Source organism: Zalophus californianus, chromosome X (assembly GCF_009762305.2).
Source record: "Zalophus californianus isolate mZalCal1 chromosome X, mZalCal1.pri.v2, whole genome shotgun sequence".
NCBI lineage: Eukaryota > Metazoa > Chordata > Mammalia > Carnivora > Otariidae > Zalophus > Zalophus californianus.
This window is the reverse complement of record NC_045612.1, coordinates 119,776,885-120,930,317: the sequence shown is the minus strand read 5'-3', so window position 1 is coordinate 120,930,317 and position 1,153,433 is coordinate 119,776,885. Positions and strand designations below refer to the sequence as shown.

At 43.5% G+C, this 1,153,433-nt stretch overlaps 8 protein-coding genes, 2 long non-coding RNA genes, 1 other non-coding gene and 2 pseudogenes across 18 annotated transcripts; 7 read left to right on the top strand and 6 right to left on the bottom strand.

The window, feature by feature from the left end:
• Window positions 1–275,797: 275,797 nt before the first annotated feature.
• On the top strand, window positions 275,798–827,391 carry FRMPD4 (FERM and PDZ domain containing 4). Of its 4 annotated transcripts, none has more exons than XM_027609161.1 (17): window positions 275,798–276,026; window positions 632,431–632,547; window positions 734,883–735,043; window positions 739,533–739,635; window positions 778,644–778,689; window positions 787,264–787,368; window positions 790,036–790,143; window positions 794,859–794,990; window positions 799,109–799,228; window positions 805,245–805,381; window positions 808,334–808,460; window positions 810,690–810,779; window positions 811,304–811,486; window positions 813,838–813,976; window positions 818,735–819,799; window positions 820,197–821,468; window positions 823,341–823,474. In XM_027609161.1, the coding sequence occupies exons 1-17, from the start codon at window positions 275,995–275,997 to the stop codon at window positions 823,343–823,345; spliced, it is 3,942 nt and encodes a 1,313-aa protein (XP_027464962.1). In that variant the 5' UTR covers window positions 275,798–275,994; the 3' UTR covers window positions 823,346–823,474. The 4 variants fall into 4 exon arrangements, with proteins under 4 accessions (XP_027464962.1, XP_027464963.1, XP_027464961.1 ...); XM_027609162.2 differs by lacking the exon at window positions 275,798–276,026 and adding an exon at window positions 277,110–277,295 and having other exon boundaries at window positions 823,346–827,391; XM_027609160.1 differs by lacking the exon at window positions 275,798–276,026 and adding an exon at window positions 277,110–277,295.
• On the bottom strand, window positions 327,447–327,771 carry LOC113931319 (NADH dehydrogenase [ubiquinone] 1 alpha subcomplex subunit 3-like). The gene has a single exon (XM_035725756.1). It carries the CDS (start codon window positions 327,762–327,764, stop codon window positions 327,510–327,512), a length of 255 nt encoding a protein of 84 aa, XP_035581649.1. The 5' UTR covers window positions 327,765–327,771; the 3' UTR covers window positions 327,447–327,509.
• LOC113931318 (E3 ubiquitin-protein ligase SIAH1-like) lies at window positions 367,525–368,657 on the bottom strand. Its single transcript, XM_027609163.2, has one exon. It carries the CDS (start codon window positions 368,511–368,513, stop codon window positions 367,665–367,667), a length of 849 nt encoding a protein of 282 aa, XP_027464964.1. The 5' UTR covers window positions 368,514–368,657; the 3' UTR covers window positions 367,525–367,664.
• On the bottom strand, window positions 373,358–373,530 carry LOC113931320 (annotated as a pseudogene).
• Window positions 827,392–876,124: 48,733 nt separating the features above from the next.
• Window positions 876,125–914,226, top strand: PRPS2 (phosphoribosyl pyrophosphate synthetase 2). The gene is made up of 7 exons (XM_027608091.1): window positions 876,125–876,323; window positions 884,813–884,996; window positions 902,281–902,379; window positions 903,024–903,148; window positions 908,568–908,741; window positions 909,666–909,825; window positions 911,508–914,226. The coding sequence occupies exons 1-7, from the start codon at window positions 876,202–876,204 to the stop codon at window positions 911,598–911,600; spliced, it is 957 nt and encodes a 318-aa protein (XP_027463892.1). The 5' UTR covers window positions 876,125–876,201; the 3' UTR covers window positions 911,601–914,226.
• A 1,830-nt stretch (window positions 914,227–916,056) lies between these two features.
• Window positions 916,057–917,227, bottom strand: LOC113931227 (annotated as a pseudogene).
• Window positions 917,228–931,328: 14,101 nt separating this feature from the next.
• On the top strand, window positions 931,329–954,713 carry TLR7 (toll like receptor 7). Of its 3 annotated transcripts, none has more exons than XM_027609662.2 (3): window positions 931,329–931,438; window positions 932,049–932,149; window positions 949,817–954,418. In XM_027609662.2, the coding sequence occupies exons 2-3, from the start codon at window positions 932,147–932,149 to the stop codon at window positions 952,964–952,966; spliced, it is 3,153 nt and encodes a 1,050-aa protein (XP_027465463.1). In that variant the 5' UTR covers window positions 931,329–931,438; window positions 932,049–932,146; the 3' UTR covers window positions 952,967–954,418. The 3 variants fall into 3 exon arrangements, with proteins under 3 accessions (XP_027465463.1, XP_027465464.1, XP_027465465.1); XM_027609663.2 differs by lacking the exon at window positions 931,329–931,438 and adding an exon at window positions 931,885–931,930; XM_027609664.2 differs by lacking the exon at window positions 931,329–931,438 and having other exon boundaries at window positions 932,019–932,149; window positions 949,817–952,313; window positions 954,289–954,713.
• Window positions 932,044–937,841, bottom strand: LOC113931555. 2 transcript variants are annotated; one of them, XR_003522749.1, is made up of 3 exons: window positions 937,612–937,841; window positions 937,136–937,453; window positions 932,044–932,127 (listed from the first exon to the last, which is right to left on the bottom strand). It is a non-coding gene; the product is annotated as an uncharacterized LOC113931555 (long non-coding RNA). The 2 variants fall into 2 exon arrangements; XR_003522750.1 differs by lacking the exon at window positions 932,044–932,127 and adding an exon at window positions 936,738–936,893.
• A 4,320-nt stretch (window positions 954,714–959,033) lies between the features above and the next one.
• LOC113931265 (MIT domain-containing protein 1-like) lies at window positions 959,034–959,783 on the top strand. Of its 2 annotated transcripts, XM_027609057.1 has the most exons (2): window positions 959,034–959,422; window positions 959,516–959,783. In XM_027609057.1, exons 1-2 carry the CDS (start codon window positions 959,034–959,036, stop codon window positions 959,781–959,783), a joined length of 657 nt encoding a protein of 218 aa, XP_027464858.1. The 2 variants fall into 2 exon arrangements, with proteins under 2 accessions (XP_027464858.1, XP_027464857.1); XM_027609056.1 differs by having other exon boundaries at window positions 959,034–959,783.
• A 14,552-nt stretch (window positions 959,784–974,335) lies between these two features.
• TLR8 (toll like receptor 8) lies at window positions 974,336–991,007 on the top strand. Its single transcript, XM_027609550.2, has 2 exons — window positions 974,336–974,459; window positions 987,833–991,007. Exon 2 carries the CDS (start codon window positions 987,839–987,841, stop codon window positions 990,956–990,958), a length of 3,120 nt encoding a protein of 1,039 aa, XP_027465351.2. The 5' UTR covers window positions 974,336–974,459; window positions 987,833–987,838; the 3' UTR covers window positions 990,959–991,007.
• LOC113931500 lies at window positions 980,974–1,012,660 on the bottom strand. Its single transcript, XR_003522732.2, has 3 exons — window positions 1,012,401–1,012,660; window positions 982,091–982,223; window positions 980,974–981,457 (listed from the first exon to the last, which is right to left on the bottom strand). It is a non-coding gene; the product is annotated as an uncharacterized LOC113931500 (long non-coding RNA).
• Window positions 1,012,661–1,019,215: 6,555 nt separating this feature from the next.
• TMSB4X (thymosin beta 4 X-linked) lies at window positions 1,019,216–1,021,444 on the top strand. The gene is made up of 3 exons (XM_035725770.1): window positions 1,019,216–1,019,362; window positions 1,020,465–1,020,578; window positions 1,021,004–1,021,444. The coding sequence occupies exons 2-3, from the start codon at window positions 1,020,479–1,020,481 to the stop codon at window positions 1,021,036–1,021,038; spliced, it is 135 nt and encodes a 44-aa protein (XP_035581663.1). The 5' UTR covers window positions 1,019,216–1,019,362; window positions 1,020,465–1,020,478; the 3' UTR covers window positions 1,021,039–1,021,444.
• Window positions 1,021,445–1,121,983: 100,539 nt separating this feature from the next.
• Window positions 1,121,984–1,122,090, top strand: LOC113931642. The gene has a single exon (XR_003522803.1). It is a non-coding gene; the product is annotated as a U6 spliceosomal RNA (small nuclear RNA).
• The last annotated feature ends 31,343 nt before the right edge of the window (window positions 1,122,091–1,153,433 follow it).

Below are 1,153,433 nucleotides of genomic sequence, written 5' to 3'. Positions count from 1 at the left end.
GAGTGGAGACTACCACATACCAGGCACTGTGCTAAGTGCTTCTATATATTGTGTCATTTAATTAACATCCCTGTGAGGTGGTTCTATTATTCCGATTTTGAAGGTAGGAAGCTGACTCGCTAAAGATCTCAAAGATGGGTGTCGGAGGGCAAAACTTCAGTGGTTTAGTTTTGCTTAATGAACATTTATTGAACAATGAATAGCAATGTGTTAGGCATAAGAGAGAAAGTAATCAATGAGACAGAACCAATTATAGAGTTGCTCACTATTTAGGCAGACGCTTAAACAACTGAGCCACCCAGGTGCCCCACCCCCCTTAAAAGATTTTATTTATTTGAGAGAGAGAGTTGCTCACTATTTAGGGAGGACACAGAGAAACCTAACCATTATGCTCTGGTGAAACCTTAAGACAAATATATACCTGGAGTGCTATGGAATTTGAAATTAGGCTTTTTTTAAAGTTCATTATTGCTATGGCCCTCCTTTCTTTCAAGAGACATACATACGAGAAAATGAAAAGCTGTGTGTTGTTCTTGAATAATTTTTATTAGGTCTTGAAATGTAAAAGAAGTATATGTTCATGACAAAAATGTCTGACAGTTCAAAAAAGCAAAGTGAAAAATCAAAATCCACATCCAGTTTTCAATAATAGCCCCCATTCTATTCCCCAGAGACAGCCATTTTTCCATTTTTCCATTGTCCTACTCACTCCTTAGTGCTAGGAAATATCAAATAAAAGGATATGAGCCTAACAATTCCTAAATTTAATCCTTAAAATAATAAATCACTTTTCTTACAGCCTTTCTGGGCAGAGTTTAAGCATCCTGCCTGCCCATGGCCATGTTGGACTGAATATATGTTTCTGATGATAAATTATATTTCTGACTATGAATTATATTTTAGTTTATCTTTGAATTCATTTTTTAAAAAAAGATTTTATTTATTAGAGAGAGAGTGGGGGGGGGCTGGTGGGGGGGGTAGAGGCAGAAGGAGAAGCAGGCTTCTCACTGAGCAGGGAGCCTGAGGACTGGGGGCTCCATCCCAGGACCCTGGGATCATGCCCTGAGCCGAAGGCAGGCGCTTAACCGACTGAGCCACCCACGCGCCCCTCTTTGAGTTCATTTTTAAACTGGGGGGAAAAAAAGAGTTGTATTTCAATACATTTCTTTTTCATTTAAAAAAAAAAATCCTACCAGTTAATGCTTTACGTTAGGAATCTCAAACCTTTATGTCGATGTTGGATTTTGAGAAAGCTATTTTGAAATGTTCCTGGATTCAGTTTTTAAAAAGCTGAGATTTTGTTTCTTCTATTCTGGATTTGAAAAAAAAAAAATCTAACTTTCCCAAGGATTTATTCTTGGTAAAAGAATAGTGTGACAAAAATAGATTTATGCTCCCCTACTACAGAAATAGGTGATAATGGGTAGAAATGATAAATAATAGGAATAACAGGGGGTCATGATTTATGTTAGAACTGGAAGGGCTCGTAGAGCTCATCTGGCATGTCCCTCATTTTACATGTAGAACTCTCCATACTGCTAATGATGAGAAGGAGGAAGGACTATTAATCCACAATGACACAACAGTTTGTGGTTTGTTTTTTGTTTCTTGTTTTTATCCTAGAGGCTACTTTTTGTTTGTCCCTGGATATGAGGATTCCTGTGTATGTTTGGGGAATTTTGAACAGTACAAGCTGAGTAATTAAGGAATGGAAAAGCCACTATGTTCGATCTGATTCAGGAGAATGGCTCAGTCTCACCATGCTTATTCCTACAAATTTAAGCCAAGTAAGTTCAGTCCAAATTAACTCATCAAGAATTTAACACAAATTCCTGCCCTATATTTACTTTATCTCATGGGAATAGGACCCTCAACATGAAGACACTTAGAAAGCAATATCAGAGTTCAAATATGAGATACAAACCACAGGTACTAGAAGGATATTCAGACGTTTTTATGGGCTTAAAAGGCAATTTTCTTATTTGTAAAATAAAGATTTTAGATTAAGTCAACCCAGTGGTTTTTCTTTTTTAATTTTTAGTAAATTTATGGAGTTATATAACCATTATCACAATCTTGTTTTAGGATTTTCCCACTACCCTCAGAATTTTCCTTGAGCCCATTCGTAGACAATTCCCAGCCCTATGCCCCTACCCCCATCCCTACCAGGCCCAGGCAAACACTGATCTGCTTTCTATCCCGAGAATAGAGTTGCCTTCCTGAAATTTCATATACATGGAATCATATAATAGTCTTTTGCATCTCGCTTCTTATATTTAGCATAGTTTTTTGAGCTTCATCCATGTTGTAGCCTGTATCAGTAGTTTGTTTTTATTGTTGAGCAGCATTCTATTGTATGGATGTATCATACTGTGTTTAGAGTTACCAGTCGATGGACATTTAGGTTATTTTTACTTTTTGACTATTACAAAGAATGCTGCTATGAACATTCACATAGAAGTGTTGTGTGGACATATGCTTTCATTTCTCTTGGGTAGATTCCTGGGAGTAGACATGCTGGTTTGTATGATAAATTTAATTTTTAAAGAAACTGCCAAACTGTTTTACAAAGTGGCTGTACCATTTTATATCCTTACCAGTAGTACCTAAGTGTTCTAGTTTCTCCAAATCACTAATGATGTACATCCTTTCATGTGCCTATTATTTATTTGTGTGCCTTTCTTGGTGAAATGACTTTTTATGGCTTTTACTCATTTTTTAAAATTGGCTTGTGTTTTTATTGAGTTAAAAGAGTTCTTTATGTATTCTGGATACAAAGAACTAAAAAAATAAATGTTTAAATCTTGAACTCTTCTTATGGATTTTGTTAACAAAGGATTTTTGGGAAGTACTTGGCTTTAGCTTTGGTATGATGACAATAGAAATTTTTGAAAATGGCCAAACTCACACCTTGGAATGCAAATTATATATAGTTTACCTATAGTGACAGGTATAAATATATATTTAAAAAAAACAATTCTAACAGATATACAGTAAGGTTCTGTTCTCGACTTCTAATTCTTTATCACAAGGAAGCTAATGAAATCCTTTCATCTGGTATGACTAAGAAAAGAGTTGTTTTGGTCCCAGTGGCAAGATTCCCTTCTTTACTGCATATTCGCTGACGATAAGAGACCAGCCCACTGGTCTGAAAAATGGATGATGGGTGAGGTGGGGATTGGGATATTCCTGTTTGGCCCTTTCATGTCATCTGGGCCACATAGTCATACCTTCTACTTGGGAATTAATTATGTATGAGCAGGAAGGAAGAAAGCACCAGGCTTCATCAGTAAAATGGACCACACTCCACTTTCTCGGAGTCTATGGTGACAACACAGTTTGTATGACTTTAGACTTTTCAAATTTATCGTGACTTTTTTTGTGGCCAGTCTATAGTCTATCCTGTGGAATGTTTCATGTGTACTTTAAAAGAATGCTTACTATGAAAACTCTTACAGAAGACATTGATGCTGACTATAAAGTATCCTGTGAAATGTACTTTGAATCAGTTTACAACACCGTTGTGTAAATGAGGCTTCTTCCTATTCTCCTAAGGTAAACTTAACAAGGAGATGCATATTTATGATGCAAATTATTAAGAAAGCAAATATTATACTTGCAGAAATCCTTAAAAATGTAGCTGTCAAAATAATTTATTTTTTCCTGTCCCTGGTTTTAATAAACAAGTGAAGGTGTGAAGATATTATTTTTTTCCTTACCATGTTCTTCAACATTTGTGTCCATAATGGAGGCTTGGTAAGGCCATTCCCATGCTTGAACTGAGCTATTTGACATGTATTTAATTAAAAAATCATTTACTGCACATGGGAAGAACTATACTTGCAGACAAGAACATAATTATCCAGGATATCAATTTTTATTCTCTGCAGTATGAAGTTGATAATAACTAAAAGTAGGAAGCACAAAGAGGCAAAGCATAGCATTATGCAATGTTTTGAGGCTTTGTCATGCAGTGTTAAAAAGAAATTTCAAGGGGTGCCTGGATGGCTCAGTCAGTTAAGTGTCTGCCTTTGGCTCAGGTCATGATCCCAGGGGCCTGGGATTGAGCCCTGCATCAGGCTCCCTGCTCAGTGGGGAGCCTGCTTCTCCCTCTGCCTCTTCCCCCCACCCATGTGCTCTCTCATGCTCTCTCTCAAATAAATAAATAAAATCTTTAAAAAAAAAGAAATTTCAGGTTTTCACGTGATAAAAGTTTTGCAAAATATACTTGCTTTTGTTCTTTCAAACTTAGAATTGATCATCTTGAGATAGAATCTTGAGATGAGGTGGACATTTTCTAGGGTAATTAAAAAAAATAAAGTCCATGTTAGGACAACAGAATTCCTCCATTTTGCATAAAGTAAAGAAGGCCTCTTTCTAAGACTTTGAGTTCTTGCCTTTTTGTGTTTTAGAAGCTAAATAGTTAAGATTGCTTTGTTATTCAATTTATCACTACTTTAGAAATAATGTTGAGGTTGAAGGTCAGTAAAGAATTAGTGAAATTGTTTTCTCCACGTATTTTAAGAGTTTTGCTTTTGGAGTTATTTACCACCCTACATCTGTTCCTTGTTACTTTAACTGGTTTCCCCTGGAGTTTAGGCTAGCTTCTGCTGCCATTTCACATGAAAGGCTCCTTGCTCTTTCCTGATGTTTTCGCTCTGCCCATGTCCTTCTCCTTCTTGGGGGATATATTCCTATTGTTGGGTGTGATTTTTCTGGTCTTTATATTTGAGGATTTGGACTGTCAGTTCTATTAACTCTGCTTAACTTTTGCCTTGTGTGTTGCAAACTTCCAAGAATTATTGTTGACCTAAATGAGTCAAATGAGCAATTAAATGCAGCAAGGATGCTTCTCGGGACAATATAAAATTAAGAACACATTTGCCAGAGCACTTGAAATCTATGACAATAGGCATATATTTTGGAAATAATAGTTTCTCAATTTACTGTTTTCAGGAATGCATTGCTATAGTCCTTGGCTGGCTATTCTATGCAAACTTATTGTATGTGGTTACTATTCCTCAGGAATTTCATACCCTTTTTGAGACTGAGAGGTAAGAAGAACTTTTTATTGAGGATTTTCTATGGGATGTTGGCCTGAAGTTCAGCTTCTTCCAAGGTGTATCTGGACTCTGTGCTTGAACCACTCCATGACTCGGGTGGCATTTGGAATCCTGATTCATCCCTTGCCGAGCAGCATATTGATGCCAGAGGATGTCTCCTGATAATCATCAATGTTCCCTTTGCTCAGATATACTTGGTTTTTCCAGGAAAGGGAGTTGGCAACTTAGAGCCAGTTGGTACTTGGCTAGCTATTAGTGATGTGTTCTTTTCCCTCTGGGTGTCAGCTCCCCAGGGGCTCTGTGACAATCATACTTTAATGATATTTAGAAGACACGAATTGTCTTGGAGAAAATGTTTCTGCCTTGGAAGCATCTTTCGAGGTTCTTGAAACCTGATTATAAATGAACTTATGAAAGAGATAAAAATGTTATAAGTCAGTTGGATTTTCACTAAACCAAGTTAGGAATACATGGTTTGTTGCTTCAGGTAACATGGGCTGAGTTTTAAAGGGCTTTCTGTAAAGCTCAAATTCCAGGTTATCCTTGGAGATAAAGATTGATTGATCAATCTTCATTTGCTACTGATTTTTGTTTTATTGAAAAATTTACAGGGTTCTCTATTTACATAAGAGTAGTTAATTTGGAGATTTTCTTTTTAGTCTAAGACTCTTGAATTCAACTGAAATACTTTCTCAGAGGATTTAATTTTAAAAAAATAAAATAGCAGGTAAATCTTTGCTCTGAGACTCTTAAGCAACTTCAAGGCATTTATTGATTTTATTTCTTTGTATTAATTGTGGATGTATTTGGCACAAAGGTGAACAAGAGCCAAAAGCTCCAATAGAAGATCGACACTGAGATCTAACATAAGTGATATAGTCATAAAAAGGACATAGATAGCTGAAGAGGTTTTATTAAAGCTGTTAAAAGAGAAACTGAAGCACATTTTAAGACTTTGAACAAACACCAGTTGGAATTAGGCAGTACCAAACCTTAAGTGGTTAGGAGCCTTTCACCAACAGGAGCTTGGGGAGAGACTTCTATAGAGCAAAAGAGGAAGCAAAGTAAGGAAATTATTGAATGGCTGTACCTCAAAGCCTAGTTGGCTGTTTGGGATTGGTGGTCCATAGCGTTTTGATTTCATACCCTTGAGGCATTTACAGGCTTAGATTTGGGTTTGCTTATATAGGCTGCACTACAGCCACCTCAGTGTAATGACCTCTTTATCTTATTACTTCAACAGTTCCCCCTTTCGTCATCCTCTCATACATGACAGATAGAACACATCTTGGTGTTAGTGGCATTCTTTTTTTCTTTACTTTTTTTTTTTTTTAAGTAAACTCTATCCAACATGGGGCTTGAACCCACAAGATCAAGAGCTGCATGCTCCACTGACTGAGCCGGCCAGGCATCTTGGTATTTGTGCCACTCTCCGTCACCATCAGTTGCTCTTGTCTCATTGTGAAGCTCATAGGTTATGATGTCAGATCCATGGAAGGAATGTTTTTGCTGTTCATCTTGTTTCTGTTTCTCCAAGTCTCTGCAGTGAGACCATCTGAGGTGCTGCTGATGGCTGTGAACATGCACTTAAGACCTTTAAGAGAAAATAGCATACCAGAGGACTAAAATGATGACTTAGTATAAGGATAATACCAAGAGACGGAAGTATACTCCTCAGCCAGGGTCCCCACGAGCCAAACCAGTTGGTATCAAATGCATTTGCTGCGAGACCAGACGTGTTGGTCCAGGTACTGCAGGAGGTGTCTGCTATGGCACAGGCTCCTCCTTGTTCAGCCAGTAAGTAATCTGAAGCAGTTCTATGATCTGAGACCATCTTAGCAAGAACGTCTAGAGACTTTGCTGTGTGGCTATGGCCTTAGCAGTAGATTCAGCAATAGTTGCCCGAGTGAAGGAGCATTATTTTCCTGTGCGTTACCAGCGAGAAGAGGCAAGTAGCAGAAAGGCAAAAGGAATAAAGGTTCGGATTGGAGATGAAGATCTTGATCCGTGATCTTGGGGGAGCTGTCCACCTCAAGATGCCATCTGCTTCTGAGGAGGAACCTCCCTAGTCAAATTGAATTTTAGATCTCCAGCTGGTGTGCAGTTCCAAGAGTCTGGAGGAGCCCTTTTTAACTGGGAGAAGTGGCCCCAAGTTCAGGTACCTGAAGTTGGACTGTGGTCTTGGCAGGCAGTGAGAAGGACCGGGTATGGTTTCTTCCAGGGGCGTTCAAGGGCAGCCTTTGTTCTTAGTGACTCCAAGTCAGAAGGGTGGGAGAAGATTGGAACCGTTGGCCTGGAGAGTTGTAGCCAGACATTTGAGGAAACTGGGAGAATTCAGGATCCAGTTCAGGTTATAGATACACAGTAGTTTCCTTTCTTTCTTTTTTTGTATCGATTTTTTATTTACATTGTAGTTCGTTAACATATAGTGTAATATTGGTTTCAGGAGTATACAGTAGTTTCCTTTCACCCTTATTCTTTCTTTCTTTCTTTCTTTCTTTTTTAAAGATTTTATTTATTTATTTGACAGAGAGAGACATAGAGAGAGAGGGAACACAAGCAGGGGGAGTAGGAGAGGGAGAAGCAGGCTTCCTGCAGAGCAGGGAGCCTGATGTGAGGCTTGATCCCAGGACCCTGGGATCGCGACCTGAGCTGAAGGCAGACGCTTAACGACTGAGCCACCCAGGCGCCCTGTCACCCTTATTATTTCTAAGTAGGTTTTTTTGAAGTTTTATTTATTCAAGGAATCTCTACACCCCATGTGGGGCTTGAACTCACCACCCCCAAGATCAAGAGTCACATGCTTCTCTGAGGCAGTCAGGCGCCCCTCCTAGGTAGTTTTAATTATATATGTTGATTAGAATTCTTAACCCTTAGAATCCTTTGTTCCTAGTGAAAACTAAGAAGTAAGCAATGTGGACTGTCGGTTACACTAGCGTTCTGTGGATTGGGAAATTTATAAATACATTTCACAATTTCTAGAAGTATATTCTTCCTCATAGTAAAATTTTCAGTGTGGCACAAAAGATGTTTATGAATAGATCCAAATATCTTTAGTTCCTCTGTAAAAGAAAGCCAAAAATGGATAAACCTGTGTTCAGTAATTAATGTTTTAGTATTTTATCATATTTGGAATGATTGAGATATTCAATGAATAGCCATCATTTAACTTATCTCAGTATAACTTTCAGGTTTCCAGTTACTAAAAAGATTTTGAAGGGTACCTGGGTGGCTTAGTCGGTTAAGGATCCTCTTGATTTTACTCAGGTCAGGATCTCAGATGAGCCCTGCCTAAGGCTCTCTGCTCAGTGGGAAGAGTCCGCTTCCTCCTTCTCCCTCTCCCTCTGCCCCTGCACCCTCTGCCCCGCTCGCACTCTCTCTCCCTGTCTCTTTTTTTAAAGATTTATTTATTTCAGAGAGAGTGAAAGTGAGATCACAGAGGGAGAGGGAGAGGCAGACTTGCCACCGAGCGGACAGCCCGACATGGGGCTGGATCCCAGGACCCCGAGATCATGACCTGAGCCGAAGGGAGACGCTTAACTGACTGAGCCACCCAAGTGTCCCACACTCTCGCTCTCAAATAAATAAATAAATGAGTAAATCTTTAAAAGAAAGATTTTGAAAACTATCTTTTCTGACCCCCCAAAATGTGTAACTCATTGATAATCATAATATTAACAAAGTCTATATAGTGTTTTTTATGTTCCAAGCACTTTATATTTAATCTTCATATTGACCCTATGAAATATGTACTATTAGGGGTAGCTGTCTGGCTCTGTGGGTAGAGCATCCAAGTCTTGATCTCAGAGTCATGAGTTCGAGCCCCATGTTGGGTGTAGAGATTACTGAAAAAAATAAAGAGAAAGAAATATGTACTATTATATGGACACACACAGATACATATATATACGAACATACATATACAATTGCCAAGAATACACATATTGTTAATATATATATAGTTTTATATTTGGTTCATATTAAAAATATTTCTTTTTCATCATGTAAATAATAGAAGAGATGATTTTTGGCAAATGAAAATATATACATAAAACACATAACAGGATTCGGTGCCACAATTCATAGTATAAAAATGGCTTGAGTTCTTCATTTTATTTTTTAGGTTTTCTTAATATACTGTATAGATGTGTTATTTACATTATCTTTTTCATTTTTATTTTTAATTATAGTATAGTTGGCATATAATATTAGTTTCAGGGGCCCCTGGGTGGCTCAGTCATTTAAGCATCTGCCTTCGGCTCAGGTCATAATCTCGGGGTCCTGGGATCGAGCCTCCCATCGGGCTCCCTGCTCCGCGGAGATCCTGCTGCTTCTCTCTCTGCCCTTCCACCCCACTTGTGCACGTGCACATCTGTGTATGCACGTGCGGTCTCTCAAATAAATAAGTTAGTTTCGGGTGTATAACAGTGCTTCAACAATTAAAAACATTATGAAATGATCACCACAAGTGTAGTTACCATCTGTTGCCATATGAAGTTATTACAGTACTATTGGCTATATTTCCTATGCTGTACTTTTCATCCCTGTGACTTATTTTATAATTGGATATTTACACCTTTTAATCCCCTTCAACTATTTTGCCTATCCTCCCACCCCCTGGGTTTTGGAAACCATCTTTAAGTAGATATACCATTAGGCATAATTATTGTTGAAAGTGCATTTATAAACCTCTATCTTCCTTACATATATTTAATTTACTTGTTCTTAACAATTATGTTTAAATTACTTATGAAAATTTTATAAGGCATTAAGCAGCTTAGCATTATTCTTGTTGACATATTCTGTAACAGAGATAACATGAGCTTATTTCACTTTTAGTAAACCTAGGTAGAATAAAAGTATTATATTTAATGCTGGTAACTCTAAAGACATGCCTATTTTAATTAAACCAACACACTTAAACTAGCTTTTATTTACCGAAAATTCTAGATCATATGAACTTGAAAACCATTTGGGTTAGTTCCTATATTTCTGAGAGTATACTGATTTATGCAAATACTTTTTTGTCTTTAAGCTCATTAAATAGAGGTCTTTACAAGTTAATTTTGATGATATTATCTGGAGGTAGAAAAATATCACATACCTATAATATACATACATAGACATACGGACACAAAAATCTTATCGCTTTCATTTTTAGAGGCACCTGGGTGGCTCAGTTGGTTAAGCGTCCGACTCTTAATTTTGGCTCAGATCATAATCGTAGGGTCATGAGCTCAAGCCCTGATCTGGGCTCTGCACTTAGCGGGGAGTCTGCTTGAGATTCTCTCTCTCCCTCTCCCTTTGCCCCTCCCCACCACAGCGCTCTCTCTCTTTCTAAAATAAATAAATAAATCTTAAGCAAAAATTTAGGCGTGAGACCATCAGACACATGAAAAGATGCTCAACTTCACTAGTCATCAGGGAAATGCAAATCAAAACCACAATGAGATATCACCTAACACCAGTCAGAATGGCTAGTATCAAAAAGGCAAGAAATAACAAATGTTGGCAAGGATGTGGAGAATAGAGAACCCTTATCCTCTGTTGCTGGGAATGTAAATTGGTGCAGCCAGTCTGGAAAACAGTATGAAGTTTCCACAAAAAACTGAAAATAGAAATACCATATGGTCCAGTAATTCCACTTCTGGGTATTTACCCAAAGAAAATTAAAACACTAATTTGAAGAGATACATACATCTCTATGTTTTTTGCAGCATTAATTATAATAGCCAAGGTATGGAAGCAACCTATGTGTCCATCAAAAGATGAATAGGGGTGCCTGGCTGGCTTAGTCAGTAGAGCATGTGACTCTTGGTCTTGAGGATGTAAGTTTGAGCCCCACATTGGGTGTAGAGGTTACTTTAAAAAAAAAATCTTAAAAAAAAGATGGATAAAGAAGATGTGGTAATGACGTGGATGGAACTGGAGGGTGTTATGCTGAGTGAAATAAGTCAATCAGAGAAAAACATGTATCGTATGACCTCACTGATATGAGGAATTCTTAATCTCAGGAACAAACTGAGGGTTGCTGAGTGGTGGGGGGTGGGAGGGATGGGGTGGCTGGGTGATGGACATTGGGGAGGGTATGTGCTATGGTGAGCGCTGTGAATTGTGCAAGACTGTTGAATCACAGATCTGTACCTCTGAAACAAATAACGCAACATATGTTAAAAAAAAAAAGAAGATAGCAGGAAGGGAAGAATGAAGGGGAGTAAATCGGAGGGGGAGACGAACCATGAGAGACGATGGACTCTGAAAAACAAACTGAGGGTTCTAGAGGGGAGGGGGGTGGGGGAATGGGTTAGCCTGGTGATGGGTATTAAAGAGGGCACGTTCTGCATGGAGCACTGGGTGTTATGCACAAACAATGAATCATGGAACACTACATCAAAAACTAATGATGTAATATATGGTGATTAACATAACAATAAAAAATTTAAAGAAAAAAAAATCCACCTAAAAAAAAAAAGAAGATGTGGTATATATACACAATGGAACATTAGTCAGCCATAAAAAAGAATAAAATCTTGCCATTTGTGGGCACCTGGGTGGCTCAGTTGGTTGGGCGGCTGCCTTCGGCTCAGGTCATGATCCTGGAGTCCTGGGATCGAGTCCCACATCGGGCTCCCTGCTCAGCAGGGAGTCTGCTTCTCCCTCTGACCCTCTTCCCTCTTGTGCTCTCTATCTCTCATTCTCAAATAAATAAATAAAATCTTAAAAAAAAATCTTGCCATTTGTGACAACATGGATAGACCTATGAGGTATTATGCTATGTGAAACGTCAGAGAAAGACAAATACCATATGACATCCCTTATGTGTGGAATCTAAAAAAAAACAAAACAAAGAAATAATAGTGAATCAAAAATAGAAACAGATTCATAAATATAGAGAACAAACTGGTGGTTGGCAAGGGGCAGGGAAGGGAATAGGCAGAATAGGTGAATGGGATTAGGAGCTTCCAAATTATGAAGCTTCCAGTTATAAAATAAATAAGTCATAGGGAATATAGTCAACAATACTGTAATACTTTTGTATAGTAACAGATGGTAACTACACTTCTTGTGGTGAGCATTTCATACTGTTAGTAATTGTCAAATCACTATGTTGTATACCTGAAACTAATATTATGTATCAACTATGCTTCAATTAAAAATACAGATAGATTTTGGGGTGCCTGGCTGACTCGTTTGGTAGAGCATGGGACTCTTAATCTCGGGGTTGTAAGTTCAAGCCCCATCTTGGGTGTAGAGATTACTTTAAAAAAATCTATGGGGTGCCTCAGTGGCTCAGTCAGTTAAATGTCTGACTCTTGGTTTCGGCTCAGGACATGACCTCAGGGTCGTGAGATGGAGTCCCCGTATTGGGATCCACACCTTAAGATTGCTTAAAAATGCTTAAGATTCTCTCTCTCTCTCTCCCCCTCCCTCCCTCTGCCCCTCCGCCAGTCACACATGTGTCCTCTCTCTCCCTCTCTCTCCCTCTCTTAAAAAAAAAACCAAGTTCCTATCAGATTTTGTGTATCAGCTGCCAGTTTGGCCAATTTATGACCTTGGAACTACTTGAAAGAAAATATCCTTTTGAGTATCTTGTCAGATTTCAGCTGAGGCAAACAGTAAATATTCCTGGTAGTATTGAACAACCCCATGGAGCCAAGAGGGGTTCTGAAAGAGGTGCAAAAGATACTGTCTTCCCAAAATCCAGAGCCACTCCCAAAGATAACCAATAGAAAGAAGACTTGGACAATTCCCCTGAGAGCCGGAATTACTGGGTAATTTTAACAGTTGGGAGGACCCTCGCCGCAAATGGAATGCAATCCACATTTCTGCCCAGGCTTATCTAGCCACGAATAGGACGCAACACACGTTTCTGTTCAGCTATCTTTTTGGGGCCCCCAGTCTGACGGTTTCCAAGCCAAATTCTCAGGATGCAAAATGAGACAAAAAAGAAGGCTATCGCTCTCCTTAGGAGAGAAAGGTTGGATAACCAATGTTTTTTTTTGCCAATCTGAATTTGGAAAGGAAGGAAAAATGTGAAATTTACCTTCTCTCCACCAGGCAACAGACAGAGGTCTGGGAGAGCTGACTTTGGTAAGAATTGTTACCCTTGGCTGGCCTCTGCCAGTTTTCCCAGGATGCCTTCCTTCTGTATGCTCCAGAGTGAGCGGGAGTGTCCCAGCTCTTATCCTGGCCTCCAGAGACTGTAGAGGCGGAAAAATAACTTTCTCTCTACCCTTTGTAGTCAGTGTCTGGCTGAGACCCCTTTTTCTCTAGGGCACCTAGTAAATTGATAAGATTATCTAAAAGATTTAAAAGTTCCCCACTGAAGCCACTGTGATTGAAGATTATCTTTGGTAAGATTAACCTACTTGCTCAGTCTTAAAACAAAAGTTTATTCACCTGAGGCCTCACATTGGCACTAGTTCAGTTTAAGTCAGACCTAGTCTGACCCCAGACCCAGTCCAGTTTTTAAGTCAGACCCAGTCCATTTCCAGCAGTTTTGGAACCAGTCTGGAATAAGAAATGTTCAAATAAAGTCCGAAAGCTCATAATGCAAAAGCTGCAGAACTAGGATCCAGGAAGCAAGTAGGACTTGCCTACCATCTCCACAGGCAGCAAAAAAGCACCAAGCTCAAGGGGCTCAGCAGGTACCTAAGTTTGGTTTCTCATTGCTCTGGAACTGTTAAAAGACTGAGGCATATGAAATTTTTTTTTAAAGATTTTATTTATTTATTTATTTGACAGAGAGAGACACAGCAAGAGAGGGAACACAAGCAGGGGGAGTGGGAGAGGGAGAAGCAGGCTTCCCGCTGAGCAGGGAGCTGGACGTGGGGCTCGATCCCAGGACCCTGGGATCATGACCTGAGCCGAAGGCAGACGCTTAATGACTGAGCCACCCAGGCGCCCCTAGATTTTTTATTTTTATTTTATTTTATTTTTTATAAAGATTTTATTAATTTTGTCAGAGAGAGAGAGAGCACAAGCAGGGGGAGCAGCAGGCAAAGGGAAAAGCAGGCTCCCTGCTGAGCAGGGAGCCCGATGCAGGGCTCAATCCCAGGACTCTAGAATCGTGACCCGAACCAAAGGCAGATGCCTAACTGACTGAGCCACCCAGGCATCCCATATTAAAAATTTTTGGAGTTTATTTGAACAAAAATCAATTTAAATTGGGCAGTGCCAAACTGGAAGTGGTTAAGAGCACTCCCCTCACAGGAACTGGGGGAGAGAGTTTCATAGAGAAAACATGGAAGCAAAGTAGGGAACTTAGCGACTGGCGATCACTCCAAGCCTAGCTGGCTGTTTGTGATTGGTTGTCCTTAGCATTTTTGATTTTGTAACTTTGAGGCATTTAGAGGCTTAGATTTTGGTTTGCTTTTGTAGGCCTCCACAGCATTAGAGCCTTCTCAGTTTAATGGCCTCCTAGATTAATTTAATAGGATTTTATATTTAAATCTCTTGCAGAATATTCATTTATTGGGTCAGTTTACTATGTCAGCTAATTATACTGAGTGGATTCTCTACGACTGCAGTAGAGATGATGTTCTTTCCCAGGTCAATGGGGGTTTTTGCATTGCATTTGAGAATCAATATTTGGATTTTTTTTTAATTTGTTATTGTTATGTTAATCACCATACATTACATCATTAGTTCTTGATGTAGTGTTCCATGATTCATTGTTTGTGCCTAACACCCAGTGCTCCACGCAGAATGTGCCCTCTTTAATACCCATCACCACACTAACCCATCCCCCCACCCCCCTCCCCTCTAGAACCCTCAGTTTGTTTTTCAGAGTCCATCGTCTCTCATGGTTCGTCTCCCCCTCTGACTTACTCCCCTTCATTCTTCCCCTCCTGCTATCTTCTTCTTTTTCTTTTTTTTTAACATATGTTGCATTATTTGTTTCAGAAGTACAGATCTGTGATTCAACAGTCTTGCACAATTCACAGCGCTCACCATAGCACATACCCTCCCCAATGTCTATCACCCAGCCACCCCATCCCTCCCACCCCCCACCACTCCAGCAACCCTCAGTTTGTTTCCTGAGATTAAGAATTCCTCATATCAGTGAGGTCATATGATACATGTCTTTCTCTGATTGACTTATTTCACTTAGCATAACACCCTCCAGTTCCATCCACGTCGTTGCAAATGGCAAGATCTCATTTCTTTTGATGGCTGCATAATATTCCATTGTGTATATATACCACATCTTCTTTATCCATTCATCTGTCGATGGACATCTTGGCTCTTTCCACAGTTTGTCTATTGTGGACATTGCTGCTATAAACATTGGGATGCACGTACCCCTTCGTATCCCTACATTTGTATCTATGGGGTAAATACCCAGTAGTGCAATTGCTGGATCATATGGTAGCTCTATTTTCAACTGTTTGAGGAACCTCCATACTGTTTTCCAGAGTGGCTGCACCAGCTTGCATTCCCACCAACAGTGTAGGAGGGTTCCCCTTTCTCCACATCCCCGCCAACATCTGTCGTTTCCTGACTTGTTAATTCTAGCCATTCTGACGGGTGTGAGGTGGTATCTCATTGAGGTTTTGATTTGGATTTCCCTGATGCCGAGCGACGTTGAGCACTTTTTCATGTGTCTGTTGGCCATTTGGATATCTTCTTTGGAAAAATGTCTGTTCATGTCTTCTGCCCATTTCTTGACTGGATTATTTGTTCTTTGGGTGTTGAGTTTGATAAGTTCTTTATAGATTTTGGATACGAGCCCTTTATCTGATATGTCATTTGCAAATATTTTCTCCCATTCTGTCGGTTGTCTTTTGGTTTTGTGGACTGTTTCTTTTGCTGTGCAAAAGCTTTTCATCTTGATGAAATCCCAATAGTTAGTTCATTTTTGCCCTTGCTTCCCTTGCCTTTGGCGATGTTTCTAGGAAGAAGTTGCTGTGGCTGAGGTCGAAGAGGTTGCTGCCTGTGTTCTCCTTTAGGATTTTGATGGACTCCTGTCTCACGTGTAGGTCTTTCAACCATTTGGAGTCTATTTTTGTGAGGGGTGTAAGGAAATGGTCCAGTTTCATTCTTCTGCATGTGGCTGTCCAATTTTCCCAACACCATTTGTTGAAGAGACTGTCTTTTCTCCATTGGACATTCTTGCCTGCTTTGTCAAAGATGAGTTGACCATAGAGTTGAGGGTCCATTTCTGGGCTCTTGATTCTGTTCCATTGATCTATGTGTCTCTTTTTGTGCCAGTACCATACTGTCTTGATGATGACAGCTTTGTAATAGAGCTGGAAGTCCGGAATTGTGATGCCGCCAGCTTTGCTTTTCTTTTTCAGTATTCCTCTGGCTATTCGGGGTCTCTTCTGGTTCCATACAAATTTTAGGATTATTTGTTCCATTTCTTTGAAAAAAGTGGATGGTATTTTGATGGGGATTGCATTGAATGTGTAGATTGCTCTAGGTAGCATTGACATCTTCACAATGTTTGTTCTTCCAATCCATGAGCATGGAACGTTTTTCCATTTCTTTGTGTCTTCTTCAATTTCTTTCATGAGTATTTTATAGTTTTCTGAGTACAGATCCTTTGCCTCTTTGGTTAAATTTATTCCTAGGTATCTTATGGTTTTGGGTGCAATTGTAAATGGGATCGACTCCTTGATTTGTCTCTCTTCTGTCTTGTTGTTGGTGTATAGGAATGCCACTGATTTCTGTGCATTGATTTTATATCCTGCTACTTGACTGAATTCCTGTATGAGTTCTAGCAGTTTTGGGGTGGAGTCTTTTGGGTTTTCCACATACAGTATCATATCATCTGCAAAGAGTGAGAGTTTGACTTCCTCTTTGCCGATTTGGATGCCTTTGATTTCTTTTTGTTGTCTGATTGCTGTGGCTAGGACTTCTAATACTATGTTGAATAGCAGTGATGAGAGTGGACATCCCTGCCGCGTTCCCGACCTCAGGGGAAAAGCTCTCAGCTTTTCCCCATTGAGAATGATATTCGCTGTAGGTTTTTCATAGATGGCTTTTATGATATTGAGGTATGTACCCTCTATCCCTATACTCTGAAGAGTTTTGATCAAGAAAGGATGGTGTACTTTGTCAAATGCTTTTTCTGCATCTATTGAGAGGATCATATGATTCTTGTTCTTTCTTTTGTTAACGTATCACGTTGATTGATTTGCGGATGTTGAACCAGCCTTGCAGCCCAGGGATAAATCCCACTTGGTCATGGTGAATAATCCTTTTAATGTACTGTTGGACCCTATTGGCTAGTATTTTGGTGAGAATTTTTGCATCCATGTTCATCAAGGATATTAGTCTGTAATTCTCCTTTTTGATGGGGTCTTTGTCTGGTTTGGGGATCAAGGTAATGGTGGCCTCATAAAATGAGTTTGGAAGTTTTCCTTCCATTTCTATTTTTTGGAACAGTTTCAGGAAAAAAGGTATTAATCTTCTTTAAATGTCTGATAGAATTCCCCTGGGAAGCCATCTGGCCCTGGGCTTTTGTTTGTTGGGAGATTTTTGATGACTGCTTCAATTTCCTTAGTGGTTATAGGTCTGTTCAGGTTTTCTATTTCTTCCTGGTTCAATTTTGGTAGTTGATACATCTCTAGGAATGCACCCATTTCTTCCAGGTTATCTAATTTGCTGGCATAGAGTTGCTCATAATATGTTCTTATAATTGTTTGTATTTCTTTGGTGTTGGTTGTGATCTCTCCTCTTTCATTCATGATTTTGTTGATTTGGGTCATTTCTCTTTTCTTTTTGATCAGTCTGGCCAGGGGTTTATCAATCTTGTTAATTCTTTCAAAGAACCAGCTCCTAGTTTCGTTATCTGTTCTACTGTTCTTTTGGTTTCTATTTCATTGATTTCTGCTCTGATCTTTATTATTTCTCTTCTCCTGCTGGGTTTAGGCTTTATTTGCTGTTCTTCCTCCAGCTCCTTTAGGTGTAGGGTTAGGTTGTGTATTTGAGACCTTTCTTGTTTCTTGAGAAGGCTTGTATTGCTATATACTTTCCTCTCAGGACTGTCTTTGCTGTATCCCAAAGATTTTGAACAGTTGTGTTTTCATTTTCATTGGTTTCCATGAATTTTTTTAATTCTTCTTTAATTTCCTGGTTGACCCATTCATTCTTTAGTAGGATGCTCTTTAGCCTCCATGTATTTGAGTTCTTTCCGACTTTCCTCTTGTGATTGAGTTCTAGTTTCAAAGCATTGTGGTCTGAAAACATGCAGGGAATAATCCCAATCTTTTGGTACCAATTGAGACCTGATTTGTGACCTAAGATGTGATCAATTCTGGAGAATGTTCCATGGGCACTCGAGAAGAATGTGTATTCCGTTGCTTTGGGATGGAATGTTCTGAATATGTCTGTGAAGTCCATTTGGTCCAGTGTGTCATTTAAAGTCTTTATTTCCTTGTTGATCTTTTGCTTAGATGATCTGTCCATTTCGGTCAGGGGGGTGTTAAAGTCCCCCACTATTATTGTATTGTTGTCAATGTGTTTCTTCGCTTTTGTTATTAATTGCCTTATATAATTGGCCGCTCCCATGTTAGGGGCATAGATATTTACAACTGTTAGATCTTCTTGTTGGATAGACCCTTTAAGTAGGATATAGTGTCCTTCCTCATCACTTATTACAGTCTTTGTTTTAAAATCTAATTTGTCTGATATAAGGATTGCCACCCCAGCTTTCTTTTGGTGTCCATTAGCATGGTAAATGGTTTTCCACCCCCTCACTTTCAATCTGGAGGTGTCTTTGGGTCTCAAATGAGTCTCTTGCAGACACCATATTGATGGGTCTTATTTTTTAATCCAATCTGATAGCCTGTGTCTTTTGATTGGGGCATTTAGCCCATTTACATTCAGGGTAACTATTGAAAGGTATGAATTTAGTGCCATTGTATTGCCTGTAAGGTGACTGTTACTATATATTGTCTCTGTTCCTTTCTGATCTATGCTGCTTTTAGGCTCTCTCTTTGCTTAGAGGACCCCTTTCAATATTTCTTGGAGGGCTGGTTTCGTGTTTGCAAATTCCTTTAGTTTTTGTTTGTCCTGGAAGCTTTTTATCTCTCCTTCAATTTTCAGTGAGAGCCTAGCTGGATATAATATTCTTGGCTGCATATTTTTCTCGTTTAGTGCTCTTAAGATATCATGCCAGTCCTTTCTGGCCTGCCAGGTCTCTGTGGATAGGTCTGTTGCCAATCTAATATTTCTGCCATTGTAGGTTACATATCTCTTCTCCCAAGCTGCTTTCAGGATTTTCTCTTTGTCTCTGAGACTCGTAAGTTTTACTATTAGATGTCGGGGTGTTGACCTATTTTTATTGATTTTGAGAGGGGTTCTCTGTGCCTCCTGGATTTTGATGCCTGTTTCCTTCCTCACATTAGGGAAGTTCTCTGCTGTTATTTGCTCCAATATACCTTCTGCCCCCCTCTCTCTTTCTTCTTCTTCTGGGATCCCAATTATTCTAATGTTGTTTCATCTTATCGTATTGGTTATCTCTCCAATTCTGCCCTCGTGATCCTGTAGTTGTTTCTCTCTTTTTCTCAGCCCCTTTATTTTCCATCATTTGGTCTTCTATATTGCTGATTCTCTCTTCTGCCTCATTTATCCTAGCAGTTAGTGCCCCCATTTTTTATTGCACCTCATTAGTAGCCTTTTTGATTTCGACTTGGTTAGATTTTAGTTCTTTTATTTCTCCTGAAAGGGTTTCTCTAATAACTTCCATGCTTTTTTCAAGCCCAGCTAGTATCTTTAAAGTCATGATTCTGAACTCTAGGTCCGACATCGTACTAATGTCCGTATTGAGTAGGTCCCTGGCTGACGGTACTACCTCTTGTTCTTTTTGCTGAGGTGATTTTTTTCGTCTTGTCATTTTGTCCAGAGGAGAACAGATGAATGAGAGAACAAAATGCTAACAGGTTAACAATGTCCCCAGCAAATATACTCTATACAAATCAGAAAAGACCTGAAATCAGGGGAAAAGAAAGGGAAAGAAAGAATAAAGAGAAAAGAAAGAAAAAAAAAACAAAAAGAAAAAGATAAAACAAAAACAGAACAATACAAAAAAAACAGAATATGATCAAATATGATCAGGCTAGTGCATAGATCAGTGCCACACACTAGATTTTGGGCCTATTTTGGTCTGTTAGAAAAAAGTGCCTCCTAAAATTTTAAATGAAGAAAGACTTATATATGTACAAAATAAGGGTTGATACAGTGAAGGGATGGAAGATGACTGTAAAGATGAAAATTATAAAAGATTTTATAAAAGGAATTGATAAGATAAGAAGTTGTTTGAAAACAGAAAGAAGATTTAAAAAAAAAGAAAAAAAAAGGGAGAGAATGTGATCAGGTAGGAGACTAGAACAAAGCCATACACTAGTGATTTAGGGTATATTTTGATCTGTTAGAAGAAACTGTATCTCAAATTTTAAAGAGAGAACAACTTATGTATATATATGCCAAAAATAAGGGTAACTACTATGAAGGGATAAAATATGACTCTAAAAAGAAAAATAAAAAATGTTTTTTTTTAAAAAGGGGATTGATAAGATGTTGGCTGAAAAAGGGAAAAAGAAAAATTAAAAAAAAACAGTTAAAAAATAACTTTGAAAAACTAATGAATCATGCTAAAAAAAGCCATGAATTCTATGTGCAGTATTCCCCTAGCGCTGGAGTTCTCCCGTTCTCCTTGATCGGTAAACTTGGTCTTGGCTTACTGGCTGTTCGTGCTGATCTTCTGGGGGAGGGGCCTGTTGCCGTGGTTCCCAAATGTCTTTGCTGGAGGCGGAATTGCCCCGCCCTTGTTGGTCCGGGCTAAGCAAAGCTGCTGGGGTTTGCTCTCAGGAGCTTTTGTTCCCTGCAAGCTCTCGGTACAGCTTTGGAGGACGACAGTGAAAATGGTGGCCTCCCAATCTCCGCCCGGAGGAGCCCAGAACTGGGGCCCTGCTCCTCAGTGCGCCCCCAGAGAAAAGCAGTCACTCCCGTGTCCCCGGTCTCCGGCCGCACTCCGTGCTCACCCGGCCTGTGACCGAGCGTTTCTATGTCTGGCACCCGACCCCGTGTGGAGTCTCCAAACCCAGCAGATCCCTGCGGTGCGCTCCCGTGCCGCTCCTCCCGGGGGAGGAAGGGGAGTCTCCCCGGATCTGCCGCTTGTTGGGTCCCTGCTGGAGGAGCAGTGGCCGGACTGGGCCGCGGATCACAGTTTATGGCAACCCCGAGCTGAGAGCCCGCGCCTCAGCTCCGTCTCTGCAGCCGGCTTCCTCGCTCCGATCCCTGGGAGCTCTGCCGCACTCAGGCACCCCCAGTCTTTCTGTGCCCCCGAGGGTCCTGAGACCACACTGTCCCACGAGGGTTCCACCCCCCGCTTAGCCGCTGGAGCGACGTCCCTCAGCGGAGCTGACTTCTCAAAGTTCCGATTTTGTGCTCCGCGGCTCTAGCACTTGCCAGAAGCGGCCGACGGAGGCCCCCTCCCCCGCTGTCTATCCTCCCGAATATCGCCTCGGATTCACTTCTCCGCACGTCCTACCTTCCAGTCAGTGGTCGCTTCTCTGTTCAGAGAGTTGTTGCTACTCTCTTCTTCGGTCTCCTGTTGAGTTCCTAGGTGTTCAGAATGGTTTGATCCCTATTCAGCTGAATTCCTGAGACCAGACAAAATCCAGGTCTCCTACTCCTCCACCATCTTGCTCCGCCCTCCCTAGTTTGGATTTGATAGTTCCTGTTTATCTTTTTTTTTTTAAGATTTTATTCATTTATTTGACAGAGAGAGAGAGAGAGAGCACAAACAGGGGAAGCTGGAGGGAGAGGCAGAAGCAGGCTCCCCGCCGAGCAGGAAGCCCCATGTGGGACTCGATCCCAGGACCCCGGGATCATGACGTGAGCTGAAGGCAGACGCTTAACTGACTGAGCCACCCAGGCACCCCTCCTGTTTATCTTATAAATGTTTTTTTTTTTAAGACAACACAAACATGAAAATAAGGAAATAAGAAATAAAGAAGTTCTTTCAGCTTTATTTTTAGTCCTGGGTCAGTAGATATGCACCAGGCCAGAATCTGTCTTTCATTAGTTCGTTTGTTGTTTTCAATGCACTGTTTGCACATTAGTACAGGAATACACACTTGAAATGTTTGCATTCCTTCCTGGGGTTGGCTATGGAGATAAAACTTATAAGAACTAAAGCAAGTAGAAATTGCTTAATAGAATTCTCTGGATGTTCTAAGGCAAGAAGGAAGCTTTCTACAAGGGTAGGGGTTGAGCAGATGGGGGTGGGCAAGAGTTTTGAATTTGGTCTTAATGTTGGATTGGCGTTTCAGAATGACCTTACAGCAGAGTAGGTAGGAGCTTGAAAAGAGGGTTTGAGCTGAGGAAAGTAAGGAGGGAATAGTATGAGGGAAAGCATTTTGGTCACCCTTTGGGGCTCCTATGGGGACCAGAGGGTTACTCAGACTAATGTAAAAGTGTCAAAAGAGGAAGTGCCGGAAACTAAGGTTACACATGGGTTAGGTGGAGATCAGGGAAAATTTGGATGCCAAGCTCAAGATTTATTGCAGATATAAACTTTTGACTTTCTATGTAGTAGTGGTGTGTTGTCCCTGAGAATTCACCTCATAGGCCTCCTATACCAGGGCAGCAGTTGTCCCAGGGCCTCAGCCTCTGCCCTCTGGAATCCACTGTGGCTCTTGCCTCCCATGGGCTGCTCCCCAGCAGTGACCGAGTGGGGATACTAAAACGTGCTGTTTCAGGAGGCAAACTCTTTTTTGGTGGACGTTGGCTCAAGAACTCTCAGACAGGTTTGCCGAACCTTCCTTAGATGTTGAGGGGGTCTAGGATGCTTCCACCGAGTAATCAGGGGTCTGTCATCTCTCTTAACCTTGCCTCACCCCATCTGTTATTTCCCTTTGCCTAGGCATTTCTATTAACACAATGCTCATTTATTTAATCTTGTCTTCTGCTTAGATAAAGGACAAGGACTAACTTGAAGTGGTTAGGGTAGCAACCTGATTGGAGGTGTATGACTTGGGAGACTGTCTCAAAGATGTGTTTATATGGCAGGCACACTGCTTTTTTAGATCACGTGGATATTTGAAGAGACTTTGGTGGAACTGGTGGCGATTATAGAGATCTATGGGATGCCCCTAGGTTCCCCTGGGTGTTGGTAGTGGGGAGTCACTTAATATTTTTGACTTATTATACAAAAATAGTGACACAGATTCTTTCATAGTTCAGCCATAAACTATATATTATTACATAAGAACACTCATTTTTGCCTCTAGTTCAGTGCTTCTGACTTAGAACTGATGTGTTAAGTGTTTGACAAAGCTTAGAAATTCTTTTCTCCATTATTTTCTTCCCTCAGTATCCTTTTAATACATTTTATCAGGAATTATGGCATGGCCATACAATGTCTTAATTTACAGTGCCCCTTCTTTGTGTAATTTGTGAAAGAACTTTTATGACAGTCAGAAATTACTTTGAGTCAATTTAGCACTAATAAAGACATGCGCCTTGTTCACCTGTTACTCAGCTTTGGGTTCTGCTTGGTCTTGCATTGAAATAATTTTATGTTTAGGACCTTGCCGTTGGTTGCCTTGGATCTCCCGGTGCTGTCACAACTTTGGGCTGTGACTTTGCTGCAGGTGCTAACAGGAGGAGACAATAGGCTGCCAGGCAGAGGCAGAGGGAGGGAAAACTGGATTCCCACACATCCTGCGGCCTTGGCAAGTGGCACACGTCGCATGAGTATGTGAAAATAACTTCTACTGGGAGTATGTGCCATGAATAAACAAAGACTGCTCAGAAAGTTAACAGGAATGAAGGAATGTGGGAGGGAAAAGAGAGGAGCCTGGGTAAGGACTGAAGGCCCTTGAAGGGCACTGGATTGGCACCACTAACTGGGTGGTCAGACACAGCAGAGGGTGGAGGACAGAGGAAGCCAACTAGGGGACGCGAGAGCCTACAGGAATCAGCCAAGACTGTGAACAGGGTAACTCGAAGGGAAGGGGAAAGTGGCCCGTGGTTTTTGATTTGCATGCACAACTGGACAATGAGGAGCTCTTGGTATCCTTTAGGGAAAGCATGCATTTCTTCCTGAGTGACTGAGGGGTTATTTAACAAATGCAAAAGCAACCAGGCCTATTGTCTTTATATGCAAAACCATCCTATCATTCTTTTGATGGTCTGGGAATATTCTAGAGAATTGATGCCACATTTACCCCTGAAGACTTCCACTCATCTGCTGATCCCCTAAGAACAAAGACACATTCCAAAATCGAAGAGCTTAATGGACATTTTCCATTGACCATCCCATGCTTTGATTTTCTTGGCATTCTTAATTTCTGTTTATAGTAAAATGTGAGTGTTTCCCTGGGTAGTAAAATGGATTTGTCTCTAGTAAATGTTTGTTCCTGTGCAGAAAAATGTGAATGAGGCTTTATAATTCATTGTTACGAGTAGTTTCATAAAGTTAATCATTATTTAAATTGAGGGTGGTAGAGAGAGAAAAGTCGGAAGAACAGCTATTTGTGACACTTTCAGGAGACGAATTCTCGTAATGAGTAAGACTGAGTGGATTTTACTGTTCTTTAAAAACGTAGAACACATTTTGTACAAAGAAGGTAGTCAAAACCAGGTATCATTTATCTTCTAGGTGGATGGAAAAGAGACCAAGAGAAAAAAATAAGTGGCTTAATGACCCAGCTTTACCCAGAGAATGGAAAATAAAATGCAAGATTCCAAACCCCGCCCTTCCATTTCGTCTTCATTTTTGAAAAATACAGGTGAGCATCATCATTTTGAAAATTGATCTAGTGACTATGAAAGCAAAGTGGCCAAGGCAGCAGCGCAGATCTGATTCAAAGATTGGTTTGGTTTTCTTGCAAATACAATTAGAATGGTATTGTTTTCTTATTCATGAATGTGGAAATGTGTGACTTGATTTTTTTTTTAAAGCACATCTCTCTGCGGGGCGCCTGGGTGGCTCAGTCGTTAAGTTAAGCGTCTGCCTTCGGCTCAGGTCGTGGTCCCAGGGTCCTGGGATTGAGCCCCGCATCGGGCTCCCTGCTCGGCGGGAAGCCTGCTTCTCCCTCCCCCACTCCCCCTGCTTGTGTTCCCTCTCTCGCTGTGTCTTTGTCAAATAAATAAATAAAATCTTAAAAAAAACAAACCCACCTCTGTGAGTTGTATACTATAACATGTGCGCTACAGGTTTGCCAGTGGGTCCTTATCATAAGATTCATTAGGTAAGTATTTTCAGCATTTTATGACTATGGAAACGGAGGCATAGAGAGGTTAAGACATTGGCTGAGATTCATGTATCTAATATGACTAGTCCAGGTTTGCTATCTCTCTCCAAAGGTAATTCTCTTAACCAGGGCAGATTACATAAGTGGTAAACTGAGTGGTGATAGGAACACACCAGCTCCTTCCACACATTTGATTCTCCTAAAAGGATATCCAGACTGTAGAGTAAGCCGGATCAAAACACTCTGATTCGTACAAGGCTTTGGCATAGGAATAACTACTATGTGGCCTGGTCTTATGATGTCTTCTGTCCATCAGCTACTTGCTTTCAGAAGGACTTCACCGAGTAGGTAGTAGCCAGGCAGGTAGTTCAGGTAATGAAGGACCGCAGACATTGAGTTTAGGCCGGAGCAGGACAAACAGGGCAAAAAAGCACAGCTCTCAGTTCTGGTGTCTTAGAAATCCCCAGACAGCTACTGGGGGTCCAGGGTAGACAGGTTCTGTGAGCTGTAGTGGTGGTCTCCAGACTTACTTGTTCACACATCACCTCCGCAAAACATGCTTCTGTGTACGTGCATATATGTGTATAGATTACATACAGCGGTCCTCTCACAGCCGGGGCTTTGCTTTCCGCAGTTTCAGTTACCCTCGGTCAACTGCGGTCCAGGAGTAGATGATCCTCCTTCTGCCATATCATCAGAAGGTCAGTAGGTGCCCAGGGGTCCATCATAGTGCCCACGTCATTAGTCTCATGTCATCTCATCACGCAGGCATTGTGTCATCCCGTCTTCACAAGAAAGGTGAGGACTGCATGGTATGATATTTTGAGGAGAGAGACCACATTCACATAGCCTTTATTATAGTATATTGTTATAATTGTTCTGTTTTATTATTAGTCATTGTTGTTCATCTCTTACTGTGCCTAATTTATAAACTCTGTCGTAGGTACGTGTGTGTAGGACAAAACATAGCATAGATATGTTTCATTACTACCCGCGGTTTCAGGCATCCACTGGGGGCCTTGGAATGCATTTCCCTCGGATAAGGGAGGATGACTGTACTACTGAATTAATATATTAAGGGATCTTCAATGAGAGTTTTATTTATTTTTTTTAAAGATTTATTTATTTGAGAGAGAGAGTGCACAAGCAGGGGGAGGGGCAGAAGGAGAGAGAATCTTCAAGCAGACGCCCCACTGAGCATGGAGCCCAACATGGGGCTTGATCCTGCGACCCATGAGATCACAACCTGAGCTGAAACCAAGAGTCAGACACTCAACCGACTGAGCCACCCAGACGCCCCTCAACGAGACCTGAGACTTTTAAATATACATCAGGTGTAGTAGAATTTTGCAAAGTAACGGACTAAATGTTGTCTCATGGTTTCTTAAAAAATTTTAATTCCAGTATACTTAACATACAACATTATATTAGTTTCAAGTGTACAATATAGTGATCTAACACTTCCATACATCACCCTGTGCTCATCACGACAAGGGCACACCTTAATCGCCATCACCTGTTTCACCCGTCCCCCCAACCACCTCCGCTCTGATAACCATCAGTTGGTTCTCTGTAGTTAAGAGTCTGTTTCTTGGTTTCTCTCTCTCTCTCCTTTTCCCTCTCTCTCTCTGCCCCCCTCTTTTTTCTTGGCTCGTTTTGTTTTGTTTCTTTAATTCCACGTATGAGTGAATTCATATGGTATTTGTCTTTCTCTGACTGACTTATTTCACTTAGCATAATACTCTCTAGTACTAGTCATATCATTGTAAATGGCAAGACTTCATTCTTTTATTATGGCTGAATAATACTCTGTTATACACACACACACACACACACACACACCCTACATCTTCTTTATCAATTCATCAGTTAAGGGACACTTGGTCTGCTTCCTCATAAAACTGTGAGGTTCATAATATTACTGAAAAATATGGCAGTGGTTTGTTTTCATAGTCTGGATGTTTAGTTTTAAAATATTTTGCGAATTTTGATAACTTCGTGCTACCATTAGCCAATTTCTAAGATGGAAATATACTTTTGTACTGAGAGTGATGCCTAACAGTACCGTATGTAGGGAGTCTTCTTAATTTCAGTGTTGTGTGGCTGATTTCTCCTTGGATCCGATTGTATCAGTATTTTTCAAGTACTGCATATCATAACTTATTGGTAGATTATAATATTAATATCAAAACCTATTGGTGGGTTATAATATTAATAGTAACTAATACCACTTTTTAATAAAATAAAAGACAAAATGTTAGAGTATGTTATTAATAAGTATTGTTTTGAGAAACTCTTCTTCCGGTTATATACCCATATCTCTGTCTTTGTATATACTTACACATCTATATATACATATCTAAATACTGAATTATGACATGAAATGTGCCAGTCAGACGCTTTTGAAAGTATTGAATTACATCATTATTGTTTTTACTCAGGACTTGTCATTGTTCAAGAGGTCATAATAGGAGAAGGAGAAACGTCAACTCTATTTTCTTGCTTTTCTCTTGTGCTTGCATTATTTGCATTAGTGTCAGTCCTTGATTCCTTTACACAGAACTTTTTAAGCCATTCATGTGTTGTGTGAGGGTTCATTTACTTACAAGTAGAGAGTATAATCTGTAAATTCAGTTAGCCAGGTACATATCAACTGCAACAGAACAAAAGTATTCCAGGTGCCCGACAAACTCTGATAACTCTTTTCCCTCAGGAGATTTCCAGTAACATACTTGGCTCATGACCTTCAGCTATCCCGACTGAGAGAGAGTACCACTGACAATCTTTATATGACCTATTGGCGAAGCTTAATTTCTTTCTTGCTATTTTAGACAAAAAATACATTTAAATTAAAGTGCTGATATTATCATCTTGCACCCCAGGGGACTGTTTTGGGTCATGCCCTGTGGGGCATGGGCCCTGCTTTGTAGACACATTCTCTAGTTGCAGCCACCCCTGCCTTCTGTTTTGACATCCTGTCACACCACTGTACCTGCTCTAGCCTGAACACACTGAATATACCAAACAAGTTCCTGTTTCACGCCACTTGAACAAGTGCTTCTCACTATGCCACATGATCCCTATGAGTCTAGATTTTGTCATCATGCACCATTTGGCTCAAAAATACCTTCTTGAAGAGGACCTTCCTAATTATTGTATTTCATATAGCCCCCTCCTCTTTCCACAGCCCCAATTACTCTCTGTTCCATTATTCTCTTTTATTTATTTTCACAAAAGTTATCACTCTCTGTTTAATCCCACCCCCACACTCTAAACCCCTCTAGAATGAAATCTTGTCTCTGCACTATACCCCAATATCCCCAGGATGTTTTGGCAGCTGGTAAATATTTCTGGAGAGATTCAACAAATGACTTAACATTTCTCCTGTCCCTCTGCCTCACTTAAGCCAGTGCCTTTGGGCCTAGTTTTCTCATTTTTCTCTGAAACCAGTTCCTCCTCATGGTATCAATTGGCAGAGACACTGTATTTAAGAAGGATGGGTGGTTGTAAGGTAAGCCAAATGCTGTGAGAACTCCCTGGAAGAAATGCTCATGACCAGGGGTTGGGTAGGGATGCTAGTCCTGAAAGTCCTGATGGTTTATTTTTTGGTAATAAAATGATTATTCCACTTATGCATTTGAGAACAGAGACCTTCAACTGCTGATGAATTATGCTATTAGCTCTAAAGGACATCAAATTTTTGTGTCCATAGACAATTTCCATGATCAGAAATTTAATCTCCAATTGGAGATGTTTTCTTGAAACACAGTTAGTAGAAACTGCTAAATTTTATCCCTGTAGACAAAATATTACACTCTGAATTTGGAGTTAATCAGCTGTACCTAAATGCCCTACCATCCTGCCTTATGTTTGGTACTCAGTAGACTCTATTGGTATTAGATGAATAAATAAATAAACATAGTCACTCATGGGAGTTGGGTCTGGCCTGGCTCTGACATTATTCAGTTGTGCAACCTGGATCGGGGTCTGACAAACTATGGCTCATAGACCCAGTCCAGGCCACCACCAGTTTTTATAAATAAAGTTTTATTGGAACACAGACATGCTCATTTTTTGAAATATTGCCTTTCACATGACAGCGGCAGATGAGACCATATAGTCCACAAAGCCTAAAATATTTACTGGGAAATTTTGCTAACCCCTGGGCTGGAGAATGTCACTTAACTTCTCCAGGCATTGATTTTGTCATTCATAAAATGAGTTGAATGGACTCAGTGGTGTCTGAGGTCCTTCTCAGAGCTCACATCTGCATTTCCTGGAATCCAAGAGACTATGTTTGGAAACTCAGAGTGATATGGATGTAAGGTTACCCTCACTGTCTTCTTAGAAAACATGATTTCAAGAAGCTATGTTTTCATTAAATGGACATAAATATTTTACCACATGTGTCTTAAAGACATATGGAGCGTTCCAGGTTGAGTTAATTTCTATGGTTTGCTGTTTAAGTGCTTGGAGCAGCAGACTCACTATGCTGCTTATTAGTTCCTTCCCACTGCTTTTACCAAGGGCTTTGCTAAAGTGAAAGTCAAGAGTTTGTAAAGAAATTCTGAAAGGTGAGTTTGCTTATTATTTATAATGCTTTAGGTGTGGGTCTAGTATATTGAGTTAAGAAGTGAAAAATAGGGGCACCTGGGTGGCTCAGTCATTAAGTGTCTGCCTTCGGCTCAGGTCATGATCCCAGCGTCCTGGGATCTAGTCCTGGGATCTAGCCCCCACTGGGCTCTCTGCTCAGCAGGGAGCCTGCTTCTCCCTCTCCTGCTCCCTGTGCTTGTGTTCCCTCCCTTGCTATCTCTGTCAAATAAATAAATAAAAATCTTCAAAAAAAAGAAGTGAAAAATAATGTTAAATATAACATTAAAATCTCAGCTGAATTTCTTTGACTTACTGTGAGGTCATTTATGGCCAAATAAGAAAATTATTAGTTGCTACATGCTGCAGAAGAAAAATTCTGGTTTGGGAAGAAAAAATTGTCTATTAAGTTAGGATCAATTACTTTATCTTGATTGGTTTTCTTGTTTCGATTTAAATTATGAATGCTTAAGTAAATAAAAGCCTCGTGGATACCTTTCAAAGATCATTAGATCTGGGGCGCCTGGGTGGCTCAGTTGTTGGGCATCTGCCTTCGGCTCAGGTCACGGTCCCAGGGTCCTGGGATCGAGCCCCGTATCGGGCTCCCTGCTCCGCGGGAAGCCTGCTTCTCTCTCTCCCACTCCCCCTGCTTGTGTTCCCTGTCTCGCTGTCTCTCTCTCTCTCTCTCTGTCGGGTAAATAAATAAAATCTTTAAAAAAAAATCATTAGATCTGCAAAAATTTTGTTCAGGTCACAAAATTTGCATTGGATGTTTCTTCTTACCATCTTCGTCCTTAGCTCCTCCTATTCCTATTGCCTGCACCCTGTATCAGAGCTCACAGATGAACAACATAATCAAATCATGTAGTCAGGAGTTTCTAACAAACTGAACAAAAAGAAGTGGAATACATTGAATTTTTATGTGAGGATAAGCAATGAATTACCATTCAGGGACTCTGTCCCTTATTCATTCAACATTTACTGAGCATCTACTATGTGGCAGTTCTACACCAGGAGCTGGAATATTTCAGTTATATGTTATCTTTTATAGATCGCAAATCTATAGAAATTTAGAGATGTCACACCATGATCCCACTTGATTTTCACACAAAACTTTGGGAGCGAATCAGAACAAGGATTCTGTCCACCCCTAAGGTTTGGGTGGGACTCCTCTGGAGGAATACTGGAGTGATAGAGTGGAGAGGTGAGCCCAGCTTGCTGTGGCCTCCTCCAGGTAAGTTTTTTAAGATGGGATCTTGGTGTGAACTGGGGAACACTGGGCACCTCAATAACCTGAGGATGGGGAACAGAAAAAGGTCAGTGACATGGTACTGGTACAGGGCAACCTCTGCATGCAGGAGGTGTGATTCCTAACTCACATCCTACTCTGTCTCCCAGACCCAAGCAGGAGGCTGAATTTTCAGCTCACAGTGAGAGCATCCCTTCTGGGTCTACATAATTGCCAGATAACTCTGGTGTTTGCCCAACACCCCACTCCTAACCAAACTCAGAGATCTACTTCTCTCTCGGGTGTAGAATGCTCACACCGGTGTCCATGAGATGTGAACATTCTTTGCACATCACCCATCAGTGTTTGATGGTGACCTCATAATAATAGAAATAGCATCTTAGACATGTCAATAAGTAACTCTTTGCCTTTGGGTAAGTAATTCCCTGAGCCATAACACCCTGATCTGTGAAATAAGGGAGTTGCACTCGATTATCTTTGAGGTCTTTCCCAATTCTTACTTCCCATGATTTTTGGACTTAAACTTGATTCCCAAATTAACTCAGTTTATACAGGGCTCATGATCCAGAGATATCACTGTAGCAGATGCTGTCACGGTAGTGCCGGTTCATCTCCCCTTGGCACTCCCCATTTCTGCAAGCTTTCACTATCACTCTGCCAGAGGCTTTCATCTGGCTGCCGAGACATGCTTGGCTGGAAATGCAGGGGAATTCAGATCCTCCACAGTGGTCCTCAATTAATGCCAAAAGTGAGCCGAAGAAAGATATTGCTGCATTCTTGTTCCTTGGGGGAGACAGCTCTGAAGCAGGTTCTTGCTTATCCACAGCAGTAACTTGTTGGTTAATGCACACCGCATTGACTTCCTTCTCTTCCCTCTCTTATGTCACCTCCCAGATAAACCCCACTTGCACTCAGGTCTTTCCCTCAGGGCCTGCTTCTGGGGCGGGGGGTGGGGGGACAGACCCAACTTAAGACTAGTTCCAAGCAAATCCTACTATAATTCATCTAGTAGCACATGCATTAATTCGCGCTGGTCAGTTCCTTGAGGAATGTATCTTGTTTACCCTGACTAGGGTTACCAGATTTAGCAAATAAAAATACAGGACTCCCAGTTATATCTGAATTTCAGATAATGTCAAATAATTGTTTAGTATAAGTATATCCCATCTCAAATATTACATGGGATATACTTACACTAAAAAAAAAAATCATTGTTTTTCCAAAATTCAAATATAATGGGAGTCCTGTATATTACCTGTCATCCTTAATCCCAACTCTCATTGGGGGCAGTGGGCATTGCACCAAACCAATTCCAGAGCTGAGGAAAGGAAGGTGATTGGGACTGGCTTAGAAGATGTAGAAGGTGGAGGGAGTGAAGCAGACCTGAATAGCAGTGCTTTAGAGATAAAGACATGTTGAGTATCAAATAGGAGATGGGTATGAAGTGGTGGATGATGAATGATCAAAGAGCTTGGGCAAGGAGACACAAACTGGGTACAACAAAACTGCAACCAGCAGTCTCAAACATTGTGCGGAAGGAGATGCCGAAGTCAGTGAACTTGCCCAGACATTATTCATTTCTCTAGCCCTGCTGCCTAGCACAGTACCTGGCTCACTCTGGGTACTCAGTAAACATTGAATGAATGATAGGGAAGGAAGATTGGTGGAAATAGGAAATTCTGCCTTTGTGAGTTTTATGGAAAATGGTGCCCACTAAAAACTGCACCCAGGCGGGTGCCTGGGTGGCTCAGTTGTTAAGCGTCTGCCTTCGGCTCAGGTCATGATCCCAGGGTCCTGGGATCGAGCCCCGCATCGGGCTCCCTGCTCAGCGGGAAGCCTGCTTCTCCCTCTCCCACTCCCCCTGCTTGTGTTCCTGCTCTCGCTATCTCTCTCTCTGTCAAATAAATAAAATCTTAAAAAAAAAAAAAAAATAAAAACTGCATAGGGCCTTTTAGAGCAATGACTTGCATCTGATTATAGAAGCATAGAAAATATGAATTGCTGTGCAAATTCTAAGTAATGAGCTTTTCTAATCCTTTTCTCATTTTTCATTGCACGGACAATTCAACTTAAATATTTCATAGCTAGCCAGGTTTTTGAAGGCCTCTTGTATGTTCAAAGCTAATTTATTTAATAGCCAACTTCTCTGAACCTTGAACAATATTACTGGAGCATTTAGATTGACAGAGGGAATTTGGGATGAAAGTTCCCCATTCAATTTCAGGAGATTGTAATCAATTTATGTTTTTAATGACATTTCCTTTTCTTTCTACAGGAAGGATAAAATCTCACCCTATGTTTATTATTTCTAACTATAAGTTCAAAGTTGAAAAAGATTGGTTTTATCCTCAGCAAGCTATGTGAAATTTCCTAACTCTTTTACAGAGAAAATAAAAGGAAATACAAAAATAAACAATAGCATGTAGATAACAGAAGAGTAGCACTAACATGTCCTCAATTTTCATTAAAGTCAGCTTTTATTGTTACTAGAGAAAAAATTTTGTATGAAACACAAAGCAGGCCGGTCTCCAAAGGGTGGTTTCAACTTAAAATCATTCATTCTGTGGATGATGTATCTTTAGAGTTAACATGTTCATTCTGAGTTAACAGTGTGCCAACCACATGAGAAGGGCAGAAATCTGTATAGGGAGAAATACCAGAAATGCACCTAGGAATTCAAAATAATATATATCTTAATGTAAAGTTAAAGATGTATTCGTTCTCACTTTTCTATCAGAAGTAAAAGTTTTCTCTGATGCTATAGAGCTGTTAAAAAGAAAACCATAGGCCCCAAATGGAGTCACTTGTACCAGGCCCACCTCACCAAACCAGGGCTTAATACCTAACCTAATCGCAGTTTCAGACCTCCCTGGGAATATAGTCTTAATGGGTCAGTCTGGAATTTTCTGGTTAGCACCAATGAGGTAATCTGCCACATAGAGTCTCTTCTATCCCCCAAAGGGAGATGATGTAATCTGCTCTTTCTTTATCCCTGCTCCCTTCTGTCTGTAAAAGCCTTCCATTTTGTACAGCTCCTTGGGTTCCTTTCTACTTGCTAGATGGGATGCGGCCCAATTCATGAATCATTCAACATAGCCAATTAAATCTTGAAGTTTTACTCTGTTGAATTTTTGTTATTTAATAGAGCCAATGATATTACTTTGAGGTTTATTACCAAATCTGTGTGGTACTGTCATAGAAGTCTGTAGAAGAAATAAAGGGAGGTCTCCTGTTTCTGAGAGTGGCAGCGTCAGTTATTCAGACCAATTCTCTGGATAAAATATTTTTTATGAAGCTTAAAATTACCAAAGAGCTGACAAAAGCACAAAAGTGAAGGAAAATGTAAAATAACACGCGTTGGCGAGGATGCGGCGAATCGAAACCCTTGTGCATTGCTGTGGGCATGCAAAATGGTGTAGCTGTTCTGGAAAACAGTTTGGCAGTTTCTCAAAAAGTTAAACATAGAAATACCATATGATCCAGTAATTTCACTGCTAGGTGTATATTCAAAAGAATCGAAAGCAGGAACTCAAACATACTTGTATGCCAATATTCATAGCAACATTTGTCACCATAGGCAAAAGGTGGAAACAACCCAAGTGTCCGTCAGCAGATGAATGGATAAAAACGTGATCTATCCATTACCATGGAATATTACTCATCTATTAAAAAGGAATGAAATTCTCATACATGTAACAACACGGATAAACTTTGAAGGCATCATGTTAAGTAAAATAAGCCAAACACTAAAGAACAAATACTGTGTGGTTTCACTTATATGAGGAGGTACCTAGAGTAGGCAAATTCATGGAGACGGAAAGTTGAATAGAGATTACCAGGGACTGTGGGAAGGGGTTATGGGGAATTACTGCTTCAGGGGTACAGAGTTTCTTTTGGGGATGATGAAAAATTTCTAGAAATGGATAGAGGTGACGGTTGCATGGCACTGTGAGTGTACTTAATGTCAGTGAACTGTACGTTTAAAAATGGTTAGAATGGCAAATTTAATGTTACGTATATTTAATCACAGGGGGGAAAAAAAGGGGAAAAAAATGAAGGAGAAACCCGACAGGTAAACGAGCACAGAAGCTGCTTTTGACCCAAAGGCATTTACCAATTTTCAGAAAATTAAGACCTATTCTTTACAGCTTCCTGCAACAAGAGAGACAGAGAAAGCAAAGCATAGAGTCTTTTTGTTGGGTTTTAATACTCATCTCATTAATTTTATCCTGATTGTGTTCATGAGGTTTCTAAATCAGAGACAGACTATCATTAGTGTTATTTACATAATAATCATTGCATTGGCCCCCTTGCCCCAGACCTTACCGCCTGGGGCCTCACAATTAAAGTCAGATGGAAAAAAATCTCTCCTGTGAGGGACCAGATGATGCATAGGTGAGGGATGGAGAAGAATGGATTTTCTCTGCTTATATACAGGAGGAAAAGGCACTTGTCTCCCCCTCTTCTCTCAAAAAAGAGGGAGTAAAACTTTTGCTTCTTGGGGATGGGGTGAAAGGATCCTGGGTTCTCACTCTAACCTTTTGGAATGTATCTTTTTAATGACTTGATAAGCCTGAATGGCTGGCTCCCTAAGGCCCTGGAGCCTCATTTTCCCTTGAAATGTTAACACAAACCTCCAGAGTTAAGGGAATCTCTCTGGAGTTCTCTCAGTATCTATACTGTTCTAAATTACCTTCCCAAGGCTTGCTCTTCGCTCTGGATCCCAAGTTTTCAGCAAAATTTATTCAGAAATCCCCACCTCTGCAGAAACACAAAAATATTTTCTCTGCACTCACCCTGTTGAACACCACGCTTTAAAAATTTTTGATAAAAAAAATTTTTTTAATAAAGTTCAGTTTATCAGCTCTTGCCACTATTTGAGAATGATTTCCCCATAAGATCAGGAAGAGGGCAAGGATTTCCCTTCTATTCAGTATTGTCCTGGGGGTTCTAATCGGTACATTAAGGCAGGGGGGAGAAGTGAGGAGAGAAGGGTAGAAAAGGAAGAAGCAAAACTGATTTCATTTGTAGATCACACGATCATCTATGTAGAAAATGCTAACGTAGCTACAAGAAGCCTACTAGCAACAATAAGTGAGCTTAGCAAAATTGTACACAAGTACCTGTCATGTACGGCAGAATGTGATAGCTGCTTTATGGAGGTACTGTGTCCTTTCCAAGTACTGAGGTGGCGAGATTAATTCTCTTAGAGAAAGTGGAAGGCATCATGGGAGTAAGCTGTGAATCAGGTGTTTGAGGAAAGATTGATTTTGGTCAGGAAGAAGGCAATTGGTGTTCTAATGGGAGGACAGAGAAAAAACAAATGTTTGGAGGTTGGAAAATCATGGCACTGAAATGTCAGACCTTGAATGTCAGACCCAGAATTAAGGACTTTATCTGAATAATTGGAAATAATTCTCAACACCTTCCTTAGATTGTTGTAAAATTATCTTCTCAACTATAAAATAGTAGTCATATTTTTCTCTTGGCTAGTCAAAAAAGAGTGTTATGTTCATAGGTGATTTAAAATCACTCAATGGGACTGGGTGGCTCAGTTGGTTAAACGTCTGCCTTCGGCTCAGGTCATGATCCTGGGGTCCTGGGATCGAGCCCCACGTCGGGCTCCCTGCTCAGTGGGGCGCCTGCTTCTTCCTCTCCCTCTGCCCCTCTCCCCGCTTGTGCTCTCTCTCTCTGTCAAATAAATAAAATCTTAAAAAATAATAAATAAAATCACTCAGTGTACGTTAGTATTTTGAAGTAGGCAAAATAATCCAGTTTGATGTAAAAACAAATGAGACCATGACATGAAATGTTCCAAATCTGCAGCTCTTGGATATTTACCATCTCTCCATAGAATCCTAGAATATAAGCTTTTTGAGGGTAGCAACACGTGATCTAAGTCTTTCATATTTGCCACTGTGCAGACCATTTGGTTGGTTTTTAATAAATCCTTGCTATCCAGCAATGATGTAAAGCTGCAGCAATCCAGTTGGTAGCTCTTGACATTATTAAGAAATGAGTGTTGCCAAATTAAGAAAAGAAAAGAAAAATCCATAGCACACAGCCAAGGAATAAAGATGGGAAATAGGCTGGAAATAGATTTATTTCTTGAAGCTCCTGCTTTGAGGACCCAGCGCTTAACTGGAGGGTCCTTCCCCCCATCCAGGCTACACTGGGTATCCTGGACATTTCCCAAGGCAGACCGCTTCCTTCTCCTCCAATCCAGTCGATAGAGGAGGATGTGGGTTACCCATTTCAGGACACCAGTGTGCTCAATTAAATACTCTGTTTCTCTTTCCTATCCCAAAGCAAAAGGGGGCATGCATCTCTCTTCCCCTGCCTGTTCAGTACCCTTTTTTTCAGAGGATCCTGAAAGCACAAACCTCAGCACTTCAGAGACTGACCCTCCACGCTAATTTCCAAAATAAGCCCTGGAGTGGACAGACAGCCGTACTGACACAGTTTACCATGTGTGGAACTTGCCTTCCTTTGGGTCACACCCACTGCTACTCAGAAAGCAAATTCTGAGGCTCCGAAGGCTGTTCTCCTCCCAAGACAACTTCCTGTCTGCAAGATTGCTCCCTTAGGCCTACCATTCTTCTTAATGACTAGATGTCCACCATCACCTGTGGACTCGAACTGCACTTTTGCTTTTGAAACCATCTGCCTAATTTTCTCAGTGTTGAATTTAAATAGACTGCTGTTATTGTGTTTAATTGAAAAGGCTTTTCTTGTGTGTGTGCTAATCTGAGGCTCATAAGGAAGCATCTCAACTGGGGTTGGTTAAGGTTACACGAATAGGCAGGGAATCTATGTCCTCATTATCTCTGCCTTGATTTGTTTGGCTGTCAAAGATCAGCTCAGAATAGTTTGCCAGAGCAAACCTTACTTGCAATGCGATGACAGAAACCAAGGTAAAATGAAGGATATGTAACTAAGGAGAAATTAACATATTTTAAATGGCAGGTTTGGGAGACTTGCAAACTATAGTAGTGTATTAGGACTCTCCAAGAAACAGAACCAGTAGAATACACACACGCACACACACGCACGTATTTGGACAAGGGTTCATAGAGAACCCAAACTCAAGAGTTTGAGAATTCCCATGATCTGCCATCTGTAAGCTGGAGACCCAGGAGAGCGAATGGTATAAGTTCCAGTCGGAGTGCCTGAGAAGACCCATGGCCCAGCTCAAGACTAGGCAGAGAGAACAAATTCTTCCATACTCCACCATTTGTTCTATTCAGACCTCCAGTGGACTGTATGAGGCCCATTCACATTGGGGAGGGCAGTCTTCTTTGTTCAGTTTACTGATTCAAATGTTAATCCATTTGGAAGCACCCTGACAGATATACCCCAAATAATGTTTAACGAAAAATCTGGGCACCCCATAGTCCAGTCAAGGTGACACAGAATTAATCATCACAGGTAGTGAGCAGTTTAGCAGATGTCCATGGAGCGTTGGTATTCCCCACCTCAGCTACGTCTCCATTTTGACAAATCAAATTGGCCACCTGCATATGAGTTGTATGGTTCACCCACAACCTTGACTTTACCTACCACCTGTCTTTGGCAGGAGCCTATCTCAAACGTAAATAACATTCCTCCTCTTTTGAACAACTTCACCCAACAAATGAGTCTAGCCCAGTGGTTTCAGCCGGGAGTGATTCTAACTCCTAGGGGGTATTTGGCAAGGTCTGGAAACATTTTGGTTGTCCCAGCTGGGGAGATGCTGCTGGCATCTAGTGGTTAGAGGCCAGGGGTGCTGCTCAGCAATTTCCAATGTACAGGGCAGCCCCACAACAAAGAAATATCCGGCCCAAAATGTCAATAATGCTGAGGTTGAGAAATCCCGGTCTAGAGACAAAGAGACATTCCAAACTGCTCAACACAGTGTGCCCCCGATGTCCCCTGTCTTGGCTGTGAGAAACCAACGCTTTCTGAAAGCTTCCCGAATTGGCGTTTTTCCACTGGGTTTAAATTACTGGGTAGGATCTAGCATTAAAATTGGCAACTTTTGAATAGCTTTAAGGTAGACATGCTACATATCAAATTTGGATGAAACACAAGAAAGCCATGAGAGCAGTTAGCAGCACTTTGAAATCTAAGAGAGCTGTCTGAGTTGTGTGCAGGTGGCTTTATTCCAGCTCACAGCGCAAAATATGCCGTAGTGAGTTCTCAGATGAGGAAGAGCAAATACTCATTTTCATCAGAGGCAAATGCGGAAACTGCAGTTGTGACCTCTTCAGACCTTCAGAAGGTGCCAGTTCATTCCCAGTATACTATCACTTTGATTCTAACTGCACTGGGTTGTCTTGATTCAGAGTGGTCGGGGGCAGAACTTCGATCAGAAGAAATCTTGTTTCTTGACTTGTCGATTTATATGCTCTAGTCCCAGCCTGATTGCTTTTTTCTTTTTTTTTTTTTTTTAAGATTTTATTTATTTATTCATAAGAGACAGAGAGAGAGAGGCAGAGGGAGAAGCAGGCTCCCTACTGAGCAGGGAGCCCGATGCGGGACTCGATCCCAGGACCCTGGGATCATGACCTGAGCCGAAGGCAGACGCTTAACCATCTGAGCCACCCAGGCACCCTGACTGTTTTTTTCTTAAATGGGTAACCTGTGCTGCTTTGGTCATGGTCAGGAAAAAAAAGTCCGTTAATAATTTACAAAAGACAGAGCGACTCCTCTTTTGCATCCTCAAATCTCTCAAAGCACGTGATTGTCTAAGCATATCTGGTTTCCAAGTAGCTGAGGGATGAAATAGGATTGGCCTCAGCATCGATTCCTCCTCTCCTTCCTCTCTCACTCTTATTCTTGCCTAGCAGTTGTTTGCTATGATACAATCATTCTCCTTTTAGAAGAATAAAGAACGGAGTTCTTTCTTTCCCTCCTTAGGAAAAGGTGGGCTGTTTTCCCTTCCTACCATGGACGAGGATCTTGAAGGAGAAACTTGGCAGACTTTTTCCATTCCCTGGGGCTTCGGCCACGCAGTAGAGGATGAAGGAGAACATATATGCCAGTGAGTACTAGTCCTCAAGTACAAATATCCGGGGTCTTATCCTTGTTTTCTGAGATTAGCTTATGTTTTTCGGTAGGATAAATTTATTTGCACATGGGTTGAAGACCATGTCTCAGAATTCTACAAAAATGATGCCTTTGATAGAAAAGTGATGGGATCCTTCTGAGTTTTGTCTCAGTAATTTTAATTTTTAAAAAAGAATATCGGAGGTGAGGCAGGACTATCCTGTCCAAGAAAAGTATAACAACCATTATACTACTTTGGCTCTTTATTTCCTTAAGACTAACTGTCCAGAGGCACTTTTGGGAAGAGAGAAACTGATTTTTAGCTGCTTGTTCTTATATATGATATTATAATAGGCTATCATTCACAGTAAACTTTTGACGGTGCTTTTTGCAAGGGAAATTGGATTGCGCTGTGCTTATTTTCTTTTTAAAAGCGGTATCTTCTCAGTGAGAAATGTATCTGTCAGGATGAAAAGTTTTGATTTTCAAACAGAAAATGCTATGTTGGCTATACAAAGTGGTTTGTATTTAATTGCTTCTTTATCTTCAGTGGTCTTGATAAATAAGTTTTTTCCTCCTTTGGAAAAAAACTACTTTTTACAGAAATTTCAGATCCTTGATGAGTGGCTTATGGTTTATATAAATATGTAAGTCTTTCTTGAGGTTGTTGAAGTTTCAAGTATGAGAAATTTGTCAGTAATGCATACACTTTGGAATGCTAATTGGAAAGTTTCCACTCATTCTGCTATTTAATGCTTTCTCATTAATCACTGGCACTTAGGAATTTGTTTAAATGATATTCTTTCAGCAGATTCTGTGATTATTGAGGGTTTAAGCATTGCAATAAGAACATTGTGGGGAGGCCCACGTATAAAGGAACTGCCACAGGTTAAGAGAAGCTCTCCAAATGGGCAAAATTCATTACCCTTGACTTTTATCACTTGACACTTTGAGCCAAATGTATTTAGAGTTGCCATAATTTTCCATAGTAGTAATCACTTGGTACACTGTTTTAAAATGGTTTTGACGGTTTGCATGGGTGCAAATGAAACCTCTTTCTGTTATGTAGTTTATTGTAAGGAAAATTTAGAAACTGATGTTGTCATTCTATGGGATTAAAACACACAAAACTGTGACATTTTGGAACTAGCAACTATGATCTCCCAAAACTACTGTTTGCTTGTGATGTCCTTTCATTGGATAACTTTTCTTTTTAGTGCACACATTTTCTTCCCGATTTCATACCGGAAGGATGAAATGATTGAATATATTTGGATTAAGGAGAATGACTGCTTAAGACCTAGGATCCTGAGATTTGTGTCTCTTGCTTGCCTGATCAGTAACAGGAAAAGAAATAGATTCAGCTCCCAGCTCATTGAAGCATATTGTTTACAGGTTGGGGAGAAAGTAGGTAATGAAAGAGATAAGAAATATTGTAAATCAAAATGCTACAGCCAAACCACTGAATTCCAGTTTGATAGTTTGTTGGCCATAGTTTTAACGCCATGTTTCTGGTGAAAAGTCTAGTGTGTCTTGTTTTATTAGAATTAGTGCTAGATAAGTCTCTACAGACTGAAGTTCCATGTTATCCCTGGGTGTACTTAGTCATTAGATGATCCAAGTTAGTATATTATTTGTTTTCTTTTTATACATAAAATATGATTTTATTTTTATGACTCAACACAAAAAGCAAACCATTATTATAACTGCAGCTCATGTCTGCAGTGGAGGATGCTATCAGGTATAGAACACAGAACTATGTAATCGTGGTTCAGGATTCAACGGGCAGGGACAATCTTCACAGAGCAAGTGATGCTGGTCCAGTTCGCTCAACTGAGCCTCACTCGTGCTGCTGACTTTTCACAGGAATAAGATCTAAAATCCTTAGTGTGTCCTCCAGTCAGGCAGTGCAGGCTTTCTAGACTGGGGGGGTCCCTGAGAAGGGTTCACTTTCCTGAAGTTTTATAACCTTCAAAATTAAAGGGACTTGAGGTTGTTTTTGTTTTTGATTAAAGAGCACCTGGTTCCTTTGCCCAGTAGAGCCGCCGCACAGAATGTAGTTTCTGGAACTAGTCTGACCTGGGTGTGCGCCCTGGTGCTTCATTTACTGGCTGTATGGCTGTGGGCAACTTTGTCAGTTTCATTAAGTCTCAGTCCTCATGTCTGTAAAACGAGGATCATAGCTACCTCGTGGGGATGGGGGGTAAGTTAGTTATTACAGGAACATCTCCTTTCACAGTGCCTGGCTCATCCAATTGTCTACCTACTGATGATGATTCTTACTGTTCGCTGGTAGGCTAGCAGTGATAGCAGAGCCTTTCAGAAATGATCTGGATCGCAAGCCTTCAGGTTCAGTGTAAGTTTGAGAGAAAGTTATAGGTTGTGTTGCTGTATCTTCAGGTACGAAAATTCTAATCTTCTAGTAGGAAGAAAGATTCATTGAGAACTTGGTAGAAGGAGTGAGTACAGGCAGGTGGGAAGGAATGTAATACTTCTCTGCAGTTTCTTTGGTTTTTAAACACAAAGCTTGGTAGAAAGTATAGTGAAAACATTAGTGAGATTAAAAACAGAAGTAAAAAATGGGATGAGTTGATTTCAGTTTAATGAATATTTATGGATAACCTACCAATGTGCTAAGCACTGGGGTGCAAAGATAAAAGTCAAGGCTACAGTGGGATGCTGCACCACACCTACTAGAATGGCAAAAAGGAAAAATGCTGGCGATGCCAAGTGCTAGACAGGATGTGGGACAACCGGAACTCTCACTGATTGCCAGGACAGTGGACCAGCAAAATGGTATCGCCACTGTGGAGACGGTTTGGTAGCTTCTCATAAAGCTAAATATATGTTTGCTCTAAAACCCATACAGTCCCACTCCTGGGTTTTTACCCTAGAGAAATGAAAACTCATGTTCACAGAAAAAACTTGCACAAAAGTTTATAGCGGCTGTATTCACAATTGCCCCAAGCTGGAAACAACCCAAACATCCTTCAAGGGATGCATGGATAAACAAGCTGTGTTAAATCCTCACGATGAAATATGACTCAGCAATAAACAGGAACAAACTCTTGATACACACAATTTTGGATAAGTGTCAAAGGCATTATGCTGAGTGAAAGAAGCCAGTTTCAAAAGGTTATGTACTGTATGATTCCATTTATATGACATTCTCCAAAAGACAAAACTATAGTGACGGAGAACAGATCCATGGGTGCCAGGGGTGAGGGGTTAGGGAAGGGTGTGATAGCACCTTATGTGATGGAGCTATTCTGTACCCTAATAGTGGTCATGGTTACAGGAATCTATACATGTGATAACATTTATAGAACTGTACATCAAAAAGTCAGCTTTCCTGTGTGATAATTTAAAACATGAAAAATGAGATTACAGGGTTCTTGCCCTTGAGGAGTTCACAGGTGCAATGAAGGGCAAACAATAATCATAATACAGTGGGGTGAATGCAGTGATTGTGACATGCTGAGAGCAGAGCTACCAACTAGTGTAACATGTCATGCTGGTATGCCATGACTGGGTTACAAGTGCACCCAGACGTTGGTGGACAAGGACTGTGGTGTCCTGAGACCCAGGCCAATTGCTTATGGCCATGCACAGCCTTGCCCCTTTACCCTTAACCTTCTTCTGTGTGTACCAAAATGTGAAAAAGTTTCGGAAGTCCTGGATTAAGGTATTATGAGAGCACAGAGGATGACCACTTTGCTTGCCTGGGAGGAGGAGGGTACTGGGAAAGGCTCCATAGGGGAGGTAATGCCTGCAGCAGGTATTAAAGGATAAGCAAGAGATAGCCAGGCATTGCAAGCAAGCCAGACCTTGCCTGAGAAAGGCACAGAAGAGACAAAGTGGGATGCGAGTCGGGAGCTCTAGGGTTTTCAAGATTACAAGAGTATGAAGGGTGAGGTGGGGCTGGAGAACTGAGATTGGGAACAGATTTCTGGGTAGCCTTGTATAATAAAGGAACATTGGGTTTTTTGATAGCAGATTCTGAGCATATTTAGAGATGGATAGGGATGAGGCAGCTGAGAGGGCGATCTGATGGAAGAAGAGGAGACTGGAGGGATGAGATAAAGGGAAGAAGTATAGGGTTCAATCTTAACTGTCAAGTGCTGGAGAACACTCTTGCGATGTGTAACATTAATGGAAAACTCGGCCTCCTGGGAAGGTCTTTTCACTCATTCATTCATCAGTTCGTTCAACAAGTCTTTACTGAGCACCCACCTGCATGATAGGCATTATTTTAGGTCCTAGGGATCCAACAGTGAACAAAACCAAGTCCCAGCTCTTGTGGACCTGATATTTTAGGGGCTAAATGAGCTCAGCTTTGGACAATTTTGAAGTGCAAAGGGACTCTGAAGTAATAATACCTAGTAGACAGGCCCTATAAAGACGAATCTGGGTTGAAAATACAAATTGGTAGTCACTGGTACAAAGAGAAATCAGAGCCTTGGAAATTGGCTGAATAATCTATTTTTTATACCTCAATAAAGCTGGAAAAAAAATCTATCTTTTTCACCAAAATTCTCAATGAGTTGTCATTAGGATTTGTTCTTATGTGAGAGAAGGAGAGATGCATCTAGCTTACGCTGTAATCTCAGGGTGCTCATCCACCCAGGTTCCTTTTTTCTGACATCCTGGTAAAGGGTTCGCTAATCTTTCCGGAAGAGACTGTCTTAAAATTAACAAATGTTTCTGACATGCAGAGCATTATACTAAGCTCTAGGGTGGGGAGGGGATGGAAAAGAAAGAGTAGACCTGGTCCCTGTTCTGAAAACACTTAAGAGTCTAACAAAGAAAGCTAGCTCCTTTACCCTTTGTGTTTGTGGTGCTTGAGAACAACCATAAGCAAGTAAGTAGAAATTCTAGGTTGCTAAGGGTATGAATCTTGCAGTACACATGCACGGGCAGAGTTGCAAAGCAATCATCAAGGGCACTTCCAAAAAGAGTTATGTTCTGAAGCCAATTTTTGATGACCTGACAACATAGGCCAAGTTCTTGGGTTTGACTTTGGGCAGCGTAAATGGGCACCTGATATTTTGGAGAGATTCTTTTAATGAAATAGTTTTAACCCGGCTGTGTTGTTAGAGCTATTGTGACTCAGGTTCCTGTTGATGCTACCATGCTGATGTGATGCCCCCCCGCCCCACCACCGACCAAAACATTAGAATTCTGTTCTGACAACCAGGAAATAAACAAATGGATGTCCTTTCTCCATCCTCATCTCCCTGTGGTAGGTTTGGGACAAGATGTGAGTCAAAAGTGGGAAGGTAAAAGGTTCAGGCACCATCTGGTAGGCAAACTACCCATGACAGGGAATCATGTGCTAACCATTGTCCTCACCTCATAAAGGACTTTTGGTCATTCTAAGCTGAGTGACCCCTCATTTTTGGAGCTGCCATGATGTCTTGAATGGTCTATATCTCATGTTACTTAATTTCACTTTTTTTTTTTAAAGATTTTATTTAGTTTTTGACAGAGGGAGACACAGTGAGAGAAGGAACACAAGCAGGGGGAGTGGGAGAGGGTGAAGCAGGCTTCCCGCGGAGCAGGGAGCCTGACGCGGGGCTCGATTCCAGGACCCTGGGATCATGACCCGAGCGGAAGGCAGCTGCTTAACGACTGAGCCACCCAGGTGCCCCTAATTTCACTTTTAAAATGACAATGGCTCTACTTGTTTACATGTAACAAAGAATTATACTTACTCAACTAAAAATTTAACTTATTTTCTTTTCTGTCTGATAATTCAGGGATAGACACCTCTGTTAATTTGAAGTCTTCTTGAAAATATACTCAGTTTTACTCATCAGTGTTATGTTGGACACTAAGGGTAAAGAGGAGGAAGAATTTATGTGTCTTTATTCTTGGCTCCATTTTGGACAGAAAGTCTTCAAATAAATTTCTAACAGATCTAATGTATATTATATTAGAATATATACATTCTCTCTATATAGAATTCATTTACTAATACTCATATTATAAATTTCCTTTTAATGTCTTAAGAGATAGTCGGTACCCTTAAATACTTAGTTTTAACAGATTTTAAAAGATCTTTATTGCCTTTATTATAAATTTAATGCATACTTGTAAAAATTCAAAAAAACTGAAAGGAATAAAGTTGAAAGTAAAATTCACATAGTTGAGGAGGGGTAAGTATAGCTTAAGGATCAGGAAGTCTGTCACGTGCATGACTTGGTAATGAAACACCAATTTCACATTTTGGAGGGACCCTTTTGACAAGGGACCTGACTCCAAATTGCTGAGTCATAGTGTTCCTTGCATAAAAAGGGCCCATCAGAATGGGGGAATCAAAACCGTCGTGTCATTCCACTTCTGGGTATATATCATTGAAAGCAGGATCTCGAAGAGGTAATATCCGTTCATGCATGTTTATGGCAAAATTATTCATTATAGTCAAGAGGTGGAAGCAACCCACATGTCTACTGACGTATGAATAGGTTAGCAAAATGTGGTATATACATACAAAGGAATATTATTTAGCCTTTAAATGGAAAGGAAATTCTGACAAATACTACAACATAGGCGAAGAACCTTCAAGACATTATGCAAAGTGGGGTAATAAGACAGATAAAAAACCCCAAATATTCTCTTATATACCACTTATATCAGGCACCTAGAGTAGTCAAATTCATAGAAACAAAGTAAAATGGTAGTTGCCACGGGGGACAGGGAGAGGGAAATAGGGACTTGTTGTTTAATGGGTAGAGCTTCAGTTTCCCAAGATGAAAAGAGTTCTGGAAACTGGTTGTACAACAGTGTGAATACACTTAACACAACTGAACTGTACACTAAAAAATGGTTAAGATGGTAAACTTTATTGTCATGTGTATTTTATCACAATTAGGAGATTTTTTAAATATTAAAAAAAAAACACAGCTGTATGTCAACACAACCTGCCTGGCTGTACACATCACCTACAAAATGAAAATTCTTCTTACAGTGCCACGCAGACCTGAGGTATTTCCGTTGTCTTCCAGTGTCTCTAAGGCAGGGGGCTTCCACAGTAGACCCGGGGGACCCATGAATTCCTCCATACTTGATGCACATTCTTACCTGTTGGCTTATTCTTCTGGCTTAAAGGGCCCATCACTTCCTTCAGTTCCTCAAAGAGGCACGTGACTCCCTCCTCACCCAAAAAGGCTTAGAAGTGCTGTTCAACAAACTATCTCTATTCAGGAAACTTAATTAACTATGCACAAAAACTATTATTTCAATGCTTTGAGTTGAATATATACTCAAAGCAAAATCTTATTGAGGGTGCCTGGCTGGCTCAGTTGATAGAGCATGGGATGCTTAATCTCATGGTTGTGAGTTCGAGCCCCATGTTGGGCATGGAGCCTACTTAAAAAAACAAAACAAAAAAAACACCTTACTGAGGCTCATTTATGTAATTGATCATTCCATCTGTACTTTCCGTGGCTGGGATGAATTTATGGCCGCATACTTATAAAACCAAAGTGCCCTTGTGAGATGCCCACCTTAGAGGGCACCTTATTCTGCCGGACGCACATGTCCCCAAGGAATCATATTTGTTAGTTTCTCAGGTTTTCTCTCACACATCAAGAAGGTGTGTCCAATAGTAATCAATGATTCAAACCCCGCCAATTTGTACTCCCCATTCATAATTTTCCTCCAGTATGCACTTCTATTTTCTGAAGTTTTTTAAGACAATAATTAGGGAGTCTTCTGTTTCAGTACAGTGGATTTCTAGAAAGAAACAGCTGGGAAACATGTTGGAATTACAGAAAGGAGATCGATTTAGACATCGCCTGCCCCCCCCCCCTGCCTCCCCTCCCCCCTTCCCGGTTACAAAGCACAGACAAACTCAGTGCTTTGAAAAGCAAACAGAGAAGTCAGGTCTTTCCCTAGGCCATTCAACATGAACTTGAAGGGCCCTCCTCTGACAAGGACTGTGCTTTGCCCTTTCAAAGCCTACTCTCAGGTAAAGATGGTTATCCTGCGTTACAGATAATTGCTGATGGAGTTGAACACAATCCTCCCAGGGGCCTGGGGCTAATGGGTTGGAAGTTCTATGTCTTGAATATATTTGCTGGGGGAATACCATGTCCCCTTTCCAATACAAAACTCAAATCCCGAAGTGGGGGAATATGCACACACACTCACATACAAACCAGCTCCACTAATTACATCTTTCATTTTTTTGTTTATACTTTTTCTGTTTTACTTATTCTGTTTCTCTGTTTTTAACTATTATTGTTGTTATCTGATAATCATTTCTTAATATCAACCCTCCCTTCTGACTCATGATTTTGTGCAAATTGCCCCCTTCGTCTGGAATGTTTTTATCACTCCTCTCTCTGCTCAAATGTCTTCCCCTTGGAGAAAGCTTGCACACATTGACATCCATTCATTTAATGACTCTATTTACTCACAGTGTACCTGGCACTGAGCTATATGCTAGTAGAAGGGTAACATTATACCATTACTAAGCCAGTCTTTTGTCTCCTTGTGAGTATACAAACACTTGACTATGATTTTTTTTTTGTCGACTATGATTTTTGGTTGAAACTTTCATCTAAAATGGGTACTATTCTGAGGCCTCACATTACCAGTATATCAGGATTGTGTTTTTTCTCCCTGCGTTTTCATGAGGAAAGAGGTAGCAAAATGATAACATAGATAAATGGAGTTTTGAGAAGGTGCCTACAAGATTAATTTCCTGTTCTAACAAAGTGGATTGATTTATTATCTAGTACAGTTAAAACATGATTTGTAAGGACGTAATTTCCCTACAGAAAATGCTTATGACGATGAGAAAAATAAGTACATTTTTAGATTTTCTTGCATCTTAAATATGAAACTCATTTTATTGGAATATTATTGGAAAATCTTAATTCTGATATTTCACATGGCTAGTAGCAACCATTTAATCCAACATATTTTCCAAAAAGTACATTATGACTGAGATGTGGATGAGAGGCCTAAAGATGATTACTGCAAGCATCAAATCCTTTATGTTTATTTTCCAATGCTAGTTTGTGTACACCTTTCGCCTTCAAAGTTCTACATAGTCATCTTTTGGCTTTAACACTACACCTTCACAATGTTTACCTCCATGACATCTCTGAAATTCTATTTCTATTTCTGGAGCATATAGTCTATGATATTCTTGTATCCTCACAATTTACTAGTTTAATGAAATTGTGTGTGCCATGTGCCATAGCAAATAAAATTTTTTTTTTAAAGATTTTATTTATTTATTTGAGAGAGAGAGAATGAGATAGAGCATGAGAGGGGAGAGGGTCAGAGGGAGAAGCAGACTCCCCGCTGAGCGGGGAGCCCGACGCGGGACTCGATCCCAGGACTCCAGGATCATGACCTGAGCTGAAGGCAGTCGCCCAACCAACTGAGCCACCCAGGCGCCCAGCAAATAAAATTTTAAGAGTCTATTTAAAAGTGTCATTCTCAGGGCACCTGGGTGGCTCAGTCAGTTAAGTGTCCAACTCTTGATCTTAGCTCAGGTCTTGATCTCAGGGTCGTGAGTTCAAGTCCCACGTTGGGCTCCATGCTGGGCGTGAATCCTACTTTAAAAAAAAATTGTCATTCTCTGTATAGAGGACTTTGAGAACTTTCTAGAATGTATTTGTCAGTAGGGCTGACTTTTTCAGTTTTCTGTACCATATTTGAACACCATTGCTCAATTATTACATACTTGTTTTTACTCCTCATTTATCCAGATTCAAGTTGTACTTCCTCTATTGGTATTCTCTGATAACTCTAGAATACACTAACTGAACTTTTTCTAGGTGTCCATAGAATTTTGTTTTTGATGTTAAAATATTCTGATTCTCAGATAGATGCTTAGTGTGCTGTTATTGATTGAGGCATATTTTCTAATTGTTTTCTTTGTAAAATACTAGTATTTCCAAATATATTACAAATTTCTTAGAATTATGTTTCCAACTTTTCTCACATTACGCAGCAGCCCTGAATAAATACTTATGAAATTGAATTGAATACAGAAAAGAGGTCTTTATGAAGAAGATCTAGTCTAAATGTGTAAGTCAGATCTTGGCATATATTCTGCCCTCCAGTTGGTAGGCATGTTTTTATATAGTTCTTCCAAGTGTTTTGGTTTTTAAAATTTCTTTTTTTTTTTTAAGATTTTATTTATTTGAGAGAGAGAGACAGAGAGAGAGAGAGAGAGAACATAAGCAGGGTGAGGGGCGGAGGGAGAAGCAGACTCCCCGCTGAGCAGGGAGCCTGACACGGGGCTCGATCTCGGGACTCCAGGATCATGACCTGAGCCGAAGGCAGACAACCAACCAACTAAGTCACCCAGGCGCCCCGGCTTTTAAAATTTCTTTCATCTCCTATGTAAGCAGAACATGTGTTATCACTGGCTATGTAATGAACTACCCAAAACCTAATAGCTTAAAACAGACTTATTATTTTTCATAATTTCTGTGGATTGGGATCAGCAGGGTGGTTCATCTGCTGCATGTATTCTCAGCTGGGGTCACTTGTGAAAGCTAGGAGGTCAGCTGGGGCTGGAATGTCCAACTTGGCTGTGCTCACACGTCTGGCCCCTCAGCTGCAGTGCCTAGAGCTGAGGGCTAGCGAGCCCTCTCCCCCCCTTTCTCATTCAGCAGTCTGGCTCAAGCTTGTTTTTACATGGCAGCTGGGTTCTAAGCAGGCAAAGAGTGGAAGCTGCCAGGCTTCCACAGGCCTAGACCTAGAAATCACAGAGCTTTACTTTTGCCACATTCTCCTGGTCCAGACAGGTCACAGGACAAGGGAGATTTAAGGGGAGGGACTCCATCTCTCAGTGGGAGGAGCAGTAAAGTCGCACTGCAGAAGGACAGGTAGGGTGGGAGGAACCCTTGGCAGCCATTTTTGTGGATAACCTATCACATGAGAGTGTTGTAGGAATGTGAAATGATCTAGATAAACTTTAAAAATTTTGCATCTTAGAAAGCCGAAGCCTGGAGAAATGAGATGGCTTGTCCAAGGTCCCACAGCTGGTTTCCCAGCACTTTGTTACACCAAGTGTGGCCCCTGGACCAGCAGCATCAATACTGGGGAGCTCGCCAGAAATGCAGACTCTTAGGCTCCACCCCAATTTGCTGAACCAGAATCTGCCTTTTCCCAAGATCTGCAGGGGCTCTGAATGCCCATCAAAGTGTGCTGAAAAGCTCCATTGCTCCTTTTACTTCCAAAACCGAGACAGAAGACCTACCACCTATGAAATAAGAATGTTTTACCATCAGAGACTTGTCTCAGCATGAAAAAGGTTTTGTTTTTCTTTCTTTTTTTTTTTTTAAATATGGTTTTTTTTTTAAAGATTTTATATATTTATTTATTTATTTATTTGAGAGAGAGAGAGAGAGAGAGAGAGAGAGAGAGAGCATGAGAGGGGGTAAGGTCAGAGGGAGAAGCAGACTCCCCGCTGAGCAGGGAGCCCGATGCGGGACTCGATCCCGGGACTCCGGGATCATGACCTGAGCCGAAGGCAGTCGCTGAACCAACTGAGCCATCCAGGCGCCCAGGTTTTGTTTTTCTTAATACCTACTACGTATTTTTTGAAGCACTGCCCTTAGCTCTTTAAAATTATTACTGTATTTAATCCTTACAACAACTTTCATTATTATATTATTAATAATTATAATTTACATTTTACAAACGAGCAGACTGATGCTTGGAGACCCACACTTGTACATGATGGGGCTGAATTCAAACCTAGGGTTTTCTGACTCTAAACTGCATGCCCTTAATTACGGGACCATATACACTGGCAACTGCCACATAGCAGCTGTGAAGGAGTCTAAATGTTTAGAGGAAGAGATTGAGGGGAGCTGTGGCATGTGGCTCAGCCTGGTGAGCGGTCTCTTCTCTGCTGATGCCTTCCAACTCCCACCTTGCCTAAAATGCAGAGACTGGCACAGACCTGTGACAGATGGCAAGGCCACTCGGCCGTATGTGCCCTACTCCCTGTTCCTGGGCACACAGCTGCCTGATATAGGCCTTGCCAGTTGGGCAGCTGCCTCTTGAAGTGTCTCCAAGGGCTATTGCTCAGAGAGTGCAGTCCAGTGTTTTCCCTTTTAGGTATGTCTTCCCTCTGCTTCTAGGTCTCCACCTGGAACAGAAAACACTGTTGGGCTCTGACCGGGAGCCCGGGCCAGACCTTGAGTGGCACATAACAGGTGGTATGTGGACAAAGCTCATCCCAAAGTGGGTGAGCCAAGGCAAGGAGTAGGGAACAGGGAATGGCTTCTCCTGGATTCCCGCTTCTGGGAGAGCGTGGCACCTGCCAGAGCTTCTTTCCAACAGCTGTGCGTGGGATGGAAAGGCAATTTCCTCCTTGCTGTTCCCTTTCCAGGAATGAGAGAAGAAGGAATGAGGAATGAGGAGCAAGTGCAAGCAAGGGCACTCCTCTTCCTAGACCCGGGAGCTGAGGGAAGAGGGCCAAGAAAGAAAGCTCCAGAATCTTTCCATCTTGGAGTAAACAGCAATATTTATGTTTGCTTTGGTCCTGTCAGCACTTTCTGCCACCACTAGATAGGTTAACACTTGCCATCTGACACTCAACGTGCAGTAGGAGCTAGCTTAGGTACTGTGATTACCCTCTCTTGATAAAAATCTATGTGCTGGGATGCCTGGGTGGCTCAGCCCATTAAGCATCTGCCTTCGGCTCAGGTCATGATCCCAGGGTCCTGGGATCGAGCCCCGCATCGGGCTCCCTGCTCAGCGGGAAGCCTGCTTCTCCCTCTCCCTCTGCCCCTCCCCCTGCTTGTGCTCTCTCTCTCTCTCAGATAAATAAATAAAATCTTAAGAAAAAATAAAAAATAAAGTCTACGTGCTATCACTTTCTTTGGATAAGTTCGTTGATCTTGATAAGCTTCAAGGTTCTCATCTGGAAATTGCGAGCAATAATTTTATCTCCTTATATGATCGCTGTGAGGAATAAATGGGAAAATAAATGTAAAAGGATTACATAGCCCAATAACTGGCATTTAATGCATATTTGATAAATGTTATTGAGTAATGTTAAAATTTTTGTGAGGGTAGAAACTGTCTTGTTCACTGTCTTGTTCACTGTCTTGTCATATCCCCAGCTCCCAGAACAGTTTCTGGCACGTAGTAGGTACTTGTTAATTATTTGATGAATGAATTAATATATAAACTCTCTAATAGTCTAGCAGTTCTTTTTGTGCTTTATCAGAGGACTTGATGGGTTTAGGTTTAGAGGGTCGAGTGTGTGATTGTGTTTGCGTGTATGTATACATAGGAGGTGTATATATGCATATAGACAGGGATAGACAGAGATTTTTCAGATGCTGCTCAGTTGGTCAGAGATGACACTGCCTTTTTTTTCCTGGAGCTAGTTGTCTTCCTGTCTCCCTCTCTCCTTCCTTCGTGTGCCTGCGCACTCTTGCATACTCCTGTTCTCACATGCGCTCTTTCTTTCTTCCTTTCCATTCCATTCCATACTGTTCCGTTCCATTCCATTCCATTTTGGCTTTGGTGTTAAAATCCTGCCTCAGAGCCTATGGAGACAGCTTTCATACTCACAGTAGACCCAGGGTCTTTGCCAGGGGAAACAGTACAGCCTTTCTGCTCTAATGATGGTCTTGCAACAGTTGCGCTCACTTGCTTTTGTCATGTTAAAGTTCAAAGAAGTAAATTTGAAGATTTAATTGCTTTCTTGAATGATTTATGAATTGGTCAGCATCCCATTTAGCAAGTAGAGGGGTGTTCCACTGAGCCAAACAAAAGAAAGATTTCTTTTTTTTTTTTTTTTTAAAGATTTTTGTTTATTTGACTGAGAGAGACACAGTGAGAGAGGGAATACAAGCAGGGGTAGTGGGAGAGGGAGAAGCAGGCTTCCCGCGGAGTAGGGAGCCTGATGTGGGGCTCGATCCCAGGACCCTGGGACCATGACCTAAGCCAAAGGCAGATGCTTAACGACTGAGCCACCCAGGTGCCCCCAAAAGAAAGGTTTCTAAAGGCAGAGAGAGGCCATTAAAAAAAGAAGAAAGAAATGTATTAGCAAGGAATGCGTTGTTTAGGTAAGTTTTCCCTCCTAAGGGGAATGGATGGGGTCTATCAGTAAATTTCCTAGTATTGATCAGGATATTCTGTGTTGACTGGTTAAAGGTTACGATCCCAGGGGGTTAAAACTATAGTTAGGTTAGGTATTAAGTCTTGGTTTACTGACTCGGGGTCTTAACCTAAGCCATACCATTTTGGACCTGTGGTTTTCTTTTTAACAGTTGTAATTCAACTGCCAGAGCATTCATTTTGCAGTCCTCCTTGGGGGTGTGAGTGGTTTCCCAATCTTGGCCTGTGAAGGCCATGAGGCTCTGACTACCACCGGCTCCTTACTCCCACATGTACAGGAAGGAAGACAGGATAAGCAAAGAGCCACACGTGCAGTAGGATACAACCAAAGGCATAAGAATGAGTACATAAAAATCTGCTGTGCAGAGAATGGATTTACTCTGTTCAATAATGAAGTTCTGAGATGGTGAAACTGAGGGGACTTTTCACAGTGAAAGAAAGGGCAAAGAATGAAAGAAGGCTGACCTTGCATTTCCCCAGGCTCTGCAACGTTTGGTCAGAGATCAGGAAAGTGCAACAAGGATCCTGGGCCTGGCTTGCTCTTGTATTCCTCAGGTATCGGGTGTTTCCTGGAGGGATGATTTTATAATAAGAATTTGGAATAGAATATGTTCTTTTAGAAATGAAGCTTGGGATGGGTCTCAACCCCGCAGTTTGCTTCAGAATCAATGAATATTTGTTATTTTATTAAATAACCCTTTTTATTTTAGAATAATTTCAGATCTACAAAAGAGTTTTGAAGCTATCCCAGGTAGTTCGCATGCAGCCCTCACCCAATTCCTCCCATCATTAACACCTTAGACTTCCATGGTGCTGCATGGGTACATTACTATTAACTAAACTTCAGACTTTATTTATATTTCATCAGTCTTTCTGCTATTCCTTTTTGTGTTCAAGGATCCCATCCAGAACACTACATTGCGTTTAGTTGTCACATCTCCACAGTCTTTGGTCTGTAACAGCTTCTCTGTGTTTCCTTGTTCTCCATGACCTTGATCATCTTGAGGAATCCTGGCCAGAGGTGTATTTACTTTTTTCAAGTTTCAAGTTCATTCTGATTCTGAAGGGCACCACTGTTAGTCTCTCCTTCCTTTATAGTGCTTGGGCTTGCATTTCTTTTATATATATATATATATATATATATATTTTTTTTCCCCCGAGTTCTTAAAGGTTTTATTAAGATTTCTTACTGCCTGTCAAGTATCTATGACATTTTGGTGCCAAATAACCTATTTTTGGTTACGGATGAAAACATATTTTGGCTATAATAGAAGCCAGTGTAAAGCTGAAATTGAGATTTAGCCATGTCAAAACACATTATGTGCCCAAGCACTTTGGTATAAGAATCTTTGGCTAAAAAAAACTTTTGTGGTGGTGATAAAGACAATAATCACTTACTGAGTGCTGACTGTGAATGAGGTGGTGTCTTCAGTGAGTTAGATATGGTAAGGCCTTTAACTCTGTGATAGCTTTAGATGTGTCAACTTGGCTAGGCTCAATGACAGTCCAATGGTTCCCTTCTAGGGATTTCTGTTTCTGGTTAGGGCGGGCAACAAGGGATATTCTCAAGAGTATCAGAGGAAGAAAGGGACACAGTGACTATTTTGTAGCACATACATCTTATCCCAGTTATTCAGACACTAGTCTAGATGCTGCCATGAAAAGATTTTCCAGGTGTGATTAAGACACATAATCAGTTGATTTTAAGTTAATCAAAAGGCAGTCATCCTGAGTGGGCCTGACCTAGTCAACTAGAAGTTCTTTAAAAGAGAACTTATGCTTCCCTGAGTTAAGAGATGTTTATGGGGGGCATTTGAGGGGCTCAGTTGGTTAAGCATCTGCCTTTGGCTTGGGTCATGATCCCAGGGTCCTGGGATAGTGCCCAGCATCAGGTTCCCTGCTCAGCGGGAAGCCTGCTTCTCCCTCTCCCACTCCCCCTTGCTCATGATCTCTCTTTTTCTCTCTCTCTCTCTCAAATGAATAAATAAAAAATCTTAAAAAAAAAAAAGGAGATGCTTATGGACAAGCTGATGCTTATGCCTGTGGGCCTGCAGCGTGCTTATGACCCTGCCTTCCTGACTGCCTGCACTAAAGACGTCAGGCTTCATAAGCAGCCTTCACAATTACATAAGCCAGTTCCTTGTAAAATACACACACACACACACACACACACACACACACACACACACACACACACACACACACACGCTCTCTCCTACTGGCTCTGCTTCTCAGGTTGAACCCTGATTGATGGAAGCCCTTATCATATGAAGTAGTTATTCCCATTTACATCTGGAGAAGCCGAAGCACAGAGAGATTAAATAACTTGTCCAGGATCACATAATCGTAAATGACAGTTGGAATTTAAACCCAGGGAGTTTAATCCCAAAGCCAGGCTCTTGACTGCTCTATTATACTGACTCCTCTGTAGGTTATGGAATGTATACATGAAAGAAGCCGGTATCAACCGTAACAAGAATTATTAATCCAGAGGAGTGGTTCTCAGCCTTGGCCACAGGTTAGAATCTTATGGGAAGCTGTAGAATCCCCAATGCCTGAGGTGAACCCCAGACCAGTTACATCAGGCTCTGTGGAGGTGAATCCCACACATCAGTGTTTTTAAAGTTCTCCCCCACGATTCCAGTGCACAGCCAAATTCTAGAATCACTGTTCTAGACTAGAGCAGTATGTCTCAAACTATGATATGTGTGAGACTCATCTGGTCATGGTGTTAAAATGTAGGTTCTAACTCAGTACGCCTGCGTAGGGACATGGATTCTGCATCTGTTAGAGCCTCCTCCTGGGCGATTATGATATTGTTGGTGCAGGGACCACATTTGGGGAGCAAGGCTCTTAAGTGTGCCTCAAAGTGAAGGATATTTGAGAGGAGGTGAGAGACTAGAAAAGAGGAGGGTATTCTTGGCTGTGAATTACAGGATATGGAGCAGTCTACATGGAGCATGTGAGAGAGGCCCTGGGGACAGACCAAGCAAGCAGAGTCACCTGCCTGATGGGTGCACCTAGGCTGAATGTGGGCGCTGGGGGCTCAGGGAGGTTCATTGGGAAAAGATCTTAGAGCTTCCTCCCAGAAATATGTACTCAAAGGACTGGAAAGATTCCCGAACGGTTGATTTGGACAAATGCTTCTTGCTCTTGCTTGTATAACAGATTATAGTAGAGCATGGTTTCCGAACAGTGGCACTGACTGATATTTAGGGCCAGATGATTCTTTATCGTGGGGCTGTTCTGTGCATTGTAGGGTATTGAGCGGCAGCCCTGGCTTCTGCCCTCTACGTTCCAGTGCCGTCCCCTGCCCCACCCTGAGTTGTAACCACCAAAAATGTCTCCAGGCATTGCCAAATGTGCTCTGCGGGACAAAATTGCCTCTGGTTGGTTGAGATCCACTGGAATAGACTGAAAATTAGCACAGGGTGTTGCACTAGGTTCCAAGATCACGTATTTAGAGCAGTAGTGAAAACTTTTAGGAAGAAAGAATGAATGGCAGATCCCGTCACTACCCTGGAGAACAGGGAGCACTTGGTTAAGGCGGAGAAGGAAATAAGAACAAAGGGACTTGGGTTCATCCAGTGTAACAAGCATGAACTTATTAAAATCAACAAAAATTTTTTCTGCACTTCAAATGTAGGCAGTTTAAGGATAGCAAACAGGGCATATCCTGCCGCCCGTGGTAACCCTGTAGAGACCAGTGGATGGGAAGCTAGACTGTTGTAATATGCAGGTTCGTTGTATGTCATGTTAAGATGGGGAACATCTTCTGCCTCTTAGTCTTCCATTAGTGCCTACCCAGGGCCTGTTTGCCTTGTAGTTCTAGAAACCTCTCCGCCATATAATAAGGAGAGCTCCCCTCACATGCGTTGTTTCCTTCCTGCAGCTGGGTCAATTTATGGTTCTGACAGAGTTGTGTAAGCATCCTGAGATGTGATAGCCCTTCTGAAAGTTCCTATTTATATTTGCACCTGAATCCCTTTTCCCAGTATTTTGTAATCCCCTATCATCAAGCTACCCTTCTGCTTTCCATGAATACATAAGAGCTGAAGGAGTCTCTCTTTGAGAGGAACTGTTCCTTAATTGATGCTCTTGGATGGGATTTCTCAATTTCGGACTTCCAGCCATTGCGTTCTGAATGATTTCCCCTGTGTAATTACACAGACATCCTCCCTGAGCTCTATAGGCTATCGGAGTTTAGACAATCCAATTAGCTTTCCCAAACCTCAAAGGCATATGTATTTTTAAGAAGAGCATTCAAACTTGACTACATTAGTTGCTTTGTCCTGCAGTATTCCTTCCTTATCTTTCCACCCCCCAGTGCCAAGCTGGTGTTTGTAAAGAGGCCAAGATGATATTAAGAGTCCTTGCTAAGGACAGAAGAGTCCTTCTGTCAAGTGAGCAGTAGCAGTGAATTGTGTTCCAGTTGAGTCCTGGCCCACTAGCCACATGTTAGAGTGGGGCATGGCAACTGCGTTACCGAGCCTCTCCACTGAGTATTTATTTATTTATCTATCTATTTATCTATTTATTTTTTAAAAGATTTTATTTATTTATTTGACAGACAGAGACACAGCAAGAGAGGGAACACAAGCGGAGGCAGAGGGAGAGGGAGAAGCAGGCTTCCCACCAAGCAGGCAGCCTGATGCGGGGCTCGATCCCAGGACCCTGGGATCATGACCCGAGCCGAAGGCAGACGCTTAACGACTGAGCCACCCAGGCACCCCTCCCCTAAGAGTATTTAAACAGGTGCTTCACAAACCGGGAAGTGCTCCCTAATTGCCTGGGCATTTTGTTAAAATGCAGATGCCAATTCAGTAAGTCTGGGACAGGACCTGGGATTCTGCATTTCTAGCAAGTTCCCCGGGGATCCTGATGTTGCTGGTCCCTGGGGCAGAGCAGGGTAGTGAGGATTTAAACCTTTGAGTAGTGAGAATTTAAACCAGTCTTGTGGTCGGAGATTTGGAAACTGCTAAATTCAGTGTTTGAATTCATCTGGGTATAAGTTATTTAACATTCACCTCACCTTGCTTTTCTCAAAAACCTTGCTAATTATTGTTCCAGTTTTTTACTTTAAGTTACGGTATGAAGTGTGGATGACCTGCAAAAACATGATGCTGAGCAAAAGAAGCTAGACACAAAAGAGTACATATGGTATGATTTTATTTACATGAAATTGTGAGACAGGGGAAACTAACCTGGTGTGACATCAACTAGATCAGTGGTTTCCTGGGGCTGGGGTTGGTGGCGATGGTGGGCTTGTCTACATTTGTTGGAGGTGATAATGGTTCTTATATTTTAGAGGTAATACTGATATATTTCCAAATAAAAGATATGATTCCTGGGACCAGCTTTAAAATAATCTGCTGGGGGAAATGGGTGGAGGTATATAGAAAATAAGAACGGTCATGTGTTGATAATTGTTGAAGCTGGGTGTTGGGTCTGCGGCCCTCACTGTATTTTTCTCTACTTCTGTGTGTGTGTGTGTGTGTGTGTGTGTGTGTGTGTGTGTGTGTGTGTGTGTGTGTATGACCAGAATGCTTTTTTTTTTTTTTAAGTGATTTTTCTGTTGAGATGTATCCTCTCATGAGGAATGCCTTTTACAAATGTAAGAGATGTTATCTCCGAGGACTACTTCCGTTCATTCAACATAAATTCCTTGCGCACCTGCTGTGGTCCATGTGCCGTGCTAGGTAATGGGACTCTATCAATGAATGAGGCTGAAAAAAATTGCTGCGTCCACGTTGCTTGCCTTCTGGCGCAGGAGACAGGCAGGAACTGGTTGCGGTGATAAAGAAGTAAGTACATCGTATAGGATGTTAGATGTAAGCGCTCTGGAAAACTAGACCGGAGTAAGGGGATCACAGTGGCAGAAGGGTGAGAGGATGAGAGGGACAGGTGAGGGCTCATTGAGGAGTTGGGTGCTCAGGGTCGACCTTCCTGAGCGGGTTTCATTTGCATCAAGTCCTGAAGGAAGTGAGGGATTTAGCCCATGCAGATAATGGGAGAGAACATTCTAGGCCAAGAACTACCAGGGAGAAGGCCTCAGGCAGGAGCAGCCTGAGGCTCAAGAAGAGAGGAACAGGCCCTTGTGACTGAGTGGTGTGTGTGGGAGGGGAGGGTGCAGCAAGAAAGGTGATCAGGGTGGTGATAGGTCCAGACGAGCCATTGTGATGACTGCCTGTTACTCTGAAATGGTGGCCTCCTGAGGGTTTTGAGCTGAGAGTGGCAGGACGTGACTGCTGTTTGCAGACCAGACTCTAGAGGCGCAAGGGTGCAAGTAAGGGAGGGTTGCAGGCAGGAGACTTCACTTGCTTGGTCTGTCCCGGTGCCTTTTCTCTATGCTGCATGTACATGCTTCCGTACCCTAGCACTCACGGCCAAGGCTGTTCTCCTCTCTTCTAGTCTCTCCACTCCTCTCATTTTTCCTTCAGTTTGAAACACACTCCAGAGCCTCACTACCCAAGTTTGGTCCCGGGACCATCAGCCACACGTGGGAGGAGCCTCAGAGGTACTTCACCACTAATCCAAGTGAGAGACAATGGGAGAGTCAGACAAGATGGAAGCTCCCAAGGTAGAGAGAAGTAGTTGGATTCTGGAAACAATTTGAAAGTAGAGCCGACAGGATTTCCTGACCAATTGTATGTGGATTTTGAGAGTACCAGTGAGTGAAAGATGTCTCCAAGGTTGGAGCCTGAGTAAATAGAAAGATGGAGCTGCCTTTGAGATGGGAAGAATGCTTTGGGTGTCTAAGCAAGGGTTTAAAGGTTGCTTGACAGAACCCTCCACTCTGTCGTGAACATACCATCTAACTTCCTTAAAGACTTATGTTTGTGCAATAGCTTCATAAAAACTACAAAATGGCTTTTCCATCAAAGCAAATTGAAGAGGTTATTGAGGAACGCAGGAAGTCTGATCATGTGATGCTAGCAGCTAATGGCAATATGCTCTATATTCCTCTCTGTAGCACCCTAATTTTTCATGCCTAGAATGTACTCGGGTGATTGAGAATGAATTTACTTCTTTTCAGGATGTGGCTGGTGACTGTAGCAAGGGGAATGTTGCAGAATAATTTGTTAGTACAGAAGAAAATGGCTGAAGGGTTTATCGTAGACTAAAACCTGACATCAATCCTAATCTCATTTTCAATTGCTGTGTCTCAGGGGTGATGTTGACTTTGCAGCTGACACTTAGTGCTGCCAACTTCCCTTTCTCTTTCTTTGTTTTTGCTTCTTTTTTTGTCACCCCACCAACATCGTTCTCTTTCTCTTCATGAGAGTTAAGGATTAAGGTTTAAAGGAGATTATACAATATATTGATTATTTAGCCATGGTCATTGAGTTGCTCAATAATACTTTCATTTTTATAAGGAGTTTTGAATATAAGTACACATTCACTTAAATGGACTATTATGTGAAAGAATTTTTATGCCTGCTACTGGGTCAATTAGTACTAACAATAGAGCGCACAATTCTAAATGGACAGGATTCAGGACACCTGGGTGACTCAGTCGGTTAAGCGTCTGCCTTTGGCTCAGGTCATGATCCCAGGGTCCTGCGATTGAGTCCTGTGTTGGGCTCCCTGCTCTGCGGGAAGCCTGCTTCTCCCTCTGTCCCTCCCCCCAACTCATGTGCGCGCACTTGTGCTCTCCCTCAAATAAATAAAATCTTAAAAATATATAAATAAATGGACAGTATTCTTTCCTTTCCATAAATTTGTTATTCACTATATCAGTATAGCATCATATTTCCCTGAATCATTTTCTGCTATTACCACAATCCCCCAATAATACAAAAGTATTGGGTATTAAAGAATTATCCAAATGCATGGTCTTTGGGGCGCCAGGGTGCTTCAGTTGGTTGAGCATCTGCCTTCGGCTCAGATCATGATCTCAGGGTCCTGGGATCGAGCCCTGCATCGGTCTCCCTGCTCAGCAGGGAGCCTGCTTCTCCCTCTGTCCCTCCACCCAACTCAGGTGCACGCACGTGTGTGCTCCCTCAAATAAATAAATAAAATCTTAAAAAAAACAACAACAAATGCGTGGTCTTTGGAAAAATACTCGTTGATTCAGGAGTCCAGGTTTCTGAACGATTTTCTTTAGGTCAGTTTCTTTCAGGTCTGTCATGAGCTGAGCTCCCCATCTCTCTTTTGCTTTTTCATCCAGTTGTAAGCAATACTATATGAAGATGTAATAATTTGACAGATTATTAAATTGCCTTTCAGTGAGATTTGTTATTTAACTCTCACCTTAGAAAAATGCAACTGCTAGGAATCTGCTCTGTGGCTGCTCACACTTGGCATGGGAAATTATCTCCTAGAATGGAATTGGTATGGAAATGGCAGTGGCCTCTTACATCCCTCTCACTCTCACTGTGAGGGAGAATTCCCAGAAGGAAAATGAATGGCTGAGCAAAGGGCAAAGGTGGGGGCCAGGAGACCTGTTGGGAGGTTCATGCAGTCACCCAGGAGAGGGACGAGGGAGGTTGGCACCACTGGGCTAGCTGTGGAGTTCTTGGGAGATGGATGGATTCTGGATATGTTTTAAATACAAGGCTAATGGGATTTGCTGATGGGATAAAGATATGGTGTGGGTCAAGGATATCTCTGAGGTTTGTGGCCTGAATTACTGGAATAATGAAGTCGATAGGCAGGGTGTTCTTGAAGGCCTATGGAAAGGAAACTGAGGAAGGCAGGATGTGGAAGCACGAAGTGGCATTGAGCAGGAAATGCTGCCAGGTTTCATGGTGTCGACAGTCTTTGAGTGTGATTACAAGTCTGATCTACCACTGGACATTTTCCAAAGCATTTGAGTAAATGAAACATGCTGGGCAAGTTAAGTGGTGTATGTTTATATGTCAGTATTGAGCATAGACTTCAACCCCAAAATGGAATCTATTGCCCTAGTTTTTTAAGCTATAATATTTTTAACTTTAATATTTATGCTAATATAATACTTTTATTGAAGACAAATTGAATCCAACTTTGGTTGAAGAACAAACTAAAGCAAAGCACACTTATATATAGTCTAAATTCCTTGAGCTGGAACATCAGAACATTTAGTGTAGCTAGCAAATAATGAGGCTGATTAATAAACCACATGGAAACCCACTCTTGATTCTTTAAGGCCCTACTTCCTCTTCTCTGATTTAAATCCAAATCACAATTCCATTTTGTTCAAGTTCCACCTTTTAAATTCCATGCTTTCTTGTTTGAAGTCAAGAAATTTTGAAGTTACAAAATTATTATTATTATTATTTTTTTTTTTTTAGATTTTATTTATTTGACAGAGAGAGACACAGCGAGAGAGGGAACACAAGCAGGGGGAGTGGGAGAGGGAGAAGCAGGCTTCCCGCCGAGCAGGGAGCCCGATGCGGGGCTTGATCCCAGGACCCTGGGATCATGACCTGAGCCGAAGGCAGAGGCTTAACGACTGAGCCACCCAGGCGCCCCTGAAGTTACAAATTTAAAAGTCGTTAAATTATATTAGAAACCCAATACTTGAATCATAGTTGTGAATTTAGAGTTTATGTTCTCCAGCCAAAATTCCATAGAAATTTCTCTTTGTAGCCCTACATGTTGTCTTTTTAACAATTACTGTTATTTTAAATCCTGTGCTATTTCAGTTTTAATATATCCTGTTTTCAGTCTAATTTTGAGACTACTAAGTGAAACATCTGGATATTGCAGAAGCATTGTTAACTTATTTTGAAATGGTCGCATTTATCCCCTCTGTCTTTCTTTTTCATGTAGGTGGCTATAAATAGTCATCATCTGGTTTAAAGCAGTGTCATTTTTATTTTTTGCAGTGTCTTTCAAGAAAAAACAGAGCTCGGGCGCCTGGGTGGCTCAGTTGGTTGAGCGACTGCCTTCAGCTCATGTCATGATCCTGGAGTCCCGGGATCGAGTCCCACATCGGGCTCCTTGCTCAGCAGGGAGTCTGCTTCTCCCTCTGACCCTCTTCCCTCTCGTGCTCTCTATCTCTCATTCTCTCTCTCTCTCAAATAAATAAATAAAATCTTTAAAAAAAAAAGAAAGAAAAAACAGAGCTCTCCATCCTGAAAGGTAGTCTTCATAAAGTGCTGCTTTACTCACTGAACTCAAATAACTAAGGAGAGACTTTGCCACTAAGCTTGAGATGAAGGAAGGGTATTTGTCACTTTCATCAAATCCTGTTGATCCTTGGCCTTTTTAGTTGAAGGGCAAGGGGCACTGTTAAACTGTTGGCTGCAAGGAAAACAGGAGCTTGATTTGGGTTTTAAATTTAGCATTCAATTTTATCCAACCAACATTGAGTCAAGTGGTTTTACACGATTAGGTGAAGTCAATATTGAGTTTCCTGTCTTGGTCCTCACTTTCACCCCTCTCAGGAAGCAACTTGGAATTGACTCTGCAGCGGCCTTGATTTCCAAGGCCCATGGGAGGTCAATACTCATCAGCCACCTTTTAGGAATATCAACAATGACCATACTAGGACAGTCATTATTGATCCTTTGATTGCTGTTCTCACTTAAATGTTAGGACTCTGAAGTCTTGACCTTGTCCCCATAAGCTCTGGAGCTTTTATAACACGATGATTTTTAAAGATACAAAAGTAATATTGACATGTAGAGAATAAATCTATTTTTGGTGATAATGGAAGTAGCTCCTCAAATAGCAAGACTGTGTTTTTTTCTATTACTTTCTGTGGCAAAGTTAGTTATATCCATAATAACACTTCCCCTTTCTCCTTGCCACCAAGAACATGATTTTATTTAGGTGGCAGTATACACCCCCACCCCCCGCAGAGATGAATCTAAACCAGTGGTCTAAACTGGTGGTCTAAATAAGTACACTGTCATTCCATTTTCCTTGATACTCCCTTTCCCATGCCCTCTTGCAAACTAGCTGGTTATGTGACTTTTGGTCAAGGAGACATAAGGGTAGACTGCTGAAGGATATCCAGGGGAGATTTTACTGCCTGTGAAAAGCAAGTTTAGAAGGACACCTCCTCAGCAGTTCGCTTTCTTCCTTCTTCTTGCCTTGAATGTGGTTATGTGATGCTTGGATTTCCAACATCCATCTTGAAACCATGGGGTTACAAACTAAAGGCAAAATGCTAAAGATTACAAAGTGGAAAAATAAAAATGATCCTGAAACCTTGGTGATTTTGTTGATCTGAGACATTGAACCAGGAACTCCCTACCTTCTTTTGTTTTGAGATAATAAAATATATTTATTTTTTACATTGTTAATAATTCTATTCCTCAGTAAGAAACATTCCTTATTGGGGTGCTTGGGTGGCTCAGTCAGTTAAGCGCCCAACTCTTGATTTCGGCTCAGGTTGTGATCTCAGGGTTGTGAGATGGAGCACTGAGTTAGGGCTCCGTGCTCAGCAAGGAGTCTGCTTCTCTCCCTCTACCCCTCTCCCCGCTCATGTGTGCATGTGCACTCTCTCTCTCTCTCTCTCAAATAAATACATAAATCCTTAAAAAAGAAACATTCATTATTGGTTCAGCTTCTATTATATTCTTCAGGCAAATCATCCACACACTCCACTTTGTAGAAGTAAGTTTTGCCTACTAAAAAGAGCCTTGAATTAGCCCAGACTTGGGTTCTAGTCTCAGAACACTTATATTTGAATGCCTACTATTCATCAGATTCTGTGCTACATATTGGGGATATTAAGATTGATAATATGTGCTCTTAACCCCAAAAGATCTTAGAAACAAGTAGGAGATATTGGGGCACCTGGGTGCTCAGTCGTAACTGTCTGCCTTTGGTTCAGATCATGATATCAGGGTCCTGGGATCAAGCCCCGCATCTGGCTCCCTGCTCAGTGGGGAGTCTGCTTCTCCTTCTCACTCTCCTTCTGTGTGCACTCTCTCTCTTTCAAGTAAATAAAAGCTTAAAAAAAAAAACAAGTAGGAGATTTTGGCTTTAAATAGATAATTTTGATACACTGAGACAAGTGTAATAACAGAAGTATTAACTAAGAGTTATTAAAGCAAAACCTGGGGTTATGGACTCCATTTTGTAAGGCACGGAGAAAGCTTCTGAGTAGATTATTTTTCTTTTTAAATAAGTTTTATTGAGGTATAATTTACAAACAATAAAATTCACCAATTTTAAATTTTATTTTATTTTATTTTTTTAATAATTTATTTATTTGACAGAGAGAGACACAGTGAGAGAGGGAACACAAGCAGGGGGAGTGGGAGAGGGAGAAGCAGGCTTCCTGCTGAGCAGGGAGCCCGATGCAGGGCTTGATCCCAGGATCCTGGGATCATGACCTGAGCCGAAGGCAGACGCTTAACGACTGAGCCACCCAGGTGCCCCCAATTTAAAATTTTATGTACACTCATGAAACAGCCATCAAAATCAAGATACAGAGTATTTACATCCCTCCAAAAATTTCCTTTTCAGTTAATACCCTCCCCAAATCCTCTACTCCTGGCAAACATTGGCTTTCATTTTTGTCCCCATAGTCTTGCCTTTTCTGGAATGTGAAATCAATGTGTTTAGCTCCCTCTCATTTTGAAGGTTAATTTTGCTGAATTTGAATTCTTAGTTGACAGTTTTCTTTTCCTTTTTGTACTTTAAATATATCATCTTACTGCCTTCTAGTCTTTGTTATTTGTAAGAAGTCAGCTTTTAATTACTTTTTTCTACTGTCTATAGTGAGTTGTTTTTCTCTTCCTGTTTGCAAGATTTTTCTTCTTTATGGCCTTTAACAGTTTGACTATGGTGTGTCTAAGTACAGATCTCTTTGTGTGTATCCTATTTGGGATTTGTTCAGCTTCTTGGGTCTATAGATTAATATGTATTATCAAATTTGGGAAGGTTGCAACAATTATTTCTTCAAATATTCTTTCTATTTCTCTCTTCTCCTTCTGGTACTCCCATTACATGTACATTGGTAGACTTGATATTGTCCCACAAGTCTCTGCTTCTCTGTTATTTTTTTCTTCTATTTTTTTCTCTCTCTATTGTTCAGATTAGATAATTCTATTGATTTATTTTAAGCATACTAATGCTTTCTTCTGCCATTTCAAGTCTGCTGCTAAGGCCATCTAGCGAATTTATCATTCCCGTTATTGTACTTTTCAACTCCAGAGTTTCCATTTGGTTATTTTTAATATCGTTTCTATTGATATATTGATATTTCACATTTCTTGAGTCATCATCCTTATGTTTTTGTTTAATTTTTTTAAATAAACATGGTTTCCCTTAATTGACTGAAACATTTATAATAACTGCTTTGAAGTCTTTGCCGAACCCAGCATCTGGACCCACTCCAAGCCCCCCTTCCTTTTCTTTTTTTTTTTACCCCTTTTGTTTTTTGTTTTTGTTTTTAAAGATTATTTATTTATTTATTTGACAGAGAGAGACACAGCAAGAAAGGGAACACAAGCAGGGGGAGTGGGAGAGGGAGAAGCAGGCTTCCCGCCGAGCTCGGAGCCCAATGCGGGGCTCGATCCCAGGACCCTGGGACCATGGGCCGAGCCGAAGGCAGACACTTGACGACTGAGCCACCCAGGTGCCCCTCCTTTTGTTTTTCTGTGTATGGGTTATACTTTCCTATTTCTTTGTATGTCTCATTGTGTTGTTGAAACCTGGGATTAAAACTAGATGTTTTAGATAATATATTGTTGAAACTGTGAGTTCTGCATTTTTTTCTCTTAGGATCATTGTTTTTGCTGATTTTTCTTTTTTCCGTTTTATTTTGTTTAGTAACTTGCTTTGCTTTGATCTGTGGAATCTTTTCCATCCCTCCCTCATTCCCCATGTTTGTGGCTGCGATGGTTCTGTTGTTTTGTTTTTTTCACTTCTAAAGTTTTATTTTTATTGTTATTTTACTTTACATTTTAAAAATCTTAATTCCAGTATCATTAACATATAGTGTTATATGAGGCACCTGGGTGGCTCAGTCGGTTAAGCGTCTGCCTTTGGCTCAGGTCATGATCTCAGGGTCCTGGGATCAAGCCCCACATCAGCCTCCTTGCTCAGGGGAGAGCCTGCTGCTCCCTCCCCTGGTGCTCCCCCTGCTTGTGTGTGCTCTCTCTCTGTCAAATATATAAATAAAATCTTTTAAAAATAATATAGTGTTATATTAGTTTCAGATGTACAATATAGTGATTCAACAATCCCATACATCACCCAGTGCTCATCACCACGATTGTGCTCCTTCATCCCTATCACCTATTTCATCCATTCCCCCCACCCACACTTCCTCTCTGGTAACCATCAGTTTGTTCTCTGTAGGTAAGAGTCTGTTTCTTGGCTTCTCTCTCCCTTTTTCCTTTGCTCATTTGTTTTCTTTCTTAAATTCTACACGAGTGAAATCATATGATTGTATGGAATTTGTTTTTCTCTGACTGACTTACTTTGCTTAGCATTATATTCTCTGGCTCCATCCATATCATTGCAAATGGCAAGATTTCATTCTTTCTGTGGCTGAATAATATTCCATTGTATATACCACCTTTTTATCCATTCATCTATTGATGGATACTTGGGGTGCTTCCCGAATTTGGCCATTGTAAATAATGCTGCTATAAACAGGGGTGTATGTATCTCTTTGAATTGGTGTTTTTGTATTTTTTTGGCAAATACCCAGTAGCATGATTACTGGATTGTAGGGTAGTTCTATTTTTAATTTTTTGAGGAGCCTCCATACTGTCTTCCACAGTGGCTGCCCCAGTTTGCTGTCCCACCAATAGTACAGGAGGATTCCTTTTTGTCCACATCCTCACTAACACTTGTCTTAGTTTGATTGATTGACTGATGTGATTTGATTTGATTTTTTGAAAGTAAGCTCTATGCTCAGTGGGAGGCTTGAACTCACAACCCAGAGATCGAGAGTCACAAGCTCCACTGACACCTCAGGCACCCATTTGTTCTTAACCTGGCTTCCTAGGGGTCACTCTTTTGTCTCTGTAGCTTCATTTTCAGTCAGTGATTAGAGAGAATTTGTGCAAGAACAACTTATGTCAGTAAGGATTGTACTTTCTGCTGATGGATGTGTGTGTGCATATGCAAGTACTTTCAGAATCTAGGCAGTTTTCAATCTTCTTTAATTTTTTGCTGGGTCCTCTTGGGTCTTCTCTGCATGTGCAAGCAGCCTCCCAGTTATCTAGGAATGTGAGGAAAGCTTAGACCTACTCAGATTGGCCTGTGCCTGCACACAGCCTCCCAATTAGCCAGGGATGTATATAGAGAATTTCTAGCCCCCCTATGCATCTTAATTTTTAGGATTTCCCTGTTAAATTTCTCACTTTCTAGCTGGTCTGCCACTCGCCCCCAGTGGGATTATACCTTAGGCTAATACAGCTGTGGACTTTCTTTTTCTGTTTCCTACCAAACTTGGAATTTTTACTGACAATACCACTGGTGATGGGTTTTCCACCTTCTGCCTCAAATCGGGGCAGCACCATCTAGCAGTAAATGTTTTGTTTTACACAACTAGCCCCACCTGACACTACTACAAAGTATTACTATTTTGCTTAATAATCTGAGTGAGTATGATGTAGGAAAGACTTTAGGGTTCAAAGCCAATGGCCAAGAAAGAATTCTTGAGACATCTTTGGTGCAAAAGGTGATTTTATTAAAGCCCGGGGACGGGACCCGTGGGCAGACAGAGCTGCAATGGGGTCATGAGCAGTGGCCCATTATATACTTTCAGGTTGGGAGGGGGTTAGGGAGAGCGAAAGACTCTAAGGAATTTTGGAAACAAGGTTTCAAGGATCTTGAGGGTCTAGCTATTGTTGGGAAAAGGTCATTTATTACCATTTAATAAAACCTTAGTCATGAGACCCTTCAGATGTATATCAGTGGGCCATATACTTGGGGGATGCTTGCCAACATGTATCTTGGGGGGTTTAGAGATAAAGGAACTTTCCAAAGGAATTTTTATACATGAAAGTAGACTTATAGGATCTGGGGGTGGGAGGTCAGGTTAGGATTGCCTTTTGCCCTTAGCAAAGTATCAACATCGAGGCAGTTGAGTCCCTAGAAGAATGTCACTCTGCCTGTTTCAAGGGCTTGTCAATGGGCTGTAGGTAGTAAGGAAATTTAATAATTTTTCATCTGCCTTTGTTTCCCACATCAAGTAGGCTGGGGTGTGTGTGATCCGTTCCAGGCAAGAGTGCCATAGAGTCCCATTATTTTACTCAAAGTTTACCAGTTTTTCATTAATAAATATGTCTCAAAATTTTTTTCCTGCCTTTGGTTGATTTGGAGAGCTTTGAAATGATTGTTTTTGGCAATTGTCCAGGTTTTTTTTTAATTTAAAGATTTTTATTTATTTATTTGACAGAGAGAGACACACCAAGAGAGGGAACACAACCAGGGAGAGTGGGGGAGGGAAAAGCAGGCCTCCCGCTGAGCAGGGAGCCCGATGCGGGGCTCGATCCCAATACCCGGGGATCATGACCTGAGCCGAAGGCAGATGCTCAACGACTGAGCCACCCAGGCGCCCCCAGAGTAATGTGAGCCTCAACAAATTAGTTGGAAATATTCCCCTACTTCAATTTCTGGAAGAGTCTGTGTGTAATTAGTCTTATTTCTTCTTTAAGTATTAGGTAAAATTCACCATTGAAGCTATCTGGGTCTAGAGTTTATTTTTAGGAAAGTTTTTTGGGGGGGGGATTGTTTGGGTTTTAAAATTTTTTTTAAATTTATTTTTATTTACTTTTGAGGATTTTATTTACTTATTTGACAGAGAGAGACACAGCGAGAGAGGGAACACAAGCAGGGGGAGTGGGAGAGGGAGAAGCAGGCTTCTGGCTGAGCAGGGAGCCTGATGCGGGGCTTGATCCTAGGACCCCGGGATCATGACCTGAGCCGAAGGCAGACGCTTAACGGCTGAGCCACCCAGGTGGCTCTCTCTCAGTCAAAAAATAAATAAATAAGTAAATGAAAACAAAAACAAGAGAAAGTAGAATTGGAAATAGGTATATGTGCAGGGAATCACACAGACATGAAATTCCAAAGAAAATGAGGCAACATGAGGCTTATATGAGCTAAGGATGGCTGTAGGGTCTGAGGATACAAAGGGGAGAAGGAAATTGGCGGGAAGGTGAGAGATGTTTTGAAAAACAAAGGTCGCCGTATTATGCAGATAAGTCCCTTAGGTAAAGGGGAGAGTCTGTTAATAACTCTCTTCCTGGTATAGGCTCTCCTTTCCAATGTAAATGTAGGCTGTTGACAAGGAGGCAGAGAGCTTTTTCTGCATCTTCTGGGTTTTGATTACTTTTAACTTGAAATAATCTTTATGCCAAAATGCTCAGCCTGCCCTGACCCCATACAGTTCCCTCCTCTGAAGCTTTCTTTTTGGGAAAGGTTTTTAAACAACAAATTGTTATTCTGTTTCTTCTTAAATGAGCTTTGGTAGTTTGGGTCTTTCAAGGAATTTTTCCATTTTACTCAGGTTTTAAAATGTATTGCCATAACATTGGTCATGATATCCCTGTAATAACTTTTAATATCCATAGGATCTATGGTGATATCCCCTTTTTCATTCCTGATATGGTTAATATTTGTATTCCCTTGTTATTTTGATCAGTCTGGCTAAATTTTTTTCAATTTTATTTTCTCAAAAATGGTTTCATTAAATTTATTTATTGTCTTTCTGTTTTCTGTTTAATTGATTTCTGCTGTTTTTAAATTTATTATTTCCTTTTGCTTGCTTTGGGTTTTATTTGCTTTTTCCCCCCAGGTTTCCTTGAGTGAAAGCTTAGAATACTGATTTGAGATTTCTTCTTTTATAATGTATTCACTCAATGCTGTAATTCACTGCTTTAGCTTTATCCTACAAATTTTGATATGTTGTGTCTTCACTTTCAAAATTCTATTAAAAAATATATATATTTTAAAGATTTTATTTATTTGTTAGAGAGGGAGAGAGAGAGAGCACAAGCAGGGGGAACGGCAGGCAAAGGGAGAAGCAGACTCCCCACTGAGCAGGGAGCCCGATGCGGGGCTCAATACCAGGACCCTGGGATCATAACCTGAACCAAAGGCAGACGCTTAACCGACTGAGCCACCCAGGCGTCCCTAAAATTATTTTCTAATATCCCTTGTGATTTTTCTTCAATCTATGACTTATTTGGGACTGTGTTACCTAACTAAATATGTGAGAAATTTTCTCAGTGTCTTTCTCTTACTGATTTCTAGTTTAATTTTGTCATAGAGAACATCCTTGTAATCAGTCATCTGAAATGTATTGAGACTTGTGTCCCAGAATATGGTCTGTTTTGGTGAATATTCTTTACATAATTTAAAAGTATGTGTATTCTTTTGTTGTTGGATGGATATTCTATAAATGACCATGCTATCAAGTTGGTTGATAATGTTTGTCAAGTCTTTTACATCACTACTGATTTTCTGCTTACCTGTTCAACTCCTGAGAAAAAAATTTTGAAACTTTAAACTGTAATCTTCCATATGTCCGTTTCAAGAAATCTTCACTCATTACATCGTTGTAAACAAACCCCTTAAGTCCAGGGGACTCAGTTTCTTCATGGTTAAAATGCTAATACTCTCTTCCCACCTCAGAGGGTTGTTGTATTTCACAGAAATGGACAATTTAGGAAGAAGCATTGTAAACCATGTACTACTATGTAAATATACTATCTCATTAAAACCCACCTTGCGGGGCACCTGGGTGGCTCAGTTGGTTAAGCGACTGCCTTTGGCTCAGGTCATGATCCCGGAGTCCCAGGATCGAGTCCCGTATCGGAGTCTGCTTCTCCCTCTGACCCTTCCCCCTCTCATGTGCTCTCTCTCTCTTTCATTCTCACTCTCCCAAATAAATAAATAAATAAATAAAATCTTTAAAAAAAAAAAACCCACCTTGGAACATTGCATAAACATAAACATAAAAATTTAATAATATAGTAATAGAACACATGACTTTGCATTTGTAATATGATATTCCTACCAAAGCATCAAGCCTTCTTTAAAGGTATGCATCATGTCAAGGCACAGGGTGATGACTGGTAGGACTTAAGCATTTGTCTTTTGTGAATTAATATTAAATATCCATAATAGACTTTCAGAGTCAACTGTTTTCATCATTATTTTTAAAGGAAGTAGTTATTTTTGCTGTTACAAAGAAGTAAAAATGTAGCCCTCAAATAAAATCTGCCAAGAATCCCTGTAGAGGGACTGTCTATTCTGCTAAGTGCTGTAACAGCATGTTTTTGGCTTTGGTTTGTTGTTAGTCTAGCACAAGGGTCAGCAGACATTTTCTGTGAAGGGACAACTAGTAAATAGGCTTTGTGGTCTTTCTCCACTAGTCCACTCTGCGGTTGTCGTGAAAAAGCAACCATAGACATTACGTGGAGGAATAAGCGTAGCTGTGTTTCAGTAAAATTTTGTTTACAGAAACAGGTGGTGGGCCTGATTTGGCCTGTTGGGCCATAGTTTGCCAACCCCTGCTAGCGATAATAACCTCTGCTTTCTTCTCCCTCAATTCAAACCCTGCATTTGTTTATTTGTGTACATATATTTGGTAACTGGGAGAGGTAAGAAGATACCCTGTTCAGGGAGGGTGACTGGTAGAAAGGATAGAAGGATGAAAGAGGTTGGGATGGCAATTTGGGCTGGTTTTCCAGTTTCCCTACAGTGAAAGCGATGTAGATGCCAAGGTTAACAAAATCATCCAAGTACTTTAGGAGACCTTGACCACAGTTACAGAAGCATTGCGGTGCTCACCGTCAAAAGACTGGCAAAGAATTCTGTCCTTCTGAGTGGACTCCGATTCCATTCTGGCACCTTGGAGAGCATCTGTAGGGAGACTCTGGTATAATTTTGGTGGGGCCTGACACGCGCTGGCAACAGGGAGGCTGCTTCTGGAGGCTCAGTGGACAGGGGATGGAGGTCAGGTTAGCAAGAGTAAGAAAGGAGGACAGGGTAGATATCTGGGATGGATTCTAGCTGGCAGACATTTTTGTGGACACATGGGAAGCATCCTCCTGAGAACTGAGAGCTCCTGTCACCATGAGGGTAGGAGAGAGAGCTGGGGCTTCAGTTGAGTTGCTTTACAAGTGAGTGTTATTGAACCAGAAGATATTTAAGCAAGAAGAGGAAATAGCTGAGATGAGGCAAAGTGGTGCCACAGTCAGATTTGGCCAGAGAATAACAGATGGGCCGGCAAGACCTATATACTTTCCCTCGGGGTCCTTTGTTGGAAGAATGGAGGTGGCATTCTAACTCCGTTTGTGGGTTTAACTGACTGGCTGGTTATCAGGAATAGATTAACAGTACAGAGAGGGAAAGACTTTCACAGGCTACTAAAACTGCAGAGGCTGGTTCTTCCTACTCAGAAACCATCAAAGAAGAAGAAGAACATGCCCCTTGATCCTCTCAATTGAAGCTGGTAGTTAGGGAGAAAGTGAATTTCTGTGAGTTGCACCCAGATTCTTGTCTTACTCTTTGCCTCTTAGTTTGAAAGTTTTAATATTACCAGGTTGGCCTTCCATCTTTTTATGTAGTTCAGTCTTAGAATGTTACCCTTGGAAATGGAAACTCATGCTTAACACAGGACAAATTGTATTCTCCTTTTCTCAGAGATCAAAAAGGAGATCACTTACCAGAAATATATTTTCCTGCATGTCTTCCGTCTAAATGATTGACATAATGAACAGATAGTTTTAGTTTACTACTTCTCTTGGAGGTTAGATAGCAAATGGCTTGTTGGGATAATAACACATAAAAGAAATATAAAGGCTCGGATTCCTCTGAGGACAAAAATGCCACTTGACATGAGTCCATTGGCCTGACAAGCTAGTGAACTTATTTTGACCTGTGGAGAAAAAAAAAATCTTATGTATACATGATGAGAAAACAAGATTTGGGACTCTACCTGAGGATTTCCTTTTGGACAAACAGACTACTGTAAAATGCTCCATCAGGGCGCCTGCGTGGCTCAGTCGGTTAAGCATCCAGCTCTTGGTTTCGGCTCAGGTCATGATAACATGGGTCATGAGATCGAGCCCCATATTGGGCTCTGTGCTCAGCCAAGAGTCTGCTTGAAGATTCTCTCTCCCTCTCCCTCTGCCCCTCCCCTGACTCACACATGCGATCTCTCTCTCTCTCTCTCTCTCTCTCTCTCTCTCTCTCTCTCTCCAAAATAAATAAATAAATAAATCTTTTAAAAACATATGTTCCATCAATTCTTATAACATTTTAGTATGTGGAAGCACTCTGTTATCCAATCATAATTGTAGGACATGACAACAAATTATTTATTTTCTGATATAGCAAAATAAATGAGATTACAAAAAAGAAGAAGCTTCTGGGGCACCTGGCTGGCTCAGTTGGTAGAGCATGTGACTTGTGATCTTGGGGTCGTGAATTTCAGCCCCATGTTGAGGGTAGAGTTTACTTAAAAAAAGAGGCTTCTTCTAGACAATAGCAAAATGGGGAAGGGAATTTATGGACCACCAACTCTGCCCCAGACATGGGTCTGGGTGCTATACTTTTATTACTTCATATTATTTATTTTTGAGGTCATTACCATTATCCCATTTTAGAGATAATGAAACTAATGCTAAAGGATAAGAAACTGACCCTTATGAAAAAGAAAAAAAGAAAAGAAAAGAAACTGACCCTTATAGGGGGATAGCTTTTAAGTGGCCGAGTTGGTCTTAATATCCATATCTGCCTCCAAAGCCAGTGGTCCTTGTAGTTCTATATTTCTGTCTAGCCTGGGGCTCACGGTCTTTATTGGGCCTACATATTTCAGAGAGAGCTGGGAATATGTAGATTCCTGAACTCTGGCCCCAGAGATCCTCATTCTGTTGCTTTTTGTGGGGTAGAGTCAGAAATTTTCATTTTCCAGGCATTCCCTATGTTTGTAATGCTGACTGACACAATACTTGAAGGAGTGCTGGTCTGGACCTGAGGTTCTCCATGCTGCCTGCACATTGATCAGCTGGGAAGTTTACAAAGTACCCATGCTTGCTGCCTCACCCCAGACTCTCTGGAGCGTGGGCCCAGGCACCAGTATGTAAAAGTAAAGTTCTACCCTCTCTGGATAATGGTCATTCTGATGGACAGCGAGGGTTATAAATCTCTGGTCTAGCTGTTTCTAGTCTCACTTTCATCCCTGAGTAATTTCAGGATCACTGACAGTCCTTCCTCCTCCACAAGGCATTAGACTATGATGGTTAATTTTATGTGTCAACTTAACTAAGCTAAGGGATGCTCAGGTAGCTGATGAAACATTATTTTGGATTGTGTCCGTGAGGGTGTTTCTGGAAGAGATCTTCATTGAGTCAGTAGAGTGAGTAAAGAATATCTGCATTCATCAATGTAGGTGAGCAGCATCTAATCCACTGGAGGTCCAAATGGAACAAAAAGGCAGAAGAGGGGCAAATTCTTGACCTCTATAACTACATGAGCCAATTCCTATTATAAGTCTCCTCATAGATAGATAGAGAGATAGAGAGATAGAGAGATAGAGAGATATCCATCCTATTGGTTCTGTTTCTCTGTAGAACCCTAATACATGAACTCTACCTTCGAGATCTCTTCCCGATAACTGGGTCTTAGAGGAAAACTAATTGATATTGGATGCATTGTTCATTGTTCAGTAAAACTTCCAAGTATCTTATATTTATGGTTGCTTTCTGGAATTAAAATTTTAAATATCATTTTCCCTTTGGCAAATAAGGAGAAATACAATATTTGCAAGTAAAATCTGATTTCTTTCAACACTTCCTGTAGAATGAAGATCAAGAATGTTCTCAAAGCTATGAAATAGAATGGGAGAAGAAGGACAAAAACTGAAGGTGGTAGATAGAATTAAGTGAGCAGAGGCAGGATGTGAACCCAGGTCAAGTTTCCTGTTTCATTGGAATGCTCAGCAAACTCTGGAGGAAACAGATATGGAGGAAAGAGAATGACAGCATTTTTAGATGCAGTAATTATAATCATTTTAACTGCAGTAGATAGTGAGAGCTGCCAATACATCAAGAATTCTAGTTCTGCTAGAATTCTGTGTTTTGAAGAACACAGGTCTACAATTCTGTATCCCATAAATACAACCCTGTATTCCATAAATATTTCCTGGATGAATTAATTCCTCCAGGTTTATAGGAGGTTCATAGATGGAGAAAGGGAATTTGTCCTTTTTGTTGAAAGGATTAATCCATCTACCATGGTAAACTGATAGTGTACTGCATCTGAACAGCATACTGCACAGTGCCCTTCAATTATGATGCCACTTGAATAATAACTAGGTAAGAATATGACTTTTATGGAAAGCACTTGAGTGCTCTGAGTTCCTGTAGTGGAATACTGCCTAACCAGGGGTTGCAAACTCCAGTGTCTACAGGGGGCCAGGCAGGTACAGTAGATAGGAGGACCGAGCAGATGTAAAACAGGAAGGGATGATGGGAACAAGGAAATATTTGAGCATGCAAGTCCTATCTGAAAGCATTCAAATATACATTTCTAAAAAAACATTCTGTAAGTGGAATAAAACACATTCAAGGGCCACCACTTTGCAACCCCTGACCCAAACAATACCAATTAGTATCCTGTTGCAGGCTTATATTGTATAGATTTAAGACTGTAATCCCTCGAATCATTTGAAAATTCTTTACAACTTTTAATATATCATTTTGTTGCCAGGCTCTCTTCTCTCCCTGGGAAAGAAAACAAAACTCAAAACACAGAAACAACCCTGTGTGTTCTTTAAATTGTAGCAGCTGGTGGCTGAACATATGGGAAAAATTATTTCTGCGGTTATTATTATTCTCTACACACTGTGCCAAATGGGGGAGAAAAATAAACTTTTTTGTATGTATACGTTAAATAACACGGTGTAGACAAAACATATATTGCCTTTGTCACTTAGATATTTTCACATTGAGTTGTGAATAGTGTTCAGAAATTTATATTAAGGTAACTTCTTGGTGCAGATACCTGCTAAAGTTTCTAAGCATAAATCTCCATAGGATGTATGTATTTTTAGGGATAAAAGAAAAAAAGAGCTTTGTAGCAACACAACACAAATAGCTTTGAGGATTTGCTTCTCTTTACTGTAGTTGACTTTTATTTCCTATTCCTTGGCACAATGTGCTGACCTCATAAATGTTATTAGGTGTTGACCTGTAAATATAACGAGGAATTGTCAATAAGTGGAATTGCATTTCTGAACACAGAGGTCAGATTCTTCTCTAAGCTGCATGAGGTTACTTTGGAGTTTATAATATCAAAAGTAATAAAACAGTTTTTTGAGAAGCACTTTCAATTAGAGTGGTTAACCAAATTTTATAATTATAGGGATTGTTGAGCGTATGCTGCAAAATGGGAACTCAGGAAAATAGTCTTGTCTCTCAGCTGTAGGGGTAGAAAAGCTGCCCTACATTTTTATGGCTGAAAAGGAGGCAGGCTTATTTCAATCTAACAAACACTGAAAGTGGATTCTGGGGGCATCTGATAATGAATAAGCTATAGTCCCTGCCCTCATTTGGAGACGAATATGGTACAAAACTGTGTTGTCCAGTATGGTAGCCAAGAGTCACATGTGGCTGTTTACATTTCAATGAAATTAATTAAAATGAAATGAAATTAAGAATCCAGTTTTTTAGTCACAATGGCCACATTACAAGTGCTTAATAGCCACATGTGTTTAGTGGCTCCCATATTGGAGAGCAGAGCTATACAACATGTCCATTATCACAAGTTCCATTGGACAGCACTGGTATAGAAATCATGAACTCATCTCCAGACTCAGACTAACTGGGTTTGAATGCAAGAAGAGTTCCTTGAGATCCCTGTGCCTCAGCTTCCCTGTCTGTAAAATGGGGATGATACTTATAAGAGGGCTGCTGTGAGGATTAAAAGAGCTTATCATATTTAAATCTTTTATAAATATCTGGCCCATAGGAAATATACAGTAGGAACAGGGGTGTAATTCCTCAATAGAGGTTCAATAAAACATTCTGAACTCCCAGAAGAGGCAGCAAATTAATTCTGACACAGAGATTGAGAAAGTTTTGTGGAAATGGTGACATTTAAGTTGGACCGAGAGTGATAAATTGTAACAAGAAGGGAAGTGTATGGGGAGGTAGGATATTCAGGCTGTGCAAAGGCATGGAGGCATGAAATTATGTGCCACATTTGGGTGATGGCAAGTTGCCCAACTTGTCTGTTGAAAAAGGGAAGGCAGAAGGTGAAGCCAGGAAGGCAGGTGAAGAAAGACTGTGTAGTGTGCCTTGCATGCCACACTAAGGAGGCCAGATTTTATTTTATAAAAAAAAATAAGGGGGCGCCTAGGTGGCTCAGTCAGTTAAGTGTCTGCCTTCGGCTCAGGTCGTGATCTCAGGGTCCTGGGATCGAGCCCCGCATCGGGCTCCCTGCTCGGCAGGAAGCCTGCTTCTCCCTCTCCCACTCCCCCTGCTTGTGTTCCTGCTCTCGCTGTGTCTCCCTCTCTCTGTCAAATGAATAAATAAAATCTTAAAAATAAATAAATAAATAAAAATAAAAATGTTAAAAAAAAAGGAGCCAGCAAAAGATTTTGACATGATCATACCTAAGTTTTGGAAAGATAACTATGGTGATATTGTGGAAGATGGATTAAGGTGAGGGTCCAGCAATCAGAAAGGGAAAAGGGGGATGAGATTATGAACTACGGCTGAAAGTCTGGAAGTAAAGGAGAGAGGGATGGTGATAAATCTTGTGGGTGAATCACATGTGGGGAGATGGAAAAGGGGGATTTGTAGACAATTCCTTGGGCTTCTGATGTGGGTGGAGATGTTCTTACTAAAGCAGGATTTCAGGAGAAGGGTCAGGCATGCATGTTCAGAGAAGCCTTCCTTGACCTCTCCAGACAGTGGGGACAGCTCCTGTTTAGTGTCTTACATTCTAGCTTTATTTATTCATTTTTTATTTGAGTATAGTGGACACACAATGTTATATTAGTTTCAGGTGTACAGCTTAGCGATTTGACAAGTTTATACATCATGCTATATTCACCAGAAGTGTAGCTACCATCTGTCCTGATACATTTCGATTACAATATCAACTATATTTCTTATGCTATGCTTTTTATTCCCATGATTTATTTATTCCATAGCTGGAAGCCTGTATCTCCCTCTCCCCTTCACCCGTTTTGTCCAACCTCACTTCCCTGCCCAGCAACCGTCAGTTTGTTTTCTGTATTTATTGGTCTGATTCTGCTTTCTGTTTATTCATTTTTTAAGATTCTACTTATAAGTAGAATCATACAGTATTTGTCTTTCTCAGTCTGACTTATTTTACTTAGCATAATACCCTCTTGTTCCATCCATGTCATCTCAAATGGCATGATCTCATCCTTTTAATGGCTATGTAATATTCCATTATGTATGTATAAAGGTATGTGTATACACACACACACACACACACACACACACACACACACCCCACATCTTCCTTATCCATTCATCTATTGATGGACATTTAGGTTACTTTCATATGTTGACTATTGTAAATAACAGTGCAATAAACATAGAGGTACATATATCTTTTTGAATTAGCATTTTTGTTTTGTAGGGTGGGTAAGTACCCACTAGTGGAATTACTGGATTATATGGTATTTCTATTTTTATTTTTTTGAGGACCCTCCATGCTGTTTTCCACAGTGGCTGTACCAACTTACATTCCCTCCAACAGTACACGAGGGTTCCTTTTTCTCCACATCTTTGCCAACACATGTTATTTCTTGTCTTTTTTATTGTAGCTATTCTAATAGGTTTAAGGTGGTATCTCATTGTGGTTTTGATTTGCATTGCCTGATGATTAATGAGACTGAGCATCTTTGCATGTGTCTGTTGACCATCTGGATGTCTTCTTTGGAGAAATGTCTGTTCGGGTCCTCTGCCCATTTTTTACTCAGGTGTTTTTTTTTTTTTTTTTTTTTGGTGTTGGACTGTAGAAGTACTTTATATATTCTGGATATTAACCCCTTGTCACAAATATCACTTGAAAATATCTTCTCCCAGGGGCACCTGGGTGGCTCAGTCAGTGAAGCATCTGCCTTCAGCTCAAGTCTTGATCCCAAGGTCCTGGGATTGAGCCCTGCATCGGGCTCCCTGCTCAGCGGGGAGCCTGCATCTCCCTCTGCGTGCTGCTCCCCCTGCTTGTGCTCTCTCTCTCACTATCTCTCTCTCTGTGTGTCAAATAAGTAAATAAAATCTATTAAAAAAAATAAAATATCTTCTCCCATTTAGTAGGTTGTCTTTGTTTTATTGATGGTTTCCTTTGCTGGGCAAACACTTTTTATTTTGATGTAGTCTTAATGCTTTATGTTTGCTTTTATTTCCCTTGCCTTAGCAGACATATCTAGAAAAATATTGCCATAGCCAATATCAGAGAAATTACTGCTTGTGTTCTAGGATTTTTATGATTTGGGGTCTTATGTTTAGGTTATTAATCCATTTTGAGTTTATTTTTGGGTAGTGTTAGAAACTGGTCCAGTTTCATTCTTTTGCATGTAGCTGTCCAGTTTTCCCAGCACCATTTATTGAAGAGACTGTCTTTTCCCCATTGTATATCCTTGACTCCTTCATCATAGATTAATTGACCATGTAAGCAGGGGTTTCTTTCTGGGCTTTCTATTCTGTTCCATTGATCTATATGTCTATTTTTATGCCAGCACCATACTGTTTTGATTACTATAGCTTTGTAGTATATCTTTTAAAAATATTTACTTATTTGGGGCGCCTGGGTGGCTCAGTTGGTTGAACGACTGCCTTTGGCTTGGGTCATGATCCTGGAGTCCCGGATTGAGTCCTGCATCGGGCTCCCTGCTCAGTGGGGAGTCTGCTTCTCCCTCTTCCCTCCCCCCTCTCATGGGCTCTCTCTCTCTCTCTCATTCTCTCTCTCTCAAATAAGTAAAATCTTTTAAAAAAATAAAATATTTACTTATTTATTTTTTATATTTATTTACTTAGAGCAGGAATAGGAAGGACAGAGAGAGAGGGAGAGAGAATCTCAAGCAGACTCCGAGCTGAGTGCGGAGCCCGAGGTGGGGCTTGATCTCACCACTCTGAGATCATGACCTGAGCCAAAATCAAGAGTCAGACGCTCAACTGACTGAGCCACCCAGGTGCCCCTATTTATTTATTTTAGAGAGAGGAAGAGAGAGAGAGAGAGAGAGAGAGAGAGAGAGAGAAAGCATGAGCAGGGGGAGGGGCAGAAGGAAAGGGAGAGAATCTCAAGCAGACTCCCCACTGAGCATGGAGCCCCATGTGGAACTTGATCCCACAACCCCGAGATCATGACCTGAGCCAAAATCAAGAATTGGTTGCTTAACAGACTGAGCCACCCAGGTGCCCTATGTAGTATATATTGAAATCTGGAATTGTGATACCTTCAGCTTAGTTGTTCTTTCTTAAGATTGCTTTGGCTATTTGGGATCTTCTGTGGTTCCATACAAATGTTAGTATTATTTGTTCCAGTTCTTTAAAAAATGCTGTTGGTATTTTGATAGGGATTGCATTGAATATGTAGATTGCTTTGGGTAATATGCACATTCTAACAATATAAATTCTTCCAATCCATGAGCATGGAATATCTTTCTATCTGTTTGTGTCATCTTCCATTTCTTTCATCATGTCTTATAGTTTTTGGAGTACAGGTCTTTCATCTCTTTGGTTTTTATTCCTCGGTACTTTATTCTTTTCAGTGCAGTTGTAGATGGACTTGTTTTTCTTTCTTTCTTTCTCTTTCTTTCTTTCTTTCTTTCTTTCTCTTTTTTAAGCTTATTTATTTATTTATTTTTAGTAATCTCTACTATGTGGGGCTCAAACACCCAAGATCAAGAGCTGCATGCTCCTCCAACTGAGCCAGCCAGGCATCCCTGGAATTGTTTTCTTAATTTCTCTTTCTGCTACTTTGTTATTAGTTTGTAGAAATGCTACCAATTTCTGAGTATTGATTTTGTATCCTACAACTTTACCAAATTAATTTATTAGTTCTAGTAGTTTTTTTGGTGGAGTCTAGGATTTTCTATGTAGAGTATCACATCATCTGCAAATAGTGGCAGTTTAACTTCTTCTTTACAATTACAGATGCCTCTTATTTCTTTTTCTTGTCTGATTGCTGTGGGTAAGACTTCCAGTACTTTGTTGAATAAAGGTCGCAAGAGTGAACATCTTTGTCTTGCTTCTGAGCTTAAAGAGAAAGCTCTCAGTTTTGTTTTTTGTTTTTTGTTTTTACCATGGAGTATGATGTTAGCTGTGGGTTTTTCATATATAGCCTTTATTATGTTGAGGTATGTTCCCTCCAACTCTACTTTGTTGAAAGTTTTTATCATGAATAGATGTTGAATTTTGTCAAATGCCTTTTCTGCATCTATTGAGATGATCATATGATTTTTATCCTTTCTTTTGTTGATGTGATGTATCATGTTGATTAATTTGTGAATATTGAACCATTTTTGCATCCCCAGAATAAATCCCACCTGATCATGGTGAATGATCTTTCTAATGTATTGTGTATGCAGTTTGCTGATATTCTGCTGAGGATTTTGCATCTATGTTCATCAGGGATATTGGTCTATAGTTTTGTTTTGGTTTTTTTTGTGGTGTCTTTGGTTTTGGTATCAGGGTTATGCTGGCCTTGTAGAATGTACTTAGAAGCTTTCGTTTTCTATTTTTCGGAATAGTTTAAAGAGAATAGGTATTAACTCTTCTTTAAATATTTGGTAGAATTCACCTGTGAATCCATCTGGTCCCATACATTTATTTTTTGGTAGTTTTTTGATTACCAATTCAGTTTCATTAGTTGCAATCAGTCTTTCAGATTTTCTGTTTCTTTCTGATTCACTTTTAGAGGATTGTATGTTTCGGGGTGCCTGGGTGGCTCAGTCATTAAACGTCTGCCTTCGGCTCAGGTCATGATCCCAGGGTCCTGGGATCGAGCCCCACATCGGGCTTCCTGCTCCACGGGAAGCCTGCTCCTCCCTCTCCCACTCCCCCTGCTTGTGTTCCCTCTCTCGCTATGTCTCTCTCTGTCAAATAAATAAATAAAATCTTAAAAAAAAAAAAAGAAGATTGTATGTTTCTAGGAATTTATTTCTTCTGGGTTGTCCAATTTTTTGGTATATAATTTTTCATACTATTCTCTTATAATTCTTTGTATTTCTGTGATGTCAGTTGTTACTTCCTCTCTCATTTCTGATTTTATTTATTAGGGTCTTTTCTCTTTTTTTTCTTGATAAGTCTTGTTAAGGGTTTGTCAGTTTTGTTTATCCTTTCAACCAAGGTTTCATTAATTTTTAATTTTTATTTATTTATTTATTTATTTTAAAGATTTTATTTATTTGGCAGAGAGAGACCCAGCGAGAGAGGGAACACCAGCAAGGGGAGTGAGAGAGGGAGAAGCAGGCTCCCGGGGAGCAGGAAGTCAGATACGGGGCTTGATCCCAGGACCCTGCGATCACGACCTGAGCCAAAGGCAAATGCTTAATGACTGAGCCACCCAGGCGCCCCTAATTTTTGTTTTAGTGTCGGTGTCATTTGTTTGTTTGTTTTTTCTTTTTCTTTTTAAGTAGGCTCTGCACCCAGTGTGGAGCCCAGTGCAGGGCTTGCACTCACAACCCTGAGATCAAGACCTGGATGCTTAACCAACTGAGCCACTCAGGCACCCCTTCAATGTCATTTATTTCTGCTCTGATCTTTATTATTTCCTTTCTTCTACTCATCTTGGGCCTTGTTTGCCCTTTTTTTAGTTTATGTATGTGTAAAGTTAGATTATTTATTTGAGCTTTTTCTTGTTTTTTGAGGGAGGCCTGTATCACTATATACTTCCTTCTCAGAACTGCTTTTATTGTGTCCCAAAGATTTTGGACCATTGTGTTTCCATTTTCATTTGTGTGTATTTTTTAATTTCTTCTTTGATTGCTTCATTGACCCTTTGGTTGTTTAGTGTCATGCTGCTGAGTCTCCATGTGTTTGTATTTTTTTCCACTTTTTTCTTGTGATTTATCTGTGGTTTCATACCATTGTGATTGGAAAAGATGTATGATATGATTTCAGTCTTCTTAAATTTATCAAGGCTTGTCTTGTGGCCTAATATGTGATCTCTTCTGGAGGATGTTCCATGTACACTTGAAAAGAATGTGTATTCTGTTGTTTTCAGATGAAATGTTCTGTATATATCTGTTATGTCCGTCTGGTCCAAAGTGTCATTCAAAAGATCTGATTTCCTTGTTGATTTTCTGTCTGGATGATCTATCCATTGATATAAGTGGTATCTTAAAGTCCTGTACTATTATTGTATTACTGTCAATTTCTCTCTTTATGTCTGTTAATATTTTTTTTATGCATTTAGGTGTCCCAGTGTTGGGTGAATAGATATTCACAATTGTAAATTGTACAGTATTTATAATTTACAATGTTCTGTTATTGAATTGAATCCCTTTATCATTATGTAATGTCCTTTTTTTGTCTCTTGTTATAGTCTTTGTTTTAAAGTCTGTTTTGTCTGATATAAGTATTGTCACCTTTTTTTTTTTTTTTGGCTTCCATTTGCATGGTGAATGTTTTTGCATTCACCTCCACTTTCATTCTGTATGTGCCATTAGGTCTGAGGTGAGTCTCCTGTAGGCAGCATATGGATGGGTCTTGTTTTTTAATGCATTCTGCCACCCTATGTCTTTTGATTGGAGCATTTAGGCCATTTACATTTAAAGTAATTATTGATAACTACATACTTATTGCCATTTTGTTATTTGTTTTCTGGTTGTTTTTATAGTTCTTTGTTCCTTTTTTCTTTTCTTGCTCTCTTTCTTTGTGATTGATGAGTTTCTATAATGTTATGTTTGGCTTTCTTTCTCTTTATTTTTTGTGAACCTGTTACAGGTTTTTGGTTTTTTTTTTAAGATTTTATTTATTTATTTGACAGAGAGATATAGTGAGAGAGGGACCACAAGCAGGGGGAGTGGGAGAGGGAGGAGCAGGCTTCCCGCCGAGCAGGGAGCCTGATGCGGGGCTCAATCTCAGGACCCTGGGACCATGACCTGAGCTGAAGGCAGATGCTTAACGACTGAGCCACCCAGGCTCCCATAGGTTTTGGATTTATGGTTACCATGAGGTTCATATACAACATCCTAAGTCAGTAGCAGTCGATATTAATTTGATGGTCATTTAGGTTCAAAGACATTCTAAAAAAGGAAATTAATAAACATGAAAACAGAAAAAAGAAAAAAAGTCTTTTTGTTTTTCTCCTTTTCCCTTTTTGCTTTCTACTCCACATCTTGTGTATATGTTGTCGTATTTTACATCTTTTTGTTCATAGTTTTCTTATGTCTAATTATGGCCATTTCTTTTCCACTTAAGAAGTCCCTTTAACCTTTCTTGTAAGGCTGGTTTAGTGGTTTGTTTGTCTGGGAAACTCTATTTTATCTTTGGTGGTTCAGAAGCTGTTCATTCGGAACTTCGTTCTTCAGGAGGAATTGTTCTGTATATAGGTATAATTTGGTGTGTTCCAGGGAGGAGGTGAGCTCAGGGCCTTCCTGTGTCTCACTGTCAGCCACCGGCACTGCCTTGTCCTAATCTGATTCTCCTTGCAGTAGGCTGTGAGTTCCACGAAGAGAGAACCAGGCAGTGTGTGCACTGTCATGTGCCTTCTTGTGGAAATGACCACATTCTCTTTTTTGCTAGCAGGCACACCCTCCTGCTAAAATGCCAGATACCTGTGTTTCCAGCCTCCCTTGCCACTAAGGCATGGGCATAGGCATGGGCAAGTGATGCAGTCCTCTCCAGTGTGAACTGAGGGAACTAGTAGAGCTGAGTCTGGGTAGAAAATTTCTTCCTTGACAGAGGAGCAAGGTAAGATGGGAGGCTTCCCTCCCCTTCCTACTTTAAGACGGTGTTCTGTGAAAATGTAACAGAGCTGTGGCCACCATATTGTTACAACGAGGCAAATCTGAATAGATCAAAGAAGCTGACTCTGAACCCTGATATTGTTGAGGCCCTGGACCAGACATGGAACTGCCCTTCTCCTCATACTTCCTCCTACTTTTTACATCCCCTTTGAATAGGTGTTCTCTTACTTATGTTCCCTCAGAGACAAACTCTCCCCCAGTTGAGGACCACTGTTCTAGGCAAATGCTTTAGTTACGTGTCAAAATCTAAAGAGCAAATAATAAGGTCTACACAAATATCTGTTATAAATTACTGATGAGTCCACGAGAATCCATCAGTCTAATAGATTGGTTGGTGGAGAGACTAGGGCCCATGGAGGGTGGGAGGCTGTGCACAGGGGTCAGGGGAGCTAGGTGAAATAATGGGTGCTGTGGGAAGGAGGGTTGGTCTGGCTGGAATGTTTCACACAATTCCTAGGGAGTCAGGGTCAACAGTGGACACCAAGAAATCATGCTTGGCAGTTATCATTGCAGGAATCCGATGACAATTCCTGCCTACTTCAAGAGTTGAATTTGGGGATGACTATTAGGTTGACATAGGTTGAATAACAATTCAACCTATGAATTGTTTAGAGAAAATGCTGTCCAAATCAGGAATTCTACCATGAAAACAGGTTCATGTTTCTAATTCAAGGATATTAATCGAAGCTGCATCCCTATAGTTAATTCTCGAACAGAGAGAGCATCTTTTTAGAAAGGCTTTCCCCCCTCCTCCTTGCTCCTCTTCAGAGATTATCTGTTTATACAGTGGTACAGAGCTCAGGAGCTGTGACAGCACTGCATGCTATCTGCTGGGTAAATATTAAACTGTTCTGGAATGAGTACTGAATCTCTTTTTAGTCCTATAATTCCTGAATTAAAAACAATACAGCTGGCATCATTTTATGAACCTTTACACAAACACACCAAACTCTTCTCCCTCCCACCATCTATATTCGTATAATTTCCAGAGCCTCCCCCCGCCAACCCATTTTGTTTCTAATAAAAATAGAGAATTTTTCTTCTGGACCATTGAGATTCTGCATTGCTGAGACCAGCAGGAAAATAAAGGACGAAAAAAAACCAAGCATGTTTTCAGCTTTTGCCATAGCTGTGGGCTTTAGTCACAATTGATGATTAATGCTAACATCTTTATTTAAATGCCAGTGTTGTTATGACAAATAAACTCCAGTCAGCTGCATCGTGGCCTATTAAATAAATGCAACGAACCTTTCTTCTTGCCTGCAGGTTGCCTCCAACAGCCTCCATTCTTCCTTTCCCATCTCCACTCTCTCCAGTCCCCAAACAATTAATCACAGTATCTTCTGTACGGTAATTAGTCCTGCAAGATGGCTCTGATTTGAAATAATGATTTATGGAACAAAGGAAATGTCTCTTTTGATAAGACTGATACCTGCTAAGCTTTAAATTCCCCTCAGGATGAATTTCTTCAGTTCCTAACAAGAATGTAGGAGGAGAACAAAATAACATTTGATGAAAGCCTACTGTGTGGCAAGGTTTTTCTCTCATTTACGTTCCACAGCAACCCTGGGAAGCAGTTAGCTGTATTCTTATTCACCAAACACAGTAGAACTCAGGTTCCCAGGACAAAGTGCTGTAGCTACTTCACCTGTCTCTTCTGCTGGGACCAGCAGCTCATTCTGTGAGATCTGGGGGCAGAGTCAGCCCTGGACAAATGGAGAAGAGGACAGTGTTTTACTATTCGTGCCCCCCAAACTACCTTTCTCCATGTGTCTGTTTAGACACTCCTGATGCATCTGAAAAGTCAGGGTAACACTAGCTCAGTGCTTTAACAGACATCCTCTGGCTTGAGTGGCATAATGTAGTAGATGGTTTAATTGTCCCCGATTGTTTAGTCTCCTTGGAAAGGAGACCGTCACTCTCATCCATTGCCGTATAACTTGCAGTGCCCCTTATGGGGGTGTATTAGTCTGCTAGGACTGCCACAACAAAATGCCACAGACTGGGGGACTTAAACAGCAGAAATTTATTTTTTTTGTACTTTTGGAGGTTGGAAGTCCAAGATCAAGGTGCCAGCAGGTTTGATTTCTCCTGAAGCCTCTCTCCTTGGCTTGCAGATGGCCACCTTCTCATTGTGTCCTCACATGGCTTACTCCTGGTGACTCTTCCTTGTATAAGGACAGCAGTCTTCACATTAGGGCCCCCTCCCTTATGACTTCATTTATCCTTAATTACCTCTTTAAAGGCCCTATTTCCAAATATAGTCACATTGGTGGTTAGGATTTCAACCTATGAATTTTGGAGGACATAATTCAGCCCATAACAGGGGGTTAAGTAGAGCTTCTACCCTGGGCTTGGCCATATGACAGGCTTTGGCCAGTGGAATGTAAGCAAATGTGATAGATGCCACATCTGAGCAGAAGGTTTAAGAGCCTTGCATAGCAGCTCTGCTGGTGGCTCGTTTTCTCCTGTGCCATGAGAACAGCATGTCCCAAATAGGGAGTGATCATAGTCACCGCCAAAAAACAGTTATCATGTAATATGAATTATAAATAAACATTTCTTGTCATAAGCTATTGAGACTTTTGGAGTGGTTACCACAGCATAACCTAACAAAAATTGGCTGATACATGTAACAACATAAAAATGTATTTCTTGTTCAGCTATAGTCTAATGCAGGTTGGATATCTCTCCTTTATGTTTCTCTTTCCAAATAGTGACTCAGGAGTCTGAACTCCTTGCATGGTAGGGTTCTGTGAACTTGAAGTCCTCATTTCCAGCCGTACAGATGAAAACAAGAGAAAGCCAATGATCTCTTGGGAGATTTTAGTGGACAGACCTAGAAATGGAGTATATCACTCTGTCTTCATTTCTTTTCTTTTTTTTAAATAATTTTTATTATTATGTTAATCACCATACATTACATCATTAGTTCTTGATGTAGTGTTCCATGATTCATTGTTTGTGCATAACACCCAGTGCTCCACGCAGAATGTGCCCTCTTTAATACCCATCACCAGGCTAACCCATCCCCCCACCCCCCCTCCCCTCTAGAACCCTCAGTTTGTTTTTCAGAGTCCATCGTCTCTAATGGTTCGTCTCCCCCTCCGACTTACTCCCCTTCATTCTTCCCCTCCTGCTATCTTCTTCTTTTTTTTTTCTTAACATATATTGCATTATTTGTTTTAGAAGTACAGATCCATGATTCATCAGTCTTGTACTCTGTCTTCATTTCTTTTCTTTTTTTTTTTAAAGATTTTATTTACCTAATTATTTGACAGAGATTGAGAGAGAGAGCACATGCACAAGCAGGGGCAGCAGGAGAGGGAGAAGCAGGCTCCCCACTGAGCAGGGAGCCTGACGCAGGGCTCAATTCCAGGATCCCAAGACCATGACCTGAGCCGAAGGCAGACACTTAACCAACTGAGCCACCTAGGTGCCCCACCCTGTCTGTCTGTCTGTCTTTCTTTCTTTTTCTTTCTTCCTTCCTTCCTTTCTTCCTTTCTTCCTTTCCTTTCCTTCCTTTCCTTTCCTTTCCTTTCCTTTTCTTTTCTTTCTTTTCTTTTCTTTTCTTTTTTTTCTTTTTCTTTTCTTTTCTTTTTCTTTTTCTCTTTCTCTTTCTCTTTTTCTTTTTTTTTCTTTCTTTTCAACAGAGAGGTAGAGAGAGCCAGAGAGCACAAGTACGGGGAATGGCAAAGGGAGAAGGAGAAGCAGGCTCCCTGGGGAGCAGTGAGCCCAATGTGGAGCTGGATCCCAGGACCCTGGGATTATGACCTAAGCTGAAGGCAGACGCTTAACCAACTGAGACACCTAGGCACCACATTTCTTTGATGAGAATTAGTCTCATGTTCCAAACTTAAATGTAAGGAAGGCTTGGAAATATAGATTTTCCAGAATGCCCAAAAAAGGGAAATATTGGTGAGCATTTTGTCACCCTCTATTTGACCATCTATCCCCAGTGTTTAATTCCTGAGAGGGGTCCTCTCTTCCAGCTGTTAATAATACCCCAAGTGTATTAACTGACAGTGGCATAGAGTGTTAGATACATATCTGTTTTCTTTTTCTTTTTTTTTTTTTAGTAAGCTCTACACCCAACGTGGGGCTTGAACTCATGACTCTGAGATCAAGAGTCCCATGCTCTAGATACATATGTTTTATTTAATGAAGGACTTTTAAAGATCAGAAAGCCTTGTGAACCCCAAAGGAATAAAATGCCAGCAATCTACCTGATAGATGGGGATAGAACCTATATGCATCTACTCATAAGCCAAACTTGACCCAGCTAGTTCAGCGAGTATCTATTAAGCACTTAGCCATGCCCATGTAAGACCCTGGACAATGTGCTGTGGGAAGTGAGAAGTAACTAATTTTCCCTGTGAGGTATGAAGAAGGTTGTATGGAAGAGTGACATCTGAACTGGCCCCAAAGACTTTGTTCCACCAGGGCATATAGCGAATGGCAGAAGGGTGCTCATGTGATTGCCCTCATACAGACACACAAAGGAGCACATTGTGTCATGGGAAGTGTAAGTGGCAAAGAGTGCCCAGATCACAGCATCACTGGGCCAGGGACAATGGGGAGAAAGAGATGACATGGAGGAGTGAGGTACAGTGGATTAAATGGTGCCTCCCCAAAAGTTCCACCAGGAACATGTAGATACGATCTTATTTGGAAAAGGGGTCTTTGCAGATGCAGATAGATTAGGGATTTCTAAATGAGATTATCTTGAATTACCCAGGTGGGTCCTACATCCCGTGGTAAGTGTCCTTATAAGAAGAAAACACAGACACGGAGAAGGCCATGGGAAGACAGAGGTACACATTGGAGTGACATAGCACAAACTGAGGGATACCTGGAGCCACCAGAGACTGGAAGAAGCAAGGAAAGATTCTCTCCTAGAGCCTTTGGAGAGAGCACAGCCCTGTAGACAACTTTATTTCAGACTTCTGGCCTCTAAAGCTGAGAGAATACATTTCTGTTGTTTCAAGCCATAAAGTTTATGGTAATTTGTTATGATAAGCACAAGAAACTAATACCTGAAGATATGAAGAGTCTGTTCTATGTCTTGCTGAGGAGTTTGGAGCAGGGGGTGGGCAGAGGAGGCAATATTGATAATCTTTAAGATGAAACTGATACGGGGCACCTGGGTGGCAGAGTCGGTTAAGCAGCTGACTCTTGATTTCAGCTCAGGTCATGATCTCAGGGTCGTGGGATCCAGCCCTGTGTCAGGCTCCATGCTGGGTGTGGAGCCTGCTTGATATTCTCTCTCCTTCTCCCTCTGCCCCTCCACTTGTGCTCTCTCTAAAAAAACGTAAAAGATGCAACAGTCTGATGTGTCCATCAGAACGAAAGGCAACTCTGGTGGCTCTGCAGGGTCTTGGGCGATTATGATCAGTCCAGTTGTGTTGTGGAAGTAGGATGATGATGAGCTATGGGTGAGCCCTGAGGGGCAGTGGACCTGAAACAGAAACATCTGCCTGTAGAGACACCAGCTGTGCCTTGGCCACGAGGTTCTATAGCCTCTTCCCACCCAGTGAGTTACTCCAGCACCCTCTCAGGTGATATTTAATGGACTGCCTCTGTCTAGCTCTCAGAATGGCCAGTTCACTACCGGAGGGAGGGGAATGAATTCTTTTTAGTGACTCCCTTCTGAAAAAAGCAGAACTGTTGTAATCATCTGGCTATATATTTCCTCTTCTGGAAAACTGACCTCCGAAATATTCTGAGTGCAGTGCGTGTATGGGAGTGCCCCATCGGTGAGCCCCCAAATTCCACCGAGGCTTATTTAGTTCTTTATCACTATATAACAACCCATCCCCAAATACCATGGCTTAAAACAACCATCCTTTCATCCTCTCACATAGGTCTGTGGGTTGACTGGGCTTAGCTATGCAGCTCTTCTGTGGGCCTTCCTTGGGGTTTCTAATGGTTGTATTTGGATAGTGCTGGGTCTAGAGTCATCAGGAGGCTCCCCTGGGATGCTGGGATGGCTGGGCCTCTCTCCTTCTCCACATGGTCTCAGTACCTCTCCTCTCCACAGGTCTTCCCACGGTCTCTCCAAAAAGGGAGAGGGGCTTTGTACATGATGGTTTTGGGGTCCTGAATATGAGAGTTCCAAGAGGGAGGAAATGGTAACTGTTAGTACTCTGAAAAGCCGGGTCTGAAATTGGGAAGGCCTGGCTTCTGCTGCATTCTGTTGGTTAAAGCAGTTGCAGTGAAGTAGACTCAAGGAAGGAGAAATAACCTCCATCTTTTGATGGGAGAAGACCGAGAATGGGCACCCATCTTTAAGGCCATCTCAGGGCTATTTGCAAAAAGTTGCACTTTTGTCATTTTCCCTCAGCAGAACACTGTGCTCAGAGGCACAGTGTAGGTATTTGATGAATATTTGATGAATGGACTGAATGAATACACACATGCCATCAGTCAGCTATGTTTCAGAATGTCTATGTTACATTAAAAAGAGAATTTGGTAATTGCGAGGGCCTGGTACTGATGTTGCCCAGAAATACTGTTTAAGGGTTAGATTGGGGAAAAGAGAAAAGCTTCTTGTCTGGTTAAAAGCATAATGTCAGCATAGAGTGGTATTATTAATGAATCGTGTTGTTAATTACAGGGTGTATATATGCCACAATGCTAAGCCCCAGGAAGACTTTGTTGTCTGCCCCTAGCCATTTAGTCAAGATACTCATTACAAAGAACTATTAATGACATTTAGTTTCTTTTTTTTTTAATGAATTGTAATCTAGCAGATAAAACTGCTACAGACATGAATTAAGAAAGATGAGCCATTCACTTAAAAAATTCAAAAAATTAAAAAGCTTTTAAATCAATATATGCATTTCATCTTTACCAAATAATTCCGCGTTCATAAGTCATTATTTCCTTTGCTTACCTTTTCCTAATCTTTATCCATCTCTCTTTCCTATGACAGGAATCCTGAAAGTCATACATTTTCTAACTTAAAATACTATGATTGCTTTAATGTTATAAATTAAATACTGCTGGTTACATTAATGATTCAGGCATCTCACAAAAAGTATATCAAAATGCTGGGGGAAAATACCGATACGTTCTTGGGAGAATGTTATTCAAATTAAGAGATTGGTCAACTGTCCAAATGGCCGTGCCATCTTAAAGGAGGGATCTCCAGCTACATAATGTGTAATGAAATTCTTCAACATTTACTGCTTTGAGTTGGTTGTCTCAAATCATGTACTAGGTATTAAATACCCAAAGCAAGTACTATTCTGTTTGAACAAAGGGAGGTCTTCAAGAGGACCAAAGAATAAAATAAGAAACATTAGGGCGCCTGGGTGGCTCAGTTGGTTAAGCGACTGCCTTCGGCTCAGGTCATGATCCTGGAGTCCCGGGATCGAGTCCCATGTCAGGCTCCTTGCTCAGCAGGGAGTCTGCTTCTCTCTCTGACCCTCTTCCCTCTCGTGCTCTCTATCTCTCATCCTCTCTCTCAAATAAATAAATAAAATCTTTAAAAAAAAAAAAAAGAAACATTAAAAAATGCTTTGAACCCAACAAGCAGGTTCCTGGATGCCTTTGCCCAGCCTCCTCTCCCCATATCCTCCTTTGCCGGCAACTCAACTATTGGGCAGGACTTGCCCCTGATTCCTCTCAAAGGCCTGCTCAAATTCCACCTCACTCACCAGGGTTGCCTTTCCTGACCACCCTTATTAAAGTAGCATCTCCATTATTCTCAGTTTCTTCATGGCGCACACATCGAGTTGTTGGTTTCTTGTTTATAATTTGTCTCTCTCCACTGAGAGCAGAGGCCCAGCTTTCCCACTGCCACCCTACAGTGCCTGGCACATAGCAGCTGCTCGGTAAATACCTGAGTATTATTCATAAGGTCAAGTCCCAGAATGTCAGCTTAATGTAATGTACAGGAGTCGAGGGCTCACACACTCCCGAAACAGGTACGCGTTTCCACAAAAGGGAAAGATAAACACTGCCGATAAGAGTGCCAACCCTAGAGTCTAACATGGAGACACCTGCACCAGTTGTGGAAAAGGCTGCCAGTTCCAGATGGGCCTTGTTATTCATGGGGTGTAAAAAAAGAATTGTTTCTTCCTCTTGGAAGATGGCTCATTGTCAGTATTTGTCATTTCGTACTAACCATACCCTTACAATGCTCTTCCTGAAGAGGGGTTTCCTGTCTTTCATGGCCCTCTCCACCTTCCCCCACCAGCTGCCCTCCTTTTTTGTATTTAAGCTATGAGCTACCTCAGCAACCTCAAATGGTTCTTTGGAAATATCTTTCATTTAGATCAGTGGAAGTTTTCCAGATGTGAGGAGTCACAGTAAACTAGGAAAAAGTCAGCAGAAATTCAAACATTTTATTTTCTTGTTGCAAAATAATTTTCAGTTCTTCCTACACCGAAAGCAGTGCCCAGGAATTCCAAAGGATTAAAAACTTCACTGTTTCTCAGTGCCTCCACCATCATTTTTTTTTTTTTTTTTCCAGTAAGCTCGACGCCCAGCATGGAGCCCAACACAGGGCTTGAACTCATGACTGGGAGATCAAGACCTGACCTGAGATCAAGGGTCAGATGCTTAACTGACTGAGCCACCCGGACACTCCACCACCATCAATTCTAATTCACCAATTGTACCCATCCACTCTCAACTGGGGAAAATGATTGTATCCATTTGTAGGATTGAAACTGAGTTTCCAAAATATTTGGTGATGGTATTGAGGTTCACTTTGTTTCTTTAGGGATGATCAATATCTCACAAGAATAAATGTAGCATCAAATTGTATTATTTCAGTGGCAGGGCTTCTAATTATGATTCCGTTGATAAATCTGGTGCTAAAAGCATGCAATAACCTTGCTTCTTCGTTTATGTTTGCCTCTGTGCTAATTTTCTTTTTAAATTAAACTCTTCAGAAGAGAGTTTAAGGTGTGGAATTTTTATTTCAGTTAAGTAGTCCTGGCTCATTCAGGGCATATACCCAGCTTTCCTGGCCCATTGCTAGTCTTACTTAAAGGGTGGATGAGCTTATCGAGGTGGTTTGATAATGCCAGGCAACAAGTCTACTATCTGATCATCTCAGTTTCAAAGAATGTCAAGCAAGAGGTGTGGACTTCGTTTACTGTGCTGGCTAGATGGGAGGACCACTGCGTGCTTATTGATTTACTACACTGGGTGCTGGGACTTGATGTTGGGCTTTTGTCCATTTGTTTGCCTCACTTGGGTCTCTCTAACTTTTAAAATAAGAAAGTATGCTCGAGTTCTTACATAAGCAAGGTTTCTGCCAACCTGCATGGCACTTGGTCTATATAGAAACAGGGAGTTTAGGGCCCGGAAGGAACATCCTGACTTCCAATTCTCCAAGCACAACACCAATACAAAAGTTTTTGAGAAATGGAGAGCATCTCTCTGGCTGCTTGGGTTTCTAGTTATAGTGGTTTCTAGACTGTAGCCACTCCCAGGAAAGTCTCCATGGTAAAGGTGGTTTATTTAATTCACAAGAGAGACGACCCTTGTTATAAATGTAAAGGGTGGATTTAGGGGAACATTTTTTGTCCCTACACGAAGAAGTAATGTGTTCTTGCCAAATGTAACTGGTAGTACTTAGCATTTTGATAACTTGATGAAGGAAGCATTTGTCTTTCCTAAAATGATTCTTATTTCTAATTACTTGTATATCTGTGTTCCTGTGAGATTATAAATTCTTCGAAGTTACGGACAATGTCTCTCTCTCACTGCTGTATCCCTAACCTGGGACAGGGTCTGATACTTGGCAGAGTGTCCATAAATATTTATAGATTGAGTGAGGAAGAGATGAATGATATCCTTGAAGTTACTAACAATTTACTGCCCAAGTTTGTTTTTGTTGTTGAACTTAATTTGTTTATAGAGGAAGAGGAACTTACACCATATTTTGTGAACAAGACACATTACATGCAATTGGTCTTGTGAATGTTGAAGGTCATATTTGTATATACCAGTTTGTCAGTAATCTTTTGGCCTTTTGTGATACTGGATTTCTATTGGTGAATTTTTTTTACAGTATTGTTGGGAGGTTTTAAGAGATGATTATTACGAGAAATGCCATATGTTTTACCTGTAGGCCATTCTGGTGTTTGCTGGTAACTGCATTCCCCATGGCCCTCCACACTTAGTGAAATATAGAAGCATTCTGTGCTTGCTCCCCCACAGTTAGCCATATGCCACTTCATATCTATAGGTAATTCTTCCACATCACTCCCTCTTGGGAAAGAAAAACAGCTCCCATATATGAAGGCTCATTCGAAAATGACAAGCATGTACAATGTTTAATTTAAGAAATACTTCAACCTCGAGTATTTAAAAGCTTAAAGAGAGCAGTGCCTTTGTGGGAACAAATCCAGTGTTCAAAGTTTGAAGAAATCCAGTCGGTTTCAAGCAAGCTTCTAGATTTATCTCCTACTTTAAAAGACTTAGGGAAGGGAGATGAAGGCATGGAAGTTATTTTTAGCACTATTGAAATCGTGGAGGGACACATTTACTGCTCTGCAAGTTGAGAAAGTTTTTCTGCTATGCTGAAAACAGGTCTTTTTCCTCCTTCCTAAGGCAATGCTGGCTTCTAATCCAGTGTGCGTGAAGCTAATAGGGGCCCTTGTTAATTATCAGTCCTCAATTGTCAGTGGTGGTGACCAGGAGCTTTGGAAAGGACTTGTGCAGTGGAGAAGTCAAGAAAACACACTACCCAGATGCATACGAATGCTAAAGCTTTGAAATGGATAAAGGCTAAACATTATTGCAAATTGGCTTCTGATTTTAATGCATATAAAATAGCAAGTAAAGGCCTCTACTGATCCCTCCCAGTAAACCTATCTTTGAAAAAGTTGTGCTTTCTTAGAAATTTATGCTAGATTTTGCATTTTTAATAGTAAGTTTCCTTCAAACTCTGACCCTGTGGAAGGGTTCTGGGCAGTTATGTTGATTATTGATTTAATTTAAGATGCATTTTAAAATCTATCATTACTTTGGGACACCTGGCTGGCTCAGTCAGTGGACATGAGACTCGATCTCGGGGTTGTAAGTTTGAGCCCCATGTTGGGTGTAGAAATTACTTAAAAATAAAATCCTTAAAAAGTAAACAGATAAAATAAAATCTATCATTACTTAAGTAAAAGCATCAAATAAAAATTAGGCACAGAGGAAGCACATGTAAAATTCTGGCTATGGTAGAATTAAGGGAGAAGCAGTAACCTCCCACCTCATTATCAACTGGAAAAAAGAGAGTGGAAGTTTCACCAAAACAAATATAACACTGTACGTTAACTCTACTGGACTTCAAATTAAAAAAAAAAAAAAAAACTATACTAGAATTAAAATAAAAAAAAAAGAAAGTGGAAGTTTCCCCCAGTATAGTAATATTTATTATAAATTTAGGACCAGCAGGGCGCCTGGGTGGCTCAGTCGTTAAGCGTCTGCCTTCAGCTTAGGTCATGATCCCAGGGTCCTGGGATCGAGCCCCACATCGGGCTCCCTGCTCCGCAGGAAGCCTGCTTCTCCCTCTCCCACTCCCCCTGCTTGTGTTCTCTCTCTCGCTGTGTCTCTCTCTGTCAAATAAATAAAATCTTTAAATAAATAAATAAATTTAGGACCAGGGACACCTGGGTGGCTCAGTCGGTTAAGCGTCTGCCTTCAGCTCAGGTCTTGGGATTGAGTCCCGCATTCGGCTCCTTGCTTGGCGGGGACTCAGCTTTTCCCTCCGCCATTCACCACATTCCTGTGCTCTCTCACTGTCTCTCTCTCTCAAAAAAATAAATAAATAAAATCTTTAAAAAATTAAAAAAAATAAATTTAGGACCAGATTTTGTGTCTGACAAAGGGGTGTTAGGGATTAGGTTGTCTTCCATAATAATGGTCTCTTATTTTTAGAATAAGTAAAAGGAAAGCACATGGGATCGTTGTTTTTTTTTTTTAATTGTGGTAAAATACACGTAAAATTCACCATTTTAACCATTTTAAAGTGTACAATTCAGAGGCATTTAGTATATTCACAGTGCTATGCAGCCATCAGCACTAGCTAGTTCCCGAACATTTTCATCACCCCAAAAGAAAGCCCAGTACCCATTAAACAGTCCCTTCCTATTTCTCCCTCCTCCCAGTCCCTGTAACTAAGTACAGACTTAGGCAATCAGAAAATATGCTTTCTGTCTCTTTGTACTTACCTATTCTAAGTATTTCACATACATGGGATCAATTTTTTTTAAGATTTTATTTTTAAGTAATCTCTATACCCAACGTGGGGCTCAAACTCACAACCCCAAGACCAAGAGTCCACACACTCTACCAATGGAGCCAGCCAGGCGCCCCTGGGGGATCAATTTTTTAACAGGGGAAAATCCAAGCCAGCAGTAGCTATCATTTGGTAAGTGGGATATGAGCAAATGGTTGGATTTCACAATCTGGAAGCCTTCCTTCTGCCAGCTGGCTACACCAGAAGTGAAGGACAAGCTGGAGAATCTTGATAATTGAGCAAAAACCAATCCTGGAATACCTAGGTACTATAGATGAAAGTGTAGAATTTCAGGTGAATTCCTATGTTCCCAAACTGGAAATTTGGGCAGAATTCCATAGTAGAATCTCAAATTGTTACAGTGACCTATGTCTGGTGCGTAAAATTACTAAACTGAGAACTCCACTCTCTCCAACTCTCCTACCCTTCCTTCCTTCCTTGTTTTCTTTTTTTTTTTAGGATTTTATTTATTTATTTATTTATTTGAGAGAGAGAGAGAGAGAGCACATGAGACGGGGGAGGGTCAGAGGGCAAAGCAGACTCCCTGCCGAGCAGGGAGCCTGATGTGGGACTCGATCCAGGGACTCCAGGATCATGACCTGAGCTGAAGGCAGACGCTTAACTGACTGAGCCACCCAGGCACCCTCCTTCCTTCTTTTCTTTCTTCTTCTTCTTCTTCATCTTTTTTTTTTTGAGATTTTATTTATTTGTTTGACAGAGAGAGAGCACAAGCAGGGGGAGCAGAAGAGGGAGAAGTAGGTTCCCTGCCGAGCAGGGATCCTGATGCGGGGCTGTATCCCAGGACCCTGGGATCATGACCTGAACCGAAGGCAAACGCTTAACTGACTGAGCCACCCAGGCATCCCTCTTTTTTTTTCAAGTAAGCTCTGTGCCCAACGTGGGTCTCGAACTCATGACTCTGATACCAAGAGTTATAGGCTCCACCAACTGAGCCAGCCAGGTGCCCCTTTTTTTAAAACAAAACTTATGGAGCATATAGTAGGGTCAACACTATGGAAATGATAATGTACAAAGCAGGCATTATCTCTACATTCACAGAACCCACACTCATGTAAAGACAGACAGTAAAATGAGTAGCTGCTCTGCACTGTAAGTATTGAAGGAAAAGAATTTATTATGAAGGAGAATAATGGAAGTGGGAAGCACCTTTAGACCAAGTGTTCAGGAGTGGCCTCTCTGAGGATGTCATATTCAAGCTGGGAGCTGAAGGTCGCAAAGGAGGCAGCCATGTGAAAAGTGGTATGCAAGAGTTCCAGGTAGAAGAAAGGCCATGTGAATGGCACGGTGGCAAGAAGGTACATAGCACATTCTATGAAGAAAAGATCAGAAACCTAGTGAGTGGGGTGGGACTGGAGAAGTACCCAAGGGCCCAGTCATGCAGGACTTTCTAGTCCGTGGTACAGAACTTATTATAAAAGGAATGGCCAGTCATTAGTATCAAGTAGGGGATCGACTTGAGCCAATGTTTTTTGTTTTTGTTTTTTTTCTCTTGCTGCTGTGAGGAGATAGGATTGAGGGGATAAGAGCAGACTCAGGGAGAACAGTTAGGAGGGTAATGGAAAGGTCCAAGTGAAAGATAATGGTGGCCTGGATATAGTGAAGATACATCTATTCATACAGTGCTCATTTGTGGAATCCTATGACTGTGCTAGGCAGAATGGAATAAACGTGGGTGTTCGCAATGCTGTTCTGTCCATGTAACATTCCTCTAAGGGAGTTGGAAACAAATAAAATACAGATTAGGAATCAAGTTGGTAATTTGTTGCTGTTTAATAAACATTTATTAATACTTCTCTGTGCCAAGCAGACGGCACCATTTTTCTTTAGAATTTTGAAGGCATTGCTCCCATGTTTATCTTCTTGGTCCCAGGACTGCTGTTGAGAAGACCAAAGCTGTTTTGGTTCTTGATCCCTTGCTTTGACCTGGTTTTTCTCTGCAGAAGCTGGAGGGATCTTCTCTGTTCTGCTCTTTCATGATGACAGGCTTTAGTTTGGGTGTCTGAGCATCCATTTTGCTGAGCATTCCCTGAGCCAATTCAGTGTCAACATGCATGCTTTTCAGTACCTGAAATTAAAAAAATAATTGTATCAATGATTTCGTGTCTCCCATTTTCTCCTTACTTTCTCCATATCTTATTATATCCAGATATTGAACCACTAGACTGGTCCTTTCTCTCTTTTTTTTTCCACTTTTGGAACATTTACTCAATTTTATCTTCTAACCCATCCATTGAGCTATTTATTTTTAATTTCTATGAACCCTCCTTTTCTATTTACTCTCTGGATGTTCCTTTTGTACAGGATCTGGTAACCTGGAAATCGAACTGCTTCTTAAACGTACTTTTAATCAACCCCCTCTTTCTTTTATAATTCCATCCTCTCCCCAACTCCCTGACGTACTTGACATTGCCAGTTCCCGAGCCTTTGGAGTAACCTAGGCAGGGATCAGCAAACTTTTTCTCTGAAGGACCAGATAGTAACTATTTGAGGCTTTGTGGACCATGCAGCTGCCTATCAAATCACAACTCCTCTCACCTGCTCAGCTCTGCTGCTGTATCAGGAAAGGAGCCACAGACGATACCAAAGCGAATGGATGTGCAACCTTTATTTACTCGTCCCCGGTGTGTGATCTAAATTGAGCTGCGTTGTGGCTCTCCCCGCTGCTGGTTCAGGCTTTCAGCTTCTTTTGGTCTGCTAACTCATCAGCTACCCATCTAGCTGCTTTCCAGCTTCCCAAGTTTTGTTGCTGTTCTTTGTTTCCCCTCCAATTCTTATTTTGAGATTGTATGTTTTTAATCCTTTCACAGTCCTTTTCCTGGAGTTTCAGGAATGAAAGTAAATAAATATCTTGTTTCTTCTGTCATCTTTCCCTGGACACTGCATTTAAGCAGTAACTAGTCAAGGGTAGCGTGAGGTGTTTACATTCCTTATTTCTGTAATTTTACCCAGACTCTGTAGGCCATTTAAATGATTTTACTTGTTTACCCTTTCGCAGGGCCCACTTATTCGGGCTCTTCAATCTTTGTTTTCCCTTCTTGTGACACAAATATTACTTTTATCTTAGCCTTTATCGAGAAATCTATTTCCAGCAGTTGGTAGGATCTTAGCATTTATAATTTCAAATTAATAGACCATAGATTTTAGGCAGCACGGTCAATGTATCAGGCTAACTTGCAAATGGTAGGTCAGAAAAACAGCTCTCCCAAGGAGAGGCCGGCACCAGCCAAGTATGCTCAGAGAATCTAGAGCCAGCTGCTTCTATTTCCACCTTCCAGAAGTAGAGTCGAGGCCAGCCGGAGCAGTGGCTAGTCCTTGCACCCTGGGCCCTTGAGCCATGGTAGCAAATAGGACCAGAAGCCACTCCCAGAACCAACACCTCCCAAGTAGCAGGGGTAGCAGCACATATACCTTTAAACCATGATTATGCTACACAGTTCTTCCCTTCCTCTGCTAGAACAAAATACAAAAACCTCGGTGTGCTATTGGCCGAGGAAAGAGGGCTGAAAGAGAAATCCACTGTTTTTTCCAACTAGAGAATGCTCATTCAATATTGCAGGAAGTGCCATAGGAGCAGTGGCTTTCTACCATCACTGCACAATGGTGTCACCTAGGGAACTTTGAAAATCCCAATACCCAGGCTGCACCCTAGATTATTGATATCAGACTCTCAGGGGGCAAGACCTGGGCATTAGCATTTTAAAGCTCCTGTGTGGGTTCCTTACATATTTTGGATATTAAATCTTTATCAGAGATAGGATGTGCAAATATTTTCTCCCATTCTGTAAATTGTCTTTTCATTTTGTGGATTGTTCCCTTTGTTGTGCAGAAACTTTTTTGTTTGGTGTAGTCCTACTTGTCTATTTTGCTTTTGTTGTGTGTGCTTTTGATGTCATGTCCAAGAAATCATTTCTACATCTAATGTCATGAAGTTTTCCCCTATGTTTTCTTCTAGGAGTTTTATAGTTTCAGGTCTTTTCTTTTAAAGAGAGAGATTGAATGAGAGTGTATGCGACTGGGGGCAGGCAGAGGGAGAGGAAGAATCTTAAGCAGGCTCCTCATCCAGCGCAGAACCCGTTGTAGGGCTCGATCTCATGACCCTGAGATCATAACCTGAGCCAAAACCAAGGGTCCAATGCCTAACTGAGCCACTCAGGTGCCCCTATAGTTTCAGGTCTTACATTTAAGTCTTTAACTCTTTTTGAGTGGATTTTTGTGTATGGTGTAAGATAAGGGTCCAATTTCATTCTTTTGCATTTGTATATTCAGTTTTCCCAACACCATTTGTTGAAGAGGCCATCCCTTCCCCATTGTGTATTTCTGGCTCCCTTGTCAAAAATCAATCGACTGTGTATGCATGGGTTTATTTCTGAACTCTGTTCTGTTCCATTGGTTTATATTTCTGCCTTCACTATACTGGTGGGCAAAGGATTTGAATAGACATTTCTACAAAGAGGACATACAAATGGCCACCAAAGCAGTATATGAAATGGTGCTCAACATCACTCATCAGGGAAATGCAAATTAAAACTACAGTGAGATATCACCTCACACTTGTTAAGATGACTATTATCAAAATAATAAAAGATAACAAGTGTTGGAGAGGATGTTGAGGAAGCAGAACCCTTGTGTACTATTGGTGGGAATGTAAACTGGTGCAGCCACTATGGAAAACAGTATGGAGGTTCCTTAAAAAATTAAAAGTAGAACTTATCCTATGGTTCAGCAATCCCACTTCTGGGTATATATCTAAAAGAATTGAAATCAAGATCCCAAAGAAATATTTGTACTCCCTTGTTAATTTTAGCATTATTCGTAATAGCGAAGATATAGAAACAAGCTAAATATCCATCGATGAAGGAATGCATAAAGAAAATGTAGCATATACGTACATAATAGGATATTATACAGCCCTAAAAGAGGAAGAAAACCCTGCCAGAGGCAACAACATGGATGAACCTGGAGGACATTATGCTAAGTGAAATCTGCTAGGCACAGAAGGACAGATACTGCATGATTCCACTTATATGGGGATTCTAAAATAGTTAAACTCATAGAAGCAGAGAGTAAGGGACACCTGGGTCACTCAGTCGGTTAAGCGTCTGCCTTTGGCTCAGGTCATGATCCCAGGGTGCTGGGATCTAATCCCGCGTTGGGCTCCTTGCTCAGCAGGGAGCCTGCTTCTCCTTCTGTCTGCCGCTCCCCCTGCTCGTGTGCGCACTCTCTCTCTCTCTCTGACAAATAAATAAATAAAATTAAAAAAAAAAGCAGAGAGTACAATGGTGGTTGCCAAAGGTCGGGGGAAGGGGAGATGGGGAGTTGTTGTTCAATGGGTATAAAATTTCAGTTATGCAAGGTGAATGAGTTCTAGAGATCTGCTGTCGATCTCTAGGCAACAATACTGTGCTGTACACTTAAACATTTGTGAAGAGGGTAGATCTCAGTTAAGAGTTCTTACCACAATAAGACAAAATAATCAAAAGGAAAAAAGGAAAAAAAAATTTTCTTAAAGTTCCTTGGTGATTTCACTGCAGAGCCAAGTTGACACCTCTTGTTTTAAAGCACACCCTTTTAAGGAAATGTTTCTGCTGGAGTTTGTCTCCCCAGGTGACTGCCATTTTTCCTGTAATCCCAAGCATTCCTTTAGAGCAGTGGTTCTCAAAGTGTGGCCACCTGGAAACTTGTTGGATATGCAGAATCTTAGGCCCCATCCAGGCCAGCTGAATCAGAAACTGGAATGGGGCCCAGCTCTTTGACTTTGAACAAGCCCTCCAGGTGATTCAGATACAGAGGCTTTTGAGAACCACTGCATCGTATTTAAAGTGGAAATGTCCCAGGGTGGGGGTGGGGGAGTATTGCATTTGCTTGCCCGCTTCCTTTCCTCAGCAATAGTAAATTGACACCAGGATGTGACACAGAGCAAAAGAGTGTTTTGACTTGGGAGAGGCAGTGAAGAAACTGTTGAGCGTAATTTTGGTTTTAGAACATAAGATTTTTAAAATGTAAGAATATGAGAATTATGTCATATTTAATTAATAGTGAATAATAGCTCAAACTTAGGCACTATTTTAAGCACTTTCCATATACTATCTCACTTCATCCTCATAGCAACCCTCTGAGGGAAGCATTATCATTTTCGTATTTTTACCAATAAGGAAACTGAGGCACAGGGAGGTTAAGTTACTTGTTTAAGGTTACACACAGGACTTAGTGGCAGAGCTGGGACTCCATCTCCGGGGTTCAAAGTCATGGCTGCACTGCTTCTACATTTAGTTTTGTAAATGGATGATGTCTTTGTGAAAAATAATCAAATTATAACAAAACAAATATAAAACTGAGCAGAAATATAAATCCTTGAGCAGAGCACAACTCCATAATTTTTTTAATCTTAATTTTAAAATACCCATGGCTTGAAAAACAAAGTTTTGAAGTTTGGTCCCCAATTTCATTTGCCTATAAGACCCGAACTGAACAAATGTAAGGTGATACATAATCTCTTCTTCTCATAGTATAAATATTCACATTTTTGGTGGCATAGTTATCGGGTTTTACTACTCCTTGCTGTGGCAGACTCTGCTGGGGCTGTTACACAATATATGGCTGTGGAAATCCAGCATGCTGTGTACCAAATATTTCCAGCTCTCCACTCTCTGGGCACATTGTAGGGTTGCAATTCCCTTTGCCTTGGAAGTTAGGTGTGACCCCGTGACTTGATTTGGCCAGTGAATCGTGACCAGGTGTGATACATGTAACTTCCGAGCAGAAGTTTGAGGAGGCCGTTTGCAATCAGCTTTAACCGTCTTTCCCTTGGGAACTCTGACTGGCTGTGCTTTTGGTAATGTTTGCTCTGACAGCCTGAGACCTGGAGAGGTTGCAAAGCAGAGCCCCACCACCCTGGATCTTGCAGGTCTTTATTACTAGAGCATAATCTAACCTATTCTGACAGTTAAAATGATATGAGTGCCACCTTATCTTTCTAAAATCTGAAAGATTCTGACTTCCAGAACAGATCCAGTGCCAAGGATTTCAGACAAGAGATTGTGGATCTTTATTTGAATATACGAAATTGGCATTTTCTTCCCCAAGAAAGTCCAAGCTGTGTCCATGCTTTGAGCATAGCCATTTCCTGAAGAGTAAACTAGCACCTGAGCAGTGTCCTCTGCACTGAACTCTTGGAAGTCAGGGCTTGTCTCATTTATCTGGGTAGTCTCCATGCCTGATGGGAGGGGCGGTGAACACTTAGTACACAGGCACTGAAAACCTCTGTGGCACAAAGACAGTGCCGAGGCTCCAGGGGAAAGAACAGAGAATGTATAAGAGGTGAAGGTGAAAGTTATCTATTTCATCTACTCCACAATTGGGCCTTGTTCAAATAATGAACTGGAGGCCTAGCAAATCCTGTGTGAAAGGACAATATAATGGCAGTAAGTAAATGTTCATGTGTTGATATCAAGATTAACTCAGGTAATTAGAACAAATAAGGCTCTTAAGTGGTTTATAGTGAACTTGTAGTCATTTTGGCTATTAATGAAACAAAATAGGTAGCAATCCTTATGAAACTCTGTGTAAGAGGGAGAAAACTAGTTAACACTATGGTTTTTAAACTGTGATTTACTGTGTTTCATGGATTCTGAAGCACCTCTTAAAAATAGCCCTGTGGTGGGAAATCTCAGAGCCCCGGGGAGGCCAAGGGCAGGTAGGGCCTGAACCATCACTGCTCCAAGCTCAGCAGCTGTGCTTTACAGCCATCATGGATTAGTTTCCCCCTAGGACTTTTTGTTTGAAGAAAGGATCCTATGGATAAAAACAACGTTGAAAGCCATTAGAGTGATGCATATATTTTTGTTAGTTTATTTGACAGAGAAGAGAGAGCGCACAAGCAGGGGGAGTGGCAGGCAGAGGGAGAGGGAGAAGCACACCCCCCCTCCGCCGCTGAGCTGGGAGCCCCATGTGGGGCTCGATCCCAGGACCCCAGGATCATGACCTGAGCCGAAGGCAGATGCTTAACTGACTGAGCCACCCAGGCGCCCCGAGTGATGCATTTTAGAGAGACCTTCGGCAGCAAGTGGTGAAAACCAAGGCTTTTTGATAAATTTCATTTTAAAATAAATGAATTAGTTATTCATAGTATTCTGGTATTCTGACTAATTAAGGTTTTAATGTCGCATGTTGACATAACATTTAAAAAAATACTAAATGCTCTAGCAGTCATGAGCTTATGGATCCTTACAACATTTTCCCTGCCTCCTCAAAAACCAAGTAATAGATTTGGAAATTTGTAGGTTAATCACATGAGAGTTCTCCTATGTTAGAATTTAATGAGATGTTACTTGAAGCTCCTAGAATCTCCTCCTTGGCTCATGATTAAGGGTCTTGAAGGGCACACTATTAGTATTCTGATTTAAGGTAAAATGAGAGACTTTGAGAAAAGGCTATTGGGTGGATTCCATTTTCAAGGTGCCATTTATGTGATAAATGGGAAGTCACTGAGTGACATTAGCTCAGTCTGGCTTATGAATTGTGTAGAGTGTTGGGGGGGTGTATAAGGGGAATATATAAAGAAGCTGTCCCCTCATGAACTGACTGACCCATGAGGTCTCACAATAAGATGCTGTTCCTACTCACTCTTCCTCACTGTGGGTACTTCAAGGAGTCCTTTTCTGGGAGCCCTTGTGGGGAAAACAAAAGAGACTTGAAACTCTCAGAGAGTATTTGTTCAGAAGTGGAAGAGGAAGGAGGGCGGCTCACAACACCTAATCTAAGTTTGAGACTTCCGGAAGGTGGCATGTTTCCAAAGACAAATCTGATTGTTTTGAAGTTTTGTCTGGGGAGAGCCCTGAAAAAGTGTTTATGTATGTGTTGGTGAGGTGCATCTAGCTTTTTCACCCATCCAGAATGTCACTGATTTCCAGGATTCTCAAATGAGACCAATATCATTAGAAGTCTACTTGAGGTCACGTAGAGGCTCAGCGAGGGCTGCAGTTAGCCTAGGACCATGATCACCCTGAACAACGTTATCAGAGGGTGGGGAAAAGTGTAACCCGAGCCCCAACTGGCTCAAATGGTCTTTTGAACAAGCACTCAGTTCTATGTAGGAAAAAAAATCAGTGACAGGAATTTTCACATCCCATCCAATAGAAGTCTCTTTGGTGGTCATTATTATTATTTTTAAAGATTAAAAAAAAGTAATCTCTACACCCACCGTAGGGCTCAAACCTACAACCCTGAGATCAAGGGTCAGAAGCTCCACCGACTGAGCCAGCCAGCCAGCCAGCCAGGTGCCCCATTTGGAGAGATTCTATCTCTCCCTCTCCCCTCTCCCCCTTTCCCCACCTTCTCTCCCTCTCTAAAAAGGAAGAAAGAAAGTACTTCGAGGATAGAACTGACTGAACTATTTAAAGCTGGATGCAGGAGTTGCAACTGAAAAAGATACTACATATTTTTTGCCCATGTCAGTAAATCTGGTATACACAATATGTGACTTTGGTGAACAAAGAGATGCTGGGACGTCATTAATTACAGTAATAAGAGAACAATGTGGCTAAGAGAGTGTTCACAAGTTGTCCCATTAGCACCTCCTAAAAATAATCATCATGGCTGAAGTGCTTTTTTCATGTGGAAAGCTTAATAATTAAAACAAAACAACCAAGAGCAGGAGAATCTTTAAGTAAAGGTGAGGGAGGAAGAAAGGTGAATTTTTTACCACCACATTTTTCAGTGCTGTGGTCCACTATTACCACCAAGCTGGCTGCAAACTTCTATAAATAATGCAAATCCTTTCTACTATCATCCTGGGGTCTTGCCCTTAGTGTTCTACAGTTTGCATTGTTGTTCTCTGTCATTCTATCTTTCATTATAGGATCATAAACTGATTGTAGGAGCTGCTGATTTCTCATTGAGGATTTGTTCTTGACCTTGTTGGTGTCCTTGGAGGCATTTTAGCAGAGTAGAAAACTCTTATCACTAGGGACTAGCCTAAAACTCCTCCAAAACATCCACAATGACAAGAACCAGAAAACTATTTATTAGGAATAAGCCAGACACTGTCTTAGGCGGTGATAAAGTGAATTCTTATATTGGGCCCGCAAAACAGAGGCCGCCCCAGCGGCTCAGCCCACATAGCAAATCTAAACCTAGGTCACCCTGCACTTACAGGAAGCACCTCATTGGCAAGGAAACCTAATATGAATCACAGTCTTCTAACTCAGCTTCAGCTAGCTTCCCTTACCCTAGAAAATAGAAGTTTATACATTTTATTTCATTTAAACCTCACAACTTACTAAGTGGGTATCACTTCACAGATGGCAAAATTGAATTTCCAGACTATTAGTCTCAGGCTTTTTACTACACTACAGGAAATTTCTAAAATGTATGACAAAGAAAGGGGTCTTTTGAGCCCACATTTCGGAAGGACAAGTAAGGGGCCACGGAGGGGGCTGGCAGAGGTAGGCTGCTCTTTCCAGCTTCTCCCAGCTGTGAGCCTCGGTGACTTCACATTTTAGGCTCATCTTTGCCAAGCTACAGAATCAGTTCAGACACCTGTGGGCGGCATGTTAATGGTTATGGGGCTCAGGATATGCTACCCCCAAATCTGGCACCTCAGCATTTGAATATTTTAAGCTGAAGGAATTTGAGAAAAGGTAGGCATAGGAAAGACTGTCTGATCGTTCCTTGAAGCAGGTCAGAGAACCCTGTGAGAGGTACCCTCCTTCTACGTGGAGGAAAGGAGCATCCTTATCTCTGAAGGTAGAGAGGTACTGAGAAGAACTGAAGGAATGGGCCCAGCTAGGCTTCCCCGGGTTTACTGCCCTCCGCTTTTATATATCCTTCTGTCCTATCACACATTTTTCTATGACTTTCAGTTCTTAAACTGAGCATAAAAATACTCAGGTGTAATGGTTCCTTCAGGTCTTCATTTCATTATGGAGGCTGCCATATCACATAAAACTTGTATTACATAAATTTAGATGCTTTCCTTTTGATAATCTGCCTTTTGTTATAGGGGTCCCAGCTGAAAACCTTGAAGGACAGAAGGAAGAGAATATATATTTCCTCCTCTGTGATGGCTCACACCCTCTGGAAGATGAGCTCTAGTGTTCTCAACTGCCTGCCATATGCTTGATCGCGGGTGTGACGTCAGAGCCAGAGCCTTCCTGACGCCCTAGCCCCTGGCCTCCCCCTATCTGTAACTCATTGGCCAGTTCCATTCAGTTTCCTTGTTAGCATGCTGTTTTCCTCCCTGGGACTGTAGGCCACTCTGTTCTCTGTTTCTTGCTTTCCAAAAGGTGGGATTATAATACATTCAATTCAAGATGTATGTGAGGCTTAGAGAGGGGAGGACTGCTTTAGAGAACATTAGCTACTCAAATAGAATGTAGAGCCATTCCCTTAGAAAATGCTGACTATTGGGGTGTCTGGGTGGCTCAGTCAGTTAAGTGTCCAATTCTTTTTTTTTTTTTTTAAGATTTTTGTTTATTTGAGAGAGAGTGGGTGAGAGAGAGAACACAAGCAGGGGTGGGGGGTGGAGAGGCAGAGGGAGAGGGAGAAACAGACTCCCCGTTGAGCAGGGATCCTGGTGCGAGCCTTGATCCCAGGACCCTGGGACCGTGACCTGAGCTGAAGTCAGACGTTTAACCCACTGAGCCACCCAGGTGCCCCAGTGTCCAATTCTTGATTTTGGCTCAAGTCATGATCTCAGAGTTGTGAGATGGAGCCCCGCATCGGGATCCACGTTAGGTGTGGAGCCTGTTTAAGATTCTCTCTCCCTCTCCCTCTGCTCCAACCCCCACTACCTCTCTCTCTCTAAAAACAAAACAAAACAAAACAACAGTAAAAAAAAGAAAACAACAACAACACCGAATATAGTAACAAGAGGAGGTCACTTCACTATTAGTACATAAATAAACCCTTAGTGGGATTCACTGGTGCTATGGTCCCATGATAACTGGATGCACTTTTTTAAATGACCCTCTAGTGTAACCAAATTCTTTATTCTGTGTAGAAAATTCTCTGAAACCTTCTTTTATATCTGTTTTAAATAGCGTCTTTATTCTTTTCCTTTTTCATTTTTGGCCTTTCAGAAAATAAACTCAATGTTTCAAGAGCATTAGAATTTTTCCCCCCATGTTAAAGTTAGAGAACTGAGAGAGAATTGTCACTGAATAGAGGCAGGCAGGCTACTAACTTATGTTCCAGAATTTGGCCCTCAGGTTTGAAGTTTCAGAAATGGGAATTGTGTGGTACTCGGAGTCAGTTAGCCTTAAATGTAGCCTAAGCATACTCATAAGAGGCTGAATTTGTGCACTGTGAGGGACAGGAAGACTAGAATATCTGTTGTATCTGATGTTGCATTTTCTCCTTTATAGAAAAGCTGTGGTTTTGTGGAAAAGCCAGAGAAATAAGTAAGAAAAAGCTAGATGAACTCACCGGCTGGCCTCCTTTCCCTCTACATCCCTTGAATATTAACTTCCTTGATAGAACCTGTTAAAGGATAATTTTTAACAACGGTAAACTCATGACTCTCATACAAATGGAAAATGAACACATGAAATATTTGATGTAGCTCATTAATTAAATGAGGGCCCCAGGAAGATGCTATGACCAGTTCAAAGTACAGTTTATATGAAGTAAAGAAGTGTTGAAATGAACTTACAAATGGACACAAATCTGGGTTTTCCCAAGGGGTGTGGTTGAGGGAGTTGATTGAACTGCCACCAGACAGTTTATTTGCACGTCTCGGGCAAGAGTTATTTTACATTGCTATTACCTACAATTTATAGAGTCGTAAAACACCTCAAAGGAAATGAAAGGCTAGAATCAGCCCAGAAGATTGTGCTCTACACAATCCATAGTTTTTACTTTGGAGATACCGAGTAACCTTTTTTGCTTATTTCAGATTTTCTTATAAACTCGTCTGACCTCTTCTTCTTGCAGACAGTCATTATCTTGAAGATCAATTGTAGAACCGATTTCTCCTGGCCTTGAGACACTTTTCTTCCCTCCCTTCTCCACCGGCCAATTAAGAGTCCTTAGCAATATACCCTAAGGAAGTAGCTTTTAGTATTTAAAGCACCCCTCAATTGGCCTTTTGTGCCATTAAAAATCAGCACTTAATGCATTTGATTCCCAAACCTGGTTGATCAAAATCATCTTGGATTTTCAGCCATATAGACATCCAGGTCCATCTCTGGATTTTCTGATCCAGGTTCTTGAGGGACATACATGTCTTTAACAAAAGCTCACGTTAGGAGTCTGTGGATATGCTCTGGCTTAGAGACCAAGGGGCCTGAAAGGAAAAAATGCCAGCCTTGATTTGGGGAGCAGGGGATTGGGCCAGAGGAATATTTGAAGTGAAAGTGGCAGGACCTAGTGACCAAGGACTATTGTAGTGGATGGTGGGGAAGGAGGAGGAATTTTCATGAGTTGAGGATAGCTTCCAGTCACTGAGCAACTTGGATGGTGGTAAGGCTCATTATCATCTTTATAATATTTAAATCATTAGACACTCACATTAGTATAGCTTTTCTCTCTACTACCAATATAGAATTCCAGCATTTACCATTACTTTAGAAAGTTGCATTTTGTGATAGAATGTAATTCTCTATATTGCCTATATACTATTTTATACCAAAAACCAATGAAAATAAAAGTTATGGTTGGTAGTGATGAGGTTTTGGAATATAGGTGAGGTTCAGTGAGGTGAGGTCTAGAGCCGACAACCAAGAAAGAATTCTTGAGATGTCTTTGGTGCAAAATGGTGGTTTTATTAAAACACGGGGACGGGACCTGTGGGCAGACAGAGCCGCTGCCCCGGGGTCGCGAGCGGTGGCTTATTATATACTTGGGAGTTGGGGGAGGTAAGGAAAAGGGAGGTTTTCAAAAGGATTTTCACATGTTAAAGAAGACTCCCAGGATACCAGAGGCCTTGCCATTGTCAAGGTTGTTTTCCCTTCTAGCAAGTCATTAACATGAAGATAGTTGGGAGCTTCCTGGAGGAACATTACACTCTGCCCGCTTCAAGGATCTGTCAATGGGCTGCAGGTTATGAGGACATTTAATTGTATCTACATTTCCTTCCGGAAGCTAGGTTATTGATAGAAATGCTTTGTTCTTATAAATTGCTAAGACATTTGTAAACTGAGGGAGACTCATGTTTTGCAGGATTGTGATCTCTATAAGTTAACTATTTGTTTTTCCTTACCTTAGCTTTAGGGCATCCAGGAGTGCCTGAGGAATGTCACGTATATCCCATCTTGGACTTGTGGGGTGTTGGCTTCTGCTTTGTCCTCAGCTTGCCTTCTGTTCCCTCATCAGTAGGTTTTTTGTTTGTTTGTTTGTTTGAAGCAGGCTCCATGCCCAGCATAGAGCCCAATGCAGGGCTTGAACTCACAACCCTGAGTTCAAGACCTGACCTGAGATCAAGACCTGAGCTGAGATCAAGAGTCAAGACACTTAACTGACTGAGCTATCCAGGCACCCCTGGTTGGTAGTTTCAAACTCCATTAAATTTAATTTAATGGGCATTAAAAACATGCAAAAAAGGGTGCCTGGCTGGCTTAGCCAGTGGAGCATGTGACTCTTGATCTCAGGGTTGAGCGTTCAGGCCCCATGTTGGGCCTAGAGCTTACTTAAAAAAAAAAAAAAAAAAAAAAAAAAAGATTATGAAAAAATCATGCAAAAAAAAAAAAAATCAAAATGTAGTTTGTGTCCTGAAAAGAAATCTTAAATGGAAAGCCCAAACTATTATTTCAGGTTGTATTTGTGCTATTGTGATGTTGGGGAGGAAAAAGTTTTCCTCGACCCTCTGGGGTCCCTGGCTGGGTCTGAAAATTAAACTGACAAAGAGATTAACAGGAGGAAAGCATAGCCAAATGTATTTAATGTAAGCTATATGTGATTCGGGAGCTCTCAGAAGGAAGCGAAGACCCAAAGAAATTAGACCTGAGTGTTAAACGAGGGGCACCGAGGAGTTAGCAAGACCTGTTTGTTCACATTCTTCTCCCTTTGTCTTCAGAGATAAGGATACTCCTTTCTTCTGGGTATAGGGAGGCCCCCACTCACTTGAGGGTTTTATGACCTGGTTTAGAGCAGAATGGGGTGGGGAGGGCCAAGAGTGACCCTCTTGTTTCTGTTGTCTTCTCAAACTCCTTCATCTTCAATATGCCAAGATACCATGTTTTAGGGTAGCATGTTCTGATCCCATCAGTAATTTATGGTAAGAGATATACATTTGGTCTTTGTTCGGTTCCTGGCACAGAGCTCCTAAAGTCCTAGTAATTTCCTAAGCCACAGAATGATAAATACCTTTTGTTATTCATAACAAGTCCCTTTCAAGCATGCCTGAGTTTGCTAATGAGGTTAACTTTTGAAAAGCCCCAGGTGTTCTAAGGATGGGCGCTGGCAGTCTGGGGAACCTATCTTGATTTGAGGTTTCAATTTTCAGCCCCTTCCCTCCGGGGAGGGAAAAAGGGGCTGGAGGTTGAATCAATCACAAACAGCCATTGATTTAACCAGTCGTGCTGTGTAATGAAGCCCCCAATAAGCCATTGATTTAACCAGTCGTGCCGTGTAATGAAGCCCCCATAAAACCCCAAAGGACGGGGTTCAGAGAGCATCCATGATGAACCAGAAGCATCCGTATGTCAAAGGGTGACACACCCCAAACTCCATGAGAACAGAAGCTCTTGTGCTTGGGACCCTTCTGGACTGACCCCTATGTGTCTCTTCATCTGGCTGTTACTTGTGTCCTTGAATATCCTCTGTAACAAACCAGTAATCTAGAAAAACTGAATTCTGTTCTGTGAGCTCCTGTAGCAAATTAATGGAAACCAAGGAGTCATGGAGACCTCCAATCAGTCAGAACTGAACTGTAGGACATTCAGCCAGTGTCACAGAATTGCTCGCTGTGTGGAAAACCCACACATTTGGTGTCAGAAGTGAAGTGGTGGTGTTGCAGAGTAGTGAGTAAAGGAGACACGGGAGTGTTTTTCTTTACAGTATTTCTTTAAACAATTTCTTTACAGTATTTCTTTAAACAATTTCCGTAAGTGAAGTAGACACGCTTTGTTCTCAACACAAGTACTTTCTTTTTTTTTTTTTTTAAGATTTTATTTATTTATTTGAGAGAGAGAGTGAGAGAGCAGGAGCTGGGGGAGGGGCAGAGAGAGAGGGAGCCGCAGACTCCCCGGTGAGCAGGGAGCCCCGATGGGGCTCAATCCCAGGACCCCGGGGTCATGACCTGAGCAGAAGGCAGATGCTTAACCAACTGAGCCACCCAGGCACCCTCAACACAAGTACTTTCTATAAAGGATATAAAAGGCCTTAATTGACATATGCTCTGTCTCAGGGGAAAAAAATCACCTCAGCAAACAGTAATCCATGATGCCACAGGCAGCGCTGTTGGAGGTTCAAGTGTCTCAAATGATGGGGCATCATTCAACAAATTCAAGAAACCCTAATCCATCAGTGTTGAAAAGGAACAACATGCACAGAAAATAGCAGGTGTGTTAGCCTTTTCAGCAGATGGGGTGTGCATCCCAGAACGGGCCCAGCATATTACACATATTACAGCACTGATTATTATACTGTTGGGGAATAATATGTCAATATGGAGATGCTTCCTTGTGGAGCATTTAGGATTTCCTGTCATTCCCCTTTCCTTTCCTTCCTCCAGTTTTCCTTTCCAGCTGGTGTGTGTGTGTGTGTGTGTGTGTGTGTGTGTGTGTGTGTGTGTGTGTTGCCAGGGACCATTTGGATTTTAAAGGCTGAAAAGTAAGTCAAGTTCTTTTTTCCCAGGGGTTGACCAGTTACCATCCACTTCCTTCTTCGGGCTGTCATTGCATTCAGTCTGTCATTGGCGAGGCCACACATTGCCACCAAAGAGGACCTGAGAAGCAGTCTGAAACTGAGATGCACTGATCCATATCAAGGAATTGTTAAAGACCATGGCCAGTTATCAGTTTTCTGGCACAATTTTCTAGGCATTTTTATGGCTTTAAGCATGGTTAAAAATTTTGATGTCCACATAGATACTTGAGGATTTAAATCTCCTATAATACAAAGATGGATGTGCCCTTTTTTTTCAGATGTATTTTGCCTTTATTCTGTAGTCTAATCCTGCAATTTACCGTTGCTAAAGCTCTGCCTTGTGCGTGTCATCCGCTCAGCACCGGGTGCACGACGTGATCATGGCATTCATCACAGAGTAGTGAAGCATATTACATTCATGTGTGTGTATATATCTGCTCCCTCTTTGGAGGTACTTCCTATGCTATTCATTTTCATATCTGCACATCTAGCACAATGCTCAATACATATTTGAGTTAAATTTAATTTATTCCCTATTGCCTGAAGGGATGAAGTCCAAACTCTTTAGCCTGATAATCAAAACCTTACTTAGCTTCTCACCTTACTGTCCTTTGATTACCTACTTCTAACCAGTATGCGGAACAAGAAGGACTTAGGGGGTGGAATCTTAAAGCAACGTTTGTTTTGCTTCCTTTATCCCTCTAAAGCCACTCTGTAGAGTTGTGTTTTACTGTTATCTAGAGACTCTTTGATAATACAAATCCCTATGGTCACTTCAGGTTGCACAATACAATCTGAATCCAGTAATTCAAATGTCTGGTGCCATCAGACTTGTGCCTGAGCTTAAACCTCCCGCGGCCAGAGGCTGTGCTTGACTGGCTTCTCCTCTCTTTTCTCCTCTGAAGTTTCTCTTCCCCTCTCAGATTGTGAGCCATGGTTTCTGATTCCTCCAGAGTGGAAAGGGAGACAGAAGAGGGGTAAGCATGAAAACGTTGTGTGTGTGCAAGCAACTTACTTATTCAGAGTGTAATACTGTCTACTTTGTAAGACTTGAAAAAGACCCAAATGGGATAAATATATAGTTAATACTAGAGATGATTCAGATACTTAGGCAGAATTTCCCTCTTAACCCTTTCACAAGTATTTTAAAAAGTCAAAATTGATGAGTAAATACAAAAGGAAGAATTTTGTCTACTGAAAAGAAGACTGTCCACCTCGCACCAATGATGGTTCAGCCTATAGCAAGGCGCTTCTGGTCTTCTTGTAGACCTGGGTGGGGGGGGGGGGTTGGTTTAGAGTCATTAATGTCCCCAAGTTACAATTACCTTGCTCTTTCCAGGCTTTTCAGCACATCTGTGTGTTTCCCCAGTAAGTCCTATAGTTGTTCCATGTTGCAACTAAAACTCATCTCTGGATCAGGAATCTGTTCGCTACATTTAAGGTCACCAAATATGCAAGTCTGTACATCTTATGAAGTTGACTGGTCTTTATCCGCTCTTCTAGATGCCAAGAACTGTCAGCTAGGAGGGAGAATTCAGCCTGTGCTGAAAGACACAATGACATATTTGTACGTAACATCTACAGAACAGCTTTCAGTGTTTCAGGGAACGTCCTATTTGACTGGTACTGCCAGACAGGTCTAGCCTTGGTGTCCTCACTAGGCTGAGATATAAAGTTGATGTTTTTTTCTTTTTCTTTTTTCCTTTCTCTCCATCTCTCTCTCTTTCTCTCTCTCTCTCTTTTTTTTTTTTTTTGTATCTTGAACATTTTCATCTGTCCTTGTTATTCATTTCTTAGCCCTGACAAATCTGGAAATACCTCCAGCTTCTCCCTGCTAAGTCTGTTTGCCCCTCCCAGTGGTCCTCTTACACAGGATTAAAGCCCCGCCATGCCTGCTGACCCTCATACAGTCAGTCGCTGACATCTAGTCCCTGGGAAGCACTTCTGCATTTTCCTTCGTGACAGACACTAAGAGTTCAGATCCACCCCAGTGACCCCCTCCAGCACGCAGCACTTTCAGAGAAGCTAGCCAGCTCACCTTTCACACTTCAGAGTTTTCAAGTGTGAGTCAAACACTCAAACTGGAGGGCACTCATCTTAATTCCCCCGAGGACTCCTTTGGATGATCTTTTCCCCCAGGCCTCCCTCCCCATTTCACTCCTGATTTGCCTGGTCCAGGCAGGAGAAAGAAAGCACACGGGCAATATGAACAAAGTATCAGCGTGAAACATTTCACAGAAGTTAGCTAGATAAACAGGTGTTAATGACTGAAGAGATAAGAGGTGGACACTGGGAGGTAGCAGAGGTAGCCATTTGCTCAAAGCTACCATCATCTCTATGGCTGAGGGATCAGAGGGAAGAGGTTGCTGTTATTAGAATTTAGAAACTAAGAGAGGGAGCCTCACAAAGCTGGTGTCTCTGCCTCCCATACTTCTGGGGAGGGCCAGTGTTCAGCCACAGGATCAAACTGCTGCTGCAGTGAGGGGGCATTCCTGAGGCGCCCCTAGGGAACCGCATGCCCATGGCCGACCCTTAGGAGAGCAAACCCCTCCTCATCTTCCGCCTCCAGGCTTCTGGGTGCTCTCTAGTGCCCCTATGGAAAGAGCCTATCAGGAGCAGGCTGGCAAAGCAGAAACAGACCCAGAGATCCAGCATCACAGAGCAGAGGATGGAAGAGTGGGTTTTCAGCTGGATGACAGAGACTTTCCTGGTGCAGCAACTCTTGGGGTGGGGCTGGACTCATAGCATGTCAACAGCACATTGTCTTCAACAATCCTTGAAACCCCTCTCATGAGGCTTGTGGTCCCCCCACCATTCCCCCTGGAGGGGCCAGGGTTCCCAGTAGAATTTCTGCCCCCCACCAACCATAGTCTGGGTGGGTGGCTGGGTTAAGGGTCAGGTAGCTGGTTTTTGGACACCTCTTTTAAAAATTTCTCTTATGCTCACTTTCATTTTAAATATGATCTCTACTGTTTCTTATTACCCTGTTCTATAGCTTTAACTGCCTCCAGCTGCCTGGGTTTCTTCATTATCTCCCCCTCCTTGCCCCTCCCGCCTCCTCCATTATCACCACTAATAAGCAAAATGTGTGCCAGTGTTTTTTCTTGCCTTATCTTCCTTATTTTTTATTTATCTAATTTCTTTCAATACCCGTACTGGGGTTGGTGAGATAACAGAAAGGATAGAATTATTAAGCTGGACATGAATCAGAGATTTCAATAATTTCTTTTCTTTTTCTTTTGTTTTTCTTTCTTTCTTTTTTTTTTTAGATCTCATTAATTTCTAAGATACAAATTGTGAGGCTTGGAGAGGGCTGGAGCCACTCAACTCACTGCATGTCTTCTTGTGTAGGATGCACTGTGTGAGAGGCTGAACATGTGGGGCTCCAGAGCATATATGCTGCTACATTGATTGTACAGTAGGAAGCCGTCTTGGACACAGAACATTTATACTTAGTTACATGGCTTAGATGACATTTCCATGCCCTCTAAGTCCATAGAGTCCAGGCCTGTTTGCCATAAAGCATCCTAGACAGATCAGGTCTATCTTGCTAAAAGAATTCTATAATAAGAAATCTCTAACCAGCCATTAATTTGCCAGGAAGTCTGTCAGTAACATGTTTTCACAAGGATTTATCCAGGTAAACTTTCTTTCAAGAAAGACAATGGGTTGCGGGACTGCAACCATTTCCTTTCCAAGGACCATTTCCTGTCCAGCAAGTAAGATGGAACTGAATGCTAAATATGTTGATTGAAGACAAGTGGAACAGAAAGAGCAGAGATGCATGGACAAGCTCATTTGTGTTGGATCTGACCGGTGTTTTCCTTAAGAAGGTAGGGAGAGTCTAGGCCAAAACTGGTAAGCCTCAAGCAAGGAACTGGAGGGAAACTGGTGACTCCTTTTTTTTTTTTTTTAAGATTTTATTTATTTATTTGTCAGAGAGAGAGAGAGCATGAGAATCAGGCAGAGGGAGGAGCAGGCTCCCTGCTGAGCAGGGAGCCCGATGCAGGGCTCGATCCCAGGACCCTGGGATCGTGACCTGAACCAAAGGCAGACACTTAACTGGCTGAGCCACCCAGGCATCCTGAAGCTGGTGACTTTTTTTTCTTTTTTTAAGATTTTATTTATTAGAGAGTGAGCGAAAGAGAGAGTGAGAGAGAGAGAGAACTATTGGTGGGAGGAGCAGAGGCAGAGGGAGGAGCAGGCTCCCCGCTGAGCAGGGAGCCTGACATGAGCCTAGATCCCGGGACTCCGGGATCATGACCTGAACCAAAGGCAGACACTTAACCTACTGAGCCACCCAGGCGCCCCTCAAAGCTGGTGACTCTTAACAGAAGTCAGCAGATACATTGTGAGGGAGGTTTGGGGGTAGGGAATCGTAGGAGGCAGAACCAGCTTTAAGCTCCAGACTGCAGAGAGGAAATAAGTCCCTAGGGATCATGTAGTCCAACCCTTCTTTTTAAAGACAAATAGACTACACTGATTTGCTCCCAGGTTTTTCCGAGTTTGTTAGATGTGCTACGGGAGATCTCCTACAAGGTGTTTCCCAGATTTGGCTAGTCTTAAGATTCGCCTAGGAGATGGGGGAGACTTTTAAAAAATGTGAAATCCTGGCTCCCACCTCAGACCTACTTGGATCAGAATTTTGGGGGTGGGGCTGGAATTCAGGATTTTTAATATGCTCCCGAAGAATGCTCTAATGATCTTGGTGGTTTGAGGACCACTTCCCTGTACTACAGATCAAACACAGTAGGACTGGGATCTAGTCCCGCGTCCCGCTCCCTGCTCAGTGGGGACCCTGCTTCTCTCTCTTCCTCTGTCCCTTCCCCCCGTTTATGCTCTGTCTCAAGTAAATAAAATATTTTAAAAAAACACAGTAGGACTTCCCTTGTTGTCCTGTCTGGGAACTATAACACCTAGTCAGTTAAGACTCTAGACCCTTTGGGAGAACCAGCCTTTCCCTCAGAGTCCTGATATCCTGTGAAATGTGTGGTCCATACCGTTTGGCACTAGGCAATTACTACTGCAGATAGTTATTTTTCTATTTATAATTACACTTGTACTAGTCTTCCATTGCTGCTGTGACAAATTACCATGAACCTAGTGATTTTGAGAATGCAAATTTATCATCTTACAATTCTGGAGGTCAGAAATCGGAAATGGTTCTCACAAGGCTAAAAATCAAAGTGTTGGTAGGGCTTTATTCCATTCTGGAGGCTTGAGGAGAGAATTTATCTCCTCGTCCTTTTGGGCTTCTAATGGGCAACCCATATTCCTTGGTTGGGTCTGCCTCCCTCCATCCTCAAAGCTAGCAACAGCAGGCTAAGTCCGTGTCACCCTACCATTTCTTTAGTTCTTTTCTGCCTCCCCATTCCACATGGAGGGACTACAACTACAGTAGTCCCTCCTTACCAGTGGTTTCACTTTCTACAGTTTCAGTTACCTGTGGTCAACAGCAGTCTGGAAGCAGATGCTCCTCCTCCTAACACATCATCAGCAGGTCGGTAGTAGCCTAAGGCTGTGTCTCGCAATGCCCACGTCATTCACCTCACTTCATCTTATCACATCGGCATTTTGATCATCTTATGTCACAAGAAGATTGAGTACTGTACGAGAAGGTATTTTGAGAGACCACATTCATGTAACTTTTATTACAGTATATTGTAATTTTATTGTATTATTAGTTGTTAATCTTTTAGTGTGCCTAATTTATAAGCTAAACTACTATAGGTATATATGTATAGGAAAAAAACATAGTATATACAGATCTTCCTTAGCTTGTGATGGCATTATGTCCTGATAAATCCATCGTATGTTGAAGATATCAAAAGTTGAAACTCATTTTTTAAAAGATTTATTTACTTATTTGAGAGAGAGAGTGCTTATGAGTGGGGTGAGGGGCAGAGGGAGAGAAACTCAAGCAGACTCCCCACTCAGTGTGGAGCCAGAGCCCGATGTGGGGCTCAGTCCCGTGACCCATGAGAGCATGACCTGGCCCAAAATCACAAGTTGGATGCTTAACCTACTGAGCCACCCAGGTGCCCCTTGAAATGCATTTAGTACACTGAACCTACCAGACATCATAGCCTAGCTTAGTCTACCTTAAATATGCTCAGAACATGTACATTAGCTTGTAGTTGGGCAAAGTCTTCTGACACAAAGCCTATTTTATAATAGTATTGCCTATCTTGTGTAATTTACTGAATACTGTGCCAAAAGTGACAAACAGATGGTTGTCTGGAGACAGAACGGTTGTCAGTGTATGGGTTGTTGACCCTTGTGATCGCGTGGTTGACAGAGCTGCGGCTCACTGCTGCTGCCCAGCATCCTGAGAGAGGATCATACTGCATATTGCTACCCCAGGAAAAGATCCAAATTCAAAATTCCAAGTACTGTTTCTACCAAATGAATATTGCTTTCGCACCATCATAAAGTCGAAAAATTGTAAAATTGGAAGCTGGGAACCATCTGTACAGGGTGTGCAGTCCTATCATGGTTTCAGGCACCCACCAGTGGTCAGAGTGCATCCTCCATGGATAACGGGTGCTACTGTGTTGTGACTATATGGGGCTCACCTGGAAAACCCAGGCCACTCTCTCGTTGTAAAGTAAGCTGATAAGTGCCCTTCAACCTTAATTCCCTTTGCCATGTAATATAACATCTTCGCAGCTTCTGGGGATTAGGGTGTGCACATCGTTGGGGAGGGGGCATTATTCTGCCTACGTCATGTCCTCTTTTCCAAATTAGATTCCTAAGAGGACAGGACCACATGTTATTTTAACTAGAAGGGTGTTTTGTCAAAGTAATCATTCAATAATTAATGGTTGAATGGTTGGATGAATTTGTGCTAAATGAATGAAAGTGACTCCATTTCCAAGTTATAGTTCTCTGAAGAGGATTCCTTCACGTTACTTAGTTCATACATCAGAATAATTTCATGAAGTACATTGTAATCAGGAATAGAACTCATTGGGGCACCTGGGTGGCTCAGTCGTTAAGCATCTGCCTTCGGCTCAGGTCATGATCCCAGGGTCCTGGGATCGAGCCCCGCATCGGGCTCCCCGTTCGGCGGGAGGCCTGCTTCTCCCTCTCCCACTCCCCCTGCTTGTGTTCCCTCTCTCGCTGTGTCTCTCTCTGTCAAATAAATAAATAAAATCTTTAAAAAAAAAAGGAATAGAACTCATCGATTTGCTGTAACTCATCTCAGTGTCCAAAAAGATATTCTTTCTGCTTATTTAGATCAATATACATGCTCCCGGAGCGATTGCCGTTTCTCCAGGATCACATGCTCCTCTCACTGTTGGTTGTAAATGTTGCACTCCTTCAAAAGTCCCTGGAGTGTCTGGCAGGATGAGTCCAGTAAGATCATCTTCCTGTTTAGTCACTGTTGTTGGAAGCAGAAATCAGCATTCTTTTGTCAGTAGTACATCGTTCCTGTCTGTTGCTTTCCACCCTCTCAGCGTCTTAAATTAAAAAAAAAAAAAAAATCAAACAATACATGAATACAAAAGAAAATGGTATTGGCTGTTTTCACCCCAGTATGGAACCTGAATAGTGTCTTGATTTAATTGTTATTTAGAAGCAACCTTCTTATGTTCCAAGTCAAAAAGTTCTTTCCTTTCTAAAAAGGGGGAAATAATAGTTTTCTGATATCTCTCACAATATTGTCACACTTCCTGAACTTCATATTTTAAAAATTTAATGAATCAGGGAGCATTTTTTTTAAGCATTGTGCTTGATAAAAAGACCTCTAAGACACAAACCTCACCTGAAAGCGGCTTAAAATCTAGTGGAAATATATACAAAGTTGGAAGAAAAGAAGTTTCTGTACAAAGAGTAGAATTAACTGGACCTTTTCTGTGCCATGGAAATACTTGCATCTGATAATCATAATGCTATTTTAGCTGTAATAGCCTCAATTTGCCATGCAGGGAGTTGAAAAGAGAGCATGGATGTGTAACAATGATCTATGATTTCAAAATATTTTCACCAAGACTTAATTTTCTTACCAATCTAGTAATTTTCTAAAGCAAAATCAGTACGTAAAACCAACTAAGTTGAATTTCACTTTCTCCTGTTTAACCTTTTCCGTAATGCCAAGTGACAATTCCTTTGATTCACACAGACTCTCACTTCGATCCAAAATCCTCCTGAATGCTTCATCTCTTAAATCTCCAGTTTCATTTAGTTTTAAGTGTCCAACTTGTATGAATGCAGCTGATTTCTTTTCAAGTACGCTAGATTAAACATTCTAAGTGGCCACACTTACTTGGATTACACTGGAGGATCCTCTTCTAATGATCCTCATTTCAACCCCTGTTTCCCCAGCCATCAGCAAGTAAATGGCTTTGGTGGATTTTTCTTTTTTAAAGATTTTATTTATTTTTAAGTAACCTCTGTACCCAACGTGGGGCTCGAACTCATAACCCCAAGATCCAGAGTCACATGTTTCACTGACTGACCCAGCCAGGTGCCCCTTGGGTCTGAGTTTTAATCCCTTATCTGGGTTTCTCTCTCTCCTTTTTTTTTTTTTTTAAAGATTTTATTTATTTGAGAGAGAGTGAGAGAGCGTGAGCAGGGGGAGAGGCAGAGGGAGAGGGAGAAGCAGACTCCCCGCTAAGCTGGGAGCCCGATGTGGGACTCCATCCCAGGACCCTGGGATCATGACCTGAGCTGAAGTCAGACGCTTAACCGACTGAGCCACCCAGGCGCCCCTACCTGGGTTTCTTTTATGCTTTTCATGGCAAGAGGTAACAGCAATACAAAATATTTTAAAAATTTAAAAAGAACGTTATTGCCCTCCTGGAGTTGAAACTGCAAAGACTTTAGATGTAAAGATATCTTATCCATGTTGGGGCTTCTCCCCATTCCATTGCCTCCAGAAATTGGAGACATTGCCTCTCCTGCCCATTACTACTGAAAATGTACAAAGTAATGAACTATATTGCCTGGACAGCGCTGTTACACGTTGGTGTGCTGTGAGACCCTGACAGAGGCATTTTTGGTAAGTTTAACTTGAGAGTCACAATTTACTTCCTCAGTTAGAACTGTGCCTTCCAGGTTCCTGCTTGAAAAGCAATAAGCTTTTGAATTTGTAAATTTTCAATGCCTTGAGCTCTTACCCTAGGCCCCGATCATTTGCATTTTTACGATGAACACCTGTTCTAACAGACTTAGGAGTGGAGGGCAAGCTCACCAGCTTCCTTCAGTTTAGACCCAGGCTGTCAGAGCCCGGGATACACTGAGAAGTGGATGTCACCTCACCAATTGTGGTGGCAGCTGGAGTAGGCTTGTTCCTTGCAGGCGTTCCTGTCACTGACTTCCTGGGTTTTCTCCGAGAGGCAGAAATGGAAGATCTGGGGGGACGTGGCTACCATCTAGAGTTCTAGATCCCCTTTTTTCTCTGTTTGACCACGTAGGTCCACCAATTCTTTCCATTTCCATCTTCTCTTGCTCTTCCATTCCTTTTTCTTGTGACCAACTGGGGACCCCGTTACCCCCAACCCCCTTTATTTGAGCCTTGGGTTTAGTTCATGGTAAAAGCTACTGTTTTATGCCAGGCACTGTGCTAATATTTCCAACAGCCCAACAAGGAGATGCTAGTATTTTCTTTTTCTAAGATAAGGCAACTGAAGCACAGAGAGGGTGAGTAACTTGCCCAGAGTTACACGTAGGTAATGGGTGGCAGAGAGGATTCACATCCAGGCAACCTGGCTCCAGCACCCGTGTTCTCAACCAACAAACTACACTGTTACTCAATTGCTCCACACATTTCTGCCCCATCCTTCCCAGTCACAGGAGGCAATAAAACCATTTCCTTCTGCCACTTACAACTGCATGAGACCTGACCAGTAGGCCAACCAAAATCCCATTTGCTTTCATTTCAACTTCTTATTCTCTGGTCAGAGAAAATAAGGAACTGGTGGAAGGTTTGCTTTCAAATATTTAGACTGAGTAAGGTGTTAGTCTCCTCTCCTGTCTATATCACATTCATTCCAATCCAGATATTCTTTGAACTGATGTATACTACCCTCATGCATATAACTATACATGAGAGTTTCATGGAGGTGCTGTTAGCTCTTGTTTAGTCGTTACTGGGAAGTATTTTTAAAAGGTAATAGGTGGTCTCGAGGAAGACAAGACAACCATGAGTTTGCTGGCAGGGAGAGAAGGATGCCTGTTGGACGATAGGGAGCATCTGTTGTCCCACGACGAAGTTTAGGATTGTTGAAATGTTTTTTCCCTGAAAATTTTGATGATTACCTAAAGCACTTGTTAGTTTCAAACTCACTGTGTTTTGGTCAAAAATGCCTATCATTTATCTCATACTACAATAATCGAAGCAGAGAACTATATCCCAACCAAGAGTCTCCTAGAAGCTGGATCCCATTTTAGGGCAGTTTTAGTGGCCTTGGGATTGTAAAGAAACTTCTAACAGGATGCTGGGCTGGGAAGACAGTGTACGAGACAATTTCAGGCAAGGCTATCATTAAAGCAAAGCTCACAGCCAGGCAGGCCATGACTGGGTGTGAATTTTGGCCTGAACGATCTGGCTCATTGGATCTTATCTCCGATTGTACTGTGCCAGCGAGGACTAGACCAAAAACAGAGGCTATTTCTCATCAATGTTTCTTCTCTGCAACACGACTGCTAAGAGGGGCCTCTTGTCAGCCCTCTCTGGATGGCAGAGTGCCTTGAAAGTCTTCTTGGGTGACACCTCTAGCACAGCCCCAATCCATTTACTGACATGACACCAGGCCAAGTTGCTGAACTTTCTCGTCAATATTGATGAATTCTGCTGTGGAGGCACATTGTGAAGAATGCTGCCGATGGGGCAGTGCCATCCCAGGGGGGAAATCACCGGTGGATTTCCATGGGGTTAGGCCTTAGATCTGAAAATAGGGAGCCTTTCATCAATGACTTGGATAATAGACGAAAAGACTCCTAGGTATTAAGATTCCAAATGGCCTTAAAGTAATTGTAGGGGGTTGTCCTGCAGCTTGGAATTGGGTCCAAGTTTAAAGTCGCCTTGATGGCATTGATCATCAGGATCAAATAGTTAGGAGCCCAAGGCCATCTTGATATAAACCCACTGATTAATTTAAGTGTGAAATGTTGTGGTCCGTGAAAGTCTGGCTGAATTTGAGATTAGGGAGATGCAGAAAACCTGGAATCTATATGATTTAACAAAACATTGTCTTTGCTATGGAAGAATATGTAACAAACATGTCAATTCATTCTTACATCTCTCGAGGTCATTAGTTTAATAGATTAAAAGGGTTGGTTTAACTGCTCCCTGCCTTTATTCCTGCCTCTCTAGTCCCACAAATCTTCATTGGACTATCCAAAGCACAGGTAGTCTCGTTAGGAGTTAAGTTACAGTCAGAAACTGTTGCTACCCCATTCCTCCTCTATCCTCAGATCCAGGAGCTGTTGGTATTTGGGGGTTTTCTAAGATATTGTAGCAAAATCAGGGACAGATAGAATTTGTTGTATTTTGGGAAACTTTACTAATTTTGTGATGCCTCCTGGCACCCAAGAGGCTGGGCAACTTGGGTCTCTTGCCCAGATAAAGAGAGATACTTTTCCAAAGATGTATCTTATTAAGGCACCCTTTCAACTCAGTAACCTTTGCCCCCTCCTGTCACCATGACAAGCTTCATCCCATAATAAGCAGTGATTATCAAGAGAGGCTAAGGAGGAAAGCTTCTTGTGGTGTCTTCTGCTTCTCTTCCTGGGTCCATCTGGTGACGTTACTTCTCATAGGCCCTTTGCACTTCGTAGCAGATGATCTCAGCCCTTAGACTTGCATTCCCAAATGGAGCCTGATGCTGCCACACTGAGTGCAACCTTCTTGATCACTGTTTTGTCTCTCCATTGCCCGCACCTCTTGGTCTGGATAAATGCCTAATCCCGCTGACTCTGTCTAGAAAACAGAAGAGAAGGACTTCATCCTAGTGCTAACTGGCTCTGTCCCAATCACAAAAATTAACTAAGAATGCTCTACGCAAATGAGCTGGATCACCGCTCTTCATAGATATGAGCTACCCAAGAACCACCAGGGGAGCAGGAAGAGTAGGTGTTTAAGCCAAGTCAGGAATAAAATTTCTGCTGACTGCAAATCTCTGCCACTTTGGCTGGGTGAAATGATTTTTTTCCCCCCCGGAAGGTTTCAGTGATTGCCTAAAGCACTTGATAGTTTTGCTAATGTGGTTTGACCTCACTGGGGCTCTCATCACAAATGCCTGTCATTTATCTCATACTACACATAGCTGAGGCAGAGAATTTATTCCCAGCACCAAGAATCTCATAGAAATTGGATGATCACCCTTTGGTTCAATCCAATTTCATTTGATTGTCCCCTGGTTTAAGCCTCCCCTACAAATAAATATAGTATTGATCTGGTGGTTAGTATGTGTAATTGGCAATCGTTCTTCCCTCTTGCAGATCATTTGTGTGTCTCCCATGGTTTACGATGGCTGAATTTGTCAGAGGTTTTCCCACTGGGCTTTCTCGTTTTCTACAGGCTGTGATTTGATCCCCAGGGTTTCTTTATTTCCTGCCTTCTGCAGTCTCTGAGTCACTGATGTGTCTTAGCTGTGGGCTGGCCTGCCATCCATATTCCCAAACCAGAATCTGAGTTGCTGCCTTACCTGCACCAGATTTTGTGAGGGTCAGGGAAACATGTTTCCCTTCACTGGCAGCAAAGTTTTTTGAGTGTAACATTCCGTGTAACACATTATCTATGGCCTTGCTATTTTGTGTATTTGATTATTGTTTGGTTATTTGTAGAATATGACTCAGGAGTTATCACCATATTATAATTTTATTACTTATGTAGAGAGGCGTGTGTGTGTGTGTGTGTGTGTGTGTATGTGTAATTTAACACTGTAAATATCAGCGTAGAGAGTGAGCTGTTCAATGGCACAGTCTGTATCTCATTAATCATTTATATCTTAGCACCTTGAAGAGTACCAGCTCATAGTTGGAATTCAATAAATGCTTTCATTTTAATGAATAAATAAGTGAATGGATAAAAGAATGAATGACTTTGTACTGTTAGATTTTTCCCCTTGGTTTGTGGCTAGTAACTTAACATTTCGATTGTCTTCCCAACATTCCTTCCAACCTCCCTGATAGGAAACATCAGTAATGCATTTGGTGCAGATTGGGGCCAATCCAGCTCTAGGGATCATTCTTGACTGCTCTAGGCCTATCGTCCCAGTGTTAGATACCAGAAAGGGCACACTCTTTGAGGTACCACTGAGAACAAAATGAGGAAAAACGCTGACATAACTAAATATCGACATGTAACAGAACATGTAATGTGTATGTGTAACAAAATACATCAAGATATATTTTACATCAGAGCTCTTACAATATGAAAAATATTTATCTCAGAATGGGTGGAATATGGTGAGTTGGTTCAGAGTGAAGCTCAGAACTTTTGTTTGATAGTTTGGGGAAGAGATGCCCCCTTTTCAAGTACAAATGAGGAAGTAGGTGGGTCTCAGTGTCCCTGGCCACCAACGTGTTATGACTCTGAGGAGGGTGGGCCCCAGATGTGGCCTGCGATTGCAATGGCCATGTGGAATGCTGAAAAGAAACTGGGTTCTTGATACTGTCATGTCTTGGGAGTTCTGCAGTTATGTGTATTAGGACATTTGCTTTATCATTTAAGCCAGTCCCAGTTTTTTTTTTTTTTTTTAATTTGGAACCTAAAGCATCCTGAGTCAAGTATGACATACATTTATTTATTTATTTATTTATTTGTTAAAGATTTTATTTATTTGACAGAGAAAGACCAGCAAGAGAGGGAACACGAGCAGGGGGAGTGGGAGAGGGAGAAGCAGGCTTCCCGTCGAGCAGGGAGCCCGATGCAGGACTCGATCCCAGGACCCTGGGACCACGACCTGAGCTGAAGGCAGATGTTTAACGACTGAGCCACCCAGGCGCCCCAAGTATGACTTTTAATAAAGGATACTGAGCTCAAGACGAAAGACCATACACTGTGCAGCAGTTAGAATCATAGGGAAAGAAATCCCAACTGTCACACAGTATAGGATGCGAAAGAAAGAACGGCATGTACGTGGTGTAAAATGTCCCGTCTGTGTCCTCACTTTTGCTCGATTCTCAGATCACAACTGGCTCCTGCTCTTGAGTCCATTTGCAGGCCTTTTCATGAGAATTCCAGAGAAGTCTTCCAGAGGGAAGGTACATGAGAAAATAAATTGGAATTGTCCAGCTTGGGGGGGAAAAAAGAACAAACCAAAAGAAGTAGCAGAGAAGCAGGATAGCAAGTGGTTGAAAGCTTAAGGCTAGAGACCGGTCCTGAGTTCAAATCCTGACTCTTTCACTCACTCCTAAGACCTCAGGCACCTTGCTGGCTTCTCCTTGTCTTCTCTCCTCTTCTGCCAAATGGGTCTAACCCTTTGCATTGTCAAGAGAATTAAATGAGGTTGACACATGTAAAGACATAATGAGTGCCTTGCGGATGGTAATTTTTAATATTGGGAAAACTTAGAAATTGTTTTCAATTATATGCCATAACAGAAGAGATCGTGGTCTGGCGGCCTTAGCCTCATGAGTATGTCAGAATAAATAAAGACAATTTTCAGCCAGCAAAAGCTGCTAGGCCTCAAGATAGATAATAGACAAGTAAGATTCTTAATTGTCTAGATGCAGTCAAATCTTCTCTGGAGTTGTCCCAGCGCAATGTTCTGAAACAGGAGGCTTGATTTTGTCTCCCTCTCACATGGGTTCGTGTCTTTGGGGGGCTTCTCTTCTTTCAGCTGCAGACTTCAGTAGCTTTATTTTTGTCTGGTTGTCCAGTAACCTCCACATCAGCGCCTCCTTTCTAATTCCTACTTCCTCTGTCCTTTTTCCTCCCTTTGTTGAAAGAGACTGCCTCAGAGTCTGTTAATCAAGCTCCTTCCCATAGCTCTGAATAAAGAAATCATTGTTTGAAAACACTTGGTTTTGCTTAAATGTATTATAAAATGTGATGTTTCAAAGAAAAGGGCTGTGGTCTGAATCCAAGACGAGGGCTCTCTAATTTTGTGGGTACCACTTAAGGAGGAGGCCAGGTTTGAATTCCTCCCCACTGTATCGGCAGATCTGGGCTTTGCTGCAGAAAATGTCGACCTTGATGTACCCAGGACATCACATGGGAGTCTGTTAGAAATACAAACATCTCAGCACCAGAATCTGCATGTTAACAGGTACCTCGAATGACCATGATGCTGGAGGAGCCCTGCTTTCAGAAACCGAAGTGGACCAGGGTGGGGAAGAGACTGTGAGGCAGGCTCCTCCTCCGATTGGAAGAAGGGCTTTGTGTGACTTTATGCTAAGTGTTCATTCTTCGTTTTTTTGTCTTTTGTATTATGCTCCTTTGTCATGAAGAGAGAAAGCTGATCATTTAGGAAGAAAGAAACCACACTGATAGAGACCAGCCCGTGATAACACTAGGGAATGTGCAGTGAAACATGTCCTCTGTCAGAGAAAGCTCAAAAGCTGTGAGGATGGCAGTTAATTAATTCTACTCAAGTCTTGAGGAGAATCAGGATTAGATCCAGCAGCAGTTGCAATGATAGAAGGTGCCTCTGCACCCTGAGATGAAAGGGGATCGGGGGCAACAGGCCCTCGCCACAGCTCAAGGGCGTGGGCACAGAGTCAGGTCCCAGGAGGGGCTGGAAGCTGGGAGTCAGGCTTCAACTAGAGATCTGGAGTGAGTGGTTTCCAGCGAACTCTGCTCAGCCCAGAGTGGGAGAATTTGCAGAGAGAAGAGGTCAGAGTCAAGAGACAGAGCCATGCAAGTGGTGTAGGAAAGAGCAAAGAGAAAGATCGGAAGTTCAAAGCAATAATCAGAAACCAGAAGCGCCTGGGAGTTGAAGAGGTAGGAAAAAAGAAAAGTAGGAGATGTGGGATGTCAGCCCTACGGACAGTTTGCTGTTGGTGAGTGCAGGACATTGAGTCTTGGATGTGCTTCGCCAGGAATCTGAGGTTGTTGTGAAGTGGGAGCTCCTGGCTGAGTGAGGAGAGGGGATCATAAAGAGAGGCAGCTCCTGAGCAGGAGCGGTTGACCCAGGCAGACCTCTGTGCCGTGGGTGGCAGCAGGGCAAGCCTGGGCAGGAAAGATCAAGTCCACGGGGTCCAAGAGTGAGAAAAGTTAATGGAGGAGCCCCGGTTTCTCCGCCCTGCCAGACGGAGGAGCAGAGAGTTCCTGCAGGATCATTTGGGGCAGGAAAACAACGGAAGGTCAGCCCGGGTCTAAAAGGCGAGGAGAGTCAGGCAGACAAGGCTTGTTGGCCCCGGACGCTGAGGTTTGCTTGTTGGTTCTCTATTCCTCGGCACGGATGACCCGGAGCATAAATCCCATCACAGAGGACGGCAGAGCCTTGCAGAAAATGAGAGCAAGGTATCTGAGGCCAGTGAAGCTTGTACTTCGGTTTAGTGTTTTCAGTTGCCTACATCTTAATCCAAGAAAATGATAACATTTTGAATAGAGGACAAAGCATGCTCTCAAGAAAATTTGCAGGCATTGCCATCAGACACAGTGGGGCTGTAGAAAATTATCTTTGAGCTTTAGTTTCCGTATCTATAAAGTTGAGAAAATGTGACCTTCTCTGCAGGGTTGTTGGAAAGGCTTAAAGATGTAGAACATTTAACACAGGAACGCCAGACACATCACAGGGGCTCGATAAGATGCAGCTAAATAACTAAATAAGGAGGAGGAAGACTTCATACCTGCTGTCCGAGCCTTCTACCTACTGGTGCTCATCATGGACCTTTCACTATTCTTTTTGTATTTGACAGATACTAATTGTTTTTGTTGTTGTTTGTTTTTGTCTTTGTTTTTGTATTCCCTGTATGAAGAAGATGATAGCTCTATTTCCGGTAGGCAATGGAAGAGGACAAACGTAATTCTTGGTTTCAAATAGAAGTGACAGAGGGAAAGTTGAATTCTACCTAGAAGCTGCCACAGCAGAGCCCTAGGAGCAACTACCACTTATGGCCGGCTTCCTGCTGGCGGGCAGCCCACCTCAAGGAAAGTCAGGAGTCTCTTAAGTGCTAACCCTGAAAGTCTCTGTCAGGTGAGGGCCAACATCTCAGCTTTTATCAATCCAAGAGCTGCTCTTTACTTGGTGAATTATTAAATTACGTCCACGACGAGCTGCTTTTGAAGCGAGTGGGTGGGTGGGTATAGTTAGGCCACTCCCCTTTCCAGACATGACATTTGCATTTTAACAGGGATCTTCAGAGAAAAAATGCCACCATTCAAAGCAGTGACTCTCACGCTAAGAATTTTTTTTTAAAAGATTTTATTTATTTATTTATTTGACAGAGAGAGAGAGAGACAGCGAGAGAGGGAACACAAGCAGGGGGAGTGGGAGAGGGAGAAGCAGGCTTCCCGCAGAGCAGGGAGCTCGATGCGGGGCTCGATGCGGGGCTCAGTCCCAGGACCCTGGGATCCTGACCTGAGCCGAAGGCAGACGCTTAACGACTGAGCCACCCAGGCGCCCCTCACGCTAAGAATTTTTGGTGCTGTGGCAGATCCATTGGAGAACACTTTGGAGACAGGGAGCCTTTATCATACTTCTGTCCTTGGCACTCTGGACCATTTTCTTTCCGTGTGAGCCTCTCTTCTTCCACATGAACCCTACACTTCCCTGATGCTGAGGTGGGGAGTGGATTCTTCTCAAGCTGTTTTCTAGCCCTAGAGTTCAGATTCTGCCACAGAGGTATCTGAATAATGTGTAGCTTATCACGCACACACAAAAAAATAAAGATAAATTCTCCATGAAAAAGTCAGCAAAAGAAAAAGAAGGCCCTACTTGCCTTTTGATAGTGAATACCATGGAAGATAAAAGTATTTCCTCTAATACTATTGTTTCTTTCAAGAAAAATCATGCCACTTTGATGTTCTGGTGCTGTCTTTTCAAAACAAAACAAAACCCTTTAAAACACAAACACTCTTGATTACACATCCATTTTCAGGTAAGCTGTGGCCTTGATCAATAAATTGATTTTTATTTAAATGGAAAGGAAAACCTACTTTTTTGGCAGGGGCATCAATCTGGTTGACCCTTTGAATGTGTTAATTACAATCGTCAAAGCAATTGGGAAGACACAGTTTTAAATATTAGATCAATCGATCAATTATAATGTGATTCCTCAGCTTGCACACTGTTTTCTAACAAACAAGCCCTTCCCTATTCAGGTTGTTGCCTTATGAGAATTCATGCCAAAAAATTGCCAATGACTAGCCAATTTAAGAGATTAACCTTGCTTAAAAAGGGCCCCTGAATGGCTGTGATTCAGCGGTCTCCATTAGACTCAGTTCTTTCCTCCTTATTTGCCGTGACTCATCAGCTTTGATGGGACCAATTCTGTGATCATTTTTACTTTGTTTTGTCCTTTCTTGTAAATTGCATCAGACTTTTATCTTAATTTTCCATCGCACAGGATCATATTTATTGTAGAAGGGCTTTTTCTTGTAAAACAAATAAAAGTATTAATTCTGGTTCATGGAAACATTTGCAAACTGTACTCCACTACCGAGCAGGTAGTGTTTTTCTCATGTATAGTGAGTAAAAAATCTTAAGGCATTCAGACTGATAGATTTTGCTGCTGCTTCTTATTTAAAAAGTAGCTAAATGGTGGAAAACAAACTGAGCAAGTGGCCGCATTTCTGTAAATTTGCTTTTCAGAATTATTCCCGTATGGTCCTGGGTCTCAGAAATGGAGTTTGTGTACAAAGTGCAGTCAAGGGCATTGGTCAGCCCATGTGTTTTTATTTTCTAGTGTTCTGATGGGTACTCAAAACGATCTGATGTCATGGGGGCTTCACAGTGGTCCTTCCTCCTAAAAAAAATCCTCTCCAATGCTGACATCCCCTGCGATTCAAAAGGGGTTGGTTACCTCTTTCAAAAGTCTAGAATATGTTAAATGGTGTTAACTGGAGGTGTGAGAACTAGATCTAAGAATCCTGCAGCTTATCTACTTTAGCAGGATTGACATATCTAGGGCATTTTGCCTGTTTAAAAAATAAAGACAAAACAAAATACATTTGGAATTGAAAACCAATTCAAAGAATATATGTTACCCATCTTTGAGGGGAAGGAAAAGAAATCCTTCTAGTAATTACTGCATGAGAAATCTAAACTGAATCACTGTATTAATGAAATGGTTATTATGAGCACTATAATTCAGTGCTGGTGGGAAAATTGGAATCTTAATGAGTAGAGTGTGCTTGTAGAGACTAAATCATGCCCTGCAAATACAAAAATTTATTTTGAAACAATTAGAAAATTAGGGAACAAAAGAAAAGAACATCTTTATGATTTTTGTTTTTTCCCCCAGCTTCATTGAGATGTAATTGGCAAAATTGTATATATTTAATGTGTACATGTTTTGATATATGTATACATTATGAAATTATTACAACAATCCAGCCAATTAGTATATCCATCACCTCATATACTTGTGTGTGTGTGTGTGGGGGGGTGAGGGCACTTGAAATTTGCTACAAGAGTAGATCTTAAATGTACAATACAGTGTTGTTAGCTCTAGTCAGCATGAACTTATTCATCCTAACTGAAACTTTATACCCTTTGACCAACATCTCCCCATTTCCCCCAGCCCCTGGTAGTTCCCATTCTACTTTCTGCTTTTATAAGTTCAACCTTTTAAGGTTCTACATATAATTGAGATCACACAGGATTTGCCTTTCTGTGTCTGACTTATTTCACTTAGCATAGTGTCCTGAATAATATTCCTCTGTGTGTGTGTGTGTGCATGGTACATTTCCTTCAGCCATTCATCCATTGACAAGCACTTAAGTTGTCTCCAGATTTTGGCATTCTAAAGATCTCAATTCACATTAGAATCAGTGCTTTTTCTTGAAACCCAGCATATGTAGAATGGTAGTGTTCCTGGTCTCTCCTCTCTCTGTACCACCGCTCTCCACTCTTAACAACTTACTCTAGAAATAGGTCCCTCTTTATTCCCATAATACCTATTCTTTGTAGCACTAAGCACTTTTTTAATTATTACTATCTTCGAAAATTGGTTATGGTGAAATATATCAGCATGAGGAAGTGGGACTCATTGGGGGCCATCTTAGGGTCTGTTTGCTACAGGTTCTAATCCTTGAAAACATTGTATTTATTTATTTTTAAAAGATTATTAGAGAGAGAGTGCACATGTGCATGAGTGGGGGAGGGGCAGAGGGCGCGGGAGAGAGAGAATCTCAAGTAGACTCCCCACTGAGTGGGGAGCCTGATGTGGGACTTGATCGCAGGACCCTGAGATCATGACCTGAGCTGAAATCAAGAGTTGGACACTTAACCGACTGAGCCACCCAGGTGACCCTTAATAACATTTTAAAATAAGGTCCAATGTTTCAGACATAAACCCTCACAAGTTATGATTCCATGAACTAATTATGCTATAAAACAAGGAGCCAGCCTTTTACTGTTGCCTGTAAAGATCCCATGCCTTTGAATCTATTTGATCTTTTTCTGGAAACAGACATATATAAGATGTCTCAATAAAAGACGTAGGTGTACACTGGAGCAGAATTTCTAACTTTGTACCTCTATTCCAACAACAGACAGGGATTTAAATTTAGACACTAATTGTAGTTGAATAGACTTTTAAAGTCAAGCTTAAGGATAGTGATTACTTCTAAAACTCCCACCCTTCTTACATCTACTTGAATCTGAAGTATTTCTGCTGTGCTTTGAGCAATAAGAAAAATGATTTCCTTTGAATTTTAGTCATTTGCCTTGGAGTCACCTGAAAACATTTGGCCATTTGCTCTTCTAAACCAAAGAGGAGACAACACTATCTTTGACACTGATAAAGCATGTATTTCAGTTGAGATGCGCTCTAAGAGCACGAAAGAGTTGATTTTAGGTTCGCTTGCCCTAATTGCAAAGAGTGGCAATTGAAATCACATTGAAGTTTCACTGCAAGTGCACTCACATCCAGATCACAGGGAACTGTTGTATTTTTATATCTAGACTACTATCCAGTGATTTAGAAGATAGATATACTCTAATTTTATTCAGTGTGTTCTTTCTCAGTGCTATAATGGGCTTTTGTTTGCATGCAGGCACCTAATTAAGAGAGCGGGAGAAAAAAATCCCTTGTTAAAATCAGCTGGGAATAATCAGAATGATCATTCTGTGGCTCATAAATATTACATGAGCAATATGGGTGCATCAGTAATATTTAACTGTTTTCCAATTCCACTTAAAACTTTTTGTTCTGAAAGTCTCCAAGCCCAGGAGAAGATTGGTGCTTTAAATTCTTAATCTCAAGAAGAGCTCGTGGGACTTCTATTTGCAGCAATTTGGTTTATTTATACACTTTCGAGGATTACAAAAAAACAACATGGTATTGCTGTGGCCACATGTTGTCTCTCAGGATAGGACTCTAGTGTGGCTTACCCAGAGTCCCAAGAGTGAGATGTCTGCATTTCTCGAGCTATTTCTCCACCCATGTTTTGTGCCTTACCACTCAGACTGCCCTTTGTTGTTGTTTGAATTCCTCTGCCTTTGGAGAACTTGGAGTAATGGCTTACTATCATATAAATCTTCCCCCCAAATTAAGTCAGATCAGAGTTCTGATCTAAAATTCAACAATTTTAGCTGTAATTCCAGCAAAGAGATGCGAAGAGAGAAATAGATGAAGATATTTACTTAAAGCTCCCTCCCCAGTTCTCTATATTGTCCATTCACTGCCTCCCCCTGCCCCCCCAGCATGATGGTGGCCTCCTTGGGCCCTTGGAAGGCCCCTTCAATATTATTACCCATCAGGGAGCTGCCTCCTTTTGGTGGAGGACAAGGGGGTAGAGGTAGCTGTCTAGCGTGAGGAAGAGTCTTGAGCACCCCTTGGAGATTCAAATGAACAACCAACCAACAGATTTGTGACTTTTATTGTCCTTGTTTTCTTGGTTTTTGGTTTTTTTGCAAATGTTACAATTCTTTCATTTAAAAATAGGATTTTATTCCAACTGTACCTACTTTAAGTTTTTGGTTTACCAAGAATGTTTTAACCAAAAGGAATAATATTATTTCTTTCTCTTCTCCTTCCAAAATATTGGATTTTTCATGTAACAGTTACATTGGGTACCTGTGGTGGATATAGCATTGTGGTCAGTAAGCAAATGGAGAAGATGTGAGTACCATTCCTTTCCCACAGATTGTAACCAAATCAGGGGCTATGAGTGGGAGTTCTAATTATGTGTCTAGACAGGGATTTCTCAGCCTTGGCACTATGGATAATTCTTCGTTGTGGTGCTTCGCTATGCATTGTAGGATGTTTAGCAGCATCTCTGGTCTCCACCCGCTAGCTGTCAGTCATAACCCCTCCCCAACCCTGTGCCTCTGAGCTGTGATAACCAAAAAATGTCTATAAACATTGACAGGCGCCCCCAGTTGAGAACCACTGGTCTCAGGAAACTATAGGGAATGGAGATGGGGAGTACAAAAAATTAAGTGAAAATAAAGATTTTAAAATCAGTATGTTTTATATATTACTGTGTGGAACTTGAGCTAGAGACACGTATTGTACAAGTCAGGGATCTAATACTAGAATTTCTGTAAAAACAAAGCTTTGCCTCTTCACATGTTCTTAAAAGTTATTTTTCATTTTAACAGTTTTTGTGGTATAATAATTTCAAGGGCTACAGTAAGTTTGAAGGAATATAGTCAGTTTTTTGCCCTTTAGTACATTTTCAAGTAGATATTTTGTAAATCAGGCTGAGGGCAAAGAATGATGATGTATTCAGTCCTTCCTTGAGAATATTATTCATGTGTAAATTTTTCTCCAGCAAAACGAGAATAAAAGCTCTTGACTGGAGTCCAATTCTGCTAATTATTTTGTGGTGAACAGGTTTCCTGTTTTGTTTTGTTTTGTTTTGTTTTGTTTTTTTCCCAAAGAGTGATTTATGTGCTAATAGCAACTGCACAAGAATAAGAAACAGGATCTGAGGCAATGAATTTAAGATTATTGGTGTTTGCAAGTGAGGCCTGTCTTAAGGTAGACCAGCAGTTCTCAACTGGGTGATTTTCCCCCCCGCCCACCACCTTCCAGGAGACATTTGACAATGTCTGAGGATTTTTGATTTTCATAACGGAGTGAAACAATGCTATTGACATCTAGTGGGTGGGAGCCAGGGATACTGCTCACCTTGTTACAGTGCACAGGACAGCCCTCCATGACAAAGAATTCTCCAGCCCTGAACTTCAGTAGCACCAGGGTTGAGAAACCCTGGCATATACATATGAGAAAGGAGGGCTTCAGCACGCAAGGTGACTTGAGGGTCAGAGAAAAGTTATTTTGCTGCAAAAATTCCTTCTCTTTTGGCCTAGGGAAGTTCATTCCTTTGAGTCTAGCATAGACTTCTCATTCTCTTCTTTTAAAAAGGCAGATAGTCCTGGGAGAGATAAGCTATCGAGTTACTAAAATACAGTCAGAACCCTCCAGACGGTTTGCTCTTATGGTAAGAAGATTGCAGGATAAAGCAAGTACAACTTTATTTGGGAGTGGGAGAAATCTCTGAAATGAGGGAGAAGCTGCTGAAGGCGGCTATGGGGTCTGTAAGGATGAACTTTAGTATTGCTTCATTTCCTTATGGTGGGTTGTTTTCAGGAGTATCATTAATGTTTATGAACACACAAAATGGTAAGTTATATGTTCAGGGTCATGTGCATAGGAGTTGTATTTTACATTAAATCTAAAAGATGATTCCTATAAAATGAACTTTTCATATCTTCCATGCTTTCTAATTCTTCAGCTAATGAGTGATAATGGAGCCTACTCATCCCAATAACTCAGGTACTCCAGAGTTTACATTTTGCTCAGAGACTTCTAGAAGACATCAATTCTGTCCAAAGCTCTCGGCTTAGTCCTTCATTCTAGCTCTGTTTCTGTGTTCTTTCTTTTCAGTGTTGCATATTTAATGCCACATATGTGCTCTGAAGTAGGCCTAGAATAATTTGAAATACTGGTATCACTTAAAGAAAGTCCTTTTTTCCCTAGTCCCTTTTCCACTGAAGACTCCAAAATACTTGCAACAGCTCTCCTTTTTCTCTCAGAACAGCTTGAATCTGTGGTCCTTGAACCATTTCTGTTCCTCCCAGATTATGTGTTTTGTCTGTGTACTGAAATGTTTCTCATTTTTAAATTGTGGTTCTTTACAATGAAAGGTGGGTTTAATTAAGACTTTGGCAGAAACTTTCAAAAGTGATCTGAAGATCAGAGACAGTCACACCAGAGGGTCATACTTTGAGGCACCGCTTCCCCTACGGTCTGGGTTTCCTGACATCTGGTTTTTCACAGTGGCATCCTGTAGCACTTCAAATTTTTTTTAGTCACAGATCGGCTGGCGGAGGTCCCAGAGAAATTTAATTTTGTCATTCCATCTTTCCCACTCTTGCTTGGGTCCCGCTATCTTTATTTTCCCAGGTTTCCCATTTTAGTTGCCAGTGAGCTCTAAATAAATTTAAATCTTCCATATTTCAGACTTCTTTCCCCCACCAACAGGCGCAAGGGAAGACTCTACTTTCCTTGGAAAACACTCCTTAAAATTGAAAGATTGAGACTTAAAGATAATGAATTTTTTGATGCTCTTTCATCAGTTAGATTTTTAGGCACCGTTATTTAAAGTATTAAGAGAACTGGATTTAAATTGTTAAGATCTCATTGTTAATGTCACCATAATTATTAATGCTGTCCTTCTTGGTCGCTTGAAGACTTTCACCCAGTCAGAATATCAGTCCCCCTCTTTATTCGGTGTCTCTCGTGGCTGGGGACCGTTACGGACTTGGACCAAAAGTGTGGGCAAAGTCATCCACTTCCATAGTTAATATCAGATTGTGTTAGAAATATCTAAGACTCCAACTTTTATGTTCATTAAGTGTGACTGAGATATTAGAGGCTGGAAATGGTCTTCAGTTAAATTGCACCTTCATAAACGTGGCAAGGCTAATTTTCAGAATCTTTGGGCAATGTTAATTTAAAATTCTGTTGTTGAGTTCTATTTCATAATCAACAATAGGACTTTAAAATTTCCCCCAGATGTGCCAGGTATAAAGTTTCAGTCATTTAGATCAGTTCTCCATTTATAAAAAGAAAAAAAAGAGCGAGAGAGAAGACCGTCTATAGAAAATGCAGTTCCATTATTTAGTGCATTGATTTTATAACATAATATGCTGCCTCTTTGATAAATTATGGAAGTTGCTATCTTTCTGTCAGATGACAAAGGGGAAAATTAAGAAAATACATTTAAATATTTGTTTCTGGTAAATTGAAAAACTATAAATAGTGTGCTTTAGCAGAAGATTCCATCCCCATATGCCCTTTTGGCCCTTCCTCACTGCCTTTGCAAAGATAATAAATAAGAATTGACAATCATGTTCCCAGAGTGGTGGCAGTTAGGTTAAGAAAATTCTCTGGGTAAGACATGATTGCATCTTCAGGAAATGCATCCATAGTGCTCTGCTTCCATCTTTTTAGTCTGGCAATGGATAGAAACATTTAAAATATATGCAGCAGATAGAATGAAATTCCTTCAGAGGAAAATAACAGTGCTCCCTTTTATGTATTTAGTTGTTGTTGTTGTAAATTGTGAAGCTCTCAAGGCCATAGGGGGTAGCTTATTTGTCTTTTTTTCAGCCATTACATATCAGTGCCTGGCACATAGTAGGTGATTAATCGGTATGTATTGAACAAATGAAAGCCTATTTTAGGGTATCAAACAAATATCCATTCCCTCTTGTGTCCGGCCATTCTGCAAAGAACTTTGAGGGGAGAGCTAGAGAATGTAGTAAACTTTGATGTAGTTCTGGCTTTCAAGATTTCAAGGTAGTTGGGAAGATGAGATATACACACATACATATATGCAAAGTCGCTGTGTAACTAGATGCTCCTGTGATAGAGACTGAAAAAGTCATAGGAATGGTACAGTTCTTACAGCTCTAAGAAGTCTGGGAAGGGTGATTACTACATGAAAGAAAGGTGGCTTAAAGTGAAGCTTTGTAGATGGGCTGAAAAGAAGAAAAAATATTCTAAATGGGGTTCAGGGAAGGTGGTTCTTCTGTCTGAACAAAGATATGGCATAAAGAATTAGTCTGGGATGCAAACAGTGAAGAGATTAAAGTACTTGGTGGTTTTTGGAAACAAGGCAGAATTTGAATCTGAAATGCTGTGCCATGCGAAGCCCTGCAGATGGTGAGATGAGATGTGACATCAAGGTGGTGTTGAAGAATAGTCAAGACATAGACTTCAGGATGGATGAGCACTGAGCAAACAGACTCAGGAATATTGGTTAGGAGGCTGTTCTAGTAATCTAATTCTAAGGAAGGATTACAAGAATATCTCCTTGGTATTTTGGATTTGGAAGAAGAGGTATAAGGTTAAATGGGAGTTAAAAACTGTTCTCATAGGGTGCCTGGGTGGTTCAGGCGGTTAAGCGTCTGCCGTCGGCTCAGGTCGTGATCTCAGGGTCCTGGGATGGAGCCCCGCGTTGGGCTTCCTGCTCAGCAGGGAATCTGCTTCTTCCTCTGCCTCTCCCCCTGGCTTGTACTCCCTCCCTCCCTCCCTCCCTCCCTCTCTCTCTCTCTGTCAAATAAATAAATAAATAATCTTTGAAAAATTGTTGTCATATTTCCTAACATGCATGTATTAGTCAGCTCTTGCTACAGTAATGCTGTGTAACAAATCACTCCCAAACTTAGTGGTTTCTAACTGCGCATTTTCTGTTCTTGCTCATAAGTCTTTGGGTTGGCGAAAGTGGTTCTTTTTCAGGCTACAACTTGGTGGGGCTTGGTTTGGGGTTTTGGAATCCATGAATCAGGCTTTGAACTCCAGGCTTCATATCTGCAGCCTGGGTCTCATTATGGGGCTCAGGCTGAAGGGACAGAGGCTATCTAGAATATGCTTTTCTTGTGGTCATCATTGGAGGGCAAAGTATACTTAAATTATATTGTTAGAATTATATTCCTTTGGTCAAAGTCAATCATATGACAAAGTCCATGTCCGTGGGGCAAAAATGTATATACCCCACCTAAGTAGAAGGGAAGTTAAGTGAATATTTTCTGAGCAACAGCCCAAACTTTTAAAACTGGTATAATTTTTTTTTAAATGCATCTGGAAAAATCATTTGCGTGGCTCCTTACTTATGTAAAGATCAAACTTCTTAGCGAATAGAGTTCTTCATGATCTACTCATATTCTCATCCCTGTGCTGCTATGTTCCCACCTCTGTCTTTCACTCTGATTACACTGACCTATTTGCAGTTCACCATGAAATTTCATGCCCTCTTTTCACACATTGTTCCTTTCTGCCTGGAATGTTCCCCTTCTCCTTGGAATCCTTTAATTCTCAACCTAAGTGTTGTCTTCTCTCAAAGGATTTTCTGACCCCCTTGAAAGGCTGTTGTTGATGCCACTGATCTGTATTCCCTGATACTTTATGCATACTCGTCACAGCACCTTCCACAGTTTTTTTTTTTTTAAAGATTTTTATTTATTTGAGAGAGAGAGAATGAGAGCGAGCGAGCGAGCACGAGAGGGAAGAGGGTCAGAGGGAGAAGCAGACTCCCCGCCGAGCAGGGAGCCCGATGCGGGACTCGATCCCGGGACTCCAGGATCATGACCTGAGCCGAAGGCAGTCGCTCAACCAACTGAGCCACCCAGGCACCCACACCTTCCACAGTTTAATGCTATGCCCTGGATGTTGGGCATGTGGCTTGTTTATCTATATTTCCCCTATGTGTGTTGATTGAATAAGGCTAGGATAATGCGGGTACCTTTAGAAGGAACTGAGAACTTGGGAAGCAGAACCAAAGGTTTTCTTTGATTCATTTTTTTGTTTTGGTTTTTGTTGGGTGGGTGGATGGAGGGATAAGAAAATGAAGTTTTCCCTTTGGGCCTTTTTAGGTTTGAGGTGAGGGCAGGACATTCAAGTGGCTCTCCATAGCTGAAAGTCTGGGACGGGAGCAAAGGTGGATGGTCTGGAACAGAAAATCCAATTTGGCCACCATCTGCAGTAAAAACTATACTGAAATCTTGACTGTGGTGGTACAGTCTTTTCTGCCTAATTGTCATCTAAAATCCTGATTTTGGAAGTTCTCCTATTAAAGGGGATTTTTTTAAAAGACTTTTTTCTTTTTGGCAGTCAACCCATAAATCATGTCTAAATCATACGAAATGTGTGACTGTTCATACTCAGAGGAAAAATTATTGTTTCAACTTGACATATCCTACCTCTAAAACTTTTATTTCTAAACAGCTTACATCAGGGACAGCTGCATAGTCACTTAAAAGAACTAGTTGACTAAGTGCTTTTCAGTTCGTACGGGATAATGTTTTTCCTTTGCTTAGTAAAAAAAAAAAAATCTTCTTTGGTTTTTTAAAGCAGGGGTAGCTCAGGATTGCTATCTAAATGGGCTATCAGTCTTTGCATAATTTTATAGGTCTATGGGACACACAGTAAATAACAGTTGATCATCTGACTGCTGATGTATATGGATCTCATCTAGGAAACCCTTCCATGTGCTACTTCCCCGAAAGGCCTTGGGGGATGGTTACCAATGGGACTGCCCCCACCTGCCTCATCACTTTATCCTGGGTGCCCATATCCTGCCTATACTCACGTCCACGAGGCTCTCTTGACAGTTGCCATATTTGCCCATGACCCTGCCACTCAATCCAGAAGCAATAAAGACATTGCTAACTATACCAGACCAAAATGGAATAGTTGAACTTGCAACTTCTCAATGATTAATGTTCTAAAGAAACTTGAGGAGAAAAGAGATCCAAGAAATGGCTGAACCCCATAAATTAACATCAAGTTTTAATAATGAAACACTAACATTAACAAATCAGAAAACTTTCAAGTGGAATAAATTTTTTTCAGCAACTCTGACAAAAGATTGTACAATTAAGACAAATAACATGGGGTATATTGCAGTGATTCCCTCAAGATGTCATTAAAACATGTTTGAAACTTGGTGGGGGAAGTTACTGACAAATTCACCACAACAAGATGCATTGGCTCATGCAAAGTGACACGTGCACCTGTAACAATCACACGGGAATTAGGTCTGTATCTCCCACTGCTCATCACATCAGAGACTCTCCAAAGACAGAAAGCAACTCTGAATGGGAGATTACAGAAAAACAGGCAGAGGAAGCAATTAGCAAATGGAGCGCATCAGCTCCCCCAACTGAAAACCTCTTCTTAAAATGATTATGAGCATCTGTGTATGCCACTGATGGCTGTGTCTGTCTTTGGAGCCCATCAGTGATATTCAAAAAGTGGTAACGATGAGCCTTTCCTCGTCAACACACCAAACACATCCTGAAAAGATGTTCTACGCTTTGAATTCTCATCTACTCTTTGAGGAAAAGAACTCAACTTACAAATATTTTAAAGGCCCATGTTTGAGAATTAAGCTTGAAGTGGAAAAATGATAGACCTTCTTGGATTCATTATTTTTTAATTGCACAAAATCACGTGTTTCAGTGGTAGTTTTAAAAAGCCGCTTTACTGGATCTTACCTACTTGAGTTGTTTTGCCACCTCTGCTCCACCCTCTCTCTGCTCTTACCACATTAAATCTTTTCTGTAGGTTTTGATACCAGATTGGATTATTTTTCCCCAATTAATTTGGCATAGAGTAGAGCTGTGAAAATATCTGTGAAGATTTTGAGTTACATGGAGGTAAGGTGGTACATGAGCCAAAGAAGCATATATGGATTTCAACTCTCATTTTAAAATATCCGCAGCGGTGTCTGACTGGCTCAGTTGGTGGAGTGTGCAACTCATGGTCTTGGGGTGGTGAGTTTGAGCCCCACATTGGCAGTAGAGTTTACTTTAAAAAAAAGAAAAAATAAAATACCCCAGAACAGTGATTATAATTATGCAAGAGAAACAAAGATAAAGTCCAGTAAAAGTCTAATAAAAAGCAACTTTGACATAAATATGCAGCAATGTTTAATAGGAGCAAAGAAGTTCAATATCATAAGAGACCGAAAGTAGATGATTTGCTTGTGGAGAAATTGTCAGACGTGATGCTGAGTTCGGCTTATTCTGAGTGTCCTCTGCTCATTCCTTCCTGATCCCAGTAGCTGCCTTAGAGTGTATTTTCCTTGCCCAGAACATTCTTCCCTCTCTGTTCCCTTCCTCAGATTACATTCATACTTCTCAAGATGAGCTTGGGCATCGTTCTCCCACGGAAAGTCTTCCCAAACCCCCAAACTAGATTTGGTGTCCTTTCTCTCTGTGACCCTAGCATCCTCTGGCTAGCTCTTCCATCACACTCAATGACTGTACTTTATGCATCTGTGAGCTCTTTCCCTATAAAACTGTGTCTTTCATTTCTCAAACCCCTGGCACCACAGAAGTTTGTTGAATGAATGGTTCTTTTATCTGTAGATCTTACTTTTCTACTTGATACAACTTGTAACTCATTGGATGCATTTTAAAAACTGATATGTGTGGTGCCTGGATGGCTCAGTCGGTTTAGCGTCTGCCTTCGGCTCAGGTCATGATACTGGGGTCCTGGGATTGAGCCCCGCATCTGGTTCCCTGCTCAGTGGAGAGCCTGCATCTCCCTCTCCCTCTGCCCCTCCCTCCCGCTCGTGCTCGTTCTCTCTTGCTCACTCTCACTCTATCTCAAATCAATAAATAAAACTTTTAGAAAAACAAACAAACAAACAAACAAAACTGACATGAATCTATTTGAAATCTTTATTTGTCATGCCCAGTGTGAATATTCATGCATTTAGCTGCAGAAATCTAAATGTGCTTGAATATTTGGTGCTATTCTGGACCCGACTGGTGGGTTATGTATTAAATGGTATATGCATTGCTCACTCTCTAAAATCAGAAGAAAAAAGATGACTTGGGGTATGGATATGACCCTAAGAGTTTCAGACAGAGGCTGGTGGATCTCTCCACGTACACACTGTTCCCTGGCACAGTACCCATACTTAGCGGGCATTTGCATTAGTTAAGGTTGGCTGTGCTAGTTGCTGTAATAAAGACTGAGAGACAACCACATCCATTATATGATCCCTAAAATTCTTTTAAGGTGGACCACATGGAATTGAACTGAGTCGAAAGTGCGAGAGTTTCAGCAAGTTGCCTTTTCTGATGATTTACATGACAATCACATGAGTGTAATTGAAAGTAGAAGAAGGTGATAGGTGATAGATAGTTTACATTAAGAAAGAAGGGACCAAATGAATGACCATCTATTTCTCAGATATTTTATGAGTGTGGACAAATAGTGATTTAAGAGAACAATGTTGCCATCTCCTCCAGCCCAGAGTGCCAGAAACCCCGAGAAACTGACATCAAAAAAACAAAGCAATCAAGCTATTGAAGGGGAGAGGGAAGTCATTCTATCTAGTACACTCACAACACCGATTTTCATTTTTGATTTTTTCCTCTGAGAGGCTTGCTGGAATGACTTGACCTGCAAAACTGATGCATTTTTATCTTTGTAATTAAACGAGACTTTTGGAAGTTTTCCCTGTAAATGAATTCTTCAGAATCGCCATAGAATTAATCCTCTCCCCATCATTTCTTTCCCAAAGACTACTGGTCTTGAGTAAAGATTGACTTCCCATAATTAACAGACTAGGACCAATGCCTAGGCTTTTAGAAAATATGATCTAGAGTGGGCCATGAAGGTGTTGTCTGTGTGTAACCAGAATCTAGGAAGTAAATAATAATAATCGTGGTTCTCACTCTTCCCAGGGACCAGCAAAGCATCCATTGGCACACAAAGCTCTGCGTTAAACACAGGATTAGGAGCCTCCTCAGAGGCTTGTTCTCATAATGCTGGAAAGGAAGATGCAAAATGTGACCACAGAGCATTGCACTTCCTTCTCAGTGCATTCTGTAGAGCATTTACTACCTAAATTCTGGACAATGAAGGATGTGTTTTAATTAACTTCCTGTCTCTCTAGTGAGTTTTTGGACCCCTCACTCCCCTTTATGTGGCTGGAATGATATACAGGAATAATAGCCTGGCCGCTTCTGCTCATGTGGGTAGAAATCCGTTATTTTCCTAGGCTTATTCGTAGGCAGGTGGCTTTGATTGTGTGTCAAGTCAGCAATTTGAAGAAACTCGATAGCATTACTCCTAGAATTGCATTTCTAATCACAGGGCAATGCCACAGACTGATTTAAAGCAAGTATGTAACAGGAAAGTCAAGTAAAGTAATGTTAGAAGTCAAAAGCAGTCATACTATATTCTTGTTCCTCTCTACCTTATGCCCAATTTTTAAGGCCTTAATTTGAGTGTGATAGTGTTGACAACTGAGAGCCTTTGTGTTTATTACTATATCTCTACTTCCTGGAATTGTGCACGGTATATAGTAGATGCTCAATGTTTGTTGCAAGAATGGAAAAAAAATCCCTTAGAAACTGGAGAAGGAATCCCCTGTGGAGTCATGTCTGTATTCATTTACTCATTCATTCAATAGACCATTATTAAGAAGTTACTATGTATCTCCTAGTATTAGGTACTGGGGGTGTAATGCTCAAGTTTCTTAAGCCTAGAGAGGTAGGATTTCGAACATGTAGACACATTGACATAATATATTTACCAAAGTTGCCATGGTAGACATACATTTCAGTAGTCCCACTAATAGAGGAAGGGATGGGAATTTCTCTCTCAAATACTCAGGCTCTGAGATATTATTAGGTGGAGTTTTAATAAAAGAAGCAGGGGCTGAGTAGGTGTCTACCATCTATTCCAGAAGCTGTTCTTACATTAAGCTACTCTTATCAAGTCCCCACCATTTAAGGAACTCAGACTCCGGGTCACCCCCTGCCATTCCTACCTGTTCTAGTCCAAGATAGTGCAACAAGATCTGAGATCTCAGGGGACTGATTTGGAAAGCTAGCTCTGCAAGTTGCTTTGTGTAAGCCTTGATTTATTTATCTGTAAAATAGGGACGTTATAATAGGGTAATAGAGATAGTCACGGCACTGAGGGAAGTGATCTATTACACCTTACTAGAGCCTTGAACTTTACACCCATATTGAGGTTTTGCTGAGGAACCGTTAGTTCTCTTCCCCATTTGTCACCTGGTTCCTTTTGTTCCTCTCACTGTGCCTTTTTTATCTACCCATCATCACCCAAACATACATCATTAACATTATGAAATGCACAGCTTTTTTTTTTTTTTCATTACACTTGCTCTCAGGTTGTAGACAACCGGTTGAGTGTGGGTATTTCAGGCACATGGGCTCCTAACATAATTAGCTCAACTGAGGTTCGTTACAAATCTGTCCCCTCCCTCCCTCTACCTCCCCAAAGATAGGCTGGGCCAAGATTGGCGTTTCCTCTCCCACTCTCCTCTCCCCTTGGTTCTCAGTGCTGGCTGCCTAATAGAATGATTTGACGAGCTTTCTAAAAATGCGTCTGGGTCCCGCCTTAAGCTACATAATTGATCTGAGCCTGGACAACATTATGTATTAAAAGCGCCAGAGGTTGAGAACCACTGCTCCAAAGCAGAGCTCCATTTAGGTCTTGGTAGGATGGAGGACATTTGCTTGGGCCAAGGTCTGCCAGTCTGATTCAGGTGAATACTGCTTCCAACTTAAAGCAGTAGGATCCTGATTCAGCTGGCTCTTGGTGCTTACTCAGTTGTGGGAGAATACCTGAGTAGAGTTTCCTTGCTTTGGACATATCAACAGGATACTTAATTATGAACATGGCCTCTGATTTGCATTATCGCATTTAATTGCCATGCAGCTCACCTACCTCTTGTTTGGTTGTGTTCACCAGGAAGCCTGGCCTGGCCCACACCATGCTATGAGCCAGTACCTAATAAAGTTAGGCCCCTAAATCCTTATATTGTTTATCATCTTGGTAAAAATGGAAACAAATTGGAACAAGCTAGATTTTAAGCTTGTGGTTTAGTGTCTGTGCTTGCTGTCCACGATCTACAATTGTGCTCTTCTATTTATGTGAACTGTCGGGCTCTGCTTCCTCTCACTGCCAGGAGGCCATGTTCTGTCCAGCCCAACCCAGCCACTTGGCCTCTGTACTGGGGCTAGGTGCTCCTCTGTCCCAGGATCAGGAACCATGTTCAGCTGGCCAGCACTCTGCCTGGCTTCTTTCCCGTTGTTTAGATCCTTACACCCCACATATAACCTTCATCATCATTTTCTGAAATGTGAAATACACCATCAATAATTTGGGGACACATTCTTCTAGTAACTGATCTGTGAACTTGTCAAGTTTCATCGATGAGCATTTATTCAGATTCTGTCAAACTCTAGGCAATTTTTGAAATGCCTAAATGACACCTGAATTATGCCTCATTTTATTATGCATTCTTCAGAATGAAGTCTGAGTAAACCAGTTGTCTTATTATTTTTCCTCTAGCCACAGTCTGAATTGGGGCTTCTCACACTATAGCATGCTTAAGAATCATCTGGAGAGCTAGTAACACACAGATGGCTGGACCCCCACCCCCACCCCAGAGATTCTGATTGAGTTGCTCTGGGATGGGGCCCAAGAATTTGCACTTTCAACATGCCAGGTGATGCTGCTCCTGCTGGTCCATGGACCATACTTTGAGTAGCACTGGCCTAAGTCACCAACATCCCATCCCAGGTTGACAGTTTATATTTGAACTCAGCTTGACCATTACTGAGGCTCCCCAGCACGAAGAACTTGTGACAAGATCATCATTTGCTTGGTTCCCTTTATTTGGCCATTACATATTTTTTGTAGTCTAGACAGAGTCCATTTCACCTCCAGTGTTTCCTTTAATCCCTAAGTACCTGGAGATACAGAACCATTGTGTAGAATTTTATTGTCCTACTTTTTTACCCTGATGAATCATCTTTTAACAGACATGTGAGCCTTCACTAGATGCATTATGTCATTCTCCTGAGCTCTGCAGGGAGAATTGATATATGCATTTGGGTCTGATGTGAAATGATGGCTTCGGTGTGCCTATCATGCAGCAACTCTGATTTGAGCAGGTGGCCCAGAAGCGTGACAGAAAACCCTGTAGCCAGCGCTAAGTGGGAAAGGGGTGGCTTGCGACCCTGTTACTCAAGCCTCCTACCTCCATGCTTGTGTGAGCAGGTCTGTCTCCTCCCAGGCTGCTACATTCAAAAGTGGGATTTATTTTTAGAGAAGAAATCATTAGTCATTAGACTCTCTCCTGCTTCTTTTTTCCCTTTGGGTAAATTTTAAGAACCTGATCTTTTAAGAAAATTTTCAGGCTGTTAGAAGAAATGGTAAAATGATTATAGCCTTGGTACAATGAACCTATTTGCCTCTCTTCCAGACAAAGGCAGTCTTCCCACAGGAGTCACTGCTCCCGGTCCCTACATCTAAACCAGCTTTATCTTTTAGCTTTATTTGAGAATCCTCCGGCTCTTCTGATTTCCTGGCCCCCTCAAACCTAGGATTTGAGAAACTAATTCTATCATACACTTAACATTTGCTCTTTAAGCCCATTATAAAATCCATAATGGAAGCTGATTCTTAGCAAAATAGCCCTCTGGCATAGGTATTTACAAATTTTCACTTAAGAACAGAAGGGTTTAATAGATACCTATATTGAAGCAGAAATAACTGAAAACAAGATTTCTCTAATATCTTTAAATTTGGGGTTTTATTACAAGAACTTTTTGCATGTTTCCATTGCCTCAGGCTAAATAAATGCTGTGTTAATGGATTTACTACCAGAAGGCTGCCAAAATAGCCAGTTTTTGTTTTTTTAAGTGTCGTGTTAATGGTTTTACTAGCAGAAAACCACCAAAATAGCCAATTTTTGTTTTTAATTAACCTGTATCTGTAAGTATGGAGTTGGGAATGTCATTTTGAAGCATATCAAAAATTCATAATCACCTGGTGGCTGATAAGGCTAAGGATCCCCAGAGAGGAACACAGCACATTTCATTGTATCCTTCCCTCCCTCCCCATGGCTGTAACATTTTGTTTCTACACTTTAATCTTACTCAGTGAGACGGAGACCATCAATTTTAGGAAAGCGGGAGGTAGATTTTGCTAAGGGATACCAGGAACCCAAAGAGAAGGGATTCTGAAATATGGTAACCCAAAGATCAAGGAGTTTCTGTGGTCTTGAGTCTAGAGGAAGGGCCACACCACTCCTGTGCTTTGCTGAGGTGATAGAGAAGGAGGAGAGAGAGGTTATTTGAGTCTCAGTCTTCTCTTCTACTTTAAGGCAATTAAGTATGGCAAGTTATGGGGCGCCTGGCTGGCTCAGTCAGAAAGACATGCAACTCTTGATCTCGGTTGTGAATTCGAGCCCCATGTTGGGTGTAGAGATTACTTAAAAATAAAATCTTAAAAAAACAGTGTGCAAGTTAAGATGGCTGCAAATTCCTTGACATGCCTCTCATTGGAAGATTCTGTGACCCCTCAATGGCGCTCCTGGGTGCCCAGGTGGTTAAGCATCTGACTCTTGGTTTCAGCTCAAGTCATGATCTCAGGGTCATGGGATCGAACCAAGCATCAGGCTCCATGCTCAGCATGGAGTCTGCTTGGGATTCTCTCTCTCCCTCTTTCTCTGCCCCTCCCACTCATGCTCTCTCTCTCTCAAATGAATAAATAAATCTTAAAAAAAAAAAAAAGATTCTATGACCCCACCCCTTGAATCTGGGTGGGCTTTGTGATGGCTTGAGCAACAGAATACAGTAGGATGTTGCTGTGCCGGTTTCCGGGCCCAAACCTTCCTGTCTTTTGGAACACCCATTCTTGAAACCTAGCCTCCATATTGTGAGGAAGCCTAAGCAGCTTTGTGGAAAGGCCCACATGGAGAGGGACTGAGGCCAGATCACAGCTGATCAAGTTGCTAGGCACATGAATAAGCCATGTTGGAATTGTATCCTCCAGCTTCAGTAGAACTGCCCCAGCTGCTATTGTGTGGTACAGAGATAAGCCTCCCTGCTAAGCCCTGTTCACCTTGCAGATTCAGGAGCAACATAAATGATTGTCATCATCTTAAACTGCTGAGTTTTGAAGTCATTCTGTGTATAGCAATAGACATCCAGGACAAAGAGCATCTCCTTTTTCTACTCTTTTCCATGCTGAGACAATGCCAAGACTATGCAATAGCAGGGTCCTGCTGGAATTTCCAAAACCATGATGCACTTGGAACTGGTGTCCTGGTGTCCTCCCAGTTCTTTTCCCTGGCAAATGCTGTAGTCTCAAATGCTCTCTGTACCTTCCCCCAGATCCATCATCCATGTAATATTGCTTTCTATCATTCAGAGCCCACTGATTAACCAAGTAATGTGTTTGAGGTCAAAAGCAAGAAGTAGACTGAGATTTCCAACCTACTGCTAATTATACCAACAGAACGCTTTTTTTCCCCAAAGACTGTATTTTTTAAAAAGATTTTATTTATTTATTTGACACAGAGAGATAGCGAGAGCAGGAACACAAGCAAGGGGAGTGGGAGAGGGAGAAGGAGGCTTCCTGCCGAGCAGGGAGCCCGATGTGGGGCTCGATCCCAGCACCCTGGGATCATGACCTGAGCCGAAGGCAGACGCTTAATGACTGAGCCACCCAGGTGCCCCAGAATGCTTTTATCAAGGTGAAAAGCTTCTCAGTCTTCTATATCTCCCCCCCCACCGTAACATAAATATGCCTTTAAGGGTGTAGCTAAAATCTGTGATATTAAATTCTGAGCTGGGGTTGGTGACAATCAGCCAAGAACAAAGATTGGCCTATTGGTGGCCACAGGATGGGACCTGCCCCCTTAAGAGTGCTAAGACGGTGAGGGCACTCGCCTACCACTGAGAAGAGGAAGCAGAGATATACTGAAAAAGAGACAGAAAACGGGGAGTACATAAAAAATGCACTTAGGTGGTTTACCCTGCCCAAGGGAGACTATACTCCTGAGTCACTGCATGTCAGGCTGATGATGAAACATCACTGTGATTAATACTAATACTCCTTCCATGTGATGACATAGTGGGGCTTTCTTTGTGCCGGGTGATGTTCCGACATCCTGTATGAATTAAGGTGGGTGTTATTAGTATCCCTGACTTATGCCTGAGGAAACTGAGGCATTGGAGGAGGGGCCATTTGGCCAGGGTCACACGGCATGACAGTGCATAACCAAATTCAGAACCAGGATTCAATCCCAGGGGGCCTGGCTCCATCATCTGTCACCCCTGATGTCAGGACTCTAGGCACAAAGACTGCAGGGAGCCCAGTTTGAGTTCCCAGTACACCTGTAGTTTTGGTTTCATGTTGTACATCACGTCACACTCATGTCACACGGGGTAAGAGATACTTCATTTTTCTTATTTTAAACACATTTTAGGGGCGCCTGGTTGGTTTAGTTGGTTAAGCATCTGCCTTTGGCTCAGGTCATGATCCCAGGGTCCTGGGATTGAGCCCCACGTTGGGCTCCCTGCTCAGCAGGGAATCTGCTTCTCCTTCTCCCTCTGCCCCTCTCCACTACTTGTGCTCTCTCTCACTATCTCTCTCTCAAATAAATAAATAAAATATTTTTAAAAACCACATTTTAATGTCAGATATATCATATGTCCTTTTGTAGGCTGTTTAAAGTTATTCTCAGAAGAAGGTAGAGTGAAAATAAACAAATACACAAATGTAGCTTACAAAAACTAATGTAAAAGACAACAGAGTAGTTTTGTGCAATAAAAATGAAGATTTGGGGGCCCAGCCCATCATCCAGTTAGCCCACTGGCCTTTACTGTGATCAACCAGAAAACTAGGTCACATTTGTATTAGGCATGTGTTCCTGAATTTACAGGCGTTCTAATAACCCTTATTACAGTGACTTTTAAAAATATCAATTCTTGCTTTAAAAAAATAGATGTAGGTTTATTTTAGTCTACAAACATTTATTGGTTGCCCACAGAGAACAGAATGCATACTTCATGAAATGTATTTTGCCATTAGGGTAGCCTCCAGCTTAGAGAACCACCTGCTTATACTGAAACCTTTCATTTGCATTAAATTGCATGCATAATTTAACACGTCAAAGAGGCTCAAAACCAAATCCCTTCTTTGTCACTGGGCAGAAATAAGTAGATTCTCCATAATTGCAAAGAATGCGACCCATTTCAGAGAAAGGGGTATATATTTTTTTTAAATCCTGTTTGTGTATCAAAACACAATGTAGTTATCTAATATAAATGTGAAGACATTACAAATATTTTTTAAAAATTCATGAGTTTAGTGTTTAATACATTCAGAATAAAGTCAGAATGTTTTTACTGGGAGACATAAAACAATTGTCCTGTGTTCTCCCCACTCTGCTTTTTTCCAATGTTTCATATCAGCTGTGTAAACAGTCGATACTGAATAGTAAAGAGGTGTTGCTGAGCAGATAATGGACTTGAATTAGATAAACTTGGCTTGGACAGACTGAACATACCATTGGGACATATTATTCTTACTTATAGTTTAATCTGATAGTTACTAACTTGAAGTCAGTAACTTTAAGATGTTGAATGAAAAAGGCAACTGCCTTTGTGAGGAGGAAAACAGACCAGGGAGAATCACTGTGACCAGAGTGGGAAATGTACATTTTCTGTATCTTTTGAAGTTTTGAAAAAAAGTTCCTTCATATTTTTGGGGGGGAGGGAGGGTTATTATTATTATTATTATTTTTGTAAATCTTGTTACATCTTAATTCACTTTTAAATTTAATTTTAATTATTTTTTGAACTTAGAAACATAAAAGTGTTTTAAACTCACTAGTTCTCACAAAAATAGTTCCATTTCTATTAAAAATAACCATGGTTTACCTGAGCCATGATTATTAATATACTAAGTAGATATAGATGCATCATTTTGTTATTTTGGGTTCTATCCACATCTTAGTTCAATTTAAGGGAAAGCAGGTAAGCACAGAGAGGCAGAATGAGGTAGCTCGAAGCCAGAAATGGGAAGATTTGGGTTTATGACCCAGTTTTGCAACTCCTTACTAGCTGTGTGACCATGTGCCTTAATTTTTCACAGTGTAAAATGTAGATAATGAGACCCACTTTCTCCATGTCAGGAAGTTGTCTTGACAAGGAAATGGCAAATTGGGTGGGATAATGTTTGCAAATAGAAAATTGATATACATAAGCAGATACTACTATTCCTTAAAACAAAAAAATTCATGTAAAATATTTATGATATTACTGCTATATGTAGGGCAATATTCTCGGTTTTGTGAAGATAAAAAAAAAGGTAAATCAGATAGTTCCTGTAGTTCACTCCAGAAGTTTATAGTAATAGAGGACCAGCCAACTTTCTGTGAAGAGCCAGATTAGGAAATACATTAGGACTTGCAGGCCAGATCGTCTCTGTTACAGTTACTCAGCTCTGCCGTTGTAGGGCAAAAGCAGCCATAGACAATATGTAACATAATGAACATGGCTGTATTCCAATAAAACTTTATTTACAAAAACATACAGTGGGCCACATTTTGTCCACAGACTATAGTTTGCTGACTCTGGATCTAATCAGAGATGATGTACACATATAACTGTAATATGCAGTCAGAGTACTAAATATTACAAATGAAATAAATGAAGAGTACAGGACATCCAACTGAGGCAATACGGCCTTCCAGGAGATTACAGATTTGAATTAGGACTTGAAGAATGTGGGCATGTTTGAATTGTAAGGTGAAGGAAGACATTCCCAGCAGAAAAGATAGTCCAAGGAAAGGTGGAAAGATGGAGACAAGAAGGAAGTATTTAAAGAAGAGCAAGTAGGGGTACCTGGGTGGCTCAGTCAGTAGAGTGTCTGACTCTTGATTTCAGCTCAGGTCATGATCTCAGGGTTGTGAGATCGAGCCCTGCATTGGGCTCCATGCTGGGCATGAAGCCTGCTTGGGATTCTCTCTCTCCCTCTCCCTCTGCCCCTCCCCGCTCATGCACACACTCGCATGCGCTCTCTCTCTCTCTCTCTCTCTCTCTAAAAAAATAAAATAAGTAAAGAAGAGCAAGCAATTTGTTTGGCCAAACTATAGGGGTAAAGTTAGAAGCAAGAATTCACTGGAGTGGGTGTAAGAGAAGAAAAGCATATATAGTCACTTAAATGTAAGCTATATTGTTTCTGACCTCATGCCGCCTCCATAATGAATACTAAGCTATTGTTGTTAGGAAGGTATTTCTTATATTTTTGCTTGGTTAGAACTCTTACATGTTTCTATGTTGCAGATTCATTTTAGGTGCTTCTTTTTTTTAAGATTTTATTTATTTGTCGGAGAGAGAGAGAGAGAGAGACGGAGAGAACACAAGCATGGGGAGTGGCAGGCAGAGGGAGAAGCAGGCTCTCCACTGAGCAGGGAGCCCGATGTGGGACTCGATCCCAGAACCCTGGGATCATGACCTGAGCCGAAGGCAGATGCTTAACCGACTGAGCCACCCAGGCATCCCCATTTTAGGTACTTCTAAGGATGTGCTGCAACTTATAATTATTCCCAAGGGTGGTTTGTCTATATCATGGTGCTATCCCTCATCAAACAATGAGGAATTGCCCAGAGGTTGGCTGCTCCAAGGACAGAACTGTGAGAAGGAATGTCTGATTCAGAGCAGGGTCTAGCTCTCTAGGGTTACATTGTCCAACATGGTGGCCACTAGGTTCATGTGGTTATTTAAATTTAAATTTAAAAATTTAGTTGTTCAGTCATACTAGCCACATTTAAAGTGTCCAATCCCCACTTGTGTCTGGTGGCCACTATACTGAATAATGCAGAAATGGAACATTTTCACCATTGCAGAAAGTTTTATTGGACCTTGCTGCTCTTAAGAGATAAGAAACCAAGCAACCATTATGCATTGACTTAGAGTCCTAGGGCTGGAGATTTGGATGACAGTTAGGACGTTTAGTGACTGGCACCATTAACAGTACCGGTTTCCCTGGCTATCCAAAAGTAGAACGTTTCTATGAAACCTTTTGTAAGTTGAAATTGTGTAAAGCAAAGAGCTTCCCCTGCTTTCTGGAAGTTCGCATTAGGCTACTGTGCTTTTGTGATAGACCTATATTAGCACAGGAATGGCTTTTTTTTTTTTTTTTTTTGGTGAAAGTTAAAATTCTCTTTGGATTTCTTTTGGTTAGCAAAACCAGGTACCAACGGGGGTCTTTCATAAAAGTGAAGTGGCCTAACATGAACTTTTGGAAAGCAGGTGATACCTGTACATCACTTTCTAAGTAGAGTTGACCCGGGAATAATGTGGGGATTGGGGTCACCAACCCTCTGCGCAAATATCCATTTTTAACTCTTGATTCCCCAAAAACTTAACTACTAATAGCTTATTGTTGACTGGAAGCCTTATAGATAACATAAACAGTTGATTAACACATATTTTGTATAGATACAGTATTCTTACAATGAAATAAGCTAGGCAAAAGAATGTTATTAAGAAAATCATAAGGAAGAGATAATGCATTTATAGTACTGTAATGTATATATAGAGAAAACAAAAATTTACATATAAGTAGACCTGCACAGTTCAAACCTGTGTTGTTCAAGGGTCAGTTGTATTAGTTTTGTCATCCATGATATGGGCAGTAATAGTACTTATCTTACAAGTGGTTATGAAGACAAAATGATGCACAGCTCTTTGGAAGCTATGAAATACTTCATAAATATAAGACACTGTTATCATGTCAGTGATACCATATCTGTATCTTCAGGCAATTTCCATTTTTTTCTGTGTTTGCTTCTGTGTACAAAATTATGTCACTTGTAAATAGGGATAGTTTTGCTTTTTCCTTTCCCATAGTATGAGTTTTATTTCATTTTCTTTTTTTTTTTAAAGATTTTATTTATTTATTTGACAGAGAGAGAGGGAACACAAGCAGGGGCAGAGGAAGAGGGAGAAGCAGGCTTCCCGCTGAGCAGGGAGCCCAATGCGGGGGGATCCTGACCTGAGCCGAAGGCAGATGCTTAACCCACTGAGCCACCCAGGTGCCATTTTTATTTCATTTTCTTGCCTAATTGTTCTGGCTAAAATAGAAGTAGTTAGAGCAGACATTCATGTCTTATTTCTGATCTTAACATGGAAAGTTTTCAGTCTTCCACCATTAAGTATGATATTATTTGTGGGTTATTTATAGATGCCCTTTATCAGATTGAGGGAGTTCCCTTCTTTTCTTAGTCTGTTGAGTTTGTTTCATTTCTTATCGTGGAGATGTGTTGGTCCTTGCTCCCTTCTGCTCATTCAACTTATTTATCACCTTCTATTAGTGCTTTTACTTATTTTTTTTCTCTCTTACCTCCTTATGGGAGTGGAAACTGGCTGGGTGACTAGTTATACCTAGCATTCCCTAAAGAATTTTCTTTCTAGGAAGGCCAGACAAGGGTATATGGATGAGTTAGACAAATCCATGGCACCTATGTTAAGGCTACTGCTAATGAATCAATGCAGAACTCATGTCCTACCACAGTGGGAAGCATATCTCTTGGCAGAAGAACCATATACTATTAGTGTTTGAAATTATTTATTATTATTATTATTAAAGATTTTATTTATTTGAGAGAAAGAGCACAAGCTGGGGGGAGGGGCAGAGAGAGAGGGAGAAGCAGAGTCCCTGCTGAGCAGGGAGCCCGATGTGGGCCTTAATCCCAGGACTCTGAGATCATGAGCCAAAGGCAGCCGCTTAACCGACTGAGCCACCCAGGTGTCCCTGAAATTTATTATTTTGACATGGAAAACAATGGAATTTGTTTATTGATGTGGTAGTGTGGTAGTAGAGGGGAGAAGAAGATAGAAGAGGGAGATTTGCAAAGGATAAGATAAAGCATGGGAAAGGGAGGGAAAATTGGGGAAACTGCATGAGCAAAGACAAGGAAGTAGAATGATCATGGAATATTCAGGTACTAGTGAGGGATGAGACAGATTTAATGTATATGAGTCAGGTGTTTTTGCTGCATAAATAGGTAGCATGTGAGTCTTTCCACAGAGGCCCTCCTATAAAACTTTAATCTAATGAACTCAGATCTGGAATCCCATTGTTCATAGTGGTCTCATAGTTATGTCTCCCCAGAGTGCAAACATTTTAAAACACCAGGACAGCAGGGAGTGGTGTGGGAAGCAGCTTCTAACATGGCCCCCATTGAACTCTTTCTCCTGATATTCACTCACTTGTGTGGTTCCCATCCCTTGAGTGTGGAATTGGTTTAGTGACTTGTTTCTAATGAATAGAATTCAACAAAATGATGGGATGATGTGATCTTTGATTACAAGTGATTGTACCTTCTGTCTAGCTGGAGACTCTATTGCTTTCTTTTCTTTTCTTTTTTTAATTTAAACTCAAGTTGGTTAACATATAGTGTATTATTTGTTTTAGGGGTAGAATTTAGTGATTTATCAGTTGCATGTAACACCCAGTGCTCATTACGTTAAGTGCCCTCCTTAATGCCCATCCCCCATTCCCTGTAGTTAACAATCTCTGATGGTTTGCCCCCTCTCACTTTTTATCTTATTTTTCCTTCCCTTCCCCTATGTTCATCTGTTTGTTTCTTTTTTTAATTTTTTATTTTTATGTTAATCACCATACATTACATCATTAGTTCTTGACGTAGTGTTCCATGATTCATTGTTTGTGCATAACACCCAGTGCTCCACGCAGAACGTGCCCTCTTTAATACCCATCACCAGGCCAACCCATCCCCCCACCCCCCTCCCCTCTAGAACCCTCAGTTTGTCTTTCAGAGTCCATTGTCTCTCATGGTTCGTCTCCCCCTCCGACTTACTCCCCTTCATTCTTCCCCTCCTGCTATCTTCGTCTTCTTTTTTTTTCTTAACGTATATTGCATTATTTGTTTCATCTGTTTGTTTCTTAAATCCCACATATGAGTGAAATCATATGGTATTCATCTTTCTCTGACTGACTTCTTTAGCTTGGCACAATACACTCTAGTTCCACCCATGTTGTTGCAAATGGCAAGATTTCATTCTTTTTTTTAAAAAGATTTATTTATTTATTATTTTAGAGAGAGAGGGAGTGTGTGAGCAGGGAGAGGGGTGGAGGGAGTGGGAGAGAGAGGCAGAGAAGCAGACCCCCCTGCTGAGCATGGAGCCCAACACAGGGCTCAATCCCGGGATCCTGAGATCATGACCTGGGCCGAAACCAAGAGTTAGAGGCTTAACTGACTGAGCCACCCAGGTGCCACAAGATTTTGTTCTTTTTGATGGCTGAGTAATATTCCATTGTTCTATTGCTTTCTTGACTGAATGCTTTGGTGAAGCAGGCTGCAGTGCTGGGGAGACCCACATGGCAAGGAACTGATGGCTACCTCTGGCCAAGAGCCAGTCAGTAACTGAGGCTCTCAATTTAACTGCATGCAAGGAACTGAATCCTGTCAACAACCACATGAGCTTGGAAGTGGATCCTTCTCTAGTTGAACCTTCAGATGAATCCCCAGAGCCTGGGCTGACACCTTGGTTTCAGCCTCCTTAGAGAACAGGAAGCAGAGGACTCAGCCAGGTCACATCAAGATCCCTGACTCAGAGAAACTACGAGATAATAAATGTATGTTGTTTTAAGTCATTAAATTTGGGAGTAATTTGTTATGTAGCAATCAGCCATTCATACACGTGGACAGCACCTAATCCCAGGTAGTGACTTCCAAATGGCGAACATCTAGATATATAGAAGCAGGAAGGGCAGTATTTTGGAGTAAGGGCTGCCTCTTCTTAAATGTAAGGTCATCTTTACTGGTAACAACCTTACAATCCCTGGTAATGAACTCTTTAGGACTTGTTTTGCTCGATTTACAATTACCGTGAGTATGTGACCGTGACATAGGCCGATTTCTGAGGTTATTCGTTTTTTCTTCTTTTATGGTCTGACCCAGTTATGTTGTCATTGACCTGCAGCTGGTGTATACTCCCGCAGTTCTCCAACTTGTCAGAATTATTTCAACTGCTTCCCTGTAGCTGTCAGCCACATCCCCCAACTTACCATTATTAGGAAAATATTGTGTGAGTTTACTTTTTAAGCCTATTACCTAAATCACAAAGAAACCATCAGGGTATGCTAAGCACTAACCCTTATGAAACTGACTTAATACAAATCACATATTAATACTTCTTTGAAAATGATCCTCAAATCACGTCCATTATTTAAACAGAATATAGAGGCGCCTGGGTGGCTCAGTCATTAAGCGTCTGCCTTCGGCTCAGGTCATGATCCCAGGGTCCTGGGATCCAGCCCCCGCATCGGGCTCCCTGCTCCACGGGAAGCCTGCTTCTCCCTCTCCCGCTCCCCCTGCTTGTGTTCCCTCTCTCTCTGTGTCTCTCTCTGTCAAATAAATTAATATTTTTAAAAATAAAATAAAAAAATAGAATATAAACTATTTCCTAAATTTTTTGAGACACAAGGAATGTGCTTATCAAAAGCCCAACTAGACTCAGATCTCATTTTTCTCCTACATGTCCCCCAAGAACAGAAAGGTGTCTGCTGAGCCTTCCACCGCTCCTTCATCCGGATGACACCAGACAGGTTTGGCGATGCAAGTCATAGCTGTCAACAGTGCCCCGTTGTATACCTGGTAGGAAGCAACAAGAAAAAAAATGGGACAGGAGCTTCTTAAGGTCTGTCACTCTGCTCAACTAGAAAGAGGACAGCTGCTGCCCATGGAGCCTCAACCCAGTGTCCCTCTGATGCATGGCATTTATCATTCTGTTCCTTGAGTAGTAATTCATCTGTTTTTGTACCATTTAGATTTTACAATGTCTAGTGAATGCTTCCTGACTTACTAGTTACAAGTTATTATTTTTAATGCTATATTTCAGTTATTTGGTGAGTCCGGAAGCTTATTTCTACCAGCTCAAACGTTTGACTGGTTCTGACTTGCGTGGTAGGATATGGGCATCCCTGTGTGCTCAGTGCCTGTTTTGCAGAATATTAAGCCAGGTATTGTGGAAAGTCAGAAAGAAAGCCAAAGATAGTAACCTTCCATCAGGGTTTCCAGTGCTTTGAGAGGAAAGAAGAGAACAAAAAACGTCTGTCGATACAAAACTAGAAATCTATACATACTTGATTGTGTGTGTGTGTGTAGTGTGGGTGGAGGTGTGTGTTTAAGGAATTCTAGAGAGAGAGCTGCACCTGAAGAGGTGCTGAAAATATACAGCATCAAGGGCTTCCTGACGCCACAGAGCGGACGCTTCCGTGGAGGCAGTAACCCTACGAGTACCGCAGGCTGCAGCGGAGAAGTGGGACCGAAGGGGGTGCAGGTGCGGCTGTGATGATTGAATTGCAAATCTCCCTCCATTCCCCAACAGATCACACTATAAAATAACATTCTAGGCAGTAGAGGACAAATACGTTAGCTTGATGAGGACTCTGTGGTTGGACACAAGGATATATAAGGAAGGGCAAGAGTGGCTGAGTTTCTGTGCCGCATTCTGTCATTGGCAGCACTGTGCTGGGTTTCTGAAAAAAGGAAAAACAAATCTTGGCTTTTTTCTCCCCCCCAAATCCGAGAGTGCGGTCAAAGGGATTGATCTTCGTGTAGCCTAGCTTTGGCAAGATTGTTTTCTCCAAGTTTAGGAATTTTAAAAATACACACCCACCATGTTATAGAGTTCATTTCATAGTACATTTTTTAAAAGCTTGTTTCCCGTTCTGGCTGTTTGGCCAGCTCCCCAGTGTGAAGGTAGCGAGGAGAAAACACATTGCCCCTAACCTAGTTAATTTCTATTTATTTCTCCACTTCCACTTAAGTTTTTTTGTGATCAGGACCCCTGGGTGCCTCAGTCAATTAAGCCTCTGACTCTAGATTTCGGCTCAGGTCATGATGTCAGGGTCGTGAGATCGAGCCCCACGTTACCAGGCTCCATGCTCAGCGGGGAGTCTGCTGGAGATTCTCCCCTCTCCCTCTGCCCTTCTCCCTGCTCGTGCTCTCTCTCGCAAATAAATAAATAAATCTTAAAAAAAAAATAAGGTTTTTGTGATCATCTCATCTTCACCGCGTTAGATCATGTTGCCCCATTGTATACTCTCACACCAGTCTGTACTTTTTCATCTTACAATTTATCAAAGCTTGTTTCTGTGTATTTTTATAATAACTGCCTTACGCCTGTCACCAGATAGCTGATATTTATTGCCCTCCCCCATTTTTTTTTGAGATACAAATGACATATAACATTATGTAAGTTTAAGGTATACAGTGTGTGGCTTTAATACATTTGTATATTGCAGTATGATTTCCTCCCCCCTCCTTAGCCTTAGGTAACATCTTCATCATGTCTCGTAATTACCATTTCTTTTTTTGTGGTGAGAACATTTAAAATCTAGTCTCATAGCAACTTTGAAATACATTATACAGTACTGTTAACTATACTCACAATGCTGTGCATTAGATCCCCAGAACTTAATCTTCTAACCATAGGTTTGTACCCTTTGACCAACATCTACCCAATTCCCCCTCTTCTCGGCCCCTGGCAACCACAATTCTAGTCTCTCTACAAGTTCAGCTTTTTTAGACTCCACATATAAGTGAGATCATACAGTATTTGTCTTTCTCTGATTTACCTCACTTAGCATGATGCTGTCAGGGTCCATCCATGTTGTTGCAAATGGCAGGATTTCCTTCTTTCTCACGGCTGAATAATATTCCATTGTGTCTGTTAACACATCTTTTCATCCATTTATCCATTGACAGTTTGTTTCTGTATCTTGGCTATTGGGAATAATGTGGCAGTGTGGCAGTGCAAATATCTCTTCACTATCCTATTTTTATTTCCTTTGGAGAAATACCCTGAAGTGGGATCGCTGGATCATATGGTATTTTTAATTTTTTGAGAAACCTCCATACTGTTTTCCACAGTGGCTGCACCAATTTACATTCCCACTAATGGTGCACAGTGTTCCCTTTTCTCCACGTCCCTGCCAACACTTGTTATCTTTTGGCTTTTTGATGGTAGCCATCCTACCAGGTGTGAGGTGATATCTCATGGCGGTTTTACATTTGCATTTCCCTGATGATGAGTGATGTAGAGCATCTTTTCTTGTGCCTGTTGGCCATCTGGATGTCTTTTTTGGAAAAATGTCTATTCCAATCCTCTGCCCATTTTTTAATCAGATTGTTTGTTGTTTTGCTATTGAGTTGTATGTGTTCCTTATATATTTTGGATATTAATCCCTTACCAGATATATGCTTTGCAAATATTTTCTTCCATTCTGTAGGTCTCCTTCTCTTCTCTTTTTATTTATTTATTTATTTATTTGAGAGACAGTGCACACACGTGCACATGAGCTGGGGAGGGGCAGAGGGAGAGGGAGAAGCAGACTCCTAGCTGAGCAGGGATCATGACATGGGGCTCGATCCCAGGACCCTGAGATCACGACCTGAGCTGAAGACAGACGCTTAACTGACTGAGCCATCCAGGCGCCCCTATAGGTCACCTTTTCAATTTGTTGATTGCTTCTTTTTTTTTTTTAAGGGTTATTTATTTATTTTAGAGAGAGTGGGGTGAGGGGCAGAGGGAGGGAGAGAATCTCCAGCAGACTCCCCACTGAGCATGGAGCCCAACACTGGGCTCCATCTCATGACCCTGAGGTCATGACCCCAGCCAAAATCAAGAGCTGGACGCTTAAGCCACTGAGCCACCCAGGTGCCCCATTGATTGCTTCTTTTGCTGTACAGCAGCTTTTTGGTGGTTTAATGTAGTCCCCAACTTAACTTTTGCTTTTGTTGCTTGTGTTATTGCCATTGAATTTTATCTAAAATAACTCTATTTTGTTTGAGGTGGAAATTTTTCTACCTAAAATCTACATTTCCTAGGCTCCTGTGCATTCATAGGTGGTCATGTGACATAATTCAGACCATTAAGATGTTCGTAAAATTATACAGTAAGACTTCGGGGAATGTTCTTTCTTTCTTTCTTTCTTTATTTATTTTTTTAAAGACCTTATTTATTTATATGACAGAGAGAGACATAGCGAGAGAGGGAACACAAACAGGGGGAGTGGGAGAGGGAGAAGCAGGCTTCCCGCAGAGCAGGGAGCCCGATGCAGGGCTCGATCCCGGGACCCTGGGATCATGACCTGAGCCGAAGGCAGACGCTTAACAACTGAGCCACCCAGGTGCTCCCTTTATTTTTTTTTTAAAGATTTTATTTGAGAGAGAGAGAGTACATAAGCAGGGTGAGGGGCAGAGAGAGAAGCAGACTCCCCCACTGAGCAGGGAGGCCGATGTGGGGCTTGATCCCGGGACTCCAGGATCCTGACCTGAGCCGAGGACAGATGCTTCACCGACTGAGCCACCCACGCACCCCACAGGGAATGCTCTTTTTTTTTTTTTTTTTTAAGATTTTTTTATTTATTTGACAGAGACACAGCGAGAGAGGGAACACAAACAGGGGGAGTGGGAGAGGGAGAAGCAGGCTTCCCGCCGAGCAGGGAGCCCGATGTGGAGCTCCATCCCAGGACCCTGGGATCATGACCTGAGCCGAAGGCAGACGCTTAACGACTGAGCCACCCAGGCGCCCCGGGGAACGCTCTTTAAAATGACAACAGACACAGCTGACTTGGGTGGCTTTTGCCTGTCATGCTCCCTGTTTTCCTGCTTAGGGCACAGTCACAATATTGGAAGAGAAGCTGCCACTTTGCAACTGTAAGGCAACAAGCATCAGGTGAAAGCCACACACTATGCTGAGGCTGAGTGAAGAGAGAGATGCGACACAGATGTGCCCCAGGCCATCCCAGAGCCACCGTATTCCTTGGGACTTCATTTTAACACCAGAAAAATAACCACCTTGTGGATTTTCATGTTTTTTTTTTTTTTTCTGGTTTTATTTGTTTGTTTGTTTGTTTAGTGGTACAGAAGGATAAGCAAGGAAGGAATGATATGGACTATTTTGCCTAGAGAAGAGGGCTGGGTTTTCTTAGACTGAGGAGTGATGTGAGGGAGTCATAACCCTTCCTGGGAACTCATGCTTAGAGAAGTCAGTGGAGAAGAAAGCACCCCACTCGAGAAGGGAAAAGCACTCACTGAACGAGTTATGTCAAAGGAAGTGGAGGGGAAGCTTTGAGGGTCTGTGGTATATCTAATGTTCCTGTTATTAAGTGTGGTTGAGTTGGAGGAGAAAGGCTCTGTGCGGTTAATGTAGTTATTATGTGCATTAAGCAGACCAGAGTGCATTAAATGTAGAGTGAATTGATTTTGTACAACTATCCTCTGCCATCTTTTTAGAAAAATAATGACTAATGCAACTCTGCAAATGTGTTTCTCCGGAAGAGCTTTTGGGGAAGGGAGGTTTATTTTATCTAATCCCTTTCATCTACGTTATAGATTACTTAGTGTGCTTATTTGACCTTGGGAACTATACTTCTGGTCATTAGGCAAAGGAAGGCTAGCCTAAAAAGAAAAATTACATTGAACACTATCCATACAAAGTCAGCCATTTAGGTCAACTTCTTCCCCCGTACTTAAATATAGAGAGTACCCTGCCGATCAATGGAAAACTGCTTGTGGAGGCTGAAGTCTGCAGGCCGAAGCACAGTCCATATTAGGGAGTACAAAACATGGCTTTCTCTCTACTTCATTCCACCCACCCCTGCCCCCCATTCCTTCCTCCAGACAGATTTTCCCAAATGACTCCAAGCATGGGCATCAGATTGTCCACACCAGGGAAAGGCCTGGGCTTCCCAGGAAGCAGGCCAAAGCCTCTCATTAGAGACAAACTCTGGTCTCACCGCTCCAGAGCTGGCGTCTGACCTCCTGAGTTTTACACCGATTCTATACTTCCTCCCTTCACTGGGCTATTGTTTGCCTTAGAATCGTGCTTGCTCCATATACCAGTACTATTTACATCCTCCTACTTCTTGCTGATTGACCTACCTTTGGAATCCTTACTTGCCCTGATCATGGATAGTTGTGTACGCTTCCTTCCTGGCTCATCTTGTGGCTTCGGATCCATTTCCTGCTCTGACTTCCTGTATTTGCTCAGTCACTGACGCCCTATATCTGCCTCCCTGGCTCCTGGGCTGGGCCCTTGCAACTCATGGAGTTCTTTTATAGGGTCGAATGCAGAGAAGCAGAAAGAGATGAACTGCTTGGCAGGAAATTCATATGAGCATATAACCTGTACATGTCCCATACAGTAGAAGCCAGACTTCGTGCCTGTGACCGTGTTTATTGAATCCCTTTCTCAGCCAGTCGGGAGCTTGCTAATTGCTGGAATCTGATTTTATGAACAGGCTTATTTTCAGATGTCTACCTTTCAAGCACTTAGCTATTAATTCCTTTTCTTTTTTGTTTTTTTCTTTTCAAATTTTTATTTAAATTCTAGTTAGTTAACATATAGTGTAATATTGGTTCCAGGAGTAGACTTTAGTGATTCATCACTTACGTGTAACACCCAGTGCTCATCCCAGCCAGTGCCCTCCTTAATGCCCATCCCCCATTTAGCCCATCTCCCACCCACCTCCCTCCATCAACCCCCAGTTTGTTTTCTGTGGTTGAGTCCTTTATGGTTTGCTTCCCTCTCTCTCTTCTTTTCCCTTTCCCCTGTGTTCATCTGTTTTGTTTCTTAAATTCCACATATGCGCGATTTTTTTTTAAACACTTTTATCTCAAGGGAACATCAAACTCAGCTCTTCAGAGAAGAGCTTGTTCAGGCCAAATAGGTGGTCAGTGAGGAGTCAAGGGTCTATTGTCCAAAAATAAGAGAGAAGTTTATGGTACAAAACTATTATTATTATTATTATTTTACACTTTTAAAATTAAGAGTTTGGTTTGTTTTAGAGCAATATTAAGTTCACAGCAAAATTGAGGAGAAAGTATAGAGATTTCCCATTTACTCCCTGCCCCCACACATGTACAGCCTCCTCCACTATCAACCCCCCCCCACCAGAGTAGGACATTTGTTACAACTGATGAGCCTACACTGACACATCATTGTCACCCCAAAGTCAAAGTTTACATTACGGTTCACGCTTGGTGTTGTATATCCTGTGGGTTTAGAACAATGTGTAATGATATGTATCCATCATTGTAATATCATACAGAGTATTTTCATTGCCCTGAAAATCCTCTGTGCTCCATTTATTCATTTCTCCCCTCGTAACCCCTGGAAACCACTGATCATTTTACTGTCTCCACAGTTTTGCCTTTTCCAGGGTGTTGTATAGTTAAAATCATATAGTACATAGCCTTTTACATTGGCTTCTTTCACTTAGTAATATGCATATAAGGTTCCTTGATGTTTTTCTTGGCTCTTGATATTTCCATTCCCTTTTAGGGCTGAATAATATTCCGTTGTCTGACTGTTTATTTTATGCATTTTCCTACTGAAGGACATCTTGGTTGCTTCCAGGTTTGGCAGTTATGAATAAAGCTGCTATAAATGTCTGTGTGCAGTTTTTGTGTGGACGTAAGTTTTCAACTCCTTTGGGTAAATACTAACAAGCATGAATATTGGATCAGATGGTTAAGAGTATGTTTAGTTTGATAGGAAACTGCCAAACTGTCTTCCAAAGTGGCTATACTGTTTTTTTGCATTTTTACCATCAGTGAAGGAGAGTTCCTGTTACTCCACATCCTTGTCAGGATTTGGTGTTGTCACTCTTCCCGATTTTGGCTATTCTAATAGGTGCACAGGATTCTATATATTGTTTTGTTTTGCAATTTAGCCTATTGACAATGCTTTTGTTGTTCCCAGGGAACAGAAACTATGAATTATGGGATTCTCTGTTCCTAGTTCAAATTCAAATCTGCCGGTCTTAATCCTTTCTCCGACATTTAAATGAAAAAAAGTCAGCAAAGCAATACATGCAAAGCACTTTGGAAAGTGGTACGCCGTGAACACTGTACAATTGTTTGATATTATTTTAGCTAACAGTCCATCTGTATTCATGAGAACCACTGGCAGCATTCACGCCATGAGCCCATTTGCTAGCACAGGAAAGTTGCCGAGTTGAACCTTTATTGGTAGCTAGGCCCACTCATTCCTTGCTGAAAAGACACACATCAAAGATTTTCATTCCCGGGGGCACCTGGCCGACCTAGTTGGTAGAGCATATGACTCTTGATCTTGGGGTTGTAGGTTCGAGCCCCATGTTGACTGTAGAGATTACTTAAAAGTAATATCTTTTTTTCCTCCTTTCCCCCACCCACTAAAAATAAAATCTTAAAAAAGAAAAGATTTTCAATACCAGAATTTCTGTGAGAAATGGATCTGAGGATGAAATACTTATGGATTCACTCAGCACCTTTTCTTCTCCCTTACCAGGGGAAGCTCCCTCCTGGGTCATTCTGGGTTGTGAAATCAGTGTGGAGCTGGGCTGGGACACAGGGCACCAGGCCTTCTCAATCATGCGCAAGACATCATTGGCATCATTATGTCTCTGAACGCCTGGATCTAGATGTCTCTTTGGTCATCTCCCTTAGGACTCAGGCTCTCTCCTATACTGATGCCTTGAATCACAGCATTCTTTATAGTTTCTTCCAACCCAAGCAAGAGTCGAGCACCAACAATGTATTTCTTCTTCTATCAGTTCAGTCTTTCAGTAGGTGATTTGGTGCAAACTACTTAGAAGACCAAATGGGAGTTGAGAAAAGCCCCTGGGCTCTAGCCAATGTGCAGCTGGCTGGATCACTCTGCTTCCCTCCCTTCTTCCCTCCCTCCCCACCCACACTCATGGCTTTGATGCAACTAATGGTGCACCTTGAAGCCATCAGATCAAATCTTTGCTTATCCTTGTTTGAACTGGGAGTCACAAGAAGTTCAGACTCCCCCAAGTCACCCCTCATCTCCTGGACTCTCATCCTTACACGTGTCACATGTCACCTTATCAGTGGCTGTGTTCCTGCTCACTGGATTTTTAATTTTCTACCTTTTCCCCTGGTGCTCACCTGCATTATTTTTCTAAATTAACATTGCCAATAATTTTTTTCATTGTTTATTGTCTGTGACCTGCTAGAATATAACTATCATGAAAGCATCGACTTTGCCTTGTTCGCCACGTCTTCCTAGTGGCAAAAACGGTGACTGGCACGTGGTAGAAACTTGAAAGACAAGCGCCAACTGGCTCTTTACCGGTAATGGGCACGTGGCCCTTGGGAGAAGAAGCTTCTACTTCCTTATCCACCTCTAGGAATCCTGCTCCATCTCTTCTTTTCCGCATGAACTCCCTTTAAATTTCTGTTCTGAGTCTCTGAGCTTCGCTTGCCTTTCCCATCTGAAGTCATAACGACAACGGCCATACTCTTTAGGCTCCAGCCTCAGCCTATCTTTTCTTGGTTAAGCAGTTGCTGAAGAGATGCCCGCTCCCTTTTTAACTGTATGCTTTTTGGAGAGGGCAGTGGTGGAAGGGGTAGGGCTAGAAGACTGCTTTCTTTGGAAAGTCACGTAACTACAGTTCAGCCACAAAGTCTGGCCAGCTTCTGAAGATCTTTTTTCTTCTCATTTCTTTGTACTATTACAGACAGATCTGAACACCCCTTGGCAGTATTCCCTGCCATTTTCTTTCCCCTGCCATTTCTTTCGTCAGTAATCTGTGTTTTAGTTAAGCTCTGGAAGATTGTCCTTTTTTCAGCCCTCACTGTGAAGGTTGAATTATAGCTATCATTTATTTATTGCCTGCAATACATTTATCTATGTGTGCATTTGTATGTGTGTGTATATTTGCATGTGTGAATATGTGCATATGTACACACACATACATATATATGTACACACACGCACATACACACCGCTTTATACATGAGAAAACTAAGGTTCAGAGATATTAAATAACTTCTTCAAGATCACTCAGAAGGCGGGGGCACCTGGGTGGCTCAGTCAGTTGAGCATCCGGCTCTTGGTTTCAGCTCCAGTCTTGATCTCAGGGTCAAGATCTCAGGGTTGTGAGATCAAGCCCTGTGTCAGGCTCCATGCTCAGCAGGGAGTCTGCTTGAAGTTTTGCTCCCTCTGCCCCTCTCCTCACTCGCACACGCACATGTGCATGTGCTCTCTCTCAAATCAATCAATCAATCAATCTTAAAAAAGATCACTCAGAAGGTAAACTTCTTAAAAGAAGTATCCATCCTTCCTCACCTCTCATTCTTTTTTTTTAACTCCAGTGTAGGTAACATATAGTGTTACGTTAGTTTCAGGTGTACAATACAGTGATTCAACAGTTCTGTACATTATTTGGTGCTCATCATGGTAAGTGTGTTCTTAATCCCATTCACCTATTTCACCCATCCCCCTACCCACCTCCCCTCTGGTGACCATCCATTTGTTCTATATAGTTAGGATAAAATCTCTCTTAGAAGATTACCAAATCTTGTCAATCTCTGTTAATTTCATATTTTCACTATGAAACATTTCAAACATATAGACAAAAAAGAGAAAATAATATCAGGAATACTCCTGTATTATCCTATATTGTCTTCAAACTTTTAAAAGGAATAATACATTACAGATAAGGTGATGCCTATTGTATGCTTTTCCCTGATCACATTGCCCCACTCCCTCCCCAGATGTAACTGCTTTCATGAATTTTAAAAAATAATTCCTATGCTTGCTTTTACATTATTCCTATATACAAATGGATCTATTAAAAAATACTTAGATTTAGATTTTTTAACTTTTAAACAGTATCTGTTTTTGTGACAGTTGCTTTGGCTTAGCTCAACATTATGTTTTTGGAATTTTTCCATGTTGATGGGAGGGTCTCTTTCTTTCATTCATTTTCATTGCTCATAGTATTCTATTGCATGAGTATGCCACAATTTGTTTACCTGGCCTTCTATTGATATATAATTAGGTTGTTTCCATATTTTGATTTTAAAAATGATAATGTCATGGGAGCCTGGGTGGCTCAGTTTGTTAAGTGACTGCCTTCGGCTCAGGTCATGATCCTGGAGTCCTGGGATCGAGTCCCGCATCAGGCTCCCTGCTCAGCGGGGAGTCTGCTCCTCCCTCTGACTCCCCCCTCTCGTGCTCTCTCTTTATCTCATTCTCTCTCTCAAATAAATAAATAAAATCTTTAAAAAAACCGATAATGTCACTTTTCAGTCTTCATCATATTCTGCCTCTCAGCAACATGTTCCACAGTTAGCCATCTTTATTCTTCTATATTTTTCTCTTTTGGTTGTGCGACACCAAGAGTTGTTGTTTTTCTCCATGTCCTCTGGTGACTCCTCAGCTTTCCTTACCTTCCTACCCTCTTCCACTTAACCTGAAACTTGGGGGGTTCCCCAAAACTTGGTATTGGACCCTTTAGCCTTCTTTCTCCCTCCCATTTTTTTCTTAGATGGTGTCATCTACTTCTGTGATATTAAATACTCACAGTGCTGTCTCCTGCCCACATCTCCCCTCTGAGCTCCAGGCATGAATCATGATGATTGTCTACTTGACACCTCTTCTTGGATATCTCAGAGGCCACTCAAGTTCAAACTTGAGAAATCTAAAAAAAAACAAAAAGGGAGAGAAACTCTTTATCCTTCCATCTAAACCCATGGTGGAGCATTTCTAATGTGGTGCTCAGTGATCCACCTCCTGGTAGGATGTGACCTGGTAAGTCGCATCTTTGTGTAATCTCCTCCCCTGAGTGTGGGCTGGACCTAGTGACTGCTTCTAAGGAATAGAGTAGAGTAGAACAAAAGCCATGAGATGTCACTTCCAGGATTAGATTATAAAAGACAGCTTGCGTTATTTCTAGCTCTCCTTACTTTCTCACTCTGATAAAAACATTTGTCAGGTTGTGAGCTGCTCATTGGGGAGGCCTACATGACAAGAAACTGAGAGCTGTCTCTGCCTGACACCAATGGAGAATTTCATTCTATCAACAACTCCGTGAGTGTGGACTTGGAAGATGTCCTTGCTGTAGTTGAGCCTTGTGATGGCTGCAGCCACTGTTGACAGACACATTGACTGCCCTCTGGTGAGACTCTGAGACAGAGGATCCAGCCAAGCTGCACCGGGGTGCCTGACCCACAGAAAGTATGACATAATAAACGTGTGTTGCTCTAAGCTGTTAAGCATTAGAGTAATTTGTTAAACGGTGTTAGATAACTAACACAAATCGTGTTCACCTTCCAGCAGTCCCCATATCAATAAACCATCTACTTGGTAACTCAGGTTGTAAACTAGATTCTTCTGTGACTCATTCCTCTTCCTCATCCTCTATAGTAATCCATTTGTTAGTCCTGTAGCTTCTATCTTCAAAATATAACGTATATATCTCAACTTTTTTCTCCACTGATATACACTAGGCCAAGCCAACATCATTTCTTATTTTGAGGGAGAAAGAAGAGATCTTTGAACAGGCCCCTTAGGGGATGTTAAGGTCATTTTATCCTCCTGCCCTTTTTCCTTATTAATTTATATTTGCCTATTTAATAGATTTTATTACTGAGCTCCTTCTTTTAAGTACTAGGGATGGTGATCAAAACCTAACATGGTCCCAAGAGTCATGGAGTTTGCAAGGGAGACACCATCTTATAAGATTACCTGAGAATTGTGAAAATTCTCTGAAGAAGGGATGTCTGGTTCTATGAGAATAAGAACCCAATATGCTTATGATTTCCCAAGAAATTGATATTGAGGATCATTCTTGATCAGAGGGGCTTCCAGACTTGTTTGAGGCAGAATTTTCTAGAATGGTGCAGAAAGTGATGGCTGATAAAGCTATGCATTATGTTCCATCATCTGTCTAGTTATTCTCATTTCTTCCTTTATTACCCTCCCCCTATATGAATCTCCAGGGATGGGGACTTAAGTACCAGAAACTATGGTTGGGTGTTCTTCCCCACCTTCCCCATCAAAGAGTCAGGGCAAATTATCAAGTTTGCATTATACCTAAGGAAAAAAAGGCATAAAGTTGTTCCTATAATATACAATGAATGAGTGTTCTAATGCAAGTATATAATGGTGTAGGATATCTCTTTAAATTATTACATCTATTTTTCTTTAGGATCATAAAAACTCTTAGAGTTGAAATGGGTACTTTATTGGTCATTGGATTCACTCCCCAGTGTAGGGTGGAAATTTCCCTACAGTCTTCATAACCAGTGATCTTCCAACTGCTGCATAATCATTTCTAGTAATTGACAACTCATTATCACACAAAGCACCTCGTTTAATTGTTACAAAGATGAAATTGTTGTGACCTTTTATATTAATTAGAATTTACTTTCCTTTTTTAAAATTTTTAATTTATTTATTTAAGTAGGCTTCATGCCCAACATGAGGGCTTGAACTCATGACCCTGAGACCAAGGGTCATGTGCTCCACCAGCTAAGCCAGCCAGGCACCTCAGAATTTTCTTTACTTTGATTTATGTCTGTGGGGCCTGTTTACTTCTAGCAAAGCTGAGTAATTCTAATCTAGGGTCCATTGCTACTCTGTAAATTTATATCAAAAGCTTCCGCCCTTCATGACTAAGGCTTTTTAGATGGCTTATTACTTCTTGGTCTTCAAAGGTAATTTCGTAGGTCCTCACGTCAGTTCAGTGGATTCTTTATAGCAAGAGACAGTCTTAGAACTTGAATTGTATCAAACTATAATTTCCTCAATCAAATGGATATTTGATGCAGTCACCTGATGTGAGCAAGCAATCTATGTGAGGAAAACTAGAATCAGCTTGCAACAATTCCTTCCTGTTACACGGAGAGTGACAGAGTGATCAGCAAAAACTGTTTATGGAAGTCAACACTCGTTCCTCAGTCCTTGCTTTCTGAAAACAAATTTGCCTGGGGCATAAATAAGATGTAAATAAGTATGAAAGATAGTCCTAATTTAAAAAAAATATCTCAGCCCTTGCTTCTTGTAAATTGGACTTTGTGATGCATTTATAAATATCTAATGCAATATTTTAAACTAAATTGTACCTTCTTTTTCTAGTCAAAAGTAAAGCCAACATCTGGGATATGTTACCTATGCAGATAAAATGTTTGCTGATAAATGGTCAGTGTAGTCTTTTTTTTTTTTTTTAAGGTTTTTTTATTCATTTGAGAGACAAGAGTGAGTGCACAAGCGAGAACATGAGCAGGGGGAGGGAGAAGCAGACTCCCTGCTGAGCAGGGAGCCTGCTACAGGGCTCAGTCCCTGGACCCTGGGATCATGACCTGAGCTGAAGACAGATGCTTAACCGACTGAGCCACCCAGGCACCCCATTGGTCAGTGTAGTCTTAAATGCATGGGAATCATTTGCTTATAAACTATAATGTCTTTTTCTATTACTGGTGTTTAAATATTGCCCATGTCTTTGAGGCTTCCATAAGATGGAAGAAGCAAGTTTATTAAATATGTCGCTGGTCTTCAGTTGCCAACCGTTGGATTTCATGTTTTAACATTAAGGATGCATTAGTTTTCTTCTTTTTTTAAAAGTTTTATTTATTGGGGCGCCTGGGTGGCTCAGCTGTTAAGCGTCTGCCTTCGGCTCAGGTCATGATCCCAGGGTCCTGGGATCGAGCCCCGCGTTGGGCTCCCTGCTCTGTGGGAAGCCTGCTTCTCCCTCCCCCACTCCCCTTGCTTGTGTTCCCTCTCTCACTGTGTCTCTCTCTGTCAAATAAATAAATAAAATCTTTAAAAAAATTAAAGACTTATTTAAGTAATCTGTATACCCAGTGTGGGCCTGAACTCACGACCCCAAGATCAAAAGTCACATGCTCTCCCAACTGAGCCAGCCAGGCCCCCAGGTTGCATTAGTTTTCATTTGCTGCATAACAAATCACCAGAAACTTAGCGGCTTAAAAAAACGTACGGTTTCTATGAGTCAGGAGTCCATGCACAGCTTAACTGGGTTCTGTGCTCAGTGTCTCGCAAATTTGAAAGCAAAATGTTGCGTGGGCTGTGTTCCTTTCTAGAGCTCAGGGTCCACTTCCAAGTTCATGTGGTTGTTGACAGAATTCGGTTTCTTGCAGTTGTATGACTGACATCCCCACTTCCTCTTGGCTGTCAGCCAAGGGCTGCTACAGCTTCTAGAGACCCCTGCCGTTCCTTGCCACTTGACTTTCTCACAATATGTCAGCTTACATCTTCAGAGCCAGCAGGAGAATCTCTGTGATCTCTAAAGCCTCTTTTAAAGGGCTCACCTCTTTAGGTCAGAACCACCCAGGACAATCTCTCTTTTGATTAATTTAATGTCAAATGATCAGGGACTTGAATTATATCTGCAGAATCCCTCTACCCTTGACATATAATGTAACCTAATCATGGGAGTGACTGTCCCATGATATTCACAGGTCATGTCCGCATCTAAAGGGAGGGGGGTACACAGGGCATGTGCACTAGGTCAGCGGGCATCTTGGGTACCGTGTTAAAATTCAGCGTACTACATTCCATTTGCTCATTTCTGATCCTAATACCCCTGAGCTTCACGTGTCTCATCCATCAAATGAGCATTGCTATAGATATTAAGACCCTACTCCTAGCAGCAAATCTGTGTTTCTCTTTATGCTATTATGATAAAGACAGAAACTAGTCTGGTTTACAGAATCATAAGAAACTTCCCAGACTTCATGAGGCACACTGGCATTTTGGAAGGAAAATATTATGTCTTCTAGATCATCTCAAAGGAACAGGCTTCCCAGAAAAGTTAGGATCTACATTGTCACATCTTTCACAGTCCTCTTCCTGGTCAGTGCCACTGCCATTAGCACAGTATCCTGTGGTAAGTAGAAGGGACACCCACAAACAGGGTGGTGGAGGAAACCTCCAAATGAGACCTTCTCCCCCAGTGAGATCCGTTAGTGTTTGGGTTCCATTCTAGTTGTTTGAGGTCTCTTGGTTATGGTCATCATCATGGAAAATATCATCTTGAGCTACTTAGTGAGGCCTTATTTCTTGGCAATTGAAATCTCTGCAAATCCAGCATCAGTTGGTAAGACAGACAACAAAAATGGCATATATTCTCTCTGGCAGAGCTGGGAAGAGCAATGAACCACAACCATCTGACCGTGGCTTAGTTATGCAGGGAATCTGGACCATTCTAAGACAAATGGACATGGAAGTTGTTAGAGAAGGCACTATCCTTTAGCACTAGTAAGGAGAAAAAAGAAAAGGAAGCCAAAAATCAAATTAGAGCTAGCCATTGACTTACTAGAGATAAGGAGAGACAGAATGTTAGTTGAAACAAAGCAAAAAGGTAAGAAATGCCGGCTATGTTTTGACAGCAGACATTTTTCTCTTAAGCTGAGAGTATTACCCCAAATCTAACTGAGCATTTCCTTTTCGAAGATTCCCTAACAGATGCCAGGAATATCTCTATAAAAGAGTTTAGGTGAGGGACACCAGGAATGCTTTCGAATAGCTCCCATAATGCCTGGCAGATAATGAATGCACATGGCCAACGCTAACCTGTAGAAGCTGTGGAGACACAGTAGGAGGAGTCTACCGCACTATCTCCCTAGAGGAGACAACTATAAGGAATCAACACTATAAGGAATCAACACCAGTGTTCACAGTAATTCATGGGAGGACTGGAGAGAGGAGGAGTGAATACGGAAAAGCATGTTTCAACGTGCCTGGTCAATTTTCAGTAACGGGAATGGCTATGCTTTCTCTCAGGAGGTCAGTCTTCCGAAACTGTAGTGAATAGAAGCCCGTATCATCTGTGTCCATATAATACATGCCATGCAGAGCAAGGAATTTCTTTTTAAGATTTTATTTATTTATTCATGAGAGACAGAGAGAGCGAAAGAGAGGCAGAGGCAGAGGAAAAAGCAGGCTCCCTGCTCAGCAGGGAACGTGACGCAGGACTCGATCCCAGGACCCTGGGATCATGACCTGAGCCAAAGGCAGACACTTAACCTACTGAGCCACCCAGGCACCCAGAGCAAAGAATTCTTTATTAAAATCTTTTGAAATTATGTCTGCAAGAGATATTTGACAGGTTAAGAGGAAACTTGGAGGAATAGAGGAGTGTCAAGAACGAAAGCTCAGAATGTTGAAGGAGAGAATGTCCCAAGGGGGTGGTGAATTTCCCATGAGGCCAGTGGCAAGGTGGAAATGATGGGTGTACATGAGGAACCAGAAGGGTAAAAGCTGAGGAGTCATTTGCTTTCTATCGCTCTAGGCCACTAGCCTCAGGCAACATTCAGCCATGTTTCGAGACCTTTTCCATTGTCACACCTGTGGGAAGGCCAGGCGGTACCGCTGGCGTCTGGTGGGTAGCAGTCAGGCATGCTGCTCAACATCCCACAGTGCACAGCCGCCTATAGCAAAGAACTTTCTGGTCCCGAAGGTCAATTGTGCCAACATGCGAAACGCTGTCCCAGGGACTTTCATTCTGTTACTGGATAAAGTTGAACTGGCAAATGCTACCTCCTTGGATGGTGTTAGCTAGAATCATGCAGTTGAATGCTTTGCCTTTTACCTTTGTCAAAAGCCTCCACTAAAAATAAACCTACAAAATTTAACATGACACTCATGATTTTATTTTATTTTAAAGATTTATTTATTTTAGAGAGGAAGAGAGGGAGAGAGAGAGAGCGCGTGCGCGCCCATGAGCGGTATATTTCCTTGTATTTCCTATTATACAGAATATAATATCTGTAAATATACAGATATTATATTCTGTAGGGAAAGGGAGAGAGATTCCCCAGCGGACTACGCACTGAGGGTGGAGCTGGAGGCGGGGCTCTACCTCACAACCCTCAGATCACGACCTGAGACAAAACCAAGAGTCCGATGCTTAACTGACTGAGCCACCCAGGCACCCCATGACATTTATGATTTTAAAAAAAGGCATTGTTCAGGCCCTACATGAGACATTTAATGTTAATTTTGTTGCTGGTAAAAAAGAATACCCTTTGCTGAAGAATGTTCACACATTTCCTATTTAATAAGATCCATGTAATAGCTCTTCTTTCCCTTTTTGCCTTAGTAGCCAGGAGGTTCAGGGCCAAACTTGAAGTTCATTTGTGATTTTTGAGCATTTGAACATGATAGCTAGAATAGTTTGTATCTTTCTTTTCTTCAGTTATGATTTTCTTCTTACATTTCCATTGAATTACTATTCATATAATATTCATATATATGAATATACAGATATTATATATTCACATGTAATATCCATGTATATGATTTTTTCATAATCAGAAAGAAACTTTCTTGCTTTATTGAGTTTCTAATCATTCTTTTTTTTTAAGAAAGAAAGTGTGCGCCTGAGTGGAGGGGAAAGGGGCAGAGGGAGAGGGAGAATCTTAAGCAGGGTCCATGCCCAGCACAGAGCCCAACACGGGGCTCGATCTCACGACCCTGAGATCATGACCTGAGCTGAAGTCAGAGCCACCCTGCCACCTCTCTAATCTTTCTTAACGTGAACTACCTGGATTACTTATCTGTAGGTTGTTATTTTAAGTCCCTTCTAAGCAATGTACGTTCATGCAATTTTGTGCATTAAATACATTCTTGGAACATCAGACAGAGCACTTGCATGTGGCAAGTGCTGCTGTGGGAATTAGAAAAGAGGTATGACCAGAGAAACACAAAGGATCTCTAATCAAAGGAATTCTGAGGCCCAGTTAAGTCTGGCTTCCTTCAATGTGTGCCACCAATCCATTCTGTTTTAGATCCTCTATAGCAGTTGTCAGCATCTTGGTGAAGGCAGTGTGAATGTAGAGAGTTTTGTTTATTAGGGATAAGGTTTGGCCAACTGGATCTGAGGGAAGAAGAGCAAAGAAAGGGTATTGTGGAATAAATGTCTATAAAACTAAGTGAAGTGGAGAAGGAAGTGTAGACAGGATGGGGAGTGGCAGATAAGGAGAAAACAGTAGAATGACCAAGGAAATCGAGGACCCCTCTAGGTGAAAGAATAGCTCTGTGAGAAAAACTGGAGGCAGAGGAAGTTAGGGTTAGGGTTACAGGGGGAGCTCTCCGAGTCTGAGATTTCAGACAGGGAGGTGTTCTGGATGAAGACAGTATAAAAATGTGGCTATGGGAGAAGGCAGAAGTGAAGCAAAGGTGAAGGCAGTTGCACGTGAGGAAGTCAAGGACTTGAGAGACAAGGTTATTGAATGCAGTATCCAAATTAACATGGACTAGAGAGGTGTAGTCATTGTGGTTAACCGTCAGTGAAGCGTCTGCCTTCGGCTCGGGTCGTGATCTCAGGGTCCTGGTATGGAGCCCCACATCGGGCTCCCTGCACAGCAGGGAGTCTGCTTCTCCCTCTCACTCTCCCCCTGTGCTCTCTCTCTCTCTCTCAAATAAAATAAAATCTTTAAAAATAAGTAAATAAATAAAGTGTACAACTAAAAGAAAAGAAGAAGGAGGAAGGAAGGAAGGAAGGAAGGAAGGAAGGAAGAAAGAAAGAAAGAAAGAAAGAAAAAAGAAAGAAAGAAAGAAAAAAGAAAGAAAGAAAGAAAGAAAGAAAGAGAAAGAAGAAAGAAAGAAAGAAAGAAAAGAAAGAAAGAGAAGAAAGAAAGAAAGAGAAGAAAGAAAGAAAGAAAGAAAGAAAGAAAGAAGAAAGAAAGAAGAAAAGAAAGAAAGAAAGAAAGAAAGAAAGAAAGAAAGAAAAAAAGAAAGAAGAAAGAAAGAAAGAAAGAAGAAAAAGAAAGAAAAAAAGAAAAAAAAAAAGAAAGAAAGAAAGAAAGAAAGAAAAAGGTAATGGCAAAGAGGATGCGAGAGGAAGGTGGTGCTGGGTGTCATCCACAGATGAAGTACTTTATTTTTTTTAAAATGTTTTATTTATTTGAGAGAGAGAGAGCATGAGTGGGGGGAGTAGCAGAGGGAGAGGGGGGGAATCTCAAGCAGACTCCTCACTAAGCACAGAGCCTGATGCAGGGCTTGATCTCATGAACCTGAGATCATGACCTGAGCTGAAACCAAGAGTCAGATGCTTATCTGACTGAGTCACCCAGGCGCCCTGACAGATGAGGTACTTTAAACCCAGGATTTAGGACTGATGGTCTATAGAAGTAGCCTTCCAGTGTGAAGAGGTCCTAGGTCTCTTTCTCTACCACACTATGAGATGTGGATACTATGCAGATTTTGCTTAATGGACTTGGAAGGAATACATGGGAGAGAAGAAGAAAAAAAATCAGCCATTATTTCACTGTCCTGAGCCATCCCTGTGAACATATCTAAGGAGATTACACTAGAGCAGATGTAAGAATCGGTCAGAGTGGTTTGGGGCGCCCGGCTGGCTCAGTGGATAGAGCGTGACTCTTGATCTCAGGGTTGTGAGTTCAAGGTACATGTTGGGCATAGAGATTACTTAAAAATAAAATCTTAAAAAAAAAAGGATTGGCTAGAGTGGGGAGACACAACTCAGACAAAAAGGCAGTGAGGTCTTTGATCTAGGACTGTGGTTGTCGAAACGGAGACGAAGATGGAGAGAAGCAGGATCAGCGTTTGGATGATCAGTTAATTTTCCTGCCCTTCAATGCTAATTTCTAAACATTATCTGTGTTCACACGGCCTACAAGTTCTTTCAGTATTCCGCTTTGCTTATCCTTCGTTCTGAGCTCCAATCCATCTAGCTCTTGCCTCCTGCTGCTTCTTTCCATTGATAATTTATTTCACTGACAACATTTTCATCTGGTCCATCATCCTGTTTTACATGGAGCTTCAGGGGAAGTCGGTATCTTTCCTGATGCTTACTGCAGTGCTTGCTAATAGAGCGCCAGCTACAATATAGCTGGGCCATTTGCCTCCACCCTTTCTGGTTCTTTCACTGGGAAGGTCCACTCAGCCACCAGCCCTGAAGTTTAACTACTCAAGAATTGGATTCGATGAACTCATAAACCAGCATGCAGGCATCACTTGAAGGGAATTACGCTGGTTAACTGATTTGTCTTTGCCAGAACCACGGCGCGTATGCACACATGTGTGGATGCACACGTGGCTGGTGAGAAGCAGCCTGCGTTTGAGCGTTTGCTGGGACCGAGGGTTTAGGGAGCTGTAGCATCACTGTAAGAGGTGGGCAGCAGGCTGTCACCAGCCCAGCGGCTGTTCCTGTACTTTACTCCGTGAAGTGAGCGTGGAGAGTAGTCTCCTGAGCAGTTTATGCCCGGTTCTTGGCATCGTTAAAATTCTGTTCTATTCAGTGTTCCTTCATTTGTACAATCAAAATGCTTCCTTTTCAGACATTCGGAGCATTGAAAATTCTTTAATAAATAGATTTTTATTTGTCATCAAGTCGAAGTTGAAGGATTTTTCATGTGGGAAATAACAATATAATGGTATTTTGGAGAGCATTTTCCCCTCTTTGGCTAGCGTTTGTAAGTGGCTTTATGGCTTCCAAAGCTCTTTAATGCACAAGATGTTTTATTTCTTACACTGCCCCACAGAGTCAGTACTGTGAGCCCCCAATTTAAAGATGAGTAACTGGATTTTCAGAAAGGAAAAGTGGATTACCAAAAGCTAGGTTTGAGTGATGGATTTAAGGTAAAAACGCTGGTTGTTGTAAACTCTAGGGATCTTTCTGTTATAAGGTGCTAACCTTGAACAAGTGGAGTTTCTAGTGTGCTACCAGTTTGTATTGTAGTAAAGTGTCTTCAACTTGATCTCAAACTATATTTCAAGGTTAACACTTTATAAATGGGACTAAATCATTGGAGCTTAGGCCAGGGGCTGAAGGTTTATTTATTGATCCAGTCTGGCCTCTTGGGTTTCTTGATATTTGGTGAGATGGTACACTTGTCAGTACATTGGAAAAGCATTCTGTTTCCTCCAGAATGAAGAGCACTGCTCTTGAATTTTAAACAGAAGAAATGACTATCCAACAGGCCTCATGGGCACAAAGCATAAACAACAAGCTTCACGTTAGAAGAAAATAGGCAACTTCTATCAACATCTACTTAAATCTATGCCTTAAAAATAATGGAAATGTGTGATAGTAAGTAAACATATTTTTCTTTTTTTTTTTTTAAAGATTTTATTTATTTATTTGAGAGAGAGAGAGAGAGAGAGAGAAACAGCATGAGAGGGGAGAAGGTCAGAGGGAGAAGCAGGCTCCCCGCTGAGCCGGGAGCCCAATGCGGGACTCGATCCCGGGACTCCAGGATCATGACCTGAGCCGAAGGCAGTCGCTTAACCAACTGAGCCACCCAGGCGCCCCAGTAAACATATTTTTCTATCCTAACACTGTTTCAAATGAGGTTATTAGTGGTCAAATGTGTTTATTTTCAAAGATACACTATATAATGTCATAATACTTTAATATTCCGGTATATATAATACAACTAAATTATGAGCTATCAAAGTATTTCCACATGGATTACCTATCAGTTAGAAAGGGTGAAAGATCCCTTTACCATAGAGAAATCTGGCAAATACCACCTACACCAAGTGATCCATGTAAACACTCCCGATACCGGCCAGGACAAATGAACGTTATGTGGGTCCTGATGTGATGCAACATGAAGGGCACGATATCACGTCTTTGAGCACCTGCCTAAAATGCTTAACCACAATCTATGGGAATGAGAAGCATCAGACAAACCCAGCCTGAGGGGCATTTTACAAAAAAATTGGCCTCTACTCTTCAAAATGGAAATATCATGAAAGACGAAAGGCAGAAGAACTCCAGATTGAAGGAGTCTGAAGAGGTATGATAACTAAATGCAATGAGTTTCACCTGGATCAAAAAAACAAAATTGCCATAAAGGATGTTATTAGGAAAATTTGCAAAATAAAAAGTTGAGCAAGAAAAGATAGCAATATCTTTACAAATAATTGAGAACGTTTTGACATTTCTTTAGAAATAATATGAATTGATTTGAATGTTACTTTGAAAGCAATGTAGAGCTAAGAGATGAACAGCTTGCAGAGAAGCCTTTGAGTTTGCTTCATGATTTCAAAATGCAATAAAATAGAAATTCTGCCTGTTTGAAGGGAAACAAATTTATTACAGAACCTTGTTTCAGCTCAGGTATTATCTAACCTAGATCAATTGTACTTGAAGAAAATTTTAGGATTTGGGTAGAGTTTCTTTATTTTTATATGTTTATCTGTTATATTCTTCAAGTGAGTCATTTGAGAGGCATTTTGTTCTTTATATACGATCCCTTTTAAAAACCGTTTTATCTGCTTACTGGTTTGGCAGTACAGTTATGTGCAGAGATTCTAGAAGAGCCACCCAGGTACCATTGACATGGGAGTGTGGGGAATTAGATTAATTTATAGAATCTTCTGTTTTCATATTTCACCATTTAATATTCCACCTTCACACCTGGAAGAGTATCTGATTTTGGCTCAGTATCTTAGAAACCATCTGTCCATTTATTATACAAATACTTACTAAGCAGCTATGAGATTATGGCCCTTTGCTGGGAACTGGGACTATACAGACAAATTAGACCATGTCTTTCCCCTCATACAGGCAATGCACTGACTTGTGGAACTTCTTTTTTTTTTTTTTTTAAGATTTATTTATTTATTTTAGAGAGAGGGAGCATGAGCAGGAGGGGCAGAGAGAGAGGGAGAGAGAATCTCAAGCAGACTCTGCCCTGAGCACAGAGCCCGACTTAGGGCTCAATCCCATCACCATAAGATCATGACCCGAGCCCAAACCAAGAGACGGACACTTAACCAACTGCGCCACCCAGGTGCCCCGAACTGTGGAACTTCTAAGTAGTTCTCTAATGTCCTCAGCTGGATTATAGATAAATATTTAGTTTTTAGCGTGAGAGGATGAGGAGACCTACCTCTACATCTGTATTTTCGCATGAGGATTATATTTACCAGTAATCTTTTTTCCCCTTTTGTACTTATTTACTTAAGATGCATTTCAGCAAAGGTATACAGTCACGTAACCACCATCTCAGTGAAGACGTAGAACATTTCCATCATGCCAAGAAGTTCTCTCGTGTTCCTTTACACCTGTTTCCTCTCCCCTCACCCTGACCCCTGATTTGATTTCTGTCCTTATTGTTTTGCATGTTCCAAGGTGTGATATAAATGGAATCATTCAGTGTGTAACCTTCTGGGGTTGGCTTGTTCAACTTAGCATAGGACTTTTGAAATTCATCCATAGTTGTGTGTGTATCAGTAGGTTGTTCCTTTTTATTACTGAATAGTGTCTCATTGCATGGATGTACTATTTGTTTATCCATTCATAAATTGGTGGTATATACACATTTCCGGTTCTTGACTGATTATAAATAAACTTATTATGAACATTTGTATGCCAGTCTTTTTTGACATATGATTTCTTTTTTTTTTTAAGATTTTATTTATTTATTTGAGAGAGAGAGAGAGAGAGCACATGAGAGGGGGGAGGGTCAGAGGGAGAAGCAGACTCCCTGCCGAGCAGGGACCCCGATGTGGGACTCGATCCAGGGACTCCAGGATCATAACCTGAGCTGAAGGCAGTCGCTTAACCAACTGAGCCACCCAGGTGCCCGACATATGATTTCATCTCTCTTGGTAATTATCTAGGGGTGGGATTTCTGGGATATATATTAGATCTATCTTTAAGTCTTTAGTACATGTGAAATTGTTTTCCAAGGGGGCTGCACCACCTTGCATTCCCACTGACAATGCGTGAGATTTCCAATTATTCCATATCCACATTAACACTTCATATTTTTGGTCTTTTTCATTTTAGCCATTCTAGGAGATGTGTGGTAGTATAACATTGTCATCTTAATTTTCTGTCCAAATGTCCTTTTGTCAGCTCATTGATTTGAGTTGTTAATAGTTCTTTATGTATTCTACATACAAACCCTTTAAGAGATACGTGTCTTGAAAGATATTTTCTCCTAGCTCTGTGGAGTGCCTATTCATTTTATTAAGAGTGTCTTTCATAGAGCACCTGGGTGGCTCAGTCTGTTAAGCGTCTGCCTTTGGCTCAGGTCATGATCCCAGGGTCCTGGGATTGAGCCCCACATCAGGTTCTCTCCTCAATGGGGAGTCTGCTTCTCCTTCTCCCTTTGCTCCTGCTTGTGCTCTCTCTCTCTCTCTCTCAAATAAATAAGATCTTTTTAGATTTTTTTTTTAATTTCTTTATTTTTGTGTGTGAGAGAGAGAGCACAAGCATGAGCAGGGATCTCAAGACCTTGGGATTTACTTAACTTCCTGAGTTTGGTCATTTATTTCTTCTTTTTGGGGACAGGTTGACTAGAAATTTATCAATTTTATTGATTCATCTTCTTTATTGTTTTTCTGTTTTCCATTTGATTGGTTTCACATAATCTTTATGGTTTCCTGCCTGCTAGCTTTGGATCTAATGTCTCCTTTTTTCTAATTTCTCGGGGTGAAAACATTATTGGTTTGAAACCTTTTTTTTTTTTAATATAGGTTTTTAGAACTATAAATTATCCCTAAGAACTACATTAACTACACCTAATGAATTTTAATATATGTGATTTTGTCTTAATTCACTTCAAAGACTTAATAATTTCCTTTCTGATTTCTTCTTTACCTATATGTATAGTATTTTTTAAAGTATTGTTTAATTTCCAAATAATTAGGGCTTTCCTAAATTCTATTCTGTTGTTTTCTAACTTAATTCCACTGTGGTTGGAAAACATACTTTAAATAATTTGATATATCTAAATTTACTGAGGGTTTTTTCTTTTTTCCTGTGGTCTAGGATAAGGTCTATTCTAAGGAATGTTTCATGCGTACTTGAAAAATGCTTTTGAGCGGAGTGTTCTATAAATGTTAACTAGGTGCGTGTGGTCCTGGTCACTGCTCTTTCTGCTCATTTTTTTTCTCTGATTGTAATTTTTATCCTGGATATACTGATGCCCCAGCTCTGTCTGCATAACTTAACAGTCAGGCAATGATTGGGCAGGGCTTGTGTTCAAACATTTCAAGCTGCCATTGAATTCGTATGTGGATTGGGAGCGCCTTCAAAGTTCAGGCAATTTGGAAGTCGGCCTTGGCTTTTACTTTCCAATGGACCCTTTTGGCTCTTGCTGCGCAGACATGTAATTTTCCCGGTCAGTCAGAGAGGTGTGGAGAGCTTTTCTTGCACTTCTAAGGTGATCTCATTTCCAGGACTACCTCCATGTTACAGTTCTGCCTGGCTTCCCATTCGCCCTGGAAGCCAACGCTAGTGGGGCTTACGGGTTTTCTCCTTGTGTTTCCTACTGAGCCTGCTACTTTTCCTGACAACACTGCTGGGAATAGATTTTCAGCTCTGCTCCAAATCCTGTCAGGGCTCTCAGGCAGTGAGTGAGGCTGCTGCTTTGCCATCAGGCTCCACACCTGGACAACTACCACTCCTGTCTGCTGAAGCAGGCGGCCCCGGGCAGCCAGGCCCCAGACTCCCACAGTTCTTGCTGAAGTTCTGGGAGCTCCTCAGGAGTCAATGCTTCTCTATTTATCATCCACCTTTGGTCAGTTGTTGCAGCTCTGCGGTGGTCATTTGTGACCATGTTATAGAGCTTTAGATGTGTCTGTGGTGGAGAGGGTTTGCCAGAGTCTCCACTCTGTCAGAGAAGGAAGTTCTGCCAGTTATACGGGTTCTAAATGAAAAATGTATGACCTTTTTTTGTGTGTGTGGTGAAAGTAATGATATATGGCTAATTTAGTGAGGTAATGATAAAAGCCTGTAAATCAGACAAGAAGATAATTGAAATTGATAAAAATGTAAATTAGAGACTAAATTCAATATCCAGTTTAAGAAAAGTGAAAAGCTTCTGCAAGAACTGTCTGTGGTGATCTGTGGTGAGGCTTGTGAGAAGGAGGAGAGGCATTTAATAAAGATGCAGGAAAAGAATTTAATGACGTTAAAAAATTCCCATTAGAAGAGACCTTGGATACTTTCTAACACAGTAGCCCCCAAACAGTGGGCCATGGATTCTTAGGGCCTTTGGGGACCCATGAAATTCTTTTCTCTAATCCGTAGCACAATTTAAAGTACCCTAACAATTTAACGTCCTTTTCATAAAGCCAAATTGATTCAACTTAAAGGACTACATTTTACACAAAGTAACATTGTTTTCCTACATTTGGTATAAAACATCCTTTCTCTCCTATGAAATGGTGGTAATAGACGGATGGACATATCATGTTCGTCTTTGGCAATGTTAATATTTGTCTACTGCCTGTTATTCCCTCGCATTTTGAAATTTTACTGTAAATTCTTTTCTCAATTTCACTCAGTTAGACAGTTTTTTAAGAGGAGAAAATATTATCTTATGATATTAGAATGTGGTTTGTTCTTCAGAAGAATGGCTTTTATATACCTGACAGGAAAAATGAATGACTGCTTTGCCTTCTGTGTAATTTAGCTATTTGAGTTAATTTTTACCAATTTTCCGAATGATAAAATCTTATTTGGGCTTGGGACAAAATTCACCCACAGTTCTTAAATCTTTCTTTGCTAAATCAATTTAGCAATGATTAGATGACTTTATAATCAGCAATCCAGAATCCTCCTCATAGAATTTCGTTATGCTCACATCACAACATTGTATTCTGAAGATACTGAGCTTTGTATGGGGACGCAAGGGATTTATATATCACATCGTTCTTCTTGTATTGTATCATAAGCGACTTGTTCGTTCTTACTCTTTTTTTTTCTTTAAAGACTTTATTTATTTATTTGACACACAGAGAGAGCGAGAGAGCGAGAGAGAGCGAGGGAGAGAGCACAAGCAGGGGGAGCGGCAGGCAGAGGGAGAAGCAGGCTTCCTGCATGAGCAGGGAGCCCGATGTGGGGCTCGATCCCAGGACCCTGGGATCATGACCTGAGCTGAAGGCAGCGGTTTTACCAACCGAGCCACCCAGGCGCCCCGTTCATTCTTACTCTTGTCAATTGGTCCTGTCTATTGGAAATACTTGAGGTGTGCTCTGTGGAGACCACATTCATTTATTTAATAATCTTTAAATGAGCCATTCCCAGCTGTCAGCTTCATGGGTCTAGATAGGAGAGATGGGAAGGTCAACAAGGAACACTCAAGCGAGAGAGAAAAGCAAGTTTGCACTGCACTAAGTGTATGTACAAAGGCTAAAGTGCATGCAGATGACAGAAACATTACCATTGGACAGTCCAGAGGAAGCGGGCAGGGGGCGGGGTGACCAATTTGAGCTGGATTTTGAATGATGAGTAGGGTTCTCTGTGCCACTCAACCCTGAGATCAAGAGTCATATGCTCTAGCGACTGAGCCAGCCAGGTGCCCCCATTCTAAACTTCTGTGATAAAGTCGGAACATAATCTTAAATGTATAAAAAGCAACTATTTACAGAATTACAAGGAGAAACTAATAAATCCCTAGTGGGAGGTTTTCTCAGCACGTGGAACATTTACAAAAATTGACTAAGAAATAGGTCTCAGCAAATTTCCAAATATTGGTATCATACAGACCCAGTTCTTCAACTGTGATGCAATGAAGTTAAAAGATCAATAACAAAAATACAACCAAAAAGTACCTGTATACTCGGAAATTTAAAAGCACATTTTAAATTAACCCATGGACCAAAGAAAAAATTATAATGAAATTAGAAAACATTTGTAAGTAAGCCATGATAAAACAATACTATATTTCATAACTTGAGGGCTGTAGCTAAAGCAGACATTGAAAATTAATAATCCTAAATTCTTATGTTAATAAAAAGAAGGAAACTAAAAATTAAAAAGCTGAGTATTTCAGTTACGATATTAGAATAACCCCCCAAATTAGAAAGAACTAATGAAGAGTAGGAATAGGGGACAAAGATACAATAGAAAAACAATTCAACTTAAGCCAAAATTTCATTCTTTGAAGACTATACACATACACGCACAAGTATATACACATAGATGTGTGTGCGCATGTATATATACATTATATAGTCCTGCAAGTTTGGTCAAGTGTGAGCAAACATTATTTAGAATTAAATAATTTTTATAATGCAAAAAGCAAAACTTTAAAATTTATAACTTCTGTATTTTAAAGAAAATACAGGAGCATAATTTGGGACTTTAGTGTAGGGAAAGACTTCTTAAATAAGACACAAAAAGCACAAACCATAAAGGAATAGACAGATACATTAGCTACATTAAATGTTAAAAGCTTCTATGCATCATGGGGCTTCTGGCTGGCTCGGTTGGTGGAGCATGTGACTCTTGATCTCAGGGTTCTTAAATTCAAGCCCCACACTGGGTGTAGAGATTACTTTAAAAAAAAGCTTCTATACATCAAAATACAGTGTAAAAAAGAGAAAAGCCACAAATTTGGAGAAGGTGTTTATTATACATAAAACTGACAACAAATTATTGAGAATATATTAATTATTATCAATAGGAAAAAAACACAAATAATGTAATTCAATATAACGAAAGAGTAGAAGCAGGCAGTTCACAAAAGAGGAAGCCTAAATAGAAAACAGACATGCTTATCTGTATTAATGATCAGATAATTGCAAATTAAAATAACATACCAGTACATATCATTAGGATTAAGAAAAATTAAAAGTTGATGATATTAAGTATTGGTGAGGATTTGGAATGATCAGAACTTTCCCATATTGTTGGTGGGCATATAAATTGGTACAGTCACCTTGGAGAACAGTGTGGCAATATCTAGTAAAGTCAGAGACATTCACATCCTATGACCCAGTCATTGCAATACTACCTGAACGTGATTCACATTTGGGCACAAGTACAAGAAAACTGGTACAAGATGTTCATATCAACATTGTTAGAGCCAAATACTGTAAGCAACGTAAATACCCATCAAGAGGAGAATGGATAGGGGCGCCTGGGTGGCTCAGTCGTTAAGCGTCTGCCTTCAGCTCAGGGTCATGGTCCCAGGGTCCTGGGATTGAGTCCTGCATGAGGCTCCCTGCTCAGCGGGAAGCCTGCTTCTCCCTCTGCCTGCTGCTCCCCCTGCTTGTGCTCGCTCTCAAATAAATAAATACATAAGTAAAATCCTTAAAAAAAAGAGGAGAATGGATAAATAAATTGTGGCATATTACTATAATGGAACACTACACGGCAGGAAATATAAATGAGATAGAGCTATATGTATTAACATGGATAAATCTCATGTTGAAGGACAAAAAGCACATGGCATAATGATACATATAGTGTAATGCCATTTATATGAAGTTTAAAATCATGTAAAACAATACTATTTATAGTTTCAGGATACATGCCATGTAGTAAAAAGTATAATGGTGGGCATGGAAATGGATGAACAAGAAATTCAGAATAATGCAAACCTTCAAGGGTATAGGGAGAAGTGTACACAAAGAACTTTCAATTTATTTGTAATATTTTATTTAGATGGGTACAAAAGTATTTTTTATAATATCATACTTTTTGGTTAGACTGGGTAACAAAGGAAAGCTTACTAAAGAAGGTGTCTGCTAATTGAGAAGGAAAACTTGGAGAAAACGTTATATTGTGGTGGTGCTGGTTACGTGTTACGGATATCATGACCATACAACCATCTATCCATCCACTGATCCATGAACTGAATAAATGCCCAATATTGTACTAATCACTGGGATGGTTAAAGTAATGAAAAAGAAATAAACTGTAGTCCCTTTTCTCCAAGTCTAGCAGAAGGCAACATAAGAAAGTAAATTAGTTACATCACTGTGTGAGTAGAGATGTATTTCAAATGCTCCAGAAGCTCAGAAGAGAGAAGTAATAACTTGGTCAGTGGAGGTGGTTTTCTGCTGTGTTGAGTGTAGAGAATATAAAACAATTCTTTTCATTAAATGGAGCCAGCGATTTTGTTCATTAATCATTTAGACATATTTTATGATGTGCCTCCAAGATATTGGTCCAATGGTACTCTACCATTTCAATGTCTTTTGCTAAATAAGGATATCAAGATTTTACCAGGCTCCACATTCTGGAGGTTATTTCTACTAGTTGGAGGTAGATTCAGATGAGTCTTTTATAAATCATTGTGTCAGATTTATAGAGAAGGGAAGCTTGTAAAAGTGTTTCTTGTGGTCATTAAATGCCCTTTGTCTTCTGCCTAGCTTGCTATGTTGATGGTTTAACCAACACATCAAAGAAATTTATGGGGTTGTATCTTTGATCTCACTCAGTGAGAGAATCAGTAGGGAGTTGGGGAGGAAAGAGCATCTGAGTACTCAAACAATGTCTTTACAATATTTCCACAAATACACTGCTTTGTGTTTGTTTGGGTGGGCAAAGGAATATATACTTTGACTTCCATCCAAAATGGGTGGAGTTAGAAAAGCCCTGAATTGAAAAGCAAGGAACATGAATTCTGTCCTTTTGTCAGTTCTGTCACTTTGTGACATTGGGCAAATCAATCAGCCATTCCAGAGCCATCATAGAGTGTCCTACGTCTCTTTATCTGCTTTGTCCACAGCCTCCCAATAACCATGTAGGCAGGATATCCCCCAGCATTTGGAGTCCTTTCCAAATCTCTCACTTTAGACATTCTCTCAGTTACTTTATTGTAAACAAGTAACAACAAAACAGCACCTATAATAAATTGACAATGATTCCCTAATATTAACATTAATAAAACCCTAATGTGGCAGTGTGTAGGGCCAAGAACCAAGGTATCAGGGAAGGGAGAGGGGGGTTTCAGGGAAATGAAAAGATTAGTCTACGAGGGTAGTCATCATAAAGTATTCTAAACTTGGACCACATTTTCTCTGGTTAAATCTATGACACATTGCAAGATTCAGGATTACTGTTAAACATTCTGAAGAATTGAACTTATGGGACAGACTCAGGTGGGAAACATTCGAGGCATACACATCCCCAGTGAAAAAGGTGAGTAGAAGATATTTCAGGGGCGCCTGGGTGGCTCAGTCGTTAAGCGTCTGCCTTCGGCTCAGGTCATGGTCCCAGGGTCCTGGGATCAAGCCCCACACCAGGCTCCCTGCTCCGCGGGAAGCCTGCCTCTCCCTCTCCCACTCCCCCTGCTTGTGTTCCCTCTCTCGCTGTGTCTCTCTCTGTCAAATAAATAAATAAAATCTTAAAAAAAAAAAAAGAAAATATTTCAGTAAACAACCGAACCATGGCCAGTTCTTAATTGCAAGCGTCTGCAAACTCTCTGGATGATGACATTTGGGAAACAAAGAGGAATCGGCCCTCAATTGCAATCATGGGCTCTGGGGTGAGAGGCCTGACTGTACTTGCAGAGCCATAGACAGTAGATTAAAGGACAAGCAGGTGGACATGGATGACAGGCAGACATCTCCCTTCCGACAGGCCAGTACCCTCCCTCTGCAGTTTGGACTTGTGATCAGGATTTCAGTTAGCCTTCAATTCATCCTGGTTCCTCATAAGTTTGTTTCGTTTCTTAAAAGCCTAATTGACACGTGCACAGCCCCCCACCTGCCATTCTCATTATCCTCTTTTTCTCTTCCTATTCCCCCTCCATACAATTTACTGATTTATTATGCCTGTTGTTTAAGCATTCACCTCATCTCCCTAGAATGTAATCTTTATGAGAACATCAACCTTCATCTGGTCACCATCTTCATTTTTGTCACCAACTGGTCAAGAGATATTTGTTGAAGTAAACTTAATTAAATCTGATCAGATGAAAAGGGAACAGTTGTAACTGGAACAGATCTTATTCCCAAGAAGCAAATGGAGAAAAAAAGTACCTATCAAAAAAAAAAAGTTAACCTGAATAAAACATGCTGATATTTTAAAAAATTATAAAAGTATGATGTGACAAGTCATAATTTATTAATGTATAGATGTTTCCAATCTTCCTGCCTGAGTTTCCTCAAAGAAGAGAGGAATTTGTATTCTTTGGCAAAGAGTTTCTTGGGGGCTTGGGGTTTAACCAGAGAATACTTAGAGGAAGATGAGGCCTCCATGCTTGAGGCATGGGGGCTGGGAGAGATGTTGTAAAATAAGCTGTATCTGTCTCAACCCGGTTGCTGTTGGTTCATAAAAGACCACAGAGCAGGAAGAAGACTAGGACAAAATGGGATGGAACTATCATTCATGTCTCTGGGGGTTCAGACTTGAATCTGATGTGATGCTTATAAGATGTGCAATTAGACATTTTAGAAATTAGATGGATTGGAAATGAGGCATTTTCAACAGTGATCGTTCTGTTTGTATGGACTCCATGGGTTGAGGACTCAGAGGGGATAGAGTAAACAAAAGAAAAGAAAAATTCCCCAAGTCCCTCCTCCTCATTCCTTCTCCCCAAACGTTATCTTCTCTTACCGATTTGGTTTTTTAAAATCTTTGTTGTTGTTGTTGTTTTTTAATTTTTTTAAAGATTTTATTTATTTATTTGAGAGAGAGAGAATGAGAGATAGAGAGCACGAGAGGAGGGAGGGTCAGAGGGAGAAGCAGACTCCCCGCTGAGCAGGGAGCCCGATGCGGGACTCGATCCCAGGACCCTGGGATCATGACCTGAGCCAAAGGCAGTCGCTTAACCGACTGAGCCACCCAGGCACCCTGTTGTTGTTGTTTAAATATTTTATTTATTTAGAGAGAGAGAGTGCACACACACGAGCAGGGGGAGGGGCAGAGGGAGAGAGAGTCTCAAACGGACTCCATGCTGAACACAGAGCCCTATGTGGGGCTCGATCCCATGACCCTGAGATCACGACCTGAGCTGAAATCAAGAGTTGGTCACTTAACCAACTGAGCCACCCAGGCACTCCTTTGTTGTTTTATTTTTACAAATCTTATATTTTAAATTTTTTCTATGCACAGAATATAAATATGTACAGAATATTTTTAAAATAAAGGTGTCATAAAAAATAAAAGTGTCATCAAGCTATATATATTGTATTACACATTTTTTCATTCAGTGAAATATTATGGATATCCAGGACAGTACATTCTGACAAGCTTATTCTTTTTAATGGCCACATAACATTTTATGACATGAATATACCAAAATTTATTTAATAATCCTTGTATTGATGAGTATGTGGCATGTTTCTGTGTTTTATTAAAACAAATAATGTGGGGCGCCTGGGTGGCTCAGTCGGTTGGGCGGCTGCCTTCGGCTCGGGTCATGAACCCGGCGTCCTGGGATCGAGTCCCGCATCGGGCTCCCTGCTCAGCTGGGAGTCTGCTTCTCCTGCTCCCTCTACTGTTTCCCCGTTTGTGCTCTCTGTCTCTCTCTCTCTCAGTCAAATAAATAAAATCTTAAAAAAAAAAACAAATAATGTTGAAATGATCATCCTTATATATTTTAGGAATTATGCAATTATGTCTATTCAGATGACTCCTAAAATAGTAAAAAACTTATTTGGGAGTAAATTAGTTCTCTTACTTGTCTTTTTTTTTTTTTTTGCCACAGTGTAAGCTTAATTTCTAGTACTTATTTTTATGTTTATTTTTAAAGTTTATTTATTTAAGCATTCTCTACACCAGCGTGGGGCTTGGACTCACGACCCAAAGATCAAGAGCTGCATGCTCTACCAACCGAGCCAGCCAGGTGCCCCTCTAGTACCTATTTTTAGAAAAAAATTTTGATACTATAAAATTCTTTGAAGCAAAGAATATAAGCACCATACACTAATTGTATGATAAATTTAATGTGTACATAATGAAGACAGGCATTTATTTTAATTACCCAAATTTTGGCAGATGTCCCTTCTGCTTTCATTTGTCAATTAGTTACATTACTGGTGATGGTGATTTTGAACAGAGCATAATTCAGTTTCATCAGCAACCCTGAAAAGAATCAAATTCAGAATTTACTATTTTAGTTATTTCTCATGTTGCTTCTTTTCTTTGTCATAAATGGACTATATTTAAATATTTAGATCAGGAATTTAGATGTGGGTATGCTGTCCTGTGTTATGTATTAATGATATATTTTAAGAGGTGGTGAAATACAGCAAACTACCCCCTTCTCACTGAGCCTTGTTGGGGCCTGAGGTATCCAAAGAGAATGAACTTCTGGATAAAATAATCAAAGTTTACTTTTTCTTTTTTTTTTTTTTAAAGATTTTATTTATTTATTTGAGAGACAGAGAGAATGAGAGAGAAAGCACATGAGATGGGGGGAGGGTCAGAGGGAGAAGCAGACTCCCTGCTGAGCAGGGAGCCCGATGCGGGACTCGATCCAGGGACTCCAGGATCATGACCTGAGCCGAAGGCAGTCGCTTAACCAACTGAGCCACCCAGGCGCCCTCAAAGTTTACTTTTTCAAGAGCTCAAATAATCTAGCCATTTTCACAGAAGTTATCCTAAATCAATATTAGTTACCTCCTACGGTATTAATTTTCCATTCTGAGTAACCACAAACAATGGCTTAAACGAGGCACATTTATTATCTCTCAGTTTCTGTGGGTACGGAGTCCAGGTGCAGGTTTGCTTGGGGCCCCTTCGGGCTGCCATCAAGAGGGTAGAGAGTACAGAGGCCATCTTAGAATTCTAGCTTCTCAAACAGACCATATTATACTTCATTTGATGCTTCTGAAAATGCACAAATACTATCATGAATATCCATTCGTGTACCTTGTTGTTACACATGTGTTAGAATCGTCCTAGAGCACAATTAGGTAGCAGCTTTTGAGTTATAGTTACAATCAGTTCTTCTGCCTCTGCCTTTTTATCTTTGCTTTAGGGTTGGTTTCCAGAGACCTGAGTTTATACTAGGCTATCCATTAGTAGGTAAGTAAGGAATTCTTGTTCTGGGCTGGTAGGAAAGAATGCCTGCTTCCTCTCACAGTGTATCTATAAACCCTTTACGTTGTTTTCCTCACACCATTTCAAATCTTTCCAAGCAATGGGGTCAGGGCTAGTAAATTAAAATTACACAGGAAACACAGAAGGTATCATCTGTCATTCAAAATTAGAAATTACTTCAAGAAATATTGTCATAAAACAGAAGGATTATATTTCATACAAGACTCAATCATCAAATAAAATGACTTCAAGTTCATTGGGGGTAAGTAGGAAAAGAAATGCTAATAAATAAAAATAGTACACCATGATGTGTTACATCTTTTTTCATGCACTGGTTTCATACATGATTTTTATCCAGTATAATACATAGGGTTGCTTAGTATTGGTGGTATAAAAACACATTTCCCTGAAAAACAGCATGTCTTTTTTTTAAAAAGATTTCATTTATTTTAAGTGAATTTATTCACTTATTATTTCATTTATTTTAACTAGTTTTTTTAAGATTTTATTTTTTCACGTAAACTCCACTGCCAACATGGGGCTCAAACTCACGACCCCAAGATCAAGAGTTGCATGCCCTACCAATTGAGCCAGCCAGGCGCCTCCAGTAAACTGTTTTTTAATAGATATTTTAGTGCAAATATCCCTATCATTCATTACAGTTATTGTTACTATAAAAATGTGAAATCTTCATTTTCAATTTCAAAAAAATACACTTGCTTTTGGTGATCATAAATTAAGCATAATTTAATTTTCTTCTGTTTTTGTTTGCTACTTTGTGTCTTTTCTCCTAATTGTAGGACCCCATTTGGCCATTCCAGTTCCATTATTTCATAGTTGGTGAACTTGATTTCTATTTCTTACTTTCCTCATCTCTAATATGGGTATAATGATCTTCCCCATCACACAGGAAGATTAAGTGAGGCACATGGCAAATATTATGCACTAAAATATGGGAATCATTATCATTCCCAAATAGCAAGGAGTCAGGAAAATGTGTAGCAGCCAATTGGGATATACAGCACATTACATTACAAATATCATCATGACTCATTGCATGTAAATACAAAACCAAAACTACGTATGATAGTCATGCCTACAAAATACATTATTTTTAAATAGATTTTAGATGAACAGAGAAAGGGGAGGAGGGAATACACATAGCAGGTGAAAAGGGGTGGGAAAAAAAGAAGTTAGAGACTTCACAGATTTACTTTCATTCCAGGCCAATGATCCATTTAGCACCAACTGTTATGTAAAATATGTTCTTTGTTTAAACTTATAAATAAGGGGGAAACAGTTTCATTCTTTAAAGATATAGACATGGCCTAGAACATACATCGGTAGACTTATTTCACTCTACTAGAATAATAATTTAACATAGTTAACTACTTTCACTTAGTGCAAAATTTCTCAACCCCAGAACTACTGACGGGCACTATCAACTATTGGGTTGGGTAATTATTTGTTACGGGGGGGCTGTCCTGTGCACTGTGGGATATTTAGCAGTATCCCTCGTCTCTACCCATTACGTGCCAGGAGCACCCCTGTCTCCAGAAATGTCTCCAGACATGGCTAAATACCTCCTGGTAGTAGCGGGAGTGTAGGCAAAGTGGCCCCAGCTTGAAAAATCACTGACTGAGTGAACTGATGAACATTCTCCTTTGTCATGAAATATTCTCTAAATGCATCTTTTAATGATTTTAAAATATTACCACATATATTAATTTAATTCAATCATTATAATTAGACATTTTAGGGTTTTTTTTTTAAAGGATTTTATTTATTTGACAGAGAGAGTGTGACCAAGCACAAGCAGGGGGAGCATCAGAGGGAGAGGGAGAAGCGGGCTCCCTGCCGAGCAGGGAGCCTGATGCGGGACTCGATCCCAAGACCCCGGGATCATGACTTGAGCCAAAGGCAGACGCTTAACTGACTGAGCCACCCAGGCGCCCCTAGACATTTTAGTTTTATCACCATTTAATTTGTTTCATGATAATAACAAAATTCTTTGGTTGGATAACTGATGGTTTTCTTAGGATAAACTCCCTAGGTTGAATAATTCAAAGGGTCTAAACACTTTTTAAAATGAATCTGTGGTCCATTCTCCAGAAATGTTGAATCAAAAGACATGCTCTTGGGGCGCCTGGGTGGCTCAGTCGTTAAGCGTCTGCCTTCAGCTCAGGCATGATCCCAGGGTCCTGGGATCGAGCCCCGCATCGGGCTCCCCGCTCGGCGGGAAGCCTGCTTCTCCCTCTCCCACTCCCCTGCTTGTGTTCCCTCTCTCGCTGTGTCTCTCTCTGTCAAATAAATAAATAAAAACTTAACAAAAAAAAGTTTACTTGTTTTTATGCACTTCTCTGTTCCATTGTATTGAGGAACATTTTTGATCCCCAAAAGGCTAAAAGTCTAACATATATTTATTATAAATCAAGGGGTGTTGAACTGACAGATTAGGGAGATTTTTTTAAAGATTTTATTTATTTATTTATTTATTTTGAGAGAGAGAGCATGAATGAGGGGAGGGGCAGGGGAGACACAAAAGCAGACTCAGGGAGCCAACTTGGGGCTCTATCCCAGACCCTGGGATCATGAAGATTAGGGAGATTTTAGTAAAATCTATTTTGAGCTAAGTTTAGGACACTAATGTTCTTATACTCAGATGAGAAACACACAATTTATATCTGAAAGCATCTAGAAGAAGCTAATAAATCTCTAATAAGTCTTTAATACCCCTAAAGTTTCTTAAATTTAAAAAAAATTTTTAATGAATTAAATTTTTTAGAGATTTGGAGGAGGGGCAGAGGTAGAGAGAGAGAGAATCTTAAGCAGGCTCACGTCCAGTATGGAGCCCAATACTGGGCTCAGTCTCATTACCCTGGTATCATGACCTGAGCTGAAATCAAAAGTTGGACGCTCAACGGATTGAGCCACCCAGGCACCCTTAATACCCCTAAAGTTTTTATTTTTATTTTTATTTGATTGATTGATTGATTGATTGATTTTAATACCCCTAAAGTTTTTATTTAAAAAAAATAATAAAGCTTGTTGTAAAAACCCAGAGGGTACAGTCATAGGGACAAAATATAATTCTACTTTCCTGCCCTTACTCTACCCCTTTAACTCCCCATGTCATTACTGTTTATGTACAACCTCTGGGTCTATGCACAAATACTCATACACCATTAAAAAATGTTTTTGCCATTAATGGAATCATTGTGGGAAACTTAACTTTATTTCACTTGACATTTGTAGGGGCCAAAGGCAGAGTCCCCAGAATGTGCCACTTTGGCAAATTGATTATTTTGAATTAAAAAAGAATTAACAGCCAGCTCAAGAACATTCTGACCCCCTGCCCTTTGTCTCCAGAAAGCAGATATAAATCTCCCATGTGAAAGATACTCTCCCTGCACCAGAAGGTAAAGAAACATTCTTATCACCGGAGATAGACAATTCAGAGCTGAGAAGGCTATATAGACAAACCTTGCACTTTCACTAACTTACTACCCACCCCACCCAAATTCTCTTTAGAATTCCTTACTAATTGAAGCTCTTGAACACAAAGTTTTCTTTGTTCTGTCAGATCCTCACAGGTTTATCATCTCGTCTAAAAAGTATAAAAACTGCCTGCCTTGGTCATTTCTTTGGATCCCAATTTTATTATTGAGCCTCTGTGCCCATGTAATTAAACTTTGTTTTTTTTCCCATGTTGATCTGTCTCATGTCAATTCAATTCTTAGACCAACTAGAAAAATTTTGAAAGGTAGACAAAAATTTTTCCTCCTACACAACATATTATGGTTATTTGTCAGTACACATTAATCTGTTTCACTTTGTTGTAGCTTTATGGTATTCCAAAATATGTATAAAATTTAACTGTTAATATAGCCTATTTTGATGAGAAATAACTCTTTTCAGTATTGAATGTTCTCTTCCAGGAATATGATCAGTCTTTCCTTTAACTACAAGTGTTTTAAAAACACTTCAGTGATATTTTATGATTTCTTTCATCTAGATCTTCCACATTTTTTAAGTTTATTCCTAGTTTTCTAGTATTTGTTTCCTCTTTTTCTTCATGTAGGTAGATGAGTATGTGAGTGGGTGAGTGGATGGATAGATGTGTGGAGCAGAGGTTATTTGTGTTATTGTGAAAAGGCCATGCCAATTTTTTTAAAATTATATTTTCTAACTGGTTACAGGTGGTATACAGGAGCACTTTGATTTTATAAAGTTTTCTATCTCATCTCACCATATTACTGATTTTTGTTGCTTTAGTTTTACTGTTTTTGCTATTGAGCCTAGAATTTTCTAGGTAGAAAATTATACATATATATTAAAAAAAGAAAATTGTGTCAGAAGGTTATAACAAAAATAAGCATGATGGATTTTTCTGTCATTTCACAATATTTTTGCTTCTTATATTCTTTTACACTAGATAGGACTGCCAGTCCAATGTTGATTAGTCAAGATGAAGAAGCAAGAGTATTGCCTTATTCATGGCTTTATGGGAATGCTTCTTATATTTTACCACTGAGAATGAAGTTTACTGTAATTTTCTGGTGGAGATCTTTATTCAAATTAAGAAGATTTCCCACCATTCTGATATTATTGAGTTTTATAAGAACAGATATTGAAATTTATCAAATACTTTTTATTATGTATTGAAAAGATAATATGCTTTTCTGCTATACCAGAATAATGTAGTGAAATTCATTATACATTTCCTAATATTGATTGCATGGTTATGGGAAAACCAAATCTACAGAGTGAAATTTACTAATATGTAGTTTATAACTTTGTATATTAAGTATATAAGTGGGAAGGATGTATAGTACTCCTTATTTTGTGCAGTTTTCAGAGATGTTTGGCCTAGTAAAAAGAGAACAGCAATTTTCATTTTTGCCTATGTGCTGGACTACCTTAATAGAAATATATGATCTTTGCATGTTGGTTAGAATTTTTCGATAAAGCCATCCACGCCTTTGTGGGAATTGATTTTGACTAACTTCAAATTCTTCTGTGGTTATTAGGCAATTCCTATTATCTGTATCTCCTTGACTTAATTTAAAAATTTTACATTTTCATGGAAAACTATTCAGTTCACCTAGATTTTCAAATTTACCAGTGACATATCTATTGAAAAACTAAACGGAATACTTTTGTTGTAAAAGATATATCTAAATTGCCCCTAGACTGTTAGCGATGGTGTTTTTGTTGTAGATGATGATGACTGTTTATATCATAGCCCCATTTTAGTAAGCACAACAAGCAAGTGAATCCCATCTGTTTAAGTAGGGAATGATTAAAGATCAGGATGAATGATGAGCTTAGCTTTCCCCCTATTTTTTACCTATATGGCAGACCATATTATTATTTGATCATCCACTTATTTCAGGCATTGTTTGAGAAAGATGCTTTGTATATATAATCTCATTTAATTTTCTAAACAACTCTGTAAAATAGATATTAACACTGACATTGTACAAATGATTAAAAGCAGATTTAAGAGGGTATTGTATTTGTTCAACATTTTGAACAAGTTTATAGCAGAGTTGGGGTTTTAACCAAATTCTGTGGCAGCAGGAGAAAATTCATGAGACAGTACAGTATGAGAGGAAAAATCTCTCCCTCTACCTATCTTTGGTTCTCCAGCTGTAAATCAGACTGGCCAAAGTCAGATTAGCAGGACAAAGACAAATAGAAGTTTATTAACATACACATCATGGTGTACACATGGGAGCACTTAGCGATGAGTAACCCAAAGGGTGGTTAGAATTTGGGTTCAACTCAATACCAACAAAGAAAAAGGGGTTTGGAGGCTACTGTACAGGAGAGAGAAGTTAAGGGAAGATGACCTGGAAAAGTATGGTAAACAAGGGTTGTCAAAAACGGTTTGTTAATGCAGATTTAAGTCGGAGCCTTCTCACTGGATAGGAGTTGTTAAGAGTCCTTTTCCTGGTAAAAGAGAGGGAGACATGTCTACAAATGGAAAGTTCTCTTACAAAAGGAAAACATGTGCTCTGTTTTTAGTGCTCTGGCTGGTTCTCAATGGCTCTTAGCTCAAAATAATCCATATGTCAATGAAGCATATTTTGGGTTGGCATAATCTGGTACCCCTAAGAACCATGTCTTTGGCACAAACTTGAATTGTGATGGACCTTTTCAGGGGTGTAGCTAAATCATTGTATTCCCAGAATATACCTCCCTGGGTCTATTTCAAGCCTAATAGGTACCTGGCCAAAAAATGTGTCTGACGTTTGAGTTACTGGTCAGACGTCTTTTTCTAGAATTGAATCAAAGCTTGCTTTAAGTCTACCACTGAAAATACTTACATGTGTGGGTTTGGAATTGTTGCTCATACAAGTGAGGTACAGGAGAATGAAAAGTGAGGAACACTGAGGTTAATCTATGCAGGAATAAGAAATCCATCATCTACCTTATTAGGTGATTTTTCCAGTGCTTTAAAAATAATGTAAAAAGGGGCACCTGTCTGGCTCAATCAGTAGAGCATGTGACTGTTGATCTCAGAGTCGAGTTCAAGCCCCACGTTGGGTGTAGAGCTTATTTAAAAAAAAAAAGGAAATAGATCATAGGAATCCCTGACAATATATACTGGGAGAAAATTTATTCTAGGGCTAGATGTAGTAATCAGTTGAGCCCTAAAAATAATTGAAAAAATGTTCATTTCAGTGGATTAATGTAACATTTTAATAAAGATTACTAAAAATTCTCTATCTGGTTTAACAAAAATGAACTAATTTGTGGAAGAAGTTATATGATTTGCATCCTTCAAGCTAGTAATAAGTACACAGAATTCATATGGTTTTTAAATGCCAGTGTGCATAATTAATAACCTGCATTTACTAAATGAAGAGGAGGCAGTTAACATGAAAATAGAGTAATTAGGCTTCTGTAGTTTGTAAAAGGACGGAAAGATTCCTATTTGCAAATACTATTGAATTAAATCATTCTCAATTGGCAAATTGAGTGGGTGTTGTGACTTTTAAGAAGCCGGTGAATACTAGAGGGAAATAAATTATCAAACCTTTAAACAGATTACTGTGTGAGCTCCAGGTATTCTGCTGTATCCCTTTCTGAGTAGTTGTCCCTGGCCAGTCTCAGGTACTGATACTTGTGAGAAGCAGGTAGCTGGAAATGCAATGACTCTCAGTGTCAGAAGGCATGAAAAGGAGAGTATGTCTTCAACCAATGCCAAACAGTGGTGACAATTTCACGTTTATATCAGGGGAGCCGAGGATTATTCAAGGGCCCATTTCAGCACATAGGACAGTTCCATTCAAAAGGAGAAAGCAGCTGGGTTGGCTGTTTAGAGGGACAGAGCCTGTTTGCCTGAGAGCTATATTACTCCTTCCTCCCTCTGCACTTCCATACCAACTCTTGAGGCTGCATATTGAATGTGAGTATCTCTTCTCACTTTATACATGTATTCCTGCAGCAGTCTACCTACTCTGGCTGCTCTCATTTCTGCTTTTGGCTTTGTGGTTCAAGGCTACCTTTGATGATTATTTTAAACAAGATAGTCCCTGAATATGAATATTAGAGCAGGAGTTGGGGACTTAGACACACCTTATGGTTTGCCCTTGGTTCTTATACCTTGAGGGATGGCTCTCCTTGTATCAAAGTAATTGTAATGTTTATATGTTTAGTAATCCAAATTGGTACCTTGAGACTATGTGGGAGATCATTTGCTTTTTTCAGTCTGTATAAATCTTATTTATGCTATGTTTCTAGTCATACTCATTGTTAAGGTTCAGAAATCAACCACAATTGCTTAAACATATAAATCTGACTGTATTCCTCCCCTGGGAGCTCTATTATGTCACAGCCATTGAGTTAAACTATGAGATATTTCATGTGTTTCAGAAACTTAAATCATTTGTTTGGGGCCCAAGATTAACCTGCTAGATAACAGTATCCTGCAGTGAATTAAGTTTCAGCAAGTTTCCGATTTTGTTTCTTTCTCCTGCTATTTTTATTAACTTAAATAAATTAAATTTCTTTCTGGAGAATAACATCCACCCAGATCCTTCTTTTAGGATGTCTGCTCATGTCATCTTCTGTACCTGAAATGTAGACTAGGCAGTTTCAGGATCTTTATCCATGTGTAGGAGCAAAATGATGAGGCACGGATACCAGATTTGAAGAGGTGTTACCTAGGAAACAAATCAAATTCTAAGACTGTGTTTTCTATAATTGTCCATGATTGGAGATGAACCCTTGAAATTTAACTTCCCAGGGATGCGCCTTTTTGTGAGCATGGTGTGCACAGAAACCACTGAAAGGGTCAATTAAGCAAATATATTTGATGAGATATTCAGCATTTCTTTTCTGCCTTTTGCCTTTTAAACAACTTAAGTTCTGTTTATGCTTTAACAAATAGAACTACTTTGGGCTTGCTCATGGGGAAAGAAAAATTTAATTATGGAGCATTTAGGTTTTTGAATATTTGGATGGCTTAAAGAGTAATAAAACATATGGGATTCATATATTGTAGACCACCTAAGTTCTTGAAATAATGCTTTATTATAACTTTTTTTAAAAAGATTTTATTTGTTTGACAGAGAGAGACACAGCAAGAGAGGGAACACAAGCAAGGGGAGTGGGAGAGGGAGAAGCAGGCTTCCCGCCGAGCAGGGAGCCCGACGCTGGGACTCGATCCCAGGACCCTGGGATCATGACCTGAGCCGAAGGCAGATGCTTAACTGACTGAGCCACCCAGGCGCCCCTATAACTTTTTAAAACATCTGGATAATTTTGTTTGTACAGAAGCTGTATAAAGCAGCCATTATTTGGAACGGGGGGGAACACTATTATAAAACTCAAACCCTAGTTCCTATAGTTTATAACTCCAGAGTCCATAAAAACTACAAGACAAACTAAAGCACAAACATAGCAGCAGCTCCAAGATTTTAAAGAAGCACCGACCTCCATGACAAGTTTCTTGCACAGTGAACTTCTTCCACACAAGGAGATAAGAAGATGGCCTGATCTCCCCTCTTCCCCTGGCTTGCAGACAGTGTCCAGGTCCCAGAAATTCCCATGGCCAATCAGGGCCATCAGTGCTCACCCCTTCTGGTCTTGGTCACTCAAAGCCAAGAACTAAATGGAGCATATTTTATGTAAATAATCTGTATATTTTTGAGTTCTGCTACAGTTTTGGCAGGCCTAAGTTAGTGATCTGATGACTCAAAATAGTACATCTTTTCCTTTTGGTCTCACAGTGAATGACTACTGTAGGCAGTATAATGGCCTCCCTCCAAAGATGTCCATGTCCTAATCCTGAATGTTATCTCATGCTGCAGAGCAAGAATTCCTGTCCCCTCAAAGGTTCTTCTGGCTGGACTAAGAATCAAATTGACATGAGACAGGGTGCCTGGGTGGCTCAGTTGGTTAAGCGACTGCCTTCGGCTCAGGTCATGATCCTGGAGTCCCGGGATCGAGTCCCGCATCGGGCTTCCTGCTCAGCAGGGAGTCTGCTTCTCCCTCTGACCCTCTTCCCTCTCATGCTTTCTATCTCTCATTCTCTCTCTCTCTCAAATAAATAAATAAAATCTTTAAAAAAAAAAAACAAATTGACATGAGACAGATTAATAGGAGAAAATCAAATTTAATAGGCATACGTACAGGGAATCCACATGGACGTGGAAATTCCAAAGACAGGCAAGCAAAATGAGGTCTATATATCCTTCTGAACTAAGAAGAAGGGGGGAGGGGCCTGGGATTTTAGAGGAAAGAGATGATGTTTGCCCTACCATACAGATGGGTCACTCAGATAAAATTTATCTCTGCTAATAACCCTTATTCTTATGAAGACCGCCCAATTTAGATTCTTCTATGTAGTTAAGGGAGCGGCAAATGTTCCTTTTGAGCCCACAGGGTCTCAAGTGCCTTCAGCTCAACATAATCCATACTCCAAAGTGACACATTTGGGGGTGGGGTGGGGGCATCTGTCCTGAACCTCTTCACTCATATACCAAAGGGACTCTGCAGATGAGATTAAATTAAGGATTTTGAGATGGGAAGATTATCTTGCATTATCCGGATAGTTCCAGTGTAATCACAAGGGTCCTTACAAGAGGAAGGCAGGAGGATCAGAGGCAGAGAGAGTGACAGAAGCAGGAGTTGGGGATGGAGAGAGAAAGAGAGAGAAAGAACAAGAGAGATTTGATGATGTGATTCTGCTGGCTTTGAAGATGGATGAAGGGACCATAAGGTAAGGGATGCAGGCAGCCTGCAGAAGCTGGAAGAGGCAAGGAAACAAAATCTCCTTCCCCTAGAACCCCCAGAAGAAACATGGTGCTGCTGACCTTTGATTTTAGCCATGTGAGACCTGTTTTGGACTTGTGGCCTCCAGAAATGTAAGAGAATAAATTTGCATTGCTTTAAGCCACTGAGTTTGTTACAGCAGCAATAGGAAAATAATACAAAGACAACTTTGTGTTTTTCAAAATTGACCACTTTTTTTTCTGATGGTAATAACAAAATTTCAATTTTTAAAAAATATTTACTCTTCAGAGAAGTATAAAGGGAGGAAGGAAACCATCACTCAGAGAACACAGCGGTCCTGTTGAAGATTGATCTGTGTGGGGACCTTCTGACCTTCCACCCCTCCTTCCTTACCATCAAAGTCTGATGAACACGTTATGCCATGAACTATGGAACTGGACTGCTTATTTTTCTAACTTCCCCCTTAAGTATGAGATCTGAGGGGTGCCTGTGTGGCTCAGTTGATTGGGTGTCTGTGTTCAGCTCAAGTCGTGATCTCCAGGTCCTGGGATCGAGCCCCGAGTCTGGCTCCCAGCTCAGTGGGCAGTTCACTTCTCCCTCTCCCCCTGCCTCTCCCCTGCTCTCTCTCTCTCTCCTCTCAAATGAATAAATAAAATCTTCGGGGGGAAAAAAGCATGAGATCTGAGGTCTCCCAGCTCAGCGGGGAGTCTGCTTCGCCCTCTCCCTCTGCCTCTCCCCCTGCTTGTGCTCTCTCTCTCAAATGAATAAATAAAATCTTTGGGGAATAAAAAAGTATGAGGTCTGAGAGCTCCATTTTCTTTCATTTCATTCCTGGCTTTTAGCAAAATTGTTAACACACAGTAGGTAGGTCTACACGGTCAACGATTGCTGAACTCATTGTTTCGTTGATTAATTGATGAAATGCTGTTCAAACATAGTCGTTTATAAATATTCATTAAGTATCAAATGAAATATTTAACATTTGTTGAGTATCTATGGCGTGTGAGGCTCAATCCTAGGCACTGTATAAAGAAGAAGTTCCTGCCCCTGAGGTGCTTATATTTGGAGGGGATACGCAGACAACAAAGAAACAAGAAAAACATAAATATACAGGTTCCCCAGCAGTGATCAGTGCTTTGAAGGAAAATAAATGGCTTCTGGAGTGGAGGGTGTTGGGTTGCTGCTCTTATACAGGGGGGCAGGGAAGACCACTCCAAGAAGGTAACATTTGAGTAGAACCTGAAATAAAGGAGGAAGTGAGCAATGTTATTAACCCAACTAAGAGCAAGGGCCCAGAGCCAGGCAGGTGCTTGGCATATTCAATGAGCTAGGAAGAGATGCCTGTGGAGAGAGCCCAGCAAATGAATGGAACACTGCTGGCAGGGAGTTTGGAGAGGTAAACTGGGCCGCTCATGAGGGCCATGCTTAGGACTTTCACTTTCATTCTGAATAGGATGGGAAGCTTCCAGAGGCATAGTGATCTGACAGTCTGTAAATATCACTCTGGCTGCTGTATGGAGAGTAAGCTGTAGGCAGAGAGAATAGGAATCCAGGCAAGAGGTGAGGCTGGTTTAGAGCCCAGTTGCTATGGCAAAGGTGGTGTGAAGTCACTGTATTTTGGATATATTTCTAAGGAAGTGCTAATAGGATTTGTTCATGAATTGGATGTGAGATATGAGATATGAATCTGGAGTTCTGAGAAGAGGTCCAGGCTGAAGACCTAAATTTTGGAAGCGTCAGTGGGCAGATGGTGTTTCAATCCAGGAGTCTTGCTGAATGGACCGAAGGAGTGAGTTTGCAGCTTGCAGAGGGCTGGGCCCAGAGCACTGAGATGTTTGGCAGTAGAGGAAATGAGACTCAGAGGGATTTGCCTGTCAGCGGGGAAGAGAACAGAGGGTGGAGTCCCCAAAGTGTTGTGAGGAGCACGGAAGGAATTGCATCTCGCACCCTTGACATGCGGATAAAATGACGAAGATGGGAGCGGAGCACGGATTATGGGAATTGACCTCTGGGAAGTCATTGGTGACCTTGAATGAGCAGTTCAGATAGAATAATGGAGAAAAAAACCTGATGGCTGTAGGTCCAGGGAGAATAGGTAGACGGGAAGTGGAGAAAGTGCGTGTAGGCAAAACTTCCTAGAAATTTAGCTACAAATGCAAAGTTAGGCAGTAGCTGGAGGAGAATGTGGGACCACGGAAGGCCTTTTACTTTTAATATTGGAGATATTACAGGATGTTTGAATGCGGATAGTGATGATCAAATAGAGAGTGGGGAATTGAAGATGCGGGAGAGGTGGGCCTCTGGTTGCTTGAGTGACCCAAAAGTGGGGGTGGGGCCCAAGGGTCCCGTGAAAAGCTTGGCCTTAAAAGTGATGAAGGGACAAGTCACATATTTTCTGAACAATTGATAGGGGCCGTATATTTTAACAAAGGATTTTTTATGCCACTTTTTAGTGTGAGAGGCATTTCAAAATAGGTAGCTCTAATGCAAAAAAGAAAAATAGAAATTTCTGGAAATTGTCCTGATTTCGAGGGGACCACAGGATGTAACATTTTTGAAAAGCCTGGGCTTTCAGAGGAAACCAATATATACAGACAACTATCTAACCGAGTGGCAGTTATCTCTGGTTTAACTCATTTTGTTAGAATCTTAAGTCGAGGCCATGGTTCAAGGCTCCAACCCAATGTCGTCCTGCCGGCTTTAAGCAGATAAACAATTGTTCAGTAGCTGTGGATTGCACCACTAAAGCGAGCCAGATAAATAAAGGTTGGGGGAGCTTGAGCACATCGGGCTGATTCACCTCAGGATCCTCCAAACTACTGGAAAAAAACCCAGCTCCAATGACAGTGCGTCAGCATCATTTCTCATAAAAGATGGCCCTTTGGGCCAAAAAATAGATATATATTGTGGAACTGATATTGTCAAATGTAATGAAACAGCATTTTCAAAGATGAGATACAATTGAACTAAATCTTTTAAAGTGTGAGCCTTAGAGCTTCTTGGACATTTGCATTGCAAACCACTCTGTTTCCTCATAGCACTAGGCAGTTTCGGTCATTAAGACCTTTCAGGGGAGTGTGTGCTCTGGGTTTATTTTGAGGAGTAAATTTTTTGTCTAAGAAAATTACTTTGCAGTATTTTTGAGAGATTGGTTAAATTATCTACACACTGCAGGTGACAATAAAAAGATGGTTGAGTTACCTGCCCAGAGCCCATAAATAGTGCTGATAAGAATGGGTCTCTGAGTAATGATGAGACCTTGTCAAGATTTTCCTTTGGGGGCGGGAGACAGGCTTCACTTTTCCGTTCCTTCTGTCTCCTTCCCTCCCGGCCTTTTCCTTCCCTCCCTCCACCTCTCCCCACTCCTTCCCTTCCTGCTTTTCTCCCTCCCTCATCTTTCTCTCCCCTCCCCCCTTTCTCTCCCTCCCTCCTGCCTTCCTCCCTCCTGCCTTCCTCCCCTTTGTAAATCCCCAGGACCATGACATATACCACACAGATCAGTGGAAATATTCTCACTAAGTTGCACACTGCACAAAACAGCTGGCAGAACAGCTAATATCTTTACAGAACTTAACCCTTTATAAAGCATTTTGGCAGAAATTTTCCTTTAAGACCTTCCACAATCCTGCGGGATAGATCTTTACCCTTATTAGCTTACAGTTTCATTCATTTGGCCTTGGAGAATGCAAGATGCTCACCCAGGGTTGCACAGACAGCAAGTGGCAACGCTGATAACAAAATCCCGGTTTCCTGGCTCCAAGATCCTTGCCTTAATGCTGCATAATCTCTGCTCCTCCTCGCCTCCTCCTTAGTGAAGGCAAACAGGCACAATCGCGAGGCTGATAGAGCCTGCCGCTTTCCCTTTCTCCATAACATTTTGCTTAGAGTCGTGAAAACTTTTCCAGTGCTCCACCTCCACCCTTACCAGCAGAAGGAAGGACCCCACCGGGCAGGCGTTTGACCCAGCAGTGAGTGATTATACAGGAACGTGAGTTTCCATGAACACTCTCAGGCACCAGCAAGCCTCAAACTGCCCAGCGTTAAAATAGATGGTATACGTTTCCCACCACGTCTGACATCATTCTCATTAGTATTTAATCATGCTTCACAGCAATATCCTTCTCGACTTATAGCCGGGAAGAGCACATTTCTCTTCCTTTTCCTGATACTGCTGTTGGAAACGAAGCTATTTTTCATTCACCGCGTCTGGGAAATGTACACTCTTTATTAACAGAAGGGTGATTGGGAAATGCGCACTCCTCGTGAAATATATCGCTCCTGAATTCTTTTCCATTTCCATCTCTGTTCCAATATTCATAAAACATTTGTCTGGGGTTACAGCAACTATTTTGTCACCCATACCCTATGGTGTCACAGTAATTAGGTGGATAGTGGGAGAACACAGCTTTATGGACTATGTAATTAATCATGCCCGCGGGTGCGCATTTCCTAGCATCCAACAATGCAGGGCTGACACTAACCAAACCTTCCACCTGACTGCCTTCCCCAAGTGTTATGTAATTCAAAGGGTATTCACAGAAAGGGTTGTAGTCAGCTGAAAATGTGGGCAATAGAAATAATAGCTAAGTGGGGTAATTTTCTAATTCCGAGATCATATTTTAAATTGTGAAAATAGTTTATACATTTCACAGATATAGAGCACATTGCAGTAAACACACATACACCCATAGTAAACATATTGTTTCTTTCTTATTGGCTACCAGTACTTCTTTTTTTTTCTTTTTAAAGCAATAGAACAGTATAGATGCAGATGAAGGTCTCCGTCCCATTCCCTCCTCCTCCTCTGCAGAAACAACTGGCATCCTGAGAGTATATATTATTCCTATCCATATTTTTATACTTTAATTCTCTCTATGTATAATCCATATACCATATTTTGTATCATTTAAGGTTTTCCAGACTGTATATAAAAATTTAATACTGTATTCTTTTGCAACATTTTTTTGTTCATTCAACATTGCGTATTTGAGGTTTATCCAAGTTGATACGTGTAGGTCTATTATTTAAAAACTATTAGATTTCATTGTATAAATATGCTAAGATTGATTTATGCAGTCCTTCTTAATGAACATTCACATTGCTTCCAGTTTCTTTCTAATAAAAACAACACCCCAGTGAACACTCTTGCACATCCTCCTTGCATACATGTATGAGAGCCTCTCTAGGGCCAGGCTCTGCAATTTTTTTTTCTGTAAAGAGCCAGATAGTAAATATTTTCAGCTTTGCAATTCTATCTGGCCTCTGTCATGACTACTGAACTCTGCCCTGGTAGCATGAAGCAGCCAAAGACAATATGTAAACAAATGGGCATGGCTGTGCGCCAATGAATCTGTATTTATGGATACTGACATGTGAATTTCATATCATTTTCATGTGTCATTATTATTTATTTGATTTTTTTCCTCAGCCACTTATACATGTTAAGAGATGTTTTGAGCTCACGGATGGGCGATACAAAAATGGGCATTGGGCCTGATTTGGCCCAAACTATGATTTGCTGACCCTTGCTCTAAGGGCTATACCTCGAAGTGGCATTACTGTACCAAATGGTAAGTGTAATTCTTTCTTTACTAGATAGTACCAGATTACTCTCCAAAATGGGTGTATTAATTCCTCTTTATATTCCTACCCACATTTTCTGATAGCCTCATCTACATTTGTTGTTATCAGACTTTTTCTGTATTGCCAATCTGATGTGTGGGAAATGGTGTTTCATTTTTGTTTTAATAGTTTTCTACAAGCTGGCCTTTTCATCTCTTTATTCAATCAGGATTTCTATATAATATTTCACATGTTCATTAATCACTTAATTTCTTTTTTCTATTGATTGGCCTATCCGTTTCCTTTTCAGGTTTTTTATTGGGTTGTTTGCCTTTTTTTCAAACTAATTTGCAGGACTCTCTATATTCTGCATACTAATTCTTTGACAGAAATAGACACTGTATTGAAAATGTCTCAAGTTTGTGGCATGTCTTTGTTGTACCAGCACAGTTAACACAGAATTCGTGATTATTTTATTCGTAGGTTGTGTTTTTGTTTTTTTTTTTTTTTTGGTAAAAGAAACTTCCAGATTAATTTACTTGTTTTAAAATCATTGCTGTCTGTTTGGGGCGCCTGAGTGGCTCAGTCAGGTTAAGCACCTGCCTTCAGCTCAGGTCATGATCCTAGGGTCCTGGGATTGAACCCCGCATCGGGCTCCCTGCTCCGCGGGGAGTCTGCCTCTCCCTCTCCCACTCCCCCTGCTTGTGTTCCCTCTCTCGCTGTGTCTCTCTCTGTCAAATAAATAAATAAAATCTTTGTTTAAAAAAATCATTGCTGTCTGTTTAAAAGACCAGCACCACTGCTGCAGCTCACACGGAGACGGAGATGACACTTATCTTAGATGAGCCCATCCTCCTGACTTTTCTTTGTTTCCTGCGTCTTCCCTCCAGCCCCCATCTCCAGAACTGCCCCTTCCGTGTCCAATTCAATCCTGCTCTCGGGTCCCCATGTAGATACAAATCTCTCATACCTGCTCAGAGATTTTTTCCAAAGAGACCGATGTCTTCACCCAAAGGGATAATTGACTGATGTAAAATTTCAAGCATCAGTCAGCTTTTAAAAAAAGAAGATTTTCTTGACTCCCTGAAATCAAGCCAGTTAGACTGCAGTAGACCTGCCTTACCACTGCAAGATAAGTGAGATTATTCCTCCGACGTAGCATGTTATTGATTTGACGTATGGTTCTTATGGTCTATTAATGAAATTTGAGATAATAAAAATGTAAGTGTTTCAAAAATGTATTACATGTTTTGCTAGCTTTTCTCCAGTGACAAGAGACTGAAAGTACATTTGCTCTGCATGGGTTTCACTATGTCGAGTGACATAATTAAGATAATCTCTCTTATCCTATAATTCTTACAGCAGTGTTCAGAAACATTCTTCCCCAAATGGTCTTTCTCAAGAGAAGTGCAGTGTTTGTGAAGGGAAGAAGGATCTTGTAGCCTGTGTGGTTAGAGGATTGTAACCGATGATAAAGAAGTTGAGGGGTCTTAAGCTTGCAGGTGGAAGAAGACAGTTTACTTGGCCAGGTCATGTCAGATATAGAGGAGTGAGTGGATCTGATGCCTATGAATCCACTATAATTTGAATCCACCCTTGAGCCCGGTGACTGAGAATGTCTACTACCTGGACACATTCAGTGGCTTTGCCTGGACATAGAACAAACCAGGTAATGCTTGACTTTGCTCGTTCTTTCTTTCTTTCTTTCTTTCTTTCTTTCTTTCTTTCTTTCTCTCTTTCTCTCTTTCTCTTTCTCTTTCTCTCTTTCTTTCTCTTCTCTCTTTCTCTCTCCTTCTCTCTTTCTCTCTTTTCTCTGTCTCTCTCTTTCTCTCTCTCTCTCTCTTTCTCTCTTTCTCTCTCTCTCTTTCTCTCTTTCTCTCTCTCTCTCTCTCTCTCTCTCTCTCTCTCTCTCTCTCTCTCTCTCTCTTTTCTTTCTTTCTTTCTTTCTTTCTTTCTTTCTTTCTCTCTTTCTTTCGAGAGGGAGAAGAGAATCTCAAGCAGGCTCCATGCCCAGTGTGGAGCCCAATGCGGGGCTCAATCCCACGACCCCGAGATCATGACCTGAGCTGAAATCAAGAGTCAGACGCTCAACTGACTGAGCCACTCAAGTGCCCCTGCTCTTTCATTTTTTAGATTGGAAATTATTATTTGTATATGCCTGTGTTCATTGAGCATGTGAGAGGTGGCCAGAGATCAGAAACATTGGGCCAACTGTACAGTCAATTCTTTTCAAGTTTGGGAAGGCATGGACTATGGTGCAGCATCTCAGATGCTGCTTCCTGGAGGTTTCTGAAAAGACTACAGGAATGGTGATGGTGAGATTTGGGAAGAAACCAAAGGCACCTTTCAGAGAACTCTGGAAGTAATTTTCTTCCTGCCTACAAGGAAAGAATAATGATACAACTCAGAACCACAGAGTGGAGGGAAGAAAAAATGGAAGTCTGAAAAAAAACCCAGATCTGAACAGATCTTCTCCTGGGTCAAGGATGTTCTAGATGCCACCAGGCAACCTCAGGGAATGAGTGTACCAAGACTCTCCAGCCTGAGTCCTAGAAGGAAAGGAGGGAAGCACAGTCAGCTCAGCAGCCCGGATTGAGGGATCTGATCAAGATAGAAATATTCATGATAAAAACTCTGTATGAGGACCCAGGGAGGAAGGAGATGCTTCCTTGCCATGGATGTTACAAGACAGAAAGATGGAAATGGAAGCTTTTAGCCTTCTCTAGATTTAATGTCTATGTCCATTTCATAGTGGTGGTGGTGCTGGTAGGGTTGTTGATGGTAATGATGATGGTAAATGATGACTCCCAGGGGAGGATGGACAAGATGTTACTGCTACACAGAAAATATAGTACTGGGAGTGTTGAGAGTTGAATAAAGAGTGCCTGTGTCTCGAAAGATAAGACCTGTATTAGTGACTTGGGCATTTCAGAAAAGGAATGGTCAACACAAGTGTTATTATTAGATACGACTTTGAAATCGAGATTTGACAGTTCTTCACCAAAATTATGCTTTCTTCCCATTCAGTCCCTCTAACTAGCCTTGTTGAGAAACCAGGAGAGGTGGGGCGCCTGGGTGGCTCAGTCGGTTAAGCGTCTGCCTTCGGCTCAGGTCATGATCCCAGGGTCCTGGGATGGAGCCCCGCATCAGGCTCTGTGCTCCACGGGGAGCCTGCTTCTCCCTCTCTTCCCTGCTTGTGCTCTCCATCGCTATCCCTGTCTCTGTCTTTCTCTCAAATAAATAAATAAAATCTTAAAAAAAAAAAAAGAAAGAAACCAAGAGGGGAAGACAAGCACCTGCTCTCTGTGAACTCACGATCTAGAAGAGAAAAAAGATAAACACATAGTGGCAGTCCGGTGGATAGGTGCTGTGAGAGGAGCTTGTGGGTGGGCCCTAATGCCTAAAATTTCCCCCACCCCTCTGTTCCAAACCACTCCCTACCTTCACCCTGCACACCCACATAATCAAGTGGCTCTTTCTTCACAGACCCTGCCAGTGACCAAAATAGCCAGGTCAGGAAGATAGATTGAAAGCTCCGGTGGTCTTCTTTTTAAAAAGTCAATCTTGGGGGCGCCTGGGTGGCTCAGTCGTTAAGCGTCTGCCTTCAGCTCAGGTCATGGTCCCAGGGTCCTGGGATCGAGCCCCACATCGGGCTCCCTGCTTGACGGGAAGCCTGTTTCTCCCTCTCCCACTCCCCCGCTTGTGTTCCATTTCTTGCTGTGCTCTCTCTGTCAAATAAATAAATAAAATCTTTAAAAATAAATAAATAAAAAGTCAATCTTGGGGGGCCTGGCTGGCTCGGTGGGTGGAGCATGCGACTCTTGATCTTGGCATCGTGAGTTCAAGCCCCACATTGGGTATAGACATTATTGAAATAAATAAATAAACAAACTTAAAAAAAAGTCAATCTTGTTACCAACATAAGCAATGAAATCTATAATGAAATAACAATAACTTATATAAAAGGGTACTTACAATGCCATACACTCTGTTAAGCACCGTACTTAAACTCTGTCATTTATTCCTGACAGCGTTTTAAAGCAGATGCGGTCGTGCCTCATCACCTTATCCCTTGTTCATTTGACTCTCTTTGTTTTGGAAAGGCAAGGAAAAAGAGCCTTAGTCAGTTTAAGCGACTTGCTGAAGGAAGCACAGCTAGTGGTGGTCAGAGCCTTGCATCGATCCAGCTCCGTCTCTGAGAGCTAAGCTCTTACCTGTCTGCACTGAAATGCTCTGGTGCCTGTAGCTCGGTGAGCAGCAGGGCCATGCCTCAGGTGCCCTGGCCCTCCCCACTGCCCAGCCAACCAGCATCGTGGGAAAGTTACCTTGCTTGGCCAGAGCTAATGATAACTGCAGAGCAGCGAGTGTCTCTCCAGAGTTTATTTAAAATAACAAATAAGCAAAGCAGCTAATGACCACAGTGGTTGCTGATTTTGGTTTGCCTGGACTGAACTGAGTTTTCCATGAGTCTTGACTCAAAGAGCACTGGGACAGTGAGTCTGGAAATGCAAAATAAGACATTCCTTACGGGGCAAGTCCTTTTCTTTCCCTACCCTGTTGTTAGTAATGCCTTAACCCCAAATTCTGGCCTCTGCTTCATAATAAATATCTCAGAAAGTTATCCTATGAGTTCTTTCTGAAATTGTTGCTTGCCTTTTGTTTTGTTCTTTTGAAACAGCTGTAAGGAATGATTTTCATTGCTTTCTTCCCTGTACCGTATTATGAGTAGATACTTGGAGTAGACAGTGAAGAACATTTGTCCATTCTAGAGGAGGTTGACTAAAGCATATCAAATGCATGAATAAAGCATTTGGCCCCTCTCGCTGACTCTTAACCTCTACAAAGTAGCACCAACTAGTATTTTCCATTGGCAAGTTAGTAGTCCTTAGATGGCATGATACTGGGGAAAGCATCAGCTGCAGCTTCAACCCTTTCCTGAGAGAGAGGGAAAGTGGGTGGCGTGGGGAAGGAGTATCCTGACCTATTGCTGGGATTCAGAAGAGCGCCTACAGTCTTGAGGCAGAAATCTTACCTAAAAGACTAAAAATTACCTTCAAATTGAAGTCCATTTGTTAGAAGTAAGGGTGGTTGGTAAAGAACTCTCTTGGCAGCTTGAGAGTCCTGGTTGAAAACTACAGGTGATCAAACAGACATCTGCTATTCCCACTTTGATCTGGAAAGTTCAGATTTCCCCTTAGCAGCCCAGCGAGATCAAAGTCCCTGAGAGCAGCACAACTGAAGGCCCTCCAATTTTCCTTCCTCTGCAGAGAGAAAGTTTTCCCCCACTTTGTCTACTCATCCATGACCTTCCCTTAGCACTTAACCCTGGCTGTTCATGTTTCTGGGAACTCCTTGCTCAAATTGCACAAAATGGCTCGATAGTCATTCTCCCCCCACTTCTCTGAATAGACCTTTCGTCCTGCATCCTCTTCTCTTTCCCCTAAATCTGCGCCCCTCTTCCACCCTCTCTGCCAGCTGCCTTATAAGTTCATCTCACCTCAAGTTCTGTTCCCTCAGTAAACTGGCTTCTCTCTTAGTCACACGGTGCATCGGTTTTTTTTTCATTTATTTCCTCCACTCCACCAGCACCCTTTCCTTCTCATTCCGTTCTGTGTTTTTTGTTTTGTTTTGTTTTTTTACTACTAATTTTCCTAGGGTTTTATAGAGCCTATGTTTTCTTTCATTCCTATCAGAGTCTGAGTCACTGAAAATGTTCTGTGGTTTGCTTGAATAAATCTTCCCCTGATTATTCACATCATCTGCCTTCTCTATCCAAAATGCATTCATTCTGTTACAAGCACTTTTGTTTAGACCCCACATTTGCTTCTTCTTGTGTTGTGTGCTTTGGCTTGTGACAGTTCTGCTTGCATCCACCCCTTTTTCCTCAGTAAGCAGCACCAAGGGTTCCCTTGATTCACTTCTACTGTTACCTGAACTCTATTTGAATCTTCCTCTTGGAACCCCACATGGAGGACTGGGCACTGCTGTTTGTTCATCTGTGTTCATCCATCTGTTTCCTACAAGAACAGGGAGAGGGGGTGGGGCTTTTCAGCTGGAAATGGAGAATTCCATCTCCTTGAAATTTTCCTCCCTCCCTGGTGAAACTCCTCTGCCAGGGGGTTCCTGTGTCAGGCCACAGCAATGCTTCTACCCACTTAGGGGTGATCTGGTCACGTTGGAGAGAAAATGGGCCAGAGTGAAACATGGAGGTTTTCCATAATTGTGTTTGGTGAAACAGTGGAATTTTCTATATGCAGCTTCCTTTGATCCACTGCTGCCACTTGGCCTCCCGATGCCGTTTTGCTGGGTTTTTAAAAAAATTTTTATTATGTTATGTTAATCACCATACATTACATCATTAGTTTTTGATGTAGTGTTCCATGATTCATTGTTTGCGTACAACACCTGCTCCACGCAGAATGTGCCCTCCTTAATACCCATCACCAGGCTAACCCGTCCCCCCAGCCCCCTCCCCTCTAGAACCCTCAGTTTATTTTTCAGAGTCCATAGTCTCCCATGGTTCGTCTCCCCTCCAATTCCCCCCCTTCATTCTTCCCCTCCTGCTATCTTCTTCTTTTTCTTTTTTTTTTTTTCATGTAAGATATTGTTTGTTTCAGAGGTACAGGTCTGTGATTCATCAGTCTTACACAATTCACAGTGCTCACCATAGCACATACCCTCCCCAGCGCTGTGAATTGTCCAATGCCGTTTTCTAGTGATGCTCTAAGCCCAAGCAACACCCCCAGACCTTCTTTCTCTCAGTCAGGAAGTCGGATCAGTCAAGAAGAGTGGCCATGGCTCTACACTTTTTCCTCAGCACCACAGACACTGCTCTTCCGTGGTGAGTTCATCCTCTAGCTGCATAACCAATTACCATGATTTTAGCAGCTTAAAACAACACAATATCTTGCAATTCCTGTGGGCCATGTTCGAGCACAGCTTAACTAGGTCTTTTGCCCGGGGCCTCACAGCTGGCGACTCTGGAGTCAGCCAGGGCTGCGATGTCATCTATGGCTTGACTGGGGAAGGACCCTGTCAGAAATTTCCTCAGCTTTTCCGCAGGTCATCTCCTGAGGTGTTATGCCTGAGGTGTCTGGCTTTTTATTGGCCATTAGCTGAAGGCTGCCCTCAGGCCCTAGAAGTCTCCCGTAGTTTCTAGATACATGGCCCACTTCACAGGCAATTCACAACATGGCAGCTTACTTCTTCAAGGCCAGCAGGAGAATTTCTCCAGCAGGAGAATTCCAGTCTTCTGGGACTGAGTCTTCTATAACGAGATATAATCATGAGAGTAACATCCCATCAGCTTTTCTGAGAAGCAAGTCACAGGTCCCAGCCATCCATAAGTGGATGGGACTCTACAGGGCTGTGGCTCACTGGAGGTCACCTTAGGGTATAAAGAATAAGAGGCTGGCCATTTCTTCTTAGCAGAGTCCCTCAGAATTTCCTCCCCACCTTCCTGTGCCACAAACACCTTCTAAAGATCCTGCAACACTTTGAACGGGGAACGTCAAGCTTCAGATGCAGTACATTCCCACAATCTGGAAACTAATTATAAAGGTGTCTGATTTTACAGCCCATAGGCATCAACATCAACTGCACTGGATGAGTTATCAAATGGGTGGGTTCTATCCCAACAAAATCACTTGGAAATAACTGTGCTGATGTCTAGGACAGAATTTCTCAACTGCAACACTATTGACCTTTGAGGCTGGATAATTCTTCGTTGTTGGAGACTCTTCTGTGTATTGTAGGATCTTTAACAACATGCCTGGCCCCTCCTCCCTCTTCCAGGGATGTATCAACTAAAAATGTCTCCAGACATCACCAAGTGTCCCTCGTAGGGAGGAGAGCATAACCAACCCCAGCTGAGATCCATTAAGCCAGGGTCGTTCCCAGGTTTCCTTTAAGGAGACAGTGGGCATCTCCTGATTGCAGTAAAATCCATGCAGTGTCATTTCATGGCACCATAATTAGAATGGAATTGGTATGAATACAGCTGTGAGTCTACCCAACTGCATTACAACTGATGATACAAGGCAGTGGGAAATTTCGAGCCATGCTTCAGGCAGCCTAGTAGGGTCTGAAGGGTTCCATTTCTAGTTTGGACTGTAACTTCTCTCTGCCCAGGTCCCTTACCCTGTAAAATAAGGTAGATTTTGTACACTTCTGTGAAATAAGGGTATTGTCATCACAGAAATGATACTTTGGTTTGAAAGGTACTGCCGCATCTATTGAGATCCCCCTGCCCCAGCAATGGGCCTGGCAGTTGGAATATCTGAATTTGCCATTTACAATCTCAGGACGTTTCTTTTAATTGAGAAAAGAATGAAATTTCACAACTTACATAATTAAACAATAATAAAAAGTCTTGTGAAACATAGTTTGCTTATTGAATCTCTACACACGATCCATTTCCCAAACATTTGTTTATGTCCCCATTTTTGCACTTTAATTTAAGACTCCAATTTTCTAGCCCTTCAAATGATAATAAAATGTACAAAACAGGAAATGAAAGTCCTCAGACACATGTTTGGCAATCCATTAGGAATTGCAATTTGTAGGGATGACCCCATAAATCTAAACTATTGGCACCCGTGAAAGATTATTTCCATTTATTTTGTTTTATTATGCAATTTTTTCATTCAAGCTGAGGTTAGTATTAAGTCCTGCCAGTTCTGTAGTCATAACCTGATGATTTCATTTATTTTGTAAATATCTGCAGTCTTGACCCATCTCTTCAGGTCATTCTGCTATTGGCAGCATTAATTGAAATATATTCTACAACCAAGGTCTTAAAATAGAGAAGGCCTGTTAATAACCTATAATATAAATTGGCTGGAAATGTGAATATCTCTTTATATTCCAGAGCTTAAATAAGAAGTAAAACCAAGGATATATTATGGCTTAATGTGCCATTTGGATCATTTACACATTTGTGTGGAAATGAAGTTCTTGCATTTTGAAAATTATTGCTGAACCTATTACTTTTGGAAACTTGTGGAAATCAGGTACCATATCCTTTCAATCAGTAATGTGCTTTTTTCTCTGAGTGCAAGGAGACTGAGGACATCCTCCCCAATGAGGAGAGAATGATAGTATTATTTGCCAACGCTATGACTTTCTCTGGTCTCCTCTCCACAAGTTAACAAATTCTAATTCTTGCTTCACTTCAGTTACCCAGGGACAAAGTCACGATTTCTAACTTTAATACTTAGAATGGCCATACATCCCTGTTTGCCCGGATCAGTCCTGGTTTACATCTGTTTTCTGGGTGTCCATATTTTCAAAACTTCCACTTGTTCTCACAAGCATTCGGTTTGGACCATGACATATATGGTCCTCCTCTTAACCATGACTTCTTGAGGGAGTCTGGAGAGAAAGCGGTCCACGTTTCCGTGTAGGAGGTATTGCCGTGGATGTCCACCAGGGAGTGCTCTTGTTTCTGGCTTACATCCCTCAGCTAGAGAAGGTTTTTTTCTCCTGGCAGATTTTTAAGAAAGAGAAAAGCTAAAGGTGCCTGGGTGGCTCAGTGGGTTGAGCCTCTGACTCTTGATTTCGGCTTGGGTGATGGTTGAAGCGTCATGAGATCAAGGCCCATGTCGGGCTCCACTCGGAGCATGGAGCCTGCTTAGGATTCTTTCTCTCCCTCTCCCTCTGCCCCTCCCCCGCTCCGTGTGTGCACACTCTCTCTCTGTCTAAAAAAAATAAAATAAAGTCTATTAAAAAAGAGAGAGAGAGAGAAGCTAACTCAATAGATATCTGTGAGAAGACATTAGCTGGGCACAAAGCTCCCAGTAGAACTTCTAAAAGTTGGAAGCAGAAAACAAAAGTGAAGGCTACTCTAAAAACACCAGAAAGCATCAGAGTCTGAAAAAGGAATAGAAGACCATAGTTGAGAAAAAAAATAAGTGGAAGCATCTAGAATTCTAGAAATTATTTATGTTGTGATTATTTGGGAAGTATAATTCAAAGAGAATTTATGAGCATGTCCCTTTCAGTAGTGCTTACAGCTGCTTTTCTAGATAACTATAGAAGGTCGATACAATAGCATTATAGATTTTTTTTTTGAGCCACCCAGCTGAACAATGCAAAGCTAAATTATTTCTTTATAAAGGCATCAATATTGCATTTTATTATCTTCTGAAAATGTATCAGACTCAACTCCTGTGAATTATTTACCTACTTGTTTGCCTTTCCTCCCATGTAAATGGCTGCATATTCAAAGCTACCCACAGGAAACTTGATCATGGCAAGTCTTTCCTGACTTTCTCACTTTGGTTCTTTTCATGAGCTAAGTCACCTTGGACAGAGTGGTTTTTACATGACCGAAAATTAAGTTGTCCTGTTCTGTGGCTTATTGCCCAGCACAAACCTCTGGTCCTCCCGTGGGCTAAGACCACAGAGAATGAAAATAAGCTTTCCTTTGTTGCCTTTATTTTTATTTTGCTTGTAGATACAACAACTTATGTGTTATGACTTGGTTGAGGTTAATGGCAACAACAATTTCTTTCCCTCTAGGATAATGGTATCTTTCTTTTTTTCAGCTAAGATTTTCCCAGAACCTACACTGTAAGAGGACTGCATGTGTTTTTGCTTCCAGTTTATTTTTATTTTTTTTTTTAAGATTTTTATTTATCTGACAGAGACACAGCGAGAGAGGAAACACAAGCAGGGGAGTGGGAGAGGGAGAAGCAGGCTTCCCGCGGAGCAGGGAGCCTGACACGGGGCTCAATCCCAGGACCCCGAAGATCATGACACTTAACGACTGAGCCCCCCAGGTGCTCCTGCTTACGGTTAAATATGAGCAGAGTAGTTTTTGTTTCAGGCGGTCTTCAGTCATGGTTTTATGAGTAGTGAGCTTGTCATTACTTATGGTTTCTCTTTTGCTAGGCTGCTTTCTCAGCTGTGAATCTGAACGTTGTCTTATACTGGGAGGAAGGAAGCTCATAGATCTAGTAACGGGATGAAAAGGAACAACAAAGCTGCCCAACCTTTCCCACGCCTGATGACGCTTGGGTTGCTGTTTTTAGAATGCCAGTTTCTCCTATTTAATTCTTTCAGTATAATTTTAGATTCTAATGGAGGAGAAATATATGAGCACGGACTCTTGTAGGAGTGGTGCTTTTCATTTTTTACTACATTTGAAATCCCCTAATGTCACCAAAATTGACAGCTCCTACCTTTGAAAATTTCATCAGTATTCTCTGCTGTGTATGCAACAAATTTGCTCGTTCCTATGAAATTCATGATGCAAGGAAGGAGCCACCATAAATAGTCTTCCCTCTCACAGTGACATTATTCAGACAGTTGGTGAGTTATGCTTTTGAAATTACCCAGTGTAGCCCGACTCATGATATTTTTAGTTTGTTTCTTCCAGGAATCAAGCACAAGTCATGTTCTTTAGGAGACTAATTAATTTTTAAAGAAAATAAGATTTTAACCAAATGGGATGATAATATAAGATGCGGTTAATTCCTTATTATTTCTTGTTTCTTTGAGAATATCTAATCACATTTATATGTGCTTTTGTGTGTGTGCATTTGTGTGCATTCGAAAGCACCCTTCTTGGGGCACCTGGATGACTCAGTCGGTTGAGCAGCCTACTCTTGATTTGGGCTCAGATCATGATCCCAGGGTCCTGGGATCAAGCCCCGTGTTGGGACTCCATGCTCAGCGGGCAGTCTGCTAGAGGATTCTCTCTCTCTCCCTCTCCCTTTGCCTCTCTCCCCACTCACACCCTGTCTCTGTCTCTCTCTCTCAAATGAATAAATAAATAAATAAATCTTTAAAAAAATGAAGCACTCTTCTTTTTGCAAAAAGCTTACATTTCACAATGAGTAATATATGAAATATCTAGATAATTTCCCTCTCAGAGAGTGATGAGGAATCTCTGATGTTAATATTGAGTCTTGTTTGTTGTCCTCAAAAGAGAGTTAGACATTCTGATGGCTTCATTATCTAAAATAATGACTAATGTCCAACATATCAAGAAAACCAATAAGCAATGGATTTTAAAATTTCTTGCCTCTCCACCGTGAATGAAAGCAGAATGGTCTAATAGCTACTTAAAAGAATCTTCTTCTGGCGTAGGAAACTGCCAGAAGAGAGAAGCCACACTGGGTGGAAGCTTTGGGAAGGCCAGTGTCTTGGGTGTGAGATCCCCTTGAATGGGCGGGTGACTCAATGGCACACAGATTTGGATACGAGAATAAGCGGATTGGCGGCAGAAAAGCCTTAAGGCAAACTCACATGGAAAGTGTTGAGGAAAATGCTGATGTTTGGATATCATCAGGGGATCACAAATAATGGAAGAATAAATAGAAAATGAAAAACATCATGGATAAAATGCTTTTAGTCTGAATGTAGCCTATTTACAACTCAGTGCTGGGGATAAAAGAAATCATGAAACACTAATCTCAAATAATGAACTCTGTTAATGGTATTTGCTAATGCCCCATAATAGCAGATATACCACCAGATGGTAAATTTTACCCAGTAAACGTGGCTTCAAAGAGTTCAATTAAATGAAGTCTTTTTGTGAATCTACCATAGGGCAATTATTGCACTAAACGTGTATTTCAATTTTTAAAAATTGAAACATCATTTGAATGTATGAAGAGAGGTTCATCTTTTATAGAAACCTGTAGACATCTTTTGAATACTGATAAAAATCAATTGATCTGATTGCATTAGGAATAATCACCTTTAATTAATTTTTAAGAAACAATTTCTGGTTGGGGCGCCTGGGTGGCTCGGTCGTTTAAGTGTCTGCCTTCGGCTCAGGTCGTGATCCCGGGGTCCTGGGATTGAGTCCTGCTTGGGCTCCCTGCTCAGTGGGGAGCCTACTTCTCCCTCTGCCTCTGCTCCCCCCACCCCGCCCCCCTTGTCCTCTCTCTTTCTCACTTGTGGGCTCTATCTCTCTCAAATAAATAAATGAAATCTTTAAAAAAAATAATAATTTCTGGCTCAATGGATACATGCTAGTTACTTTTTCTAAATTTTTTTATCTTTAAAATTTTTTTTTATCTTTGAAAAATTATTTGCAAACAAAAAATGTAGAGGAGACAAGTAAACACCCTTAAACTCATTATTATATAATAACTACTGATATAACTATTATTTATAGACATTCAATTTTAATATCTTCTAGTTCTTTTCATATGTGTGTCTGTCTGTCTGTCTGCCTGCCTGCCTGCTGTCTGGGTTGCTGTCCTGTAAGATTCCACACACATATGCACACAAAAGCACACACATTAAAAGGGGAGGAGGAAATGGGTCTGTAGTCAAATACGTTATACAAATGCTGTGTGCTTATCTCCTTTTCTGGATCCTCACACTCCTTTAGGATGATACAAGCTCTAAAACTCCTGCAGTTAAAAAAAGAAAAAAAAAACTTGCTTAACTTTGCTTTGCTCAGCATTTCCCAAACACTTGGCCACAGAACTGGTTTTTTGTTTTATTTTGCGTTTTTCTGAGCACATCTGGAAAAATACTGAGGTTTTCTTTTTTCTTTTTTTTTTATTTAAGTAGGCTTCACGCCCACCGTGGAGTCCAACGAGGGGCTTGAACTCATAACCCTGAGATCAAGACCTGAGCTGAGATCAAGAGTCAGTTGCTTAACTGGCTGAGCCACCCAGGCATGCCGATACTGATGTTTTCTATTAAAAAGTTTATATTCCTGGAATGGATAGATGACAGAATCACTAATGTTTAATTATTAATTAATAACCGACTGGGGCTCTGTCCCGGAACCCTGAGATCATGACCTGAGCTGAAGTCAGACACTTAACCAACTCAGCCACCCAGACGGCCCAATTTGATGCTATATATTCTGAATGGGATTGATTTTTTTATTATTTTCTAAGATTTTTAATTTATGAGAGAGAGAGAGAACATGGGGAGGAGCAGAGGGAGAGGGACAAGCAGACACCGTGCTGAGCGCGGAGTCCAACACAGGCTTGATTCCATGACCCTGAGGTCATGACCTGAGCCGAAACCAAGAGTCAGATGCTTAACTGACTGAGCCACCCAGGCTGGATTTTTTAAATTTCTTTTACAGATGTTTTGTTGTTAGAATATAATAATGCAACTATTTTCTGTATGTTGATTTTGTATCCTGCAACTTTACTGAATTTGTTGATTAGTTCTAGCAGTGATTTGGTGGAATCTTTAGAAATTTCTCATATGTAAAATCATATCATCTGCAAACAAAAACAATTTTACTTCTTCCTTTCCTATTTGGATACCTTTTATTTCTTTTTCTTACCAGATAACTCTGGCTAGGACTTCTGGTACTATGTTGAATAGTAGTGGTGAGAGTGGCTACCCTCGTCTTGTTTCTGGTCACAGAAAGAAAGTTTTCAACCTTTCACCACTGAATATGCTGTTAGCTGTGGGCTTGTCATTAATGGCCTTTATTATGTGCCTTCTATACCCAGTTTGTTGAGAGTTTTTATCATGAAAGATGTTGAATTTTATCAAATTTCTTTTCTGCTTCTATTGAGATGATAATGTGATTTTTATCTTTCATTCTAATGTGACCTATCACATTTATTGATTTGTATATGTAGAAGCATCCTTGCCTCCCAGGGGGGAAAATCCCACTTGATCATGGTGTATGATCCTTTTAATGTGCTGTTGAATTCAGTTTGCTAATATTTTATTGAGAATTTTTGCATCTATATTCATCAGGGATATTTGTCTGTAATTTTCTTTTCTTATAGTGTCCTTATTTGGCTTTCTTATCAAGGTAAATGTTGGCCTCATAAAATTAGTTTTGGAGTATTCCCTCTCTATTTTTTTTTTTTTTTTACAAGTTTCAGAAGGATTGGCCTTAATTCTTTAAACGTTTGGTAGAATTCATCTATGAAACCATCTTGTCCTAGGCTTTTTTATATTGGGAGGTTTTTGATTACTGATTCAGTTTACTTACTCAGTATTGGTTTGTGCAGATTTTCTATCTCTTCTATCTACTATGATTCAGTCTTGGTGGGTTGTATGTTTCTAGGAGTTTATTCATTTCTTCTGGGTGATCCAGTTTCTTGGCATAGCATTGTTCAGGGTAGTCTCTCATGATCCTTTGTATTTCTGTTGTATCAGTTGTAATGTCTTTTTCACTTCTGATCTTATTTGAGTTCTTTTTTCTGAGTTGGTCTAGCTAAAGGTTTGTCAATTTTGTTTATCTTTTCAAACAATTAGATCTTAATTTCATTGCTCTCCTGTGTTTCTGGTCACCATTTCATTTATTTCTGCTCTGAACTTTGTTATTTCATTCCCTCTGTTACCTTTGGGCTTAGTTTGTTTTTTCTAGTTCCTTGAGGTATAAAGTTAAGTTGTTTATTTGAGATTTCTTTCTTTCTTTTTTAAATTTATTTTTATTTTTTTTAATTTTTATTTATTTACTTGACAGAGAGAGAGAGAGAGCTCAGGCAGGGGGAGGGCAGGCAGAGAGAGAGGGAGAAGCAGACTCTCCACTGAGCAGGGAGCCTGACCTTGATCCCAGTACCCTGAGATCACGACCTGAGCTGAAGGCAGATGCTTAACTGACTGAGCCACCCAGGTGCCCCTCTTTCTTTCTTCTTTCTTCTTTCTTTCTTTTTTCTTTCTTTCTTTCTTTCTCTCTCTCTCTCTTTCTTCCTTCCTTCCTTCCTTCCTTCCTTCTTCCTTCCTTCCTTCTTTCTTTCTTTCTTTCTTTCTCTCTTTCTTTCTTCTCTTTCTTTCTTTCTTTCTTTCTTTCTTTCTCTTTTCTCTTCTTTCTTTCTTTCTCTCTCTCTCTCTCTCTCTTTCTTTCTTTCTTTCTCTTTCTTTTCTTCTTTCTTTCTTTCTTTCTTTCTTCTTCTTTCTTTCTTTCTTTTCTTTCTTTCTTTCTTTCTTTCTTCTTTCTTTCTTTCTTTTTTCTTTCTTCTTCTTTCTCTCTCCTGATTAGGTTTGCTTTATTTTTTATTCTATCCTATCACTACTCCCTCTCTCCAGTGGAGATATATTTCTTTTTTTTAAAGAATATTTCTTAATGTAGGTATTTACCACTATAAACTTCTCTTTTAGAATAGCTTTGGCAGCATCCCATAGGTTTTAATATGTTGTGCTTCCATTTTTATTTGTTTCAAGATATTCTTGATTTCCCTTTGATTTCTTCTTTGACCCATTGGTTGTTCAGGAGCATGTTGTTTAATCTCCAGATATTTGAAACTTCTAGCTTTTCTCCTGTTAGTGTGTATTTGTTTTCTGTTGTTGTGTGACGTTACCACAAACTTAGTAGCTTAAAACAAGACACATTTATTATCTTAGAGTTTCTGTGGATTGGGATCCCAGGCATGGCTGAGCTGGGTCCTCTGCTCATTGTCTCACAAGGCTGTCATCAGGGTCAGCTGGGCTTCTTACTTTCCTGGATCCCCTTCCAAACTCACCTAGTTGTTGGCAGAATTGTTGCTTGGCATTGTGGAAACGAGGTCCCCAAACTTCTTGCTGGCTGTCAGCTGCTGCCACTCTCACTCCTACAGGATGGCTGCATTCCTTGCTGTGAGGCCCTCTCACAACATGGCTGATTACTTCTTCAGGTCGGTCAGGAGAGTCTCTCACTCCAACCTGCTAAGATGGAGTCTTATGTAACATCCCATCACCTTTGCCGTTAATATTATTTAGTCAGTGGAGTGACATCCCACCATCTTTGCTATATTCTCTTGTTAGAAGCCGATTATAAATCCTCTTTGCACTCAAAAGGAAGCGATTATACAGGTGTGACTCTTTGGAGGGTCACCTTAGGGTGTGTCCATTGAAAGCACCAAGGGCCTAAGGACAGGAGGTAGGGAGGAGGAGTGGGGCTGAGAGGTGAGGGGAAATCAAGAAGAAGAAGAGAAGAGAGAAGTTCCGAATATGGCAGCAACAGGCTTTCTAAGCCAATCTCCCCTCTTTTCATAACTGGATTCAGTTCCATCTGCTCTGCAGCCTCTATTTGATGTACAAGTTGATTCACTCATGCTCTCCTCTTAGAATTCCTTGCTCATTGTTGATATCACCCAGGGTCAGCATCGAGATTCAGGAAGCCTCCCAGGTAGACGGGTTTGTTTACCCAGGCTGGGTTATGTAATACGTTGGCCTCTTTTGTAGCTTCACCTCCTTCTGGCATCAGTATGTTTAAGTAGAGAAGAGATAAAAAAGCCTTGTTCCCAGAGAAACAAAAAAATACTACATCACATCGTTAATTTAAACATGTTTTCCTTGAATACAAAATATAGATTTTTTTTTTTGCTTTCAAAATGACAAGGCAAAGAACTGCTACTTGTAAGCTTTTTCTCTTTCTTCCCCCCAAAGCATGAAACAGCTCTACAATACAATGTACCATATAATTATTAACCAAGTACTAGGTTATGAGTCTGCTGTTTAGCTACAGAAATTAGCACATACATGTAGTGTGCAAGAAACAATTGGCCCCAGAGAAAATTAATAAATATATCCTCTCCTATTAAATTCCTGTCAAGTCTTCAGAGAAAAGTGTGGTGATGGAGAGCTCTTCGTACCTTTGCAGCAGACAGAATATTTGTTGTGTGTACTCCAGGGTGATCGGTTTCCCCAGTAGGCTGTAAGCTGTGGACCTTTCCTATGGAGCTTTAGTAATTCCTGGCGAACAGGAGGCATGAGTGTTGCTGGAGGCAGGCTTCTGGACCTCAGTCCTATCTCAACTGTGCGTTGACCGTTTGGTCTCAGACCAACAACTTGACTCTTAACAGAGTCCATTTTCTGGCCTGTCAAATGAAGTCCTTTCCAGTTCTCAGTGCTGAATTCTGTGTAAAGAATGACATGTTCCCGTGTATTTAGCAAAAGACAGGAGGTGGTGAACTGGTGCTGGTGAATGGAAGGGTTTTTGTGACCACATGAGAGAACATTATAGTTTTTCTCCCCAGGGAATGGTGACTTTGTTACCTACATACTATGTACAAAACAAAGCAGTAACTGGAAGTGAAGATGAATATTGCTAATTTACTCCTCACTGAATCAACTGAAATCATTTAACTTTATTTTGAAGAATAGTCTGCATATAGAAGAGGTACGTATTTTAATTGTACAGCTCAGTAAATTTTCACAAATTGAACATGCCCATATAATCAACACTCGATAAAAAAAATAGAACATTAGCACTCATCTCTGAGGAGACCCCTCATACCCCCTCTGCAAGAATAACCATTTTCTTCTTCTTTTTTTTAAGATTTTATTTATTATTTATTTGACAGAGGGAGCACAAGCAGTGGGAGTTGCAGACTCCCCACTGAGCAGGGAGCCTGACGCAGGGCTCAATTCCAGGACCCTGGGATCATGACATGAGCCGAAGGCAGACGCTTAACCAACTGAGCCACCCAGCCACCCCCATTTTCTTAATTTCTAACAGCATAGGTTTGTTCACTAGGTTTTGTTCTGTATACAAATCGGATCATACACTATGTACCCTTTTCTGTCTAGCTTCTTTCACTCAGTATCATGTTTGTGAAATTCATCCATATTGATGGGAATATTGTATATTGTTCCTTTTCTTGGCTGTATCATATTCCATTAGAAGAATATGGATGTTTCTTTTTTCATTCTAGTACTAATCAGCATTTAGGTGGTTTTTACCTTTTGGCTATTATGAATAGTATTACTATGAATGTTTTGGTATTTAACTTTTAATGAACATACATATACATTTCTGTGGAGAATAAACCAAGGAGTGGAATTGCTCATTAACAGAATGTGCTTATGTTGAGATTTTGAAGATACTGCTAAACAGTTTTCCAAAATAGTTGTATCATTCTGTGGTCCCATTGGTTGTATGAGAGTTCCAGTTGCTCTAGTCTATGTTCTACTTCTTTTCATTTTAGACATGGTGAGGTATGTAATGATAGCAACACAAGGCTTTAATTTTCAGTTACCTGATAACTAATATAGTTGAGTATCTTTTCATTATGTATGTTGGCCATTTGGATAAACTCTTTTGTGGAGTGTCTGTCCAATTCTTTCACCCATGTAACTATTATATTGTTTCCTTTTTCATTGATTTGTAGGACTATACATATCTATATTTATACATTTGAGTCCTTTATTGAATATGAGTGTGTGTCAACCAATATGACTTTTAATTAATTTACGTGTGCCTACTAAGAGCTCTGTACCTAAGCATAGTGCAACAGGAGATTCACATGAGAAACACAAGTTAGGTCCTTGCCATGAGTCATCTAAAATTTGATTGTGAGGGGTGCCTGGGTGGCTCAGTTGGTTGAACATCTGACTCTTGATTTCGGCTCAGGGCAGGATCACAGGATCGAGGGATCCAGCCCCACATCAGGTTCTGCGCTGAGCGTGGAGTCTGCTTGTCCTTCTCGCTCTGCTCCTCCTCCTCTCTCTCTTTGTCTCTCTCTAAAATAAATAAATGAAATCTTTAAAAAAAAGATTGGAAAAAAATTTGGTTGGAAACAAGGAAGCCACACAAGCTGCAGATGAATAACAGCTGTAGTGAGTGTGGGACTCGGTGTCTTGTTGAGAGCTGAAGTCCTCTGAGTACTTCCGGAATTTAAAGAAATAGTCTGGAGAGCATGCCAAGGGCCACAGGGAGAAAAGTACCCATGCTGAGACTTGGAGAATAGATAGGAATTAGAGAAGCAGAAACAACTCAAGCAACGGGCGCCTGGGTGGCTCAGATGGTTGAGCGTCTGCCTTCGGCTCAGGTCGTGATCCCAGGGTCCTGGGATCGAGTCCCGCATCGGGCTCCCTGCTCCTTGGGAACCTGCTTCTCCCTCTGCTTCTCTCTCTCTCCCTCTCTCTCTGTCTCTCATGAATAAATAAATAAAATCTTTAAAAAAAAAAAAGAACTCAAGCAAAGGAGACAGGCAAGAATCTAACTTGATCCTCTATGGTGAGGCTCCAAGTCTAGTTGGGGTGCGGGACTTGTATACGGTTGACCTTTGAACAATGTGGGGTTTGGGGCACCAACCCCTCCACACAGTCATAAATCCACCATATCACTTTTGCCTCTCCAAAAACTTAACTACTAATAGTCTGCTGTTGACCAGAAGCCTTACTGATAGCATAAACAATTGATGAACACATATTTTGTATGGTATGTGTATTATGTACTGTGTTATTACTTTAAAGTAAGCTAGAGAAAAGAAAATGTGATTCATAAGCAGAAAATACATTTATAGTACTGTATTTTATTTATCCAAACAAACAAACAAAAATCCACCTATAAGTGGACCCACACAGCTCAAACCTATGTTGTTCAAGGGTCAACTGTATACACATCTAGGCCTACCTAAACATAAGTTATTACCTGAAAGCCTTTCCTTTATAAGAGTTTTCAAATGAGACAGTAAATAACGAAAGCACAGCCTTTCTTAATAGAAACAGTCAGAATTCATTTCACTATCAATTTGTATTTCTCCTCCTGGGTTTTCCATCAGATACTTTATAAACTCATATTTTTCAAAGGGTTTTGATCCTCTCCTTTCTTTGAAATGAGCACATCAAAAATTAGAGACGATAAAAGGAGAGAGACCAATAAGTTGATTGGATGTGAGAGATTTTATTCTTTTCTGGGCAGATTTTATAGTTATAGAAATCAGTCCCTTAGGGCACCTGGGTGGCTCAGTTGGTTAAGCGACTGCCTTCGGCTCAGGTCATGATGCTGGAGTCCCGGGATCGAGTCCCACATCGGGCTCCCTGCTCAGCAGGGAGTCTGCTTCTCCCTCTGACCTTCCCCCTCTTGGGCTCTCTCCTCTCTCTCTCAAATAAAAATGAAATCTTAAAAAAAAAAAAAAAAGAAATCAGTCCCTTAAAAAGTAATATCACCATGTTTTTTTGTTTCCCCTGAAAAGGGGTCATAAATGCAAACATGTATTGAGTGCCCATGACTCCTTGTGACTTTGGCACCATTATCATCAGCCCCAGTGACAGATTAGGAAGCTAAAGCACCAGGAGGTTTAAGGACCTTGCAGCAGAATGTATTGGTGATAAGCAGCTGACCTAGGATTTAAAAACAAGCAGCCTACCTCCAGATCCTATCTGTGCTATAAACCAAGGATCAACACTTTTGGCTGAAAACAGCCAGATCGTAAATATTTAAGGCTTGGTGGGCTATGCTAACTCTGTCTCAGCGATTCAACTCTGCCTTTGTAGTCTGAAAGCAGCCATAGACAATAATGTAAACAATGAGCCTAGGTTTCAGTAAAACTTTATTTACAAAAACAAGTGATGAGATGGATTTGACCGGTGCGCCATGGTTTGCCGGCCTCAGCTGTAAACCATAAAGGCATATTGCCCTTATGTATGCAAAAGATTTAAGTCGAGTGGGTTTTTTACTGCCTTCTATTTCTTGTTTCCTGGTCAGACATCAGTGGTTCCCAACCTGGAGTGATGGAACCTCTCAGGGGACATTTGACAATGTCTAGAGACATTTCTGTTTATCACAACTGGGGGGGGGTTGCTACTGCATCTGGTGTGTATAGGCCATGGATAATATTAAACATTTTACAGTGTGCAGGGTAGGACCCCTTCAGCAAAGAGTTATATGGACCTGGATGTCAGCTGTGCCACTTTTGAGTAACCCTCGACTAGTGGAACCAGATTCATCTTTCAACCTGTACAATGTCCCCTCTTCTCTGTTTCTCTCAGTGTGATGGTACTCCTCTTTCTGCCTCTGAGGCAGATCAACCCTTCCAAGTGATAAAGATTATGATGACGGTGGTGGTGATGGCTGACATCTGTTGAGCACCCATTATAGACTGGGTAATTGTACAGAATAACATCCCAGTCTTAAAAATATCCTGTTTCATCCTAAAATGAATTCATAAAGCAGGTATTAGGATTTTGTTTCTTTGTATGAAGAAGTGCAAGTGCCTATATCCAAAGCCTGGATCTTTCCATTCTACACTGCTGCCTCTTTCTTAGTATTATGATGAATTATATCATTGGACATAAGGACTTCAAAGTTTGGACAACCTCCTTGAACACCGGCTATGCCTAGGAAAGAGTGCCAGATTTGTGTATTTGAGTTTTATTTGTAAAGTTGCATCCTTAGCCATCATTGGCTCAAAAATAGCTTTTGTGAGAGTCTGGGATTGAAAGTTTGATGTTTGCCTCTTTTTTCCACATCAAGAAATAAGGTCAATGGTCAACCCCATGCATTCCCTGTTGATAATAGCTTTTGCCTTCTATTAGTACATGCAGGCATTTTCCCTTTCGGTTACTTTACCTCCTGCTTCATTTACCTTGGGATGGAGCTCCCACGGTCCCGAAAGAGAGAACAGAGCTGACAAAAGGAAAATTCACAGGAAGAACAGAGCAAATGTGGACATGAACATGAGATTAGAGCCACAGCCCAAAGGCCAACCCGGAAAAGCAGTGGGGCTTGAGGTTCATGAGCTGAGCCTCACTCCTACCTCACTGTGCTGCCTTCGTTGTGTTCATTCATCCAACAACATCCATTGAGCCCCGTGCTGCATGCCTGGCAGTCTTCTAGGCGAGGCCACACAGCAGTGAGTGGAACTGGACAAAAGCACCGGCTGCAGGAGCCTATAAAGTAAAAGTAACCTTTATCGTATAATGGAAGGTAACAAGCATTATGGAGAAAAATAAATCAGCAAAGAGTACGGGGCGCGCCAGAAGGGAGACTGCAGACTGTCACTGGGGTGGTTAGGATTGGTCTGCCTGTGAAGGTGACTTTTGGCTGATTTGAAGGGGTGAAGAAGCAAGCCCGGAGTAGCTAGGGGAGATGTTCCCGGAGGGGGAAACCAGAGGGTATAGATCTCCAGGTGGAAGGTATGTGGTAGATTGGAGGAGGAGTAAGGAGCCTGGTGTGGCGGGGATGCAGTGAGCCTCGGACAGAGGCCAGGGGGGTGAGTGGGCAAAAGGCCAGACTGTACTGTAGGTCTGTAGGTCACGGGGAGGTTGGTGGCTGTTGCTCGGGGCAAGGTGAGGAGTCGTCAGGAGGGTTCTGAGCCGGGGGGGGGGGGGGGGGGGGGGGGGGGGGGGGGGGGGGGGGGGGGGGGGTGGGGGGAGGGGGGAAGCGATAAGAGCTTCACTGTTTGAAAATGGATCTCTCTGGATGCGAGTTGAGAAGAGAATGTCCATTCTATGGGAAGAGGGATCCAGTCATGTAAATGGATTGTGTCACTTTTTCCCCTAAACTAAAGCTCAGCCACCTGTGTAAGAGTCTGCTTGGGAATTAGAACAGTGGTCTTTATCTAAATCTCAAGGCCAGAAGACACGTCCGTGACCATCTCTTCCTATTCCCTGGCGATCCTGGGAAGCCGAGCAAGGGCAGTTTATTGTTTATTGTTATTGCCCAGTTATTGGGAGCCACACTCTGCCCAGCTTTGCAGTAGTTACAGATAAGACCATGACAAAAAAGTCTTGCCCTCAAGGAACGTTCTGTTTGCCAGATGAGCAAATCAACGATTTCAAAAGGGCATACGGAGTATGATCGAGGTGCACGTGGTACTACTGAGGCACAGAGGGGAGACATCCAACTCTGCCTGCAAATCAGGGAAGGCCTCATAGATGAGGTGACCGAGAATCAGGGTCCCGCTTAAATACCGGGCTGGGCCTCAGCCCAACCAGCTCTCCTGCCTTATCCGTCCAGTTCCCGTCTTTCTACAACCTGCTGCCTTCTAGAAGGCAGAAGACTGCCTTCATGCAAAAGAACTCCTAAACGCAGGGAGTTTCTGCTCTGGTGACTTAGAAAAAAGGCAGCACGAGGGCCAAACGGGTCCTGGCCCTGCCGCGGCAGAGCTGTAGCTTGACGGAAATAGGAAAGGGATTTCAAAAGATGGCAATTTGGGGCCTCTCCGAATCTTCCCGTGGCAGTGGCCTTCTTCCCTTGCCATTTAGACTTGATTTTCTCAGGGTGATAGGAAGAGTTCTGAGAATAATGAATACACGGGTGTTTATTCGTAAACCCTCCCGAAGACCAGGAAGTGGACAACTTAATAAAGGGACAATAAATAACAAATCAACTGCCCTGTTGCACTTCTTGACTTTTTTGGTTCCATCTAAAGGCCTCAAGCAGTTTTATGGGCAGGAACTCATTCATGCTGCGCCCTCGGGGGTGGGTTTAGCCTGTGGCCCGTGGGGCAGATGGGAGTCTGCTCCCAGCATTTCCCTCTTGTGAGTGTGGCTGGGGGATGTAACGGTTCTGTGCCTTGATTTTCACACTAGAGTGCCTGCCTTCTAGGTTGTTGCATCGATTCACTGAAAGGATATACAGAAGAATGATTCTGGAGCCTGGCTGCCTGTGTTCAAATCCCCATTCACCACTTCATTGCTGTGAAACATTCCCTATGCTTTGGTCTCAGTGGATGTTACCATAGTTAGAATTATTGGCAAAAGGCTGACAAGTTTAAAAGGATGCTCCTTGGGGCACCTGGCTGGTTCAGTTGGTAGAGCATGCAACTCTTGATCTTGGGGTTGTGAGTTTGAGCCCCACACTGGGTGTGGAGATTACTTAAAAATTAAAAAACAAACAAAAGAACAAAGAAGCCCACAAACCTTTAAAAGGCCTCTCCTTGGGTGCCTGGGTGGCTCAATCGGTGAAGTGTCTGCCTTCAGCTCAGGTCGTGATCTCAGGGTCCTGGGATCGAGCCCCGTGTCAGGCTCCCTGCTCGGCAGGGAGCCTGTTTCAGATTTTCTCCCTCTGCCCCTCCCCGCCCCCTGCTCATGCTCCCTCACGCTCTCTCTCTCTCTCTCTCTCAAATAAATAAATAAAATATTTGAAAAAAAAATTAAAAGGCCTCTCCTTGTCTGTCAGGTTTTCCTCAAACCCAGAGTTCCAGAACTAGAAGCAGTCTCCAACATCATCTCATCCAGGCATTGGCAAACTACGACCTGTTGGCCAAATCTGGCCCACTGCCTGTATGTTCCCAGTCCACAAGTTAGGGATTGTTGGGGAAAAAAAATCAAAAGAAGAATATTTCATGACATGTGAAGATTATATTAAATTCCAGTTTCAGGGTCAATAAGCGCAGTTTTATTGGAACACAGTCATGTTCATTAATGTCTGTATTATCTGTAGCTCTTTCTGGATACAGTGGTAGAGTTGGGTTGTTGCAACAGAGACTGCGTACACTGACGAGCCTACTATGTTTACTCGTTGGCCCTTTACAGAAATGTTTCTTACCCCTGATCTAGGCTAACACAGAGGTCACCAGCTTGAATACTTTTTGTGTTGGCCAGTTTACTACTTTATGAAGCCACCTCTATGGTCCAAGGAAGTTCTCACAAATATTCACACAGAAAGCCTGCCTCCTTAGAATGTCTCCTTCTTGGGGCGCCTGGGTGGCTCAGTTGGTTAAGCGACTGCCTTCGGCTCAGGTCATGATCCTGGAGTCCCGGGATCGAGTCCCGCATCGGGCTCCCTGCTCAGCAGGGAATCTGCTTCTCCCTCTGACCCTCTTCCCTCTCGTGCTCTCTATCTCTCATCCTCTCTCTCTCTCAAATAAATAAATAAAATCTTTAAAAAAAAAAAAAGAATGTCTCCTTCTTGGTCCTAATTCTTTTCTTCGAAACAACAAATATAAGGGTAGTTCTTTATGCACATAACAACACTTTGGCCACACCCCATCAATCCTCTCTTGTCTAAATTACCCATCCCTAGATCTCTCAACTGTGCCCTACTGTTTCCAGACCGCTCACCATCGAGGTCACCTTCCTCCAAAGGAACACCGAGGCTAGGTCCACCCTTGTCTGCTCACATCAGCTCTGCCCTCTTTCCTTGAAAGACTCACCGTGCTGGTAATGACTGACTCAAGACCTGCCTTCACCAGGACGAGGACTCTGTTTCCTTATGTTGTCCTAGATTCCCAGTGCCCAGCATGGTGTCCAACACTGATGCCTGCATTATTCGTTGAAGGTTGTTAGATGGCTACTCTGTAGCGCACCTCTTAAAATATTACATTCAGAAATGGGCGTAATGTTCCGAATGTCATCTGAATTTTGTACTTCTGTTACTGCTGCCTATGAGCATAATACTATTTAAAATAAGTGATGTAGGCAATATATATGGAAATTGTTGGCATGTATACCCCACCGACTTCTTTTAAGTGAGTGATTGTGAAGCTGGTTCTCCTTCATTCTGTTCATGTGAAATGGATTTGTTGAACTTTTATATCTATTTTTAATTTTATTTTGTTTATTTCAGCATTCTGTTTCAGCTTACTGAGATACTCTTTAACCTTAGGTCTGTTAGCTAATGCATTTTCTGCTCCTCCTGTTTTTGAGTAACTAACAAATTGAATGAGGACCCTCTCTTCAATGATGCTGATAACAAACAGCGTCCCGTGGCAAGCCACTGGAATCTTCCCTCCAGCTTGATCAAAATCCATTAATCAAAACACTTTGTTTAGTATACATTTGACAGGAACTGTTGGAATCATTGTCTAAGCCAAAAAGAAGGGAGTTGGGGACAGAATGGAAAGGGGAATGTTGGGGTATGAGGACTTCAAATGCTCCTGAATCCCCAGAGAGTAGCTACCACCTACTCTACCAAAATGAAGGACGGCCTTCCAATTGATATACTTACATACGTGTAAGTAAATTGATCCGTGATTCCATTATAATGTCACCACAGCAATGGAATCAGAACCTGTAAAACTTGGTACCTTATCTGTCTCATTAATTTTAAGGATGCAGACAATGTTAGAATGGGAGGTGACATAGAGACATGGACAAATCTCTTCTTGTTGAGACCTATAGTTAGGCCTGATGAATGGAAGGACAGTGGAAGCTTACAGACCGAGTTGATAGCCTGGGAGGTGAACCAGTTTTCATTCAGGAGAGGTTTCATCTAGACCTGTGCAACAAATACTTTTAACAGCTTCACTGAGATATAAATTAGATATCACAAAATTCCCCATTTAAAGTATACAATTTACTAATTTCTAGTTTATTTACAGAATTGTGCAACCACTGCCATGATCTAATTTTAGAACATTTTCATCACCTGAAAAAGAAGCTTAATACATATTAGCAGTTACTCCACAGCCCCCCCCCCCCCCCCCCCCCGGTGTATACCCAGCTCTGGCTAATCTAGTTTCTGTCTCTAGGGATTTGCCTGTTCTGGACATTTCATATAAATGGAATCATGCAGTATGTGGCCTTCCATGTCTGGCTTCCTTCACTCAGCGTTAGGTTTTCCAGGTTCATCCATGGTTAGCCAGTGTCAGCACTTCATTCCTTTTTATTGCTGAAGAATATTCCATTATATGAATAGACCACATTTTGTTTATCCATTCAGCAGTTAGTGAACATTCGGGTTGTGTTCACTTTTTGGCTATGATGAATAATGCTGTTATTTGGGTATAAGTCTTTGTGTGAACGTATATCTTCATTCTTAAGTAGATACCTAAGGGTAGAATTGCTTGGTCTTATGAGAAATTATGTTTTACCTTTTTAAGAAACTGCCAACCTATTTTCAAAGTAGCTGCACCATTTTACTATCCCACCAGCAATACGTGACAGTTCCGATTTTTCTACATCTTGGCCAATGCTTGCTCTTGTCTAGACCTGGGTGCTATTTTCAGTGACACCAGAATGACATTTATCTGAGGACCGGTTACTTTTTATTACGTATTTCAGGTAACTTATTTCAGTTAGGGAAGGCTGGAGGTGACGTAAGTTTTGAAAGATCCTTATTATTGAATTCCAAGATCGTTTAAAATGTGTAAAAAACAGAATGAAAAAGGAAAAAAATCAGGGAAAAGCTGTTGATCCACAGAGCATTAATATTGACATAAAACCTATTATAGTGACGCACAAATGATAATTAATACTATAAAAAATATCACGAAAGCGTGTTAGTGCATATGTAAGATTTGCAATGAGTTCCAAGCGACAACATGGCTACACCTCAGTAAAAAGGTGGGGCCATGAGTGGGCTCACGGTCCTTAAATAAAGCAGAAGAGAAGTGCTCTAACTAGAGCTTACAGGGACTGTTCTTCTCCCTTTTTTGGATTGAGTGTTGAGGTAAAGCCAATAGCAGATGAGTTAGATCCTGACCCAGGCAACTTTGCCGCCCAAGGGACATCTGGCCATGTCTGAAGACAATGTTTATTGTCATGACTGGGGGCAGGGTATTACTGACATCTAGTGGGTAGAGGCCTGGGGTGCTGCTCTGTGTCCTGCAAAGCACAGGGCAACTCCCACAGCGGAGATTCACCCAGCTTCAGAGCGGCAGTCGTGTTGAACAGGAGAATCTCTGCTTTAACCAGGGCTTCTGAAGGAGGATTAATTAGAATCACTTCTTATGTGATTTTTTTCCCCCTGACTTGGCTTCCTAAGTGCGGATGCCCAGTCATTTCCTGACCCGACCCGGGGTGGGGTGGGGGTGGGAATCTTGAGCTGGTGGGGGTGAAGACTGGACTGTGTATTTGTGGTAGAGATTTCCAGTTAATTCTGCCAAGTGTTTCTTTCTCCATTTCTTCTCTTTGCAACCCAATTGAAAACTCCCCATTCTAAGTATTTTGTAAATGTCTGTGGCCCATCTTTAAAGGAAATTAATGTTTAGCATTAATAATTGGAAGAATGGATATTTTCTTATTCCTGTTTTTTATTCTGTGAAGAACCAATCATTTAGTGCCTTTCTCTGTGACAATGCATTGGATGTTTGGGACAAATCTCTGAGTTACTGAAACCCAAATAAGAAAACGATTACTTGTATTTTCCAGGAAATTCGGGTTAAAATTATTTTTTGACATTCATGTAATAACTCTTCACTGGATCTTGGCAAGACCAACTTCTCACTAATACCCGCAAACCCTTTTGAGACTATAAATTTTACAGTGAGCATGGGCCCTAGTGGAATCTTGATATGTTCTACTTGAATTATTTGGGCACCATTTGTGTTATGCAGCACTTGTGTATTTAGGCGAGTGGAATTTCTCCTCTGAACCATAAATCCTGCACTTAAATGACTACAAAAGGTATAATGCCAATTAACACAACTCAGCGTGGAAGAAAGAACATGAGCTCTGGCACATGTGGTCCTCAAATCCCAGGCCTGCCACTTAGGAGCCGAGTGACTTTGAGCAATAGTTGCTTGCAATATTTGCTCGAGCAGTTTGAGCAATAGTTTTCTTCATTTGTAATTGGGGAATAGTATCTAGCTCAGAGGTCAACAAATTACTGCTCACATGCCAAATCTGGACTGCTTTTATAAATCAAGTTTTATTGGGACACAGCCATGCCCTTTCATTTCCATATTGTCTCCAGCTGCTTTTCCACTACTGAGGCAGAATGAAGTAGTTTTGGTAGAGACTGTACATCTGCAAAGCCTAAAATATTTGTTATTTGGCTCTTTACAGAAAAATTGCGTCAACTGCCGCTCCAGCTCAAAGATTTGATGGACTTACGTAGAGTTAGCATATGTAAATCTCATCTCAGACAGGATCTCAGAGAAATATTAGTACCTATTCCTTTCTAGACCCAATAAATGATTTTTAACAACGACCATAAATAACACTAAAGCTAGGGTTTATTCAACACCTGTGAGTATGTAACTACATGTAGGAAATAGTGAATTCTTACAACAGCCTAGGTAAGTATAATCCTCATTTTGTATATGAAAAAGTGGAGTTTCAGAGAGATGAAGTAACTTCTTCCAGGTCATACAGCTAGTTAGGAGAATTGGTGATAAAAATGTAAATATCACAGCTGTTTTGGTTTTTCTTTGTCTCCTATTTAAACAACGCATTTATACCATGTAAGACCTTTTGCAGGGCAGTTTTTGAAGCATCTAAACAAAAAAGCTGACTGTTTAGGCAAGTGACTAAACCTCCGAGGCCAGAGTGTACATTTATTTTGAATGTTTGCCATCAGATGTTTTCTAAAAGCTTTTACATTTGTATTAATTTGTTGCTGTGCTCCTTGTTCTCCATACTTTATCATCCTGTGTTTCTCCTCTTTTCCTTGATTTTGTGTTTTCTTCCTTCTTGAAGCTCTCCCCTTTCTTTCTTAATTGAGAGCCTTTTTGAAAGGGAGGGTAATGTGTATCTCCTGCAGCATCTGCGAAGCCATAAAGCAGGTGGTTAAAAGGAACAGCTGAGCATTTACCATGCAGCTCTTCTGAAGCTAATTGTCACCAGTGCTTCGGTTCCAAGGCGTTCTTCATATTCATGAAACACTGCGGCCCCCAAAGACAGGCTATTGGCTTCGTGGCTTATTGTTTTAGGACCTATCTCACAGCTCTGACGAAGATCTTTAAGGATGGGAAAACCAACTTCATGGTCATTTCTTAGGCTGGCTTGTGGCCAGGAAGGACTTTCAGCCGCAGCGGTGCGGGGGCAGGTCTGCCTCTTCATATGGCCATTGGCATCCGGATGTATGTTTCCACTTACAGTCATCCAGCATCTGGATATGTACATCCATAGATGGTCATCCAGCATCCGGAGGCGTGTTTCCACCAACGCTCATCTAAAACCTGGGGGTGTGTTTCTGTAGATGGTCATCCGGGAGTGTGCCTCCACAGAGAAGGGAGCACACTTCCATCTTGGGAAAGTATTTTTCTCTAGTGAGCTTCAGTGAACCTCCCTTTACTTTTCTACCTGCTGGTCCTCGTTGGACTCTCTGAAGCTACCCAGACTAAAGTTTCATCCCTCCCTTATGTGGTCATGGTTGTTCTTTAGAGTATTTGATGAATCTTTTCTCATTCTCCGGAGCCTGTGGTTTTTCCATGATCAAAATTGCACCATCCTTCCGATGTTTCTCATAAGACAAAATTCTGACCTTTTGTTTTCTGAGGGAGGCTTATATTGATCCATTCTAGTACATCAATGGTTTTCTTTTCCAAATGTAGCTTTTTGTGTGATTTCAAAGATCATGAATATTCATTCTAAAAAACCTGGACAATATATAACTCCAAAAGAAAGGAAGGAAGAAAAGGAAAGAAAGGAGAAAGGAAGGAGGGGAGAAAGGAAGAAAGCCGCCCAGTATCCCACAACCAGACAAACACTTCACAAGTTTTAGTTCTTTTTTTCCAGTCTGTGTGGGCATGAGTGGATAGTACGTGTTTACCATATTATTTACGAGCGTTGTTCTCCAGTCAAGCTTCTCTTTAGCATCTGAGCATGTTTAACCTATCAATCTACAGGGGAGAGGCACATTTGCAAATGTGATGGCTTATATGTATATAAAAGCTGTAAAACATACCAGAGACAGAATGAGATCATTTAAAATGAAAGCTATCGCTATGTTTGATTCAAGTTGTCTCATGATGTGTGTGTGTGTGTGTGTGCCTGTGTGTGTGTCTTTGTACAAATAATAAAAAGGAATTTCAACAGGTCTTAGCACCTCCTTTTCATTTTGTTCTCTGTTCTTCCTCAAGGTGAGAAACTATATATTTAGATGTTGGCTTTTTCTGTCTGGTACCCATAAATGTGAGCTTTTTAGAAAATTTAGTAGCACAGTTTCTCTGCTGTGTTATAACACGTTTCAGATTCCCGGTTATTCTGTGTGCTCAAAAGAAGTAGGAAATACAGTATGTGTGTCTTAATGCTCTACAGCAAGAGTTCTTAACCAAGGGTTTATAGCTGACTTAGAATCAATGGGTACTTTGGGAGTCAGTGATTCATGAATCCCTGGAGTTTTTACCCAAATTTTTGTGTGACCATTTTTTCCCTTGAAATAGGGCCCTTGCCAGATTTTCTTATGGTGCGTGATGATTGCTCCAAAGAGCAAATTAGTGAAACCTTCCTGAAAGGCTTAGTTGGTATTCTCCGAGTGATGCTGTCCTCACAGTGGAACAATGGCCGGGATGAGGGTGTAATTTGAGAATGCATTAAATTTTCAAGGTGATGGCCTTTTTGTTTATATGATTTGTCTCATGGCGTATCAGGTAGCAATGTGTACATGAGAATGTGCTTCCAGCATCCAGCAAAGTTTTTTCTCCAATGATTTCTGAGATTTTCCAGGAGGTATCTTGAAAGTGTTGAGATAACCCCCGTCCCTTACCCCACTGCATGGCACTTGTCACGGGGTCCTCTACCTTCCGTTTTTCCTTTTTCTCTCTCACAGGAGTCTCTGAGTTTGCCCAGAGGACCAACCTTTCAGACAAACATGTGCTCTTCTTCAACCTGCACCCCCTCCAAACCCCTCTTCCTGTTCAGAGAGGGATCTCGGCTTTGCTCGAGACAGGACTCCTGCCATGATAACAGCATATAACACAAGCACTCGTCAACAGGTCTTCCTCTACCAAAGTCTTGGGGGGGGGTCCCATATGCCTTCCTGGGCCTAGCAGAGAGGTGAAGGTGAGTGGCGGCTGGATGTGATAGGATAGGAAGGAGCCATCTGCCCTGGGGTGGGGAGGGCATGCCCGCTCCCAGGAATTTAAATTCTAGTTTTTTGTTTGCAAGCACTATGCCTAGCTATGGGAAGACATTGCAAGTGGGCCAGGAAAACCAAGCCTTGACATATTTTTCAAGACAAAAATGCACAACATAAAATCCTAAATTGTAGAAGACGAAGGTGTCTGAGAGGTCATGCAATAGGGATACCTTTTGGTTCAAGAGTTGAACTGCTTGGTTAAGGGCACAGGTTTGGAGCTTAGATTTCCTGGGTCTATTCTTGTCAATTCAACAAATGACATTGGACAAGTCACACTGCCTCCCTATCTATAATATGGCAGTAATAATAGAATCTATGCTGCAGGGCTGTCATGACAAGTAAATTATTTAATATATGTAAGGCCCTTAGAAGAGTGGCTGGTACATAGTAAACACTCAGTAAAGGGGCACCTGAGTGGCTCAGTGGGTTAAGTGTCTGCCTTCGGCTCAGGTCATGATCTCAAGGTTCTGGGATCAAGCCCTGCATCCGGGCTCCCTGCTCAGTGGGGAGTCTGCTTCTCCCCCCCTCTGCTGCTCCCCCTGCTTGCGCTCTCTCTCTCACACTCTCTCTCTCAAATAAATAAGATCTATTAAAAAAAATGAATAGTAAAGACAAACCAAACTTCCTTCTCTCTCTCTTTTTAAAAAATATTTTATTTATATATATATATAAACATATAATGTATATGTTAGATACATAAATTAAAATTTATAAATTAGCTAAAAAAATGTTGAGGGGCGCCTGGGTGGCTCAATCGGCTAAGCGTCCAACTCTTGATTTTGGCACAGGTCATGATCTCAGGGTCGTGAGATCAAGTGTTCTGTGCTCAGCAAGGAGTCTGCTTCTCTCCCTCTCCCTCTGCCCCTCCCCCATTCTTTCTACCATCCGGAGATAACAAGAGTTTACGTTTTGGTGAATGTTCAATGAATATTCCTCTAGTAGAAAGATGCTCTCAATCTCTTCCCTCTGTAGGTCTCTGGGAGCTTGGTTCATTTGTGATTGGCTTAACCTTAAGGTTTAGTTATGATAGTTAGTGGGCAGAGCTACTGTCTGGGTCCAGTACCTGTGGCACTAAAGGCCAGGGGAGAGGCAGAGAACTAAAAGATGATAGATTTACTCTTCCCAGAGTTGTCTTCTCTCTTCACTGAATAGCAGACTTCTTTAGGTGATTGTCACGCTAGTTGCTTCTGAACTGCTTAACATCTGTGGGGCCTGGACTTGTGTCACTAGGTTACATATCTGCCCAAATCTTTTAATCCATATCCCGTAAGTTTTGTACAGGCACACAACAAATTCTTAGTGATTTTAAAAGTTAAGGTGGGGGCACATACGTGTACTTATCTTCGTTTTTATCATACTTACATTTCTGAGAATTAATTAGTTACTGAGCACTTGCCATATACTAGACACCATGCTGAATACATGTGTCATTTCACTGGATCCTTCCCCAAGCTTTATGATATAGACATACTGTTCTCATTTTACAGACCAGTAGACTAAGGCTTCTAGAGGTTGAATTACTTGTCCAGGTCAACACCGAGAGTAAGTGGCGACCCGGGATTTGAACTTGAGTCTATGGACCCCTCTTTAGTCTGCATACTTGCGGTAGCTCTTTGTCTGGTGCTAATGATCCCCTTCACTTTTGTTTCAGGTGGTTGTCTTCTTTTAGAGTAGGGGAAGTTAAAATTCCAGCTGTGAATTACCTTTGTCACTTGACAAGCAGAGATGCACTTATAAGACCGAGTTCAGTTATTTGCATAGTTATTAGTATGCTGGTGAAGTCCCCTCCTTACACTTGTGATTCCTTCCATCGCATTTGTCATTCAGTTTTGCACACGAGAAAAGCTGTCCCTGTCTTCTGGAGGATGCTGACTTTTTGTCTCTGCTTCTGTTGATTGAGACATCCCAGCCCTGCTTTCCTTGGTACTTCGTTCTTCCAGTTATGGTGTCGGCACAAACCGTACCTGCAGCATCATGTTACTTGCCTGTGCTAAAAATAACTGAGATCCTGGGTGAGACTTCATATATAATTCATGGTTTTGATTTATTAATCTCTCCATTAAGTCAGAAAATGACATTTTTGCTGGCTGCATTCCAATCTGCATTATCTTAGACATTTAGAATTTGCATTAACTTGTGTGTATGTATATGCCTGTGTGTGTGTTTGCGGTTTTAGTAACACCAGAATCATCGCTTGTATAACTCCTTTAATCTGTCACTTAACCCCTGACTTCAGACTCATAACATGAATGTAGTATCAGAAAGAAGCGAGCGTCCAAATGAATGTTGATGTTAATAAAAATGCAGAACCAGGATGAAAAAGGATAGTTATGCCTTTTTGTATCGCCTTAAAGATACATTTATATTCAGCAAGCGAGGAAGGGCGACACTTTGAAGCCCATTGATTCATTCAGTATGTGTTTATTGAGCCCTCCTAAGTGGTAGGACCTGTGGTAGGCTGATCAAGATGATGAAGGCACTGTAGATAATAGATCAACTTGTATGCTACCCCCTAAGTCTTTAAAGTAAATTAAAATCTTTTCCTACTCCTCCTGATGCATCAGAGTTGGTTCCATTCACCTGAGATTTGAAGACACCTCGAAAAAAGTGAACACATCTGAATTGCTTTATAAGACATTTCTCTGAGAGCTAGACCCTGAGGGTCACTCCACCTCTCTGGGCTCCACCACCTTCCATGACACCTTCACCACCACCACCACTTTGTGGGCACGACCAGGCTTTTCAAAGCAGGAAGGGAGGACGCGGTGATAACAGATCAATACATGAAGGCAGAGTCCCGATACTCTCCCATCTGATTCCACCAAGCGTCACCTCTTCGGAATTCTGACACCCTGGTATCCCAACGGCCCTTGGAACAGTGACCATGTCCCACCTTGGATCAAAAACAGTGCCACTTAGGGGTGCCTCAGTTCGTTAAGCAGCTTACTCTTGATTTCAGCTTAGGTCATGATCTCAGGGTGGTGAGATCGAGCCCCCAGTTGGGCTCTGCACTGGGTGTAGACCTGCCTAAGATTCTCTCTCTCCCTCTGCCCCTCTCTGCCACCGCCCCCCTCGCCCATGTGTGTTCTCTCTCAAACAAAAAAGAAAGAAAAAGAAAACAATGCCACTTAGATATTGTATTTTACTTTGGTTTTACCTGTTGCCTACGTAATAATTGTCTTTTTTACTGCTGAGCTACCAAATTCATTTATTAACAGAGAATAGGCCAAATTTTTAGGAGCTGTATCCATAATGGGGATGATGGGTGGTGGTGGATCAAGGGCATTAATGAAACCACACATGTAATCAAAATCTGGCATATGGTTTTCATATTACAATAATTTTTTAAAAATTTATAATCAGGGCACTTGGTTGGCACAGTCGGTAGACCATGCGACTCTTGATTTTGGAGTCATGATGAGTTCGAGCCCCATGTTGGAAGTAGAGGTTACTTAAAAAATAATAATAATTATATGCTACATATATATAACCAGTAGCCAAGGGAAGTTCATTAATTTTGAATTTTTCAATCAGATATTGAATATGTACTTTTGAAATAGTACGTTTGTTTCTCAGTGGTAGCTATGATTCTTATTTACTCAATATCCTTTCCTTTCCCCTCTTCTGGTCACAGCACCTTTCTTTCTTGTGGGGACCCAAGTCTATGTGGTTCCTATGGGGCTGACCCCTCCCCATCCCTCTTGCTCCAAACACAAGGGTGAGAGGACCAAGACCTGGCAAATTAAAATACTGCATGCCCCTAGCTAGATAATTGGTTCAAGGAAAAGGTGTGACCTCTTCTAAGCCAGTCAGATTCCCCCTGGGCTTTTCTGGAGTATGGTGGGGGGAAAGCTCTTGATTTTCTTCTGGGGTTCCCAGGTTTAAGAAGGGCCACCACTCAGTATAGCTCAAGGGATCTCCATTCATTAAGGACAAGGCAAGCCATGAACTACCTGTGTTTATCTTTTCTATGACATGGGGAGGAACTGCCTGAAAACGAGACTGGCACAGAGGAAAGCATTGTTTAGAGATTATTGTAACGGACAGGTTCACAGCATCAGCTGAACCACTGGATTAAAATGGGCTGGAAGTTAGTTAGACTCCTTGAACGTCCTGGTTACACGAGTGTATGAGTTTCCCATTGCTGCTATAACGAATAATCATACACTTAGTGGCTTCAGACAACACATATTCATTATCTTGTAGGTTAGAGGTCAGAAGTCTCAAATGGGTCTGCAGGGCTCTGTTCCTTCTGGAGGTTTTAGAGGAGAATCCATTTCCTTGCCTTTTCCACCTTCTAGGGGCTGCCCGCATTCCTTGGCTCCTCATCGCTCTGACCGCTGCTTCTTCCATAACATCTTTCTCTTTCTCTGTCTCTGACTTTCCTGCTCACCTCTTTCCTTTCCCTTATAAGGCCCCTAGTGATTACATTGGACCTGCCCAGATAATCCAAGAGAATCATCTCATCTCAAAAACCCTTAACTTAATCACATCAGCAAAAGTCCCTTTTGCATATAAGGAAGCATATTTTCAGAGTCTGGGGATTCGGACATGGACATCTTTGAGGACTTAGCACAATAAACAAATTCATTCCTTTTTAGTTAAAGCTGGTCTGAATTGGAACACTGTCATTGGCAATCAAGAGTCTTAAAAAATACTATATTAAAGAAAATGAGGGGCGCCCATTTGGCTCAGTTGGTTAAGTGTCTGACTCTTGATTTCAGCCCACTTGTTATGATCTCAGGGTTGTGAGATCCGAGCCCTGTGTCGGGCTCCCGCTGGGCATGGAGCCTGCTTAAAATTCTCTCTCCCTCTCCCTCTGCCCTCCTTCCTTCTCTCTCTCTCTCTCTCAAAAAGAAAAAAAAATGAGATACTGGGGCAATTTAAGGACATTTATATAGATATTTGGAGTTATGAAGCATTTTTTTCCCCCGGAAAGATGAAAGAATTGCACAGAGCACATTAAATTATACATATAACTTTAAATGGCTCCAGTATTTTCCTGTCCTTTAATCTCTTTATATCTTTTTTAACCATCTTTTTCAGTTCTTTTATGCTACCAGCTGGGAATTTTTTTCACATGCTCTTGTTCTCACTCAAGTTCACCTTTAAAATATCTTGCTTCCTATGGCCTGTTATATGCTACAGAGCCTTTCTGAAATATTTTTCCTCTTGTTATCCATTTTTCTTTTTCCTTCTCAACTGTCGCTTCTCTCATTTTTCAGAGTATTCGTTTTTTTTTTTTTTTCTTAGATTTAAACTGTTTTCCCTTGTTTGCTCTTTCTGTGGATTTTTTTTTATTTTTATTTTTTTCTATATGTCTTTGAGGGTGGGAAATAGGCTCAAAGCTTTTTTTTTTTTTTTTTTTTTTAAAGAAAATTATGTGCTTCTGTTGTTCCAAAGAATTTTTTGTGATAATTCTCCTGGCCGGTATCCAATAAACATGAATTCCCGTTTGACAATAAATGAATAAATAAATCTTTCTCTTCCAAAATTGTTCTTACTCTTTGCTGTTTCTATGTAAATAATATAGCCCTATATTACTTTCATGAAAAGTGTATAAAATCATATTTTTAGTCTTTACTCATGCATATGGCAACTGCATCTATTTTTAATTGAAATATTATTTTACCGGGCCATTTTGACTTTTTGCTCATAAGAAATATGTAAGGGAGGAAGAATTTTTCCTTGAACCTTTTGGGGTCCCTGACTGGGTCTGAAGAGTCAACTGACAAAGACAGATTATTGGGAGAAAAAGCATACAAATTGATTTAATGTAAGTTTTACATGACATGGGAGACTTTATAAGGAAATGAAACCTCAAAGAAAGTTAGATCTTTGAATTTTTCTGCTGGGTTTGACAAAGAGTGGGTAGCTGTGGAAGAATGGGCTAGGAGAGTATGAGGGAAGTGTAGTAAACTGGGGGCAACAGCGAGGCCCTATTTGTTGAGATCTTCTCAGTGTTCCTTTGTCTTTGGAGATCGGGATGCTCCTTTCCTCCAGATATAGGGAGGGACCCTCTTACCCCAGGGTCTCAGGGTCTGTTGTAGGGGAGAAGTGTGAGGAGGGGAGGAGGTCAGAATGAGCTTCCTGCTTCTGCTGTTTACTTAAATCCTTCAGCTTGAAACTTGCAATATGCCAAAGGTGCCATATTTTGAGGTAGTGTGTCCTGACCCCATAAAATACATTGCGTAGGCTCCTTATTTACACAATGGAATTTAACTATATTATCTATGGCAATTTAATCCAACGAATGGAATTTCTTTTCTCATTGTGCTATCATGTGAGAAATAACTGTTGTATATTTTATTTTTATTCACCATTTAACCATCTGTATTTTTTTTTAAAGATTTTATTTATTTGAGAGAGAGAGAATGAGAGAGAGAGAGCACGAGAGGAAAGAGGGTCAGAGGGAGAAGCAGACCCCCCCGCTGAGCAGGGAACCCGATGTGGGACTCGATCCCGGGACTCCAGGATCATGACCTGAGCCGAAGGCAGTCGCTTAACCAACTGAGCCACCCAGGCGCCCCACCATTTAACCATCTTTAAAATAAACGTATAAATAACTATGTCATAGACAACAAAAATATAAAACAAGTTTTTTTTTATGATTTTATTACTTTGTTTACTTGAGAGACAGAGAGTGAGAGAGAGCATGAGTGGGGAGGAGAGGGAGAAGCAGGCTCCCCACTGAGCAGGGAGCCCGACGCAGGACTTGGTCCCGGGACCCTGGGATCATGCCCTAAGCCAAAGGCAGGTGCTTAACTGACTGAGCTACCCAGGCGCCCCCAAAACAAGTTTTAAATGTGACCTTATTTATCTGTAGGATTCTATGACTGCTTTCCAGTTTTCGTTCTGGTACATTCATGGTTTTATTTTTTTTCCTTTTTCCTTAAGCCATGTAAATTTTTTTGTGTATCTACTGATGCGCAATGCAATATATTGTCATACGTACTACATGTAATCATATCCCAGCTTTGCTCACTTGTTGGGTATCTTTTCTGGTTTTTGTTTTTTTCTTCTGCTTTATTTGTTTATACAATGAAGAATACAGCTATAACCAGTCTTAAATCTATTTTTAAGTAATTCCTTTGAATATATTCCTAAAGGTAGTAGACCAGACCAAGACATATGGTCATAACTAATTATCTCTGGTAGACTTCTGGTGCTGTCAGAATAGATACCCCAGAGAGTATATGAGATTTTGATGGAAGGAAGCCTACACAAAGAAGCAGGGAGATGAGGTTATTCTTTGTCATATGGACAATATTAGAAGAAGTGTTTGTTCTTTCTTTTTAAATGAGACTAGGATCTGAGGAATTTGAGGGAAAAGAAATAAGATGTATCTCCTTGGGAGGATGTTTCTGGTCTTTGTGATTACTCTCTCTCTCTTTTTAAAGTAAGCGCCACACTCCTGTGGAGCCTACTGTGGGGCTTGAACTCACAACCCTGAGATCAAGACCTGAGCTGATATCAAGAGTCGGATGCTTAACCAACTGAACCACCTAGGCGGGCCTCTCTCTCTCTCTCTTTTTTTAAGATTTTATTTTTAAGTAATCTGTACACCCAACGTGGGGCTCGAACTTACAACTCCAAGGTCAAGAGCCACATGCTCTACTGACTGAGTCAGCCAGGCGCCCCTATGGTCTCTTTTTCAAGTGTCCCTCTTCTCCGGTGTGGTATGCCCCCTCTCCCCCATGGTGTTGCATCTTTGATACTCTCTTCCTGCTCCTCTGTCTCCTCTGTTGGCTCCTTTCCTCACTCCATCCCCTAACTCCGAGCACCCCCCAGTGCTGGCCTCTCCATTCTCTTCCTCATTTACTTCAGGCTGTGCCTTTATGTCACACGTATTGAGATAATTCTATAGGAGCTGAGATTGACTCACAACTCTTTCCTCAGCTTGTTAGCATTCCCCCAATGTCTCCTCCTCCCCACTGCTACCACCATTCCCTTTTTTCAAAACCTTAGCTTTTATCACCTGGGTGATTTAAATTCATTCCTGGATGGTTTCCTTGCTTCCTGGTGGTTTCAATCTTCCCTCTTCCCTTGCAAGCTGTGCTTGTCTACACTAGTCACTTAACATTTTTGAGTCTTGATTTACGTACGGAGAGTCATGGATGAATAGCTCATTGCCCCCGGCATATCATAGATAAACTGTTGTTTCCTTCCTCTTCCAGCCTTTCCTCCTTATAACTCATCCCCCATCAGTATTACTGCTGTGACGAACAAGTCTGATCATGTCACTCTCAAACTTTACTAACTTCAGCGACTCTCCCAGATCTAGAGGGTAAGGTGTAAACTCGGAGAACACATCAAGGCCTTCATGGCCTGTTCACATTTCCCACCTCATCTTCTGCCCTCGGCTCTCAGACTCACTATCCCCAGCCCTAACACTCTTCTCACCATTTCCCAAACAGGCCAAGCCCCTCCAACCTCTGTTTTTGCACATGATGATCTCTCACTTTTTGTAAGTAAGCTCTACCCCCGACATGGGGCTCAAACTCATGACCCCGAGATCAAGAGTTTCATGCTCTACCGACTGAGCCAGCCGGGTGCACCCATGATGATCTCTTTTTTGCTGAACTTGCAATATTCTCTGATTTTTTTTTCAAGATCCATTTTGAAACATCTCTGTTTAAAGCCTTCCCAGATACTTGAACTCTTCCCATGCTCCTGGGACTTTAAATCTTGAGCAAGTGAAGCAGTAATTTCAGAACAAAGGCAGTGAGTGGTGGGTGGCCGAGACCATCTTGTTCTGGTGCCTTCTGCTCAGCCCCCAGACAGCCTCTTTCATTTGGGGTGCCTCATCTAAGCCACAGAAACAGAAAATGATTTGAGTGACAATTTTCTCAATCCTGCCAGGGATGGTACATAACTAGTACCATTGTATTCTTTTTATTTTTTTTAAGATTTTATTTTTAAAAAAGTAATATCTTCACCCAACGTGGGATGCAAACTTACAACCCTGAGATCAAGAGTCACATGCTCTACTGACTGAGCCAGCCAAGCACCCCAAGCAGTACCATTTTAGATGCATAGGAGAGGAGTGAGGTCGTTGTATGTAATGTGTGCTCTAGGGTGGCGGAGCTTAATTTTCTCATGGAACTCAGGTTAGAAATAGGGCATTTTTGGATCTGTCATCCTTCTAAGCCTCACCCTCCAAGCTCTCACTGATGGTGTGAGCACCTGGTATTAGGATCAATTCCCTTTATGCCTCAGATAACTAGATTCACTTTTGGTTGCTAACAAATCTGACGCTTTTCTGATATAGCAGCATCAAAGAATATGTATTTGTGGCTATATGTGTTTATTGAATAATTAGATAAATAACCTTTGGAATTCCTTTATTTTCATTTTTCCCTATACCAAATCAGTCACCACACACATTAATTTTTATTTACTGTCACTCACAGTCTACTTTTTCTTTTTCTTTTTACTACCACCATCCTTGTCGAGGTGTTTCTCATGTTGGCCTGCATTCCTGAGGTCATCTCCTGATGCCACCGTTTACCTCTTTCGCTCCCTCCCCTTCAGTGATACCGAACCCATGTCAATTTTTCCCCCAAATAAAAGGACATAATATCATTTCTCTTCCAAATATACCAACTGGCTTTCACATCACGTTGAAACTCATAGGGCTGGCACTCAGGGTGTCCTATGACTCGGCCCCGTGTTGTCAGTGCAGCTTGCTTCCTTCACTCCACTCTGAGCTGTTTCTCTTCTGTGAACACTCTTTTCCTTATGCTGCACATACCATTCCTTCCTTTCTGCAACCTATATTATTGCCTTTTAAAAAACTTATCAGATTTGGGGCACCTGGCTGGCTCAGTCAGTGGAGTGTGTGACTCTTGGTCTCGGGGTTGTGAATTCTGGACCCCGTGTTGGATGTGGAGATTACTTAAAAATAAAATCTTAATTTAAGGTGTGCCTGGGTGGCTTAGTCGGTTAAGCATCTGACTCTTTTTTTGTCTTATTTTTTAAAAGATTTATTTATTTATTCATTCATTCATTCATTCATTTATGTGAGAGAGAGAGAGAGAGAGAGAGAGAGAGAGCGTGCATGGTGAGGAGGGGCAGAGGGAGAGGGAGAAGCAGACTCCCCACGGAGCAAGGAGCCCAGCACAGGGCTTGATCCCAGGACCCTGAGATCACGACCTGAGCCGAAGGCCGATGCTTAACTGACTGACCCACCCAGGTGTCTCTTTTTCTTATTTTTTTAAGATTTTATTTTTATTTATTTTAGAGAGAGTGTGCGAGTGGGGGAGGGGCAAAGGGAGAGGGAGAGGGGAAGCAGACTCCCTTATGAATACAGAGCCCGAAGCAGGGCTCAACACAGGGCTCCATGTCGTGACCCTGAGATCATGACCTGGGCCAAAACCAAGAGCCGGACACTTAACTGACTGAGCCACCCAGGTGCCCCAAGTGTCCAACTCTTGGTCTCAGCTCAGGTCTCGATCTCAGGGTTGTGAGTTATAGCCCCATATTGGGCTCCACACTGGGCATGGAGCCTACTTAAAAAATAAAATTAGTAAAATAAAATAAAATAAAATAAAATAAAATAAAATAAAATAAAATAAAATCTTTAAAAAAAATTTATCAGCTTTTCCCAAATGTTCCTCCCAATGTCCATGTTCCAACCATTTTGTCTCCTGAGCATATTAACCTGTATTCATTGCTTCTTTTTCTGCCTGATTTGCTTTTTATTTTTCTATTTTCCATACCTCATTTCATCTGGATAATTGTTTTTTTATGTTTAAAATTCTTTTACTCTTTTCTTTTACTGTTAATATAACACACATTTCATGATTAGGAAAATGATTAGGAAAAATAAGCAAAGCAAAGGGTGAATTACAGAGTGTTCAAATTCTTTTTTTTTAATCATTAATTGCCTTCTAAAACGCCTTACTACCACATCAAAATCTATCTCCTTCCAAAAGCCTACTTGATTCTCTTCAATCTAAATACTGTTAGGGCACCTGGGTGACTCAGTCAGTTGAGCGTCAGACTCTTTGATTTCGGCTAAGGTCATGATCTCAGGGTCATGATATCAAGCCCCACATGGGGCTCTCTGCTGGGTATGGAGCCTGCTTAAGATTCTCTCTCTCCCTCTCCCTCTGCCCCTGCCCCCCACCACCACCCCGCTCATGCGTGCTCTCTCTCTCTCTCTCTCTCTCTCAAAAATAAATAAATAAATAAATATATATAAAATAAATATTAACTTTATTTCTTACACTCTATTATTGCCTTGTCTACATACTAGTAAGTGGAATTATCCACTGGAACTCTCTTCATCAAGAACAGTTAATTAACCTGTTAAGTATGTACTTAAGTGGATGGTGAAGAAGAGACTTTTTATAAAATGTTTAGAAGTATTCTTACCCCAGTTTCTTTTCTTTTTTATACCAAATTGCTAAATATAGTAGTTCACCCTTATCAGTGGTTTTGCTTTCTGCTGTTTCACTTACCCGTGGTGAACAATGGTCTGGAAACAGATGATCCTCCTTCTAATGAATTATCAGAAGGTCAGCAGGAGCCCAGTGCTTTGTCACATGCCTGTGTCATTCCTCTCACTTCATCTCACCACACAGACGTTTTATCTCATATCATCACAGAAAAAAGGGTTGAGTATAGGGTAGTAAGATATTTTGAAAGAGAGAGACCACACTCACATATCCTTTTTTTTTTTTTTACAGTCTATTGTTATAATTGTTCCACTTAATTATTGTTGTTGGGGCGCCTGGGTGGCTCAGTCGTTAAGCGTCTGCCTTCGGCTCAGGTCATGGTCCCAGGGTGCTGGGATCGAGCCCCGCATCGGGCTCCCTGCTCGGCGGGAAGCCTGCTTCTCCCTCCCCCACTCCCCCTGCTTGTGTTCCCTCTTTCGCTGTGTCTCTCTCTGTCAAATAGATAAATAAAATCTTTAAAAAAAATAATTGTTGTTGTTGCTAATCTCTTATTGTGCCTAATTGATAAACTCTATCAGAGGTATGTATGGATAGGAAGAAAAGCATAGTGTTTTATAGGGTTCGGTACTATCTATGGTTTCAGGCACCTACTGGGGGTCTTGGAATGTATCCCCATAGACAAGTGGGGCTTACTATACTTTTTAAAAAGATTTTATTTATTATTCATTTGAGAGAGAGAGAGAGAGCAGGGGGAGGAGCAGAGGGAGAGGGAGAAGCAGACTCTGCTCTGAGCGTGGAGCCTAACATGGGGCTTGATCCTATGATCCTGATATCACGACCTGAGCTAAAACCAAGAGTTGGATGCTTAACTGACCGAGCCACCCAGGTGCCCCGGGATTACTATACTTTTTCAAAATAAATAAATTCATTAATTAATTAAAGTCCATCGCAGATCACTGCTGACTATTAAGAAACCTAGTAACAGGCAAAACCATTTTCAAGTCACCGTTGGGTCATTGGCATTGTCAATGGAAGCAGAAAGGCCTTCTATGTGTGTCTAGGAGACTCAATATGAACATCTGCCACTGAAGAGTGGAGGCTGGGGCAGGGTTGTGCTGGATGTCCAGGGCTCTGTCAGACTTGGCGCATCATGCATCTCATACCTAAGTTGTCTGGTGGTGAAGATGGTCTTGGCTGGGAATCATTTGGTTGCAAGAGTAGGAAATCTGCTCCAACTAGATCATGGAAAGAAGGGAGTTGTAGTATATTTATGTTATGCAATCATTCAGACATGGGAATCAAAAGGTGGCCAAGCTTCCTGAGAATGGGAGAAGGGAACGTGCTGGGACTGACTTTCCTTGTCCCTCTTGAACTCTGTTAGCAATCACAGGATCTCTTCCATTTTTGCTTCTCTTGGTCTCTGCTCTCCGACAATGTCGACCATTTGTAAAGGGCTCAAAAGGGCCCAAATTACATGACCTTACAGCTTCATCACCATTGGCTGACTGCATTTTGGTGACTCTGGGCTCAAATTCTCAAGTGAAAGAATTTGGCTAACCTTTGGTTTGACAGTGGTGGTTGACCTTAGGTCAAGTGGTCATCATTGGTCCACAGCACTACGTTTGGGATCGGGGCCACATATTATAAAAATAAACACTTGGTCTTGTCCTTTCAAGGGGGATTTGAATGGAGTCACACATAGTTTCCAAAGCTTCCACTATAAAAAGTTCAGTGTGGTATATGTTTTTGAGATTTCTCGTTGAGTAATATAAAAGAAGAATAATTTCTTTAACACCCTATGGCTACTTCTTTGCTTTCTTCCAATTTTAGTAGCTGGTTCACTATGATATAGGAGAGGAATTGTCAATTTAATCTTAAAATTAACATGTTACTGATGACTGATGTCATCAGTATGAAATGAAAAAATTATGAATTCTTAATAATCACATATGCTGTATGTTACATGGTTAAAAATCAAACTTATTAGAGGCCGGGTACAATTTGGGCCTGCAAATTTAAAAGAACAGATGGAAGACTTGGAGGGGGCCTATGGAAAGCTAAGGAAAAATGAAAGAAAATAAAATGTGAGTTTCAAATTAAGGAAGATGATAGGCTTATTTAGCCTGGAGAAGAGAAGACAGAGTAATGATGTGAGAATTTCCCCAAACATATGAAGGTGAAGCAGGAATATATTGAGCTCATCTCTATTGCCTTGATATAATATACAACAGAATATAGATTCTTAATGACAGCATAAACTCAACCTTTCAGACTGCAATGCTATGTGTAGAGGAATTCACCGACTGTCTTTATATATGAGACATATAAATGTATCTGTTGGAGCAGAATGTGGTATCATAGTCACAGGAGTGTAAATCAGACAACTTCGTTGAGATTGCCTCAAGCTCTATGAGGCTGAGGTCACTTCTATGATACTTTAGTAGAAATGAAAGACAGAAGTAAAGAGTTTTTGTAATCACATTTTTCTTAATCCGTTATTCTAGGCATGGCCAAATGAATTGTGCTCTCTGAGGGGCATTCAAAGGAGCAGCAATAGTTACCAATCTCTGAATTTTCTTTGGCAGATTGGGAGTTATAAACTAAAAGTGAAAGCTATATTTTCCTCCATAATAAAGTGGGATTCTAAGGGACTCTGTGAGAAGAGAGAAGGGAGAGATGGAGTGACCAGAAATGGGGAAAAGATGGTGGAAATTTCAGTTAAAGAAATGACCATACTTTCTTGTAAGGAGTGTGTGGTGTGAGTCATCTTTCTGCACCCCTGTCATAAAATCATAAAATATTTGTCTTTGGTTACTGAGTTGTGGAGTTGAATCTGTGTTAAGATGCATAGAAAATGCCGAATATAGCCTCAAGGTGGGATTGGACGAGGGCTGAGGTCACTTGTGGAACATGATGTACTATGTTCACATTATCTGTATTTATTAACTTAATAGTGGATTGTGTAGGTATTTCAGTATAGTATCTGGGCCAAGTAAGAAGTTTGATTGGGTAGAAAAAAACCCAAGATTGGGATTCCAGAGAGATGTATTATATGACCTTGGGTGAAACCAATAAACTCTTGGTGCCTGATTTCTTCTTCAGGTTAAAATAATGCATATAGTGCATCTACCTCAGGATACAATAAGGTATGATCACTCAGAATAAAACACAGGCCGTTAGTATCACAAGTCCTGCCCAATAGGGAGAACCGTTCAGGAGTGAGCAAGCACTGGGCCCCGTGGCGTGCTCTACCACTTCTATTTGAAGTGTGGTCCGGGATCCTGGGGTCCCTAAAACTCATTCGGGGGAGGGTGCCACAAGGTCAAAATTACTTTTATAATAATATTAAGCCTTTGTTTGCTCTTTTCAATTGCATTCTCTCATGAATGCCTGGTGGAATTTTCTGGAGGCTGAAGAATGATGGTGAATGATATCTCAACAGATTGAATGCAGAAGCAGATATGAGAATCCAGCTGTCTTCTTTAAGCTAGATCTTAAAGAGATTTTCAAAAATATAAAGTAATGCCAGTCTACTTATTCATTTTTTTCATTAAAAACACTATTTTTTTATTTTTTCATTAAAAACATTTTTCATTAAAAACATTAACTTACTTATAACCTGTAAGGGTTTATTATTTTTAAATAACTCATAAACATTTAAACATTTTCAGTTTAACTTCTAATATAGTAAATATCAATAGATACGCCTCATACAAAAACGTTTGTTTTTTTTTTTTTTTTTTGAGGTCTTCTATTATTTTTAAGAGTGTGATAAGGATCTTGAAGTGAAATTGTTGGCGAACCACTGTTCCACTACTTCACCTTGGCAAAGTGACCTTGCATGGGGTGATCTGTGCACATTCTAACTTTCTCTCCTCCTCCCGTAGTCCTCTGATGGCTGGTGGGACCCTCAGGAGAATCCCTCAGAGAGTGCATATATTCGGGATCCTTCTTCAACGGACACAAAATGAAGCGAACTGTGTGCTTGGTTCCCTAGGCAACCCCATCCTATCCAAACCTCACAACATACCCCATTCCTGTGCTATAGGGGTTCTGCAAGGTTACTCTTCTCTGGATGACAGAGATTGATGGCATTTTAGAGTGAAGGAAAGGTTCTGGGGAAGATCCGGACTTGGTGACAGGCCCGGTCTTGGAACATTAGCAGTCTTATTCTGTGCCTCTCTGAGCGTATGCATCATCAGAATGTTCGAGTATCAGCCTCGGAATAGCTGTTATGGACACTCATGCCATTTGAGACATTGGTTTAGGCAATTCACACGTATTAAATCTTACAACACACTTAGGAATTAAGTATAGTTATTACGCCAGTTTTATGTATGAAGAAGCTGAGGCAAACATCTAAGTAAGTTTGCCCAAAGTCTCACAGCTAGAAAATAGCAGGAGTCAGATTCAAATACAGGTATTCTGGCTCCGGGTTTTATGGCATTAGATACTATATTTTATTATCCTCCCTATAGATTTGATGGCTATATAAGACTCCCTTAGCAATGAACTAGGAAGGGTAGGCTAACTGCTATAACAACCAACCTAAACTTTACAGAAAGTTAATATAAGAGTTGTTCCTTTGCGTTCCAATGCAAAGTGGGTTGGTGAGGCCTCAGTATGGTCACTTAGAGACCCAGGATCTTTCTGTCTTGTGGCTCCGTTTTTCTGCAGGCCGTTGGAGTTTTCTCTCTTTGGTCAGTTGATGGGAAAAGAGAGGATGGAAAACTTCCCATAGGAGATTTTTATAGGCCAACCCAGCACCTCCACTAATATTTCATGGCCTTAAATCACTCAAATGGCTACACCCCATGGTGAGGGATGCTGGGAAATATAGTCTAGCTGCCCACAAGGAAAAGGGAAGAGTTGAGCACACAATCACATGAGCATTCTGAAGAATTTTATGCTAAGTAATAATGTGGAGACGCCAGGAATATTGCCAGGGTCTGAACTCACCGGTCAACTGATACTTTAGAAGGTCTACCAATAATTCTATATCCCCAACATGGAAGATATTTTTCTTTAGGACCTCCAGGGCCTAGATCCTCAAATATAGATATGTACGGGCCTGGAATTAGCTATCAAAAAATTTTAGGGGCACCTGGGTGGCTCAGTCGGTTAAGCAGCTGCCTTTGGCTCAGGTCATGATCCCAGGGTCCTGGGATCAAGCCCCACATTGGGCTCCCTGCTCAGTGGGGAGTCTGCTTCTCCCTCTCCTTCTGCCCTCTCCCTGCTCTTGCTCTCTCTCAAATAAATAAATAAAATCTTTAAAAAAAAACGTTAATATGACAGCTAATGATAAGCGCCCATATACCATCTTAGTGAAAGTTAGAAAAATACTTATTTTCGTAAGACACCTCAGTCCTATGTTCCAGAAAATTCTCGGGGCAAATATACAAATCTATAATTAATATAATGTGCTGTGCACATCCTGCACAACTGTACAAGAATGGCCTGGCTTTATGCTTTATTTATTTATTTATTTTCTTTTTAAATTTTTATTTATTTGACAGAGAGAGAGAGACGGCGAGAGAGGGAACACAAGCAGGGGGAGTGGGAGAGGGAGAAGCAGGCTTCCCGCGGAGCAGGGAGCCCGATGCGGGGCTCGATCCCAGGACCCTGGGATCATGACCTGAGCCGAAGGCAGACGCTCAACGACTGAGCCGCCCAGGGGCCCCGCCTTTACGCTTTAGTCCTTACAAGTCACCCCAGCTATGTAGGTATATGCATAGAGTCTTTATGTATATAAAGTATTATATATATATAAACAAAATTTAAAGCACAGTAACAAATTTAATGTTTTACTCTGAATAAAAATCAATACAAGTATTTTGAAAATGCTTCCAAAAATTGTGTAGCGACATCTATTTAATGCGTGATGAGGGTGCATTTTAATATTCTTGATATGCTGCGGGGTGACGGTGGTGGCAGTGGTGGGGCTCCAAAGCGGAGCATCTCCTAGAGCGTGAAAGTGCTAGAAGCTGCATCTGTTTCTTACACAGTGTCTTACACAATGCCTTCAGCGTAGTACCACTGTGGTACTACGCAGGCGCCCCGAGAATACAAATGTTATTAAGCTTCAAGAGACACAAAGTTTTCTCCGGGTGAGAAGGGCAAGGATTGAACAGGGCAAGGGGCACAGAAAACTGCCATGCCACACTGAACAGCCCTGAAGAATCCAGCTTAGTGGCCCATCTCCATTCCCCATGCTCCTGTTCTCTCAACTCTCCCCTCTTACCTAGTCTTTTCCTCTGGCCCTCTCAGCGGATCCCTCCCCGGAATTCAAGGGCATTCCCAGGACCAAGCATGCGCGGGAGAATTTACATCATTCCTTATACCAGTTCCCCAACCATTGTGATGACATTTTGCTGGATTACGTCTGGGTGTTGACAGACAAGGCCTCAGTAATAATACCTTGCAAGTGTAACACGTCTGTAATTAGACTGCCCTGTAATTAGGGAGCTGACAACTCCACCACTGCTTGTTACTAGCCAGTGACACAGTAGGACATAGGAGGGACCGTAGAGAAGGACGATGGATGATGAGGATCCCGAGGAAAGCCACGAGGAATAACATAGTAACAACTATAACAAAAAGCCGTAGAGACGAGCCGATCACATTTCTGGATCAGAGACAAAGCTCACGCCTTGGGAAGAATGGGGTCACGGGTCTCCCTCTGTCCTCCTGCTCTAAAGGATAAGGTGTGAGAGGTAGATGTTAGCGTCTCACAAAGCCGGGCACACAGCTAAGGATGGATCCACAATTTTGCTGGTGACTTTGGGCAGCGTGCGAGGCCGGGAGGGAGGTTCCACATCGCATGCAAACGGGATCATTGAGCCAGCGGGCTACTATCTCTGGCATTTCCCTAAACCTGCCTCTGTTGCATTTTTCTGAAGTCTCATTTGGTTCCTCTGTTCCACACCATCTCCCACACCCAGCAGGCAAGTCGGGCCACCAGCCCAACTCCATCCTGTCTCTTCCACTGTGGATGCCCTAGCCCTAGTTTGGACCGTCACACACTCTCCTCTCTGGTCTCCCCACCACAGCCCGCCCTTCCTGGCTTCTGCCCTCTGGGCTCGCTTCTCTGCATCCTCTGCCTCGAGCTGGACTGGAAGAACCCAGTTTCCTATTGTGACTGTCCCCACAGCCTCTCTTCTAGCGTTGCTGACGGAGCCCCATTGCCTACTAAAATAGAGTCCTTGGCATGACATTGAAGACCCGGTTTCAGAATGCTTATGTCCCTTATATCTTTTGTTTCTCTCTAACTCAGTGCTTGTACTCCAATTGAAGTACTTCCTCAGTATATTCCGCATCTTCCTATTTTCATCTTTGTGATATTCTCTTTCTCTGGACTAGTCTTTCCCCTGACCTTTTCCTGAGTTCCCAGCCATCCTTTAAGGCCCAGCCCACAAGGCATCCCTTTTTAGGAGGCTTCTCTTGTTTCATCAGCTGATGTGTTTCCCTCCTCTCAACATTGTTCGCCCCTCACCACCCTCCGACCACCCCGCCCCGCAAGGGCGCCTCAGGCCCCGGAGCCACTGTGCTGACTGAGGTAGGCTCCCCTACGGCTGGAAGCTCAGGCCACTAGAAATGAGGATCCATCTGCTTGAGGGCGCTGCTTCTAGTTTGCTTGCCATGCAATCTCTGGCAAATGGCTCCACCACCTAGAACCTCAGTATTATCATTTACGGACGGGAGGTAAGAATCCCTGCCTCACAGGATTGTTGTAAAGCCTGCCATGATGTGTACGGAAACCTTTTCTAGATTGGAAAGCATTCTACCAATGTGGAATATCACCATGATTTATCTTATAGTTATTTATATAGTTGCCTTATTATATCTTTTATACTATAGTTATCTGAGAAATTTTTTTTAAAAGATTTTATTTATTGGGCGCCTGGGTGGCTCAGTTGGTTAAGCATCTGCCTTCGGGTCTGGTCGTGATCCCAGGGTCCCAGGATGGAGTCCCACATCGGGCTTCCTGCTCGGTGGGGGGTCTGCTTCTCCCTCTGCCCTTCCCCCCCACGCCCGTGCTCGCTCGCTCTCTCGCAAAAATAAATAAATAAAATCTTAAAAAAAATATTTTATTTATTTATTTGTCGGGGGGGGAGAGCACAAGCAGGGGGAGCCGCAGGTTCCCCGCTGAGCAGGGAGCCCTATGTGGGGACTCCATCCCAGGACCCTGGGATGACAACCCGATCTGAGGGCAGACGCTTAACCGACTGAGCCACCCAGGCGTCCCTATTTGCGAAATTTTACCTCATTCTCCCACAGCCAGTGTTAACTCCTGTATGGATTAGGCATGCATTCAGCTCAAGGCTTGATGACCTCATTTGGAAACAGGAAGCAGGGCGGGGATCAGGGGAGTACTGGGTTGGAGGTGGGCCCTCCTGTGGCCTGCAAGATGGACTTCATTTCCATATGAAAAGAGAGCCGGCCTGTTGAGTAGGCAACTTGTCTACTGACAGCCCTTGAAGACAGGAATCAACTCTTGTTCATCTGAATTCCTCTCTACAGTGCCTAGGATATGGTAGATGGCATAGGGTAGGTGTTCAATAAATATTAATTGAACGAATTAATAAATAATCAATACATGAATGAGAATTCAGAAAACCTGAAATAACTGGTCTCAACTCAGCCATTTTTGTACATACATCTTCCTTAAAGTTCACCCTCCTAATAGCCTTCAGGATTAGAGCAATTTATCCTTCAAGCAGAAGTGCTGTTATTCAAAGTGATTTGATTAGTTTTTGTCTAGTCAGGGGCTAAGACGTAGGAACATTATGTTAGAAAGATGGCATAAAAGTGAGTCTGGATCTGAGAGGTTTAAAATGAGTCTGAAATATTAAAATATGTCTCAGACAATATGAACCTTTATGGTTTTCTTTTTATACATTGTTGCATAGGAATTCAAAATATTGTTGCAGGGTATGTCACAGTAAGAGTTTATATTCTGAAAATTACACACCAGCAGAATCTTTTAAATGACCTCCCCTTTTCCTTTCAATACCTCATCAGACAAGAGGAGATTCAGTGGGAAAGCAGTAATTACAATCCTTCCCACATTGACAGACTTTTAGTATATGCCCGAGCAAAATGGTGAGAGAGAATGGGGATAAAGATATAAAGGAAATTAGGTGACCTAATATGGCCTAGTGGAAGGTACTAGCAAATGTGGTTCTTATCCTGAATCAAGTTCAGCTAAAAGGAGGATAGACTAATAATTTTCTACTTTATTGATACACAACGGACTAGTAAAGTCTCTGATCTTGAATTTGTTCCTGTAGAACCTAACCTTCTTTTTTTATTTATTTAAAAAATTTTTATCTTAAAAAATTGAGATATAATTGACATAGGACATTGTTTTAGTTTTAAATGTACGACATAATGATTTGATATATGTATATACTGTGAAATAATCACCACAATAAGTTTAGTTAACGTCTGTCACCATGTATACTTGCAATTTTTTGTGTGATAAGAACTTCTAGGACCTATTCTTTCAGTGACTTTCAAATATACATTACAGTATTGTTAACTATAGCCATCATGCTGTGCATTATATTCCCAGGACTTAGTTATCTTGTGACTGAAAGTTTGTACCTTCTGGTGCCCTTCACCCACTTCCCCCACCCCCGACACCAGCCCAAACTGCCAATCTGTTCTCTGCACCTATGACTTAGTATAGTTTTGGGGTTTGGGGGAGTGGTTTTTTTTTTTAAGATTTATTTATTTATTTGGGAGAGAGAGAGAGAGCACACATGAGTGGGAGGGGCAGAGGGAGAGAGACTCTGAAGCAGACTCCACACTGAGCACGGAGCCTGTTGTGGGGCTTGATCTCACGACCCCGAAATCACGACCTGAGCCGAAACCAAGAGTTGGACACTCCACTTAACCGACTGTGCCACCCAGGTGCCCCTGGGTTTTCTTTTGTTTTTTTTAAGATTCCACATATAAGTGAGATCATAGGGTACTTGTTTTTCTCTGTTTGAATTATTTCACTTACCCTAATGCCTTCAAGGTCCATCCATGTTCTAGCAAATGGCAGGATTTCCTTCTTTTTTATGACTGAATAATATTCCATTCCATATATATGTACGCCACATTTTCTTTATCCACTCATCCATCAGTGGACACTTAGGTTGTTTCCACATCTTGGCTACTATAAATAATGCTGCAGTGAACATAGGGCTGCACTATCTTTTCTTGATTACACAATTAGCAAAATACATGGGATCTCAAAATATCATCCATCTCTTGGCCTTTAGGAAGACTCTCTTGTATATCTGCATTGCATGAGAGGGGGTAGGAAATGGGAAATACAAACTTATTCTAACCCACAAAACTTACAAATGAGGAAGTTAACAGCAAGAAAAGTTAAGTGATAACTCAAGGGTCACTTCTCTTTACAGACTTGGGAATAGAACCAAGAAGTCCCAGCGCCTTGTCTGTTGTCTTTTCTAATGCCCCATACAGCATCTTTAACGTTTGAGTCTCGTGTAAGATGATCAAATATGAGAGGGAAAGAAATCAATTATATTGATAGAACTTGAGCAGTTTTTATTTATTTATATTAAAGATTTGATTTATTTATTTGAGAGAGAGACAGAGAGAGCAAGAACAGGGGGAGGGGGAGAGGCAGGTTCCCTGCTGAGCAGAGAGCCTGACATAGGACTCAATCCCAGGACTCCTGGGCTCATGACCTGAGCTGAAGTCAGACTCTAACCAACTGAGTCACCCAGGCGCCATGAATTTGAGTGATTTTTATTCTACAAATCTTTTTTAAAAAAACTACCTACTGGTGCTAGACTTAGGTCGAACATCCTCAGGAACCCATGCTTCTTATACTAATCCTCATAGTTTATCGAAATTGTTGTCATCACTAAGCTTTTCTGGTCTCACCTTTTGTCATCACCAAAATGGGTTAATAATATCTTTCTTGTGTAACTTGTAGAGCTATTTCAAGGACTGATGGAATGAAAGCCTTTAGAAAAATGAAAACTTACGAATGTACAGCATGATTCATTTCCCTATTTAATACTATTAAGCATAATAATCTTTTTTAAAGTTTTTTTTTTTAATTAAGTAATCTCTACAACCAACATGGGGCTTGAACTTACAACCCCAAGATCAAGAGTCACACGCTCCACCGACGGAGTCAGCCAGGCGCCCCAAGCGTAGTAATGTTTAAAACCAGTTTGTCTTGGCTTCCAACCTCTAGTCCCACTCCCGCCCCTGTAGGATACTGAGATAAGCAAGCAAGGTATAAAGTAAAAAACGAAAAGAAAGAAAAGAAAGAAAATTAAAATAATCCTTCTTTTACTATTTTTATTATTTCTTTTTACCTCACTTCTCAAGAATCCCATTGTCTTCATGTTTCTGCATTTTATTTATTTTTTATTATTCTCGAAGTATAGTTGACATATATTAGTTTTAGGTATACAACACAGTGATTCAACAATTCTATACATTACTCAGTGCTTACTACAGTAAGTGTAGTCACCATCTGTCACCATACAGTGTTATTACAATATTATTCACCATATTCCCTATGCGGTATTTTCATCTCCATGACTTATTTATTTTATAATGGAAGTGTGTATCTCTTAATCTCCTTCACACATTTCATCATTCCCCCACCCTGCCCCAAGTATCCCACTGTCTTTAGATGCTTAGTCCATCTCTGAGAATATTGCTCCGTTATTCACACCCAATGTGAAAACGTTTGGTGGCTCACTGACATATCACAACCGGTCTTTAGGTTCAGGCATGTACATATAACATCCTACGGACATCACTCAGGTTCCACAGGTCACAAAGTGAACTCCTCATCTTTCCCTTCAAAACTGTTTCTGAGACACCCCTATCTTAGGGGCATCTCCAATGGCAGAGACATCCAAGTTAGACACCTGGAGAGTTCCTTGACCCTCCCTGACTTCCTACTCCCATGTCATCAAAAATGTATTCCTGGGTTTTTTCCCCAACACAATTCTCCATCCTTTCACCTTCTGCCATAGACTCCTTGTATATTCTCTTAACTGGCCTTCTTATGTCCATTCTTCCCCTCGGAGCCTTAAGAAGGATCCAATTAAAATAACCATCTGATCAGATCATCTGCTTCATGCCAGTCAGTGACTCCCATCACTGGCACCATGGTTCTCAAATTGAGTTCATATGGAGCCCATGGGAATGCCTTAGTTGGAAAGAAGGAAGAAAGCAGAGGGGATGCTCTTTGGGCTGGGGTCCGTGTTCCCACTTCAAGCAGGGAGACCCCACTCTGTATTTGCTTTCTGCACTGAGGTTCTTGGAAGTAATTGCTTTGGGATAAAACATTTTGCTGTGAAGTTGGAAACCCACTGACCATAAGATACAGTCTATGACCTGCCCCTTGCCTGCTTCTCCCACATCGCTACCTTTAGGGTAACTAAATTTCACATACTTTTTTTTAAAGATATATTATTTTTAATTTTATTGAGAGAGAGGGTGCTCATGTGGGGGTGAGGGAGGGTGTGGAGCAGAGGGAGAGGGAAAGAAGTAGATTCCCCGCTGCACACAGAGCCCAACACAGGGCTTGATCTCACAACCCTGAGATCATGACCTGAGCCAAAATGAAGAGTCAGACGCTTAACTGACCAAGCCATCCAGGCGCCCCTCACGTACCCTTTAAGGCACAGTATTACCACCTTCAAGAAGCATTCCCTCTTTACCCCCAGTTGCCCTTTCCCTCCCTGACAGTCTGCTATCCATTATGGGTTAGTTGAGATATGAGAGATGTTAGATGGTGCAGTGCAAAGCACCCTGGGTTCTTCTGATCCTCACTCTGCTACCAACTCTAAATAATTTCACCTATATGAAACATAGTCGATTCAATCAATCATTCATTCATTCCTTCATCCAACAATGTTTGTTGATCCCCTTTCTTACCTTTATAGAGCTTACATTCTGATAGGGGAAATAGGAAATTAAAAACAAATTAAAATTATCCCGGGGTATGAAGCACTACGGAGAAAAATGAAGTGAAGAAAGAGGAGTAAGGAGTCTGAAGGGTAGGGTATTTCTATTTGAAATGGAATGTTATAGAAGAAAGGCCTTCCTGCTATCTGGATGAAGCACTTTCCTGGCAAAGAGAACAAGTGCACAGGCCTCATGGCCGACTAGTGGAGCAATCAAGTGGTTGATGTGAGCAAGGGAGAGAGGGGCAGTTTACGAAGTCAGAAAGGAGCAAGGAACCATATCACCTATGCCCTTGTGGGTGAGAAGGGGAAACTGTTGGAGGTTTTGAGCAGAGAAATGGCATGATCTGCCTATTTTAAGAGAAGCCTGCTCGATCGTTGTTGAGTGTAGGGGCTCTGGGGGCGGAACAAGGAGACCAGTTGGTAGGCCATTGCGATTATCCAGGAGAGCGATGATGGCTTGGATTTAGGTGGTCGTGGTGGAATTGGTGAGATGTGTAAATAGTGTGCATCTTTTTCTTTTTAAAGATTTATTTTTCATTTGAGAGAATGAGCAGAGGGGCAGAGAAACCCTTCTGGTTTTTCCATAGTCAATACCTGGTAAAGTGAAGCAGAATTTTTAAAATAATCTTCATCATGGAGTCGTCCTTGATTCCTCGCTGTCCTCGCCTCCCGCATCCAACCCATCAGCAGATCCGGTTCAAAACATATTCTGAACCTGGCTCCTTTTCACCGTATCCTCGTCGTGTTCCTTTCTGAGCCACTGCCGTCTCTTGCCTGGATTATCACGGTCAGCTTCTAAGTTGTCTTTCTGTCCCCACACTCACTTCCCAGAAGAATGGCTATTCAAGGGGCGCCTGTGCTGCTCAGTCGGCGAAGCGTCTGCCTTCGGCTCAGGTCGTGATCCCGGGGTCCTGGGATGGAGCCGCACAGCGGGCTCCCTGCTCGGCGGGGAACCTGCTTCTCCCTCTGCCTCTGCCTGGCGCTCCCCCTGCTTGTGCTCTCTTTCTCTTTCTCTCTCTGTCAAATAAATAAAATCTTTAAAAAAAAGAATGATTATTCAAAATATAAATCCGATTTTGCCACTTCATGCTCTTACGGATCCCCATTCCACAATAAAAGGTAGATGGCTTACTATGGCGTTCTGTGCCCCACGTGATCACGCCCCTGCCTGCCCCCGCAAATTCTCCCACTCTCACTCCGTTTGACAGAATACCCTTCAGGCACACCGGCTGCCGTCAACAACAGTTGTTCCTGGCTCAGCGACTCTTGTTAGTGTTTTGTCCTTGCTGATCCTTCTGTGTGGAATGCTTTTCCAGATGAATGTGGAGTGGCAGTCTCTTTCCTGTTCATCTTATCTCATTTTAAATGTCACCCACATAGAGGGGCGCCTGGCTCACTCAGTCGGTGGAGCGTGCCAGTCTTGATCTCGGGGTTGTGAGTTCGAGTCCAATGTTGGGTGTAGAGAGTACTTAAACATAAAATCTTTTAAAAAAAAAGTCACCTATGTACAGAGGTGTTCCTTGACCATTGGGCCATAAATAGTCACCTAGTCATTACCTTTCAATAGAAATGACTTTAATTCTCTGCATATCACCACCTGCTATTTTTCTTATTTATGGTATTCCCTTATTTTGCTGTTTGTCATCTATCTTTCCTCTTAAAATGTGAAGTCTATGAGAGCAGAAACTTGTCTTGTTGCCTGATGTATTCTCCAGTGCTTATAGCAGTGCCTGGCTCATAGGAGAAATTTCTCCTTAGGTGGAGCCCAACATGGGGTTGAACTCACGACCCTGAGATCAAGACCTGAGCTGAGATCAAGAGTCTGATGCTTAACCGACTGAGCCACCCAGGTGCCCCTCGTAGGAGAAATTTCTTAAATACTCGTTGAATTGATAGATACCTTCCTTTTGTTTAGTCACTTCTCTTTTCAAGACTGCAGTCAGATGGTCAAGATGCTATAGTCCATCTGCGAAATGCCTGGGGCTCTATCTACTGCAATTTGCTGCAAAAGAACTCCAAGCTGCCATCCTGTACAGAACATCTGGCCCAGTAGCAAATTCCTGACACCAGTTTGAGATAAGGCCTTACCAGTGAGGAAGAAATTCCTCCCTCTTGCCCCTGAGCCCACAGAGCATGAAGGGTACTCCTGCTTAAGGCAACAATGAGGTTGATTTTTAGGTAGAATACCCGACCTCTGATCAACCAAAGCAAATGTTTTCACATTCAAAGGAGTGTTCTTAGCAGCTGAAACTTCTCCTAACAGTACAGATGGTCCCTGACTTACGGTGGCTTGACTTGAGATTTTTCAACTTTACAATGGTGCAGAAGTGATACGCATTTAGTACAAACTGTACTTTGAATTTTGAATTTGGAATTTGGATCTTTTCCAAAGATCCATAGCTAGCGCTATGTGCTACAGTCCTCTCTCGTGATGCTGGGCAGGGGCAGCAAGCCACAGCTCCCAGTCAGCCATGCAATCACGAGGGTCAATAAGCCATATACTGACAACCATTCTGCCCCCAGACATCCAGGCTCTTGGTCACTTTCAGTACAGTATTCAATAAATCACATGAGATACTCCACACTTTATTATAAAATAGACCTTGTGTGAGATGATTTTGTCCAGCCGTAGGCTAATGTAAATATTCTGAGCATGTTTAAGGGAGGCTAAGTTAGGATGTTTGGTAGGTTACGTATACCCTATACATCATAAGTTGAGGAGGATGTGTGTGCCAAGGCTCAAGACAGCTGTGGAAATCCTTCTGGAGTTAGTATCCATGTGACTCAATTCACTTGTGTACAGCTCTAAATTGTTGTTCAACTTCAAGGGCTCATTTTATGTAAGGTAGGAGTGGATTACCATTTCTATTTTGTAAGTGGGGAAACTGAGTCTCAGAAAAATTAATAACTTGCTCTGAATGTGTTGCCCTTAAGTCTCTTATTCATGAATACATCCAACAGTGTTTGAAACTATGTTTGGTTTTCAGAAATGACCAAATGTCACTTGGATCCAAGTGAAGCAAATTAAACAGATTCTCAAGGCTAGATAATACAGTTTCCAATGAGTAAATCTCTACAAGCTCTGGAAGGGGCCCTAGAGATTATCCAGGCTGAAAATAAAACTTTAGAAGATCACATATGTACTCAAATGCCGCTCTGTTTTTTGTTTGTTTTAGGCGGATCCATTTCATGCTAGATAAAGAAACATATCCCAACCTTGGCCACGCACACCTGGCACAGAGAGGGAACAGAGCTGGGAGACCAGCTACTCAAATCTTTGCTTCTCTGCCAAGAGAGCTTAAAGGTATAAGGGTTTAGAGGCTGTGTTAGCTTGTTTCAAGGGAGCAGTCTTCTATTTGTATGTTAATGAGAAACAGAGGAGAAGGGAGGATCTCTTTGCCTTAAAAAAGAGACATCGGTCCATTAGAAAACCTAAGAGGTAATTAATATATCAGAGGAGTATAAAGACCTGGAGGAACCAGTTATTTCTCCTGGTAGCTATTAGGCTGTGGAGAGTCGGCATCCGCACCATTCATAACTGTAGTGCGCAGATTGGCACAGATTGAAGCCCCAACAGCAAGCTGTTCCAGGTAGACCAGATGTCTTAAAGGGAGGCTGTCTGTCTCTTTCTCTCTCTCTCTACAAGTAAACACAATGCCTGTTTCCTGTCATTTTCACTGTTGAATAACTAGCTATTTGATAACTGGACTAATTCTTGATTGATAGTGTTATCTTTTTTTTTTTTTAGATTTTTATTTATTTGAGAGAGAGAGAGAGAGAGAGAGAGAGCATGAGCAGGGGGGACGAGACAGTGAGAGAGGGAACACCAGCAGGGGGAGTGGGAGAGGGAGAAGCAGACTCCCAGCTGAGCAGGGAGCCCCATGCGGCGCTTGATCCCAGGACCCCGAGATCATGACCCGAACCAAAGGCAGACACTTAACTTGACTGAGCCACCCACGCGCCCCAATAACGTTATCTTTTTAAGAAGGGTATTCGAACTGTTCTCAGAAGGAAGCACTTTTTGAACACCTGTTTTCCAAAGGCATTGCTTTATCTCCCTTTCCCCATCAAGAGCTGGTCTTGTGCTGCCAGATGTGGACACAGTGACGAGGGACGGTGTTGGTGCCCCCCCTTCCCCCGGGAAAGGTAGAAAGTGCGAAGGGGCAAAATAGCTGGCGAATGTGAGGCCTTCACTGTCCTCATGAGCAATCTAAAGGAGGAAGAAAGATTTTGGGGGATGGAGGAGTGGTGCGGAGATGGACAAATATCAGGGAGGAGGCCAGAGATGGAGCAGTATCCACTGGGGATGCTTGGCCAGCGTTGGTTTGACTGTGAATCTCATGAGCATAACATGCAATCATTCAACAGATATTTAGTAAGGTCTTTCTACTTCAAAGGAACTTTTCTAGGCATGTGGGACCCATCCATGAAAACAACAAGCAAACAAACAAAACCCACAACCCCTGCCCTTGTGGAGCTTTTATTTCAGCAAGAGCATCAGACAGGAAGTAAGAGACAGTAGACATAAAAATAAATTATATAAAGCATTAGTGGGTGATAAGTGCTAGGGAAACAAGAAAAACCCCCACAAAAACCAGTTAATGGGCCCTGGAATCCAGGACAGGGGGGCCTCGCAATTTTAAATAGGCTTTTCAGAGGTGGCCCTTTGGAAGTGGTATTTGTGCAAACGCTCGATGTGGTGAAGGGGCCGTGCATGCCAGCCTCGGAGGGAAGAACGTTCCAGGGTGAGGCAACAGCTACTGCAAAGAGCCCGAGGTGGGAGGGCCTGCAGAGTTTGAGGAGCAGCAAGGAGGCCAGTATTGCTGGGGCTCAGTTAGCGTTGAGGGGGAGTGGAAGTGGGAGAGAGTGAGGTGGGGAGGAAGAGATAGGTCAGAGAGCTCAAGGGCTAGGCACCTAGGGCCTTCTCAGTCACGTAGGAGCGCCAACTACCGCTCAAAGGGGAATGGAGCGCTTTTGCGGAGTTTCGATTGCACAAGTAACCTTATCTGACCCACATTTAAAACGCATCTCTCCGTCGAGTACTTGGAGTGGAGATGGTGGCATAAAAAGAAAAGATTTCTGTTTTTTAAACCCGTTGCCTTACTTATAGGACAGGGTTGCTATGAGACTCAAATGCAAAAATGCTTTAAAACAGGTACAGGACAGTGCAGACCCAAGCTAGGGAGTTCTTTTACACAGACAGTAGGGGGTTCAAAAGCCCAGGTCCCTCTTGCCTCCTCCGATGATACGTGGTAACCCTGTTCACGAGATGAAACTAGTCTGTCTGCAAGAAGCTAAAGGAAAATTGATTCTATTTATTTCTTAAACCATGTAATTTTATGCCCGAGTTTCACATCATTTAGATTTTTTTCCGATTGCTACCGATTTTATGTTTCCTTTTTGAAAGAAACGACTTTAAAAAAACAAAGTGCAAGTACTAGGCTCCCTCCAATACCGAAGACTTGAAATACAGCAACAGACCCGGAGAGGAGCAGAAGTCTGGGAACTTTAAACCTATTTCCTTTTCCCTAATCCCCTCCGAGAGCTAGAAGCACACTGGCCAGATCCTCCAACATTTCGGGGGTGGCATCTTTTTCCTTGCAGTGGCCCTGCCATCAGGTGAACGCTTCTGGGTGGGAGAACACACACTTTGTGCAGCCATCTGACCTTCAGAGAGTCTGGGGAGAGATTTTAAAGGATTTGGGAGAAGAGGCCTTGAGATTCCAAGAGAAAGAACAAGAAAAAGAGGCCCGGAGAAGCCTGAGGCTCCAGGCAGAGAGAACTGAGTTAATGAAGAGGGCTGATTATCCAAGATAATTATGTAAAAGAGAAGGCTAGGAGTTCTACATGGCTGCAACTTGGAGTTTACTCTGCCTGAGGTGAGTGTTTATGTTTCCGCGGTTTCGTTTTTATGAGTAAGGTGTTTTTTTGTTTTGGTTTGGTTTGGTTTGGTTTTTGGTTTTTTCCTTTTGTACCCGCTGCTCAATTTGAGAAAGCATCTCAGCTCTGCCTTCCGACCCCCGTTCTCGTCCCTTCTCTTCCTTTAGATTCTGCAGCCCATTCATAACCGTCTCCCCCCTCCCCGCCCTCCCCCGCTACTGGCTTCTGGGACCCTCATCTCCGGACCCCTGTAGTGAGAAGCAGCCGTGTGTGTGCCCTCGCCCCTCCGAATACCTCCCGTTCTTATTTTCTTCTTTCTCCAACGCTCCCCGGGTGCTGCTGTCCAAAGACACACCTTCCCAGCCAGCCCAGCTGTCGCGTCTAGCTCCAGTGGTTGGGGGAAGCGGTGGGACCTCTGTGCTCTCCAAACCGAGCCCGCCGTGCTGGGCATCTTCCTCCCCTTCCCCTTGACAAACCACCCAGCCGGGATCATCCCTGCTCCTTCCCAATCGCTAGTTTTGTTTATGGAACATACCAAGGCTTTGGGCAACCTGCGGTTGCACGGCTCTCCTTTGGTTTGGGGAGGGAGGGGGTAGCGTTCACCGTCCCCGGTGTGCCCGAGACTGTTAGATCGATCTTTCAGATCTGGAGGCACACGCAGCTGGTGACAGGAGAGCTCCCCCCCTTCCCCGCGGGTGGGGGTGGGGAGAGGAGAAGGGACTCGGCTTGGGGAAGGAGGCAGGGAGGCAGCTGCAGTGCCGCGAGGGGTGCGTGCGCGTGTGCCAGGCTCGCCCGCCACCTCCCGGCTCAGTCTGCGCTCCTCCGCACGCGGGGCAGCCGGGCCGGCGGGCTGGGGAGCAGGAGCAGCGCCCCTCGCCCGGGCCTCGCCTCCCCGGGGCGCCCGGCAGTCCCGCAGGCCAGGGCGCACCGCCCGGGCCACGCTCCCCACCCCCGCCCCTCGCACCCTCCCTGGCCCCCTCTCCATTGAGTTTTCCAACACGGGCGCCCGTCAATGGTCCTGCTCGGGGATGCACACGCAGCTCACGGCCGGAGGGGGGTAGCAGCCACCGCCTCCAGGTGCGGGCTCTCCAGGTCCGCCGCCGCCACCCGCTGTCGCCGCCACTCGAGCCCCGGGGCGCGCTGAGGTCCCGGCCGGCCATGGGGCTGCCGTTGCTGGCGTGAGAAGGGGCGCCGCAGCCTCCGAGCTCGGGGTGCCCGGCTGCCTGCATGGATGTCTTCAGCTTTGTGAAGATTGCAAAGCTCTCGAGGTAGGGGCTGCGCCGGTTCATTTGCACCCAGGGCCGCCGCAGCCGGCAACTTGGTGCTTTATTTTGCGGGAGGCTCGGGGAGAAGCAAAAGCTGGAGAGAGCAGCGGGGCTTAAGAAAGGACTGAAACGAGGTGGCCAGGGGCTGCTGCGTTCAACTTATCTCCCACTGCCTGGTGGGGCTTGTGTATCCTTGGCTGTAGACCACACACACACACACACACACACACACACACACACAAGCACACACAGACGCACACCCTCAGGCACACACCAATATTCACGACAGTTTGTTTTCCCTTAGGAAAAGCCCCACTGGTGCTTGGGGTCACATGTATAAGTCAGGGCCAAGAGAAGGTGGTTGTAATTGCTACTGCTAGGGAAAGCCAGAAGTGCTTAGAGTTTGGGGCCCTGCTTCCCCAGCAGCAGTGACCAAAAGTGGCCCCCTGGCCCCCACCCCCTAAATTATACCTCCACACCCTGAAAACTCAGCTTGTAGGTTGACCTGGGAAGTTGTCCCGTGTTCCCAGCCGTGACCTAGATGCCGAAGACAGGGAGCCGGGAGAGAAAGACCTTTAGCCTTTCTTTGGGTAACTATGTAGTCCCCAAGCCGTGAAAGATTTAGAAATTTGCTTCCAAGTGGCCATGTTGTTGAAACAGAAGAAAAATCATCGATTCAGGCAGACTTCTCTGGCAGTGCTGATAGAGGAGGCATATTTCCACTTTGTGGCTGCCTAGGTAGTACCTGGTCAGAGCATTCGCCTTAGGTTTTCTGCCCTGCTTATGCTTCCAAAGTCTTCATCGAACCCAGGAAGTAGGTCTGTGCTTCTGCCGGTGTGGCATTAACCGGGAAGTGCCTGCTATGAGAAGTCTTAGAAGACCACGCTCCACCTTCTTCACCCACGTCTTTGGAAGGATGAGCCTTCTGGCCCTTGAGCTTGGCTCTTCGTAGCAGTTACCACCACAGCCTTAGGAGGTAGACAGTAAGAGTTTTCCAGGATGTTTAGACTTCCTTGTAATTGCAAGAGAATAATTCTAGGATTTCCTCTATTCCTTAGTGTCAGGGTGGTCTGTGTTGATTGCACCAGACAAGGCTGAGCAGCTTCAGATAGCCACAATCAGAAATGCGTGTGGACGTCGACTGGCTACATGACATTCGGGCCATTTCAGAAACATTCAGTCAGCATGTTGCCTTTCAGATGTGCCTTTCACCGGCATCCACAGGTCTTTATTTGTTCTTCTTGCCCATCTCTACCTTCCCTCCCTTCTCACGTGAGTCAGTCTTAATGTCACAGCAGATTTTCCAGGGAAAGGGCCCCAGTGTAACTTAGTCTGGGTAGACATGAGGTATACAGCTGATGGGCAAATATGTCTTTCTTGGAGTAGCCCACGAAGAGGGGTTGCCCTGCACATCAGAAGACGGATATGTCAAACGGTGGATGATTGTAGGGTGGCAAATGGCTTGGTTTCACGTCAGTGTCATAGAGGGCCATGGCTTCACACCTCTGTTCTGTTAACTTCCTGCATGCTTCCGCCTATGGCTGGTTTATAAACAGCTGTCGAATCACAAACCATGGATGGCAAACGGCTGTGAGCAACAGTTTAATGATTGCCTGGTCCCATCTGTGTGATGGACAGAGATTGCCGAGGGGAAAGACAAGTTCACCGGTGTTGTTTAAAGTAACCAAGATAGATTTTGGTGGCCTCAACAGCTAAGAGTGATAAATGTTAAACAAACAAACAAACAAACAAAAAACCATCGAGAGCCTAGATTTAGTCCTTAAACTTTGGAGTTTGGGAGAAGACAGTGCTGTATGTCAGTAAAAAGATGATTTATATTCATTTTACTAAATTCCAGCATGCCTTCGTGATATTCACAAATCTGAGTTTTTGCAAAACCCAAGCCAGGCTGTGGGGGATTAGTATCTTATTTTAAAGAGAGGTTAAAATTTAGTAAATGAGTGTGAATTTCACTTTCTGTCCTTAACGTGATCCAAATAGAGTGTTTATTCTAAAGAGAGAAGCTGCACATGTTCTGAGCTTATGTGCCCATTAAGAAATCTTTCATCCATAGGCATTCTTCTTGTGGCTCAGTGTGAGCTCGGCGATGGTCCCCAAGCTGAAATAGCGGTACGTGTAGAGGGTCATCAGCACGTAGAAACACATGTTGTGTGTGTTTTAAACACTGTTACAGAAATCAAGTTCTTTTCTCAAAGGTGAAGTATAAAAGTGCTTACACTGCAGGATTTTCCTGATTTTTGAGTGGATAATCTTCCTAAAGGATTTAGCTTTGATCAGCGTGGTTACTTGAGTGCTTAAAATTCTCGTGGTTTAGAGGTGAACACACACAGTTACCTCCGGGCCTTCGCCTTGTCTTTGGTTCCCAAGAACTTGAGTTTCTAAAATGCCAATTCGGAAAGCATTTGCTGTAGAAAGCATACCTGCTACTTGCTGAATGTCCTGTCTGTGAGTAAAGACACTGGTAATTACAGAGAATTATTGAGAGAATATGCGTCCACACTGGAATTGACAGAGTATTTTGACTTCTCAAAGTACCCACTTTTAACCACTTGTTCCCAGGATCTCTGCCCTTTCAATCATGTGAAAAAAAAAAAAAGCAGAATTCAAATTCCCCCTCAGGAATTCAATACCACCTTATGGTCATCATTTTAAACCGATAATACTGAGTGCCAGAATAGCTGGTGAGTTGTGACCCTCTCCCTCTTTTTGAGTTGTGACCCTTGATGGCACCCATCGTGAGTGGCACGATGTATCGTGGTTCTATCTGGAGATGTTTTATCTTGTTCTTCTAATTTTCTGGTTATTAAACTGTTTCATAGTTTATATGCAATTTTACTTCACTGTTTCCTTGGTAACAGTTATATATCATTTTTCATCCTTGTAGATGAGAGCATTACAGATGATTGCCTTATAAACCAGTAATAGTATAAAAATAGGCATATATTTTTATTGTTACTGCTCTTTGTATCGACTATTTCATTTGTAAAGCAGATGTACTCTTTGAAATGTTTATAGGAGAATGCAGTTCAGTAGAAAAACATATGATTATGCCCCCTTCGCCTGAGGGAAGTGATGTGAAAACCCAAAACTCATAGGGGTGTTATTAAACTGAGGGATGCTTTCAGGGATTGAATAGCTTAACTTCATGTCTCTTCTTGACGCAAAATGGCACACTTTGAGATAATGATTGGGTCCCAACTGTTAATATGAAGATTATTCCTTATGGTGGTAGGTAGATTTGGAAGCTGCTTTATTTCATATTATCATGGGGTTGCATGGGCTATTTTGTGGCATATAGCGGTGACTGATATCTGTAATAATGATTTTGTTACAAGTATCGTACGTTTGAGGAAGAATAAAACTATATATTTAGAGCTTCCTCAGATTCTTCTGTAAAACCTATTTAGAGACTACTAAACTTCTGTTTTTTACCTTTACCTTATTCAGAATTAAATATTTCCTAGGGGAAAAGGGAAGTTAAGGAAGCAATGCAAAAGGTCATATTTTTCACATCTCCTCTCTTTTTACCTGAATAATTGCATCAATATTGCTGATAATAGTGAGCTCTTGAGGCTAGCAACCAAAAACCCCCAAAGACTCTGGATTTGAATTTTATTAAAAATGCTACTTGCTCATCATCCGAGTCCTTTCTGAGTTCTGCTGATTTTTGTGGCTGTCAGGAGGTGAAATGATGAACAGTTTCATAACAGAACTAGATTCCTGTTTTAGGAATACTTAACTCTAGTTTCCCAGGGGTTGCTAGTTTGCAGCTGTGAAAGTCTAGTTGGTAGCGGTTCTGGGGGGAAGATGTCTAGTCCAGGCGATATGCCATTTCAAGCATCTCTCTGTCTCTCCTCCTCCCTCCTCTCCCCTCTCCTTCTCTCTCTCTTTCTCCCTTTCTCTCTCTCTTTGAGGCAAGTGAATTTCACCTGCTTGCTATCAGAATTTGATATAGATAAATTTCACCTGCAGTGAAATTTACTTGTACTTTAAATGCATGACGTCAAAATTTTCACTTTCTGCTTCTGGACCTTACAGCTATTCATTCTCTCTTTACACACACACACACACACACACACACACACACACACACACACACACACACACACACACACACACACACACACACACACACACACACACACACACACACACACACACACACACAGATGCACTGTTCAACTTTATTACTTTATTATTCCATTTGGAGTTTGCCATGGAAGTTTAGCTGTGAGAGAATGTACATTATTGATGAGCTAGGAATTTATCTTTAAGAATTGACAACAGGGGCACCTGGGTGGCTTAGTTGGTTAAGCGTCTGCGTTTGGCTCAGCTCATGGTCCTGGGGTCCTGGGATCGAGCGCCGCATCGGGCTCCCCGCTCAGCAGGGAGGCTGCTTCTCCCTCTCCCTCTGCTCCTCTCCTGCTCATGCTCGTTCTCTCGCACGCGCAAATAAATAAATAAAGTATTTTTTAAAAAAAGAATTGACTTAAAATCACTGATTTCATAGTTGTCTCAATGAAGAAAATTGAGAGCATTTTTGAGTTTTTGAGAATATGGCCCCCAAATCTACTAACCTTACCATCAAAATGATCTTGAACTTTGCGAGCTAATCATAGCAAGGAAAGAAAAGCATGTAAATAGGTTAAACCAGGGGTTGGCGAACGGTGGCCTGTGGGCCAAATCTGGCTTGCTGACTGTTTTGGTATAGAATGTGAGCTAAGAATGGTTTTTAAAATTAAAAATTGTTGTAGTGGTTAAGAAAAAATCAAAAGAAGAATAGTATGGAATTAAAGTGTCAGTATTCATAAAGTTTTATTAAAACACAGCTCGGCTGGGTGCCTGGGTGGCTCAGTCGGTTAAGCATCTGCCTTCGGCTCAGGTCGTGATCCCGGGGTCCTGGGATCGAGTCCCGCATCGGGCTCCCTGCTCGGCGGGGAGCCTGCTTCTCCCTCTGCCTCTGCCTCTCTCTCTCTCTCTGTCTCTCATGAATGAATAAGTAAAATCTTTGAAAAAGAAAACACAGCTAAGTTCATGCATTACATATTGTCTGGGGCTGCATTTACTCTGCAACAGCAAAGTTTAATAGATACTAACAAGACCTTGTGGCCCACAAAGCCTAAAAGATTTACTATCTGGTCTTTCATAGAAAGTTTACCAACCCCGGGGTTAAACAATACCTTTTCCTATTTTTTTCTTCTTTACATTACCGGCGCATGTGTGTGGGCACAGGTATAACCAATTACACACTGTCAAAGGACCGTGAAGCCACATACTACTTAAAGCAGTAAGGACAGATTTTGGTCTGTACTACAGTATTTTAATAGGGAAAAGAGTCCAGTGTAAACTCAACACAACTTCAATTTGTACGGAGGGGACTGGGGCATTTTGGGATGAGCTGGAGCTCGGTAGAGGCAGGGAAGTGAAAGAAGTACCAAAACCAAGGGGGAGGTTGGTCCATGTGAAACTCATCCGAGTTTGCTAACTGGCATTTATCCAAGGTAGGCTTCTACCCTCCCTCTGAAGCTGGGAGACAGGGGCCCTCTCTTCAGGTGTTGGCTGGAACAAACAGTAAATTCTTTTGGCAGCCTTGAATTTTCTCAGGCAGGCACTTTAAGGAGGGGTGGGCGGTTGGAGTCATCCTAGGAATGTGTGGCCTTGAGCTGTTAAGAAACCGAGTTAGTATTTGTTCAGGTCTTGGTAGACAAGGTGGAGGCCTAGTCGAGAAAGGGCTCAAAGGAGCCTGGCTAGAGTTCGGTGAAGGAGAGAAACTTTGCCAATACAAAATTTAGCATATTGAGTACATGAATTCACTAATGTACATTCACAATTAATGTAGACCGTATCTTTATTTAAACTTCTGATCTCAAATTACTTATTTAACTGTTGGACGTCAACCGTGAGAAGTGAACCTAATTGCCCTACTGGTGGTTGTTGCACGGGGGACAGTTTTGCATACCTCTTCTTTGGTCACTAGGTTGGCCCCCTTTCTTTGTGTTGGGGAGTTACTTGTGAGAGTGATGCTTGCTTTCTGTAGGCCTTTAAACTTCTAGTTTCACATGGATGGAAAAAGAATGGGCAATAATATTTGTACAGCCTCAACCAACATGTGCCCGTGAGCTGATAAACAAGTCCATGGGAGAATGCCTGGTATTTCCTTACAGTACACTTGAGCCATCTGGTCCTAATGGCTGATGACCTTCATTAATCTTTTTCCAAATGGAAAGAAAACTAGATAAGTGGGTTTAGTTGTAGGCAGAGGACTGGAAGTAGGCTGTATTAATTTGGAGTTGAGTTTAACCCAACTTTTTTATGATTTGATTGAGAGCATTGTAATGAAAAACCAGAGGCTACCTTTAGTTGGGCACAGCAAAAACATCTCAAAAGTATGCTGCCTTGCTTCTGAGCAATTTAGGTCATTATATACTAAAGCTGCGAAAACTATCTAGAAGAAATCTAAGCCTTAGTTTTAGATAACAAAGTTAACATTCCCATTTTTTTTTTCCTGGCAAAGAGATGAGAAGGTTTTCCTGCCTGAATTCTTCTTTTAGAAATATATTTTCAAGTATGGTTTACAGGATTTCGCATACAATAAATACTCTGTACTAAATAATGAGTGAGTGAAGTTATACACAACCCATTCTTACACCTCTTGCCAATAAATTCTCATCATTTGTTTAGCTGAACAATTATCATGATCAGTAACTCAGAGATGAAAAGGAGTACCTACATTAAAAATAAATGGCCTGCTTTGGGACTAGGTCTTGGAGAATAAACTTTTATTTCTGTTTTGACCTTTGGAGCATTTATTTTTTCTGTGAGATGGTTAAAAAGTCACCAATGTGGACTTCTAAGAAATCTGTGTGTTACTGCTGTCAGCTCCACAAGCAAACTTAGGATTGTGCTAAATGGGTTTTTATAGATGTCAGGAAGTTTTTATTTTAGGAACTCCTTTTTGAATTATAGGAAAATACTGTTGTTTCGATGAAAGAGATGTTTCCCAAGTTTGAGAAGGAAAAGTGATTTTCCTACAGTTACAGTTTACTATAGGGTTTTGATTTTTTATTGTGGTCGTTTTCCTATGTTCCATAAATCGTGTGAGGTTTGCTTAATGGAAAATGAGGACTTGCTAATCTTCTGACAAAGATGAGCTTTAAAGAAAACAATAGGCCAAAGTTCGTAGAATTGGTAAACTTGGCGCAGCGCGTGCAGGAAGGAATGTATTTCCAGACGTAGCTGGCGCGACCTTGCGCTGGCAGAGGACGGACTGCTACGATGGAGAACATGAGGCCATCTGGCTGGTTTGGGGCCGGTGTGTTGGTTCTGCATGGTATCGGACCGCTCACCGGGGTGACTTTACAACGGCCCTTCTACCCTTGGACAACCAAGTCCAAGGTGCTTGTCTCTTAGGAAATTCACAGTCCTCGTTGCAAGCCCTTCAGCTGTCCAACTGAATTGTGGCTCAGGGCAGTGTTCCCCTCTGTGGCCTGGGCCACCTGACTTGTTTACCTTGCTTTTATTTTTATGTGCTTATTTTATCAGAGCTTTACTACTGATTTTTGTAAATAAAGTTTTTATTGGAACACAGTCATGCACATTTGTATATTGTCCATGGTGGCTTTTGGCAGAGTTGAGTGGCTATGACAGAGACCACATGGCTTGCAAGGCCTACAGTGTTTACTCTCTGCCCTTAACAGGAGTATTTTACTGGCCTTCCTTGAGCTCAGTACTCAAATTCCCCTTTGGGGCTAGAGCTGTGCCCTGGGTGTCTGCCCGTTTTGCTGGGATGGGCAAAGGTGGATATGGCTGGGGGGCCGCCTCACACCCAGGCAGCCTAGCCGTCTTCTCTCTGGGGGTCTTTACCTCTTAGCTCTCATCATACCACTTGAGGGTGAATTTAGAAGTTTTCTTTTCTTTTAAAGATTTTATTTATTTACTTGGGAGAGAGAGAGAGAGAGAGAGAGAGAGAGCACTAGCAGGGGGAGGGGCAGAGGGAGAGGGGCAAGCAGACTCCCCGCTGAGTGGGAAGCCCACTCTGTCCCCAGGGCCCCAAGATCATGACCTGAGCTGAAGGCAGACACTTAACCGACTGAGCCACCCAGGCGCCCCTAGTTTTCTAAAGTGCGAAGCTGATCCTCTATCTCTGTATTCCTTAATGTCCTTAGGACAAAATCCCCATTCTTTATCTCCACCCTATTGGGGTTGGCCCTGTCTTCTTTGGCCACCTTATTTCTGGACATTTGTGATTTTTCTTTCCCAGTCTTAACTTCCTACTCAACCTCCAAACACACATGTGCACACATTTTTACACACAAGCCCACACACACGCACATGCTCACACAGCCCTACCTCTAGCTGTGTTGAACTTTTATTTTTTTTAATCTATTTGTTTTTTATGTTGAACTTTTTAGATATCGAGGGGTGCCCTAATGATGTCACATCTCTGTGCCTTTGCATATGTTCTTCATTTTGCCTGGAACGGTCTTTACCTTGCCTCCTTTGCCCCTGAAAAAGTACTATTGTCTTTTATGTTGTAGGGGTTTTTTTAGTTTGTTTTGGTATGTTTGAGTTTTCAATCTGAGATTGTTCCATGTCCCCTTCTCCAACTTTCCAATCCTGGGTTAAATGGCTGACTAGCATCTTTGGTTAGGTTAGATAGTCTAACTGCTTTAATGGATCCATCCCTCAGTTGTCAGTGGCTTATCTCTGCTGACTTGGAGCCCCAAACAGGTGTTCCTGATGGAGGGAGGGCTTCTGTGAGACACACTCAGTTAGAGAACCTTCGAGATGGAAGCTCTCTCTCTCCTCTTCAGCTTGAGATTCACGGGGGCCCAGCCCATGAACATTCAGCTGACAGATGAGGGGGGAAAATTGGGGAAGACTGGCTGAGAGGTTTTGGAAGGCCCTGCCTGGAATTGAGTCTGTCATTCTGCCCACCCTCCATTTACCAGGACCCTGGTTACACCTAACTGCAAAGATCGCTGAGAAATTTACTCCAGCTGTGCACCCAGTCTCTACTGCACATCTTGCGTCCTGACTTCACCGTAACAGTTATTCACCGTGTGGTAGAGTGCTCTTGGTTCCCAATTCTTAAACCCTTCCTAAATCCAGGCCTCTTCTATGTGGTATAACCGTTCCTCCTGCTGGAGGTGGAGTGACCTTCCCTGCCTCATTGCTGTTGGGCTAGTGACTGGCTTTGGCCAACAGAAGGTGGACTGGGGTCAGAGAGTTATCAATTTTGGCAGAAGGCCTTAAGAGGCAGTGTGCATTTCTTTTTGGCTTCTAGCATTGCTATAGCAAGAACTGCCTGGGGTGGTGTGTTGGTCCCAGAAGCTAGATCTCACACGGTGTAGCAACATCCTGCAGACCCGTGAGCAGGAAAACCGGGTGGCTCAGTCGGTTAAGCATCTGCCTTCGGCTCAGGTCATGATCTCAGGGTCCTGGGATCGAGCCCCGTGTTGGGCTCTCTGCTCAGCGGGGAGTCTGCTTCTCCCTCTTCCTCTGCCCGTCCCCCCCCCACTTGTGCTCTCTCTCTCTCTCTCTCTCTCTCTCTCTCTAGCTCTCCCAAATAAATAAAATCTTTAAAAATATTCTTTATAAATATAAAATACATAGCTACACATGCTACAGTTTAGTGAATGACTTCTTATTTAATTAACATTTAGATCATTTCTAGTGTTTTGCCTTGGATGAACACTGTGATGCAATAAATATCTTTACAGCTAAGTCTTTGGATTATGGACATTTTTTATGACATTAATAATAGCATACTGAATATTTCAAAACTCATAAAAGTCAGAAGGTAGTTTGAGATGCCATTAAGTGATACTCAAATTTTATGCTAAAATTGTGGGTATTCTAAGTTCCTCATAGGTATTAAAATTGACAAGCAGAATTTGTCCTGGACGTGAGCCTCATGACAAGACATGAAGCAGTTGGTGATGGGGAAAGCTTGAGTAATGGTGGTTGGAACTTCAGGTTGATTTTGAACAAGTCAAGCCTTTGTTTCCTCAAATTGTACCATGGAGAATTTGTGCGATACTCTCTCTCAATTTAATTCTATTTCTAAAGTTCCATCATTTTTCCATAGAATAAGCGAATTCTAAGAACTATATCTGTGAGAACTTAGATTAAAATAGCATGAAACACTACGCAGTTGTAAAAAGTAAAGAAAAAAAGAACATTCTATGCTGTGATTTAAAACGATCTCCAGAATATATTAAGTGAAAATAATAAATTATACAACAGTAAGCATGCTTGTATTCATATAAAAAATACCGAAAGGAAACATAAGAAAATAATAAAAATATTCTTGGATGAGGGGGAGGTTAAGGGGCACCTGGCTGACTCAGTTGGTAGAGAGTGGGACTCTTGATCTCAGGGTCCTGAGTTTAAACCTCATGTTGAGCATAGAGTTTACTTTAAAAGAAAGAATGGGGAGATAGGGAGAAAAGAAAGTTTACTTAGACAAAAAGAAAATAAATTGGGTAAATATGATCCCCTCATATATGTTAAAATGTTGACAAATTTGCTTTAGATGAAAATATAAATTGCTGGGGCCCCTGGCTGGCTCAGATGGTTGGGCGTCTGCCTTCGGCTCAGGTCATAATCCCAGGGTCCTGGGATCGAGCCCCGCATCGAGCTCCTTGCTCAGCAGGGAGCCTGCTTCTCCCTGTCCTTCTACTGCTCCCTCTGCTTGTGCTCTCTCTGTCAAAAAATAAATAAATAAAATCTTCAAAAAAAAAAAAGAAAACATAAATTGCTAAGTCAAGCCATTCTAACTTTTAAGTTCCTCGTTTTCTCTATTTTGAACTGATGAAATAAGAGGTAATTCAATATATTAAGGATATATATCTGAAAAGTATAATAGAAATTTCAGATCTATAAAATTTTCAGGGTAATTTTTATTAACAAATGCAGATAAAGCTGGAAGATGGTATCATTTAAAAAGTGGTATCTTTTTGTATAGAATTGAGTACTCTGAAGCAAAATTTCTTCAGTTTCTCTATCTAGATCAGCTTTTCTCTGATAGGAATATAAACAGAAAAATATTTTTCTTTTGTTACCTACCTCCCAACAAGGAATGCTTATTTTATATGTTTTTAAACTTAAATTCTATTAGTTTTTGACAGCAATACTAAAAATCCTATCTTCAGATAATCTTCCACTCATCAAAGGGGACAACCTCGTGTGTTTTGGAGAACCACATTCTGGGGATGTATTGATGGATGTTTCCTTTAGGACTGTAATTTGATTATGATGCCATTAGTTCATAATTTGGCTTTCCGGTTGAGATCATGTTGACAGGCTGAAGAATAGAATGCTATTTAACTAAGTTGATGGAACACACGTAGGAGGCAATAAAGTGCCTAATCCTTCTCTACTGGTTAATTCTTTAGTTGACCTCACTTTAGTACTATTGTGGTCATGTATAATTCCCTAAACTTCCATTTATCTAGAATATAGTGATGTGTTCAATCAGATCGTCTATTATAGGTATATGTGTTAACATTTGTTGAAGACCATCAGAACACAAGAAGATACATGCATAAAATGATACCGGGGTATAATTCATAATTTTATTTTTTTTTTAAGATTTTATTTATTTATCTGTCAAAGAGAGAGAGACTGAGCAAGCAGGGCGAGCGACAGGCCGAGGGAGAAGCAGGCTCCCCGCTGAGCAAGGAGCCCGATGCGGAACTCGATCCCAGGACCCTGGCATCAGGACCTGAGCCGAAGGCAGATGCTTAACCAACTAAGCCACCCACGAGTCCCCATAGTTTTATTTCTGACCTTGAAGTCATTTCCGATTTTTTTCCTGTGTCCTAGTTAGGGATCAAGGGCTGGAAAACTATGGCCTATGGACCAAATCCAACCTGTTGCCTGTGTTTGTATAAAGCTAAGAATGGTTATTACAGTTTTAAATGGTTCCCCTAAATCAAAAGAAGAATAATATTTCACAACGTGAAAATTATATGAGAATGAAATGTAAGTATCCATAAATAAAGTTTTATTGGCACATAGCCATGCCCATTATGTATTGTCCGTGGCTGCTTCCATGATACAGTGGGAGAGCTGAATGGTTGCTATGGAAAATAGATGATCCACAAAGCCTAAAATATCTCCCCCATACACAAAGTTTGCTGAGCTTTGTCCTATGTCATCAAGTATCAAGTGGTGCTTGGTGAGAAGGGAAATAAAAATAAATATGTAGATACAGATTTCGATATATAAATATTTTTATTGTTTTGGGTTTTTGGAAATTCTGCATAAATGGGATGCTAGACAGTATCACTTTGCACTTATAGATGATTCTCTGTATAACTGTTCTTACCGTGAAAAATCCTGTCTCTTCTCCAGTAGATTTTAAACAACTTGAATAGAAATCATCTAGTAGGGGCACCGGCTGGCTCAGCTGCAAGAGCATGCAACTCTTGATCTTGGGGTCCTGAGTTCGAGTCCCACGTTGGGTGTAGAGATTACTTTAAAAAATATTTTATTTATTTTATTTTTTAAAAGATTTTATTTATTTATTTGACAGAGAGACACAGCGAGAGAGGGAACACAAGCAGGGGGAGTGGGAGAGGGAGAAGCAGGCTTCCCGTGGAGCAGGGAGCCCGACGCAGGGCTCGATCCCAGGACCCTGGGATCATGACCTGAGCCGAAGGCAGACGCTTAACGACTGAGCCACCCAGGTGCCCCTAAAAATATTTTAAAATTAAAAATAAAGAAAAGGGGGAAAAACGAGAGGAATCATCTTGTAAATGGTTAAATCCTCCTGCTCTGCTTGCTTTCTTTCCCACAAGGAAGATGTAATAACCCACACATGCTATGTAGTAAAGGATTCGAAGCAAAAAGCTAATAAACTGTTCCCCTTTGTCCACTGGTTGTTTTACTATAACACGTGGATGCTTTGAAGGAAAGTATAGAAACTACACTGGAAAAGTAGGTGTGGGAAGAAAGAAGAAATAGAAGAGGATGTGGACCCCCCCCCAGCCCCCATCCCATCTCCCTGACCAGCCCTACTTGACCATGTCTACTTCCAAGGAAGTGTACATCCAAACTCCAGGACAACATAGATAGTTTATTTGGGGACACCGATACTTAGTAGTTCTTGTATAACCTAAACAGCATCTATGTTTTAAGGTTAAAAATGTCATCTTTATTATGCTTTCTTATTATGTGTATCAGGATATTTTAGCTGCAAGTAAAGGAATGCTTTCCTAAAAGTGGCTTACACAATATATTTCTAGAAGTAGGTGGTTCCTGGATTGGGCTCCATTGACCCATGCTCTTTCCTTCTTTCTCCTCCACCGGCTTTGTGCTTGTTACCTTACGCATGTAAAGTGGTTGCCACAGCTCCAGGCATCATATCATCATATGACTGGGTTCAGAGGCAGGAAACAGGGTGGCTGGAGCATGGTGAGCATTTTCCTTGTCTCTCTCTTTTATCGTGGAAGAACATCTTTTGCAGAAGCTGATGTTCTTCCCTTATTGTATCCTTGACCAGAATGAGTCCCATGGCCACACCTAGCAAAGGGCAATCAGCTGTTCATTTCTGACTCACCTCTCCAGAGATCCTAACACTCAGAATCAGAGTTCCAATAACATAGAAGAAGAAAAGAAGAGAAGATGAGAAAGCAGTCAACATGCTCTTCCTCTTCAATATTTTCTCTTTTATTCAGAGCTGCACTTTTGCAAAACAGCAACAAGGCTATTGTTTGCAGAAGAAACACTTGAATTTAGGAGGTAGCTATCAAGTACCCATCCAGACACAGTATATACTAATATTCTGGTAGAATTATGTGAACTTTATTGCTCTGTGATCAAATGGTAAGTGTATTATTTAGGATGCTGTCAGCAGCAAGTAGTAGAAAACATAACTACGGGGGCGCCTGGGGGCTCAGTCGGTTAAGCGTCTGCCTTCGGCTCAAGTCATGATCCCGGGGTTCTGGGATCGAGCCCTGCATCGGGCTCCCTGCTCAGCGGGGAGTCTCCTTCTCCCTCTGCTTCTCCTCCTGATCATGCAAGTGCATGCTCTCTTTCTCTCTCAAATAAATAAAATTTTGAAAAAAACAAAGGAAAAGAAAAAATCCAGAGGTAGAGACATTTTCGAGTCGGTTAACTGGATTCAAGGGTTTTGTCATCTTTTTCATACACCATCCCAGCATGTGGCCTGAACCTCTTGTGGTCACAGAGTGACTGTCTGTGGTCACCAGCTATCATATCTTCACACACACACACACAAAGCTGATGAGGCACCTGCCTGGCTCAGTTGGTGGAGCATGCAACTCTTGATCTTGGGGTTGTGAGTTCGAGCCCCACACTGGGTGTAGAGATTACTTAAAAATAAAATCTTAAAAAAAAATGAGAGGGGAGCAGAGTATGTTATTTCTATGCCTGTTTTTGAGAGTGTGAAAAAATTTGCCAGAAACCTCATAGCAGAGTCCCTTGATATTGCATTGTCTAGGACTATCATTGTGTCTCATGTCTTTCTTAAATCTCCCTGATGAAGGGAATCACCATGGCTGGTTTAGGCTTACAGACATTGGCAAACTGTGATCTGTGGAGCAAATACAGCCTATCACCTGTTTTTGTAAATAGGGTTTTATTAGAATACAGCCATGCCCATTTGTATACTTAAAATTTATGGCTACTTTTGCGCTACAACGATTAAGTTGAGTAGTTGCCACAGAGACCATAGAGCCCATAAAGCTCAAAAGATTTACTATCTGGCCCTTTATAGAAAAAGGTTCCTGACCCCTTGTTTAGAGAATCAATGGTTCTCAAATGGAGAACAGGTATTGGGCAATGCCCCTGAGTGTTCGAGTTGTTTATGATGTTGGGGCCGGGAGTCCTGTGGGTATATAGTGAGAAGGGACCAGGAACCAAGCATCCTAACATGAGCAAAATAGTTCTGTATAATGAAGGGTTGTCCCGATCAAAATAGCAGTAGTACCTTCATTTTGACAAACACTGACTTAATAATAATTAAGAGTCACTTTCTAACATGGGAGAGGGCCTTAGCTCCTGCTACCCCCATCTTATACCCAAACCAGTAGATGGCCATCTGATACCTCTGCAAAATTGACACTGGGAGGAAAGAAGGAGAGGAAATTGTTGGTTACGCAACCAAAAGTGCTGGCTGGGGAGAGCAGAGAGGATTTGCTAAATTGATATCCAGAAAGGGATGGTTGCATGGGTACCTGATAATTATGGACTGACTCATCGGTTGAGGACAGTGGTAGCCCTGGTGGGGAGCCGCTCATGGTGCTGGAGTTTTATATCCATGGGAAACGTGCTTTCCTGTGTTCCAGCTACTATAGGATTGGAGTTTACGTGAACTGCAGAGGCCTTTTTTTTCATGCTGTTCCATAATGAACAAATTATTTCCAACAAGAATGTGTGAACCATATGATTGAAAGTAAGGTTTAAAAGACAATTATAAACAAGTAATTTAAAATAATTTTTCTTGGCATTTATGATAAAACCAATGAACGTATTAGGCACTTTTCATTGAAAAGAAATTTATAATGGTGCATTTCTTTCTTTCTTTTTTTTTTAAAGATTTTATTTATTTATTTGACAGAGAGAGACACAGCGAGAGAGGGAACCCAAGCAGGGGGAGTGGGAGAGGGAGAAGCAGGCTTCCCACGGAGCAGGGAGCCTGACACGGGGCTCGATCCCAGGACCCTGGGACCATGACCTGAGCTGAAGGCAGACGCTTAACGACTGAGCCACTCAGGCGCCCCTAATGGTGCATTTCTTAATCCTCACCGTTTTCTCATTGATTGAATAAGGTGTAAGATTGCATAATAAAACTGTCTCTGCTATACTTTTTTGTGTATCTATAGCCATAATCACATTAAATGAAGGCATGGAGATAGAGATGAGACAAAATGGAGCATTCCCATGAATGGATAGGTGTAGATGCTTACATGTTAAACAAATCTGATGTTTGATGATTGCCTAGGATATTGTAGTAGTCTGAGTTTTTTTAACCGAAACTCACAGTAAGAAATTTGTTTTGCATTGTTACCCAGTACACACAAATATCACACATGTGCACACGAATACACACACACACACACACACACACACACAACTAAAGCAAGTTTCACAAAATAGTGATTTGGACACAATCTTTTTTTTTTTTTAAAGATTGTATTTATTGAGAGAGAGAGACACAGTGAGAGAGGGAACACAAGCGGGGGGGGGAGGGAGAGGGAGAAGCAGACTCTCCACTGAGCAGGGAGCCCGATGTGGGACTTGATCCCAGAACTCTGGGATCATGACCCAAGCCGAAGGCAGACGCTTAATGACTGAGCCACCCGGGCACCCCTGATTTGGACACGATCTGATTCTGTTTTATCATTTTTTATTTTTTTATTCTGCTGATTGCAGCTCACTAAAGTACAAGTGACCTTTGAACAAGGCAGGGGTTAGCGGTGCTGCCTCCCCATGCAGTTGAAAATATGCCTATAGCTTTTGACTCCCCTGAAACTTAGCTACTAATAACTACTGTTGACCAGAGGCCTTACTGATAACATAAACAGTTAATTAACACATATTTTGTATGTTATGTGTATTATATACTGTATTCTTATAATAAAGTAAGCTAGAGTAAAAATGTTATTGGGGCACCTGGGTGGCTCAGTCGGTTAAGGGTCTGACTCAGGTCATGATCTCAGTGTCGTGAGTTTGAGCCCCACATCGGGCTCTGCACTCAGCAGGGAGTCGGCTTGACATTCTCTCTCTCTCCCTCTGCCCCTACCCCACTCGTACTCGCTCGCTCTCTTTCTCTCTCTCTCTCCCTCAAAATAAATAAATCTTTATTTTTTATTATTTTTAAATTATTTTTTTATTATTTATTTTTACATCTTTTTAAAAAATATTTTATTTATTTATTTGACAGAGAGAGAGAGACACAGCGAGAGAGGGAACACCAGCAGGGGGAGTGGGAGAGGGAGAAGCAGGCTTCCCGCCGAGCAGGGAGCCCCATGCGGGGCTCGATCCCAGGACCCTGGGACCATGACCTGAGCCGAAGGCAGACGCTTAACGGCTGAGCCACCCAGGTGCCCCTATTTTTACATCTTAAAAAAAAAAGAAAAATATTATGAAGAAAATTATAAGGGGGGGTGCGCCCAGGTGGCTATCAGCTAAGTGCCCCACTCTTGGTCTCAGCTCAGGTCTTGATCTCAGGGTCATGAGTCAGGCTGCATGTTGGGCTCCACGAAGAAAGAAAGAAAGAGAGAAAGAAAGAGAGAGAGAGAGAAAGAGAGGAAGGAACGAAGGAAGGAAGGAAGGAAAAGAAAAAGAAAGAAGGAAGGAAGAAAATCATGAGGAAAATACATTTGTAGTACTATAGTGTATTTACTAAAAAAAAATCTGCATATAATTGGACCCATGCAGTTCAAACCCATGTTGTTCAAGGGTCAACTGTATTTCTCCTGTGCATATTCCTAGGAGTAGAACCGCTGGCTCTGTACCTGTCCTTTGCAGTCCCTCATGTTTCTCTTGCTCGGCTGTAAATCCCATTAACGGAGAGGGGTCTGATTCGCCGTCGTCTGACCGCTCCACATAGCCGAGGAGCTGTTGCCCAGAAAGCGGGCAGACTTCTTGAACACTCCCGAGAGGCTCCTGCATTAACTCTTTCGCATTTCGGCTGGGTAAGACACAGGTGCTCAGGCCAATGCTGTCAGCCAGCCCATCTGGATTTACTACGTTGAGGTAAAGCCACTATCACAAAATAAGTCCAAATGTGTAGTGTCCAATACCAGAATCACTTGTCTTGCTCTCATAAGGGCTCCTCCAAGTGGTGATACAGGGACCTAAATTCCTTCTGTCTGTGGCTCCGTCGTCTTCGGTAGGCAGCTTCCAAGACATTGTGCTTGCCTTTGAAATACTCTGTCCTCTGGGGGGTGAGAAAAGTCTTGGTCTTGAGGACTATTACAGTTTCCCTCTGACCGTTGCTCCGGGCCACCATAATCAGTCTCCAGGCTCTATATTCCTGCACGGAAGTTTGGCAGTAACATCTCAGTCTTATGCTGGGGAAGATTTGGAAGATAGATCCAGTCAGTTCTGTTACGATGCGACATAGGCATTCTGAAATTACAGCATGATTGCAAAGTCCTGTAATAAAACCACCATGCTCGTAGGGAAAATGGGTGAAGGGCATGGCACTGAAAATACTAAAAAACGTTGTTAGTGACACAATTTTTTTGTTAAGATTTTATTTATTTATTTGAGACAGAGAGAGAGAGAGAGAGAGAGAGAGTACACACAAGCCGGGGGAGGGGCAGAGGGAGAGGGAGAAGCAGGCTCCCCGCTGAGCAGGGAGCCCAATGTGGGGCTCGATCCCAGGACCCTGAGATCTTGACCTGAGCCGAAGGCAGATGCTTACCCGACTGAGCCACACAGGCGCCCCTAGTGACACAATTAAAACAAAAGATGAGAACCTAATAAAAATGATAGCACCGTTCTACACAAGTTAAGTGGTTAAGAGATACAGAAATATTATGATACACAGGTCACTTTCCCCTGAAAAGTCCTGAAGTTGGCTCATGGAAGTGGGAGTCGGGAGGGTTGCAGCTTGCATGCTACTGGGAAGGGGTGGAGGAGGGTGATTGATCTCAAGTCAGGGGAAGGTTGTAACAGTAGGTGTGAACTGAAGGAGTCTTAGATAGCGGGGGGAGGGGGTGTGCACGCACACACTTGGTGTCTTCCGGTGCAGCACTGTTGGGCTGGATGCAATTTTCTGAGTTTAAAGTGCTTCTTCTAGATGAAATTGTTCTTCCACAAACGGGAAATTTGTACTGTACCCAAATCCCTCCCTGATGTATCAATCCCACTGAAACAAATTCACACTTAGGAAATAAGAGCTGTACCAGAGCTGACTATACTGGGATAGTACAGGTGGTTACAAGTAGACATAAAGTGACCTCTATTGGTTGCAATACAGTTCCTGTTAGTGCACATCTTCCTGTACGGGCATATTTTTGCAGATTTTTTTTTTTTAAAGATTGATTTATTTATTTGGCGGGGGGGTGGGGTGAGCAGAAGGAGACAGTCTCCAAGCAGAATCCGCACTGAGCGCAGAGCCAGACCCGAGGTTCGATCCCACGACCCTGAGATCATGGCCTGAGCTGAAGTTAAGGGTCGGACGCTTCACTGACTGAGCCACCCAGGCTCCCCCTGCGGAGTGTTTTTGACTGCCATCATCCTCAAACCAGGTGGCTTGTTTCTAAGTAATCAAGAATTGTCTGTAGTTTGGAAACCTGTTGCTAGAGGAATATGTTAATTTCTTCCTTTCAGGTGTGTTCCTCCGCATTCTTTTCAGAGCAGTGTTTTCTCCTCATTGGTAATCAACACAACTCATAAATAACCCTTACTTTGATGGTTCCTCTGTGGCTTTCACTCCCTTTTACCTACACGAAGATTGCTCTCTGTTTTCCTAATACTGCTCCAAGATACAATTATCTTCTTTGAAGGGAAGGCAGAAGGTACTCTTTAGAATACCCCTGTGTTCAAAATAAATGATAATCTTTGGTTCAAAATAGGTCAGTTTCATATTGCATTATTTTTATTGACTCTGCAATGATTTCAGGGCCTAGAATATTAGTATAATTATGAGTAGTGGTAGTTCTAGTGCTCTTTGTGTTACTAATCACCAGTGATATTATTAGAAATGTTACTATTAGCATTAATAAGAGTATTACTAATATTGTTACTAATATTAATATTAGCATTAATATTGTTAACTTACTTCTGCAGTTTTACTTATTACTTATGGTACTTTTTACTATTCATATTAATTAAAACCTATGGGCGATACTACTCCTAACTGCTACCTACTACTACTAAGGGTCAATTACGTCCCAGGCACTTTGATAAGCATTTTATCAACAATAGCTCAAGTATTTAATCTTCACAACAACTCAGTGAGATAGGTTCTATTATTATTCCCGTTTTGCAGAGGAGGACACTGACGGACAGAGAAGGTAAGTAACTAACTTGGCCAAGGAAGAACCGTCAGTGTTGCAGGCTCATCACAGGATGGTCAAGAAAGAATTCTTGAGATGTTTTATGGGGCAACTTAGTCAGTGTATTTATGTAGCATGGGGACAGGACCCGTAGGCACAGAGAGCTGCGCTTTTGCTGTATGAAGCTGGTGGTCATATGCTTAGTACTTGAGGGGACGTGCAGGGAGAATTGACCAGAAATGTGTTCGAATTTCTACTGGTAAACTACTTTTGCAAGATTTCTCTGGTGCTCATCATTCAGTTCAGTATTAACTATAGTTAATATCTATCTATCTATATAGATATTAACTATTTACAGGCAGTCATGAGATCCTTTAAGAATGTAGCAACTGGGGTGCCTGGCTGGCTCAGTCGGAAGAGCATGTGGCTCTTGATCGCCTGGTCGTGAGTTTGAGCCCCACTTTGGGTGTAGGAAAAAAAAAAAAGTAGCGAGCAGTCTGTGTTCGATCCTTATTGGAGCTATGCAGGCCATAGGTCAGCCTTCTGGGCTAAGAGGGGGCATTTTTCTGCTTCTATCCCTCATCATCAGGATCTGACCATTGCTGCAGAGTCCCTACTTGAAATCACTGTGCATAGTGAGTAAATTAATGCCACTTTGATGTGTTTCTCATTTGCCTCATGTGATCACATGGAGCTGCCTTTTTAGATAATACCACATTATGGCAAAGGGAATATTTATATTCTTTGTTGTATTTTATATCTTTTCAGAGCTACGAATCAAACACTAATAGTCTCATTTCCAACAATGTGGGCATTAATGAAAACGGTTTCTTCCCTCTCTTTTAAAGCAGAATGGTTATCATTACCACCAAAGGACATAGCACAGTTAGGCATTTCACAAATCCCGAGTAACCCTCTTTATAGATAAGCATCTCCTTGCATATTCCCTACTTTCTTTTGAACCCATACTGCCTTTGTACATTTTGTTTCTGAATTAGATGAATGCAATCTACTCAAAAGAACCATAGCTGTCATGAGATGTCAGAGAATGTAAAGAAGTCTGCACCGTGGAGGTAATCTGAAATTGTAGGTAAAACTAGTTATTTTCCTCCTGGAACTATTGTTGGAGGGTCTGATTAAGAATTCCTAGTGGTGGGGCGCCTGGGTGGCTCAGTCATTGGGCGTCTGCCTTCGGCTCAGGTCACGATCCCAGGGTCCTGGGACTGAGCCCCGAGTCGGGCTCCCTGCTCAGCGGGGAGTCTGCTTCTCCCTCTCCCACTCCCCCTGCTGGTTTTCCTGCTCTTGCTATCTCTCTCTCTCTGTCAAATAAATAAATAAAATCTTAAAAAAAAAAAAAAAGAATTCCTAGTGGCATGTATATTAACTCCAGGTTCCTCAAACTTAGCAGTGTTTATCCAGTTGGGAACAATGTAGAAGTCAGAATTAATTAGGAGCAGTTGTGTGGTCCATTTTGGGCAGTACCATATCAAGTTGCTGGTGGTTTTTAAGAACAAGATAAAGAGCCTTGAAGGAACAGAGGCTTTGAAATTACTGCAGCAACTTCTTTGGAACAGATGTGGTTCCATGAGGTGCGTTAGTTGGAAGATCAGATTCCCCACTCAGAATGCAGTAGTAAATTGAATCCAGACTGTTCTATAAGGAGATGAGGGGTTGTTTGGTTTTTTGTTTTTTTTTTTTTTGGTGACTTGCTTCCTGTTTATCATTTTCAATGACATTTACAATTAGTGCCCTTGAAACTGAGGACCACGAGTGCCAGGAAAAGTTAGTGCGTGTAGCAGTGAGTCACAGTGGTGAGAGCATATGCTTTGGGATTCACTGCCCTCCACAGACATCCCGACAGCAGCATCTGGGATTGAGTCCCAGGCAAACCTGGGAAGACTCTTCCGCTTCTACCCCTAGCGGGTGGCACATCCCCTTCCCTGGGGTGAACATGGCATTTTCGGGTCAGGGAGATTCCTTCTTGACCCAGCACACGAGCTGATACTTATGTTACAAAAATGATGAAATTTGATAGATTTCTTTTCCCTCTAATTTCAAATGTTACTATTAGCATACTATTACTACGAGCCATAGACCTTATTCAACTACATTCTTCAACTTTTGTGAATTTCTCTACTATTAAAACGTCCAGATTGATTGAAAAGTGAGAATTCTCCTTCCTCTTACTGTGAATAGCTCACTCATAACATATTTTGGTGCCTCTCCTTAGGTCACATCCTGAAAGGAGGAGGAAGGAGGGAAGAGAGGGCACATCTGTGCGTGTGTGCGTGTGTGTGCGTGTGTGTGTGCGCGCGCGCGCGCGCGTGTGTGTGTGTGTGTGCGCGCACGGGTAAAAATGAAATACATCATGGTCAGAAGATGGTTTCCAAATGATAGATGGAGCTACTATGTTCCAATTAGGGACTCTCACCTCCCCAGTGCATGGGTAAATCCACCACAGAGATACCCAAGATCTAAGGATATTTGTTAGTGACATTTTCCCAGGACTTTGAGCAAGATAAACTATTACAATTATTCCTGCTCCTTCTCTGGAGCGGTGTTTATCCCTGTGTTTCCCACTCTTTGGGCCTAGCATTACTATTATTATTTTCATTTATATGGTCACTATTATTTGAGCATTCTTGATTGTCACAATTGGATGTGTTGGTTCCAATGACCTTTGTGGGAAAAAAAAAAGTGACGCTTGAGACCTTGGGATTTCAAAGTTTGGTTTTCTTGGCAGCCTTTGTTCTAAGTCCCCTGGGCGAGTGAATTGTAGCCGGTAGGGTTTCAGTGCCAGCCAGGCAGTGTTTACACGTACCAGTGCACTAAGCCTTTTGCCTCTGAGATTTCCAGTGAATGACTTCATGGGCTCCAGCATGTGACCCTTGTAGGCAGAACATTAGCAGCTTAATTATACTACTCTTTCCTAAGCAACCACTGAATGTTGATGGGAACATGCGAAAGACACAGGCCTGTCTTTGATTGCTTTTAGCAGCTTTGTATCAGCAAGAGTGAGAGGTAGGACCGTTTCAAGGGAATTAGGATCATATAAGTAGTTATTAGGGGTTCCAGTGTTTGGCTTCTAAGAGCCATTTTGACATGCTTGTGGGATTTGGTCTCACAGAAGTGGTTTTGGGCATGGATTATGGCCTTCCATTGGAGAGAAGCTGGTAGGATGGTGGATTTTTAAAGGGAAGAGGAATGAATATCAAGTGGTACTCACTTAGGTCTGGAAAAACAATCACGGGAACCCATTTTACTCAGACTTTGAGAGACCTTCTGTGGGATTCATGGACAGAAGTTGTTCCTGAAATGCTTGGGAAGTAATTTGAGGCAGGAAGAAAAGACCCTTGCCTTTTTTTTTTTTAAGATTATTTATTTATTTGAGAGAGAGAGAGAGAGAGAGAGAGAGAGAAGCAGATTCCCCATTGAGGAGGGAGCCCGACGCAGGGCTCGATCCCAGGACCCTGAGATCATGACCTGAGCCAAAGGCAAACGCTCAACTGACTGAGCCACCCAGGTGCCCCAGAAGGACCCTTGCTTTTTATGGGAAGATAATATAATGGGCTTTCCAGCTGAGCACCTTGTGCCCAACAGCTTTTGGAATCATGTGTCACGTGTACTACATGACCAAAGATAACCTGATTTAATATGAAAAAACCTAAAATTAACAGATTACTAGTCTGGAAATCAATGGAACACATAATCCCTGATGAGTGATAGTAGTGTTTTTGAGTAAATCAGGGGTTCTCACTGTTAGGTTGGGGCTGGGGAAGACTGTAGTGCCCCCAGGGGATATTTACCAATATCTGGAGATACCATTTTTGTTTGTCACACTCTGTGGAGGGTTGCTATTGGTATCCAGTGGGTAGAGGCCAGGGATGCTGCTAAACATCTCACAATGCCAGGGACCATGGACACTCTGGGATTGTTTTGTGGTGGCAAGTAGCCTCTCCTGCAGCAAAGAATGACCTGGTCCCAAAAGTCTGCACTGCCAATATTAAGAAATCCTGGTCTAAAGGTTTGGAGGAGGCAGAGACCACAGATGGAAGATGCCTGGGACCCTGAACAACTGTGTAGAGCAAAACACGCCCACATGCCTTGCCTACCTCTCCATACTTTCACTGGACTGGGATAGTGAAAACTAACTTTGACCGAGTTCAACCATGGACACTCTGGGATTGTTCTGTGGTGGCAAGTAGCCTCTCCTGCTAATGGAAATTCAAAGCTAGGATGAAAAAAAAAACATTCTCTCTAACGTGTAGTGTAATCAGAATGCCATTTGCATGCAACTTAAATGAACAGTGCACGACCTTGTTGTCATGCCATCAGAAACAAAAGAGTAAAAGAATGCTCATGTGTGAAGCAGGGAAAATCGATTTTATTACAGAATAAGGAAATGTAAGTTTCTGAAAGTTATTTTGCACCCTTTTGAGAATCTCAGAAGGAAGTCATTGACTCTTTATTACCTTATTTCACTTCGGAGTGTTTCTTTCATCTTGTTTGACAAAACACATCCTAATACAGCTATTAAAGTTATTATTCATGATGACACCCACTTTTTGACTCATGCGGAGGTAGCTTTCTAATGCCACTAGACAAGAAGTTTAGAAGAGAGAGTAATAAGGAAAGAGGCTAGGAATACGTATATGTGCAAAGATGATTGCTGAAGTAGTGATTAGTGAAATCCAGAAGAAAAGAGGAAACACTTTATATGTATGATTCCCCCTAAATAGGAAGGAAAGAGGTGGTGGGAAACAAAGATGTAGGTTTTTTTTCCTTGACCAGCCACAGTTGGTGACATTGGCATATATATCAAATTTTATGGAATCTAAGAGATCGTCATTTGCTAGGCATCTTTTGGTGTGTACCACTAGGAAATTAAGATATGATGCTTTATGACTTTGATTTGTAGGCTGGCAAATGGGCCTGTAGGCCAAATCTGGCCCACTGCCTGGTTTTATAAATAAAGTTTTTGGGCACACGGCCACACCCATTCATTTACGTATTGTCTAGGGCTGCTTTTCGGCAACAATGGCAGAATTAAGTAGCAGCAAAAGAGATTGTATGGCCTACAGAGCCCACACTATTTACTATATGGCCATTTACAGAAAAGCTTTGGCAACCCCTTATACTTTTATTTTATATTTCTTGAGCTAACTTTTAGACTTAGGCATCGATTTTAATCAAATAATGCTCTTGAGCATACAAAAAATGAAATATAAGCAAACGACTTAGTTAAGGTGTTCCTCAACCTTTTGTAGATGTAACATACGGAGCTCAGCCCATTTGGATCCCTTTTCAATGCAGTAAGTGGTATCCACGATTTTCCGCAAAAGAGTTTCCCCGGTGCCATGGAAAGCATCAGTTGTGCAGCATTTCTTTTGAATGGGTACTTCATTATTGCCTCTAAGATTTTCTTCCAAGATGCTGAAACCCATTCTACATGCTTCGATGCAGACACTTTCTTGATCTTCCTAGAAGTTTTCAAAAGGATTTTTTTTTTCAGGGACACCCAGGTCTCCTCTTCCTTCCTCAAATGGTCTTTAGTCTGTTGGCTGAATCAGGGAGGAGTTGCGATTGTCCAGTCATGACTCCAGAAATAACCAACCGATTGTGCATGCTCCGGAAAGCCAGGCTTCAAAAAGGCCGTTCGTTGTAAGATGAGCCTGGAGACTGTAAAATGTGAAAGGCATGCGCTTCTTAGAATTCAGGAAATATCTTAGCATGTTTGTTTCCCAGCAGGAGGCCAGTGGTTTAGCTTCTGGTTAATGGAGAGGAGGGAAGGAAAAAGGATCTAGTTTCAGGTTTCTGCTGGTCTTTTGTAGGCCAGGCGCTACTTGTATGCTTGAGATTTTCGGTTCATTCTTTGCTTGATTTTATCAAGCTAAATAGACTTCCTACCAAGGCTCAAAGTGAAAAACCTCATGGAAATGGACGTTCTTCCTGAGTCTCTAGATTGGCAGCTGCCCCGCTCCCCCGGGGCCCGCAGTCATTCAGACTGATGGCAGTGGTGCTTGGCGCTGCTAGGGGGGCTCAGGTCCCTCCACTCAGGAGGCTTGGTGGCTTCTGCCTGGGCCACTGCAGGATCCGATGTAAACACTTGACAATTTAAGCCCTCTCCGCTTTCCTGTGTTGAACATCGGTGTCTTGTAGAAGTCTAGAAATCCCTTGTTGGGTTAACGGGATGAGGTCATTCTTTGAGTGGCTTTCCATTCCCTGGTGTGTTTAAAAAGAGTTGTGTCTAATGCACAGGTGTTCCCATTCCTCCCACTTTCTAGCTGCTGGTGCCACACTTCAGAGAAGTTGCTCACAGTGAACGTTAGAAAGCATCTGAGGGTCTGTTAAGTAGAGCTGTTTTTCTCAGTCTTGGGACACCCCAGCATTTGGAGTCTAGAAACTTTTTTTTTTAATTTCCCTGACAGTTGGGGTCATAACATGAGGTAGCCCCGAGTACAGTGGAGGGAGGGCTACTAATTTCCAGAACTCTCCCCTGTAGATGAGACCCTACACCCTGAAAAGGCAAAGGATTCAAGCCAACAGGGGGCCTAGCGGGAGGAGCCAGCCTTCGGATGTGCCAGGTGAGAGCCAGGGCTTGACGCTAGGGCCTTTCTACTGATTGTACAGCCCAGTGTAGGCTGTAAGTTCTATTTTTTTCTTTATGCCAGATATGGTTATATGAGCAGCTTTCAAATTAAAAATAAAGCCTTCGCTTTTCCTATACTTTGCTTCTGTAGGATCCTCAAGGCCTTTCAAAGACCCGAGGCCGTTTCCCACAGCAAAAGAACAACAGATAAATCAGTTGTACTTTAGAGCTTGGTATGTGTGTTTCTAACTTGTTCAGGTTGAAGAGCTCCCTTACAACTTGGCAAGATACCGGAGATAAAAGGCGGTGTCGGAGGACCGCAGTGGTTGCAGATTCATTTTTCTAGAGCCCAACAAAATGAAGCAAAAGCCGTCACAGACTGGGAGACCAAAACCTGGTTGAGCTGTTCTCCCTGCAGGCCGATGCCCATGGGCCTTCACGCCTCCCAGTCACACATGACTCTGGTAAGCCAGAGATTTCTTTTCTTTCTTTTTTTTTTTTTTTAAGATTTTATTTATTTATTTGACAGAGACAGAGATAGCAAGAGCAGAAACATAAGCAGCGGGAGTGGGAGAGGGAGAGCAGGCTTCCCTCAGAGCAGGGAGCCTGATGTGGGACTCGACCCCAGGACCCTGGGATCATGACCTGAGCTGAAGGCAGACGCTTAACCATCTGAGCCACCCAGGCGCCCCGTAAGCCAGAGATTTCATGGGTTCTTTGACTTGTGGAAGCAAAGAAGGTCATTATCAACAGTTAATGAGAGACTTGGGGATGAAAGAAGGGACTAACGGTAGTGAAGCCCAACCTGGCTCTTGGTTAGGGCCATTCTCAGAGCCCAAGAGGCTGGCCCCACAGCTTCCCTCCCTGCTTGGCTCAGAGCACAAGTCCTGATTGCCTCCAGAAGTGGAATCTAAAAGCTGTGGACACAGGGCAGCCAAATCTATCATAGATAAGAAACCTTTCTTTAAGACACACATTATCTGGGGCGCCTGGGTGGCTCAGTTGGTTTAGCGACTGCCTTCGGCTCAGGTCATGATCCTGGAGTCCCGGGATCGAGTCCCGCATCGGGCTCCCTGCTCGGCAGGGAGTCTGCTTCTCCCTCTGACCCTCCCCCCTCTCATGCTCTCTCTCTCTCATTCTCTCTCTCTAATAAATAAATAAAATCTTAAAAAAAAAAAAAGACACACATTATCTGCAGGGATGCACTCTGCCTACAACCATTACCTCGGTCACCACTAATGCAGTTTTAGCATTTCAAACCTCTCTTGTACTAATTATAGTCTCCACTTTCCATTTGCTTAACTAAGTGGTCCATTCAAGCAGCTTTTGCCAAATAACACAATCGTGTCTCCAAAGCGTATATCCGCTCTCTACCCAGAAGAACCCCAAAGTGCCATAGCTTTTGGTTCCAAAGATATATAAAATGCAAACTTTGGGCCAAGCCCAAGCTCAAGGTCTCTGACCTTTTTTTCTGACCAGAAGTTTCTGGAAATGAGAAGGTTTTCTATGATGAGGAAGCCTTAAGTGACTTCTGCTTAAAATAGCTATGGTTGTATGAGGCAGGTAATTGGAAGATATTAACAGATCCTGAACCCAGAGTGTAGTAGTAAATTAAATCTGGGCTGTTCTCCAGCAGATATATTTGGAGCAAGGCATAGCCTCCTTGCAACCAACCATGGTGGGGTGCGGTGCTGAGGCAAAGTATAACCACAGGTGTGCTTATACTTCTTGCTCCAGGGATCGCCAGCTTTTCCTTCTGGCTGTGTGTCAGTAAGGCCAGAAAGAAAAATGGCTTTTAATACTCAGATTCAAGGAGAGCCAACTGAAGAGAAGGTCATCTGAAATTTGAGCAGAGTGTTGGAAAACTAGGGTGTATCAGGAAATGCCACATTTCTCTTTTCCTAAATCAAGCTCAGAGTGGCTTAGCCACCACCTGCCTGAGCAGAGGAGTGTACGGGGGACGGAGTCCCTGTTCCCACACTTGGGCTAATTAGGACCGTGCAAGTGGCGCCTCAGGTCTGTATTCATCATGGCCGCTGTTGCGATGCTCAGGGTCCAAGATGGTGCTGGAAGGTGGGTGCCTTGGCCGATGGCCTGCTCTCCCTCCTGATAAGGTTGGCCTCTGCACCTTCCCTGCAGCACACAAGGCTGCACATTCTGGTGGTCTTTCTCTAAGCCCTTGACCAGATGGTCCCAGAAAATATCTATTGCCTCTGGGGCCCAGACTGGGGCTGAGACCAGGTATCTGGGTCTCCAAGGACTCCATTGTGCATGGAAGCCACCAGCTGGCTGGCCCAGGCTGGGGAACTCTTAACTCTTCCTGGGGCTGGGCCACTCCCTTCTCCCTCACCCTTTAGAGTCTTCTCCAGCTCCAGACCTTCACAGGCTTAGCCTTTCGAGTGAGGATCAGCCAACTGTTCTGTAAAGGACCATCTTTGCTGGCTGTAGCCTCTGGCTCAACTATTCAGCTCTGCCATTGTCACGTGATAGCAGCCACAGACAATTGGTAAATGAATGAGTTTGGGTGTTCCAATAAACCTTTTTTATGGACACTGAAATTTGAAACTTTCATGTGTCACAAAATACTAGTTTTTCATTTTTTCCAAGCATTTAAAAATTTAAAACCATTTAAAAACCATTTCCAAGGGCACCTGGGTGGCTCAGTCGTTGAGCATCTGCCTTCGGCTCAGGTCATGGTCCCAGGATCCTGGGATCGAGCCCCGCATTGGGCTCCCTGCTCGGCGGGAAGCCTGCTTCTCCCTCTCCCACTCCCCCTGCTTGTGTTCCCTCTCTCGCTGTCTCTCTCTGTCAAATAAATAAATACAATCTTCAAAAAAAAAAAAACAAAACCCATTTCCAACCGTTTAAAAACCATTCTTAGCTTCTGTGTGGTACAAGAGCAGGTGGTAGGCCCCATCTGGCTGGTAGACTGCAGTTTGCTGACCCCTGCTTTAGAAAACCAAAGCTTTTTGTCTTTCCTCAGGGGCAGTGGATGCCCAGATAGCCAGGAGAAGATATAAACAATTCCTCAGTTTTTGGTTTGGTTTGTTTTTGTCTTGTTTTGTTTTTTAAGATTTTATTTTTTCTTAAAGGGTTTATTTATTTGAGAGAGAGAGAGAGAGCACGTGTGCATGTGCACAATTGGGCAAACGCACACGAGAGTGGGGGGAGGAGCAGAGGGAGAGGGAGAGAAGCCGACTCCCCACTGATCGCAGAGCCCGACGTGGGGCTCGATCCCATGACCTTGAGGTCATGACCTGAGCTGAAATCAAGAGTCAGATGCTCAACCGACTGAGCCACCCAGGCGCCCCTAAGATTTTATTTTTAAGTAATCTCTACACCCAATGTGGGACTTGAACCCACAACCCCGAGATCAAGAGTTGCACATTCTACCAACTGAGCCAGGCAGCCCCCCAGTTTTTGCTTTCGAACATAATTTCAAATCACACTTTGCATGCTGGTCCCGGCCTCCTCTCTACTTCAGCTCCTCCTTCCTTCAGGGACCCTTGGTGCTGCTCTAGCATATCATGTCTGGTCAGGACGCTGAGTCAGTGGTCCTCCAACTCTGGTGTATAGCAGAATCACCTGGAGAACCAGTAAAGAATACAGAGCATTTGATCAATTTCCCCAAGTAATTCTGATGCTCTCCCGATTTTGAGACGCCCCCTGGCATCAGTATGTGGGTTCATACCGTCCTGCTCTTAAACCAGCTATTTGCTTTACCAGGAATGGTTTATCTCCATCCTTCCTCTGGTCTACGTTACCTACTCTTACCTTGTAAAAACATGTCAGCTGGTAGTGCCTCAGACTCCCTGACCCCTACCTTATTTTGAGCTCTAAAAGCAAGCTGCATATAACTTTTTGATGGCACAATTACCAGACCTTACTTTGATTGAATGTGTAGTTGCTTATCTTCCCAACCAGTATGTAAGTTTCTAGACCGGACCTGGTCTCCGTTGATCTTTTCTTTCTTTTTTTTTTTTTTTTATCTTTTATTTCTAACCTTGTATCATACCAATCATAACATAGATTCAATAACAGATGGTGGGATGAATGAATGAATGAATGAGTACACCGAGAGAATGGAGGGCAAGTGATAAGGAATGGGCAGGAGATGAAAGGCGTGAATAAATAGAGATTTCCAGTATTTGGGTCTTTTGCCCCAGCTTTTACTGTGAGCAGGGATCTATCTGGGTTTATTTTGCTTCCTCTCAGTGTCTGGGGTCCTCTTGTCAGTTCACACTCATTGAATGACCTGGACCAGTGGTTCTCAAAATGCGGTCCCTGAATGAGTTTCTTCAGCCTCACCTGTTAAAAATGTACCTTTGGCAGCTGCACCCCAGTTTCCCTGAGTCAGAAACTCCATCAGTGTTTATAGCAAGTCCTCCAAGTGATTCTGATGAGGCCCCACGTTTAAGGACTATTATGTTTGGATCACTGGTTCTCAAACTTGGCTGCCCATTGAAACCGTCCAGAGAGCTTTAAAAAATACTGATGCCTGTGTCCCTGTCCCCAGTCCAGTGTTGTGCTGATAAGTGTTTAACAACCGACTCCCTGGAAAATGAAGAGCCCTGATTTATAGCGTGTGCCCATTTCTGTGGTATAAATACTCCCACCGTGGCCACTTTCAGGCTACTGACATTAATATCGCTGAGCACGGAGTTGGGAAGACATGTGCATATTGGCTCTTGGGAGCTACTAGGAGCAAGCTGGCTTCAGCACACATTGGTTCCATCCTCAGAGCTCCAGCTTAATCAATCCAGGTTGTGACCTGGGCATCAGGATGTTTTTAGAAATGCCCCAGGTGATTCCAATGTGAAGCACAGTTTGTGCTCCACAGCAGTAGAGTACCCGTGAAATAAATTAGTGAATCAAATTCTTATCACCCAGTCATGGGGAAAATACTTCGTGCTTTTTTGATTTCATCCTTTCCATACCATGACAGAAGCAAGTTCTGTAGGGAAGCCACTGATTTTCAAACCAAGAACAAAAACTGTGTAAAAATGTTATGTATTTCTCCAAAATTTCTCCAAATTTTCTTCTCAAAAAATGTTTGTGTAAATATAAGACTAAGTGTGATGTTAAAAATCTGTATAATTACAATCAAATTTAGTTTACATTCAGTAATTTAAATCAAAATTTTTTGGTCATCAAATATTCTATTTTAGACAAGGGAACTTTTTCCTCACTATACAAGTGTATTTTAAGACCATGATTGATGTTATGTCTGCTTTAAAATCGGTTTCAGAGGCCCCTGGGTGGTGCAGTCGGTTAAGCGTCGACTCTTGGTTTTGGCTCAGGTCATGTTCTCAGGGTGGTGAGAGTGAGCCCCGAGTTGGGCTCCGTGAGGAGTCTTCTTGAGTTTCTCTCTCCCTTTCCCTCTGCTCTTCCTCCCCCACGCTCGCACGTGTGCACTCTCTCTCTCATAAATAAATAAATCTTGAAAAAATAAATAAAGTCAGTTTCAAATATTCTAAACTTAAGGAAAACAGCAATGTTTTGTATACTAAACATTAGAATAAACTACAATATACAGTTTGACTAAAAGGCACAGGGAAGATAAAGACATGTGGCATTTTGAAAAATCTAATACTAGTAAAAAAGATAAACCGTAAGGTGATTTTCTTTTATGTGGCTTGTCATAGTCATGTTTGAAAAATGCAATATCTCAGATCCTCCGGAAGAAAAATGGCTTAATAAGAGCAACAAATATATAATTGATTAAAATAAAGATGAATAATTTATTCTAGTGTGACATTTGGTTTTCTGTGGATGAATAAAAATAAAAAGCCACGATGCATGGGTTATTCTTCATATACCTAGATGAAATCACCACTAATGGAAAGATGCTATTAATTAATGTCCATTAAATACAAATAAATCTGGAAACCTCACCTACCGGATTATAGGCGATAGTGATTAACTGGATCTTAAACCAATTATTCATTCCAAAATACTCATATAGTATGGGAGCAGGGAAGGTGGATGTGGTTTTCATGAAACAAGGTTGACCAAGAGTGGATGATTATTGAATCAGAGTGATAGTCACATGGAGATTCATTAAATTATTCTCCACTTTTATGTATGTTTGAAATTTTCCATGATAAAAGTTTTAAAATATTCATTTCAGTTTTATTGTTTATTCCTGGTGTGCTAGGCAGAGTGGAAAATATAGAAGGAGCAAGAGACAATAAAGATACATTCTAACTCACTGGCCTGGCGGTCCATATTCATACATTTTTCAGATGATTGAAGGTTACCGCTTATGTATGCAAACTTTGAAAGGCAATTTTAGTAGAATTTTTTCCAAAATGTTCCCGCCTGCCCTGTGTCCTTAAACTTGGAATACTGAATATATTTTTACCTTGTCTTGATAATCCAGGTCCATTCTCACTCAGACAGTGTGTCCGGTGCTATCTGTGGTGATTGCCTTGACGGTCAAACACCAAACATTTACTGAGCGCTAAAGATGGGTTAGGAACTGGGGCTGTACCATTGAATAAAGGAGACAAGAATCCCGCCCTCGTGGCACTTTTATTCTACCGGCTGTTGGGATGTTTAGGTGGGGTTAGGTGAGAACTTTGAGTAAGAAGATACACCAAATAGCTCAGAGTCCTGTATTTTTTCGGGCTCTTTTGTCTGTTACTTGTAGTTAATTTCATTCATCTCATTTCTCTTTCTGAGTTGTTGCTTTTGTTACCGCTCAGCCTACCACGATTTTTTTTTCTTTTAGTTGATTTAGACTTTTTTTCTTTCTTTCTTTCTTTTTAAGATTTTATTTATTTATTTGACAGAGAGAGACACAGCGAGAGCAGGAACACAAGCGGGGGGGTGGGGGGGGTGGAGTGGGAGAGGGAGAAACAGGCTTCCCGCCGAGCAGGAAGCCTGATGCGGGGCAGATTTAGACTTTCTTGCCTAGTATTTGGGTCCTTGCTATTGTAATCTGCATGATATGATCACTAGATTTGTTATAAATGTGAAAGAAAAATAAGACACACTAGGCTTTGAGTGAATTCCTGAGTTGTGGGTGAGTGGCTCTTGCTGTCTTCTCCACCCCCGTCCCCCAATTATTTTTGTATTTCTAGATAGCTGAGGTCCTTAGATGTGTGAGTCATTCATTGGCATTTAATAAATAGTTACTAAGCACATACTATGTGCCAAATACTATTCCAGGAGCTAGAGGATATAGGATATAAGACGTGCATTATGATGTATGCTCTGACAGCTAGGAGAAAGTACAAGAGTTTGTAATACTCTGTGCTAGACAGAGAAGCATTTGCAAAGGCACCTCACCAGGTGGGGGGTGGGGGGTTTAGGGAAGGGTGTGGAATCTGGAAGGTGATGAGGCGCGTTTCATCGTGAACTCGTAACATTTGACATGCTTCTGAGATGTACAAGTGGAAACATCCTGGAGATAGCTGGCATTCCTCTTGTCTCTCATTGCCTAACAAACCACTCCAAAACTTAATGGCTTAAAATAACAACAGTGTATTATTTCTCACAATTCATTAGGTTTTCGGGACAGTTCCACTGCTGGTTTTGCTTGAGTTCACTCATATGGCTGCATTCATCTGGGACGACAGCTAGGCTGGAAGGTCCAATAGAGCCTCACACGCTTGTTTGGCAGTGGCTCTCTGCTTGGCTGGGGTAGCTCGGTTCTTGTCCATGTGGTCTCTGATCCTGCAGGACACCAGATTGGCTTTCTTCCTTTCATGGTCTCTGAGCAGCATTCCAAGGCTTTGGAAGCAAAAGTGACAAGGCTTCGTTAGGCCCAGCTTTGGGAGGCACATAAGTGATTTCAGCTACAAGCAATTTTCAAGACCAGCCCAGCTTTGAGGGATTGGGAAACAGACTCATTTTCTTATAGGGAGGAGCACAAAGGCACCTTGCAAAGGGTCTTTGCACACAGGACGGGAAGACGTCATGGCCACATTTTATAATATATTGCAGTCGGAGAGATGCTTCTGAAGCTCAAGTGATTCGGGTGGAAGATAGAGATTTGGAAGTTATTGATGTACAAATTAAAGGCTTCTAAATCCTGGTTGCACATCCGATTCCCCTGTGGAACAGGGCGGTTTTCCATATGCTCCACATGCAATAATGGTGATTCTTTTTTTTAAGCAGACTCCCGTTTTGCATGGAGCCCAACACGGGGCTTGAACTCCTGACCCTGAGATTAAGACCTGAGCTGAAATCAAGAGGCAAAGGCTTCACCAGCTGAGCCACCCAGGAGCCCCAGTAATGGCGATTGTTATGCAAGAAAGAGATATCCCCCTGGGGACTCAGTGGTAGAGCATGCGGCTTTTGATTTCAGGTCAGTCCTGAGTTCAAGCCTCACATTGGGCATAGAGCTTACTTTAAAAAAAAGAGAGAGGGACGCCTGGGTGGCTCAGTCATTAGGCGGCTGCCTTCAGCTCAGGTCATGAGCCCAGGGTCCTGGGATCGAGCCCCGCATCGGGCTCCCCGCTCGGCGGGAAGCCTGCTTCTCCCTCTCCCGCTCCCCCTGCTTGTGTTCCCTCTCTCACTGTGTCTCTCTCTGTCAAATAAATAAATGAAATCTTAAAAAAGAAAGAGAGAGAGAGAGAGATGCCCCAAAATGTTGGGTGGGAGAACACAGGACTTCACAGCAAAAGAAAACTTACTAGATACCAACAAGTAAAGAATCCAGTCTTACTTCCTGCGGTGATTCTATGGAAACTAGGTTAACAAATTGGCTTTCATCCCTAGTCTTAACCACAATGCTCATTGCCCACATGAAGATTTATTGTGTTCAATAAAGAATTTGTAATAAGATTAAAACTTCATGAATTCCTAAATAGCTTCTTTAGTGTTCTAAAACAAAAAGTGGTGTATTTGTTTCTTTCCCAGAATTCATTCAGACATGAGCTGGGTTCAGAGCCCTCACTTGCCATTAACTATCGTGGACAAGATGGACTTCACCCTGCTAGTCATCTGTTGGTATTGGATACCAGAGAAATGAGGGAAGTCTCCTGAGGTAGTTAGAGGACAGTCCGGAAGAGCCCTGAACACGAAAATGTTGCTTAGAGGAAAGGGAACTTTACTATATCTTAGTTAGTGTTCTTAACTCCCTAGTGCTGTCCTGTCCAACAGTAGCCACTAGGCACATGTGTGTATTCATATTAATTTTAAATTCATTACATTACATAAAATGAAAAATTGAGTTCCTCATTTGCACCAGCCATATTTCTTTTTCTTTTTTTTATTATGTTAATCACCATACATTACATCATTAGTTCTTGATGTGGTGTTCCACGATTCATTGTTTGTGCATAACACCCAGTGCTCCACGCAGAACGTGCCCTCCTTAATACCCATCACCAGGGTAACCCATCCCCCCACCCCCCTCCCCTCTAGAACCCTCAGTTTGTTTTTCAGAGTCCATCGTCTCTCACGGTTCATCTCCCCCTCCGATTCCCCCCCCTTCATTTTTCCCCTCTTTTTTTTTTTTTTTTTACGTAGGCTCCACACCCAGTATGGGGTTTGAACTCACAACCCTGAGATTGAGTCACATGCTCCAGGGGTGCCTGGGGGGCGCAGTCAGTTAAGGTGCCTGACTCTTGGTTTCAGCTCAGGTCGTGGTCTCTGGGTCATGAGATTGATCTCTGCGGGGCCCTGCGTTCAGCACAGAGTCTGCTTAGAACTTTCTCTCCCTCTACCTCTGACCTCCCCCCGCCACCGCTTTCTCTCTCTCTAAAATAAATAAATAAATCTTTAAAAAAAAAAAAAGGTCACATGCTCCACTGACTGAGCCAGTCATGTTTCAAGTGCTCGATAGCTACATGTGACCAGTAGGTACCATTTTGGACAGTGCAGATGTACATTTTCCATCAATGTGGAAAGTTCTATTGGAAAGCACCTTTCTGACATGTCTTGTCCAATTAAGAATAAAACAGGTGGGGCATCTGGGTGGCTCAGTTAAGTGTCTGCCTTCAGCTCGGGTCATGATCTTGGGGTCCTGGAATCGAGCCCCACATCGGGCTCCCTGCTCAGCAGAGAGTCTTCTTCTCCCTTTCTCTCTCCCTCTGCCTCTCCCCCTGCTCGTGCTCACTCTCTTTCTCTCTCTCAAATAAATAAATAAAATCTTTAAAAAAAAAAGGAATAACACAGGTAATGCCAGTGTTAGATCTCCATGATGTGGATTAAAATTAAGGGTAAAGGGTAATTTCCTATGTGATCTAAAATACCCATTGCGATGCATTGTGGATCAATTAAAATAGATTTTAGGTGGAGACTGGGGATCGAGAATAAAATATGATTATATTCAAGACCATTTGTGAATAAAAAGAGTTTAGATATAGGTTACATACCGATGGACTTAAGAGAAAACCTAACCAAGCGGGAATGAAGGGCCCAAACTAACAAAATAAAATCTAACAAGGCTAAATGTAAATGCTTATATTGTTAACTTAAATCAGGGCTTGACAAACTTTGTAAAGAGCCAGTTAATAAATATTTTTGACTTTGCAGGCCAGCCAGTTTCTGTTGTAACTACTCCACTCTGACACTGTAGCATGAATGCAGCCATAGACAGTATGTAAAAAATTGTACGGGGCTATGTTCCCATAAAACTTTATTTACCAAGAACGGTGGTGGGCTGGACTTGGTGTGCTGGCTATAGTTTATTGACCCTTGCGCTCGGTCAGTTGTTCATGTGCAAAATGAGGAAGTTCGGCCTAACAGCTATTCACCTGACAGTGTCCTGGGGGTCTTTGGTTGGCTGGGGGCTTGACTTGAGCCAGTTGCCTTAGGGAATGCCATTTATGTCTATGTTAAGAGACATGTTCCATCCAAAGCCAGAGAATGAAGAATTCTATTATAGTTTACAATAGGAGTTTACGGTCAGTTTGGATATTGACAATCTGTATGTTGCATGGGATGTTCAAGGATTTGGAAAGTGAGTAAGAGGAGAATGGAAGGAACTGGGGTCTAACTTAATGATGGCGAATTATTGCCAGATGTGAGTATAGCTGTCCTCAAGTACCTGAAGTCCTGCCACATGGCAGGAGGTGTGATTTATCTGAATAATTCTAGAGATTAAAAATAGAACCAATAGGTACAAGTTTATAAAAGGAGAACTTTAAGAATATTATAGTTGTTTCGGGGGCACCTGGCTGGCTTAGTCAGTAGGGTTGTGAGTTCAAGCCCCACGTTGGGTGTGGAGCCTACTTAAAATGAATAAATGAATGAATAAATGAATGACCATTATAGTTGTTTCCAAAATGGGCTACCTTACAAAGTAGTTTTCCACAACCGAAGGGTTTTAGAAAAAGGATGTATAGTTATCTATGAGTTGATTGAAGAATTTGTACTAAAAATGGGTGGAAGGTTATAAAGACAGTCATCTAAGTTGTTGTTCTACTTTCAGATTAGAACTAAATGGCATGTAGAGACATCTCAACCCTAAGTAGCTTAAAGAAAAAAGAAAATCTAGGGGCGCCTGGGGGGCTCAGTCTGTTAAGTGTCCCACTCTTGGTTTCAGCTCTGGTCATGATCTCGGGGGTGTGGGATCAGGCTCCGTGCTCAGCGTGAAGTTTGCTTGTCCCTCTCCCTCTGCTCTTCCCCCTGCTCGCGTGCTCTCTCTCTCTCAAATAAATAAGTAAAATCTTTAAAAAAAGAAAGAAAGAAAGAAAGAAAGAAAGAAAGAAAGAAAGAAAGAAAGAAAGAAAGAAAGAAAGAAAGAAAGAAAGAAAGAAGAAAGAAGGAAGGAAGGAAGGAAGGAAGGAAGGAAGGAAGAAAGAAAGAAAGAAAGAAAAGAAAAGAAAGAAAGAAAGAAAGAAAAAGAAAGAAAGAAAAGAAAGAAAGAAAATCTATCGGCTTACACAACTAAAAGGACCCAGGATAGGTCTGACTTCCGACGTGGCTGGGTCCAGAGGTCTTACCGAAGTCTTTAGGTCAGGCTGGCTACATAATTTGTGGGGCTGAGGACAAAATAAAAATGCAGGGTCCCTTGGTCAAAAAACAAGAATATCGAAATGGTGACAGCATAGCATTAAGTCAAGGGAGGGGCCCTTCCAAACAGAAGGCTCTATGCAACTTCACTGGCCGCGGGCCCATGAGGCCGGCCCTGTCTCTCCATCTTTGCCTCTCGCCTGTAGTTTTCTCTAGGTTAGTCCCATTTTTCAGCAGCCTTTGTTCACTGGCAGCTCAAGGCTTGTATTTTTTTTAGCTGCAGAAGAGTGTCCCTCTCTCCTGGTAATAGCAGCAGATACCAGATAATTTCAAATAAACTTTTCTTGTCTCTGATTTCGAACACACGGTGGTGCTCCCTTTGGCCAGGACTGGTGACCTTGGTTACCCCCAAATCCGAGAGCAGAGTCAGCACTACTCAACCCATAAGGACCACGAGAGAGAGGGATAGTTCCAAAATGAAAAACACGGAGGAGTTACTTGAAGAAGGGGTAATGCATGCAGAGTAGTCCAATAAGAAATGTCTACTCTGTTTAGCAAACAACTGTGAGTGATAATGAGGTGACCACTCAGAGTAAGAGAAAAGTCTTAATTTGGAAATCTTGCCAATAACTGAACAGATTCCCTTCACTCTAAAGAGTTGGCTCAATTTTAAAATTCAGTTTTCTCAGGTATGCAAGCAAGATTTTTCCTGTCTCATGTATATTCAGTATAACATTTGTATTCTTAGCCTTATTCTTACTTAAAAAAACTATCTGTCAAGATTCTGAGATCCAACACCTATTGCCCTGCCCTGAAATTATTTTAATCAAAGAAGAATATTCCCTGGAACCCTATTATATTTTCCAGGCCCATCTTTCATTTAAGACTGTTCAGTTTCTTAGGAGAGGAAATACATATCTATGTTAGTCATTATTTTCTGTACTGGTCAGTCCTGCTGCTGAGTCAGTACATTGTTTAATAAGTACTGCTCAAAACTTGACAGTTTTGGTGAAATCACGAGTCTGATGCCTGAAAAGGTGAAGAGAACCAGGTAGCACGAGGAGCATGGAGCCTTGTCATTGTAATGGAATCACCCACCCCACGTGCAAATCAGCTCAGCCAGGACATCCCTTCTAATCCAGTGGTATCTGACCTTATTTTTCTTGTCAAATTTGACACCTTGGGGCATCTGACTTAACTAACAATTATATTTCGGTCAGTTTATCAGGGGAGGCGGGGGATAGTTGGTTACACTCTGCCCCGGCTACAGTTCCATGCAGTTCATGGAGAACCCTTTTCTGAAGTAAGCTGCACAGAGGCAGAAGTTAAACACAGGGTCTCTGCTGCTGGACTTCTGGGGTTTGACGCCTGGTCCTGCCATTCACAAGCTGTGTTTCCTTGGGTCAGTTTACCTCTCTGAGCTTGCTTTCTCTTATTTGTAGAAATGTCATTGTTGCGATCTATGTATGTTTATATACATAGATAAATATTATATACTTATAGTATATAAACCCACAGCGTGAACACATTACAAAGTACTCCCTTCCGGGGCGCCTGGGTGGCTCAGTCGGTTAAGCGTCTGTCTTTGCCTCGGGTCATGATCCCGGCGTCCTGGGATCCAGCCCTGCACAGGCTCCCTGCTCGGGGAGCCTGCTTCTCCCTCTGCCTCTGCCCCTCCCGCTGCCCCTGCTTGTGCTCGCTATCTCACTCTCTCAAATAAATAAATAAAATCCTTAAAAAAAAAAAAAAGGAGAGACCCACCACACCTGCTGAGACTCATAGGATACATTTTTCTGGGTCATTCAACTAGGATGCTAGCATAGAAAATGAAATGGGGGGCGCCTGGGTGGCTCAGATGGTTAAGCGTCTGCCTTCGGCTCGGGTCATGATCCCAGGGTCCTGGGATCGAGTCCCACATTGGGATCCCTGCTAGGCAGGGAGCCTGCCTCTCCATCTTCCTCTGCCCCTCTCTGTCTCTCTCTCTGTGACTCTCATGAATAAATAAATAAAAAACATTAAAAAAAAAAAAGAAAATGAAATGGGAATGCCTTGACCTGCTCTTAATATAAACAAGTTATCAATTACTAATATGCTTGCCTAAGCTGACACATGCCTTCACATTGGCTGACTTCTGCCCAACATCTGTCCTTAACCAGCATGGCTCATCCTCCCCAAATCTACGAGGCATAAATCTACATTAATTGAAAGTTCAAGATGATAGTTTTTTTTGCCTCCTTTTTCCTATTTCAAAGATCCTCACTAGAATAGAGAAGTCCTAAAGCTTTTGGGAAAAGAAGAGCTATTTCGAGGAAGACTTAATTTTCTGTTCTTTAACCTAGACATTGAAATCTGGCCTAATAATTACATGAAATAATTTTCTCCCCAAATATTCAGATTTTTTTTCCCCACTGTACAGGCTTGTGCTTAGCTTTGGTTGGTCTTAAAGATTTTTAATATAAATTGTAGAGTATAAGGGCTTAATCCCTTCCTTCTATCTTCCAAGGAGGTAACTTTAACATTTCTCCCCACGGATAGGCACTTTAGAGTCCGTGGCTTTTTAAGACAAGCACACCAGTCTAGGGCTCTTCAGAATATAAATAGAAGCACTGAAAACACACTTGGAGTTTTCTAAATTGACTTCCCTGAACTAAGTTAGAAATTAAAGTTGGATTGAGGTGCCTGTTTGGGGCTCATTAAGTCTTGTAGTGTTTTCTCCGAAATGGCAGGTCTCCCGGGACAAATCAAGGAAATGTTATCTGTAAATTCCTTGAAAATCAGAAGGGCACAATTTTCTGATAATCTTTAATTATTCTTCACTAGGACTGCATATTGAAAATGGAGCACATCACCTGGGTAGGAGGTGACGCATGAAAGGAAAAAAAGATGGAAAGAAACGTTCATGTGTGAATTCACTCACAAAGCAGTCTGTGGCCCAGTTGGGTTTTTTTTTAAAGTCCCAGGCTACTTTCGTCTCTTTGCTAACAGAACTACACCGATTTAAAACATACCACAGCTTTAGGAAACAGGAATAAAAATCCTGAACATCAAACAAATGCACATTTGGAAGCAGCCTTTTGAAAAATAGTTGCCTGACTAGACCTACAGAGATGGCCCTGAGTGTCCTGCGCATTCCTACACTGCGTAGGACACTATCACTGAGTTTGATTTCAAAGTTCAAGTCATTGTCTCCAGGGGCCGCTCACATACTGAAAGGGATAAATACCCCCACTACATGCTCGGCCTTGAAACAAATTGTAATGAAAACCGTCACCCGTAGCTACAAAAAAATTAAAGTAAGAGTTCTGCCAATCCATTTTCCCTCCGTAAGCCATCAAGGGCACCACCATCGCACATTTCCCCCAGTCAATGCTCATGTAAAAACTAAGGTTTCTGTTATATAAGGATGTCTCATGGCAAATGGGTGAGGCAACACGCAATTCCTCAGCTCCTACTTCAAAGGACTCATTCAAGTTTTAGGTAAAGGATGGGTGTAGTCCCCATGGAAGCTGTTATTGACCATGGATGAGCAAAAGACTCCTGTGTGGAGATTTTTTTTTAAGATTTTATTTATTTATTTGACACAGAGAGAGATAGTGAGAGAGAGAGCACAAGCAGGGGGAGTGGCAGGCAGAGGGAGAGGGAGAAGCAGACTCCCCGCTGAAGAAGGAGCCCGATGCGGGGCTCGATCCCAGGACCCTGGGATCATGACCCGAGCTAAAGGCAGACACCTAACCAACTGAGCCACCCAGGCTCAGTGTGGAGATTTTATAGAGTATAGGTGCCCAGGCGTCACCTGACACCCACCAAATGAGAATTCTGGGGATGGTGTTCTGACATGGGTACAAAATTAACCCCCAACAAGTGAATCTCATTAAGAATTAGTGGAGCAAGATGAAACCAAGAACCTTCTCTTGCTCCGTTAGACCTCATGCCAGGGCCGACTCTTGGAACAGTCCTTCCACACCTGTAATCACCCATCCTCCTCGCCCGCATCTTTTCTTCCCCCTCGGCTCACTCCCTCTCACAATTGCTGGAATGGAAAATACCTCAAAGGGGCAACCTGTTCACTGATTCATTTTTAAAATGTCATTGCAGGGGCGCCTGGGTGGCTCAGCTGGTTGAGTGTCCCACTCTTGATTTCGGCTCAGGTCGTGATCTCAGGATCATCAGATCCAGCCCTGCTTCAGGCGCCACACTCAGCGGGGAGTCTGCTTCCCTCCCTCTCCCTCTGCCCTCCCTGCTCCCAACTCCTGTGTGTGTGTGCTCTCTCTCTCTCAAAGAAACAAATCTTTTTTAAATTATTTTTTTAAGATTTTTTTTATTTATTCATTCGAGACACAGAGATACAGAGAGAGAGAGAGAGAGAGAGAGAGCACGAGCAGGGGAAGAGGCAGGGGGAGAAGCAGACTCCCCGCTGAGCCAGGAGCCGGATATGGGGCTCGATCCCAGGACCCTGGGATCATGACTCGAGCCAAAGGCAGATGCTTAACCATCTGAGCCACCCAGGCGCCCCAAACAAATCTTTTTTAAAAAAATTTAAAAAAAATATGGGGCGCCTGGGTGGCTCAGTTGGTTAAGCGACTGCCTTCGGCTCAGGTCATGATCCTGGAGTCCCGGGATCGAGTCCCGCATCGGGCTCCCTGCTGCTCAGTGGGGAGTCTGCTTCTCCCTCTGACCCTCCTCCCTCTCATGTGCTCTCTCTCTCTCTCTCATTCTCTCTCTCTCAAATAAATAAGTAAAATCTTTAAAAAATAAAAATAAAAAAAAATAAAATGTCATTGCAAATGTAAGCAATTCTGGCCTCCATAAGTAACAAAGGGGAAAAATGGAGTGCTAATGCTGGTGATAGTTTAAGGAACTCAAGTTTATTCCCAGGGGCTCCATTTATCAAATCCCACTATAACTTTATTGCATATTCACCAGAAATCATTACATTTTGGTAGTTTTTGAATTACATTACCCCTGGTCATAAAATTCCCTCTAATAAGAAATCACGGCTGTCAAGTCCAATCTGATTAAGGGGAATGACAGATGATCTGCAGAGTTGCAGATGATGTTTTTGGCTACCCATTACTTCACATTTGAAAGATGATTAATTGATTATAAAAGGAAACCCATAGGTACAATTACAGGGCCCCACACCATAAATAATTTTAAAGGCGAGTAATCTGTATTTTTTGTGTCTTTTATTGTTTGCATACAGTTCCTTGCATTGCCTCTACCCCAAGGCATTTCAACTCTGTACTTCATGTAAAACACCTGTTAAAAATCTCACCAGCGGGGCGCCTGGGTGGCTCAGTCGTTAAGCCTCTGCCTTTGGCTCAGGTCATGATCCCAGGGTCCTGGGATCGAGTCCCACATCCAGCTCCCTGCTCAGCGGAGAGCCTGCTTCTCCCTCTCCCTCTGCACCTCCCCCTGCTCATGCTCTCTCTATCTCTCTGTCTCAAATGAATAAATAAAAAAAAAATCTTAAAAAAAAAATCTCACCAGCAATGCACACCATGATCATAAGACTAGAATTAGAGTCCTCCCTGCTAATATCTAGAATGCCTGTGTCTCGTGAAGCATGGCATTCTCTTCAAACAAGAAAGCAGGGGTAGTCTGTTCTTCCTTCCTACTGTCATACTTTTATAGTACTTGCGAGTGGCTGGGATCTTTGGTTTTAAAAAATGGCTCCATATAATAATTATTAATTTTTAAATGGAATCTCCCAGGGCCTCCTGGCTGGCTTAGTCGGTAGAGCATGTGACTCTTGATCTTGGGGTTGTGAATTTGAACCCCACGTTGGGTGTAGAGATTACTTAAAAATAGCAATCTTTAAATGGAATCTCCCAAAGTGCTTGTTGGTGCTGTTTTCTATTTTACTTACTATATGTCATATGACAATACGACAGTATCCCAAAGAAAGGACTTAAATAATTTTTGGTGATGACAGCCATAGTATATTTTGATACCTTGGCTATTCAAAATTGGCAACAGTGACTTCCTAACAACAAAATACTAAAGAAAGCCGAGGCTCAAATGTGTCTTTGGTATGTGACATGATGATAGAAAGAGAATTTCATTAAGAGGAAAATAAATAATGATGTTTCTGTTCATAGAATGAAAACTGGGCTGTGAATTCTCTCTTTTTTTAAGATTTTTTATTTATTTATTAGAGAGAGAGCGAGCACAAGGGGGGACAGGGGAAAGGGAGAAGCAGACTCCCCACTGAGCCAGGAGCCTGACGTGGGGCTTGATGCCAGGGCCTGAGCCGAAGGCAGACGTTTAACTGACTGAGCCACCCAAGCGCCCCTGGGCCATGAATTCTGCGAAGGAAATAAAACTATGTTATAACTGTCTTTTTATATGGAATTTTCCCACTCTCTCTACCTGCACCATTGCACAGTATCTTTTTTCTCCAACAGTATCTTTTTCTCCACCTACTTTTTGGGAGAAAACTATATCCACAAGCGCGTCAATACATCTTCATATTTTCCCTGTAATCTTTCATGTGTATCTCCTCAAAGACCGTGCACAGCAGTGAGTATAGGGAGCTAAAGTAAGGAGTTTCTATGAGGGGCATCTAGAAAATCTGAGTACATCTTACCTGTATATGAAAATGCAGCATAATTTTCTCTCCTCTGATTATTGAAAGAAGATAATAGAGCGGAAAAGGTGGCAGTTATGTAAGTAAATAGGCTTTTTGGAGGAACTATTTTGGAAGACACTGGCCGCCTGATAATAAACAAGTGGTATACCCAGGTCCTTATGCCTTGAATGCACTTGCCCATGTGCCACCATTCCTATTTGTCCTTCTCAACCAGATTCCATTGTTTTTGATGAGGCCTTCCCTACTCCTCCCTGTCCCTTCATAAAGTTTTTACATTATCGACTGTATCATACTGTATTTTAGTTGTCTCCAAGTCAGTCTTCTCTAAACAAGTGGATGAAATTTACTTTTTCTTCCACAGAAAAACTAAAAACCAAAAGTTGGTTCTTTGAAAACATTGATAAAATCAATAAGCCTCTAGCTAGGCTAACTAAGGAAAAAAGAGAGAAGACGCAAATTACCAATGTCAGAATTGAAAGAGGGCACATCACTACAGATCCCGTGGACATTTAAAAAATAATAAAAAAATATTATGAAAACCTCGGTGCTTACAGATATGAAATGGACCAATTCCTTGAAGGATACAATCCGCCAAATCTCACACAAGAAGAAATAATCTGAATAGGCCTATAACTATTTTTTAAATTTTTATTTATTTATTTATTTGAGAGAGAGAGAACGAGAGAGCATGAGCACGCATGCTTGAGTCGGGGAGGGGCAGAGGGAGAGAGAAAATTTCAAGCGGACTCTGTACTGAGCATGGAGCCAGACGTGGGGCTTGATCTCATGACCTTGAGATCATGACCTGAGCCAAAATCAAGAGTCGGGTGCTTAACCGACTGAGCCACCCTGTGCCCCTGAATAGGCCTATAACTATTAAAGACATTGAATCAATAATTAATAACCTTCCTAAATAGGGAGCACCAGGTCCAGATGAATGGTGAGTTCTACTACCAAACATTTAAGGAAGAAATGATACCAATTCTCTACAATCTCTTCCCGAAGATAGAAGCAGAGGGAATACTTCCTGTTTCTGAGGCCAACATTACCCTAATATAAAAATCAGAACAGAAAAAGAAAACACAAAAACAAACAAAAAAACAGACAAAGACATTATAAGAAAACTACAGGCCAATAACTCTCATGAACACAGATGCAAAAATCCTCAACAAAATATCAGCAAATTGAAACTAACAATGTATAAAAAGAATTATATACCATGACCAAGTGGGATTTACCCCAGGTAAGCAAGGCTGCGTCAGTGTTTGAAAATTAGTGTAATCAATCACATCAATAGGCTAAAAAAGAAAAATCACATGATTGTTTCAATAGATTGAGAAGAAGCATTTAACAAAAACCAATACCCATTTATATGGGAACTCTCCGTACCTTCCGTTCAATTTTGCTGTGAACTGAAAACTACTCTAAAAACTAAAGGTTATTGGGGTGCCTGGGTGGCTCAGTGGGATTGAGAATCGCATCTCAGTGGGGAGTCTGCTTGGAGATTCTTTCCCTCTGTCCCTCCTGTGAGTCAGGCACGCGTGGGCAGTGCTTGCTCTCTCTTCCTCTCTCTCTCAAATAAATAAATAAATGTTAAAAAAAAATAAAGCCATGTCTTATTTAAAAAGTAAAAAAATTAAAAATAAAGGCTATTAAAAATCAATTAAATCACCAATTGCTTATGAATCAACTCTTTCTTTATGAGAGAGCTTTCCCTTCAAGGCATTATGCGTCTTCTTTGGGTTTGGTTTGAATGAGCTGTCTCTTCTCTGCTGGTTGAATCGACTTTATCACATTTTGAAACACAACCAAAATTTCTGGGCACATTCTTCCAACTGGAGCTCAGAGCCCTGTGGTGGCACTGCAGTGACTGGCCTCCACGCCCCTGGATACCATGTGACCTGGACATCCACGATGATTTAATTAAGTTGCCTTTGTTATTTCTGTGCTGGTATAGAGGAGAGGCAGTATTCTTTAGGTACCAACAGGCGTTTTGCAGCTCTGCACGTAGCAAGCTGTTGGTGTGGGTGGCTGATAAGTGGGGAGTGTGTGCAAAGTTGGCAGCAGCACTGCACACTAAAGCAGGGTCTGATGTGGTGGGAGGAAGGGAATTGTGAATTTTGCACGATCGCTTCTCCTTCACTTGTCAGTCAGGCATGACAGAGGATGATCCGCCTTGTCATCTGTTTCCCCTACCTCTAAAGAGGACCATTTGGGTGCATCTGCAGTAAGTGTTTCCAAGTTGAACCAGGCGTGTGCCAAATGTTGAACGGTGATCCCCCAACTTTAGCGTCCATCCGAATCACCTGGAGTGCTTCTTATAATTGGATCCTGGGCCCATCCCCAGAGCGTCTGATTCATTAGTTTTGGGTTAGGCCTGAGAATTTGCATTTTTAACAAGTTTCCACACCATGCCGATGCTGCTAGTCTAGGGACTACAGCTTAAGAACTTCTTCTCCATGGGGCACCCGGCTGGCTCAGTCAGAGGAGCGTGCGCCTCTTGATCTTGGGGTTGTGGGTTCGAGCCCCATGTTGGGTGTAGAGATTACTTAAAAGAGTAAAATCTAAAAAAAAAAAAAAAAAGAACTGCTCTAGAAAAGGGTTCACCTTCTTCTGAGGAAGAACTCAGTAGAAGGTGTTAAGACACCATAAAGTAGCATATATGTTTATCTGACTTTTTATTAGTGGATACATAGCTGAGAACATTTTGTCTTGAAAGAAAATATAATGAGTGTTCCAGATTTAAAAAAGAGTGTGTGTCTGTCAAATAAATTAAAAAAAAATCTTAAAAAAAAAAGTGTGCATCTTCCTTTTAAGGCATTGGCAAAAATGGTACAAAATGAGAACAAAGAGCCAGCAGAAGGTGGAGAGCAATGTCAAATATGACAAATGGGAACTTTTGGTGCCTGGTTCCCAAATCAGTTCTTATGTTTTTCACCTATTCGTTTGTCTCTGGATTGCTAGATGGTTTTCTCAGTTGTGCTATGGACTCTATGCAACACATAATAAGCTTCTAGAATAAATCTATTAACTTCAAAAACTTTGTCATTTTCTTTCTTTTTTCTTTTTTAAGATTTCATTTTTAAGTAATCGCTACACCCAATGTAGGGCTCAAACCTGCAACCCCGAGATCAAGAATTGCATGCTCTACCGGCTGAGCCAGCCAGGCGCCCCTGTCATTTTCTGACTATGGCTTGATGACCCTCTTGAATTGTTGGTAACTAATCCCTTTTTTTCCTGCAGAATATTATCAAACATTCCTTTAATGTCAAAAATATCTAGGTGCTGTACATTCAGTTATTGCAACGAACATCCCTGCCTTTAGGGCCCCGGGCCAGTGTGAAATAGCAGGGGAAAGAGTAATTGCCAGGGGATTTATGCTAATTGGATAATTTGAAAAGTGTTTGTGTCTTTGGTAAAAGGCTAACCAATAGAGGCAGGTGAGATCTATATTTCTTTTTTCCATAACCCGGCATGTGGGTGGTATGTTATAGTGAAAGCAAGTCTCAGATCAGGGTTCGTATAGATGTTAATTAGTGAGCTGGCAAAAAAAGAAAGGAAAAGAAAAAAAGAACAGATTTGCTACCTCTTCCTTGTGAGGTTAGCGACATCCCTGCACAGTACCTGCCTGAAGAGTCCGCTTGGAAACAGACCTGGTGTCAGGTGTGTGGCCAACCGGGCACCGAGTCCTCTGTCCAGTGGGTAGTGGGTGAGGGTGAGGGGTGGGCGCAGGACCAGATGGTCTGGCAGAAATGAGAGTATCGCTCCCACACGGCTGTTCGGCTGCTGGTTTTGCCCACTTCCGGTTCTTGTCTCATGCAGGGGCAGTAGGGTCTGCTATCGTATTTCTGCAGTACCACTTCTTCGAGAACGAGGTCTGACACCCCTTATGCTGATGAACGAGGCCCTGGTGTGGATTTAGATAACACAGCTGAAGTGTGGATTCCTGATTAGGGGCTCTTAATTCTGACCTAATTAGCTTTAGGATATGGGTTAAAATTAACTTAGGTACCCATATACATACCACCTTTGTGTTCCAGTTATAAAAGAAAGCTAGCATAGGTGAGGCATACAGTTCTACGGGGGAACCGCAGAGAGATTTAAAACAATTTGGGGATGGCTGCCCCAGTATCAAGCGTACATGTTATAGGTGTTGGAGGTAAAGAAGTCTGGGGACTATTCGTGGTTACTGAAGTATCATTATATAAAATCTGGATGTTCTGTGTATGATTTAAGTTAGTATTTAAGAAAATGTTATAAAAGCCATCTTTTTAAAAAAGATTTTATTTATTTATTGGAGAGAGAGAGAGTGAATGGGAGGGAGAAGGAGAGAGAATCTGAAGCAGACTCCTCACTGAGCACAGAGCTCAACGTGGGGTTCGATCCCACGACCACGAGACCATGACCTGAGCAGAAACCAAGAGTCGGACACTCAACTGACTGAGCCACTCAGGCGCCCTAAGAAGTAGTCTTAGTGTTTTCTATTTTTTTTTTAACTAAATGCTGCCCCCAGCATGGGGCTCAAACTCACGACCCTGAGTTCAAGAGTCATATGCTCTACTGACTGAGCCAGCCAGGTGCCCCAATTTTAGTGTTTTTTAATTCCATCTTGAAGACCCAGGATTTTAGATTCTTTAAGGAAAAAAAAAAGAGCTAACGAGAGCAAAGCCATGCTGAAGAAGCCGGATGGATCTTTTTCAGAGGGAATACTGTTTCTTTTCACACTTTCCTGTTCTGAGCATAGCACTTGGATAGTGCTGATAGCAAGCCCTGCATTTAATCCTTGAAAACAATGACAACATCAAATGAAGTTCCCAATGCTGGCTTTCCCCTTTATCCGAGATCATTTAATTTGCCAAATAACTTGCATGAAAGACTGAGGCTGAAAGGTTAATAGAAGTCATGTTGCCTTTGGCTTAATTCTGTCCTTTCTCTTCATGCCATTTGATGGGCAGCTCCAACTTTTAAATTCAATGTCATGACCACATATATGTGTCTGTGTGTCTATATACATACCTGTGTGTTTGTGAAATACTGTATAGATTTTCTGTTTTTTTGGGGGGGGTCACTTTTCGCATTTTATTGGCTCAGGGGAGGGGCCTCCTCCATGTCACCGGGGGTGCTCACAAGTTCTTCAGCCACTCCAAGCTTGGGCCCTGGGGGTCCTGGGGGTGGCTGGGCACGTCGGGCATGTTCCCATCATCTCGGAGGGGCACTGGATAGTTGTAGGGCGTGGCCTGGTTGATCATGGTGGCGTATCTGGTGAAGGGGCTGAGGGTGGGCAGAATTAGAGCGAGGCCCCCGATGGTGAAGGACGCGACCAGCACCGGCTCCTTGGCCCAGGCATCCTTGAGGAAGGTGGCGAGTCTCCCGGCCATCCTGGTCGCAGCCGATTTTCTGGTTTTTAAAAAACACTGACTATACAGGCAGGTGAGTCAAAATTAAAATGAACTTGGAGAAGTGATTTATTTATTTCACCTAATTTTAAATTTTATTTTATCTCAAACTCTCAAATTTACTGGCTGGTTGTCTGGGAGTGCACTAATGTATAAATATCAATCCAAATAGTAGGCTATTGGGACAGTGGGATTGTTTTGGGGTCCAAAAGACTACCTGCATGGAGGCACCCAGCTAGCTCAGTCAGTAGAACATGCGACTCTTGATCCCAGAGTTGTGAGTTCAAGTCCACTCTGAGCATGGAGCCTACTTTAAAAAAAAAAAAAAAGGGCAAAAGACCACCCACGTGTTTGGTAATTTTCTAGAAGGACTCCTGGGGACTCAGCATAGAGTCGTGTGTATAGTTTTATTTATTTACTTATTACTGCTCCACAGCAAGGATGCGCATTGGAACCAGGGAGGGGAAAAGGCACAGGCAGGGTCTGGAAAAATCCATGCTGTCCCTGAATGAGGCCACACAGAGTGCTCTCTCCCCCAGCAGGACAATGCTCACATCCTGATGGTATTTCTGCCTTTTGGGAAAGGCCATCTGAGACTCAGTGCCTAGGGGTTTTATTGGTGTTTGGTCACACCATCACAAGGTCTGGCCACTATTACTGAAATTCAGGATTCCCCCAAGGAAAGCAGGTGTTTCGAGCCCCAGGTGGGCAAAACAACCTGTTAGCATAGGGAACTTTTCTGAAACTGAGATCCCAGAAGCCAGCCAGGGGCCACTCCTGCAAGCTGACCTGCCTTAAGATAACAAACAGCTCAGGCCAACTAGGTTAACCCTTTCCTGCAGAGATGTATACTTGTTAAAAATGCTATGTTGGGGCGCCTGGGTGGCTCAGTCGTTAAGCGTCTGCCTTCGGCTCAGGTCATGGTCCCAGGGTCCTGGGATCGAGCCCCGCATCGGGCGCCCTGCTCAGTGAGAAGCCTGCTTCTCCCTCTCCCACTCCCCCTGCTTGCGTTCCCTCTCTCACTGTGTCTCTCTGTCAAATAAATAAATACAATCTTTAAAAAAATAAAAAATAAAAATGCTATATTATCTTTTGTGTAACAATCTATAAATCTATCTATAGATTTATAGATCTATAATCTATAATGTATATTTCAATCTATAAATGTATATTTATCTATATTTTAGATAAAAACAATCTATAAATAATCTATAAATACATTTATAGATTATTATATATAATATATATTATATATAATATATATAATAATATGGATTATATATATATATAAATGTATCAGACCATCAGCATCTTGAGGGCAGATGTCACAGCTTATTTATCCGTATTTCTCTGGCACCCGGCATGACAGATAGACCTGAAGAGAAACATAAAGATTGTTTCTGGAAACATTCTGGAAATGTTCTGGAAACATGAATGAATGCATCAGTGGAAAGTGGGGTTTTAGTCCTGTGTGTAAACTAAAAGTTGGATATTTGTTAGATTATAATTTAACTGTGAGTATAATTTAGAGCCGATAAAATTCGTATTTTCTGCACAGGATTCTGGCAGTCTGGCCACAGTAATCTGAATGTGACCTCGTTTCTAGATTCTCCAAGCTAACTGCTAAATACTTAGCATGTTGTGTATTTTCTGACTTCCGAGCAGGTTGTGTAGCGCTGGTCACAGACATCACTGAGGGCGAGGATGGGGGTGGTGCTTTTGTGGGTCACAGGGCTGCCTGCTTTGGCCTGGGCCCTGTCGCCCTCACATTCATCCTCCGGTTTTGGTTTTGGACGGAGCAAACGCTTATCACAGGATGAGCTTCCATCTAGGGCACAATATCACAGTAATCACATCAGTGATGAGAAAAGGAAATAGAAGAGGATATGGCCGTTTACCCGCCGCGTCTGGACCAGTGGATGCTCTGGATTGTTTGCAGGAGCCTGAATCAGATTTAGTACAGACTTCTCATCCAGAACCTCTGTTGCTGCAGAAAGAAGCTATGTGCATGTGTGCGCGTGCACGCACACGTCTGTGTACACAAACATAGATAAAAAGGAGCATGGAAGTGTGTGGCCACTTAAGGATAGAGTACAGGGGCACCTGGGTGGCTCAGTCGTTAAACGTCTGCCTTCAGCTCGGGTCATGGTCCCAGGGTCCTGGGATCGAGCCCCGCATCGGGCTCCCTGCTCGGCGGGAAGCCTGCTTCTCCCTCTCCCACTCCCCCTGCTTGTGTTCCCTCTCTCGCTGTGTCTCTCTCTGTCAAATAAATAAATAAAATCTTTAAAAAAAAAAAAGGATAGAGTACAAATTGTTTATGAAACAGAGCCTCTGAATAGAAAATAAGCAGACATTTGAATCTGTGTTTCTTTCTTTCCCTTTTTAAATTTAACTATCTAGGGGCGCCTGGGTGGCTCAGTTGGTTAAGCATCTGCCTTCCGCCCAGGTCATGATCTCGGCATCCTGGGATCGAGCCAGCCCTGCCGGGCTCCCTGCTCAGCGGGGAGTCTGCTTCTTCCTCTCCCTCTGCCCCTCCCCTTCATTTGTGCTCACTCTCTCTCTTAAGTAAATAAATAAAATCTTTAAAAAAATAAATTTAACTGTCTAGAATGCAAAGAGAAACACACTTAAAATTGAATTGAATTGTTACAAAAGTAGGAGCCTCTTTAACTTTCTACGAACTGTCCTTACAGATATGTAAGAAACACTATTATCGAGCCCCATCATGAAATGGAATATTCTAGTGTTAAAAGGTAAACCGAGGCACAATAAAAATCAGTTCAAATTGGGTAGTACCAAACTGGAAGTGATTAGGAACAGTCCTTGACAGAAGCCAGGGGAAGGAATTATATAGAGAAAGTGTGGAAGCAAAGAGAGGAAATTACTATTTTTTTTTTTTTTTAAGAAAGGAGATTATCGATTGGCTATCGCTTCAAGCCTAGTTGGCTGTTTGTGATCGGTTGTCCTTAGGTACTGATTTCATGACGCAGAGGCTTAGAGTTTGGTTTGTTGACATTAGAGCCACCTCACCTTAATGGCCTCCTTGTTTCATTAATTTTTTAAAAAGATTTTATTTATTTATTTGACAGCGAGAGAGGGAACACAAGCAGGGGGAGTGGGAGAGGGAGAAGCAGGCTTCCCGCCAAGCAGGGAGCCTGATGCGGGGCTTGATCCCAGGACCCTGCGATCACGACCTGAGCCGAAGGCAGACGCCCAGCGACTGAGCCACCCAGGTGCCCCCTTGTTTCATTAATTTAACATTAGTTTATCACACATTACAGTTTAACAAAAGTTAGCATGTATGTCTCACATGTATCAGTTCTTTTCAAATACATATATTTATGTATTTCTTACAGATTACTCTTGGGGTTTTCTCTGAATGTGAGGAGCATTCTGTACTCCTTTGCTGAAATGGGTCTTGGGAAACAGCAAAATGACCATGAGTGGACTCTGGGTCTTCAGGGGTAACCCCAAGAGAGCTTACTCATGATGCTTTAAGCTTTCATTTCCTCATCCATGAAATGGGGTTATTTAGACCAAACAAAGCGGAGATTCTTTTACCAACTGCGAAATGCTAACGCAAGAGATTACTGCTGTTGGCATAGCACTAGCAATTAGACGTTTGGCACCCCAGAAATGTGTTCGCTCTTGGTCTTCCTCTGGGTTTCCATTGATCGCTTGCTGTGGAGGACCAGGGAAGCTGGGAGAAGGTGGAAAAGAGAAACGGGCACATGTGTTGGGTGGAAGCTGAAGTTAGGCGCCAAAGAAGGTAAGCTTGCTGATGGTGCTTCTGGGTACTCAAAGACCCTGCTGCACCATCTGGCTGTAAATGTGATTTTCTTGTGCGTGGGTTGAGGGTGATTTTAGTGCATAGAAAAGATTATTTGAGGGCAAGGTTTTGGACTAACTTGGTAAGCTGTATATTCAAGTTATGTATTCAAAATCCGGTGTCTTCCTTTTAAAAAAAAATTTAAATCTAGCAAAATTTCATAGTCACTTTTAGGAAGACTTAAAATTAAATTCCTTCATACATTTAAAATGGCATTTCTGTATTTCTTTGACATTCCCTCAGGTGTCTAAGAAATCCTTCCAAGTATTTAAATTACTCTTATAATGCTAATGTTTTAAACTTACAGATACAAGTGTTTGGTTCTCTTAAATGTTCCAGCCCCATTTACAGACTATCTTTTAGCATATAAATCCAAATCTAAACGAGTTACTCAAGGACACATTTTATTTTTAAAGTTTATTTATATATTTATTGAAGTCGTCTCTACACCCAACGTGAGGCTCAAGATCAAGAGTCGCACACTCTTTCGATGAGCCAGTCAGGCGCCCCTCAAGTACACATTTTAAATTAGAATTCTAAGACCAGATTAGCTAATCTCTATGCCAAATTCTCTTAAGTAATAAAACGTGCTTATAATGGTAAATATATACAGATTAACTCTAAACCTAATACAAGAATATTAATGCTGTGGGATTGATTTATTCCATCGTTTCTACACTTGATTCTCAACCTTCCTGGGGTTAAAAGACATCCAATAAGGAAAAAAATCATTCTCACCAAGGCAAATTGGGCCTCCCATCTCCCTTCACCCCGTTTTTCCTTCAGCCAGGGAGGCACAGGGCCTGGTCTTTATTCATTCTCGTGCCACTGATGAGAAATACCGATCGCTAGTAATAGCCCTAGTTCCTGACCAGTGTTTCTCCATCTTTCACGTACACACGCATCACCTGGGCGTCTTGTTAAACTGAAGCTTTTCGATTCTGAAGGTCTGGGAGGGCCCGTGATTCTGCATTTCTCACCAGCTCCCGGGTGATGCCTACAGGGCTGGTTCCAGTGGCATTTTCCATGCTTCTTCCAGCTGTGCACAGAGGACTTCCTCCCCCACAGAGATATCTAACTGCCCTCCCAGTGTGATTGGTTTTCCATTTCTTTGACTCTCTTAAGACATTCAAATGTCATCCCCATTAGACCTGCAGACTTCTCCCGGCTTTGTGTTACCTTTGGCATAAAATTAAAAGAAACCTGAAGATGAAAATTACTCTGACTCACTTAGAGCGGAAAAAATAATTGTTTTGAAATCAATGCATAGAAATAAGTCACTAGGAAAAAACAGATTAGAAAGAATGGGGATAATGTTGCCAGAGTAATAACTTGAACTCTCTTGAGTTTTAGAAATATACACTAAAGCATTTTTTGAAGTTGGTTCCTGTATCTAAGTGATTTTTTTTAGATTGTTTTTAGATACTTTGTACTGATTGAAGATCTTCATACAGATGCAGGGTTTGGGGGGTTTGTTTTGTTTTAACACAATGGCTGCGTCTTCTCTCCCCTCCCCACTGAGTCCTTATTTGATTGTCAGGCAATGCAGCTTTGCTGGGTGACTTTTTCTGTCTGTTATATCAGAAGCGAGCCATCTCATAGAGCCAGCTTTATTTAAACTAACTAGCGCCAGGCCCAATTTCTCACTAACATTTCTTTACTCAATAAATTAGGCAATTTAAATTTTCGGAAAACGTGTGTGTGTGTGTGTGTGTGTGTGTGTGTGTGTGTGTGTTGAGAGCTTGGGAGCAGGCAGTGAGCTGTGAGCACACTTCAGTTCCCATCAGAGATCATAGCTCTATGGTCTTACAGAGGCCTGGGTAATGTAGCTCTGGTACCCGCCTCGCCTGCTGGGCGGTTAAGTTTGCTAGTCTACTAGAAATAGATCCTCACTGGGTGTTCACAGGCGTGTATTTGTGTCTAGCTTGCCCACGCTAGGTAACAGTGTTTAGATTTGCAGGTATCTTCACCCAGCCATTCCACTTCTAGAAATGCACCCAAAGAATTTACTGGACAGGTGTGCAATTTTGTTCAAGGATGCTCAGTGTGGTATTGTTCACTACAGCAAAATATTAGAAACTACCTAAATAACCATCAGCGTGGAACATTCATGTGGTTGGAATAGTACGCATTCATTACAGATCCATATCATCATCATGGAAAAGAGCTATGACGCATTGTTGAAAGAATAAAGTGGGCTACGGCAAAGTTGTTACGGTGGGATCACATTGTTGCCCCCCCAAATAATGTGTGTATTACATTTTCACAAAGTAAAATGACTCTTGTGCAGTTATAAAATGGACACATGTTAAACATTTTATTCAACTCATTATGAGTGAGGGAATCAATAAGATGTTAGAACAGTTCAAAGGAGCATTCAGGGAATGCGAAGAACAAACATGTTTATGGATCAGGAATAGTGAAGTGAATTTGCCAAGGGTTGTCAAACTGGCTTCTTCAGCAGGGAGAAAGGGAGTTGGTTGCACCTGCACCTTCCGGACTTCATTTGCTTGTCTGTAGCAAAGTATTATTTTGCATTGCTTCCAGTTATGTACGCTTCCAGCCTTGCAAAATAGTTGCAAACAAAAGGTGCAGAGCCGCCCGTACTATCAGAATCAGCTTAGAAAGGTGTTCTAAAGTTTAGTGCCTAAACAATGTGTAAGTTTTTCTTAAAAGACAGCTTTTCCCCGTGTGCATATATATATGTTAAAGTCTGAAATGAGAACAGAAACATTTTAAGTTGTCGTCTATGGATGGTAAGGTTTCGTGTTACTACTTTTGAATTTATGGATTTCAGTGTTTCTGTAGTTTCACAGTATTTCTAAAAGAGCATGTGATATTTCTTATCATTAGAAAAAATGAACCCCTACTTCCATGTGGCACAACAACTGGAAACCCTCGTCTCCTGTTTCTGCTAAATCCTTCAACAGCAACAACAAAAGCGATGACTGAGCCACAGACGTGCTGCCTGTAGGGTGATGTGATTAATAGCCTGAGAGTAGGGGCAGAAAATGTGGGGTGGTCCACAATCCCCTTGCTAACCTGCTATTTCTGGTGGGTCCTCCGATCGATTGCTTTGTGTTCAAGTCCTAGAATAGTCCCACTTGCGAGAGATGGTGATGCAACCAAGGTGCGTTGGCGTGCCAGAGGTGCTTTGAGCTCTAACGCTCAGTGAATGAAGTGCCAAGAAGCTAACGTTTCTTTCGAGTCCGGAAGAACCCCGTTGGCTAATGAGCAACTTCCGGGCGGGAGAGGGGAGAAGGACGGTGGCTCCGCAGGGTGTGTCGGAAGGGAAGCTGCTTCCCATAGCTGTGTGATGACATTTATTAACGAAGAGATGTTTCTGAGTTCAGGCAACCTCCTTCGCGTTAATGTGCTTATTTATAGAACTCATCTGAAAATTAAACAGAGCTGTTTCTTTCCCCAGTTGTTGCAAAGAGCTAATAAACATGCTGATGGCTTATATGATTTCGTAAGTATTTGCCTAGGTATCGATTATTGCCCAGAGATTTGTTGTCCTTCACTGCTCGAGGCGTTGTTTTCTTTCTTTCTTTCTTTTTTTTTTCCCTCCCTCTCAGGCCATTGTGCTTCTGGCTGTAACCCTCCTGTCCTAAAGCCTGCCAGACTGCAGCGCCTCCCGGGTGTGCCAGGTTTTCTTTATAATCCTCATCCTGACTGACGAGAGATTTGCGGAGAAGTTGGCCCACACGTACAATACAGTGTGTATCTCATGGGCAGTGCACATGGAACATTTTGGATAACTCTAGAAGGTTATATTCATCGCTCATTGTATGAGAATGATTGAGATCACGTCAATAATTAAACAACAGTCTCTTGCCCTTCTTTGGTTTAGCTCAGAGCTGTGTGTGTGTTGGTGCCAAAATATTTTTGTTGAATGGATGAACTGAATAATGTTGACATATATCAAGCTATGTGTCAGCTTTCTGGAGTAGGCCTGTGTGTGGCTATGTAAGCATCCTGCGCTTTGAAGGAATAACTTCGCCTGTAGGAAACACTTGGGGGACCGGTGTTCACATTTGATTTGGAGGTTTCCTTGTAAAAACACTACATCTGCTCCGGTGCTGGGCCTACTTCCCAACATGCTCAGGGCACCAGCCCTTGGGGTGGGACTGGCCTTGGGAGAGAAGGAGCAAGAAGGTCTTGGATGCCTCTGCGGGGTGGAATAGTGTTCCCCCCCCCCTCCCATCAGGATTCATGTGACCTTATTTGGAAACAGGTTCTTCGCAGATGGAATAGAGGTAAAATGAGGGCGTATGGCTTTAACCGCGGGCTCTGACGTAATGACAGCGAAAGAGAGCCTGTGAAGACAGGGACACAGAGACACCACGAGAAGGAGACAGAGATGGAGACCAGAAGTAATGCAGCTGCAAACCAGGGATTGCCCGCAGCTACTAGAAAATGGGAGGAGACAAGGAAGGATTATTAATCTAGGATTTTTCCCTGGAGCCTTCAGAGGGAGCATGGCCCTGCTGACACCTTGAGCTCAGACTTCTGGCTTCCAGCCTGTGAGACAACAAATGTCTGTTGTCCGAAGCCCCCTGATTTGGGGTTATTTATTATGGCAGCCCTGGGAAACTAATACAGTGTCCCCTACTTCCTGGCGATGTCCCCCTTTCTTCCTTAGTGTCTGGCACTGCCCGGGTCTCCCACGCCCTTATCTTATAGCTTCGCCCGTGTATGAGTCAAGGTTGAATAAGGTAAGCAGAAACCACTCTGCAGGAAGGGATTGAATATAGAGAATTACTGGCTTGTGCACTGTGGGAAGAATAGTGATCGAAAGTCAGGGAAACCTTTCTAGTGTCCAGAACTAGGCAGGGGAAGTACAGGGTAGGCAGGGGACCACTACCTGGGATTTCAGCAGCCTTCAGCACTTACTGGGGTGACTTGCAGGAAGCCGCTTGGAAGATCCCAGCAAAACTCTGCTTTTATCAGCCGTCCTTGCGCACACGTCTGTTCCTGCTGCAGTCAGTGAACAGTCTTCTCTCTCTGCCCCTACCACGTCTCTGGGAATGACTTTCTTTGGGAGAATGTAAATGGAGCCTTGCTGCTAAGGGGGTGCTGGGAAATGTAGTTTCCAGGCTTCCAGCCCCGTGACACTATAGAAAGGGTTGAAGGGCAGGGACAGCACTCACTATGGGAGAGGATAACCTGCTTACCCATCTTAATTTTGTTCCCCTCAAAACTGGAACAAAAGTACTTGCTTCTCTGAAGGACTCTGGTGACCTATTAATTTACACCAAGGCATTAAGGACCAATGATACTTTAAAATGCTTGTTCTCCCACAACTATTTGCGCGTTAGTAAGCCCAAAGATTTAATTCAAGGAAGTGAATCAATTTATTTGACACCTAGTTGGGACGGGGCCACACCAACAGCAGTGTTTTCTGAGGAGTCCTCAGAGATAGAAAGAAATCATGGGTGGAAATCTGTGCTCTTCAGGCTTTTAATCCAGTTTGGCTTTCTCTTTGTGCACGTACTGACATTTGGTTCCGTTGCTCTCCTTTTGTTTTTATTCAAATCCATAGGTGAGAGACACATTCATTCTATTCTGGGTAAATGGTGAAGTTCCTCTAAATAGTCTATTAGTAGCGGATATCAGTGGGGCAGTTTTACTCCCCACCCACCCCCCACCCCCGACTCCCACCTGCCGTCTTTCCAGGGCACATCGCGTGCGGTGTCTAGAGACATTCTGGTGTTCACAACTGGAGTAGAGGGGATGCTGCTCACCTTGAGTGGGCAGAGCTCAGGGATGCTGCTAAACATCCTACAGTGCATATAGGACAGCCCAATAACGCAGAATGATCCAGCCCCAAATGTCGTTGGAGGGAAAAGGTGAGGTAGATCTTGATTATTGTGACCCTTTTCCAACCTCGGTCATCTTTAATGCCGCTGCCCCCGGTGTTGTCCGACGGTCCCCTGCCTTAACCCCTTCACTGTCCTCTGATGTAGGTGGCCTGCCGAAAGGTGAGGCCAGCAGTCTGCCCCTGGCCGCCCAGTGCAGAACCGATGTGCCGGCAGCGTGTCCCCCTCCCTCTGAACCCCTCTTTGGGTTGGTTCCATTCTGAGATCCCCACTCCTTCAAAGCCTCCTTCCTCCCACAGTCTGGAAACAGCCTGTCTGTCACTTTGCCTGAGTTTTCTGAAGGGTCTCAGGGTCTCATCACGTGGCTGAGAGGCTTATTCTCTTCTCTTCCCTTCTCGCTCTCCCCTTCACCCCTGCCCTTTGCCAAATGATCTGTGTCTTGACATTTTAAACGCTCTCATCCTCACTGCCTCCGCCGGAGAAAAGCTGATGCTGTAGAAATCTGCTCTTCTCCCCAAATCCCACCCTGCTCATTCACACACACTTGGTCCCCGATGCCCAGGGTGTTCTCCTGAATTTGCACAGGTTGTAAATTGCCCCATTTGTGAATTGGGCTAATTGTCTTCATTTGTTCATTTGCTTCATGCTGGAGGAGTCCCTTCTCCGGGTTACTAAAGACTCATTTCTTAGAGGGCAAACACAAGGTCCCCGTAGTGCTCTGCCACCAAGCCGGACACCAAATCGGGGCTAATTCGATGCTAAAGGAAGACGATCTGATAGTGAAGGTGATGATCATCCAGGCTGGGAGGGACCTTGGAAAGCCCTGAAGCCTGTTCCCAGTGCTCGCAGGCGGACTGCATCACATCATCCAAGACAGATGACGATCTGTCCGCTTTCAGAGAGTTCCAGAGAGGAAAATTTCACAACCCGTTCCAGCTATTAACTGCCGGCTCTGAGATGTTTCCCTCTATCTAACCTACATCTCCGGCCTCTTAAGGAATCAACATTGTGGAAAAATATAGAGGAATACACTTTGAAATATGAGTTAAGATTTTCTTTATACATGAGAAATTTATACAGTACCGTGGCCCTTCAAGTTAAGAGGATTTTTATTTTTATCCGAAAAAATTGCTAAGCGAGGGCTTTTGGCAAAGGGGATTGGAATTCAGAACACATGAGTAGCTTGAAAAGATGATAGATTGGGTGAGGTAAGAAAAAGAGTTTAATTCTTTCTCTTTACTCTCAGGGTGTTCCCGCACAGCTGACTTCGAATGCCCAGAGCTCTTGGAGGATGACTCACATATTGGGGTGTTTATTCCTCTAAAGACGTCATCTCCTTCTGTATTAAAATGGTGCATTGTACTGTTTCCTTCATAACTTCCTACAGGGCAGCTGTTAAATTATGCGACTTCACAGGGCACTTCTGTCTACCTCAGCATTTCCCCTTTCAGCGTAGAAATGAATTTTCAAGATTTGTGCAGTTTATTCAGCAAACAAGGATTGAGCTTCTCTCGTGTGCTCTGGCACCATGTGGGCTAATTATAGAATCAGAGAAGAAGACGCTGTCTTGACCTGGAAGGGGCTTTAGAGAGTCGAGCAGGGAATTTAGACCTGTAAATAAGGAAGTTCGGGAAAGGCCTGGGGGCTCCTGGTAGCAGGGTGCACAAGATAAAATGGGAAACATTTGGTATATAACTTTCTAGTAAGTATGCTTTTCTTCATTCTTCAAGAACATATGCCTTTAACCCAAGACAAACCTGGTGGCAAATTTGGTCGTCGTGGTTGTGTGGTCTTTCTGAGCCTCAGAATCTACCCTTGCAAATGGAAAGAAATCGTATGTGCCTTAAAGATCGTTGTGATGATTAAATTAGATCAAATTAAGTTAAGTTAAATTAAATTAAATGAGATAACCGGCTTTAAAAGTGCTAAGCAAAGGGCCTAATACTGGGTAGGTTCCTTATAAATGTCGTTTCTGTCTTCTCTGTCTGATGATTCAAAGATATCAGAAAGGACTTTTACTCTTTTTGGGGGGGGAGCAGGTCACCTCCTGGTTTCAAAACTGCCTTCCTGCATGTGGGGACTCTCCCAAGTCATGAGGCAGAGCCCCACCCTACCATAAAATCTGAAGATGCCACAGACTCACCTTTCCAGCTTCCTTCAGGGCAGCCAGGGGTGGGGCATGTGGCCAGCCAGGCACACCCACGCCTGTCCTTGAATTAGTGGCTCTAGGTCTGGAGAAGCAGGGGCCCCAAGAATCCATTCTGATGCTAAGTCACGTTGGTTGTAGCCAGTGTCCCTGGTCGTTAGAGGTCTCAATGGCTGTAGTTCTAGCAAAGGCAGCTCAAGTCCACACTGGTGGTGTCCACTGTGCAAGTTTCAGTGTTTGTCCTCAGTGGTGGAAGTAGCGGTGTCTTTAGTATTTCGATCTATGATGTGACTATTTCTTTTAAAGATTTTTTAATTTATTTGTTTGAGAGCAAGCAAGTGAGACAGAGCAGGAGCAGGGGCGGAGGGAGAGGGAGAAGCAGGCTTCCCGCTGAGCAGGGAGCCCGACGTGGGGCTCGATCCCAGGACCCCGGGATCATGACCTGAGCGGAAGGCAGATGCTTCACCGACTGAGCCACCCAGGCGCCCCTGTGATGTGACTTTTAATGTTGACCCTGGGAGCATTTCCTCCAACCATGGGTCTCAAGACCTTCGTGAACAGCCTTCATGAACAACCATATTTCCTTTCATTAATTCCTTTGAGTTTATTTTTTTTAAGTTTATTCATTTACTTAAGTAATCTCTACACCCAACGTAGGGCTTGAACTCACAACCCCAACATCAAGAATTGCACACTCTTCCGACTGAGCCAGCCAGGTGCTTTGAGCTTATGTTATCCACGTCTTGTTTCTGATGCTCACAACTCGAACTGGACTGATAAAAATATTGTTATAATTGTCATAATAAGATTTTGGGTTATGTAGTGATCTCTTATATGCTATCAAAGAAGGAAAGACTGTTCCAGTCTATATTAAATTGACCCTTTCGGCCATCCTTTCTGACTTAGTTTGCATTTTCTGTTTATCAACCCTTCCTACGTCTTTCTTTATTGTTACGTGTCATTTCTTATTAGAAAACTAACAGTGTCCCAGGTTCTCTATTCTTTTAATGCCAGATCTTTTAATGCCAGATCAACAAGGGAGATATACCTTGTAGAATTGCCAAAACCTACAATGCCGTATGCAGAGAGAAAACAGTTGTGACTTTCTGTTTTTGGCATGAAAAGCAATGCCTCACTACTCTTCATCAATATTCTACTTTAAAACCTGACTATTAAGCCCCAAAGCTCTTTGCTGTAGATAGAAATTTTTCAATATTTTAACCAAAGCTGTGAATTAGAAAAAAGAGTACCTCTTTAGTTAAAAAAAACAATAACAGGGGTGCCTGCTGCTGGCTCAGTCAGTAGAGCACTCGACTCTTGATCTCGCAAGACCTACAGTGGGCATAGAGCTTACTTAAAAAAAAAAAAAATTTAAACAACAACACACAGTTAATCAAAAAGAAATTTCTGAGGTTTTGTTTTATAATGCACTGGCAGTGTAGTATACTATCATTGGACTAACCTTTTTGCTAATAACAATTATAAATTCAGAATCATAAACTGTAAAAACAATGATTTGAAAGCTGTCTGGAGAACAACAGAAGCAAGCAGGAACTGCAGGACATATGACCCTTCACAGATGAGGATCACATTAGGTGAGATGCACACTTAACTCTTTTCAGTGGACGATGCTTCCCCGTTCCTGTAGCACACAGGAATAGACCTCAAGCAGAAAGTGACATTGTAATTAAGTGGAGGACTCAGGGGGTGAGAGTTCAGGGCTGCTGAAACACCTGGAAATTGAGAAGGAATCCTGGAAAGGGGGAACTCCAAAATCTACATACAAATCTCTGGTTGGTTCCTAAACTGTGCACGTGCAGGTGTGGCTGCAAGAAACACAACAGAAAAGAGTAGTTGGGAAGTTAAAGACCCAAGCAGAGATTTTACCAGCTGCCTGGTGCTGGGAAAACAGAGATCGGAGGACAAGTCCTGCCAAGTGATAGGAGTTTGGTGAACACTTACAGGTTTTCATTGGAGGCCTAGAGTAGCTGCCTAGGAGTAGGGACTGTGTTCAGGAATGAGGACCATGCTCTTGAAATAAGGACAAAACTGAAATAGAACCATCCTAAGAGACCTAAAAACCAGTCCTCTATAGAATTAAAGTGATCCTCTAGTAATATAATTGCCTGCTACAACAAAAATTAACATTCTTCAGAGGAAGATAACAGAATCCAGACTGTATACACATATCATCAGTAATGTCAGTATGTAATTACAAATTACTAGGCATGTAAGAGCCAGGAAAGTGTAACCCATGATCAAGAAAAAAAAATCAATAGCTGAAGATCCACATGTCACCCAGATGTTGGAATTAGCCAACGGGGGCTTTAAAATAATTACTATAATGTGTTTAAAACATTTTTAAAAAAGATTTTATTTATTTATGTATTTGAAAGAGAAAGGGAGAGGGAGAAGCAGGCTCCCCACTGAGCAGAGAGCCCAACGTAGGGCTTGATCCCAGGACCCTGAGATCATGACCTGAGCCGAAGGCAGACGCTTAACTGACTGAGCCACCCAGGCACCCCATTGTGTTTAAAAAATCATAGGAAGGGGCGCCTGGGTGGTTCAGTCGTTAAGCGTCTGCCTTCGGCTCAGGTCATGGTCCCAGGGTCCTGGGATCGAGCCCCTCATCGGGTTCCCTGCTCAGCGGGAAGCCTGCTTCTCCCTCTCCTGCTCCCCCTGCTTGTGTTCCCTCTCTCGCTGTCTCTCTCTCTCTTTCTCTGTCAAATAAATAAAAATCTTAAAAAAAAATACATAAAAAATTATAGGAAAAGATGGGCATAATGGGTAAAAAGATGGGGAATTTCAGTAGAATGAAGGAAACTTTAAAAAAAAAGAACCGAATAGAAATCCTAGAAGAGGGAAGTAATATTATATATTTGTTATCCTATTCATTTTGCCATCCTTTCCAGAGCCTTTATGCCAAATAGAATTGTTTATGCATAGCTGATTATTAATTATATTTAAGATAAATTTCTTTAAATCCACAAATTTGGGTTTCTTTCTTTAACTCATATAAAAATTGGCAGATAATACCTTAGTATACCATCACATAAGTTTACCGTAAGTTAATGTTATGATGTATCTAAGTAATTTTTGAATACAGTTGAAGAAATTAAGTCAATTAAGCCACTCTACCCAATTTATTACAATCATCTATTGCATTTACTGTATGTATGTACTTATTTATTTTTAAAAAATTTTTAATTTATCTTAGAGAGAGAGAGACAGCCTGCGAGTAGGGGGAGGGACAGAGTGAGAGAGAGAGAGGCGGACTCCTCACTGAGCATGGAGACCATGTGGAATATCCATGACCCACAACCCCGAGATCATGACCTCAGCCAAAATTAAGAGTGGGATGCCCAACCGACTGAGCCACCCAGGGGCCCCTTTACCACCTGTATTTAAAATGTGAAGAGTAAAATTATGGAAAAATTCTATTTGGGAAATCTTTGGCAAAATTATGAAATAATTGGAAGAAACTACAACAATGATTATGAATCATTTTGGTAAGGTAGTTTTGCCTATTTAGAATTAGCTAACTGAAGTAAGTTAACTTTCAATAGGTGTTTAATTGGTTGATTTTAATCATCAAATATAAAACTATTTGTGACTTTAAGGATCTTAAAACCCAACACAACTAAACTCTAATGGACTTTTGTCATTTTAGAGATTTATTTATTTGTTTGAGAGAGAGAGAGTGTGTGCAGCACGTGAGCAAGCGGAGGGAGGGGCAGAAGGGGAGGGAGAGGGAAAGAAGCTCAAGCAGACACTGTCCTAAGTGTGGAGCCTGATGTGGGGCTCGATCTCATGACCCTGAGATCATGACCTGAGCCCAAACAAAGAGCTGGTCCCATAACTGATTGAGCCACCCAGGTGCCCCAGACTTTTGTCATTTTAAATTGGTGTAGTTGCTACAGTATCTTGTTTTTTTAGCCCTCCTGTGAATTGGTCCAGTGTATCTTACATCAGTATATAAATTATTTCCAATCATAAAATATTTCCTTAATTATCTATAATGTAGTACGGGGGTTTTAATCTGGAATTATAAAACTAAGAGCAGACATCACCATATCTTTTAAATTTTACAGGGTAATATATGTAAAAGTTTATTTTTCAAGATTAACTCTAAATGTTTTTTGTCAGTTTCATGTTGGACATTTGAAAGAGCAAACCAAAAACCAATCCCATGTACTATCTTCATTTCATAAAAGAAATAACTCTACAGAACCAAAAATTAATTGAGGAAACCATAATAACAAGAGAAACTGAAATCTTCCATAAGGAAGAACTATAGACATTTTACAGTCACATCTATTTCCATATATACCACATAGCCCTCATTTTTTTTTTTCTACTGCAGAATATTGGACACCTCCTCACTTAACCCAAATCTACAGGTTACCATTTGCAACCCCCTGCTTTGGTGTGAAGGGCTTCCATGTAGTGGGTGGGTGTGGTGGGTGGGAGTGGGTAAGTCTGCGAGTCCCTTGAATGTGTTTGCAAAAATTTATCTATCTATACACGTTGGTCCTTTTCTGGGAAGAGGATTTGTAACTTTCAGATGATTATCAATTGCGTCCTTGATTCCAAAAAGAGTAAGAATCCCTACGAATAGTCTTCTTTCAGTATTGACGGTGGTGAATCTCTTTCATATCCTCGTTGCTCCTAACTTTTAATAATTGACAAAAAGAACTCAGTTTAAAGGGATATTCATTTGGTCACGTCTTAGAATCATTTCACATATAAAAAAATGAGATGATACATGAGTATCAAATGTTGCTGTTGTAAAATATGACAGCTGTTGCCATATTCTCATAGGTTCCACTTAAGTGACAGTTGCTTGGTTTTCTTTCTGCGGTAGTGCCTTTGGGAAGAATGATGGGCCCTGTGACTTTGAGCACATCAATGTATTTATGCCCCACCTTATTCAAGAAAAGATTTAAAGCTGTTCCTAAATCCATGCGCAAAGCAATAAGACATGTAAAGTATGTGATAAAAGCGAGTATATGAGAAACTTCGAAAAAAAAAAAAGATGATTTGAAGCCAAATGTTAGTACATAAAACATGTGCCTCTGGTGTCCTCACTTTTGCTCGACGCACAATTAAAAATTGGACCGATCTTCCCAGGGATCAGCGCGAAGGGGACAGGGAGTGGGGTTAGAGGGGGAAAGAATGCAGGTCAGCAAAACTAGCTTGAACCTGCAGAGTCTGGCTTGAACGAGCACAAGGCAGCGCGGGCCAGCACAAGCCAGGGAGACCTGGTTAGAAGCACGGGAGTGAGGCCTCCTTCCCCCAGATGGTGGAGTGCTTCTGGCTTCTGTTCCCAGGGAGAGCTCCTGGGACAGAGAACAAGGGCGCTTCCATACCTTCTCCTTCTGCAGCCCCGGGCGTCTCTCCTACCCGACTTCTGCCACTTCGCTGCACAGGCTCATCGGTGGCCTGCTCCTTCCCTCCTTCCCATTCTCTCTTCTGTAAGTATTTACTGAACCCTGGGGAGCCAGCTGCTCTGCGGGGCACAGGGGACGCAGCATCCTGAGGAAGTTGGCCCCTGAGGAAGCCGATGGTCTTCTAGAAACGTCAGCCATGACCCGCGGTGTGAGAAGTGCTCTGCTAAGGGAGGCAAAGCGTACCCAGGGACCCTGCCTTCACGCTGTCATGTGTCAGTCTGTAAATGATTGGAATATTTGGCAAAGAGAAGTCCACATATGTGAAGGGACTTTAGATTTGCACTGACTGATTCTGCCGGAGCCCGAAATCACCCCCAGTGTAAATATGGGCCGGCAATCTGATAGGGAGTGTGGACTTGCAGGGGAGACTTTCTGAAGGGGCTGGCGGGGCAACAAGGGTGGACAAGGATGTCCGCGTCTTTCCTAAAAGACAAGGGGGTGTAGCTTCTTAACACACATTTACAAAGAGCTTGGCAGTGCTCCCAATGAGCACAGTCTGATGTTCTAGAAACTCGGCAGGCAGTCATCGTGTGTCACTGTTGGAACCCTTCCCTCTCACACACCAACACACACACACTCAAACAAGGGGGAAATAAAAGCAGACAACCTGCAGTTTGAATTTAGATGTACGAGAGAAAGTGACAGCCTTAACATTCGCCAAATTTAAAGAGACAACATTAAATGGTAAGTTGTATTTTAAAATATCAAACGCCGGAATGTTAGACTTTCAGAAATATGAAGGTTTTAAAATGTCAAAACTAGGAAATAAAAAAAGAAATTCCACGGATGTAATTTCCAAGGGACAAAATGAAATAGCATATCTTTCCGAAAGGTACTTTTGTTAAAATCAAAGTGTCTGATTTGAGTGGGTGATTGTTTTCTCGTCGCTTTGGCATTTATTTTACGTTCTCAGCAAGGATCTGGGAGAAAGAGCTTCGCGGACTCTGGCCGAGTTGGAGTGACTGGCATTTTTGTAGTTCTCATTAACAGGATTGAATCCACCAAGACGAATGGTGCGGGTTGCTTGAGCCTCTGGCTCTACTCACATTTTCTTTGATAAAGCAACTACAGGAGGAGCTCTGGCAAGAAATGGTGGACCGTAGGATTGGCTAAAGAGGCGGCATCTTCTCTAGACTTGGACTGTGTCTCCTGCTTCCTCCCGCTCTAGTTGCCAATCCCCCCTCCCCCTTTTGCTCCACTTGGCTTATAGATCTGCTTACCAGCCCATGAGCTCTTTGAAGTCAGAGGGAAGCCGGTGTGTATGGAAAGGATTATTTACAGTAACTGCTTTTAACTTCATATTTACTTTACTACGGTTACACTTGCAAAAATCCTAGTTTTTCTTGTGTTTTGAACCTCAGTGAATAAATCTTATTAATTTGTTTTTAAATCTAGTAGAAGAAAATCACCTTCGTATTTTCTTTGCCTAATATTTAATTAATTCACGTCAAACGAATGATACTTATTTAAATAATCATAGCCAGGGGCGCCTGGGTGGCTCAGTCGTTAAGCGTCTGCCTTTGGCTCAGGTCATGATCCCAGGGTCCTGGGATCGAGCCCCGCATTGGGCTCCCTGCTTGGTGGGGAGTCTGCTTCTCCCTCTCCCACTCCCCCTGCTTGTGTTCCCTCTCTCGCTGTGTCTCTCTCTGTCCAAATAAATAAAAAAATCTTTAAAAAAAATAATCAAAGCCATTTTCGAAGGTAGTTCGTTGATTTCTTTTGACTATTTCACACTGCTATTATGCATTTAATATGTTATATTTTCCTTTGAAGTGTTTCCAGTGACTGACAGGACAACTTGATGTGCAAACAATCAAAAGCTTTCCAAGCACTTAAAAGCGCTCTTATAATAAATTAAACTTACAAAGCAAACAACCTCTGTGAAATGTTTGAATTCTGTTTAAAAATATCAATTTTCTTACTCATTTCACCTTAAAATGGGAAGGCAAATATGTTGGAGTTTCTTAAATCGCTTATATAACAAATATAGATTGTTCATAAAATTTACTAAAAAATACGAGTTGTATGACTTCGTGTGACTTCAATTGTTTACTTAATTCTAAATATTCCCAAAACTGAAAAGACACTTGCCACTGTGGCAGAAACTTCCAGTTTCTCTCCTGTATCTTATCTTCCTTCCCTCTCTAACAGGCATTGGCAAACTTTTTCTGTGAAAGGCCAGATAGTAAATTTTTTTAGGCTTTGTGGACCACACACAGGCTCTGTCACAATTACCTTTTTTCTTTCTTTTTCTTTTCAACAACCATTTAAAAATGTAAAAACCATTCTTGGGGCACCTGGGTGGCTCAGTCGGTTAAGCATCTGCCTTCAGCTCAGGTCATGATCTGAGGGGTCCTGGGATCAAGTCCCTGCATCAGGCTCCTTGCTCAGCGGGGAGTCGGCTTCTCCCTCTCCCTCTGCCCCTCCCCGCTGCTCATGCTCTCACTCTCTCTCTCAAATAAATTAAAAAAAAAATCTTTAAAAGAAAATGTAAAAACCATTCTTAACCCTTTGCCCATAAAAACACAGTGGGCAGAATTTGGTCTATGAGTTGGAGTTTGTTGACCCCCGTTTGATAATTTAAAAATTATTTTTTATTTATTTGTTTATTTATTTTTATGTAAACTCTATGCCCAAGGTGGGGCTTGAACTCATGACCCTGAGTTCAAGAGTCACATGCTCCACCTACTAGACCAGGCAGGTGCCCCTAAGCAAAGAAATTTTCAGGGTGCTTTGCTGGCTCAGTCCATGGAGCATGCAACCCTTGATCTCGGGGTTGTAAGTTTGAGCTCCACGTTGGGTGTAGAGAGATTTTTTTTTTCCTTAGGGGTACACATTTCCCAGACTCCGTGTAGCTAGGCAAGATTAATTTCTGTCCTCTTTCCTTCGGAATGGAATGCAGACCTAGTGGTGCACCATCTTGGCCCTGTAGTCAAGGACAGCATGGTGGGAATGGCAGAGCATCTAGAGGAAAGGGGGCAGGGCTCCGTGGCACCATGGGACGCTGTAACACTCCCACAACCTCACAGAACAGTGTTGACATACCAGCGTAGACTTTGATGTGAGAGAAAAGTACATTTCTTTTTTTTTCTTTTTTTTTTTAAAGATTTTATTTATTTATTTGAGACAGAATGAGAGAGAGAGAGAGAGAGCGAGAGCACATGAGAGGGGGGAGGGTCAGAGGGAGAAGCAGACTCCCCGCCGAGCAGGGAGCCCAATGCGGGACTCGATCCCAGGACTCCAGGATCATGACCTGAGCCGAAGGCAGTCGCTTAACCAACTGAGCCACACAGGCGCCCGAAAAGTAGATTTCTATCCAGTTGATGGCACTATAACCTGAAGCCAAATCTATTTTTGAACTCATCCACTTTCAAGGGGACAGATTTCATAACCCAAGGGATCTCAAGTTAGGGAGTCAAAAGTTCATAATCACGTTATGGTTGTCATTAAAATTAACTAGTTCTTTAGTAATTGCTAATCGCTTTCATCTTTTTCTCATTTTCATGATAAAATCCTGTATCCCTCACCCAGATGTACAGAAATTTTAATGCTATTTCATTGGATTTTAATTATTTTATTTTATTTTTTTAAAGATTTTATTTATTTGAGAGAGAGAGAGAGAGAGAGCATGGGTGGGGGACAGGGAGAGGGAGAAGCAGGCTCCCCACTCAGCAGGGAGCCCAATACGGGGCTCCATCCCAGGACCCTGAGATCATGACCTGAGCTGAAGGCAGGTCCTTAACCAACTGAGCCACCCTGGTGCCCCTCATTGGATTTTTAAATTCTCTTCATAGTTTATTAGAAATTCCAATGACATTGGGGTGCCCGGCTGGCTCGGTCGGTAGAGCATGCGAGCCTTGATTTTTGGGTCCTGAGTTCAAGCCCCATTTGGACAAGGGGCCTACTTGGGGAAAAAAGTCCCAATGACGTTGTTTCAGTGTCTTGTTTTGGGTGTTTGGTTTTTTGGCTGGTTTCTCTTAAGAAGGCAAGGCTGTTTGTGTGTGAGGACATAAGGATCCTTGAACCTTCTGTTGTAAATTGTGCCCTGAGGTGTGGGGTGCTCCGATCGGATGGGGGGCCACCAAATGTGGGGTGACACAATCCGGTGGAGTCTGGCGGTTTGGGCAGTGAAAGAATTCGCCCAGGACCGAACAAAAGAGATAGAAGTTTATTAAATACACTCATGGGAGCGGCGGGCAGGACAGCAGAGGAGAGACTGTCTGCCAGGAGGTGGTGGTAAGGGGCCACAGTTATAGGGGGGAGTGGGGGAGTATGGGAACATACGGAATTTCCCCTTTTTTGGTAATCTTAGGAACTGTGCCTGGTTGCAATTGGTCAGTTAGGACCTATGGTTATTTCGAGGTGGATCGCTTAATAAGCCTCTATGCATTCAGCTTGGTGGTCGCTATGGGCCCTTTTGCTTTGATCACAATTTCATTGCTCAGTCCTGCTGCCTAAAAACAGCCTCTATATGAGGCACAAAGGACATTGGGACTCTACTCTTAAGGCCCTCAATCAAGTCTCCCTCATTGCCTTCTTGCTGAGACCCAGTGTCTGACTGGTAGAGGCCATGGGCATAGCTGCCTTTCTTCCTGGCTCCTGTGATTCTGACCTTCAGTTTTGATAATCTGCTCTGACTTGTCAGTTGTAGAGCCCTGGCTTCTGTTTGCCAGGTTCCTTCCAAAATGGAAACTACCTTCAAGTCTTCATTCGGTGGTATGGCCCGTGTTGGGATGAAGTACCTGGTACACGGCAGAGACTTCATGAATGTTAACTCTCTTGCTCCTAATGCTTTTGAAAATTAGAATGAAGGCATAATTTTTGGTGACACTTCTCATTGCTGGACTTAAATAAAATCATACAATGTAAATGCATTTTGCTGGAATTAATTGGTCTCTTCACACGTAAAAGTTGAAGGATGGGTAGAAAGCATCTAGAATTTATGGAAAATGTTTTGTCACGAAGCTGGGACCTATTTTCTTCAAAAGAGGAATTGACCCCCTGAGAGTACTTTCCTTGAGTGGCCCGATTTTTGCTGTAAGTTCTAAATGTTGGATGGGGATTTAGTCATTTTTGTGTGATAGCTGTTTTCCAGTTGAGGTTCTTGTTGGATGCATGCCGACTTACTGAGTACCTTCAAAATGGCTTGCATCTCAATTTTCAGAGTGTGCACTGTACCTATTTAGAGAAGATTTCATGTGTTCCTTTTTACCTGCAATCTCAGGATGCTTTACTTTCTTTGTGGAAAATTGGAAAGGGTAAAAAGGTATGGCTTACCCAAATTCTGCTAAGGGGACTTCTCGTATTATTTATGAAACTGGAAATGGCTTAAGTGTTGGTCCTCAGTTATTTGGTTCATGCAGTGTCCTTAAAACCTTTGTCTTACTCAGGTAGGCATATAGTGAAGAGTGCATATCTCTTGGTATGTTTATTTGACTTGCCTTTGGGATACATGTTTTTAAAATCTAGTCAAAAGTGGAGTTAGATGAGCACCTGGCCGGCTCAGTTGGTAGAGTGTGTGACTCCTTGATCTCGGGGTCTGAGTTTGAGCCCCACCTTGGGAGTAGAGCCTACTTAAAAAAATTAATCAAATCAAATCAAATCAATACTTAAAATGGAGTTAGAAATGTTTATTGAGAAGCTGTAGCTATTTCATTTTGGAATATTGAAATTTAAGGGAATATTATAACACATTTCAAATATTTTCCTAGGTTGTCATATTAACTTAATGATAATGATTTACTAAGTTCTTCGTCAAGTTTGAAGTTAATTAAAAATAAAAGCGTTTTAGCAGTATGAACGGTTGAAGTTTTTCTTTGTATATGTTTTTTTTCTTATCAAGTGGAATTTTTGAAGTAGCTTGTTCCTGATTACTGACCTTTGAAAATACCAAATAAACTTGCTTAAGAAGTACAAGCTTTATGCAGTAAGATATTCTCTTGTCATCAGATACATAATATTTTCCTTTTTTTAAAAAGATTTTATTTATTTATTTGACAGAGAGAGAGAGCACACGCAGGGGGAGGGCCAGAGGCAGAGGGAGAAGCAGACTCCCCACTGAGCAGGGAGCCTGTTGCAGGGCTTGATCCCAGGACCTTGAGATCATGACCTGAGCCAAAGGCAGATGCTTAACTGACTGAACCACCCAGGCGCCCCTATTGTTTTCCTTTTAAAGTCTGGTGTCACTTAGCTTGACAGGATCCCACGTTCCAGACGAGGAATAAGTTGGAACTTTGTACTGAAACTCAATTTATACATATATTTTTATCTGCGATGATTTATACCCTGTTGTAGATCAGCTTACTAATGACCAGTGAATCACAGCTAAAGGCAGAATATAAAATGTATTGCTTGTTTGTAAGAAATCTAAGAGTTAAAAGAAACCTCAGGGCAAAGAGTGATTTTGGACAAATAGGGCTCTAGAGCACAGATGTCACAGAATTCTTTTGTCCCCTTTTAAGTAGAGCGTTATGTCATAGTAGTTATCCCCGCTGAACTCTTGATGTTTCTTAGCAACTAATCGCCACATCTTCATGTGAATGCTATTGGGCTGCATATGGCAATGTATGTCTCCTATAGTCATGAGTAGATGGATTAGTAAGCGTCCTTTGAAAATCTTTCTTATAGGCACACTTGGGTGGCTCAGTCAGTTAAGTGTCTGCCTTCGGTTCAGGTCATAATTCTAGAGTCCTGGGATCAAGCCCCGCATCGGGCTCCCTGCTCAGTGGGGAGTCTGCCTCTCCCTCTGCCTCTGGCCCTCACCTGGCTCGTGCTGTCTCTCTCTCAAATAAATAAATAAAATCCTAAAAAAAATCTTTCTTATAAAACTCACCTTAATTTTATGTGAAGATGCTCAAGAGATCATGTTTAAGTAAAAAACTGATACACAGATAAATACATAACATATAATTTTGGTATATATATTTATATCATTCCTTTATATAGAGTAATTATCAAATGTAAAACAATGTTAGGAATATTTAATTTGTAATTATACATAAGTTAACATTTATAGGTAGAATATTATTTTCCCTCTTAGTCTGAGTCACCCAGTCACCCCTCTTCTGCCATATTTCTCATGTTTTTTGTCCTCTCTCTTCCTGTAGCTTCTTCCGTAGTTAACCACAATAGAAATAGCAGCAGGAACTTTAAGTAGTGCTTGTTATGTGCCAGGCACTGCTGTAGGGCCCATACATGTCATCCGAGGTCACGTATAATTACCTAAGAAGTAGATAGTATCATCATCTCCCATTTTAAGATGAGGTGACAAAACCTAGGGTAAGTGGCTTGCCAAGAGGTAATCTGGATCTATAGGCCATGTCCTGAAGTACCAAGCTGTCCTGATCTCTAAGTACCTTATTTTGCCTCCAGGGTAGTTTCTGTAATTTCTAGAATAAACAGCCACATTTCTGCCTCTGGGCCTAACATCAGATTTCTTCCTTTGCCTAGAATAGGGGTCAGCAAGCTATGTACTGTAGACCAGATCTGTCCTTGTCTGCTCCCCATTGATGTAGGAGAGACTTTAGGGTTCGAAGCCGACGGCCAAGAAAGAATTCTTGAGGTGTCTTTGGTACGAAAAGGTGGTTTTATTAAAGCCCGGGGACGGGACCCGTGGGCAGACAGAGCCGCACCGGGGTCATGAGCAGTGAGTGGCCCATTATATACTTTCAGGTTGGGAGGGGGTTAGGGAGAGCGTAAATCTCTAAGGAATTTTGGGAGCAAGGTGTCCAGGACTTCGAGGGGGCTAGCTGTTGTTGGGAAAGGGTCATTTATTACTGTCTAATAAAACCTGTGTCATGAGACCCTTCGGATGCACATTGGTGGGTCATATGCTTGGGGGATGCTTGCCAACATGTATCTTGGGGGTAGAGATAAAGGATTTTATTTTTATTTTATTTTGTTTTAATTTTTTATTATTTTACTTAAAAAATTCCAAAGGAATTTTTATTTTATTTTATTTTATTTTTTAAAGATTTTATTTATTTGTCAGAGACAGCATGAGCAGAGGGAGGGGCAGAGGGAGAGGGAGAAGCAGGCTTGCTGCTGAACAAGGAGCCTGATGGAAAGGGGAAGCGGAGACCCTGGGATCATGACCTGAGCTAAAGGTAGACACTTAACCAACTGAGCCACCCAGGTGTCCCTCCAAAGGAATTTTTATATGTTAAAGTAGACTTACAGGATCCTGGGGGTTGGGCTAAGATTGCCTTTTGTCCTTAGCAAAATATTAACATTGAGGCAGTTGAGTCCTTAGAGGAATGTCACTCTGCCTGTTTCAAGGACTTGTCAGTGGGCTGTAGGTAGTAAGGAAATTTAATAATTTTTCTTCTGCCTTCGTTTCCCACATCACGCACCAGGCTTGCTTTTGTAAATAAAGTTTTATTGGAACCCAGGCCTGCCTGTTCATTTACATATTGCCTGGCTGCTTTCTCACTACAACAGCAGAGTTGAGTAGTTGTGACCGAGACCACAGGGCCTGTGTAGCCTTGAATGTTTTTTCCTTTTTGTTCTTTAAAGAAAAAGTTTGCTGACCCCTGGTCTAAAATACAGTTTCTAGAGCCAACCATTCCAGTGACTATGGCTGTGACCTGGGGACTGGAGCAGGAAGGGCTCCACAGGCCACACTCCATAGCCCTGCGTGCTCTCCCCCCACGGTCTCTCCAGTATGGCAGCTTCAGGCCTCCAGACCTCCTACACGGCAGCTCGAGCTTCCCAGTGTGTGCATCCCAAGAGAGAGAGCGGGATGGAAGCTGTCCCACCTTTTCTGACTAGTCTGGGAAGTCGCATGGTGCCACTTCTCCTGTGTCCTGTGGGTCAAGGTCACCACAAAGAGCCACCCTGGTTCAAACGGATAGAACACAAGTGTCGCCTCTCAATGGAAGGGTGTTGATGTCAAATTGTGAGAAGTGTATGAGGTAGAATATATATTGCTGTGACTATGTCTGGAGTATAAAAGTACCACCGCCACCCACCTGCCTGTCTTTAACTCTAGACATCATAGTACCCCCGTGGACGTTAACAGCGACATCATTTAGGGGCCCTAGGCTAACAAATCTTCGGCCACGTGCTACCTCCTCTCTAAAAACCTTCATTCATTGTAGCTGGCAGTCATGTTCATTGTTTCCCTATCCCCTGTCAGCAGAAAACACCTGCAAATGTTGTGATTTATAAAAACATATTTTGGTAATGCATATGACCAATATTTATTTTTCATATATATTTGGTCTTCATCCATGGTTCCTGGCTCACAGCCCCCAAAACCCCAGGCATTTCCTGAGCAATAGGAGCATCTTTTGTTAGGATATTGGCTCTGCTGTCCTCAGTTCCTGAAATCCCTTCAGAGCCAGAAAGGTGTAATGGGTATCTTGTTATTCATAACAAGCTCCTTTCCACCACAATGGGGTTTATGTTAATGAGGTGAGTTTTGGAAAACACCTAAGGAAGGGGGCTGGTTGCTAGGGGAACCAACCTTGAATAAAGGGTTGGAAATTTTGGTCCCATCCCTTGATTTCCGGGGCGGGGCGGGGGGAGGTGCTAGAGGTTGAACCAATTACCAATGGTCGATGATTTAATCAATCATGTGTATATAATGAGGCCTCCATAAAACCCAAAAAAAGGATGGCACTCAGAGAGCTTCCGGGATGGAGAACATGTAGTGGTGTGGGGACAGTGGCCGGCCTGGAGAGCCATGGGGACTACACACCCTTCCCCTAGCCACACCTTGCCCTATGCAGTTCTTCTCTTTGGCGGTTTCTGACTTATATCCGGTGATCTAGTAAGTCAAATGTTTCTCTGGTTTCTGAGTTCTGTGAGCCAATCTAGCAGATTAATAGAACCAAGGAGAGGGTTGTGGGAATCTGATTTATAGCCGGTTACCAGAAGTACAGGTGAAAATTTGGATTTGCACTTGGCCTCAGAAGTCTGGGCGGGGGGTGGGGGGGGGCGGAAGTTTTATAGCATTGAGCCTTTAACCTGTGGGATCTGATTCTGCCTCTGGGTAGATAGTGTCAGAATTGAATTGAATTGTAAGGAGACACAGCTGGTGTCCAAGGATTGCTTGTTGGTGTGGGAAACCTACACCCCTCCCCCCTCCATTGAAATTGGGTCCCAGAACCCAAATAGCTTCAAAATCTTAATCTAAACCCTGAGGATTATTCCCAGCCTCTAGGTCTGTTCTTTTTATGTGTTAATAATCAGTATGTTTGTTTTTCTGAGTCAGAATCAAATCTTAAAATCTGGAAGTGACTGCTTTTCCTCCCTGTGCCTAAGCAAGGCCTCTGCTCTGCCCTACATTTAAGATTTTCATTACACCTTTCAGGGGTCTGCAGAAATTCTATGTAAAAGGGATGCAACTGACCGTCTCAGACGATGTGAAATGTGTATGTGATAGGAGGGGACCAGGACACTTGTCTTGAAGATGAATGTATATCTCACACACAACTAAGAAAAGTCAATGGACATTATTAAAAAGACATTGTGGGTGGTGGGATCGATGTCTCTATGTCATCCCTTGGTTCTGCTACTGACTTCCTCATGTTTGGACTAACCTCTGCCAGGTATAATTTTTCGTGGTCTTTGGAGAGTAAGGTTCTGCAGGGTTCCTTTGAGATTTACCAAAAGAAAGGGAAAGGTAAAAAGAAAGTTAGAAAGTAGATCATGAACTTTTGTTGGTCTTCTAGGGAAGCCTTCAATCGGTAGTAGAAAAAAGAAACTTTCCTTTGATATTGAAATGATTTTTTTTTTTTTTAAAGAAAGGTATAAAAGCAGGAAATAACATTTCGATGTTCAACCACATACGTTCTTAGGGTAATAAGCTTGAACGAGACTTTTAGTTGGCAAACTGGATAGTCATTACAGTTCACCTCAGGAAATAATACTTTGGCTTATGTCTTTCCACCCCTTATAAAATTTTCCACCCAAGTCGGGGGTCAGCAGACTGGCCTACTGGCCACATCTAGCCCTCCACATGTTTTTGCAAAGTTTTAGTGGAACTCAGTCCAATCCATTCATTGACACGCTGTCTTTGGCTGCTTTCGCACTGGTGACAGGACTGAGCACTCGTGAGAGAGATCATATGGTCTGCAAGGCGAAATACTTACTCTCCGGACAGTTACGGAAAACGTTTGCTGACCCAAAACATATGTTGCCACTTGAACTAATTTTGTACTTTTATTTTTCCATTTAGTTGTTAGCTAATACAGTGAATCAATCACACGGCAAATTTTAGTAAGGTTATATTTAACCTGACACTGAATTATGTATTTAGACAGTTTAAAAGGTATCCGAAGAAATCAAGATACCTCTTCATTTTGGTACTTGTCTGATTGGACCTGAGAAATAAGCTCTCTAAAAAAGGAATGTAGTCTTAAGTGTTCATTCACATCCTTAATTTTTAAAAAACATTTCAAGAGATTTAATGAGACCAAAATAAGAGGTCAAGACAAGAAGCCATGAGGGCGCCTGGGTGGCTCAGATGGTTAAGCGTCTGCCTTCGGCTCAGGTCATGATCCCAGGGTCCTGGGATCGAGCCCCGCATCGGGCTCCCTGCTCAGCGGGAAGCCTGCTTCTCCCTCTCCCACTCCCCCTGCTTGTGTTCCTGCTCTCGCTGTCTCTCTTTGTGAAATAAATAAATAAAATCTTAAAAAAAAATTAAAGACTTTTTAGGGTCATAATCATGACTGTCAGAATTTCAAGAAATAAGGAGCCTAAGAGATGAGCTAGACCAGTGAGATTTTTTTAAAGATTTTATTTATTTGAGACACACACACACACACACACACACACACACACACACACACACACACGAACACATGAACACGAGTGGGGGTGGGGGTGGGAGGGGGCAGAGGGACAAGCAGACTCCCCACCGAGCCGAGAGCCAGATCCGGGGCTCCATCCCAGGACCCGAGACCATGACCTGAGCCTTAGTTGGATGCTTAACCAACTAAGCCACCCAGGTGCCCCCTAGACCAGAGATTTTGAACTCTGCTCCTGGGTCTATGGTTCTGTGGCTTCTCTGGGGCACCCACAGGGGCCCTTGCCGTCGGAGGCCCCCGGAGATGGTTCAGTTTTGCTCCCTCTCCTTCCAACCGAACCAGCTATTGCTTCTGTTTTCCGTGTCCTGCCTTGCACATAAGATTTACTATATGAATAGTTTTTAGTGAAGTCTTTGGAAACCATAGATCCTAGGGCAGCTCTTCAAATTTTGCAGATGAAGAACCTGCATCGGCCACAATGTGGGTGAGTTCACCTGGCTCATACCGAGAATTAGAGTAGAGCTGCATTTAGCATCTAGCTCTTTTGTGCTCAATCAAGGGTTTTTATCTATGATTCTATAACGTGGAGGAGCTGACTCCCATGCCTTAATCCACTGAGACAAAGGGTAAGCCTTTGTATTTTTAATACCCTTACTTAAGGGTATTAAAACAATAGTTTAGTATTTGTCAGCTATTGTGACTTTTGTCATCACACTATAATAATAGTTCTCAAGTTTTTGTATGCATAATAATCACCTGGGGAACTCAGTATTAAGAAAATCGGCTTCCCATTGATCCTTCTTACAAATTCTGCTGTGGAATATCTGAATTTTAATCAAACAGCCCGAATGCTTCTGATACAATGGTCCACGCACCATTGTTTTAGAAATACTGTCATAAAGCTTTATGGTTGCATCTTAAAGGCCACTAGTACTAGTGTTCCTTGGTACCACACCCTCTGTGGAGGCGGACTGTGACCAAGTAGATGACGTTAGCCTAGGCACTCTACTGGGACTGCGTCTGTCATGCAACTCGCTGATCAAAAACGTGTGGTGTCCGATGTGGCCATGGAAGGGGAAGAGGCATGGAAAATCATGTTCCATGAGTTCGTTATTGAACTAAGACAAACATACAGAGAGAAGCACCATCATGAGTGTGCAACTAAATGGATTTTTACGACTGAGCACACCTTTTAACTAACCAGATTAAGGAACAAAGCTTAAAACACACCTTTTGTTTCCTTTTCCAGTCTTTTGTCCACCCCCATCCCCAGTTAAGTGTAGCTAACACATAGGATTTTTATTTTTTTAACATTTTCTTTTGTTTTTTAAGTAATCTCTACACCCAGTGTGGGGTTCGATCCACAACCCCGAGATCAAGAGTCTCCACTGACTGAACCAGCCAGGCACCCCTAACATATAGGATTTTTCAGAGTTCAGGTTTAGAAGTAGCTTTTTTTTTTTAAAGATTCCATTTATTTGATCGAGAGCGTGAGAGAAAGTACAAACAGGGGGAGCAGCAGAGGGAGAGGGAGAAGCAGGCTCCCCACTGAGCAGGGAGCCAAACGTGGGGCTTGATCCTAGGAACCCAGGATCATGACCCAGGCTGAAGGCAGATGCCCAACTGACTGAGCCACCCAGGTGCCCAGGGTTTAGAAGTAGCTTAAATCTCTTTCTACCACATTTCATTGGTCAGAACGATGACATGTGGACCTCAGACCTAACTGCAAAGGGTACTGGGAAATGTGTCCTTTGTTTCCAGGAAGTGAATCAGTGTGGTTAAGGTTATAGTTAAGTTTATAATCTAGAATGGAATCTCATGGTCCAAATAATGATACTTTCTATGCTTATCTATGGGTGTGGCAGATTAAAAAAAAACCTTGCTTGCTTCCTTGCTTCCTTGCTTTGCTTCTTTCTTACTTAAAGATTTTATTTTTAAGTAATCTCTGTCCCCAGGATCAAGAGTCGCATGCTCCACTGACCGAGCCAGCCAGGCGCCCCAAACGCTTACATACTTTATAACTTAATTCTTCTTTTTTTCTTTATCTTTTTTTTAAAGATTTTATTTATTTATTTGAGAGAGAGAATGAGATAGAGAGAGCACGAGAGGGAAGAGGGTCAGAGGGAGAAGCAGACTCCCCGCCGAGCAGGGAGCCCGATGCGGGACTCGATCCCGGGACTCCAGGATCATGACCTGATCCGAAGGCAGTTGCTTAACCAACTGAGCCACCCAGGCGCCCCTTTTTCTTTATCTTTTATTTAATTTTCTTTAGAAATTAAATTCATTCCCAAGTAGATATATATTTATGTTAATGATTACTTGAATACTATTAGATGGGGTTGTGGATGGCTGGCAATTTAGAAAAGGTAAAATACTGTGAATTTCTAGGGACAACTCGTTTGTCAAACATGTCCCGAATACCATATTAATTTCATGGGAATGAACATTAATCCTGACAGGTTCTGGTCTCCTGAAGAATGTCCAGGTATGCACTAGTTGTGTCTTTAGATCACAAGATAAATTTCTCCACTTTGCTTTCTTTCTTAACCACAGCTCTTTGACATTTGAAATTGGTAGTTGTCTTTCTTTGTGAAACCCTTAAGCTTACTCATTAAACACTTGGTGGTCAACTATGTTGTTTCACATATAAGTGTTTTGTTCCTTTTTATTGCTTAGTAGTATTCTATTGTAGGAATGTACTACATTTTGCTGATTCACCAGATATTGGACAACTGAATTGTTTTCAGTAATTGCCTATTACGAAAAGTGACTATGTACACGGGCATAGAATAGAAATCTTTGTATGGACTAGAACTCACAACCCTGAGATCAAGAGTCGCATACTCCACCGACTAAGCCATTCAGGCGCCCTTGTCTACAACTGTGGACTGCCCCCCAAAATTTAATAGCTTACTGTTGACGAGAAGACTTACCAATGAGCAGACAGCCAATTAACACTATTTTGTATGTGATATATATTATATACTGTATTCTTAAAATAAGCTAGAGAGAAGAAAACGTTGTTAAAATCATAAGGAAGAGAAAATATATTCACAGTACTGTATTTACTAAAAAAAAAAAAAAACCAAAAAAACCACAAAAACCCATGTGTAAGTGGACCCATGCAGTTCAGACCCGTGTCGTGTGAGGGTCATCTGTGTATCCTGTTTCTTTACCATCCTGACAGTGACATAACTTCCTTTCTTGTGTTTCCTTCTGATCTTTATCCAAAAGTCTCTCTTGGCAAGTGGGGGACTGCAAATGCCTTTTGTGATTTAGGTTGCTCCTCTGTTGAGATAGTTCTTATTTTTCTTACTTAGAATTACTCTCCTAGGATGAATATCTATGAATAGTATTACTGGCATAAAGGATATAAGTTTTTAAATTCATTTTAATATGTATTACCTCTTTGTTTTCTAAATTTGTACCAGTTAGGAAATGTCCATTTTCAATCTGTATAGGCCCTGCTGTAGCAAAGATAGTCTTTGAATGAACCATCCTTTCTGTACAACTTGAGAAAGCAGCTGTGCCAGTTTGCAAGCCTCTAACAGTAACAGTAATAACTTCTCCTTTCCTAAAGATCCTATATATGAAACAAACAATATGCTAAGTTAGAATTCTATTGCTAAATAAAATCCCCACAACAATTTTAAGATTTGAAGTATGGAAAGAAAGGAAATGAGTTTAGAAAGATAAATCTGTTTGTGCACTGAGTAAGGATAGTATTTTATGCAATAAAGCCTCCTTAAGTAAACATTTGATGGGAGGAATAAAATCTTACTTGGCACATAAATCATTTTTATTAACAGCAAGGTTGTGTGTATAAGTGAGCACTAATGTACCCAAGGGAAGAGGAAATAGAAGGAGCGATTATGGCAAATAAGATGAGGGCAGAACTGCCTCACTGTTTGTCATAAATTGGCCCAAAATTGTTTAACCAAAACTAAGGAAGGATAGATGGCCATCCTGATGGCGCTTTACATAATGGTGAAGCTAATATTTAATCAATAGCAACTTTCTCTAAGGGCTTTGCATGCTCTAAAATCCTGATGTAATTCAGGTCTGAATGGAAAGCCTTTCCTGCGCCCTCCTGCCTTTTGATTTCCATAGCTTAACTGAGAATGGAACAACAACAAAAATAACTCAGATGTAGCTTTGTGACAGCTGGGCTTTTATGCAGAGCTAGCTAGCAACATTTCAATGGGTGGAATTCTCTGGAGTAGTGTTACCTGAAGACATGGGGACAAGGAAGAGCCTCGCTCTCTGGCCCGGAATGAGTTGGAGAATCCTGTAGCATTTCACAAGCAAGCTCCCTTTTACAGGTGTGGACAGTGAAGGGGATAGTATAATGATGTAAGCGAGAGGAATGGCAAATGAAGATGAAACCTGGCTGGGCCGAAGTGGTGTGCTGTCCTCGGGTTCAGTGCATGTGGGGTGGTGGGCCCGTTCATTACCTATGGCATCAGCCAGCCTGGGTTGGAATGGTACTTACTACCTCCTAGGGATGTTGTCAGCATGAAATGAAAAGGTCGGTGTCTGGGGGGTGCCTGGGTGGCTCAGATGGTTAAGTGTCTGTCTTTGGCTCAGGTCATGATATCCCGGTCCTGGAATCCCGGTCCTGGAATCGAGCCCCACGTCGAGCTCCCGGCACAGCGGGGAGTCTGCTTCTCCCTCTCCCTCTGCTTCTCCCTCTGCTTGTGCGCTCTCTGTCTCTGTCTCTGTCTCTCTCTCAAAATGAATAAATAAAATCTTTAAAAAAAAAAAAGATCGGTGTCTGGCCCAAGAACTCAGCAAGTTTCAAGTATCTGTTACTGTTGCTTTTTCTTGTTTTGTTTTGTCTCGTTTAGTTTTGTTTTAATCATAGGAAACTTAGGACCCCCAGTGGGTTGGAGGGCGATTCATCGCAAAGACAAATGGCTCAATGTCAAAGTCTCAGTCATCCCGAGGCAGGGCACTTGAGTAAAGTGGTGAATTTCACTTGGATTTTTTCCTAGTTTAGTTCCCAAATCTGCATTTTTTTTTTTTTTAAGATTTATTTATTTATTTGAGAGAGAGAGAGAGCGTGCACGAGCTGAAGGAGGGGCAAAGGGAGCCGGAAAGAAGCAGATTCCCCATTGAGCGTGGAGCCCCACGCGGGGCTCCATCCCACGACCTAAGCCGAAACTAAGAGTCAGGTGCTCAACCAATTGAGACACCCGGGTGACCCCAAATCTGCTTTTGGATCTTAATTCCAGACAAAAGATTCCTAAATATAAATGTTGAGATCTGTGAAGGGTCGGAGATTTTCTTTTTTAAGGATGTGAGCATTTTTTTTAAGTGTATATATTTTTTAGTAATCGCTACACCCAGCGTGGGGCTCGAACTCAAGACCCTGAGATCAAGAGTCACATGCTCTTCGACTGAGCCAGCCAAGTGCCGCCCGCCCCCCACCCCCCATCGTGTCCCTGGTCAGAGATCTTCTTTCCTTACTTGCAAGCTAGGAAGGTAGTCTACTACAGTTTCATGGACGCTGACAGAAGGAAGACAAAACACCCGTGTCAGAGACAAAAGACAGCTTATTGCTCACAGCCGAGCAGTAGACAGAGTATCAGCATTTGTGTCTGGTCTGAGTGCCAGTTCCTATAGGGCAACACAAAGAGGAGGAGATGGGTGCAGGTCATGCAGTGGTTTCCATTGCAGGAAAGGAGCCCTGAGCTTAGAGAATCCAAATCTCTTAGAGTGGGCAATAATTGCGTGTACCCTTTGCTCCAAAGGCGGGAACGATCTCTATCTTCCCAGGCTGCAAGCATACCTGCCCTCTGCTTGGGAGGGAAGGGGGGGGCGCAGAGCACTAGATCTCAGAAGTCTGTTCTCTATACAGACATCTTTGAAAAATTAGTCCCGAACAGAAGGCAGTCAGGGCCTCCGCTGGAAGGATGTGTAGAAATGGGAGCGGTCCATGGAACGTTGCTTTCTGACAGTAAAATCTGAGAGCTGTGTTTATACTGGAAGATAGGGAAGGGTGCAAAGAAACATTGCTTTGATGTCCTGTGTGACAAAATGTGACAAAAAGGGAGAGCATAGCTATGGCACATTAAAGACTCCAAAGCACACATGGCATCTCAAGGACTGTGTTATTGGTGTTTGATGGCAGCAGTCCCTTGGTGATTCTGGAGGTGGTGGTACTTGGTGGTGGCATCTGGGGTGCCTGGTGGTTCATCAGTGGAACCCCATGGGAAGCAGCTCCTTCATGGCCTTGGAGGACCCTGAGGAGGGATCTCCACACAGATGTGCAGCCAAAAGAAGACTACATGGTGGAAACTCATAAGGGCAAACAGCAATTACTCAAGAGCCTTTAGGCACTTGTTGAGGGGTCCTAGAAGCAATGGGAGGCAGTTCTATAAGGAACTGTGGGCTCTCCAACAGTTGGGGGGAGTGAGAGTGAGCAGAACACAGGTTAGATGGAGAAGGGCTTCTGCTACTCCCGATTTAAAAAAGACTATTTCTATGGTGTGTTGATGTGTGTGTAGAAATATTAATTTGGTAAGAAAAAAATCGACAGTAATGATGAAGTGATATAGACAAATTGATTTACCCGGGTCCGCTGGTTTTCTGGTCCAGATTTTATCAATGATGTGTAACTATCAATCGTCTGTTTCAGTGCTCCCAAAGTATATTTTGGGGTACCCCAGGATATTCCTCCAGTTACACTACAGAAGGAAACCTTTGGCCAAATAAATTGTGAAAATGCTGAATATCCTACCCTTCCCTCTTGGGGATTGATACCTCACAAAAACGTATTAGAGACTTTTAGTTATCCCGCCTTTAAGGATGCTCTTGAACTTTGTTGAAACCGACTTTTGCTAAATTCACCTGATCACAGAATCCTCTTTTTGCATAACATTCACGAAAATCTTATGGCACCCATGTTTGGGAGAGCATATCGCAGAAACTGCTTTATAGTAACATGATAGCACTGTCACAGCTGAAGTAGTAAAAAATAATAAAGGAAACTTTCAGGTTATTTAAGAGCTTTTCAGCAATACCTGTTGTGATACTTGTTGCTTGTATCTAACTAAGGTCAGTTATACACTTAACTCTTTCAATCCTGGCACTGCATTGTAGTCCTCACTAGTGAGAAGCTCTAGTCCACCAGACATGATCTAGAATTTCTGATAGTGACATGAGAAGTTCATCTGGGCTTTTAAGAAACCAGTTACCACATGGAGTTGATAGGATTCTGGTGAAGGGCAAACATGCTTGGCCTATCACAGAGCTTGAGCGGCCTTATTGGGGTACATTCCCATTCTTACGACAGGTTTATGGAATATTAAAACTTGTTGACAGTCATTTGTGAATTCCTTGACTTTGTGGGACACAGGGTTGGTCACCTTTGGATAAGACTGTCTTTTTTTCTTGGGTCGGTATGGGGTTTTTATGATGTTGTCTTTGTTGGCAGGTAAAATATTAAGAATGTAGTTAAGACTTGGAGAGTAGCCTTGGTTTTCATGTTTAGAAAGCTGGATCAATTGGTGGATTTATTGGGTGTTTTTCATTAATTTTAGTGGAAGATAAATTAGTTTTTTTATCTCTTGTTTGCATAAATTATCTATCAAATTTTATGCATGACCGCTGCTCATTTTGAAGTTCTCTCTTGAACAGGAAGTGAGATAAGACCAAGCTGGTGGAATTGGTAGGAGGTATTCTGTCAGGCGCTATCACATAATCACATGGGATATTGTGATTAATGTCACAGTGGCTACAATTGTGATGTGGGTAAGTTTTTTTCCCCCAGTAACATATTTCCCTTTTCTGTTTTATCATGCATTCAAGTCAGGGAGATAGGGAAGTTTCTGTTTCAATCTTGAGGCCACCGTAGAAACTTACTTAATATTTATGAGCTCCAGTTTCTGGAAGACTCATTCGGGTGAACTTTAAAAAAAATAGAGATTTCTTTTTTTTTTAAGATTTTGTTTATTTATTTGAGAGAGAGAGAAAGCACATGGCGGGGCAGGGGGGTGCTCAGAGGGAGAAGCAGACTCCCTGCCGAGCAGGGAGCCCGATGCGGGACTCGATCCAGGCACTCCAGGATCATGACCTGAGCCGAAGGCAGTCGCTTAAGCAACTGAGCCACACAGGTGCCCAAAAATAGAGATTTCTTAGCCCTACCCAGATTTGCTAGATAAGAGCCTCCTAGTGTAGGGGGAGGAATGTGATTCTGTATGCTTTGAAAGCTCCTGGAGCCTAAGTGATTATTCTGTGCCGCTAGGCTTTTCACCAGCATCTGGAGCCAACAGATGAGATTAAAAACCCCAGTACTTCCCACCTTAGGAGTCTGTTAATTCTGGTTTCTCGTTCTTGAGTAGAGCACTGATTAGCCAGTGTGAATGTCTTTGTCATGGCCATTCTGAGGACAAACATTTGTGTGCTCTCTTGGTTATTTCTATAGCACCTCCTACTTAACATGAGTTCTTGAGTGCTCTGAGTGGGATGACCATGTAATCCAGGGCATTTCTGAGAGTAAAAGGAGGGCCATTAATAAATACCGTGGGACAACAGACATAAAGCAGAGTTATTCCAAGCAAACAGAGATGTATGGTCACCCATAAGGACCCAGCCTAAGTCGAAGGAGAGAGAATCACGAGAGGAAAACCCATTGAAGAAGGTCACAGGGGAGCAGATCTGCCTTTTTTTTTTCCCCCCTGCTTCTCTCTCCTTTCTGATACTTTGGTACCCAAGGGAACATAGGGAGATTAGATTGGCAAACGCCCCTGTTGGGTGGGATTGGGGCAGGGAGGGAACAATGTTGGAATCATCTGTGAACTAGATTATGTTGAGCTGTGCAGCCTTTGAATTAAATCCAGACCTAAAACTCAGTCAACCACAAGAGGGAGTAAATATTTATGCTCACCCACCATAGAATCAGGGCTGAGCTGGGCTCTGGGACACCACAATAAAAGATTCCTTGCCTTCATGGAGCTTATGGTATAGTAGGAAGTATAAGTGAGTGCACAGGCCATTCAAATACTGTGTGAAGTTAAGTCCAGGTTTCCTGCAGAAAGAAGAATGCAATTTCACAAGTTGCAGGGAGTCCATGTAAACCCAGAAATAATATTCAGCAGGACCCCAGCCACTACCAGGACCCTCACCAAAATTCTCCATTGTTTCCCACTCTCTCCTATTTTACTTTCAGTGGCCCCATTTTTACTTTCTGAATGTGGGTGTTTTTTTTTTTAATTTGCCAGATATTCTTTCAACGAGAATTATAAAAGGACAAAAACATTTTTTTGCAAATTGCCTTTTTTTAAACAAATGATTTGCTTTTGATTACAAATACTGTGTAAGACGATGCCTTCTTCTGCAAAACCAATAAATACAAAAACAAATTTTATTTCTTAAAAGATTTTATTTCTAGAGAGAGAGGGAGGGAGAAAGAGAGTGAGAGTACAAGCAGGGGGAGCAGCAGGCAGAGGGAGAAGCAGGCTCCCCGCTGAGCAAGGAGCCTGATGCAGGACTGGATCCCGATGCAGGACTGGATCCCGATGCAGGACTGGACCCTGATGCAAGACTGGATCCCGATGTAGGACTTGATCCCAGGACGCTGGGATCATGACCTGAGCCGAATGCTTAACCTACTGAGCCAACCAGGCATCCCCAAAACAAATTTTAAACATGTGATTTGTCCAAGATATTTGGAAGAAAAAAAAAAACCCACCAGATTTTTTTTCTGGTATTAAAAAAAAAAAATCAGTATTCCTTTACCTTTCAAAGAATAAATTCAAAGGTATGACTCAACTGGAGAAAAAGAGAGACAGACAGACAGAGACCATCTTACAGCTACTTTAAATAGCTTCTGATAATTGTTACCTTTCCTTTCTGGAACTCCTATCTTCTCAAAAGAGTTGAATGTAAAATATTTTTTTTTTCCTTTTTTACTCTTTTCTGTTTCTTTTTTGTTTTTTCTCGTTTTTTTCCTGTTTTTTGTTTTTTTTTTGTTTTTTGTGTTTTTGTTTTTCTGGTTTTTGGGTTTTTTTTGGGGGGGTTGTTTTTCCTTTTTTTTTTCTTTTTGTTTTTTTTCTGTTTTTTTTGGTTTCTTTGTTTTGTTTTTTGTTTCTGTTTTTCTGCTTTTTTGTTTTGTTTCTTGGGGGGGTTGTTTTTTCTTTTTTGGTACAAAATTGTGGTTTTATTAAAACACAGGGACAGGACCCATGGGCAGAGAGAGCTGCTGCCTAAAATATTTCTAATGAACTGATTAATGGGGGAAAAGGAAATATGTATTGAACACGTATGTATAAGCTCTACCATAAACAACTATGCGTATCAGAAAGACACTAACTTTAAAAAGTCACCAAAGTGAGGAAAAACCTGAACTACAGAGAAGAAAGTCAAATTTAATGAACAACTAGAATTAATAAAAGTTAGCAAACACACACACACAGCAGCACTATGTATTGACGCACAAAGGGGAAAAGCAGTGGTCCAAGACCACTCAACATGGCTTGTTGGTTAAAGGAAAAAAAACAAACCACATGCACACACACCAACTGTCGGGCATAAACACCAAAACGCAGTATTTTTCAACAGTACAGTCAATCTGCAACATAAATTCAGAATTATTTAACAAAGCTTACTTTCTTAATACAAGAGATGCCCGTGTTGGGTGTGTGTGTACACACACACACACACACACATATTTTAAAAGGTTTAGTGTCGACTTATTTTTAAAGATATTAGTGATACTACACGCAACTGTTTCTGTTTTTAACAGCCTTTGCTTTTATTTACGTCATGTGTCCAGAACTATGAAAAGTGTCAGGTTGACAGACAAAAATGGGTGCCTTATGCTCTGTGAAATGGACTGCGATGGTTTTAAACAGTGGCCAGAAAACGCTGGCTTGCCATTTCAACACATGGAGATAGTTACATTGATGCTCAGGTTGCCGTCTTCTGCAAAAAACTCTGCAACGTTGGTATCGAAGACTAGGCAGTCGCTCTTCCTAATGGCTGTGGCAATGCCGTCGTGAATGGAGCGTGGAGTTGCTTCCCAAGTCAGCCGCCGCCTGTGGCCGTTCAGCTCAAGACGGTAGGCGAAGTCTTCAGCTTGCTTGTGTGATCCTATCAGCTGGACAATGGCGAAGAACTGCTGGTGACCGTCGTACTTTTCTTGCTTCTCCAAGACTAGCATGAAATGAACACCAAAACAGGACTGCGTCATCACCCAGTCCACGGCCCCAGGGAGGTTAATGTCGGTAGCCAGGAAAACGATGTCTTCTCCCTGGAGGGTCGTAATGGAGTCGTGCTCATGCATCAGATGGGGCATCACAGCATCCAGAGAGCCTTGCCACTTACAGAAGTCACCAGGACACGGGCACAGGTAAGGCCTAAACTCACACAGCTCTTCGTGGTCGGCTTTCTTAGCGTGTGGCAAAGTTATCTCACATCCACAAGAGGCGTATTTACATGGGAAAAGCACGGAATTGGCCACTTTCTCCATAGCCAAGTTGCGAATGGATTCCAGAGGGCCCCGGCAGGTCGGACAAGACGTGAGCTTCGGGCGGCAGGCGGTACACACAAGATGGCCGCTGTGACACTGAAGGATGGGTGGTAACACATAGTCAAAGCAGACCGGACACTCAAAAAGACTCGCCAGCTCACTGTTGGATGCAGTTGTGCCCGCCGGGGCGGGCGCCGTCTGGGACGACGTACCCGTCGAAGTTCCTGGAACTAATGCTGGCGAAGTCTGGCAGCTCATTTCTGTAGGTGGACACTCCGCCTCGGACTCCGGTTGTGGCTCAATCGTGGCTGAAGCGCGCTGCGTGGTCCTCGCCGCCAACCCCTGCCACCACCGGCAGCGCGTCTTCCCCGAACCGCCTCCGCCGCCGCCTCGGCCGCCGCCGCCGCCGCCGCCTCCGCCTCCGCCTCCGCCTCCTCTCGAGAGTGTGCCCCTCAACGGCCGCCTACGGCGCCTTTCAACAATCGCCTCAGACGCCCTGGAGCGCGCCTCTGAACGGTCGCCTCAGGCTCGAGGGCGCGCCTTTCAGCAGTCGCCTCCGACGTTCGAGAGCGCGCCCCACAATGGCCGGCCCTGACGTCAGAGAGCGCACCTTTCAACGGTCGCCTCCGACGTTCGAGAGCGCGCCCCGCAATGGCCGGCCCTGACGTCAGAGAGCGCACCTTTCAACGGTCGCCTCCGACGTTCGAGAGCGCGCCCCGCAATGGCCGCCCCTGACGTTAGCGCGCCTTTCAACGGTCGGCTCAGACGTTCGAGAGCGCGCCCCGCAATGGCCGCCCCTGACGTTAGAGAGCGCGCCTTTCAACGGTCGGCTCAGACGCTCGGGAGCGCGCCCCGCAATGGCCGCCCCCGACGATCGAGAGCGCGCCCCGCAATGGCCGCGCCCGACGATCGAGAGCGCGCTCCGCAGCGCACTGCTGCCGCCGCCGTCGTCTCGCCCGGTTCTCACGCCCCTCTCGCGCCCCGTATAAATGCCACACACTACAGCAGCAGCCGAGAGGGTAGGGCCCTGCGAGCCGGCAGCCCCGGGGGGGGGGCGGGGCTCTGAATGTGGGTTTTTTTTCCTTTTAAGATTTCATTTATTTATTTGACAGACAGAGACACAGCGAGAGAGGGAACACAAGCAGGGGGAGTGCGAGAGGGAGAAGCAGGCTTCCCGCCTAGCGGGGAGCCCGATGCGGGGCTCGATCCCAGGACCCTGGGATCTCGACCCAAGCAAGGCAGACGCCGAACGACTGAGCCACCCAGGCGCCCCTGAATGTGTTTTGTAATCCTCAATTCTACGTAGCCAAGGAGTACTAAAGGTATAAATGCTTCAGGCTCTAAATTCTCCTACGCTATCTCTTGTTCCTGCTCACAAATCCAGCTTTTTTTCTTAAAAAAAATATTTAATATTTAGGTAATCTCTACACCCAACGTGGGGCTTGAACTTACAACCCCAAGATCAAGAGTCGCATGCTCCACTGACTGAGCCAGCCTGGCAACCACAAATCCAGTTTTCTGAGGCCCTTAATGCATGGTAAGGACTGTTTAAAATAATTGATATGTCCATTGACAGATGAATGGATAAAGAAGATGTGGTATATGTACACAATGGAATATTATGCAGCCATCCAAAGGAATGAGATCTTGCCATTTGCAATGGCGTGGATGGACCTGGAGGGTGTTATGCTGAGTGAAATAAGTCACTCAGAGAAAGGCATGTATCATAGTACCTCACTGATATGAGGAATTCTTAATCTCAGGAAACAAACTGAGGGTTGCTGGAGTGGTGGGGGGGGTGGGAGGGAGGGGGTGGCTGGGTGATAGACACTGGGGAGGGTATGTGCTATGGTGAGCGCTGTGAATTGTGCAAGACTTGAATCACTGAACTGCACCTGTGAAACAAATAATGCAACATATGTTAAGAAAAAAGAAAAAGAAGAAGATAGCAGGAGGGGAAGAATGAAGGGGAGTAAGTCGGAGGGGGAGATGAACCATGAGAGAGGATGAACTCTGAAAAACAAACTGAGGGTTCTAGAGGGGAGGGGGGTGGGGGGATGGGTTAGCCTGGTGGTGGGTATTAAAGAGGGCACGTTCTGTGTGGAGCACTGGGTGTTATGCACAAACGATGAATCATGGAACACTACATCCAAAACTAATGATGTAATGTATGGTGATTAACATAACAATAAAATTTAAAAAATAAATAAATAAAATAATTGATATGAGGGGGGGGCCCTGGCTGGCTCAGTTGGAAGGGCATGTCACTCTTAACCTCGGGGTGAGTTGGAGCCCCACCTTGTGGGTAGAGCTTACTTATATAAAACTTTAAAAATAAAATAAAATAAAATAATTGATGAGGGTGTGACCCTCCTAGGGACTACTTTTAATTCAAAACTGAGATACCTTAACCCAACTGATTCTCAAAATGGTATATTTGTAAGATTGTCATATTTAACAAGTAAAAATACGAACGATGCTCAGTTAAATTTGAATTTCAGGTAAACAACAGCTCTTTTTAGTAGGAATATGTCTCATGCAGTATTTGCGATATACTAAAATATATTCATTGGTTATCTGAGATTCAAATTTAACTGGGTATCCTCTATTTTATCTGGCAACCCTACCTATTTGGAGAGCTATGTTTGAAGCTTCCGAAACTCTGATTTGGTCTTTTTTTTTTTTATAACCATAGCCCTAACCATGTCCCACCATGGGATTCTTTTCTTTCATTTTTTTCAAAAGCCATTATTTATTCCTACTGTAGTTCAGGACTGAGACACAGAGGTCACTGTGATGAGTGGGAGTGAACAGTGAAGTTACTGAATGGGAAGTCCAGGTTCAAGTGTGTGCAGTTGGTTTGCACCTGTAAGCAGTGTGGTTTTACTGAAACTTCCAGGGAAGGCAGTCAGTGGTTGGAGCCAGGTAGAGTAGGACCAGGATCAGGGGTAGATTTGGAAATGGAGAGAGCCAACTGTGGGCCACGTAGACAAGGCAGGGAAACTTCTTGAAGGCAAGACTTGTGCTGTATTCATTTTGCATTGCTACATAGCTTACACAGTTCTTGAACTGTAGCAACTATTCAAATATTTGGTGGATTAAATTGCCTCTTCCAAGGGACTATCTTCTGATTTTTCTCCTTCTGCATAATCCAGTGGGAAATGAAATACTTGGCTAATTTATTTCTTAGCTGTCTCCTGCACATATGTGCTTCCCTTATTTAAGTTTGTAAATGGCCCCATGGGGTTCAGCAAAAGGATCAGTTATGAGCAAGAATGGACTGGTAGATTTCATAGCTAGCTGAGCTAGGCAGAGAATACTTTTAACATTAGGGCTGAATGTGAGGGTGTATGTGTGCATGTAAAGAGACAGAGTGTGAGCACCATGCTAAAAATAGATTGCTGTGTTGGCATTTTACAATATAAAACTTACATTAGAACCTTCGAAGTACAGATTAATTACAAAATGAGCCAAAGTCAGTTCTGAAGGTGAGAAATGACCCAGTGTTCGAGACAAGTTATATAGTAGGTTGTTATGCATTTGCTCTGGCTTGAGCAGACAGGTGCATAAATACCACTGAGAGATGACTCTACTCAACACAATTGGTTTTACTCCTACTGCACTTTTTGGTGACTCTGATTTGCAGCCTCCTGGAATGTTGCCAGCCATCTCCAGGGGTGTTAAGAAATATCCAAAACAAAATTAAAATAATTCACTTTAATTTAAAATGCAATTATATATATATAAAACACTTTTAGGAGCAGTGGGATTGGGTGTTAGAAAACCAGACCAAGCAATGGAGTAGCAATTACAAAGTTGGGAAGAGAAGAAAAAAACAAACACAAAACATGTTAACAACTTGCTAATGGATTGGACACTGCTTGGGGAAGATCTAGAAACCAGCAATAAAACCAACCTCTCCATTTAGTTTTAATCAAATTCCTGGGAATTCATCCCTATTGTTTGAAATGTCATCTGCAGAGTAACTTGCCCTGGTTTTATCTGATTTTGATTATTTCCTTGTGATTCACACATTCATTCTTCCTTTGTGTGCTCTGTGCTAAACACCAGGCTTAATAACACATAGGATGAGTTTGAATGGGTTCTTTTAACATCCCCATATTACCATTCCATCTGCAAACACTGTCCTCCCCTACAATGGAAGCTGGGAAGGGGGTGCAGCATCAGAGTGTGGAATTTAGTGAGCTCATCAAATGGTGACCATTGAGAGACCAAATGTGCTCGGTGCTACACATCCCTTTGGGACGATAAGGATGGTAATGGCTTTGAGAATGAAATAATATGTTCTGACTTAAAGGACAAATTCGGGTAAAGCAAGGAGAAAAGAGAGGATGAAATTTTCTCTCCTTTTACAGACTAAATTTAATTGTAGTTAATAGCAGCTGACTTTCCCCATGCCTTTGCTGTGGGAAGAGAGACCTTCCACCAAAAGAGGGGCCAGGGTTACTGAAGATTTTAGGTAATCTGGTTTTTGACCATCAGGTAACTAAACTTCTTTATTTTTATTTAAATTTTTTTTAATTGAGCAAAAGCGTTTCCTTTATATAAACTATTAATAGATGCTAAATACAAGATGGATTTTAAAATGAAATCATGGGTGTGTAGTTGTAATCATAAAGATAAGCACACAAATCAGAAGCTGTACAATAGGGGTGCCTGGGTAGCTCAGTCCGTTAGGTGTCCGACTCTTGATTTCCACCTAGGTCATGATCTCGGGGTCGGGAGATCAAGCCCTGCATCAGGCTGCAGGCTCATCGTGGAATCTGCTTGAGGTTCTCTCTCTCCCGCTGTCCCTCCCCTCTCTCCCTAAAATAAATAAATAAAATCTTAAAGAAAAAAAAAAGCTATACAATATTGGGTGCCTGGGTGGCTCAGTCAGTTAAGCATCTGCCTTCCGCTCCGGGTCCTGGGATAGAGCCCTGCATCTGGATCCCTGCTCACTGGGGGTCTGCTTCTCCCTCTCCCTCTGTGCTCTCTCTCTCTTACAGGTAAATAAATAAAATCTTTATTTTTTTTAAAAGCTATACAACATTAACAGCAAATCCAAATACAAGCGAAGATAATCCTCTGAATTCTATATTTCATCGAGCATCGAAAACCACCAATCTTTTAGTCCTTAAAAGTACATAATTCTGCATACACACCTCTGCATATGATTGGATCCCTGGATTTTATTTCATTTCTCGTGTGACATTCTCTGCACCTGTATCATTGGCTGTTGCTTTGGAGGTTGAACATCCTTCCAGGTGTCCATTGGTAGTATCTCCAAATCCCCACCAGCCAATTCCCTACCCATGTGGCCCGGAGAAACTTCTCACCCTGGGTTTCTAAACAGATTCTGACTCTCGCTCTCTAAGACTTTTTTTAGATATTAAGATTCATGCTTTCTCTATACCAGAAAAAAGGGAAAAAATTTTTGGCATGCATAGCTAATGACTTAACTAGTACTGTTAAGCTGCTTTAGAAGATTAAACCATCAGTAATTATGAAAGTAAGTATAAATTAAAGGACAGTGTTTAGATTTCAGTGTAGTATTTTATATCCAGTATTCAGTATTGTTCTTTTTATCCAGTATTGTATTTCATCTAGAGCCATTACTGAACACATAATATTTGAAAGTCAGAGTAGGGTCATAGAAGGACCATGGCTTTTTATCAGATATAGACAAACAAGAAAAACTATGCCATCAGTAAGTGCCAAAAACTATGGCACTAAGAGTAGATGTGTACATATTTTTTTTAAATTCTTTTATTTAAATAACTCAGTAAAGATATTTTTAAAATGTGGTTCAAGTCTGAAGAATGATACAACATACAAGCATGTATCCACAACTCATGTATGTATACTTTTATAATCCTACTATAAAAATGATACAGTGAGGTTAAGAAAACAATGAAAAATTTGCAAAGAAGAAATTATTTCATTGGAATTGTTACTTTATATATTTGTGTATAATTTACATATTATATATAATAATTTATATATTATTTGAAATAACATATATTATTTGAAATAATTTCATTGGAAAAGTGCTTTAAATATAAATCATGAATCCTGGGGTACCTGGCTGGCTGAGGTGGAGTGTGGGACTCGATCTTGGTTGTAGGTTTGAGCTGCACATTGGGTGTAGAGATTACTTAAAAATAAAATCTTAAAAAAATATCCTGAATCCTAAGCAAATATATATATTTTTTACAGATTTATTCATTTTTATTTTAGAGAGAGAGCCGCATGAGCCCTTGTGGGGGGAGGGGCAGAGGGAGAGTGCGTCTCAAGCCGACCTCCCCCTGAGTGTGGAGCCCTGACACGGGGCTTGAGATCATAACCTGAGCCAAGATTAAGAGTCAGACACTTAACTGGCTGAGCCACCCAGACACCCCTGAGCAAATAGTTTTTAAGAAATGAGAAAAAGTAAAATAAAGGAAAAGGAGCATTTCCAGTCATCTTCTTGGGTACTTTATGAGTTTTTTTTTTTTTTCCTGAAATGCATTTGAGACGCTGCCCTTGTCTTGCCGATATGTTTTTCTGTAAATGAAATGAAATCCACATTTTTGAGGAAGTTTTGGTTTTTACTGACTGGTACTGCTGGAGCCTGAAATAACTCCCAAATTAAATATGTACCAATCTGATCGGAAAGAATGCTTGGCAACGAGCTTAGATGATATATACGTTAGAAATCTGAAGACCAGGGGCGCCTGGGTGGCTCAGTTGTTAAGCGTCTGGCCTTCGGCTCAGGTCATGATCCCAGGGTCCTGGGATCGGGCCGGCGTCGAGCCTGCGTCGGGCTCGCTGCTCGACGGGAAGCCTGCTTCTCCCTCTCCCTCTGCTGCCCCCGCTGCTGTGTTCCCTCTCTCGCTGTGTGTCTCTCTCTGTCAAATAAATAAATGAAATCTTTGAAAAAAAAAAAAAAAGAAATCTGAAGACCATTACCTTGTCATGGTCATGGCTTAGGAAATCTCATCTGTTTCTGTAAGTCTGTAGGTCCTAGCTTATTGCCGTGTTAACGGATATTTACTTCTCTTGGTTGTTAGAATGGCCACACTTGGCCATTCCTGGAGACCTTTTGGGTTGTGACAATGGGCACAAGGGTATTGCTCCTGGCATCTAGAAAGTAAAGGCCAGGGATGCTAGTACACATCCCACGATACACAGGGCAGGGCAGCCCCACAACAAAGAATTACCTGGCCCCAAATGTGAATAGTGCTGAGGCTGAGAAATCTCGATCTACACAAAAGAAGAACAAGGGTTTAAATTTATTTCCTAAAATGAATATATATGTGGACATTTCTTAGGTAGAGTTTTTCTTCTAATAATAGTAGACTGATAGAATAAAAATTATTTTTAGAAGTTTGTCTTTACATCTAAGAAATATATTTTTGCATCATTTTCCCAATGTATAGATCGGAGTTTTTTAGCATATGTTCTGTTTTTCGTATTTGCTTTGCAGCTGTGTCAAAAAATAGATGAAGCGGTGTGTTCAGACATGCTCCATTCATCCTGATCATAAATGAAATGTCTGCCAGAAAAGGATCATTTCATGCCATATTTGATTTTGGCAATCAGTCTTGCTCTGTTTTAGGAGTGCTGTTAGCATTTGAACAAATATCTTCCATATTTATGGGGAGGGAGGTTTATGAAGACATTGCCAATTAAATTCTATTTCAATTCTTGGTGCCAACATATTTTATGTACTTTTTGTATTATGAGTTTCATACTTGATAAATTCCAAAAGAGGCTACATTTAGATACTAACCTTGAGGATTTCTGGAAAATTTTCCATAAAATATTTTCTACTACTGCTTTCTCCTTGATGTTTTTTACTTACCCTGATCTAGTAGTTCTCAACAGTCCTCTTGGTTTTTGTTTGTTTGTTTCTAAATAGAATTGTTTCAAATATTTTTTTGTAACTTTTTCATTTGAATGAGAATCCAAATAAGGTATACCCATTATAGGTGATTGATATGCCTCTGAAGTTTCTTTTAATCTATAGGTTTCCCCATCTCTCTCTTTTTTCCTTATAATGTGTGCTTTTTGTTTTTAAGAAACTGGGTCATTTATCCTGTAGAATTTCTACTCATTCTGGAGTTTGCTGATGCAATTCCATGGCAGGGCTTACCAAGTTTATTTGTTCTTTGTATTTCCTGTAAATTGATAGTTGAATCAAGACATCATTTACTCTTAAAATTAAAATCAAGAGGGAAAAACCATTCTCCTGGTTTTTTGTTTGTTTGTTTTTTAATTTTTTTTTATTCATGTGACAGAGAGAGAGAGAGAGAGAGAGAGCGAGAGAGAGAATATGAGCAGGGGAGAGAGGCAGAGGGAGAGGGAGAAGCAGACTCCTTGCTGAGCCAGGAGCCTGATACGGGGCTTGATCCCCGGACCCTGACATCATGCCCTGACCTGAAGGCAGACGCTTAACCATCTGAGCCACCCAGGCGCCCCACCATTCTCCTGTTTTTGAAAAATCTTTTTGAAAGTCTGTTTTTGCAGAGGAGTAATGACTTGACCAAAATTTCCAGAAACTGGTGAGACAGTGAAAGTATATCATTATGTATTTCCTAATATTTATGGTCCGTAGGATTTTCTTCTGAAATACCAATGGTATGAGAGGTGGGGCAACTACTCTTTTAATATAGTCTTTGAGGTTACCACTGGGAATCAGTACAAGAGTTGACAAACGATAGCAAGGGCAGGAGCCCGTTTTTGTAAAGCAAGTTCTACTGGGTCACAGCCATAGGCACACATTATATACTGCCTGTGCTTGCTTTTGCCTAGTAACAGCAGAGTCCCGTAGCTGCCACAGAGATACAGTGGCCCACAAGGCTAAAAGTATTTACCCTATAGCCTTTAAAAACAAACAAACAAACAAAAAAAACCCAACTTGCCAACCCTAGCAATACAAGGTTAGGCCTTTTTTTAAGCAGGCTCTGTGCCCAATGTGGGGTTCAAACTCACGACCTGGAATTCAAGAGTGGCTGTGCTCCATTGACTGAGCCAGCCAGGCCCCCCCCAAGTTTAGCCCTTTAATTTAATTTAATTTAATTTAATTTTTTAAAGATTTTATTTATTCTAGAAAGAGAGAGAGAGAGAGAGAGAGAGAGAGAGAGAGAGAGAGAGTCCGAGCAGGGGGAGGGGCAGAGAGAGAGAGGGAGAATCTCAAGCAGACTCCAGGCTGAGCACGAAGCCCTTGTGGGGCTTGATCCCAGAACCCTGAGATCATGACCTGAGCTGAAATCAAGAGTTGGATGCTTAACTAACTGAGCCACCCAGACACCCCAAGTTTAGGCCTTAGAAAAAAAGTGATCTGTAGTCTGCTCTAAACTGTGGATAAAATTTTTCCAAAAAGGTTAAGTGTCCTTTATTATCTGTCACAGTACATAATTTAAAAGTATGATCACTATTTGGCCATGATATATTTGTACTTTATCATCCTAAAGTTACTTTTATATCTCTTTACCTCTCAAATAGAGAAAGTTTACATATTAAAAAAATCAGTATAATAGAATCATTCACATTTCCATAAAAGAATTCCTCTTAGGAAAACCATGTGTATGCTCTCAGATGATATAGTCTGTAGCCTTCAGACTCACCATAAATATTTTTATTAATCTTTTCTGTCCACCTTTACTGTCCTTAAATATTCCTTTAACGAGCTGCGCAGTTATAGACTGTAAAATCAGGAATGTTAGAGGACTTAATTACAGTGTCTTTTTTGAGTAGTTTTTGGGTGGTGGAATAATGCTTTTAGGAAGAGGATTTTCCAAATTGCATGAAACGGTCTCTTTTGCAGAAAAGAAATTGACTTATTTGTATGTCATTGTAACTGAATTATGTGCCATCCGTATATCATGGTAGGTCAGAATTGACACCATTGCCAAGAATGCAATTGTACCTTCTCTGTTCTCAGGTATCTATTGTTTAGAAATTGGTCACTGGTAGGAATTGTCTCAAAAACACTTGGGGGAGGTGTCCTATCAGATTATCCTTGCCACATGTTAAAAAGGGGAGGGGAAAGAGGCAGGAGACAAATAAAAAAAGCAACTGCCTGCGTAAAAATTGTGAACAGGCTTTATCTTCAGGAAAATCTGGATGTTGAAGTTTGGCACAAGGACCCGGATGGGGACATGCGTGTTACTCCAAGGGAAGCCTTTATTCTCTTCTGAAACAGCTTGTATGGTATCTGTTCTTTTCACCATGGTCAAGATTCTGCAATTACTTACGAATTAGGCAGGGTATTCCAACAGGCTCAGAGACCTCCCACAAGAAAACCTGTTTCTTATTCCTGTCATTGTCCAATGGCGGGGCTGTGGGGTTGGCAGAGAAGTCTCCGCCCGGTCTTACAGGGACTCCTGCCTGATCTTCGAGTCTAGCAGGGCCAACTATGGCCTCTGGGCTAAGCACAGTTTTTACATTTTTCTGATGTTTAAATGGTTTAAAAATAGCAAAAGAATAATATCTTCTGACACATGAAGATTTTTTTTTTAAGATTTTATTTATTTATTTGAGAGAGACAGCACAAGCCGGGGGAGCTGCAGGTAGAGGGAGAAGCAGGCTCCCCACTGAGCAAGGAGCCTTATTGCGGGGCTCAATCCCAGGACCCCGGGATCATGACCTGAGCCGAAGGCAGACGCTTAAACGACTGAGCCACCCCCAGGCATGCTGTGACACATGAAAATTATATGCAACTCAAGTTTCTGTGTCCATCATTCATGGTTTGGTGGGCACATAGCCATGCCCATTTGTTTACCTATGGTCTGTGGCTGCTTTCATTCTATGATGGCAGGTTGAGTATTTATGACGGAGACCATGTGGCCTGCAACGTCTAAATATGTTCTGTCTGCCCTTTATAGAAAAAGCTTGGCCACTCTTGGTGTAAAGACTTGATCATCTTCTGGGGTCTCATAGTATCCCCACTGGGGAGAGAAGAGAGAGTGAACCTGGTGGATCTTGCTAGAGGTTTCAGGGCGAATATAGCACGTGACTCTGCCAACGCGATTGGCCCCAACACAAATGTGTCCCCTGTCCGTGCAAGGGAGGCTGGTAAATGAGGTCTAGCAAAGTGCTGTAGAAGAGAGAACACAGATATTACTGGACAACAGTCAATGTCTGCCATTTTATATGAAAAAAAAAATTTTTTTTTAGACTGATTATCGAACCCTGGCCTCAACTCTGACTTCACCTGATTTTAAGTTTTTATAAATGCTTGAGCTCTTTCCTTTCCCCTGTCTACACTGTCATTATTTCAGCTCGTCACACTTCGTTTCCTCAATGCACATACTCACAAAATGAAAGACAGATTGTTTGGTTTTTGTTTTTAGATTTTTTTTTCTTTTTTTCTTCTTTTTTTTTTTAGATCAAGATGAGCAATGTGATGAAAACAGCAGGGGTGTCCAATAATTGAGTTGGGTTTGACAGGCTCATTTGTGTATTTACTGAACTAGTCATGCAGTAGGTGTTTGAAATATCGATCAAAGCAAAGTTTTATTTTTCTGGATCCTGTCGTCTTTCGTTTTGGTCTGATTGCGCCTGCTGATGTTTGTGAATTATTGTCAAATGGGCACCTTCCCAAAGGGTAATGTTTCACTGGAGTATAAATTTCATGTGAGAGTAGAAGGTCCTATAAATTCAAAGACTGTGATCAGCCAGATTTTTCTTTTAAGACAGAAGAAAGAGACAACACGAATACAGCCATCAGAGTTTTATATTTCTAAAGGGAGAACTTTCATAATAAAACCCAAGAGGATACTTAATTTTTTGGGGTTCCTGGGAATTTTCTGAGATCAGAAATAACTTTTAAAAAGCTGGCAACAAGAGAAATTACAATGATTTATCAGTTACACCAACGGTGGTGTACGGACTTGGTCTTTAATTTATTATATTCTGGAGATTTATCTGTTTTCGATTCAAATTGGAGCAGGACTGACTCAGATCTTGTCCAGGTGGGTCACTTTTGTGCGGTCAACGTTGGGTCTGTAAGAGTTCTTGGAGGGTTTTGAAAAAAATCACAGTTGCATGAAGGGTGGGAGGCGGAGGCGTGTGTGGGTTAGCAACTCAGTATTGCCCAGCTACAGACCTTTGGGCATGTCCATTACTTTTTTTTTTTTTAATGGCAGTTTTGGGTTTTTTTAAAGATTTTATTTATTTATTTGACAGAGAGAGACACAGCAAGTGAGGGAACACAAGCAGGGGGAGTGGGAGAGGGAGAAGCAGGCTTCCCATGGAGCGGAGAGCCCGATGTTGGGCTCGATCCCAGGACCCTGGGATCATGACCTGAGCCGAAGGCAGACGCTTAACGACTGAGCCTTACTTTTTGAAATCTTGTGAGTATTTTGCACGTGGAGTCCATCTCAATTTGGCCAGCCACCACATTTTAAGTGTTCCATTGCCACGTGTGGCTCGTGGCTCCAGTGTTGGACAGTTCTAGAGGGCCCACTCTGGTTCTCCTCTAGGTGCTCCGCTTTGCGTGCTTCAGGGAATATGCAGGTCCAAGGGGCTGTGTCTTCCTTAGCCCATACCCTACTGACTCCTACACAGGCACCAGCAAACTGGCACATAGCCTATGTTTATAGATAAAAGTTTTCTGGGGAACACAGCCACAGTCATTCATTTATATATTCCCTATGACTGCATTCGATGCAGAGTTCAGTAGCTGTGGCAGAGAATATGGCCTGTAAAGCCTAAAGTATTGGCTCAAAAAATAGGCTCTTTACAGAACAAATTGACCAGCTTCTGTTTTAGACCATGTTATGGATATCTGGGACCTTAGAATTCCTTGCCCCAACAGTCCTGAGCCTGCTTCCAGGCTCTGAAGGGTAAGGCCCCACCGAGGAATGGTCAGATGTGGCTGATGGCAAAGATAAGGACAGAGGTGAGGTGTGTGGCTCAAGTGTGAGCCTGAGCATGAGTGGGGAAGAGACATGGAATGCAGCCCCTGTGAGTGCTGTCTCCTTGACACCACACTGTGGGATGGCACTCTGAGGAGTCTGCAAGTTATAAATTTGAAACTGTCTTGCATGTTGTTATCAGAGTACATTTGTCAAATTAGGAGCATAAAACACGTACTTGATTTAACAGATTATTAGCTCAGTTTGGAACTTTTACATCCGTAGACGTGTAGTATGGGGAGCTCCATTCCTGCTCGTGCCCACACTGGCCCATGTTGAGGATGAGCCTGCACAGAATAGGGAAGGCACTCCTGTGCATGGGGAGGTGGTTCGTGGCTGAACCACCCTTTAATCTGACCCTGCCTGCCTTTTAATGTAACCGTGTCCCGAGATAATGAAGCAGGGAAAACAGTGGGTTGGGATTCTTCCCTCACTAAAGGACTGTGTCTGTGACCTGCCCTGAGGTTCATTAAGCCCGTAAGTTTCTTGTCAAGGGGGAAGAGAACCCAAGGGTTGAGAAGTGCCAGTAGGTCTTTTGTTAACTGCCAGATGTTTATTACATCTTCACCCTGAGCAGTAGTAATTGACATGGCCTACTCAGTTTCTCTTCCCAATCTTGTCTCCTTGCTCACACACCAATCTTTCCTATCCCCGGGTTCTCAGCTCCATCCCATAGAGTATGTCCAGATACAGTCACCATGGCTGGATTGCTACGGAGTTGCCTGGACAGAAATACAGTTCCAGTACCTTCTGATCCAGCCAGAGACGCCATCATTGTTCTTTTCCCCTTGGGCTTTGCAAACAAATGTTTTGACAGCTCTCGATTGTGGCTTGTGATTCATTTCCTTGGAATCACTGAAACCTGGACCCCACGGGGGTACTGAAAAGAAGGCTTCACAGTCTGATTGCTGCTCTGTTAAAAGAGAAGTCTTGTTCACATTGCATCAAAATGAGGTGACCAGTCCTCCTTTTTCTAAAAGCCGACTCTGCATTCACTTGACTGAAATGAAGAGTTTCAATCCCCCACCATCTTTGGATCTGTGAAGGTTACGTTTCTCTACCTCTTAGCAGACAAAATGCCTAGGCAGTAGAAAAACACTTGTAGGATTATTCAGCTCCTAGCATCATTTCTTCACCAATGGTCCAGGGTACAGTGACCTGCTACGGAGCCACTGTGAAGTCCAAGGTGAGCCCTTTATTTTCCCCGGGCTTTTTGGTGTTCACTTCCTTCAAATTGGAGGAAGACTGGCTATGAGGTTATTTTTAAGGGTATATTTTTCACATTCTCTAATAATGCTGCTAAACCACTTAGAGTCATTGGAAAAAGCCATATTTTTCTTTGCATGATTCTTGATTTCTGTTCTTTTTTTTCCTATTGATAAGAAATAGTGCAGACAAAAGGCGATGCATATTGCATGAGATTCCTGAGTCAGTTTAGAATTTTTTTCTTCTGATCACATTTTAGTACAATCTTTCCTGGACACCTTAAAATTACGGTCTCACTTTCCATTAATGTGATGGCCATAGAGTACCATTACATCTGCCAACAGATGGGGTTCTTATAATTTTAAAAGGAGGAGATAAAAAATTGAGATACCAGATTTCTATCACCCTAAGTCTGTGATTTAAAACTAGAAGTGTTGGCAACTCATAAGTCTAGGAGAAAAGTTTTTGGTCTAAAGGACCAGCAGTTAGTGCCAACTGGACTCTTAAGGGGATTTGCAGAGGAGGTAAAATTTGATTTTTCCTGCCTCACTCTTTCTTTCCCAACTTCCTTATCTCCAAAGCAGGGGTTTTCAACCTCAGCACTAGTGACATTTAGGGCAGGCTTGCTCTTTGTCGTAGCGGCTCTCCTGTGTATGGCAGGCTGTTTAGCAGCATCCCTGGCTTCTACCTACCAGATGTCAGTAGGATCCTCTCCCAGTTGATGACAACCAAAAATGTCTCCAGACCTTGTTAGATGTTCCCTGGGGAAGAGGAGTAAAATCCTTCCTGGTTGAGAACTTCTTCTCTAATGGCTTCCAGTCACCGGGGTACTCCACGCTACCTTCTGGAGTTCTGAACTCATCACACTGGCGACCCATCCCCCAGTGCCCTCCTATGGAACACCCATGCTCCAAAATCCTTGCTCTTTCCCTGCTAAGCCGCGACCCACATGGAAAATGGTGTGATTTGTCACCTGTTTAAAGTGGTTCACACTGTTACATGAATGTGTCATGGGCTGAACTCAGACCAACATACTGCATTTTATTTTTTTAAAGATTTTATTTATTTATTTGAGAGATAGCAACAGAGATCATGAGAGAGGAGCACAAGCTGGGAGGAGAGGGAGAAGCAGGCTCCCCGCTGAGCAGGGAGCCTGATGCGGGGCTCGATCCCAGGACCCCGGGATCATGCCCTGAGCCGAAGGCAGACGTTTAACCAACTGAGCCACCCAGGTGCCCCTATTGTATTTTTAAAAAGATTTGTTTGTTTGTTTATTTATTTTTAAAGATTGTATTTATTTATTTGACAGAGAGAGACACAGCGAGAGAGGGAACACAAGCAGGGGGAGTGGGAGAGGGAGAAGCAGGCCTCCCGCCGAGCAGGGAGCCCAATGCAGGGCTCGATCCCAGGACGCTGGGATCATGACCCCAGCCGAAGGCAGACGTTTAACGACCGAGCCACCCAGGTGCCCCAGAAAGATTTATTTATTTGAGAGAGAGCAAGCGAGCGTGAACTGGGGGAGGAGCAGAGGGAGAGAACTCAAGCAGATAATCCCCCCCGCCAAGCCTGGAGCCCACCCTGGGGCTGGAGATCACCCAGGAGATCATGACCTGAGCTGAAATTACGAGCCAGAGGCTCAACTGACTGAGCCCCGCAGGCACCCCTGAACATACTGCATTTTAGAAGAGGAGCTTGTTAAATGAAATGCCTGATCAGTAAAAAAATAAGAGATCATTTATAGCGTTACTATTTGTCACTTAGTCTTTTTTTGAGACTTAACAGGAATTTTCTCCAATAGGTAAGGTTATGGAAGAGGAAATTGAGACATCAGGGAGATTATGTAACTTGAACAAGATCACACAGCTTGCTATAACCAAACAGGAATGCCATTCTGGTCTCTTGGATTGTAGCCTGGTATTCAAGGTATTGTGAAATGTCAAGAGAGTCCTTTTAGTTGCTCCCCAACCGCCCCAAGTGATCACTAATACTCATCCTTCTCTACCTCCCACCTGGCACAGAAAGACATCGTCTTTTATACCATGTATTCTTTTGCGTGCCTCACAAAAACAGTGAAATTCTAAGAAACTGAGATGTGTCAGTTTCAGGTTTATTACAGTTCGGTGGTGGTAATACAAAGTATAATCATTCCAGCCGCTGACACTCAGTAATTTTCATTATAGGCCTCTCTTTCCAGTTTCAAGCTTCACATTCTGCAAACAAGAGCAAGAACAAGCTCCTCGTACTCTTCTTATAGGAGATCATGACATTCACCGTCAGATATGCTCTTGTCATAGCACTTTTCACAAGAGCTACTCTGATGTTAGTCCTTGTAGAGTCCAGTTTTGACTAACCTAGTAACAGATTTCTTGGATTGTGAGGGAAATTTGAATGGATTCTGTTATACATTAGCCACCTTCCAAAATCTAGGCGAAGTTGTTAAGGGTCATGTCTGTTTTCTGTTTAACAGCTATAAAATTACTATTAAAAATTTACTCAGTTTATAATTACACTGTAGCAAATTTGGAAACAATATAAACCAACAAATAATAGAGCACATTACCCATAATTCCACTGCTCAGTCATAATCATTGGTGACATTTTGGTGTCTGTCCTCTTAGTCTTTTTTTTTTTAAGTCATGTGCATATATTAAGAAAACAAACACTTTGGAATCATAGTGGTCATAGCATGTTCATGCATACAAGATATAAGCATTTTCTAGAATCTTTATGTGTTTGACTTTGATGACTGCATGTGCAGTTTTATGTCCCATCACATGATGCTCTAGGTATTTGAATATATTCTTCTGTTCAAAATTTTGAACATAACAGACATGAATGGCATAAAGGGCATTTCGAGGGGCATAGTGTAGGTCCCTTGCGGTGTTAAATTTTGTCAGGAAAATATGGAGAAGGTAGAGGGAAGCATGGGTACCTGGATTTTGGTTTTTGTGAAAGGCACAGGTCCAACAAGGTCCCATAGAGAAAAGGTGGTGGTAACTTCACCACTTGTATTTAGTAGGGCAGCAGAGCCTGACTGGGGAAGCGTGGAAAGGGTTGGCTGACAGTTAAATAGGAGGAAGGATAACCCAAAAAGATGAGCGCCTGTTTCCTGGGGTCATTGCTGGGCATCTGTGCTTTGGAGCAGCAGCTGGATGGAGAAGTGAGGGGAAAAGCGATGTGATGCTTTCTGGGGCCAGAAGCACCACCCCAACACACATTTACTGACTATTTTCTCTGTTTGGTGGACCTCCAGGGAAAGTGGGATGCATTTGAAAGTGCCTGCTTAGTAACGGGAAATGTACTGAGAGAGAAAGACCATTGGGCAGTTTTTACAGAGACTTAAGACATCCAAATCATTCCCTTGAAAACTTTCCTAGATTATCAGAATACAAAAAAAGGTACTACTGAGTTATTTAATGGTGGTTAAAATGGATATGTTAATTTTAGGACCCAAAAACCCACACACTAGTCAAGTTGCATTTTGCAGTTCTATGTATAATGAATATCAATATGCTGATCCCCTTGTGTAATCTGCTCATTTTGTAGGACTTAGTTTAGAAAATAATTTTTACTGGGCAGAGTATGCATATTTAAGCTTATTTTGTGTTAGTCTTTTTATTATTATATATATGAATTCTATCCTTCTGCTCAAAATTTTAAATATAGTAGGTACAAAAGGCGTAAAAGGATTTTTTTTTTTTTTTTTTTTTTTTTTTTTTTTGGTGTGCTAAAGGTCCCTTGTGATATTATTCTGGGAGGGAGGTTTGCTTAGTGACTTAATTTTCAGGAACACACTGTGATACCAACTGGAAGCTGTTTGTCCATGGAGCGAATTATAATTGGGCATTTACCCATGTCCTCTGCCATCCCTAAATGAGATTTGAGAGTTGTTTTTCTTAACATTTTCATTTGGCAATGATTATTTTCACAGCAAAATAGACTAATGTGATCACCAAACATATCTCAAATTCTGATGAGTAGTTTATAACATCTTAGGGATTCTTAAGGTACTTTTCTTGAGAATACCATACGTGAGTACTTCACTATAAAATCAGATTTCCAGGTTTGACCAGATGTTTCTTTGGCAGGATTCACTGCTGATGCACACTGGAAAGGGAATATATCTTTGGGGAGATTGTGGGGGCATACTATAGAATTAATTTCATAGAAGAAAGCATAATATATGGGGTGCCTGGGTGGCTCATTTCGTGAAGTGTCTGCCTTCGGCTCAGTCATAATCTCAGGGTCCTGGGATCGAGCCCTGCATAGGGTTCCCTGCTCAACCAGGAGCCTGCTTCTCCCTCTCTCCCTCCCCCTGCTTGTGCTCTCTCTCTCTGTCAAATAAATAAATAAAATCTTTTTTAAAAAGTTAAAAAAAAAAGAAACATAATATAGAAATTGAGTACCCTGGAGAAAGAAAATTAAGATTTCACTAAAGTGTAGTGAAAATTAAAATTCACTGAAATTAATTTAGTGTCCTTATGCTGTCAAAGTTTTACTTTGGCATAGAACTGCTATTAAAAAGAGGGATCAGTACTAAAAAAACACAAATACAAACTTTTGCTCCCCAGTTTCTCACGGAAATGGTCCTAAGTGCCAGTTCATCCACAGGCCAAAGTGCTTTTTGCCTTAATTAAAAAAAATAATAATAAATCTAGGGGCTCCTGGGTGGCTCAGTCGGTTTAGCGTCTGACTCTTGATCTCAGCCTAGGTCTTGATCTCAGGGTCATCAGTTCAAGCCCCACGTTGGACTCCATGTTGGGAGTGGAGCCTACTTAAAAAAGAAAGCAAGATATTAAAAAAAATTTAAAGTAGCAGGGTTGGATGAAACAGCACACCTCGTGTGAGGGTTGTGGAATTGCCGATGGAGAATCCGGAAAGTATATGCTGTATCTAGTTCTTCATGCTTCAGGTACGATATCCCCACTTAGACCTGTGTTGGCCAAGAGCCCCTTGACCTTCACCCTTCTGTTCTCTTGCTCTTGGAGAGTCCAGCTAGGCTCCAGGCCTACCCTCCCACTGTCTTCTGCTGGACACCAAATCACCCAGCTACAGTTTTGCTGTTCCCGTTTAAAACTGGCCTCACTGTGAGTGCTGATCTGCCATGAAAAGAATAACAATGCCAAACATTGCTAATGGCATTTAAGATGGGGTAAAATCGCCTGATGTTCAGAAATGTCATTGAATGAGTCACAGTTTCTGCTAGTTACCTTGAAGACCTAGGAGACCCGATTGATGAAAGAGCATGGAGCAGGTGTCATCCACAGGGAAGCTGGGAAAATGGTCTGTGGTTCCAGGTAGGACAGACAATGTCAGGGTCTGCCTGGTCCCTTATTCATAGGCTGTTAACTATGTTTGTGCCCTCCTTTAACTCTTTCTTTCTTTCTTTCTTCTTCCTTCCTTTCTTCCTTCCTTCCTTTCTTCCTTTCCTTCCTTCCTTTTTTTAAAAAAAAGATTTATTTATTTATTTATCAGAGAGAGAGAGCACAAGCAGGGGGAACGGCAAGTAGAGGGAGAAGCAGGCTCCCCGCGGAGCAAGGAGCCCAATATGGGACACCATCCCAGGACCCTGGGATCATGACCTGAGCCAAAGGCAGACTCTTAACTGACTGAGCCACCCAGGCATCCATCCATCCATCCATCCATCCATCCATCCATCTATCTGTATCTATCTATATTTCTTTCTTTCTTTCCTCTCTTTCTTTCTTATTTTTAATCTTTTTTTGAAGTACTCTATGCCCAACGTGGGGCTTGAACTCACAACCCTGAGATTGAGTCACAGGCTGCACCAGCTGAGCCAGCCAGGTGCCCCTCCTTTAACCCTTCCTTGGTGATTTTCTCTTGAGCCCTAGAGCCCACTTTGAACCCACCTGGCTTGATTGAATAGAAAGCTGGGAGTACCTGGGAGTTTATGCCCCTCCCTCCATGACCTACACACAAACATGTAGCTCTTGACCAATGACTGGCTGGTGGGTATAGCTCGCACTCCGGAGGCCCCTGTGGGAATCAGGCTGAGGTTACCTGTGATAACGCAGGGAAGCTCTCCTGGGGGCTGTCCTTCTCGGCTTCCTGCCCTTCCCCGTGCTGGTCCTCCTCCCTCCTCCCCAACTGTTCTTAGGGAGTACTGCCTATACGGTCACTTGCATGCAAGCCCTCCTTTCAGGGCTTGCTTCTGGAGAACGTGGGTTAAGATAGCCAGTCGGCACATGTATTTGGGGAAGAAAAGAGAGGTAACAAGCACTGACACCAACAACGCCAAGTTCGTGTGGCTGTGTGGCTAATGGTTAAGAGCAGAAGCTGTAGACAAGAATCCTTGATTGCATTCTCATCTTTTCCTTTGTTAGCTGTGGAACGTCAGGCAAAGTGGCCAACCTCTCTGAGCTTCACTTTCTTTGCAAAGCGGAGGAAAAATAGAAGCAAACTAATAAGGTTGGTGTGAAGCTTAAAAGAAATCATGCTCAAAAACATTTGTTCGGGGCACATACTAAACCCTCAGTAAATGTGAGCTCTGTAGAAAACCCTGTTTTTAAGAGTCAGAGGAGTCCAGAAGTTTAGATAATTCTCTATAGCGTGAGTCAGAAGCTTCCTGAGACAGAGCAACACAGCAGTACGTCTGCCCATTTTGTAGGTAAGCACGCGGGCTCAGAAAAATTAGTGACTGTGTGTGAAGTATGGTTTGCTGGGGTCTGTGACTACGACCCCCGGATCTGGACTAGCAGGGCACCGTTTTATCCGGGGTACAGACAACCTAGGCATCCAGTGGCCTGACATTTTGGAAATGTGTTTGCTTGAACCATTGAGTGAGTACACTGGCTCCCACGTATGAAAATGGACATGAGATTTTGAGCAATGAGAAATAGTCTGTTACTAAGGAAGGAGGTATAAGATAAAGGAAGAAGAACACAGTAAGAATATGTCCCCTAAGCATTCTTTGAATGCCAGAAGCAATAATAATATTTCAATAAATGAGACTCTTTCTTCATTTCAAATGATTCCAATCTCTGGTATTGATTCTTCTACCTTAGCGAGAGGAAATGAAAGAGATTTTAGATGATGGTGTTCGCAGAAGCTCTTGAATCTGTGAATTCGAAAATGTCACATGGAAAATGTGAAGGTCATGTGCATAAATTTACATATGATTGAATTTATGTATGTGTTAATTACTCCCAAAGAAATTGAGATCAGACATATGGAAAACCATATGTACTAGGAGGAAAAAAACTCAGGTGTGTTCAGTATATCAAAGCACAGAAATCTTACCTGGTCAAACTGATGTTGGAGGGCATGTGTGAGTCAAGTCTTTAATGCGTGACAGAAGGAAAGTGACTGCATCTCACTAGTTTAGATAGGGTGTTCAAGGGTAGGGAATCTTTATAAATAGGACTTTGAATAATATATAAAGGACTTCAAATTATATTTTAGATTCCTGGAGGGCTTAAGGCTGCCAAATCTGGGAGACTTCAGCTATCTATGAGAGAGAGCATCCAGAGGACAGAACAGTTGGAGTGGGAAAGACACAGAATAATGTCCTATTAAGTAAGGGGTCTCCATTCTTGGTTTGTTTGTTTGAGGCGAGGTGCAGATACAAACAAGACATTTGGCAATATGGGAATGTTCTTCCAGGATTGGGGGGTTATGATCTGGATGCAGGTGAAGGTGTAGGCTTCTAGCTGGGACTCTGGAAGGTAGAACAGAAATCAGAGGGGGAGCTACAGTGAGTTAACCAGAGGATGCGCCTTCTTACAGCTCAGCTGTAAACAGCAAGAGGGTTATCCATCACTAGAGGTGTTTCCCACTTAGCTAAGATATTGTAGAAAGCTTTGGGTAAGGTCTGCTTCTCCCTGACTTCTATGAATATTTCATTTTAATTTTCATAATCATTTGTGGTCCTTATAATTAAAACATAGTCAATGTTCTTAATAAGATATTTTTAAAGTGTCATGAATTTTATACCCTTGTGATTTCTATGAGCCTGGTTAAGAAGCTGTGTCTTCAAGTCAAATATACCACATGTGTCATTACCCTCTACTAAAAGCAATGGATATTAATTATTGATGCTACTTCTGCTATAAAAATGAAGATGATCTTTTTTCAAATGGACAGAATTATTCCAAGCATATTTTTAGTTAAAGTAATTGGAACATGTGTGTATAGTGTAATAATATCCTCTGAGTGCTTGGGGGGGGAGAGACAGATGGAGGCAGAGAGGCACTCCATACCAATAATTAGGTCCAGAAACACTTTCTCAAGGATGGGTTGAAGTAAAAGATCTTTTCCAGCAAACAAAACACAAGAGATTTTCTACTAGGAGATAACAACTAGAGAGTGTACTACGGGAACGAGGTAATATTATCAGGAGAGCACGTGAATAAGCTTTTTCCCCCCCTTTCTCCAGACAGGGAGGTTCACCATGAAGGAGTAAGTTCGAATTCCCTATCAGTTCAGTGTTAATGAGTGCAGAGTCAGAATATATATGTATGTGTTCTATATTATATATAATATTTTCTATATTGTACCTATATGTGTGTGTTCTATATTGTATAGAATATTTTCTATATTGTATCTATATATGTACTATATTGTATACTGTATTGTATCTATGTTCTATGTATAGATATAATATATGCATGTATATATAGGTACAATCTATATAATTATATATAATATATAGTACATATATAGATACAATCTAGAAAATATGCTGGTGAAGTTTTTCTTGGAAAAGATTAGATTGGGCCAAAGCAGGAGTGGCTGGTAGAGAGCCAGGTTGTAGGCTCATAGAAATGATTTCGGTTTTGGAGGAAGAGAAGTACAGAAAGTAGAAAAAAGAAAAAAAAGTACAGAAAGTAGAGAAACAAAATGTTAGAATCGACAGAACTCTTCTGACTTACAAGGTGTGAGGAGGAAGATTCTAGCCAGGAGGCCACGATGAGCACCTAGGCAGATGTTGGTGCCTTTTAGCAAGAGAGAGAACAGACAGGCTTGGGGCCAAGACCATTAGTTTAGTTCTGAGACTGATGACAAGATGCGTGTCTGTGAGACATTGGATGACGATGTCCAGTGGGCAGTGGAACATACTGGTATAACATGGAAGGCCCCCAAGGCAACTCGCTTTTGGGATCCAGATGAAATTAACACCCAGTTGGAGGCCACCGCCCTCCCAGTGTCTGGGATTCTTGATGGCAGGACTGGCGGTGGAGAGGCAGGCGTGCCAATTGTGTTCTGCTCACCTCGGTCTGAATTTCTGCTTCTGCTGAATTCGTTCAAGAGAGTGTCTCCTTGCCTTCGTGTGCTGTGTTGCTCCTCTTCTGCGTGTTCTCAAGTGTGGAAGAGAGCCCCGCTTTATTGATAACATCAACAATAATTACTTACACAAGGCATTTATTTAGCAAACTTGAAGGTAGATCTTGAAGATCTAACATTAGATCAATCGTTTTCTAACCCCCTTGTTTTTCTGCCTTCCTACCAGATTGGTCAGCCATGTCTTTCTTCCTCAAGACAACTTTGTGCCACTGTTTTCTGGATCCTTCCTGCAGACTCCTCTGGGAGTCGGTTCCCTGCACTCCATACATCACAGTGCTTTCATTTTAAAAATTTATTTATTTTAAATTTTATTATTTTTAAGTGACCTCTACACCCAACGTGGACAACCCCGAGATCAGGACTCGCCCACTCCACTGACTGAGCCACCCCATCACGGTACTTTTAGCTCCGTCCTTACTCTTACTCTTCCCAGGACTCTTCGGTACCTTCCCGTGCACTGAGATCCAGGCCCTGTCCTGCTCTAGCTCTGGGCTGCCACAAGCATGCAGTTTTCAGCATTGTCCTTCCTGGGATGAGCCAAAAGCACTTCATTATCTTCTTTAAGTAAAATAAGGCAGAAGTAAGCCACAATGTTGATGTTTGGTAACTTGTTTTCCATCCAACATTGGGTCTTGAGATCAGAAAAGAAAGCAGAACTTGGGGATAAGATTTGGGATGACCAATGTACAGGTCATGAAAAGGGGCATGGCCGGGCCAGGGGATGGCATCTAGGCACAAGATAGAGGGACAAAGGAGAATTGTCAGAGTGTTCTGCTCAACTTGCAGCAAAAGGGGAAAGATGGAGCTATTTTTAGGCCCAAGTCATATTTGCCAAGAGAACATTTATGTGGGGATGGCACGAGAAAGGGGGGCATAGGACAACTGCATGGTTAGAGTCTTGAGAAAGAAATATTGTCTGACTATAGGCCGTGATTTATCAACTGCCGTATCATCTCTGTTATTAGATTGTGGGAAATATTTTAATGGAGCACTGTGTTTTCTGGAATATCAATTCAATTCAGTTGGATTTCTGTGATAATGCAGGCTTTTCTTTGAAGAATTCAGAAATTCGATGGATATATAATTATCCTGTCTCTTTATTTTTAAGTACTTTGTAAGTTAAAAAATTAAATTCCAATATTTAGGTATGCAAAGTGAAATGTTATTCAACAGTCTAGTTAAAAGGGAGAATTTGGCCATGCAATTGACTGCCTGTTCATCAAGGTAACTGGTTTGCAGATAGAGGAAAAACGTCTCTTTCTTGCTTTGGTGTCCATCAGAGTGGCCAAGCTGCACATGGGTGTTTATCCTGTTGACTTTATTGTGTGAGATGGATGCAGAGGGCTGGACACAGGGCAAAACCATGGGCAGCGGTACTGGTCCAGGCATTGCCCATGTTGTGGGGACTTGCTTCTCGAAGCTGAAAGCCGAGTCCTGTCCTCACGGGCCGGGTCAGCAACCTGACATCGCCAGGTGCACAAGCTAGATCTAGAGGTCAGATGCCAATACCAAGGCCAGGTGGCCAGTTATCATCACATGTGCTTGACCATCACGCTGCGGGGTGGCCCCCTAGGGTGAAATGTGGGCGAATAATCAATGTGAGATTTCCGAGGTGGTTGGCTTTTGTGGATTTCTAACCCAAACCCGTGCGGTGCTCCTGACAAGCTCCACGGGGATGTTGGCAGCACAAATCTCAGATGCTATCCATGTTTTATCTAGAGATGTTGCTGCCCCAGCCAGGCCCCTTCCCCAGAAATAGGAGAGGAAGGAAGAACCTAAGACGATAGGACCAGGCCCACATATCACCAGCTACACACAGCCGGAACCTATGCCCCAAGAATCCAGCCAGGATTTCCTGTATACTAGTTAGGTCCATGGGCAGGTGATTCATCACTGCCTGGGGTGGGGGTGAGGCCAAGGATTGCAGTGAATCAAGTGTGACTGAGTGACTGTAAGCCTTGGGCCCTCTGGCAGGTGTTCCTTTGATTAACCTTGTCGTTGGGATGATCTCAAAGGCCTATGACCAGGAAACAGCCATAGCAGGTCCTGTAAAGGTGGCCTGTTCATAAAGTCAACACCTCTATTTGTGTATATGTCAGTACTTCGAGCCTTTTTGTGTCATGACCAATGCAGAATCCAGTAATGGGGTGAGGTTATTTGTGGCAGAAGGTGCAGACCCAGAGGTTCCGACTGTCCTAGGCCACTTCTTCTGGTTAAAAATCTGGTTAAAAATCTCCAGTTAAGGGGCACGGGGGTGGCTCGGTCAGTTAAGGGTCTGCCTTCAGTTCAGGTCGTGATCTCAGGGTCCCAGGATTAAGCCCCACATCAGGCTCCCTGCTCAGCAGGGAGTCTGCTTCTCCCTCTCCCTCTGTGCTCTCTCCCTTGCTCTCGCTCTCTCTTAAGTAAATAAATAAAATCTTTAAAAAAAAAGGAACCTCCAGTTAAATATCTCTGCACACTTATAACCCTTTCATGGCCTGTTAGTGTCCTTTGATATTATAGGTTATCCCACAATTCTTCTTAATTCTCTGAGTCTTTGTTCCACTACTGTTGATGAAATCAAATTGTTATCTCAGTGTTCTCATTTATTTAATGACTGAGGTGTGGTAACTCTGTAAAAATATTTCCCAGAAAAGATGTTCACTGCCAAGTGTTAGAAATACCATCCGGTTTCCCATTTAAATTTTAATTATCATACTACTTGAAATGACTCTTCATCGTAGATGTTTCTTACTTGGTTTTACTGCTGAATTGTCTCTTGCCAACATTTTCATTTTCTTTATGCTGTAATTGTTTGGTGCTTACAAGTCATTTTGTTTCACCAACATTTGGCTTTATGACCTTTCTTTGCAAATCCTCAAGATCTGCGTGCCTAGATGAGGGCAGTCTCTTGGTTGAAAATGTTATTTTAGGTTTTATCACATTTGTGGGTTCTGTTTTTTTTTTTCCCTTTTCTACCATCTTACAAATTCTAGATATGTGATTTACTTGTTCCTGTGCCTCCTAACACCAAAAAAAAAAAAAAAAAGGTCATGCTTTGATTCTTGAATCATTTTCAGTGTATTGATGCTTGAGGCCAAAGACTTTTCTTGTTATTTCATTATCTTGCTATTTCCAGCTTCATGGAAGTCAGAATAAATCTTTCATTTGCTTTGATACATTTCTTTTCTTCTTGTGGTTTTTGCCCATTGAAGCATGAGAAGTGTTAAGGTAAAACAAAATCAGGTGAGAAGGTGCCTCTAATCTGCCAGGTGTGTTAGAAAGAACATGAGATTTTGTTCTTGTTTTTTGGTTAGATGAACCTGGGTTCTGGTCTTGACTCTATTATTTATTAACTTTATGACCTTGGAAAAGAACTTAGGCTCTGAGTCATTTCTTCACCTGAAACAAAGGAAATCCTAATGCTTGCTTCACGTACCTTGAAGAACTATTTTAAGGAGTACATGAGAAAACGTATCTTTGCACTGTGCTGGCAGCCATAAAAGTCAGTGATTGTTGCTTATACTCTTGTGGTCTTTTCTGCTTAGAAAAACCTCCATACATGCTTCCCTCTAGTTTCAGAGAAGGTGTCCCTTCCATTTTTTGAAGTTACCCCTCCTTCTGTATTCCTGATTCCATGCCCTCTCACCTTCTCCAGGGTCTTGATGTTGATGAGGAAGTGGAGGGTGGTGGCTACCAGGTATGGAGTCCCTTCCCAGGCAACGTGCTTCGTGCCTGTTACCTCGGACTCTTACAACAGTCCCGCAAAGGAAGAATTATTGTCTCGGATCACATGACAGCCTCCTTGCAGCTCAGTTCATTTTATTTCTGTGCCCCCACCTCACTCTCTTGGGTTTCTGTGAAATAATACATAATATATACATTGACGTCTGTCCCTGCTTCCGGCACCGAGCCCTAAATCCCTTGGAATTTCCTGGGTGACTGGAATGTCTTTTGTTCTAATGAGGTGACTCTTGGTGGGCTACTGGATGGGGACTGTTCACCAGAAACACCAAGGCATGATTAGAAGCTTGGAATTGTCAACCCTACTCCGCATTCTCCATATAGAGGCTGCGCATTGAGTGAATGATTGCTATAACTACGTGCTGAAGCCTCCAGAAAAGCCTCAACACTGAGAGGTTGGGGAACTTTCAGGTCAGTGGACACTCAGAGATGCAGGGAGAGTGGCGCACGTGGAAGAAGTGTGGCCCCCCACCCTTCCCATAGACCTTGTTCTCTTCATCCCTTCCATTTGGCCATCTCTGAGTTGTATCCTTTTACTAAAAAACTGGTAATGTAGGAAGTAAACTGTTTGCCTGAGTTCTGTGAGGCACTCTAGTCAATTCATTAAACCTGAGGGAGGAGTTCACCGGAACCTCTGATCTGTAGCTGGATGGTCAGGGGGCAGTCTTTGAGTCTTAACCTGTGCGATCTGATGCCATCTCTAGATAGATAGTGTCGGATTTGAGTGAAATTGTAGGACGCACAGTTGGCATTGAATCGCTCGATGAGGCAAAGGCCCCACACGTCTGGTGTCAGAAGTGTTGTAAGCATGGTAATAGCGTGAGACCTAAGGGGAGACACAAAGGAGAAATGAGTTTTTGCCACTCAGTTTTCATCTCTGAGTATTGCTTTTTTTTTTTTTAAAGATTTTATTTATTTATTTGAGAGAGAGAAAGAGAGAGAGAGAGAGTACATGAGCGGGCGGAAGGTCAGAGGGAGAAGCAGACTCCCCGCTGAGCAGGGAGCCCGATGCGGGACTCGATCCCGGGACTCCAGGATCATGACCTGAGCCGAAGGCAGTCGCTTAACCAACTGAGCCACCCGGGCGCCCTTGCTTCTTGGTTACTCTTTTTAAAAAACGTTTTTGTTATTGAAGTGTCATTGACATATAGTGTTTTATTAGTTTCAGGTGTACAACATTGTGATTTGGCAATTCTATACATTACACAGCACTTACTGCCCTTAGTGTAGTCACCATCTATCACCATACAGTGTTATTACAATGTCACTGACTATATTCCCTATGCTGTGTTTTCATCCCTGTGACTTTATTTTGTAATTAGGAGTTTATACTTCTTAATCTCTTTCTCCTGTTTTGCCCATTTCCACCCCACCTCCCCCCCCCACCCCCGCAACCACTGGGTATTTACCCAAAGAAAATGAAAACACTAATTCTAAAAGATTTATGCACCCCTGTGTTTATTGCAGCATTATTTACAATAGCCAAGATATGGAAACAGCCTAAGTGTCCACTGATAGAGGAATGGGTAAAGAAGATGTGGTGTGTATATACAATAGAATACTCCTCAGCCATTCAAAAAAAGAATGAGACCTTGCCATTTACAACAACATGAGCAGACCTAGAGGGCAATATGCTGAGTAAATCTGGTCAGACAGAGAAAGGTAAATGCCATAGAATTACACTGATATGTGGAATCTTTGTACTCGTGGGATTCTTCTCATATATGTGTCTGGGATATGGGTGTTTCCTGGCTGTGACCTTGGCTTTTTATCCTCAGTCAACATGCATTCCCTCAGCGACCTCATCCTTCTGTGGTTTAGCTGCACCTGTATGTTGATGACCCCAGAATCTAAGTCTCTATACCTAAGCTGCCGAATGATAAGTTCAGGTGCCAAGTGCATATATCCCAGATGCCTAAAACTCAGCCTCTCCCAAAAGGTGCGTCTCCAGTTTCATCCTAAGAATGTCCTTCCTTCTGTATTCTCATAGTAGGTGACACCACCCAGTCACCCAACACAGAAAACTAGTGGTAACCATCAATTCTTGTGGTTCCTTGACCATTGTTACCTCATCGATATAGCTTGAAAATTTTTTAAGACTTTATTTATTTATTTGACAGAGAGAGAGAGAGCACAAGCAGGAAGAGTGGCAGGCAGAGGGAGAAGCAGACTCCCCACCGAGTGGGGAGCCCGATGTGGGGCTCGATCCCAGGAGCCTGGGATCATGGCCTGAGCCAAAGGCAGACCCTTAATCAACTGAGCCACCCAGGCGCCCCTCATCTATATAACTTAAAATGAGCTCTCTTGACTTCTGACCATCCACTGGCCAGTTCTGTCTCATTATTCCTCACTGGATTTGATTTCAGGAGCTCTTGATGTTCTCACTGTTAATCTTGCCTCCTTCAAATCCATTATCCATACCGGTAGCAGAATGTTCTAGCTGAAATGCTAGCTGTGTGCACTTGTTCCCTGTTCACTCGTCATTGACCCCTTACTGTACTGATGCGGGCTCCCTAGCATGGCCTGGAAGGCTGTGAATGACCTCTCTCTCTCCACGCCTCTCCTTCAGCCCCCTGTTGTACACTTAGCACTGCCCTTTACGCTCTCGTGCTAACAAACTGCTCTCCTCCCAATATGCTGTGCTGTTTCATTCCTCTATGCCTTTGCTGAAGCTGGTGCTTCTACTCACACCCTGGGCTTCTCCCTCTCTTTTTACTTACACTGGTACACAGAATCCGGATTTATGTGCCTCCTGCCAAGAGTTGGTTACCTGAGGGCAGGGAAGCACGTCCTGAGATCTGACGTGGTAGTTTTTGGAACATAATAGATGCTGAGTAAATATTTGCTGATCGGACCTGAGCTTCTTGCAGACGACCTGGGTAGAGATTTTGAGCCTGGACAGGACCACAGATGATGGTTCATCACCCTCATACCCCAAAGGAGAATAAAGATGCTTTACTTCGTAAAAATCCATGAAAGTTGCATTTCAGAATCATTAAAGATGACATGCATAGAATACAAAATATACAAAGCTGTAAATTCGGTCTGATTCCTTGGGTTTTATTGATTTAAGGGAAAAGAAAAGCAACATTGTTTTGATGCTTTATAGAACCTCTGACTTCAAAAGCTGGCGATATGCATCCTCTTAAAATGCCACCAGTGCATCTTTCCTGCCCATGTGCCTACCAGCAGGACCTGACATTTAGGAAAGAGGCTATCAGAACCCAAGGAATGGCAGATTCTTTTGGTGATACAAAATCTGAATAGCTTATTCCAACAAGAGGTCAGGAGAAAGAGCGCCCCCAAGGAACTTTGGGTACTATGCACATTGTATTCAACAGTAAGTAAGGTTTTCATGATTTTAACTCTTTGCTGAGAACATTTTGAACATGCCTAAAGTAAACAGAGGAGCAGAACAACACTTCCCAAGCCATTATCCACATTCTGCCTTTTCTGAATCATCTATATACCCAGACCTTTGCCATTCCCCAATTTTTTTCTTCTGCGGTAAAGTTGTGGCTTTCATTTTATATATTCAGAAGTGGCAAGGCCAATATACCTATGTGAAAAAGATTTCCATCATGAAATTAATTTTATAAATACCAAATAGTAGATTTTTATCCCTTTAAATTGTAGCAGTATAACTTACTTGTTTTTTTGTCTAGTTTACTTAATAAAACGTGGCCAAAAAAACCCTCAGAGAAATAATCATTGCTCATGTGAATGATATTATATCCACTTCTAAATTGTTTCAGGAAGCACTTTAATATAGTGGTTTAGGGTAAGAGCCAAGTCCACTCCAACCCGTGGACCAAATCTGGCCCCTGCCTGTGTTTGAAAATAAAGTGTTATTGGAATACGGCCATGCCCTTGTGTTTTGTGTAATGTCTGTGGCTGCTCTTGGACGACAGTGGCAGGGTGGGCTATCTGCCACAGACTCTATGACCCACAAAGCCTAAGACGTTTTCTGTCGGTCTCTTTACAGATAAAGTTTGACAACCTCTGGCTTAGCGTAGAAGCTTCCTCTTATCACCTGTGTGCCTTAGATGTGTCACTTAATCTCTTTGAGATAATTTAATATTCTGTAAGTAGAAATGAAAAGTCTCTAACTTCTGGGGTTGTTTTGAGGAGCACAAGAGTTTAAACACATGGGAATCCTTGGGAGGCTCTTTGGCCCGCAATAAGCACTGTCAGCTTTGTCGTCGTTACCGTTATCAATATTAATGGCAACGTGGTGGTCCTGTTGGAGGCCTACAAACCCATGGGCTTCGAGATGCAGCTGTGCTACTTAGGAATTGAGGAAGCAGCTTATTTTGGCCAAGCCTGTTTCTGTATCCGCAAAAGGGCCATAATTAGTTCCCACCCTGTGTGACTGTTTGAAGGAATGAAGTCAACAAAGGCTCAGGAACTGGGGCTGTTGTTGTTAGCGTGTTTCTGTAGATATTCTCTATTCAGACGGAAGTACCGGACACCTGGATCCTTGTAGAGATTTGGCCAACAGGCACTCGAGACCTCCTGGAGTAATATTTTAAATCTTGATTAATTCGCTATAGTCCAGAAGGTCTAGGATCCATATTTTGTTATTTCTCCAAGAGTAAACTTCTCCCTCTTGAATAGACTTCAGATCATGAGACTAATGTATAAACCTGGGTAGTCAGTTTGTACATTTGCTTTTTTTTTTTTCTTTTAAGATTTATTCCTTTATTTTAGAGAGAGAGCGAACGCAAGTGGGAGGGGCAGAGGGAGAGGGAGAGAGAACCTCAAGTAGACTCCTCACTGAGTGGGGAGCCCGACGTTGGGGCTCGATCCCAAGACCCTGAGATCATGACCTGAGCTGAAACCAAGAGTTGGATGCTTAACTGACGAGCCTCCCAGGTGCCCCTGTACATTTGCTTTTAAAACGAGAACTGCTAAAGAGATTGGGTGCTGCACCTCCAGACTGCTCGGGTAGGTACGTACCCGTCCGTGGAAGTTTACAAATAGATTCAGAACAGAGATTTAGACAATGCTGGCATGGGAAGTGCTAGCTTTGGATTGTTTGAGTCTCTGTTCCAAGCAGAATGGGGGCTCGATTGCCAGTCTTTCTTTGGTTATATAGATGTAGTGAATTAGATTATGGTCTAAGCTGCAGAAGTGTGGGCTCGTCCAGGGAGCCCCGGGGTGCAGAAGACGGTGGCTTGGATAGCAATTACACGTGCACTATTGTGGAAGGAGCTTGAGATTGTACACTGCGAGGTGGTGTGCTGGTTGATGAGCAGCATGTGCCCTGAATTTTGTAAGTCTCCAAATGCTTGATGGAAAAATATATCCAGAAAGTGAAATCAAAGCCAATATTCATAACAGGGAGAAAAAAGAAAGCTGTTAGGAATGTTCCCATTTATCTTCATGAAGTAAACATTTGCCTCTTAAAATGATATTTATTTGGGAGGAAAACAGACTCTGTCAGTATATCCTCGCAATAAAATAAATTTGCTTATGAAACCAGTTGTGGGTGAAATGAGGTGATTGTGGCTTCTCATATGCGTTGTACCTGATATTCTACCAGTCTTTAACGACAATAAAATGTATTATACATCTTCCTCCCGCTTGGGTGAGTTGTTTACGTAATTAGGATGTTGGTGGTGGAGAGATTATAATAATTAACATATATTATGCTTGGACAAAAATCTCCATGTGCTTTTCAGAAATGGATTTTAATGCGTATAAACGCAAGAACAAATAGCAAAATGCACTTAATGTCACACTAAATGCCTACATTTCAGTCAGTTCTTTCTATGTAGACTTTGGCTCAAATTTCAAGTCTATTTTCTCCCACGATCATTAAATTTCATATGTGCCCTGGATATTTCTAATCTTACCGATTATAGTTCTTAGTAATATCATTAAGGAATAGCATTGATCCGGTATTGTCATCTAGAAACAATGTTGTCATCTTGGATTGTAACTATTCCCTGGAATGTTATTCTATAGTATAAACAAATATTTCGTTCAGCGAATAATTACTGAGCATCTACTGTGTGCCAGGCACTGGTCTAGGTTCTGGGAATACAGCAGCAAGTAAAAACAGCCCTCATGGGCTTATCTTCCATTGGCGGAAGTCAGAAATGAAACTAAATAACTAAATGTAGAGCATGGTAGATGATGATAGGGCTCTGACAAAAAGGAAGCAAGAAGATGGGAGAGGGATAGATGGGCGGGGGGGGGGGGGGCGGGGAGTCCGTTTTAGATCCAGGTAGTGTGCTAAGACCTAACAGGAGGGCAGAAGCATGCCAGCGACGGTGTCTGGGAGTGGGAGAGGTAGGGTGACCTGGTTTGGCCAGCCCTTCCTGGTATTTAGCACCTCAGGTCCTGCATCCTAGGAAGCATCTCGGCCCCTGGTAGACCCGGATGTTGGTGGTTTTGCCGGCGAGAGTGCGCCTGGCATAGATCAGCGAGCAGACAAGTGCGGCCGGAGTTAGTGTGGGGGGGGGTGACAAGCAGTGGGATCCGAGGTGAGATTGGGCATCAGAAGCCGCAGGCCCTTGTCCGCATTTTGAGGACTGGCTTCTTTGACTTTGAGTGAAATGCAGTCAGTGGAGGGTTGGCATTGGAGTGACATGGCTTGAGGTCTCTTACTGAGGGCCCACGCTGGCTTCTGTTTTGAGAGTCACAGAGGGCGGCAGGACAGAAGCAGGGAAGCAATTTGGGAAGTGCCAGTGACCCAGGCTTGGGAAGATGGCAGCTCGGGCCAAAGCTTAAAGTAGCTGGTGTTACAGGACCGCAGGGCTCTCATCTCACAGGGTCGAAGAGTGAATCTCGCAGACACAAAAGGGTGAAGTGAGAGTTTATTAAGTGAAGGTGAGAGCAGAAAGGAAAGAAAAGAGCTCTCTAGAGTGAGAGGGGTCCCGAATGGGTTGCCATGGGGGGCTGTCACTGGCGGTCTTTTTGTTGTTTGTTTTTTTCTTTTTAATATTTTATTTATTTATTTATTCGAGAGAGAGAAAGAGAGAGAGAGAGAGCATGAGAGGGGGTTGGGTCCGAGGGAGAAGCAGACTCCCCGCCGAGCGGGGAGCCCGATGCGGGACTCGATCCCGGGACTCCGGGATCATGACTCGAGCCGAAGGCAGTCGCTTCACCGACTGAGCCACCCAGGCGCCCTCACTGGCGGTCTTTTATTGAGAACTGACCAGAGAGCTTGTGGCCTTGAGATGGTTGTGCCATCTTGGTCTGAGCAGGGACTATTGACAACACCCTTAGGGACTGACTTTTTCTTTGAGGTCTGGCCATTTTCTGTAGTTACAGCGTAGCTGCCAAAAAAAAAAAAAAAAAAAATACTCCCTAACATCTAGGGCCAGGTGGTCCCGTCTGTTCCCTCATCTCCGGTTTTGTGTACCTCAGTATTTCTCCACAGCTGGGATTTCTGTGAGCCTCCCCAGGGGAGTCAGGGGCCTCCTATCTCTCCCTGCCTGCACCTTGACCCTTTCCTTACTCACCGGGAGAAGCTACCGTCTTGATTCAGGAGCCAAGACAGTGTTGGTGTTGCAGGATTTCTCTGCCTTTAGTGCCCACAGTTCTTGGTCATGCTGCTTCAAAGAATGAAGAGGGAGACCCGATGAAGAGTGGTAGGCAGCAAAGCAAAGTTTATTGAGCAAGAGTACTAAGCTCCCGGAGAGGGAGGGGACTCCAGAGGGTTGCCATTGGAGTTTCTACGTTTAGGGGTTTTTATGAGCTCTTTTGCGGAACTATCTTAAGCAAACAGGGTGTGCTGAGTCGTGCCAATCAGGGCTTTGGTCACGCATCTGTCTACCTATTAGGTTCATGTCCACGTGTGGATGGTCTTTTTTTTTTTTTTTTTTCTGACATCTGGGGGTTTAGGTCTTAACTGCCCCTTGCTTGTGATGATGACAAATGCTTTGTGGTTCATTGTTTTATTTTAGGACGTTTTACAGAAGTCATTTCTGCAAAGCAGAATGTTAGTGCAGTCTTCAGCTGCAAAACAGGATGTCAGTGCTGTTTGATCTTAGCTGTCCTGACTCCAGATTTTCTTGTTGGGGACCCTGGCCCTGACTCCCTAACTGTCCAACTCACTGCTAACATTGGCTCAGGCCAAAGGCAGGGTCGCCACGGCAGTGAGAAGTGGTGGGATTCTGGGTGACTTTTGAGCTTTTGTCCTGAGTTACGGAAAGGAGAAAAAGACCATTTACCGAGACTGAGAAAAACAGCTTTCGAAAGGGAAGGATCAGGAGCCAAGATGGAGGTGCCTGTTCGAAATGCAAGTGGGAACGCTACGTAGGCAGCTGGATTTAGAAGCTGGGGGTTCAGAAGAGAGGACTGGCCTCGGTGTTGCCACGGGGACTCAAGACATTCCCCACGCTCTCAGTTCATGATGGGGGTGGCTGTTTCACACCGCAGCTGCTTCCCGCAAACATTTTATTCCAATTCTGTCCTATATTAATGGGTCTAAAAATGCAGTGTGATAATAAATCCATCTCCCCACAACAGGTGTTGATTGGAATTAAGTGAGGTGTAAGTGTGGGCTACCGTATGTTTGTTTTCCCACAAGACTTTAATGAGTTTGTCTATTAGTTTAACATAACAAATTTTTGAATCTCAGGAGATGGTTCATTATGCCATAGTTCTTGAAGAATGCCTAAAGCTACTGTTTGGTTGATTTAAAAGCATTCTTTTACTAATCTTTCAGAGACAACTATTTTAAATTGTTCTGAATTGGGGAAATGTAGATGGGAAAATACGCAGTTGGGTTGTATTAAGCCTAGTTTCTACTGTGAGATCTACGAGGGAAATTAGCTGTTCTCCTCCCTCAGTCTCCTAAATAAGCTCGGGCTGAGTTGCTGTGATGCAAAGCAAGGCAGTTTTCAGTAGAGGAGAATTAAGGCCCGATGCTTCATGTTACCAGCCTAAATATTTCAGGAGAAGAAAAGGTTGCCTTGTTGACCTTGTCTGAGTGGAAAAGCCAGGGTCACCCATGTTTTGGTTTCTGCCTGTACGAGTAATCAGAGACGAAGTAGTTCTCCACCTTGGCTGCACGTTGCCATCATCTGGGGAGCTTGAGAAATAGCTGGGTCTGCTCCCGATGACTGTGGTATAATTAGTCTGGGGTGTGACCTGAGTGGCAGGAGATTTTCAATCTCCCGAGGTGATTATAATGTGCAGCCAAATCTGAGAACCTCTGGTACAGAACAGGTTCTCATCCTGTGTTTTACTGGCCCATCAACATTGAAGTTTTTTTTTTTTTTTTCCTTAAGATTTTATTTATTTGAGAGCGAGCAAGCCGGGGAGCGGGGGAGCGCACGCATGTGCGGGGGCGGGGCAGGCAGGGAGGGAGACAGAGAAACTCAAGCAGAACCCTTGCTGAGCCCTGAGCCCAAGGCAGAGGCTCAATCCCAGGACCCTGAGATCACGACCTGAGCCGAAACCAAGAGTCCGACACTTAACCGAGTGAGCCACCCAGGCGCCGCAACAGTGAAGATTTTTATAGTCACCAAATCACGTTGTTAGAAGAAAAAAGCAGCCCAGGAAGTGTAACAAGAGTCTTCTGCGTTCGCATGGGTTCTGCTTAATTAGAAGACTTCTGTGGGTGTATTTAAAACTTTAGAATAAAGTAGGCATGGTTGTCCATGCATGCTTTCATGTTTTATCCTTTCCTCTGGAAATAACATGGGAGATGCATTTCCTGTGATTATATGTTCCGAGTGGCCTACAGCAGATTTGCGAGACTGCATTAGATGGCTATATAATTAACCACTTGCCCTCTTTCTGCACACCATAGGTCTTATCTATTTAGACGAAAAAAATATTTCAAGCATGACTTTAAAAGCACATTTTCCCACATTTCCTCCAGAATACTAAGTACTGGTAATTTTACTAAGCTTGGTTATTATGACAGCTTATTTTCCCCCCTTTACAATATAAAAAAATGTGTAGTGCTCCAAATAGCTTCTTCTTTTTTCTAAGACAGATGGGATGATTGGAAGTGAAATCTTGAAGCATGGTTATTAGTGTGAGTTACTGGTAAATTCAGCAACAAATTATTGGTTCACTTTTGGGTTACTGCTGTTGGCAGAGTGATGATAAGGTGTTACTTGTCTTGTTGGTTTACACATATTCTTCTGTACAGAAAATGTTTGGGAATAGGCGTTCACTTGGATATTTATGGGGTCTCCCGTAGTTTTGTGAGGCGAAGCTGGTGTTTATTGCCTCAGTGTCCGCTCTCACTAGGAGTGTCGCCGAAGGGGAACCTAGCAGGAAAGCCCTTGGCCAGTGAACTCTTGGAGCAGAGGTAGAAAGGGCTTTCCGATCCTGCATTCCAGCCTGCTGGATTTCCCCACACAAGCCAGAGACCGTACTTGGGAATCTACGGAGAATGTCTATATCGCCCTTCTATGGGCTGAACCCCCAGAAGCGGTTCATACAATAAAAGTTTATTTCCTGCTCACATCCCTAGCCAGCACATTTTGGATGGGGATGACCCAGCTCTACGTGGTCATTCAGGAATCCAGCCTCCTTCTGTCCGCTGGATCCGCCTTTCTCTAGATCTGTAGAGTCTCCATTAAGCTAGCAGAGTCGGCAAAAGGAGTGAGGCCCCTAAGTGGGAGAGTTGCAGTTGATCAGGCTTGGAACTAGCACATTCACTTTCATTGCAGTGGCCAGAGTTCATCACACAGCCATGGCCAACTACAAAGAGGGCTGAAAAACTTAGCCCTCCAGAAGGAAGAGGAGAACGGGAATCCCAGGAGCCGAAGCAGCCTCCGCCATAGCCTCGGACAGGAGAGTTTTGGGAGTACAAATATAGTCTACCTCTAGAGGCAGTTGAGATGTAGAGCCAAGAGCAGCAGACTTCCCAGCGGGGAATCTGGGTTCCGGTCCCAGCTCTGCACCCATGCATGGTGAGGGCCTCATTCCTTGTTTCTTCCCCTATGAAGGCAAGGGTCAAAGGATGACCCAACAGTTGGGAAATTACTTGGGAGGTACCATCTTGCTGTTGTATTCTACAGTCCCTTGCACAGGGCTAGGCATAGCCTCAAATTGCCTTTCTGTGACTCGTTTTTCCAAATAGAAGTTTTCCATTTCATTGACGAGAGTAGCACAATAGCTCCGTAGGATGTACAGCCTTTGCAAGGAGTTATGTCCGAAATTCGGGGGCCCTAACTGCACTACTGATGGAGTTGTGATACAAACGCCAGTTTGAGTGTTACCTTCTTATTGAGAATAGTCTTAAAAGAGTCCTCACAATTCCTCCCTTTTCTTCTAAAAACAATCGGCAGTTCCTTCCACTGCCAGTGGGGCCCCGACCTGCCCTGGGGTGAAATTTGACTGTTAGCTTTGTTTTTTTTTTTGCCATTTTTGTGTCTTAGTATTGTTACTACAATTTTGCACTATAGCTTACCAGTATGGAAGACTGGGGTTGTGACTTCATGGCCCATAAATAGGGAATCTCCGGCCTATTGAAAAAGTGGTTACCTATTAAATATGTGAATAAGAGTGTGGAAGAAGCCAAGGATACCCTCCACGGTAACTGGACTAGAAAGCACACGGCTTGGCTGGTTGGGTGATTGTGGAAAAATGCTTACCTTTTCAGAGGACCTCAGTGTGTTAATTAATAAAATAAAAAGAGTCTTCTCCGAAGCTCTTAAGCCTTCCAGCTATAGGCTCTATTATATATATCGGTTGACTGGCAAGATAGGGAAACAGTTTTTTAATGCTGGAATGGAAAACTTAGGATGTATTTGGGGTCCATTCACATCAGTGATAGATACTATTTCTAGTCACTTCACACTATTTCTAGTTTATTGTTAAAAGGACTGAGTTTTTCTTTGAAGGTACATCGAGGTATACCATGTTAGCAGTGGTAGGTTTGCCCCCCCCCCCCCAACAGACACTTCCGGTGTCTGGAGACATTTTTGGTTGTCACAACTGAGTGGGGTGTTACTGGCGTCTGGTGGGCAGAGGCCAGGGAGGCTGTTCCCCCCCCCACCACGGTGCACAGGATGCCCCCACCCCACCCCCTAGAAAAGAGTTCTTGCCTCCAAATGTCAATACTGCTGGGTCTGAGGAACTTGGAATTTGAGACCGAAGATGGAGACTCTTAATTCTCTAGCTTTGTGCCTTTGGGATAAGGGGATGCATGTTGAGGAGGAAGTGGATATTTTTTTGAACCATGTGTAACTTAGAATTTGGCATACATAGATGAGGGGAGGGAGGAATACGGGGAACAGTGAGAAGGTGTCCCTCAAAATCATGTACTTGGATTTGGTAACATTTATTTAGATTTATTTATCTGAGAGAGCGAGAGCGCCCGTGTGAGCAGGGGGGGAGGGGCAGAGGGAGAGAATCTCCAGGGCTCTGAGATTGTGAAATGAGCCAAAATCAAGAGTCGCCCGCTTAACCGACTGAGCCATCCAGGCACCCTTGGATTTGGTAACATTTAATTCCCAAAGTGGTAATGGACTTGTAGGAAGTTCTCGCTGGTGAAATTGCAGATCCCTGGATCCTTCAGAGAGAACTTCCAGATGCAAAAATACCCATGTGCTTCTAGCAATTCTTTATAATATCATTTTGATGAGGAGTAGCAGTTAGTATGCCAAATGCCATTGTGTTTTTTCCAAAAAAAAAAAAAAATGCTTTAAAAAATACCTTTCTTGATTTGTTTTGGATGAACTGTGTACCTGAGCCATGTGTCCAATAATTTTCTATTCTCTTAAAATTCTGCGACCATCTGGTGATTCCTAACTCCTGATAACTAAAATCTGTTTAGTAATTTCATGTGGGGAACTGCAAGAGGGGAGAAGATACAGAGCAATCCCAGTATTGCAGTTGGGTAAGTGGTAGGACCAAGTGATTACAATCAAGTTACGCGACAGTGTCATGTACAGGAAAAGTTACTTTGCAAGTTCACCTGATGAACGTTTTGCTCTTCAATATCAGATATACCTTTAGAGGTACAGATAGGTACACCTATGTATGTGTATATATAGATTCTTATGTATACATGATAAATCCATATATATATATATAAAATGTCTAAAAACAGTCAAAACTTCAGCAACATGTTTTTATCGTATTCATTTCTGCATCATTGTTTCTTTTGTAACTCTATGAGGGGGCCACAAGGTATGACTTTGGTAGCCAAGGCAAAAATTCATATTGTTGAAATCTCAATAGAGTCTATATATAGTAAGTAGTACTGTGCCATTGTCAATTTCTGGGTTTTGACGATACGGTGTGGTTATGAAAGATTAAGTTCCCATTCAGAGAAGCTGGGTGAAGGGTACATGGTAGCTGTCTATTGTTTTTTGCGGTTTCTTGTGAGACTAAAATAAAATGTTAAAATCAACACAACTCGGATGGTCTTCCTGCTTCCAACAGTAAAAACATATAAACAGTTTTCCTAAAAAGAGAGCACACCTTGCTTTTTTTTTGGAAAGTGCAATAATACTTCCACATGTACTGTGTGATTCCTAACACTAAGTTATAAATGTCAATGTTTGAAGGTTGAACCTTGACCTATGCGAAATCTGTAACAATTCTTAGCTGGTAACTAGTAGCTAGCTTGTAGAGGAATAAGTCAAGGTGGAAAATAAACATCACACTCAAGATATTTTTAAAAGAAAACACAATCCTTGCATGAAACCACAACCTAACAGAATAAAAATGCCTGTCATTTTAGTTACCAGTGCTACTGACATACCCACTTAGTCTTTAAATAAAACCCAGCTCGTGGCCCCTGCCAATTGTGGTCTTCGTCTAGATAAAGATGACTTTATGGAATAGTAGGTATATTTTGTTTGTTTTTGTTTTACAAAATGAACTTGGGTCAAAAGCATTCAGAAAATGCCAAGAACATGACGTTTTGAAAGTATTAGGTAAATGCCTGAAATTTTTAAAGAAGGTTGCTGTCCGTTTTACTCAATTTGTTTGTAATTTATACTTTCTGCCAAAGTACAGTATGACATATTTTTTGCACTTAGGGTAATTTGGCTTTCAAATCCAACACATTCAGAGACACCACAAATTTTTCAAGCTTAAAAGGTGATATAGATTTGTTTTCCAAATACAGATAGTATCATGAATTAGAAAAATTGAAACGGATATAAATAATGGTTTGTGTCAGGGCACCTGGGTGGCTCAGTTGTTAAGCGTCTGCCTTCGGCTCAGGTCATGATCCCAGGGTCCTGGGATCGAGCCCCACATCGGGCTCCCTGCCCGGCGGGAAGCCTGCTTCTCCCTCTCCCACTCCCCCTGCTTGTGTTCCTTCTCTCGCTGTCCCTCTCTCTCTCTGTCAAAATAAATAAAATCTTTAAAAAAAAATAATGGCTTGTGTCGATGCAGGGTTTAATCATATGATATGCTAAGATGGTAGCATGCTCTTAGCTTATAGAAGCTTCTGGTTCCTTGCAGTGCCAGTCTCATTCGAGGGCGGGGGGAAGGTGTTTTAGTAGGAGCATACTAGAGTATATGGTGCCAGAGATTAAGGACAGTCTTCATGTTTTGCTCTTGCCGTGTCTATGCCCTGCTGAGAGGATGAAAGTCTATTGGCTTTTTTCTGCTTTGTGTACAGGGAATTCGTTGGGGAAACTTTTGTTTTCGTACTACATTGGCATTTCTGGGTATCAAAAATATGCCTGTGATTTATTTTGCCTCCTTAACTGAAATATTTTTTTACTGGGTTGTCCCCTGCACTTTGTTTCTCTCCACAGAGGTGAAAATATTTCCATGCTGACATGCTGTTTCTGAAAAATTGCCTCTTTACCCATTATGGGAGTTTATGATATCACAACATTTCATCCATATATTAATTCATGCAGTTATTTATCGGTCGATTCACCGATTCAGTAAGTCATGAGTCTTTCACGTGCGGAAGGGGGGAACCCTACTAAGAGAATGGAATGTGGGGTCAACGTATTCCCATGGGTCTGGAGACCCCTCAATGGCCATTAGGATATATATATATATGAATATATATATATTTAAGATTGAAAAAAAATAAGCTTGGTATCTGCTCTTTCCAGTTAAAAATTAAAAGAGAACTAAAATCAGGCACAGATCCAATTTTTGTGGAGCCAGAAGCTCTTATATTATGAAAAGCCCTCTTTGGGAAGAATAATCCAAAATTATGAATACAAATTGGCAGAACCGCGCCCGGAGCTTCTGAAGGAGCCGCGCAATTAGGGCCTTTAAACGGAGACGTCATTAGCCTCTCAGTTGATCCGCTTTGGAATGAAAACGGGCCACTCTACTCTGAACAAGTGCATGTTCATTCTTAAACTTCTGTAAAAAAGAGATACCACCGAGAGAACAATAAAGCAAAGGAACGACATGATTGAGTTTTATAGCTTATGTCAGCAGCCAAGGAACCCACTGAGTGCAGCCTTCATTTGTTGCATATATTCCTTCTGTAGGATTTGTTTCTGGAGGGGTGGTAGGAGCAGGAAGCCAGCAGGGGGCCAGCCTGTGGCACTTCTGCCTTCAGTGTCTCTGCTTTTCCCCTGGGATACAAAGATGGCCCCTACTTTTCAGCTGCGAGTTCTGGAGAGGAGACGTGCACATAAATAACCATTGCCCAAGATAGGGTGCATTTCCTTTTCAGAAGGCAGCAGGGAGACATGGTGTTACAGGAACCCAGAAGAGCTAAGATTACTGCCAGCTGAGGAAATACAAGCTCTCACAGGAAAGGTAACATTTCAGCATGACTTTGATTGACGGGTGCCATTTGAAGGTGTGGGGATGCAGCAAAACAGGGTTTCAGCGGGATTCCAGAGGACTTGATACAAGTCTCAGAGGAGGGAAAGGCACGAGGCCGGCTCCTTGAGACAGAAGCGCAGGGAACATTGAGGTTCTGATTTGGATTTCCCCGATGCCGAGCGATGTTGAGCACTTTTTCATGTGTCTGTTGGCCATTTGGATGTCTTCTTTGGAAAAATGTCTGTTCATGTCTTCTGCCCATTTCTTGATTGGATCATTTGTTTTTTGGGTGTTGAGTTTAAGAAGTTCTTTACAGAGTTTGGATACGAGCCCTTTATCTGATAGGTCATTTGCAAATATCTTCTCCCATTCTGTGGCTTGTCTTTTGGTTTTGTGGACTGATTCTTTTGCTGTGCAAAAGCTTTTTATCTTGATGAAGTCGCAATAGTTCATGTTTGCCCTTGCTTCCCTTGCCTTTGGCGATGTTTCTAGGAAGAAGTTGCTGCAGCTGAGGTCGAAGAGGTTGCTGCCTGTGTTCTCCTTTAGGATTTTGATGGACTCCTTTCTCACATTTAGGTCTTTCAACCATTTGGAGTCTATTTTTGTGTGTGGTGTAAGGAAATGGTCCAGTTCCATTCTTCTGCATGTGGCTGTCCAATTTTCCCAACACCATTTGTTGAAGAGACTGTCTTTTTTCCATTGGACATTCTTTCCTGCCTTGTCAAAGATGAGTTGACCATAGAGTTGAGGGTCCATTTCTGGGCTCTCTATTCTGTTCCATTGATCTATGTGTCTGTTTTTGTGCCAGTACCATTCTTAATCTCAGGAAACAAACTGAGGGTTGCTGGAGTTGTGGGAGGTGGGAGGGATGGGGTGGCTGGGTGATAGACATTGGGGAGGGTATGTGCCATGGTGAGCGCTGTGAATTGTGTAAGACTGTTGAATCACAGACCTGTACCTCTGAAACAAATAGTATATTATATGTTAAAAAAAAAAGAAGAAGAAGAAGAAGATAGCAGGAGGGGAGAAATGAAGGGGGGGATATCGGAGGGGGAGACGAAACATGAGAGACCATGGACTCTGAAAAACAAACTGAGGGTTCTAGGGGGGGTTGGGGGATGGGTTAGCCCCGTGATGGGTATTAAGGAGGGCACGTTCTGCATGGAGCAGTGGGTGTTATACGCAAACAATGAATCATGGAACACTACATCAAAAACTAACGATGTAATGTATGGTGGTTAACATAACATAATTAAATAAATAAATAAATAAATGGGTGGGGGGGGGGGAAAGAAGTGCAGGGAACAGAGAGCAGAAGCGGGAAAGGAGTTCCCCTCCCTAGACAGCCCGCAGGGCTGGGTGGAATTGTCCTTTGGTTGAATGGTTGATGGGAAGCTCATGAAGAAGATGGAATTGGAAATGACTAGGACCTTTGAAGAAGATTAATTGATGGTATTCAGGTGATTTGGAGGTGAGTTTAGTTCAACCTGTTGACTTAACTGATGAATAAACTTGGGCCCAGGAGGGGCAGCGACTTGTCAAGACCACAGAGTAAACTGGGAAGTCAGTCTTGGTCTCTAGATGGACAATTTTTCCTTCTTGCCACCAAGACGTTATGGGTCAAGATCTCTAGCTGTATAACTGTTTTTCCTTTTAAAAGTTAGTTCTATGCCCTATGTGGGGCTTGAGCTCAGGACCCTGAGATCAAGGGTCACATACTCTACTGACTGAGCCAGCCAGGTGCCCCTCCAGCCCTATAACTTGATTCACAAAAACTTTTCCCCTCCCTATACCATGGTATAGGTAGAGGTAGAGGTAGAAAGGAATAAGATCAAACTGATGGTTAGCTAAAATATCAGTTATTTGTTTGATCATTTTTTGGGTTTTTTTGACACAAACTAACACTATCCGATAGAAATGAGACACAGAAGAAATTAAAAATTTCCCAGTAGTCATATTAAAAAAAGTTAAAAATGGCAAAGTTAATTTTAATAACATATTTGACTTAACCCACTAGATCTAGAGCATGATCATTTCAATGTGTAATCAATATAAAAAGTATCATTAAGACATTTTACTGTTTTTTAAAATTTTTTATTATTTTTTAAAGTATACTTTTTTATTTTTTTATTTTTTAATCAGAGAGACAGAGAGAGTGAGCACAAGCAGGCGAAGTGGCAGAGGGAGAAGCAGGCTCCTTGCTGAGCAGGGAGCGCAATGCGGGACTTGATCCCAGGGCCTTAGGAACATGACCTGAGCCGAAGGCAGTCGCTTAACCAGCAGAGCCACCCAGGCGCCCCTGTTTTGTTTGTTTGTTTGTTTGTTTTTAAGTTTTTGTAATTGTACAATTACGGCACATCTCTGATCAGACTCTCCACCTTTATAAGAGCTCAATAGCCATCTGGGGCTGTTGCTACCATATTGAACAACACAGATAGAAAGCTTTAGACTAAGGTTTAAAAGAAGGTGATTTCTGAGTTTTTAGTACAGCATGTCACATTCTAATTGGTCTAACTTTGGGCTGATATAGCTAGTATTAGGAATTGCAAGAAATAACTGAATAAATGTCCCCAAAGTTAGCCCTCTGTGTGAAACATAGAATCTCACTGTTTATTCTCCAGTTATAAATCTCGAGGGGGGCTCTGCTTAGGTCTCAAGTCTCATAAGGGTCCTTTTTTTTTCCAGGAAGGTAGTGCCTTTCCTTAATAAAAATGACCCCACCTAAAATTTAGGGTTTAATGGTAACAGAAAACAGCCCTCCCCCACCTCCCAAGTCCAAAGAAGTACCAAGTTTATTTTCTGACAGGAAACACCCGGGAATGATTGTATGATTGTTTTTTTCCAGCTCTTGCTGGATTTTTACCCATTTCAGCTGCTACTTCTGGTCACAAATGCTTCTAGCCACCTGTTCTCTGAATATATTCTTTTCCCAACTGGCTTCCCATTTGTTTTGATACTGGCAAAGCAGATTCCAGCCATCACTCATTTATTAAGCCCATTCAGTCTGAAAAGCTTTGTCCACATGCAGCCAGGAAGAAAAAGTCACAAGCATCATTTCCAAATCTAATTCTAAAAGCGAAAAAATAGCCCATCAATTCATCCAGCCTGCAGCTTAACTCCTAAGGGGAAAATAAGGAGATAGGGAAGATACCTCTGATTGGAGCGCAAGTGGGAAGGCAAAGCTACAAGGGGGCTTTACGGTGCCTTGAGTTTTCATATTACTTCTATGACGTGGTATAGCAAATGCTTTCAGGGCCCTGCAAGAAAACCCTGCATGTTCCCTGTCCCTGCACGTGCTGAGAGCTCCCTGTTGGCAGCACCTGGGATTCACTGTGTGAAAACTCTTGTTTTGCTCTTCCTTGGGGCAAGTCAAAAGTGCGATAGGGGGTTGACATTTCTGGGAGCAGCCCTCAGCTAATGACCTTTGGGACTTGGAGGGTAAATACCCCAGCTCCTCCCTCCTCCGGTGGAACCACTCTGAAGCATGTTCTAAAGTGTCTCCCAGGGGTGCCCATCAGGACTGAGCTCCAGTCACCCATAGCACTCACTTGTGATCAACACTCCTCTCCCTTTCACGTCCCTGCTCTTTATGTCAGAGCTTCCTGGAACCATCTCACAGGTCAAGTGTTTTTTCACCAGTCTTTGCCGTCGCATACACATTGGTCTTGGGTTCCGAGTGCCTCCAGTATACTATTGAGAGTTCCAAGACCTGTCTACCCCACCCCTTGTCTTCCCAGCAGTACCCAGGGATGGATCCAGTATTCTTGGTGGACCTCACCTTCCCCTCGCCATCACTTGTGCGGCCCCTGCTCTGCCGCCATCTTGGCCTCCTCTGGTTCATGGCAGTGCAGCATCTGCCACCTCCCTGCTGGCCTGGGTGCTCATGGGCTGCTCGAGCTGTTCTTTTCCAAACATAGAAGACTATTTGCTTTCAGCTAGTACAGTGGTTTTTCTAGTCTTTCAAAGAGTGTGATCTGGGTCTCTGTTTCTTTAAGAGCATCTCGTGTGGGCTCATGCATGTTAGCCATTCCTCACAGGTTCCTCTCAAGCCACTCCTCTGAAAAAAAGGGTTCCATTTCTCAATCCTTTTAGCTTCCATGTGAGGTCCTGGCTCTCCCCAGGCCTGGTTCAACATACCGGGGGATTTCATCACTCCACACCTCGACATCCTGGGGAATGCACCATCCTCATTCCCCTTTGCTCCAAGAGGTTCCCGGGTGCAGAGATGGCATGCTTCTCCGTGCAGGCCGGCAGGTCCAGCTGAAGAGCACAAGGACCGAGACACAGACTCTGAATGGAACCAGATTGCCTGGGCTCAAATCCCTACTCCATCTCTTGCTGGCAGGGGACCCAGGACCCCTCTGTGCCTCGGTTCCCTTTTTATGAAATGAGGATAATCGCATGACTCACCTTTTGGTTTGTAAGGAAGATTAACAGAGGTTACAAATGTAAAATATCCTGTGCACGGGGCACACCATTGGCTTGTTATTTAGTACACACATTCATACACACCCGCCCTTGAATCTCAGACACACTAGCACACAACCTTGAGGTAAAAAATAGCTTTAAATGGGGCGCCTGGGTGACTCAGTTGGTGAAGCATCCGACTTTGGCTCAGGTCTTCATGTCAGGTCTTGGAATCCAGCTCCGTGCTCAGCGGGGAGTCTGCCTCTCCCTCTCCCTCTGCCCCTCCCCTGCTCGTGCTCACTTGCTGTCTCTCTCAAAGAGATAAAATCTTTTTTAAAAAATGGCCTTAATTGGTTCAGGTTTCTAGCGTAAGCTTTTGCTGCCAGTGCTTCATATTTAGTAAAGCTGCTATAAAAAAAAGATAATAAAACCAAGCGTATGAGAGAAAAAGAGCTGTCCGAAGGAACACCTCTCTAGTATAAATGTTGAATCAGAGGTGGCTCTGTTGTGAAGACCCGGGTTATTTGCTGGCAACACTGGTCAGGGAAGGTGCGGCGGGGGGGGGGGGGGGGGGGGGGGGGGGAGGGGGATGGATTTCAGGTTCAGTTCCTTGGACTTGAGCTGCCATCTGGAACCTGAAAGAACACCTATGCCATCCCTGGGAGCCAGACCTCCCCCTCCTTTTTTTTTTTTTTTAAAGATTTTATTTATTTATTTGACAGAGAGAGACACAGCCAAAGAGGGAACACAAGCAGGGGGAGCGGGAGAGGGAGAAGCAGGCTTCCCTCGGAGCAGGGAGCCCGATGCGGGGCTCGATCCCAGGACCCTGGAACCATGACCTGAGCCGAAGGCAGACGCCTAATGAGTGAGCCACCCAGGCGCCCCAGACCTCCCCCTCCTGGTAAACATTTGTTTAAATGTTTAACAAAGAGTGTTACTGTTTAACAAAGAGTGTTAATCCACAGAAAAAGTCAATTTACTTCGTATGAGCCATAATAAGCGTAAAGATGTTAACTGTTCACATACCTTGAAGCCCCAGTACCTTCGGGGGAGCAGCACCGCCAGGCTACTGAGAGGGCCTCCATGCTGAGCACCTACGGAGTTTGGTGCCCTCTGACAGTCTTCCCTTCCCAGGTGCTGGCCTTCCCACTCACTACCCATGACTTAAGCCCAGCTAACCTTTCTCTACCATTCAGTCTGGTCACCTGCAAATTGGAGACCCAGATGGCCGACCTGCAGGGCTGCCGACCCCCACCATCAGCAGAGTCCCGCTGTGTGTCAGCGCTGTCTGCCCCCCTGATTCTTGGGGGCCCGACTAGCTCCTTTCTGGAGGCACCCGAGGCCTGCCCTCATACTGCTTCCTGAGGATCCTGTCTCAGCTTATACCAATGTTCTTCCTTTGCTTCTGTCTTCCATTTCCTGGAGGAGAGTAAAAGAAGCCCCAAGGATGATAAGGGAAGAAGTAAAGAACCAAGGAAAACAAAAAGCAAGCCTCTGCTTTGTTTCCAGTGGTGAGTGCTGACCACCCACCCCAGGTGGCAGGGAGGTTCCAGAGACAGGAGAACAACTTTCCCTTTTCGCATTCTCTGTAGCAAGTCCCGCAGTGGGTGGGTGGACGGGTGAGGTAGGTGATGGCTGTGAAGGAGTGCATTTATCATGAGGAGCGCAGGGGATGAATGGATGTGTTGAATCACTGTATTGTACACCTGAAGCTGATATTTCACTCCATGTTAATCATAATGGAATTAAAGTAAGACAAAATAAAATAAGAAAGTTCCACAGAATGTTAAGGCTGAAGTACGATTTCTTTTCTTAGGGAATTTCATCTCCCAAAGAACTAGATTAAAAAAAAAAAATAGGGATCTGCCACGATCAACATGAATTAAGTTTTCAAAGCTAAGAATTCCAAACCCTTTGAATCTTTATTTAGGAAAAAAAAAAAAAATCCCTCCAGTCCAGCAAACTTTTTGTCATTTTTGATAATTTTAATATTAGTAATGGGATTTATTTCATGAAAGAAATTGTGCTTTGCAGATGGTTATCTTATTTAATTGTCACCACAATCTGGTCAGGTAGATATTACTTTATTTCAGTGAGTCATTTGAAAATTGGGATTCAAAGATATTAATTAACATTCCCAAGGTCAGTGTTAGCAGTAGACCCAGGATTTAAATCTAAGTTAATGAGATTCCAAAGCCTATATGATGTTGATCTGAGATTTTCTCCCTACTCACCCTGTATGTACCAGCAAGTTCTGTAGTTTGATTAGTAGACATCCTGTTACCTAGGAAGCAGTTGTTAATGGACTGTTGATACAGATGCCATCACAAATGAAGAAGCCTGAGGGAATCTCTCTAGGCTGTCCTTTCATTGTTCGTACAAGAATTTTGAAAGCAAATGAACTCAGATATTACCAGTATGGAATTTATGCCCAGGCTAACTGTGTGTGATGGTTCCTGCATTGCGAGGCCCTCACCCTTTCCCTGACCCACAACACAGACTTTTCACCTGCCAAAGGCCCACAGGAAGTCACAGATACTCGAAAACTGGAGGCCCAGGCCCTGGCAAGGGATCACGACAGGAAGGCAGGGCCAGCTTCCCCATCAGGCACAGGGCTAAAGGACCATTGTATTTTGAATTCTTTTAAACAGTAAAGAAAAAATTGAACTTTTAGGTCAAAGAAAATATTTGAATATATGATATTAATATATTTGAAATCTTTCTACCAATACAGTTGTACAATGTAGTTTTTAATATTTTTTATGGATTAAGGGGTGCACAAAGGCAAAAGGAAAAGTGCCTTGGGCCCCTGGAAAGTATCATGTGGCATATGGCAACTGAAACCAAAGCCTGAAGCAAAAACTAGCTTCATGCAAATCCAGCTGTACTATTTTGAAGGCTTTATGGGCATTTGAACTATCCTGAGGCCGGCCTTGGAGAAGCTCACAAGAACTCTGATAAAGTGATAGAATAACAGCAGCAATTTGTCATCTGCAAAACTAAAGGAAGTTAGAACCGTCTATGAGGGGAGGGGCTTAATCATGCTGGAGCTACCGCTAGGGCTTACATCAGCTTATTCTTGGCTTGACCAGTTAGCCACACAAACTGTGCTGAAGTACTACAGGGCAAATGGGTGCCCATTGTCAGGACAAGTGTCTAGTGGGGAAGCCCAGAAATCTTCAAATTGTTCAGTGTCTATACCTGCACTGTCCAATACAGAGCCAATAGCCACACGTGGCTATTGAAATTTTGAATTTAGTGAAAATTGAATATAATTAAAGACTCGGATCCTCAGCTACACTGTCACTTTATTTACTTGTTTGTTTGTTTGTTTATTTAAGAGAGAGGGAGAGAGAAACCCAAGCAGACTCAGCACTGAGCGTGGAGCCTGACATGGGGCTCGATCTCATGACCCTGAGATCATGACCTGAGCAGAAACCAAGAGTTGGAGGATTAATCACCTGACACCCAGCCGCCGCCCTACACTGGCACATTTTAACTGTGGCCGGGGGCTACCTATGGGACAGTGCAGATATAGAGCATTCCCATCAGAGTAGAAAGGTGTATTGGACAGTACTGATCTACAGATTATATTAAAAACTTGTTTAAGATGATTGGCGTTGTGGTTTTCTAGGAGCAAACTCTTAAGTCCCAGACCCTGCAGAGAAGAAACTTCGGGCTACCCAATCTTGTTTCTGCTAGTGTCTACATCGTTCTTGCAAAGTTCCATCTGTTGCTGTGAGGAGTCAGCGTCTCAGGGAGGAGGCCAAGTAGAAAAACCAAGTAGGCATGCCTGTTTAATGAAAAGATAGGAATGATTTGCAGTCAATTCTGTCGTTATTTCTAAGTGAGTGCTTTTCAAGTCCTTGAGATCATTTTGTTCTCATGGGCAAATTAAGCCCGTCTTTGGAAATCTCATTTGTGCCCTCGGACTGATGAACACAAGCTTCATAGTGCAGAGATGCATTTCAGCTGAGGCAGGGTCAAACGGTGATGGATGCTAAATGGATGGGCCCTTAATTAATGAGGTTTTAGTGGGACTGTCATTTTCTCTAGTAAACATTTTATTTCAATTGAGTTTTCAGAGTTTCAGTTGCCTAAGTAACTAATTAACATATAAGGTACACTGGATTCCTCTGTAAGTATGTGAATGATTTCTTTTTTCATTGCTAGTATTTGTTCTCACATCCGTTTACCAGCCTGGCACAAAGAAACAACGAATAACACCCCAGGCAGGCCCATAAGCTCACATAGAATATTTGTGTGTTTTTAGGACTCTGGTTCCTGATATTCCTAGAGCATAAATTTAAGAAATTCTGAAAAATCTGTTTGAATGGAAACACTTTTTTTTTTAAGATTTTATTTATTTATTGGAGAGAGAGAGAGAGAGACGCAGGCTCCCCGATGAGCAGGGAGCCTGACACGGGGCTCGATTCCACGACCCCAAGATCATGACCTGAGCCGAAGTCAAGAGTTGGAGGCTTAACCGACTTAGCCACCCAGGTGCCCTTAGAAACAGATTATTACTGGCCTTTGATGTATACATAGCTCAGGAACTGGATCTTGTAGTTCATTATACCAGCACACATTTTCCCAGCCTCTGCTTTGAGGTACCCAGCTGTGTCGTGGGCTATGATGATGGGTTTTCAGAAAAAGTGAACAAAACCCATTGACAGGTAGTGTGACAAACATTGCACATGAATCGAATAGTTGGTAATAAATAAGTTTATTGAAGATGTTCTTATTCAGCTCTTCTTACATTTCTTTGGTTACAAATCACCCCATCTTAAAGTCCTTGAACAGAATGTTAGTGTTATTTCCTGAAACCTTGGAAACCGAATATGGGCCTTTAGACAAGCTAATGAACTGCTACTTCTGTTCACTAACTCCCTCTGCAGTGGGCACCCCCAGTTTGGAATCTTCGTTTATATAAAACGTTCCTTCTCTAAGGAACCCCGGAGGCTAGACAGATTACCTTACTGCACCCCTGCTCCCCTTCTTGTCCCCTCAGACTCTCTCTGTTTCCTGGAGAGTGACTGGTTCGGTTGCCCCTAGTGATAAGAAGCACTCCTTTTGTAACTTAAACCAGAGCAGGGGAGAGGTGTTTGCAGCAGGTAAGACCTGGATTACAGACAAAAATATCCTTTCCCAAAGATTTGGAGGCGGGGCTTAGGAAAGCGGAAATAGCTGCATACTCTGCCAGGGAGGAGCCTGGATTTACAGCACTCTTAGCCCGTGAGGATTCATGTTCCCCTTAGGGTCCCTGTCCCGCACCTGCCTGTGAAGATGTATCCCACGCACATGTGCAGGACCTTGCATCTCTCCACGTAGCATTTTCTCTTGGTAGATTTGGCCTGTCCTTTCCAGCTGTCAAAATCCTTAAAGGTAGCTTAGTGAAGAGGTTAAGAACATGGACCTCTCTAGACAGCCTGTTTTCTCATTTTGTCTCTGCTTCCTCCCGAGCTTTGTGAACTCAGTAACCTTTAAAATTTCTCTTGGCCTCAGTGTTCCCATCTGTAAGATGGCGAAAATCAGACGACCTATATATATCCTAGGACTGTAGAAGTGAATTTATGGAAAGTATTTAAAAATCTTCCCGGCATACAGTAGGTGGTAAATAAGGTGCTTACTATTATTATTTCAAGCTTGACCTTTGACAAATGTATTATTATGCTCTCCTACCTTTTCACCCACTCTAAGTTTGATCAGGTTTCTATTTACATCCACATTCAAGCTGGTAGTAGAAGTATTGAATTGGGGTGGGGATAGTATTTGACTTTCCACTCCAGGGTTCTGCCTAGGTAGGTGAAGGAAGGCCTAATCATTGTTCAGTGCCCTTTGAGCTTGGCCGTTCATTCAGATAGAAATCTTCAGTACTTCTTTTAACACACATGGCTCCATCTTGTTCCCAAGGAACAGGGAGGATTTCATCAAATGTAACGATTGTTAACAATGGATTGTTTTAGATCAGTGCTTCTTATGGTGAGGCAGGAATGAGTATCAGAATCATCTGGGAAAATCTGGGCCTGGTATTTGCCATTTTGTGTTCTGAGATGTAGTGGACGAGCTTAAGAGCAAAAACAATGAGATGAGCAAACACGTAGTGGTGTGTATGATATGTTTGAGGAAACTGAGGCAAGGAGTTTGATGTGTGTCTGTGTGTGCAGCTGAGGGTGGCTCATATAGGTGAGGACAGGAGAGAAGGGGTGGGCGAGTTGGAGATTATAGAGTGAAGTAAGCCGGGACAGAAAGGGCCCGTCTGGAGTTCTAAATGTTAAGTGGGTTCTTCAGGCTGTTGTTGACCCAAATATTTTAAGCAAGGAATCCTTTAATCAAACTCTGGAGAAGGATTATGGAGGAACATTTAATACTCTCTTGCTTTTTTTTTCTCTTCTCAGAAGAATTTTCTTCTGATACATTTCTTCTAGAAGTCCAGCACTCAGCGGCAGAGATGCCAGGTGTATCTCAGGACTAAATGCACATGGGCTACACTTACCAAATGATAAATCTCCTGTAAGCCACTACATATACTCAAATTTAGGGAAATTCTGTGGACAGATGGGTCTGACAGAGGAAATTTCCTGGTTTGGGTGTTAAACCCCATAGTTGGGTAAATAGATCAGCATGCATGAAATTTCCCTGCTAGTCGAGTGTGCCGTGACACATCCCATTTTCACTACATCCAGTGTCAGCATGGAGTAATAGCCCACTTCTTCACTGATGGATCTTTCCGTTTAAATGAGCAAAATACCTTCTGTATACACGCCAGTGCCTCCTAGAGAAGACAAAGTAGATGAAGGTAACAGGCACAGATATGCAGACACTTAACTAGACTTGACAGATGAATTTTGGGGTGATGATTTGCGTTCTGGAAGGATTTTGGTTTCGGTGAAAAGATCTTGCTGTCCTTTTCCTCTAATTCTGAACCCTCCCAGTGTATATAAAATTATGCGCTGTAAGTGCAGCCCGATGTTGTCATATATAATGGGAGCAGGACCCCTGCTATGATGTGAATGGTATTGGCAGTGCAATATGCCCTGAATTTGTGGCACTGAATTAGGCGATCTGGACGATCACCTTGAACTCTATGATTTCTTTGGCTCGTTAATGAAATTTATGAAACATGCACTTAGGCTTTGAGAAAGTTTCACATACTATATTGCAATTTGGGGATTGCCCGAATGTGGGAATGTGCACACGGAACTCTCTGCTTTTTGTGCCTTATGGGGATGTCAGTATTGTTATTAGCCTTGAAAAATTGGTCATAGACTGAGTGGAGAATTATATCTTGTGATAGACTTTAGGGGCCTCATTTGTCATTGTGTAGACAATAGTGAGCTGTTCAGAAAGCTAAAGAATGTGGAGATTTAAGAGAGTCAAGTGCATGACATTTTGATACCCTCTAAAGAATGAAAAAAAATGGTCCATTGATTTTTTTTTTTTCTTCATTATAGCAAATGCAGAAATGAAAGTAATAGGGCCATTTGCCACATTTCACAGCTGGAGTATACTTGGTCTTCAGGAACTTTGAGCCTGCATAAGTCATGAACGCTTGGGAGGATGGGTCAGTCCCATATGGTATCTTTATTGATTCACAGTTGAGGCAGGATGTGAAAGAGCATCCGTCCATTCATACACTCATTCAATATCGTTCCTGGAAAGAATTTCAGTTATGTTCTTGGCTCTGTGTAGGTGCTGGAGATAGAGTGATGAACAAAGCAAGGCTAAATGTTTGCGCTTCGGGAAATAATTGTGTTGTGGGTGGAGGGGTTGGGAAAAGAAAAGTAAATACACAATTGTAAAGTTAAAGGAAGAATAGTATGAAGTAGGAGCCCTTGGGAGGGACAGCTAAACCAGGTCCCAGTTAGTCTAGAAGACTTTAGTGGGACTAGTCGCAAAGGTGAGTCCCAAAGCCCAGGAAGGGGTTATGCTCAGTGGGGGTTGGAGGTAGAGTCAGACTGCCAGGTGACCACTTCATGCCAAGAATTGGAAACAGAAGTGACCGTGGCACATTTAGGAGCCTTGTCAGAATGACTGCAGCAAGAGGCTTGGCTGGAGGCCCTCAATGGCCTGATCATGGAGGACTTTCAGTGCCTGACAAGGAGTTTGGATTTCACCTGGATGGCAGTTGGGAGACACTGGAAGAAGATTTTAAGACAGAAAAATGCCATTTTTCAATTTGGATCAAGGTTTAGAAGCACTGAGCCATGTGCTAAGTTTGTTGGATTGATACAAGTCTTCTAGGACAGATGTGGGGATGACTTAAGTTTTGTTAAAGATTGTATAGAAGGATCGATTCAAGAGCCACTGAAGGCTTAGATCAAGGTATAGACTGAAAGATAATATTTTACTGCTAAGTAGTAAGTATTGCATCGTTGGGGATAGTTTGGCTGCTAGTGAAGAGTGCCTGATTGACAGTGACCTGGCTCTGGTTAGGCAATCCAACATAGTATTCCAAAGCTATTAATGATCCTCAGCCAGAGAGGTAGAGTGGCTTAAAGTAGTTTGCACTAAAAACCAAGAAAGAAAATCTCACCTATTCCTCTCTAAAGTAACAAATATGTCCACCCAGACTGTTTTTTTAATAAATGCTAGTTTTCAGGCATAATGATTGGGGTTTTGTTGTGCTGATCTTAGCTGAGCGACATTATAGAGAGCGATATTATAATTTGAGTTTTCAGTGGTACCCGATGGAAGAAAGGTGAAAGCTTCAATGCCCTGGAGAAATTACACTTCCTACTCTCTAAATTTATTGTATCATTTTAATTTTGTACCGAATCTTATGGCCCTATTCTTCTAGAATTTTTCTCTGCCGAGACATTGCATCTCCAGTTCATGCCAGACCAGCCTTCTCTTGGTGATCAATGAGCTGTGATCTTAGGGTGAACATGTTACACTTTATCATTTGGCTTGGAAAAGCGCTATTCTCTAACTGAATTGAGTAGTAAACAGTATTTATTTCTCCTTTTGGAAAACGTGCTTTGATAATTTGTTTTGTTATTTATTACAAATTTTTATTCACACATACTCAGATTTGGCTGTGAATCTTGAGGAAGGCATGGGTGCATGGACGTTAACCAATATGATGCATAATTCCCTACTCAGATGGCAAGAGAACAGTGTCTCGCTGGCTGTGTTTGAAATCAGGCTAATAATAGGTCCCGCCCCGCAGGTGTGTTGGGAGACGAGTTGACAGAGCACAGTGCTAGGATGAGCTCAAAAGATGATGATTTCCATATTGTATTCATTTATTTACCCAGTTTTCTGAGTAAATGAGTTGTGTGGGAGAGAGGCAGTGGTTTATACCTTACTATCTTTCTTCTTCCTTTTTTTCTCCGTCTTTATTCCCCCATGTCTCACACCCATGAAGTTTCTGTTCCTTGGATTTGTCTTCACTTCACCTCACTTCCTATTTCTTCTTCTTCAGTTTTGTTTTAGTTTATTTTTTTACTTTTTTTTTTAAGATTTTATTCTTTTATTTGACAGAGAAAGACACAGCAAGCTAGGGAACACAAGCAGGGGGAGTGGGAGAGGGAGGAGAAGCAGGCTTCCCGCCGAGCAGGGAGCCCGATGTGGGGCTCAATCCCAGGACCCCGGGATCATGACCTGAGCCGAAGGCAGACGCTTAACCGACTGAACCACCCAGGTCCCATTTTAATTTTTTTAAAGATCTTTTTATTTTCATTTTATTTTTTTTAAAGATTTTATTTATTTGACAGAGAGAGATAGAGATAGCAAGAAAGAGAGCACAAGCAGGGGGAGCAGCAGAGGGAGAGGGAGAAACAGGCTCCCCATTGAGCAAGGAGCCCGATGTGGGGCTCGATGTGGGGCTCGATCCCAGGACCCCGGGATCACAACCTGAGTGAAAGGCAGCCGCTTAACCGACTGAGCCACCCAGGTGCCCCAAGATCTTTTTATTTTTAAGTAATCTCTGTATACAATATGGGCCTCAAACCCACAACCCCGAGCATGTTCCGAGTGAGCCAGCCAGGCGCCCTCAGTCTGGGTTTTTATTTATTTATTTATTTATTTATTTATTTATTTATTTATTTATTTATAAAGATTTTATTTATTTGACAGAGACACAGCGAGAGAGGGAACACAAGCAGGGGGAGGGGGAGAGGGAGAAGCAGGCTTCCCCGCGGAGCAGGGAGCCCGATGTGCGGCTCGATCCCAGGACCCTGGGATCATGACCTGAGCCGAAAGTAGACGCTTAATGACTGAGCCACCCAGGCGCCCCAAGATCTTTTTATTTTTAAGTAACCTCTGTATACAATATGGGCCTTGAACCCACAACCCCAAGCATGTTCCAAGTGAGCCAGCCAGGTGCCCTCAGTCCGGTTTTTAAATGCCAGCCTCGGAGCGCCTGGCTGGCCCAGTCGGTGGAGCGTGCAACCCTTGATCCTCAGGGTTGTAAGTTTGAGCCCCATGTTGGGTATAGAGATTAGTTAGAAAATAAAGTCTTTAAAAAATAAATAAACACCAGCCTCACCAGAAAGGGTTTAAAATATGTTAGTGTTGTTATTTACTCTCTGACTTTTTTCAGAGTATCTGAAACAAGCTTTTTTATTTTTTCCCCCATTTGCCTTGCATTTTTTCTATTTATTATTGGAATCGAGTCATTTTGTGTTTTCATTATATTCTGATCTCAAATATAAAAGTTACTAGCCCATGTGCAGCTACTGAAATGATATGATAATAAACACAAAATAAAATTTGAAAATTATGCTCCTGGGGTACCTGGCTGGCTCGGTCAGGAGACCATGCAACTCTTGGTCTCATGGTCTTTTTTTTTTTTTTTTTTTTTTTAGATTTTATTTATTTATTTGTTAGAGAGAGGCATGCAGAGGGAGAAGCAGGCTCCCTGCTGAGCAGGGAGCCCAATGCAGGACTCGATCCCAGGACTCTGGGATCATGACCTGAGCCGAAGGCAGACGCTTAACCGACTGAGCCACCCAGGCGTCCTGGTCTCATGGTCTTGAGATCAAGCCCCACGCTGGGTGTAGAGATTACTAAAAAAATTAAAATAAACAAACTTAAAAAAATAAAATAAAAATTGTGTTCCTCTGTTGGCACTAGCTACAACTCCATACTTAAGATGAACATTTAGCTAGTGGTCATCTTGCTGAACAATTTGGTGATAATGTCTTCATCGTTGCTGAAAATTCTGTTGGAATGTGCCACTCTAGATGCTTGTTTGTCTTGCCTTTTTTATTCTTTTTTTTTTTAAGATTTTATTTACTGATTTGATGGAGAGAGACACAGTGAGAGCGGGAACACAAGCAGGGGGAGTGGGGGAGGGAGAAACAGGCTGGCTGCCACCGAGCGGGGAGCCCAATGCGGGGCTCGATCCCAGGACCCTGGGATCATGACCTGAGCCCAAGGCAGACACCTAACGACTGAGCCACCCAGGCGCCCCTCTTTTTTTTTTTTTTTTTAAGATTTTATTGATTTATTTGACAGAGAGAGAGAGCAAGAACAGGGGGAGGAGCAAGGGGAGAGGGACAAACTGGTTCCCCGCTGAGCAGGGAGCCCGACGCGGGGCTCGATCCCAGGACCCTGGGATCGTGACCTGAGCTGAAGGCAGACGCTTAACTGACTGAGCCACCCGGGTGCCCTTGCCTTTTTTAGTCTTTTGGCATATTTGGGGCATACAGGGTGCAAGACAGTGAGATAAGTGGCTTTACATGAGGACTTAGGGACATGAGGCACTGTTTCTGACATGACTCACAATAGCTTTTAAGCCTACCGTTCATGGGACTGAATGTTGGTGTAAATGCAAAACAGAAGAAAATCCTCAGCACATGAGAGGGCTCAAATCAATACTGTGCAAGCCCATTGACTTCTTGCTGGCATAGGAACACCAGAGCCTTCGGCCAAAACTACTCATGACATCCTGATCAATACAGTGTTTCCAGAGAGGGCTCTAAAAGCCATCTGCATGCTGGGTTCTTTGTCCTGGGCCCCTTCTTAGTTCTACCTTGGACATGTGTTACAAGTGTGGTCTCCTTTCCTCCTAACGGCACTCATTGACTTTGTCTTGTCCTCATCATCTCTGCTAGGGATCATTGTTCCCTACTCGGTCTTAATTCCACCAGCTTCTTCCCAGTTCAGTTCATGGCCACATTACTGTAAGAGTGACTTTCCTAAACAACACATTTTATTTCACTTCTCTGCCTGGAAACCTCTTCTTTGCTCTCTGTTGCCTAGGGATTAAAAATGCAGAGGTCTGTGCATGGCAAAAAGATGCTTTCCAGATGTTGACCACCAGGAACACACCGGCAGTTGAACAAGTTGGATTTATTGCCCACTGCATCGAGGGATAATGCACACTGTGGGGAACTGTGTGGCATCTCAGTAAGAGTATGAGGAAGGACGCACTGTAGGATTGCAGCTAGTGTTAGGGGATTTGGGGGAGTGTTCAAAGAAAGAGGACTTTGCTCTGGATTGGATGCTTCAGAAGTAGGGGCAATTCTAAAAGTCTAGGTAGGAGTAACAAACTGGATCTAGAAATCAGAGGTCTGAGGAGAAAGAATAGTGGAGGCTTACATTAATCGGTGAAGAAGCAGCAGTCACTCTTACTAGACAAGCTAGTGATGTTTGACCATCTTTATGGTTTGGACAGTGTTCTTGTTTTGTCTGCTTACAGACATAATTCCAGAGAGCCCTGTTTCTGTCTTGATTCACTGTGGTCACAGAGCGCCTTTGTGTAATGTCAATGGTCTGAAAGTGCTCATGTGAAATTCTCCTGGTGCCCAGATGTCTCTTCTTGAGCTTAGCTCACTGGTTGCAGTGGGGCTCTCTAGACTTCTCCATCCTTGACACACACTCTCCCACTCGCTCCTACTGTTCTCAGTGTTTTGCCTCCTGTATTTTTGCCACACTGAATGTCTCATAGTTTTCTCAACCTTGCCAAGAGGCTTCTTGCCATTCAGCCGTTGGCCTTTTCTGGACACGGACCTCATTACACTCCTATATTTCTGGCTGGAAAATGGAAAATCATCAAGCGTCTCCTCCGCAGAGCTCCGTTATGGCCCTCCCTGACTTGCAGTGTAGTATGTTGGAGTCTCTTGCTGTGTTATGACCTTCCCCAGTGAATAATCTGCCAGCTATACACCTTTGAGCCAGTTACTTAACCTTTAACTTTGTCAGTTTGCTTCTTTGTTAAATAAAAATAGTAGTAGTTGCCGCCCGGAAGTGTTGTGGGGGCATATGTACTAAGCGCTTAGAGCATTGCCTGGGCCATAGTAAATGACAAGTAAGTGTTATCAGTTACTATTTTTGGGTGGTGGTGGTGGCTTAGGGCAGTGTCACTGTATAGGGAAGAAAAAATTCTCTGTATTTCTGGGGTCTTTCAGCGGATCTCAACATTAAATTTACATGAGACAGGAGGGGAAAAAAATACATTTATTACACATGTATCGAGGCCCAACATTGAAATTAAGACCTAAAGAAATGACCGAGGCAGGCAGTTTTTCTACTTTATCAGACAAAGAGACAAGTTATTTGTGAGGAATTGACAGGATAAAGGCAACAGATATTTGGGAGTTTTAATTAGTGAGGAATTTTAAGCAGAATTTGTTTTGTGGTAGTAGATCAGTCATAAAGGTACAAGGATCCTTTCTCCAGATTTCTTGGCTATTTCTGGTGATGAGGATATCTTTCTCCTTGTTGGTATAGGGTGGGTATCTTTCATATGGGAAGGTTTCTTTCCTGATTTCAGGGGGGTGGAAGAGGGTCTGAGTGTCCTTGCACCTAGTTGTTTTCTTCTGTAACTTTTATTTGAAAGAATCAGCATCCCACCTTGGCACATTTTGGGGGTGGCCTGCCCTTAGCCCCTACATTTCCTATTTTGATTATTCCCTTAACGGCGTTTTAGCAATGAATCCAGTGCCTGGCCCACAAAATGGTAGACTAAATGTTCTGTGTTTATATATTTCTTTTCAGCGTGAAGCACTTATGGGTTCATTATGTGACTTGGGTTTAAGACAATAGGAGCTAATTCTTTTCAATCCCCGTTTGTAGTTGAGGATAAAAGTGTGAGGTCATTAGCTGGTCTGCTCATGATCACACTCAAAAAAATTGAGGTATGAGACTTGAACCAGGGTCTAATCATACATGATTCAGTGTTTTTCAAACTGACAATGTCAGTTTAAATGACAACTTTTCCATCTGCATTATTCTGTTCAAACCGTGCTTCCCAGGTTGTGAAGTCTCCTGACCAACATTAGGGAAAAGAGTGTATGATCTCAGTCATTTTAGTACATTGGAGCCTAACTGAGAAAACTGAGCCAAATGTTGGATCTCTTCAATGAAACTAATCCCAAGTATAAAGGCTTTTGAAGTACGGGTACATTTACCCAGGCACATGTGCACATTTTAATATTCTTCTATGAATATAGAATATGGATTTTTAAAATAGACTTTTGATTGTAATTGTGGCTGCATTTTTGTTCTGTCCATCACTCCGCAGATTGTTAATGTTTAGTGACTGGTCTGTTGTTAGGAAAATTTCAGCTGTATTGGTGGCTGATTCATATATGTACTTCCAGAACTTTGCAGCTAGAAGGATAAGTTAGCAGCTAACAATAAGAGTATAGAGTTGTGGGAAGCAGGGCTTGGGAAGAGAATACTAAGAATTATGTTGCAGAAATAGATCCGATCTGGCAAATAGATTTATCTCAGGGGAGTCCATTTGCAGTGTTAAAATTGCTATGCAATGTCCATCATTGCCTGGAGAGAGGGAACAATTTGAAACCCAACAGCAGAGAATAAATATGCAAATTGTTCCATTCTTTGAAATAGCCAGAAAGACTTATACTTTAATTCACTTGCGGTGTCACTGTCCATTTTAATTCTTACAGAAACACTGGATTCTTTCTACATTTAATTTGTTCGTTGCCTTTCCTTAAGTTATTCTTGTGGCAGTGGTTGCCCACTGTTGTACAACGAGAGAGACTAATAAATTAAGATTGACAGACTCGTACTGCATAAGACAAGCCACTGACTTTGGAATGAATATTAGGTAATTTTGCTCGAATTTAGTCCAAGTCAGCTGTTGTGATTTTTAAGTATTAATCAGCTGTAGAATTCAGGTGGCAATGTTTTTAAAATTTTACTTAGCATTTTAGTATCAACTGTGCTGTGAATTAAACATTTCTACTTTTGTCCTTCAGTTGAATACTATCATATATTACTCAACATAGGAATGATTTTACAAACCCCGCTCTTTTTCAACACATAAAGCTGATTAAATATTTTATTGATGTCAATAAATTTCATTTTCATTAATGGTATCTTTGACCAAGAATAATAGAAGAGCCCTTAGAGCAGTGTATTACACGTATAGAAAGAATAGATGCCTCAGTCAGGAAATCTTTCCTGGGTACTCACTGGTCTAAGGTAGTGATTAGGTGCTGAAAACAGAGTTTGAGACGGAGGTCTTTGGACTCTAGTTTATAGTCTACATCAGTGTTTGGTAAATCCCTTTCTTCTTTCTTCTCGTGTCAGAATCTGCTTTTGAAACAGGGTATAGTACCGATGTGCTTTTGCAAGGAAGGCTGTTAGTGGGGTTCAGGAAGGCCCCTGGCCCGCCCGCATGGCTCTGATGGGTGTTCTTAGAACTCTGAAGGCACTTAGAATAAGGTGTCAAGACTGTTGCTCCACATGATGAAGTAAGACGCCCGTTTGTAAAGCTAACGTTTGTTCCTGGCAGCAAGAGATGTACACCAACGAGGGACACAGGAATTAGAAAATGAGCCATGAGATCGAAGTAATTAATTTTGCTCATCAAAGGAAGTATTTGAAACATTATATGAATGTTCAACACTTTAGAAAACAGGACCATAAACCCATAGCTGTAAACATACACATACTTGTGTGCGCATGCACACCCCCCCACACACACACCCACACATACCCCTTTGTAATGCGTCTTTCTTCTGTTTGGTATGTAGCAGTTAAAGTGTATTTAACGAAGGTGCTACCTCACATGTCATGTATATATGTCATGGGGATTTCAATATATGGTGTATGATCTTTTCAGAGACGGCTTTGGTCTAGTTTCTAAAAGGTCACTGATAGGTTGGGGCCTCTCCCACTAGAGGAGGGCTCTCCACCTAGTTATCCCTATTAAATGAATAACTACATTCAGAAGGCCAGGTGATAGCCCTGATGGACGAACTGGTTCTTCAGATGTATAGTTTGGGAATCAGAGTTTGTTCTCATACTGAGTATAAATTAGCCTCTGAAGGATAATCGGATGGAATCCTATTAGTCAATTTTATAGACTTAATGTATAAATTTACATATTTCATTTATTTATGTAAATATATATATATACACACACACACACACACATATATATCTATTTAAAATATATGTTTCTTCTGTTGAAATGTTAACGTATGAATCATTCATGAGAAGGAAATACAGTTCTCAAACAGACCGGAATATTCATCTTTCTCATGTCAGTACCGTCCTTCCATAGGAGAGCTTGTGATAAATTAACTTATAATCAGACTTCCAGATTTATCAAAGTGTAATGAGAACTTTTGAGTCAAATGGAGGTTCATGTCAGCTTGACCTGCTCACTGTTTCCTTACGGAGAATCTACAGGAGAAACCAAATTATCAAAAGGCCACTTTGGTGAGATTGGAATCCGAATAGGGGTTGTGAGGGACGTCAGTGGATTGTGTAATTGCATTAAGTTCTTCCAGTTCTAGTCAAGCAATCAGGAAAGGGGTATTTGGTTTGTGTGGAGGGAGCCTGTCACTTCTATTTTTTTTTTTTTTTTTTTTTTTTATGGGAGCCTGTCTCTTCTAGCCACTGTGTGTATGGTCTGCCTTTGAGAAAAAGCTGTTTCTTACAACAGTAATAACCTCATAAAATTTTTGTGAGGATCACATGACACAAGCTTTGTAAGGTACTTATTGGGTATTTAATAAATATTTATTGTTTAAATAGGTTGAATTAATTGCAGCCTTTAAAAAATCTCCTTTCCTTTAGAGCCAGCCTTAATGATATTTGGGTTAGAATTTGGGGATGGATCATTCTTCGTTGTGGTGACTATCCTGTATATTATTTGAGCAGCATCCCGGGCTTCTACCCACTTGATGCCAGTAATATGCACCTCTCCCAGTTATGACAGCCAAAGATATTTCTGGACATTGCTAAATGTCCCCTGGCAGTCATGATTATCCCTTGTTGAAAATCTCTATTTTAGAGGAAATATTGCCCGTTAATTGTGTTCGTGTCTTCATTATCCCTCTGTATTTCTCAAATTTTCCCAGGAAAAATACATGAGCGGGAAGGGCACTAGCATTAATACTAATAACTTTCCACTAACCTGGCAGTAGCATTTAATGCTTCATTGCAGAGAAAATCAGAGCCACCAACAATATCTCTATTTTTGAGGTACAGTGTGATGATGAGCTGGCCCAACAAAGGAAAACAACACATTCTTTTCCCAAGAAAGTTTTGCTATGGAAAAAAAAAGTCATCTGAATTAAACACCGTGCTTAGTGATATACTAGTTTTGCATTCTAGTACAAGCTGCCTGTCTCAGGTTGGACCAGTGGCACAATCTCTGTCACTTCATTCTTGGTGTACAAAAAGATGGTCACTGAGGCAGCCAATAAGCATGTATGGAAGGCATAAGGGAATCAATGAATTGTCCAGGGATGAGCGATGAGGTTTGCACTTAGGGAAAAAGCTCAGGTAAGCGTGACCACCTGGTGGGGCATAGTGTGTGAAGGGAACACTGCTGGTATTTAACATATATACAGGATAAACACTCAAGAAATACTTAGACTTCAGAAACCTCATAGGCAGGCAAGACAAATATACACTGAAGGACATAATTGTAGGAGAAAGTGGGGAGCTGAGGGAGAGAATAGAATTGTGGGAGAAACAAGGAATTGTGGGAAAGAATGGAGACTTGTGGGAGAGGGAATAGCGAGAGAGAACAAAGGATTGTGGGATCAATGGAGGATCTTGGGATTGAATGGGGAATTGGAGGAAGGAACTTGAGGATTGTGGGAGAGAAGGGAGGATTATGGGAAGGAATAGGGAACTTTGAGAGTAAACAGACCTTTGCAGGTGACAAGAAAACATAGTGGGAGATACAACATACTGTGGAAGAGATATGACATACTGTGGCCCTCTGGGCTCCATCTCTCTAGTAGGGCCATGCTCTTGAGTTTTGGCCTTGCCATGTGGGCTTCCTCCTGACCGGTCACCTAACCAAACCCCTTCTGTGCTCCCCCCACCCCTTTCAGGTCCTCTCCTACCAGGGCCGTTCCCCTGCCAGTCCGCAGAAGCCTATATGGCCACCCACCTGCCCAGCCTGTTCCTGTTCGATCTGGGAAGTTGTCGTTTTTGTTTTCTGGCTAGGAATGACAAAAAATGCAATCTTAATTCAAAACACCTTGCTATCCCAACACTCAACCTTTTTAGTACTCCCAGTATATGATTAGGATTGGTCATGGCCCTGAGAAATGGGAAAACGAACAAAATATAGTCCCTGCCCTACACTAACTTTCAAGGTCGTAGGACACAAAAGTAAATCATGTTGGCAATAGATGCCTGTAAGAATGTGAATAAAATGCTATCGGAACACAGGCCAAGGCAAGAATCTAAGGTAATTAAATTTGACAAGTCAATTATGAGACGCTACAGCAAAAGCAAAATGAAGGAAAGGTTTCTCAAAGGAGGTAATTGAGATAGACCTGGGACAATAGCACAGATATTTAAAGGTGAAAAAAAAAAAATGAAGGGGCACCTGGCTGGCTCAGTTGGTGGAGCATGTGACTCTTGATCTTGGGGTTATAAGTTCGAGGCCCATGTTGGGTGCAGAGATTACTAAGAAAGTTTTTTTTGGAAAATTAAAAAAGAAATGAAAGCTCATGGTATCGAATTCAAGGAAGCAGTGAGAAAACAAACACAGACAACAAAGGGCAGAGGTGAGACAGGGCCCAGGTGCAGGGACTGGTAGGTAGGATGGCTCAGGAGGATGGGGGAGGGGGCATCGGGGTAGATGCATCTGAAAAGCCAAGTGGGCTTCAGATCCTAAGAGGCCAGGGAGTTTGGATTCCCTGACATGGGCCCCGGGGTGCTGACGAAGATTTCAGTGTGGTGATGACTCCACTATAAATGCCAAGGAGTACAGGACGGAAGGAAGGCACAGCATTCCGGGACCAAGACCTGGCAGCCACAGTGCCCCGAACAACCATGGCAGCACCTGGGAGGCTCTGGAGGCAGGAAGGAAAGGGGACAAGGTTTGGCTTGGAGCACGTGAGTGGGTTCCAGGGCCACAAGGAAAATGTGAGCATTTCCACTGCCTTGTGCCTCGCTGTCCTGCAGGGTGCTCCACCTTTTTGTGTCTCCAATGGGCCTCCTTGCATTCCTTTTCCTCCTGCCCCTTCTTCTGTACCCCATGGACAGATTAGGAGTGTTTCGTCCACTCAGTTTTCCCAACTAGAAGTCTCTGTGGTCCTTGACTGCTTTATCTTCCTCACCTGCCATAATCAATGGCTAGGAAGCTCTGTCAATTCTGACTCCTAAAGGTCTCTCGAATGTGTCCCCACTTCTCCACACCAACTGTCATCATCATCTCTGAGACACTACCATGTCCTCCCTGACTGATTAGAACTGGCTCATGGCTGGTGTCTTGGCGACAGTCTCTCCCACACCCATGTGCTGTGTTGGTCCTACAAACACGTTTGAGTGTGTCTCTCTTTGCTTGAAAGCCTTAACTGGCCTGTCATTGGCCACCAAATGAAAACCAAACTCCTTGGCAGAGTCTGTAAAAGCATTTATCATGTGGTGCAACTTGCTTTTCCCTCTCCCTGCCACCCCTCCACACCATCCCATGCTTCAGCTATCCTCAAACCATAGATCTTCTGCTCTATGGCTTTTTTTTTAACTTTTATTTAAAAAGACTTTATCTTTTTATTTACTTGAGGGAGAGAGAGTGCGCTCCTTGCGCACAAGGGAGAGCAGGAATCCTAAGCAGGCTTCGCACTGAGCATGGATCCCGATGCGGGGCTTGGTCCTTCGACCCAGAATTCACGACTCGAGCTGAAACCAAGAGTCGACACTCAACCGACTGAGCCACCCAAGCACCCCCATTCTGCTCTATGCCTTATCACAAGGTCTTCTTTGGGTTTTCTTTCTTCTCCTTCTCCCACTGTGGTCTGTCGTGCAAGACTCAACCTGAACATCAACTTCTCCAGAAACACTCACCAGTGCTCCCCAAAGGCGATATAGTACCTGCAATTTCTTTGTTCCTTTAACACATGGATCTGATAAAAATCAAAAACAGTATTGCACTTCCTTATCTGTTAGTTTCATATATTATACTTGTCAAGGAAACTTGCGTCTGGCTAAAATGGTACTTACCATACAGTAGATGTTCAGTGAGTATTTATTCAAGATAAAAATCAGCTAACTTTTGGAATACCCTTGGTAAGTGCCAGAGACCACTTCGTAGTTTATAATGGAAGCTCAATGTGAGCCTTTTGGCCTTGGAGTAAAACCTAGAGAAGTAGACATTTAAGGATATGATAAACAAAGTCAAGCTTCATCATGACAATTTATATAACAAGAAACATCTCTGTATTTACTGTGTGGAGTTTGTATCTCTGGGCTTTCCCTCCGCATGTAGCAAAGTAGTTTTGGCATTCTGGATGGCTCCCTGCCTTTACTAAAGCGAGCAAAATCAAAGCAGCTGGAAAGAAAACGTGAGGACAGCCCTGGAGGCCCCCATATCTGAGTCTCAGGATTACCACTTTAGAAGAGGAGGCTGCCTGTTCCTCTGGGTTCGGGCAGCAGCACATTGCCTTGGGGGTAAACTAAGCAGAGTCTGCGGGGGATCAGTCTGCCCTGGGCTGTTTCCCTCCTTGTACCATCTCTTTAGCCCCCAGTGAACTGCCTTGATATTTTAGATGCAGCTTAGACATTTTCATTCCATTCTTTCACTTGTGAATTCCACTCCTCAAGAACATTTGTTTCATTTTTTCCCTGAAACAACATGACTTACCAGATAATTATTAGATATTAGATAATTTATTATTATAGTTATTTATTGACTGTCTATGATGTGTCAGGTACTATTTAAGCACATAGCATGCAGTACCCTATTTAATACTCCTAATACTCGTCATAATTTTCTGAGGAATTACTGTCATTAGGATGCTATTAGAGGCAAAGAAATACTAAGTGAGATTTCTCTAGAAGATCCCATCCCATCCTCAGCTCACTTGACCTGAGACTGAGATGAGCAGTCCTGTGCTCAGATGCCATTAACGCTTCCTTGGGGTTATCGTGACCTCTTGAATAGAAACCCAATTTCTAATGCTTAGGTCATTTGTTGCCTAGCTCCTATTAAGCTTAGCAATTGTTGAAGAACTTGAAGAACTTTCTTAATATAAAATCTTAATTTAACAAAAAATGTTTAATAAATTAAAAAAAAAACTTATAATCAGAGGCGTCCAGGTGGCTTAGCCAGTTAAGCGTCTGCTTTCGGCTCAGGTCATAATCTCAGGGTCCTGGGGTAGAGCCCCACACAGGGCTCCCTACTCAGCGGGCAGTCAGCTTCTGCCCCACCCCCCCTGCTCGTGCTCTCCCTCTTTTGCGCTCTCTCTCCCAAATAACTAAATAAAATCTTAAAAAAAAAAAAACCACAAACTTTGATTCTTATTTTTCCGCTAGGTGTTTTAGAAGCAAGCAGTACATCCAAATCTATACAAACTCAAAATTTCTAGCAAAATGTATAATTTAATATGATTATTAGGTATAGCTGTTGGATACACCCTGTGCAAGGGCCAACCAAGCATTAGGTTATGACTGCAAGCTGGTGAATGGAATGCATAGTGTAGATGCCTTTTAGTCGAAACTTTCAAACAGCCCCAGTGGAATAAACTGGTGGATGTTCAAGAAGGGAAGGAGCTACAGGGCCCCAGTAGGGTCATTAGGAGGGGAGAGGCATGTGTCTCCTCAACTGCATTTGTTGGAATCAACTCATTGATTCCCAAGAGTATGGGAATGCCAACATGTAGGCTCTTCTAATGAATTTAAATCTTGTTGCTCAATGTTAAACAGTGAAATGTTAATTCAAGAAGAATCTTTAGGGGCACCTGGGTGGCAGAAGCGTCTGCCTTCTGCTCAGGTCATGGTCCCAGGGTCCTGGGATCAAGCATTGGGCTTTGGGCTCCCTGCTCCGCGGGAAGCCTGTTTCTCCCTCTCCCACTCCCCCTGCTTGCGTTCCCTCTCTCGCTGTGTATCTCTCTGTCAAATAAATAAAATCTTTAAAAAAAAAAAAAAGAAGAATCTTTAAAGGGAATAAAATGAGTATATAATTTACATTAAAAATGAAAGTAAGGTCCTTTCCCATAAGCTTTAAATAAAGAAATAAAATGAAAGTTTGGTTTTCAGCAGGTCAGATAAAGTAGATGGAGGAGGGTACAATTAATCGGTTATAATAACAATGACATATTGAGATTTAATTGGAAAGAAAAAGCATAGGTTTGCTTTATTTCTCATTAACCATCTCAATTAGAAGATAAGCGAACTTGTAACAGTAAATTCAGAATATAGGACATAGATTATAATGTTATAGAATGTTTGACTATGAATATATATATGCATATATATGCTTATATATGTAAGATCGATTTGTCATTTTAACCAGTATCCGTAGATGTTTCCCGAAACATCAGAATGTTTCGGGAAATGTTATTTAGTCCTTTATTATTTGGATTAATGGAAATTGCCCAAATAAGGGAAACAAGAGTTAAAAAGGAAAATAGAGTGCGGAATTTGTCAGTTGATAAGGTGATGATGGCAATATGGGGGGACCCCTCATAAAAATGGAGCTTTGAAAGGCCAAAATGCCATGGTAACCATGAAGGAAAAGCAGATTTTAGACACAGAGCAGACTAAAGTCAAAGGAAAACTTCCTTTGCACCAGCAGTCTAAAAGGTTAAGAGCAAAGTCTGCATTCATTTCAATGTCAATCTAACGTGTCCAACTTGAGGACTTTCCAAGGTAGACTGTGTACTCGTAAGAAGAAGCTTCTGTGCAGCAGTCAGGACTGATCCTGATTGTGGTACCTAAGCTGGTACAGAGAAATTCACTACACATACAAACAACTAAGAGGTTTTATTATCTTAGGACCTTTATAAAGGAAGATATAGATTGTATTGGCATAGGCTTACAATAACACAGTGGTTTTCAACCACAGGTGATTTTTCTCCCCTCCAGACATTAGGCAATAAGATAATAAAGGTAATAAAAAGTATGAAAATAAGTTGGTGATGAGCCCGTGGAGGTATAGAGTTCCCATCAGTGTTCCTTACAAGTGGAGACAGAGCAGCTTCACTGGCTGCCTCTGCCCGGTGCAGCTGTTGGCAGGTAGCCCCTCCCATCCCTCATTCACTCTCTGGAGGTGGAAGGCACCCTGGGAAAATTTTTATTTTACAATCAATTATTTCTTTTAAAGATTTTATTTATTTATTTGACAAAGAGGGAGACACAGCGAGAGAGGGAACACAAGCCGGGGGAGCGGGAGAGGGAGAAGCAGGCTTCCCGCCGAGCGGGGAGCCCGATGCGGGGCTCGATCTCAGGACCCCGGGATCATGACCTGAGCCGAAGGCAGACGCTTAACGACTGAGCCACCCAGGCGCCCCTATTTTACAGTCAATTATAAAACATAGATTCCTTGTGCATGAGTTTGAATTTTGAGTTGATGTGTGTCATGTGGCATGAATTATTTATGACGAAGACATGATACAATCTATTGTAGAACAATATGCCACAGAGAACCTTATTAATTGGGTGACTATCAATAAAATATGAACATTGTAGGTCAGATCTGACTCTGCCATTTTACCAATTAGTTACAGCCCGATGAAAAATTGTGGGTAAAGATGATTAGAACCTAGAAATTATAAAGCATGACTGATGAGGAAAAGTTCTATGCGTACCCTGTCTTAAAGATAACTCCTCAGTAGGAAGCTGGTGTCATAAGGATTTTTCACCGCCTTTATGCACCAAGGGAGCATCATATGTACTTTTAACTTCCTGAGACTCAGCTGTATTTAGTGAGGAGTCGGGTGGGTGGAGGAGGGGAGGACAGATGTGGGTGACGTCGTCCCAGCGATCCTGCTGGCCGGCGGTCCACCAGTTAGCCCACGCCCACTGTCAGGCAGGGAAGTGGAACATTCCGTGAGTTGGCGAAGCCTCTAGAAAGACTATGTGAATGGTCTTCAAGGTTCTTCCACCATTGACAGAGAACTAAGCGAGTTCTCTTGAGGCAGACAAGTGGCCCCAGGGACACACTGACCAGGGAAGAGTTAGAATCCTGAAATTGTCCTCGGGGGCCAATGGTAGTGGCAGACCGCCAAAAGTCTGATGTGGAGACCTTCATAAAGGTGCTGAAGTGTCTTAGGCAGCAAAACATTTAAAGGATTTAATGATTGACATCTCTCCGTAGTTCTTTATAGAGTCATCTTTGCAATTCCTGCACAGGGTTACTAGACAAAGCCATAATGACTGTATCTTCTGGGCTGTTCTAAGAAGTTCCAAGAGTGACTAGATGCAAAATTGAGTCCCTAGTAGCCACCTGAGTTGGGTTTCCATTTTAGAGTTTTGCAGGAAATTTGGTCATTCATTTTACAAACTTAGTCTGTGCTTCAAAAAATCCCCCAAAAGCCTGACCCAAGAGAAGTTCCACTGATAATGTGTCAGCGTGGGTTCTAAATTGACATTGGCTCTTTTTACAGAAATTCTTGGCACAACCAGAAATGCTGATTGTATTTCTTGTTGGTCTCAAAAAGCTTTCCTTATGTGCTTTCTATTTCGTCTGAAGATTTTCCAAACCCAGTGTTTCTACTGATTATTCTCTTCTTATCCTTTTATTTTCCTCTGTGAAATGTGAGATTCTTGGGCAAGGTTTGCAGTCTCCAGTCCCCACACCCCACCCAGCTCCCAGCGCAGGGCTTTGCTGTGTGTGGTCAGTATGTAGGAAAAGAGGAAGGAATGCATATTCATTACAAGGTCGCAGACTGAATATAACCAATGATCCTTTTCTGTTTTTTTTTCTTTCTTTTATTATGCCCACAAAAATCAATGCCTTTTAAAGCCTTATTTTATTAAAATTAACCAAAAACAGAATACCATCTGACCAATTGACTTCTTCACTTGCTCAAATCGCCCACTGCCTAATTGAGTAAACAATTAATCTGAATATTTACTTGCTGGATGGAATTCCAGTAACCCCAAAAGGCTGTCCATAGGAGTATGGTACAAGTAGCAACAGAAGTTTGAAAATAGGAGCTGACCCTCCGTTCTATTCTGTTCACGTAATTATTATGAGGAAGTCACTCTAATTATAACTACTATGGCACACACATAGTTGCAGAATGTTCAAATGTTACGGTCTTCCAAGCAGGAAAATACAGTGTTTTCTCAAGACTTCTTGGATGAGCTGTCCTTTTTTTATGGGCCTAGAAAGCTGTGGATGGTTCCTATAGGCATAAATGAGTATAGTAGGGAGGGAGCACCCATTGCCCAAGCCACTGCAAAAACAAAGGCCCCCGAGTGGGAAAGTGAGCAGGGTATGCTTTTGCAATGGTGAGAATTTGTCCGAAAGAACACAAACGTGGATGGCAGAGATGGGCCACAAAAGCTGGACAGTAAATGAAATGCAGTAGTAGAAGCTTTTGAGTGTTAGAATGAGAAGACAATTTTTATTTAGAAAGCCAATGAGAAGCCATTGGTAATTGATGTGCTGTGGAGTCCTATAATGGAAACCTGGCTATGAGGATAGTAAATTTGGCTGTTTGTGCAAGAACCAATGATGGGCAAGAGCCTGGGAGTCAGAGACCAATAAAAGGCCACTGCAGGCTTTATCCATCATAGCCCTGAACTGTAAACAACTTCGATGTCCATCAGCGGTAAAATAAATACATTGTCATATAGTGGCCTGTGGTATAAACATACCACGATGAAAAAAGAACGCGTCACCGCTACACGCCATAACTTGGATGAATCTCGTAGACCAGTGTTGAGCAAAGAAGTCATCACAAATCATTCCATTTGTATGAAATTTAAAAATAGGCCAAACTACTCTCTAGTGTGAGCCATCAGAATAGTGTTTACCTTTGAGAGGGGTATTGACAGAGAAAACATGTGAGGAGGTCTTCTCAGGTACCGGAAGTAGTCTGTGTACATGAGTGCATCCATATGTAAAAATGCATCACACGGCACAGTCAGGATCTGTGCACTTTGCTACGTGTGTGCTGTCTGGCAATGAAATGATCAAACCTAGAATAAAAGAAAGATAAGAGAAATGATGAAGAAAACCAGTTTAACAGTTTTGTGGAAGGGCAAAGGGCCTGAAGTTGAGGCCAATGGGCATGAGAGCTAAACGATACAGCACTTAGGAGGCAGACAGAGCCCTGGGCTTGCCAAACCCTTGGAATGAGGACTCAGGGAAGGGCGAGGAGTTAAAGCAGGCTCTGAAGTTTTCAGGGGCAGGTCAGTAAGGCTGTGTGTGTCTGTCTGTGTCTCCGTGTGTGTGTGCACATGTGCACTTGTGCATGCACGCCTACCTGCATGTTACCATAGTAACTAAAAATGCGGGATGACCAAGGTGTTAGGTACCATATAGTCAGGGTGACCTTTTGATTTTCAATGCCTCCACAAGCCTTGGCAGAGTTTACCTTGGCTCAGAGGTCCTAGCATATCCTGGCATGCTTTTGTTCCCTTTGTTCATACCTATAGAAATACAAGGACTCCCTGGTGGTCCTTCACATTCTATGATCCTCTGCATCTCATTACCATTCACCTTGTGTTCTGTATGGAGCCACCCTTCACTCTGGGTAAGTTAAAAGTAGTCTCACTAAGGTTACCGTAAGGCTACACAGAGACCACGCTAGATCCAGAAGATTTTGCAGCCTGCAGTTATAGGAAGCTTTGACTTTTCAGGGTCCTTATGACCGAGAAATTTTGATGCTCCAGTTTGCAAAGGATACTAGGATTCTGTTTGGGCAACCACAGAAAGAGGTCATGAATATGCGCCGCTTGTTCCTGTCTGTTCATTTCTATGTGTACAGCTGGGCCCCAGAGAAATGGGTATTGGGCTTCACACATGGCCAATTAGCTGTGTTTGGGGCCTGTGAGTGTGAATTGAACAGTAAGTTTTTGAAGAAGCGACTGCCCTGGCAGGAGTTGGGGGCTCTCTGATGAACCAGCAGAGTGCCATGCCAGACGCCAGAGGATGGATGACAAAGACACCAGGCTTTCACAGGAAGGCAGTCACATTCAGAAACAATTGGGAACGACTTGTGTGTGCTCTTTAGAGAAATGCTCTGATTCTGGCTCACCAATGCAGTCGAGGTGGCCCGGCTGCCCTGTTCGCATTTGATAAGGAAGCGAGATGGAATAGGTTTAATCACATGAAGATAAGTGTTTTGTTTTAATAGAAGTCTTTATTCAGTAACTGCCTAGCTAAGTCTACAAAGCCAGCTTTGTTGGTGTCTACTAGCTGCTCAATGGGCTTTTTACCCCCGGCTGTCCAACATCCCTCCCTGGATTCTGTCTAGAGCCACCTTTTCCTGTTAAGACCACATAGTCAATATGTTTGGCTTTGAGGTCTATATGATTGCTGTTGTACCTGCTCAACTCTGCTCTTCCAACATGGCGTATGCCGTAGTCGATACATAAATGAATGAGCAAGGCTGTATTCCAGTCAGACGTCATTTATAAAAATCAGTGCCTGTGAGATTTTGCTCGCGGGCTGTAGTTTGCCAACCCTTGCTCTAGGAGCATGCTCGGAGAGTCAAGTTCTGTGAGTCACTGTATTAAGTTCTGCGTCTTCGTGCTGCTACTGAAATGTGGGAAGTTGGTCTCCATCAAGTTATCTCTGAGAGATGCTTAGAAAGTTACCTCTCATTTTTAGAGGTTAGACTTTAAACCGCCGATGGAAAATGATCCCAAAATACAGTGTGGGAATTCCTGAGGCCAACTGTGTTTTTGCCTGGTAGAAGAGGAGCACCAGAAGATTTTAAAGTTTTTGAACCTTTGTCTGTACTGCTTTTTTTTTTTTTTTAAGATTATTTATTTATTTATTTATTTGACAGAGAGAGAGACACAGCGAGAGAAGCAGGGGGAGTGGGAGAGGGAGAAGCAGGTTGCCTGCTCAGCAGGGAGCCCGATGCGGGGCCGGATCTCAGGACTCCGGGATCATGACCTGAGCTGAGGGCAGATGCTTAACGACTCAGCCACCCAGGCGCCCCTGTCTGCACTACTTAATAGTAATTAAATTTGTTTTGTGAAGTGAGAAATTGTTATATCAGAACAAAATAATGTGATCATTACCTAAGCTGTGCACACCGTGATGATAGAGACCATCTTCTTCGCTAAGCCTTGTATACCTAGCTCCTTCCTAGTCATAGGTGCACAGTAAATGAATTAAGGAATGGATATGGAATGAATTAAGGAATGGGACTTGCAGACACAATTGTCTGATGTTTTGGAATACTTATTTTGGAAGCAAATGGCTGTAATACAATTCCAGTGCACAAAACAGGCTGTCCTTGGATGATGCCTGGGAGCAGCCTTCAGGCAGGGCATCCTTACATTGTGTTGTGGTGTTCCAGATTTGCTCTGCTCTGTTGACATAGTCTTGCTGATTCCCCCTGGTGTAAGAGTTGCTGATTGGATTAGAAAGGACATCTGTGCTTGTGCAGGAGCAAAACTAACTGGTCCCTGCAGATTGGATTCTGCTCATTTGCGTTCTGAGCACTGTCCTTCCGGCCTAATGAGCTGAACAGCAACATAACTCTTTACTGGTCTTAGTCCTAGTCAATCCCCACAGTAAAAGGGAAGGCAGAATGCTAAAATAAAATTCAGAAACCGCCAACAGTCCAGTTTCTTACCTTCTCTCCGATGAATAGATATCATTGTCGTTAAATGAAATCAAATAGATATCATTGTCATTAAATGAAGGTGTACCCGCATAAAATAGTATTCATAGGGAGCAAAGGAGGGACTGCTTATAAAGCTATATTATCCCCAAGCCAGTGCAGCTAGGTTTATTTAATTTGAGAAGTTGGTCATAATGGGTAACTATTTTCAACTTGAGTAGTAGCATACCCTAATATAACCAGAAATCCTTATCTGCCCAGCAGGGAAGAAGATCAATAATTAGTTTAAATTTTCTACTCTATTTCTGCTAGTAGGTAGATGTTCCTCTCTAGATTTCCTCATGCCCTATTTATCCTTTAACGTTTTTTTTGTAGTCTTAAATTTTACGTCCTTATGAGTGGCATAAAGTGGAAATTTTAAAATATTCAATTTGATTTTTATCTTTTAACTTGAGCATTTATTTCATTTACATGTAATGTAATTATAGATATTTATATGCAAAGATTTAAACCCACCACCTTCTTCTGTACTTTGTATTTGTCAAGATGATTCCGTGTTCTTTGATTATTTTTTCTTGTCTTATTTTTTTTGAAGGAGGGGTGGGATCTGAGCTTACCAATGTAGGAAATTGGTTATCAATGTACGGCTGGGAAGGCTGGGCAGGGGTGTGACGGTCCACTGCCATCCATTTCCAGGGCTAGGTGATTCGGCAGGTTCTGATCCTTTTAGTGGTTACCATAGGGGGGAAAACGTGAATTGTTAGCTATCAAAGTCTGAAGTTAGTATTTTCTTTTTTTTTTAAGATTTTATTTATTTATTTGACAGAGAGAGAGAGAGAGCACAAGCGGGGGTAGCAGCAGGCAGAGGGAGAGGGAGAAGCAGGCTCCCCAAGGAGCAGGAAGCCCGATGCAGGGCTCGATCCCAGGACCCTGGGATCATGACCTGAGGTGAAGGCAGTTGCTTAACCAACTGAGCCACCCAGGTGGTCCTGAAGTTAATATTTTCATTCTTCCTGTGGACTAACAAGAATATTTAACCTCCATTTGCTCACTCTTTTCCTTATAAACATATATACCATTATTGTAACTATGTATTTTAACTTATCCCACAAAATAAGATGAATTTTGCTTGAAATACTCAGTGTTTGTTTAGAGTTACCCAAATATTTACTACTTTCTGTGTTCTTCTTTTCTTTCTGTATCTTATAAATTTCTTCTGGCATCTGCTTTCTTTTCATTTATTTGATGGTACATGCTTTAGAATTTCATTTTGAGTGGCTCTGTTGGTGCTTAACTATTTTCATCTGGCTAAATATGTATTTATTTTGCTTTTATTCTTGAAAGGTATTTCTGTTGTTTATATTAGTCTAGGATGGGAATTATTTTCTTTCATTGCATTAAGGGTATAATTCTACTTTCTGGGAACTTCCATTGTTCTTGATAATTCTTATGTAATTCTTCTGAAGACAGTCTCTCTTTTACTCAGGTTACTTTTTATATTCCATGCATTTCTTGGTGTGCATTTTTAAAATTTTATCTTCTGTGATAATTTTTGGGGGATTTCTTGGAAATATGGACTGTTGTCTTTTTTTTTTTTTTTTAAGATTTATTTATTCATTAGAGAGAGAGCAAGCACAAGGGAGAGTGCACACTAGTTGGCAGGCTCCCCGGGAAGCCCTATGGGGGTGGCGCTCAATCCTAGAACCTGGAGATCTGGAAGGAGATCATGACCTGAGCCAAACCAAGAGACTCTCAGTGGATCCAGCCACCCAGGCACCCCTGGACTGTTGCCTTTTATTTCAATAAAAGATTCTCAGTTACGATTTCTTCAAATATTGCCTCTGTGCAGTACTCATTTGTAAATGTAGGTCAGGTCCTCTAAGGGGATGCTGTAGATCTTTTACCAGCATGTTGCCTCTCTCTGCTACATTCTGAATAATTACATCTAATTTATATTCCAGTTCACTAATTCTTTTTTCAGCTTTGTCTGGTTTTCTGTTAGACCTGTCCACTGAGCTTTTATATTCTTATTTGTATAATTTCTAGTTGTTTCTTTTTTAAATCTGCTTCATTGCTCTGTATAGTTTACTGTTCCTTGTAGATTTCACATGATGTTTTTATTTATATGTGTGCACTTTTTTTCAGTTGCTCTCATCTAGATAGACTGACACAAACAATTAAACTTCTCATTACTGGAAGGAACCTGGATGCCCTTGCTTCAGGCATTCTTTCCCCTGTTTTGGGAGATAGCATCCTGAAATACTCGATTTCATCATCTGAATCACAGACTCAGTGCAAGTATAAATTACCTTTTAAGAGACCACGTATTTTCATAAGGTGGGCTTCCTCTACAAACTGACAATTCCCTGCCCGCATTAGACCGTGGGCCAAGAAACCATCAGCAATAATTCAATATAATTCAATAGGCACCCCGGGTACAGGGGGAGAACAAAGTGAGGAAGCCCGAGCCTTGGCAGGGATGATTCTCTGGGGGAGTGATCGATGACAGATGGATTTGATCACATGTCCCTAAAGAAAAGGGAAAGACCAAGTCTGGAAAATCTTTATAGTTTATGGGTGAGGTGGAGGAAAGAGGGACCGAAAAGAAGACTGAGAAGTACAATTTAAAAATAAGAAGGATAGCGGAGCTGCACATCCTAGGAAGTAGGGGCTGGTTTTAAACTTGAGAAAGTTAATACTGAAACAGGGAAACAGGGAATGTGATCAGGCAGTTTGGTGGTCATTGATGACCTTTGTGAGAACAATTTCAAAATTGGTAGGTGGACTTCAAAACTGCTGTGGTCAGGACTAGTAACATAATGGAGGCTTTATAGTTTAAAAACTGGAGCCACGAAAAGTACTTTTGTCACTGGATCCCGGTCTGTCTGCCCGATGCGCAGCAAAGCCAATCACCGAGGCATCAGGTATGCAGCGAGGAAAAGGGTTATTTCAGAGGCAGTCAAGGGAGGAGGCAGGAGGGCCAGCTTCAAATCTGTCTCCCTGAAAGGGAAGAGAACAATTTTTTTTTTTTTTTTTATAATCACAGGGGTTGAGATTACATACATATGGATGAAAAGGGCAGGGAAGTTTATGACTATTCATGAGGAACGATGGAACATGCAGAGCGAGCAAATAAATATATGTAACTTACATCCCATGTTCACTTTGGGGTGGAGACTTACCATCAGACAAAAGCAAATTTCAGCCCCTGATGTCAGGAGGGGTTACCTTAAGGACAAGGAGAGGAGGGGCTGGGGCCAATGACAGAGAACCTTGGTAAACTGGATGGGGTCTTGGGCTCCTTACCTCAAGTGAGAAATGCAAGGCTTTGCTTGTATCATAGGCTGGAACCATTTCAGTTGACTTTGAGTGCTGGCTTCTATGGCAACAGCCAGTGGATTTATTAGTGGGGTCTGCAAAGAAACAATAGCTGATAAGGGAGAAGCAGTTCTCTCAAAAACCAGTTTTAAATTTTCTGCCAATTTCAACCTCATTAACCCTATGGGGCCTGGTTTCACATGCGGAGATTGCATGGAGCTTTGGGGAACTATGGCCCGCAGGCCAAATCTAGCTGGTTGTCTGTTTTGTAAATAAAGCTTTATTGGAATGTAGCTTTGCCCATTTTTTTAACCTACTGTCTACAGAAAGGTTGAGTAGCTGGAACAGATTGTCTGACACAGAAAGCTAAAAATACTTACTATCTGGCTCTTCACAGGTGTTTTGGACCCCTAAATTACACAAAAGGAGTCAAGTTCTGCTAGTTTTCTTTTTAGTAGTACAGAGAAGCATGTTTCAGGCAAATTCCAAGGGAAAATTGGAGGGGAAAGGCTGAAGGTCATAGTAGGAGAGTTAGCTAAATGCAGACTATGGTTCTCAAGGAATGGGATGTGAACGCTGGGGAAAAGTTCAGCCTTGAAGGAGTTAGGATTTGCTCTAAGTCACTAAACACACAAGAGAGAAGAGAGATTTATGGATGGACCAAAACTTGAAATTGAAAAGTAGGAATGTTGAGAGGGCTCTTAACCGGTGTTCAGAGATCCTCATCTCCTTGTAATGTAAAATAGCCAGGCAGTTGAAAAATTCCATCCTTTTGAAGGAGTAAGGCTTTGTGAATTCTTTCCCCCATTTCTTTTATCTTTATAACTAGCTCCTGTTAATAATCCTGAAGAACGGATAGTTGCATTTTTTGTGTGTAAATCTATTTCCTGACTTGAGCTTTCTACTATTTTTTACTTCCGTGTTTTCCCTCTCATTGTATCCATACTCATTCCCCCAAATTTTTCAGAATTCCTCTGGCTTCAGAGGTTTAAATGGAGCTTCTCCAAAATCGATTGTAATGTGCGTGGTGAATGGAAATGAATGTAATGTCTGTAGTGTAATGTTAAGTGCAGTAAATTACAAAATGGAAATCAAGACCAAAGAATGAAACATGGCTATAAATATTGTATCGGGAAGCTATATTAAAGCTGCTGTAGGGTTCAAAGTGGGTGAATACTTCTGGAATTCACACCAACACCCGAGACATTAAAACATAACTCTCAGGATCAGAAAGCTGAAAGTGTTTAGTCAGTCAAGCAATTATTAATTGCCTCCCATCCATTGGGCATGCAGAAGCGAGTAAGTCTAAGACACTCTCTTCAATTATTTGAGAGGGAAGAAATGAAGGAAGCCATTCCACTAAAGATAGTAAGAGCTGCGACAATAAGAGCACTCAGGGCTCCTTGGAAATACAAAAGATGGGCATTTGTACACCAGCTTCTAGAATTATCAAGCAGGTTTCCCGGAGAAGTTGGACCTGAATTGTTTTGAAGCTGTGCTTTGCAAATTTTAGTGCACCGAAGAATCACCTGGAGATCGGCGGGGCGGGGCGGGGGGGGGGGTGGGTGGGCGGGGAAGCATATCCAGACTCCTCCCAGATCTCCAAGATCAGCTTTAGGAGTAAGTCTGAGGATTCCGTGTGGTTTGGGTCCGGTGGTCTGTGGCCCCTACGCAGAAGCAGATGGGCTATTAAAGGATGCGTGGAGGTTATCTGGCGTTACTTGAGCTAATATCCTATTGAGCTGCTCAGAACATAAAAATCTCAATTTCAAATGGTCCTATAGTTGCTTTGGGAAAATCTGAGGTTATGAACATTCAGTGCTTATGGTTTATGTATGTTTTTATGAGTTTTTTTTTAAACTTGGCAGTAGACTTTTTGTACCTCTGTGCGTCTCTCTCTCCTCAATGTGGTGGTGGTCCACGGAAGAGACAAGTGATGGGGGGACAGCAGGATTAGAGAGGGGCTGTAATTAGTGACACAGCGAACACTGCGAAAGCGGTGGCATCTGCTACAGTTGCTAAATATAATTGCCAGAGAAAAGTTTATAAATATTCATTTAAATGTATTTCTCAAAGGCTCATGTTTGGAACCACAGCTGCTGGGTTGCCTAAAGAAACACAAATGCACCACAATTAGTGCATTCTTAAAGGAAGGAAAAAAGCTTTATCTTTAATGTGCAGGCATTTCAGTAAATACCGTGGATCAGCGATTTCTATAGCTAACATTTTGCGTGTCATATTTATTAGTCCGTGTTACTACTTATACTTTAGATATTCAGTACTTTCTCTGATTATGGCTTTCTCAATTTAACAGTTATAAATTTAACTTGTGTCGAGTGACTAATATACTATTTAATGTCTTGTGTGATTAAGTTTTGAGTTTGCTTGCCAGAAAATTTGGCTAAAGACGGTTAAAATGAATTTCATTTTCTTTTCAAACAGCAAGCTGGAAAACTCATTTTAATATTGCAAACAACGGGATTTTTTTTTTCTTGTATAAATGTTTGGGGTTAATCTTCCCTTTTGTTGTCTTGAAATGAGTGCAGTAATATTTATTCATTGACCACTTACACCAATATGTTTCCAAATATGAATTAAATAACAACATTCCCCTGACAAATTCATAGGGTAGGGGAGGAAAAAATTCTTTTTTTCTTCTCTTTCCTAGGTTCTCTAGCTGGGCCCATGTGAATGGGACTGACAAAAGGCAGATTTACAAGAGAACAACATACGAATGTATTTAATAAAAGTTTCATGCGGTACGAGAGCCTTCATAAGGAAATGAGGACTCAGAGAAAGAGTTCAATCTAAGCATTTTTTCAAAAAATGTTTATTTATTTATTAGAGAGAGAGAGAGAGAGAGAGAGAGAGGGTACAAGCAGAGGGAGCAGCAGAGGGAGAGGGAGAACCAGGCTCCCTGCTAATAAGCATGGAGCCTGACAAAGGACTTGATCCCAAGACCCCCCCCCCTTTCTTAAGATTTTGTTTATTTGAGAGAGAGAGAGACAGGAGATAACGAGAGAGAGCACGAGTGGTGAGGAGAGGCAGAAGCAGGCTTCCCCCTGAGCAGAGATCCTGATGTGGGGCTCGATCCCAGGACCCCGGGATCAGGACCTGAGCCGAAGCCAGACGCTTAAGTGACGGAGCCACCCAGGCGCATTTTAACCCTAGGTTTGTTGAGGTGTGCAACACCACTGGAAAATGTGATAGGACAGAGTCTATGAGGTAAGAGTAGTAAAGTAGAGTAAACATGGCAAGGCTTATTCCCTCATTCCTCTCAGCATCTCTCCATTTTCAGTCATAAAGATGCTCCTTTCTTCTGGTTATTGGAACAGCATGTTTTATTTGAGGGCATTCTGACCTACCTCGGGGGCAAAGTAGGATGTCAGAGAGTCCTTCCTGAATCTGGTGTTTCTCAAATTCCTTCGACTTAGAATATGCAATATGCCAGGGCACCGTATTTTGAGTAGTGTGTCCTGAACCCTACCAATATCATCTCCTAATTAGAATTTGGTGGTTTTTGGCAGAGGGAACAGAGGGAAGACCAAGAGGCAGTGACTCTGTGAAAACCAGCTGGTGATCCTTAGGGGGTATGCAGGTGGCTGAGAATAAGGAGGGCAAGGCATGGATTAACACTCGGGAGATCTCAAGGGTGAAGTGGGTAAGACATATCAAAGGCTTCCTTTGCAGAGCCCAGAGCAAGGGAAAGGGCAGAATTCCTGATGGATGGATGGATGAGAATCAGAGCTAGGCACCAAAAAACAAATCTTGTCAGCTAAGCTTGACAGGAGTACAGGATTAGGCCAAAGAAGATTTGAGCCTGTGGATTGGTTCTCAACCAGGGGACTTCTGTCATTCAGGGAATATTTGGTAATGTCTTCAGACATTTTGGGTTCTCAAAATCGGGAGGGAAGAGGAGGTGCTATTGGATTGTAGTGGGTAGACTCCAGGGAGGCTGCTAACCATCCCACAGTGCACAGGACGACCGCCACATTAGAGAATTATCTGGCCCAAAATATCAACTATGTGGACAGTGAGAATCCACTCTCCATAGCTATTGGGATGGCAGAACACAAGGTGGTATTGAAGGTAAGCACAGGTCTCAAATGCCAGATTTGGTTTAGGAAGCTTGTGAACTATTAGAGTTCTTCAAGGGCAATATCTTCAGGGGTAATTGCATGATCTCAATTCAGGAGAGAAACACAAAATTAAAAAGATTCTCAACCATTGAGTGTTGGAGGATTATATAACCGTAAGAGTGTTAGGAAGGGAAAAAATTCCACTGCCCTTAAGGTTCTTCTAGCTGCTCTGGGAATCAAATTGACATGAGACAGATTAGCAAGAGAAAATCAAACAAAAGTTTAATAATATGTATACCTCCAGTATACCTGAGAGACCCAAGAAAACTGAGTAATGCCCCCTTAGGGAATGACCAGAATACCTTCTGGAACTAAAGAGAAAAGATGTTGGAGGCGAGAAGTCAATTTTGGCACCTTATCAGGAAAAGCACAATGAATAAGGGTCCTTGGTCGTGATGCAGATTTTAGGAATTGGCTTCTTCGCTGGTAACAGCTTCTAGAGATTTAGAGTCATCCCCCTCTTCCTGGTACAGCCCAGGGGGACACCCAGAGGGAGATTTTCCTTATATTTGGAAATTCTAAGAGGAGTAACTTCTACTCGGGTTTTAGAGCTTCTCTTGTGTTTGCAGTTTCTTGAAAATAATCAGCTTAAGTAATCAGTATGCCAAAGAAGCCTAACTTGGGGTTGGAAAATTTGCTCCCCTACAGTAGCTTTTATTAAGCTCAGCTGAATACTTATGTATAATAATAGTTCCCCCTTAGCCGTGGGTGATACATTCTAAGACCCCCCTTTGGGTGCTTTCAAACATGGATAGTATTGAACCCTATATGTGCTATGTTTTTTTCCTATACATACATACCTATGATGAAGATTAATTTATAAATTAATCATACTAGGAAAAGAACAACAATAACTAATAATAAAATAGAACAATTATCACAGTATACTGTAATAAAAATTATGTGAATATGATCTCTCTCGACATATCTTCGTTTCCTTTACTCACCCTTCTTGTGATGCTGGGGGATGATAAAATGACTGGGTGATGAGATGAAGTGAGGTGAATAATGTAGGCATTGTGGCTGAGCAGAAGGCTACATTGACCTTCTGATTATTCATCAGAAAGAGGATAATCCGCCATTGATCATGGCTAACTTAAACAGGAAAACAAAATCGTGGATAAAGGGGGGACTGCTTATTTATTAATAAAGATAATCAGTTTTGTGGATGGTTCTCACATTTCCCTTTTCTTATTGTTTTAGATCCACTTATGAAATGTATTCCTTCACAAGGGTATCCAGGTAAATCCACTGCATGGTGTGCTTGCTTTTAGCATTACAAAGAGTGTCATAAAAATCCTCCAGGGTTCTCTGGCATTTCTTTTACATTACAAAGCTTGCTTTAAAGACAGGCATATAACTGCCAGGATGTACTGATCACACTGTCTGGCTTGGAAGGAAAAAAAAAATCTTTTATAGTTACGGGAATTATGATTGAAAATGGCATGTACAATTTTGTATTTTTTAATGTTGCTAAAATTGTTAAAATTCATATTCACTGAAGAATGTGTAGTTCTCATTTAAGGAACTTCCTTTATTGGCTTTTTAAAGATCTCAGTACAGCGGTCATTTGAATTTTAAGGTCTTTGATGTCTGTGGTGGAGGAAAAAAGTTTACCCTCCACACTCTGTGGTTCTTTGCTGAGACCACCTTGTAATAAAAGAAAGATTAACAGGAGATAAAAAGAGAAGCGTAATCACATGTATACGTCTTGTGTATGTGGGAGAGACCCTGGAAAACTTGAGTTAACACCCTGATATGGCCACTGCCATTACCCTAAATAACCATATTCAGCCAAAGACAAGACTTTGGGGGTACAGAGTCAGTTCTGGGAGGATATCAGGCAAAGCACTATAAACAAGGGTCAAATTGTTATGCAGATTTGAAGAGATTTGGTCCTCCTCCATTTTCCTGGTACACTGTTGGAGACACCCTTACAAATGGAGATTTTCCTTATATATGTAAGTGTATCTTAAACAAAAGGGTAACTTCTCCTGGTTTTTAGAGCTTCTCAACTGTCTCCAGTTTCTTAAAAATAACCATTTTACAGTAATTCTTGTGCCAAAGAGCCGTATTTTGGGGTCACATATTCTGCTCACTTTCAGCTGCATAAAGTGGATTTCAAGTAAATGGAAACGACTTATATGTTTTCTTGCCACTAATAAACATTTCTTTTATTCTGTTTTGTTTTTATTAGAATGTAGGGGGAAATGATAAGAATATGTAGGTGAAATGACAAGTTGAAAATTGTAATTTTGGGGAGTGTCTTGGCTGTTATGTTCCTATAGTCTAAGTTGCTTAGGATGAGAATGCAATGTCTCTGTAAGTTTCCCTAAATCATAAACTGTGCCTCCTTAATGCACACGCAAAATGAGAGATGGATTTTATTTCACTGCCCTGACTATTTGGTACTGGTATTTGGTGCCTTGGAGTCCTAGAGGCTTAGAAGCATGGTGATTGATTTGCAATGCCTGCTGCTGGCATCAGAAAGGAGGGTGTGCATGCTCATACCATGCAGTGACTGTCCTTACTAAGCCCTTCATGGTGCCTTCTTCAGCACTGGACTACCAAGCTAAGGGTGCAATATGTTGTTCCAGTATAGGGAATTGTATTTGCTTTTTCTTATTAAAAACTTCTGTAATGGGGCACGTGGGTGGCTCAGTCGGTTAAGCGGCTGCCTTCGGCTCAGGTCATGGTCCTGGAGTCCCGGGATCCAGTCCTGCATCAGGCTCCCTGCTCAGCGGGGAGTCTGCTTCTTCCTCTGACCCTCCCCCCTCTCATGTGCTCTCTCTCTCTCTCTCTCTCTCTCTCTCAAAAAAAAAAAAAAACCAAAATCTTAAAAAAAAACAAAAACAAAAACGTCTGTAACATGCATGGTTTCATGTTAGTCAATGTAATTGTGGATAAGAAAGGCAAAAGGAAAAAAATTTAATTTCCTACTACTTGAGCTGTAAGTCCTTGACAAGTCCTTGAAACAGGCTGGGAGCTTAGCTGCCTCAATGTTGATACTTTGTGAAGGGCAAAAGGCAATGTTAGCATGAACCCCCAGGTTCCTGTGAGTCTACTTTCACATATAGAAACTCCTTTGGAAACTTCCTTTATCTCTACCCCCCCAATATATATGTTAGCATCCTCCAAGCTTATGGCCCCCTGATACACATTTGAAGGTTCTCATGAGTAAGGTTTCGTTAGACAGTAATAAATGACCTTTTTCTAAAAATAGCTAGTCCCCTCAAGGTCCTGGATACCTTGCTTCCAAAATTCCTTAGAGATTTAATGCTATCCATAACCCCCTCCCAACTTGATCATGTATAATCAGTCACCCCTCATAACCCCAATGTAGCACTTTCTGCCCACGGGTCCTTTCCCCGCGCTTTAATAAAACCACCTTTTTGCACTGAAGACCTGTCAAGAATTAATTCTTTCTTGACCGTTCGCTCTGAACCCCAATATCGCCACATCATTTTGTGTTCGTGTTTCATGAGTGATCATGTGTCAGGTCATAAATGTAGCAGTTTTCTAATCTAAGGAGCCATTAACTATAGTGTCGTACCCTATTGGCCGGTGGCGATGCGGGATGTTGGTGTTTTATAACATGTTGCTACAGACATCCTCTGGGATGACATTAGTGTGTCTAGTTTAATTAAACATAGTGTTAGGGGAGCCTGGCTGGGTGAGTTGGTAGAGCATGTGCGTTTTGATCCTGTGGTCGTAAGTTCAAGACCCTTGTTGGGTGTAGAGCTTACATAGAAACTAAACAAATAAAAACATATCTTTACATAGTTGATGCTTTACTGTTCTTAGTAATGAGATGGGACATGGCCATGAAAATCTTTTGATTTCTGTAGAGGCTTGCTTCTTATCTCATGGCAAAATACTTCTTAATAGTGTTCTCAAATTTATTTATTTATTTATTTATTTATTTATTTATTTATTTATTTATTTATATTTATTTTAAAGGTTTCTGCAGCGCCTGGGTGGCTCAATTGTGAAGCGTCTGCCCTGGGCTCAGGTCTCCCTCTCTAAAAAAATAAAGATTTTATTTATTTATTTATTTATTTATTTATTTATTTATTTATTTGACACAGAGAGAGAGAGAGAGAGCGAGAGAGAGAACACAAGCAGGGTGAGTGGGAGAGGGAGAAGCAGGCTTCCTGCTGAGCAGGGAGCCCGAGGTGGGGCTCAATCCCAGGACCCTGCGATCATGACCTGAGCTGAAGGCAGACGCTTAACTGACTGAGCCACCCAGGTGCCCCTATAAGAAAGAGTTTTACAGGATGCTTACTGATCCATCTACTCAGGACTGTAGGAGACATATTGCCTAATGCAGCCCAATAGCATTTATACGAAGATGTGGCTTAAGGTCTGAGCCACTCAGGTGCCCCTAGTGTTCTCAAATTTAAAGTCTCACTTTTTGTTTTACAAAATTTCTTTTTCCAGTATGTCAGGAGAGTATATTATCTAGTAGATTTTTTGGAGATATTTTGTCTATTATTTTCAGAAAAATAATTACGCAATGAACAAGCAATTAACTTTTTTGAGTGAAATACAGTTGAAATTCTGGACCATTTTGCAAATGGATATTTGTGAACGTTTCCATTGTTATATATTCGGAAATGAGTATATATTGTGTATGAAAATAAGTATTACCTATCTACACTCATAGCCGCTTGCTGAAAATTCTTGGGGGACATACTTCTCTTTTTCTTTTTTTTAAGATTTATTTATTTATTTGAGAGAGAGAGAGAGTACAGGAGAGCGGGGTGAGGGGCAGAAGGAGAAGGGGAGGGAGAGAATCTCAAAGCAAACTCCCTGCTGAGTTTGGAGCCTGACTTGGGGCTCCATCCCAGGACCCTGAGATCCTGACCTGAGCTGAAACCAAGAATCAAGATGTCCAACTGATGGAATCACCCAGGCACCCTGGGGACAGACTTTTCCAACCCAGTTTAAACAAAGCTTCTTTCTAGATTGAAGGTTTCATTGGGTTCTGATGTCGTATTAAAAATACGGAAATTAACACGTTCCAATTAGCTTCTAGGGCAGGTTGCCGGGGAAGATGGATATTTACTGTCAGAGGTTCAATAGAAACAACGGCCCGGTTGATGGGCATGGGTTGAAAACTGAACGTCATGAGCTGGAAAATTCAGGTAGGCAGCGTTTAGGTCAGCGTTTAGGTCAGCATTAGGTTAGCAAATCAGACAACTCCGGCAAGGTTGTCTTCCAGTTTGAGAGCCAGCGATGCAAGTTTGACAGTGGAGTTCATGCCAGACCTTCAGACTGCTGCATCATAGAGTATGAAATGAAATTTTTCGAAATTAATTAAGCATTTATAATGAATTGCTCTCCATAAAAACTGTTAGCAGGAATAATTCCAGAGCAGCACATTCTGTACTATTAATAAAAAAACACATACTCAACGATACATCTATTATGTCCGTTGAAAATTGTCATTTGAGCGGGTTTTCTAATGTAAATAGCAGTGAGATGGGTAAATAGTTTAGCCTAGACTAGGTCAGGGGGCAGCAAAACAGGACTCCCTTGCTCAAAGTAGCCTGGTGCCTCCTAATTTACATATTGCCCATGGCTGCTTTTTGTATTAGAAACCGGGTTGAGTGGTTGCCACAGAGACTGTGTTGCCTGCAAAGCTGAACGTGTTCAGAATCTGGCCTTTTACAGACATTTGTCAGACCCTTGGTCTAGGTTAATTAGGCGACAATGGGGAAGAGGCGTTCTGTCCTGTCTTTTGTTTCGCTAATGCCATTTTGAATGCCTGGTTGTACTGCTTCTCATATCTGGCAGCACATTGTGGTCATTTTAAACAATAGTGATGCCTGGGGGCACCTGGGTGGCCGAGTGGGTTGAGCCTCTGAGTCTTCGTTTCGGCTTAGGTCATGATCTCAGGTTCCTGGGATCCAGCCCTGCCTCCTGCTCTGCACTCAGTAGGGGAGTCTGCTTGAGATTCTCTCTCTCCTTTTCCCTCTGCTCTTCCCCCTTCTCATGCGCTCTCTCTCTCTGTCTCTCAAATAGATAAATACATCTTAAAAAAAAAAAAATACTGCTGGCTGCTCCCCCGCCCCCCAGGGATTCTGTTGTAACTGGTACGGGGTAGGACCTGGACACCAGGATGTTTAAAAGCCCCTCATCGGAACCACATGTGCAGGCAAGCTTGGGAACCACTGGCTTTTGGTGCTGGACATTCCTGATGGGGGGGACCTGTCTCTCTGCAGGCTCGAGCTGCCCCCAAGTAGCATTACAGGAACCATTCTTCCTACTTTACTACAGCTAACTGATGCCCGAGGTGAGCTGTCCCCACATTTAGTGGGAACAGGACAGGTTTGGGACCTGTGGTCGATCTTCAAACAAACTCCTGAAGGCTATGGCAAGAAGAAGGGAAATTGAGATTCTCCAGACTTCGTTAAAACATAAAACCCAAGGACTTCTATTTTCTCTCTCTCTCTCTCTCTTTTTTTTTTTTTTTTTTTTTTTTGGTGTTTCCTTTGCCCTCTGGTGCCTATTTTTACCACTGAACAGAGAAATTCTGTTGGCAATACTCCTGGTAGTTATCTTCCATTCAAATGTCAATGGAAGATGATCTGAAGGTCTAGAAGTTTGGACACGGTCGGTGTCTTTTCCTGCATGGTTTAGAAACTAGGGATTATTTCGGAAGTAATCCTATTTTTGAATGCCTGCCACATAATGTTATTTTGTAGCTCTGTGTATGGCTGTCCTTGTAAACACTGTTTCTAGAACCTTTATCAGCAGTTGCCTCTGGAATTTATAAAGCACTTAATATAATTTGCTGGGAAAACACTGTTTTGTTGTTTGTTTTCTTTAGCTTAATAGAGTGGCACATATGGAGTATTGGGGAGTAGATTACATCCTATAAAATGGCTTTTAAGTCTAAAGCACTTTTATCTTAGCCATTTAAAATGATTGGTTAGTTAATTCACCCTGCCAGGTACTGTTCTTATTTTAAAAATGTTGAGGGGTGGGGGATGAGGACAGGGGACTTCCTCAAGGAGGGGCCTCTGGAGACCCAGAGCTCAAGGTCCCCCCCCCCCCCATCCACTGGTTTCCTCCACTGCTGGGCTGTGATCAGGCCCTCTTGGTCTACATCCTCCCTGAATCCCCAGCAGATGCTTTTGCAGTAAAACACAGGACCAAATCTCCATTCTTGCCTTAAAGAAAACTTCTTCAAATTTGGAAAGGCATAAATGCAGATAGATCCATCGAGAAACCGACATTTTGCTTTTTAAAATTAAGCCAGGGACTCCAGATAGGTAGCATATTCTCCCTAGCAGTAGTGAATTAATGCCACCAATGTTCTATAGGAGAAGGTGATAACCAGTGGTATGTCCTCTCAATGGTATGATTTAGCATTTGCTTGTGCTGTTTATTTCATTTAGAATGCTTTTAAAAAGGTACTGTAGAAACTTGATTAGCCAGAACAGAAGATAAATAGAAATATTCCCAACTTTATGGTATCTGGAAAGAATAAAACATTGAAAAAAAGGCCTTGTTAGTTTATTAAAATTTTTAATTTCTAGACTAAGTTCCAACGGAGAACCTCTTTCTGTACCATGGACTCATGTTTAATATTCATGACAATGACCCCGAGGAAAAATAGTACACTCAATTATCAAACGAGATTCACTTGTCTCTCTGTACTTTCTAAGGCAGCAGAATACATTTTTTAAATTGTCAAAACTATTCTGTAACCATGGCTAAGCCGTGTTTATTCACCAAGAACTCTCGTAGATCGAGTTTACTTTTTTGATGCTTTATCTGTAAGTATCTCCAGCTGTAAATATTTATTATCTCAAGCGAAGTCTTGCTTGAGATAATAATGAGACATTTTTGCCCACTAATAGGATGTCGAAGAGTTTCTATAGCTGAGGCTTATCTGGATAAAGAAGTACATTGTAGCAGTTATAAATTATTAACTTAGTGGATAGAGGTATACATTTATATTAGTGATTTTACTATTACCTGATCTTCGTCCACGTGAGGGTTTCAGTCTAGTCGGGAGTGGGCGGTGGGAGAGTTTGACAATAGGCCAAGAATAAAAGCAGTAAGTCAAGCTGGAGATAATGCTGTAAAGCAGCATTGAGCAGCCCCCAAGAAGCAGTGAACTGCTAGGCTGGGTTTCACACTTGCATAAATTAAATTTGTAAGGAAACAATGAACCCAAATGGTTTTAGACAGTTACTAGTCTTGGCACAGCAGGTTCTCCTTGGTTACCTTGCCTCTTGAGTTCCACAGGGTGATGTGGATGGAGGGTTCTGGGTAGATGCTGGGCACGCTGTAAGTTTGTGTCTCAGTTGAGAAACCACAGAGCTTAGAAAACTCCCAAATTATAACCAGTTTAGAAGACAACCTGCCCATCCTCCCTTCTAAGAGAGATTCCCTTTATCAGCCTGGAAGCTGAGCAGATAGATCTTCTCTGGCGAGAGAGGGAGACTTTCCAATCCTTTAATGCCTCAGAGTACACGGAGGATCAGCATGGGGAGGTCGGGCTTCTCTCTCTTGTTCAGGAAACAAATCTGAGCCAGGGCTACCCTATCTGCAGCTTCCAGCCTGTTTGCTTTCCAAGCTTCCTTGGACAGAGCTCTCGGTGCCCTTGACTGAGAAGACGTACAGATACACCTGAATTACCTCCCAGCCTGGAAGTGAGGTGCTGTGATAGAAGCAGCTTCAAAGGTGTCAGAGAGAAGGGAGCCAACCTTAGAGCTGACACAGAAGAGAGCAAATGATAGCAGTAACTTCGGAACAGCCCTTTGAGAGAGGACACCATGAGGTGGGCAAAGTGCCTGCTATGTTCAGGGGACCTCAAGAAGGGCAGCATGGCTGGAGCCTCATGGGCGAGCCGGGAGGTGGGGCAGGTTTGGGAGGTGCAGGGATCTGGTCGTTCGGGGCCTGAGTTGGGCTTGCTCCAGAAGTGAAATGGGAAGCGCACTGGGGACCTGCGTTTTCAGAGTCTGCCTCCTAGCCAAGCAGTGGGTAAATAAATCAATTCAGCTGGTCACAGTACAATTTTTAAATCTGAAATTAGAAACTATGAGAGCCCCTTATATATAATATTGTTTCATAAAACTTTTTTTAAGGTTTTATTTATTTTTTGTTTGTGAGAGAGAGGAAGAGCACCAGTGGGGAGAGGGGCAGAGGGAGAGGGACGAGCAGACTGCACCGAACATGGAGCCCGATGCGGGACTCGATCCCAGGACCCCAAGATCATGACCTGAGCCGAAGTCAGTCGCTTAACCAACTGAGCCACCCAGGCGCCCCTGTTTCGTGAAACTTTTGTTTTAATATTTCCTTTATATTGAGTGCACATTTTTCCAATTTGGACCTTTCTTCTAAAATCATGGTGGGTCTCATGACCAATGACGTGACTGGTTGATGAAATAGGGTATACGTGTTTTATATATGCATGTGAAGTAGGTTGCTATGCAATATTTCTTTCTTTCTATTTTTTTTTTTTCAGTATTTCTAACTGTGAGTCACAGTCAGAATTTTACTTCTGGGGCTCCAGTTAATGGTAGCAGGTTTGCAGCAGCCCAAGGGAGGTCAAAAACCAGGTGGAATTGGATGCTCCCATTCTCTGTAGGGTTATTCAGAGGAGATAAAAGCAAATACAGTTGTTTCTCAGTCTAACTATATCAGATGAGTGTGTTCAAACCAGCAGACTTAAGCATTGACAACTAAATGTAACAAGAGGGGAGGTTGCCCATTGGACAAAGGGAGCTCAAGAGCTCAGAGGGCTTGGGGGTGTTCATAGCACCATGCACTGGTTGGGAAATCCGCAGGAATAAAGACTGACTTTGGCTTTTACCAAGACGAGGCCTGTGGTAGAAGAGCAACGTGCAAGCCCCCTTAACAACACATGGGGCAGACAGGCTGTCACACTGGAGAGCCAACCTCAGGAGGAGGAGGGCGAGGTTGCAATTCACTGGGGTCACTTTTTGACCACTTCTCATCCAGACCCAGCCCGTGGCTTGCTCACTGCTTCTTCTTTGCACTGATGTGTCAGTGACCTCTTCTAAGGGGTTACCTATGTAGAGCATGCTCAGGGAGAGATCCTGCCTCACTGTGTTTCGGGAGTCTAAGGTTTGGGGACTGGGTTCCTGGGACTCCATGGAAGCCAGGCCCAGACCGTTCTTGAAGCAAGGGTGACAGGAATCCCACACTGTTGGATTGGGCTTAGGTAAATACCATCTGTATATATCTGACGTCAGTTCCTTCAAAGGCACGCTTGGAGCCTCTGTGGTAGATCATTTGATTTAAGGAGGAGGAGGAATGCCTTGGCTGGAATCATGGCATAGTGTACCTCAACTCCTCTCATGAGAGGTTGCAAATAACTGGAAGGTATGCAAATGACCACAGGTGGGTCGAACCAAGCAGTAGAAGGATGACATCAGTATTCAGTATGTTTTGTCTTGCTTTGCAAGTAAAGCCTTGTGCTTTTTTTTCACTCTCCAAGCTCTGTCTGGTGAAAGCCTGTCTTCATTTCTCTGATGTAGACAGCAAGAGGGAACAAAGAACTATCTTTTCAGCATTCTGATAATGCGTAGTTCAAGTTGTGTAACCTTTTCCCAAGGAACTGAATTTAGTCATCGCATACCATCTTCGAACACGTACTACAAACTAGGCCCTTTATTAATTGTCAGCAGATGATGACTAAAATTAATCAAAGTGCTGAAGGCTACCCAGGATGGGTAAATTAGCATGTGATAATTTGTTCTTAGATGAATTTTTCCTTCAGACCACAGCTTCTGCCCTTAGAGCTGGGCTTTACAACATGAAAAGGTATTTCTTGAGCGTGACAAAGTGACACATTTTCTTTGTGTTTGTTAATTGTTCTCCAGGATAAATGTTAGCGTTTGTATAATTTTAATGCATCATGAAGAGAAACTGCCATTTCAATGTATTACGAGACAGAAGCTGCCAGTTAACTAAATGGCAGTTTAAAAATAAGCAATGTGACAATGAAATATTCCTAATTTACTTGTATTTTGGCTTATCTATAACAAATGGACTGTTTTATGTCCTTAAATATTAAGTTCTTAAATTATTTCACTTTTCTTTTTACTGACAGACTATATATTCGTAAGTAGATATGTTGATGCATACAAATTGATTACCTTCTCCTTGGTCAGTATATTTAGAAAGTAATTGGTATTGCTAATACGTTTTCTAATTAAGTAAGATAATGGATGTGGATTTTTTTTTTTCCACAATAGACTTTTACCCAGCATACGCTGGTATTTTATTGTCTTTTAATATTTGGACGACAAGAAAGTTTCTACAGATTCAATAAAATTCTGTGAGGACAGAAAATAATTTTGTTTGATGCTTTGTCAAAGCTCTTAGGTTATTTAATGTAATCTCAATTGGGTTTGTTTTTATTTTTATGATGCTTCCCATACCCAAAACACAATTAAGATATGCCAGAAGAGGAACATATTTTAAATTAACCTAATTTGTTCTCAATTTTCCACTCTGGAAATGTAGTATTTGTTGTAAAATATGTCACCATTTCATATAATATTTTGAATTAAAAAAAACTGGACTCCTGTGTAGTATACTTTTTAAGGAAATGTTGTTGAATGTACTCTCAAGACATACAGTCTAATTCTAGGTGATTGAGACCTGTCTAAGCTGATTAATTCCACTCCACTTTGATGCAGTTTTACTTTGAAGGGAGTGCATAACAGAGACCGTGACACACAAAGTCAAAACTATTTGCTGTCCTTTTACAGAACTTGTAATTCAGATGCAATATTAGAATTTATTTTTTAAAAAAGAAGGATTAATTTATTTTAGAGAGAGAAAGCGCGTGCACTCTCAAGGGACAGAGTGGGAGGGAAAGGGACAAGCCAACTGTGCACTGAGCGTGGAGCCCAACGTGGGGCTCCAAGTGGGGCTGGGAATCCCAGGACCCTGAGATCATGACCTGAGGCTGAAGTCAGATGCTTAATCCATGGAGCCACCCACGCGCCCCCAGATGCACTATTAGAATTATTTAGGTACTTACTGCATTTCCGGAAAGTAGTCTTACTGTTGAATGTTTTGCATTCCTGCCCGGTAATTCTAGCATTTAGAATGATTGCACGTGCAGTCTGTGTGGTCTCTGTGGCAACTACTAACCTCTGCCCTGTAGTGCAAAAACAACCGCAGATAATACGTAAACAAATGGATGTGGCTATGTTCCAACAAAACTTTATTTACAAAAACCGGCTTCAGGCTACATTTGGCCCACCTGTAGTTTACCAGCTTCTTCAATCCCTTGTCATTCAATGAAGAGTCCACCTGCTTGGAATGTCATTATTGCCGGAGACTCCTTAGAAATTCAGATCATCACCCACCTCAGTCCTGATTCAGAATCTACATTTTAATAAGATCTGAAGGAAACTCATTTTCTCCTTAAAGTTGGAAGAGCCACTGGCCTAATGGCTCTTCAAAGAGAAGCAAAAGTAGCTCCTGAGGAAGCTCTGTGAAGTGAATCAGTGTTGTGACTGGCTTCCTACTAGGCCAAGTGCGTAGGGAGCAAGATGTTTCACTGTGGACTTCTAAAGCTAGAATATGGAGATCTTTGTATGTGGCACGAGTAGCCCCCACTTTCTGCCCTAGATAGCAGCACGTGGTTTACCCCATTTCCTCAGGAAGAACCACATAATTTCTTGCCCTGGAAAATATTGGCTTTGGGCACTTCTGCATGAGAGAGATTCAGTGTGGTGATTGATTTTACGTGCAGATGTTGACGTTTCCTTCTCTTTTCTGTTCAGGCCTCATGTCACCCAATTCTGTACCTGGCATTTGTAAGTCCCAACCTTTCTGTCATCTTTCCAGTCAGATCAACTTTCCCATTTGTTGATCCCTCTGAGTTTATCGAAGCTTCCCACCCTCTGGGACTGGGCCACAGATGGGCCACTTACCATGGGTGTCCTCAGCCTTCGCTTTAGTGCCATTTGGGGCCAGATTTTTCGTTGTTGTGGGGGGCCGCCCTGTGGATTATAAGGTGTTCAGCAGCATCCCTGCTTCTTCTCATTAGGTGCCAGTAGTCCCCCTCCCTAGCGCCTCCGATTGTGGTGTCCCAGAATGACGCCAGTCAATGCTAAATGTGCTTGGGGGGGGCGGGGGGGGGGACAAAATTGCCCCAGGTGGAGAACCACTGAGTCACGGGGATGCTGAGAAATAACTGCCTTCCTGCGTGACCTCAGTGCAGCCAGAGGCCCCGGACATTAGCCTCCATGCTCCAATATTCTCTGTGTGCATGCAGTGAGGAATGATAATGGTATGTTCCATGTGAGTCATGAAAGGAAGAGTTAGGGAGGCATCCCAGCCCTGCCCCTCCAGGCCCTGCTCCTCCCATCAGCTCCTCACCCTCCCCATGCTTGGCCTCTCTCAGCCGCCCGTCCTCCTCTTGTTCTCTCTCTTCGTACCAGGTCTTGACCCTGTCGCATCATTATATTCACTTGAAAGAAATCTCAAGCGGGAAAAGAGATAAACATCTGTTGTCTCTCTGGCATTTGGAACTGGAGTCTCTCATCATAATCTGTAAAATAATATACGGGGGACTGGGAAACAACTTGATTTTCATGGTTTAGGAATTTTCATTCAAATTAGAAATTTGCTATTGCTTAGTGTTTATTATGTACTCCATTCATCTGTATAGGGTGTTTTAGAAAATCATCATCAAACGTCTTAAATCGTGTAGCTGATTTCCCTGACAGGCTCATCGCGCGTTCGGCTGGTAATAGGGTTATTTGTGAGGAAGAAAGCTGGCGTTTGCTCAGTTCTGTGTGAGTAATGATGGCCCTTAGAAAATCTTCCCAATCTGATCAAGCATAATTCATTTACTCCTGTAAAAAAAAGTCCCTTTCTATTATGCAGTGATTAAAATATTAAGTTTCCAAATATTGAACTTTATTTTCTATTGGGTTACTTCCTGAAGTTGTGCTGTGCCAATTTGTAGTTGATTCAATTGGCGGCAATAACGATTTCCAGAAGGAGTAAGTCTGAGTCAGCCAGAGGACTGACTCTCATGTCCTGCCCGAGACGAAAGTCCTGCGTGGCAGATCAGATGGACCGTTTCCTCTGGGTATTTAGCCATTTCCCAAAGAGAAAGGGATGATTACATCCAGACCACTACTGCTAGCGCATACCGCGCCTTTGTGAACATCCTGGATTGATCACAACATTCGTTCCATCCGTGGTCCTTGCACAGTGACTTTTCAGATGTTCCTGTCAATTAGTTGGAGTCTTACTTATTCTCCCATTGAGTGAGGGATGTTCTTGTGCTCTGCTTGGAATGCGGGTGCAGCTATGATGCGCCTGTTCTCAGCCAAGTCCCCAAGAGTCCCTGCACATCTCTGCTGTCTTTGTTTTGGGACCCTGCCCAGCTCTCAGGAGAATAGACCCCAGGGGACAGACAGGAGACATCCCAACTGAAGACCCCAATCCTAGCCATCTCAGTAATTGGCTGCAGGTGCTTCGGTGAGCCCGGCTGAAGCCAGATGTGCCTAGTTGAACCCAGTTCAGTTGCCAACTTGAAGAGTTGTGATATGTAGTTGTTTTAAGCCTTCAAGTTTGGGATGATGAGGGGCACCTGGGTGGCTCCGTTGGTTAAGCGTTTACCTTCGGCTCAGGTCCTGAACGGGCTCCCTGCTCCCCGAGCAGTTTTCTTCTCCCTCTGCTCCTCCCCTTTGTTTGTGCACTCTCTCTATCTCTGTCTCAAATAAATAAATAAAATCTTTAAGAACATAACTTTGGGATGATGTGCTCTCTAGGGAAAAATCACTGAAAGTGGAACTTGGGGAAGGGTATCCCTAGGGGTGCGCGAGTTAGATAATGGCACCCTTATTGTGGCACAGATCTTTCCAGAGTGGACACCATTACTTCCTCCCTTGGGTTTCCTTATGCACAGCCACAGCATTCACAATTGGAAGGAGTAGCCATGAACTCTAGAGTCAGCTGGAGCCTAGACCCCACTCTAGGCTCACATACAGAGAAGCCTTGTGGTCTCAGGAGGGAACATGGTCTCTATCTTCCTCTGTATTGCTTTCCCATGTTTGGATACACGCAAGTCCTCAGTGGTACCAGAAATAACTCGCATGAGGCTCTTGTTTAGAGGTGACAGATAAGGTTCGGCAAGTTAGAGAAAGCAAATGAGGGCACACACTGGAGTTTGAGACCTAGTCCAACAATCCAGGGCCCTTCTCTTGGAGCACCCGGGGCTATATTCAATCACTGGCTTGAGTACCAAGATCTGTGTGACTGATCTTAACCTGGGAACAGCTCAGAGTCACTCACTCTCAGTGCACAGCACTTCTAAATCCTCTTGGTCATAATCCAGCAAGGTTCTTCAAAAGTAGTTAGGATAGTTGCAAATGTTCAATAAAGAAGCTGACCACGGGAATTTCTACCCATAAAAAAATAAGCTTTTAATCCCCTTGCCCTTATCTTGTGCAGGCGTCTTAAGTCAGCCATTCCCCATCCTCAGAGGTTAGACCGAGCTTTCCTTTCCAGATGCAAATCTCCTCCATCCGCACTGCCTCTGTTTGCTCATTTGGAAAATGGAATTACTTAGAAACCTTTTGATAGGATTGCTCTGAGATTTGTAGGACATGATTCATGTAGAATCCTATTCTACAAGTGTCTGCAACTTGATAAACACTCAAAAATATGGATACTAATTAAATGAAGAACACTCAACTGGGCATCGGGAATTGAATTCCAGCAGTGTGATCTTCAACACAGCACCTCGGCCACCCGGGCCTCAGTTTCCTCGTATGATCAGGTTAGTCCCATTCTCTGATGATGTTATTTATGTACACTGTCAGTTGAACTGGTGTCTGAAAACCCAAGTAAGAGAGCCCTTATATTATCAATTGTTTATGCAAGTTAGCATCTAGTAGGTGCAAAAGCTAGATAAATCACGTATTTATTCCTAATGCTGAAGGGGTAGTGCATAATTATGTGAATAACCTAGTAAGCAAACTTCAGAGAGCCAGTGAATCAAAGAAGGCTTGAGGTGTAGGGAGAGCTTTTGAAAAGAGGGAAGAGGGTTGAGAACCTTGGGATTGAAAATTTGGGCATCACAGAGCAAAATCTTTTTTGGTTCCCCTTGGTGTTGGGGCTTCGTCGTAGTCCATGAACCACTGGTCATGAATGAATTTTCACTACTAGAGACTTTTAAGTTGGGATGTCACTTTTTTTTTTTTTAAGATTTATTTATTTATTTTAGAGTGAGATGTGGGGGAGGGGAGCAGGGGCGGAGGGAGAAGGATTCAGAGACTCTCCAGCAGACTCCCCGCTGATGGTGGAGGGTTCCATCCCAGGACCCTGAGATCCTGACCTGAGCTGAAACTAAAAGGTGGATGCTTAATCTCCTGAGCCACTCAGGCTCTGGACGTCACCTTTCAAACACCTACGAGTATACGTAAGGAGAATAAAGGAGTGAGCGAAAAATTTGGGTTGCCCAGTGCCATTCTTAACTAACATTTGATTTCACCTTTGAAACAATATTATATTTATACATACACACACACACACACACACACACATAATGGAATTTTATATATGGACAGACCTTGAAAGGTTGGCATTTTGTTATTTAAAGTAAAACTTTTATTGGGCAAAGAGTTTAATTGCTTTATGCTAACAGCTTTATTTTCCTTGTTTTCAAAACAGCCAATATGTAGAAACAGTAGTCTCATTAAATCTAAATCTAAGGAAACAAGTGAGTTGATCAACTGTGGTCTTTGGATACACAATAAGTCATTGAAATGGACATAGTTACACAAAAGTCTGATTAAGTGCATAGTGTTTTCTAGATTACTTCAATATTTATATTGGAATTTATTTTCTTTTAGGAAACAGATAAATTGTCATATACTTATTTTCACCCAAACTTGAATTGGAACTAATATTAATATTTAAGATACTAGTTTCATGGGTTACTTATTAATCCTGAAATTAGGTACCTCCCCTGGCATTTTTAAAAAGTAGAATTTTCAAATTGCCTAGCAACATAATTTAACATTTATGAAGTGTAAAATGAAATCAACTAATAAACCCACTATATTGTTTATTCTTTCCTCTTGAAGAGTTCACACTAAAAATACTGCATCAGTAAGCAAGGTGCCCTTGCATTCTAAAAACAACATATGGCCAGAGTAAATATAATCCCGATTAAACTCGCTATTTTATATGGAGTAGCATTATAGCCAGACATTTTAAATACCTGCAACTTGTCAACCCCTAATTTGTGGTTTCCCACAGGACTAGCACAGTATACTATATTTTTCCTAACTGCAGATGTTTGCCATTTTTTACCATAATAAATGTACCAGAAGTTTTTAAAGCATTGTATTTTCCTACCCCATTTAAATATAAACATCTGCCTTAAAATTGGAATAAAGTCTATGAGTCATAGAAAAAGTGACACATTTTGTGTGCCATATGCAGTCACTCTAGAAATGGGCTAATTTTCAAAAATTATTATGGACAGGCAATTATGTGCTTGAAATTTTGCAAGCACATATGATTCATTACCTAATGCACACTGAGTATTTTTTGCATTTAGAATGTTTTTTGTACAAAGACAGCCACTAGGGAATGTTCTTTTATTTATTTGTTTGTTTGTTTGTTGTGTTATTGAATGCATAGTTACAGAGATTGGACATGATAAAAGGTAACTGAAATTAGCTTATGTTTATTAAAAAAGAATTATGGTGGCCAGCAATGGTAGCTTCAGACGTAATGTTGCTTAGAAAATGAATACTTATTCTTAGTAGTTAACCAGGAAAGGAAGAATGTCAGAGGATGCTATACGACCTGGGCTGTGTTCTCACTTGTTAAAATTAAAATCTGGGCTACAGATTGATACAGTTGTACTTTATAATTTCTGAGAAATTTGGGTTTACCTTTCATGACCCTGTGTTGTCTATGATGTCAAGCCCAGTAAACTTGTAAACACAACTTTTTCAACAAATGATTAGAAACAAGATCACCCCCTTTGTATGCTTTAACTAGAGCCAAGCAACCAATATTTGTGTATGGGTAAGATTTAATAGAAACTGGGCAGTCTTTCCAATGTTCCACATAATTTATATAGAAATCATGTATGCACTTCGCTGGAAGAAACATTCAGGTACGTAACTTTTTATTGTTGTGATCGTCTACAAATTGCTTTCTTTTGGGTCAAAAAAACCACAGTAATGTCCACTTGCTAGGACATATGTGGGTGAGGTATAGGTAATGAACAGGCTTCCCCAGGTCCTTAGAGAATTTGTAGACTTTTCTGATGTGTGGACGATACAACCAACATCTGTAGTTCTTCTTTATCCTTTCTCTGGAAAACATCCCTGTTTTATACTGAGCAATGCTATCCCTTTATCAGGTGATCACTGAAAGGGCCTTTACTTCTCTTGCCTATGAAATTGCAAAATGTCATCATTTTGTATCATTAGTGTCTGCCTTACCCTGGAAAGTAAGTTTTTGTCTTATGTTCTAGCTCAGAGAACAAGTCCTGCCTACAGTTGTTTTAAACGAATGAGTTAAGTAATGTCAACCTCCTTACTCAACTTGCATGCAAATCAAATAGTCTCAGACCCTTGGTTTCTTCTTTCTTCCTTTTTTTCGTTTTCCCATTCTTCTCTGTTTCTTACTTTTATTTATCTTTCTCAGATTTATGTTAGGTCCAGACCACCTATCTGTCTGGTGCTGGAAACCTTCTCTCGCTCAAGGATCTTCCTCAGTAGCTATATAGTGATCCCTTCACTGAGAAATCAGTGGATCTGACAAGTCAAGGCCAATGACAAGAGCTGAATGCTATGCAAACTCACTGTAAATGTGAACTTCATATAAAGGCATATGTCCTTGGGAAATGAGGAAGCTTCCATAAGCCTCTTCTCCGTTCCTCCCTATAAATAAGTATGGCGTTTATGGAACTGTATTCATTGATAAATAAGAGAATTTATGTAATAGGTAGCTAGAAGAAGTATTGTGGCCCTTGTGGATACTTAGTGACAGTTCTAATTCTTTCAGTTCAATTCGGCACACGCTGATTGTGCACCTGTGTGTGCCACCTGTAGCGTGAGGATGGATGGTACATAACACCTGCGCCCAAGGAGCTCTTAAGTTGAAAAAGGAAAGAGACCCAAACATGGCCTAATATACCAAGTCCAGTTACTATGACTTACTTGCTAACATGAATCCTTTCATGATTGTCAGGTATTTATTCTGAGCCCTGGACGTATCATATGCCAGTTAACCCTCAGAGTAACACTGAGGTTTATTGTCCCATTGTCGGATGATACAATTGAGGTTAAATAACACCTTGAAAGTCATACACTGCCATGCTTACTTCACTTAAGACTTTGACTCAGGAGATGTTGGTTTTCCATTTTCCTGGGGAAGGAGGTGCTTTGAGATTCAGTGCTGTGCTAGTTTGTACCACCTCCTTAACTTCTTGACTCTTCATAAAGTTGTTTGGGTTTTATCTAATAATGTTGTTTGAAATGATACCATCACCCCTTCCCCAAGACAAGGGATCCGGTATGGGCCTCTCTCTTCTTGGACTCTGTGCGCATTATCCTCTCATTTTCTGGGGCCATTTCTCTCCCCACTGAGACTCTTTTACCATCAACTCTCTTCTCCTTACTCCAAGACCCTCAAACTTCAGTTCCTGCCAGATGGATAATGGGTGATCTCCTTTCCTGTTCCTGCAGAGCACATTTCCTGTCCTTTCTCTCAGCCTCTCCACCACTTCAAAGGGAAGCTGAGCTTCCCATCAAGCCATTCCATTAAGGGATTTCCCCAAACAAAGTCCTTGCTCTCTCTCAAGGAGGAATGGGCCTTCCTTTAGAGTAATTAGCTTCCACTGCCATCAGCTGGGACAGGATCATGGTTTTGTTTTGTTTTTTTTTCCCTCTGTCACCTCACTTGTAACTCGAATTTACACAAAGGCATTCACTGAGTTGCTTGGAAAGGACTCACTTTAATGTTCATTCTTGGTGACTGAGTCAGCCTGGTTGGGGTTCTGAATGCAAACCCTTATATCTCAGTGTATAATATTATTTCTCTGTGTGTGACCTACTTTAAGGAAATGAATTTCCTCAATTTCAAAATTTATTTTTTTGCTGTTATAAAGGAGAGAGAGCTGGCTGAACGTAAGCTTGGTGGCCTTTTTAATTGCAGTCAGGCTGAAGGCATCACCAGGTTTGAGGATTGATAGAGTAAGGACCTGCTTTCTCTGCATCTTCTTTTAGCTACCTCTGAGACATCCGTGACAAAGATTACAGTTTAGAGGCCACTCACGAACATGTGCACAAACTGTTTCACGGCTTAGTAGGAAATGGATCATTATTAGAGCTTCATCAATTCTTTGTGTCCAGTAGCTTGCATAGGTTCTCATCGAGATCTGAATGTCAGCATTAGTCATGGCCTTGCCAGCGCTCAACATGGTAGCCTTGGGCTGGGAGGATTCCTTCTCCTTGGGCAACTGATCGAGGCCCACCTAATAAGGTGTGGGACCCAGAGAGATGAATGTTGCCACTGTTGTCCCAGGCGTGCCCTCTTAGGAGGTGCAGGGGAGGGCGAGACAGGGAAATCTTGTGTTTGGTTGGGGTCTTTTTGTTTGTTTGTTTCAAATTTTTAGTTAAATTGTAGTTAGTTAAAATATAGTGTAATATTGGCTTCAGGAGTCAGATACATCTTTCCTTAAATTGGGGAGTTAGAGTGGTGCCTGGCACGTGGCTGGTTCCTGACTGAAGCTGGACCAGCGGGCATCTCAGATATTGTTTACGGAACTCTCACATCTCACCCAGGAAAGCTTATCTTGGCAGAAAGGCCAAAGGATTCTTTCCCTGGAAAAGTCCCTTATGGACTTTTAAAAATGGGTTTGGATTTTGCTGAACAAACTAGGCCCATGCTGGGCCTGAAACGTCATGCAGTTGGTCCAGGAAAAATGTCCAACTTCAAAATCAGGCCTTTCCTTTCGACTTCAAGCATAGGAAAGGAGGTTCGGGAAGGTGAGCAGTGTGCTGGATAGCTGTGAGGTTTTGATGGCAAGTAGCAGTGGACTGAACCAAGAGGAGAAACTGGGGGAGCAGCAGGTCTGCGTTGTGGGGTAGTCAGCACTATGCTGACAGCGCTCCGAATGCTGAAAATTGGGGCAGGCTTGTGTGTGATAGGACAGGCAAGTGGGAAACGGAGAGAAGGTCACGTTTTAAGGGGTTGGGGTTGCAGAACATACTGAAGGGATGAAAATCTGGTGACATTGACCCAAATGGAGAACAATTATAGCAAATCAAACACAACCAAAAATTATCATTAGATCCACACGGTATATATTCCTTGCCTTATGATTAATACCAGAATTAAAGGTGATCTTTTTAGAGGCATGTATTCATTATGAGACTTTTATGTTTATTTATTAGTTCAATATCTTTTTAATTGCAAAAATGAGATAAAACATTGTCATTCTTCCCTTTGTTCCAGACATGGGGCTCTTTAGAATTGTTAATTGAGGATCCTGAGAGAGATTCAATGTACCCGACTGGAAACAATTCAGTTAGGACTTATTTATTTTATTTTTTTTAAGATTTTATTTATTTATTTGAAATGGAGAGAGAGAGAGAGAGAGAGAGAGAGAGAGCGGGGGGAGGGGCAGAGGGAGAGTGAGAAGCCGGCTTTCCACTGAGCAGGGAGCCGGACACGGGGCTTGATCCCAGGAGCCTGGGATCATGACCTGAGCTGAAGGCAGATGCTTAACTGACTGAGCCACCCAGGCGCCCCTCAGTTAGGATTTATAAGGAATGCACATATATTCTAGCAGTATGCTGTGCAATATTTTTACATGTCCTGTTTATGAAATTTGTTTGGGATTTGTGTTTTGAGTTAAGGAGGTACACTATTTATAAACTTTCTTGACTACACGAGGGAAAGACACTGTCAGGGGCTACTGTTTTCCTTAGTAGATGTTCTGATAACTGAGTCCCCATTGAGTCTAAGATAGCATCCCCTCTTTGCTAGAGTGATTTATACTCTGCTCAGAGTGGGTTGTAAGGTCAGCTGTGGCTTTGCAGAATGAATGTTGAGGAAGATTGACAATTTGAGAAGAGCTGATGGGGTGAAAATACTTCTTTCATATGGTTATTTGGTTTACTATTAATTTATCATGTCCTACCATAACGATGAAAATGTCTTTATAAAGAATAATATTTTATTCTACATTTTTGGATTAGACTTAGAAACATAAAGAAAAAAAGAGGTATGTGCTCATATGATGAAAAGTGTCTTAGTCATGGATAGGTGTCCTAGACAGCATATAGCCCTATGGAAAAGGAAGATTAAAAGCAGCTTTAAAGGGGATTAGCATATTATCTGTATAAATTCGAGTTTGACTTTGCCTATGATTGAAGAAATCCACCTATATTATTCATCCTGCAATCCATTCACTCAATAAACATTTCTTGAGTTCCCGTTGTAGGCATTGATTGAATACCTACTATGTACCATCAGTTTGTTGTGTGTAATACAAGTACAAAGGTAGATAAAACATTCTCTTATCTGGAAGAATTTACACACTGTTGAAGAAGTTCAGGAATGGTTTCTTTTTTTTTTTAAAGATTTTATTTATTTATTTGACAGAGAGAGACACAGCGAGAGAGGGAACACAAGCAGGAGGAGTGGGAGAGGGAGAAGCAGGCTTCCCGCGGAGCAGGGAGCCCGATGCGGGGCTCGATCTCAGGACCCTGGGATCATGACCTGAGCCGAAGGCAGACGCTTAACGACTGAGCCACCCAGGTGCCCCCAGGAATGGTTTCTTAATGTTAGCCAAGTAAGTGAAGCCATTAGAAGGGAAGACACAGCTGTGGAAAATATGCTACCTGGATGAGCCTTCCAGTCACTTGATGTGGTATTTTAAGTTTTATAAGGATCATTGAGTAGCATCATCGTTGCTTTTTTTTTTTTTTTTTTTTTTTTTTAGTAAGGAAAGGGAGGCTTCCAGAGGTGAATCAGCTAACACCAGAGCAAATGCCTAACCAGGAGTAGAGCCAGGATTTCAATCTCAGGTCACTTCATTCAGGAGACCATTTGCCACTGTTTCATGCTGGTTTTTGAAGGGTAAGTGAGAATACACTGTTAAGTAAGTAAAGGAAATTTTAACCTGAGAACAGAGAATGTGAAAAGGCACTGAAATGTCAAAACATTGTTGAATTGGGGACAAGCACTTTGGGGCGAAGGGCAGCAGGAGAAAAGATTATTTTATTGGGCTAAATCATGGTTTTTGAACGTTACAGGGCACTCTGCCTGTACTTGGGTAGGATGCATATGGTTATTTTTCAGATGCCAGACTTCGATGTATGGACTATGGCTCGCATGAGATTTTTTTTTTTTTATTTTTAGAAACATTTTATTTATTTATTTGAGAGAGAGAGAGCAAGATTGGGCACGAACGGAGGTCCGAGGGAGAAGCAGACTCAGGACCCTGGGCTCATGACCTGAGCCAAAGGCAGCTGCTTAACCGACTGAGCCACCCAGGGGCCCTTCACATGAGATTTTGGTGGTGGTGGTTTTTTTCCTTGTTCTTGCTTTTATGCCTTGATGATTTCTATCACTGAGTCATCTTTTCTTTTTCCACCTTCAACCCCAGTGATGACCTACTCACTGGTCGTCCTAACGTGTGTTAAACCTGTGTCCGTGTGTTCGTCCACAATTTACACATTACTTTCTGTCCTATATTATTCTCTCGGTATTTCAGGGAACATACGAAGTAAGAGATCAGGCATAACCTGCCCAACTTCTTGCTGACATACCACCGTACCATTAGAAAAAGTTTAAGTAGGTTACTTAGCATACAAATTTGGGTAGCAATGCACTGACTCAATGGTAAATGAGACTTCAAAGAGTGAATTCCGTGTTCTCTTGGAGTTGTTCTTCCCATCAGGCTTGGGTTTTACAGGGTTCCTGTCAGTGGTACTTAGGGACTGGAATCTTAGATCAACAAGTAAAGCTTAGGCTTATTGGAACCGTGTTACACCAGTACAGTGTTGATAGTATTATAAAAGTAGGTGTTGACCAGGGGCGCCTGGGGGGCTCAGTCAGTGAAGCATCTGCCTTAGTCTCAGGTCATGATCTCAGGGTCCTGGGATCGAGTCCCGCATCGGGCTTCCTGCTCAGCAGGGAGTCTGCTTTTCCCTCTCCCTGCTTGCACTTTCTCTCTCTCTCTCTCTCTCAATTAAATAAATAAAACCTTTAAAAAAAAAGTTGTTAACCATCCCATGAATGTCATTTTTGCGGTGAAAGTCAACGCGACATTTCAGTACCCAATTCTTTTCAAACATACTTACGCATTTTCATGAATATTTAGTTAGGAGGAAAATGGTCTATGGACTTTTGTCAAAAAATAGAGAAGGCAGACTGGATTTTTGTGAGAGAGCAGAGGAAAAAGTCAGTCGAGAAACATTGAATGGTGGTTGACGTTTGTGCGGAAACTGGTAAGATGGCTGGAAAGGATGTCTGAGTGAGGATTTTGTCCTTTAGGACTAGGCTAACAGTCATCAAAGGAAACCATCTATATTCTTATATATGTTTTGGAAAACCTTGAGGTTTTAGCTGAGAAGCACAGATGACATGTCTGTTATTCTGTGTATAGTTTGTGGATCTTGATTTTTGGTTCTTGTATGCGCTGAAGCGTTTTGATTCTTGCCATCAACATCGATCTTCACGGGCTCCAAGCTGCCTTGACAGTGCCGTTCGCTTTAGTTTTTGAAGATGTCCATCCTGTAACCAATGGTCTGACTAAATCGTCTGTTTCAAAGAAGTGACATCTTAATCTTCACTTTCCCATTACTGTACTAAAAGGTATTTACCTTGAAGTCACATTAGGTGAATTGACGAGAACTTTCTGCTGTCTGCATGGTGGCTTGAGAACTGGGATCTCATAAATTGCAAACTTCATTTTTATTTCTAATGTTTTGCCTCCAGGCTTCAGCTTAGGTTAGGTTCTTTGGTTGTTGTTGTTGTTGTTGTTTTAATTTGTTTGGCTGGTTTTTATTTTCAAGTCAAATTATTTATTTGTAAAAATACTGGGCCTGAGGCCATGATATTTCGAGTTCTTTGAGCCTTGAATTCTGTGCCTAGGACTATCTTTCATGAAGTCTTGCTTGCCAAAGTGTTTCCCTTTATCTTCGAGGCATGAAATAATCTCTCACAATTGCATCATTTTATTTTTATTTATTTATTTTTTTAAGCAGCCTTTTCTTTTAGCAGCTTTTTTTTTTTTTAAGATTTTATTTATTTATCTGACAGAGAGAAACACAGCGAGAGAGGGAACACAAGCAGGGGGAGCGGGAGAGGGAGAAGCAGGCTTCCCGCGGAGCAGGGAGCCCGAGGCGGGGCTCGATCCCAGGACCCTGGGATCATGACCTGAGCCGAAGGCAGTCGCTTAACGGCTGAGCCACCCAGGCGCCCCAGAATTGCATCATTTTAGGAAATGAATCTAAAACCTTGATCAGAAAGTAATGATGTAAGGAAGGGAAGCAAACTGAACCATTTGTGTTTTTTCTTTATGGCTAGGTTACTGATTTTACTAGAACCCAATTGGTGAGCCCAAACCGTAATTGCTGTCTAATTCATGGGAACCTTTTTTTTTTTTTTTTTAAGAATTAGTTATTTATTTGAGAGAGAGAGAGCACAAGCTGGAGGGGCAGAGGGAGAGGGAGAGAGAATCTCAAATAGCTCCTGGCCAAGGGCAGATCCCGATCTTACTACCCTGAGATCAAGCCCTGAATGGAATCCAAGAGTTGTACGCCCGACTGAGTGCGCCACCTAGGCGCCCCTCATGGGAACTTTTGTATCCTGATTACTGACTCGAGAGGACAGGTCCAATTTGTTTTCCCAATTTATTATAGTTGAGTCATTGGTATTTTTATTATTATATGCCATTTAAAGAGTGTTTACTTTTCAGGCCCTCTACTGTTTTACAGGATCGTTTTTAGTGGCTTACCTTACTAAGAAACTGAGGCACAGAGCAATCTGTCATAAGGTCACATGGCAATTGACAGATTTAAGACTGTACCTGTGTCCCCAAACTGCGAGCCCTTGTATTTTTCTGCTATGTTTGATTTTTTGCTGGTTGACTATGTTTGTTGCACAGAGTTTTATATCTCCTAACAAAGTGGATGAACCATCCTTGAGCCAAGGAACTTTTAACAAAGTCCTCTCTTCAGATATTTTAATTGCTCTCGGAATTAAAATTCAAAACGTCCCGGGGCACCATAATTAAATGGAGCTGGAAGCTCAGGTAGAATTGCTTTCTGCACCAGTCCTATAGGGAAACTTTTTTAAAGGGCAATTGGAAAGAAAATGTTTCATTAACAATCTATTGATTTTTGTCTCTGGATTTTGCCAGATATCTTGTATCTTTTATAATTGATATTCAGTGCAGGAGAGGAATTCAGATTTGTGAACCTGACCCACAGATTGGCAGTGTTTGAACTACGAACGCAGGTGAGCTGACCGACTGATAACTCATTCATTGTACAAACACTTGGTTTTGGGAGCATCTTCTTCTTTTTTTTTTTTTTAAAGATTTTATTTATCCGACAGTGAGAGACACAGCGAGAGAGGGAACACAAGCAGAGGGGGAGTGGGAGAGGGAGAAGCAGGCTTCCCGCGGAGCGGGGAGCCCGAGGCGGGGCTCGATCCCAGGACCCTGGGATCATGACCTGAGCTGAAGGCAGACGCTTAACGACTGAGCCACCCAGGCGCCCCTGGGAGCATCTTCCTGTTGCTAGATACAGAGCAGGGCACTGCAAAAGGAATTCACCAGCTTCTGTTTTTAGGCTTTCACACTCTAAAAGTGGGAGACATGTATGAAAGCCAATAGGCATATCTCTAAAACCAATTGCTAGTACTTACTGAATGTTTTTCTGAGCCAGGTACATTATCTCACACGGTGGGCACAACCCTGTGAGGAAGGTGCTGTTGTAATCCCCATTTTATATTTGAGGAAGACACTGAGGCCTGAGGAGTTTAAATGACTTGCCCAGGTCACAAAAATATTGGGGGAAGTGCAAGGGCTTCAAATCAGGCTGGGTGACCCCGACCTTGTACCCTACACGGGGTCATTGGTGGGCGTGGTGAACTGTAGGTGATCAGCTTTACAGAGGAGAGGGCTTTGGAGTTTGGTTGTGATTGACTAGTTCACACTTGCCATCTAGATTCACGCAGTGGGGATGGAAGGGAGCTCCAATCTGAGGAAATATTTGTAAAATAACAGAGGTGGGAAAGTCAGAAGAAAATGTTTGTGAAGCAGTGAGCCTGGTTAGGAATGCCCTGTGCGTGATGTGACGTGGCCGATCGGTGGGTGAGCGTCAGTTTGTGGAGGTCAAAAAGGCCAAATTATCTGAAAACGTAGCAGACTTTTACAAAGACCTGGCCATGTGCCCACTTACTACATTACTTCCTGTAGTCCTCATAATGAGCTTATGTGTTATAACCATTCTCGTTTCACACACGATGTGACTAGGGATACAGAGAGATGAACTTGCCCAGCGTTACATAACTAGTAAGAGCTAGAGCTGGGATTCCAAGTGAGGGAGTGTGGTTCCAGAAAGCATGATTTTAACTGTTGTGCGGCCCTAGATATTATTAAGAAGTGGAGTGATGTAATTGGATTCAGGACCCCGAGTGAGGACCTGAAAAATAGGGAAGATTAGAACAGAAATTTGAGTGAGCAGGGCTGGAGGGGCCCACTGAGGTTACTGTCGCACTCTGCGTGGGTGGCACTCAGTGTCTGTGGAGGTGACTAGCAGTGAAAACACGTGTGAGGTCTGAGAGATTAGTGAGGTTGGTTTAGGATCTGGAAGTAAGAAAGAGTTCCAAGTAGGAATTTTGGCCCTGCCCTTCCTTGGCCACTGTGTGACCTTGGGCTTGTGGACGAACCTCTCTGCTTTGATTTGCTCATTCACAGAGTGGTAAATGCCTCAGAACTGGGGAAATTAATTCCATTTTGGTTCAGCTGATTGTAAGGTCTCATCAGGCCACCCATCTGGCCATGCCACTGAGTTGGAAATCTGCATCTCCAACTCAGACAAAAGCCGGCAGGACTCTAAATGGACTCAGGAGACACCTCCAGGGATGTACCGGTGGAAATTGCTTTAGTGGGGATGAGGAGACGGATGAGAGGACGGAGGGTGGATGGAGCCCTCGTGCCTACTCCTGAGAACAGGTCAGGATTGAGAAGCCGGTTCCCAGGAGCACATTACATTTTTCTGGGTGCCTTCTTCCCTACTTCCTGTCTTTCTTGAGATGCAAAACTGTGGCTGCTCTATTTCCTGGAATCTTGGTTTTGTGTCTTCTTGGGACCCCTCCTGAGTTTGAGGGTGCAACTTCCAATGACCCTGCTTTATTGGTCTCTACATTTGCTATTTCTTTGCATGAAATCTCTTCAGCAGCATGACCTGCACAGCCTCATACTTACTAAATGCACACACAGAACCTGAAATTAGGTCTTCCATTCACACTTCTTTTTCTTCTTCTTCTTATTTTTTTTTTTTTGTTTTGTTTTGGGGATTTTTTTATCAATTCATTAAAAAATTTTTTTTTATTTTTAAAAAGGTTTAATTGTTGTGTATTTGACTCAAATCTTTTCACTCTTGATGTCCCAAAGTCATTTTCCTTTCTAGGGGGCATCATGTGTTACCAGTGAAATTATGGTGGCAGTTTGTTAATGCTTTCATTCTGTTAATTTAATTTAATTAGTTGACGTTGGGGATATTGAAATGCAGTGTGTGATTCAAGGTGTTTGGAGGAGCCATTGCCTGAAGTCTCAAATTTCGGCAATGGACTTTGAATTTCTTCTGTTGGTGGCATTTTGGATTTTTGCCCCAAAGACCTTAGGTGGACGCCTCAGTGGTGTCTGTATAGACTCGCCTGCCCATCCTTGCCTCAAGGCTCACCTCAGCAGGCTGTGGCATTCCGAAGAAACAAACACCACCTCAGGAAGCCTTACAGAAGCCGTGGAGGTTCTTGTTGGTCATCCTGAGGACATGCATGTGTGGGATGTTGGCGCATCACAGCTTGCTTTGGCAAAGCTCCCCGAGACCCCCACTGATGTCCTTCTCTTTCACATACCCCCCTCCTGTCAGCAATGTTCCTGTTCCCCCTTTTCTTCTCCCTTCTGACCCCTGCCAGCGTGGCCTTGCCCACTTTATAGTCTTAGGGTATTTAGCCTGACCTCCTCTCTGTCCTCCCTGATGTCCCCACTTGGAGGCCTTGTCAAAACTAGTGCATTTGCATTATTATTTATCATCATTAGGAGGTAAGGGAATAAGGAATGGGAATGCAAATATTAATTGTATCATGCTAATTATTGAAATGGAACTGAGCCACCTTCAGTAAATTGTGTACAGCGAATTCATGGTCGAAGAGCATTTGCGTTTTTGGACTTGAGTCAGATTTCACTGAACTTTGCAGACAGGTTGTGTTGACTGCCTTTGGATTCTGTTTCTCAGTTCAAGTTTTTTTGTTTTTGTTTTGTTTTCTCCTCGGGCGTCAGTAGATGGCAAGCGCTAAGTGTACCAAGTGTTTGTAGACCTCCTTATATCTACAGCTGCTGGCGGGGGGGTAGGGGTAGGAAAATCTGTCAAATTCTCCTTTGACCCGTCCCTGAGGACACACGTGGCAGGTAGAAAATAGTCATAGAAATGCCTTCCACCTTCCTTGTCTGTTTTAAGATACAAATTCAACTGGGTTAATAATGAACAAATGCAAATCTTGGTATCATCCCAGTAGGCTTTCAGTGGCTAGATGAGTAATGGAGGATGGTTGGACCGATGGATGGATGGATGATGTTGGACGGGTGGGTAGATTAGTGGATAGGTGAATGGAGGACATTCAGATGGACGGACGGACGGACGGATGGATGGGCAGGTGCATGGGTGAGTGGAGGATGGTGGATGGATGGGTAAGAGGTTAGAAGAGTGGGTGGATGGAGGATGGATATGTGGGCTGACGACGGAGGACTGATGAATGGATAGATGGACAGAATGTGTGAATGGAGGTGTTTCCTCTCCTCCTCTGATGTGAGAGGTGAGTGGATGCATATGGTCTGGTTATGAATGTGTGTGAGTTTGCATTTCAGATCGGTTTAGCATCAGTTCAAGAAAACCTGTCCATTTTGTCTAGCAGCTGTACCCCTGGTCCTCCTCCCACCCATTTGAAGAAGGCTGAGTAACTTTCCCAATGACCCAGGACCAGTGAGTGGTAGACCCAGGCTTTCCATTCATAGAATTATGAGCTGTCAACCCGGGTTATTGACGGTGAGTTCTTGGAGAATTCAGGAACCTTTTCAATTCCTCATGTTGCTGAGATGTATTTCTCCCTGCTCATTTCCTGGTGGATAAGCCTACATTTTGTCATACGGATGCATGATTTGTGGTATATCAGGAGGCCGGGAGGGATGGTAGCAAAATCTAATCTGTTTCTAATTTAGCCAATTTAGTTCAATCCTATTAATTCTGTACTGTATTGAACACTAAATCTACTCACATGTTATAAAACATTAGTAATCTCTCTAGCTTTTAAAAATACAACAATATATGATGTGCTTAAGGCGTACAAACTTGACAAAGAGCCCAGAAATATTTTTTCTCTGAATTTATAAAAAGCATTAGTTAAGCTACTTTCTGAACTAGATATCAATAAGGAAAAAGAGAAGGAATCATCTTTACTGTCTTAAGCCTAAGAATTCAATTTTGTCTTTGAAATACATTTTCCATCAGAATTTTAAAAGTATCTCAATTTGAAGGAATGTATAATTAAAGGTAAATGCTCACTAAAGATTAGTGTAATTGAATTACTCACAACTATGAAGCTAACTGTAGAAAAACAAATGAGTAAGCAAATACATTCATATGTCATTGGGATGGCAAATTGATGGTGCATTGAATGTTAACATTAATGAATTATCATTATGATTCACCAAGGAATGAATGGAAAGTCGTTCTTGGGAAGATCAAGTTTTGCAAGAACAAAATTAGGTTGCATTGGGATTATGTAAATAAAGGACGGAAAGGGCAGAGCCCAGTCTGAAAGTGTCCTACTTGGGGGTTGCCAGTCTTTGACAAGGTTCAAGCATGATAGCTCAGAAGAGAGTCCCTGGTCAGAAATCTCTCTCTCTCTCTCACTCATTCCTGCTGAAACTTTGGCAAAATTATGTGATTTCTTTGCCTGGATTTCCATATCTGTAAAATTGGCAAAATAATACCTTCTTCAGAAAATTGTAGTGTATATTCCTTCCAGACTAACTCTTATAAATACTCAGCTGCTTCCAGTACCCCTTAGCAAAGATTTGGTAGCCTGCCTCCTAATTTTGGCAAAAATGGAATATGCATTTTTTATTTTTTTATTTCTTTTATTTTTTTATTTTTAAAGATTTTTATTTATTTGACAGAGACACAGCAAGAGAGGGAACACAAGCAGGGGGAGTGGGAGAGGGAGAAGCAGACTCCCCACCGAGCAGGGAGCCCTGATGTGGGGCTCGATCCCAGGACCCCGGGATCACGACCTCAGCCGAAGGCAGACGCTTAACGACTGAGCCACCCAGGCGCCCCGGAATATGCATTTTTTAAAAGATTTTATTTATTTATTTGACCGATCGAGAGAGCACAAGCAGGGGGAGCTGCAGGCAGAGGGAGAGGGAGAAGCAGGCTTCCCACCCAGCAGGGAGTCCAATGTGGGGCTCGATCCCAGGACCCCGGGATCATGACCTGAGCTGAAGGCAGACGCTTAACTGACTGAGCCACGCAGGCGCCCTGGAATATGCATTTTTAAAAAGATTTATTTATTTATTTGAGAGGGAGAGAGAAAGCGAAAGGCTGCAGTGGGTAAGGGCAGAGGGAGAGGGAGGGAGAGTCTTGAGTATACTCCAAGCTGACTGTGGAGCAAGACATGGGGCTTGATCTCTCCACCCTGAGATCAGGACCCTGAGACAAGGACAAGCGCCGAAACCAAGTTTCAGACCCTTAACCAACTGCGCCACCTAGGCACCTCAGGATGTGAATTTTTAAAAATTTTCCATTCACCTTCTTGTTTTGCCTTTTTATTTGCTGAGAGAGGGTGCTGATTCCTTGATAGTTTTCCTTCTTTTGTTTGGAGATTTTTTTTTAAATCACAGTTGTTAGTGAATCAGATGGATACTTGCTTTATTATCTTGAATAATATAGTAATATACCTTTCTGTTAAAAAGGATTGTCTTACTGTCTTACATCTTAAAGAGACTTTTTCATTAATTTATACTAGTAGAATTGGCATTTAAAAATTGGATGTGAAATTATGTGGGTTCTGTTATCCAATATTCTGAGACAAGTAGTTAACATAAGTAATGTTTTTCACTGTCTCAAAGTGGTTATATAATTTTCTTTTTATGTAATTAATTGGGAGTATTTGTGATAATACGATGATTCAGCCTAGTTAGGAATAGTCTGTTAAGTCATATAATCCGATTGAGGAAAAGCTGCTTTCTCTTGATTTGGGCACAGGAATGCAGGCTGGGTAAATTTGGTATTTCTTCTGAAACATATTCTCTCTCTTGAAAATATGCCTTTAATATTTTACATATTTAGTCTTTTCCATGGCCATTTTTTTATAAAAATTCTGGATGATTTATCTCCTTTTAAAAGATAGAATTAGGGGTGCTTGGGTGGCTCAGTCGGTTGGGTGTGCAACTCTTGATTTCAGCCAGGGTCATGATCTTGGGGGTTTGGATCCAGACCACTGTCGGGCTCTGTGCTCAGCTTGGAGTCTGCCTGGGGGTTCTGTCTCTCTCCCTCCCTCTCCGTCTGCCCCTCCCCCTGCTCATTCTCCATCTCCATTTGACTGACCTAACCACTTTTCTAAATGGAATAATGGAGAAAAATGCTTTTAAGGATGTCAGAATTAGAGTGTTCTGATCTCAGTGTCCTCTCATGAACTATTGGAAAAGACAACAAGAAATCTAAACTGAGAAGAATACTCTATCTTTGATGAAATCAGAGAAGCAAGCTATGAAAGTTTGTAAAACAAACAAATCCCAAACTACCAATCATGACAGGCAATTGGCACAGGGAATTAACCTAAATTAAAGGGGCCCTGTAGGGAAGACAAACATCTTATGGAAGGGTGCTCCTCTTATATGGGGGAGTACATGTTGGAAAGGACCAGTGAATGTCTATCATAGAGCAGGAGTGGGGCCTGGGTGACTCGGATAGTGGCCTGATGAAGGATAGACACTGGGCATTAGTCAGCTTTGCAGCAGCTAATCTCAATCAAAGATACATAAATAAATTTAAAAACTTATAATCACCACAAATACATAAAAATGTGGGGACAAACAGGGCTTCCCTACAAGCCAATTACACACTTTCTGTTTGCCTGGAAGTTGGTAAGGAGGATAAAGATGCCTAATAAGCCCTCCTTCAAATTAAGTAAGTCACCTGGTTAGGAGTCCGTATCAGGGTCTTAGCGGTAAGTCTTCCTCCAGAATTTTCCATAGCTAACTCGGTCTCGAGGTTGCCTGGTATCTCCGATATTAATGTCGGGAAGACAACAGTGAAAGCCGAGAATCATGTGCTTAGCCAAGCTGTCATTCAGCTATAGAGGTAAAAGAGAGAGACTAAGAATTTTATTTATTTATTTGAGAGAAAGAGAGAAGATGAGTGGAGGGAGAGAGTCTCAAGTAGACTCCTTGCTTAGTGGAGAGCCCGATTCGGGCCTCAATCCCAGGACCCTGAGATCCTGACCTGAGTCAAAACCAAGGAGTTGGATGTTTCGCAGTCTGAACCATGCAGGTACCCCAAAAGAGAGACAGTTTTGAACATGTCAGTGAGTATGACATCTGTGAGCTCATCTTGAAACAAAAAATGTAGACTTCCTTAACCAGGAATTAAGAGAAATGCTGAAATGAGTATTAAGTCCATTTCAATAGAAATATCTAAATAATTGTGGCAATTAAGGATCTGGAAGAGAATGCAAATGTTTTATGTCTTCCTAATGGATCACTAATTTAAATTATTTAACATAATGAGCAAAAATTCATAGCCTGATAGAATGTTGGAGAAGTTTCTGGGGTGTATTTCCTCAGGATTCACAGGTAGGAATAAAAAGATACTACCTAGAATGAATAAATTCAGCAATAGAGGCTTAAATCATAAATGTATTGTTAAAAGTAGAAAGAGGTACACCTGGGTGGCGCAGTCGGTTAAGCGTCCAACTCTTTCTCAGCTCAGGTCTTGATTTTAGCATTGTGAGTTCAAGCCCTGTGTTGGGTTCCTTGCTGGGCTGGAGCCTACTGAAAATTAATTAAATAATTAATTATTTAATAGAATAAAATAAAAGTACAAAGATAACCAGTAGAGGAACCAAAATCATACTAGAATTGATCATAAAATGTACTTAATAAATAAATAAGCAAGTAAATAAAAATAAAAATACAATGATACTTGTCTAGAAGAACCAAAATCGTAACAGATCAAAATTTTCTAGTGGAGCAAGGAGGGAAGTTAGGAAGAAGTGTACATGCATTTATTTCTCTTAGAGTTGACAGTTTATAGCCCCTGTGTGAGGTTAGTAATGCCTGAAACCAATGTTTGGATATGTAATATAAAGGCAACCAATAAAGAGTTGACTACATAGAGAAAACAGAACATACACCAGGAGTGTTGAGGCTGTATGAGTTGGAGTGGGGTAAAAGACGGGGAGAAGTGCCTTTCCTTTTGTTCTGTATCGCCTTTATTCTGTAGGATTTGATTTCTAATTTCATTTATTAATATCTTGGGCCTGTTTTATTATTATTGTTTGTAAAAAAAAATCAGGTGATATTTTTTTCTAATCTTCAAATTCCAGATTTGCATTAATGGTTGTATTAATTGTTTTCAAAGTGCCAAATTTCTGGATTTTTCTCTTTGCTAGAGTTCAGTAGAGGAACCTCCAGATACATATGTGAGAATTGTTTATAGAGGCCAAAATCTGCCTTGGTCATTGTGACCTCATCTTTATTGCAAAGGAAAGTTGTTTTGGAACCACAATAGTGGGTAGAGATGAACTGTCTCCTATCTAATTAAATTTTCAACATCTTTTTGATTAAAACTACCCTGATAAGAACTGTATGTTGAATCAGGTTAGACATTTCAGATTAACTTTGTAATAAGTTAAAAACAGGTCAAGAGACAGGAAATGAAAACTGGAGATGAGCAAAGAAAATCTCAGTAGAAGAGGGTTCAAGGACAGTTCTTCAGAATGAGTGTTTTTAAAATTCTTGGTATTTATCATGATAGAGCTAGATGTGCCCAAAATAAAAGATAGCAAAAAATGAGGAAGAACCTTTTTGCCCATAATGAGTGATTATGCCACAGTTCTTTCTTTAGAGCCCTGTGAATGGAGACTCAGGACCAGAGAAAGGGCATCCGGTGGGCATGTCCTGATTGCGTTGGCTCGGGGAGGGGATGTTGCTCAGACCTGGACCCACCAGCCTCGACAGAAATAGGGCTCACATGCATACTGGAACCAGTAGAGTGCTTGCCACTGATCAACACACGTGCACAGATTGGCCTTTAGAAACAATGGATCTAACTAATTCTAGAGGCTGCATTTGATCACGCGGGCACTTTTCTCTCTCTGCCTCGGGTCATGTCATTTTAGCTCAGCACTTAACATCTGCTTCGGAGCCCTATTTTTATCCATCCGCTTGACATTCTTCCCGGTAGAGTGACTTCTGCCCTGTGGCTAGAAACCAATCAGGCTCGACTTGCCAACTGAAACTCAAAATATTTGGGGTGCTCACCAGAAAGTTGTGTGGGGACAGATTTACTGTGCAGTTGTCGACCCGTAAGCTTCACAGCTTTGCACTGCACAGGCTGCATGTACGAGTCTGTATCTAATTTTGGATTCTTGCTCTTAAGGCCGTCCCAACCGAATTGGCTAATCCTCAGATCCCACAAAACATGGACAAGAAGCATGCTTCTGATGTCTTGCATGTTGCTCGATTATTAAATTTTATTTTAGTTTTTACTTTATTTTCTTTTGCCTTTGGCCGGTCCCTTGGGAATTCAAATAGGCGAAGGAGTCTTAGCGGTAGAATGCTGCAGTGGGGTGTGAAGTGGTTTTCGGTGAATGAAACGGTGGCGACTATTTGTTGAGTGCTCATTTTGCGTTCTGAGCTAGCCTGCACAGGATTTCATTTCTCATGCACGGTGCTCCTGGAACAGACACTAATTTTTGTCACTTTGGAAAGGATTTGCCAGGGACTTGTATCTAAATAGTGGTGTTGCCAGGGCACTGTGCTTATATTAGTAATTACTGTAATGTTTAAATGATTTCATATCTCAAATCTACTTAAAACACAGAACAGATTCACAAGGAGACCCGGTACTGTTTCCACTTGCAGAAGAAGCATGTTCTCCGTTGTGAAATAACTATGTCTAACCCAAGTCCTTGGCATCAAGGCCGTGTTCTCTGATGAGTCCTCTAAAGCAGGGAGGATGTTTCCATGTAGCATCAGCCGTTTTGACGTGGAGGATAAAACTTAAAAGCAGGTGAGCCAGGGGGCGCCTGGGTGGCAGTCGGTGAAGTGTCTGACTCTTCTGTTTCCACTCAGGTCATGATCTCAGGTTTGTGAGATCGAGCCCGGCATGGGGCTCAGCGCAGGCCTGCCTGACAGTGTCTCTGCCTCCCTGTCTCCTCCTCCCTCAGCTCTCTCTGTCTCTCTCAAATAAATAAAATCACTAAAAAAAAAAAAAAAAAAACAAAACAAAAAAGAACAGGTGAGCCAGAATCCCCGCCTGCCTTGGTTTCTTAAGGTAGACATGGCTGCCCTCTGAGGGTTGGGGGAATGGGCCTGCAGCCTGAGGGCACAACCTCCACATTTTGACAAGAATGGAAGAACCGGCTACTGGAAAACCTGAACCACACTCTGGTCATGTCCATCGTTTTAATTGTCTTTCCCATTTTATTCAGTTCTGCCAAAGATTTTGTATCATCAGACTATATAGAGTTAGTCTTGAGCTTTGGCTTTGGGCCAAAATTTTATTCCTTTGCTTCTTAATGAAAAACATTCCTGGCTTTACAGACCCAAATCAGATACTACTACTAGTACTAATTTGGGCCTTTCGAATATTTAGTGCATTGTCAATGTTTTTGAAGTAGCTGGATGATCACGGATGTAAATCTACTTGCTGAAGAGCACATTAAATGATAAAAAATAATTCTGACCAGAACTATAAAATCTATCCATTGGTGTGCAGTAACAGAGTCAAATGTTTTTTTCCTTCTGAAGGAACAGGAATTAAAATGTAGTGAGATGAAAGGTGTTTGGGGGAGAATATCACCAAATCTCACTGTATGTGTGCAATTTTCACTTATGGTAGGTTTCTCAGTTTGGTTTTTCCACGTGGATTTAATGTGCGTGAATGAAAAAACGATTTGGAAAACATTCAGTGTGGATAGTATGGTAGTTCCTCTAAACTCGAGGTGATGGAACAGATTTCCTTCCTGGGAATTCAGTATCCTCTTAGCATATTATGGATACATCTTGTGCACTGAGTTTTGCACCTGCGATGTTCTAATATTTGTGGGTTACTACTTTAAATAGTTAAAAGTTTAAAGCCTTCTTTAAAATTCATGCACTTTCATATATACTTAAAGCATATTTTACAGCTCTCAAAGTAGCTGGAAAGTTTTAACAAAAGTATGGCAAACAGAGGCACCTGGGTGGCTCAGCCAGTTAAGCATCTGCCTTCCAGCTCAGGTCATGATCCCAGGGTCCTGGGGTCGAGCCCCGCATCCGGCTCCCTGCTCAGCCAGGAGTCTGCTTCTCTCTCTCTCCCTCTGCCTCTTTCTTGCTCTTTCTATCTCAAATAAATAAAAATCTTTAAAAAAAAAAAAAGTATGGCAAACAGCAAATTTTATTATATTAGGAAATGGGGAAAGTGGAACAAATCAGTGAATTTTCTTCCTTCAGAATGAAAGACATATTTTCAAGATGAATGTGGGTAGGTGAACGATTTGACTCCACTCCAGTCCTCTTTTGGAATAGGACTGTAGCTTCCTTGTAATAGGCAGAAAATTCTGTGTTTCATATTAGTTTTGTGCATTTACTGCATTAGGTAGCACAATCAAATCTACTGTAAAAAACGTGGCACAGGAGTAAAATCCTTGGCATGAGAGTCCTTGCGTTTGAATATGAGCTATAGAATGTGTGTAACCATGAGTAAGTCACGTACTCCCTTTGCACATCGTTAAACAACATGAAGCTAGGAGTATCTGCCTTACTTGAAACCTATTCGCCCATCAGAAACTCTTACTTGTTACACGAATCAAGGGTGGTGTTATTTATTGTTATTTTCATTTTTATTCATTATCTTTTAATTTCAAGGAAAAAATAATTCCGTTTTCTTAACCTATAAAAGAGGTTGACGGGCAACAAAAGGAAAACAGATAAGTTGGCCTTGATCAACATCAAAAATTTTGTGGATCCAAGATGCTATTAGAAGGGTGGAAAGTCAGCCTTCAGAATGGGAGAAAATATTTGCATAGCATATATTTGATCAGTGATTGTAATCCAGAATTTCAATTGAGCCAAAGAGGACATACAAAAGGCCAATAATTGCGTGAAAAGATGTTCAACATCACTAACATTTGGCAAACGCAAATCTAAACTGCAATGAGCTACTGCTTCACACCTGTTAAGAAATTGGAACCGTGCACACTGCTGGTGTGAATGGGAAGTTGTGCCTTCTTTGTGTCAATGGGTTTCTTATTCCTCAAAGAATTAAACCTAGAATTGCCACATGACACAGCCATTACACTTCTGGGTATACTTACCCAAGGAAACGAGAGCAGACACTCAAAAGGAAGATTTGTACACGCATTTTAAAAGCAACATTATTCACAATAGCCAAAAGGTGAAGACAACCCACGTGTTCGTTGACAGATGAATGGATAAAGAAAATGTGATATACACATGCAATGAAATACATTGTTTCAGCTTAACACGTGAGGAGTGTCTGAGACATGCTACAACCTGGATGTACCTCCAAGACATTAATGGCATGTGAAATAAGCCCCTCACAGATGGACAAATAATTGTCTAATTCCACTTAAAAGAGATGCCTAGCAATGTCCACAAGAGCCTAGATGTCCATCGATAGATGGATGGATAAAAAAGATGTGTGTGTGTGTGTGTGTGTGTGTGTGTGCGTGTGTGTGCATGCATGCAATGGAATATTATGCAGCCATCAAAAATGAAATCTTGCCATTTGCCGTGATGTGGCTGGAACTAGAGGGTGTTATGCTAAGCGAAATAAGTCAGTCGGAGAAAGACAATTATCATATGATCTCACTGATATGTGGAATTTGAGAGACAAGGCAGAAGATCATAGGTGAAGAGGGAAGAAATGAAACAAGACGAAACCAGAGAGGGAGACAAACCGTAGGAGAGTCTTCATCTCAGGAAACTAACTGAGGGTTGCTGGAGTGGAGAGGGGTTGGGAGGGAGGGGGTGGCTGGGTGATGGACATTGGGGAGGGTATGTGCTATGGTGAGCGCCGTGAATTGTGCAAGACTAATGAATCACAGACCTGTACCCCTGAAAGAAATAATACATTATATGGTAATTAAAAAAAAAAAAAACTGTGAGGACAAAAATAAAAAAAGCGAGCGCGAGAGAGAGATGCCTAGAGTCCTTCAATTCATAGACAGAAAATAGCAAGGCGTTTGCCAGGGGCTGGGAGGAGGCAGCAATAGGGAGTTACTGTTTAGTGGGTATGGAGCTCAGGTTTTGAATGATTAAAAAATGCTGGAGATGCATGGTGTTGATGGTTGCACAACAATGTGAGTGTACTTAAGTGGCACAGGATTGAACACTTAAAATGTTTCACATGGTAAATTTTATGTTATATGTATTTTGCAACAGTAGCACCCCCACACAAAAGAGTCCTTGATATGCTTCGCTTAATAGTCATTCCTAGCTACTTTGCCTTGGGGAGTTTTGCAGATGGAACACCAGAATTTTAACATGAGAGAGATTCCTTGAAGAGCCCAAAAGCCAGGGTCGTTCAGTAGCAACTTTGTCTTTAATGCTTGGCTTAGCGTCTGTTCCTGGAGTCTCCTGGGCACCCCGGGGAATATACGATGAAGTGTAGAATCTGGACAAACAGCAATAGATGTGGGAGGTTTTGTGCCATAGGAGTGGTTCCCTATGGTACCAGTGATCAGGATGGATTTTGCAGCCTTTCTTGAAGCTCCAGAACAGTGCCTCAATGTGGTAGTCTTTAGAGATAAGGGATATTGAAATTAAGTTGATGAAAGTGAAAGAAAAGGAACAATCCGTTGCACTAGGCACATTTCAAATATTGTTAGCAATAAATTCCATTAGCTGATTAATGGATAAAAAAAGTGTTCTATTTATACAATAGAATATTATTATTCCATCAAAAGTCATAAAGCATTGATACATGCATGACTGGATTGAACCTTGAAAATACTATCCTATGTGAAGGAAGGCAGGCACAACATACCATATTATATGAATCCGTTTGTATGAAATGCCCATAACAGGCAAAAGAGACAGGAACTAGATTAGTGATGGCTTAAGGCGGGGGGAAGGGAGAATGGGGAGTGACTGTTAATGGATATGGTGTTGCTGATGGGGTGATGAGAATGTTCTGGAATTAATGGTTATTGCTTTCACGACCTTATGAATATAAAAACACCACTCCGTCCACTAACTTTATGGAATATGAGTTATATCTCAATAAAGATAGGAAGTAAAATTATTTAAACATTATAGGTAACTGTCAAATATGTTATTATTTTCTGTGCAAATATCTTTAATTTACATAAATACTGTAGGATTGTTTATTAACAGAAAACAGATTTCTATGTGTCTAGTGACTATTGTATTTGACAGAAGAGATACAGAACTTTCCCATCACCTCAGGAGGTTCTACTTGATAGCACTCCTCAGTATAGAAAACACTGTTTTACAGATAATGGGTTCTCACAGTATCATCCGGGCACTTCTTTGCTTGTCTTTACTGCCAAGCATGTACATTTGTTGAAATGTTGAAATCATCTATAAGGCTTGTTTCAGCTCTAATAACATTCTTCTGGGAATCTCTGTGGGAAAGAAATTGTTTTTTCCCCCACCATCTATTTCTTCAACTATTCTGATTTTTGAAATTTTCCTTGGGATCTTTGGATATTTCATTCGTGAGGTATTGCTAGAGGAAACTAATTTCATCCCAGTAAAGGACACTTGCACTGTATTTAAATTAGACCGATTACTTTTCAAATGATTTAAATGTCTCTTTCCTTTTGTTCCATGCTATGTTTATGTAACTGTCTCTAATGCTTGGGCCACACTCTCGTTCTCTCAAGCCATGGCCAGGAGGGTTATCATTTCTGTTAAAATGTCATGATCTTATCTACAGTCAGGCTTTGCCAGAATGAGAAAACACTGACTTACTGACTCTGTAGGCCTCAAAACGTCTCGATATTTCAAAGGTAATACTGATTTCATTGTGATTTATTGATTTTTGAAGATACACAAAATTTTAATTTTTTTAGGACTAATTTTGTAAATAACCTCATTATAAAGAAACATTGTCAGCATACTTCTACAAACTCACTTCATGAAATGACAGGGAAGAACCTCAAATGGATCTTTGCTGAGCGAAAGAAGCAAAGTTGAAAAAGCTACATCCTGTATGATTCTGGCTATATAACATTCTGGAAAAGGCAAGACTGTGGAGAGATTCAAATGATCATTTGTTACAGATGGTATCAGGGTGAGAGAGAGATGATTAGGTGGAACTCGGGATTTTTAGGTCAGCGAAACTATTCTGTATGATACTTAGATGGTAGATATATGACAATACAATTTGCCAAAATCCACAGAATGTGCAATGTAAGGATTAATCTCTCATGTTAATTTGAACGTGGTTTAATAATGATGTGTTAGGGTTGGGTCATTGATCACATGAAATGTTGCACTCTGCTTCAGGATACTGACGCTGGGGAGACTGCCCAGGGGCCGAAGGGAAGGTTTATGGCATCTTTGTCTCTTTCTTTCTATTTCGCTGTGAACCTAATACTGCTTTAAGATATAATGTCTCTTTACTTGAAAAACTCACTCATGTCACTAAAAAGTGATAACTTAACTGAATATGCAATTCTTTTACATTTTTATTTTATTATCATTATTTTAGGAGGCCCCACGCCCAATGTGAGGCTTGAACTGATCCCTCTGAGCTTAGGAGTTGCATGCTCTGCCGACTGAGCCAGCCGTGTCCCCCATGCAATTATTTTTCTCATTCAATTACAGTAGCATCCCGGGCATGATGTAGATAATGATTTTTATTTTCCTACTTTTCTCATAATTTTTTATCCATTTGAATAAGGCATTCCAGTGATGTCAAATAAATTAGTAGATACCTTTCCAGTAATGGATTTGAGAAATTATCTTATATCACGGGCAAAAATCATTCTAATTTTCCTTGGAGAAATGAAGTCTTAACATTTCAAAAAGTATTTAGCTATACCCAAAGGGCAATTCAGTAACTAACATATCGAATGAGGTCTCTTTTCCAGGCCTTGCTAAGTACTATATATGTGGTACTTCATTTAATCCTGACAACTCTGTTTTTTTGCCCAACAAATGTTAACTGGCGCATGGTCTTTAACATCTGTGGTCTGAATTATAAGTGTCTTCAAGTCAGATATTGGTCCAGGTTACCCACATCCAGGAGAACTGGCCATGGCATTGGATGACATCCACTGTCGGCCACAGCAAATGAAACCTCATGTAATTGTAGATAATCCACTTTCTTTGTGTTCACGTGTCTTGGCAATTTACTTGGGTCTTTACACTGTGTCTCAGAATAACGAGCGTAGAAATAAAACAACTGTATTTTAGGACCCGATGTGAGCCTCCTGAGATCTGAAGGCAGGCTCTGAGGAAAGAAGAACATGAAGAGGGACATGTAGCCTGTCTTATTCTTTTACGGTCTTGCTCCTTCATTCTTTTTTTTTTTTTTTTTAAGATTTTATTTATTTATTTGAGAGAGCTTGAATGAGAGAATGAGAGAGAGAGAGCACATGAGAGGGGGAAGGGTCAGAGGGAGAAGCAGACTCCCCGCTGAGCAGGGAGCCCGATGCGGGACTCGATCCCGGGACTCCAGGATCATGACCTGAGCTGAAGGCAGTCACTTAACCAACTGAGCCACCCAGGCGCCCCTTGCTCCTTCATTCTTTTGTTTTGTTTTTTTAATGACAACATTTAGGTATAATTTACAAACTGTACAGTTCACCCATTGTTAGTGTAAGTCAGTGGGTTTTTAAGGAACATATTGAGTTGTGAAAGCATCACCGTAATCCAGATTAGGATCTCTTGTGCATTTACCATCACTCCCTATTCCTATGTGTAGTGCTGGCAACTACTATTCTCCTTTCTGTCTCTGTAGATTTAAACTTTCTGACAAGTTGTTGTAAATAGGACCATACGGGATGTCCTTTGTGACTGCTTGCTTTCATGTAGCATAATGTTGTAGAGGTTGATACACGCTGTAACATGTATCAGCACTTTGTTCTTTTTTATTCCTGAATTGCATTCCACCGAATGGATATACCACAGTTTGTTGATCCATTCTCCACCTAATGAATATATGCATTGTTTCCATTTTTCTGGCTTTTAGTAGTAATGCTGCTATGATGATTTTTTTTCACTTACTAATGCTTACCCAGATAATGTAATTAGCACACAACCTCTCATTTCTCTCACAAGCCTCTCCCTATCCCCCACACCTCCTGTGTTTGGACAAGGAATAAACAGAAACACCCCCCCCCCCCCACTCCAAGGCCAGCAAGAATCTCTCCCGCCTGGATAAAATGGCTTCTGAGTAAAACTCCAGGTCTGTTGAATGCTACGGTCAAAGGCCTTACACATTTGGAACAATGACTATGTTCGGTTGTATATTTTTCTGTGCTATTTGTTGACAAAGGACATACAGTAGTTTCCATATTGGTGGCTTCATGTATCCATTTCACAGGACAGTCCGGTAAAGGCACTCATCTTGTTAGCCCCACAATTTGTCACTCAACGTGATCTTCATAATTCTTCTTGAAGACTCCCAAATTGTAGTTCTTAGGGTGGTTTTACTCATCCTTCTAAATCCCTTCCTTTGATAATTAATTTTAGAGTTCAGTCATTGGGAGCCTCTGAGAGCAGTCTTTCCATACCATAATTGAAATTCAAGGAGGCAATAAATTGTGAAACATAGAGAAAGAGAATTTAATTATAGTTCTCAAAGCAGAAAAGGATGGCTTCAAAAAGTCAGTGCTGCATGTCTGTAAGAACAAGTGGGTGAAACTGTACTAAAAATGTTCAGAAGGCAGGTATCCCATACTTGTTCTGTTTTTTTATAATTTGATTTTTGCCTCACTCAAGGTGCCATTCCTCATGACTTTTAACTGGATTTCTAGATAGACATTACTTCTCTAACTTCAACAATATTGCAAAATATGTTGCAGAACTTGCCCTGAAGGGAACCACTGCTTGTAAAAAAAAAATTTTTTTTAACAAGGGTACAGAATGCTGGAAGCTATCATCAATGCTCGATGGAGAGAATGTGATGTCTATTTCCATGATGCTGCAAATGTGATTGCTGATAGATCTATTAATAGCTCAGAGTTGATTTTTGACCTTGGATTTGTGAAATTAAAGAAGCTGTATAAAAATGGAGGTGACCAAAATGAACTGAAGGAAATCCAAAGCACTTAACAATTTTTTCTCATGAATATTTAGCGTATTGTGTTTGAAGGTGTAAATTTAAATAAGTGTGTGTGTGTATACATAAATTTGTGTTTTGTCATCAAATCATTTGAGAATATAAATATTACTTTGATGTTAACCTGACTGAAAAGAAGAAATCTTGTAGATGTCATTACTCTCATCTTTCCACCATTTTGTTTGTTTACAAAAAGCCATCGCTGTATCACCTTTGTTCTGGAGGGCAAGAAGTAGAGGGGGCACTGTTCTCCTTGGTCCTCTCCTGTTTCTGCAGTTGGTTATAGTCCATGCATCTGGGGCAAGCCTGGAGACCCCAGTGTCTTTATGTTCCATCAAAGACTCCACTTTCTGTTTTGATGACCACAATGGATTTTCGAGGCCCGTGGCTCAAGGAAGCCTCTTGAAGCTGCCCCTTCTGATATTTATGTTTAGATTTAATGCTACTTTTCTATATTTAAGTAATATATTTTGTTGATTCAAGGTTTGCTTTTGCTTTTGCTTTTATTTTTATTTCTCTGGCAGGCTCACATGGCAAAAGTTGTAAAAAATAATGGTTTTAAGTATATACCATACCAGTAGCAGTCGATCTTTAAAGAGTTGGATCTTTTAGATATGTACTCAATTAAATTACATCAGCTATTTGTGCCTCAAGTATGAATGAGTTCATGCGATTTTATTCTGAATGTGATTGGGATTAAGGGGCATTGAGACCAAATTCCAGTTGCTATGACATTTTGCAAAAGATTTGCCTACTCTGTAAGTTGAGTTGGGTGAAAAAACGGTATGGTGTATTTGGACATATGGGGATGGTTTCACGAAGGGCAACCATCCATGTATGTACATTGGCAAGCCGAATGTTTTCAATCTTACTCTGTATATTAAAATTAAACATGTAGAAAAAAATGAAGGAAAAAAGATTCCTGTGTCATCACCCATTTCTACGAATTCCAATTCTGAACACGTGTTAATCACTATTGGTTGCCAGTATTTTTAGTTGTTAAGTGTGGTCACAAATTGTCAATTATTCTTTCAGTGAAGGTGGGGGGAGGTGGGAGGAGTAGTCATGTAGGCCAACTGATAGAAATTCCTTTTCCCCCTTCCCACAAACTAAACAGGTCCTATATCGTCATCATGCTTGGGTTAATTCCTGACATTTCTTTAGTAGTTAAAAACTGGTTGGTTGCCAACTATTTAGTGCATGCTGCATGCACTTCCATAAAGAAGGTGACCATGTCTTCATACCACAATTTTAAGAGATAAGTATATTTAAGAATTAATTTATTCATCAGGTAATATAGTTTTTTTTTTTTTTTTTCCTGATAGTGCTGCTTTCTCTGTTCTTTTTTCCCTAATCATTAGGGGGTAACAGAAATATCTGTGGCACCTTGTATTTTATGCCTCTTTTGCTCAGGTCTTAAGTTATGTAAAGAAGAAACCAGTGAGTATTTTAAAGTCTGCAGACCTAAGCAGAGCTCTGAGCTTTTGGAGAATGATCACCAAAGTACTGAAAATTACTCTTGTTTTGTCACCTCAGAGTGATTTAAAGGAACATGGAATTTCTCTGAAAAAAAGAAAAAAAAAGTTAATGCAATAGAATAGTTGAATTTAATGGCCTTGTCTTACAAAATAATGGAAATCTTTGAGACTGTGATCCTGACATTGCATTTTTCTGACTCTAACATGTAAGGTAATTGTAAAGAATATTTATGTATTGCTTAAGAGATGGCTTTTACAAACAGCCAGAGCAATGAAATTTCAGTTGGGATATTCAGGACATCTTCCCTATACAATATATAAGCAATAAAATAAAATTGTCATGGAGAACGGTGGGCTTGACAGCTCTGGAAAGATTCCAGGCCGATCTTGACATGGACTCTGTGTGATAATTTAGAAATCACAGGAACAGGCCTTCCTTCATGCAGTAGAGCACAAGGATGGAACACTAGGCTTTACTGGGAACACTAAACCCATCTTTGTATTGGGTGTCTCATAAGATCTCATCCTTTAGCTTTTTGTGTTTGTAGGGGAAAGAGCTAGATGCAGTCTTTGAACACGGTGATTTTCAATTATTTTTAGACATTGACACATTTCTGGATTATTATTTGTGCCTTGGGGACTTTGGATGTACATGTGATAGAATATCAGTGTACTAATGGTTGCTGTATCAAAGTGGTTGGCTTAAAATAACAGCCTGGGTGGCTCAGTCGTTAAGCGTCTGCCTTCGGCTCAGGTCATGATCCCAGGGTCCTGGGATCAAGCCCCATATGGGGCTCCCCGCTCAGCGGGAAGCCGGCTTTTCCCTCTCCCACTGCCCCTGCTTGTGTTCCCTCTCTTGCTGTGTCTCTCTCTCTCTCTCTGTCAAATAAATATATAAATCTTAAAAAAAAAAAATAACAGAAGGGTATTCTCTCACAATTCTGGAGGGCTTAAATCCAGAATCAAGATGTTGGCAGGTGTATACTCCCTGTGAAGGTTCTAGGTGTGAATCCTGTCATGCCTCTTCCTCCTTGTGAGGGCTCCAGGTATCATTCCCCTTATGTAAGCATGATTCCAATTTCTGCATCTGTCTTCTACATGCGTTTCTCCTGTGTGTTTTTCCTGTCTCTGCCTCCTCTTCTTTTTAAGGATACCTGTCACCGAATTTAGGGCCTGGTCTGTTAATCCAGGATTTTCTCATCTTGAGATCAGATACAATTATCTCGAAAACCCCTCTTTCAAATAAGCTCACCATCATCTTTACTAGGAATTGGGACTTTTATATTTCTTGGGGGGGGGGGGTCACATTTCAACCCACTGGACAGAGCAAAGGAGAGTCGATTAAATTAGCGTTTCGTAGAAATCTGTCCACTTATTTTCATTCCACTCATGTAGGCAATCTTAATGCTCTCTGGGTCTCTGAAAATATTACCAGGAAAGTTTATCATCTGGCAACCTTCTTCATCCTAACTTACAGTCACTTATAATTCTAAACTACATTTCTTTTTTTTTTTTTAATTTTTTTATTGTTATGTTAATCACCATATATTACATCATTAGTTTTTGATGTAAACTACATTTCTTTTAGTAGAATATCTTATTTTTTTTAAAGATTTTATTTATTTATTTGACAGAGAGAGAATGCAGAGGGAGAGTGAAAGAGAAGCAGACTCCCTGCTGACCAGAGAGCCCCATGCAGGGCTCCATCCCAGGACCCTGAGATCATGACCTGAGCTGAAGGCAGATGCTCAACCAGCTGAGTCACCCAGGCGCCCCAGCATATCTTATTCTTTCAAAATACTTGCCTTGTTGGGATGATATGGTTGTACAGGTACTGTGTCAAGTATGAGCTAAATATTTGCAACTCTCTTTGAGTCTGGGGATATACTGGGCTCCAAGGACATAGGAATTATCAGTGACCACACCTCAGACCGTGAGTCATAGTCGGGTACCTGTGGGGTTCACATCCTCACGAGGCGGCATTGCACCATCCGGAACCCACCCCAGATGCAATTGTGGCTGTCATTGCTGTCATTTGGCCCATGAAACCACTCAGACACCCGAAGTTTGAGTCACTGTGAGGTGGTTCATTCCATTGTTGTGGTATGTTTTTTAAAGCAGAATTTGACAGCCTCTTTAGGGAGTGAAGTGCCAAGTTGTCAGCATGACAGCCCAGAAAGTGGCGTCTTGCAAATGGAGAGGAAGGTGATGCCCTTGGCCTTAGCTCCACATGCTTGGACCCCGAGAGCATATCAGGTGATAGAGAGCACTTTGGAATGAGGTCAGCAGACTCCTATGTTCCATTCAGATATCTGTCACCAGTTCATTATATCCCAGAAGTTTCATTTGTTTATATTTGTCATGTATTCGGTGTTGGAAACTTGTATGTTTTCATATCAAGCGAAAAATGAAACGTTCGTTTTCCCTCAAGATAACTAGAGAATCAGGTCCTCCACCGCACGTACTCCCTGCCCCCATTCTAAAATGTAGTTATATTAATGGAAAATTTGAGGTATATTAAGCCTAACAGATCAAGAGATGATTGCCTTTGAACAGATACTTTATATGACTCTGTGTTCATAAGTAGAAGGGGCTCTGCCATGCCTTTTGGGGGGGCCTCCTGGGGAAGCAACAGGGTTGGTCAAGAGGTAGAAAGAGCAGGTGAACTGTGGCCAGAGCCTTTATTGTGGTTTTCCTAGGAAGGCATGGCTGAGGCCAGCAAGCGAGCTTAGGACTGGCAAATTTGATTAACTGTAGTCTGTTTTGGGGCAGAGGGGTTGTGTCCCTAGTTTTCTCCTTTCTCACCCTGGGAGTGATTATGGGCAGAGAATAATGGCCCAGTGTGGGAGAGCCTAATAAAAGGGGTGGTTAGGGGTGTGGGCTTTGTGTTGGTTGGATTGCATTTGAGAAGCCTGGTGCCTGGCAGAGGAGCCCCTAGGGGAATTACAGACCATGAGGGAGGGAGAGGGCAGTGGCAAGGTCAGTCCTGGATAGCACTGGTTTGTCCAGTCCAGGAGTATCTGGCATATGTATGTAGGGGAGATGGTAAGGCACCAATGTCCCAGGAGCTAGCAACCTGGTTAATACACATACACTTATCAAAATTATCGTCCAAAAGTAAGAAGCCAGTTTGGACCCTCGATGCCTCCATTACAAGGTAGCAGCCTGGCGTGGGGATGTCCCCATAGCTTTCATTGGCTGGAGACTATCTGAAGTATGGAGACCCTCACTGATGGCATGATTCTTCCTCCCTCCCTCCCCTTATCTCTGTCACACCAGGCGAGGAAGCTGTACTTGGAGCAGGCTTTCAGCTCCGCTAGTCCTGGGCTAGAGGCCCCTCCCATCCAGCAGGTGTTCTCCTGAGATAGGACCTTCATTGTGATTCTGTATTATTGCAAACAGCCCAAGTGACAGCAGATCGAGGGCTTGCTTCCTCTAGACGTAGCTCAGGAGGGTAGACAGGAAGCAGAAGCCAGTCGGTGGTGGCAAACTCAGAATCAGCTGCACGGGATGAAGGTTCTTTGCCTTCTCTGAGCTTCTGGATGTGGAGCCTTTTTGTGGGAGAATTTATGGGGTAAAAGAAGCCTGACATTTGAGTCCGAAGGCCTAGGTTTCAGTCCGAGCCCTACAACTCTGTTCAGTGGGGCCTTGGTCTTGCAGCTCTGAAATGTGTATGACAGTGCGACCCGTTGGAGGGGTTGATGAGGTGGTTTGGGCAATGATTTTGCAATGAAGGCAGAGGTCTAGTCGTATCTTTATTGGCTTTGGTTCCTGGCTCCACGGTCGTAGAGACAGGCAGCTGTGAAATAGTGAGTTTGTTTTCAGCCCATATGGCTTCCATTTTGCTCCTGCTCTATCCTCCATTCCTAAGCTCTGTTTACCAGGTTCTGGGGCCTTCCTGCCGTCCCCCATGGGGGCCTGTCTCTTTGGGGATAGACCGCATTGTGTATTTCCACAAGTTCTTGGCCTATATGTGTCCTCCTCCTCCTCCAGCATCCTTCCCAGTTCACCGGACTTGACCCCATTCCATGAGGCTATCCCAGATGGCTGCCCGTGTCAGCTCGGGGAAGGGGCCGGCAGCCGCGCGAGCTGAGGACGCGGGCAGGAGAGAGCTTGGTGTTTAAAGGGTCTTTTTTATGAAGCTTTCCACCACTTTCTTCTTGCCTCTGCCCTGTCTTATTTTCTGCTGCATTATTTTCTGCTTCATATTCTTATTTTCTGCTACATTTCCTCCTCCCTCAGTCATTCCTGTTTTTCCTTTGTGCACTCACTCATTCATTCAATAGCTCCGTGAGGCAGGCTCTGTACCCATTACTGGAGATAGACAGATAAATAACTGCTCTCTCGCCCGCCAAAGCTCAGATTCGCAAGTAAATAAGTAATGGTCTTACTTGTTCTTGTGTGAGAGAATTGTAGAGAATCAGTGCGGGGAGCGACTAACTTGTTTTAGGAAAACATCAGCCTCAAGAACTTTTTCACTGGGCCTGCGAGACTCCGGAGGGGTTTGCCAGGCCAAAGAAGGGGGGTGAGGAGGTTTCTATTAAAGTAAAGATTATGGGGGCGCCTGGGTGGCTCAGTCGTTGAGCGTCTGCCTTGGGCTCGGGTCATGATCCCAGGGTCCTGGGATCCAGCCCCGCATCCGGCTCCCTGCTCCGCGGGAAGCCTGCTTCTCCCTCTCCCACTCCCCCTGCTTGTGTTCCCTCTCTCGCTGTGTCTCTCTCTGTCAAATAACTAAATAAAATCTTTAAAAAAAAAAAAGGGTAAAGATTATGTCTAGCCTTGTAAGCGTCGTAGCCGAAGGTAGCGAAGGTAGACTTAGGGTGGGACCTGGGTGCCCAGGGACCAGCAGAAGCTGCGCGAGGGAGAATCTCATACAGCACAACTGGGGACTCCAACTGTATACTGCAGCCCACTGGCATTGGGTAGGATTGTGCAGGGAAGAAAACTGGACCGGATTACATTAGGAAAACCCAACTCCAGGGGCAGTGACGTGGTCCCCGTTCTGATGCACATGGGAGTGGGCATTGGCTCCGATGGGCACTCGTTTGCGTGGAGCTTGCCCGTGGCTTTGGCGGCATTGAAGGAATTCTGCAGGGGCAGTGGGGATGTGTCCTGGGGCTCAGGGCTGGGACTGGCATTCAGGGAGGGCTTTTAGCCAGGGCCCCTTGGGCTGAGAACAGAAGGGGCTGCAGGTGCCTTACCCAAGTGAAGGGAGAGCCCTACCTCCAGGCTGAGGGTCCCCTTCTGTGGAGCGGCGGCACTAGGTCGCGGAGGGTTGATGGAGCCTGGGGCAGCAGTGGTGTTGGGTGGTGTCGGTATCGATGGGGATGAGGGATGACTCAAGATACTTTCAGGAAGTAAAACTGGGGGACATGGGCAGGGTTTTTTAGATAAGAAGGGGAGGAAGATGGTGTCAAGGACCAAGCTTCAGTCAGGTGAGGTAAGGGGCTAGGGAAGGTTTCGCAGAAGGGATTTATCATGTGAAGAAGGAACCAAAGTTGAATCGGCTGCTTGTTTGTACACCGTCATTAAAAACAAACAATATCTGGGCACCTGGGTGGCTCCGTCAGATGAGCGTGCAAGTACTGGTTTCCGCTCAGGTGGTGATCTCATGGGTTGTGAGATCCAGCTCTGTGGCAGCTCTGCACCCACGGGGGGAGTCTGCTGGAGGATTCTCTCCCTGTTTTTGTTTTTTTTTCCCTGTGCTCGCGCTAGCGCTCACTCGCTCTCTCTCTCTCTCAATAAATAAATAATCAAATAAACAATCAAAACCCAAAATTCCTCATAGGTGGTTCTTGTCCCTGACACCCTCAGACCTTTGCTTGCTCCCATGCCCCCTCCCCCACACTCAGCCTCCTAGTTGACCTGAGCTTCCACACACATTGCCATTGTTAATGCATTGACGTTAAATTGCCAATCCATTCCAGAAGCCTTCTCCTCCTGGCACAGGCCAGAGCTTGGCTTTTGCCCTGGGGGTTGGGTATAATGGTGGTTAGGTGCTAGCTAGCCCCTGGGCTAGAGCAAGTGGCTACGTCTCTGTGCCTCAGTTTCCCTCCCACAACCTCAGAGGCAGACATTGATAGAGGTGCAGTATATAGAACAAAGAGACCCTGCAGCCCGGTGCTTAGGCCTTTACCTTTCTGGGGAGCAGGATATGAGCATGTGTATAAGAACTGACATTATGGGCGCCTGGGTGGCTCAGTTGGTTAAGCCACTGCCTTCGGCTCAGGTCATGATCCTGGAGTCTCAGGGATCGAGTCCCGCATCGGGCTCCCTGCTCAGCGGGGGGTCTGCTTCTCCCTCTGACCCTCTTCCCTCTCGTGCTCTCATTCTCTCTCTCAAATAAATAAAATCTTTAAAAAAAAAAAAAAGAACTGACATTATGAGGGAGAAAAAAAAAAAAAGAGGCTGAATGCAAGGTACCCGCGAAGGTAGCAAAATCAGCTAGCATAAATTATACGTGCCATATTGTTTCTAAGAACGTGAAGGCCAGTTGCAACCTGAGGAAAGAGAAAAGTAGAAAAAGAATGGTTTGCAGGTTACTAGCCAGTGAGGGAACATGTTTTACATTTTCTGCTATTTGTTGTGTTGTTGTTGTTGTTTTGGTTGTTTTTTGTGCGTCAGTAGATTTAAAACAGTTAAACACGACCTGTTCTCTAAGAACAAGATTATATGTAGGAAAAGCTATAAGTTAACACCCAATTTACAAAAAGTATACGATAAATTCCGACTGAATTTCAATGTCTTCTGCCTCTAACGTGTCTCTCTTTCCCTCTCCCTCCCTCCACCCACCCTTCTTTGTTACCTTCTTTAGAAATTAACCCTAGAAAATTGAACTTTGTGGTATTGTAGAGAGTTTGCATTCTGTGCTTTTGGCATGCCTCCTCTTTTCAAGGGGAACTCTGGTCTACGTAAGGGCATTTGAAAATTAAACTCAAAGTTCTTTTCATTTTGACAATTTTTTAATTCACGAAGTCGTGCAAGCATTTGGAATCACACTGGTCTGTCTCTACACCATTTTTACGAAACAGTATTTTGGAGCACGAGTTATATCATGTCATTATTTCAGGCCTCCTTTTTGTATGAATTGGTTTCAAATTCAACACGTTTGCTTGGGTTTGACAAAGATGAAGAAATCACAATGGCACTTTTTTAATGGAGGGTGGGAACCAGATTCAAAGTTGTAATTACACTACGCGAGGAGCGTCCTGGGGCTATGTAAAATGCCATGCTGCTTAAGTACCTTGCCTGTAGCATTCTGGGATAGCTGCAAGGAGGCGGGGTATTTAATTTGACCATTGAAAGAGAAATACCTAGGAGTTCAGGGGTTGGAAAGAAATAGGAAGTGGAAAGGAAGGGCCTTACCCATAAAATGCACGTTGTTCTCAAGGAAATTATTTAATGGAGCCCGAGTGCTGATCAGTGAGGAAGGGTGAGGGCAAATTCCAGCAGGCCTTGTTACCATGCTAAAGAGTTTAGACTCAGTCATTGTTAGTCATCTAAATCATCAATTCAGAGTATTGAGTCTCCTCCTGTATTATATGTAATATATAATTTTTGCCTCCTTGGTAGGACTTAATGTGTCTCTTTTGGGTTGGCCTGAACTTTTGCCTGTCGAAGAGTTTCCTAGTATCGAGCAAATGCTCTTTCTCTCCCTATAATATTCCCGTTTGAAAGAAAAAAAAAATCTCTACTGTTCCACAGTAACATAATTCACGTGTCCACAGGGAATTTGCTTCACATTGGTGCCTTTATTCGTAGATGTTGAACTGGGGAAGTCGATGAAGAAAAGTGACAAAAAAGCCGAATGGGTTGGGAGTTTTTCTAACAGTTTCAACCCTGGAAGCTCCCACCGGTAGTCCAGGAATGCAGGGTCTTTCTGCCCTTGGATTTGACCCTGTGGAGCCAGGAGCCCTTGCTGGGAGCAGGAGAACTTGCTGCAGAGGCTTTGCTGTGAGCTCCTGGGGTAGCCCCAGGTGGCGGGTCTCTGCAGCATCCCCCCAGAGGATGTCCTGGGAACAGGTAAGGATTCTGGAAGACTCCTGCAAGATATTACCAGTGTCTTAAAGACAAAGGAATTTGATGAGAATAAGGACAGTTTCCTGTGAACCTTGGGCTGTAATCAGAAATCTTCCAGTTTTCATCAGCCAGTGAGCTGGTCTTTTCTACAATTGGACAAATCCAGAACTTCTTCTGGAAACATATTTGTAATATGTGTTTCTTGATTGTTTTGTGTTCATAGATATTATATCCTTAAGAATATTTGGAACCCAGAATGCTGCTGTATGTTTAGGGAAATATAAAAATAGCGCCAGGCCACTGTGTGGTCTAGGGAGCCAGGTGGCATATGAATATTATTACCAGGAGGAAGTTCTCTCTCCTGGTAAAGTGTGTTGGCAGTTATGAGACAGAGAAGTCAGTGAGAGAGTATGTGTCCCTTTTGGCCTCGGCTGCTGGGCCCTGTTACACTAGATTGCCACAGCGGTCTTCAGTTTAGGTTTTCTTGTAAAACGATTTCCTTTCCTTTGCTTTGAATTTCATACTTTTATACCTATTTTAGTGTTTTCTTAGGATTGTTGATTCTTTGTATATGTTATCTCAATAACATGTAGATTGCAAATATATGTAACGATGAATTAGTTCCCCGTATCCCATTGCCTCATGTCCCCTGTCCTCACCAAGTCACATCCAGATCATACAGTGATGGTTACATCCGACGATTATGGTGGACAAGATGACATGTTTGAGAAGCAGCTGTAATGACAAGAAGAGGGGGGCGGGTGGAAGCATGGGAAGTCAATGAGAAATGTGTCCCCAATTAAACGTTATTTTCTAAATTACCTTATTTGTTGCCTAAAGAACCAAGCCTGAAATTCCTCTATAAAGAGTTTCTTTGGGTTCCATTTTAATATCGGTATGCCAAAGATCTCAGTGAAATCGACTTGTTAGGAAGTCATGATCATGATGATTACAAGCATTTATATGCCAAACACTGGGATTCCTGCTTTGCAGAGTCTTTGATTCTCAATAGAATCCTCGAGAAACCCCCTGTTTAGCGGGGAGCTGAGGCTAAGAAAGGCTCCATTATTCGCTGTAAGGTGCAAGGAGGTGGTTGAGTGGGTCTGCGTGCCTAGGAGCGCACCCCACAATTTACCTACGCTTACTCCACAGGAGGCAGGAGAGATCTCCCGCCTTCGGGCAAAGAGATCCTCAGAGCTCAGTCTTCACATGTGGTTTCTGGAAAGAGGAAACATATGCCAAATGCTTAGCACAGTGGCTGGCACGTGAGATCAATATATATGCCTGTGATGGCAGCAAAGGGTAAATAGGCGTTCCGGGCCCAGATGTAGTGAATAAAATTACAGGCTGATCAGTGAAATTGAATTTCAGATAAACAACAAATAATTCTTTTTAGCGCTAGTATGGCCCATGCAATATTTGGGAGGTACGCTAAAACCTTCTCAGTTAAACAATAAATACCATATGTAAGTGGGCATTCTGTGTTTCATAATACAATCCAAAATAAGAATAAATGGTAGAATGGTAGCCTGTGATAAGTGCTTGAGATGCTTCCAGAAACAGCTCTGCTTCTTTGTGCAGAAGACTCAGCCACTCAGTGTCTCTTGTGCTGACCCATGAGAAGCCTGAATTCCCTCAGAGTTTCTTGATTTTATTTGGATCTCCGGTCTCTTTGCTTAAATTACCTGCCATCACATGCAACCTCTCGGTATTTGACCTATGGTAACTTTTGGAAATTGCTGGACACCTGTCAGTCTTACAGTGGTGCTTCCCAACCTTCCTTAAATGTTAGTAACACCTGAGGATCTTTTAAAGATTTTGATTTTTTTTTTTTTGAGGGGGGGGTGGGGGAGTGACAGAGGGAGAGGGAGAGAGAGAATCCCACATGAGGATCTTTTAAAAGTCCTGATGCCCTGGTCCCAACCTAGACCAATTATGTCAGTATCTCTTGGGTGGGAAAAGGCATGAATATTCTTTTTCTTTTTTTTTTTTAAGATTTATTTATTTATTTGACACAGAGAGAGAGAGAGCACAAGCAGGGGGAGGGGCAGGCAAAGGGAGCGGGAGAAGCAGGCTCCCCGCGGAGCAGGGAGTCCGATGCAGGGCTCGATCCCAGGATCCTGGGATCATGACCTGACCCAAAGGCACACGCTTAGCCCACAGAGCCACCCAGGTGCCCCAAGGTATGAGTATTCTTAATGCTTCCTACATGATTCCAGTGCATCACCTGGGGTGGGAGCCATCCGCTTGGCTCACAGGCCCACTATATGCTTGGCCCTAACACAAGGATGTCAATCCCTCCTAGCCCTTTCTCCATTGTTTTTTCCTAGCTTTCTCATTCCATCCTGAGTCCATCCATGCCATCTGTATCCCTCACCTTCCACAGTTGCAAAGTGGGTATGTCGAGTTCTCCCAGCTCTCTGCCTAGGCTAGACCATTGCCTTTTACTCTAGGTTCTGTATCTTGGGCCCGCACACTGTTAATAAAATTCGAAAAGTCTCCTGAGAAGATCCATGGCATTTTCCCTTTTTGTCCCAGGCTGATAGAGCTGCCCTTCCTTTCAGTAGGGTTTGAGGCATGTCCTTAGAGAAGGAAAGTGAGCTCAGAGTTAGAAAATGTCCATGATTGAATAAATAGGGACATCAGTCCTGGAGCACCACAGGGCCTTGACACCATCTGGGAAGGCCTCCAGGAGAAGCAGGGGCTCGGAGGCCTCCACCCATGGCCTTAGAGGGACCCTGATAGAGCAGAGATGCCCTTTAGAACTTTGGGAACCAGCCCTGCTGAGTTAGCTCTTGCTGCTGCCTCACTAGATGATTCTACAGTTACGGAACAGTTTCATTTGGTTTTGGTATTCCTCAGGTTGGAAATGCGTAAGTTAGCCCTGGATTTGTAAAGTCAAGTGTATAATCGCAATATGCTTGTTTTCTCCGGGCAAGTTGACTCACCCACTTCACTGTGTGTTCTGCTGAATTATTGGAGTTTGTAACTGATTGCTTAGTAGGAAGAAAATAATTCATTTTTCTCAGAGAGAATGTTTCATATCCCTTGCTTTAACCTGGATATTTAAAAATGCAAATTCTCATGATATTCTGTTGCCTTCTTTGCATTTTAATGAATATGGAGCCTTTAAGAGAGATCAGTCATTAAGTACTAATCAGATGCTGATTGCTTAAACTCTACCAAGTGTTTGATTTTTAAAAACCTCAGTCCCAGATAATAAATGGTAGGAGTTTATCAAAGTAAGTGCCATATACTTTTCCTCTCTATTTTGATTCAGATGTGTAACAATTTCTACCCGCTGGTTTAAATTGGTCCTGAGAACACCTTTTGTGTTAAGCCGGCTCACAGCTAGAAGGAACCAACATCAACCTGACAATAAAATAATATCTCTCAACTAAACAAAGTCAAAAAGCCAGTGGAACAAATTGTTCTGTCGATAATCCAAAGCCGAAACTGTGTGGTCTCCTGCTATTTTTAGAACTTGAGGGGAAAAGAATCCTCCTTATTGTAGAAATGATACAATTAAATATGAAGTCGGCCCACTGGGAAACTCAAGAGTTCCCTTTGAGCACCATTTTGCAGACCCGTTTTCCTTTTATTAAAGCAGAAAACCCACGAAGGCAGCAGTGCTTCAAAGGAGAAACAGAGTTCTGTGTTCGCTGGGTAACCTCGGCACACGGGTCAGTTGGCTGTTTGGGCAACCTGCATTACCATCTGCATCAACTTGGAGAGGTAGTTTGACCTCATTATGCTCCGAATATACAAAAACTCTGATCTTGCTGCCCCTGAATTTGCCGATAGCCTTACATTCAGTTCAAGTTTCTTTATAGTTGTGTCGGAGTTCCACAAGGGGAACTCTGTAGAAATTTTTGGAGAGAAATTATTCTAATTTCACAGGAAAGTAGATTAATCCTTTGAAGAGACGTCCAGAAAAATCAAGGTGAGCATTTATAAATCTCTGGAAAGCTAGGAATCGTGGACTCAATTTTGAGATTAGATAGAAGCGAGAGAGGTGTTCATCTCGGACCGAAAGCCGAAGTTCACATGGAAATCAATTTTACTGTTGATCCATGCCAGAATGATCCATGTTGGACTTGCACTAATTTCTGGCCCTGTCTGCGCCAACCCCCCCCCCCCCCCCCCCCCGCCCTGCCTGGTCCACTCTGCTTGGGCTTTACTATGGTAAGCCAGGTGAGGCCGTCACTTGAGAAATGTAAATGGGTGTCGCAAAATGTCATAAGCAAGATAAACAATATTTAACACAATATGTACGTAAACATATCAAAATGACTGGGATGACAAAAATCCAAGATGAACAAACTATCGATATTTTAAATAAAGACTGAATCCAATATGGCTGGGACAATGGGGAGGTGAGATAGGGTCAGGCACATGCAGGGACGGAGGCAGTCTGTGAGAGAGAGAGAAAGAGAGTTGGTAGTAATCTTTTCTCTTGGTGTCTGGCATATATGGAAATGCGGCAGCTTGGTATTCACACCGTCTGTGGCTCAGGGCCCCCCACCTCCCAACCCCATTCCTCTGAATAGAAGAGATGACTTGATTCTCTGCTCTTGGCATCTCCGTTCTTGGTTTTCTTTCACCGAGTCACCCCATCTTCTTCAATATATTATAACACCCATGAAGACGGAGATCTTGCCTTCCTTGCCTCTGAATCCCCAGCAGCTAACACAGTGTCTGGCACTTATTTGTACCCTGCTTCCCTCCCCTCTCCACTCTGTCAGGCCTAGAATCATGTGCCCAGCCTTTGGGTGTTCCTGTGCTGACCTCGTGTCTTTCTGGGTTTGGCTCTTCTATCCAGTGGCATCCGGGCCCGTGGTTGGGATTACTCTCCCCTGGGAGGAGCCAAAGAAAGGAGAAGGTCTGCCAAGTGGATGGATGGGTTTGTAGAAGATCACCCACCTAGGCCACCCGCATTGCTGGCTCGTCAGAGATCTGCTGTGGAAGAGATTGCCACGAACTTAGTGACATCATCAGTACTCACGTATTCACTTACAACTCTTTAAGTCAGAAGCCCTGCGTGGCATGGCTGGATTTTTGCTTAGGGTCTCACATGGCTAAATTCAAGCTATCCGCCAGGATTGTGGCCCACAGCCTGTAGAGCTTGGGTGCTGCTTCACGCTCCCTGTTTGTGGGCAGAAGTCAGTTCCTGGCGTCTATAGGACGGAGGCATCCATATTCCTGACTTGTGCTTCCTCCATCTGCAAGCCAACAATGGCACAACGAATCTTCTTCAGGCTTCCAGGGTCTGACTTCCTCTTCCAACTTCTCTTTTGGCCGTTAGTGCTTATATAATTCCACTGGACCCATCCAGGCCATCCAGGATAATCTTCTTAGTGGAAGGCCAGCTGATTAATAACCTTGCATTCATAACCCCTACTGCAGTAATTACTTATACCTGCAGTGTCTCTTTTGCTACCCACCAAAAGCCCAGTCTGATAGCAGAAGATGAAGGTCATGGGAGATAGCCCGTTATTTGCAGTCTTTGGTATTTTCTCAAATTCTCTCCCTAAGATATTTGGGAAGATTGGGTTCACGTGTTAAGAAGCACCAGGATATTCCTGATGAGTCTGACATCCCTCTTGTCAAGTTCTACAATGTCATTTTGTGGGATTCCAGCTGACATTTTCCTTTGGGAAATGAGGAAAGACATCCTGAGTTCTAAGAACATGAGCCCCATCTGGTCTGGAGAAATGATCTATTACTCATTTCCATGTCCCCTGATGGGTAGCATGGAATCTGGGCCATGGGAGGCAGTCTGGAAATGCTGATGTGAAGAAATGAATGGATAAATGAATTGATCAGTCCTGAGAATCTTTTACCAAGTGATAGAACTGATATTTTTTTAATTAAAAAAAGAATTTTTTTTAAGATTTTATTTATTTATTTGACACAGAGAGAACCAGACTGAGAGAGAGAGACAGAGACAGAGACAGAGACAGAGAGCAAGCACAAGCAGGGGGAACGGCAGGCAGGGGGGAAGCAGGTTCTCTGCTGAGCAAGGAGCCCTACATGGGGCTCGATCCCAGGACCCTGAGATCATGGCCTGAGCCAAAGGCAGCTGCTTAACCAACTGAGCCACCCAGGCGCCCCAATAGAACTGATACTTTTGAACAGATGTTGATAGGCATCATTTCCTAACAGCTGTTTCCATATGTGCCCACATGTTGGAAGGCGTCCCCCGATTTTCCAGGCTATCTGTGAGCAATCATAATCATAAATACCTTTTGAGGAAATGGGTTAGGGTGTTTGCCTAAAAATGTCCTTCCGTAGTCATCGATGCTGTAACCTACGCATCTATGCCTCCTTTGCCTCACCACTCGTGCCTCCCCGTCTTACACTAATGGTTTTGAATATCTGTGCAGGATTAGAAATTGAATGTGTATGCATCGGCCTATTGTTAACTCTAAGAATCCACTATATTTTATTTTAAGTTAGGCATTTATTAACTATTTGTTTAAAAAAAATCTCTTAATGATACTTTTAAGTTCTCATTGACTTAAAGGGTGAGACTTACATCACTTGATATTTATTCCCATGATATCAACGCATGCGCGTGCTCTCACACACGCACGCACTCACTCACTCACTCACTCACTCACCTGAACACACATTTTATGAGTCCATGGACGGCAAATAGGCTACAGTTTCAAAGAGACACTCATAGAAGGTAATGTTGCCCCTGTAATAAATCTTATGCCCGGTTTTGTACTAGATTTGTTTTTTCTTTCTGTTTCAAAAATGGCATTCTGTATAACAGAAATCGCAAATAATAATAATAACCCAGGTCCTAGGTACCTGAATCTAGGAAAAAACAGAGAGTTGGGCCAAGCTTGATGGGTGGATGTGAAAATGCTGGTCATTTGAAAGGCATCGATTTTTGTCATACGTTGTTTATTGGGTGAATTACACTTTATAAATCAACATCTGTTTTATACATCATTCTCTCGTGAGTGGGATTAGCCTGACATTCCAGAGATGTGCAGAAGACTTCGGTCCAGTGACCAAATAGTGTCTTGACCTGCAGATTAGAGCAGAATTCCTCGGATCACCTTGGCGTCTATTCAGCCTTCCCTGTGAAATATTGCCCAAGATCCAAACGGTTTCTTCCCAATGGGATGCTTGCCACCTTCATGGTGTCTCTGGCAGCCTCCCTCATCTCAAGCCTTAGAACAAAAGTCCCAGGACAGTCTCCCTGCTACATCCAAATGCATATTCTCCAAATGCAGAGGTCACAAAGAAGGTTCCAGACAGTCCCTGTCAGGCCACACTGTCCTGAATGCCTGAGCACAAAGGTCCATAGTAACAGGCAGCCATCCACATTTCATCCTCAAACCATGCTCTACAGTGGGGGCAGTTTGGAGGAAGAAAAATGAGCAGTGTAATCCTAGTGTCTTTTCAACTCAATCAATTATGACCTATATGTGAGGGGGACATGTAAAATTAAATGTACCAAGAAGGCTGGCTTTCCATCACTGCTGGTAGCAGGTCGTTTTCATCAGAAGGGATCTTGGCCGTGGCCTGGTAGGCACACGTTATTATGTTATAGAATATCACACGCTTTTTGTTCAGTGGGCTTCTATTAAGCTTGTATTTAATGTTATCTATCAAAGAAGAATTAAAGCCAGGGTGGTCTCTGTTCATGAATCCATTTCTAATAAAGGCCCCCAGAGCAGTTACTTGTCAGGATAAAGCTGACACACCACAGTGCATCTGGTGCTCGTTTTTCCTGGTCGTGAAAGTTGCTGATTAAAAGAGAAGAGCGAAGCCGGGCAGAGGCCGCTCACTCAACATTTCCGTCACCCACTGCATCCCTGGGTGCGTATGGCAGCTTGCAGAAGGTGCTTCTCCTAGCACAGGACGTCACTGGGTGTCAGGTGCATGGGAGTGTGTGTGGCTCGGGGGGCTGGCTTGAAGGCACAGTGGTTGCAGGAGTGCAGCGGGTGTTGGCAGTGGTTCAGCGGTGAAATGTAAGCTCGCCGAGTAATAAAATCTCCTGGGAATGCAGAGGATGCCTGGGCATTAGGCATGCTCCTCGTGTTTCACATAAATGCATCCTGTTCTCAGGAGTGGAGGAGCAGTGCGTTTGCACTGGCTCATTCAAATTGAATGTAGGTAAAAGGAGAGTCCTAAGCAAACAGAGCAGTCTGGCATTTCTGAAGGCAGGAGCAAGGTTAAGCTGCTGGCTGCGTTCTCTGTTGTTCATTGGACGCTTATTTGCTCTCCTTTTGCACACTCCACGCACGTTGCAAAGAGGCAGCGCTGGGCGGACTGATGCCTGCTCGACTCAAGGCATCCAGGCGATTCTGCCCGGACTCTTCTGGGCAATAAAGTTGAAGGCTTCATACGTGGCTTCATCCGTTGTCCCCAAGCCTGGCGTGGCTAATGTTTTGCTGGAAGAGAAAGCTCCTCCAGAGGGGGCAGTTTGTATTGTTTTTTGTTTTGTTTTGTTTTCCTTTTGTTCTTCTTTATCAGTGTTCCAGCTTTAAGTTTGTCACAGCAAGAGTGAGGAGAGCGAGCCTGTAAAGAGCTATTTTCAACATGCTTTTTCCATTAGGTTTCACAGGAGCGGAGTCTCACCAGCAGCCGTGGCTTGCTTGCTCTCTAGTCTTGTGCTGTGAGGAATAAAGACACTGTAGGGCGGTGAACCTGAACTTGGCCCGTTCATCCATACTGTATAGAGGGATTCCATAGAGTGGAGTCAAATGCCACTTGGGGGTGAACTGCACGCATCAACTTGCATTCCTGCTGGATATCGTAGGAAGAACCCTTGACAGAATCCAGTAATTAAAAGGTAAACCATGAAGTGTATGCTCCGTGTAGGAAATGTGGGCTGAGGGGGAATGCATGGGCGAAAAGGGACTTGTTTCATTTTGTTTGGAATGATATGTTCCTAGATTTTATTGCCAGTGGATCAGATGAAGAAGGGGAGAGATTGCAACTTGCTGTTGACTCAGAGGGTAGTATCATCCCGACATTCCCACATGCTGCTTCACTCGTCCTGTCCTCGAGCCCTCAGAACTATGTGGGGCTTCTGTCCTTGAAGCAGGAGTGTTGTCGGTGGGAATCTGGGTAGAAGTAAAGTTGTCACCATGGAAATGGAAGTGCCCTCTTTGGTTTCTCGTTTTCTTTAAGGTGAAATCTTTGGAATTCACTTGGTTATTTTATTTCTATTGAGTGGCTTTGTTTGTTTGTTTTTCCAAAACCTGCTAAGAAATAGCTTTCAGAGACACAGAAAGACTGGGAAACTTCACATTTCAATCGGGTTTGTTTCTAAAGGCATATGTGGTTACCCTAATCCCGTAGGGAGAGTATGGGTAGGTGCCTGAAGTTCTAAGTTAAGGCATGTCATCTGCTCAAGGCAATTTAGTATTGTCTATTGTAAATCATTCTTCCACGTGTTGGCTTTACGTTAGGACTATGTGAAGTAAGCACTGTCTCTTAGCAATGGGTGTTCAGGGCAAGTTCATGATAAGTTTTTTGACTTTAAACTTAGCTTGTGCTTACTAGATCTCCTGGCAGCTCTTTGATCTCTTTTACAAGCTGCATAAAAAATAGAAGGTTGAAATTGTAATTAAATTATGCATTGTATTTGCCCCCAGGGAGCCGAAATGCAGTTATGTGGGCGTGTATACAATGGGATTCTCTCATGTCTAACAGACTGGTCATATATGCTGCAGTTTTAAAATCCGTCTGCTGCTCTTTAGATCTTTGAGGTATTTTTTTTACCATCCCACAGAAGTGACTGTTTCAATTAACACTCAGATTTTTATAAACACGTAATGGAATTTGTGTTATCATCTATGCATGCCCATTTTTAATCCCTTTATATATGTATATATAATCCATTGATAGGAAGTCCTTTATGTATGTGTGCATGTGCATATGTGTACCTTTAGGAAGATTTTGTTCAAATGATTAGATTGGGGGAGATAGAATTGGCCACTAGCAGAGCTAAAAGGCAAGGAATAGAGTGAAGTACTCTTGGCTTATAAATACGGGGTCTCAAAAAGATGAGAGATGCTCAAGTATTCCTCTATTGGTATGTCACTGTAGAAACAGTGCTGGTGATTACCCGGGGATTCTTTGCGTTGTGGTATGTAGATCCTTGTTCCTATACCAGAAACCATACATCTCATTGGAAGACGCAAGGATAGGAATAAGGGAAAGATTAAGAGAAGGGGTTCAAAGTCTTTGGGGGAAATTGGTATTGGAAGCATTATAGCAGCTTCTAAATGCGTCCATGCTGACACAGGGATCAACTCTATGGTGACATCATAGGAAAACCAATTTTGATTGCTAGTAGGTGCTTCATCCTTTGAAGCCTATGAGACTATCTTTTTTTTTTTAAAGATTTTATTTTATTTGACAGAGAGAGACACAGCGAGAGAGGGAACACAAGCAGAGGGAGTGGGAGAGGGAGAAGCAGGCTTCCCACGGAGCAGGGAGCCCGACGCGGGGCTCGATCCCACGACCCTGGGATCGTGACCTGAGCCGAAGGCAGACGCTTAACGACTGAGCCAGCCAGGCATCCCTATAAAACTATCTTTACCACTCTTGTTTTATTCATTGACTTTCTTATTTAAGGTATCAGATTTTTCCAAGTAATACCTTTTTCTTGAGTTTTTAAAGGTATAAACATGAGTTTGATAGAATATTTTAGAGGAACATGTCCATGTGAAAAGCAAGGGTGTTACAAAAGATAATTTACTAGATTTCTGAGAAATAGTTTTGAGTAATGGCTACTGAGTTTAGAAAAGGGCACGCTGTAGGAGCATAGCATAGGAGGAATCCTATCAGTTTCCCTTCATTTGCAATTGGTATTTAAATTTTGTTATCTTCATGCCTTTAATTAGTGAATGTGGAGCTGTGTCAAAGTAAAAAGTAGGGACAGTCTGCTGGGCCTATATTCTAGAATGTTTTCAGCCAGTATAGATGAGCAGAGTTTTTGTTCTGTGGACTGTTTTCCTTGAACAAAAGCAAGTGTCTGGTCCATTGAAGAAAGGTGTCCAAAATCTCACTGGCACCAAATCTTGTTGCATTATTCATTTATTGGAGGGTCCAACCTGGATTTGTTGAAACAGACAAGAAGAGTTCCATGATGCTGGAAGTCAGGAATGTCTGTGCTTGATTTCTTTCCTGGAGTGATTTATCAAAGCAATTTTGATTATCTTATATTTACAGGGCAACGTTTTACGAAAAGCTCAGTGTATTGGGGACATAATCTAATTATCAGAAAGCCACAGTGAAAGAGTTCATGCTATCTCTGTTCTACAGGTGAGACTGTAGACAGACTGATGGGTAGAGCAATTTGCAAAGATGATTCGGAAAAACACTGACATATAGCTTGAAAATTGTAACCCAACGTGGGTCTGAGGTCCTTTTGCCTCTGTGATCACATTACCTGACCAGTTGGCTGTCAGTGTGCACCCATGGTCCCTTAGCTGGAGAGAAACAGGTTCCATTTTGTCTTTGTAGGATCCCGTTGATCCCTCTGAAATTTGTGATGGCCAAATGGAATGGAAGCAATATGAGGGACACAAGCTCGTGGGGTGGCAAAAGACACCAATGTCACTAGAGGTCTTTACAACCAATGCAGAGAGCAAAAGGACATAGATAGGAGTTTTACCCCATGTTTAGAGTTGAAGAGATTTGAAGCCTCTCCAGAGTTGGGATGATTTCACTCCCTTGATACATGAACCATAAAAGCGACAGTCAGGAAACATGCTTCTTTTGGTGTTTCAGCTTTTAGGCACTAAGGCAGGCCAAGCTTGCTCGAAGTTGAATTAAACCTGTTGAGTTATTAGATAAAAAACTGTTTTCATGCACTCATGAACAGTGTATTCTTTTTCTTTCCTACTCTATTAAGTGGTTATTCTGGAGGGAGCTATGTCCCTGTTAGCAGATATGAAAATGATTTCACGGACAGAGAAGTTATGCCTGTCCTATATTTTTGGTATGATTTCAATTTAGAAATAAGCACATCAGCAGTTGCTACTTAGTCTATCATTTAGATTCACAAACATGTGAATGACAGGGCAAGGACATTACAGACCGTTACGAATAGAGACTGTTCTGCCTATGGACAGATTGAAAATGCACTACTGATAATGTCATCCAGTAGCAGATTTAGGCAGATGGATGCTAGGAGGATGTTCTACAAAATGGAGGAACTAGTACTAGGGCGATTTGATAGCATAACCCCCAAGAAGAAGGCCTTAACCCTGGACTGGAACCCCATGGCACTGTCCCTTGCTAGATTCACATCTGAATGGGGGAGGGATGCCCCAAATGGAGGGAGGCAGCCTAGAAACAAAGCCCCTGTGGAGAGCTGACAAGTCCTGAAAAAGCTTTCCCAGCAGGAGGGGAGACCAAAGAACAAGGTCCAGTGGAGGTTGAAGAAGCCCAAAGGATTCAGATTGACCTGGGCGTGGGCAGTTAGGGACAGAATCATGGAGGCCAGCAGGGAACCTGGCTCTTTGCCACCATCGTGGTGATGCAAGAGAATTTCTGAGAACAGAACATAATGGACCCTGGTGGGGGCGCCTGGGGGGCTCAGTCGTTAAGCGTCTGCCTTGGGCTCAGGTCATGATCCCAGGGTCCTGGGATCGAGCCCCGGTGTCGGTGTTGGTGTCGGTGTTGGGCTCCCTGCTCGGCGGGGAGTCTGCTTCTCCCTCTCCCTCTGCCTGCCGCTCCCCCCCCCACCACCGCTTGTGCTCTCTCTCCTTCTGTCAAGTAAATAAATAAAATCTTTTAAAAAAAAGAACGTAAAGGACCCTAATATGTCAGTTTTAAAAGCTCCACGAAAAAGAGGTGCCTCAGGAAAATGGGGGAGAAAGGACTCTCCTTCCTGTGAACACTAGAATGGAGCCTCCGTCCTGTTAGCAGTGATCTATCTTGTTTACTGTTTTCTCCCTAGAGCCCAAAGCTGAGCCACTAACATAATAGGAAATGTTTGTTGAATAAATGACTTGCTCCTAATTCATTTATTTATAGCCCCGTCAGGAACTTATTCCACCTGTCTGTTCCTGGAGGTATTCTGTGTTCCAACCACTCTCCTAAACAAGACTGTAGGGGCGCCTGGGTGGCTCAGTCGTTGAGCGTCTGCCTTCGGCTCAGGACATGGTCCCAGGGTCCTGGGATCGAGCCCCGCTTCGGGCTCCCTGCTCCGCGGGAAGCCTGCTTCTCCCTCTCCCACTCCCCCTGCTTGTGTTCTTGCTCTCGCTGTCTCGCTCTCTCTCTCTCTCTCTCTCTCTCTCTCTGTCAAATAAATAAATAAAATCTTTAGGAAAAAAAAAAGACTGTAAACCTTTGAGGGCAGATAATTATGTTATCCTAATTTTTTAAGGGCCTTTAGTGAATAGGATAGCACATTATACTTGCAGAGGCACTTAGTAAATAATTACAAAATGGAAATTACAGCGATAAAAATAGGATATAGTTGTTATCCTTGGAATATTATGGTCAGCCTCACTTAGAGCATAGCATACAGATAGAAAATTCTCTAAAATAAAAGAATATAGTTAAATCAGTGGTTGTCGGGGTGCCGGGTTGGCTCAGTCAGTTAAGCATCTGACTCTTGATTTCGGCTCAGGTTGTGATCTCGGGGTCCTGGGCTCTGCGTTCAGCAGGGAGTCTGCTTGAAGATTCCCTCTCTCCCTCTCCCTCTGCTCCTCCCCCCACTCAGGCTCTCTCTCTCAAATAAATAAATAAAAACAAACAAATAAATAAATCAGTGTTTGTCAAATAAGGGTGATTTTGCTCCTCTCTCGCCAGTAGATACCCGGAAATGTCTGGAGACAATTTTGTTGTCCCATCTGGTGGTTGGAGGGGTGTGCTACTGGCATCTAGTGGATAAAGCCCGGGGAACATTCTGCAGTGACGAGCATGGCAGTCCAAAGAAAATCATCTGGCCCCAGATGTCAATAGTGCTGAAGTTGAGAAGCCCTGATTTAAAATAGAACTTTTATGGCAATTCTCGTGTGTGTGTGTTTTCCATAAACGCCACTTGTGGGTGGGTGGCAGTCTGACATATGTTTGTGTTGCCCAGGTTCAGAATGGCACCTGGCACATATCAGCCATTTAATAAATAATGCCTTAACTGATGAATGAATGGATATTAATGACATCAAAAAAAAAAAAAAGATGCTCCGGTATCGTCTTTGGAACACCATTATCATTAGAAATGACGCATTTCTCATCAAGGCCTCCACAGGAAGTAATCAGTAGGGTGAAGTTCAGGTTGTAAAAGCAGATTCTCAGCAGCCACACATTCATGTCTCCATTTAAGAAGGTCACAGTGCTTCAGGTCATGGACTATTAGCAGTGAAGGGGATTAGAAGGGTCATTCATTCCAACACTCTTAAATTACAAGTGAAGCAAGGGATTTGAAAGCCAGGCATGTGAAATGACTCAGTTAAGGTCTCACGGGTAAATGGCAGAAGTAAGAGTAGAATGATTTCTAACTCTTGGTCTTGGTACACCTTCATCATGCTAAGGTGTCGCTGGTATATCAGCCTGACAAAAACTTGGCACAGCAAATTGCTTTTAATGACTAGATAAAGCAGCATCCCAAGGCAGTATTGAATGTAAAACACAAAAATTCTATCTTTATGGCATTGAAGAATTTGACCTTAAACTAATGTGCTGGTTATTTTCGTTATTAATACAGAAGTTAAAATAATGGAATGTTGGGGCTTGAGGAAATCCTGTTAATCTCCTGCATTCTGAGGAGGAGTGAGTTTAGGGGTGCAGACATCAGCTTTATCCAGAGTCCCAGAAAGGGGGCGGTGGGGCTCTCCATTCTATGCTCTTCACCTTAATAGACTTTCCTAAATGGAATATTATTTGCAGAGGTTATTACATGAAAGCAGTGTTATGTGGTCAGATAAATTTAGAAAATGCAAGGGTAAACAAACAGAAGCAGGTATGTGTGTACAAGGACACCTCTGAGGTTTTCATTTATGGTCTACTTCTCCAAGAGCGTCCTCCCATATATGGCTCTCGTCGTGCTTAGTAAGTAGGAGATAATTCATATTACCCTAACAGCGGTCCTCTGAATACAGTTTGAAAGATACCTCAGCTCTCTATGTAATTGACAGAAATGTGTCAGGACTGCTTAGGGTTCAGAGGGACTCTTTCTTTTAAGATTTTATTTATTTATTTGACAGCGAGAGCACAAGTAGTCGGATCTGGAGAGGGAGAAGCAGGCTCCACGCTGAGCAGGGAGTCGGATGCGGGGCTCGATCCCAGGACCCTGGGATCACAACCCTAGCCGAAGGCAGACGCTTGACCAGCTAAGCCACCCAGTCGCCCCTCAGAGGGACTTTTTGGTAGCCTGTAGAATGGCCCATGTTTGTTCCCCTCCTCCCCATTCCTCCATGTCTTTTTGCGAAAGCCGGCCCAAGTATGTTGCCTTGGTATATTCTGTTTCTCACAGTAGGTTTCCCAGTTCCAAGCCAAGGTTTGAGAGAGTCGTTCGTGAGACCAGCCTTACAGAAAGAGGTATGTGTCATGCAGAGAGACCCTGGGTTGGGCATGAGAGGATGTTGCCTTGGCAAGTCAGCTGTCATCTAGTTGGTTATCAATGATTTTGAAAAAAATTACATGGAGAAGTTACATGTGATGAGACAGTAGGCCTAGTCTTTTTTATGTTTTATAGTTTAGATTTGTATAATTAGTATAAGCCTATATTTTGCATGAGTGTCACAAGGTTAATATTTAAAACGACTTGTATTTACAGTAACACCACACAAATTTGGCCCTGTACATAGCGGGTTTTATACAGTGAATGGGAGCTTTTCAAAAAGTGCATGTTTCAAAACATGTTTACCGTAAGAGTCTTTGGTGAATTTACGGAAAGGAAAATAGCACGGATTCAGGAACAGTGAGAAAGGAGCGTCGTAGAGCTTCTAAGAATAATCTAGATTGGCATGGAGCTAAATGACAGATAAAAATATGCACCTGATCCTACAGGAAGAGTAGTTCAAAGAAAATGAGGTAGGAATGTGTGCAAAAGCTGTCCAGAGGAGCTTAAAATATTGCCTTGTGTTTCTCACAAATTTCCTCTTAATGGTAACCCAAGGCCTTTGGAACTGTCCTATTGATAGTATTTTCAGAAATGTGGAAAGTTTATAGGTAAACAGAATAAGGACTCTTTGCTTTCGTGTGAGTTTGGAGTTGGCTTACCTCTTGCTTCTCTTCATTGAGCTTGAGGACATTCAAGTTCACCATGATCAAAAGCTTATTACTTGGGGAATCACATGAAGAACACGGGTATCTGTCTCATGACTGGAAACAGATTATAGCTCTTCGTAGTGAAATTGTGTTTTCTGCATTCTGCCTCCTAACATCTGGAAGGATCTCAGTGCAGCCGAAATTTCCAGCAAATGATAAAACCCTCTCCCATGATGTGTTATAAAGCAACAAGCCATTTCCATGGCAAATTCTATGAGGGGTAAAGCGTAGGAGGGTTGGCACCCAAATATAGACTAAACGGTTTTAGGCAGTGAGTGAGCGCAGGGAAATTTATGAGCAGCCAAGGACAAAAATGCGTGGATGAATTGATCAGGAGGGATTTTTTCTAATTTTCATGGCTCATCCTTGAGTTTGATAAATGGGCTCCTCAAATCATTCTGGGGTCTCCCCAGCCCTTTCAGAGCATGTGCATCATGGCCTATTGCTTATTCACTAGGTACAGCCTTTACCTATTTGGTTTGCTTTGAAGAAAGAAAAAGAACCCAAGCGAATCCTCTGCTTCCCTGAGCGTTTCCAAGTAGCCAATTTATCTTTGCATGAAGATGCCTTAGGCGCTGCTGGTACTTCGCCAGAATCTGTCCCAGGTTAAGCAGAGGTGCTAGTGGGGAATTAAGAGGTGTAGCTCAAGGGACGAGGACTGTTGTTTCAAGAGGAGTGAATGGTGATGGAGATTAAGAGAAGAAAGGGCAGGAAATTTGCTATTGAGAAAGGAATTTTAATGAAGAGATAGAACTATTCTTGGGGGGGGGGGGGGCGTTGCACAGGCTCCTCCTCAAGAATCATTATGGAAAGTTTGTGTTTTTGTGCTAATTATTCATATTGGGAGAAAAACATTTGGTTAACATTTTGCAGTTATACTAGAAAGGAATCAAAACATGCAATTATTGGCAAACAAGACATAAAGCAAAGATTCTTTGATTTTATTGTTGGCTATTTTTCTCTACCGTATTTAGTTTTTAAGTATGTGTTCGTAGCCTTGCACTATTCTGTTAACTGCGAGGCTAAGCATATCATAAAACAATAGGGAAGCCATCCATTGTTTGTGTCCATGTGAGCCGAATGTCTAATGATGTGAGCAAGCATTTTACTCACACAATTTGCAATGAAATAGTGGAAAATATTTTTCACTGTTTTGGATCCTGCGAACATTCCCCCGGGATACAGGGACATTAAACTTGGGTTAACACCAGTTCTGGCAAACCTGGTGATTAAAGACTGTTCATTTCTATTTTACCACATTAAATCTCTAAGCCCCTAGGAATCACTAAGGCGGATTAAATAATGTGAAAGCGGCCGGCTGAAGGATGCACAATGGAGCACAAGGCTTATTGATTATAAAGTGAAATGAATCTCACTCAGAGGCAGGAAGATTGCAGAAGGAAAGTTATGTCTATGAAGATACCTTTTTAATAATGTGTCATGATTGAAGAGAGAACTTTAAATCAGGTAAATAAGAAAAACATAATTAAAATGAATAAATCATATGTTAACATCTTGTTGGAAATCTCTCTTGTTTGTGGGATTTAATAAAAATTATATTAATAGTCTTACTCTTCCTAATTTGATGTACTTGTATCATTTCAGGAACTTTTGTGTTTTTTTAAATCAAACCAGTGTGTGAGCACCAAATGAGTACAGTGGTGTGATAGGAAGCAAATTCTGAGATCATCTAGAATTTTTTGCCCCCGCTTTCTCCTTCCCTTCCTCCTCATACATATGATCGACTTGTCTTGGCTGTGCTCCCCGTTGGTCTGAGAGCCAGTGTCCACGTCCAACCGTGGTGTAACAATTTACTGGTCACCTCAGTTGTGACTGTGACAGTTCTTGGTTTGCTAGCTTTACATTACTTCTGGAGTGTCAGGCCCCCTTTACCCCCAGTCAGATAGTAGTTTAGTTCAACAGTGAAATCACTATACAGCGATGCAATGAATGAGCTACTGTAAGAGCGACCTAGTGTTTGAGTGAAGGAAACCAGATCGAAGTTTCTACCCTGCGTGATTCCATTAAGATGATGAATAAAAGCAGGTTCAGCTAATGTGCAGTGATAGGCGTCAGGATTGTATAGGAGGCAAACGTCTGGGTGCTGAACCTTGTCTGTATCTTGGCGTGGGTGTTGGCTGCATGGGTGCATACATATGGACAAACTCAGCTATACACTTAAGATTTGTCTACTTTATTGCATACGTTAGACTTCAGTGACAAAATGTATAAAACTAATCACACATTTGATCCTGAGATGCATTCTTGTGAATGTATAGAAGACTTTACTTTTTAAGCAAGAGAAGTTCTCTGAATTGTAATAGAGTATTATTTTATATAATTAGTAATGTTAGCAGAGACTCTCCATCAAACTTATCATGTGTTTCCTCATTTCCCATCCCCATTTTATATATCGCCTCTAGGAATGTTCAGCGTTGGCGGTCCTGTGGCTCCCAAGCAGGACTTTGCCAAGTTTTAACCCCAGATTGAATTAATTCCAAGTCCATTGGAGGAGTTATTGAAATTGTGGCTGTGGTAGAAAGCAATTTGCAAGTGGAGTCTCATAAATTATTAGCTTTGATTGTTGTCTTTTCTAGTCTTTCTAAAATATTCCCCCATGCAGCTAACATAAGTACCAGGCTCCGATATTAAACATTAGCTTTGTGAAGGAGGAATAATGTGTTGCAGCAATCACAGGTAGCTCACCCAAACTCGGGGCCGTTGCTGTTTAAGTTTGTTTTGGCCCGAGGATTCAATCTGTCATTCACATGAAAGGGAGAGTATAAATTGTGTAAATTTAAAAATTAAAAAAAGAAAAAACCTCAATGAAATAGAAATAAAATCACTTGTAAATAATGAAGAGGTGAAGTTTTTCTCTTTACTTGAGTCATGACCACTTTTTATCTTTGTGTAGGTTTCTTGAATGCTCCAGTTTATGCCAAATCTTTGAGAGATGATTACTTTGTCAGTTCTTTCCCTTTAACAAAAGTGCAGATTTTTGCAGTGTTGAATCTGCATTATTTGTGCTCTCCAGGATGTTTGATATACCTAGATAATGCAACAAAGTAGTGCAACTTCACCTTCAGAGTCGCTTTGTCTTTACCCCTAGAATGTCAGAATCGTTCAATGGGACTGGGTCCTTAGCAATCACATTTGGGACCATCTGACTTAAGAAATGACTGGAAATAGGTGTTCCCACGAGGTCAGTAGTTTGTTCTCGACTATATTGCTCAGTGATGAGGAAGGGAAGTCTCAAATGAATTACTTATGCTGTTTCTCACAGGTTATGTGAACTTCCAGGGAATTTCTAGGGTCTTTCTTTCGAAAACCATCTCCCGTTTGCTTTCCTCTGATGCGTATCTGATAACATTGTTAAGGGCTCAAGAGGTCCTTTAAAATGTAATCAAGAAAAGAAAAGAAAGTAAAATGTAATCAAGAGCATGTTGATGGAAATCCTCTGTTAAATTCATTCCCCCTTTTGTCTCACAGAGGAGTTCACTGTGGACCAGTATCTCTGAGGTTTCTAGAACAGCATGGAAAAATCGGTACTTGACAGTCAGTCTTTTGGAGCACAAGGCCTATAAGAGATGCTCCATCGAATTCCCTTATCTTAGAGAGTGAGACCATTTGAAACTCAGAATCATAAACTTCTCATAGACTGCTTCTTTAGAGAAATGTTTTGAATTCTTCTAATAAGCAAAATTCTTTAAAGAGAATGATAATCTTTACTATGCACTCACTGGTTAACACCCCCCCCCCCCGCCCTTATTTACATGATTAAAACGGGGAAGGGGAGAGCAGAATAATACAAATCAGACTATTGACATTTAGAGTCTTAACTTTGTCAAGAAGGAGAGGTTCTCCAGGGGCGACGTTTTGAAGAGAAGTTATTGCTACCTACAGACATGTATGAATAATGAATCCCCAGCATGGTGCATTGCCCTTGGAGAACTCACTGCGCTTCTGTGATGGCTGCAAGCAAATTAGGCAAGCTGCATTTCTGGTTATCTTCTGGATTTGCTCCTGCTCCCTGTTCCTCTGGTCTCAATGCTCTGCGCTCATCCCATCATGGCGTCTGAGAGCCAGAGGAGCTGGTAGAAATCGGCCCTTTTCTGGCCGTCATTTTGGAAATGCGGAAACAACAGTACCATGAAGGAAAGTCACTTATTAGAGGCCAGAGAGTTGACTCAGGAGCCAGCTTCCTGGACTCCTGCCCCAGGGCTCTGACCTCCCTACCACAGGGTAAAAATCGGCTGTTGGAGCCACCTGAGGCATGGAGAGCATCTGAGTAGAGTAGGACCACAGGGCCCCGCCTGTGGTAGGACTGCACCTTGAGGCTCGGTGCTTACGGAGTACTTGTTTCTTCTACCTCTGTATCAGCCCAACAGAACTGCACGCCTCTGCTAAGTAGGGTCTTACTGGATTCTTAGCCCACTTTGTCCAATACAACTTTCGGCAGTGGTAAAAATCTATGATCATTGGCCAATCAGTGCTTGAAATCAAGAGTTATAGAACTGAGGAACTACATTTTCTATTTAATTTCATTTTAATTAATCTAAAAATAAGGAGCCACGTGTGCCTATGAACTGCGATCTTGGGCACAAACTCTTTTTCCATTGTCTGTTTATCATTTTCCAAATGAGATCAAAGTGACTTCATTACTTTCCTTTTCCTTCCCATATCCTGGAGATAAAAGCATGCCTTTTATTTTATTTTATTTTATTTTATTTTTAAAGATTTTATTTACTTACTAGAGAGAGAGAGAGAGAAGGGGCAGAGAGAGAGAATCGCAAGCAGACTCTCCACTGAGTGCAGAGCCCCACAAGGGGCTTGATCTGATGACCCCGAGATCATGACTTGAGCAGAAATCGAGTTGGACTTGGACGTCTAACCAATTGAGCCACCCAGCGCCCCACAAAGCATGCCATTTATTTTAAAACATGTCTAGAATCATTAGAACATCACTTTCCATATATCCATTTTTGAAGCTAAGAAATTGAAAAGTTGATAGAGAAGATGTGAACCGTTTACATCAGTGGTCTGGAGGACAGAGACTGCGAATCCAATTCTGAAGCTTTGGAACTTTCTTATCTGTGTCTTATATGTCTATCATTCTTGCCTCAATTTCCCTAGTTCTTAAGAAATAAAGGATGACTTGTAGAATTACCAGATTTATCAAATAATAATAGGCGACGGTTTGCATGTTTATCTGAGATTCACGTTTAATTGGGTATTTTGTATTTTCCTGGTAAACTTATTATTTTTATTTATTTATTTTTTAAGATTTTATTTATTTATTTGACAGAGAGAGACAGAGCGAGAGAGGGAACACAAGCAGGGGGAGTGGGAGAGGGAGAAGCAGGCTTCCCGCGGAGCAGGGAGCCCGATGCGGGGCTCGATCCCAGGACCCGGGGATCATGACCGGAGCCGAAGGCAGATGCTTAACGACTGAGCCACCCAGGCGCCCCTTATCGTGCATTTTTAAAGCATTTATTCTGTGTTTTTATTTCTTTCTATTTCTTCAAGGAGACAGAAAAAAATTGGAAAAAATTCTTAGGTAAATTTCCATTATTTTTTTTCCTTCATTCATAGTTCCCTAATAGAGGGCCTCCTGCGTGGCTCAGTACATTAAGCTTCTAACTCTTGGTTTCTGCTTAGGTCCTGATCTCTCCGGTCCTCAGATGGAGTCGTGCCTCAGGCTCCAGCGCTGAGCGGGGAGTCGGGGGAAGATTCTTTACCTCTGCCCCTCCCTCTGTTCCTTGGCTAGGTGTCTCTCTCTCATATAAATGATTGAATCTTTAAAAAAATTTAAAAAATGAATAACTCCCTAAAAGGATTTTCTTGTGTACAAAGGTGATTTTTTTTTAAAAAGACACATGATTAATCTAAATTAAGATTGGCCTGACCTATTTTACCCTCTTGTCTGTAAGAGAATTAAGTACGTATTGAACTGAAGTGTGAATTCTAAAGAGTCGTTATATTTCATTAATGTCCATTCTAAATCGTTTATGTGTTTACAGGCCCCAGTTTGAAAATAGCCAAACTATTGATCACTTATTCTTTTTTAAAGTAAGAGCATTTTTTGTTTTGTTGCTGTTTTTCCAACCAGTATACCGAGATTTTCATGAAAATTACTGAAGATTACATTGCTTTTTGAGTAATGTCTGTCTCCAAGAAGGTTGAGAATTTGAACATAAGTTTTCTCAAGTAATCCAGTTGACAAGATAGCATTTTCACACCTGAGGGAGTAGAAGGTAATAAAATATTTTAGTACAGATCTACCAGACACATTTTGAAAAATCAGAGCTTTTAAAGAAAATCTTAGCTGCTTGACAATTTATGAAATATAGGCATCTGTGTGCATTGTGTAAACTTTATGTGAAATCACTTTCTGTGTGTGATAGTAAGAACAGGTGATATTGTTGACATCCATATGCAAATGTCATGACTTATTCATTTTGCCACCATTGAGTGATGGTTGTCAAGACTAAAAGAAAAACCACTGAAGGAGGACAGAATCACGGCTGATTCCTAGAACTTAATTTCGAGAAAGTACCATATGTCTCCATGCTGAAGCCGAGAGATGGTGGAATTAGAGAATTTTAAAGTATCTAGGATGGTGAAATAGTATCGTGGCTCCTTTTTAAGGCGAACTGACAAATGGAATTTGTTTTTAGTTTTACCCTGTTACGCGTTTCCTCTTTCTTGAACTTGTCGGTTCTCATTTAGGTATTCTTTTAATTGCATTTCTTTTTCTCTCATTCTTTTTTTTTTTAAGATTTTTTTTTTTAATTTTAGACAGCTAGAGAACGGGCAAATGCATTGTGGGGGGAGTGGCACAGGGAAAGGATCTCAAGGGGACTCCCAGATGAATGTGAAGATCCTTGCAGGGCTCCATCTCTGGACCCATGAGATCATGACCAGAGCTGAAATCAAGAGTCTGACGCTTAACCAACTGAGCCACCCAGGCACCCCTGTAGTTGCATTTTATTTTATTATCTTTTTAAGATTTTATTTATTTATTTGACAGAGAGAGAGACAGCGAGAGAGGGAACACAAGCAAGGGGGAGTGGGAGAGGGAGAAGCAGGCTTCCTGTGGAGCAGGGAGCCCGATGCGGGGCTCAATCCCAGGACCCTGGGATCATGACCTCAGCCGAAATCAAGAGTCTGATGCTTAACCAACTGAGCCACCCGGGTGCCCCTATAGTTGCATTTTAAAACAAAATAAAAATTATACTTGCTCATAAATGGTTTCAAATGGTATCAGTTGTTCCTGGGCCACCAACTAAAGAATTCTCCTGTGGACAAACAATGAGGGGGTCAGTGGTTATGTTCTCTCTCTCTTCCTTTATTCCTACAGCCCTTCCTTCCTTCCTTCCTTCCTTCCTTCCTTCCTTCCTTCCTTCCTTCCTTCCTCCTCTCCCTCCTGTTCTGGTTTCATCCTTCCTTTGCTTTCGTGGGGAAAAAGTCATTTGTTGTGTTGCTAACACATAACATGGACCAGCCATGGAAGCTTGTAGTAGATTCTTGTTTTAATCCCCATGTTTGGATTTATTTGTGTTCTGACTCAGAATGCTGACCCATGGAATATATACATTGCAGAATACTTCTTTATGAAGATTTTGGTGGCAGGTTGCACTCAGGATTTGCATCAGTTTTGCACACAGTGTGGTGCAGATGAATGCGATTTTCGGGCATGTCTTGTGCTCCCGGCACATCATTGGAGGGCAATTCCTGGATTCAGAGAAGCCTGGATCCAGTTTGTCACATTTGAAGAATGAAATTCCCTACTTATCTGGCCATGTTGACAAGTTTAACTAACAGACATCTATTGGTGTAGGTGTTGGGCATTGACCAATAGCAATTATAGCCCTGTACTGTTCCTGTGAGGCACAATGCGGACTTAGTTAAGCTCTGTTGACAGGCATACCAGTCGATTAATTAGTTCCTCGTGGCTTCCCTGGAAAACTGGGTGATTGTGGAATGGAAGTTAATTAGGCCTACACATACACCTTTTCTTAGGGCCGGCTTAACTTGGAGAATTAAAAGGAGTTCCTTTGAGGATATAAAAGCCATAAAATTGGCCCCTCTCTTATTTGGGTTTCTTCCCACAAAGATTATGATATGCACTATATTTTAATTTACAAACTAACAAGTTTTCACAAAAGTAACTTGCAAATTTGTTTCTAGTTCCTCATCTAATTAAGGATGAATTTATTAAATCTTTAAATTTTTATAATGGATGTTATTGATAGGTGGTTCATTCACATTACCTGGAAAATATCAAAGTTACATCTATCTACTGTTCCTTTATGTATTTTCCCTTGAAACCTTATTTGGGGCTCTGGAGCCCTTTCTTTAACTTGGCTGTCGTTTTGAGTGTATACTTCCTGAATGTCTATATACAATTTAATAGTGCTTTCAACTGGGCTGAGTTATTACTGTGTTTTTGAAAGAACATGTAACCTTACAGATTAGAGAAAGGTGAAGAATTTCAGAGCTCCCTGAAGGTAAGCAATTTTTCAATTTTAGTTTATACCACTTTTTTTGTGTGATTTTCATCTATTAGAATATATTCAATTTTAGTCTCATAGTACGATATCTTTTTTTTTTAAAGATTTTATTTATTTGACAGGGAGAGAGACACAGCAAGAGAGGGAACACAAGCAGGGGGAGTGGGAGAGGGAGAAGCAGGCTTCCCACGGAGCAGGGAGCCCGATGTGGGGCTCGATCCCAGGACCCCGGGACCATGACCCGAGCCGAAGGCAGACGCTTAACGACTGAGCCACCCAGGCGCCCCTGATACCCCTTTAAAAAAAAAAAAAAAAAGATTTTTTTGTTTGTTTGTTTATTCGATTGAGAATGAGAGAGAGAGAGAGAGAGAGCACAAGCAGGGGAGAGGGGCAGAAGGAGAGGGAGAAGCAGGCTCCCCGTGGAGCAGGGAGCTGGACTCTGGGCTCAATCCCAGGACCATGAGATCATGACCTGAGCAGAAGGCAGATGCTTAACAGACTGAGCCACCCAGGCGCCCCCATAGGTGATATCCTACTATGTAAGCAACACAAATGAATGCAAGCTTTTTGGATGGGTTCATAGGATAAAATTCAGGGTAATATGGGTGGCTGTGACACTCATAATCCAGTCCTAAAACAATAGAAATCTCGGTCTCAACAAATACAACAAAACCCAATCAGTGGCAGGGCGTGTTCGGGGGTAAATCTTCTCCTGCATTCATTCAATCACCAGGGCTCGGGGAAGCTTTGCCGTCTTCCAAACCTGGCATTTCTGGGGTTTCCTTGGGCCTTGATCGTCAACAGACAGATGTGGAAAGAGAAAGCATGGAGACTTGCACATTTCAATGAGCAGGTGTGGAAGGTGCAGACCTGATTTTACCCACATTCCATCGCCCTGTGTGTCGTCCCAGTTCTTCCGTAGAAATAAGGGAGGCCGGAAAATGTAGTCCTTGGATGACCAGCTAACTCTGTCCCAGCAATCTCTGCAGTGTGGAAGGGCCGTGGAGGCTTGGTAGTCAGCTAGCCATCTTTCACATAAATGGTTTTTAAAAACCCTATTTATGGTAGGAAAAACTGACACGTGATTTTCACTGACGTCTGGCTGATAACTTCCTAATGCTTCATGTTTCTTGTTTAGTCACATGATCTTTACTATTTACGTGTCTTCTTAGGAAGCTGCTGTTAGATTGTAGTTGAATGCAGACATTCATGGCTGGTGGACTGAGGAACCTTATAAAATATAAATGCTTACTATTATCCTTCAAGAAAATTGGTGCTCATTAAAGAAGTCACAATAACAGAAATGCAGAGAGAGGAGGAGTCAGGAGAACATTAATCTATAAGCCCCATTGTTCAAGCACAGTCACTGGTATGAATCTTTGGTACATTTCTTGCCTTGCATCTATCTTGGTTTGGAGGTTTTTTTAGAAAACTTTATTCACCCTGAAACCGTAATTACAATTTCGTGTTTTGTGTGCGTGCGTCTGTGTTTGCAGGTGTCTCTCTTCATGTTACTTTGTAAAGGGTTTCCATAGTTCTACTCCTAAAATCAACTTGTAAGAGGTTGTGGGTTTTTTTGTACCCACTTCCTTACCAACATTGTGTTTTTCATCTTTATTAAGTTAAAAAGAAAATTGTCTCATTGTAATCCATTTTTCTTTTGCTGGCTATCGAAACATTTGGTCATTTTCTGTTTTTGTTTTTTCTTTTAAGATTTTATTCATTTATTTTAGAGAGAGAGAGAGCTCGCAAGCATGAGCAGGGGGAGGGGCAGAGGGAGAGGGAGAAGCAGGCTCTCTGCCGAGCAGGGAGCCTGATGTGGGGCTCGATCCCAGATCCCAGAGATCATGGGATCTGAACTGAAAGCAGTCGCCTAACCGACTGAGCCACCCCAGGCACCCCCCCTTTTTTTTGCTTCTTAAGTCATTTTCAGTGTGTCTTGTGAGGATGCTCATAAATTGCACAAGAGTTATTTCCCGGGAGGTGAGGAGCCCAGCACAACGCTGGCTGTGCTGAGATCTGGGGCATGTATGCATGAAATAGCTCAAGCAGGCCTGCCCTATGAAGTACTGCCCTGACCCCACAACATTGATTTTCAGAGAAAATGATTGTCTCTTCATCCCTCCCTCTCACACAACCGAAATCACTATCCTCAAGAAAGAGCAGAATCTGAGCGAGTGCTCTAGGACCCCAGATTTGTCCAACAACTCTCTACCCAGAATCCACAGGAGTGAAGGATTTTCAGTGTTTTCCAGAATCTTTTTTTTTTTTTTTTTTTTCACAAAACCCCACAAATTTATAAACAAAATTACATCTCTCAGAAGTAGCACTCTGTGTGTGGCATGTATTTTGGGAAACACACACTGTGTGATAACAATGAACAGAAGTATATAGGTGGTGTTTAAGTGATGTAAGTGACAGGAAAATTACATGCAGGTATTAAGTGAGCAAGTTGAATTGATTACAAATTACAATAGAAGAATAGATTTCAGTCTTTCGAGCTATACTGTTTTGGAAAGTGGATCAAGAAGTCATTCTTTTTATTGTAACCAAGGATAGGAAATAGAACATGTCTCAGTAAGTAGGTGATAGTCTTGGTTTCTTAAATACCTACATTTTCTGGTCATGTTTGTTACGCTATGCCTTTGATGGCCATAGGCAAAGACAGGAGATTGGGGACCTCAGCCTCTCTTCTGTCTTCTGTCTAGCCCTTGTTGGCTCCATGGTCATTTTGCAGTGTTCTTCCTGTGAGATCTGGGGTAATGTGGATGTTTCTAGAAAAGTGCAACGTGCTGTATAAACAACTGGCTGGAAGTCCAGTTGCTGTTCATACAATAGTACATCATGTAATGAGAAATGTGAACTCCTTGCAGGATGGGATTTTGTCTATTTCCTCTGTGGCATCACCAGCAAGCAGGTTAACACCAAGCTGAAGAGCTATTTGGTGAATGAATGAACCTGTTTGTCTGTTTTGGTTTACGTTACTGTTTGCTCCTTCGAAGAAGAACGCAGCCTGAGACTAAGGCCCATGGAGGCATCCTCAGTTCTCCAGTCTCTGCTGGTCCTTTCTCGCTAGATGTTGGATGGTGTTGGGTATGACGTCCTTGTTTTAATCCCTTTGGAAAACTCTTCTATTCTTTTTTTTTTTTTTTAAGGTTTTATTTATTTATTTGACAGAGAGAGACACAGCGAGAGAGGGAACACAAGCAGGGGGAGTGGGAGAGGGAGAAGCAGGCTTCCCACTGAGCAGGGAGCCCGCTGCGGGACTTGAGCCCAGGACCCTGGGATTATGACCTGAGCCGAAGGCAGACACTTACCAACTGAGCCCCCCGGGTGCCCCAACTCTTCTATTCTTAATTAATGTACCAAGTGGATACAATTTGGTATATGACATTTAACTGGCAGTTCTCGATATTTACACCTAAGAAAAGTTACCTTCTAAGTGTACCTCTGTCATGGCTTAGTAACCAAAAAGATGGAATGAATATGGGATTTTTCTGATTTTCTCGTGGGCTGAAATTAATGTAGAACATATTCTAAAATTCGTGGCAATTTTTACAGAGAGTCTTGTAAATATATAATGCTGTATGAAAGGTACTGCTTGAGGAATTCCGTGAGAAGTAAGAACGTCATTGCTAGCTCCTTGCCTTGACTTAAGGAGGAAAGGGTGAAGGGTGTACCTGGCTATAGGGGTTAGCAGCAGTGATTGTGATTTGCTTCTATATACGGTGTGGTTTCTAAGTCTTTGGCTGGGAGATTCACATGTTATAGTAAAAACTTCATTTATATTTTGTTCTTTTTGTTCTTCCTGGCCGTACAATATTATCCCTCTCTCCAAAGTTCGTTTGGAGGATGTGGTGAACATGACAGTTACGGGGTCTGATGTCATGTTAGGCAATCCCAAATTATGATCCCCTTTTATTTAACGGTTTTATTCATTTACTGAGAGAGAGAGAGGGCACATGGGAAGAGGCAGAGGAAGAGAGGGAGAGATAATTCCAAGCAGATTCTGTGCTGAGCATGGAGCCCGAAGCAGGGCTGGATCGCAGGACCCCAAGATCATGACCTGAGCTGAAATCAAGAGTCAGATGCCTAACCGACTGAGCCACCCAGGTGCCCCTGATCTCCGTTTTTGTTAAGGTGAGAGGAGATCCACTTACTGTTACAGTGTGGACACTGAAGTTTTGTCCCAAATATTTATGCTGTAACAGTTCACTTCAGTTTTTATTTGTTCTGGAACATAAGCTTTTGTGGGTATTTCTTAGGTATAATAACTTTGGCTCATACTGGTTTCTTAAATCTTCATCTGAAAGGTATTTTTTGGCAAAACAGTCTTAGAAGGAAATCAGTGCTGCTATTTGCTCATGCTTCTAATTCGTTACATGGGGAATTTGACAGAGGCCTACTGCCCAGAGTACATTTATTAATAAACCCCTTTCCTTGAGAGGCCTGTGTAGCAGGGTTCTTCCCCCATATTGAGGTGAAATTAAGTCCATGTAAAATAATTAGTCACATTAACCTTCCATGAGATTTTTAGAAAGTATGTTTAACCATCTGCTTCTTCATATTTGTCATATTTAATTCACCACGATGGCTTTTGGATTAGAAAATGGGCAAGCATTTTATCCTTTTGGGAAATCTGCTGAAAGCAGAGATAAGACACCAACTAACAGAGTGCAAAGCATAAAGTAATTGGAGGAGTATTAGTTCTAATGGTCCCTACCTTGGATGTCACTACACGTTTGAATGTAGCAAGCTCTATGGCCTTTGTGGATCAAGTTCATTTGGTGTAAAGGAAAGTGACATTAATCATCGTAATTTCACAATTATAAAGTGTGATTTTGTGAGCATTACCTTCCTGCATTTTCTACTCCTGTCCTGGTATTATTAGTGTCCTTTTTTTACCTAGGATGGATGCCAAACCACCACTTTAATTTATGTGACTTTTACACCTTTTCAGTTTGATTTCCAGTTCGGTTTGCAAATAAGTTGTGGCCAAATGTCACGATTACCAAAGAGTGTCATCCTTTTGAAGTAGAATTTGTTTTATTACTCTTTCTGTTTTGATAGTTTAAGGGCATGAAAGATTTTGTGATAACCCTCATGTTAAGAGAAAATTTGAAAGTTATGTTATAACCTAGAATAAAAGGACACAGAATCCTGAAACTAAAAATCTCCTAATTCCCATTTTAGTAAGTCTCATAGAAAGGATTAATTCTCATGTTTTGTTAGAAGAACATAATTAAATTGCATCGCCCTCAGCTTAAGCTAGATCTTCACGGAAGAAAATCTGTCTTTAACAGAAAATCTAATGTTCACGTTACATGTTCAATTTTTTAATAGAAAAATGGACAACTTAAACATAATTGAAATCAATTTATTGGTTGAACTTAGAACCTTCAATGTGGGTCAGTCTTGAACAGCAAATTAATTTCATCCGTTCTCTCTCTTTTCCCTCTCTCATTTTTTGCCTCTCTGGAAAATATTATTCTCCATCTGTACAAATAGAAACGTTCATAGGGATGTTGGCCTATTTCAGCAGCTCATGGCAGGCTGAGTGAGGACATTCTGGGGACACTTGTTTCTAATTGTTTTTGGCTTACGTTAATCCTCATTTCAGGTCTTTCTTGTGTTCCAGATTTTCCTTGTTACTCTTAACCCCCAACACTCTCCCTGTCTTTGGGAGGACCAAATGTGCCAGAGATAAATGTGGAAATAAGTAAAGAGGAGTAAATATCTAACATTAGTTGGATGTGTTAGTTAAATTGGCACAGATGATAATTACAGAATATTGGTTTTATACAGTTCATTGGCCCTTAGAGATATTATCACATGGATATTTCTTAGATATAATAAGGATTTACGTGATACTGTAAGAAATCTGAAGGCTCTTGTTTCCAATAGTTGCAGATTCATTCATCCCACAAACAGTTTATTCGCAAATTCGTGCAAAGTGTCGCTAATTTATTCACGTACGAGGTAATGTACTTGGTGCCCTGGGAGATCAAAGATAGTCAGAGCTGTTGTCCTCTTGTGTAGAGAAGGTGAAGAACAAGTGCCGAGGTGAGCACAGGTGCAGTTTTTCTCCAGAAAGGCAAGTCATGGCTTTGGGTAGGCATGCTCCTAGAGGATGAGAATGAGGCCATCTTGGGCCATTATGGGTTGGTGGCCATGACTGCTTGCATGCTTGGAGGTGAAACCCATGGCACCTTGGCCTGTCTTGGGGAAGTGACAGCTTTTAGATTCCCAAGGTTGTCGAGAGGAAGAAGAAGAGGCAAAGGTAAAGGAAGAGGAGGACCCCAGTTCTTCTAAATACAACCAGTATTTTGATATTGCCATGCCTACCTTTGGCAAGACGGACCCCAATACTATCTCTCAAATCCTTTGTAATCCTGGCTTTCTCTATCAAAGCCGATTAGTACCCTCCAGTCTCTATTGCTCCCCATTCTATGAAAGTAGAGGAGTCGGGAACAGTAGTCTGTGTGAAATTGGCTTCTTGGATTACATGTGACTCATGAGATCGGACAGAAGAAATGTTCCAGAAAGAGGGAAGAAAAATCCAATGACTTTGAGTCAGAATAAAGCTTCGGGTGTTCCAGAAAGAAGGCAAACTGCTTGTAAGATTAAGAGAATTTCCCTGTCTCAGTAAATTTCATCATCGCGGACGCTCCGGTGAAACATCACAGGGATCCCTGCTTCCTCTGTCCCCCTCACTAGTTTCCCCACACCCCATGTGTTGACTAGAGTCTGGAATGTGCCCCTTTTGTTTGATCCCTACAATTTTTCACGAAGTCTGCCTTCAGAATTCACCTGGGTCACTTCACTTGCTTCTTTGTCGCCCTTCATGCTTCATCTCTTCCCCCTTTACTAATCATTTTTTATGGAACAGCCAGAAAGTTCTTTGAAGAACACAGCTCCGATCCCATCATGCCCCTGCTCTTAATTCACTAGTGACTTCCCACTGCACCAAAAATTGGCTCTCAAATCTTCTTCAAGTCCCACATGGTTGTACTAAGCTGGCCCCTGCCTACCTTTCCTTCCTTCTTGGGGATCACGCTCCCCACTCCCGCACCCCCTCTTTGCACTGTTTGTACTTGCTATTCTTTGTTTTGTAACCCATCGACTTTATTCCTGTCGCAGAGTCCTCTATCTTGTGTCTCCTCTTAGGATGTTTATTTCCTCAGATCTTCATACTCCAGTCTCCTGAGAAAATGCCAGAGCGTCCTGACCATTCCATCTGATGTAGTTCCCCACTTTCTACTCTTTTAACTTTATCCCATGTCCTTAGCTTTGGTTTCTAGATGGCTTTTAGGATCTTAGACATTCGCATTTGTTGGTTTGCTTATTTATCGCCCCACCCAGTGTCCCCTCCACTCCTCCTAAGGGTGGAATATCCCTGTGAGCCATGCATATATGTGAGTCACTGTCTCTCCGGCCTCTAAAACAGGACCTGAGCGCTTAGTAAATTCATGTTGACTACAGAAGTGACACAGGTGTCCCTGTAATCCACCAGCAGCGCATGTGCACGGTGGTGTCCTGATGCATGGATGCTGTCTGCTCCTTCCTGGCTCTTCTTCGGCCTTCCATCTCTGGGAGACTCAATCTCCCTCCTCTTCCTGTGGTGATATGTCTTCTCTTCAGTGAGTGCATAATGTTGGCCCATTTTTTGAGTGCGTTGGTACGCTGAGTTTGACGCCAGTGCATCAGGATGCTTTCACCAGTCTGACCTGCTATTTGTGTTGTGGATGTGGCCAGGTGTCACCTTTTTTAGATCTTTAATTAAGAACATTTTGAACATAGAAATACACCATAGCATTCTCCCATCTACATAGATTCACACTGCCTTCAGATCATGCAGTGCCCAGTTTGTATTCAACTTTTTTCAGTTGTCCCCCAAATATGTGTGTAAACTCAGATCCAACGATGGCCCACATTTCTAGGTTCTCATTTAATGTAGACTAACGGCCTGCCTTTTGCTTAATCGCCGTGATTGAAGAAGTCCTGTCCTGTGGCATATCTCACTTCACATTCTGTATAATTGCTTTGTTGTAGTTTTGTTTAACGTTTCCTTTTCTATCTATAATTTCTGTTACGGGAAATTACAGGTAAAGGTCTGAGTGAAGTTCAAAGAAACCTATTGGGAAAGTTGCCGTTAAGCATGTTGTTGGTATTACATCTCACAGACATTCCATCTGGGTGAACACAATTTGTCTTTGTTCCATTAGTGGGTGCTGGGGATTGAAGCTAGGTCCTTCTTTTGTTGTCTGTTTCTTCTTAGAATCAGCCAATCATCTGTGGGGTAAAGAGACTTTTCTTCTTAAGCTATTCCTCTGTTAGCTTCAGTCATTTAAATCCAGGGTTCAGAAGCTATTTCAGTAATGGACCAGATCGAAAATAATTTCAACTTTGCCATCCAGAAAGTCCCTGTTTAACTCTGCTGTTATGCCATGAGTGTAGCTATATATACGTAAACAAATGAATGTGGGTATATTCCAGTAAAACTTCATTTTCAGTGGTAGGTGCCTCGTGGAACTGTCTTGCGTGTTCTTGTATGCTGCCTCCTTGTTTAAATATAGGTGCTCAGCCCAGGCCATTAATAACACTTGAGGCATATTAAAAAATATTGATGTCAGTGCACCACACCCCCTCTCCCAGTCCCCCCAAAAGCAATTAAATTATCGTCTAAGCGGGTAGGGCCTTGGCATGAGTTTGATTGTGTTTTAAGAGTTTATTTCGTAGAGCAGTTTAAGGTTTACAGCAGAGTTAAGAGTGTGGTCCAGAGATTTTCCATATATCTCCTGTCCTCACTAATACATAGCCTCTCTCATTAGCAGCATCCCCTGTCAGGGTGGTGTATTTGTTAAGGTCGATAAACCTACATTGACCCATCATAACCATCCAATGTCCATAATTTAGACTGCATTATAGTTCACTCTTGGTGTTGTACATTCTGTGTGTTTGGACAAATGTATAATGACATGTATGCACCCTTCTAGTATTACACGGAATAGTTTCCCTGCCCCAGGGACCCTCTATGCTCCACATCTTCATCCCTCTCTCCCTCTAAGTCTTGTCCTCCTCTGATCATTTTACTGTCTCCATCGTTTTGCCTTCTCCAGTATGTCATACAGTATGTACCCTTCTCATGTTGGCTTCTTTGACTTATTAACATGCATTTGAGTTTCAAACATTTCTTTTCATGGCATTATAGCTCACTTCTTTTTTAACTTTTTTTTTTGTTTTAAGATTTTATTTATTTATTTGACAGAGAGGGAACACAAGCAGGGGGAGTGGGGGAGGGAGAAGCAGACTCCCCGCTGAGTAGGGAGCCCGATGCGGGGCTCGATCCCAGGCAGACACTTAACCACTGAGCCACCCAGGTGCCCCTATAGCTCACTTCTTTGTAACACTAAATACTGTTCTACTGTCTGGATGTAACACCCTTTATTTAACCCTTCACTACCCTTCACCACTTTATTTAACCCTTCACCTATCTTGGTTGCTCTCAAGTCCAAGCAATTATGAATAAAACTGCTATAGACATCCATGGTATAGTTTTTGTGTGAATGTAAGTTTTCAACTCCTTTTCATAAGTACCGCATTGTACAAGTTTTGGATCATATGGTAAGAGGATGATTAACTTTGTAAGAAATTGCCAGGCTATCCCAAAGTGTATTCCCACCAGTAATGAATGAGAGGTACTGTTGCTTCGTTGTTATTTCAAAAAGCTCTCCGTGTTAATTTTGGTGTGTAGCTATTGTTGAAAACCCCTGGTTTAAAGGGCGTTATCCCCGCTAGAGACGAGGAATACAAAAAGACAAGGTGAGGTGAATAGATGGGCATGTGAACAAGTCAGTCTAATAAAAGACCTAGTTAAATAATTGTGAAAGAACAAGGGGTAGCCCATCAAAAGAAGGAACAGGGCACCAGAAAAGTTTCTCTAGATTGTTCCATTGGAGCCATCCTTGAATGCTGAATAGGTTTAGTTTTGTGCAAATACAGTAACCATCCCTTGTCAAATTTCTCAAAAGTCCTGTCTCCCTGGTTGATGTGACATCAGGAGTAGAATGAAGAATTAAGTCCCATTTCCAGTAGACTTTGTTCATTCACACATTGTCATTATCCTACTCTTCTGGAATTAATATATCCATGACAAAAAGCAAATGAATATTTATATTTACTTCAATATCAGGGTTTTTTTTTTAAGGAATTGAAAATAAAAATCTGATACCTAAGAGACAATGGGGTAAGTTTTATGTGCTAGAGCCGAATTAATTCTCTTAATATTTCCCAGTGCCACTGGTTCTTATTTATGTTTGATTGGTGAGGATTTTCAGCAGTGATGAGATTAGTATACATACGTAACAGGAAGTTGTAAGTAAAGTAAAAAAAAAAAAAAAGAAAAAAAGGGTTGTCTGCGATTGTGTTGGTGGTTTTCAACGAGGGGAGTTTGGCTCCTTAAGGGACACTTGGCTATGTGTGGAGACAAGTTTTTTTGGTTTTTGGTTTTTGGGTTGTTTTGTTGTTTGTTTTTTTTTGCCGTGAGTGGTCCTGGTTGTGCTACTGGCATCTGGTGGGTATGGGCCAGAGATGCTGCTAAGCCTGGATCAATACGCACGACAGCCCCACCACAAAGAACTCTTTGGTCCTAAATGTCAGTAGAGCCATGCCTGGGACACACTGGAGTATTCTAATGTATTCAGACATACCGCCTTTAGGGAAAATGTTTGTCTGGTGTCTTAAGGAGTACTTAAAGAATCATCCCCTTATGTCAAGTTTGTAATAATCTCTGAAGTCACAATGATATCTTTTAACAAAGTCAAGGGCGGTGTCATTAATATATCTGGCTTTCAGAAAGTTTGCCTTTGGATGCTAGAAGGAAAAAATCGTGTTAGAGGAAGTCCTGCTCCTATAAAAGAGAATTCCTCATTATATGTCTTGACCGTGGGGTAATTCAGCTCTTGCCAAAGCTAGCTTCCTTGTGTTCTCTCTCTAGCACCCTGTAATAATCCCCCCCACCCCCGCCCCCATCCCCTACACCTAGCTGCTAGGTAGGTTAGTCTCTGCCTTCAGAGAAGATAAGCTGAAATCAGTCTTACTATATGGGGAAGTCTATCTCTCAATTCTTCCTTTGGGGTTTCTAGGTATTTCCTTATCCCCATGATTATTTATCAACTGTAACCCCATCTAATTGTGCAGCCTGATGCTCTGTGAACGTTCAGCCATTCGTTTGATTTAGAGTAAGTCCTTCTATTGCTGCCATTTCGTATATAGTCAAGTGTGGCTCAAGAGAGTAAAATATGGCTTGTGTTTTCGTTTCCTATGGGTGATGTAACAACAAATCACCACCAACTTTTTGGCTTAAAACAACACCAATTCATTATTCTACAGTCCTGGAGGTCAGAATTCCCATGTGGTCTTCCCTGAGCTAAAATGAAGATTTGCACTGGGCTGGTACCTTCTTCAGGCTGTAGTGGAGACTCTGTTGTCTTCCCTTGTCCACATTCTAACGAATGCCCTCATTCCTTCCTATGTTCCCGCCATCACTCTGGCCTCTGATTTCATCATCACATGTTCTCTCAATGCCTCTCCTGTCTCCCTCTTTCAGTTTTCAGGATCTTGTGATTAAATTAGACACACCTGGATTATCTGGTATTCGGTAACTATCTCAAGATCCTAACCTTGATTACTGTAGCAAAGTCGTTTTGGCTATGTAATGTGACATATTTGTAAGCTGTGAGATTAGGATGTGAATATCTTTGGGCACCGTTATTCTGCCTACCTTAGCTTTAAGGTTACCAAATATGGTGTCTATTGGTCACATAGTTTATTTGTACTACACAGAGATAGGATCTGAATTCCCGTACTAGCTCCCTAATCTTTTAGCTATGTGGGTAAAGGAAAGTTACTTCAACTTGCCTCAGTTTCCCTGTCTCTAAATTGGCTTTCCAATATCTACGTGCTAGGATTGTTGTTGCAGGCTATAAAGGAAATAATGTACTCACAATAGTATGTGTAACTCCTCGCACATAATAATTGTTCAGTATACCTTAGCTGTGAAGAGGATTAAACAAAATACTTGACAGGTCAGCTGACCTTTCTGTAAAGAGCCACATAGTAAATATTTTTGGCGTTGCAGATGAGACAGTTTCTGTCACAACTTTTCAACGCTTAAGATGTGCATACTATAAGTAGCTACAGAGAATATGTAAATGAGTTGATGTGGCTGCCTTCCAATAAAACTTTATTTTTAAATGCAGTCAACATAGTGGATCTGGCATGTAGAGTTCATAGTTGGCCAATCCCTACTCTAGAATAGCAGGGCTCAACCCTAGCTACATATTGGTGTCTCCTGAAGAGCTTTTCAACAATGGTAATGGCACCATCTGACATTTTCAGTTTTTTTCTAATGAAAAAATATAATTTCTCTTATTTTTCCACTCCTGATTTCAGATTAAGTGTCCATGGTTCCTGCCTTGTCCATAGTAAGTATTTAACACTACTTTGTTGAAAAAAAATTGATCGTTCTCAGCCCCCACCTCAGCCAAATTGAATCAAAATCTCTGGGTGCAAGGCCGAGGCATTTGATTTTTGAAATGCTCTGCACAGGATGATCATGGCAGCCTGAATGAAAAAGCTCCACGTCCCTGCCTCTGTTTTTCCCAGTCCACAAATAGGGCCTGTCCTATCCAGGGCACGAGATCCGGATCTACTGAGTATGAGTGGGGAACATATTACATACCATTAGCACAATGCCCAGTCCACAAATAAGCCCAGTCAATCAAAGCCCGGTCAATCATCGTTGATCATTTTGGGTCCTTTGCTTGCCAACAATAAAATTCCAACTGGCTAATTTAGTCAAAATTGGAAATTAGAAGCAAGATACAGTGGACTCTCAAGGAACTCCAGGAAGATAAGTACCAGAAAGGATCAAAATTTGGTCAGCTTCCCGGTATCAGATGCTGCAGCAATCAGGAGGGATTTTCAAGGATTCTTTAGGTGGGTGAACGACCTTTGCCATTTTTCAATGTTTATTTTTTTTTCTCGGAGACAGATTATACATTCCAAGGCTCATTGAGAATGGGACACCTTGACCTCCAAGCCTAGTCCTCAGTGGGACTAATGGGGGATGTTTTTCATCAAGGCAAAAAATTAGGTGCATATTAGAAGGAGGAGATAGGAGACCATGCATTTCACTTTCAATAGCTTGTTGTTGTGGCTGCTGTTCTTCTCACTGCAGACCTCCGAAATGCATGAAGGAGTACTCACTATGGTTAATGCAACGGTGGATGCTCATCACGTTTCTCGTCAGTGAACCCCCATTGAACAGTGATGAAACTAGTATGTCACAATGCTTGTTCTCCAGTGGCCTTCAGTGTACCACTTTTATTTCTATGTAACTGTGGTTCAAAACGGAAAAGATTTTAAAACAAATTCACTGACAAAGAATCAGTTGTATGTTTTTCAATATCGCTAAGGGAATTATTCCATGCAAAAATTCCTGAATAGGATGGGATTTCAGTGACTATTTTTGGCTGGAAAAAAAGGTCCTTATGTTCATTGATGTTCACTAAACATTTCAACTCCTTTCCTTTTTAAGTGTATAATAGTTTCACAGTCTATAAATGGCACCCGTTCTTTCCTCTTCTAAATTTGAGGAGAGTCGGGCTTTAAAATATCTTATGGAATCTTTATGTCAGTCCGCATTTGAACTTTTAATTGAAGCTGGAACTTTATTTAACGTGGGCATATCGTATTGAGTTAATGCTTTTATCAGTTTCTGAACACATTATCATCTGTGATAATTAGACTTCTTCATGTGGTTAAAGAAGAAATCCTTCATTTTCCTTTTTCCCCTAGGCCACCATGATTTCCATACCCAGGTAATTATTCTGCTGAGTTTAATATAGATCTTTCTGTATGCATTTATTTTTGCAAATGAATGTTATTGTTTTACATACACTCTATTTGCATAAGGTTTATTGAGTGTTAAATATCATTGTATTTTCTGAGCCTTGGGATTTTAAGATGTTTACACTTCTGTATACTTCTGCCTTGCATACTTCCAATCTGTTATTTTTTCTAAATGCCACATGTTTTGTGGTATGCAGACATCTTTTTTTTTTTTTTAGATAGTCACTCTACACTAGTAACCTATAGTTCTGCCTTTGCCCCTTCCATAATGGAGTCATAAAAGTGTAATGAAAGGAAAAGCTACTAGCTGTGAATAGCACTTAAAATGTCAATTTCAGGTGCCTCAAAACTAATCCTTCCCACAACCCATGAAAATGTTCTTGCTTTCAAGCCCATAGGAGAAAAATCTCTGAACCCCCAAGCTTTCCTAAATTCTACCGAGGTTATAATTTTGTTGAGGCAGTTAAATGTTCCAAATACCATTTAAATATAAAGTTTTAAGTGGTTACCTTTCCCTCCTAATGAGTTGTATTGGGCTCTTTACATGTTACTGACACCGGGAAATGGTGTCTGAATTGTCCTTTGTGTCTACCTGTCCCTTTTTTATTTTGCAGTCTTTTAGTCTTAGAGTTTTTATCTTGTATCTCCCTGAAATATATATTTAAAAAGAACATAGAATCAACACATATTGATTAAGATATTCGTAAAAGTTCTTGCCGTTCATCACCCCCTTTGAATGCCTGTTTGAGAATCACTGATGCCAACTCTTGTTCATCCGGTATTTTCCTTTGTGCCATCTATTGTGTTTTGTAGCAAGCTCCACTATTGTGTGAGATTTTTGTCCCCAAATTCCCAAAACCCACCCTACAAATGTTAACATTGGGCTTTTTCTTATTTGGCATGAAAGAGGTAATAGTTTTGTAAGTATTTTGGTAGCACAGTATAACACAGCTTCATCTACTCATATGGTCCTGAATTCATTTGTCGTTTTGCCAGACGTTGTGACAACGTGTTCACTTCTTAAACAGTGAATATTTGTTTTTCTAATATCGAATTCATGGCCTCTTGCACTGTTTCATTGCCTTTTTATGTACCAGTAAATTTCAATTTCAATATCGAATCATAGTGTAGTCTTTTGGAAGACATTTTATGTGGCATTTAAACTTAACAGGAGTGGCATCCACACTAGACATAATTCCATATCAGTAGCTATGAGTGCATCTTTCAAACATATGCAGGGCAAAGCACTACTGCTTGATCGCTCACAATTTAAAACACCATCTAGTGTAATTCTCATCCCATTTTTTTTAAATGTTAAAGTGTGGAAAATGTGCATCTTCTATAAGACTTGTACTAAAAAGTCAGTATGGTATCTCCATTGTCCATCAGTGAATGTAGGTCCTTGTCTTCTGCTGTTGCATTCTTACCACATGGCTTCCAATGTCAAGGTGACTGTAGGATGCATAATAACTTTGTTAGCTCCAGTCAGAAAGGAAAGTCTGAAAGGACAAAAAGCCAAGGATCCACCTCTCATTGGATACGTGTATCTTCAAAGGAGGTCGGCTAGGAAATGCAGGGTCTTATCTGGGCAAGTTTGTCCTGTGGGAACAAATTGGGGTGTTGTTATTAGAGGAGACAATGGATGATAACAGCATTTTGAAAGGTGCACTCCCCATGCACCCTGATGGACAGCCCACTTCAGGCTACTTTCAATCAGAGGACAATTCCATGTGTAATGCCTGATGACAAATCTTAAGATTTCTTTTTTTTTTTTTAAGATTATTTATTTATTTATTTATTTATTTGACAGAGAGAGAGACAGCGAGAGCGGGAACACAAGCCGGGGGAGAGGGAGAGGGAGAAGCAGGCTTCCCGCCGAGCGGGGAGCCCGATGCGGGCCTCGATCCCAGGACCCTGGGACCATGACCTGGGCCGAAGGCAGACGCTTAACGGTCTGTGCCGCCCAGGCGCCCCCAAATCTTATGATTTCTTTCTCACCATAATATTCAGTTTAAAATAAGCATCTCTGTAATAATTGATATTTCGTGTGGCTTAACCGTTTCTGCCTAAGGAGGCTGCCAGTCTGTCCTCTCCATCATAGTCACCTGTCTCTCCCCACCTCCCACCTGGCTGCCCAGTGTCCAAATTCACTTTCACGCAACAAATTCTCCATACGTGGATTTGATATCGTCTGGTTTCAATGGCCTGGATTAGTGTTTGCTGCTTCCAGCTGATTTGGTGTTTGAGATCCCCTGTTTGAGTCCATAAAGAATTAATTTAGTAAACGCAGCAGCTTGTAAGGAGGAAATCTTTAGCATTTGTTTATGTCCTTTGTGAAAATTGAATCTACGCTGTGGTCGGCCTCAGTTCTGGGTCAGCCATTTCTATAGCTTTGAGAATGAAGAAAACCAGCTACAACCTGTCATGAGATTTTCAGGGTCATGCCTGAAAATGGAAGTGAAGGCAGAGGCCGTGGATTTGGGGAGTAAAGACTAAGTGGTTCTAGGATGAAGACTTCGTGTATCGGGTTGGTGCTTGTTTGTACATCTCATAGATTTATAAGTACACAAAAGCAACTAACAGCCTGTTGTTCAGCATGAACCTCTGATTGAATGACAATCAACATAATGATGATCATTAAATGTTTTGGAGTAGCTACTCTGCTGGGGGAATGAACTGGCTTCCTTGTAGCAGGACGTAGACATCAATACCTGGTAGCACTGTCCAATGCCTCCTTGCTAGCAATACTAATAATCCTGAACGTAATGGTAAGTAACATTATGGAATGCTTTCCATCTGCTCTATACTCTCCTGGGCACGTTATGTACAGTAATTCATCCAGCCCACTCATATCTCTTGCATCATACCATGTCAGTGCGTACTAGAGGACTTCTAGCAGCCCATATCTGAATCTCCGTGGCTGAGGTATTTTCCTGGGACTGTTTTTGCTGCTTTACTTTTGTCCAGGAGTATTTCAGAAATGACTGACGAGAGTTGGTATATAAATACCCCAGTTCCCTTGCTCCTCAGAAGCGGTATTTCAGAGATGGGGGTTTTCCACCATTTCCAGAATTTCCTGCTAGGGTTAAGCTACCATGTCCCACTGTGGAGCTAGTAGGATGATACTTTGTTTATTGAGTGCTTTCCCTTCACATTATAGCTTCCCCTGCTTTGCAGTACAATCTTTGTCTGGGGGTCTACTTTGTGGGAAACCCAAACTAAGATAAATACTATTATCAGCCCTGTTTATTAGATACTGGTATTTCATTAATTTTAGAAACCTGGGAGTTGACCAAAAGTAAAAGAAATGTCAGAGGGGGCAATCTGTCACTCATAATGAGTCTGGATTCATCCACTGCACTCTAGGTACCCAAAAGAAATGCTTCGTCAGCTAAGCAAAGGAGTGTAGAAAATTTTCGTTGCAATGTAGACTCTGATCAGATAGAAAAGGAATTGCTTTGGGGTCTGTAGATTTAGTTACATTTCCAAAGCAAAAATGTGTGGTCCCATGTGAAGTGTGTGTTGAAGACTCTTATATTTATGACTTGGTTCCTTGAACATTTTTTGCCAGTCTTTAAATGGGCAAACTCTTATTTTTGAGAATCTGTTATTTCCACCAATCAACCTTCTTAGAGGGTTGATTTTTACATCATTTTGGGGATGTTCAGCTCTCCCAACCAATAACTCACCATAATTGTCATCACTCTAGAAGGTGATGTTTTTGTCTTTTATTTCCTTCCACTCTCTTAGTGTCTGGATGATAAATGTCTTTTAATTAAATCTTATAGGGCTATGGATTTACTGTTTGTAAGATGGTGACTTTCACTGTTAAAATAACATTGGTCGGTATGACGATAAATAAGAGTTTTGGTGGTCTTATATGAGTATATTTTGGCTAAGTGAAAAGGAATTAAAAAGTTATTGCCACAAAGACTTCGTGCAATAATACTTAGTGATAAGTCAATACATGTTGCTTCTGCCTTCTATCTTAACATCCCCATTTGGTAATTCAAATAGGGCTTTCCTAGTCCTACCCAAAAAGACACCATAATTCATTAACCAATTCCTATCAGTGTAACTTTTAACTGCCCGATTTCAATTTCTGGATTATCTAATTTCTTTCAGATTATAGTTGAAAAGGTCTGCTATTGATTTAGCATGAAGTTTTATTTTATTTGTCAAAGGTGTATTTGAATTACTTAAAAAGCCTCTAATGTGTTGAAAAAGTTGTTTTGTAGCGTAAATAGTTTCATTTTGTTTTGTTATTTGTTCCGGCTCAGTTTAATCAACAGTAATGTCCTCAAAATACTTGGTGTCAGCACGGAGAGCCAGGGGATATATATTACATATTTCCCGGTCACAAAGTCCTAGGAAATTCTGGAACCCGAGTTTCTGCTTCCCTCAGGTGTTGAAGTGCGGTAAGTATAGGGAGGACGTGAATGCTTTTATTACGTGGTGGAAGCTTAGAGAAGAGGGAGCCCAAAATTAGTGAAGGAGAAAGTCCAGTACTGGGAGGACCTAACATTTATTAGGAAAGCATTCTGTTCATCGCCTTACCGTGGTGCTTTACGTGTCTTTTCCTTTTATCTTAAACCAGAAAGCAAGTAAATTATTTTCCCATGTTGGTGATCATACCAGCGAGAACTTTGGGTTCTTCAACAACAGGTCTGTCTGACTCCCACACTTCTTTTTCCATATTTCATTACCAGATGGTATTGAAAGCCTCCATGCTACACTGTAGATTTTCTTGGTTTTTGGACACATGGAAATTTGTACACTTTGGGGGGGGGGTCCCTTATATGACCTTATGAGGGCAATTGCCTGAATTTCAGCATATTTCTAGATACTTCATTTAGATGGTGAACATTATCAGGTTGAGGAGGATGTTGTGAGCCTGGGGAAGCATTATGAACGCATTTGTGGTCCCCAATGTTCTATGTAAGCCATTCTAAATGTCACATATGACCCTTGGTTTATCCATGTTCTATTTTGACAGCAGAATGCTGCTTGGATGGTGTGTCTCCCACTGGAATCATTGTACACACCTGAAACTTGAGAGTAAGCATGTCTAAATTACAAGTATAGCCACACCGAGCATCTAAGGTTGGCCAACGTTTCTTTGGAGAAATAATATTGTTGGACAATATGCGTGGCTTTCACAGAGAGTTCTGAGTCTTGCAACCCTCACCTTCTTCACTCTTTCTTTTCTCCCCAGTTGAACATTCTCATCTCTTTCATCCTTGGTGTTATCGCAACAGTCTTACTGATTCAATGTATTTGGAGAAAACTTGATGAAAGGATTTTGTATCAGTATTCCTCTACTTAACACCCCTTTCACCCCATCAACTCAATTTTCTATTTGACCTGTTTTCATAGGATATTTTCAGGTGATATTTTAACAAGAGGGTTTTTTTTTTCCTTAAACTCCCCCTCAGCACACACTATGAATGCTGGAAGTGAGTCCAAAGGAGGGAGATGTATGGGTTCCTCTTGGGGAATAATTGGCTACCAGACAACAGTGATTGTAGACCTTCCCCTTAGGAATTCAGTGAAATGAAAGTTGCTGGGCTCTTCAAGAGCAGAATTCAGAAGTAGGTGAAATGTGACTTTAGGTTTTTCTATTTCCTTTCCTGTTTCTGTTTTCCACTACAATTAGAAGGGGTTATGATTGATTCCTCAGGCTCCTACCGTTGCTAAAATGTCCTGACTAGCCCCCAGTTGCCATTTATGTATTAGGAATATATATATTGTTCGATATTTGAAATTAACTCTTTCCTGCAGCTAATTTTGTCTGTGGATGTATTTGAAGTCTTCGTGGTTTGTTGCTCATGTAGCAAAACCTGCTGTTTACGAATGGTCATGATTGAGAGGAGAGCTGCTTATTATCTCCTGAAAATCTACCGGTCTTTCCCTTTGAAGTATGTTTTGTAACACTGTGGTTTACCTGTGATTGTGATCATTTCAAGGTCATAGTCCCTTAGCATTATTCACAGCAGTCCTCGGACACTGAGCTTTCAGGAAGTTTGCTGGTTTTTTAGAATTCTTCATAAACATATGAAGAAACTTACAGCCCTTTGGGTAACATACATAATGTTAAAGGGAAAGAACGAGTCCATCTTGTGTGAAATGCTGAAGTGCTGTTAGGAAATGCTAACATTTGCTGAGCATCTATTGTTTATAAGTGTTTTCTATGGTCTCTTGCTCCTGCTTTCCTCCCTTCTCTCTCTCTCTCTCTCTCTCCCTCTCCTCTTTTTTTTTTTTTTTTTTAAGATTTTATTTATTTATTTGACAGAGACAGACACAGCGGGAGAGGGAATACAAGTGGGGAAGAGGGAGAAACAGGCTTCCCGCCGAGCAGGGAGCCCGATGACGTGGGGCTCGATCCCAGGACCCTGGGATCATGACCTGAGCCGAAGGCAGACGTTTAACGACTGAGCCACCCAGGCGCCCCTCTCTGTCTCTCCTCTTGTTTTCTGTCTGCTTCTCTGTCTTTTTCCCTGTCCCTTTCAGTTTCTCCCTTTCTTCTCTCCCCCCCCCCCCCCCCCCCCCCCCCCCCCCCCCCCCCGCCAACCTTCCCCTCTGCCTCCTTTTGTTCTTTTCTGGATATAAATGGTGATTGAGTTAGGAGGGCAAGATGACACTTCGTCTTCTGAGGGAAAGATCAGTTCTGGGAGGGGTGTCGATATATTTCCTTCTGTACGCATTGTCATCTGGTCTTCATTGATGGCCATCACTCCCCCCTTCCATGCCAGGTGTGGGAAGACACGGCCGACACGGCCATTAACACATCGCATGATGTACTCTTTGAAGGCATGGAGGTTTTTCTTAAACTCGGATTTATACTTCTCAAATTACAGTTTTGATCATTAATCCCCTTTAGATTTACATAGGTTCTTATTATGCTTACGACCTTGGTTGGCACTCTTACAAGGTAAAATTTCATGGGACTAAATTCTAGTTTCTGATTTTTAAATAAAAAATTCATGTGGTGCGAGAATCTTTTAATTGGTGTCTTATGACTCCTTTGTTCACCCTTTTTGCCTCTTTGGAGATGAGACATATGGTAATAGTTGGTGTTTCTTGCTTTATGGGCAAAGAAAAAAATAAAAAGGTATCTGGCTTTTTCAACATGATACGTGCTCTAAGGGCATGGGAAGTAGACCTTGAGCCTCGAGCCACTTTACGAAAGAAGTTGCTACTATCATATATTTTTTCTACCTTTGTTTAAAATCGTTTGTTTTTGAAATGCCACTAAAAAGTTTTTGACAAGGTTTTGCCTCCTTTTTTCATAATCTCTTTCCATAGCCATCCAGAGACTACCCCTGCTTAATTGGAAATGTTTTTTGCTTAATTTATAGATAAGGATAAAGTCTTCATGCCCTAAGGGCTCAGCTCAGATAGCATCTCCACCTGGAAACTAAGAGACCCTCCTCTGTATCGGATTCCTCAAGTGCATTTGCTACTTTAATATTTCTTCAGCCTATTCGATTTATCTCTTTATAGGTTTGCCTTCCCATTAGGCTGTAAACTACTGTTTATGTTGGCAGCAGTCACCCCCACGTTGGATATTTGTAACCCTACGAGGTCGTAAAAATAGTGCTACATCTTTCTACGGAAGGTGATAACTCTGACACATGCATTTTTCTATATTATAAATTAAGTTTTTAATTCCAGTTATTATTTTCTTTTATGCCTTTACAACATTGTTTTGCAGAGTCTGAGGCTTCAGCAGACTGCGAATGAGGCTTGCATCATAGAAAAGGTTAAGAGCCTCTAATGGAACAACATGTTCCCGAAGTCAGAGGCACTTCAGTGACGTTTGAGACGATGGTTTCACGTGCCCTTGCCCTGGCCGCCATCTTAGTCATTGACTGATTCCCTTATCGTCACTCTGAAGAAGGCTATGGATTACCTGGGGGTGCAGAGAAGAGCAGAGATTGGGTGACTGTGAGCTGTTCTTAGTCCAGCTGATCCCTATTGGATTTGAACTTCCATCCGTGTTTCTATTTATAAACCTTTTTTTCTATGCGACATGGTTGAGATATGCACAGAGGAACGATGCTGTTGCATCAGACGTAATCATGTTACCCTCCTGTTCTATCGCACGATAACACCATTATTGCTAGTATACAAAAAGCTGAAAATAGCCACCACATTCTTGACTTTTCTCCAGAAAGGTCAGTGATCTTGCATTTCTTTTATGGTTTCTTCTAAAACCTTTTGGCATGAATTTTAGTTTTCCAGATGGGTCACAATTTCTCAACAAACACAAATACCTTTTGTGATATTTCATGTACATTGTTCAGAGGAGATCTCATTCTGTGGATTTCATAAGAAGAAAGGTTCACTTGAGTATTTCTACTTAGATATTCTCTATGTTTTTAAAATTTCTGACCTCTCATTTCCCTGCGTCATGATCCTATTTCTCAGGACCTACTGTTTGAAAAGTCCCTCATCCTCCTGCCTCGCCACCTGTTCTTTTACTTACATCCACACCCGGGATTGCCTCCTTGCCCTCGTTACAATGGAAGGGAAGTTTGTTTTTTCTCCTGTTTCAAGGGAAGGCTGACTTTCTGTCTTGTGCCCTGTTGTGATATTACTACAAATTGCATCCAAGAGTAGATAGGGGAGGCCCATTTTCATTCATTAGGGTGTATATTAAGGAGTTTTGTATCTGGAAACATGAAAAGATGCTCTTCTGACCACATGCTTTTGTTTGGGAAAATATAGTTACGTTATAGAAAAATACAGTAATTAATGGAGTTATTGATGTTTTAAATTAATTAATAAATATTTAGATCATTTCCCACTGGGAACTTCCACTGCAGTTTTTTAAAGATTTATTTATTTATTCTAGAGAGGGGTCGAGAGAGCAAGCAGGAGTTGGGGGCAGAGGAGGAGGGGAAGCTGACTCTGCCCTGATCATGGGGATCAAGCCCCCGACCCTGAGATCCTGACCTGAGCTGAATCCGAGAGTAGGACGCTTAACCGACTGAGCCCCCCAGGCGCCCCAGCAGTGCATTTTAATCAACAGATGTGAACAACATGGAAGAAAGTTTTTTGGATGGGTCATCCGTCACGTTTGGGAGAATAAAGGTGTCAAGAGGCCAGATTGTTTGAGAAGTGCTATTCTTGGTCTACTCTTAGGGAACATGTCTCTTCACCTCTGTTCCACTCTGTGATCCAATCTCATGTGACTTCCACCCCCATTAGTACACTGAACCTGCTGGTTTCAAAGCCAGTGAATTCGACTGGCAGATTCGTACTGGACCTGTGGAAATCATTCCATGTTATTCTTGGCCACTTTCCGGAAACGCTTTTATATTGACTCAAGGCAGTCGAGAGGAGTGTCAAGCCCACTCTTGGTGTTTCCTCTCTCTCTCCCCCATTGCATCTCCTCTGTCTCCTTATTGTGCTTCCTTTCCGGTTACCTCTCTTGAATGTAAGTGACCCTTGGGGATCTGGCGTCCTCCCAGGCTCCCTGAGCAGCCTCATTGCTTCACTGTTTGCAGTTACCATCTCTGCGTTGATGAAAGCCATGTCTTTATCCCTGACTTTCTCCGCACTCTTTGGACCCAAATATCGAACAGCTTGCTGGAATACCAGTGCTCGGATCTTGTACCGGCACCTCCATTTTAATGTCGTGAATTGAACTTATCATGTCACCACCCCACCTGCTCCTTAATCTGTGTTTCCTTGGTCCGTCCTCCATGTAGTTGCTCCATCTAGAAGTTTGGAGACAATTCTTGATGATTTCTTCTTTATTAAGCCCTCCACATCCCTCATATTATCCAAAGTGTGTGTCACCCATGTCCTCCATGCTCAAAACCATCCCGCCGTCTCTAACTTGTATTAGTGCCTTGCCCTAATCCCCATGGTCTCTGCTCTGAGAGACTGCAAAGATCTAGCTGCCTCCTTAGTTAGTCTCCACAGTGCCACAGGTCTTCTGCCCACACCCCTCAGGGTGCACATTGCATCATTTGGTATTTCCTCAAGAGTCTTGATCACCTGCTTCCAGTCACTCCAGCTGCTTCATCTCTCCTCTTCTCCTGCCCGTCCCGTGCTACCCAGAAGGGCTTTGATGTGGTTGTGTTCTCCGTGCTCCAGGCCTGCATGCCTGCTTTTCTTTCATCCCATGCCAGCTCCCACCCCCTCCACCTGCATCTTCTCCCCTCAAATGCATGCTGTTCTCACTAACTCCATCTATGTCCTTTGTTTTCCAGAGTAGACTTTCCTCCCCAAGCAAGCCTTTGCTGGCCCACCTCCTGCCCTTTGTCAGAGCCTCTATAGAGCCCTGGGTGCTCTGTGATGGCATTTGTCAATCCACCTATGTAATTGCTTGTGTGATGTGACATTCAGGAGGCCAGCAAGCTCACCTTTCTTATTTGTCTTGGGACCCTAATTTGCCATCTCACCAGAAACTCTCAGTACCTACTTGTCGAGTAAGGATGTTCATATATTCGTAACATTGTTTTTTTCCTTGAAAGGTGCAACGATTTCAATGATTTTCCATTTTCAAGTAATCACAGAGTGCCTTGAGCACAGAATAACAATGATTTCAGAATTTACAAATACAAGATTCATGGTTTCCCCAAGCCAGCATGGGTTTGATTTCATCTACCACCCACAGGAAAGATGTAAGAAAGAGGGTGCCTGGGTGGCTCAGTTGGTTCAGCGACTGCCTTCGGCTCAGGTCATGATCCTGGAGTCCTGGGATCTAGTCCCGCATCGGGCTCCCTGCTTAGTGGGGAGTCTGCTTCTCCCTCTGACCCTCCCCCCTCTCATTCTCTCTCTCTCTCTCTCTCTCTCTGTCATTCTCTCTCTCTCTCAAAAATAAATAAAATTTAAAAAAAAAAGATGTAAGAAAGAACACTGATGTGCTGGGGTGGTAATTGGAGGTGGCAACGTGGTGACCAGGTTCAGAACTTCTGCCTGAATATGAGGAGGGTGCTTGTGGTGAATGAGGATCTGATTTAAAAAACATTGTTTGAGATGAGTGTATCACAAAAGTAATTCCATTGCTTTTTTTTTTCTTTCCTCAAATGTCTTTAAATTATAAAACCCCTAAATATCAATATGGTGCCTGTCTTTAAAACTGTTCTCTCATGGAGGTGAAAAAATGAAACTATACAATTCATCATAGGAGAGAAGTCCTACATAAATGTTATCTGGTAGGTTAGGAAGCCTGAGGGAAAAGGGCTTTAATGCTACCTTTGGGTTTCTGGGGAAGTAAAGTGTTTGCAAAAGAGGTAAAATGGTTTTTTCATTTGTATATTTTTCATAGAACTATATAATTTCTAGTCCATCCCTGAAGACACTAAATCAATTTAAAGCTAGACCACATAACAAGGCTATTTAGGTCCCCACTTTGTCTGTCTTCTTGCTTTCCATTCTTTCGCCCTTTCCATTTTATTCCCAGTATTGTGGGCAACTCAACGGACCTTCATTTACTTCAGGTCATAAACACTTATGATGTTTATGTCCAGTATTTTTGATTCTTTGAAATTAGGGTTTGTTTATAAAGCATTTCCTTCTAGTATTATAATTTTAGGTGATTGATCTTGGCATTTATTAATGATTACGCCCTTAGAGTTCACTGCTTTTGAAAAAGGTATGGCATATGACCACCAGCTCCTTATTCTCTTGGGTGGTGCATTTCCTTCCAAGGACCCGCCTCATTGCCTAGTGAGTGAAGCCCTTTCTTTCCAAATCTGTTCAGTGGAACAAATATTTATCGTTCATTGCTGGGGGTAGACTACAGGCCATCACATTTGGTGTGGAAAACCTGATTAGAGGGGGCGCCTGGGTGGCTCAGTCCCTGCGCTGCGGGGAACCTGCTTCTCCCTCTCCCTCTGCTGCTTCCGCTGCTTGTGCTCTCTCTCGCCTGCGCTCTCCCTCTCTCAAATAAATAAATAAAATGTTTAAAAAAATAAACAAAACCTGATTAGTGGAGTTTTTATTGTAATTACCTTCACTTCCTTCAGTCCAGCTTCCTCCATCTGAAAAATGGGAATACAGAAGTACATTAAGAAGTAAATTAGGTAAAGCCTATTAAGTGACTAGTTCAGTGCCTTGCATAGAGGCGGAACTCAGTAAATAATGGCCTTATGAGCAAGATTATGAAGGATCCTAAGAGATTCCCCAGGATTCCAGAGTAAGCTAGAAAGAGATGTTTTGTTTCCATAAGAAATGCAATACATAGATAACGGAGAAACAAAGGAGGAAATCCGCTTTCACAGACGCGGGAAAGCGTTATGCCCATGTCTCTCTAAAATTAGCATTCTTGCTCTTTAGTTTCATCTAATATTCATGAAGGTGATCAGCTGCCCAGATTTGAGTGGCAAGTCCTTGGGGTTTGTTAATTTCTTCTTGCGTGGCCCTGTGAAAAGGCAGGGGAGGACCAGAAACGGGGAAGATGTGGCGTTTTGTTTGGAGCTGATGTTTTCTGGAGGGCTGGAAGGGCAATCGGCCTGCAGAGATGGTTACTGTATTCGGTGAGTTGAGATGTTGAGGGAAAAGCTTTCCCTGACAGCTGAGTGTCTCCAGTCCTCCCTGTGGAACAGCAGGAGGTTTACAAAAGTGAATTCTAGAGGCAACACCCTAGTGTTCCTGGCATTCTTCTGCAAAAGGATGACTTTTCCGGGTTTGGGAGAGAAAAATATCTTTTTTAAAATTCCTACTCCTGAAATCTCATTCTGAGTCAGGTCATTGGGTCCAGTAAGCAGTCATCTAACACTGTTCAAACGTTGACCCCAAATTGTTGTTCTTCCGGGGGTCCTGAAAAAAATAATGAGATTAGGTTTGGAAGAGAATGGAAACGTAAATGAGTGTTCCTCCTTAATGATGTTTTTGGCTGCCGCCACAAGGATTATGGGCTTTAAGCTTCTAATCTTCCACCTTTTTGACATATTTCCTGTTCCAGTATTATTGTTGTCTGAGTAGGGGAATAGAAAAGCTGCTGAGCAAAATGAACCCTTTCAGTGTACCCGAAATGTCTTTGTCTACAGTTCAGTGGCTGAGTTCAATTTGCTTTCGTTTTTAAAAAGATTTTTACAATTGCTTTTTAATTACATGAGATTGTTTTTCATTTATTGAACTAATTTGTGTGCTATTTATTGATGTTCTTTAATCTTTTGCATTGAGCCTTGGCTTATCATTTTAAAAGAAGAGCAGTGTCAACCACTGGTGTTGGTGTGGGAGGACTTCTGCCAAGGTTCCCCAGATCTCCCGGTCTCAAAAGTTTTAAAGCATTCAGTGGCCGGGATCACAAAGGCTTGTCAGCCGTGGGTAACGAATAACACCTGTTGTCTTAAACTCTTAAGCAAAAAAGAGAGAAAGAAAGAACGGGGAAGAAAGGACGATTAGATGAAAAAAAAGAAAGGGAAGCTTTCAAAATAAACCACATCCTGCTCTTTGGCTGAAGGGGCCATCTTAGGTTTTTAATAACTTTTTTATTTACTTGTTAGTGCCAGCGTAGCTTTTCTTATGTTTGTGTGGAAGAACCATGTCACCAGTAAGAAATGATGGGGCGTATCCACCGTGGGTACAGTAATTGCTCAGAGAGTAGGTTTTTTTTAGAGCTTGAAGTATGGCCCAGGTCGAATTCAATCAGAAATACCTGTCTTTGAAAACGTCTACAGTAAATGATTAGCTTAGTCATCGTCTTCCTACTTACATTTATTTTGTTTCCTGTTCTTACATTTTCAATACAATGTATTATTCCTGGAATGTCAGAAGGTCTTTAAAGAATTTTTTCATATATTCCACGAAGTTCTAAAAAGACCATTTTGAAAAAAATATTTGTCTTGGTTATCACAAAAGGTTTTATACAATATGATCCTAAATGATAAAATTGACTTCTCCAGAGCAGTGCCTTTCAGACTTCAATGAGTGTGATTATTACCTTGTTATGTTGTTAAAATGCAGATTCTGATTGAATATATCTGGGTCACGTATTGAGCTTTTGAGTTCCTTATGAGCTCCGAGGTGATGCTGATACTGTCAGTCCACTGATCACATTGTGAGAAGCAAGGTGGAAGTCCAAGTTTGAAGTTCAGTTTCCAGCTCAGTCTCAGCATACACAAGAAGTGAGTGTGTATCCCCCAATGCCCCAGTCTTTCCGTCTGGGAAAAGTTACATTGTCACATCATGAAAATATGAAAGGTCCTAACAATTTTTGAGTTATTCGAACATTTTCTGGTCATGTGATTACAAGTGCTACCTGAGTTATAAGTAAAGATTATAATTTCATATTTACTCAGTCTTGGATCAAGGCAGTGTTATTTATATAATGCTTTGGTATTCTCAAAGACAGGCCTTCCTCTTAGAACAAATCTCTCCATAACTCAGTTCTAATTTTTCCCACGTGCTGGGGACCGAATGGAATGTTCTTGGTCCTTCAAAATTCAGAGGTTGAAACCCTAACCTCCAATGTGATGGTACGGGGTGGGGGGCGTTGGGGGAGGTGAGTAGGTTTCGATGAGATCATGAGTTGAGTACACATGATGGGATTAGTGTCTTCATTAGAAGAGCAAGAGATACCAGATTTCTCTCTCTTCCTGCCTCATTTGCTTTCTGAAAGCTTGGGAAATAGTTCTCACCAGGTATCGAATCTACTGAGACATTGAACTTACACTTCCCAGACTCCAGCACTCTGAGAAATAAACGTCTGTTGTTGAAGCCTCACAGTGTAGGGTAGTTTGTTATATCAGTGCAAGCTCTCTAATATAGCAAAGGATGACTTTTATAGGTTGAATACATGAAGTCCCTCTTTGAAAAAAATTCCCAAAGTGCTCTAAAGGAGTCCTTCCTGGGGCGCCTGGCTGGCTCAGTTGCTTAAGCAACCGACTCTTGATTTCAGCTCAGGTCATGATCTCAGGGGTCCTGGGATCGAGTCCCGAGTCAGACTCCACGGACTCGGCACAGAGTCCACTTGAGGATTTTCTCCTTCTCCCTTTGCCTCTCCCCCTGTTCTTCCTCTCTCTCTGTCTCTCTCTAAAAATAATTCTTAATTCTTAATTAAAAAAAAAAAATCCTTCCTTTGTAGCCAAGTAGTCACTTGTGCCATCATTCACAAAGACAAAATAAGTGGAAGTCAGCTAGAACCTTGTCTTCTTGGCTAAACAGGCATATATACTGAGCTTGGGTTTATGCTTGGCTCGTTTTTTCCCTATCTTTCTATTTGGTTTGACCATATTCCTCAAAGAAATGCCAACTTCTGTTTAGTGTTTTAGCTTTGTGTTTCACAGTGTTCTTCTGTGTACTTTGGCAGAACAACGTTCAAAGTTTTTAGAAATGGCCAGTAATCCAAAGTTGTATTGCTATTCCTTCTCATCACTGATACTGTAAAGAAAGCAGATAAAAATTACCTTTCAGAAGGTACTTCTCTTAGGTTTTCTTAGAGCTCTGTGCTGTCTAAACCCTGTTTCCTGTTCTCTGCTTAAGGACTCTGTGATCATCCTAGTATAGAATGAGAATAATTTGTGTTTTAAAAAGTAATACAAATTAAAATCAGAATTTAATAGTTACCTGCTAAGATAATGGCTGATCAGTTCTTTATGTCGCCAACAGCGGTTGTCAATCACAGGCCTGGGGCATGACAATGACAATTTGGCTCTTAAGGGGACCCTGGGCAGGACTGAGGGTGGTTGATGATTGCTGACTTCCTGGGGGTCAAGGTCAGGGCTATTGGGAAATATTCCACAATGTGTAGCACAGTTTCCCACAACAAAGAATAATTTGCACCTCACTGTCACATGTGACAAGGGTCAGAAATCCTGGTTTATTATTATTTGATATAGTGTTGCCTACTTGGTTGTTTAGCTGTGTGAGGGTATTATCCATGCGATTCACATTAGATCAACAAGAATTGTGTATATATTGTTTGTCAGCGAAATTGCGTTCTTTTTCATGTTTTGCTGTAGTTTGTGACAAGGAATTGTTTATGTTCTCAACACCAGAATATATCTGTTTATACTAAACCATTAAACATTTCATTAATTCCTTTTTCAAATCATGAATACTATACAGCTCTGTCATTTGAGCACATTTATTTAGAAATAAATTTTGGTTATAATTATCCCTTGAGAAAGACTAGGTTCCCCCAGGCTACAGGGTATGATCCCTATTTCTGTCAAAGTATTGTGATGTGGCATCCGGATGCATACGGTATGAGACAAGCTAACTTCTTTTGAATCGTGTTCATCCTCAGTGCCCATGGACAACGTGGGCAACCTTCGTGCCAGTGTTCCCAGAGTCTTCTCCTGCCCAGGGTGAGCAGGCTCGACCAGCCCCCTCACTTTAGAGACTCATATTGGCAGTTGGCCACTATTATCCATGGAAACGGTAATGAAATTATATAAAGCAAAGGCTGAGCCCTGAAATCAATGACCTAATTTAAGCCAATATGGACAGGCTTTGTTTGCAATTGCCCTTTTTATCATTTTTCATCGGAGCTGCTAACTCTCTGATAGACGTCTGTAGGCCACTCCGGTGTCTTTACCTTTAGTAGGCCTTCGTAAAAGCACCAGGGAACAATAATCTGACTCCCTATCACCCCAAACGAAGAAAAAAGACCAAGAAACAAAAATCTCAGAATGCAAGGAAGATAAAAGGAGCAATTTCATAGCCCCGTTGGCCCTTAAAAATCAAATGCTCTCAATCTCGTCTCTATTGCTTGGGGTCCCTAGCTGTAGAGTTTAGTGTTTTTTAAGTGGGTTAGCGTCCTGGCTGTCACCCACTGTGTGACCTCAGGTAAGGTTTAGAACCCCTCTATGCCTAAGCTCTCTGAAAATGAGTATAATAACAGCCAGCACATTGTATATGGGATGGTGATGATTAGCTCACTGAATGTATGCAAACTGTTTAAGACAACGTCCAACGCATTATAAGCACAATATAAATTATTAGCCATCATTATCATGTCTATATATAGAAACTAACTTCCGTTCATACACCTTAGTACTGAATTTTGTTTCGATGTAAAGATAATTAATTGCTTTTGAAACGCCTTTTCTGGTACTTTGTCATTGCCTATTTAAGAATGTTCTCTGTCCTTCCTACAGAAGGTTATGTTTGTAGTGAGCCCCGTTTCTCCTCCAGTTGTATTCTCATTCCATCCTTCCCGTCAAAACAAGCCAACCATCAAGCAGTCAGAATTTTGCTGGCTGAAACCAAGACACAGGCCAGTGTATACTTATTCTTTCTGTGTTAGGCCCGCTCATTCACCTCCAGCTCCCTGTCCCAGATGAGTGTCTGGGTGACAATGTAGAGAAACTAGGAAAAGAATGCCTCAGTGCAAGAGTGTAAGGAAGCAAGACCCGGGTCAGCCTCTTTTGGCTGCGGAGTGCGGAATCAACTGGAGAAAGGAAAGAAAGATGGCGGTGGTGTCCTGGGACAAGGCCAATGGCTTGTTCCCACTACTGGCTGATGCCACCCCCCACCCAGGTGCTGTCTCCAGTCATCAGTGACGGTTGCCCATGCCAAAGAGTGTGGTTTATGTCACTCTCTGTTTGATAAAAGATGCTGTTTATTCTACTTTGAGTCACAATTTTACTTAGCAGTCATTTTATTTTATTTTTTTTTAAAGATTTTATTTATTTATTTGAGAGAGAGAGAGAGAATGAGAGATAGAAAGCACGAGAGGGAAGAGGGTCAGAGGGTCAGAGGGAGAAGCAGACTCCCCGCCGAGCAGGGAGCCCGATGCGCAACTCGATCCCGGGACTCCGGGATCATGACCTGAGCCGAAGGCAGTCGCTCAACCAACTGAGCCACCCAGGCGCCCAGCAGTCATTTTAAAAGGCTGGTTATTCTAAATTGCTTATGACAGGACACCAAAGTCTGTTACTTCCTATCCCCTGCTCTGCCCTCCTCCCCTGAAGCAAATACATTTACCATGGCTTATTTATTCTCTTAATTAGAAGTATATTTTTTTAACGGAATGTGTGAATTGCTATCTTCTTTTATTCATCCAGGTTCAGTTGTTATCTTGTTACTTTTTATTATGACAGATTTTAACCACATCTTTACTTTTTGTTTAATCCACAGGGAGGGTTTCATTATGATGTTGATTTAAAGCCTGTTCTATCCTAAGCTGTGTATTCCTAGTACATTCCTTTTCTGGAAGAATTGATTTGGTTTTACAATTGCTTTGGTTTGTTTGTTTCTTTTTTAATCATCTGGAAAAGTCTTTTTTTTTTCATATACCCTTAAGAATTCCTTTTTTTTTAAAAGATTTTATTTATTTATTTGAGAGAGAGAATGAGAGATAGAGAGCACGAGAGGGAAGAGGGTCAGAGGGAGAAGCAGACTCCCCGCGGAGCAGGGAGCCCGATGCGGGACTCGATCGCGGGACTCCAGGGTCATGACCTGAGCTGAAGGCAGTCGCTTAACCAACTGAGCCACCCAGGCGCCCAGCCCTTAAGAATTCCTAAAACTACCTCTCAACACAGTTTTCCTTAGGGTCCAGGAGGGTAGGTAAGTGATCCGTGTTTATCTTTTTCCTGAACACCTTTAACCTCCACCAATCTTGGGCAGCCCTTCCTTCCGCGTACTCGGAAGCTCTCTTTTTAAGTGGGATCTCACATTTCCATTTTATCTTCCTATAAATTTTCCTTGTTTCTTTCACTGTTTCTTGAATCTCTTTCTTTTGAATCCCTTCTTATTTCTACCTAGGCTTACTCCCTCTCTGGAGCACATCCTCCATTACTTTTCTATGAAAGGGTGTTTGGCTATAATACCTTATCTCTTAGAGGATTTAAGTGTAAATTCAAGCCTGCATGGGTTGAATTTTTACTATGGCCAGACCTCCTGGCTTGTCCACTGGTTGAGGACAGCTGGCTTAGTCAGTGGGGATGCAGCCCAGTTGAGTAAAGCTGTTTCTATTGATCATCAACCAGGGGACCTCTTTTTTTTTTTTTATTTTTTTATTGTTATGTTAATCACCATATATTACATCATTAGCTTTTGATGTAGTGTTCCATGATTCATTGTTTGTGCAGAACACCCAGTGCCCCACGCAGAATGTGCCCTCTTTACTACCCATCACCAGGCCAACCCATCCCCCCACCCCCCTCCCCTCTAGAACCCTCAGTTTGTTTTTCAGAGTCCATCGTCTCTCATGGTTCGTCTCCCCATCCGACTTACTCCCCTTCCTCCTTCCCCTCCTGCTATCTTCTTCTTTTTCTTTTTTCTTAACATATATTGCATTATTTGTTTCAGAAGTGCAGGTCTGTGATTCAACAGTCTTGCACAATTCACAGCGCTCACCATAGCACATACCCTCCCCAATGTCTATCACCCAGCCACCCCATCCCTCCCACCCCCCACCACTCCAGCAACCCTCAGTTTGTTTCCTGAGATTAAGAATTCCTCATATCAGTGAGGTCATATGATACATGTCTTTCTCTGATTAACCAGGGGACCTCTTAATGGACAGTTGCCTCGCCCTTCTTTCCACTGTAACCTATGCCTCTGATTCTTCAAACTCTTGGGGGTTCTGAGGAGGTAGAGTGCTTGCTTTTATCATTTGCAGTCTAACTGTTCACCGAATTAACTAGTTTTGACCTTTTTTCCTCTCTGCTAAGTTCATTATGCTTTCCTCCCGTTGATTTCTGTAACTTAGGATAATAGTTGCTGCCATGAGATTTTTCCTGTTTTGTCAAAGGTACTGTGTGTAATGTCTTTCCTCTTCCATCTGGAAAATATGATTCGGATGCCCTTTTGTGCATTCTGACTTTCAGACGGTAAGAGTTGTCATGCACCTGCCTCACAGGGCTCAATTACTGGACCAGAGTGATTTGTAACAAAACTAAGGTTTGTTCTCATAATCTCATTTCCCTCAATTCTATCCTAATGAATTCTGTGGTCTTTCCTCATGAAATCATTTACCATTCTCCACAGTTGCCGTTCCCTTTCAGAGCTCAAGGAAAACAGGCACTAATGTGACTTTCATGAAAAGCTCTACATCTTTGTTTCTTGTCTTGAACAGTGTTAACTCTTCATAGTTGTCTTCTCTTTAATCCCGTGGTTTTTTTACACATCAGTCTCCAGAACTACCTGAGGGAAAGACATCATCTCATTTTATTTATCTGTGAATCTTCAGTGACTGCAGAGTTCCTTGCTTATAGGAGGTGCTCACTTCATATATGTTCAATGCATGGATGAAGGATATTACTTTTGGATGGTAACCCTCTAAAAGACGAAGACCATCATGATCTTATTGCCTAGTTTGGTCTGTCCTGGTACCAACGTCTCCTTCAGCAGTAGCTGGAGATTGATGTTCTAAATGAGAATGGGGAGAAGTTGTTGCTGGATCGTCCTTTTGATGAATGAATTAACTGTTCGAGTTTCACAATTTTTTCTTAGTTTTGTTTTATCTCTAATTGTTTTTTACTCATCCATTCCTTTTTTTAAAAGATTTTATTTGTTTATTTGAGAGAGAGAGCGTGCGCACAAGTTGGGGGCAGAGCAGAGGGAGAGGGAGAAACAGGCTCCGTGCTGAGCACGGACCCTGACATATGGGGCGTGATAAGACCCCTTGATCATCACCGGAGCCAAAGGCAGATGCTTAACTGACTGAGCCACCCAGTCACCCTCATCCTTTCTTTTTGATCTTTAAGATTTTAAGCATTTTAAACATTATTTTCTTACATCTCTCAGATAGATGTAGCTCTGTCTTTTGGGGGGAAAAAAATGACAGTATTGCCCTCTGCTTTAGATGAAAAACATTTTCTGAAACATTTAACTGCTGCTGTTAGTTTTCCAGAACAATATTTCCATAACATTCAGGGTTCAGAAGAGTATTTATAGTCAAATTGCACATAGAAATTCATTCTTATCCTTGAGTTACAAATCAAATTGCATCTTAAATATTATATTTAAGAGAGACATAGCTTTCAATTTTGGCTTTTAGGAACATATCTTCAATCCATTTATTCATTCATTTATGCAAACATTTATTGAAAACTATTATGAGTCAAGCCATTTTGGGGCTTGACTTAGGTATGCATATAGAAATAAGATACGTTCTCTGTTCCAAAGGAGTCCTGGGGTGGAAAAAAAACATAATTTACAAGCAAAATACAGTGCGTCGCATCTGAATATATAATGGTTCATGATACCAGTGTAAAAGGACGGAAGTGTGATTTCTGATGATTGAGCTTCAATAAAGAGGAAATAGGTAAGCTTGTTATTCTTAACAAGTTTTCGAATAACAGATTAATGTGAATCTGTTCAAGCAAGATTTGGATTATAATCCATCAAGTACTTATTGACTACCTAATGTATGTTAGGTGAGGGTCCCAACGTTTACACATACCTAATAAAACTAGTAACATGAGTTTGCTGTGATATTTACAACAGCATATAGGGAACCTAGTAGGTAAGAAGGAACGGCTGGAGTTTCCCATTTACTTCCATTCCTTGGAGATTTGTTGGTTATCTCAAAGGTCTGTTCAGAATCTGGAGTAGAGAGGTCCTTTGGTCGTTTTGAAGTGGTTATTAAGTTTTAGCACACTGAAGAATGACAGTCCATGGTGGTCGTACCAAAGAACATCCACAACAACCTGCATGGTTGATAATTTTGGCTTTACATTACATTTGCCTCTTGTGCTCCAATTTCTTTCTTGGTACGGGGAAGCATTTTTACTTATTCTGTTTTTTTAAGATTTTATTTATTCATTTGACAGAGAGAGAGTGGGGGGGAGGGGCAGGGGACAGGGAGAAGCAGGCTCCCCGCCGAGCAGGGAGCCCGATGCGGGGCTCGATCCCAGGACCCTGGGATCATGACCTGAGCCGGAGGCAGATGCTTAACCGACAGAGCCACCCAGGAGCCCCCATTTTTACTTACTCTTAATCGTAGCACCTCATTTGAAGCACAGAAAAATAATACCTTTGGTCCCTTATCTGGTGTGACATTTTCTTTTTACTGAGGATTCAAATTTTGCAAAAGAATGTCTGTTTATGGGACGCTCTACACTGAAGTGTTTCCTCGGAGTCCCTCACTGATTACTTCTGAACAAACCAAAGTGCAAGTTCCTCTTCAGCATCTCTTAAATTCTTTATCTTTATCCATTGTAGTGAACCTCCCAAATATTCTGCTTTAGGGATCCATGGTTAAGTAACGAATCATCCCAAAATCTCATACTTGAAAACAACCAACATTTACTCTTACACGATTTCTCTTGGCTAGGGATTTGGGCATTGCTTGACTCTGCTCTCTGGCAAAGGGTCCCTCACAAGGCTGCCATCTGGGTTTCAACCATGGCCATAGGCGTCTCAAGGTTTAATTGGAAAAATTGTTCTTCCACGATCATCTCCTGGACTCTTCGTAGGATTCAATTCCTCCGCTCTATTCAAATGATGGTTTTAGTTCCTCTGCCTATGTATGGGCCAGAGGCTACCTTAAGTTGCTCCCTCAGACTCCCTGCAGCACAGTCCACATCATGGCAAGGGGTGTCATCAACGTGAGCCAGCTTGCAACAGTGAGAGACTGCCGGTGGGATGGAGGCCGTAATTTTCTAAAAGCTTATCTCAAAAGTAAAATCCTAACATTTTTGTTGAATTCTATCATCATAAGAAAGTCCTGTCCACACTCTGGGACTGTAGATTCCACAAGGACATGGACTGTAATCACGTTGGAGGTAAACATCATTGGCGGCCATCTTAGAAGTGTACCTACTAAATACCTTATATTATTAACTATTTTACATCTTCACCTCCAGAAACCAAAATATAAACTCAAGGACCTGCGCTGGCAGTCCTACAGTAAATTATATATTCACTTGGTGAATCTCTGTGGTTCCAGGAATATAGGGCAATCCAGTGGCTATTCGTTGGATGTTGCAAATAAATGTTAGTGTAAGTTTTCTCAATGTTTACACTACAGCATTGCATCCTTCTTCTGAAACAAATCGATACTCACTAATAACCTCTTGGATCTCTTTCCCACCCCCTTCTCCATAGTCCCCTTAACCATGTGGAACTTACTTCAGTTCCTCCATCATACTGTATATAGTTTTATACCTGAATCTTCACAGAAAGAGATTCCCCATTGAAAATTCTCTTGTTCCCAAACTAGTTAGAGGTACATCTTTCATTCCTCTACCTGTTATCTATGCGTCTTCAGATAATGTGCTTAATCCTTTTGTTATTTTTTTCACACAAGTATCAGTTGACACTTAACTTGATTATTTTAAGGATACTAATTCAACGAAGCTTTCCTGAATAGTATCTTATAAGAGTTTTCCTTTTTTTCCTCATCTCACATCTCTTGTTCCCTTATGTTATTTTAAGGAGTAGCATCATTTCATTACCTTACTTTTTGAGATGTATTGTTTGTTTTCTGTTATCAATTATAAATATCAATCATTAGAGATTATTAACCTATCTTTCCTTATTCTCTCTTGGTAGTTTCTTTGAAATGGTACTTCAGAGTTTAGTGCTTTGTACATATTAAAAATTCCTGAGCCCTATTAGGAAACGGTCCTACAGTAAATTATATGTTCTTATCTTCTACTATCTATCTCACTTAGGGTTCCATGATCAGCATTATGTAATATTATCTTTATAGGGTTTTCTAGCTTGAGAAATTAAATTTGGTTCCCAGTGAGACTGACTTGTTTTCATGTGTTTATCATATGTTCATATTTCTTTGTCTTGTGACTCAAAGTTCATTGGATGATTATTCTTTTTAGTTGGGGGGTGGTGGCCTTTTTCATAATGATTTGTAAGCACTCTTTTTATATTATGGAATCCATTCTGTATTGCCAACGTTTGGTACAATTAGCTTTTCCCAGTTTGTCACGTACTTTTGTATGTTCTTTATTTTTTTGTTGTTTTAAGCTTTATTTATTTATTTTAGAGAGAGCGTGCACAGAGGTGCTTGAGAGGAAGGGGTGATAGGCAGGGGCAGAGGCAGTCTTAAGTAGAATCTGCGTTGAGCACAGAGCCCCGCGTGGGTCTAAATCCCCTGACCCCTGAGATGGTGATCTGAGCAGAAACCAAGAGTCGGAGTCCAAACCAACTGTGCCACCCAGGCACCCCTTTATTATGTTTTGATATAAAAACTGTGTTTAATTTTCATACAAACAAATGTATCAGTCTTTTTTTTTTCCCTCATATATTCTCTTGCATATATACTAAGCTCTTCACTGGGAACATATATTTAAACTTATTTTCTTTACATTTAGAGTGATTTTCTTTATTCTTACCTTCCAGGTAGGATTTCTCAAACCCGGCACTATTACTAACATTGTGAGTGGATAGCAGTTTATTTGGCAGGAGCGGGCTGTTCTGTGGATTGTAGCACGTTCAGCAACATTCCCAGGCTTTACTTAACAGATACCGGTTAGCAACCTCCTCTTCTCCCAATAATGGAAGTTGCTTCCAGATATTGACAGATGTCCCTGGATGGGATCAAGTGGGCAAAATAGTCTACAGGTGCGAATCACTGTGCTAGAATAAGTGGTCATGTAAAAACAGAGCTTTTTTTCCCCTCTTTTTTAACGTGAGGCCTCATAAACTCGGGTTTTTTTTTCGTACCCCATAATAGAAAGTTTGTGAACCTTTGATAAAAGCATAGTCAAATCCCTACATATTCAATAAAGCACATTTTAACATGTGATACCTTTTGTGAATGAAAATTTAAAATCGTCTTTTAATTCATTTAATCACATCCTCAGCTGCGTGGTGGTTTATGAACATGTTACCGTTAAGTAGGGTTTTTTAAATCAGCCTTTTTCAGCTCTGGTTTAAGTTAACTAATAACTCATGGTAATTACAGTTTCATATATAGAAAGTTAACTGCATTTTTCTGCAGTGTGATTTGACTATCAGCCACAAAGTGTTGTGGAAACAGTATTTCAAAAAGGGAGATTTCAAGGTATGTATGTGTGTCATTAATATTAGGCATCCTAACTCCTTTCAAGTTTCATTGGTGAACTTTTGACTTCTGATAATCGTCATTCTTAAAAAAAAAAAAAAAAAAAATGTCGAGCACCTAGCTCAGGTTTCAGGAGCAAGGAAGGAGGAGTTCATTATCTTGGAGTTTGTTTTTGTAAATGAAGTCCTGGGCAGCACAGAACAGTGCAGAGTAAAAAGCCATCTGTTTCTGCTGCCTTGGGAAGGAGATGAATAGAATTAAGCCTGGGGATTGTCATCTCCTCCCCTCCCTGGACACAACAGTGCCCCAGGGTACAAATGATTTCCCGGGGTCTGAAATTGTGGAGATTGAATTGGCCTCTTGCTGCCAGGGAGGTAGTCGTCTGGAAAGGTTAACCAAAATTCACAGTTACATCTTCTGAGTTAACTGATCAAAGGGGAGTGAGCAAGTTCTACAATTTAGAGGCAACCTAATGGTAACCCCGAATGCAATCTGGTTCGAAGAAATGGAGTGGCAAGAAGAATCCAGTGCAGTGACGATGTTCCAAAAAGCGAGACTCCAGAAATCCAATTCTGTCACCAATATTTTCTAAAAGCTTTCTATGTTGAAAGTATAAGGGAACATTAAAGGTGGACTTACTCTTGTTCTCAAGTAGGTTACAATGTATTTGGAAAGAAGGCAAGTATTCCAAAAGCTGAACAATCATGGATCTTAACAGGAGCAGAAGAGATCTCATGGAAATGCATCTATAATTGCCAGCCTGGTGATGTCAGACTTAAGAAGGGCTTCAGCGAGTGGAAAGAGATGAGGAGCCTGTGGAAAGCAGGGAGCCACTTGCACATAAGTGACAATCTCAGCTGGGTTTTCAAGAGGAAGATGAACGTGTAGGGGAGGTGGATGGGGGCCTTCCCAGACAGTAGAGTCGTCTAAATTTATTTAGAAGCTTGTTTGCGAGACAATGGGAAGTGTGCTCAAGAGCAGAGAAGCTTTATGTGGAAGGAGAAATGGAATGAGAGTGCTTTTGGGGCCTGACTTGCAGAGAGGCCCTCAAGTTCATGAAAGATCTGTTCTCCACGGGCCCTTGTCTACACCAGCTCCTCCTCCGCCCCTCCCTATCTCTTCCTTGTTTCTTTTTTTTTTTTTTAAAGATTTTATTTATTTGTTTGAGAGAGAGAGAGAATGAGAGATAGAAAGCACGAGAGGGAAGAGGGTCAGAGGGAGAAGCAGACTCCCCGCTAAGCAGGAAGCCCGATGTGGGACTCGATCCCGGGACTCCAGGATCATGACCCGAGCCGAAGGCAGTCGCTTAACCAACTGAGCCACCCAGGCGCCCCCTCTTCCTTGTTTCTCTTCCTTCCTGGCTTGTGGGTTCATTTACATCAACTGTGTCGTGTTTTGAAGTCCCCATGAGAACTGCTGTTTCAGAGAGCCCCTGTGTTGAGCACTTAACTCTCACTGTATTCAGGAGGATAATTTTGTAACTTTACAAAATTCAGAAATTGTTAGGAGGCTGTCCAGTTTGGCTTGACCCGGTGCTTGTGACTCTATTTCCCCGTGTTGGTCTTCCCTCTCCTTTCCTCGCAGTCCTAGCTTCCTCCTTACGCCGATTTCAAGATGCTGGCTGAGTACTTTTTGCTTGTCCATGCTATCAAAGTAAGGGAATGCATGGTTGACTTTAACTCTTGGGGTATTTTAATCCTTCAAGAAGCACCCGGGGATGTTCCCCAGCAGCCTCCTAGGTCTGAATTGTGTCATATACCCTTTCCTGAATCTTCCTCTCTCAGACTGGGAATGCCATAGCCTGACTGGCTGAGGCCTTGCTTTTGAAACCACATTTCCCACAGCAGTCATGGCTTGGACTTGATTGGTCTTAATCACTCTTGGCCATTCTTGCTGTTGCATTGGCACATGGCAAGGTACTCAGTGGAGGGTCGGAGGGGATGTTTGAGAAAACGACAAGGTCCAAGTGTTCATGGTTTAACTGTGGCACAGCTATAGAATTTCATATACAAAGTTGGCATTTATAAACTGTCTTGCTATTCTTGCATATTCCCTCCTCCATGTGAGTTTTAGGAACTTTTAGTTCAATGCCATCAAAAGTCTTTTTCAGATGTTGAATGAAATTTTAGTTAAAGGAGGAGAAGAATTGACCCTTGACAGATTTTACCCTACTCCTTGAACAAATCATGCTACTCTGGTCTCTTAATTTCTGTTAACCCCTTAAACTTTTATTCATATTTGGTTCTTCTGGAATGATTTCTTCACAGCATATGTTTTTCATTAGATCCATGCCAAGATATTTGATAGTATTACTAGCTACTGGAAACAGGATTTGTTTTTCTATTACATATTCTAACTGGTTAGAATGCGGTATTTGAGGCATTTGAGGTCTTATTGATGGCTGTATGTTAATCTTGTCCCTAGGCTCCTGCCCGATTCTCATATAACTTGTAATTATGCATTGATTATCTTGACTAATATGTTATCCTTAGGTAATGAAAATTTCATCCTGTACTTTATAATTCTAAAGCCTCTTACTAATTTAAAAAAATCACTTTGCTAGGTAGAATGTCTAGTACAATGTTGCCTAAGTATTGCATATATGCTGGCAGAGAGATTTTCAGCCAAATCTGGATATTCACTGCAGTACGTCTCAGAGTAGGTTTTTTCCTGTTCCTTTTTAGTGTACACCCTTTTATTGACATAGGAGAATTCCTTCTTTAATTGTTTATCACAAATTTCCCTTTTGAATTGGTATTATACTATATGCTCTTATTGCTTTGATTGGGATTATTTTTACATCTGAATTCATAAATACGTTTATTTTTTCCTAATGTTACTTTTCTTTGGTTATGTTTCACAGGTATGCTAGCCTCACTGATACAGAGTGACAGGCTTGACCTCTTTTGACTGCTACAAAGCGTGGTTATTCTAAGACAGGAATGAATTTCGTAGACTTTTAGTCTCTGTCTTATAAAACCACTAGGCTTGGGGCGCCTGGGTGGCTCATTCGGTTAAGCGTCTGCCTTCGACTCAGGTCGTGATCCCGGGGTCCTGGGATCAAGCCCCGCATCGGGCTCCCTGCTCAGTGGGGAGTCTGCTTCTCCCTCTGCCTGTTGTTCACCCTGCTTGTGCTCTCTCTCCCTCTCTCTCTCTCTGACAAATAAATAAATAAAGTATTAAAAAAAAAAAAAAAAACCACTAGGCTTAGTTGGAGTTTTTGTTGGAATTTGTATTACTGTTTTTATTGCTTTTATGTTCACTCCTCTATTAAATCTTCTATTCATTCATTTGTAGGAATTTATATCCTTGATTTTATATTTTTGGCTTAAATTTGTCTAATCGTGTTTTCTAATGATTTCTGAAATCACTATAGCATCTGTTGTTATGCCCTTTATTTTTAATATTATTATTTTTGTGTTCTCTGGTTTTTTTCCCTCTTTGTAGATATTTATGTGTTTCATTACACTTTCATAGAACCGACATTAGATTCATTGACCTGTGGGAATTTGTTTGTTTTTCATTTTCCATTTTAACTTTTTTCACCTTTCATCTTCTTGTTTTGACTCCATTTGGCATTTTCTAGCTTTAACAGTTGACCACTTCATTTATTTTTAATTTGTCTCTTTTTTAAAAGACATAAAAATATTTATTTACTATTTTAGTTCCTCTAGCTTATTTCTATCTAGACTGATTTTCACTTAAATTCCCTTCTATATATTGTATAATATTCATCTCATTCTTTAACTTTGAATTATTTAGACATATATTTTTGTCTTAACATATTTGGAAATTGGAGTGTCTTATTTGTTGCATTGTGATGACTGGTTATGGGCAGTAGAACATCAGATAGTTGACATTAAGAGGGAATTATTTTGTTCTAATACATACATGATTTTCTTAGAATCTGAATATCTGTCTTTTAGTAGATGAGTTGAACTGATCCATATTTTTTAGGGTATTGAGATATTTTGCCTTCTTTGGTTGTGTTTGTATTTTTATGTTTTTTGTTTTCTGATTTCTCTTGGCTTGATTGTATTTTGTTTGTTCCTTTTTAACTGCTTAGAAGCTATGAATTACATTTTTTATTATCTATGCTTATTTTTTTTAGTAATTAGCAAACATACTTTGTTGTTGGGTTTTTTTACTCAAATGTAAAGGTATTCAGTATTTGTTCTCTCAAACAAGACACTTTAGTTTGTGTTCGTTTTCCCAATCCAGACCTTACTCTCAACTCCTTAAATAATACTCCTTTGAGCCTAGAATTTTCTTTGCAAATTATTACTATACCCACAAACACACACGGACACACATTTTCACACTCGTATTTCAAATCGTATTTATTTAGTTTGAACAATTTATTTTCTTCTTTTCTCTTCATGTATGTATCACCCATGTCTGCCTACCTTTTACGAATTTAAGGCATCTTGGCCTCAGTTCCTATATCCTGCCATTATGGTTGGGATTATCAGTTTAAAACTTTTTGAGTTCTGGAGCGCCTGGGTGGCTCAGTCGGTGAAGCGGCTGCCTTCGGCTCAGGTCATGATCCCGCGGTCCTGGGATCGAGCCCCGCATCGGGCTCCCTGCTCGGCGGCAAGCCTGCTTCTCCCTCTCCCTCTGCCTGCCGCTCCATCTGCTTGTGCTTTCTCTCTCTCTTTTTCTCTGTCAAATAAATAAATAAAATCTTTAAAAAAAAAAAAGAAAGAAAAGAAAGTGACTTTAAAAAAAAACAACAACTTTGAGTTTTACCATGTCTGAAAATGTCTTTTTTTCATACTTATTTTTGAATGATGGTTTTGGCTCCTAGGTTTCTTCCCTTCCTGAGCTTTCTCTGTGTAGTCAACTCATCAAAGATATTACTCCGTTGTGTTCTGGAAAGTGGTCTGCATCCATTTGTTTGTCACGGGTAACCTGCCTTTGCCTCTTTTCCATTCGTGATGCTCTCATTCCACTTGATTTTGTGAAGTTTCGGGTATGAAGTCTCTGTGTTTTAGTAGATGAGTTGAACTGATCCATATTTTTTAGGGTATTGAGATATTTTGCCTTCTTTGGCTGTGTTTGTGTTTTTATGTTTTTTGTTTTCTGATTTCTATTGGCCTGATTGTATTTTGTTTGTTACTCTTTAACTGCTTGGAAGCTATGAATTACATTTTTTATTATCTATGCTTATTTTTTTTAATACGTTTTCCTACGAGTTTTCACACTTTACTTTTCCTACAAGTTTATGCACTTTATTACGGGTTTATACACTTTACTCTTTTCCTATGGTTCACTGTGAAACTAGTTTATATAATGCTCTCAAAGGCCATTGGTTACCTATAATTAGAAAGTAGAATCAGAGTTTGTTCTGTGAGTTCTGTTCAAAATCAAGGATGCAAATTTATTGATAAAAAATGATGTGAGATTACCTCCATCAGTCTTTTACCTAATCTTGAAAATAAGGGATAGAAATAGATAAATCAGTGCTTCCTCTTGCCTTTTGAGATTTATTATCTAGTGATTTGCCAGCTCTATAAGGAATTAAAATCTCTGGGTTATAGGCAACTATATTATTTAACAACTGATAACATCAGGAAACCTATTCATAAAAGATTTTGAGATGATCTTATGACTAAAAATATCCCCACTGTTTTGAGGAAAGTTACATAAGTCATTTTAAACAGACCCAGCACACAAATACGGTGATATGAGAAATCCGAGAGCAGAATATCAATGAAGTGGTCTTTCTTTCTCTGTCATCCTTGATGCCGTTTGGGATTCTATATGAAATTGTACTATCGGGCGCCTGGGTGGCTCAGATGGTTAAGCGTCTGCCTTCGGCTCAGGTCACGATCCCAGGGTCCTGGGATGGAGTCCCGCATCAGGCTCCCTGCTCAGTGGGGAACCTGCTTCTCCCTCTGCTTCTCTCTCTCTCTCCCCCTCTGTCTCTCATGAATAAATAAATAAAATCTTTAAAAAAAAAAAAAAGAAACTGTACTATCTCCTTGGTCATTAAAGTATGCTAGCCCTGTAATAAATTTTGGGCAATGGTAGATTTATAGATTTATATGCTCGTGATTCCTAATGAGGCTACGGACAAAAAGTGAAGCTTTTCCTATTTGAGATAGAAGGCAGCCTCGGAGAAATTCAGGTTGTCTGTCCAATAAGGGTTGTTGGATGAAGCCCTGCACTCTGGGTTTAATCTAGAACATCACAAAGACTTGTCAGTGGTAGGATCTTAACCATATTTGCTTAATGAGTTGGTGATCGGGAATTCTGTTGCTAAGCCTAAGGCACTTTCTACTTTCTCAGATGCATTCAGTTATATGCCCTTATACAACCAGTTTGGAGGAGGCAAGAATCAGAACTTGTCCATATAAAGGAGCTTTATTAAACAATAAGTGAAGAGGAACTCAATGATGTAGAAAATATTTTTTCCCATGTATAAATAAGGAAGCGAAATCTTAGCGTTGAGAGAGAGTTCTCCTTGGATCTCTCACCTTCTCGCATTGTCTTTCGACCAGAGACACTGATTATCCCTTTTGCATATATCCTTACCAGATTGTTTGTATAGAGAAGAAACTTGGACGACAGGGCAGTGATTCCATACAGAGTAAAGATAGATTTGTGTCATATCGATTATAATTATTAAAGGTAATAGTTCCCTCCAGGGAAGACCGGAAAGTCTTTACTGTCCATTATAAAAGATTCAAGTTCCCTACATTCGGTGTTCCTGTCCTATAATGAATTATGTGCAGGTATCATCTGATCTCCTTGTGTCTCCCGCTTGGATTTAGGGGTGTGCAACTGGCACAAATGGTGGTACTCTGGCTACTGCTATAGCTGTTGGTAAGAAATTCTTTTTATCTTTGACACAACTGTCTAGGGTCTTGTGCAAGGATATATGACACTGTATCCAACTAACAGGTTACCTTGCTGATAGAGTTAAATCTCTGACCTTCCACAGTTCGTAAAGCTTAGGAAGAGTCAAAATCATCTCGCTAGGAAGTAGTGGGCTTTGAACCCATGTGCGATGAACCTTAGAGCCAAAGCGCCAGAATCCCACTTTGTACTGGTTCACATGGAAATAGGCAGGAATAATCTCAGCAAGAGCCCATTATGTAACTAAAATTGCTTTATTACTGCATTCTGAATGGATCAAGTCCAGACCTCATTTCATTCTCTATTATAATCCTTTCGATTCCATCCAGCCTGATTCAGAGGCCTAGGAAATGGGTCATTGACAATGTATGAGTGGGCCAATGTCATCTGTCAGCTGACAAGATGTTTCCATTGTGAATAGTCCACATTTTCCAATTAAGGCATTGTTTGTTTAAATGCATATTCTCAGTTGGTTCAACACACCAAGTGGTTATTAGCCATTGGAACCTTAATTTTAATTAGTTTGCCAAGTTTCCTTTTCCAACAGGGAAGTTGAAGAGTACAGAATTTTAAAAGAAACTGAAATGACGGAACAAGACAGTAGAAATTCCCACATATGAGCCAGAAAACTGTGAACTCCTTTTTGACCTTTGGAAAGTCAGTAGAATTCTCTTAAGCTTTATTTTCTAATCTGATAAATGGTAATAATCATTTTAATGTGTTCCTATGAGGGTCTAATTGAAAAGGATGCCAGATTTACAGTGTAAAAATACTGTTTGCCCAGTTATATTTGAAATTCAAATAATTATTTAGTATTAGTATGTCACAAATACTGCATGTGACATACACTACCTCAGTGGCTGTGTACCTTGAATTCAATTTTAATTTGGTATCCTATATTTTATTTGCAACCCTATAGAAAGATAATATACATATTAAATCAACCCTGACTTGATTTCTGTTCAGATAGTTTATTAAGGAATTCTTCCGTGGAAGACATCCAACAGCATCCAGGACACTGCTGCAGAAACTACAGAATACTATGAGTGGTCTGTATCAACAGATTGAAGGAAAATGGGAAACTGGATTCAGTTACGAAATGGTTTTATTGGGGTGCCTGGGTGGCTCAGTTCATGATCTTAGGGTCCTGGGATTGAGCCCTGTGTCAGGGTCCCTGCTCAGCAGGGAGTCTGCTTCTCCCTCTCCCAAATAAATAAATAATAATAATAATAATAAAAAGAAATGGTCTTATTGTGTTCGTGCTGCTATAATAGGATACCATAGACTAGGTAGCTGATAAATCATAAAAATTATTTTTCAGAGATTTGAAGTCTGGCAGTTCATAAGCAAGGTTAGAAACAGATTCCGTACCTGGTGAGATCATGTTTACTGGTTCATGGACACCTGTCTTCTCACTGTGTCCTCACATGATGGAAGGACAAGACCGCTTTCTGGAGTCTATTACACAAGGACAGTAGTAATGCCATCGTCGGGTCTTCACCTTCTGGACTTAAATCTCCTTCCAAAGGCCCCAGATCACCTCCCAAAAGCCCCACCTTCTAATACCACCACATTAGGGGTTAGGATTTCAATAAACAAATTGGGAGGGCAGGGCACAATCCTTCCAACCCTAACAACCCAAAGTGCCAGAGGACTTTTCTCCCCCAAAGATCAGGGTCCAAATTCTAAGGACAGTTTTTTTCTCTATCATCTCACTCATTTAGCACATTGGATAGTATCTCTTGTCTATTTTATTTGCATATAACTGTGAAAAAATGAGCGAGCATTCCTTGAATCCAGAGGGGAATAGTCTCCTACTTACTGTGGTATTGAAAGCCCAGCTGGAGCCAAGTATAAACATGCAATCTGCAACCCATGAAGGGGCATCTCATGGGCTTATTACAGGGCATCATTTGGAAGCCCGTGAAGTGCTACATGGCTTTGTGGGAACAATCGTGGCGAGAAGTTGAATGGCCTTAAACTGAGGCCCAAATTGCACATTAAGACCCTGTAATTTTGAGGAAGTCTTCCCACGATGCTGTGCGCTTTGCTTGGCCCATAAAACTCAATATTAAAATTAAAAATTGCTTACTACAGGACTGGAAAAGAAAATGTGTACGGAAATCATTGTTTATTTTATTTGATAGCTTTTTGCCTCTTCTCTTTCCTTCCAATAATACCTTCACAACAAAAGGATCCTCTAATATAATCCTCTCTCCCTTACACTCAAGTGTGAGATTCCCAGGTCCCAAAATGACTGGCTCTCGGGGAGGGTGATTAGAGGTGATTAGGAAAAAAATGTAGTCGCAAATGGAAGAGATCAAGAGTCTTTGGCAAGGCAGACGGGAGATTGATTTTTGGTAACTGAGTGTTTAGGGTGAAAATGAACTTTGTGGGAACAAACCACAGAACGGGGTCTTCCAACTCAATGCAGAACTATTATCAACCACCAGGGCCTCTATGGAGATGATTATTTGAGACTGATCCATCGGTAGCATTTTGCTACCAAATGGCCAGGGAATACATAGCTCCTTGATTCCTTTGGCTCAGATGTTTCCAAACATAATGCAATAAGCTCGTTACATGCAGAGCGGCAGAGCTTTCTAGAGCAAGCTTACCAACTAATGTGCCACCAGTGGGTTATAAGTAGGGTGATCGTATGTCACCGTTTGCTAGAACACTTTTTGTTTATGCCTGCAGTGTCAGCATAATTATTAATACTTGCTCTATTTGTCATGGTACCTCTGCTCACTGAGCACAGCATGATTATAAAATCTGCCGCGAAGACATGTGGATTTTTAGGTTGGAGGAGAAGCCAGGAGACAGAAAATTAACATCAAGAATCCAAGTACACTGAAATGGTGAATGCACATTTGGCAAATGGAAGCTTTGGGGCTCTCCCATATCCCATCTAACCAGGCACCATGTGAGGAATATGTAATGGGAACAGCTATGCAATGAGATACTCCTTCGCCTTGCTTAGGTTTCCGGCCATGAAAAAGTTCCGTAAAGACAGGTTTTAATGATGATGAGGGGTCATTTCAACCCTCACACGCTGCTGGTGGAAATAGAAAACCGTGGAGCTGTTTTCAAAATCAAATGTAAGTTCCCGAAAGTGTGAAACATAGAATGACCACGTGACTCAGGAATGAGGAATGACCACATGACCCACGTGAAAGGAATACACATGGACACTCACAAGCTTGCACACGAATGGTCATTGCAACAGTTTCCATGAAAGCCGACATGTGGCAACAACACAGACATCCGTCAAATGAAGTATGGTTACACTAATTGTGGTTTATCCCTACTTTGGAATATTCTTCAGCCATGAAAGGGAAGAAACTACTGGTACGTGCTACCGCATGGATGAACTTAGGGAACCTGATCGTAACTGAAGGTAGCCAGTTGTAAAAGGTGCCACATTGTGTGATGTTCCATATCGGAAATACCTGCCCTCGGCAAATCCTTAGAGACGGGAAGTATATTAGTTGTTTCCAAGGGCCCCAGAGCGGCATCTTGGGGAAGTCGTGTTAATGGGCACAGGGGTATTGTAGAGGATCGTGAGAATGTTCTAAAAATAGCCAGTAGCGATGATTACAGAACTCTGTTAATATACTAAAAAGCACTGCCTTCTACATGTTAAAGGTGGAATTTTATGGTATGGAAATGGTATCAATGATATGTCCTATGTGTGTGTGTGTGTGTGTGTGTGTGTGTGTGTGTGTGTGTGTGTGTGTGTGTGTGTGTGTGTGTGTAGGACATATATAGAATGCAAGCCCCATATATAAGTATAAATTTTAGCTTATATTAAGGAAGGTCAAAAGAAACAGGTGTAAATAATTTTATTTTTTTTAAAGATTTTATTTATTTATTTGACAGAGACAGCGAAAGAGGAACACAAGCAGGGAGAGTGGGAGAGGGAGAAGCAGGCTTCCCGCTGAGTAGGGAGCCCAACGCGGGGTTCCATCCCAGGACCCTGGGATCATGACCTGAGCCGAAGGCAGATGCTCAGCAACTGAGCCACCCAGGCACCCCCTTTTTTAAAAAATAATTTTAATAATATAGTCTACTTCACCTAATTTGTCCAACATGCCATCTCAACATCCATCGGTATTTCTGAAATTACCGAAATATTTTACATTCATGGACTTGTACCATCGTATTAAAAGTCCAGCTTGTGTTACAGACTCATAAGGACCAGTCAGTGCACACTGACCCCATTTGAAAGACTCAAGTGCCACGTGGGACGTGTGGCCACCACGGTGGTGAGTATGAACTAATGGTCATTCACAGCCGTTTTTCAGGCTTTTCTGTGTTCAGTACAATTAAGTTACATCAGAAGGCCTTCGTATCCTCAGCTACTGTGGGATCTTAGTTTAAGCGGAAGCAGATAAAAACGTGATTTGACTGGGTTTTGTGTATTCTCAGGGCCAGCTTGTCTGTAACCTCTAGCACTCTCTGTTATGCCTCCAAAATAAATGTGGGACCCAGATGTTTTTGCTTGTGCAGGAAAATAGCAATCTCCCAGCTCACAACTGCCTCCATTCACATTTATATTTTGGTCTTCCAGATAAGTGCGGCCCCGCCCTCGGGTGAGTTTGCTTTCTTTGAAGAACTTGAAGGTTTCATGTCATTTGCCTCGATTCCCCATTGTTTAAAAATTGGCCTAGTGCTCATCTCTGCACTAACTCCTCTTGGAAACTTGATTTTTCAGTTTCCGACTTTCTGTCCCACTGGTCGTTTTGATGCCCCCCTACCTGAACAGCGGGGCGTAGAGTACATCTTAACTCCCTGTGTTTTATTCTGCTTAGCCCCTAGTTTTTGAGAGACACAGGACTTCCAGTATCCTGTGGGGTGACCTGGGGGCTGCTTGTGAAACAGAGAAAGGGAAGAAATATGTGGGAACTCTGCTTCTCTCTTTCCCAAAGCAGAGAATTTCTAAGTCTAGGAACAAAAGGTTGTGAAAGGGAAATTCTTGCCCAAATAAAAGCAGAAGTAGGTCCGTCATTCATTTTTTCAGTGTGTTTTGGTGTTGACAGCTGGGAATAAATGGGTGGTAAGCTATCCTCAGAGAGAACCTCAAACACCAGCACCTAGGTCAGTGGGTTAGGAGCCCGGGAAGAGATGGACCTTTGTTACTTAATCTAGAAATGGAGATACGGGGTTTTTGTTTTTTTCCTGGACATTGTCATTCTGGGGACCTGAGGACAGGCGTTTCACCTTGTTACTGTCCTTCGCTAGTTTGTATTCCCCTTAGTCTAGGAGTCAGTGCCCTGACCTTACTTGGGCTCAGATCAGCTGCCTCCAGTCCTTTCCTGGTGGGTGTGCTGCATTTGTCCTTAAACGTCCATATGGATCAGTGGTGCTGAACCACGGGAAAGATCTCATCGGCCACACGTGGAAAATAGAGGGAAATGAAAACTTCAGGGCCCCTTTAAAGATCTGTTGCTTCGGGAATTGTGTGTTAAGCAGCCCCTCTTCTTGTGATTGTCATGTATGCTTACATTTGAGAATGCTGATGTCGAGCATTTGATCCTATGGATATATCATCTTCTGCTCCATTTGAGGGACTTGAAAAACAAGTAACAGCGAAATAGTGGGAAAACTCTAGTTTAATAAGGTTTTTTTTTTTTTTTAAGATTTTATTTATTTATTTGACAGAGAGAGACACAGCGAGAGAGGGAACACAAGCAGGGGGAGCGGGAGAGGGAGAAGCAGCCTTCCCGCGGAGCAGGGAGCCCGATGCGGGGCTCGATCCTAGGACCCTGGGATCACGACCTGAGCCGAAGGCAGACGCTTAACGACTGAGCCACCCAGGTGCCCGTTAGTTAATAAGGTTTCAATAGCGGAATTAGAGAACGCTCCGTTCATAGAGATTTTAGGATACTAAATCATTCGTTGAAAGCCTATGATGTGGAAGACAGTCTTCTCGCACCTTCTCCATCCATTCCCTCCAGTCTTAACGTATGTGAAGTTTGCTGGCAGATACCATTTGATAGCCCTACCCTATAATTAAAGAAATTGTTACTCCAAGAGGATAAGTAATTTGCACCATTTTAACTGCTGATAATGAGGCTGCGTTGAAATTGGAGTTGAGTTTAGCTGTGTTCACTTGCTCAGTCCAGCGAGGTACTGTGGTGTCAATAGTGAGCTGTTGGTGAGTGAGTGTTGTCATCATTTTGTTTTGTATTATGAAGAGTTGATTGATGCCAGAGCACTTCCTGCTTTTTTTCTCCCTGTATATGTAGCACTTTGCCAAATGGATTTTCCAGGTGTAGCGAAGAAAGCAAGTTCGTGCTGATCTCATGTGTTCTTATATTTAATGGCATCTCCTGTTTGGAACAGGAAAATGGGAGACGGTTTACTACAAGGGTTCTTCAATGGAATGGACTTGTTGCTGGTAATGTGACTTGGTCTTTGTTCCCAAGGTTGAGTGAGGTAATGGGGGGGGGGGGGGGAGAGATAGAGAAAGAAACAATGTCAGTCTCTGGAATTCAGAAGAGATCTGAGATGACTGTGTAGATCAGTGGCTTGAGGATCTCTTGGTCAAGACTCCTTGTTGGAGGGGTGCCTGGGTGGATTGGTTGGTTAAGCATCTGCCTTCTGCTCCCTGCTCAACAGGCAGTCCGCTTCTCCCTCTCCCTCAGCCCCTCCCCCCGCTCATGCTCTCGTGCGCTCGCTCTCAAACAAGTAAATAAAAAATCTTAAAAAAAAAAAAAAGCCTCCTCACTGGACATGCAGCTTGCAATACATTTGAGGACATAAGTAAATTTATGAACATGTTTACAAAACAACCAAAAGTGCAAACGACAGATACTTTAGTTTGTATGTGTGATGGACTGTGCTATTTGCTATTCTATGTATTTTTTTAATGTTATCCACCGCCCACTATAATGACTCAGCATTCTCCTAATCAGTAACCGCGTGCAATGTTGAAAATATTGCAATATGTAAACCACTGTGTACAGCGCACATTTTTAGGTAACCTAAGGTGCTTCGTGTGAGTGGAATAGATGATAAATGTTATTCAGATGCGAAGAAGATAAATCAGCAGTGCTGAAACTGATTGGAAAGAGTAGGTTCTGACTTCCAAAGCCCTTCGTTGGGGCTTCTGAAGTTCACGATTGTAGGTAGGAAGGAGATGTTCAGGTTCTTCCCCACGTGGTATGTTTCTGTTCTTTTCAAGGGCATTTGGAAGAACTGGCGGGCCTCGTGTCTGCCAACCGGAAGAGAGCCCTATTGGCATCTGGTCACTGATGGGCCAAAATATTGGCGTGATGAGGAGTATGGGGCAGTGTTCCACTGCTGAGTTTTTCGCGCCAAATTTGCCAATTTCATTGGGTATTTCATTGCCAGTAGGAAAGCCTGGTCCCCTAGGGAATGGGACATCACCAAAACAGACTAAATCGGAGGGTGTTTTTGAGCTAGGCTCCTGTTGTTTTAAATTACTCAGCTTAGGTGTAGCATGGATACGCTCCAAATGGGGAGAGAGGGAATTCTTTGTTCTGGGAGCTGCTCTCTGCAATGTAGGATGTTTTGCAGATTCCCTGGCCTTGAACCTAGATGTCAGTAGCACTGCCTTCCACACTCCGCGTGAGACTACCAAAAATATTTATAAATAGGGACTTCTGGTGGCTCATTCGGTTAAGCGTCTGACTCTTGATTTCAACTGAGATCCTGATCTCAGGGCTGTGAGATCAAGCCCTGATTTGGGCTTGATGCTCGGCGGGTAGTCTGCTTGAGATTCTCTCTCTCTCTCTCTCTCTCTCTCTCTCTCTCTCTCTCTCTCCCCCTCCCTCTGCCCTTCCCTGCCTCCCACTCGCCTCTCTCTTTCTCTCTGTCTAAAGTAAGTAAATAAGCAAGTCTTTAAACAAGTATCTATAAATTTTGCTATCTGCCCCTGGAGGGCAATGTCACCCTTGTTAAGAACCACTTGTCTAATAAGGAGAGCCCACGACAACTTTTTTAAAATCAATTGCATGCAAGAACAGGGAGTTCACAAGTAGCATGCCAAGTACAAGGCTGTCTCCTCCTGTAACTCTTCTTAGTCACTGAGAACACCTTGATAAGGTGCAAACTGCTAATACTTGTTTCTCCTTCCCCTAGAATCTTTTTTCCTGTACCTTCCTTGGCGAACTGCTTGTGACAACAAGATTTAATGTGATGTCTAAGAAAGAAAGGTCAAATCCCTCTCTGCTCTAAGAGGAAATCACATTCCTATAGAACCAGTACATCAGGGTTTCTCGGTCATCTAGAGTGCGATGGGGGTAATGCTTGTTATTCTTCTCATACGCTTCTGGCTCATCAGACGACACCTAATTATTTTACAGCTTAACTCCGTCTTGGATCCAGGGATTTATTCGGTTTAGTTACATGTAGAATAAATATGGAAATTGCAGCCTGCATCAATTCCTGGTGATGTCTTGTTTGAAGGAACAAAGACACTTGCTGACATGTAAGGCTAAGGCATATTTGCAGGTATTATCAAATCAACATACTTTAAAAATAGACATCTTCCCTGTGGTGTTTGCTTGATTTTTGTTTGCTTGTTTGTTTCCTATTTTATTTCCTCAAAGTAAATGTAGTAGTGCCTTTAAATATCTGCTTTTACAATGTAGATCTGTGCTCCCAATGAGATTCCTGCTTTCACTTCCTCTGGGAAATATAATTCAGGTTTAGGTATCAACGGTGATAACTGTCCTTGTTTTACAAAGTGGATATTCACAGGATGGTAATTAATTGCATAAAACAAATATTGCATGAATGTCTTGAGAATCCACTGACTATGCACATCTAGGGAATGATGGAGTATTTGTGTACTCAGTTAATCAAAGTGGAAGTGTCTTGCTTCCAAATTAAACAAGCTTCTCTTAAAATTTATTAATTGAGTGTTGCTACTCCCGATAAATGAAATGATCTATGCATTTGTGAGAACTTTGTTCTCTGTTTTAATGATAACTACATTTACAGCTGAGAATTATAGAAATTTGTTCTTTAGAATTCCTGTTGTTGGTCAATAAGAGGATGAGAGCATTTATAAGAAGTAATGAAGAAAAAACCTACCTAATTCTTGGCCCAGAAACACTTCAATAAATAAAATGGAGCCATTCGTTTAAATAAACATTGCTAAAATGTGTTTTGTAGTCTTGGCAAATTCAACCAATCAGTTCAGTTTTATTCTTTGTGAATTTTATTATTTGCACCAACCGTTAAGATATCGTGGGATGGAAAGTAAATAATATTCCTGACATATGCCTGAGAAATACTAAATTATTCAGATAAATGGGTTTGCTTATTTTTTTCTATTTTTTTTTTAAGATTTATTTATTCATTAGAGAGAGAGAGAGAGAGAGCGAGAGAGAGAGCGAGCGAGCGCCGGAGCAGGAGGTGCCAAGGGAGAGGGACAGAGAATCTCAAGCAGACTCCACACACTGTGCACAGAGCCTGCTGGGGCTGGGGGGCTCAATCTCATGACCCTGAGATCTCGACCTCAGCCCAAACAAAGAGTTGGCTGCCTAACTGACTGTGTCACTCAGGCGCCCCTCTATTAAGTTTTTAATTTCCAGTATAGTTCACAAGAGTTTGCTTTTTTTTTAATGTAAGAAAGACTGATAGGAATTATTGCTTTGTTCACGGAAATACAGGGATCAGAGATCGCTCACACTGAAACGATGGAATTTCTATTTTGTATAGTCAACATTTATATATTTGTTTTGAAGTTAAGTGATATGTTGAAGATTAAACATCTCCTGATTACACGAGTGGAGGAAGATAGATCTTATCTCAACAACGGTATGGGTCCAAGAGACACCCCACCCGTCTCTCCATGTCGACCCGGTTTGGAGTTACACTCTGCTCTGTCCATGCATACAACTCTGAACATCCCTCCTCCATTCAGAAAGCTTGTCTCTCTGATGACCGGGCAGTGTGTCTGCAACACTTAAAGGAATTAATTCGCTGACCATTTTACATCTGCCTGAGCTGTTCATATATGCAGGGATCCATTGGTGGACCCTGCTACTTGAATGTCTTAGCAAAGTGATTTTAACAATACTTCTCTTAGCCAAATCGATTGTGGTCATCCTCGTGCTCTCTGGGAATCATTTTGCAGATATTAACTTGTGGGATTAAAAGAATACACTGTATTTGGCATACAGAAGACTCCCATCTAAAACTTCCCTACTTTCTTCCCAGTTGAGTAGCTTTGTACACGTTGCCTGAACTGTTTGATCCTCACCGTCCTCAGTTAAGTGAGAGTAACCATTTTAACTGCTCTATATTTCCATATTGTATGTATTTGCAGCAGTCATATGTCTTAAAATAAAAGATAATACTGTCATTTCTTAGTGGTTGAAATTGTGTTATAAGAATGGCTAGACCTGTGGAATGAACCATAAATCTATTTCTTAATCTAATGAAAATATAATACTGACATAAATCGTACAAGTACCAATAACAATGCTATTCATTTATTTATATGGCTTCCATACCTGTTATTCCCTGTGATTCTCAGAGTCCTGTGAAAATATTAGGAGATTGTATTTGGTCAAGTTTGACTAATGAAATAAAAGAGGCACAGATGACATAAACGGGGGCTATAATGGAGAAATCTCAAATGAACATTTATTAAGCACCTGCTGTGCGTCATGCTTGAACTGACGATATGTTTATCATTTTTATTACATTGGAGTTTCTGCTTGTCAGAGGAGTATGAAATACTTACTAGTATTCCCTACAGTTCTAAAATTTGAACACTTTTGCATATGTTTTAAGAGGAGGGAATTTGGGAAGAATTTTACATTGAGTAATTTTCCCTATACTTGGTGACATGTGTGGTGTTTTGTTCCAGTGGGCATGGCTGATTCTGCTTGGTGCATTAATTTGAACAATGCTACTAGCCTTCTTACAGGCATCCTGTGTACTAACCGTTCAGTGAGTCTATGTGTAGTTCCGCCAATTAATGTCTAGTCTTTTCTTGGATTCGACCTCAGTAGTTCACTACTCCATATCCTTAATTATAGGCAGTGCTGTTTATTTGATCTGGCACTCTTTTTCCCTGTGAAAAGATTTTCTAAATTCATGGTAGTTATTTTGGGGGAGAGATGGATGTATTATTTAAAAGCCAAAGGAATGATTAAAAAAAAGGAAAGAAAGAAAAAGTGGAGCCAAAGACAGGAGACTAAAATATGGAAGCTGTTCGAACTTGGTTCCATTGCATGTAATAGGAGACTGGTATTCATCAAACAGGAGTGTAAAAAGGTAGAAGTCTACCTCACCTGTTAAAGATTTGTAGGATGAGTTTCAGATGGACACCGCAGGCCCCATGGGATCCAGCGTGCTTCTACCCCTGCGGTGATTTGGTCTTAATCTCAAGTTCACCTGATGTTCTAATAAATCTCAAGTTCACTTGATGTGCTAGGATGTCCTGTGATCTGAGGACAATGATCTCTGCTCTCCAGCGAGGCAAAGAAGGATGGAGAGAGGAATAAGGAAGTGCAGATGGAATGCACCTCCCAGCTTCACCTGTGTTTCTGGAAAATCCCCCACAGCACTTTCCTGGCAATCCCATTGGCCAGGACATAATCGCCGTGGCCTCAAGACATTCCGGAGCTGGGCATGTGGTTTTCTTCGTGCACATGTTACAAGTGAATTAAAGAGGGATTATTTTACTATGTAAGAAGGGGAGGTTCCTATTGGGAAGCAGAATCTGCCATACTTTTCCCTGAATAAGTTACACTCCGTAGAGTGGAGATAAAATGTTTGAGGGGGATTTCTTTGCCCTTAGTAATTCCTACCGAAGCAATGAAAACATGTACCTTTGTTTTGGACTCAACGCTATAAAATTTATCTAAGTTAAGGAGAGATATAAAGGAAGAAAGTACATTAAGCAAATGGCTATTCACCTCACTTAGTGCAAAAGCCAAACTCCTTTAAATGACAAATGGAGATGTCCCTCCACGAAATGGTCTGTTACATCCCCTCCTGCTCATTCTATTTCAGACACAGTAACCTTGCACTTACCAAGCAGGTGTCTGCCTTGGGATGTGTTCCCTGGGTGCTCCACTGGGCCTGAAATGATTCCTTGGGACTTGCTTGCTTCATTCTTTGTCATCCTTCAAGCCTTTCCTCAAATTTCCTTTTTTAGTAAAACCTATTGTGATGTTATGATTTATAGACAGAATTACATATTTGGGGACACCTAGGTGGTTCAGTTGGTCAAGCGTCTGCCTTTGGCTCAGGTCATGATCCCAGGGGTCCTGGGATCGAGTCCCACCCACATCGGGCTCCCAGCACAGCAGGAAGTCTGCCTCTCCCTCTCCCTTTACCCCTGCCCCCCCCCGCTCGTGCTCTCTCTTTCTCTCAAATAAATAAATAAAATCTTTTATATATATATATGTATATATATATATATATATATATATAAATTTGGTCTTCATCCCCCTTTCTGCCATAGAGCTCATAAAACCCTTTATAACAACAGCCATGAAATTGTCTCTTTATGTTAATGATGTCAGTTTTGGAAAGCACCTGAGGATGGGTGCTAGTTGTCGAGTGGCCCAACCATGTAATTAGAGGGTTGCACTTTTTTTTAAATTTTAAGTTTTTATGTAAATTCCTGTTAGTTAACATACAGTGTAAAGTAGTTTCAGGTGTACAATCTAGTGAGTCAGCACTTCTATCCATCACTCGGTGCTCATCAGGACACGTGCACTCCTTCATCCCCATCACCTCTTTCCCCCATCCGCCCACCCACCTCTGGTAAGGGTTGTACTTTCAGTGCCATCTCCCTGACCTTCGATGAGGGCAGAAGGCTAGAGGTTGAGTACAATGGTCACTTATTTAATCTGTCATGTCTATGTAAGGAAGCCTCCATAAACTCCCAGAAGCATAAGAAGTGTTCGGAAAGCTTTGCTGTCGGTAAATATGTGGATATCCAGGCATAGGCATGGTCCAGAGAGGGCGTGGATGCTCCGAGTACTTTCCTGATGCCTTGCCCTACGTATCTCTTTAGTGTGGCTGTTCCTGAGTCATATCCTGTTATAATTAATTGGCAATCAAGTCAGTAAAATGTTTCTCGGAGTTCTGTGTCCTGCTCCAACAAATTAATCAAATCCAAGCAGGTGGTTTTTGGAACCACAGATCTGCAGCCGATGAGAGGCGCAGATGACAACTTGGACTTGCCTGTGGCATCTGAAATGGGCAGGGAGTGCGCAGACTGGTGAGACTCTTGCCCTCAAGCCTCGGAATCTGGTGCTGAGTCCTGGTAGACTGGCAGAATTGGGTTGAGGTCTAGGATATCCAGCTGGTGTGGGAAAACTGCCTGTTGGAGTGGCCCTCCGTTCCGACCCACAGTGTAACTGGCTATCAGAATTGTTCGTCTACCTTGAGCTAGAGGTCGCAGAATGCTGACTTTTCTTCATTGTGTTCCATCCCTCATAAAAGAGTTAAGTGACAGCACTTTGCCTTTTTTCAGATTGTGTTTGTAAAATGGGCCAAGAACCTCCTTTGGTTCAGTAGTTTTCTCTTTACATGAGATACTTTTCCCACCTGTTTCGTTGAGAAGGGAGGAGAGAGGAATTTCCAGAGAACGTGGTGTCCTTAAAGGACAGGGACTAAAAGGGCATCGGGGCCATGAATTTTGGCTGATACCTGTTTCTATGTATATACAAACAGGCTCACAGGATGAAACCGAGGGAAAAGTCTATTTAAACATGTAATGTCTTTGTATCTAATGTTTAAGACTATTTTCACTGTGAATTTTTAGCGTTTGTTGTAAAGTACTGTTTTCACATGACATATCCCTTATAGCTCCCCACTGTTGATATCTTCAGTGATGCGTGTGTGTCTCTGCATGTGTGTGCATGAGTGTGAATTCTCCTTTCTCTTTTCCACTCTTAACATGAGTAAGAAGTCTTGACATACTGAATAAATTCTTCACATTATTCTCAGTGTCTAGACTCACGAGTTAACTTGCTTATTTTTTTCTGGAATGTTTCTCCTCTTCCCCTGGAATATTTCTCACTGTCTGCTCTGTTCCTTCTCTCTCCTCTTCTCTCCTCCTAGTCTCCTACCTTCTTTCCATGGTTATAGCAGGAGACTCTGTAGGAATGCTCTCAGAACTAATGTCATATAATTTTCTCGGTTGGATATTTTCCCGTCCGCTAAGTCCTTTTGCCTCATTTACAATGATAATTGTCAGTGAAGATCAGCCCCTAAATTGCAAAACTAAGACCACTAAGTACTGCTGTATCTGACCACATGACCCTGACAAGAAAACATCTGTATCTGTACAGAACAAATACAAATAGCTTATTTTTTGCAAATTCTCCCATTGAAAGTGTTATTTGTGAATGAGTGGTGATTTCGACTGTTTTTCTAAAGCAATTTATTATAACTTGTAATCAAAATGTGATATACAGATGGCGTTTTATGTAAATCCACTTGGTCATGCATTGCATTATTATGTATAGAATATCTCTTTAATATTTACAACATACTCAGGGCCATAAGTACTATCTTGTGTTTTTTTTTTCGATGAGGAGAGCAAGGAGCAGAAATTATGAAACTTTGCCATATTGCACAGAAAACAGCCGTGATATCTGGAAAATGCCAATTTCCCCTCATGGTAGTGCTCTTCATTGCCAGTGCCCTGCTCCTTTTCTTTCTCTGTTCTATGTTGGCCACTGCCGTCTGTGTCCTCTGGTATCTGTGTTTTAAGGTTTTATATATATAAATATATATATAAAAAAAACCCTGAACTATCCTAATATTTCAGACATGGAGTATCAGTTAAGAGCCAAGCCTGTTTTAAATATTAATATTCATTTTGTAATGTCAAATTGTCATAACTTTTTATGTCCACTCATAAATGTTGAAATAGGCCCATGATTCAGGCCCATTAAATCACTTGTAAATTGCCACTGATGAGGCTAAAATTGCTAGTTCTAAGGATGTACTGCTGTGAGGGCTTCCTGTAGTTCGGTGAATTACTACCTCCAAACTGCCTTACTAGTTGCTCCCACGGTCTGGTCAGACCTGATGAATGCCTGCTGGTTGCTGTCCTGGTGCTCCGAATGGCAAGGCCAGACTTCCAGCCCAGCGTGGACATAATTATTGCTACTTTTGATTTTGACTACAGAAGGTACAGTAGTGTTCAAAACATGTAATTCTATAATGTGATTCTCATCACTTAAACAGAATCAAACATGTATTTTTCATTGTTTCCTAAGACTCGAGGAGCGTGGAACAGGTGAACGGTTATGTTCTGTTTTGCTGCCCCTTGTTAAGATCTTGTGTTTATCTCCTGTGCCTTTACGAACTCCCTACAGTGTGTGGAACAAATTAAGAAAATACAGGAAAGAGTCGGGCCTTGATAATCATTCCAACTGTAAGATGTTCTCCGCCTTGAAAATAAAATACACTTGTGGGGCACCTGGGTGGCTCAGTCGGTGAAGTATCTGCCTTCGGCTCAGGTCATGATCCTGGGGTCCTGGGATCGAGCCCCGCATTGGGCTCCCTGCTCAGCAGAGAGCCTACTTCGCCTTTTCTCTCTCCCTCTGCCTCTCGCCCTGCTCGTGCTTGCTCTCGCTCTCAAATAAATAATCTTTGGGGGAAAAAAAAAAAAAAGAAGATACACTTGTAAAACAAAGTAGCTACAGAAGTTTATGTTTTAATTAGTTTGTTTTTTTTTTACATAATCTCTATACCCAGCATGGTGTTCAACTCTCCACCCTGAGATCAAGATTTGCATCTTCTGCGCATTGATCCAACCAGGCTCCCCCAGAGAGTCTTATGTTCGTAGTAGGATGCGTGGGTTCCTCTTCTTTTTAGGTTCCATTTCGTGTTTGTCCTTGACTTTATTTACTTTTGAAGGTAACAATTTACTCAGTTCCTTTTTGATTTCTTCTGAAAGGAAGGAAGATCTTCCCTCATAATTCTGAGGTAGTATTGCTTTATGTTTCCAGTGGGGGTAAAAATGTAACCACAGGGCCATGGGTTCTTTGGCTAGAGTATCATCCTTCCGAATCCGATCTGAATGACACTGATGTCCATTACCTTGGGCAGGTTATAGGGAGTTTGGGTCTGCCACCTGAAAAAGGTCAGAACCAAATCCTATCATTCATTTTTTTCAATGATTTAGAACCACAGTTTAATCATGTGTATGTTACAGAATAATGTAAAAATATATCTTGATTTTAGTGTACCATAGTGAATCTCTGTCCTATACTTTAACGTTTCCCACCTCCTCTAGCTAGCCTATCAATATACTGAGCCAGTCGATATCTATTCAAATTTTATTCCTCTGTATTACCATAAGGGCTTGCTATTTATGTTTGTTATGTTTCGATAACAGCAATGAAAGACATATGGTAAAGTAATTCTTTGGTTGTGAATGGATTTCCTTTTTGTTCAGGAATTTTTTTTTTTAAAGCAGATGAAAAGTAATCTTTTTTTTTTTTTTTAAGGATTTTATTTATTTCAGAGAGAGAGCAAGGCGGGGGGAGAGGCAGGAGGAGGGAGATGGAGAGGGAGATACAGACTCCCTACTGAACGAGGAGCCTGTCCAGGGGCTAGATTCCAGGTCCCCAAGATCATGACTTGAGTCGGACGTCAGTCACTTAGCCGATGGAACCACACACGATGGAACCACACACGTTGCCCCCCAAAAGTATCTTTATTATGACTTCTGAGAATATTCGAAATGTACGTTACTGGTGAGTTTGCTAAACGTTTCTCTTCAGATGCATATGTTTGTTTGAATACTGACATTCTAAAGAAGTTGTGTTTCCAGAAGTGAACCTCTGAATAAGCTTCTCTTTTTTTGTAAAATTTCAGTGATGTAGCTTCAAGCGCTGAATTTTTTATTTTCCTGAATTCAGTGAGGCTTTAGAGATTTGGGTTGATAACATATTTCTCCTAGAATGTGGGTAGGTGAGTTTTGCATGACAAATTCCTATTTTCTAAGATAAGAAGACTTTCCTTGCTCTATAATCACTGCTAAAAGTCAGGTGTGCATTGAGCACAATGAGATTTCTGGAAGCACTCCACGGTACTGTACGATTCTGCAATGCAATTAAGAATCATCACATGATCATGAACTGCAGAGAATATTAAGTGTCAAAGAATGGCTGGAGGGAGATTTTGTAAAGGAAAATGACCTTTTTGATGATCAAGACCAGTTCTGCCAACATAGTTTTATAACAAAAAGAGAGATGCAATCTCATGTGAGCAGAGCTGTTCTAGACATACTTGTGGTGGGTTGTAAGGCAACATAGATTTGGAGCTTTGTTGCAGCTTCTTAGGGATAAATATCAATCCATTTCTCTTAGTTGATCTATCCAGTATAATGGGAAATCCTTTTTTTCAGAGACAACTGGGTTAAATGAGTTTTATGAAGGCATATGATTTGGTATTAAGTCAAGTTTTTGTATTAGCTCTACCTGTTGGAGTAAACTTCAAGTCACAACTTCCTTATCTTTTCAATGAAGAATTAGTATCTTACCAATTTCATAGGGTTGATATCTGGTCTTAGGACATGACACACATTGTCTTATTATTTGATGAAAAATTACTTCAAGGTCATTAGAGAAAATAAGTTGTAAAATCTCTCAGCCATCAAAAGTCCCTCAGTGTTATGTTGGGTTCCCTTAAAGAGCTTTGAATTGTCCACAAATTGGATGGAACCTTTACTTTGTTCAAACTATCATGTCTCCTTCTGTACAATTGGTAATATGATCTCAGTTATTCCTCACACCAACCAAGCAAGTTAAGAACCGTATTTTTAGGGGCAGTGTCTGACTCTAGGTCAGGTCATGATTTCAGGATCTGGAGACCGATTACTGCATTGGGCTCCACACTCAAAGCGGAGTCTACTTGAGATTCTCTCTCCCTCTCCCTCTGCCCCCACCACTCGTATTCTCTTGGTCTCTCTCTTTATAAAATAAATAAATAAATCTTTTAAAAAAAAATACCTGTATTCGTATGTCTTAGGTTAAATAATTTGTGTATGTTAGCTCAGCTTAGAAGTGACAGAGTATTACCAACCCAGGCTCTCTGAATCCAACAGTCATGTCCTTAAACATTGCCCTTAATCCCAGCTCACACCATATATTAGAGTATTTGTTATTGGCTTGTTGATTGCTGTCTGCTATGCTACCATTATTTTAGAATCAGCTAAAAGGGAATGGAAGGTAGATCAACCTGACTGTGCTTACCGATTTTTAGTGTGAAGTGTTTCATCACGTATACTCATATTTTATTGGCCAAAGAAAGTCAGGTGTCCACGCCTGACTGCAATGGGGCGAGCAGATACATCGGCCCCTCGGGAAAGATATTGTATATGGTGTTCCAAATCACCCTGTGTGGTTTGATAGATAATATTTACATTTCACTTAAACAATTCAGGCTTCAGGGGCTGACTCTGGACATAGAAGTCCTTATAGCCTTTTGTTCACTGGAAGCTTTATGTTATTACTCAGTAACATAAAGAGTCAACACACATTTTGTATGTTCAATGTAGTATATATGGTGTTCTTACAATAAAGTAAGCTCGAAAAAAGAAAATGTTTTTAAGAAAACCGTAAGGAAAAGAAAATACATTTATAGTATTATGCTGTATTTATTGGAAAAAAATCCCCATGTAAATGGACCAGTGGTGTTCAAGGGTTAACTGTATTTTCTTATTCTGTGAATGAATGAATAGCATGCAGGCAAGAAATATGAGAAGAATGAGAAGGAAATACAAAACGATATAGGCCCATCGGCCATCAAATTTGAAACAGGTGATTGTTTTCACAGAGGAAGGGAGAACACAGTGGATACCATGTATTTTTTAAATTATTTTAGGTGGAATCTTAAGTACTGAACCCGTTGGGAATTTGTGGATTCCGCTGTGGTTGAGATCCTTATATTTGACCATGAGATTAGTCACTTATCATTACCAACTTCATACAGTCACATATCCTTTAAGCCCTTATGGAAAATGGTCAAATATTTGCTCACTTTCCATATTTCCATTATTCAATAAACCTAAATAGACAAAAGCACTCTCCTAAAGTGGCGTTTACTCAGTCCGCTGTCCCATCTAGGTTTCAGTGAGGGACATGGTTTATTTAAGTCTACATCTATTAGTAAATCAAGTTACTATTAAGGTCATATTTAACCATTACCAAAGGAAGAGTGCTCTGTTTTTTCATCGCTATTGTAAGCTAAGAGATGGTGATAGGGCTGAAACCGAAAGCCCACTCCATCCATGAAAAGCAGCCAAAAAAGTGCATGCTAAGAATTTGATTAAACAAAACAAAACAATGATTGTAGAGGCCACGAAGAGGCTTCCATCCCCTGGTTGCCTTATTTTTAGCAAGGATCCCCACCCGTGCTTCACGTTCACTATATGCTGGGAGAGGGTGGATAGACTAGGTCGTAGAAGAGTTTTCGAAAACTGCCTGAAAAGCGTCCAGTTTGCCTTCCTCGCCATGGCTGTTCCGTCAACACTGACGTACCTCCCAGCACTCTTCGTCCTGCTCTAGAGCCCTGCATGAACTGCGCTTGTTCCTCTGTCATACTTTGCCATTAAATAACTGATGGGTATGAGATGCAGCATATAAAGGTGATGCAATTTACTCCCATTCTAGAAGAAGCCTAGGTCCTATGGTGCTGTTTGATCTTTATGACCCCCTTCCGGGAAGCCACCATTTTTACCACAGCCACTGTACAGTGGCTGTCCACATTTGCACTTGGGTGCTTCCTTCATTACTTCTGTCAGGAGACACTGAGCAGACGCCTGTGCCTATTGCATGAGAGCTGGAAGTGTGAGTAAATAGTTTATTTGGGAGGTTATTCTAGGGAGCAGGAAGTTGTTTCTGTTAGGTGAGTGGGAAAAATGTGAGAGTGATAGAAGAAATCGAAAACCAGGGGAGTACGGTGGGTTGGCAGTGTGGGTATCTGAGGCGCAAGTCATTGGGGAATTTCTAAGAAGTCCTATAGAACAGAAGTCAACCAGTGACATCCGGTGGGCTCAACCTGACCGACTTTTTGTAAATAGGTTTTCTTGGCATGTCGCCATGTGCATTTGTGTACATTAGGACTTGGGTTGCTTTTGTGCTCCGGTAGTAGAGTTGAGTATATGTGATAGAGATCATGTGGCCTAAAACATCTAAGAGTACCTGGGTCAGCCCTGCAAAAGTTTGCCGAGCCCTCGCGCAGAACTTATCTCAAACTTGACCTTCGGAAAAGTGAAAGAGTATGTATTCATTGAACCCTTCCCAAGAGCCAAGAGTTTTTCTTCCCAGTGTATGAACTGCATTTGAGGAACTGAAATGAAACCTTTGAGACAGAAAATTGCGGAGGTCATTGAGCTAGCACCCTTGAAGTGAGACCCCCAGTGGACCTGGAACTATCTACCACAGCCACACTACCGGCCTTAAAAGCAGTGTCTCAGTACTGTTACTTTGCAAGGATTAGCTTCTTCTCACCCGCCAACATTTGTGCTTATTTGATCTACATAAAAGTTGTTTTCCCTTTACCATCATTCAGAACATTCTGGTTATCATAGATATCTCATTTTCAAATGGTAGTTGTGTGAATGTGTTTGTGTGCCCATGTACCCCTCAGGGTTTTTTTGAAGTCAGTTTTCTAAAATAAATTAGACAGACAGTTTGACCCAGTTGGAATTGTATTCATTGTCACAGAGGATGGGACAGAGCTGACAGGAGCTCCAGTCCAGCAGATAGCTTCTAAATAATGCATGTACCTGACAGCCAGGGCAAGCTCTATGGAGCGGAATGTTTCCTAGAAGAACAGTTTTCTGTTTGATGTTGCTTGAGATGCTCATTATCTGTAATTACGTACAAAACCAACACCTTCCCTATTTCCATGAAGAGATACTTTGCAGTTGGATTATATAAGAATTACAGGTGGGTAGGTGCTGCAGTACCGCTCTGGGACAAAAAATAGAGGGACTCATTTTGAGTAGCAAAGCAATGGATCCAAGATGCAAACAAAAGGTGAATTTTATGAAATGGAGCCCCCTCCTTTAACATTACCCCAAGGGAGATTTTATGGCCAATGATTTCTTGAACATATCCTCTGTTATAGTTAATAACCACTCATTTCATAAAATATAAGGTATATTTTGCAGTAGAGAACATTTTGAGCCTATATGCATAGCAATTCTTTTAATTGGCTGCCTCTTCAGAAAATAGGAGACAGATCTTGAGGAATCTATGGTGAGTAGGGCTCTGTTACATACTCAAACCTTCTTTTCCAGGAGCAACTTATCTACTCTAATTCTAGTGGACGAGCACAGCCTGGGAAATTGAAGGTGTTAATTTTTTTTTTTGTCAGTGTCCCCATGATTTACTGCATAGGAGAAATAAAATGTCATTGATTTTGAAAAAAAAAACGACATAATCCCAAACTAAGAATTGTTTCCACTCTTAGAATAGATCATTGAAAGAAAAGATCCGGTAAAATGGTCCCTGGTTGTACATTGCTTAATGGGTTCTTGTCCTGATGGCCTCAAAGTTCCCAGCCCAGCAATACTTGGACTGAATGTCTTTTTCTCACACAACATCAATGAGGCTTTATTTTATATAAAACAATCTAGAGTAAAATCCTTCCCCAAACCTAATATGAATGTCACATTCCATTGCTTAGAAAGCGCCCCGTTTTTCACTGTCGTCTGTGCCTGAACACGAATCCTTCATTGGGTTTCTATTGGGTTCCAGAAGTTGTGGAACGTTGATGCTGTACTTTTTATATTTGAGGTCGTAGCATTGAATAAACATTTGCTTAAGAGTTGTGAATTGTAAGATTAAACGGAGGGGAGGTTAAGAAATAAATGCGGTACCTCAAATGTACAATTATTGCTGGTTGTAGGTATTATTGATAACATGTCAAAGTAAGGGTTTCGTATTTAATGTAAAAAACAATCTCTGACAGGCGTATGATTCTTACCACATCTCCTTGGAAACGTAGAAATGACACAGAATATGGATATCTTTTGCTGTGAGATTGGCACCATGGATTCCATAGGTTGATTGAGGCATCAAGTTACCTACACCATGCCCTCTTTCTTCCTGTGGAGAAAACACAGTGTTCAGTTGCATGTTCTTCCTAAAAGGTTGTAGGTATTTATAAACACGTTTAACTTAGATTCGACATTGGACTTTTTGAGTTCTGTTCCCACATGAGATGGTGACTGTATTTCGAACTTGTGGGATGGGAGGGAGGTTAACATGGTGTCAGGGGATTGCCAGTCTGAATATTCTTAGATTTATCAATATTAATCCCATCGATATAAATGGAGCACTAGCAGTGGGAATAGAAGTCTTTTTCTGAGAATGTGCCTTTTTGGTTTGCCTTCTCAGCGTTGCCTGTGAGACCCAACAGGCAAACAAAATGTTTGGCCAGGAAAGAGAACAGTTTAACATTTTTCACAATGTTGCCTGTTCCCCTCAGAATTGCCTGCAATGAAAAAGAAATAAATGATGAAGATCACACTACTGAACCATGTGATTAAGAAACTCTTTTTTTCTTCGCAAATAAAGTCATGGTGTTCACTCCCGAAGCCTAACGGAGATCTTGCTGGTTTTCGTTTTGATTTCCAGTCACCCAGAAGTTTTTTTTTTCCTATCCTCTGTCCTTACTCTCCTATAGCCTCTGAAAACCCACTGGTTTGGTGTTTTGTATTGTTTTGTTTTTAGAACATAACAAGTGCAAAAAGAACTTCCATTTTTGAATGCCTGCAGTCTTCAAATCACAGAGGAAGACAGGAAGGAAAGCTAACAGGAAGCCCTATTAGTGAGGGTCACAGAAAAAAAAATTTTTTTTTTTTTTTGCAGCTACCTGAAGACCATGCTTCAGGGAATGTACAGGGAGCTCTAAATCACCGTGCAGAGCTGTTTCCACCCTCCTCAACCAATAAATAGCCCTGAAAGGAATGGTCAGAGGCGTGCAAGAGCTGGCTTGGCTGGCATACTGGGAAGTCTGGGATCCCATTTAAGTAGCATCAACATGCGTTTTACCAGCCTTGATGTATTCCAATGAGCTCATTCCTGGAGAGTCCTGGTTAGCTTCGTACCCTTTCTTCTTCTGCACTTAGAATTGCATTTGTCTCCAATAATGGAGTGAATTCAGTGCGTGCACGTGTGCTTGTGTCGCTATAGAAACTTCATCCTGCGCCTGCTACTTGAGTGCATGTTCAATTGCTTGCTCAGAAATACTAATTGCGCGGCTCTAAGGTAGTTTTTGCGAATATCAGTGAGCAGAGACCTAGGCTATCTGTCCATATGCTCTGGATAAAAAAACAAAAGTAGTTGGCATACACAGCCCTTCGCCAGTTTAAGAAAGTACAAGAGAGCTTCACCTCCAACGCATGCTCTATTGAAAGAAGCCAACTTGTGCCGTGCATTCTATCTTGTTAATCAAATTTCCATCATAGTTTCCCTTTACAGCCAGAGACTGCATTTCACTTCAGGCGCAAAGGCTCATTGAGCCAAACTCACAGTCCTTCGATATGGTACAGCAGTATGTGGGGTCTACGCAAAAAGTATTCATTTCCCGACAACTGTTTCTTCACATCCTAGTAGCCAACCACCCTGATGGACACTGTAATTGCCTATTCCTGTCGGAGGAGTCCCCATCCTGGGTGACGGTGAAAATGTCCAGGCTTGATTCCCAAGTGATCTATCCCTGGTTCCGAACGTGCCTGGTCCGACATAGCAAAATAGATTAAGATGAAATTCTAGCTTATGAGCCATCAGGAAAAATGATCTGTTTTCATTTTAAGAAATGAAAAGTGCTTGTTGAGCTTCAGCCAAAAGATGTAACACTTCTGTCTTTTAATTAAGATGACAGGTCACTGATTGTCCTGCAACATTAAGTTAATCCATTCCAGTGTAATGCAAACAAGGGGGAAGGCAAACATGCATGGTGTTCTATAAAAATCCTTTCCATGGGTGATGCCTTGTTGAGGGATTTCATTTTACAGCATGTGACACTGAATCAGAGCTACCATAAATAAAACTCCATATCCAAAGTCAGATAGAAGAGGTCCTTGTGTTCATCACACTTGCAGGACAACAATTTCTAATTTACTACTGATGTCGTACAAAGTACTAATGTACTTGTCCTGTTTTTCTTGGAAATCTCTGTGTTACGCAGGGCGCAGAGTAACAAATGACAGTTGAGTCAGAAAATGGAATGGTCTAAATAATTGGAGATGTGAGTCAGTGAGTTTGTACCAGTGCGTGACTTTTTGTGAATTACTCAGAAATCCCATTTACTCCCATTAGCCCTGCACGTGACAGCTGCCTTTTGGGCTGTGTATGAATTTTATCTCAGTGCCACGAGAGCATTGAAGGAGCATTTCCCTCATTTCATTTGTAGCAATCGTGTGTCAATTTTTCGTCAAGAATAAATAAGTGGTGGGACACCTGGGTGGCTCTGTCGGTTAAGCGTCTGCCTTCGGCTCAGGTCACAATCCCAGGGTCCTGGGATCGAGCCCCGCATCGAGCTCCCTGCTTGGCCGGAAGCCCGCTTCTCCCTCTCCCACTCCCCCTGCTTGTGTTCCCTCTCTTGCTGTGTCTCTCTCTGTCAAACAAATAAATAAAATCTTAAAAAATAATAGTAATAAATACATGCTGTATCTACTTGAGATAGCATTAAAGCACTAGATGAAATGATGCTTTTAAATAGGAAGTGTTTTTGAAGAGAATAACATTAAAGATAGTTTTTGCAATGGTGGCAAAGGCTATCAACAATAATGCTACAATGGACATTTAACAGGAACAGGGAGGTGTCTTGTCCCTCATTGGTAGTCCTGCCATTGTGGCTTTTATGAGCCAAATTTATGTCACCTGATCCTCAGAGCTTATTGAATGTCTGTATTCAGGCCCCATGAAGAATCAAGGTGTTGGCCGCTCCTGCAGAAAAGAAACAGTTCATTTGGGTGAATCCACTGAATTCTCAAAAATTCCTTGTTTGTTGTTGTGCGTGCATGACTTGAGGATTGTAAGTGGCAGATGGGACCCAAATGGGACCCAAGTGAATAGAATGTTCTATCCATATCTTCACCCTCCTAACATGGGATGCCATGCATGAATCACCTTGACATCCTGTACTAGGAAGATATGTGATATTTTATTCCCTTGATGGTTATATAGAAATTCCTGGAGATGTTCTTAGGGAATGAAATGTCCTAAAAACACTCTGTGATCTCACAAGGAAAAGTGCATTATAAATATATGTCTAACTCTGATTCACACTGTTTGGAGAGGGCACTCTGGAGGTTAGCAGGGCCAAATCTGAGTCCTGAGGCCAAATATTTGCAAAACCTTCAACCAAATTTGGAGGGGGAACAAGTTTAGTAAAAGGTCAATTTTGAATGTGATTTTTTAAAAATCTTTTTCATGTTAAAATTAAATTGAGTCATACCATTCACTTAGAATGACCTGGACATTTTTTGGTGTAGTATTCTAGAGATAAAATTTTAGTGAACATTCTGTGGGAAATTAGGAAGTAGAGCTTAATAATTTGGTCATTTGGATCTTACATAGATTAATCCTTCCTTCCTTCCTTCCTTCCTTCCTTCCTTCCTTCCTTCCTTCCTTCCTTCCTTCCTTCCCTCTCTCCCGTCTACCCTTCCTTTTCTTTTTTATCTGTTCTTCTTGGTTTTCTTTTTAAAAGATTATCTTGGCAAACTATCTCTGCAGGAAGAAATTGTTATTCGCCTAGGTCATTATACTTCAGGTTGAGGTAGATTGGCTTTTATAATTACATTCTTGAAGCGAAGCACTGGCAAATACTCAGAAGCAAGGTGATGAGGATTTCAGCTTTTAAATATGATGGATGAGCAGTTGTAAATATTTGAACTTCTTTCAAATTAATTATCCATTTTCGGCTTATCATTGGATAATGTATGCAGAGAAATAGGAAGTCATCATTAACTAAAAATAACCAGTAATGTCTGACCTGACCTACTATTGGGAGTTTTTTCAGTAGTTTTTCAGCTAGTTAACCTGGAATAGTAGAAACATTGCTGAACCTGGCTACAGAACTATTTGCTCTTTACTTTGGGACTAGGCCAGTTACCACCTCTCAAATGGAAATGGTTTTTCACATCCGTGCTCCTATAGTTAGGGTCAGTTGAAATGGCAGGTGTGAAATACTTTTTAAAGGAAAAGTTGTGATCCACGTTATTCATACCATGTTTCAACACCATACGTGCATTCCATGTGTTGTAGTGGTAGTTTTATATATTTATGTCTGTATTGTATACAAACATAACCTTACTGTGAAATCCAGTCATGAGCCAATCACAACGAAGCCACAATTAAGACCAGTACAGTACTGAGTAAAAAACCCTTCCTTTTAGGGTCACTGAGGGACTAGTAAAAATTATTATCTCTAAGAAGGTAGGAGTCTTAGGCTCTCTTTCTATTTAAACATACTTGGAAATTGGTTTAGCAAAGATATATTCTTTGTTTTCTCCCAGTGTAATAACCATCTAACTAATGATCAAATGACATTATTTTCAGAATAAATAAATGTAGTCACAGCCATTGATGGCCCCCCTTGGGAATGTGGAAGACCCAATTCTTCTCTACGACCCCATTCACTAAGTTGCTATCGCGTAGCACAGAGATGAATTTTTCATTTACGTTGTTGATTGACTGCAATAACTATGATGTTTTCCTTCCCGCAACAAAGATAGAATGGCCTGATGTCTTTGTGGTTAGGCTTACACATACTAAACATCCAGTCATTATTTCTAGTATCGTTATAATTATTTGTGTTTATTTGAAATACAATACGAAACCGATGTATTAGAAAACTGTCTCCAAAATTCCTTTGGGAAAGCAGTATTATCTTTTTTCTTAGAGCCCCATATGAAAAGATCAAGTTGGTATTAATAAGGTCTCTAATTCAGATTTCCCCTGCTGATGGTATTTCTATATATCTTCTACATATGTCATGTTAGGTAGGTCTTCTTCCTTATCCAAATCTTTTAGTATCTCACCATTCTTATCGCAAACAAATTCAGAAACCTAGCTTTATGCTTCGAATCCCTTCATTGGTTACCACTCTTATATGAGGGTTCCTCCATCCATCCATCCATTCATCCATCCAAGCAACACATATTTATTTAGCATGTGATGTCATTTACTAGATACTTTCAAAGACCCTAGTTCAAGGAATTCTTTTCCTATCGATGCTTTCTTCATGGAGACTTGTCCCCTGCGCATCCTATTAATGCGGCTGCCATTTTTCTAACGTATACCATTCATATCAGCACTTGGACCTTCACAAATTTTCTCCTCTCCTTGTCTTTCCGAGTTTGCATGGATAGGCTGCTAGTTCCTGACCCATGTGAATTTTGACCTCGCTGACTATGAGAAGAGGGGCTTCGCACCAAGGGGCCTTGTTGGTGCCTGAGCAGGAGCCACTTTGCAACAAACTATATTGCACCCTAAGAGAAGATGCTCGAGAGTTAAGGAACACAAAACCTGTTTTTAAGAAGGTTATGACTACTAGAGCAAGAACAAATACAATGAGAAACACCTAAAATACTCTCACAGAAGATATCTGAAATGAAAATAATTCGGTTTTAAAGAACTTCAATATCGTTCACAGAATCGTTTTTTATCAGAAATTCAGGAGATGTCCATCGGGGACCTATCGGAAGAGCCTCATAGCTGGCTTGTGTTGCTGTGTTTGGAACGGTAAGGGTGAGGGCAGTTTTGATTTGGCCGTTCTTAAGCACAGAGGAGAGTTCATGCTTCATCAGAAGCACAACTGTGGAGAGATTTGTTTGGCTCACATTTAGGCCAGTTAATAGGGAGATTTTGTGTTGTTGAGTTTGTGGTGCTCATCTTTGTCCTTTCATTAAGGGAATAGTGCTTATCCCCTATTTGTAGTCACCACAACCTTGGGAAGTTGAAGGTGGCCCCACACAGAGTTGAAGACTCACCATTGCGGTTTCATTGAATGTCAAGGTGGATTGCCCTGTAGGTGAGTGGAAGGACACTGATCTTTGTCTTTGGCATTCATTAACTCACTTAATTCACCTCCAAGCAAATGAGAATGTAGTTTTCATGTTGCAAAAGGACACCGATGCTGAATTATTTGCCACAACAAAGCCCAGACTCAACCTCACTCCCAACCCCTCCGTCCATCCCTAGAGCTGGCTTCTCCATCTTGGCACCCTTAACATTGGGGCCTGGATCCTTCTTTGTTGCGGGGGGAACTGTCTTGTCCACTGTAGGATGCTGAGCAGCACCTCTGGCCTTTACCTGCTAGCTGCCAGTAGTAGCCCCCTGTTTGTGACAATCAAAAATGTTTCCAGAAATTGGGAAGTGTCCCCCAGGTGGGTGGAGCAGACAAGTAGGCATAAGCAAAAGTATCCCTCCTTAAGAAATACTGTTCTAGAATATTAGAAGGGTTTTGCAACATTTTCTGTAAGCTTTTATTCTCCCAATTTTAGCCACACTCAAGAGTGCAAAAGAGAAACTGGAAACCATTATGAAAGCTAAGTTTGTACAAGTTTTAATTCTTAAAGCAATCACCCAGTTTTTTTCTGCAAACGTGATGTTTATAACGTGGAAGTACTGTTAAAAGAAGCATTGTTTCCAGTACAATACGTGTCGTGAGGGCAGCATAGAGCCTGAGAACCCTCGTTATGGAGCCCCGCATTGCGAAGGGTTATCCTGGGTTTTACCTGCATAGAATTTAAGAAGCTGTTGCTTTTGCCATAAATCATTCAGAAGCCTCGCCATTCTGGGAGCATGAAAAAACTGCTGGGTAGACATCGGTATTTTCAGCTGGGTCATTTCCAGCTGCCTCGTTGACTATAAACTCCAATCCTGAACATCGAAAGCTCCTTGAGAATAGGGCCATGTGTTCGACACAGTGGGGTTATTAAGAAGTATAACTCATAATTAGGAATAGATGAGTTGGTATTACAGTCATTTGTTGACAAACATTCAGCCCTTGTTACGTAGAAATAGAATACTGTAATGGGTGTATGTAACTACTAACCATCATGATTATTTGTTTAGTTATCCTCAAAAGTTTTTCATATTGCTTTTGTGGTAATAGGAAAAAATCGAGTTTGTAAAGTATTTTAAAAAAATAATTAAGGAAGGGGCACCTGGGTGGCTCGGTCGGTTAAGCGTCTGCCTTCGGCACAGGTCATGATCCCAGGGTCCTGGGATCGAGCCCCGCATCGGGCTCCCTGCTCGGCGGGAAGCCTGCTTCTCCCTCTCCCACTCCCCCTGCTTGTGCTCCCTCTCTCGCTGTCTCTGCCTCTCTCTCTGTCAAAATAAATAAATAAAATCTTTTAAAAAAATAATAATAATTAGGAAGATGGTTGCCGCCAACTCTAGAACGTCACACCATTTGAATCCAATCCCACTCCTGCTACATAGAATCTGCTGCATATAATGGCCAGTGTGGCCTGAAATCTAGGAGTCTCGCTCAGTCATTGGAATCACACCCGATACATGCACACCACAAGAACGCTCGTATATTCCCACCCTTGGTGTCGGATAGAATATGTGGCTTGAACCAAAAATATATAAGCTCTTAAAAGCAAATTTTAATACGAAAACCCCTCATTAAACTTGGATCTTAATTGCGTTTGCTCGGATCAGCCCAGGGTAATTAGACACTGATGGTCATGCTGCTTTAGAACGGAGCCCTAGAAAACATGACATCTCTTGCTCGGTTTCGAGTCAACTTTTGGTGCTATCTCAGAGTACCCATCTGCAAACTGGAAAATAGTTTTAACTCTATGTTTGTATGACCGTCTTCCACTCGGTTTCAAAGTTCACTGAAATACTCTGCTCGCGCTCTCCTCGGCAATGTTAAAAACTCACGGACATTGAATGTTGGCAGAGGGCTTGGGTTGAGGAAGACTTGATTTTATGCAGTTCTTTCTTCCAGATAACCTACCCATATCTAATTATTGAGTTATTCGATCTTTCAGGGAATATTGCCTTTGCAGATAATTTCAGGAGAGGTTGTATGACGAGATAATTAGATCAGTAGGGAAGCCAGAGTTCTTTTACTTCCTTTAAAATGATATGAAAACTTTGCACATTTACAAATTTCCCTTTTTACTGCTTTGTTAGTAGTTATTGCCCATCTCTTATTTATGGCAACACAATGTATAATCTTTTTATACAAACAACTGCGTGTGCATGAGGGGGCGTGTGTTTATAGATTATAAGGGCCAAAAGCCATCTTAAGGTACTTGTAGCCTTTTCTTTGTTTTTTCCTATCTCCAAGCAGAAACATGTAAAAATAAACTACACGTTTGCCTCCCTTAGAATGCTAAAATAATTTCAGAGTTTCTGCCCTAGGGACCTCCCCTGACAGATTGGAGCATTCAGCTGCCTGTAGTAAGATAGGGACAGGAGGCTGAGGAGCATGTTCCCAAGCTCTTAACTTCCCGGTGTCCTTGGAAACACTTGTCCAGGAACATATTAGCGGGCAAAACTGTCTTGTTTCTCAGGGACTTGTATTTCAAGTTTCAAACAAAATGATGAGCTCTGCGGGTCCCTTGGCCGACATTTTCTATTCACAGGGGATGGCGGTCTACAGTTGGCGAGCTGCTGGTTCCCTTGAAGAGACCATTCCAAATTCAGGTGTTGGCTGGTCAGGTCAGACCCTGCCAAACCTTGGTGAAGGGGTGGTGGTGAGGGGAAGGTAATCCGTTTCTTTGACTTGACAAGAATGGTGTAGTTAAACACAAAATAGTAGGCACCCTTCCTTTCAGTTAGACAAACCTGGGTTGAAATTTGGGCTCCACCGACTCAGGAGTTAGAGTACTTTGGACAAGTGGTCTAATGCTTTCTTCATGAGTGGAAGCACAATAGGAGTAATGACATTATAGCGCTGTTGAGATAATTAAAAGCAATGATTATTATAATGTGCTTTAAAAGAAAGAAAAATAAAGATGAAAATGTCTGAAGAGTTCGCTAATGTAGCTAATTTGGACACTCATTCACATCTTTGGTCACATCTTCGAATTTGTCGGAACCACTTGCCCCATTGATCACAATGGGCCGGGAGGAACATGGTGTGGCTGAAGGTTTTTTCCTTATCAAGTTCTTTTCTTTTTTCTTAAGACTTATTTATTTTTTTTTTAGAGAGGGGAGAGGGGCAGACGGAGAGAGAATCCAGGGGGACTCCGGGCTCAGCGGGGAGCCTATGGCAGGGCTCCTCGGGGGCTCTGTCTCTGGACCCTGAGATCATAAGCTGAGCCAAAACCAAGAGTCTGACGCTTAACTGACTGCCATCAGGCGACCCCGCTTTTAAAGTTCTTCAACGGTATTAACGAAATGTAAGTAAAATCAGCAATAATATAGAAGTGGAAAAAGTAGTATGGTTGTGGAGCTGTCCAAGGAACCAGGAAAGCCTATGACACCAAGAGCGAAGTTAATGGGTCTGCTGGCTCGCTCATTTGCTAGAACATTCGAATCTTGATCTTGGCCTCCTGAGAGCAAGCCCTTTCGTTGGGTGTACCGATTACTTTTAAATACATACATACATACATACATACATACATAAACAAAGAAACCACACTTAGGTTTCTTCCCCTTTTTGCCTCTACAACATGGAACAGCAGGAGATTATTAACTACATTTATAATAAGATGTTAGTCTCAGGGGATGAGTCATCCTTTTGTGTTGGGGAAACAGTGAAGGCTGAGACTCTAAGGAAAGGTAGGGAGAAGTAAAATAATGAGGCCTAATGTGATGTAAATGAGTCTCTGTCCCTTCCTGGTTCTGTATGTCTAATAAAGCAGCTGTCTTTACCCTCTGCTGTATCTACTGGGGAATAGGTCCCTAATTTGCAGAGTAGAGGGCAGAATGATGAGATAAGTCTGGTGAGTGGCCTCAGCTCCTGAGTGAGGCCCCCTTTCCAAGTGCACATTTTGATCATCATGACTATTGGTGCCTCTGTGAAATATTGCCAAAAAGAACAAGAGGAGCCTGCCAGAAAGAGAAATTTCCTAGGGCAAGAGATGAAAAAGAAATGGAATGAAGGGTGAGATTAAAAAAAAGAAGAACAGAAAAGTAATTGCAGGAAAGAAATTAGAACAATTACATAAACAGAGATTGGCTTCAAGGACACATGGCCAAAATCCCAGAATCAGAGGAAGGCAGGCACTGTGTTCGGAGAAAAAACACAACAAAAAACCTTTGAGAGTTAGAATGTCGAATTCTCCAGTGGTGATCAGAGAGGTTCGAGAATAGAAGCTTCAGGTAGGCTACTTTCAAAAAGAAAAAGAAATGAAACTGGGATAGGAAAATTTCCAATTTCCCTTGGCATCTTTGACTCCTTTATCTCTCAGAAAAGAGTTTTCCATCATAAGATCCTGGATATCAATGGGAGAAATGCACATACGGAACATAATTAGTAATTGTGGTTTGTACAGTTTACGAAAAAGCTTCTTGTATGCCGAGCCTCTACCTTTTCAAGTCCTTCACCTGTGTTCTCGAGAAAGCTACTGTCAGCTTGCTTCTTTCCACTACAGGGAGATTGGCCTATATCAGTCTGTCTTGTGCATCATGATTGATGGCTGACATACTTTGTGTGAATAAAGCAAATGATCTTAATGACTCTGGGAGCCCCCATCAGAAACGTTTTTCTCAGCAGTGGAGCTAACAGAGACTGTGAGCCTGTAAATAATGACGGACTGGACAACCGGCTTCCGAGCTTCCTTTAAAAAAAGAAAAAAAAAAAAAGCCTTAGAACAAACATATGTTCTGATGTGGCTGTTTTCATTAAATAATCTTTGCAGTTGTTCAGTTGTGTTCTTGCTTGTTGCAGGGTAAATGAAATTTGTCTTTTTCTACAAAAAAGCATCATGAGCTGCAAAGAATAGGTGATTTGGGGTCTTGAGACACAGTTCTGGAGCTAGATACATCACTGGGGCAGTAATATAGAATACCTTTGGGGCAGTCCTTCTTCCTTGCTCTTCACTGTCCAGGGGAGGAAGCAGGAGAGAGACTGAGTCTCTGGAAACAGCCCTTCCTGCATATTGGCTTCTTCAGGTATGTGTGGGGAATTTGCATAAGTGATTTGGGGAGCTTGCCAAGCCTGTGGTATGGGCCTAGACCTCGGCCCACGTGTGCCCCCAGCCCCTGCGCTTAACCTCTCCCCTCCAGGGACAAAGATTCCACATGTGTACCTGATTGAAGGGCTCCAACCAATTTCAGTACTTATCCTTCTACGTCAGGCCCTCCCTGTAGAAGATACGGCCTTTTATAAATCCACGATAGACATTTCCGTCCGTGAATGAAGTGCTGTTGGAGATAATGAATGTTAATCCTTCACAGTAATCATGACCTAGGAGGATAATGGGACAGCAATTCTTGATTCATAATGTAGTTCTTGTTGTTCAGAGAACATACGTGGAGGTCTACTATGGGTCAGCCATGGGTGGCATCCTGATCAGGGGAATAAGGCCCGTGCTTCAAGCAGCAGACAGCACCCAGAAAAGACTCACAAGCCACCTGGCAAATTAAGAAAAAGAATAGGAGATGTAAAGGAATCTGTCGGAGGATCACTGACCCTCTCCCAAAAATCTAGAGCAGCATAGTCCAATAATAATCTGAGCTCTGTGTGTTACTTGAATTTTCCTGCCAGCCATATTTTAAAAACAAAAAGAAGCTGGTGAAATTAACTTGAGTAATAGATTTTGCTGTACCCCGTATATATACAAAATAACCTTGTTTTTTTTTTAAGATTTATTTATTTATTTATTTATTCGAGAGAGAGAGAATGAGAGAGAGCACGAGAGGGAAGAGGGTCAGAGGGAGAAGCAGACTCACTGCTGAGCAGGGAGCCCGATGCGGGACTCGATCCTGGGACTCCAAGATCATGACCTGAGCCGAAGGCAGTCACTTAACCAACTGAGCCACCCAGGCGCCCCAAAATAACCTTGTTTCAATATATAATCAATGTCTGGGTGCCTGGGTGGCTCAGTCGGTAAAGCGTCTGCCTTCTGCTCAGGTCAAAATCCCAGGGTCCTGGGATCAAGTCTTGCCTGGGGCTCCCTGCTCAGTGGAGAGTCTGCTTCTGCCTCTCCCTCTGCTCCTCCTCCCACATATGCTCTCTCTTGTTCACTCTCTCAGATAAATAAATAAAATCTTTAATATATATATATATACACATATATATATAATCAATGTATAAACAGTTCAGGAGACATTTTGTTTTCCTCTTTTCCTATTAAGTCTCTGAAGTCTGTGTTTTACACCTGCAGCACATCTCAATTCACACTTGCCACATTTGCCGTGTTCAGTAACTATATATGGTGTGATTGCCTGGCTGGCTCAGTCGGGAGAACATTGCACCCTTGATCTTGGGGTTGTCAGCTCCAGTCCCATGTCAAGTGTTGAGATTACTTAAATATAAAATCTTTTAAAATGGAAATAACTGCATGTGATGTGTGGCTACCATATTGGGTAAACCAGGTTGACAGAATGTTTCTTGGAGGATGAACCATTAGGCTTTGGTCATTTGGGAGAACGGCAATGGGAGCCTTGGAGAGTGCTTCTCGGCTTGAGGAGTTAGGAAGTTTCCATACTAAAAGACCAGAGAAGGTAGGTGTCTTCCAAGAAATACATGAAATTCATTGTGGCCTCACTTGGAAGACAAGGGTTGACATCTTTCTGAATGGGGTTATTAGGTACAGGAGCAGGTGGGAGGGAAGGAACATTTTGGATGTACTGAATTTGATTTACCTGTGGATGACCAGGTAGAGGAGTGAGGTGATCAAAAGTATGGGAATTTGGAGTCTTCAGTGTGTATTGAGTAGAATAAAGAAGCTTCAGCAGGGAGGGGAGAATTTTACAGCATTTTCAAGTATGGGTATAGCCAATGCCATTTACCCTATAGAGTGTGTGGTTTCCATTGAGTTCTTAGTTTTTCCCATTCCCCACAGAGGAACAAAGTTAGTTATGTGAACCATCAAAAGTTTATGTCCACCAATTTACTGTATTTTTCATACCTCATTATCTTCTATAAATAAAGTTGGGGTTTCTTGTTATGGTAGAATGACATTTGGATATAGGATGCCAGATCTTTAATTGCAATATTTATATTCTAGTCCTTCATGAAATGAAGACCCATTTTGTGTCCTTCAGGGAATTTTATACATTTTATGTTAATAGGCAAGTTCATTTACTAAAATGTTTAGTTGTTACTATGTAATTTTTTCTTCCATGCCTGCGTGAAGTAAATTAAATTTATGCATCATACTGAGGTACCTCATTGGCTCAGTCCTTGGAGCATGCGACTCTTGATCTCAGGGTCCTGAGTTGGTCGTCGAGCCTTTATTTCTAAAAAGCAATTTAGGCATCATACCTACTAGTCTTTTCTATCCAAATTGTTTCTAAGTTTAAAAAACGTTTTCTAAGTTTATATATTAACTTCTTTTTTAGTTTTTTAAGAGTATGTCCTTTTTTTTTTTTTTTTTAAGGATTTTATTTATTTATTTGACAGAGAGAGAGAACACAGGAGAGGGAGAAGCAGGCTCCCCACTGAGCAGGGAGCCCGATGCGGGACTCGATCCTAGGACCCCGGGACCATGACCTGAGCCAAAGGCAGACGCTTCACTGACTGAGCCACCCAGGCACCCCGTTCATTTTTTCTTTAAAGATTTTATTTTTAAGTACTCTGTGCACTCATAGTGGGGCTCGAACTTACAACCCTGAAATCTAGAGTTGCATGCTCTACCAAGAGAGACAGTCAGTTTCCCTTATATATTACGTTCTGATATAGAATCTGGGGATGACAAGATTTAATAGTGTTGATTTTTTAGTGGGGGAAAACCAATGAAAATGCATGCTTTGTCCATAAATATTAACTTTAAATAAATTTATTTTAAAATCGAAAAAGTCACCATCATCTTGGGAACTCTTTTGCTCCAGGATATTTGTGACTAGCAGTACTTGTGTGGATCACAGTACTCACAATTGTCTAAGTGTGGAATTTGTTGGACTCGTAGAATGATAGTAAATGAATGAAATGCTGAACGCTGGAACATACACTGGATGCATACTGTAATTTGGAAAAGATTACATTCAGTCGTCTTTCCAGTGGCAATGACAGAAGGTGTATGTTTTTGTTTCGTACTTAAGAATTGATGAACGTGGGGCGCCTGGGTGGCTCAGTCGTTAAGCGTCTTCCTTCAGCTCAGGTCATGGTCCCAGGGTCCTGGGATCGAGCCCCGCATCGGGCTCCCTGCTAGGTGGGAAGCCTGCTTCTCCCTCTCCCACTCCCCCTGCTTGTGTTCCCTCTCTCGCTGTCTCTCTCTGTCAAATAAATAAATAAAATCTTTGAAAAAATAAAAATAAAAAAATGCAAAAGGTTAACAGTGGGGAAAGGTGGGTATGTGGAAACTTTGTGTTCCATTTTCCTATAAATCTAAAACTGCTTAAGACATAAACTTTGGGGGGCGCCTGGATGGCTCAGTCGGTAGGCGTCTGCCTTCGGTTCAGGTCGTGATCCCAGGGTCCTGGGATCGAGCCCCACATTGGGCTCCCTGCTCCGCGGGAAGCCTGCTTCTCCCTCTCCCACTCCCCCTGCTTGTGTTCCCTCTCTCGCTGCGTCTCTCCCTGTCAAATAAATAAATAAAATCTTAAAAAAAAAAAAAAAGAATTGAAGGTAAAAGAGTAAATTTTCAAAGGAAGAAAAAAGTTAATTGCTTGCAAAGTACAATTACTGCCTCTTCTTCCTGCTGGGTCCTTGGAGCCCAGCTAAGATTGTAAAATAACAGATGAAGGGGGGTCCTGGAACAGAAGGAGAAATACACAGCCCATAAACCAGCATGGCCATGGCTGAGCCTCTGGGTTGTTTGCATTACAATGGGCAGAGACTGTGTTCTTTATCTCTGCTATGGCTTAGAAGATTCACCATCGATCGGTAGTGCTAATATCAAGTATTTTATGGCTGCAATTCATTATAGAACCTCTTGAAAACCCCTGTGAATGAAAATGGCTCTTACAGAGCTGCCAAAAGCACCATTTGGTTCCTGGTAATTCAGTTACAGGTATAATCAGACGCTTGCTTATTGCTCTCAGTCACTTCGCCATCCTAAATATCACAGCTTTCGTTGTGCCCTAGAAAAACTCCAGTTTACGTGCAGTCAACTATATTCATTGAGCTCTGTGTTTAGGCAAACCCTCATGCTGGTCATCCCCGACTTACTCGGATACAAGGGGGTTCAGAACCTTTAAGAGAACTGTATGCCTGTAGGATATAGGCTCGCTTCGAACATCTCATGAGTCATCACGTCCCCTGTGCACCTGCCTGGTTCTCACTCGCTCCCTCTTCTCTTTCTCTCTGTCTCTGTCTCTGTTTTTCTCTCGCGCGCGCGCGCTTTCCCCCACCCCTATCTTGAGTGGACTGTAACACAAGATGAAATCGAAGTGATGTCAGGATGGTAATTAATTATTAGTCTAGATTATGGGTTGGCAAAGTCTTTCTGTAAAGATCCAGATAGTAAATATTTTAGCCTTTGCAGGCTGTTCACTTGGATTCTTCCACATTATTCAACTCTGCCATTTTCTCAAACAAGCAACCATACACTATACTAAAATCAATGGACATGGCCATATTCCAATAAAGTCGTATTCACAAGAGCAGGTAAATGATCCACATCCGTGGCCTGTAGTTTGCTGTCCAGTGCTCCGTGGAACAGTGGGGAGACAGTATTACTACACCTGATAGTTAAGCCTTTGTGAGGGAGGTAGTACAAGAAATGGTCCTCCTCGGATATCTCATGTTTTTGTAGGGATTTTCAATCTAGTTTATTCTTTGATGTTCTGAAATTATGTTATGTATAATAGTTAACCTGCCATCAGCTTTTGTACATGGTCTGTGAGAACTGGGACCAGGTGATCAGTTTGTGGTCTTAAACGGTTTAGTTGAGTTGTAAGATACAATATGTACTCAATAAATTCTTTCAGAGAGGAGTAGGGTAGGGTCTTCAAGGGAAGTTTCCCAGAGTGTTGAATCTCTGTTGTGCTAAGGAAACCAAAACCACAGCCAAAGCTGAGGCTTGTGTACTCTCTCTGTAGTTGTGGATGCTGCTTAGAGCTTCTATGATAGACACTTACTCCATAATCTTGGCCAGTTAAGTGAATCCTTTGAATCCAGAATGTACGTCAGGCTCTGTAATTTTCAACAGAAATGATTTAGTGCTCCATTTAATGTGTGCTCACCATGCTCATATATTAAATGTAAGATAACCATGACCGTGAAGTGCCACTCTTATTCATGAGACATACTTTTGTTTTCTTTTCTTTTCCTTATTCAAACCAGTTATCCTGGGTCTGCCAAGGTCAGTGTCAAGGAAAGACTAGGTATTGATTTCTGTCCTTCCAAATACCTGCCAGACCAACCTCGATTTCAAATAATTGAAATTATTTGACTGGGAGTCCCAAGTCTAGCAGTGACAGTTTACTTTCTGTTCTCCAAACACGTTTAGGTCTGCTACTCAAGTTGGGCTCCTTGGACCAGCACCGTCACCACCACCTGGGAGCTTTTGGGAATTGAGCACCAACGTACACTTAATGAATCTGAACCTGTCTTTTAATAAGATGTTCAGATAGTATGTATGCATGTATCATGTAGTTGCTAATAGCTATTTCCTAGAGATATACTCGGTAGTAGTATATATTATCATTATCAGAAGAGCAGATTCTCAGCACTTGTCTAAAAAAACTTAACATGTCGTGCTTGCTTCCAATATAGCGCTTTCCAATAATTTGTAAGTCTGCACGCTTTGTAAATAAATATCTTTCTTGCTGTGGAAGTAAATACTCCATGATGTACCAATATTCAGAGCTCATGGTCTTCCCCCTGTTCCATGTCCTTTCTTCTCTATGACACCTCTTAGGGAAATGTCGTGACAGTTTTTGTTCTGATTCATAAAAATGATCCTTTGTCAGCACATAAAAAGGTAGCAGAGTTTACTTGTGTGCATTACTTGAGCTGGGACAGAGAATTTCTGGATCCTTCTCTTTGTTGAGAGTTAATTTACTTATATTAGGAACAGTTGGAATGAAAAGTATGAATGAATGCCAAATGGAAACTGGAAAAGATGGGCAAAAACTAAGCAACCAAATATTTTTCGTAATGGCACCATTTATCTTGCGAGAGTTTTTATTATGATATTCACGATAAATATAATTGTTATCTAAACTGTTATGAAAATGTGAGTGTAGAAAGGGAAATGTTGATAATTCTTCAAAACGTATATGACTTTCCTTCCCTCTGGGTTTCGAGTTGACTCCGGCTCTCAGAGACTTTCCAAATGCATAAATGATCATTGTGGTTGCCCCATGTGCATTCTCGAGACCTCCTGCCTCGGTTTGAAGCCCATGCTCAGCATCTCCTTGTCCCTTATTTATTTGTTATTATATTGTTTGTTTTTTGAAGGCAGTGGTCTGTCATCTTCATCTGTCGCAGTTCTCCCCATGCAATGGTGCTTATCAGAAGCGATTTTGAAGGTATAGAACCAAAAGAAATATGAGTAAGATCCATAAAATATTACCGGAAAGTTCTCTCTTCATCCCTGGCATATATTTTCTCCCTTTGATCTTCACAGTTGCTTAACACCCCACACCCCACCCCCGCCCCCGCAACAAAAAGTGGCAGGGGAGGCCCCTAGGGAAGATGAGTATTTTTAAATGTATGTGTTTATGTCTCCTCTGAGGCTTTTGTGCTTTCTATTCTCATGCATTTTCAGTGACCTTGGCGATGCGCAGATACTGAGAAATCTAGTGAAATAATGTATTCCCTTTTGTTATCTAGGCAGCGTGTTAATGAAATAATTTTAATTTTCTGCACTTAGCATCATGTGCACATTTGCTGCTTCTATGTTAATAGTTTAGAAAATGAAGAGAAGCCTTGTAAATGCGTGATGAATTCGGGGTTGTGATGGGGACTGGCAACAGTTACGTAAATGCAGGAACAAAGCCCAGAATCTCTGTATTAAATGACTCTAAATGAAAAGCCATCAGAAATCTTCCTGGAATTAGATAAAAATAAAGTAACACTAGGTTGATGTGTTTTGCTTATATTGTAAATAACCCATTAACAACATTGCAAATGCAGTCTAACTCTGGGGAACGAAGCCAGACAACGCGTTTTAGTGCGTTATTATACTTACATATACTTAAATGTGCTGTAACATTCTGTCTTACCTTGTTAAAGGATGTCAGCAAGTGTCCTATAAACACCTGTTCTTTAGGGATTATAATTCAGCCATAAATAAAGAAGTCCCCAGCAGACTCGGACATAGCAAACCAAAGCCAAGCATGCTTTTGATTGAAAATAGACTCATTCTCGCTTGTAAGATCAATGCCCTTTGGTGGTTTAGAATATGTGAATAAAGCTAAAACCACAGTTATGTTATTAGGCATCATACTATTTGGTATTAAAACCATCTGATGACTTCACATTTGAAAACCCTAAAACAATCAGCTTGTGATACTGTTTGTTTAAGCCAAAAAGAATCGTTATTTGAATTCTGGAATGCAACCACTAGAGTGAGTTTTCTCATTTTGGTTTTAGGCTGCCTACATATTGCATATTTGAAATACTGTTCATCCAGATAGTGGTCCTATTTCTAAGACAAGATAAATGGTTCAGCGATTTAAAACTCCCCATAAATAATCAGGTATGTGATGGATTGAAGTATAATATTTTATCCTTGGCCCAAATGCTGTTTAAAATAGGAATCTTGGGGCGCCTGGGTGGCCCAGTCGTTTAAGCGTCTGCCTTCAGCTCAGGTCATGATCTCAGAGTCCTGGGATCCAGCCCCCTGTCTGGCTCCCTGCTCGGCGGGGACCCCCCTTCTCTCTCTCACTGTGCCCCTCTGCTTATACTCCCTCCCTCCCTCTCTCTCTAATAAATAAATTAAATCTATTAACAAAATAAAAAAAATAGGAATCTCGTTCGCTGTTTTTGACTGTCAAACTGATATCTCTGTGGGAAAATAGTTTTGTAGAATTTGTCTATATGGGTCTCTTATAATTCTGTTAAAGATTATGGCCTTTGAGAAAGAGACCTCTTTAGTTTTTGAAGGTGAACATTTTGAATTTTAATGGAGCCTCAAATATCATGTGGGTCAGCACTGTTATTTTTGAATAAGAAAAGTGAGGCACAAAAATATAAATGACTTTTCCACAGTGTCACTGTAAGTCAGATCAGCAAACTCTGGCCTGTGTGCCAAATGTCAAGTCTTTATTTTCTAAATAAAGTTTTATTTGAATACAGCCCTTTCCACTAGTTTACATATTGTGTGGCTGCGTTGATACAATGGTAGAGTTCTCTACCTTTAATTCAGTTACCATCTGACCCTTCAAGCTGAAAATATTTATTGCCTGTCCCTTTACATGAACGTTTGCTCATCCCTGTTATCAATCACCAGTGTAGAACTTTCTGGTCTTCCTGGCTAGTATTCTTCCATTTACATTCTTTCTTACTTTGAAGTCACGAAAGGTACATACAGAGTCCTATCAGTTCCTTCCTCTGTCTCTCCACTTTCTTCTTTTCAGTAATCTCTTCCTTTTTATTTCAAAGTGAGGATAATTTTTAAGTAATATTTTATTGCCTCACCAAGAAATTTTTTAAAAACTTCAATGGAATGGGAGATTGCATAGCTAACAGATGTACTTTTAACCTACCATGCTGAAAGTCCTAAAGCAAGGCTCAGAAGGTTAAGAAAACTACAATCTGTAAAAGCAAATACTTTATATGATAATCCATAAGCATTAAAAACTGATCAAAAGGGGGCGCCTGGGTGGCTCAGATGGTTAAGCGTCTGCCTTCGGCTCGGGTCATGGTCCCAGGGTCCTGGGATCGAGCCCCGCATCGGGCTCCCTGGTCAGCGGGGAGCCTGCTTCTCCCTCTCCGTCTCCTGCTCCCCTTGCTTGTGCTCTCTTGCTCTCTCTGTTAAATAAATAAATAAAATCTTAAAAAAAAAAACGATCAAAAGATATGTGAGTATCCTCAACAAACGACAAAAATATAACTTTCACAATGGATGACTAACTTGGGAAATGTTTGAAGTTTTCATATACAGTTCATGAGGATGTTCAATGGGAAGCCAATTGGATTAGGCTAAGCTCGGTGAGTGGCAATATTAGGTTATGAGTCACCTATTAAAAAATCAAATGTGAACATGAATCGGCCTCTCAAAATGGTGAATCTTTGCAAAAGTGTTTAAACAACACATTGGAAAATTACCTTAGGCCACTTGGCAGATTTTGCCAACGTTGGGTTTTATTTATTTTATAAACACTGTCAAGTTCTATGACAATGCATTTGGTGGGTCCTCAGAGCATTTTCAGCTTCCTTATTACAAGTGAGAGAAAAGGACTGACCCTTAGACGAAGGAGGAAAAAACTATTTAATTTCCAGTATGGGTGTAATAGTTGTCTTGTGGGCTAATTGAGGGGTGTAAGGAAGAGTTCTTTGTCCCCTGATGCTTGAATTTCCTAGCATGGGACTCCTGCCTGCCAAGTTTCAGTGAACCTTTAGTGTGCACGGAGTTTGTACCCTGTGGAGGTTGGCTGAGCTGTTCCTCCTGCTTATCTAGGTCAGCATTGTTATCAATTCCAAGAGCATATCACAGCTCCTGTCCCACACAATGAATGCCTTGAAATCCCACAGTGAAATGTTTTGAATGATTGAGGGAATCAATTTAGTGTCATGAGGGCACTAGCTGCTGGAAACCGAAAAGTGATTTAGACTACCTTATAACCCGGAGAATAGGAACCACATATTATAGGGTTGCTGTAGTTTACACACAGTGGACCTTGCAGAAAGGACTGGATACCATGAATGGTCAATGGTGGACTGGAATTCCCTCCTTGTGTAGAGGCTTAGCTCATACAATGCCTTATGTTTCCACTCTGAATTTTCTGGTAATCCAGATTGACGAGTCTTTCCCCAGGTCATCAGCTAAACCAAACTCTTCATTGTCTTTCCAAAAGATATTTTGTCACCACCGATCCTTGAATCGAAGAGGAAGGACAAAAGGTATAGATACGTGTCTGCATTCCTCAGAAGATGAAATCAGCCTAGTCTCCCTGTGCACTGGGCTCATCGCACATGAAGACGTCTGTGAGGGGCCTTCTTGTTGAGGTGGAAAGTTGTTTGATTTCAGAGCCCTTCTTCGGGCGCCTGTTGGCTGGTGCTTCTCTTTTCTGCCTGCCTTTCCTGCCACACAAAATGTCGGGGCCTTTGGTAACTGTTCAGTTTCCTCATCATAAATTGTTGGGCACTTTCTGTTGGTCCTCCTTTCTGTTTGTTCACAAGTTGATACATCATGTTGTCATCTTGAACTCTGCTTCCGAAAACTCTTAGGATTCTTTGGGGCCCTTTCTGCCTTGTCCCAGACTCCCACTGGTGTCATGGTCTTGCGGAATAGCTTCTAACAACTTGTGTGTCAACTAACAGTATCTGTTGGGCAACTAGCATTGCTAGGCATTTTGTGAACTCTAGGAGTCTCGTTTATATAGAGTCTATTGTGTCATTTACGAATATTGGTCATCATTGTTGTTCGGGGGTGGGGGTAAAGGTGGCATCATATTTTCTTGCCTCGTTTTTATGACAATTTTGCATCCTTAAATGAGTGTTTAATAAAGAGACAGCATAACTAGATGCAAGGCATATAGAGCTAGTTTGGATACTGAATCACACCAAAAAAACCTACAAAAGTACTTGTATCTTTGGGGAAATTTGGATATGTAGTATATGTAATAATATTGTATTAGTATTAAATTTTAGCGTGATGTGATGTTGTGGTTTTACAAGAGTATGTCATTTTTCTTAAGTGATAGATTCTGTAGAATTTTCAGGGGAAGTGTCCTCATGTCCATTAGTACATAACGGCTGTTAGTACATATCAAATGATTCAAATAAATATTTCAAATTCATAAAGATAGAGACAGAAGAAATTTTAAAAGTGTTGCAAACTAGAAATAATTGGTAAACCTCGAGTAGTGTTTCTCAGCCTCCACACTGTTGACATTTGGGATCCAACTGTTTTTTGCTGTGGGCCTGTCCTCTGTACTGACTGTAGCAGCATCCTTGGCCTCTACCCACTAGATGCCAGTAGCATTCCACCACCCCCAGTGGTTGTGACCAAAAATGTCGCTAGATATTGTCAGATGTCCACTGGGGGGCAAAATCATCTCTTGTTGAGAATCACCGCTCTAGAAGATTACAAGGATGGTTGTTGTACTCTTTCAACTTTTCTATGTGACTGAACCTTCTCAGAATGTTAAGTCAGGGATACAGTCATTGTTGTGCCTATGAGCTCACTATCAATGAAGAACCACTTCCCACTCCGGGATCCTTGATCTGGAATAAATAAAGAAGCTTATATCAATGAAACTAATCAAGGCCTAATAATTTAACATCATTAAGTTTATATTTAAACCATTTGGGTCCTCTGAATTGCACTGTTGTCTTTACAAGAAAATATGAGGCTTTCCAGAATGCCGAGGTAGGAAGGTGCTGTTGATTATATGGTGTTCTTTTCTGGGCTGTAACGTCCATCTCCTGTAATCCTGGACCCAAGCGGGCACTAGCATAGTGCTCATTTTGGAGGATGCTACAGAGTTGACTGCTATTCATTCATTTGTTTGTTTAAACAAATCCTATTGTAAAACGGTTTCCATGTGCCAGATTAGGCACTGAGTACTTATGTGAGGAGTGGTCGTGGATTTGGATGCTAGGCTTGGTGGCTATTGCCGACCAGAGAGGTGGGGGTTGTTGGCCTAGGAGTCCCATGAACTATAATTCTGTCTGTAATTCTCATCGTGCACAGATACAGCGACCTGGCCATTCAACGATAGAGGGCAATATGAAGAAGTTAGGTTACTGCTTTCATGTGTTTCGATCTTCCCCCAAAAGCAATTGCTAAAATTCCCATTTCTGTACAATTTTGAGGCACTTACTAAACCAAGCATAGCAGGACTTTGTACCAGCTCACTGAACACACAGTATGTATTGCACAGCTACCGTTGCCAAGTGCTATGTGAAGTCCAGAGATGGAAAGATGAAGGAGATTCGCCCCTGACCTTCCGAAAATCAGAATTGGCTACCCGGTATAACAGGTAAATAAGAAATAATTCCTATTCAAGGAGGCAAAGCAAATGAGACGATTTCAAGTTGCCATAAGCATATGAACATGCAAATGTTTGAGTTTTTTTTAATTGTATGAGCTCTCAGGATCCTATAATGTAGGAAGACATGTGTTCACAGAGTTATTGGTAATTACATAACATAGCTGCTACCTCCGTAGTGCAAGCTGTCATTTCCAATCATTATGGGGAAGTGAGGTAATCATTTTAGGGTTGGCCTATTCAGGGACTACTTCATGCGGGTAGTAGCATTTACAGTGAGTTTTGGAGCATGGGTCAAGTTTTACAGGTATGTAGAGGTATGAGGGTTTGGAATGGAGGAAGAAGTCTGTTTTAGCCAGAGGCCATCGTGTGGAGTATGAACGTGAGAGCCGTGTTTTCAGGGAATGATTAGGGAAGTTAGTTTAAAAGTCACAAAATATCATTATACAACGTGAGTGTGATGCTAGGTTACGAAGAAAAAGATTTGGTTCAGAACACTGGGGTGTTTATTGCCTGCGTTCATGAGACTTATTTTCAGCATCTGTGTTGTTCACTGATGAATTATCAGCCCCTTGAACAGCATGCGGCATATACTAGGTAATCGATATTAGTTATCTGCATCAGTATGTGCAAGCTATAATGATAGTATCTCATTTTTACAATTAATCATTGTACTCCTTTCAATAGTCCTGGCAAGGTGGTTAGTATTATCCTTAGCTTTCAGAAGATAACGCTGATGTTCCGGGAAGGAACGGGAACCCACTAAGTTTTCGATTCAAGGTTCAATGTTGCTCTGTCTGAATCTAGAGTCTGTAGGTTAGTCTTCTGTGGAATTTTTTGCTTCTTGATATTCGGGAAATGGTCGATGGCTGTCCACATTTCTTCATCCTATCTTTCTTTTTCACTTTAGGATCTTCATAAATCTGTAACCAAAGCAAATCGTCAATCTATTTTTTTAGGTGTATGGTATCTTGCTGTGTGTTTGTGTCATAGTTTATTTAATCCATCTCATACTGATTGGGTCTCGGAGGGTATATACATTTGCCATTTGGATAGAAACTGCTAGATTGTTCTCCATAGGGGAGTGTTGAAATGAACTCTGAACAGGATATTATAACGCATATTTCCTTACAGTCTCTTTAACACCTTGTTTTCAGACTTTCAATACTGCCTTTCGACAATTTCTTTACTGAATCCACCAGAAATCCATATGGAATCTTATCCATTTCTTTTGTTTAAAATAAAATGTTATTTATAAAAGTAATACATTTTTCTTATGGGATATAAGGAAAGACAAAATCACACTGGAAACCACGCCCCCCCCAAAAAACCACCTCCATCCCACAACTGATGGACAGCGACTTTTGATCCCTCCTTCGTACAGTTTTGTTAGGCCTGTGTACATAGACTTTTCCTTTTACATACTCGATCATGCTGTGGTCACTCCTTTTGTAATCAATTTTGTTCATTTAACTGTAAATCTTACAGCAAACAGTCTTCATGTACCATTTGGGTTTACGGCTGAATGGTATCTATTGTTGGATTAGCCATCACAGTGACAGCCAGCCCCCCTTTTTTTACCTGTCACGAGATTTAAAAACGAATAACCTATGAAAGTTCCCAGAATGCTCCTGCCTAAGAGCATTTATTAATCTCATTACCTTGCCCTCTTCCTCTCATCGACTGTTAAATGCCCGAAGGCAGGAAGCCTCAGATTTAATGCCTAGGATTCTGTGTGACCAGCATCTTGTACCTTGGCTTCCTTTATTAATTCAGTTCATACTGAGTCTCTCTTATGTGCTAGATACTAGTGTGAATAATAGAGTATAAAGGTGAGGAAGACCCCCTTCACAGGTGTGCGCCAGGCTTAGCATACCCAGTTGACATCATGTGGTTACCTCGGAGCTAGGACTCTGAACCCGGTAGTAGTGCGACAGCATTCCAGCAAAAGTGGCTCCATCCTTGACTGCGTGAATGTTCCTACATAGAGCTCTGTATCGCCTTTCTGGGAATCCTTGGCTACTGTGTCCAGTCTCTATCTGTTTTAGTTTTCATAGTACAGGGCTAATTATAATTGTCCTTCTCAATTCACAGAATTAGAGAATTCAGCTAGCTAATACATACAAATGCACTTTGCAAAAAAGAGAAGTTTAACTTAAGGCAAACCTTCTTCATCTGTCATTAATGGCCAGCACTGTGTGCAACGTTTAGGGACTCTTGGTATGTGAAGCTAATGAAAGCAATCCGAAAAATTTTTTAATTTGGTTATTAAAATTATATCCAAATGTCTTTTACCATAGTTAACCTCTTGATTAATAATACATTTTTGTTTGAATCTAATGACTTTGGAATGTATATATTGTGGGTGTTTATGCGATTTGTCATTATTTAAATGAGCTTTTAGGGCGCCTGGGTGGCTCAGTTGGTTAAGCGACTGCCTTCGGCTCAGGTCATGATCCTGGAGTCCCGGGATCGAGTCCCACATCGGGCTCCCTGCTCAGCAGGGAGTCTGCTTCTCCCTCTGACCCTCCCCCCTCTCATGTACTCTCTCTCTCTCTCTCTCACCCTCACTCTCTCAAAATAAATAATAAATAAATCTTTAAATAAATAAATAAATAAATAAATGAGCTTTTAACTAACTTCTATTCCCCTTTTACTGTATATTTTTGTATTTCTTGTTAAAACAGAAGTGAAATCTTATAAATAGTTGGTGGGATGATTTTTACTTCTGTCTGTATGGCTTTGATCTTATTCTTTTTTTTTTAAAGATTTTATTTATTTATTCATGAGAGACAAAGAGAGAGAGAAGCAGAGGGAGAAGCAGGCTCCCTGCTCAGCAGGGAGCCCGATGCGGGACTCGATCCCAGGACCCTGGGACCATGACCTGTGCCGAAGGCAGACGCTTAACCATCTGAGCCACCCACGCGCCCCGGCTTTGATATTATTCTTATCTTACCAATCAGGCTTTCTGCACATGCACCTGCACTCGATGTGTCTAATAAAGGGCAGTTGGATGGAAAGCTGTTGCCTCATGAGACCGACATACTGTGACTTCTGTACTACAGCCTGATTGGATGAAGAGAGTTACGTTCTGAGACAGCACAATGCAGCTAATTCAAGATGTGTCTTTGTGTCAGTAGCATGATTGACTGGAGCTAAAAGACTTGGCCAGTCAATTCCTCCCTGATCCACTGAGACCCGAAACACTGTCCCAGCGGAACCCTTCTCGTCCAATTGAGGCACAGAGAGTCGGTCATTATAGGAACAAGGCTGCCACTAATCATGGAGCTTTTTGAATTCATCCAGAACATTCCTTTATTTTTTTTTTTAAGATTTATTCATTTATTTTATAGAGAGATTGAGAAAGAGAAGGAGAGAGAGCGCTAGTGGGGCAGAGGAAGAGGGAGAGAAAGAACCTCAAGGAAACTCCTCACTGAGTAAGGAGCCTGACCTGGGAACGGATCCCAGGACCCTGAGATCATGACCTGAGCCGAAATCAAGATGCTTCACTGACTGAGCCGCCCAGGCGCCCTCAGAAGCATGCTTTATTCATTTGTCTCCATCCCTCTCTACTTCCTTTACCTTAAACCAAATGGCCAGTCAACCCACAAGATACTTTGTATTTAACCTGCTTGTATATCGTGTGATGTTAGGAATTCTTGTAGAGTTTTGGATACTGTAATCCAGCCACCACTTAGAGCAATACAAATGAGAACACGCTTTACATTTTGTAATATCATCTGTAACACTATATAACCTTGGGGTATTCTGAAAATAATCTCTGTGAGTCCAAAGAGATAAGGATGATCAAATTCTGGGGAAGAATTGGATTTTGTTGGATTTGTAAGTTCATTGTGTGTCCGGGATGAGTAACTGAATAGAGGTGGCTTAGGTTTTACACTCTCTGAAGTGGACGTAAGAATTCATTTCTCAAAACCCGTTTCAAATGATACAGGTTAATTCTGACTAGTCGTCCAAAATATTACCAGGTATCTAAATAAGCCCATATGTTGAAGTCACACTTCATAATGACACTGTGTAAGTAAGAGGAATTTGGGGCAGGAAGCCCTGGGTTCATCATAGACATTCTCCTAACTAGCTGTGTCACAGCAGTAGGATCTGTGCATGGGGAGATTTTTCGGAGGCTATACCCTCTTCCCCACCATTTCCATCCCTAGTACAATCCACGAAACAGACAGTGCTTGCCACAACATGTGGTCTCCAGTCCAAGTCCATGGCTGCCCATGTTTCCCTCCAGTGATGCCATTGGCTATGGGCTAAGTTATACATTCTCTCTGAGGTCCATTTCTGCATCTTTAAAACAAAAACATGAATGCTTTAGCAGGTATTTTGTTCCATGATGAAGCCGACTTTGCATCAAAAGAAATTCTGTATGTAGAAGTGATGTTTAAACTATGAGGTCAAATACTAAAATTACCTTCATTACGATGATAACCACTTCTAACACAACAGCATTTGATGAGACTATTCTCAGTGAGTCGACCACTGGACCTTAGTGCTTGGCACGTATTATGTGTCTGCATAACATCACTGAGAGCTGGATTGTTGGTGTTTTTATTTTTACGCATAGGACTAAAACCCTGAGAGGCGAAATGATTTACCCAAAGCCTTGAAGCTTTCGGTGGCAAACCTCAGTTTTGAACTCTTTCATTGTGATGGAAACACAGGTTCTGCTTATCTGAATTTGCCTTTAAGTGGAAACTTTGAGACTGTGTGGGGTGTTCTGCGTGTTTGTTTTTCAACCAAAGTGTTTTGAGCCCATGTATCTATCAAGGAAAGTGGTCAGAACTGTAGGTTCATCATTTTGTTTCTTTCGCACGACAACTTTAGGAGCTAAGCAGGGGCACTAATGTCCTTTTGTCTTTGTGTTGGGGGTGAGTTGTGTCCTGGGGGAAGTGTAGCAGCCTCCATGCTTTGTACCCACTAAGTGCCTGGGGTGCCTCCCCTTGCCCCGTTTGTGACCACCTCACTGGTCTCCAAAATAATGTCTTCCTGGTGGCAAACCCCCCCACAGGTGAGAACCACTGAGCGAGACTAAGCCTGTCTTACAGGTGATGAAAATTAAGTAGGGCGAGTTTAGAGTCCAGGGTCACAAAGCTCGTGAGCCGCAGCATTTGAACGGGTTTGCGTCAGGACTGTGAACCCAGACCTCACTCACCGTCCTTCTCCCAGAGGTCATCCCTTTCTCTCCTCCCGAGTCGTGTTTCTAGACCCCCACCCAGGTCACTGTACTGGCCTGCCCATGGTTTCTAAGAGCCCGCCTTCTCCCGGGGCAGATTGGCCACCCGCACTGCGTCTGGGGCCTGGAGGCGGGTACACAGGAGGACCCGGGGCGTGGCTTCCGCCGCTGGTCCCTAAACCGGTAGTTCCCGCAGCTCTCCCCCTCCACTTCCTGGCTGCTCTCACTTCCTCTCATCTCTGAAGATCTTTTTTGTCCAGACCCTTTTCGATCTGTTGCAAACAATAGATGTGAGAAAGCACAGCACTGCAAAGCAGTTCAGTCAGCGGCCGGGAATTTCTGGAATGACTGAAATAGCCCTGGCAATGTAGGTCGCTATTCTGAAGGCTGAGCTAAGTGTTTGAAAGTGGTTCACACAACCGTGATCTCGGGGCTGCAGTGACGGAACCTGCGGTTGCAGACAATCTCAAGGTGGGGCCTGAGAGCGGTGGAAATTGGCTTCTCTACCTAGGATCACACACACAGCGGGGGTTACTGGTTCCTGGGCCAAACTTTCTGATGTTTCCTCTGCCTTTAGAACAGCTGAACTCAACTTGTGTCCCGGGAAGAAGGTGTAACCTGGCTTGATTCGGCCCCTTATCACCCTGCTCTTGCCAGACTGGAAAAGAATAGAGGACTGAGCCATTCACCCTTCTTCTGTTTAGAGAACGAGTGTGGACGCCCATTCTTGCTGTACCCGCAAAGTCCCTTGTTGTCTCCAGTCTAAGTTAGGTTGGGACTTATTTAGCAGAGACTTTCTGGCACATACTGTAGGAAGTGCCTTACAAAACTAATTGTTCCAAGGACCTGGTCCTCTTACCAGCCTTTATAGAGGAGTGGCTGGGACCAAGTGCGTTAGAGGTTGAGGAACTTGTTGAAGATTGTGGAAAAGAAATGGTAGGGCTTGGATTAAAGAGAGTCAGATTCTAACTCAGTGGTTAGCAAAGTTGAGTGGGCCCCAGCCTTGCCTGCAGGCTTGTTAAACAGAGGTTTGCTTGGTCAGCCCCATCACCTCAGCATTTTGTGTTGATAGGTCTTGGGTGATGCATATGAATTTGCATTTGTGACAGAGGCCTTGGTGCGGCCGCTGCTGTCCCTGGGGCCACACTTGGGAGAACCCGCTGCTGCAAATTGTACAGGCTCTTGAGCGCCACGCATTGCTGCTCTGATTCAATCAGCTCAAATACAAATATAGAATGACTTTGATCAGTGGGTGGCCATCTTGGGGTGAAATAACAATGCCTAGGCTTCATCCTCAGATATTCTGACTCAAGTGCTTGGCCTCCATCCCAGGCATCTGGAGTTAACAATTTTCACCATGTGATTCCAACCTGCTGCGAGGCTTCACATTGGAAATCAGTGATTTGGGCTGTGGTTAGAAAATTTGAATGCATATGGGAATTACTTGGGGCTCTTGATAAAATGCAGATTTCACGTCATGCCAAGAACCCAGTAGATTCTCATACCGTTGGATTTTCATACAAACTTTGAGTAGCAGGGACTAGTGTTCCCCAAGCCCCATGGCTCCTATATAAAATACAGGATATCCAGTTGAATCTGGATGTTTATTTTTTTTTATCAATATTTCCCAATATTGCATGGGTTACACTTACGCTAAAAATTATTCATTACGTATCTGAAATTTCAATTGACATGGACATTCTTGTTTTCTTTTGTTTCCTTTGCATTGGTAAATCTAGCAGTCCTATCCAAAAGAGAATTATGTGAATTGCTTGTTTCAGCACACACATGTACTCATTCACTCATAGATTCCTAGTTCTAACCCAGACCTGCTAAATCATAATTTCTAGGGTCTCGTTATCTTTATAGTTACCAAGCACTGTGAGGTGATTCTTACCAGCTCAATGTGGGAAATAGATCAACCCCTAACTCATGACTACTTGTAACCCCCCTGTCACTCCCACGGACACATTAGGAGGGTGTACTTTGGTTTGAGGCTAGTCAGGGAGCTGAGGGTGCTTCTTTAGCACATCATAGACCCTGTGAGAGTAGTATTTGGTCCCACTACTAGGTGAGGGTAAGTCCAGAATTCTGGGCTATGATATTTTAGTTCCGTGGATAAGCTGTCTTCTTTGATTGTGGAAGAAAATCTGGGTATTCAATTATTTGAGGTGCTAGAGTTTGCTGATAAAATATAGGATGTCTAGTCAAATTTGAATTTCATATAAATGATGAATCCATTTTTTAGTATATAAGGAACCCTCAAATATTATGTGAGATCTTCTGATGCAAAGAAAATTGTTGTTTATACGGAATTCACATTGAACATGATATCCTATGTTTACAGTTGGCAATTCTGGTAGTAACGCTGCGCTGGAGAACATTCTTGAAATGATCTCAGTGGGGCCAGCCTGCTTATCATCCTCAGTCCTGCTGGCTCCTGAGCAGCACTGCAGGTATCTACTTACAGAACAGTCTGTGAAGTGGTCAGGAGCACCACAGAGGCTAATAGGAACTTGGACAAGAAAAGTGAGACCTCCTTCAAAGAAGAGCAATAACAAAAGGTATCAGTCCTTGGGAAGACTCCCCGGGATCTCCGAATGGACTCTTTGGGAGATTGGGGGAAATAAAGGGCATGCATCTCACACTGGGACCCAGAGTCAGTATTTTTTCCCAACAGGAGGAGTTCTGCACAGAACTGTGTCAGCGTAGGTATAATATCTGCACCAGAGAGGCCTCTGGTACAAACCAGTAAGTGAACTCTACTTTTGTGAGCACTGGCCCCATCTACTGCTCTGCGAGATGCTAACTCTTTGCATTCCTGGTGGAAAAGACTGTCTCTCAGCAGTTCTGGGATGGGCACATTTGTGAGTGGTGGAGGGTTTGGTGAAGACACAGAGGTTGGAGCCAGGAAAGGAGGTCCCTAGTAAAGGTAGAGCAAACAATCAGCTCATAAGGTACGTATTGTTGGGTGGAACTCCAGCAATCCCACTCATAGAAGTGGGAGCCAAATCTTTCTATAATTATGACCTTTGTCCTTGATTTTTGTTAAGACTGTTACGTTTAGATACTTAGGGTGTTATTTTTTTGTTCTTTGTGCATTTTAATTTGCTAAGTTGTACTAATTCCTTTCCAACCCATGTATTTTATGGCAACACCTTAATAGACGTACAGACATATCTGATTTTTAATTATTCAGTTTTTTAATATCAGCTGATGTCCTTGAACTGAAGTAACTAAATTAGCACTTGTAAATTTCTCTAGTATTCGTGCTTCATTGGGTGTTTTATGACCAAAGTCTTTACTGGAATACATCTTCATGAACTGTTTTCTGCTTTCTGAACATACTGTACAGGACAGAATGTACTTTATAATAAAATTCAGGCCTACTAATACCATGTTTTACACATCAATTACATTAGGAAGCCTGTGTCTTTATTTTAGTGATTTAGGCATTGGTGGCTGTGGCCAGTGAAAGAGAATACCTAAAAGAAGAGACAGTTTGTTTTTAGTAAGTTAGCCCTCTCTGGCAACGATTAACATTCTGATACAGTGCATAATTTACTCATCCAGTGTAAACAGTTGCATTCTCTACGTGAACAGTCTTTCACTAGAGTATTTCTTGTGTTACCTCTTACTGTACTACTGCTTTTGGAAAACTTTTTAATAACAGGATATGGTGTGTTCATCGACTAAGGGCTTGTGTTCTTGGTCCAACCTCAGAAAGCTCTCCAAATGTGTTCTCTGCTGCTTCAGAGAAATTGGCGTTTATTTATTTTTTTTTTTTTCTTTCCAGGGGATGGCAAATTCATGTGTTCTCTAACTGTAGGGAAGCAGCCCGTTTTTATAAAATCTCCAGAGGAAACTGCCCCTGCTGACTTTTGCACAGAGAAGAGGAACAGAAACTGTTGCCTTGTCTTTTATTTTAATGGTCTAAGGGCGAGAAAGAATCCTATGGTGGGGATTTTAAATTTGCCAGACCTGTATCAGATTTGTGAACTTTGCTCACCACGCTTCATGAAGGATGTGGGAAACCTGAAAGGAAAGTTTAAAAAACAGCAACAGAGGTGGTTGAAATTATGCAAGATACTTCCCATCGAGAAGTCTTACTGGAAATGGGCTTGTTTCCCCTGCAGAGAGGTGTTGGGTTATGATCAGATGTGTGCGTTGGGTGTGACGTGGGGGTGAGTTGCCCTGTGTTCTGGGGGATTCGGAGGTGCCTCCTTTCAGAAAAGCTGATACCCTGTCTTTGGATGCTTGCAGCAGGGGGGCTGCTAGCTTTGGACCGCTGCCCACACAGGCCTGTGCACCTTGTGCGTGTGGTCCCTGGTGCCCTGTCAAAGGCTACCAGGTGCTCTACTCAGATGCTGAGTGCAAGGCCCTGGAAGTGTGAGCACTGCTTTCCTCCCCACCCCCACCCGTCGCTTGGACCCCAGTTTGCAGTCTGCAAGTGCCTGGAAGGTCTCCGAGGCCATCCAGAAATTCACATGGGGTGGGTGGACCGAATGATGAAGGATATTGGCCAATCCAAAAACGGCACTTGATATTTCCTCTTGTGATTTTGCTCTGAAGCAGTTTTCAGTGTTGTTGAGCAAACGGTAGAAGTTCTGGAGGTCCTTGGTGGCAGAGGAACAGCCAGGACTCAGCAATGCTCCAGAACCTGGGCTTTTGCCCTCTGGTTGGAGATTGTGACTGTGCCGTCCCTGCCTGTCACAATTGCTTGTCACATGCAGTTACTTCACCTTTCCTCTTGCGCTTGGGAACGCAGGCTTCTAGAAGGTTCTCCATAGCCTACCCTTCCCTTTTGCTGATGATTGAAATTCAGGGTTTGAATTGAAAGTGTAAAAGCTAGCAAGTGGATTTTCTCTGCAACTTAAATGGAGAGTTTGTCTCTGGGTTATATCTCACTTTGACTGGAACGTGGTTAATACGAGTGGAAATTCTGTGCTTTGGTTCGGGGAGGCCAGGAAATTGTGGCTTCGGGTTATTTGCTTCATATCCATAAAAACAGCCTTTACGTCTATGTCTTGATATTGCGTGTGATATCTACTTATCTGCCACACTTCCTGATGTCTGGTATCAGGAGGCATAGCGTAATGGAATGTGTGCAAAACTTTTGTTCAAAATGGATAATGTGCCCTTCATAATGTTATTTAATCTTTCTGAGCCGTTCGTTGTTTCCTCATCTGTAAAATGGAATACACGTACTTCCCTCATGGGGTGTCTGTGAGGAAGGAAGGAAGACAGTGTGAGGAAAACTGATGAGCATGGTACCTGTCGTAAAATCACGCATTGTATTTATTCATTCAATCCTCTGAGGATATAGCCCCCAACTGAGAGGAGCGAACCCCGTGCTCCTTCTGGAGTTTGTCTCAGAAGAAATGTTCAGGTGTCAGGTGTAATGATGCTTTTCTTTCTCTCTCTTTTTTTTTTCCTCACCAGCCACAGGACGAAGTCTTCTGGCTGGCCACCTCCCTCGGGCACCTGGGGCTTGAACCAGGCGCCACCCTATGGATGGGAGATGACTGCGAACCGGGATGGCCGAGACTGCTTCATCAAGTAGGTGGAACTGATGGCTTGAACTGTGAAATCTTATTCCCGTTCTTTGTCTCTGTTTCCAGCCTTGACTCAGAGAATTAACATGCCTCCCTTTGGGGCTCATAGACATGTGGAGGTCATCGGTCAAGCTGCTTAATCTCCTCTGTCCTCTATGTCTTGTGACATGCAGTTGCTTCATAGTGGGTCGCGTGCCATGTTAGGCGGATAATTCTCACTACAGTAAGGTCCTTCTGGGAAAGAGCAAAAGTGTTCATTAGTAAATCCGAGGCCAGTTGTACCCACTGTCTGAGGCTAGAACTAAAGTTTGACATGGAGGACTATCATTTCAGTTGCTTTGTAGAGTTGGTCAAGACAGGAATGTTGCTGGGTCATTCGTAACGAAAAACATGAGCTAACAGCATTATATGCGTTCCTCTCGCTGACACTGGCTGAGATTTTGGACCTTTGTGGTGCTTTCTTTTTTTTTTTAATGGGTTAAAATGTATATAGCAAAAAGGTAAATTCTTCTAACATTTTCACCTTTTGGGGTACACAGTTCTGTGACATTTAAGTACATTCAGAACATTGTACAACCATTAACCACTCTCCATTTCTAGAACTTTATCATCATGCCCAACAGAAAATCTGTACCCATTAAAAAATAATTTCCCATCCCCCACCCCGCTGGTAAGCTCTGTTTTACTTTCTGTCGCTATGAATCTGCCTATTGTAGATATCTCATATAAGTGAAATCATAAAATACTTGTTCTGTGTATAGCTTATTTCACTTAGCATAATGTCCTCAACGTTTCTTACGTGGCGTGGTATATATAACAATTTTATTCCTTTTCAAGGCCGAATAATGTTCCATTGTACATAATCCATTTTATGGATAGCCCTCATTTGTTTAACCATTCATCTGTCAATGGAAATGAGGGTTGTCTGCACCTTTTGGGTCTCATGAATAATGTTGCTGTGACCAGTGCTTTATAAGTATCTGTATGGGTCCTTGCTTGCAATTCTTGTGGGTATATACCTAGCAGTGTAATCACTGGATCATAAGATAATTCTGTGTTTACCTTTCGGAGGAACCACCAAAGAATTTTGGAGACATCAGTGGCTATAGGTCTCTGGTTTTTCGCAATGGTATGAGATGAGTCTTCCTATTGCACTTAGCAAAAAAGCAAGGATCTACCCTGCTTTCTTTTACAACCCATGTGGAATATTCTTAAGTAGGAGAATTTTTAAAATAAATTCTAGATCAGTAAGCATGTTTGATCCTAAGCTAATACAGTTGAGTTGAGACTGGATGCCAAGGGAAGCATTTTTCAAACTACAGGCTGCATTTCTTTGTTCTCGTCAATCTGACTGTGGGGGCTGATAAGCAGACAGGGTCACTATGAGGTGGGGGACCATGTTTATAAAGATAAAATTATCTTTCAAGATTGTTTTTGGGGGGGGGGGCGCCTGGGTGGCTCAGTCATTAAGCGTTTGCCTTCGGCTCAGGGCATGATCCCAGGGTCCTGGGATCGAGCCCTGCGTCGGGCTCCCTGCACTGGGGGAAGCCTGCTTCTCCCTCTCCCACTCCCCCTGCTTGTGTTGCCTCTCTCGCTGTGTCTCTCTCTGTCAAATGAATAAATAAATAAATATGTAAAAAAAAAAAAGAAAGAAAGAAAAGATTGTTTATGGGGATTCGGTCTTTGCACAGCCCAGCACCTCCAGGTGATTATGGGAAGCTATCTATGAGAAAAACATATGAACGTTTTGGTCAGATTTCCAGTCTTTGCGGCCCAAATCTCTCCTTTTTCTTGAATTTCCTGCAAAGGGGAGAGCAGTACTCTTCAGAGTACAATTTGTTCCTGAGGGCCTGGCCTTCTGGGAAGTTTCAAGTTGCCCGTGAACATGGCCCACTACAGGGAGCCTGTGGGCAGTGGTCCTCTGGCTCTTCGAGGCTTTCTTGAGGATGTGCTACCATAAAAAACTACACTGGAATTGGCCGTGGGAGTAGAAGCTCCCAGAAAGCACAAAGACTGGAAGAAAGACTAACAGTTTTGCTTATACCCTAGATTCTGAGTTGTTCATTCCGTACGGTTTACCCGAGTGCTTTATAATGCTGAAAAGATGATATTTTGTCATATTACATTGTGCTATCTATTTTGTAACATCGTTATGAATGCATGTAATTGGCTCAGTTGAGGTGGCCTGGATGCTTTGACTCAAAACAATAAGAATGTACTTTCTAAAAGATTCAGATTATAAATTTATGGAGGTGTATCTTAGACTTTTCCAAGGAAAATGGATTTTTCTTTTTTCTCGTTGGATTTGGGCTCGAATGCATTCCAAACCGGTTGACCAATAATAATAGATGGAAACCCAAACCAAGGCCTGTTGGTTGTAGATGCCAGGAATGCCAGCTAGCCCTAGCCACATGCATTTCCCTTCATGTCCTTGACATTTTTAAGGGCAAGCCCACCTGTACATGTACCATTTACACTGGCCTCCTGCCGGCTGTTACGACCTGTAAGTGTAAATCAGCAACTTCATAGAGAAACCTGCACTGATTACTAAATAGCAGCATTAAAAACCAATGCCCCCAGTGTCACTCTTCCCAAGCCGTAAGGTGTAGAGAGAGGGCGCGCACGTGCTCTTGCACCCAAGCTGGGAGAGGGGCTGAGGGAGCCGGAGAGAATCTCAAGGAGGCTCCCTGCTGAGTCCAGAGCCCAACACCAGGCTCCATTTCAGGATCCCGAGATCATGACCTGAGCAGAAATCAAGCGTTGGCCTCTCAGCCTACTTAGCCACCCAGGTGCCCCCAAATCTGTAGGGTTTTTTTACTGGAAAAGTAAGTTTCCACGGCTCTCTCAGACTCATTGTTAGCAGATGTGAAGAACAGTACTTATTTCAAAAGTGTTTGTTCTTTATCGCTAGTGGGTTTTATAAATGAGAATCATTCTGAGGGCGTTGTTTTCTTATCTACTGAGTACTCTCCATTACAAAGAAATACTCTAATTACTCAAGTTTCTGTCGAGCTCTGGTTTGCGGTGTGGAGTATATCCCTACTCATTAGTTTTGTGAGTTAAAAGAACAATTTGAAAATTAAGCTGTGACTAGTAATTAGCACCTTTGCATTTAATTTCTCACTCTTTTACATATTCTCTTTGAAAGATGTTAGATGTCTTCTTTTTTTATCTTGTCTTAGGATCCAAATGATATCCCAAATCAGACAATTGGTTTTGTTGGTGGTACAACTACTTTCAAGTTACTAATGAAGCTATGGGAAGATCCAGGCTTCCCATGTTCAAAGTTAGAGTTTTCTGGCTCAATAATGAGCTAATTCTATCTTGATGAGTCCTTCAGAACGCAGCCCACGGTAGTTAAATGTGTTCAAATTTCATGTTCCTTTTCCCATCCCCAATTGTTTAGAGTGGAACCAATACCTTATATTTTATAAAAAAACTGGTAATGCATAGGGTTACAAAATTTTAATGCCATTATGCACGTATGAATGTACATTTGTATAGCATTATATAGACAATAGACTACTGGTTATCAAGGTTTGCTGCCCTTTGAAATAGGTTCAGGAACTTTAAAATCCTGATGTCTGGTTGTCATAGTCTGCCGGGGGTTTATAATAATCTACGAAAGACTGGGTGGCTGAAATACAGCACTTTATTTCTCACAGTTCTAGAGTCTGAGAAATCAACAGTCAGTGTGCTGGCAAGGCCGGATTCTTGGTGACGGCCCTCTTCTTGGCTTGAGATAGTTGTCTTTTCTCCGTACCCTGACATGACAAAGAGAGAGGGATCCTATCTCTATGTCTTTTCTTAGAAGTTCCCTAATTTTATGATGCGAGCTCTACCCTCATGACCTAATCACTGCCCAGTTGCCCCACCTCCAAATACCATCATACTGGGGATTAGGGTTTCCACAAATGGATTTTAGAGGAACACAGACATACTCCGGATCTTGGGTAGAGCCAAGAAATAGTTTCAAAAGCTCCCCCGGTGATTCTAATGCACAGGACGGGTGGCTGCCCTACAACATTATTTAATTGATGAATGTTGTTCCCATTTCCAGATGAGAAAAGCGAGACTCAGACTCATCAAATGGCTTTCCAAATGTTTACACGTGTACCTAGTCACAACACATCGTACATTCAAATATACCAAACTTCGCATTAGGAAAGGACCGCTTTTGTTGCTATTGTCAGAAAAATATGAAATACATTGGTTTGAGCAACAGAGAATACAGTTTACGAAACACGGGAGATGTAGAAGAAGAGTTTGTCAGTTTCTTCTTATTACCGTGTAAGCAGGGGAAGTGAGAGAGTCAGACAGGAAGAGAGAAACTGGAACGGAAGGAATGACTCTCAGGAAAGAGTGTCCTGTTAAGAAATGGGTGAGAAAGGGAGAAATAGAAGGAAAGAGAAAGTAAGAACTATAGAGAGTTTGATGCACTCTGTGATGTTTGCTGTAAGAACAGTATCAAGAAATAACAGATGTCGGGGGGGGGGGGGCGCCTGGGTGGCTGACTCATTAAGCGTCTGCCTTCAGCTCACGTCATGATCCCAGGGTCCTGGGATCGAGCCCCGCATCGGGCTCCCTGCTCCGCGGGAGGCCTGCTTCTCCCTCTCCCACTCCCCCTGCTTGTGTTCCCTCTCTCGCGCTCTCTCTCTCTGTCAATTAAATAAATAAAATCTTAAAAAAAAAAAAAAAAACATGTCGGTGTGGTTGTGGATCTAGATGCATAAAGCTTGGATATAGTTGTAGATAGAAATATAAATATTAACATAGCTCTTGATTCAGATACAGATGTAGTTGTGGATATAGTTATAAATGGATATAGAATATAGATATAGATGATCCATATATGTGCATATAGAGAAGTGTAGATAGAGGCATATAACCTTGTCTGCCTAGGAGAGTCCTGGTTTATGAATATTGTTCTGACATAATTACAGACAGCACCTCCTTTTGCTCTTAATGTGATCTGATTTGGATAAAGCAAGTTTAGAAAATTCTTGTGAGACCAAAGGTTTCATTAAACCTTGACAAGTGACCTGGGAGATAGTGAGCTACATTGAGGAATCTACTTTTTGGGAAAAAGGTGAGGTTCCCCAGAACTGGGGATTGCCACATCCTCTGTAGAGTCAGACTAGTGTTTCTTCCACATCATCAGACTATAAAGCCCCGGTTGTTTTGGCTTTGTGTTGGAGTCTAATGTATTGGATTTAATGCTAAGTCCCCTGTAGTCCATAGTCTTAATCACCACCCCTGTGATCATGCAGCCATACCCGCTCACCTCCTTTCCCTGGCTTGCCCTCCCCATTCAGCATCCTTTAGAAATGGCCCCTCCGCCTGGTCGTCTGGTCATGTGCTTCTTTTAAAAGCACTCCCTGGCCCACCCAGCATACATCCACCAAACATTTATTGAACATTAGTATATGCTGAAGATACCAAGATCACTGAGACAAGTTTCTTACCTTTCATGATCTTAGAGGATGGTGGAAGTGATAGTCCCGCCATCATACTCAACTGCGCAAGATCTGTTTAACTTCCTTAGAGACATATAATACATGTCATAGAGAATAGGGAACTCTGTCTGCTCCTAATATCTCTTTTTGTTGTTGTTGTTAAACGGAGTAAAAACACTCTTGTTGGACTGTGAGGGTGGGGAGGATTAATACAAAAAAAAAAGGGCCTTCATAAATTTGGAACTTTGGCTTTTGAAGATTGAAAGGAAAATTAAAACATGGTCAAAATTAATATTAGAACACTCGTTGGCAAGATAGATGTTTATGAAGAGCCAGCCCAGTTGGAGTCTGGGGATAGCAATCGGGGGTGGGAAAGGAGACTGGAGGGTCATTGCAAAAATACATGCCCTGATTTTTCAAGTTCTGCATTTGAAAGGCTTGCTTTTCTTGTCATCGTCGTCGTCGTCGTCGTCGTCGTCGTCTTCTTCTTCTTCTTCTTCTTCTTCTTCTTCTTCTTCTTCTTTTTCTTCTCCTCTTTTTTGGCCTGTTGGATTCCTGGCTACCTTCCCCCTGTAAGCCTACAAAAAGTAGCCCTGCATGCTTATTGGACAAGACACACTGTTCTTTAACTCTGCCAGCAATTCCCATGGTGGGCAGTTAAACCGAGTCACTATCCTCTGTAATGCAGGAGAGTTCAATCCCGAAGCCTGAATAGTGGAGATATGTAATGAGGTGTGGAAACTTCCACTTCATTCTCCAGGATGGACATTGCCCATCGTGGGAGAAGTTTAGCCATTCCCCTCTGCCAGTCAGTTCAGTGGTCAGTGTGAAAGGTATTTTTGCCTTATCTAGTTCCAGAAAAGAATCATCTGAGGCAATGAAAGCAGCTTGTGTGTCCCACCTCCCTGTTTTGTTAACCACAAGCGTAATTGTCAAGTCACTGTGATAGGAGTCTGTCATCATGGGAAATAGAGATAGCAAATCCTTACTTCATCCTTAAGTTTGAGCCCGAGTAGTTCCCCCGGGCTTTGTTTACCTAGTATGTCCCCAGCAGGGCAAAAGCAACTGATTGTCCTCAAGCACTATATGGCACTTTTGAGGTTATTCTTGGGGCGTTTTTTTTCCTTTATTTTTACCCCAAGATTTCAGAAGAGAGTCTGGCTCACATTCTGTGGGTAAGTTCCTTCATTTGTTCTCTTTCATGAGTTCTTTTAATCTTTTCCTTCTCTAAAAATTTAAAGTTGTAAGGTAGAATTTGGATACTGTGGTAGCACCCACCATCCCCTGTACAATTTTCATATTTGAAATGGACATCAATTTCGCACTTCATTAATCCGACATTATTAATAGACATCCAACAAAGGACAAATGGATCTGAGTGCTTACATAGGTTGTTACCTTTTGATTCTGGGGATGAAACACACAAGTTTTTTGTGTGTGTGTGGAAACTGAAAGGTGTGCCAAGGATGGAAATAGGAGAGATTTATCTGAGTTGGGTTGCTATATTACTTTGTGACCTTTTAACCATTAAAAGAGTTACAAATTGGCATGGTGTTAGAAAAGAGGCAGTTTGCCTCATTTTTTTTTGGTGTTTGTGATGAAGAGTTCTTAAATAAAACATATTGCTTCCAAGTATACACAATGAATTCTTCATAAAATGCAAATAATTGCCTCATGACAAAAGCAAATGCCATTGAGTTAAGTGAATTCCTGAGGAGCCCAAGCATCCATTTAAGCGAGGGAGGTATATTATAATTTTGGAATTGGAGGAACAAAGTAAAAGTGATAATATCATTACGTGCAATGAAAGGTAATTATGTCCTGTCAACGCACAAGCTTCCCTGGCTGAACATTAGGGGCTGTTTATTCCCTTCATTGGAGTGGGTTTGTTTTCTTTCGAATCTGACAAAGCACCTATCTGCTGAGTTAATAATTGCTGCTCCCAGCTGGAAGGTAAGTCTGCAGAGTTGATGGAAGGGCTTTGAAAAGTAAGGCTTTGAAATGACTCTGTCATTCCTGTTCTCACTTGGCATATGGCAGATAGGGCTGTGCTACGCAGTCTTCCCCTCTATCAGAGTCTGTTTCCAGCTTCTTGTGCATTTGTTCTCAAACTGTTGCTGCTTTACTTAGTCTGTCCATCTCTCTTGCATAAATCCCTCAAACCCCTGGCTTTTTTTGTCCAGGAAGCCAACGTAGCTGAATGTTTTGTAATTAACCTGAATTTCCTTGGGCCACTTACTGACAAAGAGTTGGGACATGCACGTCAAGGAGAGCTGTGGACAGCAGGTTAGGTGGTGATCAGGACTGGTTCTTTCTTCTCCTTATTATTATTATTATTATTATTATTTTGCAGCCTCTAGGGATGTACCGGAAGTGGGTCACAGAGGCCATTCGGGATCACAGGGACAGCCAAACTGTGAAAAGCAGAAGCACCTGGGTGACCAGGTTTCTGTCACAGCTTGTAATTGAAATACTAGCTTGAGGCTGTTACCACCTCTTGATTCTTTTGAGTGGCCTTTGGAGCTCTTCTTTCTGGCTTCAGCCAACCCTCGCAGAGAGCAATTTTGATGTCCTCACCTAAGGCTGGGGCACAGGCAGGAAATTCTGGCCGGTGCCAAATGCCAACTGGCGGGTGTGGGTGCTGTTGCCAAATAAATCGGTTGAACTTAAGAGGACATGGTATCACGTTTGTGGCAGGTGTCTTTTCGTGACTGTCTGCACCCCTGCATCAGAGAAGAGGAGGGCTGGATACACAGTGCCTTGCTATGGTCCCCCGGGGGTCGGGAACCATGCTCCCTGCCAAGCCCTTGTCCTCTCTTGCCCCTCAAAGCCTGAATAAAACCTTGTTAGCAATGGCCGTTTTCTGGAGAGGAGTCTCTTCCATTGCAAAGCTGATGAGAAGTGGCATTGCTTTATTGCGCCAGCAGACAAATGGATCAGCCTGAGTCACGAGTAGGCAGGTCACTCCGTTGTTTTCATGGAGTGTGTCGCTCAGCTGCTCCAGGAGCTCGAGGTTGGCAATAGCAGCTCAGATGGTGGTGGCTGGGAGAGACTCTCTAAGAAGACTAGTTGATCTTAAAGGGTGCTGGTCAGTACACAGGGCCAACCCCTTAATTGTCCGCACCCATTGCAAAATGAAAACAAGAGTCTCCTTCCTCAAAGAGCCAGATGAACGTACTAAAATCTACAGGGTTTCCCTTCCTTTTGTGGTCTGTCAATATTTCATCATTTTTTATTTGCCATTTACCACCCTTCTCATTAAGTTAAAATTAAAAGTTTTAATTTATTAGCATGAATATTACCGGTGATCCTTCTGTGGTGCAAAGTGAGCTTTATATGCAAATATGAGAGCTTGCAGTCATATGCAGAATCAGTGAAATTGCACAATTTGTATTTCATAGCTTATACATTTACATGTATTTCATTCCAACCCAGAAAGTCGAAATGGTACACAAAATTAATCTAACGGTTTTTATGTTACTTCTCAGTGTGAGGACACTCTACCAAAGCTGCCTACTTTTGGCTTGCTGTTGAGCATAATAAAATTGAAAGGAAAAGGTCCTATCTTTCCCTTTCCTTCTCTATCATCATTTTCAGTAGGTTGACGGCCAATACAGGGAAAGAAATCAGAAAGGATATGACAGGATTGCTCGTTCACTCACATTTCTTAGAAGACTATAACTGCTAAAGACTGATTAGCCTTCAGCCCTCACCTCCCAATCTCACCTCCTGATTTTTTTTCTTATAATTTCTTGTGGCATTTTCAATAAAGGCCTAGCAAAGAGGACAGATTGCTTCTAGCTCCTGACTCTGTCAGAAAGTCATCTCTTTGACCTGTTATGGATGGGTTTTCTCACCAAAAGATACACACTTTTCTCCTCCACTCGTAGCCTTTGTTTCAGCAAACTTTTTCCGTAAGAGGTCATATAGTAAATATTCTCGGCTTTCGAAGTAATGTGGTCTCTGTCACAACTCAAAGCAATTGACATAATCATGACAGCTCTGCCATTGTAGTGTGAATGCAGCCATAGGAAATACGTAAATAAATGGATGTGGTTGTATTCTAAAGAAACTTCATTTACAAGAAGAAACCAGGGGCCACCTTTGTCCTATGGGGTGTAATTGTTTTCCAAACCTTACTCTAGAATATCTTGCATTTGACCCCATTGTTGTATTTCTAATTCACTCTCTGATAAATTTTTTTTAAAGATTTTATTTATTTTTTCATGAAAGGCAGAGAGAGAGAGAGAGAGAGAGAGAGAGAGAGAGAGAGAGGCAGAGGGAGAAGCAGGCTCCCAAGGAGCAGGGAGCCCGATGCGGGACTCGATCCCAGGACCCTGGGATCATGACCTGAGCCGAAGGCAGACGCTTAACCATCTGAGCCACCCAGGTGCCCACTCTCTGATAAATTTATAAAACCCTCCCATGAGATGGGAAGTTGCCATTTATTTTATGTATGACGGAAATTATCGTAGGCATTGGAAAGTGTCTTTTCTGAGGTCGTACAATGAGCAATGCCAACTTCTGTGGTATGTGTACTGTCAGCAGGAACTTCTTGCACAGCTCTAACAACCACTGCCTACCTCTGAAGAGTGTTGTAGGGTTCACGTCATCAAAATTCAACAGAGAAGTAAAACCTTCACTGTGAGAATATCATGACTCCCCCCTTCCTGGTGATGGGGACTAGGGGAGAGGAGTCTGCTGATGACAGGGTTTGCAGCTGCTCCCACCACCACCCAGCACCTTTGTGGGAGGGGTTGATCGGGGAGCAACAATAGCAACATAAAACCTAGTCACAATGGAATGCCAAATGCAAGTGCAAATAATTATTAGGGATGTGAAAATTACATAGCAACTTGTTGTCACCAGTGGTCTACAGAGAAACAGCCCCATTGTACTTTGAAGAAGTTAATTGTCCATAGTGTTTTTGAAGTAATACTGCTCATTTTACTTGAGGAATTTTATACAGCTCCCAAATAAAAGTCCCTGATTCATTTCTGGTGATGTTCTGTTCTAAGTCATTCTCTTGGCTTCTGCGATACCGCCCCCTTCTTTTTCTCCAAACTCACTCCTTCTCTTGTCTCCTCAGCTAGTTCTTATTTTTTAGTTTAATGATTACAGTTCAGTTTCCCACATTATTAAGCCTACATTTCTACTTAGATCTTATAAAAAATTAAATGGATTTGTTAATTTCATTTTATTGATAGCATTTAATTTCAGTCCAAAAATTCCTGGAAACTCATGACTTTTCCTCTACAGGAGATTAATCAGGGTTGTTTTCACTGCATTCTGGGCAATAGTAGATGGTTAATAAATATTTGTTATAAAAATGTTTAGGTGTGTATATATATATATAGAGAGAGAGAGAGAGAGAGAGAGAGAGATGGATGTAGATGGATGATGAATTAATGGCTACATGAATAGAACTATTTCTGAAGCACTATGTTCAGTAAATTGTTAGCAAAAATGATGATTGATAAGTCAGTGAGTTTCTGCTTTAGGAATTTCACTAACAGAATTTGAGCACATTGATAAAGCATATATTTCCCAATAAAACCTTGAGACCTTGAAAAATCTTCACGTCCTTGTCACTGATTCATAGCTTATTGTGCTTATTTATAGGATAGTCAAAATTCATAATGTAATGAAGGTGAATTTCTGGGGTACTGTAATTACACTGTAAAGCACAGAAATCGGGTGGTAAGAACTAAAAACTCTTGGGCTAGGATCCCAGCTCTTCTCAGTACTAGTTTTTATTTGCCATTTACCACCCTTCTCATTAAGTTAAAATTAAAAGTTTTAATTTATTAGCATGAATATTACCGGTGATCCTTCTGTGGTGCAAAGTGAGCTTTATATGCAAATATGAGAGCTTGCAGTCATATGCAGAATCAGTGAAATGCACAATTTGTATTTCATAGCTTATACATTTACATGTATTTCATTCCAACCCAGAAAGTCGAAATGGTACACAAAATTAATTTAACGGTTTTTATTTTACTTCTCAGTGTGAGGACACTCTACCAAAGCTGCCTACTTTTGGCTTGCTGTTGAGCATAATAAAATTGAAAGGAAAAGGTCCTATCTTTCCCTTTCCTTCTCTATCATCATTTTGAGTAGGTTGACGGCCAATACAGGGTATTGTATGTGATGGTGGGTAATGACTTGGATACTGTGGGCCTGGCCTCACTTTTATCATTATAAAATACTGTGTTTGAACTAGAAAGCAGTATCGTTTGGTAATCTAGTGAGTTACAAACAACAGAAAATTCTTAACAAATTTGGCTTTAACTATGAAACTAATTTTTTGGTTTATATCACTCCAGTGTAGTGGTAAAACGCTCATAGCCTAGACAAGCCTAAGAAGGTAGGAGTACTAAATGTGATAGAATATCCTGGATGGCATTCTAGAACAGATAAACGACATTAGGTTAAACCCTAAGGAAATCTGAGTGAAATATGAACTTTAATTACTAATAATGTATCAGTATTGGTTCGCTGATTGTGACAAATTTACCATGCTACCGTAAAATGTTAACATTGGTCAAACTGAGTGCCAGATGAATGGGAACTCTGTAGTTTTCTATAACTGTACAAATGTTCTGAAATAATTTGGATATAAGAAATAAAGTGCCGGGATATCAGCAAGATAACAGTCCAAGAAGCTTTATAATTTCACTCTCCCACATAGACACTGTGTTTCTATATGGAGCAATATACCTTTGTGAGAGTTGTAGAGACCAATCAAGAAGTAGTAGTACACTAACCAATGTAAAACAAAGAAAGAATTCCAGTAACCATGTTAGTTAAATTCTTGTTGTTTTGCATCCTTGGCCATGTTCCTCCCCCCATGTGACCGACCATGATGCAACCAGGAAGATACCTCCTACACCAAAGATTCTTGTTCAGGACACAAACAATAGAGCATATCATGCATCCAATGTTCTAGCTAGCTTGGGCGCTCCCTCAGGGACTGTAATCTGTCTTACCTGTCGTGGAGTGCTGATTGGACTGAAAGTGTTGTTTGGAAGCTGCTGACACCAGATGCTATCACTGTGGCATCTTATTAGAGCTATAGTTCCAGTGGCTGGTGTCAGGAGGAGCAAGAGACCATGGGCTTCTGAGAAGAAGTAGGAATAAGCCGCCCACCGAATTTAAAATGACTGAAATCATATGCACAAATCCAGAGAAGAAACATCCTCAGAAAATGTTTAAAACATCCTAGGATCACTATATCAGTGAAGTATTTCTCTAAATAACACCAGTGTATAAAGGCTGGAAGAGTTTTGTTTTTTTTTTTTTTTCCTCAAATGCCCAAGTTCAACAACAAAAAATTGTGGTGTACTAAGAAACAGGGAAACGTGGGCCAAGCAAAGCAACAAAATTAAATGCTTGAAATGGACTCTAATGTAATACACATCCATGCGCATGGCTTTGTTTCACATATCAAAAGACCAGTCATGAAAATGTTCAGTGAGCTAAATGAGAACAGAGTTAGCAACTAAACAAAATAAGGAAAACAATGCATGAACAAAATGAGGATTTCAATAAGGAGCTATAAACTATAAAACACCCCAAATGGAAATTCTGGTGTTGAAATGAAAGGTATGCTAGAGGAGTTTACAGCAGACTTGATAAGGCAGAAAAAAAAAAACTGCATGAAATTGAAGACAGGTCATTTGAAGTGGTGGAGTCAAAGGAGCAAAAAGAAAAGTAGTAGGAAGAAAAATGAAGAGAGCCTTAGAGACCATGGGACATGAATCAACATTATACGCATTAGGGAAGGCCAAAAAGAGAAGAGGGTCAGAACCAGGCATAAACATTCTTTGAACAAGTAACCGTGGAAACTTCCCAAGTTTGAGGAAAGAAATATACACAATAATTGAAGAAATTAAACTCAAATAACGTAATTCAGGATAAATCCCAAAAAGACACATAGCCAGTCAGATGATAATCAAACTGTAAAAGTTGAAGGCAAAGAGAAAATCTTTGCCTGGAAGAGAAAAACAACCCATCACATACAAGGGAGTTTATGTAGGGTTATGAGTGGATTTCTCTGCAAAAACATTGTAGACTACAACGAGTAAGATGATATATTCAAATAGCTGGAAAAAAATAATTTTCAACCAAGAATAATATATCCAGGAAAACTGTCCTTCATAAATGAAGAAATTAAGACATTCTAAGAAAAATTCTTTAAGAAATGGTAAAAGGAGTCCTTTAAGGTGAAAGGAAAGGATATTATACCTTAATGCAAAGTCAAATGAAATTATAAAGTTCTCCAATAAAGCTAAGTATGTTGACATAAATAGCTTCTTCTATTAATAGAATCTCCATGGATCAGTTCAGTTTTAATTCCTACATAGGATTTAAATGATCAAAACATTGAAAAATAACATAAATCATGAAAATGAGTGTACAGTATTTAAAGATGCGATTTGTGACATCAGTAACGTAATGTGCCAGGGAAGGGTAGAACTTTTTGAGTGGTTTTTGTATGCAATTGAAATTAAGTTTTTATCTGTTTGAAATAGAATGGTATAATATTACAATGTTTTATGTAATTGTAATGATAGCCCACAAAGAAATTATCTATAAAATAGAAGAAAAAGGGAATGAGAAGGAAATGAAAGCATGTCAGTACAAAAAAAATCAATGAAACACAAAGGAAGGTGGTAATAGAAGGAAGGCTGGACAAAAAGATAAAATTTAAGTAGCAGTAGTATGTCCTTTTATATTAGTAATTACTTGAAGTACAAATAGCTTAAACTCCCCAATCAAAACACATAGTTAGTAAGAAGGTATTTTAGAAACACAGAATCTGACTTTATACCATGTATAAGAAACTCACTTTTGATTTCACAACAATCAATGTGAAAGTATGGGAAAAAATTACATTTAAATGGTAACCAAAAGAGCCAAGGAGTGGCTATGCTAATATCAAACAAAATCAGTTTTATTTATTTATTTTTTGTAGATTTTTATTTATTTATTTATTTATTTATCTATTAGAGACAGAGAAAGAGAGTGCAAGCATGAGCAGGGGGAGAAGCAGACTCCCCACTGAGCAGGGAGCCCCACTCTGGGCTGGATCACAGGACCCCAGGATCATGACATGAGCCGAAGGCAGTCACTTAACCGACTGAGCCCCCCAGGCACCCCCAAAATCATTTTTAAATAAAAAACTATTATAAGAGACAAAGAAGGATATTATATTATGATAAAATCACAGTTCACAAATGAAGAAGACATAATCATTACAAATATTCATACACTGAACATACTAAGCTCCCAAATATATAAAGCTAATATTGACAGAATTCAAAAATATATAGCAACACAGTGATAGTCGGAGAGCCCACTTCAACTGTGGATAAAAGAGAAAGAAGATAAATTAGGCAATAGACTAATTGCACCTAGAAGTCATATGCAGTATACTCTACCAGATAACATCACAATTTACGTTCTTCTCAAGGAACCTTTCTAACATCCTCCAAGATAGATTACACAATAGGCCCTAAGAGAGGTCTCAGCAAATTTTAAAGTGTGAAACTATTCAAAATCTCTTTTCCCATTAAACTGGAATGAAACTAGAAGTCAACAGAAGAAAAAGTGGGAGACTAATGAAATGTAAAAATTAAACGATGCACTTAACCTACCAATTGGTCAAAGAAAATGTATCAAGGGCAATTATAAACTACCTTGTGAGAAATGTATATGAAAACATTAAAATTTAAGAGATGGCACTGAATTCAGACCTAAGAGGGAAATTAGTAGCTTCAAATATACAAAAGAAAACCTGCTGAAATCTAAATGCTACCTTTACACCTCAAGCTAGAAAAACGTGAATTTAGGAATTAATCCTAAATCTAGCAAAAGGAAGGAAATAATAAAGATGAGTACACAAATTAATGAAATGGAAAATTGTAAAGCAAGAGACAAAATTCAATGAAACCAAAATTGTGATTTTTTTAAAAGATCAAAATCATTGGCAAGCTATTATCTAGTTTAAGAAAAAGGAGAGAAGCCTTCAATATCTAAACTCAGAAATGAAAGAAGTTTCATTAGAATCACTGTCACAGAAATGAAAAGGAATATTAGAAAATACTTTAAACAAATGTATGGCAACAAATTGAATAACAGAGGAAATGGGTAAATTCTTTAAAACACACAACCTTACCAGTACTGAATCATGAAGTAATCAAAAAATCTGAACAGAATAATTACGAGTAAGGAAATTGGATCAGCATTCGAAAACCTTTTAACAACAAAAAGTTGAGGACCGGTTGGCTTCATTGGAGACTGATACTAAACACTTAAAGAAGTAACATCAATCCTCCCAAACTCTTCCAAATAATTGAATATGAGGTGGCACTCACAAGCTCTCTACGTGAGGGTCGCACTGAACTTATAGAAAATCCAGACAAACACATGACTAGAAAAGGAAAATACAAATATCCTTGATGAATATTGATCCCCACCATCCTCCAACAGAATACTAGCATCATAAATTCAACAGCCCCTTAATATCTTTATATATGATGAATTAGTGATATTTTTTCCTATGGGGCGCCTGGGTGGCTGAGTCATTAAGCGTCTGCCTTCGGCTCAGGTCATGATCCCGGGGTCCTGGGGTTGCAGGGATGCTTCAACATATGGACTTCAAGTAATGTGTAATACAGCACATTCAGAGAATGAAGGGAAATTTGACATGATCATGTCAATTGAGAACAAGCGTATGACAATATTCAACATCCTTTCCTGATAGAAACACTCAATAAGCTTTGAATAGAATGATATGACTTCAACATAATAAAGGTCATATGTAAAAAGCCCACATGTAACATCACTCTCAGTGGTTAAAGCCTGAAAAGTTTTCCTCTACCATCAGGAACAAGAAAGCATATCTGCTCTCAATGCTTCTAGTCATCATCGTATTGGAAGTCCCAGCCAGAGTAGTTGGCCAAGAGAAAGAAACAAAAGCTTCCCAATTGGAAAAAAGAAACAAAATTATCTCTGTTCAGATTATATGATGTCATATTAAGAAAATACTAACGATTCTACACACAGAAAAAAAAGAAAAGTATAAGAAGAAAAAATAGTAATAAAGCTAGAACCAGTAAATATATTCATTAAAGTTGCATGATATAAGATCCACATAGAACAATCTGTTATGTTTTTATACCCATTTAATGAACAATTGCATAAGGAAGTTAAAAAAATTCTATTTACAACTGCATCAAAAAAATAAAATATTTTTAGAATGAATCTAACCAAGTAGGTTAAAAGCATGTATACTGTAAACTACGAAACTTTGCTTAAAGAAATTAAGGAAGACACAAATAAATGCAAAGATGACGTAGGTTCATGAATTGGCACACATAATATTAAGATGTTAATAATACCCAAAGTGATCTACAGATTTATATCAATCCCTGTCAACATTCCCATGGCATTTTTGCAGAAATAGAAAAATATCCTAGGGGAAATGGAAAAATACCATCCTAGGGGTACCTGGCTGGCTCAGTGAGTAGAGCATGGGACTCTTTTTTTTTTTTAAGATTTTATTTATTTATTTGACAGAGAGAGACACAGCGAGAGAGGGAACACAAGCAGGGGAAGTGGGAGAGGGAGAAGCAGGCTTCCTGCCTAGCAGGGAGCCCGATGTGGGGCTCAATCCCAGGACCCTGGGATCATGACCTGAGCCGAGGGCAGACACTTGACGACTGAGCCACCCAGGCGCCCCATAGAGCATGGGACTCTTGATCTCAGGGTCATGAGTTCAAACCCCAGGTTGGGCACAGAGATTACAAAAAAAGCAAAAATATCCTAAAATTCATATATAATCTCAATAAACCCTGAATAGTCAAAATTTTTCAAAAAAGCAGTAGACAGCTGTAGTAATCACTCTTCCTGATTTCAAAACTCATTATATTATAAAAATAAAGGAATGAAAACAGTATGGTACTGGTATCAATATAGGCTTATAAACCAATGAAATACAAAAGTAATAAATGGGGGCGCCTGGGTGGCTCAATCCTTTAAGCATCTGCCTTTGGCTCAGGTCATGATCCCAGGGTCCTGGGATCGAGCTCTACATCGAGCTCCCTGCTCAGTGGGGAGTCTACTTCTCCCTCTCCCTACTCCTGCTCTCTCTTTCTCACTCTCAACCAATTAAATAAAATCTTAAAAAGAAAAGAAAAGAAATAAACCTTTGTGTATTCAGCTAAATGATTTTTTTTTTAAGATTTTATTTATTTGACAGAGAGAGCACAAGCAGAGGGAGAGAGAGGGAGAAGCAGGCTCCCCGCTGAGCAAGGAGCCCGACGTGGGACTCTATCCCAGGACCCTGGGATCATGACCCGGGCCGAAGGCAGCCGCTTAACCAACTGAGCCACCCAGGCGTCCCTCAGCTAAATGATTTTTGACAAGGGTACCGAGATCACTCGATGGGGAAAGGACAGAATTCTACATATGGTGTTGAAAAATTGGATACCCACAGAGAATATAATGAATTTTCAACCTGATCTTAAACCATATATAAAAAATAAAACATAAGTTAAAGACCTGAACTAAAGATGGAAAAGTATAAACTTCCAGAAGAATATCTTTATAATATTGGACTAGGCAATGATTTCTTAGATATAACACCAAAGGCATAGACAACACAGGTTGAAAAATAGAGAAATTGGATGTCACACTTAAAATCTTTTGTGCATCAAACGACAGTAATAACATAGTGATCAGATGACCTAAGGCATGGCAGAAAGTATTTATAAATCAAACAAAAAAATTTTGTCAGTAAATTTGGTAAATGGGCAAAGACTTAACATTTCTCCACAGATGATATATGAATGGCCCAAACAGTCATATTAAAATATGGTAAGTATCACTACTAATTAGGAATATGCAAATCAAATCCACAATTAGTTATCACATTCATTAGGGTGATTATTATCAAGAAAACAAATATAAGAATTGTTGGCAAGGATGTGGAAAAAAAGGGAATCCTTGTACATTGTTGCTAGTATTGTAAAATGGTGCAACCACTATGGAATACAGTATATGGATTCCTTAAATAATTAAGAGTAGAAGTAATGTATGATCTAGCAATCCCACTTTTGGGTATATTTCCAAAAGAATTGAAAGCAGGGTCTCAAAGATATTTTCATAGCCAAGTTCATCACAATAGCCTTCCCAATAGTCAAGAAGTGCCAACAACCCAAAAGTCCATTGATGGATGGATAGACACACAAAATATGGTAAATACTTACAGTGATATAATATACAGCCTTTAAAAGGAAGGAAATCCTGTGGCATGCTACAACATGAGAAAGAGCCTTGAGGAATTTAAGCCTGTAAAATGAGCCAGTCTTAAAAGATACTGTAAGTTTCCACTCATAGATATATATAAATCAATTAGCGTTTACCAGTGTCTGCGGTAAGAACGGACCGTTGTTGAATAAGTATAAAGTTTTTGTTCTAAACAATATCCCGATCCTGGAAATGTTTCACAACAATGTATTTGTACATAACAGTAGTGAATTGTGCACTTTAAGATGCTGAAGAGGGAACATTTTATGTGTTTTTCACCGTGATAAAATGTGTGTGTGTGTGTGTGTGTGTGTGTGTGTGTGTGTGTGTGTGTGTACACAAAGTACTAGCACCAGCTTCACAAGAGGTTTAAAGAGCACCCAGAGTCATCAGATCTTTTTTCCCCATCCCTGGATTCTCTCTGTTCTGCCTTCACCCTCCAGTTTCATACCTCATGAATGCAGCCCTGCCCATTCTTACAGTCACCATCCTCAAGAGAGATAAGCAGCCTCCCAGCATTCCCCATGTGTTGGCCACATACCCCAACTTCAACAAATCACCATGGTTGGACATATGGGAAATGTTGATTGACCTAAAACAAACAGGGCTTACCCTGAAAGTGCAAGTCGAATCAATCCTTGCCTTACCACTTGGGAGAGAGGTCGTTTTCACACCAGGCATCAGCAAACTTTTGTATTGGGCTATATTATAAATATTTTTCCTTTGTGGGTCATATCTGGTTTCCACTGCAGCTATTAATCTTTGCAATTGTAGCATGAGAGCAGCCAGAGACCTTAAATAAGGGAATGTGGCTGCATTCCAATAAAACTTTACAGATACTCAAACTTGGATTTCATATAATTTCATCTATCATGAAATGTCATACTTACTTTGTTTTTTCTTAACCATTTAAAAATGTAAAACCATCTTAGCTCACAGATGGCTGGTAGGATTTGGCCCACAGGCTGCAGCTTGCAGATTCCCTGTTCAAGATAATCTGTCCAAATGCCTTTTAAGCTCTTGAAAGAAGGCATTTGTGTCTCAGTTGCAACAGGCATTTGGAAGGTCATGCAATCTCTTTCCCTTTCCCCTTGTGTACTGAATTGTCATAATTCCTTGGTTGCCATAAGACAACAATTTGCACATACAGGACAGTGTACTGTTAAGTATTAGAGATAATGACTCTTCTCCACTATTGATTGGAAATTAAAGAGATACCTCCAAATCTGCAGGCACGATGAATTAGGTTAAAACTGTTGTCATGTTGCAATGCAACTGTTCTATTTCTGTTGACTTTTACTCAAGTCCTTTTGTCTAGCTTAAATATTTAGTAGACTAAAGCAGTCTTCAGAAAGATCTATTTCTTAATAGCTTTATTTTCCAGTCATTGATCAGAGTGCCATTATGTAAATGATTGAAGTAAGTAGTCAAAATGTGGATTTCAAGATCTTTAGTGTCAGAGGGTGATACTGGAGAGAGAGGAATTAGAGATAGAGCTCAACAGTAAGGAACAGAGGAAGAATAAAGTCACGGAAGCTTTTAATTTCCTACAAGGGGAGAGTTTGGCTGGATCTCTGGAGGAAGATGAAAAGAAAACAGGCTTGGGAGAAAGCAAACTTGATTGGAATAGCTTGGTGCTGTGGGAGGGCAATGATCTGTTTTAAAACTAAAATTGGCAACCGTGGAATGATTTGGTCAAATGTGTTTTGGCAGCCTTGGAATTGTTGTCCAAATACTTTAGCACATATAATGACTTTTTAAATTTGTTCACTCTTTATGACCCTCCTACTTCTAAAAAAAATGTGAGCCTCAACTCATTTGTGGAGCTCTCAATTTGAATTAAAATTGCTTGGAATCTTGTGTACCAGCTTGTGGCATCTTTGTGGTATTATTCAAGGTTTTCAGGGCCCTGTGAGGTTAGATTTCAGCCGCAGTTTGGCTCTTCGGCCATGCTCCAATTGCAGGGGCCTGAGTTTCAGTTGGTTAATGCTCGAAGACACGTAATTGAGTGGCAGTCCTCTTACTAGTGGTTTCCCAGGTGTAATATTCAAACAGGGTCAAAAGGCCAGGTAGGGGGGCAGGACTATGAAGGGCTAGGTGCAATTCACATGCATTGATAAGAATGTATGCATCAAATAGAGATTTAACTGTATACCTCTTCACAAAGCTTACTTGGTCTAATACCAACACATTAATATAGACTGCAGAATTTTATTCTAGCAATTGCTTGAACAAGAAGATTTCCCCGGGAATAGTACACAGTACCTCCTTTCAAGCTCTCTTGAGCTTCCATCATGAGATATACTCAAGGAAAGTAGAGAGTGTTAGTTTGGATCCTAAATCTAAGTGTTCCCGTGATGGTTTTGCCGATTTTCTGTCTTCTCTAGCCTTTGTTGTTGTATTTTTCTTTACTTTCTTTTATTTTCTAAATTAGAGGATGCCCTCCTTGCATAGTGACACAAGTTTCGTCTTTCAGTGGGCCTTCGGGGGCACCTGGGTGGCTCAGTCAGTGAAGCATCTGCCTTTGACACAGGTCGTGATCGGGATCGAGCCCCTCATGGGGCTCCCTGCTCAGCGGGGAGCCTGCTTCTCCCTCTCCCCTCTGCCTGACACTCCCCCAGCTTGTGCTCTCTTTCTCTCTCTCTCTCTGTCAAGTATATAAATAAAATCTTTATAAAATAAATAAATAAATAAATAAATAAATAAATAAATGTGTCTCCTAATAGTAGCTCCTCCCTAAATTATTCTATGACATGATTCCCTTTTAATTTATAGAGTATAAATTGAATTTATACTCTACAATCTCATAATGACTAAGAAAGCATTTGGTTGGGGTTGGTAGAATTATAAATAAATTAAAAGTTAATAGTGTCTAAGCAAGATCCTTGTGGACTCTCAGGAAAAAGAAAAGAGACAGTTTTAGTTTTAGTTTTATCTCCTTCTGTTCAAATACTCTTTAGGTTTACATTACCCATATCCTTTCCAACTCTTGATTTTTGTATTCCAAATAATTGCATTTATAGGCAAGTGACTTATAAATAGTGTTCTTATTTAGTGTTTTTATTATTTGTGGAGAAAAAGCTAAGATGGAGGAAATCTTGGTGGTTATGAGTGCAAGCTATGGAGTTAGGCTGCCTGGCTTTGAATCTTTCACTTTCTGCTCATCTCATGTTGGACAAGATACCTAATCGTTCTCTGTCTTCTTTTAGTCATCTGTAAAAAGGGCATAATAGTAGCTCGTATTCACTGAATTTTAAGAGGGTTAAATGCCTTATTCATGTTATGTGTTGAGAACAGTAAATATTCAAGCATTATTATTATTATTATTATTATTTTCATTGGTCATAGATCGAGTTGTAGAAAAAGTAAGGAAGCACACTCTCCATACAGACATCAAGTTAAATATCATCATTGGGAATGGTGTCTTGAGGCATATGATGTATACTTTTCTTCTCTAATTCCTGTCTTTTTTAAATAAACATACTTCTAAAGAAAGCATTATATTAGTAAGGTATATTAGCACTCTACAGAAAATCAGAACCCATAGGATTTATAGACAGATATAAGAAGAGATTTGTTTTGAGTAATTGACTCATGTGATTAAGAAGACTGAAAAGTCCCATGATCTGTTTTCTGCAAGCTGGAGATTCCAGAAAGCAGTGGTATAATTTCAGCCCATGTCAAACTGCGTCAATTTTGTATGTTCCTGTCGGAGTCTGAAGGCCTGAGATTCCGGAGCACCAATTTCCTAGAACAGGAGAAGAGGGAGATGGATGTTCCAACTCAACCACAGTTAGCCAACTTGCCCATTATTCCTCTGTTTGTTCTGTTCAGGCCCTCAGGGGATTGGATAATGCCTATCTATATTGGTTAGAGTGTTTTTGTTTATGCAATCTCCCAATTGAAATGTTAATCTCATCTGGAAACATCCTCAAAGACATATCTGGACGTAATGTTTTAGCAGGTATCTGGGCATGTCTTAGCCCAGTCCAGTTGACAAAAAAATGAGCAGAACTCAAGGGAGAAACTAACAAAAATGCAATGATAGTAGAGGGCAGTAATGCCCCACTTTCACCAGGGGATGGATTAAGCAGCCAGAGGATTAGTGGGGAAATAGTGGTCTTTAATAACACTGTAGACCAGGGGTACCTAACAGACATGTGCAGTGTGTTCCTTCCAGCAGCAGCAGAGTACCTGGTCTTGTCAGGCATGCATGGAGCATTTTCCAGGATGGATCAGAAGTTGGACTTCGGTACATGTCTTGACCAATTTGGGAAGATTGAAATCATATCTACTGTCTTTGCCAGACAGTGGTATGAAACTAGACACCAGTAGCAGAAGGAAAATGGGAAATTCACAAATGTCTGGAAAATGGAATGCACACTCCTGGACAGCCAATTAGGGAAGAAATCAACACGGAGGTATTAGTGTATCTTGAGATACATGGAAATGGAAACACAAGACGACAGAACTTGTGGGATGCAACAAAGGCACTTCAAAGAGGGAAGTTTATAACAATAAGTGCCTTTGTTAAGAAAAAAGAAAACGTCGTAATGAGGCAACCCAACTGAGGAAGGAGAAGAAGAATGGGTTGGGCAAAGGCATGGAAGAGGAAGGGAAACGATAAAGACTAGAGTTGAAATAAGTGTAATAGAGACTAGAGAGACGATAGATAGAATCAACAAAGCTGTTTTTTGGAAGGATGGACAGAACTGAGAAAGCTTTAGCTAGAATAACCAAAAGAAAAAAAGAGTGAACTCAGGTGAATAAAATAATGAATAAATATGGGACATTGCACCTGATAACCACAAACGCATAGAGGATTATAAGAGACTGCTATGGACATTTATATACCAGTGAACTGGATGATGTAGAACATGTGGATGGAAAAACACAGCCTGCCAGGATAATCATCAAGAAATAGAAAATCTGAATAGGAAATAATGAGAAAGAGACTGCAGAAGAATTCAAAACTTCCCAACAAAGGAAAGTCCAGGACCAGATGGCTTTATGGATCGATTCCACCAAGTATTTAAAGAACAATTAATGCAAATCCTTTTCAAATTTTTCCAAAAATTGAACAGGGGGGGAACACTTCCAGACTCATTTTACGAGGCCAACACTACCCTCATACCAAAGCCAGATATAAACACTACAAGAGGGGCGCCTGGGTGGCTCAGTCGGTTAAGTGTCTGCCTTTGGCTCTGGTCATGATCTCAGGGTCCTGGGATCGAGCCCCGCATAGGGCTCCCTGCTCAGCAGAGAGCCTGCTTCTCCCTCCGCCTGCCCCTCCCCCTGCTTGTGAGCGCACACACTCTCTCTGTCAAATAAATAAATAAAATCTTAAAAAAAAAAAACTACAAGAGAAGAATATAACTGCATACATAAAAAAAAATCCTCAAGAAAATACTCACAGATCTAATTCAACTGCACATCAGGAAACAAAAGCAGTATGCAAAAACTAATTGTTTTATGCACCATGATTTATCTGTAATTGAAATTAAGAAAACAATCCCACTTAAGCACATTGATAAGATTATACATGGTGACCAAGTAGGATTTATCTCTGGATACAAGGATGGTTTAACATCCACAAATAAATAAACACCATACACCACAGTAACTGAGTAATGGTAAGAATCATATGATCAACCCAATAGATGGATCAAAAAACATTTATAAAATTCAGCATCCTTTCATGATAAAAGCTCTCAATAAGTTACGTATAGAATGAATGTACTTTAACATGACAGAGCCCATATATGACAAATCTACAGCTAACCTCACACTCAATGATGAAAAGCTATGAGCTTTCCTCTAAATCAGGAATGAGACAAATAATGCCTAGTCTCACTACTCCTATGCAACATAGTGTTAAATGTTCTAGCCATAGTACTTGGGCAAGAACAAGAAATAAATGGTATTCAATTTGGAAAAGAAGTTACCTTGTCAGTGTTTGCCGATGACAGGATCTTACATATAGAAAGCACTACGTACACACACCACAGTAAGAGCTGTTAGAATAAATGTATTCAGTAACGTTGTAGAAAAAAAATAAATACATAAAAATCAGTTGCATTTTTTTTTTTTTTATCTGAGAGAGAGAGAGAGAGCACAAGCACCAGCGGTGGGGAGGGGCAGGGGGAAAGGGAGAAGCATGCTTCCCGCCGAACAGGGAGCCCGATGCAGGGCTCCATCCCAGGACCCTGAGATCACGACCTGAGCTGAAGGCAGATGCTTAACGACTGAGCCACGCAGTCGCCCAAATCAGTTGCATTTCTATGCACTAAAAATAAACCATCTGAGGGACCCCTGGGTGGCTCAGTCAGTTAAGCGGCTTCCTTCGGCTCAGGTCATGATCCAGGGGTCCTGGAATCGAGCCCCACATCGGGCTCCCCGCTCAGCGGGGAGTCTGCTTCTCCCTCTCCTGTCCACTTGTGTTCTCTCTCACTGTCTCTGTCCCTATTTCTGTCTGTCTCTCTCAAATAAATAAATAAAATCTTTTTTAAAAAATTGAAATAACCTAATTGAAAATGGGCATAATACAAGCATAGTCGTTTTCTCAAAGAAGGCATACAAATAACAAACCGATATATTAAATCACTCATCATCAGGGAAATTCAAATCAAAACTGCAGTCAGATATCTGCACACCTGTCAAAATGACTATTATAAAAAGATGAGAGAGAACTGTTGGTGAGCATGTGGACAAAGGGGAACCCTCATGCATGGTTGGTCAGAATGCAGACTGCTATAACCACTATTGGAAACACTATGGAGGTTCCTCAAAAATTAAAAATAGAACTACCATAAGACACAGCAATCCCACTTGTGGTTATGTGGCGAAAGGAAATTAAATCAGCTTCTTCAAGACATGTGTACTCCCCTGTTCATCAGAGCATTATTCACAATAACCAAGATCATAGAAACAATCTAAGTGTCCATTGAGGGATGAATGAATAAAGGTGTGGCACATGTATATGATGGAATATTATTCAGCCATAATAAAAAAGGAAATCTTGCCATTTATGACAGCCTGGATAAACCTGGAAGTCATTATTTTAAATTTAATAAGCAAGACAGACAAAGACAAAGTTTGTGATCTCAATATATGTGGAATCTGAAAAAGTCAAACTCTTAAAATAGAGTAAAATGGTGGTTACCAGAGTTTGGGTTAGAAATGGGGAAATGTTGGTGAAACGTTACCAACTTTCACTTTTGAGATGAATAAGTTCTGGGTATCTAATATAAGCACTGTTATTGTAGTTAATAATACTGTATTATATATTTGAAATTCACAAAGACAAGTTCTCATTTGTTCTTATCCACCTTCCCATGCACACAGGAAATGGTAACTATGTGAGGTTATTTATGTGTTAATTAACATGATTGTGGTAATAATTTCACAATGTGAACGTTTCTCAAATCATCGTGTTGTGTGCCTTTTAAAAGCAAAAATTATAGGGCGCCTGGGTGGCTCAGATGGTTAAGCGTCTGCCTTCGGCTCAGGTCATGATCCCAGGGTCCTGGGATCGAGTCCCACGTTGGGCTCCCTGCTCCTTGGGAGCCTGCTTCTCCCTCTGCTTCTCTCTCTCTCTCTCTCTCTCTCTCTCTCTCTCTCTCTCTGTCTCTCATGAATAAATAAATAAAATCTTTAAAAAAAAAAGCAAAAATTATAAAAAGGAATGTATTTTAAAAGATAGAAAGGAAAAAGAATCTTCAGTTGGGAATGCATGTAATAGAGCCGGCCATATTAGCATCTAAATTACTGAGGATCCAATATAATGTGCTTCCCAGGGCTGTTTGCATTTTATTAAAGGTACAATGTCTTTAACCATACAATTAAACCTAACAGTGAAAGTTTTGGTGTCAATGACCCCCCTACTATCTTTCACTTTCTTGCCCACCCACCAACCCACATTCCTATACACATAGATGCACTCTTATCCCTGTTCACCCACTTTGGTCTCATCATTGTAATAGAGAGGAAACCCCTGTGCATCAGATCCAGATGATCCTCAATCCCATGATGCAAACCCTGCCACCATCTTTGGAACCTGATTTCCTCTATCATGCCATCTCTTAATATTTAGTATCTATGATCCAGGCAACTTCAAATCAGGATTGATTGATTGATTGATTTTTAAAAGATTTTATTTATTTGAGAGCGAGAGAGAGAGCAGGAGCTGAGGACGAGGGACAAGCAGACTCCCCACTGAGCAGGGAGCTGGACACAGGGCTCCATCTCAGGACTCTGGGATCATGGCCAGAGCTGAAGGCAGACAGTTAACCAACTGAGTCACCCAGGTGCCCCTGATTTATTGATTTTTAAGAGAGGGTGAGAGAGGGGTTGGAGAGAGAGAATCTTAAGCAGGCTCAATGCCAATTGTGTGAGCCTGACGCTGGGCTTGATCTCACAACCCTGAGTTCATGACCTGATGAAATCAAGAGTTAGACATTTAACCCCCTGACCCACCCAGGCACCCCTCAGATCAGTATCTAAATATGGAGAAGTTAGTACATTATAAAATTAAAAACATAATAAAATGAAACCACTTTTCCTTACAACCTGCTTTGTGCCTATAACTTCACTTTCTCTATGTACGTAAAATCATTGATGATATCGCTGTGCAGACTGTCTCCTCCTTCACACTGCTCTATGTTACTGAACCCACTAGAGCCTGGCCTGCTCTAATTTCCCCAATGAGCTGCCTTCACCAAGGTATTAAATGTAGTAGACACTTTTAAGTAAATTAATTAATGCTTTTGGGAAATGGAAACCATCATATCAAAATGCTGATAATGGATTCAATGCAGCAGCGTCAGAGCATCTGGTAGAGTTACAAGCTTCAACATATCAGCACTGACATATCTCAAATAGAAGGTTGAATGGGAAAACAGGTTGCTAAAGAATACCTGGAAAATACATACTGACTATGGGTATATACATACTGACTATGGGTATATACAGCTATAAGAGATGTCTTTGTTTTCCATTATTTAAATGTAACTTACATTCCATAACATTGACTTATTTTGAGTGTACAACTCAATGCCTTTTAGCAAAGTAGCAGTTGCACAGCTGTTACCACAGTCTAATTTTAGCACATTTTTACCACTCCCAGAATAATTTTGTGCCCATTTGCAGTTACTCCCTGTTCTCACCATCAACCTCCGGACAACCACTATTCTGCTTTTTGTCTGTGTACGTTTGCTTTTTCTGGACATGTCCTATAAATGGAATCCTGTAACATACGATCCATTGTGCCTGGCTTCGTTCACTTCACATAATGTTCTTACGTTTCATCCATATTGGTACCATTGTCAGTATTCCATTCCTTTTTGTGGCTGAATACCATCCATTGTATGGATATTTCACATTTTGTTTATCTGTCTGTTAGATGATGGACATTTGGGTTGCTTCCAGCATCTGATCGTTCATGTACAAGTCTTTGTCTGTGAATATATGATTTTATTTCTTTTGGTGGTTTACCAGGGGCGGAATTACTGGATCCTATGTTAGGTCTATGTTTACCTTTTAGGGAGACTACCAATTGTTTTCTATTTCTACATCCTCACCAATACTTGTGATTATCTCTGTTTTTGAATATAGCCATCTTTGTGGATGTGAAGTACTATCTCGTTGTTTTGATTTGTATTTTCTTGATGATTCTTGATATTGAGGGCCTTCCCCTATGCTTCGTGTCCATTTACCTATCTTCTCTGGAGAAATATCTATTCAAATCTTTTACCCATTTTTTAATGGGATCATTTACGTTCGTATTAATGAGTTGTAAGGGTTTTTCATATATTCAGGAGAAAACCTCTGTTTTTATTTCCTGAAACGTTTTGAAATAAATTTTTATCTGTCTGAGAGTGCTACAGTGAGGTGATTTAAAGTTCCCAGGCCCTCACGGTACCTCCTTCTAGGTGCGGCACTGATTAACAATTCCCACAAGCACATAAGCCATCTGCAGTCTCCCCGGGTGGTTTCATTCCCTCAGTGGGACCAGCTCATCAAAGTGGAGTTTGTCTGTGTCAGTCTCCCAAAAGCAGGAAGTGGGGCTCACATTAGCCGTCATCTGCCCTGAATTTTAATTTTAGGCACCTTCGGTCTTCATGTTTGCTCGCCGCCAGAGTGACAGGAGCCCTTCACGAGATCCTTTCCTGGTGGATCATTCTTAATACATGCACACGTTTGCCCCTTCATTCACCACGAGCCCCTTGGGGCAAGGGTGGAAGAGTGCATAAGCCACTGACTGCAAAGAAGTCCATTTCTGAAGGACTTGAGAGGAATCCTAATGTCAGTTCCCCTCACCACTCGTCTCCCTCTGCGTCCTGCATCCCTAACACAGTCTCTCAATCTTTTCCTCGCGTAAGCATTGGCCATCTGGTGGTCAAATGTGCATTAAAAGTGCCTTTGACAGCATTGTGGAAATTGTGCACTCGTGAAGCACCTTGGGTTTCCAAGCGAGATCATTGGTGGGCGACAAACAGAAAAGTTTTCAGTTTCTAGAAGAAATTACATGAGGAGCCAGTCTGATTTTCCACTAAGGCAGAGAGATTTCTTATGCTTTAAAATAATCTTGTTGTCTTGTGCATACATCAGCATACATACATTAAGGGGAATTACTTGCATGTGGAGCTTGTTAAATTCTTCATCTTTCACAACACATTAGGTTGTAAATGTTCCTCCTGAGATTCCCAGGAGGATCAGTCAAAGAATTAGATCAAAAAACAAGGAAAAATGCTTCTTCTTATCTACGGTCTGTTTTCATTTGCTACATCCAGTTAGTGTCCTGGGTTCTCTTATAACCAAGATAAAATTCGGGGAAGTTCAAAAAAATTAGTAAAGCAATCCCTGAAGAAAATAATGGCCTTAGTTTCTCTCTTTTTTTTTTTTTTTAAGTCGTGAACTCACTATCAGTGCGTCTCCTGAGAGATAAATATCAGTTGAGTAACTACAATAGCTCCACATACCTCACAGTGCTTAATTAAAGCTGTTAACTGATTTTTTACTTCCTGGAAAATGACATGTAAGTGGCATCTTTCCACCCACGTCCACGCCTAGAGAAGTCACCTATGTTGCCTGCTCTGTAGCCTCATTTCTTCCCCTGTTGATTTACATTTCTCTTTATTTTATTGGCCCTGCTTCTGTTACTCTAAGAGATCCTTGTTAATCTTTTGGGCTTAGGCCTTGCAATATTAATTGGCCCCTACCCAACATCAGAGATCTGACTTACAGTTTGTTTTTTGACTTCCTTCTTTGTGAGTCACAAGCAAATCACCCTCCTTGGAAAGTGGATTCTGTTTGTTTGTTTGTTTGTTTGTTTTCTTTTTTTTTTATCTCTTGGTGTGTTGGTTCAGTTGGCTTTGCATTTCTGAGAACTCCTCCAATCAACAAAATGATCCTTTTCCCACCTTAACCATCATCTGTATAGCAATAAAATGTATACAGAGTCCCACTTGGAATTGGATCACCGTACGTGAAATACCTATGCAACGTTTAGTTTCTAACCATCTGGAAGTGAACCCCCCACGATGCGTGTGCCACATTTATTTGTTCTACTAGGAACATTTACTTCAAGCGCTAAGACACCATAGTTGAAATTTCTCCTAAGGTATTTAGATGAGGCGTCTCGCATTTTCATCCCAATATAACGTTCAAGCCTAGGAAATGCTTTTGGCTCAGTGAGGAAATCGAAATGCTTTCTCATGTTATCACTATTGGCTTTTTAAAAATGTTACATGTTATCCGTCAACCAATTAGTCACCATGAATATATCGAGCTGTTACTGCATGCCAAACGATGTGTTAGGAAGTAGGAAAAAATACAAAATGTTGCCCTGGTTTCAAGGAGCCTCAATTTGTTCATCTATTCGTTTATTCATTTAAGAATGTTTACTAAACACCCAGTGTGTGTCAGACACATAAGTTAGTTGAGGCCAAATAAGCATACTGTGTATAAAAGCCCTGTGCAGTAGATCAGAGAGCACAAAGCCTCCAGGAGGAAGTAGCTGGCAGAACTCTTTATTTCACTCTTAATAGCCAATCTTCTGGTGACTTCTTTCACTTCTGATGTGACTGCAGAGCCTCCCTGACCTGACCTTGTGTGCACCAGGTTCCTCACATTACAAATACTTGCCAGGCAGAGAAGAAAGACAGCAGCATTGCTAAGTGGCTGTCTCCTCTCTGACGTATCTTAACCTTTGTTCCAAGGGATAATGCTTTACAGTGTAGATGCATAGTGTATAAAAACCCAGCATCGGGATTCCTTAAATATATCTCACCTTTCAAAGACTCCTTTGCATTCTCCTGTTTAACCCAGCATCCACGATCCTCTGTAACTATCCTTGAGTCATTATTATTTATCAACCCACTCAGAGTGGTATGCTTATTGGATTGGTTACCTGTGCTGCCGTAACGGATGATCCCAAGATGTCGTGGCTTAAAACAACATGCATTTATTTTCTCACAGTTTCTGTGGGTCAGCAGTTTGGACATGGCTAAGGTGGTTCCTTTGCCCCAGAGTTCTCAGTAGGCTGCACTCCAAAACTTGGCTGATGCCTGGGGTCTTATCTGGAAGTTAGAGTGGGGAAGGATGCACTTCCTGAGTTGCTTAGTGGTTGTTGGCAGGGTGCACTTCCTTCGCTTTTGATGGACTGAATGTCTCAGTTCCTCATTGGCTGTTGGGCCTGAGAGGCTGCCCCCAGTTGCTTGCCATGTAGGCCTCCCTAGCAGAACTGCTCACTTCATCATAACGCCCCATCCAAGAAGGCCATAGAGACAGTCTGCTAGCATTATGGAAATAATAATTTGTACAATCTAATCACAATCATTGTATCTCCTGAACATTGCATATTCTCTTATTTAGAAACAATTTGCTCAAAGGGAGGAGATTATGCAAGGCAGTCAATACCAAGAAGGAGAGTGTGTTTGCAGACATCTCTTAGAAGTTAGATCGATAATTATTTCATTTAGCAAACTTTTTTTAAAAAAGATTTTTTTTATTTATTTGACAGAGAGAGACAAAGAGAGAGAGGGAACACAAGCAGGGGGAGTGGGAGAAGGAGAAGCAAACTTCCCACTGAGCAGGAAGCCCGATGTGGGGCTCGATCCCAGGACCCTGGGATCATGACCTGAGCTGAAGACAGATGCTTCACCAACTGAGCCACCCAGGCGCCCCTCATTTAGCAAACTCTTTTTTTTTTTTTTTTAAGATTTTATTTATTTAGTTGAGAGAGTGAGCGTGCGCGAGAGAGCATGAGCAGGGTGGAGGGGCAGAGGCAGAGGGAGAAGCAGACTCCCTGCTGAGCAGGGAGCCCAACGTGGGGCTCGATCCTAGGACCCTGAGATCATGACCTGAGCGGAAGGCAGACGCTTAACCTACTGAACCACCCAGGGTCCCTCATTTAGCAAACTCTTATCATTCATCCATGTCACCACTAGGGTGCAACTGTGATAATAAGTAGCCCTTGCCCTCAAGTATTTCACAATCGACTTGCAAACATGAGCATGTTAACCTATAACTTTAACTTGGAAAATGTTACAGTAAAATCAAGTTCAAAACCCAATGAGCATATGGAAAAGAGGGATGTCTTTGCTCATGATTGATCCCACCATGGGACTCCCATTTTCTCTCACAGTAAAAAATAAATAAATAAATAAATAAATAAATAAATAAATAAATAAATAAATAAAAATAAACATGCTGTCACTTTTTCTGTGGAATTTTCTCTGACACTACTCTTTTTCCCCCAACTCAATTCCCAAAAGAGTCAACCTTTTTGAGATTGTTGTTACGAAACCAAGGAAATAGGAATGGCTTTCCAGATGTAAAACATAGCACAATGAAAGGCATGGAGAGGTGGTGTGATTTGACACATTCCAGGAGCGATGGAACTTCCAATATGGTTAGAATGTTGGGATATGTTTAGGGAAGGGGCGTTGTTAATAGCATAAAATATGTCTGGAAATATGAAGTACGGTTATAGGGAAGAGAACTTGAGTGCTATAACGTGGGGTGTGGGCTTTAGTATATAGAAAGCAGAGTGCCAGTGATGTTCTCTAATTAGCGGAATGATGTGCTGAAATAGATGCCTTAGAAATGAACTATGGGGGGAGGACGGAGCATTTGCTGGAGATACTAGATAAAAGAAGGAAAGGTAATATTCCAAGGAACGTTTGATGATGATGTAAAATGAGATAAAGAAAAAAGAAGGTCATGGAAATGGAATGGTCAAAATTAGGCGTTGTTTTGGGGCCGGAGTTGACAGGATTGCCAGATTCAAGCAAGAGTTATAAGGAATGAGGGAGGGGTATGGAAGAGCCAAGGATTTCTATGGAATTTCTATTATAAGAGCATTAGAGCCTCTAAAAAGAAGAATCATGTCTTATTTGATAACAGAATCTCAATATTCTAATGGTGCCTGCTAGTTGAATGTTGGCAGTCAGTGGGTTGACAGATGAGTAGATGATGTACGTGAGATGGATGGATGGGTGGCCTGGGTCTATTGATGGTGTTGTTGGACATCCAAGGGAACACAGTAGAGAAATCAGTTTTGGGGATATATAAGGAAATGTGTAGAAAGAAGTAGTAAGAACCTCAGATGGCTAAAGTGACAGTGGAAAGATTTAGGAGAGCAATTAGAAAACTAACCCACGTTTCTTCTTTATGTTAATCCATGCTTTCCTAGTTTTCATCAAGAATTTGTTATTCCGTCTGCTTCCACAAATTTCAGGAAAGAATAGTTTCCTTGGAGAACCAAACTCTTTAGGCAGATCATATGAACATTTTGGAAACCTATTAAATGTCTCATCACTGTATTCTCAACATGTAAAGCAACTTACCAGTCTGGTGACTGGTGCCATTTAGCATCCCTATCTATAGTTTTAGTAAGGGACATGGGAATATTGAAAAAATGCTTCCAGAAACTCAAATTGAAAAAGTTTTTCTTTTCCTATCCTACACCAATCTTCTTACCTTTAATTTTCTATCACTGGCATAACCATACTTCTTGGCAATCTTCAGGTTTCTGGGACATCATATTTTCTGAAACAGTGCCTCTCATACTTTAAAGTGCATCATCTAGAGATCTAGGTAAAAGGTGGAGTCTGACTTTGAGGTCTGAGTTGGGGCTTGGCAGTCTTCCTTTCCCAATAAACTTCCAGGCATTTCTGATGCTGCTGATCCATGGATCACCCTTTGAATGCCCAGGATGGTAAGCTACCATTCAATATTGGTGACTTGGCTGACATCCTCTGTTTTTGGTGACACAGGTTGTAAGCTGCCTTTCAACACGTAATTTCATTTACCTCCTGCCATTACTCATAGCCTCCCTGTGTGAATTTTTATTATCTATCCCTTCCCTGATGCTTCTAGCTCGTCCAACTTAATGATAATATGTGAGGATAGCTCCAGCACGCTGTCTTTACTTTCCTCCAGATCCTTAGTGAAGCTGTCAAAGCTGACCTTCCCTCTCCCTCCACTTTCCCTCACCATTTCTTGCCTTAATGCTTTGTGTCCAGTCCTTAGATTTTGTCTTCAGTCTCCTGTTCCTGAAAGTCTTCAAACAGGCACAATCAGTTAAGGGTGAGAGGTCAGGGATCTAGTCCCTTTTTTAAGTAAGAATTTGGGATCTGATCATTTGCATTCTTGGGGAGATCAGCATTGTGTGTAACAAAAACAAAGGAGTAAAGCAGTCCTACTAGGGAATGCTGGTTTAGCTCAAAACAAGGCAGCCCTAGTCTCCACCTTTGTGCCAAACAATTACATGACCTTGAGGAAATTGCTTACCCTTCCTGAGCCAATGTTTTGTTGGTTGTAAAATAGTACATTAAATTTAAATGATCCTCTATGGTCTGTTAAAATTGATTACCTAGTGGCTGATTGAGCCTCATCTCCTCTATCCTGATATGTCTAAAGTAAAGGGGAGTTTCCTAACATGAGGTTCATGGATCTCCACAAGAACTCTGTGAATAGAAGTCAGAGGGTCCGTGAACCTTGATTCCCTGGAGAGGAGGTGTGTGGAATTATATTTTTATTTTCACTGCCCTCTGGCTGTCAGTGAGCATTTTCCTTAATCAGGAATATAAATGACAAACTATAGTAGTATTTGCAGTGTGTGTTACTTCGTCACCAGTAGAAAACACAAATGTATTTGATAACACATTACAGGTTTTGTAGATATCAGAATATCATGATATTTGCACTATGTCAACATTTTAGGGCTTCTTAGACCTTCTACTACTTCTAGTCATTGAACACAGTAATGAAGAGTAATGAAGAGGCGCATCCATTACTATAGGCCCATGTTTGTCAATACGGGGAGTTTTTGCCTCACAGGTCACATTGCACAAGGCACAGAGACATTTTTGTTTGTTGCTACTAGGAAAGGAAGTTTTATTGGCATCTATGTAGTCATAGAAGCCAGGGATCCCGCTGAATATCCCAGAATGCACAAGACAGTCCCCTTAGTGGAGAGAACCATCCAGTCCCAAAAATCCATGAGATTGAGAGGCCTACTAAAAGGCTTTTTAAAAAAATATTATGATCGCTATATTTTAGTATAATTAATTGCCTTTGTAATCTTGTGTATTTTATTTTAGGCCTTTACACACTTCGTTCTTAGAAGGGTCTCATAGGCTTGCTAGACTGTCAAAGGGGTCCATGGCACAACATTTGTTAAAAGAAGAGCGTAAACGTCATGTGGATTCAGATCTTTTTGTTTGTAGACCAGGAAACTGTAGCTCAACTACCTGACTCCCAAGGTAGCCTGACACACTGGAATAAGATAAGGTTCAAGGGCCTACTCCCGCCATACAGCTTATGGGACTTTGCCCAAATCATTTTCATTGTCCTTGTCTCGGTACCTTTGGGCCTCTATAACAAACTGCTGGAGACTGGGTGGCTTGAACAACAGAATTTTATTTTCCACGCTTCTGGAGACTTTGAAGCCCAAGATGAAGGCACTGGCAGATTCAGTGTCTGGTTTTGGGTTCATAGATGGTATATACCTTCTAGCTTTGTCCTGAACATTGTAGAAGAAAAAAGTCTAGGGGCGCCTGGGTGGCTCAATCATTAAGCGTCTGCCTTCGGCTCAGGTCATGATCCCAGGGTCCTGGGATCGAGCCCCGCCTCGGGCTCCCTGCTCCGCGGGAAGCCTGCTTCTCCCTCTCCCACTCCCCCTGCTTGTGTTCCCTCTCTCGCTGTGTCTCTCTCTGTCAGATAAATAAATAAAATCTTTTTAAAAAGTCTATTCCTTGTGGCCTCTTTTAGAAGGGCACTAATCCCAGTCATGAGGACTCCACCCTCCTGACCTAATCAGTTTCCAAACGTCCCGCCTCAAACATACCATCGATTTGGGGGTTTGGATTCCACATATGAAATTTGGGGGGATACAACCGTTCAGACCATAGCATCTTGGAATCAGTTTTCTCATTTACATGATGGATAACATTGTCCTTCACCCAGAGTCAGCAAACTAGGGCCGAATGGCCAAATATAGCCTGCAGCCTGTTTTTGTCCATAAAGATTTATTGCAACACAGCCCATACCCATTCATTTATATATTATCCATGTCTGCTTTTACCCCGGAATGGCAGAGTTTGGTTACAACATGGAGCATGCAGCCCACGATCCCCAAAATATTTACTGTCTGTCCTTTCTCAGAAAAAGTTTGTTCGATGCTGACTTAGAATATAGCTGTGAGGATAAAGGGACACCATGCGTAAAGATTTAGCTCATTGCCTTGTCCAGGCTGAGCCACCTAATAGGATTTTTGTCACCTTTCACTTGTTGATAGAAGATCTTTGTTAAGTCTCATGGGGGCTTTTATTCACAGAAGGGACTCTTCAGGGGCTTGTTTTGTTCAAATAATCATGATGCAATGCTTTAAAATATAAATAAACTTATTTAGAGTTCAATTTTAAATGAAAAGACTACTATCTTAATAGTTCAGATTCTTTTGGGCGCCTGGGTGGCTCAGTTGGTTAAGCGACTGCCTTCGGCTCAGGTCATGGTCCTGGAGTCCCGGGATCGAGTCCCACATCGGGCTCCCTGCTCAGCAGGGAGTCTGCTTCTCCCTCTGACCCTCTTCCCTCTCGTGCTCTCTATCTCTCATTCTCTCTCTCTCAAATAAATAAATAAAATCTTTTAAAAAAAAATAGTTCAGATTCTTTTAACTATCATAGGACTATTCAGCACCAAATTTGTGCAGATGCTCCAACCAAGAAATATTAATATGGTGATTTTCAGTCTCTCAGTTATTTCTCTTTTCAGTTCTCAACCCTCCCAGATTTTAAAGATGCACTTGCACTTAGCAAGTCAAATGCAATGTCTGTTTCTGAGATGACTTTTGACCCAAGATTTCAACACATCGAAGACAATTGTTTTTGTACAAACTACCGTATTGTCCCATGAAATCTGGGGGTTGCCTTCTGAGCTTCCTGGAAATTTTGAACAACAAGCAGCCTCAGCCAGGACCTCAGCAGGTTCTTGTGAGGAATCCTAATGTGTTGTGCTATCCCTGTCAGCCTGGGTGATGTTGGGGAGCCCAGGGCTTTCTAGGGGTGTGGTCAGGCAGCCCAGATCCCTGCAGTTGAATTACATACAAGACCTAGTCCTTTCTTCTCCATGAACACGCAGACCCCACCCAGCTTAATCCACTCGATTGGAATTCGCATAGTTTTGCCTCTATGTTAGTGTAAATGCCCTTTGTGTGTAATTGTAGGATTTTTGAACTGGGGGCAAAATATTGTTTCTTTTCTATTCTCAGCACCCACCAGGTTCTTGGATTTTTAAATCTGATCCTATTGAATTCTCTACCCCGCTGCCTAGCCTGTCACCAACACTCCTGAGGCTCTTATATTAGCATATCAAATAATAGAATTTTGTTGATTCTAGAGTCATTCTCCTCTGCTCCTTCAAACTCAGCCATTCATTCCCCCTGGATCTGCTGGGGAATAAGCGCTTTTCTCATTTATGTCTTCCTGTCGTCAGGACCAAAGTGTAAGATACATCAAAGTCTCCCTGGATGCTGTGTGCCCTAGGGCAGTCACAGTGAACAACTTATAAAAAGTATAAACCCCTGAGATTTCCAAAAATAATTCAGATGGGCATAACTCACTTGGAAAGTGTTTAGCACACACTGCCAGGTCGGGGGGGGGGGGGGAGGGGCTCTCCATGCTTTTTTTTTTTCCCACCCTCTTCAAACTTGTGCTATTTTAATAAGACCACAAGACTTGTCTAGGCTGCAGACTCCCATAATGAGGCTTAGTTTAGAAAGATCAAGGTAATGATGTTTAGTGATAAACTGCCAGGGGACAGGCAGGGAGGAGGGGAAAATAGTATGGAGTAATCTTTCTGTACTTTAATGCATGGGCAACCCTTTATTAAAATAGTTTTTCCTGGGGCGCCTGAGTGGCTCAGATGGTTAAGCGTCTGCCTTCGGCTCAGGTCATGATCTTGGGGTCCTGGGATGGAGCCCCACATCAGGTTCCCTGCTCCACAGGGAGCCTGCTTCTCCCTCTCCCTCTGCCCCTCCCGCTGCTCATGCTCTCTCTCTCCGTCTCTCTCTGTCTCAAATGAATAAATAAAATCTTAAAAATAATAATAATAAATAAAAATAAATAAAATAGTCTTTCCAGTTTAGGGCTCCACAGCCTAAGGAAAATTTGAAAAAAATGAAGACGTGTCCCAGCCAGTGGCAAATCTTGAAAGCAGAGCTGAAAACTCCCTACTTATCAGTTAGCCCGTTTACTTATCTTTATCATCCAACAGTTAGCTGCTGTGCTTAAAAGCAATGCTAGGAACAGCTGAAAAAATGGTTTCAGGAGCAATGTCATTTAGAGTCCTCGTGTTGAGCGGCAGTTGCAGCATGTCAATAAAAGAGTTGTCCAAATTTTTGCATAATGCTTCCTAATGAATGTTACTTTTATGCCAGCCATCATTTTATGAAATATATTGTATCCTAAATTGTGAGAGCTTTAGCTCGTGCCAACTGCCTTTCTTCCTGTTCTCAGTAGCCCACAGGCAGCTCTATTACAGTGTGTCCTTATTACCAGAATGTTTTCCAGTTAGTGATTTGTAAGCCTCAAATTGGAAGGTGGAATGTAGTTTTCCATAGAAATTATGTTAAAAGTGGTGGCAACATTCCAGGCTAGCCAACAAAAGGTATTTAGTTAACATATAATTTAACTGTATTTGGGATTATGGAATCTTTTTCCCATATTTTCCCCATGCAACATTGTAGTACGATTCATTCATTTCAGCTCTCCCTACCCCCTGGGGCAGAGGTGGCAGATGAGTCCACCGAGGAAAAACCTCAGAGCTGAGTCCAGCTGAGCCTTTACCTGCCACTGACCTCATCCTGCACTAAAACACTAGTATCTGACTTGCATGATCATGGTTGTGTTTACTTGTAAATATGACAAGAGCAAGGAGCGCCTGGGTGGCTCAGTCGGTTAAGCGTCTGCCTTCGGCTGAGGTCATGATCCCGGGGTCCTGGGATCGAGTCCTGCGTCGGTCTCCCTGCTCAGCGTGGAGCCTGCTTCCCCCCTGCCTCTGCCACTCCCCCTCCCCCTGCTTGTGCTCTCTGTCTCTCTCTCTCTCTCTCTCTCTGTGAAATAAATAAATAAAATCTTTAAAAAATCATTAAATATAAGAGCAATAATAAAAAGATAATATTTATTAAATGTTTATTATGTGTCCATCACTGATCACAATACCCTTACAACTATCCTACAGAGTGGTGCTGCTTGTCTCTTTCACCAGTGAGGAACTGAGGCACAGAAACGTCCAGTCCAACTTGCCCAAGGTCATAGAGCTTTCAAACAGCTGAGCCAACTGAACCGCAGGTGGTCTGTCTTCAGACGCGGTGCCCTTGGTTGCTATAGTGCGGTGGTCAGCGAAGTCTAGCGCACCGTCGCTTACTGTGTGGCATTGGAGCTAAAAATGGTTTTATCCATGTGTAAAGGGTTGGGAGGGGTGAAGAAGACTATTGTGTAACATGTGAAAATGATATGAAATATAATTTCCTGTTTTTGTACTGGCATATAGGAACACAGCCGCTGGAACACAGCCTGTACCTATTCGCGTATATATTTTTAGCCGCACTGGGGCCAGAAAGGCAAAATTGAGTAGTTGTGACCCTGTTGCCTACAAAGCTTAAAATACCATCTGGACCTTTTCAGGAAGTTTGCCAATCTCTGCTATAATGCCTGAAAAGCTTTCAGACCCAACGTCTATATTATTATGAATCCTCAATAAATATTGGCAAAAACAAACTTGTCTCCCTCCCATTGCTGGAGGTAGTGCACAGGGTTCTCCCGTTTAGAAGATGCCAGATGGCCCAATCCCCAATTTCAGGACCCTGGGGACCGCACCTCCTTGTAAGCCCCCACTGGCTTCCAATGTCAAGGCTCTCTCAAAGGCTCTGATCTTGAGGCTTTGCTTGTCTTGTTACGACAGCAGTTCTTGAGATAGTCACTGGTGGCCCATTAGGCCAGAGGGCTCCAGGAAGACCAAAGGTATCTTCTGGGGGACTAGAGGGACTCTAAATCCAGCTGCCTGGGCGGGGCTTAAGGTATTGACAGGAAAAGGGGCGCCTGGGTGGCTCAGTCGTTAAGCGTCTGCCTTCGGCTCAGGTCATGGTCCCAGGGTCCTGGGATCGAGCCCCGCATCGGGCTCCCTGCTCCACGGGAGGTCGGTTTCTCCCTCTCCCACTCCCCCTGCTTGTGTTCCCTCTCTCGCTGTGTCTCTCTCTCTCTCTCTGTCAAATAAATAAATAAATAAATAAATAAATAAATAAATAAATAAATCTTTAATAAAAAATGAAAAAGGTATTGACAGGAAGGGACACTTCAGATCCATTCCTAAGCAGAGTGTACCTCCCCAGCCTGTAACAATGTATTCTCTATAATTGAGGAATTTAACATATAGCAGAAGTATTTAGTAGTGAGAGGCTCTTCCACATGTATATTAAGAGATTGTACAAAAATATCCAGAGCAGGGGCGCCTGGGTGGCTCAGTCAGTTGAGCATCTGCCTTCAACTTGAGTCATGATCCCGGGGTCCTGGGATCGAGCCCCATGTCGGGCTCCCTGCTCAGCGGGAAGCCTGCTTCTTCCTCTCCTGCTGCCGCTCCCCCTGCTTGTGCTCTCTCTCTCTCTCTCTCTCTCTCTCTCTCTGTCAAATAAATAAATAAATAAAATCTTTAAAAAAATATTCAGAGCAGCATTTTAATAGCAAAAACCTGGCTACAACCCCAAAGGTGATGAGCTGGAGAAGAAATAAATAAATGTGGCTCACTTCATTGTTCTCCTCAAATCTTTACTCAGTTGATATATTAAGAAAGAATTCGATCCTGTTTCTCTCTCTCTCCCTCCCTCTCTCTTACACACACACACACACACACACACACACACACACACACACAGATGCGCGCTTCTGTGCAGGGAATGAAGTCAGCGGAAGATGCATTATCAAATACGTGGCTCCCGTGGGCTCCGTCCTCCTCTGGGGAACTCGAGAGCCAGTGTAGAACAAGACTCACAGTTGCACCAACTGGGGGGCAGGCGTCCATGGTATTATCATTGGTGGAAGGAATAACTACTTGGAAGCATGACACCTTGCCAGTTATTTCTCAGGCTGAGGTGACTCTGTTGCCAGAAGAAATACCCTTAGGCAGAAAGTATTAAACACTGTAGGGTAAATGCCCGTGGACCATGGGTGCAGTGTTGATACCCACTTCGCTGTCGTTCCAGCTGAGGCGCCTCTGCTCAGTGGTGACCAAGAGCACGCCTACATCACCTGAGTCTCTGCTCTAACGTATAGAGGAGTCGATTCTCCATGCCCCCCACCTCTAAACACTGGCATTCTCACTAAAACTTAGCCCAGTGAAATTTGAGGTCAGATGTAACCTGACTCGTGCCGTTCTTGGTGTATCCTCTGAGATCAGTGTTTTTGGGAACTTGAAGTCAAAGTAAAGGGATGAGTGAATTTCTATGGAGTTAGGATTTATAAGTCAGTTATTAAGGATCTTGAAAATCTTGTGGTCTAAAATTACTGTTATAATACTATAAATGATATAAGTAATTGAAAAAAAATTATTCATTTCCTTTGGCCCAGGAGAACTACTTCAGGGATTAGATCCTTTGGATGTAATTATGAATGTAGAAATGTTTTATATGTAAAAATAATTTTCAGGATAATTTTCATATTAAAGTAAATGGGAAGCAACCTTAATACCCAACACTACAGTAAACATTAAATAAATGTATGATAGACGTATTACGAGCTATTTTTCAACCATTGAAATTATCTTTATAACGAATTTTAAATATGACAAAAGGTTTATGGCATAATGATAAGGGATAAAAAAGTATATGGGAAGTATGATTCCACTAATTTATATAAAATGTTTAAACAGAAAATAGTGGGAAAATACAGTAAAAATAGAAAATACATGGAAAGATACACTAAAAAAATAAATAAAATTTTAAAAAAAGGAAAGATACACTAAAACATTAAAAACGGAGTATAGAATTAGGTGTGATTTTTTTTTTATATATAAAGATTTTATTTATTTGAGAGAAAGAGCAGGAGCTGGAGGAGGGGCAGAGAGAGAGGGAGAAGCAGGCTTCCCACTGAACAAGGAGCCCGATGCAGGGCTCGATCCCAGGACCCCGGGATCATGACCTGAGCCGAAGGCAGACGCTTAATGACTGAGCCACTCAGGTGCCCCCATTTTTTTTTTAATCTATATTTTCTACCTTCTCTCCAGTAATGAGGTATGGCATTTACAATAACAATGTGAACTTTAACAATGAAGTAGGTTGGCACAGGATAGATTTAATTTATCAAAGAATAAAAGAAATTATAAATGACAAAAACACATAGTTCTTGAATCAAAGACTTTGGGATTAAAGTTTCTAACTGTACCTCATCCATTTTAATAACCTGTAGATGTAAATCACTTTTCAGGGATTAAAAGGTACATTACAAGAATTTTTCTTGCATTACAAGAATTTTGTTTATTTATTTTTATTTTGTTTTACTTCATTTCTTGGACGTAATCTCTAAACCCACCTTGGGGCTCAAACGCATGACCCTGACATCCAGAACTGCAAGCTCTACTGAGTGAGGCAGCTAGGTGCCCTGTTTTCATTACAAGAATTTTAAATGACACATTCACAAGTATGGTCTTTATATATTTCTAAGTATCTGTGGTCTCTCTTTATATCCTTATTAATTCTAAAATAGGGGGAAATGTAGACCTTAAGATTCTGTTTGTTTCATCTTTAGTTAACTTCTTAATATGGTTATCCTGAAAAGAAATTTTGCCCCATTGGATGTACGCTCCACTATATTATTATTATTGAAATTCAAGATGACGACAGAGATCACTTCACTAACAACGAAGCTATCTCATTGATACCTGGGCACTGTAAAACAGGAAAAAAAGATAAGTTTAAATGAAAAGGATTTTATAAGGGGTGTTATAACCCTAAAGAGGGCCTTTTAGTAGTGTACTATTCCAGTTCTCTGGGTTATGCATTCCCACCTCATGTCATTCAATTATTACAATATTGTGGTTTAAATGCTTTCTGAAATTTGAACCTCAGGAAAGTTGACTTGCCCGAAGTCATGTACCTGCTAAATGCTATAGTCTGGAATCCTATCAGTTCTATGGAAAATGTGCATTTCACCCATTTTGGCCACATGCCAACATGATGACATCTAATATAACTGCAGTGAATTCTACCCTCTACTATCCTTTGGTTCTCATTAAAGAGTGTCACTGCATTATGGCTTCCTTTTCTGATACTTTCTCCACCTCTCTGTGGACTGCTTGAATGAGAAGTAACCTAATAGGAATGTGTAGGGAACTGGGCAGCTAGTCTAGAGCACGGCACACAGTCAACACCTGAATGGACAGGAGACGAGCTACTGATGGTATATAGTAGACACTGTCTTTTCCGTGCGGGCCAGGCAGAAGATTAGGTTTTCACCATCATAAGGAAGACATGGGTCTGGAAAGTGGTTGGCTAATCCGTTTCTGAGAAGCAAAAATGAGACTGGTGATGAAAGCAAATAAGGCCCAGGGAGCCCAGCTCAGGGACTTGACTCTTCATTATGAGTTTCCCTTGGAGGCAGCTCAGAACCATGGATAGTGCCCAGGACTGTAAAGGTTTGTAAGGAGACTGCGTTCCTTGGAGTTCCAGCTTAATTTTTTTTTTTCTTCTTGCAAAAGTTTGACTTCTTTGAAAAACTTCCTGTTTTCGCCTCTGTTCTCAGGGATCTCATATGCAGCATGAGGATGATAGAGCTGCAGCTAGCAAAAGGTGTCCACACATACAAATGTTCCCAGATTTATCAGCTTCAAAAAACCATTACTTCTAGGGACGCCTGGGTGGTTCAGTGAGTTGAGCGTCTGCCTTCGGCCTTGTGATCCCAGTCCTGGGATCGAGTCCCGCATCGGGCTCCTCACTCGGTGGGGGGCCTGCTTCTCCCTCTGCCTGCCATTTCCCCTGCTCATGCGCTCTCTCTATCTCTCTGCCAAATAAATAAATAAATAAAATCTTAAAAAGAGAAAAAAAAATCACTTCCAGCCAATAGTAGTAGGAATTCCACAGGTTGTTTTGTGTCTGTTGGGGATGGGGAACTCAAGGAGTTATGGGTCCCACCTCCAACCCCCCCCCCCCCATCCTCCTGCCTCATAGCTTTCCTCTCCTAGGTGAGCTCAGAACTGCTAACAGCCCAGCCTCCTCTTTGGAAGATTCTGAGAAGAAATAATGTCATTTATTTCACAAATCTGATTCCTACAATCCGAATCCAAAATTCTATTTCTTACCTAATATTAACTAATTTTTATTTTCCATTAAATTACTCAAAGTATAGATCTTTTTCATTTATATTCTGTAGCTGCAAATTAAGCTTCATTTTCTTGATTAATTTCTACAAATTTTGTAGTTTGTAGAAGGTCACTAATACAAAAGCCCAGGATGTGTCTTTGGAGAAGGACTTATTTTTCTTTACTAAATTTGCCAACCTCTGCATTTGGTTCTGACTCAGGGCTACAAAAAAGATTTAATGGGCTCCATGCTGCCAGCCCTCGGTACCTGTTGTTGGCAGTATCCACGGCCAATATACCAACATTTCCCAAACTGTGGTTCACTGAACACTCGTCCAGCAAAACACTCTGAAAGCAAAGGCTTCCAAGGAATAGAAGTTTGGAAACTCTGCCTTACTTTCTGCCTTTTTTTTTGGAGAATCATAATGCTCCTTAGCATTATATGCTCTGAATAAAGAAATCATTTTCACGCCCTTCAACCCAGCATTTTCCCAATCCTTTGAACCTCAGAAAGCGCCCCCCTCTTTTTTTTTTTTGGTGCTATTACACATAATAACTCCCTGAGCCATGATTTCCTATAAAACTCTATTATATGCATTCAGTTTACCAGAATAGCAATGAGGGGAATAAGGCATCTAATGCATAAAGTTAGTGAGATTTACATCTCTTAACCTGAGAAGGTATAATTTTTTATAATCCTAGCTTAAATGTTTACCTGTGACAGGGTCGATTTTAGTTAGAAATTGCATTTATGCCTTTCTTAAATAGAGCATTTTGGAAGTTGGGGAAATACTTTTCCAACAGGGAGGAGATAGCACGTTAAAAAGTGACAGGTATATAGTAGAGGCTTCAGACTCCTGAGTCTTTCAAACCATAATTAAAATTTCTGCTGTTGATAGACAGCTAGTTCTATTAATATTCTAGGGTAGAGTTCTATCTTAGGTGTGGAACATAACCAAGCTCAAATTCCTAGATTAAACTCACACATAATGAACTTAAAGGTGTTAGTTAGCATCTTCCTTGAAGAGTAAAACTCATACAAATAAAATAAATAAATAAACAAGAGCATTATATCTGATATTTCTCCACAGGAAAGAGTAGAATGATTTATTTGGGATTCACTGAGGTGTGGAATTGAATATTGCACCATAGCATTGCCAAGTGCAAGAACCACGGTTACTGTGTTTGCAGCTTCAACTTTGAACGCAGTTTTCCAACCCATTTGTTAAAGAGTATTCATTTTCAGAGCCAAATGATGTAGCAAAAAAAAATTGTTCTCCGTATATACACAGCCTTTTTTTTTCTTTTGGTCCTTGGGTGAGGAAGATCGATTTCATAATACTCCTCAATTCGTAGAACATTAATCATTCTTGATTCACATAATGCCCCCCCATATGTATGCTCTTATGCATATCTTTGTCTCTGTGTGTAGATATTCTCCTTCATAGTGAGTATAATATATATGAATATAGTATATATAGTCCCATATATTTATATATTAGTGGATTCCATTTTTCATATATATACATCATCTACATATGTGTTTTTGTGAATATTTATATATATCTTTTATTTTACCCTCTCCTAGGGAACGACTAGAGATGTTTAGTTACATTTCTGTGCTTTAAATTTAATTGAAATGTTTCCTTTCTTTACACTTAGTCACCAACTCAATTCACAGTTATGTTCTTTTCTTTCACTTTGCTTTTTTTTTTAAAGATTTTATTTATTTATTTGAGAGAGAGAATGAGAGATAGAGAGCACGAGAGGGAAGAGGGTCAGAGGGAGAAGCAGACTCCCCGCTGAGCAGGGAGCCCGATGCGGGTCTCGATCCGGGGACTCTAGGATCATGACCTGAGCCGAAGGCAGTCGCTTAACCAACTGAGCCACCCAGGCGCCCTCACTTTGCCTTTATTTATAAAAGTTCCTTTTTACATTCAATCTGGTTCTATAAGTATTTAAAACCTATACCTGGTCCCAATGTGCAATCTCTAAAATGAGATGTATTCAAAGATGAAATTTTCTCTCTGTCCATTCCACCTTCTTCTGTCTCTCCCTCAGAGGTAATATTTTACTTTTTTCTAGTTTTTATTCCATCCTTTGATTAAGGATAAACTAAGGCATATTAATAATTTTGAGTTTGTTTTAGCAAAAATTGATTCTAGTTGGGAAGAGCCAAACCGGAAGTTGTTAGGAACACTCTAGTGACAGGAGCTGGGCAAAGACTTCTAGACAAAAGGCAGGAGCAAAGTAAAGGAATGATTGACTGGCTGTAGTTTAAAGCCTACATGGCTCTTTGTGTTTGATTGTTCTTAGTGTACTGATTTTACCAACTTGTGGCATTTAGAGGCTTTTAGATTTTGGTTTGCTTAAGTAGGCCGCCTTGGCATTTGAGCCAGGCCAGTCCAATAGCCTCTTTGTTTCATTAATTTAACACCTATCTTTGGTTTTAAAATAAACAGTAGCATACTAAACATGCTTTGTTCCACCATGATTTTCACTTTACCTTATATTCTGGAGATCACTCGCTAGAGAGATACAGAAGTCCTTGTTCTGTTTTGCAACTGCCGACAATACTAATGGACATTTGGGTTGGTTCTAGTTTTGTACTACTACAAAGAGCACACTAACTTTGTGACATTTATCCATATTGCAAAATACACATCTAGCCCTCTATTTTTACCTACAGCAACCTCCTCCACATGTGATTGCCTTCAAATCATTGCTCCTTACCCAGGACCCCAGGTCGTTTTTGTTTTTTTGTTTTTTTTAAGATGTTATTTATTTATTTGTCAGAGAGAGAGACAGGGAGAAGTAGGCTCCCCGCAGAGCAGGGAGCCCAACGTGGGACTCAATCCCAGGACCTGGGATCATGACCTGAGCCGAAGGCAGACGCTCAATGACTGAGCTCCCCAGGCGCCCCAGGACCCCAGGTCTTTGCACAAACTCTCCAAAGCTGTAGCTGGCATTGAACTCACAGGCCCAAATCCTGCTAGATTAACGACTAAGTCCAAGAAAGCTGGAGTCTTGGTTGTTTCCATTATCTTGCCGAGCCCCCTCCTGAAGAAGCATTTCAGGAGAAACATCTGTTTCATTTAAGTGTTTAAATAGCTGTGCTTCTTTTAAATGCTGTGAGTTCTACCTTATAGACACCCTGAGTTGTATACCTGGCTAGATTTCCCTCCATGTTTGCTTCGAGAAAGTTTAATGCCTAATTTATGACCCACTCAGCAATATATAAAACTACATGACTGTATTTTCCTTTCTTTTATTAAACTAAATTTTTTAAAAAGTCAGTATTATGGTAAACATAGTTTTTAAAAATGTCAAGTAATTCTAATTCTGTGAAGCCTAAGTCTTGCTGCAAAGCTCCCATTTTGTATCCTGGCCTTGTCAGTATTCTAGGAAGATATATGCAAATATATCTTCTTATTCCATTTAAAAGGATGTTTATAAACATGAGTGCCCTTGAAAAATGTATCTGACTGCAGCTTTCCAATGTCCTGTAAAGTGTATTTCTCTACAGTGATGACATTTTGAGGGGATTCCAGAAAAAAATAGTGACCTGACCTTAGAAGCTGTGGGGTCAGGGGTTTTATATTGAAAAATATATGCCAGGGGGGCGCCTGGGTGGCTCAGTTGGTTAAACCGCTGCCTTCAGCTCAGGTCATGATCCCAGGGTCCTGGGATCGAGCCCCACATCGGGCTCCCTGCTCATGCAGGAAGCCTGCTTCTCCCTCTGCCTGCCGCTCCCCCTGCTTGTGCTCTCTCCCTCTCTCTCTCGCTCTCTCTCTCTCTCTCTGTGTCAACTAAATAAATAAAATCTTTAAAAAAAAAAAAATATATATATATATGCCAGGGACTTCAGAGGCCTTATTAGGGGGGAAAAAGTAGTTATCTTTGGGGTTGTTTTCATTATTATGAATTTGTACTTTCCTTTGTATATTTATAAACCAAAGAACATATTAAGAGACATATACATATTTTAGAATTTGGCAAGTAGTTAACTCTGCTTTAAAAAATGTAATACCTGTGATAAATATATATGTATATTTATATTTAATGTTATATTTTAGCTTGTGTTTATTTTCATATCAGAAAATATGATCTAGGAAATTCTGCCTGTGTGTAATAAGGTATTTTATATAAATGTTTGACATATACAAACATAATTTCTTTAACGGGCATCTTTGACAAATTATATATGCTCTGGAAGTGTGTTTTTTGGATTCCAGGAGGAGCTAATCTCCAATGCCAGGCCCCCTGATGTATTCAGGAGCTGCCCCAATGCAGACTTTCTGGTGGTTCATACGCAAAGAAAAGATTAACAAAGGGGTCATTGTTTTTTTAATCGGAGCCCTGGCCTGTTAGTAACTCTTGAACTCAATTTGTTGTGGAATGATCTATCACTGCTGCTAACTCAGGAATGGAATTGGTTTGGTGAGCCCTGTAGCTGCCACAGCAGAGTGCTGTGTCCTGGGGAATCCCGAGGGGTCTAGACAAATCAAAAGCATAGCCTCTGGCTGGGTTTGCCAACAGTGTTGCCAAATAAACTTGTCACAAGAGAAACCAATAACTCAAGAAATGAGGTTTGGAACAGAGAAAGCCAGAGATTTATTTCGGGTGCCTGTGTCTCGGGGAGGTGGCAGGCTCAAGCCTTAACAGCCGACTTCTCGGCCTGCAAGATGGACACCTGGAGTTGTATAGGAAAGCTTTGGGGCCATCAGTGCAGGCAGGGAGCACGGGGGCGGGGGTGGGGGGTGGTGGGGGGGGTTGGAGGAGGATCGGTATGTGTTCAGCCCATAATCATGGGCAGGGAAAGGTCTTGTGGGGTGTGGTCTTCAATGCATTCTGTTGCTATCAGTACTTTTCTGATCCGGTGGTTGGGTTGTTCCAGGTCACTGCAAAACACCTTCATCAATGCCTCAAGGAAGTGCGATAAGAAATAAGCACAATAAGGGGCACCTAGGTGGCGCAATTGGTTAAGTGTCTGACCCTTGGTTTCGGCTCAGGTCATGATCTCAGGGTCGTGAGATCGAGCCCCACGTTGGGGCTCAGTGTGAAGTCGGCTTGGGGTTCTCTGCCCCTCCTACTCATGCGCTCTCTAAAATAAATAAATATTTTTAAAAGCTGGAGGGAGCTAGAGTTTTTAGGAGTAGATGATAAATCAGTATTGGAAGCCTTCCATGGATCAAGTTCTCTAATATTCAGTAAGCTTATTTAATTTTATCAGCGTCTTCTGGATTGGGCATTTTTTTTAAGTTGCATTTTATTTTTTAAGATTTTATTTATTTATTTGACAGAGAGAGCACACAGCAGGGGGAGCAGCAGGCAGAGGGAGAAGCAGGCTCCCCGCGGAGCAGGGAGCCCGGCGCGGAGCTGGATCCCAGGACCCTGAGATCATGACCTGAGCCGAAAGCAGATGCCTAACTGACTGAGCCACCCAGGCGCCCCTGGATTAGGCATTATTTCCCCCTTTTCTGGGAATGAGACAGACAATAGTCTCAAGGAGATGAAGTCAACCAAAGATATATACTTAACATCGTCTCCTTTTTACTCTATCCTTAGTCTGAAAGATACCAAAAAAGGCAGTCTTTTGCCACTACATTGTGCGATTAGAGATGAACAGGATGTCAAACTTCGCATATTCTTCCCCAAAGTCACCAACTAAACCATTCATGAGTGACAATAATGCCTGCCATTTGTACATTCCTTCATGGGTTGCAATTAACCTGTATGCATTTCATTTGGTCTCCACAAGGTTGATTGATCATGCAAAACTGTCCCATGCTCTCCCCTTAAAAAAAGTTTGAAAGCACATAATCTGGAAGTGAACAGGAATAGGTTCCTGCCTAACAAGTCATTGATAAAAAGAAAGAGAAAAGAAAATGGCCTTCAGACATTTAGATGACCATCCTTGTTTCATAAACAAAACAATAGCAACACTGTTAATCTGTCTCTGCAAGTGTAAGGTTATAATGAAAACCAGACATTTTGTGTTTTTACTTCAAGACATCCTTGGGAAGTTATCTGCCTTTAAAATAGAAACTGTTTTTTGCTAAATGATACCTGTTACAGCATGACACATGTCAACTTTCTTCAAAAGGAGATAGCAGACAAAATGCTGACAGTTCTTTTCCCTTACACATAAGGCTAAGCAAAAGTAATGTCTTTTGAAAACAGCAGCCTTAGTTATTAAACGGATTTATTCAAATAAGGACAGCATTAAAAAAGCCTCCAAGGGACCCTGGGTGGCTCAGTCGGTTGAGCGACTGCCTTCGGCTCGGGTCATGATCCTGGAGTCCCGGGATCAAGTCCCGCATCGGGCTCCCCGCTCGGCGGGGAGTCTGCTTCTCCCTCTGACCCTCTTCCCTCTCGTGCTCTCTGTCTCTCATTCTCTCTCTCTCAAATAAATAAATAAAATCTTAAAAATAAATAAGTAAGTAAGTAAGTAAGTAAGTAAAAAAGCCTCCAAAATGGAAAGGGGCAAGTTCAGGGCATGAGAAGGCTGGGGCGGAGGAAACTTCCTCTGCCATACAAAGGTTTTTCCAGCTGGTCGAAGAACTAAATTGACGTGAGACAGATTAACTTGAAAAAGTCTAATTTAATTTCACTCATACAGGAGCCCCTCAAATTTGAGAGGTTCGATGACAGAAATGTAAAATGAAATATCAGTGCCATCCTGAGCTAACAAACAGGACAGGGGCCTGGGGCTTTGGTGGGGAGAAGAGCAGGTGCGTGGTAATTCATGTTTGCCCTTCCATATAGACAGGTCACTCAGATAAAATTTATCTCTGGTAATCGATCTCAGTCTAGAAAAGGCCCCAATTTAGATTTTTCTAGGTTGTCAAGGGAGGGGCAGAAGTTTGTGTTTAGCCCATAGGGTCTCAATTGCCTTCAGCTCAAACTACTTCTCGTGCCAAAGGGGTACATTTTTTATTTTTTTTTAAGATTTTATTTATTTATTTGAGAGAGAGAGAATGAGAGATAGAGAGCACGAGAGGGAAGAGGGGCAGGCGGAGAAGCAGACTCCCCGCTGAGCAGGGAGCCTGATGGTGGGACTCGATCCCGGGACTCCAGGACCATGACCTGAGCCGAAGGCAGTCGCTTAACCAACTGAGCCACCCAGGCGCACAAGGGGTACATTTTTTAGAGACTTGCTTTGAACCTCTTCAGTACTACGTTATAGATTTTATATTGGCATCAAGATCGGAGCCAGGAGGAATAAGGGAAATGGCAGAATTTTCAATTTGGAAACTGACAAAATTTGCCTCTCCGCTATCCAAGATAATTCTAAAGCACAGAAAAGTCATTTGGGCTGCACATCCAATATGCTGCCGGATTTGGGTCGAGAAATGGTTTATTGGTTAACTAAGTAATAAACATACCTCCTAGCATATCAGTAGTATGTTTGAGAAAATAAAAGCAAAAGAGAAATAATGGTGGAGTGGAAAGAATTACTTATAGAAATGGGTAGGTAAAGCGGAATAGTAAACGAGAATAAGGAGGTTTGGAAAAGTGGCAGAAGAACCTTCCCATTAGGGCATAATTGCTCACTCTGTTGATATATTCCTGTAACTCTTATTTGAGCAAAACTGCCTTCCTCAAACAAACATTTAGTTACAGAAACTCTTACAGTGTTGGGCACTTGTGACTTGCTTGGTTGAGCAATGATTTTAAATTTTAAATTTGGGGAAGAGAAAGCTGATGTGTTCAAATTAGATATTGTTCTCGGAAGAATAAAAACATCTACTCTATTTTCGATATGCCCTTCCTGTTTTCGGGGCAGTAAGCCCAAGATCTAGTTCAGAGAGAAAATAGAGTTTTCTTTTAGAAATGCATTGTAATTACAGGGCATTCAAATAGATCTTTTAGTGAGTTAGGAAGTGACAAAATTTATTAAGTAACAATTCACAGTACTTTTTTCAAAATCCACTGACAAAAATATTGATTTAACTCTCACGATAAAATAACAGGCAGTATATGCACAGGTGGGAACTGTTCCCCTTTAAATACAAAGACCTGTGATTTTGTAATTAATATTTTTCCCTTGTCAAAATCTGTATTCAAATATGTAATTGTGTTTTCTTATCCAAAGTTCATTTGTTTTAGAGTTGTCAAAACCACATATAAGACATATAAGAGGGGTGAAATCTCATGGGTATGCAAAGAGAAGCAGCCTGGATTGAGGGAAAGGACAGTCAGCAAGAGGGAGTTTAGAAGGAACCAAAATAAACCCACATCTACTGAAGGACCTCAAAGGAGGGATATTGACTAGACTTGACAGTATTTTGACTTCATAACAAGGACTCTTAATTTTAAGGGAAAAAATGTAAATAGCCCATGATTTCTTGAACAACACAAAAAAGCTATGGTGTAACTTTTGGAAAATCCTACTAAGAATAACAGGGAAATAAAGTTTTGAAGCTAACAAAATTCAGTTTCATTAGCTGCAAATATTTATTATGTGCAGTGATTCTCAATAAATCTTTGTTGTATTTTTATAAATTTGACATGACAAGTGTCTGGACAGTAATGGTGTGAATATAGTTTTTGTACCGTCCCAGCATCTGAGAGTAGGAGTGTTCTCCCCGGTGTTTACATCTTCCCTCATCTTTTTTGACAGCTCCACCATTAATTTCTCAGTCAAATGGAAATTGTGAATGTTGCTTTTACCTACTTTTACTTTTCATGGCCTTCGGGAAATGTGTAAGTCTGTGTCTAAAAATCTACATATATTCTCCTTTTTCAATTAATTGAAGGACTGCAGTGATTCAATGTAACATTCATGATTGAAATAATTTTTCAAAAAATATATAAATAGGTTAAAACATATTTCCCTGTTCAATCTCATATTCCCAACGGATGTAAATTTCCTGGAATAGAGCCTTCACTACAAGTCATAATAAATTAGAAACTTCACAAATTTTGAGTTGCACCTCAGAGATTTTTCTGTTTCTGTCAGATGAAATCACCTATTGTAAACACTCTTATCTATATTTAATTGTCCTCCCAGTTGCTAAATTAGGAATCAATTCATGTCATATTTTAACACAATCATATTGACATACTTATGAGTATATCTTTCCTCTTCAAGTCTAGGTTTTAATGAAATACTTTTTAGAATATCCTGTATTCTCAAAAAGCTTTAAATGTGGTTGTCATAAACCTAAATCAACAATATAAAGTAGTGTGTGTGATGCATCGCAAGTGCAAAAGATTGGCGGTGTTTTCGGAGTTTCCATCATTGTAATTATAGCAGCTAATATTTATCTGTTCTGGGTACCATGTTAATTCTCTCCACCTACATCCCTAAAACATAGTTTTTTGTTAGTCAAAGCTCTTCTGGTTGCAAGTGACAGAAATTCCAACTCAAAGTGCTTTGAGAACAAGGAGGGTTTTGGTGACTCATTTCCAGTGGTAGGTCTGGATCCAGGGCCTCCAACAATGTTGCCAGGACTCGGTGTCTTTTCTTTCCAGGACTCAGTATCTTTTCTTTCTCCAAGCTGAGTTTCCCTCCATCCTGGCTTCATTTTCAGGCAGATTCTCTGGACCACTGTCAGTTTCGGGGATACATGTTGCAAACTTTGGATCTGGCAGCAAGAGCGTTTCTCTTTCTCAGTCTTCCCTCCTGTACAAAGTATAGGTCTAACAATCTTGATTTCTTTGTATCCATTCCTGAACCATTAACCATTAACTGTGACGGGAAGCATGGGCTGGAGGGCCAACTTCTTAGGTGTGAAATCCGTGTGGTCACAGAGGACTCTGCACTTAGAAGGGTCCCATACTTGCTCTAATCCTCCACTACGTTGAAATTAGTATTAATTTTTGAACAAGGAGTCCTCTGTCTTCATTTTATTTTATTTTATTTTTTTTAGTAATCTCTATTCCCAAATGTGGGGCTCGAACTTGTGACTCTGAGATCAAGATTTGTATATTTTTGCAACTGAGCCAGCCAAGCATCCTGCATTTTCATTTTAAACTGCATAGCATGGGGTTGCCTGGGTGGCTCAGTCTGTTGAGCAGCTGACCCTTGAATTCGGCTCAGGTCATGATGGAGTGGGCTCAGCAGGGAGTCTCCTTGTCTCCCCCTCTCTCTGCCCCTCCCCCTGCTCGTGTGTGTGCTCTCTGTCTCTCTCTCACAAAAAAATAAAGTCTTCAAAAAAATAAATAAATCCCACAGATTATGTCACTGGTCCCAGTGGGATGTGATCATTGTCTAGGCCTACGTCGTGTGACTACCACAGGAGCCAGATTTTTGGGGTCATCTCAACATAAACATGGGTTAAAGGGGTGGCAAGTGGTTCTTCAGAGGAAAACTTTTGAGAAGGAGGAATGTGCCTGGCAAAGTCAATTAGCTGCCTACTCAAAATTGGTTACCTAATAATGGTGGGGCAAGACTGCCTGCTCTCTAAAACACAAACATGAAAATTATGCCATGGGTCTATTATATATTTTCCTGATCTATGTCATGGAAGAAAAGGAGATTTCCAAGGAGGAAAGACAACCAAGCCAAAGCTGATGATGTCATGAACACATTGTTGAGATGGAAATACCTTTAGGTGTTTAATAGAGGGAGAGTGAGTTGAAGCATCTAATATGAACTTCACAGAGTTGTTGGCCCAGTGAAAGATATGACTGTGCAAGTGAATTTCAGGCTGGAATGCTGGGCGTTGCCCCTAAGAAACTGCCAGCTAGAGCTTGGTTAGTGCTGCGAGAAGCAGAAGGGACAGGCAGGGAACCAGATAGAGGGATTCGGTTGTGACCCTATAGACCAGGCATTCTCGGTGGAGGCTGATATCACTCCATCCTGGGCAAAAATTGCTTTTTAGAGACAAAAATCTTTTATTGTTTTCATGTATAAAGCACAGATACAAATATAGTATCTAAACAATTTAAATAAATCTTTGATGAAATTTCATGCGTGGGCGGTGGTCTGTTAGGAAAAATGTCTAAAGAGATAGAAAGGTTGACAAACATTGCTTTAGACCAAGGCTTATTAATTTGGGTCCCAGACACTTTTGGAGAATCTGATGACAGTAATGAACCTTGCTCCTAGACAGCGCATACACAGAATTCTGCATATTATTTTGCAGATTCATACATTCCCCACTAAAGCTATATGCACCGGGTTGGTTTCTGGTAACAACAATGAACTTGAAATCGTTGAGCAACATGGTGACTCTTTCCTGGCTCTCAGAGCATTCTCTTGCAGCTCATTTTGTGAGCCGAAGGAAATGGTATTTTAAAGATTAACATTGAGGTGATATACAGTAAAGATTGGAAGTAAAAGGAAACTGTGGCCCATTATTTTTGAAAAGAATTAAAAAAACAAAGAAAGCTGGCTCAGTGAATATCTCTCCCTCTCTCTCTTTTTAATAAAGCAAATGTTTATTTGTATATTTTTTTAAGATTTTATTTATTTATTTGAGAGAGAGAGCACAAGCCCGGGGAGAGGCAGAGGGAAAGAGAGAGAGAAGCAGGCTCCCCACTGGGCAGGGAGCCTGATGGGATCACGACCCGAGCCAAAGGCAGATGCTTAACCGACTGACCCACTCAGGCGCCCCATCTCTCTCTCTTTTTTAAGAATTTATTTATTTGAGAGAGAGCACGTGCGCGTGCGCACACGAGCAGGGGGAGGGACAGAGGGAGGAGAAGCAGTCTCCCCGCTGAGCTAGATCCCCAGACCCTGGGATCATGACCTGAGCTGAAGTCAGATGCTTAACCAACAGAGCCACCCAGGCGCCCCTGAATATCTCTTTAAGAGAAAAGAAAGCTCTCACTGGCTAGTTGGCAATTAGATATTAAGCAACCATCAAGCCAAAGGGTGAGTAGATGTCTCTAATTGTAGTAGGTATATTGACACTGGGAAGATAAGTTTTTGTCTGTTGCACATCATCCAACCCAAGTCACATACCCATTCTGCATGCAATTATCGCATGCTACCTATGACCAGTTCAGGCTCTTTAAGCAGAACAAATTTGTTCAAGGAATTCTACTTCATGTTTCATTAGTTTCATATACACAATTTGGGTTTAAAAACCTATCTCAGGCTTATATGAACCTATGTGTGTAGGGGCTTAGTTATTTCCCAAAGAGGTTTGACAATAAATGATAATCTTTCTATAACTTGGAAGTATTCTTTTCTTAAGATTGTCTTCTTTTGGGGATTTCCTCTTACGTTTTACAAAGAGCTGCCTAACTCAAATGATCTCATCAAACTTTTGACTATTGCGCACTATGATAGCCAGGAAATTTACCCACGTTGCTACTGTCCAGTACTGGCCGTAGGAAACCTCTCTCTAGCTGCATTTCCCTCATTGGACAATTATGAAAATACTTGCAGTCTGTCTATCTTAGAGACGTCTTTCTCGATCTCTGTGGAACTCAGTGTGAAGTCCTATCATCTCCTCAGGAGGAAAAAATGTGCAAAAGAAGTACAAAGTGTTATGATTAATTCTTTTTTCTTTTCAGGGGTGTTAGTTGAAAGATGAAACAAAATGAAACACAGGAAATTGAGTTGAAAATTCACATAAACACACCCTCTGTGAACTGACCTTGCGTGCTGAGACCCAGAGTGAAAAACCACTGAAAGAACAGATTTGGCTAAAATCTGTCAGGAGGCATGTCTGGGCAGAAGTAAATCTTGGCCTACTCTTTTCTATTTGCTTGCATTAAAGACATTTTTCCCATGGAGCTTAGGACGTTTGGTGTTTCTCATCATGGGTGATATTCGGAATATTTTAATAGCATTTATAGAATGGACACAGAGAAATCAGGGGAGATCCCTGTCAACAATGACATCTTATCGCCAAACCAGGGGGTGCCTATGGAAATACATCCCGGTTTCCTTGGGGTATTTGTGCTCATTGTTGAGGGTCGGAAACAGTGAAGTGTCTGAAATGTTATTCTCAAGCTAACAAATCAGCCTGTCACCATTATATGTTTATACACACACGTGTGCGAGCATACACCCCTCCCCCCCCCAGGCCTCTGGAGCAGATATAGACTGTTCGCTCACAAAGAAGCTCTTCCCAGAGCCCCAGTTCTGTGAGGGCAATTCAGGGAAAGCCAAATGTATCTAGCTGTGTGTTGATGCTTTCCAACACAGAAGAATGCCAGAATTATGAACCCCAGAGCGTATATAGGAACTACTAACACGTCTATCCATTTCCCCCTCTAGAGAGAGAGGATTTCATTGCTCTGATCTGTAGACAGATCCCCTCGGGAAGAAGAGGCAAAGGTCTCTACTTCACCACTGTGGAATGGAAGCCCAGGGCTCCAGGCCTACTGGAGACTTTGTCCTTAGGGAGGCCTCGATCCTTCGATCCTTCGGGTTGCTATTCAGTTATCCTTTAAACCAGGTGCCAGTGCTGTTTTCCTAGTAAGCCTTGACCATGCCGAAACATGAAAATATTCATGGAGTATTAGTTTTTTATCTACTTGAACTACACCTCGGAAATCCCATGGAACTTGACTTCCCATTCCTGGTGATTCCTTTAAACGCTTTCCAGATTGGAATAGGTGTGCTGATTAACACATTTACAGAACCTGAGTTTAATTGGATAAATTTTGTAATCCAAATGGCGCAGATTTCTGTTTTATGGCAAAACTGTAACAAAAGATAAAACACGTGTTGATAAAGAGTTTATCCCATCTGGCCAAATGAAATTCTTCAGCCATGTGTTATTGCCTAAAGATGATTTTTTTGAACCTAGGTGAGGTTGGTGGGGTCCGGAGCCGAGGACCAAGAAGGAATTCTTGAGACATCTGTGGTGCAAAATGGTGGTTTTATTAAAGCCCGGGGACAGGAGCTGTGGGCAGAAAGAGCTGCCGCCCCGGGGTTGTGAGCGGTGGCTGATTATACACTTGGGCATTGGGGGTTAGGAAAAAGGGAGGTTTTCAAAAGAATTTTTGTATGCTAAAGAGGACCTACAAGATATTGGAAGCCTTGCCATTGTCAAGTTAAAGTTGTTTTTCCCTCTAGTAAAGCATTAAGGTTAAGACAGTTGGGAGTTTCCTTCTGGAAGTTAGGTTATTGATAAGAATGCTTTTTTCTTGTAAATCATTAAGACATTTCTAAACTGAGGGAGACTCATGTCTTGCTAGACTGTGATCTCTAATAGTTTAACCATTTGGGTTTTTTTCCTTCCCTTAGCTTTAGGGCACCTAGGAGTGCCTGAGGAATGTCTCCCATATCCCACCTTGGGGGCGGGGGGCACTTAGGGGTGTCAGCTTGCCTTCCGCTCCCTCATCAAACACACTTTTTTTAAAAGATTTTATCCATTCATTTGACAGAGAGAGAGAGAGAGCACAAGCAGGGGGAGCGGCAGGCAGAGGGAGAGGGAGAAGCAGGCTCCCCGCCGAGCAGGGAGCCCGATGCGGGGCTCGATCCCAGGACCCTGCGACCATGACCTGAGCCGAAGGCAGACGCTTAGTGGCTTAGTGACTGAGCCACCCAGGTGCCCCTCAAAGACTCTATTTAATTGTAAGTGCCAGTGCTATATATAAATGCAATGATTTCCCCCAACATGAGTCCTGTCCAGAACCTGCCATTTCACGGTTTAATATTTAATTTTACTAAGCAGGTACTTAGTGTAGTAATAAGTACAATCAAGGCAAGTTAAGGCACATGACTCTTACTAAGGCCCGCATTAACCTGAAAGAATTATACCATTTTCCAATAAAAGGAAACAGGGCTCCTTGGAGAAATGGTGATTTGGGGACTCGAAAAGGGAAAATACAAGATGAGCCTAGAGCATCTTGTTGTCCTGGAACGTTCGGAAACGTTTTAAAAAAAAAAAACAAATAAATGAAGACAAATCAGAGGGACACAGAAGTTGACCTTACAGGGCGCCCAAGGGCCAGACCTGGACAGTTTCAGCAACAAAATAATAGTGTAGTGTTACCTTACCACCCAAGGTAAACATAAATAGACACGAGTCCTTACTGAAATAAATGAACAATTTAAGAAATAAATTAATGAGAAAGGAGACAAATCTTCCTTGCAAACGAATGCTGAATCATTTCTGTAACTTCTTCCTCCAGGAGGTGGAGCTTAGCCCCCCTCCCCACCCCCTTTATTGGCGAGGAAGCTGCATGTTGTGACTTGCTGCCAAAGAGTCGAATATGCAGAGGAAGAAAAAACAAACAAACTTTGGCAAGCACTACTAAACCAGGTGATCAAGGTTAATATCAACAGTGAGAAGTCATGTCCAGAGCATGTACTGCTGACATAATGTAATAAGAAAAGCATATCACCACCACAGTGATGTTCTTTCCAAAAATCCATAACCTAGTCTAATCATGAAAAAAAATGTCAGACCAACCCAGTTCTTGAGACACTCTATCAAATACCCGACCAGTACTCCTCAAGACTGTCAAGGTCATGAAAAATAAGGAAAGACCGAGGAGCTGTCACAGACCAGAGGAGACTAAAGAGATGTGACAACCGAACATAATGGGGCACCCCGAAATGCATCCCGGAACAGAAAAAGAACAGTAATGGGAAAACTTGAGAAATCTAAATAAAGCCCAGGGTTTGGTTAATGGGAACATGCCACTGTAGGTTTCTTAGTTGTGAAAATGGGGGAAATGGTGAGGGGTAAACTGAACTCTCTGTGCTATCTTTGTAACTTATCTCCAAATCTAAAATTTTTCCAGAGTACAAAATGTCTTGAAATGATGCAGTGAAGCTTTAACCCGTGAATCTGAAGCACAGTCTTCTAGATCATATCAGTCATTCCGGAGGCAGGGCATTGAGGCATTGCAGACAATGATGATGGTGTATGAACTGGGGGGTCTGGGAAACAGTGTCGAAGTCAAGGGGTCATGACGGCCTAAGAGCTCCTGAGCACCTACAAGCCAGGGACTGAAAACTGTCTCCTCTGGCTCGACCCAGCCTCTTACACAGCATGTCAGCTAGCGAGAGGATCAGGATGTACTTCCATAGGTGATAATGTGAATACAACGGGGCCTTGAAAACTCCAGGAAATGCAATGCGGCCAAGTGTGCAAAGGATTTGTATCAGGCTTCAGGTCCTCCAACATGGAGGTTGCGTTTGTGCCCTTGCTTGACCTCGTCTGCTCCCAATCTCCTGCAAACCCTAGAGAAGACTCCTGTTTTTCCAATAATTTTAAAATTCTTGACACCAGGCATTTTGTTTTCTATATATGCTTTCTCATCTTACCACAGTGACTCCCTCCTGAATACTCAGAACTAACATGCTTATTTTGTTCTTACAAAAAGAATTCACTTCAAAACATCACAGGCAACCCAATATCATAGTATGTATATGTGTATGTATGTATGTATGTATGTATGTATGTATTGTTTTATTGTGTGATTATTTTCTTCAAGCCGACAGAAATGAAATGAAGGAAAAATCTCTTTTCCCCATGGAATTTCAAGACGGCAAAAAAAGCAGCAGCTGTAAGATGAACTGTCTTAAATTTCTAAAATTTGAAGGAGTAAGAATGAATAAGAAATTACTTATCTGGCGTCTTTATTTCACCTTTCTCTCGAGGTGGGAGGGTGGGATTTTTTTCCATAGCAGATCATATTAATAACTGCTCACTGTTCTTTGGATTTAGGAATTGACTCTTTTGTTTGAGGAGTATTTGGGAATCACTTAGAAAATGGCAGAAACTTTTCCCCCCAGATCACACCCTAAACGCATGCCCTCACTTAGCTCTCAGTGATGAGAAAGCCACCTTTCTTTTCGCACTTGCAATATAAGCATCCTTCACTCTTATCTTGGCTCTAACCCAAAGTTTACGCACAGAAAACAGGAATCAATGCTGATTTCGTTCCTCTCATTTCAGTATTTTCTTCCCACAAAGATAGGTAAGCCATCAGACATTTTCCTCTTTGTCCTCAATTTAAAAGGAAACAATTTTTTTCTTCTTCACTAAATTCTCCCTCAGCTAGCTCTGTCACCCACAGACACATTCGGAACTGCTGGTGATTTCCATTGTCCAGGTTATAATAAATAACTGTATTCTTACTGTTTGGGGTTTCTGAGGAAGGTGGACTTCTGCTACATCAGGCTTCAAGGTCAAAGATTTGTACAATAGTCCTCTTCCAGCAGCTGGTTTAGAGCCATTTCGATTTAAGACAAGGGTTTTATTTGAAGTGAAATATCTCTGTCTCTTTGTGATGTTTCTGTGGCATAGAATTGATTTTTCTAAGAAAATAGAATCTAAAATTCCTTGCTCCCTCTAACCATTCACTCCTGCGTGCACGCGTGTATGTGCTCGTCCATTCCTTAAACACATGGCGGCTACTGTGTGTTAGGATTACAAAGTGAATAAACCAAGAGGCCCTACACTGAAGAGTTTACTATTTCACGGAGGGAATCAGTATCCTACAAGAAGATAATCACCATACAGTGCGGCCAGTGCTAAACTCCAGAAATGACCAGAACTGGAGAACGTTTGAGTAGATGAGATGATGCACACATGATGAGCACGAGTCCTCTATGTAGATAAGCCTCGAACTTGGGAGAAAGAGGGACTAGCGTGGACTGTCGGGCCCATGACAGGGCTTACATGTTCCCTATGCTAGGATCAGTGTCCCTGGATCTTAATGAGGTGCCATGCCAGATTATCGTGGAGAGGACTGTTTGAGGCAGGTTCTTTTTTTAAAAAAATATTTTATTTATTTATTTGAAAGAGAGAGAGAGAGAGCACAAGTGTGGGTGGAGCGGCAGAGGGAGAGGGAGAAGCAGACTCCCCACTGAGCAGGGGGCCCCATGCGGAGCTCGATCCCAGGACCCCGCAATCATGACCTGAGCCGAAGGCAGAGAGACGCTTAACTGACTGAGCCACCCAGGCGCCCCGGAGGCAGGTTCTGAAGGGCCGAGTTTACTACCCAAAAGACACTGGACTTTTCCTCTATAGCTTGTGAACCAATAGAGGTTCCTATAGCATAGATAGTCTTGGTGTATAATAATGTCCTCATATCTTTGACTGTTTTAAGAACGACCTGATTATGTGTATTCAAAGCATTATCAACCGTTCTAGAAAGACTGTCTAAAAAATAAATCTCCTAATGACAGCCACAAAAATGGAGAGGCCTCTTTGCTGCCCTCTAGAGGCCACCAGGGCTCAGTGCCTTTTGAAACTATTTGAATCTGCATCACACTTCATTTTGTTTAGCAAGAAAATATTGGCATTCGGAAAAGTTTCAGATAACCAGATCCATGTATAGCAGCTAGAATGAGAACTCAGTCAAGAAAGGTACTATGTGGTATTGGTAATTCCTTGCATTTTGAAGTCTTTTATCTTTTAGTTCTATAGTTCAAATAATTTCTCAGCATAGTTTATCTAAGGGTCATGCTTTTTAAATCTTAAGCTGGCAATAACTATTGCAATTAACAATAATTATTTCAAAATTTAAATACATTAATGATCCAATACCAAAACAAATTTAAAAAGCCAACTGGGAAAATATTTGCCCTGCATATGATTAATAAAAGGCTAAATTAATACATCTTGACATTTTCCATATACCCCTCTCATCCTTCTTATTTTTTTATTTTTAGTTTTGAAAGATTTTATTTGTTTATGTGAGAGAAATCACAAAGGGAGAGAGAGATTGCAGAGGGAGAAGCAGACTTGCCGCTGAGCGGGGAGCCCAATGTGGGGCTCGATCCCAGGACACTGAGATCATGACCTGAGCTGAAGGCAGTCGCCTACCCAACTGAGCCACCAAGGCGCCCCTCTCTCATGTTTCGTAAATGCTACACAGAGGGATGCCTGAGTGGCGCAGTCATCTAAGCATCCGACTCTTGGTTTCAACTCAGGTCAGGATCTCAGGGTTGTGAAATTGAGCCCTGTGTCAGGCTCTGTGCTCAGTGGGGAGTCTGCTTGAGATTCTCTCCCTCTTGCCTCTCCCCTCTGCTGGTGCACGTTCCCGCTCTCTCTCTCGGTCTCTCTCTCTGTCTCTAAAATAAATAAATGAATCTTTTAAAAAAATGCTACATAGAATTCTATTTTATGTGAATTTTGTGTCTCATTAAAATATTTATTTGAGGGTACACTAGAAGTGGTTAACAATGATGTCTTCTAGGCATTGGACTGGGATCTGAGGAACTGGGGCAAGTTCCGTATTTTTCATTTTATACTCCTCTGTACTATGAATTCTTCTCCTAAAGCAGGTTTTACTTTTATCATTTTAGAAAGCCAGTCTAAGATCATAAATGAGAACATGATTCCCAGTCTGTGACACAGATAATTTAAGGTGGATTGCATACAAACAAGATGGACATTTCAGAGTTATATGGTCTACAAAAATCACATCTAAATTTCAAAAACGAAGAAGTTCCTTGAGAGTGGAAGTTAGGATATGTCTAGTGAACATTTAGGTAAACTAAATTGTGGTAAAGAAAATAGTGATGCTAATGCATGTTTGTATTCAAATGCTTTTAAGCTGTAAGTCAGACTCAGTGTAAAATTTCTCCTGATTGAGGCATTCATCATACAATAAGACATTTTTTAAGAGAATAAAATATTAATATTAAGGTATTCTCTTCTCTCCGCCATCGGTTATCAATAAGCAGAATGGAAATGATTGTATTCACACGTATCAATGGGAGATCAACATTTTTTTACCCACGATTTAAAGTCTGAGAAATTCAGGTAGAAACTTGAAGAAAAGGATTTTAAAAGAACATATTCCTAATTTTCTGTTTCCTACTGTTAGTTTTTTATTCCTCTTGTATTGGTAAAATAACATTTAATTCTGATATTTTTTTCTTTTTTTCTAGCGATCTGGGAATGTAGTTTAAAAACACAATATATGTCAATGGAAGGAATTGAGCAAGAGTAAAGGTGCTTTAATCAGAGAAATTGTAGGAATTAGTTTTGATGGTTCACTTTAGAAGTAAAAGCCTTATATGTTCAGAACTAATATAACATATTCATGTATCTACAGCACTACCTGGTACAGCATTAGACATATTAGTAGTTACTTAATCATTACCCATTAAAAGATAATTTTCAAAACAAGGGAAAATCATGACTCTCGTACAGATTTTTTCAAATTTTTTTAAAGATTTCATTTATTTTTCTTTTAAGATTGTATTTATTTATTTGACAGAGACACAGTGAGAGAGGGAACACAACAGGGGGAGTGGGAGAGGGAGACGCAGGCTTCTCGCCGAGCAGGGAGCCCAATGTGGGGCTCGACCCCAGGACCCTGGGATCATGACCTGAGCCAAAGGCAGACACTTAACCAATTGAGCCACCCAGGTGCCCCTACTCTTGTACAGATTTAAAACTAACCTGTGTAATAGATTTCATTTAACTCATTAGTTAGGAAAGTGCTGTTATGTTACAACATACCAAAGGAGAATCCAAGAATAGATACCCATGCAGATCAGAAATATCGATGTAAATATGCAAATGGAGGCAAAATCAGCTTGCACAGTCGGGAAGGCTGTCAGTAGAATCTCCCTGGCCTTCCAGGATGGAATTTGCACATCTATCTGTGGTCAGGAATGATTTTGCTTTGCTGTCTGTTATCCATGATTTAAAGAGTTGTAAAATAGCTACCACAGAATCAGGTAACCAGGAATGGTGTGTTCTGGGTAATGTAATTTTTTCCACTGAGGCTCAGGTTCCCACCCAATCGATTTTTTTTTAATTGATCTAGATGTAGATCACATGGGCAGTCGTTGGGGTTGCCATCCAGGTTTGGCTGATTTCAGAGCTGTTTGTTCTTGCCCGGAGGAATCTCCTTCCTAGCTCATCTCTAGGTGCCGTTCCACATCCCCAAATGGCTCAGTGTTCTGCACCAGCTTATCGTGCAGCCTTTCGACTTCCTTCCAGCTTTGTCTCTCTGGGCTCTTTTTCCTCCTTGGCCTTGCCCTTGAGAGCCTCCCTGGGCCTACAGGCCTCTCCCTAGTGCTTACGGGGCAGTTCAAAGTCCTTTCCCAGCCGCCTAGTGTGCCCACTCAGCCGAAGCCCCCGGGCCTCCCAGCGTCTCCTCTTACGCTCGCTGGGACTCGTCTTCACAGCTGCTTCTCCTTCGCTCTCCCCTGTCTCCAAAGAAAACGACCTTGAAGGGACGCACTGAATTTCCTGTCCCTTTGCTGGGGAGGGCAGCTGACTCAGTCTTGGAGACACGCTCTCCTCCCCCAGCGCGCCCCCTTGAAGGAGAGGCACAGTGATGTCACACTACCTCCAACGTTTCATTCAGAAGAATTCCCTGTCTACTAACTGACGTAAATAATCTCTCTCCCTTCCCCACGTCTTTTCCTTTCTTAATGGAAATCCAGACACTGCCCTGTAGTGCTGCACTCCAGCTCCCCCTCTGAGCTGCCTTAGATTAAAACCCTGTGTCTTAAAACAAGCTCACTTCTCGGTCACAAATACGCACTGAGTAAATTTAAATTGCTTCCATTGCCCTTTGATCGTGTGTTGGCCTTACCCTCTTAATTTATACTCCTCCTGGTTTGTTTCACTTTAAAAAGTCGAATAGCACTTTATGGTTGTTTTTACATTGTTATCGCTTTGGGTCCGTGTATATTTCCCAAGAGTTGCCAGGAGGTGAAGACACTTGCCCTAGACAGGACTCGGAATTTTCGCCCAGGGCATCTCCTGGTAAATGGGAGCCCTTCCCGCCAGTGCCTTAGCGCAGCATCCAGCCGCCACCTGCCCGAGAAGGCAGAACTCGGCTCCTCTGAGCTTCACCACCAAACAGGTATCTTCCCTCAGCTTTTCCCCGCAACACCACAGTACAAAACACAGAGATACTGTTATCTCAGTAAGTAAAACTAAATGTCATTTTTGTTTGAAATGTCTTGAAGTAACCTGCATCCAAACCTAAACTCTGAGGTCAAGATTCTCTCCCCGATCGTTCAGCCTGACCTTCGTTTATTGAGCTATTAAACTCTCTTCTCCCACAATGAATAATTCACTCTTCAGCCAAGCATGCCTGTGAATTAATTAAATGAAAACCGCACAAATGATCCTAAGAAAACCTTTCTTAACTTGCATATAAGACATATTTATGCTGTTTACAGATAGCTGTTGCTATGGAAACAATTTGTTTCTTAATTTTTGAACAGTTGGCACACGAAGTAGGTATGGGTCTTGTGTAATTTCTTTCGAGTATGCATTTATATGACATTGAACATGGCAATGGCTTAATGAGAAGTAGAGTCGGCTGGGTTTGCCCCTCTCCTTTCCTGCCTGTTTCTCCTTCCTTGCCCAAGCCGTTTCAGGCTTTCTATAGTGAGGAACAGCTCAGAACCGTCATTCTGTCTCATAACTGTAGATGATCAATTATCATTCCCCTTTGTAATTGGCAGTCATCAGGCCATGTCCTGGCTTTTCTGGAGTACTCCGCTAGAAGACCCCGGCGTACTCTTTCTTACCCTTACGGGCAAGCATCGGTCTCCGCCTCTTCGCCATCTGAATGACTGTGTCTACAGTTAGGTGGTATGATAAATCCTCTCAAATCTGGGGAACTTTGAAGAGCGGTTGCCTAATTCCTGTTGTCCACGTGACTGAAAATTCCCTCGCTCTTTAAAGCTATGCTCAGCTAATCACGAGGTGGCCAAAACTTTAATTCTCTTCCACAAGGGTTATTTTGTGTGGTCAGCAGTGAACATCTGTGTAAAGTAATAGTGATTTTATTTCTATTTCTCTTAAACAAAGGCAGTATTTTCTAAATTGAAGAAAACAGCAAGAAAAAATTAATAAGCTTCATGAGCTTTTTCACTTCGCATATATAAAATTCTGAAACAACTTGCCTTGTCTTCAAAAGACAGTTATTCCAAATGTTCCTCAGACACTGTCTCCAAGAGGGTTCCCTAAAGAAAGGAATCTGTGTTCCCAAAATGACATGCAGTATATACTGGTTTTTGAGGTTCACAGTGTGTTGTGTTTTTTAAAGATTTTATTTATTTGAGAGAGCAAGAGAGCACAAGCTGGGGGAGCAGCAGGCAGAGGGAGAGGGAGAAGCAGGCTCCCCACTGAGCAGGGAGCCCGACGCGGGACTTGATCCCAGGACCCTGGGATCATGACCTGAGCCGAAGGTAGCCGCTCAACCGACTGAGCCTCCCAGGCGCCCCCCCAGCAGTGTGTTTTAGACTTTAAAAATCTCTGATGATTCTTGCAACAATAACAAACCCCGTTTAGTTTACTCTTACTTTTTCCAACTTAGATTGATACATTGTCTCCCAGATGAGAGACCCTGTGTTCAAGTGACATATGTTAAACTGAGCTTAGGAGGCACTCAAACATGTTCAACTCTTACCATATACATTCTAAGTTCATCATATTAGGGTTCCAAAAACTCCTTAAAAGGTATGATCGAAGGAGAGGTGACTAGGGTCTCATTGACAAGAGCAGAATACATGCTGCTTCTGGAAAAAGACTTGCCCTTGTTCTAAGATGAAAATTAAAGATAAAGTCATTCTTTATAGTATGGCTTCACAGTCAGGGTACTAGGGACATTTGAGGTCAGATGCTGCTTTGCTGGCGGGCCTGTAGCTATGGGATGTTGAGCAGCATCCCTGGTCTGGACCACTAGAGGCCAGGAATCCCTCCCATCCCCAGTTGGGACAGACAGAAAAGTCTCCAGGCACTGGCAGAGGTACACTAGGGGGCCAAACTGCCCCCCTGTGCGAACAGCTGCCTTAGAGCTTCCTAACAGTGGATAACCACCAATTCCTTTTCCACGGGAAATATTCCAACTTGTTCAAAATGTGGCTTGTTCCCTTCTGGCAATATCTCATATTTAAGGTGGAACCAAATAAAACATTTGAAGGTAGTTGCTTAATATAATTGAGAGGTAGGGCCAGGAAATCGCCAAAGGGAACCTTGATCGAGTGCCTTGGTTTTGTACCTTTAAAGCATAATGGGGGCGCCTGGGTGGCTCAGTCATTAAGCGTCTGCCTTCGGCTCAGGTCACGGTCCCAGGGTCCTGGGATCGAGCCCCGCATCGGGCTCCCTGCTCCGAGGAAGGCCCGCTTCTCCCTCTCCCACTCCCCCTGCTTGTGTTCCCTCTCTTGCTGTGTCTCTCTCTGTCAAATAAATAAATAAAATCTTTAAAGCATAATGGTGCTCTGTCTTACTTATTAAAAGGGACTTAAAGGGCAATCTGCTTTTGTTCGTAGATCGCTGGTGAAACACCACTTAAAAACTCTTCCAGCTGAAAAAAATCTCAGAAGCCAAAGAAGGATAACAACTCAAGCAGCGCTATGTAAAGAGCAGCTTAGAGAACAGAGGGTAGAACAGCCCCCCGCCCCCCCAGAGACTTTCTGGGAGACCAGACTCCCCCAAATTCTTCCTGCTTCTCACAGTTTTAAAAGACTAAATTCAGGGGCACCTGGCTGGCTCAGTCGGTGGAGTGTGAGACTCCCGATCTTGGGGTCCTGTGTTCGAACCGCTCGTTTGGTGTTGAGACTACTTTAAATAAAAAAGTCTAAATTCATTTACAGTGGTAACGTGGACTCCTAAAACAAAACTTCGCTTTTTAACACAGGCTTTCTCTGACTTCAGCTCCGGCCCATAATCTGGGCATCCCGTAAGTTTACCATTGATCAGGGGTCCATCTAGTACTAACTCCCTGGGGAAAACAACTAGAGCAGCGGTTCTCAAAGTGTGATCTCAGGACCCTCGGGAGTTTGGAAGACCCATTAGGGGGTCCACGATATTGAAACGATTTGCATAATAACGCTGAGGTTTTAGTTGCCCTTTCCATCTCAGTCTCTCACAAGTATACAGTGGCATTTGCTGCACGTGTGATCTTACAAAAGAGCTGCAATAAGGAAGCAGAGATGAGCAACCAGCTGTCTCGTGCTAATCCAGGCATTAAAGAGATTTACGGAAATGGAAAGCAATCCTATGCTCCTCATTAATTGTTCTTGTTTGCGAAAACAGTTATACCTTATAAATATGTTGTTTGTGCTACAATATATAGGTTTATTATTATTTTAGTATATTAATAAGTATTTTTATTTTTTATAGATTTATTTAGTTCAGAGAGAGAGAGAGCATGGGCAGGGGGTGGGCAGACGGGGGGGGCGGGCAGAGAGAGAGAGAGAGAGAGAGAGAGAGAGAGAATTCCAAGCAGACTCTGAGCTGAGCACGGAGCCCAATGCTGGGCCAGGTCTCACAACCCTGAGATCACAACCCGAGTTGAAACCAAGAGTTGGACGCTTGACAGACTGTGCCACCCAGGCGCCCCAATATATTAATAATTATTAACAGTTTTTCACCGTTTTTATTTCCAATGTGGTGAAGATCAATAGATACCACCCATGTAAATGAAAGCTCTTTGAGGTACCTAGCAATTCATAGTCGGAGAAAGAGGGGTGCCGCGTCCAAGAGTTTAAGAAGGACTGTGCCAGAGAACGAGAATATTCTGCTGGGTGCGTGTGGACAGGGAAAGATCAGACTAAACTCAAAGGAGCCCGTAGCATGGGGGAGCATTTGAAATGCACATTGAAAGGTAGTTTAAAGTCTCAGGGCTGGGATTCATTAACGTCTTCAACCCAATAAAATGCCCCATTAAAAGTCAGGTTTCTCTTCTGACACTCTCCTATCTCCTGAGGGCACTCATTAAACAGGAAAATCAATAAAATGAGTCTCCTTCCTGACAGCTTTTGCATCGTCTTCGCCTTCTACTAACTCATAACTAGAAGCTCTGATTGCACGAGAGGGAATGCAGGTCCCTCAGCTGTCTGGTTGTCCTTTCCACCCGATCCATCGTTCCCTCCTGGAAGTGACAGATCAAGGAGGTCCCTCAAGTGAGGCTCGCTGTTCATGGAGAACTCATTAATGTGCATGATTATTTAAATCTGTGGGGAAGACAAAACCAAAAACCAGAAAGCCCGCATTAGCCTGGGTCATCAGGCTTTCCTGTCCATCTTCCCAGGAATCTGGCAGGTCACCTCTCCTCTCTTTTCCCCGTTTGTTAAGTAGGTTATAAAAACCAGCCGAAAAACTTTGTTTCCTGATGGGCTAAACAGGAGGCTGTAAATTAATTTTTTAAACTTCAAGACCTAGATTTTCAACACCGCGTCTTATCTCTCTTGTGACCCTCTCTATCACTTAGTCCTCCTGCTCAAGTTGAGGCCCAGGTCGGGGAGCTGGGATCCTTTCCCTTGGAACACACAGCAGGTCGGTAACATTCTTAGCCTTGAGCTGTGTTCGTGTTTCGAGAAACCTTTTAGCACTGAACCCAGTGCTTCTTACATTGCCCTTCGAGGATCTGTTCACAGCCACTAACCCTTTCCCCCCGAAAGATACATTTGGTAGGCAGAATAAGGGCCTCCTCCAAGAGTTTCATGCCCTGGTCTCCCAGAATCTGTAAATATGTTCCAGAAAATGGCAAAGGGGCAGTCTTGGTTGCAGGTGAAATCAAGGCATCTAATCAGCTGACCCTAAAATAGGGAGATTGGCCTGCTCATTCAGGTGGGCCCGCCGTGGTCACAAGACCCATTGAATGAGCAAGGGGGAAACAAAAGGGTGAGCTTCAGAGTGATGGAATGTGAGGAAGAATTGACTGGCATTTGCTGACTGAAAATGAAAGGAGGCCACAAGCCAAGGAATATAGGAAAAGACCAAGAAGCAGATTTTCCTCTGGAGCCCTCCAGATAGATAGGAACCAGCCCTACAGACACTTTGATTTTAGCTCAGTGAGCCCCCCTTCAGACTTCTGACTCCAGAACTATAAAATCATAAATTCGTGTTGGTTGAAGCCACTGAGCTTGGGGCAACTGGTCACAGCAACCTCAGGAAACCAAACCGTGTACATCCATGCTCACACACCCAACTCTGTGTACAATTCCAGGGGGGTCTCTCTACAGAGGGATGACCCCATGATGCATTCCCCAATGTCATTTTGTGGCTAGCCGTAGACTCCAAAACCCCTCCTGCCTTCTCATTCACAGCCAAGTTCCGAGTTAAAATGGGCTGGTTATATGTGCTTCTCATAAAAATAAGGGCTTTACCTTCATGTTAGATGGATTTCTTTCTTTCTTTCTTTCTTTCTTTCTTTCTTTTTTTTTAATAAAACCAAAATCAGAAAAAGAGTTTCATTTCGGACTGTTAATGAATCATGCTGAATATGGGGAGGGACCATAAAAAAGATTCCTGCTCCGAGCAGGGCCCACATGAATGCAGACATTGAGGATGTCTGGGCCTGCAAGGACTCGGGAGGCAGTCCATCTGTCCAGGGTAACTTTGCTTTTTATCATAGTGCATTTTCAGCTGCTGAAGGCCTGCCTGCAGGGGACGTTTATGAATCTGGAAAGTTGTCAGTCCCTCCTTCACAGCAGCACCCTCGGGCACCCTTGTGGGAATCCAAGTGAGAAAAACAAATCCGTTGTCAAGGTTGCAGGAGGCTGGCTGCGTCCTGGCAAGAGGAAATGAAGGGAGGGCACGTTCTCAGGGGTGTCCTGGGGTGCCACGGGGGGCAGCCCACTGCCACAGGTGTCATGTTGCAAATCTCGGAAATCTTGTCTGGAATCTGAGAAGGAAACGCAGATCATTTAATGTGAAGGATTCGTCACTCTTTAGCCACTTTCTGTCTGTAGTAAGAAGATGTGTAGGTGTGGGCATTCACTCCGAGGCCGGTTTAATGTGCTGTGTCTGTCATTCGGGCTGGCCAAAGGTCTTTGAGGGACAGAGATGCCTGAAGTCCATGACAGCTGTCACTTGAAGCCTCTTTGATTCCTGTTATATTGCAAATCCATGGACCTGTCTTAAGATACCTCCTGAATTCTAAGACCCTTGAGGAAAAGAATCCTGTCTTACCATTAGCCTTCTATCCCTCCAGAAGCAGGAGCCTCACATGTAGTGGGTGTTCAGTAACTGCTGATTACTTACTGGGCAGAGATGACATGTTAGTCTTCATCCCCAGCTGTTTGTTCCTTCCAAGGCATGGTGTTAGGTGCTCTGCATTTCTAAAATAAATCTCCCCAAAGCAACCGTCTCTCCTGCAGAAGCCTACACCCCAGTAGAAGAGAGAAGACCCTTATGCAGACAGCTGTCGTGTGAGCAAAATCGGAGAAGTACTGTTGGAGAAGTAGAAACAAAGCCGGGAGGGTGGGGCTTGAGGGCTTGGGAGGCACTATGTCTAGAGTGAGGCTTAGGCCGGTTTGGGGGAAGAGGCTCTCAGTTGGTTGTTGGTGTCTGCAGGATTTTATTTCACACAAAGATGGTGGCCGAGACCCTCCACAACAGGAGGGCTGTGTGGGCAGAGATCAGAGAGTATGGGGGACCTGAAGCCCTCAGGCTTGGCCATTGCTGAGGTGCCCCGATGGGAGAGGGGGGAGGAGTTACTAGGCACTTAACTTCAGTAGAACATAAGAGGGCAGCTTGGAAAGGGGCATGCGCTGCCCACACCTGGCTATTGCAGATGAGATGAGATGCGCTGGGCCCTGCCCGGGACAGGTCTTGGTGACTAGTCTTGTGTGTTTTTTATCCACTGTGGGAAGTGGCAATTATCAGATGTAGGTTGGGGCATACATAGCTTTTGAGACGATCATAGTAAACTGACAGACTCACACAAAACCCCCAAATGATATAAAGATAGTTCTAGATATAAACTCTGTGTCTATCTGTTTAGGTCTCTGTTATAAATGTCTATACCTGTTGAGTATTCTGAGATACACATGTGTGTGTGCTTATGTCCATGTTTCTCAATTGTTTTTCATTATTTCCCCCCAAGGAGAAGAAGCTTTTTTCAACAATTTAACAATTTTTTTCCTAATTGCCCCTCCATTTAATAACAGGTATTTATGCTGTATATAAGTTTTTGCACTCTATGTATATCTGTGCTTTATATATAAAAAGAGAAAGATTTTTGCCCCGCAAGAACCAATTCCCACCCCCCCTGGAAGCGATATCACTCGTACTGAGAATGTGTAATGCACGTGTGCATATGTGTATACGTCTGTGTAGTCATCTGTGTCTTATCTTATCGCACAAAAGAGTTAGAATGCCAAGTCAGACGTTACTTACTCATTCACAGCGGAAAGTGTTGCTTTCCAAAGGATTGAATATTCCCACATTCCAACCACCTACCAGGAAAATGGAAGCAGTAGACACGGGGAAAAAAGACTGCCTAAAGACCGTTGTGCCAAAGAAAGTAACGTGGATAGTTGTGCAGAGTATTTCATCGAAGGTATAGAAACACCTGACGAACTATCCCTCACTCGTAACATATAAAATCTGACGTTAGTGACAAAATAGACCTAACTCTGCAATGTGTAAAATATTGCTGTCTCATTGACAATGCTGAATGAATTCTCAAAATCTGTTTTTTCCATTCTGCTGTTTCTAGACACACCCTTCAGAACACCCTTCCAATTTTATGATAACACAGCAATTGTCTCATACTTGTTATAATGCAGTTTAGTCGTTGATAGCCCTTGAGAACCATCTTCGTTTTCTTAATTGGATCAGACCGCAGATTCTAGTATCATCGGGGACGCATTGCAGAGCCATCTACTGAGAGAGAGTTACCCCAGCAGATCCATTATATGTTGTCCTGAGTAATTTCAGCTTCAGCGGTAACCGTTTGCTGACGTTGTCTCAAATCCTGTAGTTCCCCAGTGGAGCCCACGTGCGGTGATCCTGAGTCAGGGAGAATACCCTGTTCAACCCCCCAGCTGATGAATACATTTTCATCAATACCTACTAATGCTTTTTGGATATTTTATTTTTAAAAAAATCTATGGATTTCATGGACAAAATCAGTTTTAATCCATCAGGAGCTAATTATTTAGTGCCTTCTTGAAATTTGTATTGGACAGAGAAGTTAAATCCAGTTCCTTTCGTGAATGCTTCACTGCAGTTCAAAAATACTCTCAGTAAGCAAAATAAAACTCAAAACGCTTCCTCGTTCTGGGCTTTAGAAGAAACTGAGGTCAGAAGAAAAAGATGTTGAAACGAGGAGGTAAAATGTCTTTGGAAAATAAAATAAAACTTCATTCCATGTGAAGAAAAGTTATTGAAACAGGTGACAAGTTCAAATTCCAGATTTCTTTAAAAATAAAAATGGGCTTCCATTTCCAATATGGCCAAAGAAACTCCTACGAGACTGATTCTCTTCTATATAATAATTATAAACTCTGAACACGATAGGGAAAAAAACTTAAACACCTACCGCAGACATTGGAAAACTGACAAAGGTAGCAAGATTCTGGAGTGGCGTTGACTCTTGGAAGAAAGGAATTGCAAGATATGTTTGCCAGTTTTTATGGGATCATGACCTGAGCCGAAGGCAGATGCTCAATTGACTGAGCCAACCCAGGCGCCCTGAAAATGTGAATCACTCTTTTTTAAAAAAAAAAAAAAAAAAAGTTTTTATTTATGTATTTGTCAGAGAGAGAGAGAGCGTGAGCACAAGCAGGGGGAGCGGCAGGCAGAGGGAGAAGCAGGCTCCCTGCTGAGCAGGGAGCCCAGTGCAGGATTTGATCCAGGACCCCGGGATCCTGACCTGAGCCAAAGGCAGACACTTAGCCGACTGAGCCACCCAGGCGTCCCAAATGTGAATCATTCTTAAGAATAAAAGACAATCCATAGAGACCAATATTGATGATGCAAATGAGCATAACCATGCTCAATGACCTAAAATTAAATATATGTATGGTAAATGAAAAGCTTGGAAATCTCAGCAGAGAACTAGAATTCATTAAAAAAAAAAATAGAAGTTATGGAACTGAAAAATGTGGTATCTGAAAAGTCAGTAGAGCACAATTACTTTAAGATTTATATAATAATATACACTAGTGCCAGATAAATTGTCAAGAACTCTTGCTTTAAGTAACAGCCACAGATCATTTGTAGCCTGCTTGAGAATTTTAATATATATATTTTACCAATGTGATATCTCAAGTTTTAAGACAAGATTAGAGGATCTTATGCAGTCTTTTATTGCTCACTAAGTTGTTTCTTAAATCTCTTTTGTTTTTCATAGAGTACAGTAACAAATTTGGTCTAATCTATGTCCAAGTTACTACAATTTTTGAGCAGGACAAAAATTGATATACCATACCTATGAATTCTTATTATTCAATGATGGATTATTTTCTTCCTGTCTTTCATTTGTGTCAACAGTAGAACTTGTTGTACTGACTTTTTTTAAATCCAAGAACCCCACGGCATTGACTGAAGAAGAATATATTAATTCTCCTTCGCCTCTAGAGATGGGATACTCGAAAGGTGTGTGGTTATTGACTCTGGTTATCTGGATCTAGTTTGCTTGGGAGGAGACGTAGTTTCCCAGTTTCTCGCCAGTAGAGACACTGTTTAGCCCAGCTCGTCTTTTGCTGCTGAGCCAAATCACAGGTCCAGTGGTCAGCCTATGAATTGGATTCTCTTGCATTAGGAGTCCATCCCTGTCCAAATTAGATGTGTCCCAGTGGTAGAGTAGGGGTGACATGGTTCAGGGAATTTAGGCATGGTGGTTCATCTTAGAAAGAACTATGAATGGGGCAGACACTGAGACTAATGTTTCTAGGTCTAAATCCTTATTTTGACGTAGTCTTTGAATAAATTCCTATTTCCCATAAGGCAATGATCCAGGAAATTGTCATGGACCTTCTTGCAAGATTAAGAGTTGAGTGCAGAACCCAAAATGCAAAGTGGAGTTGGTAATAGTCCCTTTTATATCTGAGTATGTCAAGTAAGTGGACACTGAGGGCAGCCCCCGAATTTGGCCTGGGATAGAGGGAGCCAATGAAGATTTCTTAACAAACGTGGTAAATGAACAGAGCCCCAAAAGAAGGAAGCATTACCAAAGAGTTGAAAGGCAGGAAAAGCATTCCAGATCAAGGTAGGGAAGCATGAACGAGCAGGGTGCCAGCAGGCCTTGGAGCTCCTGGGCCCGGGAGGGTGCCCGCAGGGCTGAGCATGATGTCAGGTATCTGGTGAACCTATGAATAAGGGAAACTCCTTACCAGTCCCCGTGTTCGCTCCACCTGTCTCCCTATAGACTAGTGGGCAGCCCATCCCCTTCAGCCCAGTGCCTGCTCGGGACTCTTTGAATATGCTGGGCACCCTCCAGCCTATGGCCTTTTCATGTAGAGTTCCCTCTGCCTAAAATGCCCTTCCCCCAGGAATCTACATGACTCACTCCCTCTGCTCCTTCAGATTCTTGCTGGAGCTCTATTATTTCAAGGAGACCTTTCTCACCTCTGCCTCCTGACACTTTTTAAAAGCCATTTCCTGGTTTTTTTCTCCACACCACTTATTAGCCTCTCACCTTATGTAGTGTTAATTTCCATATTTTATTGTCCGTCTCCCTAGAATGTAGGCTCCCCTGAGTGCAGAGACCTTTGTTGTTTGCTATCCGCTGTCTCTACGGTTCTTAGAACAGTGCTTGGCGTGGAGTAGCTTGTTAAAAATACTCATGAAATGCGTGAAGGAGTGAAGTACCTTTTTCTGTCTCCTTGTACAACATGCTATAATCATGAATTAATTGCCATACTTTCACCGTCTACCCCCGACTCAGAAACGCAGATATTCAAGGAGATCGTGGAAGACAGCATTGGTGTCTCTCTACCTTGGTTTCTGTTTGAGACAGAAAATACAAATAATGGAATTGGATTAGCTTGCCCTGATAAGTCAATGATAATTGCCTGATGAGAATCATCTCTCCATTTCTTCACGCCATCCATGTCAGCAGCCAGTTCATTTTCCAAAGCTTGAAAATTGCCTGCCCAGCCCCGCCCCCAATAAATTAAGAATGTGTCTCACATCCCATTATTCAAGGATCCATGATTTGGCCCTTGCCTTAGGTGGCATCTCCAGAGGTAAAACCTGAGACCAGGGTTTCTGGTGAAGCGAGTTATTGGAATGCTTCACAGGAAAACCCCCCGTGTGTGAGTCAAGAAGTATAGGACAGGGAAGGGAAGGAGGCCTAGCAAGGTGGCAACATCAAGACAATTAAATTCACATCTCCAGAGTTGTCTACACTCTGGGGACAAGAAGCCAGAGAAATTCTACCCCAGTATACCCTTCATTGTAAGATTGCTTCTGGTTCTCTGTGAGCAGAGGCAAGGCCAGTTCTGGTGGCCTAGTGCTGTCTGCCAACCAAGAGACATGGTGCTAGCCCTTGGGAGGGAAAGCATCTAGAGACAGGAGGTAGGGAAATGGCCAGTGGATCCTAGGACTACAGGCCACGGAACACTGCCCGCATCTGCTGCCATTTTAGCCTTATTCTCACTACTCTTTGGTTGCACTTCGCCTGCCTCCCCCCTCTCCTTCCATGCCTACCCGTCCTTTAAGACCGATTTCCTCTGCTGCCTTCTCAGTCAAGCTTTTCCTGGGTCCCAGCACCTCATGGCACTCTCATTCCTGTGAACCCTCATTATAGTCTTGACCCTGGGACCCACCCCTACCTGCGTCACAAAATTGCTATTTGTCTTTGGACAAATCATTGTGTCCAATTACTCATCTGTCAAGGGTTTGCAATCTGACCACTCAGATCCCTTCTGGGGCAAGAATTCTCTGATTCTGTGACTTACAATATTCCTGTGTGTTAAAATTATGAATAGATTTGTCAGCATTGACCAGACTGCAAACTTCTAAGGATAAGAATAATTTGCTTTCTCAACTCTACTTATGTCTTCTGAAAATTGGAAATATTAAACTCTCCAAATCGAGGTTGCAAAGACTAGGAATAATGTATGTTTAGTGCCTGGTCCATAGAAGACTCTTGAAGCAGATGATCAACCTGTTGATGTATCTTTGTACTTCAGGAAGTGCCTACTACACTCTATTGTATATCTAGAGGCATTCAAGAAATATTTGCTGCATTATGGAAAGCAAAACTATGAGCTGTCGCTAGTGAGTAACAAAGCCAAGCCCCTTTATAATGCATGCTGTGACCTTTCCCATTCTTGCTGCTAGAGGCAAGAATTGATTAAATACTGGAGAAGTAGCTTTGGGCAGATATTACAAGGTAGCTACAAACCCACCTGGAAGCTATGTTCACTTACCTAGAACCTCTGCCAACCTGCTGGTTCGAGAATAGTCAACTTTCAGTCTTAACCACTCTCAAAGTTTACTCTTTGCTTTCTTTAAACACAGAAAGTATGAATCTAATGCCAAAGAGATCATAGGCTGTGGTTCCTCAAAAAAAGAAAAAAAAAAAAAGACATCTTTCTTTACTAGCTGGTTTTTGCGTCTTGGCCCCTCTTTGCATGCTGTTCATTCTTTTTGCAGAGTTAAACATGCATCAGCGCTGGTTGCCCACTGCAAGGTTTGACCTGATCAGTGGCCTAGCTTCTTAACTTCAGCTATTGACGTTACTAACGTGACAGTGCAGACATAAGCTTTAGCTGTCACTGTTCACTCACCGATACACAGGAAGTATGAGGACCAGAAGCTGATTCCACGGCCATCCATTCTGTGATTCTCTGCTCAGAATCACAAACACCATGTATCAGACCAGGAACCTGCCCAAACGTGACTGTAGAACCTTCCACTACCAGGTAGGACTCATTGGGTCTTTTCTTAAAGACTGTTCCTTCGTGAATACCCTCCCCACCTCTACTCTCCCTATTCCCTTCCTTAGAAAAAATCCTGTGCATCATGTTTCAGGAAATTGAATGCTTTGCACAAAAACTTTCATTTCTTTTTAATATTATCCTTACTCCCAGGCACTGCCCCATGGGAGCATTGAAGGGAACAAGGCAGATTCAGGGAGAAAATTAGCCCCTTGAAAGGAAATACTTTAGTGCTTTTTCTTATTGTGGTAAAATACCCTTAACCTAAAACTTACTATTAGGGACATTTGTACCTTCATAATATTAACAGCTATGATTCTGCACCCAGTTCCACTGTGTGAGTTTTTCCTGCACCACCAAGCAATTCTCCGACACCTGCTGGGTGTCCTCAACTCAGTTCTACCTGGAGCTATTGTCCCATTCCATGGTTTAAGGGCTGGGTTTCGTAAGACAGTCCTCCCCATCCCCCCAACTTCAGAGGCCAATCGCTCATGCCATTTGTCACCTGGGCTTCTAACCAACCTCTATGCAGTGTCCCCTCCTTAGGTTCGATTAATTTGCTAAAGCAGCTCACAGAACTCAGAGAAGCATTTTACTTACTAGATCATCAGATTAGGATAAAGAGTATAACTTAAGAACAGCCAGATGAAGGAGATGTAGAGTAAGGTCTGGGGAAAGAGCATGGAGCTTCCTTGCTCTCTCTGTTCCATGTGGCCTCTTTGTCTGGCTTTCTTTCATTTAACATCATGTGTTTGAGGATTGTCCATTCATTGATTTTCATGGCTGACTAATATTCCACTATATATTTAGGTATATTTGTGTATAGCAACACTGTTTGTGATAACCAAAAAGTGTTCACACCCCAAATTTCCATTAATAGATAAATGGATATATCACAAGTAGTGATGCTATGAACATTTTACATGCAATTTTTTGTTTTAACACTTGTTTTCAGTTCTTTTTGGTACGTACCTAGGAGAAGAATTGCTGAGTTATATGCAATCTCTGTGTTTAACTTACTGATCCACCGCCATATTTAGTGCAGTTTTCAAAACCATTGTGGGCTGGTATGTAGAATGCTTATGTCTTTATTTTGATTTCAGTGGTAGATAAAAGATAGTAGTTAAGAGAATTGTTAACTGAAATGATAAAGGAGACTTTGTGAAGTGCAAAGTGTCAGGACCCAAGATTTCCTGCCTTTGGGTATAAAATAAGAATCTAGTCAAGTGCCATGTCACTCACCCTACTCTGCTGTTAACCATCAGACCGGGTTGTCCATGTCTGTGGGTACCTGAATTGAAAATCAGAGTATCTTTATGTTCACTGCATAAATAAGTAAAGGTGACACCACTTATGAGGAGTTAGAGAACGGGATGCAGAGGATATCTGGGCATATTTGGTAACTATATCAGAGGCGTGAGTTAGCAATAGAGATCCTAAGCCTCCCCAACAATATTTCACATTTCAGTTTGCTTTCTCTCCCCGCTAAAAGTAAGCCAGATGGTTCTCCATGATGTAGACAAGTCAGTCTATTTCCAATTCAGTGTACTTAGTTTGTAAGGAAATCCTCCACCCCACAGCTAATGTCAGTTTGCTCAGAACATTCAGTTGCTTACTGGTATATTTCAAATGTATCTTATTTTGAACTGTTTTTCAGCTCGTTTCAAATGTGTGTGTATGCAGAAGTATGCACATATACACATATTATTTTTTATGAAGAACCATCAACATTCATAAAAAATACCGTGTCTGCAATGCTCTTAGGTGTTGTCTAAGGATCCTGGAGTATCATTATTTATCGCCAGCTTTTATTAGATAAAAGATTTTCCCTAGTCAGTATGATCCAAATATTTGGTCAAAGGCATATTGAAATAATTTAGACTATTTACTGAGTGTGTCGGATTATTTTCATAATGTAGACCTTGGCATTTTAAGTTCACTGATATTTGATAGGCTTGAATCTTAGACTCTTTGAGAAAATTTTATCCAATATGTTTTAAATTAAGCTAATGGCTAACCTGACCCTTTCCCTTAGGCCAACAACAGGTGTTTCATTTGAAACTTTTATTGTCTATTGACGATATTGATGAATGCAGCAGTGCAGTTATCTTTTCCAGAGATCCAGCTACTCACTATTCATTCGGCTGCTTCCTAACAAATTGTCTGAATTCAAGGAAAATGCTGTGAGGAGAGAGACCCAGGCTCACACGGGTATGAAAAGTCTGAGAGACCCAGGCTCACAGGGGTTTGAAAAGTCTCAGATTTTAACATATCTGAAATTGAATACAAAAAGTGTTACATTCTGTTTCACAGTAATCCTCACACACAGAAAATGTTTATCTTTTTATGTAGCCCAGGTAAGATAAAAAGTCCTAGCAATTTTATCATTATCCTCTGCAAACCCCTAAATTTGATATGAGCAGAGAACAAGTGTTTAAACTCTTTTGTCTCCATAACCTCCTTTTTCATACACTGTTATCATTAAACACTTCCAGAGACAGGCCTCTGAAAAGTGAATTGTGGCCTTTCCATGCTTAATTTGTTTCTTAATTGTGCATGATTTTATAATGCCCATAAAATAATATTTATAGCCATAACATTTCAAAGGCAACACCTCTCTGAAAAGGAGAGTTAGATTTATTTCCAGATGTTTCTACCAAACATTTTCTTTTGTCTTTCCCTCACCCTACACTCCAATTTCATGGTTGTGATTAACGGGGCAAAGCTCCATAGCAAAAATTCATCAGCTGATTCCTTCCACCTACAGAATCCACATTTTTCAGGGCTCAATTTGAGACATAATGAAAGTCTACTTTGCATAATTATCATGTGAGACAATCTATAATTAAATGATGAAATGTGGTTTTGCTCCAGTGTATAGACAAGGCTTTTTGTGAACTAAAATCACAGAAGTTTATTTCTTTGCTTTAACTTTCGTTTGGTGTTGGGAACGGGGGTGTAATATAAACAAGTAATTCGTTTCTGACACAGTTTAAGTTCCCGTGGGAAACTTTTTAATTTTCAGGAGAGAAGGCAATTTCTTGAATTGAGGAATAACTGGAAACTTGAATATGATTGCCTCTTCAATGCTAATAGATATTACCATCAAACTTCAGAATGTGCTTATCATCAGCATTACATTTTGAGTTTTGCCTTGAAAATATTTTTTAAAGCTTTTATGATAGCTTTTGAAATACCTATACAAAAATACCTGTTATTCATCAGGCAGTTCTAAGGCCTGAAATGAACCTTGCAGAAGTTTCTAACCCTGATTCATCATCTTGTTTTATAGTCTTTCTGTTTCTTCTAACTAGATAAAACAATGCTGACTATACCAAGTTTAAAATTAAAACAATGATTCTAAGACTTCATGTGGGGAGTAACATCTCTGGAATTCTTTGGGAAACATCATGATACATTATTAAATTAAATTTAAAGTAACTGAATAGGTAAGTTTTGCTAAATTATATCTGCATTTTCCATGTATGCTTTGCACATCGACTGTATCCCATACACTGTGGAAGAGACTGAAATTAGAGATATTACACAACTTTCAAGGAGTCTGGAACCTAGTAGTATTCAGTTCTAAAACTGCCAAGGAGATGCATTTATCAATGATTTACCAAGACAAATACTGGAATAAAGCTTAAATTTAGGTACATTTTGGTCTTGACCTTTCCTGTCATGACCTTTGGGAAAAGGCTCCCATTGTTTAATATTAGTGGAGCATTTCTGCTCTTGACATGACTTTAAGAATCAAGGAAGAGAATTCCTCCTAGGAGCTAAATGAAAAAGCAAATATAAGTGTTTGGCTTTGCTCTATAGTTTTTGTAATGTGATGGTTCCCTATGTATATTTAGATCTGGGCTCAGCAAACTGTGGCTCCTGGGTCAAAGATGGCCCTTTACTTGTTTTTGTAAATAAAGTTTTATTGTAACACAGTCCTATTCATTCCTTATACATTTGTTTATGGCTGTTTTTGTGCTACAACGACAAAGTTGACTATTTATTTGTGATCAAGACCATATGACCAAAAAGTCTAAAATAGTTACTGCCTGGCCTCTTACAGAAAACTATCTGCCAACTTCTGTTCTAAATATTATGCGTAAACTGGTATTTCTAAGATTACCAATTTTAGACCTTATCTACTGTTGCTCACTCTGCCAGATAAAGGCTAGATCAGTGGCACCATTCCCTACCTCTCCCAATGTTCCTCTTCTCCTTGTAGTTCAGTTCCTGCCGCTTACTTTGTGATTCTAATTGATAGATCATACCTTTGTTTCTTTTTCCTTCTACCATAAGCAGCATGTCCTGATACTAGTAATTTCCACTTAGTGAGGTGAAAATACCATTCTGGCATCCTTCTTGCTTGCCTCTCCTTACCCTCTACTTTCCCGTATTTTTTTTTTTTTTTTACATATTTTGTCTTTAATAATACAAAGGTTGAAAACATTTACAGTTGTCTTGTAATCGTTACAGAGTCTTTGGGGCCCTATCTGTAGGTTGATCCTAAATTTTCAAGCTCACCGAAGACTTTTAATTTTTATTCCTAATAAAGAGTATTCATGGGCGCCTGGGTGGCTCAGTTGGTTGAGCGACTGCTTTCGGCTCAGGTCATGATCCTGGAGTCTCAGGATCGAGTCCCGCATCGGGCTCCCTGCTCAGCGGGGGGTCTGCTTCTCCCTCTGACCCTTCCCCCTCTCATGTGCTCTCTCTCTCTCAAATACATAAATAAATAAAATTTTAAAAAAAAAGAGTATTCATTGTATCGCTAATTAGTGCTGGTTATATTGCCACTACTTTAAAGTGTTTTTTGTTTTTCTAGCAGTTTCTGTGTTTTCATGTTCCGCCTTGCATGTCCTGTCCTGAACATTTTGTTCTTCTCAGTGGTAGAGGCCCATCTCTGGAAGTACCTTCTTTCCCACACTTGTCCCTCCTGAATCCCTCCTCCTGCTCTAATCTTGATTGCTGACTTCCTGAGCCACCAGCAAATGGTCATCTTGGGACTTGGCTGCCTTCTTTCCTGTGTTGGAGCCGAGGTTATCTTGATCTCATGCCTTGCTCTCTCTTGATTTGATCGGAGCACATCCTCCGATCATTTTCTTAGAGAAGATGCGTGGGAAGTACACCTTCTAGATCTTTGCATGTCTGGACCTGTCTTTATTTTGCCCTCACGCTTGACATAGAAATCTAGGTTGAAAGTTATTTTTCCAGGAAGGTTTGAATTCTGGCTATACCGCCTTCAGGCCTCCAGGCCTGCGTTGACATAGTGCTCCCATTCTCCGCCCTTTGTCGGCCGTGTATCTTTTCTTTCTGTAGCTTTAAAGATGATTTCTTTATCCTTGGTGTATTAAAATTTCATTGTGCTGCATCAGGGTGGGAAGGTACTTTTATTGTCGGGCTAAAGGCTCTCCAGCTAAGTTCTCAGGTCCTTCAGCCCAGAGACTGTTCAGAATCATTTCTTTGGTAATTCCTTTCTCCCTATTGTTTTCACTTTTTGATTTTAGAAATTCTTACCAATTTTGTATTGGCTTTTCTGAATTGATCATATATAATTTTCTTTTGTTTCCTTTATATTTCTAACACCTTGTCTTCTTACTTAGTTGTCTGAAGGATTTTTTTAAAAATTATCCTTCAAGGGGCGCCTGGGTGGCTCAGTTGGTGAAGCGTCTGCCTTCGGCTCAGGTCATGATCCCAGGGTCCTGGGATCGAGCCCCACATCGGGCTCCTTGCTCAGCGGGGAGTCTGTTTCTCCCTCTCCCCTTCCCCCTGCTTCTGCTTGCTCTCTCTCAAATAAATAAAAATATTTTTACAAAAATTTATCCCTCAAGCTTTCTATTGAATTGAATATGAAAGTATATATTTACTTTTCAAGAGCACTCCTTCATATTCTCATATTCCCTCCCGATTTTTGTTTTCAATAAAGTGCTGCAGTGCACATCCTTGGGTACACAGCTCTCCCCAGTTATCTTATAGGATACAGGCCTAGAACCAACATTGCTGAGACACATAATATATGCATGTAAATTTTGGAAGCTTATGATGGCCCTTCAGAAACAGGTTGCACCAGCTTACATTTTTACTTCAAGGGGGAAAAAGTGGTATATCAGTATTTTACTTTGCATTTCTCAATAAGACTGAGTGTCTTTCAGAACATTATTAGCCATTTGTATTATGTTCATCTATGTCCCTGATCATATACTTCACCATTGTGTATTGGATTATCTTTGGTTTTTGAATTGTACAAACTCTTTATCTATTACATATATCATCCATTTGTCTGTTCTATATGTTGTGCCCATCTTCCGGCATTTTCTCTTATAACTTTGCTTATGCTTTTGCCCTCTTAAATTACTATGGAGTTGAACCTGTTTGTCTTTTCCTTTTTAGCTTTTAGATTTCACATTATATTTGGAAATTCCCTTCCTACCACAAGACTCTAAATGTATTCTTTAGTATGTTAAAAAGCAAAAAAAAAAAAAAAAAAAAAAAAAATTTCAACTGAGTAAATTTGAAGATCTAATTGGCCTTACTCAGTGACTCATGAATCAGGCAGCACTCCATCCAGCAAGTAGACAGGAACTCCAAAGAACTGCACAAAATAAAAGGCTTTTATGGATAGAAAGGGGCAGGAAAAAGAAATTTCTAGTGAAGACTAGGTGTTTCAGACAAAGCCTCCTTCCTCCTAATGGGGATAGGCAGGGTCTATCAGATAGATTACCTCACTAGTGCTGACCAGGTAGTTTCAGAGTGAGTGCAAAGATTACATTCCTGGGAGAGGCTGAAACTACAGTTAGGTTCGGTATTCAGTCTTGGTTTCCTGACCTGGGGCTTAGCACAAGTGACTCCATTTTGAGCTTGTCGTTTCTTTTTTTAAGAAGTATTTTATTCTAGGGGCGCCTGGGTGGCTCAGTCGTTAAGCGTCTGCCTTCGGCTCGGGTCATGATCCCAGGGTCCTGGGATGGAGCCCCGCCTCGGGCTCCCTGCTCCGCAGGAAGCCTGCTTCTCCCTCTCCCACTCCCCCTGCTTGTGTTCCCTCTCTCGCTGTCTCTCTCTGTCAAATAAATAAAAAAAATCTTAAAAAAAAAGAGGTATTTTATTCTAGTACTTTCATAGCTTAAATGTGACTGCTCAGCTCAAGTATAAATGATAAAAATATTACCCACCTAGCAGGTTTGTTGTGAGAATGAATGTGCCCATGCGTGTATATCATCAAAGCAGTGCTTGGCAAGCTCAGGCCTGTTCACAGTATCTGCTGCTTTTATGGTAATGGTTCTTTTCTTCAGGGCCTAGCCTAGTGCCTGATTAAAAGACATATAAAGATTAGATGAATGAGTATAAAGTATTGAAGGGAATGGAAACTCCCTCTGATGAAGAGAGAAGAGGAGGACGTTTTAATGCCCTTTTGTAACGGTGAAAAAGGATTGAGGCAAAATCTCCCAGTTTTATCCTGTCTTTGATTTGTTTATCCCCGTGGTTTCTGTGGCCCAGAAAGTAAGTGTCACACTAATAAAAGCTAAAAATACTTTTTAGCCCTTAAATTGAGTTAAATGAATACTATTGTAACACGTTGATTACGCATACATAAAATTGCTAAATATATGTCATTTAAAATGCCTATCTTTCATATTTTGTTAAGCATCAATTATGATCGTAAGAAATCTGCATCTTGGGGCGCCTGGGTGGCTCAGTCGTTAAGTGTCTGCCTTCGGCTCAGGTCATGAGCCCGGGGTCCTGGGATCGAGCCCCACATCGGGCTCCCTGCTCGGCAGGAAGCCTGCTTCTCCCTCTCCCACTCCCCCCTGCTTGTATTCCCTCTCTCACTGTGTCTCTCTCTGTCAAATAAATAAATAAAACCTTTAAAAAAAAAAAAGAAATCTGCATCTTGTAAAATGGGTACTGCTGATACATGTTAATTACTTTTTAAAGTAATTGAGTTCTTTTAAGGTTTCAATATGCAGGGACGCCTGGGTGACTCAGTCGGTTAAGCATCTGCCTTCAGCTCATCTGATCCCGGAGTCCTGGGATTGAGGCCCGCATCGGGCTTCTTACTCAGCGGGGAGCCTGCTTCTCCCAATTGACATGCTCTGAAGATCCCGTCTTCTGGGTTCTAGCCAATAGCTCACAAGTCAGGGTTGGGAATTACAAGGTTGGGCTTACTGCGAAATCATTTTCTAATGTGGTTATTCCAATGTAGTCTCCAGGAATAGATTTCCATAGTGGTATTTGAAGTGTTCTATAGCCTCCTCTCAAATTCAATTCACATGAACTTACATTCACCCAAATGGCACACTGTTTATACAGATTACTGTCAAGCATGTGATTCTGAGCATTTATTATGTGGCTACCTTCCTGTATTACCTGTCTTTTAAATTAGTAATCACCAATAAATCTCAGTCTAAGGTTCCTTGGGAGTCATGCATATCTGGCTTGATGGTGTGAGGTGAGGTTGAGAGCTACCAGCTCTGCTGAGCATCTCAATCAACCCAAGGATGTGACTTGATTATTATTACCTCTGACACTTAGAATGTCATTAACATAAAAGTCATCTCTTAAACACATTGAACTGAACTCAATTAATGTAATTGATTACCGACCTAGCTGTAGGGATTTTGCAGCTTTAGGGAAACTGACAAACATTTTTGCCCTTTTAGATCCTACAATTAGATTCACAAGGCACAGTCAATAAGCATTTTGCAGGTGCTAAATTCATCATCTTTAACGATGACAAAAATCTGGGTAGATGAACTGGCTGTTGATAAAAGACTAATTGTTGAAGTGGTTTTCAATAGTGGTATTGACAAACGGAACTGAGTCCTTGAACGATAAATTTGATCATGAATTAATGGGACCTATTTTGGACGTTAATTTATACAAGCCCTAATAGATCCTTGATTTTTTGCATCTCATTCGCTAAAGCTGAAGGCATGACTAGAAAAATGCATCCGTCTGGGTTCTGTTTAAACTCTGTGGTCCTTTGAACTATAACCCTCACAATGAATATTACTGATTTGTAAATAAAATTAATAGTATGTGCATTCAAGTTAATATTTAAGAACTATATTAACCTTCTTTTCTAAGTTATTCTACTTTCATCTCCTAGAATGTGGAGAAAATTTCAGGATTTTTCTTTTCCCAACCCAGTGTATACCAGGTCCTGCTCAAGTGATAGATTTTAGAGCCTCTGACCTTTGCAGGAAGGATGTACTCTTGCTTACATAAAGGGTGTGTGGGTGATAGCGGGCAGCATTCTAACATGGCTTACAGTTTTCTTCTTTAACCTCATTTGTCCTTGATACTGCTCGCTCTCCTTTTTTTTTTTTTTTAAAGATTTTATTTATTTGACAGAGAGAGACACAGCGAGAGAGGGAACACAAGCAGGGGGAGTGGGAGAGGGAGAAGCAGGCTTCCCGCGGAGCAGGGAGCCCGAGGCGGGGCTCGATCCCAGGGCCCTGGGATCATGACCTAAGCTGCAGGCAGATGCTTAACGACTGAGCCACCCAGGCGCCCACTGCTCGCTCTCCTAAACATCCTCCCCCAGTACCCAGCAAGTAACATGTAGAGTTGTCCCAAACACCAGTTTCTTTAATGCCCCTATGGCTTTGCTTGCTCTTCCCTTGGATTGGAATGTAATTCCCTTCCTTATCCATCTGGTATTTACCGCCTCACATCTCTAGACTCATCTCCTGGGCATCTTCTCCGTGAGGTCTTTCCTGGTCCCCCTGACTGCCCTTGGGTTAGGCTGACTACCCCCATGGAATGCGCCCCCACAGTATGGCTTATATCCTTCCTTGGCACCTGCCTCCAGCAATCTGTTGGACTCAGATGTTTATATCTGTAGCTCCTCCTACTGGAGTGGAATTTCTTTCAGGGCATAGAACCAAGAACTTGACAGTAAATTGAACTACAACTTTTTTCAGTAAAGGAATGAATGTATGAGTAAACCAATGGCCGGGAAACTATTCTCTCAAGGCCATTATACCTCTCTTCCCTCTGCCCGGGATCTTTCTCATGGATAGCCGCCCAGCTGAATCCCTCACTTCATTCAGGTCTCAAAAGTAACCTCCTCAGAGAGGCCTCCACTCCCGTCTTGTTAAACCAATCCACCCCCTCTTCCGTTCTCTATCCTGCTCTATTTTTTCTTCATAAAAACATATCCGCCACCAACAATACGAGATATAGTTTATGTTTGATTTTCATCGTCTCAGTCTTTCCACTAGAAGAGGAGTCGGCAAACCTTTTTCTGTAAAGGACCAGATAGTAAATATTTCAGGCTTTGTGGGCCAGAAAGCCTCCGTCACCACTACAAGCTCTGCCTTGGTAGCATGAAAACAGCTACGGTGCATAAATGAAAGGGCATGGCTTTGCTCCAATAAAACTTTATTTATTAGAGCAGGCAGAGAGGCCAGATTTGGCCCATGGGGCAACAGTTTGCTGCCACCTGGCCTAGAATAGAAGCTTGTGGGTCTGAATCACAGCCATAGTCCAGGTACCAGACACATAGAAAGGTTCCCTTAAATAGCTATTGAATGAATGGTGGATCAAGTTTGATCCACCATAAATAACAAAAGAGCCCGATTTTGACGGAATTTGCGAAGTCAATGGCTGTTAGCCTGAGAGAAAAGGATAGACAAAATCTTCCATGGAGCCTCTCGACTCCTCTAAGACATGAAAATGGCTGCTATGTGAGTAATATTGACCAAAGATAAAAGTTTACTGAGAATACTTCAGAGACAACCAGAGAAAATGCTTCAGTTAAGACAAAAGGAGATCACTTTTCATTTAAATTAGGCAATTAGAAATGAATTCTACAGCAACCAATACATGAAGCTAACGTCTTCGTTGTGTTTAAAGGTTTATATGTGGAAAATGCATTACATCCAGAAAGAAGTATTTATTTAAGAGGTATTTGGGATTTGTTTGTGTTTTGAGAACTGTTGGTGTAAATATAGGTATGGTTGCTGTATTATAAATAAATATTAGTTGAATAATTGATCTCAGTATTGCTCTCAGTACAGAAATGTTTATGGCTCTTGGCTAAGAATTAACACGGAAGATCTAATTACATTTTCCAACTGGAGTCTGCATGAGGACGCTCCCCATCAGTGCCATTCCCAAGGCAGGGTGTGTTTCCTGGGACTCAGCAGGTGCCTTCATTGGAGAGAGGCATGGTGTGTCATTGAGTCCTGGTGAAGAATGGATAGATGGAGGCACAAATAAATCAGTAAGTCCCACTGAGGTACCCAGGGACTAGTGACTAGCAGCACCTGGGACCTGGGCAAGGGGCCTATGTGATGTCACCTGCAGGGGCAAAGCTCCCATTGCACAGAGCAGACAGAGAAGGAAGCAGGCCTGGATCTGGGGCCTCGGGTAGAGAGGTTCAGTTCATGTATATGGAGCTTAGAAGAGGGGAAACAGAAGCAAACAAATGAAACTCAAAGCAGAAAAGATGTGTAACCTTGGGCTGTAATGTAGTTCGATGTCTAAGGAAACTAAATTCTCTAGGTAGGGGCTAAGAATAATTCTTTTAATGCAGAAAAGATCAGGAGATTGTAATTTCTTAATTAAAATAGAACTGTTAGCTGAAACCTTTGATTCTGTGATTTCCTTACCAGCTTCTTTTAACTTGTTGGGTTTTTTTTTTAATTTTATTTATTTATTTGAGAGAGAGAGAACACAAGCAGGGTGAGCAGCAGAGGGAGAGGGAGAAGCAGACTCCCCGCCGAGCAGGGAGCCCTGTGGAACTCCATCCCAGGACCCCGATCTCATGACCTGAGCCGAAGGCAGACACCCAACCAACCGAGCCACCCAGGCGCCCCAGCTTCTTTTAATTTCTGTCAGAAGTTCTTAGTCATCAGGGGCTCCTGGGTGGCTCAGTCGGTTAAGCGTCCAACTCTTGATTTGGGCTCAGGTCTTGATCTCCAGGTCATGAGATTGAGCCCTACCTGAGGCTCTGTGCTCTGCAGGGAGTCTCCTTGAGATTCTCTCCCTCTCCTGCCCCTTCCCCGCTCCCATGTTCATGCTCGCTCTCTCTCTCTCTCTCTCTCTCTCAAGTAAGTAAATAAAACTTTTTTAAAGAAAAAGTTCTTAGTCATCAAAGGCGCCCTTACCGCTTAATCACTTTTTCAAATCCTTTGTGTAAAGATTATAAAATCATGAAATTTATTAAGTGTGGCTAATCATCTCTCTAAAAGTAGGTCCTTTTTAAAAAGTCAATTCATGTTTTTTTTAATATCTCCACATTGTATCTATTCATTTACTTAATTATTTTTCATAAACTCTATATCCAACGTGGAGCTCAAACTCACAACCCCGAGATCAAGACTCTATCGCCTGGGGCGCCTGGGTGGCTCAGTTGTTAAGCGTCTGCCTTCAGCTCAGGTCATGATCCCAGGGTCCTGGGATCGAGCCCCCACATCAGGCTCCCTGCTCAGCGGGAAGCCTGCTTCTCCCTCTCCCTCTGCCTCTCCCCCTGCTCATGCTCTCTCTCTCTCTCTCTCTCTCTCTCTCTCTCTCTCTCTCTCTCTCTACCTCTATTTCTATCTCTGTGTCTCAAATGAATAAATAAAATCTTTAAAAAAAAAAAAAAAGACTATCGACTAAGCCGGCCACATGCCCCAAAATCAATTCATGTTTTTCATGTTTTTCAGTATTATCTTAGATCATGGTTTCTATAACCCATAGTTTGAATTTACAAACCCATGGGATAGTTTTCACATCGCAAATATAAAACTATAATAGAAATTTTCAAAGAATATACATAGATCACAGTGATATATACAACAGCCCCTTGGGATAGGGAGGTCACCTGCATCTTCAACCTGCTGCTTCCCCCATGTACTGCTCTAAAGTATGGATAGAATCCAATTTGATGGAGACAAACTTTCAGACCTAAAGTGATGATTTTAACAGTTTGAGAAAGGCTTCACTCGTTGTTATCAAATCTTCTGTTCAAAAATGGATTTTCCTGTAGGTACAAAAAAATAAGTGTAATCATTCAAGATGGAAAAGTCTGCCCTGTCCATGCCCTGCCCCGTAATTCGTTATGCTCGGTAAGAAGATACCAATTGAAACTTAGAAAGATTTGGGGTGGTTAGGTTTCCAACCCCGAAAGGGTTCAATCTTTTGGAGCCAAAGCAGGAACACATGTAATAACCATCAATTTGTCTGTCCTTTTGTCACCCAAACCTGGGGCCACTCTGTTTCATCTTGCTTGCTGGGATTAGCAAGGATTAGACAAGCAGAACGAAATGCACCATTTCCCATCAGCATGTTAACTTCATTTGTAGGTTTCTAAACTTGATTTGGAATAGATTGGAATGTGAGAGCTGGGCTTTTTTAAGAGCTATGCTGAGCTTTGTAATATCAGTGATTCTGTCCATCATGTTTGAAGATATAAAACTCTTTTGGGGTTCACGCCATAAATCAGATTATACAGAACAGAAATCTCCACACTTTTTGCTTTTGTACTCCATTCCTATTATAGATTTTGTTTATTTCAGAGAGAGAATTAGCACAAGCATGAGCAGGGCGGGGTGGGGGGAGGGCAGAGGGGGAAGCAGACTCCCCGCTGAGCTGAGATCCTGATGTAGGGCTCGATCCCAGGACCCTGGGATCATGATCTGAGCCGAAGGCAGACGCTTAACCGACTGAGCCACCCAGGTGCCCTCCATTCCTATTACTAAAAAAGCTTTGAACCTGTAAACTCCGAATATGTGTTAATTTATTTGTAATTTATATGTATAGATCGCTTCTCGGCCTTTTGGCTAAGATCAAGTATATGTATATACACCCACACCACTGTAAAGAATATGTTACGGAAAACATGAAGCATCTGTGAAAAAGATGTTAAACTGGAATGTTAAAATAAGATGAGATGAAGGTGGTATATATTTTTTAATCACTTGTAAACACATTGCCATTATTGCTGCATTCCAAATTAGGTAATATTTTAATGACAGCATCGTGATTGAGGATGCTCGTGTATTTTTGAGCATCGTAGTTTACCACTTCGTTAAATAAAAATTTGAGGGTCTGTTTGCAAGTTCAGCTTATTTCTTTACTTGGTTTCACTCATTGTTATCAGAAGAGAAAAAGAACTGCAGAAACTCTCAAGAGGCAAAGGGACAGAATGTTTCACCAGCTTGCTTACTGTTTTTCCATCTCGTCTCTGCAAGTGAGTTTGTTGAGATTCAGCCAGAAAGTTTCCATGTTCCTTGTTGTCCCTCAACTGTTCTCACAAACCAAATGGAGGATGTTACATGGTATTATATTTAACAAAGGAGCTCACAAGCCACTGAAATGCTTCACTTGAGGATTTTTAAAAGGGTTAGAAAAATTCATTTCCAGGTTTTCAAAGGCTACTGTTTTTATAGATACATATTTGCATAATTTTCAATAAAACAAGCACATAATGGTAGCATCATTTTTAAACATGTTTCTTAACACAAACCCATGTTTCTTTTAACATTTAAGTTACTTTCTCCTTCATTATTCTGATAGCTCCTTTACTCTGAAGAGACAACTCTTTTAGCTCATTGTCACTAGGTAGTGGTCAACAACCCCTGTGGAGGACAAAAGATTTAAGGGCTTTGGTTCAAGACCAACCATATTATTGACACGCTAAAGCACTTCGGTTTCTTTGGTCCCTTGGCTTGCACTCAGTTCTTTCCAGAGGGCAGGCATCTCTAAGTGTACCCTGGAACCCTTGTTTGTTCTAGTCAAAGCTGTGACTTCACCAGCTTATACTTTTCTCTGTTTGTGCCAGGTCAGAGCATCCTAAGAATTGCCATTTTATAATAGGGTCTGGTATTCTTGTCGGCGAGACAACCGGTGCTTTTCTTGTTCGAAGTGTTCTTTTATACGACCATATAAAATTTAGAGTTCTCTTTGTTGAATTCTTTAAAACAGACTGTTGAGATATCTTTATTGGGTAGCATTAAATCTGTAAATGAGCTTGAAGAGAGCCGAGATTTGCATATTTAGTCTACCCGTTAAGAAGTCCCATTTATTTCGAACCCTCATAAAATTCTCCAACAAGATTCTTCTAAACAGTTTGTGGCTTCTCAGTTAAGCATTTGGGATTCTGTTAGCTTTTCAAGTACTGTGTCAGCTTCCAAGCCTGACAAACAGTTGGAAATCTTTAACTGCTCCTGCCGTGTTGTGGAATTGAGTGACAGTGGCCTGTGGAATTGATTAGTGAAGGTTGAGTACTTCTGAACCCACAGTATGAATATTCATGAAGGCAAAAAGCGTGAGACCCAGTATGTTATGTGAGCCGGAAACACATTATGTACAGTTATTTACTTTTATATTAAATTTAACTCCTCTTCAGTGGCGGTGTATGGTTGAGCCTTTTTGATCCCCGAGGTCAGAGGCTTGCCCAGATTTGCTTTCAAACTATGGGTTTTGAGTGGAAAAATCCATAGATCAGAAGAAGGGATGGAATCCCCTGGACATTCGAGATGTGGAAAGTGGCTGAACCTCCTGCCTCGTGGGAAGCAGCGCTAGGAGCTAGTTTCCGACTCAGGGGAGTTTCGATCCATATTAGCAGGAGTTCCCAGATCTTCTCGTGTGAGGTCACTGCTCAGGATGGTGTCTCTCCAGGCTTAGTCACTTCTCTTCCAGCTTCCCTCTCTCTTTCCCCTCAGAGCTTCTGTTTACTCACAGTTTCTGTTCTCTCCCATCGTACATACAAGTCATGTGTGGAAAAGGAGAAAGTCATGTGTGAGTATCGCATTACATTCCTGCTGGTTGGCAATTTGAATATCATCACGGCCAACACTCAAACGTCCTCTGGATGTGTGCCGAGTCGAAATTTGAGTAGACCTCTCTGGTCTTCGGTGCACAGTACCTGCTCCTAAGACACCCTCTCCCGAGACTGAGTTCCCTGAAGTGCACGGACTGCCATTTTTTTAGGCCCAGCCTTGTGGATCTGGTGTTTGATTAGACATAGCACCAGCGCCCACTCTCCCAAAGTTTCTGCCACCTCACAGGACCCTTTGCTGTTGCCTCCTTAGCGAAGTTGCTCAGACTTTCAGGAAACAAAAATCAGAAGAGAGGGGTATCTGCAGTCAGTTTTTGCCCTGGACCCTGGGAAATGCATCTTCCCTAAGGCTAGGGATGGCCAATGGCCTCTCTTCTTCGTTAGACCCAGTAGAGGAGAAAACTCAATGAGAAGCCAGCAAACGTTTTTTTCAGTATGTTACTTTGCCACACACATCATTATAATTTGGACTTGCTGGAAACCCATCCTGGGGTCTAATCTACTTCCGGACCTCCCTCAGTTGTAATCTATCAACTTTAATAATAGTTCTTTTTCCTTCCTTCTTCTTCTTCTGGCGAATTCTGGTTTGCCTAGCTTAGAACTTTTGTTCAGAGCTCTTCTTATTAGGCCCCTCACAGGCCACAAGAGGACTTACGAATTTTTACCCTTGCATTGGGAGCTACTGCTACCCAAGTCTGACCAGGGATATGAGAAAATCATGAAGAAGAGACCATAGGGTTCCTGTGTTTATCATGTCAACTGCAATAATGAGGCGGGGGCGGGGGGGGAGGGTGCAGTTTCCTTTGAAAGTGTCTATAGTGTTCGTGAAATGTAACATTTGGTCATAAATGGCGTGGACAATAGGGTTGGTAGAATCCATGGCGAACTCTGGAATTCCAGGGTGTTTAACTAATACTGAAATCACTATTTAAAGATTGTATGAGTGAGCTTTTGGTGCCTAACAAACATCTCCCAAATTCAGTGCCCTAGGGTCCTTACTTATTAGCCCATATTTGGCCAGCTGATCTAGGCTGGGGGGCTGGGAAGCTCTGCTCCTTCCTGAGCTGCCGGCTCTGGTCTGTTCCCCTTGCGTCCCTTCTGGAACCCAAGCTGAAGGGGCAGCAGCTACCTTGTGAAGGCCTTCTTGTGGTGACGATAAAGAAGCAAGAGCACAAGACCAACTACAAAGGTGTTTTTTGTTTGTCACATCTGGGCTCAGTCGTGTGACCTGCTTTGCCCTGTGAGGTGTTAACCGAGTCAAGGGACAGCAAAACATGCACTGCATACAGTGGGGGGCTCTGAAAAACACTGTGGCGTAGGGCAGCCAATCACATCCCGGGGAGCAAATGAAGAATAATTCAGTCGATCACAGGGACCACTACTAGCCTGATGAGCATAGAATATATTGACGCGTGATGCTGTCATAGAGTCTCAGCTGACCATCCCTGCAAAGTCACGCTAACAACGACCTTCTCGAGTAGAGTTCAGGCACGCGTGTTTATTTATACTTATTTTCGTTCCAGTCTTACCTACCCAGGTGTCCTACCTGCCATCATCTTACTACAGTTTTAAATTTTACAACAAAAGTAATAACTTCTAAATCTAGCTTTTCCTACCAGAATCTATCCCCTCAGCACATATTCCATAAAAAGACGTCACTGTCTCTAATAAGTACTTATAAAAATGGAATCACTTTGGGTTTTCTTATAGCGTTCTATCTACCAGTCAAAGTAACTCTTTGTGATACACTGAATGTATCAATCTTTTACTTCTGTGGAGGAAGAAAGTCTCCCAACTTTCTAGGAAAGCCCTTTCCTTTTGGGCAGGATTGCCATCATTCCTTTTAAAATGAATCTGTCAGAAACAGGAAGGTTGTTCACTGAATCTCAATGGACACATTTTCCATCTCAATTAACAGAGACTGGATTTCCAGGTCTCTTGATTCCTGGCCTGTGCACACACACACGCATGCGTGTGTGTGTGTGTGTGTGTGTGTGTGTGTGTGTGTGTTGCAGAAGGTTGGGGCTGGGGCTGAAAGTTTGTGTGGCTCATCAGTTGTGTTCTTCCAGCCTTAGTATCAGAATTCACTGAAGCATGGTGAGCAGGTAAAAAAGATGTTGCTTTCTCAGCTCATTGTAAAAGGACTCAAGCGTCTTTATAAAAAATACTGCAAGGTGAGAGCCAAAAAGTGCTTACCTTAATACAAACCACGAAGTGATGTTTCATGGGGGAACATTTTCGTGTAGAGCCATTCCTACTGGAAAAAAGACAGGTTGATTATTTTTAGATAATGTATTCTGAAAATGCCACCTGTTGCGCAAGAATAATAATGCCATTGGAAGGTTTTCCTCAAGTGCAAACAAAACGAAAAGAATGAAACATCTTAAACAAAAACAAAAACGCTGGAACAAACATCGACCACAAAATACACATTCAGTTGTGAGTCTCAAATGTTATTTGGGTGGGGAAAGAACAGTGAAGGGATGCAGACTGATGTCACATTCTCTGTGAACACAGCAGGTGGCGGCATCTCCGTCTCCTCTGCCCTTTAGAACTTGAGTGGCACTTCTCGTTTTTCCCATGACGTGGGTTCCTACCAGCCCTGGACTCCATGTTCACTTGGGGTTCTAGAAACATGGCCGAGGAAAACTTACCCGATTTGGTCCTCTAGAGAGCCTGGATTTTAAAGAAAAAAGTTCTTTGTCTGTATTCTGGCATAGGACCGCCTCGTGTGTATGAGTTTATACTTGTATTTATCGTATCATTGCATTTGATACGACTTTTTCAAACGAAAGGTCTCAGAGCTTAGCAAGGATCTGTGCGGCATTTCACCAGGAGTTGGGCGATCAGCATTTGAAACGATACTGGGTTTGTTTTCATATTTTAAGAGTGGATGAGCTCATAATATCTGAAACCTACTCCTTTCTATTCATCGACCTCAAGAGATGAAAATAACACATCGCTTTTTGAGTGCTGACTATGCGCCAGACATTTTGCTAAATGCTTCACTTCTGTTCGTTCATCTCCGGCGATTGTGGCTGTTAGTATCACCATTTTTCAGATCAAGAAGCTGAGGCACCAGAGTCAGGCAGTAGTTTGTACAGGTCACACTGCTAGGAAGTGGGGGTGGGGGGTGCAGGATTCGGCTTTAGAGAGTCTGGCTGCAAAATCTCCCTGCAAACTTTACCCGATCGGTCTCAGGCTTGCCCTGTACCCGGGCAGATACGTTCGCGTTTCATGTGTAAACCATGAAGGGTTAGCTCCTCGAAGAAAAAATGGCTCCTGTGACTTGCGTACATCAGGACATGATAGTTGCTTTAGACAATGTGCTAATACATCCTTCCTCACTTAAATGTCCTCTGTGTGCAGGAAGGAGGTGTCAGAGTAGGAGTCCCAGCCCTGTCGGGGTGGCCTCCAAATATGTTAAAAACCGGATGATTTCTTGCCATCGCTGCCACTCTCACTCTGGTCCAAGCCCCCGTGTATTTTGTCAGGATGGATGCCATGGGCCGTGAAAAGCTCTCCCTGCCCACCCGAGCCTCCTCCTGTCTGTTCTCAGTCAGGGCAGCTCGCAATCCCATCACTTCTCCACTCAGAACCTTCCAAAGGCTGCCGGTGTCACCCAGAACAAAACACAAAGCCCTTCCAAGAGCCTGTCACCACCCTCCGCCCCGCCCCCCGCCCTCCACCCCATCCCAGCCCCTCCCCCTCCCCCTCCCATCGGCCTCCCTGCTGTCCCTTAGGCACACTCTCCCCAGGCACAGCCCGTCTCAGGATCTTTGCACATGGCGGTCCCTCTCCCCAAAATGCTCCTCCTCCCCCAGATATTTATCCGACCCCCGATAGAACCCCGAAGTGTCCCCACCCAGGGGCTCTCTCCCCTTCCGGCATTGTTTTTCTCCTCAGTGCTTATAAAGACCTGATATGCGATACATTTTACTAATTTCTTAGTTCGTTTTCCGTCTCTGAATACCAGAGTGAACATTTTATTATTTTTATTCGGCTTTGGTTCCTATTGTATCCCCGGAAGCAAGAAGCCTGTGGGCGTTCCATAAGTATTTGTTGACTGAATGAATGCGTTGTGGAGTTGTTTCAGAGAATTAAATGAACTAACATATGGAAATAATTTCAAAAATTGCTTAGCATGAAATTAGTGTTTAATAATTGTCAGTTATTCATAAAATAATAATATTATAGCTATTGAATGAATGATGAATTAAAAATTGGAGGCTATTACTTTATCATGCAGTGGAAAGAGGATAATCAAGTTATAAATGCTTTAAATATCCTAACTTGAATTTGCAGTGGAGGCTGGAGGAAGTGGTCCAGGACGTCATTTGTGTTCTCTTTTCCTATTACCTAGAGGGAGAGCTAGACCTCACACTTCCCTGAGCAGGGAATGGTCCCTAGTCCTTGCTGCACTTTGGAATCACCTAGGGATCCTTTCAAAGTCAACGCTGCCTCACACCCCCAGATGTTCTGATGTGATTGGTCTGGAGGGAAACCTGGGCATTAGGACTTTTGAATCCTCCCCTGGTGATTCTGATGCGCAGCCAAGGTTGGGAACCAGTGCTGGAAGCTTTCTAGACTGGCAGTGGCACAGGGAAGAGCCTTCCCCAGTCCCGTCCTACACTCAGAATGGAAAGTTCGGCCAACCGGGGTTCAGTTCTCTGTTCTGCAACACAGGTGACCGTGAGCCAGTCACTTCACTTCTACAGCCTGCCTCATTTAGAATATGTCTTCTGTGGATTGTGGTGCAAACTAATAGCTCGGGGCCAGCCCCTAAAACTGCGGGCATCCCCTTCCCTTTTTTTCCGTTGTTCTGTCTGGGCGTAACGGGAGAGCCCCATTGCCAAAGGTAGCTCAAGAACAGCATGCTCTGAGGGGCGCCTGGGTGGCTCAGTCGGTTAAGCGTCTGCCTTCGGCTCAGGTCATGATGCCGAGGTCCTGGGATCGAGTCCCTCATGGGGCTCCTTGCTCCGCGGGGAGTCTGCTTCTCCCTCTGCCCGCCACTCCCACCTCCCTTCATCCCGAGCATGTTGCCCACCCTGGTAGCCACGTCTAACCTCTGGGTCCAGACAAACATCTGCAACTTCACAGAAGACCGCCCTTCCCTTTTGACCCTGAAACATGAAACACGGCTGCTCTGAGCCTGCACACGTCTAGAATGGTTGTGGGGCGTTGGGGATGGGACACCACTAGGGCCAGCTTCTTGGGTGTGTGACCCAGGCAGTCACTCAGGGAGGGCCCTGAGCTGGATTTCACATTCTGCTCTCTTGAAGTTATGAATTATGTTTCGGTGAGGGGTCTCGCATTTTGATTTTTCACTGTCGGTGCAAATTAGGTAGCTGGTCAAGCTAGGAGACCTGGTGTGAGTTGCACCTGGCTTACCTCTGAGAAGCGTGTGACCTTGACCCAGTTATTCTTCCACTTTTGGCATTTGCAATGAGGCGGTCGTGGGGTCAAACTGCCGTTCCTGTGGGGTGTTCTGAAGATGAAATCGGGTAACAGATGAGTGTCAGCGTGCAGCGCATAACACGTTAGCTCTCAACTAATGCTTCTCTTTTTCTGAGCATTCCAGAATGCTAGCCGCTAAATCGAAGACGCTTCCTTTCTGATTAAAGGGGATTTTAAACTTTGATTTCCTTAGTCGGTGGTACAAGCCTAGAGGACAGATTCTGGAGGGTTTCCATTCATTCTTCTCAACTCTTATTAAGTACACAAAAGGACCACAGAATTCGTCCTTCCCGGTCTGCTTTTTTTTGTCCATTTGAACAATATGTTGTCCACATGGCATATAGAATAGCGTCTTTCGAGGTATTTCAAAATGATCTTCTTTTCATTATTGAACATTAGAGAGCAAAAACGTTGAATGAAGTCCACGTCATTGAAATAACAGTGCCTTACATTCCTTAAAGGAGGTTTCTGGCATTCAAACTAATAACTCTCCCCTCACACAAGGCGACCCTGGCTACTGTATGTGAGCGAAGCCTTCATTAAGAGTCCGGGGAGTTGGGTTTTGACCCGACACTCTGGCATACGAGGCATGGACCCCGAGGGCCAATAAGCCACTATTGACTTCACCTTCCTTCCTGGGATAATGAACATAAGAACACCAGCCTGGCTCCATCATTCCCTGCTTGTTTTGTGCATCATATGAGATATTTGCGGATGCATTTTGAAAATTTTTGAACGCCGTATATATTTCAAGTTTAGATTATTTTTTTTTTAAAGATTTTATTTAGGGGCTCCTGGGTGGCTCAGTTGCTTAAGCGACTGCCTTCGGCTCAGATCATGATCCCGGAGTCCCGGGATCGAGCCCCGCATCGGGGCTCCCGATGCTCTGCTTCTCCCTCTCCCACTCCCCCTGCTTGTGCTCTCTCTCTCTCTCTCTCTCTCATTCTCTCTCTCAAATAAATAAATAAAATCTTTAAAAAAAATAAAGGTTTTATTTATCCATATCACAGAGAGCATAAGTGGTGGGGAGGGGTAGAGGCAGAGGGAGAAGCAGGCTCCCCGCTGAGCAGGGAGCCCGATGCGGGGCTCGATCCCAGGACCCCGGGATCATGACCCGAGCCGAAGGCAGACGCTTAACCCACTGAGCCACCCAGGCGCCCCTTGAGTTTAGATTATTGATGAAATTTCTGAAGTTAGGTGTGAACAAAGAGATTCATTTAAATCAGTTGAAAATCTCTCCAAAATATAAACGCCAGGAGTTCGTTTCTCATCTTTTTTGGAAAGGGGGAATGTGTTTGACACCAGGATAACCCATCACCACCAATATGATTCCCATCACTTCAATTTCTCGGGAGCCAGAAGCCATAGATGCTACTTGCTGAATATCAGTAATCTTCTGAGGCTCTTTCTCGGCATATCGGTTGTAAATTGATAGTGCTCAACCAAGAATTCTCTCTTTCTCTACTTATTCATTCACTTACTGATTGCAAATCCGCTCTGCGACAGGTACTGTTCTAGGCAGCTGGGATGAATCAGCGAATGAAACGAAGTCCCTTGCCCTCATGGAGCTTACATTCTGGTGTGGCGAGCAAAACAATAATAAGAAGTGTATTCTATAGGTCGTTATCAAGTGATTAGCACTACAAGTAACAAAGCAGAGGAGGGTAAAGGGGATGTGGGTGTGGGGGAGCAGGCTTGCAGTGTGTGTGGCCAGAGGGTCACACCTGAGCAGAGAAACTGGAGAGCAGGGAGGGGGAGCCACACACATAGCTGCAGGATCAGCATGCCAGCTTTGGGGAACAGCCAGTGCAAAGGCCTAAAGCAGAAGTGGGTCTGGTGTTTTCAAGGAATTCAGGAGGGCACGCAAGTAGCATGCCTGCGTGCCTTCCCACATCTTCCCCACGTTCTCCCAAGCAGGGAATCGAAAGTTTGGGAACAAGAGGGAGAATGTGATTGCCAAGCCATTGCCAAATGCTTACACTAACGCCTCTTTTCCTTTGTGTGTGCTTTTCCCACAGTCACATGACACAGGGCATCCCATTTGACGACCCTCGGTTGGAGAGCTGCCAAATCCTCCCTCCAGCCCCTCGGAGGGTGGAGATGAGGAGGGACCCTGTGCTAGGGTTTGGTTTCGTGGCCGGGAGTGAAAAGCCAGTAGTCGTTCGCTCCGTAACACCAGGTAAGCACCCGGCCCCCTCCTGGTCTCCTGGGGTCACCCGCCACACCCTGCCCCAGCGACTGTCGCTCAGTCCCAGAAGTTTCACACGGCTCCGCGTCGGGCCGTGGAGACTCGCTGAGTTTTTCCAACATCTGGACAGAGTCAGACCACCAGAGGGACACAAAGGGCTCTGCAAACTGGGTTTCAGCTGCCGAATGCATCATATCATTTGACTGAGGAAAACACTGATCTTTCATTTGTAACCATGGAAATGACCTACTTCTTAAAGTATGAATGTACATCAAAAGAGGCAGGCACTGCACTGTATTTCAGTAAGTTCACGATAAAACCCCTTAGTGAACAACAGCAGAAAGGGGCACTGAAGTCACAGAAGGATTTTAGTCGTCTGAGCGCTTGGATTGTTTTTTTTGAAGATGCACTCTTCTCTCCCCACTGGCCACAGAAGATAGTTGTCTACCCCGCTGCCGTTGAGCTGGACCAGGTCACTGACTTTGGCCAACGGCGTATTAGCAGAGAGGACACTCAGAGCCTTGACAAGTCCTTGTACAGTTGACCCTCTTTATTGGGTCTAAGTGACAAGAGAGTTTCCCTCAAGTGGCTGTTACCTTTCCAGCCTGAGCCCCCAGATGGACACAGGGTGCTACCAGCCTGCCATCTATAGAGATATATACAGCCTGCCCTGCCGTGGGAAGAGCCTAGCCTGGGTCAGCCGGTCTGTGCTCATCCGAAAGGCCCACAGGCCTGAGAAGAAGTGACCGTCAGACAGCCTACTGAATTGGAGGGTAGTTCGTCATACCGTAATGGCTGACTGATCGACGATGGGGCAAATCCCTTAAATTCCACAGTATGAGCAGATCATTAATGTCCTCTGCCTCAGTCTTTCTCATTAGACTATACAGATGTTCGACCGTCAACACGGTTGAACATAATGCTCTAGGGTGCAATTGCCTGAAGTGCGCTGCCCTGGCCTTTCCAGAAACAAGGCTCTTTTAATGATTTCTTCCTTCATGATATGCACTTACGAGCTTATTTTAATGGACTTGTTTTGGATTTATTTTCACACAAAAGGAAATTGCCTTCCATACTGTTCCTCCTCAGGATTTGGCAAGTCAGGAGCAGGGCTGAGGAGAACAGTCCTGTGGGAAGGAGCACAGCCTCTGGCAGCAGACTGCCCAGGTTTGATGGCTTTGGAGCTCACCTCTGCCCCGCCTCTTAGGCTGTGCTAATACCCTGGTCATCCCAGACAAAGAGAAGGCACCAGAGTGACGTAGTCTCTGCCCCCAGGTTTGGCAGGGAAGGAGCTGAAATGAAGCTGGTACGCTGATGTGAACTGTATTAAAGTTTAAAAACTCAAAAAAATAAATAAGTAAAAAAAGAGCACCAGCTTTACCTGCTTCTCATTCCAGAGATATTTATTGTTACTATTACTAAACTCTAAAATAGCTGGGCTGCTGAGTCTGCCAGTTAAGGAGAATAAAAGGCATCTAGTGAGTAGTAAAGATTTCAAAAGGTGATTGCATTTTTCATTATTTTGACATCATGTGGCCCGGGGTAAGCCCTGTGAACACAGTCAACCACCTTACAGACCCGTACAGGGAAGAATCGGCTTCCTTTTCTCTCCTACCTCTGACTCACCACACAACTTCTTCCTGTTTGCCCAAGCTTTTTATTTTATTAGCCATAGGTCCGACCTCAGTTCTCTGTGTGGGATTGTTGAGCTTGACGCTACTGAAAATTGTATTCCTAAAATGAAAGAGATTTGTCGCCTGCTATGATAACAAAATAATACATATGCATTGTAAAAAAAACACACAACATAGATCGTATAGAGAAAGCTAAAAAAAAAACCCAGAATCGCCTGAGCTGCGACCACCCGGAGCGAACCATTATTAATGTGTACATGGAAGAGACAGGTCCGTGCATGCGGGTGCATATGTTATGTGTCATATGTATGAGCCATATAATGTATGATAGGTGTGTGTGCACACATCTTTTCCTGAGTGGGGTGACCTTGAGCATGCTGCTTTCTGATAGAGGGACGCTATAACATCTCTGGTTCTGAGATGCTCTTAAAGAGGAGGCCTTCCCAGAGCTGACGGGAGATCTGAGTGTTGTTGTCCATTTTCTTGTATTGCCTCATCGTTCCTCCAGCCTCTTGGCTTCTTTGCCCTGGACTCTCCTTAGTCAGACAGTAACAGCTAATCTTCGACGATTTTGAGAACAGGGGACAAAAGTTAAACAGGTCAAAGAGTACCGTTTCCAGTCATTTTTAGGTGTGGAAATACTGGTCCAATAAACCGTGTCGTTCATAAAAATGACTCTCCTGAGGTCTCAGATGATTTCTGTGGCCTGACCAGATTTTCTATACTAGACACCCCAGCCTTCAGAGTACGGGGCACGAGACGATTCTCTGAAGAGTGCCTCGGCTTCGTATTTTGGAAAGAATGTCTTGCTTCCCTCTGAAATTCTTGGTTTAAGTTGCTTGATTAAACAAGAATATTTCCATTTGGTCAAAAAGCACGGGTCAGGTGTAAAAGTATGGCCTATTAATCTGCAAGTGGTTTTCCCAGGAAAGTAGTTAACATCCATCAGCCAATTTGTGCGAACGTTTTTCAGTATTTGATCAGCATCTGATTTCTAACCATTTGTTGGACTGAATTTGAGTGAATGTTTGCAAATAATCCAATGGATATGTAAACTCTCTCAAGTGATTTTCAGAATTTCTTATGTGTGCAAACACTGAATCTCGGTTCCCACATCTTGAAATGGATATTTTTTCATCACTGATATGAGGAAATATTAAGGTTTTCCCTACTTTTTTACTACCCAGAAAGAAGATTCGTTTATGCTCCAGCTTCGGTGACACATATGCCAAGTGTCTGGGTGGGTGGGTGGGTGGGAAGCATCTGAATTACTTCGAGATCTCATCTCTGGCTGTGAAGTGTTCATTTCAATTACTAAATAAAGCAATTGCAATAATATTTGAGAGATCAGGTTTCAGCTGCACCTATGACCCAGTGACAGACCTGGAAATAAAATGAAAATTATAGTACCCTATCAGTATTCGGGAGGTAATTACATTAGACATGGAGATGGTTGAAATATTTACTTATAGGTTTAATTTAATACCAATGTATGCTTCATGCAGTTGTGGCTTTAAGTTTATGTGTCGGGAGACCTGGCAGTGACCAGTTTTTAAATTATAGGAGCAAGTTCAAAAGAGATGCCAGTCACCCTGAACTTGGCAGAGTCCACAGACCTACACTGCGACCCGGTTCTACCCTTTAATCCAGTTCTTGGACCTGTGTGAGCCTGGGGGAGGGGGGTCTCATTATATGAAAGGGGTTTTAAGGGCCAGTGGGATTCTAGGCAAGGCAGCTAGCCCCTTGCCTGGTACATAATGAATGCTCGGCAAATATTAGCTCCCTACCTCCTTGCAAAACCCAGTGGAAAAGACTATGGTGGATTGAGACAAACACAAGAGTCCTCTGTCATCCCGGGTGACCACGGGCACACGCACCCAGGCTCCGTCCCTGCCACGGTCCCAGCCACAGAAATGACCAAAGAGCCGCATCCCCCAGCTGATAGGACTGTCTGTTGCTTCCTGAACAATCCCAGCTTTTGCTCTCCTTCCTTGCCCCCACCTTTTAGACAAGAATGAGGAAGACGCCCCCACAGCTTGACCCCTCCCCCGGAAGCACATAACACAGGCCCCATCGTGTCAGTCCTTCCTCTGATGTGCTTGCTGCCTCACGGTTCCCCACAGTATGTGGCCTCCCTAGTTGTGCCAAGTAAATAAATGCAACTTTGTTCAAATCCAGGTGCGCCCAGGTGATGGCGGCTTTGGCTGCAGGCCGTCTACATAGCTGGTTGGCCATCCCTCTGGGGCAATACCCTTCTTTTGGGGGCTTCCATACTCAAAGTATATTCGGTTGACCAGCAGCACCCGGAGCCCCTGGGAGCTGGTGAGAAGTGCGGTACCTCACCCGTTGCTCCTCCAAATCTACTGAATCGGTCTGCAGGGTAACAAGGCCCCCAGGGTTGCGTGTGTCCATTAAAGTGTGAGCTCTCCTAGGCTGCTGTGTCTCAAGCCTGCCGGGGAAGTTCTAGAGAAATGCCGATGCCTGATTCCCACCTCCAAAGATTCTGATTTAATTGGCCGGGGTGTAGCCTGGGCCTCTGGAGTTTATCCAGAGCTCCCCAGTTCATTCTTTCTCTCTCTCTCTCTCTCTCTCTCTCTCTCTCTCTCTTTTTTAATAAGCTCTACTTCCAACATGGGGCTTGAACTCATGACCCCGAGATCAAGATTCCTGTGCTCTACCGACCAAACTGGCCAGGCACCCCTCCCCAGGTCTTTCTAATGTGCCAGCAGGATTGGGGTTTTGGCAGACAGCGCCAGGTGCTTACAGTGAATGGTGATGGGGCAAGGAGGACACGGATGGATTGGCCATGGTCTTCTCACCTGCGCTTCGCTCTCCTTTGTCTCCAGGTGGCCCCTCCGAAGGCAAGCTGATCCCGGGAGATCAGATCGTAATGATTAACGATGAGCCAGTCAGCGCTGCGCCAAGGGAGCGGGTCATCGACCTGGTCAGGTGCGTGACTCACTCCCCTGGGCCCTGTTCTGCTGCGAGGGCTGATACACAGGTCGGAGACCTCGTCCCATGGAGGAGGGGCTTCCTGTGAGCTAGTGTAGGGCAGTAACACGAGCCCACGCATTCCCCTCGAGGGTGCCGGCAACACCGACCTCTTAACATTAAAACGCATGCCCCCTAAGCACGAAACACCCAATCGCCCATTCTGTGTTAACAGCCAAGGTGCATAGGCTTCGGCTGGAACGCTCTTTGGCTCCTACTTCCATTGCTATATCCAAAGGTTGCATTTTTCTCCCCTTCCAGACTTACTGACACATTGATACTGCCTAATTGAGGAGATCAAAATGCAATACCTGAATTCTGTATAAGCGATGAGTAATTTTATATGATCCCATGGATATGCAAACATAGAGTTCACTGATTTTCCATACTTGACTGAGTGATTCATTACTGAATTGTGAAAGCATCAACCAAAGCAAAAGGATAATTAGGTCAAAGCTATGACGGTTTAAAAATGTGCTTTTGGTTTATTGGCTTAGCTTGATCGTAGATGTAAATAATTTGTTGTGTGATATTCTTAGTGGAGCACCAGAAAGATCTGTTTTATGTGATGTTAAAATATTATTCAAGAGATTCTTGAAGCTCACTGGAGTTCCTCTCCCACAGTGTACTTAGGGTAAAAAGGGGTCGTTAGAAGTTCGAAATGAAGCTATGTCTATTGTATGAGCAGATCCGCTTGTGCTCCGGGGGTGTTAAGGGATAATGAGTGTGTGACACTTGTCTTTTATAAACTGATTTTTTTTTTTCAAGCAAGACTGAAGCAGAAGCTAAAGCTATCGGAACATTTTAAACTGAGAAGGAGATCTTCTAACATTTATGCTCTTTCATTACAAAAAGTACATCTGCACTTTGGAAAGGCCTTAAGTGGAGCGTTTCAGGGGTTTTCCAGGGAAAGTTTCTTTCCCAAGCTTTGTTCAGCTTCTGCTTCACAAAGAAGCACTGGAGGGTCCTGCTTCCTTGGAAGGACTGGGAGAGGGGTAAGAAGTCAGAGAAATAGAAATAGAGGAGGCTCACTTTTAGGGTGAGCAGCATTTCCAGTTTGAGCCCAGCAAGGCCCACATCCTGGGAAACCTCTCAGTTCCGGAAGGCTTGGCCGCTTTTCAGTGTAGACCCAATAGCATGGAGCCTTTGCAGCTGGCCGACCAAGTCCCCATGGGGCGTCCACATCGCCCAAGGGTTCTCCCTCGTGAGCGGGCACTGAGGTTCGTGTCAGACTCACCCTGCATCAGGAGTGAGACCTGGTGACGCCTCCCATTTTCCTGGGGGCCAGGAATGCAAAAATCACGGGTAACTCTGTATTGTCAGGCCCCAGGGAGGGAGCTGCAGTGTTACCATTTCGAGCCACTTCTCTGTTGAGATGCTTGTGGTTGTCAGCAGGGACGGACGTCATCCAGGCAGGCTCTAAGCCTTATGTAGGCCTGCGTCCTGAAGTGCCTTGTTCCGGCCTGATGGCGGGCCACGGGCTTCTTTTTTTCTCCCCTGGGCACACCCCCTCTGCAATCAGTTCTGTCGGTCTGTGTCCCCGGAGGATGGTAGAAGAACGAAGATACCTGTGTTTGGGTGTGCTGGGTCTGACTTGCTTGCTGCAGGACAGAGACATAGCACACACTGTCTGAAAGTGCCACCATTTCCCAGCAACCCTACAGGGGCATCTTCAGAGAGCTTTTCCAGAAAATCTTTTCCTTCTGCATTAATGCATTTGGAAGAAAATGACCTCACCTTGAACACAGTCTCTGGAGATCGTTCTATGTAACGGGGCACAGCAAAGATGAGTTGACTAAATGAGCAACAGCTCGCAGTCCACATCCAGCCTTCCACCTGCTTCTGCACAGCCCATGAGCTAAGAATGGTCTGTGCCATTTTTAAATGGCTGGGGAAAAAAATAAAAGAGGAATATTTTGTGACACGTGCAATCCATGTGAAATTCAGGGTCCAGAGTCCATAAATAACGTGCCAACAGTCACACGCAGCCATTTCTGTGTCGTCTCAGAGTGTTTTCTCCTTCCAGTAGCAGAGCTGACTACTTGTGACCGACACCCATCTGGCCCTTGAGAGGAGAAGTTTGTCAACCCCTCTTATAGGAGATACTGAAGTAACTAAGGGCATTTTCGTTGGTGATTGCTGCAACATGCCCACATTCTTGATCAAGAGGTTGTGGCGTTTGACGTGGAAAGCGGTGTGTGCTTTTTAAACATCATGAAATCCTTCGGGTGCCTAAAACTCCCATTCACCTGTGGAGGCCGGCCCCCCCGGGGTCAGAGGTCGCAGGGCAGTAGGAGAGAGCCGAGGTCTTCTTGCCAAACCACCTGCAGTTAGAGCCCCCTCTTGGCCAGCGGCGGCTGCTGCCCGACTGGCCCTGGCTGGCGACTCCCTTGGTATCATTGGTCCCTACAAGCCGGCTGTCCCATGAATTCTCTGGAGGCAGGAAAGGAGGGCATTCTGAGGAACCACCCCACTGCCCAGTGCCATGCGCAGGGGCCTGGCATCAGCAAGACCAGCTACCCTTCAGGATGTGTGCTTGACCCCATCCCAGAGGACAGGAGGTCACCTCTCCCCGGATCTCGGCCCTTCTGACAACGCCGAAGTTCCCTCTTTCAGCTCCTTACGTGGACTGCAGGAGGAGAGGGGGGGAGGAGGGGCTGGCTAACAGTAGCAGATCACATTGTGCCTCTTCCTGGAAAGTTCTGGGGGGGGTCCCACTTGTTTGCAGCTCACTTTAGAATGTGGCCTGAGTCTCTTCACTGCTGTCTCACTGATACGTGACAAGGACACAGTTTACATCCGGAATGTAGCTGGGTGTGGTGGAATTGGGTGACCTGGATCCTGAGTCCTGTGAGAAAAGAGACCCTGTCTGTGTTGTCCCCTTCCGTGTCCCCGTGACCTGCTCCAAAGCCGGGTGCATAGGAGGTGCTCGGTGACAATGTGTTGAGTGAGCGCGTGGACTCCGAGGAGTGCTCTGTGAAACCTCCCGATCTGCTTGGTTTCCCCCAGCCCCTTCTTCAGCTCAACGTTCTGCAAGTGTGAGTGTCAGCTAAGGGGTCCACCTCTCAGGAAACCCGTGTTGATCAGGCAGCCACTGTGTATGCGGGACACAGAGCAAAGGCACCAGACACAGGGAGGGCTGAGACAGTGCCCAGCCCTCAGGGAGCCAACGGTCCTCGCCACCATGGCTAGTGATGCCTCTTCAAGTTGGACCGCCTCGAGACAGACAAGACCCCACAGCGAACCCTTGGGGGAATTTTGTCAGATTCAAAGGGATGTTGCTAGTGAGAAAAACACGTTGCCCTGGATGCCACTGAGACGGTGAACATGCCCCCACAATCCTCAAGGTTGCTCCCTTTAATCTCCGTGCAATCCATTTATCTGTATAAAAGTAACAAGGTGCTTTCTTTTAACCAAAGAAAGCCTCATACAGTAACACGGTGCAGTTCGCGGAGATGAAATGCAGTCGGTCGTGGAGTTCCTACTGTGGCTGATAACCTTCCAACTCACTACACCGAAATTTGGAAATAATGCATTTCTCACTAATGAAGAAGTTCAAGTATTAGAAAATCTTCCCGTGCCTTCCCATCAGCTTAGTCATCTGTCTGCCATATGTGTACTAACCTAAAAATGTAGCTCGCGTAACATCGTCTCTGGGCTTCTGGGCCGATATGTGTTTTAATGTCTGTATCTTACACAAGATAAATTCCCTTTCTATTTAATAAAATACCCCATTTTCTTTGCCACTAAGGAATTTGGAACAACACTCATCATGTTAATAACCCTGTAAAATTCGCTCTTTAGTCTTTTTTCTCCCACCATGGCATTTGCTTGCCGATCTTTTTTTTTTTTTTTTTTCTTTCCAGATACATTTGTGTTTCCTTGTGGGTTATTTTTCTTATCATTTGGTTGCTCTATGATAGAAAATTATTTATTTTTCTAGAGAAAATGAAGGAGTTTCTTGGAGACCAATTTACTACTATAGTAACCACATTTGGGTTTTTTCATGTATCCTCGGGAAGAGCTATAATTGCTGCACTGAAATTAGATGAGATCTGTTCATTTCACAGTTTTCTAAGTTCTTCACTCTCTCATACTTTGTAGTGGCTGAGGAGCAAAATCTCTGCAGAATTTGTGCCCTTTGCAAATTACCATATCTTTCTTCTTTAGAAGTATCCACGGATAATTTCCCTTGGCTTTTCATAATTAGACAAATTAACTTGAAACAGTTTCCAAAATTTCATTTTTGAAAACTATGGAGTATAATTGCTCATAGACATCATGAATCATGCCCCATTCCCCAAGGGTAGCCAACCCACTTGAATTCGTTTGACTTCAACAAACAATTATTGAGCATTAACTAGGTAGCAGATGACGGGTAGGGTACTGGCCATGCATAAATACCAAAGACATGATTCTTGCACTTAGGGAGGAGACTTCCAGCTAATTGCACTGTATTTATGAGTGTTGCAAGGCTGCAGCGGAGGGTAGTGTTTGGGGGGAATGCTTGATGAGGATGGATGGGGATGTGCAGGAATGTAATGAAGTGGCAACGGGTAGCTGTGGACCCTGAGTGGAAGGGCAGGTTCATGGCTGGAGAGAGGTTTGTCAAATACATCTTTCCTTCGTCCCCGGAAACCCCAGGCCCTCCTGATGGACACTTACTTTCCAACCTGCAGATAGAAAAATATCCATTGCCCGTATGGCCATCCTAAACCACGTCAAAATTTGGTCCTGCCCTCCCGCAGTCACCCCTTTAAGGCAGCAGCAAAGCTCCTGGCTTGGGTTAGACTGGAGGCATATTTCTTTTGGGGTCCAAGATCCATCTGAGAATTGGATGAAGAGCGTGGACCTACGCCTCCACCCAGAAGAATCCACAGGCACACACAGTTTTGCATATAGTGTCAGAATGTTTCTCGACCCCCCTGGAGGCCAATCCCGGTTTTTTGAGCCCTGGCAGCAGACCCTGAAAGTGCTGGCTCCCTTCCTTTCCCTTTGTCTCCATCCGAAGGCAACATTGAAGAGCCAGGCATGTGAGCAGCTCGGTCTTACCCCTTTCCGTCATGGCAGCGAAAGCCGAGGGCTGCCCACCCCATGATGAGAAGGCACGAGGGTCAAACTGGAAGCTAGTTCCCCTTCTCCCATCCCCTGCAATGAGGCGGCTGACTGTCCCTCCGTCTGTCTTCTCTCACTACCTTGTTTGATTATGCCTGCTGATCTAATTAATGAGCTGTGCTATAGCTCCAGCCACATCTAGAGAAGATTGTCCACATCTATTAGACGCGTCATCCCTTCCAAACTAATGTCCTGTGACTGGAGAGCTTTTCTGGGGAGCATTAGGGTTCTTCCAATAAGTACCTAGAATAAGAATAAGAATAGATGATAAATTACTCATCATCACTTTAATTCACAAAGGACAAACACTAATTTTCAGTGGCATTCCTTTTGCCTAAGTAACTAATATGTATAAACACACGCCAAGCAATGTACAGATTTCTTTCTAAGGCCAGGAAGATCATTCCAACAATTATAACAAGAACGCTGAAAAGCAGAACTCGTGCCCTCCTGGAACAGATACATCTCAACAAAACAAGTGAGCCAACTCACTTCCACAATCAAAGCCAAAGCTTTGCGTATAACTCGCTCTTAAAGGTAACTTTTTTGACTTTCAGGAGAAAAGAAGAAAATATTATTGGTCGCATCCCAACTAAGAGAGTTAAACGTAGCCAGTCCTTATTACATGCTGCACTCTTTCATCCCTTAGTATTAAGACCAGATAACACTTAGACAGCACTTACTGTACCCTGTCCCGTGTACATTTAGTATATTAACTCCTTCAGTCCTCACAATGATTCGTGGGTACAGTGGTGACCTCTAATTTACGGGTGGGGAACCTGAAGTGCAGAAAGGTTAAGGAATGCGCCCAAGATCCCCGAGCTAGTAAGTGGTGTGGTGAAACCCATTCTGCCTCCTTAGTGACCGCTCTTAACCTGCTCATCATGTGTATTTCTTACAACAGCCCTATGAGCAAGTATTGTTTATTGTACCCCCATTACAGAATGGAAAAGGGGGCTTAAAGAAGTTAAAGCAGTTGCTCAGGGCAAGTAGGGAGGCACGCAGTGGGGGTGGAATAAGCCAATAGGAATTACCGGGGCCTGTCGGTTCAAAGGGGACCAAACCTAGTTATCAAGTCTTCACTTGGTGGGCCCATCAAACAGCGGAGCTGGATTTGGCCTCTAGATCGTGGGTCTGAGCACCTCCGTTTTTGAATTATGTGCACAGAGCCTGTCTCCTATCCCAGGTTTGCCAAGCATTTGCTTTGATTTTAGCAGGAAGTGCCCAGGAGTACCTGCTTGTCGCCGTCGGTGGGAGCTAGGCAAGAGCAAGAGAAACCATTTAGAAGGGACCCATCTAAAAATTAGATCTCAGCCCCTCTGTCTTTTTATCAGTCTCTCCTCACCCAAATTATAATGGAAAGCCAAATCAGATCATGTTCCAGGGGCACTGTGTCTGCAAAAGAATCTATTAGGAGGGTCACCTTCCCATCTAATTTCAGCTGGGTTTAGATGCATCACAATGCTGCTTAGTAAAATAACAAAGCAGAGAGCATCCACCGAGCATCAGGCATATAAAATATGCATGACGATGTATGATATGATAAGGCCTTATTAGAGTTAAGACCGGCAAGCAATTTCAGTGAAAACAGAAAAGAACAGCCCCTTGGTATGCTGACACGACACATTGTAGACTCACCTAATACACACTTGCAGTGTACACGTTTTCTGACATTTGCAAATTACAGCGCCTGGGGAGAGAGAGGTCAGCGATTCTAGAAAATGGAATGTGTGGGAAAACCTTCTAATAAGGACAAAGTAGAAAAAGTGATTTGAGTCCATAGTTCATAAAGGTTACAATGAAAATTAATAAGAAAAATGGTTTCATCCAGATTATTGCAACATCCCTTACATTTTGGTGATGAGCATCTCCTAGTCTCTCACTAGATCTCTCCTAAATTACTGTACGTTCTTTTATGCAACTCATGTCTGGCAAATGGATGTCGAAGATTGAAGAAAAGGGAAAAAAATTTCAACTAGGGCCTATTTTCAGTGATCTCGTATGGCTGACACTACTGAATGTCTTAGCATCTTTTCTACATGAAGAGAAAAGGGTAGAAGATGATTATTGGCCCTGTGCCATTCTGTTGATCCTTTAGAAATACAAATTGATAAGTTATTCCACACACTTTCTAGAAGTGGCTGAAGAGACAAAAACAAACAAACAAAAAACACATCCCAGTGAGCCTGCAGTCAGAACATACCCAGGACCAAATGGAAGCCTCATTTCCTAGAGATTTTGGTAGAAGGTCTCAGGAGCTCAGCACCCAAACCTGTCTATGCAGCCAGCACAGTGGATGGGCAAGAATCTCAGACCACATGCTCAGATGTGCAAGAAGCATATCTCTCTTTTTTTTTTTTTCTTTTTTAAGTAAGCTCTGTGCCCAACATGGGGCTTGAACTCACAACCCCAAGATCAGGAGTCACATGCTCTCCTGAACTGAGCCAGCCTGGCACCCCAGAAGTGTACCGTTATTTACCTATTATGTATAATAATCCACGTTTTTCCCAGTCCCTATCCTAGTGTATGGTCAGCTCGTCCCATTTTCCACAGTGCTGCATCTCCATCGGGAGGGTTGCTTGAACAGGAGGAGGCACTGGGAGAGGCGAAGCGGATCCACTCCGCCCGCATCTTCCATCTTACTAGAATCTGCCGAGACACCTTTGTGCCCATCTGGCCCGCCTGCGGTCATTCACCTTGGCAGGGAGCTACTATGGCATCCCTCGTTCACCGCTATCAGCACTTCCTCAGCCACTTGTCCGCCATCTTGGGTGCACTTGCCCCTCCTGCGCCATCCTGGGACGTGGACTCCTCTCTAGGGCTCATTTCCTCCAGGATCTTGTCACATCACAAAAGAAGGCACAGGTCATTGTACTCTTTCATTCCACCAGACTATTTGGGGGTTCCCAATGGAATCTTCCTGGAGGATAAGCTTCTGAAAAGAGGGGGAGGATGCCTGCTCTTTCACAGGCACCCCCAATTTGGTGCTCTTCTGCATGCCTTAAGACTCACTCTGTCTCCCCATCCTCTGACCGGTCCCCATGCTGGAGAGGGGTAAGCCTTTCTCAGCTTTGTTGAATGTCCTTCCTAGCCTTATTTTTTACCCTCAGTTCCTAGAACCTAGATATTTTATCACTTCTGTCAAGACCATGTCCAGGGGGGGGTGATTGGTGTGTGGTCTGACTGACCAAACAAGCAGAGGAATAGAGCGGATCAAGCAGAGCCAAGAAATGAGCAGGGAGGGCATGGAGGTGAGAGGGGGACATTGGTGAATATTTCAGAATACTATCCTGCTACCTGATGAAAAGACATGTGGCATAGAAATCAGAAAAAGGTGAATGCAAATGCTACGTCCGAAATGGATTTGCTGTGCCTGGGTGCAGACTTCATTTACATCATCCTGTTTCTTGAGCCATAAAATGGAGATCTAGCTTATACAATTGTAAGAATTAGATAAACCAGAATGAGATCATGTATGCCAGAGCACTTGGTGACTTGTAATCAGGCAGGTCGTTGTGTCAGATGTTCTCATTAATGCTCGTGAAATTGCAGAGCCGGGGATTGGAGCACAATCCAGATACTCAGTCAAAACCAAAGAGAGGAACCTGAGCAGAAATTGAGTCTTTTTTTTTTTTTTTTTTTTTTTTTTTAGAAATTTAGTCTTTTAGGATGAAGATAACTTAACTTGGGGAATGATGCAAAAGCCCAGAAAGCCCCCAGGGTTTGTTGGCAAAGGTAGCCAAGGCTCACCTCTAGGGCACTAGAACCCAGCAGTGATGATCAGTGAACTTGACTCAGGGATCCACACAGGTGTGCAGCAGGTTGATGAAGTGGTGGCTGGAACAAGAGGGATTTCAGTGTCGTGTCATAAGGGGGAAGGGAGTGGGGGCAGATCTGAGGGCTCTTGGCATGTGCCCTGCTGAGGTTAAGACTAGGTTAGGAATGACCTAAATCAGGGGTCGGCAAGTGTTTTCTGCAAAGGACCAGGTTGTGCATATTTTAGGCTTTGAGGGCCATATGGTCTCTGTCACAACAGCCCAATTCTGCCATTATGGCACAGAAGCAGCCATAAATAATATGTAAACAAATGAATGTGGCTGTGTTCCAATAAAACTTTGTTTACAGAAACAGAGAAGGACAGATTTAGCCCCCAGGCTGTTGTCTGCTGGCCCCCCGACTTAAACCAATGAAACTAAAAGACCTGTTCTGAAGATAAGAGGACCTGAGAGGCAGAGCAATGAAGCAGAGGGTGCTGGGGGCTTTTTTTTTGCTAGCAAAAATAATAAAAATAAAGCCAATATGATGAACTCTGTGGCCACCTAAAATCCTTTTTGGAAAGTGGAGTGATGGCAAAAAAAAAATAAGGAAACAAGCAAACAGATAAACATCACAGATTTCTGTATTGCTTTCCCTTACCCTCCCCAGTCAGCCCCCAAACTTAATTACTCCCGGATCTTGATCCACTGAAATGTACAGAGATCTTTATTACAATCTATACCACACCAGGTTATCCGTATTTGTGAACTTGTCGGTCTCTGTCACGAGTCTGTGTTTCTTAGGGATGAGGACCCGGATTAGGAGGACACTAGCCGCTATAACAAACCCCAAACGTACAGTGCTTCAGTCACAATGGGAATTTGTTAATGACATGGAGTCCGTAATGAGTGCTCCTGATTGGTGGACAGTTCCCCTTCCGGTGGGGAGGGCCGGGGGTGGGGTGGGGGAAATCCAGGGACCCAACCCAGACCCTACCTGTTCTGCGACTCTGCTGTCTTCAGCATGCAGCCCGGCTTTGTCCTTGTCATACAGCAGAGAGGTAAGCGTTTGCTGGGCCAGGCCTGGAAGGAGGGGTTGGGGGTATACAGCACTTCTACCCCCCTTCCTTTGGTAGGAAGTCCCCCACGTGGATGAATCTCCCTGCGCTGGAAGCTCCGCGCCGGTCCAGCTATGCGCCCAGTCCGTGGAGGGAGCGGGTTTGCGGAGCACACTGTCACTTTGGGCTCAGATCCTCTTTTATTCATTAGGCTGGCCTTCGTGCCTGGTGCAGTGCCCAACACAAAACTGAATAGAAATACATGTTTTCAGGAGTACCTCTGCCAGGGAATTTAGTATGGACCTGCCTTTTACATGATTACGTACAATTCGTTTCATTATTCCTTTAACCAAATCTAAGCAAGTTCATAACCTTTTCAGCCGTCGTGTCAGCAGCAGGTCCATGGTTTGTCTCGTGCCTTTGCATATGTGTTGATTTTAGTCTTGACACCCATGTTCCAAACATCCGCATCCTTCACCAGCTCGGCTCACTGTCCTATCTCTGTCTGCCTCACTTTTCCTGACTTCATTGGTCTCAATCTCTTCACATCACCTTGCCCCCTGCTCATAGATTTGAAATGGGGGTATTTAGTAAGTGGTTCAAGTTACCATTCTGGAATTAAACTGCCCCTTGGCCCCACCGCAGTGTCCGATCCCATACCCAGCATAACCAGCGTTACATTTATGTCCATAATTACAGTGACCTCTAGTGTACATTAAATTTCTCTTTTCTCTAAGAAAACGCAGCGTGGGCTTTTTTATGGTCCTCTTTATGCCTGATATGCATTGCTTACATGTGAACTGGCAGATAAACATCCTCCCGTCCTGACTGAATCGGCATCGGTGCTATGTAATCGCCTCGTGCCCCCTGGTCATGAAGATGCCGAACGTGGGAGCATGAGATCGACCTGCATGTGGGAGAGAAAAGATCAGGGTTCTTCCCCAGGCGTCTCCCAACTAGCTCTGTGAAGTTGGGCATGTCACAGCCCCAAAAGTTTGTGATGGAGGATCATAGGCGTTTTGTGTGAGGCCACGCTTCATTGTCCAGGTCTGTCCTTGAATGGAAGGACATTTGACATCTGGCGCCTCATCCACTACCCCCCGGTGGTGCTCCCCAATAATCGGGGACATTCTCGCCCCATTGAGGGCCACTGGAGATGATACTTAGGAAATCTTGCCATCTTAAGCATGCTATGATCAGGAGTAGACTCCTCTCCCCTTTTTCTCAAGAGGGTGTAATTTCAAATTCCTGCAGATGAATGGTTCCCCAGTGAGTGGGAATGTCCAAAGATGGGAAAATATCCACGAAATGATGGAGGAGAGAGGAGGGGAGGTAATGAGGCAAGTCCTGTCCCTGTTCCCAGGCAACAGAGCACGGAGCAGGGAGACAGCAATCATCAAAAACCACCCTCTCCCTGCTGGGAGTCCAGATGGTTGTGGTAGCAGAGACCCCATGTTCATAAACTAAACGGTGAGACCGTGAATTTTCATTATAAATAGGATCTATAAAAAATGTATTGGCTTGTAAATCTCAGGCGGAAGAGGATTCTTTGCACAACTAAGATGCAAGGAGAGATTTTGTACTCCTTTGCCTCTCTTTTGCTAGCTTGTTTCTTCAAGCAGACCAAAGCTGCTCAAAGAGGCACTCGAACCACAGTTTTTCAAACAAGGAAACGTGGAACCACCACCATTTCTTAAGCCCACCCCTGGGCCCCACACACCAAATCCTAGCACTTCTCTGTGACTGGGAGTCATTAGACTCATTTCTAGTTAAGAAAACAGGGTTCGAGTCATGCTGAGTGTCTGCTGGGCTCTGTGCTGTGCTAGCGGAGTTCTGTGATTTGCTCAAGGTCAGTTGAGCAATACTTGATGAAGCCAGGAAGTCAGTCCCATGTCCATCTACGATATGTACCGTCCGTTACTCCATGCTGTCCCTTGGTATCTGAGGGACCCTTGCACACTGAGCAGACCCATCTCTGGTGGCTGTGTGGATTAGCACCAGAGCACCCTTCCTGAACGGTGAGAGCTGAGTAACGTCCCCAGGACCCTCACATAACCTGGGCAAGAAGGGAACTCTCCCCAGACACAACTGAGAATATGCTTCCCACCAGGCCACTGGGAGGGAGTTCAGAGTAGAGATACATTAAGTAGAAATATATTTTTTTAAAGGATGTTTTTGACAGCCAATGTTAGGGAGTTAAAATTCTGCACACGCTACCTAGTCTTTTTCTTAGGTTGGACAAAATGCACACACAAGGAAAAGGAAGATTTTCTTGAAGGCCGTTTGTCCACTCCGAAATGCTTTTTGATTCCCCATGCAAGCATATGAGCTTGTGTCTATCAAATCAGCAACTGGGGCTCCTGGGAGGCTCAGTTGGTTGAGCATCCGACTCTCGGTTTCGGCTCAGATCATGATCTCCGGGTTGTAGGATCAAGCCCCGCATTGGCTCTGCCCTCAGCAGGGAGTCTGCTTGAGGTCCTCTCCGTCTCCCTCTCCCTCTGCCCCTCGCCCACACTCGCGCGCATGTTCTCTCTGTCTCTGTCAAATAAATTAAACAAAAAAATCTTTCAAATCAGCTGTTATTTCAACATTTTGGCTTATGAGTATCCTGTATATTATAAATCAGTCTTTATTAAGTGTACCAAATTATACGTACCACATAGTCGACATTTAAAGGCAGTTAATAAGCCATTTGATTACAACTTAAAAGACGAAATATAAACTCATTTACTCCGTAAGTTACATGTGTTTAGACAGAAAAGTACCCCAAAAATTGTGGACCTTGGCGTTTAGACAGAAGCATGTGTAATATATTGTTATTCTAAACAAGATTTCATTTCAATTTCAACATCTTTGCTTTCTTGTATTCCCCATTTAAACAACCAAGGCAAAATTTGTTAGTGATTCTAGATCAAATAATAAAGGACCCAGAAAACAGAAGATTTGTCACTTCCTCCCCGTATGAGAACTGACCACTATTAGACACCCTTCTTTTCCTTTTAGCTCCTTGCTGCTATCTATTTATATATTTATGCACAAAATAGTCAACATCTCTGTGCCTAATAAATGGGATTACTCTGTGGGCTGAGCCTTCTTGGGTTTTTACAAGAAGCATGTCAGAGCTAAATTTCCATCACATGCTCTGAAACTCTGCCCCAGGGTGTTTTCATTTATATTTAATGTTAAATCAAGGATATTAGAGGTGGAACAGACTGTTCCTCATTGAACCCAATCAACAGTATCAGCTCACTCTGAATTCTGGAAATAACAGGGAATGTTCTTTCTCATAGAGCACTTCAGGATATCTGGGTGACTAGGAGCTTGGTAATTTCAAAACTGAATAGCCAAACACAATAACAAAAGAAACCTCTCTTGGGATTTATAGTAAAACCTACGACGTCTGGGGAAAGCTTCTAGAAGTGTGACAATTTTTTTAAAAACTCACATTTCTCGCCCTTTAATTTCCTGCATATATTATGTGTCTTAAACACAGTGAGGTACCGGTTTCCATTATTTTACGAAGTAATGCAATATGTGGGAGGCCCTTAAAGGTGGCCTTCCTTTGTAATTTGTTTTCTTTTCTCCATGAAGTCCCTTTCTTTGGTCTCTCAAATATACAGTAGGTCTTAAAAGTAGCATAGCTGTGATTAGTAAGAGCCTTTCTAGGCAGAAGTGGAACATAATTCAAACTGGCTTAAGCAAAAAAAGCGGATCCTAGGGTCTGATGGAGCTCCAAATGGATCTAGGGTGGAGCTGGTCAGGCCCAAGGGGAGTCAGGTGTTGAAACCCATCGGTGACAGGAGTCCTTTGCCCTCATCTTTGGCCTCGGCCCACTTTCTGTGTTCGCTTCTTTAGGAGAGCTCGCTCCAAGTAGTGGTGAGGCCAATCCAGACCTCTAGGCTTGCGTGTCAGCAGCCTAACAATTCAAGGGGGTGAAGGCCCACCATTTCCCACAAAAATCTAAACCAGCTTCCCAGACAGGGCATTTACTGGCCCTGTACGGTGACTGTTTACCCCTAAATAAATCACTGGCCCTCGGGGAGTAGACTATGCCCTGGGGGCTGGGGGGAGGGGGCAGGTCTGGGTCAGGTGATGAAGATGGGATCAGCCCTACCTGGAGTTTTAGGGTCTAAGAGTTGGAGAGGTTGGTTCTGCAAAGGACATCTGGTGGCCATTACAAGAAGAGTGGACTGAATCCTGGTCAAGCTAAGGAAACCACTACCATTATTACTGGTCCCTTACGGCTGCGGGTTGTTTTGGAAACATTTTGTTATGGAAAATCTTGAAAGGGATCATAAGTGTTGAGAAAAGTGTAGTCAACCCATATTCCCATCACCCAGCTTCAACCGTCCCCGCTCATGGCCAGTCAGCCATCCATACCCCAAGACGCCCCTCTACTCTTTCATGTTGTTGAAGCAAACCCCACGTATCATATCATTTCATCTGTAATAATTCAGTATGTACCTCTAAGAGATCTGCATTCTTTATAAAAATTAAAAACCCCAGCACACGAGCAGGGGGAGGGTCAGAGGGAGAAGCCGACTCCCCGCTGAGCCAGGAGCTGGATGTAGGGCTCGATCCTAGGACCCTGGGATCATGACCTGAGCCGAAGGCAGATGCTTAACTGACTGAGCCACCCAGGAGCCCCATGACTCTTCTAAACTATACTTTCTCCTTCCGTTTCTTTTTGTAATTACCTTCCGAAACAATTTACTTATATTTATAAAACAAACAAACAAACAAACAAGTTATTTGTTCTGTAGAGAATCCTAGAGCTCGAAATTGCCAACTGTATCCCTGGATGTCATGTCCCACGATCCTCTGTCTTCCTGTATTTTCTATAAGAGGCTGATTTGTTTCCTTATGGAGGATACTTTTAATCTCCAGGGGTGAATGATAGCTGGTTGTGTCTCTCTGTACAACGTAAGCAACTATTGATAATCTTGGCCTGATTCTCATTTCATTAGTGATTGCAGTGAAGTGATACTCTAATTCTATTATTTCTTGTTCAATTATGAGCTGAATAAATTTATTTATTCATTTAGTTACTTACTTACTTACTTATGAGCGTGCTCCACAGCCAGCATGGAAACCATTAGCTGAATAACTATGAAGAGAAAATAAATTTGCTTACCCTGAGGAACAATTCATACGGAAGGCAGGGTGAATATTTGATTCTGTCCCTTCATTTACCACTTTTTAAAACCAGTTTTCACAGTGAGTTGTTTCACTGGCTTTCCTCCCCAAAACAGTCTTTTTTTTTTTTTTTTTAATGTTATTATGAACTCATGGATTTAGGTATGTTTGATTATTTAAATCCGTTGATATTCTTATTCTTGTCGAAGCTCAACTCGTCTCATCTTTGGTAAGTGGGAGGCTTGTTGCCAGTGGGCTATTGAGTCCTTGTGACATGACCCTAGGGGTCTATGTTAGTGTCTCGACTTTCTGATAAGACAAGATTCTCAAGGTTTGGCTTGTGTTTGTTGCTCCAGATCTGGAATCAGTCATTGCTCCAAGGAGCCATGATTCCTTCTAGTGGGAAATGGTGTTTGGTAATCTGAACATCAGCGTGATCATTGAGATGGAGAGAACTACGATATTTGTGTACCTTTTTTAAAGATGAAATACATCACGCGCTGATATCGATATGTCTGAGTCAAGTTCAGGACAAAATGTTTCGACGTGACCCTGTCTATCTTTCATCTTTATCTCCTTTTTCTCAAACTAAATGCCTGTTCTTGGCAACCCTGCCGTGACTTCTCAGCCTGATCCCGCACAACCCACATTCCCGCCTCAGAGTAACAACGCTACCACAAATAACCTGATTGCCCAACGCATTTTAGGATCATTTTGTTGCAGTTCTATTTGTCTTCCTGACATATCTCACAAGGACGTTCAAAATACTGTTTTAAGATCACTTGGGACAGTTCCTCTCTTTGTCGCACCGCCTCTAACTAGATTCACAGGTGCGGTTACTTCATCTTACCGCCGCTAGGGTGGCGCCTTTGTTTAATTCTGTTTTAAAATTCTGCATACCTGTAGCCGTTCCTCTAGGAGGACACGGGGGTTCTTTATTTCATTTTAAAAGCAATATTTGGGGATTTTATTTAGCTGCGTTTTATAATTATGTCTATTTATATGATTCCCGAGTCAAATCTACAAAACGTATGTTCAAGGAAGTACAAAATCCGCGCCTATGCTCCCCTCCCTATATCGTCCCAGATATGTAACGCTTATTTTTTGTTTTATATTGTGGTTCTTTCTTCCATTATTTAATATGAGCACATACTCCAGTTTGTCTCCATTCTCAGAAAGAGTGGTAAATGAAACACACTTTTTTCACTTGACTGTGTGTCCTACTGACCAGTACATCCTGTCATCCTGTTTCTTACACACACGCGTGTGTGTCTGTGGGGGACTCATCATAATTAGGAAGACAGATGTTTTTGCTCAGGTGGTTGTCATTAGACTGATGTCTTTATATAATGGCCTAGTCTCCCCCCCCCCCACACACACACCTACCCACCATTTTTTATTTCAGGCTATGATCTATTGGTTTCCTACTCTGAGCATTTTTGAAATTAGCGAATAACCTCTTCTTTGCCCTTCTTGCCATCTCCTTGAACACTGAACTTGAAATATTATCTTTATACTCACAACTCATATTAATACCTACAAGGCAAGCGTTCACCTACCTCTGCTCTTGGTCGGCTTTCCTTTTCCTCCCATTTTTTTTTTTTTTTTTAAGATTTTATTTCTTTTTCTGACAGAGAGGGGGAGCTGCAGAGGGAAAGGGAGAAGCAGGCTCCCCTCTGAGCGGGGAGCCCGATGCGGGGCTCGATCCCAGGACCCTGAGATCACGACCCGAGCCGAAGGCAGACGCTTCACTGACGGAGCCACCCAGGCGCCCCTGTCCCCCCATTTTTACATGGATAGACTGCATCCACCTTGTCAGAATGGAATTAACACAGAAGCTCCCCGTCGCCCTTAGAGCACCAGAGCGGTAGCTCTCCAGGGAAGTATGTGCTTCCGTCTCACCGCTCTCTATAGATGTCTGTTGGCTTACTCTCCCTGGATAGGAATGTCCCACTTTCGGGGAGGACCTGTTGGCAGTTCCGAGGTTTTTCTGCTCTCAGAGCCATCAGGGGCCCCTCTCCCTTCCTTCCAGATCCTCCCACACAGATACATTGGTGGTCTGTCTCCACCAGCTCCAGTTTGGCTGCCCGTGGGGCTCTCTCTCACACAGTTTTGCTGGGCTGGTGTCATGGGTCTTGGGCTTTGCTATCCTAGTTGCTTTCTCTCTTTTTTATGGCCTAACTCAGGGAGGTTCCGGTACTAGTTCACCAACTTCACATAATCCTCCAGTGGCTGCAGAGTTTATTGAAAAGCTTGACGTCTGAAGAACTATTTACAAATATTCAGTATCTCTTATGGGCACATAGTACTTTCATTTGAATAATTCTCTTGCGGTCCCAGCCAACAAATATGATCAAATGGCAATGATCATGGGTTCAGGTCAAGTCCTGCCCTTTTTAATAAAGAAGAAATATTATGGAGAAATATATTATGGGAGAAATAAAATAAAAAAAAAAACTAGCTCTTCTGGTAAAAACAAAATGTTTAAATGTTTTCTCTTTTCCTTAGAAGTGAATAGCAGACCAGTTTTTAGGGTACTCGTGAAATTTGCCATCTGAAGTTTAAATGTTGAGACTGTTACACTTGTGGACACCAAACAGAGCATAGATTTTAAAAATTGACTTCCTGCGCTGTAAAGCATCTACTTGTAAAGTGTGGGAAATATTCGAGCCGCTGAAGGCATTGCCTCTGCCAGGATTGTTTTCCTACCATATGTTCTTCCATGACTGACATGTGTGAGTAAAGGGTACCGTTCACCTTCACAAAATAATAGCCTCACAGCAAAGATTTCCTTTATTCCAGGAATGAGGGTATTTTCTTGCCATTGTGCAGCCAGTAAATAGCAGAGCCCAGCGTCAAACACGGATGCTAAGTGGAATGAAGATTGAGAACTATTTCTGCAGAAAGCATGCAGCACCATTTTCAACACAAGAACGGACTCGAACAGTTTCCACTGGAGAAGAGAACTTAGGCTGTTCATTTGCTTCCAGGATGGTGAGGAGAGGAGGGGGAAGGAGAAGCTTGTTGAAAGGCTTGGGTAGTCTAAACATTGCAGTTCAATAGATATCATTTTTTTTTCTCTCAAGTTTCATAAGCTATAATTCAGAGAGGCGCTAGGGTGGTATCTGCCCACCTCTGGATTGAAAAAGAAACACAGAGTCGAAGCTATTTTAGGCATCTGTCAGGCTGTAATTACCTCTTTGCTCAGAGAAATCTTTATGTAAGACTAATGGAGATTGGCATCTCTTAGGTTTAAAAGAACATTTGCAGTCATCCTTTTAAAAGAATGATCTTTATTAATGATACTTATTTCAATATGTTTTGATAGAGGAAAATGCTCCCAGTATGGCCTTGACTTGGGAGGTTTGACTTTTAATCTGGTCTGTTTCTTATTTACGTGCCCACGCCAAATACTCTTGAGTTTTCTTCTTCTACTCCTTCTAGTTCAGAAATTGTCGAACGGCATTTATTTCAACTTTCCAAGTAAGCTGGACTTGTGCATGTATCCCTTCTGCAAAACGTTTGCCCCAATTAGGACCACTAGGTTGTGGAACTGAAATGACAGTTTACAAGGGGAATACCAGTGTTTCATCATTAAGCGCTTGTTCACTGTCTTAGGCTGGCCCACCAGAAGCTCACCCTGAGATGAGGATCCATGTGCAAGGGACCTCAGACGAAGAGTTCTCTTGAAAACTAAATCGGGGAGTGGGGGAGTCAGACCTGGAAGAAAAGGAGGCCAAACAAAGATGCCATATCAGGCCATGTTCCAGATGGGTATCTTTGGCTCAGTCCACAAGGGAGTTCTGGGTATCTTCTCCGTCACACCTGCTAGTTGTCCCATCAGAGGCATTTCTAGTCCTTCTCCACCAGGGGACAGTCACTGGTCAGGGTCTGCCCCCTGGGGCATGTAAATTCCCACTAGCGCACCCTCCGTGATCTGAGGCAATGGCCAACTCAGCAGCACTGAGGCTATTTCTTGAACAAGGAGTCAAGTCCAGGTGCTGGGTGACCGGAATAAAAGCCACTGGGATCAGCATAGGTGCTGTACAGTGGCTGCCTGTGGGGCTCTCGCTCTGCTTCTGGCACGTGACATGTTCTGGCTGTTTCCGCCAACACATCCTAGAGTTTCCGTGGCCATCTTGAGCAGACAGAGGTGCATAAGAAGTTCAAGGTCGGCTACGTTTTCTAGAAACACATTGACTATCGGAGACCACCTGCACCTAATCCAACATTCGTTTCTATCCCAACATTCCACATTTACTGACAAGTATCTCTAGAAAAAGGACTTGAGAGTGAATTAAGTAGAAAAAACATCTGCCCTAAAAAGAAAAACATGCTTTTCTAATCTTTACCTCGCATGATAAATATGCAACTGAAGTAGCCTGAATATTCTGACTGGGGTGACAGGTCCCCAACTACTTGAAGGCCACTTGAAAGATTGGATGGTTTTTTAAAGGAACCATCCTGTCCATTAACTGTATCTGTGATGAAGAGAACCAAATGCAAGGAAAATGTCCGAGCCCGAGCACATCCCCAGGGTGCTTGAAATATTTAGTCAACACAGCAATTCTGATACAAGCCAAAGGGGCAAGGAGTATCGTTACTGCCATTTTACAGGCGAGGAATCTAAGACTCAAAGGCACGAAATGTGTTCATTTGATAAATATTTTGGTGCCTACTGTGTGCTAGGCCTGGTGGTAGTTGCTGGTTATGGAGTACTGAACACAGACCCTGTCCCTACCTTCTTCATTCATGTGGTCTTGTGAGGAAGATGGACTTTAAGCAGTGAAACGAGCAAATACATAGGTAATTACAATGATGGTAACTGCCATGAAGGAAAAGAATGGGTCACTAGGGCGCCTGGGCGGCTCAGCTGCTTGAGCGACTGCCTTCGGCTCAGGTCATGATCCTGGAGTCCCGGGATCGAGTCCCGCATCGGGCTCCCTGCTCGGCGGGGAGTCTGCTTCTCCCTCGGACCCTCCCCCCTCTCATGGGCTCTCTCTCTCTCTCTCTCTCTCTCTCTCTCTCTCTCTCTCTCTCTCTCTCATTCTCTCATTCTCTCTCTCTCTCAAATAAATAAATAAAATCTTTAAAAAAAAAAAAAAAGAACGCGTCACTAAAAGGGAGAATGATGGTATAGGAGTAGGCGACTCAGGGAAATCCTGAATGAGGAGGTGACATTGAAGTTGTTCCTGAGAGGCTGGGAAAAGCCAACCAGGAAGAGTGGAGGGAGGAAAAAAGCTTACTTTTGGGGAAGAAAAACAGGACAGCGTGGCTGTCCGTGGCCCGCAAAAGGAAACGCGGTATGAAAGGGTTAGAGAGAGAGAGAGAGACAGGAACTGAGTATTGGAGGGCCTTCTAGAGTAGGGGTTAGTTCATTGGGGCCCAAGAGCCAAATCTGGCCCTTTGCTTGTTTTTGTAAATCAAGTGTTTTTGGAACATAGCCATGACCACGCATTCACATATTGTCTGTGGCTACTTTTGTGCTAAGACTGCAGACGAGGGTGGTGGCAAGAGGCCATGTGGCCCACAAAACCTAAAATATTTACTGTCTGGCCCTTTACTTTTTCTAAAGTATGCTGACCTTTGATCTAGACTGTGAAAAAAAGTCTGGATTTTATTCTACGCGAGAGAGGGATACCGCTGGAGGGTTTTCGGCAGTGGAGTAAAATAATCTAGCTTGCATTTTTACAATTTCACTCTGGCTGCACTGTGTGGCGAATGGAACATGGGAGACACGAGTGGAAACGGAGAAGCCATTAGAAGGTCTTGAAAAAGTCCAGGTAAGAAATAACAGCTAGAGACCTGGCCCAGAGGAGTCCTCGAGAGTCATAAAAGCTGTGTCACAGAGGAAGAACTGGTTGGTAGGACTTGGTGGCATCTTTGATGCGGAGATTGGGAGACAAGAAAGAATGGAGGGAACTCCCGAATTTCTAGCTTCAGCTGTGGGTGAATGATGGTGCCAGGCAATGAGCTAGGCCAACGGGAGCTGGCAGAAGTCATTTAGGTGAGTGAGTACGTTGAAGTTGCTCAGAGTTCTGTGCTCTTACGTCAACAACGCCTGCATTGGAGACCAACTCATCATAGTTTTCAGATAAACAACGTGGACTTCCATAGGAATCATCACATGGGTTCAACTCTCAGTTGAATGAGCGCCTTTGACTTAAGATCACGAACAATAAATCTTTTCTCTGCCGACATTTGGAGCGATTGTGTCATCGGGCCACAGAGAAATGCCCAGAGTGATCTGGTTTAGGCAGATATGCCTGTAATTGTGCGGCCTTGTCTTTAGACTTGACAGAGTTTGTGTTATAATTTACATTATGCATAAGCACGAGCTAATTTTGAGCTTCATCTTTTGGAAGAAAAAACATTTCAGACCATTGATTAAAATCTTTCGGTTGTGAATTATATATGTACCCACATAGACTATGCAGAGAGCATCTTTGGTGACATACAGTATAGGATTCAAAATAGTTGTGGGGTCCTTGTCACCATAACATTTGTCTCTGACAGCCATGGGAGACCCACTCACTAACATGTCTCTGGTCCTGATTGGAAATCAGGAGATTCTAGAATTGTGCTTAGCCATAGACCGGCCAGGAGTAGCTCTGAGGGCTCCAAACATAACGAGAGACTGCCCACATCTGGCTCATCTTCCCATCTAGGCAGCTGGGAGGGCAGTAAGCGGTTTCCCTTGGTGGCTTCACTGTCCCCCCTCGGGTGGAATGGAATTTTAAGCCCCATGGTATCTCCACCCACATCTTCTTAAGCGGCAGACCCAGCCCAGGTTATAAGTTGGAAGCTGAAGGATGACCCTGCCAGCCACGTTTCAAATTCAAGCTCAGACTACCACGCACACATAATTATTTTCTGGGGGTCTATAGGGAGGACTTTTGTTTCCCCCTTCTTTAAATGAATAGCAGTTCCTCTACATGGAGAAACTGCACGTGAATAAGAGCAGAGCATGTGAAGAGTAACTTATTGACTATGCAAATGAACGACTTCACCTGTTCTGTTCAGACTTTCCCCCGCCCCAAGAGTTTTATGGGGCAATATGTTTAAAGACCTATTTATATGATACATTACATGAGTTTCAAAGGAGCTATTGATGTCTCATTTGGGCGAAGAAGATGCATTTTTTTTTTTAAAAGAACTCTTAATACGTGTTTGTATAATCGTGTCTCCTGGTATTTTTAATGTTGGTACTGTTCATCAAATATGAAAAATAAGACTTTACCGTCTTCTGAAAATAATAATCACATAGCAATAGTTTGTTACCTATTTTATATTTCCTGCTAATCCCTTACCATTGTTTCCAACGTGTTATGAGTCACTCAGATCTTGTTGGATTGTATTTCAAACTGTTTTTCTATGCATGTTATTTTGTATTAAGCAACGGGTAATTTTGAAAACTCGCTCTTTGACTCAGTTTTTATATTCGCCTTTTCGTATCTCCTCACCACCCTATAGGGCCTTTTTTTCTATTTTATGAAGCTGAATATTGATCCTCCTTGGACATTACTGAAACTCAAGAGAAAAAATAGTGTAAGAGACAAAAATAAAATTTTAAAATATAAAAATTTTAAAATATAAAAATCATATTTTTAAGTTCATTACATACATTTTGACTTGTATCCTTTTGAGTTGTCTCTGGGTATGGACATGTTTCCATTTGGTGGCAGGACGGAAAAATCCAGGATGATTACAAGTGGAAATTACCAACCACACCCTCTGTTCTTAATGGCCTTGAAAGTGGAAAAGGGCAGTTTTTCTGCTGAAATTCTAATCTCTTACTATATTGGGGATATATGGGAAAATGATGTAAGCCACGTCCTTAGGTTTTATAGGAAGGAAGCTGTTTCACTACTCAGGTTTGTTTGCTGTTTGTTTTTAACCCCAGTGGATATCTGCTTTTGAAAAGTAATCTTCAGGGATGCCTGGGTGGCTCAGTCGGTTAAGCGTCTGCCTTTGGCTCAGGTCACGATCCCGGGGTCCTGGGATCGAGGTCCTGCATCGGGCTCCTTGCTCGGCAAGGAGCCTGCTTCTCCCTCTGCCTGCCCCTCCCCCTCCTTGTGCTCTTTCTCTCTGACAAATAAATAAAATCTTTAAAAGGAAAAAAGAAAAAAGTAATCTTCATGTGATTCTTCATGTAGTAATTAGATAGCTTTTGAGAGTGAAACACTTTTTTTCATATCATCAGCCCAAATGTAAACCATAAGCCCTATTAATACAAAGCAGAAAGGTCTCAGAATTCAGTTGCAAGGTTAGTGCAGTCCAAGTTCATGTTCAAAGCCGTTATTTCCCAATAGACAGGAAAACAAGGTTTCTCTCTGCCTTGCCATAGATTAATTTATAAATAGTTTTCTTAGGTTGAAGCTAAATTCAGACACGGCAGGCGCACTTCAAAAATGTAGTGTAAATCCCACAACTTCTTTCCATCAGTGAACTATTACCATGGTTGACTGAAAATCTGTCAACTTTTGGAGGGGATTAGGGCACTACTAGGTTTTCTGAGATCTGGGGTGTTGTTTCCAGATAGCTGTTTGAACTTTGTACGTATGCTTCCTTAACCTGACTTCTTCTCCTAGCGGGAAGGTACAGTCTGCCTTGCAGCTGTTTCCAAGTACTCTCTGTATGCGCCGTCTTAGAATTACAGCTTCTTCATTGGCGTCACCTCTCTTCCTTGCCAACATTAAAAATAGTATTTCTCTCCTTTACATGTGCCCCGTTAACTGACATGCACATGAAAGTTACCCGCTGGAACAAGAGTTCAGAGACTACCATTGCCTTGTTAATATTCAAGCGCAAGTTCAACCCCCTTAGAGCTCCAAGTGGTTCCAGCTCCAGTGCATGTAGACTGGGAGTTAGTGGCTACGATCGTTAACCTCTGGGAACACCTGCGAGCCCCAGCTACTTCTGGCCCCGGAACAGCCTTATCCACAGTTCCCCTTTCATGAACTTCATCAGTGCCTTTCACCTTTTCATTCTTGGACACCATTCAATTGTGAGGCCTCCGGACACAGGTTTCCTCTAAATCTTCCTTATATCTCCCTTCCTTGTCGCCTTTTCTGCCTCTTTAGTTTAAGTCATCATTTCCCCTCACCTGGAAGATGGCAAGAGCTTCATCCCTGAGTCACCACCTCCCCATGCCCTTGACATTTACCTTCTCTGTGGGCTGAGTGAACCTTTAGAAAAATAAAGCTGATTGTCCATTTGCTTTCTGATGCACAGGATAATTTCTTCCAGTTATTTCTCATTCGGTAATGACTCCGCTACTGAAGGGTGGTTCTCATCAGGATTTCTTCCATCAACTGGGTCTTCCTCACCTCTCCCTAGTCTTTCTTTCCAGCTTTTTCTCCCTCAAGAGCCACTCACCCATCTTGTGTCCTAGTTACGCTTAGAAATGCACTATTCCCTAACCAGCCCCAAAGCATTCCTGCCTATGGAACTCTTTTCACCAGGACGTGTGGGTGGCTCAGTTTGTTAAGCGTCTTGACTCTCGATTTTGGCTCAGGTCATGATCTCAGGGTCGTGAGATCGAGCCCCGAATCGGGCTCTGAGCTGAGCATGGAGGTTGCTTAAAATCCTCCCTCTGCCCCTCCACGCCCTGCTCATGCTCTCTCTAAAAAAGAAGAAAAACTGTTTTCATCTTCGGTGTTCCTGGAAACTACTTTTGTCAAGCTCTTCCCCATCCATCAAGATCCAGCTCAAAAGCTGCCTTCTGGGTGGTTCTCCACTGAGTGTCCCCCTCGCTCCCACAAGTTTAGTTCTTTCTCCGTTCTGTTTCCAAGACATCTGCAGTAGCTCTGCTTTATAGCTGCCAGACCCCGCCCTGCTGGGTGAAGTGCACAGATCCAGCAGATCCTGAACCTCTCTGCACCACAGTGTAGTCAACTACCAAATGGAGAACTTGATACTTAATTGTCACCAGCCCTGTGGAAATATAAAGAAACAATATGAGAACATGCTTTGGGGCCTGTAAGATAAATGCAACACGTATCTTTATTAGGCAGCTGGCATGGGTAAAACTTTGGGGTGTGGGCGCTCTGAATGCCGATAATGACTACCATGGAAAGAGGGAAAGAATATTGGGGTGCCTAGCCTGGGTGGGATGCCTGGCTCCCCCTCGAACGAGCAGTGTGGCCTTGGACAAGATGCTTAGTTAGCCTCCGAAGAGAGCCTGTTTTCTGACGTGGGAGGCAGAAATAATGAAAAACACCTTGCAGAGTTATTTTAAAGGTTTGAGATGATGAGGGTCAAGCAGCCTGAGCCAGGCCTGGTGGAGTCAGTGATGAATAATGAACGGACGCCGACGGAGCTGTGATGTCTTGAACTCGGCTGCTTTGCAGTGTTCCCTGTCATCTCCTACATGGGCCATACCGGCTGGGACACATGCCACGGGCAGGACGCAGTGTTATGTGACTGGGCAAGGCCTGAGAAAGCGTTTGTCACACCCAGGAGACTAGGTCCCATCCTAGGAGGCATTCTAGAGCATCTCGTCGTCTCCTGCAGGAGTGATTGAGCCTCAGAACCTCAGGGATGGTGAGCTGAGACAGAAGCTCGAAGACTGTGCCGCGTGCCTGGTCAGGGAAGAACGATTCTTTATGTTGCAGTGAAATGAGCAACTCTATCGCTGGACTACACTCTCCTCTGCATCTTCTAGGATGCTCCCCCTCTGGGCTCTTGAGACAGGCATTAATGATAATAAACACAATAGTGGTTGAAATGACAACAACAAAGCCATATGGGTCAGGGTCGTGTGCAGGACCTCTCTCATACCTTATCCCTACTTAATCCTGTCACTCGTGGCCCAGATTCTGCCCCAGGGGTGAGCCTGTGACTGAGTTTGTAGCAAGGACCTTCCTGCAGCAGGACAGCACGAGTGGATAAGCTTTGGTAAGTGAGGTTTTTTGTGTTTTGTTTTGTTTTGTTTTTACACTTCTGGCGCCTGGGTTCAAAGTATTTTTGTCTTCAGAGCCTCTGTACCTTCGTCTCTAAATGGGAAATAATAACACTTAGTTCCTAATTTACCTGAAGGGAGTACATGAGAAATGCTGGGTGCGAAGTGCTTTACACTGTCCCCAGCATACAGCAGGCATGAAATAAATGCTCGCTTGTACCTTGTGTGCAGTAGCCTTCTCATAAAACCGATCTGAGCCATGTGACTCCAGGTAGCCAAGCAACCCGTTTCTCTCTTTTCCCAATGTGTTCCCTCTTTTCGTTAAGGAGAGTCAGCCTTTCCTCCCACCTGCCCCTGCGGAGCTGTCTCTGAATGTTGAAAGGTTGCCATGGACACCAGTAGGTTTGAAGGCAGATGGGGTAATCTGGGAAGACTCGAAGGGAGTGATTCTTGGAGAGTGGTCTGGAGAAAGAGGATGGGGTACCATTTGTTGTCAGAGAAAACATTTCGGGCAGTTTTGGGTAAATAACATTGAACCAAGCAGACTGGTTAATGTAGGGACAGAAAGAGTAAGCCGCACTGGATCTCTGGGAGAAACCCATGTCACTGGAGATTCCATCCAGTCTCTGCATCTTTGGGATGAGAACACAAACGGCCAGAGGTTTAAGGGGCTCGCTCAGGCCCACTGCCAGCCGGCTAGGGCATCCCCTGCTCAATGCCCAAGTCCCTGATGATTCCATAGAATGGCAACCGCGGGCGAGCAGGGATGGTTTTGTGTTTTGTTCACTGATGTATCCATATAGCCTAGAAGAGTCTTTGATGCATAGTAGAGGCTTGTCAAATGTTTGTTCAATGAATTCCAGTGGTTTTTTTTAAAAGTTGAAATGTAAGTAAAGATAAGTGGAGAGCTACTAGGGATGTCCTCTACTGGGAGGAAGAGATTAAGAATCCTACTAGAGATAAGATGCAGTTGGAAATCATGATAGTGTTTTGCGAAGGAAGTGATATGATCAACATAATAGCTCAGGAAGATGGTTCAGATTGCTTCCAAATAGACCAGAGAGAAAGGAGACAGGAGGCCATTCCACTTCTTGATTAAAAAAAAAAAAGCTGCGTGGTTTTTTTTTCCAAATATGCTGATGAAGTGAATGAACTTAAAGCCCAGTCCATGTGTTGGTTGTCTGAAAGCCCTAAGCGTCTCATTATCATCTCACCTGATGACGTTGAATACATCCATGGAGTCCAAGATCGGAGTTTAATTTCTCTCGCTACAAGTGGCGACACGCTGACTGAATTCAGCCCTGCCTTCCGAAATGTTCTGTTTAAAACAAGAATTGTACTTACTGGCCTTTGCATGCACCTGTCCTAGAGCACGGAGAATCAGTGTCTGCCCTTGGGACCGGGCATTTATAGTCACCTGCAGAAGATACTCTTGGTGCATGCTAAAACACAGAACACAGTGTTGGAGGTGAAGGCAAGAGCCGTGTCAACAAGATGGAGAGGATTCTTTTAGCAAAATGGTCATAAAATCTAGATACTTCCTGGGCAAGAGCCGGGTAGGGGGATGGGATCTCGCAGACACTCCGCGTCCTCCGTGGCCACGTGGCTAAGTAGATGAAGTTTATTAAAGCAAACACAATGGCCAAGAAGTACTTCTCTCTGTCACTTGCTTCCCCGAATTATTTTTTCTCCCTTTCCTCCCTCAATCCCTGTTCTCATCCACCCACTAGGATCTCTTTTTTTTTTTTTTTTTTTTTTTGGCAGTCTTCAAGGAAAAATAATGAAAGGAAAAAAAAAACGGGAATTTACATAATACCTTTCTGCCAAGATACTCCTCCCAACAATCCCCTGAACAGGCCTGTTATTATTATTACTGTTATTATTTCCGTTTTGTGGGCACATCACTTGCTGCTGAGACTTTTGGCCAACAACACCTCATTTCTTGAACAATGCTCGCCCCTCAGCTTATGTATAAAAAAGGCTTCAACTGCCACCTCCCATTTGCCATTGTGCCATGTATTCCATTACAGTCTCTAGCCTTCTGTTTAAGTTTACCGTTTAAAAATATATTAAGCCCCTGTATTGTGAGCGCACTGCAGGACTGGTGAACAGAAGGTGCCGTAAGCCCTGAAAGAGGGCAGAATCACACATAAAATTCCTCTGAACTGAGAGAGAAAGGGAAAGCGACTGTCAAGGCAAATTGATTTGAATTGCATAACAATGTGATTTTTTATTTTTTATTTTTTTTAAAGAATCAACTCGGGTTGCGAACTATTCTTTCTAACAGCTTCAGCTTGGCAGATGACACTACCTGTCTCCTTCTGATCTCTCCCAGTCTTTCAGGCTCCATATTTGTATTAGCTGCCAATTTTTTAATGTTTCCAGCTCCCTGAATTTTTCTCGTTGTTTCGTATGCTCCACGACAGCAGGGCCTCCGTGGGAATGACCCTGAAATGGCACGAGCCACTTCCAAAGGGTCTCTTTTAATGGCCCCAACCATCAGTCCCTTCCTTGGCCCGCTACCTAATTTATTTTTACCATGGAGAGATGTTATGCAGCAGACCAGATGTTGAATCTGACATTTTCCCCCTCTTTCTTCTCCTCGTACTCATATTCAGTGTTCCATCAAATTCTCATTCTTCTCTTTATAGAAGATCTGCCCTACTGTTGGGTTAGGGGCCGTATTGCTTCCCAACAAATAACCACAAGGTCTCAGTGGCTTGTGACAACAAACATTTTCTTTTTTATGACCGCAGTAATATCACATGGCATTACATTTGCCATTTTCACCACTTGTACGTGTACAACGCAGAGACATTAATTACACTCAGGGTGTTGTACGACCATCGCGGCTGCCTATTTCCAAGTAGTTGTTCGTCACCCCAAACAGAAACTCTGTAGCCATTCACCAAAACGACGTCTCCTAGTCCTCCTCCCCCGCCCCCCCCCCCCCCCCCCCGTAACCGTAACCTTGAATCTACCTTCTGGCTCTATGAATCTGCCTAGTCCAGATATTTTGTAAGTGGAATCTTACGATGTTTGTCCTTTTGTGTCTAGAAATAAGCATTTCTTTCTCATGCATCTGAAAACTGGTTGGGGTGGTTCTGCTGATCTTGGCCGGGCTTGCCCGAAAGCTGCAGACGAGGGGCAGGTCCACTGCACGGGTGTCTCATCCTCCTTGGGCCAGGGGGCTGGCTGGGGTACGGTCTGTACCTGCTCATACGGAGCAGGAGTGGACAAGCAGGAACACACAAGGCCTCCAAAAGTGTGGGCTCTGATCTGGCATGCTGTTACTTCTTTACCTCTTACCTCAGCAAGTCATGGCCAAGCCCAAAGTCTCCGGTCAGGAACGTAAATGCCACTGTAACCTTTCTGAGCCTCGTTTTCTTATCAGTAAAAACGGGATAATAGTTTTTCCTGTCTCTTAGAGCATTGTGATTATTACTACAATGTTCTACCTTTGCCATGCGAAATGCAAACAACATTATTGTCGTTCTTAAAATGTAAAGAGTAGAAAAGCAACCTAATCCAATAAAACTGTACTTTTTTAATTTATTTTATTTTATTTTATTTTTTAAAGATTTTATTTACTTATTTGACAGAGAGAGACACAGCGAGAGAGGGAACACAAGCAGGGGGAGCGGGAGAGGGAGAAGCGGGCTTCCCGCGGAGCAGGGAGCCCGATGCGGGGTTGGATCCCAGGACCCCGGGATCGTGACCTGAGCCGAAGGCAGACGCTTAACGACTGAGCCACCCAGGGGCCCCAAAACTTTACTTTTTTTTTTAATTTTTTTTTTTTTTAACTTTACTTTTCATTGAGGACTGGAAGTTAAAGCTAGAAGAGGATGCTGGACAGCTTCATGGAAATTCAGAATGAGATTTAGAATTGCACACTAAGGCCTACTGGAATTTGATGAACCGATAGCAACCTTTTTGTCCATTGGTTTTCTTAGTTGTTTTCAGCAGTAGAATCCTTTCTTCAACAGACACCTAACCCACAATCCAGTGGGTAAAGCCCTGGAGAGTTTCTGGTTGAAAATGCACAGCAGGGGCACCTGGGTGGCTCGGTCGGTTAAGCAAGTGCCCTCGACTCGGGTCATGATCTCTGGGTTCTGGGATCGAGCCCCGCATCATGCTCCCCATTCATCGGGGAGTCTGCTTCTCCCTCTCCCTTTGCCCCTCCCCCTGCTTGTGCACACTCCCTCTCAAATGAATAAAAACTCTTAGAAAGATTAATTAAAAACAAAAAGAAGAAAGCACACAGCATGCCCAGGACTCTTCTACTGGCCTGTGCCCCTGTCTCAGAAGGGTTGCATGGAGCACCGTTTAAAACCTGTGGGAGTCCCAATAATTTTGATGCAGTTTGTAGTATTTAGTTGGATGAGTTGAATGTTGTACACTCATACCTTTTTGCACCCCTCTCCAAGACGACAGAGCTTTAACTATGTATAAGTAACTTTAGGACATTCTTGGAGCTCAGGCAGACACCAAAAAGAGTACAAGAATAAGGTCAAGGAAGGCTGGTAGAGTTCGTCATATTAAAGAGCTAGCCATGTCACAGGACCACAAAGGAATGGCACAAATAAAACGCCGTCTTCCCCTGAACACGTGCATACCCGGCGACCTATCAGCCCCACTCCTAGGTACATGCCAAACAGAAGTGTGTACGTTTATTCACCAAAAGACATCTACAAGAATAATAATAGCAATAATAGCAATACCATTTTACAGCTCCAATTTGAAAACCACCCAAATGTCCCTCAATTGGTAAACTGTTCTGTGGTGTTAGAAGTCAGGATAATGAATGGGGTACCCGCGTGGCGCAGTCCCTCAAGCGCTGGACTCTTGGTTTCGGCTCAGGTTGTGTTCTCGGGGTCATGAGATCGAGTCCCCCATTGGGCTCTGTGCTGGGCATGGAACCTGTTTAAGATTCTCTCTCTCCCTCTCCCTCTGCCCCTCCCTGCTCCACCCTCTCTCTCTTTCTCTTTGAAAAGTAGAAAGGAATAAAGGAAGAAAAGAACAGAAAAACGAAGTCAGGATAGTGATTATTGCTGAGGGGTATGTCTGATATAGCCCAGGGCCTCTCAGTCTGGGCGCTACTGACACTTTTGGCTGAAAATTCTTTGTTTTAGGGGGCTGTGCAGTGCACTGTAGGACAGTTGGCAGTGGCCGTACCTATATCCTCTACCTACTAGATGCCAGTAGCATCCCCGTTGTTGTGACAACCATAAATGTCTCCAGTCATTGCCAAATGCCCTCTGTGGGGCGGAATCGTTCCCTGTCGAGAACCATCGATGTATCTCAACTGCCTGGCACTACTAGATACTCAGTAAATACTCACCAAAGGAGTGAATGAGGTGAGAGCTACTTAGTATCATACGTGTGTATAAAACAATTTAATTTTTTATCCCAAGAGCTCCAGCTGTCCTTTATTGAATCTTAAATCTAAGTACCGGTTTCATCCATTAGTTAAAGGTAAGTAGTTCAAAGGCGAAAGACAACATTCATTCAGCTGAAAATAAATTAAATAGGCAAAAAATTTAGGTCAGACCAAAAACAAACATCACATGCAAATAAAATTCTCTTGACAGCAGTTTCCACATTCTGAGCACCTAACCTGAAATTTCACCGCAAAGGTTTAAAAAGTACAATAAAATAAAGTGCTTGAAATGAGCCGATTTCATTTAAATGTTAATTTTGATAATCACTGCGTCATTTATGTGATTTTAACCTAATGACCTAATATTCTTCACGAAGAAAAGCCCAGCCTAAGCCTTAACTACATTCATTAAAATGTGAATTAGATTTTGCAAAGAATTGTGGTTTCTCCCTAGGTTTGTATTTATAGTCCTTGGTTGTATATAAGCATTTAACTCTAAACCTAAAATTACAACGTACTTTAATCCTTGCTCTGCAAAGTTCAGATATCTACCCAACAATATGCTGCCAATTGTGCCCTCAGAATTCTTCTTTGTAGTGAAGCGCTTTTAGTCCAAGACTCTGGTAGGAACTTTTTTTTCTCTCCTGAGTTCGTTAGAGCACCCTTGTCCCTGCTTCCACCTCTGTTTGTAGGATGGACATTTTGTATTTCAGTGTGAGTCCAGGTCACGGTATTCTGGGGAGCCATTAAATTAGACCCTGTCTTTTCTTCGATAAGGGAGACATGTTCAATTTCAAAATCATTTCACCCCTTTGATGGCTGTTTTTTAAAAACATAGTTTTTTTTTTTTTCTTTTTTAAGATTTTTATTTATTGAGAGAGAGTGAGAAAGCGCATGTGTGTTCGGGGGCAGGGGGGCAGAGGGAGAGAGAATCCCAAGCAGACTCCGCGCGGAGCGCAGAGGCCAACACGGGGCGCCATCTCATAACCCCCGAGACCATGACCTGAGCCGAAACCAGGAGTCGGACGCCTAACCGGCTGAGCCGCCCAGGTGCCCCTAAAAACATAGTTTTCAAAGTCCTTATGGACAGATGGTGTTCCAGTTTTCTATTGCTGCCCAACAAATGTAAGGGCTTAATAAAATAATTAATTAATTAATAACTAATACATACATAAAATAAATAGTAAAATAATTTCTTCTCTGTCGTGCTCTGCGGGTTGACCGGACTCGTCCACCTGGTCCTCGCTGGTATCTCTCATGTCACTGCTGTTCAGAGCCAGCTAGAGCTGTAGCCACATGCAGGCTTGTTTGGGCTGCACATCCCAGGGGGCTCACCCCAGCAGCTCATTCCTGCGTTGTTGCCCGGACCTGGGCAGCCGACAGAGGTACAGCTGGCCAGGCGAGTCCCCCTCTCTCCACAGGGCTTCTCCACATGGCCAGCTTCCTCACAACATGGTGGTCGCAGGGTTGTTGGCTTTCCTACCTGGTAGGTGGCTTCTCAGTGAGCGTTCCAAGATACCTGCGGAGTGGGTCTCTGCAAGGCTTCCTAGGGTTCTTCTAACCGAGGCCTGGGAGTCATGCAGTGTCCCTTCCACACCATTTCTATTTATCAAAAGTAAGTCACAGAACTTGCCCGGATTCAAGGGGAGGAGACTACACAAGGTCCAGATACCAGAAGGTGTGGTTCATTGAGGTCCATCTTGGGGGGGGGGCCTCTGTAGCTCGGATGGGAAAAGATGAACAGTTCAGTCATCCAGGTTTTCAGGGTGAAGTCGTCAACCTATTGCTTATTAAGGATCTTTTCTTAAATTCTCTCCATTTTTCCCACTGGCTACCAAACTGTTGGGGTTTTTTTGCTTGGCAGTATAACCCCTCTTTCAAGGGTTAAAATGGTACTGGGAGAGACACTGTAGAATCAGTAGGAGCCAGGCCGGTGCTCCTAGACAAGTGAACTCTTTGATCCATCTCTTCTGTCTTAGCTGCCCTGATGACTATGGTGGCTTCATTATGTGCATTTTCTTTGTCAGCATCCCCTGAACATAACTGAGAAATGACAAATAATCCCATTCCTTGCGGTTATCAAAGTAAAGACACGGCTCAGCAACAATGTGTAGAGCGTTAATGTTTCCTAATGTCCATGACAGATCACACTTAGCCTTAATGTGTTGATCTGGTTTGAATGCTTAGTCATTTGCTAGCTGTTTCCATTCTCTTCCAGCTAATGGCTTCAGTACATGTTAGGAATTGATACACTGGATAATTAGTGTCTCTCTGCAGAGTGTTGGAAAGGTCAACTAGATGAAGCATTAAACCACCAATCTAAGTAGTCCTGTGGCAACTTTTCTAAAAGCGAAGGGCAGCATTATTTCCTCCGGCTTTGCCTGCAATTGACTAGGCGGACAATGTTATGGCCGGTTCTCAGATCATAAAAATCTTAATGTTCTTTTCCCATCTCCTGGTTCAGATAGAAAGAAAAACATGAAAAGGAAGCCTAGGACTGCAGAAAGTCTCTTCTGAGCAAAGAGTCGCTGGAGAAATGCTGTTATAATCATTTCTGATTTCCTTCATCAGCGGCTGTCCACCAGCCGAGAGTGTCAGGGCTGAGGTGCACGCAGTAGCTTGCAGAAAAGAATGCTAATCTCGCCGAAGAACTCTGAAGTACAAGAAGAAGAAAGGATCTGATGTGTGTGTGCATTTACCTTAGAAGTGAGAGTTCCAATGCCCTTTCTCTGTGCCTTACCACCTTTCTTTTCAAATAAAAATACTGCACATCAGTCTCTCGCGTCATGTTAGAATGTCATGTTGCAGTTTACCAAATCCTTTCATATGTAACCCTAAATTACCTCTTTATTTTGCCTTCCCATAGCTGAACCTTTCAGCCTTCATAGATTGATTCCTTACTTCATTTTTGAAGTTTAAAACCTTATAGTTAACTTGTTTGGACTTTTTTTTTTTTTTTTTAAGCAGGACTCTTGAATTTTGACATAAAATATCTTCCTGTATATTTTAATTATTTGGGCTTGGTTTTGTTTCGTTTTCCCAATCTCTGAGGAAATCTCAGGGCTCTTCAGAACTCTGTTACATCTGTATCAATTTCTGAGTTGATCAAGGGATCTATTTAGTTGGTGCAGAAGGAAATATACAGTAGTGCATGCCAATATGATCACATATTGCGACAGTAAATTCGCGTAAATATGAAGTGAGAGAGGCAGTTTAGGAAAGATGCCAAGCCATGCTGCTCTTAGAAAAAGACCACACCGGCTTTAGCTGCATTGTTGGAAGAGATTTTAACACTGAAAGCCTCATTAGAATCCTAGCTCTTCCTCACATCACTTTGCTTGCTGCAACAAATTCACAGCCAGGGAAATTTACAAATGGGATGTGTTGCCAAAGCGTGACCTGCAACCGCTGGTGCCGGATGTCCCAAACATGTTTCAAGGGATCCCATCAAAAAGAGTTAAGAGACTTTTGTTGAAGAATCAAAGGCAAATTTGATAGGAGCAGTTTAGGGGAGGTCAAACTCTATTTTCCTCTGCAGATTAGCACTGTGATTCAGGGACTTAAATGACGCTTTTAACAAACTCAACTATTTCAAAACTATTGGTACTGCACTTTGAAGCTATTCTTCAAAAGTAGAAGAGTCACTTGGAATTTATTATGAAATAATACTTCTCTACACACGCCCCTAAATGTATTTTTTAACGTCCCTAGCTGTTTCAGACCTTCATAAAAGGAAGTTATCTGCTTACTGGAATGTGGCATCTTCCATTCTCCATTCTAATCTTTCTGTTGAAGCGATTTTAAAATGGCTTAGATCCAACCAACCCCCCCCCCCCCCCGCCACCCGCCAGGATCTTAGAGTTAGGAATTCTAAGAGATCCAAAGCAGGTTTAGGGAAATTCTGCAGGCAGTTGTACACTTGTAATCACAACAGCTTGTAATCTGTAGTTTAAACATTCAATTGTTGTGTAAGAATCGAAACTCCCAACTCCACAAAACGCCTTCCTTGCCCCTGTTCCGTGCCTGGGAAGCCTGCAGTGGGCTAAGGGGCATTCCCCAAACTTCTTCTCTAGCTTTGGCTGCTTCCACATAGAAATGGGACCGGGACAGTGAGGTAAGAAGCAGGAGAGTTCTCACTTGATAGGCACCGATGTAATCTGGCATTGGCGTTTCCTCTATCTTTGGAGGATAATGCAAGTTGACTCTTGGGCGCCTGGGTGGCTCAGTTGGTTGAGCAGCTGCCTTTGGCTCGGGTCATGATCCCAGGGTCCTGGGATCGAGCCCCATGAGCAGGGAGACTCCTTCTCCCGCTCCCTCTGCCCCTCCCCCCCCCCCCCCCCCCCCCCGCTCGTGCTTACTCCCTTTCTCTCAAATAAATAAAATCTTTAAAAAAGGGAAAAGAAAGTTGACTCTTTCCCTTGTGGGCATGTTTGTGGGCTCCTGGAAGATTTCTCTGTTGGGTGGCTCCAACTACAGCTCCCTTGAGTCAGAGAGAACCCAGAGGATGGCTGGCTTCTCCATCTTTCTACCAAGGCTCTCTCACCCCTAGAGCGGCTCAGCTGAGCAAGATGCCTTTATTCAATGACCCCAAGGTACCATTTCTACTGCCTCTTCCACATATTGGCCCCAGGAATTGCACACTTTAGGCCTGCCTCAGTGGGAGGGTAGGAATTTTGCAAATGTAGCCTCTGTTCTTTGGGCATATGTTGCTTCTACCAACCTCTCCCGGTTGCCTTTTGTTGCTGTTGTTTTTAATTAAGTAACGAGTCCAGCTCCGAGGCGCATAAAGGGTTAAAGGTCCCAAACTCTGGTTTTCAGTACCTCCTTGAAAGTCCTGCAGCACCTTGCTTTGGCGTGCAAAGCTGATTGGGATCTATTGGCGTGAGGCCCCAGCTGGATCCGCCTCAGCTGGCTTGGCCTCCTGTAACTTATGAACACACAGGGCTTCCTTGTTGTTGTTGTTGCTGTTTTACCCATCCTCGGACTGAGTGAGGAATCCTAACAGACCCAAAGCACTATGGAGTTCATGCTTCATGTCTGGCAAGGGTAATTAAGTACTTGTAGATGAAAGGAAACAGAAATAAAAGCCCATTCCCAGAGCTGATAATAGTTCTATTGAGATTTTTTCCATCACTTCTTTTCTTTCTAACAGGATGACGGGAGGCAGGACGGCGCAGGGGAGTACTGGCCTCTGTCACCTTTACTCTTGCTCAGCCACGACTGGCCCTCAGCTCCCAACACTTGTGTTTCTTGGTTCTGATCCTGCAGAGAGGAAATCCAATTGGCTCACTCCAACCCCTGGGTCCAATCAGCTCGGCCCTGAGCACGGATCCCTGGGCCCAGTGCCTGCTCCCGAGGGCCCTGGGGGCGGGCCTTGGGCAGAGCACGCCCACTACCATGGATGCCATGCGCACAAAGGCTTCAGTGAACGGGGCTCTATCCCGTCTCTCATCTGCTGGGCATTCCTTGTTTCCCTCAAACAAGGGGAACTCGAGTGAGAGCTGAGAAGCGGTACTTGTGTTGCTTTCTGAGTGTTTGTTTCTCTCATGCAGACATCTGTGTGGCAACAGTGGGGGCTGGGGGATGGTGTTAGGTCCACCAAATGAGTGGTAGTTTGGTGCAGTGGATCGGCCCCAAAGAGTTCGGAGGCTGGTTCTCCATTGTCTTGGTGAGCAAATGAGGGATTACTTCAGAGGTCTCCGAGAGCCACCTCCCCTTCAGCAGTTCATAAGATGGCTAACATACATCTACCCCCCATTTCTTCATCCTCTTCCGAATCGTGAGTTTTTTATTAAACCATACGTGCAGAGAGTGGAATTCATCAAACTCATCCATTCAGGGTATAAACAATCATCATAGACCCATGGAAGGCCCCTCTTCTCTGAGGTTGCTTATTTATATTCACGCCCGCCCCTCTCTCCCCTGAGAGAAATCCGTTGGAACACGTTTAGTGTGTCCTTTAGTATGCGCGTGTGCTTTTGCACTTTTGCGAACGGTCTTCTGGTTCTGTACCCTGTCTGGTTCCTTACCTTGCATTTGAAGCACCATCCCCAGGGTTACCAGGCACAGCTAGGCTCCTGCCTCTTCCCCGCACGTCCTTCCATACTGTGCATCCACGCACGTCCATGTCCACTGCCCTATAGCTGGATGCCCAGCTGCTCTCTAGCACTTCACCCCCACACAGCCCTTAAAGGCCAGCGGCAGAATTTCTTTGTGATCTGAACCAGAGTGGAAAGCTGAGGTCATAGTGCATGTGACACTGAGCTTTGCCTAGTGATGCCACAATGCTCCGCTGAAGGGCTGCACCTGTCCACACACCCAGCAGCAATGCATGATTACTCCTTGTATCCACTTCACTCTGCCTTGGTTATACTGTTGCTCCGTTCCTCCATCTAATGGGAATACTGGCTGCGTACTTCTTACTGGAGCTTTCTGCCCACCGTTGGCAACTGGGAACGCATGGGAGCACACGGGCTGCTATCAACCACGCGCTGCTCCCCCCCACCACCACCCAAAATTACCATCATCCGAGACGTTCTGGTACTTTTGGAGTTTCTTGCGTTCTATTCCTCCCCTCTCTGCTCTGTTGATTTCTGTCCTCCCCCACCACACTCCCCACCTCCCGGTCCACACCCAGCGTTGCCGCGGCCAGTGGCCCAACCTGGTCCGACTGAGCCTGACGGGAGGGCACCTAGCCCCAGTGCAAAGATTGCTAGAAATACGATCTGCTGTGGCTTCTTCCAGGAAGTGGCCTTGCAACGGACTCCCTTTACTTTATTCATTTGGACGGTAAATCGCAAAAGCAGGTCATTCATTAAAACCTAAAGTAGGAAAAGTCAGCGTCTCCTCAACAGAGTGGCAACTGACCTTTCTTCTACTCAGGATGGAAAGGGAAGGAAGGAAAAGTATTATACCCACAGCATGATTTTCCTTGAGGGGTTGAGTTATTTGTCAGGATTGGGTTATTTGGGGGACATTAAATAAACCATGATATTGCCTCGGGGGACACCTGTCGTGAACACTATTTCCCAGCGAGTGCCCATCTGAACTACTTAGCGCCCCAGCGTCCTGGGCGTTGTTACTGTGGACCCCGTGAGCTCCCCGGCGTGGGGAAGTGGTGTTTGCGGGGTGCTGTCTGTGCACAAGAAACCCGCACTGACAGTTCTCTTTCATGCTGCTGACCCTGAGCAGATAAGGATGTTACGAATTTTTAAAAAATCAATTCCCTTTCTAGAAAATTAAAATCCAAAGGGGGAGAATCAATGTGGAGGGTGGCGGAAAGTGCGGAGACTGATGGAGTCGAGGCTTTTCAGACAGTCCTTTCCCTGGGCAAGTCAAGTGTTGATTTCAAAGGCCTGCTGTTCGGCGTCACAGATAATAGCGCCCGACATAAACCGCATGGGAAGCTTTCAATCAGGCTGTTTGTTACACTGGGTGAACACTTGATTTTGGCTTTCTCTGAGGTCTGAAAGCCCATTTTTGAGCTTTTTTATTTACTCTGCCTGAGAGCCCCGGAAACGTTCGCCAACACATCATACATTGCATTTCAAAAGAACGCTGTCATGTAGAGTCCGGCCTCTGTGCATTTCATAAATATGTTTGTTTTTCTTCTCTTTCAGAAGCTGCAAAGAATCGATACTCCTCACTGTCATTCAGCCTTACCCTGTAAGTGTCCTGTGAGTAAAAGTGCCACTGCATGATCCCAGGATTCTAGCCTCCCCCTCCTCCCAGGCTGGGGAAACCGTGATGATGAATAACAGCAGAGAAAAACAGCATGCACTCACAATATGAGTTCAGAAGTCTTCATTATTTGTATTTTATACACCATGGTAGCAAAACCATTCATAGGAGAGAAAGGAAAATAACGCATTTTCTATGTATCTTGAAACCAGCTATTCAATCTGTGGGACTCACATCTGGAAATCACACAAGACTCAAGACTCTCTTATGGTTTCCAGCTTAAGAATCACAAATGGAATGGGAATGTTTGATTGTAGGATGTTCTAGCATAATTCTTTTTCGTATCCCCTTCTAATTGGTAGACATTTCAGGGAGATTCCCCCCTTTAAACATGGCTATTAGAGGAAATACGGCTGTCAGAATTTGATTTAAGCGTACAATTCAATGATCTATATAAAATTTACCAAAGTTTGCAGACATCACCACGGTCCAGCCCGAGAACACTTCCTTCAGCCCCGTGAGAACCCTCATTCCCATTTACAGTGAATACCCTGCCTAACCCTCAGTTCTGGGCAACTACTAATTGACTTTCTATTTCTGTAGATTTGCTGTTGCTTGTAAATTCCATACATCGGCAGTTGAACTCAAAGATAGCAAGAAATTCCTCCAGATCCGCCCCCCCGCCCCCGCCAAACATTTACCATCGGTACTTTGTGGCCTTTGCAGGGATTGGCAGAGATCCCACCTGTTTACGCTTCTGGTTTCCTGCCCGTGGAGCTGGAGGCTCTGCTAATGGTCAGTGTCCATCTCCTGACCAAACTCTTCCTCTCCCCTGTCCCGGCACTTTCCTCCTAAGCACTATGGCCTAAGCATTTCAGGCAGGAAAAAATACGTATTCAAGATTCCGCTAAGATAACAAATAGAATTAACCAAGACACTAAATCATGCCATCCAGGATGTAACTATTTATAATAAAAGCTTAGTTTCCCATTCACTGTTCCTTTCGGTCCCTCTCTGTGCCACAACTGCACACGCATGTCTGGATTTGAAAACCCAGGAGACAGCAGGATGTAAGAGAACCGAGGTTTGAGATCTAGTTCCCAGCAATAGAGCAGGGGACTCCCACACCTGCTCAGATTTCTGCACCTGCCTGAGAGGGTCACACTGCCTCACGTCCAAGGGCTCGCCTGCTCTGCATCTCATGACTCCGTGACTCCTTCCAGAGAAAGTACAGCTACATTGTTTCTGTTAACCAAACTGTCACTCACCCTCACTTCTTCTATCCACACTTCCTCATTTCTTGACAGTGGACAAACAGGTTGGGTGAAGCCAATGGAAGTGTCTACAATAACCGAGTGGTTGGCCAACTACAAATTCCTAATGGAACTTCAAGTTCACCTTGTGTTTCCTGAATTCTCTCTTCCCACTTTGTAACCTCTTAGACATGCGAGATCAGAACCATCGTATTCCATGCCAGATTATTTTTGCAACGTTTGCAATGTGAGGTGATGTTTTACCCCATGCAGTAAACTTGGAGAAAGAACAAGGAGTTTGGCATTTAAGTTAAGGGTTGTGTCTTGCGGCTTTGCTTGCCGTTTTTTGCCATTGGAGTGTGCGTGACTGGTTATTCGTTTGAATACTCATTATTATCAGTGAGTCATGGAACTTCCTGTAATAGATCATCTGGCCAACGGCTGCACCTCTGCCCCTCGCAGCAGTCTCTCCCTGCCTGGTCATTGTGGATGGAATCCTCATCTTTGACTTTCCTTGACCAGCCCTACTTCCCGACATGCCCGCCCCATACCCCACCCCACCTCCTCAGCCTAGCCAAACCGTTCTCCCCTTCCAAGCCTCAGCACAAGCTCCAAATGCTATCTCAGAGTTTCTCACCGTCCCCACTGCTGACATTCGGCCTGGAGAACTCTACATTCTGTGGTGTCGTTCCATGCACTATGGGGTATTTAGTGGTATCTCTGGCCTCTACCCATTAGATGCTAGTGGTACCCTCTCCCCATATTGTGACAACCAAAAACGTCTCCAGGCATTGCCAGGTGCCTGGGGTGGGGGGTGGGGATTCCTTCCACTTGGGAACCACTGTCCCACCTAGAGTCTCCCCTCACTGATCCAGCCCAAAGTGGCTTTTTCCTCTGCAGTATGGGAATGGAAATGAAGGGATTGAAACCCCAAAGTGACTTAAATAGACAGATTCGACCCAGAGAGGGGAGAAGATGGGAGAAGAGGCTACACGGTGTTCCTTACATTTTTGTGTTTGGATTTTCCTACCGGCCCGTTGCTTTTTAAAATACGAAACCTCACTGGGTCCCATTTACTTGCTGAACATTTCTCTCAGCAGCCGGGATTGGCTTCCTGAGACAGATGACTCACGAGGCCAAAAGACCGTGTGTAATTTCTACTTTTATTGCAGTTGGTAAAAATTAGCATTTTCATTTATCCTGTACCTTGCCGGCCAGCATTTGTGACGTTGTATTTCTTCTGCCTAATAGGGTCCAGTCCAGACAGAGAGCCGATGTTCGCCCCTCTTCTCACCTCACTCCACACGGTCCCGGGGCACCCACAGTGAGCCCAGCTGTGGAAACTCCTGAGGCTTTTGAGAAGCCATTTTTAACAGGCTGCTGCCTTGTTTTCGAAGTATTATAGATGGCTCTCCCCCTCCGCCATGTTTACTTTAGTTCTTAGAGAAAAATTGTGGAAGTATAGAAGGAAACACACACACAAGCAAAAAAAAAAAGAAAAGAAAAGAAAATGCCTCAGCACATCTTTTCCTCAGAGACAAGCCGTGTAAACAATCGGCCTATTTCCTTCAGTCATTTGACAGATGCCTTGTCAGTAGTGGAGATCTTGGACATGCAGTTTATTCTGCTCCTCTCACTGAGTCTATCATAAGCGTGGTTTCATGCCATCGAGAATTCTTTGTAAGCATCGCATACATGGCTGGGAAGCATTCTATCGAACCAGGATTTACTTAACCAGCACCCTCTTACCGACTTCAGTGGTTTTTACTTCTGCACGCAACATCTTTGTGTAGAAGTCTTCATCTGTATCTAGTTAGTAGTTCCCCCATTCCATTACAATGGCATTCTAGAAAAGGAATTTCTGGATTTCTTACGAATTTTTTTTTAAAGATTTTATTTATTTGACAGCACAAGCAGAGGGAGAGAGAGGGAGAAGCAGGCTCCCCGCCGAGCAAGGAGCCCGATGCGGGGCTCGATCCCAGGACCCCGGGATCATGACCCGGGCCAAAGGCAGACACTTAACTGACGGAGCCACCCAGGCGTCCCTGGATTTCTTATGAGTTTTATTCCATCTTTTATACCGTCTTCTTTCCTTGCACTGTTACTGTTTTTTATTACAGAGCTTTCTTGGCTAACCCCTTCCTCCTCTCCTTTGACTCTGCCTCCCACAGTTCCCAAATCTAGAACTTCCAGAACTTCCTAGTCTAAAGACAGAGACTACTGAAAGAGTCTCGGTTACCTCCCCTCACCCAGTCCCAGCTTAGTGAGACTTGGGCTAGGTCACTCTCCATTCTGTGGTCCACGCTTCACATTCACTCAGCTTTTTTCTAGGCGCAAGAGCTGAGGGACCTGCTTGCCTGCTTCTCCCTTCCTGCCCAACTTCCACTAGGTTCCACACACGTGAGGGAGGCTACATGTCTCCTCATGGGAGCCCCCGAGTATTAGACGGGATCAGAACCCAGACCAGATCCTCCTGCCACGCGTCATGCTGAGCATGCCAGCCCGATACCCAGCCGAGGTCACCAGTGATTGTTCGCCCGTGGGTTTTTTCAGGCTGCAAGAGGATGCTCATGCAGCAGGCCACAAGTGCTCAGGAAATAACATTCCTGAACGAGCAGCCCCTCCATCACTGATTGACAGGAGCTGGTGAATATATACCCTAGCTCTCTGTCTCCTCTGACATTCTAACTCTGAGGCCTGTGGGCTGCCTCGTTCCAAGATGTCCCCAACCGCTTTAAGCTTCCGTTGCTCACAATGGTGAATGACTTACGGAAGGCTTCATTGGCTTACTCTTTCACCCCGTCTCCCTTCCTCCTGCCCACCTATGCGTGCTTCCTGGGAGTGCCTCCCATTCAGCTACCTGTTTGTGGAGTCTTGTCTCAGGGTCTACCTTGGGGGAACTCCACACTAAGTTACCCAGTGATAACTGTGGGCTACTTAGACCTCACCAAATATTTACTCCATGCCTACTATGTATATAGTACTGTAGACATACAGGAATTGCAAATTTCAGACCTTATGCTTTAGTTTCAGAAATTTTACCTTATTTATGTAATTTTTTCCGAACGATGTTTTCTAGTGACTTCTCAGCATCTGAAAGCCCCAAGAGCATGGCACACATCTACTCTGGCCACCTTAGCAACAGCAAACTTGGAAAGAGGTGCAGAGGCTGATTAGAGCCCTTCTAATCTTAAATTAATTAACGGCAGGAGAATCTGATTATTTTAAATGGTAATTACTCGTCATTTCCACCACAGGATAGGAAATGCTTGTGATCAGCACCTACGGGCCTGCAGGTTGCTAAGAATTAACTCATCGGGTTACTGAGTGGTGTACATTGTATGTGTTTTGAGCTGCAAAAGGAGATCCGAGTGAAAACCACAGTCATGGCGGGATTACATACCCCGCGCGTCACAAATAACTCCAGCCAGTGGGATAAGCCATTATTTTGTTGACTCTATTTCAGTAACCTTCAGACTCAAGGAGCTTATGTTTTTATTAACCAAAAGTAATTTTTAAAACTTATGTCAATTATCTAAAATAGTCGCAAATCCAGAACAAGAAAAATGCCCTGGCCTGAAATCTTGGCCTTGTATCCCAAGTCCGTTGACTTCAAAATACATGTAGAATAGTATTTACTTAACTACCTTGGCTATCTAGGTTCCTGGCTGGTTCTCTTCATTTATCAGGTTTGTCATTAGGGCAGGGCAAATAAATCTGGGGACGAGGCTATAGGGGAGAGGGAGAAGCAGACCCCCCCGCGGAGCAGGGAGCCCGACGCGGGACTCGATCCCAGGACCCTGGGATCATGACCTGAAGCGAAGGCAGATGCTTAACCGACTGAGCCACCTAGGCGTCCCTGTGAAATGCTCTTTATTGAGGCAAGCAGTGACATAGATAGATCATTTTAAGAAAATGTGGCGAAGTATTACATTAAAAGATTCGGGTGCGCAGAGGAACCAACGTCCGTATCTGGCATGTTGGGCCCTTGCGGGAGTCTTCATTCACAAACAACGCTGGAGCCTCGGGGCACCGCCTCGCTCGGGCGCCTCGTCTAATCAGTGGCGTCCACCACCGCCCCCCCCCCCCCCCCCCCCCCCCCCGCCCCGTAGCTTTCTGACAGCCACTCCCCTTTTGCAACACCCATTGCGCCAGTGTAAATATTGCCTGCTTAAAATCATTAAGAGAGAATAATGTTTTCTCTTCAGCTGAAAAATGGCATATCAAAAGCAAGGAACTCACTACTGCACAATTCGTTCGTTAATCATCACCAAACGCAGCCTAGAATTACAGATAGGGAGGAGAACACCACCGTCCCATCACTTAAGCTCTGTAGTAGGACTCTTTTTGTTTTTTTAAGTTTGTGTTTTTAGTAATCTCTACACTCAGCGTGGGGCTCTGAACACTCAACCCCAAGATCAAGAAGCTCATGCCCCACCCACTGAGCCGGCCAGGCGCCCCTGGAGTAGGACTTTTATTTTTTTAAAGATTTTATTTATTCATTTGAGAGAGAGAGAGAGAGAGAGAGAGAGAGAGAGTGCACAAGCAGGGGGAGCCGCAGAGGCAGAGGGAGAAGCAGGCTTCCCGGGGAGCAGGGAGCCCGATGCGGGGCTTGATCCCAGGACCCCGGGATCATGACCTGAGCCGAAGGCAGGTGCTTAAGGACTGAGCCACCCAGGCGCCCCTGGAGTAGGACTTTTAAAAAGTCATGTTGAACATGTTCAAAGTTGTTGTTCTTTAGAGTCTTTTGAGTTCTTGGTTTTGCTTTCTTTTGTTGTGTCCTAAGAGGGCAGCTGTTCGCTGAGAACATCTTGCATAAATAGGGCAATTAAAGCTCTGGCGGCCAAACCATTCATTCATCCATCCAGTCCCCGCAGGACACTGATCAGAGCAGAGGGTGGGATGGGTGTGCAGGGGAACTTGAGATAACAGGATTTTTTTCCAGTATTCAAGCAAAACTCCACCCGGAAATAGACATACACATATTTTATCGTGTTTTTTTCAACAGTGATTTTGTCTTCTTACAGTAAGATGCACATAACATAAAGCTACCATTTTCACTATTTCAAAGTATTCAAATCTGGGACATTAAGTGCATCCACCATCTTGTTCAACTGTCTCTGCTGTCGAGTTCCAGAACCTTTTCATGACCCCAAAAGGAAATTAACCCTGCAGATGTTAGTCGCTCCCCATTCTCCTCCCCAGCCCAGGGCAACCACTAATCTACCTTCTGTCTATATGGATTTGCCTGTTCTGGACAGTTCATGTAAATGGAATCAAATCCTACAATACGTGACCTTTTGTGTCTGGTTTCTTTCACTCAACATAATGTCTTTGAGGTTCATCTATGTTGTAGCACGAACCAGAACTTCATTCCATTTTATGGCTGAATAATATTCCATTGTATGGATTTGTCATTTCATCATATTGTTTTGATTGATCTCAAGTATACTTGTATTTGACAAAGATGGGAACCTTTTTCATTTTTACTTGAAATTCAAAGTATGGGACCCCCTAAGTGGCTTTTGTGCCTTGAGATTAATACAACACACAGAAAGTTGAGCCTCTGTGTTGGTTCTAGAGTCAGTTACTAGGATTCTTTCCACAACAGTCTGAACCTCTTAGGACTACATACCCTGAAAACCATTAGGTTGGACAATGTGCAATTTGCAGTATTTGACAATTTTAATCTATAAAATAGCAATTTCATGATTCAAACTAAATATTTACCTGTATATTAGTTTCAGTAGAGAATGCAGTCCTCTTTAAAAATAAACAAATCGGTGCCTGCAACATAGTAGACACCTCCTAGATGCAAGTTCCCTTCTCCTCGGGCTTCATTAAAATTATGCAACAAGGATGACTCTCACATGGAGTAAATTGACCAGGACTGTGCAGCAAGAGCTCCCTGGATCATAGTACCCTTCTGAGCAAGTTTTCCTCTTGCACGTTTAGTTTCTGAGGAAGAAAAATGGAGTCACTCGGCTCCTCTTTCCAATAAGAGACAGTACAATTGACACTTGAACAACATGGGTTTTGGGAGCACCAACCCCTGTGCAATCAAAAACCTGCATGTAACTTTTGACTCCCCAAAAACTTAACTACTGATAGGCTGACCAGAAGCCTTACCGAGAACATAAACACATATTTTGTATGTTCTATGTATTATATACTGTATTCTTAGAATAAAGCAAGCTACGGAAAAGAATGTTATTAAGAAAATCATAAGGAAAATATGTTAGAGTGTCTAGCTGGTTCATTCAGTAGAGCATCTGACTCCTGATCTTGGGGTCTTGAGTTTGAGCCCCATGTTAGGTGTAGAGATTACTTAAAGAAATAGTAACAAAATTAATATAAATTTTAAAAAGGAAAGTACATTTATGGTATTGTGCTGTACTTTCTGCAAAAAATCCACATATAAGTGGATCCTGTGCCATTGAAGAGTCAACTGTACAAAGAGCCTTTACAGTGAGACAGAATATGAAGTCCACATTCAGTTGTAAGCCAAGGTGGTCTCTGCCCTCTCCTGCAAGACCCCAGGATGACAGGTTGCCAACAAGAGGCTGAAATTCAAGTTTTGGGCACATAAAGTGGGGGTGTTTTGCGAGTGTGTGCGTTTGCCTGTTCACGTGCCCTTAAGCCCTTCATGTGAATAACAGTGGGATTATCGATCACTTTAGAGCTATTAGTGACTCTTCTCCACCTCACTGAAATCATGAGTGATCAATTTGACATGAACCCAACATGAGATTTGACCACCACTTCACCCTCCACATCACGCTCAAAGCTCTATAGTCAAAGCAAGGTTTGTGTACTTTCACAGCCATCATTTTAAAAAATCCTTGCGTGGGGCGCCTGGGTGGCTGAGTTGGTTGAACGTCAGACTCTTGATTTCGGCTCAGGTCGGGATCTCAGCGTTGTGAGATCGAGCCCTGTGTTGGGCTCTGCGCTGGGCATAGAGCCTGCTTAAGAGTCTCCCTCTTCCTCTGCCCCTGCTCTCTCTCTCTCCCTCTCTTCCTTTTTCAAAAACAGGAAAATAAGAAGATCCTCGGGAATGTGCTCAGTAAGAACAAGGACCACGCTATTTGCAGTTCTGGTCTGCTGACTAAATCAAACCTTCTACTTTATGAACATGACAGGGTTTTGATTGCCTCCGTGATTTGTGTTTTGTCCTCGAATTGGACATGCACCAAACATACTTTTTAGCAAAAATATTGCATATTCGAGAGGATAAAGCTAGAAAACCAGTGTTCCGGGGTTTGTATTATGTTCCCAATAATCATATCCAATGTTTTCTTTTTTCTAGTCTCCCAAGTCAGCATTTATTAGTGCTGCAAAAAAGGCAAGATTAAAGTCCAATCCAGTCAAAGTGCGGTTCTCCGAGGAGGTCATCATCAATGGCCAAGTGTCGGTGAGTTGACTGTTGCCTGCTTGCGACTCAGAGTGGGCTGAAAAAGGGGCTTTGCACAAAGCACAGCCAGTCGCCCCTCTGGAATGGTCAATTGAGAATTCGTGGTTGGATTTCACAGGGCTGCTGAATCTCAGAGTTGTAAAGGGCTTGAGAGATCACCATGTTGTGCCTGATGGGTTCCCTCTATCGTGTCCAGAATACGTAGTCATCCAGTGTGTCTTTGAATGCTTCCAGTGTTACAAACCTCACTACTTTGCAAAGAAGTTAATTTGATCTGAGATCCCTGGCATTGCCCCACATTGAGGAAAATAGGCCTCTTTGAAACTTCCACCTGCTTCTTCTCATTGTGCAACTGAGCGTGCTTCCATTATATATTTTGAGAAAGGTTTCCCCTAAGTTTTTCCTTATTCAAAATCAAATGTCTCTATTCTTTTCACTAATCAAAATGGAAAGAAGTTAAGATGCTGGGAAAGTGTTATATATGCAAGCAGAAGTGAAGAAATATTTCCTGGATCTCCATCAATAGGTCTTGATAGAGATCATGATTGCTCAGGCACATAATTCATCTTCAAAATGAACAGTGCAAACGTCAATAGGATGCTGTATTTTTCATCTTTTCCCCCAAGAAAATCTAGCCTCATGTTTTTAGTTTTTAGAAAGTGGTCATCTAAGGCACTAATCATTTTTGGACCTCTGAAATACCAGCCTTTGTTGTGGAGGCTGTGTTGTTGCTGGTGGTGGTGTTTAAATAAACTCACAAGGACAAAATCTCATCCATGACATGCTCGTGAGGGGTCACAAATTCTTCCCTGAGGCTGGTCCTGGATCTGAATTTGAAGATGTAGGCCGGCACATCCTGAGCAAGGCCCTCCTGATCCAAGAGTCTCCTTGTCAAAACTTGCCGACCTGTGTCTGCCTGGAGTCTAGGGGTCAGCTGGCCAATCTGTTAAACTACGTGACGCTTGTGGGAGGGGCCTCGGGCTGTCACCACGCTGCCCTGGGAGCATTTCAGCAGCTGTGGCCTTGTCCTCCCAATCGCGTCTCCCACCCCATCTCCTCTGCCCCCGTTCACCCCACGCTGTTCTGCTCACCACAGTGCCTCCCTGCCCCTCTGGATGCAGTTAGCATCCATTAGCATTTCACAAGACAAAGCAGGAAGGTTCCAGTCACAGAGGAATCACGGTATCACAGAAGGTCATCTGACACTTACCCCCATCTTTTCTCCAGCTTCCGAGCACGAGACTGGGCAATCAGCTTACACATCTTTAGAGAGAATATGATTCTAGAAGCTGCAATGGCAGTTTTACTTCGTCCTGGATATAATAGGGCTCATTCAAGGCAGCTGGTGTGTGAGGACAGCTCTGGGGGTCAGTCATCACCTGCAGCCCCCGCTGCCTCCCCACAGGCCTGTGTGTGGCAGGGACGTTCAGTCACGTGTCTGCTCCTCAACCTTTGGAACCATCTTCATGTCCAGCCTCCTCTTGCTCTACCGAGTCATCGTGTGTCTGTTCGTGTGGACTTGGAGCCAAACCCCCTTCTTGAACTGGGTAGCAAGAAAGTCATGTGTCAAGTCCACAGGAGGAGAAAGGAGAGAGAGGAAACTCAGAGAAAGGAACAGAAAGTGAAAGGCAAAGAGTCTCTTACAGAAATACTTAGAGATTGAATTCTCATGGACTATCTGTAGGACATTAGCCAGTCTCTGGACATCTTGTCTTCAGTTTCTGCATCTGTAAAACCAGGGACATAGGGTTTCGTGGTTGGTGAGTTCCGCTTGGCTTCTGTGACCCCATGACCAGCTACATGTGAGACAAGATTGGCGGAACTCATCCCACATGCCTCCTTTCTTCCCCTGCCATCTCTCCCTACTTTCAATTAAAGAGAAAAGTCAAAGGAATACGTTTCTATTGTTAATTTTTGGTCATGTTCCAAGCATCTCTTTTTGAATTATTTAAGTTACGATGTTTGTTACTCAGTGTTTTAATCTTTAACCCACTAACCCATTCCTTAAATGTCCCCTTGGAGTTTAAGGAACATTTCTAAATGGGTTAAAAATTATTCCATAAAGGTTAAAAATTGTTCTACCTTCCTGGCTCAGTCGGTAGAGTGTGCAACTCTTGATCTCTCGGGGTCGTGGGTTGCAGCCCCACATTGGGCATGGAGCCTACTTTTAAAAAATTGTTTCCTAAAGCAACTTCATACTTCAAGCTTGTTACTGCTTGTTACTCACTTTGCATGAGCTCTGCCAGGCGCCAAAGGCACCACATCAAACATCATCATTGCTGGTCCCCGTTCTTGTCAAGATCGGCTGCTCTGCTAAAGTCTGGGCTTGTTGTCCTAAGCATGAGGGCTTAATTACAAAGGAATTGTTTCCTTCATTGGGTTTTCCAATGGGAAACCTTGACTTTTAAAAACATTCATCTGATTTATTTTCTGATTGAAAAAAAGTTCTTTCATCTGCATCAACTGAATTATTTGTAGCTGGAAAAGAAGAGTTTTGCTATGAACAACTGAACTCAGATATCACCGGAGGGACACCTTTTAGCCTTAGAGAGTTCCCCCTTTTTTTTTTTTTTAACAGTGCGATTAGAATACGTTGCAGAAATATGCTGCTTCTGCATAGAGCAGAATGTTCATTGGACCTTCTTTTTTGTTGCTGTCATTAAACAGGAAACTGTTAAGGATAATTCACTTCTTTTTATGCCAAATGTTTTGAAAGTGTATCTGGAAAATGGGCAGACCAAATCATTTCGCTTTGACTGCAACACCTCCATAAAGGTAAGCGGACCCGCTAAACTCCACGTGGACACTGGCAGGTATGGCTTGCAAGTCCCACCGTCCACCTTGTGTAGCAGCGCCTTCTTTCAGAACTATGTTTATTTCTGAGATTTTTTTTGGTTGTTTCCAAATAAGGTGGTGTGTGAATACTTAAAAACAAACTGGAGAAAAAAAGCTTAAACTAAGAAGGTTGTGCTGTGTGTGTGTGTATGTGTTGCAAAATGATATGATAGGCTCTCAGTGACGAACCACTAGGGCTAGTCATTTTAACGCAACTCCAGTTTAATTAAAAGAGTGTGACTGTCCCCAAGAAGGCTTGGCACCCTGCCTAAAGCCAGAAGGATTTCCTAGCAATGTCAGCCCCCAAGAAGATTAAGATGCTAGGTCTTAATTGAATATCTGCTCCTTTGGTGTCCAGCAAAAACAAGGGGTCGGATAATATAAAGATAGCATTTACGTTTAATTGCTGTAACCAATTTCATGGAGATGACGCCTGAAAAGACAGAAATGAGGCATGCTTCTTAGGAGAAGGGGCAAAAAGGAAGAGTCACAGAACAGTCCTATTATTGCAGAGCCACAGGTGAGTTTTACAAAATGGGTATTATAGCAAAGCAGATGGGTTCTTTCCCCCCATACCTCCTTCCTGGGAAAAAAAAGTGCATATTCTATTTTTTATTGGACAAAAGTGTGTGCAGCAATTGATTGCTCCCTAACGCTCCACCAGCCTAAAATAGGCTTTCTTCAAATGGCACCATAAAAGAGATTTTATTGAGGTTTTAAAAAAAAAGTACCTAGTGATGATCTGTATAATAATGTATCAAGAGAATATCAAGTCTGTATTAAAAACGTCTGTCAATAGTCAACCCCTAATTCTCGGTTTTGTAAATTATTCAGCATAGACCTTACGAGTGGAAGCATTTCTGCAAAGGCCCGCTCCCTTATTGCCATGATACCAACAAGCAGCCTGTTTGGAGTTGCTTTAAGTAGGTGCTGATGTAGCAGGTAATAGAGCAGACGGTATTCTAGATTAATGATGGAGCCGATAAGCCATCCTTAAATCCTTCCACATTGAACCATCAACTTCATGCAAGACCACTCATCTCAAATGGGGGCGACTGACAAAGTCCTTTTCTTTTATTCCTACTCAAAATTCATGCATGGCAAGGTGTTACTCTTACTATTGATCTGCTAGCCTAGAGGTGGGCAGACTTCTGGAAGGAGAGTAAATATTTCCAGCTCTGTGGCCCATTTGGTCTCCCTTGAAACTACTCTGCTCTGTTATATCAACAAAGCGGCCATGGATGGTGGGCTCAGGAGGCCCTTAAGTCCACCCTTCGGTTCCATAATTCACTTGAAGGACTTGCAGAACTCAGCAAATTGTTATAAGCACAGTTACAGGGTTGTTGTTGTTTTTAAGATTTTATTTATTCATTCGAGAGAGAGCAAAAGCGAGAGAGATCACAGAGCAAGAGGGAGGAGCAGACTCCCCGCTGAGCAGGGAGCCCCATGTGGGGCTCGATCCCAGGACCCCGAGATCATGACCTGAGCCGAAGGCAGACGCTTAACCTACTGAGCCCCCTGGGCGCCCTTACAGTTTATCACAGCAAGAGGATCCCGGTTAAAATCAGCAGTGGGCAAAGGTGCATAGGGCAGGAGAGTTTCCCAACCTACAGTTTCCCAATGTCCTCTTCCTGTGGAGTCCTTCGGACCTGGCTTATCTCTCCCCGCAATCACACGTGACAACACGTGTACGGTACTGTTAACCACGGAGGTTCACCTGAGCCTCAGTGTTCAGAGTTTTTGTCAGAGGTTGGCCACATAGACAAGCTGAGCCCCCGTGGGGCTGACTCTGGTATCCTGCTCCTCCAGAGGTCATGCTGCTATCACTTGGCCCAAGGTCCTCACGTTGTTGGCATAGGCTCTCTGCTATCTCTCAGGCTCTCAGGTGAAAGGACACTCCTATCAGGCACTACACTCCAAGGGCTTACAGCTTATCTCCCAAGAGCCAGGAGCGAAGAGGCAAACCTTGCTTTAGGCAAGACGACTCCTTTCCGACCCAGACAATATGTAAATGAATGGGCGTGGCCTGACTGACCGCTAGGGCCAGGCCCTGGTTTGCAGGGCCCCAAGGTAACCCATAGCGCCACATTATTAGAACTCCCTCTTGCCACCACGGCTTGGTCTATGATACCACGTGGTCAGAAAAGCTCCTTGCCCTTAGACCCCCACCCCCACCTGAAGATACAGGTCAAGACTTGAATGCATTCCTTCACAGAAATACCTCTAAGTTTCAAAGAGAGCCCTGTTGTTAATTCCCTCTGGCCTCTTTCTTAGGAACCCACCACACTAGAGTGAGTTTGATTTCCCTGAGGGTGGCGAACGGCGATGAGAAGACAGTGAACAGCAAATTCAAGCTTGCTTTGCTTGTACCTAACAGCTTTACTATCGCCACAGACACAGGTTGGGAGGCGTAAAATAGAAGGAGTAGAGTTATGAAAGGGATACGACACTGTTTAATAAAAATTGCCAAAATTCTTGCTACAGAATCACAGCGAGGAAAAACTATTGCTATCGATTTTCCGGTGTCCTCCCTGGTGTTTCAGGAGACCATTTTATAAAATATGGGTTGCCACACAAAGACTGCTTTTGTTTTTTCTTTTCTGGGCCTTGAACAAAATTTATGACACAGAGAATCTTTTTATGAAATTCAGTATATAGTCAAGGCATTTCTGTTGAATGATGTCTGTGGTGGTGAGTGGGTGTGGGGATCTTTGTTTTAAAGGGGCCTGGAGAAGCGCACCGGGCTGGCTCAGTCGGTAGAGCACGCCAACTCTTGATTTTGGGGTTGTGAGTTCAAGCCCTACGCTGGGGGTAATGTTTACTTAATAACAAAAAAATAAACAATAGCAAAACCACCATTAAAGGGGCCAGAAGAAATTGAGAAAGGTCTACAGGGAAGAATCAAAATTTCAAAAAGATCAGTTAAAAAGAAAGAAAGAAAAAACCTCTATGTACTGCAGGGTTTTTCTGTCTTGGCATTGTTGATACTTTGGACCAGGTAATTCTTTACTGTGGGGCCTGTCCTGTGCATTGTAAGATGCTGAGCTGCCTCCCTCGGTATCGATAGCCCCAACCCCCTTGTGACCAGCACAAATGTCTCTAGAAATTACCAATTGCTGTGAGGTAGAATTGCCCCGGGGTGGAAAAGCACGGCTCTTTGGGATTTTTAGCATCTGAGTATAAATTACCTTGAAGAGAGACCATTTACTAGTTTTTGAGTACATGAAAAAAATGTGGGTTGTTTTTTTTTTTCGTTTTCAAAGACATCTGTTTTGCATTGCAGTAAACATGTGCTTGTGTATAGAACACCTATCTGATCATAAATATTTAATCCTGTAAAGGATTGCTAACAAAGCTTGCTCGTTCTACTTTCCCCAGGGATTTAAAGTAAAAGCTAATATGTGTATATCATTATAGTGCCCTAACTCTGTATCAAATAGTGCTACCATAAATGTGTTCTATGTGTGAACTCCTTTAGTCCTTATATCTATTCTGAGGCAGGTATTAGTATCATCCCCAGTTTATAGACAAGGACATTAAGACACTTAGAAGTTAAATAACTTGCCTAGAGCTGCGCAGCTAACACGAAGTCGAGCTGGGAGGAGAAACCACTGTTTTCAGAGCCCACAGTCCTGACCACTATCGCACGCTCTTACCAGGAGAGACTACGGGCACCTCAGTGGCTCAGTCGGTTAAGCATCTGACTCTTTTTTTTTTTTTTTAAGATTTTATTTATTTGAGAGAGAGAGAGGGAGAGCACAGAGGGAGGGTAAGAGGGAGAAGCAAACTTCCCGCGGAGCAGGGAGCCCAATGTGGGGCTCGATTCCAGCACCCTGGGATCATGACCTGAGCCGAAGACAGAGGCCTAACCGACTGAGCCATCCAGGCGCCCCGCATCCGACTCTTGATTCTGGCTTAGGTCATGATCTCAGGGTCATGGGATCAAGCCCCGTGTCAGGCTGTGTGCTGAGTGTGAAGCCTGCTTAAGATTCTCTCTCCCTCTGCCCCTCCCCTTGCCCCCTCCCCTGCTTGTGCTCTCTCTCTCTCTCTCTCTCTCTCTCTTAAAAAAAATTAAAAAAAAAAAAAAGCAAAAACAAAAAACCAGAGGTATAGACTAGGGGTCAGCAAACTTTCTCTGTACAGGACCAGATAGCAAATATCTTAGGCTTCACAGAGCACACAGTCTGTTGCCGATGCAAGGGGCAAGAGCAGCTATAGACAATACATAAACAGACGAGTGTGACTGTGTTTCAATAAAACTTTATTTACACAAAGAGGTGGTGGGCTGGATTTGGCATACAGGGGCTATTTTGCCCACCCCCTAGAGTAGACCACTTTCCGAGGTGGTTTCATTGCCGCCCCATTTGGAAGAAAGGGGACCCGAACCAACTCCACTCCACCATCTATTGATCAGTCTCTAAGTTCAGTAAGCACCTCCTCCAGCTAGTCAACTTGTTGCCTCCCTGTTTCTGAACTCCATAATGATTTGGGGTGGTGGGTGAGGTCAGGAAAAGGAGCATCAAGCTTTGGAATGAACCAGAGGTATAAAATGTAAAGATCTGAAGCCTATTTGTGCAACACTTTTCAGTCCTGGTAAACTCTGCAAGAGAGCTATGCTGATTCTGATGGCATCTTGTCCATGTTTCCTCTGTAAGGATGTCATCTTGACTCTTCAAGAGAAGCTTTCCATCAAAGGCATCGAACACTTCTCCCTCATGCTGGAGCAGAGGACGGAAGGGGCCGGAACCAAGCTGCTCTTGCTTCATGAACAGGAGACTCTAACTCAGGTGTGTGAAATTAACACCCCCAGGTGAGGTCAGAGGCTGCCCGGCCCCAGAATTCCCCTGTCCTCGAATCCTTTAAATGTACTCACTGCAGCCACGTGTATCCCCACTAATGAAAGCTCTGGCATTCATAATGGGTTTTACATCTCAAGGTAATGGTTCCCTTTTTTGTCAAATTTTCATAGACTGTCAGTCGATGTCACATACAGAATTGTCAAAAACCCAGCAACTACTGGTTGGGAATATGGCTCCGTAGGATCATATTTTATGTTATGGGAAATGACTGTTTACCTGTTTTGACCATTGATCTCTTGAAACCCTTAAAAAGAAACAGCTTCTGAGATTACTTAAACGAAGCCAACATCATATTTCATTGCCTTAAGTTCTGGGTGCATACTCGCGACTATTTGTGGAAGCTTGAAATCCCTGCCCCAGTGCTGCCCACTGTAAATATGTGATCCACCAATGCGTCCCAGTTCCTGCTTTACCAAAATGCCACCCCCATCTGTTCGCTCGGGAGACGAGCAGGCTACTTGGCTGCTGAATTCAGCGTGGCACCCTGACTTCTCTTGTGATTCGACACAAGCCGAGTGTTTGCTGGAAGTATAAGGGATTTCAGCATGCTCCTTTTATGTGGGAGAGCTCAGTGATAAGGGAACTTTAGGGAGGGAGAGGGACATGCAGGGAGACCAGGAGGAGAAGCAAGGAGTCAAGGTGCCCCCAGATGGATAGAGTAGCTGAAGGTGTTGTCACACTAAAGTGCTTCCTGGTCGTTGCATAACTAGAAGCTGGTGTCCCGCGAGTTTGCTCCCACAATATCCCTAAACCTCTTGATTCAGTCCAACTCAGTGCAGGGAATTAGTTACAAAGCTTTCATTCGTGTTCATTTATAGCCCTCTGCCTACACTTGACCTATCTTTACCAGTTTTAAATCGACCTATAGATATTTGAAATCACGTCTCGTATTGTTTATTATTTTAACCTGTGCCTAAACTCCCTTGGAAACAGAGGACTTCTTTTGTACTTGGCTCTAGGGGAACAAGCCCCGATAATCAGAATCCCCCATGTGAAAGGTCATTGTCTGGCTTGGAGTTCCCCCAGACGCCGGACTTAAGACAAGGGCTTGGGGGCACGTGGCTCTTTGGGAGGTGATACCGGGAAGTGCTGGCAGAGGATGAAGAAGGGAAATGGGAACAACAGGGGCGCCGGTAGAGAGCGTGGTGACGAGCCAGTTTCCACTGTGGGCCGCCGGAGCTCAGTCCTACTGGGGAGCACTGCGAGCCAGTGGAGAACACGCCTAGAACATACCTGGGAGGTATCCCACCTAAGCAGTGGCGCGTGGCGGCATTTGTCCTTTGGTGGTGGTCGTGGTGGTCGTGGTGGTCGTGGTGGTCGTGGTGGTGGTGGTGGTGGTGGTGGTGGGCTGCTCCCGAGGGCAGTCGCTCCCCGGCTCTGCAGATGCCTGGTGCCGGCCGATGGTCACAGGTATTTGCAGTGAGCAGCCTTCAGCTGGTAGCGGTAAATGCCAAGGGCCTAGGGGCCGACAGCCAGTTGCTGTGAGTCTAATGAAACCTCCCACAACTTTCTGATACTTGCGTTTAGACGTTCCCTCTGAACTTCTATCTACTACATAGCCTCTATGGGAAAACTGCTTGCTGATGATTTTAGCTGGACAGAGATCCTTTCAGAGTCTCTTTGGGTGCTAGGTACACATAATTTCTCGTTCCAGATTGATTTCCGTTTATTAAATCTCCATTAGAATGTTAGAAGGAAACAAAAAGCCCCTAACCCTGATTCTTCCCTTATCTTTCTAGAAGAGGCTTTGTTTCAAGTTTAGCCAGAACTAGAAGCGAAGTGTTAAAACTTCAAGTATGCTCTCTAGAAAGAAAACTGTTTGATTTAAATCTCCTGAGACAAACCAGCTATATGCCTCTGAAAGCACTGCTTATGAAAAGCTTGATCACCAAAATATTTATAGGCATGGCAGAAAGGGAGAGTAAGTATAAGAAATGTGTCCAATAACAAAAATCATTTAAAACATTCAATTTTGGTGAAGACCCTCAAAAGAACTTTTAAACAGCTCTGAGTTTCTGGCAGCTTATAACTAAACTTTACATAGAAAATACTATTGTCTATTTACATACTACTGTAAGTTTCGAGCAAATTGTTTTCTTGTTTGTTTTAGGGACTGTTCTTTTTATGGACTGCATTTTCTAATGAGTCTAAAGCGCTTTTTTTGCATTACATGATTTCCCAAAACTAGTGCAGCCTCCTGATGATGAAAGTAGACTCAAGATCGCTTGTGGAAAATTCGGCAAAGATAGATTTTTAACCAGTAATGAAATGATACCCGACTTTCTAACCTCAGCCCAGACCTTCTGACAAAATACTCTATGACGTCACTGTACAACGCCACAGCAGGCCCGAGCAGCACTTCGGGTCTCTTAGAGTTCCCACATTTTCTTCTTCTTGGTTTGGTTGACCTTCAGCTGGTGATGAGCAGCCCCCAGCCCATGGGCTGGTGAGTCCACTCAGGTCTGTAATCCCACCCACAGCCAAAAAGCTGGGTCAGTGTTACTACTTTTCAGTATGCCTTATACCTTTAGAAGGAGTGTTTTCCCACTGAAATTCTTCAGCTCAACAAAATTAGCAATGTCAACTGGAAGAATGCGTGTGCGCACACACAACATGGGGTTCAGTAAAGCTGTTGCTATTTTTATTTTGAACTTTCAGTTGCCGTTCACCAACATTTTTATTTTGCTAAATTTGTCCTCTGTAACAAAGGAGTTACAAGGCCATGAAGCTACGTACAGATACATAGAAAAGCACACACAAGTACGTGAAACTACAAGTAGAGCAACTGTTGGTTCATGGTGCCTGGTTCAGGTGCATCGTGTTGACCTCTTTAAGGGAAATCGAAGAGCTCTTACCTTCTTCCTTGGAGTCCAATGTCTTGTATTCATTTGGCTGTTTATGAAGCACCTACTATTACATTGGCTGATTCCCTTCAGTTGCAAAAGGAATTAAGAGGGGCGCCTGGGTGGCTCAGTCGTTAGGCATTTGCCTTCGGCTCAGGTCATGGTCCCAGGGTTGTGGGATCGAGCCCCGCATCGGGCTCCCTGCTCCGCGGGAAGCCTGCTTCTCCCTCTCCCGCTTCCCCTGCTTGTGTTCCCTCTCTGTGTGTGTGTGTCTCTCTCTGTCAAATAAATAAACAAAATCTTTAAAAAAAAAAAGGGGGGGAATTAAGAAACGTAACACCTAGTAGTTGGCCTACACTGTACTGTAAAAGAGGAAAACAAAACAATCCATGGTCCTTAGCCCTAAAGAAGCTGTGGTGTATTCTAAGCTCCCTTGAACAACTTGAACAGTGTCCTGTTATTGAAAGTTTGGGGTAGTTTGGAAACTTGTGGACTCCAGATTTAGTGCTCGGGCCAAAACTTTTGTTTTCTGACTTTCCAATGCATTGTCATCCAAGTTTGACACGTCCTGCTTTCCCTGCTGCAGTCAGTCTGGAGTCTCATTTAGAAAAAACCCACAGCTGTTGTCATACAGTAATCCCAGTCTCTGTGCTCTGCCTCCAGATCCCCTTTTCAACCCCCCACCCCCCACCCTAGTTTTGGTGCTCTATCACTTCCGGCACCAGCATCTTCGGATCTTCTTCAGAGGACTGCCCCTAGACTGCGGTAGCCCATTCTGTCCACGCCTGGAAATTCGCATCCCCCTGGGACAGCCTGAAACCAATGGCTGATCTGCGCTCCTTTGGCTCAGGTCCTGGTGGCTCTGCAGTGTAGATGATCCTCCTGAGTCCCCTGTGGGTCAGGCTGTAGCTGCCCACTGCTGTGCACTCTGCCCTTCCTTGGCTCCTCTCCTGCCTGAGCTGCTCCCCCCACTCCGTTACCGGTCTCTCCCAGAAGCAGTTCCTTAGTAGGTCCATCATCTCAGGGTTGGCTTCTGCGGAACATAACCTAGGATACGTGCAGCTTTCAGGGAGTGAGTATCTAGGACACATCATAAAAGAACCTTGACCACTTCCTTCCTTGGTGTTAAAACGAAGTTGCCGTTTGCTTCTGCGTTCCCTCTGCTGGCACTGAAGGATTCTTGTGTTTGGTCTGATCTTCTAGGTGACACAGCGGCCCAGCTCCCATAAGATGAGGTGTCTTTTCCGAATTAGCTTTGTCCCAAAGGATCCAATTGACCTTTTGAGGAGAGATCCAGTTGCTTTCGAGTATCTCTATGTTCAGGTATGTGAGAATTTGAGCACGTTTTATATTAATATTGGGGGATAAATTAAATGTGGCGTTTTGGGCGCCTGGGTGGCTCAGTCGGTTAAGCGACTGCCTTCGGCTCAGGTCATGCTCCTGGAGTCCCGGGATCGAGTCCCGCATGGGGCTCCCTGCTGCTCAGCGGGGAGTCTGCTTCTCCCTCTGACCCTCCCCCCTCTCATGTGCTCGCTCTCTCTCTCTCTCTCTCTCTCTCTCTCATTCTCGCTCTCTCAAATAAATAAATAAAATCTTTTAAAAAAGAAAAAAGAAAAAAAATAAATGTGGCGCTTTTGCCCCTAAATTCATTCATTTGGGATCTTCTTTCTTTGTCCCCCACCCCATGCTCCATGCATTGTGAAATGATTCCATGGTGTTTTTTTTTAATTTTCCCTTTGGATTTTGAAATCATTTCATACTTAAGAGAAAGTTGCAAGAGTAGTAAAAGAACTCTTTGATAATCTTCACCCAGATTCACCAGTTGTTCACATTTTACCATATTTACTTTATCTTTAGTGAGAACACATGTTCCCCAGTGCGTGCACGCGTGCGCGCGCACACACACGTTATTTTTCTAAACCACATGAATGTCATTTTCCAAATCCTGCTCATTTACCCCTAACTACTTTAGTGTGTATTTCCTAGTAGCAAAGACATTTTCTTATATAATCATAGCATAACTAACAAAATAAGAAAATTTAACACTGATACATTTCTGTTCTAGTGTACAGTCTATATCCAGATTTTGCCTACTGTCCCCAGAATGGCCTTTTTCTTCTAGAAATCCATTTTCTTCTACAACAGGATCCACGCCAGGATCTCATTTTGCATCTAGTTGTCATGTCACTTCAATCTCCTGAAGTCCAGAATATTCCTCAGCCTTTCTTTGACTTCCAACACCTTGACAGTTTTAAGGAGTACTGCTCAGTTATTTTGTAGCAATTTCTCATTTTGGGTGTCTGTGAGGTTTTCTCCTGATTAGGTTGAGGTTATATTATTTGGGCAGAATAAAAACATGCATGACTTCATGTCCTCATTAGCGCACCACATTGGGGGGCATATGATGTCCATTTGTCCCCGTAATGGTGAGGTTAACTTTGACTCTTGGTTACGGTGATGTTCTCCAAATTTATCCATTCAGAAGTTACTAGTTTTTTTGTAATTAATAAGTAATTTGTGGAGAGGCACTTGGCAACTCTCTTAATACTCTTTCACTCACTGGTTTTAGTATTCACTGATGGTTCTTGCCAGAATCCATTATTACTGCAAGGGTGCAGAATGATGATTTTTCTAATTCCATTATTTCTCCTTCATTTATTAATTTAGCATTCTACTATAAAAAAGATTTTCTTTCCCTTCTCCTTTATTCACTCATTTATTCGTTCACTTTTTTTTTTATTTGGTGCTTCGATTGTTCTGAAATGTGATATTCCTTATAACGGAATAATTAATTTCAAGGCAATAAGACTTTAAGAAAATAGTATCTTTTGCAGGCTGACTATCTCCAGTTCTGGGTTATAATTCTCAAAAAACAAGGCTTCAAGAGATGAGAATCTGCTAGTTTGCCCCAGAGGGAATTTATTCGTTTGACATTTAGGAGATGTTCCTGTATTTTTCCATAACTGCTTCCCATTACTCTCACTTAAATTCCCAGTACAATCACATTAAACAGTAAGAACCCGTTTACCTGAAGTTTAAGCATCTCACATTAGATCTACTCAAAGAGATTGTAAACCTAAATGTAACCTCCCCTGACAAAAAAAAAAAAGGAGAAAATGCCAAAGCAAGGCAAAAAAACAAAACAAAACAAAACAAAACAAAAAACCATTAGACATGCTCCCTCTGGCTGGCATACCTGTATAAGGCAAGGATTTCTGGAGCCATAAGAAATAAAAAGCAAAGAAGTTGGAAAAAGAAACCGTTGTTAATTCTAGGTAGTTGATACACTGGTTTTTGTTTTCCTATTCTCAACATTTTCTTGTATATTTCAAAACTTCTGTGGGCTTTAAAAAGTTGAGTGGAATAGGAAAACAGGTAGAAGATGCCGGAGAGACATAGACAAGATAAATGCCAGAGGTTAGGAATGGTGACATAAATTAAAGTGGCAATAAGCGCTAGAGAACAGAAATTAAGTTGAAGGAGAAAAAAAGCAGAATATGTACCAGAACATTCCAGCAGATGGGGCACTAAGGGCAAGACCCGCTTAAACATTCCCCACCTCAGTGGTCTTTGGAAGAGACTGTGGTACTTGCAGCTCAGTAGGATGATTAATGTTCATGAAGATAACCCTGTGTCATTTGGAAAAGGCAAGTCCTATTCAGCATACCCCGTTCATCAAGTAAAGAAATGTGTGGTGCACCTCACACCGTTTTCTACCCAGAACAGCGAAACTGTCATGACCTGGGTTTTTTAAATGTTCAACTTTGGTCACCTGGACCCCTCAACTCTATGCCCCCTTCCCTGGCAGGCCGAATAACCCAGATGTGACTGCCTCATCCCTCTATTCCTGCGAAGACCCAACCCTGGGCTCTGCCATAGCAGCTCAGAGGATACGCTAGGTCTTTTAGCTTGTTAGTCGCAAGGAAATAGCTATAGGTGCCAGTCAGCGCATTGGATGCATTCACTTGTCATTCCCTATAATCACGTATGCCTCCCATTCACAAGATGATGTTTCCAAACCATTTTACTCTGCTCCTCTTTTAAACATCCCATTTAAAAATGCCCGTTGCATTTACAAAAGAGGAATGTGGTTGTGTTTCCCCTGCAGAGGGCCGACCTCTTAGGTAGACCAGGGGTACTGCTGAGCACGAGTCTTTTTTTAAGGCGTGTCTACTCAAATCTGACACAGTGCATAGAGAGCTTCCTTATTCAAAAGAGACACTTTTTATACCTGTGGGACCGCACGAAGAAGCGGAAAACCTGGCCGGCGATCTTGCCCAGGGACTCGAAAAACACGGATGACGTTTCTGCTTTCCCACCTTAGCTGTTGCATGGCTGGTGGGCTAGCCAGTCACCCCTTCAAGGAGTAGCCAATGGAGGGAGGGAGGAGGGTGGGAAGCCATGTGTGGTGGACCAAAATTAAGCTACTATCATCTCCTATGTCCGCTACCGAGAATAGGAAATGAGAATTTCTTGGCATCAGACTCTGTATCACAGAATGTGAGGTACGTCTAAAAAAACTTATCTGTCTGACGTAAGTCGGTGGATCTGCAAATGGTGCTGGGTGCCCATATCGATTCTAAGGCACTAAAAAGATGCAGTAAAATTAGCCTAGAGAACAAAAGAGTAAACAAAAACGATATAGATCATATTACAAAGACCTAACTCCATTCAGCTTTGTGGATTCCTGTTGAGGACAATAGCCGTTGACTCTAGACGAACCACGACAATGAAAACAGAGGTACTATCTGCTAACCTCCCACTCGCTAATGGGCTGTGAGGTATTTTACAGATTTTAGCATAGAGAGTAACAGAAAACCCTAACCATTCAGACTGTTGAAGTTCATGATTACCTGTCCGTTATCTAGGAAGAAAAAGATGGTTACAGTGATTCGTAAACAGGACAACACCTAAGAGGCTACAAAATGTTTTAAAACATTTGGTGCAGCGTTGGTTTCCTTTTTAATATCTAACATGTCCATTGTAAATGAACTTTCTTAGGCCTAAGTAGAGTCTGCGATGTGAGGACCTCCATTCAGCAAAACCATGAGCACCATTTGCTTGTGTTGACTGTATTTTAAGTCCTGTAGTTATGAGTAATAAAAGCATGATCTGTCCCACACAACATATATGTCAGACTTCGCACTAATTCTCCAGGATCCATCTGGACTAATTATATAATGTAATTAAGTGACTAATCACCTTGACAAAAACCTCACCCAGCAGTCTGGTTAAACACAGGGTATGAAAAGGGTGGGAAACAACAGTCCCAGTCACAACTCTTTGGAGAAGTAATAGTGGTGACTCACGCTAATAAAGCGCATTCCAGTTTATGCAACATCCTTAAGAGGTGTGCCAGCAACCTTGAGGGTTAGCCCACCTTTCAGGTAGGAAAACAGACTTGAGAGATGAAATGCCATGTTCGAGGTCATTCTATTAGTAGTTGACAGAGCCTAGGCTCAAAGCTTTTGTCTCTAAGTCCTATGCTAAAATCCTGTTTCACACGTGACATGCAATAGCAGTCCTAGGAGAAAGCCGTTTATTCAAATGATTTAGTAGCAAGCATCAAGGGCTTGTGATGGCCTGGCACTGTTCCCCGGGGGCTTCCCCCACCTCCCCCTCACAAGAACTCCACCCCATGGTGCCCCTTCATGGACACCCCTAGGCACTGGGAAGTAACTGAGAAACCCAAAAGTAGAACAAAATGGCAGCCTGGAATGGCACTCAGAGGGGGCCTTCCCTCAGCCCGCCCTGTGTCCCGCCCCCTGTCAGACCCGCTTCCAGCGAGGAGTGCTTGCCGTCCTGACAGGTGTGAGGTGTGAAGGAGAAGCAAAGGTAGAAGACCGTACGAAGGATGGAGGCAGGGAGAGAATGGGACTTCCCTCTTAGGGGTGAAGGGATAAGCCGAGAGGCACGGGCCCGGACTGTGAGGACAGAGCATGCGTTGTACAGCTCCACTAGGGCATGGGTAAGTATTTGACGGGTGAATATGGTGCGCGGAAACCACATAGCAGTACGTGTTCGCACTGAGTCAGCTCAACATAGGAAGGGGTCACAAAGGTGCTTTTCTTGGAAAAGAGCCAAACAGAGTCAGAGACAGTTTTTGCATTTGAAATCTCGGAACAAGGCAAACAAGGAAGAAGGAGGCTAAATATCATATTTTCTAGTCCAAAAGCCCAGTTTTCCAGAACAAAAATGCATGCGCACACATAGGCAGAATGTAATGAAACAATGCCGTGCTTCCCGGCAATGTGCAGCTCCGCGCTCTGCTCCTAACAAGTGAGCACACTACTGGAAGGCCAGTCACTAGGGTGACACAGGACTTGGCACGTTTCTCAGCCCCTCTTCAATTGGATGCTCATCACCCTGTGATGTAGGCATCTCCCTCTTACAGATGAGCAAACTGAGGCCCAGGGATAGGGGATGACAGCCTCAGAGTCCCAGCAGGGGCAGGCACCACTGGAATGAACCGAGGATTTCAATAGCAACCCTCTACTGAGCGCACCAGTGCACCGCGATGATACGTAGCTCATTCAATCTTGGCACCACCCCCAGTGAGGTCGTTGGCATGAATCCCCATTGCACAGATGAGTAAACTGAGGCTGCGAGAGGAAAGTGGTTGAAGTTACATGCGCAGGGGGCATTGGTGAAGCCAAGATTCCGAAGCAGCGGGGTGTGAGTCCAGAGCTGCTCCTGTCCATTGCCTTGCTAACTCCACCTCCCGAAAGCTGCTCGAGATAGCGAAGAGGAAGTTAGAGACGTTAGTGATGACAGCCGTGTACGCCTACAAACACTTAAAACGTACCCGGCAGAGTCCTAAGGGCTTTACGTTGTTCAGCCATTTAATCCTCACCATAACCCTGTGAATGGGGAGCAGTATTGTCCCCAATTTACAAAAGAGGAAACTGAGGCACAGAACAATTTTAAGGAGCTTGCCCAAGTCCCCACCCCTCTGTAGTGGAAGAACAGGATTCGAACCCAGCATTCCAACCCCAGCAGAAGGCACGTGGTGCTGTCCGTGCTTTGCGTGTTCCATTGAGGCACCTGTGTTTGGAGACCGACCTACATTCCTATTATTCTTACAAAAAGCTAAGTATTTAAATAGCAGCTCACTTGTCGATGAATGTTGGATGTTTTGTGTGGTCTCTGTGTGTGTGTGCATGCAGCCCAGTTCAGACTGGGCTCCAAGTGGCCTGGTGGAAGTGTTTCCACGTTTGGCCTCCTCGCCTTTGAAGCCAAGGTTGGAACTGTGGGGAAGTGCAGGTCACCTGTTCCCCGAGACAGCGTGCTGCGACCCATTCTTTGACCCATGGCGCCCTCTGCTGGTCTCTTTTTGCAGAGCTGTAACGACGTTGTACAGGAGCGGTTTGGGCCTGAGCTGAAATATGACATAGCCCTGCGGCTGGCGGCTCTGCAAATGTACATCGCAACCGTTACCACCAAGCAAACGCAGAAAATCTCTCTCAAATACATCGAGTAAGTGTTGAGCCTCAGAGCCGTTTCAGGCACAGGGATGCTGCCTCCGTAACGCCCAAGTGGGATTTTTGACGTATGTCTCTATTTCCAAAATTGATCTTGTTTGTGGAAGGGCTTTTGTTCAACATGGGCACAATGTATGAACATCGTGTTCGTTTTGGGTGGAAGAGATCCACTTCTTACATAATCCACCTTTAGCGAATTGTGGTTAAAAGAGGATCAGATCTCAAATGAAGCATACCTTTTTTAAAAGTCCTAAACGGACTTGATTCTAAGCCAAGCTTTGGTCTCCGTGCTTTTCAGACATGAAGGTCTTTGATTCTCATGACGTCCCTACGGGAGCAGTAGCATTTTAGCTGTATTTTGCAGATGAGCCAACCCAGGCACAGTAGGACAAGGGACCTGGCCCGAGTCACACGGCTACTAGCTAGAGGGCTCAGGATTCGAACCCAGGCAGTGCAGCTCCACATCGTGCTCCACGTTAGTGTGATCAGTGGAAGCCCCTGTGTTGAGAAAGTGGCCTGCATCACCTGAGATCGCTTCAGGGGGCTAAAGGGCAGTATCAAAGTACCGCTCTCGGTCACAATCAGGAAGGATGGTATTGGTAGTAAAAAAAACTGTAATGGTGGGAAAGGGTGCTAGGCAATCACAATTGGCTTTGGGATTCGAATGTTGTTTGGGAAATGTGACTGCCTTCTCTGGCTTGCCGTCAGCATATACTCCGACCTCTTTGGCCAGAGAAGATCCCCGCTTAGAAATAAGCAGTTTGTGTTGCCTTCAGTTAGGTCTCCTTAAGGGTGGCCCTTTCAAAGAGAAGCCTCTGTCACCCGGTCTGTTGGCTTCCCAGTGGTAGGTGATTCAGAAGGAAGCCACCACAACTCTCTTAATCTTGGCAGCGCTGATGCTAAAGAAAGGAACGCTCGTATTTCAAAGTTTATGGCAGGACTGAAGCCACATCTCCACCTAACACTAAAAGCCTTAGAGCCCTCTCCATCTGCACAAGTGATGTACAAGCTCATTGAAATCCCACCTTCCCAAGAAGCTTCCTGTGGGCTGCCTGTAAAGCCTTTCTAAATTCCCGCACGCCAGCTTGACCCACCAGGGAGCAAAATGGCTTCTTCTCAACAGAGCTCGTGAGCCTGTGTGCGGGAGGATGAGAGCTCCAGGTCGCTGACTCCGAGACCTCTGTTCTCATGACTCTCAGCTGTCCCGTCTACACCGAGGGACAAATCCTCACGTGCAGTTTGAGAACCTCAGGCCTTCCCTTCTTGGCTCACTCTTTGTCGCCCGTGGCTTATCTCTTTCTTGCCACACAGGCTGTGAGTGTCACCTGAGAGAGACTCGGCTCACAGAGAGGTCTTACGCTCAGCTGGACACATTCACTCCCTCATCCGTTCCCCTTTCGTACGTTCCTGGGCACGGATGATACTGGCCTCCATGTGAAAAGGCCTGAACAACCTGCCGTGGTTTTCAGACCATTAAAATGCATTTCTGTTCCGATTGTCTGTCCCCACAGTTTACCAGTTGGAATATGGTACAGGCAGAAACCTCCCAGAGATAACTGGCTTGAGTAAGAATGTTCTCATTAATTGATTCACTCACCCAACACCTATTCACTGAGCATTTTATGTGGTATTCACGCTGGGACAGTGGAAAGTACAAATTTACTGCATAAATTATAATCCTGAGCATAAAGGACTTGTGATCCGATTATAAAGATATGAGGGGCGCCTGGGTGACTCAGTCGGTTGAGCGGCTGACCGCAGCTCAGGTCGTGGTCTGGGGATCCTGCTTTGGGCTCCCCACTCAGCGGGGAGCCTGCTTCTCCCTCTCCCTCTGCCCCTCCCCCTGCTCGTATGCATGCATGCACTCTCTCTCTCAAATAAATAAATGAAGTCTTTAAAAAAAGATATGAAAAGTTATGATTTAAAATACTGATACAAGTAGAATTACCAGGCACCCCATAAGGAGGGTAGAAATATGTGCAAGTGGAGGAGGAGAAGGCGGACATGGTGATCATGAAAAACCCCATCTTAACTAGCGATGGCATGGATGGTCAAGTGGGGAAAGGCCGTCTCCCTACCCTTCTTTGGAGAGGATCTGGCACAGGAGAAATAACCAAACCTTGAAGGTCTTTACAGTATTTAGGAGACACTGGTTGGGCACCTGACCAATGAGGATAGAGTTCATAGAGTTCAAAATATGGAGCATTGTTGGGCTAGGGTTATAGTCTTTGCTGGGGAAATGGGCCCTTCGCAAACCTGTACTAATTAACCCAGTCCTATCTGTTTTTCTTGTATATGAACACCTATCGGTGACGTTTGCACCTCCCCATCAGTGCCACACATACTTAAGGGTCATGAACCCCACCCTGACTACACACACACACACACACACACACATACCAGCAAGAAGTGTTGCTTGAAGGACCTAGACAGACATCATCTGGCCGGCAGAGAAGAGACGTGTGTATTTCTAGTGAAGCAGTCATTGGGGAACAGGAAGGGAAGAATGGTTTGGGGGTCTGAAGGAGTTGCATAGGCCCTTCTAAGTGAAGAGAGAATGACCGTATGGGCTGACGGGGAGTAGTAACGATGGCAATAAAGGAACTGGGAGAAGTTGTGTTGGAAATACATACTCAGGTATGTGAATGAATTCAGTGAGACTCCGAGGTAGGCTGGATAAATTGTCTCTTCAATTTCCATTGGTCCCAAAGGCATTCTCCCTGGAGAGGGAAGAATATGTTTCCTTTAAAATGCAAACAGATGTATTACTGTTCAGAGAGTATGTTTTCTGTGTGTAAACTCGAAGTTGCTTCCCTAATTGGGGACCTACCTCCATTTCCTGACTTCCTCAGAGTTCGTTTCTTCCAACATGCATCAGAGCGCCATTTTGTCGTAGATAACTAATCATCACAAGAATGTGAAATTAAAGATATGCTCTTTATTGCAGAAAAGAATGGGGATTAGAGACTTTTCTTCCCTCTGCTGTGCTGCAAAGCATGAAAGAGAAGAACATAAAGAAAGCACTTTCACACCTTGTCAAAGCAAATCAAAACTTGGTACCACCGGGTAAAAAGGTATCACATTTGCATCTTAATAGAAAATGGATTTTAAAGAGAAAGGCTTGCATGCATTTTTAAAAATGTTTAAAATTAGCCTGTGAATAAAATACTTGGCACCATATTTTCATAGGCAGTAACTGTATAACCCCAACCCCCCCCCCTTTTTCCCCACTATTAACCGGTTTCTAAGGCTAATGAAAAGTAAGTGTTCTTATGGAAACTTATTTATTTGTCAGCTATGGACTTATTACACGGAGAGTGTATGTGTTCACGTGTGCGTGCAAGAGAACCTTGCATAGCCACTGAGACCTTGTGATTAGAGAACAGAATTGCAAGATAATTGTACATTTCCATCGTGCTCTTGCTTACCACTCAGACTGTCTTAAATGCACAGCAGCCAGCAAGGGTCCTCGCAGACCAGCTACCGCATTATTTAAACCAGGGTTGGTTTGTTGACATTTGGAATCATTCTTTGCTGGGGAAGGCAGAGGGAGGGAGGCCGTCTTGTGCCTTGTGTGATATTTAGCAGCATCCCTGGTCTCTACCTACAAGATGCCCTCAATCATGACATAGAAAAATGTTTTTAGGCATTGCCAAATGGGCCCCGGGGAACAAAATCACCCCTGGTTGACAACCACTGAATTAAATCTTACTTTCGAAGGGAAGATAAAATTTTTTCTACCATTCACCATCGTTAGTGTTAAAGTCTCCCTTATTTTTTTTTTATCAGAAGAAACAGAAAGGACATTTTAAAATAGACTGTGGGTCAGAATGGAGAGTTATGTTTATAGGTAATAAAAAGCAAAGGATTTCAAGAACCAGAAAGAGGAACCTAAAAATACAGGATCTATAAAGTTGGAAGCAGTGTAACAGCCCGAGAACACTTAATGGTTGATATTGGCCATAGAAACTTGGGTGGCTCTAATACAAATCACTGTTTATATGGGTAATTCTTTGGTCTTGGTATTGGGTTATAAGTCATTTTTACTGGCTAAAACATACTTATTGCTATTCCCTTCTCACCCCATGGCTTTTTAAAAATGTAAAATCAGGTTTGCCACCCTCCAGCCACTGTTGCCTTACTTCCTCATTTCCGTAAGCATTCAGCTCACAGAAATCTAGCAGAACGTCAAGGATCTCTCAGATTTTGTAGGGGTGCCGGGCTGGCTCAGTGGGTAGAGTGTGTGGCTCTTGATCTCGTGGTCATGATTTCGAGCCCCGCGTTGGGGGTAAAGATTACTCAAATAAGTAAACTTTACAAAAAGAAAAAGATTTTCTTTTTTTTTAAATTTCAGTTCTGACTGGCCCAAAGCTAGTTTCTTTCAATTGGCTCGATAGGATTTTTTTCCAGGCATGGCCCACTAGTTTTGTAACAATTCAGTTAACTGCTCTAGGATCTATCTATCTCTGTTTTTCTACAAAGGTCAGTTTCTCTAGCCAAGAGTGAGTGGTTTGCTTTCAAATCAATTTGCAAAGTGCTCTCGGTTTAAGGAGGATGGCCGAACAGTGCTAACTAACAATGCCATAAAGGGCCATGCATTTAGGTGTAGTTAACAACCAAGTACTCCTTTGAGGATGTAGGAATCTCCCTTTTTAAGTCTTTAAAAGGTAATTTTTATCTGGATAAAATTTTATTTTTTATATCCTTCACGAAACTCAAAAGGTGCTTGAGTTGAACTAATCAAACGGACTTCTGGCAAGTTCAAACATTTCCCCAATGATTGGAGCACAGAAAGTTCACTTTCCCTGAAAACTTGCAAAAACTCTACAAAACTCGAGATGAGTGTGGAGAGCCTCTTCCACGGGCTGTATGTAGATAGCAGGCGTGTGTTCAAAATGACTCCCACAAGCTCTGTGTATAGGTGAGTCTCCTATACACAACCCGCTTCGTCCCTACCCGTGATTGGAAAGCACCACTCGACTCTTGGAGTCTCCAACGAGCAGACATTTCAGTGGAATATCTTACCATCTTGTTCTCATTTGAGTGCCCTGGCCCAGCATATCCATGTTTATGACCCACCCACCCCCATGCATTTCCCCCCAGATAAAAGGCTTTAATCTGGATGCCTTGTTGCAGCCCTTTATCATGAAACCAAATGCATAGCAATTTACTTTCACTCCTTGTCACGCCCCATCTGTTGGCAGTGAGAGCACCCCGGTTCCCACTGGTGTTTAGCTGGTCTCCAGCAGAAACCGAACCATACCCACTGGAATTAACACCTGAGGTTTCTTTTCTCTCCTCAGCTCTCTGCACTGCAAGCCAAGGTCCACTATCTCAAGTTCCTCAGTGACCTTCGACTGTATGGGGGTCGTGTGTTCAAGGCAACATTAGTGGTAATTGCTTTTTCTTGCTTTCTCTTGGGAGCTACGGAAGCCTGCAGAATGTCACTGCCATAGGCTGTCTTGAATGAGCTGCCTTTGACAAAAGCAAATCAGCTGTGAATCTTTTCCAGCCTTCATTTCTAATCGACTGCAGCACAGTCTGGAAATATCAGAAGAAATGTTAAACTAGATGGCGCCAATGCAGAATGCCCTAGAAAAAGAAATATGAAGAACCAAGATAATCGATGCACTCTAACAATGGCCTTCTTTTAAATCACTGGGCCAGAAGTTGCTTTCATGCTAAAAAAGAAAATAGAAAAGTCCTTATTTCTAAAAATGTCTCATGATTATGAATATATGTGCTCTGATAACATTTATTTTCTACCTTATTCATAATTGATCAGCACCTCGATGCAATTGTAATGTCTGGTTCTTCTAAGTGGAGAAATGTAATCTTGTAAGAACAGACTCTCAGGCTCAACTCTGCATGGTGTTTTAGAGGTCTAGGATTTTTAGGCTTTGTCCACATCTCTCAGCAGGCGGAAAAGCGCTCGGAAGTGACTCTCCTGGTTGGGCCCCGATACGGCATAAGCCACGTCATAAACACCAAAACCAATCTGGTGGCTCTTTTAGCCGACTTCAGCCACGTCAACAGAATCGAGATGTTTACCGAGGAGGACAGCTTGGTGCGGGTGGAGCTGCACGTGCTGGATGTGAAGGTAAATCTTTCAGCTGTTGACACGGCGCCTTGATCTGAACAGCTCATTTGTGATAACGCCGCTGTATTTACAAAGCCGTCCGCATTGTACTGTCGAGGCAGAGGATCAGAGATGTGAGGAGGTACAGAGAAAAATCACTCAACTCCGGCCCCAGGGCTCCAGTCCTCACTAAAGAGCCATGTGATCTGGGGGAAAGTTGCTCAGCTTCTTTACCTACACATGAGAAAGCCAACGAGTTCGTTTCTAAGGTCCGTTGTAGCTCCCGAGTGCATGAATCATAGAGAGTGGGAAGGTTTTTCCCTGCTAGCCTTCTAGAATATTCCTGTCCAGAGAGTCAGGGAGATTTTTCCCAACTTTGTGTAGAACTCCCATTCGGCCCATATGTGTTTATTCTTTGGGGAAAGCTGAGCATTTCAGTCTGTCTTTTTGTGCTATAGCCATTAGTACTGACTGAACAGCTGGCCCCTATGAATGTCATGGCCATTCCATTTAAAACAACAATCTGACATTGTCCTCAAAGGGCAGAACTCGCCTCCAGAAACAGAAGTTGATGGGAAATAATCCCGGGCCCCTGTACCTACCTTCTTGTCCCAGTAGTAGATGAGTCATTGGATTTTGGCCATGTTAACACATCTGTGTTTCCATGGAGAAAAGGAAACCGTGTCAACCAGGAGGAGTGCTCTGAGAACAGGAGAGGGTTCTGTCTACACAGCAAATTGAAAAGACTCTGTGTGCTCTGCAGCGGGAAGAAGTGACCATGGAAGGGAGAGTATGGGGCTCAGACATGGTGGCCATGGCTGGCGGCATCTCATGGGCTGGATCCAGGGGCTCCAGTTGACTTCATGGCAATGAAAGTGCAAGGGTAGACCTGGGATTCCCGGCCCACTCCGGGGGCGAAGATGCTAAGAACAATGGGCCCTTTGTAGAAAGAGTAGGGAGAAGAATGATTTGGATGCAGTCATCACACACCTGATAACGGGATCATCCGACCCAACAGAAGGAGGTGGCAAGACCCTACTGGTGGTCTCCTGCTTATAGGAAAGAACTGTGGGATGCCTTGAGGGAAGACCTCCATTGAAATGGAAAGAAAAGGCAGGTTATCAAGTAGTGTGGGGGCTTTTGGTGGGATGTTAGATTCCACTAGCCAGGGCGCCTGGGTGGCTCAGTTGGTTAGATGACTGCCTTCGGCTCAGGTCATGATCCTGGAGTCCCGGGATCGAGTCCCGCATCGGGCTCCCTGCTCAGCAGTGAGTCTGCTTCTCCCTCTGACCCTCTTCCCTCTCGTGCTCCCTATCTCTCATTCTCTCTCTCTCAAATACGTAAATAAATAAGTTCTTAAAAAAAAAGGGGGGGGGCGCCTGGGTGGCTCAGTTGGGTAAGCGACTGCCTTCGGCTCAGGTCATGATCCCGGAGTCCCGGGATCGAGTCCCGCATCGGGCTCCCTGCTCGGCGACGAGCCTGCTTCTCCCTCTGACCCTCTCCCCTCTCGTGTACTCTCTCTCCCATTCTCGCTCTCTCAAATAAATAAATCTTTAAAAAAAAAAAAAAAAAAGATTCCACTAGCCAGGGCCATCAAATGTGGCCAGGGTCCTATACCTGGGAGTGAAAGTAAGAGCTGGTCACCTCGACATTTCTGTGCCCCTCTGGGTGTCTGCTTTCGTGTTACTCCCTTATTCCTCTCAAGTTCTCTCTCTCTCACCAAGAACACACCAGCCAGTCTACCCTTCCTAATTCAAGAAGAATTGCTTCAACTAACCACTTCTTCCCTATATGCCCAAGACTCGTCTCCAGTCATATATATGAGAGCCTCGTTGTTTCCAGAAAGTTTTAGCAAGGCCTTTTCTCAACTCCCATCGCTGTTTGGCTCCCCTGTGAATTTACAATTTCTTTTACAAGCATCCTTTTCCTGGATCTTTTTGACACTTTTCCTTCAGTCTTAGACGTGATTTCCACTTGAGTTTTTACTTCTTTTCAACACTAATTTTCACTATGAACCCAAATTTAATCTTCCTGTGATTTTTCAGCTCACAGGTTCACATTTGGTAACTGCCTCCTTAACTCTCATTTTTTTAAAATGTTAACTCTTTGGAAACAGAACCAATGTCTACTTTTTTTCTCCCATTCCAGTATTACTTGGGAAGATTCAAAATGTCTACGTTTTCAAGATGGTGTCACCTAAATGTTTTTCAGTAAGGCTCTCAGTGTTACTTCCGACCTTCTGTGTTTCTCCAATGAAATGGTTGCTCAGTAACTTTCTTTGTTATATTTCATAAGCACCAATGCAACTGTTGTCACCTGAGGGAGCTTATTAAGGAGGGATGGCTTTAACCAAAATATTCTCTTTTTTGTAGCCCATCACACTCCTGATGGAATCATCAGATGCCATGAACCTGGCCTGCTTAACTGCTGGCTACTACCGGCTACTTGTGGATTCCAGGAGGTCAATATTTAACATGGCCAACAAGAAAAATACAGGGACCCAGGAAACAGGTATTCTCTTCCTAAACTCATGAGGCTCTGACCCCCGCCCCCCACTTCCCCACCCCACCTGACAACAATAAGGACATTTCTTGAAAAGTTAAAACTGTGCTCATACAAAAATGTAATGTCCAAATTTAATACAAAAGCCTTCAAATAATTCTGATATGGTCTAATTTATTTTAATGAAAATGTCGATTTTTCCACCCTATTTTACCTGTCACTTGGAAATGCTGGGGAACGTGTTTCAAAGGGAATGATTTTCCTATTCTGAAGGTAGTTAAGCATCAGTCTTTATGACTGAGTTTTTATTGCCTCGCTCTTCCAGAGGTCAGGATGCGGAGAATTAATGATGGAAGGCGCGGTGGAAGTTGTGCACCCCCCCCTTAGGGCTTTTGCCTCCTTAAGGGGCCCTAGGCCTAGATGTCTGGGCACCTCCTTCAATGTCAGACTTACACCCAGGATTCTGGGAGCTCTGAGACCCACTGGAAGGCTTAGGGATCACCCAGCACTTGGACTCAGGCCTCTAGAAGGAACCCTAGCAGCCATCTTAGCTCTGTAGTGGGAGCATCGAGATGGCAAAGGCTTCAAACAAGTTCAGCCACTTGACAGGACAAGAAAACTCACAAGTGAGGACAAAGAGGGCTGCAGTATTAACTGCTTCTCTGGGAGTGGGCGGTTTTCATTTGCTTTAGAATTCATTTTCTTTAGTGTTTGATTGTTTTCTTCCATCTACAGTAGACACTCAGTAAATGTGGCTGATGGACAGACACTAGCCCTCAAGCCAGAGCTGCCGACCCATGAAAAAATTATAATCGGGGGTTCCATACTCAGGGTTTCTCTTAAAAGAAAGGGAAAATCTTAAGAACAAATTCCATTGTCACCGTTTCCGAAAGGGGCGGGGGAGGAAAAATCCTCTCACTTTCAGACTTAGCAGAAAACGTAAATCATCATTCCCTAAATATCTTGTCACTTGTAGACACACACAACCCAATAGGCTCGCGCACAGTTTATGATGATGGCCGGGTAGGGGGGAGCAGTTGGTCACAGGAAGCAGGGAAGCCTGAGAGAAGACGAGGGAGATGGACGAGGCATGCCAGAAGGCAACTTGGAATTACAAGTGGACGTGATCCAGCCCCACCTGGAAGTGTCTTGTTTTAATTTCTCTAAGTTTGGGTTTTTTCGTTTGTAAAATCGGGATCGAGAAGCTAGCTGGCAAGGGAAGGGTTTGGAAGGAACTTGTGTACAACACCTAAAAGGATGCCCGGACTTCAGTCAACAAGGGGCAGGGAAGCAGGAGTGGGAGAACTTGAGAAGGAAGGTGACAGAAACGGAGAAAAGAAAGGAAGAGAGACATAAGGCAAGGAAAGACCCTGAGACGTGCAAATGATCAAAAATAAACAGAGGAGGAACAAGAAGGCGGTGGCGAGGGTGCGCTGGCTCTGGTGGTGAACATTTGTGGGATCACACGTTTTCGAGCTAGGAGATTTCGAGCAATTTTGCCCAGGCCTGGGAAATTCTGAAGATCAGTTCTGCAGTGTCACACGATGCTTTCGTGTTGGAAAACCGGTTTTGGGCTTTTTATTTTCAAACCTTGAAGTTGGTCTTGAAAATAAAACCTTTTTTCCCTATAGACTGTTGAGATTGTACACGTGCGGGAAGAAGAGGAAACCTACAATTTCAAAAAGAGCCACAGTAAAGAGGGCCTCCATTCCGTCCAGTTGATAGTGACTCCCAATGTAATGTTTGATCAGGTTTCGAGGGGGGAACACTATTATCACCATCGGGAAAGAATGGAACTTCAACCTTTTGGTAACACTGAGAATGAGGGTGAGGGCTTGTGCTCCAGGTATCTCCCTCTTGCTGGGGGGTGTGGGGAACGTGCGTGTAAGCAGCAGGCGCTGAGGGAGAGAGCGGGCATGCTCCAAGGAGCACCTAGTTAACCTGAGCTGAGCAGCGGCCAGCGGCTCAGCACCCTCTCATGGTTGCAAGTTCTCTCTCCTCTTCAGAAACTCCCCCCCACCACCCAAGAAGTGTAGAGAGTGAAGTCTGTTTGGACCCGTTCACCCCTGGTCCACACTCTCCTCCCACAAGATTGGGCCATGGTATAGACCCCAGTTCCTAACCCACATCCTTCTGTGTCTCTCAAATCATTCCAAAAGCCAAGTCAGTACACCCTTCTGGAAGGAAGCCAAGATTGAGTGGAGTGTATGTTTTCTTCCTATCTCAAATTGATCAGAGACCTTAGTCAGGATCTCTACTAAGGAACAGCAAGCCCCCATTTCTTCCCTATCTTGAAAATGAACCTTCAGTTACTTTCAGAATCCCTGAACCCACATATCTATGCATCTCTGAGCATTAGGAGGATCTGAGGAAGTATCAATCAACCCGTTTTAGCCTGCTGATCTGTTCAGCTTTCATGTTGTCCTAAACCAGAAATTGGCAAACTATGGCTCAGGGATCAAATCTTGTTCTTGTAAACAAAGTTTTATTGGTACTCAGCCGTGCACATTGTATTTGTTTCCTAGAGCTGCCGTGACAGGTTATCGCAAACCCTGGGGCTTAACGTAACAGCAACTTACTCTCTCACAGTTCTGGTGGCTACAGGTCCAAAATCTAGGCAGCAGCAGGGCCGTACTTCCTCCAAAGGCTCAAGGGGAGAATCTTTTCTTGCCTCTTCCAACTTCCAGGGGCCACCAGCATTCCTTATGGCTGCATACCTCCTATCTCTGCTTCCACCTTTACACGGCCTTCCCTGCTTTTCTGGGGGGCTTAAATTTCCCTCTGCTTTCCTCCTATAAGGACACGTGTTGTTGGATTTAAGGCCCACACAGATAATCCGGATGAACTCATCTCAAGACCCATAGCTGAATTATACTTGCAAAGGCTCTTTTTTCAAATAAGGTCCTATTCACAGAGTGGACATATCTTTTGAAGAGGCCCCCGTTCAACCCACTCCGTGCATATCTTTATGTGTCAGCTGTGGCTACTCCCGTGTTACAACAGCAGAGTTGAGTGGTTGCTCGACTGAGCAGTTGGCCCACAAAACCTAAAAACGTCTACCATCTAGCCCTCCCTTTACAGGAAAAATTTGCCAGCCACTAGTTTAAACCCAGAGCTCTGTCCTGGCTTTGCTAAACTGCTGTCTCGCAGCAAGTCAATCCCCTGACATACACGAGCGTGCGCTACACACGCAGCCCCACACGCAGCCAGTCATAATCGAAATTGTTCATAAAACAATGCTGAACCCCCACAGGTCTGTTTATCATAAGGTAACGTGTAAATATGGTTCTTGTGTAGCTCAGTGTCTTCAGAATTGTATCTTTACTTGCCACTCATGTGAAAATATATGCATTTAGCTAAAGGACTTGGAACAGCGTTCAGCATTGAGTTTAATGTGTATAACTTGCAGGAAGCAAAAACATCTTCGGTAGAACTGATTTTCTTCCCATATGTCTTGTACATCTGATGTCAGTATTATCCAGACCTAGGCCAGGGGGCAATTTGAGGGCAGTAATGGGAGAATGTGTGTCCCCAACACTTCCTCAGAATGTTTCCTCTGGAATCTACAAAGCAGTATTGACAGAATGACACACCGCCTTGTCTTGTTAAATGTCAGAGCAAAATTTCCACATCAAAATTCCCTACTGGAAGACCCTTGAGGAACAACCAAAACAATGATTTTTAAATTAGGGTTTTGCAATTTTAATTCATGAGGAACATCAAACAAATCTTCAGGAGTTCTCCTGATACCAGTAAAAATTGAAATTAGCCAAACTGTTAACTATGCTTAGAAATAGCAGAGAGGGGGAAAAAAAGAAAAGAGAAGAAATAGGGGCACCTGGGTGGCTCAGTCGTCAAGCGTCTGCCTTCGGCTCAGGTCATGATCCCAGGGTCCTGGGATCGAGCCCCGCATCGGGCTCCCCGGTCGGCGGGAAGCCTGCTTCTCCCTCTCCCACTCCCCCTGCTTGTGTTCCCTCTTTCACTGTGTCTCTCTGTCAAATAAATAAAATCTTAAAAAGGGAGAAGAAATAGTAGAGAGAAGCACATTACCTGTGACGTGCTCCACGTTATGCACTCATACACGTGTGCATGTGCGCGCACACGCGCAAGCATCCATCCTAAGCTTTATGCGTGGATGTCTTCACACTCACTAGGATATACAAAGGCTGAGGATAGAGGTTTTTCTACTATCATTACAATATTATCATATTTTTATGTATGTATATATTAGACTATTTTTATTGTGACATTATCACATTATACAATAGTTCCTAAAATACGTGGTGGAAGTATGCGGTTCCTTGACTTTCTCTTAACTCAATGAGGAAAAAGTCCAACATCTTCGTCCACAAAGTGGGGGATGTCAGATCTCACTTTACCGAGAAAAGGGGAATCTATTTTCTGGAATGACAACTGATTGGACTGTGGCCTTTAAGGAATTTGAAAGGCATTTTGTATATTCCCATTCATAGATGGAAATGAGGTCTTCTAATAATAGAACCAAGGGTCAGATGGAGTTAAGCTGCAGTTCCCCATACTCGGATGGTATTCTTTTTTATCAGATAGCAATTATATTTTGTGTGGGATCGATTTTGTTAAGGTCAGTTCTCCTAACCAGGAAATCCTGACACCTGAAGCCTCCATCGACTGGTACCATATCCGGAAGGCTGCATGACCGTATTTACAAAAGTGATGATGCTACAAGCCATGAAATTAAGAAACCAGGCCTCACAGTAACGTTGTCTTTGCATGATTCTTTCTCCTTAGGAACTGAAAATAAAGGAAAGCATAACCTCCTTGGCCCCGATTGGAACTGTATACCCCAGATGACCACCTTTATTGGCGAAGGGGAGCAAGAAGCCCAAATAACATATATAGATTCAAAACAGAAGACGGTCGATATTTCGGACGGCACCTTGTGTCCCAAAGACCACCGGCACCTGTATATAGACAGCACCTATAATCCAGACGAACTCAACCAGCCGCTGACCCAGCCGGGAGATGCTCCGTGTGAGGCCGACTACAGGACTCTAGCTCAGCGGTCCCTGCTGACCCTCTCAGGACCGGAAACACTAAAGAAAGCCCAGGAGTCTCCGAGAGGAGCTAAAGTGTCCTTTATTTTCGGAGATCTCGCCTTGGATGATGGCATGAATCCCCCGACTCTCGGCTACGATAGACTACTGGAGGAGAGCCCGGAACTGCTGGAGAAGCAGAGGAATCTCTACATCGGCAGTGCCAATGACATGAAGGGCCTGGATCTCACTCCTGATGCTGAGAGCATCCAGTTTGTGGCAAATTCCGTTTATGCAAACATAGGTGATGTCAAAAACTTTGAGGCCGCCGAGGGGATAGAGGAGCCCCTCCTGCACGACATCTGTTACGCAGAAAACACCGATGACGCGGAGGACGAAGATGAGGTGAGCTGTGAGGAGGACCTCGTGGTGGGAGAGATGAACCAGCCAGCCATCCTCAACCTGTCTGGGTCAAGCGATGACATCATTGACCTCACATCCCTGCCCCCTCCAGAAGGGGATGACAATGAGGATGACTTCCTGTTGCGTTCCTTGAACATGGCCATCGCCGCACCCCCACCTGGCTTTCGAGATAGTTCAGATGAAGAGGACTCCCAGAGCCAGGCAGCGTCCTTCCTCGAGGACAAGGAGCCAGGCAGGAGTCTGCAAAGTGATGAGATCCCCGTGTCCCTCATTGACGCTGTGCCCACCAGCGCCGAGGGCAAGTGTGAGAAGGGCCTGGATAACACCGTGGTTTCCACGCTGGAAGCTCTAGAAGCTCTGTCCGTGTCAGAAGAACAGCAGACCAGTGACAATTCAGGTTCTTTCACGATTGTTACATTTATTCACTGATAACCATGCATTGCATCCTCTCAAGCCATTTACCCCTGAAGTCCTGTTGTGTGCTGTTCTCCATTTCACGCATGTCCCATTTCATAAGTGTGTTGAAACTACCATCATGGGTTTTCTGTGTACGTGGTTTCCTTCGTTTTTTTGTTTTTTTGTTTTTTTAAATATGTGGCACGTATTTCCCCCCATTTCTGGAACAATTGTGCAATAAACTCAGAGTCCTTACTGCAAAGGGAAAACCTTGGTTTTTTGTTTGTCTTTTGTTGTTGTTGTTGTTGTTGTTGTTTTATAATAACGAGTCCCATTTACGTGTCTCCTAGTGCCTCTGATGCATCCATTAATCGGCTCTTGTCTTTTACGGCATGCAGGTGTAGCCATCTTGCGGGCTTATAGTCCCGAGTCTTCGTCAGACTCGGGCAATGAGACTAACTCTTCTGAAATGACTGAGAGCTCTGAACTGGCCACAGCACAGAAGCAGTCAGAAAGCCTCTCCCGCATGTTCTTGGCCACTCACGAAGGATACCACCCCCTTGCAGAGGAGCAGACCGAGTTCCCCACCTCCAAAACCCCTGCCGGGGGCTTGCCTCCCAAGTCCTCCCACGCCCTGGCCACCCGCCCAGTGACTGACCTCCCGCCCAAAGTTGTGCCTTCCAAGCAGATCCTTCACCCAGACCCCATGGAGATGGAGCCCGAAACCATGGAGACCAAGTCGGTCACCGACTACTTTAGCAAACTGCACATGGGGTCGGTGGTGTATTCCTGCACCAGCAAAAGGAAAAGCAAGCTGGCCGATGGGGAGGGGAAGGCGGCCCCTAGTGCAAACATGCCAGGGAAAAAGCAGCAGGGGGCCAAAACGGCCGAGGCAGAGGAGGAAGCCAAAGGTAAATTTGGTACTGTATCTTCAAGGGACAGTCAACACCTAAGCACTTTTAACCTGGAAAGAACTGCCTTTCGCAAGGACAGCCAAAGATGGTACATGGCCGCTGAGGGGGCGGTGACTGAGCAAAGTGGGTTGGAAGCGGCAACGGGGATAACGTTCCCGAGAGCTTCTGGTCTGGGGACAAGGGAGGCGGAAGAGAAGGACGAAGGCGCTCCTGATGGAGAAGCCGGTGAGGTTTCCGCACTTGGCCAACGGGACCACTTCTTAACTGACGTGACCTGTGTATCTTCAGCCAAAGACTTAGATAACCCCGAGGATACTGATCCGTCCACCTGTGACCATCCTTCCAAGCTTCCCGAGGCGGAAGAGAGCGTGGCCCGCCTTTGTGACTACCACTTGGCCAAGCGGATGTCATCGTTACAAGGCGAGTGCCATTTTTCTCTACAGAGCTCCCAAGGCTCGTCAGTGGAGGCGGGCTGTGGCACCTGTGCCGCACCTGTGGAGTCCCCACTCTGCCCCGCTATGGGGAAGCACCTGATTCCCGAGACTTCGGGGAAAGGCATGAGTTACGTTCCTTCCGAGGAGAGAGCCGCTGGGCTGCCCCCCCACGGAGCCACCTTTAAGGAATTACACCCCCAGACGGAAGGGATGTGTCCACGGATGACAGTGCCTGCCCTGCACACAGCTATTAATGCGGAACCCCTGTTTGGCACTTTGAGAGATGGATGTCATCGACTCCCCAAGATTAAGGAAACCACAGGTACAGCAATGATGGATTTAGTGCTTCGCATTACACCCCGGAAGCATGTAAACCAGATTTACGACAAACCTAAAAGTATAAAGTCTGGAAGAAAACTAAAAGTTAAAATTTTGTTTAAAGGCTGCAGAACTGTGGCCAGGTTATCAAGCATTGATTCTGCATCCCCCTTCCCTGTGTTTAGTGAACACTGAAGTTCCTAGATCTGGAACAATAGTGGAAATGGCGTCCACTCTTGAGAATCTTGCTCTGTGCTGGCTTCCAAAATGTGGTGGAGCAATACATTTTTTTTTCTAAAGTCTAAATGTAGATTTTTAGCAGCGTTCAGCAGGACTTTTGGTTACAGGACAGTATGACGTAGAGTCCCAAGAGTTTAATGTCCCTCTCAAGACCTCAAATTTCTGTTTTTGCCATTTCGTCATTGAGGGGCAAGGAAGGAGAATAGAGCAGGGTAGCGGGGAGATCAAAGGGGTTGGGGAAGATCATTTGCCCTTCAGCAATACTTAACATCCCTCCCTACTCTGTAAGACTCTCTTAGAGATGTGTTCTGCAGTATCTGGCACACCTCGGTGTCAGGAAGGCTCTGGGGGTATGCACGACGAGCTGCTTTATTTTCCCCAAAAGAATAAAATATAGGCACAGGTAGAAACAAGAACAGCCACCTTCCGCGCCCATCTTCACCATTCTGCCACCCAGTGGGCACATATTCCTCTCACCGATCCACTCGGCCAGCCGTCCTGGGGCAAAAACCAGATGTTCTTTCATACTCTCAAATATCAAAGTATATCAACAGTGTTGCTTCCATACTAGGTCAGTAGATGGTAGGGAGAGCTTACCTTGGTTCATTTGCAGCCCTTTTAAGATGATCTCCTTTCACAAAACCCACCACTGACATCCCCGGCCTTGGGAAACGGGTCTATGAATGTTCCTTAACTCGTCACTCCGCTAGCATCTTGACCTCTAATTAAAGCATGCTGTTTACTCTTTCGTGGTTTACAAAGAGCTTTCCCCTAACTTCCCTCTTCTCACTAAAATTCTGTGAGGCAGAAATATTTTCTTCACATAACAGCTTTTTTAAAAAATTTTTTTAATTGAAATTCACATGACAACTTTTTTTTTTAAGATTTTTATTTATTTATTTGACAGAGACGGCGAGAGAGGGAACACAAGCAGGGAGAGTTGTGAGAGGGAGAAGCAGGCTTCCCGCCAAGCAGTGAACCCGATGCGGGGCTCGATCCCAGGACCCGGGGATCATGACCTGACCCGAAGGCAGACCCTTAATGACTGAGCCACTCAGGCACCCCTCACATGACAACTTTTTTGAGAATAGTTGGGCAACTCGTCCAGGGTCTCTGCTTCAAACCCAGTACCAGGCAGACCTCGTGGGGACCTCTTAAAAAAGTTGACCTTGTTTACTTTGCATTCATTAAATTAGACCATTTAAAAAAAAAGATAACTGATGCCAGGATTCACCTAACTGCCTTGAAGTGAAACTTCAATGTCATAAATATGTTTGCATAGTCGAGATCTAGGAGGTACGTTTTCTAATTACATGTCTAAACGCTGCTAGATAAATACTGGGGGCAAGGCAAGTCATGAAACGCCATGGTCTCTGAAAACGACTGTGATTGCTAGCCAATTCCAAAGAAACCCATAGTTTCAGAAATAACAGACTCCCTGAATTTCTTGAAATGTGTTGAAATGGAAATCTGATGAGATCTCAGGAGGCAGTCTTTGAAAAGGGGGGTGACCCTGACAAATGCCGGCCCTTCTAGAGTGCATCCTCGGGCGATGACAAACAGCATGTAGAGATTCAGTGAAAATGACCCCCCATGAGATGCTTAATGATTCTCTCTGTTTCTCTGCTACCCCTAGTGTAGCTTTGACAGAGCCTGGGAAGGAGAGACGAGGAGGCATGCCTTCAGCTTGGTCTCAACATCCTGAAGCTGATCCCATCCTGCTACCATCAAACATTCACTCGGAATCAAAGGTGCCAATTCCAAATCAAGACCCTAATGATTTCTCCCAAGCAAATCTGGCATACGGAGAGGCTGTGAACTGGCGGCCACTGGATCTGAGAGGGGGGAGCCTCGGAACATCCCCCAGCCAGAGGGCTCTGAGACGTAGCAGCAGTATCCTCTCGGGATCTGTAGGTTTGGAGACCCTCCAAGAGAGAACCAAGGGTGCGGTCAGCTTAAAGTGTCCAGGTGTCACGGAAGCACAGGAGGCCAGCTCGGAAAGGCGAGCAGAACTCCCCCTGGGGAAGAAGCTCACCAAAAGTTTTTCCCAAAGCTCGATGTTCTTTAGCTCTGAGGGGAAAGTTCACAAAAGGTCCCCGGCCGCTCACAAAGACTCAAAGCTGTGTAGGACATTACCCTTGCGCAAGCTGGAAGGCAGCAATTGGAGATGCCGGGGACCTTTCAGCTACTGCTTCCTGACCCGAGGGCAGGATGAAGACGGCGATGAGGATGAAGAGGAGGGAGGGCCCGCACGCCAGGTCTCTTGCCTCTTTCGACCACAGATGACTCAAGCCATGCCAGAACCAATCAGCCCACCTCTGGCTGTTGGGATTCGGAAGCAAGGAGGGGAGCTGACCAGAGGGCCAGTGCTGAAGGTCTGGGCAGACGACCTGACTGGCCCAGAGGATGCGGACTTTAGCAGCCTGGCCTTCGATGCCCGGATTGCAAGAATCAGTGCCCTAAAAGAGAGCACGTATGCAATGCCTGATGGGTTCCTCGCAGCCCAAAATGATGCCAATGAGCTGCTCTGCCTTGTCAGGGCAACAAAGGGGAAGAGAGAGGAGTCACGCCCTGAAGCATATGACCTTACGCTTTCTCAGTACAAGCAGCTGTTGTCCATCGAGTCCAGACAGTTGGGAAGTGCCTGTAGGAAACTGGCAATGGCCGAGAAAAGCCCAGAGGAGATGCTCCTAGCTATGACTTCCAGCTTTCAAGTGCTCTGTTGCCTAACGGAAGCTTGCATGCGATTAGTGAAGGTCGTGAACTCAGAAACACAGCGGCAGGAAATCGTAGCGAAGATCAATGAAGTGGTCATAAACTACATTTGTCTCCTGAAAGCTGCAGAGGCAGCCACTGGAAAGACCAGTGGGGATCCTAATGTTGGACTCTCGGCGCGACATTCAACCACCATGGCCGCCCTCGTAAGCACACTAATGCGTTCTCTCAAGATGCTTTTAAATAAATAAAGTATGAAAGTCACATCATAATCTACCTTTGCAAAGCCATACATGAACGTTTATTTACTTTATGTGTACGATGAACAGATGTCTCCTTTCTTCTCTCTGTATATTTTATTTTATATAAAATAGGAGATAAAAGTCACACTGATGAAATGTTGAAATGTACTAATCAGACATATTCTGTTTATATTATACATATATATACATGAAAAAGAAATATCCAAGAAAGTGATGACATTTGGCTATTTTTCATATAGTTGAAACTCCAGGTATATGATGTGAAGTTTTAAATTCTACCGTGTTAGAGCAAAACAATGAATCCTATCCCCTTTCCCTCCCAAGTGGATACTTGGAGACCATATCATTCATGCTTAGAAGTTAAAAGAGAAAGAGAGAGAGAAAGAAATCACAATGTATATAAAACAGTACTTATGTTTTAAAATTACAATTTTTAAGCATTGGAAATAGCAAAGAAGACATTTAAGATCCAAGAAGCTATTATGAATTAATAGAGAATATATATAATAAATCAATTTTTTGCTCATAGTGTTTGGTTATCTGATGCTTTCTTCCAGGAATCCCTACATAACATTTAATTTTGGCTTATGCCATTTGGACTAGAAATTGGGGTGCGGTGGATTCTATTGTGTCACTAGAAATGCTCTTCACGATGTTTCTACAATTAAAATACTTCCCAAGTAGAAGAAGAGAGGTAACAATGGGCAGGTTCCTAGGCAATACCTAGAGTTAGAGATTATCTAATTACATAAAATGAAAGGAATGAGTAATATCAAAATTAAATTGTTTGATGAAAAGAGAGATCTCCTTTGATTTAATGTCAAAATATATAAACCAAAGACGTCATCTTCCTCCCCACCCCAACTCAACCGCGAAACTTAGAATTCCATTAAGAGTGACAGAACATTTAGTGAAGTATTTGCAAAATTACAAAAAGCCACAATCAAGGATCATTGGAGTCAGTGCAGATCCAGTCCTATAAAGCAGACGGGACACCAGCCTGTGAGGCACGGCTCTCCGCATAGAGCTTCGTGCATCACGTCTACAGGGCCAATGCTTCCAACCAAATTCGGAATCCCAGCCTAACATTGGGACAGTTTCAAATCCGGAATGTTCCAGAAAATCAGGGAGAGATGGCTCCTCTCATATAGAAGCCATGATAAAGTATTTAGTAGAAGTTCTCATTTGGATTGGTAGATAGAAATAGGAAAGCTGGGCGGAAAACAAACAAGTGGTAAATTTGACCACTTTCGGTGAAACTGATGGAACATAAAGAAGTTTTCAGAACTGTCCTCTGTCTACAAATGTATCTTTGGGTCAAAGCAAAAGGATGCAAGCCGCAATTGTCAAATAAAATTGATATGTACATTATGTACTTCATGGGTCATTTAGTGCTTAAGCTCCGCCTACTCCTGTTTATGTAGATGGCTCCTTAGAAGATGACAGGAGTATGCCAGGTGCAAATACTTCATTTTTGTAGCCTACTGGGCAGGAGGTGTAACAGTCTGTAGTTGCTATCTCTTCTCATCAGTCGTTCCATAGAGATTCCATCACAAAAGTCACACATATTTCTAGATGGTAGCAAACAAAAGGAGTTTAGGTGTGTGTTATTATAAATAATGTTTAAATAATACAACATTATTTTCTTATAATTATAAATATTGGTGTTTGATATTGATAAATAATGGTGTTTACTGTGGAAATTTTTGGTAAATATTCTGTGCACTAAAATGCTAACATTAATAGGATGTGTGTTCTATGTCAGACAATGTGCTAAGCATATCACATATATTTAACCATCACAACAATCTTATGGTTTGGACACTGTTGTTAATTCCCTATGGAGGCAATGTGGTTTAATCGTTAAGGACATGGGGCCTGGGGTCAGAAACTTCTTGATTTACATCTGGACTCTGCCATTTTCTACCCCTTTCATCTTGGGAAAGTTAATGTTTTCTAAACCTCGATTTCCTTATAGTAAAACGAAAATCTCTTTCCATAGGATTGTCATGACTTTTAAGTACAATCACGTGTGTGACGGTTTTACTGCATTACCCGGCAGAGTAAATACTTTAATGTTAAGATAATTTCATCATAGTCATTACGTCAAATATATTGACCAAGATAATGTGTGGGAGATGTTTGCTTTATATGCATATTGTCTCCTGCCTGTATGTGCAGGATGCATTATGTGTGTTGCATGTGTCTAAAAGGAGTGTACAAGGAAGTGGTGATCCTTGTTCAAATCCTATCCAGTTAGAACAGCTTGTAATCCATTCCAGTTCTTTGAGAGGCCTAAGTGAAGCAGCTCTGGGTCTTTCCAGATCATCTCCCATTACCTATGGGTGCTCCGGTACATTTCTGTTTCTTACAAACAAACTCTTTAGTACTTCGAAAACCTCAAGCCCCCCCCCCCCCACCGCCGCCACCAATTCATTACACATGGGGCTCCTGAGTGGGGTCCAGGTCCACTAGAGTGTAGGAAGAACATGTTAGAATGATCCTTGTGTTTATTTTTATCTAGCCTTTTTTATGTTTATGTATGTTTTATAATGGCGTAATAGTACGGTGGTATATGTACATCATTTTAAATAAATAAATCAATTAATAAGCATATGCCTGGTGCATGTATGCAAAAATCTTGTCGCAGGTAGGGTTGCATTCACACAAGTTGGGAGACCACTGAACTAGAGAATGAAACTTCCTTGTAACCCGAGGTCCATTTTTTTTTAAAGATTTGTTTATTTTAGAGAGAGGAGGAGAGCACGCGTGGGCGGGGGGAGGGGCAGAGAGAGAGAAAAGCAGACTCCCCACTGAGCACAGAGCCCATCGGTGGGGCTCCATCCCAGAACCCCGAGATCATGACCTGAGCCGAAACCAAGAGTCGGCCACGCGACTGACTACGCCACCTAGGCGCCCCTGTACTCACGGTCCTTTATATTTAGTCCCCAGCCTGGTTTTCCGAGTATATCACTATTAATCTTTTATTCTAAGACTTTGAAACATATACAAAAGTAGACACAGTCATGTAATGAATCGGTATGTACTTCTCACACACCAATTCATTTAGTAAGAACTTCTTACAGATAACTTTTAAACATAACCACAATGCCATTTTCACACTTTCCCAAAAATCAATAATCTCTTAATGTTATCAAGTAAATATTAGAGAAGTAAGTGACGAAGAAAGTGAAAATTCCCATAAACCCAGCCCCCAAAGAGAGTCCTTGTCAACAACTTTGGGCATCTTCTTTCAACTTCATACCTATATATACTGATGTTAGTATTATTGTCTGGGTTTGAGTTTAACATTTGACTCTGAGTTGGTCTGACTGCAATTGCCCTTCTAGCTGAGTCCTCATTCCAGCATATTTTATGTAAGTGGATTGGCCAGAAGGGGTATGATAGACATGGAAAGACAGAGTACTCAGATGAACAACCACCACAGCATTAGGCTTCTAGTAAAATCCAACATCTAGTGCAGTTGCTTCAGACATTGAAATTAACACAGACCCCTTAGGCCCAACTGGAATCAGTCTAATCGCAAAATAAATTACTTTCCAGAAAAGAAAGACTTAACAAATATTGGAATGACCAGTACAGCAACACTGCAACGGATGAATTCCTTTTGCTATGAATTTCATCTTCCATGATGATTTGTCGTAAGACAATCTTCATTTATGTTCCTTTTTCATGTATTTCCAAAAGCCAGTTATTCTCTGAATGATACTTCTGAGCTACTCAGGATGTCACTCGGATTTATTTCTCCTGGATTACTCTTGGTTTGGCAATGGGAGAAGTCCACCCTCTTTGACTGGTTTACCATTCATAATTGTGTTAACTGATTTTTAAATTGGGAAATAAGCAAATCGGCTCTCTTCAGGTGATTCCTTATCTTTTCCAAACATTTAGAAATCTTCATAGGGAGCAAAATACATATATTACATTGTTTCTCTCTAACCTGACTTTGTCTCCGCATTTTGGGGGATGGAGGGGTACTCAGAGGTGGGAGGTGTTTGAGGAGCTCTGTGGGGGGGGTGGTAAGACTAGTTTTCAGTTTGGTTTTATGGATTCCAGTGCTAGTTTCCCCTCTGGCAGTCCAAAAACTATGATAAAACGTTCTCTATATGACATCCCAAATCTTCCTTTAGAGTTAACATTGCAGAGATAGCTTCTCTGCTTTGAAAGATCAGTCAGAATCTAACCTTTTGAACCGAATTTTTATTCATAAGAACTTGAACATCACTAAGCTGGATACTTTTTAATTATCTCCCTGTTCTCTGGCCTACCCCACTCACTTTTTAATTTCAAAGCTTATACATAGGAAATCCATGTCTTTATCAAATGTTTCTGCTGCACAAAATAATGGAATGAGTTAAATCCTGGGTCACTGAAATAAGTAGATAGCCAATTATCCCACATGGCTTATTTCACCATTCAACTTGAAATTAACCTCCTGCCTTCAGCTGAATTTTCTCCAATCTTGCCTCTGTATTTATAATCGCATCTCAATTTTCTGTTACACATTAACCTCAAAGCATTGAGTTGTTTGTGAGTTTGTTTGTTTTTTGTTGTTGTTGTTGTTGTTGTTGTTGTTCTACCTGTTAATTCTCATTTTCTACTCTCCGGTCTGGACCAAAATTCTGGTTGCGGCATTGTCATTCACAACTTTAGGCAGAATTAGCTTTGGCAGTGGAGGTATGTGGGATTTGGGAAGCTGAGCCTTCTTGATAACCTCCAACTAAGTAATATTTCTGTTTTCACTTTGCTTAGTACCTTTCGCACATTCTGCCCTTTCACTAAATGATCCATGACTCCTTTCTGTCACCCACTGAAAAGGGGCAAGATGGGTCCGTTCATTCATTCCTAATCTGGGCAAATACTGCTAGGGGCTGGAGTTGAGAGACAATGGTGAATGATTGACATGGTCCTTGCCAAAAATGGAGCACGCATTCTAGAAGGGTCATTCCTCACGAAAGGAGGGGCTCAGAGCGAGTCAGCATTGCAGGCAGTCTCCACTTTGCATGGCGTCGCAGGACTGCAAGGATGACCAAGCAAGTCAGAAATGTGCAAAATGATCTTAATTGTCAATGAGAAAAAAATTACAATTGTTCCATGACCTATAGAGATGTTTGTGAAAACATTACAATCTTACTGTCAATTTTAAATATATGGGACATGAAAAAATATAGTAAAATGGATATTTATTTGGTACATGGTAATTTAAAACATTAGAAACTGAGAGATTTAAAGTGGACTTTTTTGGTAAAGCCTTATGGAGGGGTAATGTGAACAAAGCTTGTCATCTTTTATTCATCATTTAACTTATAATCTGGAGTCAGCATCTTTTCTATGCTTTGGCAAATTGTCATACCACTTTCTAAATTTGGATCAGCTTCCCATTATTTTATCGTTTGTGCTTCCAATGTTGTGAAATGTCTCCAAGAGTTCCTTTAACGTAAGTGGGTTTCTTTTCCAGTGTTACTTCCTCTGGGACAGCTGCATCCTTTTCATCACAGCCACCCTCCTTGCTTCTGTCAATGAATTCGCCTTCTCTGCCTTCCTCTGGCTGCGTATGTCCAGTCTCAGATGAAGGCAGTGCTCGCATTCCCATAAGCAGCTACTTTTCCTATCATCCCATTTACATTCTATCTTCATTTCACTTCCAGCATTATCATTTCTTGTTTCTTTACTTCACTTTCAACTTTGTTGATCGGTTCCCTCCTTCAATCATCCATTTTTATAAAATGTTATGTGGCTTTATCATGCAGGGGGGAAAAAAGGAGGCAGCACTACTACATGCTTGGCTGTCTGTGCCTGAGCTGAATAGTAGATGCTTGGTGGCCCATCACCAACAGACGCTGCAAGAGGTGATATGATTGGTCACTGATCATCATGCACCTATTTTATTTATATAGTGATTTCTGGATTGAAGAGGTAGTTGCAAAGTTTGTACTTTGTGCAATGATTCTCAGTTAACATTACCATGGTAACTGAAGTTTCAACCATGTTGTTGGGGGACAGGTGTTTAGCTAAAACCATGGTAACTGAAATTCATGTATATCAGATCCATGCAGAATGAGGACTGCCTGTGCACAAATGTTTAAGGGGTCTGAAGCCAGTGGTGAAAATAGCTGAACAGGTAGCGTTCGGCACTGTCCAATAAGATTTCCTGCAATCGTGGACATTTTCTAAATCTGTGATGCACAATATGGTAGCAAATAGCCATACGTGGCTATTGTGTATTTTCAGTGTGGCCAGAATGACGAAGAAACGGAATCTTCAAGACAACGTAATTTAATTAATTTAAATTTAAAGCCCACCTGTGGCTAGTGGCACGTGGAGGTCTAGTGGGCAAGTGCAGGTGTAGGGGGCAAGCAAAGAAGAGTAAAATAAACAGAATAATGACAGACTGCAGTAAGTGCTAAGAGGGAAATTGATAGTCCACTGAGGAAGGGACTACAGATAAGTCAGGACCTTGTCTAGGTTTGGCATGAAGGAGCCAACTCTGATCAGTTAGTACATGACACCCATTTCACAAAGGCCCGGCTAACGATATTTAAATGATATGTGCAATGAGATAGTAGCAGATAAAGACTCTCCCTCGTTACACTTGGGTTCTGACTTACCCAAATCCTTTCCTAAGTCCCAGGTCAAAAGACAACTGAGAATCCCCTGAATAATGCAAACAAACACATACATACTCACTTGTTCTTAGCCTTTGGGTGCCTTAGATGATAATGATGTGTGATTTGCGTGAATAACTATTTCTTCCCCAATATCTGAAAATCTGCTGTAGAATGTTGAGTGCACATTAGTTTGTGAATGACTGACAACTGCAATGGGGTGTGGGAAGGGTAGTGGCAAATATTGACCTAACAGCCAGCATAAGCAGTCTGTTCCCTAAAACCTGTCCTTCCCAACACGGTCTGATTCCATACCAGCCCTTAGCCCAGAGCGGGAACTTTCCTCTGCTTTTCCTCATCTTTCCACCAGTTCTTGGGCCCAACTTCCTTCTTGGTTGGGTTCCAAGCCTGCACCCAAGTCCATTCAGATGTGACCCCATGCATTCTGCAGTCTAAAATATACATAGGGTGAGGAATAAAGGAAAATGTGAGCTCAGAGCTTGATAAAAGCCAATTTAAATTTAATCACCACTATCTATTATTTCTTCCCTTTTCTTTCCCTTCCTTATCTCCCCTCACCCTCTCCACCCCACCCCTCTGTATTAGTTTTATATTGCTGTGTAACGAATGCACACAAACTTAAAGGCGCATTTATTATCTCAGGAGTCTGGGCAAAATTTATCTGGGTCATCTGCTCAGGGTCTCATCAAGATTTTGGCTAGGCTGCAGTCTCATCTGAAGGCTCAGCTGGGGATCAATCTGCTTCCAAGTTCATTCCAATTGTTAAAATATTTCCATTTCTTGCAGCTATATGACTGGCGAGTAGCCCTGGTGTTTTGCTGTTGGAGGCTGGAGGCTGCCCTCGGGTCCCAGAGGCTGCCCACGGTTCCTTGCTCCAGGGGCATCTCCAACATGGCTCCTTATTTTATCAAGCCCACAAGGAGAGGCTCTGACCTCAGGGAGGGTCCAGTCCCTCCTTTATGGGTTTTCACCTGATTAAGTCAGGCCCACTCAGGATAAGCTCCCTTTTGATTAATTCAAAATTAACTGATTTGGGGGGCACCTGGCTAGCTCAGTTGGTGGGGCATGTGACTCGGTCTCAAGGTTGTGGGTTTGAGCCCCATGTTGGGTATAGAGATTACTTAAGAGAAAAATCTCTAAAAAATAAAAATTAACTGAGTTGGGACCATAAGTACATCTCCAAAATTACTTCACTGTTGCCACATTCTGTTGCTTAGAAGCATGTCACAGGTTCTGCCCACACTCGAGAGGGCTGCATGGGGCGTAAATACTAGGAAGCAGGAATCATGGGGGACCACCGTAGGGTCTGTCCACCATGCCCTCTAAGGCTCTTCCCTCGGCTACAAACTCAACAGATGACATATTCCTCCGGACAGAAGAAATAGTGTAGACACTTGAAATACAGGTTTGAAAGTCTTTCGGAACCCACAGCCTTCAGCCTTCTCTGCCCTGGCCCAGGCCCATTCTCTAGACATATTTCCCTGATAATATGCCAAGTTGCTCTGGGGCTGCAGATGCCAATAATTATGATGTACTGATGTGTGCAGGTCAGAATTTTATTAGTACTAAGTCCATAGGTAAGCTTCCTGTGACAGTATGACTTCTTTCACTGTACTCATTTTAGAGTCGAGTTATGACTTCAAGATCAGGTTAGATCAAATAATTCAACTGACAGATGAATTATTAAAGATGCTGAACTTTAACCAGTGTAACCATGCTTTCTCAAGTATTTATGAGAAGGGCGATGAGACGACTCAGGTTGCTGACTCCGAAGTTATTCAGCTGGAGGTGGAACCCACTCATTTAACTCCCCACCATGTGCCACTTGGAACTCTTGTCCAGAGTACGCCGAAAGGATGCTGCTTCCTCCATGTGGGTTCCAGAAGAGAAGAATATAGAACAGGGCTCATTTGTTTCTAGATTCTGTGACCCTTTATCTCTCCCTTGATTTTCCAAAGCTATATAAAGCTATATTGTTGAATCAGACTTTAGTGGAGTATTCCTTTAGTACTCCCTGGATTTCTGAGAAAGGAACAACAAGGCAAACACACACACACACACACACACACACACACACACACACACACATACTGGATCACGAGGGAAACTTAATATGACCAAGATGGTGGCACCTGTCTACACACCCATAGGGCTCTGATTGATGTATCCCACCCACAGTGTGCATTATCCAGCTTTCTGACTTTGCCTATTTGATGGATTTATATTTCTTTGTTGTTTTATCTTGCATTCTCTGATTGATAAAAAGGTTTGAGCTTCTCTTCATATGGCCGTTGACCGTTTGGGTTCCTTTTCTTTTAATTTCCTTTTATGTCTTTTGCCCAATTTTCAATTAAGTTTTCTATTTTTCTATGTTGATTTACAGATGTTTTTTATGTATTTATATATAAGGCCCTCATTGGTTTGGGACATTGCAAATATCTTTTCCCAATCCATCACTTGTTGTTTTTTTTTTTTTAAAGATTTTATTTATTTATTTGAGAGAGAATGAGAGATAGAGAGCACGAGAGGGAAGAGGGTCAGAGGGAGAAGCAGACTCCCTGCTGAGCAGGGAGCCCGATGTGGGACTCGATCCCGGGACTCCAGGATCATGACCTGAGCTGAAGGCAGTCGCTTAACCAACTGAGCCACCCAGGCGCCCCCAATCCGTCACTTGTAATCTTTGTCCATAGTTTCCTTTCGAAAACAGAAAGCCTTAGTATGGAAATAGTCAAGCCCACCAATCTTTAATCATATGATGTATGCCTTGGGGGTTTTCTTTAAAAGTCCTTCCTCGGTCCCTTATGAGAAATGATTTTCCCACCTCCTCTTCTCTTTACTTTATAGTTCTACCGTTCATATGTAGATCTTTAATCCATCTGAAATCCACTTTTTTATATGAAGTCAGGTAGGAATCTACTTTTCTTTTTCTCCATAAATGTAGACCATTTCCTCAACATCAGATCGCTGATTAGATCCTGTGGGACAAGCAGCTTATGTTGAAGCTTAGATGGCAAAGTGTGGACAGGGTGGGGATGGTGATTTGTATTGCTTCTAAGTTATACACGTTCAGCCCCCGGTCCACTTGGGAATCTTTGGAGGGAACACCCTTGGCCATGACACAGATTCCATTGTGGTGAAGTGGCTTGGGGGAAAACTGAGGTACTCCCCACCAGCTTATAGGGAGCAGATCACAACAAGGATGAACTAAAGCGGAAGAGCATGGCGGATGGCCCAAGTTCTGGGCAGAACTATTGGTCAACTCCCATGAGGTACCATCAAGAACTCCCAGGAGAAACTGGGTGAGACATTAACAGGAAAGAAAAGTCCTGCTTTGCTAGGTAGGCACAAGAACAGCCAAGCCATGGTTTATTGCTATTAAGTCAACCCCTTCTATTACCACACAGTTGATGGGGTCAGGGAAATAGAACAATATATGTAAATTGCATTCTCTACTGTGTGGTGGGGTGAAACTACCATTTATTTTCAGGTTCATTAAATAAGAATTACATTCCTGGGAGTAAATTGCAGTTTGAAAAGAAAAAAAATTTTTATTCTTGAAACCAAGGCTGTATATGTCTCCCATTCATGTTATGAGTGAAGGATGACTCTATATTTTAGAATTATTTTTCTATTACACAGTATTTATACTGTTAAAGGCAAATGGATATGAAATAAGACATTATAACTATAACATTTAATCATTAAAAATATCACTAAATCACCCTTGAATGTATCTTAAATAAAATAGCATAATGGAAAAAATAACTAAATTCAGGAAGACATTTTTATCTGTCTTTGGGAATACAGAACAGAAGGCAGAGTAGAGGTCACAGGTGCCTGGGGAAACGCAGGAAATAAGTACAGATTAGAGTATAATAATGATCGATTTTTTAAAAATACCTCTTGAATTCATAATTATAATTTGAAGTGACCTTTTTTCAAGGAAAATAACTCTCCAACTTGAAGTCCTTTCTCTGCTTTATCCAACTAACGAAGTCCTATTTGTTTTTCAAATCACACCTCAGAGGTCACCTCCCCGGACAGCCCTCTGTGATTGGCCCTCTAACCTTACCCAAGAGCAAAACTCCCTGCATTACTCACGGAGTATTATTATTTTTTTTTTAGGTTTCATTTTTTAATCTGTTCTGCTTAGGGAAATACCTGTATCTTATTTATATGTGTGTTCCCGGTGCTCCGAAAAATACCTGGCGTGCAGTAGGCACCATATAAATGGGTTTTTTAAGGTCGTCTGGCCGCCTCCGTCGGCAGAGCATGCAACCCTTGATCTTGGGTTCGTGAGTTCCAACCCCACATTGGGTGTAGAGATTTCTTAAAAAGAAAAGATAAATAAATGTCTTTTTATTTTTTGGAGGGTGAACTGAAATGCTAACGACCTTCTTTATGTATGGATATAAAGTTTAACATGCGCATAAATCACCTGGGCATTTGCTAAGATACAGAAAATGGCTTAGGAGGTCTGGCGCGAGGCTGAGAGTCTGCATTTCTTTTTTTTTTTTTTTTTTAAGATTTTATTTATGTATTTGACAGAGAGAGACACAGTGAGAGAGGGAACACAAGCAGAAGGAGTGGGAGAGGGAGAAGCAGGCTTCCTGACGAGCAGGGATCCCGATGTGGGGCTCGATCCCAGGACCCCGGGATCATGACCCGAGCCAAAGGCAGATGCCCAACGACTGAGCCTCCAGGCGCCCCGAGAGTCTGCATTTCTAACAAGCTCCCAGGTGATGCAGTGTTTTTGATCCACCAGCCAATACAGGAAGTAGCAAGAATCTAGTCCCCGCTGCTAACGAAATGCACGAAATGTACTTATAGCATTTGGACACCTGATCAACAAGCAAAAGAATGTGAAAGTAATCTTTTCTAAACTTCTAAGACAGTGCCTCATAAACTGGCGCCATCAGGATCATGTTAAAGCCCAGATGTCTGGGCCCAGGACCCAGTGCTCCGGATTCAGGGAGTCCGGGTGGGGCTAGGGAATCTGCATTCCTAACAAGCTCTCAGGTGAGGCTGAGGTCCCTGGCCGTCCAGGGACCACCCTTTGGGAACCATTGCTCTAAAAGTCACCTTGAAACCATTGTAATCAACGACCAATTCATCCACAATGGTCAGAATCCAATCATTCGCGCAGGTGATGTTAGGGGAACGGATGGGGAGCACGTCAGCACCATCTGTCACATGACAGTGAGTTGGTGGCCCGCGATATTAGAGATTCGTCCTCACTTTGGCTCCAATCCTGACTTCCAGGTCGGGGTCTTGAACCTGTGACTTACATTCCCTCGGGAAATTCTGAACCTCCCCAAGCCTCAATTTCCCTATCTGTACTTCCACACTTAGCTGCTGTAAGCCTCACTCTGCTGACCCACCGGAACTCCCCCAGGCAATTCCAACCTTCCAGCTCATTGGACCTTTGGCCTTTATTCTTGAGCAGTACAATGGTGGGTCTGTATCTCTAGCTCAACAAAAAGACTCTGAGTTCCTTGAGGACAGAGATGAGTTTTATTTCTATTTATTCTCAAGCATAGAATACCCCTGGTAAAGAGCAGGTACTCATTAAATGTTTGCTATTGAATGAATAAAAGTAATAAACCCTGGGCTCCAAATAGCCCTTTAGGTCCTGGCTTTATGCTAATTCTCTAATTTTAGTTGCTTTGAGGTATTGCTAGAAGGGAATGCCCCACCAAGTAGCCCTGGGAATGAGGGACTCATAATTCAATGCCGAAAACTACTCTTCCTGGGACAAATCCATGGTTGCTGAGCTATAAATGATTTTTTTTAATTTTCAGATTTGATGATACATAGAATTATTTTCGCAGGCACGTATTTTTACTGCTGCTCTTTATCACGAGCTTTATTAAGAAAAGTTTTTCTACAGGGCTTTGCTTTTATAAATAAACTGGGGCTTTTAGTACTGTAAAAGTTTTCATTAATAAAAGAAATCTTTTTGCACTTAGGTTTTTTTTTTTTTTTTTTTTAGATTTTAGAAGTTATTTTTTAGTTAGAAACACTTTCCTGGTTAATAGAATGATAAATCCATATTCCTCTTTTTTCCCAGCCCTGCCCTGTCCCAGCTGTGACTTTTGGGTGAGGCACCTCATGTTTATGTGCCTCGAATTTCTTATCTGTAAGACAGGGATAAAACAGCTCTTGTGCGGGCGCCTGCCTGGCTCAGTGAGTAGAGCATCCGGGGTTGTGAGTTCGAGCCCCACCTTGGGTGTAGAGAGTACTTAAAAAATAAGACCTTAAAAACAAACAGCTGTTGTATATTGGTTTGATCTGATTTCAAATCCACTTGCGTATGACAAAAATGGAGTTGTTTTTATGAGTAACGTTGTTTTGCTAGAAGAGTGAAGTCAGCTGAGACGCGATGGCGTCGCCTCATCCGTGGTCACTGAGAAGCACGGACGGGCGCCGCCAGAGCTGGGGCTGCACAACGCCGCTCTTTGCTGATCTGCAAAGCTCTCCCAAGACCTTGGGGCATTTAAAGCGACTCTTACCGGCAGTGACAACAGCCGGGCAGCGCGGGACGGGTGATCCTCTTGCTGTCGCTGTCGCCCCCAGCGCCCGCGTTCCCTAGCAACGCGCCCTAGCAACGGGGCGGCTCCGCGGCTCCGGGCTCGGGGTTGGCTGAGCGGGCTCCGCGACCACCTCGCAGGAAGGAACACCTCAGCTAAATTTGGACTTTATTCCTTTCATCTCCCCTTGCCTGGAACAGTGATTAATCTATTGTTGGTTTGGACTATGTTCTCTCTTTATTGGCTTATTAAGAGACATTATCCTGTGCGCTAGGGGCTTCTAAGATTCCCGCAGTAAATAAACCTGCGTTAAATAAATTACTGGCAAAGACAAAGTCAGTCTCCGAGCCTGAATTTGCTTCCCGGAACAACACAACAGCTCCTGCCACATGGCTTTCGTAAGAAATGCACGAGTTAATAGATGTCTTTAGGAGGGGGTCTGACGTATAATAAGCCCTAATAAATGTTCACTATTATTATTCTGAGAGTGAGCAAAAACGAACACATTTGGAGGAAGGTGTGGGCTTTCCAACCATAGCCAGAGGCGGTGTTTGCCCGCACCCGGATCCTGAGCTCGGAAAGGGTCTTGTCTGGGTCGTTCTGACTGCAGACCAAGGTGAGCCTCCCCTGTATCATTCAGCGGGTGGAGTCCCGGGTTTTGTTCCTGGCTTCAGACACGGTGCTTCCCCAAGCCTGGCTCTTCCTAACTCTCCATGTCTCAGTGGTTCGTGAAATCTGCCCCCCCACGTTCACGGCAGCCCTGTTCGCAACAACCAAGATATGGAAGCAACCTAAGCGTCCATCGACAGAGGACTACATAAAGAAAATGTGTTTTCTATATATAATTACATGTGATACACACACACTGGAATACTGTTCGGCCATCAAAAAGAAGGAAGTCCTGGGGCGCCTGGGTGGCTCAGTCGGTTAAGCGTCTGCCTTCGGCTCAGGTCATGATCTCAGGGTCCTTGGATCAAGCCCCGCATCGGGCTCCCTGCTCCGCGGGAGGCCTGCTTCTCCCTCTCCTTCTGCCGCTCCCCTTGCTTGTGCTCTATGTGTCAGGTAAATAAATAAAATCTTTAAAAAAAAAGAAGAAGAAGGAAGTCCTGCCATATGCCACAACACGGATGAATCTGGTGGACATTTTGCAAAGTAAAATAAGCCAATCACAGAAGGATAAATGTGGCATGATTCCACTTACATGAGGATTCTACAAAAGTGGAACTCAGAGAAGTGGAAAGCAGGATGGTGATTGCCAGGAGCTGGGGGAAGAGCAAATGGGCAGGTTTTTAAGAAGTATAAAGCTTCAGTTATGAGCGCTAAGTCCTAGAGATCTGCCGTACAACACTAACAATACTGTACACTTGAAAAGTTGTTCAGAGGGTAGTTCTCTCAGCACAACTTTTAGAAACGATTCATTAGGCTTACGCGGTGTTTTGATCTCCCACACAATTCTGTTGTTATCCCCCTTTCACACCAAAGAAATGATCTGTAAAGAGTCAGAGAGGTTGGAGGATCTGCTCAGGGGCCTGTAAAGAGAGAAGGATGGGAGGCAGAAGTGCGACTCTGGTCCTTGACTCCGAATGCCCAGCTCATATCCTGAAACCACCCCATGTCATACGGCAAACCATAGCGTGTGGACACATGAAGGATGCACACCCCTCTGTTTTCCAACATAAAGATGCAGATATTGACAAGTAGCCCTCATTTGAATCCACCAACAATTCCTCCGCTATTCGCTTCACTGTGTAGTAGAGGTTGCCACCCACTGGAAGGGTCTCCTGAGGTCGGGGGAGGGGAGAGAAACATCAGGAAGCCAGGCTGGGCAGAAGGGAATTAAGGATGAAAGGGGGTGGTTTCAGTTACCCGCCTAGTTAGTCTGAGCCCCACGAATTAAGTGGAAATAGGTGGTCTTAATAGCCCACAGGTTGGGGCTTTGGCTACACCGGTATGGATGCTTGGGTGGGATTGGCTTCCGTCGTTAGGAACACTCCTCCTGTGGTTGCGTGGCTGAGGCCAGGAGCAGTTGCCAAAAAGTGCACAGGCAGACAAAGGAAGGAAAACTAGCTAGAAGCCCAGATTGCCCGAAAATGCTATATCCAGCAAGCCAGAACTGTTTTCCAGAGTCAAGGTGTTGCCATGGTGGCTAATTGAGGCAAGGAAGAGAAGATGAAGCTAATGGACGAACAGGGATGGAGGCCCAGGAGAGAGCTGGGGTCATCGAGAAGGCTGACCTACAGACTAAATAGCACGTGGGAAATCTCAGGCCTGCTAGGTGAGGAGAGACGCGTGGCTCAGTTGCCCCCAACACCCCACCTGATAGCCAGGCAACCTCCAGAAACAGAACGGCCCAGCCGAGCCGTTGCTGCGTGAGAGAACCCTCCTGAAGCCAGAAGTGCCCAGCCAAGCCCGGTCTACAGAGCAAGCCGACAGAACCGTGAGCTAAGTGAAGGGCTGTTGTATGAAGGCACCAAGCAAGGGTTCGGGTGTTCGTTACATGGCAATTGAGAACTGACTCAGGGAATGATGATGGTAATTCAAATATGGACTAGATACTATATGCTATCAGGACATTATTAACTTTCTTAAGTGTGATAAGTTATTATGATCATGAAAAATATATCCTTGCTTTTAGGAGATCCCGGAGTGATACATTATAGCACCTGCGGCTTTCAAGAGATTCAGCAAAAATAAAGGTAGGTCGCTGCATAAGCAAAGCAAATATGGTAAAATGGCGTCAATGGTTGAATTTAAGCGATGGGTGTACGGTGGTCGTGGCACTGTTGCTTTCAACTTCCCCATATATTTGACAATTTTCACAGTAAGAAGTTGGAAAATAAAATGTTAACAAATCACCCCGTAACCCACACTAAACATATATTTAGAATGACACAGTTTTCATAATTCGCTTTTGAAATCAGGCATGAGTAACCATTCAATCGGCCTTTGCTTATAACTTCTTGGCTCTTTTCATGAGCACTCAGGAAGGTCATGAAGAATAAAATCTAACTTTTAAATTGTTTTCAAATGTGCAGAACTTTCTATGAAATTTATGCGTTGTCATGAATCTGTGAGCACCAAATTTCTGTTTACCAAATGTAACAAGGTGGCATATCAAATCTTGCAGTCACTTACTAGAATGTTTCATTAATTGACTTTGACTTGGCAGTTTTCTCTGTCCGTTCGGGAGCCTGTCGCTTTCCCTCGGCCCTAGAAAGCTTGCGCCGGTTGTGTATGAATCGTGGTGAAAGGACAAAACAGCCGGCTCTGGTCCTTAATCAACTGTGAGAAGCCAAATGCTTCGGTTGACAGAGGCAAGAGAGAGAGTCGTTTTTTGTCAGGGACCAGTGAACCTTGGAATTGTGGTCAGGGGAGCCAAACAGACCTGAGTTCAAATCCCAGTTACGCTATTTTCCGGGAAACCACGTAACCACTCTGAGCCCCACCCACTCTGACGTTTAAAATGGAGATAACAGTGACTATGGGATTCGATTGTCCCCATGACAAAATGAGAGAATCACGTGTAAAGGCCTTGTGCCTCTGTTATTGGGCCCCGTGGTTTTATTTCCTTGAAATCAAGGGACTGCAGAGAAGGCAGGCATCTGATGAGGTTTTCAGCTCAGCCTGCGTGGCTTTCGGTCCGCTGCCTAGGGCCCCTGCGCCAGGGCGCCCAGCCGTGTCTTCCGGAACAGGCAGGCCAACCCAGAAGTACACTGGGCCGGCCCCACGGGGAAGCCTCCATAAATGGTTGCCAAATAAATTAATGGGACTTGGCACTACACTCTACCCTCTTAGAGGAATAGTGTCTTTGGGGGATGGTCCAGAGGCCAGAGGTGGGAAGTTGATAGCAGAGGCAGCTGGAACAGTTAATTAACCCCCCAGCCAAAAAGGTTGCCATTAGTCCATAGGATACCTTCGTGCAAATTAGAAGATACACCTGGGGCGCCTGGGTGGCTCAGTCGTTAAGCATCTGCCTTCGGCTCAGGTCATGGTCCCAGGGTCCTGGGATCGAGCCCCGCATCGGGCTCCCTGCTCCGCGGGAAGCCTGCTTCTCCCTCTCCCACTCCCCCTGCTTGTGTTCCCTCTCTCGCTGTGTCTCTCTCTGTCAAATAAATAGATAAATCTTTAAAAAAAAAAAAAGAAGATACATCTTCCTTCCTGGAGATACTTTACCTCACGTGTTGGAAAATTGCTGAAATGTACTGCATTTTTTTTGAGGCCAACACAATTTATTATTGTTTGCTAGGAAATTGTCATAATAAATATACCAATTAATTATATCTACCTTGTGAATGATAGAAATGTTGTCTACTTTTTTGTGGCAATGCCTGGATATCCAAAGTTGGAATACACACGCACACACAGCCCATGCTCAAGAGTGAAAGTGAAATTTAATTCATGTCATCTCTTCCCTGAGCAGCTGGGAAAGTATAAAGAGAGCTCAATCTCAGTAAAATTTAAGAGATGGGTAGTACTAAACTCAGAAGAAAGGAAAAGCAAAATCAATAAAAAATATACATGTCCTATGTCTCTCAAATTATTCCTTCTCAGACCTTTCGGGGCACAGACCAGCGTTTGTCCCTGATTTTATTTTTGACCTGCTTGAAAAAAAAAAATAGGTTTTAGTTTTCATTCCTATGAAGCTGTGACCATTCACAAAAGACAAAAAGAAAGCAGCCTAGTCTAGTTCGGCCGTTTTCCAAAGTGACTAAACATCACGATCACCTGGAAAGCCATAGGAAAAAAATAAAGAAAGAGGGTGCCTGGGTGGCTCAGTCGTTAAGCGTCTGCCTTCGGCTCAGGTCATGGTCCCAGGGTCCTGGGATCGAGCCCCACATCGGGCTCCCTGCTCCGCGGGAAGCCTGCTTCTCCCTCTCCCTCTCCCCCTGCTTGTGTTCCCTCTCTCACTGTGTCTCTCGCTGTCAAATAAATAAATAAAATCTTTTAAAAAAAAGAAAGAAAGAAAGAAAGAAAGAGGACCCAAACTTCTCACTAGGTTGGAGATGCATTGGTGTAAGCAAATACTCTAACAGGAGCAGATGAGATGGTGACGTCATCTGGAGACCCTGAGGGCCTTCCTCTCGCAACTCTCATTCAGCGTCCTCCCCAGAGCCAGCTGGCGTGCAGACAGAGCCGGGGGCCACCCACAGCCTCAGCCTGGGCAGGGGTCTCTGAGTCAGGGCTCCGCAGAATATGCTGCAAACACCCCAGGAACAAGACTATTCGGTGGGGGTGAAAGAAGAAAACTGTATTTATATTTTTTTCACCTTTTTACAGTGTATTGCACATTTGCCATATTAATGAAGTGATTCATTTATTTATTTATTTTTTAAGATTTTCTTTCTTTATTTGACAGAGACACAAGGAGAGCAAGAACACAAGCAAGGGCAGTGAGAGAGGGAGAAGCAGGCTTCCCGCTGAGCAGGGAGCCCGATGCGGAGCTTGATGCGGGGCTTGATGCGGGGCTCGATCCCAGGACCCTGGGATCATGCCCTGAGCCCAAGACAGACGCTTAATGCCTGAGGCACCCAGGCGCCCCTGATCCTTTTATTTAATTTGCAAGTAAATGCATGTAATAGTTTTGACTATTAATGGGGTGGTACATGTATATAATTTGTAAGTAAGTGCATTTATGGACGTCAATAAGTATGTGTTTCTGATGATGCTGAATTTGTTTTCCTCTACTGTCCTAGAGGAAACAATGAGCACAGGACTTTGTTCTCCAGTGAACCAAGAGATAAAAGGTGGAGCTACCTGGCCAAAGATTAGAGCTCCAAATATCCCTGGGGAGGAAGTGTATTAAGGTTTTCCGGAGAAACAGAACCAATAGAATGTGTACATACATAGAAAGAGACTTACGATAAGGAACTAGCTCATGAGATTACAGAGGCTGGCAAATCCGACATCTGCAGAGCCAATGTCCCAGTTCGAGCCCAAACATCAGGAAGCTGCTATAGAACCAGGAAGATCCGGTGTCCCAGTTGGGCCCACAGGCGGGAGAATTCTCTTCATCGGGGGTGGGTCAGCCTTTTGTTCTGTTCAGGCCTTCAACCGATTTGGATGAGGCCCTCCCACGTTAGGGAGGACAGTCTGTTTACTCGGTCTACCCACCCAAATGTTAATCTCATCCCCAAACACCCTCACAGAAACAATGTTTGACCGAAGGCCCAGCAGCCACGGCCCGGTCCGGTTGGCACATTAGACCAAGCATCCCGTGGGCTCACTCCCGGTTCTGTGACTTCCGTTCCCAGGCACCGAATTCCAACTTCCCCACGAGCCGTTTTTAGCTGCTTCTCCCCCTGTCTCTGCCCCACGAGTGGCCACACTTCAAGTCCTGCCCTCTCTCACCGAAAACAGAGACCAGAGAGAGCTTATCCATAAACATTGGGTTAAATTTTCAAATCACCGAAAGCTTCGGTTTATCGCAGAGCAAGCTTTGCAACCATCCCACACAGATTTTCTTTCTCAGGAGCAGAACACGCACAACACGTTCTAATGAAAAATGTAGAAGTAATAAAAGGAACTAAATCTTCTGAAGTTGCTGATGCATGACTCCCTCCCAGGACGTGTGTTATCTGCCTCTGTGAGTATTAACCTAGGAGGGCTCACTGGTTCTTTCTTCTGCCAAAGGCTTTCTCTGCCAGGAGCTTCTGTGAGGGTCAACCTTACCCCATCGGAGGAGAGACTGAGCTTTGCCATCCCCGGGGCGGGGGGGGGGGGTCACCAACAGCATCACCCACCTGCAGAAGGTGACCTCTCAGCAAATAGAGCCCAGTAACCAAGGAGAGGGAGAGCCAGCAGAAGCCCCAGAACAGGTAGCTTCTAGTGAACAATAATAGTTGGAAGAGACGTAGTGCCTCTCACTGAAACAGAAGATGAAAGAGAAGACTTAGGGAAATTCGATTCAGCATTAGAAAAACACTCTCTGGAGCTAAAAGCAAACAAAGCAAATAATTTCTAAGTTTTAAGAGAGAATGTGTGGATTTTGTTCACTGTCTCTGTTCCTGTTCATTACATATTACATAAATATTCAGTGAATAAATGAATAAAATTCAATAGATAAAATAGAAGAGGCAGCGGGAACCGAAGAGAAGAGAGTCGGTGACCTCCAAGTGGACGCAAGACGCTCCAACACTTAAGGACATGAAAGTCAAAATCACGAGGAGCTACCACTTCACAGCCAGTGGGATGATGGCTGTTTTGAAAAAAGGTAAAACAGGGACGCCTGGGTGGCTCAGTGGCTAAGCGTCTGCTTTCAGCTCAGGTCATGATCTCAGGGTCCTGGGATCGAGCCCCGCATCGGGCTCCCTGCTCAGCGGGGAGCCTGCTTCTCCCTCTGCCTCTGCCAGCCGCTCTGCCTACTTGTGCTCTCTCTATCTCTCTGTCAAATAAATAAATAAAATCTTTCTAAATAAATAAATAAAGCAAAACAGTAACAAGTGTTGGCGAGAATGTGGAGCAAAGGGAATCCCGCATTGCCACTGGGAATGTGACGTGGAACTCCCACCGTGGAAGGCAGCGTCATAGTTCCTTGAAAAATGAAACATAGAGTTATCATGAGACCCAGCAACTGCCCTGCTGCATATACACCCCACATAAATGAGGGCAGCCCCTTGGGCAGACATGTGGACACCGGTGTTCCGAGCAGCAGTGTGCACCAGAGTTCAAAGGTGGTGATAACCCGGATCTCCATCGACAGGTGGATGTATAACCGAAGTGTGGTCCATCCATACGATAGAATATTATTTAGTCTAAAAAGGAAAGGAAATCTTGACACCTGCTACAACATGGCTGAACCTCAAGGACATTATGCTAATTGAAATAAGCCAGACACAAAGGGGCAAATACTGTATGATTCCACTTAATGTGAGGTATCTAATTTTTTTTTTTTTTTTAGGTAAACTCTGCACCGACCATGGGGCTTGAAATCCCGACCCTGAGATCAAGAGTCACATGCCCTACTGACTGAGCCGGCCAGGTGCCACCCCCTTTAAAAATTTTTTTTGGGGGGGCGGTATCCAAGACAGTCAAATTCATAGAGACAGAAAGTAGAATGATGGTGGGGGCTGGAGAGGAGGAGAATTGTTTAATGGGCATAAAGTTTCAGTTTGGGAAGATGAAAAAGTTCTGGAGAAAAATTACCAAAGCAGAATTTAGGAAGAACAAGATAGGATACACGAAGGCAAGAGGTTGGAGACTGTAATATGTAAGTAACAGGAGTTCTGGAAGCAGAAAAAGAACAAAAGGCGAATAATTAAAGAGATAATAAAAGAATGATCTTCCTGTTCTGAAGAAAGACAAGGCTGCAGACCAAAAGGGCCCACCGAGATCCAGGTAGGATTAATGGAAATCAAAGGCCCTTGCCTAGCAATGTCTTGATGATATTCCTGAGTTCCAGAGGTACAGAGACGATCTTATAAGCATTGTTCAGACAAAAGTCATGCATTACTTAGAAAGGAAGAAGAAAAGGCAGCCATCAGACTTCTCATAAACAACATTTAAAATGAGAAGGATCTGGGGTGCCTGGGTGGCTCAGCGGGTTAAGCATCCGCTTCTTGATTTCGGTTCAGGTCATGACGTCAGGGTAGTGAGACCAAGCCTTGCATTGGGCTCCATGCTTGGGATTTCTCTCTCTCTCTCTCTCTCCCTTTGCCCCTCCCCCCAAGCCCCCTCCCTCTCTAGAAAAAAAAAATTAAATTAGAAGGATGTGAAACAACATCCATACACAATGGAGAAAAAGAGAATTGCAGTTGAAGAACCCAACAGCCAGCCAAGATGGCGTTGACCTGCCAGGCGGAAATATACATAGCAACAGGTGTGCGATATAGAACCAGCAAGTGCGCCGAGTGCTTACTGTGCTCTAGGTACTCTGTGGGCAGGATAGATAATACCCCTTCCAGCCTCCCACCAACCCTAGGAGGTAAATCCTTGTATTATGATCCCAGTATTACAGATGAGGAAATGAGACACAAAGAAATGATGAGAGATGCCTGCGATCACACAACCCAGAAGCAGCAAACTCTGGTGTTTGCACATTTACATCATTCTACCATTTCTAAAACTAGTTGCCTTCATGACATGTAGAGAAAGGCAGGAGAAGAAAGGTTTGCAGAGCGGCGCCCTGGGAACAGAAGACGAGCAGATGGAAAAGAATACATATTGTAACACACATGGGGCACATCAAACATAAAATGCTGTTAAACATTTCATCGCAAATATATAAAAATTGAATGTACAGACCGAGAAGACCTAGAAAGCGATAGGGCACATGAAAACGTAAGTGTGATGATCTTGACCAGGCTGTGAGTGCTTTTACTCCTGGATTTCTGTTATTTCAATAGAGTGCGATCAAGAGGTCAAAAGGAACAGAGTTCTGACTTGGGGGACAAGGCTGCCTGGGTTCTGATTCTCATCCTAGTTACTTAGTCACGGGGATCTTGGAGGGGCTCTGGGGTGTTTCACTTTGAGAGAAAGGAGTTGGGGTCTCAAAGCTCTGCCCCCATCGGTCTTCGGCTGCCCAAGAAGGCTGTATGCTGTGACCTCTCTCGCTGAAAGCTGCCGCGGCCCCAGTAGCCTGTCGGTAGAAGTCAAGGTCAGCAGTGTGAAGTTAGAAGCGACGCGCACCGAGACTGGAGAGGTAGCCCTCAGCACCAGGAGAGCGCACCCAAGGAAATTCGGACAGGACGCCGAGGGTTCCACATGTGATTTTTCTCCCTCCACAAAACACAGAGGGAAGCCGCTGCAAGAGTGAGCTCGGGGAGACGGTAATGCCACCAAGGAGCCAAATGCTTTCTTTCTTGTGCCTCCTCCCTCCCTCGCATGTTGGCTTTTTGCTTTAGAGGTCGAGCTGCGTGCTTCAAGCAGGAAGAAGTGGGGAAGGATGACAGCCAGAAGGTCTCCCCTGCAAGCTTGTACATTCTTGTAATTTCTTTATGTGGGAAGGGAAACGCCCAAGCAGACCTCCCCTTTCAGCTCGCCAGCCAGGCCTGGAAGAAATGCTCAGCCCCAAACCGGTCAGGGGCCGAAGGGAATGAGAGCCCCATGTTGATTCAGACTAATCATGATGCATCCCCTGGTGCTGGGGATGAGATCAGGGGTCGCCACCAGAGACCTGGACGTGTCGCTGTTGGGTCAGCGGCGCCATGGCTGGCTGTCACCAGTACCTGCCACTACCCCCGCCCCTACCTGCGGTCATGGGAGTAACGGGGGTGATGCAATCCAAGGAAAGGGCAAGGAATGGAAAGAGAAGACGTGGGGACCTCGAGGAAGCAAGCCACCTGAGAGACTGGCAGGAGAGGAAGAGCCCATGACGGGACTGGGCAGGGGAGCCACAGAGCGGGAGGAAAACCCAGAGAGGGGATACCACGAAGCCACGGCATGAAAAGTGCCCAGTGCAGGCTGCACAAATCTACTGTCGTGTAACAAACCGCCCCCAAACCCGGTGCCCTCAGTCAGCGCTCCTTGATCATTCCTATCCCTCGTGGTTGGGGGCACTGAGTGCGCTCAGCTGGGCGGGGGGTGGGGGGGACTCCAGCTCAGGGTTTCCCGTGGCACTAGGGTCAGCCGATGGCTGAGGCTGCAGCCGTCTCAAAGCTGCTTCAGTCCCAGGTCTGCGAGTGGGCTGGGCAGATGCCAACAGGCGGAGCGTGGAGCGGTGGAGCCCCCCATCATTCTCTAGCACGGTGGTCTTCCCGCAGTGTCTCCTCCCTGTGACTGCTCCCCAGCAGCCTCACCTCTCCCCCCCGCCACAGCGCGTGACCCCAGGAGACCGCGGGTAGAAGTCGTGTCATTTTGGATGACCTCGCCTCAGGAGGAGTCATGAAGCGGCTCATTCGACGAAGCTGCATTCTCATTCGAGGCGAGCGACTTTTTGAAGGCCCGCCTGTATTCAGTGGTTCTTGGTGAGAGCCAAGGCCGAGGATTTCTGGGCATGTGTTAAGGCCTCCACATCTCAGTCATTTTTCTTTTATTTGTTTTTTATGTTTTCAAGTAATCTCTACACCCACCCTGAGGCTCCAACTCATGACCCTAGATCAAGGGTCGCAGGCTCCGCTGACTGAGCCAGCCGGGGGCCCCTCGGTCATTTCTGTTTTAAACTACTGCTTGGTTGTCACAACAGGCCAAGGATCCGATTGCTGGAAAGATCCCAGGCCAAGGATACAAGCTCCTTCGGTGTCGTTACGGGATAGAAAAGATCCTCGAGCAATCTAACCACAGAAGGAGCCCACGCGTGCCCCCAACTGGAAGGACAAGCTTCACCAAACTTGACCTTCCCCCAAGTCACCCAGCTGATCAAAGAGAGGAGGAGCTCAGGGCATGTTTTCCAGAAATTCCTGTGTGCCATTCCCTCAGGGTTTTTTTTTTCTTCACATTCTCTAGCTTGCACCCCCACCCTACCAAATGTTCCAGAGTCTTACCCGTGTCCTCAGGAGCAAGCTGCTGGATTGTCCTCAGGGATCAAGGTCACCTTTGCGCCCTGGTTGCTGCTAGCTGGCCCTGGCCTCGGGACTGCCTGAGGCCCTTTGGGAAACTTCTTATCGCAAACCTGTACCCTGCTTTTTCCAAAGGCTTTGCAGCTACTCACATGCACATGCAAAAGGCACAATGGGGTACATAGAAAATAAAGAGACCCGGTGACAAAGAGAGCCGAGAATGCTCTTGGCAGCGCTAAGCTTCCTGACAGCGAAGCCAAAAAGGCAGATCTTGGCTCATGTTTTTTTTTTTTTTTTTTTTTATTCTTCTTCTTCAGAAACAAACTTTTGGGCGCCTGGGTGGCTCAGTTGGTTGGGCGACTGCCTTCGGCTCAGGTCATGATCCTGGAGTCCCGGGATCGAGTCCCGCATCGGGCTCCCTGCTCAGCGGGGAGTCTGCTTCTCCCTCTGACCCTCCCCTCTCTCATGCTCTATCTCATTCTCTCTCTCAAATAAATAATAAAAAATAAAATCTTTAAAAAAAAAAACCAAACTTTTTTCCTAAAGTAAGCTCATTTATCACAACGGGGTATTGAGTAAAGGACACCTGGTCACAAAGTCGACCCAACACCTTTAACTACGCTTGCGTAAGAGTCATTGACTGTCGGCATGATGGATTCCTCTATTGATCCTTTATAAAGATTAAAGATATACTATGCCCATTAGGCTGTCTCTTCCAATATTATGTGTCTTAACTGAGTCTTTCTTAGGTTCCTTCCCTGAAAAATTTATTGAGTACCCTCAGTATGTCAGACACTGTACCAGCTGCCAAAATGGCAGTCAGTTTATCCTGGAGTCCTCTAAGGCAGGACTTCTCAAACTTGAGTGTGCACTGCAATCCCCTGCGGGGCTTGTTAAAACTCTGGGCCCATCTCCAGGGTTTCCGATTCACTAGGTCTGAGATGGGGCCCAAGAATTTGCATTTATACCATGGTCCCAGGTGATATTAACGCTGGGTGGGACCAGGGCCCACACTTTGAGAACCACTGCTTTTTTTTTTTTTTTTTAAGATTTTATTTTTAGGTAATCTCTACACCCAACCTGGGGCTTGAACTCACAACCCGGAGATCAAGAGTCCTACGTTCCACCGACTGAGCCAGCCGGGTGCCCCGAGAACCACTACTCTTAAGAGTCACCTGTAAAGGTCCATATTCCAAAATATGTTTTAAGTTTGTGACCCACTCCGGATGTGAGATTTGAGAGAGAAACAGTGGTAGAATACACGTGTATCTGAGGAAAAGTAAGAGGCGGGCTTTATTTGCAGCTACATGGGAAATCAATTTACTTCATGCAAAGTGGGAAACAGTGGGGCCCATTCCAGAATGAGCGGGAATTTTTCTCAGCTGAGGACTTGGGATCTTTTTGAAAAATGTATAAGGCCCTAAAGGTGCTGCCAAACAGTGTGGAGGAGAAGCTATTCAGGCTGAAAATCCGTGGTCATTTAATTGGCAGTTAAAACATTCCAACGCTTTCTTAGCACGTGTTTTTCAGATAATTAGCACTCATCCGTCATTTACCATGTAGACCTCAAGGAAGTTCATTCAAATACAGAGATTTGGTGCTAATTCAAAAATCTGCTAGTATATGTATTCAAATGCTTAAAATGGAATACTATAGTGAATTTGACTTATTTTCAAAGGACCCTCGGTGGGACGCCTGAGTGGCTCAGACGGTTAAGCGTCTGCCTTCGGCTCAGGTAATGATCTCGGGGTCCTGGGATCGAGTCCTGCATTGGACGCCCTGCTCAGTGGGGAGCCTGTTTCTCCCTCTGCCTGCCGCTCCCCCTGCTCTCTCTCTCTGTCTCTCTGACAAATAAATAAATAAAGCCTTAAAAAAAAAAAAAGACCCTGGGTAAGTCTTGAAAAAATCGGATGTTCAAATTTTCTATTTCTTTTGATCTCTGCTGAAACACCCAAATATCAATTTTTTTTTAGATTTTATTTATTTATTTGAGAGAGAGAGAGAATGAGAGATAGAGAGCACGAGAGGGAAGAGGGTCGAAGGGAGAAGCAGACTCCCCGCCGAGCAGGGAGCCCGATGTGGGACTCGATCCCGGGACCCCAGGATCATGACCTGAGCCGAAGGCAGTCGCTTAACCAACTGAGCCACCCAGGCACCCCCAAATATCAATTTAATGACCAGGATTTCCAGTTAAAGATGGTCCATTAAAATTCAGCACTTTTCTCTGTCCCATTCCAAAGCCCCCTAGGCTAAAAATAGGGGTTTTTTTCAGTTGTACTGAGATAGAATTGACATAATGACATTGTATCAATTTAAGATATACGACATGATGGATGTTGCCTGCATTTCTTGGCTCTACGGCCCTTTATGACCCAACCTCTGCTTCTTTCCTCACCTCTTCTCTGACTCTCTCCTGCCTTCCTCTTCATCTGCAAGGACCCTTGGGAACACAATGGGCCCACCTGGAATGTCCAGGATCATCTCTCCATCTCAAAGTCCTTAACCACATGGACGAAGTCCCCTTTTGCCACATAAAGACATATTCTCAGGTTCCAGAGCTGAGGGCGAGGACGCCTTTGGGGGCCATTATTGCGCTTATCACCGATGGCTCCATCACTCTCCATGAAACCCCTGGTTGACAAGCCCCATTCACTGGCACACAGCTTCTGCCCCTCTCTTTGGTGCCATGTCTTAAATATTAGCAGACCGTTGAGACATCTGAGCCTTGCGCGTCCTCATCTCTGACGGTCCCTTCCACTTAGGCATGTTAAGATTAAGTGAGTTAATATGTGTAAAGTACTTGAAAGAGTTTCTGCCAGACAGTGCCATAAAAATGTTAGCTTTTATTATTTGATATTATTATCATCAAAGGGAACCTTCTAATGTTAAAATTAGAGAACAAAACAGAGGGAAAAAGCCGGGGAGGGGGGAGATTGCACAGGAGTGGCTTCCCCAGGGAAAGTGGGGAAGAAAACCTCGTGCGGAAGATCAGAAGTTGAAATACTCTGAGCTTCTCAACAGAAACGAAGCTGGGAGAATGAGGGCAGTCCCCGCTTATCCGCTGTTGCTGTCACGCTTTCCGCTATTGGGGTTACCCAAAGTCAGCTGCCGTCTGGAAGCAGATGCTTCTCCTCCTGACCTCTCCTCAGAAGGTCAAGGGTAGCCTGCGTCCGTTACCTCACTTCATCTCATCACGCAGGCCTTTCATCATGTCACTTCATCACGAGAAAAAGGGTGAGTACAACACAATATATTTTGAAAGAGAGATCACATTCGCCCAACTTTTATTACAGTATATTATTATAATTGTTCTATTTTATTATTATTGCTGTTAATCTCTTACCGTGCCTAATTTATAAATGAAACTGTCACAGGGGGCGCCTGGGTGGCTCAGTTGGTTAAGCGACTGCCTTCGGCTCAGGTCATGATCCTGGAGTCCCTGGATCGAGTCCCGCATCGGGCTCCCTGCTCAGCAGGGAGTCTGCTTCTCCCTCTGACCCTACCCCCTCTCATGTGCGCTCTCTCTCATTCTCTCTCAAATAAATAAATAAAATCTTTAAAAAAAAAAAAAAGAAACTGTCACAGGCATGGGAAGTGTGCATAAGACAAAACATTGCACGTAGCCTTCGATACTAGCTGGGGTTTCAGGCATCCACCGGAGGTTCTGGAACAAATCCCCCACAGATAAGGGGGACTACTGTTTATAGAACGAAACCTTTAAAATGTTGGGAGAAAACAATTTCCAATTAACAATTCTGCAGCCAGCCAAGTTTGGAGTTAAGTGTGAATGATGTATGCTGAAGACATTTTCAGACTTGCAGAACTGCAAAAATTTATTTCCTATGCGTTATTGCTCAGGAAGCTACTGGAAGACAGGCTCCCCCCACCCACCCTCCAAAGGAGAGAGTGAGTCCCAAAGAAAGAGAAGGAGATGGTTGCAGAAAAACCCTGGAACCAGTGATAAAGGTGGGGCTAGTAACAGGAGGACTGGGCTTATGAGAAAAGCAAACATATTTGTAAACACTGTTTTACATACATTTTCAATAACAGAACAGAGAAAATCCTCTGGAGCTGGGGGGTCTCCAACTTGAACGCAAATCAGCTGGAGGGTTAGTTGAAGCAGTGCAAGCTTCCTGGGCAGTAATTGTGTGTCCATATAATGGAGAGCTACGGAGGTTAATGAGGGGAGAAATAAAGTTGCAAGCGGTGGTACGTGCGGCAGAAACACCAGAGGGGGGGATGGGCCGGGGCGGGGAGCGGCAAAGCCTGCGGCCTCTTGCTGTAAATGAATTTTTCCTGGCACACAGTCGCGCCCATGTGTTTGCTTGCTGTCGCTGGCCGCTTTCCCACGACAAGGGCAGACGGAAGGCTGTAAGTCTTTGGGAGGGTCCCTGGGGCCCACAGAGCCTAAAATATTTACCATCTGGCTCATTACAGAAGTTTGCCACCCCGCCCCCGCCCCCGGTTTTAAACCAGCCGCGTTTCTACACCTGAAACCAATACAATATTGATGGCGGGGATTATTCAATCAAAAATTTATCGAGTCGGTGTTTATAAGAATAGAAACGAAATGAAAGAAAAGCAAAACTTAAAAAAAAATGACAGAATCCTAAAACGTTAGCGCTGGAAGAGATCACGTGCAGGCGCATTGTTCAGGAGGGAGGAGACAGGTGTGTGGGGGGAGACAACTGGTCCCGGGTCCTGGGTGGTGGGGGGACCTTGCAGCGTTCTCCAGGCCCTGGTCCCCCCCCCCCCGCAGCCCCATGTCCACCACCACGCTGCTATCTCCCCTCACCTATCGCTGGTTTTAAGTGGCTTTCCATCTAGGTGGATCATAAAAAGTCACTAAAGTAAGGTTTCGTGAACGAAAACTGGCGCGTGACCAGGATTGGCGGGGCGATCTAATTCAGCGTTGGGCAATGAAGGCCGGGCGCCCTAAAGCTCGCGCGGAACTGAGATTCCCAAACTTTTCGAGAACACGGAGAATGCACAATCAGTGCCGCCCAGAGTGTGATTTGCAGTTGCGTTCCACTGTAAAGTCTTCCTCTAGCTTGTTGGCAGTGATTTTTATCAGCCCAAGGTATGCTTTTGCCAACTGGGGGCCTGTAATTTCCCCAAACAGGGTGTAAGGTGCCTAAGATCGAGACTCCGAATAGGAATCATCTACATGCTTCGTTAGAAGCTGAACTGCGGTAGCAGGTAGATCCAGAATGTAATGGCTCTTGTAAAGCAGTTTCTGATTCACACAGCACTGGAAGGGGCAGGAGTAGAGGGACGGGGGGGGGGGGGGGGGGGGGGCAGAGGGCAAGGTTGGTGGGGAGAGGGAAGGGAGGGGCTCTGCTCCGCACAGCCGCTCAGCGCCAATGGCAGCTCTACCATCTTCAGCACGTGGCTTCCAGGCACGCTGCTGTCACCAGTGAAGCCAGCAGGGAGGGGGGAAGGCCATGGAGGAGGCTGTGGCCCTCCAGGTCACTTCTGCTCCAGTTCCACTGGCTAGAAGTCAGCCCCGTGCCGGCACCTAACTGCAAAGGCAACTGGGAAATTTGCACATATCTGAAACATCAGGAAACATAGGATGGACGGACTTTACAGCAATATTTTAGATACATTTTCAAATCACATCCTCCATACGTTTTCTCCAACTTTTCTTGTGTGTGGCCATGGGCCCAGGAAGGAGCAGGTGGATTGTGGTGGTCTTCCTCATTCCTATTGCTAAAGATGACATTATTAGCCAAAAGTGCTTATAAAGCAACATTCCCTTGTTATCTCTTGTATCTTTCCTCCATTGGGAAGTGGAAGTGAGTCAGATGGGTATTCTTTTTCTTCAAGATTTGATTGATTGATTGATTGGTTGGTTGAGCACAAGCAGGGAAAGGGGCCAAGGGAGAGGGAGAATTCCAAGCAGAGTCGGCACCAAGCACAGAGCCCACTGCGGGGCTCGATCCCAGGACCGTGAGATCATGACCGGAGCCGAAATCAAGAGTTGGATGCTCAACTGACTCAGCCACCCAGGTGTCCCCAGATGGGTGTTCTACAGGCATCTTTTGTCCCACCTGACTATCAAAAGCACTGAGTCATTGCTATAGAAGAGCAGTTTCAATCTACAACTTTGGTGGCTGAAAATTAGCAGGTGGAGATTTTAGCTGAGGCATACAAAGGACCTTGTCTCTCCAAGGACTCGGGCTGAGAGAGAGGGTCTACCTAATCTGAGGCTAAAAAAACGAAAGCAGAAACAGCCATATTCACCTGCTAGCACTGACAGGTAATAGTGGGGGATGGATCAAACTACCCTTCTTTGGCTTCTCTGTCGTCGTTTAAACATGGAGACTGTCCTGATCCCGACTACAGTGGTACGTCACCCAGCTCAGCACACCTGCTTGCCTAGGGTCCCAAGGGCCTGTGGCTTCCTCCACAGATCAGGTCAGCATGCATCCTGGATCCTGCAGCAGTGTGCCCACATTTCCTTCCCAGCTCTACGAGTTGTATTGTCCCCCGGAAGCAACTATAGTGAGTCAGAACTCACTGTCCCCCATCTTGCATACATCGGCCTGGGGTAGGCGGAATCCACGTGCCATGGTCTGCCACTTGGTTGGCTCTCCCAGCCCTTCCTGATCATCAGGAGACATGGCGCTCCCAGCAGGAGGAGCGGACCAGCAGGGTACACAGCAACGTGGGGGCCGGTCAGTACCAGATGGGAGCAGAGCCAAAGCAGGTGCGGGAAAGGGAACTCTAGAGGCATCAGATATAAATTACACTTCCCTTAAAATACTACCCAAGCCTGTCCCATCCTCACCAAGGGGCCATTTATTTGTTTTTGTAGTAAAAAAGGCTTTGATATATCGTGGGCTTTGGGTATGTTCACTTTGATTTACAAATTCCTGCCATCTAGTGGCTAAATTAAGAATACATCTTCTCTTTCGAACAGTGATCTGATCCCTGAAATGTGAGCTGGGTTGTTGGGGTTTTTTTGTTTTGTTTTAAGTGCCTAATGCAGAGTAGATGTTCAAAATTATCTGACGTAAAATGAAATGTGGTTCAACCAAAAGTTTCAAGATATGGTATATGAAACACACAAGGATGTGAAAGAAAACAGACAGAATTGATGGCTAAGCTCTTGTCTGTTCTAATCCGGTAAGAATCTCTCCTAGGAGAGGTTTGTCTAAAGAAGGGGGTAGAACTGGACTACCCCGATGGTTTTGACGTCTGTCTGGATATTAGCATCACCTGGGATCTTTTAAAAGATTTTATTTATTTATTTGACAGAGACACAGCAAGAGAGGGAACACAAGCAGAGGGAGTGAGAGAGGGAGAAGCAGGCTTCCCGCCGAGAAGGAACCCCGATGCGGGGCTCGATCCCAGGTCCCTGGGATCATGACCTGAGCCGAAGGCAGACGCCTAACGACTGAGCCACCCAGGCGCCCCTCACCTGGGATCTTTTAAAAATTCCACAGCCCAGGCCACAACCCAGACCAATGTCCTTCATTTCAACGTACTTTATTTAAAGCAAAACAAAGGCAGGAAAATCCAAATTTTTCAATTATATGGGATGATTATTTACTTTGTGAAAGGCTTCCTCTCTTTATGAAAAAAAAAAAAAAAACTCACCACAGGATTTCTTAAGACAACTGACTCCTTTTCTAGAACTTAAATTAGTTAGTTAAAAAACCCGATTCTATATTCACCTACTTGGCAATCCTTTTTTTGGGTTAAAGCGAAGCACATCAAAATATTTGTCCAAGTCACTGGCTCTTTATTTTTGTACTTGTTCATCAGCAGACAGGAAAACAAAAAGAGGAACTTTCCCTCGGGTCTGTGGTGTATGGATACATAGGTTGTGCACTGCACAACTCCAGGAGGCCTGTGCCACGTGGCCAGTGACGTGAATCACAGCCCCTTGTTTGTGCAACATGGTGGGGCTGCTCTGACGCTAGGTATCACAGAAGGAAGAAAGGTGACTTGTGTTTCTACATGAGAGCTGGTGGCCCACCAGCTCAGTTTTGCAAGACCCCCCAGCCAAACCCAGTGGCTGTCACTTCAAGGCCAGTACTATTTCTCCTGGGATGGCTTCCTGCTGGTTCAGGTCATTTCTCCAGGTACATGTAGAACATCTCTCTCTCTCTCCTTTCTCCTTCTAAAAAATACTTTCTCTGAGAACGTTTTTGAAAAGACTTGCTCCAGCTCATCCATATTCAAGAGAACTTCACGCCTTGGACTCTAAACATGAAAAACTCAGCTAATAGAAAGATCTTGTTTACTCCCCTGAACACACACCATGACTCCTCGTCGACCTTCAGTGTCAATCTTGCCTCTATTCTTCTGAGCAAATACCAATTCCCCCCATATTCAAGTACAAGTTTAACCTCGTCTCAAAAATAGGATCAGTTTTGTGTTTCAAACGGCCTTTGAAATGTGTTTACCTGTGAGGGGAAGCCTCTCTCAGCTGGGAATCACAAAGCAGTTTCTGGGAGGGAAAGGGGTGAACCTCACTTGCTGGCTTGGATGGCTTGGCCTCACGTATAATAGAGGACTCGTAAAATTGATGTATTAAGAGCAGAGGTGCTGAGCTGCTTCAGCTTCTGGCCAGGGGTTCCTTTCATTTCTCCCTGCAACCGGATCTTTAGTAAATGTCAGAAGCTGTCTTGCAAAATCCTGAGTCGGGGGGTGCCCCCCATCTCCAACGTTGCTCCAGGAATCGTAGACTCTACTTTGCCTTCTTTGCCTCTCTCGGCTGCCTGGAAACTCAGAGCCATTTGGGGTTTCCAGTGTTCTCTATTAGCTTGGCTTTCTAATGGAGTTCTTCCAAACCCACTACGTCTTTTGAAGCTGTGTTAGTATGTTCAGCTTTATGATTTCTGTGCTTTTTCTCTTCAAGCGGCTCCAAAACCCTTTAGGAAGGGGACAAGAATAAACAAACACCTGACTTGGAAGTAAGCATCTCTAACTCAGAGCCTTTGCGATCTGGTTATGAGGCAGGCACTAGGGAAACGAGGGACCAGGAGACCGCTGGACCCCGCTTCCTGCTCACGGAGGTGGAAGGGGTGGCCAGGGACAGAAACACACTTTTGCTCTCCTTTTTCTTTTTTTTTTTTAAAGATTTTATTTATTTATTTGAGAGAGAATGAGATAGAGAGAGCACGAGAGGGAAGAGGGTCAGAGGGAGAAGCAGACCCCCTGCTGAGCAGGGAGCCCGATGCGGGACTCGATCCCGGGACTCCAGGATCATGATCTGAGCCGAAGGCAGTCGCTTAACCAACTGAGCCACCCAGGCGCCCTGCTCTCCTTTTTCTTAACACACAGGAATCATGGAACAGAAAGCCTAAGCAGTAAGTGGGGACAGTGTGTACCGTAGCTCAGGTGACAGGCTCGGGAGATCGGATCCACCTGGGTTCAAACCCCAGCTCTGCTGCGTGCTATCACGCGGCTTATTCTCTGTTCTTCAGTTTATTCATCTGTAAAATGAGGATAGTAATTCATACTCCTTTGGTTTTTGTGAAGATTAATTGAAATAATAAACGCAGACACTTGGCACAGTCCTTGGAGAATGCATAATAGGGGCTTAATACATAGTATAGCCAAAGATGTAAGTATAGTTTTATCATTTTGTTTCCAGCAGAAAGCTGGACAACACTACGTGACTGGCTATGCTATTATGCATCATTCTAATAGTAGGAGCATTTAAAATTGTTCTCCTTTGTAAGAAGGCGTGGGGGCTATGGAAAGAAAAACTTCTAGGAAGACCTTCTTTCTCTCTTTAGAAGTTTCCCCAGTGTTTTTTTCTGAATTTTTATACCTGTAATGTAACTGTAGTGAAATACTAGTTTAATAAGACAGTTAAAGGTTTGATTTGCATATGGTGATCTTTAATTCAAGATAATTAGATGCTTTCTTTGGAGTTTTCTTTTTCCTAAATTTAAAAATTAACAATATATGATCTCAAGACACATATAACCAAGAGGTAAAACATTCTTACATTTCCTTCACTTTTAGAAAAACAAGTTTGCTGGAAGTTGCTCTATTTCAGAAACCTCAAATTGAAAGTTCTGGTTCCTTCCCTTCTACAATGCCAAATTCACCGTGAGACCCACGCGTGCCATATTTTAATTTTCCCAAGTCAGAGAAAATGCCCAATAAAAAATGAAAATTCTTACCAAAACAATGATGATTCAATAAAAGCCTTTTTCTAGAAGACAATTAAAATATAAACACATTCCTAAAATAACTGCTGTTTGGGGAGTGAAGCTAAACGTGCAAATCTCAGTTAAGATAAACCTGCACATAATCCAAAAGGAAAGGAAAATTGCCAACCAACAGTATCTGAAACAAAAATCGAAAGGTAGACAATTCTACTGTTACTTGTTTTCTTAAGGATGCATTATTTATTTCATAATTGGGATTATATTTAATTCTCTAAAAGTACAAGGCAGCAGGGGAGGGAGGGGGCAGATCCTTTGCCATAAGGAGCACATATCCGTTAACAGTCTGGGTCTCTATTCCCCGACCTCAACCCTGCTGTCAGGTTCTGTTGGGGCCAGTGCAGAAGCACCTGCTTCATCGCCTCCATATTAAGGCAACATTTATACAGACGTATTCGATATGCTCTTTGTTTGTTTGTTTTTTTTTTTCTTCAACAGTAAAAGCACACTCCCTCTCTAGGAGGATAATTAAATTTCTCCAGATGCGTGCATGTCCCAAGCTGCAGGCCCAGGATAATTGGAGCCAGGCAGCTATTTGTCCTTTAATTTAAATGGGTCCTAAGGCTTAGAGGTAGACAAGGAAAATCAGCCGCCTTCAAGAGCCAAGACGGTGATGGAAATGTGCGGTGAGGGCATGGCGTAACGACAAACAGAAGCACAGTGTTGATGAGAAAGGACACTTGACATTTGACCTCCATGGGGATAAAATAGAGACTGCTGGGGCATGGCAGAGGGGAGACTGCTATCCCCCCAAAAGGGGACAGCCTTGACCACGGGGTAAACAATTGTGGCTCGATGCCAAAGCAGGACTGGTGTCCAGATCTTTGGATTCTTCAAGAGAAGTCCTAGATCTGGCTTTTCTAGGAACTGGTCTCTGTTTTAAAAGTTAGCAACTTGGGGCGCCTGGGTGGCTCAGTCGGTTAAGTGTCTGTCTGCCTTTGGCTCAGGTCGTGGTCCCAGGGTCCTGGGATCGAGCCCCGCATCAGGCTCCCTGCTCGGCGGGGAGTCTGCTTTTCCCTCTCCCTCTACTGCTCCCCCTGCTTGTGCTCTCTCTCTCTCTCCCTCTGTCAAATAAATAAATAAAATCTTGGGGCACCTGGGTGGCTCAGTTGGTTAAGCGGCTGCCTTTGGCTCAGGTCATGGTCCCAGGGTCCTGGGATCGAGCCCCGCATCGGGCTCCCTGCTCCGCGGGAAGCCTGCTTCTCCCTCTCCCACTCCCCCTGCTTGTGTTCCCTCTCTCACTGTGTCTCTCTCTGTCAAATAAATAAATAAAATCTTTAAAAAAAATAAAAGGAACTATATAAAATAACATGTGAAATATGTTCACTCAGTTAATTCATAAAACACATATTGAGGGCGCCTGGGTGGCTCAGTCGTTAAGCTTCTGCCTTCGGCTCAGGTCGTGATCCCAGGGTCCTGGGATCAAGCCCTACATATGGCTCTTGGCTCGGCTGGGAGCCTGCTTCTCCCTCTTCCTCTGCCTCTCCCCTGCTCATGTGCGCTCTCTCTCTCTCTCTCTGTATCTCTCTGTCTCAAATGAAGAAATTAAAAAAACACACACACACATATTGAACAAGCAGGTTGTCCGTGAGCATCACCATGGTAAGTGTAGCAAGTAAGTAGAAAATAAGGGTGGGGCGCCTGGGTGGCTCAGTTGGTTAAGCGACTGCCCTCGGCTCAGGTCATGATCCCAGAGTCCCGGGATCGAGTCCCGCATCGGGCTCCCTGCTCAGCGAGGAACCTGCTTCTCCCTCCGGCCCTCCCTCCACTCATGTGCGTTCTCTCTCTCTCTCTCTCTCTCTCTCTCTCTCTCTCTCTCAAAATAAATAAATAAATCTTAAAAAAAAAAAAAAAAAGAAAAGAAGGGTGAAAACACAGCTGAGTTCCGGTATGGGTAAATGTAAAAATCCCAGAAAGAACAAGATATCTTAAGACAATTGGGTAAACCACTGTGGGTGAGGAAGAGGATCTGTTAGGGGAGGTTTTAGGTGAAAAGTCTGGAAAAAATGAGGGCCAGCTGCTATAGACCTGGACTCCCTGTAGGCAGTAGAGAACGGCATTACTCATTTGTTTTCTCTTTCTTTCTTTGTTTTGTTTTGTGGTCTGTTTTTTTAAGTAGGCTCCACACCCCACCTGGGCCTTGAACTCAAGACCTTGAGATCAAGCGTCACACAGTCTACCGACTGAGCCAGCCAGGTGTCCCAAAATGTTGTTTTATAATCACAGTAGGGTTGCTTTTTTTTTTTTTTATCTGTGGTCTACCAGTTTCCTAGCTTCTGGTTTCCAATTGTTTTGTCTTTACCAAGTTAATGAAATACAAGTTGTGTACTAGTCGAGATTCAGCACAAAGGAAGGGCCCGAAGAAACTGAGCGATGTGAAATGCAAGCGAGGGCAGCACACCCAGGTGTGGCCAGCTAGTCGACAGATTAGCCTAGAGCGGGCTTTCTCAGCCTCAGCACTACCGGGGGACTAAATTGCCCTGCTTGAGAACCACTGGCCGAGAGAGAAGCATGTTTATCTCCATCGGGGAGCCGATTCCACAGGTATACCCCGTACCGCCATTCAAGTTGTTAGAACTGACAGGTGCAACCACACATTTCGAAATTGCTGTTTGGGCCGGTCAGAAATGGTTGACTGTCAGCCATTTCAGAAGTTTCAACCTGACATGGATATATGTCTGTGCTAATTGGTAAATAGCAACGTAGTGACTGCTAGCAGTAGTAAAACCACTGAAGAACTCGCCTTCTAATACAAACTTGTTAGTGGACGGTAACTGCCCTGTCATTGAACGTCATGATAACCAAGCGTTGTAGTGGCTGTGTGTCTCAGTAGGTTATAGAGATATTTTTTTTAAGATTTTATTTATTTATTTGACAGAGAGATAGACACAGCCAGAGAGGGAACACAAGCAGGGGGAGTGGGAGAGGGAGAAGCAGGCTTCCCGCCCAGCAGGGAGCCCGATGCGGGGCTCGATCCCAGGACCCTGGGACCATGACCTGAGCCGAAGGCAGACGCTTAACGACTGAGCCACCCAGGCACCCCGGTTATACAGACATTAAATATATTAATATCCCAGCTAGGAAAAGCAGCTGAAAAATGTTTTCATCAATTGGCTGTGGGTTCATCAGAGGCCGAGAGTAAATTCATTGTTGAGAATAACATTGCCGTTAGCACATACTCTGCTGATTAGATAAGAAGTCACCAGATAATAGAGCTTACTGGCAGCTTCAAAGGCAGGCAATGGGATGTGGGGGCGGTGGGGTGGAGGGTACTTAGTGATGGCAATGGGGCGGGAGTGCCCAGCAGGCTGGGGCAAGGGGTGTCGGTGGCCTCCTGATCTGCAGAGCCATAGTTCTGGTCCGTGCTGTGCCAAAGAACGTCATGGTATTCACAGGCTCAGATCTGGGGCACCCAGGCTGCTGGTCCCTGGGCCGCAACAAATCCAAGATCTGGCATTGGGGCCCACATCCATTTAAGGGGACCATCACTGGAAGAGTTCGATGTGGTTCTTTGTGTTAAATCATGGCTCGGACAGAGGCACCATTTGGCTGATCATAGCTGCATCAATCAAAAGAGCACATCAACCAATTCTAAAAAATCAGAAATTATTTGGAAATTATTACGAATTCCAGTGAGCGATGTGCTACCACTTAGACTACTTGGCAAGCAGTTTGGGGCTGGTTTAGTTTCATTTATTTAGAGTATACAGGGAGCACACTTATAATTTTATGTGTGTATGGATTTTTATATTAATTTTATTCCCACTGCAGTTGTAAATATATTTATTTCACTGGCGGCTGTCATCAGGTGTCTAGAATCCCACTGGATCCCAAATCCAATACTGAAGAGTGAGCAATTAGATTCTGTGTTTCAACATATAAAAAAAATTGGAACATAGAAACAGAGAGGGGAGGGGCGCCTGGGTGGCTCAGTTGGTTAAGTGCCGGCCTTCGGCTCAGGTTATGATCTCAGGGTCCTGGGATCAAGCCCCACATGGGGCTCCCTGCTCGGCGGAGAATCTGCTTCTCCCTCATCCCTCTACTCCTCCCCCCTACTTGTGCTCTCTCTCGCTCTCTCACTCTCAAATAAATAATCTTAAAAAAAAAAAAAAAAGGAAGAAGAAACAGAGGGGAGTTCAAATGCTTGCCCACCACTCACCTTGAATGCCTCACTAACCTTCTCTGAGCCTCAGTTTTCAATAGCCCACGGGGTTGTGGGGACAACTGAACGTCTGTATGTGAAGGAGTGTGGCGCATACTAGGGACTCGTGCTCCCTCTGCGGCTTGTTTCCGTTAATGAAGGAATTCACGAGCAACCTTTTTCTATATTAAACTGAGATGATTTATACCCAATGCTTTGTATTTCACCCAGTAGGAGTGTTTATTAAATATATTCTATTGACTGAATTTAAAGCACCTGAAATTTAAAGGTCTAAGTATTCCGGAGGCGTGTTTGAACGAACATTCCTGATCTTGGCTACGGCCCTTCTCTTCCTTGTGCGAGCGTAACCTTGAAGGAGTGCCAGTGGGCTTAATAATTGACTAAGCCTGGCTTTTTCCCCAAAGACACTTGAGCTGAGACTTTTTCAAGCCTGAATAAGGTCACATTATTCTTCTTTTAAAAGATCAAGAAAATCACATCATGCTTTTGAGAACTGATATGTAGATCGTTGTCATAAATTGGCATTCAGAAAAAGGAACATTTTTTTTTTTGCTAAAAAGCTGTGCTTGTAAATCAGATTCTTATATATGATAAATCTTCAGAAAAGTACATTCTGAGCTCTTTCACCCCCTTTACAGCTCTATGCTGGAGGGAAAAAAAAAGTTTTCAAAAATTACTCATTTTCTTTTTTTCAAAAATTATTCGTTTTCTTTATAGAAAGAAACTTTTTTAAAATAAAGGGGTTTTTTTAATAAACACGAGGAATCATTGATCTCAACACTTCCCCACTACCTTTGCTAAATTAATTATATGGCATAAACAGTCTCTTTTTAACAGACACCTCTGAGCCTGAGGAACAAAAGAGCTTTAGCGCAGGAGAACAAAGAGAAATCGTTTTACCATCACAGTTCTGATGACTTGAATGGCAGTGGGAACCGAGGGAGAACGGCTGGCGCTGGCGGTGTAAAGGACAGTGTCAAGAGTCAACAGAGCATGCGCATTGCTGACTTGGGTGCTGTTCTCGTGGTCAAGACCCGCTCCTCCAAGGAAAAGGGTCTCCGTGTTCTGGTGAAAGAGAAGAATAGGTTGGGGCAATTCAGAATCCAGAGGGACAAAAAGCCAATGGTAAAACTGGAAAGATTTGGGGTGTATGTGTGTGTGTGTGTGTGTGTGTGTACGCGTGTGTGTGCGCGCGCGCGTGTGTGTGTCCCGTATTATATAATGATCAGATAGACATGTTTTGTTGAGTTATTCGTCATCTCTCTAAGAAGTTTCTAGGGGTCACTTGATATTAATTCCTATTTCATCACTGGAGTATTTACGAGAGTGGCCGTGTCTGCACAACACAGAGGGAAGTGGATCTTTCAGAAGCTGCCCAGCGATGAAGGGACTTTTGGCTGTGGTCTATATGGATCATGTCAATTGCAAAATAATCACATTTGTGTCTAACCATGCGTTGCATCCTCTCTGAATGCACATTTAAGGAGTATTGTTTGGAGAACGTTTCTCATTTTTAAGTTCTTCCCTGCATGTCTTCTCTATTTCCAAAAAAAGAAAGGAAAGAAAAAAATTGGGAGAATCTGCCAAGCAATGTGCTAGATGAGGGGCTGGCAAACTACTTATGGCCAAATGCTTCTGTACAGCCTTTGAGCTAAGAATGGTTTTTACAGTTTTAAGTGGTTGGAGGCAAAAAAAAAAAAAAAAAAAACACCAAAAGAATAATATTTCATGACACATTAAATAAAATGACAGTTACACTGCAGTGCCCATAAATAAAGTTCTACTGAAACACAGCCGTGTGCATTGGCTTCCCCGTGTGGCTGCTTTTGTGCTACAGCAGACTTGAGTATTTGTGGCAGGGACCCTATAGCTGGCAAAGCTGAAAATACTTACTCTCTGGCCAAACCCTGTGCTGGACTCTGAGGACAAAGCTGTGACCAAGACTGACCCAATCTCTGACTTTGTGCTACTTACAGTCTAGTTACTAATGGAACAGAGAGGCGATGTGCACATAAAAGCAGTAAGATGATAATTACAGATTAGGACAAATGCTATGATGGCAGCCCACGCAGGGAGCAATGAGAAAAAGAGAAACTGGAGTGGTGGTGGGAGAGGAAGGAGACCTGTAGTTTGAGGGGAGGTTAAAGAAATTACATTTATAAACTGAGACCAAGAGATCAAAGGAGTCAAGCCTGTGATGGAGGAGCCAGTGGAAAGAGCTTTGTGAGAGAGGAAGGCACATATTCAAAGGTCCTGTGGCCAGAAGACTTATACGAGTTTTAGTCAGGAGACTAGAGAAGCTGAAAGTCAGTGAGGGAAGGGCACATGAAGTTGGCAGATTAGACACAGCCCTGTTCTAAGTAGCATCGGAAGCCGTAGGTGGGTTTTAAGCAGGTGGGTGACATAATACAATTAGCTTTGATTTTAAAAAATCATTCTGATTTCTGTGTGGAAAGGGGCTGGAGGAGGCTAAGATATGAAAATACTGTGGAGGAGGTCCACGCTGGGGCTGGCTGGTGGCCATGGACATGGAGAGAAGTGAACAGGCTTGGATCGAGACTTTACAAACGGAATGGACAGTCTCAGCACATGAAAAGCAGGGGGAAGGTCAGGATCAAGGATGCTTCACATATTTTTGACTCGAGCAACTGGATGGTTAGTGGTGCTATGTAATGAGGGAAGAATGGGTTGTTAGGAGGAGAAGCATCAAATCAGCAGATGAATGAATAAAGATGTGTGGGGCACCTGGGTGGCTCAGATGGTTAAGTGTCTGCCTTCGGCTCAGGTCATGATCCCAGGGTCCTGGGATCGAGTCCCACATCCGGCTCCCTGCTCAGCGGGGGAGTCTGCTTCTCCCTCTCCCTCTCCCTCTGCCCCTACCCCCTGCTCATGCACGCGCTCTCTCTCGCTCTCTCTTGTTCTCTCTCAAATAAACAAAATCTTTAAAAAAAAAGAAAGAAAAAAGATGTGTGTGTGCTTGTGTGTGCACACACAGTGGAATATTATTCAGCCACGAGTAAGAAGGAAATCCTGCTGTTTTCAACAACATGGTTGGACCTTGAGGGCATTGTGCTAAGTGCAATAAGCCAGATTGAGAAAAACAAATACTGTATGGAATCTAAAAAAGTCAAAGGAGTGCTTGGCTGGCTCAGTCAGTGGAGCATGCAACTCTTGATCTCAGGGTTGTGAGTTCAAGCCCCACGTTGGGTGTAGGGATTACTAAACAAATTAAAAATAAATAAGCCAAACTCAGAACAACACAGAGCAGAGTGGTGGTTACCAGGGGCCGTGGGGTGGGGGAAACGGGGAGGTGTTGGTCAAAGGGTACAAACTTCCAGTTATAAGATTAACCAGCTCTGGGGAGCTCATCTACAGCATGGTGATTACAGTTAATAATACTGTCTTACCTACTTGAAAGTCGCTAAGAGAGTGGATCTTAATTGTTCTCACCACAAGACAGAAATGGTAATTAATGTGACATGATAGAGGAGTTGGCTAATGCCACGGTAGTCATCATTTTGCAATACATAAGTGTATCAGATCAACACTTTGTACACCTTAAACGTATATAAGTTACATGTCAATTTTATCTCAGTAAAGCTGGAGGAAAAAAAAAAAAGACCTTTCATTGGAGAGGCCCGGCTTCTTCTGTAAAGGACCAAACAGTAAATATTGAGGCTTTAAAGCCGCATGATTTTTTTTTTTTTTAAGATTTTATTTATTTGACAGAGACACAGCGAGAGAGGGAACACAAGCAGGGGGAGTGGGAGAGGGAGAAGCAGGCCTCCCGCCGAGCAGGGAGCCCGAGGAGGGGCTCCATCCCAGGACCCTGGGATCATGACCCCAGCCGAAGGCAGACGCTTAACAACTGAGCCACGCAGGCACCCCTAATGCCACATGATTTCTGCCCCACCTCCTCAACTCTGTTCTTGTGGCCATAGACAATGACAGCCGGAGGCAATGGATAAGTGTGTGATTTTGTAACACTTTATTTACAAAACAGGCTGTGAACAGGATTTGGCCTTAGCTTGCGGAACCCTGTTGTAGAGTTGGATGTTCAAGTCTAGCCCTCGAGAGAGATCGGAGCTGGAGATATAAATGTGTATGTTAAGTCATTGGGATTCAGTCATGGGCCTCGATGACGGTAAGGAGAGCTTATAAAAAGAACAAAGAAGATAAGAAAGCCCAGGATCATGCTTGGAGTTATTCCAACAACATTCCAGAAAATGTTGGGTGGATGGGATAATCTTTATCAAAATTGTGTTACTGGGATTATTTAGGAGCAGGAAACACTATCATAAGGAAGAAGTACTCTTTTTATAAACCACATTGATCCAAAATTGCCAGCCTTCTTCAACTGCTCCCACTTACATAATGAAGAGGCAGTAGGTAAAGCTGCCTGGCTCCACTACGAAGCTGTGTGACCTTGGGTAAGTTACTTAACCTCTCTGTTCCTCAGTTTCTCTACCTGTGAAATGGGGGTGAGAGTAATAGGACTGATTACATAGGGTTGCTGTGAAGGTCTGCCATGTAGTAAGTGTTATATACAGGTCTAATATCATTATTCCTTCTCTCAATGGCTACCTTATTCTAGAAAGGATCTGCAGCAACTTGCTCTTATTGGTCCCTACTTAATTTAGACCCTCTACTCTGTCAGTTTGGCTCATGCTAAAATGAAGCTCAGTTTAACTGACCCTGTTGCTCCTCTCATCAGAACATTACCCCACCTTCTCACAACAATGCGAATGGTGTATCCATTGAAAAAGCTTCTAGCTCCACTGCTGTAAAACCTCCTCATATTCCTATCTACACACCCTGGTTGGGAATTCCATGCCTTTGACTCCTCTGATTGAATCATGTATGCTGTATCTAGCTCTCTTAAACCCACTGAGGGCACCAGAGCCTTTATCTTTGATCTAATTTCCAGAAGTGACTGATCTGACCTACATGGAAAGCATCAGATGATATGTAATTACCCAAGAAATCAGTTAATTCCAGCTGCACTTTGCCTCTCAAGAAAGCTTACTCTTTAATGGCCAATTTTCATGGAAAGGACTTATCTAATATTCATCTTCATTGGGTTCACGTAAGGTTTACTTCTCTTTGTTTTGTTCTGGTTCTCATTTAATTGAGTGTCATTGTAGACTCATTGATTTTAACATATTTGGTACATTTCAGGCAATTGTCATTCCACGAATTATTGCTCTTCACACTGTCCTACCTTTGATCAGTAGCAACTCCTTCAAGCTGGTTTCTTTATCCTCTGGACATACTCCTCCTTGTCTTTGATATAGCTGAGGCAGGATGTCCTGGCTTACATTGTCCCTTCCCTGCCGCAGACCTTGGATCTACCAAATCCACAAGGATCTCTGGTCCCTTTTAGTGCTAGGTAGCATTTAGACACCAAACTCCTTTCTCTGAAGATTGATAATTAAAGGGAAGAAAATGAAACTTTTGTCTTGCATTTCCTGTACGAACTCTATTTTGGGGTAACCAAGGAGCCCCAGAAGATGAAGGGAAGCTCTTCTGTTTTTGTTTTTTTGTTTTTGTTTTTTAAGCTCTTCTTTGGAATTCCAGCTAGTGTTTGTAGACAGGAAGGAATGATAGAACTGGAAAACTAGCATTTTGCAGGGTAGAAAGCCTTATTGTGGAGAACTCAGGCCGTCACCACCTTAAACCAGTGATCGGCTTCAGTATCACTGATAGCAGGACAATGACTTTTTTTTTTTTTTAAAGATTTTATTTATTTGAGAGAGAGAATGAGAGATAGCACGAGAGGGAAGAGGGTCGGAGGGAGAAGCAGACTCCCCGCTGAGCAGGGAGCCCGATGCGGGACTCGATCCCGGGACTCCAGGATCATGACCTGAGCCGAAGGCAGTGGCTTAACCAACTGAGCCACCCAGGCGCCCAGGACAATGACATGTTAATATGTTAGATGTGATCGTAGTGTTGGAATCATGAAGAAAAATGTCCTATAATTTATGTACCATTCAATTTGCCCATTTAAAGTGCAAAATTCAATGGCTCTTAGTATATTCACAGAGTTGTGCATCCATCTCTACAATCCATTTTAGAATTTTAGAATATTTTCATTACCCCCAAAAGAAACCCCATACCCCTTAACCATCACCTGCTAGTGCCCCCAGCCCCCAGCCCCTGGCGACACCTCATTTACTTTCTGTCTATAGACTAGCCTATTCTGAACATGAAATCAAGCAATATGTGGTCCTCTGTGGTAACTGGCTTCTTTCACTTAGCGTACTATTTTTAAGGTTCACCCATGTCATAGCATGTATCAGAATTTCCTTCCTTTTTAGGGCTGAATGATATTCCATTGTGTAGAGGCATCACATTTTGTTCAGCTACTCATCAGTTCATGGACATCTGGGTTGTTTTTATCTTTTGACTGTTGTGAATAGTACTGCTATGAACATTCATGTCAACTGTTTGAGCACCTGGTTTCAATTTTTGGCTATACACCTAAGAGTGAAATTGTGGGGTCATATGGTAATTCTGTGTTTAACTGTTTGAGGAACTGCCAGACTATTTTCCAAAGCAGTGGCACCATTTTCAATTCCCACCAGCAGTGAATGAGGGTTCTAATTTCTCCACATTCTCACCAACATTTGTCTTACCTGTCTTTTTGATTATGGATATCCGAGTGGATATGGAGTGGTGTCTCACTGTGGTTTTCATGTGCTTTTCCCCCGATGGCTAATGATGCTGATCAATCACCTTTTCATGTGTTTGTTAGCCCTTTGTATATCTTCTGTGGAGAAATAACTATTCAGATCCTTTGCTTCTTTTCTTTTTTTTATTTCTAAATGTACTTTGTTGGTGTTTTGTTTTTTAAAGAGCAGTTTTGGGGGGCGCCTGGGTGGCTCAGTCGTTAAGTGTCTGCCTTCGGCTCAGGTCATGATCCCAGGGTCCTGGGATCGAGCCCCGCATCGGGTGCCCTGCTCGGCGGGAGGCCTGCTTCTCCCTCTCCCACGCCCCTGCTTGTGTTCCCTCTCTCGCTGTCTCTCTCTCTGTCAAATATATAAATAAAATCTTAAAAAAAAAAAAGAGCAGTTTTGGGCTCACAGCAAAATCGAGTGGAAAGTACAGAGAGTTCCCATCCATATACCCCCTGCCTGCACACTCGGCACAGCTTCCCTGACCATCACCACCCTGTACCACATTTGTTACAAATGATGAACCAACAATGACACATTCTTATCAACCCAGATCCATAGTTTAAGTTAGGGTTCACTTGTGGTGTACGTTCTACGGGTTCGGATAAATGTGTAACAACATGTATCCACCACCATCCAGCAAGGTTGCGAAACCTGCTCTAGACCAAGATCTTGTCAGAACAACCTGGGTCCTCTGGGTAGCGTCATACAGGGTAATTTCACTGTGCTGAAAATCCCCTGTGCTTCGTCTCTTCATCCCTCCCCCCCCAACCCCCCCCCCCCGCAACCGCTGATCTTTTTTTTTTTTTTTTTTTTACTGTTTCCTTAGTCTTGCCTTTTCCAGAACATCCGCGTAGTTGGAATCATACACTATGTAGCCTTTCCAGATTGGCTTCTTTTACTTAGTAATATACATTTGAGGTTCCTGTGTGTCTTTTTATGGCTTGATAGCACATTTTGTCTCAGCACTGAATAACATTCCATTGTCTGGATGTATCACAGTTTATCCATTCACCTACTGAAGGACATCTTGGTTGCTTACAGTTTTTGGCAATTATGTATAAAGATGCTATAAACATCCTTGTGCAGATTCCTTTGCCCATTTTATAAATTATTTGTCTTTCATTGGGTTGTGGCCATTTTTTATACATTCTAGATATAGTTCCCTCATCAGATCAGTTGCAAACATTTTCTCCCATGCTTTGGGTTGTCCTTACTTTCTTGATGGTATCCTTTGAAACACAAAAGTTTAAAAGTTTGATTTCTAGTTTATCTATTTATGTTGTTCCTGTTGCTTGTGCTTTTAGTGTCATATTAAAGAGATCGTTGCCTAACCCAAGGTCATGAAGAGTTACATTTTCTTCTGAGAATTTCACAGCTATAGCTCTTACATTTAGGGCTTTGGTCCATTTTGAGTTACTTTTTATATATGGTGTGATATCTTTATCTTTTTATAGACACAGACTAAAGAATTTAGAGGTGGGCGCCTGGGTGGCTCAGTTGGTTAGGCAACTGCCTTCGGCTCGGGTCATGATCCCGGAGTCCCGGGATCGAGTCCCACGTTGGGCTCCCTGCTCAGCAGGGAGTCGGCTTCTCCCTCTGACCCTCTTCCCTCTCGTGCTCTCTATCTCTCCTTCTCTCTCTCTCAAATAAATAAATAAAATCTTAAAAAAAGACTTAGAGGTGAATATACAATGACTGTAATTTAGTCAGACAAAACAGATGAGGCAAATATGGCAATTTTTTTGGATTCATTTCATTTATTTAAGAGAGAGAGAATGCAAGTGGGGAGAGGGGCAGCAGGGGAGGGGGGAGGGGAAGCAGACTCCCCACTGAGCCCACTGAGTGGGGCTGGATATGGTGGGGGGTGGGATCCATGTGGGGGTCGATGTGGGGGTTGATACAGGGCTCCACAAGAGGCTCGATCTCGCCACCTTGAGATCATGACCTGAGCTGAAATCAAGAGTCGGGAGCTTAACTGACTGAGCTACCCAGGCACACCAAATCTGGCAAAATTTTGATAGCTGCTAAATCTAGGTGATAGGTTTATGGATGTTAATTCCACTCTTCTCTATTAAAATTTTTTTTCTTTAAATGATAGAAAATAAAAGGAAATGATATAGAAATAAAAATCAGAAAAAAACTTGATGAGTGAAAATGTCACTAATAAACTTGTATTTATTTTAACTTGCATTTTAAAGTAAATTATTTATAAACTCTAGCAGTTTATAATCAGTTAGAAATTATTTGCCACACTCCTAAGAAAAACACCCAATAGAATGGATGCATCAGGGTGTCTTGGCACTGCTCTTAAGAACCAGTGTTCTGGAACTCCTTGCTCTTATAGCAACTGCTAGCCACATGTGGCTGTTGAGCCCTTGAAATACAGTGAGTCCAAATTGAGACGTGCTGTAGGTGAAAAGTATACACTGGATTTCAAAGACTTCATATGAGCAAAAAAAGAATGCAAAACATCTCATTTTTTTTTATATTGATTACATGTAGGAGTGATAACATTTGGGACGTATTAGGTTAAATAAAGTGTGTCATTAAAATAACATCACTGGTTTCTTTTTACTCTTTTTAAATATGGCTACAAAAAATGTAAAGTTTGTATGTGGCTTGCGTTATACTTCTTTTGGACAGCACCGTTCTGGAGAGAAAAGGACTGAGTTCAAAGGCCTGCATTCTGATTCCTTTGCTGCCTTTTATTAGCCATGTAACTTTGGGCCATTCCTTCCATTTCTCAGCCCTAGGATAGTTGGGAATAAATTCATTCTGCAAATATTGAGGGCTCTAACTATATACAAAGATCTTGGCTAAATGATGTGGGGAATACACGATGAGAAACTGTTCATGAACTCAAATCAGTGTTTTCTCATATTAGCCCTATTGATGAGTCAGTGAAGGTAGAAGCCAACAATGGAAATATCTTATTTTCTCCCCTAACATTTTATCTTCAAATAATGAATATTTTACAATATGTCCAAATTCTGAGATCACGTATACGTATGGCGTATGTTCAATTCATCCTGAGTCTTGAATCTTTGTACGTGTGTTCCATTTTCCTGGAGGCTCTCTCAACTCCACATTCTGTCCAAGAAGTACACTGTGGTAGACCATTGGTGGACTAGCAGACCTAGTATTGACGCCCGTATGTGGTCCCATACCATACCGATGCTGGTTTTGCCACATAACTTGCTTTGACCAATGGGACATTGGCAAATTTGATAATACCAGAGGCTCGATAAATATTTGCTCATTGAGACTTATCTTCTTGGAACACTCCTTCTTGGAACCCTGCAGCCATTCTGTGAGGAAGCCCAAAGAGCCCTGAGGAAAGGTCCATGTGGAGGAAAGGGACAGGGGTTCGTTCAGACAAGTGGTTCTCAAGCTGGCATGATTTTACTCCTTAGGGGACATTTGGCGATGTCTGCAGAGACTCAGTTGTCACAACTGGTGGGAAGTGCTATTGGCATCTAGTGGGTAGAGGCCAGGGATGTTGCTAAACATCCTCCGATGAACAGGACAGCACCATTGCAAGGAATTACCTAGCCCAAATGTCAATAGTGGCAAGGTTGCGAAACCTGCTCTAGACCAAGATCTTGTCAGAACAACCTGGGTCCTCTGGGTCAAAGATAAAGGGCTTCAGAGAGAAAGTGTTTGCACTTAAATGAAATCACCTACAACTGTTCTTTAAAGCCTGCACATTTACCAGTGACAGCTTTCTGGGCAGTCTGCTACTCATGATGATTTTAGATGATCCCAGTGGTACATTTCTCCTTGTTTACCCTCAGCATTCAAGCCTAGTAATTCATCAAAGGGTTGAGCCAACAACCATTTTCTTAGTTGCCCCCACCTAGATCTTGCTTCTCCCTGGTAGTATGGAAGTCATGGTTTGTGAGGATTCAACCCTAGCTTCCAAATCCCTAACCATTAACATTCTCAGAGACCAGGGGCTTTAACTTCTACTGTATGACAGAGTCCATCAGTTTTGTTAGCGAAGAACCATGGCCCTGCCATGCTAACAAGAAACCACTTTCCCCCAGAAAAGAACATGTATATAGCTTGTCTATGAGAAAAATTTTAAGGACATAAAAATTACAGTAATATTGTTAGTAGAAAATTTTATTAGGAGAGTTTAAAAATAATTACATTAGCAGACTCATTCAATAAAAATTTTAGACATATGGTTGAGTATCAGTATAAATCTCATTGCTATGGTAATTAACTGTAAAACACATAGATAATAAATCATTGCAAGTAGGGTTGGGTTTTTTTTTTCTTTTTTAATAATAGAGCACATACACGTCTCCAGGAAGAATGAAAAAGGGGCAGAAATGCTGCCAGAATTGGTGCTTTTGGACAGCTTTTTGGTAGGCAGACCGATTGAGGAGTTTCAAGAAACACTTGATGTGCTAGGTAATCAAATTTGAAAAGTACATGGGCGCAGATGAAAAATCCCAATTACATGAATAATCCCAGGAATCCCCCAAATCCCAATAATAGGAAGTCAGTTTACAGTGGGCTACAACCCGCCTGCAAGTAGCCTTCTGTGTGGATGGAGGACCAATTCTTGGCAACGTTAGGTAAAACCCAGCCATTTATCTGACCTGTTTAATCTGTTGCCATTGAGAAGCATTAAATTGGCCCGCATCACTAACATGCGGGTCCTCCGTTGCCACATAATACATTCCTTTCCCCTACATTTGATTTGTGCCCAGGGGTTGGCTCCAGGACTGCATTTGCTTGAGAAAATCTTTTTTGCTCTGGTCTGCAGGGAGAGAGGGGAAGGCAGTCGGCTCCAGGGCTATGGAGAGCCGTGGGGGAGGGGGGGGTGGCGCGGGACCACCTGGTGGGAGTGGGGGCGCTGGGGGTGAGGTTCCCGGGGTCAGGCCTTTGAGAACTCAACAGGCAAGAAGTTTGCAAAACTGGCCTGATGACTACCTAAAAATGAGGAATCTGGAGGGGCCTTGGTTTGATCCAGTTCACCATCACCATGGAGAGCAACCTTGTCCCTCGATCTGTGCTCAGGGCTCAGATGGCCACCGGCATTGTGGCTTTTTCAAGGACACAGGGCCATTCTGTAGTTCAGGCACCAGCGAATTTTAGCTAAGGACTAGATAGTAAATAATTTAGGCTTTGTGAGCCACAAAGCAAAATGGAGAGGTTATTATGTGGGTACTTACATAACGAGAGAAAACAAATTTTCACAATATTTTTATTGACAAAACATAATAATTTAGTACAACTTTTTGCAGTACACACCTACTAATGAGAGGAAAGGGTTGTGTTTTGTTTTTTTTTTTGGAAGGGGATACTATTTTTCTTAATTGGGTTGCGAACGTAGTACAGCTATGAGCACATAGATTGCAAATGTTCATGTGTAAAAACAGTGCTTAGGTCTCCGGTACAAAAAGGCAGCGCTGTGGATCTGGCCCGCGGGCCACAGTTTGAGAGACCCTTGTAGATGCACACCAGTCGTCTGCGGTGGGTTTGAGGGTATTCCGGAGTGTGGGGGGGGCAGCTCCTGGTTGCTAGACACGTCCGTCGCCTCTTCCTGCACCTCCCTCGGTGCCCAGTGAGGCTGGTCCATTGGCCCTCCCTCTCCAGGCAGGGCAGAAAGGTCAAGAATGGGGCCCAGAGCTCTCCCTCTTCAGCCCCTCCTCCCCCCAGCTCCGCCCCCTCCAGCTCCTCCTCCTCCCGGTCCCGCCGCGGCGCTTTCCCGCTCCTCCGCCCCCTCCAGCTCCACCCAGCCCCGCCCCCTCGAGCCCCGCCCCGACTCCGCCCCCTCAGCTCCCTTCCACTCCGCTCCTCCTTTGGTCGACAGCCGCGCTTTCCCGCTCGCGTCGCAGCCTCCGGTGCCACCGCCGCCTCCGCCATGCCCAACATCGTGCTCTTCAGCGGCAGCTCGCACCAGGACCTGTCCCAGCGCGTGGCCGACCGGCTGGGCCTGGAGCTGGGCAAGGTGGTCACTAAGAAGTTCAGCAACCAGGAGACCAGGTGGGGGCCGCGCCGGCGGCCGGGCCGGGCCGGGCCGGGAAGGGCGCTGGGCGCGCGGCTGGGGGCCGGGCGGGGACCGTCGCCCGCCCGGGACCACTCCGCGGCCGCCCGCTCCCCCTTCCGGGGCGGGACGGCCACGACGCGGCCTCCGCGCCACCGCTGCGGCGCCCGGGAGACGCGGAGGAGGGCGGCCCCTGGCCCGGAAGGGCGACCTCGGGGCGGTCACAGCGTCGAGGAGAGGTGGGCGCAGGCCGGCGGGAACCGCCTCGGTGCCGGGCACGCGGCGAGGGACGCCCCTGGCTGTGCTCGTCCGGTTTCCCCGTCCCTTCCAGGCTGGTCCCAAACCCCGGGCGTGCGAGGGACGTCTCCGCCCACGTCCCCAGCCCCGGCAGCGCACTGCATTCACCTGGGGTCGTTTAGAAAGCTGCTTCCCCTCCCTGCCCCGGAGCTTCGGATCCCGCGGGCAGGGCGGGGTGGGGGGGGGGTGGAAATCTGCGTTTTCAAAGCTGGCAGATGACTCCCCAGCAGCCTGGGCGCGGACCTCTGGGTTGAGCAGAAGGGGGTGTTTGTGCGGAGGGTTTAAAGAGCGCGAGAGCACCAGAGCGCACGTGCTGGTTCCCGTGGGCTTCCTCTCATTTTTCTGCCTCAAGGCCCGGGCCCGGCGTAACTGCCACCCGTGTCTCAGGTCCGGGAGCCGTGGTCATCTCGGTTCCGTTAGGTCAAGCCGGCGCCCCCTCCCCCCGACACGAGACAGGACTCCGTTTTCCACCTGCCCGAGTCCGCAAAGCTCTTTGACCAGTTTCAAGTGGGTCTCCTTTTTAGCTCTCTCCCGTAAGTGTCCAGCACTCTACGCAGTTACTGATCATTTCTGTATCTGGCACAAGTCCAAAGCAACAAACACTTTCAACAAGTGGTGCTAGAAGAAACGGTGTGAGCTGCCAAAACGGCAACAAAAACCAGATAGACTTCCCACCGTTTCAAAACTGAACTTGAAATGGATCGTAGACTTAAATGTAAAGCCTAGAACTAAACCTTTGTAGAAGAAAACCTCGATGACTTTTGGATTAGTCAAAAAAATTTCTTAGATACTGAGGAGTTAGATTCATACATATGGGGACGATGGTGTTTGTTGAGTCAGCTTTATAGGATCTGTGAAGCCCTTCTTCCAGGGGGGGGAATCAGCATGCATACGTACCCCTGTTGCTAATGTAAGTGAAGAAACGTTTGTGAAGGAGTAATAGGTGCTATACCTGCCAGGAGACCTTGAGCCAGACATTTCCGCTTTGCAGGGTTTAATACAGAAGTCTGGAGGCACGGTGGAGGGCTCTGGAAAAGGATGGTGTAGCTAGGTTCGAATGCTGTAATATCTTGCCAGTCCTAGTCAAGTTTGAGTAGCTGTTAAGAAGAGTGGGATAATGGTTTCTGTTCAGGAAGTGGCGTCGTGTAAGTAGAGGAGAAATTCTGGGTGAAGTGGATTTGAAAGCAAATACGTTGCCCTTCCATGTTCTCCCCGTGCAGCGCCATCCTTTACTGCTGGAGCATAGTTAATCTAGCTCAGAAGTCCTTTGCGAAGTCATTGTTGGATTTCTGCTCAAATGAAGTCTGGGAATTGCTTGCATAGTTACATTGTGTTTTTTTATTTTGTTTTTGTTTTTGTTTTTAATTTTTTTTTTAACAATTCACTCTTCAAAGATATTATGTATTTCGAGGGAGCTTAGAGCGTGCTCGAGAGCTCACGTGATCAGGGGGAGGGGCAGAGGGAGAAAGAATCTCAAGCCGACTCGGAGCTGAGAGCTGAGCCCAGAGCCCAATGCGGGGCTCAGTCCCAGGACCCTGAGATCATGACCTGAGCCGAAATTAAGGGTCGGACGCTTAACTGACTGAGCCACCTGGGCACCCCTGTTTTTTTTTTAAGTAATCTCTGCACCCTCGGAAGGGCTTGAACTCAATGATCAAGACTCACATGCTCCCCGACTGAGCCAGCCAGGCGCCCCAACATTATATGTTTTTATTATTTAGAATAAAGCAGGTTAGCTTCCTGACTTTTCTTTCCCATGAACTGTCTAGGTCCAGAGGGTGATTTTTACAAGCCATCCTCTCTGTACTATGTATTGTACTTACGATCTGATTTGTACTGTGTGGTCCTAGAGATGAGAAACGGGGTAAAAGGAAGAGAAAATTGATTTAGTTCATGTAAGAGGCCCCTTCCTGAACCTCTCCCCTGAGCCAGAACCAGAACCAGAAATCTGCTTTGATGTCTCCTGGTCATCACTCCTTCCATTACCTTTTTTTTTTTTTTTTTTTTTAATGTTTGGATTTTTCAGTAATCTCTATACCCAATGTGGGGCTCAAACTAAGAACTCCAAGATCAAGAGTAGCATGCTTCTCCAACTGAGCCGGCCAGGCGCCCCTCCCCCCTCGTTCCCCATTTTTTTTTTTTTTTAAGATTTTATTTATTTGAGAGGCGCCTGGGTGGCTCAGTTGGTTAAGCGACTGCCTTCGGCTCAGGTCATGATCCCGGGACCCGGAGTCCCGGGATCGAGTCCCGCATCGTGCTTCCTGCTCGGCGGGGAGTCTGCTTCTCCCTCTGACCCTCTTCCCTCTCGTGCTCTCTCTCATTCTCTCTCTCTCTCAAATAAATAAAATCTTAAAAAAAAATAAAATAAAATAAGATTTTATTTATTTGAGAGAGCACAAGCACAAGCAGGGGAAGTGGGAGAGGGAGAAGCAGACTCCCCACTGAGCAGGGAGCCCGATGCGGGGCTTGATCCCAGGACCCCAAAATCATGACCTGAGCCAAAGGTAGACACTTAACTGACTGAGCCACCCAGGTGTCCCTCATTCCCCACTTACTTTATTTTATTTTATTTTTTTAAAGATTTTATTTATTTGAGAGAGAGAGAGAGAGAGAGAGAGCACATGAGAGGGGGGAGGGTCAGAGGGAGAAACAGACTCCTTGCTGAGCAGGGAGCCCGATGCGGGACTCGATCCAGGGACTCCGGGATCATGACCTGAGCCAAAGGCAGTCGCTCAACTAACTGAGCCACCCAGGCGTCCCCTCATTCCCCACTTTTATTTATTTATTTATTTTTAAAGATTTTATTTATTTCAGAGAGAGAGAATGAGAGATAGAAAGCATGAGAGGGAAGAGGGTCAGAGGGAGCAGCAGACTCTCCGCTGAGCAGGAAGCCCGATGTGGGACTCGATCCCGGGACTCCAGGATCATGACCTGAGCCGAAGGCAGTTGCCCAACCAACTGAGCCACCCAGGCGCCCTCATTCCCCACTTTTAAAACACCACTTAATCAGACACAGGGCCTCCTGATTTTCCCTTCCATCTCTGAATCATTTTACTGATTTATTTTGTTGGTTTTTAAGGATTTTATTTATTCATTTGAGAGAGAGAGGGAGCATGAGTGAGCACGAGTGGGGGGGAGGGGGAGAGGGACAGGCAGACTCACCTCTCAGTGTGGAGCCTGACACAGGACTCCATCCCAGGACCCTGAGATCATAAGCTGAGCCACTCAGGCGCCCCTGTGAATCATTTTAGATACGCACAGGGATGTCTGCACCAGCTTCACTATAGACCACTGAAATCCCACCATGAAGGTGTCTGAAAGTCTGTTGTAACATTTTATTCTGGTCAGTTAACCTGCCCACAGAGTGGTTAGGTGTACTGAAAGACCCAAAGTTTTGGTTTTCTGTTGTGTAACAAATCACCCCAGAATTTAACAGCTTAAAACAGCAATTGTTTGACTCACAAACCTACGGTTTGGCAGTGCCCTGTGTGATGGCATCTGGGACAGTTAACTGGGGCTGGAGGGTCTGCTTCTTAGATGGCTTGCTCACGTGGCTGGTAAGTCGGTGCTAGCTTTTGCCTGGCAGCATGGTCAGGAACCTCAGTACCTCTCCATGGGGCTGCTTGAGCTTCCTTATAGCATGGAAGACAGGAAGTGGAAGTTGCCAGTCTGGTGAGGTCTGGACCCTGAAGAAGTTGGTGCATTGTCACTTCCATTGTCAAGCAGAATCCTCCCAAATCCAAGGGAAGGGGAGCGTAGACTCCACTTTTTTTTTTTTTTTAATTTATTTATTTTAGAAAGCTTGCTTCCCAGCAAGCAAGGGAAGGGCAGAGGCAGAAGGAGAGAGAGAAAATCTAAAGCAGACTCCTTACTGGGTGTGGAGCCCGACAGTGGGGCTCGATCTCATGACCCTGAGATCATGATCTGAGCCGGAACCAAGAGTCGGATGCTTAACCTGCTTAACCAGACGAGTCACCTGGGTGCCCCTAGACTCCACTACTACTACTACTTTTTTTTTTTTTTTTTTGAGATTTTATGTATTTACTTGAAGAGAGAGAGAGAGTGCGAGAAGCGGCCAGGAGCAGAGGGAGAGGCAGGCTCCACGCTGAGCAGGGAGCCTGATGTGGGACTCCATCCCAGGACCCTGGGATTGTGACCTGAGCTAAAGGCAGATGCTTAACCAGCTGAGCCACCCAGGTGCCCCTAGACTCCAGTTCTTGATGGGAAAAGTTTTAAAGTGTCTGCAGCCATCTTTTAATTACCACACCCGTTCATTGTTGGGTCACACAAACTCATCTGCCTTATTTTGGGATCTGTGGAGATTCTCCATCTGAACAGCAAAAGGATGCTGCCTTCTGGCCACAATTTTTAAGAGACCCTACGAGAAAGATCAGTCGTGATCATCTTTATGAGTAGAAGCAGGAATAGCTTTGGGGAGAAAAGTTGCCATGGTGATAGGACTTTTCCATCCTCTGCTGGACTGCTAATCATAGGGAGACTGAAGTTCCTGAAGAAAAATAGGCCAAAGAAGCAGGTCTTGGGGGATAAACAGTCATAACACCAGAGGCTGGCAAATTTCTCTGTAACAGGCCAGATAGTGAATAGTGCCGGCTTGGCAGGCCCCTGTCCTCCATGGTACTGCTGCATCTCAGCTGGGTCCGTTAGAAGTCTGTGGAGGGTTAGTGCATTCCTTTCTGGAGGCCCTAGGGGAGAAGCCATTCCCTGGCTTTTCTTGGCTTGGAGAAGCTGCCTACAGTCCGTGGTCTCTTCTTCCAGCTTCAAAGCCAACAATGTAGCACCTCCCCGACCCTGCTTCAGACCTCATATCTCTTTCTCTGCCCTTTTCTGTCTTCCTCGCCCATTTTAAGGACCCTTGTGATTGCATCGGGCCAACTTGACTAATCCAGGGAAGTCTCCCCATTTTAAGGTCAGCTGATCAATAACCTTAATTCTGTCTGCCCACTTGTTTTCCCCTTTGTCATGTAACTAACATACTCAGACTTTCTGGGGCTTAGGACATAGACCTCTTTGTGGGGACCGTTCTCAGCTTGTTAGTTGCAGATTGCTGTATAATACTGAGATTTCCAGGTTGACTTTATTCCACAGTTGTTCCCAAGGGAATTACGTTTAGCTCCTTAGAACTCAAAATAGGAGGGAGCATATAGAATTCTGTCTGTCTCATCCTGAGGGTGGCATCGTTCTCCTTCCATTCATAACAGAGAACATAGAAAAATATGACCCACCGTTACCAAAACTCATTTTCAGATCAGTTCGCCTTGAAAAACTTCATTTTTGTGTTCTAATTCTAGTTGAAGTTGGTTAGAAGCTTCTGGTAATTCGGCATACTACTGCATAGTATCCAAAATGTCGACTCATTTTAAAGTTGTTCTAGAAATAATTGGCTCTGTTGATAAAACAGTATCATTGGGTATAATTGGCTTCTGATAGTAGAAGAGATAAGGGTAATTATTTATGTACCTATCTTGTAATTTTAAAATAAGATTCATTATATTTCTTTTTAGGGTGAGCCCATTTATAGTCTGTCTTGCTGTAATGTGACATATGCTTTCCTAACAATCCTCATGCTTTGCAAAATCATACAATAAAAAGCATAGGGTTTATGGGAAAACTGGGGTTGGGGGCATAGCCCTCAGACTTCTTCAGTAACTTATTTTAAAAAGATGGGAATATAATAGAAATGGTAAAACACTACACGTATTATTACAGGTTTAAAAAAATAGTGGGGCGCCTGGGTGCCTCAGTCCGTTAAGCATCTGCCTTTGGCTTAGGTCATGATCCCAGGGTCCTGGGATCGAGCCTCACATCGGGCTCCCGTGCTCAGCAGAGAGTCTGCTTCTCCCTCTCCCTCTCCCTCTGTCCCTCCCCCCTGCTCGTTTTCTCTCTCTCTCAAATAAATAAATCCTTAAAAAAGATAACATAAACACTGTAGTAAGTATGGCACTTTTTTTTTTTTTAAGATTTTATTTACTTGACAGAGAGAGAGACAGCAAGAGAGGGAACATAAGCAGGGGGAGTGGGAAGGGAGAAGCAGGCTTCCCGCCGAGCAGGGAGCCCGATGCGGGGCTCGATCCCAGGACCCTGAGATCATGACCTGAGCCGAAGGCAGACGCTTAACCAACTGAGCCACCCAGGCGCCCCAGTATGGCACTTTCCATTGAAAAAGACCTACAGCTTCCTTGTGGGAAGTGGGTCTTGGAAGGGCTGTAGCTTTTGGGTTCTTGTGAGGCGATGGAGGGAGGGTGATCTGAAGTTGTGTGGAAAACGGTGATACCAGATGTGGATGGGTGTGGCTGTGGTGCTGGTGGGAAGAGTGTGTGCCCATGTGCCGAGTATTTCTAAGTGGCTCCATTCAGCTGGGTGCAGTGCAGTTTTCTGCATTCTTATCTCAGGATGAAAGGTGGTATGGAAGCAAATGCAGAATTCATACTACGCTCCAGTTGTTCCTAATATATCAGTCGGAACAACGTTGTAGCAGAGCTGAAGGTCTCCTTGGTTCTTGGTCATGCTCTGGGAAGGACCTGCCCCAGCACACAGCATTATTTCGCTTATCTTCCCCTGGAAGGCACACGGCCAGGGATGGGCTGGCTGGCTCCCATGTTGAACACTCAGCATTCTCTGCCCAAAACACAGAAATTTTCCAGCGTGCCATTTTCAAAGACTTTTTTTTTTTTAAAGATTTTATTTATTTATTTGAGAGAGAGAGAGAATGAGAGAGAAAGCACATGAGAGGGGGGAGGGTCAGAGGGAGAAGCAGACTCCCTGCTGAGCAGGGAGCCCGATGTGGGACTCGATCCCGGGACTCCAGGATCATGACCTGAGCCGAAGGCAGTTGCTTAACCAACTGAGCCACCCAGGCGCCCCATTTTCAAAGACTTTTGAAGCTCCTCTTTCTGTACTCTTTCTCCAGAAGGTACTGGAGGATGCCAACCAGCAAAACAAAGAAGTACAGCAAGAAGGAGAATACAGAAAGTGGGAAATTGAGTGCGGGGGAGGGGCGGTGGGCTTCCCCAGGGGGCACCTGTGCAGAGGCAGAAGGGGAACCCAGGTTAGGTAGCCAGCGACACGGGCAGGCCAGTGAGCTGGTGATCACACTGGGTGGCAATGTAGATTGTCAGCCCGGTGTTTAGGCTGGAATTTGTATTCACTGCTTAGAAAACTTAGCAGGTGAAAAGTTAGGATAATATACTCCGGGGAAAACAAATCACCAAAAGTTACGTGTAAGAGGGAAATCTAATCTTGGATTTAAGTTTGCTTTATGGCTCAGCTCTGAATAGCACATACGGTTAAAAGTGGCCGTCCTGTTTGGTTAGAAGATTGATCTATGTTGGGACGGTGGGAGACCAGAAGGCTGCAGGGGATGCGGGCGATGGAGGGCGTGGTGTGGGGGTAGTTTTGTCCTAAGTTCATAGCAAGAAGTCAGCACTTGGTGCCTAAAATGAAAACTCAAGAAGAAGCAATAGAAACGTACCAGTTGGGAGACTTGAAGATAAATACCTGAGAACCATAGCAAAAGTTGGAATTGGTTGCCTCTGAAATGTTTGTTACAAGGTTTACAGACTGACTAGAATTTTTTAAGCAGTGTGTGTATGTAACTTTAATAAAAGTAAAACTCAGTATGCTGTTTAGCAGAAAGAAGTTAATATAGCGGGACTGAGACATTTCTGAGGAGCATATAAGGTCCCCTCCTATATGAAAAAGTTCAGCTTGCGAGGTAGTCCTCAGCTGGCCTTTGGGAACCTTGTGTTTGAAAGGCTTGCTCTACCTAACCGTACGGTGTGGTTAAGGGGGAACCCCTGGAGGTCTGGGATTTTGGTCCGTGCCAGGCAGATGGAGCCCAGGTGACCAGCCCGCCAGTAAGAGCCTGGGCACCAATGAGCTTCCCTTGTGGACAGCACTTAGGACATACTGTCACGTGCACGTGGCTGGGGAATGAAGCCCAACCCGTGCCACTCGACCGCAGGGTGACTCCTGGAAGCTTGCACCTGGTCGCCCACAGAGGTTGCTCCTCGCACCTTTTCCCTTCGCCCGTTTTGCTCGTGGGAAGTCATAGCCCCGAGCACCGCTGTATGGTGAATCCTCACCACCACCACCCCCCCCCTCCCCCGTGGGGCTCCAGGGGGCCTCCAGGACGCAGACGTACCGTCAGCGGATGGCCCTTTTCTTTTCGTAGTGTTGAGATCGGTGAAAGCGTGAGGGGCGAAGATGTCTACATCATCCAGAGTGGCTGTGGGGAAATCAACGACAACCTGATGGAGCTCCTCATCATGATCAATGCCTGCAAGATCGCATCGTCATCCAGGGTGACCGCCGTGATCCCGTGTTTTCCGTACGCGCGACAGGATAAAAAGGACAAGGTAGGAGACTCGGGTCCTGTTGGCAGAACCTGCTCTGCGGTTTTCTCCCCCCCTCGCGTGATACCCCGGGATAATCTGGAAAATGTTTGCGGCCTATCTTAATGATCGAGGAAAGAAGCCTTGTCATCTTGGCTTTTCCAAGGTTTGCCTTTGAACCCGCCGTCATGTTCATACTTCTAGAAACAGACAAGGCATATGTTTGTAGGCATTAGGATAGCATATAGCCCTGGTGATGAAATTGTGTATCTTTATGGTGACGGATAGAACGGAAGGCACCCACACCCGCCCCTCCCCCCCGCACCCCCCAGGGAGTACGTCAGACTGGGGAAGTGGAATCCGATCACTGGACTGGATCGATGCCCGCACTTTGGTTGTGAGTCCGTACTCTAGTTTTGCAAATGTCACCACGAGGGGAAACTGGGTAGAGGGGGCAGCCGGATCTCTGAATTGTTTTCTTACAACTGCATATGAATCTGCGGGTCTCTCAAGGTAAACAATTTGATTTAAGAAATACACCATTACCTGTTTTTAACCTTTGCAGAAGAACAAAGTTGATATTGTTGACTTTTGCTTTGAGCCACACTAGCACTCCATGAGGCTGTGTAAGTTTCTAGAAGAAATTAAAATGGTCCTTGCCTTCGAGAAAGCTCAGAGAAGTTGGAATTTGAGGGGAACTTGGGAGGGGATTGTATTCATTCATTCGCCAGGGCTGCTGTGACAAATCACCACAAACGGCGTGGCTGAAAACAACTGAAACGCGTTCTGTCACAAGTTGGGGGCCAGGCATCAGAAAACAAGGGTCGCGCTCCTTGTGAAGACTCTGGAGGGGAAGCCTTCTGCGCCTCTTCTGGTTTCCGGTGGCCCCTGGCATTCCTTGGCTTCTGGTGGCATCACTCCCACCCCTGCCTCTTTCTTCACATGGCTGCCTTCCCTTTGGCTCTGTGTGTGCTTCCCTCTTGTTAAAGGGGACAGTCATCGGATTAGGACCCATCCTAATGCAGAGTGGTCTCATTTTGATCTTTACCCTAGTTCTATCTGCAAACACCTTCTTTTTAAATGAGGTCACATTCCAAGGTTCTGGGTGGATGAGTTTTGGGGGGATATCACTCAAACCACAATAGGCATCAGCTCTTAAGCTGTTACCTGCTTTAGGTCTTATGGATAGACAGATGTTCATCGGGTTCTCCATGAATCCTTCAGCTGACAAGACACCTGGCTGTGCTGTGACGTGACTAATCATGACAGACGTTCCCCCGATACACCTCTGTTTATCTCCCTAGTTCACTTTCTGAGACGACAACACATTTCCAAACAGCACACAAGATTCCCTCCTATATGGAAAAAAAATCCCTTTATAAATTTGAATTCCTATACCAAGGCCCCCCCTAAGTTTTATTAAGCCTCTTCAAGTGTGGTTCCAGACCCCATGCTGAACACAGCTGTCGGTTCATTTCTCACTAGAAATTTGATCTCCAGAACTCCATTCTGCAACTGAGTTATGATTTACCCTGCATAGATTAGAAGGGGTCGGCCAACTTTTCTGTAAAGGGGTGTATGGTCTCTGAGTCCGGTGTATCTCAAAGACACGGACGATACGTAAATGACTGGTGTGGCTGTATGCCCATGAGACTTTTATGTGTGGACAGTGAAATGTGAATTTCATACCATTGTCACATGCCGTGGAGTGTTCTTCTTTTGATTGATTTCTTCCCCCAGCTTTCATGGAAAAACCATTATTAGCCCACAAGCAGTACAAAAACAAGTGGCTGGCTGGATTTTGTCCATAGGCCAGGTAGGCCACCCCTTGCGTTAGAGCACCGACTGGGTGTGCGTGCGTGTGAGTGTGTGTGACTCTGTGACTGTGTGTATGTATCACTTGGTGATTTAGCTAAGGGCAGCCCAAACCTTAGGTCACATAGACTGCTGTGAAGCGTATGACCTCCCCCTTGTTATTTATGGAGCATTTTTTATTCTAACTTGATTGGAAAGTTTTCTGTGCGTTTTTAGCTCCAAAATTTCCATTTATTTTTGTCCCGTCAGCACAGTCTGTTGTCCCGTTTGTGTCCTAGGATTGTGGAACATCTTCATTTTTGTCTGTGTCCTAAAGAAGCCGATGATGATTGTGCTCTTTTCTCTTCCGTGTAGCAAGAGGCTCAGCGAATTCTGTATTCTGTCATTTGCCATCAGGTTCTCCTTTTACTTCTCGTAACTTTTGCATTTGGTGCTCAGGTAGGCAGTGGATTATAGCTTCTTGAGTAACTGAATATCCTTTTACTGTTATATGGTCCCTGTCCCAGGCCCAGTGGCCTAGGGAGGGGAGCCCTAACTTCTCCTTAACTGATAACCAGTGGCGAGACTCGTACGGTTTTTGTTTGCAAGTGTCCAGTCTGCAGTTACCTCTGTTTCCAAGGTGGTATTTTCGAACTTTGTTGGCTCGTGTTTATTCCTAAGGAAGTCTTTGTGGTGCAGGGAAACTAGGCCTGCTTGGCCCTGGCCCTTCGTGCGGACCTGCCTCCCGCCAGCAGTGCCCCCTGCCGCTGTACAGAGGTCTTCTCCCGCGGGTGTACCTGCTCTGTGGGGCGCTGGCTTCTCACTAGCTCTGTGTCCTGCTTCCTCTTGTCAGCACACTTGGGCGGGTATTCCGTTCCGGCCGTTTTGAGCACCTGTCTCTCCCTTTCCTTTCGCTCTTTCTGAATCACTTTGTTCTAAGTGTGTTTCTTGGAAGCAACCTGGTAGCTGTTTTTAGTGTTTAACCCCCATCAGACAGTTCCAGACTTAACTGCTGATGGACGAGATAAGACGTTCATTGTCAACAACACAGAAGCAGGGAGGTGGACAAGGGGTTGAGAGGCCGCAGAGATAGCAGCAGAGGGAGGCCTGAGGGCAGAAATGGTGTGGCTTATTGTCAGAGAAAACCGATGAGCAGAGAAGGAATGGCGGAGGGCTGTGTCCCGCTTCTGTTGCTGCTTTTATAAATGACTAAACCGGGGGGCTTGGAACGACAGAAATGTCTCTCACCGTTCTGGAGGCCAGAGGTCAAAAATCGAGGTGTGGCAGAGCCAGGCGTGTCTGGAGGGTCCAGGGGAGGATCCTTCCTGCCTCTGCAGCTTCTGGAGGCTGCCTCGTCCCTTCGCTTGAGGCCACATCCCTCCAACCTCTGGTTGTGTCTTCGCTTCGCCTCTTACCTCCGTGAAATCTCCCTCTTGAAGTGAGTGTAACCAGGGATTAAGTAAGTGCTTAAGAGAAATGGCCTGAGCCTGTGAGCAAACTACGTTTATCAGTAACGGGGCTGAGGTGAGACCCAGAATGAGGGGAAAACCTTCCTTCCCCCTTTGTGCCCTGCTTAGGTAGGCTAAGGGCCATGTAGTGTTTGAATGTGACAGGAAGTCATGGGCCACGCTTGCTCTCTGGGCTCAGAAAGAAAAGCCTCCGCAGCCACAGGAGGCACGCTGGGCGGCATCCCCCCCGCGCCTCGCCCCTAATGTTCTTCCCAGGTTTCTCTGGTCCTTTTCGTGCTGCCTATGATGTCTGAGACACAGTGAAATTCAGTGTTGTTGACCTATTCAGAGTTAGCTGCAAAGAAGCCCAGGAAAACCTAGAGCCTTTTAACGGTATTCAAAACCTGCTTCATTATTTTTATTTGACAGAGAGACACAGCGAGAGAAGGGAACACAAGCAGGGGGAGTGGGAGAGGGAGAAGCAGGCTCCCCGCCGAGCAGGGAGCCCGATGCGGGGCTCGATCCCAGGATCCCAGGACCATGACCTGAGCCCGAGGCAGACGCTTAACCGACTGAGCCACCCGGGCGCCCCATTATTTTCAATCTTACTGCTGCTTCTTAAGCAAGCCCCGTACATCTGTAAAATCTTATTTTTGGCTTCATTGGTATGTGCAAGAAACCAGGGACTGGTTCTGACGGTGAAGGAATGGCTTCCTAGGTCATGACACATCAGCACTTGTGGTCTGACCCGGAGAAAGGAAGATGATGTAGTATGAATCGTAAAACGCATGGTGTAGCGTCGTCTGAGCTCTGGGGTTACAACTTTGGGAACAAGTGGACTCAGGTTTGAATTTCCGCATCATGATTCACTCAGCTTGTGCTTTGTAACAGTAGCTTAAACTCTGTGTGTGTTTAGTTTTCTCATCTATAGATTTAATGATAACATTTGCTACTATTTCTAACGTGCTTCGCATATAATAAATACATGGGTATGCGGACCTTTTCCAAAAAGCCAGGTGTCAAATTTTTAGACTTGCTGGACCACCAGATCTCTTGCACTAGGTCAGCTCCACCATTTTGGCACAAAAGCAGCCGTATATGATATGCAAGTGAAGGGATGTCTGGCTGTGTTCCAATAAAATTTTATTTGTGGGCGCGGGAATAGGAATTTCTTTTTTCTTTCTTTTTTTAAGATTTTATTATTAGAAAGAGCACAAGCAGTGGGGGGGGGGGGTGGCAGAGGCAGAGGAAGAAGCAGATTCCCTGCAGAGCAGGGAGCCCGATGGAGGGCTCGATCCCAGGACCCTGGGACCATGACCTGAGCCGAAGGCAGACGCTTAACTGACTGAGTCACCCAGGCGCCCCTGGAATGGCAATTTCGTATGCTTTTCAAATGTCACAAAACGTTCTTTGTTTGCTTTTCAGCCTCTGAAAAATGTAAAAAACCATTCTTAGCTCACAGGTTGTACAAAAACAGCACAGGCTGGATTTGTCTCCTGGGCCGCGGTTGGCTGACGCCTGCAATGGCACGGACTCCTTCCCTGGTACACACAGTGTGACGTGGGCAGAGCTGGAAAGCATTACTTCCGTGGGGGTAGAGGACTTGTAGCTTTTTTTCACAATCATTTTCAAGGTTATGTTCTCTTTTCAGTTACCAAATTGTTTCTTTTTATTTTTTAACTGGAAACATTGAGAACATTTGTCCTGACATTGGTTTCTCCAATATTATAAGTTTGTAAAGCCCATCAAATTTACACTTTTAGCAGGGTGGCATCTGGTACATTGAATAAGGTCTGGACTATCCCGAGAGTCTTTATCATGATTGGCCTGGCTCGCCAAATGTTTGATCTTTCTCCGTGTTTCATCAGGGGAGTTGAACGTTTTACTTTTGGTTACTGTACCTTGATGCTACCTTTGTGGAAATGTCGTAATTATTCTCTTAGTGGCTGTAAAGTCAGTTAACTTGCAAATCACCTTTCCTGCAAGATTCAGTTGGGTCTTGAGCCAAATTCATAGTACAGAATGCAAATTTGTAAACAAGGTCTGGAGAAGAAAATCAGGAAGTGTGAGTTTAGACATTACCTGTGGTTTGGATCTCAGAAGCAGGAAATGCTGGATGCCATGGAGGAATGTTTTTGCCAGTTACAAAATTATAGGAAGAGCCCCACTTTGATGAGTGTTGAGAATCAGATTGTATTACAAAGAAGTCCCAGTGATCAATTTGTTCTTTTAATCATCCCTGAAATCGTGTTAGACTAAATAATTCTCACAGTCACTGAGGCAAATAACTAAGTCTTGAAAACTCGATGTGATTGAGATTCTGTTGTTAAGTATTTACCAAAGAGCTACGGTACGTAGGGTACAGAGCTGTGCGCTGCAGAGGATGTGAAAATCTCCAAAACCAATTCTTTGCCCTTGAGGGATGCCTAGTCCAGTTGTGAGCTATGATATCCATACGTATCACATCTTCCAATGTCAGTCTTTCAGCGGATGGCATAAGGTGGTCCCCATTGGTAGTGGCCAAGTGCTCAGCCAATGCAGTGTTCCCTTTAGAATGGACAGACCATTTCTCTCTGGAGTTCCCAAAGCATCACAGCGTTTGGAGATTTGAACCAGACCTGGAGGGTCAAATGCAGTGGCCCAGCAGAGGCATGGGAGCGAGGCGGACATGTGTGTGTAGACAGCAAGGCTTAAATTGTTCTCTAGAGAGGGAGAGAGTGGGCCCAGTGCAAATTGCAGGGAGGACCCTTGGAGCCAGGCTGGTCAGGGTCTTTCTTGTTTGTTCGTTTTGTTTTGTTGTTTTTTAAGTTTAGTTATTTGAGAGAGAGAGAGCAGGCGAGCGAGCATGAGTGGGGTGAAGGATAGAGGGAGAAGCAGACTCCCCGCTGAGCCGGGATCCTAATGCAGGGCTCCATCCCAGGACCCCCGGGATCATGACCTGAGCCGAAGGCAGATGCTTAACCAACTGAGTCCCCCAGGTGCCCCAAGGTCGGGGTCTTTTTATCCCAAAGGCAATGTGGAACAGAACAGGGAGTTAAACAATGAAAACATGAATTATGGTATGTAGTTAGTTGAGAAAGTTGAAAAATGTAAAAGAATAGAATATTTTCCCATAATTTCACTTTCTGGAAACATCTACTGTTAACATTTCAGGGTGTTTCTTCTCATTCCTTGTGTGTTAGAAAAAGTGTGTGTGTGTGTTACATATGTATTGCTAACCTTAAAAGTAAAACTGCCAGTTATTTTACCAGCAAAAGGTAGGTTTATTCGAGAATTTAAAAAAACCATCGGCAGGGCACCTGGGTGGCTCAGGTCATGACCCTGGAGTCCCGCGATCGAGTCCCGCATCGGGCTCCCTGCTCGGCGGGGAGTCTGCTTCTCCCTCTGACCCTCTTCCCTCTCGTACTCTCTATCTCCCATTCTCTCTCTCTCGAATAAATAAATCTTTAAAAAGAAAAAAAAAACATCGGCAACTCTGGAGGACAAAGGAGAGGGACACTTCTGAAGGAGCAACGGGGGAAGTTGGGAGGGCTGTTACGAACCAAAAGGCTATGGGAGGAAACTGGGAGTTTGAAGTATAGTGGCTTTCCGTCAGCGGAGCTGTTGCCAAGAACGAGGAGAGTATTTCTTCCGCCTGCTGGAGTAGCGAAGTAGTAGAGTAGTGTCCACATGCAAGGTCAAGCCCCTCCCCCCCCTCCGCCCTTCCTGTTGGGTCTGCGATTGACTCGGAGTGGGAGGGCATGAGAGCTCCCCCTCCCAAAACCTCCTGACTCCATTTTAGTGAGGGTTCCATTACTAATGTTCTTATTTCCCCCTTTTGATCAAGATCTTTCCTTGGAAGCGTCACTGATCAGTAATCAGGTTCTCTATATTTAGTGTGTTTTCTCTCTGAGAGCCAGCAAGGACCTTTCCCGGCTGTGGGGTCTCCTGTGGAGGGAAAGTGTGCAGCAGTTGGAAAGCACTTAAGCCACACTGAGTCCGGGGAGCGTTAGAAGAGACAAAGTCTCAGGCATTTCCTATCTGAAGTCTGTCTCTTCTCCAGATTGTGAGCATGGAGAGACAATACCCAGTCCAAACTAACATGACAGAACCAACTGTATGTTGGTTCTAAACCAGAACCCTAGGTCTGAAAATATTCACTGGCTCTTACTTGGATTTGGGGAAGAAAGGTTTCTCCCTATGAAGGCCATCCCAAGTCACGTTCGCCTCCTGAAATGGCTATGACGTAAAAGGGAAATAGTGCGAGGAGAGTACAGTGTATGGAATACCCGAGCCCATTTGGGAGGCTCCAGTAGGCATACAAACATGAAGCAATAGTTAATGGACCCTTTTTGCAAGAACAGCAAAACTTCAAGGACATCTCAGAACAGTGTGGTTACCTCAAAAGAGCTGTTTAGAACCGTGTGCGTTATCAGTAATAGTCTCTAAAGTTGTGAATTCAGAAACTTACGAATTTGGATAAGAATCCAGGGTCAGTTCATAGTTTAGATAAAAGAAAGACTTGTGAATTCTGAGCCTTGTCACCCTTGGGAAAGGCTCACAGGATCCTAATGAGGCTGTTCGTGTTTCAAAAGGTTTCCCCTTTTTTGCAAGAGATTGGGAAATGCAGATCAAGGGCATTTTCTTGCCACAAAAGAGACAGAAGCGGCGACGGTGAGCATAGTGTCTACAGGCCTGGTCCGGACAGCTCGGGGAAGCGGGCTCTCCAGGTGTTGTCTGTTTCAGTTCCGGACAGTCTTGGCTTTCCCGTCATCAGAGGGCCTGCAGGTCCAGTCGGGCTGGTGCTTGCTTTAGATGGGTCACGTGGGTCCAGGAGTCTATTCCCTGCAGTGCGGCGGCACAGGGGTTGGCGAGCAGTCCCCGATGAGGGCCTTTCCGACGAGGCTGAAGAGTTGTTTTGGAGGTGTCCTTTCCAAGAGACGAATTCTCCAGGTTGTGAAGGGTGATGACATAAGATCATTGTCTGCTGGGAGTGCACAGTGAAGACGTAACTAGACCTTTACGATATTGAAGATCTCCTTTCATCAGCTGTGGGTCCAAAGACGCAGGGGCCAAACGCACAGTCGTCCTAGGACTCTCTCCAAGGGCGGGAGTGCGTGAGTTCCAGAGGGGGAGAGGATCTGCAGTCTGGAAGGATTCATGGCAATGCCTTTGACCAAGGTATTTGGAGAGTCTATATAACATTTTGCCACTTGAGTCTTTTTTTTTTTTAAAGATTTTATTTATTTATTTGAGAGAGAGAGAAACAGCATGAGAGGGGAAAGGGTCAGAGGGAGAAGCAGGCTCCCCGCTGAGCCGGGAGCCTGATGTGGGACTCCTCGATCCCAGGACTCCGGGATCCTGACCTGAGCCGAAGGCAGTCGCTTAACCAACTGAGCCACCCAGGCGCCCACCACTTGAGTCTTAACAGTGTCCTTAGTGCATTCGAGCAGCCCTGAGGATTGAGGACAGTATGGAAAACGTTTATGTAAAGCCAGCCACAGCGCCCAGACTCAAAGAAGCACCTGACCGGTAAAATGGGTGCCCTGGTTACTGTGTAGTTCAGGAGGGGTTCCCCGGGCAGGGCTCCTTTTTAATTTTAGCCACCGAAGAGGCACTGGCCTCGCTGCAAGGGAAGCTTCAGTCCAGTGAGAAAAGAGACAAACCATGACGAAAACACGCTTGTATCCATGAGATGGGGGGTGGGGGGGGAAGCTGCATGAAATCCTCAGATGGTCCATTGGGTGATTTAAGATGTTTTCCAGGATTGTATTTTGGACAAGTGGAACATGCAAAGTAGACATTTTTGCAACCTTTTTAATATTTTCCCGTCAACGTCTGTTCATGAATGCTCTCGTTTTGTCAGCAGACCCATGGTTTAATGCGTGTGCGGTTGGAAGTCGTGGGAATTGTGGAATCTCTGGTAGGACCAGATGGTTATTTGGTCGAAACCAGAGCTTGCTTTCTTTATCGAAGCAACAAGTTACTAGATTTCCAGTGTTGTTTCTCCTTTTCTGGGGCCAGTTGTTGGGCATCTCTGGTCAGTTTTTCTAGTTTGTCCTTTGAAAGAACATCCCTTTGGAACACGACAGGGGTCTGGCTGTCAGTCTCCTTGAGAGCACCTTTTTTTTTGGTGGAAATACCAGCAAGGTGGTGTCCGTTGGCCTGCCGGGAGTTGGGTCTGGAATATCTCGGAACCTTCATAGCCAGAGCTGCCGGCAAAAGTACGGCACCCAATAAATTTTGGACGTAGGAACCGTTTTTAATCTTAGCCCCATTGGATGTTGCTGCCATAGCATTCCAAAATCATGAGCTACCCCAGAGGCATACTGACTATCAGTATAAATGTATGTGGTTTTGCCCTTGGTGAAAATACAGGCTTGAGTAAGAGTGTATGACCCAGCCTCCTTGCGCTGAAGTAGCTGAAGGTAAAGGTGATAAGCCTCAGTGACTTCAGAGGGAGTTGGAAGAGCATGCCCAGCACGGTGTTTACCATTTTTATTCATTAAGAACCATCAGTAAACCGTGAAAGATCTGCATCGGTCAGAGGAGTTTCCCGTGAATTGTCACGGGCAGTCAAAAGGAGATGTGCAGCATGAGGCAGTTGTGAGGGGTTTCCTCAGTGGAAGGGGGGAAGAGGGCGGCAGGGGTGGCACTGTCGTGGTGAGAAAGTTACAAGAGGAGGAACCGTTAGCGGGAAGATGTCAGTGGGGTGAGGTGGCTGGTTGCATGGAACCACGGGATGCTTCAGAGGGACCCGCGTGGCTGTTTCTTCGGTGGCCTAAACTGTGAGGGCAGTGGCAGGAATGGCTCTGAAGCCAGGGGGATATCCCGGAGCCACGGGGTCTGGCTGCTGGCTGCCTTCCCCCCTGGGGTGATGTTTGTGGCTGAGCACTCGAGGGCATTCCCTTACCTCTTGCATACCAAGAGGAAAAAGGCAGGTTGATAATTAGGATGTCTAGGGAGCAGGGGCTTTTGTTAGACTTTGCTTTCAAGTCCCAAAGGCTCTGTCATGCCCTTCTTTCCAAATAATAGGGTTAGGTTTGTCGGGTTTTAGTAGAGGGCGTAGAGGCTGAGCCACGCCGTGTGAGAGAAGTTTGGAATCCCAGTTTCGACAAGAACCAGCCAGTCCAAGAAAGCCTCATAACTGACTCTTAGTTTTAGGTTCTGGGAAATTCAGGATGCCTCGGAGTCTACCCAGATCCAAATCTAGTCTGTGTTTCTGAGATCACGTACCCTAAAAACCAAACCCGAGTTTAAAGTGCAGTATTTCTTTGAAGACTTCGATGTCCCTTTAAGGCCGCAAGTTTTAACAGGTGGATGCCGTCTTCCTGTGAAGAAGCTTGAAAAGGGGGACAGAAGCAGATTGTCTGTGTATTGTGACAAAGTAGAGCCTGCAGAAAACTCTGTGTCCTCTCAATCAGCTTTTAAGGTTTGTAAAAAGTTAAGAAGGACTCTGTGTAACCCTGGGGCATTACTGTCCAGGTATATTGCCATTCTTCCCAAGTGATAAAGATACTGGCTGTCCTTATCAACTGGAATACTAAAAAATACACCGCATACGTCTGTTACAGTAAAGAATTTGCTTTCGGTGGGAATGGATGTCAGTAAAGCCACGTGGGTTGGGAACGACAGGGTGCCAAGGGATACCAGTGGGATTCATTGCTCGGCGGTGCCGGACACACCTCCATTCTCAGCTGCTGGGTTCTCTCACAGGTAAAATTGGGGTGTTACAGGGATAATGAGGCTCTGAGCCTTGTCATCTCTATATGAACTGTTTTAGTACTCCGAAGCGGGGGCCTGCTTTATAGCCGTGGCATCAGTGAGGACCGACACAGATTTATTCCCAATCTGGGTAGTAGTTTCTGCAAGCTGATTAGAGGGAGAATTGGGAAGAGCCCCTGTAGTTCCTGGTAGCCCCGTTGTAGAGAGTAAGATGGAGCCACTCATGTCAGGCAGGGGCCCGTGTCAAGCAGTGGTACAGGCGGATAAGCATACTGCAGCTCCCAGATACCGCCGAGACCAGCACCAACCGATGACACCCCAGAACTCACAAGCAGAAGCAGAGAAGTCTTGCAGGGGCCCAGGACTGATTCGATCCCTTTAAAAAGGGGAGTATTTTTGCAGCAGACAGATGTCTCAGACATGACCCCTATATGTCTGACCACTTAAAAAAGGCACCTCCTGCCGAAAGCTGTGCCCGATGGATCTCTGAACAGCACTGAGATCCTCCGCTACTTGAATATCAGAAGTGAGTGCCGAGAGCGGACCTGGCCTGGCCTGACACCTTACCTCAACTACGCGCCCGTAGACTGATTATGTGTTTGGTTCCTTCACTTCCTGCCCCCTGTGTTATCTTCTTTGTTGTGTGGTTTGTCTTCTGTCCTGCTCTGTGTGAAAGGTAAGAAGCTAAGTTAACCACGTGGTGAAATGTCACTGAGCTGGGAACCCTGAACCTGTTCTGTAATTACGTTAATCTTGCTTTGGGACTGAATAGGGCTGACGCTGCGGAAAGGCAACACCTCGTGTGTGCGCCTTCACAGTGTGTTCATGACACTTGGCATGGCGGGCAGGATGCCATGTCATTGACCCGCTGTGTGGTAGAAGATTTAGAAGAATCAGAAAAGACCCCCAGACGCTTGCTTGACTTGACCATAACAGAACGAAAAATAATAAATTGGGGAATACATTTATGTGAATATAGACTTTTCCAGGCGTCTCACTGACGGTGAGACCCTAAGGTAGCAGCAAGGCAGGTGAAGCCAAGACCGGCGCTGTGCAGGGAGCAGTCGACAGCGGGAGCCCGTCCGGGGCGCACCCCTCTGCAGGCCGGGCACGAGGTGGAACTAGCCAGAGCCGAGACCAAGGGCGATGGCCTCAGAAAGGCACTTGGAGGGGTGCCTGGGTGGCTCAGTCGTTGGGTGTCTGCCTTTGGCTCAGGTCGTGATCCCAGGGTTGTGGAAGCCTGCCTCTCCCTCTCCCACTCCCCCTGCTTGTGTTCCCTCTCTCTCTCTCTGTCAAATAAATAAATCTTAAAAAAACAAAAACAAAAACAGGCGCTTGGAGGACTAAGAAGAGTTAAAGCACTTGGAGACATTGCAAAGATACATGCCACTCCTGGCCAAAGTAATCTATAACTTGGCAGAAAGATGTGAACAAAAATTGTGGAAAAATCTGTACAAATCTCCCAAGTGGGAAATAGACTTCTGCATAGTTAAGAAATTGTATATGGCAGCTGCTAGGTTACAAAAGAGGAAGAAAGATGCGGGCCCTACGTAAATGCCTAAAAAGGAAGGTGAAAAGAGCCAAGAGGCCTAACACCATACTTTGGGTAAAAGACCCCTGCTGCCCCACAGAGTTGGAAGTCAGAAAGCTCACAGCCAGGACCCTGGGAGGTATAATCATGGATCTGAAGGATCCTAAAAATGTAAAACCCTTAGGGTCCCGGGTGCCCGCTGTGGAGGTTCCCATCTTACTGATGAAAACCATCTCACAGACCAGGACCGGCAAAGAGCTAGCTAATAGAGTACTAAGGAAGGACAAATCAATGAATAATTTTAAGTTTAAAGGACAAAGCACCGTTGGGGACCCCAGGACACCCATCTTGAGGACCCAGGAGACTATGATAACTCCTAGGGGGTGACTATCAAAGCAGACCTCCTCTGCTTCTGCGTGTTACGGATTCTGGGGTGTCAGCTGATGCTGGTCTTGGCGATATCTTGTAGCTGCAGTGCCCTGAACTGCTTGCGTCACTGCTTGACACAGGCTCCTGCTTGACATGAGGGACTCCATCTTGCTCTCTACACCTGTCATTGGGAATTAGAACATTGGAAAGGTTGGCGAGAGGGCCAAAGGTGCCTGAAGCGCTTCCATTTGTAATAGTCTTCTCCGAATGTCCTGGTTCCTTGAAATAATAGCAGAAAGCACTCTTCCAGTTTTGTTTTGGGGCCTTCATTTGCTGGAGCTGAACATCGAAAATTTTAGCGATCTTTCCTCTAGGTGACTCACCTAGGGTGTGAGCAAGCTGGTTTGCCAGGTTAGTCAGATCTGAAGTGGACTTAATTTCTCATTCCATCCTGGTCCTTTTACCTAAAAGGGAAAGATCCTGGAGCAGTCATTAATAAGCACAAAATTAAATGTTAACCCCGATGGATTCAGCATCTAAAGGAAGACCAGAATTTTCTTTAAAGACAGTTTGGAGTCAATTGTAATAACCATGAACAGATTCAGCAAGCTTTTGTGTGTAAGCCAGATTTTTGTTCCAGTCAACAGACTTAGGATAAGCCATTATAATTGTTCAGTGGAGATTTCCAGCAAGTTTTCTAGCATCTTGCCAAAAGATAGGGGTCCTGCTCGGGATTTTCCCATTGGGCTAGCTTCATCCAATGTTTGGCCTGGCCCTCACCAACAAGCATGTGCACTAATTGATAAAAATCTGAGAAACCAGGGACGCCTGGGTGGCTCAGTCATTAAGCGTCTGCCTTCGGCTCAGGTCATGGTCCCAGGGTCCTGGGATCGAGCCCCGCATCGGGCTCCCTGCTCGGCGGGAAGCCTGCTTCTCCCTCTCCCGCTCCCCCTGCTTGTGTTCCCTCTCTCGCTGTGTTTCCTCTCTCTGTCAAATAAATAAATAAAATCTTAAAAAAAAAAAAAATCTGAGAAACCAGGGTGGTAAGTTGGAATAATTATGTTAAATTCTTCAGCAAACCTATGGGGGTCCCAGTCATTTTAGGAAACTCTTTAATGATGGCTGGAAGTTCAGCCTTAGTTCAGGTAACATAAGAAACTTGGGGGTCTGTTTAGATCCTCAGAAGACTTAACATTAAAGGGGCAGTTTTTAACTGGTTCAGGAGAGGAGAGAGAGCGGAGGGAGCTTCTGAGGAAAGGAAGGTTCCGCCGAAGGATGAGGAGGAGAGCGCAGGAGATGAGAGAAAGAAGATGGCGCCGCAGGGGCGGGGCCGGAGCGCGAGGTAGCTGCCTCGGGTCTGGGGGGCAGGGTGGAGAAGAGGCTTCAGAAGCCCCCCCTTTTTTTTTAATTGTTGGCCTCACTTAGTTTGTAAAGTGTACCTTGGAAAGAGGCAGTTTTGGATTCCTGATCATGTTTGGAAGCTTCAAAATACCGCTTAAAATGGAAATCGCATTCAGTTTTAGAACCGTGGTTGTTGTCCAATTCAGCTTTGAGAAAATGAAGTTCGGAGAGATTGAAAGTTCCCCATAATGGCCATTGAAGTTCTAAATTACTTCTGGTTAAGTCAGTCCATTTATTTATAAATGTGCACGTGGAGGGGACCATAGATTTTAAACATAAAGCCGGCTGGAGTCCCATTGCGGGGGCGGGGGGAGGCGGGCAGCAACGTGCCCTCGGAGCATTTTGATGACCGGGATCCCATTTCTTAGAGGTTTTTCAGGAACGGCCTGGTTCCAGAAGGGATCAGAGGAAAGGCCAGCACAGTTCCTGGAGGAGCAGCCCAGCCCCAAAGGGGAATAGGACCGAAGGCCTTCACAGTCAGATTGGCACAGTTCCAGTTGGAACAGGCTGATTTTCGAAAAGACGTCAGACGGAAGGCCAGCCTAGTTCTGCAACAGGACTTCCATTGCCTCCATTCTGGCCTGAGTCTGTACTTTCTAATGAAGTTTCCCTTTCCAGCTTCACTCTTAACTTCGGCCAAAGACCCTGAGGGCACAGCATCCCCTGAGAGGAACCAAAATCACCCCCTCAAGCAATGGCTGGCCCAAGCAGCGAGTGCCCCGCAATTGGCCCCCGGGCAAACGAGTCCTCGACCTGACCTTCACTGCCCACCTGCACGTCCCCACATACCCTTGTCCCACATTTTCCTCATATAAACCTAGAGGTCTTTCTGGCACTTGGGAGACCGTCTTGGAGACACTGGTTCCTGTCTTCCGGGTGTTGGTCTCACTGAAATAAGTTCCTTTCCTGTTGCACCCCACTCCTTTCTCTGCCTTTGGATTTTTGTCAGCAGCCGGTGGCCAAACCTGGTGTGTGGGGGACCCTCAAAGCCAGGTGCTCCTGCACCCTTGCGCCCCAGCTGCAGTTTCATTAGGAACGGTCCTGACAGGAATCAAACCGGAAGCTTAGCCCAGGTCCGTCAGGAACAGTCTGAATGGGCCAGAAGGCCAAATGAGTACTCAGAGGTGGAAACAAAAACAACCCCAAAACCGAGGGCTTACATAGATCCCGAGTAAAGCCCGGAAAGCTTAGACACAAGGCCTGAAGCTCAAAATCCAGGAAAAAACTTAACCTTAAAACCCCAGGCTCGTCGATAAAGCAGTGAGCCCCAGCAGCTCCGGGGGTACGGCACCTGTTTGCTCACCAGCCCCGGAGGCATTCGGGGTCCTCTCTTGGATCACCCCTCTGATCACCAAGTGATGCAAACCTGGAGAATACACTCTTGCCAGTTACTTTACCAGCAACAGGTGCGTTTATTCGGGAATGAAAGAATTGCAAACAAACAAGGCGGGGCAAGTCTGGAGGACAAAGGAGAGGTAGGCTTTTGAAGGAGAGAAGGGGGAAGTTGGGAGGGCTGTTGTGAACTGCAAGTCCCTCAGAGGAACCTGGGAGTTCAAAGTGTGTGGGGCTTCTCACTGGCTGAGCTGTTCCCTGGGGCCCATGAAAGCATCTCTTCCTCCCGCCGGACTAGTAGCATAGTATCCCTGTGCACGGTCGAGTCCGCCTCTTCCTGTTGGGTCTGCAATTGACTAGGAGTTGGGAGGCTTGAAAGCACCCCATCCTGAAGCTCCACATGCCATTGTAGTGAGGGTTCCTATAGCTAATGTTCACGTATATTACTATAAAGTAATAAGTTTCTTTTTTTTTTTTTAAATAACTTATTTATTTGACAGAGAGACACAGCGAGAGAAGGAGCACAAGCAGGGGGAGTGGGAGAGGGAGAAGCAGGCTTCCCGCTGAGCAGGGAGCCCAACACCGGGCTCGATCCCAGGACCCTGGGATCATGACGTGAGCCGAAGGCAGACGCTTAACCGACTGAGCCACCCAGGCGCGGCCTCTTTTGATTTGTTTTGTTTTGGTTTTTTTTTTTAAGCATGGTGTGTTAAGAGAAACTAGAAATGATCTGTGAACATTATGATGTAGTTCCTTCCCGTGTATGTTTTACATGAATATATTCTTGTGTATTTTATAGGGATCGTTTATTATTATTGTGAATGAAATTTTGTTTCACTTTTGAGTTGTAACTGACAACATTGTGTGATTCTCAATGAAATCTTTTAAGCTTACATGTATATTTTTGGGTTGGTGTATGAGAATATTACTGTTGACAGTAAAATGCTGACCTTTCCTAGGTTTAATCTGTGTCTGTGTAGTCTCTTAAATTTTTTTTTTTTTAATGTAGACACTTACTGCCCAGGATTTATGATATAAAAGCTAAAGCTGTGGAGAAGTTAGGTAATTTTAGAGAGGATACAGTGTCAATAAATCACCTTGCATCCCTTCTTGAAACACCACATTCTTGATTTGGTGTTCTTTCTTCAGTGTGGCTTTTGTTTCATTTGTGACGGCATGGGCTTTCAGCTGCGATACATCAGCTCTTCTTGAGGAGTTGGCTTTGCCTCTGCCTCCCTTACGTGCACTCTCTCGGCCACGCTGGACTTCTTTCTGTCCCTGGGTGTGACCTCTTGGCCTCGGTGATCTCCCCCGTGCTGCTCTTTCCGGAACACTGGCTTCTCCCCTCTGCTGGCCACGCCGTAAAAGCTGTTTCCTCAGAGGGGCCTCTGAGTCCCAGTCTCTTTAGGCTTCATGCCGTCCTCTTGCTGGTACCCCTTGTTCTTCCCACTTGTCACTATTTAAATGATACACATTGTGATGTTACACGTCTATGTGTTTGTTTGCTTCTTTGAGATTTGTTCTCTCTATCCAGTGTCAAGCACCTTGTCTTGCAACAGTTATATGTAAATAGTCAATATTGGGCGAATAAAATGGAATGAATATCTTGTTGGGAGGTAATTTTCTTGTTAGTAATTCAATAATTTAAAGTATTAAATGACTTAATGTTGATTTTGTTACGGTATCTCTTCCCTTTTCCTGAAGTAAAATCTGTGTCTTTATTTTCTAGAGTCGTGCTCCGATTTCCGCGAAACTTGTAGCCAATATGCTCTCGGTCGCCGGGGCGGATCACATCATCACCATGGACCTGCATGCCTCTCAGATCCAGGTTCCAGCATTTTCTTTCTTGCCCTTGGTTGTGATCGGGGGCTTAATGCAAGTGGTTACATCCTAACTCTGTTAAGTTAAATTGTTTTCGAAGTGGGTAACATGAACTCGCGTTTGAGTTTGTATGTGATTGCTCTCTTGGGTTTTCGTCTTTACTGGACTTGGGAATATGGTTTAATAGTTGTTACCGCTGTCTGCCACCAGCTTGCGTCCAAACGGTTTCAGAGGAGGGGGAATGGCTTCTTGGCAGTAAACTTTATAATTCCATCTCAATTTCTCAAAAGTAATTAGAATGGCAGGGTTGTAATGTATGTTTTTTTAACCTCCTTCGTAACTTAGTTCCTTCATCTATAAGACAGGCCCATACTGTGCCTGTTCTGTGATACAATGAATGCGAAGAAGCATTTGGCTTACAATAAGGTGCTTAAGACACAACAGACCTCTTTTCCCCCACTCCCCCGCAAAGCCATTCTCCTATTCCTTAGAATATAGGCAATCCTAAGAGAATCGAATATGTCTCCAAAGATAATGGATTGCACTGACATAGGCCCCTGGAACATACCTGTCTTTTGATTTAATTCTGTTAAAATTAAGAAAAGGGAGTCTGTTGAAAAGGCTTCTTTTGAATAGGACTTCTCCCCTTAGGGATTCTTTGACATCCCGGTGGATAATTTGTACGCGGAGCCCGCAGTCCTGCAATGGATTCGGGAGAACATTGCCGAGTGGAGGAACTGTATCATTGTTTCACCTGACGCCGGGGGAGCCAAAAGGTAGCCAAAATGCACCGTGGTTTTCTTTTGTGTTAGATAAGGAAGCATGTTTTAAATTACTTAACGCTCTTATTTTGTAAATGGACAAGTAAGGGCACTGCGTCTTCACCTGCAAGAAACACGGGCACGTATTTGTTTTCAGCGAATATGTTTTACTCGAGGTGGTGGTTTTGGGGGGTTTTTTTGTGTGTGTGTTTTTTTTAAGATTTTTATTTGTCAGAGAGCGAGAGCACACAGGCAGGGGGAGCGGCAGGCAGAGGGGAGGGAGAAGCAGGCTCCCAGCTGAGCAGGGAGCCCGATGCAGGACTCCGATCCCAGGACCTTGGAATCACGACCTGAGCTGAAGGCAGACATTTAACTAACTGAGCCACCCAGGCGTCCCTCGAGGTGTCTTTTCAGTTAACTTTTTTCTGATTTTAAAAGCAATGAGCCTAATTGGAAAATAAGGCTTTTAATTAACCAACACCATTGACTAAGCTAGTCCTTCCTACTACAAACTCCTGAGAGTGGAAGCCAAAATAGAACAGAGTTTTCAAAAAGAAATCTCTGTCCGTAGGGCACCAAGAAAATGGGAAATATCCAGGGCCGAGAGCTAAAGAAGAGCTGAAAACCCTGCTTCAGTGGCCTCAGGGTTGGGTATCAGATCCAGGAAGAGGCTGGTGGCTTGGGTATTAACTGCCCACATAGAGGTCTCCAGAGAGAAGGGAGATGAAAGTTAGACCTCTCTCCAGCAGCACAGGGGGAAAGCCAGTCTTTACCCAGCCGTTTGGATGGGGGGACAAAGTAGCCACTCATGAGAAATCAAACCAAGAGCCTGTGCCATGTGCAGATGTGCGGTGAACTCTGCGTCCCCCTATGGTGCAGGCATCCCTACAAAAATTGGTCCCAAGCTAAAAAGCTACTGCAGTGGGAGAATTCCACAAGCCCAACTGCTGAGTAAGCACTCCTCACTGAAGACAGCCTCATGCCTGATGATCCCAGTTAGAACACCGAGAGGGCACAGCCCACCCAGAGCCAGCGTCTGCAGAGAACACGGCGGCAGGCGGCCTGCACCGTGGGGTGGCGGAACGATTACTGCACTGTAAAATTCCCGAGTTGGACAGAAATTGACATGGTACTGAAAGCATCAGGTTGCGGGCACACTGACTAGCCTAAGAAAATGGTACCAAGCCGCGAATCTAAAGGGCTTCGCAGACTTGGGGAATTAAGGAGCAATCACTACAGAGAGTAGAATGCAGGGCGAGGGTGATAGAAGACTGATTCGATAACGGGCCTGAGGCTTGCGGACTCGGCGTGACCTTATAGACCTGGGCAGCGGCCATCTGGGAAGGGAAGACAGGGTGGCATGGAGCTTTAGTGCCCAAGTGTAGGGGTCTCCATCAGGAAGGGAGAGGGACAAGAGACCTCTTGTCTGTCAGTCCAGTGCAAAAGCAGGGAAGCTGGTAAATATGCCATGAGGGTGTCCAGTGACCGTTGGGCTCCAGGACTTCTTTAAAATGCAGCTGCCTCATTTGGGTCCCTCGTCCGCCTGTAGCCTGGCTGAGGGGCTTAGAATCGAACTGAAAAGCTCAGGAGTAGCCCAGAAAGCGGTCGTTAAACCCACGCAGGGAAGCAGAGGTCCTGATTCTTAGAAGGGCCCCAGCGAGCGCTAAGCTGCTGTCTTGGTGGGTTTGCCCCCTGCACAGGGGAGGGTGATGAACAGGTGAGGCCGGGCCTCTGACAGCGGCAGGAAGTGGCCGTTGACAGGAAAGAGACACAAATACATCAAAGACAGAAGCAGAAAATTAGGTTGCAAAGACACCAGCCGGGCAGTGGCAAAGCCCTCACCCAGGGCCTCCAGGTCAAAGCACATGGAGTGTTGTCTGTCCGCTGGAAATCCTTGTCGTTTACTTGGAAACTTCAGTAAGTCACACAGTGGAATCTGCATTCAGATACGGTGAACCCACTGGCCCGGTGGAAGCTCCGAGGCGAACAAGCAGGCCAGAGGTAGGTGAGTATAAGATGTAACTTGTTGGTAGTCACAGTTTTAGTGAGAGATGATGATTCACATCCAGCCCACCTGTTTACACTGCACAGCTCGGTGGGTTTCAGCTAGCAGATAGTATTCACTATCTAGTTGCCGAACATTTTCATCACCCCAAAACAAACCTGTATCTGCTAGCCAAGTGCTCCCCAGCTCCCCAGCCCCTGGCCGCCACTAAGCTCTTTCCTGTCTCTCTGGGCAGTTCGAGTGGATGGGTCATGCAGTATACGGTCCTTTGTTTTTAACCAGGAAAAATTACTTTGGCAGCTAATAAGCCAAAAGAATAATAGATTCCACAAGCTCGTGTGGCCTTTTTTTTCCCCCCAACCCTGTTGTTTCGATATAGTCTAAAAATACACATCCTGTTCGCAGAACTTCAAATTGGGTCATGTCCCCCATTTCCCTCTTTAGAGACCTCCGTTCTTCCCAGCATCAGAATTAACATTATTCAGACATGTCTCCCTTTTTAGTTCACACACACAGTAATCTGCTGCACACACCTCTTCACTGTGATTTTTAAAAAACGTGTCCTCATTCCATCTTAGCAGTGATTCCGCAGCTGTGCAGTAGATCTGCTTTATTGCTCTTTACAGCTGAGTGCTAATTCCATTGTCTGCATACATCCTGATGCCTGTCACGAGTTCCCCCATTCCTCACTTGGGACATACTGTGGCGCGTACTCTTAAGCACGGTCCCGCAGCACTGGACTGTGACTGCATCTTGTGTGCATTTGCAAACAGGATCTATTCCTAGAAGGGCAGTTGCCAAGTCCTCTAGGGCGAGAGCCATTTTGGTTTGCATGGACAGGGACAAAATTGGGTGTTTGGAAAAGATAGACCAGTTGACCGTCCCAAGTATGAATGCCGGTGACTTTCTGCCCAGGCCTGCGGCCACAGCAGTTGAGCAGACACTTTTCTTACTTTATAAACCACGTAGTGACGGTACGGTATCTTTTCCTGGTAATTCCAGTTGCTGTGGACAAGGTCCGGCACCCTCTCCGGCCTGTGGCATTTCCATGAGGCCCTGGTCATGCCTTTGCCTATTGTCATATTGGCTGGAGGCCTTCTCCTTTGGATCATTAGGAGTTTTTTGTGTTATTGTTGTTGTTGTTGTTGTTTTAAGATTTATTTATTTGACAGAGTATAAGCAGGGGGAGCGGCAGGGAGAGGGAGACGCAGATGTCTGCCCAGCAGGGAGCCCGACGCGGGGCTCGATCCCAGGACCCCTGGGATCATGACCCAAGCCAAAGGCAGCTGTTTTATCGACTGAGCCCCCCAGGCGCCCCAGATCGTAAAGAGTTCTTTGCAGGCAGGAGGTTGCACCTTTGTTTCCTGTGGGTGTAGTACAGGTACTTGGCCAAGTTTTTCCATTTCTTCTCATTGTGTATTTTTATGCTCTGCAGGACTTCTAGAACATTTCTTCTGTCATTTATCTCTTCATGTTCCGGCTTCTGGGCTTAGGAAGGATTCACCCATCTCTCACTTTTTCTTCTCCCATGATTTCATATATTTCAAGACAAATTGCCTTTTTCCTTTTTAATGTTCCAATTTTTCTTCCATCTGATAGTTGTTTTGGAGTAGAGCGAAGAAGAATCCAGCCCTTTCTCCCCCCGGCTATCTAGTTGTTCCAAAACTATTTATTAAATAATCCATCTTTTCTCTTTTGATTTGAAACACCATCTTACATACCAAATTCCCCCATCTACTTGCCAACCCTTGCTTTTTTTTTTTTTTTTAAGTTTTATTTATTTTGTGGGGGCGGGGGAGAGGGAGGGGAGGGGCAGAGGAAGACAGAAGAGAATTCCAAGCAGACTCCCCGCTGAGCCAGGACCCTGAGATCATGACCTGAGCCGAAACCAAGAGTCAGAGGCTTAACCAAGTGAGCCACCCAGGTGCCCCAACCCTTGATTTTAAAAATGCACAATCACCTGACCAGCGCTGAGATGCTATTTTTTTCAGATCCCCTTCAAGGCTGTCCCACTCAACCACCCCTGCTCCCTCTGCCAGCAAAGTCAAGATTTTTAGGACCGTCTATTTTCGATTTTATGGCCACCTCCTTTCCTTTTCCCCAAAGTTTCTGCTGCACATCATTATCTTCTTCCTATTCTGGAGTAAGCTGTTCCCCAACCGACACAACCGCCACACAGGTACCACAGTGATACATGCAGTTGACATCAATGGCATCTTTGTTCCATGCAAAAAAAAAAAAAAAAAGTCATCTCATCAAAGAAAATAGGTATCTGACCAATTGGAACCTACTGCCTTTATAAAAGCTTTGAAGCTTGATTGTTGCAGGTAAAAATATTGCCACCAGAGGTCACTCTTGGGTAGTCTTTGAAGCTCAATTGGGTTGCCCGCTCAAGGAAAAGTAACCCTTAGAAGGAAGCTCACCCGACACTCGACACCGTCAGTATGAACGCGAAACTGGTGTGGGAAGTTGGTGAAACTAATTCAGATTTAACTTTTATTGTTTTTCTCCTGGAAAGAATGTAAACACATGTTTAGAAAAAATGGAAATGAAACTATATGTCTTGTTCTAGCTTTTTCCGTGTGAGACTTTTGTGTGATACATTGTCTCAACAATCATTTGCTAGGAATATACCTATTAAGTCTCGTGTGCTGGAAAAGAAGAGTTGTAGCCAGATGCCCAGGGCTCACTGATAATGTCTGGCCTGCCACTCTCTCTTTCTGTTGCCAGCCCAGCCCTTTCTGAGTAGGTGACTTTTGAGCATTTGCCGTGAATGAGTAGAGACACTCAACGTTTTACAAGTCCCAAGGCCTCCGGTGCAGTGAAGCCCGTTTTCCTACGCCCTGTGTTACGTGGATTTGTGAGCCGGGACTTTTGTCCCCACTGGCTGCGCCACAAACTGAGCAAGTCATAGTTTCTACGTTAACTTGATTTAAATTGTGTTGGTGATTTCTTTTTTCTTACTGATTTTTCACATACACTGTATTTTCATGCTGTTAAGCATAGGGCTCTTTCCTTATGCTTCTTTTTTAAGTTTTTATTTAAATTCCAGGTAGTTAACATGCAGTGTAATACTAGTTTTAAGATGGACAATATGGTGATTCAGCACGTGCCCGTGATTTTTTTAAAAAGTCCACACAAACACTTAACAGATGGTGTATCCATTTCTCATTCAGTGGTTTTATCCAGTGGTCCAGGCACCTGGCATTCATCACCAGCTGCCACGAATGCAAGGCCACATCAGCACGTCTCTCCCCATGGCGCGCTTACTGTGCAGCCCAGGCCAGGCCTGGCTTTACAAGTGAGACCTGATGACCTCCTTACCTTGATTGTGGTTGGTTAACTGCCTTCCTAAAATACCACTGTATAACGACAGGAGCTTTCTTCATGTTGACGGGATTTTACATGTCTATCTGTGTCTTCGAGCAGGGTCACATCAATTGCAGACAGGCTGAATGTGGAATTTGCCTTGATTCACAAAGAGAGGAAGAAAGCAAACGAAGTGGACCGGATGGTTCTGGTGGGCGACGTGAAGGACCGCGTGGCTATCCTTGTGGACGACATGGCTGACACGTGTGGTACCATCTGCCACGCCGCGGACAAGTATGAGGGATGGTTTGGGCAAGTGTGAGGGCATCTCATTAAGAAAGGAGAAATGTCAGCTTCTGAAAAATTGGGCTTGTTTTTCCTAATTATCACTGATTGCTTGGTGGTAGGCCTTTCAGACCAAAGGATGGTCTAGGCGCATTTCTTTTTTCTTGGTTAGAAAAGACCCCATGGGCCTTTATGGCCTGGTTTTCATTTTCAAGGATGAGCTTTCAGTGTATTTAAAATAAAGGGTCAGAGAAGGTGCGCCCCCTAAAACTGAGGACAGAAGAGAAGAGACCATCTTGCAGGCTCCCTTGAGGCTTTTCTTCCTTCTGTTCGGCCTTCCCTCGAGCCACCTCAGCCCCTGGCTCCTCCCGAAGGATTGAGAGCCAGGCTGTCGGGAGTGGGAGCCGCCACCCAGCCCGGCTGTGGCCGGCCTGATTTGAGACGTGCTGAGGACAGACGGTGCACAATGGGTTTCAAAGACAGTATGAAACAAAAAATGCAAACTATGTCAGTAATCGTTCTACGCTGAATATAGCTCAAAATGATGGTAGTCTGGCTTTATTAGTTTAACCCCGTGGTTCTCAACCAAGGGCTGTTTTGCTCCCCGGGAGACATTCGACGGTATCTGGAGACCTCTTCAGTTGTCACAAGTGAGGGGGAGGGGAAGGGTGTTGCTAGTGGAGAGGCCAGGGATGCTGCTCAGCAAAGAATTAGTAGGCCCAAGGCCATGGTTGATAATCCCTATTTCATGGAATACAAAGAGTTTTGCCAATACATACCTTAAAAGATTCTTCTTTAGGCTAATAAATGTGAGTGGAATTGGTTTTCAGTTTTTCTTTATGGAACACACTTTTTGCTTTCTAATTCACACTAAGGGGAGAATATTTCAAGGATATGGGCGTACGCTTCTTGTTTTTGTTTTCTCTTGTATAGGCTGCTCTCAGCCGGAGCCACCAAAGTTTATGCTATCCTTACACACGGGATCTTCTCGGGGCCAGCCATTTCCAGAATAAATAATGCTGCCTTTGAGGCCGTTGTTGTCACAAATACCATTCCGCAAGAGGACAAAATGAGACACTGTCCCAAGATTCAGGTACTTCTACACGGCAGGCAGAACCAAGTAGCGAGGAACCTCCCTCCAGTCCCGAAAAATAGCCCTGAGTCTTCTGTGTGTGACTGTTGCCAAGGGCGAGCTGGGGGAGAGCGTGGCTTCTCATAACGAAGGGTGTGACTCACGCTAGGTCTGAGAAAGCCTGGGGCCGGAGGAGGTCAGAGTTAGAAACAGTAAGCCAATCAAACCACACTAGAAAAGTAGTTAAAAACAGGCTGGGCTAAAGCTAAAGAGAATTACCATATGACCCAGGAAGTCCACCTCGGGCTGTGTACCCCCAGACTTGAAAACGGGTGTGTAAAAAAAACCTTGCTATTTGCAGTAGCCAAAAGGTGGAAACAGCCGGATGTCCATGCACAGGTGAGTAGACAACCAAGGTGTGTGGTTCAGCCAGTGGACTATTACTCACCCTTGGAAAGGAAGGATACTCTGACATAGGCGACAATATGGAGGACCTTGAAAACATGATGCTAAGCGAAAGCAGCCAGACGCAGAAGGACAGACGTTGTATGATCCCACTTCTCTGAGGGGCCCAGAGTAATCCAGTCGAGAGACGGAAACTGGAGTGGTCGCCAGGGGCTGGGGGGCAGGGATGGGGAGCTGGTGCTTAACGCAGACAGAGTTGCTGGCTGGGATGATGAAAACGTTTTGGAAACGGGCAACAGCGATGGCCACACAGCATTGAGAATGCAGTTAATGCCACTGAATTGTGTGGTTAAGAAGGCGATTTTTGCATTGTATATATTTTACCACAGTTTTTTAAAAACGGAGGGGAAAAAACCCACAGGCCATGGTAAGGATCTTTAGAGCTTTGCCCCTTCCTGCCCTGCCTGCCTTGGGAGGCCACTAGAGGATTGCTGATAATCACCTTATACCCACCGCCCTGAACTGTGTCAAAGGGATTTGCGTCCCCGTTTTGGCTGTATGTCGCAGTGAACCTTGGCGAGTCATTTCCTCGCTAAAAGCCTCCATTCTCACCAGTAGAGCGCGAAGGTGGAGCCGGGTGACCCGCTTCATGATTTCTAATCCATCCAACAGCGACGAGGTTCATGGTGGCACAAGGGGGCGAGCATTTGAAAATGGTCCAAACAGCTTTGCACAGTAGTTGAGGGTCCGCAGACTACAGCCCCCAGGCCCAGTCTGGCCCACCAGCTGGTTTTGTACGTGAAGTCTTGTTGGCACATAGCCACATTCATTCGTTGACGTGTCTGTGGTTGGTCTCAGGCTACAAGGACGGAGTTGAGTCTGGCCTGCAAAGCCGGGAACAAACTCTTGGGCCCTTCACAGGAAAGCTAGTTTGCTGACCCCTGAGTGACATGATCGCAGATGTGCCCCTAAGTGACGCAGTCACTGCGTTTTTGGAAAGCAAGAGAGACCTTCCATGTCGTGATTGAGTAAAATTAAACCAGACACCCCAAGAAAAGGAGATTTCTGGCTCATAGGGACCCTGAAAAGCCTTTGAGTGTCCGCACTGAAAGTCTCACTTCCCCGATCCCATGCGTGTTTGTGATTCGAAGACAGAAAAGGGGTGTGGGAGGTTCTAGAGCCCGCACGTCTCTGTGTGCTGGAGAAACCGTTCCTGGGCTCTCTGGCTTCTACGTTTTTCATTAAATACGACTGAGGTGTGCCCCACTGTCCTCTCCCCCTTTTCTTTCGGCCTTCAGGTTATCGACATCTCGATGATCTTGGCAGAGGCGATCCGAAGAACACACAACGGTGAATCTGTGTCCTACCTGTTCAGCCACGTGCCGCTCTAGACCCCAGACGGGGAGTGTGGGGCCAGCCTGCTCTGACTGCTCGCTTGTGTGCGCTCACCTGACTTCTTAGCTCTAGGACTCAGCGATTCTAGGATAATGCAAAAGCATCCGATCTTTGTATCCTCCAAGATGCATTGTTTCCCCCTTCTCAAGCTCAAGACCATTTATTTCCAGTTTTGGGGGGGCGGGTGGTGGTTATTTGATCTTTGTAAGTGAACTGTCGTTAATGAGATAGGTTTCGTCATCCTGACTGGTTCTGACAGGTGACCCTTTTCTTTGTTTTGCCAGTACTTTGAGGCCACAACTTTCAAGTATGGAATTCTGCAGAAGTTCATAGATGATATGTTTCAAGGTTGCCAAAGGTGACTTCAGATTAAAGCCTTTTGTGTAAATAATGATAATGCCTATGGACATTTGGGTAAAACCCTGTATACAGAATTAGCCTTTTGCTTCCGAGTGAACCTTAGAAAATTTATAATACCCCGAGTCTGGTTTTATTTTACTTTTTTCTTTTTAGCAACCAGGATTCAAATAAACCATTGTGGGTTTGGGGCCTAATTTGACCAAATTTTATGCAGCCTAAGATGGCCACTGACACATTTACTTTCTGATAAACGTGAGACCTATCCGAGGCAATCAGTATTTTTTTTTTTTTATTGTCACTTCTGGAAAACACATAACTATATCACTTACCTGAAATGTCGTGTTCTAAAATTCCAAAATTATGTTCAGCAATAGATCTGATTGAAGAAGTGTCAAGATAGACCCTGCAGGATCACCGGGGCCACTCACGCTGTGCTCTGGCCATCCTGGGCGCCTCCTGGCCCGCCATCGTGTTTTATGGCCTCTTGTTAGCGCTAGCTTTTACTTTGCCTTTTTTCCAATAATTTCACGTTGTGGGTTTCCACCAAAACAAAGACTCCCCTAAGTCCCCTCAGATTTACTAGTCTGTTCATTGTTTTTGACATAATAAAAAGGTGAATTTTTGTGAGTACCACCAAATGCATATTTAAATATTACCTCCTTTGTTTTAATATTCTTTTGCCTTTTGTAATCAGAAGTAGCAAGTCTGTTAGACTACTGATGATTTTAACTAAAGCCGTTCCATGAAAAATGTGGGTAAGCAAGGCTACAGAGAAAGTACAAATAAGTAAGCCTTCATTGTTTTGTGAAGATAATGTTCAAATGGTGGCCCAAGAGCGATCGTGGAGGCAAAGCTTGCTTTATCCACACATGGCCCTCGACAGCATCCCCCTCGGTGAGGTGCCTCCCGGCCTGTGGCAAAAGGCAAGCGTCGAGTCCCTGTGAGTTTTGCTGTATGCACATGGGTGCATAACCGAATGAATTCTTCAGCCCTGAGGAGAATTTGCCTGCATAGCCAGAGCCTGGGGGTAGTAACAGCCCCTCCCTTCTGCTGAATCTTAAAACTTGGGAAATTGTCTGATCTAAATTTTGCAGGTGGCAAAACCAAATCTTTTAAGTCGTTAACAAACTTGAACCACAATCTTTAAGGTTTCAAACTTCACCACGGCAGAGGCTGAAGTTAAAAAGTATCGTGTGGGTCATTGCAGAGACTAGCATTTTCCTGTTCCTTAAAATGGTTTTTGAGAAAGACAATGGTATTTTAGCCTGGTAGAGTCAGCTGTGCAATGTGGATTGACTCTATCTAGGAAGAGTTGACTTGAGATGATGTAAAGAGCCTACTTAGATGTATGTAATTTTTAGTTTTGATAAGTGAGGGATATCTATTTCTTGGGATTTCAGTGCATAGACCAATGAAAATGTAGTTACAAACATGCACAGGTAGACAGCCTCGGCTTACAAGCGTAGACACCGGGCCTTGACTGAAAAAAGTTGATTTAAATGTAGTCATTTGATTTAACATAATCATTTCCTCTTAAGATTGAGACTAAGAGAGCTAGTTTCAAAATAATCTTCAGCTAAAAATTTGCATTATCATAGTTACAAACACACACAGGTTAGACAGCCTCGGCATACAAGCGTAGACAGCTTGACATGACTGAAAAAGTTGATTTAAATGTATCATTTCCTCTTAAGGTTGAGTCTAAGAGAGCTAGTTTCAAAGATAATCTTTAGATAAAAATTTGCATTATCATTATTAACAGCTGATTCTCTCTTTTAGCCTCACTTTTTGTTTTCAAGTGTTCTGTTAGGTTGACTAATTTGACTAGACTTGGCCATACACAGTGGCAGTGTAGACCTCAACTGTGTGATGGTTTCAGTTGAAGAAAGATGAAGGTGGCCTCAGGAGTGGCCCAATCCCAGAACTTCCATAGCCTGAGCTGCTTGTGTGCAAACATTAAGCGAAACCACCAAATGTCTCATTTCTGTCCAGCTCTGCTGAATGGGGGCTGGACTCGACGTGTATCGAGCTGAAAAGGAGAGCCACAGAAATACACATACACCAAAGCTGCTCATCCTCCAACTGAAAGTGTATTCAGCAACTTGCAGATAACTCCTATTAGAACCTGCCTTTGTTTAGATGCCCACTAGATTCGGGAATGTATCATTTGCAGTGCTTGTATTGGTTTAGAATATAGGATTTTAAGATCGTCCAACACTGTACTAAAACATTTCAATAAAATCATGCTACTTCTTTCTATTACATTGCGGAGTGCTGCGTTTTGAAGGAGTCAGTGTGTTTTGATGGGGTTCCTGAACATGTTTGCTACTTCATGATTCTAGCCCGGCATATAGAATTACAGAGAAGGCAGAAGTTAATTGAAGTCAGCTCTTCTCCTTTGTGAAGGTATTTCCTTCGGGACTGACCAGCAGTCTCCTTGTCCCAAAGTGTAACAGTTGTGCCACATGAGATATCCAAGTTGATAATTCTAGATGTTGCCTATAAAATTGCAAATGGCACAGTGCACTTAACACGTTAAAGTAGTAATGTTCAATGTCCGTATATTGGAGCAGACCAAACCTCAGTGGAGGTCCCATTGAGGCTTTTCATCTGCTTTGATTTCAGAAGCACCAAGAAGAGTGTCCTGCTCTCATAAAGCAGCTACCTCTTCAGTGATGCTTTAAGTTACTCTTGTGGGACAAAGTAAATTTATAATTACGTTCTCCCGCTAAAGCTCGGCTTTCAAGTGTGGCTAGTGCCGAGAGGGGCAGCATTTTGTCTCAAAAGTTTGAGTAAAATACAAAGAACTAAAACAGCCTGCCAGAGAAGATCACAGCTTAAGACATAACATGATGGAATGTACTAGAAGGGAGGAAGAAAATTAAGGAGAGCTGGAATCCAAAAACTTCAACTTCACAATTACACCTCATAATGCTGTCACCCCTCTTCAGAAGTGCTTCATTTCATCTCCGCAGATCCTAGCAAATCTACCGGCTGACCTACAGGGTGGACAGGCTAAGTGTCAGAAGGGAAATACTAAGGGGTTCGGAGGATCGAATCGGGCTGCGGAGATCAGAAAGGGCTTTGTGAAGGGACTGCCATTATAGATGATAATTCGTGGCAGAATTTTCCAGAACCAGATGGCTGTATTCCAGCAGTGACTGAAGCAGGACAGCATAGGGCATTTGGTACGTGATGCGTTTGAGTGAGGATGGCCAGTGACGATGGCAGCTAAGGGCTGAAGCATGTCACCATATTGTTCAGATATATTGTGTGGAGAGGTAAACAGAATCCCTCCTTTTTACTCCAAATCTTCACCTTGCTGATTTATTTCCCTGTAGCCCAGGAACACGCCCCTCCACCTCCCTGCCCTCGCTTTCCAGAGCTGCGTTCTGAATTGGTTTGCTTTACTGTAGTCTCTGAACTCTTGTTTTCCCCTCTGAGAGCAAAGCGCATGACGCTCAGGAGCAGACTTCATCACTTAGTACAGTTAAACAACAACAGAAACTCTTTGGGAGTGTTGCTTCACCTTTCGGGCCTCAGTTTCCAGAGATGAGAAATGGGGTAATAGTACTTCTGTCCGGAGGTGGTGAGGACTGAATGAGATCTCCGTACAGGGCTTAGAACTGAGCGTTCTGTACACTAATTTCACCTTTTAGAGCGGGCATCTTAAATCTTCCCTTCGAAGGAATGTAAGTAGATGTGAAGCAGCAAGATTTTCATGGATTTTCTAGATATTAAGCCGTGTGCCTGTGTGGTCTAGTCACAAGCACCACCCCTCACCCAAGGGCACGTTGTCCTGGCGTGTGACCGTCTGTCCACGGCAGCGTTTGGTGGCAACAAATGGTTGCGTGTTGAAAATATTTCCAGTGGCTGTAGAAGTGATGGGGAAGAATTGGCTATGGTAACAGAGACCGTGATCAAGGCCATTCACAGCAACCCGATTCGATTCTCCTTCCCAGCATAAAGCCAACCAAAAAGTGGTGCCCAATATAAACAGTAAGGGCAGTTGATACTTTTTTTTTCCCCCCAGCTGAGGATTCATTGGCATAAATGCCACCAAAAGAGAATGTCAGTTACGGAAAACACATTTCATGTTGTGCTCTCCCCAGCCCAGGCCCCTAGGACCCCTTCTGAAGGAGGGAAGGAGAGGAGGGGGTGCCCCCAGGCCCATGCAGCGCCAGCCCTGCCGGGGTGGGAGAAGCCGGTGCCCCCTTGGCACGTCCAGTAGTCGGTGGAGCAGGACAGCTCACACAGCTGGCCCGTGAAGTCCGTGTCGTCATTATTCTCGGCACTGGGCCGTATGCCAATGGTGCCAAAGATCTCGCCCGTCTTCGCTGTCAGGTGGTCCTCCGCGCAGAACATAGCCCGCTTCAGGTGCGTGTCAGGGCGGGGGGCTCGGAGCTGGTGGAGAAGCCGGTGCTCTTGCTACAGCAGGTGTCCTCGATGTTGAAGTAGGCCACCGGTGCATGCACGTCGTCATTCCGCATCTTGCAGCAGAAGAGGGAGGTGAAGGTCGGGTCTTCCACCTTGACCATGTAGATGTCCACCTCCTTTATGAGGCAGGCGTTGGTGAGCAGCTACATGGGGTCCATGTAGCCCACATCCACCAGGGGGTCCCTGATGGCCACATCTTTGATGCAAGACACATGAAAGCCATATACATTCTCCCACCAGTGGCTCTTGTCATCTTTGTACCGCCAGTCTTCAGTGGCTCTCACGTACCGTGTGGCTCGGTCTAGGAAGATGAGGCCATCAGGTGCCAACCACTTGTCACGGGCATAGAGCACGGTGTTGAGCATTGACCCGTTGGAGAGGCAGTAGCCCATCCACTCGCTGATGCTGAGGTCTACGTTCTCCACGGACGCTCCACCTCCTTCACCTTCCCCTTGATGATGGTCACCACGTGGTCTAACTTGTTGGCTTCGGCAATCTTCACCGTATAATCAGAGATACTGGAACACTTGATCCCAGTGACCTTGTGGGCTCCAGCCTTGGCAGCCAACATACAGAGGATCCCTGTGCCTGAGCCCACATCCGGCACCACCTTGTCCTTGAAGAGATGCGGGTTGTGAAACCTGGGAGTTTTGGTACCTGAGGGCTCGCACCTTATCTTTCAGCATCTCCTCGTGAATGCCGAAGTGAGCACAGGAATAAAGTAGTCATCTTTGGACGTTGTGTCCTCGGCCTCGGGCTTCTCGCTGCTTTCTGCCTGGCCACGGGAGACCTCCATGATGCAGTTCGTGGCCTCCGCTGCCACCATCCTCACCCGCCCCCACTCCTCGCCGTCGCCCCCCCCCCCCCGCCCCTGCCCCGGTTTACACTGTTCTAATGGCAGAGTCCCACGGTCAAAAGAAAAACCAGCAGAAATCATTTTACATTTTCTTTTATTTTTCCATTTACATTTTAAAAGAGCGATAAAAAGAGACTGGGAGAGCGAAAGATGGCATGCCGTGGACAGTGTCCTAAATCAGGAGTGTGGCAACCTAGAGTCTGGTTCCTGATATACCACTAGCAAGCTGTGTGACCTTGGGAAAATGTCTACACCACTCTGAGTCTGAGTATCTCTGCAAAACTGAGAGGGTGGATGATTGCTGAAGTGCCCTTTAATAGGGGGTTTTAATAGTCTTCATAGGCTATGCTATCTAGTCTAGATTCGGTGGGAATAGCTAGTAACTAAAGGTTGTGGTTCCAAAGAGGCCAAGATGGTTACGTCCCCATCAGGTGAACCACTTCTGTTGTCTGGCCGGGAACTTTCTCAATTTTAGCACCGGAAGCCCCGCGTTCCAGGAAGCCCCTCAGTCCTGAGCAAACCAGCATGCTTGGTCACCCTCATTCTGTCTTCTAAGGTAGATGGTTCTGGATCCCCGGTGCCTGCCTCAGCCAAAAAAAAAAAAAAAAATCGGGCGCCTGGGTGGCTCAGTTGGTTAAGCGACTGCCTTCGGCTCAGGTCATGATCCTGGAGTCCCGGGATCGAGTCCCACGTCGGGCTCCCTGCTCAGCGGGGGATCTGCTTCTCCCTCTGACCCTCTTCCCTCTCGTGCTCTCTGTCTCTCATTCTCTCTCTCAAATAAATAAATAAAATCTTTAAAAAAAAAAAAAAACCTTGTCAAGTAACTGTAGAAGCCGAAGGGCTGTAGTCACGAATAAAGGAGGAAAAAGGGAGGCACTTTTAGAAAATGCACTTGAGACCCGGCAAGACTGCCAGTCCTTGGCACAGCTGCCCTCGGTGCCGTAAGTGGTCTTCAGAAACCCCGGGGCAGGCTGTCCCGAAGAACGTTCACTGATGGGCATGGCCCTTCTGAGCATTGAGGAGGGGTCATGGATCTGTGAGCACTTGGCCCTCCGTGTCTGAGGATGTATAATTCTCTGATTTGCCCTAGACAAGGGAGCATGAAATCCAGTACCTCCTTACATTGACGCCAAGACTATGAACCACAGAAAAAAATTGAGGACTCGAGCTGAATTCGTGTCACTCTTTAAAACCATCAGGTTGATTCCCCGGGGGGCACATTTTGATGTATATTTGCTGTACAATGAACTCAGGAAGTGCCACTGACAGGTACTCACCTGAGGGACCAAGAAACAAACCCTAAATTTCTTCAAGCCCCACAATATCCTCTGTTTAGGACCTGGGCTACTGAGCAGTCTCCAAGTATTGAAAAGGGGACAGACCCCTGTCCTCAGCAATGTGCATTCATTTCCCCCACTGACTGCATTCAGAGCCCTCAAAGGGCAACACTGGGTGAAGACAAAATTCACAGACAACATCCTATGAATTAAAGAGCGGGCGGAGAAAAACCAGATGGCACAAGAAGACTAGTTTTTGATGAGTCACTAATTCCTTCCGAATTTGCATCTGTGCAGTCATGAACGACCCTGGTCATTTGAAGCTGTTCTGTTATATGCACACAAGTTAGGCACTGTAATCGGTCTGAGAAATGCCACTTGCTTCCATGGACTTTGATTGGATGTGATCATTTATTGGGGGCCAGGGCCGCCACAGCGGTGGGTGGTCAGAAAGAGCTGATCACAATGCTTTCTCCCTCTCCCCGCTCTCTGCTATATCCTGCTTTGGTTTTGTGTGCGTTTGATGGTGTAAAAAAAAAAAAAAAAAATCTGAAATCAGAATCATTTCTATCTTGAGCTTACCGAGGCAGTCACACTCAGCATTAAATGTAAAATAGAACAAAAGTGCACCTGTTTAAAAAGTGCCAGCACATCTCTTCCAGGTTAAAAACCTGCTTTAAGTTGCTTTATTGTTTTAATAGCCATTTCTGCTGCGCTACCGATGTTAAGCACTTTTTCCTACATTTACTAGCTTCTTCTGTTTATCACATATTTTCCCCAGAGCCAGTTTTATCCCCAAGAAATGTCTCAGGGTCCCTGATGGAGGCATTTCAGAGTGGGGGCAGGGAAGGCCTGAGGTGAGGAAGGAAAACAGGGGGAGGAGGGGAGTTGCTGAGGGAAAGGGAGGGAAGCTGGATGAGCTAATGAGGACCAGCCTTTCCCTGGGCTCAGATGCCTCTCCCCGGGGACAGATCCCCTCTGCTCCCTCTTCTTTGTCCCTCTGGCCATTTTCTTTTGGTTCCCCCGCCCCAGGAGAATTGTGTCAGGGTTTCTCAACCTCAGCACTATTGGTGTTTTGGGCTGGGTCATCCTTTGCCGTGGGGGCTGCCCTGTGAGCTCTAGGAGATTTTGCAGCCTCCCTGGCCTCTACAGAAGAGACGTAGGTAGTAATGCCTCCCCCCAACCCCCCACCACACACACACATATGTAACAACGAAAAACATGTCTGCAGACATTGCCACATTTTCCCCGGGAGGCGGGGTGGGGGGGCAAACTTGCTTCTGGTCGAGAACCACTGATGGATTCTAACCAGGACCTTCTTCCTTGATCCTCTTTCCTGACATTCATTCAGGTCAGAATTCCAGAGTAGATCCATCCTGGCTTCTGGACCAATTTCAAGTGAAAAAAGCATTCTGGAACAAAGTGAAGAAGGCAATGGCGATCATCAACCACTGAAAAAAATTAAGCGGCATTGTTTTGGTAGGACTTGAAATTAATACCGAAATAATGACATTATCCTTTTGATGCAGGGCTACACACACTGATCCCTACATCTGGCAGGAGTTGGGTGAGATTTGAGTAGGTCACTAAGTTATTTGTTTTCTCAGTTTCCTCTAGGAATGGTTCCAGCCTCAGAGTGGGTCATGAGGTGTGGGGTTTTTTTGGTTTCGTTTTAATCACGAAACTGATTAAAACAGCAACCGTCAAAGAGGTGACTGAATTTTAGTCTGACTTCAGGTGACCTCTGGAGAGCAGAGTTTTCGGTGCACTGGGCAGGTGGCAGGTTTCCTGGCCCTTTGGTGATTTTTCACCCTGCTGTGAGAAGCCAGCGCGAAGACTAATGGTGATGCCCAAGGCCATCGAACTCCTGGGCGCTGAAATGGCCAAAGTCTTCCGTGCTCAAACCATAGACTCCATCACCTCTCTTGTCAAATGTCATGGAATTGATTGGATTTTGGAGTGTGATGGAACATTCGAGACCAAATGAGTCCCCTCTCATTTTACAGGTGAGGAAACTAAGTTAAGGCTCAAAGGGATGAAGTGACTGGCTCAGTAAGGCCACACAGTTCCTTAGAGGAAACAGGACCTCTTGCTGCTTCAACCAGAGATGTTTGCTGGAACCCAGGCAACCTCTGATGACTAACCACTGTATCATGAAGGTGCACTTTATCATTAAGCCTCAGGGCAGTGAGGAAAAGCACAAAATGTGCTGTGCTAACTTCCATCAACCTGAATGCTTGCTCCTGTAGATTTGGTTGTTCACCTTCTTTCTTCCAGAAAGTGCCAATTGCACTCCCACCATTGCCTGGTCCTTTTTCAGCGTCATACCAACATGGGGAGATTCAAAATAACAGCACTGGGTCGTGGATGGTTCTCAGATAATGGTAATTTTGTAGGACAGTGGTTCTCAAAGTTTGGTCCTGGATGAGCAGCATCTGCATCACTGGGGAACTTAGGAAAAAGGCAAATTCTCAGACCCCATCCAGCCGGATTGTATCGGGAACTCTGAGTATGGGGGTGTGGCATGCACGGGGAGGAGGGGCAGCCGCAGGGTTCCGTACACCAAGGTTTGAGAACTACTCTGCAAGGCGAAGTTTTCTAGTATAGTAGTTGGCAAACTTGGGTGCACATTGGAACCACCTAAGGAGCTTCCAAAAAATACTGGTTAAAATGAAATTGATTTAAAAAAATTTGTAGCTGTGTGTGGTGGGGGAGGTTACGTAGACTTATTGTGGTGATCATTTCTCAATATATACAGATATCAAATCATCACGTTGTAACACCTAAAACTAATATAATGTTATATGTCAATTATATCTCAATTTAAAAAACAATGAAATTGGGGCGCCTGGGTGTCGCTGTTGGTTAAACGTCTGCCTTCGGCTCAGCTCATGATCCCAGGGTCCTGGGGTCGAGCCCTGCGTCCGGCTCCCTGCTCAGTGGGGCGTCCGCTTCTCCCTCTGCCTCTGCCACTCCCCCTGCTTGTGCTCTCTCTCTCTCTCTCTCTCTGACAAATAAATAAATATTTTTAAACAACAACAACAACAAAAACAATGAAATTGTTGCCTGGCCCTTGCCAAGGTGGTGATCGCTGTGTGTCATGTAGGAGAAGATCCTTTCCTGCTTTAATAAAAATGCCTCTGACTCTGGTAAGTTATAGTCACATTTCATTGTGCATAATTGTAACTATTGTATTCAACCCAAAAGTTAGGCCTGCTTTGTGGACATTTGGAGAGAATAATGGTTTTCAACTTATTTGACCATTCAAATGTACCTAGAATAGAAGTTTCTGATATTTGTGTTCATTTAACTATCATTGCCAGATACTTAGTTGCTTGGGGTATTTGAGTTGTTTCTAATGCTTTTATTTTATTTACTTTTTAATTTTTTTTTAAGATTTATTTATTTATTATGAGAGAGAGAGAGAGAGAGAGAGAGCACATGAGACGGGGGATGGTCCGAGGGAGAAGCAGACTCCCTGCCGAGCAGGGAGCCCGATGTGGGACTCGATCCCGGGACTCCAGGATCATGACCTGAGCCAAAGGCAGTCGCCCAACCAACTGAGCCACCCAGGCGCCCCTTACTTTTTAAATTTTTTTTAAGATTTTATTTTATTTGAAAAAGCATGAGAGAGAGAGAGCATGGGTGAGGGGGAAGGGACAGAGGGAGGAGAGGGAGAAGCAGGCTTCCCGCAGAGCTGGGAGCCCGATGCGGGGCCCGACCCCAGGACCCCGAGACCATGACCTGAGCCGAAGGCAGACGCTTAACGACTGAGCCACCAGGTGCCCCTCTAATGCTTTGATTTTATGAAGAAAAAAAGACAATGCTGGTTTTTTAGGAACACAAAGTATAAGATAATGCTCTTATATTAATATTCCATTGGTGCAAATATAGTTATTACCAAAAAATATTAAGACAAATATTACTTAATCATTTGTAATAAGGGGTTCAACACACACTGCTTAATATCTAAGTAATTTCCAATGGTTTTATTAATATGAGACTCTCCTTTAATAAGTAGGAGGGAAGCTAGAACCAAGAGAAAAATTACTGAAGTTTTATTTGACACCATTTTTTTCAGTATCATTGGTTAGGTAAAGAACAATAAAAAGTCAATGAAATCATGGTTACTTTTTCAAATCTGAATTCTGTAGGGCAGGCCGCAGGCTGGAAAGTCAAGCAGGATTTCTATGTTACAGTCTTAGGGCGGAATTCCTAGTCCTGTGGGAAATCAGTTTTTGCTTTTAAGGCCTTCAACTAATTTGGTGAGGCCCACCCACGCACGTTATCAAGGGCAATCTCCTTTGCTTAAAGTTAACTGATTATGTAAAGGTTAATCACATCCACCAAATACCGTCACAGCAACATCTCAAGTGTTGTGAATGATGGTGCTTCTAACTCAACGGAATCATCAACAGGGTGAAGGAATGTGTGCTTGTGAGTTAACGTTTTTTATGAGATAGTCTTGTCCCTCAAATCCCAAGCGAGTGTCTTTCCACCGTGCCTCGCTACTAACAAATCCACTCTTGGGGCTATGGAGACCAGACGATGAGACAGCCCGCTGCTTGGAGACCATTACATCCATAAATAGTCTATTCTCTTTTTAACCACATCATCTACGCCATTATTTGCATCTGGGGCCTTTTTTCAAAGCATCCGACCCTTTGGAGTCATCTGGTGAACACTAATACTGGGGACCAGACCTCGATGCGAAGGAAGGGTTTTGTTATACGGATTTGCATATCCTGTCGAGGGCATCTTCAGAACACTTTCATTTCAAGGTGAAATGAAACTTACAGGACTAAGCAGAGAGGCACTTGGTATTTCAGTTTATGGGGTGAGGGGAGAGAAGCAAAAGACAAGGTTAATGATGATACTGGGGCTTGACAATGGATTCTGTAGGCTGTGTTCTGCTTCCGCCTCCCACAGAGAGCTGGCTCACGGTATCTGCAAATTTCTAACAAAGAATATTATTTGAAAACGGTCATGGCTGTATCTAACTGAAGGGGTTAAAAGTTCAGACTCGTTATAAAAATACCATGATGCTTGCCATTAAAGTCCTCTCTTCCTTTCATCAAGCAGACCCTGACAGCCAGCATCTGCGAGTGGGAACAGCAGAAATCGGGGAATGGGAGATGGGGTTAATACCTACCCCTTGCTCGCGTGCTCACCCAAATTAAGCAACTCACAAAGAGAAACATAAGACGTCATACTTCCCCGTGCTGGGGACTCAGCATTCGGTGGACTGGAGCAATTTGTGTAAAGGGACTTAATTTAGGTTCCCATCAGCTTTAGGAGAGGATGCATGATGCGAAGTTTCTGCGGAACTACTCTGGTGTCCGTGTTGGAGTCAAATGGCAGGATAGGGACTGCCACGTGGGGCTTCTGTCCCCAGCTGAGTGCTTGCTCAGCTGCCGCGCTGGATGTCAGCTTTCAATGGCAGAGACCTAATCCCGGGAGTTTTGCAATGTTTAAGTCGCTAGATTAAAAATATGACACTAAACCAGGGCTGCCAGATAAAAATCCAGGATACCCAATTAAATTTGAATTTCAGATAAACAAGAAATAATTGTTTAGTATAAGCCTGTGCCAATTTGCTACATTTAGCAGCCCTGCACGACACCTTAACAACCCACCAAGGGCCATGCCTGATCCTCTTTATTTCCACCGAAAAGGAAAAAAGAAATACAGTCAGGCTTAGAAAACCAAGTACGAGGCATCCAGCCAATGAGAGGCCTGTTCTCACGGGAGAACTTGAAGCAGTCTATCTTCAACATCCAGTAATTTCTCTTGAGCTAACGAAGCCGCAGGGGACTGGGCCGAAAACGTGGCCATCTCTGTGTCGTCACTCAGCCTGCGGGGTAGCTGACAATGAACTCTTCAGCAGAAGGTCCTTCATAGTTCAAGGTTAGTCGTTGCACTACTGCTTGTAATAGCGAAGCTCTGGAACAAGCCACATGTCCATCGATAGAGAGATGGTTAGACAACTTGGGGAATATCCAGAAGCGGAGGATGCTGCCTATACATCCTCAGGGGTCTGGCGTAGAAGAACTCTGAATGGAAAAAGCAAGAGGGGAACAAAGTATTTGCTAACAAAGTGTACTGTGACCCAACCCAAATTTGGCTGGTCTTCATCCCGAAAGGCCATCACTCAAGAGACCAGTTTTGACCGGCAGGGAATAGGAGCTTTATTCAGGAGGCCAGCCACCTGGGGAGAAGGCAGGCTCTTGTTCGAAGGCCAACTCCGAGGTTTCTGCCTGGCCCAGGGGTTTTGAAAGGGGTTCAGGGTGGCTCACCAGCGCAGCGAGTGCAGTGGCCTGCAACGTTTCCTGATGCCGGGCCGACTGGATGGTGCCAGCTACAAACCTTACGTTGGTGCTCGGGCTGGAGCCGGGGGCGTCCGGTTTCTGTTTCGTGACGTGCGGGAGGACTCGGTTCTTTCTGCAAAGGAGGGCAAGGTCTACAGATACACCAAGGGAGGTTAGGAAAATCCTTTGTGTGACCTAGAAAAAGAAAAACATTTTGCTAAAAAAGTAGCTAGGCTAATCAGAAAGCCAAGGCCGCTTCCGACAGACCGGCTGGCTTCTGGGGCCTGGGAAAGTCTGGTCCTTCACTCCCCGAGGCCAGTGGTCTGCAGATATAAAGAAACTTGGGGAAGACGAGTAAGGATAAACCACAGACAATGACTCCTTGTGGAGATGGGGGTAGGGGTGGGATGGAAGTGGGTGGATGGTGAGTGAGGAGAGCGGACCATCTTTCCCTCCGTACCCATCTGTGCATGGGTGTCTGTGGGTATTGTACAGAAGAGACAACAGAGCAGGCTGCAGGCTGCTCTCCTCAGAAAGCTTTGAAGGTTGGCCTTTGGAATCTGGGGACTGGGATTTCTAGTAGTTTCTCACCATTCCCAGAACTGATAAGAGTGACTCACTGCAACTCAACTGTTTTTGTAAACACTATGATGTACGTCGAACACCAGCTGTCAGTCCGGGAGCCTGGAATTTTGGCACATGCTAGGTAGAGGGTGCCTACGTGACCAGTCCCCCACAAAAAACCCTGGGTGCTTCGTCTCTAAAATGAGTTTCCCTGGTAGACAACATTTTACATGTGTCTTGTCAACTGGTTGCTGGGGGAATTAAGTGCTTCCTGTGGGCCTCCCCTGGGAGAAGATTCTGGAAGCTTATGCCTGGCTTCCTCTGGTCATTGCCCCATACACCTTTTCTCTTTACTGATTTTGGTTTGTGTCCTTTCACTATAAAGAATCATAGCTGTGGGTAAACTATAGGCTGAGTCCCATGGACCTTCAAACCTGGGGGTGGTCTTGGGGACCCCAAGCACAATTTCTCCCCCTCTATTTATAAAAGTTCTATACCATATAAATGTATACTATTAAAATACAAAACAGAAGTCCTTTATATATATATATATATAATTTTTTTTAAGATTTCATTTATTTATTTGACAGAGAGAGAGGCAGCGAGAGAGGGAACACAAGCAGGGGGAGTGGGAGAGGGAGAAGCAGGGAGCCCGATGTGGGACTCGATCCCAGGACCCTGGGATCATGACCTGAGCCGAAGGCAGACGCTTAACGACTGAGCCACCCAGGCACCCTCTTGTAGCTTTTAAATGGCAGTGTTCTTTTTGTTTGTTTGTTTTTGTAAAAAAAAACAAAACAAAACAACTTTTTTCCAGCTTTTACACCTTAATGTTTCAAAATCTTAGGGCTTTGTTCCAGAAGAATTTGTCCCTCTTTGTATATATGAAACCGTCCAGCACATAACTGGAAATATAGGTCTGCCATTCAGGAGAACATTTTTGTCACAGAGCTTAAAGTTACCTTTGGGGGTGACATCCGTTAAAAAAAATGTTTTGGGCGCCTGGGTGGCTCAGATGGTTAAGCGTCTGCCTTTGGCTCAGGTGGTGGTCTCAGGGTCCTGGGATCGAGTCCCGCATCGGGCTCCCTGCTCCTTGGGAGCCTGCTTCTCCCTCTGCTTCTCTCTCTCTCTCTCTCTCTGTCTCTCCCTCCCTCTGTCTGTCATGAATAAATAAATAAAATCTTTAAAAAAATGTTTTGCATAAAGAAAGTGTAAAAAGTTTACAGAGACATAACCAAACTCACTGTGTGAACACTTGAGCATCTCCTGAATCAGGGGAAAAAAAAAAAAGCTAATAAAAGATGGTTTGGGGACACACTGGAGACGTGAATATAGAATCAACATGAGATAGGATTATGGGATTATTGTTAACTCTTTGTTGTCATCCTTATTTTAGGAGATACAGGCTTACGTGCTTAGGGTAAAATATCATGTTGTTCGCAACTTTCAAATGATTAAGAAAACAAATACAGGGGCGCCTGGGTGGCTCAGTCGTTAAGCGTCTGCCTTCGGCTCAGGTCATGGTCCAGGGTCCTGGGATCGAGCCCCGCATCGGGCTCCCTGCTCCGCGGGAAGCCTGCTTCTCCCTCTCCCTCTGCCTGCTGCTCCCCCTGCTTGTGCTCTCTCTCTGGCAAATAAATGAACAAATAAAATCTTAAAAAAAAAAACAAATACATACATATATATCCACAAACAAAGAGAGAAAACCAACGGGGCTCACTCTTAACTTTTGCAGTCAGGCTGCAGGCCTCCAGGCTGGGTTGTGTAATTCCTTCCGCTCTTCTATAGAGTGGAAAGTTTTCAAGATCAGGTTGGGCAGAAAAAGGAAGATTTTATTTAAACAACCAGGCCACTGATATAATTGAAGTTAAAGTAGAATGACATTATCGATTATTAGAAAGTCAATAACCATTCTGCTACTGAATTCACAACATTGATTTAAGGAGGACTTAGGATCTTTTGAATAAAAAAAAAATAGGCTTTCTTTATGCTCGACTACTAGACAACTGGTACTTGACCGAACTGGTTAATTTAAGCAGCTAGTGAAACTCATCAGATGACTGGTCACTTCAATTGACTAATTTGTGTAACCATCTTCCTCTCAAGATTGACCTAACTGATTGAATTGTTCTTGTTTTCAAGATCACTTTCCTTTCTTTTTTTAAAGATTTTATTTATTTATTTGAGAGAGAGAATGAGATAGAGAGAGAGAGAGCATGAGAGGGGGGAGGGTCCGAGGGAGAAGCAGACTCCCCGCTAAGCAGAGAGCCTGATGCGGGACTCAATCCCAGGACTCCAGGATCGTGACCTGAGCCGAAGGCAGTCGCTTAACCAACTGAGCCACCCAGGCACCCTCAAGATCACTTTCATCTTTATCATCATGAAGCTTGATTTCTTCACTACCTGCTGAGGACAGGGTGCTGGGGACATCGCATTCCTAACTCTCGGGGTCTGCAGTATCATTGGGGAGCTAGGAGATACGAATCTAGGATCAATAACAAGACAAGAAAGCATAGTCAATACGCCATGTACAGAGTATCATCATTTCTCAGGATCTTACCGTATGAAACATGGATGTGTCTTTACTGATCACAAAGCCTCATCCCTCCCTGGCAGATGAGAGACTAGATTTATTTTTATGTAGTCAAATATTTCCGTGTTTCCCTTTAGACTCTGAGGTTGCTGCTGTTGGGGTTTTGTTTGTTTGCTGTTGTCTTCATATGTGGAGCGGCTTTCTCACTTTAAGATTGTAAAAATATCTCTCTATGGTTTCTTCTGGTACTTTTAACGTTCAAGGTTTTACATTAAATTTTTGAACCATTTGAAATTAATTTTGGTGTAAGAAACGAGGTAAGACTATAGCTGAATTTTTTCTAAACTTTAAGCCAGCTGCCCAACATTATTTTAATAATTTCTTTTGTCATTGATGGGACTTTAAACTAATGTCCCATATGTGCCTTTGCTTAATTCTGGTATCTCCTCTCTTTCATTGACGTGCTGGGACCGTGCCGTAGGCAATACATCATTATAATGCGTTTATAGATCTGGAAGCGAAATCCTCCCTTTGGTACTTTTCCATTTAGAAGTTACCTGGCTTGGGTGCCTGGGTGGCTCAGTTGGTTAAGCGACTGCCTTCGGCTCGGGTCATGATCCTGGAGTCCCGGGATCGAGTCCCGCATCGGGCTCCCTGCTAGGCGAGGAGCCTGCTTCTCCCTCCAACCCTACCCCCTCCCATGTACTCTCTCTCTCATTCTTACTCTCTCAAAATAAATAAATAAATCTTAAAAAAAAAAAAAAGAATAGAAGTTACCTGGCTATTCTCACATGTGGTCTTTTTTTTTTTTTAAGGATTTTATTTATTTATTTGAGAAAGAGCACAAGCGGAGGAGGATCAGAGAGAGAGGGAGAGGCCGACTCCCCGCTGAGCAGAGAGCCCCACACAGGGCTCGATCCCAGGACCCCGAGATCACGACCCGAGCCGAAGGCAGACGCTCAACCCACTAAGCCACCCAGGCGCCCCCTCACATGTGGTCTTAACCCAGTCAGATCCGGTGCCTCATTTCTATAACAAATATTTTCTCTATTAAAGGAGACAACACTGGGGACAAACTGGGCAAATTTGAATACAAAATCAACATTGAGTTATTATGGGGTTATTGTTCATTCTTGTAGGTGTCATCATTATTTTAGGAGATAACCCTAATCTTTGGGATAAACAAAAATGCTCAACTGATTTCCAAAATGCCTCCCCATTTAGAGTCAATCTGGCAAGTTACTCATGAAATCCTCTTGGTATTTGGTTGGGGTTGCACAGCATTTATAAATCATTTTAAGCAAGGTTTCCTTTTTTTACAGTGTTGTGGACTCTAGCCCTAACGGTGCCTTACTTCTCTTCATTTATTTACATCTCCTTCACCGACTCCTGGGTCCTGGCCAGCAACAGGTCGCACGCTCAAAGGAAGAAATTGATGAATTTAGCAAAGTGCCTTTTTTTTCCTACTAAAAAGTGAATTTATTTTCTAGTTACAGAAGTGGGTGCACTGAGGAAAAAATAAAACAAACAAACAAAAACACATATAAATTTGTAGATACCGTAGTAAGGAACTGACCTCGTAATCTTTTTTTATTATGTTATGTTAATCACCATACAGTACATCATTAGTTCTTGATGTAGTGTTCCATGATTCATTGTTTGCATATAACACCCAGTGCTCCATGCAGGACGTGCCCTCCTTAATACCCATCACCGGGCTAACCCATCCCCCACCCCCCTCCCCTCTAGAACCCTCAGTTTGTTTTTCAGAGTCCATCGTCTCTCATGGTTCATCTCCCCCTCCGATTTCTTTTAAAGACAGTTTGGACAGGATTCAGGGAAATCAGGAGAGTAGGGCGCTTCAGGGCAGGTCTTCACAACCCCAGGCCTCCAAAGGCAAGGGGAAGGAACAATCAGTGCAATTGGGGAAGAGTGGTCTCAAGGAGAGCATCACCTGACGAAAGCGTCATTAGAGGGTTGCAGCCCTACCCCCAGCCTTGCAAAGGGAGGGAGCCACGGGGATAAATACCCTGACCCCTTTCCACGTTGGCTAAAGCCACCAAGCAGCCTTTAGCACCAACCAGTTGATGAAGTTCATATAGCTCAGCCTCCCGGGACACGGAGCGGGATGGAAAGGCGTGCAGGGTGGACCTGGGGGCAGGTGGAAAGCCAGCAGCCCGCGAGGTAGAGCATTCTAGTCTCCTGCCTTCCTCCCTACCTCCTTCGTTCCTGAACGTTCTGTGCTGGTTTTCTTCCCAAGTAGTTCATATTTTTGTTACTGTTTTCAATGGGATCTCTTCTCCTATTGCCACTCTGGATCGGTCATTGTTTATATGTGAGACAATGACCGATTTGTACATAATGTTTGCATAGCAATTTGGTCTGATAAGAAGGTATTTGATGTTTCCTGTCTGTGTAACTATCACTTACCTGGTATGTGCGTCAATTCCAGTACTTGTAAAAAAAAAAAAATATATATATATATATATGTTTACCTCTTTTTTTTTTTTTTTTTTTTTTAGTATTTGACGAGTTAATACATACAAAGCAGTTAAAACAGTGTCTGGCTCGTAACAACCCCTCCGGAAGGGTATCTATTTTTATCGCATCTAGTCATTTTTCACCTGATCCGGGGCACCGGTGACTTTTCAGTATATTAACCCTGATCGTTATCAGCTGATCTCTCCACGCCAACCTGCATTTTTCAAATTCTCTCCAGGTCGTTGAGGTGGACTCAAGACCTTTTAAACATAACTACCGATATTTTGCCTCTCCCCGCGAAAGGACCCAATCGTCAGTGAAGAAGGGAACAGTTCTCACGAAGACCCCACTTCGAGAAGCAAGGTTTTATGTGACACCAGACTACAAGTGCAGCTGACCTCTTTTACTGAAGTGAGTCAACCAGCTGGAAGCTCTGCCACTGCTCACAAACCAAAGGGGCCCTTTCAAAAAGGGGGGTGGCAAAGACAGAGCAAGGTCAATTTAGGCCTGCCTCTTCGATATCTATAGAACCGTGGCTCTCAACCTGGGGCGCTTCGGCCCCCCAGGGGATATTTTGCAATGTCTGGAGACATCTGTGGTTGTCACAACTGGAAGGGCAGTGTTTCTGGCATTTCGTGGGGAGTGGTCAGAGATGCTGCTCAACATCTTACAAGGCGATAAAGAATTATCTCACCAAAAAGATCCATAGAGCTGAGGTTGAGAAAGTCGCCCATTAAAAAAAGATGGAAGGTCAGCCTACCGGGTTGTTTGGACTTAGACAAGACATTGCCCCAGTTATGGTGGTAGAAATAAGAGGAACCTGGTGCTTCTGCAAACCTCCTGTCTGGGGTGGTTTTAACAGTCATGCTCCTCCCCTACACCCCCCCCCAACCTTGTCTTCACACTTGGAAACCCTCGCGCTGGTAGCCTGGAGTCTCTGGGACTCCATGCTTCCTGAGCACCATCTCTTCATCTCCGAAGACTCCAGACATAGAATCACTCCATGCAACCCAGAAAGGTATTTTTCCACCCGGGGACAAATTTGGGTAGTTTAACCAATTAGGTGTGTAAGCCATTCTCAGGGAGTGGGGAGGAGAGGAGAGGGAACCCAAATTATATGCCCCCCAAATAATAATAATAATAATAATAATAATAATAAAACAATTTTTTTAATCTAAAGAAAAATTTTGGTAGTCTAAAATGTCAATTCTCTGAAGATAAAGCCAGATGCTTAACAGTATTAGAGATGGTTTCCTGGAGTGTATCTCTAGTTTACATAACTTTGAGGAAGTAAATACTATTTTTTTTTAAAGATTTTATTTATTTGACAGAGAGAGACACAGCGAGAGAGGGAACACAAGCAGGGGGAGTGGGGGAGGGAGAAGCGGGCTTCCCGCGAAGCGGGGAGCCCGATGCGGGGCTCGATGCGGGGCTCGATCCCAGGACCCTGGGACCATGCCCTGAGCACAAGGCAGACGCTCAACGACTGAGCCACCCAGGTGCCCCGGAAGTAAATACTATTAATGGCTGTTTTCAAGAGCACATTTTCGAGCACGTTCCCAGCTTTTGGAGCTACAGTCCTTTAACCTCTTTGAAATGTAAAATGCGGTGTTTTCTCTTTATCTTAGTTGAAGCTTTTGGATCCATCTCAGGCTGATCTTGACATCTTTCCGGCTCTGCTCTCTTCAACCAGACTTCTATATTTCTCTGTGGAAGAAGACTAAAAATGGTAAGGACAGCCAAGAGATTCCCTAAAAAATCGTTCTCTGTCCTCTTGGTGGGAAGAACTGAACCCAGCTGGCAAGAGAGATGTTTAAGAATTTGTCGTTTCGTTATTTGCGGGGGTGGGAGGGGAACTTCTTTGTGATTGATATTTCATAATCCAGATTAATCATGGCAGTGTTACATAAATTCAGAGTAATCAACGCTTGTGCTGTCCAGCTGCCTGCAAGAGTTAATGCGATCTGTAGTGAGGAGGAACGGATGTTCAAATTGGGGAAATTGCTTCTATGGGTCTAATTTGTCCATCCTATGTTTTGGGGGAAAAGAAGCCTCGGTAGAGAACTGGGTTCTGTGGCCCGCACGGAAGGCACTCGTGGGGATTTATAGCCAAGGAGCAGGGTGGGGGTAGGTGGATGGAAAATGACTAAGGTGAAACATCAGGGGTGGGGGTGACTTCTGGATAAACCGACTTGACAGGATTCTTGCTGCAAGCAGGCCAAGGAGATCAGCTATCACCTAGAGGATGGGAGGGGCTGAGGGATTGGAGCAGATACCAAGGATGATCAGAGATCAATGGTGAGGGAGTCTGGATAAACTGACCTAACCAGACTTACGCTAAAACTGGGAAGACCGATACGGAAACCCAACAGTCAAGGCCTAGTGACTGCGAGCAGCCTGAGTACCCAGCCTCACCTTCTCTGCCGAGGCAGAACATTCTAATACTTCTCCAGGTGCCTTCCAGGGCCACCGTGAGGCTCAAGTCACAGAATATGTGTTCAAGTTCTTTGCGAGCAGTGTGAACTATTAGGGATGCCGAAAACTAGTCAGAAAAAGATATCAGTGGCCTTTTTCTGAAATTATTTTGTCACCCAAATGAGCCATGCTGGAGTACATTCAGTGGGAACGCATCCCGATTTCTAGATCTGAATGTGGGCACCATGGCTCATTTTGTGCCTAAGGTCTAATGAGGAGTTAACCCCGAGGGGACTGTGTTACAAAGGAAACAACTGCGTATAGTTTCATTTCCTAGAAACTCAGATGTCTATTTTTATGCAAACCCATGCCCACATCTGCCTTTGCCCCTTGAGGGATGGAATGAGGGCACTGGTAATAATCAAGACCGCTCAGATTTATTGACCACTTGCTATATAGGTCAGGCGTCATGCTAAGGGCTTGATGTCTAGGGTTCTGTTTCAGTTTCAAAGCAGCCCCGTGAAGCCCCGATGAGGGAGCTGGGGCTTCAGGAGGTTAAGGAGCCCGAGTGGTCTTGACTGGGCAGCCTGACTCCGGGAGCCGTGCTCGGGCCCCCCTGCTCTCTGCACCTAGACCAAGCCCAACACACACCGTCGCCCCAGAGACACTCAGAACCTGTGAACTTCCATTATGATACCTTACTCCTGACGAGAAAAGGAGCACTTGGTAGATCTTTTATAAGAAAAGACTTGGAAACAATTTTCAAAAGAAGAGATACAAGAGGCCAGGAAGCACAGGGAAATTATTCGACCATATTAATAGTTATATGTCCTCTCCTTCGATATGGAAACTCCACTTCTAGAAGCTCTCTTAAGACATGATCAAGGATGTAGCAAATTATTTATCAAGGTTGTCTGTTCGGCATGGCAAACAGAGTATCTCATGTCGAATGTTGGGGAGGGATTACTTAATTGTGGTCCCCCATTAAATGATATGTTAATACAACCATCAAATCATGTTTTAATTAATTAATTCGTTTTTAAATATTTATTTTAGAGAGTGCGTGCAAGCTGGGGGTGGTGGTGGTGGTGGGAGCAGAAGGGAGGGAGAGGGAAAGAGTCTCAAGTAGACTGAGTGCAGAGCCCAACATGGGGCTCGATCTTATGACCCTGAGATCATGACCTGAGCGAAAACCAAGAGTCGGACGCTCAACCGACCGAGCCACCCAGGCGCTCCTCAAATCGTGTTTTTTAAAAGAACACTGAGACACATAAGCACTTATAATATAGTGGTAAGTGAAAACAGCAAGCTAGAAATTGATAAGTATCGTATATTCCTGGTGATTTTAATGTGCCCATGCTAGATGCTTACTTGGTGTTGGTTAATCTGGGAGGATGGTTTACATGAACACATGTGTTACCTATTTTTCTTAATAGTTTCGCAAAATGCATTCTAACCATTTTACAGTTGAGAAATGAAAATTCTCATGAGGTCAAGTGATTCGCCAAAGTCAGAGAGCTCTTATGTGGCAGAATAAGAATTGTTCTGGGACACCTGGGTGGTTCAGTCGGCTGAATGACTGACTCTTGATTTCGGCTCAGGTCATGATCTCAGGGTCATGAGATCAAGCCCTGTGTCAGGCTCCACACTCAGCGGGGAGTCGGCTTGAGATTCTCTCTCTCTCCCTCTGCTCCTCCCTGCTCCTCCCGCTTGTGCTTGCTCTCTTTCTCTTTCTAAAATAAATAAATCTTTAACAAATAAAATAAAATGAAATCTTTCCATCGACAAAGCCCTAGCTAAGACTGGAATGCTTCTCACTATGCGAAATAGACACAGAAATGCGGAGATCAGTATTTGAAAGAAACATGCCAATGTGTAACCGTGGCTAAGCGGTTTTAAAAGTAAAACCATTATTCTGCTCTTAACTATAGCCGATTTCTCCGTGGCCAAGCAAAGAGGTAATGAGAAATTTATTTACTAAATGAATCAAACCTGATCATTTAAACATTTGAAAGACTGTGCTAAAATTAAAAACCATCATTACAGATGAACCAACCAGTGTCTTTGCATGCCAAGAGCAGATCCCTTCTATCTCAGAAGCTTGCCAAAGCTTAGCGCTGAGCGGCATGTTGTGGCCACGGCCCATACCCCGCTTGCCGCCTATGTTTGCACAGCCTACAAGCTAAGAAAGTTTTTAATGTTTTTATGTTTGAAAAAGTCAGAGGAAGGGGGCGCCCAGGTGGCTCAGTCCGTTAAGCGTCTGCCTTCGGCTCAGGTGGTGATCTCCAGGGTCCTGGGATCGAGCCCCGCATCGGGCTCCCTGCTCCGCAGGGCGCCTGCTTCTCCCTCTCCCTCTGCCCCTCCCTCCCTTGCGTGTTCTCTCTCTCAAATAAATAAAATCTTAAAACAAAAAAAAAAGAAAAAGAGGAAGAATACTATATCCCAGTTACATTAAATGCAAATTTCAGTGCCCGCAAATAGTTTTGTTTGTGTAGATTTGTCTCTAACCGCCTTTGTACTACATGGCAACCTCCTCGCTGGTTGAGTAGTCGGGACAGAGCCTAGATGGCCTGCAAAACATAAAATACTAACTGGCCCCTTACAGAAACGTGTGCCGATGGTTTGGTGGTGGTTTATGGGAAGCAAGCAGACAGGGTGTAAGGTCGAATGAGATTTAATATCTTCTGGTCTTTGGTGCCTGTTGTGACGCGTAATAGCTGTCGAGTTGCTAATTTATAGAAAGACTACTTTATATCATTTCATTCTTTTATTTTGAAAACTGGGTTTGTTGGGCTAAAATGGTAGGAGATAAATGATAAAAAGTCTCTATTTTTAGAGTAAGTCGGTTGTATCCTTATACTTTTTTTTGGTTATATAATGAGACTTTGCCATTTGTGGTAATTACACTTTACAGAGATTAGCCTATAATTAGAAATCTTCCGAATTTGCCAAAAAAAAGGGAGGGGCTGCTATTTTGTCATAAATTTATTAGGGAAATTCCAAGTGGAGTCTCAGTCTATAAAGCAAACAGAAAAAGAAGGAAATCAGAGGCTCATGAGGTAAAGTGATTCACCAAAGTAAAGTAACTTCCTTATTCCCGGGGCTTGGTTAGCCCCTAGGGTGATGTCCACATCACTACCTCATTATCAAACAATTTGGTGTCCTGCTGAGTTGATGGGAGTTCCCTCGGAGAGCTCCAGATAGAGAGCACATCAAGGAGGGTGGTCCCGCACAGGAAACTTTATTTGAAGCAAATAAGGAGACCTTGGGGAATCACTTCCAAAGCCCCTGAGCAGATGTGACTGGGTTCCTTTTATTTATGGTTAAGAGAAACGGGAGCTTTGTCATCCACCATCAAGGTGGGCGTCGGGCTGCGCAGTACTTAGCCAACGGCATAAGTACTACATGCCCTACAGGCATCTTATGTTAATGAAGCCTGTGCAGGAATATAGGACCTTGCTGGTTTACAGGCTGGAACCACCATCAGTCGACCTTGAGGGGAAAAGGGTCGGCTGAAAAACAAGCTTTCAGCTTTCTGGTAGTTTCAACCTCATTAACCCCATGGGGCACAGTTTCAATATCAACGTGGCAGAAGGTGAGCAAATTCAAGTTCACGGGTTTCCAGCAGTTGCTCCCCGACTCCTAGCCTCTTCTGTGGCCCTTTGTGATTCTTTTCCAGCCGGGCCTCACCTCTGGTTCAACCCAGCCCAGCCATTCGCAGGATCCCCACCGGGAGGTGAGACCCCTTGCTTCCCAAGCTTGCCTGAAGCGGTTCCCGCCACCAGAAATACATCAATACCCTTTTCACCCTGCGACTTGGCTTTTTGTGTGCTGTGTGATCTTGCCCGGAGCTGTCACCCCCTGAAGCCTGGCACACAGTAGCCCCAGGGGGTGCCCCGTCTGTTGGCCTCCTGACCGGTTGGCTGGGTAAAGGACTGGCGGTGAGCATGGCGGTCATTGTTCTAGGCCACCAGTATCCCCATCTCAAGATGAATTTCCCTCCGTGAGGGATGTGGCTGAGAGGAACGAAACGGAGGCAGAGTGTAGCTCTGCAAAGCCTGTGTGAGAAAGAGCCCAAGGGGAAGGCAAATTACCTACAGAAAGGTGAGGGGCTGGGGGGGGGCGTTCCTTGTTGCCACCGGGTAATCGCAGATTTCCTCGCGTCCCCCCTCCAGGAGGGCCCTCTCCCCCTCCTCCCCTCTCTTCCACCCCTGCCCTCTCCTCACTTCCCTGCTCCCCCGAGCACGCTGCAGCCACGGGCAGAGGACCTCCGCGGGCCCCCTTCTCCCTGTGCGCCTACCCGGCCTTCTGTGCCCACACGCGGTGCCTGGACGCACGCCTCACGGGTGGCCCCGGAGTGCCTGGGCTTACAACTGCAACAATCCTCTACTCTTCTGTGTCCTGGGTTCGAGGGTCAGCTGTGCTCCGGGAGGCAGCTCTGGTGCTCGGTGTCTCAGGCCCTGGCAGTCAGTTCCCCGGGGCTGGACTCCGCTGAAAACTGCCTCCCTCACGGGTGTGGTGGGGCCGGGAGCTCGGCCCGAGCCCGGGGCGGCTCGGGTGTCTGCGGCGCCCTGCGGCTCCAGCGTGGCCTCTCTTCCGAGGCTGGTGGCTCAGGGCTCTAAAGAAAGCGGGGAGACAGAGAGCTCAGGAGAGAACGAGCGCGGGGCGCCTGGGTGGCTCAGTTGTTGGGCGTCTGACTTCAGCTCACGTCATGATCCCAGGGTCCTGGGATCGAGTCCCGCATGGGGCTCCCTGCTCCGCGGGAAGGCTGCTTACTTGTGGTGCTGCTCCCCGTGGAAACACTCACAAAGCCCTGCCTGGGTTCCAAGGAGGATGGGAGATGTGTCATCAAATGCGTGGACTGTTAACACCAAGCATGGGACTTCTCTGCTCCTGGCTAGACCCGGTCTCCCTGCTGGTGCACTAGGGCTCTCCTCCCTGCTCTCCTGCTCAGGCTCAACGTTCCATTTTCTGTCCTTTACATTGTCATCGTCATCCTCTCCTCCTCCTCCTCATCATGAATGCTTTTTGGTGGGTTTTTTTTTTTTTTCTTGCTCTTCCGTTCTCACCAGCATTACAACATGCTGTTCTTTCTCTCCTCCTAAAATAAATTCTTTTGACCCTACCGGCCCTGTGAACGCCTGCCAGTGTCTTTGTTCCCCTTTGTAGGAAATTTCCCAGAAATGTTTGCTGTTTCTTTCTTTATTTTTTTAAAGATTTTATTTATTTATTTGACAGAGAGAGACACAGCGAGAGAGGGAACACAAGCAGGGGGAGTGGGAGAGGGAGAAGCAGGCTTCCCGCCGAGCGGGGAGCCCGATGCGGGGCTCGATCCCAGGACCCTGGGCTCATGACCGGAGCCGAAGGCAGCCGCTTAACGACTGAGCCGCCCAGGCGCCCCTGTTTGCTGTTTCCAATCCCTCGTTCTTCCAAGAACTTTCAAGTCCTATTTTATTTGGCTTCATCTCCCAAGTTCTCGTCACCTGCACCCTCGCCAGCTGGGTCTGTTACTTGAAATCCTGCAATAGCCTCTTGACTGCCCTCTGTCCTTCTGCCTTTGCCCCTCATTGTCTCTTCTCAACACAGCACCCGGCATGAGCCTTCTAAAATGTAGGTCAGGCCGTGTCCCTCTTTAGCGTTCCACTCAGTAGAAACCACCATCCTTCCTTGGAATGCTTGGCAGGGCCCGGCATGCGTGATGCAGGGCTGGGCCCCCCCGCCTTGACTTCATCTCCTACCCTTCTCCCCCCCTTGTTCCAGGCACATCAGTCTTGTTACCACCTTTGCGAATATTCCAGCATGTTTTCCTCCTTTGCATGAGACTTGTCCCTCTGCCTGGAATGCTTTTCCCCTGGATAGAGCTGCATGGTCAACTTCCTACTTCCCTTGAGATCTTTGCTCAAATGTCTACTTCTCAGTGATGTCCACCCAAACCACCCCATTTATGGTCACAAGCCCGCCTCACATGCCTGACCCCCTTCACCCTGCCCTGCGTTTTCTTTCTAACCCTTATCACCTCACATTGATATGATTATTACAGTTCTATATTTTCAGTTGATTATTTAGAGAATGTAAGCTTCAGAAACAGCAGGAATCTCTTCTGTTTGGTTCACTGATATATGACCCAACACTTAGAAGTGGATACCTGGCATGTAGCAGGTATCAATCAATACTTGTTGAAATGTTCATTTTTCACAATTTCCTTCCACATTGTTATGCTAAGGTTTTATTACTTGCTCCGTAATGTTTAAAATGTTTTTTTTTTTTTTTAAGATTTTATTTATTTGACACACAGAGACACAGCGAGAGAGGGAACACAAGCAGGGGGAGTGGGAGAGGGAGAAGCAGGCTTCCTGCGGAGCAGGGAGCCCGATGCGGGGCTCGATCCCAGGACCCAGGGACCGTGACCTGAGCCGAAGGCAGACGCTTAACAACTGAGCCACCCAGGCGCCCCTAAAATGTTTTTAAGATAAAAGCAACACATGTTCCTTATGAAGAAAAAAACCTCGAGGAATAGAGGATATCACATGTTCTTGCACTCTCTCAAATCAATCCATCAATCAATCAATCAATCTTTTTTTAAAAAACGTCTGGGGCGCCTGGGTGACTCAGTCGGTTAAGCGGCTGCCTTTGGCTCAGATCATGATCTCAGGATCCTGAGATCAAGCTCCCTGTTGGACTCCCTGCTCAGCAGGGAGTCTGCTTCTCTCTCTCTCTCTCCCTCTCTCTCTCTCTCTCTCCCCCCCGCCCCTCTTCCCTGCTCGTTCTCTCTCTCTCTAATAAATAAAATCTTTAAGAAAAACTCTAAATAGCACAATCTGGAGACATTACAATGCTCAGAATCCTTGAACTGAAATGGAAATAAATCAAGACATAGGCAAACATGCCATGTGCATTTGCTATAACTATATGAGGTAACTTGAAGAGGATTGGTCAGCATGGAGTTGGACTCTTAGTTCAGTTGCCTCTCTGATCACTACCTCTTCATCAGTGAAATGGGAATATTTATATGTCCTTTCAATTTCACTGTCAGGGCTCAGTAAGATCAATACTGTGTCTTCTTTAGCATCTGACGTGTAATAAGCACGTGATAAAAGGCAGCCGTTATAAAAAAACAAAAATGACTGATGACTATTCAATGTGAATTCTACATTTTCCATTTTAACAAAAAGAGGTGATTTACTGAGAGAGGAGAACACCTGTGCTTAGAGTCAAACACTCTCATTTTAACCATAGATAGCTTGCTAATCCAGCATCCAAGTTTACCCAGTGTATTTGCCTGTGTAATTAGCTGTGATCCACAACCAAAGCTGAGCTTCTGTCATGGTGTCTTCTGTTACTTTACAAATCAAAGTACTGAAGGGCGCGTGTCTTTAGGCAGTTGTTGCCAAAACAAGCAAAACAAAATAATGTGGATTCTTTGTATCAGATGAGAAAACAGGTCTGGCTCAACACCGAGTGAACTCTTTTTAAAGACTTTTATTTATTCATATATTTTAAGTAATCTCTACACCCAACATGGGGCTCAAACTCAACCCCAAGATCAAGAGTTAGATGCGCTACCGACTGAGCCAGCCAGGCACCCCTTTGGCATCAAGTGAAGTCTTACATTACCATTAGTTGAAGCTAACTAAGGTCCCCACTTTAGTCCGAAGCAGGTAGTTCCCAGTGGTCTGAAAGGGGACATTTCCACACTTAAGGAATAAAAGAAAACTTCACATCTAAGACTTTATTTATTTATTTATTTTAGAGAGAGCGAGAGAGAGAGAGAGAGAGAGAGAGAGAACGAGCAAGGGGAGGAGCAGAGGGGGAAGGAGAGGGAAAGAATCTCCAGCAGACTCCGAGTTGAACCTGGAGCCCGATGTGGGGCTCAGTCTCACAACCCTGAGATCATGACCTGAGCTGAAACCCAAGTGTCAGACACTCGACCGACTGAGCCACCCAGGCACCCCAAAACTTCACATTTTCAGTCATCTTCTCAAGAATATCTTTTAAATTTGGAAGCCTCGAAAGGCTTTAAAATTTTTTTAATTTAAAATTTAAATAAAAATTTTAAAATTTTTCTTTAAAAAATTTAGAAAGGTTTTGTTGAGTCCATTTTTCTTTCCTCCTTTGCTTGATCAGAACCCAACCTCTCGGGGCACTTGCGTGGCTCAGTCCTTAAGCGTCTGCCTTCGGCTCAGGTCATGATCCCAGGGTCCTGGGATCGAGTCCCACATCAGGCTCCCTGCTTGGTGGGAGGCCTGCTTCTCCCTCTCCCACTGCCCCTGCTTGTGTTCCCTCTCTCACTGTGTCTCTGTTAAATAAATAAAATCTTAAAAAAAAAAAAAAGAACCCAACCTTTCATTGCAGTTAATTTTCCCTTTGGCACCGATCGTAGAATGCGAACTCACTGGCACCTCTGAGTTCCAGGCTCCTGGTGCAGCGGCAGGAGACCTGCTGCCTGCCAAAGAGCATCACAAGGGCCAGCTGGGCTGGGGCTCAACTATGGAGCATAGGGTGTGCCTGTTCCCAGGAGAGACAAAGGATCAAGTAGGGGACCTTCTGCAGTTTCACTTCCCACGGACTTCCTCTGACACTGCCCCCTTTCCTTCTGTGGCACTTTTCCCACTTTACCCCTTCCTTTTAGAGGTCCCAAGCCCTCCTGGTGTCTCCTCACTTCTTGCCAACAATCTGACCTTTGGAATATTTTACTATTTATGATCATTCAATAAGTGTCTTCTATGGGATTTTAAGAAAGTTCAAAGCCTTGATTTATTCAGCAGATATTGATCTCATGCTCACTATGTGGCAGGCATCGTAATGATAAAGTGCGTGTAAAGACAAGCAAGGTTCTGGACTTAAGAGCGTTCACCACCCGGAGGGAGGAATGGTGTGTTGACATGGAGCCTTCTAGAAAGGTGGTATAACAGAGCAGCCAAGAGTGCAAGCTCTGTGTCTGGATTGCTCGAGTCTTAACTTTGGGCCGGTTCTGTAGGCTCTGCATTTCACTCACCTCATTGCAAACAAACCTATTTCTTAGAATCACAGTGATGATGAAATCATTTGCTAAAGGCTTTTGGTTGAAATTGGCGACGTGTGAACAGACTTACAGGCTTTGTAGGCAATATAATTTCTTCTCATATTTCGCAGTCTTAGGTTGGATTTGCTTAGAGTTGATTCTGTGCACAAGTTTAATACAGCCTAAGATTTTGTCTAGACCAGGGGTTTGCAAACTACTGCCTGTGGGCCAGATCTGTCTAGCCACCTGTGTTTATACGGTTCATGAGCTAAGGATGGTCTTTACAACTTTAATGAGTTACATTTTTTTTTAAAGATTTTATTTATTTATTTGACAGAGAGAGACACAGCGAGAGAGGGAACACAAGCAGGGGGAGTGGGAGAGGGAGAAGCAGGCTTCCCCGCGGAGCAAGGAGCCCGATGTGAGGCTCGATCCCGATCATGACCCGAACTGAAGGCAGACGCTTAACGACTGAGCCACCCAGGCGCCCCAATGAGTTACATTTTAAATGGTAATTTACATACCCACATAATCGTCTCAATTTTGCCTAAAATATTTACTCTCTAGCTCTTCACAGAAAAGGTCTGCCATCCCTTGGTCTAGACCAATGTTCTCTAATAGAACTTTCTGCAATATATCTGCATGCTCGAATACTGTAGCCTAGTGCCTACTATGGCTCTTGAGCACCTGAAATATGGTTAGTATAACTAAGAAACCAAATTTTAAAATCGCATTTAATTTTAATTAATTTAAATAGCCACATGTGACAGGTGTCTATCATATTAGAGCAGCTCCAGACCATTTTAAGTGTAAAGATTCTGTATTCTGTCAGTGTTCCTCAGTCTCAATGTAATCAACTCCCCAGAGGCTGTATGAGTCAAGGGCAAGGCAGCATTCCTAATCAGATTCTTTGCGCTAGACGGCTTCCATTGTCTGCTGGGAAATACTTAATGGAAAATGCTTGAAAAATGCATGTGAGCACACACTTATGTTCTCTTAAGGCTGCTGTTGACTCTGTCTATTCATCTGCTTTCATTTGGGGTAAAGCAGGAGGCTTTTTCAGCCCTGCAAGGCCCCAGATTAAGGAAGTCTTAATCAACTTTAGAGTTCCAGCTGCAGGCAGACGAAACCTCACTTGGTAGAGCTGCACTTCCTTCCATCCCTGCTTGCAGATGGCTGACTTAAGCCACGGCTCAGGCCTCTCCTAAGACTGCTAAAAACAGTCAGAAGCCCTCAACAGGCATCATCGTTCCCAATCTTGCCAAACCATTTCCCCTAAGAGTAAAGTCACAAGTCACGGTTGGCATTCTGAGGCTGTCCTGTGCAGCATGGTGACTAGTTAACAATATTGTGTATTTGAAGGTTGCTAAGGGAGTAGATCTTAAAAGCTCTCACCGCCACAAAAACAGTTGTAACAATGTGAGGTGATGGCTGTTAACTAGACTTTTGATCATTTTACCATGTATGCGTTTATCAAATCATTATGTTGAATACCTTAAACCAATACGATGTTATATGTTAATTATATCTCCAAAAAACTGGGAAAACAAAACAAAAGTCACAGTTGATGCATGTTCTGCCTTCCAAGATGGCGTAGGTGATAGTTGCATCAGGTGTTTTGCTATGGTGTGACATGGGTTGCTAGCTTTCCAGCCTCCGACGTCTGAATCTGTCTTGGCCATGGCCTAATAACATCGATGTCACATATCTTTGGTTCTCTCATGAGCCGCAGTTTACTTCCAAGTTCTAAATTCTACACTGGCTAAAAGTAGGTTTGCATTTGTACACTAGAAAGTCCAATTAACCCTGGCTTAGTATAACAACTTTATGATTTCTCATAAACTCCTAGAGGTCAGCAGTTCTGAGCCATTATTTATACTCTGCTCTATGAGATCATGCAAGGATCTGGGTGCTCTGGCTCATCTACCTTGTTGCTGCATCATCCCTAGCACATTTTCCTCATTTGCAAAATTCAAGATAGGTAGCTACCACACCTATATTACAAGAAGCCAGATGGAAGTAGACAGGAAGAAAGGGAACAGCCCCACCATTTAAGGACATATCCTAGAAACTGCACATCTTGCTTCTTCCTCTCACATCACATTGGTGTTAACTTAGTCACGAGGCCATGCTTAGCTGCAAGGGAGTCTGGCATATAGCCCCCTTTTTCAGAGTGGTGCATGTCCAACTATTAATGGAGACTCTATCACTATGAGATGAAAGAAAGGGGACAAAGATATGGGGAGATGTTTAACAATCTCTAGCTTTGATGAGGATGATAAAAATAGCTAAAGTGTCAGAAAATACTGCGTGGAATAAGAACAACATACAATTAAGCTCCACATAAGTGTCAGCATCTTGTCTGGAAAAAACTAATGGTCTTTCCACATTTTTAGTTTAAATCCATATATATTTTTTTCTCTCCTTGGCTGTGTTTTGAACTCTTTAAGGGCAGAGGCTGTGTGTTTACTGCCCCTAGTAGGTATTCAATAAATATTTGTCAAATGAAAGAACGAATATGTCAGTGGAATTCTGTTATATTTTTTTTATAAATTTTTTCTCACCAGTTACTTCGTGCAATTCCTCACTAAGGAATTGTTGGGGAATTTTCTGGTCCAGGTCCACTGTCTTGGTCCTGGGCAGTTGTCTGGGTCCTTGGTGTGTCTTGTATTGTTGTTTCCATGTCTGCCATTCTCTTGGAGGGGGCTCTTCTGCTGAGCACAGTGGCTGCCTCACAAGGGGACGTGGGTAGTGGAATACCAAGCCAGGACCGGGAGCCAGTTCTTCCAACCCTCAGTCCGGAGCGGTGTTTCACAGCCTCATGTATAATCAGGGCAGTAGAAGATGAGAAGAGGGAGTGACTACTTCTGTCTGGGTCGATCCCAGAGAGTGTCTTGAAGAAGTCGGGTTCGAACTGGGCAGTAGAAAACAAGAGCTCCTGAAACCTTTCTCCCCAAGGAATCCTCAGGCAAATAGACGAGATAGAATGTTATCTCTCGGCAAGTACGGGGGCTGTAGCCTAAAGCGATCTACTCCAAGGAGAAATTTGTTGGAAGTATTTTGCTTTATTTCATTCATGCACACATTCATTCTTCTAGTCATGTATTTAGCAAACATAATACAACACGAATTAACTGCCGGGCATTGTTTTACACAAGAACACACAAAGCCCTGCTCTCTCAGAGCTTATCTTCTCATGCAGGGTAGACATTAAACAAATAAGCACACACGGGGCGCCTGGGTGGCTCAGTCGTTAAGCGTCTGCCTTCGGCTCAGGTCATGGTCCCAGGGTCCTGGGATCGAGCCCCGCATCGGGCTCCCTGCTCGGCGGGAAGCCTGCTTCTCCCTCTCCCACTCCCCCTGCTTGTGTTCCCTCTCTCGCTGTGTCTCTCTCTGTCAAATAAATAAATAAAATCTTTAAAGAAAAACAACAACAACAACAAAAAACAAATAAGCACACAAGTCATAAGCACGTAAACTACTGGCAAGATAATTTCTGATGGTGCTAAGGGCCATGAAGGAAATAAAGCAGGGTGATCTAGTACAGAGTACATATACCTCTCTGTACCTCAGTGGACTCATCTGTAAAATGGAAATTAATAATAGAGGTCCACAGTTCCAAAATCCCCAGCCTGAAAGCTTTGTCCTAACTCGGTCGATGGCAAACACATGACCTGAATTCATTCGGAGGTGAATCTTGATCTGAACTGAACAAGCTAGTTCTTTTCTTGCTTGGGTGCTTGCGTGCTTGTGTGCTTGCTTTTCTTGATTTCCCTCTCTCCCTTCTTTCCTCACTTAGTGTGGAGAATTCTTTGTTTCACTGCACAAATTTTTGTGTGTTTGATTATGGGATGCTGCCCTGGGCCCCAGTAAGGATATTATATATGTGGATACATATATCATATTACCTTCTAAGATCTGAAAAATTCTTAGTTCCAAAACACATCTAGCCCCAAAGGTTTTGGGAAAGGATTGAGGATCTGTAGTACCACTCACATGTGGTTATTAAGAGGATTGAATGAGTTAATATATTTAAACACTGAAAATGATGCTCAGAATATAGCAAGTGCTACCTAAGTTAACAAATGCTACTGTCACTATCACTAGTATTACATGGGAGGGTATTGGATGAGTTGGCCACAGAAGGTCTGTCCGAATATGTGTTGTTTGTGCTGACACCTAAGGGATGAGAATGACCTGGCTACGGGAAGAGGAGGAGAAAGATAATTTCAGGAAGAGGGAACAGCAAGTGCTAAGACTGGCTCGAATGCAGAACAGAAAACAGGCCAGATGTCTGGCATGTGGTCAAAGTAGGAGAAGGATGGTTCAAGGTCATGAAACTAGGCTTGAGTCCGAACATGCATGATATAAGCAATAGTAAAGATTCAAAGTGTAATAGGAAGTCATTGCAGTTGGTGTGATTCATGTTTATAAAGACTATTCTCATGCCATTTGATGAATGAATTGTAGAGGAGAAGGAGAATTGGGTGGACCAGTTAGGAGTCTCTTGCGGTAGTCCAGGTAAGACCTGACGGCTAATGGCAGGAAGGAGGTGCTAGTAGACAAGGGGAAAGGTGGACAGGTGCCAGACAAAGTTTAGAAATAAGGGAGAAAAAAAGACTTTCTGATTAATTTTTCCTTCCAGTTCATACTATGTCCATATGTAGAGGCTAAAAATTTCACAGTCATTGTCGCAGGTGTGTTAACGGGCAGGGTTTGCTGGACCCAGCTCCTACAGGCTTGCCAGAGCAGTTCTGCACGTCTCTCCCCACCTCTGCATTCAGTGACATCACAATGGCAGTGCACACTATGGGAACTGGCAGATGCTATAAATCAGGACTTCACGAATCAGAGATGTGGGTTGGGGGAGGACAGCCGGTTGTTAAACATTTACTAACACACCGCTGTTATTTTTTCTATAACTGAACTGCCTTCATCTTAGAGCATCTATTTCCCCCCATCATAGAAATACTTAAACTATTCTGGAAACTCTGTGTGGTGATTGCTGTCACTTCGTGTTTTTACCTCCCCTAATTCAGGGATCCTCCCAGTTCTTCCCAGGAGCTCATCTAGGTTCGTGGGAGTGGGATCAGAAGAGGGCACCTGGTTCACAATTTGTCCTTTATTTATTTTGGCCCCCCTTTGGAATACAGCACACCTCCCAGGTCCACAGTAACACCCTTAGCAGCATTCCTTATTACCTTTTGAGACTGGGATTCGTGAACCCATCATGTCCTCTGACAGAAGCATAGCTGGAGATGGGGTCCAGGGTCTCGGATCCTATAATCAGGGACCATAAAAATAGCTCACTCTACTTCTCTCCTTTTTCCATCTTGGCTCAACCCCTCTTCCCTGAGTGATGAACATTTCTCCTGAATCTTTTTTTTTCTTTTAAATTAATTTATTTGACAGAGAGAGACACAGCGAGAGAGGGAACACAAGCAGGGGGAGTGGGAGAGGGAGAAACAGGCTTCCCGCTGAGCAGGGAGCCCGAAGTGGGGCCCGATCCCAGGACCCTGGGACCATGACGTGAGGCAAAGGCAGACGCCTAACCAACTGAGCCACCCAGGCGCCCCTTTTTCTCCTAAATCTTTGAGTAAAGTTGATGCTCAAGGGAGATAGACCATATTTATCTAAGGGCCTCCTGTACACCCTGGCCTAGTGCCGTATCTTCCCAGGGATCTGAATGCTCTAGATTGGGAGGTAAAGCCTTAAAGCATAACTAGAATTCTGGTGGGTGGAAATGGCAGAAAAGAGTAGTCCCGGTAAAAGGACTTGCAAGTAAGGGAGCTGCAAACTGGGCTTGGGTTAGTGACTAGAGAAGCTGGTAGGGGCAGTGTATCAGGGAAGCCTGGACAAGTAGATAGGGGACAAAGTATGGAAGACTTTGGATGCCATGATAAAAAGTTAGGGCTTGGGCGCCTGGGTGGCTCAGATGGTTAAGCGTCTGCCTTCGGCTCAGGTCATGATCCTGGAGTCCCGGGATTGAGTCCCGCATCGGGCTCCCCGCTCAGCGGGGGGTCTGTTTCTCCCCCTGACCCTCCCCCCTCTCATGCTCTCTCTCTCTCTCTCTATCTCATTCTCTCTCTCAAATAAATAAATAAATAAAATCTTAAAAAAAAAGTTAGGGCTCATTCTTTAAAAAAAAAAGAAAAAAATCATTTTAAAGACTTCAGAGTAATGTCATTTGATTAATGTTTGGGAAGTTTACTGGTTCGGGTGCATTCGAAGAGTGAGAGCCTGAAGACAAGGATGAGGTTTTAGAGCGGATCGAGGGTGCGATCATCTCAGCTGAAATGGTGTCAGCTAAAATGGCAAAGCAAGGAGGATGTCAAGAAGGTCAATGAAGAATGTCAGCTGGACTCAGTGAATGGTTTTGATGACGAGGAGAAGACAAGGTGGTGAAAGAGAAAAAAAAGAAAAAGACAGTGTTGCACTTCTAATCTCAACAAACTTTAGGCACATAAAGATGTATGAAGAAGCTCTTGAGATCCTTCTGAACCATCTTGCATTAGAGAAAAAGAAAGCTGAGGGAAAATTTGCTTATTTACCTTTCTATTAGAGGAATTAAGGAAAGTAGGCATTTGGTTTATTAGATATCAACACAATTGGCTGATTCAGTCAATTGGGATGACAAAAACATTAATTGATCTAGAAGCCTGTTGTAGAGACACAGGCTAGATCATTCCATGGATTAGCACCAGTTAAACTAAAACCAGTGTTCTGGAGTAAAATACTGATAGAAATCCTGAAACTTGAGGGCAAGTCCCTGGTGAAACCAGCCTCTAAGGCAGGGCCAGTTCAAGTTAATATGGTGACTAGCAAAGCTCTTCAGTACTCCGCATACCACCTTCTAAGGTCTTTCTCCCCAGGGTCCCATTGTCTCTGACGCTAAACCTGGTTGCCCAAGAACCACCATTATGGGTAGGTTTCTATATGTCCCAGTTTGCCTGAGAGAGTCTTGGTTTTCTGCCTATAGTCTTAGCATTGTTATTACTAGGTCCCCCTTCTTTCACTCCCATAAGTATCGTCGTTGATCAATCAGGACACACTAAGGCAATGCCCTGACTCTCTGCTCTCTCCTTTCCAAATGTACATAACGTAAAGCCAATGTGTAGGGGAAGTGTTCGTCCTCAAATCATCTTGGATTTCCAAAAACAATCCAAGAGGAAAACAAGCTCACAAAATGGCAGTGCCAAAATGGGAGTTGAGTGTCCTGGGGCAAATCAGCTACTATATATTGCTGAGCTAGGTCTTCATCTATAAGATGGGGATAATGGATCTCTTAATTTTTCTACTTAGAATATTAAGAAGCTTGAATATTGTGAAAGCCTCTTGTAAAAGAGCAGGCTTACTAGCAAGCAAACAGTAACTGCACTAAAGTCTTTTTTTTTTTTAAGATTTTATTTATTTGAGAGAGAGAGTGTGCACAAGCAGGGGGAGGGGCAGAGGGAGAGGGAGAAGCGGGCTCTCCGCTGAAGACAGAGCCTGATGTGGGGCTCAATCGCAGGACCCTGGGATCACAACCAGCTGAAGGCTGACGCTCAACCCCCTGAGCCACCCAGGTGCCCTGCACTAAAGTCTTAAAATGTGTCATTCTTCCCAATATATTTTTGTTTTAATATTCCTTCACCTGCAAATTTCAGACTTCGGCAGCTAGTTGATAGCTCCTCTGTTGTACTATTTTAAATAACAGTGAATAGGAAAATGCTGCTTCTACCACCTTCAAAGCTATGGAATCGAAAAGCTAACGTGCTAAAAGCTAAATGTGTAACTCAATTATTATGAACCTCCGTAGTAGGGCAAGTACAGTCATGGGGGGTGGGGAGATGCCGTTTAGGCAATTGAGAATAAGACCTGGGTTGTTTACTTTAAACTGTAGCAAAAGAGAGGCAGCAGATGGGAAATTTCAAATCTGATTCTTGGTATATTTTAGAATGACTTTGAATGATGATGATTTGGTCTTTCTTATGCTTTCAGGTGTTTCCAATGTGGACATTGAAGAGACAGTTACTTACCTTTTTAAACATAATCCTAATTTCCAAACTCCTTGGAGCTAGATGGTTTCCTAAAACTCTGCCCTGTGATGTCAGTCTGGATGTTCCAAAGGCCCATGTGATTGTGGACTGCACGGACAAGCATTTGACGGAAATCCCTGGAGGTATTCCCACCAATGCCACCAACCTCACCCTCACCATTAACCACATACCCAGCATCTCTCCGGCCTCCTTCCACCAGCTGGACTATCTGGTGGAGATCGATTTCAGATGCAACTGTATACCTATTCGACTAGGGCCCAAAGACCATCTGTGCACCAGGAGGCCACAGATTAAACCCAGAAGCTTTAGTAGACTCACTTATTTGAAATCCCTTTATCTGGATGGAAACCAGCTTCTAGAAATACCTGAGGGTCTTCCTCCCAACCTGCAGCTGCTGAGCCTTGAGGCCAACAGTATCTTTTCTATCATGAAAAATAACCTAACAGAACTGACCAATATAGAAAAGCTCTACTTGGGCCAAAACTGCTATTTTCGCAACCCTTGTAACGTTTCGTTTTTCATCGAAAAAGATGCTTTCCTAAGTCTGAAAAATCTAAAATTGCTCTCCCTAAAAGATAACAATATCACATATGTCCCTACTACTTTGCCATCTACTTTAACAGAACTCTATCTTTATAACAACGCCATTGCAAAAATCCAAGAAGAGGACTTTAATAACCTCCATCAACTGCAGCTTCTTGACCTAAGTGGAAATTGCCCTCGTTGTTACAATGTCCCATTTCCTTGTACGCCCTGTGAAAATAATTCTCCCCTACAGATCCACCCATCGGCGTTCGATGCACTGACAGAATTACAAGTGTTACGTCTGCACAGTAACTCTCTTCAGCATGTGCCCCAAAGATGGTTTAAAAACATTAAAAAACTGAGGGAGCTAGATCTTTCCCAAAACTTCTTGGCCAAAGAAATTGAGGATGCCAAATTTTTGTATCTTCTTCACGACCTTGTCCAGTTGGATCTGTCTTTCAATTATGAACTTCAGGTCTATCGTGCAGCTCTGAATCTGTCAGATGCATTTTCTTCACTGAAAAATCTGAAAGTGTTGCGGATCAAAGGATACGTTTTTAAGGAGCTGAGCAGCCATAATCTGTCCCCGTTATGGAGTCTTTCCAATCTTGAAGTTCTTGATCTCGGCACTAACTTCATAAAAATTGCAGACCTCAGCCTATTTGAACAATTCAAAACATTGAAAGTCATAGATCTTTCAATGAATAAAATATCACCTTCAGGAGATTCAAGTGAAGTTGGCTTCTGCTCTAGCACCAGAACTTCTGTAGAAGGTCATGCTCCTCAGGTCCTCGAAACATTACATTATTTCAGATATGACGAGTACGCAAGGAGTTGCAGGGTCAAAAACAAAGAGACTCCTTCTTTCTTGCCTTTTAATAAAGATTGTTACAGATACGGGCAGACCTTGGACCTAAGTAGAAACAATATATTTTTTATCAAGTCCTCTGATTTTCGGCATCTTTCTTTCCTCAAATGCCTAAATTTGTCAGGAAATACCATTGGCCAAACTCTCAATGGCAGTGAATTTCAGCCTTTAGTGGACTTGAAATACTTGGACTTCTCGAACAACCGGCTTGATTTACTCTACTCAACAGCATTTGAGGAGCTACGCAACCTGGAAGTTCTAGATATTAGCAGTAACAGCCATTACTTTCAATCAGAAGGAATTACTCACATGTTAAACTTCACCAAGAATCTGAAAGTTCTGAAGAAACTGATGATGAACAACAATGACATTGCTACCTCCACCAGCAGGACCATGGAGAGCGAGTCTCTTAGAATCCTGGAATTCAGAGGAAATCATTTGGATGTTTTATGGAGAGATGGTGATAACAGATACTTAAAATTCTTCAAGAATCTGCTGAACCTAGAGGAATTAGACATCTCTGAAAATTCCCTGACTTTCTTGCCTTCTGAAGTTTTTGATGGCATGCCTCCGAATCTAAAGACCCTCTCCTTGGTCAAAAATGGGCTCACGTCCTTCACCTGGGAAAGACTCCAGTATCTGAAGAGTCTAGAAACTTTGGACCTCAGCCACAACAAGCTGAAGACTGTCCCTGACAGATTATACAACTGTTCCAGGAGCCTCAAGAAACTGATTCTTAAGTATAATCAAATCAGGCATCTGACAAAGTATTTTCTACAAGATGCTTTCCAGTTGCGGTATCTGGACCTCAGCTCAAATAAAATCCAGATTATCCAAAAGACTAGCTTTCCAGAAAATGTCCTCAACAATCTGGAGATGTTACTTTTGCATCACAATCAATTTCTGTGCACCTGTGACGCTGTGTGGTTTGTCTGGTGGGTTAACCATACAGAGGTGATCATTCCTTACTTGGCCACGGATGTGACTTGTGTGGGGCCAGGAGCACACAAGGGCCAGAGTGTAGTCTCTCTGGATCTGTATACCTGTGAGTTAGATCTGACTAATCTGATTCTGTTCTCACTTTCCCTGTCCGTGGCTCTTTCTCTGATGGTGATTACAACAGCAAACCACCTCTACTTCTGGGATGTGTGGTATAGCTACCATTTCTGTAAGGCCAAAATAAAGGGGTATCGGCGTCTGACATCCCTGGATTCTTGCTATGATGCTTTTGTTGTGTATGACACTAAAGATCCCGCGGTGACAGAATGGGTTTTGGATGAGCTGGTGGCCAAGTTGGAAGACCCGAGAGAGAAACATTTTAATTTATGTCTTGAGGAAAGGGATTGGTTACCAGGGCAGCCAGTTTTGGAAAACCTTTCCCAGAGCATACAGCTTAGCAAAAAGACGGTGTTTGTGATGACAAACAAGTACGCAAAGACTGAGAACTTTAAGATAGCATTTTACTTGTCCCATCAGAGGCTCATGGATGAAAAATTGGATGTCATTATCTTGATATTCCTTGAGAAGCCCCTTCAGAAATCCAAGTTCCTCCAGCTCCGGAAAAGGCTCTGTAAGAGCTCTGTCCTTGAGTGGCCAACAAACCCACAGGCTCACCCATACTTCTGGCAGTGTCTGAAAAATGCCCTGGCCACAGACAATCATGTGACCTATAGTCAGGTGTTCAAAGAGACAGTCTAGCCCTTCTTTGCAAAATGGGACTGCCTAACTTAACCAGGAGAAGGTTGGCTGCCTAGATTTTCCAATAAATGGCTCACTAGAAGGGTGTTTTCTAATTCTCTTAAGACCGGGATGGTCCGTTATCAGAGAGGAGAGTCACAGTGACAAAGAAATTGGAACAATGGACTTTATATAATGCACCGAGTCATCTTTCTTATCTCTCTGTGACTCCATTTGCACTTGAGCCTCTCCTTTCCGTTCCTGGATAGGTACTATTGGGGGAAGCCCGGCAAGGAGAGGACACGAGGCTCTGATTGTCCCATAACTCTCTTGTGATTATGAAATATACACACAATCTCGAAATACTGAGAGGAATTGTACTTCTACCCATAACAAGTACTGGTATGTCTAGAAATGGGTAAAAGATGCTCAGGGTCTGCGTCTGTGACATTACAATGTACCAGAGTTAGTGAAATGAAAACAGTCAACTCCTCAACCGATGGCTTCTGTATCACCCAGCGCCCCCTTCTGTGTAGACTGAGAGTTGGCTTCCGACGGGTTGTTGCCTAGGTGCCACTCTCTCTCTGCCGTTGGGCCTGTTGCAGGGTTCCGTGTGGAAATAGTGAAAAACATCTATACCACTGATGGACATAGTGCACTTACACATGGAAAAAATTAAAGTGATCTGCCTTTATACAAAGTGAGGCTCTTTCCCTTTGATGATAATTTACCTGCTTAAATATTGCTATGGACTGACTGTTCCCTCCCAAATTCAGATGCTGAAATCCTAACCGCCCAGTGTGATGGTTTCAGGAGGTGGGGCCTTTGGGAAGTGATCAGGTCATGAGGGTGCAGCCCTCAGGAATGGGATCAGTGCCTTATAAGAGAACAGCAGAGACCTAGCTTGCTGTGTTCCCACCGTGCCCGTGTGAGGCTACAAAGAGAGGTCAACAGCCCGCAGCTCGGAAGAGGGCCCTCCCCAGAACCAGACAGTGCTGGTACTCTGAGCCAGGAGTTCTGTCCTTCAGAACTGTGAGAAACAAGTTTGTGTTGTTCAAGTCACCCGGTTTATGATGTTTCCTTATGTAGCAGCCTGAGCGGACTCAAACCAATATTTTTATCTGCCTTGCGAAGTTCTGTGTCCAAAGTAACATTGTCTCATGCAATGGTTCTTTCAGACTGCTTTGCTAGCTAATATGGTGTATCTGTAATTATCTGCCAACTTGATCTGTCACCATTAGATGGTTTTGATAGTAAACTCTGCAGGAGGACCCCGAGAACATTTATTTATTTACAGTTAATCGGGCAGGGATGACAATTATATGGATTCCTTTACATTGCAGGGAGGAGGAAGGGAGAGGAGAAACCGAGGTTTACAGACCTCAACGCTCAGAAGGCTTCAGTCTTGAACGCCAACTTTCCTACCCAAAGGCAGCAACAGAAAGGACCAAGACATACTGAAGACACACATACTTCCAACTGGGTCTAAAGTCACAGGAGTTCAACGTTTGAAACCCAATCGCTTGGCTTTATCTCATGAGAGTGATTATCTACAGAGGTGTCCGTGCCCTTTGGAAAAGAGTGTGCGTGGGTTCAAATCTCAGAGCATTCGTTGGGAGATAACTATGTATGTATGAAATGCCAAAGGTTTGACTTTAAGTATAGTTGTAAATACACAGTATATGCATTCTTTCCAAAGGACTTGTAATCAGTAAGGATTACAAATTCCCAAATCAGTCTCTCAAATGAATAAAGACATAAGCTGCTAGAACCATTTGACAACGTCTTTAAAGCTTTATTGTACTTAATAGACGCCTTTCTTCTTCTTCAGTGAAAACAAAGATGTCATAAAACTTGGCTCTTGGCCATCTTAAAGCTTCTTCAATTAAAACATCAACACATAAGGTTGAATCGGTTTTGGTGATTTATAAACCATAAAGCACTTCAAGACAGCTTAAACATCTTGAGAAATGGACTAAGAGGAAGGGAAACTGAAAATAATGCATCTCAGAAACCACAGCATATTTTGACAATGAGGTTAGGTACAGGCTTTGTCGTAGGAAACAACCAAAAGCACATCGGCAGATAGTTTTCATCTTAAATTCTTTGTAATCTTGGGTAGTCACTCTTTGAACCTTCAGAGGGCCCTCTGTGGACTTCTCTACGACTGGAGCTACTAACTCAGGCTACCAGGAGCGCGTGACTGCCAGGTCCTCTCCAAAGCCCTGAATGTCTTGATGCTTGACTGACCCGCCTCCAGTGGGCTCCACCCCAGAAGGGACTCTCGACTGTCCATGAATCCCACTCTGCTGTCCAGGCTCGGCCCCCAGCTCCTTTCCCCCCTGGACTTGCGAGGTTGTGTCCTTCTTCCTCAGACACATCCTGTGCCTCAGCAAGACTTGGGATCCAAGTCTTTGTGGGATCCAAGCCAAGTGGTGAGGGGGGCATTTGGCAGGGCAAGTGTTATAGCGGAGAAAAGAGGCAAAGCAGGCGTCTGCCGTCTCTAGAGGAGAGAGGGGCTCGGGGTGATCATGGCCCTGCTCTGCGTCGGGGTCTCCTGGCCCCATCCTCACATCTGTTTCCAGCTCTGGACACTCCTAGGGCTAGATGGTCTCTTAAATGTAAACAGAAAGTATAGAGCATGTTGGGGGCGGGTATGGTGACCTGAGAACCTGGGCGTGTCGTTCCCCAGGCTCCCAGGAAACTAAAAGCATAACAAGGACACATTGCTTTCCTTGTGGAAACACGCTTTTATGTACTCCCATCTTCTCCTCCTAACCAGGATGAATGGCAGAAACAGGTCGTACATCTGGCTGAATTTTAAAATGGGGCTGGGGATAAGGTTTGATTTGTCCGCCGCCTCTTCTGCCCCTGCTAAAGTGAGCAGATTTATGAGACAGGCCGTGGGGGTGCATCCCTCCTTGGAGCTTTGGGTGCCCGTACTCAGGAGCAGTTGGCATGGGACACACCGCCAGTCGCCTCTGCTGAAGATTGAGCCCTTGGCCCTAAGGAACGCTGGGGACCACTTGTAGCTTCTGAGGCGCAAACAGCAGTGTGGGAGGGGAAGTCAAAAAGGGCTGTGCTTCGGAGAGCCCCAGGACCGAAAATTAACCCCTTCCACTGAGTTAATGTGATGCAGGAGAACAGGAGACCACGCCACCACCCAGCCAACCAACAGAGTGAAAGGGAAGGGTAGAAGAGAAAGAGTCCCCAGGTCACGATGCGCTCGTGTGGACACGGGCCGTGGGTGTGCCACGCTGGCCATGCTGGTGGCAGTGCACGGACAGCAGGGCGGGCTCACGCTGCCTTAGCTTTTTCCTTCTTTTGCCTCCCCCTGCCTCTCAGTTTCCTCTTTGGCTTTAGGCACCCACAGCGAGCCTCGGGTAATGCACAAGAGTGAAGAGAGAGAGAGCAGTGGCTGCAGGTGGGATCCTTCTGTCTGGAAGCGGTGGTTTGGTGTGTAGTGTTGGGTTAAAACGGATCTCTGCGGGGCGCCTGGGTGCCTCAGTCGTTAAGCGTCTGCCTTCGGCTCAGGTCATGATCCCGGGGTCCTGGGATCAAGCCCCGCATCGGGCTCCCTGCTCCGCGGGAAGCCCGCTTCTCCCTCTCCCGCTCCCCCTGCTGGTGTTCCCTCTCTCGCTGTGTCTCTCTCTGTCAAATAAATGAATGAATAAATAAATAAATAAATATCTTAAAAAAAGAAATGGATCTCTTTGCCACGCACCCAGAGTAAATCCCCACCTGCCTCGGTGAGCGCGACCTTGTACAATCAGCTCGGTGAGACCTTCTCCAGGGGACACTGGCCGGACTCTCTGCCCCATTCAAATTCATTTTCTCCTTATCTCAAATATTAACCGTTGAGGTAAGAAACCGGAGAAGATCTGGTCCTCTGCCTTTAAGATTACCTTCATCTTGGATGGTAGTCACTGTCTAACAGGTTTGCCATAGGCTTCCGTGGTTGTGTTTCTCCACATTTATATGGATCCCTTCTCCCTCTTGGAGAATTATGTTAACTGTTTTGGAAGAGCCCCAGCTCACACTGGCTGAGGAGGTCTGAGTTCCGGTGTCTCATGAGGAGCGTGGTCCAGCAACAGTCTGGTAGGATCTGGAAGGAGAGAGGAAGTCCTGGTGGCCGCGTGGCCGTTTCCTGACCGCCCTAGAGCCCCCCAGTGGGGCAGGGTGAGGCGGGCAGCTGCTTCCACACAACACCAAACGGCTCTGAATGGGGCAAGCCCTGAGGGCCGAGGCCAGACTGCCCAGCCAGCTAGGAAGCCCCATCTGTCTTGTATGATACACATGACCGCTTCCCTTCTCATGGGCCGACGGGATGCACTGGGCTGTAGATTCTAGGCACTTCCATCATGGTGAATTGCATGAGTCGACATCTTGAGCAGAAGTGTAGTAACACCTCCATGAACCCGTAACTGAGGCTCATTGTCTAGGGACCACACCGCTCAGCAGAGTACTTGGGCTATTTTGGAAATTAGAACCAGTTCCCTGACCTGTAGCGCCCCCGGGACGGGGGGTAAGCCCCCCCCCCCCCCCCAGGGCCAGGTCCATATGGGAGCCCGCCAAGCAGGCCTCCGTCACCCTAAGTACAAGGGTTTGCAGCGCCCACCTCCCTGTCCTGGGTCTGCATTTCCCACGATTCCGTTGCCTTTCGAGTGAACCACGGGAACTGAAATACCCGGCTAGTTTATAACCTGCCAGTTATTGTTTTAACACACAACTCTTCTCCATTAACACATCATGATGGATTAATCTGTGAGATAATCAACTGCCCAGAGCTGGCCACCTCAGTTGACAGAACACAGGAAACGTGTTCTGAATGGAGAGAATGAATCTGAAACAATCTCGAGTTTGGCTCCCATTCCCAAGGGCAAGGCCCCCAAGAGGAATGACAGGGCAAGGAGGGAGTGAGGGGGATCTTAGGAAGAACAGTATAAGATGAAGTTACTGGTACCCGGACAGTGTTATGAAATGGGGTGTGGCGGAAGGAAGGAATTCACATTTCTTAAGCAGTGAATGCAAATTAATGCTTCATTTACTCCATTAAATCTTCACATCGCCTCTGTGAGGCTAGTATTAGGAGCTCCATCTTAAAGATGATGGGTTAACGCAGAGATACAGGTGAGATCAGAGGGGTTAAGCCAGCTACCCAAGGTCACCGAGGACGGACATTGTCCCACCCCAAACGGACCCAGCTCTGTCCCACCAGTTCAATTGGTTTTCCAGTTGTACTGGGGACCAGAATCGCCTACGGCGCTTGGAAACCATGTGGATTCCAGGCCTCCACACCGGAGAGCCTGATCCCTGGGGCCCAGGGATCTACGTTTCTAAAACTAGCCCAGGTGCCTCTGGCGCAGCTGGTCCGCAGAGCCCAGTTTGGGAAGGACCGAAGCTTCCTCTGGGACACCCGGGACGGTTAATAGAGGGGTCACTTCAGCAAGGAAAGCCCGCGGGCTCTCCCTCTGTGTCTAACCCTCAGAGCTCCTACCCGGCTGCTAGGGTCCCCCTAGGCACTTGTTTTGGAGGGATATAATTTACATAAGATTGGTAGCTCTGTTCGAGGCTAAAACGTGAAGACAATTTGGACAAGAACAGGGGACAGATTTAGGTAGAGACGGGTAAGTGGCCAACTGGATTCACAGTCCCTTAAGTCCTGACAGAGCTGCTTATATTCACAATTTTTTTTAAAGATTTTATTTATTTATTCATGAGAGAGAGAGAGAGAGAGAGAGAGAGGCAGAGGGAGAAGCAGGCTCCCAAGAAGCAGGGAGCCTGATGTGGGACTCGATCCCAGGACTCCGGGATCATGACCTGAGCCGAAGGCAGACGCTTAACCATCTGAGCCACCCAGGCGCCCCTTATATTCACAATTTAAAGGGCGCCTTTGCTATAATTTCCCTACTATCTGACCGAATTCGTGGTTCTATGTATACGGTGCAGAGCGCCACCTAGCAGAACCTCATGGCTGTTGCTGTTCATTTCCTGCCACCCCCGGCTGGGTCTCCAAAGTGAGGTGTGGGAAGAAAATATAAAAATAGGTATCATCTTGGAGCTTGGGGCGCAGGGGAGTTTCGGAACTATGGCGAAGTCCGGGAAGGAGCTGGATGGTCAGAGCGTGGCTGCACTCACGGCGTTGAAGCGGGCGGTGGAACTAGACTCGGAGTCCCGGTACCAGCAGGCTCTGGTGTGTTACCAGGAGGGGATAGACCTGCTCATGCAGGTTCTGAGAGGTACCAAAGATGATACAAAGAAATGGAATCTCAGAAAACAAATTACGGGCTACATGGATAGAGCAGAAATAGTGAAGAAATACTTGGATCAAGAAAAAGAAGATGGAAAATATCACAAGCAGATTAAAATAGAAGAGAATGCAACAGGTTTCAGTTATGAGTCACTTTTTCAAAAACACCTTAATGAAACACTTACAGAAGTTTGGGTGCAAGATCCTTATATTAGACAGATTCATCAGCTATATAACTTTCTTCGATTTTGTGAGATGCTTATTAAGAAACCATGTAAAGTAAAAACTATTCATCTTCTCACCTCTCTGGATGTAGGTAGTGGGAAACAGCAGCAAAGTAGTGGCCTGCAAGAAATAAAAGAGTCACTCCAGAATCACGGTGTGCTATTGGAATTAGAATATTCTTCTTCAGTACATGACCGAGAAATTAGGTTTAACAATGGATGGATGTTTAAGATTGGAAGAGGACTTGATTATTTTAAGAAACCACAGAGTCGTTTTTCCCTTGGATATTATGATTTTGATTTAAGACCATGTCATGAAACAACAGTGGACATTTTTCATAATAAGCACACACAAAAAATATGATGGGTAGTAGCTTAATTTGCATTATATATTTCTATTTTAAGTGAATATTGATTTTGTTGTTACTTTGGATAGATCATTCCTATAATTACAAATTTTACAATAAATTTTTACATGTCTACTAAAAAAATAGGTATCATCTTTTCAAAAGTGTGTTCGTGGCTATTTCATCATATACCCATTGCATTAATACAGAAATATGTAGGGATGTATGTTAAATGTTGTTTATTGATGAGAGGACAATATAAAACAATGTTAAAGACCATAGATTAACCAATCTTGGTTTTGAGCATTTATTTCCCTTGCTTTGGCTTGGTGTCTCAAGTTGGGGGGGGGGGTCATGCATTTCCCTTTGCAAGTGCAGGTGTCGATGAAAAACCTGAGCAGCCCTCTTTCCCTATGACACATTTCTGTTTTTCATAGATGATGGCCCCCAATGTTTCACTGTGGTTTAAGCAAAAATGGAATCCCTCTTAGTATGTCCCTGGCTCTCCGACTCTCAACCTCTCTTGCTGAGCACCCCCCACTCATATTTCTGAATAATCTAACCACTAACCATTCTCTCCTGCCACCACTCTCATCCCACCGGTCCATCAGTGGCATCTTTGAAGCCTGCTGAGACTTGATAGTTTGAGGGTTAGTGGTCCTTTTCATCCTACTGACCCGTGGGTTCAGGAGCACTGTCCCTGGGTGGGCATGATGCTTGGGTGCTCCATGCCCGCTTCCCACAAAGTTAACCAAGTCAAAGATGATGGAATGCTCACATGCTTATCTATATATGTGTATAGATATCCACTCATATATACGTGCGGTTCTGTGTGTATATACATACATATATACGCATGGGTGTATATATTTGTGTTTATGTGTATGTATGTGTGTTATTAGAATTGCTAAGTCTAACTTCTACATGGGTTAGTTGTAGAACTAAGTGATATAGTCCACGAAGAGTACTCAGCAGGGGGTGTGATATCTACCAAGCGCTCCATAAATATTAGCTTATATTATTATTTTTATTTTATTACTTTAGATATATGATCGACTTTATATTCTTGAACGGTGAATAGTTTTAATGTTTTTTTTTAAGCACACAGTATCTGAGAATTTTCTTCTACTAATCATTTCTGCTATGTATAAAGTTTATGCTCCACATTTCATGTACTATATTCATATACTGTTAAAATTTTTTCATGTAAGGAATGACAGTCAATTTGTTAGCTCTTCCCTTCATTACCTATTCTCAATCACTGTTTGGTCTACTCTTGTTTTCTTTGGCTGTAAATCTATCAAACTTTCCAGAAATGTCTCAGATACCCAGAGCTCATTTCTGTAGGCTTTTTTTAAATATAATTTTTTATTTTCCCTAATCTTCTCTCTAACCATGAGAATACTGACCACTTCCTGCTTAAAATTTATTTGAGGAAAGTCCCTTTTTGTTGATCCAAGTTCCTATATTTCCCCAGTTCTGCTTTTTCCTATGATCCTACAAGAAGAAAAATAAGAAAATCCAAACATTCGAAGTAGTGCCAAATGTTGGTTTGCACGAAACCCTGTGATGGTTCTTTTTTTTCTATTTTAAAGATTTTATTTATTTATTTATTTATTTATTTATTTGAGAGAAAGAGCAGGAGCAGAGGGAGGGGCGGAGGCGGAGGGGCAGAGGCAGAGGGAGAAGCAGGCTTCCCGCCGAGCAGGGAGCCCGATGCGGGGCTCTATCCCAGGACCCTGGGACCATGACCTGAGCCGAAGGCAGCCGCGTCACCGACCGAGCCACCCAGGCACCCCAACCCTGTGATGGTCCTTTATCTGTAAGAATCAGAATTGAATTCTGATATTTGCCCTAACTCTGGGTATAATTGGTCTTCACGGTCACATGGGAGTTTACATTTTTCCTGATACAGCCTGTTTTCATGAAAGTTCATTCAAAAAGCCTCCTTGAGAGAGACCATATCGAGGTTTATATCCAAAAATATAAAGTGCTTTCTTCAGAGACAGTGATGTGCAGGGTTTAATCTCTCCCTAAGAGGGGCTGGTCGCCCAAGTTGAACCACGCCCAGCCTTGGTGAAGCTCACTTGGCCGTTTCGAATTCCACTCAGAAAGTCTGCAGGTTTCAGAATTGCTGGTGTCTGAGGGACCAGGTCACTTACATCTCTCGGCAGCTGAGCAAGACACACCGTCGCCAGGTGGGGCTCAGATCCAGCATTGGCCAAATGTGATGCCCAGAGCTTGGACTTGCCGTCTTGTGACCCTCCAATACCCCGACTCAGCTGAGTTGACCCACCCAGGCATAGGTCGAGAAACAGAAATGCAAACCTTCAATCCAGAGTGAGGACTCCCTGCCATACAGAGCTAACTTAGGGCAGTGGAAGCAAAGACAGGGTACGCTGTGCTCATGGGCAGACGGTCCCAAGAGAAGAAGAGCCGGGAGACAGGAGCAAACAGGAGCAGAGACCATTTCCCCACTGTGGCCGACATGACAAGTCACTCTGTCTGCCGTGAGAAGCACAGGAAGGGGTGAAGGCCAAAAAGGACATGTCTCCATCCTTCACTGTGATTTTGTTTTTTTGTTTTTTTGTTTTTTGTTTTTTTTTAAGATTTTATTTATTTATTAGAGAGAGAGAGAGAATGAGAGATAGAAAGCAGGAGAGGGAAGAGGGTCAGAGGGAGAAGCAGACTTCCTGCTGAGCAGGGAGCCCGATGTGGGACTCGATCCCGGGACTCCAGGATCATGATCTGAGCCGAAGGCAGTCGCTTAACCGACTGAGCCACCCAGGTGCCCCTTCACTGTGATTTTGATTTGCATTTCTCTGGTGATTAGTGATGTTGAGCACCTCTCCATATATACGTTGGCTGGTTGTGTATCTTCTTTGGAAACATGTCTATTCAGTTCCTTTGCCCATTTTTGAAATTGGGTTTTTTTGTTTTGTTGTGTTGTGGGGTTTTTGCTTGTTTTTTGTTTTGTTTTGTTTTTTGCTGTTGAGCTCTACGAGTTCCTTTGTATTTTATTGTATTTTTAAAGATCTTATTTATTTATTTGAGAGAGAGAGAATGAGAGATAGAGAGCACGAGAGGGAAGAGGGTCAGAGGGAGAAGCAGACTCCCCGCCGAGCAGGGAGCCCGATGCAGGACTCGATCCCGGGATCATGACCTGAGCCGAAGGCAGTCGCTTAACCAACTGAGCCACCCAGGCGCCCGAGTTCCTTTGTATTTTAAATATTGACCCCTAATCAGACTTGTGGTTTGCAAAAGTTTTCTCCCCTTCTGTAGGCTGCCTTTTTCATTTCGTTGATGGTTTCCTTTGCTGGGCAGAAGCTTTTTCATTTGATGTGCTCCTACTTGTTGATTTCTGTTTTTGTTGCCTGTGATTTTGGCTAAAAAAAAAAAAAAAAAAAATCATTGTCAAGACCAATGTCAAAGAGCCTTCCCCCTATGTTTCCTTTAAGGAGTTTTACGGTTTCGGTTCCTACGTTTAAGCCTTTAGTCCACGCAAACACACAGGTGGGAGATGACTCTGTCCCATGAATCGCAAGGTTTGTAACCGCAGAGATTCTCAGGCTGGGGATAATACCAGGGTATCTCAGCAGGGAGGACATATTTATTGTGAGACAGTCACAGAGATTTAGATATCGACTCACCCACCTGTCCTAGTAGGTTCTTAACCTTGGTTGCACCTTGAAATTACCCAGGGAGCTTTTAAAAATCCCCATATGCCTGGGCCCCACGTACGCAGACTCTGGTTGAACTGGTCTGGGGGATGGCCAGGCCTTGTGGTTGTGAAAGCTTACAGGTGGTTCCAGGACGCAGGCAAAGTTGAGAACGGCGGCTTTAGGATAACTACTCTCTGACACCCTGTTCTCAGACTGGAGCACGCATCAGAGTCACCTGAGGGCCTGATTAAAACTCAGTGCTGGTGGATCCCACGCCAGTTTCTGATTCAGTAGCGTCTGGAGCTGAGCCCGAGAATTTGCATCTCTAACAAGCCGGGCCCACGGGATGCTGATGCTGCTGGGCCGGGGACCACACTTTGAAAACCCGTGCTCTCCTGAGTGGTCCCCAAACTTCACTGGCTTCGGGGGCCCGGCCCCGGAGCTCCTGGGTCCATACATTTGAGTCCTGATGGCTGCATTTTATTTTAGTTTAGTTTTTGTTTTATTTATTTATTCATGAGAGTCAGAGAGAGAGAGAGAGGCAAAGGCAGAGGGAGAAGCAGCCTCCCCACCCAGCAGGGAGCCCGATGCGGGACTCGATCCCGGGGCCCTGGGACCATGACCTGAGCTGAGGGCAGATGCTTAACCATCTGAGCCACCCAGGCGCCCCTGATGGCTGCATTTTTTTTTTAAAGATTTTATTTATTTATTTGACAGAGAGAGAGAGAGACAGCGAGAGAAGGAACACAAGCAGGGGGAGTGGGAGAGGGAGAAGCAGGCTTCCCGCCGAGCAGGGAGCCCGATGCGGGACTCGATCCCAGGACCCTGGGACCATGACCTGAGCCGAAGGCCGACGCTTAATGACTGAGCCACCCAGGCGCCCCATGATGGCTGCATTTTAAATAAGAGCCTGGTGATCCCCTACCAAGTGATCTAAAGACCAGTCTTTACAGAACTGTCCCCTGGGCACCGTTTATATGAACCACTTTGGGTGCTGAGATGACACTGGTAGACAGGAATTGAGAACGTCACCTTTTCTTTCTCTTTGCCCCTCTTCCTTTGTTCCCATCCAAGCTGACCTTCGGCTTTGTGCACGTTGCCTTGGGGGACACGTGCGGGGTAAGTTATTTGGATTTTGTCTTCTAGAGGCCTACTGGTCTTAGGGGATCATAGAGGGGGTTGGGGAGGTAAGGCGACGCGAGGACATCTGGGTCTCCAGGAAGGGCAAGGGGAGAAAGCTGCCTCTCCACCCATTTTGAAGAGGGAAGGGAAGAGGCGGGCCAGGGAGGCCCGTTGTTCATTCTGAGAAAAGAGGGAATGTGCCAACTTTATGTGCATAATGATTATGAAATGGATGGTGCATGCACACACGCGCGCGCACACACCACTCTGAAACTACTACATCACACCCGGGACCTGCGCGCAAGCCCTGGGAGGCAAGGCTCCCCCAGGCCTCCCCAAGGCTGACTTAGGCTTCGGGAGAGTCGCGTAGAGTGAGGCTCAGAGATGGAAAAGAAACCGAGTCCTAGAAAATCAGTGTTTCTGCACATCGCAGGGGGTAGACTGACATTCACACCACATACACTAGCCACGCGTTCAACTACTTGAGCGTTCTCCACCTGGCTACATTTCCTATCTAAATCTGGTTTTGTTTTCTCAAAATCAAACTCAGTAAGTGGACTTAGAATATGCACTGGGAAGTCTGAGCTTGATTTCCTATCACTTAAAATTTATAAAAAGAAGCCTCCTCTAGCTCATCGCTTAGTTAAAATTCTCTACCTATTCCCAAACGGGGGAGCAAAAGTTTATTGTTTTGCCGTGTTTGCTTTTCTTAAATCTTAAATCCTTTTGAGACCCATGGGCCAAATCGTGAGTAATAATTCTTTTTATTTAGAAACTTGCACTGCCTTCACTGAAACTGCCCCCAAACTAGGAATAAAGCCTTTATACACGTACAGATTTGTATTAACTTTTACAGTGATTTAAATTTTCATACTCCTGTATACATCATCACACACAAATGACTGGTCCTGCTAGTCAGGAAATTCGAAATATTGGGCTGGGAGCGCCACCTGGTGGCACGGTGGTTATTAACACCTTTGCCCTTGGCTGGATCGTCCAGAAGTAATTTCTGACCTTGAAGGCCTTTCTGCAGTCCCCTGGGGGTGCAGATGCAGAAAGGAAGAAGCAAAAATGGTTTTCTCCAACTCTAAGAACACCACTGTGAGAGAGCTGGAGACTGGAAAAAGCGAATTCGAAGGGAAGAGAAAAGAAAACATGTTGGGGGTGGGGGGAGGGGAAGAGGTACTTGAGATGGTGAGGAATCAGGTGAAGACTTTACGGAGTCTTCCTCTCCACTGGAGCCCTGGGCCTCCAACCTAATGGACTGTTCTCCGGGTTTCAGAGTGCCCTCCTATTTGAATTAATTGACTGTTCCCCAAATCTTCCCGCATGTTTTCAGGCTCTGGTATTGACCCCCTCCCCCCAGCAGACGCTCTCGCCCCCAAGAATCCAACCTGACCCCCTACATCCCAAAGACACCGGAGGCTCCCCGACATGCACTTTGTCCAGTGCCCTCCCCTCCGCACCAGAATGTTTGGTGTCACGGTCTTCTGCACCATGGCACAAAAATGAGATTCTTCGCCCAAAGAGCCCGTCCACCGAGGTGCCTAACCCATTCCTCAAGGAGAGGTTGGTCTCCCAACGGGGTTCCTTCCCCTTGGAAAGTGAAAACCCCGCCCAGCCTGCTCTGGGCTCGATGACTTTTGCCGACGTGGAAAACCTGTTCCATCAGGTATAGCCCGTGTGTTGTACAAACACGCTTTTCCGTTCCGCAGGCGTTTCGTCTTCCCGGAACATGGTTCTGTTACTTTCCTTACAAAGACGTGTGTTGTGGCATTGTTTGTAATTAAAAAAAAAAAAAAAAAGGCAAAATCCAAATGTCAATCAATGGGAGATTCATTAAGTAAAATGTTACATCCGTACACTGTGCACGGCAGAGACATTAAAAATAATAAGAACTACAAATTCAAAACAAGGCAAGGTGGAAAAAATGGTACAGAGTAGTACTCGTCGTCTGATCCCAGTTTTGCAAAAGAATTGCCTGTAACGGGGGGCACCTGGGTGGCTCAGTCGTTAAGCGTCTGCCTTGGGCTCAGGTCATGGTCCCAGGGTCCTGGGATCGAGCCCCGCATCGGGCTCCCCGCTCTGCGGGGAGCCTGCTTCTCCCCCTCCCACTCCTGCTTGTGTTCCTGCTCTCACTATTTCTCTGTCGAATACATAAATAAAATCTTAAAACAAAAAAAAAAAGGAATTGCTTGTAATGCCAGGTCAGTATACACAGAGGGAGTATCTTCAAGATCATACACCAAATTGTTAATACTGGTTTTCTTTGATGGGTGGAATTTGGAGGGCTCTCAGCTTCTATGTTATACATTCCTGAATTTGAATGTTTAGAACTCTGTGGTAATATTATAATCAGGAAAAATATATATATATATATAAATGTGTGTGTGTGTGTGTGTGTGTATAACTTCCTTTAATTTTACCGATCTAATCCTCTGTGTCTCCCTTCCATTTTTCCCAACATTTATCAACTGATACGGGCACTGGGGCTGTGCTGGCTGAATAAAACAGCTCTTGGACTCAAAAGGTTTACAGTCTGGCAGAGTGGAAAATGGACCCGGGCACATCGAGTGTAGGGCAGGATGTGACAAGCGCCGCAGAGCTGTCGGTTCATGTGGGCAAATTACTGAACCTTTGCAAGCCTGCTTCCTCCTCTGAAAGTGGAAACCGTAACCCCCACCAAAGCTGAATGTGGGCCGTAGATGGGGAGAGCCTTGGAGGGGTGCCTGGGAAGTCAGGAGGGGTGTGGAGGACGCCTACCTGCTGTGCGGGCCGGCAGAGTGGGGGGCCAAGACCGCACCGGCTCACCGAAGGCAAGCTCCCGGGACCCTCTAAAGTGGGGCGCAGGGGGGCCGGTGAAGAAGACTGCAGAGTCAGGACCAGGGGAGGGCGGTCGCGTGAACTCAGGAGCAGGGCTGAGGTCTGAGAATACGGAGAGGGAGGGTTGGGAAGAGCTGGCCTCTAGATTGCAGAGAGGCTCACATCGCCGCCCTCTGGGGCCCTGCTGATGATGGGCGCTCTGGCCGAGATGCTGGTAGCCCGTGCCCTCCTTCGGGAAGCTTCCGCGGTGTGCCGGGCTCGCTGCTGCGCGGGCCCGGTGACGGGGGTCTGATCGCCTCGCCCGCTACTGTGAAACCCCTTCTAACCTGGCTTTTGAGTTCTTCTGCTCTCAAAACGACTTCGTCGAATGTCGCGGGCCAGCTTCTGTTTGCCAAATTAGGTGACTTTTTATAGGTCCCCGGGATCCTTTCTTTTTTTTTTTTTAAAGATTTTATTTATTTATTTGAGACAGAGAGAATGAGAGAGAGAGCACATGAGAGGGGGGAGGGTCAGAGGGAGAAGCAGACTCCCCGCTGAGCGGGGAGCCCGATGCGGGACTCGATCCAGGGACTCCAGGATCATGACCTGAGCCGAAGGCAGTCGCTTAACCAACTGAGCCACCCAGGCGCCCCTCCCCGGGATCCTTTCTGTTGGTGGAATATCCGGTGGTGGTCAAGGGCACAATTCTGGAGCCGGAGTAACCTGACTTTTGTAACCTCTCTGTGCTTTAGTTCCCTCCCTCCTATAAGAACTGAGCACAACCACAGCCCCTCCATCAAGGGCTCCTGGGGGAGGCGAGCAAGTTCGGAAGGGCCAATCTACTGAGGCTCAGCTACGGCTGGGGAGCCCTTCCTTTCTTCGCCGACTCTCCCTCCCTCCCTCCCTTTATTCTGGAAACATCGACTGAGCTTGCCACTATGCTACAGCCCCTGGGCTGGGCACATGAGGCTACAGGGATGAAGTCCCTGCCCTCAGGGACACACACTGGTCAGTGGACGTCCGCTAAGAGTTTGGGAAAAGGGAAATCGAGGAAGGGCTTGGCCCTTCGGGAGGGCAGAGCAGGAGGCCCCGCTGGCTGGGGTGGGGGGTGCAGTTTAGCCGAGGCCGCTCGGAGTTGATGGGAGTCCAAACTGAGTCTTGGAGGAGTCCCAGAAGGGAGCCAAGTTTGGGTGGAGGGGTGACACGGGGGCACTGTGCGTGGCACTTGGGAGGGGAGACGGAGGTCTGCGTCGGAAGGGGGCTTGCCCTTGGGGAGCTGGCACGGTCTTGTTTATCCACCCAGCCGTCTGTTTTGGATCTGTGGATCTGCCCTCAGCTTCCCCTCCCCGCCCCCACCCCACAGCACTCGTTGTGCGGATGTAACGTTTTACGTAATGAGGCGCCTATTGATCGACGTTTGGGTTTGTCCTAATTTTTTTTTTTTTTCTAAATTACAAAGTCACAACAAGTATCTTTGGAGGGGAAACAACACATCACGAATGTCCACACCTTCTGCCTGTGCTTTTCTTTGGAAAAAGCTTTGTTTGTCTTCTTGTATTGTTTTAAGTGGGAACGTTCACCTTTGATTTTTACATATCTTTATGCCCATATGCATGTACAGAGAATCTTAACCTAGCTCAGTTTCTGTAGTCATTTTTCTTTTTAGTGTTTAAATAAATCTCTTCTTTTAGACTGGTTGTAGATTTACAAAACATTTGCGAAGAGCCGGCACCCAGTCTCCCCTGTTGTTGGCATCTTCTATTACTATTGCTACATTTGTTGATACGTTATTATTAGTTAAACCCCGTACTTCCTTTGGGTTTCATGAGTTCTCCCCTAACGCTCAGAATACCTTATTACATGTAGTCAGCACGTCTCCTTAGTGACAGTCACTCAGATTTTCCTTGTTTTTGATGACCTTGACAGTTTTGAGGATTACTGGTCAGGGATTTTGTAGAGTACCCCATAATTTGGGTTTTTCCGATGTTTTTCTCATGATGAGACCGGGGTTATGGGTTTTGAGGAGGAAGAGGCACAGAGGTGAAGTGCCATTCTTGACACATCATATCAGGGATACCTGTTAGCAACAAAATCCTTTTTCCCTTTGCCCATCAGTATCTATTAAGCTAAATATGGGTTCCCACTGACGTCTCCAACCAACCCATTGCCCCGTGGTTCATTCTGTCCTCGCCCCACCCCCCTGCCCCCAGCCACAAATTCTATTTTTGACCGAGCCCCTTTATATCTTAACTTTCTAAAGACCCCCCTCACCCCCTAGCCACCCCCCTCTTTAGTCATGGACAAGGATGGCTAAGGCCTAAAGCTTTACAAGCTATAAACACCTTTCCATGTGACTGCAGGCTCAATGGAACAATCACACAGGATGGTCTCGCTTCATCACCCAACTCCTTCAACTGTGGCCCCTCCTTCGCTCTGTCCCCACCACCTGACCTTGAAAGCCTCCCGCTGTGTCAGCCAGCTTTCACTCCCCTCTCGGAAGCCTTTCCCTCCACGATGCTGTGGGGTTTAGAGCAAACCAGGTCGCCGCCGTGTCAGGCCTCCTTTGCCTCCATGCTCCCCACCGCTCTCAGGTCTGGGGTAGTGAGGAAAATTCCAGACACTGCTTCCCCTGCTCCTGATTCCCAAAACTTATCTGCGGCTTCTGAGTTTCCTCTCGAACTTAGCACAGGCCAGGCCCTTGTCTGAGACCCAACTGGCATGTCTCTCTCTCTCTCTCTCTCTCTGTCAGGCTCCTCTCTGACCATGCCCTCCTCTTCAGGCTGGATAAATTAAACCTTGTCCAGGGAAAGGAAATACCGTTTTATGTGTGGTTTCATATATTTCAAACATTTAGAACTCGACTGCAACTTTTGCAACTGCTCTTTCCTCGGGTCCTGTGGCGCCGACCCTTCCCTGAAGCAGTGACCGCCTCAGAGCCCCCTTCCCACCGGAGGGAGGGCGGGGGGTGGGGGGAGGGCTCTCACTGGGAAATGTATTACGAGGCCTTTCTGTCTCACTAAGCCCTTTTGGCCTGGGAACCCCTGTCAACGCCTGAACTGGCTTTGGCGGACCGGGAACAGCCAGAAGGGACGTCAGCACACACGCAGTGCGTCACCGGAGAGAGAAGTTTTATGATGATGATGAGCTGTTAGCAGAAGAGGTAGGGAGTAAGAACACAGAGTTGGTGGGAGCCAGAAAACTCACCCTCATCCTCTTCTCAAAACGTGGGTGGGAGGCTTGATGCTGTCTGGCTTTTCACTCAGGGCATTCCTGAAGGGAGAAGCTGAAAGCACACAGAGCAGAAGTGGGGTGGTGGGTTCCCATACTCTTTCCTACCGCTACTGCCCTCCTGACCTTTGCCTTCAGTTCCCACAGCCCTGAAATAAGGTGGCCCTTCCAGCTGTCAAGGGCGATGACTTTTTGTGGTGCTTTGGCCCGTTATTTGAGACACTGGCTTCAGGAAACACAGGAATGCGTCGCAACGGATGGGAAGACCCAGATTTTCAGATAATTGGTCGGCAACCTGGGACTGCCTCAAGAAGGGAATTTGTGGAGGATTTCAAGACCTTGCCTTGGCCCTGCTTGTGCGGTCGGATGTGCTGTTGAAAGGAGACAGTCCCATTTATGATGCTGAAATAGGCTTCAATTTGGTTTAGCTGAGCCACCATGCACAGTTGCGCAGGTCGTCCACTGCTCAAGAGTAGTTGGCCATATGACCAAGTGAGGCTGTAATCCAGCCCTCCCGCTTCATACCTAGCTCTGTGCCCTGATCTGGGGCTATAGAGGCCATAGGAAGAGTGCCTTTAGCTAACTTTTTCATCCAGAGTGCTGCCATTCTCTGATGGGTATTGAGGTATTGTATAGACAAGCACTTCGAGCTTTTGTTTGAAATGAGAAATAATAGTACAAATGGAGAAGAACTGGTTGGGAATGAGCATAATGGAGCAGGTGTAAGTCTGAGTGCTAACGGAGTGCTCTGGAGGGTGGGTTAAGGGACTCGGGAGTGAGGGAGGGAGGGGGAGTAGGGGAAAAGCTATGGAATTGTGGGAACAGGTGCGGGAGGACCATGAGATGGACAGTAGCGGCTACATGCGGCCTGCGTCACCTGTGTGTGCGCTGACCAGGGAGGGGCCGTGGGCCTGGAGGCGCCCTGAGAAGCTGCAGTGGGGCTCCCAGACGTGGGCCCATGGCAGCCGTGCCCTCAGGAGCTCTGCACCTCAATTTCAAGCCAGGATGGACTCATATCAGATCCGGCCTTTGTGCAGAGGAATCCTCTTGTGCATGTCTTCATCCAAATCCGTTGCTTTTAAAGGGTTCTTTCCCATGACTCCTTCCACTGTAGCCTTTACTATGTTCCATGTTGATTTTTTTTTCGGACACACAACTGATGGCAGGTACCTGGTGCTGTCCTAGATCTTGAGCCTTCTCCAGGGCTCCATGGGATTTCCCTGTGTGGCACTTCGCTGTGGTCCGCATGTGGAGAAGCCATCCGCTGCCCTGGGACTGCCCGGGTGCCCAATGACGCCAGAGGGAGGGGGGCGCGGCCAGCACCCCGACCGTGGGTCCCTTGGCCCGCTGTGGGCAACAGCGCAGGGGAGCGAGAAGCCCAGGACGAAGGAGTAGTGATAATACTAGCTCTGCATGTGGAGTGTTTACTCTGTGCCAGGTACTGTCCTAAGGGTTCCGCAAGCCTGGCTTAATCCTCAAAGCCACCATAGGAAGAAGATACCGGTGTTTTTATCCCCATTTGAGAGACGGGAAAACTGAGGCTCAGAGAGGTTCATCTGGGATGTGCTGTTGCCTGACTGGAGCACTCAAAGACAGATCATCTCCATTTTGAAATAAAGACCTGTGTCAGCATGGGGGGCGAGGGGAAGAACAAGGAAGGGGGTAGCCGAGACTTTGGATCCACGCAGGGCAGGGCAGGGAAGGCGGGCCTGGCCACTGAGGGCCAGGTCTGGGGCTCAGGCAGAGGGCCGGCTCCTCTGGCCGCTTTCCACATGGGACTAAGCCTCCGGTCTGCGGTGACTGTCCTGCCCTGGTGTCAATGTCATTGTCCTCTTTCATGGTTACTGGTTGGGTGGAAACACCTGTGAAGGTTCACTTGATTTGAGTAAGTGGCCCATGTTCCCAAGCTTGCCTGGCACGGGCACTGACCAGACTGTGCGTGGGTATCACCCAACCGTGCGCCGTGCATGACGGGAGCCGAGTTGACTGGTCTGTGATCGGCTGACACTTTGCGGCCGGGGAGCCAGGGCATGTGTGTCCGGCTTTTCTAGAAAGGCTGGCCAGCAATCCAGCCTGAAGTTCAGCCCACTACTGGCAATCATTTTTACTTCTTCTTCTTCTTCTTTTTTTTTTTTTTTTAAAGATTTTATTGATTTATTTGAGAGAGAGAGTGACTGATAGAGCACAATTAGGGGAGAGGGGGCAGAGGGAGAGGGAGAAGCCGACTCCCCACTGAGCAGGGAGCCTGAAACAAAGTGATCCCAGGACCCTGGGATCATGACCTGAGCCAAAGGCAGATGCTTACCCAACTGAGCCACCCAGGCGCCCCTTTACTTACTTTTTAAAACTTTATTTTGGAGCAAATGGTTCAAGGGACACCAAGAGACTGGTGGCAGGTAGATGAGATCTCTGAGCTCACTATCATGAAGGCTTCGGGGGAGCCCATGAAGCCACAGTCTGAGTTCCCTGGTGTCATGGGAACCCTGGGAAGGGGGGAATAATAATGGTACAATGTGTGTATCATGCGCGTGCACGCATGCATGAAAATGTCACCCCCGCCCCACCCCATCCCCAGTGTCAGGCAAGATGAAGTACATGCTATCCCATTCCAAATGACTCTCTTGGTCAGGGGTCAGCCAATGCTTTCGGGGAAGTAAATATTTTAGACTCTTGTGGGCCAAGAGGCACATTAAAGACACGATGTAGGTACTTACATAGTAGGAGAAAAACACATTGCACTATTATTTAATTGATAAAATGCAAAATATAATAATCGAGTGCACTTTTTTGTAACATAGGCCTAATAATGACAACAATGGAATTCTTTTGGGGGATGATCACATTCTGTGTAATTGAAGTTTAAGGCTATTGTTCCTTATCATCAGATTGATTGCAAATGTTTATTTCTGAAAATTATTCTTCACCCCCGTCCCCCCCACCCCGGGGCTGGATTTGGCCAACATGCTGCAGTTTGCTGGCCCCTGTGCATAGTTAGACCTCTGGAGGAGCTCTGAGAGCCCCAAATCCTGTTCACTTATCTGACCGAATCAGGAAATTAACGTTTCCTGCCTCATGAATGCCCATGCTCATCCAGTCACTCACTCACTCACTCACTCATTCACTCACTCATTCACTGGATGTTTATTGAGCTTCTACCATGGGCCAGGTCCTGGCTGAACTGCAGGGACACTGGGGGGTGAGACTCCCTCCCTGCGCCACACCCGGTGGGGGACCCACACCCACCTTAGTCTGTGCTGTCTTGGAAACGTGTGGAACACAGATGAAGCAATGCTAATGTTATTTCGCTGCATTATATACCAAAAGATGAGTTTGGGCAATCCTACACTGACTTCAAATGTGTGGTCAAGCTTACAGAAACACCACAGTTTTCTAAGTCGAAGAAAACATGTCCCTGTTTCTCTCCCTCCTTTTCCCTTGAGCCTGCTCTCCAGAGCAAACCGATGTCAACACTTTGGTGAGGGTCCTTGCAGCCGTCTCTCCCCACCCCCACTACACACACCCACACACCCAAATATACACAAGTTCACACACACACACACACACACACACACACACCCATATGTGTTATATTTGTATCATTCATTTAAATCATTTTATAAATAACTTTCTCCCCCTGAATTTCAGTTTTGAAATTTTAAAGCACAGTCAAGAAATGATTTGGCAACACTTAAGAAATCACAAGTTCCCTTCTTCCCACATAAACTTCTGCAAACTGTGTGCTAGCTTCTGCTGATGGTAAAGCTGCCGAGTTCAGGAAGTTGGCCAGTTTCTTTCTCTTGAGTGTGCCCACTGACAGAGGGCGGCCCTCCCCGGTGCTGCAGGTGACCGAATGAGAAATTAGGACGACGAGAGAGCCCGGTAAGCCACTTCTAGTCTCTTAACACAGCTTTCCTACAAAATACATGATTTCTGACTGACTCTGAAATATGGTTTGGTGGCAAATGGTGTGAACACAGAAAGGGATGAATGGGGCCAGTAAGTATAAAAAGGTTAAGTATTGAAGCAACTCTCAGTGATAGGTAGTAGATGTTAAAAATCAAATGCAGTGGTCTTACTAATGTGAACAGGAGAATGAGCAAATTCCAAGTTAGGAGCTGACTATTACTCTCTGGTCCTGCCAGAAACAATATTCTCTTCTAGAACCAAAGGGTTGGAAGCGAAGTGAGTGGTGGAAGTGTTTTTCCTTTGCTAACTCTACAAAAAAAAAAAAGAGGACAGACTCTCATCTCACATGTTCCAGTCACTTACTAGGGCCTACGCAAAGCCTGAAATTAATATACTCCTAGGCGCTTAGTGTTCATTATTATTTGCTCCTTTTCTCGTTCGGGATTTTTTAAGTGAACATGTTACCATTTCTACAATTGTATTCTATAGTGTTTGGACATAGTAGGTGATCAGTTTTTGTTACTGTTGAGAACGGTCAGATTGAAAAACAAACTTTACAGTTTTAAGAAGTGATATGTTTTCTAAAAAGTTTGGTGAGATTTGAGAGCAGTTGTAAAAAGTCTGGTTTCGGGGCACCTGGGTGGCTCGGTCGTTAAGCGTCTGCCTCCGGCTCAGGTCATGGTCCCGGGGTCCTGGGATCGAGCCCCGCATCGGGCTCCCTGCTCGGCGGGAAGCCTGCTTCTCCCTCTCCCGCTCCCCCTGCTTGTGTTCCCTCTCTCGCTGTGTCTCTCTCTGTCAGATAAATAAATAAAATCTTTAAAAAAAAAATAAAAGTCTGGTTACAAGAGAATCTCATCCAAAATGTACCTCATCTTGTTTCCATGCTCATCCAGTGCTTAGTAAAGTTCTTGGAGTTATTTATTTTTACAGCCATTTAGTGTATATTTAAGTTTTTGAGGTGAATTTTCTTTTTTCTTTTCTTTAAAGTTTTAATTTTATCTCCAGCTAGTTAACAGACAGTGTAATATTAATTTCAGGTGTACGATGCAGTGATTCAACACTTCCGTACAATACCCAGTGCTCATCACAAACGTTCTCCTTCATCCCCATTACCTGCCCCCACCCCCCATCACCATCGGTGTGTTCTCCAGAGTTAAGAGTCTGTTTCTTGGTTTGCCTTGCTCTCTTTCCTCGCCCCCTTTGCTCATCTGTTTTGTTTCTTAAATTTCACGAGTGAGGGAGATCATACGGTATTTGTCTTTCTCTGACTTACTTCGCTTAACATTATACTGTCTAGCTCCATCCACATGGTTCCAAATGGCAAGATTTCATTCTTTTCGATGGCTGAATGAAGTTAATTTTGAAATCCATGTGATGCCCGTTCTGGATCTCGAAAGGAAATTAAGTCTGTACCGGAGTTTTATGATGCTTTATCAACTGACTGCAACGGCCCAACAGGGCCACTGACACATGCGGCACCGGGGTTGAAGTTATCCTATTTCTACTTGGCACGTGAAGCTGCTGCGGGAACCACAGCCAATATGATTGTATTATAAGAAAGTGAAAATAGAGTAATAACAACATCAAACTAAGCCTGGAAGCGTGTCCTGCCTCCCTCCCTCCCACTGGAGATATAGGTGGAGGTCAAGGACCTCGCGGGCCCCTGGCCTGAGAGCAGGGGTTGTTAACCTTGACTACGCATTAGAATCACAGGGGAGCCCCCAGACTGAGGAAATCAGAATGTCGGGGGCTGGGCCTGGCTGTTCGTAGCTTCTCAACCTCAGAGCTCTCTCAAGGTGAGCCCAAGAGCCACAGCCTTAGAACAGTGCCCCAACAGCTCTTTCAGTCCTTGGCTTCAAGAGCACAGTCCTTTTGTAGGGGGTGAGAAGGTCCCAGGAAGACCTGAAGCTCCCTCATTAGCCCCTTGGTTGGATCCCAGAAAGCGAAATAAAGGCTCTGAGTGTGCTTCTCTGAAAGGCCCAGGCTGTGGTTCAGGGCGAGGGCAGGGGCCGACTCTCATTCTTCTCCAGGGGCTGCTTCTCATCCTGCCGTGTAGTAATCCTCAACACTGCACGGTGGGGTGGGGGGGCGGGGGTGACGTGGAAAATCCAGACTTAAGGAACATCCGGGCATGTGCGTGGGGGAGGATGGCGTTCCTCATGGTTAGTCTTTGCAAGTCAGTTGGAGATCATTTGTAAGGGCATCTTCAGGTCACCTCCAGAGTCCATTGAGGGGATCATCATTCCAATGGAATGTCTTGACTTCAGCCGAGTTATTAAACAGAGCTGAGGGATTTGTTGTTTTTTAAACTCTTATCTCCAATTTATGACTCTTCTGGGGCTATGAACACAGAGTAAATCTGAACGCAATGACCCGTTGGTTCTGGGTCAGCATTAGCAAGTGCGGGCCGTGCTGACTTTCCAGAAGGTTACAGATCACTCCTGGTGGGTGCGTATGTCTACAGTCAGTGGGTTTCCAGTTGGTCTGTGGAATTACAGACATCTGGAAGTGCCTGGTGGTAGACGGATCGGTGCAGAAAGGCGAGGTGGATAATCCACCCCTGGCATTTGAATCCTGAACGTTCCAGGCGTGGCTATGAGGTCTCTGCAGATCGTCGAAACCAGACCATTGCCAACCAGGCGCTTGCTTCTAGAACTACCAATTTGCTAACTCCTCGGGGATCTCTAGGCTCAGTTGCAGCTCTGTCACCTACCATTTGAGTGACGCTGGGTAAATTAGCCTCTCTGAGCCTCAGGTTCCCCATCTATAAAATGGGGGCTTAGAGTAGCGCCCACTGCACCGATTTTTATGAGGATTACATATAGAAATGTGTGACTTGCACTGGTCCCAGTGTTTGCTTCCTGGTAAAGCGCTCACCAAGTGCTCCCTACTATATTTCTTGGAATTCAGATAGCATGATTTGTCATATTTCTGTGTATAGGAAATCAGGATCCATGTCTTCATTGACATGAGCATTTAATGTGCTAGTGGTTTCTTTTCTCTTCCAAAGCCGTTAGCGAATCCATCAGATTTGGGATGGATAACGTATCTATTGATTAATTTTAAGTTTCCTCTAAGGTGAAAATTCCCGTCAACCACTTCTTTCTCAATTTACTTTCGTAATGTCTCCGTGGTCAACAGTCAACTGCAAATGAATCAGAACCCATGAAAATTAGAAATATATCCAGTCTGGCAAAAATTCAGATCTGGTTGAACGCCACATCAGAGCCAAACAGCTAAGTAATTCAACTGGGAGGATTAATCACGTTTTATAATCAATAGGTTCTCTTGATCCTTTAGCATTAGGGGTTATCAGCGGGACCCATCCTGAGAAAGGGGGTGCAGCTCGGGAGGTGGTCTGAGGCAAAGGAAGGCTTTGAAGAGGGAGACGGAAGGAGGCATCATTGCAGAAAGGCCGTTTGCAGCTTAGGAGGGGGATGTGCAAAGATAAAAAGCTGTTTTATTTCAGGAAGGCAGGCTCTGCCCCCATCCCCCACCCCCAAGCCCCCGCAGACGGTTTTTGCCCAAGATTGTGAAATTGTGTGGGAAAACGTGTGGGATTGAGGTTAGCATTGCCCAGTGGGGGTACTCCCTTTGTGCCCAGCATGGTCCCTCACCCCGCGGGCGGGGTCCTGGGGGTGGCCCCTCACGGTGTCCTTAGCCAAGGCAGACTTTTCTGAACCCTTCTTCAAACTGCCCTGGTCTTTGAAAACTGTTTGTGGTGCCTACTGGTGTCCAAGAAGAGAAGGAAGATTTGAGGGAGGACTAGGGTGGGTTGTTCTCGTTGGGCTGTTTGGGTCCTTCAGAACCCGAAGGTGAGAGCTCGTCTACTGTGCGCCGCGGACCCAACCAAAGAACGGAGTATGCATGGAAAATAGGAAAACGGTTGTGAAATCGCTTCCTCTACAGCTAGCAACCAGCAGTCTTTGGCAGGGAGGGGAAGTTAAGCAGATTTCTGTGTGTGTGTGTGTGTGTGTGTGTGTGTGAGATTCATATGCTTTCTTTAAAGAAACGGGTCCTGGGGCACCTGGGTGGCTCAGTCGTTAAGCGTCTGCCTTCGGCTCAGGTCACGATCCCAGGGTCCTGGGATCGAGCCCCGCATCGGGCTCCCTGCTCGGCGGGGAGTCTGCTTCTCCCTCTCCCACTCCCCCTGCTTGTGTTCCCTCTCTCGCTGTGTCTCTCTCTGTCAAATAAATAAATAAAACCTTTAAAAAAATAAAATAAAATAAAGAAACGGGTCCTGACTTTTCCCGGGTGTTCCCAGGCAACATGCAGTAAGAGATCCAGGCCGTGCAGACCCAGTCATCCTCAGGGAGCTTTCTAGGCAGGGAGCTCCCTGGCACGTCTGGACAAGGCCTTCTTTGGGCGGCTGGGCCTTGTCTGGGCAGTGGATCCCACCGGCCGCTCTCAGTCCCCGCTGCCCGTCCTCACTCCCTCAGGCACCACAAACTCGGTGGCTCAAAACAACAGAACTGTGTCCTCTCACCGTTCTGGAGGCCAGAAGTCCAGAAGCCGGGGGTTATCTGCAGGGTCGGTAGCTTCTTGGCAGCTCAGAGGGAAACGTTCCAGGCCCTTCTCCTGGCTCTTGGCGGTGGCCGGCAGCCCTCAGTGTTCCTTACAAACTTCCCTCTTCTCCTAAGGACATCAGGCGCTGGACTAGGGGGCACCCTCACGCGGCATGACCTCACTTTGACTCGATTCCATTGCTAAAGACCCTGCTTCCAAATCAGGTCGTACTCACAGGTACAGAGGTTAGAGGTTCAGCACGTCTTTTCGGGGGGTTACAACTGAACCCGCAACACTGTCCTTGTCCTCCACCTCGGTCGCTCCTGTTCTGATACTTCTCTGCCTGCAGCTGTCTCCTCACCTTGCCCCTGTGATCTGAGCCCCAGGGCGACACCATGGACAACCAGGGCTGCCTCCTCTTTAGAGAGCTCTTCTTTTCTTAGAAGGCACAGGGCCTAGGGCCCGTGACACTTTAGGGAAAGGTTTTGTTTTCTTTAAAATCAGGAAAATAATATAATCCAGCCCAGATTGTGTTTGTCTATATGCCAACGAGGTCGTAAAAGAGAATTTCTATATATATATTTTTTTTAATGGAAGAAGGGGCCCACAAAGGCAAAAGTGCCCTTGGGCCCTTGAAAGTCAAAACTTGGCCCTGTTGACAACCACATTCTATTTTCTGATTTACCAGGTGTGCCGAGGAAAATTCAGGAATTGCTAATAGGTCCCCAGTGAAGGAGATTTAAGTATTTTTAAACATCTATTTATTTTAGATAGATACACAGAGTGAGAGCACGAGCGTGGGCATGCCCGCGAGCAGGGGGAGGGGCAGAGGGAGAGGGACAAGCAGACTCCGTGCTGAGCACAGAGCCCGACACAGGGCTCGATCTCACGACCCAGAGGTCACGACCTGAGCCGAAACCAAGTGTCGGACGCTTAACTGACTGTGCCCCCCCCCCCCGGGCCCCCCAGGAGATTTAAGTATTGCTCCACGATCCCTTGCCTGAAACCTGTGGGCCAGCATGGCGTCAGAGTTCAGAATTCATATTTTAGCAAGATGATATGGTACATGCATGATACATTACAGAACACTTTTAATGGGTCCAGGTCATGCAACACGGCTATTTCTGTGGTGAAACAAGAATGCTCACGCTAAGTAGCTAAATACAGGTTATAGTAGCCTATGGTCCTTTCAGGTCAGGTTTTGCTGCCAAATGAGTTATAAAAAAACAAAACAAAGTCTTCTGGTGCTCAGATTTTTTAGGATTTCAGACTTGCAGAGAGGGGACTGAGAATCTGTGCAAGATGGGACCTGCATTAAGAAAAGAAACATGAACCACTGTCCTGGGTGTCAGAGGCATCATTCTATCAATCGCTGTGTCTGACTTTTTTTGTTTTTTTTTCTTTTTGCTTGTGATGCTTTCTCTCATGCCAGGTGAATTGCTCAGGTGACGGGTACTGACTGTTATTTCATATTCAAGGGTAGAACGCCAAGTAACTGATGAGAAGCTTCAGTTTCAAGGCCAGAACTTTTCCAACAGATGAGTCTCTGCCCAAGATGAAGGGCTGTGAGTCATTTTCGGTCAGAGCGTGCCAACGTATTCGTAGATCCTTTCCGCAGTGCCGGGCTGAGGCCAGGGTGAGGAGAGTTGAGGCGCTCATTTGGGGGCAAAATTTAAGGAAGGGAGGATGCCCAAAATTTGCTCCATAATCAAGATAAACAATATTTTATTTTTTTAAAGCTTTTATTGATTTATTTGACAGACAGACACAGTGAGAGAGGGAACACCAGCAGGGGGAGTGGGAGAGGGAGAGGCGGGCCTCCTGTGGAGCAGGGAGCCCGATGCGGGGCTCGATCCCGTGAGCCTGGGATCATGACCTGAGCTGAAGGCAGAAGCTGAAACGACTGAGCCACCCAGGCGCCCCTCAAGATAAACACTATTTTAATGTTCTATCAAAAAAAAAAAAAAAAATCAAACTGGCCAACTCCAGCCTGCAGGCTAGTTGCCTGTTTGTGGTGAATAAAGTTTTATTGGAACCAGAGCCGCGATCAGGGTGAGGCGAGTGGGGCGGTGCCTCACGAGTGCAGGCTTGGATTCTGTCTTTATTTAACATGTTGAATACTTAGCCCGTCAGAGATTTGAAGTTGTTACACTAGCATTCGTCTTGATGACGAAGTGTTGGGGTGCCCCCTTAAATGTGACACCCACAGCCCTGCTACCATGCTTGACCATTTTCCCAGGGAGATGCTCCAGTCTCCTGCCGGGGTGCCGGAGTGGGGTGTCTCTGCCATGTGACTGACTTGCCCCTGCTCGGCCTTAGCCACCTCCGCCCTTCTCTGCCGCCTCCTGCTCATCTGCCCGCTCTCCATCTTCCTCCGCTTGGGGCCCGTTCCTGGTCTGCGGCGGGTGGTCTCTCTCCTCAGCGGGCATGTCGTCCTTGACGAGCACTTTGGCGGGAGCCCGGCCCTGCCGGGGGTGGGTGGCCGGTGGCAGAAGTAAGTGTCCTTTCCCCTCTCTGTCTCCGGTTCGGTTTTATTTGCAGGGTTGCACTTTCTGTCTCACTCGCGTAATTGCCCCTTTCCCCCTCTATTTGATTTGCCGAGTGGCCATTTCTCTTCGGCCAGGCTCGATGGTTTCTGGTGACACCTTGGTGAGCATAATTCTCCCTGGCACCCTTCTCCCTCCGTCGGGGATCTGGGTCCCTCTGAAGTGCTTTCGGAGCCACTCTGGGCAGCGAGAGGCATGGGGGTGGCCAAGGGGGGGGGCTGGCCTGGGAGGCGCAGCTCCTGCTGGGCTGTCGGGGGGGGGGGGCGCCCCTCTCTCCTCCGCTCCCGCCCGACGAGTGAGCTGGGGCCTGCTCTGCGCGGCCTCCCCGAGGGGCCTGCCCGCGGGGGTCCGCCCCGCACTTTGGGAGATGACGGGGCTTTTGGGGTCCGTTCGCCGCCGTGAGGCCCTGAGGCAGATGGAGAGAGGCTTGGCGAGTCAGGGTTTTCTCCTCAAGTCTTGGCTAGCTGCCTGCTCGCCACTTCCCACTCCGCCCCACTATGTGTTTCCCTTCAAACTGAGGTTATGTGGAACTGAAGCAACTCACGTTCGTACCTCAGGGTTCTTGGAAGGGTGGACTTCGGAACCTCAAGCTCCTCACCCACAAATCTGCAGAATATTCTAATCCCTTCCATGGTGCGCCATTTACTTTAAGTTGCTTCAGACTCTCTGGGAGGCCATTTTCACCCTGGGGAAAAAACCCAAACCAAACCAGTGAATGTCAACAAGTTCTCCTCCTGGTCTCTAGTGTCCCCTAGAGGCTTTTCCGCTCACTTGTTCCTTGTTGTAGGAGAGACCCTCGCCTCTGCAATGAGACGTGGAGGCCGCACGGGACAGCTCTGTCCTCTGGACCCGCCCAAGTAACCACTTAAAAATGCCTCTTCTACCAACAGAGCTGTTCATCATGACTTCCGGGAGACGGGAAGAGTCTTCGATCTGGCCTTCCCCAGCCATCGGTTCCTCAGGGCCCCTTTTAAACATGAATTTTGAATGTTTTATTAATGGATAATTAAAAAATCGGAGCAGGCACCTGACAAGCACTGCCTCGGCCAGGTGATCACGGGCCACATGGACGGAGAGTCACCTTGCTACTCTGTGCTCCTGGTGTGATGGGGCTGCAAAGGCACTTTACTTTTGTGCTCTTCCTCCCCAAGACCCGTTACCCCAGGCTCATCATGAAGGAAACAAATCCCAACTGAGGGACAGTCTACATAACCACCCTTTTCCCTGCCTTTACTTTTCTCCATAGTAATTTCCACCATCTAACATACTATCCTGTAGGGTAAGCTCCAAACGGGCAGGCATTTTCATCTGTTTTGTTCATTGCTATATTCCCAGCTTGAAAATAATTCCTGACGTAAAGCATACGCTTAATAAATATTTTTGCATGAATGAATACATAGCTATAGAGCTTTTGAACTGCTGCACGGTATTCCCTTGTATGACCACTACTCAAAGGCATTTGGATGATTTCGGATCTTTTGCTATTGCCAACAGCCCTACGTTGAACATCCTTGTGCGTAGTCATTTGCGTATGTGAGGGTCTATCTTTAGGATCTACTTCTAGGAATTGCTGAGTCTATGTGTCCAATTTTTTTTTTAAAGATTTTATTTATTTGAGAGAGAGAGAGAGCACAAATGGGGAGGGGCAGAGGGAGAGGGAGAAGCAGGCTCCCCACTGAGCAGGGAGCCCAATGCGGGGCTCAATCCCAGGACCCTGGATCATGGCCTGAGCTGAAGGCAGAGGCCTAACCGACTGAGTCACCCAGGCGCCCCTATGTCTCCGATTTTGATAAATATTACGAATTTCTTACTGTCTTAAAGGTGGCATTAATTTAGATTCCTGCCAGCAAAATATGAGAACACCTGTTTCTCCATGTCCTCACCTACACAGAATTGGTAAAAAAAAAAAAAAAAAAAAAATGGTACCTTGGTGTAATTTTTTGAGTGAGGTTGAGTATCTTTTCCTACGTTTAAAAAGCTATTTGTGTTTCCTTTTCCTGTGAGCTTTTACTATGTCTTTGTCCATTTTTCTGTTGGGTTATTTGTCTTCTTACTTATGCATGAAATGTCTTTATGTGTCAAATCTCTTACTCCCTTATCTGTGATAAGGACTGCAAATAGTTTCTCCTAACTTATTGTTTCACTTTTGGCATTGTTTGCCATGTTTTGTTGTGAGGCAAAATTTTAATTTGCATGTGGTTGCATTGGTCCGTCTCTGCTTTCTTTCGTTTTTTTTTTTTTTTTTTTGGCTTCTGTTCTATTTTTTCATTGTTCTGGATTAACGAGGCAATGCAGTTAGACAATAAAAATAAATTAGACTGCATAAAGGATATTAGGAAGATAATCGCTATTTGCAGATGGTTTAATTGCTTACCCAAGAAAATCACAGGGAGAAACAACTGTTCTAAATAACCAGAGAATTTAGTATAGTGATTTGGTATAAAATTAATATATGGAAATCAGTAGTCTTAGTGTATATCAGCAAGGACCTGTTAGAGGGTAAAATAGAAGTAATCCATTCACAAAAGGAGAGCAATGAGCAGGAGTCGCCCTATCAGATACTAACATCCTCCCAAACTGTAATTATTAAAACATGTGCTGCCAGCACGTGAATGATGAACAGATTGATGAAGCAGAGAGTCTAGAAATAGATCTAAATACACAGGAAAGTTGGTATATGATAAAAGGAGTATATCACGTTGGTGAGCAAAAAATTATTCAACAAATGATGTTGCACATCAGCAAAAGAAAAGCAACCTACTGAATGGAAGAAGATATTTGCAATGGTATGTCTGATAAAGGGTTGATATCCAAAATACATAAAGAACTTAACACCAAAAAAATAGTCTGATTAAAAATGGACAGAGGACCTGAATAGACATTTTTCCAAAGAAGACATCCAGATGGCCAACAGACACGTGAAAAGACGCTCCACATCACTCATCATCAGGGAAATGCTAATCACAACCACCATGAGAGCTCACCTCATACCCACCACGATGGCTAAAATAAAACACACACCAAAAAAACCCATGTTGATGGGATGTAGAGAAAAGAACCTAAGTGTCCACTGATAGATGAACAGATAAAGAAGATGGAGTGTGCACACACAGCTATAAAAGAATGGGATCTTGCCATTTGCGACAATGTGGATGGACCTAGAGGGTATTATGCTAAATGAAATAAGTCAAAGACAAATACTATAGGATTTCATTTACACGTGGAATCTAAAAAACAAAACAAATGAACAAATAAAAGAAACAGACCCATAAATACAGAGAACACACTAGTAGTTGCCAGAGGACAGGATGGTGGGGGAATGAGCAAAATGGGCAAAGGGGAGTGGGAGGTACAAGTTTCCAGTTACGGAATGAATAAGTCATGGGGATGAAAGGTACAGCGTAGGGAATGTAGTCAGAGGTACTGTAATAGCACAGTATAACTGCAGACGGGAGCTACACTTGTGGGGAGCACAGCATAACGTATGGACTTGTCGAATCACTGTGTTGTACGCCTGAAACTATGTAACATTGTGTGTCAACTCTATTTCAGTAAAAAAACATAAATAAATACGTAAATGATGTTGGGGCCAGCAGGTCTCCATTTAGAAAGAAAATAATGTGGGTCTGCCCCTCGTATTTTATGCCAAAACAATCCCAGTGGGATAAGATATTTTAGTGTAAGAAAATGAAATCATGAAATTATCAGAAAAAAAAGATGAGAAAATCACTGTTGATAGAACTGAAGTGTCAAGTGTCCTTTATGGCATACGTTACCCTGGATGATCTGATTCATACCTGGGGCTGTACTTGCCACGACTCCCAAGTTCATCCCTCCCGTGAGCGCTCTCCTCTGAGCCGAAGGGGCGTATATGTAACTGCCTACTGGACCTCTCCACTGCAAGATCACAGACTCAAATTTAACACGTCAAATTAATATTGCTAGAAGCTACAAACAATACCATTTATCAGCTCAAATTTCTGTAGGTCAGAGTCCGGGTGGGCTTGCCTGGGTTCTCTGCTCTAGATCTCATAAGGCTAAAATCGATGTATTGGCCAGGCTGTGAGTGAGGATCCATTTCCAACTTCATTCAGGTCGTCAATTTGAGTTCTGTGGTTGTAGCATGGGGGGGGGGGGGCGGTGGGCGTTTCCTCGCCAGGTGTCAGCAGAGCAGCGTTCTCAGCTTCTGAAGGCTGCCTGCGTTCCTTGTCAGTGGCCCCCTCCACCTTTAAGTCAGCAAGAGTGAGTCCAATTATTCTCCTGCTTGCAACCTCTCTGATTCTCCTTTCTGCTGCTAGCTGGAGAAAACTCTCTGCTTTTAAAGACACATACAATTAAATTAGGCCCATCTAGATAATCTCCCTTTGGCCGCATGACATAGCGCAGCGACAGCAGTAGTACGAGGCAGCGAAGGTTAGAGGGGCCCTCTGAGAATCTAGGTAAAGCGCGGCTTTCTTTTAGTAAAAGTAAAACATCAAGCAGCGGCACCTGGATAGCGCTGTATTTGAAAATAACTGCAAATAACTGAGAATGCCTGGGAGTTCTGTTCCGCCTGATTTTTCATCTCTGCAGCAACTGGCTCTTCCTCGCCTGCTATGAACTGGCAGTGATCCCTGATCCTCAGAAGAATCACTACCCACATACTAAGGGTATGACAGTGACTGTTCATTAACCCTCAGCTTTAGAAGAACTTAAAAAGGAAGCGCTTACCTGGCCAAACTCACGAGAAGGACAGGAGTCGGGCTCTAGTGAAAAATACAATTTCGTGAAGGTTGGTCTCCAGACCCAGTGAAATAAGATTTTGAGAGTTCTTTTGACCACAGTGCTCATCACACCAATCACATTAATCTGTTTATTGCATTGTATAACTACCAAAGGTAATATATTCAGCCCTCGGTTAAGAGAGAGCTGCAGAAAGTGAGGCGCTCTACTAAGTGTTACAGAGGTTGCGTGAAAATATAAAACATCATGTCTTCCCTACAGAAGTTTACAATATTAGCCAAAGAATAGCTATTAACGCCAATGTTCATATGATAAGGGACATTGGGGGACTGGTAGCCATTCCACAATATTTTTTTTGAGTGCCGTCTACAGTCGAGGTACTGTTCTGACACAAAGACTTCAAAGTGAGGTGGTGTAGTATCATGGCTACTGTTGGAATCAGAATGACTGGAATCCAGCTCTACAATGTATCATCCTTCTGAAAGCCACTGAAGTGCCTTGAGTTTGTTTCTCCCCTCACAAAATGTGGATAACATAGAACCTATCTCATTGTGTTGCTCCGGGCCTTAACATGGGTGAGAAAATGTTTATGGTTAGCACACTACCTGATACTTTGTTATCATTATTAACAGAAGGTGTCCCCATCACAACAGGAGAGAAGAGATCTGGATACGTACCACCGGAGAGGTAGAGAAAAACTGCGGGGAAGGCCAATGAGGGATATGGTTGTGTAGAGAGATGGTGATATAGATACGGTAGAGGTGACTCTGGCCTGCAGATCTCAGATGATACCATAATGAAAGCTGGATCTGAACTCTCCTTGGGACAGGCCAACTTTCATCAAGAGTTCTGCTAATAGGTCAAAGCTACGAATCTATAGCTTGCTGTGCTACAGATCTAGCATGAACCATAGTCATAGGCCAGCATCAGACCCGTTATGGTGATGGGGTATCTCGATAAATGCCTCTGCAAAAGCTTCCCGGGCTTTCTCACCATCATCATCTCAGATAGTTTCACCTTCGACTTCTTTGAGCACCTTGAAGCTGAATGTGGTGAGAAATTGAAATTGTTCCGAACCTGGCACCGGGTGTTGTATGTGAGTGATGAATCACTAAATTCTACCCCTGAAACCAATATTGCACCGTATGTTAACTAACCAGAATGTACATACAAATTTGAAAACGAAAAAAATTTAAAAAAAAAATGAAATTGTTGGGCGCCTGGGCGGCTCAGTTGGTTGAGCGACTGCCTTCGGCTCAGGTCATGATCCTGGAGTCCCGGGATCGAGTCCCACATCGGGCTCCCTGCTCAGCGGGGAGTCTGCTTCTCCCTCTGACCCTCTTCCCTCTCGTGCTCTCTGTCTCTCATTCTCTCCCTCTCAAATAAATAAATAAAATCTTAAAAAAAAATGAAATTGTTCCGAACCTAATTTAACACAGTTTGTTTAATTGGTAAGAGAATTCATACTTCAAAACACATGCACAGTGTGGTGAAGCACTGTTAATTTCATGGTGAAATGCCTCGTCAACACTGCAAATCTAACTTCGTGCCTCCACTTTTGATTTTCCTTAGGAAAACATGACCCTCCCGTTTTTGCTTCTGACCTGCCTTTTCCTGTGCATCTCTGATTCTTATGAGTTCTTCACCAAAGCAAATTATTCTAGAAGCTATCCTTGTGACGAGAGAAGACAAAATGGCTCTGTTATAGCAGAGTGCAACAGCCGTCGACTGCAAGAAGTTCCCCCAACAGTGGGCAAGTATGTGACAGAACTAGACCTGTCTGATAATTACATCACACACATAACAAATGAATCATTTCAAGGGCTGCAGAATCTTACTAAAATAAATCTAAACCACAATGCCAATCCACAACACCTGAATGAAAATCCTGATACAAACAAAAATGGCATGAATATCACAGATGGGGCGTTCCTCAACCTACAAAATCTAAACCAGTTACTGCTTGAAGACAACCAGTTATACCAAATACCTGCTGGTTTGCCAGGGTCTTTGAAGGAACTTAGTCTAATTCAAAACAACATAATTTGGGTAACTAAAAAGAACACTTCTGGGCTTACGAATCTGGAAAGGCTCTACTTGAGCTGGAACTGCTATTTTGGCAATAATTGTGATAATAAAACTTTCGACATAGAAGACGGAACGTTTGCAAGTCTTACGAATTTGAAGGTGCTGTCACTGTCTTTTAATAAGCTTGTCCATGTGCCACCTAAACTGCCAGACTCCCTAAGAGAACTTTATCTTAGCAATGCCAAGATTAAAATCATCAGTCAGGAAGATTTCAAGGGATTGAGAAATTTAAGAGTGCTAGATTTAAGCGGGAACTGTCCGAGGTGTTTCAACGCCCCATTTCCCTGTACACCTTGTGAAGGAGGCTCTTCAATTCAGATCCATCCTCTTGCTTTTCAAACCCTGACAGAACTTCGCTACCTGAACCTCTCTAGCACTTCCCTCCGGAAGATTCCGGCAACGTGGTTTGAGAATATGCATAATCTGAAGGTGCTGCATCTGGAATTCAATTATTTAGTTGATGAAATGGCCTCTGGGGAATTTTTAACAAAACTGCCCTCTTTGGAAATACTTGACTTATCTTTTAACTACGTAAAGGCGAAATATCCAAAATATATTAATATTTCCCAAAACTTCTCTAAACTTAAGTTGCTCCAGGCATTGCACTTAAGAGGTTATGTGTTCCAGGAACTTAGAGCAGAAGACTTCCAGCCCCTGATGAGTCTCTCAAATCTAAAGACTATCAACTTGGGCGTCAACTTTATTAAGCAAATCAATTTTACACTTTTCCGTAATTTCTCCAACCTGAAGATCATTTACTTGTCAGAAAACAGAATATCACCCTTGGTAAATGATATCCAGCAAAATGACCTAAGTGGTTCCTCTTCTCCAAGTCATGTCCTTAAGCCACGCTCAGCGGATGTTGAGTTTGACCCACATTCAAATTTTTATCATAACACCAATCCTTTAATAAGGCCACAATGTTCAGTTTATGGCAAAGCCTTAGATTTAAGCCTGAACAGTATTTTCTTCATTGGGCGAGAGCAATTTGAAGCTTTTCATGACATTGCCTGCTTAAATCTGTCTTCAAATGGCAACGGTCAAGTGCTACATGGGACTGAATTTTCAGCCGTGCCGCATATCAAATATTTGGATCTGACAAACAATAGACTAGACTTTGACGATGACAACGCTCTCAGTGATCTGCCCGAGTTAGAAGTTCTAGATCTCAGCTACAATGCACACTACTTCCGAATAGCAGGGGTGACGCACCGCCTGGGATTTATTCAAAATTTAACACAACTGAAGGTTTTAAACTTGAGCCACAACAGCATTTATACTTTAACGGAGCAAGACCTGAAAAGCATGTCCCTGGAAGAATTAGTTTTCAGTGGAAACCGCCTTGACATTTTGTGGAATGCTGAAGGTGACAAGTACTGGAAAATTTTTACAAGTCTCAAGAATCTGACACGGCTTGATTTATCCTTGAATAACCTTAGGCGCATCCCAAACGAAGCTTTCCTGAACTTGCCCCAGAGTCTCACCCAACTATACATAAATAATAACGTGTTAAATTTCTTTAACTGGACATTACTCCAACAGTTCCCGCATCTCCAGGTGCTGGACTTGAGTGGAAACAGGCTAACCTCTGTAACTAACAGCCTCTCCAAATTCACACCTTCCCTGCGGACGCTGCTACTGCATCGAAACAGGATTTCTCACCTGCCCTCCAGCTTTCTTTCCGAAGCCAGCGGTCTGATCCACCTTGATTTGAGTTCCAACCTGCTGAAGATGATCAACAAATCCACGCTTCAAACTAAGACCAACACCAGTTTAACCATTTTGGAACTAGGTAGAAACCCTTTTGACTGTACCTGTGACATTGGAGATTTTCGAAGATGGATGGATGAAAATCTGAATGTCACAATCCCTAGGTTGACAGACATCGTCTGCTCTAGTCCTGGGGATCAAAAAGGGAAGAGCATCATGAGTCTGGAGCTAACAACTTGTATTTCAGATACCATTGCGGCGGTGCTCTGTTTCTTCACGTCCTTAATCACCATCACTGTGATGTTGGCTGCCTTGGGTCACCATTGGTTTTACTGGGATGTTTGGTTTATCTATCATGTGTGTTTAGCTAAGGTAAAAGGCTACAGGTCTCTTTCCACGTCCCAAACTTTCTATGATGCCTACGTTTCTTATGACACCAAAGATGCCTCTGTTACCGACTGGGTGATAAATGAGCTGCGCTTCCACCTGGAGGAGAGTGAAGGGAAAAATGTGCTCCTCTGTTTAGAGGAGAGGGACTGGGACCCCGGATTAGCCATCATCGATAACCTCATGCAGAGCATAAACCAAAGCAAGAAAACCATATTCGTCTTAACCAAAGAATATGCCCAAAACTGGAACTTTAAAACGGCATTCTACTTGGCCTTGCAGCGGCTCATGGATGAGAATATGGATGTGATTATATTTATTCTGCTGGAGCCAGTGTTACAGCATTCTCAGTATTTGAGGCTGCGGCAGAGGATCTGCAAGAGCTCCATCCTTCAATGGCCGGACAACCCCAAGGCGGAAGGCTTGTTTTGGCAAAGTCTGAGAAATGTGGTCTTAACTGAAAACAATTCCCGGTATAACAATTTGTATGTTGATTCCATTAAACAGTACTAACTGGTGTTAAGCCATGGTTCACCAACATAATAAAAATGCAAAGCAATTACCCTTCGGTCTTAGGTATTTATTGCTGTGTAACAAATTACCCCCAAACTTAGTGGCTTACAGTAACACACTCTGATCTTACTATCTCTGGTCAGGAGTGCAGGTGAGGCTTGGCTGAGTCTTCCGCTGAGCGAGAGCGTCTCTCAAAGGCTTCAGGCTAGGTGTCGTCGGTTAGGGCCACAGGCATCTCCCAGGCTTAGGATCCACTTGCAAGCTCAAACTCATGTGGTTGTTTGCAGGATTCAGTCCCTCCCGCACTGTCGGTCAAAGGCTGCTCTCCGTTTCCAGCCACAGGGATCTCTCCCACGTGCCAGCTTACTTCATCAAAGCCAGCGAGAGAGGGAGGTTGCTAGCAAGGTGGAAGTCACCATCTTTGATAATCTAACCAGGGAAGTGATACCCCAACATTTGGGCCATATTCTGTTTGTTAGAAGTAAATCGCAGGTCCTGCCAGCTCTGTGGGAGTCATCACCTCAGTCCAGGGAAACTAGTCTATGACCAAAATGGCCACGGTTGGCCTGCCATCTTGGTCATAGATTGTGAATAGCAGGAGGCAGGGATTATTGTGGACCAGCTTAACAGCTGGCTTGCTACACCTTCTTTTCAATATCTAAGAACTTTTGTAACTATAACTCATGGTTCTGATGTCAAGTTGCTATTTAGATTTATCATATATCCATTGCCACAGGGTTATATTATGCTGTGGTTGCATTAGTCTTTCTTTTACAATGACTTTTATAAATATTGGCTATAATATTTGACCTCTAAGGTTTAGATGATGTTTAAAGGCTAAGAGGGATATTTTCAGTTATTTTTTTATTTCTTAACCATTTTTTTTAAAGTATGCAGCCAAATTAGATGCATTTGAAGTATCTGCCGATTGCCATTGCTGTAAATCCTGAATGATTAAGAATACTTCATTTCACATGGCGAGCATATGTTAAATATACAGTAGGGAAATAGATCTATAATGTAAAAGAAATTGCCATCTACACTGGTTTTTTTGGGTATACTTAAAAAAAACCTCTGGTAAAGACCAAAGGGCATGGGGCGCCTGGGTGGCTCAGTTGGTTAAGCATCTGCCCTTGGCTCAGGTCATGATCCCAGGGTCCTGGAATCAAGCCCCATGTTGAGCTCCCTGCTCTGCGGGAAGCCCGCTTCTCCCTCTCCCTCTGCCTGCCACTCCCCCTGCTTGTGCTCTCTCTCTCACTCTGTGAAATAAATAAATAAAATCTTTAAAAAAAACAAAAACCAAAGGGCAAAAAGTTTTGATGAAGTTTATATATTAAGGTAATTATTAATAGAGGAATTAATTCTATCTTTACTCCCCACCCAGAAGACAAAGTCAGAATGCCTACCTCTTGGTCCCCTTTATGCAGTTCTCCCAAAGGAAACAACCACCTCTACTACCCCCCTGGTTCCTCTGCCACAGCTTATGGCATCCTCTCTCCACTACAGGTATGAATCTTGAAGAGGCACCTTAGAAAATTTACCTGAGAATAACTGGAAATTAGCCAAGCCTTAAAAAATTCCCTTCAGAAGGAAGGGAAGAAAACTCCCCAATGCACCATCCATCCTTAAGTAGTCTCTTAGTTAATCTTGCAGGATGCATTATCTTTAATTATGTGTTTTTAAGGAACTGAACAACCTGGGGGCGCTTGGGTGGCTCAGTCGGTTAAGCATCCAACTCATGATTTTGGGCCAGGTCATGATCTCAGCATCCTGGAATCGAGCCCCTAGTTGGGCTCTGCGCTGAGCGTGGGGTCTGCTTGAGATTCTCTCTCTCCTTCTGCTTCTGCCTCCGCTCGTGCTCGCTCTCTCTCAAAAAAACCCCAAACTGAACAAAATGGTATGTCATAGTGTTATTTAATAAGGACAAAGTGGAAATCAGCACAAGTTTGCCAAGGACAATTTTAGCTTTGTCACATTGGACCCTGTTCTGTGACCATGACCATGATGTTTATAGGACGGTATTTATGCTTGAGTTTGTTGAGGCATGGGGACAAATATCTAAAAGCAGGATCATTCCACGAAGGTACACCCTCAAAAGAATGGTGGGGGGGGCAGGTACAGCTCATTCCCCTTGAAGCCACGTTCATTCCTTGTCTGGTAGAAGCTCATTCGTTTCCTGATTGTTTTGGTAAAAGGAAAAGGTAGAATTTTCAGTAGCATTAGTGATTATGGATCTATGTGAGGCTCACACAGTTTGGTAGTGTTCTGTTGACAGAATCGAAAGTTAATGAAGGTCACAAACAGTTTTCCCCTCCAAGGTATTCTCAAATATTACAACTGTATTAGTTTCCTAGGGCCACCATAGCAAAGTAGCATGAACTAGGTGGCTTAAAACAATGTAAGTTTATTGTCTCATAGTTCTAGAGGCTAGAAGTCTGAAATCAAGGTATCTGCAGGGCCACGCTCCCTCTGAAACCTTGATGGGAGGGTCGCTACTTGGCTCTTCCAGCTTCCGGTGATTGCTGGCAATCCTTGGTGTTCTTTGGTTCGTAGATACATCGCTCCAATCTCTGCCTCCAATGTCACATGGCTGTCTTCCTTCCATGTCTCTCTTCTCTTCTTACATGGACACCAGTCATTTTGGATCAAGGGTCCACACTACTCCAGTGAAGCTTCATCTTAACTAAGGACATCTGCGATGGCCCTATTTTTCAAAAGAGGTCACATTCTAAGATACTAGGGGTTAGGACTTAGACATAAAATTTGAGGGGGGCCAGGGGACATAGTTCAAATGACCACAGCTTTTCTTCTTTGGAAATTACTCGGACTTTCGTGGAAGTTGAAAATGCCCTTGTGAATGGGAAGGTCATTTATGATTGTTGAAAGAATAAAGGCAATTTCCCTCTCAGCTATTAATAAAGCTATTATGGTGATATGGCCAGGTTTCCACTGTCATTATCCTTGAACTTAAAGCCATTTCCAGTGAGTACAAAAGAAGTTTACACAGTTGTGTTCTCTTCCCCTCTGCCCTTGAGTACCTTTAGGGAATGGGGGAATTGATAAAGCCCCATGTCTTACTCAGCAATCATGTAGTCTTGGAGGGTACAAGGCAGGGGATAACTGTTTTAAACCTGAAGGGGACATCTCAGGACTTCCTGTGCTAAGGACCCCAAATGGAAAATGGTCTTTATAAATGTCCCTCCAGTGTACCAAGAGAAGAGACTAGATTTCAAATTCATAAGATATTAACAGAAAAACAGAAACCAAAATGCCACTTATGATAGCAGAATTTTGCCATTGGGAAGCTGTTTGAGTCTTTTTATTTCTTTTCTAGTGAGAAATGCATTTCTAAGAGTAGAAAGAAAAGACCTCTCTGTCTTATCTTCCCAGTCTTCTCTCCTTTGACATTGTATCTGGACTATTTTAGGGATAACTCCCTAGTCATCACAGTAATGATAACACCAGAAGAGCAGAGATGATCAAGAGTAATGTCTGGGTTTGCAAGAAAAGCCCCAAATGCAGTTGCCCGAGCCAGAAACCTGAGGCTCCTTGTTGACTCTTTCATCTCACTCCGCACCCAACCATTCACCAAGCGCTCTTGATTCAACCTCCTAAATTTCTTTCCCACCCATCCCCCATCTCCAACTCTATCACTGACACCCCATGTCCTGGCCAGCATTTCCCTTTGGCTTCCTGGTATCCACTCTGGCCCCTCCAATTCAGTTCCAGCAGCCAGAGGGATTCTTGTAAAAGGTGTGACTTCCGAATTAAGTCTAAAAACCTTAACTCCTGAACAAGATGCACAAGGCCCTCTGTGACCCCCCATTTCCTGCCCCTCCAGCCTCCGCTCTGAGCACCCCCATCAGTAGCCTTTGGTTCATGCTGAGAACAACCAAATTCTCTTGCCTCAGCCCCCACACACATGCCCCTGCCCTGAGTCACCTCTTCCTGCAGGCTTCACTTAGCTACTTCCTGCTCATCCTACAGGAAGAGGTTAAATGTCACATAGAGAGGCTTTCCCCTAACTTCCAAATTTCACTTGGGTGCCCCCTTATACTATCGTCTTAGCATTTATCACAAGTTTGGCTGGGTAGATAACAGTGAAATGGATGGAGTGGTATTAGCACATGGGTGTTCCATTAGGACTGTAGGCTTCGGAGATGAGGGAAGTTGCCTTTTGCCCATCACTCTGTCCCTAATGTCGATTACCATGCCTGATACACAATAAGGGCTCTCAGTAAATACTTTTCAAGCAAATGAATGAATGAATGAAAGTTCAGAGAGACTTCTCCAGCTGCGCACTAGGACAGATACGCTATGAGTAGGAGGTCACACTGTCAAATGTCACACTGTGACATCTATGCAGGAGGCTGGGCTTCTTCCCCCTTCATTTTCCCCTTTCCCACTCCCAGTAGCAAGCATGCTGGTTGACTCTTGGGTACCATATAGCACCAACAATCTTGGAGGCCATGATGCTGATTCCAGGAGGCTCTGAGCCTGGGCAAGAGTCACTTGCATTCTTTTTTTATTTTTTTTTTTAAGATTTTATTTATTTATTTGACAGAGAGAGGCACCGCGAGAGAGGGAACACAAGCAGGGGGAGAGGGAGAGGGAGAAGCAGGCCTCCCGCCCAGCAGCGAACCCGATGCGGGGCTCGATCCCAGGACCCTGGGATCATGACCTGAGCTGAAGGCAGACGCTTAACTGACTGAGCCACCCAGGCACCCCAGTCACTTGCATTCTTATCTGAATGTCAGGCTGTGGTTCAGAGCACATAGACAGAGAAGGAGCCAAGGGAAGAGGTCATGAAACAGAAGAAGTTGGCTACCACTGTATAGAGATCATGTGATGGTCCATAAACAAATACATCCTAACAGTGAGTCTGAAATCAGGCTCATAGAAGGTGGTTCCTGACGGTATCAGCATGGGCTGGTTTGCAGGTTCTATGGCCCCATTCAAAGCAAAGTTTCCCCAAGTTAATCCCATACCATGTTAGTAAACACGCCACCAAAAATGTTTCCGAGGTCAAATAAGTTTGGGAACTGCTTGGTTATTATAGTATTTCTAATAGGCATTGTGATCTCCAAGAGGGAGCGATATTACACTGTGTCGCAAACTTGTTTGACCATGGCTTCCTTTTTTTCTTGCAAGGCATCTGCTGGAATTAATGTTCTCTCTTTCTCTTTGGAAATGCTGATTTGAAAGCCTGATAGAGAGTCAGCCAAGCTGGTGAGCCCCTGGAAATGTTTCCAGGTGTATGTTGGCAGTCACTATTCTGACGTGGATTGTTTTGTTTTAAAAGCAGAAAGGGGGGGGCGGCGCCTGGGTGGCTCAGTCAGTTAAGCGTCTGCCTTTGGCTCAGGTCATGATTCCAGGGTCCTGGGATCGAGCCCCATGTCGGGCTCTCTGCTGAACAGGGAGCCTGCTTCTCCCTCTCCCTCTACCTGCTGCTCCCCCTGCTTGTATTCTCTCTTTCTAATAAAAAATAAAAAATCTTAAAAAAAAAAAAAAAGCAGAAGGAAGGGCACCAGGGTGGTTCAGTCGGTTAAGTGTCTGCCTTCGGCTCAGGTCATGATCCCAGGGTCCTGGGATCGAGCCCCGCATCGGGCTCCCTGCTCAGCAGGGAGTCTGCTTCTCCCACTTTCTCGTGCTCTCTCTTTCAAATAAATAAAAGCAGAAAGAAATAATAATTTAGGCCACATGCCTTGAGGCTTTAATAGCCCAGTGATTGGCTCCTTGGACTAGGCCTACCAGGTCTCCACATTATTGCTTCTAAAGAGAGAAGTGACAATACAGCAGATTATAAAGTCAGAAGCAGTAAATAATGAAACTGTAAAATGATAGATTCTTCTTTAGGATGAGGTGATTCATGTTCATTTCGAAAACATTAGTAGCCATATGAAGGGTAATTTTAGTGCTTGACATGAACTGAAAACGGACATGGTACTTCCATTGATTGGGCTAACCTTTGCTGTGGCTGAATGAGCTCTCTAGTGACTTAAGGAATATTGTGACTTCAAAGATATTAAATCCAGTGGGAATGACTACAGCGGTTAGTCTCTGATCTGGAAAGAATTTCCACCATTAAATCAGCAAACCAGATCCAGCCAAGTTTGGGTACTCTAGCGATACTGCTTGCATTGCAAACCACCATGAAATGTGTACATGTATGTTTAATGTACACATACAGACGCATGTGGAGAACTATATAAAGATGGTCATTATTGACTGATGAGTGGATATTAAAATACTAAGTGAATGCAATTTCTTTTAAAGATTTATTTACTTATTTGAGAGAGAGAGAGAGAGCATGAGCAGGGGCAGCAGCGGAGGGAGAGGGAGAAGCAGACTCCCCACTGAGCAGGGAGCCTGATGCGGGGCTCAGTCCCAGGACCCTGGGATCATGACCCGAGCTGAAGGCAGACTGAGCCACCCAGGTGCCCCAATTAACTAAATTCTTAAAAGAGTCCAAGTCATTATCCAATAGCTATAGGTTATAGAAAGCTGACCACTTTTGTCCTTAAACTTGGGAAAAACAAGAGAGGGTTTATGCATACCTGTTTCCCAAAAGTGGCTTGTTTGGAGGAGAAAGCAAGATGTTTACCAGTGTTTGTGGGCGACTCAGCCCTCTCGCTACTTCTTGATTTAATTCTGTCTGTTCCAGCTCTGCCTCAGTGGCTGCCATTTGCACACCGAACAGTGGAGCTCCCCACAGTTCCACATTGGGTAACCCCAGAAACGCGAATAAATCTACGAACAGCAAGAAGGCATCTGTAGAGGACCCATCTGTAGTGAAAACTGTGGGGTAAGGAAACCAGCCCAGGCCTGAGAGTCTCCAGGAACCCAAGTGGCAGCCTCATGTCTCCAATTAAGCTTGGGTTTTCTCATGGCCAATAGGGGATTATACACATAATAAATAAGGGGCGCCTGGGTGGCACAGTCGGTTAAGCATCTGACTCTTGGTTTCGGCTCAGGTCATGATCTCAGGGTCCTGGTGAATAAGGAAAGGATTAAGGTGTAGGCAGAGAGAGGTAGGGGGCCCCTGGCTGGGCTCTGAAACTATTCCTGGCAGGCAGAAGCACTAAGCCAGAGTGGACAAGAGATAAGGAAACAGGCCACCTGGCCCCAGGTGTGAGGCAGTATTTTTCTTTGGTGGCTACAGTGTAATCATAGAAAATGGCCAAACCTCAAAAGAATTAAGTCCCTAAGGGTGTTATCAATAGTCCCTGCTCAGACCAAGATGGCACAACCATCTCAAGGCCACAAGCTCTCTGGTCAGTTCTCAGTAAAAGACCGCCAGTGACAGCCCCCCATGGCAACCCATTCGGGACCCCTCTCACTCTAGAGAGCTCTCTTCTTTCCTTTCTGCTCTCACCTTCACTTAATAAACTCTCACTTCACTTTACCCTTTTGTGTCTGAGAGATTCATTCTTCGACTCCGTGAGATGAGAGCCCTGCGGTCCTGTAACACTGGGGTGGGGCCCCGCGACGGGCTCCACGCTCAGCGGGGAGTATGCTTGACGTTCTCTCTCCCTCTGCCCCTTCCATTTGTGTTCTCCCTGTCTCTTTAAAATCAATAAATATTTTTAAAAATAGTAGAAATAATAGCCATTTGGTGAGCAACAACTCTCTGTATTATATGTATCCTATCTAATCTTTACCGAACTGCCCCCCCCCCCCGTGAATATCACCGTTCCCATTTACAGGTGACAAAGCAGGTTCCAAAAGGGTAAGGGATGTGCCCCAGCCGGCACAGCTTTGTGTCAGAGTGAGGATTTGTACCCAATTCTTATTTGCTTCCAAACCTAAACTTCTTGCACTTCCCTCTCTGTCTCATGTCCTGCTATTGTAAAGGTCAAATTAGATAATAGGGTGTAATGCATTATGCCGATGTAAGAGATCAGTAGCATAAATGCCCTTCCGCCATCCCTTAATTGGAAAAGTATTATGTGTCTTTTGAGGCCTCTTTTTATCTTATGTCATCTTTTCTTTGAAGCAGTGGTTCTTTTTTTTTTTTTTTTTAAGATTTTATTTATTTATTTGACAGAAAGAGACACAGCAAGAGAGGGAACACAAGCAGGGGGAGTGGGAGAGGGAGAAGCAGGCTTCCCGCCGGGCAGGGAGCCCGATGCGGGGCTCGATCCCAGGACCCTGGGATCATGACCTGAGCCGAAGGCAGACGCTTAACGGCTGAGCCACCCAGGTGGCCCTGAAGTAGTGGTTCTTAAACTTTGGCGAGTGCATCAGCTGGAGGGCTTATTAAAACAGTCTGGGGCGGGGCGCCTGGGTGGCTCCATCAGTTAAGCGGCTGCCTTCGGCTTAGGTCATGATCTCGGGGTCCTGGGATTGAGCCCCCCATTGGGCTCCCTGCTCAGAGGGGAGCCTGTTTCTCCCTCTCCCTCTGCCCCTCCCCCCACCTGCTCTTGCTGTCTCTCTCACTCGCGCGCTCTAATAAATAAATAAAAATTAAAAAAAATAAAATTACATAAAACAGTCCGGGGCAAGCCTGAGAATTTGCATTTCTAAGAAGTTCCCAGGTGCTGCTGCTGGTTGGGGACCACACTCTGAGAACTACTGGTCTAAACATCACCCAAGTAGCACACTCAGAATCAATGATTTCCACCTCCACAGTGGATAGCACTTTGCTCCTGTTATCAGTGCACTTCTTTGTTCTGTCTTGGACACAGTGATCTCATCTCTCTCTGGGCCAAGATGATAAATTCCTTGAAGGCAGGGACCACAATTTTTACTCATAGCTACAGTATCACCCAGAGTATCAAGCACAGTAAATCTTGGCTAGCTGTTGTTTAAAAAAACGTGGAATAAAATTCTGGAAGGTGATCCAATAAATATCACTATCACCAATTATCACTAATAATATCATTCTTATATAAATGACATGCACATTAACCTTTTCAGATGCTCGTTTAAGAGTGACATGAACACGGCCCAAAGATCATGTACGGTACTAGGTGAGCGCATCTCCCCGTTCTCGTTACCCCCACCTGCTACATCTGAGGGCCTAGCCTTTTCTGCCTCTGGCCCGGCCAGGGGAGGTCACCGCCACCGCAGGGCACAGTCGGGCTGGGATTCAGCCGCCCGCCGCCGGGAGGCTTGCGACTCTTTCCGGGGCGGGGCTGGGGGGCTGGGGGGGTGTCCCACACCAATGACTCGCTGCCGCCAATAGGTGGCAGCAACAGCCTGTCTAAAGCTTTGGGTTTCGCTTCAGAGTGCGTTCAAGGGCGTGGAAGGCTCATTGTTGACTCTGAAACCCGGCTTCTCACCTCGCTGTGGACTCACATTTTCCTCCCAGCAGCACTACGACAGACTTGGAGCAAACGTGTTGGAACTAAGAGAGCTCAGGAAAGGCCGGGTCGACTGCAAATCGGAGAATGGGCTCTCCCTCATTTAAAAAAAAAAAAAGTTTGGGGGGGCCCTAATCCTACACGGTTTGTCCAGCAATGTCCAGGCTTAATCAATTTAGACATTAACTGGTAAACTCAAGTGGAAGTTTTTTATTGGCTCCGGGTGATGTCACACGAAGCTGGGAGAACTGGTTTTCTCGGTGTGGGGCTTCTTAATCCCTGAAACATCTAGAAAATAAATAAATAAAAAGCTCTGAGCCCTTTCACCTCCTGCCGAACCAGGGCCTTGGGTTGTAAGTGGATGCGAAGCTTTTGCCAAACGTCTTTAAAAACAACAGAAAACCCGAGAAACAGCAATGCAAAGTGAGAGCGAGGAAAATAAACTGCCGGGGCGGCCCTTGGCTGCACCTGGAAACCACCTGGGAGTTTCCTGTGCCCGTGCAGATGCCAGGGCCCCTCCCCAGGTTCTGAGGAACTGGTCTGGATACCACCTGGGCGCCTGGAGTTTGGCAAGATCCCCAGGTGATGCCAGTAGTGCCGCCAAGACGGCATGCCATTGTTAGATGTGTGGCCTGGCCTCCCGAGTTAATGAAATTCTCACACCCGCCAACTAGTGTACATTCCTTATGCCTTGAGCACAGTTAAGATAAAACCCAAGGCTTAGTTCAGAGAAAGTTAGCACAGGGGCAGAGGGATAGGAAGCAGATTGAAACTGAACATAAAGCAAAGTCAGGTGTTTTTTTCCTTTCTCTCTCTCTCTCTCTCTCTCTCGAATTGCCACCACTAACTGCTCCCAGAGAATAGGGGCCTGTTATTTACTTTATCCATTTTGGAACAAAGCACTTGTATTTGCTGACCTTCAAACACTTCCACGTTGTCTAAAGGGGGGGGTTAGGGTGCACCCTGATTTGCAGCGTTCGCTGGCTGACTGCAAGCTACCGAGGTGACACCGGCAAATATGGAATGGGGGACTCACGATCCATCACACCACCCCTGTCTTCACCCCAGAGGAACCTTTATGCCCACCCGGGGCTTTCCCGTTTTTAAAGCATTTTTACAGACACTCTCTCATTCAATTCTCAGGGCAACATTGTGCAACGGCGGGGTGGGGATGAGAAGCCTCCGGGCTCAGAGAGACTGAAACCAATTGCTGAAGGCTGCGGAGTGAGTGACCCAAAAAATGGGTAGGGTGGGCAGAATAATGCCGCCCCAAAGATGGCCACATCCTAATCCCTGGCACCTGTTGAGTAGGTAAGCTGCAGCTAGAATTAAGGCTGCTAGCCAGCGGGCCCTAAAGTAGGGAGAGTCCTGAGTTAGCCAGGTGGGGCCGGTGTCATCACAAGGGTCCTTAGCCCTTGCACGTGGAAGAGGGGGGTGGAACAGGAGACCAGAGGGAAACGGAACGGCAGGCGGAGGGGCGGAGAGAGGCAACATTGCTGGCTTTGCGGATGGAGGAAGGGGCCACGAGCCAAAAGGCAAGAAAGCAGATGCCCCCCCCCAGAGCCTGCAGAGAGGGACACAGTCTTCAGTCCCTTGACTTTGGCCCCGCGAGACCCGCCTGGGCTTCGGACCTCCAGAACTGTAAGCGCATACATTTGTGTGGCTTAAGTTGCGAAGTGTGTGACAACTGTTCCGGCCGCCAAAGACCCGAGCTCAGTTAGGCCTCTTCCTCTTCAAGTCTCAGTGCACATTTCAGCTCCGGGGGAAGGTGGGGAGGCTGCTTTTTCTTGCCCTTTCTAGGCCGGGGCTTTCTCCCCTGCGCTGCCATAATATCTGGCTTTGAGCACTTACCCTGAGGTGCTTATGTTCTGCATCCTCGGCCTCATCCCTGAGGGCAAGATAGCATGCTCTCACTTTGGCCTGCCTTTCCAGCAGCGCCGTGCCTTCCCCAGGAGCAGAGCGTAAGCCCCAGCCCCAGCAAGCCTGAATGTGGGGTTAGATGAATGAACGCTTGACTCGGACCGTAGCAACCGCACCAGCCCTTCGTCGCCACCAGAAATGCTGGCGCTGAGCCGTTAATGCTGCGGGGTCGTTCAAAGCCGCTCTTGGTGGCATCGGGAGCTACCTGCCCCACTCCCTCCAGTGCGCCCTGGGAGGTGCAGGAAAGAGCAAGACGGCCCGTCTCCCCATGCACCCGCACAAAAAGCCTTGCCCCCAGCCCGGCGTGCGTCAGCCCCTTTTGCAGAGCAAGGAGGGTTCTGGCTCCAGAGCGCAGAGAAACAGGCATGATGGATGGGTTCCCGGAGCCCCAGACTCTGCTGCTCCCATCTTTGTCTCAGCAAAGCCTGTATCGGATTTGGGCCTTCGAGCTAGTCACTTGTTTACTCTGGCCTCATTTATCAAACGTGAAGAAGAGCCGCTCTGTGCTCTGCTTGCTTTCAAGGCTTATGAAAAAAGGAATAAAAGAGGTCTGGCCAGGCCTTGAGTCCTGTCACATAGTTGATCCCCTAGGAGCCGATGTGACCACGTGCTAAGAAGAGCCCGGGCTACCTAGGAAAGTTCACGTTGACACGGGAAGTGAAAGCGAATTGCGTCACTTTCTGTCATGTGACAGCTGCGTGCTGCCGAGCAAGTCCCCGAGCGCCTGTTTCCTCAGCGGTGAGGTGGCGATCATGACAGGTCCCGTTTATTACCACTTCCCATGCAGCCCACCCTGTCCCATTCAAGCCCTTCGCCATTACCCTTATTATACCGTCACACAGCTTATCAGTGTTGGAATAGGGGCCGGCTACGTAATTTGTGAGCCCAGCAACCTTCTTCCAAACTGACTAAAACTCCTGATGGCAGCAGCAGAACATTGGACCAAGCCTGGGGCTCGCACGACGTGACCCCGCAGGTTGCACAGCCAAGAAGCCGGCCCTGGGCAGTCTGACTCCAGAGCCTTCTATCTTAGCATCTGTGCCATGATGGGCGTCTCCTAAGGTGGTCGTGAGGTTGGAAGTGAGACTAATGCATTCCTGGCAGAGGGAACAGCATGAATAATGGTCCGGAAGTGGACGCCTGGACACGGATATGCCTAAAGAGTGATAAACCCTTGTGGCTACCGCTGTGGTGACTTGGCGGAAAGAGAAATGTGCCGGCGGGTAGTCCTGGTTCCAGGCTGTGGCACTCCGGAGGCCCTTGCACTTGAAGCTGCTGGTGCTGGGGAGCGCTGGAAGGTTTAGAAGCTGGAGGCCATGTGGACACAGGTCAGGGGACTTACCCTAGGGGGCAGGGTGGAGCAGGGCGGACTGGGGAGAGAGCGCCCCCTAGAGGAGGCTGGTACAGCAACACTCGGGGGCGCCATGAAGCGGGGCTCCTGGAGAAGGGGCAGGGGAAACGGGGAGAAGCAGACAACTTCGGGGTAAATGGAAATGACAGGTTTGGGTTACAAGCTGGATATCAAGGACCGAGGGGAAAAAGAAAAAGCTTCTGATGCCTGATGGCCTATCCTTTTGTTTTGAGGACATCAGGCCCATCTGAGCATGTTAATCACATACACAAAGTTTGCCTTGGAGCACACAGCAAACAGGATACATTTCTTGAGGAAGTAGAAACTCTTTGAGAAGGAAAAAAAAATCAGTTTAATTTCCTAAAAAGAACAGCTGTTACTGTCTATAAACTCAGTCATTTCTCAATTTGGGTTTTTTTTCCCCTGAAATCTTCCTTTCTGATTTTCCGAGGCATTTATCCATTCTTTGATTATGATATAATCACGTATCCTATAGCTCGTATTTGCAGGTAATTATGTCCTATAATAATTGTACATTTCAGAGGAAACCATACAATTAAATACAACCCCCCCCCCAAAAAAATCTTCTTTAAATCTCTACCGTATTCTTCTCTCAAACTTGGTAGGGCCCTGAGAAGTGGGGCACCTCAGGCCCAGCTGCCTGGGCTCAAATCCCAGCTCCCACTCACTAGCAGTGGGACTTTGGTCAAGTTAGGGTAACCTGGATCCCTTCTCTCAAATGGGGGTAACAATACTAATTCTTACCTCAATCCTACTGTGTTACTGAGCAATGCGTTGACTAGTCCGTGGCTTGCAGAAAGGAGGCCATTAATGTCACTTATATTCTCTAGATGATCTACAATGATCCCGAGTGACATTTAAGATCAGAAACATCTACATGAAGTTATATTATCATTATTATTACGTGTCTATCCCCAGTGGGCCACAAAGGTCAAGCCTGGAAGGCCTAGAAAGAAGGGCTCGTGGGCTTTTCTTCCCACATGGGCTGACAATGGTTTTTGACAGAGTCAGCAACCTGAGGTGAGGTGAGCAAGGCCACAGAGGAGAGGAGAAACAGATCTACATCCGTACCTGTTTTGAAAGAGGAGCTCTCTGGATTAATAACAGTCTCGCTACTTTTCATGATGCGGGATTGGAATTTTGCTGCCCCAGTATGGTTGTGGCCGAGCATTCAACAGGCACTCATTCAGGCCCCATGTTGTTATGCGCTGGAGATACCGAGAGAAAAAAGACCTGGGCCCACCACTGAGGGGACCCAGCCCGACAGGGAGAGGAGACAGGGAAGAAACAAGCGGCAAAACAGGGACAAACGTCACAAGAGAAGACTTTCCGAGGCACAGGAGTATGAGGAGAGCATTCTGCCTCAGGGAGTAAAGAAGGCTTTCACCGCCCCCCCTCCCCCCAGGCCGGCATTTAAGCACAAGTCTCTAAAATGGCTGCCAGACAGGGAACTTTCTGGGCTGACGGAAAAATTCTGTATCTCGTTTGGGATGGTGGTTCCACAGGCACGCGTGGTCGCCAGTACCCATCTTAAGCAGCCATAAAATGAATGCACTATGTTTTATGTAAATGAAACCTCAATCAAGTTGAGTGTGAACAGAGTCCACACGTACAGGCACTGTGTTGTCGCGACAGCACACTGCCTGGCACTTAGTGGATTCTCTGCTGAATGACACCCTGACGGGCTGAGCGTGTGGAGCTTTCTGTGTCCCCGGGAGCCAGCTCCCTATTGCTCCTGGGTCTGAATCCTGCCTTTGTCCGGCCACCAGGAGCCCAGGGCGGAAGCCGGCCTCTGCAGGGGAGGAGCCTCCGCTAAATACGCTGACCTCGCCAGGCCTTAGGGGGTTCAGGGAAGTCTTTCTGCTTACTCGGCTTCTCGTCTGAATGCAGGGCCCTATTGGCCGACCAGCTCCAAGCCCTGAGGGCACATTTATCAGTCGGTGGCTCCCATCTGCCCTAGGAGTTCGTGGCCTACGACTCTGCTGGGCTGAGCTCTCAGCCCCCTCCCCCAATGCCATCCCCCCCCCCCCTCGCCCTAGGCGGCAGACCCAGCTGGGGCAGGGCTGGCGGGAGCTCCTAAGCCAGAACCGTGAGGCCTGACACTTACCAAGGCCTGTGTGTGTGTGTGTGTGTGTGTCTGTGTTTCAGTGGATCTGGATGGACAGACAGCTAAAGTAGTGATCAGTAAGGCGTGTGTGTGTGTGTGTGTGTGTGTGTGTTTCAGTGGATCTGGATGGACAGACAGCTAAAGTAGTGATCAGTAAGGCGTGTGTGTGTGTGTGTGTGTGTGTGTCTGTGTTTCAGTGGATCTGGATGGACAGACAGCTAAAGTAGTGATCAGTCTGTGAAAGGGCCTCAGTTTCCCCCCCCACCAAGGTAGGGTTGCCAGATAAAAGATAGGACTCCCAGTTAAATGGGAATTTCAGAGAAATAATTTTTAACTATGTCTCAAATATTGCACGGGATAACTTTTCCTCAAAAGTCTTTGTTATTCATCTGAAATTCCAATTTAACTGGCTGTGTTGCATTTTGATCGGCTACATCTAACCACCCTCCTGGGGTGAGGCGGGCAGCCGAGAGAGAGGGGAGAAGAGCCTATTTTGCTAAACCCGCACACAGCACTCTCAGGGGAGCAAGGGGGGGGGGCAAGCCTTCATGGTTGTTCCCCGGGGCATTGGAATCAACGTCCATAATGGGGATCACAGGGTGGGTGCGAGGCTGCTCTGCTCGACTTATCCAATCATCCCATAATTCACACGGGAGAACAGCAGTTGGCAGAACAGGCTGTAAATGTGCTCCATTTCCTCCCCACAGCCACCTCCGCTGTGTGGCTCCTCCCTCCCTTCTTGAAGCCAGCTGGGGTAGCCCGGGCGGGTGGGGGGGGGGCGCTGGCTGAGAGGGAGGCAGACACCCCTCCTGCACCACCCGCCTCACCTGCTTTCCCAGGCTCACCCCGTCCGCTACCCACGTGGCCCCCTCCCTCCTCAGAACCTTCACCTCAGGGCTGCCTCAGCAAGGAACTCTCTAGGTCGGCATAGGAGAAGTCAGTGGAAAGTTACTTGCACATAAACGGATGGACGGATGATGAAAGTCCAGGAAACCGCAGTTCCTCCCCTGCCGGGACACCAGGCCAGAGGCCAACCTGCTAGGCTTGGGACCCACTTCTGGCCTCACCACATGCCCAGAGACCTTGGACGAGTCACTTAACATGTGCCCCAGTTTTGCATTTGTAGATGGGATGCAGCTGCCCAGTCGTACCCTTCTGGGGCTGCCAGGAGGCAGGAATGAGCTGGCAGATGCAAAATACTGGTAACGTTTAAAATGAAGCATCTGTACAAATTTATGGTGGTGCAACCCGGCTAGAGGTGCTTCTACTTAGAGAAATCCAATACATGAATATTCTGACACACACACATCGTTGCATGATTCAAAGAATAGCTTCTCTACCTCACTGAAAATATGATTCGGTTCACCAAAATGTAATATTGTGATGGCATTTTACAGGGAAACATGGAAGACATAGCTTCTGTAATTGAACTCGGTGTGTGCTTCAGCGGCATTCTAGAAAGGAGGCCTACTGCAGACCTGTCTACAGTCCCTTTGATTTAGGTTTATGAGGGTTATAGTCTTAGTAACTGCCCTCCTGCCCCTTTAAGAACAGAAGTCCTTCAATTGCACATAAGCAGGAAGTGCCCCTACTCTGTCTTGGCTGTGTGTTTCACTTCCTTCCAGAGGTGTTTTCTTACTAAAGAAACCCCCAGTCCAAGGTCATGTCTATTTCTTTCAAAAGCATACTCAACTGCCTTTGTGTTGGTTTCATGAAATTTCTGGGGCAGGAAAATACACAAATATATATATATTTTTTTACATTTTATTTTTAAATAGCCTTTACTTTTTAGAGCAGTTTTACATTCACAGCAAAACTGAGTGGAAGGTACAGAGATTTCCCAAATGCCCCCTTTCCACACACGTGCACAGGCTCCCCCATTATTGACACAAATAATATTTTTAAATATATAAAAGATGAAGGTAAAACATAAATGGTGTTTTAAATATTTTAAAATGTAAAAGTAATACATGCTTCCAGTAAAAATGCAAGTGGTAGAAGATTCTCCATTCCCCTTCCCCAGAGGTCGCTTCTGTTAATAGTTCTTAAAATTCCCTTCTGGAACTTGTCTCTATAACCTCACTTTTTTTATTACACAGAGATAGATCATACGATATTTATAAGGTTCTCTTTTTTCTACTCAGGAGTATACATGAGGGGCGCCTGGCTGGCTCTGTTGGTGGAACATGTGATTTTTGATCTCAAGGTCCTGGGTTCGAGCCACATGTTGGGTGTGGAGATTTCTTAAACAAACAAACAAACTTAAAAAAAAGTGTACTTTGGCTATCCTTCCATGGCATCATGAGTAAAGCTGCCTCAATCTTTTTCTTGCTTTATTTAGAGAGACAGAGAGACCGAGCAGGGGTCGGGGCCAAGGGAGAGGGAGACAGAGAATCCCAAGCAGACTCCACACTGAGCAGGAAACCCAACGCGGGGCTCGATCCCAGGACCCCAAGATCATGACCTGAGCCGAAACCAAGAGTCGGACGCTCAACCGACTGAGCCACCCAGGGGCCCCTCGGTCATTTTCTAGCGGCTGTATAACTTTCCATTGTTTGGGTACTCTATCATGTATTTAACTAATTTCCTAATTAATATACACTTAGGTTAATTCTAGCGTTTCCTCTTACCTACAATGCTATGGGGAAAGGATATATAGGTATGTGCATGTGTACAAATATATAGACACCTATCTTGGCATATGTGTCCGAATATGGCCCTAGAAAACATTTCTAGCAGTAGAACCACTGGATCAAACTGGAAATGCTGTTTCGACTGTGAGAGCGGCTGGTACCCCTGAAAAGTCTTTATACCAGTTTACAATTCCAGCAAGAGCACGTGAGCGCAGCTCTCACTCTTCTTTCCCTGCCTTCTGCCCAACCTCAGACAGTACTCAACATTTTCATTTTTGTCAGTCAGAAGGGGGCAGAGAGGGCCTGGTTGTCTGATTTGCATTTGAAAGCCTGCAACCCAGGGGCATCTTCCCGTATTAATCCTGACTCAGTGAGGAGGGGCTTAGGGGCCAGACTTTGGAACAGGAGAGAGCTGGATGCCATCCTAGTTCAGGCACTTGCCAATAGTGATGTGCAGGGCCTCAGTCTTTCCATCTGTAAAATAAGCATCCTGGGGCACCTGGGTTAAGCGTCTGCCTTCGGCTCAGGTCGTGATCCCGGGGTGCTGGGATCGAGCCCCGCATTGGGCTCTGTGCTCGGTGGGAAGCGTGCTTCTCCCTCTGCCACTCCCCCTGCTTGTGCGCACGCGCTTGCTCTCTCTCTCTGACAAGTAAGTAAATAAAATCTAAAAATAATTAATAAATAAATAAATAAAAATAAAATAAGCACCCTAAGACCAAGACCATGGGGTGATTGGAAAGGCTCCAAGAAAGCAGTACAAGTGGCCAGCAGGGCAAATGTTAGTGTGCTTCCCACCAAAGCAAAACAAAACCCAGAAAACCCAATTTCAACTGGCCCAGTCCGAGGCCCGGGAATAGTTTCTGCGATGTCTGAGATCTCCCCTTCTTACTTGCTGCCCCTGCTTGAGGGAGGAAAATGCAAATAAAATGCTGAAAGAGAAAACTGACATGATCACATCAAACGGTGCGTCTGACCAGCAAGTGACCTGGGGCGTGTTATGTCTTGGAGCCCGTTTCTTTTCTGTAAGATGGGGTGTTCTCTTTACCCAGCCCAGTCGCTCGGGGAATCAAAAGGGCCACAGGACAGTGCCTGGCTCTGGCAAGTACTCTGGATGACCCGTGTGGTTGTTCCTAGCCACAGAGCCCCCCCCCCAGCTGCTCAGCCCACGTCCCCCCAGCAGGACAGGTGAAGTCCCCTGGACTCTGGATGATGCACAACACCTACTCAATGCCGGCCTCGTTGAGGGCCCTCGGGGGACCATAAACACGGCAGTAGGAGCACTGGCTGGAAGGGCAGCCTGCAGCTTTCTGGCCTGTCCTTGGAGACAGAAGTCTATCCTGCAGTGCTCAGCAAGCAGGTGGAGCGAACAAGCCCCATTTCCCGTGGCTGGGGTAAGACCTTCACGGGCCTACTTTGTGAAAAGATAACTGGCCATGTTTTATTCTTTTAATTTTCTCCTTTGGAAGCGGGATGCACTCTGAATCCTGTGGGGTGGTTCCAGTGACATCAAAGTCACTTGCAAGCGGGGTCGGCACTGACATGGTTTCCTTCAGTGCCACAGACTCTCACGTGGGCTTGTGAGGGGTGGGGAGAGAAAGTCACCTCCCCCGAGGCTACACCTAATCCCACCAGTGCGGAGGCCTATGGTCCAAATATTCGTGTCCCCCCCGATTCACATGCTGACATCGGAACCCCCATGATGATGATAGCAGGAGGCGGCCCTTGGGGAGGTGACTAGATCAGGAGGGCAGAGCCTTCCTGAGTGGGACCAGCGCCCTCTCCCTCCCACCACGCGAGGACAGGACAAGAAGTCCGTGACTGGGAAGAGGCCTCTCACCCGACCACGCTGGCCCCGATCTTGGATGGCCGGCTTCCAGAACTGCGAGAAATAAACGTCTGTTTTTTGTAAGCGCCCCAGTCTGTGGGATTTCCTTGTGGCGGCCTGAATGCACAGAGACCCTGAGCTCGGCGCTCTGTGAAGACAGGTGACACGGCCACACCACGTAGGCAGTAGAGCTGTGGGAAAGAGCAGGTCTCAAAAACGAATAGCTTCACGGTGGAGAAGCCTGGCAGGTAACACCTTCATCAAGTGCTCAAAGTGAACACCGCCAATAACGGGTCAGGCCAACATCATGCGCCTCTGGACTCAAGACCCCGAGAAGGTCACAGCCTCCCTTGTGTAGGATTCCTGCCAAAAGGGCAAAGCCCAAATCTAATCATCAGGAAACATCGGACAAACCGAAACGAAGGGGAAATCCACAGAACAAGTGGCCTGTTGTCTTCAAAAATGTTAGTGTCGTGGAAGAGCCAGAGAGGCTGGGGAAGTTCTAAATTAAAAAGACACTAAAGGGACGTGCCGTCTAAATGCAATGCATGCTCCTGGACTGGAATCTGGACCAGAAGAAAAAATTGCTATAAGGACGTTATTGGGCTAATAGGCAAAATTTGAATAAGATTTGTAGATAGCAGTATTGGAGCAATGGGAATGTGGCTGTGTCGGAGAATGTCTTGTTTTTTGTTAGATTCGTAACTTGCTCTCGGGGTTTAGAAGATAACGTAGAGAATGATAAAGCAAATGGAACAAAATATTAACAACTGATGAATCAGGGGGCAAGGTATACAGGAATTCTTCATTGTATTTTTGCAACTTTTCCGTAAGCCACCTCATTATCATAAACAATCAGGCACAGTCCAAGGGGCTCACCGGGAATAACAAAGACACTCCTACCACTTGGGAAATGGGAAGGGTTTAGACCAAGGTCAGTCACATTTGTTGATGACGCAAAACCAGATCCAGCCTCCTAGCTATAAGAGTAAGACATTTGTGCAAACATCTCTGTAGAGTACAAAAGACAATATTCAAACATTAAAATACCTCCTTCTGGCCCAAACTAAAATTGTGCCCCAGTCTGTAAGTAGACAGAAAAATGGAAAGATTTAAGTCCAAATGTATGCTTTTTCTTTGTGCCGAGGACGACGGGTAGTCAAAAAAGGGGGATGGGGGTGGTATGTCAGGAAAGCCATTTCCATGAATGAGGAAATTTAAGGTCTTCGGAAGCCTAGCATGCAGGTTCAAATCTGGGCAGTGGATTCTTGGATGACAAAACTAAGTAACCAAGCACAAACTACCATCACCGTCCCTGCCACGAGCACAACAAAACCAGGAGTGCTGCTGCTTGCTAGCATCCAGTACCAACAAATCGTCCTCTAGGGAGCTACGACATTGCTCCTAGATGACTGACTTTCATAAAGGACGGGCCTGGGCTCCTTCTCATCTGACGCGAATAAGCTGCTTCCTGAAGTATTTGACCTCCTGCTCCTAAAATCATGCCGAAAGGACTATAGGCCCACGGCTCAAAGTAAGGAGTTTTGGTTTCTGGCCGTGGCTCTGCTAACCAGCTGAATGCCCTTGGGCCCGTCACTTGACCTCTCTGTGCTGGGTTTCATCCTCTGCAAAAAATTGATACCAATACCTAGCCCCTTTATCAGCGTAAGGCTGCTTTAAGGATAAAATGACACAAAAGATGCAAAAGTGCATTGACAAAGTTCACAAACACCAGATAAATGCGACTCGTGTTACATAAGGAATTATTGGAGCCCAAGATGTAAGGTGACACCTATAAGCTGGTCTTTTTTTTTCCCCCCCCCCCAACTGTTGTCCAACTGACAGGTTGCTCTGAGCTAGTGCCTAAGCCCTTTTGAGTAAGCCGCTGGTATGGACCGTGGAATTGAGGCTGGGACGAGAAGGTGCAGGAGGCAATGGTAAGTTACATTTCCAAAGCAGATATTCGGTGGTTTATCTGGTTCATTGGTAGCCACCCCATTATCTCTTCCATTCCCTCTCAGAAATTCTGTTGGTGACTTTTTCTCATTTGAGAGACCCTCTCCCTTCGATAGACTAGGGTGCACAGACATCCAAGAGAGCTTTGCAGAGAATCCAGGGAGTCCATAAATTTAGAAAGGAAAAAATTACATCTTTTCATTCACCTCTAACTAAGTGTTAGCATTTCCTTCAGGGACGCCTGCAAGCAAGTCTCTAAGCGTGGGCTGCCATATCAAAATACCACGGAACGAGCAGCTCAAACAACACACATGCACTTCTCACCGTTCGGGAGGCTGGGAATCCAAGATCAAGGTGCGGGCACATTTAGTTCCTAACACGAACCTGCTTCTTGCTTGGCTTACGGACAGTGCCTTCCTTCAGACAAACGTTCAACTCCATAACGACAAGGAAACTCTCTAGCATTAGCAGTTCCTGTGACTGTGTCAACAACAGACACCACAGATATTTTTCTATCTGCTAACATTTTGCAGATATCTACACACGCCCCACTATTTTGAATTTATGCTGGATCTGAGACCGACTACGGGATTGTGTGATTTAATGCACAAAGCAGCACGTAAATGACTCCATCACAGTGTTTAATAAAACTCTTTTGGTAACTGTATGGCAATCTAATTGCTTTCATTCATTTTTTTTTTTAATTTTAGGTATTTACATAATTCTGAGATAGGGTCTCTGGGCTTCACCAGATTGGCACGGCACAGAAAGAGTTAAGAACCAGACTCTCACCCCACCCCTGAGTCCCCTCCCATTTCCTCTGAACCAGACACAGGGGTGTGAGGAAATGGGACTATGATTTACTTTTCTTACTTCCTCTCTCTCTCTTTTTACACCCCCCCCAACTTTTTTTTTTCATCGAGGTAAAGTTCACATAACATGAAATTAACACTTTGAGAGCAAACAATTCAGTGACATTTCATACGTCACCCTGTTGTGCAGCCCCCTCCTCTGTCTAGTTCCCAGACATTTTCATCACCCTAAAATGAAACCCTGTACCCAGACAGCAGTTGCTCCCCTTGGCTCCCCCCTCTCAGCCCTTGGCCACCTCTAATCTCCTTCTCTCTCTATGGATTTGTCCATTCTGGATGTTTCACAGAAATGGAATACTGCCATGTGTGGTCTTTGGGAGCCGGCTTCTTTCACACAGCATGCTTTCCAGGTTCATCCATGTTGTAGCGTGCACCGACTTCATTCCTTTTTATGGCGGAATACTGTCCCATCAGATGACTACACCGTATTTCATTTATCCATTCATCCATCAATGGGCACTTGGCTCCTTCCACCTCTTGGCTAATTGGATTGGTGTTGCTATGGACACGAAGACAAGTATTTGTTTGAATACATGCTTTTCACTGAATCTATTTGCTAAAGTGCGACTTAGTAACTGTAGGGTCTGTGAATCTCAATTGTCCATACCATCTTGACCAATTCAGACAATTGAGTCCTGGCTATAAATGGCACAGTAGACGCCTAGAACTCAAGCATCCTCTCTTGGTACTTTCATTTGCCCCGCGTTTGGCCTTCGTGTGAGAAAATGACATCCTCCTCTTCTGGCTTGGGTGCAAATTCTATCTGTGGAATTCCTCCGCAGGGAAGCCTCCTGTGAGTGAAGGCATCAGAGAGCATTGGAGAAGTGGGCAGAGATGGCGGTAAAGGCTGGCTCCTTCCCTGGCCTTGGCACACGCCCGGGAATTCTGACATGCGAGGAAGCTAAGAGCCGCAAGCATCCCTTGGACAGGACAAAACTGCCAGGCAGAAAGGAAGGGAGGAGACCTGGTGGGCGTCCCTGGCACAGGCCCTAGAAACGTGTGGTGATCGCCAGCTCCAAGGGCAACTAGGCTCAGATGGAAGCTTAGCAGAGGGCGCAGAGGCCGAACCATCCCGTGCACACACTCAGACCTTCTCACACCCAGGTAGCACATGCGGGAAGGATCAGAGAGGGCATTGCAGGCAGAGGAAGGGGCACGTGAGTAGATGGGCCCGTCCCTGGGTCCTAGGAAAAGCTAGGGAGGGCATGGGGGGCACACAGAGAATGAGAGGGGCTGGACTGGCTTCATAACTGGTACAAAATGAAAGGGTGGGGCCCTTTGTTCAAAATTATTAACAGTTTCAAGATGGCGGCAGCAGAGCGCGAAGCTGAGCAAAGGGTCTCTGGGAGTGTGGGGGCCTTGTGCCACTGCATAGGTCACACGCCCTTGGAGCCAGCCCTGCAGAGGGGAGACGGTCTGGGTCAGCCAAGGAGGTTGATCTTGGCCTATGTGATCGAATCTAGTGCCCACCTGTGCTTCATTTTCCTTGCCACGAAGCCATTAGCCACCTTCTGCTGATGGTGTGGGAGCTATATTCTATTTAAAAAGCATTGACGTCCCCAGAAGCAGCACATTAAAATACATAAACACTTACTACTTGCTAATGATAGTTCTGCTTCACGACAGAATTAAAAAGTGTATCACTTTTAACACAGAAGGCCATCAGGAGTATGTAATGCCTCCCCTTTCAATTATGTGATTTGACCTGCTAATTTCTTGTAACCAGTGTAATATGAATGACTGCTGGGAAAAATATTAAAGTAGTGAAAAGCTGTGTGAAACTGCCAATGTTCAAGATAAGAATTCCCTTTATTGCGAGTGCACTGGGCTCTGTAGGATGAGGCAGAGAGCAGACTGAATTTGTGTAATGAAATCATTTGACAATTGAGGCAGGCAACTTTTTAATTTATATGATACATGACCATGATATCTGTGTTTCAAAGTTTTAGTGATGGAAACGTTGGATGGTTTATTGTGATGGGACAGAACTTTACCCTTAGCTGGCCTATACAACAAAAACTAAGGGCCTTATCTTAGGAGTCCAGAAAAGCGGAATATTTAACTGAGGCGGCTTCTGAGCCAGCCAGTCTGAGTTCGAACCCTGCCTCCGGTTTTTGCTGTGTGGTTTCGGGTAAATTATTTAATCTCCCCAGGACACCCTCATTGGCAAAATGAGTAACATAACAGTGCCTCTGCCATGGGGTTGTGTAAGGGTTTAGGGAGATTATGCATGGAGAGCTCCCCTGTATATGGTAAGCACTCAGAAAATGTTAGCATTACAGACAGGACTGCTGCTGCTGCTGTTGTTCTTATTAATTATTATTATTATTATTATTACTGTTATTATTGAATCTGGCCGCCACCTGCCTCCCCACCTTATTTCCTGTCACTTTCATTCTGCACAAGCCCCAGCCAAACAAAGCTACCTACCGCCCCCGTATATGCTTGAAGCTTCTCTGCCTGCTTTTTCTTGCCCTTGCTGTGCATAGACTGAGCAACCACTTGGAGGGGATGTTGTAGAGGCGAATTCAAGCCACGGCAGGGAACTGGGTTGAATGAGATCCCCCTGAAAGTTCCTCCTGGCTCTAAGATTCCATCGGATCGACAAAGTGAACAGGAGAGTTAGCGGGCACGTTTGACATTCTCTAGAGCGTTCTTTGATTCCTCTCTGCTTCGCCGGTCTCCTGCATTCATTTTTAGCACACTAGCCGAGGGAACCTTCTGTTCCATCACACTGAGCGCAGGGTGGAGCTGCCGCAGGTGGGAGTCCTGGAGACACGCTCAGGTCGGGGACAGATGGCCCCGTTGGGCGTGCAGAGGCTCGGGAGACAGAGCCTGTGTGTTTGATCGCGAGCAAGCTTGCTTAGATTCTCTGAGCTTCAGGGTTTTCAGTAGTAAAATGCGGGTATTAATGCCCACTGCAGAGGGTGAGAATTGCATTAGATATGGTATACAGAGAGCCCACTGAATACCCCTTCCCTGTCGTTAGTTAGGGAGGGGACTCGGGCTGTGCCTCTAAGGGGATTTACCTGAACCGACTGAGACTGCAGGGTCACCGGGGAGAGTGGGGTGCAGGCAGGGAGGGCAGATGGTAGGAGGCCCTGAAACCGAGACAAAGGGACCTGGGCTCGAGAAAGCGAAGGGTTGGGAGCCTTGCTGTGGTCACTTTCTTCTGTTCCTTTCAGCGCTCTGCACAGAATTTAATAGGTTAAAAGTAATAGGACTAATTTTTCATGTACCCAGACCTCTGTGGCTGCTTCTCCAGACTTGGAAATAGCTACACATCTGCCCCAGGCCTACCCTGGAAAGGGAAATAAAACAGAGTGTGCCCTGACACCTCTTCCTGGTTGCACCGGGCATGGGCTTTGGAGGTGGGCCACCGTCCAAGGCAGGCTCTCTTGGCACACGGGTGCCGGGTGGGTTCTTCTCCCCGAGAGCCCTGAGCTTGTGGGAGCGCACCCTGCGGTTCTGTTGCTGCTCTCAGCCTCTGTCTTTCCACTCGGGATTGAAAACCCCCACCTCCATGCTGGTCGTGCCCAGCACACGCTAACCCACTTAGAACGGTAGCTTCTGTGAGGCGGGAAGTAACCGTGACATGTGAAACATTAATACCGACAGGTCTGAACGATCTGGGGAAGAAAGCAAGGTGGCTCGAGCCACAGGCTCAGAGTTTGGCCAAGCCGGGTTCAGGAACCTTCCTCACTCAAGCAAGTCAGTTCAATGCAAGGCCCTAACTGTTTGAGCAAGTGCCCTCTCCCAGGCGCTGCGGGAAACAAAGCAGCCTGTCCCCTCACATGCTTCCTGATGATTCTCAGGCGCAGACTTGGGGGACCCGGAGCGGGACGGGGGTGGGGGGGGGTTGAAGACTTTTATGAAACCCTTAGCACAAATAACAGACAGTGGCTACCGGCTGAGTTATCACAAGGATGGATCTCTAAGCTCAGTTTCCCCATCTGTAAACCTCTCTTCATTGGGGAGGGGGGCAGCAGGGGGGAAAGGCAGAAGCAAACGTAAAGCACCCATGACCGTGTCTGGCTCTTACAAGGCATCAACCAATGGGGGTTGTTAGTTTTTATTTGCTATAAAACTAACAAAAGCTCTCATTTTTACTGGTACTTTTTAAGAGAAATGACGAATCTAAAAACCTCTAAAATTTGTAATTCCAAACACTAGACATTAATTTTTTCCCCCTCAACTTTCCATCCTAAATAACAATAATACAAAGCACTTACTAAGTGTCATGCACTGTCCTAAGCCTTCAGGGCTCCCCATGAGCCCCATGAGGTAGGTTACTGCAATGATCCCATTTTACAGATGAGAAAACTCAGGCCCTGAAAAATTAATTCACATGGCCAGGGTCACACAACCCTTAAAAATATTCCTTTAGTTTGCGTTCTCCTTCATCTGCCTCCCCCGCCCCCCCCCCCCCCCCCCCCCCCCCCCCCGGGCTCTCTCTAGGTCGCTGACCAGGGGCAAGGCAAGCCGAGTATGGAAGACTCTCTTCCTTTTAACGAGTCCCCTTCTTTTTTTCTGTCAATATCTAAACACAACGGAAGGCAGCTTGCTACCAGACGAGAAACGTTCTCCACGCATTTCCAAATTTCCACTCCTGTGTCTCTTCTGGAGACATGGCTCTGTAAGGCCTAAGCCTTTCTAAGGAAAAGGCCCTGGGGAGAGGCAGCACTGGGTTGGTAGTGGCCTTCCTTTGTACCCAGAGACACCCGGGGGGCGGGGGGAAGAAGTGATTTCTGACGCCAGCTGGATGAGGCAACATGGAATCATGGAACTTACAGAGACGGTGTATCATGCAACTGCCTGCTGCCACAGGCCAAAAATTCATCCTGCATGATCTTGAACGAGCTTTCCCCGTCAAGGGAGCTCTCAGGCCAGTCAACTAGGGTAGGGTCAGGGGGGAGGTGTAACCAGAGAGGTGACATCCTGTTTAGAGAGCAGAATGGCCACCACCCACCAGAGCATGAACTGAGGAGACAGTCACCTGCCCCTGCCCCCCCTCCCGCCTCCCCCACCCCAAGAAGGAAGTCAAGTGAATAAAGAAATGGGGAAGTCCGAGCTGCTCCTGCAATGGCTTTTGAGGGTCTGTCTAACACTTGACTTTAATCCCCACAGGACAAAAGCCTCTGCCATAAACACGACTAGCAAGGGGTTTCTGGAAGCATTTCCTCAGGATGAGGAAAGGGATAAAAAGTATTGTGCGTACTGCTTTGCGTCTCAAAATAATTTCAAGTAGGTCCTTTCCAACCCGCGGGTCTTTCTGCTTTCACGTGCCATTTGCGGGCACAGGGCAGGGTGTTCGCGACTGATTCCAGAGGCAAGGGGGTCCCTGGTACTCACAGGCAAGGTGCCATTTTGAAAACTGCTCTTCTCTATCGAAATCTCCCATATTTCCGGATGTAACTTAGAAGTGCCCTTCAAAAACATCTTGTGCTGAAAAGGCTCTCTTCAAAACAGAGTGAGATTGTTACATTTTAATCTTTCGATTTTAGAGATGATGGGATTGCAGTCTTTGGCACTGGACACGGGCCTCCTTAGCAATCGCTTTTATATTTAGGAAAATAAGGAACAGGAAAGTAAAAGAACTTCCTTATTGTCAGGCAGCAATTCAATAGCAGAGCTTGAACTTGACTTATTTTTCAAAGCGGGGAGGCGTTGTGCACTATAAAATCCAGATAGATTAACCTCCAACCAGCAAATATTTCGGTTATTTTATTCGGGTGCTCACCAAAAATTACAGCGATGAAAAAATATGCATGTTACAGTGAGGAAACTTTTTTGAAAAGAATCACTTAAGGGTGCTTTACCTCCCACCCAATTTCAGGAGAAGCCTGGTGAGGAGACAAAGAGGCCCGGGGTGGGGCGAAGGCCCTCGGCTGGCCCGAAAGCTGAGTCACAGGAATCGCACCCCTGCAATGGGCGAGGCCCTCCAGCGCGGCCACCGCACCCTCGCTCGGGGATGTCCGCACCAGACAAAGCCAGCTTCGCTGTAAAGGAATGCCTGGCCCCCTAGGTGCCACCCAGACCCTTAGTTATCATGCCCCGGTCCCCAAGAGCAGGTTGGCGCGGGTGCTGCAAAAACCCGTTAGGATAAAATAGACCTAGGGAGGGACAATGCATGATGCAGGAAGTGCTGGGGGGGAGGGGGCTTTGGCTCCTCTTAATTTTCCGCCGTCGTTGCGGTGAGGGTGCACTGGTGCACGCGGGGGGGTCCCCCAAACGCCAGGCCGGCCCCCGGACGCCGGGGCCGAGGCGAGGCGCGAAGGAGTTAAGCGGACTCGCGGGTGACGTCACCTCATTTACATACGAGCGCGCATATAGCTGCGCGCCGCGCGCCCCGCCCGGCATTCGGCGGCGGCCACTGAGCAGATCGGACTTCGCTTGTACGCGCACCTCGCTCCGGTGAGACCCGGGGCCCCTGACTCCTACCCTCGGTCCCTTCCCGCCGGGCGCCCGCGCTCGCCTCTCGGCGCCCGTCTCCCTACGGAGGCATCCCTACAGCCGAGCCCAAAGGCTCCTCCCGGGGAAGCCTGCCTTGGGGTCTTGGGGATGCCAGGCCCTTCCAGATGCTGGGGAACGGGGTCGGGAGCTTGGTGATTTAAAGACAACCTCCCCCCTCCAAGCCGGGTGTTTGGCAATACAGTTCCGAGGGAACATTTTTTTTTTTTTTTTCCTCCCGCCCGGGGCATTCCGCCCTGCCTCTTAGGCGGTGGTTAATCAGGAACAGAAAAATCCTTTGTTCCAACTCACACCCACCCAAGCCCGGAGCTTCGACAATTAAGTTTTTTCTGTAGCCTCTGATGGTTTCTTGGGCCCTGTCTGTCCAGATTTAAGGTGGCTGGGCTATACTCTGAAATTCGGGGGGGGGAAGGGGACAAACCAACCCTTCTTGCAGGGGAATGTGTGCGGGGGTTGCCGAATTGCCCCTAAACGCAGATCAAGCCTGATTTATGGGGTGTGGGGCAGCTTGGTGCGCGGCCGGCTGCATTGTTGAGCGCGAGTGAGGAAGCAGTAGGGCGGTGGTCGGGGGCGCCGGCTGCAGCTGCCGTCTTTGTGAGCAGAGAAGAAAGGCAGCACGGGCCCACATGTTTGGGGGGCTCATGGAAAATGGAAGCACTGTGCAGCCTCGGCTTCATTTTAAGAATTTTTACTCGATCCCACCATCCGCGCTCCCGACCTGAAATGGCTTCACTATTTTTTTCTAGCTAGATTTTAATTTTCAAACGTTCTAACTGACAAACCCACGTCATCATTCGAAAGATTCGTCTCCTGATGGGAGGGCGATATTCCTAGTTTGGCCCCCCCGCATTTGGAAATAATGAAGAGGAGGGGTTCTTTTTCTGTGTAGAAAGAGGAAGAGCTGTAGCGTTGAATGAAAGCGGGAGGAGGCAGAGGTGGGGTTTCAGGCAAGGGATGCGAGGGCAGAAGCGCATTTCTGAGCCGGGAGAGAGAAGGGTGGGTCGCTCGCTCGATCTCACCCTTCCTCTTGGCTTTGTATATGCAGCTTTCTCTGCAACCATGTCTGACAAACCCGATATGGCTGAGATTGAGAAATTCGATAAGTCGAAATTGAAGAAGACAGAAACGCAAGAGAAAAATCCACTGCCTTCAAAAGAAAGTAAGCGCCCCCCCCCCCCTTTAAGAAAAGGCTGGGCGGGAGGGAGGATGGGAGGGGCTGGGAGAAGGGCCGGGACTGGGAAGGGAGGGGGCGGGGGGGGGGCGAGGGAGTGCTGGGGAGCAGCTGACAGTTTTTATGATGAAGGTGGCCTGGAAGGATTAATTAAAAATTGTTTTTGCAGCCAACAAACAGGGCTTTGATAATTTAATAATGGATATTTGGTATACCATATTAATACGCAGTATTATACCATTCTATGTTAAAATGTTTAATGGCCATATTTTCGCGATGGGACGACTTGATACTTGGCGGATTTTTATATGGGAAGACCCTGTAAATGAAAAGTACGATAATCTTACACTAGGGTGTGCGGAGTCGGCCTAATGAGCTCCCTCCATCTTTTTTCTTTTTCTTTCCCGTCACAGCGATTGAACAGGAGAAGCAAGCCGGCGAATCGTAATGAGGCGCGCGCCGCCGATATGCACTGTACATTCCACAAGCATTGCCTTCTTATTTTACTTCTTTTAGCTGTTTAACTTTGTAAGATGCAAAGTGGTTGGATAAGTTTAAATGACTGTGCTACCCCTTTTCACATCAAAGAATCGAGAACTACTGACAACGAAGGGCGCCTGCCTCTCCCATCTGCCTGTCTGGCTGGCAGGGAAGGAAAAGAACTTGCGTGTTGGTGAAGGAACAAGCTGGGTGGGTCGACAGTGAAATCGAGAGTAAAAACCAAGCTGGTCCGGGGTGTCCTGCAGGCTGTCAAATGCAGTTTAATCAGAGTGCCATTTTTTTTTTTGTTCAAATGATTTTAATTATTGGAATGCACAATTTTTTTAATATGCAATAAAAAGTTTTAAAACCTGGCTGGTGTGACTGTTTGGTATCTGGAGGGGAGCGGCTTACTGGCAGATGAAATCTTTGCAAAAGGGCCAAGAGTGGTCTCCCTGGGGAATGATAAAAAACATCTGGTAGTTGGGAAAACCGGAGAGTGCGTAGGAATGACTTTCATCCAGGTATGTGCAACCGGTATTTCATGTGTGCTAGGTGATTGGAAGGTTATTTTCTTAGGCTGCTTGAATTCCTAGTAGGAGTCCTAGGAAAACTGCTAAAAATATTTTTGCAGTTCTGGCCTTTTCACAGGGTTTGCTAAGCCAACACAGAATTAATTGCATCTGATGGAGAAAATGAAGGCGCTGGTAATTCACAGCGCAGTGTTTGTTTCGGGTATCAAACCGAACTTGGTCATTAAGCCAATTACCAGCGTTGACACAATTAGGATTTAAGCAGTTTGTCATAAGGTGAAAATTTTTAACAGCTGCTCTGTAAAAATTCAAGACGTGCTTCCTTGCCTGACGGCTGGGTCCCCAATACTCCAAATTGCTTTTATAAAATGGTCTCTGCACTTCACTTTAAAAGTATTGAGTCCTCAATTTGGATAATGAGAACATTATCGATTTAAAGGACACTAGGACAGCGATGAAATTTGTGCGAAGTTGAAGTTCCCTAGAATTTAATTGGTACATCTCAAGGGTTTGCCTTTCTTTGAGGCTGGTAACTCCTCATGAAGTACGCGTTTGAACCGGTGGGCAAAAGCCAAGCCCTTACTCTGGGACAGTTAACGTACAGAAAGGGGGGAATGAGGTGTCAGCTTTTCAAAGTAAAGGGATGTCGTTAAACATCCTTAATGGATTCTTCTGTCAGGGTGCAAGTATTTTTTCTCAAGAATAGTATCCCTTTTCTTCAATGGAAGCAGCATATGAGGATGACCATCCACCCAGTATCTCAGCAAATGTCCAGGAGGTCAAACACTGCCCCCCACCCCCACCCCCGAGACTGAAGAAAAGGCCCTTTTGGAAGGAGAGGGTGGAGGGTCAATTGCTGATCAGTATTAAACCGGTTGATTTCATTTCCTTTGCCCAACACTTATTTTGAGAAGTGCACAGGAAACCATTTACCTGTGGTTTAGACAGTCAACCAGACCATCAGCTAGAGGCGGGTCTGTATATCGCGAGGGAAGGGCTGTGTGCCCGCGGCTGCAAACCTCGAAGTGCCACAGGCTGCTCGCTGGAGAACCGAGCAGGGAGCACGAAGGTCTGGGAGCCTTCTCAAGATGGAGCTGGCCCTCCAACCCTGCTTTTTCTAACCCCCCCACTGCAAGGAAGGGTGTGGGCAAAATGAAAATGCCCGAGGCACAAAGATAAGCCAAGCCCACAGGGGTTTTTGCTGTGTACCTTTTTCAGACAATGGAGAGATGAAATCAGGTTTTAAGAAATTAGCCCCAGCGTTCTCCAGTTCAAAAATAAAAAATGAGCATTAAAAGGGAAAAGAGATGATTCATGAAATGATGAGGGAGAAGGGAGAAGACCTTCCTGTGCTGAGAGGACAAAGCTAAAACACAGCGGGGGCTGGCGGGGCGGGGAGAAAAGAAGAAAGTAAAATGAAAAATCTGGTAATGATTGAGTTTGGGCTGCGTGGTGTGTGGGATGGGGAAATGCAGAAGCCTCGGCACATATCACCCTGTGCACTTAAGTGCTGCACGGGGAGGTGGGGGGCACTTTAAAAAAATTTTTTTTTTTTTAGATTTTTCTGAGTGCGTTCTTTTTTCTTCCCAAGAGAGGATCTTCCCAGAAGGGTCTGGGGTATTTATGAATCCATAGGGGAATGTATACTGCTATTAGGAGCTTGAGGTGGACAGTCTTCTTCGGAGACGCCAAGGGGACTGGACTGGAGGTTCCCCATTTGACAGAGGGACCGCTCAAACTGAAGGAGACCCTGGCCACTGCATCTTTGACCCTCTCCCCTCCCCCAGGAGGAAACGGGCCAAGGTTGGTTATGTAAGAGCCGAGGGTCACACAGCCCCCGTGTGGGACTTCTGCAAATCTTGAATTGATCGGGCCCAATAAAGCAAAAAAAGAGGAAGTGAAAAGGGGCTCACCAGAGGACTCTCGGGACAGAGCCTCATTCATTTCCAAACCTGGCACATTTCTCAACTATCGTATCCACGTTGCTCAGTCCTCCAATGCATAGAATTTTAAAGCTACTTTATTCTTTCAGGAGCACAACACAGCTTCTGGGCTGTCTGCAACGACAGACTGTGCATTGAGGGGGTGGGGGTGGCGGGGAGGCAGGCAAAGTCTGAGACACAGAGCCCCCCTCTTCTGTACGGGGCCTCTTCCGGTCCTGACCACCACAGCACCCTCCCCACACCTTTGAGAGTTAGATATTGTCTCCTTCAAATGCACTAGGAAGATCTCTTGATTTCCCTAAAGAAGCATCTAACTGCTCAGGACGCAAAACAAATAATTTTCTACCCTTTCTAAACGTATGGGGCCAATTTTGTGCTTACTAGAAAGAACAGGAAATTTTGGAAACAACATTTTGGCAAAAAACAAAACCAACAAAAACCCCACACCCAAAACTTGCGCCTTTCTTAGTTTAAGATTGTAAATTGAAAATATTAATTTTGTAACTTTGCAAGCACTTAGCACTTGACTTACCGTAGTAGCATTCACTGTCCTAGCAAGAGAATAAGAAAAAAGCCCTCCCCAGCGCCCCGTATCTCTCACTTTTAAGAGAGCCTCATAGTGCAATCTAAGAGAATTAATAAACACACCGATTTGAAGTTCAACTGTATTTTATTTGAGTGTCTTGAGAAGAGGCCACATTACAAATTGAAGACACAGATGTGCAACGCAGTAAGAGGAAAATGTTTCTAAGGCTTATATTTACCTGGCTTATTTTTTCCCTGGATACTTACTTGTACTCTAGCCTCTTAGGTCTCTAGTCATACAGTTGTGCCAGGACCGTGCCTACTCTTGGCTTCTGAGACTTTTGCGGGCATGATATGTGTGCACCCTACGTTTCTACTCCTGTGCTTTCCCTTCTGTGTCCAACAGGGCCTTGCCTGGGAATGGGCACATCTTAGGGCTTCAGTATACACTCTTCTCCTTTTAATGGATGGAGAGTTCAGGTAACGTGATTGTTTTGGGGTACCTTTGAATATGCGAACGTCATACTGAATAGCCCAATTTTAAATATATATATATGTATTTTTGTAAACTTTGAAGTGGTGTTTTATAATCATTGCTACTGATAATTAAACAAATGGTTGTCAGTGGCCAATGGCCAAAGAAAGCCGTAACTTAGAAGCAGTCATACCAAATTCCACGGAATGTTTTTCCTTTTTCTGTGACAGTCTCAGACTAGAATGGCCAGCCAAGCACATTGGCATTGATTCCATATAGTAAGCCTCATTATGCTTCTGCTTGGCCTCATACATATATATTTTTTAAACTATTTTTTAATCAAGGAGATTATACAGGGGCATTTTCCTCAGTACTTATCGCTAATCCCCACCTAAATGTAATGCAAAGAAATTCACAGATAATGTGGAATCTCCACTTGTGAAACCGAAGAATTATTTTACAAATATATTTAAAGAGCTTGGATGGCTAATTGGCCATTGTCCTTGGCTGTGCTGATTTTGAATCAACATTTATAGCCAACTACATACTATTAAGCCAGAGCGCTGGCTCATTAGTTCACCCCACCCATATTTATTGAATGTCCAGTACATGCCGGGTATTTATTAATATTATTATTTTATTTGCCACAGAGATACAGTCATGAGGAAGATGCAGTCCCTGCCCTCATGTATGTTCCCTTGGCTAAAGGTGTCCTTTTCATCTCTTTCTGAGTAGAAAATGCTAAGAAATTTTTCCTTTTCATTTTTAGGGTGAATGATGAACCTAAGAGCTTTGAGGTTTTTGTAATTTAAAAGAAAAAACAACAACATGTTTTTTTAAGTGAACTCTATGCCTAACATGGTGCTTGAACTCATGACCTTGAGATTAAGGGCTGCAGTCTCCACCAACTGAGCCAGCAGAGCACCCCAGGGCTTTGACTTTTCAAATATTTATTAAAATCTATTCTTTGGGGGGCGCCTGGGTGGCTCAGTTGGTTAAGTGACTGCCTTCGGCTCAGGCCATGATCCTGGAGTCCCGGGACCGAGTCCCGCATCGGGCTCCCTGCTCAGCGGGGAGTCTGCTTCTCCCTCTGACCCTCTTCCCTCTCATGTGCTCTCTCTCTCATTCTCTCTCTCTCAAAGAAATAAAATCTTTGGAAAAAAAAATAAAATAAAATCTATTCTTTGGGGCACCTGGGTGGCTCAGATGGTTAAGCCTCCGACTTGACTTTGGCTCTGGTCAGGGTCATGAGCCCCACATCGGGCCCTGCGCTCATCAGGGAGTCTGCTGGAGATTCTCTCTCTGCCTCTCCCTCTGCCCTCCCCCAAATAAATAAATAAATCTTAAAAAAAAAGTCTATTCTTTGCTTTACCGTGGACTTTCCCCCCAAATGTATCTATAACGATTCCATTCAAACCCCTCCAAAAGCTCAATGGTGAATGAAATTTGATGGAAACCAATTGATTCTTTGCAGCACAATCAAATATTTTATCGGCATAGAGAGATTGGGCATAATAACTCTTGCTTGTTACCTTTTTATTTCATTTTTTAAATTTTTTATTGTTATGTTAATCACCATACATTACATCATTCGTTTCTGATGGAGTGTTCCATGATTCATTGTTTGTGCGTAACACCCAGTGCCCCACGCAGAACGTGCCCTCCTTAATACCCGTCACCAGGCTAACCCATCCCCCACCCTCCTCCTCTATTTCATTTTTTTTTTAATCTTTACACCCAATATGGGGCTTGAACTCACGACCCTGAGATCAAGCATTGCATGCTCTACGGACTGAGCCAGCCAGGCGCCCTTTGCCTGTTACCTTTTGATAATCCTCTGGGAGGGATGCCCAAGATTCATGAATGGACTGAATGGATATTATTTTAAAATCTTTTTCTAGGATTGTATGATTTAGATGCCGACTTTCCAGAGAAACACTTCTTCTTGCCAAATTCGTACCCTTCTTTTGTCAGCCTTCTTTCTCCAGTTCAGCTGTTAAGATAGCTGGGGCAGAAACAGTCACTTGAATGTTGCAGTCCCCCCCCCCCCCCGCCCACCGAGAACGTTGCAAAATCATGACCACATCAGGATATCCATAAGCATAGTGCTTCTCTGACCCACCGCTGGGTCACATTTGTTTAGTAGGGTTCCATGGCTTTTTTTTTTTTTTAAGATTTTATTTATTTTTTTTTGACAGAGAGAGACGCAGTGAGAGAGGGAGCACAAGCAGGGGGAGTGGGAGAGGGAGAAGCAGGCTTCCCGCGGAGCAGGGAGCCCGATGTGGGGCTCGATCCCAGGATCCCTGGGACCATGACCTGAGCCGAAGGCAGACGCCCAACGGCTGAGCCGCCCAGGCGCCCCAAGGATTCCATGGCTTTCAACAGAGAGGGCCAAGTTCTGTTCATGATCTATTCAAAGCACTTGGAGCTATTCCTGTCACATTATTGTCAAACCACAGGAAATTAGGCCTTTCCTCATTACCACACAGAGCTCTGTAAGTGGCTGATACCCTTGGGCTACACAGAGACTTCATGATAGCGTTTTCCCCATCTAGAAACCAAAATAGTTCCGAAGATTAAAAAACATATTTATATAGAATCTCGAGGGCCATCGAGTTATTTCAATCTAAAGTAATAGCTTGCAAAATAATAGTAATAATAATAATAAAGTAACGGGTTGCGTGAAGGGTGGAAAGAATCATTCTTTGTTTATTCAACAAACATTAATTGAGCACCTCCTGCGTGCCCAGCCCTTTTCTAGTTGCTGGGAACAGAGATCAATCAGACCCAGGCCTGATGGGGGAGGTAGGCCCGGGTGAGTGAAGAGCCAGATACGGCTTATATAGCAAGAGCCATGTATCTGTTCATTTGCCCAACAACTATTCGTTGAGCTGCCTTTTTTTTTTCTTTGCCAGGTGATACAGTGAGCTGAGAGATACCCTGGAACTAGGTAAAGGGCCGCTAGGCCTGGCTGACACGCTTGCAAACTACCCTCGGGCAATGGGAAGTTACGGGAAGTAAAACCACTTGGCCCACAGGAGACCACATGGGGACACTTTCTGCGCAGAAGCAGAGCCATTTGCAGGGAAGGGCAAAGAAGAAGCTGTCCATGCCGGTTATCCAAAAAGCAGATTATCAGAGTGACATTAACCAAGTATAGGAAGTTAACAAGTCACACTTGTATTGGTATTCCTTAGTCTACATTTCAGTAAGATGGACTGGACCACCTCCGCGTTAGAGGCGCTCTTCCTGTTGACTTGCTACCAAGTTTCATACGGGTATGGACAGAAGATTAGTATATTTGAAATGGTTAAGACGACATGTTTTTGGTGGAATGGCCGGGATGTGCAGGGTCTCTCACTAGGGTTTGCACATTCAAAGCTGGTTTTCAATCATGTATTGGTTTCTCGAGGCTGCTGTAGCCAATTATCACAAACCCGGCGGCTTCAAGCAACAGAAATTCGTTCTCCCACAGTTCCACAGGCCAGAAGTCCAACATCAAGGTGTGGGCAGGCCATATCCCCTCCGAAGGCTCTAGGGGAAAGTATTTCCTTGCCTATTCCAGCCTCTGGTGATCCGGGTAGTCCTTGGCTTGTGGTTGCGTAAATCCAGTGTCGGCCTACATCGTCACATGGCCTTCTCTGGCTCTGTGTCTTGTCTTCTGTCTTTTCTAAGGACACTCGTCATCGGATTTAGGGCCCACCGGGTAATCCTAGATAATCTCATTTTAAGATCGGTTACTGTACCTGCAAAGACTCCTTTTCTATGGGAGCCTGGCTGGCTCGGTCGGTGGAGCATGAGGGTTTTTTTTTTTTTTTTTTTTTTAATTTGAGAGAGAGAGAGCATGAGAGGGCGGCGGGGGGGGGGGGGTCAAATGGAGAAGCAGACTCCCCACCGAGCAGGGGGCCCGATTCGGGACTCGATCCCGGGACTCCAGGATCATGACCCGAGCCGAAGGCAGTCCCTTAACCAACTGAGCCACCCAGGCGCCCAGAGCACGAGGCTTTTGATCTTGGGGTTGTACGTTCAGGCCCCACGTTGGGTATAGAGATGACTTGAAAACAAAATCTTAAAAAAAAAAAAAAAGACCCCTTTTCCACAGAAGTTCACATTCCCAAGTTGCAGGGATTTGATGTGGAGGGAGCTTATTGGAGGGGCTGCCATTTGACCCACTAGGAATCGTGACAAATAGGACCCCTGGTAGGAGCATTGCCCTGGGATGGCGGGCGTGGTCAAGTGGCGCGCCACACTGTGGGCAGGGACCTTTTACCGAACAACTGGGTTTGTGGGAGGAGAGAGGATAGCTGCAGGTTTTTCGTATTAATCCGAAGGTTACTCCACGCTCCGAGGATTGATACGGAAAACTTACAGGAGCTGTGAATGAGTGGAGACAAAGGGGCATAGAATGGAAGGAACATCAAAGGTTGGGGAATCATTTATATGTGGACTGTGATTACAGAGGTGAGTAACATGGGGGGTCACAGAGGAAATCATTTGGGCTGGTACGGTAATTTGAAATGTCTTCAAGGTGAGTGAAAAATAGCATTGGGGAAAATAAGTACATATACCCTTATAAGTAGTTGGAGAGGCCAGTCCTGAAAATTAAAAAGGAAATAACCAAGTTAAAAAAATATAAACTGGATTATTTAAAGGAAGGATTATAATGTATAACCCTGAACTTTCACTTTACAATTGTTGACTTTGAGCTAAGATGATGACAGCACTGTGAGTTCATATATGACAACAGAAATTCTCAAAACCATACATAGATGCCTAAGGTATTCCTCTAAGATTCCACTGACTTTCTCTTTGAAAGCTCTGTGTTATAACAGAGAGGCACGAATGTGGACACGCAAGGACAGACGCCCTGGCAACTGATGTTGGGAACCTTCATCCAAGCAGGGCTGCTTTTCTGGAATGGGCCATGAAGTTTCCTAACAGGAGAGATGGACACCCGACAGTAAATTTCTTTCTTTCTTTTTTTTTTTTTTAAGATTTTATTTATTTATCTGACACAGAGAGAGAGAGAGAGGGAACACGAGCAGGGGTAGAGGCAGAGGGAGAAGCAGGCTCCCCGCTGAGCAGGGAGCCCGATGCGGGGCTCGATCCCAGGATCTTGGGATCATGACCTGAGCCAAAGGCAGATGCTTAATGACTGAGCCACCCAGGCGCCCCCCGAAAGTAAATTTCTTTAGGTCCTCAACCCAAGTTTTATCTTTTTTTTTAAAGACTTTATTTAAGATTTTATTTATTTATTTTACAGGGAGAGACATAGCGAGAGAGGGAACACAAGCAGGGGGAGTGGGAGAGGGAGAAGCAGGCTCCCCACTGAGCAGGGAGCCCGATGTGGCGCTCCATCCCAGGACCCTGGGATCATGACCTGAGCTGAAGGCAGACGTTTAACGACTGAGCCACCCAGGCGCCCGAGATTTTATTTATTTATTTGAGAGAGAGAGAGGATGAGAGAGAGAGAGAGCACATGAGGGGGGGAGGGTCAGAGGGAGAAGCAGACCCCCTGCCGGGCAGGGAGCCCGATGCGGGACTCGATCCCCGGACTCCAGGATCATGACCTGAGCCGAAGGCAGTCGCCTAACCAACTGAGCCACCAGGCGCCCCTCAACCCAAGTTTTAAAAGAATGAATTCTTCATATTAGAAAAAGGTGAGGTCAATCGAAACTAACTCAGACCTCGAGACCCATCTATCTGCCTCACGGACTACTCCACACTCTTGACCATATTCCTTTGAAACAGCGATGATTTCCCCCCCCCTCCTCCTCTCCTGCTAGCTGACCCCTGTGCATGTTGGCGTCCATGTATGTTCAGAATTTCTTACGTGTTGGGCTTGACCGTGGCCCCGGGCTGCCAGGTTCTCAGCCACCCAATTAGGGCCTCACGGCGCTGGGAGGGCCGCTAGGGCGTTAGGTCACGGGACCAGACGAACAAAGCCCGGGAGGGGCCGGGGCTTAGCTAAGGAAGGCAGGCCGGAGGGGACGGCTCCAGACTGGACAGCGGCGGACCCCCGACCCCAGTGCTGCCCGACTTGGGCCACACCTTAGAGCGAGGTTTTCAAACCACACGCCGTGTCCCCTTACGGTTCCAGACAATCAATTTAGCTGATGCTTGCCAGACAAAAATACAACAAAAGCCAATAAGCTAAAAGAAACCTGCCAAGGAGAAACGGAACAGGAATGACCAGACTCTCCTGCAGGGTAAGGGTAGGTGTTGTTTGAGCGAACTTCTGTTTCAGTTATCCGTGTGGGAGAGTGTGTGTGTGACATAAAATGTTCTTTTCAGCATGAGCCAGAGTCACACTTTCAAGACATCCATTCCCCGACCTCCTGACTTCTGATGGCCTCGTTCCCTTTCCTTTCTCCATCTGCCTTCCACTCCTCATCAGTCACTTCACCCCCGATTTTGAGCCTTCTTCCCATGTCCTGCTGCGTACCCCAGTCCTGACTCCACTCCACGAGCCTATGTTTACCGTTCCTTCATCAGGCTCCCAAGTGCTAACAAATAAAATGATAAAATGATTTTTCCATATAGCTACTACTCAGCTTGGCACCTGTCTCCGCTCAGCTCCCCTTTAGCTGTGCAACCTTGTCTAGGCTTCCTAACTTTTCGGAGCTTTGCCTTTTCTCATCTGCAAAGGGGGGGAGGGGCTGGTTCTACCCCGCGGGCTTGCCGGGAGGGCGGAAAGCAACAGGGGCACCTCCCACGACGTGCTAGGTGCTCAGCAGGTGGTCGCTTTTATAATCAGCACATTCTCCTCCATAACCGTAGGACAAGGATCAGGTTCAGGAAATTTAGCATCCATGCTGGTATTATCTGCTACAAAGTCCTACTTAGATTTTGCTGGTTGTTCTATTTCATGTCTTTTACAGCAGTTTTCTTCCTCCTGGGGGGGATCCAACGAGGCTCCCGCCTCGCAGTTATTCGTCAGGTCTCTGTAATCTACAACAACCCTCCTGCTGTGCTTTGTCTTTCTCGACCTTCACGTTTTTGAAGGATACAGGCTGGTTTGTAGAATTTCTCCCCACTTGGCTTTGCCTGATGTTTTTTCACAGTTCCAATCAGATTGCTTGGGGTAGGAATCCCAAGGTCAGGGACCTTGTATCCTCGCTGCCTCCCAGAGGACGCACGTGATGTCAGCTGGTCCCATTTACTGACCATGATGGTGATGGCTTGTCCACACGGGTGCCACCAGGCTTCTGCCCTGTCAAACTGTCCTTTTCCCTTTGTAATTAGTGAGTAGCCTGTGGCGAGACACTTCGAGGATTCTTGCCTGAATCGATGATCTCTATGATGTCAGCAAAAGTGAACTTCCAACGCTATGGATTCCTTCTAATGTGACTTCTCCTATTTCTGTCCCACCTTCTACGCATACACCAATGAATGCAATTTCGAGATTTCATGCTAACAATATGAAAAATCAAAGCAGCTTCTGCATGTAGGCCTGGGGGCTTGTTCGGCTTGACCTGTCTCAACATGAGGGAGGTGCCATGTCGTAAGGAATATTGCCACAGGCCCTTTCAAGGTGTGGCTGACGCAGGCAGGCCTGTGCTGTCATGCTGTCTGTAGGAGTCCGCTCCGGGCTTGTCTGCGACCAACATTCTCTCTGTCTTTTTCTTAAGATTTCATTTGTCAGAGCGTATAATATCTAGTCCATATTTTGTTTTTGTTTTTGTTTTTTAAAGATTTTATTTATTTTCTAGAGATAGCTCGCGAGAGCACAAGCAGGGGGAGGGGCAGGCAGAGGGGGAAGCGGACTCTGCGCTGAGCCGGCAGCCAGGGAGCCCGATGCGGGACTCCATCCCGGGACCCTGAGATCGTGACCGGAGCTGAAGGCAGACGCTTAACCGACTGAACCACCCAGGTGTTCCCCCCCCCCTTTTTTTTTAAGATTTCATTTATTTATGCGACCAACATTCTCACGTGACATGGCTGTGATTTTTAAAAAGGGATACAGATGCCTATGTGTAAGTCATTTCCGTTCAGTTCAAATCAGATCTTTAATATTAACTCGGATCTACTAAAAATATTACTCATGATCTGGCAGGGAAAGTGCTGGCTGGTAGTTCTGCGTGGCTGCCACAGAGGCTTGAGGGGCGGCTGGAGCAGATCCTTCTCAGGTTCCCGATGGACAACGGATGTGTGCGTTATAAAGGACAGCTGAACCCAACTGGAATAATCGGCAGGGCCCTCTGCAACTGCACCACTGAAGAAGGCTTCCGCTCTTTCTCTGAGAACCGAGAAGCAGCTTCAGATTTGTGAGTTTGACTTGGGTCAGGTGCCCGTGTTTCAACAAACCTTAAACAAACATCACCTGCTCCACTGGTCAAACACCTTCCCAGTACCACCAGCGCGAGAGGACTAAACCGTAGGAGAGCTTCAAGGATGTCTGGCCCTCTTCCACTGTCTGCCTGGAAAGAATGTCTTCACCCCAACACTGCTGTTTGCTTATACCCATGGTGCCCTATCCTATCATGAGTCTTGAGGTCAGTGTCCAAGCAGCTGCATACTAGAACAATGACTCACCCCCAAAGTCATTTTAAGGACACCCTGGCCGCGTATTTGTTATGGAAACCAGGGGGAAGTCTGTGTTTTCAATAGGAGCATATCCTCAAGAGAGCGTCTCCAGTATGTAATTAAAAATAATGAAAATTTTCTTTTGTTTTTTGGGGAAGTGGGGAGATAGCAGTTGACCTTTTAAAAGTGTTTTTGATGATTACGTTTTGGACATAACACATTTATATGGTACGAATATTAAAACAATATGAAAAGTATATTCCCATTCAGATGATTTCCCTTTGTTCCCTTTGGGTGATGCTTTTTTTTTTTTTTTTTTAGTTTCTTGCTTAACCTCTAATATATATATATACGCAAAAGCAAATAGATATTTTTATCTCCCCTCTCACACAATTTAAGTCTTTCTAACACAGTATTCTTAAATTTTAAGTTATAAGAATAATATGTATTTAAGATAAACGGAACAATATAGAATGAACTGAATGGAAAAGGAAAAGTTCCCCCAACCTCCAACTCATTTTCCAGAGGTAGCCACTCTTAACAGTTCTATGTGAGCAATTCCAGATGTTTCCTAACCGTGTATTAGTGGCAAGAGCTACTTGTTAAATTCTTCAGAAATTTGAGAGCTGGTGGTTGAACACAGCCACTATTCAATATTAAGTTATATAAACTTACAGTGAAATTATATTAAAAGTTAAGGTAATAAGCAACTCATCACTGCTTATTTTACTGCATTCTACTACTATATGCTCTCCTGGTTAATAACATCTACTGTGTATATCTGTTTGGTGGAACTACCATAAAATGGTAGTTACCAGTCATCTCAACTCCTCTTGAGAACTTTGGGCCTCCATTGACATAGAATGTGAAAGAGAATTCATCAAAATCAAAAATTTAAGTTAGGACATGTAAAGATGTAACTAAAATGTCAACGTGATTGTTTTTAAATTTGAAGCGAGTAGGCATTATAATAAATGACATGGCTTAGTTAGAAAAAAAAAAGTTGGCTAACTCTCATGGAAGTTTTTTGTTTGTTTGTTTTGTTTTGTTTTTTATCCCAATGCCCAAGTAGACAAGATCTGTCCTCCCTTATCCTGGAAAGTCTCCTCTCTCATCCACCTGCCACTTTTTTGGTGTGTTCCAGGGTCTTCCCTTGTTCCGAATTTTCCTGCGCTTCTCTTCACTCTTATTTTTTCCTCTGGTTCTATTTCTTTAACCTGTCTCTTAAATACTGGTTTGTCCAAAGAGCTAATCTTTTTTTTTTTTTAAGATTTTATTTATTTATTTGAGAGAGAGAACGAGAGATAGAAAGCACGAGAGGGAAGAGGGTCAGAGGGAGAAGAAGACTCCCCGCTGAGCAGGAAGCCCGATGTGGGACTCGATCCCGGGACTCCAGGATCATGACCTGAGCCGAAGGCAGTCGCCCAACCAACTGAGCCACCCCAGGCGCCCCAGAGCTAATCTTGACCTTACGCTCTTTCTCATCTATATTCTTTCTTTCCTCAAGGCTTTAGTTACTCTCTCTAATCTGGTGACTCTGTGTCTCCCTAGGACTCCATCTGATTGACTCTCTCTGGTGCCATCTGCCTAGACATCTCCCCATGAGTGTTGTTTAAAGTTATCCTGTCTACAGAACTTGTCCAAGTTGGTCAGTGGCATTATTGTCGTTCAAGTCACTCGACAAGTCAGCTGCGCCTTGTCCCTCATGGCTCCCATCCATTACTTACCAGCACAGAGGATCTAATCCAAATGCTGCCCTCTATAAACCTCCAGCTCTGTCCCTGGGCTCAGGATTTTGCTTTTTTCTGTCAAGCTCTCTTTTCTCTGTGTCCCATCTTCATCCCAGCCATCTTCCAAGGCCCAAGTCATTTCACACCCTCTAAGAGGTCTCCCTAGATCCTCATTCAGATTAATTCTGCCCTCCCCACACCCCCACTACCTTCTGCTGGCACTTTCTGTGAAGACCTAGAGCCCACGACTAATTAAACCTCTTTTCCTCACCAGATTGGAGGCCCTGATCTGGGCTGGGAGGAACTGAACAGATCCTAGCATGGAGCTCCATGGAGTATATGCCTGAGAACTGTAAGTTGAGTTGTTTTCTATAGAATGTATGTCCTACTGCTAAGCAAACTGGCAATGCAAGGTGGAGGGAAGAGCAAGCGTTCTCCACCTCTGGGGTCACAGAACCATGTGTCTGCAAGTGCCCAGCAGGTCACAGAAAAAAACTGGAGAGGCCAAGCTCTACAAAAGGACAGGAAGCCCTTTCTTGGCTCCAGCCAATTACCATAAGGAAACATGGACCCAGAGTTGCCAAATCTGATTTTTTGAGAGAAGGCAGAAATAGACACATTTGAATCTGCAATCTTCCGAGTTTTACTTAGTGGCAACTAAGTAAAAACCTTTTAACCTTTGCATTGTAAAAAACAAAAAAAAAGTAAACTACATGGGGGCGCCTGGGTGGCTCAGTTGGTTAAGCATCTGCCTTCAGCTCGGGTCAGGACCCCGGGGTCCTGGGATCGAGCCCCACATAGGGCTCCCTGCTCGGCAGGGAGCCTGCTTCTCCCTCTCCCTCTGCCTGCTGCTCCCCCTGCTTGTGCTCTGTCTCTCTCTCTCTGACAAATAAATAAGTAGAATCTTAAAAAAAAAAAAAAAAAAGGAAACTACAAAGAAAATGTATAGCTTGATGCCTTATTATAAGGCAAACATCCATTTCTTGTAACCAACACCCAGGACAAGAAACAGAACTTTGCCACCTACCCCGGGAGACCTATGTGGGCCCCATTCTAGTCTCAACACCCCCAAATTAATCACTTCCCTACCTTTACACTAATAATTTGCTGTTGTTTCCTTATGGTTTTATCATCTAGGTGTGCATCCCTAGGTGCTAAATTCTTACTAAAAACAAGCCGAGTCTTACTCATTTTTTGAAATTTGTATCTTCTCGTCTACAGCTCCCCCCTCAGCCCTTCGTTACAGTTTTTCTGTTGATGCACCTGGGGTATTTGACTCGTAAACCTTCCCGCAGTCTGGATTTTGCTGATGTTTACTGAATAGTGTGGCTCAGCGTGTGGTCTGTATTGCCTACATTTTGGCAACTAGATCCAAAACTCATGTTCGTTAATTAAAACATTGTTTTCAATTGTGGATCTCATTAGTTGGCAGCTCATGTCTACATCCCCTACCTTGCTCTACCTACTTACTTTGTTGACTTACTTTACCTTACCATGAATAATACATCACTAGTTTTTTTTCCGCTTTCCATGTTTAGAGGATGAAGATGTATTCTGACCTAACAGAATCTAAGTATGCACAATTATCACGTTGCTGACCACACATATTAAGTGCGGTGGCTCCTTTGATTCTAGAACACGGGCTATATAGGGATGCTTTAAAGAGCGAAAACCAGGCATCATGCCAGAGACTGATTTGTTTTTAGCCAGATGGTTCTCTGGGTGGGATTCAGCTAAGACACCAGACTTTCTCTCACCGGGTGACAGGGCTTCCTCCAACCGTAGCACATACTGGTTTGAAAGAGAACTCTAGAACCACTGCCCACATGTAGGATAACTCTTACTGCAGGTGCCTAAATCAGGAAGTTCTAAAGGCAAGGGGTGGGAGGGTTGGAGGCATGGTGTGAATACAGCAGAAGGGAAACTGAGCCCGTCCAATGGACACAATCGTACATAGGGACCTCTGTCTTCCATGGGGGTGGAAGGGGTAAAAGGAAACCGGATTTGCAGAGGTACCCTCAGGGTAGCAAAGCCCTGCTGAAAAATATGACGAAGAATCCAAAAGAACAGAATGGGGCAGCGGGGGGGGGGGGGGGGGGGGGGGATCTAGACAACAGAACTGAGACATTGACCTAAATGTCCCAGATCAGAAAATGTCCCAATCCATGAAAGGGCCTGGGGAACAAAGCTGAGGTGCATTTATGGCATGGATGCGCTTGATTATAATCATTCAGGCCGCTTAATCGTTTCAGATACAACTTTGTCCACAGTGTTAGATTGCTGCCCAAGTAAAGCTTTTTATTACGAGTCAAAGACTAAGAACCCAAATGCATAAAGCATAATGACCCTTGATTAGTGGACTAACAACCAGGCAAAAACCAGTCTGTAGGCGAGTTGACCTATACAGCTTCTGCCCCGGGGGGGGGGGGGGGGGGGAACCGCACCTACTGCTGAGTGCACATAATGTCTCCTTTCCAGCCTCTTTACTTCTTTTAGATTGACTCTTTCACGTCTTCTCCTACTTCACGCCTACCGTTAATTAGACAAGGAAATGTCTGATTTCATGTAGATGGCTAGGTGAAATTTTCCCAGAAGTTCAATGTCTGGGAGTCAAGGACTTTCATTAGCATGGCTCTCGATGGAACTATTGACTTTCAAAAGAAGTTTTCTCTGAATGCAAACATGCCTGGTCCTCATGCTTTGGGCATTAAAAGATCACATTCCTGAGGAAGAAGGCAGGAATGTGGCTCTTCCTTACATATCTTCCTTACAGAATAATTCCAAATTATGTATATAGATACTCCCCTCCTCACCCTCCAGGAGAAGGAGAGGATTTCTTCCCTTTGCCCCACCTGGTGAGATTTAGTGATTCGCTCCCAAAGACTGGGGGTATGGATGAGGAAGGGAGAAACAGTAACATTATAGTGGAGAAACTTGGCAGACAGCGCCTTAAGTTAGTGATAAAGGGTAACCCCGCCAGTGATGTCGCGTGGGTTTCGGGTATCCTCTGGTAGGTTGTGTCGAGAAAGGAACTTGGCCTCTTCCCCAAAACGCATAGCCCCAGACTAAAGAGAAAAACAGCGGGCAAACCCACATTGAGGGCCATCCTACAAAATTCCTGACCGGGACTACGGAAGATTGTCAAGGTCATGAAAGGTAGAGAAAGCTGAAGAAGTTGTCACAGCCCAGAGGAGACTAAGGAGGCATGATGCCCAGATGCAGTGTGGTGTCCTGGATCGAAACCGCCTCTGGGACGGAAGGAGGACATTTAATAGAAAAACAGGTGAAATTTATTTATTTATTTATTATTTTTTTAAAAGATTTTATTTATTTATTTGAGAGACAGAGAGAACGAGAGATAGAAAGCACGAGGGGAAGAGGGTCAGAGGGAGAAGCAGACTCCCTGCCGAGCAGGAAGCCCGATGCGGGACTCGATCCCGGGACTCCAGGATCATGACCTGAGCCGAAGGCAGTCGCCCAACCAACTGAGCCACCCAGGCGCCCCAAACAGGTGAAATTTAAATGAAGTCTTGAGTTTAGTTAACAGTGTCCTACCGTTCTCGGTTTCTTAGCTGTGACAAATGTACCATGCTGTCGTGAGATGTTCACATTGGGGGAAATTGGGTGGGGGGTAAATGGGAACTTTGCCCTCTTTTTGCACCTTTTCTGTAAATACAAAAATAATTCCAGTATGAAGTTTATTTCAAGAAATTAAACAGAAACCAAAAGATAACCTCTTCTAATTGGGTACTGAGTATTCAACATAGATTTGTTTTCACAATTCAACACTCCTCCTACCCTGTTACTGCACAGACCAGCTGTTAGCAGAGCGAAGACCTGTCTTCCCGGGGAGCCTGGGAGGCTCGGTGGGTTGAACGTCCGGCTCTTCGTTTCGGCTCAGGTTATGTTCTCAGGGTCGCAAGATGGGGCTCTGTGCTCAGCGGGGAGTCTGCCGGAGTTTCTCTCCTTCTGCCCTTGCCCCCGCTTGCGGGCTCTCTTTCCCTCGAAAGTAAGTAAGTAAACCTTAGGGGAAAAAAAAAAAAAAAAGAAAGAAAGCCTGTCTTCAGATTGTAATAGTTTACAGCAGGCCATTTAGTGGATAAAGCGGTGAAAATCGAGACTATAAGGCTTAACGTGGGCTCGTTAATTCCGTTTGCTTCTATAGCCGTCGTAGAAAGATCTTGTGCAAATGTGCCCTGCACCCGGGTGGGTAACCCCTGCGGTCTCCCCTGGCCCCCAGGAAAGAACCGAAAGTGCGTGTTCTCTGGAAGGTGAGCTGGCACTTCTGTCTTTCCACATGAAGACCTGCTTTGATTATAATTAAAACTTTCATTTGCCCATTAAAATTAAAGAACAGCTATAAATTAAGGTAACAATATTAAAACCTCTGGGGGCAAGTCTAAAAATCCTCTCTGTAATTAGAGGGCTACAAAACCTAAGGAACACTAATTCTTTTCAGCATCAAAGTCTCATTTTGTAAGGAAACTGGTATTTTGTAAATCACAGCTCTTCCGGGGCTGAGGACAGATTTTGGTTCTTACCGAGGGTGATTGCCTGAAACACTTTGCCCTTTATGGGCTATAGCCTACTGAGTTAGAAGACTGATTTCTAATCCTGGTTGGATATGTGAGAATTTGGGTGGTCTCGGTCATGTCATGGCCTTTCTAGATTAGAGTTTCCATTGCTCTATAGTTAGATGTTGGGTTATTAACCTTATTTGACTATTCTAGTTCGAAAAGTTTGGTGTTTTTATTGTAATAATGGAAATAATACCCCCTAACACCGCCTCTCCTTCAAAACAAGGTATTAGTTATCTTTGAGCGGTAGGTCTGGTTATTCACGGTTTATCTATTCTTTGTACTTGTCTGTACTTTCCAAATGCGTGTATGTGTGTGTAGTCCTGTATCACTTTAAGATCATGAAAAATAAGATAGAAAACTGAAAACATAAGGTCATATACTAATAGATTTTTCATTAAGTCTTACTGAGTTAAACGAAGGTACTGTGCTCAGGTGGGCCTTCATCCTTCATGTAATGAAAATTTTGCCAGGACAATCTGAAAGTTAAACTTGGCCTTCAGTCCATTTCCTGACCATCCTTTTTCCATTTGCCAGTCTTAATATTTGTACTTTCTCTCTATAATCTTACTCCTCAGTTTTTCTCTCTCTCTCTCTCTTTTTTTTTTTCTCCATTGGATTAAAGCAAACAATGAGCTTTAAAAAGAACATTCCTCATGGTGGATATCTCCGGAGAGTTTAGACTTACTTTAAAGTGAGTTCTTGCCAGGCCACCCAAGTGGATACCCCTGATTTTTCATTATCCATCAACATATTACACGGTAGCGGGCACAATGGCATAAAAACGGTGTCATCAAGCAAAACTTGGAACAGCCCGGCCAGACAACAGAAAACCATGAGAACGTTTTCCTGTCCAGTTGTAGAAAAATAATTCATCCCTTTTCTTCCTCCCTCCCTCCTTTCCTGCCTTCCTTTCCTCTTCGTCTCGAGGTTTTTAAGAGGCAAAATTATAGATTTGGTCATTTGGGTCCTATGAATTTGGACTCCGAAGAATGGGGCCACCGCTTGCCATGTTTCCCATTAGCTAATGAGATGCCTTTCCTAAGAATATAAACGCTCTAATCCAGTCTTTCATAATTTACAGTTATACTTGCTTGTTTCATATCATAATGCCTGCACAGTGCTGTGGCCAGCGGTCTCTGAGACTAACACTATGTATCTTGTGTTCACAGTGATGAATGAGGATATGGAAAAACTGGACATTTGAGTTTGCCCATGATTATCTTAATTCCACAGAGATCTGGATCTGGCTGGGTCACTTCTGGCTTGATTATCTTGGCTGATTGCTATCAACCAGGTCTAAGGATTCTGCCATCACATGGCCTGTTTCTCATAATACTGATGTGCGTACGTCAGATAGCGTAAAGCACTCTATGATCATTTTAACCTTGTGCTTGGGCCCTCAAGTGTAGGAACCATAGGGTGCATCCCAGTTTCATGAGTTTATTGTGTAGAATGAAATGCACGTGCAGAACCAGTTCTATTAGCAGAAGTAAAATCAGTGTCCTCTTTGAAGATCTGGCATAACTCGTGAACCTGACCTCTGTAAGGACATCTTTGTTAATTTAATATACGTCTGTATCCATCCGGCTACTTTTTCATCCGTATTTTCATTCTAAAAAGAGAAAAATCTTTTTACAATGATTAACTCGCCAATCCTGATAATATCTCTCTGCAAACGGGGAGTCAGCCACCTCTGGCCCAAGGGCCAAATATATGGCCAGCTACCTGGTTTTCTACAGTCGGAGAGCTAAGATGATATTTACATTTGTAAATGACCAGAAATTAAGAATACTGTTTCTTGGTATGCACAAATTCTATAAAATCTGAGCTTCAGTGTCCATAAATTGTTTTAGTGCCACGTTCGTTCATTTGTGGCTTGTCTGTGGCAGCTTTCATGTTCAGTGGCAGAATGGGCTAGCAGTGACAGAGACTATATGGCCTGCAAAACAGAAAAATATTTACTCTGCGGCCCATTTCAGAAAGAGTGTGCTGCTTCCTGGTATAGATGAAGCTATTTTCAGAGAGAACCGAGGCACAGCCCAAGAGGTGGAGGCACAGAAAAATTACCGCCGTGAACGAATGGGCATGGAGCGTGAACCAAATGTCTCGCGTGCTAGGATTTCTAATGAAACGTCTTGTGTACGCAGGGAAAATAAAAATCTGGTGCTTAAAAAACAAAACTCGAAGACCTGAACTTTGCATAATGGGAAAGTTTGAAGACTAGAGCACAAAGATGGAAGGCATAGTAGATCAAATATTGCCAAAATGTGCCCATTCTGGGCTGGCATGCTTCCTTCTCTGGAAGCAGAGCTGTGTAGCCCTAGACCGTCTCTAACCCTTGCTGCCTGACTGATGCATGAGAAACACTCGGCTTTGATTCTGCTCTGAGCAGGCGGTGATGAGGGTGACCTTTGAACGTCTACCTACTTAGTGGCGACGGGGGAGGGAGGTTTCCATGAAAAGGCTGAGTGTGTGTCCTTTCATCAGTGGCCCCCTTAGAAGTGCTATAGTCAGGTTCTCAAAAAGCCTCTCTATTCCTTTTTTTTTTTTTTAAAGATTTTATTTATTTATTCATAAGAGAGAGAGAGAGGCAGAGGGAGAAGCAGCCTCCCCGCTCAGCAGGGAGCCCATGGCGGGACTCGATCCCAGGACCCTGGGATCATGACCTGAGCTGAAGGCAGACGCTTAACCATCTGAGCCACCCAGGCGTCCTCTATTCCTGTTATTTGGGACATATTTTAGTCCATTTGGGACGGGATAGCTAAGCTTAGAGTTTCAACACTTGTTATAACCTCTACAACAGGGAAGAGAATTCTTGGTGGAGGGACGTGACGAAGAACAATGGCTGTCATTTTTTTCCAGTTTGTGTGTATCTGTGTATATGGAGTGTTTTATTGTGGGGTAATCTCCTGGTATAGTAGTTCTGGTATGTCATTTATAAATATGTTATTGTTATCTATGTGTGTGCTCAAACATTTTACTGCTTTATTTGTGTTACTGAGTAGTTTGTGCCCCTGCTGGCTCAATTTTCTATTGTGTAACAAATTACCGGGAATTTAGTAACTTAAGGCAACACATTTTTTTATCTCACAGTTTTTTTCCCTCAGCAGTCTGGGAATGGCTTTGGCCAGATCCTTGGCCCAGGGTCTCACAAGGCTGCAAGCAGGGTGTTGGCCGGGGCCGTGTCTTCCTCTGGAAGCTCGGGTCCCCTTCCAAACTCAAGTAGTTGTTAGCAGAATTCCTTTCCTTGAAGCCGTAGAACACATGGCAGCTTGCTTCTGCAAGGTTGTCAGGATATAGTCTCTATGACTCAGAGAAGGCCTAGCTACTCTCTTGAGGGATGCCCAAGCGATTAAGTCAGGCCCCTCAAGGAGAATTTCCCTTTTGATTACTTAAAGTCAGCTGATTTAGGACATTAATTACATCTGGAAAATCCCTTCTACCTTGCTATATGATGTAACATATCAAGAAAGTGACCTCCATCACCCTTTCATGTAACATAACCTTCAGCATGGCACGACACCGAGGGGCTGAGATCATGGGTGCCATCTTGGAATTTTGGCCATCCCACTGTGGGCAAGAGGAGCATGGCTCCCAGAGTCAGAGGGGGCCAGCCCAGAATCTTGGCTCATTCACTTACTGGCGGTGTCACTGCACAAGTAACTTAACTCTCCCTCTCTCCATGCTTTTGCTTTTACTTGTACGCTGGAGATCATACTGGCAACATTTTAGCATCCTAACACCTACCACTTTGGGCTGGTGCCAGAATTAAATAAGATCATACTTGTAAGGGTCGAGTGCAGTGACTGGCGAACAGCAAGTGGTGAAGAGGTGTCGGATGTTTTCATTAGATATTCATTTTCATACAATTTATTCATACAACAAAAGAAGCACATTGCACATCAGTAGAATGTGCATCACAGGATCTCCAAGAGAGCAAGATGAGAGGCAGGATATTAGGAATGCAAATTAATCCTGGTTTTATAATAGAAAGGGCTTATTCTGGGGTAATTAAGAACAGGCTAGTTCAGGAAATGGTGCTTTAATGCCTGGACAGAAGTAAATGCTTCATAATTGTTAATGGATTAATTGATGTGATTATTTTAGTTTTAAAGTCATTTCCTGAACCAAATTATCTCTTCCCCTTTACTGTTACCCGCTGAACTATGTGAACATGACAAACATTTAATTTGCTACACGGCCCCTCCCTTCTGTCCTGATCTAAGGTAGGCTCTGTTAATATGAAACCAATAGAGAGGGTCAAAGTGTGAGAACATTTGCCAAAGACCTTGAAGGAGCACTGTGTAGCAAATGGAGAAATGGAAATGTCGAACTCAGGACCTGTCCTTTCTGTCTTGAAAAACCGTTCACAGTTTCAAATGAAAAGCCTGCGCTACGCTCTTCCTCTGTGCAGGGAGGGGGGAGGGGTGGGGTGAGGGAAAAAAAACCAAAACCAAAACCCCAGAAAGCCCTCCCCAAAATGCCGCTCTAAATTGCTCACATCCCTGGAAATGAAAACAGAGAGTTTGCCCTGATGACAGACTTCCCGAAATGCAGAGAATGCACGCCCCCGAGCTCCCTCGCGGCTCCTGACAATGGGCAGACAGAAATGCACACCGGGCAGGCTTTTGTCTGCTCGCTGTATTGTCATCTTATTCCCCGGAATGGCTTCTGGCTTGGTGATGGGGAGAGGGCCTGCTTGCAGAGGAGGAGCCCTCTTCAGCCTGGCTGCTGTGGCTGAGGGCGGTGTCTGGGGACTAGGAGAGAACACATCCTGGGAGCCGGGGCGGGGGGTGGGCGGGCTGTGCCATGGCTCCAATAATTCGGCCACCCTGGAACTCCTGACGAGGCTGGCGCTTTGAGCTCGCAGAGTTCCTATCAGGGTGAATCAGAAAGCCAAGTATTCTAAACTTTTATGGAAAAGGAGAGAGATTGAGAGAGAGAAGGAGAGAGGGAGGGAGGGAGAATGACATCAACATACAGCAATGCTCTGAGTCTCATTGTCAAGTACCGGCAAACCAGGCTTGGTGGCTGCTGCAGATCTTACTAAATTTCTCATAAAACAGGGACTTTTTTTTTAGAAGGCGGTAGGAACAAAGGGACTACAGCGTGGGTAGATCACTTTTTGGCCTTACTTCAGAACCTCTGTATATAATCCTTCCATTGTTATCGTTAAATAATTGGAGGAAAATAGAATAATGGAGACAACCATCTAGAAGTTTCCAAACCTCCAGGTGGTTGAGAGTATGGAAACATACATAGACACACGTGGTCTGGGCTTTACATGGGTTCATGATCTTTCTATTTGTTTATCACATCCTTATTTGGAGGGGGTGGGATGGGTGAGCCACGCACGCAGACTTCCTTCGTTCAACATACCCTTGGGACACGCGCACTGTGGTGAGACGCCGTGTGAAACACACGAGCGAAACACAGAGAGACTCTGGCCTCAAGAGATTTGCAGTCCTATCCCGGGGACTATAAATCTGGGAACAAGCGTTGTTCCAAGCTGTATTACCATCCATATACCTCACTCATCTTCCAGAAAAGCTGGTCAAAAACATCCAACGGGTTGCCTACATCTAGAGGAGAACAGAGTCACATTGGCCTGACCGGTAACTCAGCAAATACGATTAACTCGGTTTCCAGTTTACCAACAGCCAAACCAAAGGTTTCTAGAAGGAGTGAGTCAGCTTTCTGAGCCGTGTCGATCTTTTCCATGTCTGTTGGAGGACAAACAGCCAGCCCAGCTGCTGTCATGGAGGCCACATTGCAAGCGACCCATCAGACGCAGCTTTTGTCTGCAAACCGCGCTGGGTCTCCCCCTGATGCTTCCTGTGTGTCAGACACCCACGGGCCACGGCTGGGTCTCTCCCCATCCAACTCATCCGCTTCCTTTTCAGTCCTCGGGAACAACGGCATAAAATACCCTTAGTATTATTTGGGGCTCAGCGTTATACCTAAGATGATTTTCCTGAAAGACTAGGAAACCATCGCGTTTATCACAAGAAGTAGTGGATGTGAGTGGGGGGACGAGGGGGGAGTTCACGTTGCCAGCAGATACTGCAAATCGTGCCGAAAAGATCTGAGAGTGAACATCTTGTGTTACCAACTTCTCAAATTCGACTACTGCGATTTTTTTTTTTTTTAAGATTTTATTTATTTGAGAGAGAGAGAAGGAGAGACAGTGAGAGAGTACAAGGAAGGAGAGGGAGAAGCGGGCGGGGCTCGATCCCAGGACCCCGGGATCATGACCTGAGCCGAAGGCAGACGCCCAACTGACTGAGCCACCCAGGCGCCCCCGACTACTGCGATTTTATGAGTGCCTCTGTTTCCTTCTAAACGGTGGTGGCATTTTTCTGAAAGTGGCAACCAACCTAATACACATATTATTTGTGCCACCTGCAGCGTTATTACTGAGAATAATCCACACGGGTGCTGGTGCAATTTTAGCCTTCTGAGCTTTGGAGCCGTTTAAGCAGCTGGTCTATGGGTGGACTCTTTAGAGCACCTTTGGGCTTTTGGTTTTGTGGGTTGTTTTTTTTTTTTTAACATTTTATTTATTTGAGAGAGGGAGACAGAAAGTGCATGAGCAGGAGCAGGGGGAGCGGCAGGCAGAGGGAGAAGCAGGCTCCCCGATGCGATGCAGGGCTCGATCCCAGGACCCTGGCTCGGATCATGACCTGAGCTGAAGGCAGACGCTTAACCGACTGAGCCACCGGGGTGCCCCTGTAGAGCCCCTTTGAATACCGGACAGAGAGGTCCATTTTAACCAGTGCTGCACCCTCTTTATGGCTCTGGTAGTCCCTGGAGTGTTGGGGAAATGGCGCTGAGTCCGAAGTCCACATTCCTTAAATGTTTGTTTCCACGAAAGGTGTCCTAAACGGTAGTCCTCTGTACTACTTGAAGGTGTGTCTTCAAATAGTGTCGACGGCCAGGAAGTCACTCTCTGCTCCCCAGCGCCAGCATTTGCCAATTGCTCTGTTCTGCTCGATAAAGGTAACAGGAAGTGAAACCTGGTGTGCTCTTGTGCACGGCTGTTTTTCCAGACAGAGCAGAAACGTCGGCCTGAACATTCTTCTAAGGACTTGCTAACGGAAGGGTTGAAACTAGCAGGCAAGCAGTGTATCCGTTTTGCTGCTTGTTCTTTGCCTACGAAATGAAAACAAAAAAAGTGGCATTGAATTTGGCGTTTGCAACTGCAGCGTGCTTGCTGCTGTGATGACCGGCTCGCCCAGCCCCTGATATTTTAGAAGCGTGAGCCCGTCCCGGGAGCCAGCACAGCCATTTCTCAAGAATGAAAAAAGGACTGGGGCCATGCAGTAGTGTTTCTCCTTCCTGACCTCTGTAGCAGCCAGCTGGGCAGAAACACGTGGAAAGAAAAATCAAGAACCCTGGAGAGGAACAAAACCCTTCCCAGACAGACTGAGAATGCACTTCAAGTCTTTGGCTCAGATATCACCAATTTGATCCATTTGTTCTAGCTCTTTAGTAGAATGTGAGGTTAAATACACAAATTTCCATTAGCGTTCTCTCTGTGCTAATGCTGGCATGCGATCTGTCTTTTGTGTTTTTTCTTAAGACACCATATAGTGGAGTGATTTTTTAAACATCTAGCATTTATGTCCTATAAAAAGCCGGGGGTGGGGGTGGGGTGGCAGACCTAGCAGAGAATGAGAGAAAACATAAGATGCTTTTGGATTTCCCTTCCCTGATTTTGAATGTTCTGTTCTTTTCCTTTTCTTTCTTTCTTTCTTTCTTTCTTTCTTTCTTTCTTTCTTTCTTTCTTTCTTTCTTTCTTTCTTTCTTTCTTTCTTTCTTTCTTTCTTTCTTTTCTTTCTTTCTCTTTCTTTCTTTCTTTTTTCTTTTTTCTTTTTTCTTTTTTCTTCTTTCTTTCTTCCCTTTCTTCCCTTTCTCTCGAGACCTTAAAGGTTTTAAAATTTCAGTCACATGTGAGCACTGAGGGAGAAGGAAGCAGCATTTTATTCACCTTTGGGTGCCTGACAAGCAGAAATGGTAGTGTTGGGGTGGGCTGAATGCAAGCGTTCTTGACCTTGTCCTTGTGTTATTCTAATCCGTCTAATCTGTCCTCCTCCTTCTGTGTGGGATAATGTTAGGCTTGAATCATGAGTGACGACTGGGATTCCATTTCATCCATCTCGAAAAGTCTTCCTTTTTCCCCCTGTGTCGGGTGGGAGATTTATTGAGAAAATCTGCCTTCAGCTACTATAGTGGCTTGGCACACTCTCACTTCCTGTCAGTTATTTGCATTTCTATGGCCTATTATAGCTAAACATTTCAAAGAACCTCCTAAAATGTGAGGGTTAATTTAATTAAACTGTACTGCTCTGTCTCGGGGATGAATATGACAATGTTTTGCTCATTTCAGAGCTGGAAAATTCAGGCCCCAAAGTTATAAAAATATTTCTCTCTCCTACTTCTTCTACTTCTGAATAAATCATTCAGTATAGTGGAAAAAAAAAGTCATATTTTTTCTTTTGGGTTGGAAACAAAAACCCTTTTCAGAGATTTTGATGATTCTTCCTCCAAAGCTTTGCTTTATTCACACGTTCTGCTAACTAACCCCACGCCCCTCCTAAAATCAGTAGAACCATCTCTCTACCTCTGTGATGGGAGAAGCCATAATGAAATTAGCCTAAGAATTAAAATTCTCCTCTTCAAGGACCTCCACGATCTTTCTCCTCTATTAAATCCCTTGATCTCTCCCTGTGCGAACTTCCCATTTATATTGCTATAGCAATGGTTCTGAACTTTTAAACAAGCGACCCCTTTTTGCCTGCTGAATTTTTTGTGGCCTCCCACAAGGTACTATAATTATTTTTTAGAACTTCGAAATTTGTTAGAGAAGAATCTTCTAGCTGAGGAATGACATTCATTTGATTGGGAAAATACATGTTCAGTATTGGATCTCTTCATCCCTGTTATTACCCTGTGAGCCCCCAGGAGTCTGAGGCCCACAATAAAGAAACTCTGGTGGTTTTCACTCAGCCATTTGGCCGTTTGTTTGCCTTGTTTTCTAATTGCTCCTCAGTGTTTAGTTTTAGAGGATGGGAATCAGGCCATCTCTTTTGCTCTCTCAGGGTTGGCCACATAGTGTGGCTTCAGAAACTAGTGGTTCACGCGTTGCTTGGTCCGTTCTCTTGATTCTCTTTTGCCTCCGCAAGAGGCCCTGCACTGACCTTTCAAACAAATCTGTGGCTTCCGCAACTTGTTTTGTCTCTCGGTGAAAAGAGAAGGGCCTCTGACCTCCACCTAGTGAGAATCTGACCAAATATTCATGGATGAACAGCTTCCATCTTTGCAGACTTTGTCCTTTGAAGCCTGTTTTGCTTTCTTTTCTCACTATTGCAGGGTCTTTCAGTTGTCTGATGAGCATAAAGTTTCCAAAGACCCATTCCCTCCAGAAAGGAACATCAGGGCCCCTCGACTGGATGGACAAAGGGTCTAGGCCGGACCCAGTGGCTCTGGAATAGTCAAGCGAAGAAATAGTGGCCCTGTTGGCCACCGTTTCTATCTGTGCTTTGGTCCTGCTTGAAGATGGTTTGTCTCTGAGCTCTTTTCATCACCGTCTTTACGATCATCTTGTCAACAAGTTCTTCTAAAAATTGTCCAAAGGTCTCCATGAATTCTCAGCACAGAAGCTATCCTTTGGAGTCTTTTGTGATTATTGCTTTGCCCTTGACGCGTGGCTGGTGTTAACTAGTTTTGAAAGTCTTTTTTTTTTTTTTTTTTTAAGATTTTATTTATTTATTTGAGAGAGAGAATGAGATAGAGAGCACGAGAGGGAAGAGGGTCAGAGGGAGAAGCAGACTCCCTGCTGAGCGGGGAGCCCAATGCGGGACTTGATCCCGGGACTCCAGGATCATGACCTGGGCCGAAGGCAGACGCTTAACCAACTGAGCCACCCAGGCGCCTTAGTTTTGAAAGTCTTGACACTGGAACAAACCTTCACCCAGTAGAGTCACCGCCACCTTCCTCGGGGCTGGGTTTTCTGTTGTTGGTTTTTGTTTCTGTGTGTGTGTGTGTGTGTGTGTGTGTGTGTGTGTGGGCGTGGGCTGGTTGTAAGGGGCTTCTTCAGCTAATTGGCAATGACGCCAGAAACTTACCCCCTCCTGCAGTGATCTCCCAGTTAACTTCACTCCCACCCCTCAGTACTGCTTCTCCTCTCTGGGTTGCTGGATGGATGTTGAACGTAAATCACCTTAACTGTGGGTGCGTAGAATGGGTCGGGAGTCACATGTGTGTCTCCACATAAGGACTAGTAAGAACGCTTTGTGGGTCACATGCTGGCGTGTGCTGGCTTCTCCAAAAACAAGTGGAGGTGTTTGTTTTTTTCATTTCAAATAATGTGCAGGGACTTGCCATTAGCTCCAGGTTTTTTAATTTTAATTTTTATTATTATTTTTTAAAGATTTTATTTAGTTGACAGAGAGAAACACAGTGAGAGAGGGAACACAAGCAGGGGGAGTGGGAGAGGGCGAAGCAGGCTTCCCGCGGAGCAGGGAGCCCCCCCCCCCCCCGATGCGGGGCTCGGTCCCAGGACCCTGGGATCATGACCCGAGCCGAAGGCAGACGCTTAACGACTGAGCCACCCAGGCGCCCTGCTCCAGGTTTTTTTAAGTGTATGTTTCTCTGATGTTGGCGGGGGCGGGGGTGGTGGGTAGCAGACCAAATAGATCCAGATTCGGGCCTACGATGGTAACTGCACCTAGGCAGCCAAGATGAATGGGTCTGGTCTTCCAATTAGCCATGTGACTTCAGGCAGGTCCCTTTCTCTGGCTTTGAGGTTTTCATTTGTAAAATGATGCAAGTGGATCAAGTTCTTTCTAGGCCCCTTTCTGGTCCTTTCCCTCGCTAAGGATCTGTGATGAATAGGTGAGCTGGGTCACCGTGGGTTCCAGCATAGCGCCTAGAGCCTCGCTCCCTATTCCTGGCACACACACACATCTCCACACAGGGCTCCCTGGTTTTTAAAGAAAGGCAAATGGAAAAGGAGATCTGAAACCCACATAGTTTCAGTTCTGACTTAGTGAGTTTTGATTTTAAATGCTTTCGCATATGACACAGTGAGTGGGCAGAAGAATCCTATGATGAGAGCCCTGAGGTTGGATGAGCAACGCACAACCTCTTTCTATTGGTGATTGTCTTTTGGAACAAAACACAGCACTACTCAAAGCCAAAAAAGAAAAAAAAAATAAGAATAAGCAGAAGAAAAAAGAGAACTCACCACACTCTATGAGAGGCACTGTTGAACAAAGAGAAATAGAACATGGCAGCACGCATAGCCTCGCAGGCCCTTGGCCAACCCACCTCCTTCTAATGCTGCCACACTTGTGTGTATCAGGGTGATTTCTGGGATGGACGGTTTCACTGAGCCTTTGAAGGCGGAGAAGTTTACTTAGTCTCAAGGCTTTTAAAACAAAACAAAAGCAGTGCTAAGAGAGAAAACTGTTGGGATTTATGCTACATGCAATAACGTCTTCCAAGCAGCTCTGCGGGATGGGTAACACTTGAGTTGGGCTGTGTGGCAGGAATGGACAATGGTGCATCACCATTGTTTCCCATAGCCTCCTCCCAAGGCAGAGCTCCCTGTTACGAAGGGGCCTGAGCACATTGCCTCCAAATAACGTGTTAGCAACTTTTAAATTCACGTGGGTCCTGACAGACAAACCTGCTCCAGGGAAATGATTATCTGCATGATTTGTCATAGAATTTTGTCATACTGGCTCTTAGATAAAATACGAAAATTAATCAGGGGGCAAGGGAGGTCTAAAATGTTGCTCGGGAGTGTAAAGAAAAGAGAGAGAAATGTTAAGCATTTAAATAGGAAGCACTAATAAGGAAAAACATATGACACTATTACACTGGAATTTTTCCTTTTTTGGCCATTCCTGAATTTCCATAGTTGTAACGAGCTACTCAAGCTATTCTTATGGTTTTTTTTTTTTTTTTATGTCGTATAAAAATGGAGGGTCTATCAAAGACAACATTTTGTGGGTTTGGAGCATTTGTAAGGGAAGTTTTGAAAGAACTTGTTACTTATCTGCCTGTGAGTGTCTTTCCAAGCTTTCTTTGGATTTTTCTTATAGGGGGAGGGGGATTTGTTTTCCTGTTTAAATACTGGACCTCCTGGGGGAACATCTGTTTCTCAGAGAATGATAAATAAGGGTAGGGATATGATGCAGTCAACAAATTAAAAAAAAAAAACATCATCAGTTGTGCAAACGTACCTAAAGAAAACACGATGTACAGATTTGTGGGGGAGGCTGCGGGGGAGGCTTCAAGGGAAGTCAGACCCGGGGAGAAAGCAACATGCTATGATGATATAGAGCAGTGAATGAAGAGATCTCGCTAGAGAATCAGAAAATGAGGAAGAATTGAAAGTAGTGTTGATTTTTCTCTTGGGGTTAGAAAGTGTGGGGAACCATTTAAAAATAAATAGTCAAAAAGGTCTGTCATGGAGTGTTAGAGATGGGAAAGATTGATGTCTACAGGACCGCCACTGCAGGCCTGTGGCCGTTCCGGGCCTTGGAGGTGCAGTGACCACAGTGCACAAAGTTCCTTCCTCCAGGGAGCTTGCATTCTAGTGAGGGGATGCTGGCAGAAAGCGAAGAAATATGCATTATGGCAGATGTTTTGGTAAACGTTTTGGAGAAAAGTCAAATAGAATAGAGGTGATGGAGAGAGCATGGGAGGGTGGGGACCCATGTTGTGTTATATAGGTTATGATCGCAAAGATCATTAAGTCTAGCTACCATTCTCTCTCCGTACAGATGAAGGGACCCGAGGCCCTGAGCGATGGCCCACGGTCCCCTGCCTGGCTAGTGGCCCATTGGGAATGCAACCCGGCTCTCGTGACCCAAGACCAGTGCTCTTTCCTCTTGCCTCCACCCTAGGCTTGTCCACAGTTGCAAATGAGTTGTCGCCATCAGTTTTGAAAATCTCTCATTTCTTCCCTTGGCGATCAATTTATATCGATTTTTTTAATTAATTTTTTTATTGTTATGTTAATCACCATATATTACATCATTAGTTTTTGGTGCAGTGTTCCATGATTCATTGTTTGTTCATAACACCCAGTGCTCCACGCAGAATGTGCCCTCCTCAATACCCATCACCAGGCTAACCCATCCCCCTACCCCCCTCCCCTCTAGAACCCTCAGTTTGTTTTTCAGAGTCCATCATCTCTCATGGTTCGTCTCCCCCTCTGACATACTCCCTTTTTCTTCCTCTCCTGTTATCTTCTTCTTTTTCTTTTTTCTTAAAATATGTTGCGTTATTTGTTTCAGAAGTACAGATCTGTGATTCAACAGTCTTGCACAATTCACAGCGCTCACCATAGCACATACCCTCCCCAATGTCTATCACCCAGCCACCCCATCCCTCCCACCCCCCACCACTCCAGCAACCCTCAGTTTGTTTCCTGAGATTAAGAATTCCTCATATCAGTGAGGTCATGTGATACATGTCTTTCTCTGATTGACTTATTTCGCTCAGCATAACACCCTCCAGTTCCATCCACGTCGTTGCAAATGGCAAGATCTCATTCCTTTTGATGGCTGCATAATATTCCATTGTGTATATATACCACATCTTCTTTATCCATTCATCTGTCGATGGGCATCTTGGCTCTTTCCACAGTTTGGCTATGGTGGACATTGCTGCTATAAACATTGGGGTGCACGTACCCCTTCGGATCCCTACATTTGTATCTTTGTGGTAAATACCCAGTAGTGCAATTGCTGGGTCGAACGGTAGCTCTAATTTCAACTGTTTGAGGAACCTCCATACTGTTTTCCAGAGGGGTTGCACCAGCTTGCATTCCCACCAACAGTGTAGGAGGGTTCCCCTTTCTCCACATCCCCGCCAATATATCGATTTTTTTGTGTGAGTCTGAAATGAATTGTCGAACACCATTCCCATACCAACTTGTGCCAGCAGTAATGGTACCTAATATTTAGAATGGGTTGATTGACCGGTTGGTGGCTTTGGAGTGGTCTAGAGGTGACCTCCTGGCGGTGTGGTCAGTAAGCGTTCGTGACACTGCTTGGTACGCTTCGTGGTGACGTGACACACCCAGGACGAGAGCCCCCCCCCCCCGCCTTTAATGTGCTCGTGAGTCAGGCGGGGATCTTGTGAAAATGCATATTCTGATTCAAAATGTCTTAAGTGGGGCTGCGATTCTGCCGGCCAGGTGATGCTGATGTCGCTGGTCCAGAGACCACGCTCGGAGCCCCGAGGGTCCAGGTTGAAAGCTGAAAATTTGTCCTGCGAGCATGAGGGAGATTGAAAAGAGAAACTTCACAGCTGAAAAGAGAAACTTCAATGTTAACGCCTGCATTTTTCTTCCTTCATTTCCCCACTGCCCTACTCCCCTCCCCTGGAAGAGTCCGGTTTAAAAAAAGAAAACGTCGTGAAACACCAGTACCAAGCCTGAATGACAACATTAGGCACGTAATTATCTGGGCAAAACCTAGGTGTTTCAGACGGAGGGTGAGCTCAGCCGGCCGCTGCCAGGGTCACGTGACGAAGTTGCTAGCTTGAAGACACGGTCGAGGCCATGCCTCATATGCAAGAGGGAAAGCGGTACGGGTGCTTGAAACTTGGGGAGGTGAGACGTGAGCAAGGGTTACGGTTGCCCCAGATACCGTTGGGAGCGGCTCCTTCCCCGCCAGATCGGGAGCTTAGACTCCTGCATGCTAGTCTGGGCTGCAAGTGTGGCTCAGTCCGTGCCTGCAAATGAAAGCTTTGGTCCTTGGCTGTGACACACATAAAAGTAGCAGAGTGCGTGCCGTGAGGGGGCTCGTCCCCTCCAGGGGGCTGCCGCCGGTCTTGAGCCATCCTCTGCTGGAGCCACCCTGAAGGCAGGAGTGAGCGTGAGCGGGGACTTAGTTTGGGACAGATTGCAGAACCAGTCTGTGGGAAAACAGGCTTCGTGCAAAATCTGCCCTCATTGCTCTTTACATTTGAGCGTACTTGCTCACTCACTGCAGTGTCTCGCTGGCAACAACCTTGATCGACCCTGTACATGTGAAGCCATGTCCTGGGGCCTGCAGCTTGGGAGGGAGGAGCCAGCCCCCACCCCCCCCCCCTTCCGCGATCTGGCTGGGCCTGGGAGAGGTGGGCTCCCCAAGTGTTTTTGCAAGCTCAGGTTCTTCTCAGAGGACAATGGGAACAACGGTAGTGAGAAAAAATTAAATTGATATCTCCAAGTGGACGGAAGCTGATCGCCACTATTTTCATGGAGGCAAAAACCATCAGTTCTGGTGGGCATAGGCCTCCATGGCGACGTGGGGCTTTGTTTCAACTTGAGACTTTAGACCATTTGGTCTGTATCCAGTGAGACCCTGCGGAGTATGTGAGGATGGGGTGGTGAGTGGGTGGGAGAGATCAGATTTTGGATTTCAAGGCATTTGCCAACATCTTTTAGGCTGCCTTCTTCCTTCTGCGGTCAGGACTTGTCACCCCCAGGGGAAAGTGGTCATTCACTTTGGAACAGTTGGAATCTCCCTCATGCTCGCAGGACAAATGGAACACTCTGGACCACAAACCAGTGACCCAGAGGTTGGACTTCACCCTGGACATTTTGTCACGCTCTTTTGTTCAAAGTTGAACTGGAGAGGTGTCAAGCAGAGGTGGAGCTCTCTTATCAGTCACTAGAATGCTTTGTCAGGACCCAGACAAGCCATCCAGGAAACCAAAGACTGCTTTTCCCTGGCCCTATCTAGCTAACCTAGCTCTAGCCATAACAGCTCCCCAGCCTGGGGAATGGGCATAGCAAAGGCAAACACCCTCTTCTCCTTCACCAAATCTCAATCCATGGCAAGTGTCTCAAGGACGAGGCTCTGGGACAGTCCGGCTCTCCTGGGCCTGAGGTTTCTGCAAGAGTCTGCTCTCGGCTTGGCAAATACCAACTGTTTCCGGCAGGAGATTCTGGGAAAAGAAAGGAAAAACCCTTTTTAAGTCAAGTGGCCCTTCTCACTGTCACTTTGTGAATGGCGAAATCATTTATACTTTTAAGTGTCCACACTCCAGACGTGGTGTATGTGAGTGGACACCCACTGTTACGGCCCTTCTATAGCTCTGTGCAGTGAACCAGGCCCCAGGAGAGAGGTGGCGCAGGGAGGGATGGAGAAAAGCTCGATCCGTTTTCCTTACGATATGACTCATTTTAAAACATTGCAACGCCTTTAAGGCAAAATGGCATGCTTGTTTTCATTGGAGTAAACTTTTTTACTCTGGGATATTTTTCAATTCATAGAAAATTTGCAAAGATAGTAGAAAGTTCCCATATACTCCTCATCCAGCTTCCCCGAGTGTGAACGTCTTACATTTCCACTGTTTATTGGTCAAAGCTAAGAAATCAACATGGGTGCAGTACTGTTAATCAAACTCTAGATTGAGGTTTTGTCAGTTTTTCCCATTCATGTGCTTTTTCTAATCCAGGAGCCAATCCAGGATACCATGTTACATTTAGCAGCTTGCTCTTTCTACCAAATTCCACTTGAGCTAACCTGGCGGATTTTTTCACCCGCCTTACTGAGAACCTGTTCTGAGCAGGACCTTTGCTGGACCAACTCTGAGGCCAAGATGAGTAAGTCCTCAGCAGTTTGCCGTCTAGTTGGAGATCTGATGCACAGATGCCACCACGGGACGCGCACCGTCCGAGTAGTTTCAAACAGTGCCTCGGGATTGTAGAACCTGGGCATAGCTGTGCCCCAGGCCTCGCTGAGGACACATTTGCTGTGAGCCTGGGAAAATCAGAAGTCATTCCTAGCTAGAGAAGTAGCCTGGGGAAGGAAGTCTGGGAAGGTTTAGCAGGGCTCGACCCAATTTGACTTCCACAGGAAATGGAAAATACTGTGTGGTGCTGAGCCAGTCATTCAAGATGCAGGTGCTTGGAATTGAGAAATGTCTTGGTCTCCAAAAATGAGGAAAGGAAGTACCCCAACACTGGCAAAATTGCGTTTGTGTGTGCATGTGTGTGCGTCCGTGCGTGTTTGTGAGTCAATCGGGCTTGTTAGGAAGAAACCCTACCGACCTTCCTTTTCTTTTACTCCACGGTTGCTGGCTGAACTCTGATTTCACGGCAAAGAACTCACAAAAAGGTGCTTTTGGTCCCAGGCCAAAAGCACAGGAAAATGCCATAAATCCTATGGCATTCTAGCACCCAGATAGAAAAATCATCCCCTTAATTTTGTTGGTTGTGGGTTTTGTGGCCATTGCCTCTGCTCGTTCCTCACCCTGGTGCTGCTGACTCTCAACACGGCGGAGGTATGAGTAGTGGAATGGGACCCCATTTCTCCCCCCAAAAGCAGATGGCTGCAGGCAAAAGGGGCTGTCAGACCGACACACGGCCTCAGCTCAGTCCCCAGAGAAGACTGAACATTGAGTTGAAAGCAGTTCTTTCCCAAAGCGGGGCACCCACGGATGGCAGAAGCAATTGCAGTGGTGACCTATAGGACTTCAAGTAGGGTTCAGTCAGAGTGTTCCCAAGTTCTGCTTCCCATAATCAAAGCTTAACTTCTGTTTTCCCGCAAGAATTTCTTTCTTGATGCAAAGGAGGCCAAGCTCTAGCATCGATGCTCTACACAATTCCCAGGATGCACCAGCAAACCCAGACTTGGGTAGTGGATGTAGGGGTGGGGGCGGGGCTGCGGGCAAGGACCAGGCTGGATTGGGGGCAGCCGCCGTGAGGCCGGCAGTTTAGCTCAAGGGCTCATCCGGCAGGCGAGCCTAACTTAAAAGGCAAGAAAAGAGGGGTGCCTGGGTGCCTCAGTCGGGTTGAGCGTCTGACTCTTGGTTTCAGCTCAGGTCCTGATGTCATGGGTCGTGAGACTGAGCCCCGAGTCAGGCTCCTCGCTCAGTGTGGAGTCCGCTTGCTGCTTGAAGATTCTCTCCCTCTGCCCCTCTCCCACCCCTCTTTTTGTCTCTCTCTCTAAAATAAGTTTTTTTTTTTTTTTTTTTTTTTTAAAGGCAAGAAAAGAGGGCGAGAATCTGGGGGCGGCCCTCCATGGGTGAGGGCCTAGAGGTTGAAAAGGCAGGGAAAAGTGTGTCTTTCGTGGCTGGATGAAAGCCAGTGTGATTTCAGTAGCCCCGCGGACCTTAATCTTCTGCCCGTCAGATCGGTTTTCATCTGTTAATGAGAGTATTAGCATCTGCATTGTCTGTTTCTCAGGCTGTAGTAAGAAGTGGAAAACGAACCCCGTCCAGAGTACATTGCGGGGCCGGAAGAGTCTTCAGGAGTGGGTGGCTATTGTTCAGACTACTTCAGGTGTCACCAGAGAGCACTTTAGCTGCATTTGAGTTCCTAGTAAACATGAGGGTCTCGTCGCAGTAAAAGGAGAACAGCATCAGGGCTGCCGATCAGATGCCCTTGAAATGGGGCGACTGTCCTGGAGTATTTGGGCGGGTCCAAGGTAATCACAAGGGTCCTTAAAAGTGAAGGCGGAAGGAGTGACCGTGGAAGAGAGAACCAGAGGCAGAGGAAGGAAGGGATGGGGCCTGGCGTGGTGGGCCGTGGGGAGGGAGGAAGGGTCCCGAGCCAAGGCAGGCGGGCAGCCTTCTAGAAGCTGCACGAGGCAAGGGCATGGTTTCTCACCCTCCAGAGAGCAGTGCAGTCTTGCCAACTCCTTGCTCTGAGCCCAGCGAGCTCCACGTCAGACTTCTGATGTGCAAACCCGTAAGATGGCAGATTTGTGTTGTGGGAAGACACCGAGTTTGTGGTACTTTGTTACAGCCGCCATAGGAAGCTAACACACCTGTCAGGAGGGATTCTGACCTTGAGGGCGCCTTCCTGGCTGTGGGCATGCAATGTTTATTAGCTGCACAAGTTTTCAGGAACCCCCTTCAGTCTTCTTCTTGTGCACAATCCCAGACGAATTCGTATTTTTCCCTGTTTGCCTGGCAGGAACCGTAGTTGCTGAGCGAGAGGAGCTACTTAACAGAACTCTTTTGACACTTCCTATGATGTTTGCCAAGATTTATATACAAGATAACTCTTGCCTGATTCAGGTTCCCGGGTTTGGTGTTGAGCAGGGTGTGCCGGGGGTGAATTAAAAGAGAAATTTTGATTCAAGGGAAGAGTGATGCTGCTAGATTCCACCTCAACAGATATCCAGAAGAAAGACAGGCTCCATCAAGTGGGCCTTTCCTCTGTGATTTCCAGTTTTCTCCGCGAACAACAGAGGCGGCATGGCTTTCTCCTTTGCTTGTTTTTAACATAAAGTGAGAGGTAGATGACAGAAACCCAGTTCACTCTGCCCTACGCCTCTGGAGGAGCTCAGAGAGGGAGAAGCAAGTCCACACTCCCCAGTAAACATCTGTGAAAGGATTTGGAACTAAGGAGGGGGAAGTTCTGAGGCCTGCTAAACGAGAAGGAAGGGCTTTATTTACAGGCCGTGGATTGGACTTCCTGTTGTGAAGCTCCGTGCTGTTTCATAACAGTTGGGGGCCCGCGGCGTCTGGTGCTACAATGAGGAAGCGGCCCTCTGGGTTCCTCCATGTTATGCAAGCGAATGACCTCCAGTGCAGACTGAAAGGGGCGCAGGAAGAACGGGACACTTGCACTTGCTCTTGCAGGCACAATAGAGCTGTTTTTTTAATTGCAGAATTATCTTTCCCTATATCATATTATTGAATATGCAGCCTATCCTTTCTTCTTGGGTCTGCTCTTTGCCCATCTGGAGATTAAAAGCACCGAAAGGGATAGGCACCCAAGGGGGTGGCCCCATAGCACGGATTAGTTGTCACTGCACGGCCAGAAGCTACAAAAGCCAGTGTGGTCTGTGAATAAAGGAATAAGATTTATGTCTTTCTTGTTGCACAACTTTGCCATAAATGCCACGGAGGCTCTTTTGGCAGCAGATTTGCCTGGAAGGTCAGCCAAGGGACTGGGAGACATCTTCAGCAGGGATGGGATGTGTCCTTTATGGGCACCCCTCGGGGGCTGGCTTTTTACACAGGTAAACTACCGTGAGAAACGGCAGAGACTTCCTGTGTTGCTCTATTGGCTGAACCCTCAAAAATCGAGATTTTTGGGGGCGCCTGGGTGGCTCAGTCGGTTGAGCTTCTGCCCCTGGCCCAGGTCATGATCTCAGGGTCCTGGGATCGAGCCCTGAATCAGGGTCACTGCTCAGCGGGGAGTCTGCTTCTCCCTCTGTGCTCTCCCTCTCTCTCGCTCTCTCAAATAAATAAATAAATAAAATCTTTTTTAAAAAAACGAGCTTTTTCAGCAAAGGGGTCTTTCGGGTTGGAGGACGGAGATGGGGCTCAGTCTTCAGAGTACGAATTTGAACTGGACCATGTACTAACCGCGTGACCCTAATGAAGTGACTTAACATCTCTGTGCCTCAAGTTCCTTATCTTTAATAGGAAGAGTCGTAAAGCTTATGCCTTAGAGTTGTTGTGAGAATGAAGTAAGGCAATACGGGAAGGCCACGGAGCGGTGCCTGATGCTAGAGAATCTTTGATCAGTGATAGCTATTCTAATTCACCATGGAGGACGAAAAGGAACAGAACCAGGCCAGTCACAGAAGGAAGGAAAGCCTGCAGGCCCGGGAGACGGCCCCTGCCAACACGTGGTATCATTTGTACCCATCACGCAGAGCTTTCCAAGTCTCTCTGGCCAGCTGCTTTTCCAGCGTGCCTCCCTGCAACCAGCCTTCCGGAAGCTTCTGCACCAGCCACACTGGTCTCGAGGACTTGCCCGTCTCCCTCTCTGGACTCCGACATTCTCCCCCGCTCACCTCTGCACTTCCGCCCGTCCATTCTGCGGAGAGGTCTTTTTCTCTGTGAAACTGTCCTCCTCTGAGCTCACACAACTGCAAGTCACAAGGTTTTTTTTGTTTTTTTTTTTTTAATTATTTGAAGGGGCATTAGATGCCTTGCCTGTGTTATAAAGGAAAAAACCCGGACCAGAAAAGTCGCAGGCTTTGACAATCGTACTCAACTCTGCACTTGGAAAATACGGACTAAAAGCCCAGGTTTTCAACTCCCTTACCTCTGGGCCATACTAAATATTGGGGACACCACTCTTGCAGCAGTGGAAGGCTGGGTGACTGTATTCTTTCCCCTTGCCATTGCTTAATGACACTTTGGTGTCACTGTAGTTTACCTGTGTAGAGCTAGCCCCCTGAGCGCCCATACAGGACACACCCCACCCCCGCTGAAGATGTTTCCCGGTCCCTTGGCTGACCTTCTAGGTAAATCCGCTGCCAAAACAGCCTTCGTGGCATTCATGGCAAAGTTGTGTGATAAGGAAGACATAGATCGAATTCCCTTTTTCACAGACCGTTTCTGGGGTTTGGTGTCTTGTCTCTGCATCTGATTCTAAGTGCCCCAAAGCAGGGGTCGGATGTCGGTTTTGTATTCCCAAAGAGGTCTCTCAAATCCAAATTTCAGATCCCTGATACTGTTGAGAATCCTTAGTGTAAATGTTTATTGACATTTGTGTGGATTCAGTGATGAGGTGGCTTTTTCTCTTCCAGTGCAAATGTCTGTAAAAGGCAGCTGGTGGCCGTCTGTGCCCGCCCCATGTCCCGCACCCCCCCCCCCCCCCCCGCAGGGTCTGTGGATGGGTGTACCAGTCTCAAGAGTGGCCCCTGTTGTGAATCCCGGCCCTTGTCATCATAGTAGGTGACATTCTGGACTCCCCCAGACTTGAGTTCCATCTGAAAGCCCTGTCCTTAGCACTCCACACATTGACCACACTGGAAGTGAAACCATAGGCTCATTTTTCATGCAGGGACGCAGTGTATAAGAAAGTTAAAAAGAAAAAAAGGCAAAAAGAGAACAGACCCACTTTGTTCCCTTTAATGTCAGGGAATAGAATTGGTGGGTTGCAGAATTTGGGGCAGGCGGTGGAGGCCAGCAAATGACACCATATGGCCTCTTTTGTATTCTCCAGGGAACATGGCGACTGAATTCCTCTTGTAAAGGAATGTAGGACAATTTCCAATTCTCAACTGTGAGCATCCTGCCTGGGAGTGGTAAGGAAGGCAGGGTGCTTGCCTGTTGCGCTGGGGCCCGCGGCCCAGGCAGGGACCCTGCAGGGACCTGTGGTGGCAGTGAGCACAGGATCTTCTTAAGGCCTTGTTGCTTCTGGATGTGTTCATGCTGAAGACTTAGGAGATCCGTTTGTTGGCAGGAAGGTCCCTCCATTGCTTCGGTTCATCGTATTTTAGCCTGGACTTTCACAGCCTGGAATTTAAACCTTTGGGTCTTTTGACGCAAGCTCCTGGTAAAGTTAAATATCACTCTTGTCAGATCCTTCACGTCCGCGGGCCTTTGACATATCCCAGGTGCTGTGGCAGTACTGCTCGACGGCTCTCAGCATTTCCAGGCGGAAAACCACGGCCAGGCCTTCCTGGCACGCCTCTCTGCCGCAGTTCATACCCTCCCACTGACCCGGCCCGGCACGGAAATGTCATTCCCTCCCGTAACCTTCGAGAGAGAAGGTTGGACTAAAGGGCGAACACCTGTCAGTTCCCACATTCCTAAGCAGCTCCTTTTCCTTGGGGCGGTGTGGTACAGGGAAAAGGAAGATTTGACATCAGCTTCGAGTTCCAATAGCAGTAACCTTGCTCCTTGGCTGTGAGGAGTTAAGTGAGTTTACTTCTCCAAGGTTCAGTTTCTTCATCTCTAAAATGAGAAAGACAAGGCCAGTGGCAACGGGCTGCTGAGAGAGCGCTGAGGAGGTCATGCATGCAAAGCCTCTAGCCCAGTGCCTGGCCCACAGGAAGCACGGAATGCCTTTCATTACTGTTATTATTAATTGTTACTGTGTTAATAACAGCATCTTTCATGGGATTACAAATAACAAGAACCGGGCAGGTGAATGCTTAACAATGCTATCTGAAAACACTAGCAAATAGTAAACGCCATTCTCCGCCGTCAATCTGGTAGTCCTTCTCCTTCCATTTTGGGGCCCAAATCATACCTATTTGTACTGTATAATTTGGTTTTGGTCCGCTTTCCACCATATTTCGCTTTGTCCCGTATTCCCCAGAATCTGACAGAACGCCATATGGATGGTAGGGAACGCATTACAAACACCTAACAGATCGAATGGATTATTTTCTACTTAGCCAAACAGTCTGCTACGCCAGGTAATCATGATGACTATTTCCACCTCCTGAACAATTATCAGAGTGCTCTGGACTGGGAACAATAGACTGGGTTGCTCATGGTCACCTACTGAGCAGCACCCCCCAATTTTCTGTTGTCTCTGCTGAGGAGAGCTTTCAGTTCTACGCGCACAGGAGCCAAGCCATTTAGGGGCTGCTGGGAGCTGGACCTGGAAGAGACACAGAGGTGGAGCAGAACTAAGTAGGCCCCTCTTACTGAGCAGCTACCACAGAGCTGACGCTGGCCATTTCCCATAATCCTTCCAGCCATCCTCAAGGCAGGAAGTTTTGTCTTCCATTTTAATGAGGAAACTGAGATCTAGTAACTTTGTCAGAAACGAGCCAGGCCATCTGACTCGACAGCCATGTGCTTTTCTGCCATGTTGCCTGGACTCAGCAGCGGTTTGGGGGGACTGCCTACCTTGCCCATATTCAGAAAGCATGCTTCGTTTTCCGAATCACTCACTTCTCTCTGAGGCGTCTCGGACAATTGGGTGATAAATTTTCACACACGTTTTCATCTCTCTCCTGCCTCCCTGGGTGTATCAGGAAGTCATTGGCTGCATACTTTCCCGAATGATAGGCTTGAGGTAGACTTTCAAATTATAAGACTCGCTTGAACGAAATTAAATATTCCACCTGATGTCTTCCGCGGTGCCTCGAGCCCATCTCCAATAAACACCTTTCTGATCGAATCTGGTTTTAAGAAATGTACTTTTGCCTAACTCCCATTCAGTAAACCCACACCCTCCTGCTATGGCTACTTGGAAGAATATTAGTCTAAGAAATCAGAGACAGTCCCTTGTAGCAAATAGACTCGGAATTTCCCCACAAACACAGACTCCCATGACAACCAAACAGAAAGAGAAAAGGAAGGGGAACTCGCTATCTTAAAAGCTGCAGGCTGTAATTCCTTTCTGCTAAAAGCTGTCCTACGGCATAGATTCTATTTAAATGTTTGTTATTTTTGTGACTGACCTAAGGAATGACGCCGAGTTTAAAAGGCCTCTCCTCTATTCTCTTTTGCCTCTAAACTGGCTTGAAGAAATATCTAACCGATGAATGAACTGATGAGTTGATTCGATAAATCTGACCTAACCACCTAGCCTATCTTGTCAGTAATCACTTTGACTCTCACCACACACTCCGGCCCCCCATAACCTGTATTCTTCCCCGGGTGAGACCGTCTAGGCCGGCGTACCTCTCTGTGTGGCTCAGTGGGGGAGCAGTTGATAACAGTAGGCCCAAATAACCTATCTGTTTCTGGTTTCCCCCTGAAAGCAACTCACACTTTAATATCACTGATTACAACGGGTGATTCTGTTCTAAAATGAATTTTACATTTATTTAGCTGTGTGAGGTTTAGTTCCCAGCGACACCATCAGCAAGGCCTATTTACAGATCTAATTCATGTTCGGAGCTCTGTGGTGAAAAGAGAGGTTTCATTGTATTTGTTCTCCTCACTTCCGTTGTGTCATTAGGATCTCTAAGTCGGGATGCTGTGTGACGGGTACTGAGAGCTAAGGGTCCCCATCGCCACTGTGGTTCCTCTCTCTGTATCGTGTGGACAAAGAACAGCCGAGGTTTCCTGCACAGTCAACTCTCCCTGGGTGCTTATCCCTTCGTACTTTAAGAATCAGAGCTGGGGGCACGTTTTTCTCTCCATAAATCACCACAGAATGAGCCCGTGACAGATCAGTAGCTAGAATGACTGCCAGCCAATCCTGGGATGATTCCTTTCTTCGTGAGGAGAGGCTTTCTGTGCCCCCGGGCCACCCTCCCTCCTGTCAGAGGGCACCGCGCGAGGTGCAGTGGGTTTTAATTAACTCCCTAATTGTGCTGTCTCTCTCATTCTCTGTGTGGTGGTGGGTGTGTTCTAGCATTAGATCTACAACTCCTCACCATTTTTCTCTCTTCAGAGAGGTGATTCGGTGCAAAGGTTCCCCACAAGAATTGGTATAGTATCGGACTGTGGGAAGAGAAAGTTTGAAATAAGCTGAAGACCAGGGGCGCCTGGGTGGCTCAGTCGTTAAGCGTCAGCCTTCGGCTCAGGTCGTGGTCCCTGGGTCCTGGGATCGAGCCCCGCATCGGGCTCCCTGCTCCGCGGGAAGCCCGCTTCTCCCTCTCCCACTCCCCCTGCTTGTGTTCCCTCTCTCGCTGTGCCTCTCCCTGTCAAATAAATAAATAAAATCTTAAAAAAAAATTATAAAATGGGGCGCCTGGGTGGCTCAGTCGTTAAGCGTCTGCCTTCGGCTCAGGTCATGGTCCCAGGGTCCTGGGATCGAGCCCCGCATCGGGCTCCCTGCTCCGCGGGAAGCCCGCTTCTCCCTCTCCCGCTCCCCCTGCTTGTGTTCCCTCTCTCGCTGTGTCTCTCTCTGTCAAATAAATAAAATCTTAAAAAAAAAAAAAGCTGAATACCCAAGTAAAGGACATAAGGCAGATAATTTATAGTATAACAAAATAGGATATTAAGCATTTATTTAGAATGAGGTGTCTGCTGGATATTTTAATGTTATGGAAAGTGTCTAAAGTGAGGGTCCTTGTACAGGATCATGTGGATTTATCCAAAGAAATTCTGTGAGATGTATTTTCAGGAGTGGAATTCCTCCTTTAAAAAGTTCATTCATTTTGGGGGCGCCTGGGTGGCTCAGTCGGTTAAGCGACTGCCTTCGGCTCAGGTCATGATCCTGGAGTCCCGGGATCGAGTCCCGCATCGGGCTCCCTGCTCGGCGGGGAGTCTGCTTCTCCCTCTGACCCTCCCCCCCTCTCATGTGCTCTCTCTCTCTCTCTCTCATTCTTTCCCTCAAATAAATAAATAAAATCTTTAAAAAAAAGTTTATTCATTTTTTATCTAATAGATATGGGGGGAATAACTTCAAAAAATGCTGTACAAGCTTATCACAAAGCAATAATCAGTTGGATGGGACAAGACAATAATCAGTTTCCAAGGGGCTATTTTTAATCCATCCATCTTGGCCTAGGAACAGGCCGGAATGCTGTGCCGGAAACCCTAACACTCTGAAACACCAACTTGGCTTTTCACTCAAGTATGTGTCATTTTACTAGAGAGATGTGTAGAGAAGCTGTTTATAAAATGTTATATATATACACGAAGCATATCTTTTATGTTACTAAATGAATCGTAAGGGCATGCATTATAAAAATAGGTAGCTGAAAACATGTTTTTTAAACATCCTCAGAGCATCGGTCCATAAAGACACTCCAGCTTTGCGTCTAGATGCCGTGTGTCACTAATGCATCCTGGCCCCCGTTTCCCTATTTTTAAACCGAGGGGCTGGAATCAAAGGCCCACTGTCGTGCTGACAACTTTCGCGGTTCCTCTTTTCAGCTGACAGTAATGACCGGGAGAACTTCCTCTCTCAGGAGAATGGCATCTTATATTGTGTAGGTTGTGTGTAGGCCTCAGAAAAGCCCTGTGAGGTCTAATATCCCCGTGCCCATTTCACAGACAGGAAACTGAGGCACAAAGGTCAAGTAACCTGTCCGAGGCCATGGGTGGCAGAGCCAGCTTCTTCCTCTTTCTCTCTCTTCTCTCCCCATAGACACAGATCGAAGCGAATATCAAAGTAGGACCCTGCAGAGGTTTTAGCATCGCCCGCCCTAGCTTAGGTAGACGATGTTCGTGTCCGTGTTCTAAGGGAGAAGATTCTCAAGTTGTACCCAGTGGCCTATATAGATCGAAACTTGGCTTAGCTTCTTAATGCCTTATGCTTTGAGATTAAGAGCCTTTTTATGCTTTTTAGTTTTGTTTTATAATTTTTATAGGACACCGAAACAAAGGCAGAAAAGAGTTGGGGCGGGGGAATCTCTTTAAGGTCGAATTGAGTCACTTTCTCTGGCAGATCAAGGTTCATACGCTCTCACGGGGCAGGCTGCTGTGGCCCGCACAGGGATCTGAACTGGTTCCCTTTTCTTGTTAACGAAGGCTCACCCCTGACGAGCTGCAGGGTAATATTGAGAATGAGGGGAGACCAAGCTTGCAGAGTTGGCACTCCGTACGAGCCGGCCACCACCTTTCCCTGAACACCCGGCCCCCTCCCAGACTTCCAGGCCCGGACAGCTCAGGACATCTGAACATTTTGTGCCAGGCAAGAGCCCAAGGAGCTTCTCCAAATCTGTATCTTGTTGGACATCTTCTTTTCTTTCAAATCACTTGAATGTTCCACATCTCCAAATAACAAAGAAAAACAATCTTTCATTTTAAACGTTCTTGCTTATGGATCCGAAGTGTTTTTAAGAAAGCGCTTTGCTGATCACCTCTTGATTCCTCAGTCTTTCCCAGTTGATGAGTACCTCCTTCTTCCTAGGCGACGCCTCAGGTCTTTTCGTATAGGCTCTAGAGCAGAAAGGTCTGCTTTACCACTTGAAGCAAGTTACTCAGCCCCTCTGAGTCTCCATTTTTTTCCTCTGCAAGAAGGAAATAATTGTATCTTCTTTAAGGCGTTTTAGGACTAAACAAGGAACATGTGATCTTAGGTAGGTGCCAGATCCAAGCCACCACATATGTTTGTAAATGAAGTTTTCGCGGCACCCGGCCTGCTCATTCCTTATCGCAGTGCCTGTTCCTGCGTCCCTGCCACACGGGCAGAGCTGAGTCATTGCAACAGAAACTGTATGGCCTGCAAAAAGCTTAAAATATTCACTATCTAGTCCTTTACAGAAAAAGTTCGCTGATTCCCAGTACAACCCTGTATAAAAATAGGCCACCGGCTGCGCTAATAAGCCCCTTTCCTCAATTTATTAGTTTATTGTGACATTCAGCAAGTATTTATTGAGCGTGTGGGTCAAGCATATGTTAGGGATTCACATATGAATAAGACCGTCAAAGGATGCTCCAGGAATTTGGGAGAGACACGGCAGTTCTGTGCTGAGCGTGGATCTGAGTGTATCTAGGACTCCTGGATAGTGGGGCGCTGGGGGAGGGTGAGGTGGTGTGAGGAAGGTGTGTGTTGCGGGGGGAAAGGGTGGGGAACAGGCGAGGTGGGGAGGGAAAGTATGGCGTGGGTAGTGAAGTTTCCAGGAATTGAAGACTTCTCAGTTGAATCCTGGGTAGGGAGGCAGTGGGAGACAGCTGGCCTGTGTTTGTTGACATTTATTCATTCAATAAATATAACTTGAAAAAGTCAGGCAGGATCTCTGCCCTTAGGAGAATATAAATTCTAAGATAGACAATCAGCAAGTCAGTCAAGGAGTGAAGACAATCATTTCTGAGTGGGAGAAATCCTATGAAGGACGGAAACCAAGGTGATCGGAAGGGATGGGGGGAGGGGTGGATTTATCTCCAGTGTCTGGGGAAGCCTCGCTACTGGGAAGGAGAGCATGCACTGGACAAGAATGACAGGAGTGAGCCAGCCAGGAGAGAACCGGTTAGACAAAAATGTCCTAGGCTGGGAGGCGGCAAGTGCAAAGGCCCTGGGGGGCGGGGGGGGGGGCGGGGAGGAGGGTGAGAAGCTGCCTGCTGTGTTTTGGGGGTGGGGGGAGAAGACCTATGCTGCCTGCCAGGAAGTCCCAGGGTATGAGCCACGGGGAAAGAAGTCCATGGGCCGCATACTGTTGCCATCTGGTTTTCACGCGGTGGACACCATGGAAGGTTCGAAGCGGGGAAGTAAAGCGATCTGACAATTCGTAATAAAAATAGAACAGTACAACTGGTATGATCATTTTGGGGATGTCATCCTTCTAATGAGTTTGGGGAAGAGGCCTTGGGCTGGAGGTAGATGGGAGCCTCCACTGGGAACGGGTAGAGATGATGGCTTAGCAAGGGAGGGAGGGAGGAGGAGCCCCAGGTACTGGCCAGGGGCCTGGGCTGCACAGTGGGAACACAGTCCGAGTTCGTGCTCTTGTGTTTGCTTTGCTTTGGGGCCACCACGGTCTGCCCTTTGGCCAGGATAAAGATGAGAGTGACTTGAAAGCAACCCTCCCCCCTCCGCAACAGAAAGCAACCCTCCCCCCTCCGCAACAGCCTGTTTACGTGAAATGGGAAGTTCCTTGGAATGGGGCTTGCCAGCCCCCAGGGATTCTAAAGTTGCGAGGGAGGTCAGTCCGCAGGTTGCCCCGGGTCAGATCAGGATCCGCTCCACGGAGAGGGGCACCAGCCCCGCCAGTGTCCATTCTCTCCCCTTCTGCATCAGCCCTTCTATAAACCGGTGCACTGCTCACTCTGTCCGGCTCAGCTTGCACCCCGGCTGGGCGTCGCGTTTCCCTGACTCGACTCCCTCCCCAGATTCCGCTCCGAAGCTGTTCCTCCAACAGAAGTCTTAGCTGTGGTGGATCGAATGGGAGGGAAGGGAAGCCGGTCGGAGCAGGGACCTGATGTCAGGTGTAAACACAGCAGCAGGCTTTTAATTGAACACATCTTTCCTTGTCAGCCACCTGTTGTGTGGTGTATACAGAGCCTCGAGCTGCCCGGGGCGGGGGGGGGGGGGGGCATTCTGCTCTTCCCCCAGCAAGCCCTCCCCCAGCACCGCTGCAGAATGGGCCCCACGGGTCCCCTCCGAAGAGAAAGCGTGAGCGCTGGGGCAGGACTGGAAGTGATGCACACTGCCCTGTGGGTCTCCGGGACCTCCCCCCCCACCCCCACCCAACCGGCGCCCAACAGTGCTGGGCCACTAGACAGAGGCAAATATCAAATCTCCCCCATTCCGGGGGGATTAGTCTGCTGTTTGCCAGGCCAGCAATCTCCCTGCTTAGCCCTCGCCACTCGCAGGGTGGGGGCATTATCTCCAAGGGGTGCGGAGGGTCCCTGACAGTTGTGCTGGAAGCGCCTTCCTTTTGTGCACATTCCAAGAGGATTGTTCTCTCCCCCCTCTCCTCCAGGGGACCACAGGAGGCTACCTTGTGACTATTTCCAGTGTCACAATGGGCACGACTATTTTGTGCTACCCCCTGAGAAGGAGCCCAGTTCCTTGGCCTGCACATCTGGGGGAAATGCCTGTTTTCCTTTGAATTCAATAGGCAGCTAATGAGTTTCCCATCCCTTTGGGTCTCTCGGAGCTCCGATGCTGGGTCCAGTGGTGGCTTTTGCAAATAAAAAGCAGTCGGTGTACTTCCCTCCGTTGCAAAAGAAGACTTTCAGCACTCATAAATGGGTGGCCAACTTAGGAAGATTTGACTGAATTTTAAAAATAATTTAAAGGGGTGTGTGTGTGTGTGTGTGTGTGTGTGTGTGTGTGTGTGTAAAGAAAACTTCGTTGACATGAAACCGTGGGTGTGGGGAGTGGGTCTGCTCACCAGGAGAAAGGGTAATCTCTTCTGTCCCTTGAATGTCACATTTAGAGGAACCTGGGTTGGCAGGAAAGGGAGTTAGTTTCACCCTCTCACTCTGGCCTCTTCTAGAATCTTCTTTTTCTTTTTTTTAAGATTTTATTTGAGAAAGAGAGCGAGAGAGAGCGCAAGCAGGGGGAAGGGGAAGAGGGAGAGGGAGAAGCAGACTCCCCGCTGAGCAGGGAGCCCCACATGGAGCTCGATCCCAGGACTCCGGGATCAAGACTTGAGCCGAAGGCAGACACTTCACCGACTGAGCCACCCAGGCGCCCCTAGAATCTTTTTTTTTTTTTTAACAACAAAAAAGCGCAAAGATCATAGTACAGCAGATCGCAAGAATCACCCCTGCTGTCTCCTGCAGATCATAAATGCAGGTCATTTTATAAAAGTGAGAGATTTTGATTTAAGAATAAATGTAGAAAACCATTTTATCTACAGAGCGATTCAATCTGGACCACAGCCAGAAAGTACTAGTCAGGCCACTAGTAAGTGGTTGGAGAGGGGCGAAAGCTGACTTGAATGTAAGAACTTCAATCACTTGGACGCATGTTTGATTCCCTGTAAGAAAGCTGCAGAAAATCTGTGACCTAAATCTCTGAACTTGGGTATTTCCAAGGAAACCACCCAACTTCCCCACTGTCTTAGAGTTAACACAATTAATGAAATGCCTGACAGGCCCCAGAGGTCTTTGTGTAATGAGATCAATAGCAGTAAAAGTCATCAGCATCTGAGATTTATCTCTCTCTCCAGCCAAGACCCCTTAGGCTTAGTGACATGTCCAAGTGGAAGGAAGAGGAAATAAAAACCGAGAACACAAAAACAAACAAACAAAACTACTGATGCAATTAAGAGCCTAGGATTTTCTCAAAGGCAAGCAGGGAACTCGCCCACTCCCAGGGAGACTGTCAGGGACCCATCACTCTGCCTTCACTCAGTGAGGGCACATTTCATCCTTGATGTTTTAATCCATTGCTCGGTAGCAATAAAATCCTGTGTTTTAATAAAATGCAGGTTAGTATCCTCGGGCCTCGTTTTACAGCTAAAGAAACTGGGGTTTTGAGAGTCCCTGGCAGTCTCAAAGTCTAGAAGATTGCAAGGCCAGGACTCAAGCCCAGGACGGGGGACTGTTGTCTCCTTCCAGGTTACACCTGCACTAGCCTCGCTGGGGGAAGATGATGTCACATGTAATTTTTGAAAAGTGAAGATGCGGGTGGGTAATGAAAATGGGACCCGAGTATCTAAAAAGGAAGACAGCTCCTGAAATGACGAGGGTGTGAACGGGACCTAGTAAATTAGAATGCACATGGGAACGGCCCAGACACAACTGACTGCTTCATCTGGAGAAACCGAGACGCGCAACGCCCCCCCCCGCCGCGCCCCGTGCCCCCCCCCCCCGCCCCCGGAAAGAATGCCAAGCAGGGACGAGGGATGTGGTATGTCAAGCAAAGATCAATATCTCGCCTTTTCATTTTTTAAAAGATATTTATTTATTTGAGAGAGAGAGTGAGAAAGAGAGCGCACATGAGAGGAGGGGAGGGTCAGAGGGAGAAGCAGACTCCCCGCTGAGCGGGGAGCCCGATGCAGGACTCGATCCCGGGACTCCAGGATCATGACCTGAACCGAAGGCAGTCGCTTAACCGACTAAGCCACCCAGGCGCCCGTCGCCTTTTCATTTTAAGTAGTCATTCCTACTGATGACATATCCCTTCATTTGAGCAACGATTTGTAGGTTGGTTGGGAGAGCAAACCCTGCTGCCTAGATTTTAAGATAAGCTTACGGAAAGGAGACTGGGAGTTGGAAGGTGGGTACGCAGCAGCTTGGAAGACAGGGTCGGAATTCAAAAGAGATGAGAGGAAATCGAAAAAGAATTCATAAACAGTACAACAAATACTCATTGAATAAGCGATAAAAGTGCAGGACAGCTCTTTTGGGGGAAAATGGAGACAGAGAAGTAGGTTATAAAGCGAAAGGTCTATGGATCATAGTTACGGTTCCTTTGCTGCTGAAACAGAAACCAGATCATGACAAGCAGAAATGTGCTCCGTAAATGTACTCCGTAACACCGGTTCATTGAGTGCCTGTCTGTAGCATTTCCTTGTCTCTTGAGGTAGAGACAAGGAAAATGAGAGTCAAGGTGGTCAACTGCCTGTTGGCCGCTGAGAGGGTGGTTCTTGATTGGTGCAGTTAAATGTATTCTTTTTGCATGTTTCAGCCTTATTGACGAGTAATTGACATACAACGAACTGCGCATATTAAAAATGTGCGCGGTGGTGAGTTTTGATTTGCAAAACCAGTTCCACAGTCAGATAATGAACGTATCCATCATCCCAAAAAGTTTCCTCGTGCCTGATTGTAATCCCTCCCCCTCCCCCCTCAGTACCCAGGCAACCACTGACCTGTTTTGTTACTACTGATTGTATTTTGTAGGCTAATTTTATATAAATGAAATCAAACTGTAGATACCCTTTTTAGTCTGGCCTCTTTCACTCAGCATAAATATTTTGACAGCTGTCCTGTTTTATCTGTCAATATTTCATTTCTTTTTATTCCTGTGTAGTATTCCATATGGTATATCTTTTGAAGCTTAGTGTTTACTTCCCTGGATAGGTTAGTTGACACAGTCTTACTCTGTTTATTCTATGTTTTTGTGGTTTGACTCATCATAGACTCAAATATATTGATTTATTTAACGATTTGATTTTCGAAAAAGATCTCGAGAGGATTCCGTGAGAGCTTATTCATTCATTTGTTTAACTATGCAGCAAAGCTTGAGCCTTTCCTGGTGTTAAAAGAGAAACTGAGGCATATTAAAAACATGCAGAGTTTATTTGAGCAAAAATCGATTTGGCTGGGGCAGTGCTGAACGGGAAGTGGTTAGGAGTGCACCGTTGACAGGAGCTCAGGGAGAGATTATGCAGAGAAAAAGCAGAAGCAAAGTAAGGAAATAACGGATTGGCTATCACTTCAAGCCTTGTTGGCTGTTTGCGATCGGTTGTTTTGGGGTTTCAACTTGGTAACTTTGAGGCATTTACAGGCTTAGATTTTGGTTTGCTTACCTAGGCCTCCACAGCATTACAGCCTCCTCAGTCTGATGACCTCTTTATTTTTTTTTTAGATTTTATTTATTTATTTGTTTGTTTGTTTATTTATTTATTTATTTATTAGAGAGCACGCAAGCACAAGAGGAGTGAGGGGCAGAGGGAGAAGCAGACTCCCCGCCGAGCAGGGAACCGGATGCGGGGCTCGATCCTGAGACTCTGGCATCATGACCTGAGCTGAAGAAGGCAGATGTTTAACCTTAAGACGGAGCCACGCAGCTGCCCCTGATGACCTCTTTATTCAGTAATAAAGAAAACAGGCATGAATCCCAGCTCTCACGCCCTTATGTTCTAATGAGAGGAGATGGACAATAAACACAATGAAGAGAAAAATTTTGTAGTATGTTAGAAGTGAAGACGTGCAATTTGGAAACACTAGAACGGGGTCAAAGGCCATGAGATGCCACGCTAAGGATGCAGCTCGATTCGGATGAGGTCCCATGAATCCAACTGAATGTAGGCTTTGGTGTGGTTTTGTTGGTCCAGTTGGCAAGATTCCACGGAAATCACCTTCCTGCAGGACTTAACACCGGGCCGCTGCGAAGGCCAGGAGTTAGCCAATGAGGCGATCTTCCCATTGGAACGGCCCCCAGGTATGAGGCTCTGGGGTCCACCTGGAGGAGAAAAGCCAGAGAGTGGCTGCCGGTCTCCTCCGCAGCTGCAGGAATTAAGCCAGAGAGCATTACATGGGGAGAGCATTGTCCAGAAAGGCGAAGCTTGTCACATGACGTTGGTAAATGTCTCATTTCAGTTCCGGAGAGAAACCTGGACCCAGGAATGTGCGTGTGTGGCCAACTGCAAGTGCTCAGTCATTTGCTGTGGGGGGAGGAGGGGCAGCAAGGCCGAGCCGACGGAAAGTTGAACCAAGCCAAAATGTCTTGCTCAAACACCGAGGAAACCGGGCCCCAAACCCGTAACTGAAGAATGCTGGACACTTCCCCAGCTGCACAAATGGTTTTGCATTTATGCTTCGGTCGGCTTAAGGGAGGAGTGGAAGGAGAGTTTCTGTGCAACTGGAGGAAGAGAACCCTCTGGGCCTGACTTCCGCACTTTTACTCCGTGACATCTGGCGCCCGGCCAAGGAAGCCTGAACTTTCTGAGAAACTTGATTTCCTGTTCCCACTGTGGGTACTGACTGCAGGGTTGGGGTGACCAAGGCAGGAGAGCGGGCTGCAGGTTAGTTTGAAAGCAAGGGGTGGGAGCCGTTTGCCCCGACGTGCTTGGCAGTTCTCGTAGCAGCGACTGTGAAAATAAAACTTCGAGCTGCAGAAGCTTCATCCTTTCAGTGGTGAACTTCGCTCTTAAGAGTCTTAAAAACCTTTTGGGGAGACCCAAGGTTTTGGTTCGGTTTGGTTCTGGAGTCATCTAGAACAAAACTATTCACTGAAAACTCAGAGGGGCCTTACCGCCACCTAGCTCAACTCTTGCATTTTACGGAAGAGGCAGTGCAGAGCTCAGAGCCATTAAGTGACAATGGGGGTGGGGTGGGGTGGACAGGAACAGGACCTGCACACACCTTTCCTGACTCTGAACAGGTGCAGTGTCCGCCACGGGTTCTAGAAAAGTGCACTTCCAAATACCAGGCCTTGGTGAGTTTTACTATATGTAAGTCACACCTCTCAAGTTGACTTACAAAAGGACCAACGTGTGTCTTACCCGAGCCTCCCCATGAAGCTGACTCTTCTTGACTCCAGACCCCGGGCACTCTTGCACTTTGCCTTTCAGTAGCACGATTGTCTCTCCTGTGAATCCACATGCCTTTTGTCATTTGTGTTAGAAGGAAGCTGAGGGCCGAAGATGCTATGCAACACGAAGGCATTAACCACGGCAATTGGAAGGAAGAGTTCGCCACGCTTCTGATAGCGCTGTGCAAATTTCACTTGCCGGTGAAATTAATCACTCTTCGCGTAGAGGGGCCTTTATATCTGCGCCAGTCGCTGCTTTGAGGTTCAGGACAGAAAAACAAAATGAGGGCCGCCCTGTGATGGGAAAGGGACCTTTAGTATTCTTGTTTGGCTTCCTGGCTAACTACAAAGCGTTAATGACATACAAAGGAAACTTGCCTCCCTCAGTGAGCTGCAAATAGGGAAGGGCAACAGTAGGTGAGCCAAAGAAAAGACAGGGTCCTCCAGTGAAGTGCAGAGCAAAACCAGTCAGCCCCAATAAATTGAACCAAAGGGAAAAGCATCTTAGTTTACAAAGGAAATAGATACCCCAGTCTTTTGGAAAACCAGCACAGGCTGAAATCAGGTGGGACCAAGAGCTCCGAAACCAGTCACAGCTGGTTTTCTCATATCAAGGGTTTGTTGTTGCAAACCATTTCTCAAACAATAAACCGAGAGAATGAATCGTGGTCTCTTTCTTAAGGTCCATAGTAAATGTATAAACAGGAAATACAAATAATACGTGTAAGAGGAATTAGGAAACAAGCCGAGAACAGAAAGAGACAGTCCTTTTTTTGACAGGGAACGGCACTAGAAAACGTTCTCTGATAATAATCCTTAACAAAAAGATCAGCCGAATATTTTGTTTTGCCCATTATGAGTATTGTTGATAAAAGTTTGCTCCTGTGGTTAAAACGATATTAAACTCAAGATGTCAGATTTCTCCTTGGAGAACATCTGGTCGCTGGTCAGGACCGATTAGGCTTGATCCTTCCTACGGCTTTGGTTTATATCAAATATCAGCCTTGGCATTCTGGGGGCTGAATCTTTTTATTCCCTAGTGCTTTGAACTGTGTTCCACTCTTAGCCTGTACCGACGTTGCTGAATGGCTGGATTTGGCAGCCTCTGAATTTCCCTTCTGGAAATTACTGTCTGCTTTATTATGTCTATTCAGTCGATCTCCAGCCTCTTCCAAGCGTTGTTCATTTGGTTTCTCCCATTTCTGCTTCTTCACCCTTTCTCACCGCTGGTTTTCTCCGTCGGGTGCTTCGGATTAAGATAGGTTCTAGGGGGGCGCCTGGGTGGCTCAGTTGGTTAAGCGACTGCCTTCGGCTCAGGTCATGATCCTGGAGTCCCGGGATCGAGTCCCGCATCGGGCTCCCTGCTCGGCAGGGAGTCTGCTTCTCCCTCTGACCCTATCCCCTCTGATGTGCTCTCTCTCTCTCATTCTCTCTCTCTCAAATAAATAAATAAAATCTTTAAAAAAAAAAAAGATAGATCCTAGGGATGTCCTAGGCAACAGTTTCTGGACATGCAAGTTCATTAAAATATAGGGGTCACGATATTATGAAGGCAAAGAATGTTCACCATGACAAGAAGATGAGTGAAAAGAAGGCCTGCTTTGGGGACCGGTTGCTCTAAGATGTCTTTATGGATCTCTTGATTCTCTGCTTTCAGAAATTCTCTACTTTTAGAAATGATTCAAAAGTCTCTTTTGGGCTTGAGGACCAGGGAGGAGGACCGATCCTACCTTGTTCACTCCCTTCGGGCATTACACCATCCTCTAGCAAATCTACAAAGTTAGACTTACCCAGCAAATGGCTTGCCAGGATTGGAGCAGGCAGAATGTTCTGGGAGAAGGGCTCTGTGTCTTTCTGCAACTCGGGCTTGCTTCCCCCTGCCACTGAGTTCACCCTCATGTGAACTGCACTGCTTCAGGAAGAAACAAAGAACAGGCCACCGTGATCAAGGCCATCGAAAGCACACCCCGTTGTTGCCTGTCTGCTTTGAAGGCTCGTCTTCGCCTGCTCTTTCACTTCCGAGGCCGCCCCCACAGGTGCCGACCCCTTGCCCATGCCTTTCCTCTCCTGCTCTCCGGATGGACTCTGGAGCCAGATGTCTCTTAAGTCATGCAGGAAGGAACAACGGGCCGGGGGCCCCTTAGCTACATGCTTAGGCCTGTCTCCTCTGCTAGAGAACTCCTCAAAAGCCCTTTCTACTTTCTAGACCAGCAGTGCTAAGGATGGATTTGACTCTCTCCAGGCCTTTCATAGCCCACAGGGCAAAGTGTCTGTTTGCCTAAAATGGTGGGCTTGGAAACGTGAGGGTCCCTAGCCTCAGAGATCGGGGACAAGTCTGTCTGCAGTTCTTTCACCGTCACTGTGTGGGAACCCAAGAGTGCACCTGGGCCTGCTTCCTCACTGTCTGCTTTGGGTCGCTACCCTGCTGATCCCCCTTGCTCGTCCCAGACAACTCTCCCCACCCCAACATGGGTTCCTGCCTTAGGCATGGACACGGCTACACCCCGGGGGTACGCTGCTCCAGCCTGAAGCTCAACTGCCAACCACACCTTCGTGTGGAGATTTGTCTGGATAAGACCATTTCCACGGCTGGGTTGGAAGCTGTCTTCACCCTTGAAGTCAGCCTGCCTTCATATCCAGGAGCTCTCACTAACCCGCGGGGAATCCCCAGTTCCTGACACTACACACCAACATTTCCCCACCAGCCACTTGGCACCCTAATTAGCCAATGAGACATCTTGGCTAATTTCAAGCTGTAATTGCCTCAGGTTTCCCTCGATTTTGACCTTAAGATGTGTAAGAGTTAAGAAAGAAGACGAATCTTGGTGAGGGCTTTGTGCAACTAGTCTTACTGCTTTATATCCCCTCTGGATCAATACAACTTACAAAAGCCTCAGCAAGGAGTTCAGTTGAAAGCAGTGTTCCGGGTCTATCCTGTAATCAGAAACACACACACACACACACACACACACACACTCACGCGCACACACGCACGTGCGCACATACACATCTCAACGAGTGGTATTCGGCTAAGAATTCAATGCTCTCTCATTTTTCTTTAAAAGAATGTCAAATCAAGGAAGAATTCTCCTTCACAAAGCCCGATGAGATGTCAGGTGTGGACAAATGATTACAGAACTACTACTTATCGGGCACAACCATCTAGAAGTAAACCGAAAAGGATTCTACAGTGCTCAACAGGCTCAAAGCATTCTTTCAAGAACACCAAGTGTCCAAGTTACAAAACCTGGAAGAAATTCTTCTAAACTCTCAGATGAGGCAATTTGTCTCTTTTCCCAACTGGAGTCTTTGTGAGATGTCTCTCAAAAAGAAATAAGGCACTACGCAAGTCCTTAAGCCTTTGTCAAGGGAGGAAGTCTATTTGAGGCACCTCTGGGTTGAGGAAGCAGCAAGACATTTTTCACATAGGTTTTGTCAACTAACCAAAGTGTTCAGGGCCAATATGGTCACTTCAATTTTTTTTCCCACTAGAGGTTATCTGCAAAGACCACAGGAAATGTTTAAGCAAATTCAAAGGCTATTTCTCAAGAGTTATTAGGATAAGTATAGTAATTTAGAGACTTGGTTTCTAACAACTGAAGACCAGACTCCTCCCACCCCCAACCATGCACTCCACCCAGTTATGGGACTTGGCTAGCAAATAATAATAATACTTGCTAAGAAATGTAGGAAAGGCTTTTTTTTTTCTTTTTTTAATGTTCACTCTTATATTGTACTCATTAGGAACGAACTCAAAGAAATGTACCGCTTGGATTAGTAGATGGACAGAGGGACAGACAGATAGATAAGCCAAATATAGCAATATGTCAATGGTGGAGTCTAGGTGGTAGGAGCATGAGTGTCTCCAATAAAATTCTTTCCACTTTGCGTTATGTTTGAAAACATTTTTTAAAGATTTTATTTATTCATTTGGGGGGGTAGCATGAGCAGGGGGGCGAGGCAGAGGGAGAGGGAGAAGCAGACGCCCCGCCCAGCTGGGAGACTGACAGGGGCCTCCAGCCCAGGACCCCGGAATCATGACCTGAGCCCAAGGCAGACGCTCAACCGTCCAAGCCACCCAGGCATCCCATGTTTGAAATTTTTAATAGTGAAATGTTAGGAAAAAAAAAAAAAATCTATCACTCATTGTGAAAACGTCTAGAAGTCAAAGATGTGACTCTTGGTCTAAGGGCCGGGGCCACCCATACTCTGTAGCCTGAATGAGTGATTTCAGCCCCTACGGCCGGTCAGACATTGCTAATTTATTGGATGGGGCGGGGAGTGGGGGTGGGGTAGATGGAGGTTTCACTACCAATAAGCCTCTAGCTCTCTGAGGGCTTTGTGTTCACTTCCATTTCAGTGTTTTCTCCAATTTCTAGACACTTGGCAAAAGTTTTTGCTCAAATGCAGCAGTGAATGTTGGGCTCTGGCGGTTTCAGAATCCATGAAAGTATTCATGTCCTTCAGGAAGTTTTCTCTCCTCCCCCCCCCCCGCCCCCCACCTCTCTTCTGTGCCCTCCTCTGTGCAGACTCTAGGAGAGCCCCTCTCAGTGGCCCTTACAGGAGTCTTTCCAACCAGACCGTAACTCCTGGGAGGGCAAGGAGAGAGTCTTGGCCAGCTCGGCTTCTCCACGCTGACCACCATAGCAGACCCACGGTGGCCGGCCGCAGACGCTGCCTTCGTGAGCACGGGGATTCATGCTGTGTGCACACACGTAGAGACCTAGGCTCTGGCCCTCCCACCAGACGGCCAAGCCAGTCCGGAGAATCGCACTGCACGTGTGTGCTTAGAGCCGAGTTCCCCCACGCTGCTGTCCCCGCCAGTCACTCGGGGAATTCCAAGGCCGCCTGAGCCTTGCCCGCTGAGTTCCTGAGCAACTGTGCTGGGACGTGCCGGGGCCTCAGGATGTGGGACTCCCCCCAGCCATGGGAATGTGCAGGCAGCGGCCGAGCCCCGCGGGGTGGGACTTTAGGGGTTGCCAGGCACTTTCACTTTCCCTTACTCTCCCTCGTTTGGTTCTCAGGACAATCTAGCAGGTCCTCCAGGGCAGAAGCTTACCATCCAAGTCGGTGGTTCTCAACTGGGGCCCGTTCTGGCCTCCAGGGGCCAGTGGGCGGTGTCTGGAGGCTGTTTCGGTCGCATCTGGAAATGGGGGTATCTAGTGGGTGGAGGTCAGGGAGACGCTAAACATCCTACAGGGCGCAGGTCAACCTCCACCTCAAAGAATTATCGGGCCCCAAATGTCAACAGTGTGGAGACTGAGCCCCCCTCCCCCCCCGCATCTGTGGCAACCGTTGGCTTAGCTCAGGCTTCTCAAAGTAATTTCTCTGCTGCCGGTGGTCCCCCCATGCTGCGCCCCTCCCCAGATGAGACAGACGACCGCACAGCAGGTAATTCCAAAGGACATCCGAGTCAACTGTTGGTAATGCAGGCCGGAGGGTCTCCAGCGAGTGGGGAAGCTGCCATCTGATGAGTGTTTCCCCTGCGTCAGGCACTGTTCATACAGGGCCAGATGCTTCTCTGGACAGTGCTGAGAGAGATTCTAAATGCAAAAACGAAGCTGATTACACAGGGTCACACATTCAATAAAGGCCTCGAGCTCCAAGTTTTATATTAAAAGACAACAAGTTGCCTCCCCTCCTGAACGGGTCTGTGTGGTTTTAATATAAAATTCATACTCCCCTGTGTTTCCAAACCCCCTTGAGAAACTTGGGCCTAAAACATTCTTCATCTTCCTTGCTCTTGAGAGAAATTGAGGTGCCCTCAGCAAGGCATACTGAGGACCTTTCGTCAGAATCCTACTCCCCTCCACCCTACCCGGAGCCATCAGATGCCCTGTAAGGTAAAGTAGAAATCACTTTTGCAGTATCAGAGCCATGGCTTATCTGTATTGTGGTGGATAATTGAGGTGACGGCGTGAATGGCAGCTTCTGAATAATCTAATGACAGGTCTATTACCAGAGTGTTAAATGTCGCCATTAAAATAGAAGGAATGCGATGTAGGAATTGGTTGTTGGGGCTCAGAGCGAATGGTCCAGAAAGAATTCTCAAGGCATCTTCGGTGCAAAAAGGTGGTTTTATTCAAGTACAGGGGCAGGACTTGTGGGCAGACAGAGCTGCCCTGGGGTCATGAGGAATGGCCCCCAATTTTTTACTTTCAAGTTGGGAGGGGGTTAGGGAGAGTGTGTCTCTAAAGAATTTTGGAAGCAAGGTTGCCAGGACCTTGAGGGGGCTAGCTGTTGTTGGGAAAAGGTCATTTATTACTGTCTAATAAAACCTGAGTCATGAGAACCTTCAGATGTATATCGGTGGGCCACATGCTTGGGGATGCTTGCCAACATGTATCTTGGTGGGGTAGAGATAAAGGAAGTTTCCAAAGGAATCTTTGTATGTTAAAGTAGATAGGATCCCGGGGTGGGGGTGGGGGGGTTGGGATAATGTTAAGCTAAGATTGCCTATCGCCCCTAGCCAAGTATTAACGTCGAGGCAGCTAGGATCCCAGAGGAATGTCACTCCACCTGTTTCAAGGACTTGTCAATGGGCTGTAAGTAGTAAGGAATAATGTTTTTCTTTTGCCTTTGCTTCGCACATCGGTATGTACTTGGTGCTGTATGGCTGGACCTAACACATTTCCTGGTATAAGGTTTACGCTAACAAATGCTGGCCGAGGAAGCGAAGAAGTAATCAAATGGATCAGGATATGAAGCAACAAATTCAGTTGATTTATAGAATGGGAAATCGAGAGAGTTTTTGCTTGAGATTGATACCTTCTTTAGTAGCAGCCAAAGAGGTGACAGCTGGCTTTCATTTCATTGTTAGAACATGGATACAGCATATCAGTATTTATTTTCCCCAGGACCCCTTGTGCACTGTGGGAATGTGGGTTGGTACAGCCATTATGGATCACAGTATGGAGGTTCCTCAAAAAATTAAAGATAGAGCTCCTGTCCGATCCAGCAATCCCACTTCTGGTTATATAGATCCAAAGGAAAGGAAATCGGGATCTCGAAGAGTTACCTGTACTCCCAAGTTCATTGTAGCACTACCCCCACGCATACTGGCATATTATGGTGTCTTAAAACAAGAGAAAACCCTGCCATTTGGGACAACACGGATGAACCTGGAAGACATTATGCTAAATGAGATAAACCAGACACGGAAAGACAAATACTACATGAAATCACTTCTACGTGGAATCCAAAAAAAAGTGGAACTCATGGAGACAGAAAGTAGAATGGTGATTGCCTGGGGTGGGGGTGTGTGGGAGAAAGGGGGAGATTGTTGGTCAAAAGGGACAAGGTTTCAGTTCCGAAGGATGATGAAGAAGTTTGGGGGATGTAATATGCGTGTGACGTGGGGACCGGAGTTAATAATACTCTATTGTACACTTGTAATTTGCTGAGTAGATCTTAAGTGTTCTCACCACAAAGCAAAACAAGAAGAACAATGGTAATTATGTGAGGTGTTGGAAATGTTAATTAGCTTGATTGTAGTAATCATTTCACAGTGTAAATGGATATCAAAACATTATGTTGTATACCTTAAATATATACAATTTTTGTCAATTAGAAAGCTAGAAAAAAAGAAATAACAGCATCATCAGAATGCCAATTTCCCTCTATCACTAATAACTTATTTTGAAATATAAAAACAGTATGTTTTTCATCCTTATATCAAAACCTAAGAATGTCACCAAATATTTTACAGATAAATGTAATTCCAGTACCAACATCAACATTTCTTCTTGGCAGACATTAATTACATTTTTCTTTAAAAGAAGCATAAACAGTTTAAAACAGGAAATATTTTACATGATGAGGTTTTTTTTTTTTTTTTTTTTTAAAGAACTTCTGTGCTTTTATTAACATCTGACAAATACCCCCGGCAGCGACTTCTCCATTAGGCACAGAGCTAAGGGCCCATGAAATTATTTCAGTTTCTTCTAAAAACCAGAAGGAAAAAAACCTAATAATGATCCAGCCTGGATGATACTCACCATCAAAACCAACATAGTCATAAAATCAAACTTGGAATACATACATACATGTTTCGGTGGAGGAAGGGCTCCATGAAGGGAAAAGTACGTACAGCTCATGAACGTTGTGTCTGGTGGTCCTGAATAGCACCTCTCTACATTCTACTACTCTTTTCAAATAAAAGGTGGGTGTTTTTCTCCCTCGCTTCTGATTTCCATTTTTCAGAGAGCTGCATTCGGTGGTCTAAATGACTATCTGGGTCCTTCAGTGGAGGGAGACTGGAAGCTGAGGACAGTGTTTACATCCAAGAGATGACAAGGGACCGACTCAGGGAGTGAGGGAGGGGAGAGGCCCATGTGAAGTGACCAGCTTGCAGGTCACAGGTGAGGGGTCATAGGTGACTCCCAAGATTCTCAGCTAAGGGATTTGGGTAGATGAAGATACAGTGACCCAAGATGTCTCAAGGAAATAATCGGGAGAGAGGGGATGGCTGACAGGTCTCCTAGAGAATGGGACTGGCGAGGGCTCAGGCCGACCCTGGCAGAGATGGAGGAAGAGTGGGCAAGTACAGACCTCGATACATCAGGCCGAGGCAGGAGGACAAGCCAGAGAGCTGGGTCCAGAGTTGTAAGGGTTATGGAGAGGTCCGTAAATCCAAAGACCTCAGAGGGGTCAAGAAGACTGAGGCATGGATGGGCACCCCCCAGCTTTGACCACGTGCAGGGCAGGGGTGGTCTTTGCTTGCTAGTTTCCGAAGCACTGTGTAGGGGAGGTCGGATTGTAGAGGATAAAGACGTGGAGGCAGAGAGGGAGAGAGAGAGAGAGAGTTCCTCCCTCAAGGGCCACCACGTTTTAGAATGTAAGCTGATGTAAAGAAGTCAGTGCCAGGGAGAAAGAGAGCATGCTGGTGTTTTTACTGCTCTTGGGTCTCTCAAAAATATACTTCAACGATCAGAGAGAATGAAGCATAGTCATCTAGCTCAGGGGTCACCAAACTACGGCTCATAGGCTAAATGCATCCTGCTGCCACCTGTTTGTAAGTAAAGTTTTACTGGCACACAACCACGCCCCCCATCCATTTTGGTATCATCTACGACTGCTCTTTTGGTCACGGGCAGAGTGGAGCAGTTGCAACAGAGACTGGCCAGGAAAAAGGAAAATATTTACTTTCAGGCCTCTTACGGAGAGTCTGTCAAACCCTGTTCCAGGTCAACTTCCTCGACGTAAAGATGAAGAAACAGATACACCATTATATTTCTATATCCATTTGCTGTCATGTTCTGACAAAGCAGTAATGTCTCCCAGAATGACTAATTATCTAGTGCCTCCCTCATCAGGGACTGAACTTCTCCTCTCATCAAGGTGAATTTTCCTCCCCATTCTAGCTACAAACCCAAAAGAAAGCTAAATGCACCTCCATCCTCTGTATGGGCCTCATGTCAGGAATGGCAGTTGGGTGCCTTAATGAGCCCAAGCAGCTTAGCTTCATAGCTGTTTCTGAAAACAGGGACACTTAAGTGAAAAGGAAACACTTGTGTTTCTGCCTCCATCCTTTAGCATGAATCAAAGCTCATGGTCAGGTTGGCAGTTCACAAGAAAGGGCGAGGTTGCCAGAAAATAAAAATCACACAGTTTCCTGTTTTTGAAGATGTATTTCAACAATGTCACTGAGGGCTTCAAAGACAACAATGGCTGTTTGCCAGAGCCAGCCCAGCTCCGAGTGCCTCTGTGGGCTTCATTGTTTGATGCCGAGGGGTCAGAGCCCCATCTCCATTGTGTTCTTCTCTCTGCTTCCCGCCCCCCGCTCTTTTTTTGTTATGCTATTAAGAGTCCTGCTGAAAATTAAATCAAACTCCCCAAATTCCTTTTTGTTGATCCAAGCAACTAATTACGGAGAAATGAGAATTGACTTGCAACACTAGGGTATTTTCTGAGATTGCAATTGGCCACAAAGATGGTGGGACAATCGTTTTGAAAAAGGACAAGTATTCGCCCTGAGTTTTCAATTAATATTTATATATCTTGGCATCCAAATTCTTCACATTCCCTCTGTTTGAACGGGGAAAGGTGCCTCTTCCCAGCGCTGTAATCTCCTCCCCCCACCCTCTTCCTCCCTGCTCATCCTCACGTGTCCCCCTACACTACTTTTAAAATTATGGCGCAGGGCCTGTGTAGCCCTTGTAATCCAACTCCAGGGCCAAAGCTCCACTCCCAGACTACCTCGCCTGTCATTGTCATGCTCACGGCTTCAGCTCTGGCATGGCTGAAAGGTCTTCCAAGTGATGTAGATTTTGAGTACAGTTTTTTTTTTTAAGATTTTATTTATTTATTTGACAGAGAGATAGAGAGCACAAGTAGGCAGAGTGGCAGGCAGAGGGAGAGGGAGAAGAAGGGTCTCCACCGAGCAGGGACCTGGACGTGGGGCTCGATCCCAGGACCCCGGGATCATGACCTGAGCCGAAGGCAGCCGCCCAACCGACTGAGCCATCCGGGCGCCCCTTGAGTCCATCTTTCAGTATGAAATGTATGTAGGGCAGTCATGGAAAGGCAGCAAGACTTGCTGACCAGGGGGCTCCCGAGAGTCCTTTACGTGAACTCAAACTGCTAAAGCCACTATGAAATCGACCCACTGCCCTGAGGTCCGGGTCCAGTTCATGTGGCCATCATAGACTGGAATGGTTTGACCTCTGGCCACCGCAACTGAAGATGAGACTCTTGAAGAAGTTAAGAGTTTCTGGAGTCTTGGGATCTGGGGACTTTAGGCCTGGAGTGCCTCGAAGGTTTCCCTTAGGAACCGTTTTGGAAATGGTGACCACATTGTCTGAATTTAAATTCGAAAGGCAGGAACAAATATCCGTAGACCTGGACAGATATCCATAGAGTATTTGAAGCGCTACTGCCCCCGAGCCTAGATGACTTTTTTAGGCTACATACATGGCACTTCTACGATTGGTCACTCCTGAGTCTCCTACTAGAGAAGCATTTTGCTCCGGCCTGGTCATCCCTGTCTGTCTAAGCTGACCATCGAGATCTCTCCACCTCAGAAACAAGACCTGTGGCGCAACTCACTTTGCAACCTGGTGACGTATCTGAAAATCCTTGAGCCGAAATGGCCCAGATGCCATAGTTCTGGTGCTCATGCTCCTCATACCTTGCTAAATGTCCATCAACCAGAGTATGAGTGATCCACTGTGGGCCCCCCAATGACATTTTAGTTAAGGAGATTTTTCTGCATTTATCTCAGGCCATCCCCAGAATGGTTTTTCAAAAGGTGCTTTATTCAGAGAAGTTTGCTGTCCTCTTTTTGCTTTAAAACAATTGATGACTAGTCATTTAGACGTACTCAGTGTTGAGTATTGAACCGTCTGAATCACCAGTTTATTCTGCTCAGGGTTTCGGCTGGGTCACGATTCATGAACCCATACGAGTTTATCAACACAAAAGTGACTGAGACACAGAGGTAATCTTTGGCCATTAGTATTCACCATGGCAATTACTGAGATCATCGCAAAACATCATAAAAACCAGGAGGTCATAGCTTAGGCCCATAAAATCAGAATCACAAAGCACTTCAAATCACTATTGCCCTGAATCAGTACAGTCCATTCGTCACACTAATGATAAGTAATACTTACGAATTTGGACAAGTTTCCTGAATAGTCCACAGATTCAAATCAATGTTTTCTATTTAGTACAGTCACAGCATTTTTGACCTTTTGAAAAATGAGTCTAACATTAATTAAGATGGATTCAGGATGGATAAGCCACAGTTCACCCTTTCTCAGTCCCATTCCTTAGAGGGCTAATGACGCTATGTTATATAAGCTTCCAGAATAGTTTTTACTCCACTTACAAATATGCAATTGACATCAGTTGACTTCCTCAGCAACCTTGTGCGTGGAAGCATACCAGCTGGTAAAACGGCTCATACTGCACACCTGCACTGGCCTTTTATATAGCCTGATGGCGAATCCTGGGCACCCTTGCATGTTATTACGTGTACATTTGCCTTCTTTCATGCATGCATACTAGTCTGTTGTATGGACGTAGCCTATTTTAACCAGTTCCCTTCTGATGGCTATTTATGTTGATTCCAGCTTTTTTTTTTTCTTTTGCTGGTAGAAACGTGGTATTTTTTTTTTTTTTTTTTTTTAGGTTTTATTTATTTATTTGACAGAGAGAGACACAGTGAGAGAAGGAACGCAAGCAGGGGGAGTGGGAGAGGGAGACGCAGGCCTCCCCGCGGAGCAGGGAGCCCGATGCGGGGCTCGATCCCAGGACCCCGGGCTCATGACCTGAGCCGAAGGCAGACGCTTAACGACCGAGCCACCCAGGCGCCCCCCAAACGTGCTATTTTTATATCATTGTTCGGTTGTGCAACTTTGTAGGAAAAAAAACAAACAGACAAACCCTGGATCAACTAGAGCGTATTTTAAAATCTTGTGATCTGTTGCATATTCCATGTTGGCATGAAAGCCAGTCGTAATACTTAGGAAGGTAAGACCCGTGTGTTAGTAGGGGTATCACTGGAAGAGTTTAGAATAGAGCCTTTGCTTACTCTCTCTTTTATAGTCTGTGAGCCAATTAGCAGATATTTTATATTTATAGCACTCAGTGGCAAACTGCATGCTATGATTTATACTGCATTTAAAAAAAAAAAAGATTTATTTGAGAGAGAGAGTGCAGGGGGGAGGGGCAGAGAGAGAGGGAGAGAGAGTCGTAAGGAGACTCCATGCTCAGCACGGAGCCCGACACAGGGTTCAATCTCACGAGCCCGAGATCATAATCTGAGCCAAAACCAAGAGTCAGAGGCTTAACCGACCGTGCCATGCAGTTGTCCTGATGATACTTACTGCATTTTATCCCCATCCTTGATTATGGGAAGCTCTTCACATACACACTGAACTTTGACTGTGAAGTTGGAGCTTGATGATTTCAGGAACACAGAGAAGACAAGATAAATGCTTAAGATTGCTATTTAGAAAACTGTGAATTTGCTTATTTGGCATATAAATGTGGACCAATAAGCCTTGTTACTAGTATCACAAATACTCATGGAAGCCTTTGCCCTAAATTATTTTATTGTTCCTTAGAACTCAGGCCATTTTAAGTATCCCTTGGATGATGGCAGTGACATAGGCCATCAGAATTGTTTATAAAATATAGAATCCAACTCTGGATAGCTCAAGCAAAAAGGAATTGATTCGAAGGACACAGTGGTTCATATAATCCCCAGAAAAAGGAGAGATCGGGCTCAGACAAAAAGCAAGAACCAACAGTGGGCCTGATGGCCAAGCTCAGGGCTGAGACCATATTCTGCTTTGGCCAGGGCCTCACTGGGGGCACCACTACTCCTGGACCTCCCCACACCTTGAAGCTCCTGACTCCTCCACTGGTCCCCAGGAATAACCTCATGCCGGCCTCCCTCAAGACGCAAGGTCGGAAATGGGACTTGCTGATTGGCTAAGCATAGGTCATGTGCTCAAGTCCCAGTCGCAGAGCACTCTGGGAGAGGGATTTGCTTGACATCTTTTGGCTTTCCCTTTGGGAGATCTCCTACGAAGACACACACACCGGGAACTGTTCCTAAACAAGGAGCTCAATGCCTCATAGCCCCAAGAATGAGAAAGGAGAACTGATCGCTGCTGGGAGGTCTTGACTTCTAATTCTGGAACGACGTTGTAATTTATTTGTGATCCTCTTTGTCGGTGCCTCCTTAAAAGCGGCATATTAGCTCCTCGTGACCTCATCTAACCTCCATCCCTTGGTGTATGTTGTAATTGTTTTGGATGATTCTCAGCCGTAATGATAATCCCTCACAGTCACCTAGCGCTTGCAGTTTTCTGAATGCTTTTCCATGTAGAATGGCATTTAATTAATTACCTTCATGTAGTAGGAATAATTCCCCCCCGTCGTGTTTACTTCTTTTGACGTACCTTGTTTTTAAAACCCTCTCCCTAGCCAAACACGAACCTTGCCATTCCTACTTGCCTCCTCAGAATGTTCAAGAGCTCCTTATTAGTCGTCGGAATGAAGACCTAGCTTTTTCCCCCTGGATTTCGGGACCCTTCTGGGTCCCCCTGCCCATCAGAGTGCTGCTCACCACCGCGATTCATTCAGCCAGCCAGCGGGGTCCCTCCTGCTCAGTGCTGAGTGTTTATGCATACATCTTCCACGGCCCTAAATGGAAATAAGCACCCAGACTTCAAGTGAAAACAGCGGCAACAACCACCACCACCCATATTTGTATTATTCTTAGTATCCCAGAAATGTGCCAAAGCAAATGACTGTCTATAGTATTATATTTTGCACATCTCTCCACTGAATTTTTCTTTTGTGGAAAAAAGCTGAACTGGAATAAAAATGCTTGAATGAATTCTATGAAGACGTACACTAATTCAGCTGTGTGTTTTTTCGAAAACCAGAGAAGCTCTCTGGGCTTCAGCATTTAGCTCTCAACGCTAAATGTTGGACCGGATGATTTCTGATCTCTTCCTCAATGGTAATCGTCTGAGTATTTTAAAAATTCCATGACCAAAAGTAGGGGCTGGTGGAGAAGGGGGCTGAAGGCAACATTATAGAGTGGAATGCCTTCTTTAACTGCCTTTATCTGAAAATGAGAATCATAATTGATCTTTTTGGAGTAGCTTGAGGATAGATGACTTCACCGATGCCCAGTAAGTTCATAGTTGTAAGCTACTTTAAGACCTTAATACACATCTCCTGGAGATCTTTTTACCATAAAAACTCTAAGCATGGAAGGCCCAATTCTTGTTTTAGGGAACTCATGCTTTATTCGAACATAATAGTTAATTATTATTTTCAGGTGTGATAATAATATTGTGTTTATGTTTTTACAAAGTCTTTATCTTTTAGAACAGGATTTCTCAACACTATTGGCCTTTGGGGATCATTCTTTGTTGGGGTGGGGGGGTGCTATCCTGTGCCTCCTAGGATGTATATTTCTGAGCTAAGAACCTCCTGATTTGGGGCGCCTGGGGGGCTCAGTTGGTTAAGCGTCTGCCTTCGGCTCGAGTCATGATCCCGGGGGTCCTGGGATCGAGCCCTGCGTCGGGCTCCCTGCTCGGCGGGGAGTCTGCTTCTCCCTCTCCCACTCCCCCTGCTTGTGTTCCTGCTCTCGCTGTGTCTCTCTCTGTGAAATAAATAAATAAATAAAAGAAAAAAAAAGAAAAAGAACTTCCTGACATAAAGTACTGTGTTCAGTTGAAGGTACTCCATACCAAAGGGCTCAAACTATCTATTCAGGTTCATCTTTTGGGCTATTAATATGTTAAAGACTAACAAGAACTTTGTCCCTTTGGGATACTTGTTTTTGTTTTCAACCCCGTCTCCCAGAGGGCCCACAGGTCCTTTCTGGGGCCATTTCAAATCTGGAAGTGCATCTCGTCTGGCTATCTTTGTTGCCTGAGTTTTCTTGTTAGATGATCTTATACGAAATCCAAACACTCCGTATTTATATCCTCTTATTCGTCGATGTTTTCCTTTTCAGCAAGCAGATCATTCTGGCTTTTGTACAAACACTGCTCCGCGTCGGGACAAAGCGTTCTCACTCTCTTCCGAGGGTGGCCCGACCAGCACCTGCTTTGGGGTGCTTGTCCTGTGCACCCTGTGAACGGTGGTAGCACTCTAGCCCGAGTCCCAGAGCAGTCCTCACACCTGTCATAGCACAGCCCCCCATGGTACGGATTAAAATGGCAGTTTCCCGGCTGAACCCCAGAGCTTCTGAATCTGAATTTCGAAGAGTGGGGCCCAGGAACCTGGAATTTTACCAAGCCTCCCAAGGGATTCTGATGCTACTGCACTTGGAGAACTGTGGCCTGATACCTTAAACCCAGGGCCTGCCCTCCGCCCCCCAGCAGCGAGCTCTGGGGCACCTTCTGTCTTCTGTCTTAGTGGCCCAGGAAGCTCCCTTCCCAGATAGGCGTCCTGCCTGGTGTCAGCAAGCTGCTTTCCTAGGAAGCCAGACTCTTGATGTGAGCTTCGTGATGAGGGGTGGAGAAAGCTGTTTTTATCTGCAGTTGAGAGGTTGTATCTTGAGCCTTAGACAGAAAACAGACAGGATGACTCATCAAGGAAAAGATGAAAAGATCTGCTTGCCTGAGCAGATGGAGACAGCCTGGAGTCTGATGATGTGAAACGATGCTCTGGGTTCAATAAATAGTTACAGAATGAAACCAGTGATTTCCTGATAAGGACATGGTAAGACTGGCCACTTTGATTATCTACTTGTGTACAGTGTCTGACTCTGACAGTCCACCCATCACAGCAGCTTAGCCTGTGTATCCTCCAAGGCGACTGGGGCGCGGCCCTTACTCAGACCTGATTGCTCTTGCCTTGTCCGTAATTCCAAGAAGACTGGTTTTCAGACTGCCCGGGCCACTGAAAATGTGAAGTGGCTGATCCGAAGCAATTTGCGGGAACAAAGGGAATATGTAGACACAGGTTCCGTGACTTGGGCAAGGATTGACAGAAGGTAGAATTCTGGAAAATTTGGTTGTGTGGGACTCATCATTCCATGATTGTGATATATAGGTTAGGTGGGGATGTAGTGATGTCTTTAAAAATTGAGTACTCCCAACTTAAAGACCTCCTTAAGAATCTAGTACTTAAGAAAAAACAAAAAAAAAGGTAGTCCATTGGTGATCAGGTATAAGGTTAACTACTTAGGGGTGGAGTAGGGATGATGGAAGGTAAAAAGGCCGTGGGATGATCCAGGCTCTCGGATTAGATCTTAAACCGGTCTCCCTGCATTCATAGATTTTGTTTTATAAAAGGAAAATGACAGCCGCAAAACTTACGTTGGACTTCTCTCTTCCATTTGATTGACCTACATTTCTTTCAGCTTTGGCCGATTACCCAAAGCATTGCATTAGCAAAATGCTTCCGCTGGTCTATGGACATTTAGGCTGGAAATGCAATACTCCAGTAATTAGAATCAATGTTCCCTATACAAATATAAGTGATAGCTCAGACATTTCTCTGCATATAGGGAGGAGATAAATCAAGTTCTGGCACAGCTCTGTAAATACTAGCTAAGGTCAGACAATTCCAGCAAGGCCCTCACAAGATACAGCATGTAAAGGTCCAAATTCCAAAATAAAATTGAATCCTATTACGGCTACTTGTTTAACCGTTATGTTTGAGGTTATGGTAAGAGAATAAATTTAGTGTTTGTGATTAGCTGAGGAAATTATCTAAGTGAGCAGTGCCCTTGTGTTAGGTGGTGGTAGCGCATCCCTCTGACTGTTGTCTCAAGGGGTGGGGGGAGTATGCGAGGAAGAACACGTGTGCTAATGAGGGCCGGGGGGGGGGGGGGGAATTGCTAGTAATAACCAGCCAGGGGAGCTGATATTTTAAAACCCAATAGGAATGTGCCCAATTCATCTCGTGTTGAGAAACCTCTTTTCGGTGAACTCTGAAGAGGCCTGAGACCCTCTCCGCCTCTTGAGTTCATCCGTGTCCCGAGCCAGGGCTCACCGGGGCAAGACTCGAACGTGTCCTAGGTCCCAGTCTCTCCAGTGTAGCACCGCTCCCCCGATGCTCACGAGGACCCACCAACTCCAAACATGGCTTCTGAAAGGACCCACCACATTTGAATAGAGTGCCGGGGTCTCAGATCAGGAAGAAACGTCGCTTGTGCAGGGCTGTGCTCATTTGATAGGTAAAGAAATGGGTCAGGGCGGTTAGGTGGTCTCACCACGTCTTTTCATGTATTTTCTGTGGTGCAGAATAACGGCCAGGCTGTGTTCCTCTCCGTTCTGGGGGTTCCTTCGAGGCAGGAGGTGGATCTTCATCATCTTGATGTCCCTCTACCCTAGCAGAGTGCCGGGAACACAGCAGATGTTTGCTGTTTGTTAAATAAATCGCTAAAGCAGATCAGAAAAAGGAGTGTCCCTGGTAACCCGACTCCCAGCCGGCCCTCCTTTCATTAAGTCTCAGCTCTGTAAACGTTCTCGACAAATATGTCAGTTCAGAACATTCTGGACTCGCTGAGGGATTTGTCTCAGCAGCAGCTCCCTGGAACGAGATGTTTAAATTCCTTCGCTGAAGGTCCTGGCTGTGTCGTCCCCTATGCCCTGGCCAAGTGGACACGGGGGATCTGTTTCTCTGGGACTCTTTCCCCTGCGTGGGTCCCCTGAGGACTGTGACCGTGAATTAGTCATCTCTGTGTCACTGGCGGCCAGCGCGGGGCCCGGTGCACACGAGCGCTTGGGTGAGTGCAAATTAACGTGATTTAACGTGTGAACACAAAACCGCGCACTGGGCGCCTTTCCAAATGGCTCTCCCCGATGAGCTCCTTTAATCTGCATGGTGGCATTTTTACTGTTATTCCAGTTGTACCGATGGTCAAATAGGACAGAGAAGTGTGGGACCTAGTCCAAGGTCACATAGCTGGTAATTAAGAGAATTAAGAGATGCCGAGATTAGAACCAAGGGAATCTGGCTCCAGGTCTGGACCATACCAGCGATTCCCAAAGCTCTGGTCTCAGGCCCCGGTGGCGTCTCCGATTTTATCAAGGGCCCCAAAGAGCCTTTCTTTGTGTGGGCCAAATCTCTCAAAGTTTACCAGCGTGGCAATAAAACCTGAGAAATTCAAAAATATGTATCACTTTATCTGCATATAGCAATAACACACCCGTTGTGTGTGAGTGGGATATATTTTTATTTAAAAACCCTGTGTTTTGGGGCGCCCGGGTGGCTCAGTTGGTTAAGCGACTGCCTTCGGCTCAGGTCATGATCCCGGGATCCTGGGATCGAGCCCCGCATCGGGCTCCTGAGCGGGGAGCCCGCTTCTCCCTCTCCCTCTGCCACTCCCACTGCTTGTGCTCTCCTGCTCTCTCTCTGTCAAATAAATAAATAAAATCTTAAAAAAAAAACAAAAAAAACCCCTGTGTTTTCCTACACACACGAAAATGTAATGAGAAGCATGACGATGCTTGGCCTTGCTGCACATCTCTTTCCTGCCTGGCTGGACAGAAGACGGCCGTGATCACTCGTCATCTGCTCTGTGTCGCCTGCGTGGACGCAGGTCCTGGGACAGCTGGGAACTGCCCCCGTGTGCGTGCAAGAGAACGAGAGAGAGCGAGGCACACGACAGCTGGGTTTCAGCAGGCCGCCTGCGGGGCTTACCCTGCTATACTTTGGACCACATATGGCTCCCTCTTTGCATGAGCCCAGGGGTGGGTTGGGGCTCACAAAGATGAGAGTGTGACTTCCGGGTGGCCTGAATGGCGCGGAGGGGACAGCCACGGCCCGTTCTGCAGGGGTGCAGCTACCTCGTGGCTCTCTGCCCCAGGCTGGGCCTCTCCCGGAGCAGGCACTTCGAATGTGGTCCTCTTCCCCCTTCCCGTGTTGAGGGCAGAATCACGGAGCCAAGTCCTGGGGAATGCCCTGTGGAGGAGCAAAATTGGACCTGAAGATGGACGGACTCCTCCTGCAGGAGAGGGGTTGGACCTGGTCCGAAGGCAGAGGGGATGGAAGGGCGAGGCCGTGGTTGGAACAGCTGGGGCAGGGGCGTCTCCTGGAGGCAGAAGGAGGTGGCACATGTGGTCGGAGGGTCGGCGGCAGAGGCTGCTGGAGGACAAGCTGGGAAGGCAGGAGAGGCGCCGTGTCAGCCGGGGTACAGAAGGCACTGGATGAAAGGAGCTCATCCGCTCGTGCCCCGTGGGAGTTGTGGAACCACTGGGGACACAGCTGCCCGGCTCAGCAGGGAGTGAACACTCAGGCCTTACAGGTGGGACGGAAACACCTCTCCTGGGCAGCGGCCTACAGTTGTCACATTCGGGAGCCTCCTGGTCCCAGACGAGCCACCGGACTGGTTCCGGAGAAACAAGGTCTCATGCAGGAGAAAGTTCACGGCCACTGGCTGGGTGGGTGACTCTGTCCGCAAGGACGCAGGCCATAGCCCTCATGTAGACGCAAGAGAGGCCGCATGACTAAGGAGCAGAGCACTTAAGGGAGCAAAGATTTATTTTTAGTCAACAGCAAGAAATCTATTTTTTTCCTTGTGCTTCGGCTACCATTGTGGCTAGTTTTTATTGCTCTGCAGAGAGGCAAATCCGAGAATTTCTCGTGGACATGCTTTCCTAGCAAGTGTCATGTTTCAAAAAGCATAGAAACATCTTCTCCGTGATCTGTTTATTCCAGACATTCAACTTTGCACCACTTAATCAATTATTATTATAGACGTAGCACCATTTAAAAATTATTATTATTAAAATGGTGCTCACTGAAGCATTTGAAAGTACAGAGGAAAAGAGAGAAGAGAGAAAAATGTCCCCTCTCTTATATCCTCAACACTCGGATTCTTATCCCCACGCGGTGGCCTCGCCATGATGTCTGCCATCAGTTCCTTCTCTCCCTGGATGCTCATGCTCTTCCGCCCGTCAAGAGGTGGGGTCTCTTCCCTTTAAATCTGGCCTCGTGTCCTGAATTGCTCTGACCATTAGAAGTCTGTAGAAGTGGGCGCCCGGGTGGCTCAGTCGGCTAAGCGTCTGCCTTCGGCTCAGGTCATCGTCCCAGGGTCCTGGGATCGAGCCCCGCATCGGGCTCCCTGCTCCGCAGGCGGTCTGCTTCTCCCTCTGCCCCTCCCCCTGCTCGCATGCTTGTTCTCTCTGTCTCTCAAAAATAAATAAATAAAATCTTAAGGGAAAAAAAAAAAAAAGAAGACTGTAGAAGTGATGCCGTGCCAGTTCTTGGCCTAGACTTTGAGAGGCCTGGCAACTTTCGCTTTCCCTCTGGAAACCGGCCACCATGTAAGAAGTCTGACGATGTAGAGACTCTGGGGGGGGGTGAGGAAGCCCGAGCTAATGAAGTGGAAAGGCCACATGGAGGAGAACCAAGGTGCCTGACCTGTGAGAAAAGGCTTCTTGGGCTCTCCAGCCTCGCCTGGACACCAGTTCAGTGCAGGTGAACAAGTGACCTCAGCAGATGTCACATGGAGCCAAAAACAACCCAGATAAGACCAGTTACTCACAGAATCATGAGAAATAATAGTTATTGTTTTATGACACTAAGTTTTACAGAGTTGGTTGCTAGGCAGTAGGCAATAACGGAAACAATATATGTCAAATTATATTTGAGAACATATTCTTTGCGTCTTTTTTCAGAGCATCTTTTAGCACAGTCACACTCACACAGCAGCACCAACAGTTGGGTTTTAGTGCTTTGCATTTCGCATTGCAGGGTGCGCCCTTCCTCATTTTCCCGGAAGTGCCGGGACTATGGTTAATGAATCCACGCTATTCAATTGTACGGGGTGTTACCGTCTGGGCCAATTAGATCCCCCCTCCCAGGAAGGTAAAGTTGAGACAAGGTGATGCCGGTCAATCCCTGTGACCCGGGTGGCCACATTCAGACCTGTGCAAACAGAAAGAATCAGTTATAGAGAGAAGGAAGAAGCAGATGCCAAGAGAAGAGAGAAAATGGAGACCGCGCAGCCCACGGGGAGAATGCCTGGAGTGTGCTGGGGTCCTAGTGTCCTAGTTCTAGCCCTGCTGTGCAACCCACCGTGTTCCATGAAATCCTTGAATATTTGTTACTTGTAAACCACGCTGATAGACTTTGGTTCTCAATAACCAAATGCCTCTTAAATAAAACCAGTGGGTTCAGAAGAAGAGCAAGAAGGAATATCATCGTGGAGAGGCACGGAGACTTTCTTTTCAAAAAAATAAAGTTACATTTACAGGGCACCTGGGTGGCTCAGTTGGTTAAGCGTCTGCCTTCGGCTCGGGTCATGATCCCGGGGTCCCGGGATCAAGCCCCGCATCGGGCTCCCTGCTCAGTGGGGAGTCTGCTTCTCCCTCTCCCGCTCCCCCCTCTTGTGCTCTCTCTCTCTCTCTCTCACTCTCTCTCTCAAATAAATAAATAAAATCTTTAAAAATAAATAAAAATTAAAACAAAGTTACATTTACAGACGTCAGTTTCGGGATGATGAATCATCTCTACAACTTGGAATTGAGCAATGAACAGGCAACTCTTGCAAAGTCATTCTAGTGATCGATGTATAGTTTCATCTATAGCTGTCCACCAGTAAGATCCACTTTGGACACCGAATTCTGATTCACTAAGGACTAGAGACTGTATTAGTCTGCTCCAGCTGCCATAACATATATACTGCCGACTGGGGGACTTAAACAACAGACATGTATTTCTCATAGTCCTGGAGGCTGGGAAGTCCAAGATCGAAGTCCAAGATCAAAGTCCAGTAGATTTGGTTCCTGGTGAGACCTCTTTTCGTGGCTTGCAGAAGTCCACCTTCTTGCAGGGGGAGTGGCGGGGGGGCGGTATTGAGAGAGATCGACAGAGATCTTTCTCTTCCTAGCCATTAATGCTATCAGATTAGGACCCTACCCTTATGACCTCATTTAACTGTAATTTCTTCCTCGAAAACTTATCTCCCAATATAGTCGCTCGGGGGTTAGGGCTTCCAAATGTGAATTTTGGAGGAACACAATTTAGTCCACAGCAGAGGCCAAAACCCCTATGTGTCCCTGAAAGAACAGTGCCAAATTATGCACTTAAAAAATGGGGACATTAATAATTGTCACCTTACTACCCCTAGGCTGTGACAAAGACTGCTGCTGCAGTTTCCCAAAATCAATCATGGCCTGAGAAATTAAGGACATCTGAGTATTGTGTCTGTGTACATATTTATGCATAATTAACATGGTATTTCTAGGCTAAGAGCCCAGCAACTATTTCATATATGCACATACCTTTATATTTTGATATTTAATTTCCTCATAGGCAATTTTCTTCTTGAAAAAATTTCTTGATGACTGTATTTTTCCATGAAGATCATGTGGAATGTTCCAGATTTACTTTCTAGTGTTTTAGATGTACAGCAGCCTTGCCAACATGTGATCTTGAATGCTCTGCATCTAGCCCGGGATCTGTTAAAACACCGTTCCCTAGACCTGCCTTTTTCTGTAGAGTTTTCATATGGGGCTATGGAACAACTGAAATGTGTCAGATCCAGGTTCACATGTTCTGTAAGTGTAATATACATACCTAACCTTGAAGACTTAGTACCAAGAAAGAATATAAAATACCTGCTAATTTCTCTGTTGATCACATATGGAAATGGTAATATTTTAGATATATTGTGTTAAATAAAATGCACTATATTAAATTCACCGGGTTCTTTGTACTTTTCCAAATATGACTGGAAATTTGTCAATTACAGATGCATTTCATTTTTTGTGGCTGACACTGTGTTGCCAATGGAGAACACTACTCTATAGAGCTGAACTCAGCCTTGCATGAGTTCAACCAGTAAAGACTGGCAACCTTAAAGCCCTGCAGTATTTCTTCCCAGGGGCCCCAAGAACCGGTGCAAGCATAGAGCGGGGGTGTGTTTGACCTCAATGCCTCCATTCTTTGTGTCCTCCTCAACTCCGGGACACAGAGCCTCCCCAGCATGCTCTCCCCAAGACCCCTCCCTGAGCTCTGCAGCTGCTCCTGCTTCTTTTGTTTCATCTCCCCAAAGCTAACAACCCCTGAGCCTAGGGAATCTCGCACCGTTGTTATGTGGAGTGTGGGCTTTAAAAAACTTCCCTCCAGAACGTGAAAGACAGATTCTCTGTTACCCTGTTAGAAATCAGGGGCGCCTGGGTGGCTCAGTCAGTTGAGCGTCCGACTCTTGGTTTCAGCTCAGGTCATGATCTCAGGGTCGTGAGATCGAGCTCCTAGTCGGGGTCTGTGCTCAGGGCGGATAATGCTCGAGATTCTCTCCTTCTCCCTCTGCCCCACCCCCAGCTCGCTCGCGCTCTCTCTCTAAAATAAAATAAATAAAATCTTAAAAAAAAAAAAAGAAGTGAGATCACAAGGCTCTCCAATCTGATCACTTCTGGCCAAGTGTCTTCAGTAAAAAGATGCATTTCCAACAGGCGGGAGGGAGGTATTTTGGGGTAAAGTATTTAAACCAAGCATTGTAGATTCACGGCCTTTCTGTAAACGTTAACTTTCTGCCAGAGGCATGGTTAGTCGTCTTACAATCAGTATTATGTGGTCTCAAACTGATTTCCCCTGAAATAATCTGTTTCCATATGAGCCCCTCTGCCCTATTCCCATATCGACTTCTCCATTAAAAATCTTTAAAATTCAGGAGGTGTCGTTAATGACCGAATCACTTCTGTGGCAACGCTGTCAGATATTTTTAACCGTGCTCCGTTATGGATAGCTTTCTGTCCTTTGGAGTGACATTTTTCTCATTCATTCAGTTGATATTTATATACCACGCACAGTCCAGAAGTCCTTGAAGCGTGCAGGTACCTTTCATAAGCATACAAACACGCTTTTCCACTGTTGTTCTGCCAACTGGGGCCTCTCCTGAAGGAAAGCAATTCCACATGCACACAGATACTGCTGCGAATGACATCAGGCCAGGCCCTTTGGGAATTTCTCAAGTAGACTCCGGGAGAGAGCGGGGCTTTTTAAAAAAAGTCCCCCTAAATTAACCTGTAGTCTATAAGAAGTAGCCAAGATTTAAAGAGGCTTATTAAGCAATTTCCACAGCTACAGCATTGTATTTCAGGGAGTTTATGGGGATAAGTAGATCTTTATTGGGAATCGCCATTAACATGGTCGTTAGCTTTCATATCATTAAATATCTCATTTCAGGGGCAATTATGTTGGACTCTGGATTCATCAGAAAATAATTGCAGAAAAATGTGCCATACGCACCAATTTTTCAGAAGCATCAGTGATGCAAAAGGTGGAGATCAAAAGTAACATTTCCAGGGGCCCCTGGGTGGCTCAGGTGGTTGAGTGTCTGCCTTTGGCTCAGGTCATGATCCCAGGGTCCTGGGATTGAGCCCCGCATCGGGCTCCTGGCTCGGCGAGGAGCCTGCTTCTCTCTCTTCCTCTGCCTCTCTCCCTGCTCATGCTCTCTCTCTTTCTCTCTCTCTCTGTGTGTGTGTGTGTGTGTCTCAAATGAATAAATAAAATCTTTAAAAAAAAAAGTAACATTTCCTTTTTGTTTGTTATTTGAAAATTGTAGCATGGCAGTTTTGCAGGACTAATTTATAGATTGGCTCATTCATGTCCGATGTTAGATGAGCATCAAATTATCCATATTCTCTATGATTCTTTTAATCTGTTCCTCATAAATGGATGCATGCTTCTTGCTGCCAAGTTGGGTTTATATGGTGATTGATGGCTTACTGTTGGAAGACTCAGCCCATTAAAATAAGATTATCTAAGGATGGGTGTGGTGAACACATTGTAAGGTGACCCCCAGTGAGTCACATCCTTATGTAATCTTCTCCCCTTGAGTGCCAGGGGAACCTGTGACCGGCTTCCAGCCAACAGAATATGGTAAATGTGATGGGGTATCACTCCCTTGATTATATTATGTAAGACCGTCTTGCTGGACCCAAGTGAGAGACTCTCCCTGGCTGGTCTTGAAGAAGTGAGCCGCCATGTTGGGGGAGGGTCTGGGAAAGGGCCACATGGCAAGGAACTTTGGGGGTGCTCCAGGAGGCTGAGGGCAGCCCCTGGCAGATAGCTAATAAGAAAACAGGGACCCCAGTCCTATTGCTTCAAGGAACTGAACTCTGCCAACAACCACATAAGCTTGGAAGAGGTCACCGAGCTCCAGATGGGACTGCAGCCCACTTGGCCCCTTGACTGTGGCCCTAACGAGACCTGAGCAGAGGAGCCGGTCATGCTTCGCCTGGGCTTCTGATCCAGGGAAGCTGTGGAATAGTAAATGGGTGTTATCTTGAGCCGCTAAATTTGGGATACAGCATAGGAAACAAATGTGGTAGGTTTTCCACTCATTTCTATGACACAGTATTCATAAATTGATCTTTAAACTGGTTATTTTCAAACTCTTTCTGTGAAAAACCAGTGTTTTCATCTCCAATCTGTCTATGGAGAAAGCTTTCATAAAGTGAAATAAAAATGAACTATTAGAAAATATTAAAGAGACACGTGAAAGACAAAGTACAAGCCCACAGACCAATACTTTCATAAAGTGAAATAAAAATGAGTTAGAAAAATTACATAGAAAGGTATACAAACTGCAAGCCTAAGGGTTTTATTATTAGATCCGATAAAGACAATTTCTCTGTCAGATTAGTCTAAAAGTTTCTCATCATTTACTCTCAATTTACATATGTCATTGAGGGAGGAGTAGTAAACAGTCCACAGACCAGAGCCAGCCTAGGGATCATGCATTTGAATGAGACCAAAGCAACTTGTAAAAATAGCTGGTATTTATGGAGGGCTTACTCCTCCCTGGACACTGTGTATAGCCCTTCTCGTGAGTTACCTCCTATCCATGCTCCTCACGACTCTGTGAACTTTACAGATTCCCCCATTTTGTGCATGAACAAACCAGAATTGGTGGGGCGAAGTCACTTGTCCAGTGTGGTCACACGGCTAGGAAATAGAGAAAGCTGTGACCCAACCCAGAAATCTTAACTGAACAGAATGATACTGCAGAATTCCTTTATCATCCCTGATAGGTGAGAAAGTGTAATACCCCAGCTGTTTGAAATGAAATACGAACTATAATTAATTTTGTCCCGAATATCCTGCAGAGCCCTACAGATGGAGTTTTCTGTGCTCTATTCCCTAAAAAGGAGACCAGTCATTTGGGCCGAACATGAGCTATAGTGAGATAAGACGTGGTGATCTCTAGAAGGAAATGAACCACGCTCTTGTTGATCTCTCGTCTCAAAACACGGTGGTTCTTAGGAGCCGATTCAGAGATGCAGAAGAGAGGAAAGCAGGGGACTTAGGCCCTGCTTACACTCCGTTAAGGCTTTCACTTCCTTCACTGAAGTCGTTAGAGGCTTAAGGGCAGCAGTTCCCATCAGAATTATTGGGGGGATTTTTACAACTACTGACGCATGGGCCCTGTCCCAGGGGATTCTTCTAGTTTACTGGTCTGGAAGAACCAGGGCATCGGGAGGATTTCCAGAGCTTCTCTGGTGATTCTGATGTGCAGCCAGGGTCGAGGACCGGATTTTTAGGGAAGATCAGTGTGGGTGGGACTGGGAGAGGCGGGGTCCCTGCGACCCCCATCTTGACGTGCCAGTTTCCCAGGGCTGTATGGAGGGCACACGGGCACAGCTTTCTGTCCCCAGCACTCGCCGATGGGGATCGCCCGGGTAGGATTAGGGTGGCTCGAGGGCTGCCTGTTATTTGAAGCTCAGGAAAATCTCCACCGACGACGACTTTAACAGCCTCCAGCCTCTGTCACTTCAGGCCTGAGCTGATGAAGCTTAGGTCTCCTGTGCTTTGCAAAATTACATCCAATTGATTTCAGTATTTGAGGTTGTCATTTATGGCAAAATTACAATTTCATGGCTCTTCAGCCCTCATTCATGGTTTTTACCTGCCCTGTAGGAAATACTTCTGTCCTCCTAGAACTTTCCTGAGCATTTTGGTGTTCTTGTGTTTTACATTTACCCAGCTTTGAATGACCAGAATTACAAATCACTGAGATTTTGCTTTTAGGAATTTTATGCTGGTTCCCCACCCACCATATTAGATGGGACGCAATAGCAGAGCTGGATCTGAAACTGTATTCTCCCAGCACCGTTGCCAGAATCCAGTCTTGTGGGGAGTTCCTTGAAAGAAGAGGGTCCCAGCCCCCTGCTATTCAAAGTGTGGCGGTCCACCAGCTGCAGCACCCACACCTCCTGGGAGCCCTGGATCTAAATGCAGAATCAGAATCTGCATTCAACTAGATGCCCAAGTGCTTTGTATGTGTATGTAGGAAGAGTTCGAGAAGCACTGAGAAGCAACTGCACTCGGGTCCCCTGTTTGAAGATGAGTGATCCACGTTAGCGTAGGAAGGATTCTGCTAAGGCCAACGGTAAAGAGAAACATTCACTCCAGATTTTCCCAAATCTCTCTGCCCACAGGACAACATTTTTTTTTCAGGTTGCACTTTTCAAAACATTCTTGTTCAAGTATGACGTACATCAGAATAGTGTACGGATTATTGTCGGGTGGTCACGCGTCCTAGGTCTCTCGCCTTTCTGCAAGTCTCGGCCAGAGGCACTGACTTCACTCATTCCGAATTCTCTCATCAAGGGTGTTTGTAGAGCGAACAGCCTTGGGCGACAGAGCTAGGGTCTCCCTCCAGAGCAAAGGTCCAGTATAATAAAGCCAGTCCAATGTAATAAAGACAAGGTTTCTCTCCAGGGCAAAGGTCATGCAGGCTTACTGCCTATTTTAAAAGATTTGGGTTCCCTTCGACCATGGGTTCTTCAGCCGTGACACAAATCCACTGCATGTGCAGCATCCAACGGGCCCCTCCACGTTGCCCAGGGAATCCCAGAGACTAGGGGTGAAGAGGGGACCGACATAAACATGAGGCTCATGCTGCCGGCCGTGCTATGAGCAATAAGGTCCTTTGTTTCTGACCCAGGAGGTGAGCGTCTTCTGGCGGCATCCACAAAATTACGGCAGGCTAACTTGTCAGCTCGCAAGTAGGGTCAAATCTGAGACCCTTCACAGTTCTTGAAAGATTTTTACAAACCACACATGACTGTGGAACCAGTTACCAGATCAGGAGAGAGAACATTATCAGCGCCCGGAAGGCCTCCTCATGACCCTTTCTGGTCACTACTCTCCTCAACTCGAATGGACTACCAGTGACCTCATATATATGTAAGGAGCTATTTTCTAAACCAAGGTTATTTAAGCTGACATTTACTAGCATTTAGTATGAGTCACTTTACGTGTAGTAAATAATTTAATCTTTGTAGCCACCCTCTGAGGTAGGAACCATTAAACTCATTTTACAGGTGATAAGTAAGCACAGAGAAACGAAGTGATTTGCCAAAGGTCACACAGCTAGAATCTGAACCCAGGCAATTTGACCTCAAAGCTAACTTACGTTTTTAAGATTATTTATTTATTTGAGATCGAGAGAGAGTGAGAGGGAGGGAGCGTGGGCTGGGGTGGGGGCAAAGAGGGAGAAACAGACTCCCCGATGAGCACAGAGCCCAATGTGGGGCTTGATCTCAGGACCCGAGGATCATGACCTGAGGCGAAGGCAGACGCTTCACTGACTGAGCCACCCAGGCACTCCAAAGCGGACTCTTTTTTTTTTTTTTTTTTAAGTTTTATTTATTTTAGAGAGAGAGAGAGTGTGAGCTCATGCAAGTGGCGGTGGGCAGAAGGAGAGAATCTCAAGCAGACTCCCTGCTGAGCACAGAGACTGACACAGGGCTCCATCCAACGACCCATGAAATCATGACCAGAGCTGAAATCATGAGTCAGATGCTTCACCCACTGAGCCACCCAGGCACCCGTTGACCTCAAAGCTAACTCTGAACTCCATCACCACGTTGGACCCCGTGTTCTGAAACTGGCATAGGATTTCTGCCACGGGAATCATCCCAGGAAGTCTGGGCATGTGTGGTTTATAAACACAGCAGGCCCAAAACATAAATAGGCTATGTTCCAAGAATTTGTTTATAAACCAGTTATCTTTGTTGTATGGTACGAAAGGTACTGAATTTAGTATCTGGAAAAAAATCTAGATTCCAATCCTGACACTCACGTAGCAGCTGTGTGACCTTGGACAAGTCACTTAACCTCTCTGGGCTTTAGTTTCCTCATTTGTAAAATAATGGAGTTGGCCCAGAAGAGCAGGCCAGTTTCTTTTAACTTTAAAATTCTGTATTTTTATATTCAATATATATTCTCCATAGAATTAATGGTATTAATTCCAAGGCTAGTGCTATATATTTTTTTAAGATTTTTTTTTTTTTAAATTTCTAAGTCCTCTTTACACCCAATGTGGGGCTTGAACTTATGACCCTGAGATCGAGAGTCACATGTTCTACCGACTGAGCCATCCAGGTGCCCCTATAATATTTTTTTTCAAGTAAAATGAACCCAAAGATTATAAATAAACACATCATAATATAGACATAATAATATCTCCATGAACTAGAACTTGACTTCATCACTTGTGACTTGGTCAAGTCATTTATAGGGGTGACGCTGCCTTTACTCTGATATAATGAAAATTAAAAAATATTTGTTCTTAGGGGAGTCATGAGTTCTAACCAGATGTCTACATCTATCCTCTATCTCTCTGAATGTTTTGTAAGGAGATACGTATTATGCGCACTAAGATACTAGTTGTTTGTAACTTCATCCATCCACCCATCCATCCACCCATCCATCCATCCATCCATCCACCCATCCATTCATTCCAAAAACACTTCTTGAATACCTGCCCACTCCTTGCCAGGTACTGTGTTAATGGTGGAGGAATAACGTTAGAATACAGTGTGATAAAGTTTCTGAGAAAGACAAGTCAGCGGGCACCCGGGTGGCTCAGCCGTTAAGTGCCTGCCTTCGGCTCAGGGCATGATCCCGGCGTCCTGGGATCGAGCCCCGCATCGGGCTCCCTGCTCGGCGGGAGCCTGCTTCTCCCTCTGCCTCTGTCTGCCGCTCCCCCTGCTTGTGCTCTCTCTGCCAAATAAATAAATAAAATCTTAAAAAAAAAAAAAGAAAAAGAAAAGAATCCTTTCTAAAGCAGCCCTTCCCCCTCCCAATTGGGGAATTTAGGGAGGGGGGAGACACCTGGAGCAAGCCCCGTCTTATTTCCTAGTCCTCTGAGGATCACTTTTTCTTCAGAGGTTATACGGACAGGACATCGTGGCAAGCCCGGGGCGCCCTAAACCCCATGTCAGCCTGTGGTCTGAGCACCCCCCCCCTTTCCCTCCTTCCTCCACCCTGCCAAGAAGGTGCAGAGGCCAAAATTGAGTTTAGGGATGTACCTTTGTCTTCCAGGCCGGCTTTCTTTAACCCTTAACCGGGCTTTGCCTGGGTAAAAATGTCGGGAGGGGCCCTCGCTCTCTTCCCCCCATTCTGTTTCCAGCCTGGCCCAGCCTTTTCCAGGAATCGCAAAGACAGGCCCTGGAGCTAATGGGGCGGGCAGGCTGCTGGTGCAGTAAATCCCACAGAGTCTTTCTGCCTTGGCCTCGTGACAGCACTCACTGGGGAGGAAATCTGAGGGAGGCTCTGCTGGAAAAGGGAAGTACTTCCAGTTTCAGCTTTTGCTTGGGAGACCAGCAGGGCCTCTCGCGGCCTTTCCCACCAGCCCGGCCCATGCGCAGTGGGAAGATGGTGTCACCGGCACACCTCGAATTTTCCTTATCGGAAGGACTTCTGTGACTCACAGCAGTTCGGTGGATGGAGAGCCAGGGAGCCAGAAGTTCCTTCAAGCCTGGGTGTGATTTCTGGTGCAGGCGGACTGGCTTCCCTGAACACGGAGGGCTGGCCTCTCAGCCCTCTCAGGGCAGCATTTTGTGAAGGAAAATGAGCCCCAGGGCTGAAAACTTTCTCTGAGTCAGGCACTGCCCTGGCCTCAGAAGTGCAAGCACACAGATGTTGACCTCTTCCTGTTTCAAGATCTAGCCCAGGACACCATGTTACATTAAGTTATCTGTATTTTTTTTTTTTTTAAGATTTTATGTATTTATTTTTATGAGAGAGAGTGAGTGCGAGCGGTGGGGAGGAGCAGAGGGAGAGGCAGACTCCCCGCTGAGCAGGGAGCCCGATGCGGGGCTCGATCCCAGGACCCCGGGACCGTGATGTGAGCCGCAGGCGGACACTTCACTGACTGAGCCACCCGGGCGCTCCAAGTCGTCTGTATTTTTAAGCAAAATGATTTCTCCTTTTGGCTGGAGAATTTTCATTCTTAATCACTGTGGCCCATCTTTCTTAAGATCCCTTTGTCAGTTTTGGATAACTAATTTTTTGGGTACTGAGGATATTCTTCTATTTAACGGTTGATTGGCCTTTCATTGCCAATGGTAGAGAACAATTATAAAAATTTAACAAATGGTTCTGGTGGGAGTAGATATTTTAAGTAGTGAAGCAGGTGGCAGCCCAGGGCTGAGGGCCGGGTCCAGTGAACACAGTGGGAGACACACTGATTCGCTTCTTAGCTTTCGTTACTTAAAAATGGATTTGCTAAGTTGGGCTAGTAGATGAATCATACAGTAGCTTTGTATGTATTGTATAAAATGGAAGGGGGTTCACGGTCTCGTTGTTACTTAAAAACCGACGATGTTTACGGGCGCACAATTTGGCTATTCACAATAGCCAAAAGACGGAAGTAGCCCGAATGTCTGTGGACTGGGGAGTGGATAAACACATTGTTGTTTGTCCATACAATGGAATATTACATAGCCATAAAAAGAAGAAGAGGCGGATGCATCGAGACAACGTGCAAGCTGGTGGTTGCCAGGGGCTGAAGGGGAGGGTGGAATGGGGAGTGACTGCTCTATGGGTTTGGGGCTTTCTCGAGGTGATGAAAACGTTTTGGAACTAAAAAGAGGAGGAGTCGCACCACACTGTGAAGGTACTAAATGCCACTGAATTAGTCACTTTTAAATGGCTGATGCTCGGGGCACCTGGGTGGCTCCGTCGGTTGAGCGTCTGACTCTTGATTTCAGCTCAGCTCATGATCTCAGGGTCATTGAGCTTGAGCCCCGCGTTGCACTCCACACTCACTGGGGAGTCTGCTTGGGATTCTCCCTCTCCCTCTGCCCCTGCCCCTGCCCCCACGATCATGCATGCCCATGTGCTCTCGCTCTCAAATAGATAAATAAATAAATAAATAAACAAATGGTTAATTCCATGTTACGTGAATTTTACCTCAGTAGAAAAATGTTTATTATTGAAACCTGCAATGACTCCCCATTTATTTGAGAGTAGAAGCCAAATCCTTACAGTGGCTTGCCAAGTCCTGTGGGACCTGGGCCCCTCCTCCCGTCCTGGGCACTCGGGCCTCCGTGCATGTAGTTTCTCCTCTGTGCCAGACGTGCTCCCACCCTCTACTCCCCTTTGCACAGGCCATTCCCTCTGCCTGGAGGACACTTCTCCCCGTTAACCCTTGTGGCTCCCTCCCTCACCTCCTTTATGTCTTTGCTCTGATGTCACCTCCCAAGGGGGCCTGCCCGGGCCCACCCTATTTCCAGTGACACCAGCCTCAAGCATCATTCCCTTTATTCTGCTCTACTTTATTACCTCCTAATAAACTCTGTACTTTTACTGATTTATTCTGTTTATTGCTTACTCTCATCCTCCCCCTTCGCCACCACCATTAGAATGTAGCTCCATTAAGAAAAGGCTCTTAGCATGTTTCCACATTCTGTGCGCAATTTGTGTTGAATTTTCTAAAATGTCCACAGAAACCAATAACAAGGAATTACACGTTCAAACAGATTCAGTTAAGTGGATTCTGAAGGAAATAGCACTAGAAAATGAAGTATCAGGTCTAATAGTAAAATGCTATTATGGTTTTTTATTCTCTGCCAATATGTATATGTCATGCAGGCATAAAAGCATTTGGGTTGAAGTTAAAAATTTCGTACAAGTCGTTTGAGTTTTGAACCTGAACGAGTTACTTTGGGTTGAAAGTTACTCATTACAGAAGGTGGTAGAAGTGGAAAACATTTTCTACTGGGAGAAGATAACTTATTTTTTAACAAATCGCGCTTCTTTTCTCTGGGCCAATTGGGGTCGTTACAGCTTTTATGGGGCCTGGTGGGGGGGGTGGATTATAAAAACTTCTTTCTGCGCTTGTGTTTATTTATTAAATTTGTGCAAGGCCTTGATGGCAACTGTGGGAGATCCAAACGACAAACATACGAGTTTTCAAAGTAAGACAACTGGATTTATCAGAAGGGGAGTAAAAGTCTGAGAAAGAAGGGGGGGTGGTGAAGGAATGGAGAGAAAAGAAGGGACAAGAATTTAGAAATAGATCTCTGCCTAAAATATTTTTGTACACGAGCAGGAAGTTGCTTTCGGAAAGCCAGCCCGCAGACTCTTGCACACAGACCTTGCACAAGGCAATCTATGATTAGAAAATTGTATCATGAGCTTAAAGCTCTTATGTTTTGCAGATGGGGCGTCTCTATTAATGTGGATCTGTATCGTGGCTGGAGATCATGCTAATCTGATGCAAAAACCGACAAGAAATGCTACCCCCCTTCCTCGGTGTCAGCATTAGAGCTGGAACATATTTCTATGTGTGTCTGTTTATCTCAAGCACGAGGAACCAGAGTATCGTAGTGCCGGAATTCATCAGGTATCTAAGATTTAGCGCAGAATTCTTTTTTTTTTTTTTAAAGATTTTATTTACTTATTTATTTGTCAGAGAGAGAGGGAGAGAAACAGAGTACAAGCTGGGGGAGCAGCAGGAAGAGGGGGAAGCAGGCTCCCCACTGAGCAGGACCCCGGGATCGTGACCTGAACCGAAGGCAGACGCTTGCCCGACTGAGCCGCCCAGGCGCCCCCGAGGGCAGAATTCTAATAGGAGAGCGCTGGCGCACAGAGTTTCAGCTTTTTGGCCAGAAAGGATTTCTCTGTGTCAGTCACCCTTCTCTCATTTGGCTGAGGGTCATGCTTCATGAATCCACATCCCATTGTGCTGTCACGGACTTGGACACACCACTCCTGGGGATTCCATTTGCGGAAAGAAAAGCTCAAGAAGCAGAAGGGGAGCTGGGATTTTTTGTGAACGTTGCAATTTCAGAGAACACGAGTAGCATGACCCCACGTGGGCCTCTCTCATTCCGCAGAGTTGTTCCGTTCTTAGCCACATAGGAAAGAGCAGAACTTTGCCTGATGGCCAAAGGACAATTATTTTCTTAACTTGTTGTAAGGCAGGCTGATATGAATGCTTAATGACTTCAGCCTCCTCAGATACTAGCAGGCATGGGAGTATTCACAGGGGGAGTCGGATGGTGGATTAGCAATGGTGTGAGGCAGGAGTCTTCATGTAGGGGTTTTCATATGTTTTTGGAACATAAACTGAGCCCAAAATATCCAAAGAAGCCAGTTCCTCTTAGAGCTCTGATGATGTACAGTGAAACCTGCTTAGAAGACTCCGAGAGTTGCCCAACCTGGTGGTTCTCGGCCGGGGCAAATTGGCAGGGGCGCAGTTAGTGGTATCTGGGAATATTTGTTCATTGTCACGATTAAGGGGGGGTGGGCATTGCTACTGTCATCCGATGGGTAGAGGCCAGGGATGCTGCTAAACACCCAACATGCACAGGACAGCCCGTCATGACAAAGACGGATCCAACCCAAAATGTCACTAACGCCGAGATTGAGAAACCCTCATCTTAACACATGCTCTAAATACAGACCCATTAGAAACATCCCCCAATCGGTGGAATTACCAGAACAACAGTCTGATAAAACATAAACCAAGCAACCTAGCTAGTAACATTCCCTCCTTCCTCTTTCCTACCGCACAGAGAACCACCGAATAAATGTTAAGTATGACCTTTAAAAAAAAAAAAAAGACCCTGTAAGCAACCTCCTTAAATGTTTCGCTGTAACAGCTGCCATTCTCTGCAAGCTCTTCTGTTCCCAATAAAATTATTGAAACCACTGTAATAGTAAAAATTTACAACTGCATTAGCATCTCTTGGCTGAACTTGTTGAAATGACAGGTGAGGGGGAAACCAAGAGCCTTCTTTAAAAAATCTAGCTTGATTCTTCCCGCACAGTTTAAGAAGGAAGACTGGAATTTATGCTAATACTGTCTTTCTATGCAGGGCAATAAATGACACATATCAAAATTCAGGGCCCAAGAGAGCAATGGCCTGAGCTTGTTGTTCTTCTCATCTCTTGGCCAGAAGAGGAAACTGAGCTTCAGTTGTTCTTCCTAGTTAGGAAACCTGATGATTGTTATTGAAATATGAAGCCGGAGATACTTTGAAAATGCTAATACAGAAGATCCTGCCCGTGGCTTAGAGAGTTATGTGCAAAGAGCATCTAATCGGGATGACTGGGGAATTTGGGCTTTTAAGACCATCACTTATGGGAATGACCTTGGTCTTCAGTTTTTTCTCATCTGCAAAACAAAGGCTCTGGGTTACGACCTCTGACGTCATTTTAAGCTAAAAAACAATCACACAAAAATAGCTTAGTACAGGCTGACCTTGAGATTTCCACCCTACCACCAAATGTCACTAGTCAGTTCTACCAATGTAGAAGTAGCTAAGTGATAGCTCACAACCCCGGGGGGTTTGCTGTTTCGTTCGATAGACCAGAGAATAAATAGCTGCTGTAGAAGGATTGTAAATAATGAAGACCCCCTTTCCTTCGGCAGATAAATGAAACCGGGAAATCTGTGATGGGGAATTGATTATTTCTCCAGCTTTCAAAATCTACTTGTCATTCTGAAACGGTCAGGATTGGGCATTTGTATAATTGCGGGCTATTTCTGTGTCCAGTTTGGCCTTGAGACCCCCTCAGACAATAGCACCTCTCTCTTAGCATCAGCCTGAATGTTCACGTTAATTAATTTAGAGTTTTCCAAGCAAATCTGTATGCAAAGTAGATCGCCCCACAGCGCGCCGTTTCGGCATCTAGTGTCTTCTCTGTGACAGGCTCTTGAAAGCCGAAAACAGGAGAGAGCACAGAGCAAGAGCGCAGAAATCACGGCGTGTTTTTTCCTCTACAGGAAGTCTCTCGCCGGAAGCCATGCCACAGAGCACACAGGTAGCTTGCAGAGAAGGATGTAACCCACCCCAGGCCCGAAAGAACCCTCGGGAAGGCCGGCTTTGCTTGTTTCTCAGCCAGTTTTATTGCGCTGCCCACGCCCTCCCACCCAGAGCACTGGGCTCTCTAGGTTCTTCCTCCTGCAGCTGCTTTCAGTTATTTCAGGAATGGTTTTACAGTCTGCTTTCCCCTGATTTTGTCCTGCCTCTGCCCGTCTTCGTGGGCTTGGATTTGGATGGGCCATAAGAGCAAAGGGCAAGGAATCCCAACCCCATTTTCTTTATTCATTCTTTTGTTGGTTTACTTCCCTCTCAGCAGCAGCTTAGCAACAAAGAAGGTGAATAGGATGACGAAAATGTGGGTTTATAAAATCATTAGCGAGTTTTAGGGAGGCAGGTCATCATGGCGGCTGTAGGGAGATGATGAAGCATGGGCCGTACAGGCAATGTAAAACATGGGGTGTTGTCTGTTTAGAAGGGTCTCTTGGGTTCTTTATCAAGGTGTGTGACTTCTGGAGTGAGGAATGGAGAGAACAGAAGGAGAGTAAGAGAAGCCATCCTCCACATGAGACCTTGTGAACCAGCTCTGTTTCCTTTGCTAACTCTGGCTAAAGTTAAAAAAAGAACACACACACACACACACACACACACACACACACACACACACACACACACACACACACCAAACCCTCAATGGGGAAATATGGCAATATTTACAAAGGCTTCCCTTCTATCTACAGCACCCTTATGGGGCGCCTGGGTGGCTCAGTCGGTTAAGCGTCTGCCTTTGGCTCAGGTCATGATCCCGGCCAGGGTCCTGAGATCAAGCCCTGCGTCGGGCTCCCTGCTTCTCCTGCTCCCCCTAATTGTGCTCTCTCTCTCTCAAATAAATAAACATCCTAAAACACACACACACACACACACACACAGAGTACCCTTGTGCAAGATGTATCATCTCTGTCTTGCAGTATGGTTGTATTTGAAATAGATGGTGCAAGAGGTGTTTTTGTTTATTTTTTGTCTTCTTCATAACCAAGTGTAAGCTGCTTGCGAAGCCCGGGAGCATGCATCCCAAATTGTGGACTTCACCTTTCTTGGAAGGGAAAAGTGCCCCAGTGCCCCTGGGATCTGAACGTGTGGTTCCTCAGAGTCTGAGCAGCGGAGATGTGGTTTTAGGGCCCTCTCAGACGCCCCGTTAATGCTTGTGCAGTTGTGATAAATGACAGCAAGTGGCACTGAGGCCAGATTAATAACAAGGCAGCTAAATGGTTTTCTTGCAGCCTCATTTCCCAAAAGGGCCCCCTCTGCGGCGTTAGTGGAGGGGGGCTCTTCTCTGCAGGTGGTCTCTTTAGAAGTTTCAGGGATTGTTGCTCAAGGGAAAATGGCTCAATCTTCTTTAAGATTCTTCAAGAGCAGGTGAGCAAAGGCCCCGCACCCAGGCCTCTCCTCAGCTAGATCCAGTCTGTGGTCCTTTGCCTGGTACCTTCAGGTGGTGCAATAAGAACAAATAAATACAGTGTGAGAAGTCAAATGGCTTTTTGTCAAGTGTGAAAGGGACCGCATCTAACACCAGAGTCGGACAGAAACCATAAAGGGTGTCTTGTGTGAACATTTCCGGCTGCAAAATCTACCTGTTGCACTGAAACCACGACTATCTAGCCCATGCTTGCAAGAGCCCCTCCAGAAGCTTCCTGTTTCATGTGGCTCATGAGAAGGATTACACACTGCAGTCCAGGTCTCATTGTCTTCATGCTATTTCCAAGATGGGAGAAAGAAGACTGTAAACTTTGCATTTTAAGGTATTCATAAATACATCTATCAACCTCTCCGTTAGTACACAGATACTACGAGACAATAGAGAGGAGGGGCGCCTGGGGGGCTCAGTCGGTTAAGTGCCCAGCTCTTGGTTTCAGCTCATGGTCATGATCTCAGGGTCGTGGGATGGAGCCCCGAGTCAGGCTTCGCGCTCAGTGAAGAGTCTGCGTGGGATTCTCTCCCTCCTCTGCCCATCCCCCCACTTGCGCGCTCTCTAAATGAATAAATAAATACATACATAAATAAAATCTTAAAAAAAAAAAAAAAAGACACCAGAGAGGAGACTAGAGGCAGCTCAGCCATTCCATGTAGACGTTGGGGAGGAGTTGGGATGTCTCCAGGACTAAAAGCAGTGTAGTTTGGCAGAGGGACTTTCCAAGGGAGCATCAGGCTGAGACAGGGGAACATGACTGACAGGTGGTAAGGTGATTCTCGAAGGTGGAGCAGATGGGATGGGCGTGGGCAGGTAGGTTTGTGGGGCCAGAAGCCTTGCAGCCTCTCCTACTGAGTCCAGCACCCGGCGAAGACCAGTTAGAGAGCGTGGAAGAGAACATGGTCTCATGCAAGGTCCACCTCCGACCTCCCAAGTTAACTCCATGTCTTCCCTAAGGAAGGGCTCCGGCCTCTCTCCTTGCAGGGTATGATGGACACGTATGCAGTGCCGTTAAGGACGAGCATCTCGTCACCCGGTGACCAGTGCCGTCTAGGTTCCCGTTGCAAGGTGAGCAGTTTCCTGGTGATAAGAGAGCACTGTGACCATGGCCACAGGTCCCCAAATAGGGGCTCCCAGGGCCTCTAGGCTCTTCCTCGAACTCTGCCCAGGGTTTGCTTCAATGTCCTCTGAAGGCTATGGGCAGTGAAAGCCTTCTCTTCCCCTGTGTCGACTCAAGAAGACGGAAGGCTGTCTCAGCCAGACCCCAGCGCCTCTCTGCCCGTCAGCTCAGAATTCCTGCCTTCTCAGGCAGTTGGGAGAAGGATCACAGCACATCGTCCCCGAATTAGTGTGCAAGAGTGGCCACCTCCTTCTCCACAGGACTGTGTGAGCTTTTATCCGCCATTTCTGGTGTTTTTTTCTCCACCCATACATACTTTCACGAACACATGCCTCTTTTCTTATGAACCTAGGTCGTTCTGCATATGCGGTTTTTTTCCCCTTTTTTCCATGGTATGTGGTATTTTAGCCACATTGGCCGCATTTTTCCCTACACCGTGGTTATTAATGGTCATCGAAAGGAGCTGGGGCACTTTATCAGCCCGCCCTCTGAATGGCTATGCCAGTTTACAGTCGCATAAGGTTTTCCTTATTAATCAAAGGATCCTTGGTACTGAGGACTGACCGTGATGGTGGTGTCCGAAGGGAGAGTGAGAAGCACAGACCAGCTCCGTATGTGGGATTTAAAGATCCAGGAGGAAAACTGATCAGAGGTAGAGCTGAGGGTGCTTTCCGGGGTTGTTCCAGAAGGAAGTGACCCCCTCAAGGACCATTTTGTCAGAACTACTGACCTTTATCAAAGGGACTAGCACAAAAGGCCCTCGACTTGAACATGAAAAAAGACAAATACTTCATCCAAAATTTCCCTTATGTCCGCCAAACCCACACTTCTCTATTCAAGTCCGGGTTCACCACAGGCTAGCCAGTTAGGGTTTGAGGCTTCAGTAAGGGAAGGGGCATGCGTCCGTGATCAGTTCTTGTGAAAAGGGAAAGCGAATGCCCAAGTTGACCGTTGAGGTCATTCGGGGCATCCCGTGCCATGGGCAACTTGAGGTGAACCAGTGCTGGTCCTCTTCTGCTTCTGGCCAGAACTGACTGCATCAGTGTGTTTTTCCACTGGGGATAACAGTCCCTGTGGGCTTCCCAGGGGGTGCTTGGGGTTGACCTGCTGTTTGTCAAGGTTTGGAGGAGAGGACCTGACCGCGTGTGCAAACGATTGACAGGGAAGGCCAGCCCGGCTTGGGCTCCCCAGGGGCTATCTCAAGTGCCTTGGGTGGCTCATGGGATGAGGCTGGCGTGAATCGCGTTCATCCTCACAGTTTCTGGGGTGATTGAACAAGAGCCTCATGATCTGATCACAAGAGCAACAGGAGTGGCTGTGTTGCGATAACAGAATCATACTGGCCTGGAACGGATGCCCGTGCTTTCAGGCGCTCGGGGGACATTTCGACTGCAAGGCATTTTATCATCGCGGAGAGGGGCCAGCTGAAGGCACGCTGTCCACAGCCTTGCTCCAGCGCCGGGCTTTCAGTGGGGCTTTTAAAACCGGCTGAACTGTAGCTTGCTTTTCAGACTGTTTAAGCTGCTCGGCTTACAGTGGAGCAAATTGGCAGCGTGGCAGGAAAGACGACTGAAATTCGACCCAGCGTAGGGACTGAAAGCTCTTGAGACTCAAATGTTAAGGCCACTGGGGTGTGGCTTTTCCACTAATTATGTTCTGCCAAACAAGGGTTGAAAATGTCAGCCCAGACTTACAGCTTGGCTCCTAGAGCAGCCAACCACGGTGGGGTTGGGCCCGGGGTTGAAATGATGAAGAAGGAGTTTGAAAAACCATTCAGTTGATTTCAACACTTCCTGGGGACGACGTTTAAACCACAATGTTCTCTTTTTGGGGCAAGTCAAAAGCCAATCACGATTGAGGTTTCTCAGCATGTTCTGCCCATATTTGGCCGTAATCTTGCTTCATTCACCTAAATTTATAATATATGCACCTCAAAAGCAAGGCTCTGGGAAGTGTGGGTCTCTCTCTCCCTGTTATAAGAGAAGTCTTACCTCTACGCATTTGGACCTGCCCGTGAACTTACAGGGTAGCTTCAAAGCAAAGAAAGGAGCCAGAGTAGGAAACTTAGTTTTTACTCTTATTAAAAACAAAACAACAAAACAAAACAAAACGAAAAAACCCCGACTTCAAGTGTAGCTTCTGGCTTTGTACCATTTACATGAAAATACATAGAAAACAGAAACTAGTTTCGTCTTGTGCAAAAAGAACCAGCAGTGGCTTATGAGATTATGGGATATTTGCCGAAGGAATGCTGTATGCATTATTGATGTGTAGGAGGTCCGTTTCACAGAGACTCCAGGAAATTAATGCACCCTTCAAAGCTTCTTAAGCGTTCTTTGTGAAGGATGATCAAGTCTTGTGGAAAGATATAACGCAGACACAGTAAACCTCATCCTACCTTTTTAAAGTGACTATTTAGTGACCACTTTATAGGTACCGTCCGTTTCGTTCCCACTGTGGGCCCACAAAGGAGTCCCTATTCTTATCCACATTTTGCTTTATCAGAGAGTTTGCTTTACTTGCCCACGGTGCCTGAGCCTGTAAATAGTGGGGCTAGGAATCCACATCAGCAGTCAGATGCCCAAGCCCTCGCTCTTAACCACACACCACTCTACGCCACTAAGATGTTCTCCTGTGTTTATGGGCAAGAACAGAGGCCCTAAGTCATATGGAATGGCCCTGGGGACTGCAATCTTTAAGGCCTCAACCTCGTCTGGTTCTCAGGATCCTAGGGAAAGTTGCAAGGTTTCTCAGCTTGTCTGAGGCCCGAGGTTCCCAGGGACCCCTAGGCGATCACATCCAGAACCATCTGGTCAGAGAGGAGCCCATGATCTGCCGGCTGAGGCCCTCACTCGGGGCCCCAGTTATTTCTAGTCTCAGGAAACCCAGCTGTAGAAGGCCCTCTTCCGTGGGGCTGAAGACACATGGGCTGGAGCCGAGACCTAGCAGCATGGGCCTCTGTGTTCTCAAAACTGGGGGGACCTAGAGAAAGGGGAGGGAGGTGGCAAAGCAGCCCAGCCTCCCCTGGGACTACAGAGAGGCCCTGCCTCCTCCCAGCAGAGCAGTGGTCTCACAGGGCAGGGGGCAATTTGCCCTGCCCCGGGGGGTGTTTGGCGATGCTTGGAGACATTTTGGGTTGCCACAGCTCGGGGGAGAGTGCTACTGGCATCTAGTGGGTAGAGGTCAGGGGGGCTGCTCAACATCCTCCAGTGGGTAGAGGTCAGGGAGGCTGCTCAACATCCCCCCAGCAGGCTGGCGGTGGGGGGGGGGTGGTGGTGGTGGTGGTGTGTGTGGAGCTGGGGCTAACAAAAAATGATGTGGCCCCAAATATTACCAGGGCTGTGGTGAGAAGCCCTGCCTGAGAGTCTTGGTTCAGTGTGTTCCACCCACAGCTCTGAGGAAGCTCTGTGTGGGGCTCCTTCAAGGAGTCATTCTGCAACCAGGAAGCCAGCAGCCGCACGCACCGCGAGGCAGAAGATGGAGGGAGGGAGGGCGGCACCACGCGTACAGGTTTCAATTAACTGCATCTTTCTTGCCGACAGAGAGAGGTCAGTGTTTGCCTCTGTTTACAGGCCTCGCGACCAACGTAGGGACCGACCGGCTCCATGCAGTAGGCAGAATGATGGCCCCCAAAGAAAGATGTCAGGTCTTAAACCCTGGAACCTGGGAATGTTACTCTATATGAAAAAAAGACTGGTCTTTGCAGGCATGATTAAGTTAAGCTTCGGGAGATGGGGAGGTTATCCTGCATTATCTGGGTGGACCCTAATTGCAGTTGCAAGTGTCCTTATAACAAGGGGGCGCAGGGAGACATGCCGCATGCACAGCGGAGAAGGCAATCTGATCAGAGAGGCAGGAACCGGAACGATGGGGCCACAAGCCAAGGAATGTGGACAGTCAGCGGGAGCAGGCTAAAGCAAGGGACAGATTCTCCCCTAGAGTTTCCAAAGGGACCGTGGCCCCACCGACACCTTGATTTTGGCTCAGTGATACTGATTTCAAACTTCTGGCCTCCAGAACCATGAGAAGAAGTTTTCCTTGTTTTAAGCCACCAAGTTTGTGGCCAATTTGTTATAGCAGCCCGAGGAGACTAATACAGCCTGACACTCCTTGAGCCCCCAAATCGGCTGAGGCTGAGCGGCAAATCCTTCCGGTACAGACAAAGCCAAAGCCCTTCTGGGGTAGGATTTGAGGGGGAAATGGAAATTTCCTTTGCACCTCCCTCTCTATGCTTACCTCTTCCACCCTCTCTTTGAAGCACCCTCCCCGGTGAAAACATGGCACCTAACTTCCCTCTGCTTCCCTCTGCCAACTGTTTCCGGTGAATGCTGGGCAAGTCCTCTGACAACCCCAGTGCTTGGCTCCAACCTGTCTGAGGCTGCTTGTCACTTTCTGCCTCCATTTCTTGTCAACGTACGTGCAGTAGGTCCTAGACTAGACTCTGAGCTCCTGGGAAGCAGGAGCCATGTTTGAATTATCGTGAAGTCTCCTGAGGACCGCAGCACATCAGTAAGCACACAGTAGGTGCTCCGTCGGTGGTTAATGTGTGCTTCCCATGTCCTTACTATGAGAAATGTTACTTCGTTCTCTTCATTGCCTGGGGGTCAAGAAGCTCAAAGCCAAGTATGATGCTGATAAACAGGAATCCTCCCTCATTCTTCCACATCTGCAACAACGTGACACGAACAACATTAGTGTTCTTTGTTTTTAAATTGGTGCATAATTTGCACATGGTAACATGCATGTGTCTTACCCGTACAGCTTGATGACTTTTCCCCCTTCTATGCTTTCTTGTAACAACTGCCTGGATCAAGATAGGGAATCTCTCCAATTACCCCAGAACGTTCCCCTCTTCCCTTTCCCAGTCGGCTAACCCCCATGTTCCTCACACCTCAGTGAACTGCTGTTCTGTCTTGCACTCCAGAATTCCATATAAATGGAATCATCTGGCTTCTTTTTCGCCAAGTAATGTTTTTGAGATTTATCCAGGTGGTTGTGTGTATCGGTAGTTTTTTCTTTAAAAAAACAAAAAACAAACTGCTGTGTATTTTTCCATTATGTGAATATGCCGCAATTTGTGAATCCATTCTTCTGTTGATGAGCATTTGGATCATTTCCAGTTTGGACCTACGGTGAGTAAAGCTACTGTGAGTGTTGTTGTATTTTACGGCCCTGTGCTTTCGTTTCCCTTGGTTAGATACGTAGGAATAAAATGGCTGGGCCATAGAGAAGGTGTCTGCTTAACTTCATCGAGATTAGTATCACTGGGCGCCTGGGTGGCTCAGTCGTTGAGCCTTCCGCTCAGGTCATGATCCCAGGGTCCTTGGATCAAGTCCTGCATCGGGCTCCCTGCTCCGAGGGAAGCCTGCTTCGCCCTCTCCCACTCCCCCCACCCCCTGCTTGTGTTCCCGCTCTCGCTGTCTCTCTGTCAAATAAATAAAATCTTAAAAAAAAAGAGAGAAGAAAAGAAATTAGTATCACTATTCATGGTTTGGATACAAGAAAACAGATTTTTGGTAACAAAGATGAAGCAGTGACAGTCTTTCTGTACTCGTTTTCCTGATTCCGTCCATTAATTTCTTTTAAAAAAGATTTTATTTATTTATTTGAGAGAGAGAGTGAGAGATCACGAGCGGGGCGAGGGGTAGAGGGAGAAGCACGCTCCCCGCAGAGCAGGGAGCCCGACGCAGGACTCAGTCCCAGGACCCCAGGATCATGACCTGAGCCACAGGCAGACGCTTAACCGACTGGGCCACCCAGGCGCCCCCATTAGAGTAATTTCTTAAAGAAAGAGAGTGCCATATGCGTGGGTAATTGAATCAGCCGTAGAGAAAGCTGGAGGGTCACAAAGCACAGAGAACCGAACTAACACATGCACATAAACACATTCTCCTATCAGTTTGTACGCGCACCAGCCCATGTCTTTAAAGCTGGTCTTGCCTGGCGTGCGGATCGGACATAGTGCCCACGCACACAGGTTCCCTGTGAAAGAAAATATTGTAAGAGGGAAATTTGCTCTGTAATGAAGCCCTGACTGACATGACAACTGCAGGCAGAGAGGAGAATTTGGAATATGCAGGACCGGGGCAATCAGATCCTTCTGTGGTGCTCATTCTGAGGGTTTGGAAAAATCGTATTCCCCTGCCCAGTCCGCAGCTCCCCTGACGCCCGGGCACAGAGACCTGCCCCACGGCCAGCTGCCCGCCCCCTTCAGAAGGGACTTCCTGAGTACCAGCTGCTCCCCGCTTGAGGGCCACTGAATTCTAGAAATCCTGAAGAGCTTTGCAAAAGTGACTGGAGAAGGGGGGGACTATTTGAAGACCCTGTAGTGTTGTCATGAGACTAGAGCTAAGCCTGGGACCGGCTTTGTCTTTCGACAAGGTGCGTTTCCCAGCACCCATGACTCGTTACAAAGGAAATTCCTTTTCACCCAAATGGGTGTTTCAAACACTGTTTCTAATGGTGCACGCTATCTGACTGCTTTTGGGCTAACATCCCACCCTGTCTGCTATTTAAAACTTTGATCTTTATCCATGACATGCGTCTCGTGCTTCACTGAACGGCAACTTCTTATAGAATCTCTTCTTATAGAACCTGAGGTGCTGCTTCTGGGATCCAGTCTACCCCATCTGTGTTTCATCATTTACCTGGTTTCCCTAAAACCCTCATGCTCTTCTTTGCCCTTTTCTTCCCATCTGTGGAAAAAAAATTGGCCATGTCTGAGTGGCACCAAACAGATCGAGTCAGGGAATAAGAAATGTCAGTCACAATAAGTAAATAAAATCTCTAAAATATCTATCTATATATATATCAATCACCCAGGTGGTATATCTGGCACCGGGAAATTAAAACAAAGGGGTGATTCGATATCTTTTTTTTTTTCCTTATTTTTCTTTTTTGTTGTTGTTATTAAACGTTTATTTTTCCCTTGCTCTCCTGCTGTGTAGATAGTTGTTTTCTGGACAAAAATAAATCACCTGTTACTTGATCTTCTTTGCCATTTTTGAGAGAGACTGTTGATTGAATTTGTCTTGGAACTGTTTTCGGAAGAGAGGTTAGCTCTCGCAGGGGGGTTGGTAAACAATGCAGTGGCAACTGGCCCTACATTTTTTTTTTTTAAGATTTTATTTATTTATTTGAGAGAGCGAGTGATAGAGCATGAGAGGGGGTGGGGAGGGGCAGAGGCAGAGGCAGAGGGAGAAGCAGACTCCCCACTGAGCAGGGAGCCCGATGCGGGGCTCGATCCCAGGACCCCGGGATCATGACCTGAGCCGAAGGCAGAGGCTTAACCGACTGAGCCACCCTGGCGCCTTGGCCCTGCGTTTCTTATCTTGCTTTCCTGAGGCTCAACTCCCATATGAGTTGTTCTAATGTACAACGTTTTGATCTGTCATGATTAGGAGCTCATTTCTCTCTTATTCTAAAGGGCATGTGGGGTTGTTTAGGAAGAAGTGACCACGGACTCTGGCAGAGGCGTCTTTTATTATAGGAGTTGATGCTTCTACCACTGGTATCCCACGCGGCGGACCTCAGAAGCCTCCACAGTGGTGGGGCATATGGTTTCTGGAAACACTTCCTTCTCTAGTTCTCCTAGCATAAGTGAGTCTTCATTTGGAAAATGATGAATATATCAGTGTAAATGCCCTTGTGGGCCCACAGACTCTCTTGTGAACTTTATTGTTGATCATGATAGTCATGTAACTACCACCACAGTCAAGATATAGAACATTCGTATCGCTTCAAAAAGTTGCCCATTGCCTCCCACCAATCCCCAGTTCCTGACAACCACTGATCTGTGTCCCTATAGTTTGGCCGTTTACAGAATGCCACATAAATGGAATCTTAACAATACATCGTCTTTTGTCTCTTGCTGTTTTTACTCCCCACAAGGCTTTTGAGGTTCGTTCATGTTGTTGACTGGATCAGTGCTTTTTTATAGCAGAGCAGTACTGATCACAGTATGCACCACAGATTGGTTTATATGTTTCCTTGTTGACGGAGCATTTGGGTTGTTTCGAGTTTGGGGCCATGATGGATGGTTCCCCTCTAAACGTTCCCCGTACAGAGGCTTATGTGGGCGTGTGTTTCCGTTTCTCCTGTTGTCTTAGTTTGGGCCTTTATAACAAAGTGCCATGGACAGAGTGGCTTATAAACAGCAGAAATTTATATCTCACAGGTCTGGAGGCAGGAAGACCAAGATCAGGGTGCCAGGCATGGTCAGGTTCTGGTGGGGGGCCTCTTGCAGGTCGGGGGAGGGCTGTCTTCTTATTGTAGCCCTAGAAAGAGGGCACGAGAATGCTCGCTTTGGCAGCTCACACACTAAAACTGGACCGCTACTGAGAAAATTAGCATGGCCCCTGAGCAAGGATGAGATGCAAGTTTGTGAAGTGGGCCATATTAAAAAAAAAAAAAAAAAAAAAAAAGAGGGTGAGGGGCGTCTGGGTGGCTCAGTCAGTTAAGTGTCTGCCTCAGCTCAGACACTGGGATGGAGCCCTGAGTCGGGCTCTCTACTCAGTGGTGAGTCTGCTTCTCCTTCTCCCTCTGAATAAATAAATAAACAAACAAAATCTAAAAAAAAGGGGTGAGAGTCATTTTATAAGGGCACTGATCCCAATCCTGAGGGCTTCACCCTCATGACCTAATCACCTCCCAAAGCCCCACCTCCTTATACCATCATACTGGGGTTAAGCGTGGGAACGCTGAGGGCACGTTCTTCTTCTTCTTCTTCTTCTTTTTTTTTTAAGATTTTATTCATTTATTTATTTGAGAGAGAGCGCACGCGCATGCGCAGCAGGGGGAGGGAGAGGGAATCCGAAACAGAGACTAAGCTGAGTCCAGAGCCCAATATGGGGCTCGACCCCACCACCTTGAGATCATGACCTGAGCTGAAGCCAAGAGTCAGATGCTTAACCGACTGAGCCACCCAGACACCCTGAGTGCACGTTCATCTTATAAGAAACGACCGGTTTTCTGAAACGGCAGGACCATTTTCCATTGCCACTAGTAGGATTTCCAGTGGCTTCACATCCTTGGCAGCATTGTGAGTTAAAAAAAAATCGTGGCCATTCTTCCCTTTGTGGTGGTGTCTCATGCTGGGTTTAGTTCATATTTCCCTAATGACTAATGATGTTGAACATCTTCTCATGTACTTCTTTGCTCTCTGCCTCTCTTCTTTAGTGAAGCGTCTGATCCAATCTTTTGGTCATTTTTAAGTTGAGTGTTTTTATTATTGCAATGCGAGAGTTGTTTAGATAATTCTGGATATGAGTCCTTCATCAGATATGCGATTTGTAAATATTTTCTCCCTGTCTCGTCTTGCCTTTTCATTCTCCTGCCGGTGGTCCTATTGTACACTCTGAATCACTTTCACAGCGCTGGGATTGTTCCTTGCCCCACTCCTGACCCCTCCACCATCTTGGACAGCAGAGTAAGGAGCTAGGAGGTGCCACTGGCTTTGGCCCAATCCTTAGTACTCTGGCTGGGGGTTAAGGTCCGTCTCCTGAAAACAGAATGTTCATCTAACCAACGGACACTTCGCTCTCTAACTGTGGTGTGTGCCTAGAATAATTTGGAAAGTTTGATTAACATGCAGATTTCCAAATTCCACTCCTAGATATGTTTTATTCAGTAAGTGTGCGGTGAAGTACAGGTTTGCTGCAATACTCCACACTAACCCAGATTATCTAGATAGGGGTGGCTTTGGATGATATTTTGAGACACCCTGAGACTCCAATGCCACTGACAATGTGTCACGTCCTCTGTGGTCAGGATGCCAAGTCCAGGCCTAAACAAACCGGTGTGGGAGAAGTCAGAGGAGGGAGACGTTACCGCACAACTGGACCAAAAGAAGAAACACCAAGGATGCAGCAATTTGAGGACATTTTCACCAAACATTTGCCCATCCCTTCATCTGTCTCTCTCTGCTAGTATAGGCATGTCTTAATTCTGGGCAGATATCTTTTAAAAGTACCTTTCGAGTGTTTTGAATAGATACTGGAGGGAAAATGTGGCTAAGAAGTAAATGATGGCACATTAAGAAATGTCAGTAAATTCTTAACCTCGATCATGAATAATAACATCTTTTCCTTATGTCAGGTCCAAGGCTGCCGGATGTCGTGCCACAGTAGATTCTGATCCTTTTTTTTTTTTTTTTTTTGAGATCCACCCTACCTAATGGAAGTCATCCTGAACTTTTTACCGGGGATATGTGGAGCATCTTTTGTCTAATGATAAAAATTTGGGGGCACAGGCGGAACTTAACACTGCATATTTTCGAACTAGGCCATGAGGAGCGTTGGAGTATGAGTCATTACCAGTTTTTACAGAAAAGGAAACACAGTAGCACCCCCCAGCACCCAACTCCATGCCGTCCAGGCATCCAGCTGTTTGGGCCGTGTGACACCGAACCATCAGTAGGCCTGAGGTCTTTCCTGAATTGGACATGCTGTTCTGACATTGCATAATTACAAGCAGCGTGATTTAAGTTTTATCTACAGACAGAAACCGACTGGGACTGACCTGATTTTCCGTGTTAATTAATCAAGCATTATTGTTCAAACTTGTTGGTGTCTCTCAGCTGAAATAATTTGTTATTTTAATCCTGCGGTGGAATGTTTCTTTAAATCACAACTGGTTGACAAATCTCCTAGGGTAGGGCACCGCGGGCTCTAGCAAACCTGAGTGATCAACGATTGCCAATCAAAGATGGCGCAGGAGGACAAAGCCCGGAACGGGAGGCAAGAGGCATGGGTTCTGCTGCTTGCTGGGGCCGAACTATGCCTCCTTAAGCTTTCAGGAGAGTGGTTACTTAAGGAAACGTAAACTTGTAGGAAGACTAAAACCAAAATGGTTAACCACTCTCTCTAAATATAATCCATGCCCCCAAAGCAGGCAAGCAAGCAAGCAGTCACAACGATATGAGTGTGCCTCCCATACAAAGGGGACCTGAAACCAGGAAGTCACAGGGTTCAACGAGGTAAGCAGAGAACTATTTTCTTTACTCTGAAGCATTAGTCAAGTTGTGTATAATGAATACTGACAACTTAGAAAATAAGGAAAAGACCAATCAGTAAATACAGTTAATTAAAATTCTGCTACTCGGTGAAAACTACCGTTAGCCTCTCAGGGTATATGCTTCCGTGGGTCCATACATGTTCATGATCCAGGGGTATTTCGAACAGCTACTGTGCATGCCAAGAAATGTGCGTCTTCACGATCCATTTAAACACCTTACCGTATTCTACTATGGGCTCGCAGATGGTAGCAACTCACCCATTCGGTGCTTCCTATGTGCCCGGCACTGTTCTAAAGCCCTTTAACACCATCCCTGTGAGGTAGGTGGTATGAGGACAGGGAAACCGAGCTAAGGAAAGATTGATTAACTTGTTAGCTGAGCTTCAACCCCAGATGGTCTGGTTCTAAGAGTTCAAGTTCTTAACACCTGGCCACATTGCTTCTCACCGCATCGCCTTGGTTATTTAAGTTCCAGATTTCATCCTTTCAGACAGTGCAGTGTAGCCCCGTACTGCCTCACAGGGCTGGTGGGGAAGGGCGGAGGCAGAAGGCAGAGGGCGGATACTGGATGACTTTTCAGTAAGAGGGTACGAGGGGAGCATTCTTTTGGGTGAGATCAGATTAGAAGGTGTTCACTCTCAGCGTAAAAGCCAGGCAAGCCCATGAACTCAGCGCAGTTCCTGAGGGGAGGGCTGCTTTGCGGGCCTGTGCCAAAGGCAGATCTGCAATGCTGCAGGGGAGGGGGCCCCCCCCGCCAATGCCCTGGATTCTCTGTAGCAGAAAACAGCCACTCCTCAGTAGGAAAGAGTAGCCCTGGTGATCAAAGTGCAGGGCCAGTATTCTGCAGACTGCATGCGCTCTGACCTCTTGCAAAGAGAAAGAGAAGTCCTTAGCAACTGGAGTATCGGCTTTAAGACCAGGAAGTGAGTATTCATCTGGGACTGGGTGTGGTGGGAAAGAGAGCAAAGAATTACTCACAGCCCAGCAGCGGGGCGGGGAGGAGGGAGGAGACTAAAGCCTGAGAGCCAGGCCTGCTCCTCTCTGCGGGCTTTCCAGACCCTGCTGGCTCACCCAGCACCCAGGGGTTTCTGCACTAACGTCCACCTGCTAACGCACACAGCTGACCTGGGGGGGTGAAGGTGCGGCTGAGGGTTGCTAGCACGCAAGTGAAGAGGTAGATAAATACATTGTAAAGAGTGATGAGAATCTGAATAAGTCTTACCTCAAAGAAGCTCTTCGAATGGCTAGGATCCACGTGAAAAGATGCTCAACGTAATCGGACATTAGGGAAATGCAAAGGAAAACCACAGTGAGATCTCACCTCACACCCAGGAGGGGGGCTGTGGTCTAGAAGACAGACAATAACGGCTGTTGCTGAGGATGTGGAGAAACTGAACCCTCATACATGGCTGGTGAGCGTGTAAAATGGTGCAGCCCCTTTGGAAAGCAGTTTGACAGTTCCTCAAAAGGTTAACATTTACGTAGCATGTGACCAGCAATTCCTCTTGCAGTATATACCCAAGAGAAATGAAAACCGGTCTGCACAAAAATGTGAACAAATGTCAATAGAGGCATTAAAATTTTTTTTTATTTGTCAGAGCGCAAGCAGGGGGGTCAGAGAGAGCACAAGCAGGGGGAGCTGCAGGCAGAGGGAGAAGCAGGCTCCCAGCAGGGAGCCCGACGCGGGGCTTGATCCCGGGACCCCGAGATCATGACCCGAGCCGAAGGCAGACGCTTAACCGACTGAGCCACCCAGGTGTCCCAGAGGCATTCTTTTTTTTTTTTTTCTTTTTAAAGATTTTATTTATTTATTTGAGAGCGAGAATGAGAGATAGAGAGAGCATGAGACGGGGGAGGGTCAGAGGGAGAAGCCGCCTGCCTGCTGAGCAGGGAGCCTGATGCGGGACTCCATCCTGGGACTTCAGGATCGTGACCTGAGCCCGAGGGCAGTCACTTAACCAAGTGAGCCACCTGGGTGTCCCAGAGGCATTCTTGATAATAGGTAAGAACTGGAAACAACCCAGATGTCCATCCACGGGTAGAGCAGCAAAATGTGGTCTATCCGTACAATGGAAGAGTATTCAGCTGCAAAGAGGGAGGACGTATCGGTGCATGCTATGTGGTTAAGCGTGGCTGAACCTTGAACACACGCTAAGTGAAAGAAGCAGCCACAAAAGGCCGTGTGTTGTATGAGTCCATCGATATGAAATGCCCAGAATAGGCAAACCCATAGAGATGGAGAATACGTTAGGGGTCGCTGGGGCTGGGGGCGTGGAGGAAGAAGGATGGGCTACTACTGGGTATGGCGTTTCCTTTTGGGGTGCTGAAAATTTTCTACAATGCATTGTTGTGATGGTTGCACGTTGCGGTGAATATACTAACGAGCGCTGAACTGTAGACTTTAAAAAGGTGCGGTTTGTGAATTACATCTTCCTTGACGGCCTTGTGCTAAGTGAAAGAAGCCGGGCGGGGAGGCAGAAATACGGTAGGGCTTTCACTGGCATGTGAAACCTCAAACAGCCACACTCCCCCAAACAGAGCAGAGAATGGCGGTTGCCGGGGCCTGGGGATGGGAGAAATGGGGAGATGTTGGTCAGAGGGTCTGAACTTCCAGTCATGGGATGAGTAAGTTCTGGGGATGCCATATACAGCATGGTGTCTATCGTGACATGGTGCCCATATTCTATTGGGATACTCAAAAGTGGCCAACAGTGTATATCTTACATGTTCTTACCACCAACAAAACAAAACACTCTCTCTCTCTCTGTCAAATAAATAAATAAAAAAAGTCAAATCATGTGAGCGGAAGGGGGCATTAACTAACCCTGTTGTGGTCATCATTTTGCGATACATATGTGTATCAAATATCAGCACACCGTACCCCTTAGACTAACCCAATGTTATATGTAAACGATATCTCAATAAAGCTGGGGGAAAGTGATGGGGGGAGTTGAGAGAATAGGAGCAGGAGCCTGAGACATGAAAGGCCATGCTTGCCACCCCCCCCCCCCGCCCCCAAAGAGAGGAGGACCATGACCTAGCAGGCTACAGTTGGTTGAGGGCGTGTCCAGGAGTTTAGGTGAGAGGCCCAACAGATAAAATCAGTAATTACAGGCACTTCGGGATTGTTTTCACAGGACAATGGGAAATCTCTGATGGCTACAAAACCCAGCAGTTACATAACCCAACCAGTACTTTTTTAAAAAGATTTTATTTATTTAAAAAATAAAGATTTATTTATTTGAGAGAGAGACAGACAAAGAGAGAGCATGAGCAGGGGGATGGTCAGAGGGAGAGGGAGAAGTGGGGAGCCCGATGCGGGGCTCCATCCCAGGACCCCGAGATCACGACCCGAGCCAAAGGCAGACGCATAACTGACTGAGCCACCCAGGCGCCCTCCCCAACCTGTATTTTAAATAGCTCTCTCTCCTTGAATTGTTAGGGCACAAATAGGTTGCTGTTCTAGCTAATAAAACCAGATAGAAATCATGAACTTAAAACTTTAGAGTTAAAATTAGCATACATTTCTTTCTTTTTGATTTATTATGCACGGTAGGAAAATGACATCAAAATACTTCTCTAATGAGACAAAAGGCGTGCATTATCATGTAAATAATAGTGTAAGCTTTTGACTTTTTAGTGGATCGTGATCGTATTCTCTCGCTTCTAGGAATTAACAACTATAGGACACAAGTGGAGAATTAAGCTCTCTTATTAATGTTCAGTAGCATATTTGTATCCCACACAGATTCGGGCTTAATTGCAGAAGGAGCGAGTGGAAGCCTCTCTAGCAGAGGTCATGATGGGGCGGGGCAGAGCCCACCTGCGTGTCAAACGTGGGATCATCAGCTTATCGGTACAGGTTACTAGGAATCCTTTTGGCCTCTTGGTTAAAACTGAAGAAGTTATTGGGACTAATGAATGCGGTTCAGACATTCTGAGACTGACACTCCCAAATGAGAAGAGATGGGCTTTCCCGGCCTCAGGCAAATGGGGAACACAGCTGTGTGGGAAGACGGCTGGAGGATGTGCGCACATCCTGGAACTCCAGGCCTAGGCGGTGGGGAGAGAATAAGCTTAGGTGTGGCACCTGCCAGGGTCCCAGGGATGCCCAGGTGTTGGTGCACCTGTTCTGAGTTCCTTGATAGTCGGAGGCCTGTGAAACTTCTAGAAGAGCCAGGGTCTCATCTGGGGATGGCAGCATCACTGGGAAGAAACTTCCCTCTACAGCTCCTGGCATTGACATTAGCAAGACAAGAAACAAAATATGTGGAGCAGCAGTTAAAAATAATTACAATAGAAGATTCAGGCGCGCACGCGCACACACACACACACACACACCAAGCACCATTCTAAGGAACTTCAAACACATTGAACCTTCTTGAGTAGAGAAGGTCAGAAAGCCTGGATTCTTTTCCTAACTTAATTATCATTATCTTTGAATACGTTCCATTGTCTGGATACGTATCTGGAATACATTTCATTGAGTCTCGTAGTGATAAACTTTCAGGGTTCTTCCATCCTTTTTGCATGACAATGCTGCAGCAAACTTTCTGTATCCACACCTCTACATCTCTGTTGGGACAAAAATTACATGCCATTTAAACTGCAACAGATGTCACCAAATTGTTCTCTGAAAATGTTGAGAAAATTTACATGTCCGCTGAAAAGTGTACGTGAATGTCTACCAACGTTCTTGCCACTTCTGGGTGTTGTAAAATTTCAACTTTGGGGGCCACTCATAGTTTAAAACAGTATCTCATTGTTGTCTTGATTTGTAATTCTTCAATTATAGGTGAGAGTATCTTTTCAGAAGTTCACTGGCCATTTGCTTTCTTCCCCACCCCCTTCTCCTCCAGAAACTTCCTGTTTGCCTGATTTCTATTAGATTATCCATCTTGTTCTTACTGATTGGCGTGAGCTCACTTTCATTCATGTTGCAATGTTTTTCTCAGTCTTTGGCTTTAGAAATAAAATTTTCTGAAATAAATTCATATTTTTATGTAGCTAGATGTATAAGTAATTTCCTTTATGGCTTCTGAATTTTACGTCTTGCCTAGACGGCCCTACTTTGCATCAAGATTTAGAAAGTAGTCACTTTATAGAATTATCATATGATCTAGTAATTCCACTCTTAGGTGTATACCCCAAAGAATCAACAACAGGGAGTCAGACAGATACCAATGTTCACAGCAGCATTGGTCATGATAGCCCAAAAGTCAAAACAAGTCAAGTGTCCATCAACAGATGAATAGTTGAACAAAATGTGGTCTATCCATCCAATGGAATAGTATTCAGCCGTAAAAAAATGGATGAAATTCTAATACGTTCTACGACACGGATGAACCCTGGTAACATTACACCAAGTGAAATAAGCCAGTTGCAAAAGGACAAATATTATATGATTCCACTCACATGAGGTCCCTGGAAGAGGCAAATTCATAGAGACAGAAAGTAGAATCGTGATTACCAGGCACTAAGGAAGGAGGGGGATGGGAAATTATTATTGAATGCATACAGTTTCTGTTTGGGATGATGGGAAAGTTCTGGAGACGCATAGTGGTGATGATTGTGCAACACTGTGAATGTACCTGATGCCACAGTCTGGCCTTTCTTTCTTTCCTTCTTTCTGTCTTTGCTCGATTCATTTGCTTATCTTCTGCTTTGAGTCACCATGGTTTAAATGCTTCTCCCATGGGGCGCCTGGGTGGCTCAATCGTTAAGCGTCTGCCTGTCGGCTAAGGTCATGATCCCAGGGTCCTGGAATCGAGCCCCTCATCAGGCTCCCTGCTCGGCGGGAAGCCTGCTTCTCCCTCTCCCACTCCCCCTGCTTGTGTTTCCTCTCTCGCTGTGTCTCTCTCTCTCTCTCTCTCTGTCAAATAAATAAATAAAATCTTAAAAAAAAATAAAAAATGCTTCTCCCATGTATCACAGAGAGTTGGAAGATTTTTTTTAAATCAATCTGAGAGATTTTTTAGAAAAATAAAATAGAATTATGTTTATTTCATTCACTTCTATTGTTATATGTTTGGGCTTAGTTCTGTAATCTTATTTTTATCTTTCCTGATTTTTAAAATATATAATCATGTGAGTTTTTCATCTGATAATTTAGGAGATTTATATTCATATTTTAGTACCTTGAGGGGCCACCTCACAAACTGAAATACTAAGCATTTCAATGACTGTATAATAATCCATCCTATGATAAAATCGTAATTTACTTTTATCATTTCCTTTTGCTATAAATTTAGATTGCTTCCACTGTTCTGCGAATGTGGGGTAATGTTCTGATAAACATCCTTGGGCTCACATCTTCTCTTCCTTTATCTTAGATTCTCTCCAGAGAATACATTCAAAGGATAGAATAATGATGCCAGAGAATTTTAATATTGCAAACTCCTGATCTCTATTGTAAAATTATTTTCCATACATTCTGTGACAATTTATACTCCAAACATTCACATAATGGGGAAGAAAAAAAGTCTTAGTTAATAGAAGAGATTTCCCAAATCTTAGCCTTAAGGCCAAAATAGCCTTGGGATAAAAGTGTCCCCTATGGCTGGCATTCTGAAACAAGTTACCAGAGAGAGGTCCATAGCCAATTAGCTTCACTTCCATCAAATTTTGGACTCCTTTTCTTGATGAAGGATTTCAGAGATGGTATCTCTCCTATTTCTATGGATTTCTTATACCACAAATAGCCCTAATAACAAGCTACTTTGGTCTTTTTTTTTTTTTTTTTAATTGCAGTGGAAAAAGAAGAGTGTTCTGCAGATCTTTTAAACAAACACAAAGGGTTTACGTTTCTGGAAACTTCTGTATAAACCCATGAAGTTTCACCAGGTTGTAATGAAGTGCAAATCAAGAAATTGAGGAAAAATCGCATCACGGAGGTTCTGGCTTCTGTTTCACATCAGCAGGGCTCAGAGGTTCTTGCAGGAAGTGGCTTGGCACCCAGAGTATCACTGAGTGACTTGGGGCTCAGCTCTGTAGGCATAGGACTTTAATAGATGATGGAATAAAAAGTCTCCTTTAGATTCGTTCAAGTGACATGGCATCTTCAGAAGAAAAAGAATTCAGGGTATTTGTGTTGTTCCTCACTTCTATAATCTTGCTTGTTTACATAAGCTCTTTAGAGTCTCCATGTGAACTTTCCAAAAGCATTCCACAGCGATGTCCAGTGATAAGTTCTCTTTGCTGGATCTGTAATCAAAGCCCACGTGAAAGAGGAATTTATAGTGCCCCCCGTCACGGTCCAAAATCTGAAAAGGGTGTTAAATACTATATGTTCATGCTTCTCCGCCCCTCATCTTCTCCAAATTTTGAGTAGGAAACACCTTAGACTTCTTCTGCCTGTAATTTTCCCCCAGGCTGACTACCTTCCTTGTAGGCCAGGGGTCTGCAGACTCTGGCCCGTGGCCCAAATCCAGCCCACTGTCTGTGTTTCTATAGCCTGGGAGCTGAGAATGGTTTTTACACTTTAAAATGATTGAAGAAAAAAATGAGAAGAAGATGAATATCTCATGACATGAAAATTATATGAAATTCAAAATTCATTGTCCACAAATAAAGTTGTATCGTAACACAGCCAGGCATGATCATTTACATATTACCTGTGGCTGCTTTCGAGCTACACCAGCAGAGTTAAGTAATTGCGGCAAAGAGATTCTGGGCCTGCAAAGCCAAAAATATTTATTAACTGGACCTTTCCAGAAAAAGTTTGCTGACCTCTGTTCTACAAGATTTATTAGATTCTGAAGGCTTGCTGAGAGCTGCTAACATGGCTCAGGACATCCCATTTGCTCAAAGTTGGAGCAACTGATCCCCAATTACAATGATCCACTACCGTGGTCCAGACTTCATAGACTCCTCCAGTGCGAGCATCTCCTTTTCAGTTCTTCTCTGCCCACTTGAGGGATCAAGTCCTTTTCAACCGCTAAAAATTCTATAGTAGTAGGGTGCACAGCGGGCTAAGCGTGTGAGTGTAAATAAGGTTGTAGTGAGCTAATGTCTCCAGAAATACGGTCTGAACTGCTTCTCAAACTTTAACGTGCATTTCTATTACCCGGAGCTCTTATTAAAATGCAGATTCTGATTCAGCAGATCTGAGGTGGGCCTGGGGTTCTGCCTTTCTGCCAGGCTTCCAGGTGATGCTGCTGCTGTTGGTCCACAGGCCACGCTTCGGGTGGCCACGGTCCCACACCACCGATACCTGTTTCTTCAACTGACTTCGTTCGCTGCCTTTTCATCTTTGAATGTCTGTAATACCAATAAAAATAGTCCCAAATTGTGATGGTGGCTTATATATTCCATCTTATCAATCATCTCCTTACCTCATGACTTATGCCTCTTATTTTTGTCTTTTAAAGATTTATTTATTTCATAGAGAGCGAGAGAGCACAAGCAGGGGGAGCAGTAGAGGGAGAGGGAGAGGCAGGCTCCCCGCGGAGCAGGGAGCCCGATGCGGGGCTCGATCCCAGGACCCTGGGATCACGACCTGAGCCGAAGGCAGACGCTTAACCATCTGAGCCACCCAGGCGCCCCGACTTATACCTCTTATTATAAATGGACTGTTTTCTAGAACTTGGATAGTAAATCTCTCCTATTTAGACCAAACCACGCGTCGGGCTCACTTTGCCTTCAGGCCCCTGATGCTTTTGTCTTTTCTCATCCCCTCTTTTCTTACGGGCCCCAGGTGTAAACCTCCTAAGCCTTCCTACTCTTGTCTTACTTCTGGGATCATTCCCCATCCTCGTTCCTCCCCTCACCCTTGGGCCTCTACAAGTCCCTCTGCCCTCCAGCCTGACGAACACAGGAGTCTTAAAGAACCTTAGGGAACATCCACTCCAGCTCTATCATTTTGCAGGTGAGCACACTGCGACCTAGAGAATAGAGGTCATACTCCCAAGGTAACCCCCTTTCAGCCCTTGAACTTGGCTCTCTCAAGCCTCGATGGCCTAAAAAGTCGTCAACAAGGAACTGTTCAGTTGGCATCAGGGTACATGTGTGTCACACTTCCCTGCTAACATATTTGCAGTGAAGCAGGATCTTTCTGGAGTGATTCTAATGGTCATGGCTCCAGATACCATGATGGGGCAGCTGGGGACAATAGCTTGGAAGCTCTGGGCCTTTTTCCCCACCTCAAATCTACACAGAAATGGATTGTTCCCTTGGCTTCCTGCATTAGAGAAATGGAGGTAAAATTCACATAACCGAAAATTAAAAAGAGAACAATTCAGTGGCATTTGGTAGATTCACAATGTTGTGCAAGCATCACCTCTGTCTTGTTCCAAAACATTTAATCAACCTAAAGGGAAATGCGTTAGCAATTACTCTTCATTCCCCCACCCCCAGGTCCTGGCAACCGCCAATCTGCTTTCTGTCTCTATGGGTTGACCTATTCTGGACATCTCATATAAATAGAATCATCCAATATATGACCTTTTATGGCTGGCTTCTTTCACTTGGCAGAATGGTTTTGAGGTTCATCGATGTTGTTACATGTGTCGGTGCCTCATGCCTTGTAATGCCCAAATAATCTTCCATTGGCTGCATATACCATGATTTATCCATCCGCCCATTGATGGGCATTTGAGTTGTTTTGACCTTTTGGCTATTGTGAACAGCGCTGCTGTAAACGTTGCTGGATAACTATCTGCTTGAACCCCTGTTTTCAGCTCTTCTGGGTAGACACCCAGGTGTGGAATTGCTGGGTCATATGGCAGAGTCTTGTTTAACTTTTTGAGGATCTGAATTTCATTTTAGTGGTTTTACTCTCCTCCCGTGCTATCCCACTATTTCACTATAAGGATAAATGAAAATAATGAGGCACTGGAGAAGTATCTCACTATTTAGTATCGTTACCACTCCTCCATCAAATGCCTTTAGCCACATCAGTAAATTTCAATTTATATTGTTTATTTTCCCAGTCCACAACTTAACATAGCAGTTTCTGAAGGGCCAGAGATTCGTCTCACACCAGCAAGCAGGAAAGTGGATGAGAGAAAACACAGAGCCTGGGTTGCCCCTAAATAATCCAGGATCGGGGCTGGCTTCACTGGCGTGTGACCTGTGTAGTCACACTGAGCCCCCCCCCCCCGCCTCTCAGAAGGACCCCGTTCAGCTTGGTTCAATTCTCTACTGTCTCTGGCTTGAAGATCTTAATCATTTTTGAAGACGGGCCTCACATTTTCATTTTCCACTGGGCCCCATAATGACATAGATGGCCGTACCGAGAATCGAGAGTTTCTATCTTCTAGCCATCCTGTACCCTGAACGACAAGTTCTAAGCTCTAAAATAAATTCTAAAATGGGGATAAAAACAGATACGTCTGTCACTCAAGGCGGAAGCATTCTAAGTGTGGGTGGCTACTAAACAGAATGGTAATAGAATAACTCAATTATATTTAAAAATACAGACCACAGACCAAAGCCAGACAGTTTTCCACAAATGAAGTTGCTGTGTCTACTACTATTGTTGGCCTGAGAAACAAACTCCAGAAAGCCATCAGAGGAAACCGAACCCAAATAAGGACAAAGAGCAAACACATTCCTTCTGCTCTCCAAGGAAAAGTGGAGAAATTTCTGTTCTTATGCCTTCAGGTACAACGGAGCAATGTGCCTTGTGCTTGGAAGAGCCTGGTAAAATGGGTAGCCGAAAGCAGTTTCAAGAGAGGAACTTCAGAGAACACAGAACACTTTCGTAATTGGCTGCTAGGCTTTTCCGCCATCTTTGGGTCGCAGGAGAAATCAGGGTTCGTGGACTTGAGGAAAAATTAATGTGTTATTGATCAGCCTAAAGCCTGCCCTGCCCTTTCCCGTATAAGCAAGGAGAGGAGGGCCTGGATTTTTCCTAAGATAAGAGTAAACAGGTTTTTAGTTCAGGATAGAATCACAACTGGCCCAAAAGCCAATGTTACCTGCTCTGTCTCCCGGCTCTCAGCGGACTCCAGCAATTGCTCGGTTGTGCCGTCTTATAAAAGAAACCTGGCCAACCACACCTTTTCGCAAACTTGCCTTAGTGAAAACAATCTGCAGAAGACAGGGTGGAGGAGGGTATTGTAGGAGACAGAGCCTCCAGGAGAACGATTAGCCTAACTGTCCTGTCCAGAGGATTAGCAGTGATGTGATTATGTAATCGTACTGCACGTTTCAAGGGGGCATCATAAATGGCAATTGACAATTTGGCATCAGGCAGCAGTTTGGGGAGTAACCCCTATCAGGAGGAGCCAGAAGGACTCACTTTTGTAGGGAGAGAAGAGAGAGAGGGGCACCTGGGTGGCTCTGTCGGTTAAGCATTGGGCTCTTAGGTCCTGATCCCATGGCTCGTGGGCTTGAGCTCAGGGGGAGTCTGCTTGGATACCCTCTCCCTCCGTCCCCTCCCCCATGCTCGCTCATGATCTCTCTCTCTCAAATAAATAAATCTTAAAAAAAAAGAGGGGGGGGTGTTTGGCAGTGGTGAGAAATACAACATATCTGTGGTTTCTTATAAGGAGTTTTTTATACGTTTCCAAGAACATCCGTCCCCATCCCTGATTGTCTTTAACTGTTCCTAGTCTGAATTAGAAACAACCAAACAAAAAGGCCTAAGGTAGAACTAATAAGGGCAGGCTCATCCATAGTCCCTAATTTTCCTGAGTTTTGTGGGAGGGAGCTTCTGTAGTAGCTTTGCCTTCTACTCTCTTAGGCTCCGTGTGCAAAACCGGGTCTGTTCTCACACAGTTCTTCCTACAGCAGGACAGACCTCGGGAACACTGACCTCCTTGCCTTCTGGGCATGTGAATTCATTCTGGGCTGTGGTCAGGTGCACCCTATGGACCACCACCTATGTCTTTGCCTGTGTAATTGACTCCTCCAGTTTTAAAAATCCTCACCATTCTGATCGGTCTGGAATTGCTTGAACTTGATTCTGTTGGAAGGTAAAATGAGATTACAGAGGTTACAGAACTGGGTTACTTGGGTCCTAGCTCTGTCTCTTTCTCCTTGGGACTGTGTCTAAGATACTTAGCCTTCCTGTGCCTCATTTTTACCATCTGTAAACTGGGTCTGCTAATAATATTAGCTCAATCTTACAGTGTTGTGGAGGTTAAATGAGTTAAAACTGAGAACGTTGCCTGAAAAATGGTAGGCACTCGACCGAGCTAACTCTCATTACTATTGACAAAAAACGTACCGATGACCCACTTCCATGTTCTTGCAACCTCATTCCATCCCCACTGCTCCCCAGCAAAGTCATTATTTGATAAAATATTTTCTCAGAATCATTATCTCCCATCATCTCCCTTATGATCGTGGCGTTATAGGGGGCAAAAGTCCCTATGGGAACGAATACCTCCAATCCACACTCAGGAAGGCAATGCTTAACAAATACCCGACTGGCACAAACAAAAAAAAAAAGTGGGGGGATGGACTTTTGGAGCCGCTTGAAGCTCTTAATGACCTAAGCATGTATAACATTTAATAAATTTTGATGAACCATTTTCAGTTACTCAACACAAAAAGGATTTGCTTGTGCATGGCTATATTAAAGTAGATTTAGTTGATACCCCATATGGTCCATTAATTCTTTTTTTTTAAAGATTGTATTTATTCATTTGAGAGAGAGAGAGAGAGACAGAGACAGAGCACAAACAGGGGGAGAGGCAGAGGGAGAGGGAGAAGCAGACTCCCCGCTGAGCAGGGAGCCCGATGCGGGGCTCCATCCCAGGACCCTGGGACTATGACCTGAGCCGAAGGCAGGCGCTCAACCATCTGAGCCACCCAGGTGCCCCTGTCCGTTAATTCTACACTAGAAAATGGGAACGAAGTCAGAATAGTGAGTGAAAGGTCATAAAAAGTACATTTTCTGACATCTCCACCACTTCAGAAAATGTGTGCTCGTGTCCTTGTGGACAGCGTGCAAAGTTATAAATACGCCAAGTGCGTCTTGCTGTGTTATTCTGAATATGCTTCTTATGCTGCTGGGAAGGTCTAACTATGAATTATACTTGACATTCAGGGGAGAAGGTCCTGGCGGGGAGCTGACTTCTACCACAAAGGCAACCCGGATCAGGAAGCCGGTGGAGGAGAGCCTGGGGCTTGGTTGGTGAGTGTTTGCAGCTGAAACTTCTGTGACACAAATCCGTTCATTTGTGTGCCCTGAGGTTGTGCTCTCTTGAGGGGCTCCGAGATGCCAGGCAGTGGTCATCCCGGATCTCCATCCGACAGCACCAGCTCGTCTCCCTGGGTAACCACCTATGTCATCAGACTCCTCGAACACTCTGCAAAAGCGGTATTGTGTTACTGCATGAGGGAAGGAAAGGGTAAGACGCAGTACGTGTGAAATGGTCTGAGTGGTGAAAAAACCAGAAATCCCACTCAGAAATAGGGTTGGAGGAAAAGACACTGCAGGGGGCCTGGCTGGTTCAGTCGGTGGAGCGTGTCACTCTTGATCTTGGGATTATGAGTTTGAGCCCCACGTTGGGTGTGGAAATTAAAAAAAAAAAAAAAAAAAAAAAAAAGAGGCACCGCAAGTTAGCAGAGATTACAGTGAGCTTTTAATTTGTAGCTGATTTTTATTGTCTCCTTTATGCATGCCTATATTTTCTTCAAATGTCTATAAAAAACTTATGCAGCTATGATCATATAAGAAGGGATTCGGTTCTGTTTAGAAGACTCTCCATGTGATGTGGGGAGAACCAGTTTGCAGCCCATGTGTGGGGCGACATGTGATGGAGAGAAAACCAGCCAGGCCTCCTGCGGGCCAGGCCCACTCCCGGGGACTCGCCGGAAGCCCTGACAGCAAACTCCACTCTTAAGGGCTCTGCCCCTTTGCCTGCTGGGAGCTCCCTGCGGATGCATCCGTAGCCTCTCCTGTCAGCCTCCCCAAGGGAGGCCGCCTAGGCCTCGCCATGCCTGAAAGCTCGGGGCACAGCCACGGCGGGAAGGAACCTGTGTGTGCTCCAAAGCCCCCTGTCGGCCTAGTTACTCCCAGAGGCCCACAGGCCGCAGAGGGGTCCCCTGACCCGTGCTGTCCCGCGGCAGCAGTGCCTCCGTGTTGTGAAACCTTGCGTTTTGCTGGTTATCGTTAGCTCAGTCACTCGATAAGGGGAACGATCCGTCGCCTCAGCTGGGGGATCAGAAGTTCCCTTGCTTCACGAAGAGGGAGACGGTTATGATTTCATGAAAGCTCCTGCTCTTTGGGTGGAAGATTGGACTTGTTACGGACGTTTTCGGGTTTGACCCGAATACTGTGAAAACCCTTAATTTCCTTGTTTTAAGTATCTAATTGCCGGTCCTTGGGGGTTCATCTGAAAGAAGCTGGGGGGCGGCGGTTTGTGTGTGGCCTTTCCTCACTCTAAGGATGTGATCAGGATCAGGACACAAATAAAGCCCCTAAAGAAAACCTGCGATTTCAAAATTTGGGTCCAGAACTTCACGTGCCTAAAGGCGCAGCCGGATGGACCCGCCTCCCAGGGCAGAGGGGCGGGGCATGGGGTGAGACCGAGGTCTAGGGCTGCCTGTAAGTCACCACATCCTTTCCCGCATGGTTCCAAACTCAAGGATTTGGGGACTCTATGACTCTGAGAAAATGAGGAGCCAGCATAAAGGTCTCTGTGTGAAGGGAATGGAGGCCAGCCATGCCAAAGGTGGCAAGAAGCCTAAACATGACCTAAAATGAGGAAGACCCTGGGGCTGGAGTCAAGAGCAGGAAGAGGAGGCAACAACCAGGAGGAGGGAACTAACCATCGGGAACTTCAGGAACTTTAGTATGGGTGCCAAGACTTCCACAGGATATGGGATTGGGCCCTGAGCTATTTCACTTAGATGTTCAAGGAAGGCCCAGGCCTGAAAGGCTGGGGTGTCTGCAGATTTCAGATTGTTCTGTAGTCACAAGCTTCGTTTCTAGCCTGTGAGAGCAGTTCGTTGGCAGCTCTTGATAGGAATCCGAACGTGTTCATTTGGCTGGTCTTCATATTGCCTCCCTTCCAGCAAATCCTAGAACTTTCACAGATCTCTGGGAGTAAAAGGCTCTCTTTGGAAAGCCTTTCACTCATCCTCGGAAACAAAGTTTCCCCAAATTAAAGGTAGACAGGATATACGTCTGAGTTTACATACCATAAGGGCCCCCGTGGATTTTAGTGGCCCACCATTTTTCTCTAAGAGATCCAGAATGAATCCCAGGAAGAAGCAGGAAGGCTCTCCAGCACATGGTTTTGATGCATTCCTTCCCCACAAAGAAGCTGTTTTCCATGCGGAGATGCTGCTTGGCTGTGAGCTGATTCACCAACAGTGTATTTGTACAAGCCGCTCACTCCGCACACACTGAAGATAAACTACATCGACCCAAACTCCCAGCAGCGGGGGCCATGTGAAAATGGGTGCCGATGCTTTCTCTCTCCCAGCCTCTTCACCAGAGCCCTCCATCCCAGCCCTCGAAAGAGCAACTGACCCCAGGGAGCCCCCGGTTTCACTAATGACACATTCAGTTTGATGAGAGCAAACTCCCACTTTTCCCCAAATATACGCACTCGGGCGCTGTTCTAGCTTTGAAAATAAACTTGGGGAAGAGAGTTTCCAAAGACCCATGTGGGTTTGAGAAAGACCCATGTGGCAAATTACTTCGCTTCTGTTTTGGCAAAAAGCGAGGGTTCAGAGGAAAACCTGGAACCCCACGACTTCCACCTGACAACGTAAACTTGTGCCGAAGAGGACAACGTGTTTAGAACAAGGGCCAAACCAGGTCACCATGGCGGTGCTCAGGCGTGTGAGCCATGTGCCTGTCCATATTCCATTTGTAGCTTTGCCTCTAAGCCCCTTTGGCTTAACCTCTTCCCTTTGGGGAGTGAACACCAAACTGAATAATGGGGAATGGTTAGCATCAGAGGCCTTAATAATCTTTTCATGCGTTGGTGCTCGTGAAACTGACTAGGAGAACAGAGCCGCGTGTCCTGTCATTACCATCTAGCTCCTTGCCCGATGCTGTGTTTTGTTCCCTTAAAGCTTTTAATGGTCCCGGATAAATCAGAGCTTTGACATTACCCATCACTTTTTGCAGTCAGAACACCCTGTGCCCTAATCTAGGATGGATCACATCTAATAGCGCATTTACTTTTGGTCACATTCTGCTGAGTCTTTCCACCCTCCACAGGGCTTTTCTGCGTGGGCAGGACCGCAGGTCCGGTTCAGCTTGCAATTGGCTGTTCCCAAAGTTTCCACTGATCTCCTTAAGGGTGACCAAGGGAATGCCTTACAGGCCGAGACAGAAAGCCGGCAACGGGGCATGCCAGAGCTAAAAACAATGTCTAGGAGTTAGCAGCAAACTAAAACCACCCCCAAGCCCCATGCTGCTTTACCTCAGGCAGGTTCTTGCCTGCTGTGAACTCGTGCTGCTCGTTCTCTAAGACTTACCCTGGCATCATGGTGAGGGCTATTGGCACTGGTCCTGCCTACATACATTTAAGCACCTTGCACAGTTTTCATTCCAGCATGTTCCTTGTGGTTTGCGTTTTTTTTTTTTTTTTTTTTAAGATTTTATTTATTTATTTGACAGAGAGAGAGAGAGAGCACAGCAGGGGGAGCAGCAGTGGGAGAGGGAGAAGGAGGCTTCCCGCTGAGCAGGGAGCCCGATGCGGGGCTTGATCCGGGGACGCTGGGACCATGACCTGAGCCGAAGGCAGACGCTTAACTGACTGAGCCACCTGGGCGCCCCTTCCTCGTGGTTCTGTAACTGTCCACTTGTCTGTCACATCGAACATCCAGCACCTTCTTTCGTCTGTGATTGTGTATGTTCTTCACTGGTACCCAGTAAATGCTGTCTACTCATAATTCCCGCAGAACAAGGTTTCTGAACTTCAGCTCTATTGACATTTGGGGCCAGCCCCTTCTTTGCCAGGGACTGTAGGATGTTTAGCAGCAGCCCTGGCCTCTATCTCCTAGATGCTGGTAGCAACTCCCTGCTCTCGCCCTCCCCCCAGGTTGTGACAATCAAAAATGCCTCTAGAAATTTTATCTGCCAAACATCCCCTGGGCGGGGGGTGGGGGAGGGGCGGGGAACATCCTTCTGCTATAGACTAAGACTACAGATGCCAGGGCGGTGATCGGACCCTACCAAGCTGTCAAAACTACCCCCCCCTTTATAGCAGAAATCACCAGTATTTGGCCAATGTAGCCTCCAGATTCTACTTTAATAACATATTTTCAAATCACAGTAAAACCCAAGTTAAAGATCTCTGAGAGGTAGGTTTTCTTGCAGGTTGTCTAGAGTAGTGATTAGAAGCAGAGTGTTGAACCCACCACCTTCAGTTTGAAATTCAATTCTACCAGATACTTTCTGTGTGATTTTAGTAGACTCACTTGCCTTACTGTGCTTCCTCGGCTGAATAATAATCCAGGCCATCTTAGTCATAATCTAGAATACTAATGCCCCCTGCCAGAAAGGGTTGTTGAGAGGGTTAATATTTGAGTTAAGATTTGAAAAGCTCCTAGAAGAGTACCCTGCACAAAGTAAATGAGGTAGAAACATCAGCTCGAAGCCAGGAGATTGGATTTTCAAGAGGCCTTCAAATTAGAGCACAATTTTTTTTTTTTTAAGATTTTTTTGTTTATTCATCCGAGACACAGAAATAGAGAGAGAGAGAGAGAGAATATGAGCAGGGGGAAAAGCAGAGGGAGGGGGAGAAGCAGGCCCACCGTTGAGCGGGGAGCCCATTGTGGGGCTCGATCCCAGGACCCTGGGATCATGACCTGAGCCGAAGGCAGACGCTTAACCAGCTGAGCCACCCAGGCGCCCCTAGAGCACAATTTTTTAAAAACTATTTGGAAGCTTTAAGTTTCTGCTGCCAGACCGATCAGAGTAGAACCTGCAATATGTGCAAAACATCTTGATACCTCCAACATTTTAGCATTAAGTTTTGAAATTAGGGTCAGCTCTCTTAAGTTTCTACTCTTAAGACTTGACCTTCCTTCAGCTGTGATTCCAGGTACTTATTTTAGAAAGAAAGAGATGCAATGAGTCTCAATAGGTAAGAGCCTGGGAAGTCTCACGGCGTCTTGGGCGCACTAGTCATCGGGTTCATACCTACTAGAAGCAAAATCCCAGAGGAAACCGGTTGGCTGCCATTTTTGATTAACACATTCAAGTTGCTTTGTTGCGCTCTGGGACATTGAGCCATTAATCTCCAGGGAAGTTCTCTTTTTAAAATTTTCTTCCCTTTTTAAAATGAAAAGATAAAAAAAAGTTTAAAAGTTTAACACATGTCATGCCTTTGTTCTCACTGTACTGTGGTTTTTTTAGATGGTCATCTGTGATAACCATTTCATCCGTGCCCACTGTTCAATATTGTACTTTAGACGCAGCATAGTTTGAGGATAAGAACATAGCCTTGGGGCTCAAATGCCACCTCTGTGACTAAAAACTGGGTAACCTTGGGTGAGGCACATGATTTTTCTGAGGCTTAGTTTCTGTATACATCAGGTTACTATGACATGACTACTCTCATCAGGCAGGTTTGGAGAGACTGAAATGAAAGTTCCATGTTCAGAGGTCAGTGCAGAGCAGGACACATGGGTAAGCTTCTGTAGATATTAGCCCTTAGCTTTCCTAATGTTTCGTAACCATAGAGGAATTGATACTCTTTCAAGCAGGCTCATGTTCCCAAACTCACGTGACAGTAAGAACGTTATTCGAAAATTGGGGGAAGGCGATTTTCGCCCCACTTCGGAGAGAAGATGACCAAGGTAAAAACATGGTGAGGAATTTGCCCAAGGTCACCAGCGAGTTAGCACCAGCTGGACCTGGGACAGGATCTCAAAGACCCTGAGGCCTGTGCGTTTTGTTTTGTTTTTGTTTTTTTGATGAGTGCTTCTCGAAAATGGATGTGCATCAAATGATGTGAAAATCCCATTAAAATGCAGATTCCAATTCAGCAGATGTGGCCGTGGGAAGGCTGAGATTCTGCATTTCTGAAAAGCCCCCGGAAGATTCTGAGGCTGCTGGCCCATGGACCGTATGGTACTTGGAATAGCAAAGGTCTATAACTGATTGTGTCAACCTCTGGCATTTCTGATACCTTGATGCTCATTTTCATTAGAATTCAAGAAAAAAGAAGTGTGCAAAAGTTTCACAAAACGTGTCATGGGGATCAGCTCCCAAGTGATCGTTTTCCCACCACCACGAAGTTATGTGGGAGTTTATTACCAAAATACCCATCGCCCTTTACAGACTCAGTACAAACAGGCAACCCTAAATTTTGCCACAGCCTACAATCAACCAAAGTTTCTGTGCTGTTTGGCCGAATGGAAGTCCAAGGGGACCCACAGTCGTTCCTCCACCCCTTCTGCTTCTTCACTCCGAGCCAGCAAGCTCGCTCACAAAGGGGGGCCCCAGCGAAAAGAACATTCCTCTTTCTTCTGAAAATCAATTGCTCCCTCCCTGTATACATTTGTTTTTCATTTACACAGATATTTCGGCTATTTTTGTTCTGTTGTGTAACCTAGGTAACCTAAACCAACTAACCTAAGAACTCAGTCCAACTTGTGCATCAAATTTCATGCCATACCTGAGCTTTCCACAGATCACACAGCAGAAAGAATGGTCAAGTGTTTGCAGGGAGGGAGGCCCTCGTTAATCTGAGATGACCAGACTGCCCTAAAAAGTGGGTACAGATGTGCAGCAGAGGGTCAAGCGCAGCTTCTGAAAATCAGCTCATTTCTCTCTTTTCCCCTTCATCTGTGGGTATGTGTGTACTTTTACTTTCAGATTAAACTGGTCTTTGCATATTAAAGAGATCAGCAAACTTTTGTGGGGGGAGGGGAAGGCCAGATAGTAAATATTTTTGGCTTTACAGGCCGAAGGGTCTCTTCTGAAAGGATTCGACGTTGCCCTTGCAGCTCAAAAGCAGCCACAGATAATGTGTAAACAATGGAGGAGGGCCGAGTGCCAAATAGACTTTATTCACGGACACCGAAATTAGAATTTCAATTAATTTTCCTTTTATGACAAAATAGTATTTTCCTTTTGATTTTTCTTTTTCCCATTTAAAAACGTAAAAACCGTTCTCAGCTTTCAGGCTGTACGAAAACAGGCAGCGGGCAGGATTTGGCTCCATGGGCCATAGTTTGCTGACCTCTATGTTAGAGTCATTTGAACCCAGCCAAAGGCAACATTCTCGTATATTGTAATGTTAAAAATTAGATGTAGAATATTCTTCCAGATTTCCTGCGTTTATGATGGCAGCTTGAAAGGAAACCAAAACTGTGTGCTGGGAACTGTTCTAAGTGTTCTGCAGATGTTTTTTTCATGTTAGCTTTTGGTATATAATACATTCTCATTTCCTAAGACTGTTTAGTTTGTGAATGTGAAACCTTCAACTTCCTGTGTCAACTTCAAGTAGCTACGTTTTCCTATTTGTTTAAATTCCTTTAGTGGACCCTCGTCTTGTATTTATTTATCTGAGTTCCAAAGGCTGACCATATTCATAGCGAGAGTTTGGAAACCTAAGTAGAAATTTTCTGCAAAGGAATATATTCTGACCGATTCATTTTACTGAAACTTCCTAAACTATGTACTTTCAGTCAAGTAATAATGAGAGTAACATGGGCTCGGGGCCAGGCTCTTCAGCCCTGTGGCTTGCATATGTTATAACTAAAACAGTGTGGTTGGATTTTTTTCATGGAGGAATTCTGTGCGTAGCCCAGAAACTGTTTCAGTGTGAAATTGATCTTTATAACCCGTATCTTCAACAGGGTTTGTGTGCTTTTTGTGTACACACACACACACACACACACACACACACACACACAATCTGCTTCTTTGTTAGATATTTTCTTTTGCGTATTTCAGTTTACATCAGGCCCAATTACCCATCAGACTCCCTTCCGCTATCACCATACACATGCCAATTAATCTCCACAGCCTCAGCCGTTGGAATTTCTCTAACATCCTGAAATTAATTTTCTCCAAACACCTCATCGGTTTATTCCTGCCCTTGGTAGCACTGCCCTCACACAAGACACATGGACTTTTTGGTTCGGGATTCTTCTTTTATGGCTTCTGTAAGCCATCACCTGATTGTTCAGCTGACAGATTGTAGATATGGAGTAATTTACTAACCAGAATATCTCTTTGTGACCCATAAAATTAATTTATTTCCACCAAACGAGTAAGAAACATCTGAATCATAATCACTTTTGGAACAGTCCTTGGACTCCATGAAAAGAACATGGACTCAGGACCGCTCCCAAGGCTCTGTGCTCCTTCGGACTCGGGATAGTGGAAAGGAGTGGTTCTGGCCGCCGGGAATGTGAACGAAGAGAATGCCCACGGACCTGGAAGACACCGGGCCGGCCAGGCCAACACACGTGCTGGCAGGAAGGAGCGCAGTTTAGCTCCCCTGCGGATGATCTGCTTGTATTGTGTTGCACATTAGAATGGGCATTGGGCTGCACAGGCTTTGCCAGCAGTAGGGGGTGTGGGGGGGCAGCAAAGGCCGAAGCTGAAGCCCAGCTGAAGGGCTCCCCACCAGCTTTCAGATCTCTGACATCTGCTCTTCCAAGGCCCTGACCTGTGTCCGAGCCTTCTCTGGCTAGGGGGTAGTGCTCCCGGGCATTCAAGCCCTGCAAATCAAGGACGTCCCTGGGTGGCCTCCCGATAGAAGGCCAGCATCCTGGAGGAGGGAAAGAGAACCACAGGCAGAACTCTAAGTGAGCACATCTGCAGTGTTATCAGGACCCGGCTCCTCCGTGCCTACTTAATTGCCGGTTCATAAAATCGAAGGGCGAAGAAAGGAGGTACATGCAGTCGGCACGTCTTTACTCGTTTTCAGTGACTTAGGCTTGGAAGAAAATTGACTGAAAGGGAAGCAGAATCGTAGTCAAGCACAGACGAGCAGGTCTGGCTTCTAGATGACTGCAGGGCACAACAGGAGGCGCGTGGGGTTCGCGTCGGGTTTGCCCTTGGCACTTCCGCCCTCGGTGGACACCACGTGGAGGAGAGCCCCGTTATTTCTGGCTCGGCTGCCCTGCTGTGGGGGAGGCAGAGACATACCCGATGCCCACGCCGGTCCTGTTAACTCAGGAGGAGTTCTCTATGCTGCCTCTTGCACAGATTTACCCTCCTGATCTTCCGACGACATTTGGCTTGGACGAATATGTAAACGCACTGGTATTCCCTGAGGACACCTTCTGACGAAATTTACCCCCAACACCAAGCTCCCAGAGCTGTCTCATTGCAGCTTGGGTAACTTTCTGCTGCCACGACATGGGGGAGCCGGTGGAATTTCTCCCCTGAAGAATAAGCCCGGGGAATCATGCATTTTCCCCGTTTGCTTTTCTTAAGCAAGCGCCCCTCGTTCCCATAATGTGTCGGGCAAAACAGGAAGCGGTGCACAAATCTGGTCAGCTGACCAAAGTGCCCCAAACCCTTCAGTGCACGCTTCTTCCTCCTCCGCACTGTTGGCATCTCGGCTGGGTCAGTCTCTGTCGTGGGGGCTGAACTGTGTGCCCTAGGACGTGTGGCAGCCTCCCCGGGCTCTGCCTGCTAGATGCCAGAAGCCCCTCCCCCTTAGATAGGACAGCCAAAATTGTCTTCAGGGGTCGCCCACTGTCCCCTGGGAAGGACAGCATTGCTCCCAAGTGAGCACTGTTGCTCTCGTATGGGGGAATTGTGGGGGTACACCAGACCCCTAGTAGGATTCCTTTTAGCTCGGCTCCGTTTGGAGCACCCGTCGTTCTGTCCGTGGTTTTGAAGTATACGACAGGGCAAGTCACGCGAGCTCTGTGAGCAAAGTGTGCCCGCTTTATTCCTAGCTCCCAGCCTGGTGGAAGCAAAGCAGGTGCTCATTAAAAGTGTGACGAGTTAAATTACATTTTTTTTTTTTTTCCTGCTAATTCTCTGTCCTTTTCACCGTGTACTAGTCTAGGGCTGTTGACTCACGTTTGACGCTTTGGCTTTGGCCGTCCGGTCCTGGCTCAGTTTCAGAACTCAGTTTCCTTTTCTTAACCACCAGATCTTAACTCAAGGGCAACCCCAAGAACCTTGCTTTCGGGGTATGCTTGAAGGCTTGAATGTCTCTGTGCTGGGTAAGCCTCACCTTCCCACTGGTTCTCCCTCAGTAGAGGCTCTTCACCTTTCTCTCTGACCCCAGCTCTTCAAGTCTGCCCGTGGCCCTTATTGGCCCTCAGTGACCTCCGGGCCTCTGTTTTGGGTGCCCCACATTCCCACCACTCAGGAAGCCCCCTTTCAGAGCCCTCAGTCCTGGGCATGTCTCTTCACAAATAATCATTTAGGGACAGCTGAGGGAGGATATTCTTAAGGTAGAGCCCACAGATGGGAGTTTGGGAATCAGTCGATGTCTAAGTTGTCAGATGACCCTGAGCAGAAGGTCCACAGCCTTCACTGCCTATCCAGAAGGATTTAGGGCACACAGAAAATTCCAGAACCACGTCTCTAGATCCTGGCCGAGCAAAGTTTAACAACATTTTGAGATCCATTAAACAACCGAGTGGCTCGTACTCTACACCTCGTCTTTAGGGGAAGGGGTTCACTTCGTGTCCTGCCCTAGGTAATTAGAGGTACAGCAGTCACAAGATATAAGCAGCGCCTACCCTCATGGAGGTTACAGTAGCAGGATGAGGCCCGCCACACATTTCTGAATGCTGCCAGGGTCTTTGATCATTTTAGAAAGTAAAAAATAAAAGTATGCTGTGTGAAAGGCTCACGAAGAAAGAATCCTTCCATGGATCCGTATAGATCCATAGAATTGCTAAGTAAAAGCAAATATCAGAAGAATCACGGGGTGTGAGAAACCAGATGGACAGAAAACACAGAAGCCTTTTGTATGGAAGGAAACTTCCAAAGGACTTGTGCTCCATGGTTTTGAAAGAAGTGTTAAGCTCTGAGGCTTCTTGAGAAAATTTAAAGAAAACATGAAGAATTCCTTGAACTGCGAATGCGATTAGAGTAGAGAAGCCTTTAATAATAAATAACACGAAGAGTTTTGTTTTGACCCTTTCATCTTACTGTGCCGGAAAGGGAAAGAAAAGCTGCTAGGAGATTTGACGGAGTAGGAGGGTCTCCAAACAACCTGGTTTCTGGGTCATGTTGGTCTAACAGCCCTTGGTGATTTTATTCCTCATGGGAGGCGGCTGTGGGAAAACGACGTAGAGCATTATTTTTCTTGATTGAGGCATATAGAGAATGATATTGCAAAAGGAGGCTGAGGTTGTGCCAGGGATTATTATATAATTGATTCTCCCATTAAAAAAATAGGGTCACAAGCCCTTGTCAAAACTAGATTTTTATTTTCCAGTATACTGTGCCTTGGGCGATATGTGACAAGGCACAATGCCATCTCATCCCTCCCAGTAATTGTTAATGAGAATATTGTCCAAAGAAAGAAAGGAAGGAAGAAAGTTGGGAGAACAATGGTTACGTTCTAGCTCAGAAAAGGCAAACAAAAGAACTATCAGGGTTATTTTAATTAAAAAGCCCAAGAAACTTTGTCTCCTGTCTCTAGACAAGAGAAGAAAGTATTTAATAGCGATATATGAGAACATTATCTTAAGAGGCAGATGAGAGACTAAGTTTTGGGGAGAATCATTTGACATACTTGAAAGTGGTTTGATTTTTTTCCAATAGTTCCAAAATGAATGAATAATAATATTTATAAATATTTTTGAGTCTCCTTATTGGCATGAGACGTCTTAAGGAACTGAGAAAACTTAACGTGAGCTCTCTAACCCACCACTGAGGACTCAGAGAATGGAATGAGCACCCAAAGACTGAAGATCAGAATTGAGATTCTGAATGCCACTGACCAATGGATGAGAGTTTAACATAATTATCAAAGGGTTGATTTCTGAGCTTCTGACAGAAATCCAGTCATCATCAGCATGGAGTGATGGTCCTCTGGAAGGAGTAATGTCTGATCAATCTAATATCGTTTTAAGATAAAATTACTGGGAGGGGGGCGCCTGGGTGGCTCAGTTGGTTAAGCGACTGCCTTCGGCTCAGGTCACGATCCTGGAGTCCCGGGATCGAGTCCCACATCGGGCTCCCTGCTCAGCGGGGAGTCTGCTTCTCCCTCTGACCTTTCCGCCTCTCATGTGTTCTCTCTCTCTCTCTCATTCTCGTTCTCTCAAATAATAAATAAAATCTTTAAAAAAAAAAAAGATAAAATTACTGGGGCGCCTGGGTGGCTCAGTTGGTTAAGTGTCTTCCTTTAGCTCAGGTCATGATCCCAGGGTCCTGGGATCTAGTCCCGCATCGGGCTCCCTGCTCAGCGAGGAGCCTGCTTCTCCCTCTCCCTCTGCCTGCCGCTCCCCCTGCTTGTGCTCTCTCTGTCAATATAAATAAATAAAAGTCTTTAAAAAAAAATAAAAAATAAAATTACTACATTGGCGAGAGAATGATATGAGAACATCAGGGAAAAGACAGCTAATCCATCACCTTACAACCAACACAATTCAAAGATTCTTTGACACATATGTGGCTTCCTACCAGTTGGCATCTAGGACTATAACGCAGCGCATAAAATATTATTTTATGGTAAGCAACACCAATGATAAAAATATGTCCTGTGGTTATGTATATATATAGTTCATAGTATTTTTTTTGAGAGGCACATTCTTTGAAGATCTAGAATGTGACAGAGACAGTAAATGGATTGCAGATGTAAATGACACTATTGTCATGCGGACTTACTATTTATGGCGTTTGTAAGTTGCGTATAGTGTGCATGACAGAACTCTGACATGGATTGTCCCAGAGCTCTTTCCTGTGATGATCCACTGGGTGGAAATCATCCTGTAAATCCCAGTGGTTAGGTGTTTTTTGGGGGGAGGGGGAGGAATATCACTAGTGTAGTTAAACCACTCGTTCCAGTACCCCCAACCTCCCCACATATGACTGCCTTGGCAGTGGAAACATGTGGTCGGGGACTATAGGAACTCATGTGATAATGCGGGCTAGGTGGTTACTCTATTTATAACAAATTTTACCAACAAAGCACATGGGATCTTCAATGATCTCTGCTTAAGTCTCAGGAGAAGTGCCAAAACTCAAGAATAGCCTCAAACAAGAGCCCTTTTACACACACACACATACACACACACACACACACACGCGCGCGCGCGCACGTGCGCGATAAATAGATAAATAGCAGAACCTAATTTGTTTATTTCTCAAATACTTTTCTCTTTCCCCCAGACTCTGCCGGGCCCCCCCCACTAAGATGGTTAAAATAAATAAATAAACACAATTGTAATCTTTATCACTCGATCCCAAGCGATTGTTTCTAGAACCTGGAACTCAGCAAAGGTTGTCTGAGGTTGGTATCCATTCGAAAGGCACTGGCTTCTGTATCTTTATAATGTGTGTCCTTCTCCCTGGAGGAGGGAATGATTGCTGTGGAGATTAGGGTAAAATATGCTCGATACAGCTTATTTTTCTTTGTACAAGAAATTCTATCCGATGCTCGTGGCCTTGAAAATAGGCTCCGGGTTGGAAAGGAAAGTAAGTACCTGTGGAGAGACAGAATTTAGAAGCAAGAAGGATGCTCTCTGGGTGACCACCACCACCAGATTCCATTTCATTTCTAAAATTGTAATTTCTACGTTCCTCCATTTGTTTGCATGGGGCTCTCTCATTTTGCATTGTTTTATCTTGTTTTCATTCTGGAATCCAATGCCAGCCCACTGTGAGGAGGCGCTTCTAGACAGTGTTTATGAACAGCTGAAGGCAAGGATCAAGTTAAATAGCACATATACCCCCAGAGGGATTTGCCTCTTTGTACTTTATGATCTTCACATCGCTGAATGCCCTAAACTACACTTGATTCTCTCTATAAGAATTGCCAAGGCACTGCCAAAGCAAAGTTCAAAAGCTGGAAACATGATTTTTGTGAAAATATAGGCTGAGAATGTATCAAAGACATTATCTAATTCGTTAATGAGGAAAGCAGCACATAAGAGACACTGCTGTAGAAATAGTCAGTGGAAAAAAGATAGATACAAAAGTGTCTGATGGGGGCGCCTGGGTGGCTCGGTCATTAAGCGTCTGCCTTCGGCTCAGGTCATGGTCCCGGGGTCCTGGGATCGAGCCCCGCATCGGGCTCCCTGCTCCGTGGGAAGCCTGCTTCTCCCTCTCCCACTCCCCCTGCTTGTGTTCCCTCTCTCTGTCAAATAAATAAATAAAATCTTAAAAAAAAAAAAAAGTGTCTGATGTCCTGCAAGGCAACAAAAGTGTAACCTTTGAGGTGATTCCTTTTACCAAAAAAAGCGTTTGTAAGTCATCAGTCTGGGCATTAACATCTAACTGCACAGAGTCCTGGGCCTAATCAATGGTAAATAGTAGGGCAGACAGAGATGCATTTCTGTAGAGAATTAAATCCCCTTGGCTTCAGTATGACTTGGAAGGGACACACAGTCATCCTTTTGCTTAGTTCCAAGCATTGTACAAGTTTTGTTCACAAGGCCACACAGAAGGCATTCGGGCTGAAGTTCAGGAGAAGGAGCTTTTATGGGTCTTGGTCTCTGAAATACCCTCATAATTCCCCCAAAACTCTATGTCATGAAAAGCTTCAGCCACCAAAGGAAAACCCCGATATTTCAAAAAAGAGATCTCAAAGGGTTTGTGTTTCTAGAAGCAAGGTCCGGCCAAGTACCAGAGGCCAAGGTGGCCCCGTCTCCGCCCAGCAGCTCACTTGCTGACAGGCCCTCAGTCTGCCTCGACCTGTCTGTCAATGTCCTATTGTAATCTGAGGTTGCGGGGGGTACTGCCCACCGCTGGCCACAGCTCCTCAGTCTGCACTTGGCTAGCCTACGCTTGCAGCCAGAAAGTCCTCTAGAATGTGACAATGAACAAAACCAAAAGCCCCTAGGCCATCTCAGGCAGAGGAAACCACAGACAGACTCGCTCTTTTCCACAGGCTCCTGACTCGGCTTGACCCTGTGCATTTCTCAGTGTTATAAGTCCTCTGACCTTGGCCAGAGGTTCAACGGGCAGTGCTGACCGAGCAGGCAGAACCAGAGTCACAGCTCTGGACACGGGCTTGGAGGGGCAGGAGTCAGATTCAAATTCTGTGCCGACCGTGTTCACGTAGCTGCACCTGCTGGAGGCTCGGTTTGCCCGTCCGTACAGTGGGGATGGGGAGACTTCACTTACCTGTTCCACAGAAGTGTTTATGTCGAGACGGGTTGCGACGATGAACAGAGCTGTTATTATTATCAAAGCTACCCTGCTCTGGATATACCGACTGACATCCCCTAGCAAAGCCCGTAGCAAGCCACACTGTTGTTGCTTATGGCAGCGGGCATGACAAATACTGTTACTTGCACGCCGGTGCCCAGCGACCCCTTCTTTTGTGCTAATGCAGTCTCAATTTTGTTTGCGGCCACAGCATGCCCAGCTCTGTTCCACAGACCCTCTGGTAGCTGGGAGTTCCCATGTGACCTGATTCTGGGCAGGGAGCCTTAAGCAGAAGTCTTAGGACAGGGGCGAACTCTGGACAGCTTTTGCTTCCGTGGCAAAAAGAGATTGAGCTGGCTGGTGTGACCGTTCCCTCTTCACTTCCCATTTTCCTTCTGCCTTGGATGCAGAAGTGAGGCTTGGATCCTGGAACGTGAGGGAGAGGCCAAGAGAACGGCAGGCATATGGACCCAGCTGTAATAGGGTGGAGCTGTTCAATCTGAGCACACAATGGCCCGTCTCTGAACTTCCTGTTCCGTGAAAAAATTAATTCCTCTAAGTTGAAGT

What these genes read in the sequence shown, in the direction of transcription:
- LOC113931265 (XM_027609056.1), top strand. Translation starts at nt 959,034, where the DNA reads ATGGCGAAGTCCGGGAAGGAGCTGGATGGTCAGAGCGTGGCTGCACTC.
- PRPS2 (XM_027608091.1), top strand. Translation starts at nt 876,202, where the DNA reads ATGCCCAACATCGTGCTCTTCAGCGGCAGCTCGCACCAGGACCTGTCC. An exon ending in TTCAGCAACCAGGAGACCAG is followed by an intron (nt 876,324 to 884,812) that starts GTGGGGGCCGCG and finishes TTCTTTTCGTAG; the next exon opens with TGTTGAGATCGGTGAAAGCG. An exon ending in ATCTGCCACGCCGCGGACAA is followed by an intron (nt 908,742 to 909,665) that starts GTATGAGGGATG and finishes TCTCTTGTATAG; the next exon opens with GCTGCTCTCAGCCGGAGCCA.
- TMSB4X (XM_035725770.1), top strand. Translation starts at nt 1,020,479, where the DNA reads ATGTCTGACAAACCCGATATGGCTGAGATTGAGAAATTCGATAAGTCG. An exon ending in TCCACTGCCTTCAAAAGAAA is followed by an intron (nt 1,020,579 to 1,021,003) that starts GTAAGCGCCCCC and finishes TTCCCGTCACAG; the next exon opens with CGATTGAACAGGAGAAGCAA.
- LOC113931319 (XM_035725756.1), bottom strand. Translation starts at nt 327,764, where the DNA reads ATGGCCGGGAGACTCGCCACCTTCCTCAAGGATGCCTGGGCCAAGGAG.
- TLR8 (XM_027609550.2), top strand. Translation starts at nt 987,839, where the DNA reads ATGACCCTCCCGTTTTTGCTTCTGACCTGCCTTTTCCTGTGCATCTCT.
- FRMPD4 (XM_027609162.2), top strand. Translation starts at nt 277,255, where the DNA reads ATGGATGTCTTCAGCTTTGTGAAGATTGCAAAGCTCTCGAG. An exon ending in CGGGTCATCGACCTGGTCAG is followed by an intron (nt 739,636 to 778,643) that starts GTGCGTGACTCA and finishes CTTCTCTTTCAG; the next exon opens with AAGCTGCAAAGAATCGATAC. An exon ending in TGTTCAAGGCAACATTAGTG is followed by an intron (nt 810,780 to 811,303) that starts GTAATTGCTTTT and finishes CACATCTCTCAG; the next exon opens with CAGGCGGAAAAGCGCTCGGA.
- LOC113931318 (XM_027609163.2), bottom strand. Translation starts at nt 368,513, where the DNA reads ATGAGCTGCCAGACTTCGCCAGCATTAGTTCCAGGAACTTCGACGGGT.